The sequence below is a fragment of the Hemiscyllium ocellatum genome, chromosome 1 (assembly GCF_020745735.1).
Source record: "Hemiscyllium ocellatum isolate sHemOce1 chromosome 1, sHemOce1.pat.X.cur, whole genome shotgun sequence".
NCBI lineage: Eukaryota > Metazoa > Chordata > Chondrichthyes > Orectolobiformes > Hemiscylliidae > Hemiscyllium > Hemiscyllium ocellatum.
Window position 1 is genome coordinate 79,458,097 of NC_083401.1, and position 1,153,433 is coordinate 80,611,529.

A 1,153,433-nucleotide genomic window follows, 5' to 3' on the forward strand; every position below is an offset into this window, starting at 1 on the left:
CCCAACACCAGGGATATATTTCCCTCCCCACCTCTTTCCACTTTTCACAAGACTGTTCCCTCTGTGACTACCTGGTCAGGTCCACACACCCCCAAAAAACACCCTTCTGTCCTGGCACCCTCCCCTGCCACTCAGGAATTGCAACACATGCGCCCACACCTCCTCCCTCACCTCCATCTAAGGCCCCAAGGGAGCCTTTCACATCCATCAAAGTTTTACCTGCACATCCACCAATGTCATTTATTGTATCCGTTGCTCCTGATGTGGTCTCCTCTACATTGGGGAGACTGGACGCCTCCTCGCAGAGCGCTTCAGGGAACAACTCTGTGACACCTGCACCAATCAACCACACCGCCCAGTGGCCCACCATTTCAACTCCTCCTCCCACTCTGCCGAAGACTCGCAGGTCCTGGGCCTCCACCACAGCTGCTCCCTCACCACCCAATGCCTGGAGGAAGAATGCCTCATCTTCTGCCTCGGAACACTTCAACCCCAGAGCATCAATATGGACTTCACCAGTTTCCTCATTTCCCCTTCCCCCACCTTACCTCAGTTCCAACCTTACAACTCAGCACAGTCCTCATGACCTGTCCTACCTGCCAATCTCCCTTCCCACCTATCCACTCCACCCTCCTCTCTGACCTATCACCTCCATCCCCACCCCCATTCACCTATTGTACTCTTTGCTACCTTCTCCCCAGCCCGCCACCCCCCCCCCCGCCCTTAATTTATCTCTCCACCCTGGAGACTTCCTGCCTCTATTCCTGATGAAGGACTTTTGCCCAAAATGTTGATTTTCCTGCTCCTTGGATGCTGCTTGACCCACTGTGCTTTTCCAGCACCACTCTGATCTAAACTCTGGTTTCCAGCATCTGCAGTCCTCACTTTTGCCTAGTGGATTTGTTTTTATTCGAATGCAGGAAGTTGAGGGGTGATACTGATACAAGTTTATAAGATTGTGAATGGTATGGATAAAGTGGAAGGTATGAGTGGATAGAGTGAAGGGGTCATTTACTAGGGGACACAGGTTCAAGGTTCAGCGGGTTAAAGATGTTTGAAAGAGATGTGCAAGGTAGGGTTTTCACAAAGGGTAATGGGTGCCTGGAATGTGCTGCCAAAGGGGATGGTGGAAGCAGACACAATAGCAGCATGTTGTGGTTCTGTTCGCCGAGCTGGAAGTTTTTGCTGCAAACGTTTCGTTCCCTGGCTAGGGAACATCATCAGTGCTATTGGAGCCTCCTGTGAAGCGCTGCTTTGATGTTTCTTCCGGTATTTATAGTGGTTTGTTTAAAATCTGATTGAAGATTTGTAGCTTGGGTATCCGTTGTTGTGGTTCTGCTCGCCGAGCTGGAAGTTTTTGCTGCAAACATTTCGTTCCCTGGCTAGGGAACATCATCAGTGCGGTGGGAGCCTCGTGTGAAGCGCTGCTTTGATGTTTCTTCCGGTATTTATATTAGTTTGTTCTTGCCGCTTCCGGGTGTCAGTTTCAGCTGCAGTGATTTGTATCTGGGGTCCAGGTCGATGTGTCTGTTGATGGATGTTCTTGCCGTTTCCGGGTGTCAGTTTCAGCTGTAGTGGTTTGTATATGGGGTCCAGGTCTATGTGTCTGTTAATGGAGTTTGTGGATGAATGCCATGCCTCTAGGAATTCCCTGGCTGTTCTCTGTCTGGCTTGTCCTATGATGGTAGTTTCCCAGTCAAATTCATGTTCCTGGTTGTCCGAGTGTATGGCTACTAGGGATAGCTGGTCGTGTCGTTTTGTAGCAAGCTGATGTTCATGGATGCGGATTGTTAGCTGTCTTCCTGTTTGTCCTATATAGTGTTTTGTGCAGTCCTTGCATGGTATTTTGTAAACTACGTTAGTTTGGCTCGTGCTGGCTATTGGGTCCTTTGTTCTAGTGAGTTGTTGTCTGAGTGTGGAAGTTGGCTTGTGTGCTGTTATGAGTCCTAAGGGTCGCAGTAGTCTGGCTGTCAGTTCTGAGACGCTCCTGACGTATGGTAGTGTGGCTAGTCCTTTTGGTTGTGGCATGTCCTCATTCCGTGGTCTATCTCTTAGGCATCTGGTGATAAAGTTGCGTGGGTATCCGTTTTTGGCGAATACCTTGTATAGGTGTTCCTCTTCCTCTTTTCGCAGTTCTGGTGTACTGCAGTGTGTTTTTTAGATTAGATTAGATTAGACTTACAGTGTGGAAACAGGCCCTTCGGCCCAACAAGTCCACACCGACCCGCCGAAGCGAAACCCACCCATACCTCTACATTACCCCTTACCTAACACTACGGGCAATTTAGCATGGCCAATTCACCTGACCCGCACATCTTTGGACTGTGGGAGGAAACCGGAGCACCCGGAGGAAACCCACGCAGACACGGGGAGAACGTGCAAACTCCACACAGTCAGTCGCCTGAGTCGGGAATTGAACCCGGGTCTTCAGGCGCTGTGAGGCAGCAGTGCTAACCACTGTGCCACCGTGCCGCCCACACGGCAGGGGCTGTTGTGGCTCTTTTGAATAGTGTCCTGATGCAGCTTCGTTTGTGTGTGTTGGGGTGGTTGCTTTCATAGTTTAGGACTTGGTCTGTGTGTGTTGGTTTCCTGTGTACCCTTGTGGTGAATTCTCCGTTGGGTGTTCTCTCTACTAACACGTCTAGGAATGGGAGTTGTCTATCCTTTTCCTCTTCTCTCGTGAATCGTATTCCTGTGAGTGTGGCGTTGATGATTTGGTGTGTTTTTTCTATTTCTGTGTTTTTGATGATTACAAAGGTGTCATCGACGTATCTGATCCAGAGTTTGGGTTGGATTTGTGGTAGGGCTGTATGTTCTAACCTTTGCATAACTGCCTCTGCTATGAGTCCCGAGATTGGTGATCCCATGGGTGTTCCGTTGATTTGTTCGTATATCTGATTGTTGAATGTAAAGTGTGTGGTGAGGCACAGGTCTAGTAGTTTAAGTATGCCGTCCTTGTTGATAGGTTCGGCTTCCTGTGTTCTGTTATGTATGGCCAGTAGGTTGGCTATTGTTTCTCTGGCTAGGGTTTTGTCAATTGATGTGAACAGTGCCGTCACGTCGAATGATACCATGGTTTCTTCTTTGTCTATGTGTGTATTCCTGATGATGTCCAAGAATTCCTGTGTTGATTGTATGGAGTGTTTGGATCCGCTGACTAGGTGTTTCAATTTTTGTTGTAGTTCTTTGGCCAGTTTGTATGCTGGTGTCCCTGGTAGTGATACTATGGGTCTGAGTGGGATGTCTGGTTTGTGTACTTTGGGTAGTCTGTAGAATCTGGGGGTGTTGTTGCTTTCAGGTTTCATTCTTTGCTGGTCCGCTTTGGTTATCTGTCCATTTTTTTGTAGATTCCTTAGTGTGTTGATTATTCTATTGGTGAGTTGTGGTGTGGGGTCGGAATCCTTCATTTGGTAGGTGTTGGTGTCTGCGAGTAGTTGTTGTGCTTTATTGATGTAGTCTGATTTATCTAGGATGACCGTCATTCTGCCTTTATCTGCCAGTAGTATGATTATGTTCTTGTCATTTTTCAGTGCTTTCAGTGCTTCCCTCTCCTTGGTGTTGAGGTTATGTGTATGTCGTTTTCTTATCATCATAGGTACGACCGTTTGTCTCACTGTTTGTTGTGTCTCTTCTGTCAGTCCATTGTTCCTGAGTGTGCATTCTAGTGCTGCTAGGAAGTCTGCTGTGTTGGCATCCCTGTAGTTGTATTTGAGTCCCTTGGCCAGTATAGTTCTTTCTGTGTCTGTGAGCTGTCTGTGGGAGAGGTTTTTAACCCAGGTGTGTGTTGTAGTGTCCTCCTGTTTGTGGGTTAGTTTGTCCATTTTTTCTTTTAGTGCCGTTTTTTTGCGAAGTGTTGTCCTGTTCTGTCCTATAGTGATAGCCTGTTCTAGGGTCCGGGTCCATTCCTGATTAGTGGTTTTTAAAATTAACGACTTTTGGCGCGCAATTTCTTGCTTGTATCTGTGCAGTCGGTTGTGAGCGTCTGTGATCATTACCTGGACTATCCTGAATCCGTTCTTCTTGGCTGTTTCCCTGGCTTGTGGATTATTTACTGGAGGTCTGTACTTGACACATTGTGGCAGGATTTGATTTTTTCTGCATTCGTGGAGGAACCGGAGTTGTTCATGTGTTGCGCTTAGGCGGTTAGTGCAGGATTCCCATCTCCTGGCTTGTCTCAGCGTTTCTCGCCCGTAAGTGTTTAAAGTCTGGTTGAAGATTTGTAGCTCGGGTGTCCGTTGTTGTGGTTCTGTTCGCCGAGCTGGAAGTTTTTGCTGCAAACGTTTCGTTCCCTGGCTAGGGAACATCATCAGTGCTATTGGAGCCTCCTGTGAAGTGCTGCTTTGATGTTTCTTCTGGTATTTATAGTGGTTTGTTCTTGCCGCTTCCGGGTATCAGTTTCAGCTGTAGCCAACTTCCACACTCAGGCAACAACTCACTAGAACAAAGGACCCAATAGCCAGCACGAGCCAAACTAACGTAGTTTACAAAATACCATGCAAGGACTGCACAAAACACTATATAGGACAAACAGGAAGACAGCTAACAATCCGCATCCATGAACATCAGCTAGCCACAAAACGACACGACCAGCTGTCCCTAGTAGCCATACACTCAGACAACCAGGAACATGAATTTGACTGGGAAAACACTACCATCATAGGACAAGCCAGACAGAGAACAGCCAGGGAATTCCTAGAGGCATGGCATTCATCCACAAACTCCATTAACAGACACATCGACCTGGACCCCATATACAAACTACTACAGCTGAAACTGACACCCGGAAGCGGCAAGAACAAACCACTATAAATACCGGAAGAAACATCAAAGCAGCGCTTCACAGGAGGCTCCAATAGCACTGATGATGTTCCCTAGCCAGGGAACGAAACGTTTGCAGCAAAAACTTCCAGCTCGGCGAACAGAACCACAACAACGGACACCCGAGCTACAAATCTTCAACCAGACTTTAAACAATAGCAGCATTCCCGAAGCACCTGCTCAAATACATGAATAAGGGGGAATGGAAGGAAACAGACCCTGTAAATGAAGAAAGTTTAAGGATGGAAGAGCAAAACATGTCAGCGCAGGCTTGGAAGGCTGTAGGGCTTGCTCCTGTGCTGTCTTGTTCTTTGTTCTTTGGATATGAAATTGGCTAAGTGACAGGGAACAGAATGCATTGTTTAATGGATGTATTTCAGATTGGAGGAACATTTATTGTAGCGTTTCCAATGGTGTTGGGGCCCCTTGCTCTTTGTCATATACATTAATAATTTAGACCATACTGGAGTATTGTGTCCACGTCTCAGTGCCATATTTTAATAAACATATTGGCCGTGGGAAGGGTGCAGAAAAGATCCTCAAGAATGATTGTAGTGTAAGGATCTTCAGCTATGTAGGCTTATGAGAGAAGTTGGAAGTGTTTTGATTGGAAAAGAAGAGGCTGAGAAGAGATTTGATGGAGATATTCAAATTCATGAGGGTGCTAGACAGAATATGTGAAGAAATATTATTTTCATCAGGGAAAGGACTGAAAAGCAAAGGACACAGTTTTAAGGTAATCGGAAAAATGCACTATGGCGACATTAGGGAAAATCAGTTCTACATAATGATTAGGGTCTGAAATATACTGAGGCTGTGGAGGAACCACATTGTTATCTGAAAAGGAAACATTTGCAGGGCTACAGAGAGAAGGAAGTGACACAAAGGAAACAGCTCCTGTCAATAACTGCCACAGGCAGAATGGATCAATAAGCCTCCTCTGTCCGGTGACAAATCTGTGATTTTGTATGGATGTTCTCATTTCCTTTCAACGTCATTAACAGTAACTGAGTGTTTTTCACATTATCAATCCAGATCATCTCAGTCATAGTCAACAATGACCTTTCTCTGTTTCTCCCCATTATCTTTTCATATCAAAATGAATTCTTATCAATGTGAACAAGCTTCTGGACATATTCCCAGCCCCTGATATGATACCACCTCTCTCACTTTCAGAATCATTTACAATACTCCAAACTTCTCACTGTTGGTCATCCCACCCACACCCATCAGAAACTCCCAACTGTTGAACTCATCCTGTCCATAGTAATTCCTGCTCGCCCATCATCCCTGAACTTATCCTGATCGTGGTGCCCAGTCCTCAATGTAGGATGCTTCAAGTTTCCATCATATCATTAAATCATAGAGTCATAGAGATGTACAGCATGGAAACAGACCCTTCGGTCCACGCGTCCATGCTGACCAGATATCCCAACCCAATCTACTCCCACCTACCAGCACCCAGCCCATATCCCTCCAAGCCCTTTCTAATTATATACCCATCCAAATGCCTCTTAAATTTTGCAATTGTACCAGCCTCCACCATTTCCTCTGCCAACTTATTCTATAAAAATACTGCCCTCTGTGTGAAAAAGTTTCCCCTTAGGTCTCTTTTATATCTTTCCCCTCTCTCCCTAAACCTATGCCCTCTAGTTCTGGACTCCCCGACCCCAGGGAAAAGACTTTGCCTATTTGTCCTATCCATGCCCCTCATAATTTTGTAAACCTCTATAAGGTCACCCCTCAGCCTCCAAGGCTCCAGGGAAAATAGCCCCAGCCTGTTCAGCCTCTCCCTATAGCTCAAATCCTCCAACTCTGGCAACATCCTTGTAAATCTTTTCTGAACCCTTTCAAGTTTCACAACATCTTTCCGAGAAGAAGGAGACCAGAAATGCACACAATATTCCAACAATGGCCTAACCAATGTCCTGTACACCCACAACATGACCTCCCAACTCCTATACTCAATACTCTCACCAATAAAAGAAAGCATACCAAATGCCTTCTTCACTATCCCATCTACCTGCGACTCCACTTTCAAGGAGCTATGAGCCTGCACTCCAAGGTCTCTTTGTTCAGCAACACTCCCTAGGACCTTACCATTAAGTGTATAAGTCCTGCTAAGTTTTGCTTTCCCAAAGTGCAGCACCTCGTATTTATCTGAATTAAACTCCATCTGCCACTTCTTCAGCCCATTGGTCCATCTGATCGAGATCCTGTTGTAATCTGAGGGAACCCTCTTTGCTGTCCACTACACCTCCAATTTTGGTGTTATCAGCAAACTTACTAACTGTACCTCTTATGCTCACATCCAAATCATTTATGTAAATGACAAAAAGTAGAGGACCCAGCACCGATCCTTGTGGCACTCCACTGGTCACAGGCCTCCAGTCTGAGAAACAACCCTCCACCACCACCTTCTGTCTTCTACCTTTGAGTCAGTTCTGTATCCAAATGGCTAGTTCTCCCTGTATTCTGTGAGATCTAACCTTGCTCACCAGTTTCCCATGGGGAACCTTGTTGAACACCTTCCTTCAATGGTCTTACCTGAATTCTATGTCTGTAATCGCTTTCACTCTCACGGACCCCTTCTGCACTCCTCAGGAATGAATGATAAATTATCTGGCCTTATCTTGTGTTTCTAGTGCATTGGTGATCTAATGAGCTGTTCAAGTCACAAAAAATTATTTTAAACCTGAAAGAGAAGTCAGACCAAGATCTTATGTTTAGAAGAACAAGTGCAATTTGGTTGACACATATAAGATCCTGAAAGGACTTGCCAGGTTGAATATGGAGAAGAGAGGATAATCTAGAACTAGAGGTCACTGTTTAAAAGTCAGGGATCACTCATTAAGACAGAGATAAGGGGAATTGTTTTCCCTTATGAGCTTTTCAAACGGTCGAGTACAGTAATCCCCCCATACCCATGGGAGATGCGTTGCAAGACCTACCACGGAAGCCCAAAACTGCGGATAAATTCGAGCCCCATTCACTTAAATGAATTCCGGCAGCCCCCTGTCCCTGCTTCTGGAAGATTCCTTGTAATATATTCAGGCCGCAGTAAAGGGGTTTGCCCTGTAAGCTCCTATTTGATATGTCGTAATGTATATAAGGTTGTGTAGTCATATTATTTGAACTGGCCCATGTCAGAGTGTCATCAGGAAGCACGTTCTCAAATAAACGGTAAGGTCAAGTTGGAAATACATCATCAAATTTGCTGACGGTGTCTTGCCAGTGTACCAATTATTTTAAAAACTGCTGTTTGCATTAGGAGTCTACTGTTATCCAATGACAAAATTTGTAATAGTCCCACATTAGACTTTGTCCATCTTGTAATGACATCCTCACTTGCAACTGCTTCATATTATTTGTTTAATACATTCATAAATTTCCTAATCACCAAGGCATTAAAGGAACACACACTACTTTCACCTATTCTTATTCAGTCTTAATGATCAACTTTTATTGCTCAGATTATTTGTTCTATAGCTGTGTAGTTCACTATTACCAATAAACACATCGTAAAAAATAAATACAGGAAAGCAGCTAAAGCTGATGACTCATTCCATCACCACTACAGTTTTAATATTACTAAATATTACTATGAAAAAGTACCAAGGATTGCACATGTTGTGGAAACAATGTGCAACATTTTTTAAAAGGTATGAAATGTGTTTTCCCATAGTTGTTCCAGCCTCTGACACTTTGATAAGAAAACCATGGATGAGTAGTGAATTCTCTGGCTTCTGACTTGCTTTTTAATTACAACAGAAGTTTAGAATTGTTTGTAAGTGACTCTTCTAACATTTTAACTCTGTTGTGAAAAGCTTCAAGGAGGAGAAAGTGAGGACTGCAGATACAGGGGATCAGAGCTTAAAAATGCGTTGCTGGAAAAGCGCAGCAGGTCAGGCAGCATCAAAGGAACAGGAGAATTGACGTTTCAGGCATAAGCCTTTCTTCAGGAATGAGGAGGGTATACCAAGCCGACTAAGATAAAAGGTAGGGAGGAGGGACTTGGGGGAGGAGCATTGGGAATGCGATAGGTGGAAGGAGGTTAAGGTGAGGGTGATAGGCCGGAGAGGGGGTGGGGGCGGAGAGGTCGGGAAGAAGATTGCAGGTCAAGAAGGCGGTGCTGAGTCTGAGGGCTGGGACTGAGAAAAAGTGGGGGGAGGGGAAATGAAGCTGGAGAAATCTGCATTTATCCCTTGTGGTTGGAGGGTTCCTAGGCGGAAGGTGAGGCGCTCTTCCTCCAGCGGTCGTGTTGCCATGGTCTGGCAATGGAGGATCTGCATGTCCTTGGCAGAGTGGGAGGGGGAGTTAAAGTGCTCAGTCACAGGGCGGTTCGGTTGGTTGGTGCGGGTGTCCCAGAGGTGTTCTCTGAAACGTTCCACAAGTAGGGGGCCTGTCTCCCCAATGTATAGGAGGCCACATCAGAAGCAGCGGATGCAGTAACTGATGTGTGTGGAGGTGCAGGTGAATTTCTGATGGATATTGAAGGATCCCTTGAGGCCTTGGAGGGGAAGTGAGGGGGGAGGTGTGGGCGCAAGTTTTGCATTTTTTGTGGTTACGGGGGAAGGTGCCGGGAGTGGAGGTTGGGTTGGTGGGGGGGTGTGGATCTGACAAGGGAGTCGCAGAGGGAGTGGTCTTTCTGGAAAGCTGATAGGGGTGGGGAGGGAAATATATCCTTGGTGGTGGGGTCCGTTTGGAAGTGGCGGAAATGATGAAGGATGATACAATGCATATGGAGGTAGGTGGGGTGGTAGGTGAGGACTAGTGGGGTTCTGTCCTGGTGGCGATTGGAGGGGCGGGGTTCAAGGGCGGAGGAGCGGGAAGTGGAGGAGATGCGGTGGAGAGCTTCGTCGATCACGTCTGGGGGGAAATTGCGGTCTTTGAAGAAGGAGGCCATCTGGGTTGTAAGTATTGGGATTGGTCCTCCTGGGAGCAGATGCGGCGAAGGCAAACGAATTGGGGATATGGGATGGCGTTTTCACAGGGGTCAGGGTGGGAAGAGGTGTAATCTAGGTAGCTGTGGAAGTCAGTCGGTTTATAGTATACGTCTGTGTTGAGTCGGTCGTCCGAGATAGAGATAGAGAGATCTAGGAATGGGAGGGAGGAGTCTGAGACGGTCCAGGTAAATTTGAGGTCGGGGTGGAAGGTGTTAGTAAAGTGGATGAACTGTTCAACCTCCTTGTGGGAGCATGAGGTAGCGCCTGTACAGTCATCAATGTAGCGGAGGAAAAGGTGGGGGGTGGTGCCAGTGTAGCTGTGGAAGATGGACTGTTCCACATGTCCAATGAAGAGGCAGGCATAGCTTAGGGCCCATGTGGGTGCCCATGGCTAATCCTTTGGTTTGGAGGAAGTGGGAGGATTGGAAGGAGAAGTTGTTAAGAGTGAGGACCAGTTCAGTCAGTCGAAGGAGAGTGTCAGTGGAAGGGTACTGGTTAGTTCAGCGGGAAAGGAAGAAGCGGAGGGCTTTGAGGCGAAAAGCTTCAGCACACCTAGGGTTAAGTATTTAATGAAGTGTCAAGGTCAATCCTGCATCCCAATAACCCATAGCGGGAGACATTAGTATCTAGCCATCCTTCCTTTTCTGTGCTTTATCTGGAGGGGGAATGGCAAAGTAGTACAGATTATTATACTGAACTGTCTTTTTTCAAGTATGTTTAAAACAATTGTATTTTTTACCTGCCATCACTGTTAGTTACGTAAGCAAGCATACATGACATAACACATTACAAATATTAGAACATAATTTCAGGCTGGCAATTCAGTCCATACTGATATTAGAGCAATCACAACATTTCAGATATACTTCACTGGTTGTAAAATACTTTGGAATGTTCTGTAATTGTGAAAAACACTGGGATAAATATAACTTGTTCTTTCTTTCTCAAGGATACATTATGATCAGAGGAGCGGACCCAGAAATTATAGCAAAAGTTGGAAAAAGCATGTGGATACTGGCCTTTATCACAAGAGAATTAGAATAGAAATGGGAGGAAAATATGTTATACAGCTTTAATAGGCTCTGTCTAGAGCATTGCATTAACTTCAAGAGGATTTATTCGACCAGAAGTGATGACAGTGCAGATTGACCAGAATAATACAGGCCACAAAGATTAAATTATGAGGATAAATTGCTCAGGCTCGGCTTGCATTTCTTGTATTGAACATTGAGGAATATTCTACATGAGCTTTTTAAGATGATTCAAGAATTAGATAGGTCAGGTAGAATTATTTTCTGTGGTGAGACAGCCAGAGTTAGGGGTCATAACCTTAAAATGAGAGCTAGGCCACTCAGAGGCACTATCAAGAGGCATTTTTTTTTTACACAAATGTAGTGGGAATCTCACTCCCCAAAGAGATTTGAGACAAACTCAATCCAAAATTCCCAAAGTAAGAATTGATAGGTTTTAGTTGGGCTGTGTTAAAAGATACAGAAGTTAGTGTTGTAATTATCTTGCAACAGTGTTTAATTTCAAATGTTTTGGGAACTGAATTCTGAACGGCAAGATAAAACCTGGGTTTGAAAATTTGTTGCAGATCCTGGAGATAATTATGATTTATGTTTACTTAAAAGAATTAGAGTTAGAGACGTCAAAACAATGACAAAATAGTGTCCTCTTTCTGAGACCGGATGTCTACAGTTGTTTGTGTAAGATTGTGTAAATTATTCATGTTGGTCCCAGATCAAAGAAAAGTTTGAAAGTATATGCTGAACATCAGGAGGCCTTAAAGTATCAGTATGCTTGTTTACATAAAATATTAGATCTAAGGAAAGGTTTAAAATTGAAATTTATTAATTGAAATCGCTATCTGGGACAATGTAGGTTCGCAATGTTGCCCTGAGGATAGATTGTGAGGAAAGTCTTGTGTTGATTTGTGTGTAATATTGGTCATTTGGGCAGCCGGTAGTGCATAACAGACCAAAAAAAAAGTGCTAAAAAAAATCAGGACATCTTTCAAAATGTGAGAAGGCAGTTGCATATCTATCAGCAGCCAGAGCAGAGAGGATAGATCATTCAGAACCAGGGATATTTCTGAGTTATAGTCAATTGGGAGAAAAAAAATTGCAGGTTGTGGTTCATGCTCAGAAGGACATATCCAACATGAGGAATGGCAAAGCTATCGGAAAATCCTGGCATTGGAATCCTCACAGAGAGAAAGCTCCAGAAGGTGCGGTGGAAGGCTGTGAAACTGAGTTGAGTTGAACTGAATTCCTAAGAGTTATGGCACACTTTGGTTTGATCCCAGAGGCAGAGAAGAATATGGAATATGTCAGGAATCTCTTGGCTAGAATTAAAAACAGAATGAAAAGTGGTCTGTTAATATTTTCAGCTTTATAAAAATAGGATTTGGAAATATAGAGCCAAATCTTTCCAGCTCCTGAGCAATGCAGGCACTGGGGAGCTAGTTCAAAATGTAGGGTGAGATCAGCATAAATTAGATTATTGACATCAAGAAAAGATTGTCCAACCACGTTTGAAAGGTAAGATCAGAATGTTGCTAGTGAGTAGCATATGGTCTGTTTGTATCTATTTGCCTGCATAAGCGTTTCATTATTACCTAATTTTGCCTCATTTCTAAGCAGTTTCCAATTCTCCCATGTGTTGGAGGGAGACTAAATGGAGACAGTTGCTGATGTCAAAGTCAGAGCAGGTACCTGGTGACTCCAGTTAGCCACTTGCTCCTTCAGGCCTCCATCTTGGATAACAGTTACCACAACAAACTCAAGACACACTCCCAATGCAGTGACCGCCCACACTGCCTATCCATAGAGGGTGGCATCAGGCTTAAATGCATCATTGTGGCATATTTATGACCTACTTACAATATAGTTCTGCAATTTAATGCAATTTGGAGTGTGCTGACATCTTTCACTGCAATGCTTTCACCTTGATATATTACTCGCAAGGGCAGGTACCAAGCTCATGAATGGACCAGGCTGCATCTGAGGGCTCTTTGCCTGCTCTCTTAAGGTGCATTGACTTTGCACCTAACTGAATTCTCAAAGAATCTCTTAATTGTCCTATCTTTTTGCACTTTGCTCCCTCAGCCAGAGCTTAAAGGCTCAGAGTTTGATCTGTGAGCCAAGCAATGTCATGGTGATCAGCAGGATCAGTCAAGAGGGTGGATATGTTGGTGTGTCAATCCATGATCAGAGATCCATATCATTCCAGTCCAGGGAGAGAGCCACTGTCATTCATGAACATCCAGTGCAATCAGTTTGGGGTGCTGCTAAGATATCAGTCGGATGTCTGGTCAGACGTTAGTCAAAGCTATCTATCCAAGTTGGTTAGGGGGGGTCAGTTACAGTGAGTATTAGATCAATGAAAGTCATGGGGGATTATCAGAGTCCACAACTGTAGTAAGGTGATTTGGGAAGACAACTTTGGAGATTGGAGGCAGCATGCTCTAATCCAGAGTGGGCAATAATTGTGAAGGAAGAAACTCAGCATGTAATGGAGAATATGGTAATGTGGTTGAAGGCATGGGTCACTGAGCGGGGGAGGTTTTAATGGTTGTCCCTTAATTGGAGACAGTGCAGTATAATGGATGGTTTGGATAGACTGTGGGTCCAGAGCTCAAGAGATAATGTTGGGAGGTAAAGTCATACTTCTGAGAGGTGTGCGGGAAGATGTGGAAGTTCAGCACTCGTGGGGTTGACAGGGAGTGCAATTAAGGAAGCAAAATGGAGGTACCAGGCTGAGCTTGTGACTCACTGAACCTGCATTGTTTTCCATCCTTACGTGAATCATAAAAGTTCACCTGTAAGTGGAAAATGACTTTGACCATTCCTGGATTGGATGGAATAAATATCTTTCTTCTTTCTGAACACACGGGCTGTACTTGTGAGAGATGTGAAGCCCTTCAAGGGGCGACTGAATTGTTCAGGCACTTTCATAGTACAGGTTGGGCCGCACGGTGGCACAGTGGTTAGCACTGCTGCCTCACAGCGCCAGGGACCTGGGTTCAATTCCTGCCTCAGGCGACTGACTGTGTGGAGTTTGCACGTTCTCCCCGTGTCTGCGTGGGTTTCCTCCGGGTGCTCCGGTTTCCTCCCACAGTCCAAAGATGTGCGGGTCAGGTGAATTGGCCAAGCTAAATTGTCCGTAGTGTTAGGTGGGGGGTAAGTGTAGGGGTATGGGTGGGTTGCGCTTCGGCGGGTCGGTGTGGACTTGTTGGGCCGAAGGGCCTGTTTCCACACTGTAAGTAATCTAATCTAAACATCATTGTGCATGTGTCCAACTGTGTGGGAACAAATGCTAGTCACAAACCACGCTGACCATGTCGTCGGTCATTGCAGATTGATCACAGTCCTCCCTGAGAAATCACAATAATCACCAGTGACTGTAAAAGCAATTCCTGCAGGCCACAATTCACAAAACAAATCCAAAATCTCATAAACTGCTAAAGGGAACAACTCTGATTTCCTTTCATCTTGAATTGAAAGTATTTGCCAACTTGCCCATATATGCAATGCTGCCTTTCTGGGCTGATGTTGGTGAGGGTGTGGGGGTCCAGGATTAATACTATTCATCTAGCAATTACAATCTCTTACTCTAATTGTACAATGTGGTTTGTGTTTGTATGAAGTCCCTATGTCAAAGGTCAAGTAATGGCATTCCATGACTATCCACACCAAAGTCCTCCATGTCCTATTGTATTGAAGATGACTCCAATCCATCATTTGTGTGAATGATGTATATTCATTATGAAGGACCTGTTCTGTTTCTTCCATTTGCCACACAAGTTCATTGCAATGTGATGAATGGATCCAGCTCCAGCAGGGGCTAACGTTGCTGTTGCTGAAGTGCAACGAAACAATAGGGAAATGGAATAGCAACCCAACCACCGGAAAGCACCATGACCAACAACAACCTCAGATAAATGGCAAACAGCCTCCACAGAAAAAAGATGGCAGCTGTAGGTCGCCTCAAGTTGTGCAGGAGAACCATAGTCTATCATTCTCACTGCCACTTGCTCTGAGTGTACAAGGTGCAGACAGACTGACACTGGCCCAGGATATGATACAGAACTGTGACCTGGTTGGGTGGCCATCCAATCCTAGGGGCCATCAAGGTGACAGCTGTGACAACCTTTACCACAATTAGCTTGTTCCAGCAATCCACTGGGGATCTCTGTGGGATGTGATGACCCATGACCCAAATCTATTAAGACTGTTACTGATGCAATTTGTGCTGGATCACACTGCTTCGCCTCATTTTCCCATGATGAAATCATTGCTGCAGCCAGAACAGTGGAGTTTGGCAATATAGTTGGCTTCCTCCATGCATAGGCTGCTGTTCAGTGAACACATATCACATTTAGAGCACCATACTGTCATGTGGCTGACTTCACAAACAGAAAATGATTCAATGTGTGAGTCCATCTGCGGTCTTCGGTATTATGAAGACTGTATCTTTTAATTTTGGACAGTGGACTGAAAAAGGAGCATATTGCTTTAAACTGATACTGCCTTAAGCATTTTTAAAGGAATGGCTACAGTTTTAAAAGGGGGGTAGGGGAGGGTCCTTGCATTGTACCCCCTGTGTTTTACGAAATCTTAGTACGTTGTGTTCTGCACAGCTGAGCAGGTAATGAGAGGTTATGATGGACTTTGAGAGAGTGGAAGTTGTCTTTCAAGGAAGCGGTGCAAATTCATCTTCTACTTGATGGAGCAATGCAGGATTGGGTACAACAAGCCAAACAAGGCTGAACTGACACCCAGTTCCGGTTAATGACACCAGGGACCATTCATTGGTTATAAATATGTTGCTACTTGAAAGTCCCTACCTGTTCCTAGAAGCAATTGTAGCTTTTGAAAAAAATTTCTTAGTTTGAATAAAATTGAACACTTTCAACCGTTTTAACGGCTTTCCAGTATCTGATGGTCCCACATTGAACAAAGAGATGTTAGGCTAAACTCTGTGGTGGGAAAAGAGTAGCACTTCATTAGATAGCGCACTAAAATGGGTTAGAACTCACAGACAGAACTCCCTACCCTGATGAAACCTGACAAAATTGACACAGCTGATTTCTGGTCAAATACAGCCCACAGCATTTAAATTGAACTAAATTACAATAATTGTTTTGTTTAATTCTTTTATAATAAAGCATTTTGTTTACAATTGGAAAAAAAACATTGTACCATTGGTCTTTCATCTCATACCTGTGAATGTGATTTTTTTTTAGAAATGAATAATTGCCTTTCAAGCCATAACACTTATCAGAGAAATCCAGTTCTGAGATGAAGTTTGAAGAAATTGGCCAAGACAGACAGATTGGAAAACACTCATTTCATGATGTAAATAATAGTGGGAAGTAATCTTGGGAAACACTCCTCCTTGTTACTAACCAAAAAGGTTACATTTTCATTTATTCCATTGCTGGTCTGAGATATTATTATTTCTATGCTTATGGATTCCTTGGTCTTCAGTGTATTCTTTTCAATAGATAAACACTGCTCAAACCTGACTTCCTGACTCATGGATTCTTCAGTTATCAGAACTGCACCTCCCTTTCTCCCATTTGCAACATGACTATCAGATGCAACCCTTGCTATTGCCAATGTAAGCTGAATTTCTTTTGTGTCTATTATGAAATATGGCTGCTGATTCTGACTCCAGCCTATGATTTCTATCCATTTCCTTTTCTCATCTCTTTGATCCACTTGTGTCATTCGCTATTATATCTTCTTCTTGTCTCCTAGTCACATTTCTCTAACTCTAACCCTAATGCTAAACCTAACACTAACCCTAAGCCTATGCTAACCGTATTGCTCCTTCTTTAAGAACCTGACTATAACTTACTTCTTTGACCTACTCCTTTAGTCACCAATTGTAAAATCTCCTTGTTTGGCTTGGTGCCAAATTTTGTCCTGTTGTGTAATGTTATTCTATTCACAGGCACTGTACAAATACAAGTTGTTGTTGTAGTTGTTGTCATTTACTCTGAGAACAATATAGTGCCTGCTCTCCAGAAATAGTCTATGTTAAGATATGTTGGACATCCTGAAAGTATGGTAAGGCACTTTATGAACGCAAATTATTTTTAAATTTCAATTTTAAAAAGTATTAAAGGATTTAGTTGATATCATTTTCTTTGATTTCATTGCAGATGAAAAGGAAGATAATTTTGAAATGTTATCTAAGATAATTTCAATTCAGACCATGTCAAATAGCTCTCCAAAAGTTTAATTCTTTTTGCAGGAAAAGTGACACTATTGAATTAGGCCAGCAGAGGGACATGCTCCATAACATTTTGCTGGTAGTCATGGTGTTGAACTGGGGTGTACAAAGTTAAAAATCACACAACACCAGGTTATTGTCCAACAGGTTTATTTGAATGCTCTAGCTTTCGGAGCGCTGCTCCTTCATCAGGTGGTTGTGGAATATAAGATCGTAGGACACAGAAGTTATAGCAAAAGTTTACAGTGTGATGTAACTGAAATTGTACATTGAAAAATACCTTGATTGTTAAGCCACTCATCTGTTAGAATGACCATGTTAGTTTCACTTCTTTCATATGTAAATCTTTTTTTTAAAGTTACATTCTCAGGTTAACTTTAACAATTGGTGGCAACCCAGATAATATTTTGAAGGTTTTGCCCTCTGTGTGCTGTTGTCTGTGTGTGTGTGTGTGTGTGTGTGTGTGTGTGTGTGTAGTGCAATGGTGGTCACCTGTAGTGTGGCATGAACCCAAGGTGCCAGTTGAGGCCCTCACCTATGGGTACCAAACTTAGCTATCACCCAAGCTTAGCTAGGGTGGCAAGGTGGCTCAGTAGTTAGCACCACTGCCTTATAGTGCTAGGGACCCAGGTTCGATTCCAGCCTCGGGTGACAGTCTGTGTGGACTTTCTCCCCATGTCTACGTGGGTTTTCTCCCACAGTCTAAAGATGTGCAAGTCAAGTGAATTGGCATTAGTCAGCAGGACTTTTTTTTATTTCAAAAATATACTTTATTCGTTAAATATTCATAAAATAATTTGATGGACTGTACATTAGGTAATGCCATGCATATGTCCACGTTTACATACACAGCTCAGAATTATCATTATTACATACAGGTCTGTGCATTTCTCGCTCATATGCCCATATATTGAGCTGAGGCGTCAGCAGAGCCCAAATGACTGCATGGGCCCCCTGATCTTCTTTAGACAGGCAGATGTTAAACGGTGGTCTTTCCCCACCGCGCCTTGGCGGCAGCTGCCCCAAGCTTCAGCGCATCCCTCAACACGTAGACCTGGACCTTGGAATGTGCCAGTCTGCAACACTCAGTCGGGGTCAACTCCTTCAGCTGGAAGATCAACAGGCAGGAAATAGGTCTGGGTGGGTTACTCTTCAAAGGGCCTGTTTCCACGCTGTAGGGAATCTAATCTAGTCTATCAGACTCTGCTCGGCCACTTTTCACTGCTGCTTGTCCCGAAGTCCGCCTTGGAGGATGGTCACCTGAAGGTCCGAGGTTGAATGTCCTGGACCGCTGAAGTGCTCTCCTGCTGGGAGGGAACACTCCTTTTGTTGATCACTGTGCAGTACCTATTCATCCGTTACAGTAGCCTCTGCTCAGTTTCACCAATGTACCATGCCTCTGGGCATCCTTGCCTCCAGTGCATTGGATATACAGCATTGGCTGAGTCGCATGTATATAAAGTTGTCCATACTACCCTGTCACAGTAGGCATTGCAAGACATGTCAGAGTGGACATGGATGCCACAATTAAGCATGGGGACAACTCCCACCATGCACGTGGCAGGTACTCATGCAACTCAACCAATGTTGTCTATCTTATACGCTGCAGGCAAGGATGCCCGGAGGCATGATATGTTGATGAAACTGAGCAGAGGCTACGGCAACGGATGACTGGGCACCGCACAACAATCAACAGACAGGAATGTTCCCTCCCAGTTGGGGAACACTTCAGCGGTCCAAGACATTCAACCTCGGATCTTCGGGTGACCATCCTCCAAGGCAGATTTCAGGACAGGCAGCAGCGAAAAGTGGCCGAGCAGAGGCCGATAGCTAAGTTCGGTACCCATAGGGAGGGCCTCAACCGGGACTTTGGGTTCATGTCACACTACAGGTGACCACCATTGCATTATACACACACACAGACACTCCTTCACGCACACACACAAACACTCCTATACACATTCACACACAGACACTCACACTCACACACATACTCCCACAATCACACATGCACCCTCTCACAGACTTAGACCCCTTTACAATCACACACACATACATACACTGTCTCTCATAGACACTCACAGCCCCCACCCCAGACACACACACACACACACACACACACACATACACATATACATTTGTGGGGTGAATTTGTTCTTGCAGAGTTAGATTGTACTTTGCTCAAAACCTGCACAAATCCATGTAAGACTCTGTGAACTAATTTTTTAGATTAGAATAAGTCTAAACATTGTGGCACAGACAACAGCACACAGAGAGTGAACATCTTCAACATTATCTGGGCTGCCAACAATTGTTGAAGTTAACCTGAGAATGAAACTTTTTTAAAAATGTTTTGTGATTTGCATATGAAGGAAGTGAAACTAACATGGATGAAAGACTTAACAAACAATCAAGGTATTTTCCAATGTATAATTTCAGTTACATCACACTGTAAACCTTTGCTATAAATTCTGTCTTACAATTGTGTCCTCCACAACCACCTGATGAAGGAACGGTGCTCTGAAAGCTAGTGCTTCCAATTAAACCTGTTTTTTTTGTGTGTGATTTTTAACATCTTACTGGTAGTGGGACAGGAACTTCAATTTGTTGCATATGTCTCGTCACCAGCAGCGAGGAGATTCAAGCTACAGCCGAGGGCAGTGGTTTTCAGGCAGCAGCGTCGTGGCTGCATTGATGTTCCTGATCTCCTGTGAAACATCAGCATCTTAATATTCCAGACAGTAGCTGCTGACGTTACGCACCCCCCATCCACAGTACACGTGCAAACCTCCAGAGTCAGGCTTCTTCCAGGAGGCTGATACTGCACATGTGGAGGAGAAGGGTTGTCCCTTGGAATACCTGGTGTGAGCATGTACAATGATCCCATATCTTATTGAGAAGAAACTGGGCCTGGGAAGTGAACAGGCGCCCACTGAAATTATTCCTGAAGTGGCCTGCCTGCCTGGACACAGTTCCACATTAGCATGGATTTTTTTTTCCCTTTAGTTATGCCCCTGATTTAAATCTTAGAATCTAAGAAGAAATGGATGTTTCTTGTCCAAACAGGCAATTCTTGTGCTAATTCATTGAGTCATAGAGACATACTGCACAGAAACAGACCCTTCAGTCTAACTCATCCATGCTGACCAGATATAAACATATGGGTGAAAATGGAATAGTGTAGGATAGGTAGGCTTCAGAGTGGTTCCACAGGTCGGGTCAACATCAAGGGCTGAAGGGCCTTAACTGCGCTGTAATATTCGATGTTCTATATCCCAAGGTAATCTAGTCCCATTTGCCAGCATTTGGGCAATATACCTCAAACCCTTCCTGTGCTAATTCATCGAGCCATAGAGACATACTGCACAGAAACAGATCCTTCGGTCTAACTCATCCATGCTGACCAGATATCAACATATGGATGAAAATGGAATAGTGTAGGAAAGGTAGGCGTCAGAGTGGTTCCATAGGTCGGCGCAACATCAAGGGCTGAAGGGCCTTAACTGCACTGTAATATTCTATGTTCTATATCCCAATGTAATCTAGTCCCATTTGCCAGCATTTGAGGAAAATACCTCAAACCCTACCCATCCAGATGCCTTTTAAATGTTGTAATTGTACCAACCACCACCACTTCCTCTGGCAGCTCATTCCATACCCATACCATACTATGAGTGAAAAAGTTGCCCCTTAGGTGCCATTTACATTTTTCCCCTCTCACCCTAAGTCTGTGCCCTCTCGTTCTGAACTCCCCTAACCCAGGGAAAAGATCTTGTCTATTTACCCTACCCATGCCCCTCATGATCTTATTAACCTCCATAAGTGCAGCTCACAGCCTCCAACACTCCAAGAAAAACAGCTCCAGCCTATTCAACCTAAAGCTTCTACCCTGGCAACATCCTTGTAAATCTTTTCTGAACCCTTTCAGGTTTCACAACGTGCTTCCTAAAGGAGGGAGACCAGAATTGCACACAATATTTCAAAAGTGTCCTAACCAATGTCCTGTAGAGCCACAAAATGACTAGACTCAGTGATGTTAGGCAGCATCTCTATTCCTGAGATGCTGCCTAACCTGCTGTGCTTTGACCAGCAACACATTTGCAGCTGTGATCTCCAGCATCTGCAGATCTCATTTTATACGACTAGACTCAGTGATCTGACCAATAAAGGCAAGCATACCAAACGTCTTCTTCACTATCCTGTCTATCCGAGACTCCATTTTGAAGCGACTATGAACCTGCAGTTCCCTGATTGGACCAGGTTAACAATCCCAATCAAGAAGCCTTGGCTGACAGATATAAACAGGAGCGTCAGGAATCAGTGTCGTATATCATGCATGTATAAATAATGGCTGACTTGGTGACAGGACACCAGCCTTAATAGGAAAGGCTGGAGATATTTCCACAGATTGGGATGAATTTAGAATGTGGAGAGACAGACAGCTATGTCAGGGCAGAAGGTAGTTACAGAATCAGGAGCGCTTTAGGAATTACAGGATGTTACACAGAGGTCAGTCAATGAAATATCTGAATTCAAAGGAACAAAATGAAAGAACTGTTCAGAGTCAGTGTAATGAGGTGGAGAGGTGTCTTTGTACATGTTTTGACTGACTGCTGCATATAAATGCCTGACAATCTCTGACCATTCTATTGCTTTACTCTTACCATTTGTGACAATGCACCTCTGCAAACTAGTATTTTCAACAATGGCATGCATGAGAAACAACAGCAGCAAGTGCTTGTCCGTGGAGCAAGATTTGTTGAGGGGGCCCCCTCATCAATTCCTATGTTACAGGGTAAAGAGAAACCATTGATATAAATGAAAAAGGAGGTGGTGGTAAGAATGAACTGGGATTGAATTGTTGGAAACTTTGTTGGGGCCAAATGTGCTTGAAAAGAGAAAAGTTAAGGCAGCTGTTAAAAGCAGGGAGAGAGAGGGTAAAGAAAAAGTTGGGACTTAAAGATTTGCAGATGGAGGAAGACTTATAGCTGAGGAAGTGCTCAGCAGTGGTTTATTGGTGGCACTTTGATGTTTGAGGAAAAGTAGGTCCATGCCAGAGAAGAATTTTGAAGACCATGAAGAGATTAGTCAATGATAACCATTTCAAGTCCCGTTTCCAGCGTACAGGAAGTGACGAATGGCGAGGTAAATATGGTGGAGATGCAGGTGAGGATCTTGAAGAACAGCAGTGTGATGTTGAGATTCAGGGACAGGTCTTGGATGTAGGTAAGGCTTAAAGAAAATGGGGTTGGAAGTTTGATGGAGCAGAGACCTTGATATAAGTGAAGATCTTGATAGTTGAAGGAGGTGACTTGCTGGGTTGGGATTTCATATATCAGTAAGAGATCATGAGCTTTGGGTTGAACTGTAGATCTATGGACAATGAATTTTTATCCAGTAACTCAGGAAAGTAGGGACCACTAATAAAAAGATGGTTTTGCCAACATCACCAACACAGTGAAAACAAATCATGAAAACAGGAACTGGGAAATTTCAACAATGTGATGCTTTGATTTATTCCTTCATTTATTTTCATTTTCCATTTATTGACAAAGTTGAACATTTGGGGATGGATGTTTAGTCTTGGGAGGGATAAAGGAAGTCAGGAGTGTTTCCAGGTCCCAAACTTGACCCCAACAGGGAAAAGGCCACCACCGCTATTTCATTAGATGTTCTCCATAATTATCCTGGTATTGGTTTATAAGCCAGCTCAAGACCATGAAGGTGAGAACGGAGGCAGTCCTATCCAAGTAGGAGCCCGATTTTTCAGTATGCACTAGCCATTATTATAGCTGCCATCTCACTCTTTTGACCACATCTTCCAGACCTGTGACCATGACCAGCTAGAAGATCAAGAGGAGCAGATACATGGGAACAATACCCTCTGCAAGTTCCCATCCAAGCCACCCACTATCCTGAAATTTTGAGAAGATGTGTAGCTCAGGTTGAGGTTCTGGATGTAGGTTTGCTTGCTGAACTGGAAGGTTCAATTCCAGATGTTTCGTCACCCTGCATCGTAATATCTTCAGTGGGACTCTGGGTGAAGCACTGTTGATAACTCCTGCTTTCTATTTATACGTTTGGGTTGCTTTGGGTTAGCGATGTCATTTCCTATGGTGATGTCATTTCCTATTCTTTTTATCAGAGGGTGGTAGATGGGGTCTAATTCGATGTGTTTGTTGATAGAGTTCCGGTTGGAATGCCGTGCTTCTAGGAATTCTTGTGTCTGTCTTTTAGCCACAAACCCTCTCTCACTAGTATCCTTACATACAGTGGAGGAAGGACACCACTTCGATTGGACAACACATCCATTCTAGGACAGGCCAAACAGAGACACGCACGAGAATTCCTAGAAGCAACCGGAACTCCATCAACAAACACATCAAGTTAGACCCCATCTACCACCCCCGGAGAAAAAGAACAGGAAATGACGTCACCCCAGGAAATGACATCACAACCAGAAATGGCATCAGAAATAAACCCAAACATATAAATAGAAAGCAGGAATTATCAACAGTGCTTTGCCCAGAGGCCCACTGAAGATGCTACTTATTAGGGTGACGAAATGTCTGGAAATGAACCTTCCAGCTCAGTGAGCAAACCTACATTGCTATTTCTTCACTGGCCCTGGGTCCAAATCTTGGAACTTCCTTCCTAACAGCATCCAAACCTCATGGACTGCAGCTCATCACCATCTTCTCCAGGGTACCTAACTTCAAGCATATATGCCCTACAGAGCTAGCAATCCCCACATCCCATGACCAAATGTATAAAACTTACCCAGTCTCAGATGTCTCAGGAGAGTCAGAGACCTTGAATCCATGGAAAGCAGCCCCTTTAATGTGGACTTGGAGCTCCTCCTGAAGGTTGTTCCTCCTGAGAACAGAAGAAGGTCCCCATCCTAGCGCATATCAGAAGGAAGCTGCCTGCCAAGATTAAACAGGATGGAGTTGACCGACACAGTCAGCAGAAGGAGTGTGGTTACAAAATATGGTGCATATTCACATTCAATGGTGTCCTTTGCACTGCCACAGGGAGTGGGACCCTGTACTATCAGGGCAAGTCTTTAGGTGATCAATCTTCCAACATAGAAGTCTAAGGGGCATGTTACTCCTGAGATTACGTGGGGCACAAGTAGTCCACAGAAACCCTCAGAGGGATCATACTGCACAGGAACTGCCAGCACTGAAATGTTCAACCTCCAACAAAAAGGATCAGCTGGCATTGGCTATTGCGGACAACAGAATCTTTCCTCGTTCTGTTTTGGTTTAACAAGAGAAAAAGGCTCACATTGGCCAGGCTCTACGCATGGTCACTGTGATTGGGGAGGATCAATAGACGTTTCCAGGATCAGTGAGGAAGTCAGGCAAGGTGAGAGATAGATTTTTAATCAGTAATTGTATCAAAGGTTCTAGGGGGAAAAGGCAGGAAAGTGGGGTTGAGGATTATCACATTAACCATACTGTCATTGAAGATAAGCAAACCATTCAGTCCATCAAGCTCATAGGTATTAAGGTGTTATGACATAATATAGTTCGTAGAAATGCTGAAGAGAGAATGTGTGTGTTCACTGCAGTGCTGTAAATGTGATAAGAGAGATGTTTCACATGTCAGAGATCCCTGAGGCAGTGATGGATCATGGGAAGAGAATGGCAGAGGCTACTCAGCACAGGCTCTGATCATTTGAGTCCCTTCAACCTTTCTGAAGTGCCATATGCAAAAGAACTTGCACTGACATGCACAGGATCCATTCGCCAATCTCACCTTGACCAGTTGGGCTGTGGGGTGGCACAGTGGCTCATGGTTAGCACTGCTGCCTCACAGCACCAGGGATGCGGGTTAATTCCAGCCTTGGGTGACTGTGTGGAGTTTGCACATTCTCCCTGTGTGGGTTTCCTCTGGGTGCTCTGGTTTCCTCCCACAATCAAACGTTGTGCAAGTTAGGTGCATTGGCCATACTAAATTGCACATAGTGTTCAGGGATGTGTAGGTTAGGTGCATTAGTCAAGGGTAAATATTGGCTAATAGTGGAGGGGAATGAGTCTGGGTAGGTTGCTCTTCGGAGAGTTGGTGTGAACTTGTTGGTTGAACTCCACACTGTAGAGATTATATGATATTGCAATGATTATGTTGTGCAGTAGCTGGCATTAACCTCCAGCTAACCAGAATACCAACCAAAGACTGAGAAAGGCCCCACTTCTAATATTGTCTTGGTGACAAAGTCTGTCCCTCTCGAGGGGCCCCTGGATGCATCTCCATGACAAAACAACAAAGATAACTTAGTTACAAAGACAGACAAGTAAACTAGCTGCCAAAACCTCATCCTAAGCCATCAGAAGCAGATATGGAAGTGACTGAAAGTAGATAGCGGAATATTAAGAGAGTCACTGGGTGACTGGTTCACGTACGTGATTTCCTTTGTGAGCACCATGGCAAGTTTTGAGAGGTGGATCAGATGTATAAGCCTCGAATTTTAAGGGCAGAACAAAAAAAAAGATATGAAGTGACGAAGGAGAGCCAGGGGTTGTCAATGGTACTAGTAAAACCCCTTGGAAGTTGTGCTTCCTTCATTAATCACACAAATTTAAAAGTACCAAGCTGCATTTTTCAAGACAATGTTAGCACAGGCAGTTCAATGTTCTACATCTTCCTCCTGCTCCTCCTCCCCCTCTGAGCAGTCTCTTTTCAGCACCATCTCTCCAATCCATTCATGGAGCTCAGGAGGTTTAGGCAAACAACTGCGGCACTTTGGTCCAGTGGAGGATGACACTTGTTTTGACACTTGCCAGGAAACAGCATGTATGAGAAAAGCTGTTGGGTTGCAGACCTGTTAAACATTGAGGAAGTGAAAACGCATTCCGTTCATGAATCAACTTGACCACCAGTCAGAGCTTTGATGGGTGAGCTGATAATGCCCTGCATCTGTTGGAATCCAGTGATGCAAATATCAACCCTTTTGTGTCTTATTCTTAGAATTCTTAAAAGTGGGACATCAGTAACCTGTGAGATGCAGGGTTGCTCTACTGTTTGAGAAACCCAGGCAAAGTCCACAGATGGTCCTTGGAAAAAATCATAAAAGCAGAAATTCAAGACCATTCTGCTGTCGGGCATGGAAACCAACTAACTCAGTGAACTGTGAGATCATTGGCAAGAAATGGCATAAGCTCTGTGACTCTTGATTTTCAGAGTTGCAGTCTCTACAGCACTTATTCTTAACCTTCTGAAAGTAGCTCCATCTTCAGTGGCTGTGACTCCTGTAGTTTTCCTATTGCTCCTTTCCCCACCTCACCGTGCACAGGACTCTGCCCTGCCCTGCTCAGTGGTCCCAAAATCTGGCAGTCGATTCCAAATTGCCACTTGCTGCTTTCCTTGCCTTGAGCGTGCACAATAATTCTGTTTGAATGATTGTTGCCCATCTCTTGTGGCTCACAATATCAGCAAGGAGATGAACCCTGTGCTGCCCGAATGATGACTGACCGCTCTCCCTGCAACCGACACTGATACCATGGCACCCAGTGCGCCAATGGTCAATTGCCCAACATCTCATTTACTGTTACATAGGTACACCCAATTCCCTGGGTCAGCTGACTGCCTGCTGTGTTTTTGCCCGCCCAAAACGTGGTATGCCTCAAGCAACATCCGCAGCCCATCAAAACCAGACCATGTCCTTTCACAAATATAGTCTTTATCAGTGTTCATTGATGTTACTAAATTGGTTCAGCAATCTTAGCACTGTCTACCACCTAGCAGTTCAGGTGGATCTCACGAGCAGTGAAAACAGCTAGGGGAAGTGAAGCTGTTTTTTTTTTCAATCAACCCTAGGTAGGACCTTTCAATGGCACCCCTGATCTCACTCATTTACACTTATGTAGTTTCCTCTTTATATTCATTCTAAAGATGCAGCTATATCTGGCTCAGGAAGCTTTTCATGGAATGCCCTGCAGTAGTGGTGTTAAGCTGCCTTCTTGGACTGCTGCTGTCGCTGATGGTGAAGTGAACCCACGGTGCTGTTGGGAAGGGAGTTCCAAGATATTGAGCCAGTATTAGTGAAGGAATGGCTGCAGTTCTATATCAGGAAGGTATGTGGCTTGGAGACAATCTTGTAGGTAGGTGGTGATCCCATGCATCTGCTGTCTTTGCCCTTTGAGATGCTTGGAGGTCATGGGTTTGGAAAGTGCTATTAGATGTGCTTAAGTGAGTTACTGCACACACTTTGTAGATAGTACATGCTACAGTGAATATACATCAGTGGCGAAAGCAATGAATGTTGAATATGTCGGATGGTGTGCTTTTCAAGCAGACTGCTTTGTCTTGGATGGTGTCATGCTTCTTCAGTGTTGTTGGAGCTGCACCTATCCAGGCAAGTGGGGAGTATTCCATCACTCCCTGACTTGTGCTTTGTAGATTGTGAACAGGCTATGGGGAATCAAGAGGTGAATTATTCACTGCAGAATCTTTAGCCTCTGACCTGCTTTTAGATTTAGATTACTTACAGTGTGGAAACAGGCCCTCCGGCCCAACAAGTCCACTCCAACCCACCGAAATGCAACCCACCCAGACCCGTTCCCCTATATTTACCCCTTCGCCTAACACTACGGGCAATTTAGCATGGCCAATTCACCTAACCTGCACATTTTTAGACTGGTAGGAGGAAACTGGAGCACCCGGAGGAAACCCATGTTTTTGTAGCCATTGTTTTAATTTGGCTAGTCCATAGAGTCATTCAGCATGGAAACAGGCCCTCTGGTGCAAACAGTCCATACCAATTATTTTCCTAAACTAAACTAGTCCCACCTGCCTGCACTTGGCTCATATCCCTCTAAACCTTTTTTAGTCATGAATTTATCCAAATGGCTTTTAAATGTTGTGACTATATCTGCATTCTCCACCTTTTCATTTCACACACGAACCACTCTGTATAAAAAAATTGTCCATCATATCTTTTCCAAATCTTTTTCGTCTCACTTTAAAAATATGTCCCATAGATTTGAACTCCCCCAAACAAGGGAAAAGACCCTTATCATTCACCTTATTATTCACCTTATTTAAATCCCTTATGATTTTATAAACTTTAATAAGATCACCCCTCAACCTCCTATGCTTCAGTGATAAAAGTTTCCAGTCTATTTTCACGTCTCAAACTCTCTACTCCCAGCAACATCCTGGTAAACTTTATGAACGCCCTCGAATTTAATAATATCCTCCTGGTAACAGGGCAATGAGAACTGTAGAAGTGGCCTCAACAATGTCCTGTCCAACTTCAACATGATGTCTCAATTCTACTCAAAGGACTGCGAAGTGAAGGCAAGCATGCTAAATGCTTTCTGTCACAAGTAACAAAGCAGTGGCTCAGTGGTTAGCACTGCTGCCTCACAGCACCAGGGTCCCAGGTTCAATTCCAGGCTCAGGTGACTGTTTGTGTTGAGTTTGCATATTCTTCCTGTGTCTGCGTGGGTTTTCTCTGGGTGCTCTGATTTCCACCCACAGTCTAAGGATGTGCAGGTCAGGTGAATCAGTCATGCTAAATTGCCCATAGTGTTAGGTGCATTATGGGTCTGGGTGGGTTACACTTCAGAGGGTTGGTTGGGGGTGAAGGGCCTGTTTCCACATTGTAGGGAATCTAATCTAGATAGCCAAAATCACTGAGGTTTTCCTGTGTATTGTGAGAAGAACGATAACACACTCATATTTTCAGCATACGCTCGAAGTTCGCAATTGAGCAACTTTGATATTATATCTGACCTCGTTAAAAATCATGCAACACCAGGTTACAGTCCAACAGGGTTAATTGGAAGCACACTAGCCTTCGGAGCGATGCTCCTTCATCAGGTGGTTGTGTGTATCACCTGATGTGTGATCTTTAATTATGTACCAGTCCAACACCGGTATCTCCATATCTGACCTCCTTCACCATCTCCCCTTTGGGTTGCACAACCTGGTGTTATGACAAGATAATATTATGATAGCTACGTGGTGATCACCCACAAGAGTGAGGTGGCCAGGGCAACTCGCGGAACATGAACAACTTTGTCAGTCACAGTAAATTCCAATGAGCACTCAATTTATCATTTACTGCATTTCTAATGTAGTCAAAATGATTTGTTTGTGAGGTTTTCACTTGCTCCCTAGTTTGCAAAAGGTTTTGCTTCCTCCTCTTATCTATGGAAGAAGAAAATGATTAAAAGAAATTCCATTTAATGTCAACTCCAATTCATATCATAAACAAAAAAATCTCTTAAATCAACTAACTGTTTTAAAGATGCATTCTTAATGTAATATTCATACCAAACAAGTGCCAGGCAAAGACCACCCCAACAAGACAGACACTAACCATCATTCTTTAACATTCAATGGTATTATCATCACTGAATTCACCCACTGTCAACATTCTAGTCCAATTCAGTGTCTGGTCAATGGTAACCCCTAGAATGTTATTTGTGTTAAAGCATACAAAACTTTGGTGATAGAGTGGTAAAGGAGATTGTGTATCTTCAAAATAGCTTGTTACATTTAAGATATTTTCTTACTAACATGGCGCAGATTTTAATAATTTTCTCCTTCCAAATAAAGAGAAGAAGCAAAACCTTTTGCAAACTGAGGAGTGAATAAAACCCTCACAAAAAATCATTATGACAACATTGGAAATGCAGTAAATGTTAAATTGAGCCCTCACTGGAATTTACTGTAACTGACATGGTTGTTCATGTTCCACTGGGAGTTGCCCTGTCTACCTCACTCCTGTAGGTGATCACCATGCAGCTATCAGAATATTATCTTTTCACAATGCTAGGCTGTATAACCCTAAGGGGAGATGGTGGAGGTCAGATATGACATCAAAGTTGCCCAATTGTGAACTTCGAGCTTATTCTGAAAATATGAGTGTGTTAACATTCTTCTCACAATATACAGGAAAACCTCAGTGACGTTGCCTGTTTACTTTTGGTAGATTTTGTATGAGATCAAAATGCATCTTTGCAAGATAACATGCTTAGTGCGTCAACAATTTAGTAGGAACCTTTCTGAAACATTAATTGCTTGAATAATCCATCTAGCAATTCAGAAATAATTGTTTAAATTTGAAACATCATGAGGCAACTTCACAAATGATCTATTAATTGAAGCTACTAACATTTTCCAAAATTGAGAATATTTCACTATTACGCAAAGACTTTTAAGGAGAGAAGGAAGTGGAGCAGCAATAGATTATCATTCAATATGATTATGGTTAATTTTCCATCTCAATCTTCCCATCTGGTCTTCCATGACTTCTTGAGAGACCAAGCATCTGCCTACCTCACTCATGAATGTTGTTAATGAGGACCATCTATAGTAAGCTATCGTAGAGAACAGTAAAAGTTCACAGTTCACAGTGTGAAGGGATTTATCCTATTAGTCCTAAGTTATCAACCATTTCTCCTGAAGCTGTGCTCCTGTGTTTTAGATTCTTCAATAATGGCTTCTCACAAGCTAAAGTAATCCATGTCCAAATGCAGCAAGATCTGGATAATATCCAATCTTGGGCTGAAATGTGGTTTCACTTATAGCATTTCCAAAGTAATTATGATTTTTTTTGTGAGGTTTTCATTTACTCCTTAGTTTGCAAAAGTCCCTCTTATTTGTGGAAGTAAAACTAAAAGAAAATCCATGCTAATTTCAACCCTGATTCATATCATAAATAAGGAAATCTTTTAAAATAACAAAATATTTAATGTAACATTTGTGCCACACAAATACCAGGCAATGATCATCTCCAATAAGAGACAATCTATCCATTGTTCCTTAGCATTCTCTAAACCATCTGTAAATCACCCATTATCAACACTTGGAGATTATCATTGAACAGAAACTAACTGACTAGCCTTACACATACAGTGACTATGAGAGCACATCAGAGGCCAGGGAGCCTGGACCAAGTAATATTAGAGTTCAACAGAATGGTAGCTGGTAATATAAAACAATAAGAACTTTTATGGATATTCAAAATAGTAAAGTTTTAACAAAGTGAGCATTTGTCCTGTACAAAATTAATCTACAGAATTACTATTAGAAACGAAGAGATAGCAGATGAATTGAAAAGGCATTTTCTATCAGCACACGCATTATAGCTACAATAACTACAGATATAACTACAAATTAGGAAGTGGAAGGAAAAGAGGAATTCAAGAAAATTGCAAGTACCAACTAGCTGCAAATTGTTCAGGGTGTGCGTTGACAAGTCTACAGGTCCTGATGAACTTCATTCTCTGGTCTTGAAAGAAGTAATTAGTGAGATTCTTGATGGTTTGGTTTTAATTTTCCAAAATTCTCTAGAATATGGGAAGTTTCCATTGGATTGGTAAAAAACAAAATCATTTCTTTATTCAAAAAGTGGAGACAGAAAGCTGGAAAATACAGGCCAGTTAATATTTGTGGGTCATGAAACAATTAACGTGCTAGATAAAGGGGAACCAATCAATCTACTGTATACACACGTTTCCAGAAAGCATTTGATAAGATTGCACATTAAAGGTTATTGCAATCATTTTTTAAAAATCATAATGTAAGGGGTAATAAATTGGCATTGGCATGGATTGAAGATTGGGTAGCTAACAGAAAACTATAAGCATGCATAAAGGGGTCATTTTTAGTGGGAAGATGCAACAAATGGTTGACCATGACAATCAGTGTTGGGGAGAAAGTGAGGTCTGCCGATGCTGGAGATCAGAGCTGAAAATGTGTTGCTGGGAAAGCAAGTCAGGCAGCATCCAAGGAACAGGAGATTTGACGTTTCGGGCATAAGCCCTTCTTCAGGATCAGTGTTGGGACCTCAATGTTTTACAATTTATATAAATGACTTAGATGAAGTGACATAAGAAAAAGGAGCAGGAGTAGGTCATCTGGCCTGTCAACCCTGCTCTGCCATTCAATAAGGTCATGGCTGAACTATTCATGGACTCAGGTCCACCTACCCGACGGCTCACCCCCATAATCTTTAGTTCCTTTAATGTTCACAAATCTTTCTATCTTTGCCTTAAAATCAATTGCTTCACTGGGTAAGGAATCCCTCAGATTCACAACCGTTTGGGTGAAGAAGTTCCTCAACTCAGTCCTAATTTTGAGGCCATACTTCTATCTTATCTATTCCATTAATAATTTTATATGTTTCTATGGTTGCTAAATTTGGCAGAAAGAATAAGAAACTTATCTAAATTGTAAGAGTTTGCAGGGCTCTGAGATGCAGAGGGATCTCAGTTAGTCCTTACATATTTCCATGATTTGGTGTGTATGAAGCAATAGTTCCCTTCTTTCATGGCTATGTAAGGCAAATATCTGACAATCAAATATCATATCTCCAATCTGTGAGTATAAGTCTACATTTGGTTGTGGTACAGATTAAAAGAAAAGAGAGGTTATGTTTGATTTATACAAAACTTTATTTAGCCCTTACCTGCAGTACTGTGTGCATTCTGGTCACTGCACTGTAACAAGGATGTGATTGTACTGGACAGTACAAAAGAGATTCACCGAGGTATTATCTGAGATGGAGCATTTCAGCGATGAAGTCAGGCTGGATAAGCTTGTTTTCTTTGGAGTAGAGAAGGCTGTGAGTGTTCCTGATTGAGGTTATAGATTTATGAGGAGCATGGACAGGGTTATTAGATAATAGTTTTCCACTTAGTTAAAGGGCCCATAGCAAGTGGGTGTAATTTTGAGGTGAATGGTAAGCTGTTTAAAGGGGAATTGAGGAAAATGTGCTTCATGCAGAGGGTGAACTGCCTGTTGAGGTGGGAAACCTGACAATGTTGAAAAAATACTTGAATGAGCACTTGAAATTCCATAACATTCAAGGCCATGGAGCTAGTGCTAGAAAGGGAGATGATCCTCTTTATCAAAGAGAGGATGTTCTGGCTATTGAGGGGGTGCAGCAAAGATTTACCAGACCGATTCCAGGATGGCCCGACTAACTGAAGAAGGGCTCATGCCCGAAAAGTCGATTCTCCTGCTCCTTGGATGCTGCCTGACCTGCTGTGCTTTTCCAGCAACATATTTTCAGCTCTGATCTCCAGCATCTGCAGTCCTCACTTTCTCCTAACATATGAAGGGAGACAGGATTAGTTAAGACTGTATTCACTGGAGTTTGGAAGATCAAGGAGGATCTTATGAAAATCCATAAAGTTCTAACAGGGATCAGTCAGGGCAAAGGCAGGAAGGATAGTCCTGACAGCTTGGGAGCCCAGAACTAGGCATCAAAGTCTCAGGAAACAGGGTAGGCCATTTAGGACTGAGATGAGAAGTGGCACAGTGACATTTTGGGCGGCACGGTGGCACAGTGGTTAGCATTGCCGCCTCACAGCACCAGAGACCCGGGTTCAATTCCCCCCTCAAGCGACTGACTGTGTGGAGTTTGCAAGTTCTCCTGTGTCTGTGTGAGTTTTCTCCGGGTGCTCCAGTTTCCTCCCACAGTCCAAAGATGTGCGGGTCAGGTGAATTGGCCATGCTAAATTGCCCGTAGTGTTAGGTAAGGGGTAAATGTAGGGATATGGGTGGGTTGCGCTTCAGCGGGTCGGTGTGAACTTGTTGGGCCGAAGGGCCTGTTTCCACACTGTAAGTAATCTAATCTAATCTAATCTAAATGTCTTCTCACACAGAGATGTGAGCTTATGGAATTACCTGCTACAGAAAGCAGTTGAGGCCAAAACTTTGAAAATTTTCAAATCCAAGTCAGACATAATTCTGAGAACTAAAGGGACCTAAGGGTATGGAGAGTAAGAAGGAATGAGATTGTGAGACCATGATCACAGTGAATGATAGGGCAGTCTCAAATAGCTGAACGGCCTACACACACTCCTATTTTCTATTTTTAAATCAAATCAAATAGAGGTCCTTGGATATCGCATTTTTCTCATTGACTGTAAGTCAGCCTGCTTGTTTAGTTGTGAATTTCCATCATTTCTACATGCACAAGGATATCTTCCATATGGCATAAAATGCCATCCTCCAACCCTTATAGAATGTCAAACATAGTACATTGGAAGATCTCTGGAATGAGACAATCCCAAAAGGGCATCTGTTGATGGAATAGTGTATGTGTTAAGCGGTTTGGATTTCCCTCTAATGGAACCACTGTTGGCATCATGCTCAGTGAAGATTTTGCTTTCAGGGAGATTGGTTATTCTCTCTAAATGGAGTGAATATCTCAGGCTTCTTCCTTTTTATGTTGCATTGATGAATGCATATTCTAATGAGGTATTGGTATAGTGACCCAACCAGGACACCTTTCTGTTGGCCTTGTCACTTGCGAGATGACACCCATGGAGTCATTCTCCTGTAATTATTTTTTTAAACTTGCTGTATTAAAGAATGAAGATTCTTCCTCAGTCTGTAAGAACATAGTGTTATAGAATCTCTTCCTAATGTGAAGCTATATTCTATGCTCAGTGCAAGGTTTGTGAAGGTTTGTAGCTCAGGTTGAGGTTTAGGGTGAAGGTTTGCTCACTGAGCTGTAGGTTTGATATCCAGACGTTTCATTACCTGGCTAGGTAACATCATCAGTGGTGACCTCCAAGTGAAGCGAAGCTGTTGTCTCCTGCTTTCTATTTATATCTTTCTCCTGGACGGGGTTCCTGGAGTTTGTGGTGATGTCATTTCCTGTTCGTTTTCTGAGGGGTTGATAGATGGCATCTAGATCTATGTGGTTGTTTATGGCATTGTGGTTGGAGTGCCAAGCCTCTAGGAATTCTCTGGCATGTCTTTGCTTAGCCTGTCCCAGGATAGGTGTGTTGTCCGAGCTGAAATGATAGCTTTTTTCATCCGTGTGTAGGGCTAAGAGGGAGAGAGGGTCGTGTCTTTTTGTGGCTAGCTGGTGTTCTTGTATCCTGGTGGCTAACTTTCTTCCTGTATGTCCTACGTAGTGTTTGTGGCAGTCCTTTGCTCAGTTTACCTAATCCTGTGAAATGTTTAGGATAGTCGTTCTCAAAACGACCCTCTCTTTGAGTTCTCAGCAGAGGTTCAGTGTGACTCATACATTTTTGTTCAATAATAAACTGTACTAATTACAGATGATGGGTGCCTTTATTTCTATTGTGTAAATCTTCAAAGTCATCCTTAATACTTGTTTAGCTTTGGGCGTTGTTCCACCTGCTCATGATATCAAAAAATTGCAATTTCAGTTTTTCAAGCAAGGCTTTTTTTTAACACGTTATACATTAACACTTGCTGCAGTGTTAATGAATTCTGAAATAAGCTGGATGACCATTAACCTGTAAGATTTGTATCATTTCTGATTCAGATGAATCACCCATTACCCCTTGGAATGTTGATACTTCTAAAGGTGCTGTATTATCATGTAAAGGTACATGTTCCAATGAAGTAATTTCTTGGTGGTCTGAGTTTTCTTCCAATCATGCTTGCTGTAAACTGTTAATCTGTTCTTGCAAGTATATTATTAATTCTGAGGTTCAAAAGATGTTTTTTGCGTCTTGCACATTCTCCAGAAATGTCCCAGATTCCTATAAATGCATAGGTGTAATAAAACTGATTTTTCTTTTCTGTTTGTGGGATTTTCTAACACTCCATGTGGAGCAATGAGTTCTAGCCTCAAAAGATTTGAGGACATTTTCTGTTGGTCTAATATCTGTTGCTTTGTACCTTAAAAAGTTGACAAAATCTAATGATCTTCTTGAGCTAGGTTAGTTTTCTGTTCACACCATTCTCTTGTGTTGGTTTTGGATTTCAGCATAAAACAATATCTGGAGAGTTCTTTCCAGTATGAGATCGTTTTTAATTGTAACATATCCGAAGGAAATATATCAGAAATTCCACAATTCTGTCTTGATTTAGTTCTGGTTTTAAATCTCAATAATCACCAAATTTTGATGTTGTGTAAAGATTAATTAAATTTGTCAATAAATTCTCCAGGAAGTTTCTATTCTTCTATTAAGCTGTGCTCTCTCAATTATCTGACTGGTGATTAATGTACAGTCATTATCAAATACTTTTATAGTATTATCAGTTTATATATATATATTATATATATGTCACTTCTCTTAGATTCGATCATCTGTGGGTGGCACGGTGGCACAGTGGCACAGTGGATAGCACTGCTGCCTCACAGCGTCAGAGACCCGGGTTCAATTCCCACTTCAGGCAACTGTCTGTGTAGAGTGTTTGCACATTCTCCCCGTGTTTCCTCCGGGTGCTCCGGTTTCCTCCCACAATCCAAAAAATGTGCATGTTAGGTGAATTGGTCATGCTCAATTGCCTGTAGTGTTAGGTGAAGGGGTAAATATAGGGAAATGGGTCTGGATGGGTTGCTCTTCAGAGGGTCAGTGTGGACTTGTTGGGCCGAAGGGCCTGTTTGCATACTGTAAAGTAATCTAATCTAATTTCAAAACATCATTGCTGTTGGATTCACAGAATAAGGAAATATGTTACCTTGTTCTTCTCTGTCCTTCTGGTGGACAAGTATATGCTAGCATGGAGGCCTACGGGATATGTGGGCTCAGTAGAATAACATAGGGTTGCATAATAGGTATGGAAATTCATACAAGGTCATAGGTTGGCATCAATGGAGCAAGGGGAGAGAGGGATGAAAGCAGAAGGAATTTTGACAACAATGTTGGTGCACTGAGGCTAACCATGTTAGGAATTGATAGCTGCTTAGGTTCTTCTTGGGTCACCTGGTCCCACTGAACTGAAAATTGAAAGACATTTTTAAGACCAAGCTTTCTCTCAATTCTTCAATTCCGATCAGGAACAAAATCTGAGCGCCTACCTTAGCATTGAATTGGAGCTGAAATAGAACACGGTTAGTTCCTTTCTGGAATAAAATGCTGATGGGTGGAACCCATCTCGTGAAGTCAGTTAAATTTTACAGACGTTAACTGCCTTATACAACAGAAGTCATGGAGGATGTATATTGTTTCCTGGCTTTGTTCCGTGGACTCTTACGTGGTTAAAGTCACATGTTGGGAAAATTTGATATAGATTTGGGAGAAGGAAACACTTTCCAGGATCTTCAAGAGGTAAGGGAGTTTGATACTAAATAATATTTTGCATGAGCTGGGAAATTCAGGGAATACCTCTTTGTCTAGTGCTCTAGGCAGCCTGTTCAAAAATGTTAACACACATACCTCTGAAGCAAGTGGAACGTGAACCTGCGCTTTCTGGTCTAGGGGCAAAGAGTCTAACACTGCACCACAAAAAGCTGGCATGACTCTGCTGCTGCTGAGAGATATTAAAAATAGGAAATTGAACTAAAAGAAAACAGACACGATTTCAATCAGTAAGAGTAATTTTGATAAAAAGAGTAACACCTGTTTTTGTAAATGGAATAGAAGTTGGCCTTTCTTGTGGAAAAAAAGAGAGATTTGGAAATGCAGGCTCACAGAATATTAAAGACAGCAGCTCAGCTCTGTGAGTTTGTAAAACAAAAATATTTGGAATGATAGATTTTTTATTGTCATAGATATAGTACATTAAAAATCAAAAGGAAGTGATGGGTAGAATCTTCCTGGACACTGGATGATGTGGTGTATGGTAAGAAATTTTGCAAAATCTGGTGACTTGTCCAGTGATAATGTTGAGACCAAAAAGTCTAATTTCCAATCAAGTCAGATAAGATTCGCAATAGTGTGAGGTGAGAGGTCTACTGACATGGATGACTTAATTACACCTCATTAGCATAGACACCCATTCTCCCACCCACCAAATAGAAATTGGAGACCGAGAATTCTTGGTATTGAAGTCAGGGCAGGTACTTTGTGACTCCTCTGGACCTCCATCTTGGACACCAGGGATGATCATGCTCTAAGGGCAGTGACCACACCCATCCGCACCCTTGGACCTTGGCATCTGACATACTAACTTCACCAAATCATCATGGCATATCCTCTGATTCATCTACAGTTCACTTCTGCCCTTAAATGCTGCATTTGGCAGTACACCAACACCTCTCATTAGAATGCTGCAGCATGTATACTGTGCCATTTGGACAGGAACCCAGCTTGTGGAATGGACCAGGCTGTACATCAGTGCTGTTTTCTCAGTCTGTTAGTGTCCCCTCACTTTGTACTTACCCTCACAGCATCCCTGCCTTGCATTGCCTTCAGCTCCTCAGCCAAACCCTAGGAGTACACTGGCTCGCCTTATTGTTTAGTGCAGGCATAAAGCCAAGTAGTAGTGATCAGTCAGGAAGTGGGCATTTTGCTGGCACTGCCCCTTGTCAGATTACATCTGCTCTATGTGCCAGCAGCTTGTTCACCAAACACACTGAATGTGCTGCAAGCAAATGACAATGTCTGAAAGTCAATGAGAGTAATCCTCAGTCAAATCTAGGGAGACATTCTTCAGGCAGGGGCTCCCAGTGCAGAAAATCTAGACGAAACGTCAAAATCAGTCCAGGGGCTTTGGCCTGGTCAGTTGGATATTCTGGTGGCCAAGGTCAGGGGACAGTGACTCTAAGTCAGAGGAGTCCCATGGAATACTGGTAGAACTAGCCACTTGGATTCAGAACTGGCTCGAAGGTAGAAGACAGAGGGTGATGGTGAATGGTTGCTTTTCAGACTGTGACCAGTGGCGTGCCATAAGGATCGGTGCTGGGTCCACAGCTTTTCATCATTTATATAAATTATTTGGATGTGAACATAGGAGGTATAGTTGATGAGTGTGTAGATGACTTGAAAATTCAAGATGTAGTGGACAGGTTACCTTATAGTACAATAGGGCCTTGATTAGATGAGCAAATGCGGGAGGAGTGGCAGATGGAGTTTAATTTAGATAAATGTGAGGTGCTGCATTTTGGAAAGGCAAATCTTAGCAGGACTTATATACTTAATGGTAAGGTCCTAGGGAATTGTTGCTGAACAAAGAGACTTTGGCGTGCAGGTTCATAGCTCCTTGAAAGTGGAGTTGCAGGTGGATAGAAAAGTGAAGAAGGCGTTTGGTATGCTTTCCTTTATTGGTCAGGGTATTAAGTATAGGAGTTTGGAGGTCATGTTGCAGCTGTACAGACATTGGTTTGTCCACTTTTGGAATATTTTGTTCAATTCTGATCTCCCTAATATAGGAACGATGTTGTGAAACTTGAAAGGGTTCAGAAAAGATTTACAAGGGTGTTGCCAGGATTGAAGGTTTGAGCTATAGGGAGATGCTGAATAGGCTGGGGCTATTATCTCTGGAGTGTTGGAGGCTGAGGGGTGACCTTATAGAGGTTTATGAAATACTGAGGGATAGATAAGATGAATAGCCAAGTCTTTTCCCTGGGGTGGGGAGTCCAAAACTAGAAGGTATAGGTTTAAGATGAGAAGGGAAAGATTTAAAAGGGACCTAAGGGGCATTATTTCATGCAGAGGGTGGTGCATGTATGGAATGAGCTGCCAGACGAAGTGGTGGAGGCTAGAACAATTATAGCATGTACAAGACATCTGGATGGTGTACGAATAGCAAGGGTTTAGGAGGATATGGGCCAAATGCCAGCAAATGGAACTAGATTAATTTACATCTCTATGAATCTATAACTGTATGAGTCAGTTGTGTGGATCCAGTGAAACCAGTCTCCGGAGTCATGAGAACATAATCCAGAAGCTGTTCAGATGTCAGTCAGGCATTGGTCACTCAGGATTGTCACTAAGTCAGTCAAAGGGGTGGGTCACAATCAATCCTCGGGATTCACCTACTAAAGAGAAGAGAGGATCGTTATCAGGGGTCACTGCTGAGGGAGGGGAGCTGGCGAAATTAAGTGAGTAGATTGGAGTCAGAATGCTGGGATGCAACGGGGATTATAATAGTGAATGGAGGCAACTCAATTTCTATATTATTATATATATATATCGGAGACAATCAGGGATTGACGGGAAAGGGATAATGTAGGAGTTGGAGATGTCATCGACAGGAAGCAGCATCCAGCAGTGACACACCAAACGTGCTGGCTGTGGCCTGTACAATATGCGACCAAGGTCTTGGATTGAGGAGTGGCCAAGGCCTATACGAGTGCTGACAAGTTGAGGGTTATGTGATGGGGTGGTTAAGGGTGGGAGGGGAGATGTTACGGTGGGAGGGGAGATGTTACAGTGGAGGAAGCAAAATTTGGGGAATGGCTTTCACTTCTTCAAATGAATCTGGGTCCTTTGTTCAGGCACTGAATACTTTCGAATGAAGTATTGCTGAAATTAAGAGTCTAAAGATAACCATTGTCAGTTGTCGGAAAAACCCATCTGATTCACTAATGTCCTTAGGGAAGGAAACTGCCATCGTTACCACGTCTGGCCTACATGCGACTTCAGACCCACTGCAATGTGGTTGACTCTTAACCTCTGGGCACTTTGGGAAGGGCAATAAATGCTGACCAACGACACCTTCATCCCATGAAAGAATAAAAATATTTCCCCTTCTGCTCAGCACCACAGGGAAGTTAAACACACTAGGTTCTGCTTAACATGCTTGCAACATCTAACTGGTCCTTGTGAGAGGTACACACCTGTATCAAGGATGTTGCTCAATTCCAGGATATCTGGTGAGTGATGAGTTATTCTGCATTCGGTGCATGGTGTGATGGAATGGAAATCAGGTGTGATGCATGTCACTGAGATGGGAACAGCAATTAATGCTGCGATTTTGGTAAGGTTCAGTGAGAATTCTCTCAGCAAGATTCCCTCCAACAAACACGACTTGCACTTGGCTGAAAAACTCTTAAGATTCAGCCCAATACCCAACATTTTGTCATTGTCCCTGAATTCCCAACTTTATTGGCATCAAAAAGTGGCTTCAGGAGAAGGACAGCAAACAACTTCTCAGGGACATCTAGGGACAGAAAATAAATACAGTAGCTGTGCCCTGTGGATAAATAGAGGAAAGATCAACTCTGACAATGCTTGACCTTTGCAACCAATCAACTACTTTGAAGTGAAGCCACTGTTAGATATAGAATCCCTACAGTGTGGAAACAGGCCCTTCGACCCAACAAGTCCACACCAACACTCCAAAGAGTAACCCATCCAGACCCATTCCCCTACTGCTCTACGTTTACCCCAGACTAATACACCTAACGTTCACAACTCTGAACACTATGGGCAATGACTAATTCACCCAACCTGCACGTCTTTGGATTGTGAGAGGAAACCGGAGCACCCAGAGGAAACTCCACACAGTCGCCCAAGGCAGGAATCGAACCTCTGTCCCAAGCATTGTGAGGCAACAGTGCTAGCCATTGTGCCGCTGTATTCAAATGTAGGAAATTGTGGCATAGCAAGATCCCACAGACACGCTTGCATTAATGACTTTCACCCTTATTTTTCTCTTATTAGATGAGGAATTAATATTGTCACCAATATAGCTGTCTGTTTGAAAGATGCCGTCAAGTATTTCTGTATGCTTGAGAAGGCACAGGGATCTTGTTTGAACGTGTCATATATAAGACAGGGATTCCACCTCATCAAACTTTCAGTGACATACTAAAATGTCAGCCTCATACATTTCCTCAGGTCCCTAGCCTAAGGTGTGAACCAGTGGCTTACAGACTCAGAGACAAATTGCTGACCATTGAATCAAAGCAGAAAGCTATTTAAAGTTTTTATTTAAATCATTAAAAATGTTTTCTGGAATGTGTGTGTCATAAACTGGGTAAATTCCAAGCACAGAGAGCTTTCTTTCCCATCAGTATCTTGTTTGCTTCTAACAATTACTATAACAAACAGATTGAATCCTTATTGTGGAAAATAGTCCCTTTACAAATAATTTAGAATCCTTGACAAAAACGTCCAAGTCCATTCTGTGAAGAGTGGAAGTTGCTACACAAATTAAAGATAAACAGAAGTTATGTCACAGCATAAATACCTTTGGATATACTTGGGACAATGGAATGTAAAACTTTTGATTGCAAATTGAAACCATGTTTTCACAAGATTTCCAGTATGACAATCAAAATGAAAAAGAGAAAATAATAGGGAACACATTTACATCATTTGGGGCCTTGATGGCAGGAAGGAAGGAAATTGAATAAATCATGTCTCACTCCTTGTGTTATATCCAAAAACAAAATTATCACATTGCTACAAGGATCAGAATGTAACAATTCGTGAATTTCATTCTCAGAAATCTCTCAGCAAGGAAATTGAAGTGGATTTATCCAGAATGCTGATCCGATGAATAATGGAAGAATAGAGGGCTGTGATAATCAATAACCATTTTTAAATATAACTTCTATGACAGGTAAATCGATTACAGCATTAAAGGAGGCCATTCTGCTCAAGATGTCTATGCTACATCTGTGGATTAATAATTCAGCCAATCACAGCAACTCTGGTTTTCTCCATAGATTTGTGATATGTTTTCCTGTTCAGGTAATTATCCAATTCTCTGTTGAAGGCCTCACTCAAGTCTGCCTCCACTACACATCTGGGCAGTACATTCCAGATTCTAACTACTCACTGCATAATAAGAATTATTCCCATGTTGCCTTAAGTTCTTTTCTCATTCACCTTAAATCTGTGTCCTCTTATTCTAAATTCTTCCATCAATGGAAACTGTTTCACTCCATCTACTCTGTTCGGACTCCTCGTGATTTTGAACATCTCCGTTGAATCGCTTCTCAACCTTCTCCCCTGTAAGAGAAACAGCCACAAATTCTCCAATCTATCCAAATAGTTGAAATAGTTTTTATAAATCTTTTCACTCTACACTCTCAATACCTTTCACATCCTTCCTAAAGTGTAGTGTATAGAATTGGACATAATGCTCCAGCCAATGTTTTATATGTGCTCACTTGTTTTTGTAATCTATGACTTTAGTTATAAAAACTGGGATGCAGATATATTTAATAACCAATTATTCAATCTTCCTTATCACCACTATGATCCCAGCTGATTTTATCACTGGGCAAGTCAGATTCCAGTCTGAAATCTAGCTTGATGATGTTTTGTCTTTTTCCCTGTCCTCATGTAGATCAAGGAATGCAGTGATCCTGATACTCACCCAAGGAGATTGCAGAAAAATTCTTCCCGCAGTCCAAAAAGCAACTATCCACCACTATTCTCCTTTTTGTCCTGTCACTCAGCTAACCTCATAACTGGGGTTAAGATTAGAGTGGTGCTGGAAAAACATAACAGGTCAGGCAGCATCTGAGGAGCAGGAAAATCGACGATTTGGGCAAAAGCCCTTCATCAGGAATTGCCTTTTGCCTAACCTCATAATTGGGCTGCATTGTACCTTCATGCTTTAACTTTGTGGACAAGGTGTTATAAGCACTTTATCAGACATCTTTTGGAAATCTATCTATACAATATAAACTACATTACTCTTATCAATCTCCCTGTTACCATAGTGCAGAAAAAGTCAGTTGAAGTTGTTCCACGTGTTGCCCTTAACAAATCCTTTCTGGCTTTCCTTATGTAATTCACATTTGGCCAGGCTACAAACGCTTTGTTCCAGATTATCAGTTCTAAAAACTTTGTTACAACAAAGGTGAAACTAACTGGCCTGTAGTTGTGACTCTTAACCTTATAACTTTTGCACTCTGTGAGCTCACCACTACTTTTGTCTTCCCCACAGTTTTTGAGCAATTTGTGTCTTTAAATATTAAGCAGACTAGCCCTACCTTTTTTTTGAGCCTCAATTCTGTTACTGCTCCATATCCACACATAGCTGTAGGGAGCACATCACATTCATACACCCCTCATTTTGCATACATGCTTCTAAACCTGTCTTTGTACTCTTCACAGTCTTTCTTTGTCAGTTCATATCGAAATAGTTACATTTTTATTCTCTCATACTATTAATGGCATAAGAAGCTTTTCCAAGCATCAATATCATTTGTCCTGAAAAGGCTGGATGACATACATTAAAAGCTGAAAACAACACAGACTCAAGTATTAATATATTATCACTCTACATATGACATATAAATAGTAACAGGAGTAGGCCAACTGACCTTTGAGGCAGAGGTGGGGACTGCAGATGCTGGAGATTAGAGTCAAAATTAGAGTGGTGCTGGAAAAGCACAGCAGGTCAGGCAGCATCCGAGGAGCAGAAAAATCGACATTTCAGCAAAGGCCCTTCATCAGGAATCCTTGGCCTTTGAGCCTGGTCTGCCATTCAATAGGATCATGGCTGATCTGACATTCCTCAAGTCCTGCCTTTCTCAATAACCCTTGATTCCCTGACTGATCAAGAATCTATCTATCTCAGCCTTAAATATATACACCAGGACTCCGCCCCATAGCTCTTTGAGGCAAAGAATTCCAAAGATTTAAACCTTCTATGAGAAGCAATTCCTTCTCATCTCAGTTGGAAAATGGCCCTCCCTCATTCTGATACAATTTCCTCTGGTTCTGACTCTCCCATGAAGGGAAACATCCTCTCGTTATTTATCTTGTTAAGCCCTTTCAGAATCCTGTATGTTTCAAATTCCCTCTAAACTTTGGTGTTTTCTAAAAATGTTGCTATTACTTCTTTAATATTGGGTCCAATATTTTTCCAATAATAGACATTAGGTTAATTGATCTTTTGCCTGCCTTTTGCCTCCTGCCCTTTTTGAATAGGGGTGTCACATGAACAGTTTTCCAATCCTCTGGTACTTCTGCAGATACCAAGGATTTTTGGAAAATTACACCTAATGCATCCACAATCTCATTAACTACTCTTTTAGGATCCGAGAATGTAAGCCTTTAGCCCCATTATGCTTCCTGAAAGACATCTTTCTCATCATGGCACTTGCATCTGGGAAAGACAGTATCACAGTATGATACAGATCTCCAATTCTGTACGTGGGCAGAATCAATAAGTAAACTAATCTTGATTTCCCGAAATCTTTGAGCTGGTAGATATCAATGGTCTGCCAATGACAGCACTATCATTATGCACTGATCTCAGTGAGGTCACAGTTCATGAAATTAAACCACTCCCACTGTGGCAGAAATAGACCACATGTGACGCATTTAAACCAAGCAATGATATGCAAGGATATGACTTTAAAATGAGCTGTAAGCCACTACCGGGATGATTATGTCTGACTCACTGAGCAGACTACCCAAACTACGCAAAGACCAAGGTAGTCTACCCATTGATGCTCTCGCTGACAAAGCTGAAAATATTTTCAGGATGATCTATTTCAACTAGGAAAGAGCCAGCTTCCCTCAGACTCAATCTGGTCCTAATCATTTATCAGCTTGAAGTACAGCGAGCCTGTCTAATACCTCTCCATAACAGTTTTTAAAACTTCTAGTGTCTCAACCATCTTCCCTTCCATAATGATTTTAGTACATTCTTCTTCCTTTGTTGGATAAATGTCAGAATGCAATTAGGAATTCAGCCCTGCACGCTACCTCCATGCATCAATATACCTTTAGTCCCGAATTGTCTCCCTGTCTTCCCTCACTATTTAGATATCTATAAAAGCCATTTTGGATGCAAATACACAAGCTGTATATTCCCCAATGAAAAGGTATAGCTTTACACTCGTGGACTTATAAACTCAATTTATCGATTAGATTAGATTACTTACAGTGTGGAAACAGGCCCTTCGGCCCAACAAGTCCACACCGACCCACCACCCACCCATACCCCTTACCTAACACTACAGGCATGGCCAATTCACCTGACCCGCACATCTTTGGACTGTGGGAGGAAACTGGAGCACCCGGAGGAAACCCACGCAGACACGGGGAGAATGTGCAAACTCCACACAGTCAGTCGCCTGAGGCGGGAATTGAACCCAGGTCCCTGGCGCTGTGAGGCAGCAGTGCTAACCACTGTGCCACCGTGCCGCCTGTACTTATTGAGTACTCATTAATTTAGTATACCTTAATGTGAGCAGGAAATGGCTGGTCTGCTAGTTAGTAACACATCACAAGACCCATTAAGGCTTAAAAGAAATCTAAATTAGAATGTATAGCAAAATTGATATTTTTCTCTGCTAAATATTCAATTTGCATTTTTATGTTCATAGAATCCACACAGTAAAATATCAGGCAAGGTGCTTCCCAAATAGAAACTATTCACTTCCAGATAAGTTGTCTGCAATGTTCTATATTAATATAGTTTTGTAAAGTTGTCATATTCAATTAAAAAGTATCTTTGGCCATTATATGTTTACTTAATTCAATGTTGATTAACAGTTAAATGTGCTGCCTTTAATTCAGGATCTAATAAAAAGATGTTGTCAAATCACCTATTACAACGTATGAATCCCAACCTGACTTGTTACTATTATTGACATCTGTTTCTTAGAGCATTATAATGAAGGCAAGGTTAATCAAAGGTCATTTTGAAAGGTTGAAAACAGCCCTATGGAATGAATGTTACAGTGGTCTGAGCAACATGGACTATGGTGAGATTTGTGGCAGAATATTGCAGAAAATCAGCAAAGCCTATCTGGACATGGTGAAAAATCACACAACACCACGATTTCGGAGCGCTGGTCCTTCATCAGGTGATTGTCAGGTGAAAGGTTTCCTCTACGACAGTACTATGGTCAGTTTGCTCAAGCTCCCTACAGCCCATCTATTAGACAATCTCAAGGACTCTGGTTCTTTCAGCACTACCTCCTGGATCCCTCCAACTGCCTCGCTCGTAGTGACAACCTCCTGTCCCTGAGCACTGACTGAATTCAACGTAGTTAATTTCAGGGGTGTTATTGCCTTCTTAAGTGCAGTGTCCATCTAACTGACCCCTCCTTGATGTGTCAGACCTTTCAGAGTTCAGATTCCAGCTCTGAGCCAGAATTTCTCAATCAACCAGCCCTTTCTACTGATGTGGTCACTATGATCCACTGGCTCCCACATTGTGCAGTCATAAAACAATGCCTGGCCCTGTATCTCTCTTTTAATTATTTAATTGGCAAATGTTGGATTGCACTTCCTATGCCCAAGGGTGTATACAGCTATTGTCCATGGAGCAGACTCTGAAGTACTTTTTTTTATGCTGAGCAACATGGAGGCTTGGTAGAGGGAGCCATTCAACAGGGGTAAGAAAAGAGAAATGTAGTTGTAATTGAGGATAGTATAGTTGAGATATAGTATAGGGGTATAGACCAGGATCGAGAGGCCCAAACGCTGTGTTGCCTTCCTGGTGCCCAGGTTCAGGATCTCTCATCTGGGTTGCAAAGGAACTTGCAGTGGGAGAGGAAAGATCCAGTTGCCATGGCCCAACTAAGTACCAACACTATCGGTAGCAAGGGGACATGGTTCTGCTGAGGAACTATGAGCAGCTAAGGCGAAATAAAAGAGTAGAACCAAAAAGATAATTATCTCTTTAATCTTGTTGACCCTGTGCCAATTAGCTTGAGGAATAGGTAGTAATTCAGAGATTATTACATGTGGCTCAAGGTTGGTGTAGGAGAAATGGCATCAAATTTGTCAGGGAATTAAGATAGAGTTTTCAAGACTAATACGTGAAATCAACAAATTACCTTCTGAGGAAAAGCTAGACAAGTAAGGCCTGTATGCTGTAGAGTTTAAGAGTCAGAGGTGACTTAATTGAAACAGCCAGAATTGTTACTCCTTTTCAGTTGCAAAGAAGAGTCGTTTTGGACTCAAAAGCTTAACTTTGGGCGAACCTTATGTCAGTACTTTCATGGGATATTGTTTTCTGCAATGCCTTGCAAGACAGAAATAGGCCCTTTGGCCCAACTCGTCCATGCTGACCACGTTTCATTTTCCTGTGTTTGGCCCATATTCCTCTAAATATTTCCAATCCATGTACCCATTCAGATGTCTTTTACATGTTATAATTGTACCAGCCTCCACCACTTCCTCTGGCAGCTCGTCTCATACACATGTACCCTCTGCACGAAAAAGGTGCCCCTTAGATCCCTCATAAATCTTTCCCCTCTCACTTTAAACTCTTGCCCTCTAGTTTTGGCCGCCTCTACCATGGGGAAAAGACCTTGGCTATTTACCTCATCCAAGCCCCTCATCATTTTATATGCCTCTATAAGGTCACCCCTCAACTTCCAACGTTCCAGGGAAAAAAGTCCCAGCCTATCCAGCCTCTCCTTATTGCTTACCCTTCCAGTCTTGATAATATCCTTGTATATCTTTTTTGAATCCTTTCCACTTTAATAACATCCTTCCTGCAGCAGGGCAACCAAAATTGTATGCAGTGCTCCAAATGTGGCCTTATCAATGTTCTGTACAGCTGTAACATGACGTCCCAACTGCTATAACTCAATGCACCAACCAATGAAGGCAAGTGTGCCAAATGCCTTCTTCACCACCCTGTCTACTTGTGCCACCAGTTTCCAGGAACTATGTACCCTCACTGCTCGGTCTCTCTGTTTGACAACACACCCCAAAGCTCGACCATTAACTGTGTAAGTCCTGCTCTGGTTTGCCTTACCAAAATGCAACTTCTCCCGTTTATCTGCATTAAACTTCATTTGCCATTCCTCAGTTGAGGAGAAAGTGAGGACTGCAGATGCTGGAGATCAGAGCTGAAAAATGTGTTGCTGGAAAAGCGCAGCAGGTCAGGCAGCATCAAAGGAGCAGGAGAATCGACGTTTTGGGCATAAGCCCTTCTTCAGGAAAGAAGAACATCTCTGGGACACCCACACCAATCAACCCCACCACCGTGTCCAAACACTGAAGAAGGGCTTATGCCCGAAACGTTGATTCTCCTGCTCCTTTGATGCTGCCTGACCTGCTGCGCTTTTCCAGCAACACATTTTTCAGCTCATTCCTCAGTTGATCAAGACATCTTGCTACATCTTACAAAATTGTATTATTAACTAGCTAGGCAACTCAATGTTACCTGTCACGTCTGATTCAATCCCAGTTCTATCATTCTGTGTGCTCAGAATAACTTTTCACTGCCAGAAGGGACTGGCTTTGCTGGTGCTGACACCACCTTTAAAGGCCATTGAGCAACCTGACAAGCACTGCTGGTCCGAAGCTGTCCTGCACATTTCTAGGTATTTACTCCAGACATGGCAGAGAAAGGAAAATTGGTACCTTGCATTATAGGAGAAAGTGAGATCTGTAGGTGCTTGAGATTCCTGATGAAGGACTTATGCCCGAAACATCGATTCTCCTGCTCCTCGGATGCCGCCTGACCTGCTATGCATTTCCAGTATCACATACCCGACCTTGCATTGTAGACATTGTTGGAGGGCCTCCCAGATAGGGTGATGCAGATACAGGATGTCCTGTTTAAAAGAGATATGTGAGGCAAGTTTTTCACACAGCGGTGGTGAGTGCCTAGAAGATACTGGAATGAATGCATGAATAAGAAAGGGATAGAGGGATACAGATCCTGTAAGTGAAGACAGTTTTTAGTATGGAAGGGCAAAAATGTGTCTGTACAGGTTGGGAGGGCTGACGGGCTTGTTCCTGTGCTGTTTTGTTATTTGTTTTTTGTAACTCCCCTTCTGCACCAAAAATAACAGCAGTGCCACCCATTTTCATCTCCTTTAATATTGATCCAGGTGGAAAACAACTCACTACAGGATAGATTAAAGGCAGGTTGTGTGCTGCCCAACATTTGGCTTCTCCCCAAGGTGTGGTGAGGATCCTGACTCTGATCATCCCGTGCGGCTGACTGACTTTGTCCAAGCCCTGGGAAGGTGTTGGAGTCTGCCCTTGACTTACTGAACCAGGTCCCCTGATGGAACGCCATTGGCATGACTGAGGACTGCTAATAATCATAACAAACTCCCTGGTTTTGTGTCTGCTCTAATGAACATGACAGCATCCATATAGGCTAAAAAATAATAAGTGCCAAGAGAGCAAGCAAACAGGCTGGAGAAACAGCCCAGTCCATGAGCTGGGTGTGTGTCCCTGATGCCAAGTATCCTTGCTGCAGCAGTCAAATGATAGTTGCTGCTTCTAAAGTGCAGAAGTACTGAAGTGCAGAATTGAACTGTAAGTGGATCGGAGCTATGCCATGAGGGCTCTTAGGGGTTGGCACATGTCTGGTATCTGTGATTGTGGCGTGTGCATGTGCCAAGTGCCCATGGAGTGCATCCTAAGATGGTTTAACATGGAGGTCCTTTGAAGCAAGTGGCGAGATATTGTCTCTGACTTCCATCTGGAGAATTCTCAGTGTTTAATTTGTTCACAGCAGGTAATGAGGTGAGATGTGTAGTTAATTAGGTCATTTACAAGTAATAATCCCCTTTATTAGACAACTCCTTAGGGCCTAGTGAGAATCTCAACTCGTTGCTCAGAACTTGGGCAAAAGATGTAGCAGTCGAGAGTGTGGTGCTGGAAAAGCACAGCAGGTCAGGCAGCATCTGAGGAGCAGGAGAATTGACGTTTCGGGCATAAGCCCTTCAACAGGAATGAGGCTTGTGTGCTGGGGGGCTAGAAATAAACGGGAGGGGGGAGGATTTGCGGGCAGGTAGCTGAGAGTGTGATAGGTAGATAAAGGTGAAGGAGAAGCTGATAGGTCAGAGAGGAGGGTGGAGTGGATAAATGGGAAAGGTGATGGATGGGTCAGGAGGGCGGTGCCGAGTTGGAGGCCTGGGACTGGGATAATGTGGGAGAAGGGAAAATGAGGAAACTGTTGAAATCCACATTGATCCCGTGTAGTTGCAGGGTCCCAAGGCGGTGTATGAGGCATTCTTCTTCCAGGCGTAGGTTGGTAAGGATTTGGCGATGGATGAGGCGCAGGACCTGCACGTCCTTGATGGAGTGGGAGGGGGTGTTGAAGTGTTTAGACACGGTGGTGGGGGTTGATTGGTGTGGGTGTCCCAGAGATGTTCTCTGAAATGATCTGCAAGTTGGCATCCTGTCTCTCCGAGGGAGAGGAGACTGCATCAGGTGCACCATGTATATTAGATGACACTGGTGGAGGTACAGGTGAATTTCTGTCAGATGTGGAAGAATCCTTTGGGTGCTGCTTGACCAGCTGTGCTTTTCCAGCACCGCACTCTTGACTCTGATCTCCAGCATCTGCAGTCCTCACTTTCTCTTACAAGATGTAGCAAGTTGCTCTGGATTTTAAGATAGGCCTCAATGAACTTCTCACATGACTCTGCTACATTTCCCATCATAGCCCATCTCAGTCAGGCTGCTATAAGAATCCGCCCTCTGTTTTTCTTGACACACATGCTTCGAGGCATGCTGAGTTTCTTGAGCACTTTCTATTTTTTTTATAGATTATCAGTCTGTACGTCCTTCTAATATGGCAAGTGATAAGAGAGGTACAGTTCCTGGTCAGCCATCCTGCAGAAGGTAATGATTACTTCATTGTCATTGGGCATCACTGGCCAATGTTTGTTGCTTATCCCTAACCACCCCCGACAACGTGGTGATGTGGTACTTAGCTGAATGATTACCCTCCATCTGGTAGGCAGAAGTGGGTACTGCAGATGCTGGAGGTTAGAGTCAAGATTAGAGTGGTGCTGGAAAAGCACAGCAGGTCAGGCAGCATCCGAGGAATGGGAAAATCAATCTGGAAAATCTATCATACCTCCATCTGGTATTAATGGATTACAGCTGCATTTGTATTTAAGACGACTTTATAGAAATTTTGATTTCAGTACATGTACATGGGTCTTTGCTTAACAGGTTTGAATTTTAATATACTGTGTACATGACATAGTATGTGTTGTCAGCAAAATGGATTGGGGTGCCATAGCCTACATTCAGGTCAAGAATTAAGATCATGACATAAAAGCAGAAGGATGCCATTCAACCCATCGAGTCTGCTCTGTCATTTAGTGAGACATGGTTAGTCTGTTAAGCCTCAACTCCACTTTACTGTTTTTCCTCATTAGCCTTGATTCCCTTACTGAATAAAAATCTGTCCATCTTATCCATGAATACACTTAATGACAGTCCACTGTGGTAAAGAACTCGACAGATTCACTATCCTCTGAGAGAAGAAATTCCTCCTCATCTCTGTCTTAAATGTACGACCCCTTGGTCTGACATTATGCTCTGTGTTTCTGGACTCTATTACAAGGGAAAAACAATCTTTCTGAATCTACCCTATCCAGTCTCTCAAGAATCCTATCTGCTTCAATAGATTGCTTCTTTCTTTATTCCAGTGAGTACAGGCCCAACATAGATACCCTCTCCTCATAATGTAGTCCCTCCATACCTGGTGTCAGGCTAATAAATGCAAATATAGCTTTCTTTAGATAATACTGTTCACGGCAATCCAGCTGTAGTCTGACCAGTGCCTTGTGTAGTTTAGATAAAGCTCCCACATTTAAACTCCATTTCCTTTAACATGAAGGTTAACATCCATTTCCCTTCCCTATTACCCACTGAATTTAGATGTTAATTTTTTGTGATTCATGGATGAGGGCGCACAAATCCCTGGGTTCCATTGCTTTCTGCAGTATTTCTCCATTTAAATAATGTTCAGTCCCTCTATTCCTCCTGCCAAAGTTCCCATATTATATTCCATCTGCCAAGTTTTTGTCCATTCACTCAATTTATATCTCTCTGCAGACTCTGTGTCATCCTCACCACTTGCTTTCCCACCTACATTTGTGTCATCTGGAAACTTGGTTATAGTATTCACTTTCCTCACCCAAGTAATTTATATATTACTAATAATTATGACCCCAGTACTGATCCCTCTGAGACACCACTAGTTGCAGGCTGCTATCCTGAAAATGCCCTCCTTATTCCCAACTCTCTGTCTTCGATTAGTTAGTTAATCCTCTATCCATGTGAATATATTACCGCCAAAACCATTGGCTCATAGAACATTACAGCGCAGTACCAGCTCTTCAGCCCTCGATGTTGCACTGACCTGTGAAACCAATCTAAACTCCATTTGACCTACACTATTCCATTATTATCCATATGTCTCTACAATGACCATTTAAATGCCCTTAAAGTTGCAGAAAGGGCATTCCACGCCTTTACTACCGAGTAAAGAACCTACCCCTGACATCTGTCCTATATCTATCACCCCTCAATTTAAAGCTATATTCCCTCGTGCTAGCCATCACCACCCAAGGAAAAAGGCTCTCACTGTCCAACCTATCTTATCCTCTGATCATCTTGTATGTCTGTTTTCAGTCACCTGTCAACTTTTTTCTCTCTAATGAAAACAGCCTCAAGTCCCTGAGCCTTTCCACATAAGGCCTTCCCTCCATACCAGGCAACATCCTGGTAAAATCTCCTCTGAATCCTCTCCAAGGCCTCCACATCCTTCTATAATGCGGTGACCAGAACTGTATGCAAGTATGGCTGCACCAAAGTTTTGTGCAACAACAACATGACCTCATGGCTCTGAAACTAAATCTCTCTACCAATAAAACCTAACACAGTGTACGCCTTCTTACCAAGCCTATAAACCTGGGTGGCAACTTTCAGGCATCCATGCACATGGACACCAAGATTTCTCTGCTCATCCACATTACCAAGCATCTTACCATTAGCCCAGTACTCTGTATTCTTGTTAGTCCGTCCAAAGTGAATATCACCTCACACTTTTCTGCATTAAACTCCATTTGCCACCTCTCAGCCCAGCTCTGCAGCTTATCTATGTCCCTCTGTAACCTGCACCATCATTCCGCCCTATCTACAACTCCACCAACCTTAGTGTCATCTGCAAATTTACGAACGCATCCTTCTACACCCTCATCCAGGTCATTTATATAAATGACAAACAGCACTGGCCCCAAAACAGATCCTTGTGGTACCCCACTAGTAACTGATCTCCAGGATGAACATTTCCCATCAACCACCACCCTCTGTCTTCTTACAGCTAGCCAAAGTCTGATCCAAACCGCTAAATCAGCCTCAATCCCATGTCACTGTATTTTCTACTATAGCCCACTGTGGGGAACCTTATCAAATGCTTTACTGAAATCCTATTGTATCAAGTAGCTGACCGTGTTACAACTTATCAAAGACCTTCCAAAAATCCAAGTATATTAGATAAATGAGAAGCTGTGGATGTAATCTGCTTGTAACCTACCTAATGAATTCTAGTGCATTTGTCAGGCATGATTACTCCTTCATGCTGATTCTGCCTGATCATAGTGTGTAATTCTAAATGCTCTGCTATTGCATCCGGTAGAACAGACTGTAACATTTTCCCAATGACATGCTTTAAACTAACTCACCTAGAGTTACCTGCTTTTTGTCTCCTCCCTCTTCAACTAAAAGTGTTACATTTGTGGTTTTCCAATCCTCTGAGACTTGTCTAGATGCTAAAAGATTACTAGCAGTGCATCCTCTAATATCAAAGGATGCAACCCATCATGTCCAGATTACTAAACAACCTTTAGATGTATTAGTCTCCCTAGTATGTTTTCTCTAGTGATTATTATTGTATTTATTTCCTCTCCTTTTGCCCATTGATTATTGAGTAATTTTGGAATACTACTACGGAGTCTTCTACTACGGAGACTGATGCAAAGTGTTTGTTCCCATTCTCTGATATTTATGGGTTCCCCATTATAACTTGCCCAGCTGCATTCTCTAAAGTGCCTATGCTCATTTTGGCCTCTTTTCTTTTATATATTTAAAGAAGGTCATGTTGTGTGTCTTGATATTATTTGCAAATTTACCTTTAAAGTTCATTTTCTTCCTATCATTTCTCTGGTTGCCTTGAGTTCATTTTTTTTAATTCCCAATCCTCTGGCTTACCACTAGTATACTGACCACAGTGCCTGTTCTTTTCTTTCAATTTGATGCTATACTTAATTTCCCGAGTTTATCCCCTTCCAAAGAATCATTCCTCCTCACTGGGTTATATCTTTGCTGTGAAACGTGAACTATTTTCTCAGATGTTTGCCATTGTTCCTCAAATGTCTTTGCTGCTAAGTTCCTTCCCCAGTCCACTCTAGCCTGCACTCATTCCATTGTAACCACCTTTAAGCTTTGCACAATTGTTTCCAGTCCCCAGTTCCTCCTTCTCAAACTGAATGCTAAAAACTGTGATGTTATGGTCACTGTTTTTGAGGGGATCTTTCACTCTGACCTCATTTATTAAACCTGCCTCTTTCCACATCAAATAGCCTGATCCCCTTCGTTGTATCCACAACTTATTGTGCAAGGAGACTGGCCTGAATAAACACCATGAATTTCTCCTTATTACTTCATCTGCCAATCTGACTATCCCAGTCTATATTAAGATTAAAGTCACCCATGTGACTTAATATACAGAGCGACTGCTGTACCTGCAGGTCCGAGAAAACCCTTCCTGAAACGCCGACTCTCCTGCTCTTCGGATGCTGCCTGACCTGCTGTGCTTTTCCAGCACCACACTCTCGACTCTAACCTCCTTCATCTGCAGTCTTCACTTTGCCTAGTCTCTGCAGGTCTGGTTACCGTGGTTTACCATGGTCCGAATATATTACATGGAACATTCCAGAACCAGGGACCGGGGTTGCCAGGGAAGTAAATGTCTCATTTAAAAGAATGAGTTTGCTACTATTCACGGTTTTGGGCTTCTGCGATAGGTCTTGGAATGTATCCCCCATGGGTAAAGAGGGAGGGTGGGGAGGGGGAACTACTGTACTACCTTTGTTGTATGTTTTCATTATCTCCAGAATTAATCTCTGTCCCATTGTATAGCTACTGTTAGGCGGCTGATAGACTATTCCTACCAGTGTCTGCTTTGCTTTTTAGTTTTTCTACCTCCATCTATATGAATACCACGTCTCCCAATTCAAGACTGTTTCTTTCCAACAGTACTTATCCCATTCTGTGCCAACAAAGCTCCGCTGCTACCCTTGCCTTCCTGCCGGTGTTTTCGAAAAGGCACATACCCTAAATATTGAGTTCTCAGCTTTGATCTCCTTGGAACCAAGTCTTAATCTGTAACGTGATATAGAAATTAATTTTATAAGAGATGTATGGAAAACTACATTTTTTTTGTTCAGTTGAGGTATTCATTGGAGGAGTAATAAATATTCAGCAATTTTTGATATCAATTTAAACTGCATAATTAAATCACAAAATATCATAGATACTTAGAATCCTCAGCACTTTTCCTTGACCTGGCTACTGTGGGGAAGAAACTGACTTTCAGAGGAAAGGTTAATTGGTTATTGTCCATTTTGTTTTATCCTATTTACAGCTACTTCACCTTCAATCTGCTTAATATGCAGTAATAAGCAAACTGGTATTGTTTGAAGTAGAATCAATTCATGCTTTTATTTTTTCATTGCATATAAAAACATTTTATGAAGTTTTCTCAGCATGACGTACAGTACTATATCATAGACCGTAAGAGACTAGGAAAACATTGAAATATTCTTGTTTTGCAACCTCAAGACAACTTGGTGCTCTAAAGACATATTTAAAACAAAATAAATTGTTCAGGAGTCTCCGTAGATAACATTTTTTCTGTATAATCTCTTTATTACTATTTAATTCAATAAACCAAAAAAAAAGTCCAATTCCTTTGGGCCAGGGCTGCTGAAATCTACAGTTTGCGTGTCAAAAAGGAGGGCCTGTTTTTGTTTTGGAAAGATTTTCCCCTTTCATCGAGCTGTCACTCAGCTCGTACACTTTAAAATGCAGCAGACAGTAAATTATTGGAGAAAGTTAAGGCACAGCCCTGGGGCCAAAGACCTGCAACCACTCCACATCGAGTGTCGATTTCCTCATAGTTCTCCTCAGCCAAGCTCTAGGCGATGTAATATTTTAGAAGACAAATTTACAGGAATAAGTATTTTCAGTCTTTCACCAGGAGTTTCCCATACAGTAACACCACCCATTAGGAATTATGTTATAAGAATCAATAATTTACAATAAACATTACAGTATGTACAGTTCAATAAATACATGGTTGTAAACAGAGACAAACAAGACTGGATTACAAGTAAGGTCATCTGGTGAGGAAAAAAAACAGTATGGCAACAAAATTAAATAATGCAGTAAAGTAACCTCATTCAATAGGTGTCTTTAACAGCCCGACTTATTCAAGTTTTACAGTTTGTTCCATCCACATACACTTACCAAGATATCCATGTGGGGAGACGGGGAGCAGGAGAAGACAAAAAGCTTTATATTGGTACAGTAACTTGCAAGCTAAAGTGTAGTAATGTGGAGACTCTGCACATTGCTGTACAGTAACCTACACAACTCTGCACAATATGGAAATGTTAACTGGAATCTTAAAGCCATTTAATGCAATATAATGTTTCGTTTTACAAGCAATGAGCAGCTCAAGAGGACATTTTGGCAAGAAAATGTGAGTGTTCTGAAATTCAGTGCATTTTATCCCCGACTCTTGAGACAGCCTATCAAGGTTGATTGTCTGCTTTCAAGATGTTTCCAGTAACTATAGCTGGGCAGCATTTCAATAATGTGTTACTTTGAGTGCAATGCATTTTAATACAATTGCTAAAGTAAAAGAAGAGTGTGAAACATGTAGCATCTGGTTGTGTGGCATTTGAGTTTTACCCCCAGACAATAACTGTCTGAAAAGGTATCAAAGTGATAAAATGGCAAGGTCTAAGATAGTAAGGAACTACTTGTACTCAGCATTACAGAACTGTACAGAGAACTTGCAAGTTACTTTTAATCTCTAATAACAAATGAAATCTCAAATCATTTTTAAATATAATACGTCCATAAATCTGTATTAATAAAAGTAAAATCTAAAAAAGTTCTCTGTATTACATATGATACAAAAAGAGGTCAGTACAACTTATAGTTGTACAGTTTTACAGTCAGGTTTCAAGGAAGACTTGAAATTATAAAACATCTTACGATTTCCATAAATGATGGATTTTCCTACCGGTGACAGATCCTCACTGATTCCAGACTCATACAATACTGTGTATTTCAAACTACATTTGCTGAAACCAGTGTCTTTCGCTTGATCTCATGAATGGATTTCTATACTTTATTCTCACCTGTAAATGAAAAACCTCAAACTTCTACAGCTTTGAAAAAACAAAACCCACATTTGGTTTAATATTTTTGTCCCACCAAAGTAATCCATTCCTGTTTCAGATTCATGAATCTGATAGTGCTAACGATCAACCAGTTTTGAAATGGATTCCTCATGCTTAAATAATGCTGTGGAGCTGAAATTCTGACATGTTATTCCTGAGTACAGAGTCATCTAGATGATTCTAGGCTTTGTCATACACAAAGTACTAGTAGATGAGGATGAAACTTGGCCTTGGCTGTAGCTACAGATGTGATTGGAAGGTGCTTCCAAGATATCTTTCCCATCATCGTTGTTATGTACCTGCAACCTTCTCGTCGTCTTCCTCCTCTGTCTCCTGCTCCCTCGAGGTATCTGTTGGACCCTCTTCTTCATCTACTTGCTCATCCAATGGAATTTCTGTTGATTCAGAGTCCTGGGTACAAAGTGTCTTGGAGTCACTACAGCTATTGTCATCCTCACCCTGGCTACCTCCACTGTCTTTTTCAGTATCTGATTCCCCATCTTCCTCTAGTGTTAACTCAAATTGAAACTTGTCCACTTGTCCTGGCCGTCCCTCCCCATCAGCATCGGGGGCAGGCGAAGGGCTCTGTGGGATTGTGCTCTGATACCATTCTCTATTGTCTTCCAGTGTATCCAACATGTCCTGTGCATCAGGATGGACCAGATCGGCCCATGTCTCCCATAAAGGATGGACAATGTAGTCAATGAAACCCACCTGTAAGAAATGAAAAGGTCAGTTAGATTGGCAGCTACAGCTGTGAATGATGGCAGTGCATGCAATTCGGCCCATTGAGTCTGCTCTGCTATTCAATCATTGCTGATAATTTTCTCAACTCTCATTGCCTCCATTAAAAACTATTAATGATCAGAACTAGATAGCAGAAGTAGATTCAAGACTAATTTTCAAATGGAAATTCAACAAATGTTTGAATGGAAAAGAAAGTGCACACCATTGGGTATCAGATATGGATTGGGTCTTGTAAATCGTTCTGCCAAACAGTTGTCACAAATACAGTGGGTCAAAGGAACAGAAGAACAAAAGAATGACAAACACTTTGGATAAGCAGTTTACATATAAGTTAAATTATTCAACTATGTACAAAACAGCGTCAAGGTTAGAAATGTAGATCCTTTTAAAGGTCAAGCAGAACAGCTCCAGCATTGACTAAGAGCAAATGGACCTTGTAAGTAAAAGCTGGGTTCTCTTTAAGGGGTCTTGTTGGCAGTGATAGTGTCTCCACCTCTCAGCCAGATGACCTGCTCCAGAGCCCTGTAATAACATCCCTGAACAGGGTGATTAGAAAATATTAAGAGCTGGTTTTTCACAGCTCCAGCTCCATTTTAATTTAATTTGCGCCTCTTTCTCTTCCCTCCCTTTTTGTAATCATCCAACTGTCCTTGGAGGACACTGTGTGTAATTCCTTAATGTGATGTGGTGGTGATTTTATGATAGAAAATCTTGGGTTCTTGCAGAGGGGCGTGGGTAGGCCAGAAGACCCCTTAACAGGCCTGTTGCTAGGCCTGACTAAATTAGACACCATTGGTATTGGCAGAGGATTGTGGAGGGGGTCAAAATTCACAAAAGCCGGTCTTCCTTCCACCATTATGTCCACGCATGACTATTCTTGGAGAAGGAACATACAGTGTTGCCCCTATTTTGAATTAGTCTCCTTTTTGTTCTCCTCCACTTGATCTTGGTTTCTTTTTCAGTTTTCATTTTCAACACACTGCCTCTGCTTTGCAACATTTATAATCTGCTAACAGGCCATTTGTTCATTTAACGGTGAGTTTATTTATAATTAACAAATGAGTTGGGTTCTTCCCTGGGGAGAATTGGCTTCTAGACAGGGAAACGGGTTCAGAAGGGAAAGGTGGAAAATAGTGTTTGTGCTAAACTATACACAAACAACAGAACTCTTGCAAATCTCTGAAAGATCTTTGGTGCCTAATTCAACACATGGATAGTGGTCTGCAAACCAATAGCTCTGCTATTTGTAGTTCAGCTTTTGGGATTAAATTGGACACTGCCCGCTGTACTTACCTGTGTTTTTTCAACAGAGGCATTGTGCTCATCACACATGGGACTTATTTCCATTCCCCTTTCCCTTTCTCGGTCTCCTTGGCGAAAGAACTCTTCCATTATTCTGTCTGTCCACTGGCGGTATAGCTGCAAAGGTTTTGTTGGATTGCTCAAGTCTGCACAGTGTACCATGTTTTGCAGAACCTAGATTGTTAAATACAAAATAGTTTTCAATTCGCTTTCAAAATAGAATTACAGGTCAGTGGCACATAGGCAAATCTTGTACAATGTTCACAAACATTCAATTACAACAAACATAATATATAAATAATTAAAAACATTTCAAATATTTTCTCCAAGTATAATCACTTTACATGAAGTATATAATAAAGAAGATGATGATTTTCATCTTTTTTAACTTCCTTTTTGAATATAATGGACTATTGATACCTGGATTCTGTCTGAGTAGTTATCCAAGAGGAGTACTCCAGAGCTAGTAACCTTTTTTGTTTCTACCATGGTTTTCAAGTCAGCCAGTAAGTTCATATGTTTGGACATGTCTGTAGCAAGAACCTGAAACACAAGGTTTGAGCGCCTTTAGCAAATAATTTGAGGTTACAGAAATAAGATTTGTCAGCAGGGCATTGCAAGTCATACAAAGCTCAGAAAAATAGCCACACTAAAATAGAACAATGATAAATAGCTCTCCAGGTGTGAGCAGTTTTTTCTCAACTTGTGACGTTTGAATCAGGTACAAAGACTCAAGAGTTTAAACACAGTGAAAGAAACTGGGTCCAATTATCCACCTGGTCAAAGATAACCTACTTTCAGTCTTATGGTCCATTCATAATTTTATCAGTGAACACTTTGAGTTTGATAGTTAAATGATTTTGGGATTGCTTACTCCCTGATCTCTTGGAATAGTTTCATCTTTTCGCTGGGTCTTAGATATTGCTTCCCATTATCATGGCAAGAGGAAGAACATAACATTTTGAGCTATTTTCCTCTACCTTTTGGTTAGAAATTGCAGCATCAATCCCTGTTAGGAAAGTCACTGCAGACTGTCAGCAACATCACAACACTACATTACAATAATGTTCGAGAAGGGAAGTCAGGGGTAAGTTTTTTTTTAATGTACATTTTAAATGTAGTAAAACATAATGAACCATTTGCGAATATTAGGAAAAAGAGTTGAGGTTTCAGTTCGACAGCAAGATTTAAAGCTTCAACTTACAATGTCTATGACCATTTTCCTAAGCAACTGTCTTTGCTTCTTAGTCAAATTCTGGAAAATATCACAGTTCTCTTCTTGCAGTAGTTTAAAGCCAACAGCCAAATGATGGTTCTCCAGCACTGATGAATCATTGTACATCAAGGCAAGTTCTGAGTCTGAAAAGCACGTGAATGAATGGAGGTAAGGGAAGAAACAGAAAGAGAGAGATTGAATGTTAATGAAATAACTCAATTTTCTTCACATTCCTCAACATCAAACTGATTATATAACATATGCCATCAATTTGAATAATCCCATATGCTTACAAAACTTTGTTGGCATTTTTGAATGCATAGTATGTCCTGATATATGATCAGTATCCACACAACTACAGCATTAATTGGATGTATTTGAAACAGCCAGACGTTTGTTATGAGATGGATAGCTTGAATCAGGTAATTTCCATCCAATTAACTGCACCCCCACCACTCCAATCCTATTTGAAGATCCTATTTGATCTCTATGATCAGAAAATAATCAGAGGTGATTCTAATAAGTTAGGAGTAGCTTTACGTCTCCCAGGAGTCTGCAGTGGTATGAAACAAAACTGCATTTTTAATTCCATGTATACAAGAAAAATATGGTAATAATACCACAAGATTCTTTTTAAGTAAAGAAAAATCCCACTAGCTGTTCTGGATTTTGTGTATGTAAATAAATCCATGCACCATCTGCCTACTTAGCACCCCAGCATTCGAGTGTACTTGTTATCCTTGTGATCTCTTAGCTGTTGCCAATATGCTAATCTGTTCTGTTTTAATATTAGTACATAAATACGTCACCAGCAAACTTGTTTTCTTGTCACCTCCGGTCAACCACAGAATCAGCATACACTCAGATTTAAACAATGTTAATACATCAACACACTCAACTAAGCTAATAACATTAAACTCACAGCATTCTTCAGAACTCACTTAAAGCCCTCTTTTTCTGCAACATGTTTACAGGACTGTGTTCATGTGGCATAAGACTAAAATTGGGCCCTTGAAGACAGAAGCAGGGGAATATATAACGGGGAACAAAGAAATGGCAGAAGAATTGAATTGGTACTTCAGATCTGTGTTCACTGGGGAAGACACAAGCAATCTCCCTGAGGTAACAGTGGCTGAAGGACCTGAACTTAAGGGAATTTATATTTGCCAGGAATTGGTGTTGGAGAGACTGTTAGGTCTGAAGGTTGATAAGTCCCCGTTGGTCGACATCCCAGGGTACTGAAGGAGGTGGCTTGAGAAATCGTGGATGCGTTGGTAATTATTTTCCAGAGTTCAATAGATTCGGGATCAGTTCCTGCGAATTGGAGGGTGGCTAATGTTGTACCATTTTTTAAGAAAGGTGGGAGAGAGAAAGCAGGAAATTATAGACCAGTTAGTCTGACTTCAGTGTGGGAAAGATGCTGGAGTCTATTATAAAGGATGAAATTACGACACATCTGGATAGTAGTAACAGGATAGGTCAGAGTCAGCATGGATTTATGAAGGGGAAATCATGCTTGACTAATCTTCTGGAATTTTTTGAGGATGTAACTCTGAAGATGGACGAAGGAGATCCAGTAGATGTAGTGTACCTGGACTTTCAGAAAGCTTTTGATAAAGTCCCACATAGGTTAGTGAGCAAAATTAGGGCGCACGGTATCGGGGGCAAAGTACTAACTTGGATTGAAAGTTGGTTGGCTGATAGGAAACAAAGAGTAGTGATAAATGGCTCCATTTCAGAATGGCAGGCAGTGACCAGTGGGGTACCGCAGGGATCAGTACTGGGACCGCAGCTTTTTACAATATATGTTAATGATATAGAAGAAGGCATTAGCAATAACATTAGCAAATTTGCCAATGATACTAAGCTGGGTGGCAGGGTGAAATGTGAGGAGGATGTTAGGAGATTACAGGGTGACTTGGACAAGTTAGGTCAGTGGGCAGATGCATGGCAGATGCAGTTTAATGTGGATAAATGTATGGTTATCCACTTTGGTGGCAAGAACAGCAAGGCGGATTACTACCTAAGTGGAATCAATTTAGGTAAAGGGGCAGTACAGAGAGATCTGGGTGTTCTTGTACACCAGTCAATGAAGGTAAGCATGCAGGTACAGCAGGTAGTGAAGAAGGCTAATAGCATGCTGGCCTTCATAACAAGAGGGATTGAGTATAGAAGCAAAGAGGGTCTTCTGCAGCTGTACAGGGCCCTGGTGAGACCACACCTGGAGTACTGTGTGCAGTTCCAGTTTCCAAATTTGAGGAAAGACATTCTGGCTATTGAGGGAGTGCAGCGTAGGTTCACGAGGTCAATTCCTGGAATGGCGGGATTACCTTACACTGAAAGACTGGAGCGACTGGACTTGTATACCCTTGAGTTTAGAAGACTGAGAGGGGATCTGGTTGAGACATATAAGATTATTAAAGGATTGGACACTCTGGAGGCAGGATGTTTCTGCTGATGAGTGAGTGCCAAACCAGAGGACACAGCTTAAAAGTATGGGGTAGACCATTTAGGACAGAGATGAGGAGAAACTTCTTCACCCAGAGAGTGGTGGCTGTGTGGAATGCTCTGCCCCAGAGAGCAGTGGAGGCCCAGTCTCTGGATTCATTTAAGAAAGAGTTGGATAGAGCTCTCAAAGATAGTGGAATCCAGGGTTATGGAGATAAGGGGGGAACAGGATACTGAATGAGGATGATCAGCCATGATCATATTGAATGGGTGGTGCAGGCTCGAAGGGCAGAATGGCCTACTCCTGCATCTATTGTCTATTTGTCTACAGTATGAAATCTCTTAATTATTTGCCTCTAGAAAGTTAAAATGTTTAAAGCTTTGTTTGCATAACCAAAGGAAAAGTGTGCTTTTTTAATAATTTAAAAATTGAGTGGAATGGTGCCACATTTGGCGGAATCACAGTAACAGATAAAATAGCAGGAGTAGGCCATTTGGCTCTTTGAGCCTGTTCCACCATTCAATGTGATCATGGCTGATCATTAACTCAGTATCCTGTTCCTGCTTTCTCCCTCATACCCTCTGATCTCTTTAGCCCTTAGAACTATATCTAACTCCTTATTGAAAACACTTGATATTTTGGCCTCAACAGCTTTCTGTGACAGACAATTCCTCAACCTCTCTGGCTGAAGAAATTTCTCATTATCTCACCACATAGTTGCTTATCCTTTCTCCTTAGACTGTGACCCCTGGTTCCTGGTTTCTCAGTCTTACTGCCTTTGATGGTTTCATGAAATCAGTATTACAAATGGACCCTGAGTCCACAATGATTCCTGGCAGACTGCCTGCGCAATCTTACTGATGGAGGACAATGGGTATAACAGCATGCAGATTGACCAATACAGTGATGTTCTACAGGCATTCCCACCCGTCAAGATCTTTGGAATTTGTGTGACATTTAAAACTTATTTGGCATTACAGTTGTCAGGTCATCATTGTGAGCACAGCAATTTAAAAACAAAAGGTCTCATTGGGGTGTCACCCTGCCACCTCCAAGGACCTACCTCTGTCAGACACCAGTGGTTAGCTCACTCTGGCCCAAGAGGCAGAACTCTTGCCACTAATTCACTACCAGTCACTGCTAGGTGGGGAACCACTCTCACTGTGCATCTCAGCTCTGGTAACAGACCCATCTAAAGCCTGTGAGTGACTGTGACGACTGTTTTTGTGTTCAGCAGTAAATTGAAATTAGTGAGAGTTTTTATTTCACCTCTGTGAAATGTACGTCACTTTGCTATGTGTTCCTGTGGTTCAGGCGTGTACAATGTTCTGGAGTACAATGAGTCATTTCTAGAAGAAGCAGCATACAAGTAGACAGCTGCCAAATTGATAACACGACTCCTCATTCATGGTGACATTTTTAGATTGTTACTTTCTTTCATGCCAATAATTTGGGTCTCCTATTTGTGATACTTTCTCCTTCTTGTTTGTTATCCAATACTTCCAGGCCAATGTTTAAGCAAGCAAGTCTCCCTTAGAGAATGCACCCCCATTTCCATGTGGCACCTTTCTCTTCATCTCCCTGGAATTTTTTTCCACTGGATTCCTGTAACATCCAGATCCTTGATTTTCTCATTACCATAGAAAAATACTTTTGATGAAGGAAAGTATTCAAAACAAACCTTTTAATTCTTAAAATCCACATCAAATACAGACAAGAGACAATTAAATGATAATAGTATACTCACTTGTGTTAATAAGAAACTGGTTTGAGACCCCAGGGTGGTCTACATCATGAATAGCGCTTGCAAATATTGCAGTAAGAATTTCCAGGTCTGTAAAGACTGCCTACAAAAATAAAAGACACAAATTTAATGCATTTTTTGGATGTTTAAAAAACAATAAAAACTCTGTTTCAACTTAGAGTGATCTCATGTAACCTTTCAGTTGTATTGTTTAACTCCTCCCCCAGACCAGCGACAGGAAGTTCACCTGAACCAATTACTTCCTTTATGTCCATGGTTTTCGGTATATAATTCATTACTGCTGGCTTGCACACTACAGAGAAAGAGTGGAATCCCTAAGTCTCTCCTGCCAGTACAGAGCCTCTGCATCACCAACACCCCTGCTGGCCACCTCCTGGTGACAGACAACAACTACAGACCTAAGCTGACAATAAGGTAACTTGGACCCCAGAGATGCAATGCACAGGCTGACTGGTGTGTGGACACAGCCTGATGTCTCCCAGCTCTGAGTCAAATAGTTGAGGTGGATACATTAACAACATTTAACAGGCATTTGGGCAAATACATGGATAGGAAAGGTTTAGAAGTACATGGGCCAAGTGCAGGGCAGGTAGCACCGAAGGTCATTTTGGTTGGCAATGGACCAGTTGGGGCCAGAGGGCCTGTCTTCATGCTGTAGGACCTTATGACACAAAATAATACCCAATGTCCTGTGGGTCCAACCCAGGAGATTCAAAGGCACTGAGGTAGAGTCCTATCACTCTGATCTCCTTTTTCAAGCAACTGCCAGCAATTCCTGCAATTGAGTGGGCTCAGACATTAAGAGCTCCTGCATTTCTTCATGGTTCAGTTCATAAAGTAGGGAGCGAGATGCAAAGGCTGGCCAAGTCTGAGTCTCCAAATCCCAAAAAGAGTAACATTTGACTTGAAACCAGTTTCTTCCCCCATTATGCTTTTAGACTTGCTGGGTTTCTCCAGCACACGCCAGTTTTATCTTCAAATCCTGCCGAGGTACGTAGCTAAAACAAAACCAGCTTATTCATCCAAGGAGGTCTAGCTGATAATCTCATCACAGCTCCTCAAATTCTGAAGTTACTTTCCCATTATTTCCCACGGACAAAAGCAATTCAAGAAATTACCAATCAATGTGTCTGTTTATCTATCTGTATAATACTATATTTAGGTGACTCAAGGTTACTATCCTGCATACAGACCAACTCAGTCTCTAATTTAAATTTGTACGTTATGTTCTTCTTCTTAGCTATTCATTATACAATGAAGTCATGGAAAGGAAATCAGACACATTTATAACAGGGAAGTACCCTGATATTAAAATAAAGAAATATGGATGCTGGAAATCTGAAGCAATAACAGAAACTGTCGGTCTAGCAGTGTCTTTGGATAGAAAGAAGTTAATGCACAGCAAGTCCAATGACCCTTTCTCAGACCCAATCTGTTTGCAGAAGTATCCCAAGATAAAACTGTTTTGAAATAAATCACGTATATTTCATAAAGAGAGTCCATCTTCTACATAAGAATAAATTAACAAAGTAAAATAAATCCCCTGGTTGCCGAGGATCGAGGAATCATTTAATTATTATCCATCAAATTGAATTCAACTCTAGTTTAGCACTGAAATCATTACCTATTTTTATTTCCGATAATAATGAGGTACCAGCTGGACTTAACAATATTAGTTACAGTTCTTTGCAAAGTCTTCTGCTTACAGTTGTTTGTTTATCTGGAATACCAAAAAGCATTCCTACAATTGGTAGCCTGCTTACCTCTAACGCAGGTGTTGACAGGAGAACATGAGTAGATTGAGCAACATCTGCTGCATGGATGTTATTATGAAAAGCCACATCAACATGATAATGGTCTTCCAGGGTCATCAAATAAGTAATTAAAGTATCTGGTGGAATCTTGAAAGTTTTTAATAATTCACGCTCCTAAAAGTAAAGAAAATGAATTCAGATTAGGCCATTTAAAATGAACAAAATCTATAATAGAAAATTAGTTAGTTTTCTTTCCTTGTTTTGGTTTTCTTACCCTCCCTCATCCCTCACCTTTAAGCCTTTTTGGTTATCCATGCCAATAAGATTGTTAAAGGCATATTCCTGTAGCTCCTGTCCACATAACTTGATGACAAGCTGGTAAGAAAAGCAATGGGCCCCAGTAGGCCACTGACTGCTCTCTCCAAGCACAATACCCACATCTCTGAGTATGTAACTAGTGAGATCTGTTCAATGTTTCTTGAATGAAGCTGGTTCGAAAACCAACCTGTAGTGCTGCACGGCCACCAAGATGAGTTTCTTTTCATGAGGAAAAGCAATCATTGCTGCATGATTCTAAATCTGAATTTCACACATAATAAAGTCGTCCTGGAGAATGGCCAGCTCTGTCAGATTGTCACTCCACTTTCACTTTTATTACAATTCTAGATGTGAAAGAGGGAACCCCTCTCTTGACTTGATTTAACTATAATCACCAGTAAATTTTGGGATCAAATATGAAACTTCACAGTCGTGTTTAAGGTTGCATTATTATAAAAGTGTAACAAAACATTAATAAAAAGGAGACTGCCTAGGTCCTCAATTCATCAAAATACAGCTTGGATGGTCTCCCAGTGGGGTTAAAGAATAAAAACTGACATTAAAAAAATTCCATTTCCTTTGTATTCAAAGTTTTTAACACATATCTGTCTGTACAGCATAAGCAAACCGAAAACCAATAGTCCAAGCTAAAAGACAAAACTGTGTACGAATGCTTTCAGTGGTGGTTGTCCTCAATTCACTATTAAGGTGCAGGCTGCTATTCAGTTAGTTTCAGCTACCTTGTGAGACAGAAACCCATTTTTCAGATCTTTTATAGCATTCAAAGTCTCACTGTCTGGGCTCATGCTCTGGCAGTGAACTTCTCAATGTTCTGGTGAAGACAGTGATTAGTTGACAATATAATACATGCTCTAATGTCAGGGTGTCTTTGACCAGATCTGATCATTCTCAACTGTGCTTGAACAGTGCAGAGTGCAGTTGATTGATGACCATAATTTTAAACACCATAATCCAGTTTGTTGTTTGGATTAAGAATTCTCGAATAGATTCATACATTTTGATTCACCAAATGTAGCAACCTCAAATGGTCTGCATGAATACATTCAAACTCACCTGAAAAATTGTGTACATGACAACTGTTAAGGGTCTATTTCCAGAATATTCAGCAACTTTAAAGACATTAAGGCTCCATTTGTTAATTTCTTCTAATTCCTATTAGGTGAACAGATATTAAACATGAAGGATGTCAATAAGAACAAACATTTTATGAAAATAATTGTCTTTAAATTTTACACTGAAGTACAGTATGTTTTCTCATTGATCAAAAATACTGTCCTTAGCAATTATGTTAATTAAAAGTACCTTCATTCTTAGCATCTTAAATATATTATGAGGAGAAGGGCATCTTAAAAAAATTATCATCTTTTGGAATCACACAACGTATTTATCTGGTCTGAATAATTGGAAAATATATTGTAAACCAACTGATCAAGTTCTGTGGCTAATTGAGAAAAGATTTTGTGCTGCAAAGTCAAATATTTCCTTTCATTTATCAGAGGATTATACTCCTGAAAGTAAACATGAAATCCAGAGTCTGAAGCAAGCACACCTTTGCCAAGAGGTCTTCCTGGTCAGTTTTGACTCCGAATCTGGTAATGCTTGAATTTGTTAAGCTTGAGCTGTGCATGAGTTTTTTCACTCCGCTGATTTGTGACATTGGCCTCTTTTTCTTTTCTTCTTTCTGTGCTTGTGATGGCATCTCAACCTCATGCTGCTTGTCTAAAAAACAAAACAGTAACCTGTTAGAATATTGTGGTTGAATGGTCCCATCGAGAACACAGAGCCAAAATGTCAGTGAATGATCAGCAGTCTCACAAGAGAAGACATTAAAACAGCCATTCCTCAGTCTTCAGCCAATAGTCCATCAGCAGACTGTCAGGAGAACACTCAGAAAACGCCCAGGTGTAGGATACAGGAAACAATCAATTGTCATTATTTTTACGTTCAGGGCTTACCTGACAATAACCTGTTCTCTTTCAAGCCCTTGAAGCAAAACTTTTGTATCATTTTTTTTTGACAAGTTGCAAAGGGCTCTGCACCACAATCAAAATGGCAGCAGAGCCTGGAATTTGGAATTCCTGTCCTGGGACATGCCAGAAGGCCATAACGATGCTGGAGCAAAATTGGGCCACTCAGCCCATCCCATCAGCTCCATCATTCGATCATGGATGATATGTTTCCCAACACCAATCTCTTGCCTTCTCCCCGTAACCAGTGATCTCCTTTCTAATCAAGAACTTATCTATCTCTGGGCTTGCAATGATTTGGCCTCCACAGCATTCTGCAGCACACACCACACCTTCACCACCCTCTTATTGAAGACATTCCTCCTCATCTCACTTCTAAAAGCTTGTCCCTTTGCTTTGAAGTTGTGCTCTCAGTCCTAGTCTCTCCTTATGGAGGAAACATATTGTACACGCCCACTCTCAATACTCTGTAAGTTTCAATGTGATCACCCCTCATCCTTCTAAACTTCATTAAGTACAGACCCAGGCCTAGAGTCTTCAACCAGTCCTCAAATGACAACCCCTTCATTCCCAGGACCATGCTTGTGAATCTTCTCTAGACCCCTCCAAGGTTAGCACATCTTTCCTTAGAATGCAAAACTGCTCACAATATTCCAAATGTGGTCTGACCAGAGCCATATATACAACCTCAGCAATACACCCTTGCCAACTGAACCTGTATGTTAACCTTAGAAGAATCCTGAACTAGAACTCCTAAGCCTCTTTGTGCTTCAGATTACTAAAGCCTTTCCCCATTTAGTAGATAGTATATATCTCTATGCTTCCTACCAAAGTGCATAACCTCACGTTTTCCCACATTATATTCCACCTGTCATTTCTTTGCCCACTCTCCTAGTTCATCCAAGTCCTTTTGCAGCCTCCCCACTTCCTCAACACGACCTGTCCCTCCACCTAACTTTGTGTCATCTTCAATCTTAGCAAAGAAGTCATCAGTCCCTTTGTCCAGATCGCTAATGGATAACATGAACATTTACAGTCCTGCAGAACTCCACTAGACTCTGGGTGCTATCCTGAAAAAGACCCTCGATACACATTCTCTGCTTTCTAATCAGGCAATCCTTCCTCCATACCACTATGTTGTCCTGAACACCATGGGTTCTTATTCAGCAGCCTTCTGTGTGATACCTTGTCAAAAGCCTTTTGGAAATTCCAAAAGATCAAATCCACTGGCTTTCCTTTGTCTAATTTGCTTGTTACCTTGTCAAAGAACTCGAACAGATTTGTGAGGTGTGACCACCCCTTGACGAAGCCATGTTGACTCAGCCTGCCTGACTCATTCCATTTTTGTTCAGACAGTGCAACAGTGTGTAAAGTATTTTGCACATTCACAGTTCACTGGGGCTACAGCACATTTAAACATATAGTGGCCTTCAAACAGAAGCAATTTTGGTCACTCAGGTTTCTGAAGCATGATGTGTGGCACAAGGCATTTGATGGAAATATCTAAACCTACCAAAGTTCTTTGCAGAGGTCAAATACCCCTTTGGATGCAGTCAGTTACCCCTGAGTCTGAAGCTTCAATAGATATTTGTTGACATAAGCCTGAGAGCTATTGTTCTTCAATTACATTTGTGTTTCCTGACAGCTTCCGACAAGCTCATAACTTCTGGATCAGTGGTGCTGGCAGTTCAGGCAGCATCCAAGGAGCAGCAAAATCGACGTTTCGGGCAAAAGCCCTTAATCAGGAATAAAGGCAGTGAGCCTGAAGCGTGGAGAGATAAGCTAGAGGAGGGTGGGGTGGGGAGAAAGTAGCATAGAGTACAATAGGTGAGTGGGGGAGGAGATGAAGGTGATAGGTCAGGGAGGAGAGGGTGGAGTGGATAGTTGGAAAAGGAGATAGGCAGGTAGGACAAGTCCGGACATGTCAAGGGGACAGTGCTGAGCTGGAAGTTTGGAACTAAGGTGAGGTGGGGGAAGGGGAAATGAGGAAACTGTTGAAGTCCACATTGATGTCCTGGGGTTGAAGTGTTCTGAGGCGGAAGATGAGGCGTTCTTCCTCCAGGCGTCTGGTGGTGAGGGAGCGGTGGTGAAAGAGGCACAGGACCTCCATGTCCTCCGCAGAGTGGGTGTCCCAGAAATGTTCCCTAAAGCGCTCTGCTAGGAGCTGCCCAGTCTCCCCAATGTAGAGGAGACCACATCGGGAGCAACGGATACAATAAATTATATTAGTGGATGTGCAGGTAAAACTTTGATGGATGTGGAAGGTTCCTTTAGGGCCTTGGATAGAGGTGAGGGAGGTGGTGTGGGCGCAGGTTTTACAGTTCCTGCAGTGGCAGGGGAAGGTGCCAGGATGGGAGGATGGGTTGTAGGGGTGCGTGGACCTGACCAGGTAGTCATGGAGGGAACAGCCTTTGTGGAAAGCGGAAAGGGGTGGGGAGGGAAATATATCCCTGGTGGTGTGGTCTTTTTGGAGGTGGCAGAAATGTCGGCGGATGATTTGGTTTATGCGAAGGTTGGTAGGGTGGAAGGTGAGCACCAGGGGCGTTCTGTCCTTGTTACGGTTGGAGGGGTGGGGTCTGAGGGCGGAGGTGCGGGATGTGAACGAGATGTGTTGGAGGGCATCTTTAACCATGTGGGAAGGGAAATTGCGGTCTCTAAAGAAGGAGGCCATTTGGTGTGTTCTGTGGTGGAACTGGTCCTCCTGGGAGCAGATACGGCAGAGGCGGAGGAATTGGGAATACGGGATGGCATTTTTGCAAGAGGTAGGATGGGAAGAGGTGTAATCCAGGTAGCTGTGGGAGTCGGTGGGTTTGTAAAAAATGTCAGTGTCAAGTCGGTCATCATTAATGGAGATGGAGAGGTCCAGGAAGGGGAGGGAGGTGTCAGAGATGGTCCAGGTAAATTTAAGGTCAGGGTGGAATGTGTTGGTGAAGTTGATGAATTGCTCAACCTCCTCGCGGGAGCACGAGGTGGCACCAATGCAGTCATCAATGTAGCGGAGGAAGAGGTGGGGAGTGGTGCCAGTGTAATTACAGAAGGTCGACTGTTCTACGTAGCCAATAAAGAGACAGGCATAGCTGGGGCCCATACGTGTGCCCATGGCTACCCCTTTGGTCTGGAGGAAGTGGGAGGATTCGAAGGAGAAATTGTTAAGCGTGAGGACCAGTTCAGCCAAACGAATGAGAGTGTCGGTGGAAGGGTAAATTCTGAGTTTGATTGAAAGCACAATAAAATTGTAAAGGGAATAGCAGTCTTTAATGTGGGATTCTAAACACAAATTTTTTTTTTACAAGTGACTATGACTTCCAAGAAAATGCTCGTTTTTTTAAAAAATACAGGATTGAGTACTGAAAGGAAATGTTTGTGTTTATCAGTGAGAAGATTTTTGAAATTGGTGAATTTTGAACTCAGCATGACTCCTGACATCTGTCCACTGACATTGAGATTATAGAGGACCATCATAAATTAGTAATAAGCTGGAATCGAAGGTATGAGGGCTGGATGGGAGGTGAGCATGAGATGGAATGACTTGGCATGGCTGGCTGAGGTGGTGACAAAGATAAGGACCTGAGGGCTGTTTTTGGTTTTACTACTCCTTTTACAACTGGGACAGAGGTAGAACCTGTTTGCATGTGTCAGACCTTGGCTACCTCTGCCACTGTTAGTGATATTTCTCTTTTTTTGTTAAAATTACTCTGAGTAGTAAGAATTGGCTGTAACAATGTATAACGTTTCTTTAAATCAGGGCATTAGCCCTTGTAAACAAGTTCATATCAGGGACATGACATTCAAATGAATTAAGTATTCAACTCTTTTTAGCTTTTTATCAAAACAGGATATTTCAAATAGCTTTTTTTTCTAGTGAGTCAAAAATATCCTGCGGTACTAGCTTTGTACAGATTGTCAGGAGGAGAATTTCAAAGAATTTCCAAAATTAAATAGTGAATGTTTTCACCATATTCATCCAGGCATGGTGTTTTTGTTGTAATTGTAAGCTGTGATTGACAGGAGTACCCTTCACCAGGAGCCTATTTTCCACAATCCCAACAATCACGGTCTGGAGCCTTCTGATTATCCGTTCCCTCCATTCTTCATTTATAATCCTGGAAGTGATACCTTCTTTCCACTCCTGTGTATTATTCCCACACCTTCCTGTTGGATAATCCTCCCACTTGCCAGCCAGATTGTTTTACAGTGTTGCAGTGGGGCATCATGTTAGGAATGATGGCTTTTTGTTTTCTCAGTTAATTGTGGATGATTACTGCTTTTCCACATCCTCCCCATTTTACTGGTAATGCTGCAACATTTACCTCCAATGCATCCATTCATTTAGATTTAAAATACATTATTGAATACCTTCTTCAAAGCTTATATTTCTTAAATGTTCCTTTACTTCATTCCAAGAAATATGATGCAAAAGAAATTACATTGTAATAAGATGATGATTCAATCAGTGGAACATTGTGATATAGCGGTAATCTCACTGGACTAGTAATCCAGATCCCCAATAATATTCTGGGGACATGGGCTCAAATGGCAGATGGTAACATTTAAATTCAATAACTGGATGTAGGTTTGCGCGCTGAGCTGGAAGGTTCATTTCCAACTCAGTGAGCAAACCTACATCCAGAACCTCAACCTGAGCTACAAATCTTCTCAAAACTCACAAATTCAATAACAATCTAGAATAACAAGCTAGCCTAATGGTGTAAGCCCTGATGATTGCTGTAAAATCTCATCTTGTCCACTAATGTTATTTAAGGAAGGAAGTCTGTCCACCTGATCTGATCTGGATGCAACTCCAGACCCACAGTAATATGGCTGATGCTTAACTGCTCTCTGGGCAATTAGAGACAGAGAGTAAGTGCTGGCCTAGCCAGTGATATACACATTCCATTAAAGAATAATAAAGGGTCACGCACAAAGTATTTTAAAAAACTAAATGATACAGTGGCGCTTTGTTGTAATTTGCATATAACAGGTTACATATGACCTCTGGGATAGCACAAAGCTTGTCAAAAAAAATGGGAAAATTGCAAGAGAGGGAACCAACCAAAACATTTTTGAAAATGTTGGGAGTCTCAGGCTGTGGTATAGACATCCATGTCACTGGAGCAAAACTGGAGCCGAATAACGAATTGCTTATCAAATCTGTCATATGCTTAAAGTCTGATCCTATTAAAATGATGAAGAGTAGGTCCTACTGTCAGGTGTCTACAGTGAAAGAGGATTCCTGTCTCCATTTTCTTAAGGAGACTTGGAATTTCATGGAATTTCCTGCAGGCTTTGTGAATCATATGTCCTGCCTGTTTTCAGCAACTCCCTCAATATTTTAAATTAATCACAAGAAACATTTTGCTGTTTTTAATAACTAAAATACAACATTGACAAATACCCATATCAGATGTGTTTGTTATTCTTCCAAGTTTCAAAACCATATTTAATTACATGCCACTCAAAATTTAGCATTTAGCACTATTAGAAGCCCTTTACTGAAATAAAAAAAGAAAAATATTTTCATTATTCTTTGGAAAAATGTGAGTGAATTGTTGGTAGATTGCATTCTCTTTGCTAGCAGGGTGAGTTGTGAGGAGGATGCAGGGATGTTTCAATGTGATTTGAATAAGCTGAGTGAGTGGGCAAACTGCTGGGCAGATGCAGTATAATGTGGACAAAGGTGAGGTTATCTACTTGGGGAGCAAAAACAGGAAGGCAGGATATTGTCTGAATGGCCATGAATTGAGACAGAATAATGTGCAGTGAGAGTGTCTGGGTGTCCTCAAACACCGGTCACTGAAAATAAACACGCAATGGCAACAGTGGGTAAAAAGTCAAATGGCATGATGACCTAAATAGCAAGAGGACTCAAATACAGAAGCAGGAATGTCGGATTGCAATTGCATAAGGCATGGGTGAGACGACACCTGGAATAGTGTGTGCAGTTTTTGTTTCTCTATCTGGAGAAGGATGCTCTTAATATGGATGGAGTGCAGCGAACATTTACCGGACTGATTCCTGGGATGGAGGAACTGACGTATGAAGAAAGGATGAATCAGTTAGGACTATATTCGCTGAGGTTCAGAAGAATGAGGGAGGGATATCAGAGAAACCTATAATATTCTCACATGACTACACAGAATAGATGCAGGAAGAATGTGCCTGACAACAGGGGAGTCCAGAACCAGGGTTTACAGTCTAACAATACAGGGTAAACCATTCAGCACATTGGAGACGAGAAATTAATTCACCCAAAGAGTGATGAGCCTGTGGAATTCACCACCACAGAAAGACCATAATGTTATGTGATTTCAAGAAGGAATTGGATATAGTACTTGAGGCTAAAGAGATCAAAGAATATTGGGGGGGAGGGGAAACGTGGGAACAGAGTTGGATGATCAGCTGACTTACTCCAGCTTCTCTTGCTGTTTTTATATTTACCACACTTGCCTGTTGGAGGGACTGCAATTCTCTATATTTCAAATACTCAGACTCCAACATTCAATAAACAAGCAAGTCATATTAAAGCTTGGGCCTAGTAAGTTAATACTTTCCAACATGAGGGTTATTTGTCATGAATGCAAAATAAAAAGAAAGTTACAACTTGCTGAAATGTTAGATTAGTGCAGCCATTAAAATGAAACATGATCTTAATTTTGAGTTTCAGTGTGCTATGCATTCATGGATTTGGGCCAATTACTTTATACACAGCAAGCTCCTATTTTTGTTCGGGCTATAAGAGGCCAAATAGAGCACAAAGGTCGCTTGCTTCCCATTAGGTCACAAATTATTTTCCAGAGTTCGATAGATTCGGGATCAGTTCCTGTGGATTGCAGGGCGGCTAATGACGTACCACTTTTTCAGAAAGGTGGGAGAGAGAAAGCAGGAAATTATAGACCAGTTTGTACGACCTCAGTGGTGGGAAAAATGCTAGATTATAAAGGATGAAATTGCGACACATCTGGATAGTAGTAACAGGATAGGTCAGAGTCAGCATGGATTTATGAAGGGGAAATCATGCTTGACTAATCTTCTGGAATTTTTTGAGGATGTAACTCTGAAGATGGACGAAGGAGATCCAGTAGATGTAGTGTACCTGGACTTTCAAAAAGCTTTTGATAAAGTCCCACACAGGAGGTTAGTGAGCAAAATTAGGGTGCATGGTATTGGGGGCAAAGTACTAACTTGGTTTGAAAGTTGGTTGGCTGACAGGAAACAAAGAGTAGTGATAAACGGCTCCATTTCAGAATGGTAGGCAATGACCACTGGGGTACCGCAGGGATCAGTGCTGGGACCGCAATTTTTTTACAATATATATTAATGATATAGAAAATGATATTAGTAATAACATTAGCAAATTTGCTGATGATACTAAGCTGGGTGGCAGGGTGAAATGTGAGGAGGATGTTAGGAGATTACAGAGTGACCTGGACAGGTTAGGTGAGTGGTCAGATGCATGGCAGATGCAGTTTAATGTGGATAAATGTATGGTTATCCACTTTGGTGGCAAGAACAGGAAGGCAGATTACTACCTAAATGGAATCAATTTAGGTAAAGGGGCAGTATAGAGAGATCTGGGTATTCTTGTACACCAGTCAATGAAGGTAAGCATGCAGGTACAGCAGTTAGTGAAGAAAGCTAATAGCATGCTGGCCTTCATAACAAGAGAGATTGAGTAGAGAAGCAAAGAGGTTCTTCTGCAGCTGTATAGGGCCCTGGTGAGACCACACCTGGAGTATTATGTACAGTTCTGGCTTCCAAATTTGAGGAAAGACATTCTGGCTATTGAGGGAGTGCAACGTAGTTCATGAGGTCAATTCCTGGAATGGCAGGACTACCTTACGCTGAAAGACTGGAGCGACTGGGCTTGTATACCCTTGAAATTTAGAAGACTGAGAGGGGATCTGATTGAGATATATAAGATTATTAAAGAATTGGATACTCTAGAGGCAGGAAACAGGTTTCCGCTGATGGGTGAGTGCCAAACCAGAGGACACAGCTTAAAATATGGGGTAGACCATTTAGGACAGAGATGAGGAGAAACTTGTTCACCCAGAGAGTGGTGGCTGTGTGGAATGCTCTGTCCCAGAGGGCAGTGGAGGCCCAGTCTCTGGATTCATTTAAGAAAGGGTTGGATAGATCTCTCAAGGATAGTGGAATCAAGGGTTATGGAGATAAGGCAGGAACAGGATACTGATTAAGGATGATCAGCCATGATCATATTGGATGGTGGTGCAGGCTCGAAGGGCAGAATGGCCTACTTCTGCACCTATTGTCTATCGTCTATTATTTATTGTCAAACTGCTGGATGAATGTATACCAATCAACTACTGCAGGTGGAGTGCTCAATGGTGCTCTGACACATTGTGGCAAACAGAATTCCCCATATGGTGGCTGAGCAAGAAATGGGTGTGCTGCATGCAGGGTGGAAAGAGACGGTGATAACAAAAATAATCTCTCTTTGTATTAAAGACTTACACTATTGCTTGGCTGCAGTTGAGCTAACTATACAGTTTGCCTTGGGCAGTGATAAATCACGTTGTAGTTCCCTATTAATAACAAGGACCATATTTTCTGGCAGCATGACTTTGCTATTTACACAAAATCTGTCCAATCCACCTTGTTATTTCAATTTATAACTTAAAATAAAACTCTCAAAGATCATCGCTGGCCAGTTTTAAAATCAATTGTCACGATCAAAGATTTGTTCCTAGCCCTTCTATGATATTGTCAAATTATTCTAATCATTCTCAGAGAAATGATGATCAAAATAGCCAAACTAAAGTCAAAATCTTATCTCACTTTATTAAATAGCTCACTTGTCACCATCATGCAACTTCCTTCACAATGTGGCCAGCAACAAAACAGAAAATATCTAAAAGCAGAGTGTGATTTTTTTAAAGTACCATTTCTACATCAGGTTCTAGATAGAACATTCCAAGCTCAGGAATACTTCCATCTTGTAGAACAATGGCAGCAGATATATAGGAATATCACCTCCAAGCCACTCACCATCCTGAATTGGACATATATTACCATCCCCTAACAGTCACTTGGTTAAGATTTTGGAATTTCATCCTGTAGTCTACCCACAGCACTTGGAGTGCAGCAGTTCAGGCTGATAGCTCACCACCATCTTCTTAAGAGTAATTAGGGATGGGTAATAAATGCTGACCAGCCAGCACCACCCATGTCCCACGAGTGAATGCGAAAACCATACTATCCAATTCAAGCAACCAACTTCAGTCACCTGCGTTTTTATTACTTATCCTAAACACATTAAGACAAATGTTGCTAAATGTTATTTTTCACTAGCAAGATTTTATAATTAAGTCATTGATGCAATATCCCATTTCATCAATGTATGATCAACCAAAATACAGCCCTGTAAATATTTATCTTTAGTTCTTACTGATAAATGGGTCTAATTTTTTTCCATTGAAGCTTATTCCCAAAACAGATATGCAAATGCTGAATTATTATGTGTAATAAATATCTTCAGGAAATAACTGGGAATGGGGCCACCTGTTTCAATGCTTCTCCATTAAGACTGAGTTGACTGCCCAAACCTTTCCGGCAATACCATGAGCTTTCTCATTCACTGAAAGAAAGGGACGGTGAATGGAGATGTCATTCTAACTTCTGGTGACGGGCTAAAACAGGTTTGTCCTTCAATGACTGCACAGATCTGCAATTTAATGCTCACCTCACACGAAAGGAAATATAGGGCGATCCCCGTATCCACCGTTCTGAGAGGCCCGGCCAGGATGGTGAGTGCCTTGGAGGGGAATTTGCAGCTGGTAATATTCCTAAACATCTGTTGCCATTGTTCTACAAGATGGAAGTATTCCTGAGCTTGGAATGTGCTATCTAGTAGAAACGGTATTTAAAAAATCACAGTTGAGATGAGTTAAAAATCACACAATACCAAGTTATAGTCCAAAAGGTATAATTGGAAGCACTAGCTTTCGGAGCGACGCTGCTTCATCAGGTGATAGACTATCACCTGATGAAGGAGTGTCGCGCCGAAAGCTAGTGCTTCCAATTAAACCTGTTGGACAATAACCTGATGTTGTGTGATTTTTAACTTTGTACACCCCAGTCCAAAACCGGCATATCCAAATCAAGTCTAGATTAGAATGATGCTGGAAAAGCACAGCCGGTCAGGCAGCATCTGAGGAGTAGGAAAATTGACGTTTTGGGCAAAAGCCCTTTATCAGGACTTCATCAGGATTTGAAAAATCACACTCACCTTTTAGATATTTTCTATTTTGTGTGCTGGCCACATTGTGAAGGAAGTTGCATGATAAGTGAGCTTTTTAATAAAGTGAGATAAGATTTTGACTTTAGTTTGGCTATTTTGGTCATCAATTCTCTCAGAATGATTACAAAAATTTGACAATATCATACAATGGCTATGAACAAATAGAACATAGAACATTACAGCGCAGTACAGGCCCTTTGGCCCTTGATGTTGCGCCGCCCTGTCATACTAATCTGAAGCCCATCCCACCTACACCATTCCATGCACATCCATATGCTTGTCCAATGACGACTTAAATGCACTTAAACTTGGCGAATCTACTACCGTTGCAGGCAAAGCATTCCATACCCTTACTACTCTGAGTAAAGAAACTACCTCTGACATCTGTCTTATACCTATCTCCTCTCACTTTAAAGTTGCGCCCCCTCATGTTTGCTGTCCCCATACTTGGAAAAAGGCTCTCCCTGCCCTCCCTAGCTAATCCTCTGATTATCTTGTATGTCTCTATTAAGTCACCTCTCAACCTTCTTCTCTCTAACGAGACCAGTCTCAAGGCCCTCAGCCTTTCCTCGTAAGACATTCCTTCCATACCAGGCAACATCCTAGTAAATCTCCTCTGCACCCTTTCCAAAGCTTCTTATAATGCGGTGACCAGAACTGTACACAATACTCCAAGTGTGGCCGTACCAGAGCTTTGTACAGCTGCAGCATAACCTCCTGGTTCCGGAACTCAATCCCTTGATTAATGAAGGCCAAAACACAGTATGCCTTCTTAACAACCCTGTCAATCTGGGTGGCAATTTTCGGGGATCTGTGTACATGGACACCGAGATCTCTCTGCTCATCTGCACTCCCAAGAATCTTACCATTAGCCCAGTATTTTGCATTCCGATTACTCCGTCCAAAGTGTATCACCTCACACTTGTCCACATTAAACTCCATTTGCCATCTCTCAGCCCAGTTCTGCATCCTATCTATGTCTCTCTGCAACCTACTACATCCTTCGTCACTATCCACAACTCCACCAAGCTTAGTGTCATCCGGAAATTTACTATCCCACCCTTCTAAACCTTCATCCAGGTCATTTATAAAAATGACGAACAGCAGTGGACCCAACACCGACCCTTGCGATACACCGCTAGTAACGGGACACCAAGATGAACATGTTCCATCAACTACAACCCTCTGTTTTCTTTCAGCAAGCCAATTACTGATCCAAATTGCTATGTCTCCTATAATCCCATTCCTCCGCATTTTGTATAATAGCCTATTGTGGGGAACCTTATTGAACACCTTGCTGAAATCCATATACACCACATCAACCGGTTTACTCTCATCTATCTGTTTGGTCACTTTGTCAAAAAAGTCAATAAGATTCGTTAGGCATGACCTACCCTTCACAAAACCGTGCTGACTGTCTCTGATCAGATTATTCTTTTCTAGGTGTTATAAATCCCATCTCTCATAACCTTTTCCAACACTTTACCAACAACTGAAGTGAGACTCACTGGTCTGTAAATACCAAGGTTGTCTCTACTAGCCTTTTTGAACAAGGGAACCACATGTGCTATCCTCCAGTCCTCAGGCACTATTCCTGTAGACAATGATGATTTGAAGATCAATGCCAAAGGCTCGGCATCTCTTCCCTTGCTTCCCAGAGGATCCTAGGATAGATCCCATTCGGCCCAGGGGTCTTATCTATTTTCACACTCTGCAGTATTTCTAATACCTCTTTCTTGTGAACCTCAACCTCTTCTAGTCTAGATGCAAGTATCTCTGTATCTTCCTCACCAACATTTTCATTTTCTATAGTGAACACTGTCGAAAAATATTTATTTAGTGCTTCCCCTATCTCCTCTGATTCCACACACAACTTCCCACTATTATCCTTGATTGGCCCTAATTTAACTCTCGTCATTCTTTTATTCCTGACATACGTATGGAAAGCCTTAGGGTTAACCCTCATCCTATTCGCCCACAACTTCTCATGTCCCCTCCTGGCTCTTCTGAGCTCTCTTTTTAGGTCTTTTCTGACTTCCTTGTAACCCTTAAGCGCTCTGAGTTTTCACATTTTGTCCTAACATAAGCCTTCTTCTTCTTCTTGACCAGGGATTCCATTTCCTTAGTAAACCATGGCTCACACGTTCTATATCTTCCTCCCTGCCTGACAGGTACATACTTATCTAGGACACACAGGAGCTTTTCCTTGAATAAGCTCCACATTTTTAATTTGCTCATCCCCTGCAGTTTCCTTCCCTATTGTACGCTTCCTAAATCTTTCCTAATTGCATCGTAATTTCCCTTCCCCCAGCTGTAACTCTTGCTCGGTGGAGTACACCTATCCCTTTCCATCACTAAAGTAAACCTGACAGAATTGTGATCGCTGTCTCCAAAGTGCTCACCTACTTCCAAATCTAACACCTGGCCAGGCTCGTTACCCAGTATTAAATCTAAAGTGGCTTCGCCCCTTGTTGGCCTGTCTACATACTGTGTCAGGAAGCCCTCCTACACATACTGGACAAAAACTGACCCATCTATAGTACTTGTACTGTAGTGATCCCAGTCAATATTTGGATAGTTGAAGTCCCCCATGACAACTACCCTGCCTCTCTCACTCCATTGAGAATCATCTTTGCTATCCTTTCCTCTACATCTCTGGGACTATTCGGAGGCCGATAGACAACTCCCAGCATGGTGACCTCTCCTTTCCTGGTTCGAACCTCAGCCCATACTACCTCAGTTAACGAGTCCCCAAACATCCTTTCTACAACTGTAATATTGTCCCTGATCAACAAAGCCACACCTCCCCCCCCTTTTACCATCTTCTCTGTTCTTACTGAAACATCTGAATCCCAGAACCTGCAACAGCCATTCCTGTCCCTGCTCTATCCATGTCTCCGTAATGGCCACAACATCGAAGTCCCAGGTACCAACCCACGCTGCCAGTTCACCCATTTCCTCGCGTTGAAGTGCACACACTTCAAACCAGGTTCTCACTTGCCAGTGTCAGATACTTGATTTGGGAACTCCCTATTCACATCCTCTTCTGTACCTGTCCTACCATTTTGGTTCCCATCCTCCTGCTGTATTAGTTTAAATCCACCTCAATAGCTTTAGTGAATTTCCCACCCAGGATATTGGTACCCCTCTGATTTAGAAGAAGAGCATCCTGCTTGTAGAGGTCCCATCTACCCCAGAAAGAGCCCCGATTCTCCAAAAACCCGAAACCCTCCCTCCTGCACCAGCCCTGTAGCCACATGTTCAACTCCTTTCTCTCCCTATTCCTCACCTCACTAGCACGTGACACGGGCAGCAAACCAGCGAAAACACCTCTGTTTGTCCTAGCTCTAAGGTTCCATCCTAGCTGCCTGAATTTCTGTCTCAAGTCCACATCTCTCTTCCAAGCTATGTCTTTGGTGCCAATGTGGAGCACGACTTGGGGCTGCTCTCCCTGCCCCCGAAGGATCCCAAAAACACGATCAGAGACATCGTGGACTCTGGCACGCGGGAATCAACACACCAACCACGAGTCTCTCTCGTCCCCACAGAACCTCCTATCTGTCCCCCTAACTATTGAGTCCCCAATGACTACTGCTCTGCTCCTCTTCCCCCTTCCCTTCTGAGCAGCAGGTGCCCCACTGCTTTCCCCTGGTTAGTCATCCCCCTGAACAGTATCCAAAACGGTATACTTATTGTTGAGGGGAATGGCCACAGGGGATCCCTGCATTGCCTGCCGGTTCTCTTTCTGTCCCATAACTGTCCCCCTGATCGTGACAATTGATTCTAAAACTGGCTGGCAATGATCTTTGGGAATTTTATTGTAGGGAACCTTCTAGAAACAGGGACCAAGGGCTACCAGGGAGGAAAATTTCCCATTTAAATGAATGGGTTTGCACCTATCTGCGGTTAAAACAACTCTGCCCAGATTATTTTTCTTCAATGTGTGAGCAGTTTTCAAAGAATCCTGACAGTGTGGAAGCAGGCCACTCCGTCCATCAAGTCCACACCGCCTCTCCAAACAGCATCTCACCCAGACCACCCCTCTACCCTATCCTTGTAACTCTGCACTTCTGGTAGATAATCCACCCAGCCTGCACAACCCTGGACACTGTGGGCAATTTCCCATGGCCAACCGACCAAACATGCACAGTGGGAGGAAACCCACACAGAAATGTGGGAATTGTGCAAACTCCACACAGGCCCTCACCTGAGGCTGGAATTGAACCCAGGTCCCTAGTGAGGCAGCAGTGTTAACCACTGAGCCACCATGCCACCCCCTGTTTTCCATTTACATCTTCATTTTTAAACTTTGCTTACAATATTGGAGGCCTCATCCTACCCCAGGAACAAAGCATCTTTTTAGAATCTTTCTTTGTCCCCTAACTCCCAATCCAGACCACACACCCAGATCGAAAATCTAAAAGGCAGTGGTGCAGAATCAAGAGGAGTATTGGGGTCACTAAATTCACTCTTAAGGACCATTCTGAAGCATTATGACATTATTGAAACATATAACGATGTGTTTTGAAAGAATTCTTCTTTGAAAGGTTAGGCATAGTTAATAATGAGGTCTCTCAGCAAATTCACCATAGCTCTCACACCTCACTTAAAAAACATTCAGTACAGATTATGCTTTGAGCAATACTCACCCAAAAATGTACTGGATATGAACTCAGAGACCTGGTTTCCAGAACGGCTCATCTCAGAGAGGTGAGTAAGCTCCCGATTGAGCATCCTCTTGAACTGTAAAAACAAAAGAAAAGAAAATTAATAAATCAAAATTTTGTGTCATAATATGGTACTGGACTTAAAATTAAATTAGATTTTAATCAATGTGTTTGCTATAAACCAATCAGATGCACCCTAGGCCCAATTATGTTTGATCCATACATATTTTTAGCTATTCTATTTTCTTTATATTCTTTGGAAAGAATGCTTGTGCAATCTGAGCATGTAGGAAAGCCAATGAAAATTCTAGACAGGACCTAATTCTGGGATTCATGATCTTAGCAATTTGGGACTTACAAATTGTGCCTCTGCCCATACCATCCCTGGAATTTTGGGAGTTTAAGCAGGCATTTATAATGGGCCACGTGGGGAAAAAAATGGAAGTCTGCTTCTGTGTTTCGTTCCCAGATGGCCTCTTTATGAATGTCTGGCTGAATTTCAAGAATGACTAGCAGGCAATGTTGGCATAGCTTGCAAAGGAAAGCACTTTGTTTGGCTGACCACTTTATTAACTTGCAATAAGTTTCTCCTTTGTGGTTTTAACAACTGGTTTATTTACACAGAATTAAGAGGTTTGAAGTGGATAAAAGCTTCTGACATTGATACTAATAAACACCTGAGACTAATAGATGTGAAAAATGTTGTAAGCTAATGAGTTCTTTCAAAGCTTCTGCTTATGGCATCAGTTTCAGGATCATTCAAAAATGTGCCAGACTTGACAATGGCTCATTGGTTCTGTACATTATCAATAGTGAAAGTTTGAATATGGAGAATTAATAAGGGCCAGTGGAATAATGGGAGATATTTGGAAGAAACCAATCAATGAACTCATCCTGTAATCAGTAGCAATCTTTTTCACTATCAACTATCCAGACAATTTTTGTGTCATATGCAAATTTCCCAAACATGCTTCCCACATTTATATCAAAATCATTCATATTTACAAGAAATAGGAAGATACCCAAAATGTGCCCTTTTATCATTTGGGAATAAAGAGTAAAATAGGATAATATTGAGAGGGTTGGAGGAAGATACCTTGGAGTGCATATCCACAGTTTCCTGAAGGTGGCAGCCAACTGGATAAAATGGTAAAGGTGGCATATGGTATGGTTTACTTCAGTGGGCAAGGTATTTAATAGAAAAACAGAGATATAATGCTGGAACTTTTCACAATACTGGTTAGGCCACAGTTGGGGTTTTGTGCGCACTTGTGGTCACATTACAGGAAGGACATCATTGTCCTAAATAATGTATAGAGGGAGATTTACAAGAATGTTGTCAGGACTTGAACACTGCAGTTATGGAGAAGTTTGGATAGGGTGGAGCTGCTTTCTTTTGAGAGGAGGCGGCTGAGGAGGTGATTTAATCGAGGTGTACTACGCAATGCAGAGGTTGGACAGAGTGAACAGAGAAGACCTGCTCCCCCTAGCAGAGATGTCATTTACCTAGTGCCACAGATTTATGATGAATGATAGAAGGATAAGAGGGCAGTTATGGAAAAATCTTTAAGGCTATGGACTAAATAATGGAAAGTGGGATTAGAAAGGGTAGCTCATTTATTCAGCTAGCACAGACACAGTGGGATGAATGGTCTCTTTGTATAGTTCTACAGTTTCTTCGAACACTCTGGAGGAAGAAATTCCTCCTTAATTCTGTCTGAAATGGGAAACCTCTTATTCTGTAACTGTGAAACTTCCCACTCCCTATTTCCATATTTCCCCTATGAGAGGAAGAGTACTCGTCAGCATGAAGGTTCGAAAGAAGAGTCACTGGACTCAAAGCTAAACTCTGCTTTCCTCCCACAGAGTTTTGTCAACAATTTCTATTTTCGCTGTCAGTATCTACCTGGTCAAGTGCTCTTGCATATTCTATGTTGCAATAAGAGAATTTTATATTTAATAAGAAAGGCAAATGTTGTGCTCCTGGAATGAATGTCGAAAAACCATTCTATTGTCTAATCGTTTTCTGAGTTTTCATCAACTTCATTTAAATCCTTTTACAGTTGTATTTGGCTTATCTCTGCTTCTTTTATCCCCCCTTGTGAGTAGTTGGGACGTGACCTCTGCAGCTTTTTAATAGTCCAATCAGGAGTACATTTTAAATGTGAGGATGAAAATTTTTGGCCTTGTAGAAGCAGGTTTAGAAAAACTGGGGGAAACACTGACATAAGTGCCTTTGTAGATTGCCCCAAGACCAGGCTAGGAAGAGGATAGGCAGCATACTCCATGAAGGTAGGCTACTAATTAGTCACTGGAACCCCAATACATTTTCAAGTCGAGTGGTGCCAGTCAAATTTATTCCATCTCATTTTAATATGTTGCAACAACAATTTTGGCACAAGTTACTTATATATCATTAACAGAAACATACTTGGGTCAGCTGTACACCTGTAAGTTTTGTTCTTATCAGAAGTGACAGAATTGTTCTGCAGGGCCTTAAAGGGGAAATCCAACATTACTAAAAGCTAATTTGCAAGTTGAGTCTGCATAGTTCAAAGGAAGACAGTATCACTTTTAAATTCTCATCATTATTTGACAGTTAAGATTAGATTAGATTACTTACAGTGTGGAAACAGGCCGTTCGGCACACCGACCCGCCGAAGCGCAACCCACCCATATCCCTACATTTACCTCTTACCTAACACTACGGGCAATTCACCTGACCCGCACATCTTTGGACTGTGGGAGGAAACCGGAGCACCCGGAGGAAACCCACGCAGACACGGGGAGAACGTGCAAACTCCACACAGTCAATCGCCTGAGTCGGGAACTGAACCCAAGTCTCAGGCGCTGTGAGACAGCAGTGCTAACCACTGTGCCACCGTGCCACCCACAGTACCGATTCAAAATGAAGGCTAGAGCTGAGACATCCCTGTACCTGAAACAAAGGAGCATTTAGAAATCACTTAAGAATTCTAATGTTTCCTTTGATTGAAGGTCATCAAATACTTGACAAACAAGCAGTGAGGTCAAAATATACAAACACATTAACATTTATGGAGAGTGCGCAATTCAGCTGGAATCTGTAATTCTTCACAAGCTGAGTTTTTGTATTATTCAGAACATTAACAGAGGAACAGAATTTCCCCACAATGTGCAGACAGTGAACTTTAGAACAGAGGCTACAGTCATGAATTATTGATTGGAACCATCAGCGGCCAGGAAGCACGTTGACTGTTTGGAAAGGGGATTATTGGAATTAAATAGTTGGCTTTCCACATTAAAAAATTAAGCATTGTTCTCTTATTTTAATCTTGGTAGTGATTTGCATCTTTCGAAAAGAATACTTAGATATTTATCTAATTCTAGTAGGTAGCAGGATAATAATCATACAGGATTCCTGATCAACCTGCCCAAATGTAACCTAAGGCCGCTGCTGCCAACAGTAAACTCCCAACTGAGATGGGGCTGGATCTTCCCCTTCATTTTGCGGGAGGTGAGTCACAGCGTTTCCTGGCCTTACAATCTCAAACTTGTTGCACCCTCATAATTCCACAGATTGTTTTGGCTCTGTGACACATGGTGTGTGCAAATTCAGGTATGCAGCTTCCCCAAGCTGGGTGAGGTTGTGATATAGGTGGACAGTACCAAGGCCAGCCAAATAGGAGGTATGACTGAACTTTATTGGAAATGTCGCAGTTCCCTACATGCCAGAGGCTCCCAACTCATCTATTCCCATACTTCCTCCACATCCCAAAACCCCAAAATCTTCAATGCCCCCTCAAATACCCATGATGCTTCACATCCCTTCCATTATGTCACTTCTTCGCCAACCTATATCCTTCCATGACTCCCATGTTTTACTTCAATGTCTTCCAAGCATCCTCCATACCCACTTTTCCAGTATTCACCATGTCCACAGCCAATAAGAATTTGACAAGTCTGACAAGTATTTGAAATGTACTGAAAATGGAAAATCAGTAGAGAATTTTAAAAACTCACTGCAAAAGAAAACCTCTTCCCTAGATACAGCCTCACAAAAGTGATGACCATTTACAGCATCAATTTCAAAAGCTTTACTCCATTTTGCATATTGATTCATGGACTGAATTTTTTTTTAAAAAACACCTCAATGAAACAATAATTTATTGCAAGGTAATAAAAATGAATGAATTGAATTGAATTTATTGTTGTGTGAAAAGCTTTATTGCGAGCAATACTGGCAGATCACATAGTTAAATAGCATAGATAAGTAAATACTAGGTAAACAGCGGCAAAAACAAAAATGCAGGTACAGGCGAATGCTAAGAGTTTGAGAGTCAATCAAACAAAGCTTGCAGTTCCCCATAGCTCTTCCAATAGACCTGTGTTGAGCGAATTAAACAGTCCTGGGATTCAGCCAAGCATTCATAATGAAAAATAATGAGATGGAAACAATTATAACTGTTTTATGGATACAGTTGTCAGAGGGCCTCGTTATAAATATTGGTCTGAGCACCAAGAATGGTTTGATTGATAATTTCATTGCTCCATAATAGCTTCCTCTTCCTGTGATGTGTATTTTCTATGTCTGCATATTCATTTACATAAGATTAAGAGACTTGGAGTAGATTAAAGCTTTTGACTTTGATACAACAAATAGCTCTGGTTGTTCAAAAATTTTAATAAGTTGTAAAATGAGCAGTTCATTCAAAGCAAACTTTCAAAGCCCAGTTTTATTGCGTCAGTTTCACAACCACAATTCAAAATCCGATAAGAATGTCAGGTGGTGGAAGTCATTGGGAAAATTCAAACTGTGGCTCCGCACACCTTGACGTTGGTCATTGACTCAAGTTTGTTCAAACACTTAATCAAAAATCAAATCTAAAAAATGGACTCTATTACAGTAGTCACATTCAACACAGGTGAGTACAGATACAAAATGCCAACAGTGCTTAATGATGGTTCCAAGTTTACAACCTGTATCTGAACATGACAATATAGCTATGCTTGAGGATAAGTTGCACAAAGACCTTATGCAAGGCTAGTCACCTGTTTGGTGAGATATATTGTAGGATTTGAGCACATGGCTCACTGAAGCCCTGCATTTGTAACCCAAGACATACAAAAGTGATGTGTCTTTATGCTCAATTTTATCTGAGAAATTCTCCATAACATAAAAGGAACAAAAGGTTGAGTTGCAAATTGGTTGCAACTAATTTTAAATGAGTTGTCCAAATATAGCATGAATGATTCCTTCACTTTTGTAAAGGTCATGCAAGATCTACATAGTGGGAACAATAAAATGTTCATGTGCTCTTTTGACATTGCTGGCTCACTTAATAATGTATCATTTGAAGCTACTGACATTCGTATTATATCACTAGATCGTGGCAATCTATATGTGCCATAGTATTTGAATCTACTTTGAATGATCTCATGAATTTAGTAATTTGTGTAGTTTTCAAATATATGGTATTTCTAAGGGATTTCCTTGTATATTTCCAATATTTAGATGACATGCTTACAATATTTGCAGCTGCATCCAAGAATTACTTTACTTAGCTTAATAACTTTCTCCTTGCACACAAATTTACCATTAAAATGAGCAATTAAACAGGCCCCTTTTTGTTTTCTCACATACTGGTAAGAAAACCGACAATTAGCTCTCTATTTCAGTCTACTGAATGTCTACCTTCTATACTCATTGAAATTCCTACTGTTCCTTGAGTGACGAGATCAATCTTAATCTCAGTCTCATGAAAATGGCCCTAGCCTCTGCTAACCATCCAAACTGGATGGAGAGAGAGAGAGTGTATCAAAGCTATCTTGCACAATAATGGCTGCCTTGATCAAATAATCATTTGTTAAGTTATGAAAACTCATGAACGGACCTGTGTTCACGACTTCTGTATCCAATCAGTACCCAGTTTACCCAGAAAAGGGGATGGTGTCTCAAAATATTGAGCAACATGCTGCTACATTCAGCAAACCCGCTAGTTGTTTTCTCCATTCCATCATTGAGCCAAAATAATGTCTTGCCTGCCACATAGATGAGTAATGAGTTTCAGCACAGATGTGATACCAGATATGTAGGCTGCAAGTCCCAAAAACTGATGGACCATATGAAAAACACATCCCATTGAACATTCACATGGGCAGCATGCTAATCATGTACAAACTGCCAATGCTTGCAAGTGATAGAACAGTACGTTCTGCATTAGGAGTGATTCTGATATCAAAAATAATTTATTAAATAATTCAGACACTGCTAAGAATGACATCAGAATCTAATTTAAGATTATTAGTCTGGCTTTCAGTGTGAGACATTTATGCCCAATTATACCACAGCAGCCTGTCTTATATAGGAAAAAGAAACTTGTACATACATTGCACCTTTTTCATTGAAAATAAAAAGGTCTTGGAAATTGCCAATGTCTGCTGTATTCCCTTGGTAATATTCTCTTGACCAATTTGAGTCCATTTGCCTTTGCTGAGAACTAAGATCGACAATTAATTCTCCCTGCTGCATTTTCACACTAACAATAGCCTCATCAATCAGCATCCTGTTCTCATGCTGGATTAACTGATGTCTTTTTTACAAGTCTGTTTCTTGCCCTAATTCCAATGAGTGTAAGGTTAAAACATTCTTCATTTAGCTATGTGTAAATTTGAAATCTTCTTCCTTCAGTTGGCTCAGGTACTCAAGGGTTAATCAGTTTACATTAACCAGGAATGATAACAGATGAGACAGTAGGCAAGATAATGTGGTCAGTGAGTGTTAAAGGAAATTGGCTCAACAGATCCACATCTAATTTAAAAATAAGCAGGAAGTTTTCATTTTAAATGACTACCACTCCGATGAGTTGAATCATTTCAAGGAACAATGTGAAAATTTGGAAGTTGCATTTGAATTATGCAGAGCTTTGTCATTGCTTTTATCTTGGAACTAGCTTGTCACAGAATGGCCATTTGTCTATCCTTTCAGGTAGAATCATAGGGCAGGCACACAGATGCAGCAGGCAATCAGGAAGCCTAATGGCATATTGGCCCTTATTTCAAGGGGATTGAAGTAAAAGAGTAGGAGAGTCTTATTACAACTGCACAAAGTGCTGGTCAGGGCACATCTGGAATATTGCGACCAGTTTTGGTCCCACAATTTAAAGAAATATATTTCAATGAAGGTGGGTCAGAGAAGTTTCAGTCAGATGATCCCTAATATGAAGGGATTGTCTTATAAGATTAAACAGGTTGGGATGCAATTCATATTGAACCTTTGAAGAATGAGAGGTGATCTTATTGAAACATATCAGATTCTTAAAGGCCTCGACAGGGCAAATGCTAAGAGGATATTCTCCCTCATGGGACAGTCTAGGACCTAAGGGCATATGCTCAGAATAAAGGGGCACCTATTTAACACTGAATTGACTGAAAACATGATGAGGAATTTCTTCTCTCAAAGAGTTGAGAGTCTTTGGAATTTCTTGCTACAGAGAGCTGTACGGGCAGAACCCTCCTGAAAATTGAAAGCTGAGATAGATTCTTGATCAGTACAGAATCCAGGGTTACAAGGAAAGGGCAGGAAAGTGGATGTGAGCAATGTTGAAACAGCTATGTCCTATTGAATGGTGAAGCAGGCTGAGGGGCTGAATAGGAGAAAGTGAGGTCTGCAGATGCTGGAGATCAGAGCTGAAAATGTGTAGCTGGAAAAGCGCAGCAGGTCAGGCAGCATCCAAGGAACAGGACATTCGACGTTTCGGGAATAAGCCCTTCTTCAGGAAAGAAGGACTTATGCCCGAAACGTCGAATGTCTTGTTCCTTGGATGCTGCCTGACCTGCTGCGCTTTTCCAGCAACACATTTTCAGCTCTGAGGGGCTGAATAGCTTACTCTTGTTCCCATTTTTTATTATTTATTATTTGGAGCCTGATAATCTAAAGAAGTGAGTAAAATAAAAGAACTATATTTGACGATAAATGGAGAAGCAGAAAACAAATGGTAACAAATGTGTAATACAACTGCATAATGCAAATGCAACTTCCAAATTTTCACATTGTTCCTTGAAATGATTCAACTCATCGGAGTGGTAGTCATTTAAAATGAAAACTTCCTGCTTATTTTTAAATTAGATGTGGATCTGTTGAGCCAATTTCATTAAAAAAACTTAGCCAAAGAACCAGTTACTTCACAGAATATTAAGTGAAGAAACAGTATGTTTTTTGATAATATTGTTTGGAGATATTATCAGACTTCAAATTGATTGCTTTATTTAGAAAGCAAATCAAAGCAATTGGCCAGATCGATTTTTTTGTTGCCTTACTGATATCATATTCAACTGGATTGTATTTCGACAAAAAACAAGCAATTGATCTATAGCTAGCAGATGAGGCTTGACAACAATTTAAGCACATTGCCATCACATGATAAGATGGCTTGAGCAAGCAAACTTCAATGTCAAAATGGTGGTAGTGGGTGGTGTGTGGGAAAAAGCAACTTGGATCTATCTCAATATATTAATACAATAGTTTTAAAACTTAAACCCATTATTTTCACTCAATATTATGTCACGTTATGATTAATTCGCAACAATAGAAGATCAAAATCTTATTTTAATATATCGAAGTAATAGTTATTATATGCAAAAGAAAGATCAGTCGAACAGAATGTTCAAGATCTAGTTTGAAATATATTCATAAACAAGGAAAGTCAGATTATAGCAGGGTCAATTACATGATCTAAGTGTGAACCATTAAGAAAGGACAGAATTATTTTTTGATTATGTGATAATTTACCTAATTATTAATTCACCAGTCAGTTGAATCATGATTGGTGCTGTTGTTCTTAGGAATTTTACGCTTAACAATGTTTGAAAAAAGTATTTCTGTTAATTACAAGGCTTTAATATATTTACCCATAACTTTTTGGGGTTATATCCTCATTAATACACATCCTGAGAAATTTCAGTACTCATACATTGCTGGGAGGAAATTTTACAGATTAAACTGAACACCAATATATGCATTTTCTGCTAATAAATTTCACAATATTGGATTATTCAATTCTCATTGGAAGTAGCAATATATCAAACATGTTCTTGATGTACTAATTGCCATGGTCACTGTTTAGCAAAGCATAAGACTGACTAAATTACAGGAATTAATAGAACTCACAATACATAATAAAATGATCGAAAAAAAGCTAATTTAGAAAAGAAAAAAAATTGCAGGATTGTTTCAAAATCAAAATACTCCATTGTCTCTCAGAGAGCCCTTGATAGAAAAGTGTTCCTGCAGTTTCAGAATTACCACCACATCCAACTGAATTAACAAAGGCAAGTGTAAAGCTATATGCAATCTATACAGGAAAGAGGGCAGCTTATATTTACAGTAAAACACATTTGTTCACAGAGGTAACAGTAAAATTAGGCAGTTCAAATTGTAATCTCATTATTAGAATAAATTACTTTAACTTCTATGTCAGGATGAAAGCAGATTTGGTTTACATACCTTTATATAGCCCCATGAAACAGAAAGCAAATAATTAGCTTCAGGCATCTTGCAAGTGTTCTCACAAAAAAGAGCACTAAGAAATGTATTAAAATCTGAAGTTCCCAAAAGATTTGGATCGACGCAGTCCCAGAAATCAGTAAATCAGATATTTATGCAGCAAGTAAATCTGGAACATATGGTTCTTTAATCCCAGTGCTTTGTCACTTGTTTGGTATAACGTGGTCATTTGTGGAAATCCAGTTTGGTAATAATACAGTTGATAAAATCAATGGAAAATCCTAACTATAGGAAGTGATTTGGACAGATATCTATGGACAAGAATCTCCTTGAAATACTAGTTAGTGAATAATGTATGTGAGGATGCTTCTCTGCTGGAGGGACTGGTTCTGCTAACAGATACCAAATAAGGGCTTGAACACACAGCTACCATGCATGCTATTCGGTGAACCCACCTACTTTGCAGACATGACAACCAATGAATTCTTACTCAGAGGAACAGAGACAAGAGTGTGCTCCTAGAAAAGCTAGGTACCAACTGCTGATTGGCCAAACGGCAAGCATATCCTCAGGGATTAGGGGTTTTCTACAATACTCAATTAAATGCGATAAAATGATCATTTTCTCTTTGCTTAAACTCTATGCAAAAGCTTAACTAAGCTTCATATTTTACTGGCATGTAATGACAAGAGTCTCATTGTTCATTACACATTTTATTCCTGTATCACAATCTGCTTATTATGAAATGCTGCCAAACATTTCTTATTTCTCCCTGCATTGTTCAAGCATGCCTTAGTAAAACGACGAAGGAGCTCCTCTGACGACATCTGCAGAGATGCCTGCAGGCTGTGCCTTCCTAGGGAGGATAAAAGGGAAAAAAAATGTGATTGATTAAACAAAGGCAGCAGCTGAATTCTTGACTCTTGCCTTGATGCTTACATAATTTCGCTCATTAAGCGGGCTTTGCCTTAATGTAATGCGTCGACCTTTAGATTGTGGAAGGCACTTGAAATCTACCATTTACATCAATCCTTCAAGAATGAAAAGGTTGAAATTTTTCCTAAAACTTTACTGCTTTCCAGTTGTAATGTACCAAAGGAAATTTGTTTTGCTACTTCTAACAAAAAATATCTGATTAAAAACAGTAAGAACAGGACACAGCCTTCGAAAATTGATTGCAGATTGGAAACAATAGGCAGATATAGGTTTGCTGTGTGTGAAACTGGCTGATGGTTAGAGGAGATATTTCTTTTTTCTACTTTTTTTTCACTCACAGGAATTTGGTTCTTGCTTCAGTGCAGCAGAAGGAGTTGGTCAATGAATAACTGACAGATTACTTACAATAAATAGTTTATGAAGCATAAATATGGCAGACAGCTCAGATGAGTCAAATGTACAGTCTGTGGCAAGTGGGAAGTTACAAATGCACGATGTATCCCAGGCAAACACACCTGTGGGATATATCACTGGCTTCAGCTCTGGGTTTGAGAACTCGTGCAGTGGTCAGTGTCATTGTAGGGCATCTGTGAACCATGTGGATAGCACAACAGGGAGGTGATCACACTCTGAGTTAAGGGCACACTGGGAGATAGGGAATGGGTGACTGGCTGGCAGCCTAAGATAACCAGGCAGAGAGTGCAGGAGGCCCCTGAAAGGATTTGATTCAATAATCATCTTTTGAAATTGGTGAGTGTGATGGTTCCTCAGAAGCGTGCAGTCAACACCATGTCCATGGAGCCAGGGTTGGATCAGCTGCATGGGCGGCGGGGGGGGAGGTCAAGTGAAAACCAAACTCTGATAGGGGATTTATTGTTTAAGAAAACAAACAGGGCTGTCTGTGCTCATACGTGTGGCTGCTCGTTGGATGCTGCCTGAACTGCTGTGCTCTTCCAGCACCACTGATCCAGAATGTGCTCATACATGTGTCTCAGTCTCCAGGAAATTTGCCTGGAAGGGGATAATGTTCAGAAAGCAGATGGTAGGGAGTTTGAATGAGAATTAAGTAATCTCAGGATTATTCCCGCCTGGTAGCAAGTGGCAAAGGAGAGTTGAGCAATTAAATGCAGATTCAATGACAGCTGGAGAACTGGTGGAAGAGGGAGGGCATCATATTTCGTACATATTGGGACTGATATTGGTAGTGTTAAGCATGGTGCACATCAGGAATTTGGTGATGTATTTAATGTGGGTAGCACAGTAATAATGGGTGACTTCATTCTACATATAGACTGGGTTAGGCAAAAGTGAGGACTGCACATGCTGGAGATTAGAGTCGAGAGTGTGGTGCTGGAAAAGCACAGCAGGTCAGGTAGCAGCCGAGGAGAAGGAGACCTGCTGCTCGGATGCTGCCTGACCTGCCGTGCTTTTCCAGCACCACATATAGACTGGGTTAACCTTATTAACATTAACGCTGCGGAGTGTGGATGAGTTACATTTCTGGTGTAGTACATGGAGGCACTAACTAAGGATTGGCCTGTTTTAGATTTGGCAATGCGTAATGAGAATGGGCTAATTAATAATTTTGCTATTAAAAAGCCTTTGGGAAATATTGAACGTAATATACATTATGTTTGAATGTGACACAACTCAATCTGAAACTAGTGTATTAAATCTGTAAAAGGGAAGCTAAAGTTATGAGGAGTGAATTGGCTTCTGCGTTGTGCAAAAACACACTAAAGGATTTGACAGCTGACAATGTCAAGGATTTAATGAAGTACACCATGGCTTACAACAGATATGCAACTCTCTAAGGCATTAAAACCCAATGGGGAAAGTGAATCAGTGTGGAAAGGCCATTGCTGATAAGGATGCCAAGAAAAAGTGGTAAACCTGGGATAGGAGCATTTGACAACACAGAAAAGAATGACAAAGAAGCTGATAAAGGAAGGGGAAAAGGATATGCAAGCAAGAAAAAACCTTAAAGGTGGACTGTAAAAGTTTCTAATTATGCCAAAAAGAAAAGATTAGCTAGGACAAATGAGTGACCACTATCAGAGACGAGAGAACAGATAATTGATAGAAACACTGAACAATTACTTTGTATCTGTCTTTACGGAAGAAGATACAGAAAATCTCGAGTAAAGACGAGGTGACCAAGAGATTGTGAAACTAAAGAAATTAAATTAATGTTCGTGAAGAGGTATTACTTGAAAAGATTATTCCAAGTGAAGCTTGCTAAATCTCCTAGACCAGATAAACTACATGCCCAAATGTTGAGGAGGTGGCTAGAGTGATAGTGGATGCACTTCAGAATTCTCTAGATTCTGGAAAGGTTCATGGAGACTGGAAAGTAGCAAACGTAACCCACTATTTAAGAAGGGAGAGAGGGGTTAAATGGAAAACTGTTTGCTGTCATTAACAAGCAGAATGTTATGATATATTGTAAAGGATGTGATGAACATTTTAAAAAATGGAAAAATTGGGATTTATGAAAGGGAAAGAATGTTTCACAAATATCTTGGAAGGTTTTCATGAGGATTTTATTTGTAGCATAGATAAAAGTGAACCAATGAATTCAGAAGACTGTTAATAAGGCCTTCCCACAAAGGGAGTCAATAAACAAAGTGAGAACTCATGGTCTTGGTGATAATATATTTAGTATTGCTCACAACCGATATGAATAAATATAACAATAAATAAATAAATAACTGCGGAAGGCTCTGTATCAAAGTGGTAGTGTCCTTACCTCTGAGCCAGAGGCCAAGACTCAAGTCCCACCTGTTCCAGATGATTGTAATAACATCTCTGAGCAAGTTGGTTATGGGTGAAATATTTGCATCAACAAGTACTTAATTCACTCAAAAAGCTTTCTGGGGACATTGCAGTTTTGAAGGCTACTTTATTAAGAAGTGTGGAAGTAAGGACAACTGGTGCAGACTCTGTGGCACTGTGATAGTTTTCCTACCTCTAAACTAGGAGGCCCAGGTTAGTGATCCATTTGCTTCAGAGATGTGTAATGACATCTCTGAACAGATTGCTTAGAAAATACCTGCAAACAAGGACCAGTTGTAATATTGCTGAAAATGTGTTGCTGGTTAAAGCACAGCAGGTCAGGCAGCATCCAAGGAACAGGAAATTCGACGTTTCGGGCCAGAGCCCTTCATCAGGAATGTAATATTGCCATATTTGGGGCAGAACATAAGTAGATCGCAAGTCGTGAGGAAGATACAAAGAGGCTTCAAGCAGACCTGGAAGGGGTAAGTGAATGGTCAGGAGCACAGCAGAGAAAATATGATGTGAATAAGTGGGAAATTGTATGCCTTCACTAAGAAAATAGATACAGAAGAACAGAATATTTCTTAAATGGTGAAAGGTTGGAAAGTGTTGTCTAAAAGGACCAGGTCGTCCTTCTTCATGAGCCACTGAAAGCTCACATGCAGGTACATCAACTATTAGGAAATGTAAGTGGTGGAATGTAAGTAGAGAAATAAAGAACCTAAGCTGGAATTATTGGTGAGATTGGAATGAGTATTATCTATTGGACTAAGAATGCCACCGATGTTCACAAAATTAATCCCTGATTGGTTGAGATAGTTATCTATTGGACTAAGTTTTGATCTTCTTAGATAAAGAAGACTTTATTTTCCCTAAAGGGAATGCCACAGATGTTCATAAAATTAATCCCTGATTGGTTGGGATAATTTTATGAGAAAGATTGAGGAATCTGGGCCTGTATACTATTGTCTTTTGAAGACTGAATGGTGACCTCATTGAAACTTTTAAAATCTTATAGGGCGCTATTGTGTGGATTTGGAAGGATTAAAACATGATTGAGTGTAGTAAGCACCATCCTCTATCATGATGTCACAGATCAGGCAGAATTACATTGGAGATAGTGGGAGACAGATTACAACTAGTGTGCTCTCTGCATTCATTTAGGTCATATTCATGTAAACTGATTCAGTTATGCAATAAACATCTCGCTTCTCATTAAACACTACACTTCTGACTTGTCCACTAGGTTGCTAGCTTCATCTGTGCTATGTCACTTAGGATTTAAAGGAACTCAGGAAGTTGTGGTGTGATCAGCAGAGGTATACCACTGGACCTTTGCCACAACTGAGTGAGTAGCGGTGACCAGCACTATTTCTAAAACAGTGGCAAGTAACAGAAGTTAAACTCCCGGCCTTCAGGGAAACCATCAGGGGGGAAAAACCGCGCTGGTTACCTAGAAGACTGAAAAAAGGAACAGATACTGCTGATTGCTCATGATAGAAAACCCCAGAAGCCTCATGGCAGCACTTAACAAAGACAGCGACAGCATTTCAGATCCAGACAAAAGATGTGCTGCAGCAACGAGGTACTGCAGCTGCACTGTGGGACAATGGCCTTAGGACAATGGTCCTAAGTCTGAATTGAGCTGGAAAGCTGACCAGACATTAAGGAATGTGCGAGCTAAAGCCTAAAATCTCTGAACTCTTAACGGACACAGTAATGTAGGATGAAAAGTCAGTAATTTAGAAAATAAGTTGCAACTCTCATTTGGCATTGCCATCATGGTAAGCAGGTAAGACCTAGTACTGTGCTCCACTATTCCTGATTGATCTGATAATCCTCAACTGCACTTTCATGCCTTTTCTCATAATTCTTGAATCCCTTACTGCTGAAAACTGTCTATCTCTACCTTGACCAAAGTTAATAATCCAGTCTCAACAGCTCTCTGTGGTAAAGAATTTCACAGATTTACAACCATCAGAGAGAAGAAATTCACCCTCACCTCTGTCTTAAATATGTAACCTCTTATTCTGAGATTATTGTCTCTGGTCTTAAATTCTCCCACAAGGTAAAACAACCTGTCCACATCTCCCCTGTCAAATTCCTGAAGAATCTTGTATGTTCCAATAGGTTCACCTTTCATTCTTCTATGTCCCAATGAGTACAGCCCCAATCCATTCAGTCTGTCCTCCCTAGACAGTCCCTCCCATACTTGGTATCAGCCCAATGAACCTTACCATGTGTCAATGCTGGAAAAAACAAAACTAAGAGGGCCATGAGAAATAACTCAGATATTTCTGAAGTGGGGAGCCGTGGAAATCGCTAACTAACATACGTTAAGCTGATAAGCATTGGGCAATTTTAAAAAGTGCCCGATTCTGGTATGATTCAGCTATCTTTTCAGAAAATCTCTGATACAGCTGCAAAGAATAGTAGAAGTCTCCATTCCAGCCAGAAAGCATAGACAAGTATTCACAACTTGTGAATACTTCAACTGAAAAATTCAACTGCACACAACTGGACGTAAAGCAGATAATCTTATTACTTGAAAAAGAGTAAATGAAACTCAAACAAATTCAAGGAGGTATTGAAAAACTTTGACAATTACTTCAGCCACAGGACTAATAAAATTGTTGAAATGTCAATATTTAGCGAAGAGTAACACACTGATAAATCTTTAAATAATTCAATTAAAGATCTCTACAGACTACTGGAGAAATGCAACTATGGCAACTTAAAATCAGAATTCATAAGAGACTGGGTAGTTGTAGTCAATAATGATGACACTTTGCCAGATTTATTACAGTTAGAAATGACTTAATTCTAGGGAAAGGCTTTCAAGATGGGAAGTAGAGGAAGCAAAGTAGATCGATCCTCAAAGTAGAAGGTAAACTTGGAACAGGAGATCTACAAAGTCTATAAAGTTAAGATACAAAACCAGAAGTATCTTACCAGATAAGCTAGTAGGACAGACATTAGACACTAAAAGTCCTTGGCAACACTGTGAAGAAAATAAACCTCACATGTGCAAATAGTATTCAGCTTTAAAAACCAAGCTTTTTTATTTTAAATACTTTGATCACTCACTGAAAATGTGCTGAAGCAGGATACAGTCACAGAAAAGCACAAGACTAAAAAAATCCAAAGTAAAAGATTAATGAGGTAGAACAGTCTTCAGGAGAAGATAAACTCAAAGGAGAAATCAGTGACCTAAAACAAAAAAATTGGCATGGTGACATTTATCTCATGAATATCAAGCTCCAAATGTTCAAGAAATTGATGCAATAAACCCAGCTACTTCAGTGCAGATCTGTAAATGAAACAACAACAAAATTCCACTGACACAAATTGAAGATATGTGCATACAGTTCCACAGATGGTGCCATTAAGAGGAGACAAGCATAAACTACTAATGAAAAATTGCTTGCAATAGCAAGGATTGCATGACTACAGCTATACAGAATGGATTTAGAGTTGTTTCTGAAAGAAATCCAAGAGTTTAATCATCCACTTGATGAGAGAACCACAGACCTCAGCGAGTCAGAAAGACAGTCCAAGTCAACTCTTTCTAGCCCACAAACTACCAATCTTCCAATCATTTAAACTGACATTTTCCTAGTTACCATCCATTCTGAAGGTTGGGTCATTTGACCCAAAACATTAACTCTGATTTCTCTCCACAGATGTTGCTAGACCTGCTGAGCTTTTCCAACAATTTCTTTTTTTTTTACCCAATCTTCCTGGTTTACAGATCATCTGCATTTGTAAAGTCACAGATTTGGGATGACATAGGCTTGTAGTAAAGGTAAATACATAAATACATACAACAATAATGGTATGGGAAAAAAAACAATTTCTTTATGGACCTGAAAGAGTTAATATTTGCTTGAATACAGTAAGCAGCATCCAGTATAACAATATCATAAGACTTAGTCAGAACAAAGTAGGAGACAGACCTGAGACTAGTTCACTCCTAACATTCTCTATAGTCATGTAGATCACTAGTAGTGTAATCTGTACAAAGCTGCACTAATGCAGCAAACATCATATTGTTCACTAACCAAGATAATTCTAATTAGACCAGGAAAGTAGATATTCACATCTATGTTACGCACTTTGGGCTTGAGAAACCCATACACAGGACAGGAGTGACAGGCAGAATGTCAATAGTATGTTTTCCAAGCTGGTGAGTCAAGAATCAGGAGTCATGATCTCAGAATAATTAGATTCCCTATAGTGTGGAATTCCCTTCAGCCTAACCAGTCCACACTGACCCTCCGAAGAGCAAACCACCCTGACCCATTTTCCTCTGACTAATGCACCTAGTGCTATGGACAATTTAGCATGGCCAATTCACCTGACCTGCACATCTTTGGACTGTGGGAGGAAACCGGAGCAACAGAAGAAACCCACGCAGACACGGGGAAAATGTGCAAACTCCACACAGACAGGAATCGAACCTCGGACCCTGGTGCTGTGAAGCAGCAGTGCTAACCACTGCGCCACCGTGCCGCCGTTTAAGATTGAGATGCGGAAGCATTGAAGGATGAAGAATCATTGGAGATTTCTACTAGAGAGAGCTGTGGAAGCACAATCATTGAGCATATCCAAGTTAGAAATTAATGCATTGCTGAATTTTCATGGCATCAAAGAAAGTGGGGATTGTGCAGGAAAGTGAGACTGAGGTCAATAATCGGCCAGGATGTAATTGGCTGTTACAGAAGGTTTGATGGGCTGAATGGTCTACTACTGATCCAATGTTCCCATGTAAGTTTTTTGCTATTATAGTAAGCATGACAAAATAAAGCTAAAGATAACAATAATGTGACACGGCTTGCAAACTTGCTCACTGCTGGAAGCTGAGAGATTACAAAAAATTGCAATGGGTAAATCACAGATTTCCTATTGCCTGTTGTTTATTCAGCTGTCTAGGTTTCACAAATAATTGTTAATAGTCTTTAAATTTGTGCATACTTGGGCTGTTGTTATATATGATGATACTGTATTGGAATTGACTACTACATGTCGGGGAAACAAAATGCTCCGGTCAATTGCTTGTAACTCATGCACATCACTGACAAGGGTATCCTTTTGGTTATATCAAGAGAAAGAGTGCAATCCTGTTGAAAGCTACAGGACAGGTTTATTTGGCTATGGTTCCAAACTGTAGCCTCACCCACAATAGATGCAGCATAGCCTGGTACAGTGGTCAACCTGCCTCAATTATGGACTGTACTTTCCAGTGTTTGAAACAGTAACTTCAGTGAGAATGCTCATCTAGTAGACAGTTTTAAGTATAATGCTCATGTCAACCGAGAACACTGTTGTCACAATTTCCTGTCATGAACTCCCATCTCTGCATTAGATTTCTGCTTCCCAAAGCTCTCCACTAATGGAGTTTTCATTATTGTCTGTCTAGGTCTATTGTGGACTCATAGATAGAGATTCATTGCTAAAATTAGGCTATAACTCCAATATTTCTATATCAAGCAACTCTCCAGATGATAAAAGGCAGATTAAATGGATGCTTCTAATCAGTGGCAACATAACAGGTGCTATTGATCTTTCCAAAGAGCAGCAATTTAAACATACAAGTACATACTGACTCAGAGTTTCAAAAGTCAATTTAAGTCTGGAGCTCAACTTTTCAACCAGGGCAGATCACAGTGTAATGGGATACCCTTCATTTGCTTGGATGAATGCAGCTTCAACAATACTCACAACTTGGATACCATCCAAGAATACATAGCCCACTTAATGTGCACTGTTCTGAATGACCAAGCGCTAAAGGATAGAATCGGAAGCAAATCTCTATACATATTTACACACTAAAACTTTCAGTTTTCAATTTGTACTTAAGTATTGAACCACTGGATCAACACAAGCCAATGCCCACGACCTGAATACAAGTAAGCACTCAATAACTACAATAATATCCACTTCCTTAAATATTCACTGCATTCAACATCATCATATCAACACTGCAGCGTGAACTGTTTTAATGCTAACAATTTTCTTTATTCATTCATGTGATGTGGGCATTGCTGGTTGGCCAGCATTTTTGCCCATCCCTAGTTGCCCTTGAGAAGGTGTGGTGAGCTGCCTTCCTGAACTGCTGAAGTCAATTATGTGTTATGTAGACCTGTAATGCCTTTATGGAGAATTTTAACCCAAGTCAGGATGATGACTGGCTTGGAGAGAAACTGGCAGGTGATGATGTTGCCATGTATCTGCTGCCCTTATCCTTCTCGATGTAAGTGATCCTGGGTTTGGAAGATACTATCTAAGGGTCTTTGGTGATGTACAGATTGGATGCTTGTTGTTGTGGTGCCAAACAAGCAGTCTGCTTTGTCCTGAATGATGTCAAGATTCTTCGGTGCTGTCGTAGCTGCACTCATCCAGGCAGGTGGGGAGTGTTCTATTGTACTCCTGACTTGTGCTTTATTGATGGTGAACAGCCTCTGGGGAGTCAGGAGGTGAGCTACTCGCTGCAGTATTCCTAACTTGGTCTTGTAGCTCCTACATCTATCTGGCGAGTTTAGTGAGTTTTTGGTTAATGATAACTCCCAGGATGTTGATAGTGGGGGAGTCAATGATGGTAACACCATTGAATGTCAATTCCTATGTTGTCCTCCACCTACTGTCATTTGAAGACAGGCATATCAGAGTTCTTCCATCTTCTTTTGCTGAGTGATATTGGGAAAATGATTTCCCTAAACCTGGAATTTTTCATCATTTGAAAACTCGGATGCTGAATTACCCACTAAACATCTGTGATCAATAGGAGGAATTTTGCACTGTTCCAAGATTTCTCCCAGGATTCAACTTAATTCATATTGGAGACAACTACAATAGAAGACTACAATTGGAGCTCTGCCTTACATTTTCTTTAGCCATTCAGTCCAACAGTACAAGGTATCTCCTCCCAAGTGATCAATATTTGGTATTCTCTGGATGCTAATTAAGAGGGAACTTGATAAATATGTTCTCCTCTCTCACAAAACAATTTGATGACAATTCTCAATCTTCTTATGTTTAAAATATAAAAGTTTAGAGATAGAGGTGGTGTTCCCAGTAAATAATTAAATGCAAATCTTATCCACCTCACATCAAATCTTTTTTTAAACTATGTCGTGATAACAGGCGTTCAAACTGTATGACAAAAAAGGGAATCATTGCTGAAACCCACATCCCCCATGACTAGGTTACTTTAATTCTTGAACAAAACAAGGAGGCTGTTCATTCCCAAATTCCTGTGAGCCTCATACCTCAACATATTGACACCATGTTTCAGTATTATTAAGTAGAAAAATGCATAGAGAAAGGAGGAAACCGGCCAAGATTTGAGCTAAACACTTCTATCAGCTGACTGAGTAACCATGGCATCATATAATTTATTCCAGTTTTCCAGCTTCCGTTACCACTAAATGTAAATAGACATCAACTGTTTCACACAAAGGGTATTGCAACAGTTAAATCAAAAGACAAGAAATATAGAAAATCTTCCTGCAGTAAGACTGTTCGGCATCTAAAAATGTGGTTAAATAAAATAGGCTTTTAAAAAAGCTAATCTGATGCACACTTTGAGAAATAAATTGGGAATGGATGCGTTGTCAATTCTTTATTTAAAGCTAAGTATTAATCTATGATGCCACACTTGGAAGATGTTAAGAAGCTGGGGGTTAAATGAAGTCAAAAAAAGCAAGTTGGGAATGGAAATTTGAGGGAGAATGGAGAAGTCGGGAAGGGAGAACATAAAGTGGAAAGAAGAGAAAATAGGAGAAAGGCAAGTGAATGGAGAAAGTTGAACAGGCGGACCTTTGTGAGGAGTGATTTGGTTCAGTCTGTATGTCGCTTCTATTTTTTTCTGTTGAACCAAGCATGATAATAACTAATTCTCCTATAGCTTTATGTAGGAAAATTTCAGCTGCTATGCAGACAGACAGCTTGGTGGAATGTTGGTGATGGACTCCATTGCCATCTACTTTCAAAAATGCTAAATCATTTAGGGGCAAATCTACTAAGATTCACCTGATTAATACATAATTAATATTGTAAGAGAAAGCTTTTACAGCAGATACTAGCAATGCCTATCTATGCAAACGTATAGCGCATTATTTTAATTCCTTCACCTTTGGTAGCTATTCCTTCAGCTACATACACACTTATATCTGGAATTCTTTCCCTAAACTTCTCCAGTTCTCTACATCTCTTTCCTCCATCAAAACCTACATCGCTGATGAAGCTTTTGGTCATCAGTTCTAACGTACATGACTCAGCGATATATTTTGCTTTTGATACCCTCCATGAAAATTTATAGCAGTGTAATATAAGTGCATTCTATTTCATTTTGTTGATATAAAACCTATTTTTGCAGGATTATTGTTGCATGACTCAGCTGCCAATCTAATACCCTCACAGTGTAGTGCCTGTCAGTTCACATCTGATTGACAGTTGCAAGTGGTTATAAACTCTTTGAAGTCAGATTGTGAATATAAATGAATGTTTTACAAGGGATTGGGGAAAGGTAAGTGAATTGAATGTGTTTTTATCAATGACAGCATTTTTTTAAAAGCATCAGTTCAACACTTAAAACTTTATTTAATCTCAGTATTGGTCCTGAAGTCTTCCAATGGTGGATACTGTGAGAGTTGACACTGAGTGTGTAAGGGTGGTGAGGAGTCATAAACTGACACTAAATTTGTAGAGGGTCATAAAGTACCAAAGTGCTTTCTCAGAACAATATGTTGACATGGGTTGGCAGTAAGTTAACAGAGGATGTATAAAGTGGGTGAGGGCACAGGAAATTAGGTGTTGTGGGGCAGGGGCGGGCATGTAGTGGATTGGTCGGCATGGATGGACATGCAGAGTATGGCTGGGTGAGGGACTGAGAATGGCGGTGAGGCCTGGTACATCTGTTTCTATATTTTTATATTGTTTTCACAAACTGCAGCCTTTTTAACCTGGAGTCCCTTAGCTTGGAAGTGTACTGGAAAGAGTGTGCAGCAGTCGGAATCAGAGTAAAGTGAACAGGGAGAGCAGACCTGAGGGGGATCAGGGACAGAAATAAGGATAATATTTTACTTGTCTATAATCTACTCTGACTCAAAGAGGAGCTGGTTGGCGTGACAAAGAATGCAGCGAGCCTGGCGGTGAACACTGGTAAATGGAGCTTCTCAATAAAAGCCAGAGGCCTAAATCAAACTCAGTTGGAGCAGTAGCTCCACCCCAACAGGAACCTCACCGAACTTCCAAAAGGCTGATGGAAGTGACATCATCACAAAGCAGTGAACTTAGTGGTGGGTGTTGGATAAATTGTTTAAAACCATTTTAAAACTGCATTAAGTAAAGGTTATTCCAGCTTACTTTCAAAAGAAAACTTAATTAATTTTCTACTGGCCTAAGTTAAAGGTATGTGGTTCTTTTATTCTTTTTTAACTAAAGATATGACTGGGGGATTCAATCCTGTGAGTTGCACGTTCTGCAGTAATCTTAGCTGTTGCTGGCAGTCTGAATGACCACATCTGCAGGAAGTGCCACTGATTTGACAAATACCAGCATGTGGTTTGGGGGATTGAGTGTCAGTTAGAGACACGGCAAATAAATCCACAAGGCTGAGAGTTAAATGATTACATGTCTTTGGACATCATTGCCCTGCAGCTTAAAGAAGTGTAGACAGAGGGAGAATAGGTGACCATCAGTCAGAAGAAGGCTGGCAGGCAGATAGTCAAGAAAGCCCCAGAATGCATGTTACTCAAGAATAGATTTTCTTTGCTGGAATTCACCTAAAGTAATAGTTCCTCTGGGGAGTGCAGCCACGCAAGGGGGAACAATCAGATGGAAAGAGTTCCTGAAAGAATTACAGAGACTCAATAGTAAGGAGTACAGACAGCTGTTTCTACAGCCACAGATGTGACTCCAGGGTGGTCTGTTGCCTCCCTGAGGCTAGGGTCAGACCTATCATTGAATGACTGTAGGGCTTTCTGAAGAGGGAAAGCAGTCAGTCAGAAGTTGTGGGTCACATTGATACCAATGACATAGAAAGGGTGATGAGATCCTGCAAAAACAATTGAGAGAGCTAGGTGTCTGATTGAAAAGCAGGATATTAAAGGCTGTATTGTCTGGATTTCCACTGATGCCAAGTGTTAGTGAGTATAGAAATAGATGGATAGATTAGATGAGTTTATGGCTGAAGAGTTGGTTCATGAGGAAGGGCTTTAGATTCCTGGATCAATGGGTTCATTTTTGGGGAAGGTGAAATGTGTACAGGCCTGACGTGTTTCAACAGAACAAGACCCACATTCTTGCAAGAGGCTGTGTTAGTGGGTGTTTAAACTAATTTGGCACGGGAATGGGAGATGCAGAAGAGATACAACAATGGATGATACACAGAAAAAAGCCAAAATGGTCTGGCAGGCAGACCATATATCGCCAAGTTAAGGCAGGAGGGACTCAGCAAGTTCGATGAGATGCACTTTAATGCAAGAAGTCTTGCAAGTTGAGGGTGCTGATTAACACACAAGGTTATGACTCCATTACTCTAATGGAGACAAGGCTGAGTGAGACTAGTAGCTCGATATTCTGGAGTGGAGAATCTTCAGACAACACAGGAGTTGGTGTTGCAGTATGGATCAAGGAATCAACTGCTGCAGTATGGAGGCATTGTATCTTAGAAGATTTCTCAATTTTGAGGCTATATGGATAGAGATTAAAAATAAAATGGGGGCAATGACATTGCTGGGTGCAAACTGCAGACCCTCAAACAGTCAGGGAGAGATAGACAGCCACAGATACAGGCGAATTTCAAAAGTGTGAAAATAACAGGATAATAATATTAGGGGATTTCAACTGTATTAATTGTAAGAATTGTAAGTACTGATTTGTAAGTATTGTAAATATTAACTGTAAGTATTGTACATGTTAATTTGTAAGTATTGTAAGTATTAACTGTAACTATTGTAAGTATTAATTTGAAAGTATCAATTGGGATAGACAAAGTGTAAAAAGCTTAGAAGACGGATGGAATTCACAAAATATGTCCAGGAAAGTTTTTTAATATATTCACCGACCTTGACCACTTATGTGAGGTCACGGAGTCTTTTGCAGTAGCAAGGCTTTAATCTCTGTATGGCCCCCACAGCTCTCTGTACTCATTGCTTTCTGAGCATAGATCTGGTGGGTCTTCACATATTGGACATCTCCTTTTCTTTCTTTCCAACTCCTCCACTGGGCCACTATCACAGTGCTCAAAAACTTCAGAGCCCATTTTTTTACCATTTCTCAGTTGTTCTCAGATCAGAATCATTCCTTACATGACTTCCTGCAATAGCTCCAGATGCAATGCCTCTCGTCTTTAAGTCTTACAGGCTAATTTTAAATGGTGCTTGGCAATCCCAATACTGGTCTCCCGCTGATTAGATTAGATTAGATTACTTACAGTGTGGAAACAGGCCCTTCGGCCCAACAAGTCCACACCGACCCGCCGAAGCGCAACCAACCCATACCCCTACATTTACCCCTTACCTAACACTACGGGCAATTTAGCGTGGCCAATTCACCTGACCTGCACACCTTTGGACTGTGGGAGGAAACCGGAGCACCCGGAGGAAACCCATGCAGACACGGGGAGAACGTGCAAACTCCACACAGTCAGTCGCCTGAGCCAGAAAGCACAATCAGCACTGACTGGATGTTGGCTTAATTGAAATGAAGAGGCAACATGAAATTAGCAAAAATTAAAAAGTTTTTGATTGCAAAGCAGTGTTCTGTTTGTTAAACAGCCGCACCAATGGCTTTTGATTTCAGATACCACCTTCACCTTTTGACGAGCATGCTACTTTGACAAAGCATCCAGTCTTCTGAAACAGTTTTGCCCATTTAAGATGAATCTGTGACATTTATTGGAGGCCTGATGATACCAAAATGTTTCATCAATGTAGCAATCTGTGGGCTTAATTCGAAGAATTTAGTCAAGTTATTGCAAGGAAGTGGAGTGAAAATTGCAAGCACTTGTTCATTCTCTTCCATTTAATAGATTGGAAGTGTGGGACCTGTAGGGTTAAAAATGGAATTTCCTGAATGGTTGAACAGATGAACTAGGGGTTGCCTAGTAACTGAACATGTTTTGATTTGGGCTGTAACGTAGTAGGCAACTCTCCAGTTACTGAAAATATACAGACACTTTGTAGTTGACATTCCTGATTGGTCTGGAATGGCATGACATTTTAAAGTCCTGTTTAGAATGTCTACTACGTGACTTCTCAAGAGTATAAGCTCCTGCCAAATGGCCATCACTGGATGTTTTCCAAGCCTGGTAAAGGTTGAGCCCAAATTGTCAGGGTGACGTAAGGGTTTATAAACTCTTTGGTAAATGCTTTCACACATTAGTCCACATTAGAAGGTGATCAATAAGAATCAAACCTCCAATGCTTCTAATCAGCATAAATCAATTCAATGAATGTGTTATTGTGAGCTTTACCCTGCTATCAGAACTAAGGCCTAATAAAGCGCTGCTTTCAAAGCATCAATGATGTATGGGATGAAATTCTTGGCAGACACATGGCAGAACTACAATTCAACTCTGATCACAAGGCATTACACACATAGCACTGACATTACAAACATACCACTGCCTGCTCTTCAGTGTACAGCTACTAGGCACAGGAACAACATATCCATCTCAACTGTATAAAGTGACTTTCAGAAATCAGATGTACCCGTATTTTTACTTTATAAGATGTGAGTTTTCTGTTAAGTATAAATTTCTGACCTGGCAGGATAGATTGAATACAGGGATGATGTTTCCTCAGTTGGGGGATCCAAAAGAAGGGGTCACAGTCTCAGGAAAAATGGTAGGCCATTTTGGACTGAGATGAGGAGAAAATTCTTCACTCAGCATGTGGTGAGTTTCCTACTCACTGATGGCTGTGGAGATGAGGTCACTAAATATACTTAAGAATCAAATAGATTTCTAGAATTAAAAATTTCAAGTGTTTTGGGGGGGGCAGTAGTATAGTATTGAGACAGAGAATTTTTCATGATCCTGTTGAATGATGGAATAGGCTCAATGGGCTGAATGACCTACCCCTACTTTCTATTTTCCTGCACTTTACTTGCAGCGCTGTGGGAACTTTCCAATGATTAATTGAGTCTGGTTACTGTTTTTTGTTGCAGTGGGCTGCATTTAATCTCACCAAATACCTATACTAATAGATTTTGTAGGGCCAGATACAATACATGATCATCCCCTGCGCAAGTAGACTATATTTAGGAAAATCTATTAATAGGTGAACATACTGCAAAATAAAAAGTCATTCTTATGGTTTCCATTAATTATTTTTGATCAAAGAAATATGAATTCAGCCTGCAATTAAGCCATTATGCAGATATTTTAAAGATAGCACAGTCGCCACTGAATAAATGCATTAAAATAACTATGCAAATCAGCTATTTCAATCCTATTTATGTGCACTTTATGTGCATTCAGAAAGCTAAGACTTGTTTCACGTGTACAAAATTTTATGAGGGAACTGGATAAACTGAATGGAAAGGACTTGTTTCTCTTTGTGTAGCATTCCTTTTCAAAGGACATAGATGTAAAGCGGTTGGAGGGTGGATTGGAGGGAAGACCAGTAAACAGCTGAGATGGAACTCACAGCTCGAAAGGGTAGTAGAAGCAGAAACTCTCAAGTTGGTTAAAGGTACCTGGATATGCATGTGAAGTCCGATAACCTCCAGGACAATGGACTAAATGCTGGAAACATTTCAGCCAGCACAGGCATGATGAGAAATGTGGCCTCCTTCTGTTTTTCTACATATCCTGAATATCTGAAACAGAAGAATACACGGAGACTTGGGGAGAGGGCGACGGAGTGGCAGTGAACTTGCTCCTTAAGAGAGTTAGCAGGAACACAGTGGGTAGAATGGCCTGTACTGTAATACTCCTCAGCATTTTCAACTTTTTTTCACGGGACATGTGCATTATAAACTAGGTCGACATTTATCACCCATCCCAAACTGCCCTGCAAAGGTGGTAGTGAGCTGCCATTTTTGACAACTACAGTCTAGGTAGTATTGTAAATCACACCCACAGAGCTGCCAGGAGGGAATTCCAGCTTGTATGCAGTTCTGGTATTTTCACTGTCCCATTGTACATTGCTGGGGCAGGTATAGCAATTAGATGCAGAGTCAAGTTTCCTTCACATTGTACTTCCATTGTATCTTGCATCTTGCTGAATATCACACTATCTGTGGTGCTTTCATTGTTGGGAGATGTCCTGTACCTTACTGTTTGTCTTGTATAACATGTGCTGGTGTCTGTCATTGAAAAGTACAATTTTCACTACTAAAGCTTCAGAAAAGGTTAAGCAAAACATGTTGATTGTGTTTACTGGAATAGATTTGCAACTGAATTCATCTGTCTCAAGATCCTTTTAAGAGCTGTCCAAAACAACAAATTTCTTCAATGTGCCTGAGTTGGCAGGTCAAATCTAATATATCTGTCAAATCTATTATTTCGTGTATTAAAAAAAAAACACATTTCCAAAATTTCACTAACCATGTAAACAACTCAGGCTCCTCTCAATATGATCTGAACTCCTGTAGTTCATAATAGCCTTTTGAATTTTCTCAACCTTGCATGTCTAGCTATTAGAACTGCTTAAAAATAAAATGTAAGAATTATTTCTCAATAAATTTGATGTAATAGTCTCAAATTCATTGGTTAGATGATCAGCAGTGTATAGTGCATGAAAACAATCACCTCAGCACAAAAACCAGAGCAAAGAAAAATTCTAAATTCATCATAGAAAAACTGGCAGCATAATGATTTACAGTGATGTTATGTTTGGAGGAATTCAGAAACACTAACGTCAACTAAAAGGTTGACATGATGATTGTAAATTATTTGAGCTTTTGTTCATAATGTCATTTGAATTCCTCCTTTACTGCTATGCATTTATCCCACATGTCTGTCACTCTCAGAAGCCCCTTACTCCCTTGCTGAAATATAATTTAGATATTGCTGGCTTAGTGCTACAGATACAAATTGGCAGAAAAATGTTTTCACTTAAATACACATTCAAGCTAATGCAACAATCTTCATGAGAACACCTGCCTCTGCAATAACACTGTTTTCATGCTAAGAGGTACTGAATATTTTCAGTTGAGTGTGCTGCCTTAAATTGGGCAAGGAAGAAATAGGTCAATTCTAGGTTACCTTCTTTAAAAGAAGCTATTGCAATTAGGATACAAGTAGTCAGAAAGGTGCAGCAGACACAGCTCTTGCAGTTCAAAGTCAGATGATGTAAGAACTGCTTATGGCAGGAAACCTTTGAGCGGACAAGTACAGCGATTGGGGTCAGAATCAGGAAAAGAATCACTAGCATAACTTCAAAATGTTTCTGACACTTCATTTCCACGAAGCAAGTAATAATCTTGAATGGTTGTCCAAAAATGATATAACTGATGTGGTTACAGGATACAAAAAAGGAGTAGAGATGTAAATGCTCTAAATTATTACAGTCAGAATTAGCTATCTGCTAGTCTCAACTATAAGGGAGAAGTCTGACACTCAGAAGTGAGTGCAGGGATTGTCACTGTGCAGGAATATGGAGGAGGCCGTTTCTAACGTGACTCAGGTGGAGATAGGGTGAACCATCCTTTGTGGTTAATTCCATGAGGACACAGTGAACTGTAAGGAGACAATACCATGTTATATTATTGGAAGACTATTAGTCTAGATGTTTTGTGGACCTGGATTCAAATTCCACCACGAGAGATGGTGGAATATAAATTCAATAAAAATATGGAATTGAGAATCTAATGATTCTGAATCCATTGCTGATTGTTTAAAAAACCTCATCTGGTCCACTGATGTCCCTTTTGGGAAGGAAACAATCATCCTTACCTGGTGTTACCTACATGTGACTCCAGGCCACAGCAATGTAGTTGACTCATAGCTGGACTCTGGGCAATTAGGAATGGATAATAAGCCAGGTATGCTCACATCCTGTGAATCTATTATTTTAATTAGAAATCTCAGCTGCAATGCAACAATTGTTGGCTGAAGCCTCAGTTTCTAATGGGATGTGAGCAGGAAATAGCCAACCAGCTGCGAGAGCTCAATTAGAGACCAATGAGATCTCTGTTTGTTGCCATCCAAACTCAGTTTGTGCCATGGACTCCTGTCTTGATAACTATGGATACTGGGCTTCCAAGGAGATTGTAGTGTTTCTGTGCTCCAGCAGATTAATCGGGGATGGATTTTACATTTGGGATTGACAACTGCACCATTTAAAAGCTGGCTGGAAAGAGACTGATGGAAAAAATATCTGCAATAACATGCTGTGAGTGGCATTAACAAGCATACAGTGAAACTTCTGCCCTAGCAAAAGGGTACCCCGAAGTTGATAACCCCTACCATGTGCAAAAAATAAAAAGAGACTGCCATTCCAAATCTATCCAGCTGTCCAAACCAGCCTTATTATGGTGTGGTCAGCGTATTATGAGGGTGAACAGAGGTTTTAACAAGCCTAGTTGTTCCTTAAATATTCATTTCCAAATGCGAGTGAGCGTACAGTTGTGGTGCCTGTCCCCTCCCTCTGTATTAAGGGGCATAGCTCAGGGGTTGGTGTAAAGATAGTGGTCTGGTCACCTGATCTATATTACATGCTCTGACAACAAAAACACACCAGCGCGTGTTTTTAAAATGCAGCTATGGGATTCCTCTAGCGTTGACCTGGGGGAGTATCAGTGGCTCTGATGAGGCACAAATGTGCTTCGCCACTCTTAGCCTGGCAGCATTTGTCTTATCACACTGCCACTCCACTAGTGTCCTTGATGTCTGTCACTGATCCTGCCCAGTCAGCTGCCACCCATATCGAGCTGGTGCAATTTGAAACTGAGCGTTATAGGGCCTGACCTGACTCAGGTTGTATGGGTTAGTCATCTGCAGACTCAGCCCAGCCAGAGTCAGCAGCTATTTTGCTAGGTTAGCACTGCACAGAAGGATTCAACAAGGTAGTAGCATCTAATAGACAGGTACTGAGGGACTGCACAAAGGTGAATCATTGAGTACCGAGTGCATTGTTGGAAGTGTCCCTGAGTAATGTTGACATGGAATGAATGCTTTGTGCTATATTGTATCGTATAACTTTGCCCTAGATTACACTCCAAAGATCCATAACAAATGGTCAGAAAGATGGCATTAGTGACCTGGGGATTATCTTATAGGGGACCTGGAATCCATTGAGAACTTAAGGGCACAAAAGGAACTTATGAAACAATGATATGCCAGTTGCCTCCTTCTCTTTATTCTGCTTCTCATCTACCTGACGTGGTCATTAAGCCTTGGTGGCATCCTAATGTCACCCAGTGCTGAAATTCCAGTGCTATGGAGGAAAGTGTAGTGGTCAGTACATTTATATAATCATGACTACGTAATACAGACAATGGGCTAATGCCCCACCAACAGGCAGGAAAACAAGAGGGTCAACCTGTAAAACAAGGGGCGTGTTGGCATTGGCATGCTTAATGCTGGCACCTATCTTATTATGCCCCTGGCTCCACTGCAACACTATAAGTGGCAAGGGATGCATTCTATTGGCTCATCCCACTGTCACCCAGAATTAATGGATCCCCAGCCATGAGAATTTACCCTTACCACTCTTTTCCCCCTCCTGCCCAACATTACCCTTTAACACAATGCGCCAGCCTAGTCCTAGTCAGATTTGGACTTAGCTGGATTGTAGGCAATCCACATTTGCTCTTCCTCCGAGGTCTAGTGAAATACTAATAGTACCCAGCTCTCCTTGTGGCACATTCAGTACTGAAGTACTGCTGGCCTCCAATGGGTTAATAAATCCATGAGAAGGTACTTCTTTTGGAGAGGAGCAGAAGTGAGGCTTTAGGACTCTCACCTGCCAGTTAGAGAGATACCCAGCATGTCTGTTTTCAGGAAGGCTGGCCAAACCCCACACCAATCAGGCAGTGATGAGGCCACCTCAATGCCCTTCTGTGGAGTCAAGACCACAGGACCTGAATTCCCTCCAAACGAGAGTTGCTGTTCAACCAGAGACCGGCAGCTCATGCTGAATGGTGCCAATGAGGAGGTTGCAGACTTCCAAGATCATGGAGGATGTAGGCCCACAGGAATGTCATGTTGGAGAAAGCAAGAAGGATTTTCTGTGACAGTGGTCACTGTGAGAGGGCTGCAGAAGGTCAGTCCTGACGATCTGCAGTGAATTCTCTTTGTGATATTCAGTCCCTTGATCAGGAGTTGAATGGCTTTGATTGAAAAACGTCATCCCCAGAGGTGATATGTCGACTAAGATATCTTACTGCAATTGCACTGAGCCTTTGTACTGTATAAAAGTGAATTTGCACCTGGACTATTGTGTACAGTTTTGATCTCCTCACATAAGAAGGCTATGATTTCCATAGGAGTGCATTGGAAGCTCACCAGTCGATCCCTGTGATAATATGATTGTTTGATGAGGGGAAATTGAGGAGACCAGGCCTGCACTCCCAAAGTTTAGAAGAATGAGAAGTGATCTCATCAAAACATACAGAATTCTTTCAGGGCTCAATAGGTGGATGGAACAAATGTTTTCCCCTCACTTTTTTCGAGCTTTACAAAGAAACTAGGGACTTAAATTCAGAATAAGGGATAGGAAATTTAAAACTGAGAAGATGATGAATTTCTTCACGGAGAGGTTGGTGAATCTTTGAAATTCTCAGCCCCAGAAGACTGTGAAAGTCACTGATTATATTCAAGACAGAATTTGATACAAGTCTATGTATTAAAGGTATGAACCATTGTGTTGAACTAAAAGATCAGCCATGATTAAGGTGCATGAGGCCAAATGGCCGACTCATGCTTCTATTCCGTGCCTAAGTTGCTAAGTTGTGGCTTCTATATAATTTACACAAGGATTGACAGAAACTCACAGCCCTGAGATTCATCTGTCAACACAATCCATGGAAAATGTTCAAATCAGTGTGTCCACTGCCCTCTAGAGTTGCAAATAGTTTCCATTCAATGTTAAAACAATTCTATTTGCTTCAAATTATTGCTTTTATTATACATCTATTGATTTTTTTAAGCTTTGAAAATGACAGAATCAAGTAAATCCTGATTATCCTATATATGGAAAGATCTTTCTTCAGAAAATGTGAGAAATGTTTACATTAACATACAGCCAGCACATAAATAAAATCAAGGCATCAATTATCTTAATGAAAAAAATCATTGATGATTTAACTTCTGAGTCTTTGTCTCTGAATATATGTTTTTCTCCTTAGCCTTTTAATAAGTTGACAACCAGTTTTCTTTGGCATTTTTTAAGACGATTTCCTTGCTATGCTGTGGTTTCATCCAACAAATTGAAAGCTATGCATGTTTACTTTAGAACAATCTTACTCATTCTTGACATCCAGAAATCAGCTGCATTGATTTTGAAGACATGAACATATACTCAATTATTTGGGATGATGTGGGTGTATCTCTGGTTGTTTTAATATATATTCCTTGCAGATCAAGAAGGGGAGAACAATTTGGCATTTTGATTTTATTGTTTTGTAACTTCATACTGACCAGGCACGAACTCTTTTTAAAAATGCAGTGCAGGCAGTTCGCTTGCAGGCTGCTGTCAAAGCAGATCTGTCACTCACTGTTGGGAGGTACATAATAATGGTATTAAGGTGTCTTTCTTGTGTATTTTCTCTTCACAAAGGAAGAAACACCTAACTCCTGGCTCATCCACAGCTGAGATTCGCCTTGCTGTGCATGATGAATAAATAGTTCTTAAAATTTTCCAAGTTATTATGAGAAAACCATAATTGACTAAGGTAGTTACAAAAAACTATAACTTTGCATTATCTAACATCATCATCATTAGTTTTCTTCAATGATCATTTTGGAACTGCAACAGTATTGTCAAAACAGAAAAGTCCTTTGTTTAAATCTAACTCCATACAATTTTCCACACAGCGCTTTATTTACCTGGATTATGCTTAGTAAACAGTACATTAACAATTAATTCCATTCTTAATTTTTTTTAAAAAAATCAGACTGATTACAGAATATATTTGCAAATACTGTTGGTTGTATGGAACAATAAGGATGTTTGTTGGTATGCTCAGATCTCCAGGTTTGATCTCCCTTCACATTATTACAGCAAGACATGCAAAATGCAGCTCAGAGTCAATCCTGTTTACTTGGAATTGTGGTCACATTCAGGTCAGATCATCTGAGATGTCAAGATTCCAGTTGGGTTTTTTAAAATAATCCATCAGTTTCACAGTTGATTATACTGATCTGTATTCTGTATAAATTCACACATTTTTGAAAACTGAATGCAAATTCTCAAGCAGGTATGGAAGAATTGAACTTTCTTCTCTGAGTGATTAGCTCATGCCTCTGGATTACCCTCCAGTAAGATAACTACTATATTAGATTAGATTAGATTACTTACAGTGTGGAAACAGGCCCTTCGGCCCAACAAGTCCACACCGACCCGCCGAAGCGCAACCCACCCATACCCCTACATTTACCCCTTACCTAACACTACGGGCAATTTAGCTTGGCCAATTCACCTGACCCGCACATCTTTGTGACTGTGGGAGGAAACCGGAGCACCCGGAGGAAACCCACGCAGACACGGGGAGAACGTGCAAACTCCACACAGTCAGTCGCCTGAGTCGGGAATTGAACCCGGGTCTACAGGCGCTGTGAGGCAGCAGTGCTAACCACTGTGCCACCGTGCCAAATTACTGTACATGAATGAGTGAAGTTGCCTGTCCTCTCAACTGGAACAGTGGCTAAGATATAACCTATTCATATTCCTATGTTCTATGCCCTCAACTCATACAGATGGGTGTCAGCTCTCCTGCTCCCAGTTCCCATGTTTCAAGGCTGTGATTAGAAGGCTGCAATTACAACAGTTGTGGAGTAAGTTCTGATCTCTCTCTCTCTCCCTAATAAGTCACACAATGGCATAGCTGAGGGTGAGCCTGGAAATTTTAACGATTACTAGTACAAATATTCATCCAACTAATCTGCGTGTAACATGCTTGAATAAGAATCTTTATTAATCACGCAACAGATGTCCCTAACTCACTCTGAGCACGCGGTATTCAGTAAGAAAAACTTCTTCAATACCTTTTCCACAAGGTTCAACCTAAGCCCACCCTCCTCAGAAGGACTAATAAAGATCCAAAATCAACTAGGAAAAAAGGAAATGATCCCAAGACTCTTACATATATACATTAGATAGAGGTAAGACTATACGACATTGGAGAAGAAATTAGGCCATTCGACCCAAAGAGTTTGCTCTGCCATTCAATCATTTTCCCACTTTCTCCCCATAACCTTTGATCCTCTTGGCAATCAAGAACTCATCTATCTCTGTTTTAAACATATTCAATGACCTGGTTTCCACAAAGCTTTCTGTGGCAATGAATTCCACAGATTTACCACTCTCTGGCCGGTGAGTGCAGGGTGCAGGGTGCCTTTGTTTCAAATTGAAGGCTTTGGAGAGGCATTTAGACTGTGGTGTGGTAAAAATCTGACAATGCTGCCAAGCCTGGTGAGTCACATCATTTGAAAGAAACAGGGAAAGCCTCTGCCCAGCAGCTGGTGCAGTTGATGAAAATGATTTCTGGTGACTCACAGAATGACAAAGGAGACTGACACAAGCAGGCAGTTCATATTGCACAGTTAAAATGATGTCTTTTTCCTGATCCATGTCAGACACACTGCTCAGTTGAACCTCCTTTTACCACCCACAGCTTCATTACAAGTGGAAGCATAGCTCAAACCAAGTGCAGAATGTATCATGTTCATTTTAGGAAAATTAGGATATTTCATTTGCCATATCAATGAAATTTTGTCAACTTCTGCAATATTTTTAAACATTGGCATTGTGCTTCTGAGCAAAAACTAAGAATATCTGATTCCAACAAATGACTAAAAATGCAGGCATTTTCAGCAGAAGGGGCAATTTTCTTCTACCAACTTTACACATGCGAATACTTACTGTGTACAAAAACAATAAAGTCCTGACAGCTGCCATCAATAATCACATTTTTCAGAGCTGCATGCAAAAATTAGCATTTATGTCCATTGGACATTCAAAAGATAAGGAGATTCAGTATCTGGTAATAAAGACTCTCGCAGTTTCAATCCATTGAGTTACCATCCTCCTCACACAACTGCTTGTCTGTATTTCTCACCCCCATACACCAATTCGTTACATACACCCATTCTTATATACATATACTCATTCTATTTGCAGTGCTGGTACAACAGTGGAATCATTTGCAGTGAAAACAGAAAGGTCATTCATGGCTCAGTAGAAGATAGGGAGAGGGTTAACGCTTTCTTTTGGATATTTAACTGGCTCATTATAGTGTACAGCTGCAAAAGTTGTAATAAGGACCATTATCTCAAAAACTAGTCATGTAATAGGCTGAGAAAGAAATATTCTAACCTGGATGTTCAGCTACGAATTGGGTTGCAGGGATCGGGTAAGTTATCGGCTTTGAGTGCCCAGCTCAGGGAAAAGTGACCACACAGAGGGATGTTTATTACCAGGAGGCAGGTACAGGCTTCAGGTAGGCCAGCTGACCTGGAAAATAGGTCAGAGGTAGCCACATGGCTCCTAGGTACATGCCTTGTTGGTGTGTGCCATTGTCCCAGTTGTCATGAAACCATAAGGCCATCTAGCCCTCACCCATCACATATTTCTCAATTCACGCCATCTTTTGTTCATCCTGACAGATTATGACCTCATACATCACACCCCCACCTCACCCCCCCCCCCCCCCCGTCATTCACAATGTTCCTTTATGCTATGCCATGTCCACCACTCACCTCCCAAGACACCTCATGCCCCTTTGCCAATCTCTGTACCTCCATCCACTAGGCCTTTCTACTCACCCCAATGGCCCCTTGTGCCAAAGTCTTGGACTTCAATGCCAAGTGAATCACTTAAAATTGTACTGTACCACAGTGGGTGTACTTTTTTTTATATATATAATTTATATACATACATATATAAATTTTAAGCACACTGTTATTGAATCACTAGTTTCCACTAACAATTGTTTTACTACATGGCAATCAACATGTAAACCACTGCAAAATATCAATATCAGACAATACAAGCATTTGAGGTCTCTTAACATTGCATAAAGAAACACTGTTCAATTGATAACAGACCAGAGCTATTAATTAATAAATGTTGTCTCTGTTTCAACAGGGTAATGGAGCTCTAGTCTCTTAGTCAAACTTTATTTTGTGCTCTTGGTTTGTTAGGTTGCCTCTATGCTCATAAAACATAATTAGAGCCAACTTGTGCCCAGGAAACCTGATTTTCTTTGGCCAATCACACATTTTGGATTAATTTCCATCCATAACATTTGGATTTGATGACTAATTTCTACTGTAATATATTTTTCCATCAGATTTCCATAAACTATTGAAGATTACAATTTAATAGACACATCAAGGTGATACTGATGGTTTCAAAACGCATAGCTATATAATGTACACAACTGTACTCAGGTTCTTATTCAAATATTTTTTGTTATATTTATAATTTGCAATTATATGATTATTGCGAACAATCTTTGGTTTTTGAGCAGGAACTTTGTAAGGAATGATTGTGGTGCTCATCAAAAATAATCTACCTCCAATCCAGTTTGACGATTATTGTCCAAGTTCACTGGAACACATTCAAATATGCACTAAATTTCCAGTGAAAAAGTAGCTTTTTAACAAATATTATTTCAGTTTGTCTCACCAATTGCTCTCCCTCTCTCTAGGGAATCCAAAACAAAATGAACAAAGGTTAAGGAGCTTGCATTGAACCAAAATTGTGAATGGTCTCTGCAGTTTCTGTTTTATTCATTTGCAGGAAATGGGGCCTCTGGCTAGGCCAGCATTAATTGCCCATCCTTAATTGCCCAGCCTTAATTGCCCAGAAGACATTTAAGAGTCAACTACATTGTTGTGGATTTGGAGTCACATGTCAGCCAGACGTGATTGGGATGACCATTTCTTTCCCTAAAGGACATTAGTGAACCAGATGGGGTTTTCCAAACAATCAGCAATGGATCCACGATCATAATTTGATTCGTAATTCCAGATTTTTATGGAATTCCAATTCCACCATCTGCCATGGTGGGATTTGAACCCAGGTCCCCATAACAGTACCTGAGTCTTTGAAGTAATAGTCTCGCGATAACACCACCCAACCATGTCATACTTGAAACACAAAATATTCATTTCATCTGCTCAATGTTACAGAATTGATTCAAGACATATTTTAGTTCATCACAGAAAGCAATTAAAGTACTTCCTCTGATGTCCATTTGTTAACATTCAAATAAGCTTCAATTTTTTTTGGTTGTCTTGTTATATCTCCTGAACCTCTCCATGATAGTTTAATTTCTTCCCATTTGCAAAAGGCTCTTCAAAACCTCAATTCCCTCGTGTTTTCAATAGTTTTCGCTAACTCTTTTCTACTCCTTTGCATCTCTGTTAATCATTTTGGGCACTTAGTACCTTAAAAGTACAACACGAGTGCAAGTTATTGAATGATCATCAGATGCTATCAAAAATTGTGATACAATCTAAGAATATAACAGTTTGTACTGGTAGCAAGTAATAAAAAAACACATTAAAATGAGAGTTGATTTCATCGCACCACTCTGAAAAATGAAACAAACCAATTTCCCCTCACAATACCATGCAGCTGTTAATAAAATTGGAACCAGATGCATTTAGGATTTATTCCTCAATTCTGCTAAAAGTGCAAATTCATGTTATATGCAGTTCTAAGGGCACACACATGAAATCCTAACATTCAAGGTTTGTGCGAAGATTTGTAGCTCGGGTGCTCGTTGTTGTGGTTCTGTTCGCCGAGCTGGAAGTTTTTGTTGCAAAGGTTTCGTCCCCTGGCTAGGCGACATCATCAGTGCTTTGGAGCCTCCTGCGAAGTGCTTCTTTGATGTTTCTTCCGGTATTTATAGTGGTCTGTCCTTGCCGCTTCCGGGTGTCAGTTTCAGCTGTCCGCTGTAGTGGTTGGTATATTGGGTCCAAGTCGATGTGTTTGTTGATGGAGTTTGTGGATGAATGCCATGCCTCTAGGAATTCCCTGGCTGTTCTCTGTCTGGCTTGCCCTATGATAGTGGTGTTTTCCCAGTCGAATTCATGTTGCTTGTTGTCTGAGTGTGTGGCTACTAGGGATAGCTGGTCGTGTTGTTTCGTGGCTAGTTGATGTTCATGTATGCGGCTTGTTAGCTGTCTTCCTGTTTGTCCTATATAGTGTTTTGTGCAGTCCTTGCATGGTATTTTGTAAACTGGACCCAATATACCAACCACTACAGCGGACAGCTGAAACTGACACCCGGAAGCGGCAAGGACAGACCACTATAAATACCGGAAGAAACATCAAAGAAGCGCTTCACAGGAGGCTCCAAAGCACTGATGATGTCGCCTAGCCAAACGAAACGTTTGCAACAAAAACTTCCAGCTCGGCGAACAGAACCACAACAAATCCTAACATGTTACATGGATCTATTCTTCATCACTATTCACAATGTGACTTCCTCTATCAAACACAGACTGGGTGACTTGCTATCCACAAGCATTATTCTGTGCTTCCTGTCATTTCTGACATCAATTCTTCACCTGGCTTCCACTCTGACCTTCCTCTCTGTGACCTGCTGCAACTTTTCAACAAGGTTCAACACAAGCCTAAAGAACAGCACCTCATCTTTCAACATGACACTCCATTTTGTTTCTGGTTGTTTTTTTTTCTTGATTTGCTTGTTTGCTTTTCGGATGATTGATAACAACCACATCCTTTGCCTTTTTAATTCATGCATGACCACAGAATCTTTTATCATTTAAACTTTCCTGCTCGTTCTCCTACACAGATCTTCACGTCAAAAGTGCAGGAAGAGAAGTAGGCCATTTAGCCCACTGGGTCTGCCATGCCATTCAATGTTAAAAATCACATAACACCAGATAATAGTCCAACAGGTTTATTTGGAAGCACTGCTTTTGGAGTGCTGCTCTTTCATCAGCTACCTGATGAAGGAACTGTGCTCTGAAAGCTAGTACTTACAAATAAACCTGTTGGACTGTAACCTGGTGTGATTTTAACTTTGTCTACCCCAATCCAACATTGGCACCTTCACATCATGGATATGATTCAATTACATCCTCGCTGATCTAATAGGCCTCAACTCTACTTTCCTGCATTTTCCCCATAACCCTGGACTCATTTACTGATTAAAACTGGTTATCTCAGCCTTGAATATATGTAATGGTCCATCCTCAGCAGCTCTTACTGGTAAAGCACTTCACAGATTTCCCACCCTCCTCCTCATCGCTGTCATAAATGTGTGATCCCTTATTCTGAGATCACACCCCCTTGTCCTAGCCTCTCCAACAAGGGGAAACAATCTTTCCAAATCCACCTGTTTTTCCCCTCATTCTCTGCCAAATCTCACTAGCTGAAACTCATATTTTGAATTGCTTTTAGCATTGACGAAGGCTCAACATTGGCCTGAATCTTTAATGCTGTTTCTCTCTTGGTAGATGCAGTCTAAATTGGAGAGAAGTTCCAGCATTTTGTGTTATTATTCCATGTTTCATTATCGAGACAAGGACAGCCCACGTTAATGTCTAGAATCACACAGTACAGTCTGAGCTCTTCACCCCATTGAGTCTGTACTACCAGAAAAGTATACTACTATCTGCACTAGTCCCACTTTTCCCACACTGGGCCCAAAGCCTTGAATGTTATGATACTTCAAGTGTTCATCCAAGTACTTTTTAAAGGTGAGGCTTCCCACCTGAACTACCCTCCTAGGCAGTACACCCAAGATGCCCACCATTCTCTGGATGAAATTTTGATCCTTAAGTCTCCTCCAAACCTCTTGCCTTTCACTTTAAAAGAATGCCTTCCTTTCCTTGATCCTTTGAATAAGCTGCTTTCTATCTTTGCTGTCTGTGCCCCATATAATCACAGACACATCTGTTAGATTCCTACATCAACATTCTCTGCTCCAAAGAAAACAACCCAAGCTTATCCAGCATCTCATCATCGGTGAAATTCTCCATCAAGTTGAATCTCTTTTGTACCTTTTCCAGCACAAACATATTCTTCATGATAGTATGATGACCTGAACTGTGGCCTAATCAAGTTCTGTACTGCTCCAACATGACCTCCTTGTTCTAACAAACTATGCCCTGACTGATAAAGGCAAGCATTCTGTATGCCTTGTTAACTAACCTATAGTGCTTCCAAATGAGCCTGTTGGACTATAACCTGGTGTTATGTGATTTTTAACTTTGTATACCCCAGTCCATCACTGGTATCTCCAAATCAATATGTCTAATAACCTTCAGGGATCCATCCCATGATTCTTTTGAACTTCATAATGTCCTATCTATTGATGAATGTGGCTTAATTTACTTGAAAAGAAACCTGGAATAAAATAACTGATTGATTTACACCAAAACTATTCCAACATTTTACAAACTGGATGCAGTGCTGTAATATCTAAAATCCTCAAAGATACGGAACAATTCTAAAGTTGAAAGCTCGATGGTGCAGTAATGCATGGAAGATCTGGTAACCGCCAACACACACATCCATAGTAGAGAAACAGGAGCCTGGAAGAACACAGCAAGCCAGGCAGCTTCAGGAGATGGAGCAGTCAACGTGTTGGGTCAAGACTGTTCATTGGGATTGGGGAGGGTAAAAGCAGCTCAGAAATAAATGGGCATGTGGGGTTAGGGGAAAGACAGGTGGGATAGCGATAGGTGGAAGCAGGTAGGGGAATTATTGTGATGGGTCAGTGAGAAGGGTGAAGCAGATAAGTGTGAAGGAAGATGAATAGGTAAGATCAGGTCAAGGAGGCAGAGAGGAGAGAAAGGGCTAGAAATGGGATGATATTGGAGGTGGGATAGTGAAGCTAGTGAGGCAGGAGGTGGGATGGAAGGGAGGAAGCAGGGCTAGAAAGGCAGCTGGGAATGGGTGGGAAGGTTATTTGAAATTGAGAACTCAATGTGGAGTCCTCCAGGCTGTTGGCTGCCCAGGTGAAAGATGAGGTGTTGTTCCTCCAATGTGCGGTCTGACTAACTGTGGCAATGGAGGATGCCGAGCATAGACATGTTGGAGAGGGAATGGGAGGGGGAATTGAAATGGGTAGTGACCGGGAGGTCAGGCTGGCTGTTCCGGGTCCCATCAAGACGCTTGGTGAAATGGTCACCTAGTCTACGTTGGCTCTCACTGATGTAGAGAATTGAGAGCATCGGCTACAGTAAACTAGATTGGAAGAGAGGCAGGTGAACCCCTACCTCAGCTGGAAGGACTCTTTGGGGCCCTACATGGAAGTGAGGGAGGAAGTGTATGGGTAGTTGTTGCATCCTTTTTGGTTATATGGGATGGTTGTGGGGGGGGGGGTGTGGCAGGAATGTGGCGCAAACCAAAGAATGGCGAAGGGAATGATCCTCACAGAAAGCAGACAAAGAGATGGGGAGGGGAAGATGTTCTGGATAGCAGGGTCTAATTGGAGTTGGCAGAAGTGTTTGGGGATGATGTGTTAGATGTGGAGGCTGGTGGTGTGGAACCCTGTCTTCATTATTTTTGGGTGGGGTGGGGTTTAGAGCAGTGGAGCTGTAATATCCATTGTTATTTGCTACCTACTTTGTGCATGCTTACATTGAATTAAAACATAAGATTTTTCATATCTTACTTTAGGTTATGTTTGGAGAAAGAAAGGACTGCAGATGCTGGAGATCAGAGTTGTGGGTGTGGCGCTGGAAAAACACAGCAGGCCAGGCAGTATCCAAGGGGCAGGAGAATTAACATGTCAGATACAAGCCCATCATCAGGAATGAGGTACGTTTGGGTCAGTGAGAAATTTGAATAACATAGAACCACTTGCTGGTAAATCCTTGCCTGCAATGCATGTGGTTCCTTGTTTTTGAATTACCACGAACAATGTCGTGACGATATTTGATATGGCAGGTGCTGAGCGGAAATGATCTGCCCATGTCATCTTTTATACTATTTTAATGATATGCAGAAACATATGCATACTATGCTCCTTTCTGTAGTTTTCACTTCTCAAAAAATTGCCTTGCCATCTGTCAGTGCACACACAAAGACGTAGGCATAGGATTTCCTCCACAATTGCACTTAAACACAACCACAACTGGGTTCAAACTCATTTTGTGGCTTGATTGCAGAATTTTGACTATATGCGAATTAGACACAGCAATAATCTGCATCCTTACATCACTTTCAACATCATAAAATTTCCCAAGGTTCAAGTATAATCCACTAAAATTTCAAACAAATTGCTGCTCACAGATCAAGCCTCAGCTCTGACTCTCAAAAATGATCTCCCTCACTTTATGCTTATTTACATGCCTCTCAATGTTGCAACCAGATTTTTATACACAACAGGAAGCCAAAATAGTTTTGATCTATTAATTGCAATCTCTAAATGTTTTTCAGGACATGTTTCTTATCTTGGCCTGCTCAATATATTCTGTTTCTTTCAATACATTTTTATGGCACGGTGGCACAATGGTTAGCACTGTTGCCTCACAGCACCAGAGACCTGGGTTCAATTCCCGCCTCAGTTGACTTTCTGTGGAGTTTGCACATTCTCCCCGTGTCGCGTGGGTTTCCTCCAGATGCTCCAGTTTCCTCCCACAATCCAAAAATTTGCAGGTTAGGTGAATTGGCCATGCTAAATTGCCCATAGTATTAGGTGCAGGGGTAAATGTAAGGGAATGGGTCTGGGTGGGTTGCAGTTCGGTGTGGACTTATTGAGCCAAAGGGCCTGTTTTCACGCTGTAAGTAATCTAATCTAAAACAAATAAAATGCTTCCCAATTTCAGATTCTTGCCTGATGGATAAAACTTGTATTTTAACAATTAAGTTGGACATATATTTAGCTCCATTGTTGCCTCAAGCCATGATTAGCTATGCAGAATTTTGCTCAAGTAATGAGTATTTTAATACATTGAGATGATATTTTGCTGAAATGACATTGGCAAAATGAAGGCTGTTTTGGAAGAGAACTCAGGTCTAACTTCTAGGTTGTGCTCATGGAGAAAACTCCAGGTACATTTCATCACCATTGATGCACACACTGCTCACATTTCAGGACACAGAGTGCTAACCCTTGTTTGAAAATGCATTATATTGAGAAACAACATGAGGTACCTTCACACAGGATTTTGCTGGCCCAGAGATGACAGGCCAAGAGGAGCTGGAATCGGGAAAGTCATGCAGAAATGTGTTACAACACGGCCCTTACCCATTCCCAACTCCAGGAACATTTGGCAGGGATATGCTGGCAGGGGTATCAGCCTTTTGTTTATTGGAGGTGGGCAGCCAATTTAATCCATTAAGGCCTCAAATAGGAACAATATGAGCAGTTCACCAGCTTCATTGTGGTAGTCCTCCAGCATTTGTCCAGGGATAGAGGCTCCATTGCACTTTGAGGCTTTCCCTTTGAACAAACGGGACTCCCCTACATGTTCAATCTGAATGTTTGCTTCTAACTTAGTTCTCTAAGGGTGCTACAACCTCTCTACTGGCTGCCTGTCTCTGCCAGTGAGGCCTCCATTTGTCCAAGAATCCCGAAGCCCCAGTAAATTTTTGCTCTCTATTCAACATCCAGTATAATTCATTCCTTCTCTGCTTAACTTCACATAATGGATTAAGAATTGAAAAATTAATCAGTTATGAAGCCACAAAAACTTCTTTTAAAAAAAAACCATTAGACTATTCAGAGATTGTAAATTAACAATTTCCAGTGTGGCAAGGCGCCTCACAGCGCTGGGGATCCAGGTTTGATCCCAGCCTTGAGTCCTTACAAGTTCTCCTCCAGTCTGCGTGGGTTTCCTACGGGTGCTTCATTTTCCTCCCACAGTCTAGAGATGCGCATGTAAATGGATTGGCCATGCTAAATTGTCTGTAGTGACTAGGGATGTGCAGGCTAGGTGGGTTAGCCAAGGGAAATGTGGGACTACAGGGATAGTGTGGGAGCCTGATCTGGGTCAGATGCCCTTTGGAGGGTTGGTGCAGATGATGTGTGCCCAATGGCCTTTTTCCACACTGCAGTGATTCTATAACATATTATATTCAGGCAGCACCTACAATAAAACAGGAGGCACATCATTTTGTTCACTACTGGGATGATTTATGTTTATGCATCTGCTGTAATGAATCCTTTAATAACTCTTAATTTCTATAGTTAGTGCTCAGTCTTGCTGAATTTGAACATAATGAGATTTAGTTTAGAATGTGTTATGAAACAATTGCAAACTGAATGGTTTTCAGAATGAATCTTTGACTGTGCTGATATTCTGTTGCGTACAGTATGCATTACCTGCTAGAACAATCACACTGTTTTGCTAAAATAGCATTGTTGCCAGAGACTCCTTGTTCAACATAGAATGATTGATAGCTTTATGTCAGTCCGAATAGAAAAGCCTGTGCCATGAGCATCTCTACTGCTCTTCTGAGGCAATTCCTCTCCATGTGGAATTATTGCAAATTTCTCACTCACCAACAGACACGGTTTCCCAGGCAATTCTGCCCACAGTAATCCATACTTTCAAGCACTGTCCTGCTTGTCATTGCACCTCACACAGAGGAGGTTTGACAGCATTGTTTGCAAAATCATTTAAAGCAATAATTTTAAAGCTATCTGCAATCATTGGTGTTATTTCACAACAATCCGTTAAAGACCAAGTTGTGGAGATCTTCGAGTGATTACACTTGGAACTTAATTTCACAGTGAGGAGGGGATTGCATGTCAACTTAGCACAACACTAGAATAACAACATATACCTAAAGTCAAGAAATTATGTACAGGCCACTCCCTGGTTCCTGATTCAGAACTGAGACTGAAACTGGGATTGCAACTGGAAGCAAAGAATTGTTCAGGACTACATTGTGTATTCAATCTACCAAGGAGATATTTTTAATATAATTTTTTTAATATATCATCATTCTATACATGTGTGTTTCATGTCTTATGTCCACGTCTCCTTGTCAGTTTCACTGCTGATATCATTCCAGACCTCTCACTTTATAATTGATACAAAGTGACATTAAAAATGTGAAGAAAGATGTTCATCCTGGCAATCTGAGAGATGAATTCTGAACGATAGTTGTCTATTACCTTTTACCTCAGGCCTGGAAATTGGATCATGCCAGAAACAGTGGACAATCAATTCCATCCATTCAACTGGTATCCCAATACAGTGATTAGACTAATTAAATCTGCAGAGAACCTCAGTAAGGTGACCAGCCAGCCTCTTCATGCCTCACTGGTTCTTGTGAGCAGTGGGAGCCCCAGGGGGTTGCTGTAGGAGTAAATTCAATGGCTTGGACACTAGTCAGATTTCTCAGTTGTGCAGCAACCTCAAAGTAGAGCAAGGAGGGCTGATGCTGCTCCCTAACCTGCTCCACACTTCAGTTGAAAAAATCACTTTGAACTTAGCTTTTATAAAGGTTTCTCAAAGCTGAATGCTGATTTAACTGCTGTGCTGACTGCAGCATACATTTAGCCACTAGATTACATTTTTGCTAAGAAGTCCAAAACATCAGTTGAAGATTTCCATCAACATTGGATCAGTTCCAGATGAATCCCCTGATAACGAATAGGTGTGTGAGATGCTGAGGAAAGCTGTGGGCCGGCATTGTTTTCCATTTTTCCCAGTCCTGCAGAGACTGCCACTGTAGGTGGGGGGAGGGGGGGGGGGCACTCCCACTGTCTCTTGTTATCTCAGCAAAGCTTACCCCTCCTGGTGGGACTTTCCATTGGACATCATTGTGGGGGCTCCTAGTGAGTTGACCCAATTCTACAAACCATCTGCTTTCTTTCATTATGTTGGGCTCCCAGAAAAGGTCTCTAATTAGTTTGTGACTAACATCCTGCTGTGGCCACTCCCTCGTTCCTGATTCAGAATTGAGGCTGAAATTGGGATTGCAGCCAGACCAGAGAATTGTTTCTGGACTGGCTTGTCGATTCAATCATTCAATCTACCAAGGGGATTATTTTGTAGTGATCATTCATCTGTTTTTATTTTCTGCATAGCTTTAAAAACTTATTCCATACTTTAAACTTCATTCCATATTCAAATTTGAAACCTCCCCATGACCACCACCATGTTTTAAACATTTGAGGAATTTTTAATCTTTTTTCTTTCATCATAAGATCAAAGTGGGGACATTGGCAATGATTGGAGAATGATCCGCACCAATGACAACTTCTCAGATCCTAAAGCAGGCCACGTCCAGGTTTTGACTCAAAAATGATAAGTAAAATTCAAACCACATAACAGCCAGACAATAACTATCTTTGACATAGAGAATACGACCATCTCACTATGATATTCAATAGTGTCACCATCACTGAATCTTCCACAATCAACATCCTTGGGGTTACCATTGACCAGAAATTCAACTGGATTCATCACGTAAACACAATGGCCACAAGAGCAGGTTAGAAGCTAAAAATACTACAGTGAGTACTTCACCTCCTGACTCCAGTCGGGAGTGTGATAGAATGCTCCCCACCTGCCTGGATGGTTGCAGCTCCAACATTACTCAGGAGGTTTGACACCATCCAGCTCAAAGCTGTCCACTTGATTGGCAGCACATTTATCAACATATCCCTCCTTTCACCATGGTGCACTGTAGCAGCAGTATACACCATCTACAAGATGCACTGTATAAATTCACCACAAATCCTTCAGCAGCATCTTCCAAAACGGTGACCTCTATTGCCAAAATAGGCAACGGTAGCACATGCACAGGAATGTCACCAATGGCAGGCTCCCTTCCACATCACACAATATTCTTAATGGATCTGAATCACCACTTCTTCACTGTCACTGCGTCAAAATCCTGAAATTCCTTAACAATACTGTGGATACGCCTGCCTGCGCAGCAGCTCAACTTTACCTTCGTAAGGGTAATTTGGAATGCGCAAGCAATGAGCTAGCAATTCCAACAACCTCTCCCCTGAACAATATGAAGAAGGCAGTTTGTCTACTTATGAAATAAATTACATACGTATTGACAGGAATTAATTTAATAAATTTGGTTACAGTGTACTAAGATTACAAAGACTGAGATTTTAATTTGGGCATCTTGGCACAAACAGCACCGAGACAATCTATAAATGGTTTGTGGCCCACTTTGTTCATGCGAATGCTCTTGTTTGTCTCTACAAAGTGGCATATAGTGGGCAGCACTCTTTATGAGGACATCCAACGAATCACAAGAAACCCTAACTGCTTTTCTACATTACTGGGTGTAGATGGGAGGGAGAGGGGGCTGGAAGGGGTCAAGTGCAGAAGATTTGGGAGGATGAGGAAAGAGTGTGAGAGAGAGAGAGAGAGAGAGAAAGTTAGTCAGTTAAGTGAGGTAGTTCTGTGAGAGTCTAAGGATGGTGGGCCTTAAGTGGTTGACCTAGGCTCTTCCACCATCCCTCCCACTCCATCAAGGACATGCAACTTCTGGGCCTCCTCAACCGCCAAGTTCTAGCCACCTGACAACTGGAGGAAGAGCACCTCATCCTCCGTCTTACTTCCCTCAAACCAATTGGAATCAATGTTGATGCCAACAGTTTCCTTATCTCCCCTCCCCTCACCTTATCTCAGATCCAGCCCTCCAACTTGTCACAGCCCTCCTGACCTGTCCATCCTCCTTTCTACCTATCCGTTCCACCCTCCACTCTGACCTATCACTTTCACCCTCACCTTCATCTACCTATCACACCCAGCTACCTTCCCCCCAGTCCCATCCCCTTCCATTTATCTCTCAGCCCCCTTGGGTACCCCCGCCCCCCCCCCACATTCCAGATGAAGAGCTTCTGCTTGAAACGTTGACTTTCCTGCTCCTCGGATGCTGCCTGGCCGGCTGTGATTTTCCAGCACCACACTTTTTGATTTAAGTGGTTGTGAGTCATTTTAGTAAATGTTATCTGTTTGTTTAGTGGTTTTCATTCATTTAGACTTGTAATTAATTAAAAATAATTAAAACGGAGCAACAGTAATGTTTTTTGGACTTTTCAATATGTACACAACTCCCCAGTGTGAATCTGAAGTGTACTACGATGGGTATTTTCGATATCTGTCTTTTTTTTTGTTCTGCTTTTTCTGATGGGAGCATAAGAGGTACAGTTGGTAGGTTTGCAGATGACACCAAAATTGGAGGTGTAGTGGACAGCAAAGGCGGTTACCTCAGATTACAACAGGATCTTGACCAAATGGGCCAATGGGCTGAGAAGTGGCAGATGGAGTTTAATTTAGATAAATGTGAGGTGTTGCATTTTGGGAAAGCAAATCTTAGCAGGACTTATGCACTTAATGGTAAGGTGCTAGGGAGTGTTGCTGAACAAAGAGACCTTGGAGTGCAGGTTCATAGCTCCTTGAAAGTGGAGTTGCAGGTGGATAGGATAATGAAGAAGGCGTTTGGTATGCTTTCCTTTACTAATCAGAGTACTGACTACAGGAGATGGGGGATCATGTTGCAGCTGTACAGGACATTGATTAGCCCACTATTGGAATATTGCATGCAATTCTGGTCTCCTTCCTATCGGAAAGATGTTGGGAAACTTGAAAGAGTTCGGAAAAGATTTCCAAGGATGTTGCCAGGGTTGGAGGATTTGAGCTGTAGGGAGAGGCTGAACAGACTGGGGCCGTTTCCCCTGAAGCGTCAGAAGGTGAGGGTTATAAAATCATGAGAGGCATGGATAGGATAAATAAACAAAGTCTCTTCCCTGGGGTGGGGGAGTCCAAAACTAGAGGCCTTAGAATTAGAGTGAGAGGGGAAACGTATAAAAGAGACCTAAGGGGCAACTTTTTCACTCAGAGGGTGGTACGTGTATGGAATAAGCTGCCAGAGGAAGGGGTGGAGGCTGGTACAATTGCAACATTTAAGAGGCATTGGATGGGTATATGAATTGGAAGGGTTTGGAGGGATATGGGCCAGTTGCTGGCTGGTGGAACTAGATTGGGTTGGGATATCTGGTCAGCATGGATGAGTTGGACCGAAGGGTCTGTGACTCTACTTCATGTTTCTTGTTTTATGTGCTTGGCTTCTTCATTATTTGTTTTGATTAAAAATACAAAATAGTTTTTATGGGTCCTTAATTTATAAATAAATCCCTGACCAATTATGATGAAACAAACTACTGTTAACCACTGTTGAACCATCTTAATTTTTTTGGTGTGACCTGTGCAAAAAAAAATCATATACTTTTCAAAGAGGTCATTGCTGAAGATGTGAAATATTCCTTGAAGGTAAGATTATGTAATTCTTCAAAATTTGAATTAAACAAACAACTAATGATTATTTGAAATGCTACAGTAAACTGACCTCAGGTCATTTCCAATTTTCTGCTTGTTACTGCATGCTTACCCATACCATTACTCTGGGTCAATTTCATTTCAATCGCTTCCAAGCATCTGGTTTCTTAGTCCCCATCACACTGTTCAAACAATACAACCTCCCAGATCAGTGTTTCTGATAAATATTACTTTTTTGCCAGTGAATTCCTCCCATTGCTCGCTCCAAAGTGCACACTGATATACAGAATCATAGAATCCCTAAGGTGTGGAAATAGGCCATTTGGCCTAACAAGTCCACACCAACCCTCAGAGTAATCCACCCAGACCCATTTCCCTACCCTATTACTCTACGTTTACTCCTGACTAATGCACCTAACCTACACATCCCTGAACACCATGGACAATTTAGCATGGCCAATTCGCCTAACCTGCACATCTTTGGACTGTGGGAGGAAACCAGAGCACCTGAAAAAAAACCCACGCAGACACAGGGAGAATGTGCAAACTCCACATAGACAGTCGCCCGAAGCTGGAATCAAACCCACGTCCCTGGTTCTGTGAGGCAGCAGTGCTAACCACTGAGCCACTGTGCCACCCATCCAAGGGGCAGGAGAATCGATACTTCGGGCATAAGCCCCTCAACAGGAATGGACTCTCCTGCTCCTTGGATGCTGCCTGACCTGCTGAGTTTTTCCAGTGCCACACTTTTCAACTCTGATCTCCGGCATCTGCAGTCCTCACTTTCTGTACGTGTTGGACGCTAAGGACCATAGATGTGGGATGTTTGCAATCACTACCAATGAAAAGTGACTGGAGATATTAGTGCTGGTTGTCTGAGATAGAAATCCAGAAGTGCAATCAGCAAGATGGGGTCACCAGGAAACTGCTCTGACTGCCACGTCCGGAATTTTTGGTGTCTAGTTTTTATCCAGCAGGTGATAGAATGGGAGATGAATACTAATGAGGTCAGATTAGATAAAGACACAGTCAAAAGCAGAATCTTTATGGAATAACTTCATTCAGTTTGCATGTGTGACCGAGAGTTTGGTCATCTGTCACTTTAATTCACAACTTTGTTCACCCTCTTCACCCTTCTGTCATTGACCTTCTAAAGTGCTCCAATGTAAACTCAAGAATAACACCTAATCTTTCAACTAGGAACTTTGCAGCCTACTTGATTGAATACTGAGTTCGACAATTTTACATCATAATCTCTACCTCTATTTTGTTGCATTTTTCTTTGTTATTTTCTATCACTCCTCTTGTATTTCTTTTAATTTGCTTTTGGATGGCAGCTTTTCAGGATTCTGTTATGTACACCTTCTTGAAACCGACCTTATGTTATTTTACGTGGCCTGTTACCACCCTCTTTGGCCTTGCATTATTTAAGCTTCTCATTTTTAATCTCTCATTTTCTCGTCCAACATAGGCCTTCCCTTTTGATCTCCCCATCTTCCTCCCTTTTACCTGTTCAAACTATTGCGTTTCCAACTTTTACCAGTTTTCATGAAACATCACAAACCTGAATGAGTCATTAATTCTCCTTTTACCTCCACAGATCTGAGTATTTGCAGCATTTTCTGTTTGCATTCCAAATTTCCAGCATTCTCAGCATTTTACTTTTGTATATTTTAATTTGTTATTTTTTAAAAAATACATATCCTTCTGGTGTTCTAAAATGTACAAGTGCTGCAAATTCCAACCTCCAAATTCACTTAGCTTTCTTTATACTCCTAATGACATTCATTCTTAATGCTAACTTTTGATTAATAATTCCATCCAAATTCTCACAATGAAACAAACTAGAATAATCGTGGGATTTTAACTGATTGCAGAATGAAGAATGCCTTCTGTAAAAAAAAATGTTGCTTTTTGTACTGCTCAGGTGGCAATGTGGTCTTTTATTACATGTTCGTGTCACTCCTGGATTGAATCAATAAACTCTGCAAACAAGAACTCTCACACATACCTATTGCTGCCAATCTCAGCTATCATATTCACTAAATTTTACCGTTGAATGTTATTCTTTGGAAGAGACTCTGTTCATTTGAATATTGGTGGCATCACTGTCGCCACAGAATAGAAAGCTCCATATTTAAGCCTCATTCCAGTATCTGTAACTGAGGCTGACATTCTGCTGCATAACTGAAGATGCCATCTTTTGGAGGCCTTTAACTGATTCCCAAATATCTCCTAGAATAAACCTAGTAGATTACGAGGCAAAAAGGTACACTAATGGTCCTGAAGCTTTAATCAACATCTAACCCTCTAATGGCACATTATTTGGTAAGTTATCTCTCTGTCATTTGATGAACCTTGCTGTGAATTAATTGGCTGCTTTTTTCCCTAAATTACACCAGTAATTACATATCTAACTTGTCAGTTAAGGATATCTTAAGTAAGTGAAAGGCACAATGTCAATGCCATTATCACTTTTTTTTTATAAACAGTAGAGAAAGACACTAATGGAACTTTCATACAACCAAAAAGATCAACAATTTCAGCAAAATGTCAATTATCGCATTGGATACATGGCATGCTGCACTGGATTAACATTAAATCTACAAAAAAAACAACTTACATTTACATAATGCTTTAATGTATTAAATGTCCCAAATGCTTCAGAGAAACCTCATCAACAATATTTGACACCAAGACATATACAGCAGACTATCAAAAGCATGGTCAAACAAGTAGGTTTTAAGGAACATTTGAATGGGAGTTGGCAGAAGGAAAAAAAACCCTTCTTTTTCACATTTTGTCATAGGTTTTATTTTACATTGCAAGGTCAGATTTGATATTTAATGCTTTTACTCACACTGTGATGCCAAGCTTTAACTCCATGCAGCACTTGGGGAGGAAAGAAGAGATTGTCCTTGGGACCTCCTGCTTATGCTTTGCACAAAATGAAACCTCTTGTGTAATTGAACATAGAACAATACTGCGCAGAACAGGCCCTTCGGCCCTCAATGTTGCACTGACCTGTGAACTAATCTAAGCCCACCCCCCTACGCTATTATCGTCCATGTGCTTGTCCAAGGACTTTTTAAATGCCCCTAATGTAGCTGAGTTGACTACATTGGCAGACAGGGCATTCCACGCCCTTACCACTCTCTGAGTAAAGAACCTGCCTCTGACATCTGTCTGAAATCTATCACCCCTCAATTTGCAGCTATGTATCCTCTTACAAGCCAAGGTCATCGTCCTACAAAGAAGACTCTCACTGTCCACCCTATCTAATCCCTGATCTTAATGAAAGCTCTAAACCCTGGAACATACAACATGCATTCCTGACCCTGCTCTATCCATGTTTCCAAAATGACCACGACATCGAAGTCCCAGGTACCTATCCATGCTGCAAGCTCACCTACCTTGTTCCGGATACTCCTGGTGTTGAAGTAGACACACTTCAAACCAGCTTGCTGTCTGCCAGCGCACTCCTGTGACGGTGAAATCCTGTCCATGTCCTCCCTACTCTCATCCACCCGCGTATTGGAACAATACCACAGGTTCCCATCCCCCTACTGAGCTAGTAATGCTCCAACATGAAAAAGAAATTACATGCACTGTGATTGTTCCATTTTGGTCAACAATTTCTTCAAGGCATTTCATAAGCCAGGAAGAACAAAGTTAATGAAGAGATATGGATGGCATACTTTATTGCTAATATGATACTTAATGAAAATGTATTTATGTGGAGTTAAGTGGAGTTGCTTCATGTACCATTCTATCAATTATTTTCAGCACTTTATTTATGGTTTAACCTTTTCTTGAAATATAAGGGAGGGTAAAATGGCAATTTAATGATACGTAAAGCATATGAGTCTGATGGGATTATCTGTGATTACAGAAAGAACAGCCTATCACACAGCTTGGATAGTAGAAGCAAGACATTTGTTCTTTGATACTTCACAAATCGGGAAGGCTTTGAACTAATTCAGCAAATGTTCAGCATAACTTCAGATATAAACTCAAAATTAATCTTATTTACTTTTGTCTTTCCACCAAATATCTTGCTGCCAAAAAAATTGACATCACTATGTTCAAAGAAACTTAAAACTTAAGTATATTGTGGTAAAGAGGGCAGTTTAATCTGAGGGTCACCTGACCCGAATCATTAACTCTGATTTCTCTCCACAGATGCTGCCGGACCTGCTGAGCTTTTCCAGCAATTTTTGTTTTTGATTTACAGCATCTTCAGTTCTTTCAGGTGTTTTTTTTTTCCAGTCTAACCTATATTTGAAGAACAGGTGAAAGCTGAAGTCACTTATAGTGAAAGCACAGGATCACCATTAAAGTATAACAATGCTTATTTGTCACTTACGATTTGAGTTGAAAACATTACTTAAAAATTCAGCCACCATGCTAGATTTGACAAAAGTAACACATAGCATGATCACTGAATATGTTTAAGACTGAATTGTACTGATTCTTGACTGATAGGGGAGTAAATGGTATTGGCGACAGATGGGAAAGAACATTTGAGGGCACAATCCAATCAGATGTGATCTGATGTGATCAATAGCTGAGAGGCCTACGCTTATTCCTGATCTAGAGACAGAGAGACATAACAGCACGGAAACAGGCTCTTCAGTCTAACATGTCCATGCCAATCAGGCTTCCCAAACTAAACTAGTCCCATTTGCATGTATTTGGCCCATATCCCTCTCAACCTTTCCTATTCATGTAACTTCAATTGCACCTCTTATGGCAGTTCATTCCATACTCACACCACCCTTTGCATGAAAAAGTTGCATCTCGGGTCCTTTTAAATCTATCCCTTTTCATCTTAAATCTATACTCTCTGGTTTTGAACTCTCCTATCATAAGGAAAAAATCTTTGCTAGTTACCTTATCTATGCCTCATGATTTTATAAAACTCTATAAGGTTGCCCCTCAAGCTCTTGCGCTCTAGGGAAAAAAAACGTTCCAGCCTCTCCTAATAACTCAAATTACATTCTTGGATCTAAAATAATACAATCATAGCAGACTACCATTTGCTTTAATTCATGGGCCTTGCATGCTAACACTCTTTGCATCTGAAGCAAAAGACTGTGGGTTGAAGTTGAATTCCAGGGACCTGACTATAAAAAAAACCAAGGCTAACACTCCAGGGACTAAGTACTAAGGGAATACTGCACCATCAAATGCTCTGGCGTTTGGGTGAGATATTGGACAGAGATATCTGTTCTTTCAGAGAATATAAATGATTCCACAGCACTATTTTGAGGAAGGTACAGAGCAAAACATTGCAGTTGTTGGAAGTCAGAAATAAACACAAAACAGAATGCTGGAAATGCTCAGGAAGTTCAGCAGTATTTCTACAGAGAAACAAATTAAACACTTCAGTTTGTGTTAAGCTAATTCTGATGAAGGATCAATCACCTGAAATATGAACCTGATTTCAATCCATAGAAGATACCTGACCTGCTGAGTATTTCTTATGTTTTTGGCTTTATTCGGTGATCCCTGGTGTCTTGCCGATATTTATCTCTCAATCAACATTCCTTAAAAAAAGGGTTATCTCGTCTTTATCACATTGCTGTGTTTGCAATTTTTCTTCAATGCTTTGTTTCTTACAACAGTATCTACACTCATTAACTCGTGCACAGCATTTTGAGCAACAAAGCGATCTTGAAAGGCACTAGTTAAATGCAATATCTCAATTATCTTTTATAATGTAGAATAAATGAAATAAATAACTTGAAGGTTGGAAGTTATGCAGATCCTCAAAGTAAACCCTGAGTTCTGACAGATCACAGAGATGAATTGATTAATCACGAAGGACTGATATTGAAATGTATCTAATTATTGTCATGCATTAGACTGTAAGAAATGATTTTTACTACTTTATTCAACAATTCAGTTCCATCAAATATAAACGTAACTTGAGAAAAACAAGAATAATGGAAATGTACATAATCTCCAAATACCTTTTTCTGTTTAATTTGACAAAATCACATTTTGGCCTTTTATTGTGATGTTGATGTCCCTCAACACTGCTAAGTTACTCGAGAGGTGGCCAAATCCACCTAGACAATATGCCATTGTTTTCGACAGAAAATGAGATAACTTTATGTTACAAGCTATAAGTAATCTAAGCAGATACAATCTCCAAAAAAAAAATCAGGCTGGACAACTCTTGTATGCTGAAATGAGCTTTATATGTAACACTTACTCAGAAATAACTGTGCTATGATCTTTATTGCAGTGTAAGACAATCAACTATATTTGCATTAATTCTTGGTACGTCACAGAATACAATCCATTTATGATTCAATTTATGAGACTAGCTTGCCGAAATTGTATATTTGTCTCAGGAAAGCAGACACAAAAATGATCAACAGCAATTCAAACCATTCATTTGCAACAGGCTGGTGATACGATTGTTGAAATTACTAACCAAAAACACATTCTTTTTATTTGAATGACAGAGGGTAAACAAGGCCTGCATTCATATAAAAAAAACTGTACCTGTTTTGTGTCTGTATTCTTACCTGGAAACATGCAGTATTTTGCTGCAGATACACTAATATGTTTCAGGTTGATTCCAATGCAATAGACAGAACACAGAAACATTTGATCTTAGACGGTTGGTATGGGGAGTGGGCCACCAAATTGAGCCCTGACTTACTACGTGGATCGATTCTTGATGAGGGGGGTTCTTTTAATGTTTGCAGAGTATGACCGTGTAGTATTGCACAAGATATACTGTATGCAGACATCTTTGCTCCCTAGATCGGGCACATTTTGGTCACTGCCATTGCACAAACTTTTATCGGTTAGCCAGTGTGCATGCACAAAACTTTATTTATGAAGCTCAATGTTAAATCACAACAGACCTTATTTTCTCGCTGTCTCGGAGGTTATCAAAACAGATAAACTATTTGATAACCCATGGCAACACAATCCTACCTTGTTGGAGGCCATCTCACTGACAGAATTCCTGGTCTGTAGGGTCTCCAGCTGGTCCAGGCACCAGTCAAGCTCCTCCAGGGTCTCTGTTGCAAGTTTTTGGTAGGCCTCTTCTGCGAATAGACAGATGAATGGGAGTTCAGCTTTTGAACTTTTTACAGGGCTAGCAGTGATATTGTAAGGGTCCACCATGCCACACAAAGCCATGTTCGAATGACCAGAGCTCACACATGAGTTGTCCTTCATAATGTTTTCTCAACAAAAAAAAACCTCTGAAAAATATCTTTCCTGTCGTCAAACCAAAGCAGCCACAATAGTTTGGTGATCTTCTTCTCGAGGAGAGGGTACACACAGTTGGAGAGCCGTCAGTCAGAAATGCAACATGATGAATGAAGAATTCTCTCTTTGTCCACCTTTTAGTCTACTAGTATTATTAAAACCATAAATGAGCACACTTATACAGTCTGCAGAATATTTTCCAGAAAATAGTAAAAGCCTTTATCCTGAGCCAGGTAGTTGAGTCAGTTTCCCATTGCCCATGAAAATCTCTCCATGACGATCTCAAATTTTTTTTCTAACCACACCAGTATTACACAGCTGGATGGATAAAGCCATATAGACGAGCCAGTAAGTCCTTCTTAAAGTCACTCATAGAATATACATTTCAGCTCGAATAAAAGACGAAGGAAGAAGGTTTCCTGGTTTTGCTCAGTTTATGACATCTAAACTGTCACATCATTTCATGAAAATCTAATCATTTTCATCTCCCTAGCACTTCAGTCAGTTAGTGAACTCTTATGTGGCATCACACATTTAACAAAGTCTGCCTCTTTCTTTGAACCACAACCAAAAGCGCTAGTACACTGTACAAGCAAGAGCCAGGCTGAACCGAAATCCTGGCATAGATCTCCACAGAGGATCAGGACCTGGAAATGCTCCAATGAGAGGTGTCGGGAGGGGGGGGCGGGGTGGGGAGAAAAGAGATCAGCTTTCTATGAAAATAATTTAGGCTTCGGTCAGATGATCATTTTCTGAACATTGAATCAGTAGACTTCTATTTGATCTGGCTTTCTTACATTATGTCGAATTGGGAGAAATAATCTGCCTGGGCAGAAGGTATATGCAATAAAATCTTCACATTGCCAAACTAAAAATTACTTAGAAGTGGCTCTGGAGCAGTAGTTCCCATACCAGGAAATACAATTTTTAATAAAAAAAAGTTTTAATTTAAACTTCAATTTATATTTAACTTGGCAGGGCTGCAGCTACAGTGCATCTTGCGTTACTCTAAAACACAGTGTTTTGCAACAACACAAGATTAACAATATAACTGTATTATCAGACTGTATTATGAACATTTGGAACTAAGAATGGGCTATGCATCCTGTAACCTCCTAGTGTCACTCACTCTTACTGACAAGGCAGGCGTGGTATAATTGCTGGACTGTTAATCCAGAGACCCAGGTGAGGCCTCGGAGATCTGGGTTCGAATCCTGAAATGGCAGATGATGGAATTTAATTCAATAAACATCTGGAATTAAGAGTCTAATGATGAGCACGAATGCATTGGCAATTGTCGGAAAACCCTATCTGGTTCACTAATGTTCTTTACAGAAGGAAACGTACATCCTTACCAGGTCTGGCCTACGTGTGACTCCAGGCCCACAGCAATGTGGTTGACTCATAACTGCTGTTTAGGCAATTAGGGATGGGCAATAAATACTGACCCAGCCAGAGATGCCCACATCCATGAACGAATTTTTAAAAAGTTGAATATAAGCAGGTTTGCTGAGTCCTAGCCTAAAGGCTAAGAATCCAAGAACTAAAATCAGAAATTACTAGAAATCTCAGCAGGTCTGACAGAACTGAGGAAGTGTGACTGGACCTGAAATATTCACTCTGCTTTCTCTCCACATATGCTGCCTGATTTGCTTAGCTTTTCTCATCACAGTAATTTCTGATTTTGTTTCGGATTTCCAGGACCCACAGTTCTTTGGTGTTTTTTGGAACTTTTGAATTGTAGCATCTGCTTGCTCCAAACAAGGTTATCGAGTGAAAGGTGTCAAGAATTTGATTTGTCAGGAGTTTTCATATTCTGGTTCTCACATAAGGTCAAAACAGATAAATCTGACATACTTGTGGAAAGCAGCCCCCATTGATTGCTGCCAGGACTACTGGAGAAAGAAGAACGTCAAATTCACAGAAAACATTTCAGAAGTAATTTCCAGGAGAAACTCGACAAAGCTCCCAAATCCCTCACCACAGATCCCAAGGTAGTCATTCGCTTAATGGTCCATGGCACATGACCTTGCTCTATCATCAGAGACATGGGTGTTTACCATAACCTTTTTAATGAAAAGACCTCCTCATAACCTTACATATTATTGGCAACAGCACTCGAGGTCTGTGGAGCATCAGTTTCTGACAATGTTCAAGGCAGAGATTGATAGATTTCTAGATATTAAGGTCACAGAGGGGATATGTGGATTGTGATGGAAAATGGGGCTAAGGCAGAAGGTGAGCCATGACCCAGTTGAATGGTAGAGCAGGTCCGAGATGCCAATTAGCCTGGTTTGGTTTGCATTTCCCATTTTCTTTTTAACATTGGGCTGACAAGTGGCAAATAACATTCACTCAAACAAATGCTGGGCAATGATCATCTCCACCATGAGACAATCTAACCACCAGCCCTTGACACTTAATGTTACCATGACTGAATCCTCAATGATCAACATCCTGGGGGTTACCATGGACCAGAAACACAACTCGACTCACCATATATAAACACTGGCTCCAAGAGAAGGTCAGAGGCTAGGAATACTGCAGCAAATAATTTACCTCCCAACTCCCTAAGGCCTGTCACCATCTACAAGGCACAAGTCAGGACGTGAGATGGAATACTCCCCACTTGCCTGGATGGGTGCAGCTGCTACAACATTTTGGAAGTTTGACACCATTCAGCACAGAGCAGGCTGCTTAATTGGCACCACAACCACAAGCATCCACTTCCTCCAACAACAACAATCAGCATCATGCTACTATATACAAAATGCAGTGCAGAAATTCACCAAAAACCCTTAGACAGCACCTTCCAAACCCATGACCACTTCAATCTAGAAGGACAAGAGTAGCAGATACATGAGAACACCCCTACTTGCAAGTTCCCCTCCAAACCACTCACCACTTCAACTTAGAAAGATATTGCCATTGCTTCAGTGTTACTGGATTTAATCCTTGGAATTCCTTCCCGAAGAGTGTTCCATCCATAACATAGGTAACTGAAATGGTTCAAGAAAGTAGCTCACCACCATCTTCTGAAGGACAACTAGCGAGGGGTAATACTTGCCAGCGATACCCAAGTCCCATGAGCACATTTAAAAAATGCATTCCCCACCTCTTAGGTAGCTGTAGCTCAATGACTAACTGAGCTTTGTTACTGCATTCTGACAGAAAGGTGATAAACCCCATCTTGTGTGGTAACACAAAACTGATACCACTTAATTGATAGTCAAGAGTGTGGCACTGGAAAAGCACAGCAGATCTGGCAGCATCCAAGGAGCAGGAGAATCGACATTTAGGGGGCATAAGCCCTTCATCAGGAATGAAATGCATCATTCCTGTTAAATTAAATTAAATCTGAAGAAGGCTCACTAGACCTGTAGTGCTAACTCTGCTTTCTGTCCACAGATGCCAGCAGACATGCTGAGTTTTTCCAGCAATTTCTGTTTTTGTTCTTGCATGTATGTTAGTAGCCAGTTCTAATAGCCTGAATGGTTTGTGAAAGGTCAAAGATTATTGAACTCAGGACAACAACTGGTCAAACACCAGACAAACTCAGAAAGGTACAATGCAATTGTACGTGCTAAAGGCGGCAAATATGACACAGATCTTGTTCATAGAATCCCCCTACACTGTGGAAACAGGTCCAACAAGTCCACACTAACCCTCCAAACAGTATCCCACCCAAACCTATTCCTCTACCATATTATGCTACATTTGTCCCTGACGAATGCATCTACCATACACATCCCTGAACACTATGGGCAATTTAGCATGGCCAATTCACCTAACCTGCACATCTTTGGATTCTGGGAGGAAACCCACACAGACACATGGAGAATGTGCGAACTCCACACAGACAGTCACCCGAGGCTGGAATTGAACGCTAGTCCCTGGTGGTCTGAGGCAGAAGTGCCAACCACTGAGCCACCAGGCCACCCTCACGACTGTGCTGTATGTGACCACTGAATGCTTCATTACCTGAGGAGATTGAATGGTACTGAACACTATATTATCATCAATGAGCATCTCCAGTTGACCTTATGATGGAGGGAAGGTCACCGATGAAACAGCTGAAGTTGGTTGGGCCTATGACACTATCCTGAGGAATTCCTGCGAAGATGTCCTGAGGCTGAGATATCTGACTCAAATAGCCATCATTTTCCTTTGTACCAACTATGACTCCAACCAATGGAGAATATTTCCCTAATTCTCACAGACTTCAGTTTTGCTAGGGCTGCCTAATGCCATATTCAATCAAACGTGGCCTTACAGCAAGGGCAGTCAGTCTTACCTCACCTCTGTCATTCAATACTTGTGCCCATGACTGGGCCAAAGCCGTAATGAGGTCTTGGTGACTCTGAAGGAATCCAAATTGACCACTGGTCAGTAAGTTCAGCTGGATAAGAGCTACTTGGCAATACTGTTGATGATAATGCTCATCACTTTGCTGATAATTGAGAACAGACAATGGGTGGTAATTGGTGAATTTTAATTTAGCTTTTTTTTTTGCAGACAGCACATACTTGTGCAATTTCCTACATTGACAGATCAATGCTAATGCCATCATGGAATAACTTGGCTAAGAACATGGCTAGTTCTGGAGTATCTTCAGCACTACAGTTATAATACTGTCAAGATATGAAGTCTTTGCAGCATCGAAGATGCAAAACTCACTTGGAGTGAGTTGAACTGAATGATATTTTTAATTCTAAGGATCCCAGCTGAAGGTCAAGGCGGATCATCCACTCAGCTACTTATGACCGAAGATAGTTGCAAATCATTAAAACTTGTGCTCCAAACCGACATCCTAGTCTCTGCCTGTATTCTGAAGGAGATCTTTGTGCCGCCTCACTCTTCTGTTAATTTTTAATTAATTACTACCATTCACAACTGGATATGGCAGGACTGCTGATTTTTGATCTGGGGACAGTGGAGTAAGGCACTATTACATTGACCATATCCATCACAATATCAAAACTGTATGTCCAAAGGGAAATTAAGTACATTATTGAATTTGACATTGTTACTTAAGACTTCTTTTTAGAACCACACAATCTTCATGCTGGTTCACCACTAAATTCCTGTCATTATTCAGTGCTTTCATGCGTAACAGTGGCTCAAAGTGGGAGTTTATTTTGGTAACAGGTACCTTTTAAATGCGTCATAAAATAATTAGGTAAAACGCAATAAAATTGCCCAGTAATTTGACTTTCATTGCTTTAAATGGCAAGTTACTATTAGAAACATCTCAGCATTAAAGACTTCTTTGTAAACACAAATGTAAACTTTTTACAATATTTGAATTGAAGTTAGTGGATATGTACTGTTATTCAGATATTTTAAATAAAACAATTTTGTTTTAGGGAGGAGGGGGTTGAGAATTGACTATTTTGAATTTAAAGTGAAATCAAAATAAATCCGCTGGTCTGTTTGTCCACTGCCTAAGAGGACTGCAAGCGAGTGACGTGGCTTCAGACTAAATGAAATGCAGTAACCACGATACAGTAAAAACAAACACCTACTTTCCAGCTTCACTAACAAGAGATACCTTACATGAGCAAACACTGAGCGACAGTAATCAGCATGGGCTGCAGTTCAATAAACTGCTAAACAAATGTTAAAATAAGAGAGAGAAATTTTTATGCATATTTCTTGATGGGTGTATGCCAATTCCAAATGTGTAATGTAAATGAAATAAAAATACACCTTGCAAGAATATATACGTACATATCTCCCAGGGTGTGGTTCACTTTGAGTTTGATGTTCATGCGTCTTGACATCATGGAGTCATAAAGCTTCAGACTGCAGTTATTCACCCCCATTGCCTGCAACAGATCTGGAGATAACTCAGCACAGCAACTCTTCTCGTCTACATCCCCCCACTCTTAGATCATTTGTATCTCTTCTTACCCCTACCATTGTTGTAAATTGTATATTCAGATCAATTTTTCTCTCTTGTCCCCTTCCCCTCACCAATATGATAGTTCATTCAAAAAAGTCTCTGCTTCGTGAGGTTCACTAATGACACGGAACAATTTCACCACAAGAGAATTTTTCTTCCCTCACCACATCCTAGTCTTCAAAAGCACTTCAACCTTGTACCCAGAGATTCTCTGAGCTGTCCCTTACGAATGAACTCCTGCACTGTGCATATCAGGCCAGCTGTCGGTTAAAACAGTGGTTCTCCCTATTATCAGTTTATGTGCCATTACAAATATCCTCAAAGGTTCGTATTCATTTAACTGTTTCTACCCCTGTGATAATAAATCTAGTGCTTTAAAAGGTTTTTTAAAAATGGATGGCTTGCCCTCTTTCTCACTTCTGTTCTCTCTCTCCTTTTATTTCAAATTCATATCTTTCCTCTTCACTTGTTCCTCAATATATTGTTTCTTGATCTCCCATTATTTTATTTTTCTCAGGCATTTCATTATTTTTAGGCGTGGCTCACTAAGTCAGACATTCATAGACTTTAGGCCTTTCGGTAAACTTCAGCTTTCAAACCAGTCTGACACTTCAACTAAAGGAAGAACATGCATTTACATAGCACCTTTCATAATCTCAGGATATCTCAATATGATTTACAGCCAAAAGCCAATAAAGTAATTTCCAGATGTTGTAATGTGGGAAACACATCAACAAGCACCTAAAAATTGCAATGTGATACTGACCAGAAAATCTGATTTCATGTGTTGCTTTACATACAACATTGCTCAGAATGCCAGGCAGATGTCTTTTGCTCTTCTGGAAATAGTGAAGGCCCTACTGATAGCGATTTGAGAGGAAAGATAGGGTAGACGTTGAGAGGCAGTAACTCCTGACTGGAAGATGCAGAACTAGAGGGCACAGTCTCTGGGAATGGGGGGTCAGTCATTTTCAGCTGAAATTAGGAAAAAAACTCTCTTCTTCCCACATCTTTAAGAACCATTTAAGATAATCAGTCAGATGCACAACATGATTAATTTGTGCATGCTAAATTTTACATACATTCACAGAGGCCCTGTTATTTGTAAGCAAAATAAGTATGTCCACATTTTGCAACTTTTTCAATGAGGAAAGGGCCATGTCGATAGCCTATCCCTGTTGCATTCCCAATGTCCATTTTTCGCAATGTTTAAGTTCGATACTTAAATCAAGCAATTATTTAGTTGCGAGTATTTGGAAATTACTTTATATACTGGAAATTCAGTATATTCAAAAGTGAAATTGATAGATGTTTGGGCTTTAAGGTAATGAAAGGGTTTGGGTGTAGAGCAAGAAAGTGGAAAAGAAGTTAAACCTCAGGTATGATCTTATTAAATAATAGGACAAGCTTGAGGTGCTGAATGGTCTCATTCCTACTCCTGCTCTAATTTCCTTTGCTCATTTGATGAGTCAGTGTAGGCATGATAGAACAAATGGCCTTCTTGTGCAATGTGACTCTTGCGTGATTCTTATGTTCTCATGAGAGACTGCACTAAGACTTTGACTGATGCATTAATTGATCTCTGCAGCAAATGAAATGTGAGGTCTGCAAACCGCTCTGGCACACACACCTCTTTTCCCTCTCAAGTCTATTTTCTGCTGAGGCTTCCTTCGACAATCTATTGATCATTTTTCACATCAATCTGATTTAAGTGTAGTAGTTGCAGAGTACAGACTTGTAAAAATCTGCCTGTCACATCACACAAATGACAGACACAATTATCGTGACAAATTTTAAAAACTGTTACCAAAAGTTATATTGTGATGAAGTGTTATGGAATTTGTCTTAAATAAATGGTTTAATTAATATCCTCTTTATTTCACATTTTATTTTGCTGTGAATAATAAAAGTGAGCTTCAAGATGCTTACTTCCATGCAATCTTTAGACTAAGCCAGTGTAGATAGCGCACCGAACCATGTTGAATATTACTTTCCCTTCCTATATCTTCAAAGTTAACCTGTGAACATTTATACATAATATTTTTTCTTGAAATAATGAGTTCATAAGGAATAAGAAGAGGCCATAATTTACCCAGTGAACCTGCTTTTACCATTAGGCCACCATAAATAGATTTCAACTATGAGGCAATTTCTACTCATTTCTGCTGCTGTACCAGGAAATCAGGCAGGGGAAATGTTGATTTCGGCAAATTGCTCACTGTGGTGAAGGGTTGAAATACCAGGGGAGAGAAGAAAAAAAAATGAGGAAGTTAGGAGCAAGCAAAGAAATGGAACGCTTTCACCCATAGGCTGAGAGATGTTTATCAAAGAAGTAAGACTTTTTTTAAAGCTCTTTAGCATCATCTGACTCTGTTCCTGCCTCAGTCTATCTGTGACTGACATGCTCAGATTTGACTTTATTACCTCTGGACTCCATTATTTCAATACACACCTGGCTGGACATCACTGTTCTATCCTCCAAAAACTCAAACTCTGCAGTGTACAATTAACTGGCATCCTAACTTGCAACACACGTTCACTCATCAATCACTACTGTGCTCACTGACCACTACTTGCACCCAGTCAAGCAACACTTGTTTTCCTATTTCTCCATGTCATTGGCCCCTTCTCATTACCAAAATCTCCCTGAGCCCTATACCATTCTGAAATAGCTGCATGTCTCCACATTTAGGCTAGGTATCCCTGACTTCACAAACAGCAGCCATGTCTTCAGATACCAAGGCCTTAAGCTCAGGAAACTTCTCCCTAAGTCTCTCCAGCTCTATTTTCTTCTTTGAGACACTCCAAAAACCTACTTTTCAACCAAGGATTTGGTCACCTGTCCTTAATAACTTCACCAGGATCAGTGTGGATCGTGAAATAATGCTGCTGCAAAATGCCTTGAGATTTTTTTTATTGTGGTAAAGGTGGCTGTAAAAATGCAATCTATTTTACAGAAAAACAAATGAATGGAGAGATACAGTGGGGGTCAATTGTTTATGATTTAGTCACTAAAATAGGGAGACTATTGAGAAATTTAAGCTGTAATGGTGTTCCTGAAATCCTTAATCACTGTGTATTAGCTCAGTTGGCTAGATGGCTGGTCTCTGATACAGAGTGGCACCAACATTCAGGGTTCATTTCCTACAATGGCTGAAGTCACATGAAAGTTCTACCTTCCCAACTTTGTCCCTTGCCTGAGGTGTGGTGACCCCCATAGCTTAAACTCAGCAGTGGTCATCTCTCTCTCTGCGGTCCTCTGTGACTACGGGGATGTCAGTAACTTAACAGGATATCATCATGCAGTTTCAAACACTGCTAAACAGCTTTCTGGCATAACCATGCAACTCTCAAATGCAGAAGATACATATCCTTCCATTAGATGCACAGGGTAAGACAATATTTGAAACTGCTTTTGAAAAAAACAACCATGTTTAATGCTTGCAAATATGCAGCTAAGTACTTTTGACAAGTGCTACGCTTATTGGTTAATGACTGCACATCATTTTGATTCAGTAACAAATATATTGAATTGCTGCATTCTTTCACATTAATCTGCACATGGAGACAACCATTTGATGTACTGCTTTCCAAAGGGAAGGATTAGAACTAAAAAACAAGTCACAGGCGTACACAATAGCTTCAGTGATGGAGGGAACATGCTGCTAGAGCAGGAGGTTCCAGTAAAATACCCAGTGAAGGTTTCAAAGCTGGTTCTGCATTAGTTTCTAAGTATCTGATAACACACTTGTTTTGTTTGAATACACAATGGTTCCAAACATCTGCTTACTCACAAGAGACAACTGAAACTGCAGTATGATGATAATAATTGTTTACTGTCTGGTATAACGTGTTAAGATTGAAAGCAAACACATTTCTCCTGCAACAATCTCTTCAGAAGCCCTGATTAGCTTGTGTTTATTTTGAACTGCAATGTTAAAGCATACATAGAGTAATAGTTAAGATGTCCTGTTTATCCTATTTAAATGAGTAAGAGCTACTGATGTGAGGAATAAAGCACAGTATGTATTTGTCTACTTTGTTTATTGTACATTCTACTTATATTATACCAAATAGGATTACTGTTTACAATTATCCTCATGACTAGCAGTTGCAACGGGTGCTATGATACTCCCTAAGATGCTCCAGGCCTTGTGACTGACTACATTTTCATTGATCTTTCTAAACTTACATTAAATCAGGTCAGTTCTGGGAAAGAAAGCTGGACCTCAGTTCCCACAAAAAAACAAGTCAGCACTTCGAAAGGTTATATTTAGGCTATGGGGAAAGAAACTGGGTAGTATTTTCTGTTCCTTATACTGTACTCCTCTACCAATACAAATGATCTAATTCTGCTTATTTTCCTGTTGTGGTATCAACAAAATTCTAAAAGCAATTTTTGTACAAAATATACTCATTTAATCTATCTTCTTGCACGGTTTTGGACCTTCTTTCATTTCTTCTTCCCTGAAGAACTACAGTCATCCTAGTGTACAGTTCCATTGACAATGAGTCGTTCAAATATACTTTTGCAGCAAACTATTTTTCATGTATATAGCTTCAGATTTAAGGGTCAGTAGACTTTTCAATGTTTGCTAGGGTTGAGTTGCCCTTGAGAATGTGGTGGTGAGCTGCCATTTTGAACCATCACTGCAGTCCATGTGATGTAAACACCCAGGGTGTTGTTAGCAAGGGAGATTGAACATTTTAAGGAGCAACAATGCAATTCAGATTGAGGGAGGTGAGTGGCTTGGAGGAGATCTTGCAGGCGGTGGTTCTCTTGTTTCTTGGCTTGTTAGCTCATAGAGGTCACTGATTTGGTGCTGTTTTAGGAGCCTGGATGAGTTATTCCAGTGTCCCTTGTAAATGGTACAAGGATCTTCCTTCACCAGGGACTTTCACTTGTCTGCTGGAAGCTCAAGGTGACTGGTTTACACTAATAAGAGTTGCTGACTTATCAAGTGAAAGTCACAGCTCACAGTAACTGATGAGGGGGGATGTCTGGCTGTCTCCAGGCTTGAGATTTTGTTTTAACTACAGAGCTCCATGTTCTCCAGAGATCCAATGGCTTCTGACCTGAACATTCACATACCCATGCTTTTAGATACTTGGGAGCCAATTATATTGTTGTTGACAGGCAAGAGGCTTTGTCATTGATAAAGAGCACTAGTCTACAGATCAGTCTGCCAATTGCTGCCAGTCAAATCTCTGTTTGTACAGAGCCACCTGTAACTAGGTTATCCTCACTTTTAAAATCTTAGTCGCATGAGCAGCACTTCCAATGAGTGTCAGGTAGTTTGCTTTTAAAAAGTGCAAGAATCCTTCAATAACTCTTGACTTTTAAACCAGCCCATTTCCCGCTTCAGACTGCAAACAAAATACAGAGAAAAACAAACAAAAATACAGTTTTTACATCTTCACCACATATCTTACACAATATAAGTTGTTCATATTTGGTGACAAGTCTGTATCTGCAGAGGGTTAAAACTCAACATTGGGATGGTGAAGATTTACCAGGTGACCTTTAATTAGTTACTTAAGGCCTCAACTGGCCCACTGGGAGCAAGTCTCTTGAGGCCTCTCCCACATTGGGTAAAATTCCAGCCAGAGTGTAGGTAATGCCTTGTGTCCATGGCATTCTGCCCAATTTTACATCTTCCAGACATGCCAATCTGCTTCTGGGTAGTTGTAAAATTCAGCCCTATGATGCAGTGACAGACTTGATGAAACTTACTTTTGAGCCTGTCATTCCAGGAAGGAAGAGAAAGAAAAAGGTGTTTTCCTGAAAGTCTACAAACATTGACAAAGCAGCATCAGCTTCTGAAATAGCCACACAATGAAACTCTTCTTGTGACAACCGGTCTTAAAGGACTGACAATCACAGACACCCACCCAAATAGTCAACTCTTCTGTGGGTGGGTATTATCTCTAAGCATCATTGATAGCTTGCCCACTTTCTCCTTTAAGTATCACCAAACATAAATTAGAGTGCTTCAAATGCATTATTTCTGTATTATGTCAGCTGTGTATGTTTTCAGCTTTGCATTAAATATTAAGACTGATTATCAGAAAGCAAATACAAAAGAATATGATGAAATTTTGTGACATAAGTTCAATATTTTTTGTCAATATTGATTACATATTTAGGGGAATTTGCTTGGGTAAGTTAGTGTCTAACAGTGTGAGGGAGTTTAACATGCATAATTGAAATAAGCCAATTGTTCAAGCACCCCCACAGCAATTACGCTCCACTGATTCAGCTTCCTCACGCTGATTCTTACAGTATCAAGAGCACTTATTAAAACAGTCTATTCCAAAGATCAAAACTAGCAGAACTGTGGAGACATGTAAGTTCATAATTCAACTACTTATTTAAATGCAATCTGATACTGAAGCTTTCATTTCGAAAAGAATTTTAAAAACAGGTCAGAAATATTTTGTTAAAACATAAGATCATTCAGAAGGTCTTATTTTACTTCGCAAGCTCATAGGCATTAAGCTCATCCATGAAAGGAAAATAAAAGTTCTTGGAAAATTTTCCTTCCTGAGAGAGCAATTATAAATGTCTATTTGGCTCAAACCCACCTTTTCCCCAGTGCTAGTTCAATTTCACGTGTTTACGTTTTTTTGCATATTTTGACTATCAAAGTGAAACATGACTACAAGTCAAAAAGAATTTGATAAAGTTTTTGTTGTTCCTTTGGCGGGCTTATTGTATTGAAGGTCAGAAAGGCTATCTGTTAAAACAGTTGAGCATTAGTCATTTCTCAGTTATTCTCAATCTATCCTCTGTCTGTCAGCCTTGGCACATGAGCTGCACTTTCACCTCTTAAGCTTCACAGTCTAAACTTGAGCAGTTCATCCAAGCTGTCATTAGACACTGTATTGAGAGAGTGCTGCAGCATCAAAGCTCTTTGGAAATGTCCATTCAGTTAGACGCATAAGATTGCATAACAGTTTTCGAAGCATTTTCTTAGCGTGCTCTTCAGCATCTTTCAGTACATGAAAGGTGTTATGTTCTTTCTTCTTGGTAATTACATTGCATACAAAGGAAAAGGTACAATTTGACCATGACTCAGTCAACAACGGAAGCAGGTTAGTGCCTGAGGTATGAGTGCGACTACATAATGTTATTTCATGGCAGACAATATCCTTTTATGGGCATAATCACAGTTTCACTTGTTGCCATCAATGGTGCTGTACCAGGTTCACACTGTTTTACAGCATCTCAATGAACACATTTTTTGAGGGAATTTCAAACCTATACCTATTAAAGTGAATGAGGTTGCTTTGCTCTGATAATGGCTGTACCATGGGGCAAAGACTATGACTTTTAATTCTCCTGTTAACAAAAAACTGGAGGACTAAAATGAGAAAGAACTGTCTAAAAAATTTGAACGAGTGGCTACAGTTTAGAGAGTGACTAATTTGATACCGATGATAGGCATTGCAAGTGAGCGTTTGAACAGACAGTAATTGCAGTTCATATTGAAGATGATCGGGAGCTAAGAGTGCGCAGTTCTTGTTGGCAATAAATGGGTCACAAGGTCACATAATTATCCAGCCTGTCTATATACTTTTGAAGTTTCATACCAGCTTTTTCAGAATTCATAACTCTTTCAAATTTGCAAGCAGGGAGCAGGGATTACAGCACCGGCTCCTGGAAACTCCACTGTACACCTTCCTCTAGTCTGAAAGATAGCAACCAGTGCTCTTTATTTTCTGTCACTGGGCTTGCTTTGCATCCATGCTGCTACTGTGCCTTTAATTAACGAACTCTAACTGTGCTGACAAGCACTGAGTGCCACTTTATCCAATGCCCTTGAAAAGTCCACACACTCCACATTGACTGCATTACCCGCACCAACCCACACACTGCTCCATAATTTTCTAGGGAAGAGAATTCCACAGACTGATAATCCTATATGAGAAAATATCTCTCTTTTTCCTCATCTAAAACATGAGAACTCTAACTCTTAAACTCTGCTTCCCAATTCTTGAATCCGCTGCAAGTGAAATCATCCTCTTAGAATCCACCCTGTCAAGTCCCCTCAGGATCTAATGTGTTTCAATAAGATCACCTCTCAATCTTTTCAATTCTAGTTCCGCTAAAGCCACTGAGCTAACACCATAAAGAGGAAACTGGAAGTTTGAAAAAAACTTTTCAGTCACAAAAGCAGATACTCTTGGGAAATCAAAACGTCACTTAATTTATTGCAAACTTTAAATGAATCATACCCATTATTTTAAATTTCCATTGTTCACTCATCGTCTGATTTTGGGTTTGGCACCTGCATTTCTCAGCATCTGTGAAAATTGCAGCCTCTGGAATATAGTAACTGCAGCAGGCCATTCAATGAGATCATGGCCTATCATTTCAAAAATTCTCAAAAACTGCGTGAGGGAACTGGAGCTGGAGTTGGATAAACTTCAGATCATTCGGGAGGCAGAGGGGGTTATTGAGAGGACTTATAGGGACGTAGTAACACCTCAGGTAAAAGAAGAAGGTAGATGGGTTACCGTCAGAGAACGGAAAGGGAATAGGCAAGCAGTGCAGGGATCCCATGTGGCCATTCCAATCAACAACAAGTATACCATTTTGGATACTGTTGGGGGTAACGACTTACCAGAGATAAGCCAAGGGGCACAGGTCTCTGGCACAGAGTCTGTCCCTGTTGCTCAAAAGGGAAGGGGAGAGAGGAGCAGAGCATTAGGCATTGGGAACTCCATAGTTAGGGGGACACTCTCTGTGGGATGAGAGAGACTCACGATTGGTGTGTTGGCTCCCAGGTGCCAGGGTTCGTGACATCTCTGACCGTGTTTTCAGGATACTTGAGGGGGAGGGGGAGCAGCCCCAAGTCATGGTCCACATAGGCTCCAACGACATAGGTAGGAAGAGAGATGGGGATTTAAAGCAGAAATTCAGGGAGCTAGGGTGGAAGCTTAGAGCTGGAACAAACAGAGTTGTTATCTCTGGTTTGTTGCACGTGCCATATGCGAGCAAGGTGAGGAATAGGAAGCGAGAGGAGTTGAACATGTGGCTACAGGGATGGTGCAGGAGGGACGGTTTTGGATTCCTGGATAATTGGGGCTCTTTCGGGGTAGGTGGGACCTCTACAAACAGAATGGTCTTCAACTGAACAAGAGGGGTACCAATATCCTGGGGAAAATTCGCTAAGGCTATTGGGCTGGGTTTAAACTAATCCAGCAGGAGGATGGGAACCAAAATTGTTGTTCGAGTATATGGTAGGATGAGAGTACACAGAACATAGAACAATACAGGGCAGTACAGGCCCTTTGGCCCTCGATGTTGCACTGACCTGTCATACCAATCTGAAGTCCATCTAACCCACACTATTCCATTTACGTCCATATGCTTGTCCAATGATGACTTAAATGTATTTAAAGTTGGCGAATCTACTACCGTTGCAGGCAAAGCATTCCATACCCTTACTACTCTCTGAGTAAAGAAACTACCTCTGACATCTGTCCTATATCTATCAGCCCTCAATTTAAAGCTGTGCCCCCTCGTGCTCGCTATCACCATTCTTGGAAAAAGACTCTCCCTGTCCACTCTATCTAACCCTCTGATTATCTTATATGTCTCTATTAATTCACCTCTCAACCTTCTTCTCTCTAATGAAAACAGCCTCAAGTTCCTCAGCCTTTCCTCGTAAGACCTTCCCTCCATACCAGGCAACATCCTAGTAAATCTCCTCTGCACCCTTTCTTTCCAAAGCTTCCACATCCTTCTTATAATGCAGTGACCAGAACTGTACACAATACTCCAAGTGCGGCCGCACCAGAGTTTTGTACAGCTGCAGCATAACCTCATGGTTCCGGAACTCGATCCCTCTATTAATAAAAGCTAAAACACTGTATACCTTCTTAACAACACTGTCAACCTGGGTGGCAACTTTCAAGGATCTGTGTACCTGGTCACCGAGATCTCTTTGCTCATCTACACCACCAAGAATCTTACCATTAGCCCAGTACTTTGCATTCCGGTTGCTCCAACCCAAGTGAATCACCTCACACTTGTCTGCATTAAACTCCATTTGCCACCTCTCAGCCCAGCTCTGCAGCTTATCTATGTCTCTCTGTAATCTACAACATCCTTCGTCACTATCCACAACTCCACCGACCTTAGTGTCATCTGCAAATTTACTAACCCACCCTTCTACGCCCTCATCCAGGTCATTTGTAAAATGACTAACAGTAGTGGACCAAACACCGACCCTTGCGGTACACCACTGGTAATTGGACTCCGGGATGAACATTTCCCATCAACCACCACCCTCTGTCTTCTTTCAGCAAGCCAATTACTGATCCAAACTGCTATATCTCCCACAATCCCATTCCTCCACATTTTGTACAATAGCCTACTGTGGGGAACCTTATCGAATGCCTTGTTGAAATCCATACACACCACATCAATCAGTTTACTCTCATCTAACTGTTTGGTCGCCTTCTCAAAGAACTCAATAAGGTTTGTGAGGCACAAACTACCCTTCACAAAACCGTGCTGACTATCCCTAATTAAATTATTCTTTTCTAAATGATTTTAAATCCTATCTCTTATAACCTTTTCCAACACTTTACCAACAACTGAAGTAAGGCTCACTTGACTATAATTACCAGGATTGTCTCTACTCCCCTTCTTGAACAGGGGAACCACATTTGCTATCCTCCAGTCTTCTGGCACTATTCCTGTAGACAATGACGATTTAAAGATCAATGCCAAAGGCTCAGCAATCTCCTCCCTGGCTTCCCAGAGGATCCTAGGATAAATCCCATCCAGCCCAGGGGACTCATCTATTTTCACAGTGAAGTAATGAAGTCAGAACTAAGATTTCAAGGTCACAAGCAGGCACTGGCAAGCAAGAAGTTGATATGAAGTGTGTGTACTTCAACCCCAGGAGCATCCAGAATAAGATAGGTGAACTTGCAGCATGGGTTGGTACCTAGGTTTTCGATGTTGTGGCCATTTCAGAGGCATGGGTAGAATAAGGACAGGAATGGTTGTTGCAGGTTCCGGGATTTAGATGTTTCAGTAAGAACAGAGAGAATGTTAAAAGAGGGGGTGATGTGGCACTGCTAGTCAAGCTGAAAATGTGTTGCTGGTCAAAGCACAGCAGGCCAGGCAGCATCTCAGGAATAGGGAATTCGACGTTTCGAGCATAAGCCATGCTCGAAACGTCGAATTCCCTATTCCTGAGATGCTGCCTGGCCTGCTGTGCTTTGACCAGCAACACATTTTCAGCTGTGATCTCCAGCATCTGCAGACCTAATTTTTTACTCACTGCTAGTCAAGGACAGTATTGTGGTTGCAGAAAGAACTCCTCTACTGAGGTAGTCTGGGCTGAGATTAGAAACAGGAAAGGAGTTGTGACACTATTGGGAGTTTTCTATAGGCCTCCAAATAGTATCAGAGATCCAGAGGAGAGGACAACAACGGTGATCCTCGATAGGAGCGAGAGTGACAGAGTAGTTCTTATGGGGGACTTTAATTTTCCAAATTTGGACTGGGAAAACTATAGCTTAATTACTTCAGATGGGTCAGTTTTTGTCCAGTGTGTGCTGGAGGGTTTCCTGACACAGTATGTGGACAGACCAATAAGGGGCAAGGCCACATTTGATTTGTACTGGGTAATGAACCCGGCAAGGTGTTAGATTTGGAGGTAGGTGAGCACTTTGGTGACAGTGACCACAATTTGGTTATGTTTACTTTAATGATGGAAAGCGATAGGTGTATACCGTAGGGCAAGAGTTATACATGGGGGAAAGGCAATTACAATATGATCAGGCAAGATTTAGGGTGCATAGGATGGGGAAGGAAACTGCAGGAGATAGGCATAATTGAAATATGAAGCTTATTCAAGGACCACCTACTGCTGGCTCAGTTAGGGTGCTTGAGAGTTACAAGTTAGCCAGGAAAGACCTAAAGAGATAGCTAAGAAGAGTCAGGAGGGGACATGAGAAGCCATTGGCAAATAGGATCAAGGAAAACCCTAAGGCTTTCTACACGTATATCAGGAATAAAAGAATGACTAAAGTAAGATTAGGGCTAAGCAAGCATAGTAGTGGGAAGTTGTGTGTGGAATCAGAGGATATGGGGAAGGACTAAATGAATACTTTCCATCAGTATTCACACTAGAAAAGGACAATGTAGTTGAGGTGAATACTCAGATACAGACTACTAGACTAGATGGGATTGAGGTGCATAAGGAGGAGGTGTGAGCAATTCTGGTGAGTGTAAAAATAGATAAGCCCCTTGGGCTGGATGGGCTTTATCCTAGAATTCTCTGGGAAGCTAGGGAGGAGATTGCTGAGCCTTTGGCATTGATCTTTATGTCGTCATTGTTGACAGGAATAGTGCCTGAAGACTGGAGGACAGCAAATGTTGTTCCCTTGTTCAAGAAGGGGAGTAGAGACAACCCTGGAAATTATCGACCTGTGAGCCTTATTGTAAGCAAAGTGTTGGAAAAGGTTATAAGTGATAGGATTTATAATCATCTAGAGAGGAATAAGTTGGTTAAGGATACTCAACACGGTTTTATGAAGAATAGGTCGTTCCTCACAAACCTTATTGAGTTCTTTGTGAAGGTGACCAAACAGATGGATAAGGTGATGTGGTGTATATGGATTTCAGTAAGGTGTTTGATAAAGTTCCACATGGCAGGCTATTGCAGAAAATACAGAGGCATGGGATTGAGTGTGATTTAGCGGTTTGGCTCAGAAATTGGCTAGCTGAAAGAAGACCGGGGTGGTGGTTAATGGGAAATATTCATCCTGGAGTTCAGCTATTGGTGGGGTACCTTAAGGATTTGTTTTGGGTCTATGGCTGCTTGTCATTTATATAAATGACCTGAATGAGGGCAGAGAAGGATGGGTTAATAAATTTGCGGATAACACTAATGTTGGTAGAGTTATGGATAGTAACAAAGAATGGTGTAGTTACAGAGAGACATAGATAAGCTGCAGAGCTGGGCTGAGAGGTGGTAAATGGAGTTTAATGTGGAACAGTGTGAGGTGACTCACCTTAGAAGGAGTAACAGGAATGCAGAGTACTGGGCTAATAGTAATATTCTTGGTAGTGCAGATGAGCAGAGAGATCTCAGTGTTCAGGTACATAGACTTTTGAATGTTGCCACCCACGTTGATAGGGTTGTTAAGCAGGCATATGGTGTGTTAGTTTTTATTGGTAGAGGGATTGAGTTTCAGAACCATGAGATCATGCTGCAGATGGACAAAACCCTTGTGCGGCTACATTAGGAGTACTGCGTACAGTTCTGGTCACCATATTCTAGGAAGGATGTGGAAGCTCTAGAAAGGGTTCAGAGGAGGCTTACTGGGATGTTGCCTGGTATGGAGGAAAGTTCTTAAAAGGAAAGGCTGAGGGACTTGAGGGTGTTTTTGTTACTGAGAAGGAGGTTGAGAGGTGACTTCATTGAGACATGTAAGATAATCAGAGAGTTAGATGGGTTGACAGTGAGAGCTTTTTTCCTTGGATAGTGATGGCTAGCACAAGGGGACATAGCTTTAAATTGAGGTGTGATAGATATAGGTCAGATGTCAGAGGTAGTTTCTTTACTCAGAGAGTAGTAGGGATGTGGAATGCACTGCCTGCAACAGTAGTAGACTTGCCAACTTTAAGGGTATTTACATGGTCATTGGATAGTGAAATGGTCGAGAATGGATTAGTGTAGGTTTGATGGACTTCAGATTGGTTCCACAGGTTGGTGCAACTTTGAGGGCTGAAGGCCTGTACTGCGATGTAATGTCCTATGTTCCTCACTCTGATTTATTCCTCCTCATCTCAACCTTAAATGGTCTACCCCTTATTCTGAGATTACGTCCCTCTGTTTTAGACTCATTAGCCATCGGAAGCATCTTATCTGTATCCACCTTGCCATGACTTCGTAAGAATTTTATTTCAATAAGATCAGTTCTAATTCTTTGAAATGCTGGAGTACACAGGGCCAGCCTTATTATAGCATCATTCCTACACCTGGACCAACTTACCCATCATTTCAGTCCTTCAGCACGTAACATCGGAGCTCAGGGACACCTTTGACTGCATGCTTTTGTCATGTCACTTTGCAAACAGGGATACACGTGTATCTCATGCACTGTACATGATGCATATTATGGCTCTTGAGTTCCTTCCTTAGCACTCACTCACTTTGCACTGCCTTGGAGGCTGCTAGTCTCTCTATACTTCATATTGCTTTTTTGGTGTACACACCTGGTCTGGTGGTATGACCGCCTATGTCGGTTTGCAGGGAAAATAACTGCCTTCCCTTCCACCACGACCTCTCGATCCCTGTCCATGAATCAGGAAGTGAGCTCCTTCCATTCATCCATGATCTGTGATCATTGTCAAATACCACTGGCAAGTGTGAGGGGCAGATCTTGGCTTGCAGTGTCTGAAGTGCCATGCAGTTGGGTTTTATGTATGGTGTCAGCTGTGCGAATGGTGGAAGTTTCTGGTGAGTACTTCTGCCTTTCTGTCTAACCTTTCAACTCCCAAGAAATTGGGCTGCACGATGGCACAGTGGTTAGCACTGCTGCCTCACAGCGCTAGAGACCCGGGTTCAACGGCTGTGTGGAGTTGCACGTTTTCCCCGTGTCTGCGTGGGTTTCCTCCGGGTGCTCCGGTTTCCTCCCACAGTCCAAAGATGTGCGGGTCAGGTGAATTGGCCAGGCTAAATTGCCCGTAGTGTTAGGTAAGGGGTAAATGTAGGGGTATGGGTGGGTTGCGCTTCGGCAGGTCGGTATGGACTTGTTGGGCCGAAGGACCTGTTTCCACACTAAGTAATCTAATCTAATCTAAAAAGTGCAAGAGTCCCACTGGTAAAGAGCGGAAGATTGTTTAAAGATGTTCCTCCAAGCCATGGCACACTGAACCTCACCCAAAACACTTCAAGTGAAAATGGGAAAATTCTACTCAAGTTAATCATTTAGTTTCTCCACAGTTTTCTTGTTCTTTATGATAGGCCCAAATTTATCTTAGTTAATATTATCCTTTAAAGATACCGAAAGAAAATTTTTTTTGCTGCTTACATTCATATTCTCTTTTCCTCATCGTTATCAGTGTCTTGACCATCCTTTGCTGAGTTCTAAAATTGTACCCAATCTTCCGGCTTAGCATTTTTTCTGCCATCCTCATAAGTCACTTCCTTTGGTCGTAAATAATCCTTAACTGCTTTTGTTATCCACAGTTGATCCAATGAGTGTCTGTTGCAGACCACGTAGTATTTCTTTAAATGTTAGCCAATATGTGTCAACCACCAAACCTTTTCAATCCCCAATCGCTGACTTGCCTGTCTATATATTCGTAGTTATCCTTGTTCAGATTGAACACTCTCATTTCCAAATGAACTGCACCTTTTCCAAAGTCTTCTTGACAGCAAAGTTGTTAATTATCCCTCCAAGATGCTGCTGAATGTGAGGAATACTTTCTGCATTTTCTGCTGTTATTCCAGATTCCCAACATCTGCAGTATTTTAGTATTAGAAAATAATTCCAAGCCCTGTTTCTATTTCATATTTACTTGATTTCCAAACCACTCACAACTCCCTTTATTTAGTCAAGAAGGAGACTTGAATCAGACATTTCCATGCTTTGGCTGCAGAGCCAATGGTGTACACCACTTTGAGAACAATTCTCAGTTAGTAGCACTTCTGATTCAAGTTTGACGAGACTTATGTTCAAGACTCACTACAGGGTCTGAGGGTAAAAATACTACACAAATACACTTGTGAAGTACTGGGAGTGCTGCACTATCAGAGGGATGTTATGTATGTTAGCAAACAAACATTGCTTTCTTTATGAATTGCATTGACAACAATAACTTTAGTGATTTTGAAATGTTAGAAGTTTCCACTTATTTCTCCCCAGAAGAGAATTTTAAATTTTCAAGAACTGCAATACAAATAGTAAAAGTGAGTATAAATACATACTGAAGATACTGCTCCTCTTCCATGAGCATGAGATATTACCAGAATATTGCCAGTGAGATATGCCAATTCCATTTTCTCATAATAATTACTCATGCTATTGAAAAATACAAAGTGAACTGAAGTCATTTGCTGTGTTCTGCCTTCACATTCTATATATTACCCCATCGGAATTGTAATTTGCAATGTGGGACATCAATGAGTTCAGCAATGCTACCAAGCCAGTGTGCAAGGATGGGGTGTGTGGTTTTTGATGAATACTTGCCCCTTGCAGGAATCACTCATACAGGAGAATCAATGTGCACTTGCTCAAGGCTTTCTGTGACATGTACCTACTGGCATGTTTAGAACCTGAGAGTAAATAGCCAGGAATTTATTATTTTGTTCTTCGAACTCTCCCTATTGGTTTTGTATTAAGACAAGATGAAATTAAGTTCATCTATCATCACCACACCCTTCAATTTCCCAAAAGCATTCAACAATCAAGAAAAACAATTTGACATTTAGACACCTAGAAAATAGTTTTACAAATTATTTGACTCAGGAAGGAGAAGGAATGCTAACAATGTTTGAATTGCGAACACAGTCGGTTAGCTTCAACTCTGGACAACCACCATCAATTCCTGATCAAACCTTTAATCTGAAAGATTGCTCCATTCATGGCTTTGAGGTATGTTCACCATCACCTACTCTAAGGCAATTAGTAATGGCTGATAAATGCTGGTTAGCTCAGTTGACTGGATGGCTGACTTACAATACAGAGCGACACCAACAACATAGATTCAATTCCCATGCTGCTAATAGTTAACATGAAGATCCCTCTTTCTCAACTTCTCCTCTCGTCTGAGGCGTGGTGACCCAGTTGTCTCTCTCTGATCAGAGACCTTGTGGTCCAGTAGGACTGTGATGATGGTACCTTGCATCAGTAATGCCCACATCTCATGAATTAATAAAGGAAAGAGTAAATCACTTTGACTAACCTCAATCTTGCTATTCTTGGGATTGGATCAACTTTCCAATGCTCTCACAATTCAGCATTTATCAACACTTAAATTGCTGATCGCACTGACAGAAGTTATAAGAGTGGCTCATGTGGAAGAGAGAACTTCTTGCAGTACACAATGTCTTCTGAAATGGATTCTAAGAAGCACTTACTGGTGTAATTTTAAAGCACCTTTGCAGTGCACCCATGATCTCTAAATATTGACAAAGGATGTCTTTGATGCAGAAAGATTTTACTCACTATGGAAGGCTAAATGGTTCAAGACCATTATTCTGTCGCAGTTGAAAAACAGGATGTGATCAGGAGTGATTTGGCTGAACAGTAAGGTTTGGCCAGAAAATTCTACTGGATTTACAGATACATTAAAATTATTGGATTCACAATTAGATTTCATCTTTTATCTTAAAAGTTATCCTTAAAAAATCTCAAAATGATGAGAAGAAAATGAAAGGCCATGGAGGAATGTCAGGTCAAAGCGACTGCACTAAACATACGGATGAAATGAATGAAATGCAAGTTTGTTCCACTGGCTAGAAAGAGCAATTTGCTCGCCATCCACAATGGAGGCAAATGATACAAGTAAAAAGACTACTTTAATTTTTCCCACCTTAAACACAACTGGGGTAAAACATTTCCTGGAACTTTGAAAGAATATGCAACAATGCTTCATAACTGTTAAATAAAATTCATGAAGGAGGAGTGGACAGGGGCGACCTTGTCAAGGTCATCATCACTCTGAACAGCTTCCCTTTTAACTTCTCTCACTTTCTTCAGGTCAGAGGAATGGTCATGGGGACCTGCATTGGCCCCGGTTATGCATGTCTCTTTGTGGGGCATGTGAAACATTCCTTGTTCCAGTCCAATTCTGATAATCCCCACAACTCTTTCTCTGGTAAAGAGACCCTTTTGGAAAGCTGATGAGGGAGGGAAGACGAGGGAATTGTGTCTCTGGTGGTGGAAATCCACTGGAGATGGCAGAAATGGAGGCTAATGATCCTCTGGATATAGATGTTGTGGGATGGTAGGTAAGGACAAAGGGGGACTCTATCGCTGTTACAGGAGGGAAGAGACGGGGTGAGAGCTAGAATGTGGGAGATGGGTCAAACCTGACAACCATGGTGCTGGGGAATTCTCAGTTGAGGAAGAAGGTGGACATTTTAGAAGTCCCCTTGTCGAAACTGGTATCATCAGAACAGGTGCGACAGAGAGTGGGGAACTGGGAGAACGGAATAAAGTTGCACCTACAAATTCAAAAAGATTGTGTATGCTGGAAATCTTAAAACAGAATCAGAAATTGCCAGAAAAGTTCAGCAGGTCTGGCAGCATCTGTGGACTGAAATCAGAGTTAATGTTTCGGGTCCAGTGATCTTTCTTCAGAACTGATGGGAGCAAGGAAAAAAGTTGTTTTTATTCAGAAGAGAGGGTGCAGGTAGGCAGTAAGGAGTAAATAATAGGTGGAGATGGAGCCCAAAGAGAGAGAAGACAGGCAAAGTAGTGTATAATAGTCAGCCCAGGAGGATAAATAACTGCTCGTGCTAATTATTAGTGACGAACAATGGGTTGTATGCAATAGCAGACCATGTGATAACTGCATAACTGCTCTCAGCTTTATGAGGAAAGAGGTACTCAAGGTTCTTGACAACAACACATCTTACAGCACTCAGGATAAAAATGACTAGATTTACTGTTTATTTTTATTACAGACATGTAGCTGAAGATTAGTTCCTACCGAAAGCATCAATTAAATTAAATTTTACAAGTGTTCTTTATGTGTTCAGAAGCCCCATATGTGACATTTAAAACAACCATCCAAAAGACTATCTCACAAGCTGCCTTTCCTTCTCGCTATTCACTCTGGGAACAGCTCATTGCAATGTTCACAGTCTGACTGCAGATTGAAGAAGTATGCCCTGAAATCTAAGCAAAATCAAATGGTTTATGTCATAGTCTGCTACCCTCTCTTGTGGAAACAGATAAGAAAAATAGTGACCAGATTTTCCACCTACATCTAGTATTTTTCAGGGACTGTTGCAACCCTTGAAGAAAGCAGGAACATCATGTCCAACACCAGAGATAGCAGACTTTCTATCAAAGAGCAGGTTTAAGAAGATGAACTATATTTTCTTGTATCTCCAGAGTGCTGATTGGCAAAAATTCTTTGGTGACTGTTTCAATCCTAATAAAGAGTGGAAAATATACCTTGCATTTGGGAGCAAAGTAGTTGGACCTAAATACTGTTCAAGATTCAATACAGCCGCATTTGTACTGCAGCCACCAGTTTCAGATAAGCAATTAAATTATGGGTTTCAGCAGGCACTACTAGATTAACACTCAGTTGGTCCTCCACTTTCTTGCCAAGGAGAGAGCTCCACACATGACTGATTAATTACATCTGCAAGGCTGAAATCCCACACTTTAAACATTGAAATTGATGGCAGAGAGGTGGCTGGAGAATCTAATTTTCTAAACTATACTTGTCGAGATAAAGAAAGTGATGTGAGGCTACCTCCTTCAGGGAACGTCACACTGTGTCTCTCTGGAGCCACGCTGAGCACTAATTCCCAATTCACATTGTAAATTAAAGGGGAAACTATTTTTCTGCAAGGCCAAACTAGCTGTATAATCACACTCTAAGTGTGCCGAACATTACAATCATTAGACAATAATGGAAATAAATCCTCCCAGCAAACGTTTTTTTTTCAATTTGCAGACAGCTCTGTTGCTATTCCTACTATGAAGTAGTTTATGAACAGCTCCTTCAATTGTATCAGGGAATGCATCCAGGGCATAATGTCACTTACTGTCATGTAATTTATATTATTGTATTGTGTGCTTGCAATAAAAAGCAAAATTTGTTAAGCTTTCTAATTGGTTTACTAGGCAAAACTACATTTCCTTGAATCAACATTTATCAGAAGAAAGATTCCAATATAGCAATAAAGATTCTCTCTTTCTAAGACTTTTTTGTAACAAGCATCTGAAAAAGAAACTGTGTGGCTTTTCATCACTCACCATTAAAACAATGAGATGAGAAAGGCACCCAGTTACATATCCAGTGAATATTAATAAGACCCAGAGCTCATTATTGTTCAAGTTTTTTAATTTTTAAAGTTTTTTGTTTTAAATTTAATTTTTTTATATTTGTTAAAGTTTTTCAGACTTGAATATTGGCCAAAAGAAATTTCAATTCCAAACTATTCTATTCAGTTTCAATGTAATCTTCTGTGTCTTCAACGTAATTGCACTGAAATGGATAAATAGCAGAAATTGCACTGTAATTCTTTGCTGAAAACAATGCAAAATTCAAGCTTCATCCTCATCCATTCAAAATATTATTAATTAAAACTCTATTAAAATGTATAAATAGTTGAAAGACAAAATTTGGAAGTCTTAAAAACAGTGATGAGGTTTGTAATTAACTTCAGCAAGATACGGGCAGGCTGGTGAAATTAATGAGCATATGACAGATGAAATTTACCACAGAGAAGTGAAGTGTACAGTATTTTGCTAAGAAGAAGTAGGCAAAATAAAGGATATCATTCTAACGGAGATGCAGGAGTTGAGGGATTTGGTGGTGCTTGCATGTATAACTTGCTAAACTTGGTACAACAGGTCAACAAAGCAGTGAATAAGTCATATGAGATTCTGGCTTTTATAAATGAAGCCATAGAGTTCAAAAGCAAGAAGTTTGGTGAACCTGTATACAACATTGCTTCAACCTCAAACAGAATGATGTGTTTAACTCTGGGCTGCACTCCTTAGGAGCATGTAAAGGACTTTGGCAAGGGGGCAGAAATGATTCATGGAAATGAATCCAGGATTGTGACAGTAATTATGAGGATAGATCGGAGAAGAAAAGGTTGAAAGGATATTTGATAGAGAGATTTAAAACCATGACAGTCTGGCAGCGGATATGGATATATTTTTTTGATTGACAGAAACATTGAGAGCCTGAGGACACCAACTTAAAGTGACTGGTCAAAGAAATAGAGCTGACGGAAGTAGAAGATTCAATTGAGACTTTAAAAAGGCATTGAATGTTTACCTGAAAAGATTCACACATCTTGCAGAAAAAGCAGGGAAATAGCACAAACTAAAATATTCTTGCTGAGAGCTGGCACGGCCATGACAAATGTCCTCTTTCTGTACGGTAAGCATGATTGCATGATGCAAATTCACAACTCCTCACTTAACTTCCTTGAACTGCTGAATTCTTAAGAAAAGGCAAGGCAGAAAAGAAATTTTGAAATGTAATAAAACTGAAAATTCAATAGTTTACATGATAGGTTTGGAGACCAAGTAGTTGTAGCATTGCTGGTAAAATAGCCATGTAAAGTACATATCAGATCAAGGGAGAACTCCATATGCCAAACCTTTATCTCTGATCTTTATGCTTAGTGTCTTACAGTAACAGAACCAGAAACTAAAGCTGAAGCATGAAGACCAGTGACATAATGCTATGTGGTTGCTCAGCTTTCTAGCCACATAGCTAACATAGTTTAGGATTCAGTTACAATCGGAATGTAGGCTTCATCAAGCAAGTTTCCTTAATGAGAAACTTTACAATGATCAGTTAGGCATTGGACTCGCTAGGTTTAAAAGAATGTCATCTGCGTGGAAAAACATTGGCAAACAAAATCACTGTCATATCTGATCTGCAAATTAAAATGATACCACATTGCATCATATGGTCCTTGGCAATGTGGCAAAGTTTGCATTCTACGCATTTTCCCTCCACCACTTCTAAATGACAACGCTTGTGATTTTCTTGATGTGGAGCTTGCTTCAGACATGTTGCATTTGCCTCGGAGCCAGCAGATCTTGGGGTTAAGCTCCTTTTTGGTAATTGAGCACATAATCCAGGCTAAAATTTCAGTGCTGAGGGAGTACTGAACTGTCAAGAGGTATGGTCTTGATGAGATATTAAATGAAGGTCTGGTCTATCTGCCAAGATACTATTTGGAGAACAGCAGGGGAGTTCCTGATGAGTCCTGGCCAACATTCATCCCTGAACCAACACTACTCAAAAAGATTGAGTTCAATTTGAAGAAAGAAAGTATGTCCTTTGCAACATTATTATGGAAAACATTTTGCCAACCTACTCAATCTATTGCTGCATGAGAATTGGCTGCTTCTAAGCTTATACAGCAACAGTTGCACAACTCCTGAAGTAATTTAGCAGATACAAGGGGACTGCCCTGACAGTGTGATAGGATTCTATATAAACATAGATGTGCTGTCAATGTGTGAGGGAGGGGAGAATCAGTTTCCTTTTTTTAAAACACCCTTCAGATAGCTGCAACAAAGATTTTCAATTCTTTTTAGCACACTCTTTAAAAATAGTAGTAGTCCAAATTTAAGTGAAAGAAAGAGAAATTTTAGTACTTACTAACTGCCGTCTCAAAGTCCTAGTAAGTCATTCATTGCATCAAACTGCTAACAAAAAGTTCAGAAAAGGAGTGAAACCAGACAGACCACATAGCAGTGTCCTAGACACCAGTAAGGACATGGTAAACTCAGCCCTGTCAACGAGGCAACTCTGCAAGGTCCTCCTTACTAACATGTCGTGCCAAAATTGGGGCAGTTGTCTCACAGATGAGTCAAGCAACAATCTAAATAAGTTCATACTCATAGATGCATACCTTGGAGACAATGTTCTAGATACTGCATTGCTATTCCTCGGTATGTCCTGCCTCACTGCGAGCCAGTAGATCACATTCAGTAGAGAAAGCACATTGGCATTCCGTTGGGAGGGAGTTGCCCTGGGAGTCCTCAATATTAACACTGGACCCCATGAAACCTCAGGGCAAAAAAACTTCCAGGTATTTACAGGAATCCACTTACTGAATAAAGATCTATGTATTTCAGCCTTGAGGGCACTTAGGGACCCAATCTCCTATGGAAAGGCTAAACAGGGTGGTCACAATGACATTAAACTTGTTAAATGGGAGGGCTCAGGAAAGTTTACTCAAGTTTCCAGAACTTGTTATAGGACAGAGAGCATAGAAAGGGTCAAGAATCTAACTTCAGGCACAGCATACAGGGAGGCAACTATGAGAAGCAAAGTGGTTGATGCAGGACCAAGAGTGTTGTACTTAAATACACTCACTATATGAAACAAGGCAAATGAGCTTGTAGTGCAGTCTGAAACTGACAGATATATGATGCTGTGGGTATGACAGAGATGTGCTTGCAAGGGGATCGGGGCAAAATATCCAAGGACACACGACCTATCGAGAGGAGAGGCAGATGGGCAGATTGGGTGTGGTTGCCTTGTTAGTGAGAAATAAAACAAAATCAATAGCAAGAAGTGACATAGAGTTAGAAAGTGTAGAATCTGTGTGGGTAGATTTAAGTAAAGGAAAAAAGACCATGATGGGAGCCGATGATGGGCTCCAAGCAGTGGTCAGGACATGGGGCAGAAAATAAATCAGGAGATGGGAAAGGCATGTAAGAAAAGCAGTTTGAGGGGGAGAAGCTGGAAACAAGAGTCCCGGTTTTACAATTCAGTAAAGGTAACGGCAGAGACATGAGGTAGAACTGTCACAATTGATTGGGAGGGAAGTCTAGCAGGGAAGGTGGTGGAGCAGCAATGGTAGGAGTTTCTGAGGACAATTTGGTAGGCACAGCACAACCTACTCAATCCATACATAAGGAAATCTCTCACTGCTCAGGATCAATCAAATGAACCTGCTCTTGACTACGTCAAATGCCAGGATAGCAGCAAGGTGTCGGCAACAGCGATGGCAGAGTGGTGACTCCTGGCTGCAGTAGGCCCAGAGTGTGGACTCTTCCAGCAGCAGTGGATCATCAACAGTGACCGTGTCAGGGGCTCCTGGCTGCTGTAGGCCCGGACTGGGGACCTGGCAGAAGTCCCGGAGCCAGATATGGAACCATAGCCAATGAATATGAACTCTATTTAAATATACTTTTTTTTTATTTTTTGTACCTCAAAATGGTGGTGGAGAGGTGACAGAATACTTTTCACTGTATCTCCCTAGAGATATGTGACAATAGATCATTCATTCATTCAAATCAGGGGATTGAAACTGTTCACTGTGTTCCAGATGTGATATAGCTATTGCCTTGTAAGGTTTTAGTAAGACTTCTCTATTTTATACTTCCCTTGGAAGTAAAGGCCAGTGCTTTTTGATTCATGAATGAGCTCTTCCAAATCCAGCTGTGCTGTGGACCTGCAACCTTTCTCCATTTGGATAATATTTAGCTCCTCTGCTCTTCCTGGCAAAGTTCGCAGACTCACATTTTCCTACATTAGATTCCCTCTGCTAAGTATTTGCCTACTCACTGAATCTTTGTCCCCATGTAGACTCTATGTGTCATCCTCACCATTTGCCTTCCCACCTACTTTTGTGTCATCCTACTGATGTTAATCGTAAATAATAATAGCCCCAGCACTGATCCCTGGGGGCACTCCACCTCTTCCAGGTTGGCATCCAATAATGTCCTTTTGTCCCGACTCTCCAACTTGTATTAGTTACCAATCTTCCCCAGACTATCAGTTCTTACTTTATTAACTAGCTTTATGTACATTACCTTATCAAGACCTTCTGAAAATTCAAATATAAAACAAGCACTGTTTCCACTTTATCGATCCTCCTGTTAGCTCCCAAAATTTGAATAAACTGGCCAGGCATTATGTGCCCTTCATGAAGCCACACTGACTTTGCTCAATTATATTGTGTATTTTTGAATGATATGTTATTACATTCTTTATAATAGATTCTAACATTTTCTCTGACAGGTATTGGGGAATCACAAGAGAGGAAAACACACTTCACCTCATCCTTCCCAGTCTGCAGGTTGCAGATGCATTTGTGCATGTCAGTATCAGTAAAAGTGACCACTGCACATCCTTGTGGAGGAAATTGTGCCTTCATGTTGAGAATACCTTCCATTGTGTTTTTTTAAAAATTCATTCACAGGATAAAGGCATCGCCAGCTAGGCCAGCATTCATTACCCATCCATAATTGCCCAGAGAGCAGTTAAGAGTCAACCACATTGATGTGGGTCTGGAGTCAAATGTAAGACAGCTAAGGGCAACAGTTTCCTTCCCTAAAGAACCAGATGGGTTTTTTTTCCCAATAATGGATTCATTGTACAGTTGGTTCTGACTCAAATTTCAATTTCTCAACCTGAACGCAAAATTCTATCATGTTATAGACTCTGTTTCCTAAAGGATCTTTTCCTCTGAGATCTCATATTAGATCTGCCACTAGTAATTCAAGATTGAATATCCAGGAGGTACTCTGGATTATTAGCAGCTGCAGAACTGTACTCAAACACAATTTGAACCTCATGGACTAACATATCTCTCCCTTTGTCATTCGTGTCACGCCAGGAGACTAACCCTAAGGAAGGGTCACTGGACCCAAAACGTTAACTCTGATTTCTCTTCACAACTGCTGCCAGACTTGCTGAGCTTTTCCAGCAACTTCTGTTTTTATTTCTGATATGCTGCATCCGTAGTTCTTTCAGTACATATATGAAAATGTGTTGCTGGAAAAGCGCAGCAGGTCAGGCAGCATCCAAGGAGCAGGAGAATCTACGTTTCGGGCATGAGCCCTTCTTCAGGAAGGGCTCATGCCTGAAACATCGATTCTCCTGCTCCTTGGATGCTGCCTGACCTGCTGCACTTTTCCAGCAACATATTTTCAGCTCTGATCTCCAGCATCTGCAGTCCTCACTTTCTCCTAGGACTACATATATGCCAAACAGCATAATCAGTTGTTGATAGACAATGCTCTGTAACCAATGGTTCAAAACTATGCTCTGTAGACCTGTCACATTTAGATGTTGGATGGCGTGGCTCCACAAATACCCACAACGGAGTTACCCAGCTCAATCTATTCCATGTGTTATCAAGTAAAGGATGAAGATACTGGATATTACAAAGGCCTCGCAACACTTCAGCAATACAACTGCAGACTCACACTCCAGAATAAGCCACACCGGGGTGAATCTGTTCCAGTACAGCTACAATACTGGCAACAACTGAAAATGTGGAATATTGCCTGAGTATGTCCCATCCACAAAAAAAAGGACAAATCCAACTTGGCCAATTACTACCCCATCAGTCTTTCTTTCAAGTATCAATAAAATACGTTTCTCTTTTACTTGCCTAATGACACTCAGTTGAGGTCAATCAGGGCCGCTTAACTCCTGTCCTAAAGGCAGCCTTGGTTCAAACAAAGACAATGCAGCTGAACTCCAGAGGGTTATTTGACCAATTGTGAGATCAAGGAGCCTGAGCAAAACTGGAATCAATGGGAATCTAGAGAGACTCTCCACCGGTTGAAATTATAACTGACACAAAGGAAGATGATTGTAGTCAAATAAAAAGAAAAATACTGCAGATACTTTATGGTTGAAATAAAAGAATAGCAACTGCTGGAAAAATGTCGCATATGTGGCAGAAACAAGGTGAATGTTTCGTGTCTGATATGACTCTTCTTCAGAACTGAAAACTGTTGGAAAAACTAACATTTTCCAGTACCTTTCAATTCTGAAACAGCCATAGGGAACTCAAAACGTTAACTCTCTGTTATGCTTTGCACAGATGCTGCCAGACCAATTGAGTTTCTCCAGCACTTTTCATTGTTATTTCAGATGATTGTGGTCATTAGAGATCAGTCATCTCAGCTCCAGGATAATCAATAATCTTCCATCCATCATAAAGTCAGAATTGAGTATGTCAATTAACGCCAGTATTGTTAATATCAATTGTTTTCCAATATAATAGAGACTTTGTAATATTTGCAAATTCACTAGTCATCAGCACCATGCATATTTTATTTCCAATTTAATTTTGTACCATAATAAAAATATTATTTATTTTATTTCTTGTTTCAACCATATAGATTATCTTTATTTCTGCTAAGTTGTTGCTATCCAGAACTGAATCACCAAATTTGCAGAAATAAAGTTTTCAAGGTTTGATTAAGTTTTATTAATTAATTTCTTAATAATTAAAAAGAAAACCGTTTGTTAGATTCTGAATATTGCAAATAATTAATTGAAGAAAATAAACACAATGGTCTGTAAAACTGGAGTGAGAAGAACCACTTCACGGTTATACCCTCTAGCTTGCTGGTTTTTTTCACATCTGTCCTTTCTCTCATTCCATCATTGAGGTTGCTGAAGCAGTCTCTTAGTCTCATATCTTGAATGTGACAAAATAGAAGGGGAAGTCCAAATGTTTAATGACACAAATTACTACACATGGAAAAAAGTGACATAAAATTAAAGGGTAATTTTTTTTTACAGAAAAAAGTCATTTTCTTTACAAATATTTCATACATTTTGATGATATTTTCAACTGTATGATTTTTATTGTTAAATTATTTCTCATTTTCTGCATTGCATGATTCTCTCATACTTCCCATTATTAATGAAATGCTCGATAAAAAATATCTTTCTCTGTGGCAAGTTCAATGTTTGATCAATCCTCTGATATATCACCGCAGGTTCACACTTGCAGTAACATGCACGTTCAGGGAGTTATATGCATGTTTCTTCCATTTGTTTAACAAACACATAACCTTTAACAAACATCTTTTTAAAGTAGATTGTTTAGATTATTGTAGTATATTGTAGCTATATTATTGTTGTTCATACTAAATTTATTTTTTGTAGTGCATTATGTATGAATTTGAACTCAAAGTTCTGATTTCGGTATATCTTAAAGGAGCAGAAGATGAAAGGGTGTTAAATTGCTACATTACAGAATTAAAGTTTTGATGTAAAAACATAGAAATATTGCTAGAATTGCTTTTGAGACGTATTCTTCTTTTGTATAATCTATTCTCTGTTATGTCTTTACAGAGTATTATATGACTGTACTATAGACAGTGACATAAAACAAATCTTTCTTGTTTTTACTCCACCTTCAGCCACAGTCACAGATAGGTCATTCACAATTTTCCCTTGTCAAGGTTTATCTTGTTCAATTTTGCAACACAATTGGCTACATGTCTGGAACTAGCACACTGGTGAATTAAATGTGTTTCCGTCGAAAGCCTTTGCACTTCATTGAGCCAGGTTTCAGTTCCTCTATGAAAATTGTCTCTCAGACTTAACAGGATACAAACAGGGAAATCAGAATTCAGCTGGAGCCTCCTCCAGCTCTCCCCACCATCCCCCCCAGGCTTGTCGTTGCCAAAAGAGCTGCAATCGCTTGGTGTGGTTTCAAGAGCTTGGTTGCCATTCTCACTAATGATGACTCTACTGACGTCAATGGCATTCTTATCATGCTTAGTGCGACATCAGAAACCAGCCCTCAGAGGCCACTCTTGCTGCAAGCGAACTGGTTTTTTGTAAACACTGGAACAGATTATTGCAGTGAAAGGAATGTATTTCAGAGAAAAATGAAAGAAATCGACAGAACATTTAATGTTTAATTTGATGCAAACTTAATGTTTTATTTTTAACAAAAGGTTGACATCAGCCGATAAAAAATTATTTCAAATGCAAATACACTAAAAAGCATTTCTTTAGGTTTGCATAATGCAGATCATTAACTGCTTATAGCTTCAATATATTTAAATTGCATTTTTGAAAACTGCCTGCTTTGAACCCCGACAAAAAAATAATTGTTTACATTGGAGACAAAGATTCTGCAGGTCCCAGCATTTGTCTTATGCAAATGATTGTAGACTTAGTTGGGTCCTTCTTTTTCTCACAATCTTTATAAAATGCTGCTGCTGTTTGAAGCAAGCTTCTGCCTACTGCAGCTCACAATTCTTATCAATCCAGAGCGTCTGGTATGGATTAAATTGATCCTGCTAGAGCACTCTGGACATTGACCTTTTCCTCCGCTACATCGATGACTGTATTGGCGCTGCCTCGTGCTCCCACGAGGAGGTTGAACAGTTCATCAACTTTACTAACACCTTCCATCCCGACCTGAAATTCACCTGGACCATCTCAGACTCCTCCCTCCCCTTCCTAGACCTCTCCATTTCTATCTCGGGCGACCGACTCAACACAGACATCTATTATAAACCGACTGACTCCCACAGCTACCTGGACTACACCTCCTCCCACCCTGCCCCCTGTAAAAATGCCATCCCATATTCCCAATTCCTTCGTCTCCGCCGCATCTGCTCCCAGGAGGACCAATTCCAACACCGCACAGCCCAGATGGCCTCCTTCTTCAAGGACCGCAGATTCCCCCCAGACGTGATCGACGATGCCCTCCACCGCATCTCCTCCACTTCCCGCTCCTCCGCCCTTGAGCCCCGCTCCTCCAACCGCCACCAAGACAGAACCCCACTGGTTCTCACCTACCACCCCACCAACCTCCGCATACAACGTATCATCCGCCGCCATTTCCGCCACCTCCAAACGGACCCCACCACCAAGGATATATTTCCCTCCCCTCCCCTATCAGCGTTCCACAAGGACCACTCCCTTCGTGACTCCCTCGTCAGATCCACACCTCCCACCAACCCAACCTCCACCCCCGGCACCTTCCCCTGCAACCGCAGGAAATGTAAAACTTGCGCCCACACCTCCACACTCACTTCCCTCCAAGGCCCCAAGGGATCCTTCCATATCCGCCACAAGTTCACCTGTACCTCCACACACATCATCTATTGCATCCGCTGCACCCGATGTGGCCTCCTCTATATTGGTGAAACAGGCCGCTTACTTGCGGAACGCTTCAGAGAACACCTCTGGGCCGCCCGAACCAACCAACCCAATCACCCCGTGGCTCAACACTTTAACTCTCCCTCCCACTCCACCGAGGACATGCAGGTCCTTGGACTCCTCCACCGGCAGAACACAACAACACGACGGCTGGAGGAGGAGCGCCTCATCTTCCGCCTGGGAACCCTCCAACCACAAGGTATGAATTCAGATTTCTCCAGTTTCCTCATTTCCCCTCCCCCCACCTTGTCTCAGTCGGTTCCCTCAACTCAGCACCGCCCTCCTAACCTGCAATCCTCTTCCTGACCTCTCCGCCCCCACCCCACTCCGGCCTATCACCCTCACCTTGACCTCCTTCCACCTATCCCACCTCCATCGCCCCTCCCCCTAGTCCCTCCTCCCTACCCTTTATCTTAGCCTGCTTGGCTCTCTCTCTCTCTTATTCCTGATGAAGGGCTTATGCTCGAAACGTCGAATTCTCTATTCCTGAGATGCTGCCTGGCCTGCTGTGCTTTGACCAGCAACACATTTGCAGCTGTGATCTCCAGCATCTGCAGACCTCATTTTTTTACTCTGGACATTGAGCAGACCCATATAATCCTGTGACAGCCCATATATTCCTCTTCTGCTGGTGGGAAAACTGACTCCCATTCAGTCACTGGTAGGAATGGATGAATGTGGGAACCCACCCACGGGGTGATTAGGCTCCTTATTGACCCACTTCAAATCTCACTGGGATTTCATGGTGGTTCATGGATTCTCCAAAAAAAACCCACATTGCCTGTGCCTTGACTAGAGGCGCACAGTCATAGAGATGTACAGCACGGAAACATACCCTTCAGTCCAACTCATCAATGCCCACCAGATATCCTAAAAGAATCCAGTTCCATCTGCTAACATTTGGCCCATATCCCTCTAAACTGTCCTATTCATATATGCATGCAGATGACTTTTAAATGTTGTAATTGTACCAGCATCCACCATAGAGTCATAGAGCTGCACAGCATGGAAACAGACCCTTTGGTCCAACCCGTCCATGCCGATCAGACATCCCAACCCAATCTAGTCCCACCTGCCAGCACCTGGCCCATATTGCTCCAAATCCTTCCTATTCATATACTCATCCAAATGCCTCTTAAATGTTACAATTGTACCAGCCTCCACCACTTTTTCTGACAGCATACACACACCAAAATTTGTATGAAAAGTTGCCCCTTAGGTCCCCTTTGAGACTTTCCCTTCTCACCTTAAACCTATGCCCTCTAGTTCTGGACTCCCCCACCCCAAGAAAAGACTTTGCCTATGTACCCTATCCATGCCCCTCATGATTTTATAAACCTCCAATGCTCCAGGGAAAACAGCCCCAGCCTATTCAGCCTCTCCCGATAGCTCCAAGTCTGCAACCCTGGCAACATCTTTGTAAGTCTTTTCTGAACCCTTTCAAGTTTCACAACGTCCTTCCGATAGGAGGGAGAACAGGACTGTATTCAGTCTTCCAACAGTAGTCTAACCAATGTCCTGTACAGCCACAATGTGACCTTCAAACTCCTATACTTAATGCTCTGACCAAGAAAGGAAAGCGTACCAAACACCTTCTTCACAATCCTACCTACCTGCAACTCTAGTTTCAAGGAACTATGAAGCCGCAATTCAAGATCTCTTTGTTCGGCAACACTCCCCAGGACCTTACCATTAAGTGTTTAAGTCCTGCTCTGAGTTGCTTTTCCAAAATGCAGCACCTCACATTTATCGAAATTAAATTTCATCTGTCACTGCTAGATTTCATCATCAGTGTCTGCTCACATCAAGGGGAGGCTCCCTAGGTACAGGAAATGTCCCACATCGTCCAGGGGTTTACTGTGTATTTTTAGTTGAGGTTACTGCTGTACATATTCTGCAAATAGAGTACAGTCTACTAATATTTTATGATACCTTAATTTGTATTAATGACTTTCAGTACACGCAGGTGTGCCACATGGCAAGTCCAACTGGCAATATGAAATTGGTCATCAGTGTAATTTTTCATACACACAAGACGTTTTGGCAAATATTGTTCAGTCACTGAATCACATCCAACACCAGACACTGTTGAGTTTTGCGAGTGTGGACTGTTTGGGTGGTCAATATTACTTTACTTGCTGTAAACAGCAACAACCAACTTGCCTGATATAACTCTTAAGTTCATCAGGCAGGAGTTGCCCTGGAAGTACTCAACATTGACTCCATTAGGTCAAACATACGAAAGAAAAACTCCTAATTACCAATGTCAATCCACCCATTCCTATATACATAGTTGACGAGTCCTTCTCCATTTTGAAGAATCTTGGAAAAAAACATCTAGGGTGGCAAAGGCACACCCTACTTTGGGTGGGGATTTTAATGTGCATCACCAAGTCTAACTCATTACAAACACTACTGGCTGTGTCCTAATGAACATAGCCACTAGACTGGGTTTAGAGCAGGTTGAGAGGGAAGAAAGCTGAAATAAACTAAATCACTACTGCCAACCTAACTGTTACAGATGCATCTATCTGTGACAACCACTGTAGGAGCAACCAGCACACCAAACTTGAGGAGGTAAAATCGCATCTTCACATTGAAGAGATCCTCCATCGTTTTGTATTGCATCATCACTGCATTAGAAGAGACAGATTTCAAACAGACATAGCAACACAAAGCCAGGCGCAAAAGAGGCACTATGGGACATCTTCGGCAGCAGAACTGCATTCAATCACATACATAAACTCATGCCCATGACAACTGCCATCAAACCAAAAACAGATGTGCCAGGGCAGCTTTAGATATACATATTGGTGAGGGCTCAAGCTGGTGAAGCTGAATACAAGCACACTTTCATTACAAACAGCATACAACAGAGAGAGCCAAGCAATCCGACAACAAGCAGATCAGCTCTGTCGATCTGCCATATCCAGCCCTGACTGAGGTGGACAAGTAAACAACTAGAAGAGCTGTCTCTAGAAATATAGAAAAATCCTTAAAATGATGGGGGGGGGTTAGAGTGTTGCAGCAAATCAGTGCTAAAGGTAAGGCAGCTTGACAATGGACTGCCGATGGCCTCACAGAGGCTCCCTCTTTCAAAGCCACTGTGTTTCATTAAGGAACTTTCCCACGCTCAACAAATGCCACCCCCAATCCTTGAATCCAACTGCCTTCATCCTCTTTCTAGCAACACTCCACGATGTCCCACTCACCTCTTTCTAAGAAGCTCGCAATAAAATATGTTGACTCACTATGTTACTGAGTGTAGCCTCAACTCCAGATGTCAAGTGTGTGGTGCTGGAAAAGCACAGCTGGTCAGGCAGCATCAGGATGAAGGGCTTATGCCAAAACATCAATTCTCCTGCTCCTTGGATGCTGCCTGACCTGCTGTGCTTTTCCAGCACCACACTCTCCACTCTGATCTCCAGCATCTGTAGTCCTCACTTTCTCTCCGCTCCAGCAATGGAAAACCTGACACTGGCTTGATAATGACTGGCACTTACTTGAGTTTGCCTCCCACTTGGATCAACATAGGTTTCCTACAGGTTCTCCAATCATTGGATGGGACGCATGTTGGGAACATTAACTCCAGCCCTCTGTTATCTGTAATCACTCAAGTCACTAAAGTCACAGGTTGGTCAGCATGGTCAAATGCAGAAAGAAGACAGAGGAGCAGAGTAGAATAAGGAAGATGGGGGGACAGGAAAATTGAGTAACTGAAGGAGAGACTGGCATAATAGTTAGAGAGCTGATGCGAATAAAGTGGAAGAAAGTACAGAAGGGATGTGGTGGAATTGAAGAAGGTAAGGGGTGAAGTCAGAATAGACAGGATAATAATCAAAAGAAGAAAGTGAAGAAGTAACAATGAGAGAAATTAGAAAACAATTGGGTGAGGGCAGGTGAAGATAAAGGTTGAGAGAGAAATCAGGAAAACAATGAGGAATGGACATGATAGGGAGAAAGTAAAGAGGATAAATGATGGGCAACATAATAGGGGCAGAGGGAGAACTCAGCTCTTGCAAGTTGAGAGAGAAGAGCAGACTAACCAGGACTAACACTTTTGGAAGAGAGAGCAAAGCAAATGGGGTGGATAATGAAAAGGGAATGACTCTTTATTGGGGGAAGCGGGTGAGCAAGAAACAGATAAGTTAAGATGAGGCAAGGAATACAAGCTTAATTTTGGACAGGAAAAGTAAAGAGTCAACAATACCAACATGAATTATTTTTGAAAGGGAGAAGAGTTCATGATTGTATTTAAGAAGGAGAAAGAGGAATAGTAGAATGAACTGGGAGGAGGGAAATGACAAAATAAGTTTTAAGAAGTTTGCAACACAAATGGAGAGAATTCAACCCATTGTTCATGGGGTGGAACCATTTCATATCAATCTTATTGCCTAACATTCTCAATAATTTCCTTGAGATATTAGTCTTTGAATGTCTTTTGTATTGTGCACTAACTTTTATTAGTGTGTGTAAGTAATACACCTCATCCCTTTCTCAGCTCCTCTATAGCTCATTGTCTCTCACCATGCAGAAGGTTTTTCTGATTTTTCTTGGATCCAACATAAACCATCTCCCATTTCCCAACACTGAACTCCATTTGTTATAGTCTTACCCACTCACGATATCCCTTTTTAACGTATCACTTCCAGCTATAATGTAGCTCTATATTATTTCCTTAACATATTGCCATTTAAAACCTCAGATATATGAATCTCTAATGCTTCACCTGTCATTAAAATACATGGTGAAGAACTAAGGCACAAGTACAGATCCTTAGGGAACAATTTTGTTTTAGTTAAGCACATTTACTTTCTTGCCACTCTCCACTTCTTTCTCTCTTATTAATAATAAACTATTTAACACATGGTGTGAAGAAAGTCTGAATGAATATTGTCAGCAGACACCTTTACCATAAGTGATGAGCATGCCTTTTCCCTTTTCTTTTCCTTGAAATCCCGAGTTGTCATCGGTCCTAATAACTTATACAGGTTCATAAAATCATGAGAGGCATAGGTAAGGTGAATGAGGTCTTTTACCTAGGGTGGGGGAATTCAAAATTCAGGTCTATATTTTTAAGGTGAGAGGAGAAACATTTAAAACAGACAGGAAGGGCAAGTGTTTTACAGAGAGAGTGGTTTGTATGTGGAATGAACTGCCATAGAATGTGGTGGATGCTGGTACAATATTTAAAAGATGCTTGGATAAGAACATAAATAGGAAAGGTTTGGAGAGATATGGGCCAATATTCCTCAGGTGGGTAGGACTAATTTAGTTTGGGAGCATGTACTGGTTGGAGCGAAGGGTCTGATTCCATGCTGTATAACCTTATGTGCTCCATCACCACCATCATTTTACAGTGAAACAGCCAACCCACCCCTGGTTGCATACACATTACCAGGATCAGTGATGGAGTTTCCTGACATGCCAATCCAGGAACTTGGATTCAGAAAGATTCAGGAATTTTCCAGGTCGTAATTCCTCCTTTTTGGAGGCTGTTACGCAGACTGAAGACGACGCTACTTTCTTTCCTATTCCTTAATATTTTCCGCATGGACTCTTTCTTAATATAACCCTCTGAAGTATCTACAGTTTTACTGTGAGAAAATCCAAAGTAACATTTTCCATGCCACCCTCATATTTCTCTCCTGATAATCTTATACACAGCAATATTAAGTTTGTGGTTCAGTCAACTCAGCCACAATTCTGTTACAGCTGTCGGCTTATCCCTCGTCATAATCATTAATACTCCAAACTCCCCAATTTTTTGGACAGAATGTTGTGTATTTTGATACATACCATACAATTTTGACTTCATGTTTTGGCAATCATACTGCTATTTCAGACTTGTCCTCTTCCTGTTTTTTTACATTCGGATATTTTGTTTTTCTCTTTTTTATAACGCTTGACCATTTTACTTTCCATTCTGTATCATCATCTTGTCCTTCTCTTCCTCTCCCAACTGATATTATAGTTTGCTGTCAGTGAAATGATTCTCCTGGAAGGACCTTAAAGCGTACACAGGTTGGTGTGGATTTGATGGGTCGAATGGTTGCTTCTGTGCATATGATATCAATTTCATTCCTATTCAGGTGAAACCAGTTCACTCTGTATAAGCCACAAGTCATACAGTCATAGAGTCATATAACATAGAAACAGACCCTTCAGTCCAACCAGTTCGTGCCAATCATAATCCCAAACTAGAGTAGTCCCAGCTGCTTCCACTTGGCCCATATCCTTCTAAATATTTCACATTCATGTACTTATCCAAATGTTTTTTAAACATTGTAACTGTACCCACACCCACCATTTCCTCTGGAAGTTCATTCCACACTGTATTAAAGTTGCCTCTCATGTCTTTTTTAAATCTTTCTCCTCTCACCTTAAAAATATGCTCCCTAGTCTTGAAATCCCCTATCTATACCTATATAGGTTCATAAAATCATGGGAGGCATAGATAAGCTGAATGATGTCTTTTACCTTGGGTGGGGGAGTTCAAAACTCAGGTCTGTATTTTTAAGGTGAGAGGAGAAACATTTAAAACAGACAGGAAGGACATGTATTTCAACCTGTCAAGATTTCAAAAACCTCTATTATGTCACCCTTCGAGTGCCAATACTCCAGTGAAAAATGAAAAATATCTCAGCCTATTGAGCCTCTCCTCATTAATAAAATTTTCCATTCCTGGCATGAGTGTTTCACCTTATCCTAACTCTAGCCATAGATTTATTCCCCTTCATTATTAAGATGCTAAGTCGCAAGTGGCAATGGTAGGAATATAGAGACTATTACCCAAGGCGGTCTGACTCTTCATTCTGTCTGGCACTTAAATTGTTGGAGCTATGCGCAGACAAGACCCCGGACCCTGACAGACTCTATCGTAGAGATTTTAAAGAAGTAGCTAGTGAGATGGTTGATGCGTTCACAAAAGGTTCCTTTATATTGAAAAATAGCGAATGTTAGCTTAACATCTGTTAAAATGTGATGAGGATGTTAGAAATTATTATTAAAGAGTGAACATAGTATTCACATCAGATGAACTCACACAAATAGTTGTAAATAAGTACAATCTAATAACCATTACAGGGACGTGGCTCTAGAATGACATAGATTGAATATTGAGGGCATGGGACATTCAGGAAGGACAGGAAGCAAGGGACTGGTGGAGGAATTGCTCTGTTAATTAGGGACTGCACAATAGAGAAGGATGATTTAAGTTCAGGAAACCACAATTTTGGTTTGAGTAGAGTTTGTGTAGAGATAAGAAATTATAAAGGCAGGAAGTCAATGATGGGAATGGTGTCGAGGTACCCGAACAGTAATCTGATGATAGGATATGATCAATATTAATATAGGTGGAAGGAAGAAACAAGTAAAACGTATCAAAGAATAAGGAAATAGTCATGGGGGATTTTAAGTTATGAAGTGCTAGCCCGAGATAAAGAGTAGATAGAATGCTTCTAAGACAGTTTCTTAGAACACAGCATTCTGAAGTTAATCAGAGAGCAGACTATAATACATCCTGACATTATGCAAAAAGCTAGGATTAATTATTTATCACATAGAGCAGGCACCCCTAGATAGCAGGGATCATCACATTTTAAATTCAGTATGATAGAGAAAGGAGTGAGTGCAAATCAGAAAATTGGATTGTACATTAATAAACATACCAAAGACAAACAAGAAAATTAGGATGTTGCCAGATTTGGAGAATCTGAGCAATAGAGAGAGGCTGAATAGGCTGGGACTGTTTTCGCTGGAGTGTTGGAGGCTGAGGGGTGACCTTACAGAGGTTTATAAAATCATGAAGGGCATGGATAGGATAAATAGACAAATATTTCCCCGGCGTGGGAGAGTCCAGAACTAGAGGGCATAGGTTTAGGGTGAGAGGGGAAAGATATAAAATAGACCCAAATGGCAAAGTTTTCACACAGAGGATGGTGCGTGTATGGAATGAGCTGCCAGAGGAAGTGGTGGTACAATTGCAACATTTAAAAGGCATTTGGATGGGTATATGAATAGGAAGGGTTTGGAGGGATATGGGCCAGGTGCTGGCAGGCGGGACTAGATTGGAATGGGATATCTGGTCGGCATGGACGGGTTGGACCGAAGAGTCTGTTTCCATGCTGTAAATCTCTATGACTCTATGATTCTATGATTAGTAAAGGAAGGAAAAAAAAGTACGAGAAAACGCTTACTAGTGCAAAACACCTGATAAGACTTGCTCACGATGTCTAAATATGAAAGAGTGCATGAAGCAAACATCATGCAAAAATTGAGTCTGGTGAATTAATAATGCAAAATAAGGAAAAGGCAGAAGAAATGAACAAATAGTTTGCACTGATTGTCACATTATAGGGATATAGGGTATATTCTAGACTTTGATGTAAAGCAGAGAATGGGAGGGAAAAAGGAATGCAAGAAAATGACAATCACTAAGGAAGTAGTACTGAGCAAACCACTGGATATTCAGAAGCATTCGATAAGGTGCTACATCAAAGTTTAGTGCAGAAAATAAAAGGAGATAATATGCTATCATGGACAGAAGATTGATTATCAAACAGGAAAGAAAGAATAGGAGAAAATGGGTCATTTTCTATTTGGCAACATATAATGGATGGTGTGCCACTTGGATCAGTGCTGGGGCTTCAGTTTATTCCAGATTACATAAATAACTGGATGAAGGTACAGAAGGTATGGTTTGGAAATCTGCTGTTAAGAGGCCTTCAGATCAGGAGACCATATATAAGGAATCCAAGTATGGCTTCGCAGAGCCATTAAGACAGCCAAGGACCAATACCGATCCAAACTAGAGACACAGACACTCGGCAACTATGGCAAGGACTGAATAACATCACAGGTTCTAAAAAGAGACAGTGCAAGATAGCACACAATGACACATCCCTCCCAGATCATCTCAATGCCTTCTATCCCTGCTTTGAGCAGAACTTCGGTGGAGAGGTAACACCTATTCCGACAAGTCCTGATGAACCTATCCCAACAGTTACTGCATCAGAGGTTAGATCAGTTTTCCTTCGAGTGAATCCAAGGAAAGTGATGGGACCAGACAGAGTACAAGGCCGTGCACTCAGAGCATGCGCAGATCAACTGGCAGGGGTCTTCTCGGACATCTTCAACCTCTCCCTGCAGCAGGCCACTGTCCCTGCCTGTTTCATGAGGGCCAACATCATCCCTGTGCCTAATAAGACTCATGCAGTATGTCTCATGCAGTGTTTTGAAAGGCTGGTCATGGCATTAATCAGTCTCTCCAATACTCTTGACCCACTCTAATTTGCCAATCGGATCAACAGATCCATGTCAGATGTCATATCACTTGCTCTTCACTCCTTTCTAGAACATCTGATACCAAGAACAGCTACGTAAGAATTCTACTCACTGACTACAGTTCAGCCTTCAACACTATTATCCCCATGAGACTGATTACTGAACTTAGCGATCTCAGACTAAGCCCCATTCTCTGCAACTGAATCCTCAGTTTCCTGACCCACAAGCCACAATCAGTGAAGATTGGGGACAATATTTGATCCTCACTAACACTCAATGCTGGAGCCCACCAATGGTGCATACTCAGCCCCCTACTGTACTCACTATATACCCAGGACTGCGTCACCAAATACCAGACAAATGCCATTTACAAGTTCGCAGATAACACCAAATCTCAGAAGGCAATGAAACAGACTATAGACGGGAGGTGAAAGACCTGGAAAATGGTGCACTGAGAACAACCTAGCTCTCAATGCCAGCAAAACCAAGTAACTCATTACTGACTTTCGATGGGATGTTACTCATGCCCCCCTACACATTAACAGCACAGATGGGGAATGAGTGGAAAGTGTCAAGTACCTGGGACTGATCATCCACAACAAGATCTCTTAGACTCTTCGTGTGGACGCACTGGATACAAAGGCCCAACAATGTCTCTTCTTCCTCAGGCAGTTGAGGAAATTTGGCATGACAGTGAATACCCTTGCCAATTTTTGTAGGTGCACCATCGAGTGCATTCTGTCTGGATGTAGCATTACCTGGTATGACAACTGTACCATTCAAGATTGGAGACAGTTACAGAGGGTGGTGAACTTGGCCCGGACAATCATAAAGGCTAACCTCCCATGTATAAAATCCTTCTACCAGGCTTGCTGTCAAGGAAAGGCCACCAGCATTCTCAAAGATCCATCCCATCCTGGCAATGTTTTGCTACAACCTCTACCATCGGGCAGAAGGTACAGAATCCTGAACACACGCGCCAGCTGGTTTCACAACAGTTTCTACCCTACTGTTGTTAGAATACTGAATGGACTCATAAACTCCTAACATTCGCCAGTACCTGTGTTTTTGTTTTTTGCCGCTGTTTATCTATTATTTACTATCTCTGCTCCTTAACTCTGTGATCTGTCTGTTTTGCTTGCAAGACAAAGGTTTTCACTGTGCCTTGGTACATGTGACAATAGATTCAATTCAATTCAAGATATGCAAGAAATTTAATTCCAAAAAGAATATGAGGAAATTGAAAAGGATATACTGTAGGTAAGCTGTTAGAGTGGGCAAAGATGTGACAAATGGAATATAATGTAGGAAAATTTGAAAATGTCCATTTGGGTAGGAACAATTAAAAAAAACACATTTCCTAAGTGATGAGAGATTGTAGAACTCTGAGATGCAGAGAGGTCTAAGTGCCAAAGATTTGAACGCCAGTACAGCTAATAATTGGAAAACTAATAGAAAGTTATCATTAATTGTCAGGGAAATTAAATACAAATGTAGAGAGGTTAGGCTTCAGTTGTAGAGGCCATTGGTGAGACCACATTTGGAGCAGTACATACAGTACGGCTTCCATTCTCAAGGAAGGACATAAATGTGTTGGAAGCAGTTCAGAGAAGGCTTGCCAGACAAATACCTAGAATGGATATGTTCTCTTATGAGGAAAGGTTGCACGGCCTAAGCTTGTATCCATTAGAATTCAGAGAAATAAGTTGATTTTACTGGAACACACAAGATTCTGAAAGGGTCTTGAGAGAATTGATATTGAAAGGATATTTCTTCTTGTGGGAGAATTTAGAACTATGGGTCACTGTTTCAAAATAAGAGCTGCCAATGTATGTCAGAAATAATAAGTTTCTTTCTCTCAGAGGATCTTGAGTCTTTAAAACTCTTGTCCTGAAAAGGTTGTGGAATATTTTTAAGGTGGCAAAGTGGTGGAAGATTAATGGGGTCAGGTATAAATGTGGAATAATTAGATCAACCAGGATTTTATTCAATGGTGGATCAAGTTTGAGGAACCAGGTGGCTTACTCCTGCTGCTTATACATGTGTTCTAACTCAAAATTCTTGAAACTTCCTTCATGGGTTCTCAACTTTATTCCTTTCCAAACTCCAACAAGGACCACAAAGTCTAGATGTTCCTCTTAATTCTCGAGGAAACATTTTACAATTGCTCCATATATTCCTTACCCTGACAATCATTATCCACCTTCGATCACAGCAAAGAGTTATTCTTTATTGCTTTCTGCCTCAAAGGTAGCTAGCAATCCAAACTACCATAAGCCATATCTCTTCATTCACTGACCTCAGTTCATTGTGGCATCTTGTCAAAAGACTTTTGAAATATGGATAAATTGCATCTTTACATGTCTTCACTCTCTGTTACCTCTTCAAAAAAACAACAAAAAAAGTCACTCAAACAGGACTTTCCATTTCAAATCCATGCTGACCATTCAATGTTGCATTTTTCATTTCTAGATGTTCTTTTATTATTTCCTTCATTTTAGATTCCAATATTTTCCTTACCAACAAATTATTAAGTATCAGTAGTAATGTTCCTGCTATCTCTTCCTTAGATTATTTTAAAATGCCATGATGTAATCCATCCAGAAGCTGGTCTTGCCCTCTATGATTTTGATAGGTTTAGTTCACATATTCCTATTTTTATTTAAATAGATTTATCAAATTTATCCAATGTCAGGTCCATCTGTTCTATATCTCAGGTAAATACTGAAGTGAAACGGTTACTTAATATTCTATCATTGCCCTTGGTAATATAATATCTCGTATTTAACACAGATCTATTTCTTTTCCAGTCTTCCTTTGTTAATATTGTACAAGTAAAATAAGTGACTTTTTCTTAATTTTTGAAAAACAGTCATGTTGTCAAATTTTTCATCGTATACTAATCAGGACTGATACAAGAATGCCAAATTTCGAAGGATGTAATAATGTGTACTGAATGGGGCAAGGGTGCTGCCTGGCTGGCAAGCTAACTTTGATTGGTTGAGACTCTGCCATGGAGAATACTCAGGGAACTACTCTCCCTAATATGTCCTTTTTTCAAAAAGGCACAATGCCTGGAAATGTTCCCTCTGACAGAAATGGGTAGATCACTATATATGTAGCTTCTAACAAGTAGCTTATCACAGCAAACAATGATCTGACTGGAGTAGCTATCAACATGCAGGACATCTTTGCACCACCCTATTTTATCATCAGGCTTCTATTAATGAGCAAAAGGCTTGGGCCCTTTGTACAAGATTGCTAATAAGGCCAATGTTGTTGTGTGTGGAACTGGAAGGATTAAAATTTGTCACAAGTTTGACCAAGTTTTGAGGTTAGCCATTCATGCTGCTACTAATACAATTGCAACACAAATGAAAATTTCCACTAAACACCATAGAGACAAAGAAACCAGCTGCAGGAAAAGCAGATCCTCCCTCTCAATGTCATACTCCTGCTTCCTCCAGATACCCTTGATGCATTTAGAATCTAAACAATTATCAATTTTTTTCTTCAATACAGTCAATGAATCAAACTCCACAGCCCTCTGTGATAGTGCCTGTGATTCTACAGGTTGATCACTCTCTAAGTGGAGAAATGTTTCTTCACGGGTGGCACGGTGGCACAGTGGTTAGCACTGCTGCCTCACAGCGCCAGAGACCCGGGTTCAATTCCCGCCTCTGGCAACTGTGGAATTTGCACGTTCTCCCCCTGTCTGCGTGGGTTTCCTCCAGGTGTTCCGGTTTCCTCCCACATTCCAAAGATGTGCGATTCAGGTGAATTGGCCATGCTAAATTGGCCCGTAGTGTTAGGTAAGGGGTATATGTAGGGGTATGGGTGGGTTGCGCTTCGGTGGGTCGGTGTGGACTTGTTGGGCCGAAGGGCCTGTTTCCACACTGTAAGTAATCTAATCTAATCTCAGTTCTAAATGGTTTACTTTGTATCTTGAGATTGTTACCCCTGATTTTAGATTCCCAAAATCAGGGACAACTTTCACCCTGCATCTAATCTGTCCATCCTAGGTAGAATTTTATAAGTTTCAATCAGATCCCCTCTCATTCTTTCAAACTCCACTGAATACAGACCCAGGCCTCCTATGATTGTCTGCCATTCCTAGTATCATTCAAGTGAACCTCCACTGCACTCCCATTATGGTAAGGATATTCTCTTTGTATTAGTAGAAAGTGAGGATTGCAGATGCTGGAGATCAGAGTCGAGAGCGTGGTGCTGGAAAAGCACAGCAGGTCTGGCAGCATCGGAGGAGCAGGAGAATCGACGTTTCGGGCATCAGTCCTTCATCAGATCAAAAATGTACACAATACGCCAGGTGTGATCTGACAAAGGCCCTGTACGACTGCAATAAGACATCTCAGTTCTGAACTTAAATCATGTTACAATGGTGGCCAATATACCACTTACTTCCTAATCACTTCCTAAAAAGTACCTGTTGACTTTCATTGATTAGTTTAGCCAGATGCCTTTGTTTAAATAGCAATATATTGGAAAATGTGGGTATACAATGTTTTTCCTTTCACACCAAAATGTATAACTTCACAGCTATATATAGCATACAGCACCTGCAATGTATTTACCTACAATCTTACCTCGTCTGGATCACTCTGAAGCCTCCTTGTATCCTCTTCACAGCTTACAACCCTGCGTAGCTTTGTGTCATCAGTAAACGTGGAAATATTGCATTCAGTTGCCTCATCCAAGTCATTTGCGTGTTTCTGGAATAACTGGGGCCCAAGCACTAACCTCTGTGGTAAACCATTAGTTACAGCCTGCCACGCAGAAAAAGACCCATTTATTCCCACTCTTTTGTTTCTGGCCTGTCAACCGTTTCTCAATCCGTACCAATATATTATCCCATATCCAGCGTGTGTTAATTCTGCACAATCGTCTCTCAAGTGGGACCTTCTTAAAAGCCTTCTTGAAGTCTAAATACACCACATTCATTGGTTCTCCTTTATTTATTCTACAAGTTACTTCCTCAAAAAAACACCAGTATATTAGGAAATAATTATTTCCCTTTCATAAGTCCATACTGATTATGTAATCCTGTTAATGTTTTCTACGTGTTCTGATATCAATTCTTGTAACAGACTACTACTACTAATACCCATTATAATGTTGAGCTAACTGGTCTGTAATTCCCCATATTATCTTTTCCCTCCTTCTGTGAACTGCTGTTTAAAAAAGAAGAATGAGTGTGCAGTAGGAACTGGAAGCAGAAGCAAGCAGACACAATTGACTTGTTATTGATACTTGGCTGAAGATGTTCAGTATCAAGAATCACCCTCCCTCCTTTTAGAAGGACATTAGCAGAACACTGCACCCAAATGCGCAATCATTGGAATGGTCTTCAGTCAATGACTGGTCAGTTGGAAGAGTTCATTCTTTCTGTCACAATAACAGACGGGTTGCAGCAATGAAACCATGATGCATATTGCAACATCAAGCACATCTTCAGCAGATGCCCCTAGTATCAAGGATGTAATATCAGCAATACATTATTTTCTGGAGTACCAGACCATAAAGTGTTGCCACTTGCAATTTATTCTAACAATTAAGGCTTCTCTGTTTTTCTTGGTGCAAGTCATGGACAGAAACTCTGTCAGTACCCAATTCTAACATTGTGCTGCGAATACAGTCAGTCAATGCTATTCCAACTCCAAGTGTTTGCATGTTTGCACTCCCACCAGTTCACCTCAGAGGCCTGCACAATTGACAGCTAGAACCCTATACTTGCACACACTAATTTTGGGAAGATTCGCAAATGTTTGAGTACATGGGGCATGTAAAAGAGCTCTCCTGAGGTGATGCATGTAGAAAAGAATTTGTAGATTTTGGCATTTCTATTGTGGCAATGACTCATAGTTAAGACTACCTATAGAGTGGGAAGATGCTGACATCATGGTGAGGCCTTCTGTATCAGATTCAGCTTCTTTGTTGAGGCATGAAAAACATTGTTCATTAAACCAGCATTGATAAGAACGATTGTACAATTATGTGATTATTTTCCCATTTAAAATAGCTCCCATAGTTGGTAGACACTTCTGACCTCTATCAAAGGGCAACAAGAGACAAGTTTACCATTAAGGCAAGTTAATAGAAAGGGTTCTCTTTCGACTTAATGAGCACATACCAGTGTGCTTAAAAATGAGAGAATATGAAGAAGGAATTCTCTGAAGGAAAAGAAAAGTAAAAAAAAACTTCTAAATGCTTTTATGTTGGCAATATATTTCTTCTGAATTGCTTCTTGGTTGTGCCAGTGTAAGCACTGTTCATTATCAGCATTAAATTTAGCAATCTATAATCTGCCTGATTGCATTTTCAATGGTACTCTGTTCTAGTCATGACCATCATTTTGGCTCAGTGGCACGGTGGCTCAGTGGTTAGCACTGCTGCCTCACAGCACCAGGATCCCAGGTTCGAATCCAGCCTCGGGCGACTGTCTATATGGAGTTTGCACATTTGCCCCTGCGAATGTCTGCGTGGGTTTCCTCCGGGTGCTCCGGTTTCTTTCCACGGTCCAAAGATGTGCAAGTCAGGAGAATTGGCCATGCTAAGTTGTCCATTGTGTTAGGCGCATTAGTCAGAGGAGAAAATGGGTCTGGGTGGGTTACTCTTCGGAGGGTCGGTGTGGACTGGTTGGGCTGAATGGCCTGTTTCCACACTGTAGGGAATCTAATCTTTCCCGCACCCTTTTAACGTTGTGCTCCTTCTGGATCTACAACAAGAGTGCATGGCATTGCCATCCATCACTTGTCTTACCTCTCCATCTTCTCCCATACTCTATTCCCCTCCTCCCGCATAGATTCAATGCAGGTCCACAGTTGGTAATTTCTTTAGGACAGGAGGAACTGCATTGGTCACATCTCGGTGATGTAAGATGTCCAATTTGTTTAGAACCCAACAAATCTGTGATGGGTGCTGTCTTATGGATTAAACAGGCTAAATGCGCCTTTGTCATTGTGTTGTCACGGCTTTAGGTAATCCCATATAATTAAAATGCAATACTTAACCACTTATCAAGGGCAGACTTAAGATATCTAATAATGAAAGGGGAACAGATAACGAATCACCTTAGGAAGATTAGGAAACTAACACCATTTAGTAGGTCTACTCCCACATCATCACTTTGTTCTATTCATAGAAAAAGACATTTTAGGAATTGGAAAATGCAATAATGCCTTTCAAGCCCACACATTTCAATCGGGTTTTTCCATCTACCTACTTTCTAATATATCTCAATCTTCTCTCTTTTCCAGAAACACTTTGTGAAAATATTTAGTTCAAAGCCCAACCCAGATAACTTACAGTAAAAATGTTTTTTTTCGTAAAACATTTCTGACAGGGATTCATTCTTATTCCTAAATTTTAATCAGTGCCATCTGGTATTCGAATCATTACCTCAGCAAGCGTGCTTTCTCTAATTTTTAAATAGAAATCAGTTTCTGGAAGTCTGGGGGTGTCTGGTTGACTGCAGTGGAAGGAGCAGGCGGCAGGACGTATTGGGTCTGGGGGTGTCAGGTTGGTGTGTGGCTGTCAGGGAGGTGGGGTTTGTGCTGAGTTGCTGCGATTCTGCTTTTAATAGCTGTCCAGAAGTCAAACCAGGTTTTAATTTCTAACTTTACATGGGAAATTATTCGTTGAAGTGACGCTGAACCCTCCAAATTCTCCAACTTTAATGGATTCTTGCAGATACAGAGGAATCGCATGTCAGAAAGTTCAATTCCCTCGTCAATTCCCATGGAGTCAGCTACACGATGTTTAATCTTAACACGTAATTTCAGTCTGCACTGTACAAATGTCTATCTGGCCATCTGAATATTCTGCCCACAGAATGCAGATAAAGAGACCAGTGTTAATATCTTCCAACATAATCAGCAGGGTAGAGAACCACAAGGTTACAAGAGTTATGACCCAAGTAACGATCACAGTGAGAGGGAGGACTTTAATTCTGACTTTCCCTCAGTTTACTGTAAGCATAGTTGATAGATAGCTCACATCAAACAGATTAACTGGCAACTATGTTGCAAGTTGTTCATTTTGATAAATAATCTCATTGACAGAAAATAGCAGACTGTGTGAATGACAAATATTATAACCTGATTTTTATCAATCTGGCCTTATTTGTACATCAATATAAAGATTAGTATTTTTCCCAAATTTAAGATCTCACTAGTTACAAACGTTACATTCTTTCTTTCCCACATCACAATCTAACTCGATGGAAACGTGGTAACATCATTACATGCTAGTGAGATAAGTTATTCAAGCCACTAAGTTAAACTATTTTCTGTTCATAACGTTGCCAATACAATGTCAGCTGATTATTGATTTGGAAATGAATCCATTTCTATAAACTGATTGGCTCAGTTCTATAGTATTGTAGTATACAAAGACACTGGGTCACATCCCCAAGAACAGTCATTCTGCTTCTGCCTGTTTTGAGTACAAGAAGAAAATGAAAGTGCACTGTTTTCAACATGCCAACATTTGAAGCTTTCTGTTTAAGTCTGATTTCTTAGAAATCAAACCAAACTTACAAAGAAGCTGCAGTGAAATTTCCAAGCAGAAAACAGGAAGCAGCTCTTTCCCAAACTGATATTTAATGCCAAAGTCTTCGGTACCTTCAACATTTTCCAATGGGTCTTGGATAGCCAACCAAAACACAATTCAAACCCACTGATTAACATGGACAATTGAACTTGCTGGGAAACATGAGACTCAAAGTTTGTGAGAAGATTTTGTAGCTCGGGTGCTCGTTGTTGTGGTTCTGTTCGCCGCGCTGGGAATTTGTGTTGCAGACGTTTCGTCCCCTGTCTAGGTGACATCCTCGGTACTTGGGAGCCTCCTGTGAAACACTTCTGTGATCTTTCCTCCGCCATTTGTAGTGGTTTGAATCTGCCGCTTCCGGTTGTCAGTTCCACCTGTCCGTTGCAGTGGCCGGTATATTGGGTCCAGGTCAATGTGCTTATTGATTGAATCTGTGAATGAGTGCCATGCCTCTAGGAATTCCCTGGCTGTTCTCTGTTTGGCTTGTCCTAAAATAGTAGTGTTGTCTCAGTCGAACTCATGTTGCTTGTCATCTGCATGTATGGCTAATAAGAATAGCTGGTCGTGTCGTTTCGTGGCTAGTTGGTGTTCATGGATGCAGACTGTTAGCTGTCTTCCTGTTTGTCCTATGTAGAGTTTTGTGCAGTCCTTGCATGGCTAGCCACACTCCCATACATCAAGAGCATTTCCGAACTGACAGCCAGACTACTGCGACCACTAGGACTCATAACAGCATGCAAATCAACAGCCACTCTCAGACAACAACTCACCAGAATGAAGGACCCGATACCCAGCATGAGCAAAACCAATGTAGTGTATAAAATCCCATGCAAGGACTGCACAAAATACTACATAGGACAAACAGGAAGATAGCTAACGATCCGCATCCATGAACACCAACTAGCCACGAAGCGACACAACCAGCTATCCTTAGTAGCCACACACGCAGATGACAAGCAACATGAGTTCGACTGGGACAACACTACTATTATAGGGCAAGCCAAATAGAGAACAGCCAAGGAATTCCTAGAGGCATGGCACTCATCCACAGATTCAATCAATAAGCACATCGACCTGGACCCAATATATCGACCAGTGCAATGGACAGCTGGAACTGACAACCGGAAGTGACAGATTCAAACCACTATAAATGCCAGAGGAAACATTACAGAAGCGCTTCACAGGAGGCTCCCAAGCACTGAGGATGTCACCTAGACAGGGGATGGAACGTCTGCAACACAAATTCCCAGCTCGGCGAACAGAACCACAACAAATATGAGACTATCAAGAATCTCAAAGGTATGTATCCCACTTTGCATGTTTTTGTTTAGACTATTTACTGAGCCGCACTTAATATGAACAGTGGTGGCTCTGATGATAGGCTGGAAAGCAGAGGGAACCACCTTATAATGTTCTCTGCTCCAAAGAGAATAAGCTCAATTTCTCTAATCTTTCCTTCTACCTAAAATTCCTCATTTCTGGTATCATTCTAGTAAAACTCCTCTGCACTCTCTCCAGAGTTTGAACATCCTTCCTTGAATAAAATGCCCAGACTGAACACAATGCTCCAAATGTGATCTGACCAATGATTTGTAGAGGTGTAGCATCACTTCCTTGCTTTTATATTCGCGCCTCAATCTACAAACACTCACTTAAATAACAAACAAAAGAACTGTGGATTCAGAAACAGAAACAGAAATTGCTGGAAAGTCTCAGCAGGTCTGGCAGCATCTGTGGAGAGGAAACATTCTGGGTGGAGTAACTCTTCTTCAGAACATCTGAGGAAATTATATGATTGCTTGGACTCTTAATGCATGTGTTTCAAGCAGCCTGTACCACTGAAAATGGCTCGATAATGAGGGACATAGTTGGAGGTAATGGTAGTTGTCTTTTCCCTAGGGTGGGGAATTTCAAGACTAGAGGACACATTGTTAAGGTGAGAGAGGAGAGAGATTTGAAAAAGGCAGGAGAGGCAAACATCTGACACAGAGACTGGTGCCTGTGTGAAATGAACTTACACAGAAGTGTTGGATGTGGGTACAATTAAGTTTAAAAGACACTTGGATAAGTACATGAACAGGAAAGTTTTGGATGGACCAGGAGCAGACAAGTTGGATTAGTTTAATTTGAAATTTAAAAGAAATTTGGACAGATACATGAATAGGAAAGATTTGGAGGGATATGGGCCAGGAGCAGGTAGGTGGAACCAATTTAGTTTGGGATTATGTTCGGCATGGACTGGCTGGACCAAAGGGTCTCTTTCTGTGCTGTATGACTCTACAAGGGCCACTTGACCTGAAATGTTAACTCTGATATTTCTCCACAGATGCTGCCAGACCTGCTGACTTGTCTAGCAGTTTCTGTTCCTGATTCTATAAGCTCTCTTTCCAACTATTTCATCTTCACAGAATTATGGTATGCAAATCCTGAGGTTCCTCTGCTCCTGTACACCCTACAATATATTGTCTCTCCACATTTCCTCTGCCATTACCTCACATATCTGTGCATTGAATTTCACCTGCCCCTTTGGCCAACTTGTCAATGTCCCTCCGAAGTCGCTCAGCAACATCCTCACATTTCACTATTTTCCCTGGCTTAGTGTCATCTGCAAATTGAAGACTTTTCCGTCAACACTCATCTCCAAATTATTATATAAATCTTAAAAACTAAGAATCCTAACATCAGTCCCTGGGGAACACCACTTGCAACCTATCTCCAATCTGAGCACTGCCCATCTATACCTACCTCTGATTCCTATCTTTCAGTTAACTGCTAATCCATGCTGCCAAGGACCTATCAACTTGACAAATTGCTATCTAACCTGCCATGTGGTACTCTTACCAAATGTTTTCTGAAAGTCCAAATTAACAATGTCCACAGCACTATCCTTGTCCACTGCACATGGCTGATCTAGCTACATTTCTGTCTATCACAATCGTACACTGTGAGATAGTGAGAGATTGGACAATAATAATGTTATTAAGTATTACAAATCAATGACTAAGCACTTGCTTGTTGCAGATAGACATTACCTGACAGTTATATGGTGTAAATACTACCTGCCACTGGTAAGTCCCAACTGAAACTTGTCCAAATTTTACTGCATGTAGACTTGATTATCAGAGGGGCTGTGAATTCAATGTTTTTTTTCCACTTGCAGAATGTGATGTTATGTCCATCGCTAGCTACCTTTGAAGTGAGCTATGTTCCTGAATCACTGCAGGTTCACCACAATGCTGTTAGGGAGGGAGTTGCACAATTTTAACGCAGAAAAAGTGAAGAAACTATGATATATTTCTAACTCAGGATGGTGAGTGGCTGGGAGGGGAACTTGTGGATAATGGTGTTCCCATACATCTGCTGCCCTTGTCCTTCTCGATGGAGAAGTCATGGATTTGAAAAGTGCTGTTATGGAGATAAGAATTAGGAGCAGAAGTAGACTATTCAGACCTTGAAAGATATTCAGCCATTCAATAAGATCATGGCTAATCTGTTGGTGTTCTGAACATAAAATCCTCACCTACAACTGGGCTGAATGATTTATAATCATAGAATCATAAAGATATAAAGCATGGAAAGACACCTTTCAGTCCAACTCGTCCGTACTGACCAGATATCCTAAATCAACATAGTCCCACTTGCCAGCATTTGGCCGACATCCCTCTTAACCATTCCTATTCTTGTACCCATCCAGATGCCTTTTACATGCTTTAATTGTACCAGCCTCCACCACTCCCTCTGGGAGCTCATTTCATACACATACTACCCTCTGTGTGAAAAAGTTGCCCCTTCGGCCTCTTTTAAATCTTTCCCCCTCATCTTAAAACTATGCCCTCTAGTTCTGGACTCTCCTACCCCGAGAAAAAGACCTTGTCTTTTAACCCTATCTATGTCCCTTATTATTTCATTAACCTCTACGAAGTCACTCCTCACCTCCGATGCTTCAGGAAAAACAGCCCTCGAGCATTCAGACTCTCTCTATAGCTCAAACCCTCCAACCCTGGCAACATGTGTGTAAATCTTTTCTGAACCCTTTCATTTCACGACATCCTTCCTATAGCAGGGAGACCAGAATTGAACACAGTATTCCACAAGTTGCCTAATCAATGTCCTGTACAGTTGCAACATTACCTCCCAACTCCTATACTCAATGCACTGACCAATAAAGGCAAGCATTTAAAACAGCCTCTTCACTATTCTGTCTCCCTGTGACTCCACTTTCAAGGAGCTATGCACCTGCACCCCAAGATCTCTTTGTTTGGCAACACTCCCCAGGAGCTGAAAATGTGTTGCTGGAAAAGCGCAGCAGGTCACGCAGCATCCAAGGAACAGGAAATTCGACGTTTCGGGCATAAGCCCTTCATCAGGAATCCTGATGAAGGGCTTATGCCCGAAACGTCAAATTTCCTGTTCCTTGGATGCTGCCTGACCTGTTGCGCTTTTCCAGCAACACATTTTCAGCTCTGATCTCCAGCATCTGCAGACCTCACTTTCTCCTTGAACACTCCCCAGGACCCGACCATTAAGTGTGTAATTCCTGTCTTGATTTGTCTTTCCAAAATGCAGCACCAAACATTTATCTAAATTAAACGTATATGCCACTCCTCAGCCCAGTGGCCAATCTGATTGTGATCCTGTTGCACTCGAGATAACCTTCTTCACCTTCCACTACACCACCAATTTTGGTGTCATCTGCAAACTTGCTAAACATTCCTGCTATATCCACATACATTTCTGCATTATAACAATTCTGTTATTTATGATTATTGACTGTGGTTTCTTTCATAAACTGTGCATTTCTCTCCCTAACCCTTTCCACCTCTGCACCTCTTTCTAACAGTGTCATTCATATCATCAGGTGTGCCATATTTATGGCATGCTCCCAACTATCTGAAATTCATTTAAACACAGGGTGATAGTGATCAAAATAGATAAATCACACTTTTCATATTATCCTTGACTCTATTTGAAGGGAAGTGACAAATAGGCCAGAAGGGCTTATGCCCGGAACGTCAATTCTCCTGCTCCTCGGATGCTGCCTGACTGACTGTGCTTTTCCAGCACCACACACTTGAGTCTGGTCTTCAGCATCTGCAGTCCTCATTTTCTTCTAGTTATTGTTTATGAATGAGCAGGACAGGACTATGTTCCTGTCTTCAGTAGCTGAATTCATTGCTTCTTCCCAGCTTGTGTTATCAGTCAGTTAGTCATTAGCCATATTATCACCAGCCCACTGCCTCCATACACCTATCATTGGTTTCTGCAGGGGGAAGTGCAAGAGATATTTGCAAAGAAACAACACTATTTCTTCATCTTTGCCATCAGTATTGTGATTGCTTTATTAGATTAAAGGGAACAACCACAGAGAGAATACAGAACAGAGTCACCATAGTTCAGCTGTGTCTATGTTCACTTCAAGCTTCTGTCACTGAGTTAAGCTATGTCTTTGAACACAGAATATCATTTGTACTCCTTAGTTAGGTATAGATAAAACTAAATGTTCTTTATCATTACCAAATAAGTGCAGCATGGTGGCTGCGGTTAGCACTGCTGCCTCACAGCACCTGGGTCCCAGGTTCGATTCCACCCTTGGGCAACTGTTTGTGTGGAGTTTGCACATTCTCCCCGTTTCCTCCGGATCATGTAGTTTCCTCCCGCAATCCAAAGATGTGCAGATTGGATGAATTGGCCATGCTAAATTGCCCATACCATTCAGGGATATGTAGGTCAGATGCATTAGTCAGGGGTAAATTTCGAATGATAGGATAGGGGAATGCATCTCGGTAGGATACTCTTTCGACCAAATGGCCTGTTTCCAGACTGTACAGATTCTGTGAGTGAAAGACATATATGCATAAACTTTGGAATCATAGGATCTTTTATCATAGAATAACACCAAGCAGTCCACCATGAGTTAACTAACTTATTTTTAACATCTAGAAGTACTCTCATGCGCAACAGAAGCATTCTTTTTCCCCATCGCCAAGTCACCCATGAATCCTTTCTCACCTGTTAGCTGCCATTCATGTTTTCCAATCTCTAACTGACTAATTTACATGCAAAGCCTTTGGGGGCAATGGAGATCATCAAAAGTGAGGGAGGTGGTTGATATGTTAATTGCATAATAAGTGTCTAATTCTATTCAACTGATAGGTATTGACAGGAGGTCCACTTAGGCTCCTTAAAGAGGCCTATTGTGGTGCGGTGGTAGTGTCCCTATATCAGGGTCTGGAATCAAGCCCCACCTGGAGACATGCAATAACATCTCTGTAAGAGGCGGAGAGGAAAATGTCCATGTTTATATTAGATTAGATTCCCGACAGTATGGGAACAGGTCCTTCGGCCCAACAAGTCCACACCGACCCTCCGAAGAGTCACCCACCCAGACCCATTTACCTCTGACTAATGCACCTAACACTATGGGCAATTTAGCATGGCCAATTCACCTAACTTGCACATCTTTGGACTGTGGGAGGAAACAGGAGCACCCGGAGGACCCTGCCACCTAGTGGCTTCTATGATTTGTATCATGCTTCAACCAGATCTGTTGCTCTGACTTATTTTCAGTCTGAAAGAAAAATGGAAAATACTAGAAATAAGAAGCACAACCGTCATCATCCAGAAAGAGAAAACACATTACATTATGCTTTCAGACCTACAGCAATGTGACTGACCCTCAAAAGGCCCCTGAAATGGCTTCAGAAGCCACTCAGCTGAATCAAACTGCTATAAAATTGAACACAGGCTGTCCCTGTGTTACACATGTACAGGTAAAGTTTGTGTATCAAATCTGCAAAATTACAGCCCTGTATGGGATTGTGTTTGGAGGTACAAGTATTTGTAAGTTGGACATTCGTAAATCGGTGACCCCCTGACCAGGAAAAATGCTACAGAAACCATTCTGCATGGATGCAGGCATTGGAGCTGACTATGGCTTGACCAGCCCTGTCAACCCTGCAAGCCACTCCTTATTAATGTTTAACTGTCCTACAGATGAGTCATTCAATTGACCATCATTTAAGCTCCAGAATCGTACTTTGCAGATCATTCCCAAAGAGGTGGCAGCACAGAGGTATCCAATCAGGAGGGAGTAGGCCTGGAGACCCCAACTTTGAGGTTTAATGGCATTAGGGAAAATATGCACAAGGCATCCTCCTGCTGATTACCATCTATCGGTGCCCCTCCATTTTGAAAACTACTTGGAAAAAGTACAGGGGGTAGCAAGGCACAGAATGTATATAAGGGGGGGACATCAGTGTCAAAACGTGTGGCACTGCAAAGGCACAGGAGGTCAGGCAGCATCCGAGGAGCAGGAAAGTTACCACTTCGAACATATGCCCTTCATCAGGAATGTTTGGTGGGGTGGAGATAAATGGGAAGGGATTGGGACTGCAGGGGAAGGGAGATAGGGATGAGATAGGTAGATGGAGGTGGGGGGGGGGGGGTGACGGTGATAGGTTGGAGTGGAGGATGGAGTGGATAGGTGGGAAGGAAGACTGACAGGTAGGACAGTTCAAGAGGGCAGTGCCGAGTTGGAGGGTTGAATCTGGGATAAAACGGGGGGTGGGGTGGGGTGCGATCAGGAAATTGGTGAAATTGGCATTTATCCCGTGTGGTTGGAGGGTTCCAAGGTGGAAGATGAGGTGTTCTTCCTCCAGGTGTTGGGTGGCTAGGATTTGGCAGTGGAGGATGTCAAAGACGTGCATGGCCTTGGCAGAGTGGGAGGGGGAGTTGAAGTGATCGGTGCTGAGGAAGGAGATGTGGCTGTAGTAGCGGGTCTGCCTTCAGGATGTGGCTGAAGAGCTTCGGGCAGTGGAGACAACCTTGGGGGTGCAGTGAGAGAGAGAGACTCACTGAGATCCTTGTGAAGGGAGGAGGAGAACTTCTTTAAGGTTCATGTCCTTGACATCGGTGTCCATCTCCAAATTGGCTTGAAATAGAAATACAGTAGCAGCTGAAAATATGTTGCTGGAAAAGCGCAGCAGGTCAGGCAGCATCCAAGGAGCAGGAAATTCGACATTGGATGTTGCCTGACCTGCTGCGCTTTTCCAGCAACACATTTTCAGCTCTGATCTCCAGCATCTGCAGACCTCACTTTCTCCTCGAAATACAGTAGCAGTAAAGTTACGAACTACATGCACTGTAAATACATTGCAGAAATTCATCAGGCCTTTGTAGATAGCACCTTCCAAACCATGACAAGTTGACAACATTCCGGGACAAAGAATTCGATATGACTGGAACCCCATCCATCATCTTCAACACCTACTCCCTTCACCACTAAAATACAGTGGCAGGAGTGTTGTGGCATCTACAACAGTTAGTGCAGCAATTCACCAAGGGCCCATTGACAACACCTTTCAAATCAATGACTTCTGCCAGCTAGAAGGACCAAGGGCAGCAGATACATACAAACTTCACCTCCAAGCCACACACCTTCCTGACTTGGAATAATATCATTGTTCCTTCAGTGTGTCAACATCCTGGGTCTACATTCCTTACAGCACTTTGCGTTTTACCCTACAACATGTAGTGTTTCAAGAAGACAGCTCACCAGCAGCTAATCAATGCCAGTTTGGGATAAATTTAGCCAGTGTACAAATGTGTGTTCTTTCCAATATACATTAACTCCAGTAACTAATTATAAAATACTCAATTGGCGGAATTTACTTCAGAGCTTCAGGATACACAGGAACCCTGTTCTTTACAGGTGATTTAGATTCAGAAAGGAATATAATAACTTAAAGACTGTCTAAGATTTTTGATCAATTAATACAATCTCTTTAACAAAATTAGAAGTGGTACTCAGTTGATGTGTTGTTCTTTCTTGATGTAGGAGCTGGTGGGTCCCATTGAGAGTCACAGTGACCACACCCGCAGCTCAATGAACTTTGTTTCTCTGAATAAAAGGAATTGGAGTCTGAGCTTCAGGGAGAGGGAGAGTTACCTTGATGATGTATTCCAGGTTGCCAGAATATGGAGCTTAAATATTTCAAATATGGCCAGTGATCAGGGATAGGAGGGTGGGCAACAAGTGAGGCAGGTGGAGGATTCTAAAAGCAGCTTTTGACCTGTTCAACTGATATGAGGTATGTGTCCCCTGTGTGGATGAGGGAAGAGCCTGCAGGGAGGCTGGTCAAAATGATCATTGCGCCATGGTCTAGACAGCCATTCAAGCAGGGAGGGGGGAGAGCACAAAGAAAACTGGCTGTTGTGGTGTGGGTGTATAATGAGTGGGACAAATAGCTTCCTTTGTGAACGGGATCAGAGTTTTGCATGAACTATACCACAATGAAGGTCATCAAGTCAGCGTGCAAGGAGACTGAGGTGGAGGGGGTAATACACCTGTTGTGGTCGATGTTGGGAAGAGTAGGCAAGAGGTCCTGTTTGGAGAATATCAGGGAAACAAGACCTTAAAGGCTGTAATGTCTGGATTATTTCCTGAGCCATGTGCAAATTGACAAAGAGATTAGAAGATTAGGGAAGTAAACACATGGATAAAGGAGTGATATTGAGACAGGAGAGAACTGTACCCCTGCAGTGGGCTCCACCTGAACTTATCAGGGACCAGGATTCAAGTGGGAAGAATCGTCACAGATGTTAAACTATTTAGAGAGAGAGGGGGGGAAAGAGAGAGAAAGAGAGTGTGTGCGTGTCTGTGTGTGCAGAAAGGGTCAGAAATCTTACCTCAGGCACAGCAGCTGAGGGGACAAATATGAGAAGAGGGATGGTCAATGCAGGACTGATGGGATTGTATTTAAATGCATGCAATTTATGGCATAAGGTAAACAATCTTGTGGGCATCACAAAGACATGGCTGTAAGGGGATCATGGCTGGGAACTGAATACCCAAGGAGATATGTCTTATCAAAAGGGGAGGAAGATAGGCAGAGGGAGCAGGGTAGCCTTGTTAAAAAGAAATGAAATTAAATTGATAGCGAAAAGTGATACCGAATCGGAGTAGAATCTATGTGGATAGATTTAAGAAACTGCAAAGGAACAAAAGACTCAGATGGGAGTTGTGTACAGGCCTTCTAGCAGTGGTCAGGATGTGGGAAAGAAAACAAATCAGGAGATAGAAAGGACATGTAAGAAAAACAATGCAATAATCATGGAGGACTTCAACAGAGTGGTTGGCAGCAGATCGTAAGAAAAGGAACTAATGGAATGTCCACGCGATAGTTATTTGAAGTAACTTGATGTAGAGCCCACAAGGGATTTGGTGATGTGTAATGAGGCAGACTTGATTAGGTGAAGGAACCTGAAAGCGACAATGACCATAACATGATAGAATTCACCCTGCAGTGTTAGAGGGAGAAGATTGAATCAGCTGTATCAGTATTACGATTAGGGAGAATAAAAGTAATAACAAAGCTATGTGGGAGGTGCTGACCTTGCTTTATGCATCTCCTGTGCAGTGTAACCTGTATGTCTTGCTCTGTCTAAGCGCCCTATGATCTGTATGTCCTTGTTTACTATGATCAGCCTATACTGCTCGCAAAACAAAGCTTTTCACTGTACTAAGCTACATGTGACTGCAATAAATCAAATCAAATTATATCAAGCTGTGTAAGGGTCTGGTGAGACCACATTTGGAATATTGAGAGCAGTTTTGTGCCCTGTATCTGAGAATGGATGTGATGGTGTTGGAGGGGGTTCAGAGGAGGTTTTTCAAGAATGATCCCAGGGAAGAAGGGTTTGTCATGTGAGGACAGGTTAAAGGACTCAGGGTGTGTACTCAATGGAATTTTGAAGGATTTGGTGGAATCTCATTGAAACTTGCAAAATACCAAGAGACCCAGATATAATAGACATACAGAGCATGTTTCCACCATAAGGAGAGATTAGGACCCAAGGGCACAGCCTTAGTAAAGGGATGACCCTTTAGAACTGAGATGGAGGAATTTCTTCAGCCAAGGTTGATGAATCTATGGAAATCATTGCTGCAGAACGCTATGGAAGCCAAGTCATTATATGTCTTTGAGACAGAGGTAGCTAGGTTCTTGATTAGTAAGAGGGTCAAAGTTGACACGGAAAAGGCAGTCAAATAGGGTTGAGAAATATATCAGCCATGATTAAATGATAGAGCTGACTCGATGGACCAAAATGCCTAATTCTGCTGTTATATCTTATGATACTATTTCTCCTCTTTGTTTCTGTCTGTCTCCTTTATCATCTACTGCTCTACTCCATGCTCTACTATTCTCTTTCTCTTCCTATTAAACAACTGACCCTCATTTTCTCCCGTACCATTTTCTTCTGCCCTCCTTTCTCCCTGTTGCATTTCTTCTGTCTTTTCATTCCTCCCTCCTGGGTTTCAGGAAACACAGAGGGGAAACAATATTTTTCTTTCTCCTCCTTTCATTCCTCTCCCCTCCCTGATCTCCATTTATAGCTTTACGCTATTCAATCTTCCTTGTAATCCTCTCCTTTCCTCCTTCTTCTCCATTCTCTCTTCTTACACTTGCCATTTCCTCCTCTTGTTTTCCCTAATCTTTTTTGTTATGTCACAACTCCTTCAACTACCTTTCCCACACTTCTCCTTTCTTCCCACATATTTTTCCTTCCAATCTCTCTCTACATCTCTCCATTCCTACTTACCACAATCAATTTATTGCTTCACTGTTTCCCAACTATTCACTCTTATGCTGAATTCCTATCTTTTTTGCCATTCCCCCTCTATTATTCCATTGATTCCTCTTGCCCTCTCCCTTTTCTGTGTGAATTAAATTACTAACCTAAATTTTAATCCTGCTTGATTCTGAATTCTATATTTGGTTGTGACTTTAAATACCAAAGATACATGATCTATATTTATCTAGTCCACATCTGGCATGGTTTGACATATTCACTAAAGTACACTTCAATATAATTAGGGTTGAAGGACTTGTATAAATGAATAAATAAATGATAGAAAGTCACGATGGACAAAAAATAACAATTTGGCACAGCAAATTTTGCACAGATGCCAGTTGGCAATTCCACAGGTTCTTTGCAATAGAAAAATAATGGAACTCGGAAGAAACAGCATACATATGATCAAGGTTTTGAAGACTCTAAATGCAAAATTGCAGCAAAAGATTGAGAGAACGCATCTAAAATTCTACCCACATCCAAACCATGTCCTCTCAACGTTCCGGTATTCAGTGATCGCCACTTGTCAAATAATTTCTGGGATATTAATTTGGCAGCAATGATCCCAACACTCCTCTTACCCATACAATTGACATTTTTCTTTGTTTTTTCTGTGTAACGAACTGGACTATCTAAAGCAAGGCTTTTTCTTCAATGCCAATGTTTAGAATATTGATGAAGCAATGAGCGTTAGATTAACTTCCACACCATATCAAAGATCCATTGCTATTATGATGATTCAGGGAAGAGATGAAACTAGATTGCTGTCTTTCATAACATGCTCCCACAACCTTTCTGGAAACCAGACAGATTCTCCACCCAACCCTCTATAATGTTGGCATTCTATTGTCAGAAATCAGAAGCAAGAGGAGAAACAAATAGAAACAAAAGAAAATATTAGTCATAGAGGGATACAGCACTGAAACAGACCCTTCAGCCAACTTGTCAAAGCCAACCATGTTTCCTAAACTGAACGAGTCTCCATATTGCCTGTGTTTGGCCCATACCCCTGTAAACCTTTCCTGTCTATGTAACTGTCCAAATGTCTTTTTAATGTTGTAATTTTACCTGCCTCAACCACTTCCTTTGGTATCTCTGGTAGCTTTGTTAGTTACATCCTTTTGAGGATGTAACTATGAAGATGGACGAGGGAGATCCAGTAGATGTAGTGTACCTGGACTTTCAGAAAGCTTTCGATAAAGTCCCACACAGGAGGTTAATGAGCAAAATTAGGGCGCATGGTATCGGAGGCAAAGTACTAACTTGGATTGAAAGTTGGTTGGCTGACAGGAAACAAAGAGTAGTGATAAACAGCTCCATTTCGGAATGGCAGGCAGTGACCAGTGGGGTACTGCAGGGATCAGTACTGGGACCGCAGCTTTTTTACAATATATATTAATGATATAGAAGATGGTATTAGCAATAACATTAGCAAATTTGCTGATGATACAAAGCTGGGTGGCAGGGTGAAATATGATGAGCATATTAGGAGATTACAGAGTGACCTGGACAAGTTAGGTGAGTGGTCAGATGCATGGCAGATGCAGTTTAATGTGGATAAATGTATGGTTATCCACTTTAGTGGCAAGAACAGGAAGGCAGATTACTACCTAAATGGAATCAATTTAGGTAAAGGGGCAGTATAGAGAATTCTGGGTGTTCTTGTACACCAGTCAATGAAGGCAAGCATGCAGGTACAGCAGGTAGTGAAGAAGACTAATAGCATGCTGGCTTTCATAACAAGAGGGATTGAGTATAGATGCAAAGAGGTTCTTCTGCAGCTGTACAGGACCCTGGTGAGACCACACCTGGAGTACTATGTGCAGTTCTCGTCTCCAAATTTGAGGAAAGACATCCTGGCTATTGAGGGAGTGCAGCGTAGGTTCACGAGGTCAATTCCTGGAATGGCGGGATTACCTAACACTGAAAGACTGGAGCGACTGGGCTTGTATACCCTTGAGTTTAGAAGACTGAGAGGGGATCTGATTGAGACATATAAGATTATTAAAGGATTGGACACTCTGGAGGCAGGAAACATGTTTCAGCTGATGGGTGAGTGCCGAACCAGAGGACACAGCTTAAAAATATGGGGTAGACCATTTAGGACAGAGATGAGGAGAAACCTCTTCACCCAGAGAGTGGTGGCTGTGTGGAATGCTCTGCCCCAGAGGTCAGTGGAGGCCCAGTCTCTGGATTCATTTAAGAAAGAGTTGGATAGAGCTCTCAAGGATAGTGGAATCAAGGTTATGGAGATATGGCAGGAACAGGATACTGATTAAGGATGATCAGCCATGATCATATTGAATGGTGGTACAGGCTCGAAGGGCAGAATGGCCTATTCCTGCACCTATTGTCTATTGCCTATAGCTCATTTCATACATGCATCACCCTCTGTGAGTAAAAGTTGCCCTTCACATCCCTTTTAAATTTTCCCCTCTCAACTTAGCCCTATGCCCTATAATTTTGGACTCCTCTACTCTGGGAAAAATGCCTTGGCTATTCACCTTACGTATGCCCCTCACAATTTTATAAACCTCTAGAAGGTTACCCCTTAACGTCTTATGCTCCAGTGAAAACAATCCACAGCCTATCCAGCTTTTCCTTATAACTCAAACCTTCCAAACTCTGTCAGAAGTTTGTGAATCTTTTTGTACCCCTTCCAGTTAAATAACATGCTTCCTACATTAGGGCAACCAGAATTGTACACAGGACTCCAAATGTGGCCTTATCAATGTCTTGTACCACTATTATATGATGCCCCAACTCCTGTACTCAGTGCTATGATCGGTGAAGGCAAGCATGCCAAACACCACCTTCACCATTCTGTCTACCTGTGACACCACTTTCAAGGAACTGTGTACCTGCACCCCTATGTCTCTCTGCTCAACAACGCTCCCCAGGGCCCAACTATTAACTGTGTAAGTCCTGCCTTATCTTTCTAAAATGCAACACTTCACAGTTATGTGAATTCAACTCCATTTGCCATTCCTCGGCTCACTGGCCAAGTTGTTCAATTTCTTACTGCACTCTTTTATAACTTCAGTGTGTACTATAATAACAATTTTGGTGTCAGCCACACACTTACTAACTATGCCTCCTATATACTCATCCAAATTGTTTTTATAAATGAGGAACAACAGTGGACCAGCACCAATATTTGAGGCACACTGCTGGTCATAGAACTCTAATCTGAACAATAACCCTCTCCCGCTATCCTCTGTCTCCTACAGTCAAGGCAACTTTGAATCTAATTGGCTAGCTCGCCATGCACCCCATGTGACCTAACCTCACCAATCAGTCTACCATGCGCTACCATACAGAAGGCCTTGCTAAAGTCCACGTAGACAACATTTACCACACTGCCCTCAGCTATCTTCTGGCCACTTCTTCCAAAAAAGTCAAATTTGTGAGACACAATATTCCATGCACAAACCCATGCTAACCATCCTTAATCATTCCAAATACATCCAGATACTGTCTCTCAGAATCCCCTCCAACAACTTACCCATCACTGATATTAGGCTCTAAAGTTTGTAATCCCTGACTTTTCCTTGCAGCCTTTCTTAAATAATGAGTTATTTATTATTTGGAGATGCTGGTGTTTATTGTCATACCTAGAAAGATACAGTGAAAAGTGTTTTGTTGCCACAATCCAGTTCCACTTAGAGTTACAAAAATAATTAAACATTACATAAATAGAGTTTATCTTCTGTATAAGGGATCTTCAAACCACAGCTCGAGGGCTTCTGCAAGGAGTCCCAGACCTCAAGAAGTCGCCTCTCTAGGCAGTGTCTCCGCCACTCCAGGCAGTGTCTCTGCCACTGCCGACACACCACAGACACCGCTCCAGCGTCTCCATGACATCAGAAGATGAAGAAAAGAGTGAAGAAAAAGACGAGAAATGAGAGCAAAAGGATGCAGCCGGCCTAGAGTGGGCAGGCTCAAGAGCTTGAACGTGACCTACCTGTTGGTGCTGCCACCTAATGGCAAAACATTACCCTTGTGGCTGCCAATGATAACAAGTATGGGCCATAAATTTCTTCCCTAGCTTCCAACAATATCCTGGGTTACACTTGATCACGTCCGAGATCTACCTTTATGCGTTTTAAGCCCTTCAGCACCTCTTCGTCTATAATATGGGATCTTTTTAAGATGTCACTACTTATTTCCTAAGTTCCCCAGCTTTCCTATCTTTCTCCACAGTAAATACTGATGTGAAATATTTATTTATGATCCCACCCATCTCCCATGGCTCCACACCTAGATGTCCTTGATGATTTTTAAGTGGCCTTAATTATTCTTTTGACTTTAGTACACTTGTAGAATCTCCATGAATTCTCCTTTACCTTATCTGCCAAAGGTTCCTCTTGTTCTCTTTTTGTCCTCCTGATTTCCACCTCAAGTGTACTCTTATACCCACTATATTCCTCAAGGGTTTCATTTGATCCCAGCTGCCTTCAGTTGGCATATGCTTCCTTCTTTTTCTTGACCACAGCTTCAATATCTCTCATCGAGTTCCCTACTCCTGCTGGTCTTGCCTTTCACTCTAACAGGAACATACTGATCCTGAATTCTCCTTAACTCGCTTTTCAATGCCACCCTCTTGCCAGTTCCCAATGACTATTCCTAAAAAATATGAACCAACATTGTTTTCTGCATTTTATCTTGTTATGAATTCACTAGCTGGTCCAAACTGTGACAATACTCTGGGATGTAATCAACATTTCAAAAGAACAAATAACAAGCTCTGTAACTAGTAGGATCACTAGTCAGACCACAGAGATCAACATTACATTTGAGATTTGAGAGGTCCATTCAGAAATTTAATAACAGCAGGGAAAAACTGTTCTCAAATCTGTGAGAAATCTATACATGTGTTTAAGCTTTTGTATCTCCTGCCCAATGGCAAAAAGTGGAAGAGAGTATAATAGACAATAGACAATAGGTGCAGGAGTAGGCCATTCAGCCCTTCGAGCCTGCACCGCCATTCAATAACCAGGGCAGGAGGGGTGCAAGGGGCAGCAAGAAGTGTAGATGGAGTCAACGGATGGGAGGTTGGCTTGCAAGATGGACTGGGCTGTGTTCACAACTTTCTGTAGTTTCTTATGGGTCTGGGCAGAGCAGCTGCTGTACCAAGCCGTGATGCATCTGGCTATGATGCTTTCTATGGTGCATCTATGAAAATTGATAAGAGTCTTTATGGACACACCGAATTTCCTTTGCCTCCTGAGGAAGTCGAAGCGTTGGTGCGCTGTCCTGATCATTGCATCATTGTGGATGAACTAGGACAGATTGTTGGTGATCATTACTCCGAGGACCTTGACGCTCTCGACTATCTCCACCTCAGCTCTAATGATGTAGACCAGGTCATGCCCTGCACCTTGCTTCCTGAAGTCAATGACCAGCTCTTTCATTGAGTGAGACACTGTTACCTTTACAGCATGCTACCAAGCACTCTATCTATTTCCTGTAATCTGTCACATCACTATTTGAGATCTTGCCTATAATGGTGGTGTCCGTCAGTGAACTTATAGATGAGAGTTAATTTGGATGAAATTTGGCCACACAGTCATGAGTGTACAGGGGGGCATAAAATCTGTGGAATTCTTTACGGCAGGGGCTGTCAAGGCTGGGTCTTTAAATGTATTCAAGGCTGGGATAGATTTTTCAACAGTGAAGGAATCAAGGGTTTTGGGGAAAAGGCTGGTAAGTGGAGTTGAGGGTTATCAGGTCAGCCATGATCTCAGTTAAAGACTGAACAGACTTCATGGGCCTATTTCTGTTTCTGCACCTTATGTGATCTTATAATTTCAGACAAAGGTTTCCAACACAATGGCAAATTAAAGGGAGGCGGACTTCAAATTAAAATATCTTCCCCTTAAAGTTACGACTTTACACTACAATAATTGGAGAAGGCAATGAGCAAGACACCAAGCTCATAATTCCAAGCCCTGTCTTTCACATAGCCGAGACTTACACACACTACCCTCACCTGCAGCCTATTGTCACCTATCCATCTGCCCTTGACCTTTCAGAGCTCTTGCAAAACAGTGTGTTGGCATCAGACAGTCCACCTGCCCTTGGGCACTTGAATGGCGAATACAGGCCTAATCCTGCTGGTCTCTCGACCTGGTAAAAACAATGACTGCAGATGCTGGAAACCAGATTCCGGAAGAGTGTGCTGGAAAAGCACAGCAGTTCAGGCAGTATCCGAGGAGCAGAAAAACCGACGTTTCAGACAAAAGCCCTCCATCAGGAATATAGGCAGAGTGCCTGAAGGGTGGAGAGATAAATGAGAGGAGGGTGGGGGTGGGGAGAAAGTAGCATAGAGTACAATAGGTATATGGGGGTGGGGATGAAGGTGATAGGTCAGAGAGGAGGATGGGGGAAGGTAGCAAAGAGTACAATGGGTGGATGGGGGTGGGATGAAGGTGATAGGTCAGGGAGGAGGGTGGAGTGGATAGGTGGAAAAGAAGATAGGCAGGTAGGACAAGTCATGGGGACAGTGCTGAGCTGGAAGTTTGGAACTGGGGTGAGGTAGGGGAAGGGGAAATGAGGAAACTGGTGAAGTCCACATTGATGCCCTGGGGTTGAAGTGTTCCAAGGTGGAAGATGAGGCGTTCTTCCTCCAGGCATCGGATGACGAGGGAGCGGCGGTGAAGGAGGCCCAGGACCTCCATGTCCTTGGAAGAATGGGAGGGAGGGTTGAAATGTTGGGCCACAGGGCGGTGTGGTTGATAGGTGCAGGTGTCCCGGAGATGTTCCCTAAAGCAATCTGCTAGGAGACGTCCAGTCTCCCCAATGTAGAGGAGACCACATCGGGAGCAACTGATACAATAAATGATATTGGTGGATGTACAGGTAAAACTTTGATGGATGTGGAAGGCTCCTTCAGGGCCTTGGATGGAGGTGAGGGAGCAGGTGTGGGCGCAGGTTTTGCAATTCCTGCGGTGGCAGGGGAAGGTGCCAGGATGGGAGGGTGGGTTGTAGGGGGGGCATGGACCTGACTAGGTAGTCACGGAGGGAGCTGTCTTTGCGGGAGGCGGAAAGGGGTAGGGAGGGAAATATATCCCTGGTGGTGGGGTCCATTTGGAGGTGGCGGAAATGTTGGCAGATGATTTGGTTTATGCGAAGGTTGGTAGGGTGGAAGGTGAGCACCACGCTAGTTACAGTTCCTAGTTATGGTTGGAGGGTTGGGATCTGAGTGCGGAGGTGCGGGACATGGACGAGATGTGTTGGAGGACGTCTTTAACCATGTTGGAAGGGAAACTGTGGTCTCTAAAGAAGCAGGCCATCTGGTGTGTTCTGTGGTGGAACTGGTCCTCCTGGGAGCAGATATGGTGGAGGCGGAGGAACTGGGAATATGGGATGGCATTTTTACAGGAGGTAGGGTGGGAAGAGGAGTAATTCAGGTAGCTGTGTGAGTCTATGGGCTTGTAAAAAATGTCTGTGTCAAGTCGGTCGTCATTAATGGAGATGGAGAGGTCCAGGAAGGGGAGGGAGGTGTCAGAGATGGTCCAGGTAAATTTAAGGTCAGGGTGGAATGTGTTGGTGAAGTAGATAATTACACCGGTATCACTCCCCACCTCTTCCTCCGCTACATTGATGACTGCATTGGCGCCACCTCATGCTCCCACGAGGAGGTTGAGCAATTCATCAACTTCACCAACACATAAGGCAGAGGCAAAATGGAAAATAGGGGAGAAGGTTTCCCCTGTTTTCCATTTTGCCTTTGTTCCCCCCACCCCTCCCCCTCACATCTCCCACATATTTTGTCACATAGCACTGGCTTCAGCTTTGGTCATTCACAGCTACTATCTCCCTATAATCTGTCTATGCACTGTTATTATCACCTCTTTATTGCTGCCTTTGCTTCTGGAGCCATGACTCACCTTCTCTCAGTCTCGCATAAATACCTCCCTATTTCTTCCTTTTTTTTAGCTTTGACAAAGGGTCAGTTAGACTCGAAACATCAGCTCTTTTCTCTCCTTACAGATGCTGCCAGACCTGCTGAGATTTTCCAGCATTTTCTCTCTTGGTTTCACTCTTGGACCTAATTGTCCGTCGAGGCTCTACAGCTTCGGAGACTGCTTGTTGTCTCAATGAAGGCCACCATTCCAGTCTGGCGTTGCTGCGATGGCAGAGTTTTCAGTCAATCAGATTGGCCAGCAGCTCTTGAAGGTGGGCTGCCCACCTCAGTCTTACAGAAAAGTCCAGTTCCCAGCATTAAGTTGCTCTGCAGCAGCCGTAACAAACATAGAGTTGCTTCCACCCTCACTGTCCCCTTGGCATTTTACCTAGAGACGTGGATAGGCTGCGTAAAGTCCACCCCATAGTTTAAAATGGAAGATTCTAACAAAATTTTGGAAGCTCTTTTTTATTGGATAGTTTCAGTTGAATTGAAATAAAAATTCAAACTCACAAATTGTGCAAAATGTTTCATTATAATTTTAACAGGATTCTCATCATAAACAGCATTGGTATACATATCTAATTGTACTACTTAAACGTGTATCCAGAAATAGGTTACAGAAGTTGTAAATTAACACAATCCCACTAACAGACTGAACTACATCCTCAATACAAAGCACAGGAAATGGACCTACTGGAGTTAGATTTATCACCTGCAGTTCCATGCTTGCATGCTTTCTTATATTTTCTTAAAATTATGTTCTTTTTACAAGAAATGACTTCAGTAACTTATTAAAAATTGTTTTCCTTGCAAGAAATACCCTGTGCCTGTCCCACCTCGGAAATACACAATGGGAACCGATTCCTAGTACTCCTGTGGCAGTTTCATCCTTAAACACATCTGAACTGTTTATCAACATTTCTCTTCAATAGAATAACTTAAGTTTAAAGAGACATCAACTGACAAGGCCCTTTAGAAATCAAGTTAACTGAACTGTCTTTCAATGCCTGAAACCATTTATTTACAGAAAATGGAAAGTCACCACCCATGTTCCATTTCAGGTTGGGTATGAAATATTTGGTTTGCCCAGCAACAAAAATGATGTACCTTAGCAAAGATTTCATAAAATTCTAAAGGCCCATGTGGGCAGATGAGTTCAGTAGAAGTGATTTTGGACTTTCTTAGCATCGAGGTAAAACAGATGAATTGAGTCAAATGGACTCTGCTATATTGTGGACCATGTTTGTTTCAAACTGCAATGGTATTTAAAAATAACAAATTCCGCTGTGTTACAGATTGCAAATCACATTTTGCTTCGCTAATGTCTATTCATTTATTTTTATTTTGCTACTCAACCACCAGATTTTCCCATGACACGTTCTATTCGCCAACAAAATTGATGCTCGTGATCTGTTCTCAAGGTTTTGACTAAGAGTTAACAATCAGGCATAAATATTTGTACAAAAAACATGTTTCCCTACTTTAAGTGGCCCGTTTTCCTCAGAATGCAAGAAGATATCCTGTACTGTGGACTCTGACAATGCCAGTTAATCAACTGCCATAAGTTACCTGTCTTTAATTTCCTGGCCAAGTGAGGAATAAGAAAATGTCAGGCATGGCCCTCCATCCACCAGGCTATTACTGCAGACAAATATATCACAACCATGCTCCATAAAACATGTCATTTGCTATAATTCAAGTTGGCGAAGCTTTTATAGTGAAGAAATGAATCACTCACCTGTAAAACTTGGCTTATTCATCGGTGGCTGGTTACACATTGGTGAGCGTCTGAAATCATTAACATAAATGCATCAAGTTAGACTTCCACCAACACCCTACCTGCTCTCACAAGAGAGTCCAGACAAATGTTTGAAAAATATTGCCTTTTGTATACCAATATAAAATAAAACTGTGCCTAAATAATCATATGCCACCAGTTGATGTATCTCAATAAAACTAAACCTAACCTTTGAAAAAAACTTCAATTCAAAAAGTAGTCAATTATTTAATGTCTCTTAATTTATCATAAATAGTTAAATAATAACTGCTACATATTTGAATGAATAAAGTTACTAGAAATAGGAATAATGTTCGATAATTATCGTTGCTTTTCATTATTAGACATTAGTGGAACAAGAGTACAATCAGATATAAATATTTGTACAAAAAACATATTTCTCTACTTTAAGTAACCCGTTTTCCTCAGAATGCAAGAAGATATCCTGTATTGTGGACTCTGACAATGTCAGTTAATCAACTGCCATAAGTTACCTGTCTTTAATTTCCTGGCCAAGTGAGGAATAAGAAAATGTCAGGCATGGCCCTCCATCCACCACAATAGTTGAGTGCAAGATATTTTATTCAAGTACTTGCATTTTTTAAACTGATTTTTTGCTGTGATAAAGTTCTTATGTGGACTGGTCAGATCACTGCATTTCATGTATTCAAGATGTTTCTAATGGCTAAATGACATACACTTACTTCAGAATAATATAATTGTTTGAATAAATCTACCCATTGCATTCAGAAACTCAAATTGTTGATCCAGTTATTTGTAACAGTAGAGGTCGCTGTGGTATGTGAAATGGTCTGACTGGTAGTATTTATACAGTACCAATTAATACACTGAAAAAATGTTCCTAAATAGCATTTCCAATACAGTTTTATGTCATTCTTTAACATCTTAAAGTTGTCACAAAAATGGATGAATAGATAATCATGTATAACTATATAGATGTTACTATATGAGATACTAGATTAGATTACCTGTGATGTGGAAACAGGCCCTGCAGCCCAACAAGTCCACACCGACCCTCCGAAGGGAAACCCATCCAGATCCATTCACCAACCCTGTATTTACCCCTGACTAATGCACCTAACACTAGGGCAATTTAGCATAGCCAATTCACCTAACCTCAAAAATGAAATACTCCCTAAATCACTATATTGCTCCTCCAATAAGGAATTAGAACATCATTTAACTCAGTCCTGGATAATCAGACAGATCAAGGGGTAATGCTGATTTCATGTAATAGCGTAAACCAGGTAGGTGTTAATAGTCAATTTGCATCTTGCCAATTTTTATTTCCAAAAGCTTTAATAAAACTAACAATCACAAGATGTGTGAAATGAGTTGTTGTGCAGAATTTTCCCAGCCCCTGAGTGACATGGACATTGTCGAAAGAGTTGGGGCAATAGCAAGGAGGCTTTCAAAATCAAGAGCAAAGGCTCTTATTTTCCAATCAAGAGTTGAAGGACAAGACAAAATTCTCACTGAGTGGCAAGAAGCCTATTTGGATATATTAGTGTGGAATAACATCTCATTATCACTGAATCTTGCATCACTGATGTATAAGTTTTCCTTTGGCCTGCCCATCGGATAGAAACGAGATGGTGCTAAGTCCTAACTTGGAAGTTGGAGCAGTTAATTGGTGACTCCAGCTCAGCACTTGCTCTGATAGACAGCAGTCGCCAATATCTCAGGGCATGCCTCTTGAGCAAGAATGTCATACATCCTCCATCTACATAACATGGCATCAGATATCTACGAGCCTCACCACACATGCATGGCACATTTCCAATCCACAAGCAACACAGTTTTTCCTTCAAAGATGCACTTTTGGAGTGCATCTGCATGTTTCATTGAAGGGTTGCTTACGGGACACTTCTTGTGCACGAACAGGACAAACCTCATGGATTCAACCAGGCTGCACCTCCAAGATCCTCACTTGCACTCTTAGTGTGCACATTTGAGAATTTTGGGGAAGGTTTCCTCTTGTGAGCTTTACAGTACTAACACACACAATTTTACGGCACTCATTTTATTAACTATGCACCACCCCTCCACAGTGCTGTTCTCATAATATCTCCCGCATACCAGCAGCAGACAGGCTCACTGGGATCTTCTGGGATTCCAACCAGTGACACTACTGGAGACACCTCATGGTCTAAAACTTGCATTACTGCAGACCAGGTGCAGACTCAATGGGCCTCTCCTGTACAGTATGATTCTGTGATTCTTTGCATGAAGAACCTTCCCTCAAATCATTCTAACCTACTTTATCCCTCCAAACTACCAACCCTGCAAGATCACTTGGGATACCTCATTGTGGGCGGCACGGTGGCACAGTGGTTAGCACTGCTGCCTCACAACACCTGAGACCCGGGTTCAATTCCCGACTCAGGTGACTGACTGTGTGGAGTTTGCACGTTCTCCCTGTGTCTGCGTGGGTTTCCTCCGGGTGCTCCGGTTTCCTCCCACAGTCCAAAGATGTGCGGGTCAGGTGAATTGGCCATGCTAAATTGCCCGTAGTGTTAGGTAAGGGGTAAATGTAGGGGTATGGGTGGGTTTCGGGTCGGTGTGGACTTGTTGGGCCGAAGGGCCTGTTTCCACACTGTAAGTCTAATCTAATCTAATCATTTCTCCCCCACCTGTGCCAACCACTTTCAGCTCACTCACTCCCTGCCCTTATCTCGTTACAGAAGGAAACAACCCTCAATAGAGAAGAGGCGGCAGGATGGTAGTGGATGCCTGACACTCACCTGCTTACCCCCTACTTCCTAAAGTAGACGAGGACAGTGGCCACTCATGGTGATGATGAAACCCCCATAACCTGGCAACCAATTCAGATTCATTGATAAGTGTTATGCCTGTAATCTTCATGTGTCCAAGCTTCTACCCCCATTTGCGCAACTCATTCCATCTCTCGCCCCCTACAGGCGCCAGTGGGATACACACAGCCTTCATCATGAGGAGAACTGCTCCTTCAGCCAACATCACTTCCTCCACCTCTGAGGAGGAACCGACAATTCCTTCAGAAGATGCAACAGCAAGGCCATCTCCTTCACCCTGTACCAACTCAGACACTGATTGCACTGAGGGTGATATAGCTCAAATACAATAAGAAGCGCATTCTGATGGGCACATGACTGGCACATCCTGGCAGCTGGTGGTGGAAGAAACATTGCACTCAGATCACTGCGAGAGATTAGGCAGCTGTTCAGTCACAGGCAGGAGAGAACCCCACTGTCTTAGATGCTAATATGATGGTCAAAAATGCACAGGAAACTGGATCAAAGTTTGGATGAGTCTATCTGTTCTGTGCTTACTCCAACATGAGTGTCCAGCTCTCTCTGTAGGCAAGCTGCCGGTTACCATGGAGAGCCAGGCCCAGCAGAATTCTCATAAGCCGATGGAGGCGCACACCTTCACATTAGCCACTCATAATTAAAGCCAACAGCAAAGCAACAGGATGGTGAGACAAAGAAACAGAAAATGCTGGAGAAACTCTGCAGCTCTGGCAGCATCTGTGGAGAGAAAGCAGAGTTAACATTTCCCTTCTTCAGAACAGGTGTTGAGACATCTTGATCCTAGTTTTTCCTCACAAGATGGTGCAGTGCCAGGTGGTGCCCAGCCAGAGAAGGAACGACTCACGCTGGCCATTCCAAGGTCTCCGAGAAATACCCGACCCCTCCACCAAGACAAAGGAGGTTCAAGCGAAGGAGGGTGCTTTAGTCCTGAATATTTTCAGAATGGGTGCACTCTCTAGCCACAAATACCCCTCGGATCATCTGCTCAAAACTCCAAGTCCAACAGGTTCTGCTGTGAGACAAGGCCTTCTACCCCATCTGCATGTCCCTGCGTTGCATCGCAATGTACTAGGAGGGGAAAAAAAGGTGATGTCCCTTCTGATCAAGATCCTCATTTTCCGATATGATACAGCTGTCACAGGTCCCCATTGTCCATCAGCTTGCTCCTGTGTGCTGCAGTTGTCTAGAGCACAATGTGGAAGGATTATGTGGTGCGCTGTGTTTGTACTTTACTGCAATCTATTCCCAGACCTAAGTAAGCATCAGATTCTCAAATTGAAGGGACATCGATGGGCCTCAATGTCCCCAGAGGAACGCAGTGTTACACTGTACAGACACTGAGTCTGATGATACCATTCTGACCCCTACCTTTATACAGTGTGTACTGCTCTGCAGCTCAAATGCTTCAGATGAGATTGTTCTCTTACAATGCCCTGGGACAGCCTCATTAGTTGTGCCTTCATTCATCTTGTGGACATTCTAACAAAGGCTGTGGGTCTCTTGTACTTTCTTCACAGCATGAGGGCACCTTTCACTGGAAATTCCTCAATAAGAAGACATACTCCATATCTGCCAGATTTTGCTGTGGGTTCCTGGGCTTCGAGATGCCTGTGTGAGCATCAATTCCTGTGGACTCTTGTAGAGCAGTGGAGACAGACACAACAACAGATTCTGTGCCTTGATTTATTGGGGATGGGTTCCAATGAGCTAATATGGGGAATATCAGAAATAAAGCAGCTCCTCAATAACATGATCAGTCAGCATTTCAAGCTTACAAATTACAGTTAACTATTGTCTTGCATACATTAGCACATGGAAGCTGCTAACAAGGAGGGCAATGGGATACCTGTGTGGACTTTTATGTCATCGGTCTGATTCAGATGAATGCTGCACATGCAACAGTTTCAAAGGGAGAATGGCAATTTCTGCTCCCACCCCACCTTACTGCCGAAATGTAGCATTGCATGTAAGAGAATGCTGTGACAATGCTGGAATCCAAAGTGTAAGGTAAGCAGCTCCAGGACCTTGTGCAGCCGGTGAGACTTTGCAGCGTGTTTGTGAAGCTTAGCAAAGCTCTACCCCACATTAAAGCCAGGGCAGTGGTGACCATGTGATGACCCGCATTCCTGCAGTACCTCTTTCCCTCCCATGCTTTGTCTCCCTGCATTATATATTGAGTTGCTTCCTTTCACAATTATTCTGTTCGCTTTCCAGCTGGCTGCCTCAATTGACTTTCCCAGCTTTTCTACCACAGCAGCGGCCTCTGATAACTTCCCTTGACAATAAGTGAATAGGCCCCAAGGACTGACTGTGGCCCACCTCATGAGTGAGTTGGAATTGCAGCGCTGACTGATGAGTGACCAGGTCCCTGCCACATCTCTGTGCAGTTCCCATTACTTACCACCGTGAGAGTTCTGAACGTGCAAAGAGGCAATGCAAAGCAGAGATGGCATGGCAATTCCAAGTAGGTTCAAGGTGAACCAGGGCGAAGAAAGCAAGCTGAGAGCATCGAGAATCCTGTTCAGATGCACAAGATGAGTCCTGTCCCTGAACGCAAAGTGGTCTGGCAGCAGCACTGCAATACATGTGTCCAAAGTGCAGAACTGAAATGCTGTAATATCAAGCCAGATCTCAGTTTCCAAGACTGACATTCCATAAAGTCAAACATAAAGACCTGTATTTAAAAAACACTTTTAATGACCACCAAATATTTCAAAATACATTCCAGCCAACTGAGCACTTGTTTTGAAGTGTTCTAATGTAGGATTCATAACAGTCAATGTCATCACAACAAATTCTCACAAGTAGCAACATGATAATGACCAGTTCATTTACTTTTCTGATCCTGATTGAAGGATTAATGTTTACCAGGGCATCAAGGATATCACTCCTGCTTTGCTTCAAAATAGCACCATAGAATATTTTAGCTGCACTTGAAAAGGCAAATGGAGTCTCTGTATAACTGCCCAAAGATAGACTCCCAATAGAACTCCTTCAGTACTGTATTCTTGCCTTTTGTATTCAAGCCTTGAAGTGGGACTTGCACTCACAATGTTGTGATGCTAAGATCAGAGTGCTACCCACTGAGCCATGACTAAGGTTTAAAAGTGGAGTGAAGCAAAAGAATGGGAGCTCTTAGAAGGAAACAGGAAGGCTACAAAAGAAAATTGCTGCCTGCAATAGAGTGAAACAGTGCAGTGTTTCTTTCAAGGTCAACTTGGAGATAATTCTCCAAAGCAAACCATCTAATGATTGCAGTGCTTTAATCCACCAAAGAACTTAACTGGCAATATTAGCAGTATGATCTATCTCAAACTTTTCATGGGATGAGCCCATTCTGATAGTCACAGTCCAGGTATGACAGCAACTACTGAAGTCTTCTCCAGATCTGCAGCATTTTCAATCTGTTCCCCTCTACACTGTCACAGCTGACTTGCAACTCATACCCCAAGGATTAATAACACTTGGATCAGAGTTGCAAAAAAAAACTAGCTACATACTATACACGGTGACAAGGCAATTTTGACTTTCCATGACAATTTAGATTTGTATTATATCTCGGGGCATTACATATTTGTAATCTTAAATTAGTTAGCTATACTTGATTAATCAAATAATCTGCTTCTACATTGGAATGTTCTTTGATATCAGATCTGAAAGCCAAAGTTATTAAATACCACTGTAACTTACTTGCTGGTGGATGCTCGTTCTTGCAAGTTGGTTAGAGTAGCAAAATTGTTCCTTACAGTGCGCAGGCTTGCTAGCACCTGCAGAGATATAACGGTGAATGTATGTACCAAGAAAAGACATCACATATAATACATTAAAACTTAGATTAACTTCACTTTACAGTCTTTAGGGGTTTCTTCAAATGGTCACAAATCAGTCCTACTCACTAAATTCAGCATTTACAGAAGTCAATAAACTCAGAAACACACTTTCTAACCTTCAAGTGGTGTAAGAGTATGATATGCTAAAAGAATACACGAGCAATGTGTTTAGTCAAACCTGTTTGGCCTAAACCAAAAGTAATTTTGCTCTAAATTGAGCATCCATCAATCTCTAGAAGGATAAACTGCTGATCTACTAACTAATGCATAAAAGTTGGCAAGAGGAATGTCTTTGTCTGGATTAGCTGTTTGAAACTTACATGCTATTCTCTAACCCTTTATGTATAGATTGGGTAAGGCAGTGGGATCTGATAGCTGTGCAAGAAGGGAAAATTGCCTTCTCTGTCAGTGGTAAGAGGAAATTCTGTATGACATAGCTCGAAATGGCATAAAAACATGGGAAAACAAGCGAGACCTTTGTGTAAAATAGATGCACTGATTTTCTTACTAACCACTGGTTTCCCTTCAATTTGTGCTCTATCACCAAATTAACTGTACATGTCCCACAGAATATTTTCAGAGAGATCCAAGATGTTGTGGTCTGAGTAGTCTGCTGTGCTGGGCTCTGTGCCATACCCCTGGCAAGGTGGACCTTTACCCTGCGCCCCCTCATTAACCACCCCGGGAGAAAAATCGATAATATAACGTTACTGAACATTTGCAGCTGCTAAAATTGTGGTTTGACAGCTCTAAGATCAGGATGAAGGTGAATAAAGGAAAAGGGGAAAGGAGTACAGTGAGCAGGGCACTCCCCTATAGCATCAGGGTGCCCGTCGATATCCTCAAACTCCCTTTGGATTTAATGGGGCAGCAGCTAAGTTTGGCAAATACCGAGAAACAATTGAAGCAGCGATGGAGCCAATATCTGCCATGCTGCCAGGAGATTCAAACCGGTTTTATAGCTTTTGTACTGCCTTGGTGCAAAACCAGATTTATTTATCATTTCGGTCAGTTGGTTATTTTCTGGGGTCCTTTTTTTTGGATTGAGGGTAGCTATACCTGTGGTTAGGATGTATGGAGAAGAGGTGTGGAGGGGGGAGGGTGGGCTTCCATTGTTAACTTTCAGAATGTAAATAACTTGTTCTCTTTCTCTGTGCATTGTCTGGGACTAGGACATGGCCTCAGCTGGAAAGAGCCAGGATGGTAGCAAGGATTGGGAGGATTGCCCCCTATGGGCAAGTGGTGAGATTTCAAATGAATTGGGGTTTATTTCGGTGTTTGTTTAAGTTAATGCAGCGGTTAGTTTCTTTTAGTTGTAGTAGGTTTTATAGGAATGGTTTTTAGACTTTATAGAGTTAATGTCTTTGTCACTCGCTGTACCTCAGATAAGCTTCCTCCTCTTGGGAAACCAACAGGCTGCCCTGGACGACTATGGCTAGTGATTTGTTCAGGTGGTGCACTTGGAGTGTAAAAGGAAGCCATTTCCTCATTAAAAGGCTGTCAAGCCTTAGGGAGGAAAGGGTTGACATCCGCCTGCTGCAGAAGACACATTTAACTGATGAGGAACATCTGAAGCTGCAACAGGGGCGAGGTTATGACAGGGTATTCTTCTCCTCCATAGCTCCAAGAGTAGAGAAGTGGCTATACTGGTAAGAAGGAACCTCCTTCTCCAGATAACTGAGCAAATTAAGGACAAACATGGACAGTTGATCACTCTTCATGCTCTAATACATGGAGAAGATTATGGCGTCCTGAATGTTTATTGTCTCCGGCGCACCCTCTAATTGATGCAATTGCTAAATTAATGAATTTTGGGGTGCACCGCACAATCAGAGGAGGGGATTTTAACTGCCCAGTGGATCCCAGGGTAGACAGGATGCCAAGGGGCCTGGCAGGTATGCCTGTGTAATCTAGACATTTGGTGGATGTGTCTGAGGAGTTGGGATTAGTGGATGTGTGGAGGTATCTCCACCCTAATGGAAGGGGCTTTACTTTTTATTGCAACCCACACAAGTGCCACACACGAATTGACATGTTCCTTATGCCATCAGTTTGTTTGGACAGAACCTTGGCTTGCAAAATTGGGAATGTAACTATCTCGGACATTGCTGGTGTATTTAGATGTTAAAACCTAGGGTGGTGGAATAGATGTATGGCACTGGTGCATCAACCCATTCCTGTTAAGGGATAGCAAATTTGTTGAGTACATTACAAAAGAGTTCAGGGCCTTCTGGGAAATCAACTCAGGTACAGCCGATAATCCGGCAATACTTTGAGAGGCCTGACCATTTCGTATTCAACGATTAGAAGGAGGCAGAGGGAGGAGCAGCAATGGATGCTGGAGACCCAGCTGAAGGTAGCTGAGGAAGCAAATTATAACAGGCCTTCATTGGTCAAGCTGCAGCGAGTCACGGCTCTTCGGGCTGCTCTTAACTCATTGCACACACAGGTGGCAAAGAAAGGTCTCCTTTGCTAAAAAAAGATTGTTTGAATTTTGAAATAAGCTAGGCAGATATTTGGCATATGTGGCTAGAAAGGAAAATGCTTCCTAATCCATTATGTCTGTTAGAGAGAAGGCTGGCACAGTTACCTGTGAGTTACTGGAGAAGGAGGTTCTTGGAGCTATGGAGGAGAAGAATACCCTGTCATAACCTCACCCCTGTTGCAGCTTCAGGTGTTTCTCATCAGTTAAATGTGTCTCCTGCAGCAGGCTGATGTCAACCCTTTCCTTACTAAGGCTTGACAGCACCTTCTTTCTTTTAATGGGGAAATGGCTCCCTTTTACACTCCAGGTGCACCACCTGAACAAATCACTAGCCATAGTCGTCCAGGGCAGCCTGTTGGTTTCCCAAGAGGAGGAAGCTTATTTGAGGTACAGCAAGCGACAAAGATATTAACTCTATGAAGTCTAAAAACTATTCTGTGTTGGATTTCGGGAATACTTTGCACAGTTATAGTGGTTGGAGGGTGGTGAAGATAGTGCAGTGAGAATGCAGTCTTTTTTTGAGAACCTGGACCTCCCCAGTATAAACACGGAACAGGTGGCACAGTGGTTGGCGGCACGGTGGCACAGTGGTTGGCGGCACGGTGGCACAGTGGTTGGCGGCACGGTGGCACAGTGGTTGGCGGCACGGTGGCACAGTGGTTGGCGGCACGGTGGCACAGTGGTTGGCGGCACGGTGGCACAGTGGTCGGCGGCACGGTGGCACAGTGGTTAGCACTGCTGCCTCACAGCGCCTGTAGACCTGGGTTCAATTCCCGACTCAGGCGACTGACTGTGTGGAGTTTGCACGTTCTCCCCGTGTCTGCGTGGGTTTCCTCCGGGTGCTCCGGTTTCCTCCCACAGTCCAAAGATGTGCGGGTCAGGTGAATTGGCCAAGCTAAATTGCCCGTAGTGATAGGTAAGGGGTAAATGTAGGGGTGGGTTGCGTTTCGGCGGGTCGGTGTGGACTTGTTGGGCCGAAGGGCCTGTTTCCACACTGTAAGTCTAAGGTCTCCCTGTTAAATGCGCCTATGATGATACAAGAGGTGCAGAGAACAATAAAGCATCTCCAGGGTGGCAAAGCACCGGGGCCAGATGGATTCCCGAGTGAATTTTATAAGGAATTCATAAATGTGTTGATGGAGCCACTTCTGGGGATGTATAGCTATTCATATACACAGGATTGTCTTCTGCCCTCTCTTAGGGAGGCGAATATCTCCCTCATTTTAAAAGGAGAGGAAAGACCCCAAAGAACGTGTTTCCTACAGACCAATTTTGTTGTTCAATGTAGACTTTAAAATTCTGTCAAAGGTGCTGGCCCTGAGGTTGGAAGATGTGTTGCCCTATATTATCAAAGAAGATCAGGTTTTTTTTATCAAGGATCACAACTCCTCCAACAATATCAGGAGGGGACTGAACATAATGCAGGTCCACCAGCAAAAATTGATCCGGGGTTTTGGTGGTCTCCTTAGACACGGAAAAGGCATTTGACTGGATCGAATGGCCCTACCTGTTTGGGGTCCTAGAGCACTTTGGACTGGGGTGGCCTTTGCCAGATGGGTGGCAGTGTTATATAATGATCCTAAGGCAGCTGTCCTCACAAACAGCACCAAGTCGGATAACTTTAATATTGGGAGAGGTAGCCGACAGGGTGTCCTCTCTCACCGCTGTTATTTACCTTGGTATTTGAGCTGCTAGCCAAGGCTATCAGGAGAGACCCTGAAATAGTGGCGCCAAGGGTGGAAATGGGGGAGCGTAAGATCACCCTATAGGCTGATGATGTCCTTTTGTTCTTGGCCAATCTGGAGGAGTCTATTCCTCAAATGTTTCAAAAAATTTATTTATTTGGCAGTTTTTCGGGATTCAGGATCAACTTCACAAAATCGGAAGCCATGCCAGTGGGGAGATTAGTGGAGGAGCCTGATCCGAAGGATGGAATGCAGTTCCTGCTTAGATGGTTGTCAAAAGGTTTTTTATATTTGAGAATTTTTATTACCCCTGCCTTCCACCAGGTGTATAAAGCTAACTATGCACAATTACTGGAGTGGATAAGGATTACCGTTATCATGGTTAGGCCTAGCAGCCCTGAATAAAAATGCATGTTCTTCCTCGCCTGTTGTACCCCATGAGAATGCTCCCATTGTTGCTACCCAGATGAGTGTTCCGGGGGCTCAATGGTTGGCTCGGGTCCTTTATTTGGTGTCACAGTGCCCCCTAATTAAATTTACTAAATTGCAGCTCCCGCAGGGTGAGGTTGGGGGAGGGTAGGTGTTCCGGACTTGAAGAGATATCAAATAAGCGCCCTGTTATCATATGTGGGTGACTGGGTACGGTGGGGGGGAGGGGATTGGAGTCGATTTGCCTTGACGTTGAAGCCTCGCAGGCACAATGTCCCCTAGTTAATCTATGATCCATCGATAAGGTGAAACCCGTGAAAGAGCAGTGTAAGAGCCCAATCATTTTAAATATGGTGAAAGCGTGGAGGATAATGAGGCAAGACAAGGGCAATTGGCTTAAGGCCTCGCCATTTACCCCGTTGGCGGGAGCCCAAGGATTTATACCTGGGGCAATGGACTCCCTCTTTAAGCTATGGGAGAACAAGGGAATCTCTTGTTTGGGAGATCTATTCAAGGGGAGGTCTTGATGTCATTTAGCCAACTGAGTCAGAAATATGGATTGTCTAATAGGGACCTTTTTCCGGTACTTTCAGATAAGGGATTATATACGTAGGAAGACCATGCTCCGGGCTCAGTTTTACAAATCAGATGTGGAGAAAAGAGTGCTCCGGTGCACGGGCGCTCTTTCAGTGAGTACTTTATATCATTTACAAAAAGGGTGTATCTTAGGAGATGTGGATAAACTCTGTAGGGCTTGGAATCAGGGACTAGGAGAGGATATTTCATTAGAAACAAGGGAAGATGTATGGGAAAATGTAAAGAAAATCTCAATGTGTGACGAAGTGCAGGCTATGCAATTGAAGATTTTACACAGGGCACATAAGGCACCAGAGAGGCTAGCTAAGTTCAAGAGAGGAGCGTCTCCAGGATATCCCAAATATAAAATTAGTATAGGCCCTCTTAGATACTGCTGTTGGTCATGTTGCAAGATCCAGAGACACTGGAGTGCCACAGTCAGAGAGCTGAAGGGAATCCTGGGAATTGAAGTAAAGTGGACCCGGTATTTCTTTTTCTGGGCTCCCAAATTTTCCCTCTCGGGGTGAACATGAGAAGAGAGACAGTGTAACATTCTTACCCATGGTGCAAGGAAGAACATTTTAATGAATTGGATGTTGGAAAAAACCCTCAGTTCTTATGGGATGGCGCAAGCTGGTGATGGAGTATCTCCCCCAAGACTACCCCACAAATATGGTGCATCACAAAACGGAGTGTTTTATAAGATGTGGCGGCCCTTTCTAAATTATATTGACACAGACTTTTCAGCAATATTAATTAGGGCCGTGATATAGCCGTGGGGATCAGTCTGGGTGCCCGTGGAGCCATGGCAAGGGGAAGCTGGGGAAAACAAAATACAGGTACAACGACTGGTTCTCCCAGAGGGTGGGAGCTTTAGTGGAGGCACGGTGAGTGAAATAGAATAAAGTAATGTGATATAATTTAATTTAAGCTAATTTGAATTCAGCTTAATTTCGTTTTTATTTAAATTGATTGTAGTCTAACTTAAGTAGATACGTTTGTTTTGTTTAGATTAGATTCGATTCCCTACAGTGTGGAAATAGGCTCTTCAGCCCAACAAGTCCACACCGCCCCTCCAAAGAGTAACCCACCCAGACCCATTTCCATCTTACTAATGCACCTAACACTATGGGCAATTTAGCATGGCCAATTCACCTGACCTGCACATCTTTGGATTATGGGAGAAAACCAAGCACCCTGAGCACACAGACACGGGGAGAATGTGCAAACTCCACACAGTCGTCCGAGGCTGGAATTGAACCTGAGACCCTGCTGCTGTGAGGCAGCAGTAGAATAGTAGGTAGTTTATCATTAATAGTATTGTGACATGACATTGTTGTACTATATCTATCTTTTTGTGTTTTGCTATTGTTTTTATATATAGTTGTTTTGTAAAAGATTTGAAAATGTTTTTAATAAAAATTTATTTTTAAAAAATTGTTATTTTTCACATTAACTCAATGTGAGCCTGTTATCAGTCATCAGAAAGTGTATAACTCCAGCTAATTTTGGTTTCAAGACAGTTAATGTTTGACAAAAGCATACAGTAAACCCACACAATAGGTAACCTAACAAAATACAAACTTGTAAAAACAGGTTATTTTATCTGCCCAAACAGCTGAAGTAAAGCTTCCTATGACAAACTGGAGTCTCAACTGAGAAATATTACATGCTGCCCTTTAATAAGGAATTGTTAGAAAAATGTTCTCTGCAATGCACACCACTCACTGAAAGTGTTTTATCATTAGCTCCCAAAGAAACATGATGTAACATACCTGTGCAAAGGGAGTCACTATTAGGTCATCTCCATGGCTGCAAAATATGAATAGATAAATCGTTATTATTTATCTTTTATCAAAATAGATTGCAGCTGTTAAATAACACTTGCGATAAGCATAACATATAGGATAATTATTAATTTAAATACTTTTAGTGCTCCATGAAATATGAATTCATACAATGCATCTGGTAATTGAACCACAGTGCCAGAAACTCTAAAAGGCCGTGCTTCAATGGCAATCTGATCTCGGCTGATGAGCAGATATGCTCGTATCTTATTTTCATCAGAGTGAATCATAAGAGATATGTTATGTAGAAGCTGAAGTAGGCCACTCAGTCTATCAAATTTGCTGTGCCATTCAATGAGATTATGGCTGATCTGACAATCCTCTTCACCACTTTCCTGCCTTTCCCCACAATCCTTGATTCCTTTCCTGATCTTTACACGCAGAGGGTGAAATAAGCTCCCAGAGGAGATGGTGGAGAATAGTACAATTACAACATCTAAAAAGCATCTGGATGGGTACATGAAGAGGAAGAATTTAGAGGGATATAGGCCAAATGGGAATAGATCAGTTTAGGATAGTTGGTTGGCGCAGACTAGTTGGACCACATCTATCCCGTCAAGCTCCCTAAAGTTTTATATGTTTCACTAAGGTTGTCTCTCGTTCTTCAAAAATCTAATGAGTACAATCAGAAAATCCCATTGTTCTCAACTGAGTGAACCTTTTCTGGAGTACATCCAAATGCCAATATATATTTCCTAAGATAATGGGGCCTAAACTGTACATAGTGTTCTCGGTGTGGACTAATTAGTGTCTTGTATAGTTTTGGCAAGATTTCCCTCTTTGTATATTGCATTCCCTTTAAAATAAACATTCCATTTGCCTTCCCTATTACCTGCCAAACTTGAATCTAACCTTTGCGATTTATACATGATGACCTCCACACACCCCCCCAAGATCTACTGTGCTGCAGTTTTCTACAGTCTTTTTCTATTTAAATAATATTCAGTTCCTCCAATCTCCTGGTAGAGTGCACATTTTCCCACTTACAATATGGAGTGGCAAAGTATGTACCATCTACAAGATAAACTAAGAAATTCACCAAGGATCTTTCGCAGTATCTTTTAAACTCATGACCAGCAGACCAACTCATGATCGGAAGGCCAGCAGACATATGGGAAAACCACCACCTATGAGTTCCCTTCCAAGACACTTATCTCCTTGCTTGGAAATATATCATCATTCCTTCATTGTCGCTGGATCAAAATCCTGGAATTCCCTACCTAAGGGCATTGTGGTCGATGACAGCACATGGACTGCAGCAGTTCAAGAAGACAGTTCAGCACAACCTTCACAAGGAGAATGAGGGTGGGCTGTCAATGCTGGCTCCCATCTCATGAATGAATAAAACTTATCTGTATATATTCCATTTGCCAAGTTTTGCCCACTCAGTTAACCATCCAGATTCCTTTATAGACTCTGTGTGCATTCCTCACTAATTGCCTTTCCACCAATTTTTGAGTAATCCGCTATAGTATAATAGCTTCCTTCATTCAAGTCATTCATACATATCGCAAATAACTGTGACTCCATTAGCTCCATCACCGATCTCTGTGGCATTCCAATACTTACAGGATGCCATCCTGAAAAGGCGCCCATGACTCCACCTCTCTATCTTCTATTAGTTAGCCAATCCTGGATCCATACTCAATAAACTACCCCAATATAATGGGCTGTAACATTATTAAGTAGGTTTATGTGCAATACCTTGTCCAATGCCAATTGCTGATCGAAAAATATTACGACAACTTTTTCTACTCTGCTTGCTACCTCCTCAAATAATTCTAGTGAATTTGTAAGATATGATTTTCCTTCATGGCACAGTGGTTAACACTGATGGATCAGTGGTTAGCACTGCTGTCCAACAGCTCCAGGGACCCAAGTTTAATTCCATCCTCGGATGATTGTGTGAAGTTTATACATTCACCCTATGTCTGTGTGGGTGTCCTCTGAGTGCTCTGCCTTCCTCCCACACTCCAAAGACATGTAGGTTAATTGGAGTGGCTATGGTAAATTGCCCATAATGTCCGGGAATGTGCAGGCTAGGCAGATTAGTCATGGAAAGGGCAGGATTACAGGATTTGGGTGGGATGCTCTTCAGAGGGTCAATGATGACTTGATGAATCGAATGGCCTGTTTCACCCTGTAGGGATTCTACGAAGATATGCTGATTATATTGTGTATTTCTAAATGCCCTGCTATCATATTCTTTAAGGAGAAAGTGAGGTCTGCAGATGCTGGAGATCAGAGCTGAAAATGTGTTGCTGGAAAAGCGCAGGTCAGGCAGCATCCAAGGAACAGGAAATTCGACGTTCCGGGCATAAGCCCTTCTTCAGGAATTAGGAAAGTGTGTCCAGCATGCTAAGATTCTTTAGAGTATTCTTTAGAATAGACAATAAAATTTCCCAAATGACCAACTGGTCCATAGTTACCCTTTTTGTTTGTCTCCTTCCCCACTTAAAATAAAGATGCTACATTGGCAATTTTCTAATCTGCTGGGGCTTTTCCAAAATCTAAGAATTCCTTAAAAATTCTGACCAATGTATGTACGTCTGTGGCCATGTTCTTTAATATCACAAAAGGCAACATATCGGTTTTTAGCCCCATTAGTTTCCCAAGTACTTTTTCATTCATAATATTATGTTGCCTACCATGAAAACTGATTGAAAGTATTTGGCACTTTTTGATTCCTCATCATTATTTCCCAGCCTCATTCTCTATGTTCACTCGGGCCTCTCTCTTCCTTTTTACACATTTATCGAACCTCGTAATGTCTATTTTTAAGTGAATTATTCATTTGCCCACAAACATATTTTCTCCTTTTTTTTAAACATCTTTTGTTAATTTTTAAAACTTTTCCAGACTTTAATTCTATCACTAATTTTTGCCACATTGGTTTTTTTTCTTTTCAACTTGATACAATTCTTAACTTTCTTGGTTAACCATGGTTGGCTTATTACCTTTCACTGATCTACAGTTATAAACATTAATATCCTGATCTTTTTAATATATATTCAGATCATGATATGCAAACCACATTAAAAAGATTTGTGCTGCAGAAAATTAACATTCTTTAACTTGTCAAAATAGGTAATGTGACAACTTGTACCGGGCCATTCTATGAAATGGTGGCTTGGCTTCTATTGGAGTAAAACTATATCATAAAATAAATCATAGCATTATTTCAGTTTCTCTTTTTGTGTTTTCCTTCCGTTTCAATCCTTACTTAATAGAAACAGTTAAGAGTTAAACCAAACTGCTTAAAGCTTCAAAATTACAGGAAGAAAAGTAAGCATAAACTTATAAGAGATTTAAATGTCAGTATTATATATTTAGTTACTGTTTTTATCATAATGTTATATTGTTTTGAAGCTATTATTTTGTACATTGTCTGTTTTCATGGTAGAACTAGTGGCCAGAAAGAGTCCAGTAATCTCCATATCTTTAATACGAAACATTCACAAATGTACATGACACCCTGTTCTAGGTCATAACATCACTCCACTGTTAAATGTTATTTCCTTTAGAAGTTCTCATCCAAGATATTGTGTGAAGGTTACTGAGAATTAATTCATGCATATGAAGCTACAGCTGCCACTTGTCAAGGAACGCAATGGCATTTTTATATCTATAAAATCCTGATTTTAGAATCACTGAATAACATGACTGAAAAAGGATGAATCATCAAACCATGCTGAAAAGTTGCCATCAATGACATTTCTATTTTTTTTTTCAATCGTTTGCAACTTATACTGGGACAAATTGTACAAATAGATATATTCAAAAGTATTTTAATTGCATGCATTTTAATTGTTTGAACATGCTTCTTAAATTATATTACATACACTAATGCTGAAATGGTTAGAGATAGGAGGAGGGACAAGGCATGAATGGAGAATAAACATTGGCATGTATCAAAAACCTCTGTTTCTGTCCTCTCAGTTCTATACAATGTTATTCTCTGGGTTTAATAGTCAGTGCAGAAATGACAGTGTTCACCAATGATCTTTGAAGAAAGCTGCCTCCAACCATCCAGTGATCTCTGGCACTGTGAATTTTATGTTCCCAGCAATAATCTGATATTAAATGAAAAAGGTCCCAAACATATTGACAATGGTGATGTCACAAAGCAGGGTAAGTCATCAGTCATATTGAAGCATTCTCACACAAAGTAAACCAGGATTTAAATGTACTGAACTTTTCACTTGAATTAAATTTCCGATAAAGAGCAAAATAAATGATTGGGAAATACACAGGGAATGAAGCTGGAAACTGAAATATCACAACCACGCTTCCTAAATTTTAGAAATGTAATTGTTTTATCATAATGAAAACAAATTTCACAGAAAAGACTTTTTTTTCAGCAACACTGCCTCTGTTCAGTAATAATTATGAAGTTCATACAGTGCGAAAGACCCAGCTATACCACATTAAACAAAGTGTGACCTGTTCATGGGCTCTTACAGTGAATATAAAGGGCCCATTTTTGTCAGCTCAGTGCCTTCTAATTGACTGTAGACCGCTGGGTCTTTAATAGTGCACTATGTGGAACAACTGTGCATCATTGAAAACAATTTCTGCACTGCATTGTTCACACTCAGACTCAAAAAACTGCTGTCAGTTTCAGTGTTGTAGTGAAGGAAAACACCGTTCTTAATAACACAAGTTGCAATACAGGGTTAATGGATTTCTTTCAGATGGTCTTCAAGTGATATGGCATTCATGACATCTGGATATTGTCAAGGGACAGTCTTGACCTTCGATATAAAGACATAGCACTTCACTTCTGTTCTCAAAATACCAGGGGTGCTCAAGCAGGACCATTTTGACATTTTGCTAACAGAGTGAGGCAGTAACCTTCTGCACAGAGTAGAAGTAAGCACTGTTATAAAGTCCTCATAATCACAGTGTACCACGCAGGGTTCATCTGTGCATACAGATATATAACTTTCATCAACAAATGCATCTTGCATTAGCATCAAGTCCCAGCTGAATTACTGTTCTTTATATTTTAACACATGCACTATCTCTAACTAAGATGCCAGAGCCACCATTTCATTCTCTCTGATACCTCTTCTGAGCGTGGCTGAAGCTAACAGCTGAAATAAGGAGCTGTGTTATCTTAAAAGTCTCCAGCAACAAACATCAAACTGACACACTGCACATGGCATCTTGCCTGGTTAGAGATACCACTGATGCATTTTCTTGCCTCGTCTAGAAATTGATAAATGGCAGCATCGTGGGTATGTGTGTGATGACTCCAGTGAAGAGGAATGTGATCTGAGCAAAATTTATTCTAAACATAGCCAGGGCCAAAAGATACACTGACTTTGAGTAATGTGTTATTATTGTTTTATCCAACTTGAGAAGGAAAAATTATCAAAACATGTTACCCAGGAAATCACTCTTCCAGCCATCGACGTGAGAAATATATTTTCAAGAATATAATTTACATAATGCTCTTTCAAATGTAAAATGAAGAGAACAAGTCAGTTGTTGCTATTATCTTCTTCAAAGTCATGATTGTAATTACATATATTGTGAAAATCCAATTTTATTTCATGACTAAAGGGACATTATTTTTATTGAAAATATGCAATACAAAAATTACATTTTCTATAATATACATCATTCTTATGATTCAAGGTGCCTTTAACACCTTGAGTAAAAATGCAGGTCTGTAGAAACAACATTGTTAAAGTTTATAATTCAAACAATATTACATCTGGGGCAAAGTGAACATGTTTCTCAGCAGCTCACTCTCAGAAATGGGTACAATGTAGGTTGGATTCAATATTAAATATCAAAAAATTACAATAATGGAGCTCACTTACTCCGATCTCTTGTGTTCAAGATTTAAAAAAAAAACTTTTGTCCAAAGTTAGTTGTGGGCAAATTCTTGGGATGCATAACAAAGAATAACCAACTCTGATCTGCTGTCCTGACTGGTAGTGAGACTGAATTTGAAACATGGATTCTGATAATAAATCTTTGCAGATTGACCAAAAAGAACTGAAAACCAAACCGGTTCATTAATATACTCAAGAGAAAGGAACCTACCACTCCGACCCAGTGTAGTCAACACCTACTGGAGTCCTACAGTATTTGATGCACTAATGACCTCAAAGTTCCTCAGAAATGACAGTAGGTGTTCTTAAGAGTTTCAATATCCTAGCCCGTCCAAGCATTCCTTATAAGACATCCTACCATTCAAGTATTCGTCTCGTAAACCTTCTCTGAAAGCTTCCAATGCATTCGCATCTTTCTTTAAACAAACAGACCAATACTACACCACTCTTCAGATATGATCTCACAAATATCCTATAAAATTGAAATGTAATTTCTCTAATTTGTATTCAATGTCCCTCATTAAAAAAAATCTATGAGCTTTCCTAATTATTTGTTGTGCCTGCATACTAACATTTTGTGACACATGCGGTAGGATACAGAAGCGGCTGTGCAATGTCTCAACATTTAGATAATATAATACTTTTATCCTGCTTGCTAAAATTGAAAATTTCACATTTTTTCATATTATATTCCATTTGCCAGATTTTTACTCAATTAATCAATCAAACTCCCTTTAAAGCATCCCTATGTCCTCCTCACAATTTACTTTCCTCCATCCTATCATCAATGAATTTAACTCCCATTATCTTCTGTCCCTTCATCTAAATCATGAATATAGATTCTCTTCTGATTTAGTGGAAGAGTGAACAATTCATCATTTTAGAATCTCTTGAGTACGTATTTGTAGCCACTTGTTCATTCTTTGATTTCATTGTTCACATTTTAGCTTTCCATGTTAAAATAATGACAAAACATAAGACATTACATAGCATTTCAAGCACAAAGAGACAGTTTTTATTAGGTATGGTCCAATCAGCTTAAAGATAGAAGTGTAAAAAAGCATGAAGCCATTCCTTCTCTAATATCACTAAGTGTACAGGGCTTCTTATTTCACACTGCATCTTTTTTTTTTATCATCGCAAAGAATGTTACAGTTTTATAAAACTGTGGAACAAATCCATATTAATTAATATAATTTTTTTTAATGCTGATATTGAAATGCTAATGTCAACCAAAATATGGACCTCATGCAGGAAAGAGTCAACAATAATCTCATAGGGAAAAGTGAGGTCTGTGGATGCTGGAGATCAGAGACCAGAGGGTTTTTGCCCGAAATGTCGATTCTCCTGCTCCTCAGATGCTGCCTGACCTGCTGTGCTTTTCCAGGACCACACTCTTGACAATAATCTCACATGCAACTCTCCGCTGGAGTGATCCAATTGCAAACTAAATTGTAAACTAATTTTACAACTAATCACTTGTAGGCTAATTTATATGACACACATTTATCAATATCATCACCGAGCATTGTACTACACATTCAAATCTATAGCAACTATTGACAGAATAAATCACACATTCCCCTTTTCATAGAACTGTTATAAAATTGCTATATATAGGATCCTTATAGTGTGGAAACAAGCCCTTTGGACCAACAAGTCCACACCGACCCTATGAAGAGTAACCCACCTAGACCCATTCACCTACCCTGTACTTACCCGAGTAATGTATCTAACCTACACACCCCGAACATCGTAGGCAATTTAGTGTGGCCAATTCATCTGACCTGCACATCTTTAAATTGTGGGAGGAAACTGGAGCAACCAGAGGAAACCCACATAGACATGGGGATTAGATTAGATTAGACTTACAGTGTGGAAACAGGCCCTTCGGCCCAACAAGCCCACACCGACCCGCCGAAGCGCAACCCACCCATACCCCTACATTTACCCCTTACCTAACACTACGGGCAATTTAGCTTGACCAATTCACCTGACCCGCACATCTTTGTGACTGTGGGAGGAAACCGGAGCACCCGGAGGAAACCCACGCAGACACGGGGAGAATGTGCAAACTCCACACAGTTTCCCAAAGTTGGAATTGAATCTGGGTCCTTGGCATTGTCAAGCAGCAGTTTGAAATGGCAGGCGTTTGTTGGTATAATTGAGGACACTGTACAGAGGTTCATCCCCAAGAAAAGAAAGATTATCCGAAGAGGGATTAGACAACCATGGCTGACAAAGGAAGTCAGGAAATGTATTAAAGAAAAAGAGAGATCCTATAAAGTGGCCAAGAACAGTGGGAAATCAGAACAAAAACAAACAGAGGATAACAAAGAGTGTAATAAGAAATGAGAAGATCAAATATTAAGGTAGGCTAGCCAGTAATATTAGAAATGATAGTAAAAGTTTCTTTCAGTACATAAGAAACAAACAACAGGCAAAAGTAGACATTGGGCCACTTCAAACTGATGCAGGAAGCCTAGTGATGGGAGATAAGGAAATAGCAGGAGAACTTAACAAGTACTTTGCGTCAGTTTTCACAGTGGAAGACATGAGTAATATCCCAAAAATTAAAGGGAGTCACGGGGCTGAGTTGAGTACGGTTGCCGTTACGAAAGAGATAGTGCTAGAAAAGCTAAAAAGTCTTAAAATTGATAAATCTCCTGGCCCCGATGGGATACACCCTAGAGTTCTGAGAGAGGTGGCTGAGGAAATAGCAGAGGCATTGGTTGAGATCTTTCAAGAGTCACTAGAGTCAGGAAAGGTCCCGGATGATTGGAAGATGGCTGTTGTAACCCCCTTGTTCAAGAAAGGATCAAGACAAAAGATGGAAAATTATAGGCCAATCAGCTTAACCTCGGTTGTTGGTAAAATTCTAGAATCAATCATTAAGGATGAGGTTTCTAAATTCTTGGAAGAGCAGAATCTGATTAGAACAAGTCAACATGGTTTTAGTAAGGGGAGGTCATGCCTGACAAACCTGCTGGAATTTTTTGAAGAGGAAGAGGTAACAAGTAGGTTAGACCAGGGAAACCCAGTGGATGTGGTCTATCTAGACTTTCAAAAGGCCTTTGATAACGTGCCACACGGGAGGCTGCTGAGCAAGGTGAGGGCCCATGGTGTTCGAGGTGAGCTGCTGGGATGGATTGAGGATTGACTGTTTAACAGAAGGCAGAGAGTTGGGATAAAAGGTTCTTTTTCAGAATGGCAGCCGGTGACGAGCAGCGTCCCGCAGGGTTCAGTGTTGGGGCCACAGCTATTCGCATTATATATTAATGATTTGGATGAGGGGACTGGGGGCATTCTAGCGAAGTTTGCCGATGATACGAAGTTAGGTGGACAGCAGGTAGTACTAAGGAAGTGGGGAGACTACAGAAGGATCTAGACAGGTTGGGAGAGTGGTCCAGGAAATGGCTGATGGAATTTAACGTGAGCACGTGCGAGGTCTTGCACTTTGGCAAAAAGAATAAAAGCATAGACTACTTTCTAAATGGTGAGAAAATTAGTAAAGCCAAAGTACAAAGGGATCTGGGAATGCTAGTCGAGGATTCTCTAAAGGTAAACATGCAGGTTGAGTCCGTGATTAAGAAAGCGAATGCAATGTTGTCTCTTATCTCAAGAGGGTTGGAATATAAAAACAGAGATGTGCTATTGAGACTCTATAAAGCTCTGGTTAGGCCCCATTTGGAGTACTGTGTCCAGTTTTGGTCCCCACACCTCAGGAAGGACATGCTGGCACTGGAACGTGTCCAGCGGAGATTCACATGGATGATCCCTGGAATGGCAGGTCTAACATATGAGGAACGGCTGAGGATCCTGGGATTGTATTCATTGGAGTTTAGAAGATTGAGGGGAGACTTAATAGAGACATACAAGATAATACATGGCTTGGAAAGGGTGGACGCTAGGAAATTGTTTCCGTTAGGCGAGGAGTCTAGGACCCATGGACACAGCCTTAGAATTAGAGGGGGTCAATTCAGAACAGAAATGCGGAAGACATTTCTTCAGCCAGAGAGTGGTGGGCCTGTGGAATTCATTGTCACAGAGTGCAGTGGAGGCCGGGACACTAAATGTCTTCAAGGCTGAGATTGATAGATTCTTGTTGTCTCGAGGAATTAAGGGCTACGGGGAGAACGCTGGTAAGTGGAGTTGAAATGCCCATCAGCCATGATTGAATGGTGGAGTGGACTCGATGGGCCGAATGGCCTTACTTCCACTCCTATGTTTTATGGTCTTATGAGCCATCGTGCCATCCCTTCATATAGGCAATATACATACACACGTGTCTGTATAAGGATAATAAATTAATGCAATATAATGAAAATAATTTTATGCAAAGATAAAATGAAAACAGGCCACTCCAGTTATCCAACTTTTGCAAGATTGTCTTTTCTTGTTATAATCCTTGATTATGCATCATTTCCTGAAGTAAAGACACGAGACTGATGTCACAGAGCATGTTCAGGTCTTTACATAATAATTAGTCACAACAATCATATAATTGAGTGGTTTTACAGAGTTGTCTACTCTCAACAGTAACTTTAAAAATGATTGGATCTGTATTTCCACATTTTCATTGATGGCAGAAACAGGGAACAGCATGAAATATACAAGCACAATCACTAATTAACTTGGTCATTTAAACTCTGTGCAGGGGACAAATGGACCCAGTTTTGACTAATTGGTGTCAATCCACAGTGTGCTATCTACTACCTGATGATGGAAATGTAAATGTTTTTGAAAGGTAAAATGCACATGTACAACTGTTAAGCCGACAAGTTATTGAAAGTAGACGTGCAGGAGGCTGGAACAGCATAGCAAGCCAGGCAGCAACAGGAGGTGGAGAAGTTATTGCTTCAGGTGTAACCCTTCTTCGGTTATTGAAAGGCCCTGACTTTCCAAATTCAAACCAAAAACCTACTTGCTTTTGCTGTCAGATTAAATTAAAACCTATGCTTGGATTTCCCTATGCAGTCTCAACAGATAGGTTGGCAAACCCAAACTGCTGCCATTATGGATAATAAAACAGGGACTGCTGGAAAACCTTAGCAGGTCTGGCAGCATCTGTGGAGAGCAAGCAGAGTTAACGTTTCAGGTCCAGTGACTCTGCCTCAGAATGCTGCTTCTTTCTCTCCACAGATACTGTCAGAACAGCTGAGTTTGTCCGGCAATTTCTGTTTAGATTTTTAATTTCCCAGTATCTGTGGTTCTTTGCTTTTTTTCACTGTCATTGTAGTGTTATTACTGTTTGACTGCTTTCCAGAACTTAGCATTATCATGGGCGGGTACTGTAAGCTCACAATTTGACTAGCAGCTCAAAGAGGTTAATAAAGGATTAGATGTCTTTAATGTAACATAATGAATATAAATGTTTGGTTTTATAATGGATGAAATGCTTAGGGGATTTAACTACTTGGAATGGGCTTTCTTTTTTTATATATTGAACAATTGAATAGCTATTTAGAATTTGATTTTGTTTCATTTCAACATGCTTCATAAGTTCCTTGTATTGTGTGAGTTGAGATGAAAGGTGTAATGGCAAAGGGTGGTATGGAGGGCATATGAGTTGGATGAGCAGCATGGGTTGATGAGATTTGCCATAAACATGGCATAGATGTATTTTAAGGGATGAGGTGTGAGGGATTAAGGGCTTACAATTTAATAACACAACAGAGACAAACTCTTAGATGACCAAGATTTTTTAAGCAGCCTGACTCGGTAGCCCATGTGAAGAATGGAATTTTGTCATTCATTCAGTAAAGGTGAGAGGTTCGTGCCAATCAGGCAAATTCACACTTGTGCAGTCAGCATTAACATGTGAGCTGTACTCAAAGGAAACAGCAGTTTTATTTGATTGTGTTTTCATGAAATAATTGTTAAAGGACCTCCATCCTTCTGAAAGTTCATGTGGTAAATGTGCTTCATTTTAAAAAAAATATGATTAAAGTGACATCATTAATCAAAACACGGTAGAAAAAAATTGAAGAAAATTTGATTTTTGTTTTGAAATAACTCATTGCTTAACCAGGAGCTGGAAGCCCTGGTTTTGATGTCACTGACACCTGCTCATAGTTTCTCCCTCAGATCATCATTTGTCAGTTTTGGTTGCATAATCTCAGCCCCAAGGACCAAGCATCTCAGACTCATCATCTGCAGGAATTCCTCAGGCTAAAGTCCCGTAATGTTCAAGATTATCCAATCATCTTCAACTACTTCATCAATGACTTTATGTTCATTGTAAGGTCAATTCATTCATTAGTGTACAATGTTCAGTACTATTCACAACTCCTCATAGTGAAGCAGCTCTTTTGCATATGCAATAAGCCCTGGACAGCATCTAGCCTTGGGCTGTAAATGGCCAATAACATTGAGTCAGTCAAAGACCATTTCCAACAAGAAAACTGAACTATCGCCATAAGGTGTTCACTTATATTACCACATTCTGCACTCTCAACATCCTGAAAATAACACTCGACAAAACAAAACTAAAGAACTGCAGGTGCTAGAAATCTGAAACAAAAACAGGAATTGCTGGAAAATCGCAGCAAGTCTGGCAGCATCAGTGGGGAGATGTCAATGTTAGCATTTTGAGTTCTGTTCTGAAGGGTCACTGGACCCGAAGCATTATCTCTGATTTCTCTCCCCAGATGGGACCAAACCTGCTCAGACTCTCTAGCAATTTTAGTTTTTGTTTGAGGATTACTATTCTCCAGAAACTGAACTGGAACGGCTACAAAATACAATGCCTACAGTAGAAGTTCACAAGTTGCGACTTCTCCTGCAATCATACTATCTCCAAGACATAAGTCAGGAGTGTGCTGAAATACTCTCTACTTCCCTAGATGAGTGCGTCCTTTAATAATATTCAAGAGTCTTGACACCGTCCATGATAGAGTCTGCTTGACTGGGACCCCCATCTGTCAGCCTCAACACTTACTTCATTCACCACCGAAGCACACATACTACCATGTGCATGATCTAAAAGATGCATTATAAGAACTAACCAAAGTTCTTTTAGCAGTACCCTTAAAACCCATGACCTCTACCATCTCAAAGGAGAAGAGCAGCGAATAAATAGGAACGTCACCGCCTGCAGCTTTCCCTCCAAACCCCATCATGATTTATAACTATATTGCTGGTTTATCACTGGGTCAAAATCCAGGGGTTCCTTTCCTAATAGCCCTATGGATGTTCCTACACCCCAAGCAGCCGGAAGCTTATCCCCTTCTCCAGCAGCAACCTGGAATAGGCAATAAGACTTTGCCAGCCAGTAAAGCCCACATCCCATTGTGGGATATAGGTAAATTAATGTTACCTCTGCAATTATAATTGCTTATACAAAATAAATGAACTCACACCAGTAATTGTTTCAGCCAAGAGCTGAGTCAACAAAAATGGGAACTATGTGGAGGAAATGCATAATTGTTTTTTTGTATTAGCTAAAAATGTATGCAAGAAAGAAACGGGACTGCAAAACAATGGTAAAAAATACAGGCGAGTAGATAAGATGCTGTGAGAGAGGCAGTTAAGCTCAATATGCCTGTACAAACAATAGATATAAACATCTGTTTCCCACTTTTACAGAAACACAGGAATAAACTCCAATTAAAAGGGCTTAGTGATAAGATGCTGTGAGGGGCAGCACAGATGGAGGGAGTAAATAATGGTAAGGCAAGGATGTGCCCACAGCAGGATGAGGTCAAACAGCCTTGTGAGGCCAGGAATAAGCATTTTGTCACAGACAAGGCCAGATAAGACAAGAGATAAGCAGGAGTAATGGGTACCGGTCTTAGGGAAGTGGAGGATGTGAACGGGGGGGGGGGGGGGGGGGAGATATGAAATTAAAAAAATTTATAGGAACCAAATTATATTCAATGAATATTCAAAATTTATTCGCTGTGTGAGTCCCTTGCCTTGTAAGGAGAGACAGACAGTGGACTTCACACCCACTTGCAAGTGTGAAATAAATGACACTACTGATTCAGATCTTGTCTTGGACTGAAATTATTGAAGCTTTGTTTCTCACACCATGAAAGAAGTTAGAAGTTTTAACTGCTTCATCTAGCAGCACCTGAAATGAACTAGAGGCTCTACTTCAGTTAATTCCATATTTGCCTTATGTGGCAGAACTCTGAAAATATTTGCAGTCACTTGCTTACTTTACCTCTAGTAGTTATTGAGGAGAAGATGAAAATTAAAAGGAAGTTATAAAGGAAGAATATAAATGCGTACAGGGAAATTAGAACCAGAGTAGATGGTTCCAGTTGCAGAACCAGTACTGAGGTAGGCATGATAAATTAATTTTGTGACTCTACGTCTATGCAATTGTACAGGACTGGAAACCTATGAACTCAGGAGAATTTGGCCAACAACGTAAGCTTTTCTGATACAATTATTAAGAAAATATATTTAGCAGTAGCTTAAAAAATATTTTGACCTCTAAAACAAAGTCAAAATGTATTTGTGGTGTTCCTAATATAAAGGAAAAAAAACTTAAAATTCAAAATTGAATCAATAATAATAATTTAAATAAAATACTGCAGACATTGAATTTCTGAAATAAAAACAGAAAATTAATGTTTCAAATCCAATTTGACACTTCTTTGTAACTGAGGTTAGTGGTGATAATGACTCAGAAATAGCAACCTTTGCTGAGATATTTATAAACATGGCTTGTCAAAGCGATAAAGAACTTTAGAGGTATAAACTCATTAAAACGATATGACTAATTCCATGCAGTTTATGATTCAGTCTTTATGGAACATCTGAAACACCAATAATTTGGAAATGAGGAAGGGAAAAAGCAGGGTGATTTCACCTGTCCGTATAATGTTTCCTCACTTCTCTGCAAAGTACTCAGGTGCTGCAAATGTGTTGCTGGTCAAAGCACAGCAGGCCAGGCAGCATCTCAGGAGAATTCTCTATTCCTGAGATGCTGCCTGGCCTGCTGTGCTTTGACCAGCAACACATTTGCAGCTGTGATCTCCAGCATCTGCAGACCTCATTTTTTACTCAAAGTACTCAGGTGAACCATTTGGTTAAAGATAACAGTGATTGTTTTTAAGGAAGTTAGGTAAAGGTTTAGTCCGTATTAGTGTTTATGGTAAGGGAGAACAACTACATTCACTTACTTTCCTACAGCCAATGTAAGCACTGGTTCTGATCTCCGTGAAACCAACCTGGGTCTCTGATGTCGATTACTCCTATCAACAGGAACAAAGGCATGAAAACAAAATCTCAAGGAGACATATGTGATGCTCATCTCACTGGGCCCCAAAGGGAGAAATGAATGATAAGTAACAGATCTTAGTTTTTGAGGTTTAAATATTTAAAGAAGACTGCTGCCACTATTTGTGTCTTTTTCAAAAATATTTTTAAGTCCCAACAAATTAAATACAAAATTCCCATATGACCTATAATGCCAACTGTGGCAGCACATTGGCTCAGTGGTTAGCACTGCTGCCTCACAGCAACAGGAACTTAGGTTTGATTCCACCCTTAGGTGACCCTCTGTTAGAATTTGCATGTTCTCCCTGTGTCTGCATGGGATTCCTCCCACAGTGCAAACATGTGCAGTTTAGGTGGATTCGTCAAGGTAAATTGCCAATAGTTTCCAGGCAGGTGCAGGCAAAGTGGATTAGCTATGGTAAATGGGGGGTTACAGGGATAGGGTTGGGTTCTGGGTGGGATGCTCTTCAGAGGTTCAGTGTGAACCAGATGGGTTGAATGCCTGCTTCCATACTGTAGGAATTCCATTTGTCCTCTTAGATTTGTTGCAACTCACCTTAAATTTTGCTTTACCTTGTTTTGTTCATGTGTTGTTCAATGTGCATTATTGCCCCAAATGGGTTGCTTTTCATTGTGATATACAGCTAATTTGTGATGCAGAATGATGCCAACAATGTAGGTTCCATTGCTGCACTGGTTGAGGATACCTTAAAGGACTCTTCTTCTCAACCTCTCCCTTCACCAGAGGTGTGGTGACCTTTAGGTTAAACCACCACCAGTCGTCTCTCTGTCTCTAATGAGAGAGCACTGCTATGATCTGGCAAGACTATGGAACATAGAACATAAAACAGTATAGCACAGAACAGGCCCTTCAGCCCACGATGTTGTGCCGACCATTGATCCTCATGTATGCACCCTCAAATTTCTGTGACCATATGCATGTCCAGGAATCTCTTAAATGTCCCCAATGACCCTGCCTCCATAACTGCTGCTGGCAACGCATTCCATGCTCTCACAACTCTCTGTATAAAGAACCTGCCTCTGACATCCCCTCTATACTTTCCTCCAACCAGCTTAAAACTATGACCCCTCGTGCTAGTCATTTCTGCCCTGGGAAATAGTCTCTGGCTATTGACTCTATCTATGCCTCTCATTATCTTGTATACCTCAATTAGGTCCTATAATAGGGCGACCAGAATGGGACGCAGTATTCCAAGTACGGTCTAACCAAAGTTTTATAGAGCTGCAACAAGATCTCACGACACTTAAACTCAATCCCCCTGTTAATGAAAGCCAAAACACCATATGCTTTCTTAACAACCCTGTTCGCTTGGGTGGCCATTTTAAGGGATCTATGTACTTCCACCCCAAGATCCCTCTGTTCCTCCACACTGCCAAGAATCCTATCCTTAATTCTGTACTCAGCTTTCAAATTCGACCTTCCAAAATGCATCACCTCGCATTTATCCAGGTTGAACTCCATCTGTCACCTCTCAGCCCATCTCTGCATCCTGTCAATGTCCCACTGCAGCCTACAACAGCCCTCTATACTGTCAACGACACCTCCAACCTTTGTGTCATCTGCAAACTTGCTGACCCATCCTTCAATCCCCTCTATGGCAACTTTACCTTTATTCCATTTAAAAATTAACTTTTTTTTAACCTGCTTTCATATAATCTATAAACTGTAATCATTTTTTTTTGGAAATCTCTTGAATAGTAGACTAATCAAGTAATATTGGCAAAATAGGTAATAGGTAGCTACTATAGGTAATAGTAATAGGTAGCTACATTACTCTGTTCGTCAGATTGCATTACAGAAATATCATTGCTCATGCATTCGGTATTGGTTCACTTTCAATAATAATTTCTTGCTGATCACTTATGTGTCGATATGTACACTTGTGTATCACCATTAAGTTGTTGTTATCAGTTATTTTCTCTTCAATAAATTTTTGTTAATACTGTGAATGCAAACAAACCTGACAATTTGAGGATCTGACTTAATGCAAACCTACGTAACTGAACTGCATGGTAGGGATGACTTAACAAAGATTGCAAACCTATCATGCCATTTGATCAGTTCCTTCATGCTCTACTGCTTGGCTTGTGTAATTGGTCTTTGGCAGTGCTAAAGAAAATGTCAAAATATTTGCAATTTAAATAAAGATATTCAGAAAAAGAAATCAACAATAATTACATATTCAAGACCTTTTGATGATTTGATTTGGAAAGGAACATTTAAAGTGCCTTATTTGTAAAATGCTTCAGAATTAACCTTGCAAACAATGAATACAAGCTTGCAAAACACTACTGTACTAGTGCAAATAAAAATCAAAATGAGCAGTGAGCTTTGTTAGAAAGGAAGCATGGTTAGGAAAGAGAGATCACATCCAGGATGAGGCACAGCCCAAGTGAGTATAAAGTTCTGAGAATTTGCAGGCAGTATGGGAATTTGGTGTAGAGGTGCTTTTCTTCTGGACTCCTAGCTCATTGGATTTTTTAAACTGGATAACTGAAGCCAAGGATCGGGGACCCAGCACAAAAAAAAGTGACATCACAAGTAAACAGGTAAATATAGGTAAATTGCTGGAAAAGCTCAGCAAGTCTGGCAGGTCTGTCCAGTTTCCATTTCTAAGGGTCACTCCAGCCAAAAAGTTAACTCTGATTTCTCTCCACAGATGCTACCAGACTTGCTGAATATTTCCAGCAATTTGTTTTTGTTTCTGATTTTTAGAAATCTCAGTTCTTTCAGCTTTTAAATACAGGTAAGCTCATTAGTTGGTGATAGCTATTGACTTGACTATTACCGGCTACTTTCTGATTTAATGTGCATAGGGGAAATAATTACAGGCTACAAACTAAAAGAATAGTAGGATCTTTTTAAAAAATCAAGTTAAGAATGAAGTAATTGAAATAGAGATGCCAGACCAAGCCATGTATTGTACCTGCATGATGTAGGATTTGGTGGACCCTATGCAGTGACCACATCTGGAGAAAGTGGTGGTTGCTTGAAGAACTCTGGCTTAGAGTTGATGAGCTGGAATCTGAGCTTTGAATACCGTGACACATCAGGGAGCTAGAGAGTTACCTGGACACTGTTTCAAGGTGCAGTCACATCCCTTAGATCAACTATCTCAAATTCAGGCAGTGATTAGAGACAGGAGGCTGTGACTATGAGTGAGGCAAGTATCAGGATCCAGGGGGTAGCACTGAAGGAGCCTCAGTCCTTGAGCTTGTGTAATAGGTTTGAAATTCTTGCTCCCTGTGTAGATGAGAGTGGGGGCTGTAGGGAGGATGGACAAACTGATGGTAGCACTGTGGTACAAGGAACTATTTAAGGGCAGGGAGAGAAGAGAAAGGTAGCTGTAGTTGGGGATAGTATTATCGGGGAATAGACACTATTCTCTGTAGCTGGGGTCGACAGTCCCAAAGGTTGTGTTGCTTGTCTGGTGCCTGGGTTTAGGATCTCTCATCTGGGCCACAGAGGAACTTGGAGTGGAAGGGGAAAGATCCAGTTGTTATGGTCCACTGAAGTAGCACATAAAGAAAGAGGGAAGACGATCTGCTGAAGGACTATGAGCAGCTAGTGGCTAAATTTAAAAGCAGAACCTAAAAGGTGATAACCTCTGGATTACTACCTGAGATACAAGCTAATTGGCACAGGGTCAACAGGATTAAAGAGATCAAGGCACGGCTCAAAGATTGGTGTGGGAGAAACAGGTTCGAATTGTTAAGACATTGACATCAGTACTGGAGAAGGAGGGAGCTATTCAATGGAATGGGCTCTACCTGAATCATGGTGAATCACATAACTGAGGCTGTGGATAGGGCTTAAACTACACAGTGATTGGGGATGTTCAACTGCATGAAAGATTATGGAAAAAGTTAAATGGGTGGGTATGGCTCAGCACAGGTTATTAACATTTTCAGAACAAGTAATAGAACAGAATACATGGAAATGGTCAGGAATCTAACTTCAAGCACAACTGATATGGGCTTTCTGATGAAGGGCTTTTGCCTGAAACGTCGATTTTCCTGCTCCTCAGATACTGCCTGACTTGCTGTGCTTTTCCAGCACCACTTTAATCTTGACAATTGATAAGGAGACAACTATGAGAAGGTGGGGCAGTTAACACAAGACTGAAGGTGTTTTACTTAAATGAACTCAGTACATGAAACAAGGTAAATGAGCTTGTAGTGCAGATTGAAATTGGCAGTAGGATGTAATGAGTATCTGTTGTGGCTGTAATGGGATCAGGGCTGGAAAATACCCAAGGATACACATCCTATCAAAAGGACAGGCGGGGGAATGCGGTTGCCTTGCTAATAGGCAATGAAACTGAACTGATGGCAAGAGGTGACATAGAATCAGAAGGTGTAGAATCTGTGTGGGTTGAATTGAGGAATTTTAAAGAAAAAGACCCTAATGGGAGCTATGTACAAGCCTCCCAGCGGTAGTCAGGATGTGGGGAAGAAATTCAAAATTGGGAGACAGAAAAGGCATGTAGGAAAGGCACTATTCCAATAACCGTGAGTGGTTTCAGTATGCAGGTGGACCAGGAAAATGATGATGGCATCAGATCCCAGGAAAAGGAATTTGTGGAATATCAACAAGATGGTGTTGTTGGAACAGCCTGTTGTAGAGGCAACAGGTAATTATGGATTTCATGATGTATAATGAGGCAGACTTGATTAGGGAGATTCAGGTGAAGAAAATCATGGGGTTAGTGACTGTAATACAATATAATTCACCCTGCAGTTTGAGAGGGAGAAGACTGGATCAGACGTCACAACATAACAATTGAGTAAAGGTAACTACAAAGCCATGAAGGAAATGCTGTCCAGAGTTGTTTGGAAGAAGGGGAGCAGAGCAGGGAAGACAATGGAGCAGCAATGGCAAGTGTTGATGGATATCTCTATCTAATTTCTCTTCAAAACTGAAATTTTCCAGCCCAGGCAACATCCTGGTAAATCTCCACTGCACCCTCTCTGGTGCTAACACATCCCTTCTATAATGTGTATTTTATTCAATTCCAGCATAACCTCCCAGCTCTTAAACTTTATGCTTTGACTAATAAAGGCAACTATACCATGTACCTTCTTAACAGCATTATCCACCTGTCCTGATGCATTAAGGGACAGGTGTACATGCACACCGAAGTCCCTCTGATCCTCAGTGCTTCCCAGGCTCCTACAATTCATCCGTTTCCTCATTTGTCCTGTTCAAGTGCATTAACTCACATTTATCTGGATTGAATTCCATTTGTCACTAATCAGCCCATTTGAGCATCTACATTCCCTTGTTGTTGAAGGCTATCCTCCTTCCTATTTACTGTACCACCAATTTTTGCAACGTCTGCAGACTTACTGATAAACCTTCCAACATTTAAGTCTAAATAATTTATGGAAACCACAAACAGCAAGGGCCCCAGCACTTATTCCTGTGGGAGTCCAGACTTCCAATCTGAAAAACCACCTCAGTCATCACCTTCTTCTTTCTGCCATACAGTCAAATGTGGATCCAATTAGCCAGAATTCCTTGGAGACCATAGGGCCTAACCTCCCATGTAGGACCTTATCAAAAGCCTTGCTTAAGTCCAAGTGGGAGAAAGAGAGGACTGCAGATGCTGGAGATGAGAGTCAAAAAGTGTGGTGCTGGAAAAGCACAGCCGGTCAGGCAGCATCTGAGGAGCAGGGGAGTTGACGCTTTGGGCATAAGCTCTTCTTCGGGAATCAGCCTGATTAGTCCAAGTAGATTACATCAAAAGTGTTGCCCTCATCGGGTCACCTTGTAACTTGTCTGTTACTCTTCCAAACCCCAGAGAATAGAAGCCGAGCCAGTCCAATCTTTTCTAATAAGACAACCCACCCAGTCCAGGTATTAGCATTCTCTAAACTGCCTCCAAAACATGTGCATTCTTCCCTAAATAAGATGACCAACATTGTGCACCATACTCTAGGCACAATCTTACTAAGGCCCCGTATCACTGAAGAATATTCTTGCTTTTGTATTTAATTCCCCTAACAATAGATGATAATATTGTAACAGCTTTCCTAATAACTGGCTCTCCCAAGGTGTTAACTTCTTGTGATGCACTCATGATGATACTTAGATCCCTCTGCATCTCAGAGCTCTGCAATCTCCCATCATTCAGATGATATGCCACTTTTTCATTCTTCAAGCCTAAATGGACTTTCTCATTTTCCCACATTGCATTCCATCTGCCATATTTTGCCCACTCACTTAATCTATTAATGCCTTTTTGTAACCAGATTGGACTGAATCTCTTTTGTTTTTTGGCTAAGTCCAAGTTGGAACATTTTGGGTAGTTTTTTTGTTGTGATGCTGAGTCACCATGTGGATGTACTACTAGAGAAGGTGCAAAAGTTGACCTATTCTTGGGAAATAAGGCAGGGCAGATGACTGAGGTGTCAGTGGAGGTGCACTTTGGGGCAAGCAACCATAATTTGGTTTGTTTTAAAATACTGATGAAAAAGGATAGACCAGATCTAACAGTTGAATTTCTAAATTGGAGGATGGCTAATTTTGACAGTATTAGACAAGAACTTTCAAAAGCTGACTGGGGGCAGAAATTCGCAGGTAAGGGGACGGCTGGAAAATGGGAAGCTTCAGAAATGAGATAAGGGGAGTCCAGAGAAAGTATATTCCTGTTAGAGTGAAAGGGAAGGCTGGTAGCTATAGAGAATGCTGGATGGACTAAAGAAATTGAGGGGTTGGTTTAGAAAAAGAAGGAAGCATAGGTCAGGTATAGACAAGATAGATTGAGTGGATCCTTAGAATAGTATAAAGGCAGTAGGAGTATGCTCAAGAGGGAAATCATGAGAGTAAAAAGGGGACATGAGATAGCTTTGGCAAAAAGAGTTGAAAAGAATCCAAAGGGTTTTTACAAATACATTAAGGACAAAGGATAACTAGTGAGCAAATAGGGCCCCTCACAGATCAGCAAGGCGGCCTTTGTGTGGAGCCGCAGGAGATGGGTGAGACACTAAACAAGTTGCATCAGTGTTTACTGTAGAAGAGGACATGGAAGATATGAAATGGAGGGAAATAGATGGTGACATCTTGAAAAATGTCCATATTGCAGCGGAGGAAGTGCTGGATGTCTTGAAACGCATAAAGGTGGATAAATCCCCAGGACCTGATCAGGTATACCCTAGAACTCTATGGGAAGCTAGGGAAGTGATTGCTGGGCCCCTTGCTGAGATATCTTAATCACTGATAGTCACAGGTGAGGTGCCAGAAGACTGAAGGTTAGTTAATGTGGTACCAATATTTGAGAAAGGTGGTAAGGACAAGCCAAGGAACCATAGACTGGTGAGCCTGATGTCAGTGGTGGGCACGTTGTTGGAAGGAATCCTGAGGGACATGATGTACACCTATTTGAAAAGGCAAGGACTGATTCGGGATAGTCAACATGACTTTGTGCATGGGAAACCATGTCTCATGAACTTGATGGAGATTTTTGAAAAAATAACAAAGAGAATTGATAAGAGCAGAGAAGTTTTCAACATTTATATAAATGATTTGATGAACATAGGAGGTATAGTTAGTAAGTTTGCAGATGACACCAAAATTGGAAGTGTAGTGGGCAGCGAAGAAGGTTACCTCAGAATACAATTGGTTCTTGATGAAATGGGCCAGTGGACTAAGGAGTGGCATATGGAGTTTAATTTAGATAAGTGCAAAGTGCTGCATTTTGGGAAAGCAAATCTTAGTAGGACTTATACACTTAATGGTAATGTCCTAGGGGGTATTGCTGAATAATGAGACCTTGGAATTCAGGTTCATAGCTCCCTGAAAGAAGAGTCACAGGTAGATAGGATAGTGAGGAAGGCACTTGGTATGCTTTCCTTTATTGGTCAGAGCACTGAGTACAGGAGTTGGGAGGTCATATTGCAGCTGTACAAGATGTTAATTAGGCCACCGTTGGAATATTGCGTGCAATTCTGGTCTCCTTCCCAATAGAAGGATGTTGTGAAACTTGAAAGGGTTCAGAAAATATTTACAAGGCTGTTACCAGGGTTGGAGGATTTGAACTATATTGAGAGGCTGAACAGGCTGGGGCTGTTTTTCCTGGAGTGTCGAAGGCTGAGGGGTGACCTCATAGAGGTTTATAAAATCATGAGGGGCATGCATAGGATAAATCGACAAAGTCTTTTCCTTGGGGTCGGGGAGTCCAGAACTAGAGGGCACAGGTTTAGGGTGAGAGGGGAAAGATATAAAGGGACCTAAGTAGCAACATTTTCACACAGAGGGTGGTACGTGTATAAAATGAGCTGCCAGAGGAAGTGGTGGAGGCTGGTACAATTGCAACACTTAAAAGGCATCTGGATGGGTACATGAATAGGAAGGGTTTGGAGGGAAATGGACTAAGTGCTGGGAAATGGTCACTAAATTAGTTTGGGATATCTGGTCAGCATGGACGAGTTGGACCAAAAGGTCTGTTTCCGTGCTGTACATCTCTAGGATTCTCAGAATTGTTGCCCTGTCTTCTCAAATTTGCTCCATGAATCGCCTTCCCTACCCTCATGGCATCTGTCACATCCGCTTCTGGTCCTGCCTCAATACATGGCATTGGACTGCTTGGATATCCACCAAAACCCCAGCATCCCTTACATCTGCACCATTTTTAAGAGCTGGTTACCTGGATGAGCACTGGCATTCTGGAGCTGCCCTGCCCATTGACAAACAGAAGCTAAACACTTTGGAGAAGGGGGAGGATGACACCAGGGAGTAGGAGATGTTGCTACATCTTTCATGTACCCTTCGATCCCTTTAGCCCAAAGAACTAGACCTCACTCAACTCCTCGTTTCTGTGGTGAGAATTCCATATGCTCACTACTCTCTGGGTGAAGGAATTTCTCTCTTCTCCATCCTAAATTGCCTACCCTGTAAGCTGAGACTGTGACCCCTGGTTCAGGGCTCATACAGCACATCCTTCCTATGTTTACCATGACTAGTCCCATGAGAATGTTAACAGTTTCTATGAGACTCCCCCCTCATTCTTCTAAACACCAGTCACTGCATTTCTTCCCAATCTAGTCTCCCTTCATAGATCAGTCCTGGATTCCCAGGAATCAGTCCAGTAAAACATCATTGCATTACCTCCATTGCCAGAACTCCGTTCCACAGATAACAAGACCAAAACTGCACAAAATATTTCAGATATAGTCTCAGCAAGGCCCTGTAGAATTGCAGCAAGATATCCCTGTTCCTGTACTCAAACCCACATGCTCTGAAGGCCAACACACCACTTCCCTTCATTAACCACCTGCTGCACCTGCATGCTTACGTTCAGTGCTGATGGATAAGAACACCCAGGTCTCAATACACCTCCCCATTTCTCAATCTACTGCCAGTGACATGATAATCTGTCTTCCTGTTTTTGCTACTAAATGGATAACCTCACACCTATTCTAAATTGTTCCACATCTGCCATGCACTTGCCCACTCACTTAACCTGTCCAAATCACACTTAAGCATCTCTGCATCAATCTCACAGCTCGCCCTCCCACTAGTTTTGTGTTGTCTGCAAACTTGGAGATATTACTCATTTAAATCATATGTATACATTGTGAATCATTACTGAATTTTGATTAGGATCGAAGTACAGCATTGTGCACAGTTCAGATCCCACACTTTTGAAAAGATGCAATAAATCTTGAGGGGATGAAGAGAAGGTTAACAATACACAGGATTTTAGCTCGGAGATTAAATTCGAGAAGTTGGGGTTACTGTCTTTAGCACAAAGGAAATTGGAGAGAAATTTGAAATTGTGTTCAATGAAAAATGCACAAACTGGGATTGTTCAGTTTCTACTTGTCCAGTACTTTAAAGATTAATGAATTAACATAGGAACATTAAAGAGTTAATAAATTGAAAGCTATGATTCAGCGACATAGTGGCTCAATGGTTAGCACTGCTGCCTCACAGCGCCAGGGACTCGGATTTGATTCCACTTTTGGGTGACTGTCTGTGTGGAGTTTGTACATTCTCCCTGTGTCTGCGTGGGTTTCCTCCCACAATCCAAACATGTGCAAGTTAGGTGAAACCAAAAGAGAGAATGCTGGAAAATCTCAGCAGGTCCGGCAGCATCTGTAAGGAGAGAAAAGAGATGATGTTTCGAGTCTAACTGTCCCCTTGTCAAAGCTGAGCTCGGAAGTATATATTCCTTTGTATGCTACCAACCTGAATATGCCAACAACAACAGAACAAATACTTTGTCTGCTTGATATCTCCATCGGGAATAGTGTCTAAAGATGTAGAAAATGGAAGTCACTGATAATTTTAATCAGAGAGATTGCAGGGACATCAGCGTTCTTGTAATATTTAAGAGCGTATCAATAATACTCTACGAAGACTTGAAATCAAGGTATTCATTGATTTATTTACTAATTTTATTCCAAACAATTTAACATCTGCTGAAATTCCAGGTAAAGGAATTTCATATGAACAGATAGATGCTAATATTCAAATAATGCTTGGATATTACAGGGCACGAACCATTGTTGGATGTTCCGGGGTTTAGATGTTTCAAAAGGAATTGGGATGTGGAGGTGGGGGATGGGGGGGATGGGGGGGGGGGGGGGGGGCAGGGGAGGTGGTAAACAAGGTGGGGAGTGGCATTGCTAATCAGGTATAGTATCACAGCTGCAGAAAAGGGAGGTCATTAAAGAGGGTTTGTCTACAGAGTCAGTATGAGTGTAAGTCAGAAACAGGAAAGGAGCAGTCACTTTGTTGGGAGTTTACTATAGACACCCCAAGAGCAACAGAGACACGGAGGAGCAGACTGGGACACAGATTTTGGAAAGGTGCAGAAATAACAGGGTTGTTGTCATGGGTGTCTTTAACCTCCCTAATGTTGATTGGAACCTCTTTCGTGCAAATAGTTTGGATGGAGCTGATTTCATCAAGTGTGTTCATGAACGATTCCTGATGTCCCCATGATTTGTCCTACCTGCCTATCTTCCTTTCCACCTATCCACTTCACCCTCCTCTCTGACCTATCACCTTCATCCCCATCCCCATTCACCTATTGTACTCTATGCTACTTTCTCCCCACACCCACCCTCCTCTCAGTTATCTCTCCACTCTGCAGGCACCCTGCCTGTATTCCTGATGAAGGGCTTTTGCCCGAAACGTTGATTTTCCTGCTCCTCAGATGCTGCCTGAACTGCTGTGCTTTTCCAGCACCACTCAAATCTAGAATCAATAGGTAGATAAGCCATCTAAACAGGAGGTCATATTGGATTTGGTGCTTGGTGACAAACCAGGTCAGATGTCAGATCTCTCAGTGGTTGAGCATTTCAGTGACAGTGATCCCAACTTCCTGACTTTTACTATTGTCATGGAGAGACAGACAGGAGCAGAAGGTATGGGAAGGTATGGGAAGGTATTCAATTGGGGGAGGGAAATTACTATACTATTAGGCAGGAACTACCAAGCATAAATTGGAAACAGATATTCTCAGGGAAATGAATATTAGAAATGTATAGGTTTATTAGGGAGCAGTTGCTGATGGTGCTGGATAGGGTTGTCCCACTGAGGCAAGGAAGGGATGGTAGCATGAGGGAACCTTGGATGACAAGAGATGTGGAACATCTAGTCAAGAGGAAGGAGGAAGGCTTACTTAAGATTGAGGAAGCAAGGATCAGACAGGGATCTTGAGGGAAACAAGGTAGCCAGGAAGAATGGACTTAGGAGAGCAAGAAGGGGGCATTCGTGGGTAAGATTAAAGAAAGCCCAAGGCATTCTACACTTATGTGAGGAACGAGAGGTTGGCCAGAGCAGTAGGGCCGATTAGGGATAGTGGATGGAATTTGTGCCTGGAGTCAGAGATGTTTAATGGATATATTCCTTCAGAATTCACTAATGATAGAGATCTTGTCATTTGTGAGGACAGTGTCAAACAAGCTGATATGCTCGAGCAGGTTGATGTTAAGAAGGAGGACATGCTGGAAATTTGCAAAAACGCGAGGATAGATAAGTCCACTCGACCAGACCGGATATACCCAAGGTTACTACAGGAAGTGAGGGAAGAGATTGCTACATCTTTGGCGAAGATCTTTGTGTCCTCACTGTCCACTGGAGTAGTGCCAGATGATTGGAGGGTGCCAAATGTTATTTCCTTGTTCAAGAAAAGGAATAGGGATAACCCTGGGAATTACAGATCAGTTAGTCTTACGTTGGTGGTGGGTAAATTATTGGAGAGGAGGCTAAGAGACAGGATTTATGATAATTTGGAAAAGCATAATTTGATTAGAGATAGTCAGCATGGCTTTGTGAGGGGCAGGCAATGCCTCACAAATCTTACTGAATTCTTTGAGGATGTGACAAAACACAATGATGAAGGTTGAGCAGTGGACGTGGTGTACATGGATTTTAGCAAGGCATTTGATAAGGCTCCTCATTGTAGGCTCATTCAGAAAGTAAGGAGGCACGGAATGCAGGGAAATTTGGCTGTCTGATTATAAAATTGGCTTGCCCATAGAAGATAGAGGGTGGTAGTAGATGGAAAGTATTCAGCCTGGAGCTCGATGACTAGTGGTGTTTTGCAGGGATTTGTTCTGGGACCTCTGCTCTTTGTGATTTGTATAAATGACTTCGATGAGGAAGTGGAAGGGTGGGTTAGTAAGTTTGCCGATGACATGAAGGTTGCTGGAGTGTGGATAGTGTGGAGGGCTGTTGTAGATTGCAATGGGACATTGACAGGATGTAGAGCTGGGCTGAGAAGTGGCAGATGGAGTTCAACCTGGAAAAGTGTGAAGTCATTCATTTTGGAAGGCTGCATTTGAATACAGAACAGGTTGAAAAGCAGGATTCTTGGCAGTGTGGAAGAACAGAGAGAGCTTGGGATCTATGTCCATAGATCCCTCAAAGTTGCCACTTAAGTTGATAGGATTTTTAAGAAGGTGTATGGTGTGTTGGCTGTCATTAGCAGGGGGATTGAGATGAAGAGCTGTGAGGTTATACTGCAACTCTATAAACCCTGGTTAGACCAGACTTGGAATATTGTGTTCGGTTCTGGTCACTTCACAATAGGAAGGATGTGGAAGTTTTTGAGAGAATGCAGAGGAGATTTACCAGGATGCTGCCTAGATGGAGGGCATGTTTAATGAAGAAAGATTGAGGGAACTAGGGCTTTCCTCATTGGACTGAAGAAGCACAAGAGGTGACTTGATAGAGGTGTACAAGAAGATGAGAGGCAGAGATAGAGTGTTTAGCCAGAGATCGAGTGGATAGCCAGAACCTTACTGCGAATCCTCTTGCAGGATGCCCACCTTGAAGAGTTTCTCCTCCTCTCTCCACAAGAATCTCAGTGAATCTCTCTCTCACCGCAGTCCCCACGTCATCTCCTCTGCCCTGAAGCTCTTCAACCATGTCCTGAAACAGACTCGCTACTACAGTCACATCTGCTTCCTCAGTGCTTGCCTCCACAGCCAATTAATACTCTGCTACCTTCCCCCACTCACCTCTGTGACTAATCACCTTCATCCCCACCCCCATCCACCTACTGTACTCGTTGCTACCTTCTCCCCAGCCCCACCCCCTCCCATTTATCTCTCCAGTCTGGAAGCACCCTGCCTTCAGTCCTGATGAAGGGCTTTTGCCTGAAACGTCAATTTTCCTACTCCTCAGAAGCTGCCTGATCTGCTGTGCTTTTCCAGCATCACTCTAATCTAGACATGGGTGATAGTAAAATGTAGGGTATATGGTTAGTTTGATCTTAGAGGGCTAAAGGGCCTGTACTGTGATGTACTGTTCTATGTTAATGCATTTCCAAGCCACTTAATGAGGAAAAATGAAGGAGGAATTACTTGAGCCCTGACTCTGCTGCACAATGGGCATGAAGTGCTCAATTTGATTCTGGGGGGTAAAAACAGAAGCTTTTTTTTATCTTGAGTTATGATATCCATAACTATTGATATGCACACAGGACTGATTTTACATAAATATGATGATCTTATTTGAAATTAGTCATGTTTTGGTAGTCATGTTGGAATTTTACAGGCTACAGTGACAAGCATCATTCCGTGTGCCTAATTAAAGTGACCGAGATCGAGTCTTGTTGAGGTATTGGGATCCCACCTGCCAACTGGAAAGAAAGCAGAAAGATCCATGCAGCTTTTTATCGGGAAGATCTGTCAAACAGCAAACTACAAGGCCACAGGTGGGACTTCCCTCCAAAATCAAGGCCCAAGGGCTAAAATCCTGTTGATTGAGACTTGCTGGCCAGTCAGTGGCTGACTGCTTTTGTCTTCAGCAATGCTACAGGGAGCTCATCGCTGCACAATTTCTGAGGGACACAAAGCCACAGGTATGTAATGTGGCAGCAAATTTGTGGGATGGGGCTTGCAAGGAAGAGAGAACAGGGTGATCAGCAGCTAGGGCAGGAAAGGGGCTCCTGCTTTTGGGGTCCATTTCTTCATTCAAACAGTGAGATTCTTTCATGAAGGGACACACCTCTGAAGGTGATAAGCTGACTGCACAGTTTCAGCTGCCATGGCAGGCAGGGCAGTTGGATGAGGCTCTTAAATGATCATTATTTGACCATTTAAAGGGCATCTGGTGGTGATGAGTTTCAAGATTGACCCCAGCCCTTACCACCCAGAAATGATTCAGGTAGAGGTGGGAAGGTGACCAGCTTCAGGTCTCTGACCATTCTGCCTAAATAACTGTCTTTCCTACTCCCAAACTTTCTGCACCAGTCAGTCAGTGCAGAAAATTCCACCCACAGAGCCTGAAGCATATAGTTCAAGGCTGGCTCAAACTGGTGACGGAAAGATTTACCTGCTAGCAGTAAGGGTCCTGTATGAAATTAATCTAACATCTGGTGAGCATTACGCCACGGCATGAAGCTGTTTCTAATTTTACATCCACAACTGGGTAGCATAATTAAAGGTAAGTTCACCCTACGGAAGTGGATTTCTTTCTGCCAGGTTCTCCACAGGCCATTGAAGAGCTAAGATGAATGCTACTGTGAGCCTAATAAACAAAATGTTTGTTGGTAACTTTAATCAATGTGAGAAAGCATTAATTATTTTTCCAACAATTTAGTGCAAAAGATTTCGATTTTATTAAATCTGTGTGGTGTTGTTCTGATTTTCCTCAAGCACTCAGGGCTTTGCTGTAATTATGTTTACAAATGGCCTATGATTTAGAAAAAGGGGTTTGGGGGGGGGGGTCTTGATCCTTTTACACAGGCATCTACACTTACAGAGCAGGAAATCTAAACATTCATGTTCTGCAAGGAACAGATGTAATTATACTTCTGCTTTCAAATGGCCTCATTAATGAATTAGTATTTTGCTCTGGCATTTGCAACAGTTACATTCCAAAACCATTGATAGGTGTCAACTCAAACTCATTTGTTATTCCAAAGTGAATTTCATCCATGTTATCAAATCAACAGCTTTGTTTGGGGAAAAATCAGCGAAACATGTAAATGGGAAAGGTTTAACAAAATTGGATCTCTAGGTTTAAAATAAACACTCAAAAGGCATCTTAAGTTTTTATTGTTAAAAAAACCCTCAGCAAGACGTTATATTAATGCTGACTGAATAAAAAACCAACTCCCTATTTGAATTCTTGCAACAGAGCTTTTGTATGAAAAAGGTCAACAGTGTTATTCAACCAGATTTTAAGCACTTCATAAAATAATACCTTATTGATCAAACAAAATAGTAATACATTCACTTAAAGCTGCAAATGTAACAAAACGTTTTTCTCAGAAAAATCATTTCAAAGTAGAGGACAAATGATATATAAATCTTTGATGTTTGACATTTGCGTTTTCAAGATTTGAATTTTGGAATGGGCACTAAAATGAAATTATTAATCATCAGTAAAATTGGTTTCTACTTGTGTCCTTTTGGTATTGAATACAGCACAAATAAAATGTCACCCAACTGAGAACTTTCAACATTTTGCAGCCTTAATTATTGGAGCAGAAGCTCTGGTAAGAAATAATCACATCACATGCAAAATAAGAGATCCATCACAAACGTCATTAAATCTTGGAGGCACACATGAGCAGACCAGAGGAATAAATCAGGCAGAGTTCCATTTGTAAATCACTTACAAAGGAGTCAAACCTGTAGGCCAGCAACGCAGAGTTTCAGCTGGAGGACGATGGGACTCCCTGATGCATTCCAACATTTCAAATAATAGAAAACAAGTTACATGTGTTTACACAGTGTAGCACTGGTACAAGGTGTACATTAAAATCCCAATGTTACACTATTTCGTGCCAGTGAACTACTGTTTTACTCTTGTCCAAAAAATTCTAAAACATGTTAGTAAACTGTGTTCAAACTGTATGACATATCAAAACTATTCTTTGTGATGCATAAACTCAGTGAATCTACCTACGTCACCCATGAACAAACCATATTAATGCTTGAAGACAAATGTTGAGATGACTAAGAAATGTAGTCTGCAGACAGATAATTTTTTGAGCTTGCTGATTTTTAATAAAACATGCGAATTATTTCCTTATTGGATTTGAACCTTGAGACATGAAAGGCACATTTCAAAAAGCTTACCGAAAATTTGTCAACATAATTATTACATTAAGTGCATTCCAAATAATAAATTGTATGGAGATAGTCACTGTTAAAGGAGTCATTTTAACAAGGGGTTCTGATGAAATTAAAAGCACCGGAATAAGTCACGAGGAAGCATCAACATAAAAAGTCAGAGTTACAATCACAAGCACTGTTGGAAAGCAAGTAGGGCAATTTGAAAATAATACTCAAAGATGTACAGTCTATAATTGTGAAATTATAAACTGAACTGCAGAGATTAAGTACTGAATGAATATTATTGGCATTTGTAAGTGTATTCCACATTGAGAGGTTTCCACACAAATTAGGAAGGTAAATATCTGTTTCCTGCAGCAGCTTGCAATGTAATAATGTATCTATTTATAAGGGTAAAATATGATGTTTATATACTGGGCTAGTTTTAAGTGTGAATTGGCTAAATTTTTCTGAAACAAGACAAAATGCTCTTAATTCAAGGTCAACAACTTGAATTGACAATCATCTTTGGCAAACCCTGTGTACATATTCTCTGAACAAGAAGCATTAAGTATTTTTACACCCATTATCAATTATAACTATTCTTACATCCTCATTTCTATTTTACATATTTAATTAGAATGTTCCTAATTCACAAAAGGGAAAAAAAAGAAGTGCCTTAAGTGCCAGTATTCTATATTTGATGAGCTGCAATTCTAAATTTGAATTGATTGGTTTTATTTCCTGTATAAAAGTGCCACTAAATGTGCAATGACCAGCATGGAATATGAACCTAAAGTATAAGCAGGTGTGTCAACAGATGACAAGTGTGGCATCACAGATAATGTGATACAGGTTCAGTGTTTCATCAGGGTTTATGATCCTACTATTAACTTCACAGAACAAATGCGACAATAGTTATCTTAAAAACTATTACAAAGAAATGCGGTGAAAGCTGGCAGTAGGTTTTCAGGATTAATCATTGGCCAAGATATTCTGATGGCCCGACAGCTGTTTGCGCACACCGAGTATTGTACGGGAATTCCAACATAGCAGTCTATGAGGGAATTGCTTGGGAAATTGAAATTCCGATGAGGAATTCTGCAGCATCTGGAACCTTCTTAGGGTTTTCAGGGCGTTCAAAAGGTCCCAACTAACTTAACAGTTACCTCCAGGAAAAGTCAAAGGGTTGTAGGTCTATTCTAAAACAAAGGCGATTATTCAATTGTGTTAGGGGATTCTGAACTCAGAGATACAGACAGACTTTTCTGTGGCCAGCAGAGAAAAAGCAGAATGGTGTGTTTTTTCCCTAGTGCCAGGATCAAGGATGTCTCAGAGAGGGTGCAGAATGTTCTCACGGGGAGAGAGGCCAGCAGGAGGTCATTGCCCACATTGGAACCAATGACATTGGAAGGGAAAAGATTGAGATTCTGAAGGGAGATTACAGAGAGTTAGGCAGAAATTTAAAAAGGAGGTCCTTAAGAGTAGTAATAACTGGATTATTCCCAGTGCTACGAGCTGTGAGGGCAGGAATAGGAGGATAGAGCAGATGAATGCATGGCTCAGGAGCTGGTGTATGGGAGAAGGATTCACATTTTTGGATCATTGGAATCTCTTTTGGGGTAGAAGTGACCTGTACAAGAAGGACGGATTGCACCTAAATTGGAAGGGGACTAATATACTGGCAGGGTAATTTGCTAGAACTGCTTGGGAGGATTTAAACTAGTAAGGTGGGGGGTGGGACTTAGAGAGATAGTGAGGAAAGAGATCGATCTGAGACTGGTACAGTTGAAAAAAGAAGTGAGTCAAACAGTCAGGGCAGGCAGGGACAAGGTAGGACTAATAAATTAAACTGCATTTATTTCAATGCAAAGGGCCTAACAGGAAGGGCAGATGAACTCAAGGCATGGTTAGGAACATGGGACTGAGATATCATAGCAATTACGGAAACATGGCTCAGGGATGGGCAGGACTGGCAGCTGAATGTTCCAGGATACAAATGGTACAGGAAGGATAGAAAGGGAGGCAAAAGACAAGGGCATTTTTGATAAGGGATTGCATTACAGCTGTGCTAAGGGAAGATATTCCCGGAAATACATCCAGGGAAGTTATTTGGGTGGAACTGAGAAATAAGAAAGGGATGATCACCTTTTGGGAATGTATTATAGACCCCCCAATAGTCAGAGGGAAATTGAGAAACAAATCTCTCAGGAGATCCCAACTATCTGTAAGAATAATAGGGTAGTTATGGTAGGGATTTTAACTTTCCAAACATCGACTGGGACTGCCATAGTGTTAAAGGTTTAGATGGAGAGGAATTTCTTAAGTGTGTACAAGATAATTTTCTGATTCAGTATGTAGATGTACCTACTAGAGAAGGTGCAAAACCTGACCTACTCTTGGGAAATGAGGCAGTGCAGGTGACTGAGGTGTCAGTGGGGGAGCACTTTGGGGCCAGTGACCATAATTCTATTCGTTTTAAAATAGTGATGGAAAAGAATCGACCGGATTTTAAAAGTTGAAGTTCTAAATTGGAGAAAGGCCAATTTTGACAGTATTAGGGAAGAACTTTCAAAAGCTGATTGGAGGCAGATGTTCACAGGAAAAAGGGACAGCTGGAAAATGGGAAGCCTTCAGAAATGAGATAACAAGAATCCAGAGAAAGTATATTCCTATCAGGGTGAAAGGGAAGGCTGGTAGGTACAGGGAATGCTGGATGACAAAAGAAATTGAGGGTTTGATTAAGAAAAAGAAGGAAGCATATGTCAGGTACAGACAGAATAGATCAAGTGAATCCTTAGAAGAGTATAACGAAAGTAGAAGTATACTTAAGAGGGAAATCAGGAGGGCAAAACGAGGACATGAGTTAGCTTTGGCAAATAGAATTAAGGAGAATCCAAAGGGGTTTTACAAATATATTAAAGACAAAAGGGTAACTAGGGACAGAATAGGGCCCCTCAAAGATCAGCAAGGCGGCCTTTGTGTGGAGCCACAGAAAATGGGGGAGATATTAAATGAATATTTTGCATCAGTATTTACTGTGGAAAAGGATATGGAAGATATAGACTGTAGGGAAATAGATGGTGACATCTTGAAAAATGTCCAGATTACAGAGGAGGAAGTGCTGGATGTCTTGAAACGGATAAAGGTGGATCAGTCCCTAGGACCTGATCAGGTGTACCGGAGAACCCCGTGGGAAGCTAGAGAAGTGATTGCTGGGCCTCCTGCTGAGATATTTGTATCATCCATAGTCATAGGTGAGGTGCCGGAAGACTGGAGGTTGGCATACGTGGTGCCACTGTTTAAGAAGGGTGGTAAAGACAAGCCAGGGAACTAAAGACCGGTGAGCCTGACCTCAGTGGTGGGCAGGTTGTTGGAGGGAATCCTGAGGGACAGGATGTACACGTATTTGGAAAGGCAAGGGCTGATTCGGGATAGTCAACATGGCTTTGTGTGTGGGAAATCATGTCTCACAAACATGATTGTGTTTTTTGAAGAAGTAACAAACAGGATTGATGAGGGCAGAGCGGTAGATGTGAACTATATGAACTTCAGTTAGATGTTCGACAAGGTTCCCCATGGCAGACTGATTAGAAAGGTTAGATCTCACGGAATACAGGGAGAACTAGCCATTTGGAAACAGAAGTGACTCAAAGGTAAAAGACAGAGGGTGGTGGTGGAGGGTTGTTTTTCAGACTGGAGGCCTGTGACCAGTGGAGTGCCACGAGGATCAGTGCTGGGTCCGCTACTTTTTATCATTTACATAAATGATTTGGATGTGAGCATAAGAGGTACAGTTAGTAAGTTTGCAGATGACACCAAAATTGGAGGTGTAGTGGACAGCGAAGAGGGTTACCTCAGATTACAACAGGATCTGAACCAGATGGGCCAATGGGCTGAGAAGTGGCAAATGGAGTTTAATTCAGATAAATGTGAGGTGCTGCATTTTGGGAAAGCAAATCTAAGCAGGATTTATACACTTAATGGTAAGGTCTGAGGGAGTGTTGCTGAACAAAGAGACCTTGGAGTGCAGATTCATAGCTCCTTGAAAGTGGAGTCGCAGGTAGATAGGACAATGAAGAAGGCTTTGGTATGCTTTCCTTTATTGGTCAGAGTATTGAGTACAGGAGTTAGAAGGTCATGTTGCGGCAGTACAGGACATTGGTTAGGCACTGTTGGAATATTGCGTGTAGTTCTGGTCTCCTTCCTATCGGAAAGATGTTGTGAAACTTGAAAGGGTTCAAAATAGATTTACAAGGATGTTGCCAGTGTTGGAGGATCTGAGCTACAGGGAGAAGCTGAACAGGCTGGGTCTGTTTTCCCTGGAGCATCGGAGGCTGATTGGTGACCTTATAGAGGTTTACAAAATTATGAGGGGCTTGGATAGGATAAATAGACAAAGTCTTTTCCCTGGGGTGGAGGAGTCCAGAACTAGAGGGCATAGGTTTAGGATGAAAGGGGAAAGATATAAAAGAGACCTAAGGGGCAACATTTTCACGCAGAGGGTGGTACATGTATGGAATGAGCTGCCAGAGGATGTGGTGCTGACTGGTACAATTGCAACATTTAAGAGGCATTTGGATGGGTATATGAATAGGAAGGGTTTGGAGGGATATGGGCTGGGCGCTGGCAGGTGGGACTAGATTGGGTTGGGATATCTGGTCGGCATGGACGGGTTGGACCGAAGGGTCTACATAGAACATAGAACAATACAGCACAGAACAGGCCCTTCGGCCCACGATGTTGTGCCGAACATCTATCCTAGATTAAGCACCCATCCATGTACCTATCCAATTGCCGCTTAAAGGTCGCCAATGATTCTGACTCTACCACTCCCATGGGCAGCGCATTCCAAGCCCCCACCACTCTCTGGGTAAAGAACCCACCCCTGACATCTCCCCTATACCTTCCACCCTTCACCTTAAATTTATGTCCCCTTGTAACACTCTGTTGTACCCGGTCTGTTTCTATGCTGTACATCTCTTTGACTCTGTGACTCTATTGAACTGAAACCCCAATTCTCACTGATGCCTTTCACCCCAACTATACGATCCCCAGACCCTTGGCATCTGCCACATAGACCAGACCACTTTCAACCCAACAAGTCCCTAACCCGAATGTTCGCCCTGATGTGACAGACCCACTCCAATCTAACACCTACTGAGAACATGTTCAGAGGAAGGATCACTGGACCTGAAGTGGTAACTCTGATTTCTCTCCACCGATGCTGCAGATCTGCTGAGCTTTTCCAGCAACTTCTATTTCTGTTTCAGATTTCGGGCAGCTGCGGTTCTTTCAGTTTTCTATCATTTTCACAAGTGGGACGCTGCTTCATTGAGCAGTTTGATGGATAGCTCCAAGTGCTTATAGGATTTCCCAAGAGAGTAATTGAAATAATTCCAATGTATTGAAAAGTTTTTTTGTTAAAATCAATGAGATTTTTAAAAACTGTGATGTCACCAGTAGCCACATAATTTTATTGCATATTAATATTTCTCCTGAGCTTTGGTTATAGTGGATACTTACAGAGTTGTTATGGAGAGAACAGAGCAAATGGTGGGCAATGTCAGGGTTCTGGGTTGGCATGAGCTGACATATAAGTTGGCATAAGAGTTAGAGGGGGCTGTGAGGATAATTGGGAAGCCTTTGTTGACACATGGTAATGATGGGCCATGGGGTTGCCAGATGGCGAGCTAGAGAGTATGAGGAGTTATGGGATAAGGTAGAGAGGCATTGTTTAGCATGGATAGGGGAAAGTGTGTGTGTGTAGAATGTGTGATGAGGGGTCAGGGCTGCTTTTGATTTTATTAGATTTTTAATATTTAGTTGTCTACATTTGCAGGAAGACAGCCCAGCTAACTTCGGCCTCGACTAAATCTCTCTGTAACACTTCTGTTGCAAACTGATAATCACATGAAGCTTGTCTGACTGAAGGGACAATAGATCAATCCTGTTTAAAATCTTTATTTAACATCTTACACATACCTTTGATCAGGTTCAAAAAAATTTATTTTCCTTTTATAGTGAACTATAATCATCTGCAAGCCCATGGCTAAAGAAGGACTGTAATTATTTTTTTGACTTTCCACTAAGAAGGACTGTAATTTATAACTTTCAACTTATTTGTTTATTTTTCTATTTTGCACCCAGGATTTCGTACCTCAGTAACTTTCTACCGAAGATGGCACTGGGACTAGCGACTTTGTAAACTTTTCACTGTACTCCTATATCTCTGACAATAAAACCTCATTCTAATTCTAACATCACATGCTTTCAGATCAATCATCCAAAGTGTCTGAATGCCATATACTTGTAGTTGTGAATTTGTTTGTTTTTATGTCTTCAAAAATGTGTTTATTTATTCATCGGATGCGAATGTCATTGACTAGGCCAGCATTTATTGGCCAGCACTAACTAATTTCACGGTTAAGAGTCAAGTATGTTGTTGTGGGTGTGGAGCCAGAGTAGGTCAGGATGGCAGATTTCCATCCCTAAAGGACATCAGTGAACCTGATAGCTATTTTTCCTGACAATCGACAATGGATTCCTGGTCATCATTAGACTCTTAATTCCAGATTTTTATTGAATTCAAACTTCAACATCTGCCATGGCAAGGTTTGGACCCCAGGTCCCCTAAACTAAAAGCCAAAAGAACAGCAAATGCTGGAAATCAGAAACAACAACAGAAATTGCTGGAGAAACTCAGCAAGTCTGGCATCATCTGTGGAAAAAAGACATTCGAAAAAGGACTATTTTTTTCAAAACTGATTTTTTCCCAGCAATTTTACAGGATCTAATTAAATACCTTTAAGCTGGAATGCAATTCAGGATTAATTTACTCAGGAAAACAAATAAATTTGACTTTACTTTCACTTGTGGCTAATGACTATAAAACACATCACCACCCAAAGGCTATAGGACTGCAACGTCTGATAAAACAATTTTTCAGATAGCTGCTTCTGAGTGTACCTTTACAAGCTGGTCATGTGGTCAGTAACCAGAAAAAGAGAAAAAAAAAGTGCTTGAATTAATAATGCCACAGGATATCCTGATGCAAAAATAACGGATTGGTTACTGCCCCTTGCATCTTCGAATAATCTCGTAGATGACCTCAAATAAACCATTGCTCCGAAATTATACATTCCCATTCTTGCATGAGACCCAAACTCTTGGGAATATATGTCATTATGTGAGTACCTTATAAATACTTTTTAGGCAAAATTTCTTGTTTTCAAGGACTAATGTCACTCTCCAGGTGAAATATATTTTTCAGTTTAATAACTTAATTCAGCCAGAAAGTCAGTTGAAATCAATCCAAAATTAAGATCTGAGTTAAATATGTAGGGATCTAAACTACTCTGAGCATTTTAATCAACGTCATTCATTGATATAACATGAGGCAAACTAAATTCTTTCTAAATGACATAAATCAGCTACGCTTTGACAAGACCAAAGGGTTCGATTGAGCTTGGTAGGTCTTTGGCACACAGACTTTGTTATTCAATTCAAAGTTTTTCCTTAGTTTTACTCTTCATTTCACGAATATTCACTTGAAAATGACCATAATATCCAGAACTGATTTATGCTAAATTTAAATAATATTTTTAAAAATAAATAAAATATTTTACAGGACATGAAACAAATACCAATTTATAATTTGTGACTGATTTCATATTTTATTTCCACTACCTGAATAAAAGCCTAGCTATATAAAAAAAAAACTGCGCCGTTTGGATCTTACATTTGTATACTGCACATTATAGCCACTGTTCTCACTAACTTTTCCCAGTACCAAAATTAGGAAGGGAACCAGTCATGATTGTGCACACATGCTGCAATGTGCGCACTGCAGGGGAAAACAAAGAGATAAACTTGATCCACTTCAAAGCACTTTCAGTTCAGTGTCTTGAACATATTTAATAAAATATATTTCACTGACAAGAAGCATGAGTGATGGATTTATTGATAAACACAATCAGTTACAATTGTGCACAATGAATCATTTTGACACAAGCAAGGAATTTGCTGCTTCATTATTTTGCTGTAGCATAAAAGTTACTACTACAGTTGAATTCTAACTGCATTTGTCGGATCTCTTTGCATGCTATTTTGTGGAGCTGTATCTATTTAAATAGTTAAGCATCTCTCTTAAATCTGTAGACAGAGGTACGTCATATCTAAGTTTAAATATTGATCTGTTAGTACAACCAATATTCTTGGCTTGTATTAACAGAGTTAAATATACTTTGGATTCAGAATGTTGACATTTCTTGGAAATATTTATTAAAATAAAAGCATTTATAAAATTCAAATAAATGCATTATTACTGTTATTTATATTACTTACTATAAATCAAAGTTCATTGAGACATGGCAGTGCTACAGCTTGTTAACTCTGGTTTGGGTTTCAACCAACTTCATACAAAAATATATTGCTTCCATGAACTAACTCCTTGTCCTTTTCATTACTATATTTGGATGCACTGTATTATGAAGATTTTTAATTGATCATCAGCTATTGCAATTATTACCTATCATTAATGGTCCATACATAAGTGAAGAGTCAATAATAGCAGTTTGGGTCTGAGGTATATATAGGCCTACTCAGGTAAGGATGGCAAATATTCTTCCCTTATGGTCATCAGTAAGTCCACAAGGCTTTCATGACAATTGGTAATGGTTTTGTGATCATTAGATCCTTTATTCAAAAAGATTTTTAGTGAGTCCAAATTTTGCTATTTGCCATTTGAGGATGTGAACCTACACTTCACAGAACATTAACCACTGGGTTCTGGATTACTAGTCCAATTACATCATCAAACAAACAATTCCCCCTCTCCTGCCCTTTATCTGTCTTTTCGAATGTTTCTTATCCTGTTTTCTAATGGCATTCACGTAATCAGGATTGCTGTCATTTCTTATCAGTTGGATGGTTCAGATATTTCTTCTGTTATTCGCATTTTACTTTCAGGTTGAGACGTGGCATTGCCGTGTGTCTTTCCAGGCCTTCTTTTCAATGACTAAACTATTGTTTATTCTGTTTTGCTGCCTGTGCTGAGTAATAGCTTAATTAATACCATCCTCATGTCTACTTCTATAGTCATCTGTTGCAAGCTGCAATAGAGTCTTTCATGGTCAACTCCTACTTGATTCTTTCCCTTTTAATATGTTTTAATGTCTTTGTGCCTTTTTATACTGACCTCACAATCAAACTTATATTTCTAATCAGGTATTGTTGCTCTCAAGGACCATTTAATTAGACTATAATTGATATGTGACCCAACTTCACAAACCTGCGTTTGCCTTATAACCTTCAGTATACCTGATAAAATCTATCAAGCTCAGATTTGAAGTGAACAGTTTATCAATTGTCATTTGTGAACGAGACTTCAAAACCTCTCTTACCCTTTGCATCCAAAAGTGTTTCATAATTCCACTCCTGACAGGTCAAGATCCAGGTCTGGATCTAAATCTCAAACCAGGATCCAGTTTTTTGGAGTAAGTCCAAAAGCAGATGAATTTTGGATTTACCAATGCCTTTTGAAGGTTGAAAAGCCCAACAGGTCTTCCGACAATCAGCCAACTGATTGGTTACTAGTGGACTTTCGAACTGATGTAGGACACTCTAGTAATAATTACATGAAAATAATGAGAATAATCAGAGGTCAGCAGCTCCAGAATTTGTCAATGTCATGGAGGAGGCCTTGTATGCATGGTACAAGAGAGCCCATGGAACCACAGGATGGAAAATTGCCCAAGGGAAAGAAAAGTGTTATTGGAGAGGGATCTCATGATGAGGATGATCATGGGGAGAGAGGTCAGGGGAGTCACAAACATATGTAACAGGGTCTCTCAGTGGTCACTGCTTCCAATCATTTATTTGTGCACAGATTAGTGCAGATCAAAGGAATTAGCAAAACATCCCCCATCCCTTCAACAGACAACATACCTGACCAGTGGGCAGGCTGCCTCTTTCTTGTCCCATTTGAAGGTGAAATAATTGCAGCCCAGGCAGAAGGAAACTCCTAACCATTTAAGGGCCTCAATTAGTGACAGGGCTGGAAAGTGGTGATTGGGCTTTTTGCCTAGATCTTAATTCGGGTAAAGTGGGTAAAGGTGGCAGGATTCCCAGCTGCTTCCATCCTACCAAATAAAGCTCCCTTTACATCTTCAAGCTGGCATATCTGGGCCCAAAAGACAGAATGGGACATTAGGCAAGCCAGTTGTGTCAATGATTATACTTTAAACTGTCACTTTAATTTCAAGTTAGGATTTAGGGATACAAAGCACAGCAACTTAGTATTTCTACTTGAATTCAAGGGCTAGGTAAGTCACTTTGTCATGTTTTAGGAGGATATAGTCCATTTTAAGCCATTGGGTTGCAGGCTTTTCAAAGGTATAGAGTCATAGAATCATAAAGATGTACAGCATAGAAACAGACTCTTTGGTCCAACTCACCCATGCCGCCAGATATCCCAACCCAATCTAGTCCTACCTGCCAGCGCCCAGCACATATCTCTCCAAACCCTTCCTATTCATAAATCCATCCAAATGCCTCTTAAATGTTGCAATTGTACCAGCCTCCACCACTTCCTCTGGCAGCTCATTCCAGACACGTACCATCCTCTGTGTGAAAAAGTTGCCCCTTAGGTCTCTTTTATATCTTTCCCCTCTCACCCTAAACCTACGCCCTCTAGTTCTGGACTCCCTGACCCAGAGAAAAGACCTTGTCTATTTACCTTATCCGTGCCTATCCCTGAATCTCACTCACAAGCCAGGCATGAGAATCTAAATGAAGTTGGAAGTTTCATCTGGCTTTAACTCAATGAACCCTCACTGTCAAAGTTATCCAGGAATTGGAAGCTATCTGTGGGAAAAGGAAGAAAGCCATTGGTAGCTGGAATGGGAAAGGTTCCTAGAGCTTGAAGTATTCCCACAACATGGATATGTTTAAGTATAATCACAAAAAGGGATTTTCAGTTATTTTACAAGTCAATTGGCTAATGTTTTCTGGAGTTTATTTCATAAATTGCTGATGTAATTCTTTTCTTTGGCAAGATTGACTTGAACTTGTTCGTCAGAACAAAGGATATAATATTTGACAACTTCCCATGTGATCCTTCCAGTCAGTCACTGGGAATTTAGAAACCTTTTCAAAAATCATCAATCCCTAAGGGATTCATAACACTCATTATAAAACCCACAAACCAATAGCTATTAGCTTTTTGATAAATTTCTATACCTGTTAATCACATTTCTATGATTTTTATATCTGAAGCTCTCAAATTTTGAAAGAGTTCAGAAAAGATTTACAAGGATGTTGCTGGGAGTGGAGGATTTGAGCTATAGGGAGAGGGTAAAGAGGCTGGGGCTGTTTTACCTGGATCTTTGAGGTTTATAAAATCATGAGGGGATGGACAGGGTGAATTGCTAAGGTCTTTTTCCCACGTTAGGGGAGTCCAAAACTGGAGGTTTAAGGTGAGAGGGGAAAGATTTAAAAGGAACCTAAGGGACAACTTTTTCATGCATAGGATGGTGCGTGTATAGAACGAGCTGCCAGAGGAAATGATGGAGGCAGGTTCATTTTCAACATGTAAAAGGCATCTGGATGAGTGCATGAACAGGAAGGGTTCATCTGATATGGGCCAAATGCTGGCAAATGCAACTAAATTTACTTAGGATATCTCATTGGCATGGGCGAGTTGAAACAAACGGTCCGTTTCCGTGTTTTTCAACTCTATGACTCTAAATCTCATAGAGCCTTCATGGTTCCTTAGATTTTCACCATCCAGATTATACCTTGTCCTACCCTTTATCGGACCGAGGTGCATAATCTCCACCTTGACCTCCATTTTCCATGGGTTTGCACATTCACGAAATCTGTTACTATCTTTGTACTGTTATGCCACCAACTCACTATGTTTAAAGCCAGTGGTAATTTAAAATAAAAGATTTAACATACCTGCTAAAATAGTGAAACATTGAATTACAGGTAAAGCATTATGGTACAATAAGAATACCGCTCTGAGCATGGAGTTTGCAGTTTGCAACCTGAAAAGTGCTGGTGTGGTACATGGAATTTCAAAATCAGTGAAATACAAATATGTTTTGGTTATACCAACACACAATTTTAATTTTGTTCAACAAATCAAGATACTCATTTTACTTACATATCACTTGCAATGGAGGAGTTCCTCGACATGGACTTTGGAGAGAGGTCATAGTCACTATCAGATCGGTACAGGAAAGATTCCCGCCGCTGACTGTGCACAAAGTTAGCCTGTAGAATGAGCCCTGAGCCAGGACTTGTCATTGGATCTAAGGGACTCCGTCCTGAGGATGTGCCATTGTCCACGTCAAAACTGAAAGGAAAAAAGAAGTACGGATAAGGAACAAATAGGAACAGAAATAGACCATTCAGTCCATCAAGCCTGCCTCCCCATTTCACATAATCACGATTAACTGGACACTTCAATGCCTTTTTACCAAACTATCCCTGTAATTATTATTGTACCAGTTAAGTACTAATTGTTCAAGGCATCTGGGTGCACAGTACAGGCAACATTATATCTCCTTAACCAATAACTTGAAAGGAGAGTGAAATCAATAGTGCAAAGACTGATAAGAAAACATAAATTAAGTTGGAGGAACAGAGAAGAGAGAAGACAGACTGGATTAAAAGTAAGGAAACAGATAAAAAAGGAAAAAGATAAGAAAAATGCCTGTATTTTAATTTTCTTTAATATCTCCAATAACAACTAACCTCTGAAGCCATGGGGCTTGACACTTGTCACAGTTATTGTTCATGCAAGAAGAGGTTGACAGAGAGCAATTAGCACTTATCACATTATTAAAAGAATGCTAACACAGAAATACAGATACCAATTTTTGTGGCATATTTGATTTGTGTCTACTAAAGGAATATTATAAGTCCACTTGTTCAAGGCATATTAATAATGGGTCAGATAGCAAGGTATGGATTTTACGTAACTCTGCCAGTGGGTTCGATGGCAAATTCCAATTAGTGACATTCCAGCTGATTCCTGTCAAACTCCAAGCTGTCTGAAATTTTACAGGTGGTGAGGAAAGTGTTGTATGGTTGCCATGCCCTTGTAACTATTGAAAACATTAGGGGCCTTAACCAACCCCCTGAGATACTTTGATCACAGCAGAGGAGAGGCCCAGGAGTGAAGGCCAGTAGCTCTGGTTTTGGGTTAACATTGGGCAAAGTCGAGATGTTCTATGGGGCGAGCTCATCCTCCAATGTCAGCCCCTCATTTGACAGTTTGCCTGAGATTCTGAACCGAGCTCCCAGCAGGCCAGTATCCCCACGCACTGCTCTGTCACTCTCATGCTCCAAACCAGATTTACTTTTCAGTCCGACTCACTCAGAATTGGCTGTAGTTCAGGCAGTGGTCCTGGTGGCACTGTTGGGAATACAGAGCTGTCAGCTAAGCTAATTGTTGGGTGTGGAGGACCATCTTCAAATATTTTTAAATGGGAGAACGAGGCCAGCAGTGCCTCTTCAAATCCAGACAGAAAGAACAGCTTTTTCGGTGACATCAGAGTGCCTTTATCCTTGTCGTCATTCTCATCCAAAATCTTTGCCTAGTGTAAGTTATGATTATTAATGTATTTTGAAGTTTTGCTTCAGAACTTAGAGTGCTAGAAGACAAATTTTCAAAACATTTGTTTGAGAGATTAAAAAGTGTCGTGGAGATTCATGGTACAGCAAATGTACATGGTTAGAAGGTGAATATCTAAGCTTGCAGAGACTTATAATGATTTTTTAGTTCGCACTGTGTTCTTAACATCATTCAACATTGGATGCAACTAAGGACGGAGAACTGACCTGGCAAACTAACCGCAGAAACTTCTGATATAGTTGGCATGCTGCTGATCATTTCTCAAAAAAGCACAAAACTGACAAAAGATTTCTATTTGACTAACAGTCTGCTTTCATACCACAAAAAAACTTCAAGATTAAAATGTTGCAAAGAGTAAAGTCATGGCAAGTGCAATTCTCTTCAAATGCTATGTGATCCAGGCACAGTGAAACCAATAAGCTGACATTTGTTTCATGTCAAAAGTGCTCAAAGTACGCACATTATGCTGCATTGTGAGTTTGGCGTATTTTGACTTGGTTTGCAAATTCACTTATTGGAATCTGCATAAGCCTTCTTAACAAATAACAGCTGTAAACCATCATCGAGCATTCTACCAATAGCAATTGTGCAGGAGATCTAAAAGTGTGACCATGTTGGCTGCCTTATAATTACAACCATCTCTGTGCTGGTGCAATATTTCCACTTGTCAATTTGGCTGAATTTGGAATTAAGTAAATGGGAAACTGACATCTCAAAATCCAAGAAAAGCCAAATTAATGGACTTCCAACACGCTGCACCATTATGACATTGATTCTGTCTATTCTTGTTCGTCTTTTTGACATTTTCTATATTCTCTCAACTCCATTTTCCATAACCATCTGGTCCTTGAGTTTTGTCAAAGCTTGTCTAGATATTGAGTAAGGTTGCTTGAAATTACTTATCCATTATATTTTCTATCTTACTTCTTTTGGAAAGGATAGTCTTGAGATGCGAGAAAGTGAGGACTGCAGATGCTGGAGATCAGAGCTGATAATGTGTTGCTGGAAAAGCGCAGGTCAGGCAGCATCCAAGGAGCAGGAGAATCGACGTTTCGGGCATGAGCCCTTCTTGAGCTATAGTCTTGAGATGAGCTAGATCACCAAAGTACTGTCTGGCGAGGGAATTGTCTGCAACCCATGCCACTGTATTTAGATTTACCAATACATCATTAAGCTCCTGAAAGATTCCTTATTGTAGATACGTATTTTTTGATATTCAACAAAATATCAACCTAACCTGTGTCAAAAAGAGCTTTCGATGGTACTTTCTGGTTTTATTTCATTAATTAAAACTGACCTGAACTACAGGATCACAAATTTACAACAGATCTATCGTTTATATTGATGATACTGCAGAACCCGCCAGTTATTGTAGTCACAAGGATTTTAAAAGCTCACAAATGAAATTATTATAAAAAAAACTCCCTGAAATATAGGGCCTAAGTCCAAATTGAGAGCCATTAAGGAAAAATATGCAACTGCAAATGAACGAATGGATTGAGATTCAAACTGAAGAAAGAATTTTGCTATGTATTGCATGGTCAAAATTAAAATGTAAACATATAAAGAAGTAAAATAAATTTGAGAACAAAAAAGAAGTTTGAATGGTAAGAAAATGAGAAAAAATGTTGCAGATGAATAAACATTAATAAATCTTTAATTATGTCCATCGGCTGACCACTTTTGAATCAAAACTATTGTTTTCTCTGTTCTTGCATCACTAGCACCCAAAAGGAATATTCTTACCAGATAACTATTTGGCAAATCAAGTATCAACTCTGGACCATGAGAGATAAACTCCAGGTGCTGCTCAAAATAAGTTAAATATTCAATATTTTATCACTGAGTTAAATCCAATCTAAATCAGGAGCCATGTCAACATGATGAATTGTGTTCTTCTCTCTGTACAAACGCAACATCTGTTTATGGTTAAACTCCTGTTTGTTATTCTTCTACTTATGAACGTACATTTTTCAGGTTAAACCCGCTAAAATCTTGTTTCTCATTTGGAAGTCAGCAAACCAAAAAGGGAATTCCACGAGCAGTGGAGTGCCCCTATCACAATTGCGAAGTCGTGAGGAAGTTTAAATAGCACTTTCAGTGCTGAGTTCATTAGATGAGAGAGTAGACAAAGCATAGATAAAAAAACAAAACAAGTTTTTCATTGAAACAATCATTATGTGAAAGTATGAAAGAAAATTAAGATTTGAGAAAAAGAAGCAAGTTCGATGCCTTACAAATTAAACAGCAATTTGAAACACACACAAAAAATTTGTGAGCAAATTGCAGTCTAATAACATTCGTTCAGCAAAATCTTCAAATCTTCTGTAACCTACAACTGACACTGCAAAATCAAAGGATTATTTAAACGAGATGCTGTTGAAGTTACACAATAGATAACTGGCAATTACCCAGTACTTCAACAGGCAAGCATCTATCTTTTGGACACTGTTTAAACAAAAAGAAATCCAGTTCAGGCATTTTGTCTGCAATTGGAGTTAGTTTGCTACAACGACCTGCCAAACTTAATATCGTGCTAAGATACTGCTATAGAGTTTGATGTTCTAAATACAACTTTAAACTTTTAACAATCCACATCAATGGCTCAGATGACATGGTAGCAAAATTTGCATACAACACAAAGGTTCAGAGGAAAGTACGTTGTACAGAAGGCATTAGCCATTTGCCGATGGATACCGATAGTTGCATGAGTGGATAAAAATCTGGAAAAGTGGGAAGATGCAGGAGAAATGAAAGTGCAGTATATTACTTAAAAGAAGAATGACTGTAGAATTCTGAGATGCAGAGGTATTAAAGTGTTCTGGTATATGAGTCACTAAAAGTTAGTACACAGATAGCACATAAAGAAGGTGGTCGATTAAATGCTATCCTTTATTATGAGAAGAATGCTTATACTTCATTTATAGAGAACATTGATGACACTGCATCTTGAATACTTGGTGCAGTTTTGGTCTTCTTATTTAAAGAAAGATGTCAGTCCATCAGATGTGGTTGAAAGAAGCTTTACTAGACTGATACTTGATTTGATTTGATTGTCTAATGAGAATAGTGTGGACAGGCTGGACTCGTTTCCACCGGAGTTTAGAAGGGTAACTTGACTGAAAATCCTGAAAAATTATGGGTCACTCTTTTAGGAGAGAGATTAGGGGGATGTTTTTCCCTTGGATAGTTGTGCCAATTCGGAACTCTTATGCCTCTGAAAATGATGAAAGAATGGACATTGAATTTTTAAAACTGAGTCAAATAAGGTAGATTTTTATTCAGTAAAGGTGTAAAAGGTTATTGGGAGTCAATAGGAATGCGGAATTCAAAACACAAATAGATTATCCATGATTACATTGAATGGCTGAGCAGGCTCCAAGACAGAATGGCCAACTCCTGCTGTTCGCGCATATGGTCGTATGCTTGTAAATAGGGAGATCAAAAGACTTGTGGTTATCTAATAGTTGCATAATTCCAAATGGTTGATAATCAAAATAAATGTGAGAACTAAAATTGAAAAAGGACAGTTGAATATTACTTGAAAATTACCTCATTATTACTTCAGTAATGTGTTTTACTCGACTACCCTCTAAATTGTCTAGCAAATTGGATCAAACCATTATGAAGTCTAAACAAAGCAATAAAACTGGACAGATCACCTGGCATCGACTTAGACACTTGGAAAAGATATCTGTTGCATAAATGTTGCCCCTTCCATACTTCACGTTAGCTCTGATGAAGAGTCATCTAGATTTGAAATGTGAGCTTGCTCTCTCTCCATGAGTGTTGCCTGACTCACTGTGATCTCCAGCATTTTTTGTTTTCAGGATACAGTCAAGAAAGAGCTGCTATTGGGACTCGTCAACATTGACTCCAGACCTCATGACATCTGATGATGAGAGATCAACATAAGCATGGAAAGCTTGTGTTGGTTACCAGCTAATGTCCCTCACCCATCCTTTGGCTGATGAATCAATGCTCCTCCATGTACAATGTAGTCTATGATTTGTGAATGTAATCTGGATGAGGTATTTCAATGTCCATTACCAACAGCGGCTTGGTACTGCTGCTGACCAAGCTGGCTAAGTACTAAAGAATATAGCTGCTAGACTATGTCTGAAGCTGGTTGTGAGGGAGCTAACAAGTGGCAAACATCTCTATGTCTAGATTAGAGTGGTGCTGGAAAAGCACAGCAGGTCAGGCAGCATCCGAGGAACTGGAAAATCAACATTTCAGGCAAAAGCACTTCATCAGAAATGAGGCTGGGAGCCTCCAGGGTGAAGACCTAAGCGTGAGAGGGTTGGGGCTGGGGAGAAGGTAGCCAAGAGTACAATAGGTGGATGGGGGTGGGGATGAAGGTGATAGGTTGGAGAGGGTGGAGCAGATAGGTGGGAAAGAAGATTGGCAGGTAGGACAGGTTATGAGGATGGTGCTGAGTTGGCAGGTTGGAACTGGGGTCAGGTGGGGGGAGGGGAAATGAGGAAACTGGTGAAGTCCACATTGATGCCTTGGAGTTGAAGGGTCCCGAGGCGCAAGATGAGGCGTTCTTCCTCCAGGCGTCAGGTGTTGAGGGAGTGGTGGTGAAGGATGCCCAGGACCTATATGTCCTCAGTAGAGTGGGAGGGGGAGTTAAAATTCTGGGCCACAGGGCAGTGGGGTAGATTGGTGCGGGTGTCCCACTGATGTTCCCTAAAGCGCTCTGCAAGCAGGCGTCCAGTCTCCCCAATGTAAACCGCATCGGGAGCAGCGGATACAGTAAATAACATTGGTGGATGTACAAGTGAAACTTTGATGGATATGGAAGGCTCCTTTGTGGCCTTGGATAGAGGTGAGGAGGGAGGTGTGGTCGCAGGTTTTGGAATTCTTGCGGTGGCAGGGGAGGGTGCCAGGACGGGAGGGTGGATTGTTGGGGGGCATGGACCTGACCAGGTAGTCACTGAGGGAACGTTCTTTGTGGAAACTGGAAAGGGGTGGAGGGGGAAATATACCCCTGGTGGTGGGGTCAGTTTGGAGGTGGCGGAAATGTTGGTGGATGATGTGATTTATGTGGAGGTTGATAGGGTGGAATTGCATATGGAGAGGTGGGGTTTGAGGTCAGAGGTGCAGGACGTGATGAGAGGGAGGGCATCTTCAACCACGTGGGAAGGGAAATTATGATCTTTAAAGAAGGAGGCCATCTGGTGTGTTCTGTGGTGGAACTGGTCCTCCTGGGAGCAGATACAGTGGAGGTGGTGGAATTGGGAATATTGGATAGCATTTTTCGCATGAGGAAGGGTGGGAAAAGGTGTAATCCAGGTAGATGTGGGAGTTAGAATGTTTTTTAAAAAATGTCAGTGTTAATACGGTTGTCATTGATGGAGATGGAGAGGTCCAGGAAGGGGAGGGAGGTGTCAGAGGTGGTCCAGGTGAATTTAAAGTCAGGGTGGAATGTGTTGGTGAAGTTGATGAAATGCTCAACCTCCTCGTGGGAGCATGAGGTGGCGCCAATGCAGTCATCAATGTAGCGGGGGAAGAGGTGGGGAGTAACTATGGAAGATGGACTATTCTACGTAGCCGACAATGAGACAGGCATAGCTGGGGCCCATGCGGGTGCCCATGGCTACCCCTTTTGTCTGGAGTAAGTGGGAGGATTCAAAGGAGAAATTGTGAAGGGTGAAAACCAGTTCAGCCAAACAAATGTGAGTGCCAGTGGAAGGGTACTGTTGGGGTCGTCGGGAGAGGAAGAAACGGAGGGTTTGGAGTCTCTAGTCATGGTGGATGGAGGTGTAGAGGGAAGTGCCACCGCAGGAATTGCGAAACCTGGGCCCACACCTCCCTGAATCCTGAAAACAAAAAAATGCTGGAAATCACAGTGGGTTAGGCAACACCCATGGAGAGAGAGCAAGCTTATTTGTGCCCCAAAATTATAATCAGGTCCTGTTCCCATCAGACAGCTTTGCTTTTTATAATAAACCCTGTATCTCAATTGTAGGTGCACATTCCAGCTGCACTTTGGATGTCAGCACATTGACAACTGATACACACAGTTTTCTGGTTGGCAGCAGGAGGATTAGTGTTATGCAATAACTACTCTTGCACAGTCTGGGTAATTCATTTAATAGTTTAATGGGGCTTATAAGACATTGGAGCATAAGTATGCCTTTCAGCCCATTGCATCTGTTCCACCGTTCAATGAGATCATGGCTGAACTGAAAATCAATTCCTTTTTCACACCTTTCCCCCATTATCCTCAATTCCATTACTGATTAGTAAAAACCATTCAGTCAACCACTGAAGCTCAGTAGCAGCAGTATATGCCCATCTGCAAGATGGACTTTATCAAATTCAACCGCGAAGGACAAGGGCATCAGATACTTAAGAACATCACCACCTGTAAGTTCCCTTCCAAGTCACTCACAATCCTGACTTGGAAATATATTGCTGTTCCTTCATTCTCACAGGGTCGAAATCCTGGAATGCCCTCTCCTATGTGAGCACATGGACTATAATGATTCAAGAAGGCAACTAGGGATAGGCAATCAATACTGGCCACCCAGTGACTTCTCTGTTCCATAAATGAATAAAAAAAGTCTATCTCAGCCATGAATATAACTAATGACCTAGCCTCAACAGGTAAGAAACTCCACAGATTTACTATCTTCTGCGAGAAAAGAATCCTCCTCATCTCTGTCTTAAATGGGGGATTCTTTATTCTGAATTTATGCATCTGGTCCTAGACTCTTCCACTAAGAAATCAATCTCATCACATTTACCCTGGCAATCCTTTCATAACCTCAAATGTCTTGATCAGACCTCACTCTCATTCTTCTATACTCCAATGAGTGCAAGTACAATTTCCTCAATCGCTCCTCATAGCTCGAAATCAACTTTGTGAACCTTCTCTAGGTGGTGCCCAATGCCTGTATAACTTCGCTTAAATAAAGAGATCAAAACTGTCCAGCTATGGTCTCACTAGTGCCTTGTATATTTTAAGCAAAATACACTGTCCGTTTGTTTTCTCTTCTAATTATCCAACATGGGTACCAACATGTTGTGATTTATACATAAAGACCCCACATCACTCGGTGGTGCAGTTTTCTGTCGTCTTTTTCCACATGATATTCAGCTCCCCAGTTCTTCCTGCATAACTGCACAACCACACATTTTCCCACATTACATTTTATTTGCCAAGTTTATACTCACACTTGCCGATATGCCTCTGCAGACTCTTCATGTCATCTTCACCACCTGCCTTCCCACACATTCCCATCGCTAACCTTGGCTACAGTACATTCACTTTCCTCATTCTAATCACTACCATGTATTGCAAGAAATTGTAGCTCCAGCACTGATCCCTGTGGCACACCACTAATTTCAGACTGCCATCTGAAAATGCCCCCTTTATCCCACTCCTTGCCATCTATTGGTTAGCTAATCCTCAATCCATGTTCATATATGACCCCCAACAGCAAATGTGTTTATCTTTCAAAGTAGCCTCATGTGCTTCCACTCAAAGTAGTTTTATTTGGATGCTACTCTTTCTCATTTGTACAAATGGATGGGAAACAGATCCTTAATATGTGCCCACATTTGTGGATGAAATTAAACTAAGAGTAAGACAAAAATTAAATGCTCAGAATTTATAGGATCAGCTGGAGCAACATAGAAACTGTGTTAAAAAATTACTAATGAAACTAAAGGGAAGCTCAGATTACGGACAGAATTATACTGCCCATGAGTAATTTGCCAGAAAAATGATTTTTTTTTTGTCAGTATTTACTCAGGAGAAACACAGCTTTGTTGAGGAGAATACGGAAATACAGACAATTAGACTAGATGGGATTAAGGTTCATAGGAAGGAGTGTTAGCAATTCTGGAAAGTGAAAATAGATACGTCCCCTGGGCCGGATGGGATATATTCTAGAGATTCTCTGGAAAGCTAGGGAGGAGACTGCAGAGCCGTTGGCCTTGATATTTGTGTCGTCATTGTCTCTAGGAATAATGCCAGAAGACTGGAGGATAGCAAATGCTGTCCCCTTGTTCAAGAAGGGGAGTAGAGTCAACCCTGGTAATTATAAAACAGTGAGCCTTACTTCAGTTGTGGGTAAAGTGTTGGAAAGGATTATAAGGGATAGGATTTATAATCATCTAGAAAGGAATAATTTGATTAGGGATAGTCAACACAGTTTTGTGAAGGGTAGGTCGTGCCTCATAAACTGATTTCTTTGAGAAGGTGACCAAACAGTTGGACGAGAATAAAGCAGTTGATGTGGTTAATATGGGTTTCAGTAAAGCATTTAATAAGGTTCCCCACAGTAGGCTTTTGCAGAAAATACAGAGGCATGGGATTAAGGGTGATTTTGCAGGTTAGATCAGAAATTGGCTAGCTAAAAGATAGAGGGTGATGGTTGATTGGAAATGTTCATCCTGGATATCAGTTACTAGTGGTATACTGCATGGATTTTTTTGGGCCACTGCTGTTTGTCATTTTTATAAATGACTTGGATGAGGGCATAGAAGGATGGGTTAGTAAATTTGCGGATGACACAAAGGTTGATGGAGTTGTGGATAGCGCAGAAAGATGTTGCAGGTTACAGAGGCACATAGCTAAGCTACAGAGCTGTGTTGAGAGGTGGAAAATGGAGTTTAACATGGAAAAGTGTGAGGTGATTCACTTTGGAAGGAGTAACAGGAATACAAAGTACTGGGCTAATGGTAAGATGCATGGTAGTGTGGATGAGCAGAGATCTCAGTGTCCATGTGCATAGATCCCTGAAAGTTGCCACTCAGATTGATAGGGATTGTTATGAAGGCTTATGATGCATTAGCTTTTATTGGTAGAAGGACTGAGTTTTGGAACCATGAGGTTATGTTGCAGCTGTGCAAAACTCTGGTGGAGCTACACTTGACGTATTGTGTACAGTTCTGGTCATTGCATTACAGGAAGGACATGGAAGCTTTGGGAAGGGTCCAGAGGAAATTTATCAGGATTTTGCCTAGTATGGAGGGAAGGTCATATGAGGAAAAGCTGAGGGACTTGAGGCTGTTTTCGTTAGACAGAAGGTTAAGAGGTGACTTAATAGAGGCATACAAATGATCAGAGGTTTAAATATAGTGGACAGTGAGAGCTTTTTCCTTGGATGGTGATGGCTAGCATGAGGGGACATTGCTTTAAATTGAAGGGTGATAGATATAGGACAGATGTCAGGGGTAGGCTCTTTACTCAGAGAGTAGTAAGGGCATGGAATGCCCTGCCTGCAACAGCAGTAGACTCACCAACTTCAAGAGCATTTAAATGGTCATTGGTAAACATATGGATGATAATGGAACAGTGTAGATTGGATGGGCTTCAGATTGGTTTCACAGGTTGGCGCAACATCGAGGGCCGAAAGACCTGTACTGCGTTGTAATGTTCTATGTTCTATGGGGAGGCTGCTGGTGCAAATGTAATGGCCACCTTTCCTGGTCACTATTTATCTACAAGCCGAAGGTTTTGTGGCTACAGTTTTAAAGTGACACCTGAATCCACAATCTCTAACTCAGAGATGAGACTGCTACCAGTTCAGCCACTGCTGACATTTAATTATTGGAGTCAATAGAGGAGGCAACGACTGTTAACTGTCAAATAATTTAAACTGAAGTAAAAATAAGTCACAATTAAACCAAAGTGTTCTAGTCAGACCACATGTTGACTTCTATGGTCAGTTCTACCCTGCAGCACAAGAGAACTTTCAAATGCCGGAGGGACTGCAGCAAAAGGCAGCAGCCGGCTCTTGCTGCTCCACTGTTAGAACCCTAAATAAATTGTAGACAATAGTGAGACCTGGGCTTTCCAGCACACAAAGGAAACATGTAAAAGGAAATTTTATAGAGATGTATAAGGTAGCTAACAATATCAAGATCATGAATCAAGAGCCATACTCAAAATTTTAAGAATAGGACAAGAATACGCAGGTAAGTTAAATTGAGGAGTGACATCAACATATTTTATCTTAAAAGAACATGTAATAAATAACAGGAATAGACTCCCAAAGAGACAAGTAGAAAAACAAAGTGTGGGATCATTAAAGAGATAATTAAATCTGCAACATAAGTAACATAAGGGATTCTTTTGCATGAGTCAGGATGACGCAATTGGTCTTCCCGATCCATAATTATCTTGAGAAAATAATTTCCTGAACAAATTTGAAAGTGATCTTGAATGTCCCACTCACTACCAGGCAGTTTTGTACAACTCAAAAGCTGAAGACTGACTGTAATCATCCTAAATTTAGATGTTTCATCCTGCTGAGAAATGTTCGTTTATGTGGTACTGAGGCCAGCATACACCCTCCAGGGATTGCTGCGTTGTACTTATCAAGCAACAAGTACTTACACATTGATATGCATCTCTGGAACTATCAACACACTTATTCAACAAATGTCACTCACAGATGCTTCTGTATTTGTGGTTTAGCTGAGAAATCGAAAACCTAAAGGTCTTCTATACCTCTGGGGGATGTTTATCCTCATGAAACAGCAGATAAAGACAACCGATACTGAAATATTTTATTTCAAACAAAGTCACATCCTGTAAATAGCTGGATCGTATTTTCTCAGATGGTGAGTTGGTTGTGAAACTTGAGAAAGTAGGAACAGGATTAGGCAATTCATGCTTTTGTGCCTACTCCAGCAGTCAATAACACCCTGGTTTATTTGACTGCGGCTTTAGCTCCATCTTTCCTTATGCATTTCATAATGTTTGACTCCCTTATCTATCAAAATCTGTCTCACTCAGCCTTCCAAAAATGTAAAGGCCGGGGCACCACAGAGTCACAGAGATGTACAGCATGGAAACAGACCCTTCGGTCCAAAATGTTGCAATTGTAGCAGCCTCCACCACTTCTTCTGGCAGCTCATTCCATACCCGTACTCTGTGTGAAAAAGTTGCCCTTTCGGTCTCTTTTATATCTTTCCCCTCTCACCCTAAACCTATGCCCTCTAGTTCTGGACTCCCCCACCACAGGAAAAGACTTTGCCTAATCACTTCATTCATTCATGCACTGATCATTCATTTGAAGCTCATAGCATACAGCAGAAAACAATGGCTAGAATGATTATCAATGCAGAAAAAGTGAATATAACAAAAGATTAGAAAAGCAAAAGATCAACAAGAATGATTACATGTTTCCCCATTGATACTTAATAGGTACTAATATTCAATCAGGATCTATTATGTGTGTAAGAATTAAAAATTTAATTAAAATTAAAATCAAAACAAATCAAGAAAAAGAATTCAAAACATTGTGAACATTTAAAATTATCTAACATAAAGTCGAAGCATTCTATCAGTCTGTCGAGGATCCCACTCAATAGCTAGAGAACCCATTGGTTGGACACTGTCAGACTTCCCCTACATTTGAGATCTGCAATGGTGTAAGCCCCACTACCAAGAGTTACCAACCAATCGCAGGCTAGCAACTTTGCGCCTTCCTCAGGCCGCTGGGGCAAAGTTTTGAAACAATGTAAGACACTGGACCAACGATTCTGCTTTTTATTCATTCAGAGGATGAGAGTATCATTGGTTAGGCCAGTAACTATTATCCATCTTTAATATCTGACAGGACAGTTAAGAATCAACTACATGGCCGTGGGTGTGGATTCACATGGAGGCCAAACCAGGAAAGGATAGCAGGTGGGCGGCACGGTGGCACAGTGGTTAGCACTGCTGCCTCACAGCGCCTGTAGACCCGGGTTCAATTCCCGACTCAGGCGACTGACTGTGTGGAGTTTGCACGTTCTCCCCGTGTTTCCTCCGGGTGCTCCGGTTTCCTCCCACAGTCACAAAGATGTGCGGGTCAGGTGAATTGGCCAAGCTAAATTGCCCATAGTGTTAGGTAAGGGGTAAATGTAGGGGTATGGGTGGGTTGCGCTTCGGCGGGTCGGTGTGGACTTGTTGGGCCGAAGGGCCTGTTTCCACACTGTAAGTCTAATCTTCCTTCCTCAAACGACTTTACTGAATCAGATGGGTTTTCCGAGAACTGACAATTGTTGTGTGGTCATAATTAGACTCTTCATTCCAGATTTTTATGGAATTCCAATTCCACTGTCTACCATGGTGTCCCAAGAACATTATCTGGGACTTTGGATTAATTGTCTAGTGACAATACCACTAGGCCATAGTCTCTCTGAGGTAGGTGAAGACAAGATAGGGGTTGAGTAAGAGGATTGGGCAGGGTACCAGAGACAAGGGCAGGGGCTTGGCTTTAGTGGTCTTCTTCTTGGATGCCTCATTTGGTCATAGAGAAACTAAGTATGAGGGACTCAGCCCCAGGAACTTAAGCATATGCACATATAATGAGGAGCAGGAGTAGGCCACACAATCCTTCAAATCTGCTCCACATTTCAATAGGATCAAGGCTGATCAGATTCTAAATGTAAATCCAGATTGCTACTTTGTTTAACAAGAATCTATCTACTCTGGCACAAAAACATCCAAAGATATTGCTTTCACTACCTTTTTATGGAACAGAGTTTCGAAGATCTGATGAATGTCTAAGAATTAATCTTTTGCCCTATCTTTATTCTAAAGGCAACCACAATTATCTGAACAACACGGGCAGGGAGTATTTTGTTCAGATAATCTAATGTTCTGATAACTGAGGTTGTACTGTAAATGGGTGACCATGACTTTTAAACATTGACCCCTACTTGTAGGTTCTTCCAAAAGAAGCAGCATCCTTTTGACATCTATGCTGTCAAGATTCTTCAGGTTCTGATATGTTTCAATATAGCCACTTCTTACTCTTATCAAATCCAGTGAATACAAGCCTAGTCTGTCAAAACTTGCCACATATGACAAAGCCTTCGATTCCAGGTATTAGTCTACTAAACCTTCTTTGAACTGCTTCAACTACATTTGCAGTCTGACCAATATTGTGCAGAATTCTCTTGATGTGCTCACACCAATACACTTACAACTGTAACATAACCTCCCTACCTTTGTATTCAATTTTTTAGATTAGATTACTTTAGATTAGATTACTTACAGTGTGGAAACAGGCCCTTCGGCCCAACAAGTCCACACCGACCCGCCGAAGCGACAACCCACCCATACCCCTACATATACCCCTTACCTAACACTACAGGCAATTTAGCATGGCCAATTCACCTGACCCGCACATCTTTGGACTGTGGGAGGAAACCGGAACACCCGGAGGAAACCCACGCAGACACGGGGAGAACGTGCAAACTCCACACAGTCAGTCGCCTGAGGCGGGAATTGAACCCAGGTCCCTGGCGCTGTGAGGCAGCAGTGCTAACCACTGTGCCACCGTGCCACCCTAATTCTTTTCATGATAATTGAGAATATTTGATTATCTATCCCAATTAACTGTTGTACCTGCATAGTAGTCTTTTGCGATTTATGCACTGGATACAGATACCTCTGTATCTCAGAGTCTGCAATCTCTCACCATTTAGGTAACACGTTCTTTTTTTTAATACTTCTTGCCAAAATGAACAATTTCACATTTTCCCACATTTCCTCCCTTTGCTGATTTTTGCTCACAAACCTAATCTAAATAATTTTGTAACCTCCTTATGCACTCTTCACAACTTATTTTCTTGTGCTGAAGAAAGTTTCGAGTTTGAAACAAATCTTTAATTTGTTTACATATTTAGCAAACATATCTTCATCGAATTCATTATGCAACTCATTGTTAATCCCAATAGTGTTGGAAAGCTACATTTCATTTCATCATTGGAATATAAAATGGAGTATAAAGGTAGGGAAGTGTTGCTGCAACTGTACAATGCTTCAGTGAGATTGTACCTGGAATAAATGTTTCAGTCTCCTTACTTGCTGTTGCATTGGAGGCAATTCATAGGAGGTTTAGATTACTTACAGAGTGGAAACAGGCCCTTCGGCCCAACGAGTCCACACCGACCCGCCGAAGTGCAACCCACCCAGACCCATTCCCCTACATTTACCCCTTCACCTAACACTACGGGCAATTTAGAATGGCCAATTCACCTAACCTGCACATTTTTGGACTGTGGGAGGAAACTGGAGCACCTGGAGGAAACCCATGCAGACACGGGGAGAATGTGCAAACTCCAAACAGACAGTCGCCTGAGGCGGGAATTGAACCCAGGTCTCTGGCGCTGTGAGACAGCAGTGCTAACCACTGTGCGACTGTGCCATTCTCTCAACTGATTCAAGAGACAAGGAGTTTGTCTTATGAAAAGACATTAAGCAGTTTCAGCATATACTCTCTGGCATTTAGAAGAATGAGAGAAAATCTAACTGAGATATATAAGATAGTAAAGGGGATTGCTAAAGTAGACATGAAGAGATTGCCCCAAGTGAGGAAGCAATCAAGAATGAGAGGTTGTAATTTTAGGATAAGAGCTAATTGATTTAAACCAAAGACAAAGAGAAATTACTTCTCTCAAATAGTCGTGAATCTGCAGAATTCACTATTTAGGGAGGAGATAGACAGATTTTTAATTTGTAATGCATTGAAGGGTTATGGAGAGTAGTCATATGTGCATATTCCATCGAATTACTGTAAATTTAAGGGTAATTAGTGCCAATGATACATAATATTTCCTTGTAAAGTAGAATAGAAACTTTGGTGAAATTTGTTGCCCATCCCAATGGTGAGTTTCGTGTAATTAATTACCATAGTCAATGTCGGCTAGATTTTTATGCCAGGTTCTTTTCCTCAAATTCAAATTTCATCAACTATCATGGTGGGATACAATGTCAGGTCCTCAGAACTCTTGCCTAGGGCTCTGGATTACTAGCCCAGTGATGCCACTGTATTGCTACCTATCTTGAATTATAAATAGTGCGATGGTCATCACAGGTATTCACCTAATGGTGGGAGGGAGGCTCATCATGTGAAGCTAAAATATTTAAATCCATGAGTTGCTTGTGGGCTCCCAAGGATTTCCCCATTCAAAGGCAGTTAGTGCCTGATCGAGGGCCAGGCATTCAGAAGGGCAGGAAGTATGGATAGCCAACGCGTGCCCTTTCTTCCCTCCCTCCTACCATCACTTAGGCCTGCGACCAGTGGAGTGCCACAAGGATCGATGCTAGCTCCACTACTTTTCGTCATTTATATAAATGATTTGGATGTGAGCATTATAGGTATAGTTAGTAAGTTTGCAGATGACACCAAAATTGGAGGTGTAGTGCACAGTGAAGAAGGTTACCTCAGATTACAATGGGCTGAAGAAGTGGCAGATGGAGTTTAATTTAGGTAAATGTGAAGTGCTGCATTTTAGAAAGGCAAATCAGGGCAGGACTTATACACTTAATGGTAAGGTCCTGGGAAGTGTTGCTGAACAAAGAGACTTGGATTTCAGGTTCATAGCTCCTTGAAAGTGGAGTCACAGGTAGATAGAATAGTGAAGGCGGCGTTTGGTATGCTTTCCTTTATTGGTCAGAGTATTGAGTACAGGAGTGGGAAGGTCATGTTGCAGCTGTACAGTACATTGGTTAGGCCACAGTTGGAATATTGTGTGCAATTCTAGTCTCCTCCTTATTGGAAACATGTTGTGAAACTTGAAAGGGTTCAGAAAAGATTTACAAGGATGTTGCCAGGGTTGGAGGATGTGAGCTACAGCGAGAGGTTGAATAGACTAAGGCTGTTTGCCCTGGAGCGTGGAGGCTGAGGGGTGACCTTATAGAGGCTTATAAAATTATGATGGGCCTGGATAGGATAAATAGGCAAAGTCTTCTCACTGGAGTCAGGGAGTCCAGAACTTGAGGGCATAGGTTTAGAGTGAGAGGGAAAAGATATAAAAGGGACCTAAGGGGCAACTTTTTAATACAGAGGGTGATATATGTATGAAAAATGAGCTGCCAGAGGAAGTGGAGGAGGCAAGTATAATTGTAACATTTAAAAGGCATCTGGATGGGTATATGAATGGGAAGGGTTTGGAGGGATATGAGCCAGGTGCAGGCAGGTGGGACTAGATTGGGTTGGGATATCTGGTCGACATGGACGAGTTGGACTGAAGGGTCTGTTTCCGTGCTGTACCTCTCTATGACTCTCAATATGCCGGGGTCCCTTGGCAATTCTGGGTGTCTGCTGTCTTTAGTACCGGCAGCAGTCACTAACCATCCGAGTGGCACTGCTGAGCAAGTAGGATTTGCTGACATCTGGTTGGCAGCAGGTATCTGTCTGTGGGACTGCAGCAGCTGGGGTCCTATTCCAGTGATATTGCACTACTATCCATTGAAGAGCTTGACTGGCACTTAAATCAGTTGGTGTTTTCAGAAGAGACACCACAGTGCTCTCAGCGGCTCTCCAGCGTTCACTAAATACTATCTATCGTTTCATCCTATTGAATGCTATCATTGCTTTTCAGTTTCCTGACATGGGTTAAATTTACAATGTATATTATTGTTTATTATGACACATAGCTGAAAAAGTCCAAGTATGATAAAAATGTATCAGGAGGATGAACTGCTTTAAATAGCCTTCTCACAGACATTTGTTATGGCATTCAGTAAGCTCTTAAATGCACTTAGAAAAGAGTCCTTGTTTTTCACATCAAGCATATAGCTCTATGGTTCAAGTGATATTTATGCTTCAAAGAAAATTCAATCCATCAACATGATGCCCACTATGTTATCTGAACCTTTATATCAAATAAGAAATTCAAGTCAACACATCAATTTTTCTTGCCAGCTTTCCAACCATCTACAAAATGCTGCTTCGTAAAAGTTCACAGACAACTTTCTCTAACCACCTGACACTGAAATACGTACTGTCCTGTGGGAGTCTTGAAAACCTTGGCTCAAACTGTAAGCATGGCTCATTCCATGCTCAGGGGTCAATATAGGTCCTTTATGAAGCCAATTGGTTCTACTTTTGGAAACAAGCAATGCTAATGATAAAAATATTTGAAACACATTAACTAAGAATAAAGACCACAGGCTCACGTCACACTTAGTCTTAACAATCAGATTATTGCAAACTCTGCCCATAATTGGAAATACTATAAATAATTTTATTACCAAAAAATCTTCTCATTTTAATGCATTTTTCTGGAAAAATTCAACGTATTTACATTTCATTTGTGCCTTCCTTACATTTTCTAAATGGATGAGAATAATGTCTAGAATAAGTAATTTGTATGGTGTCACATCAAAATTACCTTTTTTAGTGTACAATACAGCATCCATTCTTTTGGATCAGAATGTTGATATCGTTTTGAAGATGTTTCCTAAATATTCGTTTATAATATATTAAATCTATTTGCTGAATATACTGATTTATGTTCAGATATCTGTATATAAAATGAGCTGGACATGTCTTGAATTTTTGACAAGACAACTTTGACATTTCAAAGCAACAGACACTGGCTACAGCAGCTAAAATATTGCACTTGTGAAGAACACAAGCTGTTTGATCGAGGCACTGAGTCTATAAAGCTTTTAAAGATGAATTTGCATGACCAACTTGTAGGTGTAAAATATACTTGAGTTGAACTGAGAGATACTTAGAGGGAAATGAAATGGGGGCAACAGCCCTCTCTCTATCTTTGAATTCTCTCCTATTAAAGTTTGAAAGTTGAAAATCTATCAGAGGACTTCATTACTGCAAGCTAAAATTTCTTAAAGTGAGAACTGTGCATCAACTCCACAGATTTCTATTTTCCGCTGAAGATAAGCAATTAGAATAATTAAAAGAAAACTCACAGACCAGAGCTACTGTGGCAAATAACCCTGGGACCAACTTTCCGGACAATACACAAATACTTTTACAAAGCCAACTGTTAAGATTTAATACTTTCCTAACATCTTTTTACACACGTGGAGAAATTGTGCCTGTTTTGTTTTGCATTACTGGATAGTTGGATATGATTTTCAGTTTTAAAAGAATTTGGTTATCGTATCTGCATTTTTGTGTGAGTTTTAGAAATAAACCTCTAATTGTTAATCTCATCAACCTGATTAACTTGTTTATTACAACAAGTTATAGACAGTGAAGTTTTTACCTATTAAATTGGCAAAATCATCTCTCTTTTGAATTCAAACTCTGATGTCACTAGCTCAGGAATGAAGAGAAAAGAGAAATCAGTTCTTGTCTCTGAGTTGTAACAGATATTTGGGTGGTTTTAGATGTCATTTAGCCATAGGCAAAGAGGATAAATAGAAGTAGGAACTAAATTTAAAATGGCAGTAAAGTATTCGTGAGCTAAAACAATCGCATACTAACGAAAATATCCACTTTCGAGTCTTGTGCATTTTCAGGAAACAGCAAAATCATTTGAACCAGTTTGAATGGATTATCAACTGATGAACTGAAAAGTATAGCAAAGCCATTGAACATTAAATTTCAAAAACTAGTGGTCAGTGAATTGGAGGAGGTAGAGAGAAGTCTAGAACCCGAAACAGAAAAAAAACACTTTTCAAAAAATGCAGTTGAAACAGAACAGGCTAAAAGACACAACTTCAAGAGAAACAGGTAAACAAAGAGGCAGGGGAGAAAAGAAGAGAGAGAAAGAGCATTCTAAATATAAAATGGGTGTGAGAGAAAAGGAAAGAAGGACAAGAGAGGAATGGAGGGAAGAAAGCTAATTCCGATGCAAACAATTTAAACTAAGAGAAAAGAGACAGTCTCTAGACTCTGGGAAGATACTACCTCAATGTGATGTCTACCTCAACTCAGGGTCAAGTCTGATGTTAATGAAGTTTATCCAAGCAATTCCAAGTCGTGAGGAGAGGGGCATAGAGGCTTTTTCATTTCCTCTGAGAAAGTGAAAACGCCAGTGAAATTGGCTAGATGTTGCTAATGCAAAGTGGGTTAACTGGAAAAGACCACAAGGCTATGACAGGTTTATGAAGGGACCGCCACAAAGTAAGAGTTAGCCAAAAAGGCTACCCTCAGTGCTTATCAGTCAGAGCTAGAAGCTTAAAGACAACAATGTGAAAACGTCCAAAAGCAGCATGAGCAGTTTGAGAGGGTCAAGTAACTTACAGGACCATTGGATGCAGATCCTTAATGTAGATATCAACTACAAAGCCTCATAGAGATAACTCTCCTTGAAGACTTGCATGGACTCCCTATCTCTGTAAAGATCAAACAAAGAACCAAAAGGTTTCCAAAGCTAAACAAACAGCAGTGGTGGCTGATAATTACAAGTTTCTCCACAAGCCCTTATCCAACCAAACCAAGAGGGATAGAGGATGAAAGGAAAGTATAACACGGACAGAAATGACAGCTGGAAACATAAGGAATTGGCTTCTCAGGCCAAAGCTAAGATGCAGAGATGAGGAGTTATGCTCAGAAGCTTGTTTACTGCTATTGTCATAAGATAGGACAGTTTTGTGCTGATAGCTACATATTCTGGGAAATGACTGTAGGAATGGTTAGGTTCCATAGAGTTAGTGCAGAAAAGGTAGCCCTGTTGTGCAAAACAGCGTTAAACATATTGCTGGGGATGGAGGGAAAGCAAACAAGATCCTTGAGAGCTTCTGGGATGTTCTGTCCAAAGAAAAGTGACTCACTAATCCTGAAATGAGATTGGTAAATCCATAGTCACACTTAGATATACAGATGCCACCGATAACCCTATTGCAGGTGAAATTCTTGCCTTTTCCACAGAGTGCATTGAATGTGAAGGTTTTAGTGAACAGGAAATCTATATCCACATCTTGTTGTATCAGATACATCAGGAATTTCACCTAATGACTGGACTGGGATTTGTTTGTGGTTCACATGTGGATGGGGTAAAGCTACACCTTGGAAATGACTTGGTAGGATGCAGGCAGTGTCTTTCCAGTAGTCAAAAGAAGACCAATTGATGTCAAAGAGACAGAGCAGTTACAGATGAAGGTTCCTGACATTTCGCTTGCTGCCTGTACAGTAACTCTGTCGATGGGCAACCAGCCTTGTCATCAGAGGCATAATTAACGCCATGGACAGATAACTCTGCTGTTGAGCTAACCAAAATCCTTTTTTGGAGATTTGGCCGATCTGAAAGAAATGATAAGTAGGTTCTCTCATTCAAGGTCCCCAAGTAGAGCTGAAGTTACAAAAGAAACAAATTGTCCAACTGACATTAATGCAGAGGGAATCTGGAGCCCTATTTGTTTTAAAAGGGTGCTGATGAGGATGCAGACACAACCTCCCAGATGGACTGACAAAGGATAGATGATACTGGCCAAATGTCATAGGGAGGTATTGAGGATAGATTACAAATTCTCCTTGGTTGAGCATGTGGATGTCCAGAAGACCAAAGCCCTCAGAAGCTGACATTTATACTTATCAAGCCTCCACAAGAACATGCTGCAATTCTATAAAATGTGCCCCAAGTGTAAGATAGTGGGGGAGCCCCGACCTATGATACAAGTGATTCTTATAAAGCTTTTGAAGGGCTGTTTAGCAGAGATTTGGTAGATGTTATGGGATTGCTGTTGAAAACCAGTAAATCCTCACTACGATGGATAGAGACACACACTCCCCAGAGGTCATTCCCTTGAAATTCCCTTCTACCAAGGTAGTGGTGGAGAGTTAATTCAGTTTGTCATTTATTTTATCAGCAGAGATCCAGATGGGCCAGGCACCAACTTAATGCATAAAACTTTCCAGAGTAATGAGTTTACCAGCCAATGTCACAAGGCATTATTGGACCTTCGAGACAATGATCAGGACATAATGTCATGAGTACCCCATGACTTGGCCAAGCAACAAATTTCCCTTGTCACTCACATTCACCCAATGATTCCACTAGCATTAGTCCCTTTGAGTTGGTTTGTTAATATGACACAGGAGAGCCACTGAAACTATTCAAGGAAAGGCTCTTAGAGCAAAGAGCAAATCTACTGCAATAAATTAAATCTTCGGATTCCAGAAGTGGGTCACCATAGCTTGAAACGTGGTCCATGTGCATTGCAAAATGTTACAGTCAGTCATGGAAGGGTGGGTGGCCAACTAAGTTCCCATGACATGACCATTTTAGCTGGGAGACTATTCTTACATGATAAATTACTTAAAGCTTGGTTCAGTAGCCTAAGAAGGACAGCATGCAAGGTTAGTGAGGTGAATTCCAGAATCACAAGTCACAGAATTATTATGGTACAGAAGGCGGCCATTCAGCCCATCATGCCTGCACCAGTTCTACAACTTCATTTGGCTCTGTCATCTAGTGTCAATCTCATGGTATTTCCTCATAACCCTGCACATTTCTGTTTCGAAAAACATCCAATGATCCTTTGAATACCTCAGTTGATCCTGCCTCCACCTCATTTCCAGGCTGGTATTTTAACAACTCGCTGTGTGAGTTCATTTGTTCATAAATCTATGGTCTCTTAGCCTTGCTTCTTTTCCAAGTGGAATAGGCTTCATTCTCTTGACTCTGTCCAACCCACTCATGACTTTGAACACCTCAATCAGATCTTCTCTCAGCCTTCTTCTCCCCAGTGAGAACAGTCCCAATTATTCTCATAGCTGAAGCTTCTCATACCTGGAAACTTTCTAGTATGTCGTTTCTGAATTATTTGACTGATACCCTAGACTAGAGAGAAAACAGCAGGCTGTGCCACACTGACATGCTGAAACAGTACCACTATTGGGAGGAAGATAAATAAGTGCAGGATTGCCAGGTAATGGAGACAGTGGAGGAGAAAAGTGCATATCTAAATACATTTTAAATGTTATGAAGGTTTCTACCACCACCATTCTTACTGGTGGTGAGTTCCAGATTTCTAACACCCTCTGGGTGAAAGAGTATCCTCATATCTCCACTAAACCTTCTTCCCTTTTCCTGAAATCTATGGTTCCAGCCATCGATATGCGATGTGATATGTTAGATTTAGGAGTTTTAAAAAATAAACAAATGCTGCTGTCAATCCTCATCTATTCTGCCCTCACAATCTGCTGTAAATACAGTAAATTTTACCTTCAACAGAGTATTTGTACCTGGAGAGATACAGTAATAGAAGTCACTGTCTACTTAAGTATTCAATAGATGTTTATAACAGCCCCATGTATCTTGCTATAGATTGTAATCATAATGCCTGCTGTGTCTGGTCTCATACAGAGCAATTCAGTTCCAAAATTTAGCCTATTTTCCTCGACGTGTTATGTTGTAAGTGGGTCTCGTATGATAGAGACTGAAACTAATATCAGCGGGTCACATGCTATGATACAATGATGATGTTATGAACATGTCTCTTAAAAGGTATATTCAGTACAAACTGTGAGACACAATATAACAGAGGGAGGCTTGCACAACTCTCAACTTGAACCCCCTACTGTTCAGTTAGTTCACACCAAACTGTGAATGGGATTAGACACAATGTCATACTTCACATAGATATAGAAAAGTCATCTCTCATAAAACAGCATGCTACCATCTAGATCCTAAGAAATGGGCCAAGGCGAAAGCAGAAATTCAATACATGTTATAAAACAAACTGACTGAACTCGGTCAAACAGTTGGAGCGATCAATTCAAGCCAAATGCCCAAGCTTGATGGTGACAGTTAATGCAGTAACCGGGTGAAGTCCTATCCAATTCCTCACTTGGAGGACCACTGACAAATTAGAAAGTGCCTTACGTATAACAAACTTGATAAGCTAAAGGGCTACCGGCAGGCTCTTTTGACACACTGGATTATAAGAAAGATTGGTCTCCATCCTGACAGCCTTTTTCCAATGATGAGTTACCCCACTGAGATTAAAAATGTTCAGGCCACTTTCCAGAGGCTGATGAAGCACATAGTAGTCAAGGTCCTTAATAATGTAAACCATGTGAACTCCTGCTGGCAGGCCTGGCTGGGTAGGTATGGGAGCTGCTGCTTCAAGTTCTATCTGGGTTGCTTTGGCTGCAACAGCTGCAGACCTCAATGTATGGGATAGGTTCACCGGACCTGCTGTTGGCCTGGCTGTCAAAGCTAACTTTTGGAGAAGCTGCAGAAAAGTTGCCTCCATCTTTAAATGCCCACGGCCTCACTCAGCTGCCATATTGTCATGGCATCCTGCAGCAAGGCCCCTGGTTTGCTACCCAACCTCAAGAGCGCACCTAAATTCTTTACCTGAATAGTGAGACTGCCTTTTGATCATTAATACCCACACTGGGCAGTCTGTCATTAACACCCGCACACCCTCTGCCATTAATCCCCACATAGCTCAAGGTTACTATTATATATGCAGCTCAGGGCCACTATTACCCACACAGCTCAGGGCCATTATTACCCACACGGCTCAGGGCCATTAATACCCACACGGCTCAGGGCCATTATTACAAACACTGTTCAGGGCTGCCACAGTAGGGTCTAGAAATTGCGAGGAAAAGTTAAATCCTATGTGTAGTGGCTCAACCCTTGCCAAGGTCTGGCTCAGAGATGGAAAGTTATACATGAGTAACACCATTAATAATCTGATCTTGCATCGTCCCATAAAAATAAACATAATACAAGTAGTAAAACTTAATTAGGTCCATTTCATCTCCCAGAAGGCTTCCCTGTGCTCAGAGACACTGAACAGGTTTTCTAACTATTGAATAGTTAAATAGGGGCAATGCAAATCTGTCTCTGCTTAGATTAGAGCCTCTGGTTCTCCTTTTGTGAATGATTTTTCAGTATTATTAGCATCCCATGGGAACATGTCCTGAGCTTCCCAGTCACAAACATACTTGCCTTTGTTTGCTTAATGGGTTACTAATGCTTCACACCACAACAGCTGTGAATTGTGAATTCCTTACTTGCAAGAGGTCTACTGGCTTATGCAACCACACCTTCAATTCCACAACAAGGCTATTGAAACAAATATTGTAAAGTGGATCAATCACATCTGCAATGTGATTTTTCAATGTAATTGAAATAGTACATTACGTTGAACACAATATTTGAAGTTTGACTGGGTTCAATCCACAAGCGATTATGCTGAACAATCCAAAGTAAACCTATCATGTCTTTATAGGAATATAGGAGCATTCCTGATGAAGGGCTTTTTCCCGAACCATCAATTTTCCTGCTCCTCGGACGCTGCCTGACCTGCTGTGCTTTTCCAGCACCACTCTAATCTAGACTCTCATCTCCAGTATCTGCAGTCCTCACTTTCACCACATAGGAACATTCAACTCATTCCACCTTTCTACAAGATTATGGACGATCTGGGGTTTAACTCTATGTACCTGCTTTGGGCCCATATCCCTTAATGCCTTTGCTTAACAAAAGTTTATTTATTTCTGGTTTAAAATTAACTCCTGATTCAGCATCCAATGGTGTTTGTGGAGGAGACTTCCAACCATTTACCACACTGTGTGAATAGAGGTGCTTCCTGCGTGTCCCTTAATTTTTTAGAATATGCACTCTCGTGCTAGGACCTCAAACCAATGGAAATAGTTTATTTTTATCTACCTTGCTTTTTCTTATTAATATCTTGAATTTGTCAATCAAAGCACCCCATAACCTTCTAAATGCTAGAGAAAATAGGCCTAATTTGTGTAATCTCTCCCTATAACTTAACCCCTGAAGCCTAGGTATCATTCTTGTAAGTGTATGTTGTGCTCCCTCCAAGGCCAATACATCCTTCCCATGGTTGGTTGTGTGTCCAGATCTACTCATAGTACTGTAAATGGGGTCTTAATCAGGATTTTTTTTTATAACTGCACCTTAACTTCTATATCCATAGAATCCAGTCCTCCAGATATTAAGCCACCTGTCGGTGTCTTTTGTAAGGTTGATGCACAAAACCCCCCCAGTCTCTTTCGCCATCCAGTGCATTGAACTTCATACCATCCAGAAAGTACCCTGGTCCATCTTTATTCAGTCCAAAATGAATAATCCTTACATTTGCTTACAGTGAATTCCATCTGTCACAGTTTTGCTCATTCACTTCATACATCAATATCCCTTTCTAATTTTATGTCAATATCTACCACTGTCTACCATGCCACTTAACTTGGTGTCATTGGCAAATTGGCTACATGACTTTTTGCCCACATTGTTTTTTTCCTTCTTACGATAATGTTATTCAAAATTTGATGGGCGGCTCGGTGGCACAGTGGTTAGCACTGCTATCTCACAGCGCCTGAGACCCGCGTTCAATTCCTGACTCAGGCGACTGACTGTGTGGAATTTGCATGTTCTCCCTGTGTCTGCGTGGGTTTCCTCCGGGTGATCCGGTTTCCTCCCGCAGTCCAAAGATGTGCGGGTCAGGTGAATTGGCCATGCTGAATTGCCTGTGGTGTTAGGTAAGGGGTAAATGTAGGGGTATGGGTGGGTTGCGCTTCGGCGGGTCGGTGTGGACTTGTTGGGCCGAAGGGTCTGTTTCCACACTGTAAGCAATCTAATCTAATTTCCACCACCAGGAAAAAATACATGTGGTCAGTAAACCAGTAACACGCAAAGTTCGGAACGAGCAATTTTTACATGAGAAAGATGAAGGGGAGGGTAGGAGTCAAATCAAAAAAGAGTTGGAGGGGGAAGTCAAGCATTCCACTATGCCCACCTCTCTCTAAAGACATTGAAAATATTGGTGGACACAATATTCCCACAATGTCCTCTCCAGGGACACCTGGGCTCGAACACAGCTGTGGAATTGGGGCAGACAGTTGGCTGTAATGACCCCAACCATGCCTGGACCTGTTAAGGACCAGCTTGGCTAGGCCCAAGAACAGACCAGGTGATCCTCCAACCTGCTCGGTCCACTCCGCACTGGGTGCCCAAAGCGCAGGAGCGTGGGCTAAAATGCAACCAAAATTACAGAAGAAGATTTTTTTTGGATAATTAAAAAGGGAGTACAAAAGCCTACACCTAATATATATGCATGGACTCCATAGCACCACAAAACAAACCCGTTGGTCTGGGAGTCTGTGAACCACCGCAGTTACAAGGGACAATTGCTTGCAGCATCCTCCACCTCAGATTCCTGAACTATTCAAGTTGTTCATAAATAATGTAAATAATTGAGGTCCCAACTCAGCTCCCTGTAGGACACCGCTAGTCACATCCTGCTATGCATTATCCCTACTTTCTGCCGCTCAGTTAATTTCCCCGCCAGGTCAGTAATTTGCCTTTAATTCCATGGGCTTCTATCTTGGTTAACAATATCTTATGTGGGACTTGATCAAAGCCTCTGGAAGTGTATATAAACAACATTGAGACACAGTCCTCTGTCCACTACCTTAGTCACTTCTTCAAAAGGTTTAATGAGATTTGTCAGGCATGACTTCCTTGTCATGTTGGCTCTCCCTAATTAACTGAAATCTGAGATGTTCAGTCACCCTCATCCTTGATTATAACTCCAATAATTTTCAACACCAAATATTAGGCTAAATGGTCTGTAGTTTAATGGTTTTCCCTTGCACACTTATTACAAAGCAAAATCAGATCCCCAATTTTCGTTTACAGAGGGATGATTCCTTTATCTAGGGAACTCTGGGAAATTATAGTTAGGGCATCTGCAATGTGTTCCTTTACTTCTGTTAACACTCTCAGATGGAACAATCATATCCCAAGATTGGTCACTCTTCCATTGTGTTAACTTTGTCATTACTGATGTGTACTTACATTAATTTTATTCAGTGCCTTTTTCCAATCCATTATTAAATTTGCTTGGAACTTCTGGAAGGCTATCCTTTTTTGCTGCCAATATCGGAGTACAAGAATTATTCAATTCCCCATAGTCATTGACAATATCCCCAAATACAGTCTTTAATGGGCCAGCGTTGCCCCTCACCGCCCACTATTTAACTATATAATTCCTTCTTATTGATTTTGAAGTACTTTTCAAGTTGCCTTTCTTAATCTCTTTTAGTAGCACTTATAGGCTGATTTGTGGACCTTTGGTCTTTGTTACTTTTCCATTCAGTATAATCTATGCTGCTTTTTGCATTTCTTGAAGTCCTTTCTTAGTTTTATTCTGTCCCTTATCTCTATACTTGTTCATGGTTGTTTCTTCTGTGAAGTGAAGCTTTTTCCTCTCAGGGGTATGAACTGGTTTTGCCTTGTGTCAAATGTTTTCTTAATACAGAAACATATTTTATTCATTAAAAAAAACTTAATGAAGCATTTCTGCACAGTCTTTGCACAAGAATAACAAACAAATATTGGAATTTGACATTCCTTGCAATTGCAAACACAAGGCATGTCTTACGTAGACAAGAGTTTATTTACATAGATTCGAGGCACTGAGAGGGTCAGATAACTGAATAGACCTTCATTGTACTTTGACAGAAAGACCTTAAATGGTGGTCTTTTCTCCACTGTGCCTTGGCAGCAGCTGCGCCAACCTTTAATGCATCTCTCAGCACGTAATGCTAGATCTTGGAATATGCCAGTCTGCAACACTCTCTTGAGGTCAACTCTTAGCATGGGAAGACCAACAAGTTTCAGATAGACCAAAAGAGCATCTTTCATTGAGTTGAAGTCCTCCAGGTGCAGTCAATGTTTGTCTCAGTGTGCACCCCAGGGAAGAGCTCCGGGAGCACAGAGTTCAAACCTCGACAAGAACCACTGCATCTCTCTTTAGACCTTCTTTGCAAAGGAGATGTGTAACTATCTCTTCTCCCCTGCAGCTGCTTCAAGGGCATGTGTGGTGATAGAGATAATCTGGGCATACATCCTCCAGTGTTCTTTACTATCTTTACTAGATTTCCCCAGTTTACTGTGGACACACACTGTCTCATTCCATTAAAGCTGGTCTTACCTGAATCTAAAACTCTCATAGCCCATACACACCTTTTGCTTTCAAATGCTTCATTAAATGGAATCATTTTATGATCACTATTTGACAATAGTGATCATAAATTAGGTCAGTAATTAAATCTGACTCATTACTCATGATTAAATCCAATGTTGCTTGTCCTATTGCTGCAAGAAACTATCCTGGACACACACCAGAAATTCACTACCTTTCTGACAGGTGCTTGTCTGCCTCTTCCAATCTATGTTCAAGTTAAAATCCCTTATTAGTGTTACACTGGCTTTGCTAGATACTTGCCTAATTTCTGCATTTTTACAAGCTAACACTTCAGAGCTACTACCTGGTGTCCATACAAAGCACTTATTACAGTTTTAGATCCTTTACTGGACCTCAGTTCCAGCCAAACAGACTCCACTGAATGCTTTCCCTCATTTTATCCTCCTTCATCACTGAACAATAAGACGATTTCATTGTCATGGCCATTTTCCCTATCCTTTATATAAACATTGTGAACTGGTATATTTAGTTCCAGTCTCAACCACCCTGCAGACATTTCTCAGACACCATGTCAGAATCTCCAATTTGAACTTACGCCTGCAGTTCATTTGATTTATTCTTTGTTCTGTGCATTTGCATATAGAACTCTTACTCAGCCATATACTCTAACTCGTCCCTCAGCACTGAGGCTTTGTTCACCTGTTTATTACTTCTCTTTTTCGGTTTAATCAAGAACACTTCTAATGGTTTTGCCATTACCTGTCATAGCCTGCAATAGGTCTGTTTCTTTATACTAGATTCCCTAAGGTGTGGAAACAGGCCCTTCAGCCCAACTAGTCCATACCGACCCTCCGAAGAGTAACCCACCTAGACCTATTCCCCCTAACTAATGCACCTAACTCTCCAGGCAATTTAGTATGACCAACTCACCTAACCTGCACATCTGGAGGAAACCCAAGCAGACACGGGGAGAATGTGCAAACTCCACACAGACATTTAGCCTCTGTCCTGTTGCTTGATTTTTAAATTATATTGATTTACCTGAACTCTCCCTTCTCTTACTAGTTTTGAGTCCTTGTGACCACTGTTTTAATTTATTCTGCTTATCTTAAGAGTCACAATATTATATAAAGCAAAGTTCTGGAACTCCTTCTGTAAAAAACACTTTTTGTTTTATTCCATAAGACTTTAGGACGTAGGAGCAGAAATTAGGCCATCCAGCCCACTGAGTCTGCTCTGCTATTTTGTCATGGCTGATAAGTTTCATGGGGCATGAATGTTGCTGGCTGGGTCAGCAAATATTGCTCATCTCTAGCTGACCTTGGTAAGGTGGTTGTGAGCTGCTCCCTTAAATCTTTGCAGTCCATTTAGTGTAGTAGACCACAATGCCATTAGAAAGGAGTTCCAGAATTTTGATCCAGTGGCTTGGAAGGGATCTTAAAAGTGGTGATATTCCCCCATATCTACTGCCCTTGTCCTTCTAGATAGCAGTGGTCATGAATTAGGAAAGAACTGTTACAAGATCTTTGGTGAATTACTGCAGTGCATCTTGCAGATTTACTGAGTGTCGGTGGTGAGGGATTGGGTATTTGTGGATATGGTGCCTATCAAGTGGGCAGTTTTGCCCTGAATGGTGTCAAGTTTCTTGAGAGTTGTTGGAGGTGCACTCATCCAGCCAAATGGGGAGTATTCCATCTCACTCCTGAATGGTGCTTTGTAGATGGTCGACAGGCTTTGGAAGTCAGGAGGAATGTTACTCACTGGAAGAAACCTAGTCACCGAACCACCTTTGTAGCCATAATATTCGTATGGCTTGATTAGTTCAGCTTCCGGTTCATGATAATGCCAAGGATACTGATAATGGGGGATTCAGTGAGGTGAATGCTATGGAACATCAAGGGCTACACTAAGACTCTTGTTGGAGATGGTCTTTGCCTAGCACTGTGTGGCATGAATGTTCCTCGCCAATTTGTCAGCCCTAACCTGGATAATGATCAGGTTTTGCTTGATTTGAATATGAACTGCTTCAGTATTTGAGGAATCAGGAATGATGCTGTACCTTGTGCAGTCACCAGTGAACATCTCCACTTCTGACCTTATGACAGAGGGGAGGTTATTGACGAAGCAGCTAAAGACAGTCAGGCTGAAGACACTGGCCTGAGAAATTCCTGCAGACATGTCCTGGAGTAGACATGACTGAATCAAGAATTATTACAAGGCTGAAGCCGACCATTCAGCCCATCATGCTCCATTATCTGGTTTGGCTCTTTTATTTAAAGTGTCCTCTCTTTTCCCCATATCTCCGCACACCATCACTATCCAAATAAAAAAAACATTCAATGCCCTCTTGAATGCTTTAATTGAACCTGCCTTCACGACATTTCCAGGCAGTGCATTCCATACCCTAACAACTCTCTCTTCATAAACATTTATTCTCACAGCACTCTTCTGTTGTCGGTAGCTCATTTTAAACCTATGTCCTCTTGCTTTTGTTCATTTTACAAGGGGAAACAGCTTCCCCCAGCCTACTCTGTCTAGCCTGTTCATGATTTTGAAAACCTCAAACAGATCTCCTCTCAGCCTTCTTCTCTCCAGGCTGAACAGTCTCAACCTCTTCAATCTATCCTCAAATGTGAAGGTTATCTTACCTGGAAACATTTCAGTAAATCAATTTTGATCCCCTTCTATGCTAGTCCCCAATTCATAAAGCCAAAAACATTATATGTTTATTAAGTGCTCTCTCCATCTGTGCTGCTAACTTCAATAATCTGTGCACATAAACACTCAGGTCCCTCCATCATGAGGGCCTGTAAATCACCGAATCAAATATTCAGATAAGCACTGCTAGATGGGGAAGCTCTGTACAAGGAATGTTAATTGATTTAATTCATTTATTATGTCCACTCACTCCAAAAACAAAACACGCCAAGGGGTTTAAACTCCCCTTGTTTATAAGTCACAAAATTCAGTCAGGGAAGCATCAGAATTACAGATTTTATTAGGATCTCTGTTTACATTTTTGCAAATCAGCCAACCTATCACAGGATCATAAAAGTTCACAGTAAAGAGAAGGACAATTTGTTCTAATATGTCCGTGCCCATTCTTTACTGCATCAATCCAAAACAACCTCATTGCCTCATTTTCTCCCTATAGCTTTGTATTTTGCAATATGTCAAATATTTATTCAACTTTCCTTTAAAGAACGTAAGTCTTCACTTTAGCCACTCCCTGCAACTTCAACAAAATTCTGCATAAAGAAATTATCTTCACCTCTCTGCTCATTCTGTTAGTGTGATTAAATTAATTCCCACTGTGAGTGAACCTGGAACCCGAAAATAGCATGTACCTATTGATGTAATAAAACTCTTGATTATCTTAAAAACTTAAATTTTGTCCACTGTTGGGCTCCAATGTTCTACTGGGCACAGTCCCAGTATTTCAATTCTCTCTCATAACTATAGTTTCCCAACACTTTTAAATCCCATCCTGAATCAAGTACTTTGGAAAAGGAGTGCCCACAAAATATTTCTGCAATGCCATGTGTTTGCTGCTGTAATTCATAAACCATAAATTGAGCCTGATTCTTCCAATGTCCTTAACTGCTTTTCTGTGAATTCTCTGATGGTTGTTTCTCCACACTTTTCAGTGTTTTCCCAGAAACGTACGGAATCAACGCTGGATGTAGTGCAGAGTCCCTGCACCTCTGGTGAAAACGTCAGGAGCGCCGAAGTCAAGGCATCTAGGCCCATATGGAGAGAGTGTGCCATGTCTGATAACTGCCTGCTGCTCAAATGATATGGGGACTCCAAATCCCACATTTGATCTTTGTCCCAGAATTTATCATCTCACATTTATCCATCTGAATGACACCTACCATCAATCTACACATTTCACTAAGCCCTACGTATTGGTTATTCTCATTTTTGGCAGCTTCCTTTCCCCTGTCTCATCAGTGAACTATGACATTGTTGTGACTAAAGTATCTATCTATTTAAACAAAGTTGTACTCAGCACTGACCCCTGGGAGCACTCCTGCCAACTTACCTCAACAGGTAGACAGGGTAATGAAGGGGGCATTTGGCATGCTTGCCTTTATTGGTCAGTGCATTGAATATAGGAGTCAGGATGTCATGTTGCAGCTGTATAGGACAATGGTGAGGCCACTTTGGAATACTGTGTTAAATTCTGGTATTCCTGCTACAGGAAAGATGTTGTTAAACTTGAAAGGGTGCAGAAAAGATTTACAAGGATGTTGCCAGGATTGGAGGGAGTGAGCTATAGGGAAAGACTGAATCAGCTGGGCCTGTCTTCCCTGGAGCATCTGAGGTTGATGGGTGACCTGAAAGAGGTTGATAAAGTCATGAAGGGCATGGATAGGCTGAATAGCCAAGGTCTTTTCCCAAGATAGGGGAGTCCAAAACTAGACAGTACAGGTTTAAGATGAGAGGGGAAGGATTCAAAAAGGATCTGAGGGACAATGTTTTCATGGAATGAACAGCCAAAGAACGTGATGGAGGCTGGTACAATTTCAACATTTAAAAAGTATCTGGGTGGGTTTATCAATTAGAAAGGTTTAGAAGGATATGGGCCAACTGCAGGCAAATGGGACTAGATTACTTTAAGATAGCTTGATGCATGGTCGAGTTGGACCAGTTCTTTGTTTCCTATCTCTCTAGGAATTTTTAAAAATTTGTGACATAATTGTTAAACTTTTCACAAAAAACTTTTAACGATCCATATCATCCTAAATAAATTAATTTGCAATAGCTATGTATTTGTTAATTTCTTTATAAAAAAAACTGGTCTGAATCTTAATGACCTGAGCAAACCTGCAATTTACCTCATTCATTCTTTACACTTTTGCCACTGCATGTGACAATTTGACATGAGGATAGGTTTCATCCTCTGAACTCCTAACTTCAACTTTGCCAAAATAGATTGCTTTAAATTGATGAAAATGTTAAGTATTCATTCCTATTAAGATCCAAGTTGGCATCCAATAGACCATATTACAATATGTCCTCTAGTCCTGTCTGATTTATCCATGTCTTTAATATAACTTATTTTAAGTTTAGGTTTTGAATTCTGAGTTAGTAAAATATGGGTTTTCTATATGTCCAAAATTAATAATTAACTGACAGGTATTTCTGGAAGCATGGTTTTATGTCTTAAAAGAACCTATGAGGGTTACACTGGTACCCTAATGTGTTTGTATTTAACTTAGGATATTACAACTTAGCAGGGTGAACCATTGTGCTTTAAGGTATAGTAGAAATTCCTAGACTTAGAGAGCTTATTTTTTTAAAGCATAAGGGAAACTCCCATAGCTCAAAGCCAGAGATATTTGTTTTCAGTTTTACTTTGCTTTGGGCAGCTTAGTTTGTTTCAGCACAGACATATGATCTCTCCAGATATAGCTATCAGAGTTTTCAGTGTAGGAGTTAAAATCACAGTTACCTTATCAAGGTATTATAGCAAGGGACTCAGATGTTCGCATCATTCAATGGTTATCATTAGCTGCTCTACAAAGGATTTTTCTTTAAAAATTGTAAAGGGACAGTCTTACAATTCATGAGATTATACCTTAACTATATGGAAATCTCTGAATTTGTGTTATAAGTAGATCATTGGTTTATTCTACTTCATCTTTTTTCTTCTGCTTTATCGTTAAAACAAAATCTGCAACATTGCACGCTTCTGTTCTAGTGGGAGACCACTTGTTAAAGCCAAAACAAAATATGATATAGCAAGTCAGAATTCAGTCTGCAATTTGACTTTTCCAGTAACATCAGCCGGGATTATAACAATAGAAACCATATGGATAAGAAAGTGGCAATGATTAATTATAAAAAAGCTTTTGAGAATAAAAAAATAGTAAAATCAGCCATTTCAAATCAAACATATTTCACTTAATAATATATACAAACAACGTTAATTTTAAAAAAGCAGATATGTAGCCGAGTGCATATGGCCCTTGACCAGCTAACAAAAAGTCATCAACTCAAATCTAATTTAGGCCAATTTCAAAATTGTATTCAATCATTTCTAGGGCGCACCAGAAAAACAGTGAATAAATGATGCTGGTTATTTGTATGGCATCTAATGAAACTTGAAAAGACAAATCAATCCAAATAAATTAAGATTGGTTTAGTTTATACCACTTAAAATTACAGCTTTTTTGGCTGAAACATGACTGCTATTTTGTCCCATGACATTTGTTACAAATAAATAGGCTGATTCCACAACTGGATAAAACTACAAGAAAACATTAGCAACCAAGAAACAAGTTATTTAATGGGTTTTATTTGATTTGCAACGAGTACCGAAATTTGATATACCATTCAGCAACCCTGTTAGGGAGAACAGCTGTTGATTTTATGGAAATAATAAATCGCCACAGACTGATTTAATTTAATGACTAACGTTATTATTATTCAACCATTACAATTTTGATTCAACAAAATATTTTTAGATTAATTGTTTAGTTCTTCATCAGCCACGTGATGGACTAAATTTGTATATTTTGCAGAATCTATACTACTCCAAACTTCACATTCCCAAGTCACACTCAACAAACCACAAATCCAAACTGAAAAAGGCAGCACAACACTGAAATAAAGATCCTCATTTATCTTCTTTTGACTTTTTTTAAAATCTCAAATAAATTTGTGGAGATGGTTGAGTTATAGATTTATTGAGCCACACAGCAAGGAAACAGATCCTTCGGTCCAATCAGTCCATACTGAACATAAACTAAACTAGTCCCGCCTGCCTGCTCCTGGCCCATATTCCTTCAAACCTTTCCTATTCATGTATCTATCCAAATGTCTTTTAAATTTTTAATTGTGCCCGTATCAGCCACTTTCTCATAATATTCATTCCACATGCGAACCTCCCTCTGTATTTTTTAAATCTCTCCTCTCAGCTTAAAAATGTGCCTCCTCGTCTTGAAATCCACCATCCTAGGCAAAAGACAACTACAATTAACTATCTATACCTCTCATTATTTTATAAACTTCTTGTCGGATCACCTCCCAACCTCTTACTCTCCAGTGAAAAATGTCCCAGCCTAGCCAGCCTTTCTTTATTACTCAAACCTTCTAAACCTGGCAACATCCTGGAAAATCTCTTCTGAACCCTCTCCAGCTTGATAATATCCTTCTTATAACTGGGCAACCAGAAATAGACACCGTATTCCAGAAGAATTTTCACCAATGTCCCGTACGACCTCAATATGAATTGCCAACTCCTATATTGAAAGGACTGAGCAATGAAGGCAAACGTGTTAAATGCCATTTTAACCACCCTGTCTACACATGACACAGACTTCAAAAGAACTATGTACCTGCACCACTAGGTCCTTCTGTTCTACAACACTACCTGAGCATTAATTGTATAAGCCCTACCAAAATGTTTGTTGTATCAAAATGCAATACCTCACATTTATCCAGATTGAACTCCATCTGCCATTTTTCAGCCCATTGACCCATTTGATCAAGATCCCTTTGTAATCTTAGAAAACCTTCCCTGTCTACAATGTCACAATTGTTGTTGTCTGCAAACCTACTAATCATGCCTTCTATATTCTCATCCAAATCATTCGTACAGAAGACAAACAAAACAGGACGCAGAACTGATCACTGTGGAACACCGCTGGTCACAGGCCTCCAGTCCGAAAAGCAACCCTCCACCATTATTCTGTCTCTTGCTGTTAAGCCAATTATGTATCCAGTTGCCAAGCTCACTCTGAATTTTATGTGGCCTAACCTAACTAATTAACAAGATGAAACAGGGAGTTGTCAATCAAGAAACACTTCCAGGCATAACAATTACTGGGCTCTAAATAATTTCACAATCTACTTCCCACACATGCATGCAGGAAGTTTTTGTGAGTAGTGATTTTCATGGGACAGCCCGAAATAATACTAAATCATTACAATCACGCTGCATACTGGATACACTAGCATAATGAATACATTTCTGTGCATGGAATCCAGAGAACAGAGAATCCAGATTTGGCAAATTGGATCAGTGCACCAATGAAGGTGTCCCAACATCGACCCCTGTTGAAAGCAATTATTCAGCTTGGATTTTGTCCTAACTAATCAAATATATGTCAAAGGGAAGCTCTTAAAGCTTGAGATCCAATGAGGCTTTTAAAAAGCAGCTAAGGTCAATTAAGAAATTAATAAAGAGAGTTAGATTAGATACATAAAACAAACTGTACAAATTTCTGTACACATAAAAGTGTTAATATAATTAAACATGTGTATCTAAGAAATGGAGACAGAAGCTATCATGGCAAATAAGGAAAGAGCTGAGACATTACAACAGTATTTCGCATGTGTGCTCATAATAGAGGGCATTAAAAAAAGTCCAGAAATAGTGAGTCTTATGAGATTGAGGAATTTAGAGAAATAAGCATTGTGTAGCTCCTGTGGTGCAATCGGTCAGCGCATGGTACTTATATGTCAGTATGGAGGTGTGCGCAAAGCCGAGGTTATGAGTTCGAGCCTCATCTGGAGCAGTTTTATGGGCAGCACAGTGGCACAGTGGTTAGCACTGCTGCCTCACAGTGCCAGAGACCCAGGTTCAATTCCCACCTCAGGCAATTGTCTTTGTGGAGTTTGCACATTCTCCCCGTGTCTGCGTGGGTTTCCTCCCACAATCCAAAAATGTGCAGGTTAGGTGAATTGGCCATGCTAAATTGCCCTTAGTGTTAGGTGAAGGGGTAAATGTAGGGGAATGGGTCTGTGTGGGTTGTGCTTCAGAGGGTCGGTGTGGATTTGTTGGGTCAAAGGGCCTGTTTCCACACTGTAAGTAAACTAATCTAATCTAAGCATTCATTAATAACAATTATTAGAAAAGTGAGGAAAAAGAATCAATACCTTAGGGAGGATGGCTCACATGCTAGGGTTTAAAAACAGCTAGCTGTAAAAATAAGGGATAGATTAGTATTGATCTTCTAGAATTTCCCCTCATGATAGAATGAATTCTGTCAGTTAAAAGGTGAAACACATAACTCCACTATTTGAAAAGGAGTGAGATGGCCAACTGGGGTCTTTAGGCCAATTCGTCTGGTATCAGTGGTTGGGAAAATAACAATTATTACATTACTACCATTTTTTATATGGTTAAAAAGAAAAGGCAGAGAAAAATCATAATATGATTGGGCAGCATCATTGCAAATTTATGAAAGAGATCTTTGAGTTTGTAACTAGCATAACAAATGGAAGAACCAGTGAAGATATTATATTTGGAATTTCAAAGAGCATTCAGTACATAAGGAGTAATATAGAGGTTCTTACACAAAATTAAGACAATGCGATTTGGGAAAATATTGTAGATTGAATTGAGGTTTGCTGAATGGATAATATAAGAGTATGCAAATAAACATGCCATTTAAGTCAGACATGTCCTAACTTGTGAGATACCACAGCATTCAGTGTGTGGGCCTCAATTAGCATAGAATCTCTAAGTATGGAAATGGGTCATTTGGCCCATTAAGTCTATTTCAACCCTGCAAAAAACAACCCACACAACCCTGCATTTCCCATGGCCGATCTATCTAATGTGCACATTTTTGGACTGTGGGAGGAAACCAGAGCACATGTCAAAAATCCATACAGACACAGGAAGAATGTGCAAGCTCCACACAGACAGTCACCCAAGGCTGGAATCGAACCTGGATCCCTGGACTGAGGCAGCAGCAGCACCAACCACTGAGCCACCTTGCTTCCCTTTAAAGCTTAGATCAATGCCTTAGATAATGGGACTCAATACAACTTATCAATGCTTGCGGATGATACAAAATTAGGCAGTCAAGTAAAATCAGGGGAGAAATCAAAGAGGATGTAAAGGAATATAGACAGGCTAAGTGAGTAAGCAAGGATATGGCAGATGCAATATTATGAGAAGAAATATGAAGTTATTCACTTTATTAGGCAAAATAGAATTGCAGCTTTTTTTAATGATGATATTCTGGAAATATAGATATTCAGAGGAATCTGAGAGATCTTGTCCAAGATCATGGAAAATTTACATCCAGATACACCAGCAGGAAACAAAATAAGTCATAAGCCACTATTATAAATGGGTTAGGGTACAAGATTGAAAACGGCTCACTACAGGTGTATATATATCAGGTACTGATGAAAGCTCAACTGGAGTACATTGTGCAGCTCAGGTTTACTTATTAAGGGAAAGATATATTTGCCATTGAGGAAGTACAACAAAGATCTATCAAACAGATATCTGGGATGAGCTATGTAGAAATTGAAAAAATGAAGCCTTTTTACTCAGTGCTTTAAGTACTCAGCTCAATGTCACATTATGAGGGGGCATGGCATAAGTACTTTACTTTTCACTCTATCTCAATACATGTGACAATAATCAAACCAAAGCCACTCAGCAGAAATTAAGTGTTTCTCCTGGTCAATGGGTCGAGAACTAAAGATCACAGGACGGAGATGATTGGCTTTTAACAAATTTCCAATGTATGATGAAAATGATCGCCCTTGACATCTAGGCCAGTTTTGACCAAATGTGACATCAAGGAGCCCAAGTAAAAGTGAAGTTAATGGGAGGCAATGGGGAGACTCTGCAATGATTGGAGTCATACCTGGTGCTTCGGAAGGTAGTTGTGGTTCATAGAACCAAAGAATCCCCACAAAAGCACTGCCTATCGACTTGCTCCGAACAGCATCCCATCCAGACCTAACCCCCTCCCCTTTGCCGCATTTCCCCTGGCTAATCCACCTAGCCTGCACATCCCAGGACACTATAGACAATTGAGCATGGCTAATCCACCTAACATGCACATTTTTGGACAGTGAGAGGAAACCCGAGCACCCTGCAAAACTGCACACACATGGGCAAAACATGCAAATTCCACACAGCCAGTCACCCTAAGCTGCAATCAATCCCAGATTCCTGGCACTGTGAGGCAGCTAACCACTGTGTCACCCTCTTGAAAAAAAGCTTATTGTTATCTCAGCTCCTTCAGGACATCTCTTCAGGAGTTTCTCAGGGGAGTTCCAAAGCCCAGGCGTCTTCAGCTGCTTCATTAATGACTTTTCCTCCATGCTGAGGTTGAAACGGGATGAACGCCAAAGACTGCAATGATTCGCTACTCCAAAGATACTGAAGTAGTCCATGATCAAATGCATCATGACCTGGACTATGTCCAAGACTGGAGTGAAAAGTGGCAATTAATATTCACACCACACAAATGCCAGGCGATGACCATCTCCAATATGAGGTAATCTAACCATTACCTTGGAGTTACTATTAACCAGAGATTGAACTGAACAGACCATATAAATACAGTAGAATACTGCAGGAAGTAGATCATCTTCTGGCTCTCCTAGGCCCATTCACCATCAATAAGCCATACGTCAGAAATGTGATGTAATACTCCCCACTTCCCTGAATGGGTGCAGCTCCAACAACACTCTCGAAATTTAACACCATAGAGGGCAAAGCAGCCTTTCCTGATCAGCATCACATCACAAACATTCACTCCCTCCATCACAGATGCTGAGTAGGAGCAGGGTGTACTATCCACAAGATGCACTGCAGAAATTCAACAAAAATTGGATCTTCCAAAGCCATGAGCACTGATGTTTAGAAGGACAAGGGCAGCAGGTACATGAAACAACTTACTTGCAATTTGCCCTCCAAGCCACTTTCCAACCTGAGGTGAAAATATATCGCTGTTCCTTCACTGCAGCTGGGTCAAATTCCTGGAATTCCCTCCCTGATGGCATTGCGGGTCAACAAACAGCAACACTCCAAGAAGGCAACTCACCACCACCTTCTCAGGGGGAACGAGGGGTGGGCAATAAATATTGGCCCAGCAACACATCAGCGAATTAAAAAAAAATCTTAGTTTGTGCCAGATCTGACACCAACCAGGGAAAACTTCTCCGCATTTTGTTAGTGTTGCTTCATGTCACACTCTGTCATTTGCTGCCTTTCCTCTCATCAAACTGGACCGAAGGTGTATTCATGTCTGGTACTGAGTGGCTGAGTGAAACCCAAACTAAATGTTGGTGATTATTGGTGAATAAGCATGGTCAGTGACACATCCCATCACTCCATCTCATGATTGCGAGTACAGTGATGGGGTAGTCATTGGTCAGAGTTGATCTGCCCTGGATTTTGTGGACAAGACAAACCTGGGCGATTTTCAACATCATCCGGAATATGCTAGTCTTGTGGCGATTTTGGAATCGCTTGGCCAGAGTGCAGCTGGTTTTGAAGGAAAGACCTTGAATCCGACGACAAAATGCTATCAGGGTTCAAAGGCATTGGTGTAACCAGTGCTTTTAGCGATTTATTTTATCATGTGGAAAGAACTGAATTATTGTTGTCTTAATACTGCAGGAATTCAGGAGGTCGAGATGGACCACTTACTCAGAAAGGCAGTTCTGATTGAGAATGTTAAAAATCACACAACACCAGGTTATAGTCCAACAGGTTTAATTGGAAGCACAATTAAACCTGTTGGACTATAACCTGGTGTTGTATGATTTTTAAGTTTGTACACCCCAGTCCAACACCAGCATCTCCAAATCTTGATTGAGAACGGCTGCGAAATGATCCAGTCTCGTGTCTTGCATCATATTTCATCAGTATTATCTCTGAAAATACTTCTTCCTCTAGATTGTGTTGGGTTATCTGGTCGGCATGGACGGGTTGGACCGAAGGGTCTGTTTCCATGCTGTACATCTCTATGACTCTATGGTATTGGGAGCTGTTAAAAAATTATTTTATTTTCAAATTAGACTCTGCAGGCTTGAAGTACATGCTAGTTATTTCAACTGGTAATACAACTGTGGTGGTGCCATGGTGTACACCATTCAGCACGTGAAAATAGAAATACAGCAAGACACCACAATCACGACCGTATTTCCAGAATGCTCTGCCCGGATGAAACATCCTCTTGGTCAAAAACAACAAACTCCAACTTTATTTCAAAAAGACCAGCCGCAAATGTCAAGGAGCAACCTCATCAACTGGAGAATGAGTGACGACTGAAATATTGGCAGGTAAACAAAGTGGATGACTAAAGCTCCAAACATAATACATGAACCAGACTGAAAATTATTTTCCCTGCAACATGTTTCCCTTCGATTATCTTTACTTGCTTTCCATAGGACACCAAGAAAATTTCCAACTTTGCAATATTCTAACATTCTCATTGACAACCTTAAATCAGCAAGGAAAGCCAATCGGGATGGAGCTTCAGCCCAAAGCAAGACTGGGCACTGGGTGCACGGGGAACATGCAATGCACAACCAAGTCTAAAATAAACATTTGACACGAATGACCTTCCCAGTGGCTCGGTGAACTGAGATTTGCTCGGTCCTGGAAAGATGCTGTGTGCATGGGGGTTACAGCAACGAGAGGTTTATAAACTTCTCCAGAAAATACATGCGGGTGAAAGCAGTGGCAAGGATTCAGTGGATATTTCGGCACACTCTCCGAAACACACACACACAGGAACCGCTTTTCACAGCAGCCGAAAGACGGACAAGCAGCTTGAAGGTGAATAAGCCCGGCGCTAGAGGAAAACAGAGAGTTTACCCGGGGCACTCAGGGGTCCTTAAGGAGCTGGTGGATCTCGACCGCGGTTTCATGACGATGTGGCTCATGGTGTGATCCTGCTCAGGAGCGCCGGACTCGACCACAACTCTTCCTCTAGATCTGATTTCCTCGTCCCGAATACGTTGTGGGGCAGACTGCAGTCACCTCCCTCTCTCCCTCCCCCTCTCCTTTCCTCTGAGCTCTTTCTTCACCGAATTACTCAAGCATCAACTGTTCGGAAGTGACAGCTCCTGCCACAGGCACCGCCAGTGAGACTGCTCTCTCTCTCTCTGTGTCTGTGAGCCCAGACCGCCCGCCCTGGGACCGCGGCTCCTCGGGTCCACACACACACAGGGAGACAGTGAGACACACACACAGGGACACAGTGAGACACACACATACAGAGGGATACAGTGAGATACACAGAGAGACACACACAGGGACACAGTGAGACATAGAGGGATACACATACACAGTGACACTGAGATACACACAGGGATACAGACACACAAGGACACAGTGAGACACGCACAGGCACACAATGAGACACACAGACACATGGACACAGACACAGAGATACACAGGAACACTGTGACACACATAGACACATGCACACACAGTGAGACGCACACACAGTGAGACACATACACAGTGAGACACATACACAGGAACAGAGACACACAGGAACACAGTGAGAAACAGACAGTGAGGCACACACAGGAACACAGTCTGACATACACACACAGGAACACAGTGAGACACACAGACACAGTGAAACACACACAGACATAGCGAGACCCACAGACATAAGGACACCCACACATGACACACACATAGTGACACAGACAGTGAGACACAGTGAAACACAGACAAACATTGAGACAGTGAGACAGACACAGTGAAACACAGACACACTGCCACAGTGAAACACACACACACGTCCATACAGAGCAAGAGAATCGACATTTCGGGTAAGCCCTTCATCAGGAATTAGGCTCATTCTTGATGAAGAGTTTATGCCGAAACGTCTGACTGACCCGCGGTGTTTTTCCAGCACACCACTCTATACTCTGATCTCCAGCATCTGCAGTCCTCACTTTCTCCACAAACACACACAAATACTGAGACATACACATAGAGAGACACAGACATACTCAGACACATACACACTGACACAAGCACACCGAGACACAGACAGACACCAAATAGAGACTGACATATACACACAGACTGAGACAGAGACACAAAAACATACCTTTAGAGGCATGCATACACACTGAGACAGAGACACTTACACACCTATACACACATAGACAGAGACAGAAACACACTTATAGACACACACAGACAGAAGCCAGGAAGGAGGCAGAAGCGGCAGGAGAATCGCACATGTCCCCGGCCCCCGCCTTTCCCACCAGTGGACGGGGAGAGGGTGTTGAGGGGAGGGGAGAACCCGAGCAAAGCTGCTCCTTCGGAGGGGGTTCGTTGCCCAGGGAAAGAGCTGGAGCTGCACTCGGGCAAAGTGCAGTGCTGCCCCCACCCTCAGCTTCCAGCCCACCTCTCATCCCCTACTCCACCGCCAAGTAAGCAGGGGGTGGAAGAGCTCCGGACAGCAGCAGCTGCCCTCCCGTACACCCAGCCTGGTCCAGACAGCAGAAGGAACAGCTTCAACTGCAAGGAGCGGCCAGGGGTTCAGTGAGAGAGAGAGAGCCCGAATGGGTGGGGGGTAACCCCTCACCCTCGCCGTCCCACTGGCTACTTTTTTTTAGATTAGACTTACAGTGTGGAAACAGGCCCTTCGGCCCAACACATGTGCAACACTACGGGCAATTTAGCATAGCCAATTCACCTGGCCCGCACATCTTTGGACTGTGGGAGGAAACCGGAGCACCCGGAGGAAACCCACGCCATTACTTCTTGCCATTCCCCATATTGGGAGTCCAGCCTTGGAGTTCTCTTGCTCTGCAGATCAGTCACCAAGCACTTGAGTTTCCTAAACTGCTTTAAAGCTTATCCCAAACTCGCTGCATGTCTCAGTCTGACAGCCCACCTTCTCCTCTTTTCCCGGGACATGGTTCCAGCCCGCAGCCACTCGGTAGCCATCCCTCCGGTCAGGACCATGTGCATCGTTCGACTTCCCCTCAGCTCGGGGCACAGGTTCCTATCGCCCGGATATTGCCGGCTGGAGCAGGCGCTGCACGTTCCCTGCCCGGTCACTCACGGTGATATCAATCACTCCGATGTATCTCAGTTCGGTGAAGAACCCGCGGCAAACTGAGGTCGCTAGACTTAGTTTAGCGCACTCTGACGAATAGGACAACTCCCATGTTGCATTGAATGTAAGAATCTACATCATCATTTAAAAACTCGACTTTTTTTTCCAAAAAGAAGAACTGATATCACAACTGTATGTTTTGTTAATTTAACCTTCAAAATATACTTCATTTTTACATTGAATATACTGCAGATAAATAGATCATTCAGCACAACGTGTCAGTTGTTCAAACTCCACAAAGTGTCCACTCATTCCATTTGCCTGGTCTCAGTCTTTTAGCGTTTTTTTTTCATGTTACTGTGTGAAATGGAGAGAAAACTTTGTGGAAAATACAGAAGAGAGAAAACTGCCAGATGCAGCAAAAGAAATAGAGAAGTATTTGCATTCATGCAGCACTCCCAACCTACACTGTTTTTTCCATGTTAAAAATCACACAACACCAGGTTATAGTTCAACAGGTTTACTTGGAAGCACTAGCTCCTGAAACGCTGCTCCTTCATCAGGCAGTGCTCTGAAAGCTAGTGCTTCCAAATAAACCTGTTGGACTATAACCTGATGTTGTGTGATTTTTAATTTTGTCCACACCAGTCCAATACCGGCACCTCCACACCTTGTTTTTTTTTATTCCAGAAAGAACAAAGTGAAAATTAAGGAACAAGAGAAAAGTGAGTAGAATTAAAGCATGAACATTTTCAGAAATCTGAGATTTCTCATCCACCGGCATCCAGACTCATCCATAATGCAGGAAATCGCCGTATTTCAGGTGCCAGTAAGAACTATCAGTAACCAAAATATATCATGCAATCAATCAGCCAGCCTGATTGGCATACACACCCACTCCCTCTGCGACCATTGCTCAGCAGCAGCAGTGTACAAGATTCACTGCAGAAATTCACCTAAGGTTCTTAGACATCAACTTCCAAATCCACGACCAATTCCATCTAGAAGAACAAGAAGCAGCGAACACTGCTAACTTCAACATCCCCTCCAAGCCTCTCACCATTCTGATCTGGAAATACATTGCCATTCCTTCACTGTCATTAGGCCAAAACCCTGGAATTCCTTTCCTAATGGCATTGTGGGTCAACCCACAGCAGGTGAACTGCAGCTGTTCAAGAAAGCAGCTCACCACCACCTTCTCACCAAGGGGCAGGCAATAAATGTTGGTCAGCCAGCGACACCATCGTCTCACAAAGGAATGAAATGAAAACAAAATCTACGTGTATTTGGAGAGGCAACGTCTGAATACGGATAGTCACCATGGTTTTGTGGGAGGGAAATCACATCTCACAACCATGATAAAAGTTATTTGAGGAAGTAACCAAAAAGATTGATGAGAATAGAACTGTAGACATTATTTATTTAGATTTTAGTAAAATCTTTGATAAAGTTCCACATAGTGGACTAATTACTAAAATTAGATCTCGTCACACAGGATTCAGGGTGAACTTGCCAATTGGTTACAAAATTAGTTTTAGGTAGGAGACACAGACTGATGGTGGAGGGTTGTTTTTTTGCCTCTGGAGGCCTGTGACCAGCAGTGTTCCACAGGGATTAGTACTGGATCCACTGTCACTTGTTATTTATATAAATGATATGGATGAGACTATAGAAGGCACGGTGAGTAATTTTGCAGATGCCACCAAAACTGGTCATATAATGGGCAGCAGACAGGGTTAAATAAGATTACAAAGAGATCTTGATCAATTGTGTCAATCAGCTCAGAAGTGGCAGATGGAGTCTAATTTGGATAAATGGAAGAGATTGCATTTTGGTAAAACAAAAAAAGGGCAGGACTTATACAAGTAAAGTAAGGTCGAGGATATTATTGGGTCCAGGTACATGAATTTTCAAAATTTGTGTCACAGACAGACAGGATGGTTAAGAAGGCATTTAGAATGCTTGCCTTCATTGCTCAAACCTTTGAGTCCTGGAGTTGGGAATCATGTTGAGATTATACAGAGCATTGGTGAGGACTCTTCTGGACTACTGTGTAGCCATGTAATAGGAAGGCTATTATTAAACTGGAAAGGGCTCAGAAAAGATTTACCGGGATGTTGCCGGGAATGGAGGGTTTGAGTTATAAAAATAAGCCTGATAGACTGGGGCTTTTTTCACTGAAGCGTCAGAGGTTGAGGGGTGACCTTATGGAGGTTCACAAATTATGAGCAGTTATTCGTAGAAAGTCCTTTTCCTAAGGTGAGGGTGTTCAAAGTAAGGAGTCATATATTTAAGGTGAGAGGAGGAAGATTTAAAAAGGAAATGAGGGGCAACTTTTTTTACACCAAGTGGTTAGTGTGTGGAATGAACTGCAAGAGGAAGTGGTGGGTGTGGGTACACTTACAATTTTAAAAGACATTGGATAAGTAAATGAATTAGAAAGGTTTGGAGGGATATGGGTCAAACGCAGGCAGGTGGGACTAGTTAGTTTGGGGGAACATAGTCGTCTTGGACTAGTTAGACTGAAGGGTCTGTTTTCGTTCTGTATGACTCTATGATGTCACTTCTTCTTGATCTTTCACGTTATGTCTAAATTAATTTGTTCACAAGGCTAGGCACACAACAGATTTCAGTGAGATTTAGAAGATACTTGATTGTAAATTACAAATTGGCAAAATGAGGAAAACACTGGTTGCAATACTAAACTACATTCTGATGCATTTATTTTTCAAGCAGCAAAAATGAAACAGATTATCTGGTTCAGATTATCACATTAATGTTTGTGAGAGTTTGCTGCATGCAATATGGTTGATGTTTCCGACACACAACGGTGATTGCACTCCAAAATGAAAGCACTTCATTATCTATAAAGTACCTTGGGATGTTTCAAAGTTGTGACAGGTGTTATCTTTTTTCTCCCCCAATCAGATCAAGGTTGGATTGTATCTCAACTCTATTTATCTCTGATCTGTTTTCTTTGATATCTAACAATATATCAGTTGCAGCCAACTTCCAATTCTGTGCCAATTCTGATTTTAAATTTGTGATTTCTTGTTCCAGACTCTCCCATTGTAAAAACCGATTGGAGCTAATTTAGTCTATATCCCAAATCTGACACAATTCCAAGGCAAACAGCCATAAAACAACAGAACAGGGGCTGAGCACCAAACTAAGTCTGATCTCCACATTCAAGGAAGCTGAAAGCACCAATCAGTACCCTGACAAATTTAATTTAGTTCAAATGCCAACAGATAAGTCAAGAAATGTGCTTGCCAATTGGATATATAATTGGCTTTTCGGCAGGAGCCAGAGAGTGGTTGTGGACGGTTGATTTTTGGACTGGAGGCCTGTGATCAGCAGTGTTCTACAGGGATTGGTTCTGAATTGTTTATCATTTCTACAAGTTATTTCGATGGGAAAATAGAAGACATTCTTTGTAAGTTTGGAGACTACACCAAAATTGGTGCAGAGAAGACACTGAAGAAGATTTCCTAAGATTACAAAGGGATCTCGATCAAATGAGTCAATGGGCTGAAAAATGGCAGATGGAGTTCAATCTGGATAAATTCAAAGTATTGCATTTTGGTACAACAAATAGGAGCAGGATTTATACAATTAATGGTAGTGGATGTAGGTTTATTCGCTGAGCTGGAAGGTTTGTTTTCAGATGTTTCATCACCAATGACATCATCAACCCTAGGAAACTCAAACATATAAATAGAAATGGGGCTACACCACCAGTCCTTCATTCACTGAAGATGTTATCAACTATGGTGACGAAATGTCTGAAAACAAACCTTCCAGTTCAGTGAGCAAACCTACATCCAGAACCTCAACCTGAGCTACAAATCTTCTCAAAACCCGCTAATTAATGGTAAGGTCCAGGGTAGTGTTGTATAAAGAGTGATCTCAGGATGCAGGTAAATAATTCTTTGAGGTTTGTGCCACATGTAAACAAAGTGGTTAAAAAGGCTCGCTTGATTCCTCGACTGATCAAAGATCTATCCATCTCAGCTTTATAAAGTCATACTGTCATACAGCATAGAAATAGCCTCTTTGACCCAACTCATCCATGCCAAGTCAGTGTCCTAAACTAAACTACTCCCAATTGCCTGCAGTTGACATTTATCCATCTAAACCTTTCCAATCCATGTACCTCTTCCAAAGTCACACCACAAAAATACCAGGCAATGACCATCTCCAATAAGAGTAATCTAACCATCACTCTTTGACAATGGCATCACTAAATCCCCCACTACCACCATCCTGGGAGTGCTACCATTGACTAGAAACTGAAATTGACAAGCCATATAAGTACAGTGGAATACCACAGCAAATAAATCACCTTCTGACTCCCCAAGGGTGGTCCACCATCAACAAGGCATAAGTCAGGAATGTGATGGAAAACTCCCCACTTGCCTGGCTGGGTGTAGCTCCAACAACACTCTAGAAGTTTGGCACCAAGTAGGGCAAAGCAGCCTGCTTGTTTAGCATCACATCACAAACATTCACGCCCTCCACCACAGATAGAGGCAACAAAAATGCTGCCTCACACCGCCAGGGATCTGGGCTCGATTCCCACTTTGGGTGACTGTCTATGTAGAGTTTGCACATTCTCCCTGTGTCTGGCTGGGTATCCTCCAGGTGTTCCGGTTTCTTCCCACAGTCCAAAGATGTGCAGGCTAGGTGAATTGGCCATGCTAAATTGCCCAGTGTTCCAAGGATGTGTAAAGTTAAAAATGACTCAATACCACATTATAGTCCAACAAGTTCATTTGGAAGCACTAACCTTCGATGCGCTGCTCTTTCATCAGGTGGTTGTGGAGGATAAGACCAAAGAACCATAACACCATAAGATCAGAACACACACACCTGATGAAGATGCAGTGCTTCGAAAGCTAGAAATTACAAATAAATCTGTTGGACTATAACCTGGTGTTGTGTGATTTTTAACTTTGTCCACCCAGTCCAATACCAGCATCTCCAAGCTGGCAGGTGGGACTAGATTGGATTGGGATATCTGGTTGGCGTGGACAGGTTGGACCGAATGTCTGTTTCCATGTTGTATATCTCTATGACTCTAAGTCAAGGATGTGTAGGCTAGGTGCATTAGTCAGGGGAAATGTAGAGTAATAGGAGTAAGTGGATGGGTTTCAAGGGCAGCAGATATATGAAACAACATCACTTGTAATTTTCTATCCAAACCAGGTAAAACCCTGACATGGTCCCTTCACCATCAAAATCCTGAAATTCCTTCCCTAAAGGCAATGTGGATATACCATAGGAGCATGTGGGCTAAGGATTCTATGACTCTATGATCGCCATGGCCGCAAAGTTTATGCCTGTTGTAGGTGCAACATTTTAACTGTCCAATTTCTCATCACTAGATGAATCAACTTGATGTATCTCAATCCACTAAAGATCCCACAGAATAAAAATGACTCAAGTAGCAAATGACTTAAACAAAGTTCGCTCATTAGTATGTGGGGCCATCCACACACCTTGTTTCATAAATGGGCCAAACTCCTATATTTCACTGAATATAAGAATTTACAATCATTTAAAAACTGAGGTGCTGAGCTTTCTGTTTCTAAAAAGTCAAGAGCTGAACTTACAACTGTATGTTTTGTTAATTTAACCTTCAAAATATACTGTGCAAAATGGGGAGAGAAACAGGCTTATGGAACACACAGAAGAGAGAATACTGTCAGATGCAGCGAAATGTAGAAGTATTTGCATTCATGCAGCATTGCCAGCCTACACTTTGTCTTCTCCAGAAAGAACAAAGTGAAAACTAAGTAGCAAGAGAAAAGTGAGCATTAAAGCACAAACATTTTCAGAAATCTGAGATTTCCCTTTCACCGGAATCCAGACTCACTTATAATGAGGAAAATCGTTGTACTTTAGGTGCCTCCAAGATCGATCAGAAACTGCAATACATTATGCATTTAGAGAGGAAAAGACTGATTACGGATAGTCAGCATAGTTTTGTGGGAGGGAAATCACGTCTCACAAATTTGCTTTGAGATTTTTGAGGAAGTAACCAAAAAGACTGATGACAATAGAGCTGTAGATGTTGTTTCCATGGACGTTACTAAAGTCTTTGATAGGTTCTGCATGGTGGACTAATTAGTAAAGTTAGATTACATTGGATTCACAGTGAGCTTGCCGACTGGATACAAAATTAGCTTTATGGTAGGAGACAGAGTGTGATGGCGGAGGGTTGAGTTTTGGACAGGGATTGGTGCTGGGTCCACTTTTGTTTGTCATTTATGCAAATAATTTGGATGAAAACATAACAGGTATGGTTAGTAAGTTTGTGGATGACACCAAAGTTGGTGGTATTGTGAACAGTGAAGAAGGTTATCTAAGATTACAAAGAGATCTTGATCAATTGGGTCAATGGGCAAAGTAATGGCAGATGGAGTTTAATTTGGATAAACACAAAGTTATGCATTTTGGTCAAACAAACCAGAGCAGGGCATATATAATTAAGAGTAGGGCACTAGATAGTGTTGCAGAACAGACAGACCTAGGGGTTCAGGTACATAATTCTTTGAATTTTGCATCATGGGTAGAAGTCAGTTAGCACACTTGCATTCATTGCTCAGGCTTTCGAGTATAGGATGTCATGTTGATGTTGTACAGGATATTGGTGAAGCCTCTTCTGGAGTATTGTTCATAGTCCTGGTCATCCTAGTATAGGAAGGACATTATTAAACTGGACAAATTTCAGAAAAGATTTACCAGGATGTTGCTTAAAATGCTGGAACATTTTTCACTGGAGCGACCGAGATTGCGAGGTGACTTTATAGAAGTTTATTACATTATGAGGGGCATCGTGAAGGTGAATAGCAAAGTTCCTCTCCCTAATGTCAGGGAGTTCAAAACTAGGGAGTATATTTTTAAGGAGAGAGGAGAAAGATGGGAATAGGTCATGAAGGGCAACATTTTTATATAGAGTGTGGTTAGTGTGTGGAATGAACTGCCAGATGAAGTGGCGGGTGCAGCACAGTTATAATGTTTAAAAGACTTTTGGATAAGCAAATGAGTTGGAAAGGTTTGGAGGGAAATGGCTGAAATGCAGGCAGGGACTAATTTAGGTTGGGAACATTGTTTATGTGGACTAGTTGGACCGATGGATCTGTTTCCAAGCTGTATGAGTCTGTGATGTCACTTCTTTGTGCTCTTTCACATTACTTAAACCCAGCATCCAAATTAATTTCTGTCCACAAGGTAAGGCACACAACTAATTTCAATAGATGGAATATAACTTCAAATTGGCAAAATGAAGAAAACACTGTTTGCAATACTAAGCTACATTCTGATGCAGTTATCATGCTCCACTTGCTGTGCTTTCTCCAGCCCCATACTTTATTGACTCTGACTTTCCAGTATCTGCAGTCCTTCAGCCAGTAAGAAAGAAACAGATTATCTGGTCAGATTATCGCATTACTGTTTGTGCGAGCTTGCTGTGTGCAAACTGACTGCTGTTTCTGACACAAAACTGTGATCACACTTCAAAATGAAAGCACTTTCTTATCGATAATGTATCTTGGGAAGTTTCAAAGTTGTGATAGGTGCTATCTTTTTTTTCCCCAATCACAACCAGGTTCAATTATATCTCAACACTGTTTGTCTCTGGTCTGCTTTCTTTGATATCTAACAAGTTATATCAATTACTTTCCCTGAATGGTCTAATTCTGATTTTAAATTTGTTCCGGATTCCCCCATGATGAAATAAAGGGAGCTAATTTAGTCAGTACCCCAAATCTGACACAATTCCAAGGCAAACAGCCATGACACAGCAGCGGCTGAGCACCAAACTAAGTTTGACCTCCACATTCAAGGAAGCTGAAAGTACTAATCAGTACCCTAACAAATTTCAGTCAGTGCAAAAGCAGACAGATAATTCAAGAAATGAGTGATATGGTGCATCGCAGGTAAGAAGCTGTTTAGGCAAAGCTTCCAGTCATTTCATGGAGCTGCTGGAGTTGGACTAAGGTGGACAAAGTCAGAAGTCACACAACATCAGATTATAGTCTTATAGGTTTATTTGACATCACAAGCTTTTGGAAGGCTGCTCCGCCATCAGGTGAAGTTCTCCAGTCATTTGGAGAAACCATGAAAAACCTCTATCCCTCTGGTTCCACAAAACTTATGCTGTCTACTCTTGGACTCTCCTACTTTGAGGAAAAGACCTGACTATTGACCTTATCTATGCGCCTCCTGCTCTTATAAACCTCTACACTTCCTCAGCCTCCTATGGTCCAGGGAGAGACTCTGCTCCAACAGCTCTCTGCTGCAAGGAGTTCCTAGATTCACAACCATGAGAGAAAATTAATTTATCCTCATCTCAGTTTTAAATTGGCACCCCTTTCAATTGGCATTCGAGTGAGTGAATAAAGGGAGATCGAGTGAGTGAATAAAGGGAGATCGAGTGGGTGAATAAATGGAGATCGAGTGGGTGAATAAAGGGAGATCGAGTGGGTGAATAAAGGGAGATCGAGTGAGTGAATAAAGGGAGATCGAGTGGGTGAACAAAGGGAGATCAAGTGGGTGAACAAAGGGAGATCGAGTGGGTGAACAAAGGGAGATCGAGTGGGTGAATAAAGGGAGATCGAGTGGGTGAATAAACAAAATCACTTGGGTGAACAAAGGGAAATGGAATGAGTGAATAAAAGGAAATCAACTGGGTGAATAAAGAGAACCTGAGTGGGTGAATGAAGGGGAAATTAAATGGAAAGTAAAGGTAAATTAATCAGCTGAATCAAGGGAAATCCAGTGGGTGTACAATGGGAAGTCAATGGGAAGTGTAAAGATATATCCAACTGGCAAATAAAAGGATATCACGCTTGTGAGTAATGTGCACTTAATCAAATGAATAAAGGGATATTGAGCAATGAACAAAGGGAATTCAATCGGATGAATAAAGGCATATTGAGTGAATGAATAAAGGGGAACTGTGTATGAAAATAAAGAGAAATTGAGTGGTTGAATCAAAGGAATTCAAGCATGTGACAGGGAAAGTGAGTCGTTTGAATAAAGGAAAATCAATTGGTGAATAAAGGAAAATCAATTGGGAAGATAACAGGAAGTCAAGCCAGTTAATAAAAGGAAACATAGTGGGTGAAAATAGGGAAATGGAGACGGATAAGAAAGAAAAATTGATTGGATGAATAACGCAAAATTGATTGGGAAAATACAGATATATCCAGCAGGTGGATAAAGCGAAATCAGGGAGTTGAATAATGTGAAACTGACATAGTGAATAAAAAGATATTGAATAAATGAAAGGAATTGAATCACATGAATAACATGAAACTTATCAAGTTAAAAATCACACAACACCAAGTTATAGTCCAACAGGTTTAATTGGAAGCACACTAGCTTTCGGAGCGACGCTCCTTCATCAGGTGGTAGTGGAGGGCTCAATCCTAACACAGAATTTATAGCAAAAATTTACAGTGTGATGTAACTGAAATTATACACTGCAAAATTGATTGTCTGTTCAGTTTTTAATCTGTTTGAACACCATGATAGTTTCACTTCTTTCATGAGTAAATCACAAAAACGTTTTTAAAAAGTTGCATTCTCAGGTTAGCTGTTCACAATGGTGATAGCTAGACAATATATTCAAATCATGAAATTTACCGGGTGAATAAAGGGAACCAAACTGTTGATTAGACTAAAATTGAACAGCACATAGAAGTCAACTGAATGGGAGAATAACAGGAAATTGAGCAAAGAATAAAATAAAATTGAGCAATGAATTTTGTGATAATGAACCAGAGAATAACAGGAAATCAAGCTGATGAATATAATTAAATGGTGTGGGTGAATGTACTGATATTGGGAGAATAAAGAAGCATCGTTTTGCTCAATAACATGAAATCATTCAAATAAATAAAGGGAAATTGATCAGGTACACAATGAGAAATTGAATACATGATTGGAGGGAATTTGATCAGATAAATAAAGTGGGTGAATAAAGTGAAACCAAGCAGGAGAATAAAGAAACAATTGAACAGTCGATAAAGAGAAACCCAGCTGTGAGAAAAGGTAAATCAATCAGTGGATAACGGAATAGAGAGCAGAGAATAAATCAAAATAGGCAAATTGAGGAGAGAATAAAGGGAAATAGAGTGGGTAAATAATGGAAAATCAGTGAGTAAAGGGAAATCGAGTGCATAAATGAAGGAAAATCGCTAAGTTAGTAAAAGGGCAATCAAGCGGGTAAATAAGGGGAAATCTAATGGGTGAAGGAAAGGAAATTGTGCAGGTAAATAACATGAAATTGAGTGATAAATAAAGGGAAATTAATTGAGTGAACGAAGGTACTCAAATCAAATGGATAAAGGGAAATTGAGTTGAAGAATCAAGGAAAATTGAGCGGGTGAGCAAAAGGAAAATAAACGTAAATAAAGGGAAATCAAGTGGGAGAATAAAGGAATATCGAGCCACCTTTATGATTAAAGGTAAATCATTTGAGAGGAAAATGGGATATCGAGCAAAGAATGAAATGACATTGTTCGAGTGAAATCGAGTGCAGAAGGAGGGGAAATTTAGCATGTGAATAAAAGGAAACGAATTGAATGGATAAAGGGCAATAGATTGGTGAACAAAGAGAAATTGAGCAGGTCAATCAGGGAAATTGAGCAGATGGATAAAGGGAGATTGAGTAGGTGAATAAAGGGAAATTGTGCGGGATAATAAAGGGAGATTGAGCAGATGGATAAAGGGAAATTGAGGAGGTGGATAAAGGAAAATTGAGCAGGTGGGTAAAGGGAAATTGAACGGGAGAATAAAGGGAGATTGAGGAGGTGAATAAAGGGAGATTGAGGAGGTGGATAAAGGGAGATTGAGCAGGTGGGTAAAGGGAGATTGAGCAGGTGGGTAAAGGGAGATTGAGCAGGTGGGTAAAGGGAGATTGAGCAGGTGGGTAAAGGGAGATTGAGCAGGTGGATAAAGGGAGATTGAGCAGGTGGATAAAGGGAGATTGAGGAGGTGGACAAAGGGAGATTGAGGAGGTGGATAAAGGGAGATTGAGCAGGTGGATAAAGGGATCTAAATCTGAAGAATAAATATATATCAAACAAGTAGATAAAGGGAAACAGAGTGGGTGAATAGATGGAAATTGAGCCAATGCATGAAGAGAAATTGATCAGGTGAATAAAGGTAAGTAAGTGAAGACAGGAAAACCAAATGGATGAACAGAGGGAAATCGAAAGGATGGATAAAAGGATAGCAAGTGGTCCATAGAAAGAAACTGAGTGGGAGAATAAAGGTAAATCAAAAGTGAACAAAACAGAATTTGATTGGGTGACTAAACGGAAACTGGACAATGAACAACGTGAAATCAATCGTGTAAATAAAAGGAATCAGGGGAATCAAGTGGATGAGGAAAGGGAAATTCATTGGGTAAATAAATGGCAGCACAGCAGGTGAATAAAGGAAACCAATTCAGGAGAATAACAGTACATTGAAAGGTTGAATAAACGGATATCACATGGTAATACATGGAGTTTGAGTATGTGACTAAAGCAAACTCTATCGGGTGAATAAAAGTATATCAGGATGGATGAAGTAAGGAACATTGAGTGTGTGATTAAACGGAATCCAGCAGGAGACGGAAGAGACATCAAGACGATGAAGGAAGGACAGTCAATCAGTGATTAAAGATAAATCAATTGGAATGTTAATAGGATATTAAACAGAGAATAAAATGACATTCTTCAGGTGAATAAAGTAAAATGGAACAGTAAATATAGGGAAATTGAGCAGGTGAATAATAGATAATATAATGGGTGAATAGAGGGAATTTGATCAGGTGAATAAAGGAGAATCAAATGGGACAATAATAGAAAATTGAATGGTAAATAGATGGAATTTAAGTGGGTGAAGAAAGGGAACTCAATTAAGTAAATAGAGGGAATCCGAGCAGATGGGTCAAGGGAAATTCAGTGGGTGAAGAGAGGGAATTTGATCAGGTGAATAATAAAGGTCCATAAAGTGAAATCAATCAGGTGAATAAAAACAATTGAGCAGTGAATAAAGGAAAATCAAGTGGTAAATAACAGTAAATTAATTGGGAGGACAACAGGATATTGAGCAGGGAATGAAATACAGTTGTTCAGGAGAGTAAAGGTAAATAGAGTCATTGAATCACGGAAAATTGAACGGTGATTAAAGGTAAATTAATTGGGAGGATAACATGAAATCCAGCAGGTGAACAAAGAGACATCGAGAGATAAGTCAAGGTAAACTGATTGGCGGATAACAGGATATTGAGCAGAGAACAAAATAACATTGGGAAATTGAGGAGAAATAACAGGAAACAGACAAGGTGAAAATAGGGAAATCATTTGGGTAAATAAAGGGAAATCAAATGGGTGAATAGAAGAAAGTAGATTGAGTGAGTAAAAGAAAGTTGACTGGGAGAATAAAGGGAAATGCAACAGGTCAAAAGAGGCTGGATAACAGGAAATCGATCGGGTGAATAAAGATTTCTGGGGAAGAAAATGTAAAATTCTCTCTGGCAGTTTGCATTCTAATTACTCTTTGAGAATAAGTGACTTTTCATCGCTAAGCTCCAATTTAAAATTCACAAGTATGTCACATGCTGGTTTCTTCCTAGAAATTAGTAGTATCGATTCTTGATATTATCATTTCTTCTATGAATAGGGAATTTAAGTGAGGATTAAGAGATGTGAGGAACAATAGAGGGGATATATACCGGCTTAAAGAAGTTTTAGTTATCTTATGCACAGTCTCCAAGCGCACATGATTCATTTTAATCCAGTTTCTCTGTCAGAACGTGAGAATTTCATATTTCCAAACACACTTATGGTGCTCATCAGCTGATAACAAATATGTCAATATTTGTCCCTGTATTCCATCTAATCATCACTGTAGTCTAACAAATTTCTGGGAGATGTGGTACTTAATACGTCTTAAGATATTGTACAAATTCAATCTTTTCTTGTTTTAATTCCTTTAGTCAGTGACAACAATATGCAACCAAACAACTTTAATAACAGCTGATCCACAGCAGAGGTCACTGTTTAGAAATGAAAAATAGAGGAACGAATTACAGATAAAGAACAGCAAACCAAATATTCAGGTTTGTTGCTCAATACTGCTGATAAAATGATAAATTCTCAAATTTGTGGAGTTCCATTTTTAAAAAAATGTAGGAAGAGGAAAGTAATTCTGATAGAATTTTGACATCCTGCCTTGACTTTAAAATACAGATTGATTCTTATTTCCCCAAAAGACAGAATAAAGTTAAACTTATTAACAGTTTAATATCCGTCACTCACTCATGAATAAGTGTATGTGTAACGCTAGAGATACCAATCACTTTTTACAGAAGGAAAATCCAATAGTACAACCAATGTATAATTTCATATTTCAGGATTCAGGACCACTTTATACCCAAAAATGCAATTTAAGCAAAAACTTTATGAAATTGTTTAGCTACTTTTGAGAAGTGTGTTCAATACAGCATGGACTGACATTTTGTAAAGTAATCAAACAACATGTCATTTCTTTTTGCAATGTCCAGACAACCTCAATCACTTTGATATTGACAATTCTTTTTGATCACAGTTCACTGGAGACTGTTGCGACTTTCAAAGAAGCCAAACAGGCACAAAGCAGAGAAACAGCCTCTTCTCTGTTGGTAGAGCAGAAATGAGAGACAAGCTTTCTTTTTTTTTAATGTGATGTTACACCATAAGACTATAAGCTGTTGGAGCAGAGGCAGACCATTCAGCTCATCAGGCCTGCTTCACCTATCATGGCTGATCTGATAATCGTCAATTCCATTTTCCTACCTTTTCTCTGTAACCCTTGAATCTCTTACTGATTAAAGAATCTGTAGATTTCAGTCTTGGATACACTGAATTGCTCAACATCCACATTCTTCTATGGGAAAGAATTCCACAGGTTCACTCTCCTCTGAGAGAAGAAATTCCCTCCTCATCTTTACCTTAAATGTGTGACCCCTTATTTTGAGATTATGACCTTTTGGTCTTCAACCCTCCCACAAGGAAAAACAACCTTTCAGTATCTACCCTGTCAAGTTCCCTAAGAACCTTGTATGTCTCAAAAAGGCCTTCTTTCGTTCTTCTAAACTTCAATGAGTAGCAGCCAATCTACTCAGCCTCTCCTCAGAAAACAGCCCCTCCATACCAGGCATTAGCCGAGTGGAATGTCTCTTATGCCTGGATATCTTTCCTTAGATAAATGGATCAAAACTGTTCAAAGTATTTCAGCTGTGGTCTAATTAATGTGTTCTATAGTTTGAGCAAAACTTTCTTACTATTATACTCAGTTCACTTTGAAATATAGGCCAATATTTCAAATGCTTTCCCTAGTCTCTGCTGAACATAGAGAACATTTCGAGATGAATGAACATTCCCACATCCTTCTGTTCCAGACCTTTCTGAAGAGATTCTCCAGTTAATATAATATTCAACTCAGCTATTCTTCCTGCAAAATTGTATAATCTCACATTTCCTCACATTGTATTCCACCTACCAAGTTGTTGCCCAATCACTTATCTATATCCATATGCAGATTCTTTGTGTCATCATCACCATTTGCTTACCCACCTATTCTTGTCTCATCTGCAAACCTGGCTATAGCATATTCACTTTATTCATCCAAGTCATTAATATTTATTGCAAATTATTGTGGCCACAGCACTGATCCCTGTGTCACACCACTAATTGCAGTTTGCCATCCTGAAAATGCCTCCCCGCTTTTCCCAACTTTCTGTCCACTGCCAATCCTCCGTCCAAACTAACACATTATCTCCAACACCATGGGCTCTTAATGTGTGTTGCTTTAAAAAATGCCTTCTGAAAATCCAGACATATTACATCCATTGTTTCCCGTTTATCTACTCTGCATACTACCTCATAAATAAATTCTAGCACATCTCTCAGGCCTGATATGTCCTTCATAAAGCTATGCTTGATTGTATTATATATTTCTAAAAGCTTTGCTGTCATACACTTTTTAATAGCCTCGATCATGGTCCAACTAATGGACACAACAGCCAATAGTTACCTTGTTTTAATGCCTCCTTTCCTTTTTATTTGAAGTTGGTACACTAGCAGTTTTCCAAACCCCTGGGACTTTTACAGAATCTAAGAATTCCTGGAAGATTATTAGCAGGGCATCCACTATCTCTGGAGCTACTCTAACTAATATCCTAAAATGTATCCCATAGGTCCAAGTGATTCACTCTGTTAATTTCCCTAGTACCTTTTCTTTTATGATAGCATTTATTTCCTATCCCTCTTTTGCCCCTTGGTATTTAGTAATTTTGGAATGCTTTTAGTGCCTTCTACTGTGATGACTGATATTCAATTCCTTTGTTATTTTCAGGTTCCCCATTATTATTTTCCCAGCCTCATTTTCTAAGGGGCTTATGTTCACTTTTGCTATAAATCTATACATAGGCTAGTGGAATGGGTCTTTATTTTTTATTTAACAGCATGAAATCCCAAATCACACAGTTTGTATTGTGACCTGTCTTTTAGCATATTTTTATCTAGTTCAGAATGAAGTATTTTATGAACTGAAGCAACACTACCAGCCCAACTGTAAAGTGGAGTGACTAAAGGAGCTAAATGCTTAAGAGCTACAAGGGATATTCATTGTTACAACTGTTGAATGTTGTTCTTGTGTTGGATGATACAGGACAGTGGGGCAACATGGAGGCACCAGACTGTTGACAAGAGCAACTGACAGCATTGGACCTGTCTGAAAATTTGTAGGGGGCAGAAGTGCTGTCAAGTCATCCCAAGCCTTGGGTTATTGAGGTGGCTAAGGGGCCAATTTAAGGGCCTCATGTGAATGGCACTAGTGTTTTAACCAGGGTGTGCAGGAGACCCTCACCATGGGGGAAATCTGACAGTCCCAGCTGCACTAGCTGCTGGTGGGTAAAGGCAAGGGAATTATTGGAAGGTGCCATACACTCAAACAGGTCATCCGCTCACTTTAACCTTCACCTCAGCCTCAACCCTGCCTTTTGATTGGCTGGAAGCTCTCAAAGCAGGACCTATTCCTAGTATAGAAGTGATATTCCTGCTTGAAGGCAATTAAAGTTGATTCCATTGTTACATTGCTGCAGGGACCGTGATGGGGAATCATGGTTAGATGGTTTTAGGTGTGGGGTGGTGGTGGAAGAGGTGAGAAGGGCAGTGAGTGAGGTGTTGGGAGGGTGGGCACGAACCATGTATTCCCTATGATGCTCAGCTTCCTGTGTAAGAGATAATGCTGACAGACACTTCAATCATGGCCAATCTGACACAAAGATAGAGATTGCTGGAAAAGCTTAGCAGGTCTGGTAGCATCTGTGGAGAGAAATCAGAGTTAATATTTCGGGTCAAGGGACCCTTCCTCAGAACAGGACAGATGCTGCCTGACCTTCAATTTCTGTTCTTGTCTCTGATTTATAGCATCTGCAATTCTTTTGGTTTTTATGGCCAGTCTGACAACTGAACTAGATCCATCAACTTTCCAGCTGAAAACTCTAGATGGTGGTGAGGATAATTCCTCTTCCTGATCCTTGAACATTGGTTTTAATTGTAGAATGCCCCTGGTGTCAATTCCTGATGAAGGGCTTATGCCCAAAACGTCAATTCTCCTGCTCCTCTGATGCTGCCTGGCCTGCTGTGTTTTTCCAGCAACACACTCTCGACCCCCTAGTGTCAGACTGGCTGAGGAGTTCCAGCTCCTGTTCAGTATCCACACTATACTTATGACACAAATCTTCAGAACTACATAAAATATCTGGCTCATATGCAAACACTATCTACAAACAGATATAGAGTGTGTTTAGGGATATAGGTTGAGGGTACGATCAGATGTACAGCTATGAAGGTGACAGATTTAACTAATGTTATGTTTATCCTGGAGAACTGAAGTGCACTTTAAAACACTTCACTTGGAATAGCATCCGAATTATTCACATCCTTCTTTTGTAATCTCTAACGAGAAGTGAATCAGATAGAATTGGGAATTCTTTTCAATCTCCTTAAAAGAGTGCTTGAGAAGAACTTGAGGATATGTTCTCTAATGTTTTCTAATATTGTCAAAAATATTTCAGCGATTAATGAAGGATTGTCCAGTGGACAAAAAGCAAAAATAGAGTATATACACTTTATCGAACTGCTTGGTATAAGAGAACCTTGATTTAAATCCCCAAACATGAAACTAATTCTTCAAACCCATTTTGTTACACTTCCCCTTGGGCTAACAGTGAAATGATATTGGTGAGAGTGACTACCCTGACATTGAGTCTGCATTTAACGAAGTCTTAGATCAAGGAGTTCCAGGAAATCTTGGGATAATGGGAAACAGGTTGAAATCCATTAATTGCAGTCATGGACAATGGTTGTGGTTGTTGGAGGTCAGTTATCTCAGCTTCTGGATATTTCTGCAGGAGCTCCTTACATTAGTGGCTTTGGACCAACTATTTTTGGCTGCTTCACATTTAACATTCCCCCTATCATAAGGGCAGAAATGGGGATGTTCATTGATGAGTGACAATGTTCAGTGCCATTCACAACTTCTTAGATCCTGAAACAAATACAGATCTGGACAACATTCATGCTTGGGTTGACAAGAGTCAAGTGGTATTCATTCCACATAAATGCCACGAAGTGACCATCTCCAACAAGAGAGAATCTAACCAACATCCTTGATATTCAATGGCATCACCATTACTGAATTGCCTACTATTTACATCCTGGGGGTTACCATTGACCAGGAACTCTATTGGACTCACCACATAAACATAGTGGCTACAAGGAACCAGAAATACTGGGGTGAGTAACTCACCTCCTGACTCCCTAAAGCCTGTCCATCATTTACAAGGCACAAGTCAGGAATGTGATGGAATACTCACAACTTGCCTGGATGGAGGCAGCTGCAACAACACTCAAGAAGCTTCACACCACCCAGGATAAAGCAGCTTGCTTGATTGGCGCTACATCCACAAGCATCTACTCCCTTCACTGAGGAAGTCAAGTGTAGTAGCTAGATGTGGGCCAAGTTAGTGCAGGTGGACTACAGCAATTCAAGAAGGCATCTCATCATTACCTTCTCAAGGGCAAATAGGGACGGGCAATCTATGCTGGCATCCAGCAACGCCCATGTTTTGTGAGTGAAAAAAAATCCCAGTATGAGGCATTTTTATATAAGGCAGCAAGTGGAAATTTGGTCACAGGATTGGTGGTGATTTGGAGGGGTGCGGATTGGGGGAGTGGCGGAATGAGAGTTGAGAATCAAAATGTTTCTCAGTTTGCAGTGTTTGTGTTTCTGACTCTGACTTTATTAATTCCACTAAAGGTCAGAAATAGTCTAAGGCAGAATTTTTCCAATTGTGGCTTTTTCTGTCTTTCCATCAGAAGAGTCACAGAGTCAGAGGGATGTACAGCACGGAAACGCACCATTCAGTCCAACTTGTCCATGTCGACCAGATATCCCAACCCAATCTAGTCCCATCTGTCTGCGCCTGGCTCATATCCCTCCAAACCCTTCCTATTTATATACCTATCCAAATGCCTCTTAAATGTTACAATTGTACTTGTCTCCACCACTTCCTCTGGCAGCTCATTCCATACCCATACCACCCTCTGCATTAAGATTTGCTCCTTGGTCCCTTTTATATGTTTCCCTTCTCACCCTAAACCTATGCCCTCGAGGACTCCCCCACCCCAAGGAAAAGACTTTGTCTATTTACCCTATCCATGCCCATCATGGTTTTATAAATCTCTATAAGGTCACCCCTCCGCCTCTGAAGCTCCAGGGAAAACAGCTCTAGTCTATTCAACCTCTCCCTACAGCTCAAATCTTCCAACCCTGGCAACATTCTTGTAAATCTTGAACCCTTTCAAGTTTTACAACATCTTTCCAATAGGAAGGAGACCAGAACTGCACACAATATTCCAACAATGGCATAACCAATGTCCTGTACAGCCGCAACATGACCTCCCAACTCCTGTACTCAATAATCTGACCAATAAAGGAAAGCATACCAAATGCCTTCTTCACTATCCAATCTATCTGTGACTCCACTTTCAAGGCGCTATGAACCTGCACTCCAAGGTTCTTTGTTCAGCAACACTCCCTAGGACCTTACCATTAAGTGTATAAATCCTAAGATTTGCTTTCCCAAAATGCGGCACCTCACATTTATCTAAATTTAACTCCATCTGCCACTTCTCAGCCATTAGCTCATCTGATCAAGATCCCGTTGTAATCGGAGGTAACCTTCTTCGCTGTCCACTACACCTCAAATTTTGGTGTCACTTGCAAAGTTACTAGCTACATGTCTTATGCTTACATCTAAATCATTTATATAAATGATGAAAAACAGTGGACACAGCACCGATCCTTGTGGCACTCCACTGGTCACAGGCCTCCAGTCTGAGAAACAACCCTCAACCACCACCCTCTGTCTTCTACCTTTGAGCCAGTTCTGTATCCAATTGGCTAGTTCTCCCTGTATTCCATGAGATCTTATTTTGCTAACCAGTCTCCCATGGGGAACCTTGTTGAACGCCTTACTGAAGTCCAGATAGATCACGTCTACTGCTCTGCTCTCATCAATCCTTTGTTACTTCTTCAAAAAAACTCAATCAAGTTTGTGAGACATGAGTTCCCACACACAAAGCCATGTTGACTATCCTAAACATCCTTGCCTTTTCAAATACATTACATCCTGTCCCTCAGGATTCCCTGCAACAACTTGACCATCACCGATGTCAGGCTCACCAGTCTATAGTTCCCTGGCTTGTCCTTACCACCCTTCTTAAACAGTGGCACCACATTAGTCAACCTCCAGTCTTCTGGCACCTCACCTGTGACTATCGAAGATACAAATATCTCAGCAAGAGGCCCAGCAATCACTTCCCTAGCATCCCACAGAGTTCTAGGGTACATCTGATCAGGTCCTGAGGATTTATCCACTTTTATGTGTTCAAGACATTCAGCACTTCCTCCTCTGTAACATGGACATTTTTCAAGATGTTACTATCTATTTCCCTACATTCCATATCTTCCATATCCTTTTCCACAGTAAATACAGATGCAAAATACTTATAGAGTCATAGAGATGTACAGCATGGAAACAGACCCTTTGGTTCAACTCGTCCATGCCGACCAGATATCCCAACCTTCCTCTGGCAGCTCATTCTATATGGACCACCCTCTGTATAAAAACGTTACTTGTTTAGTATCTCCCCCAATCTTTTGTGGCTCCACACAAAGGCCGCCTTGCTGATCTTTGAGGGGTCATATTCTCTCCCTAGTTACCCATTTGTCCTTAATGTATTTGTAAAAACCCTTTGGATTCTCCTTAACTCTATTTGCCAAAGCTATCTCATGTCTGCTTTTTGCCCTCCTGATTTCTCTCTTAAGTATACTCCTACTGCCTTTATACTCTTCTAAGGATTCACTCGATCTATCCTGTCTATTCCTGACATATGCTTCCTTCTTTTCTTAACTAAACCCTCAAATTCTTTCATCATCCAGCATTCCCTATACCTACCAGACTTTCCTTTCACCCTAACTCTCATCGATGAGGATCACAGAGTCATCATACCGGCTGCCCTCTTGCCATTAATTATTCAGTGAATTAAGCAGGTTAGTCAGCTAAGAGAGAGGCTTTTGTCCCATCTGGAAAGGAAGTCATGCCTCTGAATGCTGCCAGTCATTCAAATGGCCGGCATCTCTGTACATCCAGTGGTGCCATGTTCAAACACCAGACACCACATAAAACATTGGTTAAACTGCACCTCGTGTATTTTGTGCAGTTCTGGAATACGCATTAGAGCAGGACGGAGATTACACGAGAGAGAGTGCACAGGAAATTTACCAGGGTGTTGCCTGGGCTTGAGAGGTTTAATTATGAAGAGAGATTGGACAGATGAGGTTGCTTGCCTAAGAGCAGAGGAGATTAAGGGTATGACTGAGATGTATAAATTTATAATGGGCATTTTTACGACAGGCAGGAAGAAACTCTTCCCCTTGATGGAGGGTTCAATGACCAGAAGCTTAAGTTTACAGTAACAGGCAGGAGGTTTAGAGAAGATGTGCGGAGAAGCTTTTTCACTCAGAGTATAGTGGGAATCTGGAACTCGCTGTTTGTAAAGAAGGAACCCTCACAGCATTTAGGAAGTAATTCAATATGCAGGTGTGACACCAAGGTGTACAAGGCCAACTGCTGGGAAATGGAATGACAGTAGTTCGGAGGTTTGTTTTTGACTGATATGGACACAATCAACGGAAGTGCCATTTTTCTTTTATTTATTCATGGGTGGGAGGTGGGCAATGCTGGCTGGGCTGGGCCAGATTCATTGCACCTCTCTCGTTACCCTTGAGAAGGTGGTGGTGAGCTGCCTTCTTAAACTGCTGCAGTCCATCTTCTGTAAGGTGGCCCTCAATGTCCTTTGGGAGGAAATTCAGGATTTTGACCCAGTGACAATGAAAGAGCAGTGAAACATTTCTATGTCAAGATGGTGAGTTGCTTGGAAGGGTACTTGTAAATGGTGGTGTTCCAGTGTTATCTGCTGCTCTCATCCTTTGAGATAGAAATGGTCGTGGCCTGGAAAGTGCTGTCTAAGCCTCTTTGGTGTATTTCTCAACTGTAGAGCTCTATGACTCTGACTGCTATGACTACAAGCAAGCATATCGAGTCTGTTCTGCTGTTCAGTCATGGCTGATATGTTTTTGAACTCATTCTTCTGCCTCCTTCTATTGATCTAATTTTCTTTCTCTGTCTTAAATAAACTCAACAACTTGGCTTCCACAGCCTTCTGTGGCAATGAATTCCACAGATTCACCACCTTCTGGCTAAAGGTATTCTTCCTCATCTCAGTTGTAAACATTCAAGGTTTCACTCTGATGCTTTGTCATTGTGTCCTAGACTCTCCTACTGGTGAAAGCATATTCTTCATACCCATTCTATGCAGGCCTCTCAGTATTCTGTAAGTTCTAATGAGTTCCCCCCTCATCTTTCTGGACACTAGTGAGTACAGATCCGGAATACTCATTCAACAAGACCTTCATCTCCAGGAACATTCTTGGGACCCATTCCAAGGCCAGCACATTTGTCCTTAGGTACACAGTCCAAAACGGCTTGCAACATTACAAATATTGTCTGACTGGATCCTGTTACATCTTCCACATCCGCCACAAATTCCCCCAAGGGATCCTTCCATATCCGCCACAAATTCCCCCAAGGGATCCTTCCATATCCGCCACAAATTCACCTGTACCTCCACACACATCATCTATTGCATCCGCTGCACCCGATGTGGCCTCCTCGAAATTGGGGAGACAGGCCGCCTACTTGCGGAACGCTTCAGAGAACACCTCTGGGACGCCCGAACCAACCAACCCAACCACCCCGTGGCTCAACACTTTAACTCTCCCTCCCACTCCACCGAAGACATGCAGGTCCTTGGACTCCTCCATCGCCAGAACATAACACGACGGTTGGAGGAAGAGCGCCTCATCTTCCGCCTGGGAACCCTCCAGCCACAAGGGATGAACTCGGATTTCTCCAGTTTCCTCATTTCCCTTCCCCCCACCTTGTCTCAGTCGATTCCCTTGGACTCAGCACCGCCCTCCTAACCTGCAATCCTCTTCCTGACCTCTCCGCCCCCACCCCCACTCCGGCCTATCACCCTCACCTTGACCTCCTTCCACCTATCACATCTCCATCGCCCCTCCCCCAAGTCCCTCCCCCCTACCTTTTATCTGAGCCTGCCTGGCACCCTCTCCTCATTCCTGATGAAGGGCTCTGGCCCAAAACGTCGAATTTCCTGTTCCTTGGATGCCGCCTAACCTGCTGTGCTTTAACCAGCAACACATTTTCAGGCTGTTACATCTCAGCTCTTGTATTCCAGCCCTCTTGAAATGAATGCTAGCATTACCTTTGCCTTCCTAACTGCCAATTAAACCTGCATGTTAACCTGAAGAGAATCTTGAACCAGATCATCTTGGTCCCTTTGTGCTTTAGATTTCCGAACAATTCTCCCATTTAGAAAATAGTCTGCACCTCTATTTTTCCGACCAAAGTGTACCCACACTGTACTCCATCTGTCACTTTTTTGCCCACTCTACTAGCCTGTCCAAGTCCTTCTGTTGCCTCCTTGCTTTAGGACCCCTTTATCTCCATTCCCTGCTTTCTGCCAGTCAGCCAATTCTCTAACCACAGCAGTACCTTGCCCCGAACATCATGAGCTCTTCCCTTCCTTCACAGCTTGGTGTGCAGTGGGTTGACTTTGTGGATTGGTGTTTAGATCAGAGTGGTGTTGGAAAAGCACAGCAGGTCAGGCAGCATCCGAGGAGCAGGAAAATCGACGTTTCGGGCAAAAGCCCTTCATCAGGAATAGAGCTCTATTTCTGATGAAGGGCTTTTGCTGAAACGTTGATTTTCCTGCTTCTCGGATGCTGCCTGACCTGCTGTGCTTTTCCAACACCACTCTGATCTAAACTCTGGTTTCCAGATTCTGCAGTCCTCACTTTTGCCCTTTGTGGGTTGGTGCTTCAATTGAGCACAGGGAATTCCCAAAGAATGTTTAGAATCACCAGCTGCCATGAAATAATAAATATGAAAAGCTGCTGAGGTACCTGGTTGCACGGACCTCCATCTGCCGAGGGTAAAGTAGCAGCAGGAGCCAGGAAAGGCATGTAATTGGTCATTTATCACCCATATACAAGCCTCAAGAGGCTGAAAGAAAGGCAGGCCACCAAAGACTTCCTGCAAAAGGACAGACTACTTGAGACATACGGATAGGCAGCAGGCTCTCAATACTGCAATTTCGGAATGCTGCTGACTTCATAACCCACTTGCAAGCAATCTATGAAAGAGCGGTGGCACGGTGGCACGGCGGCATGGCATGGTGGCACAGTGGTTAGCACTGCTGCCTCACAGCACCAGAGACCTGGGTTCAATTCCCGACTCAGGTGACTGACTGTGTGGAGTTTGCACGTTCTCCCCGTGTCTGTGTGGGTTTCCTCCGGGTACTCCGGTTTCCTCCCACAGTCCAAAGATGTGCAGGTCAGGTGAATTGGCCATGCTAAATTGCCCATAGTGCTAGATAAGGGGTAAATGTAGGGGAATGGGTGGGTTGCGCTTCGGCGGGTCGGTGTGGACTGGTTGGGCCGAATGGCCTGTTTCCACACTGTAAGTAATCTAATCTAATCTAATCAAATCATAAAATAAAGTATTTCAACTGGATGGCACAAGTGAAATCTTAAATACTTTCAACAAAGGAAGGCATATGATGCCCGATGCCAAAACCGTGGTATATTGGCACTTTCAACATGAATCAATGTCAAGAGAATTCTGCTGTTGTGCTGCAATCAGTTGGCGTTTTTAGTTTTATTGAATAAACAAAAGCTTTTCTTTCCAATAACTCCAAAGGTGAATGGTATTAAATGATGCTCTGCATGATCCAGTATGAAGTTTGTTCAAATGCAAGCAAAACATTTGACTTATGCAGAAAAAAATACAAAACAAATGTGGGAACTAAATAACTTGCAGTTCCCATGCACATCTGTGTGCCCTTACGTACAGGAAATATAGCTTGGAGCCGGTTTTCTCTGAAATACTGTTTTGGATCTGTTTGATATGGAAAATCAGAACTTCACAAAAAGAAACACAGGGAAGATACTTCTGTTTACCATGTGCTCTGTCACTGTAACTATATTCAGGAAGATATTCTTTAATGATCTGGTTGCTACGTTGCTATGTGCATGTAATTTTTTTTATCACAGTCACTGCACTTCAACAATGAATTGAAAGTGCTGCTCTTTCATAGAATCCCTACAGTGTGGAAGCAGACCATTCGGCCCATTGAGTCTTCACTGACCCACTGAACAGTATCCCACCCAGGTAAAAACAATGACTGCAGATGCTGGAAACCAGATTCTGGATTAGTGGTGCTGGAAGAGCACAGCAGTTCAGGCAGCATCCAAGGAGCAACAAAATCGACAAAAGCCCTTCATCAGGAATAAAGGCAGTAAGCCTGAAGCGTGGAGAGATAAGCTAGAGGAGGGTGGGGGTGGGAAGAAAGGAGCATAGAGTACAATAGGTAAGTGGGGGAGGGGATGAAGGTGATAGGTCAGAGAGGAGGGTGAAGTGGATAGGTGGAAAAGAAGATAGGCAGGTAGGACAAGTCATGGGGACAGTGCTGAGCTGGAAGTTTGGAACTAGGGTGAGGTGGGGGAAGGGGAAATGAGGAAACGTTGAAGTCCACATTGATGCCCTGGGGTTGAAGTGTTCCAAGGCAGAAGATGAGGTGTTCTTTTTCCAGGCGTCTGGTGGTGAGGGAGCGGTGGTGAAGGAGGTCCAGGACCTCCACGTCCTCAGCAGAATGGGAGGGGAGTTGAAATGTTGGGTCACAGGGCGGTGTGGTTGATTGGTGCGGGTGTCCCGGAGATGTTCCCTAAAGCGCTCCGATAGGAGGCAACCAGTCTCCCTAATGTACAGGAGACCGCATCAGGAGCAACAGATACAATAAATGATATTAGTGGATGTGCAGGTAAAACTTTGATGGATGTGGAAGGCTCCTTTAGAGCCTTAGATGGAAGTGAGGGAGGAGGTGTGGGCGCAGGTTTTACAATTCCTGTGGTGGCAGGAGAAGGTGAAAGGATGGGAGGGTGGGTTGTAGGTGGGACGTGGACCTGACCAGGTAGTCACGGAGGGAACGGTCTTTGCGGAAGGCGGAAAGGGGTGGGGAGAGAAATATATCCCTGGTGGTGGGGTCTTTTTGGAGGTGGCGGAAATGTCGGCGGATGATTTGGTTTATGTGAAGGTTGGTAGGGTGGAAGGTGAGCACCAGGGGCGTTCTGTCCTTGTTATAGTTGGAGGGATGGGGTCTGAGGGTGGAGGTGTGGGATGTGGACGAGATGCGTTGGAGGGCAACTTTAACCACGTGGGAAGGGAAATTGCGGTCTCTAAAGAAGGAGGCCATCTGGTGTGTTCTGCGGTTGAACTGGTCCTCCTGGGAGCAGATACGGCGGAGGCAGAGGAATTGGGAATACGGGATGGCATTTTTGCAAGAGGTAGGGTGGGAAGAGCTTTTGCCCGAAACATCGATTTTACTGCTCCTCGGATGCTGCCTGAACTGCTGTGCTCTTCCAGCACCACTAATCCAGTATCCCGCCCACACCCATCCCCCCACCCTATCCCTGAAACTCCACATTTCCCATGACTAATCTGCCTAGCCTGCACATTCCTGAACCCTATGGGCAGTTTAGCGTGGTCAATTCATCTAGCCTTTGGAAAATATGAGGAAACCGGAGCACTGGAGGAAACCCACGCAGACAAGGGGAGAATGTGCAAACTCCACACAGACAGTCGCCCGAGGCTGCAATCGAACCCGGGTCCCTGACGCTGTGAGGCAGCAGTGCTAACTACTGAGCGACTGTGCTGTCCTTTGAGGCAATGTGCCACCCCATGACCACCGTGCCACCGCATGAACCAACTGCCACGCTGTGAGCCACTGCACCATCCCGTGAGCCACCATGTCACCCCGCGAGCTATCGTGTCACCCTGTGAGCCACCATGAGGCTGCGGTTTGATTTGTGCTAAGAACAAGTGCCTGGTATTTTGCAGTTAAATATTTTTATCAAACTATATGTTTTCTTTGTTTTATAGTTTTTTTTTAAAAAGGAACAGACAATTCCTGGGATCCAATCCAAGAACCAGTTAGAATAAGCAGCTTCTCTCCTAAGTGCTTAAAGGCAGGGTCACTAAGTGAGTCGCAGGTCGGAGCCTGGAGCAGGAGTAGACTGAGTGTGGGATGGAGACTGAGTGTGGGATGGAGCCCGGAGCGGGAGCAGACTGAGTGTGGGATGGAGCCCGGAACGGGAACAGTGTGAGTGTGGGATGGAGCCCAGAGCGGGAGCAGACTGAGTGTGGGATGGAGCCCGGAACGGGAGCAGACTGAGTGTGGGATGGAGCCCGGAGCGGGAACAGTGTGAGTGCGGGATGGAGCCCAGAGCGGGAGCAGACTGAGTGTGGGATGGAGCCTGGAACGGGAGCAGACTGAGTGTGGGATGGAGCCCGGAGCGGGAACAGTGTGAGTGTGGGATGGAGCCCAGAGTGGGAGCAGACTGAGTGTGGGATGGAGCCCAGAGCGGGAGTAGACTGAGTGTGGGATGGAGCCCGGAGCAGGAACAGTGTGAGTGTGGGATGGAGACCGGAGCGGGAACAGTGTGAGTGTGGACTGATCTGCGAGCCAAATGGCAGGCCAGGGTGATGAGTCCTGGAAGCGAGTCCGGGACAGAGGCCTGTGGGTGGAAGCAGCGAGGCGTTATTTCTGAAGACTGGCAGGCAGAGTCTCGGTGAGAAAGGGCTACAGCTTGAGTACTTCTTCATTATCATTCTGGAATATTTAAATTCTGTATTTCCATGCAAGTCATCTTTTTTACTATTTCAATTCTGAAACAACAGTTAAAGTATCTGTAACTAGGTACGCTGTACCTAAGATGGCACTGAGTGGTGACATTACAAACTTTTCACTGCACTCATTTGAGTGCATGTGGCAATAAAGGCTATTCTAAATTCTAATGGACCCAAACACAAACCCTATTCTCAAGTCTCTTTGATCCCTAGTTAAGGCCAAACCAGACAGTTTGAGGCTGGTGTGACTTTCAGCTCAGTTTCCATTCCTATATTCTCTCTAACATAGAAGTGCTTATTTCTATCTATGAAATAGCTATCCACCTCCTCCCTTAGCTTAATGCAGCTCCAATCATCATCCACATCTTAGTAACAGTCAAGTTTAGAGGTTTCCACGTTCTACTAGTTTGGCACTCCATCATTTTTTCCTAAACAGCACTTCTAAAAATTGTTTGCCTGTATCCTAAAATCTGACTCAATTCCAATTGTTTAAGCAGCACTCTTTAGCTTTTGAATAAACTTCAGTGCAGTCAATTATCTGAGGTTGTATAAGACTGAGATTTCTGCCCACAGGAGACAATTTCCAAATGACTGCTGCCTCTGCCAGAAGAGCCTGTTTGTGCAGCAAAATGCCTGCTTTCTGTCAGTGTTTATAGCAGAAGTGGCTACAGTAAATGATATGGGTTTTTGATCAAGTTGCTTCACAAAGATTATTTCAGAAATTTGATCCATTTAGGAGATTACAAAACTCCAACACCTTTTGCTGACAGAACAAACACTAATTGAGTCAATTAAACTCACAAGAGCCAAAAAACAACAAGAATCGTTATCACTTCCAAAGAAAATGAGTCATCCATGTGCCATCAATTCTTTCAAAAGACAACAAACTGTCCTTGAAAACAGATATCATGCTTGATGGCACATGGTGGCAAAATACAGAAACAGATCTCATGATTCAAGTCACATCATCACAAATTTATATTTGTATCCTAAAGGTTTGGTTTGCATATGACATGTGCCATCGTGATGAATCACATGCTTAACCAACTCATATTGGAAATACTGCCTTTGAAGACAGAATATACACGGAAAAGGCTAAAAGATATTCTTTGGTGCACATCCTTTGCTCCAGGAACTAGACAGATCGAAGCCATCTTAGTTTTAAAATATCAAATTCACTGTCTGAAATTGAGACTCTGTTTCAGAACTCAAAGCACTGCACAAAGTGTTTACTGAGACACTTAAAAATGTAGTGATCATTTAAGGAAGTAAGAGAATTATTTCAACAAATTTAACTCTGTCAGATTAACAGAAGAATTTAGACATTATTGTGAATTTACTCCATTGTCTGCATCAAAGGAGAATTCAACAAATCTTGCTGCATGGAACTTCATTTGTGCTTTGCAGCAACGTATTTATTTAGTGATGAATTGTGATACCGTCCATTATGATATTTCCATCAGTGTCTTTCTAAATAAGCTTGACTTCAGAGTTTCCATTCAAACATATTGTTATTGCGATCCTGCTGTTCATGCCATTGCAACTGTAGTTGGTTGTGAAATCACAGTGGGTTCCATCTGTCAACCATCACCTTTACTGTCATTGAACATCCTGTTCTACAATTAGTAAATCCCTGACAGGCAGCAGCATTTGTCAACAGGAATGTGTTCTTTTAAAGTGGCATTGTCATTCAGGTTAAAAATAACAACATTGCTAAATGACTATAATTGTGAGGGTATGGTATCTGTCAGTGATACTTTCTATAACCCTTTTCAAATTGAGTGGTCTTCCCTTACAACTATTATAATGATGCTCACTCTGACCGCCATTGTTCCTCCCGCTATATCCAACTCAACCTTGCACCAAGTGGAAATTATTCCCAATTTTCTGGAGTTTTCTGTCATATTTTTAACAAATACAATAGATTGCTCTGAGTTATGACTCAACATGTGCAGCAGCCTCTTAATGTCTTCACAAATAACCTTCCTGGTTATTTGACTGGGGCACCACCACAGTCAAGCCATGATCTTGTTTTCATTCAACCTTCACACACATTCTCCTGCAGGAATTACTGGACCAGATCTTGCTATTACAATCTTGGCAAAGCTAAATCTACTTGCCATTATTTATGCACAAATGGTAGAGTTTGGGACAAGTGTGGGGTTGAAGGTGACAGATGTAAAGTTGCTCCATGTATTGCAATGTTCCACAATTAGTTTCATCAAAACAGCAATGGGCTAACCAACTATTGAATGATGATGCATTGCTGTATTTGTGCTGTCGTTAGAAATAAAACTTGCCACAGAACGTTGTAATTTCAAGGCTATATACACTCTAAAATGCACAATGTGTGAACTACAGTCAACCTAACTCTCTAACACTGCAAAGTACTTATTACTAGTATGATACTTCATTCTTCAGGTTACAAATGCTGGAAATTAAAATGCTCGCTGGAGATTTAAATGCTGGATTTAAAATTTGTCAAATATTAAGTATAATTTTATTTAAACCTTTTAATTTTATTGTCTTTTCATTCTACTTTCTGCCTTGTCTATTTCTCTTCCTCTCCATTCATTGGATGTTCTGTTTATTTCATACCCTGTTTGAAATTCATTATCAGTCCATTCATAATCTTCCAAACGGATCGATTAAGGAGATAAACATTTGGTTTTCCGGTTCACTCCTCTACTAGATCTGAGTTCTGTGAGGGCACTACTATCAGCTCTCACTTTCAACAAACATGTAAAAATCTAAATGTATATTGATACAACTAACAAGGTGTTCTACTTTAGTAAAATTTGGTCTAATGAAGTTGGAATACAGGCCAATTTTTCCTGTACCCTAGTTTGCTTCCCTTCTTGTTAATGGAAGTACATAATTATGTAAAACAAAGGCAGGGAAATGTTATCACAGCTTCCCATACACCCCCATCAACACAACCACCCCCTCTGCAGTAACATAAAGCTCACAATGAGCTTCTACCAAAGTTATGTAGGTTGTGCCAAGAAAGTTTGAGCCAAATCAGCTCAACAGTAATTTGACAAACCAATAGGTGATGATTCTAAATTCTTGGGTCTGAGGGGGAAATTCCATACTGAAGTAAACTTGCAACTCAGCGGAATATCAATATGTACTTCATGGGAAAGATGGAGAATTTCATGCAGAGTACCTTGGGTCAGTCCAAGGTCCATTCATTCTCAGCTCTACTCATGATGGAATATCCAGTTCTGGGTTTAAACCCATCTTTAGTGTCACAATTTAGGATCTTCTCAATTTTATTTTCTTTTTGCTTTGACAGGATTGCTGGCATGCCCAGCATTCATTGCCCACACTAACTTCCCTTGTACTGAGTGGCTTGCTCAGCCATTTCAGAGGGGCAATTAAAAGTTAACCAGATTATTTGGGTCTGGAGTCATGTAGGCTTGACCAAGTGAGGATGACAGATTTCTTTCCCTAAAGGACATAAGATGGGTTATTATTGTAATTGATGATAGTTTTACGGTCACTGTCACTGAAAATAGCTTTATATTTCAGGTTTGTTATTTGAAATGAAAATCTACCAGCTACCATGGTGGCATTAAACTCATGTCCCAGAGCATTACCCTGAGCAACTGCATCACCAGAACATAGAACATAGAACAATACAGCACAGAACAGGCCCTTCGGCCCACGATGTTGTGCCGAACATCTATCCTAGATTAAGCACCCATCCATGTACCTATCCAATTGCCGCTTAAAGGTCGTCAATGATTCTGACTCTACCACTCCCACGGGCAGCGCATTCCATGCCCCCACCACTCTCTGGGTAAAGAACCCACCCCTGACATCTCCCCTATACCTTCCACCCTTCACCTTAAATTTATGTCCCCTTGTAATACTTTGTTGTACCCGGGGAAAAAGTTTCTGACTGTCTATTCTATCTATTCCTCTGATCATCTTATAAACCTCTATCAAGTCACCCCTCATCCTTCGCCGTTCCAACGAAAAAAGGCCGAGAACTCTCAACCTGTCCTCGTACGACCTATTCTCCATTCCAGGCAACATCCTGGTATATCTTCTCTGCACCCTCTCCAAAGCTTCCACATCTTTCCTAAAGTGAGGCGACCAGAACTGCACACAGTACTCCAAATGTGGCCTAACCAAAGTCCTGTACAGCTGCAACATCACTTCATGACTCTTGAATTCAATCCCTCTGCCAGTTCATTACTGTTGCAACAACAAAAGAAATTTTTTTTTCATTGAAACAGGTGAGATCTTATGTCATTCAGGGTAATTTTTACTTGCTTGTTTTACATGTACATTTCAGGTTGTTAAAATCTGATTCAGCTCCTCTAATTGGTATGAATAAACAACTGAAACTGTAGGATAAATAACAATCTGAAATTTACAACACTCATTCTTTAATGCCATCCTTAAGTGAGCAAAGATTCTCATGCTATGTTCAAATGGTCATGCACACCGGGCTGCAATGGGAAACCACTCTCAATCATCAATCACGATTCTCGTCCAATTTGAAAATAAAATTAAGGTTAACGATAGCACAATCCTGCCTTGAGCAATAAACTAGAAACTCCATGTTAATTCTATTAAAAGCATATTCCCAGCAACCACATAGCTGAATCCTTCATGTGCATGCCTGTCACACAAACACTGCATCTGGAGCACTGAAGACAAACATGTATCAAAATCATATAAGTATTTCATAAAGATTTTAGCTCCTTTTACATATTCATTGTGTGTATGTGAGAGAAGGACGTGCACTATGGTTTTCAATTTTCATTATTTGAACCACAATATCTGGACTGAACAACAACATCCTGCATAGCACAGCAACCAGGCATAATAATTATAGACAGCCAGAAGGAACAAATGGTAGGGAAAATATCCAAATTTAACTTTCTTGCATTTTATACAGTTTAGCTGTTAATCAAAGTTGTTGAAATAAAGATTGAAGGAAAATAATGTTTGCATTAAAACAACAATGAGATGTGAGGAGAGAACCTGATACTGAGCTGGAAGTTATTCAGTGAATCAGCAATGGACCAGGTCATATTTCAATCAAATGCCCCAACTTATCAGATCTTCCAGTGAGTAAAAATCTTAGAATCAGACAGTACAGATGTCGTCCTTTGGCCCATTGAGACTGTACAACCAAAAACACACTATCTCCAGTAGTCTTACTTTCCCATTCTAGGTCCATAGCATTGCATATTATGACACTTCAAATATTGATCCAAGTACTTTTTAAAGTTTGTGAGGTTTCCTGCTTCATCTACCCTTCCCGGCAGCAGATTCCACATTCCCACCACCCTCTGGGTGAAAATGTTTCTCCTCAAATCACCTCAAAACGTCTTGTGTTTCACTTTAAAATGATGCCCCCTTGTTATTGATCCTTTGGTGAAAGAGAACAGCTGCTTTCTACTCACCCTGTATGTGCCTCTCACAATGTTTACACTTCTATCAAGTTCTCTACTCTCTGCCCTCCACCCTTCTCTGCTCCAAGGAACACAACTTGAACTTGTCCAGCCTCTCTTCACAGCTAATTATTCAAATACAGAGGTACATCAGTAACACCTTCGGCAATACTGGAGATGAGAGACTCATTCATTTAAGTAATTGAAACAAAAAAGACTAAGAATAGGAAAAAAGGAAGAGCAAACTAAAAAATAAAAATACGTGCATCATATTGTAAAACCAGCAAAGGAGTTTTAGAACTTACTTCATTGGCATATTTGTGTAATTAGAGAGACTTACATTATTAACTTATACTCTATACAAGCTAAGACATGAGGAGTCTTAATTTGAATATAATTGGATAATATTGTTAAGCAACTCTTTAAGTTGGCATCTTTGCAAACAGAGAGTCTGAGTAGCAGATTTGTCAGGTTGTAATAGTGGGTGACTGAATAGTTCAAGGGACAGACATGCCAGCTTGCAGCTGAGACATTGAGCCCTAATGCTCTGTTGCCTCCCAGGTGCAAGAGTTTGGAACATCATGAAACGGCTGGATAAACTTCCAGAAGAGGAGTGTGAACAATTTGACAAAGTAGAGAGGGATACTATGTTTCCATTATTTGGCGTTTCATTAACAAGAAGTCACAATTTCAGGGCTATCAGCAAGAAAGCTAGAGTGAGATGAGGAGAAACATCTTTAATTAAGAGTCTAATGATGAACACTAAACCACTTTTGATTGTCCATAAACCCAACTGGTTCACTAATGTCTGTCAGGGAAGGCTATCTGCCATCCTCACCTGGTCTAGTCTACATGTGACTCCAGACCTACATGATTCTCAACTGCCCTCAAGGCAATTCGGGATGGGCAAAGAATGCTAGCCTAGCCAGCTACACCCTCATCCTGAGAATGAATTAAGAAAAAAACTTAAGGGGTAGTTAGGATTTGGAATGTGCTGTGAGAGAGTGGTGGAGGCAGATTCCAAACATGGTTTTGAAAGAGAGCTGGATATATATTTGAAGGTAATGAATTTAGAGCGTGACAGATGTAGTGTTGGAGATTGGGACTAGCTGGACAGCTTTTTCAGGAGCCAGTACGAACAATGATAGGCAGTGCAGGGTAACTCAGTGGTTAGCACTGTTGCCTCACAGCAGCAGGAACCCAGGTTGATAGGGGCACTGCCTGTGTGGAGTGTGCATATTTTCCCTGTTCTGCATGGGTCTCATTGGGGTGCTCTGGTTTCCTCCCACAGTCCAGAGATGTGTGGGTTAGGTGGATTAGTCATGCTAATTTGCCCACAAGGTCCAGGGATGTGTTGGCAAGATGGGTTCGCCATGGGAAATGTGGGGCTATAGGGATAGATTAGGGTGGGGGTCAGTCAGGGTGGGATGATTTTCACAGGGTCAGTGTAGACTCAATGGGCTGAATGGCTTGCTTCCACACTGTGAGTCTTTTGTGATGTGTCAAACGTCATCCTTCTGCAATGTTAGATTCTTTCTTTACAATTTGCTTTCCATTTAAACACTGTGATCTAATTTTAAGCAAAACAGCATTACTGGGGTGAACTAGGTTACAGGTGAATATACTTGTACATTTGATCTCCAGGGAGTCCAGCATCTGTAGTAGTTGTAGATGTAGCCAAGGCTGTAATACTGGTTGACTAAAAGAATATTAGGTACATGCTGAGGTTAGGTTGTAGTGAAGAAGCCAGAAACGCTCTCCTCATTGATCAAGAGATGGAAGTATTTGGTGAGACATTGTTCAATTCAGGTGCACATACTTCAGCTAATTGTTGTAAAAACATCTGCAAAAAGGCTACAAAATAGGGGGCATCACTGACGATTTTGCACAGAACACTTACTCAGGGGATATTTGGCAGGAGATGGAGTTAGGCATGGGTATTAACGTTTGCGTGGTACATTACCAGTTGACAGCTAATTGCCACAAGTTAAGGAATTGCCACAAGAATCCAGTATCAGGCTCTGTTAGTGGTTAAAGTGGCAAAGGTTGAGGGCCGCAATATGAATACATCATTAACAGTCAGTATTAGTCATACTGGGAAAGTCTGTCTGAGAAATTTGTTTCCACCGAAGGAAAAAGGGAACAGAAAACACTGTGAAGTGTAGCTCTAACATCTCTGTTCGACTGGGAGGTTGCAAATTAAAAACTCTACCATCCGATTTAAAGTCTTAAAGCTGGTTTGGATATATTTCAAAGACAAGTTGGCTGAGCTAAAATCTTCACAGATGTTGTGAGTCAAGAGACGAGATTCAAAGAGGAGAAGACCTGTAAAGTCCTGGGACCCAAGGGAAGAGAGACCAACATCATCAGAAAGTGTTTCCTGCCCTGCCTCAAATAGTGGAGTAATAAGAATGAATGCATATAGTCCAATAGTTTAAATAGTAAATTAGCAATTGGCTTTTTATTGGAATGTTATTTCTTGACTACAATTATCTTACTCTAAAGTTTGCTAGGAAGAGTAGGGTAGGAGGAAGAGAAATTATAGTTTGATATTTAAGTTAGCAGAAAATTGAAGGATGAAAGTTATATTTTACTTTACGCAACCCTAAACATACTGTTGATAAAATGTTGTAACAGTTTGACTTCTCAAGATCAGTAAGATGCATGGTATATTTAATCAATTTCACCTTGTGATAAATTCATGAATTACAGAGGCATGTTCAGTTATCTTTTTAATAGTAAAAAGTAAGACTTTAGAAACTGGAATCAGGATGGGGGATGGTGGATACAAGGATTTGAATTGATTAAGGATGGCCAACACTGTTTATAACTTATTGAAGATGTGGAGATGCAGACACAGGGAGAAAACCCTCAATACTTTTTTATAAGTATATTAAGAGCAAGAGGATCACTGGAGAAAGAGTGTGACTCACTGCAAACCTGTGCATGGAGCCAGTGAATATGAGTGAGATCTTCAATGAATATTTCTCAATTGTGTTCACAGAGGAGACAGACATTGTAGCAGGGGATTTAAATTGGAATGGTGAGGTTCTAGAACACACTAAGATTAATAAAAGGAGGTATTAGAAGTTTTAGCTGACATAAAGGTGCATGTAAATACCGTGACTTCAAGAGCAGGTCAGAGGCTGGGAATTCAGTGAAGCGTAACTTACTCCAGGACTCCCAGAGCCTGGCCACCATCATTAGGCACAAGTCAAAGTGCAATTCATGTATACAGAAAGAAATCTCATTTGTAGTGCCCATTCAAGGTTATTAAATCTTCTCAAGTAGTTAAACTTGTTTAAAAACAAAATGAACTTGAATTCAGAAAGCATGTAATATCTCAATAGCATCTTTAAACTGTCAATCAAAATGCAAAGTCAATTGCCAATCAGATCTCCTGTTGCTTTCCCAGCAGAGATAAATCTTGTCAGAGCTTTTGAAACTTAGGCATTCAGAATCAAGTCAATTGCAATAACAGTCTTTAAAAGAATGTCAACACATGAACTGTATTAAAATTGAGGAATCAGAGAATAAAGGTTTATTCTTGGCTACACTAGATGGCCTGTCCACCAAAACAGTAAAGTAACATTTATTTTCAATCTGAAAACATCAGCTGGCTTTTTCATGTGTCAAGAACTGTGGACATAAACATGGTACTTAAACAGATCTTATTCATCCTCTTTCATCGCATATATATCTGTGCCAAACATTCACAATTCCTGGGCTGTTGGTAAAGGCCCCAGGTCTGTTAGAACTCAGCACTATTTCAAACGGGCCATTATTTCATTGTTTCTACCAGTATGAATTGTGAGTGGTTTCCTTTCTATTTCCGACTGGAAATGAAGCAAGACATTTGCACTGGATCTTGCCAGTCATTTATCAAGGTCACTGGAATCAGGCCCAACTTTGCAAAGCTCTGGCTCTTTGACTCTATTTAGGATAAATACCAGAAGTAGCATCTATTTGTGTCTACTAAAATGTCAGAATCATACCAGGATTCAGTGATGAATCTCTAACCAATTCACAACTCATTCACAACTTATTGTCTCCCGACTCTAGTGATTCTGCTCAGCACTTTCATAGATGTGGGAGAATTTATCTGAGTATACAGAAATCTGTGGGCTAGGTGGAAAAATCCTGAATAAAGTAACTGCCAAAATCGTACTGAATACAGTGCAGAATTTTTTCTTAGTTTGGGAAGATGTTATTTAGGGAACATACTCGTTCTGTTGTTTCCCTGAAGTAATGAAACATGCTCTGAGAATTTAAACAGAAAGTTTAACCAAAGAATATTTTGTTTATAAAGAGTATGGTGATGACTCCAAATTTTCACATGAATGTACAAAAACAAGTCAATTTGTGTGAAATGTTCTTGTTGGTATTCCCTTCTGTGAAACAACACAATTAAGGCAGAAATGCAGAACAAAATGCTGAGTTCTGACTATACTGACAGGGGATTGAAGCATATTCTGAAACACATCAAAATATTTTTGGGACAGTGAGTCTGAATTCAAAAGGAATACTGCTGTGTCTGGCCTTATATATACGTTCACAAATAGCTAACTGCAGATAATCATGGGAAGGATTTTTCAGAGGGTAGGGTTACCTCACAAATACTTCTCCCCAACCTCAGCTCCCCCACCCCCAACCCTAGAGACTTTTGCCAAATTGGCTGAAGATGACGCAATCTCCACCCCCACCCCCACCTCAGGAACACATTCTGCCTGAGAGACCTCCTGGTCGTCTGATTGACAGGCAGATTGAAAGTCCCAGCAGTGCCACTGAATGCGGTGGTCACCACTGAGACTGCAGCAAGTACTCAAATTGGCGGTGTCAGAAGCAGTTCTGGACCCTGTGTGTATGAGCAGGTATTGCAGCAGGGACTGCAGGGGAGATGAGAGATAGGAGAGGTGTGGGGTAAGGCCAGATCATGAGAAGGGGTATACTCAGTGTGGAAAGGTTCAAGACATGAAGCAACTGGCAGAACTTTGGGAAAGGCCCAACTGGGGAAAGGGGTCCATGTTGGTGGCATCAATACTTTAGTTCAGTCACAGTGGGAGTACTGTGTGCAGTTCTGGTTGTCTCACTGTAGGAAAGAAATGTTTGCAGGATGTTGCCTGGAATGGTGTATCTTTTGCTATGAAGAGAGGCTGGATGGAACAGAGAAGGCTGAGTGGGTTCTGCTGGAGGTGCATGAAAACGGGTAGAAGGCAGCTGGTTCCCCTGAGTGATAGGGTCAATACTGAGGAATGTAATTGTTAAGTGACAGGCAGGAGGTTTAGAGAGAATTTAGATTAGACTAGATTAGATTCCCAGTGTGGAAACAGGCCCCTCGGCCAACCAGTCCACACCGATCCTCCAAAGAATTACCCACCCAGACCCACTTCCCTCTGACTAATGCACCTAACACTATGGGCAATTTAGCATGGCCAATTTACCTGACCTGCATATCTTTGGATTTAAGGGAAAAGAAAATGCACCCAGAGGATGGTAGGGGTGTAGAATGTACTGTCTGGAAGGTTATTTGAGGTGGGAAATCTCATAACATTTAAAAATTACTTGTACAAGCACTTGGAATTTCATAATGTTCAAGGCTATGAGCCAAATGCTGAAATTTGGGATTAGATTAATTAGATCAGCACAGACTCGATGGACCGAAGAGCCTCTTCTGTGCTATATGAAATGGTAATCCGAACCAATGTCTCAAAACTAACAGCACAGGAAAGTATGTAAATCCATTGTGCATTTAAATTTACAATTTTATGCAGGTTTTCTTAAAGTGATTAACTAAAGTGGAGCATAAATATTTGTCATTATAGTTATAGTCTATCCAAATCTGCTCTAATATTACATTTCTGGGCAAACTGCATTAATCAAGATCAACAATATTCAAGCCATATGCAGGATCTTATAAGGTACTGAGTGACTTAGGATGGAGTGAGATTTGTGGCAGAATCATGCAAAAAGTCTCGTGAAGTCAATCACAACATCAGGAGCACGAAGGTGATCATGAGCTGGGTTCCTTTAAACAGCTGCAGAGTAGGAAGGTTCTTAAGTGCCTTCTTAATGGCCAACTCACTTCACTAACATTCAGCTTCCTATTTACCAAATGCACTGAACAAGCTAGACATTGAGAATTCTCCCTGTGGAAATCAGAGCGGTAGTAATTGGCTCAGCACACTGTTTCCTCCATGTTGAACACTGGGCACCAATATCTCAGAGCACACTCAATGGGCATCAAGCATACATAACCGATGTCAAATGCCATTGTCTGTGGACAATGTGCCAGGCTCTATGGCACATCTCCAATCCACTTACAGTACACTTCTGCACTTCAATGTTGCACTGGCAACTATCACTGTAAGGCAAAAGTGAGGACTACAGATGCTGGAGATCATAGCGCCTCGGATGCTGCCTGACCTGCTGTGCATTTCCAGCACCACTCTAATCTCAACTATCACTGTACTACTGTCGCTTCTCGGCCTTTTGGCTAAGATCAAGTGTCTGTTCTTATCAGGACAGGTGTCGAGTTGCGAGTCATCAGAGCTAGTGGAGAGATCATCGCTGGATCGTGATCGTGATTGGACGTTGGAGGATCGTTTCGTTGTGCTGACCTGGTATTGGTGGATCTTCATGCTGGCTTCGGCCTAACGCCAATTCAGGAACCAGCCAATCTCGGAGCCATAGCCTCAGCAGCCGTTCGCAGCCCTGGCCAGGGCATTCGCAACACAGTCAGGGTGATTGGTCGATCGGACGGTATTTGTGAAGAAAGTCTTGTTGGAGTGCTGTGGATTTGTAGCAGTGGATGTGTACTGCCTGCAGGATTTCCCTGGGGCAGGCTACTTCGACGTGACCTTCAGGAGTGTGAAGCACTGTGAGCAGCTCCTGAAGGTCTTCAAGGAGAAAGAAGGGGAACCTCTGTTCTCCAAATTGTCGGCGGTCCCGTTGTGTGTGCTTCCTGTGCAGAGAGGTCGGGTTGTTACAATCCAAATGTACAACCCTTACGTCCCAGCGGCAGATGTTCTCACCTTCTTGAAGAGGTATGTCCAGGTTGAAGGAGAAAGCACCGATGTGGTTGATCCTTTTGGATCTGGACCAGTAAAAGACAGGTCAAGGTAACCCTGAGGGTCGATGGCAGTGGGAACATCCTCCACCCACCCTCCAGCTTTGCCATCGGAGAAAGCAGAGGTTACTTGACGTACGCAGGGCAGCCGAAGGTGTGCCGAACCTGCGGGAGGTCAGGCCACATGGCGGCCGACTGTAAGGTGACCATATGTCGAAACTGCAAGCAGGAAGGCCACCCGGCCAAGGATTGTAAGGAGGCCAAGAACTGTAACCTGTGCGGAGAGGTGGGCCACATGTACAAGGCTGCCCAAGATGAGGAGCCGCCACCTACGCACAGATGGCCGGAGGTGGCAACACGAATACGAACCGTGGACCGACAAAGACGAGCAAGGCACCAGAAAATAGCACAGAAACGGTGCCTGGAGGCACCCAGAAGGAAGAGCAGGCGGTAGTGGAGCAGACGGCTGACAGCAGTCAGATATTGCGAGGTGCCATTTTTCACAATGTTCTTCAAAATATAGTTTTTATAATAAACCTATTTTCAAAAAGACCCACACTGAGTCACAGTGTTACAGTAATTCTGTGTGGAGTCAGACTTTGCAATGCTAACAAAAAGAACAAGGATTGGTTAACAAAATACAAAGCTTGCCTGAATTACTGCAACCTGATTGACAATGTTCCTGTGTGGAAGTAAGCTATATTTGTAAATGCTCATAAAAAAGGAAATTGGTAGCTCAAATGGGATTGGGTCAAACTGGAAGCAGTGGTTATGAATAATGACTCGAGGCAGTGATCTGGTATGGTGATGGGATTCTGGGACTGATTACAAAGTTTGTAGGTATGACTAAAGTTGGTTCCTTCAGTTTTTCCACTACCAAGTCAAAAGAAGTTGACTTAGACAGGCACAACTTGATTTAGACAAGCAGTCAGACATCAGAGATGCAACTGAAAAATCTAGAGGGCTAGTGGAAATGTCTAATTAGGTCATGAAGGTGACCCCATCGTCTGGGCATATTGTAATGATCAGAAAGATGCTGGAGCAACGCAGCCTGGAGTTGTGCACTGGGACCATGTGAAATCGCTGATGCAGCTGACTTTCTGGAAGTTGCTGGGAAATCCAAAATTCCAATGAGAAATTCCCCTAAATCTGGAACTCTACGAAAAAGGCAGGCAGTGTGTTGTGGAAGGAACAAGGATAGATTTATGGAAGGATCTCAAAGGAACAGCAAAGGAATTAGAAGACAGCATCAACTACAGTATAAATCAGGCATTCAACCTGTACTCTTAAAATTCCCTGTTTTCACTGAGTGGGTGAAGTAGAACTGGGGACAAACATTTCAGTTCTCCAAAAATTTGGCTAAAAACTGATGACGTTTGTCAATGGTTAAGGCAAAGCCTGTAAGCTTTAAATAGAAAATTCTTTGCCACATTTCTCCATTCTACTAGCTCACCTTAGCCACCCTTCCTCTAATAGTTGCCTCCTGCCCTAGCCTTTGCATCACTCTCTAGTTTCTCTCCTGAGCTCATCTTCTCCTGGGAATCATCTTCTGTTCCCTTGATTCAATACCTCCCAAACTGCTGACCACACAACTTCCCCTTCCAGTCCACATGTCAGCTGACATTGACAATAGTTTCCTCTCTACAAATGTCTCCCTTACCTGGTGTCATCACCCTTCTTTCTTCTGTTGACAAAGTCCTCTCTCCTGCAATCCACTGTTTCATTGCCAACCTTGCTCTCTTCCCCAATATCCTTTAACATGCTGTCACCTTCCAAATCTGCTTCTTGCTTTCATGGAACTCCTGGTTTGAATTCCTCCAATTAGTTTTGCACCCTACCACCGAGCTAAAATAGCTCATACCAGAGTCATAAAAGGCAAAGTGCATCAAAAGGAAACGTTCACACCTCATTTTTTTACCGTGTCTGTGGTTTTTGAAGTAACTGGTGACACCATCCTCTCATTTTCATTCTGAGTGAGTCCAATCATAATCACAGTATCACTGAGAAAGACTTCTTTCCTTATTCCTGCACCATTACCCTGGTATCCCCAATTATCTATCCTCAGCCACTCTTAATTCTCATCTATATGTTTCTGTTTGTCAACATCATTCAAACACACAGCATCAGCTTTCACAAAGAACATGACAACACCCACCTCTACCATATCACCAACTCTCTTGACTCCTTCGTTATTGCTAAATGATGAGAACTGCTTAACCAATATCCAGTACTGGACAAGCAGAAATTTCCACCAATTAAATATTGAGAAGATGGAAAATACTATTCTCAGTCTCTTCTCTAAACTGCAATCCCTAGTTACTAACTCCATTCTTCTCCCAAGTAACTGTCTGAGTTAAAAACAGACAATCAGACTGCTTGCAAAGCTGGTGCCATATTAAAGCCTAGGATAAGATCTTCACTTCATTTTCATAGCAGTAATAAAACAGTCTTTTTCCACTTTCTTAATGTTGCCTGATTCTGTTCCTTTCTCAGTTCATCCGCAGCTGAAATCTTGCTAATTTGTTACTTCTTGACTTGACTATTCCTGGCTGGTCTTCCACATTCTGTCCTCTGTAAAACTCGTGGTTTACTTGAAGCCCTTCGACAGGATCTGCCAGCTCAAAATCCCCAACTTCACGGGAGGTCCAAGTCCATTACTGAATGACATAGCTGTAGTACCAACAGTGACCACCGTTCTTGGTGGCATTATAAGTATCACATTGTTGTCAACTTCTGATTAAGTGGCAGTTCTATCAGGCATAAATGTCCCAGTGGAGTAAGAAATTCCATAGTAATTAATGTCCGAATATGAAAATATTGCAAACTGATGAACCAGCCATGAGTTGGGCTTGATCTGACCTTTACCCTGGGGTGTAGAGAGCTTGCCCTCAGCATATACAGGAACAGGAGGAGTCCATTGAGCCCATCAAGACTGCATGTCATCTAATATGGCTGACAGATCTCTTCACTGCTTTTTACCTATGTTATATGAGCAAAGGAACATAATCCAACCTCAAGTGTACATTTGTGAGTTTTCCATCAAAGCAGTGAGGTGGGAACTACTCTGAGCTAATAATATGTAAGGGTCAGTAAAGAGTGATCAATGGAATTGTCTAAATTGCAGAACTGGAAAGCAGTATTTTGAAAATTTTCTTTGTTTTGAGATCCATTGTTCAGTTGCATGAGCCAATAAAATAACACAGTGAGATGTTCCCAATTAGGTGGCTTTCAAAATGAGTCAGAAATAGAGTGAATAACATTCTCAGTCCCACTAAGTATCAGTAACAGCTAGTTTGTTCACGTCATGATATTGTAATATGACGCAGGCACACTCCCCCATTTCATCTTTTTTTAAAACGAGCTGCTCACTACCTCTGAGCAATTATAATACTGACATAAGTCAGAAATTTCTACCAGTATTAACCCACATGCAGTACTTAATGCCAGATTTTTTTTTAAGTCCACATGATAGCTTGATGTTCCTAAGGATGGATGTTGGGATATTTTGTTCTTCCTGACATAAATTAATGACCTAGACCTTGATGTACAGAGCAATTTAAAACTCTGCAGATCATAATCTGCATTGTGAACAGTGAGAAAGTCAGTGTAGGACTTCAAAAGGACACAGAGAAGTTGGTGAAATGAATGAACAAGTACCAGATGAAACCATATGCAGAAACGAGTGATTTGATTCATTTTAGTATAAAGATTGTGGAAAGACATCAGAAAATAAAGGATACAGTCGTAAAGTGGGTTAAGAAATGAAGGGACCTGAGTATACATGTGTCTAAGTCATTTCAGGTGGCTGGACAGGTTGAGAGAGTGACTGGAAAAAGTGAGGACTGCAGATGCTGGAGATCAGAGCTGAAAATGTGTTGCTGAAAAAGCGCAGCAGGTCAGGCAGCATCCAAAGAGCAGGAGAATCGACGTTTCGGTCATGAGCCCTTCTTCATGCATGAAGAAGGGCTCATGCCCGAAATGTCGATTCTCCTGCTCTTTGGATGCTGCCTGACCTGCTGCGCTTTTCCAGCAACACATTTTCAGCTGAGAGAGTGACTAATAAAGCATACTGCATCCCAGGCATTAACAGGGACATTATGTACAAGAACAAAGAAGTCACATTAACTTTGCACAGAATGCCTCAACTGGAGTATTCTCTCCAGTTCTGGATGCCGCATTTTGAGAAAGATGTGAAGGGACTAGGGAGAGAGTGCATTAAAAAAACCTGAAAACAATGTAATTAACGAGTATCTTCAGTTGAGTGGATAGATTGAAGAGATTGGGATTGATGTTTGTTTGGAGACAAGAAGGTTGACAGGAGACTTGATAGAGATATTAAAAATCACATCCATGATGAAGGGCTTATGCTCGATAAATTGACTCTCCTGCTTCTCGGATGCTGCCTGACCTGCTGTGTTTTTCCAGCATCACACTTTTCGACTCTGATCTCCAGTATCTGCAGTCCTCAATTTCTCTCTATTTCAAGTCACGAAGACTGTAGTCAGAGCAGATGGGTAAAAATCTATTTTAATTTGTGGAAGAATCAAGAATCAAAGGGAACAGGCTCCAGATAATTGGGAAATCCAGCAATGGAACTTAAGGAAAACTGGATTGCTTGAGAATGTTATGGAGCAATTTCAACAGAGACTGGATTAATATTTTAAAAGGAAATATGTGAAGAGTTACAGGGAGGAGGGGGAAATGGCACAATGCCCTTTTGAGAGACAGCACAGACACTACGGATCAAATGGCCTGCTGCTGTCATGTAATCATTCCAAGATTCACTGATTCTCAAAATAGCCTTAGAATGGATATTTTGGCCTTGCAGGCACTACAACGTAAGTTCAGCTGTGAAGAGAATTTAGACTAATTAGGCCTGTTTTCTCTCGAATTCAGAAGTTTAAGGGGTAATCTGTTTGAAGTCTTCAAAATATTAACAGGAAAAAAACAAAGAAAAAATTAAACTATTTCCACAGTTGGAGATTCTAGAACTGGGAGACATAGTCTGAGAATTAGGGTCAGAACATCCAGGAGAGATGTGACAGAGTATTTCCACAGACAAAGGGTCATGGAAGTTTTTCATTCTCTTCCACCAATGGAGTTGATGTTAGATCAGATGTTAAATTTAAATCTGAGTGGAAGTGGAGAAGATGTTTCCATAAGTAAGAGAGACCAGGACTTGAGCCGCAGCCTCAGATGAAAAGACTACCCTCTAGAGATGGGGAGAAATATCTTCAGCCAGAGGGTAGTTAATCTGTGGAACTAATTGCCGCAGAAGGCTGTGGAGGCCAAGTCTTTGAGAGAAGTTAAGACAGAGAAAAATAGGTTCTTGATTGGTAAGGGGATCAAGGGTTTCAGGGAGAAGGCAGGAGAATGGAGTTGATAAACATGTTGGCCATAATCGAATGAGAGAGCAGACTTGATGGGCCGAAGGGCCTCATACTGCTCCTAAATCTTATGGTCTTATCGTCTTCACAGAGAAACAGCAATTATCCTGTAAAGTCATTTAAGAATTCTGTAAACTTGACTGAGACCTCTAGTTCTTTTAAATTCCAGTAAATTCCAATTCATTCATCAAAATTCAACCCTCTCATCCTAGAAATCAATTTGGTGAACACTTTGAAGAAAGGGTGATAATTACACAAACTTATTGCACTGCTGTCCCTAATCCAGCAAACAGAATGTAACCTTTGTACAAGACATTTAGAAATTATGGATACTGTATATTGAAACCTTGTCCAATAGCCAATGGAAAAAAGAAGAAAATTAGACTCAGCACTGTTCACCTACCTCACCCTGAATTGCTCAGGTGAAAATGCCAGTAGAAATATAGAGGAGTAATAACGTGGTTAGACCTAGTTATTAAGATCATTAAGCAATACAGACAACTAATCTGAATACAACTGATTCGTCAATATATTGACTGTAAATTTCTTACCTCAATCTAAACCTCTTGCAGTTCTACCCTAGATAATCTAATGTACAAAAGAAATTTCCTGATGCACTACGAATTACGTAGAAGGACACCTTAATCTAAAATCTTGCTTCCCATATAAGCTGTAGTGATGTCAAAACAGAGACAGATATAATGCAATTTGCAATGAGGCAACATGTATCAATTCCATTTACTAATCAGTTTATGATTCAGCCTGGATAAAACTGAAACTTGACGACTGCTTCAGAGAGAAACAGGCTGTCAAAACTTTTCATCTTGCACTCATCAGGACATTCAAAAGGACATCAATTTTATACTGTATGAGATGAGCATGCTGATTGGTTGACAAGTACACTCTGATTGGTAGAGGTCTTGCCATGAAGAATGTACCAGATCTAAAATGACAGTAATTACATAACACATAGAATCCTTAACATGCAAATAAGTCTACAGGTTGAACCTTACAACTTTTCAGTTAGGTCAAATCGCATTGAATTTGGTGGAGTGTTTTTTGCCACAAGGCCATGCAAGTTTTGTCACTGCATCTTACCAAAGTCGTCACATTAATCACATTGCTTCATCCCTCAAGGCAAGTATCACATCCAATTTCTGGTCCATACTGTCACATGCCATTCCTGCAGCAATTGACTTCTCACTAGAGATCCTGGAATTCACTGCCATTTCTGTTACCAGCAACATATTTAAAAGCCCATTGTGTACCCTGACAGCAGTGTCGGTCCAGAGCTGCCTTGCACTTGCCTCAAACATGGCAAACAGAGGGTGCTCCAGTCCACATTTTGTGGAGAACCTTTTCGATGGGCTGGTATATGACCGAAACCTCCCAGAGGGAGAGTTGAAATGGCCGGTAACCGGGAGGTGGGGTAAATTGGAGTGTGCAGACCATAGATGTCCCCTGCAGTCAGACCCCACTGCCAGTAAGATAGAGTCATAGAGTCATAGATATGTGCAGCACGGAAACAGACCCTTCGGTCCAACCCATCCATGCCGACCAGATATCCCAACCCAATCTAGTCCCACCTGCCAGCACCTGGCCCATATCCCTCCAAACCCTTCCTATTCATTTACCCATCCAAATGCCTCTTAAATGTTGCAATTGTACCAGCCTCCACCACTTCCTCTGGCAGCTCATTCCATACACATACCACCCTCTGTGTGAAAAAGTTGCCCATTTGGTCTCTTTTATATCTTACATTTCCTTCCCCACCACTATCTGCTTTCTGTAGGGACCATTCCCTCTGCAACTCCCTCATTAGTTCCACACTCTCCACCAGTCTCTCCTTCACACCAGACACTTACCCTCACACCTCCCCTCTTTCCTCTGTCTAAGGCCCCATTCCAACTCTGGCAGAGATTCACCTGAATTTCCTCGACATCCATTGCTCCCATGTGGTCTCCTCTACATCAGACCGGTCCGCCACTCCAATCAACTCCACCTCCTGGTTGCCAGCCACTTCAACACTCCTCCCACTCCCCCAATGATACGTCCATCCTGGACCTTTTCCACTGTCTAAATAAGGCCACACGCCTACCGGGAAGAAGAACACCTCAGCTTCTTACTTGGCAGCTTACAACTCTGCAACATCAATGTAGAATTCACCAGTTTCCAAATCACCCCACAGCTCCCCCCACCTCATCCCAGGGCGAGCCCTCCCCCCTTCGCACTGTCCCCTTGACCTGACCTCACCCATCCATCTTCCTTCCCAGCTATCCATTCCACTCTTCCCAATGACCAATCACAGCCATCTTACTTGCAGCCATCTATCACCATTCCACTCACATTTCCCCTAGCCCTACCCCCCCACCCCCATTTATTTCTCAGGCCCTTCCTCCCTCCCCAATCCTGATGAAGCATCCTGTGTGAAACATTGATTTTCCTGCTCCTCTGATGCTGCTTGACCTGCTGTGCTTTATCCAGCTCCACATTTTATTGACTCTGACTTTGCAGCATCTGCAGTCGTCACCATCTCCCAGCACTGTGGGAAGAAGATTAATGTCCTTTTCCACTCAGCCAGATTGTGTTCCTCCATTTCTCCCCAACACTTGACACTGACTCTCTCTCAGCTCCTGTATGCACTTCCTGACAAAGCTCCTGCATTTCCACTCTCACTATTGCCTGCAACATCTTCCCAACGCGCGAGCACACATGCCAATCTGTGGCACTGTTAACTCACCGTGCCTTCTACGCTGCCTCCTTACCTGATCAGGGCACTTTTCTGCCTACAACTTGTAACAGATATACCACCCAGCTGGCTAAAAATGCGAAAGAATAACGTGTCATTTAATTGTTTAATTATTAATTTTAAAGGGAATATCTGGAAACAGAAACAAATTTTATGCTTGCATTTCCTCAGATTCTAATTATAAAGAAGTTTGAAAATTAACAGACCATTCATTGGCAGTGAGGAATTAAAATCTGAATTTTGGCTGTTGTAAGGAGCAACCATTTAATACATGCCCTTACTAACAACAAAATGGCTTCTTAATGCAAGTAACATAACAAAATGGCTTCTAAGCTGCAAATTGACAATTCTGTTTAAAATGGGTTTTAACTCTGCTAAAAGCTGCATTCCTGAACTATCTGAACCAAAGATTAACAGACAATGCTTCCTTCACAGTATGGAATTAACTAAGCTAAATGGGACATTACTAACCATCCGAGCTAACCTTGGAGACACAGGTGCTGAGAGATAAAATATGCAAAACGAAGTTACTTCTCAGTCCTCTAAACCAACCTTCATCTGTTTGAACCATCACGCCTCTCGTCTAGTTTCTCTCTCTCCCTTCAAAGTCAGTTTGATCCCCAGAACCGCCTGCTCCACCGATCTGCTTTTGATTCATATTGCAATAAAGTTCATCAATATGACAATCATTGGCTTATCCTTATAATGCTGTTTTATTGTATTTTATTGGATTCGCTCTGTAATTACGGCTGTACTATTCCTTAAGAACCATATAAAAATTGTCTTTGATTTAAGCCATTTGTGCAGTTTCTCCAAGGAACACAGAAGTGTTTATCTTCTGTGTTGCTGGACAATGTGAGCCTGGCCGTGATAATAAAGTGTGAGATCTTGCAGAACCAGACTGAATTGCTGGTGTTTATTTGATCGGTCACGGAACCAAGGGACCCTTCCCGTGGGTCAGTATCTTCATCAGAATCTTAAAGTACATTTCCTAAGTTCAAGTAACTTTGTTCTTACTACTTCCGGCTAATCATAAATATTGGTTGTAATTGATTTGGGCCTGACCAGTAAAAGTGAGTCATAATGTGTTTTCCATGTCAATGTGGCCTGGTGAGCCATGAATATTGTTTATACACAGTGGAATCATATATAAAAATGAATGTCTGAAAAACTTCCTGGTTCTTATACATGAGCTTGAAATACAATGAAACACATCACTTTGGAAAGAGCCATCCAGTTCTATAAGTATTTAAAAAGGAAAAGAGTGAGGGTGGAATCTTTCAGGGTCTGAGCGTCATAGACAATCATAGAATCATACAGGACAGAAGAGGCACTTTGGCCCATTTAGTCAGCACTCACAAAGAAAAGCCCCCTCAATCTCCATAAATACCACTTTCCAGATCTTGGCCCATAGCCTTGGATGTTAAGATATGTCAAATGTTCTTCCATGCAGCGGACTCGAAATGATGTCTCTGTTTTCTCTCCACAGATACTGCCAGACTTGAGCTTCTCCAGCAATTTCTGTTCTTGTTCCAGATTTCCAGCGTCTGAAGTGCTTTGTATTTTTGCTTTCTATCCATCCTGTCTCACTTTATACACCCCAGTCACGTCCCCTCTCAGCCTTCTCTGCCCCCAAATGAAACATCTGAGCTTATCCACCTGTCTTCACAGCTAAATTACTCCATAGCAGGAAACATCCTGGCCAATCTGCTTTGCACCCTTTATAGTGCAATCACCATCCTTCCTACAGTGTGGAAACATAATATTCCAGCTGTGACCTAACCAAAGTCCTGTACAGCACCAAAACATCTCTCTGCTCTTAAAATCTATCAGTATAATCTCAACTGATAAAGCTGAATGTCCTGTATACCTTCTTAATCATGCTATTAGCTTGTTCTTCTGTCTTCAGGGATTTGTGGATGAAAACTCCAAGATGCTCTGTTCCTCTGAGCTTCCTAGTGTCTTGCCATTCACTGAGTACTCCCTTGTCTTGTAATTTTTCTTTCAAAATGCATCACCTCACAATAATCAGGGTTAAATTTCATCTCCCACTGATTTTCCTATCTGATCAATCCATTTATATCCTCACTGTTAACCACCCGGCAAAACTTTGTATCAACCGCAAACTTACTTATCACCTCCCTCACATTTTCTTCAATATCATTTACACATAAAATGAACAATACAGGACGTAGCAATGATTGCCGTGGTATGCCACTGGACACCAGCCTCCAGTCACACAGACTCCCTTCTACCATCACCCTTATCTTCTAAGACACTGTTACTAAGCCAATTTTAGATCCAAGTTACCCTAGATTCCATGTGTTTTTATCTTTTTTGTCAATTTCCCACATTGGACCTTGTCAAAAACTACATCAACTACCCTATCCTGATTTAAACACCTGGTTACCTCACTGAAAAAGTCAAATTTGTTAGGTATGACCTCCATATGGCAAAACCAGCTGACTATTCCTGGCCAAACCTTAGTGAGATGTGTGGCAGAACTGCATGAGAAATCCGACGAGGTGTATCTCAACATCAAAGTCATCTCATTCTATCTTCCATTCTTTCCACAAGCGGTTATTTTGAGAATTCTCACCAGGAGCCGGGAGTTGCCAATTTACGATGATTAATGAATGTTAGGGTTCATGTTGACAGTCCAAAATATTCTGGCTGCAATTTTACAAAACCTGCCAAACAAACCAGCTATCAGGAAATCTCAATATGAAAATCAGAGTGAGGGTTTACCTGGCGGCCTCCTCTCAAAGGCCTTTGCTTTGCTCATGGACAAACTGCAGAGCAAGGATTACCAGCTGCACACTACCTTCACCATGGCTATTGGCACTCAACTCTCAGAGGTCTTGCCATCACTATCCTGGCATCTCTCTAATGGATTCACATTGCAAACCCAGGGCACGCAAAACCAGGAGTGTACAGCGACATTGGGTATAGTTACTGCACAGGGATAGACACCCAGGCCACGGTGTGGATCAGGCTGCCTGTCAGGGCTACCAGTCAGCCATTTGACCATTTGAACTTGTCTGCTATTCAATAAGGTTATGACTGATGGGTGGCCAACTACATACGTCTGTCTTGGGCTCATATCCCTTGACACCTTTGTTTGCATCCACCTATTGCCATCCCACCTGCCTTGCCCTCAGTCCCAGCCCCACATCCAATTTATCTCTCAGCCCCCTTCCTCCTACACATTCCTGATGAAGTGCCTATACCTGAAACATTGATTCTCCTGCTCCTCGAATGCTACCTGATCCACTGTGCCTTTCCAGTGCCAGTCTTTCCAACTCTGACTCTCCACTTTCTCTTAATAAGAATTTGTCAATTTCCAATTTAAATTTAACAATTGAGTTAGCATCGACTGACTTCTATAGAAGAGAATTCCAAATATCCACTACTCTTTACAAGTAAAAGTGTTTTTCCTAACATCTCTCCTGAATGACCTGACCCTAATTCTTCTACTGTGCCCTCAGTTCTAGAGTCTTCAACTGGTCAAAATAGTTCATTTTATCTACCTATCTTTATCTGTTAGTATCCTGGAGGCCTCAATTACATCTCCCCTTAACCTTGTAAATGTTACAGAAGGCCTAATTTTTCTAACCTCTCCTCATACCTTAATCCCTGAAGTCCAAATATCATCCTTGTGAACCTGTGTGAACTCCCTCCAGGACCAAAACATCCTTCCTAAGGTGTGGTGCCCAAATCTGCTCACAGTACTCTACATGTCACCTAACTAGGGTTTCATTTAACTGCAGCAGAACATCTATGCTCTAATACTCTGGCATTTTAGATATGTGGGTCAGCACTCCATTAGCCTTCTTGACTGTAAAGAACTAGCACCTCAACCTCCAAATCTCTTTGCACATTGAATATACTTCACTTTGTGCCTTCTAAAATAAATAATGAACTATCTTGTTCTAGTTTAAAATAGATAACCTTACATTTGCTTACATTAAAATCCATCTGCTACTGCTTTGCCCATTCAAGATTCTACAGTAACTTTATGCTTTTTAAACACTGTCTACAATCCTGTCCAATTTTGTGGCATCAGCAAATTTAGACATTTAACTTTTTGTGCTGTTACCCAAGTCATTAATGAATATTGTGAATAATTAAGCCCCCAATATTGATCCCTGTGGGACACCATCAGTCATATCTTGCAAGTTTGAATATTTACTCATTATTCCAACTCTCTGTTGCCTGTCAATCAAACAATTTCCTACCCATGTCAGTCATTTGCCCTAAATTCCATCGGCTTCCACCTTAGCAAATAGTCTTGTGTGAGGAACTTTATCAAAAGCTTCTGGAAGTCTGGGACAATCATGTGAGATGATGAGTGAGGTCCTTCTCGATGTTGGGATCACAGAGTCATACCTCCAACATAATCCTAGATGTCAAGATCAGAATCACCCTACTGTGCACAAGATGACAACTAATCGGAATCATCACTCATGATCGTTATTAATGAGGTAATATCTCATTATATTTTCTATTCTCACCTCACTACTATAGAAGGTCCCATTTTCCCACCAATACATAGAAACTAGATGCCAAGAACGTCTGACATGAGAGTTTGAGCAGGCAACTGCTTGGGATGAAAAACAATAATGAGAAAAGCAACAGTGAGAAAATAAGTCTGAAGCTTGTACAGAGGTTAAAGAGAACAAATTAAATAGTGAAGGCAGGGAAGAGCATGGCAGAGAATGAGGTAAGACTGATAAACTACATTTATTTAAATGCAAGAGGCCAAACAGGTAAGGCAGATGAATTTACAGCATAGTTGGCAACATGGGACTGGGATATCATAGTTATTACAGAATGTGGCTCAGGTACGGGCAGGACTGGCACCTTAATGTTCCAAGGTATAGAAGCTATAGGAAGGATAGAACAGGGACCAACAGAGGAGGAGGCATGGTGCTTTAGGTTAAGGAAAACATCATGGTTATACATAGGCAGGATAAACCAGGGAGAGTGCCCAGTGAAGTTATATTTGATTCATTTACTGTCATTTGTATCTCGTAACAAAATACCATGAAAAGTGTTGTATAGTGTCGCCACTCTCCAGCCCCAACAAGAAAACAAAACATAGAACATAGGAACAAAACATAGGTACAAAAATAAAGAAAAAATGTTCACCTTTACAATGCTTCTTGTTAATTGCTCTGCCATGGCCTATGGGGTTTGGTGGCCAGGCAGGAGACCCCTTCACCACACCGCAACTGGAACAAATGTCCTCATTCTTCACAGCCATAATGCCTCCACCAATACCCTTGACCCTATGAGTCTCGCTGGACCCCACCAATGCAGACACCATTGATACCAAGTGATCATAATTCTATTAGTTTTGAAATAGTCATGGAAAAGGATAGACCTGATCTAAAAGTTAAAGTTGTAAATTGGAGGAAAGCCAATTTTGACAGTATAAGGTAAGAACTCGAAAAGTTGATTTGAGGAGGCTACTATCAGCTAAAGAGACAATTGGAAAGTGCGAGGCCTTCAAAAATAAGATAACAAGAGTTCAGAGACAGTGTGTTGCTATTAGTGTGAAGGAGAATCAACGTTTCAGGCATAAGAGAGACGAAGGGCTTATGCCTGAAACATCGATTCTCCTGCTGCTCATGCTGCCTGACCTGCTGTGCTTTCCCAGCAGCACACTCTCGACTCTGATCTCCAGCATTTGCAGTCCTCATTTCCTCCTATTAGTATGAAGAGCAAGGCTAGTAGGTGTAGGGAATACAGGATGACTAGAAATATTGAGGGTCTGGTGAAGGAAAAGGAGACATTTGTCAGGTATAGATGTCTGGGATCAAGTGAATCCCGAGAGGAGTATAAGGGCAATATGAGTGTACTTAAGGGGAAAAATAGGAGGGCAAAAGGGGGATAGGAGATAACTTTGGCAAATAGGGTTAAGGAGAATCCAAAGAGATTCTACAAATACATTAAGGGAAAAAGTGTAATTGGGAGAAAACAGTGCGAGATCAATGTGATCATCGACATGTGGAACGAGATACTAAATAAATATTTCATGTCAGTATTTACAGTGGAGAAGGACATGAAAGCAAGAGAACTTGGGGAAGTGAATAGTAATGTCTTGAAAAGAGTTCACGTTAGAGAAGAGGAGGTGCTGAACGTCTTAAAATGCATAAATGTAGATAAATCTCCTCCTGATCAGGTGTATCCCAGAATTTGGGGGAAACCGAGGAAGTGAATGTTGGGCCCTTGCTAAGATATTTCTATCATTGACGACCAGAAGTGAGATCCCAGAAGACCGAAGGTTGCCTAATGTGATGCCATTATTTAAGAAAGATGGTAAGGCAAAGCTAAGGCACTATAGACTGGTGAGCCTGATAAATTGTTGGAGGGAATCCAGAGGGACAGGATTCACATGCATTTGGAAAGGCAAGGACTGATTTGGGATAGTCAATATGGATTTGTGTGTAGGAAATCATGTCTCACCAACTTGATTGAGTTTTTTGAAGGGGTAACAAAGAAGCTTGATGAAGGCAGAGTTGTAGACATTATCCACTTAGACTTCAGAAAGGTTCTGCATGTTAGACTAGTTAGCAAGGTTAGATCACATGGAATCCAGGGGGAGTGAGCCAATTGGATACAAAATTGGCTGGGAACAGAGTGGTGGAGCATTGTTATTGGACTGGAGGCCTGCTGGGCCCCCAGTGTTTTTTTGTCATTAATATAAGTGATTTCAATGTGAACATTGGAGGATTGTTAGTAAGTTTGCAGATGACACCAAAATTGGTGGTGTAGTGGACAGCAAACGAAGTTATCTCAAAACATAACGGGAACTTGATCAAATGGGCCGAAGGGCTGAGGAATGGCAGACGAAGTTTAATTTGGATAAATGTGAGGTGCTGAATTTTGGTAAGGCAAACCAGGGCAGGACTGATACAATTAATGGGAGGGCCCTGGGGAGTATTGCCAAATGAATAGATCTTGGAGTGCTGATGTACAGTTCCTTGAAATTGGAGTTGCAATGTCATGTTGCAGCTGCACAGGACATTAGTGAGACCACTTTTAGAATACTGCATTTAATTCTGGTCTCCCTGCTATAGGAAAGACATTGTTAAACTTGAAAGGGTTCAGAAAAGATTTGTAAGGATGTTGCCAGGATAGGAGAGTTTGGACTATAGGGAGAGGCTGAATATGCTGGGGCTATTTTCCTGAGAGCCTCAGAGGCTGAGGGGTAGTTTTAGGGGTGCTTATAAAATGAGGAGCATGGATCAAGTAAATAACCAAGGTCTTTTTTCCCAGGGTAGGGGAGTCCAAAACTAGAAGGTATAGATTTAAGATGAGAGGCTAAACATTTAAAAGGCACCTGAGGGAAACCTCAGAGGATCGTGTGTATTTGGAGGAAGTTGCTAAAGGAAGTGGTGGAGGCTGGTACAATTACAATGTTTCAAAGGCATTTGGATTGGTCCATCATTAGGAAGGGTCTAGAGGGAGATGGGCCAAGTGCTGGTAAATGTGACTAGGTCAGATTGGAATACCTGGTCAATGTGGACAATTTGAACTGAAGGATCTGTTTCTGTGCCGTGTTCCTCTATGATTCCATGATAAGTTTACATAAAGGATTGAGCCTTTTAACAAATGATTCTCTCTCTTTTTCAGTGCATTTGTTCGAAGCGAACAGAAAGGAAGGAATAAGATATCACAAACTCCCTCTAGCTGCAGCACCTTTGAAGATTAGACCTCTGAAAGTTTAGATGATACACTAGCTCAGCATTCAGTGCAGCATAAAGATATTCACCTCAGTGGATCTGCTACTGAGAGTAGACTTAGGTTCAGAACCTGATGAGAACATCATGGACATGGGTCCATTGATGAGGTAGGAAGCATTTGCAAGCTTTTGGAAATGATTTTGACATTATTGTAGAGATTCATCAGGATACCTTTGGCAACTGGCACAACTGGGGTATTGAGGAATTTGAATTTGGACCCAAACAAGGTTTGGAACTTGCACGTTTAATAAATCTTCACTCTCTCACTCATTGCATTAGCAACCATGAACCTATTGTACCCAGTATTTGTAAATCCAAACTCTGATAAAGTACGTGTCTTGGATCCAGAGTCACATGAAAAACATCTCGATACTGTCACATGAAGGGTAAAACTCCTACTCTGCCAGTAGCCAAACGGAGCTCTCAACACCCTACATCATTCTTGAATATTCTCAAGTTTGTTACAGCGACATAAACCCTGGGAAGTGTAGATAGTGAGCTGAAGGAAATGCAGAGATAAGAACAAACAAGACATCAGTTATCGCTCAATACATCTGCACATGTCAAACTGACGATAGTAAAGATGACTCTACACTAACCGAGAAGGAGGTGGAGGCATTAACATTTAGGACAGAAAGTGGCCTCGACTGCCAGTGGCACGTTCTCCTATCTGAGAGAGAACAGTCAGCTCAGGAAAAGCCTTCCTGCATAACTGAGACAGTACTACTCAATGAATAGCAGGGAGGAGGATAGGTTGGCTTGGGTCCTGTTTGATGGTACTTTTGTTTCCTTTCCCACTTCTGAATAAAATCCTGCGATGGAGGAATGTTTAAAAGCAATGCCTATGTCTCAGATAGAGTGACAGGAATAAAAGAAATTGCAGCTTTCAGGGATACATAGATGACATTGACCGTCAGCAACTGATTGATAAAGATTAAAGGAGGAGAAAATGGGAAATTGTGTATTGTCTCAACTTGAATAATGTTCACCAACCTAATAGATATCTCCTTACTTCTGTGCAAGAGGCGTTATAGGTAGGTAATTCTATCAGCATTCTTAAAGCTGCACAAGTTGGTAGGAGGCTGCATAATTCCACTGAACACAATTCTCCATCTTTCACTTGCCCGTCTGACTGGATGGATCTGTCAATCCCATTCCAGGAAACAAAATAAAAACACTAAAGGTCTGGTGCTGTTTGTCCTATTGCTTCCGTTGAGTGAGTTTTCCCGCCATCTGCATGAGAACAATAAACCTACTCCTGCACTTAGAACACAGATTCTATAAGAGTTGCAAACTTCATGAATTCAGACCATACCAACTTTCTTTCACAGACACTATAAAAAATCTGACTGTCATTAAACAGCTAAATTTTACACTTGCTCAAAGCCTTGGGCAGCAGATTATTTAATTCTGTTGACGATGATTAAATAAACAAATTTTCGTGTTCCTAGATAGCACATATGCTATGTATCATTTAAAAAGGCATTAATGCATAGAATATACAGATAATTCTTTTCTTTAAAGTTTTACGCTATATCAACAATACATACGTCAGAAAGGTTTTGTAAATGAAAACAACATAGAGCACAGTTGAGTAATTACTCCCTTCAGTATGACAATAAACAAAATATTCAATGGTAATAACAATTTTACACTTTTCAAGTTCTGAAATTCTACTTTGCAAGCATTAGGTAAATTACATAATTGCAATGACATCAAGCTACCTGTAAGACTTCAAAATACGGGGTCGTTTCTTGCCTCTTGGAGAAAAATGAGGGACTGTGGCCCCTGCAGAGTCACTGTAGAAGGCCATAAGCTGCTAACTTAAACCTAGCACCGAGGTTTGATTAAAATGGGAAGCAGGCCAAGAACACCGTAAATGCTTCTCACTACTGATGCAGATCATCTGACAGTCAGTGCACACTTCCTTTCGTTACGATGTATTCAAACCAGGTTGTCAAATCATTCAAGCAGAATTCAGATGGAATTTCTGCAGACCGGCACATGCACAACATAAAAGATCTGGGTTAAATGCTCTGTACCAGTTACCTTATTACCACAGAAAAGCCTCTCCCTTTTCATAATCTATTCTTGATTATGAAATACTTCTAATATGCCATTACGTTCTACACAAACGGAAACAATAGCATCAGGAAACGTGAACTTGTATTTGTTTTTGAAGCTGACTACTTTCATAAGACAAGGAAAGCTGAGAGCTTCTTAAGAATTTGATCCAATTTCTAGTTGTATCACAGAGACTGATTGACGTCAGTTAACATCACCAACAGCTTGTCTCAAAGGATCTAATCTTCTGTCAGTCCACTTGCTCAGATTACATAGTATCCAGGGTGGAGCTTCATTTGAATTTTTTTTTATTTTTTGAAAATCTGCAAAACAAATTAGGTTTATAAATAAAAGAAACTTTAAAAAAAAGTTTGAATGAATACTCAGCCATATTGTCCTTACTGTACTTTTTATCATAATGACCACATACTGAGGTCAATTATATCACGATAACACTGCGAAGGGCTTCCCAAGAACTTAAAGGTAGGTTGAACAATGAATTTTATTTATGGCATGGTTATCAGAAACCACTTGCTTGAGGGAAATATTAATACTTGTTTGTGCATTCTAGCTACAAATGATGCAAACATACGCAGCTACATTTGCTTACATTTCACATAAAGTGAATTTAATACATTTACTCACAGACTGTGATCATTATAGAAGAAAAACATGCTCCCTATTTGATTGTCTTGCATCAGGAAAAATACAAAAGAGTCTAAAAAGAAAATGCCAGGCCTTCCAATGTGGATCACTGCACATGTACAGTTATACTCTCCCTTATGTGATAATAAGTTATTCTGACTATACGAGGTGTGGGTTCAAATTCTTTACTGAAATAGATAATTTTGGCAACAGGAACGCTTGCATGTTTCTAGATCAGTTGTTATTGCTTCTTACTGGGAACTATACACTGTGTGAAACATCTGTTCCAGATCCATTTCTTCGTTAACATTTTTAATGGCTTGACATGCTTGTGAGGAATGGCTATTGTTAATTTGGAAGGAGAACCATTTTGTCTGTATTCCCCAGAAACTCAAAACAAGAAACCAAACTTAGAAAGGAGGCAACAGTTTATACTGCATGCAGAAGACCGTGCTGATTGGTTGGTCTATGGTTGTCATGGAGGTGGAGCAGAAACTGTTAACAGTCATAGTTAATTGACTAAATTCAAACTAGGCAAGTTCATACTGCTTAGTTAGTGTTGCAGCAAAGCTTGGCTGTCAACGTTACTCTTTCTTGAGTGAAAAATATGCAAATTTACTCATATTCCCTAGCCATGCAAAAAATAGGGCGCTGTGTCTGAACACTTACAGTGTCTAGCACATGCAAGGAATCATGCTGTCGAGCTGTGTGATAATTCTAAATTGCTCTCTGGTGTAATTCCTAGCACAGTCAAGATTATTTAACAATTTCAGCTTGATATGAGAATACATATCTAATGTTGGTCATTACATTCCCAGTTGTGCAGGAACTGGTTGGTTGAGCATATTCCCCATACTACAGGCCATCAAAAGGACATGTTCGTTAATATCAATTGCCCATCTTTGGAACATACAGCCTACATTCTCCGTATCACTTTCCACTTAATTTGCACAGGTCAAAACAAGTAACAAGAATATTGAAATCGATAGAATAACAAAGAATTTAACACTTGCCATTGTTTTGAAACAGCAACTTTCACACAGGCCTTCTATTAATTGTTAATTTATTGTGAGTTGAAAGCTTATTAAAGCTGTATCAAACTTTATATGAAGCTCATTTTCAGTTTGTGTGTGATTTAGTTTGACCTGTATAGTTCAGAAAAAAGTTCTGAACTTTTCTCTTGAACAATTTTATTTTCTATGTTGGTAAAGGGATAATTCAGAAGGCATCACTGTGTTGAATTAATGTTTACGTTTATCACGGTGTCCAGCCAAAGAACCAATGTTTTTTTATACATTATCTGATAATAATCACATGGCAAAAATTTCCCTTTCGGAAAACAATAAATCTTTTCAAAACAACCCTTGAAAACATGAAAGAAACTTCAATCAGTATTATTATATAACCAGTTTAGACTTAACTAATATTTTGTGGGTTACATTGTGTGTTGAAAAACAGGGCAAAAAAGAACAATTTTCAGGGTGCTGCAGCCTATGGTCTGGAAGATATTAAAATTAAATTGCAGCATTTTTCCGGTGTTCTTAGCATCCAAATTAATTACATATCACTTGTTGTCGAAGCTGTGCGATATGAAAAGGCACAGCAGGTCAGGCAGCATCCAAGGAGCAGGAGGAACGATGTTTTGGGCATAAGCCCTTCATCCGGAATAAGCTCATTCGGATGCTGCCTGACCGGCTATGCTTTTCCAGCACCACGCTCTCGACTCTAATGTCCAACATCTGCAGCCCTCACTTTCTTCATGTTGTAGAAGCTAATGAGTGATGCAATAGGGATGTGGTGCATCGTGGCAATATTGCTGGACTAGTATTACATCAGCCCAGGCTGATGCTTTGAGGACATGGGCTGAAATACCTTCAAATCTGCAAGCCAAGTGTAAATCCAGCTCCTGAAGCAAAACTGCCTCTGAGCGTTACAATAAATATTACCGACCCATACTTTTGGTGCAGTAATTCTTTCCTTCAAAAACGTGTTTGTATTATAAGTATTACTTTCTCTGTTCAGTAGCATTGAATTGGAAATTATGAGATAATCCAGAAGTTTTTGTACATAACACATTCATAACACATGTCTTTTTTTTCAATTGTGTGCAATTTTTGAACATTTTACAAAGTCCAGAAACAGGTCAGGCAGCTACTTAAACATGAGAATTTAGGTCTGCTGACTGTATTCTAACAATTGCCAAATTTAGAGATCCTTTTGCTTGTACTATGGCATGTAATTGGTCTTCCTTTTCTAATATATTTATGCCATATTTTCATGCTGTACCTTAAGATAATATTGCTATATGCGTAGATACAAATACTTAAACATACACGCACAGTCAACCTCTACACAATTTATGCTTTGTTTTCTATTTTTCAGTTCCATTACATCATACACTATTGTTCTAAACAAGATGATAGAGACATTTGCCTTGCAACAATATCACTGTAATATGTCAGGCAATGCAAGAGTGTTAAGAATCTATAGCTTGCCAGTTTTGTCACAAGTTGAAAAGTGTTTTCAGTTGGGAGAGTTGGACTGCTGTATCTGTATTTCTTCACTAATAGTTGAAATCTTGTCATTGGTTAGATTCCCAATTATTTTAGGCAAATAATTTGAGTGTTCCCACAGACTACAACATGAGCTGGCTTTTTAGAACAAGCCTTTCTCATTGTGAGGTCTGAGTCAAATAGGCAGTGGGTCGGTTTCTGAGGGCTTGTCCTTGCTTCACCTCACTCCAGAACCAATTTACTGATGTTCAGTACAGAAGTCTGTTACCGCAGGCAAGTCCACATTGTCCAAGTATTCCAACATATTATTTCTGAATAATAACTAACATGTCACACCACTGCACTAAAAGTGAATCACTTCTTACAGCGAAGATTCAGCACTGAAAGCAGGACAGGATCTCTCTATGTGTGTCAGATATCCTTGATCATGTGTAAAACACACAACATAAGACTAACATAAGCATAATTTGAAACAGCAAGTTAGTTTACAACTACTTTATTTGCAAGCTTGCTGTAGTAAAAGTAACAAAGTGAAATTAATTCTCTTTTCTTGGTTCATACAAGGATGAAGGAAAGCTTCCACATAAAAAGGTGGATCAGGAATCCCTTGTTCATCTCCAAGTTAATCAATGACATGGCAAGAGGAAGTTAATAACCACAGGGAACACAGTTGATTTATAAGCTTCTTTTCTCTTCTGATATGAAGCAGATCACAATTTATCAAAGCTAACCCAATGAGAAATACTTCTTGCAGTAACAAACATGCCAGTCAATTGTGCTTTCAATGTACCAAGGCAAACCTTCAGAAACTGACCCACAGCCTGTTGAGCCTAGTAACAGTGCCCTACGATTTGACTCAGACCTAACGACAGAAAGTTTTTTTTTGATAGCCAGCCCATATTGTAGGGAACAATCAAATAATTTACCTAAAATAATTGGGATTCTAACCAATGACAAAGTTTCAACATTTCATGCAGAAAATCAGATACAGCAGTCCAACTCTCCCAGCTGAAAACATTTTCAACTTGTGACAAAACTGGCTGACTATAGATTCTTAATCAGCTGAATGAGTACAGATTTCTAATCATTCAGCACACACTTCCCATTCATAAATTGTTGCCCTGCGGCTTTTAAAATTCCTGATGAAGGGCTTATGCCCAAAGCGTCGATTCTCCTACTCTTTGGATGCAGCCTGACCTGCTGTGCTTTTCCAGCACCCCACTCTCGACCATGATTTTTACTGGCGAGAATGCTTTGTGTTACATCATGGCGTGGAACCAGGTTTTTGCCCTGAGCTTCCTCATCAAGGTACACTTGAAGCTCAGACACGAAAGTGTGGTGCTGGTAAAGCACAGCAGGTCAGGCAACATCCAAAGCTTTTGCCTGAAACATCAATTCACCTGCTCCTCGGATGCTGCCTGACCTGCTGTGCTTTTCCAGCACCAAACTCTCGACTCTAATCTCCAGCATCTGCAGTCCTCACTTTCACCTGAAGCTCAGAAACACTCATTTGGATGAACTAATTCTGACTGCCCAATGCTGCTGAACTGCAACCAATATGAAACTAGGTTCTTAGAAAAGACAGAGATTAAGTAAGAACTTCTGAAGCACGTAAGGAAAGCAAAGACGGTGTCTAGGGTATTCCTAAACACACAGCCTATGAATAAATCATAGTAATAATTTTAAACAAGAGGTGAGTGCTAGGTAAGAACAATGACTGCAGATACTGGAAACCAGATTCTGGATTAGTGGTGCTGGAAGAGCACAGCAGTTCAAGCAGCATCTGAGGAGCAGGAAAATCGACGTTTCGGGCAAAATCCTTTCATCAGGAATAAAGGCAGAGAGCCTGAAGGGTGGAGCGATACGCCAAGGGAGGGGGGAGGGGGGAGAAAGTAGCACAGAGTACAATAGGTGAGTGGGGGAGGGGATGAAGGTGATAGGTCAGGGAGGAGGGTGGAGTGGATAGGTGGAAAAAAAGGTAGGACAAGTCATGGGGACAGTGCTGAGCTGGAAGTTTGGAACGAGAGTGAGGTGGGGGAAGGGGAAAATGAGAAAACTGTTGAAGTCCACATTGATGCCCTGGGGTTGAAATGTTCCGAGGCGGAAGATGAGGTGTTCTTCGTCCAGGTGTCTGGTGGTGAGGGAGCGGCGGTGAAGAAGGCCCAGGACCTCCATGTCCTCGGCAGAGTGGGAGGGGGAGTTGACATGTTGGGCCACAGGGCGGTGTGGTTGATTGGTGCGGGGGCCTGGAGGAAGAATGCCTCATCTTCCGCCTCGGAACACTTCAACCCCAGGGCATCAATGTGGACTTCAACAGTTTCCTCATTTTCCCCTTCCCCCACCTCACTCTAATTCCAAACTTCCAGCTCAGCACTGTCCCCATGACTTGTCCTACCTGCCTACCTTCTTTTCCACCTATCCACTCCACCCTTCTCCCTGACCTATCACCTTCATCCCCTCCCCCACTCACCCATTGTACTCTTTGCTACTTTCTCCCCACCCCCAACCCTCCTCTAGCTTATCTCTCCAAGCCTCAGGCTCTCTGCCTTTATTCCTGATGAAGGGCTTTTGCCCGAAACGTCGATTTTACTGCTTCTCGGATGCTGCCTGAACTGCTCTTCCAGCATCACTAATCCAGAAAGAGGTGAATGCATCAACTAAAGCAGTGAAATGATAAATTTCAGATCAATTAGGGGTTGTACATTGGTATCCCACTGTATAACTTCAGTGCTAATTGCAAAGAAAGGTTAACAGATTGCACCATTTCCTTGGGGCTGTTTTAATGTTGTAAAGGAAATGTTGCAAATCTGAGGATTGTGGCTTTCAGACTGTTGAAAGAGAAGTTTTCTGGCCTACCTTCTAATTGTGCAGTATGAAATATTTCCTGTCTAAATAACCTTTCATTGATGGAAATAATTTTTACTGTATCCTTCAAACAGAAAAAGAAAATTCTTTCAGGAAACAAGATGACAGTGTCAATATCATGAACTAATTAAATAATACTTGGTTAATTACATGATATGTTGGGTGGGATTCTCCCAGCTCTCTGGACATGGGTCAGGGAGTGTGAAGCGTTGTTTAATGGTAATCGAAAATGCTAAGAGAAAAACATTACTTGGCTGGCATCTAACTACACCAATTAAGAGGCCAATTAACAGCCACTTCCTGTCCTGTCAGACTGTACTAACCCCTGGAACAGGACCAAGCTGCATGGTGAGGCTAATAGCTAAACCAAGGCAGCCTGGTGGTCCATTCATTCCCACTTTGGGTGGGAGGGTTCTCCAGTGTTTGTAAACTTTCTTCAATGGCTGCTCCAGGCCCATGGAAGGGTCTCCTATTGACAATGGTTGTTGTAGGATTTGCCCCTTAAACTCAGCAGCCTGAACGGCTCTGGCAAGGTGAATGAAACAACTTTCCCAAGCCTCAGCATAGAGGACAGTCTCGATGACATTGTTGAATTGTTATCCCTCTGACTGGAGCCACTCTCTCCAGAATGGGATTTTGATGGGAGTTTCATAATTGGGTACCGCCAGTAATATCCTACTTAGAATCCTGCCACCCAGCCTTGTGGACTTGGAATGCACTGGTAGTTCCAGCGGCAGGATAGCTTGCGATTTGGATAAAATTCCATGTCAGTATCAGGGGCATGAACATGTGCTTAACTAAGGTTGACAACATTCTCTCTAATGCCATTATTCATGAAAAGAACTGTCTGAGGACCTATTGACTCTTAAGAGTTCAAATAATCCACATAAGTGAAAGCAGGTCAAAGGCTATCCTCTGCCATGAAGTGTCTGCAGAGATATTGTGACCAGCAGAGTGGCATATTTTGTGAATAACAATGCAAATAAAATAATTGTACAGAGCTATATTCCAATATAATTTAGCTAAAAAGATAAGTGAAAATACAATTACCCTGTTTCTCAACTCAGCGAATTTAGTGTAACAAGAGAAATTTTTGCATTAAGTTGAAAAGGATTTTTTAAATTATATCTTTGAGTGGACCTCTAGATAGCTCAGAAGAAACATTCAGCAAAGTTCTGCTCCTCGAACAAAACTTCATTACGTGGGACTCTAAGTAGCAGACTTTAGCTGAGTAGCATGTGCAAATCTAATACTAAACTATAACTGAATACATTGCTTTATGTCTGGATAGTTTATCAGACACAATAAATCTCAATACATCCACATTTTCCATGTAGATACATAAGTAGAGACATAAAGTAGCACAGAAACCCCATTCTATAAAATTACAGAATTGAAAGATAATGGATAGTTAACATCAAAAATTAAAAGCTAACAGTGGAAACACCAATCAGACACCAGGAAAGCTTTCAGTTGATGGCAAATGTAGAAGTTTGCAGACTACATTTCTTCTCTTACACTTTTAAAATATTTTGAGACACTTTCTATTGTAAGCCATGAAAAAAATGCAATTTGAATGTTGCTCTGGGGCAAGTAGGCAAATTCATTTGGGACACTTTCCCTGTTCCCTGCAGTGGAAGGGTAGCAGGTCTTGGATCCACTACATACCTATGCCCCAAGCCCAATTGGTTCCTAAGGAGCAGGCTGACTTTCATAGTTTGGAGCAAATCATTTGGAGCAAATCATCCAACATAGATGACTGAGAAAAAAAATACTCAGGTGATCTGTTACAGTATAATATTGTTGATGATAGTGAAGACTGCAAAAATTATTTTGCATTTCAGTTTTTAAATTTGTCATACAGATTGAGGTAACCAATCACTTTGTGATGTCTATCACCAGGCAATGGAGGCACTCAAGATTCACTAAGTGCAGAAAACGATCAGAAGTTGTACATGACATTTTCCAGATCAAACCAGTTGAAGGTTATAACAAATATTTTTTGATGCAAAAAAAGTGAACTTGACAATTTTTTGGCTTCTTCACTGACCTGTAACAAATAGTTGATTAGAGGATATACAAAACCCCTTAACCACATATACCAGAGAAATGTTGATGCAGCATACACAACAGCCCAGCAATAGACACATCCCATTCCCTTCCTTTTCCAAATGAAAGAGGCTAAAACCTCAGCTGGGAATTAAAGAATGGATCAAAATGTTCCATGTTAGCACCACCCAGTGCACTGCTTTGCCTTTTTTTTTGTTTGTTCTTGGAACATGAATAGCATTTAGCACTCACCACTGATAAGATGGAATTGACCTTCTTGATAGTAATTGCTTTTGTGGTAGAGTGGTTTGCTACATCATTTAAGAGGGTCAGGGTAAATAAGAAATTACAACCAGACCATAATCAGACTGGAGTATCAATGAGTCAGATCAGCTTGAAGTAGGAGACTTCCTTCTCTGAAAGGCATTAACAACTTAGTTTATTTTAAACAATCCAGCAAGTCTTGTGGTCACTTCTTTCTCCATTACATTATTGTATCACTATGACAATATTCTGTAAGTTGTCATTTCTGAATACACAATTGAAATGACACTCCTCAAATGGTCATATCCAGTTGATATATGACTTGAGGTTTGCTGCTGGCAAGTCAGTTGTTCAGCTTGCCAACGCAACCAATTTGATACTGGTATAAATCTCCATTTTGAATATTTCATATAGTCAATATTGTCAGCAATACTTCACTGGTACCAACATCTCCAGTGAGACAGAAGGTTGGGTTTTCAAGCCCCAATTTAAAGACTTGAGCATATATTCTAGTGACTTCCTGTTTCCTTTTGGGTGCTGTCTTTTGGGTGTTCAACTCAGTCTCAAACAGTCATCAAATGTACTCCACTCAGGAAAAATATGATTGAGTTTTCCATTACTGTGCACTGCAAGCCTAATTTCAACAGCAAATACTGATTTAGGGTTGTTATAGCTCCATATGCTATAAGGTGAGCCTAATCAGCAATCTTCTAAAAAGGGCCCTCGCCACTTACTCATCCCATAAAACTGATGCAGCAATGGAGTGTATCAAAGTTGCCTTGTGGGACAGTATCAGTCCTGATCAGATCTTCATTGTCAATATCATTTAAACTCACAGACAGGACAGAAAACATAATCTTCAGATCTGAAAAGTGTCTGATATATCTCAAATGTCCCTGAAATAAATAAAATCTCAAAAAAAAATGAGCAACATGTTGAGCAAGGTATTTCCAAGGTGCTGCCACCAGTCCAAAAGCACCATTCCGCCCACTTAAGAATTGCATAGCGTCATGTATAAATTTCAACCTATTTGTTCATGGCATTCGGTCATTCTTAGATATCTCAACATTTATTGCCCATCCCCAATTGTCCTTGAGGAGTTGGAGGTGAGTCATCTCCTTGAACTGCTGCCAACTTTGTGGTGTAGGTGCAAAACAAATTAACGAAAGTCCTCCTCGGAACCCAGAGACCTCAGAGAGGAGGAGGAGGAGGAAGAAGAAGATCATCACAAGTACCTTTAAAATTTTGGAAGGAAATGTGCAGACGATGGCATCCCTATGCATTTGCTGACTTCGTTCTTCTGGGTGACCAAATTTGCACTTTGAAAGATTCTGTTGAAGGAGCTGTGGTGAATTGCTGAATTGCACCTTTTACATGGCACACACTGTGCCCATGATGCATTGGTGTTAAAGGAAATGACTGTACAACTTGTAGGTCAGCCACCATTTGGGCGGCTGCTTTTCTCTTAGACACTATCAAGTCCATTGATTGTTGTTGAAGCTGCACTCATCCAGGCAGGTGTAGAGACAATAATGTCAGTCACACGATAAATCACGAAATTAGAGATGTGTATAACACGCAAGAAAATAATGATGGACCCTTTCAATCTACACATAGACTAGATAAACCTAATTAAGTCTAATATCATGGAAGATGAATTCCTGGAATGTACATGACTTGTTTTTCCAGGGTAGTACACTGAGGAACCAACCAGTGAACAGATTATTTAGGTCCCATACCGTGCAATGAAATAAGGCTAACTAACAATCCAGTTGAAAAGAACAAGGCCCTGCATATTAATATAAGTAAATTGATGTACATTTCAAACAGATTTCCTGGTTAAGTTCTCAGGTCAAAGACCCTGAACAACCAGACTTAACCTGCCAGGACAGAAAAATGTAACTGGTGCAGTCTCCGTACGAGTCTGGACCAGATTTCACTTGCTGACCGAACAGCATTCTTCTCTTGTGTAGTCTAATTGTTGATTTTCCCCTTAAATTGATTTTCTTGTGAAATGTCCTGATAAATGCAAGTTGAACACTCTGATAAAACCTGTTTTAGCAATACACAAGTTCTGGCGAGACTGGATCAGACAGTATTCAGTAGAGTTTAGAAGAATGAGGGGGAGATTTTATAGAAACTTGTACAGTTTGAACAGCATTGGACAGAGTAAACACAGGAAGGGTGTTCCCCATGACCCAGGAGATCAGGACCAGGGATCATGATCCGAGAATAAGAGATAAGCCATTTAAGACTGAGATAAGGAGAAATTTCTTCACCCAGAAAGTAATGAGCCTGTGGTATTCTCTACCACAGAAAGCATTGGAGGCCAAAACAATGCTTTCAAGAAGGAGATAGATATAGTTCTGAAAGCAAAAGGGATCTTAGGGGATCGGGTGAAACTAGACAAAGGTACTGAGTTGGAAGATCATACATGATTATTTTGAATGGTGGAGAAGGCTTGAGGGGATGAATGGCCTACTTCCATTCCTATTGCCAATGTTTCTGCACTACCAAGTCACTAATTTGAGTCTGATAAGAAATATATTGAAACCAAATTAAGGAGACCTTTACAATAGGAAAGGCTTCTGGTCGTGGAACCATAATACTGGGACTTATACGGGGCTCTAGAGAAACTTATAAGATGAATTCACAAAGACCCTCATAATTCTTTTAAATCTGTCGAAAGACAACCCAGCACTCAGAAAACTGTCAAACTAAACTTTCTTTTCTGAATCAGTGCCATTCGTCTATTGTCCAACCCTGCTATTCCCCCGTCACTTGACTATTTCTCAAGATGCAGCACCGGGACATGCACCATCGCATAATTCCTAGGAATGCCATCTCCACAGCTCTGCCTTATGAATAAGTAATTTCCTACCACCCACATGCTCAATGAATGGGACCTTGGCGATCTCCATGTGTCTCAACTCCACAATGTGCATTGAATTCAGCACTGGGGTCACATCCCCCACCCTCTCGATTTCATAAGCTTTGTGCACATGCTTCTCCTCCAAACCCAATCGGGCAAAGGAATAAGACAATGGAGAAAATCCTTATTTTTTTGTTTAATTTGGTTAAAAGCAGCATGTTATCTTTTGCAGTCTTACCTGCTAATGCTGGAAGCTATGTCAGCGACCTTATTTTTAAAAGTCATGGTTTTGTGCACATTGCTAGCGAAGCCAACATCTATTGCCAATCAATAATTGCCCTCAGGAAGGAGTGGTGAGCTGCTTTTTTGCATTGTTGCAGTTTTTGGGGTGTCATTTCGGCACAGTGTCTCAGTGGTTAGCATTGCTGCCTCACAGCACCAGGGACCTGGGTTTGATTCCAACCTCAACTGACTGTCTGTGTGGAGTTTGCACATTCCCCCATGTCTGCATGGGTTTCCTCTGGGGCTCCGGTTTCCTCCCACAGTCCAAAGATATGCAGATTAGGTGAATTGGCCATGATAAATTGCCCACTGTGTTCAGGGATGTGTAGGTTAGGTGCATTCTTCAGGGGTAAATATAGGATAATAGGATAGGGGAATGGGTCCAGGTGGGCTACTCTTCAGAGGGTTGGTGTGGACTTGTTGGGCTGAAGGGCCTGTTTCTACACTGCAGGGATTCTATGAATACACCTAAAATACTGTTACGAAGGCAGTTCCAGGATCTTGATCCTGAAACACTGAAAGAACAGAGATATCATTTGAAGTCAGGATGGAACACAGCTTTAAAGGAAATATGCCAGGGTTGATGGACCCATGAACTGTTTCCCTTGTTCTTCCAGGTAGGAACATACACCTGGATACACCAGGTTGAGAAAGCAGCACATGCCTTGTGTCGTCTCAAAGCTTTGCATGCATGATGTAGGCTAGGGTGCAGAGGAGTCAGGCAGAACTCCTTAGGATGAAGCAGGATTGGGAATAGCCTCAGTATCTGTTCAGGTTGTAAAGTATGGTTGTACCTGGGGCTATAAAGAAGAGGTTGAAGTGTGGCTCCTTGCAGAGAAGTGCTGTGACCTGCTTCATATTCACTTGGTAAAAGACAGCAACTTACAAGGGAGTTCAAAGAAAACCCGATGTAACAGACTCCTCAGAGCCGGCTATCACTGACAGCAGCTCATGCCCGAACCGTTGATTCTCCTGCTCCTTGGATGCTGCCTGACCTGCTGCACTTTTCCAGCAACACATTTTCAGCTCTGATCTCCAGCATCTGCAGTTCTCACTTTCTTGCCGGCAGCAGATATGGGCAGCAATTGATCACACAATGAGTTGGGAATTTACTAAGGCTTTCTGCCTAACAGACTAATTTTCACTTTGGGGGCATTTTATTTGCGAACAATAACACCAGCAATGCCTATGAATATTCACAAGTCAAAACTCAGCCAAATGTCCCAATGCTACAAATGATTTCCTCTAAATGGTACCTGCAATTATTGCAATACCAACCTAGCAACACTTTCTTCTGTCCTAATATGGTCAGGACATGCTCAACCCCCATTTCTTCTGCCATAGAGCCTGAATGGAAGTTGACAGCTCTGGCTTCACCTCATCCAAATGCAATGATATAAAGTTAGCATGAGCAGGCGGTGTTGATGTGCAAACAGGAAATCACCCAACTCTCAATCCCGGCTTCAACAATGAAAATCTGGCCCTAAATATCTAATAAATGTAAACTAAAGTGTCCAGAATGTTCCTTTTTTCCATTCTTCCATGTAAGGTTGCAACCAAGAGGGTACCCTTCGTTGTCCAGTACTTCCTGGAAGTGAAACACTATGCCATGTTCTTCACAGCCTGCAACACATTATCAATGAGGATGAGCATGTTGCCAAGACCTTTCCTATGCTTCCACTTCTCACCTTTAGCAACCACCAAACTATAAACAAATCATTGTTTTCAGCAAACTGCCCAGCCTTCAGAGCAACATCAATCACAACACCATACAATCCTGTCATGGCAATCACTACAAGACAGGTCAGAGTGTTGACACAGATACCACCATTACACGTGGGTACATCACCCACCATGTACGCAGTAGGTACTCATGTGACTCGACCAACGTTGTCTATCTCATGTGCTGCAGGCAAGGATGCCCTGAGACATGGTACATTGGCGAGACCAAGTAGACGCTATGGCAACAGATGGAGGATTGGACACTGCACAACAATCGCCAGGCAGGAATGTTCCCTCCCACTCAGGGAAAACTTCAGCGGTCTGGGACAGTCGGCCTCGGACCTTGGGGTGACCATTCCTCCAAGACGGACTTTGGGTCAGGCAGCAATGCAAAGTGACCGAACAGAGGCTAATAGCCAAGTTTGGTACTCATGAAGATGACCTTAACCAGGACCTTGGGCTCATGTCACACTACAGGTGACCCCACTGCACTATACACTCTCTCACACACACACTCGGGCAGACCCTCTCTCATACACAAACTCTCTCTTATACACACACAAATACACACCCCATGCTCACCCCTATGCACGCATCCTCTCACAGGCTTATATCCTATCACACTTGCACACAAACACACAATTTCTCACACATACTCACACTCACACACACACTCACACTCACATGAACACACTCACTCTGTCTCCCTCTCCTGCACATGCACACACATATAAGTCTATGGGGTGAATTTATATTTGTAGAATTATATTTGCAGATACATTCTATTTTGCTCAACAAATTCATATCCTGTAGGCAGTCAATGCAGGCAGTCAATCCATATAATATTTTGTAAATTCCATGTTGGAAATAAAACCAGTCTGACTCAAGATTGGGATACCAACAGACTCTAACCTCACACCTTTAATGCACTGTCTGAACTGAGATGTCACTTTTTGTTATAAAACCTGAAGTTATCTTGAAAATGTAACTTAAAAGAAGTTCTGCAATTTAAATATTAAAGAACTGAAACTAGCAAACCCATCTAAATGATGAAAGACTTAACAATCTAGATTTGTTCAATATATCACTTCAGTTGCATGGCACTGTAATCTTTTGCTATAAATTAAGTGTTTTATGATCCTGCCCCACAACCACCTAATGAAGGAGTAGCACTATGAAAGCAGTGCTTCCAAATAAACCTGTTGGTCTATAGCCTGGTGTTGTGTGATTTTTAACATTTGATAGCAAGTTAGTGAACAACAATGTTCACTTTGCTTAAAATGAAAAACACAGAAATCTGTTTTTTCATTGCAACTCATAGTATTGCTTAGGTGAAAGTTAACTGGAAATGCAATTCATGACTTATGAGTGGGCTAATGAAAGTTTTTTGGACAATTCTTAGTTTATTTCCATACCCCAAACAGCTACATTGTGCAAATTACGTAACATATTCTCTCCGCATATTGTTCAATTAAGTGTGAGCATTAAGCAACTGAACTGCAGTTATAAAGTTTAAACCGCCTTGTCTACTTATAACTGAGGGAACAAGACTGTCAGTAATATTTAACTGCTGTCAAATAACACCTTCTCAAGTGAGGGGGTTACTTTACTGATGTAGGGATACAACTTCTTGCCTGGGCCACTAAACAAATACAATCCAAACACCTAAAATGCAGTTTCGAGATGACAATACTAAGATTGCAGCAATTGTGTCAACAATTGCATCTGTCATTGCTTCAGTAATACTGTTAGACAAAGTGGAAGAGTTTGACCATGGTCTCTGAGATGCACCTTTCATGTTTCTTCAAGGAGTCATCTGGGTTTGCAACCTTTTATCTCCCAGGGATTTAATGGCACTTGAATTTGGCTTGCCTAACCAATTCAAAACTGATCCACCATTCTTTCTGAGTGCAGCTAGATTTGGAAAATTGGTCCATTTATTCCAGTCTTACCAAAACAAAAATTGAACATTTTCCTTTTCAAATGGCAAACTACACAATTTATGCATTTCTCTACCAGTACTCTTGCAGAATATTGTGTCTTTTTAAAATGGTTTTGGAAGGGTTGGGATTAAGCGGACTACATGAGGTGAAATTTCCATTACAGCAAATCTCCAAGTCCTCCCTACACCTCACTGTCTTGCCACGCCACAACTCTTCCCTCATACCCGCAGTACTGCCCTGTCCTCTCCCGGACTGAATTCTAAACACTGTTTGAAAGTAGCTCTAACAGTTTCAAAAGTACGCGCTATCTCATATGAACATTATGTGTTGCCAACTTAATTCCTGGATTATATGCCTCTTTTTTTAAATTGGAAACAATAGACAGATCTGATGATCCTGTTTTGACTCTTAGCTGGTAACATATTCTGGTCAGTGGTAGCAGTGGTTGGGATTTTTTGTACTGGAACTCAGTTCGTTTCTGTGGGAAGTTTAGGTAATGATAACTACCTCAGTGACTCAACTTTTAATGCACTGCATCATATTTGTCAAAAAATATCTGGATGTCAGTTTTGAAATAAGTAAGCTGGTTCGATAACAGTGAATCTGAAACTCAGTTGTTTTCCAAAGAATGCGGAGTTTGGTCAGCAAGGATGTAAACAGCAGTGTGGGGTGGGTGGATAAGTGGCAGAAACAAAATAAGATAAAAACTAAAGACATAAATAGAGGGTCAATGGCCAAGGTAGTTTGAAAGAATTATTATATAAGTTGATTATATTTTTCTTCTGATGATGAATTTCAGATGGGTTTTGATGTCAGACTACATTTATAGATTGACTTCCTAGACAGCGAATTATGAATTTGCTCTTATTTAAAGCAAGTAAAGACTTGGGCAACAGGAAAGTACATACAGTTTTTGCTTTGCTGGGGAAAAATACAGACAGATTTTATATTACCATTTCATTGTTGAGATGAAAGATCTAATTATTATTCTGACAATTCAGTAATTACAGCCAGGCTAATGAATGTCATGATGCTAATTCTCAACTCCATGTTTATCTCTAAAACTGCTGTCTTGAGCAAATCTTATGATTTTTATGTCTGTACAGCTTCCCATTGTGCTATCAATTAAGGGCAATTAATTGGATTGTATGGTTTTATCAGGCATTTAAAAACTTATGTTTGCCCATAAGGAAATAAGACTTATGTTTGCCAATAAGTCAGTATTTCAGACAAAAAAGGCTTCTTAGAAGAAAGGGTTTAATGATGTAGTAACAGAGCCAACTGTCGAGGTCATAACACAAAGGTTATACAGACATCTGAAATGTAATTTCAAGATAACAGTCCTCAGATTCTGGTGGTAATATGGGCATCATTGCATCTGTGTTCAAGTTCTGTCTGTAATTGCTGTAACAATATGGTTAGATAGGATTGCAGAGCATAGCCTTGGTATCTGAGGTGGCATTTTTCTCACTTTCAATTAAACTTGTCAAAACCTCCATGGCCAAGCTGTTCCCTACCCCCATTTCTACTCACATCTTCCATAAGAAGCTATGTTCTTTACCCGCCCCCATAGGCCTTTAAACCTGTGGTAACAACTTAGTGCCAACTCATGTCCCTTCCCATGACCATTTGCCTGTCCACACTCAATGCCAATTCACTCAGTATTCACTATGGGCAGGCCTTAAGACTCACGATGAGCTTAACTTAAGTAAACATTTAACTAACAACTAACAGAAGAGTTAAGATGGGGTGGGGGGGTGGGGGGTGTATTTTCACTAGTGGAGTGCAATAGGGATCAGTGTTGGGGCCACATTTATTACAGTGTTAATGACTTGGATGAGGGAATCAAATGTACTACTGTCACATTTGTGGATGACACAAAAAATAGATGGGAAGTCAAAGAGTCCACAGAGAAATATCGACAAGTTAAAAATGTGGAAGAAACTTGAAAATGGAATATAATATGGGAAAATGTGAGGTTGTGCACTAAGGCAGGGAGAATAGAGAAGCTGATTATTATTTAAATGGACAAAGACTGAAGAATGTTTGAGCACCGAAGGGTATTCGGGTCTTAGTGCATAAAACACACCAGCTAGCATACAGGTGCAGTCGGTAATAGGAAAGACAAATGGAATATAAAACTTGGGAAATCTTGCTGAAGCTATACGAGGCATAAATTCAACTATGGACTCATCTTTAAATTGCAGACATTTTAAAATTAAAATCCAGGAATTGTCAATGCCTTGAGAGCTTGACAATTCCAACCAGTTTAACAATTTTCATGTATTTACCCATCTTTCACGCACACTGATGTCACCTTTTAGTAACTCCAAAAGGTCCTCGACTTTACCCTTACATGCTGGTAATCTTTTGCTATAAATTCTGTGTCTTATGGTCTTGCTTCACAACCACCTGATGAAGGAGCAACGCTCTGAAAGCTATTGCATCCAAATAAACTTGTTGGACTATTACCTGGTGTGTGATTTTTAACTTTGTCCAATTCAGTCTAACACCTGCTCCTCCACATCATTGCTGTGCAGTTGCTTCGCTTATGTTGATGAACAGTCATGTCACAGTTGGCAGCTCATTGTTTCGGGAAACAATTCCTTGTGGCCGTAGTGACAGGGGTCCCAGTTGGGGAATTGGTGAGAACCTTATTTCACCTTTCCAGGGGAGGTAAGCAGGGACTTGTCCAGGTGGAAATCTCACCAAGCTGTATTCGCTCTGGGAATGAGCAGAGGCTATTTTCTGTTTGAACAACAACAGATTTATTGTCACTGAATGATCACTCACCCAATTCTGATCTCGTGGAAGTGGTGTCAATTAGATCCAGTCTAGCTTGTTGGGTATTCTATCATGGGGAAAGTGGTGTTCCTTCTGCTCCATGTTCTCACCTTCCCTCCCTCCGAAGATTTGTATTCAACATAATTGGTCACTGCATCTGTTTTACATGCAATTTTTTATGATTATGGATGTTTTCAATCTGCACCATTCAAGTGCCTGATTAACGCAATTGTCCATTGAAAGACATCATATGGCTCATGGTTTGAGCCTGTGACCTCAGACCATCACTTACTTCATTCACTCTGGATATTCTGATAGCCATTTGCGCTGCATATTTGTGATTCAAGTGAGAATGGAAGCCAGCACAGGTAACATTTCACAGCTCAGATTGTTAATCTATGTGACCAACCACCACCCTCATGCTCCTTTCCTCCTTGCACTCCCTGTTGACCCCATCAGTTCAGAGCTTCCACATGTTCCCACCCTCAACTTTATCACTGAAGTTTTCTTCTCTTACTGTTACTTCATGAGCCCGGGGCTTACAACTCAACCCCGAAAATCATTCTAATGCATTGTCCTCCTGTCAAAGCCATAGTGGTGGGGACTGTGAATGGCCACGCACTCGCCACTCCCCCTACACTGCCCATAATAACCCAAATCCTTCAATGCACTATTGTATCCCATCCACCCTTGTGTTTTGAGTTATCCTCATTGCAGTATGTCTCTTCTGCATATCAGCATACTGCCTCAGTCCCTACCACAAATAATCTGACTTGGCATTGTGAACAAAACTCTCATGACCGACTGTGGCCTGCCCCCGACTAATTTGGATGGACCAGACCCCAACAGATCTGCGATTGATGCTTGCACCATACTAGCAGGATTGACCATGTGACCCACTCCAGGGACCGTATTGATACGGATCCCTTGGTCTTGACTGCCCCAAGCAGCTGACTGTATCCAAACTCCTGGAGTGAAATTGGACTCAAGGTTTGACTGAGAGTGGCAGGATCTCAGACTGATGGCAGAGTCACTTGATTGAGAACAACTCCAGCTGTAAATGGGACATTGTTGTAGCACAATGCCATGCAGTGGCAGGACCACATAGACTTGACTGTGAAAAGCTGGCTTTCTTTACTTCTATGCTAAAAAGCAAAGTGAGAAAGTTGCACTGAGTGCGTAAATTCGGAATGAAGTGAGGCATCAGTGCTGTGAGCATCTGAGTGAGCACAAAGTGAGTGAGTGCTGAGAGGGCAAGTGAACAGTCTTGGTGTGCACCCTGCTGGATGCATAAGATGGGTGCCTGTCCCAGCATGCAAAGCTGACTAGCAGTATTTAGATTAGACTTACAGTGTGGAAACAGGCCCTTCGGCCCAACAAGTCCACACCGACCCGCCGAAGCGCAACCCACCCATACCCCTACATTTACCCCTTACCTAACACTACGGGCAATTTAGCTTGGCCAATTCACCTGACATGCACATCTTTGGACTGTGGGAGGAAACCGGAGCACCCGGAGGAAACCCACGCAGACATGGGGAGAACGTGCAAACTCCACACAGTCAGTCGCCTGAGTCGGGAATTGAACCCGGGTCTACAGGCGCTGTGAGGCAGCAGTGCTAACCACTGTGCCACCGTGCCGCCCACGGTTTATTGTTACAATAAAGTGTGTCAGTGTATTTCAAAGTGTAATATTGAAGTGGATAACCACATTCTAAATGAGTCAGAGACCTGCCAGACTGTGTGTCCCATGCCAACCTCTGTTGTTGAGGTGTGCAGGTGGTTGCTACTTGTGGAATGTGCCCTGAGGTGTTGGGTCAGAAGGCACAATGAGGAGCAAGCAGCAAGCTAGAGTCACCTGGTACATGCTCTTGCTTTCATGTCGGTAATTGCTACCATTAGCTTCTCTCTGCCACGTGGGATATTATAAACTGCATTAAAATGGGGTGACAATAGTAGATAATCAAATATGAACACTGTAAATAAGCCTTTCACTGCATCCTAGTGAGATACTCATTTCACTGTTCAAACGTTGGATACAAAATCAGCATTCCTTTCTCTTGATGTTAAGACTTTTCCGATTTTGTCATTTTTTTGACTAAACCCTGATTGCCCACATTGCTTAGGTGCAGTAAAAATTCTGCCTTGTGTCTATTGGTTCAGGACACTCCAGTCAGCATAAATATGCTTTCTGCATCTAACCTGTTGATCTTGTTAATAATTTGGCAAGAGTCAATGAGATTACCTCACATTGTTAAAAATTCTAAAGAGTACGAGCCTAGTTTCCACAGTTTCTTCTGATGGAAGAGTTCCACCATCTCAGGAATTAGTTCCACAAATGTTGCACTCCCTCTACAGCAAGTATACCTTTCCTTTGGTAAAGGGACCAAATTACACTAGGGTTCTATACATGGAAGCAAGGACATGGACTCAGAGACATACAGCATGGAAACAGACTCTTTGGTTCAATTCCTCCATTCACCCAGATATTCTAAATTAATCTAGAGTCAAAAGGTGTGGCGCTGGAAAAGCACAGCAAGTCAGGTAGCACCTGAGGGGCAGGAGAGTTGACATTTCGGGCAAAAGTCCTTTATCAGGAATGTGTCTCACTTTCCAGCATTTGGTCCCTATCCCTCTAAACCCTTCCTATTCATATCCCCACCCAGATGCCTTTTAAATGTTGTAATTGTACCAGCCTCCACCACTTCCTCTGGCAGATCATTCCATACACACAACACCCTCTGCATGGAAAAGTTACTCATAGGTCCCTTTTAAATTTTTCCCCTTTCACCCTAAACCTATACGCTCTAGTTTTGAACTCCCCTACCCTGGGGAAAAGACCTTGACTATTCACTCTATCCATTCCCTTTATGATTTTATAAATCTCTATAAGGTCACCCCTCAGCCCCGATACTTCAGAGAAAATTCAGCCTCTCCCTATAGGTTAAGCTCTCCAATCCTGGGAACATCCTTGCAAATCTTTTCTGCACACATTCAAGTTTAACAACCTCTTTCCTACAGCAGGAAAGGATCTTTATTCCTGTGGTCAAATACTCTTCCAACAAAGACTCATGTAGCATTTGCCTTTCTAACTCCTTGCTGCACCTACATCTCAGCTTTCACTTACTTATGAACAAGGACATTCCGGTTCCTTTGGCTATCAACACCATCCAATTATTCACTATTGAAGAAATGCTTTGAACCTCTATTCCCTCTACCAAAATGGATAAACTCACACTCACCACATTATTAATCTTGAGCTATTTTCTTGACCACTCACTGGACCTGCCCTAATCCCCTTGAGCTTCCTTGCATTCTTCTCATAACTTACCTGTCCACCATTTACTTCCATCAAGAAGCTTGGAAAATATTACACTTGGCTCCCACATCCAAATCATTAACCTAGTAGTGATTCTTGCAATGGCACAATGATTGTAGCCTGCCAACTTTAGAATGATCTAGCCATTTAAACACCTTTTTACTCCATTAACCAAGTCTTAAACTATGCCAGCATTAACTCCTACTCCATATGCTCGGATTTCATTTCCTACCCTCTTATATGGGATCATGTCCAAAGTCTTCAGGAAAGTACAAAGACAAAAGTGCATCTTGACAGTTCTAAAGAACGGTCATTGGAGTTGAAACAGTAACTCTTCTTTGTCTCCACAGATGATACCAGACGTGCTGAGTTCCTCCCGCAACTTCTGCTTTTGTTTCAGATTTCCAGCATCTGTAGCTCTTTGCTTTATATTATTAACTCTGCTCAATTAGATTATTAATTTCACGTTGTCCATTTATCACATCCTATTCAATAAAGTCTATATTTTCGCCTACTATTGAAGTCACACTGGCTGTTCTATAGTTCCTATTTTCTCTATCCCTTCCATTTAGAAAGAACTTTCACCTTCCAAGCTGTGAGCACTATTACAGAATTTATAATTTTTTAAAAAATGCCCACCAACACATCCACTATCTCTATAGCCCCGTCTTTAAAGACAGGGATGCAAATCAGGGGACTCTAGGAATTTGTTATTCTATGTCCCATTAATTTCTGCAGTATTACACTTTTACTAACACTAATTTCTTTCACTTCTTCCTCACTAGTTCCTTGGATCTCTATTATTTTCAGGAGATTTGCTGAATCTTGGTTTGGGAGGACAAACACAACGTAATTATTTGGCTCATTTGCCATTTCCATATTATATTGGATTATCTTGGGTTCAGTTCATTATTTAGATTAGATTAGATTCACTACAGTGTAGAAACAGGGCCTTCGCTCCAACCAGTCCATACCGACCCTCCGAAGAGTAACCCACCCAGACCCATTTCCCTCTGACTAACGCACCTAACATTATGGGCAATTCAACTGACCTGCACATCTTTGGATTGTGGGAGGAAACCAGAGGACCCGCAGACACGGAAAGAATGTGCAAACTCCACACAGACAGTCACTTGAGGCTGGAATCGAACCTGGGACCCTGATGCTGTGAGACAGCAGTGCCAACCACTGAGCCACCCGTTTGCAAAACTATTTTTCATTATATTCCCATAGAAGCTTTTCTAGTCAGTTGTTAAGTTTCTTGCTGGCCATATTCAGATTTTATCTTTATCAATTTAGTTAAAACCAATAGATAATTCTATTGTACTATGGTCACGCTTCCTAACAGTTCTTTTACAACAAGATTATTCACTAAGGTAAAAACTGAAAGAACTTAGGGTGCTGGAAATCAGAGTCCAAAACAGAAATGTGGAAAGGCTTAGCAGATCTGGCAGCATCTGTGGAAAGAGTTCACATTTCAGGTACAGTGATTCTTCAGTGATTATACACAATATTATTCACTAGCATTTTCTCATTGTATAATACTAGATAAATAAATAAAGTCCATTTAATTATTAGTATCTCAACATGTTGCTTTAGAAGACGATTTCATACACATTCTAGTAATTTCACAGCATTGATGCTCATTAGTTTTACCCAGTCTGCATGCAGATTGAATGCACTCATGATCATTGCATTGCCCTTGTTAACTGTACACCTGATGATTTATTCCCACACTAGAAGGCATTTCAATGACCACAATGAAAGATACTGCAAGACAACTTCAGATTCTTACAAAGTAAAATCTTGCAGTAAACTGTAGTGAAGGACCCATTTATACTGAACAAGCCAGTAACCTTCAGTGAGTTTCCCAAATAATTATCACGTTAATGAGGTAGTTGCCAAAAGGCTCTTACGTGATGAAACTCAATTTTCCAGCCAAACAGGAAATACCATTGGATTAAAGTATTTTACAATATATGTCACTAACAGTCCTTAAATTCCAACACTCAATCTCCAAATCAGAACTTCTGATTTTCCTGATACAAAACCACTCAGGGTCAGCCATTAAAGCTTTATTTTAAATTGAACTTAATTATACTGAACTTGAAAATTAGAAAGTATTTCCTTTCATGATGAAATAGCAACCTATTTCTAACCAAAGGTCAACATGGAGACAAGCAGGTTCTTAATTTTGTGATATTTTACGGCTGTCAATATCTTAATGGAAACATAAATAATTAACAAATACCAGTTAAGTACTCTGACATGCTATGGGTATGGTTATGTTGCTAAAAATAAAATGTGTTAAAATTCAAATCTTAAATTTCATATCTTGTGTCTTTCTGCATGTTCATTGACGACACCCAGCATACCTCTCCACTTGGATGTCGTCCAAAGTCCATGCGGGATCGGTCCCTCCTCCAAACATCTGTGTTGCCAGTCTGATTTTTGACATTCAATCTTGGGTGAACACTACTTTCTTGAGCTAAGATTGAGATATTGAGAAGATTGAAGCTCACAGCAATTCAATATTTTGGTCCATGACTTCACCTCGTTACAATCTGTGGATCAAGCTGGTCTTTGTACCTCAGAGATTTATTTTACCCTAAGCCAAGTTTCATATTCATGTACAGGGTGAGCCTCATATCCGCGGAATCATTTTTCACGAATTCAGGTACCTGCGGTTTACCACGGTCAGAATATATTATAGGGAACATTCTGGAACCAGGGACAGGAGACTGCTGGGAAGGTCCGGTTCCCATTTAATTGAATGGGTTCACTCCTATATGCGGTTCCGGGCTTCCGTGGTAGGTCCAAGAATGTATTCCCCGTGGGTATGGGGGGACTACTGTATTCTCCACCACAAACATACAACTGCCCGATTCCACCGAATGCCAAAGGTTTTATGAATATTGTAATCAATTCCATGATCAACGAAACATGATGTGTTGCCAAGTCACTTGCTGTCCACAAACCTAAGCTCTGTTGCCTGTATCCTATCCTATACTGTATTTGGTTCTACTCAGCCCCCTCTTCGGTGCTTCCTGATCCTCCGATATCTCCATCACAACATTCTTACTGCCCTTCCACACAGTAGATTTGGTCAGTGAGAGTCATAGATAATTATAGCAGAGAGAAAGCCCTTGGCTTTCGAGGCTGTGCCAACCTATCTACATGAATCCAATTTCCCAGCACTTGGCCCATAGCTTTGAATGTTATGGTATTTCATGTGCTCATCCAGATATTTTTTAAAGGTTGTGAGGTTTCATCTATTACTCTCCTAGGCACTGCATTCCAGATTCCCACCACCCTCTGAGTGGAAAATGCTTTCCTCAAAACTCCTCTAAGCTTCCTGTCCTTCACATTAAAATTATGCCCAGATTGGCCGGAAACCATTTAATCAGGAGGGAAGGTGGCAGGTGGGGACTCCGCCACACTCCTGCCTCCACCCTCATTAAGTCCTGTGAACCCATGCTTCACAGTCAATCGAGCCAACATGTGGCCAATTAATGCCTGCTTAGCACTCTCATCCCACAGGCACTGTACTAGTGAAGACAACCTGTGATGTTACAGCAGGCTTCTCATCTTGTCACTGCACACTTGCTAATAACCACTGCTCTACACACCAACTGAAGCTTGGTTTGGGAGTAGACAGGATGCTCATCTGGAGGAATATTCAGAATTAAATATTCTAACCAACATTGCCTGTTTCAGAATCTGCATCTCCATAAGATACTGACCATCTTGTTTATTCTGATGTTGCAGAACTCTGTTCCTCCAGCTCCTGGTCTCTTACACATACTTCAGTCTTCATCCCACTGCTAGTACCCACTGTCCAGGTCACACACAGCTGTGTCCAGCTGTGGAGTTCTTTCTGTGAACTTCCCATTGTCTCTTTTTCCCCCTTCAAGATTCTCCTCAAAATCTCCTTCTTTGAACAAATTTTAAGTCACATCTCTTTTTTTATTCCTTGGTTTGGTATCATTGCTCATCTTATTATATTTCTCTGCAACACTCTGGCATGCTCTTTATTTTTATTAAGATTGATATACATAGAAATGTGGTTATTAGTTTCCCACAGATATATCAATTTAGCACAGCTATCCTTCTGTTTAGTCAATTTAATCACCAGAGTTATTTTAACCAGAAAGTCTATTGGAATTTGAAATAAATCAGAAGTCTGGGCTGCTATGAAGTAAACAAATCAGTATAACAAATACATTACTTAACTTGAGCTACACAAGCTGATTTCAGACAAATCAGTCTTCAGAATTTGAGCTAGAAATGGGAAGCATATATTGTTCAGCATTCCCCCTGTTAAGTGATTTCTAGTGACCTGTGATGGAATTATGCATTGAGATCTCTATTGTATTACTGCAGATGTTGAAGGAGCTTAGTGCACTATATGGCTAAAGAGAACTAATGGAGTCTTAAGTACTTGTTTATTCACATTGTATTTAGTACAAGATACAAACCGTTGTTTTTCTCTTCAGACATCATCAACATGTGCTCTAGTATATCACCAGTGACTTTGCTTCCCATTTACGCAGTAATATGTCTCCCCTTTATTCCACAGCAGTCATTCCCAACCTTTTCAACTTTAATGAGACAAATAATTCCACAGCACACCCATGTTTGTCATACTACATGCATAATATCAGAATTCTATACATTTGTGGTTCTAGACATGGGTTCAATGCTTCCTGAAAACTTTGTTACACACTTCACATCGGTCATTGCACACAAGTTAACAAACACTGTTCTACACATCAACTGTAGCTTGGTTTGGGCTTAGGTATGATGCTAATCTGGATGGATATTTAGAATTAAACATTCTAGCCAACATTTCCTGGTTTAAACTCTGCAAGGTCACCTTGCAAGGTGGCGCAAAATGAAGGTATTGGTTTGGCCACTCATTGCAAGCAGCACCTGATAGTCAAATCTGCTGCAGCTCCAAGTATGTCTCAGTAAGGATTTTCAACTGAAGTAGTGAACACGTTCACCGTGCTCACTTGTGTTTCTGATCCCCTTAGGGAACACTGCTGGATCAGGTTCTTGAATGATGGCAAATTGCTGAGCAATAACCCAAAAAGGTCTGTGGCAGCTATGTGTATAACGAACAGCAAGAGTCAATAGTTTGACATTGATTATAAAATTAAGGGTATTATTGCCAGCATAAGAAAAGAATTGTGGTACTGCAGGGAAAAGTACACAGCTCTGGATAAAGGGAGGAAGAACATACCCAGGTCACCCTCATTCTGATGGCAACTTTAGTCTTGGCTGTATTAAGTTGGGCACAGACCCTCGGTACACAAACACCAAGTGTCACTACTCACTGAGGTTCTACCCCTCCTGTCCCTGCTGTTGTGAAGGATAGAACTGGCCTCGTTTCCAAATAGCTGGACCATTCTGCATCAGTTGTCCTTTGTGAAGAAATTTGCAAAGAAAATTTTGACCACAAGTCCATCAGCATCGAGTGTCCTTGCGAAATCTGTTGGAAAAAGAGAGGATGGATCCTGCTGGGTTGTTCCCTGGGCAGACTGTCAAAATTATTTGGCTGAAGACCTGATCATCAGAACTTTCCAACAAGCACCAAGACATCGCTTGGCTGGTGGCAAGAAGGGGCACTGACTTGAGATCCTTCATGTACTCCCAGTCGGTGTATTCCACCACACACTGCTCTGAAAGCAGCTGTGTTGGGGTTGAGACTGTCACACATCTCCCTCTGGGGATCAGGGGCCACGTGTAAACAAGATGATCATGTATACAATGTGAAAATCCTTCCGGAGATATACTTGGACCTGTAAAATAAGTCTGGAATGCGATGCAGTGGTTCTTGCCAAGGTTTGTCCCAAGCTCTGTGCTATAATGGCTGTTCCCTGGGGCGCAACCCAAGACAAACACCAATTGTGACTAGAGGATCCTCAACCAAATTTGAGACATTCTTTGGTCTGCCCAAAACTTGTTGGTCTCCCAGAACAAGGAGCTGATCTCGACCAAGTGTTGCAGATTGACTGATTACAAGGTGCAGGCCTATGTACTGAGGGAAAAAGTGAGGTCTGCAGATGCTGGAGATCAGAGCTGAAAATGTGTTGCTGGAAAAGCGCAGCAGGTCAGGCAGCATCCAAGGAACAGGAAATTCGACGTTTCGGGCATAAGCCCTTCATATGTACTGAGGGACACAATAAAGCAAAGGGCAGCTGCTGCCAAAGCAAAGAGACGAAGATTGACTGAGGTCTTTCTGCCGAAGTTAAATGGGGGTCCATTCAGTTATCGGACCCCCAGGTGGCTCAAGTGCATGCAAATATAGTTTTATATAAGTAAGCAATGCCTTTGTTTTGACTCTAGCCAAACAAACTCCTATATTTGTTAGTTTCCTTGATATACTACTGTGCAGAACCAAACTGCAATTGTGACAATGTATATATACACGATTATATTTTATGAACAAAGGATATTTCTGAAATAAAAATAAGAAAATGCAGGGGGTTGGCAGAAGATGAATAGCTCTTATACAGAACCAGTAGATAAAGGAAGCTGACTGATCTCCCTCTGCGCTGAAACCATTCTATGATTGTCCTTTAAGTTGCCATCTGGATTCTTTCATCCAATTTTATTATCCTGTTCCAGTCCATCAATCAACACTACCAAACAGTTCTGCCATTTATTTATTGCTGCTTATTTTGCCTTGCTGTGCACAAAGTGGCTGTTGCATTTACAAACAGCACGTACAATTCAAATATACTTCCAAGATTGTGAACGCCTGAAGATATTGAAAAACCTACATAAATGCAACATTTTTTCAGCTTGTTTGCATAATGCACCAAAGACTAAATCTGACCCCAAGGAATGAAGTGCACATTGAGCAAAGCATTGAAGAGCTTTAAGAACTATCTGAATGTGACATTGTTTCAACATAAAATTGAGCATTCTATCTTTATTTTATTGACTTTCCCAGTCCTATGGCTACCGTTGTGGTTTGCGTTGTTAGAGATTGATGTTGCCACTTCCTGAAACATAAACACCCTCTGATGTGACCTGAAACCTGAAGGCATCATTCAGAAATCTTAATGTTTCAGCATTAAAAGTTTTAATGGCTCAGCTGGATAGATACAATAGTAAATAAAATAATGAGAGAAAGTAAAAAGTAGCCTAGATAGTCAATGTTCAATTCAAAAGCAACTCCTCTGGCTATGTCATGTGCTTGCGAGAAAGGAGTCAGAAAGCCATGCGAATATTGAAGCTGACAGTTCAGTGGAAAAGTGAAATGTAGAATGTCAAGAATATCCCAACATAGCACTCCACAGAATGACTGCCTGAGAGCTGATATATGCCGCAAAGTGATAGGGAAAGATACCAAAAATTGGTTTTAATGCAAAAAAATTGCATTAATGTTACAAGATCCATAAGCTATCACAAAATATGATGTCTCCATGACTTTGTTAATAATACTTTGATCTAAGGTGAGGTTACAGTAAAGGAGATAGTAGAGAGATTCATATGAATAAAAGAAATGGGAGTGAAGGGATATTAAGTAGATTGCAGTCCTCCTAAAGCATAAAAGATCTGTGTCTGAATGGCTGAATCAGAGGTTGCTAAAGGAAACAAGGGTGGAAAATACCAGAAATTGTGACCCTCCTTAGATGTGTGAGTAATGTTAGAGTCCTGTTCAAAAAAGAGAAGCAAGATACACTGGGTAATTAAAGGGCTGTCAGCCTATTACTGATGGTGGGGAGACAGCTATAGATATTATTGTGGGACATATTTAATTAGCATCGGGAAGTTAGGTTTAGAAATGAAATGCAGCACAGGAAGCAATGCTTTGCTAACTTATTGATTTTTTAAATGGAGTAACAGACAGGGTTAATGAACATGATGCAGGAAATTGTGATTAAGTACCATGTGAAAGCAGAAGAGCTAGCAATCAAAGAATATGAATCTAAGGTAATTGACAAAACAAAATTGAGTAACTTGAGGAAAATATTTTACTTTTAAAAACCTAAGAGTTTTTATGGTCTGTCTGACAGGGTGCTAGAAGCAGATTCAATAATTCCTTTCAAAAGAAGTTGAATCAATATTTGAACAGGAAGGACCTCCAGGGCTAACAGCAAAGAACAGGAAAGCAAAATTAAATGGATAACTCTATCAAAGCACTGGCATGGATATGATGAAACAAGTGGCCTATGATTGTGTACTAGTCCATGATTCTATCAAGAGGTGCGGCTAATGTAGTGCCATTGTTTAAGAAAGGTTACAAGGAGAAACCTGGAAATTATAGACCTCTGAGTCTGACATCAGTGGTGGATAAGTTGCTGGAGGTAATTCTGCAAGGTCAGACATACATGCATTTGGACAGGCAAGAATTAGAGATAATCAGCATGGTTTTGTGTGAGGGAAATCATGTTTCACAAACTTGATCGACTTATTTTAATGAAGTAACTAAGAAGATTGATGAGGGAAGAGTGGTAGATGTTGTTTATATGGACTGGAGTAAAGCGTTTGTCATGATTTTGCACAGTAGGCTAATCAGTAAAGTTAGATCACACGGAAGTCAGGGTTTGCTTGCCAATTGCATACAAAATTAGCTTTATGGTAAGAGACAGGGAGTGGAGGTGGAAGGCTGTTTTTCAGACTGGAGGCCTGTGACCAGCGGTGTTTCTTAGGAATCAGTACTGGCTCCACTTTTGTTTGTCATTTATATAAATGATTTTGATGACAATATAAGTGGCATGGTTAGTACTTTTGCAGATGACACCAAACCAGGTGGCATAGTAGACAGTGAAGAAGGTTATCTAAGATTACAGAAAGATTGAACAATTAGGTCAATAGGCTGAGGAGTGACAGATGGAGTTTAATTTGGATAAATGTGAGGTATTCCATTTGGGTAACACAAACAAAGGCAGGGTTTATACAGATAATGGTATGGCCCTGGATAGTGTTGTAGAACAGAGAGCCATAGGGTTTCAGGTGCATGATTCTCTGAAATTTGCATCACAGTTGGACAAGGTGATTAAGAAGGCATTTAGAATGTTAGTCTTCATTGCTCAGGCCCTTCAGTATAGGAGTTGGAATGTCATATTAAGGTTGTACATGAAGTTGGTGAGACCTCTTCAAGAATACAGTGTCCAGTTCCGATCACCCTGTTATGGGAAGGATATTATTAAGCTGGAGAGGGTTCAGAAAAGATTTACCAGAATGTTGCCAGGAATGGAGAGTTTGAGATATAAAAATTGACTGTTTTCCAATAGAATGTATGAGGATGAGGGGTGACCTTATAAAATCACAAGGGGCATAGTTAAGATGAATTCCCTCGAGTGGGGAGTTCAAACCTAGGAGGCATATCTTTAAGATGAGAAGAGAAAGATTTAAAAGAACACGTGGGGCAATGTTTTTTACCCAGAGAATGGCTCATGTGTGGAATGAACTGCAGAGAAAGTTGTGGATGCAGTACAGTTACAATGTTTAAAGGACATTTGGATGAATAGGGAAATGGACTATGCACAGGCTGGTGAAACTAGTTTAGTTTGGGAACGTGGTTGGCATGGACTGTTTGGACCAAAAAGTCTGTTTCTGTGCTGTATGACTCTATGACTGGTATTTGCAGGAAGTTAAAATAAGCGTAGTAAAATATTTTAAAGTATAAATGCTTCTGTACACTAATAAATAACTTGAATTGTTTTAAAACAATTCCACACAAGGAAGGTCATATCATCAACCAGCAGCTGTCAAGCAGACAGCAATAATATTTAATATGGGTCCAGGTATTTTGTAAAGAAGCAAGACACCATCTACTGGCTGTTATAGACAACACATCCAAATGCATAGAACCGTATGGAAGTCACAACATAAAGGAACTAGTCAGTTAGCTCAATAACTGTGTGGAGGGGTTTGCCCTTCACAGAAATAAATAGACCCAATTACATTTAACCCATCGCATTCCCTGCATCTTCAAAGCCCTTTTCTTTATCCACCATCCTGAATTGGGAGATGAACTATTATATAGCAAGTAGAAATGTACTTGCTTTGGAAAGATTAAGAGAAAAGCAGAATATTTAATACAGCATGAGGCGAGCAAGCAGGTAGGAAGACAAATGCTTAGCTATTGAGAACAGGTTGGAATGTACGGGTAAGGGTGATTTCTGGCAATTTATGTAGTGAGTTTGGTGAAATGGAATACTTTGAATAGTTTTGCTCTGCTTAACAAAAAGCAGGGTAATATTTCACTTAGAAGGGATTGGCTTGATTCCCAATATTGTCTGGGCTGATGTATGAGGAGAGATTCAATACAATGGACCTGTTTTATCTGCAGCTTGAAAGAATTAGAAGCAATCTTATTCAAACATAAAATTCCTCCTGAGTTTAACAAGCTAGATGCGGTGAAACTGCTTGCACTATCTGAAGAATCTTGAACTCAGGGTTATAGTGTTGTGACCAATGAGGAGGGTTGGGTCAGCTCCTCCCTTCTAACTCTGTCAGATGGCTGCAACGAACATTTCTAATATTTTTGCAATTAGCTATATATTATACTCCATTCAAAGCGCAATTCATAATTTCAAAATTGAAGAAGGCAATTAAAGATTTACCTCAGAGAAACAAAGAGAAATTTTGTTGCTTACTAATGCTAGAAAAATAATAAAATAGGACATGAAGTCCACACACAAACACAGATATAAAGTTTAAAAAGTGGAGAGTGTCCAGTGTAACAGAAAGATCAAAACTACGCTGTTTAAAAAGTCTTGAGCACCTTAAAGTGTCCAGTTTAACCTGAGACCATAGTCATTCAACTCATGTCTTATATCCTTTGCAGTTGTGATGGCTGTAGATGTCATGGAATTCTCAGTGACTGGATTATTTGTTTGATTTGCCTTTCTCTCAGCGTTGCCCTCTGAGACAATAAGAGAAAATCAGGGGGAGAATGAGCCTTCTAGCTCTGCTTTTACAAATCTGCCATTTTTTTACTTTGCTCTACTCAAAAGCTGTTGCATGAAACTTAATTTATTTAGGTATCGCCATGTCCAGCTTCAGTATAATCTGCAGGTGACACTCATTCCAAGACGGATAACTTTTTGAAAGGTGCAAATGAAGCTTGAGGCATGGATCTGAGGCAAGGTGAAATGTGAGGAGGATGTTAGGAGATTACAGAGTGACATGGACAGGTTAGGTGAGTGGTCAGACACATGGCAGATGCAGTTTAATGTGGATAAATGTATGGTTATCCACTTTGGTGGCAAGAACAGGAAGGCAGATTACTACCTAAATGGAATCAAGTTAGGTAAAGGGGCAGCACAAAGAGATCTGGGTGTTCTTGTACACCAGTCAATGAAGATAAGCATGCAGGTACAGCAGGTAGTGAAGAAGGCTAAAAGAATGCTGGCCTTCATAACAAGAGGGATTGAGTATAGAAGCAAAGAGGTTCTTCTGCAGCTGTACAGGGCCCTGGTGAGACCACACCTGAGTACTGTGTGCAGTTTTGGTCTCCAAATTTGAGGAAAGACATTCTGGCTATTGAGGGAGTGCACGTTAGGTTCATGAGGTCAATTCCTGGAATGGCTGAACTACCTTATGCTGAAAGACTGGAGCAACTGGGCTTGTATACCCTTGAGTTTAGAAGACTGAGAGGGGATCTGATTGTGACATATAAGATTATTAAAGAATTGGACACTCTGGAGGCAGGAAACATGTTTCTGCTGATGGGTGAGTGCCGAACCAGAGGACACAGCTTAAAAATATGGGGTAGACCATTTAGGACAAAGATGAGGAGAAACTTCTTCACCCAGAGAGTGGTGGCTGTGTGGAATGCTCTGCCCCAGAGAGCAGTGGAGGCCCAGTCTCTGGATTCATTTAAAAAAAGAGTTGGATAGAGCTCTCAAGGATAGTGGAATCAAGGGTTATGGAGATAAGGCAGGAACAGGATACTGATTAAGGATAATCAGCCAAGATCATATTGAATGGTGGTACAGGCTCGAAGGGCAGAATGGCCTACTCCTGCACCTATTGTCTATTGACTGGTTTCAGTCATTTTGATGACATTTTAAGAATGGGTTTATGAGATGGATCATTCTTTGATTAAGGTGATCACCTCAGGCATTTTAAGTCAGCCTTTTCCCCTTCGATTCAAAACTATTTTAATCCATGAAAGGACCCAGGTATTAAAATCAAATTATGAAAGTTAAAACTTATAGTTGTTTTTGGCCAGTATCATTGCAATAGCTTCAGGAAAAAAGGATCACCTGTATAAGACTGAGATGAGGAGAAATATCTTTGCGCAGAGATTGCTGAAATCCTCCAATGCAGAGAACACTCCTAACTTAGTTGTTAAGCTTATTCAAGACAAGATTGGTAAATTTTTGGACACAAAAGGAATAATTGGATACAAGGACAGACAAGTAGGTGGAGCTGATGTAAAAGTTCAGCCATGACCTTACCGAATTACAGACTAACCTACGGGTTAGTCCGACTCCAACTTCTCATGTTTGAATCCAATTTAATTTTGAATGTTGGCATAAATTGTGCTTCAACCACAAACCTTTAACTGAGGTGTAACTGACAGAATTGAAGTATATTAGATTTGGAATAGTCTTGACAAGGTCAATGTGGATGGGATGGTTCCTCCTGTAGGACAGTCCAGAACTGAGGGACATTGTTTTAAAATTAGAGGACACCCCTTCAAGACACAGACAAGAACTTTTTCTCTCAGAGGTTAGTGTGACATTGGAACTCTCTGCCTTATAAGGCAGAGGTAGTGGGATCATGAAATATTTTTAAGACGGTGTAGATAGGTTCTTGCAGCATATGTGGAGAGAAAGCAGAGTTAACGTTTTGGTTCAGAGACCCTTCTTCAGAACTTCGGCTGCCAGACCCAAGTTTTGTAGCAATTTCTGTTTTTGTTTCTAATTACCACAATTCTTTGTTTTTATTTTGTAGATAAGTTCTTGTTAAGCAAAGGAGTCAAAGGTTACCGAGGTAGATAGAAATTTGGAATTTGAAACAGAAAAACAATAGCTATGATCTTATTGAAAGGAGAAGCTGGTTCTGGAGACTAAATGTGTCTATTTCATTTTAATCCTTCAAACAAATTCCACAGCCTCACAACTCCTTGTAAATATTATGTTCCTCTATCGTAAATATCGTATGTCTGATCCTATCTCTGTTACCTTTTGTTTGTGAGCCTTCAACAACTGGAAAGTTTTGGTGTCATCTTTCAGAATTTTAAAAATCTTCTGTTATATCATGCCTGTTGTTCAAGATTTCACAGTCGGGGCCAACTCCATAGACCTTTACAAACTGGCAGTGAGATAAAATGAGGGAATGCATCCCCATTTCTGACACATCGATTTTTGCTGTCAAGGGAAGGGTCAAGGAGTGAATTTAAAAAGTCATAAACTCAACTTAGCAGGGCAAGTTAAAATTAGTGCTAAGTTCAGACAGGCTGGATTTTCTTAGCTCTTAGGGTCTTAGTCGGAAGGGATGTGGTCACTCACTTACACAGCAGAAATAAACACTTGAGAAGATCTTTTCAGCATCATCATCTGAAGTTTACTTTAAATCATCGGCGCTTTAAACAAGTGAACTATCAATTAAAATAAAAATAAACTCCTTCCAGTGAATGTTTTTTTGAACAAAAGGTCATCTGTTTTGTGTTAGAAGACAATAATTATACTTGCTTTTGCAGGTTCAGTGGAGTCTTTGTAAACATTTCCCATGTTAGTACAGCCGAGGTCATTGTAAATGTTCAGTTGAAATCTTGAAAACCTATAAAAGTTCTTATCTCTGTGGGCTTTGGGAGAAACAAAGTTTACAATTTGATTGGCACTTTATGCTGGCTATCATATGGTTACAGCACTTTTTTTTGTAACATTTGAACAACTAAGATCTTTGAAGGGGTTTCATGAGTGAAATAAATTTCCATTTTCAGTTATGTATGAGTGAGAGCTTTATTAGATTTTTAGAAATTTCCTTTCTTCCCAAGTGGATACTGGGTGAGTGATTCTTGAAATGATATGGTGGGGCATTAGTTGGCATGGGGCAGGCAATATGATGTGAGGGTGTGGGCTGGCTGGGAGGCCTGAGTGGGTTTGGAGGCACATGGTAAGTGGATGGAAAGGGAGACGTTGTGAGGGTGAGGTCTAGAGAGCTTAACGGTTCCTGAAATAACTGAGAGTACATCCCAGAAACTGAGATGGACCTTCTAACCAGCCTACCAACAACCCCACTTCATGCCCTGTGGCTGTCCAATAATATTGCCTGTGCTCACTGGGCTCAACTCTATCTCATTCCTGCCTCCCAACAAGGAAAAATAAACATATCCAATCCTTTACTCAGAAGCAATCTGACAATTTGGGAAACTTCTTGATTTCAGCTCCTCCAATTTTGAAATCCCTATAAATTTTACCTTTGAAACTAGTCCTTGACGTATACATCACATTATTTAGAAAAGAAAGGAAATAGATGTTGCTGAAGCCTAAGAAATAGACATTTTATGATTTGGCTAGCTTGGATCCGAGAGTGTTTAGCAGATGCACATGGCTAAACTTGCTTGTACTAAATAAGGTGTATTTCGAGTTTCAGACTACCGAACAATTAATCACAACTTGAAGTGCTAAGGTGATGAGACAGGTCTTTCCCGTTATGCATTTTCAACCATAGAAGCATGATGTGTGAATAACATCACTGTGTACAGGACGTAATAGCCACTTGCAGGCTTTGTAAATTATTTATATAAAAATATTGTTGAGTTTTGATCGCCAATCTGATAATTTGTCTATTTTGATAGATAATATCAAATTCCAGCATCACAGACTCACAGCAAACTTCTGCATTTCAGAAAATAAACAGGAACATAAACAACACAGATCATCTGCCCTTTATTTTAGGATGGAATTTCCCATTTAAGGAATGCAGGCAAATGAGTTTCTGTTGTCATTTCCCCCTTCTCGTGCGGCACATTTTCTCATTTAATTGACCGTTTCTCACATCATTATTTATGCAAATGAGATGTTGAGTGCGTTATTCGCTGTATTGTGTAGCCAGTGAGACAGAACTGCTTGCCTGTGCTGGGACCTTCAAGCTTCAGATGCTGCAAGCCAGGAATTGCCTCTTGCACTGGGACATTCACCTCCAAACCAGGACCTGATGGAACTAAAGAAAAATCAGCTCATTCTCCACTTCCTGAAGAAAGATCGAGGCGCTGGAGGACAGGGTGATTCAGAGAGAGTCATGCCTCTTCCTGCTGACCACAGAAAGCAGACATGCCACCAAACCCAGCCATGTTGGGCAGACAAAGTTAAACATTAAACAACACCAGGTTATAGTCCAATAGGTTTATTTGGAAGCACTAGCTTTCTGAGCACTGCTCCTTCATCAGGTCGTTGTGGAGTATAAGATTGTAAGACACAGAAGTTATAGCAAAAGTTTACAGTGTGATGTAACTGAAACTATATCTTGAACAAGACCTGGATTGTTTGTAAAGTTTCTCATCTTTTAGAATGACCATACTGGTTTCAGTTCTTTCACATGTAAATCATGAAACATTTTCAAAAGTTATATTCTCAAGTGAACAAGACAGAGGGTGATGATGGAGGGTTGTTTTTCAGACTGGAGGCCTGTGACCAGTGGAGTGCCACAAGGATCGGTGCTGGGCCCTCTACTTTTTGTCATTTACATAAATGATTTGGATGTGAGCATAAGAGGTACAGTTAGTAAGTTTGCAGATGACAGCAAAATTGAAGGTGTAGTGGACAGCGAAGAGGGTTACCTCAGATTACAACAGGATCTGGACTAGATGGGCTAATGGACTGAGAAGTGGCAGGTGGAGTTTAATTCAGATAAATGCCAGGTGCTGCATTTTGGGAAAGCAAATCTTAGCAGGACTTATATGCTTAATGGTAAGGTCCTAGGGAGTGTTGCTGAACAAAGAGACTTTGGAGTGCAGGTTCATAGCTCCTTGAAAGTGGAGTCACAGGGAGATAGGGTCATGAAGGAGGCATTTGGTATGCTTTCATTTATTGGTCAGAGTATTGAGTACAGGAGTTGGGAAGTCATGTTGTGGCTGTACAGGACATTGGTTAGGTCACTGTTGGAATATTGCGTGCAATTCTGGTCTCCTTCCTATCAAAGATATTGTGAAACTTGAAAGGGTTCAGAAAAGACTTACAAGGATGTTGCTAGGTTTGGAGGATCTGAGCTACAGGGAGAGGCTGAACAGGCTGGGGCTGTTTTCCCTGGAGCATCGGAGGCTGAGGGGTGACCTTATAGAGATTTGCAAAATTATGAGGGGCATGGATAGAATAAATAGACAAAGTCTTTTTCCTGGGGATCCAGAACTAGAGGGCATAGGTTTAGAGTGAGAGGGGAAAGATATAAAAGAGACCTAAGGGGCAACTTTTTCACACTGAGGGTGGTACATGTTTGGAATGAGCTGCCAGAGGAAGTGGTGGAGGCTGGTAGAATTGCAACATTTAAGAGGCATTTGGATGGGTATATGAATAGGAAGAGTTTGGAGGGATATGGGCCAGGTGCTGGCAGGTGGGATTAGATTGGGTTGGGATATCTGGTCGGCGTGGACGGGTTGGACTGAAGGGTCTGTTTCCATGCTGTACATCTCTACGACTCTAATTGCTGTCATGTTAGCCCAGATAATGCATTGAAGGTGTGAGCTTCCCTGTGTGAGGCTGTCTGTGTCACAATGCTCAGACTGATTCTAATCTAAAAAAATGGAGTTACAGAGTCTTACATGGATTCATGCAGTTTTTGAGCAAAGTAAAATGTAATTCTGCAAGTACAAATTCACCCAACAAACTTTTTCTGCGTGTGCATGTGGGTGTGTGTAAGTGTGTGTGTAAGTGTGTGTGTGTGTGTGTATGGGGGGGTTATGGTGTCTGTGAGAGAGTGTGTGTATGTGTGAGAGTGTGAGTGTAAAGGGGTATAAGTTGGTGAGAGGGTGCATGTGCGAGTGTGGAAGCATATATGTGAGAACATGAGAGAGGATCTGCGTGAGTGTGTGTCTGTAGGAGTGTGTGTGTGTGTGTGTCAGAGAGAGAGTGTGTGTGTGTGTGTGTGTGTGTGTGTGTGTGTGTGTGCGTGCGCGCTCATAGTGCAATGGTGTCACCAATTGAATGTTCTGGTCCAGTGAAGTGTTCTCCGACTGAGAGGGAACACTCCTGGCTGGTGATTGTTGTGCGAGGACATTTGACCTCGGCCCTTTGGATGACTGTCCTTCAAGGCGGACTTCAGGACAGAGGCTGATGGCCAAGTTCGGTACCCATGGGGATGACCTCAACCGGGACCTTGGGTTCATTAGATTAGACTAGACTAGACTAGACTTAGTGTGGAAACAGGCCCTTCGGCCCAACAAGTCCACACCAACCTGCCGAAGCGAAACCCACCCATACCCCTACATTTACCCCTTACCTAACACTACGGGCAATTTAACATGGCCAATTCACCTGACCCGCACATCTTTGGACTGTGGGAGGAAACCGGAGCACCCGGAGAAAACCCACGCAGACACGGGGAGAACGTGCAAACTCCACACAGTCAGTCGCCTGAGTCGGGAATTGAACCCGGGTCTCAGGCGCTGTGAGGCAGCAGTGCTAACCACTGTGCCACCATGCCGCCCACAAACATGCCCCTTTACACTCACACTCACACACACACACACTCTCACAGACATCTATAATCCCCCTCCTGCACACATGTCACACTACTGGTGACCCCATTGCACTATACAGACACACAGACAGACGCACACACACATACACTCCGACACACACATACAAAAACTCCTACAGACCGACGCGCACTCACAGACACTCCGACACATACACATGCCTGCACACACACAAGCAGACCCTCTCTCATACTCTCACACATGCACCCTCTCACAGACTTATGCCCCTTTACACTCACACTCACACACATACACACTCTCACAGACATCTATAATCCCCCTCCTGCACACACATCCACATGCACACGTGCAGAAAAAGTTTGTTGGGTGAATCTGTACATGCAGAATTACATTTTATTTTGCTCAAAAACTGCATGAATCCATGTAAGATTCTGTAAATCCATTTATTAGATTAGAATCAGTCTGACCATTGTGACACAGACAGTCTCACACAGGAAAGCTCACACCTTCAATACATTATCTGGGCCAACATGACACCAATTGTTAAAGTTCACTTGAGAATGTAACTTTTTAAAAAAGTTTTGCAATTTACATATGAAAGAACTGAAACCAGCATGGTCATTCTAAAAGATGAGAGACTTTACAAACAATCCAGGTCTTGTTCAATATATAGTTTCAGTTACATCACACTGTAAACTTTTGCTATAAATTCTGTGTCTTACAATCTCATACTCCACAACCATGCACCCTCTCACAGACTTATACCCCTTTACACTCACAACCTGATGAAGGAGCAGCGCTCAGAAAGCTAGTGCTTCCAAATAAACCTATTGGACTATAACCTGGTGTTTGATGTTTAACTTTGTACACCCCAATCCAACATCAGCAACTCTAAATCATGTGAGTTAGGAGCATATCAGTATAACAATTGATGGCCAGCAGTGCAGAATGACTGTGAATGGCCTCCTGTGGTCTGCAATGTTAAATTATATCAACCTCTCTCTCTGCTACCTCATAACTACAGGGCCATCACTCACTTGGACTCTACTGCCTAAACATTTCACCAAGGCTGGAGAACTGCAACCCTCAGCATCACACACACCATGTCCACTCAATGCCCACACTCAGCTCATCCCCAACAAAGATGAACCCTCCCTTTCCTCTGTGCTTCCAACTCACTAACTGAGGACACCCCCCTCCCCCAATCTCCTCTGCTCCTGCATCATTAACTGGTCTTCCACCATACTTAATCCCTTTCTTCGTTTTGCTGGGGAAAGAGGTGACCCAGAAGGGGGTCAAGAGAAGTGGGTGCTGTACCCCTCTCTCATTACCACCAATAATAACTCACTGCTTTCTGCACAAGCTTTTATCCACCTTTACACTAATTCTCTAATGTAGGTCCTTGTGGTGCCCTAGGAACCAAGATGAGGAAGAGGTTACAGCCTGAACCCCCCCACCCCCCCACACCTAGAAATAGCTGCACCTTTCAGGAGCAAGCCTATTAACTCTCAGAGAATGCATCAGAAAGGGATTCACCTGCACTCTTCACCAGCACAAAGACTTTCTCCATGGTGCATTCTCTCACTCGGTTAGACTTGGGGGCACAATCTAGTGAGCACTGACATACACCTGCAGCCCGGCGAATAGGAATCGCTCCAGGTCTCTGGCAGAGACTAGACACTTGCTCAGCTCGGGGTGGAAGAGGCATTTGAAAGGCTGGAATGAAAGGTGGAGGAATCCTTCAATATTCTCTCTCTGGTGGCTCACAAGTACCTGTCTGTCTCCATGGAAATGGCAGTGACCACCATCGAAACACAGGCCCAGCAGAACGCCCAGTGCTTCCTGCTGACCATGTGCTCAGACCTGTTCTCCATCATTGTAACCAAAGCTGCTCAACATCAATGGGCAGTTGAGATGAACATGAGGTGCCCCCTCCTCACACAGAGACAGGTGTGTGAAGCACTCACAGGGAGGTGCAGCAACACACAGGCTTCCCAGACACTTCTTCTTAGGACATGTCACAGGTGCCTTGCCCCTCTGTCCAAGTTGTCTGAACTGACCAGGCCAAGCATAGAATGGTTCCCTCCAGACCAGATGCAAGGATCAGACCCGCACCTTGGTAAAGTGGGAGGAACAGAAAAACCAAAACATCCCCAGGACACATTGGTAATACATGTGCTGCATCACTGGAAATAATGTGTCACCTTTTAAATATATTTTCACTTACAGAACCATAGGGTCATACACCACAGAAAAAGACTCATTGGTCTAACCAGTCCATGCTGAATATAATCCTGATATAAATTAGTCTCACCTGCCTGCTCCTGGCCCATATCCCTCCAAACCTTTCCTATTCATGTACTCATTCAAATGTCTTTTAAACATTGTATTTGTACCCGCATCCGCAACTTCCTTGGGAAGTTCATTCCATACTATTTTCCTATCATGTCTTTTCTAAATCTCTCTCCTCTTAAAAATGTGCCCCCCAGTCTTGAAAACCCCAATCCTACAGAAAAGACAGCTACCATTAATTCTATTGATACCTCTCATTATTTTTCAAACTTCTATCAGGCTTCCTCTCAACCTTCTGCTCTCCAGTGTAAAACGTCCCAGCCTATCCAGGCTTTCTTTATAACTCAAACCTTCCATACCCGCCAACATCCTGGTAAATCTCCTCTGAACCCTGTTCAGCTTCCTGTAACTGGGTGACCAGAACTGGACACAATATTCCAGAAGAGGCCTCACCTGTGTCCTGTACAACCTCAACATGACTTCCCAACTCCTATACTCAAAGGACTGAGCAATAAACGCCTTTTTTAACCATCCTGTCTAAGTGACGCGAACTTCAAAGAATTATGTACTTACACCTCTAGTACCCTCTGTTCTACAACACTACCCAGGGCCCAACCATTAATTGTATAAGCTCAACCCTCGTTTGTTGTTTGTTGTACCTTGCATTTATCCTGATTGAACTCCATCTGCTGTTTTTCACCCCATTGATTCATTTGATCAAGATTCCTTTGTAATCTGAGAAAACCTTTTTCACTGTCCACTACACCACCAATTTTGGTATCATCTGCAAACTTACGAACCACTCCTTCTATATTCTTATCTCAATCATTTATACAAACTAAAGAGGATCCAGAACCAATCTCTGTGGAACACTGCAGGTCACAGGCCTCCAGTATGAAAAGTAACCCTCCGCTTTTGTTTTTTTTGTTTCTTTTTTTTTTAGACACAAGGTGCACAAATCTTTATTCAGTTTCCACCACCAGGAAGAAAGGAAACACCTGAGTGGCCAGTGACAAGCAGTGCCCTTCACATCAAAGGGCAATGCTGTGTGATCAAACAGTGAAGGGGAGGGAAGGGATTAAATTAAAATAGAGTTGGAGGGGGAAATAATGCACTCCACTCCCTGCAGTGCCCACTTCCCCCTGAACAACTTCAGGGTGTTGGTGGACACTGCGTGCTCCTTCTCCAGAGACACCCGGGCTCTAACGTGACCGCGGAAGAGGGGCAGGCCTCCACTTTTGATATCTGTCTCCTGCCATTGAGCCAATTATGTATCCAATTGGAAACTCACCCTTAATCCCATGTGACCTAACTTTACTGATTAGTCTACCATGCAGAACATTGTCAAAAGCCTTACTAAAATCCAAAAAAAACACGTCTACTGCACTGCCATCAGAAATCTTTTTGGTAACTTTCTCAAAAAACTCAATCAAGAATGTGAGGCATGATTTTCCTTGTACAAAACCATGCTGACTATCATAGAATCGCTAGAGTGTGGAAACAGGCTATTTGGCCCAACAAGTCCACAATGTTCCTCCAAAGAGTACCCCACCCAGACACATTCCCCTATTACTCTACATATACCCCTGATTAATGTCCTGAACCCACACATCCCTGAACACTATGGGCAATTTAGCATGGTCAATTCACCTGACCTGCACACCTTTGGATTGTGGGAGGAAACCGAAACACCTGGAGGAAATCCACACAGACACAGGGAGAATGTGCAAACTCCACACAGACAGCCTGGGTCCCTGGTGCCATGAGGAAGCACAGCAAACCACTGAGCCACCATGTTGCCCCATGAACTATCCCTAATCAATTTTTGCCTCTCTAAATGTCTATAAATCCTATCTTGCATAATCACTGCCAACAATTTGCCCACAACCAAAGTCAGACTCCCAGACTTCTCCTTACAACTTTTCTTAAACAAAGGTACAACATTAGCCACTCTCCAGACATCAGGTACCCAACCCATAGTTATAGATGATGCAAATATTTCTACAAGGAGTCTAACAATTTCCTCCCTTCAGACAGTGTTCTGGGATTCATTAGATCTGCTGTAGTATTATTGCCAATGTATGACCTGGCTAAGTCACATTCTTGAGAGAGATGAAAAGCTTCTTCAAATGTCCCGAGGATATAAGACATTACAATTTCCAGTCATTCTCATCTCTCGCAAACAATCACTGCAGATAACCTCATATCTCAGGGATCCTTGATTCCTAACTTTGAGGATCCAAGGAAAGTCACTGGATGACACTGAGCTGAAGGGAATGTTCAGGGAGTAATCCCAGCCTGGCCTGCCTATACCCTTTAGCCCTCAAGTACAAATCAGTGATGATTCCACATACTAAGAGCCTTTTAAAGGAGTGCAGTTACCGTCACAGCCGGGAGGTGTACAATGCATAGCACATAATGTCCATTTTTCATTACAGGGCAGTGGTCTGGAAAAAAAAAGCTGCACAAACACTTGTCTCTTACAGGTTCAATGATGTCAGAGAGAATGTCCATGCAATCAGTGTAACCGATTCCATGAAAGCACATTATCTAAGTTGACATTTCATAGGAATACTTTATTTCAGATGAGATGTTAAACAAAGGTCCGTTTGTTTATTTGTGTGAATGTGAAAGATGTGATGGCTCACTTTCAGCAGACTCTAGGTACCCTGAAGCATTGAAAAGATACAGATGGAGGAAGAATCAAAAGAGATTTGATGGTGGCTCTGTCAAAGAAATGAGGAAATAACTGACTTATTGATCCTATTCTTACAGAATCATTCAGAGCTAAATAATTTTAACACAATATGATGTAAGCCCACTGCTGCTTTGTAACTAACAGCGATATAACTAACAGATCAAACATAGCTAATTTAATGTTGCTTCAACTGAAAATATCGTTTTTACATGAAGGTGAATGAGGAAACATTTAACCTGTGAGAGAAAAAAATGAAGATCAGCAAAGCAACAAGTTTGACATGTGCTCTACATTAGGAGAAAGTGAGGATTGCAGATGCTGGAGATCAAAGTTGAGAGTGCGGTGCTGGAAAAGCACAGCAGGTCAGGCAGCATCCGAGGAGCAGGAGAGTCGCTGTTTCAGGCATAAGACCTTCATCATTCCTGATTTTCCTGCTCCTCAGGTGCTGCTTGACCTGCCATGCCCTTTACATTCAGCAGGGTGCTGTCTGACAGATGAGCAAACTAATTCTGTGTTCCAAGAACAGACGCATTGAACATGAACTGTGAACTCTGTTGCGCCCACCACAGTTACTGCCAGACTTAATAGTTAAAAGAAAAAAAAAATTAGAATAGTGTAGCTCTTGAATAATCATCTCAGTCATCAAACAGGGGAGTACTTGGAACATGAATTTAAACTGTGTAGAGACAGACATGGGCTACATATTAGGCCGTCTTCTTTTCTCAAGAGAGCACTGAACCTTTGAATCACAGAATCCCGACAGTGTGGAAATAGGCCTTTCGGCCTAACAAGTCCATACTGACCCTCCGAACAGTCACCCACCCAGACCTATTATCTTAGATTTACTGCTGACTAAGCACCTAACCTACACATCCCTGAACACTGTGGGCAATTTAGCATGGCCAATTCACCAAACTTGCACATCTTTGGATTGCGGGAGGAAACCAGTGCATCCGGATTAAATCCACGCAGACAAGGGGAGAACGTGCAAACTCCACACAGTCACCTGAGGCGGGAATCAAACCCAGATTCCTGGCACTGTGAGGCAGCAGTGCTAACCAGTGAGCCACCATATAGCCCCAATGCATTGCCAGGTATCGTGGTGTTGGATGACGCCCTATTTGCCTTGAAGAGTATTTGGGGCTGTTTCATGGCGAAAGGACAGATGGGACCATTAAGAAACAAAGTTTGTAGGTAACACATGATCTGTGCAATCGCACACCCAAGGAGGTTAGGGAGGAATTTTCCAGACTATTTATTTTTCCCCCGATTGGACCCTGAACTTTAGTCTTACCCAGGATATAACATGGCTGTGAGACGGATACGGTATGTGTCTGGTCAAATTAGACCACCAAGAATGAGCATGGGGTAGACTCGATGAAGCAATTGGTCTTTTCTCTGTCATTTCGATTTGATTGTTTCAGGTTGACCTCCTGACTCTTACTCAATGATTGAATTAAGTTTAACAATTGCAAGTTTTTAAGAATTTCTTCTGAATTTAGTGAATGTAGAAAAGCATTAATTAAAGCTTTACTAATTTTATGCTCCATTTCATTAATTCCATGCTGATGGCAGTTACCTTCATTTTTGGACACAATTCGCACCCCGAAAATATCATAGAAATTAGAGGCATGACGTTCCTTTTAGTTATGCCATTTAGTTGATATTATCTGCTGTGGTAATTTCCCTCATCCTGATGAGAGGACCTGGTTACCTCAGAGTACAATGAATTCTTGATCAGTTGGGCCAATGGGCTGAGGAGTGGCAGGTAGAGTTTAATTTAGATCAACATGAGGAGCTGCATTTTGGAAAGGCAAATCAGTGCAGGACTTATGCACTTAATGGTAAGGTCCTAGGGAGTGTTGCTGAATAAAAAGACCTTGGTGCAGGTTCATGGTTCCTTGAAAATGGTGTTGCAGGTAGATAGGATCGTGAAGAAGGTGTTTGGTATGCTTTCCTTTATTAGTCATAGCATTGACTATAAGGGTTGAGAGATCATTTTGCAGCTGTAAAGGTTCGGCCACCTTTGTAATATTGTGTGCAATTCGTGTCTCCCCCTTGTTGGAAGGATGCTGTGAAACGTGAAAGTGTTCAAAAAAGATTTACAAGGATGTTGCCAGGGTTGGAGGATTTGAGCTATCGGGAGAAGCTGAACAGGCTGGGACTGTTTTTACGGGAGCATCTGAGACTGAGGGGTGACATTATAGAGGTTTATAAAATCATGAGGACCATGGATAGGGTAAATAGACCAAGTCTTTTTCCTGGGGTGGAGGAATCCAGAACTAGACGGCATAGGTTTAGGGTAAGAGGGAAAAATTTAAAAGGGGCCTAAGAGGCAGATTTTTCACGCCGAGGGTGGAACGTGTATGAAATGAGCTTCAGAAGGAAGTGGAGGAGGCTGGTACAATTGCAATATTTAAAAGGCATCTGGATGGTATATGAGTAACAAGGCTTTACAGGGATGTGGGCCAAGTGCTGACAAATGGAATTAAATTTGGTTAGGATATCTGGTCAGCATGGGTGAGTTGGAGTAAAAGGTCTGTTTCTGTGCTGTACATCTATGACTATATGACCTCAGCAATTTTGCAAATGACCCCAATGCTTGTCCTCAGCAGGGCATTGATTCTGGCCATGAGAAATAGGTTCAGTAAAGGCGTCTGTGGAAGATTCACCTGATCAAAGATATGATCCAGAAAATACTGGGCTCGAAGTATATGCAGAAAATGTTGGCAGAATTTGTAAACAGAAGATATAGGTTATCACTTTATCTGTAAGAAGCTGAATCAGGAATCAGTGTCGGAGATTGAGGTTTCACTTCCTCCACTAACGTGGAAATCAGACAGGCTCTTCCAGTGAAGTGACACTTTTAAACCATGCTTCACAGTTTAGATTTCATGGAAGATTTAAGTATTGAAGGATTGTGGAAAATGAATTTATTCTAGTTTTGTGGAAATAGGAGTAAAAGGCATCTTCAACATTACATGGTTGATAAGACATATTTGTTTTGTTGCTGACCACTGCTGGGACTGCTTGCACATGATTCCCTTGGAAAGTTTCATCTTTTACCTGGTCTTCATCTGTGGGACAAAATGGCTGCCCAGCAGATGTCCCTTATTTCTGAAATAAAACCCTGTTGTTGAGATCAGGATGAAACCGATTTACTCCTTTCAAAGCGTGATTAAAGAACTTTGCAATATTGTGCTTCCTGGGTAAACTGCATTTCCCAAGACTCCAGAGACAACCATATGTGATCAGTGACCTGACCACATGCGACATCACATCAGCACAACAGGCTTTGGAATATCTAATGCTTTACCCTTTTGACTTCAATAATAGCCCACTGGCCGAACAGTTTTCTTTTTCCAGAAAGCCAATCTCTATACAGAAGTCTATTTTGTTTACTTTCTTCCTGAAGTGCATGTGTAATTCTATCTATGCTTTGGTGAAATGTAGCATCATGAACATTTCTACCTCTTCACCACTGACTGAACGTGAACCAATATTTAGAGTCATGAAGTCATAGGGATATATAGCATGTAAACAGATCCTTTGGTCCATCTCATCCATGCCAACCAGATATCCTAAACTAATCTAGTCCCATCTACCAACACTTGACCCATATCCCTCTAAACCCTTCCTGTTCATTTTCCCATTCAGATGCCTTTTAAATGTTGTAATTGTACTAGACTCTATCATTTCAAAATGGCAGCTCATTCCATACACACAACACCCTCTGCATGCAAAGGTTGCCCCTCAGCTCCCTTTTATATCTTTCCCCTCATACCTAAAACCCTCTAGTTTTGGATTTCCCTATCCTGGGGAAAAAACTTTGGCTGTTCACCCTATCCATGCCCTTCATGATTTATAAGGTCACCGCTCCAATGTTCCAGGGAAATCAGCCCCAGTGTATTCAGCCTCTCCATATAGCTTAAACCCTCCAATCCTGGCAAAATTCTTATAGATCTTTTCTGAACCATTTCAAGTTTCACAACATCCTTCCTATAGTCGGGAGACCAGAATTGCATGCAGTATTCCAAAAGTGGCCTAGCCACAGCATAACCTCCCAACTCCTACACTTTATGCACTCACCAATAAAGGTAAGCATAAGTCTTCTTCAATGTAAAAACTGAAAGAACTGCTGTGAATCAGAAACAAAAACAGAAGTTGCTGGAAAAGCTCAACAGGTCTGGCAGCATCTGTGAAGAGAAATCAGACTTAATGTTTTGGGTCTGGTGACCCTTCTGAGGAATCGATGTTAACTCTGATTTCTCTTCACACATCCTGCCAGACCTGCAATTTCTGTTTTAATGCCTTTTTAAAAACCCTGTTGTCGAATAAGTTTTATTTTGATAAGAAACCAATAATTGTGTTTATTAAGATACCTAGCTTAGAGATCCTGTTATTTAAGGCACAATATAGTTGCGGTATTTTATTCAGGTATTTTTGAGCAATTGAAAAAAACTTACCATTTTACAGTGTGACCCATGGAGTAGTGGAGTTTTAATGACAGTGTAGCCCTCCAGACTGGGTAGTAACAACAGTTAAACAAGACACTGCTGTTTGAAATTCACGTACACTAGACAATGGTATCTTACTGAGAAGCTCACTGTGGCACACCTGAGTTGCTGCTTTAATATCACAGAGTTAGCAGAAAAAAGGTTGAATCCACTCCAGTGTTGGTGCCTTTTAACAGCATGCTACATCTTAGATATTGCTAAACAAAATCTCTTGTACTGAAAATTAAGCAGTGTGAACTAGCATTCTTCTGGGTGTGAATTATTTTTCAAGATTTTAAGAGTTAAAATCTTAAAGAGATATTTTTAAAAATGACTTTGTATTTCATTGCTTTCCCTTCTCATCTTTCCTTTCAACTTTGTCCCTGAATCAACATTGAATTAAATGTTCTCAGTAACATTTGCTGATTTAGTTTCTGCACTGCTCACTAACATTGTTTCAAATTGATTCTTAATGAGAATCCTGTCAGGGTGCTGTGCATTTTGATTATTGATATACCTGTGCAAAGCCCAATGGAAAGCATATGAGAAAATACAGCTGTCATAAATGATACTGGTCACAAAATCTAGTACAATATTGCGTTATGTGACTGAGGATCAAAAATTACCTGATCATTGCTCCTGCTCAATACCTTAGGACATTTTTACAGTGTTAAAGGTGTTATATCAATTCAATTTTCTTTAGACACTGAAATGACCAAGATTGAAGGGACACGGTGCTTCTTTTTCTAGTCCACTCTTCCACTGGTCACGAGACCTTTTAATTTTAACTGTGTTGCTGATATTGCTCACTTTACAGACCTCGGAAAGTGTCAGCTTCAGTATTAGTAACAAGCCTGCCAGGTTCATTTCAACAGAAAGGAATTGCTGGTTTATAATCAAAATGAACTTAAACAAACAGTTTGGACTATCCCTTTAAAATAACTTGCCTACTTGTTACACAAACACACTCAAACAAAAACCTGAGGAGAAATGAACGTAATGAAAACTCCACAAAGTGCTAACCTTATCACATTTGGTCAAGTAATGATTAAAATCATAAGAAAAAAATAAGTCATGAATTGTCACTAGAAAAAGAAGCACTGTGTCCCTCCATTCTGCATCCAAAGTTATTCTCCACACACAAGCTACTGACACTGGGGTATGACTGGGTTTGAGAAGGTGTGGCTGACTGAATTCGTTTTTCTGGATATGATGGTGTACATTCCAAGAAGGCTCTTCAGAAACCCTTCACGAATGGTCAAGATAATTTCTGGTGGATTTTCAGCTTTCACACTTCGCAGAGAGGTCTTGCAAAGAAAGCAAAAAGGAGCAATGAGTTGTTGCTTCTCTAGCAGGTCCCTCTGATTCATTTCAAAAATGCAGTAGGCAGATTCCACCCACAATCTGGGCTATATGATCGCTCTCTGAAAGTCCTACAGACTGTATGACTCCATCTGAGCTGCTTTCTTCTTGTAGGTATAACATTATCACTGTTGTACCAAGTGCCTTTTCCTTAGCAAAGCGTCTTTTGTTTCAATGTCAAAGCTATAAGTCCATACAGTCTTGAAAAAATATTTGGATCATATTTGATCATACTCATTTGCCTCAGCTTGTGAGGAGAGATGGCTTATTTAGGCTGCTGGAGAAAACTGGCTGTCTTCCAAAGCTGTTCAACAGGATTTCTTTCCATGACAAGCAATGATGAGGTCAGCCATGAGGGGCAACATTAAAACTCTGAGATTTGCAATAAGGTCAAAAAGAATTCTGTTTGGTACCTACATTCTTCAGCATATTTCTCTCTTTACTGCTGTATTCAGCCTCTGGGCAATCTGCAGAGGCTGAGTACTTAAATACCAGAACTGTTAGAAAACTATTCAACCTTGCTCACATGAGAGCAGGGACAAAGATCAGCTGAGTCCTCAGAGTTGCAGTACATTGACAAGAATGGACAAGCATTTGCTCCTGAAGAACAAAGGCAAATGTACTGATTCGCTCACACCTTTAAAAAGAGTTGGGTTTGACAATGGAAGAGGAATGTCACAGTCCAGGATGTCCATCCAGCACTGGCAATGCAACTGATGCTGTACGATGTTAATAGCTCTACTTATCTAGGCTACACAATCACCAGCACTGTCACTTGATGCTGAAATGAACACATCCACAGCTGTAATGCTCCAGCTGCACAAGAGTGTGCTAACAGCAACTTGACTGAGAATATCAAACTGCAAATCTACCAAGCCTGCCTTCCTCAGCACAGTCCTCTACAGTGGTGAAACTTGGATAACATATGCTAGCCTTCAAAATAAAGGGCTATTAATTTCTACCTAAGGTTGATTCAGCTCTCAGCATCTCTTGCCAGCGCTGGAGTGTACTAATTCCATCAGTACACACTCAGGGGATCTGTACTGGCTTGGCCATATTATCAGATGAATGAAGGCTGTATCGCCAAAGAGGTGAACTGGTCACTGTGGTATGATCAACTGAGCGGGTGAGATATAAAGATAGTACTCAAGAACTGACGGAAAAAAGACAGTCACTGAAGGTTGCTATTTTCGTCAGCGCATTGTTTTTAGAGTATTATAGGAAGTGAGCAGAAATGCAAAGCTCAACTGGCAGAGAGGAGGGCCTAAAGAAAACAAGAGCCAACAAACCCTGGAACTTCCTGGCCCAGTATCTTCCACAGCAGCGAACGTGACAGAGACTGCCATGCCAGATTGGGACCTCCATAACACATCAGGCAATGCACATAGGTTACATTATTAGTTTTTCCATTGACTAGCATCTAATAAAAGGGCCCTTCACTAACTCGAGAAAGCCTGGCTAACATGGCTCCTTTTAAACCAGAGGTTCACGTCATCTAGGACAAAGGTAGCCACAAGGATAGTTTTCAATGTAACCTTGTTGCAAGCAACTGAGAGGGGTGGGTAAATAAAGACAGAGGGCCAGTTCATCCTTCTTTATCTGGAAACTTAAAGGTTTGCGGGGGATCCCACCAGGAGCCAGAATTAATTGGGGAACCTCGTTCAGGGTGTGGTTAGAACAAATTGGGTACTCAACCAGGACATGGATGCAACACCACTCACTGTAGAACTCCCAGCCACTGCCTGATCTGTGACCACAATTGGCCTGGATATATTTCTGGCTAATAAGAACCCCATAATGTTGATGACAGCAATTTAGTGATAGCAATCATATTGCATGTTAAGAAGAGATGCTTATTTTCTTTTTTGCTGCAGATGGCTGTGGCCTGAAATTGATGTGATTGTCTTAATAAACATCTGAAAGTTGCCCAAGTCTTGGTGCACGTTGCACAGACTGTTTCAACATCTGAGGATCTGCAAATGGTACTGGTACCATCTGTGAACCCTGACCTTACATATCAGGGAAGATTATTGATGATGTAACTGAAGGGTGTTAGGTGTAGTATACTACCTGGAGGATCTCTTACAGTAATCTCTAGTTTCTGAGATTGTTTGTATTTGTCTATCATAACTTTAAGTTCAAATGGCTTCAGCCAACAGAGAGAATTTCCTTCAATTCCCATTCACTTGGATCTTGCTCAGGCTCCTTGATGCCACATTCAGTCAAGTGATGCTTTGAGAAGCACTCACTCTTACCCTACCTTTAGAATTCACTATTTAGGCCATATTTGGATGTCTGGAATCAAATGGCCCCAGCAGAAACCATCAGTAGACCACTCCAGCAAGTTGCCAGACGCAGAACTGTTCAGATTCACCCACAGAAAGTAAGCAAGCCATTCAAGGAAAGGGCCTTTATCATGATTGCAATGCAAAGTATGTTGTGTTGAGAGCTACTTATCATGTAATATTTCTGCACTATTACAGTATTACAGGCTTATTTTAAAATTCACCTTCCTGCTGCATAACCTTGCCCATTGAGAGGTTAAGTAAATGATCCATGAGGGTTGGAGGTGAAACATTATCCAAAGCACCTGGTATGAATTCCTAACAAGTCTAGTACCATGCTGAGTCAGCAAATTTATAAAATAACATCTTCTATTCCAACAGAATTAACCCATGGTCATAACGACTTGGCTATCATCACATGTTACACCAATGGCATACTATTTCTTTGCAGCATTCAATACAGAATTATTTATGATCATTTATATTTATATGATACAATTGCACATCAGTTCAAGTCGGAAAATTAGTTGGAAAGTAAAATCTTGGTGAAACACAATTTGAAAAAAACCCCCACCTAAACAGACTCCATGGATCCCACCTGTACATATTGTAGAAGTGTAACGTTATATCATTGTGGTTCAGATATTATTGGTAAATAATTCAATTTGTTTTCATTGTTGTTATGTAAAGATAGAAATACCAAGTGATTAGTTCAAGGCTAATTGCTAAATGTGCTGTGTAATATATTCTGATGTATCTTTTCTGTCACAAATATTTTAGATATAATAAAGTTGTATAATAAATTAAACAATTTAAAATATAAATTATGAACAAACATGTGAATGTTTGCATAGAAAAGTGAACACAAGAAATAATTGTGAGCATGTATTCGCTTAGGTAAACTTTCTGACTCCAATTTCTCTGATTGGTAAACCTGTATGCGTACCTCAGTATCACAATCACATTTAACAATCTTACAATAATTGGCTGTTGGTAACAAAATAAGCGATAACAACAAAAACAGAAATTGCTGCGTAAACTTCACATGTCTAGCAGCATCTGTGAGGGAAATCACAGTTAACGTTTCAGGCTCTGCGACATTTCCTCAAAATAGATGGTAGCTCGGAAAAGTTGGTAGTTATGCAGAAGGTAGGGTGGGGAGAGCGGGTAAGGGGTAAATGATAAGTGGAGATACAGTCCAAAGACAAAAGCAGTTGGCCAGACAAAGGAGTGAATAAAGGTCAGCCTTGGGGAATGAATAACTGCTAATGGAGCTGACAATGGGTTGTCTGTGGTAGCAGGATGACAAGGCCTGGTGTATGGGAGTTGGGATAAGGACATGGGAGAAAGTGCTTAAGCCCCAAAGTTGTTGAACACAATATTGAGTCCAGAGGTTAGAGATTCCAATGGAAAATAAGGTGCTGGTTCTTCCAGCTTGCACTGAGCTTTGCTTAAGCACTGCAACAAGCCTGAGACAGAGATGTTGGCCACGGAACAGGGTGGTAAGTTGAAGTGGCAGGCAGTGGAAGCTCAGGGTCATTGTTGCGGACGGAATGTAAGTGATCTGTGAAGTGGTCACCCAGTCCACGCTTCCTTTTCCCAATGTAGAGGAAACAATAGGATTCCAAACAATAACAACTAACTTTAATAAAACCTTTGATGGAGAAAACTATTTTGATACTCTTCATTGGGGAGAAAAAAAACTTCTAAAAAGGATCTTATGTTCAGCAAATGTCACTGTATGTATTTCTAGAATGAGTAAGTGAATAGTAAAAGGAACACGATTCAGTTTTCTCCTGTCCATCTGTGCAATCTAAACCAATTGTAGTGCATCTAGAATCACTCTGCAATGAGCATACCTATGTGATTTGTATGATTCAGAAACTCACATTATAAATTTATAACAAGGTTTAACCATTTTGATTTAGTTATTAAATTAGCTTACAGCTTAATAATGGAGTTATAGATATTGACATTACTCCCCACTTCTTCGAGTATGATCTGTCCAAGATTATCTCAAGCTGGCAGTGATTAAAACATAAGCCTGAAACAGACTGTCCCAAGAGGCCCTCTGCTTTGAAGGAAGAAATGGAAGTCAGCCTCCAGTGGTGGTAACAGACAGAAACTTCTGATTGCTAAACCCACTACCAGGCCAATCTTCTTGATGCAACAACAGAAAAAGATGTATACAGTTTACACAGCAGTCAACATAGCTCCAACAGGTGGCATCCAGACTTCATTCAGATTTATGATTTAAGTAGGAATTTTCAGCATTTTGACTGCACAAAAGGAATGGAGAGCTTGTTCCATTCTCCGGACCTTATTTCAATAGGCAGGTCTCGTTGCACAAAATATGGCTGCTGTCAATCCTTCCTATCCAAGCCCTTACCAATCTCCAGGAAATTATAACCATCGAAAAGAGAACTGAGACCAGGTATAAATGGCTTTCTTTTGCATCTGTTCAGTTATCACTGGGACTCAACAAAAAACACGAGTCCTCGATCTCTGATTCTGTCGATGGCAAGATGTCAATTTAGTTCAGGAGACTGACCAGATGTACAAAATTAACTGTTTTGTTGGAGGAAAGAATTATACGATTAATTCAGCAATATCACACTAAGACGATACCCAGAGAATCATGAGGAGCACAACTGTAAAAGTTAGGCTGTTCTTAAACAAAATGGAGGAGAAGCTGCAGATGCTGGAGATCAGAGTCAAAAAGTGTGGCACTGGAAAAGTACAGCAGGTCAGGCAGCATCCGAGAAGCAGGAGAGTCGACATTTTGGTCATCGGGAATGTTCTTGTTTCAGGACATGGGCTTAAATCCCAAAATGGCAGCTAGTGAAACTTGCTTTCAATTAATCAAAGGTTGACCATGAAGCCATTGTAGATTACAACAAAAACCTATTAAATCCTGATGACACTTAAGGAAGTCTGCCACCTTCACCTGGTCCATGCAATTCCTGACACAGAACAAGGTGATTGACTAACCACTGCAAACTCGAAGAATAAAGGAATGAAACTGGTCATTCTGGCATTGACTTAAGCAGGAGAAATGACAATAGCAAACCCAGAGCTGTTGCCTGTGCAACCTCCTCCTTCCTAACCATCTGAGGGCTCATGTCAAATTTGGGAGAGCTGGCTCACAGATTAATTATGCAACAGCCTGGCACAATAGTACTCATGGAATCATACCTCATGCATAAAATCCCAGAATTATAGAAACATAACAGTGTAGCAAAGATGTGCGGGTCTGGTGAATTGGCCATGCTAAATTGCCCATAGTGTTAGGTAAGGGGTAAATGTAGGGGTATGGGTGGGTTGCGTTTCGGTGGGTCGGTGTGGACTTGTTGGGCCGAAGGGCCTGTTTCCACACTGTAAGTGTAATCTAAGTCTAATCTAATCTAAATTAAATTAAAGACATAACAGAGCTAATGACAGATATCAAGTAGAAAATAAAACCAAGAACCAAGTGCCCATCGTCCATAAGTCCATAAGATAAAGCAGTAGAATTAGACCTTCTGGACCATGGAGTCTGCTCCTTTGTTCGGTCATGGCTGATATGCTTCTTAACCCCATTCTCCTGCCTTCTCCTTGTAAACTTTGATCCCTTATCAATCAGGAACCTAATCTATCTCTGTCTTAAGTACACTCAACAACTTGGCTTCCACAACCTTCTGTGCCAATGAGTTCCACAGATTCACCACCCTCTGGCTGAAGAAGTTTCTCCTCATCTCAGTTGTGAAGGCTTGTCCAAAACACTCTGGTCAACTCTTCTTTTATGTCTTTGTGGATACCTTTATTCAATTGTAATATTGTTACATCTGGTTCCACTTTCTCCCTTTCAAACTGCAGGGTGAAGTCGATCATATTATGGTCACTGCTCCCGGGCATTCCAACACCTTAAGCTCCCTAATCAAGTCTGCCTCATTACATGCCACCAAATGTAGCGGCTAATGCCATTTAAGGTGGCATGGTGGCTCAGTGGCTAGCACTGCAGCCTCACAGTGCTGGGTTCGACTCCAGACTCTGGCGACTGTCTGTGTGAAGTTCACACATTCCCCCTGTGTCTGTGTGGGTTTCCTCTGACTGCTGTGGTTTCCTCCCACAGTCCAAAGATGTGCAGGTTAGGGTGAATTGGCCATGCTAAATTAGCCATTGTGTTCAGGGATAAGTATGTTCGATGCATTAGTCATGGGAAATGTAGAGTTATAGGGTAGGGGAATGGGTCTGGGTGGCATACTGTTTGGAGGGTTGTTGTGGGCTTGTTGGGCCAAAATGGCCTGTTTCCACACTGTAGGGATTCTATGAAACAAATCCAGAATTACCTGTTCTTTTGTGCGCTCCACCACAAGTTGCTCCAAAAGAAATCTCTGAGTATTTCACAAATTCCTTTTCGGGAGATCTGTGACCAACCTGATTTTCTCAGTCCACCTGCCTATTGAAGTTCTCCATGATTATTTTAATAGTTCCTTTCTTATATTTCTTTTCTATCTCCTCATTTGTTTTTCCCCCACATCCCAACCATTGCTTGGAGGCCTATGGACAACTCTCATCATGGTCTTTTTTTCCTTTGTGGGTCCTCAACTCCACCCCCACAGATTCTATGCCTTGCGACTCTATAACTATTTCTTACTAACAAGGCAGCCCTGCCTTCCCTGTCCATCTCCCTGTCCTTGTTATAGATTGTGTATCCTTAGAGATTTAAGTTCCAGCCCTGATCCTCTTGATGCCACATCTGTGACGTCTACAACATTGTGTCCGCCAAATTCAGTCTGTGCTATGAAGTCATTTGCCTTGTTGTGTATATGGCATACATTTACAGAAGGGGTGTTTGCCCACCTTAACTCTCAGCATCCCGATGGCTGTCTCTGACCTTTCTCCTGGGCTGCTTAACCCAAATGGCAGCCTGCAATGCCAACCTCTCTATCCTTTCTATAGTGAAAATCTCATCATTATTGGTGCTGTCTTCCAAAGTGTCTGTCCAAAGCCAGGTACTTTACTGACTCCTGCTTTTCCACCTCGCTGAATGTACTGCCAGAGGGCCCTAAAATCCAGCCTTTGGATATGGAGATTAAAATGGATGCTCTTGCCATTACAGTAGTGAACATTATGCACCTCTTTAACCTATAACAACCAGCTCACCCAAGCTTATTCTGAGCCAGAATTCACAGCAAGTCAGACAATCTCATCATTCCTCCATTTTATCCTAAGTTAAAAAAGCAGCCTCAAAGCAGAACAATCTTATACATTTTGCATTTCTAACAACCATTTAAAATGTTGATCAAAGTATTGTTTATTGGATTTTCCTGTCAGTATGACAATATGGAATGATTGCAGTTGCTTGGTACGTACTTTGTTTTCATTTATTCAAATACTTATACAACCTCAATTACCACTTACCTTTCTCAACCATTTCAGAAGTTTTGACTGAATGTTTTGGTTGAGAAATTGTAATCTTTCACTTTCAAATGGTGCCTTTTAACAGTTTAGAAAAGGACAACTGCACTGATGCAGAAACAGCTCTGCACCCTTTAAAAATACTTCACATAAATTTGAAACATTATTTTCTCAAGTTAACTAGCAGAATAAATGCACAATGGCACAGCTGTGATCGAGGATTGCTCCATGTATTACTTTTATATCATGGACCAATTATAGATTGAATCATTGAACTCGTAACAATGAAACAATGGGAATAAACTTTGAAGATGATTATGGTTATTGAAAGTCAGTTGTCCTAGCTACTGAATGTCTGTTCAGCAGTACCTTAGCAGTCCTTGGCCCAACCAACTTCAACTTCATCCAGTGAACTTCTGTCCATTGTAAGGTCAAAAGTGTAGACGTTCCCTGGTGATTGCACAATGTGCAGAATCGTTCATCAGCTCCTCAGATACTGAAGCAGTCATGTCCAAACACAGCAAGACCTGGAAACCATTCATGCACTGTGAAGCAGTAAGATTAGTGCTGCACATGTGCCAGGTAAGGGCCATCTAACCGTCAGCCTTGATACTCAATGCATTACCATCACTGAATCTGTTACTATCAATATCCTGAAGGATCCCATAGACCAAAAAAAGGATGGAACAGGCATATAAATACTTGGTCTACAAGAGCAAGTCAGTGGTTGAAAGTTCTGCATGAGGTAACTCATCTCCTGACTCTTCAACGTATATCTACAATCTATAAGCAAAGCATTTGATGGAATACTGTGCACTTTCTTGGAGGAATGCAGCTCTATCAACACTCAAGAAACTTGTCATCATCCAGGAAAAATCAGCTGACTTGATTGTCACCCCAAATGACACCTTCTGCATTCATTTCCTCAGCTGTTGATATACAGCGTCAGGAGTATGCACCATCTACAAGGTGCACTGTAACTACTCAACCAAGCTCCTTAAACAGCATCTACAGGTGGGAGCATCACTACCTGCCAGTTCCCCTCCATGTGACGCACCAATCTGACATGGATCTTTATCACCATCCTTCATATCTCTGGCATCAAAACTCTGAAACTCTGTACCTAACAATATTGTGGGTGTATCCACACCACAAGGAGTACTGCAGTTCAAGAAGGCAGCTCACCAATGCCTTCTCAAGGGCAGTTAAGAAGACAATTGAATGCTGGCCCAACCAGTGCTGCCATATCCCATAAATGAATTAAATATAGAATAGTGTGTGAAGTTACCATTGGTGAAGTTGCCATGAGTTTGCTACCATTTATTTGATTCAGTGGTGGGAATGCTATTGAATTATAAGAGAGTATTGTTAAGACTACGATTGAAAATTTTGTCATCACAGACATTTTGTGCTGTGAATATTATTTGCCATTTATCAGCATAGGTTTGGGTATTGTTCAAGCTTTGCTGTATATGGGCAGGAACTGCTTCATAATCTGAGGAGTTAAGAATGGAGCTGAACACTAAGTAATCATCAATACAAACCCCATACCTGACATGATGTTGGAGGAAAGTTCATTGACGCAGCAGCAGAAAATGGTTTATCCGAGAACATTGAAAATTTTCTGCAATAAGGCCCTTGAGCTGAGATGATTGAACTTTAACAACTATAATTTTCGTAATTTGTACTAGGCGAGACTCGAGCCAGTTGAGTGTCTCCTCCCCATTTCAATCATCTTCAAATTTGCTGTAGCTCCTTGATGGTGCACACATTTGAATGTTATTAAATATCAGGGACAGTCACTCTCACCCCTGCAAATTCAGATCATTGGTCCAAGTGGGCCAAGGTGGTAAAGGAGGTCTGACACCAGTTGGTCCTGGCAGAACCCATCATGCGTACTAATGGGCAATTTATTGGCAAGAAAATGCTTGTTCTTAACAGTGTTGATGACATCTTCTGTACTGTTGGTGATGAGTGAAAGTCAGATTGGTTACATTATCTTGCTTTGTGTGGACAAAAGAAACACTGAAGCCATTTGCCACTTTATTGGGTGAGTTCCAGAGTTATAATGGGGACAATTTGACCACATGCACTACCAGTTCTGAAGGACAAATCGTGAGTACTACACACTAAATATTGTTCAACTCAATTGTCTTCCTGTATCCAATGCACTCAGCTGTTCCTTGCCACCAATTGGAGGAAATTGAATCAGCTGAAGACTTCTAGTATTAAAAAAGGCTTGAATTATTTGCAGATGTGAAACTTCAGTTCTTCAGTGCCAGCAAGGTTAACTGTGATTACATAGGAACATTGGAGCAGGTGTAGGCCACTCAGCCGGTCAAGCCTTATCTGTGACCCAGATTCTGTATATTCATTAAACTACTGACACAATATGCTCTTGAGCATGATTTCTAATACTGTATGGTGTATAACACCTACTGTATTAACTGCTTTGAGAATCAGAAAAACTTTGCTGTAGTCCAGTCCTCGTGTTTGATTTGTAAAAATGTTGACTACATTTTCAGTGAAATTATCATTCGTTTCTTTGAGAATTATTGACATGCAATGTCATCACTGTTTCTCACACCAAGAATGCTGTCAGTCCTGCTGTTTTCTCGTGACTTTCTGTTTTTATTTCAAACTTCCAACATCATTGTGTCCTGTTTTCAGTTATTTTCCAAAACAATATCTGTTTTGTTGTAGGTTTGTTCATTTAGAAGCTTGAGATAGACAATTCCATCAACGTCTTGTAAACTGAAAATGATCAATTGACAGATGCTAGGATGAAAACGGTACCACACTCCAGTAGCGGATACAGGTCAGGACGGTCAGTGCCTCTCAGTGAGAAGCCCCTTCTGTGAACACAAAACCTTACCTTACCTATTCCATGAAATCAACAGAATAATAGTGTCTTTATTTATGATCATTTTCAGCAACTGGTAATGAAACATTCACTTTCAAAATTACATCATGATCTAAATGCAAAACATGTCTGTGTTGATAACAACGCTCCAACTGAAACCATAGCTCAATTCAACATAAAAGATGACCTAATCAAAAAGTATTTTATTAACTGAAGATTAACTGATCAACAAGGCCAACACTAATGCAAATATCACAATTGTACCTTGGCATAATTCATGTCGCTGAAGTTCATGTTAAATAGATAAGAACTTGCTTGTACTTACCTAAAGAAAAAAAAAGAAAAGCACTATTAAAATCATTGCTCTATTAAATACTTCATCAGCTGCAAAAACAACATCACAGAAAACAGGAGGAGACATTTTAAAATACTTCTTGCATGCAATACACTAAGTGTAATCTTCCCATTTTCAGTTGAAGTGAGTGAGGTTCATGGTGCTGAAGTGACTTTTCTTTCTCAATATCCACTGCTCACCTCAGGATTTGTACATCCGGCCTGTGGAGTATCTTTTTTGGGTAATTACGAAGAGGGAGGAGGTGGGAGTGCCAAGACCTCCAGCAATTCTCTGGTGCCACAGTGAAAGCCCAGGGACATACTTCACTCTGTGGTGTTTGAAAATTACCAAATAGGATGTTTTCTTTTATTTGTTCGTGGGATGTGGTGGTGGATGCAGAGTCATTAGGGACATTTAAGCGACTGCTGGACATGCATATGGATAGCAGTGAGTTGAGGGGTGCGTAGGTTAAGTTATTATATTTTACATTGGGATTAAACGTCAGCACAACGTCATGTGCCAAAGGGCCTGTTCTGTGCTGTGCTTTTCTATGTTCAATGTGGGTGTCACTGGCCAGGCCAGCATTTATTGTCCATTCCTAATTGCCTGGGGGGTGGGGGGGGCGGGGATCAACCACAATTTCCCTGGGTCTGGAGTCATGTGTAGGCCAAACCAGGTCAGGACAACAGATTCAAAAACTGAAATTGCTGGAAAAGCTCAGCAGGTCTGGCAGCATCTGTGCAGAGAAATCAGAGTTAATGTTTCAGGTCCAGTGACCCTTCCTCAAAATGAGTTCTGAGGAAGGGTCACTGGACCCGAGGCAGTAACTCTGATTTCTCTTTACAGATGCTGCCAGTCCTGGTGAGCTTTTCCAGCAATTTCTGTTTTTGTTTCTGATTTATACAGCATCCACAGGTCTTTCAGCTTTTAAGGCCAGCAGATGTCCTCCTTAAAAGATGTTAGTAAACCAGAAAATTGACAGAGGTCACTATTAGACTAATTTCTTAATTCCAGGTTTTTCCTTTGAATAGAATTCAAATTTGAGCATATGCTATGGTGGAATTTGAACCCAAGAACCTTAGACCATGAGCTTGGGTTACTGGTCCAGAGGCATTACCATTGTACCACCACCTCCCACAGCCTAGAAGAAAGGAATAATGACTTCACAAAGAGACACGTGGAGATCTTGGTGAAAGGGATGATGGAGAGGAAGGTGGTCCTTTCTCCTGTGGATGGCCACAGTGTCAGACCAAGACAGCCAGGCTCAAATTACAGCCCAGTCTGTGTTGTGTCCCAGAGTAAGCCAGATGCTCAGCAGCACAGGAGGAATGGCAATTAACTTCCACATGCAACACTACCTGGCAGGAGCACGCAAGTCGTAGGTGTCCCTAAAATCCAAAGTGAAGTGTTGAAGAATTTGATTAATATCCAAGAGTAAGGATGAGAATTTGATGAGAATGGTGGATCGTGTGCCTGAGGAATTGAGGAGGATGGTGGCCATGAACATGCAGGGACATTATTGTGAAGAAGCAGTTGTATGATGTATCCACTTTGATTGACATTTCCACGTAAAATGGCTGTGCAATTTCCTGGACAGGAAAGTACACCTTAGAACATAGAACATAGAACATAGAAAAATACAGTGCAGTACAGGCCCTTCGGCCCTCGATGTTGCGCCGACCGAAGCATACCTAACCTACACTAGCCCAATAACCTCCATATGCTTATCCAATGCCCGCTTAAATGACCATAAAGAGGGAGAGTCCACCACTGCTACTGGCAGGGCATTCCATGAACTCACAACCCGCTGAGTAAAGAATCTACCCCTAACGTCTGTCCTATACCTACCACCCCTTAATTTAAAGCTGTGTCCCCTAGTAACAGCTGACTCCATTAGCAGAAAAAGGTTCTCACTGTCAACCCTATCTAAACCCCTAATCATCTTGTACACCTCTATCAAATCTCCCCTAAACCTTCTTTTCTCCAATGAGAACAGCCCCAAGTGCCTCAGCCTTTCCTCATACGATCTTCCTACCATGCCAGGCAACATCCTGGTAAACCTCCTCTGCACTCGTTCCAATGCCTCCACATCCTTGCTATAGTATGGTGACCAAAACTGCACACAATACTCCAGATGAGGCCACACCAGAGTCTTACACAACTGCAACATGACCTCAGGACTCCAGAACTCAATTCCTCTACCAATAAAGCCCAGTACACCATATGCCTTCTTCACAGCACTATTTACCTGGGTGGCAACTTTCAGAGATCTGTGTACATGGACACCAAGATCCCTCTGCTCATCCACACTACCAAGTAGCCTACCATTAGCCCAGTAATCCATCTTCTTGTTACTACTACCAAAGTGAATGACTTCACACTTAGCTACATTGAACTCCATTTGCCACCTTTCTGCCCAGCTCTGCAACTTATCTATATCCCGCTGTAACCTGCCACATCCTTCTTCGCTGTCCACAACTCCACCGACTTTCGTGTCATCCGCAAACTTGCTCACCCAGCCTTCAAGCCCCTCCTCTAGGTCATTTATAAAAATGACAAACAGCAATGGTCCCAAAACAGATCCTTGTGGAACATCGCTAGTAACTGCACTCCAAGATGAACCTATACCATCAACTAATACCCTCTGTCTCCTTCCAGCCAGCCAATTCCTAATCCAAACCTCTAATGCACCCTCAATGCCATACCTCCATAGTTTTTGCATTAGCCTACCATGGGGTACCTTATCGAACGCCTTGCTAAAATCCATATACACCACATCTACTGCTTTACCCTCGTCCACGTCCTTGGTCACCTTCTCAAAGAACTCAATAAGGTTTGTGAGGCATGACCTGCCCTTCACAAAACCATGCTGACTATCCTTGATCACATTATTCCTATCCAGATGTTCATAAATCCTATCCCTTACAATTCTCTCTAAGACTTTGCCCACAACAGAAGTGAGACTCACTGGCCTATAGTTACTAGGGCTATTCCTACTCCCCTTCTTGAACAAGGGGACCACATTCGCTATCCTCCAGTCTTCTGGCACTATTCCCGTAGACAACGATGACATAAAAATCAAGGCCAATGGCTCCGCTATCTCCTCCCTAGCTTCCCAGAGGATCCTAGGATAAATGCCATCAGGCCCAGGGGACTTATCTATTTTCATCCTTTCCAGTATTCCTCAGACCTCTTCCCTACATACCTCAAGGCCATCCATTCTAATCACTTGTGACTCAATATTCACATCAGCAACAGTGTCCTGTTCCTGAGTGAATACTGACGAAAAGTATTGATTTAGTGTCTCTCCAATCTCCTCCGCCTCCACGCACAACTTCCCACACTATCCTTGACTGGACCGATACCTACCCTAGTCATCCTTTTATTCCTGACATACCTATAGAAAGCCTTTGGGTTTTCCCTAATCCTACCAACTAAGGACTTTTCATGTCCCCTTCTTGCTGCTCTTAGCTGTCTCTTTAGATCCTTCCTTATAACTCTCAATCGCCCCAACTGAACCTTCACGCCTCATCTTTACATAGGCCGCCCTCTTCCCTTTCACAAGGGATTCCAATTCCTTATTAAACCACAGCTCCCTCACAAGACCCTTTACTCCCTGTCTGACTGGTACATACTTATCAAGGACACCCATTAGCTGTTCCTTGAACAATCTCCACATATCATTTGTGTTCTTCCCTTGAAGCCTATTTTTCCAATCCACGCATCCTAAGTCATGCCTCACCGCATCATAATTTCCCTGCCTCCAGCTATAATTCTTGCCCTGCAGTGCACACTTATCCCTCTCCATCACTAGAGTAAAAGTCACTGAGTTGTGGTCACTGTCCTCGAAGTGCTCACCTATGTCCAAGTCTAACACCTGGCCTGGTTCATTACCTAGAACCAAATCCAGTTTAGCCTCACCTCTTGTTGGCCTGTCTACATATTGTGTCAGGAAACCCTCCTGCACACATTGGACAAACACCGACCCATCTAACGAACTTGAGCTATAGCTTTCCCAGTCAATATCTGGGAAGTTAAAGTCCCCCATAACAACCATCCTGCTACTTTCACTCTTCTCCTGAATCATCCTCGCAATACGTTCCTCTACTTCTCTCGGACTATTAGGAGGCCTGTAGAAAACTCCTAACAGGGTGACCTCACCTTTCCTATTCTAACCTCAGCCCAACTACCTCAGATGGCATGTCTTCCTCCATCGTCTTTTCCACCGCTGTAATACTATCCTTGACAAGCAATGCCACACCTCCCCCTCTTTTACCCCCATCTCTGACCCTGCTAAAACATTTAAACCCTGGAACCTTATAGTTTCTTGGTCAATGAGAGAAGAATTGGAAGAGGTGTATCAATAAGGTATGCTTCAATGACATTCAAACACACAAATTAAGATGTTGCCACTTAATGTTGAGATTCTGAAGTTGCCATTTTAGGCTCAAGAGCAATTTTTAGTTTCTGGCTCACTGTTTGATTACAGCTTCACACATCCCTGTCATAGTCAGAGTTTAATTATCGAAGTGATTACAGCCTGACTGAGTTTATTGACGAAGTGACAAAGATGATTGATGAGGGTAAGGCAGTGGATGTTGTCTACATAGACTTTATTAAAATATTTGACAAGACTCTTATAGCAGGCTGGTCCAGATGATTAAGTCACATGGGATCCATGATGAATTAGATATAAAATTGGCTTGGCCATAGAAGGCAGAGGGTACAGATGGAAGAGTGTTTTTATGACCAAAGATGTGTGACCAAAGGTGTTCTGCAATGATCCATGCTGAGACCTCTGCTCTTTGTAATATATATATTTAAGTGACTTGGATGAAAATGTTGGTGGTCAGATTAGCAAGTTTGCAAGTGACATCAAAATCTATGGCACAGTACACAGTGAAGAAAGTTTTCTAAGATTAAAAAAAGTCTTGATCAAATGATTCAATGGTCTGAAAAACCTAGATAATGATAATCTTGCATTTTGGAATAACAAACAAGGGGAGGGCTTGTACAATTAACGGGAGGGCCTTGGGTCGTGTTGTAGAACAGAGGGACCAAGGGGTACAGGTACATAATTATTTAAAGTTTGCCTCACATACAGACAGGGTGTTTAAAAAAGACATTTGGTACGCTTGCTTTCATTACTCAGTCCTTTGGGTATAGGAGTTGAGAGGTCATGTTGAAGTTGTACAGAACATTTGTGAGGCCTCTTCTGGCATCCTGTGTCCAGTTCTGGTTGCTCAGTTTATAGGGAGGATATCATCAGTCAGGAGAGGGTCCTGAAGAGATTTACTGGGATGTTGCTGGGTATGGAAGGTTTGAGTTATAAAGAAAGGCTGGATTGGCCAGGACTTTTTTCACGAGAATGTAGGAGGTTGGGAGGTGACTTAATAAAAGTTTATAAAATAAAAAGAGGTAGAGATAGAGTTGACAGGAATCGTCTTTTCCCTAAGAAGGGGAATTTCAAGACATGAGGCAATTTCTTTACACAGAGGGTGGTTTGTGTGTGAAACAAACTTCTTGAGGAAGTGGTGGATGCAGACACAATAATGTTTAATAGACATTTGGATAGATACATGAGTAGGAAAGATTTGGAGGGATATGGGCCAGGAGCAGGCAAGTGGCACTAGTTTAGTTTGGGATTATGTTCGGTATGGACTGGTTGAACTGAAGGGTCTGTTTCCGTGCTATATGACTCTATGACAATGACACAAAAGTTGTAGGAGTTAGAGTTATGGATTGTGAGGAAGGTTATACAAAATTACAGCAGGATAGAACTCAGTTGGAAATTTGGGCGGAGAAATGGCAGATGGGGTTTGATCTGGACAAACATGAACTGATGCATTTAGGTAGGTCAAATGCAAGAGGAAAGTATATAGTAAATTGCAGGACCCTAAGGATCATGGATGTACAGAGGGACCTTGGGATGGAAGAGCATAGTTCCCTGAAAGTCGAAACACTAGGGGTTAAAGTGGCAAAGAATGTGTGTGACGTTCTTGCCTTCATCAGTCAGGGCATTGAGTATAAAAGTTAACGAGTCATGGTTAAACTGTATAAGACTCTGGTCAGGCCACATTTGGAGGATTGTGCACAGCTCTGGTCACCATACTATAGGACGAAATGTGGAGTATTTGGAGATGGTGCAGAAGAGATTTACCCGGATGTTACCTGGATTGGAGTGTATTTGCTATAAGGCGAGGTTGGACAATCTTGGATTGTTTACACGACAGCATCGGAGGCTGATGGGCGATCTGATAGAAGTATATAAAATTCAGAGATGCAAGGATAGCGCGGATAGTCAAAGTCTCATTTACAGGATGGAAACATCAATTACTAGGGGACATAGGGTTAAGGTGAGAAGAGGAAAGTTCAAAGGAGATATGCAATGCAAGTGTTTTACACATTAGGTGCCTGGAATTTGTGGCAGGTGAGGTGGTAGAAGCAGATGTATTGAAACAGACACATGAACAGGCAGCGAATAGAGGGATATGGACAATGTGCAGGCAGATTGGATTAGTTTAAAATAGTATCATGTTCGACACAGACATAAAGGGTTGAAGGGCCTGTTCCTGTGCTGTACTGTTATATATTCTATGTTCTATCTAATGTTTTGTCTCTACTCAGTCATATAACTGGATATCTGCTGTGATGCTTCACAAATGGGATAGGAGATGGTTCCCATTCATAATCCTTTAAAACAATTGGTCCTGCTGATGTTTTGTAGTTGTATGGATTCAAATTAATGGTCTTGGAAACAGGAGGATTAGGGATATAACATGTAGCTTTTTTTGAATGTAATTTAAAGTCACTGGACTGTGGATAAAATCTTTCTAGAAATTCATGGTAAATTCATAAAGTAATGTTTCATAAAACATGGTTTCACAACTGTATAAAGCAGAACTAAAACTCAATTCCTCATATTGTTCTTGCATCTTTATGCCACACTATATTTCAAATGAAAAGATGCTGAAATCAGTCTGCACCCACTGATAATCCTCAGGCACTATAATTTGTTTTTAGATTAGATTACTTACAGTGTGGAAACAGGCCCTTCGGCCCAACAAGTCCACACTGACCCACCGAAGCGCAACCCACCCAGACCCATTCCCCTACATTTACCCTTTCACCTAACACTACGGGCAATTTAGCACACAGAGAGTCGCCTGAGGCGGGAACTGAACCCGGGTCTCTGGTGCTGTAAGGCAGCACTGCTAAGCACTGTGCCAACATGCCACCCACCACTGCTTGTAACCAACTGCCTGAGATTAGATTAGAAATACTCATTGAGTCATAGATGTACAGCACAAAACACACCCTTCAGTCTAACTCATCCATACCGACTACATATCCCAACCTAATCTAGTCCCCACCTGCTGGAACCTGGCCCAATTCCCTCCAAACCCTTCCTATTCATATACCCATCCAGATGCCTTTTAAATGTTGCAATTGTACCAGCCTCCACCACTTCCTCTGGCAGCTCATTCCATACACATACCACTCTCTGCATGAAAATGTTGCCCCTTAGATTTCTTTTATATCTTTCCCCTCTCACCCTAAACTTATAGTTCTGGACTCCCCCAGCCCAGGGAAAAGACCTTGTCTATTTATCCTATCCATGCCCCTCAGCCTCTGACGCTCCAAGGAAAACAGCCCCAGCCTATTCAACCTCACCCTCTAGCTCAAATCCTCTAATCCTGGCAACATCCTTGTAAATCTTTTCTGAACCCTTTCAAGTTTCACAACATCTTTCCGATAGGAAGGAGACCAGAATTTGATGCCATATTCCAACAGTGGCCTAACCAATGTCCTGTACAGCTGCAACATGACCTCCCAACTCCTGTACAATAATCTGACCAATAAAGGAAAGCATACCAAACACCTTCTTCACTATCCTATCTACGTGCGACTCCATTTTCAAGGAGCTATGAACCTGCATTCCAAGGTCTCTTTATTCAGCAACACCTCCTAGGACCTTACCGTTAAGTGGATATGTCCTGCTAAGATTTACTATCCAAAAATGCTGCACCTCACATTTATCTAAATTAAACTCCATCTGCTACTTCGCTTCCCACTTGCCCATCATCTCTGGTCCTATCTTAGTTGCTTTAAATGAGCAGTATACTTGTCATAGAGAGTTCTCTACAATTCATATAAGAGAGTACCACCGTCAACATAACAACAGTAAATTAACATGTACAGAGCACAATGGCTTACAGGTACATCAGCAGAGTTTGAGACTAGACCATTGCATAGAACATTTCTCAATTAATGATTATTAATTGTAACCATACCAACAATATGCATACCTTTTCAGTTTGTAGTAAATATAATAACAGAAATTCCACAGACATTGAATAAATTATTCAATAGGGCAAGGTTGCCAAAAAAAACTCTCATTAAATATGGAAAATGTGGCTTTTTTGTCTTCGTTTGGGGAATGTGAGCTCACTGGTTCGTTAGCATTTATTGCCTGTCCCTAGTTGCCCTTGAGAAGGTGATGGTGAGCTGCTTTCTTGAACTGCTGCAGTCCACTTGCTGTGGATTAACCTACAATGCCCTTAGTGAGAGAATTCCAGGATTTTGACAGTGAAGGTGTGATTCCTGATGAAGGGCTTTTGCCCGAAACGTCGATTTTACTGCTGCTTGGATGCTGCCTGAACTGCTGTGCTTTTCTAGCACCACTCTAATTTAGACATTTGACAGTGAAGGAATGACAATATATTTCCATGTCAGGATGGTGAGTGGTTTAGAGGTGAACTTATGGGTAGCGATGTTCCCAAACACTGCTGCCCTTGTCCTTCTAGATGGAAGTGTTAGTGGGTTTGGAAGGCACTGTCTGAGGATCTTTGGTAAATTTCCGCAGTGCATCTTGTGGATATTACATACTGGTGGTACTGAGCGTCAGCAGTGGAGGGAGTGGATGCTTGTGGATGCAGCGCCTGGATGCTTTGTCCTGGTTGGTGTTGCTGCTATTGAGTGCCATTGGTGGAAGGAGTCGACGTTCGTGGATAGTCACACTCACAGAATCATACCTTAAAGACAATGTCAGGTTGCCCCACAGCTCTCCCAATTTTGGACCTAGCCCCCAGATGTTAATGAGGAGGATTTTGCAGAGTTGACAGGGCTGTTTCTGCCATCGTCTTTTCCGATGATCTTCAGCCTAGGTCAATTCCAGGTAATCTGTGAAGTTTCTTTTCTTTGAGATTTTGTAGCGATTAATACAATAAATGGCTTTCCAGGCCAGTTCAGAGGACAATTGAGAGTCAGCCACATTGCTATGACCCCGGAGTCACATAGAGGCCAGACGAAGTAAAGATGGCAGATTTCCTTCCCTGAAGGACATTAGTGAACATGACAAATAACAATGGTTTCATGGTCACCAGTAGATTCTTAACCCCAGCTGTTTTAAAATTGAATTCAAATTCCACCATCTGCCTTGGCAGGATTCGAACCCTTGTCCCCAAAATATTTGCTGAGTTTCTGGATTAATAGCCAAGTGATAATACCCTCAGGCCATCACCTCCCATTTGATGGATGTTAATGAATTTGAACACTACCCACGCTCTTGTTTTAGATCCTGTGCAAAACCTCTTATTTCTGATAAAAGACAATGTACATCTGAAAGTCCTGTTAGGTATTCATTAATAACAGTATCACAGCTGTTCATTCTATAACCAAAACATGTTGCATAGCAGTTACTCTTCTTATTAAAGCTACAACTGTTGCTGTGTACTGTACTTATCTCAAATGCTCAGTGACTCACTAAATAAATATTCAATCACAGTATCCAATAGTACACCATAGTCTACCTTTTGTATCATCTCTATGTGCAGCTTGTGACTGGAGGTCAGCTGTTCTAAGCAGCTTAAAATAACACCTCTGCCTGGAGTAAGAGCTCCTTATTTAAGTTAATTGGATGGAAGTTCTATAAAGAATAAAGAAGTGGCACAATTTTGCATCCCTTTATTATTCTGGGATATTAACATGCCAATCAACAAATGCAGACATTGGGGACAGTGTAGGAGGGAGCATAAAATGACAAAAGGATAGTAACAGACTGGGTCAATGGGCAAATTGTGGCAGATGAATTTCAATGAGAGCAAGTGTGAAGTTATTTATTTTGGACTGAAAAAGGATATAGATCAGGGTACTTTTCAGGTCATTTAATGTTAAATATAGTAGATGTCCAAAGAAATGTGGAGTGTCCGGTGCACCGATCTTTAAAATGTCACGAAAAGGTGCAGAGAAGGCTAATAAAATGCTGAAACAAAAACAGAAGTTGCTAGAAAAGCTCGGCACATCTCTGTAAAGGTCACTGGACCTGAAACATTAACTCTGATTTCTCTTCACAGATGCTGCCAGGCTTTCTGAACTTTTCCAACAACTTCTGATTTTGTTTCTGATTTACAGCTTTCGCAGTTCTTTCGGTTTTTAATAGAATGCTGATTTTCAAATCTAGAGGACTGGAGTGTATGGACACAGAATTTATGGCACTGTTATACAAAACCCTTTTGTGCATCTTTTATGGAACTGTTGGCTGTCAAGGTGAACGGATGCTGGGCAGCAGTGAATTGCCAATTTAGAGGGATCGTTGTTTATTAACATACAGCTTTCTGTCTTATCAAACTCACCTGACAACCTAGACCCTGAGAATTCTCAAGGTGGAAAACACAGTGGCTTCAGCAGTTAGTGCTAATCTATGGGCACCAGCCACAAACAAGCTTGGCCCACACACATCTGATAATTGCCAACTTTTCAGCATCTTCTGAGCATCCCTCCCATCCACTTGCAGGAAGCTTGGCAAATACAAAGCTGCATTTGAAGGTACACCAGCAACTATGATTGAAGGATGTTAATGAGGTGAGTCTGAGATCTCACTAGGCCTCGAAGCAAAAAACCCTTCAAAAATGTGATGAAAATGAAACTGGCAACAAAAGATAAGGTTTAGACCATCTGTGCTAAAGCTTTACTAAAGCAATTCAAAAAACCTACTGTAATATCCTGTAGCCTTCCCCAGAACAGTAAACTTTCATCTGTTTCTTCCCTTAAAAGATACAAATATCTCTGTCCTAAATATTTCCATGTGTGCCTGCTCTCTCTGTAATGGAACACCTACAAATTTGTCTCGTACAATTCTTGTCCTTCCCTGTTTGTCCATCTGCCTTTTCAAACATACAAACACCACTGAACTTTTCAATAGTTACACTCACTTTCACTCATATTCGAGGAATTTTGTCTTTGCATCTTGGTTTCTTTATCCTTCCATGCCTTATTTCAAGTTGGTAAAAACATAGCAAGTTCTGACAGGGATTCAGCAATTTAATGAGCACAGATTTTCCTGTCAGTTTGAAATCAAGGTCACACAAATCTCCAAGAAACCGTGATGTAATCAAGGAAATATGTGGAATTTCTCACTAGAAACCAAACACTTAGCATTTAAAAAAACACGTTGTATCTTTCTTTAGCTTAGTCTGAATTGCACAAGTTTTGCTTTAAAGGAATTCCACCATGAGACTGAGTGCAATTCCTCGTTATGTCCCACCAAACTCACCTCATTAAATACCTACCCCGCCCATGTCACAGTCTTCATATCGGCTTGTGGGCCCATGTTATCATGTGCTGTTCCCAGAACAACTCATCACCCACTGGGTATCTGCACTTAAACTAACATCGCTTTCAGTGATAGAAACTTTAACAAGAACTCTGTGCTTGGGTAAGCACTGGCATTCAAAAGCTGCCCTGCTCATTAAGAAGTAAAATTGGATGATGTCGAAGATGGGGAAGATGGTACATGATTCCCTGAAGGAATCTGGAGGTCTTAATTGAGGGGGTGGTGCAGAGGACTGGCAGAGGAGACCACACCACCAGACCCTACCAGCTGGTTCTGAGGTCACTACTTAAGTCAGTGCCATCTTCATGGTTTGGAGGAACAGCCGGGGCAAGGGTCACAATCTGCTTCTTCACACTAAATTTACGTTTGTTACTGCACCTTCCACCAAGATCCACATTCTGCCATTCTCAATGTTTATACACAACATCTCTCACTGGCTGTCAAATCCCTCCCCAACAATGTCATTAACCCTGCCTCACCCCGATCCCTGACCTCCTCTGACTCATGGCAGTTCGTGCCAAGTAGGATCCACTTGCATTTGAGAAGAAGAACCTCAGCATGTCTGGCCAGTCCAGCCACAAGTGCCCAGAGTCACCTGGGTAAACTTATAGTGCCAATAGGCTTGGCTGCCACGCAGGTGCCCCCTACCCCAGTTGCAGAACCTGGAGGACATTGAGATATAGAAGAAGCGAAATGGGGGTGAATGAGAGATGTGGAGCATAAAACCTTTAAATTCTCAAAGTGAAGGTTCTGCAGGTTTGCTGTGTTGAAGTCTGCATGATAATGAATGAAAGCTACAGTATATTTAGAGGAGGTGATGCCCTAATGGTAATATCACTGGACTGTTAACTCAGAGACCGGATAATATTCTGGGGACCTGGGTTTGAATCCTGCCATGGCAGAAAGTCGGATTTGAATTCAATACAAATACAGAATTAAGGGTCTAATGATGACCATGAATCTGTTGTTGATTGCTGGGGAAACCCATCTGGTTCACTAATGTCTATTAGGGAAGGAAACTGCTGTCCTTACCTGGTCTGGCTTACATGTGACAACAATGTGGTTGAATTTTAACTGCCACTCTGCACAGTTTGGGATGGGCAATAAATACTGGCCTAGCCAGCAACGCCCTCATCATGTGAATTAATTTATATAAATAAAAAGGTAAGTTGTGAGTCAAGGCACTGCAAGAAGCACCACAATGTGCCAACATTTTGTTTTTCTGCTCAGGCACAATCATGGAAATAAAAAACTAGCTCTGCTTGTGTTATTGAAAAGCACTATCTCTGACTGTCAAGTATAAGATTGGAAAACTAAGACAGGAGCAAAGTTGTTTATAATTAGGAAAAACAAGCAGATTGAATTGCATGTTTCTTCGATATCTTGATGCTCTGAATGAGGAATATAAATCACAAGAAGGAATTGGTGGGGTTGAGGGCAGTTCAGGTTTGACTACATTCAGGTGCTGGATCAAGGTTTGGGGCTGTATCCAGGTGGACCAGAATAGATTGATGAATTGCCTTTAAAATTTCATGCCCACTATTATATCAATCCTGAGGTATTAGAATTTTTCAAGCAACCAAAATGCTCGAAGATACATAATAAAGCTCATGGCAAACCGTGAAATAGGACTAATTACTCAAATTATGTTGTGAAGTGGACAAAAACATTAGTCAATTTTTGCTTTTAGTTAATAAATTCTCAGCAATACGTTTTCATTAAGCTCTTTAATTCCAAATAATGAGGACTGAAAGCTGCTGGAAAGCAAAATAAATTCCATCTAAGTAGCTGCTCTGTGATAACAGTAATTACAAATAACATTTTTGTTGTGTCACAGTAAATTTAATGCATGTGGTTCAGTGAGGAATGTCGACAGCAGGCCAGGATCAACTGTGCTGTACCAAAAGTGAAATGTTAACCAACTGAAAACAGATCAGTAAAAGCAGTAGGCAACAGAGAAAGCTAAACATTGCCATGATGGAAAGAGCAAATATAATTTCAGCAATCCTGACTCATTCTTTTATAAATGCTGTGGACCTATTCAATCATAAAAAGGAAGTAGAAAGCTCTATTAATATCCTCACCCTCAAAGATGGGGGATTATTGCTTGTAACTTCAAAATATAAAAGTTTAAGTAATTATAACACCTATAAGTAGATATGCTGAATGAATTATCCCTCTTGATTTCCTCTAGAGGTCCCTGTCATCACAAAAGTCAGCCTTCAGACATTTGATTCACAACAATTTATACTGAGAGAAATGGGCGAGCACAATGGACGCAGCAAAGGTTTAAGCCTTAGCAACAGCTCAGGGACAGTTTGGAAGGCTTTCGCTCCAGAGCTAACCACATTGCTAACTAAGTTGTTCAGTACAGCTATGGCACTGGCAAATATCCCACAATGTGGAAAGTTAGCCAAGTGTGTCCTCTTCACAACAAGCAGGAAGAGTTGCACTTAGCCCATCAGCAAAGTGAAGTGATGAAAGGTATTGTTGGCAGTGATTTCGAGTTGTACTTCCCCACCCAAACCTGCTGACCAATGCTCATGTTGCATGCAAGATCCATTACAGACTTGGTCCAAACATAAACAGTAGAGCTGAATTCCAGAGGTGAGTGTTTCTGTCCTTGACATCAAACTACCACTTGACCAAATATGCGTCAAGATTTCCTGGTAAAATGAGGTCAATTGTAATCAGAGGGACATGTGCCATTAGCTGGGGTTATGCCTGGTACAAAGAAAGATGACTGCAGCTGTGAAGAAAGGTCACTGGACTCAAACATTGACTCTGCTTTCTCTCTACATATACTGCCATATCTGCTGAGTTTTTCCAGTTTTTCTGTTTTTTTGTTTGAGATGACTGTGGTTGTTGGAGGCCAATCATCTCAGCACTGGGACATCGCAACAGAATTCCTCATGGTTTTGTTGTAGGCTCAACTATCAACGACTTCACCAGTGAGCTTCCCTCTGTCGGAATGTCAGATGTTGTGATGTTCACTGATGATTGCACGATATTCAGCATTATTCATACTATTAGTTTCCTCAACAGCACTTTCCAAACCTGTAACCTTTATCATGGAGAAGGCAGCAAGTACATTAGAACAAGCTTCGGCAGGTCGATGTGGACTTGTTGGGCCGAAGGGCCTGTTTCCACACTGTAAGTAATCTAACCTAATCTAAATATCGCCTGCAACATTTCTTGCAGCTCAGAGAACATTCTTACTTGGAAATTCATCATCCTTCCTTCAATACTCATTAATCAAAATCCTGCTCCTCCCCGCGCACCCCACCCCCCCACCCCCAGCAGAACTGTGTGAGAGTACCTTCACTACATTGACTGCAGTTGTATAGGACGGCAGATCATTAACACCTATTCAAGGGTAATTAGGGCTGTACATTAAAAGCAGAGTGGAAGTTCTTGTCTCTTAATAAGATGTTCTATCTATTTCATGCTGCCGAAGCTTTGAAAGCTCATCCTCGGAAGAAGCCAAGTATCAGCAAATCAGATCTTGAATTTCTGAATTATTCAGCTCATGTGTAGACTCAAACGCTGTTGTCAGGTTCAGACAACTAATGATGATAATGGTAATGACTGTTATCACAAAATCGAAACTAGTCTCTCTCAGTTGCATTTCTGACAATGTGGTTGAAATTAGACACTCATTGATGGGGAACTGGCAGCTTTTTGTTTTGGTTACGCAGACAATACTCAAAGGAAATATATAGACCTATCATCAGCATCTATCTCACCCTGGGTCGCCTACAAAACCTCGAAAATGAAAAATATCCAGTTGTTTGTTAAAGAGGCAATGTTCCTAGTCCAGTCATGTCACAATATAAATAATTTATTAAGATTACTTATTCATTCAGATCTTAAGTTTAAAAAGTCATATTTTCAATAAGTTGAAATTGGGGAACATGAACAAATAGTCGTATAAATAGTCATCACAAAGGACTTCACTTTCTATGGAGAAAAGCACTCTTCAGAAATGTGTAAATTAGTTTTGACATAGATAGAGTGCCATAAATACAATCACCAGATATCAAGACACATTATCTGCTGCAAATATAACAGATTCAGAACCAAAGAAAGGTCAAATTGCTCTGACACAGATAGGCTGAGAATTAATATCTTACAGTGATAAGATATTAGGATGGGGATATCTAATGGCTGTCACCTAACAATAAAAATCTCTTCAAAAATGATGTAAAACATGTCTACGAACTGTCTTGTTTTTTTCAATTCATTTTTGAACACAAACATCAATGAAAAGTCCCTTCACTGACTGTCCTCTGAAGGAGTGGTAACTGCCTTCGACCTCAAGCACTGCAGAATGGTTTGGTTCAACTGAGTAACATGCAAGACTAAATCAGAGGCTAGCTAATAGTCAATCACATTTATGGAAAATTGGAATCATAAACAGGCTATATTTGAATTCAAATGTTCACATTGCCATGGTGGGATTACATGAATTCTCCTTCCACATTTATGGATTACTTGTTCAAGGAATTGAGACACAGCATTACTGTATTCTTAATATTTACATTTATATTACTTAATATTGTTAGAAAAAAAATCACTCAACAGATTACAATTACTGATTATGGACTAGATGAGAAAAATAGTTTTCTTTCTTACTAAAATCTTTCCACCTTATGCGTTAAAAAGATTGTGTTTACTCATCTGGATTAGTTAAGTATTTTTTAAAATACACCTATTTTCTAATACTCAGAAATCAGATTAACTCCACTTGTCCTCCAACTTCTGCATCTGAAGTAGAAACTACTGTTGGGGAATGACATATGATCATAAACTGCTCTCTTACATGTCATATCAACTTGGGTGAATCCAGAAATTGTGCGTGATCTATAGGATATCATAAAACAATTCTACCTGTCTTATTTTGGTGCAGCAGGGATCATGGGATAATAATAATGTCATCCAGCCAATATTATCCTTCCCTAAGATTGAGACCAATTGTACCATCCTTATGCTGTTTGGGTTTAGACTAGCAAATCAATACATAGTAAGATCAGAACTTCTTTATCCCTTTGATTTATACTTGCCCACTAAGTTATTTGTTTATTGCAGTACTCCACTGATAAATTTTGTTTTTTCCTAGATACTTCAACTTTCAGCAACCCAGCCACAACCACAGGCAAGTCTTAGCAGAAATGTGGAAACATTTGACAATCTAAACTACTAATTTCTCCCCCAAGATTGGCAAATTTACTCATCACAGGTTAAGGAGGGAATGGGTAGAACTGTATCTGCCAAACTACCCTCCCCCTTCACTCCAGTGTTATCAGACAACAGAATTCAATCCTATTTAGGAAGCAGCATTTTGAATACAATTTGAGTAGGCAAATTATAAATATTAGCAGAACATGGGACCTGAACACTCAATCCTGTCAGTTCAAAATGCTGTCCTCTATAGGTCCAGATAAACGGTATACACACCATTCAGCTAGATTTCAGTTCACATAGTTACCTGCTTTTTTGAGTGTAGAAATATCACAACTGCGTAACATTTCTGTTGACAAATTGCACTTTGACCAGTTTCATCTTGAACATAACGTACAACAACCAGAAACATGACAGATTTCCAACGGATAATTCAAAGCGAATACAGTGCAATCTGGCAATTAATTCTGCAGTTTAACAGATGGCAAATATTTCATTTTGGTAAATATTTTGTTTTGTCAAATGTGAAATCCATCACTTTATTATCCATTCTTCAATGATCCAATCTGATGACATCCATGTTATTGTAAATAGATGTTTGCTATTAATCACCGCGTTAGGGAGCATATGTTGTCTGGAGAAAAACAATGTAACCTTAGTCTCAAATTCAGGCTAATATAAAAAACTGTCTGAATACTCAAATGCTGTAAAATTAAAGTAAAAAGATTCCAATTATCTTTTATTTGGCATATGACAAGTTACTTATTATACAGAGCGGGAAACAGCTGTAGCACTAAATAAAGCAGAAATCTGCACATGTACATTCTCTACTAAACTTTGTGTGCATCTATCACACTAATATTAACTGAACACATGATCAAATAAAACTTGGAAATGTTACCATAAGCGTTGGTGCTTGATGTCAATAGGCTTATTAATGGCGTATGGTGATCCATGAAGATAGGCACTCCTGTACCGAGCCAATTTCTCCAGAGATGGGAAACATTCACAGCTTGTTGGCAGACTCATTTTTCATTCTCACAATGCAGCTACATAACCATTGGTTTCATGTTCCTTCATAACAAAACTGTCCTTTTAAAACCTGTGCTCAGCTTTTTTTCTCTGTATTACTCAACTATCATTTATTGAACTGAGGACATTTTCGCAATGCTGATATCTCACTGTTAGGAGCACACTCCCCTTCCAGCTGATTCAGTTTGTAAGTGCGATGCCGTGCTGCTGTTTGTATTTGCTATCTTGCTTTCTCTCAGGAAATGCATTAATAGCTCACTAACAGCGTAGGTCGAGTTTAAGCCTTCCTGACTGAAGGCAGTGATTAGTCAAATGACCACATTTTGAAACACCGTCAATGCAAACTGCAAAATCCATAAATTTTTTTCTGGAATACTATGGTTTCATTTAACAGAAGCAGCAAAATTGAGAAGTAGCAATTATTTTCAGTGAATGATCTTAAGCTATACATTTTACCATAAAGGATGGAGTCCAGTACCACTATTATTATCAATATCAATACCAGTGTGCCTACACATTTCTGTTCTGAAGAAGAAGCATATCAGTTTCAAGTTATTGACTCTGTTTCTCTCTCCACAGATGCTACCAGACCTGCTGAGTTTCTCTAGCGTCCTCTGCAATGGTTTCAAATTTCCAGCATCCGCAGTATTTTCTATTTACTTTTGTCAATTATTCTGATAGTTTCCTGGTCAAGATCCAGCTTCCACAAATTAACGTATGCAATATTCCTTTATAAGTCAGATTACACAACACCAATCACTGCTGACCTATATTGAAACCTCATGCTTCAGCGCCTCCAAGTTAAAATTCTTGTTTCCTGTTTAAATGATACAGCGATACACCGTTGCTCACTGAACTTTGTTATTCCAATCAAATACAGCTGCTTCCAATCCCCATTTGGTCCACCCCTGGTACTGCTACCATCAGCCACACCCTATATTTCTTCCTAAACCCAATCACCTCCCATCTTTCTTTAAGACCATCTTTAAATTATCTCTGAATAGATTTTGGTCACCTTTATGACATTTCCATCATTGACTTCCATCCACTTTTTCCTTATGTTCACGTGAAGCACTTTGAGTCACCTACTAAGTTCTAAGCAATACCCACCTACCTGCAGTTATGAACACGCCACTAACTGCAGACGGGTGATTGAGCCTAACAAATTCCATTTGCAATTAATGTTGCCTTAATCACCTATCGGTCTTGTGTTTCCATGAGTGAAATGCAACGTAAAAGATTAAGTAATTTTGAAAGTTAGATAGGCTAGGACGTATTTCTCTGGAGCATAGGAGGTTGAGGAGTGACGGTACAGAGATCTACAAGATCATGAGGTGCATTGATAAGGCAGATCAAATTACCAGTGTGCAATGCAAGTACCACCCAGAAGCAGAAAATCCAGGAGAAACAGGTAGTATCTCTATGGACAGAAATTCATTATTCTGACATCTCACAAGCCAAACACCACCCTCCAAGAGGTAGATTAAGCAATCAGTTTATTTCACAAGCACATTGTTAGATAAGTTCTGAAAACTTTGCCAGCTACAAGTGTATTGCTTTCCTCTGCAATTGGTGGTCTACATAATGCTGAAGAATTTTCAGCTCACTAACTTCTCCAGATGTACCATTGAAAGCATACTGTCCAGGTGCATAACAGCCTAAAGAGGGGATATGAAAGAAAGCTAGCTGGAAATATTTTTTAAAAAGTAAGAGCTTCTATAAATATTTAAAGAGGACTCAACATGTGAGTGTTGGCCATTGTTAAACAGTATGAAGGAAGGATATAAATGCACTGGAAGTTCAGAGAAGGCTTGTTACTCGAATTGCTGGAATGGGGGTGGGTTGATACATGTGGAGACTTTCGACAGATTCAGTTTGTATCTGCTGGAATTTCAAAGAGTAAGAAACTACTTGATTGAAACAAGGGCACATGCGGAGAGGTTGTTTTCCTTCTGGAAGAATCTAGAACTGGGAGTTACTGTGAAAAAAATCATTTAAAACAGAGATAAAGTGTAATGTTTTCTCTTGATGGGTTGTGAGTCTTTAGAATTCTACTCCCACAATGATGGTGGAAGTGCAGTCATTGAGTCATAGAGATTTACAGCACAGAAACAGACCCTTCAGTCCAACTTGCCCATACCGACCAGATATCCTAAATTAATCTAGACCCACTTGCCAGCACTTGGCCCACATCCCCCGATAGCCTTCCTATTCATGTACCCATCTTTTTAATTGTAATTGTACCAGCCTCCACCACTTCCTCAGGCAGGTCATTCCATGCACGCGCCACCCTCTAAAAATGTTGCCCCTTAGGTACCTTTTAAATCTTTCCCTGAATTAACCTAAATGTATGCCCTCTAGTTGTGGACTCCCCCAACCCCAGGGAAAAGACTTTGTCAATTTAGCCTACCATGCTCCTAATGATTTTATAAACCTCTATAAAGGTCACCCCTCAGCCTCCAACGCTCCAGGCAAAACAGTCCCAGCCTGTTCAGCCTCTCCTATAGCTCAAACCCTCCAACCCTGGCAACATCCTTGTAGATCTTTTCTGAACCCTTTCAAGTTTCACAACATCTTTCCCATAATAGGGAGGCCAGAATTGCACACAATATTCCAAAGGTGGCCTAACCAATGTGCTGTACAGCTACAACATGACCTCCCAACTCCGATACTCAATGCTCTGACCAATAAAGGAAAGCAAACTAAATGGCTTCTTCACTATCCTACCTACCTGTCACTCCACTTTCAAGGAGCTATGAACCTGCACTCCAAGGTCTCTTTATTCAGCAACATTCCCCAAGACCTAACCATTAAGTATATAAGTCCTGCCACTCCATCTGCCACTCCTCGGCCCACTGGCCCATCTAATCAAGATCTCATTATACTCTGAGGTAAGCTTCTTCGCTGTCCACTACACCTCCAATTTTAATGTCACCTGCAAGCTTACTAACTATACCTCCTATGTTCACATCCACATTAATATAAATGACGAAAAGCAGTGAACCCAACACCAATCCTTGTGACGCGCCACTGGTCACAGGCCTCAGTCAGAAAAGCAACCTTTCATCACCACCCTCCGTCTTCTACCTTTGAACCAGGTCTGTATCCAAATGGCTAGTTCCCCCTGTATACCATGAGATCTAACCCTGCTAACCAGTCTCCCAAGAGGAATTTTGTCGAATGCTTTACTGAAGTCCACATAGATCGGGTCCACCATTCTGCCGTCATCAATCCTCTTCAAAAAACTTAATCAAGTTTGTGACACATGATTTCCCACGCACAAAGCCATGTTGACTATCCCTGATCAGTCCTTGCCTTTCCAAATATATGTGCTTCCTGTCCCTCAGGATTCCCTCCAACAACTTGCCTACCAGTGATGTCAGGCTCACTGGTTTATAGTTTTCTGGCTTGACCTTACCACCTTTCTGAAACAATGGCACCACGTTAGCCAACCTCCAGTCTTCTGGCACCTAACCTGTAACTAATGATGATCCAAATAACTCAGCAAGGAGCCCAGCGATCACTTCCCCAGCTTCCCTCAGAATTCTAGGGTACACCTGATCAGATCATAGGGATCTATCATCTGTTATGCATTTTAAGACATTCATCACCTCTTTTGTACTATGGACACGTTTCAAAATGTCGTCATCTATTGCCCCACACGCTGTATCTTCCATATTCTTCTCCACAGTATACACTGTTGCAAAATTCTCATTTAGTATCTCTCTATCTTCTGCAGTTCCACACATGGGCTGCCTTGCTGATCTTTGAGGGGTCCTATTCTCTCCCTAGCGACCCTTTTGTCCTTAATGCACAATACAACTTTAATTATCCAAACATCAATTATCCAAATTTCGGATTAGCCGAACAAGGTATCAAGGTCTCATTAAAAGGGCATTAGGTAACTCAGTGTTCAGTTATCAGTTAAACAGCATTATGACGTGCATTGCCAGATAAACAAGAAATGTTCGGATAACCAGCACTCATTAATTGCTGTTTGTTTACAATCAGATCAATTATCCGAATAATCAATTAGATTAGATTACCTACAGTGTGGAAACAGGGCCTTCAGCCCAACACGTCCACACCGACCCTTCGATGAGCAACCCACCCAGATCCATTCTTCTACATTTAGCCCTGACTAATCCATCTAACATTACAGGAAATTTAGTATAGCCAATTCACCTAACCTGCACACCTTTGGACTGTGGGAGGAAACTGCAGGAGGAAACCCACGCAGACACTGGGAGAACGTTCAAACTCCACAAGACAGTTGCCCGAGGTGGGAATTGAACCCGGGTCCCTGGTGCTGTGAGGCAGCAGTGATTACCACTGAGGCACGTGCCACCCCATTATCCAAACAAAATACTTCCCCCACCCGACTCATTCGGATATTCGACTTTCTACTGTATTATAAAATCCCTTTGGATGCTCCTTAACTCTATTGCCAAAGCTATCTCATGTTCCCTTTTTGCTCTCTTGAATTTCCCTCCTAAGTATACTCCTACTGCCTTTATACTCTTCCAAGGATTCACTCAATCTCTCTGTCTATACCTGACATATGCTTCCTTCTTATTTTGAACCCAAACCTCAACTTCTCTAGTCACCAGTATTTCCTACACATATCAGCCTTGCCTTTCACTCCAACAGGAATATACTGTCTCTGGACTCACATTATCTAATTTTTGAAGGTTTACCATTTTCCAGCCATCCCTTTATCGGTAAGCATCCGCTCCCAATCAATTTTTGAAAGTTCTTGCCTAGTACGATCAAAATTAGCCTTTCTCCAATTTAAAACTTTAACTTTTAGTTCTGGTCTATGCTTTTCCTTCACTGTTGTAAAACTAATAGAATTATGGTCACTGTGCTCAAAGTGCTCCCCCACTGACACCTCAGTCAATTGACCTGCATTATTTCCCAAGAGTAGGTCAGGTTTTGCACCTTCTCTAGTAGGTACATCCACATTCGGAATCAGAAAATTTTCTTGCACACTTAACAAATTCCTCTCCATCTAATCCCTTAATGCTATGGCAGTCCCAGTCTATGTTTGAAAAGTGAAAATCCCCATTATTCTTACAGATTAGATTCCCTACAGTTTGGAAACAGGCCATTCAGCTCAATGAGTCCACACTAACCCTCTGAACAGTAACCTACCCAGACTCATTCTCCTACCCTATATTTACAACTGACAAATGCACCCAACGCTGTGGGCAATTTTGCATGGCCAATTCACCTGGCCTGCACATCTTCGGATTGTGGGAGGAAACTGGAGCACCCAGAGGAAACCGGAGCACCCAGATACAGGGAGAATGTGCAAACTCCACAGAGACAGTTGTCCATGGCTGGATTCGAACCCGGGTCCTTGACGCTGTGAGGTCGCTCCTTCATCAGGTGGTTGTGGAGGCACAATTGTAAGACACAGAATTTATAGCAAAAGTTTACAGTGTAAAATACCTGAAATTATACATTGGAAAATACCTTGATTGTTTGTTGAGTCTTTCATCTGTTCGAATACCATGACAGTTTCACTTCTTTCATATGTAAGTCACAAAACGTTTTTTTTTAAAGTTACAGTCTCAGGTTAACTAACAATTAGTGTTAGCCAGATAATATGTTGAAGGTGTTAGCCCCCTGTGTTCTCAACTTGTAACATTAAGCTTACTTTTCACTCTCTATTTATTCTGCTTGTGTGCCTGTTGAGTGTTTTTCCAGCATTTTCTACTTTTAGTGAAAGGAGAAATTGAACAGTGGTGTCACTTCTCAAAAGCATTTCAATTTGCACTCTTCCAAAAGGAAGGCAACTCTGTCACTTGTGCTCAGGAAATACATGTGCTCTTTTGTGAAAAAGATGATCTGTCCAAAATCACCAGAACAAAATGAAGTTACTGCTGGCAGTAATAAGCTGCTAATCATGAGATGAACCAATCTTTTTATTTTGGTCATAGATTAACTCACTATCTTTTTATTTTGGTCACTCAAACATTTCCTATCATACCAATATTTACCTTCAAAATTTCATTAGCAATGCCTATATTTCTATTCTCATGAGACTCTGCAAGTACAAGTCCATGGCAACTCAACTGTTGACGATGAGAAATGTTTTAAGCCCTTAGTTGTGCATATATTTTAAAACCAATATTCAAGGGAGCTTGGCGTCTGTTTCCAGAGGTGTCGAAGTATTAGTGCCAGATTGAACAACTTTTACTTATGCTTATGACTGCAATCAATTATAATAAATGATAATTCCAACATATTTAAGTAGAATTGATAAATATGTGGAACGTTTCCCAAATATGCATTTGAAATATTGTTATCAACATGTGTACAGTTTGTGTGTTCCTTGCTTATTTGGAAAACATCACCCTTTACCCCCCCATCCGAAAATGATTTACAGAATCACGAAGGGCATGGATGAGGGCATTTTTTTGTAAGGTGGGAGGGAGTTGCCCAAAATTAGAGGGCATAGGTTTAAGGCAAGATGGGAAAGATTTAAAAAGGATGTGAAGGGTAACTTTTTCACGCAGAGGGTGATGTGCATATGGAATGAACTACCAAAGGGAATAGTGAAGGTAGGTACAACATTTAAAAGGCATCTGAGTGAATACATGAATAGGAAGAATTTAGAGGGACATGAGCTAAATGCTTGGTCAGATCGGGATGGTTGGTCAGCGAGGATGAGTTGGACCACAGGGTGTGTTTCCATGCTGTGTGGCTGTGTGACTCTATGACTCTCTATGTGATACTCATGCTTACTCCTCATGTCATAATCAAAACATTTCTTTTTGTCTTTGCTTATTTGGAAAATATCACCCTTTTTTGGGGGGTGGGCGTGGCACTGTGGCTCAGTGGTTAGCATTGTTGCCTCATGGTCCCACATTTAATTCCAGCCTGGGTGACTGTCTGTGGAGTTTGCACATTCTCCCGTGTCTGGGTGGCTTTCCTCCCGGTGCTCCAGTTTCCTCCCACAGTCCAAAGATGTGCAGATCAGGTGAAATGGCCATGCTAAATTGCCCCATAGTGTTAGGTCAATTAGTCAGACAGAAATGGTTCTGGCTGGGTTACTCTTCGGAGGGTCGGTGTGGACTGGTTGGGCCGAAGAGCCTGTTTCCACACTGTAGGGAATCTAATCTAATCATTATTTTCCCCCCATCCAAGACTGAGGGTTGATCTGAAACAGATTTACAGAATCACAAGGGACATGGATAGGGTCTTTTTTTTGTAAAGTGGGGGGAGTTGCCCAAAATTAGAGGGCATAGGTTTAAGGCAAGATGGAAAAGATTTAAAAAGGATGTGAAGGGTAACTTTTTCACGCAGAGGGTGATGTGCATATGGAATGAGCTACCAAAGGGAATAGTGAAGTTAGGTACAACATTTAAAAGGCATCTGAGTGAATACATGAATAGGAAGAGTTTAGAGGGACATGAGCTAAATGCTTGGTCAGATCGGGATGTTTAATCAGCGAGGATGAGTTGGACCACAGGGTGTGTTTCCATGCTGTGTGGCTGTGTGACTCTATGACTCTCTATGTGATACTCATGCTTACTCCTCATGTCATAGTCGAAACATTGTTGTCCTATATCTTATTACAGTTTACATTATATTATAGAAAATGTACACCATTGGAATGTACAACAAGCTCTGTAAAAAGAAAGACACCAAAGGTAAAAACCATTGTACCTGCGGTTAACTAATCAGTAAAATCATGAAACAGCAGCAAATATGGGATGATTATTTTATTTGCAAACAGCTTCCAATAAACAAAGCCAAGATAAATATAAGTTACCCATAGAACACTAACAGCAAAATGTAATTGTACTGAAGAAATCTACTGAAGAATGCAGATGATTTAATGTGGTTACCATAATGCACAAATTCATTCTGAAATGACATCAAAGAAAACATGAATGAATGAATGCACTTATCTGAAATCACATTTTTCATTATTTCAGTTGTGCTTGTTGTGTACCTGGTCTTTAAGACAGTTCACCTCTAAACACTCCATTCCTGTGCTTATGTGATGCTGTGACTCTGTGTGGCAGTTAGTCTGCTTGATTAGTGACCCAGCAGCAAGAGAAGCATTGGTGGGGCTCAGTGGAGGTTTGAACATTAAATGGAACAAAAAATGTAACGTCAAGTTTTTTTAAGGTGCACCTTTCTCATTATTCAGTAAGAGGACTATTGTGAAGAAAAAGTAGATGGAGGTCCCAATAACTCTACTTTCTTTGTGTGTGTTCCAGGACAGTAACTTGTCAGGATTCAGATTAACATCAATAACCCATATCTTGGTAGTCCTGCTTTTATTGTGCAACTGGTTATTCTGTATGGATTTGGTAAATAATAAATCATTTCATTCTGTTTTTCTATATCAAGCAGTTTTGTATCAATGAGAAGTTCTTAGTTTAATGACAAGTGCATGTACTTAGTCACTCGTTTCTGACAATTACTTTCTTGTAAATTACACTTAAACTACATAGTTAATGAATGTCAAATGAACGAGTTGGGGTAGGTTAATCTAGGTTTCCGAATGGCTTGTTTGTGATGGAGAATAATATCAACCATGTGAATGCAATTCCTGTACCAGCTGAAAGGCCTCACTTTCTCAAACTTGGTCTTTGTTCAAGGGCTTGTGACCTTCAGGTTAAACTCATCACCAGTTGTCATTCTCTAATGATCCTTTGGGACTATGGCGACTTTCACTTTCAGAGTTACAGGCACCATTCATTCCAAATAAACTAGTGCATGACATATTTATACTTGCCATTTATCAGCACAAGGTGCTGGAAATCAATGTAAATTTCATCCAACAACAGTTTTTGACACAGAGATTAAAGGTCATCCAGTTGATTTAACATCGTTGTTCACAAAAAAATCAATATGTGTGAATATTTAACTTCTTATATTTAAAATGATAGTGAGTTAGAACATTTGTACTGGGAACCAAAGGTTTTATGCTTGTAAGAAGCAATTGGAATAAAGCTACTAAAACTAGTGAACATGTCACAAAATAGCATTCCTAGACTGCTCCAAGCAAAAATAACTACAAATGGAATTAATTATAAGTACTAAATGATTAAATGTTACAACTTTACGCATGGCTTAAACATGTAATGGCAGTGCCAAGTTCTGTCAAATAAGAGACCTCACCTACTGAAAATTTATGAATCCTCAGAACAGATTCAGTATTAATGAACTTGCCAAATTCGATGCCAAAACTCTATATACCTTCACTACAATGACAACTTGTAATGCTACTTTATTTATGTGCTTTGTGAAATTCTAATTTGCTGAGGGTTCAGCATATCTCTGCACATCAATGCTAAATGAAGTCCAGCTCAATGTGAATAAATTTTCTCTGGGTTCTGAAAGCTTTACCTAAAAAGATAATCGTTCTCTCAGACACTGGTAATGAGATTGACAACCCATGAACATTACAATATCCCAATTCACATCGAATAATGAAGCTCACCCTTACTAATAGAGTAGAGAAGGATGACCTGCATCAAATCAGGTTTAGAAAAAGTAATAGAATGAATCAAAAGTCAGATTAAGAAAGAGATGGAAAAGACACAGAAAAATAAAAACAAAGTAAATTAGAAAAAAAAACTTTTAATCACAAAAAATTTACTATATGCTGGAATGAATCTCAACATGTTATGTTTTTTTTCCAAATCTCTGTCAGAGAGGTTACTTAGTATTGTATTAACAATTCATGCATTGGAATAGGGAACATATTTGAGCTTTTAGCTTATTTTCCGAGCACTCATTTTGCACTTATTTGAATGCTCAATGCATCTTTCTCTTGCCTTACTTAGTCCTTTCGTGCAGACAGAAAGCCTGGCTGGGGATGTTGGTATACAGCACTGTACTATGTGAATGCCATATCTGCACCAGGTGCCAGCAGCTTACACTGCAAATACATTGCATGTGCTTTAACCGAATGGCCATGTCCACAAGTCACAGGAGAGCAGTCCTTGGACCAGTCAAGATGAACTATGGTCAATCAGTGGATTGAAGCATCCTCAGTCAAGAAAAGTGGTATGCTGTCCCAAGTCAGAGAGCAGGAAGTGTAAAGGGCAAGAGGACGAGTATTTTTGGAGATGGGATAGGTGAGTCATTGAAAGAAGATCCTACATACAATGTTGAGAATGGTAGAACATGAGACATGGTGGGAGTTCGATCGGATGAGACAGTTAGATCGTTGTGGAGGTGCCGGTGTTGGACTGGGAGGGACAAGTCAAAAATTACACAAGGTTATCGTCCAACTAGTTTATTTGAAAACACAAGCTTTCTGAGCCCCGCTCCTTCTTCAGGAATTAGTGATGTGCACGATAGCAGAGAAAATATGCAGATTCTTAGCCTTCTGGAGTGCAGGAGGATGTTAGCCTTCCTGCATCATTGGTGTATATTCCTTTTAATTGTGGAGACTACACTGGCATAGAACATTACAGCACAGTACAGGTCTTTCGGCCCTCGGTATTGCGCCGCCTTATCATACTAATCTGAAGCCCATCCCACCTACACTATTCCATGTACGTCCATATGCCTCTCCAATGATAACTTAAATGCATTTAAACTTGGCGAATCTACTACCGTTGGGCAAAGCATTCCATACCCTTACTACTCTCTGAGTAAAGAAACTACCTCTGACATCTGTCTTATATCTATCAGCCCTCAATTTAAAGTTGCGTCCCCTCGTGTTTGCCGTTCCCATACTTGGAAAAAGGCTCTCCCTGTCCACCCTATCTAACCCTCTGATTATCTTGTATGTCTCTATTAAGTCACCTCTCGACCTCCTTCTCTCTAACAAGACCAGCCTCAAGGCCCTCAGCCTTTCCTCGTAAGACATTCCTTCCATACCAGGCAACATCCCAGTAAATCTCCTCTGCACCCTTTCCAAAGCTTCCATAGCCTTCTTATAATGCGGTGACCAGAATTGTACACAATACTCCAAGTGTGGCCGTACCAGAACTTTGTACAGCTGCAGCATAACCTCCTGGTTCTGGAACTCAATTCCTCTATTAATAAAGGCCAAAACACAGTATGCCTTCTTAACAACCCTGTCAATCTGGATGGCAACTTTCAGGGATCTGTGTACATGGACACCGAGATCTCTCTGCTCATCTGCACTCCCAAGAATCTTACCATTAGCCAGTACTTTGCATTCCCATTACTCCGTCCAAAGTGTATCACCTCACACTTGTCCACATTCAACTCCATTTGCCATCTCTCAGCCCAGCTCTGCATCCTATCTATATATCTCTGCAACCTACTACATCCTTCGTCACTATCCACAACTCCACCGACCTGAGTGTCTTCCGCAAATTTACTAACCCACCCTTGTAAGCCCTCATACAGGTCATTTATAAAAATGACGAACAACAGTGGACCTAACACCGACCCTTGCAGTATGCCGCTAGTAACGGGACACAGAGATGAACATGTTCCATCAACTACAACCCTCTGTTTTCTTTCAGCAAGCCAATTACTGATCCAAACTGCTATGTCTCCCACAATCGCATTCCTCCGCATTTTTATAATAGCCTATTGTGGGGAACCTTATCTAACACCTTGCTGAAATCCATATACACCACATCAACCAGTTTACTCTCATCTACCTGTTTGGTCACTTTGTCAAAAAAGTCAATAAGATTCGTTAGGCACAACCTACCCTTCACAAAACCGTGCTGACTGTCCCTGATCAGATTATTCTTTTCTAGATGGTTATAAATCCTATCTTTTATAACCTTTTCCAACACTTTACCAACAACTGAAGTGAGCCTCACTGGTCTGTAATTACCAGAGTTGTCTCTACTAGCCTTTTTGAGCAAGGGAACCACATTTGCTATCCTCCAGTCCTCAGGCACTATTCCTGTAGACAATGATGATTTGAAGATCAATGCCAAAGGCTCGGCAATCTCTTCCCTTGCTTCCCAGAGGATCCTAGGATAGATCCTATCCGGCCCAGGGGACTTGTCTATTTTCACACTCTGCAGTATTTCTAATACCTCTTCCTTGTGAACCTCAATCTCTTCTAGTCTAGATGCAAGTATCTCTGTATCTTCCTCGCCATCGTTTTCATTTTCTATAGTGAACACTGTCGAAAAATATTTATTTAGTGCTTCCCCTATCTCCTCTGACTCCACACACAACTTCCCACTATTACCCTTGATTGGCCCTAATTTAACTCCGCCGACAACTTCTCATGTCTCCTCCTGGCTCTTCTGAGCTCTCTTTTTAGGTCTTTCCTGACTTCCTTGTAACCCTCAAGCACCCTAACTGAGTTTTCACATTTTGTCCTAACATAAGTTTTCTTTTTCTTCTTGACAAGGGATTCCACTTCCTTAGTAAACCACAGCTCACGCGTTCTATATCTTCCTCCCTGCCTGACAGGTATATACGTATCTAGGACACAGGAGCTTTTCCTTGAATAAGCTCCACATTTTTAATGTGCTCATCCTCTGCAGTTTCCTTTCCCATTCTACACTTTCTAAATCTTTTCTAATTGCATCGTAATTTCCCTTCCCCCAGCTGTAACTCTTGCTAGTGGATTACACCTATCCCTTTCCATCACTAAAGTAAACCTGACAGAATTGTGATCGCTGTCTCCAAAGTGCTCACCTACTTCCAAATCTAACACCTGGCCAGGCTCGTTACCCAGTACTAAACCTAAAGTGGCTTCGCCCCTTCTAGACCTGTCTACATACTGTGTCAGGAAGCCCTCCTGCACACACTGGACAAAAACTGACCCATCTATAGTACTCGTACTGTAGTGATCCCAGTCAATACCTGGATAGTTGAAGTCCCCATGATAACTACCCTGCCTCTCTCACTCCTATCGAGAATCATCTTTGCTATCCTTTTCTCTACATCTCTGGGACTATTCGGAGGCCGATAAAAAATTCCCAGCATGGTGACCTCTCCTTTCCTGTTTCTAACCTCAGCCCATACTACCTCAGTTAACGAGTCCCCAAACATCCTTTCTACAACTGTAATATTGTCCCTGATCAACAATACCACACCTCCCCCCCTTTTACCATCTTCTCTGTTCTTACTGAAACATTTGAATCCCGGAACCTGCAACGGCCATTCCTGTCCCTGCTCTATCCATGTCTCCAGATGGTACCAACCCACACTGCCAGTTCACCCACTTTATTTTGGATGCTCCTCGCACACTTCAATCCAGGTTTTTGGTGGCTACCTCAGAACAGGCTGGTAGCTTTTCACTTGGCGCACAGCTCAGGTATAGGTTTAAACAAGGTTAAACGCAATTATTGTATAAGCTGCAAACACCCCAATCATGCCTCCCACATTAAAAATCGCAATTGTTAATTTAACAACATAGAGCAAGGGGCCAAACACTGAGCCCCAGGGAAAACCACTGGAAACTACTTTCCAATTGCAAAAGTATCCATTGACCACTCCTTTTTGTTTCCTGTTGTTGAGCCAGTTTAGGACCCAACTTGCCACACTCCTACGGGCTTTTACGTTCTGATGGCAGTTTGCCATGTGAGACCTTGTCAAAAGCCTGACTAAAATCCACTGTGGTACCCTCTTCTACCCATCTTGTTACTTCTACTAAAAAACTTGAATTAAATTAGGAAGGTGTAGCCTTCCCAAACAAAATCAAGCTGATTATTCCTGATTAATTTAATCCATGTTTTTCTCATTCACAGTATACCCTGCCTCTCAGAATTGATTCTAACAATTTTTCCGCCATGAACTCTAGACTGAGTGGCCGATAACTATTTGGCCTATCCCTTACACCCTTACAATGTTTCAGATTTCCTATCCCTTGGTCCTCAGCTATATCTTTTGAGAATTAGAAAATTACCCTGTAACAGCTTGGGGTATAATCCATCTGGATCTGGTGAATTATCCACCTTCAATGATTTCAATGCCTCTCACCTATCGGATCTCATATCTCATTAATTGGAAAATGTAAGATTTAATATATTGATATTTTACCTTGCCTGCATAGATGCTCTTGTTGTGGTTTTTTACATGAAGCTGCAGATTTTTATGGACAAAACTGGAAAATTTTGAATTATTTTACCTATCGAACCTCAGAGTCCTCATTGACTTAATTTTGTTTTCAGGAGCAGTGAACATTTAAAATACCAGAGTAAGGTACATGTGTTCAAATAACATTTCATTGACACTATTTACATGAGTTACCAGTCATATCAGATTGCAGATTTGTTATGAAATACTTTATCTGGGTTATTACACAACACCATATGTACATTTTATAATCCTCCGAATATGTGTTTTCTCACAGAAAACAATGCATGCATATGGATCCCTACAATACTTGATATTGCTACAAGAAAAGTCTACAAGCTGACAAATAAAAATATATGATATTATATAAAAACAGAAAAACTCCAGAGCCATGTTGCATTAAAATAATGAAAACTAACCATTCCAGCTATGAAGTGAATCTATTATTGTAGAAATAGATAGTGCTGGAGAAACTCAGCATGACTGTCAGCCTCTGTGAATGGAGAAATAGAGTAAACATTTGGAATCCATTGTGACTCCAAAGAAGAGTCACTCAACTTGAAACATTAAGTCTAGCTCTCCATGGAGGCTGCCAGATCTGCTGAGTTTATTCAACACTTTCCATTTTTATTTCAGAACTCCATCACAGACAATTCTTTATTTGTATTTGAAGCAAATCCCCTGTTACATGATGGTAATAGTTAAGTTGGACAAGGTCTAGCAAGTCATGTATTTAATGGAAGTGTTCATGATTTCAAGGTTCTCTGCGCTTAGTGATCTGTAAAACTGCACAAAGATATATTGCAGCTGGAGTAAGACCATAAGACATAGGAGTGAAAGTAAGGCCATTTGGCCCATCAAGTCCCCTCCGCCATTCAATCATGGCTGATGGACATTTCAACTCCACTTACCCGCATTCTCCCCGTAGCCCTTAATTCCTCGTGACATCAAGAACCTATCAATCTCTGCCTTGAAGACATTTAGCATCCCGGCCTCCACTGCACTCTGTGGCAATGAATTCCACAGGCCCACCACTCTCTGGCTGAAGAAATGTCTCTGCGTTTCTGTTCTGAATTGACCCCCTCTAATTCTAAGGCTGTGTCCACAGGTCCTAGCCTCCTCGCCTAACGAAAACAATTTCCTAGCGTCCACCCTTTCCAAGCCATGTATTATCTTGTAAGTTTCTATTAAGTCTCCCCTTAATCTTCTAAACTCCAATGAATACAGTCCCAGGATCCTCAGCCGTTCCTTGTATGTTAGACCAACCATTCCAGGGATTGTCCGTGTGAATCTCCGCTGGACATGTTCCAGTGCCAGTATGTCCTTCCTGAGGTGTGGGGACCAAAACTGGACACAGTACTCCAAATGGGGCCTAACCAGAGCTTTATAAAGAGTAACAACATCTCATTTTCAGATCAACCAGTTTACAACCTGCTAAAATTAATATTGAGCTCAACACCTTCAGATTGTGAACTTACTCCCATTTCTTCCTTTTAGCTTTACTAGTAACATTCTCTGTCACCATGTCCTCTCTGCCCTCCTCCCACCCAAGGTGGGATTGTTTGTTCTTTCCAGTCTGGCAGTTAGGAACACCATTGTTCTGCCAGTCTCACATTTCAATCACTTAATCTGCACTCTCAACACCCTTTTCCCCCCAGCACTCCACTCCTATCCTGCCCCACTACAGCATAATTGTGGCTGCCCTCTCCATACTTTGTGTCAGCTCTGATGAAGCATCATCTAGACTTGAAACGTTAGCATGCTCTCACTCCACAATGCTGCCTGACCCACTGTGATCTCCAGCACTTTTTCTTTTGTTTTCAGATATATTGGGGCTAATTTTCTTGACATTTACCTCCTTCAAAATGCCAATTTCCAAAGGACAAAGGAGGAATATACATTTCTCTGGATCTCTGCCCCATTCATTCGACACATGGATTTCCAGGATTTCCATGCAAAGCCCAAAATAAGGACTTGCCCGCAAGGTGGAAGGGAATGGTCCCAGGTGGCCACCTTTCTCATTTACATGCAACCACGGGTGCCATTCCATGTCAAAGCGGGTTGGTTAGATTCTCTTTTTGGGATGGTCATTGCTTGGCACCTAGCAGCCTAAATCTAAACGTTGTCTAGGACATATGGATATTGGTCATTCCTTCAGACAAAGTGACGCCATTGGTCTCTTGTCAACTGCAATTAATTGCCTTATTTTGTCATTGCTGCATATAATTGCTTCATGTATGTCATTCCTGCATTTGTTTATCCAAAATACTAGGCAGGTGTTTGCTAGTTGGAATCTAGGTCCCCTATGCTACCCTTACAATTCATATTATTATTCTAGTGATATCTATTCCCAACTTTTATTACCTTATACGATGAAGATTAGCTCTCAAGTACTTCCTCTCCAGGCTGTAATGTGGCAGAATTGGACAGTGTCAGTTTGGATTTACAAAAGTGAAATTTTGCTTGACAAATCTGCTGGAATATTTTGAAGACGTAACTAATAGAGCAGCTGAGGGGAGCCAGTGAATGTGGTTTATTTTTATTTTCTGGAGGTTTGTTATAAAAGTTCCACATAAGAGATTAATGTGAAAAATATAAGCGCATGATATTGGTCAGGTGTACTGAGATGGACTGAAAACTGGCTGGCAGACAGGAAACAAAGAATAGGAGTAAAGGGTCTCTTTCCAAATGGCAGGCAGTGACCGATGGGGTACTGCAGGACTCAGTGACAGGACCGCAGCTATTCACAATATTAACATTAATGATATAGATGTGGGAACTAAATATAATATCTACAAATTTGCAGATGACATAACGCTAGGTGGGAGAGAGTGTGGTGACGAGGATGCAGAGATGCTTCACTGTGATTTGACTAAGCTGAGTGAGTGCCTGTAGAATGTGGATAAGTGTGAAGTTACCCACTTCGGTAACAAAAGCAGCAATGCTGATTATAAGCTGTATGGCTACAAATTGAGAGATAGGAATGTGCAACAAGACCTGGCTGTCCTTCTACACCAGTCACTGAAGATAAACATGCAAGTGCAGCAGGTCAGCAAGAAAACGAATGATCTGTTAACCTTCATAATGAGAGGATTCGAACACAGGAGCAGGGATATGTTGCTGTAATTATATAGGGTCTTGCTGAGACCACAGCTGGAGTAATGTGTGCAGTTTACGTCTCCTTTTCAGAGGAAAGATATCCTTACGATAGAGGGTGAGCAGTGAAATTTTATCAGACTGATTCGTGGGATGGAAGGATTGACGGGTGAGGAGAGGTTGAAACGGTTAGGATTACATTTGCTGGAGTTCAGGAGGGGAAACCTCGTCAAAACCTATAGAATTCTAACAGGACTAGACAAGGTAGATGCAGGAGAGATGTTCCCCATGGCTGAATGCATCCAAAACCAGGGTTCATCATTTAAGGACATGGGGTGAACCATTTAAGACTGAGATGAGGAAAAATACTTCATCTAAAGAGGAATGCATTTTACAGTGGCAGATGGCCACTTAAAAATCATCAGATAGCTCCATTAAAGTGAGATTTTGAGGACATTGAGATATGATACCTGAAGTATGTACATCTGGTAACAAATTTGAAAACTGTGCATTCATTTAGTCAGAATATACCGCTGGAGGCAGAAAATTATCCTTTGGATCCCATCCTGAGACACCTCTGGAGAAGATACATTGTCCTTTGGGATGGTAAGAAGCTTTTAGGATTGTTAGAAGTAGGTGTAAATGCATGTTAATAACGTGTTAAACACATTGTTATCAAGGTAATCGGAACTGTTGATAGACTTATCAAAATCCTATCAAAATCAATGTCAGAAGAACAAATACAAGAAATGTCAGGAAAAGCTATCAAAAATATCAAGAGCATTAAAGGGACCTGTCAAGATGACTTCTCATGAAAGCTATCATCTTGTAAATTCATTGAGAAGTCACGTAATTTAAATACATAGAAAGAAATTTCTCTATTCTAAAAAGCAATTGCTTGTTATTTAACTCTAATAACACAAACCTAAAGAATTTCTTTATTAGATAAATATTAAATGACTGATTTAATAAACATTAATATCACCAGTGGATTACTGGACATTACTCAGAACATACAGTGAGAACAGACCCTTTGGCCCTCGATGTTGCGCCAACCTGTGAACTAATTTAAACCCATCCCCCTACACTGTCCCATCATTATCCATGTGCTTATCCAAGGATTGTCTAAATGCTCCTAATGTGGTTGAGTTAACTACATTGGCAGGCACGGTATTCCACATCCTTAACACTCTTTGAATAAAGAACCTGCCTCTGACATCTGTTTTAAATCTATTACCCCTCAATTTGTAACTATACCACCTCGTACAAGCCAACATCATCATCCTAGGAAAAAGACTCTCACTGTCCACCCTATTTATTTCTCTGACCATCTTGTGTGTCTCTATTAAATCCCCTCTTAGCCTTCTTCTCTCCAATGAGAACAGACCCAAGTCCCTCAACCTTTCCTCATAAGACCTTCCCCCCAGACCAGGCAATATCCTGGTAAATCTCTTCAGCACCTTTTCCAATGTTTCCACATCCTTCCTGTAATGGGTGACCAGAACTGTACACAATATTCCACGTGAGGCTGCACCAGTGTTTTGTACAGTTGCAGCACGAGATTACGGTTCCGGAACTCAATCCCTCTACCAACAAAACCTAACGCACCAAATGCCTTCTTAACAGCACTATCAACCTGAGTGGTAACTTTCAGGGATCTATGTATATGGACACCAAGATCCCTCTGCACATCCACACTGCCAAGAATCTTTCCATTAACCTTGTATTCTGCTTTCCTGTTATTCTTCCCAAAGTGCATCGCCTCACATTTATCTGCATTAAACTCCACTTGCCACCTCTCAGCCCAATTCTGCAGTTTATCCAAGTCCCTCTGCAACCTGCAACATTCTTCCACATTGTCCACTACTCCACTGACTTTACTGCCATCTGCAAACTTACTAATCCATCCAACTATGCCTGCATCTAAGTCATTTATAAAAATGACAAACAGCAGTGGTCGCAAAAAAGATCTTCGTGGCTCACGAGTAGTAACCTGACTCCAGGTTGAATGTTTTATATCAACCATTGCTCGCTGACTTCTTACAGGAAGCCAGTTTCTAATCCAAACTGTTAAATCACCCTAACCCCATGCTGCCACATTTTCTTCAAAAGTCTACCATGTGGAACCTTAAAGGCTTTACTGAAGTCCATGTATACCACATCAACTGCCCTATCCTCATCCACACGCTTGGTCACATAGAATATAGAACATAGAACATTACAGCGCAGTACAGGCCCTTCAGCCCTCGACATTGCACTGACCTGTCATACAATCTGAAGCCCATCTAACCTACACTATTCCAAGTATGTCCATATGTTTGTCCAATGACGACTTAAATGTACTTAAAGTTTCAGGGATCTATGTACATGGACATAGTTGGCAAACCTTCTAAAAAAATTCAATTAGGTTTGTGAGACATGATCTGCCCTTGACAAAACTATGTTGACCATTTCCAATCAAATTGATGTTTGCTAGATGGTGATAAATCCTGTCTCTTATAATCCTTTCCAAATATTTTCCTATATCATTTCCTTTGACTGAGGAAACATCACAGAAGCGCTTCGCTGGAGGCTCCCAAACACTGAGGATGTCACCTAGACAGGGGATGAAACGTCTGCAACACAAATTCCCAGCTCGGTGAACAGAACCACAACTTTTCCTATAACAGATGAAGGTCTATAATTACCTAGGTCAACTCCACTGCCTTTCTTGAACAAAGAACCAACATTTAGAGTCATAGTCTTAGAGATGTACAGCACAGAAACAGACCCTTTGGTCCAACCCGTCCATGCCGACCAGATATCCCAACCCAATCTAGTCCCACCTGCCAGCACCCGGCTCATATCCCTCCAAACACTTCCCATTCATATTCTCATCCAAATGCCTCTTAAATGTTGCAAACGTACCAGCCTCCACCACATCCTCTGGCAGTTCATTCCATACACGGACCACCCTCTGTGTGAAAAAGTCGCCCCTTAGATCTCTTTTATATCTTTCCCCTCTCACCCTAAACCTATGCCCTCTGGTTCTGGACTCCACGACCCCAGGGAAAAGACTTTGTCTATTTATCCTATCCATGCCCCTCATAATTTTGCAAACCTCTATAAGGTCTCCCCTCAGCCTCCAACACTCCAGGGAAAACACCCCAGCCTGTTCAGCTTCTCCCTGTAGCTCAGATCCTCCAACCCTGGCAACATCCTTGTAAATCTTTTCTGAACCCTTTCAATTTTCACAACATCTTTCCAATAGGACACCAGAATTGCACGCAACATTCCAACAGTGGCCTAACCAATGTCCCATACAGCCGCAACATGACCTCCCAACTCCTGTACTCAATACTCTGACCAATAAAGGAAAGCATACCAAATGCCTTCTTCACTATCCTATCTACCTGGGACTCCACTTTCAAGGAGCTATGAACCTGTACTCCAAGGTCTCTTTGTTCAGCAACACTCCCTAGGACCTTACCATTAAGTGTATAAGTCCTGTTAAGGTTTACTTTCCCAAAATGCAGCACGTCGCATTTATCTGAATAAATTCCATCTGCCACTTCTCAGCTCATTGGCCCATCTGGTCCAGATCCTGTTGTAATCTGAGGTAACCCTCTTTGCTGTCCACGACACCTCCAATTTTGGTGTCATCTGCAAACTTACTAACTGTACCTCTTATGCTCGCATCCAAATCATTTACGTAAATGACAAACGTAGAGGACCCAGCATCGATCCTTGTGGCACTCCACTGGTCACAGGCCTCCAGTCTGAAAAACAACCCTCCAGCACCACCCTCTGTCTTCTACCTTTGAGCCAGTTTTGTATCCAAATGGCTAGTTCTCCCTGTATCCCACGAGATCTAACCTTGCTAATCAGTCTTCCATGGGGAACCTTGCCGAATGCCTTACTGAAGTCCATATAGATCACATCTACTGCTCTGCCCTCATCAATCTTCTTTGTTACTTCTTCAAAAAACTCAATTTTTGCAATCCTCCAGTCCTCTGGTACTAAACCTGTAGACAATGATGATTCAAAGATCAAGGCCAAAGGCTCTGCCATCTGCTCCCTAGCTTCCCAGGGAATCCTCAGATAAATCCCATCTGGCCCAAGGGACTTATCTACTTTCACACCTTTGAGAATTGATAACACCTCCTCTTTACTAATCTCATTCTTTTCAAGTCTAATGGCCTGAATCTCAGTCTTCTCGTCTACAATATTTTCCTTTTCCTGAGTGAAAACAGATGAGAAATATTCATTTAGCACCTCTCCGATCTCCACAGGGTCCACACACAACTTCCCACTTCTGTCTTCTCACACCTGCTGAAGACTGTTCAGGTCCCCTCCTTGTTCTTCTTAACTCTCTCTTTAAATCCTTCCTAGCTAATCTGTAACTCTCCATTGCCCCATCTGAACCATCTCATTTCAACGTTACATAAGCCTCCATCTTCCGCTTAACAAGAAATACAATTTCTTTCGTAAATCACAGTTTCCTTCCTTTATCACTTCCTCCCTACCTGACAGGACATACCTATCTAAGACACTCAATATCTGTTCCTTAAACCAGCTCTACATTTCGATTTTCCCCATCCCCTGAGTTTTGCTACCCCATTCTATGTCTCCTAAGTGTTGCCTAATCACATTATAATTACCCTTCCCCCATCTATAACTCTTGCCCTATGGTATGTATCTTTCCCTTTCCATCGTTAAACTCAATGTAACTGAATTATGATCACTCTCTCCAAAGAGCTCACCTACCACTAAATCAAACACCTGGCCTGGTTCATTACCAAGCACCAGATCCAGTGAGGCTGCCCTCTTGTTGGCCCTTCAACATACTGTGTCAGAAAACCCTCCTGCACACGTTGGACAAAAACTGATCCATCTAACGTACTAGAGTTATAGTATTTCTAGTCAATGTTGGGGAAGTTAAAGTCCCCCATAATGGCCATTTCTTTCCATTCACTCATACCCAGAATAGTTTTGCCAATCCTTCCTCCACATCCCTGGAGCTTTGCGAAGGCTTTCTAAAAACTCCCACCAGTGTGATCCTTTTCTAACCTCAGCCCATACCACCTCAGTAGATGAGTCCTCGTCAAAAGTTCTTTCAGCCACCGTTATACTGTCCTTGACTAACAAAGCCATACCTCACCCTCTTTTACCACTTTCCTTGACCTTAACGAGATCTAAACCCTGGGGCCAGTGACATCCATTCCTGAACCTGCTCCATCCATGTCTCTGAAATAGCCACAACACTGAAGTCCCAAGTGCTGCATGCTGCTGAAGACTGCTCATGTCTCCTCCTTGCTCTTCTTAACTCAATCGTTAAATCCTTCCTAGCTAACCTGTAACTCTCCATCGTCTCATCTGAACCATCTCATCTCAACGTCACATAATCTATGCTGCAAGCTCACCTACCTTATTCTGGATACTCCTGGCGTCAAAGTAGACACACTTAAATCAGCTTGCTGTCTGCCAGCTCACTCCTGTGACCATGAAATCCTGTCCATGTCCTGCCTACTGCCATCCTCCTGTGTACTGGAACTACACCACAGCTTCTCATTCCCCTGCTGAGCTAGTTTAAACCACCTGAATAGCACCAGCAGATATCTCACCCAGGATATTATTACCCCTCTGGTTCAAGTGAGGTCCGTCCTGGTTGTAGAGGGCTCACATTCCCCAGAATCAGCCCCAATTATCCATGTAACTGAAACCCTCCCTCCTGCGCCATCCCTGAAGCCACATGTTCAGCTGATACCTCCTTGTTCCTCACCTCACTATCATGTGGCACAGACAACAAACCAGAGATAACAACTCTGTTTGTTCTAGCTTAACAAGCACAAGTGACTTGCGGCTCTTTCAAGGAGGGGTATGCATTTCAATGTTTGTTGTAATAAAGTATTGTGCCCTTTCATTAACTAGTTGTTTTTGCATGGCTGTATTCAGTTGAAGAAATGTAAATATAGCAAATACATTTTAATCAACGGAAAAGCACTTTTCAATACAATGTCATCTGCAATACACACTTAAAACTTCATGCTTAAAGCACACCGAGTGAAAACAGCACCCAGCAGTAAAATAACTGTAGGTCATGGTAACATTAGTCTACCTGACTATAGTCTATCTGTAAAAAAAATTGAAAAAGCGAACTAAAACTGAGCAGTGTCTTACTAAAGTTGCAAGTGGACAAATCTGAACTGTAATCCTGAGATACAGCAGTCAATGTCAGATACTCAATCTGAGTTAAGTAATGCTACAGAAGGGTGACGTATTTATATTTGACAAAGAAAATTCTAAGCTCGGAGGCTAAGAGGCAGCTTTAAGTAAATTATCATTGCTATAATTGTTTCAAAAGTATCATGAAAAGAGACAAGCAAAATAGTTTTGAAGAAAGATCACTCATTATGAAAATTGACAAAGCAAAAGGCAATGTTTATCAATGAAAACGCATCTAAACTTTGAAGAGAGAAGAAGAGTTTATTGGGACATTGCTTTGAAGGGAAAACCTTTTCTTGTTCTACTGAAATAATTGCTTTCAGATGCAGGAACAGCACAATATTCCTTCCAACATTACATAAGGGGAAAAAGTTTGGAGAAGAAGCAAGAAAAATATAACTTATCCATAGTTTTACAAAAAGGCATCAATATCACAAAGTAATTGGGAAAAACCGTGCAAGACGACAGGTTTCCTCTACTTTAAACAAAAACTTAAAATACAGGATTTTACCAGTTAAAAGCATTTTAATTATGAATGTTTGGTGCTCAACCTGCAGATTTTCAACCCAGGCAAGTTGTCAGTCATTTCTAAAGTTAGAGACTTGAGGGGCTGGTGGATTGGTTATGATAAGCCGATCTTGTTTATTTGATATGACTTTGCAAGTAATTTAATAAACAGAAAAAGTTTGGTTGGAGACGTTGTGTAAGGTCATTCAAACTTGAAAGATTATCATGAGTAAATTCCACTATCAGGTTACGAAAAATTATCCTTGGGCAGTGTCTTCAGAAAAGGAGAAAGCGAGGATTCTCACAGCATGTCAGGCAGCATCCGTGGAGCAAGAGAATCAACGGTTCAAACAAAAGCCCTTCCACAAGAATTTGGGGTTTGAGAAGGGGGCTGAGAGATAAGTAAGAGGGGGTTGGGGCTGGGGAGAAGGTAGCTTGGAAGGCGATAGGTAGAAGCAGGTGGGGATGATGGTGATCGGTCAGAGCAGAGGATGGAGCGGATAGGTGGGAAGGAAGATGGAGAGGTGGGACAGCCTCACCCCACTCCCATTTATCTCTCACCCGCTCCGCATCTGCCCCCCACCACATATTCCTGATGAAGGATTTATGCCTGAAATGTCGATTTTCCTGCTCCTCAGATGCTGCCTGAACTGTTGTGCTTTTCCAGCGCCACACTTTTTGACTAGTATCTTCAGAATAGTCTGCCAATTCTCCATGTACTCAGAAGTTGAGTCTGATTATCTCACAATAGATAAGCATGTAGATGTAATGTAGCCAGCTACTAAATAATATTTAGTAAACCATTACTGTCCACATTTCTGTCAAAGGCAACGCATGAATAATCTTTCCAAATTGGTCAACTCATATTAATAAGGAGGATTTGTGACAGTGGATCTGTTCATAATATGGTGACAGTGCTAGCACACACCATTATAGGATTGGAGCAGCAAGGGGATGCCATCCTGTTATAAAATACAGCAACAGTGAGATCCGTTATCACTTGTAGGAAATGGCATTTGCTTCTTTGTAAGATGAATTATATTCAAAGCTGAGATCGACAGATTTTTAATCAGCAGGGGAATCAAAGGTTACAGTGAAAAGGCAGGAAAGTGGAATTGAGGATTATCAGATCAGCCATGATCTCATTGACAGGTGGAGCAGACTCAAAAGGCTGAGTGACCTACTTCTCCTCCTGTGACTTATGGTGTTATGGTGTAATAGGTACAGAGCCAGCTTGAATCCACTCGTGGCTAATAGATTACAGCATGACAGTAACTGTACATTCCATTACCCATTTCAGAGTGCACAATGGGTACACTTACTATGAAATCAAAGAGTACACTTGAACAATAAATTAGTGCAATAACAATGTTGGTGATTAAATTAATTCGGCAAGTTTCATTCCTTTCAGCTTTGTCTGCTTTCTCTGGCCTATGAAGGATTGAAATCTGTTTGATCTCTACAGCTAATTAAAAAGACTAATATAGCCTGCTTACATTTCTTCAACGAAAAAAAATTGTACATTTTGGATATCATTATTCAGCGTTTACTGCAATGGGTGCAAAACAGCCACAAGTTAATCTGAGGTCAGGCTTGTATAACCAAAAAGCAGTTAAACTGCTATAATAATATTATAACCAGCGTTACTGCATTTGGTTTCACAGTTATTAGATAAGAAACTAATGCAGGACAAATAGTACAAATGCTTTGTAGCTGACTGTTGCTCACTCCCAACCAGCTCTATCTCTCTCACCACCATCATCTGTCAGTTCCCTCCCAAACCACTTACCACCCTGAACTGGAAATACATCAGCATTCCTTTGATGTCACTGCGTCAAAATCCTGGAACTCTGTCCCTAATGACACTGTAGGGCTACCTCCACCAAATGGATTGGGTGGTTCAAGAAGGTGGCTCATCACCACCTTTCCAGAGCAACTAGAAATGTTGACGATCTAGAGATCCTCACATCCAGTGAATTAATACATTTCTAAAAATGTCTTCCACCAATGACATTCAAAAGTAAAGGAAAACACAGTTAAATATAATAAATTTTAGCAAAGGGACTAGATTTCAATGAATCTTTAAGATTAAAAAGCATTTCATTCACACTTATTGCCTGAATGTGTATTGAAGACCACCTTCCTGAAGAAGGGCTCATGCCCGAAACGTCGATTCTCCTCCTCTTTGGATGCTGCCTGACCTGCTGCGCTTTTCCAGCAGCACATTTTCAGCTTTGAAGACCACACAGCATATCAATCAGCAGGAAATGCAATTGGTTCACAGTGATCAACTAGATTACCTGGAAAATCGCCAGATGATCAGCATGCCTTGCAATAACTGACTGTAATGCCCTCCTTCCAGTACCGCTCGGTTAGGTCAATGCTCCTGAATTTGTGATACCAGTTTGAATGGATGAACATGCTGGTTATCATTTCTTATGAGGAGAGGTGATCTATCGGAGATCTTTACTATTATGTTGGAGAAGGCACAGACAGGATCGGATTGCTAGGCGAAAGTGAGATTAGAGTAGAGTGTGGTGTTGGAAGAACACAGCAGGTCAGGCAGCATCCAAAGAATCGATGTTTTGGGCAAAAGCCCTTCATCAGGAATGAGAATCAGGATCAGATGGCTGCCAATTTCCTACCCCACTAACAAGGGTAATATTTTTGCCAGATTTGCAGTGTTCTACCACAACTGAGGTTCGTACAGTTGCAACATTTAAAAGACATCTGGATGGGTATATGAATAGGAAGGATGTGGGCCGAGTGCTGGCAGGTGGGACTAGATTAGGTTGCACTATCTGTTCGGCATGGACGAGTTGGACCGAAGGGTCTGTTTCCATGCTGTGCATCTCTATGACTCTATAACTAACTAGGATGTTGGAGAGAAGTGGAAGTGCTCGATGTCATAGACATATTAATAATTGCTACTGAGTGACAAACTGCGTTCAGAAATTCAATCCATGGTTGCCCTGTTTGTGATGTAAAATCAATGGACAGTCTTTCATTTTGACACAATGATTTCCAACATGCATTTCCTAGGCATCTGCCTGAAACTGGTTTTTGGCCCTTAGTTATCTGCAAATCAAGATCTTTCGTTATTTCTCCCACCCTCCCTGACCTGGAAGCTGCACCAAGGAGCTCATGGTTTTCCCTGTGACTTGACAAATCTGCCCTGGGTTTAAACCAACAAGGAATTTGAAACTGAACTAAAACAAAATAAATGACTGTGGATGCTGGAAATCTAAAACAAAAGCAGAAATTGGTGGAGAAACTCAAGGTTTGGCTGCATCTGCAGAGAAAAAGTGGAGTTAGTATTTCAAGTCAAAAAGTAATAACCAAAGAACAAGAATAAAGGATGGTACAGCAAAGTGACAGGCCCTTTGGCCCACCAAGACATATGATGCCTTTCTGAGCACATAACATTTTGCCTCTATGCAGTTTACATTGCTCAATTCCCTGCCTAAACACATATCCGACAAGATGCCTCTTAAATGCTGCCTTTGTATCTCCCTCCACCACATCCTCTGGCAATGCATTCAAGGCACTTACCACTCTCTGCATAAAAAATGCCCCTCTCACATCTCCTTTAAACTTACTCCCTTTTACCTGAAACCTATGCCCCTAATAATTGACATTTCTACCTTGGGAAAAAGACTCTGACTGTCCATTCTATCCATGCCTCTCATAATTTTGTACACTTCTATTAGGTTGCCTCTGATCCTTCAATGTTCAAGTGAAAACAAACCAAGTTTGTTCAATCTTTCCTCACAGCTAAAAACCTCAAAACCAGATAACATCCCGGTAAACCATTCCTGTACCCTCTCCAAAGCCTCCACAGCCTTTTTGCCGTGTGGCAACCAGAACTGTACACAATATTCCAAATGTGGCCTAACTAAAGCTTGAGAGGTCATGTTGCAGCCATACAGGACATTGGTCAGGCCACCTTTGGAATACTGCATGCAATTCTGCTCTCATTCTTATCAGAAAGATGTTGTGAAACTTGAAAGGGTTCAGAAAACATTTACAAGGATGTTGCCAGGGTTAGAGGATTTGAGCTACAGAGAGAGATTGAATAGGATCGGGGTGTTTTCCCTGGAGCATCACAGGCTGAGGGGAGTGACCTTATGGAGGTTTATAAAATCATGAGGGGCATGGTTAGGATAAACAGACAAAGTCTTTTCCTTGGGGTGGTGGAGTCCAGAACTAGAGGGCATAGGTTTAGGGTGAGTGGGGAAAGATATAAAAGAGACCTAAGGGACAACTTTTTCACACAAAGGGTAGTACATGTATAGAATGAGCTGTCAGAGGAAGTGGTGGAGGCTGGTACAATTGCAACATTTAAAAGGCATCTGGATGGGTATATGAATAGGACGGGTTTGGAGGGATATGGGCCGGGTGCTGGCAGGTGGGACTAGCTTGGGTTGGGATATCTGGTCGGTATGGACAAGTTGGACCGAAGGATCTGTTTCCATGCTGTACATCTCTATGACTCAATTACTCTAAGGTTCCATACAGCTTGTCAATTTTATATTCTATGCCCCGACTGATGAAGGCAAACATGTCATATGTCTTCTTGACCAGCTTATTTACTTGAGTTAGAACATCGAACACAGAACAATACAGCACATTACAGGCCCTTTGGCCCACGATGTTGTGCCAAGCATTTGTCTTAGTCTAAGATTAACCTAACTTATACACCCCTCAATTTACTGCCATCCATGTGCTTGTCCATCGGTCGCTTAAATGTCCCTAATGTCTCTGACTCTAGTACCACTGCTGGCAGTGCATTCCATTCACCCACCACTCTCTGTGTAAAGAGCCTACCTCTGATATCACCCTTAAACCTTCCTCCAATCATCTTAAAATGATGATCACGCGTGACAACCATTTCTGCCCAAGGGAAAAGTCTCTGGCTATCTACTCTAAGTTTGCCCCTCATTACCTTTTACACCTGTATCAAGTCACCTTTCTTCCTTCTTCTCTCCAGTATGAAAAATGCCCTAGCTCACTCAACCTCTCTTCAAAAGACGAGCCTTCCAAACTAGGCACCATTCTGGTAAATTTCCTCTGCATCCTCGCTAAAGTATCTACATCCTTCCTATAATAAGACGACCAGAACTGGACATAATATTCCAAGTGTGGTTTAACCAGCATTTTATAGAGCTGCAGCAAAACTCACAGCTCTTAAACTGAATCCCCCTGCTAATGAAAGCCAAAACACCATTGCCTTAATGGTCCTATCTATTTGGGTGGCAACTTTGAGGGATCTATGCACATGGACCTCAAGATCCCACTGTTCTTCCACACTGCCAAGAATCCTGGCTTTAACCTGTATTCAGCATTCAAATTCGACCTTCCAAAATGAATCACTTTACATTTATCTAGGTTGAACTCCATCAGCCACTTCTCAGCCCATCTCTGCATCCTGTCAATGTCTTGTTGTAGCCTGCAACAGCCCTCGACACTATCTACTACACCACCGATCTTTGTGTCAGCGGCAAACTTACTAACCCACCCTTCTGCTTCTTCATCCAAGTCATTTACAAAAACTATAAGAGCAGAGGCCCACCACTGGTCACTGCCCTCTAGGTGGAATACTTTCCATTCACTACGACTTGCTGCCTTCTTCTGGCCAGCCAAGTCTGTATCCAGACAGCCAAATTTCCCTGTATCCCATACCTCCTAACTTCCTGAATGAACCTACCATGCGGAACCTTATTAAATGCCTTGTTGAAATCTATATATACCACATCCCCTGCTCAATCTTTGTCAACTTGTCTCGTCACATCCTCAAAGAACTCAAAAAGGATTGTGACGAGACAAGTTGACAAAGTTGACCTGCCCCTCACAAAGCCATGCTGACTATCTTTCATCAAAATATGTTTTTCCAAATTGCCATAAATCCCATCTCTTAGAATACTTTCCAGTACCTGGCTTACCACAGACATAAGTCTGGCTGGTCTGTAATTCCCAGGGATTTCCCTATTCCCTTTCTTGAACAGGGGGAGAACACTTTCCTTCTTCCAATTAGCCGGTACTACTCCCATGGAGAATGAAGATGCAAAGGTCATCACCAGAGGCGCAACAATCTCATTTCTAGTTTCCCGTAATAAACTTGGATATATCTGGTCTGGCCCTGGGGACTTTTCAATCTTAATGCTTCCCAGAATTCCCAGCACATCCACTTCCTTAATATCAATCTGTTCAAGCCCATTAACCTGGTCCACGGTGTTCTCACTATCAACAAGGTCCCTCTGTCCAGTGAATACTGAAGCAAAAAACTCATTTAGGGCCTTCACAACCTCTTCAGACTCCAGGCACAAGTTCCCTCCTGTATCCCTGATCAGCCCTACTCTCTCTCTGATCATTCTCTTACTCCTCATGTACATATAGAATACCTTTGGGTTTTCCTTAATCCTTCCCACAAAGGCTTTTTTGTGCCCTCTCCTAGCTTTCTTCAGTCCATTTTTAAGTTCTTTCTGAGCTACTCTATAATCCTTTAAAGCTGTGCCAGATCCTTGCTTCCTCAACCATAAGTAAGCTTCCTTCTTCCTGTTGATGAGAGGCTCCTCTTCTTTTGTCATCCAATGCTCCTTCACCTTACCATTCCTTGCCTGATTCAGTGGGACAAAGTTATCCAATACTCACAACAAGTGCTCCTCGAACAGCCTCCACATTTCTCCTGTGCATTTCCATACAACAAATGTTCCCAATTTATATTCCACAGCTCCTGTCTAATAGCAGTATAATTTCCCCTCCCCCAATTAAATACCTTCCCATACTGTCTGTTCCTATCCCTGTCCATGGCTACAGTAAAGGTGAGGCAGTTGTGGTCACTGTCACCCACCAAGAGGTCTGACAATTGGCCTAGCTCATTGCCCAGCATCAAATCCAATATGGCAACCCCCCTAGTCAGCCTATCTACATATTGAGTCAGGAATCCTTCCTCAACACATCTGACAAAAGTGTTGCCACTTTCATACCAGTATAGATCCCTCTGTATGTGATTCTACTAAGGGTTCTGCTATTTATTGTATATTTCCCTTCTGCATTAGATCTTCCAAAATGCATCATCTCTCATTTGTATGGATTAAGCTCCATCTGCCATTTCTCTGCCTCTGTCAATAGCCTACCTACGTCTTGCTGTATCCTCTGCAGTTTTCCCAGTCTTTGTGTCATCTGCAAACTTACTAATCAGTCCACCTACAACCTCCTCCAACAATTTATATATATTACAAACACTAGAGGTCCCTAGAATCACAGGACTGATTCCTATGGAATACTCTGGTCACAGATCTCCAGTCAAATGAACATCTTTCTGCTGCTCCCTTCTCTGTCTTCTATGACTAAGGCAGTTCTGTATCCATCATACCAGTTCATCACTGATCCCATGTGATTTCATCTTTTGGATCAACCTGTCAAGAGGCACTTTGTCAAAGGCCTTGCTAAAGTCCACAGCCTCTACTGCCCTGCCCTCATCACTCATTTTTGTCACTTTCTCAAAAAACTCAATCAAGTTTGAGAGACACAACATTCCCTGCAAAGAATCATGTTGCCTCTTACGATATCCATATTTTGCCAACAGAGATTAAATCCCACCCCTAAGAATCTTCTCTAATAATTTTCCTATCATGGACGCAAGGCCCACCAGCCTGTAATTTCTCAGAGCATTCCTGTTGCCCTTCTTCAAAAAAAAACAATGTTGACTATTCTCCAATCGTCTGGGACCTCTCCTGTGACTAAATAGGATGCAAAGATTTTGTACAAGGCCCCAGCCATTTCCTCACTTGCCTCCCTCAGCATGGTTGAATAGATCAGTCTTAGGGATTCGTCTATCATAATGCTTTTTAAAAACACCCAACACCTCCACCTTTTTTAAAATTGAAATACCCCTCTCGAGATTCGTCATCCATCATTTCCTTCTCCTTTGCGAATACTGATCTGAAGTATTTGTTAAAGACTTAACCCACTTCTTCCAGCTCCACACATAAATTCCCTCCTTTATGCATACATGCGCATTCAAATTTCCTTAAATCTGTTTGCCAAAGGCATTTCATGGACCCTTTTAGCTTTCCTAATTCCTTGTTTATGTTATTTCCTGCTATCTTCAAGGGCTGTGTCTTCAGTTTCCTAAACCTTACGTAACCTCCTTTTTCTTTTCAACAAAGTTCTCAATTTATTTTGTCATTCAAGCTTCTCAAATCTTGCCATTCTTATTCTCTTCATTTTGACAGGAACATGTTGGTCCTGAACTCTAATCAACTGGTCTTTAAAAGACTCCTATATGACGACATGGAGTTACCCTCAAATAGCCGCCCCAATCTAGATTCTTCAGTTCCTGCCTAATATTTTACTTAGCCTTCACCTAGTTTAGTACTTTACCTGAGGACTACTCTTATGTTTATCATAATCTTTTAAAACTTATAGCATTGTAGTCATAATTCCCAAAATGCTCCCCCACTGAAACTTTGATCACCTGGCCAAGCTCATTTTCAATACCAGGTCTAGTGTGGCCCCCTCCACAGTTAGATTGCTTTTATATTGCTTCAAAAACCATCCTGGACAGACTTAACAACTTCTCTCTCATCCAAGTACTAAGGGAGTCCCAGTCAATATAGGCAAAGTTAAAATCATTCACCAGAACAACCCTGTTTTTCCATACATTTTTATAACCTAACCATATCTCCCATTGTTGGGAATTCTGTAGGACAACACCATCAATGCGATTGTGCCCTTCTTATTCCTGAGTTCTACTCAAGTGCTGCATGAACCCTCCAAAGTATCCCCCCTCAGTACAACTGTGATATTCTTCCTAAGCAGAACACAATTTCTTCACCTCTTTTACATCCCTCTCTATTGCATCTGAAACATCTAAATCCCGGAATATTAAACTACTAGTCTTCCTATCTCGATCAAATCTCGGTCATAACGAAAACATCATAATTACATGTATTAATCCAAGCTCTAAGTTCATCTGCTTTACTTGTCATTCCTTGCATTAAAACAAATACATTTCAGACTGCTGGTCCTGTCATGTTCAGTAATTCTCTCTGTCTATTTGTCATCTTAGTCTTTCTTGCCTGAGTTTCTAACTTCTCCTCAGTCATTTCACTTGCTGACCTAATGCTGTGCCCCTCACCCCCGACCATGGTAGTTAAAACCCTTCCAGGTGGCACGAACAAACCTCCCCTGCCAGGATATTGGTGCCTATCTGGTTTAGATACAAGCTGTCATTCTTGTACAAGTTCCACCTGCCCCAGAAAACATCCTAAATGATCCACATACCTCAAGCCCTCCCTCCGACACCAGCTCTTTAGCCACATATTTAACTGTACTGTTTTCCTATTACTAGCTATACTGGCACACAGCATAGGAATTAATCCCGAGATTACAACACTAAAGGTCCTGTATCTCAACTTCCTAGCTAACTCGCAGCACTCCCTTTGCAGAAGCTTGCTACTCTTCCTGCTGATGTTGTTGGTACCAATGTGATGACAACATCAGGCTGCTCACTCTTCTCCGTCAAAATATCCTATGCCACTCAGAGAAATCCCTGACCCTGGCACCAGGAAGGCCACATGCCATCGTGGCATCACGTTCATGGCCACAGAAACCCCTACCTGTGGCCCTGACTGTTGAGTCAGTACTCTGCTCTCTCTCCACAGATGCTGCCATGAGTTTCTCCAGAAATTGTGATAAGCTGAGCCATTTCACAAACATAACTTCTTGGATCAACAGAGATATAAAGTAACACAAAATGAGCATTAGAATTGTACAAAGATTTTTCAGTATTTTTAATGACAACTGTTAAGATGCTTACAAAACGCTCCTCATTTTAGAAGATCACTTTGATGTTTCAGTGGGCTCCAGCATTCACAGGCTTGAGTTCATGAGCACTAAGACAGGATGGTTAAAAAGGCATTTAGCATGCTTGCCTTCATTGCTCAGTCCTTTCAGTATAGGAATTAGAAAGTCATGTTGAGTCTGCACAGGACAATTATGAGGCCTGTTATAGGAAGGTTATCATCAAGCCAGAAGAGATTGACCCAGATTTTGCCAGGTATGGAAGGTTTGAGTCATAAAGGGAGGGTGGATCGGCTGTGGCTTTTTTCACTGGAGCTTAGGAGGTTGAGAGGTGACCTTATAAACTTTAATAAGAATATAAGGGGCATAGATAGGGTTGATGGTAGTTGTGTTTTCCCTAAAATGGGGAATCTCAAGACTTGGGGGCATATTTTGAAGGTTAATAGAAAAGAGATTTTAAAAAGACATGAGGAACAATTTTTTTACACAGAAGGTGGTTCACGTGTGGAATGAACTTTCTGAGGAAGTAGTGGATACGGGCATAGTAACAATGCTTAAAAGGCACTTAGAGACACTCAGAGAATAGGAAAGGTTTGGAGGAATGTGGGCCAGGAACAGGCAGGTGGGACTAGTTTAGTTGGGATTATATTCAGCATGGACTGATTGCACCAAAGGGTCTGTTTCGTTGCCGTATGATTCTATGACAACCGGGTGAAACAATCAAACATTTTGTTGACTAATGCCGATGCAAAGGTACAGAATTGATTTTACAAAGTGAACTGGGCTGGAAGGTTTAGTTAACTGGTCATTGCTTGCGCACCCATTAAATCCTTCAGAAAGGCACTCTTCAACAAACACAAACCATCTACCATTGATGCACTGCACATATTTGAAGCAATTGTAGCAACACTTTCAGATTCTTGACTTTATAACGACTATTGTGGCAGGAAACCATCAAAATTCTGTATGAGATGTACCCTGTCTCAGTCACCAAGACAGTGTCCAGCATTTCGTAACACCTGCAAGCTCTTTGTACAAGAGGATATTTGGATAAAATGTTGAAGAAACCCAAAATGCAAACAATGCTCCATGGCAGAACATGGCAAACAAACGTGTAGATATCTCTCCGACAGCTTACTGCCCTCAGTCAGACAGTACATGTGATAGGCCTGATACACTAATGGACACTGGTGGAAAAGATTACACATTCACCTCCATTCAAGTGACAAGTAATACACTATTGGTCACAATCGACATTGGTATAAGTGAAAATATCATTCCTTCATGCATCATACAAAAGACTTGATACAAGAAAACTGGTACAATGTGGTGCAATCCATACATGGCAACCAACTGCTTACAACAGGTCTGACACCGCTTGCATTATCCATCTTCGATGTCTACATAGACCAGTTGGATGGATACCTGAGATGTCTTACATCATTGCTACAGTTGAAACATTTATCATTAGTCCACCAGCATTCTTGGATCTACACATTATTATGCTTCATAAGCTAATAAACCCATTAGTTTAATTACTACAGGGTTTAACTACTACTATTATCTGCATTTTGGGGATTACCACCCATCAGAAATCAAACTGGACTGTAGTTACAGGACAGGTCAGAAAATAGGATCCTGCAGTGACTAACTCACCTCCTGACTCCTCAAAGCCTATCCACTATCCACAAGGCACATGTCAAGAGTATGATGGAATACTCCCCTTTTGCCTGGATGACGGAAACTCCTAAAACACTCAGGAAGCTTCATATCATCCAGGCAAAAGCAGCCCACTTGATTGTCACCACATCCGCAAACATCCACTGTGTCCACGCCGATGCTCAGTAAGAGCAATGTGTACCAACTACAATACATACTGCTAAAAGTTACCAAGGGTATTTGCACACCAGCTTCTCAAGCTGGCCCAGCAGTGACATCCACAACCAGTGAATAAATAAGAAAAAAGTCGCAACATCAAAGACTGCAGACTACGACACTGATCTCATTCATTTCAGCCACAGACAAACCACATGAGATGACGACTAACTACAAACAGCTCCAACATATTCAGCGTGTCTGGTGTTCCTCAACAAATTGTGCATCTGACAACAGTCCACAGTACACTAGTGCCCTCTTCTTGTGCAGGAAATAGGGTGTTCAACATATTACCTCTTGCCCTTGCTACCCTCAGTTTAATAGTGTCGTGGAATACACTAATCATACAGTAAAACTCATGGAAGTCAAATATAAAGTAAATTGTCCATATTTTCAGGTGGCCATGTTAAATCTACATGCTACCCTTCACGGCATCCATTTACCTCACTGACAGATCACATATTTAGAAGACAGAGCCAATCAATTCTTCCCTCTTATACTCGCATAAAAAAAACACATTTGTGTGATGCATTATTGGAAAGAAAGGTGGAAATGATACAAAAGCACAATCAATGACCATGCAGACAGCAATCTCAATTTGACTCAGAACAAACTACAAGAATTAGAGACTTCCATAGAATCACATGGGTTCTTGGAAACATACTGCATGATTGTGTCCAGGCTTGGGCAATTCCTGTGAAGAAATAGGCACATATCCAAACTGCGTATAAGCAATCACTTGTCACACAGGATAACGACCTCAATAACTCACTTACCACAAATGATGTACATCCGTCTGTGACGTCAGTCAGCACACCACAGAATAAAAGCTGTGCAGCTAGGTTGTGGCAACTGCGTAAGGATTAGATCAAGTTGTACACAGACTGGTCATGTTATACATTTGCCAAACGTTTACCTAAACATGTGGCAACAATGTATCCATATGCAGCCTTGTACAAGTTATCAGAAAAGGGCTCCCATTCTTTAAAGGAAAAAGGAGGAAGCTGTGTTATTGCTTCAGGATGTTTCAGTCACACACATGACATCATGGCCTTTGATGTTCAGATATAAAGGTACTCATCTCAATCTCAATGATACACTTAGTGTTATGGAGTCAGTGCGGTGTCACTGTAATTCAGTACTTTTAGGATAATGCTCCTTTTTTTTGCACAATAAGCTAACTTATAATATTTCAGCTCCCTCCCCTGGCAACTGGTTGAGGCTAAACACAACTATATGTAATCTTAATATTATATTTGACCCTGAGGTAAACCTCTGACTATATATCTGTGCTCTCACTCCAACCACTATTTCCACCACTGTTACCATTAGCTGACTGTTCCTCCTTCAACTTATCTACCATTGAGACCATTACCCATGTCTTTATTTTCTCCAGACTTGGCTAATACAATTCATTTCTGGGTAGCTTCCCAGATTCCACCCTGTGTAAATTTGAGGCCATCTAAAGATTTATTGCATTTATTGTATTATCTCTTGTTCACCTATCACTGCTTTGCCATATGACCAACTTCGGTTCGTGGGCCATCAATGCCTTGATTTTATAATTCTCTTCCTTGATTTGGAATGCTTCCTAGGCCTTACCTCTCCTCATTTCCTCAAGCTTTACCATTCATGACACATCTGCAATCCTCCAGTTCTGGCCTCTTAAATATCCTGATTTTAAACTCTCCACCACTGGCAGCCATGTCATCAAGTTTTAAGGCCCTAAGTGTTGGAGTTTCTTCCATAAACCCTTCTGTACCTCTCGACCTTTTCGTTCTTCTTTCAAGATGTTCTTTACAACCTACCTCTTTAACCATGTTCTTGGCCAAATGTTGAATATCTGCTTATGTGAATTTGTGACTGATTTCGCTTCATAATTTATTGGTGGGACGTGGGAGTCACTGGTAAGACCAGCAATAATTATCCCTAATTGTCCTTGCTAAGGTGTTGGTGAGCTGCAGTCCATTTGGTGTAGGTACACCCACATGTTGTTAGGGAGGGATGTTAATGTGGTAAATTAAATGGCTAATGTGCAAAATGATGGACAGGTTCAAGATGAGATGTGTTTCCATAAGACTAATGCCAGAGCACCGTAAATCGATCAGTATTTGTGATCATTGTGTTGATTTACAATTCATGCGGTACCCCTACCCTATAAAAAGCTGCTAGCCAAGTTTTAAATTAATAAAGACTTGCATAGTTCAGATATTTTTAATTTCCAACAAAATCCTATCCTACTTTTAAGGCCAATAATTTAACCTTATTAATCATTAACTAGACCGAATAGTTTTCAGTGTCGGGATACAAAAACTGGAATATGCTTACATCTGACAGAAAATTAAAAGCAGTCTTTTCTAAGCCAGCGAAGGTTTTCCAGAATCAATGCTGTCCTCTGCAGGCCACTTCTAAATTGACAGGGAGTAAGGCTATCAGATACACTTCCTGGGGGTGAAACTTCACTGCCTCTCAGTGTCTTTTCAGGATCCAGGATGAGTGCCACCAATTCAAATACAGCAGCACAGTGTTCAGTAGTGGAAGAATACGGCAGCACAGTGTTCAGTAGTGGAAGAATACAGCAGCACAGTGTTCAGTAGTGGAAGAATACAGCAGTACAGTGTTCAGTAGTGGAAGAATACAGCAGTACAGTGTTCAGTAGTGGAAGAATACAGGAAGATTAAAGATGATACAACATATACTATAGAATGTAAAAGCGCAGTACAGCCCCCTCAGCCCAAAATGTTGTGCCATGTGTGAAATTAATCTGATGCCCATCTAACCTATACCATTATTATCTATATTTACGTCCAAGTCCATTTAAATGCCCTTAACATCAGCGAGTCTACTACTGTTGCAGGCAGGCCATTCCATGCCCCTACTACTTTCTGAGTAAAGAAACTACCCCTAATATCTGTCCTAAATCTATCATTCCTCAATTTAAAGTTATGTCCCTTCGTGTTAGCCTTCACCATCCGAAGAAAAAGGCTCTCACTGTCCACCATATCTAATGCTCTGATTATCTTATACGTCTCGATTAAGTCACCTCTCAAACTTCTTCTCTCCAACAAAAACAGCCTCACTTCCCTCAGATTTTCCTCATAAGACCTTCCTTCCATAACAGGCAACAGCCTAGCAAATCTCTCAGAACCCTTTCCAAAGCTTCCACATCCTTCCTATAACACGGTGAGCAGAACTGCACACAATACTCCAGGTGCGGCCTTACCAATGGCTTGTACAGCTGAAGCAGGACCTCGTGGCTCTGAAACTCAATCCCCCGAACAATAACCACCAACACATCATATGCCTTCTTAACAACCCTATCAATCTGGGTGACAACTTCCAGGGTTTATGCACTTGGATACCGAGATCTCTCTGTTCATCTACATTGCCAAGAATTTTACCATTAGCCCATTCTCTGCATTCCTTTTATTTCTTCCGAAGTGAACTACCTCACACTTTTCCACATTAAACTCCATTTGCCACTTCTCAGCCCAACTCTGCATCTTACCTATGTCCCTCTGTAACCCACAACATCCTTCAGCACTATCCACAACGCCATCTACTTTAGTGGCATCTGCAAATTTACTAACTCATTATTCTATGCCCACCTCCAGGTCATTTATAAAAATGACAAACAGCAGTGGCCCCAAAACAGCACACCATTGGTAACTGAGTTCCACGATGTACATTTCCCATCAACCACCACCCGCTGTCTTCTTTCAGCTAGCCAATTTCTGATCAAAACTGCTAAATCACCTTCAATCCCGAATCTCCTTATTTTGTGCAATAGCCTACCGTGGGGAACCTTATCAATTGCCTTACTGAAGTCCATATACACCACATCAACCATCTTACCTGTTTTGTCACCTTCTCGAAGAACTCAATAAAGTTAGTGAGGCATGGCCTACCATTCACAAAGCCATATTGACTATCCCTAATCAGATGATTATAAAACCTCACTCTTATAACCTTTCTCAACACCTTACCCACAACCGAAGTAAGGCTCACTGGTCTATAATTACTAGAGTTGTCCTGAATCCCCTTCTTAAACAAAAGAACAACATTTGCTATCCTCCAGTCTTCTGGCACCAATCCTGCTGACAATGAAGATATAAAGATCAAATCCAAAGGCTCTGCAATCTCCTCCCTGACTTCCCAGACAATCTGAGGATAAATCCCATCTGGCCCTGGGGTCTTATCTATTTTCAGATCTTCCAAAATTGGTGAAACCTCCTCTCTGTCAACCGGAATCCCATCTAATCTTGTATCTGTATCGCCGTATTCTCACTAACATTTCCCTTTTCCAATGTGAGTACTGATGAAAAGTACTCATTAATTGCTTCCCCTTTGTCCTCAGATTCCGCACACAACTTTTCACTACTATCTTTGATTGGCCCTAATCTTACTCTGGTCATTCTTTTATTCCTTATATACCTATAAAAGGCCTTAGGGTTTCCCTTGCGAATCCTAACGTTGGGAAAGACACTCAATAGGTGGCTAAAATATGTATCATCACCATGTAACTATGATAATAGGTACTTTATGTCAAAGCTGAAAATGTGTTGCTGGAAAAGCGCAGCAGGTCAGGCAGCATCCAAGGAACAGGAGATTCGACATTTCGGGCATAACATCGAATCTCCTGTTCCTTGGATGCTGCCTGACCTGCTGTGCATTTCCAGCAACACATTTTCAGCTCTGATCTCCAGCATCTGCAGTCCTCACTTTCTCCTTGAAGTTCCTTACTCGATGTCAAAGATGTGGCATGTTAAATTGATTTTGATGTGTACTTTCATCCAAACACAAACTGCGACAGGGATAATCACTGAGCAGCATTTGCATAATGTATTTAAAAGGATCCTCACTTCAGAAGTGCCTACTTGGTCATTGCTGGATGTTTGTGGGACATACATTTAGCTGTTTTGTATTTCTTTATCTGATACTTGTGCATTGATTGCTTAGTTGGAATTGCTGGGATGCTACTGGACTTGGTATTGAAACTAGTGAGAAAGTCGACAAAGAACTACACATGCTGCAAAACGAGGTTACAAAAAACATGACAGTAAACTGCAATACAGAATATCACATGAGCTTAAAAAGGGACAATGTGTGTTGCAGCTTTCCTTTAAGAGAGAGACCATCAGTAATTATCCACGTCACTTGTTCAAGGACAAATGGAGCCTAACACAGAAATGAACTGTACTGTCTGTTGCTCTAAATTATTAATCAGACTCCTATGAACTGCCTCTGGAATCTTCAGAAACACCAATCCATTTGTTGTGCAGTCTGGCAGATCATCGATGCACTGTTTGTGAAGTAATAACACATTATCTCCCCCATAGAGGTTTAGAAGTAGGAGGAAAGATCATTGGTATTGGTTCACATTACTGGATTCTCACAGGTACAGGACATCATAAACGTTACATGAATAATCTTCCATGATCTCTATCAGGAATCAGCTGTTTCTCAATAGGAACAGCTTCAACTGACTCCAATTTCAATTTGTTTATGACCACAGGCAGCAAATACAAGCAGGTGTTGGGAAAAAACTGTTCTCCTTGAAACAGAGCAGTTTTAGAGATGATCTAATGGATAGTTACAACTTCAGAAGTTTTGATAGATGAGATCGAGAAAATGTATTTTAGCTGGCTAGCGAGTCAACAACCAGAGGCCAGAGATTCAAAATAGGAGACAGTGAGGAAGCAGGCTATTTGGCCCAAGATTCTGGATTATTGGTGCTGGAAGAGCACAGCAGTTCAAAGCATCCAAGGAGCAGCGAAATCGACGTTTCGGGCAAAAGCCCTTTGGCCCAAGAGTCCACACTGCCTCTCTGAAGAACATCCCACCCCGACACAACAGCTTATCCTATATCCCTGCATTTCCCATGGCTAATCCACCAGTCTGCACGTCCCTGGATCAATCCACCTGACCTGCACATCTTTGGACTGTGGGAGGAAACTGGAGCACCCAGAGGAAACCCATGCAGACACACTGGGAGAGCGTGTAAACTCCACACAGACAGTGGCCCGAGGGTGGAATCAAACTAACCACTGAGCCACCGTGCTGCTCCTATAATGACGGTTAGAGAGATAGCTGAGGACAAGGCACTGGTAGGTGTCGATTTCCAGACAAAACGTGGCAAGGTATGACCTCGAGCTGAACTTTTATTTCAAGGCTAGAGATGCAGAGTCAGGAAAATTCCCAAATCATAAACCCGATTGAAGGGAAGATGTCATTAATGACTGAGAAATGTTCAGAGGCAGAAATGGGTTGTTGGGTTCTGAGGTGGGCTGTTTAAAAGACCTGCTTCAATACTCTAGTACCTCAGATGGGTCATGAAAGATGTTTAAGTACTGTTTACTACTGATGTCCTATTGACTGTTAAATATTTTGTCCATGATGCCCAAAACAGGTTGGCATTGCAGTGGTACAAATCAGCTTCTGTTGGCTTAGCTTTCCTTTTTATAAAGAAAAACTCACATCTGTGCTTGTATTTATCCAATTGCTTGCTAGTATTTGATGTTTGCGACTGGCAAATGACAAAATATAAGCCTATAGTTGTCAAAGGGAACAGGTTAGTGCTGAGTTTGAAGGTGTTTAGGTAGAATGTAGCTTGAGAACAAAGAACAAAGAGAACAAAAAAAAGTTACAGCCCAGGAACAGGCCCTTCGGCCCTCCAAGCCTGAGCGGATCCAAATCTACTGTCTAAACCTGTCGCACAATTCCTAAGCATCTGTCCAGACGCATCTTAAATGAGTCTACTGTGGTATTCTAAATGTGGCCAAACCAATGTCTTGTACAATTTTAACATGACCTGCCAGCTTTTATACTCATACCCCGTCCAATGAAGGCAAGCATACTATATGCTTTCTTGACCACTCTATCCATCTGTGCAGCAACCATCAGGGTACATTGGACCTGCACTCCCAGATCTCTCTGCCCATCAACTTTTCCCAAGGCTCTTCCGTTCATTGTGTAATTCACTCTAGAAAGACTTGCCTAAATGCATCACCTAACATTTGTCTAGATTGAAATCCATCTGCCACTTTTCCGCCCAACTCTCCAGTCTATCTATATCCTCCTGTATTCTTTGACAGTCCCTTCTGCTTTCTGCTACTCCACCAATCTTCGTGTCATCTGCAAACTTGCTGATCATACCAACAGTGCCCTCTTCCAGATCATTTATGTATACCACAAACAACAGTAGCCCCAACACTGACCCCTGTAGAACACCATTGGTCACCTTTCTTCCTTTCGAGAAACTCCCTTCAACTATTACTCTCTGCCTCCTGTTGGTCAACCAGTTCTTTATCCACCTAGCTAAAACAACCTGCACACCATGTAACTTCACTTTCTCCATTAGCTTACCATGGGGAACCTTATCAAAAGCCTTACTAAAGTCCATGTATATGATATCAATAGCCCTTCCTTCATCTTTTAACTTGGTCACTTCCTTAAAGAACTCTTAGGTTAGTAAGGCACGATCTCCCCCGCACAAAACCATGTTGCCTATCACTGATAAGCCCATTCTTTTCTAAATATAAATAGATCCTATCTCTCAGTACTTTCTCCAGCAACTTTCCCACACTGATGTCAGGCTCGCTGGTCTGTAGTTACCCCTAATATCCCTACTACCCTTCTTGTACATGAGCAATCTTCCAGTCCTCCGACACATCACCTGTGTTTAAGGATGCCACAAAGATAGATATCTGTCAGGGCCCCAGCTATTTCCACTCTTGCCTCCCTCAGCAACGTGGGATAGATCCCATCTGGTCCTGGGGATTTGTCCACCTTAATAACCTCTAGCCTAGACAACATATCTTCCCTACTTATATCAATGTGATCCAGACTAATCAAACTTCTAACTCTAATCTCAACATTCATCATGTTCCTCTTCTCAGTAAACACTGATGCAAAGTAATCATTCAGAATCTCACCCATTCTCTCAGGTTCGACACACAGTCTTCCTTCGTTATCCCTTAGTAGATCAATCCTTTCTCTAGTTGCCTGCTTGCTTCTTATATAAGAATAAAATGCTTTGGGATTCTCTTCAATTCTGCTCGCTAAAGCTATTTCATGACCCCTTTTTAGCCCATTTGATTCCTCGTTTAAGATTTGTCCTACTCTTCCGATATTCCTCCAGGGCCCATTCTGTTCTTAGCTGCTTAGATTTTATGTATGCTTCCCTTTTCATCTTGGCTAGTCATACAACTTCTCCTGTCATCCATGGTTCATGAATCTTGCCCTTCCTATCCTGCCTATCCGGGACATGCCTATCCTGCACTATCTTACAAAGCCTTCCACATCTCAAATGTGGGCTTCCATTCAAATAACTTGGAAGAAGTAAATGTGTGGCTTTGTGGTTAAACAATGACAAGAGTGAGGGAATGGAGTTGTATGTGTGAGGGAGCGTCAGCATGTGACACATGTGCCATGGGCACATGGCATTGTGGCACTGATTTTCTGGCGATGGGCAACACTGGTGTGTCTTGCCAACAAGTGGGTTTTCAGTGATGGCACATGCAAGGAATTGTGGTGTTTCAGTGGATATCTGGGAGTGGACAGTCATTCTAGAAATGGCATATGGTAAGACAAAGTCAAAATTCAGATGTAAGGGGCACCAAAGGTGGCCAGTTAACAAGATAAATCTGATAAGATATGGCAATAAAAAACACTAGACCTCGTAGCAAGAAACCCTCAAAAGTAGACCCAGCACAACTTGGACTGAGCTAAAAAAAATGTAAGATTCAGCCCTTAGCAAAAAAAAAATCAATTCCAGAAGTCCTTAAATCATTCACATACCTCAATGTGAAAATTGTACTGAATAATATGTTGAAGAGCCTTTTATGATTCCTTCTTTAGTTTTATCTATATAATAAAATAGTTTCAGTGCCAGATGTGACAATACAATGTGGTGTGTTAACTCTATTTCACTTTCTAATATTCTTCAGTGTTTTCATCAACCTCAAAATAATTCTGGTGAAGCCAGTGATGTTTCTTACAGAACAGACTGTATTCAGAAACCTTTCTTAGTTTTGGAGAGTGAAAAATTCCACTACTACTACTATCTAAACCAACAGAAGTGTGAACCATTGTTGTTCCCAAACTAATCTATTTTTTATTATATTCGTACAAATGCTACATTGGAGGCTGCATGCTAAAACGTATACATCAACTTACATTCACAAAGCCTATTCTATCTTGATTCGACTTGAATGCCATACCACAATTAAACAGTAATTTAAGATTGTTTCTGAAATTGGCTTGATACTGAAAAGACGACAGTGTAGATACACAAGAAATGCAGTCATGCAGAAGCAATTTACACTGATATCAGAGAAAGCCAGCAGAGAACATTGCCAGAGGTTTAATTCAAACTCTGGCACAAACATTCAGACTGCAAACCTATCAGGAATACAGGAACAGCAGAAAACCTATCAGCTCCTTGAGTCTGTTCTACCATCTATTAGATCCGTTGATCTGTTATTTAATTCCATTTACGTGTCTTTGTTCTTTATCACTAGATATCTTTACACAATAAAAATCTATCAATCTCAATCTTGTTAATTTTATTTGAAGCAGCATCCATAGTCTTTTGAGGAAACGAGTTTCATACGTTCTCACCTTTATGTGAAATAAAAATCCCAGTTTCCTCTCCAAAATGGCCTTACTCTGATTATGTCCCTGATCCTGGTTTCTTTCAGAGAATTTTAAGTTTATTCTGGCCCAGCATTTTTTACCCGTTCCTAGTTGCTCTTCAAAAGATGGTGGTGAGGTGCTTTCTTGAACCGCTGCAGTCCACTTGCTGCGAGTTGACCCACAATGCCATTAGGGAGGCAATACAGGAGTTTATCCAGTGTCAATAAAGCTACAGGGATATATTTCCAAGTGAGGATGGTGAGTGGCTTGGAGGGGAACGTGCAGGTAGTGGTGTTCCTACATTTCTGCTGCTCTTGTCCTTCCAAATGGAAGTAGTTGTGGGTTTGAAAGGTGCTGTCCAATGAATTTCTGCAGTGCACCTTGTAGATATTTCACATCACTGCTACAGAGTGCCAGCGGTGGAGAGAATGGATGCTTATGGATGTGGCGCCAACCAAACAGGCTGCTTTGTCCTTGATGGTGTCAAGCTACTTGAGTGTTTTTGGAGCTGCACTTGGCCAGGCAAGTGGGAAGTGTTCCATCACAATCCTGACTTGTGCCTTGAAGATGGTGGCTCGGCTTTGGGGAGTCAGGGGCTGAAGTACTTGCCACAGTATTCCCACCGTCAGAGCTGCTCTGGTTGCCACTGTATTTACGTGGTGAGTCCAGTTGAGCTTCTGGTCAATGGTGACACTAAGTGTATTGGTAATGAGGGATTCAGTTAAAGTAACACAATTGAATGTTAAGGGGTATGGTTAGATCATCTCAAATTGGAGATAGTCATTGCCTGGCATTTATGTGACATGAATGCCTCTCGTCAGCCCAGACCTTGTTGCATTTGAACATGGACTGCTTCAGTGTCTGATGAGTCATGAATGATGCTGAACATTGTGCAATCATTGACGAACATCCCCACCTAGGAAGGGAACATCACCAGCTACAAGTTCCCCTCCAAGCCTCTCACCATCCTAACATGAGAATATATCACCATTTTGTCTCTGCTACTGGGTGAAAATCCTGGAATTCCCTTCCTAAGAAGGTCATTGATAAACAGCTGAAGATGGTTGGGCCTAGGACACTAAGCTGAGGAAGTCCTGCAGAAATCTCCTGGAGCTGAGATGACAGACCTTAACAACAAAACTGTTTTCCTATGTGACTGGTATGACTCCAAGCAGTGGAGAGTTTACCTCTTGATACCCATTGATTCCAGGAGAAAATGAGGACTGCAGGTGCTGAAGATCGAGTCAAAAAGTATGGTGCTGGAAAAGCACAGTGGATCAGGCAGCATCTGAAGAGGAGAGTCATCACTTCGGGCATGAGCCCTCCAGTTTTGCTAGGGCTCCTTGATGTCATTCTTGGTCAAATGTGGCCGTGACCATAATTCGATTAGATTTAAAATAGTGATGGAAAAGGATAGACCAGATCTAAAAGGTAAAGTTCTAAATTGGTGAAAGGCCAATTTTGACGGTATTAGGCAAGACCTTTCGAAAGCTGATTAGGGGCAGATGTTCGCAGGTAAAGGAACAGCTGGAAAATGGGAAGCCTTCAGAAATGAGATAACGAGAATCCAGAGAAAGTATATTCCTGTCGGGGTGAAAGGAAAGGCTGATAGGTATAGGGAATGCTGGATGGCGAAAGAAATTGAGGGTTTGATTAAGAAAAAGAAGGAAGCATATGTCAGGTATAGACAGGATAGAGTGAATCCTTAGAAGAGTATAAAGGCAGTAGGAGTATACTTAAGAGGGTAATCAGGAGGGCAAAAAGGGGACATGAGATAGTTTTGGCAAATAAAATTAAGATGAATCCAAAGGATTTTTACAAATGAATTAAGGACAAAAGGGTAACTAGGGAGAGAATAGGGCCCCTCAAAGATCAGCAAGGTGGACTTTGTGTGGAGCCGCAGAAAATGGTGGAGATACTAAATGAATATTTTGCATCAGTATTTACTGTGGAAAAGGATATGGAAGATATAGACTGTAGGGAAATAGATGGTGACATCTTGCAAAATGTCCTTATTGCAGAGGAGGAAGTGCTGGATGTCTTGAAATGCATAAAAGTGGATAAATCCCCAGGACGTGATCAGGTGTACCCTAGAACTCTGTGGGAAGCTAGAGAAGTGATTGCTGGGCCTCTTGTGGAGATATTTGTATCATCGATAGTCACAGGTGAAGTGCCGGAAGACTGGTCGTTGGCTAACATGGGGCACTGTTTAAGAAGCGTGGTAAGGACAAGCCAGGGAAGTAAAGACCAGTGAGCCTGACCTCAGTGGTGGGCAAGTGGTTGTAGGGAATCCTGAGGGAAAGGATGTACATGTATTTGGAATAGCCAGGACTGATTTGGGATAGTCAACGTGGATTTGTGTGTGGGAAATCATGTCTCACAAACTTGATTGAGTTTTTTGAAGAAGTATCAAAAAAGATTGATGAGGGAAGAGTGGTAAACGTGATGGTTCCTCATGGGAGACTGGTTAGCATGGTTAGATCACATGGAATACAGGAAGAACTAGCCATTTGGATACAGAACTGGCTTGAAGGTAGAAGACTGAGGGTTGTGGTGAAGTGTTGCTTTTCAGACTGGAGGCCTGTGACCAGTGGAGTGCCACAAGGATCGGTGAAGGGTCCTCTACTTTTTGCCATTTATATAAATTATTTGGACATGAGCATAAGAGGTACAGTTAGTAAGTTTGCAGGTGACACCAAAATTGGAGATGTAGTGAACAGCGAAGAGAGATACCTCAGATTAGAACAGGATCTGGACCAGATGGGCCAATGGGATGAAAAGTGGCAGACGGAGTTTAATTCAGATAAATGTGAGGTGCTGCATTTTGGGAAAACAAATCTTAGCAGGACTTATACACTTAATGGTAAGGTCCTAGGGAGTGTTGCTGAACAAAGAGACCTTGGAGTGCAGGTTCATAGGTCCTTGAAAGTAGAGTTGCAGGTAGATAGTATAGTGAAAAAGGCGTTTGGTATGCTTTCCTTTATTGGTCAGAGCATTGAGTACAGGAGTTGAGAGGTCATGTTGCGGCTCTACAGGACATTGGTTAGGCCACTGTTGGATTACTGCGTGCAATTCTGGTCTCCTTCCTATTGGAAAGATGTTGTGAAACTTGAAAGGGTTTAGAAATGTTTTACAAGGATGTTGCCAGTGTTGGAGGATTTGAGTTATAGGGAGAGGCTGAATAGGCTGGGGCTGTTTTCCCTGGAGTGTCGGAGGCTGAAGGGTGACCTTATGGAGGTTTATAAAATTATGAAGGGCATGGATTAGGTAAATAGATAAAGTCTTTTCCCTAGGGTCGAGGAGTCCAGAACTAGAGGGCATAGACTTAGGGAGAGAGGGGAATGACACAAAAGAGACCTACAGTGCATCTTTTTCACACAGAGGGTGGTACTTGTATGGAATGAGCTGCCAGAGGAAGTGGTGGAGTCTGGTACAATTGCAGCATTTAAGAGGCATTTTGATGGGTATACGAATAGGAAGGTTTGGAGTGATATGGGGTGGGTGCTGGCAGGTGGGACTAGATTGGGTTGGGATATCTGGTCGGCATGGACGGGTTGGACTGAAGGGTCTGCTTCCATGGTGTACATCTCTATGACTCTTATGACTCTATGGCTGACACTCTCACTTCACCTCTGGAATTCAGCTCTTTCATCCATGTTTGATCCAAGGCTGTAATGAGGTCAGGAGCTGAGTTGCCCTGGCAGAAGCCAAACGGGGCATCACTGAGCTGGTAATTGCTGAGCAGGTGCCACCTTTCATCACTTTATGGATGCCCTACTTTTTATGTACAGAACATGCCTGGACATTTTCCACATTGTTGGGTAGAGGTGTTGTAACTGTACTGGAACAACCTCCCTCCGGGAGCGGCAAATTTTGGAGCCAAGATGAACCATCCAGTCAGCATTTCTGGCTGAAGATTGCTGCAATTGCTTCAGCCTTCACTTTTTTACTGATGTTCCAGGGTCCTCCATCACTGAGCCTCCTTTTCCAGTGAGGTATTTAATTGACCACCACTTCAGATCTTAGACCTTACCGATTGGTTGTGGGTTGACTTAGCTCTGTCTATCATTTGATGATATGGTGTTTGGCACACAAGTAGTCCTGTTTGCTAGCTTCACCAGGTTGACCCCTCATTTTCAAGTATGTCTGGTGCTGCTCCTGGCATGCCCCTCCTCCAATTTCCATTAAACCAGGGTTGATCCCCTGGCGTGATGGTAATGGTTGAGTGGGTGGTGTGTTGGTCCATGAGTTTGCAAATTGTGCTTGGGTACACTTCTGCTGCTGTTGATGGCCCACAGTCCCTCACTGATGCCCAGTCTTGAATTGTTAGATCTGTTCAATGGATGTCCCATTAGTATGTTGATAGTGCCACACAACAAGTTGGACGGTGTTCTCAAAGTGATGGTGGGATTTTGTCTCCACAAGGACTGTGCGGTGGTCACTCTTATTGATACTGTCATGGACAGATGCATCTGCAGCTGGCAGATTGGTTACGAAGAAGTCATGTACGTGTTTCCCTCTTGCTTTCCCACTAACTTATATGTATTGATACTAATCAAACCATCAGCATTTCAACAAAGCTACTCCTCCATTCCCACTCCCCTCTGGGGTACAGTTAGGATTCTGGTAGGTGAGAGCATGAGTCCCAAAGGCTGAGATGAATGCCTAGTGCCAGGAGTAAGGACATCTCTGAGTGGGACAGGAGCTTTGGATCCATGGGGAAGGATCCAGTTTTTGATATCAATATAGAGTCATTGATTCATAGAAATATACAGCACAGAAACAGATCCTTCGGTCCAACTTGTCCATGCTGACCAGATATCCTAAATTAATCTAGTTCCATTTGCCAGCACTTGGCTCATATCCCTTTAAACCCTTCCTATCCATATACCCATCCAGATGCCTTTTAAATGTTGCAATTGGACCAGCCTCCACCACTTTCTCTGGCAGTTGATACCATACATGTACCACCCTCTGTGTAGAAAAGTTGCCCCTTAGGTCCTTTTAATTCTTTCCCTTCTCACCCTAAACCTCTGCCTTCTAGTTCTGGATTCCGTCAACACCAGGGAAAAGACTTTGTCTATTTACCCGATCCATGCCCCTCATAATTTTATTAACCTCTACTGGGTCACCTGTCAGTCTTTGATGATGCAGGGAAAACAGCCCCAGCCTATTCAACCTCTCCCTATAGGTCAAATCCTCCAAACCTGGCAACATCCTTGTAAAACTTTTCTGAACCCTTTCAAATTTCACAACATCCTTCCGATAGGAAGGATACCAGAATTGCACGCAATTTTCCAACAGTGGCCTAACCAATGTCCTGTACAGCTGCAACATGACCTCCCAACTCCTGTACTCAATGTTCTGACTAATAAAGGAAATCATACCAAACACTTTCTTCACTATCCTATCTACCTGCGAATTTCAAGGAAGGCTAGGAATGAAGGAAGAAAGAGGATCTCCTGAGAGGATATGAGCAGATTAGTACATAAGCCACAAACAAATTGGCATAAAGTAACGGAGATTAGAGAGTTGAATGTTTGGCTTCAAGACAGGGTGTGGGAGAAATGAGTTTCAGGTCATGAGGCACTGGGACCAGTACTGGACAAAGAAGTAGCTTTACTGTTAGAATAGTTGTCACCTGAACTACAGTGAAACCATTCTGGTAAATTGTAAAACTTGAGGTGTAGGCCTTTCAGTGGACAGAAGGGGTGTGGGAGGAGATAATGTGAGGGGAGATTTGTAAGGTTAATGGAAAAGGACAAGACAACAGTGTGCGGCAATGAATGATCAGGATAATGAGAACCAGACTGTGACAGGAAGGCACAGAGCATATAAAACATAACAGTGCGACAACAAATAAAGAACAAAGAAAAGTCGTAAAATGACAGAATTAATGTTTCTTTATCTGAATGCATCCACAACAATTCACGTATTAATTAACAGCACAAATCAAAATAAATTGAGCATATGAAAGCTATTATAGAGACATGGTTGAAAAATGATCATGAATGGGATTGAAATATCCAAGAATTTGCCATTTGAGAAGGACTGGAAGAAATGGAAAAGAAATAAGATAAATCTATTGGTGAATAATGAGACCAATACAGTAATGACAAATAATCTTGGTTTGAAGGTAAGGATGGTGAATCAGCTTGGATGGAGATAAGAAATAGCAAAGGGATATATTTTCAGGTGTGAGTGCCTTTTGACCCTGCTGATAGTAGTCATTCTGAAGGGACACAGTATATATTAATAAATATTGAAATTTATGAGAAACAAAATCACGAGAAATTTAAGCTTCATATAGATTGCATGAAAAAAATTTGCAAAGGTACCCTCAGGAGGAATTCAGACAGTTTATGTCAGGAAGTTTTGAAAAATTCTGTACATTCTGGAATCAACCAGGGAAATGTACAGACACTTTAGGCCTGATAATGTATCATGAGACAGAATAGATTGATGTTCCATAGTAAAAGAATTCTCCAGGCAAGAGTGATCAGAAGTTGATAACATTTCACCTTCTCTTTATGGGTGATCGATTTGCATCTGAAATTTGTTCCGTTAAATTTAAATAAAGACAAAGATTTGGAGACAGTTAGCAAAAGTGGAGTTGGAAAATAAACTTTAAAATAAAATGGTAGAACAATTGTGGGATACTTTGAGATATTTCCTTACCCTGAACAAAAATATACCTCTATTGAGAAAGAAAGTTGTGATATTAGGGATACTTTGACATGGATAACGAAGGAGGCTAGCAATGGTATCAAATTAAATGAAAAGATTGTGGTTGTATTAACAAAATATGGACTGCTGTGGTTCAAGAAAAAAGGACATTATCATGTCCTTAATAATAATGAATGCTGGCTCAGCCAGCTACACCTATATCAAATTAACATTTTTTTTAAATGAGTATGATGCACTCCATCAAATAGCCAACAGAATCTTGCAAACCAATTGCACCTATCTTATAGAAGGTCAAAGCCACCAAATACTTGAAAACACCACGCCTATAGCTTCCCTGCATGTCACACACTATCGTTACTTGGAAATTACCACTGTTTCTTCATTGTCACTGGATTAAAATCGTGGAAGCCCCTTCATAACAGCCCTGTGGGTCTACCTACATCACATGGACTGCAGCAGTTCATGAAGGCAGCTCACCAGCATCTTTTCCAAGGTAATCCGAGATACAGCTTACCAACAATAACGACAAGCCTCTAAGAAATTTTTTAAAAATGCTTCAACATCAAAGCACGATGAAAAACAAATGTCTTTCAAATGTGGTTCGGTTGTTAACGTTTCCATCTCTTCCTGTACAGTGTCTCCTTGCTGCAGTTTATTTCTGCATACTCCAACGTGATCTTGAATCTTAGAAGCCCTACAGTATGGAAGGCCATTTGCCCATTAAGTCTATACTGACCCTCTGATGAGCATCCCACCCAGACATTGCTGCTTCCCCCCCCACCCAATACCTTTAATCCTGTATTTCCCATGGCTAACCCACCTAGCCTGCACATCCCTGGACATTAAGCGCAATTTAGCATGGCCAATCCATCTAACCTGTGCATCTTTGGACCGTGGATCACCTGGAGGATACTCACACGGGTAATGCTCTGGTTTATTGCAAGCTTTGGGAACCATACAGCAGATAATGAGAGGTCTTGATCAAACATGCAGTTTTCCCAAATTCCAATCTATGATACAGTAAGCACAGTAAGTATAATAACGCACTAAATTCAAATCAGAATAGTTGACAATTCAAATCCTCCTCTTGACAGATCCATCAACTGAAATTTTTGAAAAATTGCTGGAAAACCTCAACAGATCTGACAGCATCTGTGGAGAGAAATCAGAGTTAACATTTCAGGTCAAGTGTCCCTTCCTCAGAAGGGTTCTGAAGAAGAGTCACCTGACCCAAAACATTAACTCTGATTTCTCTCCACAGGTGCTGCCAGACCTGTTGAGCTTTTTCAGCAACTTCTATTTTTGTCTGTTGATTTACAGCATCCAGTTTTTTTGGTTCTTAATTGACATTTTCTCATTGTTGAAACATGGCAAAAAACTGGAGCATGTGATGCAGATGAAAATAGCAAGACTAATCATGCCCTGCAGTAGGTATTTCCTAATAAGCAATGACAGTGCCCATAATGAAAAGTGTAAGAAAGCCGCTCTTGCTTTCATATTGATATCATCAGGGCCAAAACCAGACAAAAGTAAATAAAACAAGCAAAATTATCTTCAGACCACAGGGCTACTTTGGAAAAATGAAAAGTAATGTATAAATGTAAACAAGAATCTAATAAAGTGCAGCCTTCTGGAATGTCAGGTTCACATCCCAAAAGAACTGTGACAATGTTTACACTGTGTTCATTTCATCTGAGCTTCCACGATATCGATTTCATGACTGAGTGACCCAAGTTCAAGCTAATTATTTCACTGAACACCTGAACCCTTTCGTATGATTTCCAGAATTACACAGTGTGTGACAGTGCTCAGTTTGAAGGTAGGGGTTTCAGTGGATAGACAGGAATATATGATAGCATTATGCAAATTGGGATGATTATCATGCTATGTTGTCAGGATATAAATGTTTTCAGCAGATCCTATTTCAAGTTCAATAATGCCAATCTACTCAGAATGTTACATAATCAGGTTCTGCAGGAACAAGAATGTAAATCACTTGAAACTCTCATACACAACAGAAAATACATTTATAATGATTATCAAATGTATTAAAGGGGAGATCAGAAAACAATTCATTCCATACTGATTGGTTTGAACTTGGAATTTTGTGCCACCAAATTGTTGAAGCAAAATCAACTAGTTCTTTGACAAGAAACTAGATAGGTAGTTTGAAAAGAGAACCATGGCGAGCAACAAGGAGTGTGGATTACACTATGTGACATGCTGGAAACATTTGATGAATTGAATAGACTATTTCCGTACTCAATATTCAATGCTATTACAGCCTAAATGTTCGGACGGGTACTATTGTAATGTCAATGCAAACCCATTGAAAGTTAATGGGTCAGGAAAGACTTAAAATAACATTGGCCAAAAATTTGTAATATAGCTTCTTCTCAAAAATAAATTAGAAGTTCAACACACTAAAATCACCATGGAATTAGTTTTAAGTCTACTAAAACTTAGGGCGGCACGGTGGCACAGTGGTTAGCACTGCTGCCTCACAGCGCCAGGGACCTGGGTTCAATTCCCGCCTCAGGTGACTGACTGTGTGGAGTTTGCACGTTCTCCCCGTGTCTGCGTGGGTTTCCTCCGGGTGCTCCGGTTTCCTCCCATAGTCCAAAGATGTGCGGGTCAGGTGAATTGGCCATGCTAAATTGCCCATAGTGTTAGGTAAGGGGTATATGTAGGGGTATGGGTGGGTTGCGCTTCGGCGGGTCGGTGTGGACTTGTTGGGCCGAAGGGCCTGTTTCCACACTGTAAGTAATCTAATCTAATCTAATCTAATCTAATGAAAGACATTGTGGTTATTTTCAGCTCCAGTAATTTTACGGACGGCATATCACACAGGGGCCACATATTTGAATTCCTGATGAGAACTTCAGGGTACTGCAGTAGGAATATTCAAGGCAAAAACATTTTCAGTTACTCATTAGCTCCTATCTGAGTGACTGTCATACATTATGGAGTAGAGATTTCTATGTACTTTGTCCACTTTATGAGCATAAAGTAGCCATACCTTCAGCAAATTTAGCAGTGTTAAGGGGTCTACCTAACCAGCTTGTGCACTCACGTTTCAGCCCTATTTTTAAATGCCTGAGACAGTTACCTATCTTGGGCATCAAGTCTTTGCCATATAGTAATGAAAGACTTCCTCAGGACCTCTTTGAAACAATGAATGATTGACCTGTCTCTATAGGATTCTTCAGCAGTCACCAAGTAAAAGTACATTTTCTTTTTCAGTAAAAAATGTTAAATCATCCCTGAGAAGGCAGGAAAGCTGTGCTCCCTAGCTTAATTGCTATCATTGGCAAGATCCAGGTCCCTCCTTGAGACTTAATATCATTTGGTCTAGGGCCCAATTTGGGGCAGCATCAGCCTTTGGGACTACAATGTCTGCTTCAAGTCTGAGACTCGAGCTTAAAAAGGCACAGATGGTTTTTTGCCTCAATGGGAAGATGATAAAAAGAACAAGAGCGTGCAGCCTAAAAACAGGTTGCCAATATGCCCTTAGTTGATCTCGCATTACTGACATTGATCAATTTGGTCACTATGTTCTCCCTGCTGCGAGTGAGTGATTGAAGGTACAAGATTGTTACTTTTACAATCATGGCATCCCAACAGTTTTAGAAGTACTGCGTTTATTTGCTGAAAATTTCAATGTGAAGACGACATGTATTAAAAATCTTTTATCTTCCTGTTATTGTGAAGACATACCGAGGCATATCCTTATCCTGAAGTAAAGATAAACAAATTGAAAAATATATTTCCATAGACTATGAGCTGAATTCTTCTGTTGATTCACAATCCATATGTTGTGTTGCAGAAAGACCAAATATATCACAACGTATTTGGGGATCTTACCTGGAGTTCTGGTTACTGCTCATCATCTATATCCCTGTGGATCATATTTGCAGAAAATATGGAAGAGTTTATTTTCTTTTTCATCACAATAGGAGTTAGAAGAAAATCAGTGTACTTACCTAAAAGAAAGAAAAATATAATTAAATTGTATAGAAAAGATGGCTATGGGTAAATATATGAAAAACAAAAGTAAAATACAATCTTTAAAATGAAACATTATCAATGAACTACATTTATGTACATCAATGAATTATCAGAGCCAAGATATTTTTACAATTTCTAAAACAAAACATTTTTCAACTTATTAGTATTCCAATAAAGTAGGCCAAACTTTATTGAGCAACTTTAATTGCACTTCGAGCGATGATGGCCTTCTTGAACTGCTGTAATCCACGTGGTGTAGGTACAACAACTGTACTTAGTTTGGTACAACTGAGTATTTTCCAAGGACATTTCAGATAGAAGTTAAGAGGCAAACTTATTGCAGTAAATCCAGTATCATAAGTAGGCTAGACCAAATAAGGATGGTTATGTTTTCTTTCCTGTACAACAGGAGTGAATAAAAGAGGTTTTCGCAACAATCCGGCACTTTCCTGCTTGTTCACTTTCATTATGATTGGAAGACCACAGATGTTGGTGTTGACTTTGGACATTCAACACCTTGAGTCTGTTCCACCAGTCAATAAGATCATGGCTGATCTGGTAAGCTCAACTCCACTTTCTGTCTTTTCCCCTGAACTACTGATTCCCTTACTGATTAAAAACCTGTCTACGTCAGCCTTGAATATAATAAATTCCCAGACACAACACACTCTGTGGTAAGGAATTCCTTAGATTCACCAAGCTTTGATTACAGAAGTCTTTTTTTTAATCTCTTTTATATATGTGCGATCCTCTATTCTGAGAAAGTGGGGCTCTGGTCCTCACATGTCCCAAACGAGGAAACAATTTTCCTGCATCCACCCTGTCAAGATCCCGGAGAATCCTTTATGTTTTAATACCATCACTTCTTGTTTTTCTACATTCCAGTGAGTGCAGGTCTAATTAATTATTAATAAGAATAGATTTTCATTCCAAAATTATTATGTGATGTATCTGGAACATTAGTCTGGGCCCCTTAATTTGGTACAACTGAGTATTTTCCAGATAGAAGTTAAGAGGAAACTTATTGCAGTAAATCCAGTATCATGCTGCTTTTCATCATTTATGTAAATTATTTGGATGTGGACATAGGAGGTATAGTTAGTAAATTTGCAATTGATAGCAAAATTGAAGGTGTAGTGGACAGCAAAGAATGTTACCTCGGATTACAATGGGATCTTGATCAGATGGGCCAATGGGCTGAGGAATGGTAGACGGGGTTTAATTTAGATAAATGCAAGGTCTTACATTTTGGGAAAACAAACTTTAGCAGGACTTATAGGAAGGTTCTAGGGAGTGTTGCTGAACAAAGAGACTTTGGAGTGCAGGTTCATAGCTCCTTGAAAGTAGAGTCACAGGTGAATAGGTTAGTGAAGGTGGTGTCTGGAATGTTTGCCTTTATTGGTCAGAGTATTGAATATAGGAGTTGAGAGATCATGCTGGGGTTGTACAGGACGTTGGTTAGACCACTTTTGGAATATTGCATGCAATTCTGGTCTCCTTCCTATTGGAATGTTGTTATGAAACTTGAAAGGGTTCAGGAAAAGAGTTACCCAGATGTTGGCAGGATTGGAGGATTTGAGCTATAGGGAGAGGCCGAACAGGTTGGGGCTGTTTTCCCTGGAGCTTCAACGGGTGAAGGGTGACATTATAGAGGTTTACAAAATTATGAGGGGCATGCATAGGACAAATAGATAAGATCTTTTCCATGGGATGGGGCAGTCCAGAGCTATAGAGCATGGGTTTAGGGTGAGAGGGGAAAGATATAAAAGAGACCTAAGGGGCAATGTTTTCACGCAGAGTGTGGTGCGTGTACGGAATGAGCTGCCAGAGGAAGTGGTGAGGCTGGTACAATTGCAACATTTAAAAGGCATCTGGATGGGTATATGAATAGGGTGGGTTTGGAGGTATATGAGCCGGATGCTAGCAAGTGGGACTAGATTAGGTTGCAATACCTGATCGGCATGGACGAGTTGGACCGAAAGATCTGTTTCCGTGCTGTACATCTCTATGACTCTGTGACTCTATAAGTAGGCTTGGCCAAATAAGGATTATAATGTTTTCTTTCCTGTACAACAGGAGTGAACAAAAGAGGTTTTCGCAACAATCCAATACTTTCCTGCTTGTTCACTTTCATTATGATTGGAAGACCACAGATGTTGGTGTTGACTTTGGACATTCAACACCTTGAGTCTGTTCCACCAGTCAATAAGATCATGGCTGATCTGCTAATCCTCAACTCCACTTTCTGTCTTTTCCCCTGAACTACTGATTCCCTTACTGACTAAAAACCTGCCTATGTCAGCCTTGAATATAATAAATTCCCAGACACAACACACTCTGTGGTAAGGAATTCCTTAGATTCACCAAGCTTTGATTAAAGAAATCTTTTTTTAAATCTCTTTTATATATGCGCGATCCTCTATTCTGAGAAAGTGGGGCTCTGGTCCTCACATGTCCCAAACGAGGAAACAATTTTTCTGCATCCACCCTGTCAAGATCCCGGAGAATCCTTTATGTTTTAATACCATTACTTCTCGTTTTTCTACATTCCAGTGAGTGCAGGTCTAATTAATTATCAATAGGAATAGATTTTAATTCCAAAATTATTATGTGATGTATCTGGAATATTAGTCTGGGCCTCTGGATTATTAATTCAGTAAAATTTATCACCATCCTTCCATTCCCTGAAAACTGAACCAAATAAATTCAAGGGCTAAAAATCTACAACATGCATTCTGAAAGGAAGAAAAGATGAGGGATAGGAGTATGAACCACATTATTGCCCATTTTCAAGTTCAAATGCTCAAAACATATTTAGTTTGATGAGAATTGTATATAATACAAGAGTTAAGGTTTCCTGTTCAAATTAATCCTTCAATATATAAGTAAACATCAAGAGGGAATGACTTCATTTTTTGTAATTTCTATTGCCTTTTTGCTGTGTTACTCTCTGCCAGAGAGAGTAATTCTCATTCATTCCATCGTGCATTTAATGCCTCTTTGTTTGAACACTCAAAAGTAATTCCATTGCCCTGCTTATTACCCCATAATAATCTTCCACCCTCAATATTAATCTAAACGGGTCAATAGTTTGTATTCTGTTTCCAATTTCCATTCTTCAACAAACCTCTGGATATCAACATTTCTAAACTCTCTCCTGACTTTTTTTGTGATGGTATTGAATTGATGACACATTTCCAAAGCTCACCTGTCACAAAATAGAAATAATTTTCTTTAATCAATGTATCAAATCTATTGCTCCTTTTAAACCAAAATCAGTGTTGTCTTAGCATTCTGCCCTCCAAGGTAATATGAATAATTCCAGGAAAAAAAAATTATGAATTTATATAATGCCTCACATCCTTAGCTTACCCAAAGTGTGATTTACAATTTTGAATATGTTGTTAGGATGTAGCCAAATGTGGCAGCAAATTAGCACACAGCAAGGCCCCAAAAGCTCCAAGGAATGAAGTAATTTGATTTTCAGCAAAATCTGCTTAAGGGCGAAACAGTGAGCTTTTTGTTATTCACTCGTTCATTTTCTTCATCAATGCTTGAGCATTGGTGCTGGTATTCACATCTTGTGGAGGAGGCCCAAGGGCTCATAACATTCTGTAGCCTGTTCTGACAACTCGGTTTTCAATCGCTCCCTTTCAGGCGATATGTTAGCCACGATTCCTTCAAGCTCATATGGACCACATTACATCCAGTGTAGCAGGATACATCTGTATCACCAATGACATTGTTTTGGGAGGAAGAGCAAAGCAATGACATGACCCCAATCTGCACTTATTGATGCAAACAGCATGCAATGAAGGATTGGTTTTCAACAGTCTGAAATGTCACGTCAATATGTCACAGATTATCTTTCCAGTTCTATTTATTCCACTATTGGCATACGTGCTGATCCAAGTTAAAGAAAGGACATAAAAACTATGCTAACTCCAAAAGACACGGATGATCTTCAAAAAAATCGAGGTCACTTTAATTTTTTTTATTGCCATATATTTCCATTTCACTCAAAAGTCTTCATCAGTAGAAGAATTATTGTGAAAGGATGTGCCTTTGGTGTAGCCAGCACCCTTCCAAAGTTACTATGGAAACACTGAACTTACATTTTACTACTTCAGAAACGAGATAACAAGAGTCCAGAGACAGTATATTCGTGTTAGCGTGAAAGGAAAGACTGATAGGTGTTGGGAATGCTGGATGACTAGAGAAATTGAGATTTTGGTTAAGCAAAAGAAGGAAGCATATGTAAGGTATAGACAGAAGAGATCAAATGAATCCTTAGAAGAGTATAAAGGCAGCAGGAGTATACTTAAGGGAAATCAGGAGGGCAAAAAGGGGATGTGAGATAGTTTTGGCAAATAGGGTTAAGGAGAATCCAAAGGGATTTTATAAATACATTAAGGACAAAAGGGTAACTAAGGAGAGAACAGGGCCCCTCAAAGATCAGCAGGTCAGCCCATGTGCGGATGCTGCAGGAGATGGGAAAGATACTAAACGAGTATGTTGCGTCAGTGGAGAAGGAAATAGAAGATATAGAATGTGGGGAACTAGATAGTGACATCTTGTAAAAATGTCCATATTACAGAGGAGGTGGTACTGTATGTTTTGAAAAGCATAAAAATGGATGAATCCCCAGGACCTGTACCCTAGAACTGTGTGGGAAGCTAGAGAAGTGACTGCTGGGCCCCTTGCTGAGATATTTGTATCATCGATAGTCACAGGCGAGGTGCCAGAAGACTGGAGGCTGGCTAATGTGGTGTCACAATTTAAGATAGGTGATAAGCCAGGGAACTGTAGACCGGTGAGCCTGACGTCAGTGGTGAGCAAGTTGTTGGAGGGAATCCTGAGGGACAGGATTTACACATATTTGGAAAGGCAAGGACTGATCAGGGATAGTCAACATGGCTTAGCGGTTGGAAAATCATGACTCACAAACTCGACTGAGTTTTTTGAAGAAGTAACAAAAAAGATTGATGAGGGAAGAGTGGTAAACATGACGGTTCCTCATGGGAGATTGGTTAGCAAGGTCAGATCACATGGAATATGGGGAGAACTAGCCAACTGGATATCGTACTGGCTTGAAGGTAGAAGACAGAGGGTTGTGGTGGAGGGTTGCTTTTCAGGTTGAATGACCAGTGGAGTGCCACAAGGAACAGTGCTGGGTCCACTGCGTTTTGTCATTTATATAAAATATTTGGATATGAGCATAGGAGGTATAGTTACTAAGTTGCAGATGACACCAAAATTGGAGGTTTAGTGGACAGCAAAGAAGGTTACCTTAGATTACAACAGGTTCTTGATCAGATGGGTCAATGGGCTGAGGAGTGGCAGATGGAGTTTAATTTAGATAAATATGAGGTGATGCATTTTGGAAATGCAAATCAGAACAGGACTTATACACTTAAAGTGCAGGTTCATAGACCCTTGAAAGTGGAGTTGCAGGTGGTTAGGATAGTGAAGGCAGCATTTGGTATGCTTTTCTTTATTGGTCAAAGTACTGAGAACAAGAGTCGGGAGGTCATGTTGTGGCTGTGCAGGTCATTGGTCTGGCCATTTTTGAAATATTGCGTGCGATTTGTGATGGAGACTGGCAACAAATGATTGGAAAGAATTTTGCAAAACCCATTGACTACTGCTCACCATTGACTACCCCCAATATTTCAGCTTCTCCTGATAAAGATCCAGATTACAACTGAGAGATTTGGTACTTGCCAGGCAACCTGATGATAATATTGTGTGTGCTTAGGAGGTTACCCAACCAGGTGAAAATGCAAGATATGTCTCTGGATCTGCAAGTTGACTTCATTGACATCAAACCAGAAGGTTTTCTGCAACCTGACCTAGCACATTTCACACAACTCAAGTGTTAGCAGTTACAAGAAGAAACCGCAAATGAGTCTCCACTAACCAAACCTGTGGAAAATATTGCTAAAAGATGACCTGATTACATTCGGCATGTCTACAGAACTGTGGGACCTTAGCGGCCTTCTCAGAATGACTAAACCATCTCTCAAGGGTTCATTTTTTACAGCCGGGCAGATCACCTTACCAGAATCATTGTGATCTAATATTCTTCAGCAACTTAATCACTCACACATCAGTCTACACTGATCAAGGCAGCTCAAAAGGAAGTCAGTATATTGGCAAGGTATCAGCACTGATATCAATTCCATGGCAACAGCTGTGAGCTGTGTCTAGAGCATAGGACAAAGAACCATCGATACTTCATGAAGTTACTGTACATCCTTTGGCCCAGAATTGCAGCCAACTTTTTTCATGTCCATGGAAATGACCAATCACTCTTGCTGACTACTTTACCAAGTACTCCAGCATTCATCATTGCACTCATTAGGGGCAAATGTTGTGCACACTCCAAGCACACTTTTAAATTATTTGGCATTAGCAAAATGCTCATTATGGACAATGAACCACAAAACTTTGGTTTGTCCACAGCTGGAGTATGGTGTACAGTTCTGGTCACCACACTGTGTGAAGGATGTGATTGTACCAGAGAGGGTGCAGTGGAAATCCTGGATGTTGCCTGGGATAGAGCAGTTTAGCTATAAACAGAGGTTGGATAAGTTTGGATTCTTTTCTTTGGAACAGAGAAGGTTGAGAAGGGTTCTGAAAGAAGTGTATAAGATTACAGAGAACATAGGTAGGGTGGATAGAAAGCAGCTGTTTCCTTAGCTGAAGTGTCAATAACAAGGGGTATAATTTAAAGGTGAGAGGCATGAAGTTTAAAGGGGTTTGAGGCAAAACATTTTCACCCAAAGCAAGGTAATGAGAGTCGGGAATGCACTGCCAGGGAAGATGGAAGAGATGGGAAGCCTCACAGTGTTTTTTATAAGTACTTGGATGAACATTTCAAAATGACATAACAATCAAGATTATGGGCAAAGTGTGGAAAATGTGACTAGTGTAGTTTTGTTGGTGCAGACTCAATGGGCTGTTCAGTATGATTCTCTGAATTTATTAATATGCTATTCCAAGACATCTGAGAGAAATGGAGTATTGATCATATTTCACAGTTTCCATATTATCTCAGGTCCAAAAGTCTAGCTGATCATATGATACACACAGTTAAAATGTAATTCTCAAATGTAAACAGACCAAACAAAGCCTAAGCATTGTAATTTCATACCAGAGAGCAACACCTCTAAGTGCAATCATTCCATCACTGATGGAGCTCATGTTCGGCAGACCAGTGAGTACCAATTTACTAACTCTGACGCAAAGTATTCTTTTTGAAACAAGCGAGCCACTTATAAAATTACAAGAGTATATGATTAACGTGCGCTATAACAACGCAGCTATAGAATTGCCAAAATTATAAGTGAGACAACAGGCTCCCACAGAAGGTACATGGCAACCAGCCGACATGACATGAACTTGCTCAGAACTGAGAGTCTGTGCAATCACACACACGTTGGCACAATGGTGAGGCGGAACTAAGGACAAGTCAGATCTGCTCTGGTTTCCCAACCACCTCCCAGTCTTGTTGTGTATGTACAGTATCCCAAATACAAAATGGAATGACAAACAATATGATGGTTGAACTGAGCAATCAATGAACATCCAGACAAGCCACCATCACAAAACCTGGCCATATTGGCAATTAAACTGTACATTATGGGTTATAGGCTCACTTAATTTCAGATAGTCAAACCTACTTTTGAGAAAAAGGAAGCTATTGCATGTGTACCATACCTTTAAGAATGTCAACCTTTCAGTAATCCATGTGTTATCTATCTATCCTTATATTATATTCATATTGTAGATACAATGTCTACATGTCTATGATTCTGTCTGGCACTTAGTCTTCTGGGGAATGAAAGCTGAACAAACACAGAAATCACTTTGTTTGACGTAAGCGCGTCATAACTTGCAATTTGTGTCACTGAGATAAATAATCCAATAAAAGAATTAATGTTAACAAGATTGATGAGTAACTGATCATACGAGAGTTATCATTAATATGAAGCTGACATTCATGACCTGAATCTTCTGCACTTGGTTGCACACAATGAACTTGAATCTCAAAATCCTGTGAATCCAGCAAATGTACATGCTCATTTTACCAGCCACACTCTGGTCAGTGAGAGGACAATAAAGTGTCCTTTCTTTCTAGACAATGTCCATCATCTCCCTGATACCACAATGGATGGCAAACTGTGATGTATTCATAAATATCATCTACGTTCATCTGGAAAGATGAGCTAGCATTAAAATTTCAGGCAAGCATGAGCATGATTGTCCTTGTCTCACTGGAGCACTGCAGGTTGGTTTGTAGGAGGTGGCACAGATCAGTCACCCACCCACCCCCCTCGGTGAAATACAGTCACCTCTGACACTGCTTCTGGCTGACATGGACGTCAGAGAAGTGCTCCTTTTAGCAGGTGCAATCTTCTATTGCAATTCCTCTCCTCATCTCTCTGCGTACAACTTCCCCTCTCAGCTACCTACTCTCTATTTCTAAGTCAAGCTGTAACCAACAAAGCATTGAAACTATGGTGCCCATTACTGAAGCAGGATTTCCTCCAGTGGACATCTCAAATCCAACTATGTGTCAAAATTCAGCAGCTGTCCCCCTTGAATCATTAAAAACTTTTCTCAACTCACCCCTAAAATTGAAAACAGTACTTAGATGAACTTGCATCAGTAAAAAATATCAACAGTGTTACAGGTTCTTTTAAATAATCCCAACATTATATTCTTTGTCCATTTATCTTCATGGAATATTGGCAGCAGCCTGTGCACCCTTTCCTAATGCCCTCTACAGGAGTCTCAAAGAAATGATAATGAAAGAGTCAGGCATTTCTTTTTCTTTTTGACAGTATTTTCACACCTTCACCATTGTCTCTCAAATGGCATAGAGTTTCCAAATAAGCTAATCTCTGTGTGTACATGCTGAAGTGACCCTCAAACGCATTGACATTATCCTATGCCCCTCATGATATCCCCCAAAAAAGGTGTCAAAGAGTTTGGTGGGCTCCAATGCTGAACATTTGACCGATCCTTCATGTAGCTCAAAGTGAGTAAAAGGCGGAGTTAATAGGATTTGCACAGTCAAAATTGTAGGTCATGTCAAGGCAATATGGAAACATTCACAGCACATGTAAGGAAGTGTCCTTACAAATTTGAGTTAAGTAGCATTTCATGATGAGGAAAACTTTGGGTGAGACATAGGACAGAGTGAGTATCTGGAAATCTGAAATCAACTGGTAGTTATTTTGCAAGTTTAATTATAGTGTAAAAGTCATAATGAGACCTAGAACTAGCAGCCGTTAAGGAAGTTGATATAACCAACTTAAACAGGTGGCTGCTTGATTCTGGCTGTTGCCTAACAAACTTCTGAAGTCGACAAAAATAGCTGGGGAAACTCAGCAGGTCTGGCAGCAAGAACGTGGTAAAAAGCAATATTAAGTTTCAAGTCCAGTGATCCCTCTTCAGAACACTAGACCAAAATGTTAACTCTGCTTTCTCTCCACAGATGCTGCCAGACCTGCTGAATTTCTCCAGCAATTTCTGTTTCTGTCTCAGATTTCCAGCATCTGCAGTTCATTTATTTATTCTATTCAAAGTGAATGGTCAGAGTAAGCCACATGGTTAGAGTAATGGAGACTTTGACTGAATGAGACTCTGAGAGTTTGGATCAGATTAGGTATTTGGTTTAGAGGGGAAAAGTGGTGCTTTAGTTAGAGTTTACTCCAAGAAATGAAGTCTCAGAGTGAGCAGGAGAGGAAATAGGCACAGATTGAGAAGCCTACTGTCACAATTGAAGGGAAAACAGTTGAATGGTGACTAGGTTTGGTCAGTAATTCTAATCTTTAAAGGTAAGTTGGCTATTCAGTTTATATTGAAGTTTCTAGGCAGGAGAATTTGACAATTGAATGTGACTGGCGATGTGGTATAGGAGGGATGATATCAGATTTCTGAGGAATTGGGACCAGTTCTGGGGCAGGTGGAATCTGTACAAGCCAAACAGCTTATACGCGAAATGGACTGAGGCTGACATCCGAGAGGGGAGATCTGTCAGTGGTGTTGGGGTAGGGTTAAAGCAGTTTTTCAGGGGAATGGGAACCCACGAGGGGTAACCCAAACTGGAAAGAAGCAAAGTTAGGAACAAGAAGCCAAAAAGTATTTGGGAGACTAGAGGAACATGAAATAAAACTGATTAATGAGTATGCTTTGAAAGCATAATGATGTCAAATAGATAAAGTTGAAAGCACCCTATCAATATGCACAATGAGGTCGATGATCTAAAGACACAAGTAGACATATAGGGCTATGGAGTAATTACAGAAAGATGACTGCATGGTGATCAGGTGCAAAACTTCAAAAGAAAGGTCAATCAACCATAGCTGTCCAAGAAAGTTCAGGAATGTTTAAAAGTAAAGGAAAGTTGCCAGAAACAGCATTAAATCTTAGGATTTGGAGGTTTTAAAAGACAGCAAAGGTGAACCAAGTGGTTTGGAGAATGAGGAGTTGAAAGAAATTAGTATTAACGTAGAATATTTGAGCAGGAGTAGCACATTCAGTATGATTATTGGTTAATTAACCAACTCAGTGTCCTGTTCCTGCTTTCTCCCCATATCCTTTAACCTCTTTACGATAAATCTTCAGATAAATCTTGTTTTCTCTCCCTCAACACCCACAGCATCATCCCTCAGATAAGCAGAGTAAAACTGCACACAATATTCAAAATGTTGTTTCTCATCAAAGCCCTGTACATGAATCTTCTTGGTATGAAGGCCAACATACCACGTGCCTTCTTCACTGCCTGCTGTACCTTCACGCTTCCTTTCTGTGACTGGTGCACAAGGACCAAAGTTTCACTGTTATCAACATCTTTCCCAGTCTATCACCATTCAGATCACAATCTACCAGCTTGTTTTAATTACCAGAGTGGATAATCTTACACTTATCCACATATTGCTGCGTCTACCATATTTTTGCTCACTTAGTTAACTTGCCCAAGTTAACTGAAGCTGGTCTGTATCCTCCTCATAGCACATCCTGCTCCCTGCCCCTGCGTTGTGTTATCTGCAAACTTGGAGATATCTAAATCATTCATACATATTGTAAATAGATGGGGTCCAACCACGAGCCATCCTCCAATCCCATGCGCTTTAATTTTGCATCCTTATCTCTGAAATTCCAAGTAAATCAAATCCATTGATTCCCCCTTATCTACTTTACTAGTTTGACCCTCAAAGATTTCCAACAGATTTGTCAACATGACTTCTCCTTTGTAATTCCATGCTTATTCTGTCTGATCCTCTCACTATTTTCCATGTGTTCTGCTATTACATGTTTTATAATGGACGCTGGCATTTTTCCCATGACTGGTGTGAAGCTAACTGGTCTATAATTCGCAGTTTTCTCTCTGTCTCCCTTCTTCAATCGTGGGTTTACATTTGGCAAACACACAATCCATAGGAACTGCTCCACAGTCTATAGAATTTTAGAATTTGACCACTATCGCATCTGCTATTTCTAGGCCCACTTTTTTAAGTATTCTGGGATGAAGGTCATCAGATTTATTGGCTTTTATTGCCCTACTAATACTAAATTCTTTTCATTCCTCCTTCTCGTTGCTGCCCCATTTTTTTTGGAATGTTATTTATGCCTTCTTTTGTAAAGACATAACTAAGGTATGCATTAATTAGTCTGCCATCTCATTGTTCCCCAATGTAAATTCCCCTCCTGCTATTGTACTGGATAAATTAATGGGGTGGTATTTTGCAAAATCTAGAGCACATCCTAGAGTGTTGAAGGAGGTAACTATGTTGATACTTGATGCATTGTGATGATCCTCCAAAATTCTATAGATTCTGTGATGATTCCTGCAGATTGGAATGTAACAAATGTCACCCCACTGTTCATGAATGGAGTGAGAGAGAGAGAGCGAAGAGATCTACACTTGTTAGTCTTAGACAACAGTGGGGAAAATGCCAGAATTGATTATAAAGAACTTTAAAATGGACACCTGAATTGTATTATGATTGTTGACAGGCAGATCAGTGTGGATTTGCAAGTGAGAAATTGTGCTTGGCAAATTTGTTGGAGCTTTTAGAAGATGTTTCTCACAAACTTGTTAAATTAATGGACATACCAAGAGGACCCATAAGAGAATGGTTAAAAAAATTAAAGCATATAGACTAGAAGGTAATGTACTGGTGTGAATTGTTAATTAGCCAACGAATACAAATAAATGAACTATTCTCATTTTTTTTAACAGTAACTAGTGGGGTATTATAAGGATCAGTAATCAGGTCCCGGCTATTCACAACAGATTTCAATGATTTGGCGCTGAGGACCAAATGTAATATTTCAAAATTTGTAGATGATACAGAACTAGGTAGAAATGTATGTTCTGAGAAAGATGTAAAATGTTTCCAGGAGGATTTGAACAGCATTGGTGAATAGGCAAGGATATGTCAGATGGAATATTATGTGGAAAAATGTGAAGTTACTCACTTTGGCAGGAGAAGTGAAATGTGCAAAGGATTTCTCAGATCATAAGAGGTTGGAAAGTAGATATACAAAAGAACCTGGATGTCTTTGTCAATAAAAGATAGCATGCATGTACAACAAGCTATTAAGAAGACCAGTGAAATGTTAGCCTTTATTGTTCGAGGATTTGAGTACAGGAGTAGTGAAGTTTTGCTTCAATTCTATAGGAGCTTTGTTAGATTGCACCTAGAGTACTTTGCACAATTCTGCTGTTTTTGTTTCTCAGGAAAGATATTACTGCCATAGAGGCAATGCAGTGAAAACTCAACAGACCTGTTCAGGGTTCTCAGGTCCTTTCCTATGAAGAAAGACAGTGTAAACCAAGCTGTATTCTCTAGAATTCTGAAGAATGAGAGGTGAACTCATTGAAACCTACAAAATACTTAAGATAGACAAGGTAAGCCACGGACTCCTGGTTGGAGGGTCTCGAACCGGTCTGCACAATTTAAAATGGGTTACCAATTAGAGGATTGGGAATCTTTGGAATTTTTTTTACCCAAGAGGGCAGTTGAAGCTCAGTCTTTAAATGTGCTTAAGATAGAGATTGATAGCTTTCTGATTGTCAATGGCATAAATGATTATAGGGGTACCGGGTAAAAGGCACTGAAGTGTTCAATTGGCCATGATTATATTGAATGGTGGGGCAGGCTCAATGGTCTACTTCTGTTCCTATTTTCCACTATTACAATGAGGGTGTGCCATGTCAGCATTGTTGAAAGCATTATTCCCGACACTTTCCAAGTTTCTGGCTTCTACACTTCCATAACCTAACAGCACCTATGGAGCTAAATTTCCAGCTTGGAATGTGCAACATATTTGCTGCTGTAAACAAAGAAATTAAGAAAATAATCCACAGAAGCCAAAAACATTTAATTACAAACAATAACTTGAGACAGGGAGAAAGTCCAAGCTTGTAATCCAATTTCAAAGTTCAGATAACTGCTAAAATTTATGAACATTTGTTTTGAGTTTTGAACCAGTAACAGCTATGTTATGGTTTAACGACTCAAATTTCTCCATCAGTTTGTATATAGCACACAACCCTAAACACATTTGTCCAATGTAATTCGGAAAAAGTGAGGGCTGCAGATGATGGAGAGTCAGAGTCGGAAAGTGCAGTGCTGGAAAAGCACAGCAGGTCAGGCTGCATCCGAGAAGCAGGACAGTCAACGTTTCAGGCGTAAGCCCTTCATCAGGAATATAGAGGGGGAAAGGGGCTGAGAGATAAATAGAGGGGATGGGGGTGGGGGTTGGGGGAGGGTAGCTGGGAAGGCAATAAGTGGATGCAGGTGAGGGTTAATTGTGATAGGTCAATGCGGACAGTGGAATGGATAGGTGGGAAGGGAGATGGACAAGTAGGACAGGTCAAGAGGGCAGTGCTGAGTTGAAGGGTTAGATCTTGGATGAGATGGAGGGAGGGGAGATTTGGAAGCTAGTGAAGTCGATGTTAATGCCATGTGGTTGGAGGATTCTAAGCCAGAAGACAAGGTGTTATTCCTCCAGTAGTCATTGGCTTGGATTTGGTGGTGGAGGAAGCCCAGGGACTTGCACATCCTTGCAGGAGTGGGAAGGGGAGTTGAACTGGTTAGCCACAGGCTAGTGGATTTGTTTTGAGCATGTATTTCAGAAATATTTCCTGAAACACTCTGTGAGCTGGCATCCTGTCTATTGGGCGAAAGTCAGGACTGCAGATGCTGGAGATCGGAGTGAAGATTAGAGTGGTGCTGGAAAAGCACAGCAGGGCAGGCAGCATCTAAGTGGCAGGAAAAATCGCCATTTCAGGTAAAAGTCCTTCTGGATGAAGAGCTTTTGCCCAAAACATCGATTTTCCTGCTCCTCAGATGCTGCCTGACCTCCTGTGCTTTTTCAGCATGACTCTAATCCTGTCTAATTGTCCAGGCTAACTCCTAAGCAGTGATAATTCCACTGTTACAATCTTGGACCACACAGCTAAATTTATGTTGTGTGTTCCAGTTTGGGATCAGCAACTTTTATTTTTAAAGTAGATAAAATGTGAGATCTGGAGGTTCAATGGCTTAACTGAGGAAAGTGTGCCGAAAATCACACCCCACTGTTCTACAAACTGTCAGAAAATGTGTACAGTATCAAAGAGACCACCACAATATCCAATTTGTAAGTCTGACTGCTATTGAGGACAAAACCAACTCATACCAGGTTTCACTGTTAACAGAAAATGACTATTTATTATAAACACGCAACTTTAACAAATGATTAAAAAAAAGAAAATATTACTAATCTACTGCTATGAGACTTAAGCTCTATCTCTTTAAAACTGCAAACAAACATACTCATTCATGAATAAAACAGACAGTAGGTCATAAATATTATGGGTGGAAAAACATAGACAAGGAACAAAAATCTAATTCACAAGGGGTGAGTTAAATAGTCTCTCACATCAGAAGCAGTGGTATAATATTAATATTACTAGACTTGCAATTAGAAATTACCTGACGCAAAATTACATTTATTTTGCTTGTGGTTTTGAGGACAGACATTGGTGGACTTACTGGAAGAAGCTGGTTATTATGTTAAGATGACGAGATTGGAAACGGTATCATAATGGCAATGCTTCAGTGTGAGGCATACAGAGATGAGGACTAATGCTGCAGAGACACCAAGATTATTTCCTATAATACTGATCGATTAAATTTAAATTCTATAAACCTGGCATAAAAAGGTAATCTCACTAATAGAAAATTATCAAAAATATTGCCTCACAAATGCCCACTTTTGGGAAAGGAAGCCTGCTGACCATACCCAGTCTGACCTACATGAGCCTCAAGATCTACAACAATTTGACTGACTCTAAACAGAGGTGTTAAATGATCTAGCAAGCTACAACTGTATTAGAATGAAAGAAAGTTTTATTAAGAATAAACCAGACAAACTACCTGGCAGTACACTAGGCACTGGAAACATCAAAGGCACATCCAACCAATTCAATTCTGCAAAGTCCTCACAACAAACATCTGGGAAACTGAGCTAAAGCTGGAAGAACTATCCCTTTGACTAGTCAGCCTTGCACAGTCATTCTCACCAAATCTCACCTTAGATCCAATATCCCAGACTCTTCCAACATGATGCCTGGGTATATCCTGTTCCAGTGGAGGGACAGATTCACCAGAAGTGGTGGCACAGAGGGAAGTTTTGAACATTGGCTCCAGACATCATGAAATTTGATTGTATCGGATTAGACATGGGCAAATAAAATCCTGCCAATAACTGCAGCATTCTAGATAGCTCATGGTTAATTATTTCTCCATGATAAACTGCACCTAGGAAAAGTTCTTGGCATGGTAGCTCAGTGGTTAGCACTGCTCACAATGCGAGGGACCAGGGTTCAATTCCACCATTGAGTGACTGTATGTGTGGAGTTTGCACATTCTCCCAGTGTCTGCATGGGTTTTCTCCGGGTGCTCTGGTTCCTTCCCACAATCCAAAGATATGCAGGCTAGGTGGTTTGGCCATGAGAAATTGCTATAGTGTCCAGGGATTTGCTGGCTAGGTGGATTAGCCATTGGAAATGCCAGGTTACAGTATGGAGGGTGGGGAGCTAGGTGGGATGGTCTTCAGAGGGTCAGTGTGGACACAATGGGACAAATGGCCTGCTTCTAAGCTGTAGGGATCCTGAGATTCTGTGGTTCGATGGTAGCAAGGACATAGAATGTAGTCTAAAGCACTGCAAGTTTCATTGCCACCTGGGATGAGACAGTATCGCTACTGAGTTGACTAAGGTGTGAGGGATATGTCAGCCAGACTGGGCAAGTGCTGATAAGGACAGCCAGAAGAGAGAAAAACACACAGCTTTATTTCAACTTCACCAATAAAACTGTTGCAGGATTTCTATCCACAATGGACAGTCCTTGTGGAAATGAAGTTTCATCTTCTTTTTGAGAACAGCTTCAGAACTAAGGCAGCAGCTCTAAACTAGACAACCATGTGGAACTGTAGACCATCGTCAACAGCAGAATTATATTCAACTTTGTGACCCAGCATATTCAACAACAATTTACCATGGCCATCAAGTCAGGGCATCAGCTGCATTGCAATGAGTCCAGATAAACATACTCGGTACAGCACAAAAGGTGCAGTGCTAACCTGATCGAGTTACAATACAGGACTACAGATATTCTAAACAAATGGAGTAGCATGTGATACATGGAGCAGAATGATCCCACAATCAATGGATCAATTTAAAACCCTGCAGTCCTGCTATAATCAGTCATGAATGATAGTGGACAATTAACTAACTATCCAGAAAAAGTGAAGGTTCTACAAACATTCTTGTCATCAAGTAAAAAAGACAAGCTATCTTTAGTCAGAAGTGGGAAGTGGGTAATTCACCGTGCCACATTTCAGTTATCCATCTTCAACCACTTCAAATGACTCAATGTGATATCAAAATGGTTAATGGCACTGGCTACAGGGTCTGACAAAATTTGAGTTGTGGGCAGAAAAACCTGTGAACCAGAAATGGCTATACCTCTTATCCAAACCATTCCAGTCCAGTGACATCACAGACATTCAAAACCTTCAGGTTCGAGACTCCCTAACCAGATTAAACTTCTTACCTATTTCTACCCTCTCTACCCCCTTGAGTAGTTTGTAAATTTCAAAGAGATCACCTTACACCCTTAAATAATCTAGAGAATACAAAACCAGTTTGTTCAATCTTTTTTCATAGGATAGTCCCACTATACAGTAAACAAGTTTAAAGAACCTTTGTTGTATTCCTTTTATCTTACTCAAGATAAGGAGACCAAATAGACATAAAGTTTTCCAACCCAGCTCCTACACAATCGAAGCAAGTATTTACAACTTCTGTATTCAACTCCTCTTGGGGTAAAAACTCACATTCCAATAGCCTTCCTAATAACTTGCTGCACCTGTATGTTAGTCTTCAGTGACTTATTGACAACAACATCATGGTCCCCTTGCACATTTACATTTTCCAACATTTTGTCATTTAAGAAATGGAAGGTTCGTGGCTATCAGAGTGAGGCAGACTGGGCGGTGGTCTTGGTGATCGGTTTGTGAGGCGTTTTGAAATCGAATCAGGACAAGAGCGGAAATTGGGAGGTAAGAGTCTGGATAAGATTGTGTACAGAGCATGGGGGTGGCACTGGGTCAAATCTGGTCTGGTTTGGCGAATGGTTGGTTATCTATTGAAGGAGTAGGCAAGGGGTCAATGAAGGAATATAGCATCAGTGTCAGTGGGAGGTCAGTTTGATGGTTAGCCAGGGGTTGATGCAGATATTAACACTTCTAATGCTTCCTGGCTAACTATTCAGGTCTGTAACTCAGACCTTCCCTCTAAATCAGAACTGGGGACTTGCTCAGAAAGTTCCAGACGCTGGGGAATCACCCATTGAAAGTTTCAACTTCCTTGGAGAACTCTGGTGCAGTCAGCGCATAAGGAGTTCTGCAAGGTCCTTACATAGTACACCCAGCCTCTGGCTGTCCAGAGGTCAGAAGATACAAGCTTATGCTTTGGTAACTACGATCAACTTTGCTTATTTGAGCAGGAAATGGTTTTCCTCTCCCACAATACTCCAGGACAGCTCTGTAGTTTCCAACACTCAAGAGGGTGGGAGCAGCACCTATGCTTATTCTGCATAGGGAGCTAACCTGCCCATACAATAGGAATAAGTCAGGAAACAACTGGTGCAGGTATTTTGGGTAACATTATCATCATCTATGAATGTATGATTCAAAACTAATAGGTGAAACCTTGCCTTACAGTACAAACAATGAGACGGTCAATTGAAACTAATAATGTAACTCAAATCACACAACACCAGGTTATAGTCCAACAGATTTATTTGGAAGTATTAGCTTTCACAGCAATGCTCCTTCACCAGATAACTAGTTGGCTCTGAAAGCTAGTATTCCCAAATAAATCGGTTGGACCATAAGCTGGTGCTATGTGATTTTTAACTTTGTCCACCCCAGTCCAATACCAGCACCTCCACATCATCACAAAAATATGACAATGAATATTTTGTCATATTTTACTCAGAAAAGAACACATTAAAGCAGAATGTATCCTGCTAAGTTATTTAACTCATCTGGCAGAGGTCTTCTCAGACATCTTCAACCTCTCCCTGCAGCAGGCCACTGTCCCTGCCTGTTTCAAGAGGGACAACATCATCCCTGTGCCGAAGAAGGCTCATGCGGCATGTCTCAATGACAATTGCCCAGTGGCTCTAACTTTGGTGGTCACGAAGTGCTTTGAAAGGCTGGTCATGACATTCATCAACTCCAACCTCCCCACTACTCTTGACCTACTCCCATTTGCCTATCGGACCAACTGATCCACATTAGATACCATGTCACTTGCCCTTCACTCCTCCCTAGAACATCTTGACACCATGAACAGCGACGTAAGAATCCTATCATTGACTACAGCTCACCCTTCAACACTATTATCCCTTCAAGACTGATTACTAAACTTAGTGATCTTGAACTAAGCCCCACTCTCTGCAACTGGATCCTCAATTTCCTGACCCACAGGCCACAATCAGTGAAGACTGGGGACAATATTTCATCCTCACTAACACTCAACACTGGAGCCCCCAGGTTGCATACTCAGACCCTTACAGTACTCACTGTATACCCATGACTGCGTTGCCAAATACCAGTTTGCTGATGACACCACCATAGTCGGTTGAACCTCAGATGGTGACGAAACAGACTACAGACGTGAGGTGGAAGACCTGGAAAATGATGCATTGAGAACAACCTAGCTCTCAATGCCAGTAAAACCAAGGACCTCATTATTGACTTTCGACGAGTTGTTACTCATGCCCCCCTACACATTAACAGCACAGAGGGGGAATGAGTGAAAAGTGTCAAGGCCTGGGAGTGGTCATCCACAACAAGATTTCTTGGACTCTTCATGTAGATGCACTGGATACAAAGGCCCAACAATGTCTCTTCTTCCTCAGGCAGCTGAGGAAATACACTTGCCAATGTTTATAGGTGCGCCATTGAGAGCATTCTGTCTGGATGTATCACTACCTGGTATAGCAACTGTACCATTCAAGATTGGAGATGGTCACAGAGAGTGGTGAACTTGGCCCAGACGATCACAAAGGACAACCTCCCATCTATAGAATCCATCTACCAGGTCAACTGTCAAGGAAAGGCCGCCAGCATTCTCAAAGATCCATCCCATCCTGGCAATGTTTTTCTACAACCACAACCATTGAGGAGAAGATACAGAAACCTGAACACACCCCAGTCGGTTTCGCAACAGTTTCTACCCTACTGTTGTTAGAATACTGAATGGACTCACAAACATTTCACATTCGTCTGTACCTGTGTTTTCGTTTTTGCTGCTGTTCACGTATTATTTACAATCTATGCTACTTAACTCTGTGACCTGTCTGTATTGCCCGCAAGACAAATCTTTTCACTGTGCCTCGGTACACATGACAATAAATTCAATTCAATCTCAGAGAGGAAATATGGACACATTACACTGCATGAGAAAATCTGGTTGACTTTCTTACAACAGCGTGTATTCATTATTGTAGGTTCTTGCATTAAGTGCACAAAGGAAAAATCAGCACTGCAGTACTTTGAAAATATGAAACCTGATACAACTTGACTATTTAACAAGCAGGTCAGATTAGCATCATAGAGATGTACAATGCAGAATCAGACCCTTCGGTCCAACTCGTCCATGCTGACCAGATATCCGAAATTAATCTAATCCCATTTACCAGCATTTGGCCTATATCCCTCTAAATCTTTCCTATTCGTATACCCATCTAGATGCCTTTTAAGTGCTGTGATTGTACCAGCCTCCACCACTTCCTCTGGCAACTCATTCCAAATACACATCACCCTCTGCATGAAAAAGTTGTCCCTTACGTCCCTTTTAAACCTTTCTCCTCTCACCTTAAACCTGCCAGTTAGTTTTAGAATCTCCCATCCCGGGGAATAGACCTTGATTATTCACCCTATTCATGCCCCTCATTATTTTATAAAGGTCACCCCTCAGCCTCTGACGCTCTAGAGAAAACAGCCCCAGCCTATTCAGCCTCTCCCCATAACTCAAACCCTCCAACCGTGCTATTCATAAGGATTTCTGCCCCAAAGTGCCAACTGTTTGTTTTGTTATTCTGTTCTGCCAAGTTTAATCTATGTTGAAGCAAAGACCTCCGGCATTTAGTCACAAATACAGTCAGACAAACATATACAGGAAGCCATTCACTGAATAAGTGGATTAGCAGAACTCGTGGTGATAATGAACTTCACATACTGAACTAAAGGGAATAACTAAACTATTTATTGGTACAGCTCAGAGTATTTCTCCTAACATTTTTTGAAACAATCCAATTGAAATGAAGTTTAAAGACAACAGAGTTAAAATAATTAGATTCTGAAAATGGGAGCAGGGATCACAATGGGGACGAAAGGGCACATCTAATTTCCAATGCAGGTGACAGGTAAATTTCATACTGTCTACTAATTTGAATGTCAGTCATATTGATGCAAATGTGTTGCTGGTCAAAGCACAGCAGGCCAGGCAGCATCTCAGGAATAGAGAATTCGACGTTTCGAGCATAAGCCCTTCGTCATATTGAGCTCAGTACAGAACTCACTGCTCACTGCTTGTGAGACTAACACACTCAAATTAAAAACAACACTTTTTAACACCAGTCTTAATTTCTGAAACAGGAGCTGCAGTCTCACTGCAGCAATTGGTTGAATTGGCTGAAGGAGAGCTTCTAATCTGCAATAACAGCGAACACAGCGATGAAGGGCACTTCAAGGCCAGTGACCATACTCAAAGTTTCACTGATGCAACAGTGGACACTTTGGTATGGCTTAGAGGAAAGAGGTCCATTATGTACGTTGGTCAGGAGGGCCTCCAGAAAATGTTACAAAGTCACTGGGACCAGGTAGCAGCTGCTCTCATGCACATAGTGTAGCCCAAGGACCTGGAATTAAGATGAAGTTCAATGACTCTGCATGAGTGACCAAGATCAGTGATATCATCCACAGATGTCACAGCCCCACAAAGAAACTACGATTCCTTTTCTCTCTCTCTCTCTCTCTCTCAATTCACCACAACCCCATTACTCATCTCTTCACACCTTCATCAACTCTGACTCATACTTCAAATTCATCGTTTTACAACACTCACATGTTTAACACCACTGCAAATCTCACATCTCACCATTTGACTATTGCAGGCATATTATTGAAACAAATTCCACCACACTCACAGACGCAATTTGCTCTCTCTTACAGGACAAAACAGCGCACAAGTGCAGGTAACACAAGCTCATCATCAAAGCACTGCAACAGCTGCATGTCCTCACCTTGATGGGGAAGACCATGCATGCCCCCAGAACGGAGGACATGGCTAGTGCTCAGGCTGAAGCAATTGAACACACTGGTATACTCATGCCCGTCCCTCACTCTCACATGCCATTTCCCACAAAAGTTTAATTATGCTTCCCATAAAGACTGAAAACTCTTAAAATAAATTCAAACTTTCAGTTCATTGAAGACAAGAATGATATAAAAGGAGGCACTGGCCTAACAGCATTGCTGCTGGACAACTAATCCAGGTTGTACTTTGCCAGAGTGTGGAATTTGAATTCATTTTTGAAAAATCTGGAATAGGGATCATTGAATCCCTACAGCGTAGAAGCATGCCATTTGGCTCATCAAATCCCACACCAACCCACCAAAGAGCACCCCACCCATACCCACCCCTCTACCCTATCCCTGTAACCCTGCACTTACCATGGCTAATTCATGTCACCTGCGCAACCCTGGACTGTGGGAGGAAGCCAGAGCACCCAGAGGAAACCCACACAAACACAGAGAGAACTGTTGGGATTCTTTGAATCCAAATATACAGTAGGGACAAAGGCTATTTGGGTTAACGTATCCATACCAGCATTTTGTTACATTCGATTATTCACCATATTTCATCATGTAAATCTATTCTCACTGCCCTTTATTCCCTTCTCTCTCTGTCCTGTTTAGCTCCTACTTATATTTCTGTAACATTCACTTGAACCATTTCTGTAGTTGACTTCCTTTGCCAGTACGAGGGTGTGCTCTTTACTTTGACATTAGTCACCCAAAAATTGGCTGTTTGTCTATGAACAGTTTCCCCATTCAAGGTATCATAGAGCGCAAGGACACAGAGAGGAGTGGATTACAGGAAAGGAGATGAATCGAGTCAGTCCAGTGAAGACTTCACTATGTCAGATTAAAGGTCAAAAGGTTCCTCCGTTTAGGAATTGAATAGTAAAAATGGAAATGAGGGGTATAGATGAAAGGGGGAAGCATTTAGAACAGCCAACACTTATACTTTATTAAGGTCAGTGAAACAGCATGCTTAAGAAATTTTAATGTTGCACAGACAGAAACAACATTTTGGTAAAATGAAGAAATACAGTACATAACCTTTGGAATATTTATCCATTCACTCACCTCCAAAATTCAATCCCTGCAAGATAACACTTGCAAACTAAGTCTTCAATCATTCAAACAACACAGAAACCCTTGTTGCAAATTGATCGTCACTGTCCATGCTTATCTCCAAAACTCTATTCATAACCTCATATGTATCACTCCTTTCTGAAGCAATTAGTTATTGCAGCTTTTGTTTTTGTGAGGGAATTAATCACATATACACTAAGTGAGCAAGGCCTCTCTTTTAAGATACCAGAAAGGGGATGCTGTGGCATAATCAGAATAGGAACATAGAAACATAGAAAACAGAAGGAGTAGGCCATTCAGCCCTTTGACCTGCACCACCACTTGATATGATCATGCAGTTTCAATATCCCACTCACACTTCCTCTCCATACACCTTCAGCCGCAAGAGCCATGTGCAGCACCCTCTTAAATATATCTAACAAACTGACCCCAACAACTTTCTGTGGGAAACAATTCCACAGGTTCACAATTCTCAGAATGAAACAATTCTTCCTTATCTAAGTCCTGAAAAGCTCATCCCTTATTCTTAGGCTGTGACCCCTAAATTTGGACTTCCACCAACATAGGAAACATTCTTCCCACATCTAGCCTGTTCAGTCCCATCCAGATTTTATACATTTCTATGAGGTTCCGCTTTCATTCTTCTAAATTCCAGTGAATACAAGCCCAGTCAATCCAGTCTTTCCTCATGTGTCAGTCCTGCCATCGCGGGAATCAGTCTGGTGAACCTTTGCTAAACTGCCAGCAAGAATGTTCTTCCTCAGACTAGGACGACCAAAACTGACCAAGGCCCTGTAAAACTGCAGCAAGGCATCCTTACTCAAATCCTCTGGCAATGAAGGCCAGGATGCCATTAGCTTTCCTCACTGCCTGCTGCACCTGCACGCCAACCTTCAGCGTCTTTTCCACCATAACATCCAGGTCTCGTTGCACCTTACCTTTTCCTAAACTGTCACCATTCAGATAATAATTTTCCTTCCTGTTTTACCACCAAAGTGAATAACCTAACATTTGTCCACATTATATTGCATTTCTGAAGTATTTGCCCACTCAGTCAGTGCGTCCAAGTCACCCTGCAGCCTCTCTGCATTCTCCTCACAGCAGACACCCCACCCAGCTTATCGTCACCTGCAAATTTGGAGGTATTGCATTCAATTTCTTCATCCAAATTGTTAATATACATTGTGAACAGCTGGGGTCCCAGCACTGAACCCTGTGGTACCCCACTTGTCACTGCCCACCACTCAAAAGGGACCCATTATTCCAATTCTCTGTCCCCTGTCTGTCAACTAGCTCTCCATTCATGTCAATACATTACCTCCAATACCATGAGCTTTAAATTTGGCTAATCACTTCTTGAGTGGAACCTTGTCAAAAGCCTTTTGAAAGTCCAGATACACAACATCCACTGATGCAACCTTGTCTACAAAACTGGTCACATCCTCAAAGAATTCCAGAAGATTCATCAAGCATGATTTCCCTTTAGTGAATCCTGACTGACTTGGGCCAATTCTATCACCACTTTCCAAATGGTCAGTTATTACATCCTTAATGATTGACTTCAATATTTTCCCCACCACTGATGTCAGACCATAATTCCCCATTTTCTCTTCCCCTCCTCCTTTAAAAGGTAGTGTGACATTAGCTACTCTCCAATTCATTGGAACTGCTTCAGAGTATACAAAATGCTGTAAAATGATCACCAATGTGTCCACTATTTCTAGGGCCACTTCCTTAAATAGTCTGGGATGCAGACCACCAGGCCCTAGGGACTTACCGGGTTTTAATCCCAAAAATTTCCCCAATACCATTTTGTGACCAATAAGGATTTCCTTCAGTTCCTCATTCGAGCTTGACCCACTGTCCCTTAACATTTCCGGAAGGTTACTTGTGTCCTCCTCAGTAAAGGCAGATCTAAAGGCTTTGTTCAACTGGTCTGTCATCACTTTGTTGTCCATTATAAATTCGCCTGACTTTAACTATAAGGGATGTAATGTCATAGGATTACTGATCCAGAGCCCCAGGCTAATGTTCTGGGGAATCACACCATGGCAGATGGTGAAATCTGAATTCATTCTTACCCGGTCTGGCCTACATGTGACTCCAGACCCACAGCAATGTGGATGACTTTTAACTGCCCTCTGGGCAATTAGGAATTAGCAGTAAATGCTGACCTAAACAGTACACTCACGTCCAAAGAAAAAAATGGCAAATACAATTATTTTCATTTGAGAAAAAAGATTTTTGATTTTCTTCAACTATTATTTGTTGTGTTGTTTTTAATTAGATGCACCTTGTGAAAATCCCAAAATTCGATATATTGTTGACTACAGATTGCTTAAAATACTGCATTAGAAATCAATCAAATGTCAATGATTAACCAATCTCCTGGAAAAATATTTTCATAAATATGAAAATGTGCATGTAAAGTTGGATTGAAAGCTGATATCTGTAAGTTTAAATTCAAAGCATTTACTTCTTCAACAGTTCCAGTAACTTTCTTCTGCTTTGCACCTACTCCTCAATTGAGGAGTGAAGACTTTATTTTAACTGGACTGTGACTGTTGGACACATGGTTCCACACCAGAGAGATTTACACTGGGTACAACAGGAGTTCATCACACACGAACAAAGAACTGTTTTCAATTGGCAGAGCAATCTTGTGTTTTCAGATTGTATCAGCATTTCTCTGCGCATTATATCATGAGAAATTATATTCAAATTGGTCATAATTTTTGACCCAGCATCACAAGCTGTTAAATAATTATCCCAAATGACATGTTAATGTCGTTAAAACTGCACAATCATGTTTCTGAACTTTTCAACGGGGATAGAGTTTCTATCTCAGCTCTCTCAAGTGTCTGCACTTGTACAAACAGGACTTTATTAGAAAATATGAATAACCAAAAAAAGCAACTTTTCTCTGAGGTTTTGCCCATCAAATACCAACTGTCTGGCAAACTCTCCACAGAAGCCTATAAAGATGTCACCCTGACCACTTTGTCACAGAAAATTTGGAAATAATTAACATTCAAATGTTCCATTTTAAGTTTCAGTGAGTTTACAAAAGTTTAAAATCTACTTTGTGGCTCAGAGAATGACTGCATTTTCAAGTCAGATAAGTTTGTCTCTCTAACCAGCTGTCTGACATGCTCAACTGTTAACACATTCACCTCTGCGACAGGGGATTGTAGGTACAAATTACAGTTCACGTTTGATAGTGCACTATGTACGTTGAACTAACCTTAGTCACCCCCTTGTATGATCTTTCGGGCCCAAAGAAAAGCCATACTGGCCTCGAAAGCATAACTCTTTTTCTCTCTCTGCAGATGTTGCCATATCTGCTGAGTTTCTCCAGCATTCTCTGTATTTCAGATTTCCAACACCATGGTGTTTTGCTTTAGTGGATCACAGCTACATTGCCAATCCCAAATCTACCATGAAAACTTTGCAGCAGAAAAGTTACAGTGTGTCACACATTCAAACATTCCTTGTTACATGTTTTAAAGGCTTCCATGCAGTCAGATCGAATGGGGATGATCCTTCAAGACCCACGAAGAATTGTTTGACCTCTTTTGACCTAGGTGGCCTGTCCTGTGATTGCAGTCATGACAGACCCTTCTCCTTTTATTAACTTGTAACAGTCTCTTTTAATTGGGTCCCTAGCAACGATCCCAGCAATGTGACATCCTGCTCTTTACTGTCAGCCAGATTCTATTTCATTTCCATTTGGACTGTAGTCAGCATGGCAAGATAATAAATAAGGCTGGTTCACCACAGCATTGTCCTAGACACTTCAGACCCACTTCTGGAGCTTATGATTTTCATTTGGCCAGTTACGTAGACTGGATTTGGGCATTTGTGAAAAAGGATGATTTAAGCAGCTCAATTAAATTCTGAAAGCATAGGAGACTAGATTAGAGATTAGATTACTTACAGTGTGGAAACAGGCCCTTCGGCCCAACAAGTCCATACCAACCCACTGAAACGCAACCCACCCCTACCCCTACATTTACTCCTTACCTAACACTACAGGCAATTTAGCATGGCCAGTTCACCTGACCCGTACATCTTTGGACTGTGGGAGGAAACGGGAGCACCTTGAGGAAACCCACGCAGACACGGGGCGAACGTGCAAACTCCACACAGTCAGTCACCTGAGGCGGGAAATGAACCCGGGTCTCTGGCGCTGTGAGGCAGCAGTGCTAACCACTGTGCCACCGTGCCGCCGACAGTTCAAGTATCATGTGAATTTGATGAAAAGATTCATCCTTGCCTCCAGTGTGCTCGCACAGCCTTCGGCCGAGGAAAAGGGTGCTCGAGAACATCAGGTACAACACCATGATCATGGTTTACAGGCTGTGGTAGTTCCCACCCTCCTATATGGCTCTGAGATGTGGACTATCTACAGCAGATGCCTCAAGGTGCTGGAGCAGTCCCATCGATGCTTCCTATAAAAGATCGTGCAAATCTGCTGGGAAGACAGATGCACCAACAGCATGAACTCAACCAGGCTGACATACCCAACATCAAGGCACTGACCGCCCTTTATTGGTTTTGATGAGCTGGTCACGTCGCCCACATAACCAACACAATACTGCCGAAGCCAGTGCTTTACTTCGAAATGGCAGGTGAAACCCAGATGGACAGAGGACGTGCTTCAGTGATACACTCAAAGCCTCACTAGTGAAGTACAGCATTCCCACGGACACCTCAGAATCACTGGCCCAAAACCATCCATAGTGGAGGAGGAGCATTCAGGAAGATGCCAAGCACTTGGAGACTTGCTATCAAGAAAAAACAGAGCCAGGTGAAAACAGCAAAAGGAGCACAGAACGCGCAGTATCCACATCGGTATGTACAGCTACCTACAGACTCAACTAGAGAGTCATCCTCATCTGCAAGGGCAGCTGGTGATGATGATGATGATGATGTGTTAGAATGGGTGGACAGTGAGTGAGGAGGTTACAAAGGCACTCGATCTAGCCAGATATTGGTCTGAGGCATTTTGATGGCTGTACAGACACAGTGAGTAAACAGTGCTATTGAAGTGCAGACAGGCAATTCATTTGTCTGGGTAGTGGGAGGTATTGCAGCAGATGTACAGAGCTAAGCCAGCAGAAATCATTTCACTGGGAGGGTCAGGTCTCTCTGGCAGGCAGATTGGAAGGAGAGGCAGGGACAGGCAAGTAAATGTGAAGAAAAAGTTTTACTAGCAAACAATAAGGAAGGAATATTATTCAGTCACAAAAAAAACCTAGCAAACTTTTTATCTTAAGCAAGATGAGCAATATGGCTGAAGTAGCTTGGTTTAGAACATAGAACAATACTGCACAGAACAGGCCCTTCAGCCCTTGATGTTGTGCCGACCTGTGAACTATTCTCAGCTCCTCCCCCTTCACTATCCCAAAATCATCCATGTGCTTATCTAAGGATTGTTTAAATCTCCCTATTGTGGCTGAGACACCACAGAGACTCCTACTGTTAGCAACAACAGCATTGGGCACCTATATAATGACCTGCTGGAAGATGACAGTGGAAATGGTTTTGCAGCAGGCATCAGAGTGTGACTTTGGACTGGTTCCCACTAGAAAATAGAATGGCAGGGCCCTAAAATCAAGGACTAGATTTGTGAGACACAGCAAATTTTCATTTTAAAATGTTATTTTTAATCATCTGCATTGCACTTGCAATGAGCAAGATATTTGTACCCATTAACCTGTGCATTGTATAAACCAATAAACAAATGTTAGTTATCCCAAATACCTGATAACTTGGCTGGGAAATTATCACAGTCTAACTGACTAGGAAAACATGGCATGCTCTGGCATGGATGAGTTGGACCGAAGGGTCTGTTTCTGTGCTGTACATCTCTACAACAACTTGAAACACTAGTGAATATTTATCTTAGGTTCATCTGAACATTCTCATTAATATTTGCTCTCAGCAACCACGATACCTCACTGAAAAATGCTGTAACACTGACTAAATCAACAAGATTGTCAGAATGTTTTCCAAAGTCAATGCAGCCATTATTAACAGACCTCAGCTCAGACTTTCCAGCCAAACAAAAAATTACACATTTAAAATACTCACAATTCATCTTCAGGAAAATGGTGTAAAGCTAAGAATTCAATAACATTTTTTGTTATGCATTGCAGAACTTAACAAAGACTCAAAAGTAATCTTGGGCTGTGCTCAATGCTCATGGCTGTGGACTCTTCAGTCACTGGGTACATGAATAGGAAGGGTTTATTAGAGAGATAGGGTCTAGAAACTGGCAAGTTGAACTAGATTAATTTAAGATATTTGAGTTGGACCAAAGGGTCTGTTTTTGTACTGTACAACTCTATGACTCTACAGCTGATTTTGATAAGGAACTGAGGTATGGAAGCTAAATTTGCTGATCAAACAAAGCTTGGGAGGAAAATGAGTTGTGAAAAGGACATGATGAGTCCTCTAAAGGATATGGTTAAGTGAATGGGAAAATGTCTGGCAAGTGGAGTACAATGAGAGAAAGTGTGAAATTAGTAAAAGTGTGAAATTGTTCATTTTGACAGAAAGAACATATAGGAAGCATATTACCCAAATGGCGAGAGATGGAAGAACTCAGAGATGCAGAAATAGCTGGGTGTCCTCGTACATGAATCACAAAAGGTCAGAATGCAGGGACAGCAAGTAATCAGGAAAACTGATAGAACATTATGGTTTATTGTGAGAGAAACTGAATGCTATGATATGGAAGTCATGTTTCAAGTACATAGTGCATTGATGAGACCGCTGCTGGAGTAATAGGTCATTATTATGATCATCGACAGTCCTTCGCAGATGAGGATGATTCTCAGGGTGAGTCCGTAGGTGGCTATACAGTCTGAAATGGTGGCAGAAGGTGGTTATGGGAAAGGGTGGGTATCTCTTAGTGTAGCAGCACGCTCCTTTTGCTGTTTTTGCCTGGCTTCCGCATTTTCTCAACGACAAGTATCCAGGTGCTCGACACCTTCCCGGATGCTACTCTTCCATTTTGGATGGTCGTAGGCCAGTGATTTCCCAGGCATCTGAGGGAATGCCACACTTCACCAGTGAGGCCTTGAGGGTATCACTGAGGCATTTCCTCTGTCCGCCCGGGGCTCGCTTGCCGTTTCGAAGCTGGGAGTAGAGCACCTGCTCGAAGAATCTTGTGTTGGTCATGTGCATGACGTGCCCAGCATGGCTGATCAAGGGCGGTCAGTGCCTCAGTGCTGGGGATGTTGGCCTGGTTAAGAACACTGGTGTTGGTGTGTCTTTCTTCCCAGACGATTCACAGAATCTTATTCTGGCAGCAATGGTTGGAATGCTCCAGATATTGGACTGCTCCAGCACCTTGAAGTGTCTGCTGTAGACACTCCACATCTCAGAGTCATACAGGAGGGCAGGAATCACCACAGCTCTGTAAACATGAGCTTGATGTCAGATCTCATGGTGTTGGCCTCGAACACCCTTTTCCTCAGGTGACTGAAGGCTGCACTAGCACACTGGAGGAGATGTTAGATCTCTTCATCGACTGCTGCTTTGGTCGACAGGACACTCCTGAGGTACCTGAAGAGCCCGATATTCTCTATGGCCTCCCCATGGACCTCGATGATGGGGAGTTCACTCCACAATGTCAGGTCATATTAGTGGAGGAAGGATGTTAATGTGTGGAAGAAATTTGAAAAAGGCTTACTTGTCTAATTGCAGATTGCATTAGGAGAAAAGCTAGGCAAGCTAGGCCTGATCCTCTGGAGTTTCGAAGAGTCCAACCTGAATTTTATATAAGATTCTGAGGGGACTTGACTGGATGGAAATTGAAAACATATTTCCTCCTGTAGAAGATCCTAAGGAGTCATAGTCTAAAAATAAGGGGTCACCAATTTAAAACAGAGATGAGAATTTTTTTTCTCTTAGAAGGTTGAAGGTCTTTGAAAATCCCTTCAAAAGGCACTAGCTTAATAATCTTTAAATATTTTTAAGGCAAAGATTTATAGATTCTTAATTATCAAGAAGACGAGAAGTTATTGGAGATAAACCAGGAATGTCAAGTTGAGGTTAAAATCAGATCAGCCACGATCTTACTGAATGCCAGAGCAAGCTGAAAGGGCCTACTCTTCCTCCTTGTTCATATGCAACTGGAGAGCTGAAGGCAATTCGTCTGTGGCAAATTCATGTCCCTACAGCCCAGATTAGTGCCACCCTGGCATGTACCCAGTTGGAATTCTTCCATTCCCATTCTCAGAGGGAAATTACTCACTTCAGTGAGATGCTGTCCAATTAGACGCTGGCAGCTTTCCTGTATCAGGCACAATGGCCGCTGCCAGAATTGCTGTAGACATCAACTGCATCATCATCATCATCATCATCATCATCATCATTGCAGGAGTCTGAGGAAAGGCAAGTATGACCGGTTTTCTGGGGCTAGCTGAAGTCTGAGCAAAGAGGAGCAAGGTGGATTCGTACTTAGGAGAGACAAGGATCTTCATCAGTTGCCATCCCATGCCTCCAGTGGGTGTCTCTACTGGAGTGCGAATTCTCCAAGTAGAAGGGTGCCCAGCCCTGAAATCTTAAGGCCTCAATTGGTTTCTGAATAGAAGGTAAATTTCAAATCTTCACTCATCAGAATTAATCAGTGGTGGAGTCAGGAGCCCCCACCTTTCTCCCTCATGAAATGGACCCCAAGCTTGCAGGTACCTCTGAGTGGAGAACAAAATTCCATCCTCCGTTTCCCCTGAATTAATCTGGACATAGCTTTGTGGTGATAGGTTCTGTTAAGTTTTGAAATGGCATTACTTGCAATACTTCTCTTGTGAGAAAATAAGTACCTGCTTATAGGGAGGAATAATTTACAAATAATTGTAAATTTGTAAGTGGTTTACAATAGTTAACTATTTGACAGCATCACAGCAAAAATTATATTCATTACATTCATATTTGTATGTACCAAAGTATTGCTTGCTTAATCCACATAAGGTATGTACAACATGAAGCATTAACGTTGAAGGCATTTATTAAAAATGGAGCCCTCAAGGCTGCCTTCACAGGCCTGCCAAGATCTCTGTTTGATGATACCCATAAGCTGCGTGGTTTTGATAGCAGCGGTTGGCAGATCAGTTTTATCAGTATCACAAAAACAAATCCAAGCTGCTTTGCCAACTGTGCTTATCAAACACTGTCCACTCTGATGTAAAAACTTCAGTCATTACAGAGTGACGGGATGCCTGTATGAACGTATAGAAAACCTGCTCTGTTACCATTTACCATGTTCAAAGCTGAACATCGGAGAAATAAGGTGAAAATAAAGGCTACAACCGCGGGTTCAGATTAATGTTTGCTTTTGTCAATATGAATTATTAATTGAAAGGAAACAGAACTTAAGATTGCTTATTTCAAATTTACAAAGAGGTTGGTGCCCTGTAAAATGCACTAGCAAGCCTCTTTCTTCTAACAAACTGCTATGCTGCCTAAACAATGAAATGAAAATGGACAGGCCGCCCAATATTGACATCGGCATCCAAAACGATGGCAAACACAGAACTGCTCTACCAAGCAGTATATGTAGCCTTATGCCAAGGAGGGAGCGCAGTCTCACAGACGACTTAAGCAACACCCTCACATAATCGCAGAAATATAACATTACAGGTAATACCACCGATAATACATTACCATCCCTGGATATGTATTGCCTTGCGGCAACAGGGACCCAACAGAGTGGCAGCACAGTGACATATAGTCAGCACTTAGTTACCCTGGGAATCCTTAACATTTACTCTGGATTGGATTAAGTATCCGAGCATTAGGTTGGTCATGGGCAATGAAACATCCTGCTGATCACTACCTACGTGCCCCCTTCTAACCTAATCCCCCACCCCGATCCCGATCTTGACTGATGAATCAGTGCTCCTCCATGTTGGGCATTACTTGGAAGAAGTACTGAGGGTGGCAAGTGCACAGAATGAATCCTGGCAGGAGATTTCAATATCCACTACCAAGAGTGGCTTGGCAAGATACAGCTGACTGAGTCTTGGAGGACACAGTTGCTAGGCAGGTGGTGAGGGAGCCAAGAGAGATTAATCTATTTGACTCATTCTCACCAACCTATTTGTGGCTGACATATCCATTTATGTCAATAGCAGTAGGAGTGACCACGAGACAGTTGATGTGGAGATGTAGGCACCCGCCTCCCCATCTTGTTGCAAGGCACTATCACTGTACTCAACTGGACCGACTTCAAACAAATTTTGCAACTCATAACTGGTGCTATGGGCAGCAAAATTGCATTCAACCACAATCTATGGCCTCATAGTCTGGTGTATTTCCCATTCTACCAGTCCCATCAAGACAAGAGATCAACCCTGATTCAATAGAAAAATGTAGTGAGCATGCCAGGAATTTCAGTACACATACCCAAAAATGAAGTGTCAACCTAGTGAAGCTATAAAATAGAACTAATTGCTTGCAAAAGACAGCCTTAGTGATCCCACACCAGTGGATTAGAGGCAGTATTGGCATAGCCAGCTATGGATACTGGCAGATAATTAAACAACTAACTGGAAGTGGAGGTTTCACAAATATCCCCTTCCTCAATAATGGGAAAGCCCAACACTTTGGCACAAAAGACAAGGTTGAAGCATTTGTTCTCATCTTCGGCCAGCAGTGCTGAGTGAACGATCCATCTCGGAGTCCAACAGAGGTGCCCAGCATCATAGTCTTCAGCTAATTAGATTCACTCCATGTGACATTGAGAAATTGTTGAAGATGCTAAATGCGGCAAAGGCAATCTAGCAAATCTTACAAAAGATTAGCCATGCCCTTAGTTAGGCTGCAAGAGCAACTTGTGGCTCAGTGGTTAGCACTGCTTACAGCGCCAGGGGGCTGGGTTCAATTCCACCCTCCGGCAACTGTCTGTGTGGAGTTTGCATATTTTCTCCTAGTGTGCGTGGGTTTCCTCCACCAGCTCTGGTTTCTGCCCACAGTCCAAACAAGTGCAGGTTAGGTGGATTGGCCATGCTAAATTACCCATAGTGTCCAGGGATGTGCAGGCTAGGTGGGTTAGCCATGGGAAATACAGGGTGACCGGGATAGGGTAGGGGGTCTGGGTCTAGGTGTGATGCTGTTCAGAGCATCAGTGTGGACTTGATAGACTCAATGGCCTGCTTCCACGCTGTAGGGACTTGAACCTATAGACTGGAACTGTTCCAGAAAATATCAAAAATTGATAGATGAATAATTGTAAACTGAATTTGCAGTGGTTTTATTTGGTTGTTATAATCCTCATAGGGGCTGAAAGTTCTTTTTGAAATTGAATTTCCAGTGACTAATTTAAGGAAATCACACAACAAAATTTCAAATTCTTTTGAATATTTGCGATAATACAGAAACTAAGAACAACATTAACTACACACTATTTCAAGAAGGAACATTTGACTTTCTGGTGTATAAACATAAGATTCCCCAGTCAATTAAAAAAAAATACAGAAAATCTTCCACAATTATACTTTAATCTATCCTTTACGTTTACATCCTATTCACCCAGAGCCCACCCAAAATGTTTCTCAGTTCTGAAGACCTTGCTTGGTTTCTTTACCTTTCTAAGCTAGGTAATACCATTGCCCCAATGAGACTGAGAGATGATTTAGTGATTCTTTCCTTTAAAGGAAATGCAAGCAAAGCATGTTTAAATCCTCATGAACCCATGCTCTTCAATCTGAGTGCAACTCCTTACCCACATTCTTGTGTGGTTAACCATGGAAACTTGGTGTTTCAATCACATTGCCTTCCCTCTGTCTCTCTCATATCCTGCAGACTGACTGTCTGGAAGGTTCTGTGATATATTAAGGAGGAATGATAATTAGCTATCCTTTAAATTACCAACTTCATTCGATCTTGAAACTAAATAAGTAACAAAACAGGGCGATCCTAACATCTTCATCAAATTCTGGGGATTCAGGAATGAATTTTCAATAAAAGGTTTGAATTTATTAACCCTTCCTCACACCCCTATGCTAACTTTATGCCAACCTATGACCTCCATCCATTCTAGAAACTCTTATATCTTTGATATCAAGTTAATGACAACTTGTGCCTCCACAGCCACCATAGTTTAGACTTCTAGCCTTCATATTAGCATGACCAATATTGAAAATATGCAGACCTCAGAGGTCATTTTAAGATAAAAAGATGAAAAATCTGTGACATCTTTCACGAAACTACAAAAAGACAGTTTTATTCATGAAATCCTATTCGAAGCATTTAAATCTCTTTCAGTCGTTTATCCCAAATACATAAAGCTTCAACCTTAAATCCACTTCAAAGCAAGTTAATTCTTGAATGATCTCTTTGAGCTGAAAGTGAGCACTGCAGATGCTGGAGATCAGAGCTGAAAATGTGTTGCTGGAAAAGCGCAGCAGGTCAGGCAGCATCCAAAGAGCAGGAGAATTGACGTTTCGGGCATGAGTCCTTCTTCAGGAATCCATCAGAGCTGAAAATGTGTTGCTGGAAAAGCGCAGCAGGTCAGGCAGCATCCAAAGAAGGTTCCTGAAGAAGGGCTCATGTCCGAAACATCAATTCTCCTGCTCTTTAGATGCTGCCTGACCTGCTGCGCTTTTCCAGCAACACATTTTCAGCTCTGATCTCTGAGTTGTCAATCAAGGAGCAACTTAGAAACATTACTGAGGTAATGAGAGTTTGTGGAAAGCAGACAAATATTCCTAATCACATCATAGCCATTGGGGAAACGTTATCAAACAACTATGTCAACTGCTACATTCACTTTTTAATCAATCACCATAGTCACACATAGTGTGTTTATTTTACATTTTTAAAGAGGTGTTAAATGACTTCCTATCATAATGCCCCAACTATTTAAGAAAGGTGGTAAAGAAAATCCTGGGATTCATAGCCTGGTGAGCCTGACATCAGTGGTGGGCAAGTTGTTTGACGGAATCCTGAGGGACAGAATTTACATGCATTTGGAAAAGCAAGGACTGATTATGGATAGTCAACATGGCTTCATATGTAGGAAATCATATCCCACATACCTGAGTGAGTGTTTAAGACATAACAAAGGAGATTGATGAGGACAGAGTGGTAGATGTGATCTTTAAGCACTCCAGGAAGGCGTTCAACAAGGTTCCTCATGGTAGACTGGTTAGCAAGGTTAGACCAAGTGAATACAGGGAGAATGAGCCATTTTGATACAGAACTGGCTCAAAAGGTAGAAGATGGAGAATGATGGCGGAGGGTTGTTTTTCAGACTAGAGGCCTGTGACCAGTGATATGCTACAAGGATCGGTGCTGAGTCCAATGCTTTTTGTCATTTGTATAAACAATTTGGATGTGAGCATAGGAGGTATAGTAAGTAAGTTTGCAGATGGCACCAAAATTAGTGGACAGCGAAGAAGGCTCCCTCAGAGTACAACAGGATCTTGATCAGATGAGCCATTGGGCCGAGGAGTGGCAAATGGAGTTTAATTTAGATAAATATGAGGTGCTGCATTTTGGAAAGGCAAATCAGAGCAGGACTTATACACTTAATGGTAAGGTCCCAGGGAGTGTTTCTGAACAAAGAGACCTTGTTTGCAGGTTCATAGTTCCTTGAAAGTGGAGTCTCAGGTAGATCGGATAGTGAAGAAGGCGTTTGGTACGCTTTCATTTACTGGTCAGAGCTTTTGATTAGATTAGATTAGACTTACAGTGTGGAAACAGGCCCTTCGGCCCAACAAGTCCACACCGACCCGCCGAAGCGCAACCCACCCATACCCCTACATTTACCCCTTACCCAACACTACGGGCAATTTAGCTTGGCCAATTCACCTGACCCGCACATCTTTGTGACTGTGGGAGGAAACCGGAGCACCCGGAGGAAACCCACGCAGACACGGGGAGAACGTGCAAACTCCACACAGTCAGTCGCCTGAGTCGGGAACTGAACCCGGGTCTACAGGCGCTGTGAGGCAGCAGTGCTAACCACTGTGCCACCGTGCCGCCCAAGCTTGAGTACAGGAGTTGGGAGGTCATGCTGCAGTTGTATGGGACATTGGTTAGGCCACTTTCAGCATTTTGTGTGCAATTCTGGTCTCTCTCCTACAGTAAATATAGTGTGAAATTTGAAAGGGTTCAGAAAAGATTTGCAAGGATGTTGACAGGTTTGGAGAATTTGAGCTATCGGGAGAGGCTGAGTAGGCGGGGGCAATTTTCCCTGGAGTGTCAGAGGCTGAGGGGTGACCTTATAGAGGTTTATAAAATTGAAGAGCATGGATAGGATAAATTGTCAAGGTCTTTTCTCTGGGTTGGGGTGTCCAAAACTGGAGGACATAGGTTTACGGTGAGTCAGGGATTTAGGGGCAACTTTTTCACACGAAGGTGTATGTGTGGAATGAGCTGCCGGAGGAAGTGGTGGAGGCTGGTACAATTACAACATTTAAAAAGCATCTGGATGGGTATATGAACAGGAAGGGTTTAGATTGATGTGGGCTAAGTGCTGACAAATTACATTAGATTAATTTAAGACATCTGGTTGCCATGAATGAGTTGGAGTGAAGGGTCAGTTTCCATGCTGTATATCTCTATGACTCTGAGGTCAGTACAGACCTCACATATTCTTCAAGATATTTGCAGCTACTGTATGAATTTGAAACACCTATTTTAGAGACTAAGGCTTTTGTTTCTAAGAAAATGAGTCCAAATTCTCCTGCTGAGTTGGGTTTGAATCAGAATCATATCCAACTTAAACTCTTTCCCCTTCCAGAAGAAATGGGATCTGTTAGAAATGGTGAAAGGATGTCTGTATCTGAGTCACTCCCACCATTTTTAAATGTACCTCGAGTCTCCACTACACTGCATAAGTCCTGGCCCAATAGCCTGTTTACCAGCAGGACAGATACTTTGTTTCCTGTTTACAGCCATAAATACCTTACACCTTTTTCACAGTAAAACAACCTGGCACCCTATGTTTCTTCAAATATGAATCAAAGAAAGATCAGACATAAAATGTGCATGAGAAACATGGCTCCTTTGTCAAACAGCTTCTTCGTTTCTTGATTTTGCATACAGACTTTCTGTGTTGATACAATTCTTTGAGGCTACTGCAATTGAACAAAATGAATACTGAACTTTTTGAAACACAAATGCATCACACTATTCCTCTTGCCTGCTTTAATTTTTAATAATGAAACCACCTAGACTAGTCAGCAGAATTCAGAAGTCATGTGACTGTTCATTCCTCATTTCACACCAAATTACATCCACAGTTCCAAATATACTAATATTGTAAAAAAGTTGCATTTGTGCGGCACAGTGGTTAGCACTGCTGCCTCACAGCGCCAGAGACCCGGGTTCAGTTCCCGACTCAGGTGACTGACTGTGTGGAGTTTGCACATTCTCCCCGTGTCTGCGTGGGTTTCTTCCGGGTGCTCCGGTTTCCTCCCGCTGTCCAAAGATGTGCAGGTTAGGTGAAGTGGCCATGCTAAATTGCCCGTAGTGTTAGGGGTAAATGTAGGGGAATGGGTCTGGGTGAGTGCGCTTCGGCGGGTCGGTGTGGACTTGTTGGGCCGAAGGGCCTGTTTCCACACTGTAAGTAATCTAATCTAATCTAATGTAACAGTCACTGTAACTGGACAATGAACTTAGATTTTAAATGGTATAAATTATGAGCAAAAAATACCATGTATTCCATGTTGAATCTTTAAATCATTACATTGTCTACAAGGGCTGAAGCAAGGTAGCAAATCACTAAGGGTTCTTTATAATTATTTCGCAAAGATGTTTATCATTGAGAGACAACCAGTGAGAGGTAGGGTAATATGTAAAGAACAGACTTGTGTTTTCCAAACAAAAAAGAACATAAAAGATTAGAATTTCTCAAAGATTCACAGCTACTATTTCAGAAGAGAGAATCTGAGTAAGGAAAGATCTGGAGTAATCTTCAAATAGGAATGGTTACAATAAATTGCTTCACTGAACTGAACAAAATTTAATATACTGTAATTGTCTTATAGGCCACATGGGAAACTATTTATGAACTGCTGGTAATGAGAGTGAACACACACAAAAGACAAGTCATATCCTATTTTTGAAACAAGTCAGTGTACTTTGCTTATGGTTAATTTCAAGTTGCATAATGTAACTGATAGAAAAATATTTTATGTCGAATTGTATTGGACTCAATCTCCCATCTCCTGCATCAGCAGTTTCTATTCAGTATGGTTACAGTCCTCTATTCTAGTCCTTGTTAGCATGCTCTAAAAGAAGTGAATTAGTTAAAAATCACACAACACCAGGTTATAGTCCAACAGGGTTATGGACCACCCGATGAAGGAGCACCGCTCCAAAAGCTAGTGCTTCCAAATAAACCTATTGAACTATAACCTGGTGTTGTGTAATTTTTAACTTTGTCCATCCCAGTCCAACACCAGCTCCTGCACATCATACAAGAAATTAGTTCATTTTCTATCATACCTTTATACAACATATTAACCAATAGTACCCAGTACTGTTAAATGATAAAACATGTTAAAATTAAAATAACAGCAATTTTCTCATTGTTCTGGTCTTTTCAAGATCATAAGGTGATTATTAATGAGAACACTATTCAGACAATGTGATTCATCCATGACAAGGGTTCTATTCACCATCCTCTTGCAACCATCATGCTTGCTTAAATTAGTTCAGAGTTGCTTTTTCCACGTTGTTTATCCACTAGTTGATGACTTGTTGGTTGAAGAAAAATTACCAGACTTCTTTCACAAAAGAGCCCTTTCATGAGGTGAAATGATGTCCCCAACATCTCTTCTGCAGTTTAATTTTTAATGAAAATTAACCTCAGCACATAATTCCAATATACTTAGTGGGACAACTTTAGAAATACTGTACTAGAACATGCTGAACTTGGAGTATTCATCAGTATTTTTAAGGATTCTCCACGCAATTCTGCTAGCTGTCCCCCACCTATTAGAAATATCCCTTTTCAATGATCCATTGAGTGGTCTGGTGCTGGTAAAACTGTGCATTTGTCAGAATTCTACCTCTACATAAAATGGGCATCTAAAACAAGGGCTTAATGCCTTGCACATGCCAATGAGGGGCCACATGCCAGGTTTGTGACCCATCAGTAAACTTCAGCTGTCATAGGAAAATCTAGTTGTCAGTTTTTTGGGGCATGAATTTATTCCTGCCGTGAACTCCTACCATAAAGTTAAAGACACAGGATTTTTAAATTGAACTCTGCCACACCTCAGCCTCAGCTCAACTGCTGCTGAAATCGTGATCCAGGTACCTGTTACATCTAGATTTAATTATTCCAAAGCTCTTCTGGATAGGTTCCCAACTTCAAGTGCCCCTACTCATTCACATTAACTTATATGCAATTCTGTTGCCTATCTCCAAACTCATACTAACCCCATTCACTCATCATTCCTCTATTAGTTGGACCGATCACATTTTTGTCCAATAAAGGATTTTTTTTAATGTGGGTTTCACTGGTCTGACTGCTTCAATTGCCCAATTATAATTGTCCTTGAGAAAGTGGGGATGAGCTGCCTTCTTTTTGCATAGGTATATCCCCAGTGCTGTTAGGAAGTGAGTTCTGGGAGCAAAGGTACAGCAGTATTTGTCCTAGTCAGGATGATCAATGGCTTGCAAGTCATGGCGTTTTCCAAAATAAATGTATATATGTATTTATAGCTCATGAGAATTGGAAAATGGAAGATTATCATGTGAAATTTTGGAACTCTATGTCAAAAGGTGAAAAAGAAACTAGAAAATTGTTTGTTTAGAAACTGCCAAGTGACTTCAGGAGAAAAACTTTGAGAGATAAGAGAGTGCTTTATGGTCCATAATTGCTAGACAAACAAACTGCAAGGGAGCCTGTTATCGAGCAACAGCCCCAGAAATTGTGTCTTTCAATAAGATAGTTCTGGTGAGTTGTAAAAGACCTCCAAGCTGAAATGAATGGAGTATGTCTCCACTGAAAAGTAGCAGTTGGAAGAAATTTGACAGAAAGTAAAACAATAAATCTCCCTTAGTCGAAGTCAGTAAAAGGAAAACATACTTCAAAGCAAAATGCGCTTTAGAAAAGCTAAACAGCTTAAAAAATGTTTTTCTCTCTGTCTGTGAGCTCATCTCCTCCTTTTCTTCCAAATTATGATCCAACAGGGTGTTCTTATTTCCGAATATTTTCCAAACCCAGCATGATCTGCAGAGTATGGTCATATTATTCGGTCTGTGTATGAATGTGATTGCATTTTAGGATTGAGATGAATATTCCTTAAGTCCGCACAGCATTTTAGTTAATAACTAAAATTGTCACTTATTGAACCAACAAATATGGTCTCAATAACCAAGCATAATTTGTATTTTTTTGAAGCTACCTGGTGAAAGTTTTCTTTCTTTTTGATAGCCATCATAATGAGAAATAAATTAACTATTTTGGTGATTAATTAAGACATTTTTACTTTGTATGGCTCATGGACTACTGGAGCTGGACTTCCAGTGCACTACTCCCATCATGGTAGTAACAGTGTTTTCATGTATATTCTGTCCCTGTCCTTCTATAATTTATTGGTCATAAATTTAAGAGACGGAGGAGCCTTGGTGAATTTCTGCAGGGCATCTTGCAGATGGTACACACTACTGCTACTGACTGTCGGTGGTGGAGGGATTGGATGTTGGTGGATGTTTGGCCAATCAAGCAGGTTACTTTACCCCGAATGGTGCCAAGCTTCTAGAGTGTTGTTGGAAGTGTAGTAATCCAGTAAGCAAATGGGAAGTTTTCCATCACACTATTGACTTTTGTAGGTGAGGGTCATGGTAAAGAGGAAAACCAGCAGCAAGGGCAGTTGTTGACTCCTAGACTCCTCACAACACTGCCCGCTGCCAAGCCCCTCGACCGGCCTCTGACTGGTTTTGAATGAGGGAACCCCCTCATCCCACCAAGGTGTTAATATTCAAATTCATATCCTTGTTTGCACACTCCATCAATTCTTTAACTTCTTACAGCTGTATAATCCTCCAGAATATTGCCATTTATCCAATTCTAACTTCTTGTGCAGTCCAAATTTTATTGCTCCATCATGAACATGAATATCTTCAGCTGACTCAGCCCTAAGCTCTGGAATTCCATACAAGAAACCTTCTGCACCTCTACCCCACTCCATAAGGCATTCTGTATAAGCTATGCACCTTTTGCCACCTATCTGAACATGTCTGCTGTAGGGTTTTGCTTGTTTCTCCTGTATGCACATCATATGTTTTACTATGCTAACATTGTATATAAATGCAGGTTGTTGTTGCTTATGCCAAAGTTGGAGATGCAAGAGCTGAAGGACACTGCAGATGAGAGTCATGACAATTGGCAGCGAGGGCAGTCAGTGACTCCTAGTTTCCCTACTTCCTTTTCCAGTGCTGGGTCCCTTGAGCAGACATGGACTGCCTTTGACTGAGGGAACTCCCCTCCTCACAACTGGGGAGATTTGCTGACTTTGAATTTTTCAATGGCCATCAAGGTATGGGATTCTAATCCTAGGGTCCTAGGTCCTGGGGAAGCTCTACAAGTGGCCATTTAAATTTCTGAGCGGTACTTCAGAATTATTAGGTTTTTCCTGAAGAAGGCAAGGTAGACTTTTCAACAGCTCTCCAGCTGACAGCCCACAACCCCAGTCTTCATTAAATCCTCCACCTGCTCCCAGCTATCTCATTTCACAGATTGTATGAATCAAGAGCAACAATTAATATTAGATTTATTTAGTTTAACACTGCAATTGGGATTTACGTTATGCCACATAATCCAACATTAGCTGGCCATTTTGCTTGACTTAAACCAAATAACTTGCAATGATTCTTTCTCAGCAGAGTGAAAGCTTACTTTATTGGCTTTTGCTTAAAACAGGTATAAGTTTTCAGCATTTTTTGGACTTGACAGACTTTACATTATTCTATTTATATTAAATTGACTGAATTCTTGTCTCTGTACCTTTGGTTTCTTTCCACTTCTATTCGCTAACCAAATCAAAGACCGGCCAGACATTCCAAGCCTAGATTCTGGGATAAGGTCAATCCCATTACAATAGGCATGAGATATTTACTGATTGGCAAGCCAAGCAGTTTTTTTTAAAATATACTTGTGGCTTTTAGATTTAAAGTAAAATAACTGCTGGCAGCATATTAAGTATCTGGCATCAAGACTTTTCATCAAAGTTGTGTGAATAAATGTGTTGAAAAATGCACACAAAAAGTACGTGAAAAATTGTCAAAGATTTTTAGAAGTTGACAAACATTCATGAAAACTATAAAGCAATTTTGTTTTGATCAAGAATGCATGAATAATTATCAAAAAAGAACTGTTTGAAGGAAAATTCCTCCTGCCACTATTAACAAAGCTGTCACCAGTACAAAATATAACTATTTTTCTGGAGTAATACCAAAATATGTGAGAATACAGTGTCTTTCATTCATAACAATCTGCACAGCTAAACAGCTATCAGCACACACATCAAAGCTAATTCACTTTGGTAAATTCACAACAAGAGGCCAGCTCTAATTCAACTGTCCCCCACTCAAAGATAGCATTTTTAAGGAGAAAGGAAGAGAAAATTAAGAAAAATATCAAAAACTCTTCAGATCACAGACTACGTTAATTGTCAAAGAAGTTGACTGTAATAAAGAGTTATGGGAAAATAAAAACATTTGCGCGTTGCATTATAAACTTTTGTGCCTCTTTCCAAGCCTGCAATCTTTCACATACCAGTCTGTCCCTCTGATAACTTGCTGCACTGGAATAAGCTTAAAATTCCTTCCTAACATTGCCAAGACCTCTTGAGTTAACACAATAAGGGAATGCACCTAATTGTCGTTATTATTGGCAAGTGCTGAAATCTTGTAGAACTATCTCAAGGTAACATCAGAAAGGTCATTTTTTTTTCAATGCCTCCATCAATAATTTCTAAATCAATGTTCAGGAAAAGGCTGAGACAACGTAGTCACTGTCAACAAAACAACAGGTTTCATTTTCATTGGACTTCTCACATACAGACAGTAGGTCAGATGAAAGAAAGACCTGTTTAGATTTAGAGAAAACCATAGTGAACACCAATCAAAGGAGAAATAAAAGAAGCATAAGCATATAGGGCCAAGAAAGGATTCTGATGAGGCTTTTGAAAATGGGAGGAGTTGATAAGGGAAGAAAATAAAGAAAGTAATATCAAGAGACACAAGAATTTTGTATACATTCTCTCAATGTAGGTGCTCTTGACAAGGCTACTATTTACCTCATGTTGCCACAGTCATAGAGATATACAGCGTGAAAACAGACCCTTCTGTCAAATTCTGTGCCTTACAATCTTACACTCCACAACAAGCTGACAAAGGAGCAGTGCTCCAAAAGCTAGTGCTTTCAAATAAACCTGCAGGACTATAACCTGGTGCTGTGCGATTTTTAACTTCCTATTCATGTACCAATTCAGATGTAATTTAAATGTTGTAATTGTACCAGCTTCCAGCACTTCATCTGGCAGCTCATTCCATACACAGGGAGGAGCAAGTGAGTACTGCAGATGGTGGAGATCAGAGTCAAAATGTGTGGCACGAGGAAAGTACAGCTGGTCAGGCAGCATATGAGGAGCAGGATGAAGGACATGTAGGACAGCTCAAGAGGGAAGTGATGAGTTAAGGATTGAATCTGGGATCAGGTGGGGGGAAGGGAGATCAGGAAACTGGTGAAATCTACATTGATTTTCTGTGGTTGGAGGGTTCCAAGATGGAAGATGAAGTGTTCTTTCTCCAGGGGTCAGATGGCTAGAATTTGGTGATGTAGGAAGGGCAGGACTCGCATATCCTTGACGGAGTGGGAAGGGGAATTGAAATGTTCGGCCACAGGGCAGTGGGGTTGATCGGTGTGTGCGTCTTGGAGATGTTCTCAGAAACATTCTGCAAGTTGGCATCCTGTTTCCCCAATGTACAGGAGACCACATTGAGAGCAACAGACACAGTAGATGAGGTGCTTGGAGGTGCAGGAAAATCTCAGCCAGATGTGGAAGGAGTCTTTGGGGCCTTGGACGGAGGTGAAGGGAGAGGTGTGGGCACAGGTTTTATACCTCTTGTGGTTGCAGGGGAAGGTGCTGGGAGTGGAGAATGGCTTGGTGGAAGGCATGGTCCTGCTTCAAACCCACTAACTCCCACAGCTACCTCGACCACACTTCAGAGATTTTCCTGCACCTCCAAACGTCTCATCTACTGTGTTCGTTGCTCTCGACGTGGTCTCCTCTGCACTAGGGAGACAGGACGCCATCTTGCGGAATGTCCCAGAGAACATCTCCAAGACACAAGCACCAATCCACCCCATCGCCCCATGGCCAAACACTTCAACTCCCCATCCCACTCCTCCAAGGACATGCAAGTCCTGGGCTTCCTTCACCACCAAATTCTAGCCACCTAACACTGGAGGAAGAACACCTCATCTTCCACCTTGGGACCCTCCAGACACACCGGATCCATGTGGATTTCACCAGTCTTCTGATCTCTCCTCCCCCCACCATATCCCAGATCCAGCCCTCCAAATCAGCACCATCCTCTTGAACTGTCCTACTTGTCCATCTTCCTTTCCACTTATCCGCTCCACCGTCCACTCTGACCGTCATCATCATCTTTCATGTCAAACCATTTATCGCATTCTCAGTGACCTTCTCTTCCACCCCCACACACTCCTGATGAAGGGCTTATGCTCAAAATATTGACTCTCCTGCTTCCCAGACGCTGCATGACCTGCTCTGCTTTTCTAGCACCACACTTATTGACTCATTCCAAACACACATTATCTTCTGTGTAAAAAGGTTGCCCCTTAGGCCCCATGTAAATCTTTTCCCTCTCACCTTAAACCTACACCCTCTAGTTGGATTGCAGTGTAGTTAACAAGTGATGACAAAAATTGGAGCAAGGCAAAACAGAGGACATTGAGTAAATCAATGTCAGAGAAGTAAGACCATAAAACCTTAAAACAAGGAGCAAAAATTATGTGATTCAGCCCAACAAATCTTCTCTGCCATTCAATCATGGCTGATAGATTTTTCAACCCCATTCTCCCACTTTTTCCCCTTAACACTTGCTACTCAAGAACCCATCTATCTCAGTCTTAAATATGCTCAATGTCCTGGCTTCCACCGCCTTCTGTGGCATTGAATTCCATAGATTCACCCCTCCCTGGCTGAAGAAGTTTCTCCTTATCTCCGTTCTGAAAGATCTTCCCTTAACTCTAAGGCTGTGCTCTTGGATCCTATTCTCTCCAACCAATAAAGACATCTTCCCAAAATCTACTCTGTCCAGGCCATTCAGTATTCTGTATGTTGTAATTAGATTCTCTCTCATCCTTCTTAACTCCATCGAATATAAACCGGAGTCCTCACACATTCCTCATAGGTTAACTTTTTCATTCCTGGAACCATTCTCGTGAACTTCCTCTGAATTTGCTCCAGGGCTGGTACATCCTTCCTGAGATATGGGACTCAAAGCTGTACACAATACTCCAAATGTGGTCTGACCAGAGCCTTACAGAGCCTCAGAAGTACATCTCTGCTTTTATGTTCAAGTCCTCTCAAAATAAATGCCTTCATTGCATTTGCCTTCCTCGTTACTGACTCAACCTGATAGTTTACCTTGAGAGAATCCTGGACTAGAACTCCCAAGACTCTTTGCACCTCAGACTTCTGAATTTTCACCCCATTTAGAAAATAGCCCATCTCTCTATTCTTCCAACCAAAGTGCAGGACCTCACACTTTCTCACGCTGTATTCCATCTGCCACTTCATTGCCCACTCTCCTAACCTGTCCAAATCCTTCAGCAGCCTTCCCACTCCTCAATGTTACTTGTTCCTCCACCTATCTTTGTATCATCTGCAACCTTAGCCAGAATGCCCTCAGTTCCTTCATCTACATTGTTAATGTATAAAGTGAACAGTTGTGATCCCAACATTGAGCCTTGAAGAACACTACTTGTCACCGGCTGCCATCTTGAGAAGGACCCTTCATCCTCACTCTCTGCTTTCTGCCAGTCAGCCAAGCTTCGATCCATGCTCGCACCTTACCTTTGACATGATGGGCCCTTATCTTACTCAGTAGCCTCCCATGCAGCACCTTGTCAAAAGCCTTTTTGAATTCTAGTTAGATAACATCCATTGGTCTCCTTGGTCTAACCTGCTCGTTACTTATCAAAGATTTCTAGAAAGTTTGTCAGTCCTGACCTCCCCTTGATGACACCATGCTGACTTTGCCCGATTTTACCATTCACTTCCAAGTATTCAGAAATCACATCTTTCACAATGGATTCCAAGATCTTACCCACGACTGAGGTTAAGTTAATCGGTCTGTAATTTTTCATCTTTGGCTTTATTCCCTTTTTAAGCAGAGATGTCACATTAGCAATTTTTGAGTCTTCTGAAACTCTTCCTGATTCTCGCAATTTCTGGACGATCACCACTAACACCTCCATTACCTCTTCAGCTGTCTCCCTTACAACACTGGGCTGTAGGTTATCTTAACCAGATGATGTATCCACTTTCAGGCCATTCAGTTTTTCTAGCACCTTCGCCTTGGTGATGGCCACCATACTCAGCTCTGCCACCTTCACTCTCTTGAATTTTTGGGATATTACTCATGTCTTCCACTGTGAAGACTGATGTGATGTAATTATTCAGTTCCTCAGCCATTTCCTTGTTCCCTACTACTATCTCTCCAGCGTCATTTTCCAGAGGCCCATTGCCCACTTTTGCCTCTCTTTTACCCTTTGTATATCTAAAGAAACTCTTACTGTCTTCCTTTATATTACTGGTTAGCTTACCCTCATTATTAATCTTTTCCCTCCTTATTTCTTTTCTTGTTGCCCTCTGTTGGTCTTTGTAAGCTTCCCAACCCTCTGGTTTCCCACTGCCCTTCACCACATTATATGCTTCCTCTTTTGCTTTTATGCTATCCCTGACTTCCCTAGTCAGCCATGGTTACCTCATCCTCCCTGTACTATGCTTCTTTTTCCTCGGGATGGATATCTGCTGTGTCTCCTGAATTACTCCCAGAAACTCCTGCCATTGCTGTTCCACTGTCTTTCCTGCTGGGCTCCTCTCCCAGTCAGTTCTACCCAGCTCCCCCCTCATGCCTCTGTAGTTGCCTTTATTCAGCTGTAATACCATTACCTCTGATTCTATCTTCTCCCTCTCAAATTGCAGAGTAAATCCTTTCATATTATGATCACTGCTCCCTAAGGGTTGCTGCAGTTTGAGCTCCCTTATCAGGTCTGCCTCATTACGCAACACTAAATCCAGTATTGCCTGTTCCCCTGTGGGGTCCACCACAAGCTGCTCCAAAACAACATGTTGTAGACATTCCATAAATTCCTTTCCTTGCAATTCACTACCAACCTGATTTTCCCAGTCCACAAGCATCTTGAAATCTATTGGTGAAGGCTGAAGGAGATTACTAAGATTGGATGGGAACATTTGAATAAATGAATAACTATTGTGAAGTCAATTTTCTGGAATATAGCAAACCAATGGAGTTTGGAGAGGATACAAGCAACTAGTTTCCAATCATTTGAAACTTAAGTTGATTTCAAAGACAGCAATAGTTGATGTCATTGGTAACAGAAAGTCAAGAATAAGCTTTAATATTGGAACAAAGTAGAGGCTGAAAGTGACGTAAAGAGCAGAGTAATTGGGAAAGGATTGGGGAAGAAGCAGGATAGAAGAGTGTAAAGGCTGGAATGGAGGACAATCCAAACCAGCTAGAGAGAAAAAAAAGTTGATTGGTTTTAAGGAGAAAGATGTTGAAAGGGGAAGGGCTGAAAGAGGAATTTCAGAGTCTGGGTTACAAGGTGTAAATGGAGGACAAAGCCAGATGAATAGGGAAATGAGGGAAAGGAGTTAGAAAGCTGAAGAAGTTTAATGAGCTAATCAGACAAACAATGGTACAAAGATTTAAATACAAAGAGAGATTTTTAGATTCATGGTATGTTAGTATGGTGGCTAATAAGGATTGGCTAGAATAGGGTACTGAGGGAGTGGGAGTTGGGACTGAATTTTCCCTTTAAAGTCGGACTACAAGTTGGACCACTTCCCACTGTTGTGCCCCCTAACCACTGAAGGTCAGGGAACTCCCCAGGAGTTGGGTTCCAAAAGTAGAAACTGCTACAGTCAGCACAGACCTGAGGCAGAAACAAAGGTATCTCTGTGTCGAGATGGGCTAGATATTGTTGGTTTTTAAACCTATAACCTCACCACTCACCCTATGTTATCTTCACAATCCCTGTACCACTGCAGTGTGTCTTGGAGATAGTACACACTGCTGCTATTGACCGTCAGTGGTGGAGGGGTAGATGCTTGTGGATGCGGTGCCAATTAAGTGGGCTGCTTTGTCCTGGACGATGTCAAGCTTCATGAGTGCTGTAGGAGCTAAATCCATTCAGGTGTATTCCAGCACACTCCTGACTTGTGTCTTGTGCAAGGTGGATGCAATCCATGCATCTGCATACCTCCCAAGTCCTTTCTCTGCTCCATCATATCTTCCCTTGCTTTTTATCTTGCAGCCTTTTATCCCTACCATAGGCCTATACCTAGCAGAGAGTCTCCCAGAAAATAGATGGGATGAATAAATGATCCTTTGGCAGGATGTCATGATTCAGGATCTGTGCAGCGCATTAGGTTTTTACAATTTATCTCAATGAGTGCATTGAGGTGATTGAAGGTACAGAGATTATATTCATAGGTAACAGTAGATAGGGAGGAAAGTATGTTGGGAAGAAGACATTAGGAGGATACAGGCTGGTATGGACAGGTTGAGAGAGTGGATAAGACATCTGGCAGTTGCAGAATACTGTGGATAATGGTGAGGTTCTTCCGAAACAATAAAAAAAGCAGAGTGTTACCTCAATGGAGAAGGACTGCAGAATTCTGGATATCTAGGTGTTCTCATGCATGTGTCACAAAAAGTTGGCATACTGGAACAATAAATAATGAAGACACAATCTAACCACTGCTCCTTAACATACAATGCTGCTACTATCATTCAATCCCCCACTATCAACATCCTTGGGATTATTATTTACTAGAAACTCAGCTGGGCTACCTTATAAATACAACAGCATCAACAGTTAGTCAGAGGCTAGGAACACTGCAGCAAATAACTCACCTTCTGACCCTCCAAAGCCTACGCACTTCTACAAGTCACAAGTCAGGAGTGTGCTGGAACACACTTGAATGTTTGCAGCTACAACACTCATGAAGTTTAACATAATCCAAAACAAAGTAGCCCATTTGATTAGCACTACATCCACAAGCATCCACTCCCTCCATCACTGACACTCCATATCAGCAATGTGTACTGTCTCCAAGGCACACTGCAAAATTTCACCAAAGATCCTTAGACAGAAACTTTTAAACTCATGACTAGTTCCATCTGAAAGATGCAGCAAATGCATGTAAAAATCACCACTTGCGAGTTCCCCTCCAAGCCACTCACCACGTCCTGACTTGGAAATATATCACCATTCCTTCCTTCTGTGTTGCCAGATCAATTACTGGAATACCTCACCTAATGGCATTGTGCCAACCTACAGCTCATGGACTGCAGTGGTTCAAGATTGCAGCTCACCACCACCTTCTAAAGGGCAACGAGGTATGGGTAATAAACTCTGGCCACTCAGCGATGCCCATTTCCACAAATGAATTTAAAAAATCAAGAAGCCAATCAGATACCATAATAAAGACAAAATAGTACAAATGCTGGAAACCTAAAACAAACAGAGAATGCTAGAGAAACTCAACATATCTAGCAACATCTGTTAACAGAGACATAGAGATAATGTTTCAAGTTTGGTGTGACTCTTCTTTAGAAAATTCCAGACTCAAAACATTAACTGAAAGTGGGGTTATTGAAATATTTTTAAGGCAGTCACAGATTCAGATTGGTCAAGGGAATTAAAGGTTATTGGGGTATCTGTGAATAGGGAATTCAAAATGCTAACAGATCAGCCATGATCCTATTGAATGGTGAAGCAGATTTGAGAGGCTGAATGGCCTACTTGTTCTCCGAATTTAGTATGCTCAAATGTTGATAAAGTCTGTCATCACTGTCAAGGAATGTGGAGAATCCAGCAGCAATGTGGCACAGAGTACTTTGCAAAGCATAAGGCATATTCCTTCCAGAACAGAAATATCAGTCAATTCCATCAAGATGTTTACAGATCCAGTGATGATACAGTGTTTGATGGGTATCTCAGTTTTCATTGCAGCACTAGTAGTTTCAACCAGAAGTCTCAGTGCTGCAATGCAAGCTTAGAGTCAAGTCATTGATTGATATAGAAAATTCATTTTTTTTAATTAGACAATATCATACTCATTGTTGCATTTTAAACCTATAGCTCAATATAACCTTTTGTTCCACGATGTTATAGAAAGCCTATATCTGCAGTTAGGGGAATGGTTAAATAAATATGGTCAATAGTAATGAGTTATGTACTGGGTGCACTGAGCAATAATGTTCTTCTTCATAAACCTCACCCTGTTATAAATCTAAACATGCATTGGCCCATCCCAAATAAGACTCAGAAAAATAAATGAACAGTTGCAGAGATCCTCATCAGCATGAGAAAACAAATGAACTGCTGAAAACAAGCTGTTATCTGCTTGATTCATTTTCAATATGTGCTCCATTGACCACCAATAATTGATCCAAAAAAAATTCAAAAACAAAGATATGCAAAATAACAGTGGCAGTGGTAGCGCCCCTGTCTTTGGGTCAGAAAGTCCAGGTTAAGATCCCTTCTGCCTCAGAGAGCTATATCATCACATGCCTGATCAGGCTGATTGAAATAACTATCCCAAGAATATATGTTCTCAACTTTGAGTAGTCAATTCTCATTGATTCAGATCAGCTGTACTGACAACACTGTGCATTGCTTGTAAGAATCCCATTTTACTTCCTTACATTTGCTGGCATAAATGCCATATCAATGAGTCAAAAGGACTGACAGCCACGTTTCCCAATACTAATTTACTTTTCACATTGTAGTTTTCACTAAATTTCAATGCATTCTCATCAACGGTTTCATATTTCACTTGTAGGTTCAGAACTTTTGCACAGGATCTAACATCAAGGATGTTAAGAATGGGTTTGGTTATCAGTATTTCTGGAAAATACTTCAAATAGGCACAGGGCGATATTTGTTCTGATGTCCAATCAGATGCTGAACTACCTACTCCCTGCCTGTAGTTTGTCTCCTCAGAAACAGGACAGTTCTGTTTACTTTCTGAGAATCCTATGGAGCATTGTTTAATGGAAAACAAGATCTCCCTGGATGCTGTTGAAAACTGAAAAGAAAGTTGGACATGACTAAGTTAAATTAATAATGACAGTACCCAATTAAATGCATGCAACGATATTGTTTCAGCCCTAAATTCTGAAATGTCAGTATATCAGCCTGCCTCTTCAGAACAGCATTAAGATCTGCCCATAAGCAAATATGTTTGGAATTAGATAGAATGTTGTCAAGATGACTATAACTTTGAAAAGAAATTATCAAATATGGGAAATAGTTTTCTTTTGTCATGAACAATACCTGAAGCAATGATCACAGTTAAAGTAAAATATTGAAAATGTCAACAACGAAACAGATCAACAGGTCTGGCAGCATCTGTGAAGAGAAATTAAAGTGAAAGCTTCATGTCCGGTCAGTCCTGACAAAGGGTCACCGGGCCCGAAATGTTAACTTTGATTTCTCTGCAAGGATGCTGCCAGACCTGCTGAGCTTTTCCAGCAACTTCCATTTTTGTTCTGACTGCATCCGCATTCCTTCCTGTTGTTAACAGAAACGGGAATGGGCCATCTCGCCACAGGAGGTTGACACCATTCTACTGAATCACAATTGAACTGAAACTTAGCTTCTTTCATTCCCATATCCATTAATAAACTCACCCAGCAAAAATCAACAATGTCAACTTTGGGTAGTGCAGAAAAAAGACATGTTTTGTTGATCGTTTCATCTTATATTCAGTACAGTTTCAAAAAATACCAGTGCAAAGGGAAAACAACATTTAAACTGCATGAGAAGAGAGTCCTGAGTGGTCAAGAAGTGAACTGAAGGGCTGAAATTTCTATTTGGATGAAGTGTTTTATTGAAGGAGATGTGCAGGTAAAACTTTGATGGATGTGGAAGGCTCCTTTAGGGCCTTGGATGGAGGTGAGGGAGGAGGTGTGGGCACAGATTTTACAGTTCCTGCGGTGGCAGGGGAAAGTGCCAGGATGGGAGGGTGGGTCGTAGGGGGGCATGGACCTGACCAGGTAGTCACGGAGGGAATGGTCTTTGCGGAAGGCGGAAAGGGGTGGGGAGGGAAATATATCCCTGGTGGTGGGGTGTTTTTGGAGGTGGCGGAAATGTCGGTGGATAATTTGGTTTATGCGAAGGTTGGTAGGGTGGAAGGTGAGCACCAGGGGCGTTCTGTCCTTGTTATGGTTGGAGGGATGTCGTCTGAGGGCGGAGGTGCGGGAATGTGGACGAGATGCGTTGGAGGGCATCTTTAACCACGTGGGAAGGGAAATTGCGGTCTCTAAAGAAGGAGGCCATCTGGTGTGTTCTATGGTGGAACTGGTCCTCCTGGGAGCAGATACGGCGGAGGCGGAGGAATTGGGAATATGGGATGGCATTTTTGCAAGAGATAGGGTGGGAAGAGGTGTAATCCAGGTAGCTGTGGGAGTCAGTGGGTTTGTAAAAACTGTCAGTGTCAAATCGGTCATCATTAATGGAGATGGAGAGGTCCAGGAAGGGGAGGGAGGTGTCAGAGATGGTCCAGGTAAATTTAAGGTCAGGGTGGAATGTGTTGGTGAAGTTGATGAATTGCTCAACCTCCTCGCGGGAGCACGAGGTGCAACTATACACTGACCAGCCTGATGTCAATGGTGAATGACAATAATCTGGTCAAAATCTGGGTCAGTGAAGGGTCACATTCTCAGGTGTGGGGACACTAATGTCCGACAGAAAAAGGATGAAAACCTGAAGGGAAAGTTTAGGGAACTGGGAGAGAGTATAAAGGCAGGATCTCAGAGGTAGCATTGCCAGATTTTGACTGCTAGCATGTACTAGTAAGCACTGAAGTAGGGAAGAGAATATGTGACTGGTGAAGTTTGGGAGGCAGACCTTCAGATTCCTGTGGCAGACATGGTGAGACCTGTACAAACCAGACAAGTCGCCCCAAGTTAGGACAGGGTTTTTTTTTTAACTGAGTACTGTTGGGAAAAGTTCAAAGAATCTTGGCAGAGGTATGGGAAACTGAATGGGTTCAGAAGGGAGAAGAAGAGACGTTAAAAATAGAAGGCAATTGATACTGAAAACAACAAATGCTGGAGATAACAATAGGTCAGACAGCCTCCACGGGGGCCAGCAAGTTAATGTTTCACATCTAGATGACTCTTCATCAAAGCTTAAGTGTGCAGGGGACAACAATTATGCTTTGTGAGTATAGGATGCTTGTGAAAAAGAGTTGTGTTGCATTCTTTGGAGAGTTTATTACCCCACCCTCACATCCAATTTCTGCCCATCTCAGACCAAGTCGCTACTCAGCACATGTCCTGGAATTCACCAGTATCCCTTGTGCCTGTGTCAGTTTTGAAAGCCAGGTGTCTGCTAGGAGAAGCACTGTCAATCCAAAGCTATACTGCATGGTTCCTGACATTTACCACAGCCATGGCAGTCAGGGCTATACCGGTGCCCAGCTTTGTGGGCAGGAACCTGGAGGTACTGTTGGAAGAGGTGGTACCAATGAAGGACTTCCTCTTCCCTCAGGACAAACAGTGGAGGCCACAACACCATCTGGGATTGCCACCCTGGTCAGTGCCCTTAGCTCACTAGTGGAACTCTGTAGGAATAAAGTCAATGTCCTTCTTCACTCTGCCAGGGAAAGTGCCATCATTTTCTCTCTGATACCTCACAATCATTCTACCTCTGCTACTGCACCCATCTCCCACCCAGGCTCATGCTCAAGCACTCTCACCATTGCCTGCATCAGCCATCTGTGACTCACCCCAATGCCCGACACCCTTGACACACCTGCCCTCTGCACTGACTACTCACTCACTGGGGGCACCTCCCTACCTGCACCAACAGATATAACTGTGCCAATAACTTTCACCTCCCTTAATATCTGTCTCTCTCTCTGATTGGGGAAATAAAAGTCAACAAAAAGAAGCAAAAAGTTAAGGCGGGTGGTATGCTGCCTTTCAACTCCTCAGCCCTTATGCAAAGTGCATCCCAATTCTGAACAGAACTAGACTTGCTTGGTGGATACTCTTGACTTAATGTGCTGGGAATCCCCAAATGAATGCTATCCCTCTTGATTTGACTCAGGACTGCACCAATATGAGCCTTGGTGAAGGAACAAAGTACAAAAAGGCAAGTCAAAGGTATGGATGCTAAGAGCATTCAGCTAGGTTCAGAGTGAGTGAAGAGGTAAGGGCCCAGACACCCTTGGTCAGGTGTGTGATTGAAATGTGTCTGTGTGAGTGCACAACATCCTGGCTGCAGCATTACAATAATAATTTCCTATGGTGTCCGAGGTACAGCACTGGAGTGCAGAAACAGGAGTGATAATCTGTGTTATTGAATATCTGTAAAAGAAAAGTGCTTGAAAGTAATACAAACTTCACTTTGCTGTTTATGTAAAATCTTTGTCAACTGCCGAATACATAGTTTTGCTTGTTTTTTCTCTTTTGTGTAATAGAACAGAGTCCTTTTGTTAAATAACATATGTGGTCTTGGGTGTGCACATTCAATGAGTAAGCACATGGTAATCAACTGCAAAGTATAAACAATATGTTCTGTTAACAATATCTACAAGCTTTTGGAGACTTTCTTGTCCACTATTATCATTGGCTGAAATGACAAAATTCTTGACAAATTCATTAAAATACTTCAAGGATGTTATGATTTAGAGATGCCGGTGTTGGACTGGAGTCTACAAAGTTAAAAAATCACACAACACCAGGTTATAATCCAACAGGTTTAATTGGAAGCACACTAGCTTTCAAAGCAAAGCTCCTTCATCAGGTGATTGTGGAGGGCTTGATCGTAACACAGAATTGATAGCAAAAATTTGCAGTGTGATGTAACTGAAATTATACATTGAAAAATTGATTGTCGGTTCAGTCTTTCATCTGCATGATATTTCATTTCTTTCATGTGTAAATCACAAAACCCTTTTTTAAAAGTTGCATTCTCAGGTTAGCTGTTAACAATGGTGATAGCGAGACAGTATGTTGAAGGTGTTAGCCCCCTGTGTTCTCTGTCTATGGCCTGATGTTTAGATTGATTCTAATCTAAAAAGTGAGATAACAGAGTTGTACATAAATTCATGTAGTTTTTGAGCTCAGCGTTCTACATGAATGTATGCAGTTTTTGAGCAAAGTGCAATGTAACTCTGCAAGTACAAATTCACCCCACAAAATATACGTGTGCATGAGGGTCTTTGTCTATGTGTGTGTGGGTCTGTCTGGGGTGGGTTTTGTGAGTGTGAGAAAGTGTGTGTGTGTGTGTGTGTGCGTGTGTTGAGTGCAGAGTGTCTTAAGTCAGTGAGGGGGTGCATGTGTGAGTGTGGGAGTGTGTGTGGGTGTCTATTTCCGCATCTGTGTTTACCTGTGTCTGTGTGTGTGTATAGGAATATCTGTGTGTGTAGTGGAATGGTTATCACCTGTAATGTGACATGAACCCAAGGTCCCGGTTGAGGCCCTCCCTATGAGTACCGAACTTAGCTATCAGTCTCTGCTCAGCCACTTTCCTCTGCTGCCTGTCCCGAAGTCCACCTTGGAGGATGGTCACCTGAAGGTCCGAGGCTGAATGTCCTGGACCACTGAAGTGTTCCCAGGGAGCCCACACTCACACATGCACCCCCTCACAGACTTAAGGCACTCTGCACTCACCACACACACACACACACACACACACACACACACACACACACACAGACCCACATGCACACGTATATTTTGTGGGGTGAATTTGTACTTGCAGAGTTACATTGTACTTTGCTCAAAAATTGTGTACATTCATGTAGAACTCTGAGCTCAAAACCTGCAGGAATTCATGGAAAACTCTGTTATCTCACTTTCAGATTAGAATCAATCTAAACATCATGGCATAGACAGAGAACACAGGGGGCTAACACCTTCAACATATTGTCTAGCTATCACCATTGTTAACAGCTAACCCGAGAATGCAACTTTTAAAAAAGGGTTTTGTGACTTACACATGAAAGAAGTGAAACTATCACTGTATTCTAACAGATGAAAGGCTTAACAGACAATCAATTTTTCAATGTATAATTTCAGTTACATCATGCTGCAAATTTTTGCGATAAATTCTGTTACGATCGAGCCCTCCACACCCACTTGATGATGGAGTGTCGCTCCGAAAGCTAGTGTGCTTCCAATTAAACCTGTTGGGCTATAACCTGGTGTTGTGTGATTTTTAACTGCAAGGATGTAACAAAGAGTGGATTAAAGGGAACCAGGTTAATAGGGCGGGGGAATCACATGGAGAGTCTTGTCAGCAAGTGTAAAACCAGGAAAAGTATGATAAATTATCTCATGCAGAGCAGCTACCAAAACAGTTACATTTCACTGGAACAATGCCAAGGATGAAATGTTTCAGTTAGAAAGGCACAGAAAGTGGCTTACTCTCTTTCCAGCAGAGAAAGTATGGGATTTGACTGAAGTTTTGCTGCATTTTAAGTAGATACAGACAAAATGTTTTCAGTGGCAAATCAATAGCTACACGTCACAGGTTTAAAAATAATTGCTAACATAAACAGTGACACAATCAGGAAAGTAAGACAGGTCGTAGCTGCAAAAGGCAGAGGAAGAAAATTCAATAATAACTTTCAAAAGGGAATTGGATCAATATTTGAAAGTTAATTTTTGGAGTTCTGGGAGGAAACAACAGGGATAAATGCACAGTTCTTTGAATGAGTCAAAAAGTGTGGTGCTAGAAAAGCACATTCGGTCAGGCAGTATCCGAGGAGCAGGAGAGTCGACGTTTCGAGCAAAAACTCTTCATCAAGAATCTGTGTGTGTGTGTGGGGGTGGGTGGGAGGGAGAAAGAGGGCTGAGACATAATTCAGAGGGGAAGTGGAGCTGGGGGGCAAGGTAGCTGGGAATGCGATAGGTCAATGAAAGTGGGGGGTGATGGTGATAAGTTCACGTGGACCATCTCAGACACCCTCTCTCCCTTTGCTGGACCTCTTCCTCTCCATTTCCAGCAACCGACTCAGCACAGATATCTACTTCAAACCCACCAACTCCCACAGATACCTGGACTACACCTCCTCCCCCATCCCCTGTAAAAAAACTAGCCCTTATTCCAAATTCCTCTGCCTCCACTGCATCTGCTCCCAGGGGATCAATTCCATTCCAGAACATCCCAGATGGCCTCCTTCATCAAGGACCGCAATTTTCCCTCCCACATGGTTAACTCTGCCCTTCAGCGCATCTCCTCCACTTCCTGCACTTCTGCTCTTGAACCCCAGCCCTCAATCCCATCAAGGAGAGAACCCCCGGTCCACACCTTTGACAACACCAACCTTCAACCACCAACATCTGGATACAATGCATCATCCTCCGCTATTTCCACCACCTACAAACAGACCCAGACCAAAGATATATTTCCCTCCCTACCCTTATCTGTGTTCTGCAGAGACAATTCCTTCTGCAACTCCCTCATTAGGTCCATGCACCCAACCAACCTACCCTACACTCTTTGCACCTTCCCTGGCCACTGTAAGAGGTGTAAAACCTGTGGCCATATCTCCCCCATCACCTCTATCCAAGGCCCCAAAGGATCCTTTCACATCCAGCAGAGATTTTCCTGCACCTCCACACACATCATCTACACTGTCCATTGCTTTCTATGTGGTTTCCTCGACATTGGAGAGACAGGACGCCAACTTGCAGAACATTTCAGAGAACATCTCTGGGAAACCTGCACTAAACAACTCACTGCCCTGTGACCGAACACTTCAACTCCCCGTCTCATTCCGCCAAGGACATGCAAGTCCTGGCATCCTCCACCAACAAATTCTAGCCACCTGAAACCCAGAGAAAGAATGCCTCATGCTCCACCTTGGGACCCTCCAGTCACATGGGATCGATGTCGATTTCACCAGCTTCTTCATCTCCTCTCTCCCACCTTATCCCAGATTCAACCCTCCAACTCGTTACAGCCCTCTTGAACTATCCTACCTGTCCATCTTAATTCCCACTCATCCGCTTAACCCTCCTGTCCGACCTATCACCTTCATCGATCTATCACATTCCCACCTACCTTCCCCCAGTCCCACTCCCATCTCATTTAGCTCTCAGCCCTCTTGCGCACCCCCACCCCACCAGCATTCCTGATGAAGGTCTTATTCTCGAAGCACCGATGTTCCTGCTCCTCGGATGATGCCTGACCGGCTGTGCTTTTCCAGCACCACACATTGTGACTCTGAATTCCATCATCTATAGTCCTCACTTTCTCCCAATTTTCTGAATGAGCCACCCAACATGATGTAAGAAAATTGTCCATGACTATGCAAGCATTCTTTGACAGAAATACTATAAAAATCAGCTGCTGTTGGTAAATTTTATTCATCGATACTTCAAACAGTTGAGTACCTTAAGGCTCAAATGAATATTAAATGGAGAATACAGTAGGATAGGAGAAAGTGCTGAGTCAATCGATCTGGTTGTTAGCCACTCATATTAACTGAAGTATGAACAAATTTGGACGTTCAAGAATGCTGACGCATTGCTCAGTCATTTTTCTTCAATGGTAATTGAAAAATCCAAGGTTTGAATGCTTAAATAAATTAAGCCCACAATTAATCAAAAAAACCTCATCTTAAGAAGCAGATAATACATACAATATTTAATGCGTGCAATATTTAAAGCTGAAAATGCTTATGATTTTAAAACTCTTATTATAAATATGAAAGCAAGTAGTTCTGTTTCAAATATTTAGAAATTTGAATATTGCTGAAATCTGGCACTCAGCAGCATAATTTACAAGAATACCAATTTAAGGGGAAAACCAACATTTAAGTTGCATGAGGGGAGAGTCCATATTTCTTGGCAAGTGGACTGAGATTAATAGAGGAGGGGCCTTTGGGAATGCACCAATTACTGATAACTGACAGTTAACTGCCAAGCTTGGTTAAATTGTAAAACAGTCAAGTTGAAACTGATTGGTCAAGGTCTTGCCCTTAGAAATGAAATAGCAAATGGCTGTCACCGATTTTGTTAAAGTGAAAGAAGCATAGAGGATGCATATGCTCTGTCTGCCCTGTGTATTATTTTATATTAAGACCAGTATAAGCAGTGTGCAACACTATGAGCCTGACTGATAATCATAATTTGGTTAGCATATAATTCTTTGTTGAAATATGCAGCAAAACAACAAATCTAGGTAGCCTATATCCCACAGGTTATCATGATCAGATTGACTCGCAATGTACATTGTACTAACTAATGCCTGAGGCCACTACAGTGGTTCTGATAAGGACCTAGTCATCTTCAGATTACTAAGAGGGGCTCGGTATCTCAAATATTTAGATTAAAAAATAAAGCTAGCTGTTTGGTGCCAAGACTATGCAATAGTAACACAAGTGGTATTCACCACTGACACAATGTGGATGTCAGCTTAAAAAATGTGCTATCTTTCAAACAAATAAATATGGCATGTGAACTTTTATGCCAGTGTTTTGCACTGTATGCAGGCTGTACATTCCTAAGCTTGCCTCAAAAAGTATATTCCTTCAACTATTATACATACATTACTTGCCATAGTCAACCAGCCCATGTTTGCAAAAAAATACAATACATTATCCAACCATAGAGGTGATTCTACAATTGGACAACATTTGCTAGATAATCTTGAGTGAGATGAATTATGCTGACAATAAATTTAGGATTGCCAGTAGGATCATATTATGGTGCGCCCACATGTACTGGAAGCTAGATATATTGATATACAGGACATTACTCCTTGCAGAAATGAATAATGCAATGCAAGTTGACACTTCCATCTCAACAAAATAGTTGATAATCTTTCACAGGGAAAGGACATGGCCAATAAGAGTCAACCTATTCAGGTTAAAATTCAAACAATGCCGAACAACTAACTTCCAATCATCATTAACTGGTGCACTTCCGTTTAATGTGTCCACCAGTCAAGAGTCCACTTGCCAACGAATCAACACTGCCTTCCCAACACAGCAAATAAGTTTGGTTTTCCCCTGAAATCTTGTCATGATGAGTGCAAGATTAAAAGCTTTAACAGAATGTCTATTTTCAGGAATACTCAAGTTCCATACTACCACAAGACGATAAAGTAATTGACCAACATTTGCAAACAACTGTTCGAGTGATCTGAAGTGCAGAAATCTGCTGATTTAGCTTTAATTTTGCTAAATTCCAATTAAGATTCCAATCTTGAGTAGATAAGTGGCTACTCACCATTATCTCAGGCGAGTTCAGGTTTTTGCTACAAAGGCTAGACTTACACAACTGAAATCAATTAGCATTTCCATTCATTAAAATAACCAGAGAATGGTGAGATTCAATTTCCAGTTTAGAAAAACAGAAAATATGCTCTTTCAACTTAACAAACTATAAAGCATTTAAAAATCAGGTCTGTTCAGCAAATGAAATGAAGATTTGTTTCAGCAGGCATGACAAAGGTAAAATTCTGATGTTGTGGTCTTGACAGAATGAGTGGAATGATGTTAATACTATCTCATGCAGTGTCACTTTCCATTTTTTTAACTTAAAGAATTAGAAAATCATGTGATACTCTGGGTTAATTTCCTGGTGCATAGCATGATACCAAAGTTGGAGACCATTCTCTTTCAAGAAAGGATCTACAGACAATTTTATCAATGGGTGAGACTGTCAGAAAAGTCAGTTGTGAACCAATGAACTTTAAAAAAGGCAACTCCATTGCACATTTATGCAATGAGTGGCCTAAACAAGCTCAGTGTGAGATTTCTGACTTTCAATGAAAGGTAGTACCAGGCTCTAGCACTTGCGGCTCTCACAGTGCCAGGACTCTAGTAGGTACTGCTGAGACTGCATGCCTTTCCATGAAAAAGGCAGCTTTGATTCTGGACTTGGGAAGCCTGAGCAGGTAGAGAATTGGATAATCTATGCTGGGATAGGAGGGAGGTTGGCGTTCAAATTGTGGAGATACAAAATAGCACTTTTGAGGACTGATCCTGAATCATCCCAAGCATCCCACAAAACAGGTAACCACTTTTATTTCCTTCATTTTTTTTTACCTGAGTTGGCGAACATGTGGTCTGTCCAATCTCTTGCACTTTATCCCATCAGTTGCCTGATCATATGGTTAGTGTAATATTGGAGGTAACTGGCTTGTTAATAGGGTCATGTGCCTGTTAATGGGTTGTGTTTTGAAGGAGCAGGCAAATTGCAATTTTGGCACCCATTCAGAGAACATATTGCAAGACCTAAATCAACACACTGGATTTTACAATTCTCACAAGTCTAGCTCTCAGAAATTCAGACAGTTAAAATGTCAACAGAGTAATTTGAGATTATTTGTTCTAATTCCAAAACATTCTTTGCATTTGGCAGAAATGTTCTGAAGAAAATCTTGCATGAAATTTTGTTAGACCCTAAATGACACGGAATAAGGGGAAGAAAAAACTGGGAAAATCATGTGAAATGTCCAGAGGTATTTCTTGAAGTTGGGAGCAACAAGTTCCATTTTCCAACAGAGTTCCAGGTGTCAAGATAAAGTTCCCGTGAGTGAATAGGAGATACCTATTATGAGGAATTATTGCTCGTTGTCACCCACATTTGCACAGAATCACTGCAGGTTCCTATTCTACAAAGGACTGGCTAGAAATTTGGTATCAAGGATTCCTTACATGAAAGTCACTAGGAAGGGTGGTTAGCAAGGTTAATTCACATGGAATCCAGGGAGAGTTACCAATTTGGATACAACATTGGCTTGAAGGTAGGAGATAGAGGGTAATGGTGGAGTATTATTTTTCAGACTGGAGGCCTGTGATCAGTGGTGTGCTGCAAGGATCGGTGCTAGGTGCAGGGCTTTTTGTCATTTATATAAATGATTTGGATGTGAATGTAGGAGAAATGGTTACTAAGTTTGCAGATGATACCAAAGTTGGTGGTTAGTGGACAGTGAAGAAAGTTATCTCAGAATATAACATGACCTTGATCAGATGGGCCACTGGGCTGAGCAGTGGCAGATGGAGTTTAATTTAGATAAATGTGAGTTGCTGCATTTTGGTAAGCAAATCAGGGCAGGACTTGTACACTTAATGGTAAGGTCCTGGGGAATGTTGCTGAGAAAAAGACACCTTGGAGTGCAGGTTCATAGTTCCATGGTAGTGGAGTCACAGGTAGATAGGATAATGAAGATGATGTTTGGTATGCTTGCCTTTTTTGCTCAGTGCATTGAGTATAAGAGTTGAGAGGTCATTTTGTGGCTATATAGGACATTGGTGAGGCCAGTTTTGAAATACTACATTCAGTTTTGGTCTCCCTGCTACAGCTGAAAATGTGTTGCTGGTCAAAGCACAGCAGGCCAGGCAGCATCTCAGGAACAGGGAATTCGACGTTTCGAGCATAAGCCCTTCATCAGGAATGAGAGAGAGTAGCCAAGCAGGCTAAGAATGAAGGGCTTATGCTTGAAACGTCGAATTCCCTGTTCCTGAGATGCTGCCTGGCCTACTGTGCTTTGACCAGCAACACATTTTCAGCTGTGATCTCCAGCATCTGCAGACCTCATTTTTTACTCAAAGGTCTCCCTGCTACAAGAAAGATGTTGTTAAAGTTGAAAGGGTGCAGAAAAAAATTGACAAGCATGTTGACAGTGTTGAAGGATTTGAGTTATAGGGAGAGGCTGAACAGGCTAGGGTTGTTTTCCCTGGAGCATCAGAGGCTGAAGGGTGACCTTATAGAGGTTTACAAAATCATGAGGGACATGGATAGGTTAAGTAGCCAAGGGCTTTTTTTTTTCTAGGATAGGCAAATCCAAAACTAGAGGAAATAGGTTTAGGGTGAGAGGAGGAAGTACTAAAGGGGATGTGAGGGCAACTTTTTCACACAGAAAGTGATGCATGCATGGATTGAGTTACCAGAGGAAGTGGTAGAGGTTGGTACAATTAGTACATTTAAAAGGCATCTGGATAGGTATATGAATAGGAAGGGTTCAGAGAGATAGACACCAAATGCTGGCAAATAGGACTAGATAAATTTAAGATATCTGGTCAGCGTGGACAAGTTGGACCAAAGGGTCTGTTTCTGTGCTGAATAACTCTGACTCCAGCTCTGGTGCACAACCAGAGGGCTAAAAATCTGGTTTAGCTGAAGGCATCCAAAGTTGAAATGAGATTTAGTAGGTGTCTTCAAAGCTGAGCGGCTTTGACTGACTGCAAAAGTAACTAACTGTTTCCAAGGGCTGCTGTGTCATTAACCAGAAGATACAGACTGAAGATAACTGGGAAAGAAAGCAAGGAGGCAATGAAGAGAATTGCTTCTCATTTTCAGTGAGTACTTTTATGTTCTGGTAAGCTCGAATTGAAAGAATGACAGAAGAGTAAACCTGCTAGGTCTCTTGGGGTACAGTGATAGTATCCAAACCTTTGAGTAAGGAAGGACAAGTCCCAACTGCTCCAGACGTGTGTATTTAGATCACGAAGCAGGGTGATTGGAAAAGAGGTTTTAAAAAAAATGCAAGAATCAACTTGATTCATGCCTGGAAGGTAATTATTTCCCATTATACATCTCCTCCATCGGGAGTGGCAGCAGTCCTCTATAGGACAGTGATCTGGATTTCAATCAGTTTGGTCTCTGCTGGCTGATCTTGTGCAGACTCACAGGTGGGAATATATTGAATGAGAGAGGAACAGGCTGGATGGGTGTGGGGCAGGCTGGATGAAAGGGGAGCAGGCTGGACGACTGGATGGGAGGGGAGGGGAGCAGGCTGGACGACTGGATGGGAGGGGAGGGGAGCAGGCCAGACGTTGCTGGGAGGGGAGGGGAGCAGGCCAGATGTTGCTGGACGGGAGGGGAGGGGAGCAGGCCAGATGTTGCTGGACGGGAGGGGAGGGGAGCAGGCTGGACGACTGGACGGGAGGGGAGGGGAGCAGGCTGGACGACTGGACGGGAGGGGAGGGGAGCAGGCTGGATGACTGGACGGGAGGGGAGGGGAGGAGAGGAGGCTGGACGCTGCTGGACAGGAGGGGAGGGGAGCAGGCTGGACGCTGCTGGACGGAAGGGGAGCAGGCTGGATGGGAGGGGAGCAGGTTGGACGTTGCTGGACGGGAGGGGAGAGGGGGGCAGGCTGGATGGGAGGGGAGGGGAGCAGGCTGGATGGGAGGGGAGGGGAGAGGAGCAGGCTGAACGTTGCTGGGTGGGAGGGGAGGGGAGCAGGCTGGACGGGAGGGGAGATGAGCAAGCTGGACATTGGTGGAGGGGAGGGGATCAGGCTGGACGTTGCTGGATGGGAGGGGAAAGGAACAGGCTGGATGTACTGGATGGGAGGGGAGAGGAGCAGGCTGGATTTTGCTGGAAGAGATTTGGATAGAATTTCCCCAGTGGTGACAAGCTCCAAAATCTCTCTGGCTTTTATCAAACCACAAATCGAGTTGCCTCTTGGAGAACAGTGGTTTTCTTTATGTGCTACACTAGTGTGTCCTCCTGTTACCTTCATCAGCTGTTCACCCTGCAGCATTCTAACTGCTGTCCAAATAAGGGCTGGGAGATTCACATTTTGTCCAGCATTAATTGAACAGAGAGAGTGTTGCACGCTGGGTTCATGGGCATTAGATCACAAAAGCACTTGTCTATGGTCTGGCCTGGAGTAGTCCATGTTTCTACTCTCTTCTGGATTAGTGGTGCTGGAAGAGCACAGCAGTTCAGGCAGCATCCAAAGTGCAGTGAAATCGATGTTTCAGGTAAAAGCCCTTCATCAGGAATCTACTCTGTTTCTACTCTATGTAAATGTGTGATGTTTCACTATTGATGAGGCCTGATTCTGAACTTGTATCCACACATCAGTCCCATGCTCCTCATGTTAGCCACACAGAGAGGATAGGACTGAGTAGACTGGTGGAACTACATGCAGGAGAGGTCCTGGGTTTGATGAATATGATCATTAATAGATGCAATCAGTCGGAAGTCTAGTTGTTTGACCTGACTGCCTCTCTCTCTTTCATGGCCACATCTGAGCTCAAACATTTCTGAAGAGAGATTCTATGAGGTGTCACTATCCAGTGGCCACAGGGAGCACTGGAGTGCATTATCACACAGAAATGGCATCTTCATTTGATTGGCTAACTTTTGTTTTCAAGATTTTATTTGCTGTTACAGTGTACTAATGCTTCACAATAACTGAAGCTCAGTTAGGTTTCTGCCAGGGCTGTTCAGCTGCTGACCTCATTACAGCTTAGATCAAACATAGAGAAACGAGACAAATTCTAGAGGTGAGGTGAGAATGACAGCCTTGGACATCAAGGCTGCCTTGGAATGAGTGTAGTATCCACATATCGAGAAAAATTGAAAACAATGGGAATCAAGGGAAACTGTCTGCTGGTTGGAGTCATTCCTACAAGATACACTTTCTGGGATGAGTGCAGTTCCAACAATAATTAAGAAGTTTGACACCATTCAGAACAAAGTAGCAAACTTGATTAGCAGCCTACTCACAAATATTCAGACCCTCGACTACTGACACTCAGTAGCAAAAGCATAAATTCAGGAAGAATCCTTTCACAGCACCTTTCCAATCCTCAACCACATCCATCTAGATGGATAAGGGTTGCAGATACAGGGAAATATAACCAACTGTAAGTTCCTTTCTAAGCCACCCCACTGTCCTCGCTTGGAAATACATTGTGTAAACAGCAATGTCTTTGGTCAAAATCCTGAAACTCTCTCCTTACCAGGAGAGAGCGAGAGTTGCAGTTCACATGCTGTAGATAGACCCACTCTCTTTACCTGGAGAGTGTGGGTCTACTTATAGAACATGGACTACAGCAGTTCAAGAAGCTAGCTCACTACAACCTTCTCAAGGATAAGCGAGTATGAGCAATAAATGCTGGCTGTCCAATAATGCTCATGTCCCATAAACAAATTTTAAATAAAAGTTAATGATAACTCTTTTCCAAAAGTGAGAATTTGCTCCTCTTAATTCAGAACCTTCTGGTTGGAACAAAAGAACAGGAGCTTTGGGGAAACAGGATAGGTTGAATTCAAAATTCCTTCAAAACACCAGCAGAGCTAAAGGCCTCCTTCTGAGCCAGAGATACTATTCTTCAATTTTTAAAGGAATCAATAAATTTTTATTCCACCCTTCTGCACAGTCAATAGTACATGACATGTGCAGCACATATTGCCATATTTTGCAAGAGATATAAACTGAAGCTACTACTGATGTTTTCTCTCATAAAATATTTTAAAGTGAGAGATTAAATTTGGTAGTCCCGGATCAATGTCATCCTCAGAAGCTTCACAAAGCTGATGTTAACTATGTACTGACAGAATAAATGTATTTTCATCACTTTTATTAATAAAAGAAATTTGTTGCCTCCATATTAAATCACATTTTCCTTATTTAATCATTTTGACATGTAAATCCTTGTTCCCTTTACTAATGCATAAACTTACATTTGACAAATATCTGCATCAGGTATACACCAGCATTATTTCAAGCTAACCTATTATAAAAAATACAAACATAAGAAAAAAATCTTTGAAAATATCACGACCTGATGCAATAGTTTAATGCTTCTGTTAAATTCAACTGTGTTTCTGAGAAACCTGGAATATGTGAGAGAAATATTTTTAATTCGTCCTGGGATTCAACCTGAGCCCAAACAGATCTATTGCTGTTTAATAAGACCACTGTTTTCTATGAAATGTTGATTTGTTGGAGCACACCATGGTTCCCTTTCCTCAGTTGCATGCTTTGTGTTAGAAAAATCCATAAACACTGCTGCACCCTGTGACGTCTGCTCATGTTTGACAAACTGCGTCATCATTCCTCATTAACATGAATGACAAGCCAACTGAGGTTTCTTTCACATACTCTCAGAGGACTCTGGATAATCATTTGTAGCAAGCACTGAACCCTCATTGTAGCTTTGTTTACAGCTTAAAACAGCGACTTCAATGCAGTTATATGAAAAAGTCACCATTTCACAGCTCACTGAAATAAATGTTCTCTCCTGTGTTTTGTTGCAGGCGTACATTCAGTCCAATTAGATATGTGGAAACACAAATGTAAATAAGACAAGGCCCTGCTGTGTTCATCAAAGACAATTATAAGCAATATAACAGAAAACAGATTTTGAGCTCTAGCTTCCCATATTTATAATTGTTTTTAGCTATAGGGATATTAGTAGAATATTAAGTACATATGTTAAATTACTTTTTCAGTGACATTAAGCAGCTTGTGGTAAACTGAAAACTTTCACATTTAGTTGCATAAAAGAAAAAATAGTCACCAATTCTCAGGGCCTCACTATGCCTTATGACAACTTGTATACACATGATTGCAAAGTTCTCTTAATGGTACACGATAGAGATCAAATTCTAAATTGCCTAAGGATCATTTGTGGAATCTAAACACCATCAGTTCCATCAATTTTTCATTGGATATTAATCTGGTGTCTATTCACAGCAAATGGTCACCAGAGTAATATTTCAGATGATAGAACATAAAATATTAGTGGGTCTATCGTAGACAGGAATAAAAATATGGGGAAGTGGAAGAGCTCTAGTGCATTTTATTGGAAGATCCTCAGAATATTCTTTTAGTATGCACAGTAGCTTTGAAAAATAAATTGGGTACATGTCATTGCATTTTTCTGCCGGAATTTTGATGAGGCAGGAACATTTCATGGACATTTAAAAATGACAGTGGGGTCTAAATTTAGAAGTTCCCTCCTCCCCATCCCCAACTCTAAATTTCAACAAGTCTCGCCAGTAAGAAAAAGAAGATTTGGTGAGAATCTCTCAGGAAGGAAACTTCAACAAAGCAGAATGTTTTGATCTTGGAGCTGAGTTCCAAAGAGACAGTGGAGTTAGGAATTAATGTAGTAGTTTCAAATGCTCCTGAAGAGGCCTGTTTAAATGTTACAATCTGATTTTTTTCAATCCTTTGTTCTTTGAAATGTAAAATCATTGATTGCAGCTGTTAGATCATTGTTTAACAAAATAACTTTTGGCGGTAGAGTGGATAGTGAAGAAAGTTACTTCAGAATACAACGGGATCTTGATATAATGAACCAATGGGCCAAGGAATGGCAGATGGAGTTTAATTTAGATAAATATGAGGTACTGCATTTTGGAAAGACAAATCAGGACACAACTTATACTCTTAATGATGAGGTCCTTTGCAATGTTGCTGAAAAAAAAACCTTGGAGTGCAAGTTCCTTGAGAGTGGAGTCTCAGATAGATAGGACAGTGAAAAAGGTATTTGGTATGCTTCCCTTTATTGGTGAGTGCATTGAGTAAAGGAGTTGGGAGGTCACGTTGTGGCTGTACAGGACGCTAGTGAGGCCTCTTTTGGAATGTGCAATTCTGGTTTCTCTGCTACAGGAAGGATATTGTGAAACTTGAAAGGTTCAGAAAGGATATACAAGGATATTGCCTGGGTTAGAGGGTTTGAGCTGTAGGGAGAGGCTGAATAGGCTGGGGCTATTTTCCCTGCAATGTTTGAGATGACCTTTATACAGATTTATGAAATCATGGAAAATTGAAATATCATGACTTTGCTGTTCTAATTGTTATGATAAATTATTATTGACCGCTGTGAATTCTAGAAGTTATCATGAGGTTAAGGGAAACAAATAAAGTTTTTTTTAGTTATGGGGCAGAATCAGCCCTATATCAAAAATAAGGTGGAAAATGAATGGAAGAAAACACAAATAAAAACAATGAAGATTTTTTTGTGTGGTTGTGAAGTGTTGTTTACTCTAAGTTCACTGTGATAATGAGAGTTTACACAAAATGTACACTGCATGGCATGGTTGGATTAATTTGAAACGTTAATGAAGTTATGAACCTATTAAGTAAAAATAATGTGTTTTTATATAGTATCTTTCACTTCCTCAAGTCAGTGTTTTGCAGCCAATTCATTACTTTTGACGTGTTGTTCAGTAGACATTAATAGCTGGGCTTTGCATATGTTTCTATAAACAACAAACAAGTAAGTGAAATAAAACAGAAGTTGCTGGAGAAACTAAAATTCTGAAGGTGGATCACTGGACTCAAACTTTAACTCTACTTTCTCCCTACAGATGCTGGCAGACCTGCTGAGTTTCTCCAAGAAGTTCTGTTTCTGTTTTAGATTTCCAGCAACCGCAGTTCTTGCTTAATTTTAACAAGTGACCACCTTAATTGACTGAGGAACAATAATTTTCCAAGATGCCATGAAAGCTCCCCTGTGCTTGAATAACTTTGAGATCCTCAAGGTCTTCCTGAACATGCAGTTGGGCCTTAATTTAATGTTTCATCTGAAAAGGGAAACCTTCAGTTGTATAGCACTCCCGGAATATTGTGCTGAATTGCTATCACAATTCCTAGAAGTGGAGATTGAAACCAAATGTGCCAAAGTGGAAAACAAAACCTTAGAAAACTGTAATAATTATTTGTGAAGTGGAATTCCATATGACCTCAAAGTCATTGTCTCTTCCTACATTTCACTGATGTCACATATCCACAATGAACATACCCCTCTTCTGAAAAATCACGTGAGCAATTTTGCATTTTGGATATGCAATGAATTGGTGAGAATTGGTTCATGCCATTGAGCTATCCTGGTCTGCCTATCTGAATGGTACCCTGCCATGGTATGGTCTTCTGGTCCTCCAATCACTAGTATATCCAACGTAACCAGAGAATCCCTACAGTGTGGAAACAGGCCATTTGGCCCGAGAAGGCCATACCATCATTTTGAACAGAAACCCACCCAGACCCATTCCCCTACCCTATCACTCTACATTTCTCCTGACTAATGTACTTAACCTACACATCCCTGAACACAACGGTTACTTTAGCATGGTCAACTCCAATATAGATGAGGCCACAAAACTTGCGCCCACACCTCCCCCCTTACTTCCCTCCAGGGCCCCAAGGGATCCTTCCATATCCGCCACAAATTCACCTGCACCTCCACACAAATCATTTACTGCATCTGCTGCACCCGATGTGGCCTCCTTTATACTGGGGAGACAGGCCGCCTACTTGCGCAACATTTCAGAGAATACTTCTGGGACACCCGCACCAACCAACCCAACCACCCCGTGGCTCAACACTTTAACACCCCCTCCCACTCCACCAAGGACATGCAGGTCCTTGGACTCCTCCATCGCCAGACCATAGCAACAAGACGGCTGGAGGAAGAGTGCCTCATCTTCCGCCTAGGAACCCTCCAACCACAAGGGATGAACTCAGATTTCTCCAGTTTCCTCATTTCCCCTCCCCCCACCTTGTCTCAGTCCCAACTCTCGAACTCAGCACCACCTTCCTAACCTGCAATCTCCTTCCTGACCTCTCCGCCCCCACCCCTCACCTTAACCTCCTTCCACCTATCGCATTTTCAACGCCCCTCCCCCAAGTCCCTCCTCCCTACCTTTTATCTTAGCCTGCTGGACACACTTTCCTCATTCCTGAAGAAAGGCTCATGCTCAAAACATCGATTCTCCTGCTCCTTGGATGCTGCCTGATCTGCTGCGCTTTTCCAGCAACATACTTCCAGCAACAAACAAATAGACATTGGAATGTAAGTTCACAATTCCTAGAAAGTCGAGTTGCAGGTAAACATGGTGATGAAGGCGGCATTTGGTACACTTGCCTTCAATGGTTAGCATATTGAGTATTGGAGTTGGGAGGTCACATACAGGACTGTAGTTAGGCCACATTTGGAATATTGTGCTCAATTCTTGTCTCCCTGCTATAGGAAGGATATTGTTAAACTTGAAAGGGTTCAGAAAAGATTTACAAGGATGTTGCCAGGGTGTGAGAGTTAGAGCTACAGGGAGAGGCTGAATAGGCTGGGGTTATTCTTCCTGGAGTGTTGGAGGCTGAGGAGTGACCTTACAGAGATTTATAAAATCATGAGGGGCACGGATAGGATGAACAGTCAATATCTTTTCCCAGAGTAGTGGAGCGCACAAACTAGAGGGCACAGGTTTAAGGTGAGACGTGTAAGATTTAAAAGGGTCCTAACGAGCAACCTTTTTCAAATGGAGGGTGATGCATGTATGGACTGAACTGCCAGAGGAAGTGGTGGAGGCTACCACAATTACAACATTTAAAAGGCCTCTTTTATATATGAGCAGGAAGGCTTTAGAGGGAGCTGGGTCAAATGCTGCCAAGTGAGGCGAGATTAATTTAGGATATCTGGTTGACATGAACAAGTTGGACTGAAGGGTCTGTTTCCAGGCTGTATGTCTCTATGACCGTATGAAAACATTAAGTAATAACAGTGTTTCAAATTACTTTAAAAACTTTTAAAATTTATGTGATGCATTATTATTTGTTGATCTCTCATCCATGGACATTAATAACTGTGTACTGAATGTTACTATGCTGCTTTATTGTTTTATTTTATCTGGCATTAGTTTTCAAAGTGTTGCTGTAGATTGTATGTAATGTGACCAGTGTGCTGAGACAGTTTTGTTTTTTCTGGCTTACTCTTGGTACAGTGTGAATGTAACACATTGTTTCTTTTCTGGTCTGGTTTATTTTGCTTTCTCTTGTATGTTTCCCTGCTGATCCTCAAGAACCAGAGAACATGAAGAGTTGCATGCAAGGAAATATTAGGGAGCCTGGTTCATGGGGCACAATGGTCTGAGTTGTATTGTGCAGTTCAAAAGGAGGATCAGTATGCTCAATTCTAAATAATACAGGCTTTTTTGCTGTTTTTTTTTCTCTCTAGGTCGCACTGAAAAAAGAAGCGAAGTTACAGGCAACATTGAGCAAGGGGTTAAGTCGTGTAGGCTGCTACTCAAGATTACTGGTGAGGCCCTAGGGACCTAACCAGCTAGCTTCCAAAGCAAGGCAATGCAGAGCATCTGGTGGTCGTGGATCTATACCCTCGCACAGATGTGCAGTCCGTTGGGAAGGAGCACAAAAGAAAGGCTTTTATTTCCTCCACATCCTCAAAATATTCCAAAGCATTTCATAGCTAATAAATTAGTTTTTGATATCTCTGCGAGGTATGGGGAAATATCATATCCAAGCTGTGCATCAGTAAGGAAGAACCAGAAAAGTCTATGGGTGGGCAGCCAACAAGAGAATTGCAAAAGACTTCACATAATGTTATATAAACTATTATTCTCACCTGAAAAGACAGGAAATGTGCTGTCCTGTGCTTCTCAACCTATCTATAGCCCCCCCCCCCGCCCCCTTTCCAATATAGAAGCAAAGGAGGCCTCAGCCAGAGCTCTTCTGTTCAGTCAGTTTCTTTTTTATTATGTTTTTGGTTCTCTCCTCTTTCTTCTCGGCGATATCCTGAACTCCTTGTCTCAGCGCGGACTCAGACTCTCAGCCTCAGTGTGGTCCTGGTGAGGGATCCTCTAAGCCTGGCACAGCAGTTTTCCCAGTGTGGCCATCCCTCAGCCTGGCACAGCGGTTTCCCAGTGTGGCCATCCCTCAGCCTGGCATGGTTGTCGTTCAGCAGCCCAGGGCAATCTTTTGGGCCAACATGGCCTCAGCATGGACTCTGGCATCAAGGTAATTCCAGAGCGCTCTCCCAGCTTCAAGAGCTTGAAGATGAAGCCCAGTGCAGTCTAAAGTTAAGGCCTGATGTGGACGAGAGGCCAGGCGCCAGCATGAACAGGGTTGGAAGGACTGTACTTCTGAACTCTTTATTTCTCTATTTTCTAATTTACTCCTACAATCGGTGATGCTGGACTTTTCTTTATTTTTCTAATTCTTTTTTTTCCTAAGTGCTTGTAGTGAAGAATTTGTACCTAGCTATCTTGTACCTAAGATGGTGCTGCAGGTGGAGATCCAAACTTTTCACTGCACTCATTTGAATACATGTGACAATAAAGCTAATTCAATTCAATGACCGTGGACATGGTTGACCACCTCCTCCAAAGCTTCTTTCCTGTTACCAGCTGGGTAAGGCTGTTCTCACCTGGTTCCATTATTAACTATCTAATCATAAGCAGGCAAATACTTACAATATCTTCTCTTCCTGCTCCTGCACTTTTACTGCTGCTGCTGCCCCAAAGATCAATATCTATCTGGTCTGTAATGTGCTTGTAAGTTGTTACAGTCCTCCTTGATATTAACCCCTCTCATTAGATTGCCTGTAAAGTTAGTAATTTTTGATTCAAAAATCTAATTTGTAAATATGTTGTGAACAACAGTGATCACAGCACAGATCCTTATAGGAACCCACTTCCCACCTTCGGTTATTCTTGAATAGTTTTCCTCTATGCCTACACTCTAATTTCTGTCTTCAATCAGCCAGCTATTCCTTTTGCAAATTATCCTGATTCCATGTATTAATAGAATTCATCTACAGGATGTGAATATTGCTAGAAAGGCCAGCATTTATTGCCAATCCCTCCTTGGCTACCCTTGAGAATATAGTGGTGACCTGGCTTTCTCAAACTGCTGCAGCTTGCCTGACCACTGTGTTGTTAGGAAGACTCTCCAAAATTTTGACCAGGAAGGTACTCCGACAAATTTCTAAATGAAGATGGTTTTCAAGCTGTTTGCAGGTAGTGGTGTTGCCATGCATCTGCTGTCCTTGTCCTCCAAGATATGAGGGATCATGGGTTTGGAAGATGTTGTTATTGAAGAAGTCTTGGTGAGTTGCTGCAGTGTATTGTGTAGATGGTACATATTACTGCCAGTATACGTTGGTGGTGGAGGGAGTGAATATTTAAGGTGATAGATGGGTGACAATCAAGCAAGTAGTTCTGACTAGAATAATATCAAGCTTCTTGAGTATTTTTGGAGTTTCACCCATCCAGGAAGCACACTCCTGGCATGTTCACTGCAGCTGATGGACAGACTTTGGGGACTCAGGAAATAAGTTACACATCGGAGAATTTCTAGCCTTGCACTGCTCTTGTAGCCTCAGTATTTAGAGAGGAGGTCTGCTTAAGTTTTTCCTCAATGGAAACCACAGAATGCTGATGACAATGCAATGCCATGGAAATTCAGCTAAATTCTCCCTTTATTAGAGATGTGTGGCATAGATTTTACTTGCCACTTATCCACCCAAGACTTAATGATACTGGGGTCTTGCTACATGCAAACAAGGGCTGCTTTGGCCACATTTACGTTAATAGTCGATTTTATGTGGTTACCAATTGAAGTCCTATTGAAAATCCGGACGTATCAATTACACACCTGCTTTCCTTGCATCTTCAAGGGCACTGAAATGTCATCCTCGATGCTGTACTCCAAGATTAGAGTGAGCTTGATTTTAACAAGTACTGAAAACTAACAAAGAATTTGTTTTGCAATTACTGCCATCAAATTCAATAAAATCTCTTGAACCACATTGCATTGTAAAATGACCACATTATTCATCTACCAAAACTACAAAATGTTTTGTTTTTAATTTATGGTTTTAACTTAAGCAATTCTCATTTGTCAAAACTTACTTCATATTTAAAGAACATCTGCTGAATCATCACAATGTGCATACTATTTATTTTCATCCTGAATAGATTTACAACATTTCTCTTGGGATTCTTCTTTTGTTTCAATTATGTTCCTACTCCCAGCATTGTGCTTGCTAGTTTTGACTGAATTTATTAATTGTATTATAAGGCAAATCATTTTTTTAACCAAAGGAATGTCTCAAGGAAGACTTAAAAGTATCATCTTGGTGGCTTTGCTTATGAATTGGCAGACAGTGTTGCCATGCATAGTCCAAGTTAGATTTGTTAAGGGAGCTCCTGTGTGATGGGATTTTTGCAGCATTTCCTACTTTGCCAAGTTTTCATGCATTAAAATTTCTCCAAAATGACTTGAGCTGATGTAATTTTTCCTTAGGGTGATGTCAGCTCCCATTACATTTAAACCTACATTCCCCACCACCTCCCTGCTGTATAAAATAGCTTTTTCTTGATTTCAGAAGGATCCTGCATTCTCAGTGACTAATAAATTTATATGTTGGGCTTGAGTTAACCTTTAACTCATTTTATATTGAACGCATTCATCATTTTTCTACACAAAGTTTATCGACATGAGTATCAATTCTCTCCCATTCTTGAGAGACTTTTACTCGACATGTGAATGCTGAGAGTTTTTAATAGTATTAGCTGCAAACCATTGTGAATTGTTTAATTCCTTATCATCTACAGTAAAGACTACAGATATAATTTGGGGGATAAAATGGAAGATTGGAGACTGACGTGTTACGTTTTTCTTTAATAACTTGAAGAGCAAAAGTGGAATTAGGTGGTGTTCAATTACTGGTCACACAAGATCTTGTAACGCTTGGAGAAGATGGGTTTGTTACTTTTGTAAAAGAAGCTGACACAAGGTTGGAAAGTTGCCTAGTAACAGCTTTTTGGATTTTTAACTTGCAGTTTGCTATTAATCTGTTGGTCTCCAGAAAGTCTGTGAGCAAACATGGGTCTCTCTTTCTCACCTTCGGCACGTGAAAAAGCACTGAAGCCTCTGTAAAGACAAACTTCTAATTCATGCAAAGTCTTAGATCCAGCTGACTGACTGCCGAATTGAGGATTTTATGTTGCTCTGTAATTGGCAACAATATGTTATCACTGCCAAAAACAAAAGAAATGTGAAGAGATCACATTGTTTCACTATTGTCGTTTGGATACAACTTGGTCCTTTTTGTCTTTGCTTTTGGTTCGCAATATTTCTGCAGAGCTGTCTGTTCTGCTTGTCCTATTTGTAAATGAATGCATGTGTTTAAATTTAAAGGAATCATCATTTAATTTTGCAAAGTGGTAGCTAATCGTCCATTTTGGCACTTGCTAAAGGATAAGTTTGTTTATTTTTTTGTTTAGTGATGAAAACTGGTGCAAGCTTCTTTAGTCCTAGATAACAGTTACAATCAGGCAAGTTAACCAAATGAGTGATTTCAATTGGTCATTCATCCATTTGTGATGGCTTGCGGAATAGTGGAGTTTGATTACCGGAGCCCTCTTGCCATCAGGGTTGTGACACTATAACATTACAAAATTAACTCCAAGCACAACAACGGAACTAATTTGCCTTATTTAAAGTTTATCACATCATAATCTCTGATGTGATCCATTTAAGTTCCACAACAAACAATGATGCACTAAGATGAATGCAAACTGTAGGAAAATAATTTGTCCTTGAATGTTTATTTACTTCACAACATTGATTATAACAACAAATCTGCAATTCTGAGATAAATAAAATTAGAGAGACATGCAGGCATCTGATTATTCCACCTTACAGCAACTGAACAGCAGGTTTAAATAGTACACTGCTTTTCTATTCCACTTCCTGCCAAAGAGGACAAGTTCACATTTTCCCACACTATGTATATATGCGCATCATATGGACTGCAGCAGTTGAAAATGATGGTGGCGAGTGTCTTCTCAAGAGTAAGAAATGCTGATCTGACCAGTGATGCCTACATCCTGTGTAACAATGAACTATTTATATCACATTGTAGGCTCAAACCCCTATTGTGATGTCACTGCATACATTCAGCCTTTGTCCAAACCAATGACACAGATAGTAAAAATAGCTAACCCCAACATCCAAAGACGACCCATTTATCCCTAATGTCTGCTTCCTGATACTAACCAATTCTTCATCCTTGCTAATATTTGACCGCTTACATTTCGTAAACTTTGTTGTGGCATTTTACGAAAGATCTTCTGAAAGGTTCTCCTTTACCTATCTTGAATGTTGTTTCCTCAAAGAATCCTAATGAATTAGGTAATTTCCCTTTCCCAAAGTATGGGACTGAATCTTCCCAGTCACTGAACAATGTGACTCCTGATGAGAAAGTTGGGAAAATCACATGAGATAGCCAGCAAGGAATTTCTCAACACCGAGAGCAATCTAAGATCTATCAGCTTCACTACACCCTCATGAGACTTATCCTCTCCAATCCACTTACAGTAATATTCTGTACTTCAACAGTACACTTTGGAGTGCACTGGCATCATTATAATTTTCCAGGTTTCATGTTATAAACTCGTTAATAATTGATCAGACCAATTTCTCTCTGACAGATGTCAGGCTCACTAGCCTATTGTTTCAATCTTATTGCCTCTCTCCCTCTTGGATAGTCGTGTTACATTTGTTTGAGCACCAGGTAAAACTAGCTATTTCATGTTTCTCTTAAGGAGAAGTTCTTGACACTAACAGGATGCTGCTATCAAGCCAAACTGACATCAGTCACACAAATGAGTAATATAGTAAATGAATTTCAGCACTATTTTCCACATGACCAATTTTCATGTCATTATCAAACTTACTGATCATACCTTCTACATTCATACCTAGATCATTGTATGCAACAAACAGCAAGGGACCCAGCATTGAATCCTGTGATACCTCACTGAACACTGATTTCTAGTTACAAAACACCCTTCCTTGCTAATTTCCCCTCCCATTCCAAACTGGTATTCTTGCAAATTGTCCTCATGAATGCAAGTTGAAAAGCTTTGCAGAATGTGTCTTTTTTTCAGTAAAGCTCAATTTCTGTGCAACCAAATGAATAAAGGTAAAGTCACCATTGTCCTAGCAGACCATTAAGACTCATTAGAGAGAGTTGGCTGCTGGTGGTTTAACCTGACAGTCGACATGTCTCAGGCAAGGGGAGAGGTTTAGAAGGACGGTAACCTCAGCTGGTGCTGGAAAGACCCCACGCTGTTGGTGTCACTCTGTATCACAAACCTGCTGCCCAACTATCTGAGCTAACAGACTCTCATACCAAATGAATATTTATTACTGAAGACTAACTGTCAAGGAAAATGCCAGCAGAAAATCCATGTTCTTCTTCTTTTCATAGGATGATCCTATTCTTCTGATGAGCAGAGTCAGACCAATATACAAGTGAGCAAATGATGTATAGGAGATTAAATAAAATTAAGGTAAATCTGTGCTAGTTCCCAATCTTGATAATGACATAAGACTCCACAAATGCCAATTTGGCAATTGTAGCAAGTAACGGAATCAAACCAGTCAGAAGCACTCAGGTATGATTCCAAGTTTGTATTGTTACTTTGGATTTTACCTTGTGTCCACTTGAAAATGTTCTTGCTTGCAAAAGACAGTAATAATAATTAATAAAATATATAACGTTACTGTTATGACATTTGATCCAGAATTACAGTATGGGAATTTTTTTCTTTACAATATGCAGTGAAAGTTTAAGTATTTTTGAAAAGGACCTGAAAAAAGTTTGCATCGGTTGCATAGATGATCCTTGGACTAGAAGCAGGACCTGAAGGAAGATATACGGCCAGTTACAACGAAGACGAATAAGGAGAATCACAAGCAATATGGGAGCTGGCTTAAAAGGTCTAAAAGCTGGAAGTCTTTGTGAATACCTTGGAGATGCTAAAGAGCTAGGAGTTTTCAGAAGTGGACAAACAGTGCTTCATGTTATGCTTGGCTGGTCTACTGAAAAAGAATTCTGGGCAGCAACAAAATTAGGACTGTTTTAACTCCTTTTCATAGAAGTGTGCCTGTTGATGAGAGTCATACCCATGAAACGATCAGTCGAATAGTGCTCCTGACCTATCCTACCTGAATAAAGAACAGCATGTTGTAGAAGTGAATTGTTACATCGAACCACAAATCTGGAGGATGTAACGCAGGGGCCTTTGGTTGTGTAACATGTATCTTTGGTATTAATTATTTGAAGTGGGATTAATCTTGTTATTTGTCCAGTCCAGTTTATGATAATTGTGTTATGAATCGCACAAATACAGGAAGTGGAATTTAGTTGTCAATTTCTTAATTTGAAAGTGCTTTGTTAAGTTGGCTAGTTTTGGTTTGTAACTCATTAAATAGAGTCATACAGTCATAGAGATGTACAGCACAGAAACAGACCCTTCAGTCCAACTCATCCATGCCAACCAGACATCCTAACCTAATCTAGTCCCATTTGCTAGCACTTGACCCAGATCCCTCTAAACCCTCCCTATTCATACACCCATCCACTTGCCTTTTAATGTTGTAATTATACCGGCCTCCATCACTTCCTCTGGCAGCTCATTCTATGCACGCACCACCTATGCGTGAAAAAGTTGTCCTTTACATCTTTCCTCTCTCAGCCTAACCCTTTGCCCTCTAGTTCTAGACTCCCCCACCTCTGGGAAAACACCTGGTTCATTCACTGTATTCATGCCCCTCATGATTTTATTAACCTCTTTAAGGGAATCCCTCAGCCTCCAAAGTTCCAGGGAAACCAGCCCCAGCTTATTCAGCTCAAATACTCCAACCCTGGCAACATCCTTGTAAATCTTTTCTGAACACTTTCAAGTTTCACAACATCCTTCTAATAGGAGGGAGACCAGAATTGAATGTAATATTCCAAAAGTGGTCTAACCAATATCTACAACTGCAAAATGCCCTCCCAATTCCTATACTCAGTGCTCTGACCAATAAAGGAAAGCATACTAAACTCATTCTTCACTATCCGATCTACCTGCAACTCTACTTTCAAGGAGCTATAAACCTGCACTACATGGTCCCTTTGTTCAGGAACATTCCCCAGGACCTTAATTCTAAAATATTTTATTTTCAAAATTGGTTTATATCAGGGTTGCTTTACTGTTTTTGTAGACCAAGGTGCTTTGCAAGTAAAAGGTTAAATTATGTCTTGTATGTTCGAAGCATTTGATATCTTACGTTGTTTGTAATTGAAGCTCTTAATCTGTTCTTTATTTTCCCAGAAATCAATATTAAAATCCATGGACTTTATTGCTATGTTCAACCTATCTCTTCGGGGTTCTTAATATGTGCTCCTTCCACAATATTTTCCCCCTCTATGCTTTGGGTCACATACATAATTAAGTCATCATACAAGGGTGCTGTGACAGAATGCCATCACGTTTATACTATCATTAGCATTTTAATACTTTCACCACATTATTATCTTAAAGTCCTTCATTAAATACGTGATATTTAATTACATTTCCAGAATATTCTCCAACATTAATTAAGACCTAGTATCTGAGTTGGACCATTAACATCTCATTTCCTCTGATCTCATCTTTCCATCTCAAGAAATATGATTTTCTTCATTCTTCATTTCATTAAACTATCATCCTTAGCTGTTGTCATTTTCAATCACCTTGTCCTAATGCCTGATCTCATTTCCATTTGTTCTATTCCCTATCTCGAATCCTATTATTCTATTTTATTTTATAATTCAGTTCTCGCATTTATTCTTTCCTTTGTCACCCTAATTACCATCATTTGTTCTTCGTCATACAGATTTTATCATTATTGGCCGATCCTTTCGCATTTTTAGTTAGTTAATTTGAATTGAATTCTGACATTTTTCCCCTACGTTCCCCTTTCTTTCTGTACTAATCATTTCATCAAACAAGCATTTTTTTTAGTTTTCATTCCTCCCTTTTCATTTTTTTTGTGATCTACTTTCTACAACAATTCTGATGTTGTTCAGGCCAAAATGCCTGAAGTTTGTCATTTTCTCAACATCTCACTGTGTCTGTGCTCTTATTTCTCCTTTATATTTTGAACTATTCTTTTAGTATTTCTTTGATTTCCCCTTTGTTGGGCACCCCATTTCCAACAAAGCACTGTCAAACATTAAATTTACTTGAAGGTTGCTATATTAACCCAAGAAATTGTTTCATCACAAATATATCAAAATTATCAAAATATTTTCTTTTAGGCAAGCAGAAATTTATCAGTATAAAACAAAGAACTGCAAATTCTGGAGATCTGAAATAAAACCATAAATTGCCAGCAAAATTTCTTCCAGGTATGTCCACCTTGAAGAAGTTTAGTTTCTCTCTCCAACAGGATTTCCATTTTAACCTTTTTTCTTGTTCGCCATCATTACTTTTATTTTCTCATCTCGTTCTTGACTAAGCCTTTGCCAAAATTCACCTCACAGCCACATTCTATTCCTCACTGAATGCCTCCAACTTTGGGTCACTCCTCGGGATTCCAACTAGTGTTTCATCCTTTGCGTTTGGGAATCCACTCGGCAACACAGGCATTTCCGTGAAGTACAACATCACTTAAGAGAGCTGTTCTCACCGCATCCTGAGATCCCATACTCAATGTCATTTGTCGCAATATGCACACTCTCGACCTCCCCCTCAGCATTACCTCACTCTGGCTCAGATCTGCACTGTCACCCATTTCCACCTCATTTTCTGCCTTTTCAACATTCTAATAAGAAATCTTTCCTTTTCCTTTCAGACATTCAGGAACGTAAGCAGGAATGACTCAGAGATAACCACATCCCTCTGGAACATCGCTCTGCTCCCCTTCCCTCTGACTCAATTCTTTCTCCTGACCCTATCACTTGCCAGGTATTTACTATCCTTCTGACCTTCCACTCTAATGCTGAATGTTCTCTACTCAGCAAAGGTCTTAGTTTTATTGCTCTGCGTCCACAAGTCAATGAACTTTGGGCACGACATGACACTGAATTCCTCTTCTGTAACCTCCACTTCCATGCCCATTTCTTTGGACAGGTGGCTTGTCCCTGTGACACAGTCCCCTTCATCCACCATCCACAGTCTCCTTCCACCTGGACCTTTCCCTCTCTCTTTTTACCTACCTATTTTTTGAAAACCTAGATTTGTTCATTGAAAACAATTGATAAGACATTGGTCACCTTAATTTCTCTGCCCCCTCTCCCCTCACTCATTCCAATTTACCCTCCCCTGGACTGGTTGCACAGCGTGCTCTCAGATCCAAACCTGACTTTGTCACCAAGCCTGGTGAGAAGGGTGGTGGTGTTGCTGTCTGACGCACTGACCTCTACATTGTGGAGACTGAGTGCCAGCTCTTGGACATCTCCTCCGATCTCCTCCTGGACCATGACCCCACTGTCCTGCTTCAGGCATTGTGGCTACAACCATCACCAACCTCATCTCATCTGAGGATCTCCCCGTGACAGCCTCCCAGCTCAGAGCCCGAACCTCCTACAGCCCACTTCTACTTTCTCCCCAAATTCCACGTACATATTTTTCGGCAGGCAAAGGCCTAGTGGCATTGTCTCTGGGCTGTTAATCCAGGGACCCAGATAATGTCCTGCAGACCAATGTTTGAATCCCGTCACAGCAGATGATGGAATTTGAATTCAATAAAAATCTGGAATGAAGGGTCTAATGATGACCATGATCCATCGTCAACTGTTGGAAAAACCCATCTAAGTCACTAATATCATTAGCCGGTCTGACCTATATGTGACTCCAGACCCACAGCAATGTGGTTGACTCTTAACTATCCTCTGAGCAATTAGGGATGGGCAATTAATGCTGCCCTAAACAGTGATGCTTTCATACTGTGAGCTAATGCACAAAAAAAAGTACTGCCCCGGGAAACCCATTGTTTCTGCCTGCTCCCGTCCCCTCTACTCCATTTTTCTCCCCTATCCAGTCCCTCCCCACTCTCTTCTACTCTGAGCCCTCATTATCACTTACTCAGCTTCTCTTCCCCCACCCAAAAACTGTGCATACTATGCTATGCTTTACTGAGCTGGTATCTGTAAATGTTTCTTGGAACTAGCTGTTGAAAACATTTCTCCTCTTCTGATTTTGTAAGCCTGGTAATAACAGCGTGTTAGCAGTGCTATCAGGAACAAAAAAAAACTCCAGTGCGTCATAGTGTCTTGTTCTACTGTTGTCAACTGTCTCATCCATGAAGGATTTAAACTGTGTGCCTCAGGAATTAAACCAGCTGAGTTTTATATCAATGAGTAAGTGTTGGTCATAGCCAAAAAATTACATGACAAACAATTTAGTGGCTTCCTTCTAAGTAGTGTCTCGAACTTCAGACCTTCAGCAGTGACATCTGAGCAAGATTATCTGCAGGAATTAGCACTGTCTGTACAAACTATACTGTGAGGCCTGGTTAGTCATAAGCAGGAGTTCCCCAGCTCATTTTGGGGAGGAATGGCCTCCTATGGAGTGGTTTAGTAATTGGCAGAAGTCATGCGATGAAATCTGTTGGACCGCAGTAGACACTGTTCCTGCAGCTCTCACCACCCCTCAATCCCTGTGATCCTGATAACTGTCCCACAGCAATTTGATCTTTTTCTCGATCATCTCAACAGTGTCTCCAACAGCGAAGACTATGGGCCATCCCCGATGTAGAAGAGCATGGGCAAGTGGAGGGGGGGGTCAAGGGTCGCTGTGGGGAGGGGGCCAGATTCAAGTGGCAAGAGAGCTCCATGCCAACATCCTGTACCTCGACACCAGTCCACACTACAACATTTGCTGCTGCTGCTGATAGTGAGATGAGGTCACTCAACACCTAACACCCTTGATCCCTCCCTTCCCCAGGTGAGCACAGGCAGACAGGTGGCAGGATGTCCACCACCAACCTTTTAACATCACCTCCCTGCACTGCCTTCAAACCCACTGATGGCAGGGGTTTGTAAAACCTAACTCAAGTATATTAACACCAAAGCCCCACCACAGCATTGACCCTAAATCCAGTCAGAGTTTCCTCCTGCAAATACTCTAACCTCTGACAGAAATCATACTCTCCAGTAAACAGTGGGTTGTCTGGCTTTCATGCCGTTTAAAATATGGTTTCTTTGGGCTGAATTCCTGCCCTGGGGTTTGTATATAGTTTAGCAGAAATGCTGAGTATTAATAGAGTGAGCAAAGGTTAGGCTTTTATATGTTGTTGGAGAAAGTGAGGACTGCAAATGCTGGAGATCAGAGTTGAAGAGTGTGATGCTAGAAAAGCACAGCAGGTCAGGCAGCATCTGAGGAGCAAGAGAATTGACACTGAGCATAAGATGAAGAGCTTATGCTAGAAACATCGATTCTCCTGCTGCCTGACATGCTGTGCTTTTCCAGCACCACACTCTTCAACTTTTATATGCTGTGCCAAACCAATGGTCAGATCCCTATGAAAGGAACCATTGATTTGCCAGTAAGCAGAAAGGAACAAATAGTAACAATGTGAATCTTCTCAATAATTTTCACAAATGGTGCAGGGTCCCTTAAATTCCAAACGAGTTCCACAGAAAACGAGCAGCTAGCATTGCTAGGACTTACTCATTCACTCCACTTTCCAAAGCTAGTTAGCAAATTTGAAGAGTCTGTCATTTGTGACTTTAGGTCTTTTCACAGATTCAAAGTAAATACAAATATTGCCAGAGATTTCACACGTAACAATACATTCAAGGGCTTTGCAGACATCAATATATTGGAATTTCCATCAGAAATCTTTACAGATGTGAATAAAAAGAGCAACCCAACACCTGAACACAACCTCTATTCAGCTACTTCACTGATATTGAGTATGTTAAAAAGAGCTGAAAATGTGTTGCTGGAAAAGCGTAGCAGGTCAGGCAGCATCTAAGGAGCTGGAGAATCGACTTTTCGGGCATGAGCCTTTCTTCAGGAATGAGGAAAGTGTGCCAAGCAGGCTAAGATAAAAGGTAGGGCAGAGGGACTTGAGGGAGGGGTGTTGGAAATGCAATAGGTGGAAGGAGGTTAAGGTGAGGGTGATAGGCCTCTTCCACCCATAGCCTATAGTCCCTCCTCCCTACCTTTTATCTTAGCCTGCTTGGCGCACACTCCTCATTCCTGAAGAAAGGCTCATGCCCGAAACATCGATTCTCCTGCTCCTTGGATGCTGCCTGACCTGCGCTTTTCCAGCAACACATTTTCAGCTCTGATCTCCAGCATCTGCTGTCCTCACTTTCTCCATGTTAAAAAGGGCCAGCTTCTGCCAAAGATGCAAGATATTTTGGATATCAGAATGAGTTCACTTCACCACATTATTAAAAAGTTCCTGTCTCTTCCTTATCTTGACATAAAGACCAATAGAAATAGGGTGACTGCACATCGGTAGTATCTGTATGTACTTGCATTGCCTTATCACACCCTTTTCTGTTTGCATCAGAGCTACAATATGGTCCCAAGAATTTCGTATTTGCACAGTCAAAAATACGATTCAAAAGAATCCTGGATTTAGTTAAATTCTTCCAATATATGGTGTTGCTGAACATGGTTTCAAATTTTTGAGCTGAATCTTCAGTAGAAGGTAAATATCAATTTTAACTTTAAGATAAAATTTCAGAGTTTCTTTATTCTTTAATTTCATGGACCATTCTGAGAGACTCTTTTGAAGAAGTAAAGGTAAGTTGCTCAGTTCCATTATTCTGTTTAAAAGTTTGGCCGGTATTTACACAAATTGAGGTAATCCCTGTAAGCTTCTTTAAATGGTTAAAGGCAGCACTGAGTGATACAGCCACACAGGATGTAAGCTCTTAATCTGTTTTACGTTTTAGAGATGGAAGCTCCTCAAGTGACATGGTTGACACAGATGATGCAGGATTCATGCAGCTGCCCACAGATATTACACCCAATTATGTTCTGAGCTGGAGACATTTAAAGATCTGTTAGCTGTGTGTTTATGTGGCTGATTGATAGCCCTCTTGCCTTTAGACATCACTACAGGAATTAAAGTCACTATCCAATTTGACAATCCATTGAAGATCTGAATTAATGATATGTGACTGGACAGTCAATCTTTTCACTGCGGCAGCAAATTACTACCCTGTTTGTCTGTTCTGTGACTTCAGAAAATTAGTAAGTCCATGTACTATATTAAAAAAATCAGAAATTGCTGCAAAACTCAGCAGGTCTGGCAGCATCTGTGGACAGAAATCAGAGTTAATATTTCAGGTCCAATGATATTCCTCAGAAAGTTCAGGGCATTCTGAAGGGTCACTGGAACCGAAACGTGAACTCTGATTTCTCTCCATAGATGCTGCCAGAGCTGCTGGGATTTTCCAACAATTTCTGTTTTTGTTTCAGATTTCCAGCATCCAGAGTTCATTTGGTTTGTGCTTTTGGTCTTTGCATTATGCTAGCCAATCATCCTCTCTCAATGAACACCATCTAAAGTAGATCAACTTGGATAGTTCCTCAGTGGGAAACTTGTAAGAAAATGGGGTAAAATAATCACCGTATTTTTCAATTTCAACAACAGGGGACTCACTATAAAATAACTGCACTTGATTATCTTTGTATTGCAGTGCTGAGTTAATCAAATTTCTGTTTTATTTTGTTAAACAATGTGGGCAGTCATTTCCGGTTTTAAGTATATGTCAACTGTATTAAAATCTAGTCAGAGCGAAGCATTGTTTGAGTCACTGAAATGAAACATTCTGTATGGATTTCCGAACAATGTTGAAGACAGGCTTAAGGTAAAAGCTTAGTTCATCATTCTCAGCAAACCATATACTTTTGTTACTCTATTAGTCACTCTCAGATGATAGTTCCTAGCTGGACTGTGTAGGATGCACAGAATGAATATGTGCATACACTGCAGTGAATAGAAAGAGATTGGAAGTCTGTTATATTGATTTGTATAAAGGAAAATCAAACATAGGTTCTGGATTGAATGGATTAGGAGACCATAGTTTGAACCTAAAACAGGAAGGACTGCGAGTAATTGGAAAACGAAAAAAACTGATTATGGTAATTTCCATCTCAGAATATTTTCTAATCAATATGTTCAGTGATACTATTACATATCTCTGGAGCAAACAGCACTTGAACCTGGATCTCCTGGTTCAGTGGTAGGGACACTACTTCACCAGGTTTCCAGTTATTTTAATCAGAGTCTGGATTTTTACCTAGTTATTTTAATCAACCTGTTCAAACATGTTATGACATGTCTCTGGAACAGGTGAGACTTGAACCCGGGCCTCTTGTTTCAGATGTAGGGACACTGCGACCGTGCTTTATGAATCCAAAAGTGACAGCTGCTTATACCCTATTTCTAAATTTTCATCTGCTGCATGTACCTAACATTAATAATATATTCCAATTTGCAGTAATTCCTTAACTAATTAGCCAAATCCCAGTAGTTATGCAAAAATAATTGCAATACTGTTTACTGACAGAGTCCTGTCATCATTTTATTATCTTTACAATAGGGCCATCAATGAGGACCGCTGGGGGAAGTTATTGCATGCAATAGTGAGAGTGGTTAATCAGGAGCATTGGTGGGAGGCATGCGTAGTACTGGAATTAGAGTGAGTGTCAGATAGCAAAGAGAAAATAAAGACCCTTATCCTGCAGAGCTCAGACAGTCATTAACCTTCTTGTTGAACTGCTAGGCTTCCGGAGTGTGGGCACTGACTGTCTCTGCTGGTAGCTTTGGAACCGGATGGAAGGCTCAGGTGCCATGATCTCCTCTGGTGGCCCTGAGAAGAGAGGAGAATCCTCCTCGTAACTATTCCTTCCTGCAGTACATTTCCATCACTGTTAGCAAAACAGGCCATCTTTGAGCAATTTTTTTCCCACATTGCAACTGCGAATGGTAGTCTCAGGCTTGCAGCAATTGTCCTGGTATGCAGCTGGTGTTTATGTTTGGTGGGAGAGGCATAAATCCCAGACAATATTAGCTGTGGTGCTTCTGCTGAGTGCATAAGCAGCTAGAACTTAGCATTGAGTTGAGAGGGATGAACTTGGGTTAAAAACAACCTCAATCAACTTAAATCAGGTTAATTACTCAGGAACGTGGGCAGAGCAGGCTGGAATGGACTGGGAAAGGAGATTAACAGCAAACACTTGAGGAACACTGACAGACATTTAAGAAAATAATTCATGGCTCATAGCAAATAAATATCACCAGGAGAAAGAAGGAATCTTCTAGGAAGGGGTTAAACCAACCATGACTAACCAAGAAAGTTAAGGAGTGTGTCAAATTGAAACAAAAAAACATACAACATGACGAAGATTAGTGGTAAGCCAGAGGATTGGGAAAGTTTTTAAAAACTAACAAAAGATGACCAAAGACAAAATAAAGAGGGGGAAGATAAACTTTGCAAGTAATATCAAGACAGACAGCAAGAGTTTCTTTAAACATATGAAAAGGAAGAGAGAGGCCAAAGTGAACATCGGTCCTTGAGAGAATTACGCTGGAGAAATAATGAAGGCAATAATGACCAATGAAGGCAAACGTGCCAAACACCTCCTTCATCATCCTGTCTACCTGTGACACCACTTTCAAGGAACCCCTAGGTCACCCTGTTCGACAATAGTCCCCAGGGCCCGACCATTAACTGTGTAATCCTTTGTCTTACCAAAATGCAACACCTCACAATTGTGTGAATTAAACTCTATTCACCATTTCTCTGCTCAAGATCCAATTGTACTCTTAGATAACTTTATTAACTGTCCATTATACCACCAATGTCATCTGTAAACTTACTAACCATGTGTCCAATATTCTCCTCCAAATCATTTATATCAATGGCAAGCAACAGTTGGTCCAGCACTGTTCCATGTGGCACACTGCTGGTTACAGGCCTCCACTCCAAAAAACAAACCTCTACAACCACCTTCTGTCTCCTACTGTCAAACCAATCTTGTCTCCAATTGGCCAATTCTCCCTGGATATGATATCATCTAACTTTACTAACCAGTCTACCATATGGAACCTTGTCAAAGGCCTTGCTAAAGTCCATGTGAACAACGTTTACCACTCTGCCTTCATCTATCTTCTTGGTCATGTCCTCAAAAAACACAATCAAGTTTGTAATACGCAATTTCCTATGCACAATGCCATGCTGACTAACCCTAATCAGTCTTTGCCTCTCCAAATGCAAGTATTGTCTCTCAGAATCCCCTTCAACAACTTACCCACCACTGATGTCAGACTTACTGGTTTATAGTTCCCTAGCTTTTCTTTGCAGCCTTTCAGAAATAATGGTCCAGTAATAGTCACCCTCCAATCTTCGGGCAATTCATCTGTGGCTGTAGATGATACAAATATCTCTGCTTGGGGCCTCACAATTTCTTTCCTGGCCTCCCACAGGATCCCAAGATACACTTGATCAAGTCCCAAGATATACTTAACTGTATGCATTTTAAGTCCTCCTGCACCTCCTCATCTGCAATGTGGGCTGTTTTCAAGATATCCCTATTTATTTCATCAAGTTCATTTGCTTCCATGTCTTTTTCCACAGTAAATACTGATGCAAAACATCCATTTAGTATTTCACCCATTTTCTGTGGATCCACACCTCATTGATTTTTAAGGGGCCCTATTCTCTCTCTAGCTGATTTTTTTGCCCTTAATATATTGTAGAATCTCTCTGGATTCTCCTTAACCTTATCTATCAAAGCTATCTCATCTCCTGTTTTTGCCCTCCTGATTTCCTTCTTAAGTGTGCCTCTTCTCTCCCTATTCTCAAGTTATTCACTTCATCTCAGCTGGAAAGATATACAATATGCAACCTTCTTTTTCTTGACCAATGCCTCAATATCTCTCATCATCCAGAGTTCCTTACACCTACCAGCCTCGCTCTTCACCTCCACTCTGCAGGTTCCCGGCAGCAGGAACTGCTTCCAGAAATGGCACATACCCGGACTATGGAATGCTCCAAGCCCACTCCTGTGAAAGTGAAAATTGCTGGTTTCAGGGTCAGGATTTGGGATTCCTGACTTCTTTGGTATTTTCATCGCAATGCTTTCTGACATGGTGAAAATTGGGGCCCACATTGCTGTTGTGGCAAAAGATAACTTGAACTTTCATTATTTTCATTACAATTCATATTTACTTCCAAAGTCCATTTTTGGAAGAATCATTCAGTTGTGCTCAGTGTATGCATTACAGCAGAATTTGACGAATTGAAAAGGACAGTTTCAGATCATGAAAATTATCAGCAAATTCTTTCGAAAAAAGCAAATTCCCAGCTGACTTAGATTTTTATCTTTGCTGTCACTGCTTATAACACTGCACTGAAGACAAACATTTGAGGGAAAAGACAATGCGAGCTGCCTTTAGGTTTTTTTTGAAGAATGATTCCACAGTAAAAGGTACAAATTATCTATTGAAGTCTAAGGATACATGTATATAGTAGTATTTTTTACAGTAACATGAGCCATTGTTGTCCAATCTTTTAATCAAAGATTTCTTTGGAAAATAGAAGAAGACTCCTTCGTCAAAATCACATGTACAGAACCATGGATTGTATTTTCTCCTCTTAATAATGTTGCTTAATGTATCTGTTGTGGCTATAATGTAGGCTATATACAAGTTTTTGTTTCTTTATCAATAAAGGAACAAAATATAACCTATCAATATTGTCCTCTAGTTTACCCAATATTTTAATTAATCTTTTTAGAAAAATAAATTATGAAAAATGTTTGTGAGGTTTATCACAAAATGTAGCAAACACTTTTAAGATATGCTTGACATCCCATAATAGTTAAGGAAGTTTCAATGCCTGTAGTGCTGGAAATGAACCTACGACATTAAAAGGAAACTTATGGTGTGATGCCTAATATCATTTTGAATCGTGCTACTTGATTTTGTGTCATTCTTGTATTATACAAATTGGAAAAGGTTTTTTAGAGTTGCATGCTTTGAGTACCATGAATGCTTGTACACATTTAAATTCATTAGCTGATGTCTAGAAAAGATATAAAGATGGTAATCAGTAACTACAATGCTGCTTTGCAATACTTCAAGCTGTACTCATACAACGAATTGAACCACACTTGCATTTAACAAGGGTTTGCAACACAGTAGAATTGTGAACTGTTAAAGCATTGAAATTTTAAAAAAGGAGATTTCTAGAATCCTTACAGCAACGAGGATCTACATTTTGGAGGGTATTTTAAGTTGCCATTGCTCTACATTGAAATCTAAATGTATAGAACCAGATTCCAGTTGCCATACCCTTTAATATTTCCAGTCTTAAAAAGATTTTGATTTGGAGTAACCACAAATAACAGGAAATAAACTGCACCAACAAGCTGTAAACCTCATCAAATTTCCAGCCTTCCAGTATCCACAGATCAACAGTAAACATACTTTTTGCAATGTAAAGACATATTAGCTTCAGTGTCAGTTTTGTAGGTATCACAAAGTATCACACATTCAAGGGAACTTGCAGGCAGTGGTGATATTCTCATGTATCTGCTGCCTTTGTGTTTCCAGGTGGTAGAGTTCACAGGTTTGGAAGGGGCCATTGAAGGAGGTTTGGTGAGTTCTGCAATGCATTTTGTAAATGGTACATTCTGCTGCCACTGAGGATTGGAGGTGGAAGAAGTGAATATTTGAGGTGGTGGATGGAGCGTAAATCAAACAGAATGTGTAGTCCTGGATGGTGTCAAAACTCTTGAGTGTTGTTGGAGCTGCACAGGTCCTCAGAAATGCAGAGGATTCCATCACCCTCCTGACTTGTACCGTGTAGAAATGCACTGGAAGACAGGCATGTCACAGGATTCCTTGCCTCCGAAGTTTCCCACCCAAAATGCATTCTGTGCCCATTCCACACTCAATTCTTCCCTCAACATGAGGTAGCAGGATATATCCTTGATCCATGGTCAACCTGATGTCAGGAGACTCTAAATCACACAGACTCAATGTTGGGAACTCTTGGGGACACTCTGAAAATATCAATTGTATGCACAATGGATTATGAACAGGAAATCAAGTTTGACAAACTTACTGATGTCTTTTTAGGATGTAACTAATAGAACAGGTGAGAGAGAACCAGCAAATATGGTGCATTTGTATTTTCAGAAAATGTTTTATAAAGTTCCACGTCTAGGTTAATGAGCAATGTAGAAGCATATGTCATTGGTAGTAATATACTGGCATGAATTGAGAATTGGTAAGCAAACAGGAATCAAAATCATAACTGAATCCTTTTCAGAGTGGAAGGTGGTGATAAGTGAGGAACTGGAGAAATCATGGCTTAAGCCTCAGCTATTCACTGTATCAACAATTTCAATGAGAAAATCGACTGTAACAGTTCCACATTGGCTGATAACACAGAACCAGATGGGAGTGTGAATAGTGCAAAGTGTCTCCAAGGCAATTTATACGGTACTGCCATTTGCCTTGTATTTTCCAACCCAACTTGTTAATGTGATTATATCTGGAGTTGTTTAATTCAATAGGAAACAAAGTGGCAGAGTATTACTTAATTAATGATAGATTGGGAAATACTGATGTACAGATGGACCAGCATGTCGCTGAACACATGGCATTAAATGTGAGCATGCATGTGCAGCAAGCAATAGGAAGGCAAATGGTACGTTAATCTTTATCGCAAGGAGATTTGAATACAGGAGAGCAATGATTTGGAGATGCCGGTGTTGGACTGGGATGTACAATGTTAAAAATCACTTAATAGGACCTTAGTGAGGCACAACTGGAGGATTGTATGTATTTTTGGTTTTCTTTCTGAGGAAAATGTATACTTGGCATAAAGGGAGAGAAGTCTGTTCTATGAAGGAGGACTGCATTGGCTGGGCCCATATTCACTGAAATTTAGAAGCATGAGAGGAGATCTCACTGACACATACAAAATACTAGACATACTGGATGCAGGGGTGATGTTTCCGTTGACTACAGGGTCCAGAATGAGGAGTCATGGTCTCAGGATACATGATAGGCTATTTCATACTGAGATGAGAAGAAATGTCTTCTCTCTGTTGGAGGTTCCTCTGGAAGATCATCTGGGAAAACAGATGTCTATTTCAGTACATGAACAATGAATCCACTTAACTCAGCAGGGCATGTTCACACAGTTTCAGGAAGAACATAGGCTTTGTTTGACTGAACAACATTCTCTTCCTTTGATGTAGTTTTTCAACGCAGCTCGTTTATTTACATAAAGTTAAAAAGTTTTAAGTGAATAAAAGCTATTTGAAATTGATACCATGAAAGAATGCAGTTAATTTGCACTTTTCCAAGATGATAAACTGAGCAGCTTTTCTTTCAAACTATCTTTGTAATGCTTTAGCATTTATTTTGAGAAGTGGCAATTATTCATTGGTCCTAACATAGTGGGTATAGAGGATGGTTATGGGTCATGGAAGGTACATGTGGGCAATGGGATGCCTCCAGGAAGGGGCATGGGAGATATGAGGGTCATGGAATAAACATAAAAATATGGGGGTGGGTGGAAGGATCGGCAGGCATAGAAAGTTTGGTACAAGGTGGAGGCATGGGTGGAGGGTGTGGGGGGGGGGTGGAGGAGTTGAATGTGTAGGGCTTGAGGGTCTGAGAGTCAATCATTACAATCGGGCCCATTTCCAGTGGACAGAGTCCGACATTCTAACCTGCTGCCCTTGTATCGTCCTGCATTCATTGCTGCCATGGGTTTGCCTACAGAAATAGAGTGTCCAAATTCACTCTCTACTCTCCTCCATACATGAAAATAGGCTTAATGCTTTCTTAATCATAATGGTGATACATTTCCAGAATTTTTATGCCTCCTGATGCCTGTCTCTTTAAATATCTGGCCCTACATTTCTAAAGGTACTCCACTGGCATTTGAGACATGCAATAGTAGTGAAAAGCACTATAAAATATAAATCTTTGGACCTTAAGACATACAAGTAAAAGTAGTCAATTGGCCCATTGAGTTAGCTTTCTTTCATAATTGATGAATAACCGCATCAATGACCAAGAGAAACCTTCAGGATCATCCTAATAATCATCCTGAAAATAAAAGTGTACACGATCTCAGAAGGAGAAGACCAACCAAACCAATCCCAACTTTTTCACAGAAAGTTAACCTACCCAGCATTGACTGTGTGGATTCCCACAGAATGCTAATTAAGCTTTCTATGTAGTTGCTCTGCTTAAGATGGAAGTGGTAAATATTCAAAGCCAAACTAGTTGCTAACAGATAAAAGTTACTGTGTCAGTTTACAGAGGCCGAGGACATGGAGGTCCTGGGCCTCCTTCACTGCCGCTCTCTCACCACCCGAAGCCTGAAGGAAGAACGCCTCATCTTCCGCCTCGGAACACTTCAACCCCAGGGCATCAATGTGGACTTCACCAATTTCCCATTTCCCCTTCCCCCACCTCATCTTAGTTCCAAACTTCCAGCTCAGCACTATCCCCATGACCTGTCCTACCGGCCCATCTTCTTTTCCACCTATCCACTCCCCCCTCCTCTCTGACCTATCACCTTCATCCCATCCCCATCTACCCATTGTACTCTTTGCTACCTTCCCCCACCCTTCTCCCTGACCTATCACCTTAATCCCCACCACCACTCACTTATTGTACTCTGTGCTACTTTCTCCCCACCCCACCCTCCTCTCATTTATCTCTCCACCCTTCAGGCACTCTGCCTGTATTCCTAATGAAGGGCTTTTGCTCGAAATGTCGATTTTCCTGCTCCTCGATGCTGCCTGAACTGCTGTGCTTTTCCAGCACCATTAATCCAGAATCTGGTTTCCAGCATCTGCAGTCATTGTTTTTACCCAGAGGTGTAATAAGTCAAAAATGTATGAAAAGGTAAACGAAAAGATACATTTTCCAAATATATGTAGCATAAGAACAATCAACAGAAGAATTGGGAAATTGGTATGCTGGGGTCTTCGGGATACATAGAGCCTGGTGTTATTGCTAAATGAGTACACATCAAAGAAGAAAATGTTGGCATTGTCACAGTAAATCAAACAGTTGTAGAGAGATCAAACACAAGAAAACAGAGAAAGAAAAGGTGCTTAAAAGACTGAGAGCACTCAAAGTAGGGAAGTCACCAGGTAGAATGCATTCAACATTCCCTGTACCATCCTATTGTGGGTGGCCAGCTTTTAAACATGCCGTACCTCGAAATGTTTTTACACAACTGCACAAGCATAACGTGATATCAAAAATGAAACCTGCACGGTACATTCCAAGCTGCTGTATAATTGTGCACAAGTTCAGTTTAGTATGAATATGGGATGCATCCTAGGCTGCAGAGTGAATTATGAAGGACTGAAAGTCCGAGGACATTTTCCGATATTGGAGTAGTATCAGCTGAAAAACTGCAAAAATTACATCCCCCTGTCAAAACAAAATGGAGAAGGGCACCCAGCAGTTACCAGTGTGTCAACCCAACATCAGTGGGAGAGGAATATTTCGAGGCAATGTTTCATGCAAAATTAATTGACAGCTAGAAAACACCAGATGGCAAAGAAAACCAGCGTAGAGGTTTTTTTTTTAAAAAGCAAGTCATTTTTGTGAAACTTGATTGAGCTCTTTGATGAAATAATGGCATGAGTGGAGGGTATTTACATATAGTATGGTTGATATCCTACTTTCAGAAGCTGTGGAAATGAATGCCATATAACAAACCTGATAGCAATATTCAAACACATGCAAGGAAAAAGGCAAGGGCCTTAAAAAAAAAGTTGCATTTTACAGCTTCACTGGAGCAGTACAAGTCACATTTGAAACCAAGTCACGTAAAAATAGATTAAGGCAGATGATTAAAAGTGTGGTCAAAGAAGCAGGTTTTTGGAGCATCTCAAGGATTAAGGATACTTAAGACAGATGGAAGATTGAGTGTGTCGGACCCTCACAGCTGAAGGAATGAACGACAATTGTGGAGCAATTTGAATTGGAGATGCTCGGGGGAGGCCGGAATTAAGGAACTGCTGATCCCTTAGAGGATTGGGGGCCTCAAGGAGATTACACAGGCAGGGACGGGCAAGGTCATGGTGAAAGCAAGAATGAAAATTTGAAAATCAAGGCCAGCAACCAATGTAGGTCAGTGAGCACAGGGCTTGGTATGAGTATGGGCATGAGCAGCAGAGTTTTGGATAGCCTCAGGTCTACAGAGACTTTCATGTGCCAGCTCAGCCAATCTATCGGAATATTCAAGGTCAGAGGGATTAAAGACAGGTATGAGATATTTAGCAGCAAGTGAAGGAAAACAGCGGATGAGTTGGAGATGTTACAGCAATGGAAAAAGGTGATTTTAATGAGGGCACCAGCAGTTTATCTCAGCAACAAATGTGAAATGTAGGTTCTTAACAGTCAGTTCAAGCCCAGATAGTGGCAGGTAGGAGATGGAGGCAGGGTCTGAGAGGAGAGGTTGCAGAAGGGACCAAACACACTGGCTTCATTGTTACCCATATTCCATTGGATGAAACTTTTATGAATCCAGTACTGGATGCTAGATAAGTAACCTGATAATATGGAGTCAGACCAGCAGTTGAGGTGAATGCCATAGGTTACAGCTGGGTGTTGTCTGTGTACAGTGGTTTTCAGACAGCAAGAAATGTGCAGTGATGTCCCCGGTGGTTAGTGTTGGGACCACAGGGCTTTTCAGCGATATTCATTAGCTGGAGGTGGATATAGAAGGCATCATCTCAAAATCTGTAGCTGACACAAACTCCAAAATGTAATGAACAGTACGGAGGGTAGGTAAAATATTTCAGGAGGGTGCAGACTGAGACATTATGGGATCCACAGTCACACCCAGGGAAACTCCATCCTAACTGTGACACTGTGCTGTCACCTCTGCTGCATCTGTCCTGACAGCGGGACAGTACATCTCCAGGGATGGTGGTGGTCGTGTCTGGGACATTGTAAGGTATGATCCCATGAGTATGACTATGTAAAGCTGCTGCTTGACCAGTTTGTGAAACATCTCTCCCAATTTTAGCACTAGCTCCCAGATGATAGTGAGGAGGACTTTCCAGAGTCAACAGAGCTGTAATTGCTATGATCAATTCCAGAGTCTAAGTTGATGCGAGGTGGTCAGTCCAATTTCATTTTCTCATTTAGATCTTGCAGTAATTAATATAACTCAGCAGCTTGGTCAGCCAATTTAGAGGATAGTTGTGAGTCACACACAGACCGGACCAGGCGAGGACGGCAGATTTCCTTTCCTGAAGGACATTAGTGAACCAGATGGGTTTTCCCAACAATCAGCAGTGGTTTCATAGTCACCAGAGAATTCTTAACTCCAGACAGTTATTGAATTCAAATCCCACCACCTGCCATGGCAGAATTCAAACCCAGGTCCGCAGTATTTGTGCTGTGTTTCTGAATTAATAGACTAGCAAAATAACCATGAAAACTATGTGCAGTAAAACTGGATAAAATATTAGGGCAGGTCAGAATCCAATTACTTGTTGAAACGGAAAGAAACTACTTGCTGTTGAACGGGTCCTTTTGAATTCTCAGGATATCCTGATGGTTTCTTGGTCATTGAGCACTTTTGATGTGGTTGGTGTTGTTTGTAGCCAATCAAGAAGAGTGTCAAATTACCAGCAGAATAGGCTTTAATAAGCCTGGTTTGTTCTTCTCACGTTTTTCTTACATTCCTGTAAAACTTTATCTGCATTTGACACATTCATGTATAAAAGTACTGTTGGCCATTGGGTTTTGATTTTCCAACATGAAAAGTTTACATTGTGATTAGGCTTTAAGGTTCAACTTGTTGTGCAATGACAGATTTTATATTTGATGACAACCTCAAATTGCATAAACATTCAAAAAGATTCAAACATATTGGAATATCTTATACACAAAAATCAAGTTTTCAATAAACCTTAGTGAAAACTTGTTGGAAAGCTTTGCTGGCTCCAGTGAATGAAAAAATGGAGCAAAGACAACAGGAAAAGCAAAACAACACAACTTCCAGTCTGCTATCAATACAAAAAAATGCTGACTTATGACATCAGCAGCAATTCTGGGCAAATAAGTAAAACAGCTCATTCAATATTTCCATTGCTGCCAGCTGTAAAAAGCAATTGCTAATAGATTATTGATCCAAGGCAATGGAATTAGAAGTAGCCAGGTTTGATAGATGTATTAAACAGATACTGATTCTCACAATGCAGCATTTGAATAATCTACTATGGGTGGTTTTCAGTGACTTTTTTTAGGTTTGTCACCAATAGTCCCAATAAAAAGTAATTAAGTAAATAGGTGATCAAATATCCAATTGAATGTGATTTTACCCAATCAGCATATATAATTAAATATAATATGAGCAAAACAATATACTATTTGGATAAGCATTAGTTTGAATAATGTTCAGAACCATCCTCTATTTGTTTATTTGCCGTATTATTTTGTTTTATTGAAATATGGCGACATTGTATTTGTTGCATACAATATTCTTTCATATAATAATAATCTAGACCTTTGTGTACAGAAGACAAATTCATAGTTTGCAGATGACACAAGGCTTGGAAGCACTGCAAACTGTCATGAATCCAGTGTAGAATTTCAAAAGGAGATTGACAAATTGGTGGGTAGTAGACAGACAGGTGGCAGATGATGGACAAACATAAAGTGATGCGTTATTGTAGAAAAGACATGGAAAGATCCATCGTCTCCACATGCTCCTGCCTGACTGAACTCATTCTTTCCTACCTCGACTCCATTCTGTTGGTCCAGGCACCTCCCACCTACCTCCCGGGCACAACCACACCCTCCACCTCTTCAGAAACTTCCAATTCCCCAGACCCCAGTGCTTTATCTTCACTATGGATGTGGGGGAATCCTTACACACGTCCATACCCAAACAAGGACAGACTGCACACCCTCAGCTTTTTCCTCTAAAACAGTCTCATCCAGTCCCTCCTCCACCAATTCCCTCCTCCACTTCACCAAATTAGTCCTCATCTTCAATAAATTTTCCTTCAATTCTTCCCACTTTCTCTAAATCCAGGGGTGAAGTGTCAGTGGGGGAGCACTTTGAGGCCTGCGACCATAATTCTATTAGATTTAAAATAATGATGGAAAAGGATAGACCAGATGTAAAAGTTGAAGTTTTAAATTGGAGAAAGAGCAATTTTGACGGTATTAGGCAAGAACTTTCAAAAGCTGATTGGGGGCAGATGTTCGCAGCTAAAGGGACAGCTGGAAAATGGGAAGCCTTCAGAAATGAGATAACAAGAATCCAAAGAAAGTATATTCCTGTAGGGTGAAAGGAAAGGCTGGTAGGTATAGGGAATGCTGGATGACTAAAGAAATTAAGGGTTTGGTTAAGAAAAAGAAGGAAGCATATGTCAGGTATACACAGAATAAATCGAGCGAATCCTTAGAAGAGTATAAATGAAATAGGAGTACACTTAAGAGGGAAATCAGGAGGGCAAAAACGGGACATGAGATAGCTTTGGCAAATAGAATTAAGAAGAATCCAAAGAGTTTTTATAAAGACATGAAGGACAAAAGGGTAACTAGGGAGAGAATAGGGCCCCTCAAAGCACAGCAAGGCTGCCTTTGTGTGGAGCTGCAGAAAATGGGGGAGATACTAAATGAATATTTTGCATCAGTATTTACTGTGGAAAAGGATATGGAAGGTATCGACTGTAGGGAAACAGATGGTGACATCTTGCAAAATGTCCAGATTACAGAGGAGGAAGTGCTGGATGTCTTGAAACAGGTAAAGGTGGATAAATCCCCAGAACCTGATCAGGTGTACCATAGAAATCTGCGGGAAGGTAGAGAAGTGATTGCTGGGCCTCTTGCTGAGATATTTGTATCATCGATAGTCACAGGTGAGGTGCCTGAAGACAGGAGGTTGGCTAACATGGTGTCACTTTAAGAAGGGTGGTAAGGACAAGCCAGGGAACTATAGACCAATGAGCCTCACGTTGGTGGTGGGCAAGTTGTTGGAGGGAATCCTGAGGGACAGGATGTACATGTATTTGGAAAGGCAAGGACTGATTTGAGATAGTCAACATGGCTTTGAGCATGGGAAATCATGTCTCACAAACTTGATTGAGTTTTTTGAGGAAGTAACAAAGAGGATTGATGAGGGCAGAGCGGTAGATGTGATCTATATGGACTTCAGTTAGACATTCGACAAGGTTCCCCATGGGAGACTGATTAGCAAGGTTAGATCTCATGGAATACAGGGAGAACTAGCCATTTGGATACAGAACTGACTCAAAGATAGAAGACAGAGGGTGGTGGTGCAGGGTTGTTTTTCAGACTGGAGGCCTGTGACCAGTGGAGTGCCACAAGGATCGGTGCTGGGTCCGCTACTTTTTGTCATTTACATAAATGATTTGGATGCGAGCATAAGAGTACAGTTAGTAAGTTTGCAGATGACACCAAAATTGGAGGTGTCATGGACAGCGAAGAGGGTTACCTCAGATTACAACGGAATTTTGATCAAATGGGCCAATGGGCTGAGAAGTGGCAGATGGAGTTTAATTCAGATAAATAAGAGGTGCTGCGTTTTGGGAAAGCAAATCTTAGCAGGACTAATACACTTAATGGTAAGGTCCTAGGGAGTGTTGCTGAACAAAGAGACCTTGGAGTGCAGGTTCATAGCTCCTTGAAAGTGGAGTCGCAGGTAAATAATTGAAGATGACGTTTGGTATGCTTTCCTTTATTAGTCAGAGTATTGAGTACAGGAGTTGGGAGGTCATGTTGTGTCTGTACAGGACACTGGTTAGGCCACTTTTGGAATATTGCGTGCAATTCTGGTCTCCTTCCTATTAGAAAGATGTTGTAAAACTTGAAAGGGTTCAGAAAAGATTTACAAGGATGTTGCCAGGGTTGGAGTATTAGAGTTATAGGGAGAGGCTGAACAGGCTGGGGCTATTTTCCCTGGAGCGTTGGAGGCTGAGGAGTGACCTTATAGAGGTTTACAAAATTATGAGGGGCATGGATAGGATAAATAGACAAAGTCTTTTCCCTGGGTCGGGAAGTCCAGAACTAGGGGCATAGGTTTAGGGTGAGAGGGGAAAGATATAAAAGAGACCTACAGTGCAACCTTTTCACACAGAGGGTGGTACGTGTATGGAATGAGCTGCCAGAGGATGTGGTGGAGGCTGGTACAATTGCAACATTTAGGAGACATTTGGATGGGTATATGAATAGGAAGGGTTTGGAGGGATATGGGTCGGGTGCTGGCAGGTGTAACTAGATTGGGTTGGGATATCTGGTTGGCATGGACAGATTGGCCCGAAGGGTCTGTTTCCATGCTGTACACCTCTATGACTGGCTATGGGCACTCGGATGGGCCCCAGCTACACGTGGCTCTTTTTTGGCTACATCAAACAGTCCCACTTCAGTACCTACACAGGTACTTATGCCCCAACTCTTCTGCTGTTACATCAATGACTGCATCAGTGCAGCATTCTCCACCCAGACTGAACTGGAGCAATTCATTGACTTTGCCCACAACTTCCACCCCACCCTCAAATTCACTTGGTCTATCTCATACTTCTCCCTCCCCTTTTTTGACCTCTTTGTTTCCATCTCCGGCGATATCTTAGGGGCTGACATTTAATAAAAACCCACAGATTCCCATAGCTACCTCAATACACCTCCTCCCATCCTGTATTACAAAATCTCCATCTTGTTTTGCAAATTCCTCCATGTCCATCACATCTGCTCTGACGAGGAAACATTCCACTCCCAAGCAATGCTGTTTCCCCACCCTCCGTCAACCAGACAGCCCTACACTGGACCTCCTCCATTCCCTGTTCCACTGCTTTAAACCACCCCACTCTAAACATAATAAAGGCAGTGTCCCCTTGTCTTCATTTTCCACCTCTCCACATCCAACAATTCATCCACAAACACTTTCGCCTACTCCAATTAAACCAAGAACTTCTTTCCGTCCCCACCCCTCTGCCTTCCACAAGGACTTTCCCTTTGCCAATCCTTGATTTGCGCCACACTCCCCACCAATCCCACCAACACCCTCCCCAGCACCTTCCCCTTTAAGTGAAAAAGATGCAGCCTCTGCCCATACACCTCTCACTCAGCCCCATCCAGGACCTCAAACAATACTTCCAGGTGAGACAGAGGTTCACCTGCATCTCCTCCAACCAGGTTTGCTGTATCCATTGCTCCCAATGTGATATTCTCTACATCATTGAGACCCAACATAGACTAGGTGTCCATCTTCACCGGACCCTAAACAGCGAGCCTGACCTCCTAGTCACCGCCCATTTCAATTCCCCCTCCCACTCCCTCTCCAACATAACTGTCCTTGGCCTCCTCCATTGCCACCGTGAATCAAGCTACAAATTGGAGGAACAACACCTCATCTTCTCCTGGGCAGCTACGTCCAGCAGGACTCAACATTGAGTTCTCCAATTTCAAATAACCTCCCTTCCATCCCCGAACTCCCATTCCAACTCCGCCTCCTCCCTTCCGTGCCATCTACCAACCCTTCCAAGTACCAACCGGATTCATCCCTCCCATCAAACAACCAGGTTGTACCCACTACTTGTGTCTGCCTATTACTACCTCACCATTACACTACTCTCCCCACCCTACCTCACGTCTCTTTATCTGTGACTCCCTCTATCCCACCCCGAGTCCTAATAAAGGGTTATACCTGATTGACATCTCCACCTCCTGATTCTGCCTGGCTTGCTGTTGTTCTTCCAGCCTCTTGATGTCTACTTTAGTTTCCAGCATCAGCAGTTTTTTTGCCTCTTTGGAGAGAGACAGTGGCTATTCATTCTAGGAGTTCTTTGTTTTAGCACAGAAAGAAATTGCTGTTCATGACTTGCAGGAAAGAGTCTACAAAACAGCCCATGAAACGGAGTTCTTCACATAACCATAAATGAAGACCAAAATAAAGCAAAAAAAAATTTGAAACCCTCTACCAATCAAATAAAAAATCGCACAAAACCAGGTTATGGTCCAACAGGTTTAATTGGAAGCACTAGCTTTTGGAGTGCTGCTCCTTCATCAGATGGTTGTAGGAGAAGGTTGAAGGTGATGATGGAGCAGCGCTCCGAAAGCTAGTGCTTCCAATTAAACCTGTTGGATGATAACCTAGTGTTGTGTGACTTTTAACTTTGTACAGCCCAAAATCGGCATCTCCAAATCATGTCTACCAATCAAGCCCATGCTTTCAAGATGCCACTGAAACTTTATACTCTCTCCTGTATAGAGAATTGAAAGACCACACAAAGCTTTACAAGATGAAATAGTCAATTAGATTGATTAAGATAAACTTAATATCATCTCTGCCAATTGTATTCAACAAAAGGAAATGAGTGCTCACATTGACTTTTACCTCAGAGGGCAATGGGCTCACTACTCAATGTGATATTGTTAGTCTTCTTCAGAGAGGCCAAGAGGGTGTCAGGTGTAAGATGTGAAAATACTGCCTGGCTGATCTTACAGAATATTGTACAGGCACAACATTCAACATTTAATCAATATTGCATCTGGAAATCATTAACACAAAAATTACATGAAAAGGGTGCAAGGAAAATTGGTTCTCATCCGTGCACCAGCCAGTTTCACAACAGTTTCTATCCTACTGTTGTTAGAATACTGAATGGACTCTCAAACTCTTAACATTCGCCTGTACCTGTGTTTTTGTTTTTGCTGTTTTTACGTATTATTTAATATCTATGCTACCTAACTCTGTGATCTGCCTGTATTGCCCCCAAGACAAAGCTTTTCACTGTGCCTTGGTACACGTGACAATAAGTTCAATTCAATTCAATTCAATTCAATTCAATTCAAACTTGTGCAGGTCTTGAAAACAATTGTTTAATTGCTCTGGCAAATTCGGTATCTTTTTTGATACCCAAAGTGCCAAATTATAATTCTTGCACCAATTTATTGGTGGAACAATGATAATGTTCAATGATAATATATTGTTAAAATAGAATATCTCAAACACATTAGGTGACTTCACTGTTAAACATGCACAAATCATTTGCAATATAGTTCAGAGAGGACTAATAACAAAACAATGCTGGGAACACTCAATTCAGGCAGTATTTATAGTGAGAGAAGTAAATTTAAAATATCAGGTTGATGATCCTTCATGAAAACTGGAAAATATTAGAAAGCACTAAAGTAGAATCAGAGCCAAGGAAAAGCAATGAGGGCAAGAAGGCAAGGGAGGTTGGCTCAATGGTTAGCACTGCTGCCTCGCAGAGCCAGCAGTAGCTTCAACTGCAGCCTTGAGCGACTGTTGCTGTGTTTGCACATTCTCTCCTTGTCTGTGTTGGTTTCTGCCAGACGTTCTGGTTCCCTCCCGCAGTCCAAAGATGTGCAGGTTGGTTGGATTGGCCATGCTAAATTGCCTATAGTGTCCAGGGTTGTGTAGTTTAGATGGATTAGCCATGGGAAATGTGGGTTACAGGGTTAGGGTAGGGAGGTGAGATTCTCTTTGGAGAGTCGGTGTGGACTTGATGGGCCAAATGGCCTGTTTCCACACTGTAGGGATTGTATTCTATGGAGAGATGTGTGATAAAGTGAAGTGATTGTGGGACAGGCAGAGAGTCAGCAATGGCATTTAGCAGAGATGGAATTAACACAAATGCATTATATTTAACCAGAATGATTTTAAAATGTTAATTTCAAGGTTTAAAAGGTAAAATTCATTTGAGTTACAAATCACTTGAGATTTACTTGAGTTAATGAAATCAACTTCGCACTGCGAATGAAGCTGCAAGTTCATCATGAGTCACAAGTATGCAGCATTCAGTCAATTTATCTTTGATGCAAAGAATCACTGGTTATTTTTAAATTTGAAGTCAATTTATTAATTGCAACAATCTGTATAAATTATCAAAGCTATTTCCAACCTCGCATTGAAACCTTGCAGTACCTATTACAGCCATGAATGATCGTGCCTTATTTAAGGCTGGATATTTCAGAAAAATAAGTTATCATTGTATCTGCCAGTTACAGCCAAGAAAAATTCGCAAACCTTATCATGAGTACTATGAACCTGAAATAGTGCACACCTCTTAAGATTATTTTTTTTCTCACTTCTTTCTACATCTACAATGCAGAGTTCAGACTTCCTCCAGTGAAAAAGTAAAAGATTTGTTGTAGATTAATTAATAGAATATGCCATTGTGGGTTACCCAACTTCTTGTTGATTCCAAGAACCCAAAGTCATTAGAGCAAGTAATGCCATCTGGTATTATTCAGAACATTTTTTTGCAGACGTCAGAAAACACTGCAATCAATTACTGTAACTAAAGGCTTGCAGAGAATGAAAAACAGCTACCACAATTGAGTAACAAAACAAAAACAGAAATTGCTGGAGATAAGCTACAGGATTTCTGCAGCATTTGTGAAGAGAATGCAGCATTCATGTCTCGGCTCCAGTGACCCTTCTTCAGAACAAATTGTGTAGCTTTCTTCAGTTTTTTAACACAGTAGCCCAAAGAACAAGATATTAAATTATTGACACGGGTTTACAGTTATTACAGCAGCAAAATGGTCAGCTTTTCATGTCATTAAAACTATGAAACTGACAGTAACTTCTGGAAACAGCAGGTGAGCAGCTAAACTCAGAAATCGAGAAGTTGCTGTCAGCCAATTGCCTGCTTTACCATTGAGTTTTGTATTGAGGCCCCTCCAGGAAGCAACCTTTAGATATCACTGAAGTGTTGTATTATCAGCCTTAAACAACCCTCTCCTAACACATCACACCTTGCTGATGAACTGGAACTGGATATTTTTAACATCGTACTAATTCATAAAATGCCGCATCACGTCTCACAGCCTACAATACTGAGACTATATTTGTAAAGTTACGTTTTTCCATTAGGATAAAAAAAATTGAATGCAGTACAATCATTTTTGAAGGGATTGTTTCTGATCATTTAATTTCAAATTGGACATATTCCAATCCTTATTTTTCTTTCTGCAGAATTTCTGAAAATAAAGGTAAATCAATGCATTTAGCTTCCTGGTTTGCTGTCTGTGAGTATTCCATGATATCATTGGCTGTTTACCCTGCTTGATGTCATCATCATTTCAGGATGGCTGAAAAATCTGCTAGATCTGGTGCAACATTCAAGATAACAGCAGGAAAGAAAACATTCAATTTAGAGGTCAAAATATCATTGTGGCCAGCTTTGCAGTGCATACCATTCCTTCATCACTGACTGCAACATCCATTAGATTTCAAATTAGTGCAAATAACTACTTATAAGGTTGATGATGCAGCCTGGAGGGAGGGAATGCTTCATGATAGACTGAGGCTGCTAAAAATACAAGTAAATCATATGCCTGTAGGAAACATTAAAATTATGCGCATGGAAGTGACAGGGTCTTTTCTCTCAAATTTGATGCCACATTTCCAGTCACAAAATTACAAGAAAAGGAAGATTGCTGTAAAATGTTAGTTGAAATGGAATATTCTAAAAGTTATTATGTATTGAATAAAAGCACAGACTTCAACGTTCACAGTATCAGAATGACTTCAAAACAATCTAGCTTCTACTGTCAACCTGACCAGCTACTTTGCGAAAGTAGGGTTATGGCAGTCAAGGCATCTTCAGCATGACTCATGGATCTCAGAAGTTTTGTGAACCGTAGTCTGGATTTGGAAACCTATTGGAAGGTATTTTCTAAAGGTCTTACCCATGCCCCCTAGGTCAACTCATGTCAGGATGTGCCTCATCAATCCCTACTAGCTTCTCAAAACCGCTATTGGGGTGAAGGCTAAAGAGGACAAAATTCTTATGGTACAGCTGGGACCAAGTCCCACAACACCAAGGTGTGCCTTACAGCCAGCCTGTCTTGGCACTCACCAACTCAGCCAATATTCCACTTCTGGAAGAGGTGGTCTAGACTCTTACCATGCACCTATAAATGCTTCCACCATCAAGGCTTCAAAAATCATGACATCAGGGGCCTTTCTCACCAGTCAAAACCTTTCCTTTCAGAGTTACCTGCCGCAGCTGTGAAAACCTGGCCCTACATAAAGTTAAGAGCCAATCCTCAGCATTTACATAACACAGTTGTAAATTATAGAACATTCTCCATACCAAGCCCAACCAGCGATTCTTACCACAACCACTGGAGCCCACCAATAAAACTGCAAGCTTGTCAAAAACGACTAACCAAATATTGATATAGGAAAACCAGGAATGTTCTTCCCAGATTGAACACTGTAGCTAATTACAACCAGCTGTTGGCGTAACCCTCTCTCCAAATTTCAGCTCCTTATCCTTGACATTCAACTTTTCCAAGACCTCCCTGACAGCTGCTGCAGCTGGAAATTGAAACCCGTTTTTGCAAGTTGAGTCTCAAAACTTGGGATTCAAAATGTGCTGAAAACTGGCCCATTCCAGAACAGGGATTAATTACTGGGATGGTTATCAATTTCTTAGCCATTATATTTGTAAAAGGATGTGTAAAATCTACTTAATAATGTAATATAAATGATTCGCTAGCCATTTCTGTGCAATATTTTTTAATAGCACATTATATCATTTAAGAGAAGTTGTGCAAAAATGCAGAACCTTGTAATTTCAAAATTACATTCCTCCAGCAGACATTAAAATGGAGAACCAGGCTGAATGCAGAAGGTTCAAAGGTGAAGGAGAACAAATAAGAGAAACAAATGGTGGACGTGAACTGAGGATGGAGACTAATATCAAAAGGAGTCCCAAAGCCTTCACCAGACATAAAATATAATAGGTAAAAGTGAGGACTGCAGATGCTGGAGATTAGAATCGTGAATGTGGTGCTGGAAAAGTATAGAAGGTCAGGCAGCATCCGAGCAGCAGAAGAATTGATGTTTCCGGCAAAAGCCCTTCATCAGGAGAATATAATGAGTGGGTAAGAGGAGGACTATGGGCAAGGAAGGACTTACACTTAGAGATAGAAAGCATAGCTGAGATAATAAATGAATGTTTTCCTTAAAAGATGTAAGCTAGATTATGGAAAAAAAGAGGTAATTAATATACGAGAAAGGATTTCAAATTGATTGAGAAAGTATTAAATTGTCTAACCTTAGGAATACAAAAGCAGGAGTAGACCATTCAGCCAATCAAACCTGCCCCACCATTCAATAAAATCAAACACTTCAATATCTTTATTCACCACATCCTATAATCTATATTCCACTAATAACCTGAAATCTATCCATCTCTCCCTAACACATAGGCAATAAGTGAGCCTTCACAGCCTTCTTTGTCGTGAATTCCAGAGGTTCATAATCCTCAGAGTAAAATGATTTCTCACTTCAGACCTTATCAACCTTATATTTAAATGGTATCCACTGATTTTAGACTCCTTGATCAAGGGAAACAACTTTCCTGCATCTATCCTGTCTGTCTTTAAACATGTGGTAAGTTTCAATGGGATCACCTCTCATTCTTTGAAACTCTACAGAATACAAGCACAGTTTGTATTCTCTGTTCATGATAAGATCCATCTAGTGAATCTAGTGAATCTCTGATCCATTCTCTCTGTGGTAATAATACCTTTTTGAGATATGGAGATCAAAACTACATACAGTAGTTTAGGTGCGACCTACTCAAGCTCTTATATTGAAGCTAGATGATAATGCACTGGGACTAGTTGAGAAAATCAATATGAAGCAAATTGAGACTAGAAGTTACCAAGTTACTGGTTGTAATTTTCCAATCCTCCTCCTCCTATTCAGGGGTAGTGCTAGAGCACTGATGTATTATAAATATAGGTACAAAACCCTTTATCCGAAATCCTTAGGGCCAGTTGTTTCTTGGAATTTGGAATTTTTCGAATTTCGGAATAAGTGACATTTTTACAATAAAATAAAAAAAACCTATTAGCAGAGTCACGTGTGAATAGTACGAGCCCTGAGACACAATTCACGCCTGTCAGTGCTGGGCAGTGCCACCATATCACATCTGGGGGATGTGGATCGAGTGGGTGTGGGGTTGGGTCACCTGTTCGCACATCAAAATGACACTCCGCACTCCACGAAAAAAAATTAGGATTTCGAAGCTTTTTAGATTTCAGATCAAGGATTGTGGACCTGTATTGCAGCTTTGTAAAAATAAAAGGTACAAAGCAAAGCCAGCAGTTACAGGCCAGTGAGTTTAACTTTGACAGTGAAGCAACTCCTCAAACCAGTAAATCAGGACAAAATTGATTCTCACTTGGATGAACATATCTGGATTAATTAAGGGAAGTCAACAGGGATTGTTTAAGGAAAGCCATTCTTAACTAACTTGCTGGAGTTTTCTTAAGAGGTTACAGAGCAGGTTGATGCTCATATGTTCTACACGGACTTCCGAAAGGCAATTGTTAGTTTGTGAGACAATTTGTTAACTCATGGAATAAAAGTGACAGTGACAAAATAGATCATCAAAAATTGGCTGAGTAACAAGAGCCACACAGTAATGGGTAATAGATTACTTTCAAACTGAGGGAAAGTTTTGTGCTTTCCAGTGGAGTTTCCCGAGGGTCAGTTCTCTTCCTGATATATATAAATAACCTAGCCCTTGTTGTAAGGGGCACAATTTAAAATTTTTTAAATGATACAAAATTTGTAAACATTATAAAGTGTGGAAATAAAACACAGGTACACAATGCTTAATCAAAAATCTGAAAAGTTTTTTTGTGGAGTGTGAAGCGTCATTTTGGCGTGTGAACAGGTGACCCATCTCCACAGCCACTCACACCACATCACTCAGATATGACACGGCCATGTGGCCCAGCAATGGCAGGCATCAGTTGTGACTTAGCGCTCATAGTATTCACACGTGTGTTTGTTGTAAGGTAAGTTTTAAAACACATGTTACTGTGGAAAGGTCATTGATTCCAAAATGCAAAAAAATTCCGACTTCCGAAAAACAACTGGCCCCAAGGATTTCGGATAAAGGATTGTGTACCTGTACAAACAGGTTGGTGAAATGGCGAACAAGTCACAGATTAAGTTGATTACAAATTTGAAGTGACTCACTTTGGTAGGAAGGCAAGGTGGCTCAGTGGTTAACACTAATTGGGTTTTTTGAAGAAGTAACAAAGAAGATTGATGAGGGCAGAGCAGTAGATGTGATCTATATGGACTTCAGTGAGGCATTCGACAAGGTTCCGCATGGAAGACTGATTAGCAATGTTAGATTTCATGGATTATAGGGAGAACTCGCCATTTGGATACAGAATTGGCTCAAAGGTAGAAGACAGAGGGTGATGGTAGAGGGTTGTTTTTCAGACTGGAGGCCTGTGACCAGTGGAGTGCCACAAGGATTGGTGCTGGGTCCTCTACTTTTTGACATTTACATAAATGATTTGGATGCGAGCATAACAGGTACAGTTAGTAAGTTTGCAGATGACACCAAAATTGGAAGTGTAATGGACAGCGAAGACGGTTACCTCAGATTACAACAGGATCTGGACCAGATGGGCCAATGGGCTGAGAAGTAGCAGATGGAGTTTAATTCAGATAAATAGAAGGTGCTGCATTTTGGGAAAGCAAATCTTAGCAGGACTTATACACTTAATGGTAAGGTCTGAGGGAGTGTTGCTGAACAAAGAGATCTTGGAGTGCAGGTTCATAGCTCCTTGAAAGTGGAGTCGCAGGTAATTAGGATAGTGAAGAAGACGTTTGGTATGCTTTCATTTATTGGTCAGGGTATTGAGTACAGGAGTTGGGAGGTCATGTTGCGGCTGTACAGGACACTGGTTGGGTCACTTTTGGAATATTGTGTACAATTCTGGTCTCCTTCCTATCGGAAAGATGTTGTGAAACTTGAAAGGGTTCAGAAAAGATTTATAAGGATGCTGCCAGGGTTGGAGGATCTGAGCTATAGGGAGAGGCTGAACAGGCTGGGGCTGTTTTCCCTGGAGCGTCAGAGGTTGAGGGGTGACTTTATAGAGGTTTACAAAATTATGAGGGGCATGGATATGATAAATAGACCAAGTCTTTTCCCTGGGGTCAGGGAGTCCAGAACTAGAGGGCATAGGTTTAGAGTGAGAGGGGAAAGATATAAAAGAGACCAAAGGGGCAACTTTTTCACACTGAGGGTGGTACATGTTTGGAATGAGTTGCCAGAGGAAATGGTGGAGGCTGGTACAATTGCAACATTTAAAAGGCATCTGAATGGGTATATAAATAGGAAGGCTTTGGAGGGATATGGGCCGGATGCTGGCAGGTAGGACTAGATTAGGTTGGGATATCTGGTCGTCATGGACGGGTTGGACTGAAGGGTTTGTTTCTGTGCTGTACATCTCTATGACTGCTGCCTTACACTGCCAGAGACCTGGGTTCGATTCCTGTGTAGAGGAATGTCTGTGTAGAGCTTGCGTGTTCTCCCTGTGTCTGTGTGGGTTCCTTCAGGTGCTCCGATTTAATCCCAACGTCCAAAGATGTGCAGGTGGATTGGCCATGCTAAATTATCCACTGTGTTCAGGGATGTGTAGGTCAGGTGCATTAGCCATGGGAATTGCAGGGTTACAGGGATAGATCTGGGTGGAATGATCTTTAGAGGGTTGGTGTGGGCTTAGTGGACCAAGTGGCCAGTTTCCACATTGTAAGGATTCTCCTCTACTCTATTAACAGAAAAAATTATAAATGGACAACTTACAGAGGAGCTGCATAAGCTGAGGGAACTGGATGAAGTTGTGCTAAGTCATTGATTACAGGACGACAGTTTGAAAGAATGTCCCGTAAAACATACAGTAGCCTAGGCTCTATTAATAGGGGCATAGAGTATAAGATCAAAGGAATTATGCTGAACTTGTATAAGAGACTAGTTCAGCTTTAGCTGGCATACCATGCCCAGTTCTATGGATCACACTTTAGGAAGAGACTATAGAAGAGGTTCACAAGAATGCTTCAAGTGATGAGGAACTTCAGTTTTCAAGAAAGATTGAAGAACTCAGGACTCTTTCCCTTGGAGAGGAGAAGGTTGAGAGGAAAGTTAATGGATATCACCATAACTGAAAATGTGTTGCTGGAAAAGCGCAGCAGGTCAGGCAGCATCCAAAGAGCAGGAGAATCGACGTTTCGGGCATGAGCCCTTCTTCAGGAATCCTGAAGAAGGGCTCATGCCCGAAACATAGATTCTACTGCTCTTTGGATGCTGCCTGACCTGCTGCGCTTTTCCAGCAACACATTTTCAGCTCCGATCTCCAGCATCTGCAGTCCTCACTTTCTCCTCGGATATCACCAAATGGAAAGCAACGTCCCTGGCCATGCACTCAGATCCTGTGGGGAACAGCTGATGGAGGTATTCACTGATACCTTCAAACTCTCCCTCCTACAAGCCAACCACCCCACCTTCTTCAAGATGACCACCACCATTCCAGTACCTAAGAAAGCACATGCAACGTGCCTTATTGACTACTGCCCAATGGCTATGACCTACATAATCATGAAGTACTTTGAGAGGCTGGCATGGCCCACATTAACTCCAGCCTCCCAGCCTGCCTCAATTCCCTACAATTGGCCAACCGACATACCAGATCCACAGCAGATGCCATATCCCCAGCCCTGCACTCATTCCTGGAACTACTGGATAAACAAGGACACCTACGTGAGACTCCTTCTCATCGACTACAGCTCCACCTTCAACACTATTATCCCCTCCAGACTGATCTCAAAACTCCCGTGACCTTGGTCTCGACTCCGCTATCTGGATTCTCAAACTGTGATCAGTGAAAACAGACAACTGCACCTCCTCCACAAAAACACTCCACACTGCAGCCCTCTACTGCATTCCCTGTATACCCATGGCTATGTTGCCAAATTCCAAGTAAACACCATCTACATGTTTGCTGACAACATCACTGTGCTAGGACAAACATCTAAGAACGATGAGTCAAAATACAGAAAGGAGATAGAGGGATGGTGACATGGTGCAATGAGAACAACCTCGTTCTCAATGATGGCAAAACTGAAGAACTACTCATTGGGTTCAGAAAGAAAGGAGGAGAAAATGCCCCCATCTACATTAGTGAAGTGGAGGTTCAGAGGTTGGAGAGTATCAAGGTCCTTGGAGTGACAATAACTGACAATCTGTCCTGGACTTCCCATGTGGACACGATGATCAAGAAGGCACAATAAAGCCTCTCCTTCCTCAGACGACTCAGGAAATTGAGCAAGTCCATAATGGCCCTCACCCACTTCTACAGATGCACCATTGAAAGCATACAGTCCAGGTGCATAACGGCCTGGAATGCCAACTGCTTTACCCAGGACAGCAAGAAATTACAGAAGTAAATTCTGGGTAATCCAAGATGGAGGATGGGAAAAATTTCTGGCTGCAACAGGCTGATCCTTTTTTGAGGTATTTTAGGTGTTGGAGGTGATTTCCTCGAATTCCAGGAAAACAATTACTGTTTTATACACTGTTGCATTGTTTTGGAACTTTAGAAAAAAAGTCAAAACAACAACAATTTTAAAAGGGAGAAGAACAGATAAAGGCAGCATATGGTCAGTCAGTGCAGAAGGGAGAGAGGAAGAAACCCACATTGCTAACTGACACAGCAATGAACCTGCACAGTTACTGCCTTTGCTGTTTGAATTCATGTATCGCTGGACGTCAGAGTGCGTCTGGGAAAATTAACATACAGTGAAATTCACAACTGATCTTGGATGAACCTGTTTGGGACAAGTCACAACACAGAAACAGAAAAGTAAATAGTTTTAAGTGTGGCCTTGGGGGCCTTACTGTTAGTCTGCATTAGTGATTATATGTTTTTGGAGATATGTCTCTTGATTAAACTTTTAAAAAAGCCATAAGTATTAAGTTAGCCTGTAGTAGTGTTTTGTAGAGGAATAAAACAGTGCTATTTTCTGGGTCTGTAGACTAAAAGAAGCAAACATGGTCTTTAGTAAAGTGATATACGCTTCTTGTCAGATGTGGGAGTTTAGGGAGAGTTTATGTGTTACTGAGGATTATATCAACAATGAATGCCATTGGTTACAAATCCAATCAGATTGAAGGGATTGGTTGGAGAGACAGTTAGAAGCAATGAGGAATTTAAAAGAGCAAGGGGATGTGATGGAGGCAGTTATAGGAAGGGAGAAAAGATGCAGATACAGTCACATAGATGGGTTTACTCCAGGAAAGGTAAGAGAGGGAGGCAGTTAGTGCAAGAGTCTTCTGTGGCTATCCCCATTTCAAACAAGTTTTGGAAAATGTAGGGGGAGGTGGATTTTCAGTGGAATGTAGCACAAACAGCCAAGTATCTGGCATCGAGACAAGCTGTAATGCAATGAGGACTACGTCAGCCTCCAAGAGATCAATTGTGTTAGGGGACTCTCTAGTCCAAGGTGCAGATAGACGTTTCTGTGGCCAGCAGCAAAAAATGAGAACGATATGTTACCTCCCTGGTGCCAGGATCAAGGACGACTCAGAGAGGGTGCAGAATGTTCTCAAGGAGGATAGGGACCATCAAAGGTCATTGTACACATTGGAACCAACGACGTAGGAAGGGAAAAGGATGAGATTCTGAAGGGAGAATGTAGAGAGTTAGGCAGGAATTTAAAAATGAGATCCTCAAGAGTAGTAATATCTCGATTACTACCAGTGCTACGAGCTAGTGAGGGTAGGAGTAGGAGAATAGAGAGGATGAATGCATGGCAGAGGAGCTGGTGTACGGGAGAAGGATTCACATTTTGGGAGATAGTGAGGAAAGAGATCAATCTGACACTGGTACAGTTGAGAAAAGAAGTGAGTCAAACAGTCAGGGCAGGTAAGGACAAGGTAGGACTAATAAAGTAAACTCCATTTATTTCAATCCAAGGGGCCTATCAGGGAAGGCAGATGAACTCAGGGCATGGTTAGGAACATGGTACTGGGATATCATAGCAATTACAGCAGCATAGCTCAGGGATGAACACAACTGGCAGTCAATGTTCCAGGATACAAATGCTATAGGAAGGATAGAAAGGGAGGCAAGAGAGGAGGAGGAGTGGCATTTTTGATAAGGGATAGCATTACAGCTGTACTAAGGGGGATGTTCCCGGAAATATATCCAGGGCAATTATTTGGGTTGAACTGAGAAATAAGAAAGGGATGATCATCTTATTGGGATTGTATTATAGACCCCCTAATAGAGGGAAATTGAGAAATAAATTTGTAAGGAGATCTCAGTTATCTGTAAGAATAATACAATGGTTATGGTCAGGGATTTTAACTTTCCAAACATAGACTAGGACTACTATAGTGTTAAGGGTCTAGATGGAGAGGAATTTGTTAAGTGCGTACGAGAAAAATTTCTGATTCAGTATGTGAATGTACCTACTGGAGAAGATGCAAAACTTGACCTACTCTTGAGAAATAAGGCAGGGCAAGTGACTGAGATGTTAGTGAGGGAACACTTTAGGGGTCAGCGACCATAATTCTATTAGTTCAAAAATAGTGATGGAAAAGGATAGATCAGATCTAACAGTTGAAGTTCTAAATTGGAGGAAGGCTAATTTTGACAGGTATTAGGCAAGAACTTTCAAACACTGCTCATAGGTAAAGGGACGGTTGGAAAATGGGAAGCCTTCAGAAATGAGATAACAAGAGTTCAGAGACAGCATATTTCTGTTAGGGTGAAAGGAAAGGCTGGTAGGTGTGGGGAATGCTGTATGACTAAAGAAGTTGAGGATTTGGTTAAGAAAAAGAAGGAAGCATACGTAAGTATAGACAAGATAGATCGAATGAATCCTTACAGTATAAAGGTAGTAGGAGTATACTTATGAAGTAAATCAGGAGGGCAAAAAGGGGACATGAGATAGCTTTGGTTAAGGAGAATCCGAAGGGTTTTTACAAATACATTAAGGACAAAAGGGTAACTGGGGAGAGAATAGGGACCCTCAAAGATCAGCAAGGCGACCTTTGTGTGGAGCTGCAAGGAGATACTGAACAAGTAGTTTGCATCAAAATAGATGGTGACAACTTGAAAAATGTCCATGTTACAGAGGAGTAATTGCTGGGTGTCTCAAAACACATAAAAGTGGATAAATCCCCAGCACCTGATCAGGTGTACGCCAGAACTCTGTGGGATGCTAGGGAAGTGATTGCTGGGCCTCTTGCTAAGATATTTGTATCATCAATAGTCACAGGTGAGGTGCCAGAAGACTGGAGGTTGGCTAATGTGGTGTCACTGTTTAAGAAGGGTGGTAAGAACAAGCCAGGGAACTACAGACCAGTGAGTCTGATGTCGGTGATGTGCGCATTGTTGGAGAGAATCCTGAGGGACAGGATGTTAATGTATTTGGAAATGCAAGGACTGATTAGGGATAGTCAACATGGCTTTGTGCGTAGGTAATCGTGTCTCACAAACTTGACTGAATTTTTTTGAAGAAGTAACAAAGAGGATTGATTAGGGCAGAGCGATGGATGTGATCCAACTGGACTTCAGTAAGTCATTCAATGAAGTTCCACATGGGAGACTGATTAGCAAGGTTAGATCTCATGGAATACAGGAAGAAATACTATTTGGATACAGACCTGACTCAAAGGTGGAAGACAGAGGGTGGTGATGGAGGGTTGTTTTTCAGACTGGAGGCCTGTGACCAGTGGAGTGCCACAAGGATCTATGCTGGATCCACTACTTTTCTGCAGTTATAAAATTGATTTGGATGAGCCAGTGGGCTGAGAAGTAACAGATGGAGTTTAATTCAGATAAATGCGAGGTGCTGCATTTTGGGAAAGCAAATCTTAACAGAACTTATACACTTAATGGTAAGGTCCGAGGGAGTGTTGCTGAACAAAGAGACCTTGGAGTCCAGGTTCATAGCTCCTTGAAAGTAGAGTTGCAGGTAGATAGGATAGTGAAGGCGGCGTTTGGTATGCTTTCGTTTATTGGTCAGAGTATTAAGTACAGGAGTTGGGAGGTCATGTTGCAGCTGTACAGCACACTAGTTAGGCCACTATTGAAATATTGCGTGCAATTCTAGTCTGCTTCCTATTGGAAGGATGTTGTGAAACTTGAAAAAGTTCAGAAAAGATTGACAAGGATGTTGCCAGGGTTGGAGGATTTGAGGGAGAGGCTGAACAGGCTGGGGCTGTTTTCCCTGGAGTGTCGGAGGCTGAGGGGTGACCTTATAGAGGTTTACAAAATTATGAGGGACATGGATACAATAAATAGACAAAGTATTTTTTTCCTGGGATGGGGGAGTCCAGAACTAGAGGGCATAGTTTAGGGTGAGAGGGGAAAGATATAAAAGAGAACTAAGGGGCAACTTTTTCACACAGAGGGTGGAACGTGTATGGAATGAGCTGTCAGATGAAAGGGTGGAGGCTGGTACAATTGCAACATTTAAAAGGCATCTGGATAGGTATATGAATAGGAAGGCACGCGGGCGGCACGGTGGCACAGTGGTTAGCACTGCTGCCTCACAGCGCCTGTAGACCCGGGTTCAATTCCCGACTCAGGCGACTGACTGTGTGGAGTTTGCACGTTCTCCCCGTGTCTGCGTGGGTTTCCTCCGGGTGCTCCGGTTTCCTCCCACAGTCCAAAGATGTGCGGGTCAGGTGAATTGGCCAAGCTAAATTGCCCGTAGTGTTAGGTAAGGGGTAAATGTAGGGGTATGGGTGGGTTGCGCTTCGGCGGGTCGGTGTGGACTTGTTGGGCCGAAGGGCCTGTTTCCACACTGTAAGTCTAATCTGTAAGTCTAATCTAAAAAAAAGGGTTTGGAGGGATATGGGTTGGGTGCTGTCAGGTGGGACTAGATTGGGTTGGGATATCTGCTCGGCATGGACAAGTTGGACCAAAGTGTCTGTTTCCGTGCTGTACATCTCTATGACTCTAAATTGATGCACTCCATTTACAAGCTCGCTGCCATGAAATACCAACATCAGTAAAAACCCATCGTATCCCAGTACTGATCTCCTACAATCTCTTCCTTCAGGCAGAAGATACAGAAGCCTGAACATACACACCAACAGGTTCAGGAACAGTTTCTTCCCGGCCATTATTCGACTGATGAATGAGCTCACTAGTTCCTAATAATGCTGATATTGCTAACGTTGATCTCTCTTGTACACATATCCTTGCTTCCTATGATCTGCCTGTACTGCTCATAAACAAATTGGTACACGTGACAATAAATCAATCTATCAAAAATCTTGAGAACTCTCGGCAGAAAAGATAGGGAGAAAGTGCTTTCATCCAAGAACAGATCAAGCACTAGAGGACACTTCTAATATAGTTCGCAAATGAAGTGAAAGTATATGAGGAAAAGCTTTCTTCATGCAGCAAGCAGTTTAAGACCAGAATGCATTGTCCGGGATGTTGGTGGAACTACGTTTCATTAAACATTGACAAGAGAATTACAGGTTATCTGAAAATGGAAGTGTGAAGGGTTATGGGGCAAAGTTGAGTATGTAACCAGCTAAATTGCTCATGAGGACAGCAGGTGCAGGAATATTGCCAAATGGCATCCATCTGTGCTGTAACAATTCTGTGATTCTTTGATTCTAGAAACAACATTACTGTTTAGTGGGGAGATAAATTGAATATTTATGCAGGATTTTGTATCAGATTCTATTATATTTTGATTTCAGTCTATCAAACCTGCAAAGTGCTGGTGAAAAATAATGATTTAATACAATCACAAGATTGACAAAAGCCTTATAGATGCCAAACATTTGTTGCAGAATCAACACATTACTGAGAGCAGAACAATGGGGTTAGGGAACAGGCTGCAGAATGGCTCGCAATTCCTACAAAACAGGAGAGAGAATGGAGGTAAATTATAATCTAAATGGCAAGCTACAAAAAGTGTGTTCCACATATTTCAATATCAGGATGCTTCTTGTTCATTATTAAATAAATAATTTGGATTCTGGAGCTGGAAGTACAATTTCAAAATTTACCTTTGAAATCAAATAGGATGTGTCATCAACATAGAGCAATATGAAGAAGTCAGATATTAATAAGGTTGTAAGATGGATCCATAATTGGCAAATAAGCCTCAACATAAATAAGGCAGAAATAGATGTCTTAAATATAAAATAATACTCCTATTTCAACAGGGAATTCAAGAGAAATTCTTTACCTGGAGAGTGATTATAATGTAGAACTCACAACCACAAAGAGTGGTTGAAGTGACTTTTTAAAATGTATTTAAAGGAAAGAGAGATAACACAAGAGGGAAGAAAGGAATAGAAGGACATATTGAATTGGATGGATAAAGAAAGGTTTGTTGGGGCTTGCGTGGGACATTGAGTTGTTGGACTGAAAGACCTGTTTCTGTGAGTAAATAGCATTTTCTCTGCATTGACATATTATTTACTGCAATTTAGGCCTTAAACGCCTGCCATCCTTCCTGAAGCACAAGTCAAAACAGAACACAGCAAAATTTGAGTCACTAAGTGACAGCAACACACCAATATCCTTGTTGCTTGCAGCTTTACTGCCCTCTGATCTGAAGTAAGAGCTTAATCATAACATGGGTATGCAGGGGAGTTACAAATATGGAAAAATGTTCACCACTCCAAGAAGTGTCTCTCTGACTTTACTTAGACCAAGCATTTATATCACATCGCAACAGATTTTTAAAAAACTGTGGGTATTTGGTAAGTGATTGCAAGTCCACGATCTTCAGACACTGTTGACAGTTACAAGTACTGTGTTTAGCTCTCAAAGTTTGTGACAATGTAATGTCACTCAGTTTGTTACCATGTATTCTCTTTCAAATATCCGCTTCTTTCTATGTAATTATTTCCAAAAATACAGCAATAAATACAGTGCAACAAACAGTTGCAGTCTGGAGAATATCTGACACAACTCCATTTAGACAGAAAATGTTCTTCCTGCTGAAAATTTCAAACATGCCAATTCCAAAACAGTAAAGCTTGGATATGGACAATATTGTGGCTGATTATCAAAGAAAACACCAAGCATTTACATGACTTACATCTTGATATGTGTAATAAAAGAGAGTTTTAATCTACACTAGCAGCTTCAATGAAGTAACTATGTTATTTGTAAAGTCAAAACATGTTTGTCGTCTTACAAAGAAACCTTCATATAGGTATGTACTTGCAATTCATAAAATCGACTTTGTGTTTTTGTGATTTTAAACTACGCTTTGTGAATACAGAATTTCCCATTTCATCTTGCTATGTCCGATGTCATGATGCAGTTGCAGTATCTGGCCACTCGAAGTCTCTCTCCCAGCACTGGTGGCATTAGCTACTCCACGCGGAATTTACTCGAATGTAAAATATCTTTTCCTGACAAAATTAGCAGTATGTAAATACTGAGGCATAAATATTGTAATTCCACTCAACCTCAGGAATGTGTTCATGTTCAACATTACAAAGTGGTGGAACTACCCATTTTATAAGAAGCCTTAAATGATTGCCCAAGCTGACACAAACTTGCAAATTTTCACTCAAATTGGATTCCTTTAAAAATACTACATTGTGATTTTAGGCATTAAAGGGTATTTTACCTCATTAGTGGTGGCTTCCCCAAGCTGAGAGTCAGGTCCTTATTGTTGGCCTTCGCCCATTCCTATCAATTTCTGGTTTAAATAAAATCATGCAATATATTGAAGCATTGATTGTTTAGAGATAGTTTAAACTACACTCTAAGTTTTATCAAAGAAGTTACTCCAGACTTTGTTTAATTATATACACATTACTAACGATAGTTACAGATCCAAACTGTGTTTTGTTTGTAGACACCTTTTAATTAACAATTCCAGTCATTACGTACAATACATAAACCTAAGTATATTGCTAGACTGCCTACGAAGACAGACTGGATTGACTGCTCCTGTATTCGTTAGAGTTTAGAAGAATGAAAGGAGATTTGATTGAAAACCCCTTGTTGGGGAATCTAGAAACAGGGGTTACAGTCTCACGCTAAGGAGTAAACCATTTAGGACTGACATGAGGAAATATTTCTTCACTGAGGAAGGGGGGGGGGGGTCAACCTGTGGAATGCGCTATCACAGATCGCTGTGGAAGTCGGGACACTGAGTATATTCAAGAAAGAAATTGATAAGCTTTTATGATATTAGAAATAGCCCTGATCGTATTGAATGACCTACTTCTGTTTCTGGCTTCCATGTTTGCATATTACACATCCTGTTGAGACTGTCAGCATTTGATCACATAACTATGGGAAAAAAAAACCCAATCAACTATCATAATAAAACACATACAGTCATAGAGATGTACAGCACAGAAACAGACCCTTCAGTCCAACATGTCCATGCTGACCAGATATTCCAACCCAATCTAGTCCCACCTACCAGCACCCAGCCCAAATCCCTCCAAACCCTTCCGATTCGTATACCCATCCAGATGCCTCCACCATTTCATCTGGCAGCTCATTCCATACACGTACCACCTTCTGTGTGTGAAAAACTTGCTCTTTAGGTCCCTTTTAAATCTTTCCCCTCTCACCCTAAGCCTATGCCCTCTAGTTCTGGACTCCTCCACCCCAGGGGAAAGACTTTGTCTATTTATCCTATCAATGCCCCTCGTGATTTTATAAACTTCTATAAGGTCACCCCTCAACCTCCGATGGTCCAGGGAAAGCAGCCCTAGCCGAGACCTCAAATCCTGGCAACATCCTTGTAAATCTTTTCTGAATCATATTGAATCAGAATTAAAACCATTGTTAATTATTATCTCTTTTTCAATGACCACGGGACAGAATAAATAAGGGGTCCAAGGTCAAGAGACTACAGTTTGAGTGATATACACATTTTGTCTACGTATATAATCAGTGCCACAGAGGGAAAATGGAGTTCGGTTTTCTACCTTGTGTGTCAGCCTCCAGTAGTTGGTGACGTTTTTTTTTGCCTTTAAGCTAGGAACATGCAAGTTTCCATTATATTAATTTTGTTGTCTAAATTATTAATTAATTTCCTACTTAAACAAATAAATGTGATCAGCCCATGCAAACACAATGAGCCAAGTGGCTTCTTGCTGCACGATAACAACTCAGTGAAATGGCACACATTCTGTTTGTGTGTCATGACTGCAGCATGTGAGAATCTGTGGAAAGCACAGCATCCCTACACAATTGAAACCTGTCACTTCATTGCAGTTACTAGTCTAGCATCACTGACACCATTATGATACTGGCTTCACACATCCGTCATGGCTCACCCTTAAAACATAAAAGGAGCTCCAAGGCTCAACGCTTTATGCATCACCAGCTTACTGAGATTTCACTACAACTTAAGGAACGTGCACATCTGAGTGTTTTTTTTATCAAAAGATCACATGGGACAAGGACACTACAGCCAAGCATGGGAGATGAGCATCTCTGATGATAATGAACCACCTTTCAATCAGACCATTTAATGCCTAACTTCATCTGTAGCACATTCTTCTCCCCAGTAACACATCTAGACATTCACAACTCTGGGAAATGACACCTCTATTTAAATCTATCAATATAAAGTACTTGTGAGGCAGTGCTAATCTCTCCAAAATTTCTCTCCCGCAGGAGAACCTACATAACTTGAATGAAAGTGCACAAACAGGGTTTCAGATGAAGAATGCTTCCTAATGCAATATCATTGTAGCCTTGATCTTGATATTGCTTTCCATTCATGTGGCAATTAGAAAGATCTAACACTTGGTAGCCGTCATTATCCCCTGCTATTTGGGTCCTACAACCCTGGAACCCACACTCTGCATAATGGTTTCATCCCAATGTCCTTCGTCCACACAGGTATGTGAATGCTTCTGCTTGTTAGCAAACCTTTAACCCACCATTGTGAAATTGAATTTTGCCTCCAACACAACTAAGTTCTCTAGAATGCTTTTCCAAAAAAACATTTGGTGGGCTCAGAGGACTTGGAAAAAAATACTCAAGGATACACAACATTTTGGAGAAAGAGAGACAGAATGGCAGAAGTCCTGACACTGAAGGAATACATAAGGGCATTTGTGAGAAACAGTCTGGTTTCAGAAGGTGATGAAGTTGAACCATTATGGGTGGGAAAAAATAGTTGGAGTCACAAAACACGAATGGAAGTAGTTTATAGTCTCCATAACAATAATTGCAACATGGAACAGAGCATTTAACAAGAACATATAGAGCTTATAACAAAGAAAATGTAATAATTATGGATAATCTTAATCTTCATACAGGTTAGAACAATCAAATGAGAAAGAGCATTCTCAAACAACATTTTTATGATAAGTTATTGGAGGAACATTGTGGAACAGGTTATGGAGAAAGTGGTTTTGGATTCATTTTTGTGGCTGTAAAGCAAGACTAATTGGTGGTGATATAGTATAAAATGCTCTGGGACACAATAGTCATCATGCCATTGAGCTCCACATTAATTCTGAAAGTGACATTCTCGAAACAAAACAAAATCAAACAAAGCCAATTACATGTAACTATAAGAGGAGATCTGAGTAAGGTTAAAACAATGTATGGCTAATGAACAATAGAAAACATTTAAAAGAACAATTCAAAATATTCACCAATCCACACTCCATTGAAAAACAAAATTTCAGCAAGAAAAACCCACCCATGTCTCACTTGAGAAGTTAAGAATAGCACCATATGAAAAGAAGAAGTTTATAATATTGCAAAAACCAGGAACAATTTAAGAATCCAGAGCGTTAAGAAATTAGCAAAAGGCTACCATAACTTTATAAAAAGGGGGAAAATGGAATGTTTGAGTAAAACAGCCAGAAAACTAGATACAGGTTGTAAGCCCTTTCATAAGTATATAAATGGTGGAGAGTAGCTAAAGTATATGTTGATCCTTCAGAACTATAGATAGGGGCAATTATTAGAGAAAGTAGGAAATGGCATAAGTATGAACTGAATATTTTGTATCTGCTTTACAGCAGAAGAGTTTAGTCTCATTCCAGTTGTGTTAATACAGATGCAGTTTTTCCTTTTCTGAAAGGTTGGAGCTGTTAAATACAATTGAGTGATCTGCTTGGTCATTTAAGAGGGCAGTTTTGAGTCATCACATCCTGTAGGAAAAGGTTTGGTTTTGCGTTACAGGGCATAATAAAAAAAGGTATGACCGCATAATGTCTATCCCATCTTAAATCAATACTTAGCATTCACGGTCTAATGTATCCACTGTATGTCAATCCCACGATCATAGGAATTGCAATATTTCATATGCACAAAGATATCTTTAGTCTAAGCCACATGACCAAGTGAAACTACAGAAAACAATATTCCATCTTTTGAGATTGTCATTTTTCATGAAATAGCTTGTATGATCAATATTGACAGCAGTTTAATGTCACTTCCAGTTTTAGTTATCTTAATTCAATACTAATAAAGCACTGTGTCTTTTAATAAGTAGCAATTTCCTGGGATCTAAATTCTTCAAGAAAAAAAATCAAGTCAAAGATTCTGTTTCGTTTCCAAGCATATTGAGACTAATGTATCAATGTAACAGACCATCAGATAAATGTTTGCCAGTAACTGTTCAGTCCAAAATATAAATTAAATTTGTGTAACTTGTCCTTGCCAAAACACGAACAACAAGAGGAGCAGAGTGACAAAGTGAACAGTTTAATAGTTTTATTTATTATACTCATCATGAAATTTATAGCGAAATATGTAATTATTACAGAAATGATAAGTTCAATAAATTTAATCAAATGCTCTCCTTTAGATTATTTAATTCATGTAACATTGGCTACCCTCAGGAAGAACCATATGCGCAGCACCTGGAGTATACGCCAGAACAGTATCATGTTCCTCATAGACTGCAGGATGCTTTATGGAGGCTGAACTAGTCACTTCAGCAGAAAGCTTGATTGGCAAAGAATGAAAGTATCAAGGCAGCTTCAAGGAAAGCCATGCACAGACATGCATTGTGATTGGAGACCTGCTCCACATCAATGGAGTGGCAGGCCTTTCTGCTGATGAACCTCTCCAGCCTGTATCTCAGCACCATGATGGTCATATAGATACAGTTAATGACATGCTTGACTTGTGGAAACCCAGTGATCGTGGAAAATCCAAGTATCATCTCAGTTTATGAGACCCCACTGGAAGAAAATTTGATATTGTCTCCAAACATGACAAAGAATGCACCTGAAATCAGAGTGAAAAGCTTTTGGGTGTAGGTGCGATTGTGGGGTACACTGATCAGCCATGATTATATTGGCTGGCACCACAGGCTTGAGATGCTCCTGATTCATACTTTGTTACGTTTACATGATGCAGTTGAGCTCAGTTTGAGAGTAAATGGGGGCATTAGAGGACGTTTGGATTCATGGCTGAGTGGAAGGATGAGATGCAATGGAGTTCCTGACCAGCTGGTCTCAATCTTAATGATAAGGAAATGAATAGCACTCCAAAAATTCAACTCTGTGAAATAAAAACAGTGAAATTTCACTGGTCCCTGAGAACGTGTGGTGGTATTCAGAGAAAGTTGATTACATATTTTAAAGGCCCAGCAACTCCAAGTAAAATCAGCATGTGTTATTAGATTGCACAGGATTTTATAGCATGGATCTGAGCCATGGATGTGACTGCCATGCTCAGGAGTGTAGGCTGCTGTTTTGAATTAATGAAACCCATTCTTCCTCAATATCCTGCAGCTTGGAGGAAACTTGGATGAATGGATGAAACACTTCTGTTGTTTCTTGTGCACAAGCAGTACTTTAAAGGCAGTTGCTTTATGGATTAATCCATCATTATTGTAGTTAAATTACCAGCTGTTTGGCACAAGTCACACACACCTCCTCCAAGCTCTGTTTCTTTTTTTCAGAAGTGGTTCAATTACATTCCAGATTCAGATTTTTTTTTGTATTTTAACTTCTGTCTTCTATCCCGAAGACATCTGTTTTGAAGAGTTATGATTGAGCCCATTAATTCTATGATAAAACAAACAAAGAAAACAAAGATACATGCAACCTGGAAATAGATGTAAATTGGCTAGAATTCACTTTAAACAATGGGGGGAGCGTACATAAGAACACAAGAACTAGGAGCAGGAGCAGGCAAGTCAGCCCGTTGAGTCTTCTTTACCATTCAAGACAATTGTAGCTGCTCACATCTCAATTTCAGCTCCCCAAAGTCCTTCAACCTATCGCTAATTAAAAACCTGCCTATCTCCTCTTCAAATTGACTCAAAGTCCCAGCATCATCACACTCTGGGATAATGAATTCCACAGATTCACAACCCTTTGAGAGAAGTAATTTTATCTCTCTTTTAAATCTACTGCCCCTTATCCAAAAATTATGATCTCTCATTCTAACTTGCCCCACATTAGGAAACATCCTTTCCATGTCTACTTTGCCAACCCATTTGGCATCTTGTATACCTCAATTAGATCTTCTTTCATTCTTCTAAACTCTTGATTGTGTAGGCCAAAACCGATTAATCTCTCTTCATAAGACAAACTTCTCATCTCTGGAACCAACCTAGTGAATCTTCTCTGAACTGTCTCCAATGTAACTACATTCTTTCTCAAGTGAGGAGACCAACAATCCAGATGTGGTCTCATTAATACCTTGTACAGTGTTGTGGTTCTGTTCGCCGAACTGGAAGTTTTTGCTGCAAACGTTTCGTTCCCTGGCTAGGGAACATCATCAGTGCTATTGGAGCCTTCTCAGAAGCGCTGCTTTGATGTTTCTTCCGGTATTTATAGTAGTTTGTTCTTGCCGCAAGCGAAGAATACCGGAAGAAACATCAAAGCAGTGCTTCTCAGGAGGCTCCAATAGCACTGATGATGTTCGCTAGCCAGGGAACGAAACGTTTGCAGCAAAAACTTCCAGCTCAGCGAACAGAACCACAACAACGGACACCCGAGCTACAAATCTTCAACCAGACTTTAAACCTTGTACAGTTGCAGCAATACTTGCCAACTTTTATATTCTATCCCTTTCGCAATAAACATCAAATTCTATTTGCTTTCCTTATTATATGTTGTACCAACATACTAGTTTTCTCAATTCATACATGAGGACACCCAGATCTCTCTGCACTAAAGCATGTGGAAGTTTCTCTCTATTTAGATAATAAGTTGCCTTTCAATTCTTCTGACCAAAGTGAATAACCTCACATCTACCGTTTGCCAAATTTTGGCTTGTTCACCTAACTTATCCATATCCATTTGTAACTTCCTTATTTCTTTATTGAAACTTATTTTCTCATGTATTTTAGAGTCATCTACAAACCGTGGCTAAAGTACACGTTATTCTTGCATCTAAGTCACTAATACAGATTGTAAATAGTTGGAGATGGTGTTGTAATGGTAATGAACTGAAGTTGTAATCCAAAGGTCCAAGCTAATTAATGCTGTGAGATATGTATTCAATTCCAACAATGTCAATTTTTGGAATTTAAATTCAATTAATAAAAATCTGGAACTGAAAGCTATTTTCAGTAATGATGGCCAAGAAGCTATCATTGATTGTTGTAAATACAGTTCAGAAGTCCTTTTGGGAAGGAAATTAGTTGTCAATACCTGGTTTGGCCTACATGTGACTCTAGATCCCTAGTAAGGTAGATAACAAAAATGAGGGAGTGATAATATAAATAGTAAAATAAACAACAAAAAATGAAATCAAAACTAGCTGATATATTTCAAAGTCACTTTTGAAAACTATTAATTGCATAAAATATTAAATCATAGCTTTGATTTCATATGTTATTTCCTAAGTTACTTACCACTGCACAAATAACTAAGGAATCAGGAGTATAAACACAATTATATCTCCAGACGTGGACATCATAGTATTTGTTCTGAGTTTTGTCCAAATCATGGTCTGACTGTGATAATTAGTATATTTTCACTGTGAGAATACTAATTTCGTGAATCTATCTCAGCAGGGAATGCTCTACAGCTTTTGTATTCAATTATTTTTCATTACTAAACTATAATTTTGCACAGCAAACTTAAATATGCATTTATTTCTATCTGAAACCAAACATCTGTTTAATAATAAAGAACTTTATGTATGTTTAAATAAAATCATGACACTGCCTTACTTTTGTTGTGCTTTCACCAGTCTGTGCTGTTAATTTTTTATTGGGACTTCTGCTTATGTTCTTATGGCTTATTGTTCGTTTTTCTTTCTGTTGTGTACTATTTCTGTATTCTGGTGACTTCCTGTAAATTATTTTGCTCAACCAACTTAGTTAAGGTATTTATCCAAGATGCTCAAGCCTGATTATATTTTCTTGCTTTATAGCCTGCCTGTTCGTTTAGTATAGCCATGACAGGATTGTGGTTACATTGCTAGACTTCTAATCCAGAGAGCAAATGCTGGAAATCTGCTGGAATTATTAAGCAGGTCAGGCAGCATCCTTAGAGAACAATAATATTTCAGGTCAAAGTACCTTTGTCAACACCCCAAATGCAGTCTGTCTTGCTGAGTATTTTCTACTGCTATTCAAATATCTAGGCTAATAATCCAGAGAATCAAATGTCACTGTGGCTGTTTCAGAAATGTCCTTTAATTTTATTTTATTCTTATTGGAGAATAAGAAGCCTGGCAACAGTAAAGGTGAACATATAGCTATTTGATTATTGGTCAACCAATTTATTTTAAGGAAGGAAACCTACTCTGGCCTCCATGGGACTCCAATTCCTACATTACTGATAGTTAACTCTTTAATGCCTTCTGAAATGGTGCTTTGTCACTCAGGTTTAATACCATTCAGTACCAATCTTGGAGCAAACATTTTGAGACAGGACATACGACATCTAAACCTGCAGTTATCCTAAAATGCTTTACAATTATTGTTATGCAGAAAAATGGAGCTGTAAAATGAACAGTCTGCAAGATCCCACAAAGAGCAAATGGATGCTCAAATAATAAAATTGCTTCTTTAATCAAAATCAAAAAAACAATATTAGGCAAGTTACCTAGAAATTCTTCAACATTTTTAATAGAGCCATTTTTTTAATGACATGGAAAATGCTTTTAGTTGTTGCTGTATCTGCCAAGATCTTGAAACCATGAAGTTGCTGATTCATGTTTAACAGTTCCAACAACTGGCAGAATGCAAGCTTCTTATCCTGCATCTCAATCTGTCAGAGTGCCTGGACAGAGCACTGACAGAAAAGTCAGGAAGAAAGTACTGTACACCCATAAAGATTCTTCCAGAAGATTTTAAAACAAGACTTTTTGCTGGTTTGCATTCTTTCTTGTATCATGCTTCTTTCTCCATGGACTACGCCAGGTGATCCAACAAGCTCAGGTGAAGGAAGAGAATTTTTTTTTTCTTTAAACTTCATGACTTAAATTTTAAGAGGGGTCTATTGGATTCCCTAGATTTTAAGAAAATCAAACCTTTTGGAAGGTCTAATAAGGGAAGGATATACACAAAGAATGGGAGTCTCTCAGGAGTACTGAGGAAAAAAAGGACCTTGGCATACAAGTCCATAGATCTCTGAAGGTGTCAACACAGTTAGATAGGGTGGTGAAGACAGCACACAGAATGCTTGCATAGAATACAGGAGGAAAGAAGTCTCTTCGCAACTTTATAGAGCATCAGTTAAGCTACATATGGAATATTGTATGCAGTTCTAGTCACCACTCTATGGGAAGGACATGATTGCACTGGAGAGGGTGCAGAGGAAATTTACCCCAGGACATTGCCTAGGATGAAAAGTCTTAGTTATGAGGAAAGACGAGATAGGCTGAGCTTGTTTTTCTTGGAGCAGAGAAGGCTCAGGGGGGATCTCATTGAGGTATTCAAAATTATGAGAGGCACAGATTGGGTAGAATCCCTTTCCTATTGGCTGTTCAGAGGTCATACTCAATGAGGAGTGCACGGTTTATAAAGGATCTGAGGGAAACCTTCTTCACCCACAGGATGGTAGAAATATGGATGCACTGCCTGAGGAGACAGGTACTCGTAACATTTAAGAAGTATCTGGATGAGCACCTAAAATGTCAGGGCACAGTTGGCTACAGGCCAAACGTTGGTAAATGGGATTGGTAGAGTTTGGAGTTTATTAGCCAACATAGATATGTGGGGCGAAGGGCCTGTTTCTATGTTTTATAACTCCATGTTGATAACTGACAAGCAAGTTAGTATTAAGCACCATCTACACATAATTGAATGTGCAGAGTTCAGAGCTCTAATTTTACATTTTTATGTTTTCAAAAATAATATTACATAAGAAATGTTTTTTTTAAATGTACATCATCCAACAGCTCTAAACAGAGTGAGATTGAAGTAGTTTTTCTTTACATCTTTATCATGATTGGAAAAAAAATTAGCAATATAGAAAGGGAATGTTTAGTTATTTCTAAATTAAATTATACATTTTCAGTAGTTTTGAAGGGTATTAATTGTTCTCATACAATTAGTTTGTTAATTTTTGCTACTCCATGGAATTTAATAAACTTTTTCTCAACTTCAATAATCAAAATGACCTTATCATGACCTGTAATCACTCAAGAGCTAGCTGAATGTGACCACACATCCTATACATTACCACAAATCTAAACTCTGTGCCTTTATTTCAACAATATACTTTCTCAATTTAGAGTAATACGTCAGTTATTTTGTTGTCTGCGTTGATGGCATTGTCCTTAATGTTATCAAGGTTATAATTGTCAAATTTAAAAAGTAATATAATCTTTAGGTTAATTATCGTTTTCACTTCCTGATATTGTGAACATGCATTCTGACGTGATTCATTTCCGTCATCTTGTAGGAAATCTGGTTTAACTCCACAGGAAACAGCAGCAGTTATGTGATTATTTTCTCGATTATTCAGAGGTTTTTATTTTCAGAAAAATATTCAGAGATAGCTTTTTAAAATATTGGTTATATTGAAAGTACAATAAAGTAGAATAAAATGCTCTTAGCACCATATAGTAACACAATAAATTTAAACATAGAGCAGTTGTGTGATATTAGCAGTTACAGCACAACTAAGATCTATAACTGAGCCAAAGCTTTAAAAATAGAACATTTATGTTCAATTCCAGCCATTTCCCATCAGTTAACTCATGAAAATATAATCTTATACTCAGCTTCAATTCCACATGTGATAGCAATCCTTCAATATCTCAAACAAATTGCCATTTTGCACAAATGAACTTAAGTAGTTCAGGGTAGGTTATTTCATTGAAGGAACGAGCAACTAATTCCAGCTCATGTATATGACAACCTATTTTACCATCCCTTGTGTTTGGACCAATTGTGATACCAGTACCGTTTGTTTGATTGAATTTTGGAAATGTAATTCAGATTAGTGATCAAATCTGAGATCTTCTTGGCCAGATTGGCTCAGTTCCATCAGCATCTATATGTTTTATGCTGCCTAAAATTATACAGCCAATCCATACAGAGCTTCTGGTAAGATTCTTGACCCTTGTTCAGCAATATCACTGTTAATTGATGTGGCATAGTCAGGCAGAGGAATTCCAGCACCTGTGACGGCTCTATCCCCCTCATTAGCAGCCATAATGTGGAGGTGCCAGTATTGGACTGGAGTGAGCAAGGTCAGAACTCACATGACACCAGGTTGGTGTCAGGTGATGAAAGAGCAGTGCTCTGAAAGCTTGCGATTTCCAATGAACCTCTTGGATTAGAACCTGCTGTCATGTGAATTCTGACCTCCTCATGAGTAAGTTAGGCTTGTTGTTCCATGAAAGGTGATGCCTTGGAATACTGTGCTGAATCACTAGAATGCAGAGTTTGCCACTGAGGGTGGCCTTGATTCTGAGATTCTACCAGCACCTTGTGTAAATTACAAACACAGATTTGAGATATCTAACATTGGATATCAGATATTAGAAGCTCATTGTTAACAGCTTAGTACTTAAAAGTACACACAAGTGCATTGCTGCCTCTACCTAATCATAACATGGACACATATATAATGCATTTTTAGCACATCTGAAACAGGCTTTATCAATCAGAATATTATGCCATTTTTGACAGAGAAAATCATTAACCTAATTCAGCAACGCAACCAGCTTCTTCCCAGGTGGTGCAAGAAAACAAATTAAAAGCAGCTGGATGCCGTAGACGCAGGGATTAGCAGGCCACAGGCCTTTGTGTGAAGGGGCTTTCCTTTCACTGGACTGATTGGGCTTGCAGCCACAGAAGCCTGCTCACCGTCTTTAACTGGATGACAGATGCAGAGACAGCCAAGTAAGAAGCCACCACTGAGGAATGTGTGCTGGTTGGTGGATTGTTGGCATGAGCACAGTCAAGACCTGGAATGGCTCCAGCTTGGGAGTATTCTTAAAGGGCATAAAAATCTCCTTGTAATGTCTAAGGCTTTGTGGTTGATGCAAGCCTTTTTATTTATTGGAACAGAGGAGTAACGGATAATTACTCAATTATATGGAAGATATCAGAATTCAGGCTATAGAATGAGGTACTGTAATATGATTAGTGTTCACGAGAATTTAATTAAGACTGGTGGTTGAGTGGAAAGCTGAACTAGTCTTTAGTTTTATTTACATTTCAGAGAACACCTCTGGGACACCCGCACCAACCAACCCAACCGCCCCGTGGCTGAACACTTTAACTCCCCCTCCCACTCCGCCAAGGACATGCAGGTCCTTGGCCTCCTCCATCGCCAGACAATGGCAACACGATGCCTGGAGGAAGAGCTCCTCATCTTCTGCTTAGGAACCCTCCAACTACAAAGGATGAATGCAGATTTCTCCAGCTTTCTCATTTCCCCTCCCCCCACCTTTTCTCAGTCCCAACCCTCAGACCCAGCACCACCTTCTTGACCTGCAATCTTCTTCCCGACCTCTCCGACCCCACCCCCACCCCGGCTTATCACCCTCACCTTAACCTCCTTCCACCTATCATATTCCCAGCGCCCCTCCCCCAAGTCCCTCTTCTCCACCTTTTATCTTAGCCTGCTTGGCACACCCTCCTCATTCCTAAAGAAGGGTTTATGCCCGAAACGTTGATTAGATTAGATTACTTACAGTGCGGAAACAGGCCCTTCGGCCCAACAAGTCTTGCACATTTTTGTGACTGTGGGAGGAAACCGGAGCACCCGAAGGAAACCCACGCAGACACGGGGAGAACATGCAAACTCCACACAGTCAGTCGCCTGAGGCGGGAATTGAACCCGGGTCTCTGGCGCTGTGAGGCAGCAGTGCTAACCACTGTGCCACTGTGCCGCCCACCTGGCGGATTCTCCTGCAGGATTCTCCTGCTCCTTTGATGCTGCCTGACCTGCTGCGCTTTTCCAGCAACACATTTTTAAGCTCTGATCTCCAGGATCCGCAGTCCTCACTTTCTTTTAGTTTTATTTAGCCATTTCAACCCATCACGTAAATAAAAGTCAAAACTCACACATCTGCTCTGCATTACAATACATAAAGGTCTGTATTCTTTTACAATGTAAATTCCAAAAATGGTTTGGTTAGCCTGTGAGATACCTTTGTATCAGCTTCTGTGGTATTGAACAGTAGATATAAAAGATGGAAAACACACAATTTTGAAATCTGAAATACTGTTATGAAAATGTCTAATTCCATGATTTTATATATAATATATATATATATTTATTCATGAGTATAGGTTTTAGTTTGAAGATTTAATGTTTAAAAGTAAGATATACAAAGAACCTTGGTGAGAAGTTGAAAAACAGGTCAAAGGTTATTGCGATTCAAAGGGTGGCCTGCGTTTTATTTAACAGGTGGAGAGTTGGAAGTGGTTTTATCTCACAGTTTGAATTCTCTCACAATCAGATGTCAGAGTATGGGACAGCTTTGAGAAGCAGAGAAAGAATTTTGCAGAGAAAGTACTTTATTGTACTTTCAATATAATCAATATTTTAAAAAGCTATCCCTGAATATTTTGCTGAAAATAAAAAGAGCAGAAGCAGAAGCTGTTTTGTAAGTTAGCGTCACTAACGAGAGCAGTGAGATCTGCTTGAACTTGGGTGCCTATCATCACAGGAGATAGTGAGGACTGCAGATCCTGAAGAGGTCAGAGTTGATAAAGTGTGGCGATGAGATTCGACGTTTCAGACATACCCTTTCACCAGTCCTGATGAAGGGTTAGGCCCGAAACATCAACTTTCTTGCTCCTTAGATACTGCCTGACTTGTTGTGCTTTTCCAGTGCCACACTTGAGTGACTCTGTCTACAATCAGGTAATGCTTAAGCTATATCTAAGGTCACCTGGCAGGATTCTAGTGGAAGGACTCCTGGAAATTTCATATAGAATCATAGAGATGTACAGCATGGAAACACACAGTTCGGTCCAATTCGTCCACACCAACCAGATATCCCAACCCAATCTGCCAGCACCTAGCTCATCTCCCTCCAAACTCTTCCTATTCATATACCCATCCAGATCTCTTTAAAATGCTGCAATTGGACTAGCTTCCACCACTTCCTCTGGCAGCTCATTCCATGCACATACCACCCTCTGAGTGAAAAAGTTGTCTCTTAGGTCTCTTTTATATCTTTCCCCTCTCACCCTAAACTTATGCCCTCTATTTCTGGACTCCCGCACTCCAGGGAAAAAAACTTTGTCTATTTATCCTATCCATGCTCCTCATAATTTTATAAACCTTTGTAAGGTCACCCCTCAGCCTCTGATGCTCCAGGGAAAACAGCCCCAGCCTGTTCAGCCTCTCCCTATAGCTTAAATCCTCCAACCCAGACAACATTCTTGTAAATCTTTTCTGAACTCTTTCAAATTTCACAACATCTTTCTGATAGGGAGAAGACCAGGATTGCACGCAATATTTCAACAGTGACCTAATCAATGTCCTGTACAGCCGCAACATGACCTCCCAACTCCTGTACTCAATAATCTGACCAATAAAGGAAAGCACACCAAACGCCTTCTTCACTATCCTATCTACCTGTGACTCCACTTTCAAGGAGCTATGAACCTGTACTTCAAGGTCTCTTTGTTCAGCAACACTCCCTACCATTAAGTGTATAAGTCCTGCTAAGATTTTGCAGCAAATAGTTGGAACATTAAGGATAACTAAAGGGAAGTCTTGAGAAAGGTTAAATACCTTAGAATGGTCCTAGGAGAAGGGAAGGAATCCTCAAGGTCCTGGAAAGTATTGAGGAACGCTTGGATTGAAATAAAATTAGAATGGGGAGTGAATTGATGAGAATTTTAACCTTAAGAATAAGTGTTTACTAAATATGGCCTTGAGCAGCTATTACTTGCTTTACTACTTGTATCCTAAAGATTTGGTGTTCAGAATGTCAAGGCTTGTGGTGTAATCCATTCAGTGAAGAACTGATAGTTCAACTTTTTTCAAAGCTTTCTGGTCTCCCCAAGATCCTTTGACAGGATAGAGGTGGATAGGCTGCTTCCCCTAGCGGGAGTCTCGGACCAAGGGGCATAATCTCAAAGTAACCCATTTAAGGCGAAGATGGAGACAGAGAAAACAGTCTCTCTGGAACACAGAACATAGAACAAGCCTTTCAGCCCTTCAAGCCTGCTCAGTTATTCATTACCAATAGCCTTCTTGTGTTTACACTGTTGAATTGTGCTAACCGCCTAAGCGCCACTGTTGAATTATGTTGGAATTTTATACCAATTTCCATTTCATCATCAAACTTACTGATCATGCCTTCTACATTCATACCTAGATCATTAACATACACAACAAACAACCAGGGACCCAGCACTGAATCCTGTGCTACGTATCTGAACATGGACTTGCAGTCACAAAAAACTCCCTTCTTTGTTGATTTCCCCTCCCACTCCAAATTGCCCCTATGAATGCAAGTTGAAAAGCTTTGCAAAATATGTCTTTTTTTTAATAAAGCTCAAGTTCTGAATTAGGGTAAAGTCACTATTGTCCCAGCAGACCATAGGGCTGCTTGCTCATTACAGAGAGATGACTACTGGTGGTTTAATCAGAGGGTCACCTTGCCTCAGGCAAGGGGAGAGGTTGAGAAGAAGTGTCCTTCATGGTATCCTCAGCTGGTATGGAAAATGAACCCACATTATTGGCATCAGTCTACATCACAAACCAGCCATCCAGCCAACTGAGCTCTGAATAGAGGGGAGAGGACGTCTGTAAAAATAACTCAATTTTCCTTTCCCTTGTGTCAGTGACATATCTCTTCTTTGAAGGTAGCTCACCATTCAGCTACTGTTTCTCCTGGCAACTTTGATCTCCAATGTATTCCTCCATGATCCCTTCTTATCTCAAGGTAGCTGGATCTTTCCCAATAATCATTTTTAGTCCAGATTGTTTGTTCTTCTCTTCCATAAACAGATTTACTTAAAGTATAAAAAGTCCTTTGTTTCATCTTTGGGAAAGGAAAATGAAAACTTGGTGCCCAGCACATAACAGGCTTACAAGCTCTACTTATGACATTTTTTCTGCCACAAAGCTCCTCATAATTGCTATGTGGAAGTCAAAAATGCAGTTGTTTAGAACATTGGAGCCAACTCTCTGCATGCTCCAGTAGTAACACACGTCAGGTTACTGGCTGAAAGCAAATCCTCTACCTGTTTCCAAGCATATAATTAAACATAAGCTTGTTTTCATACAGTAGTATGCCATGTTAGAACATAACTGACTGAATGGACATGTACTTCCAAGTGCACACTAATCATTGGTCCTCATATATGTCCTTCAGTATTGCTCATAGAGGAGAAAAACATGAGTGAAATAGTTTGTTATAGCAAAATCATCAAGTGTAAATGGAAACTGGTGTCATTGACAGATACCCATGGTTTGCAAGCAACTAGTGTAGTTTGTGACCCAAATCAAATGTGCATTTGTAGCATGTTTTCTGGACAGCTGCTGGCGGAAACAGGGATATTCAGCTTGCTCCTATGTGGCAAATAGTAGCACAAAGTTATAGAAGCAATAATCTTTCGCCAAACTATCTTGACAACAGACTTGCAATACGTAATGTGCATAACTGAACACATGTTAACCAGGGCTTCATCCAGAATGTTGACCCTATGTAAATATATAACAAATACCATGAAATGGTATCAGTTCATATATCATGTTTTGATTATCTCACATTATTTATCAGGCCTGTATAAATTCTCAACAATCATATGCAATCCACATTTTATACAGCAATAAAACAATATTTGCCAACTCAGATCTTTCATGCCAATTATTATTCAGTCCTTTCCAATAACATTTGGCTTCATTAAGCAATACTGAGACAAATGTCTCTGTGGTGAGCTGATTGCAGCACTGCATAAAGGCACTAGAAAAGTGATTGTTCTTTTCAATTAATTAAAATAAACTCAAGTAAAATACTAACAAAGCAAAATATCAACTACTCAGCTTGCTGTATAACTTGAAGCACGCATATTTAACATATTATGTATATGTTAAATGGAATTTTGTAAGAAGTGTTAGCATTTTATAGAATATAGCAGAGAACATATACACCTTCAGTGATTTGAGCCAGTTATGTGCTATTTTGCCTCAGTTCATGGTATCCTAATATATATTCTTCAAACTGAACATTTCAAAAGTAATGTTTTGAATACAGAAAAAAATCAGAAGAAAGCTCTTTCCATTTTTTGATTTAACTTCTCCAATTATAGTTTTAGTGTTATGCTGCTCAAAGCAGAGCTATAGCTGATAATATAAAGGAACTACATATAGTCAATGCATTTGATTGGAAACAGAGTAAAGCCAGAAACGATGTGCATGAAATTTGCCACTGTGACTACTCCATTGGCAGACTGGATAATTTCACATTAAGGGTATAAAAAGTAATATCAATATTCTTCAACAAATTCATTTGTGTTATCAAAATATCTAACAACAAATGTAGGGAAGCAATGTAGGGAAGAATTATCATGGAACTAAATCTGGATCATCCTTTATCTGCTTTGTAGAACAAATACGAGACATTCGCATCAAATGCACAGAGCATAAACATTCACACCTGCTAAAATGCACCTAAAATCAAGGCCTAAACCTGCCAAATTATTTACATAGAACATTAAAATATTATCTCGCTGGTTAATCACCTGTATTTCTCAATCACACTAATAACAATTATTTAAGATCTTTAATAAGTTAAACAGCAAATATTAATGTTATTAGGCAATAACATTGCTGATCAAATTCCCTCTTAAATAATATACTGAAATCAACTAGAAATAATCTAAAACAAAACAAAACCACATTAACCATACTAGGACATAAGGATGATCCTTCAATCCAATTAAAGTGACTGTTAGACATCCAAGGGAACTCACATAATTGCATTTTGTTGGCCTCTGTAGTGACCTTTGAATAGGATTTCCCTGAAATGTTTATTCCTTGAGATGTGCAGCTAGCAATATTATTATTCCCTGGCTTCTATCCCTATGTCCCACGGCATAGATTAAGTTAGCATTAGAAAATTAACAATTGTAGGATGAGGCAATATTGTCTTGTTGCATCACTGCAAAACATACACAGCTCATATGTACATTTGGTAATATGCAAACTCCATCCAAGATGATGTAGGAGAATTTCCTTCAAAGTTATTCAGGATGAAGATTCAGTCACAGCCCAAGGAATTCAGTGTTAACTCCCACAAAGTCATCTCTGTAAACAACAATGACAACTTTGTAACCTGATCCTGACTTAAGTAGAACGATCCGCTTCTCAGAACGCTAATCATTATCATTAACTGCTACCAGCAAAATCACAGCAATGAAAGGATGTTTCAAGAACGTGGCATGGAAAATATGCAAATTAAAACTGATGGCCCTTTTGGCACATTAAACAGTAAATACATCAAGAATGCATGACGGTCATCTAAATTTGCACTTGTCCACTTATCTGAAACACTGGGCTGAATTTTATCAAATATTCAGCTAAGTGCCATTCTGAGAGAATTTCATGGCAGAGTTTCTCTCTGTGTGCTCCAGTGAGTTATCTCATGCAATTCTTTGCAATTCACCTCATGACACTGCTCTCAAACTATTGTGCACTCCGAAGCAGTAAAATGCCTGCTGGTGCTAAGATCTTCTGACATTGATGCCAAGGGGCCCATATTTAAATCCAGGTGTGCACAATGCCAAAAGCTGCTAGCCTGTTCTGAAGTGACCACCCAGGTCATTGTGGTGATCATAACTCCAGGAATGCTCAGCAAACCTGCAGAAACGTTAATGGCCTTCTGCACTCCACAAAGCCAAGTGCTGGTACCTTCTTTCTGCTTATTCAGTCACTTTAATTCCTTTTGTGCGTCCACTAGCCACCAAGACTCATGCTCTACCATTCTCATTGCAGCATGCAGCAGCTTCCCTCAGTAACTCCTAAGCATCACCCCCATGGCAAAAATTACCCAACTTTCTGCCTTCTGCGTATCTTATTCATACACTGGGATGTTTCACCACCTTCCTTGATTGAGGGAAGACCAGCCCCCAACTGACTATAGCCTCCCTTTGAATGTTCTTTAAACTATCTGACAATATGGAAAATTGCCCAGGGTTGTCATCAACAGTGTTATCAAGCAGCACTTAGAGATGTACAGCACAGAAACAGACCCTTCTGTCCAACCCGTCCATGACGACCAGATATCTCAACCCAATCTAGTTACACCTGCCAACACCCGGCCCATATCCCTCCAAACCTTTCCTATTCACATACCCATCCAGATGCCTTTTAAATGTTGCAATTGTACCAGTCTCCACCACTTCCCCTGGCAGTTCATTATAATCTGCTCACTGATGCTCTATTTAGGTTCAGCCAGGGCCACGCAGGTCCTGATCCTATTACAACCTTAGTTCCAATATAGTCGAAAGAGCTGAATTCCAAAGGTAAGGCAAGGAAGACTGTCCTTGATGTCAAAACCACATTTGACCAAGTGTGGCATCAATGAGCTCCAGCAAAACTGTAGTCAATGGAAATCGGGGGAAATCTCCTGTTTGATGTCACCCAATACAAAGGAAGATGATTGTGGTTGTTGGAGACCAGTCATCTCAGCTCAAAGACACTGCAGAGCAGTTCCTCAGAGTAGTTTCCCAGACCTAACCATCTCCAGTTGCTTCATCAATGACCTTCACTCTATTAGAATTCTGGTCAGAAGTGGGGATATTTGATGATGATTACACAATGTTCAGCATCATTCACAATTCTGAAGCAGTCCACCCCAAATCCTGCAAGTTTGAAACAGGCTGAGCTGAAAAGTAGCAGTATCATTCACACAGTATAAATCCCAGGCAATAACCATCACTAGACAGCATCCAAACATGGGAAAACTGAGTAAGCTGCAAGGAATCAAGCTAAGAGCCCTAAGGTGCACCCTGTTCTAATGCATGAGATGGGTGCCTGATCCTGCATGCAATATAGCCTGGCAACAGCCCTGCAACTAAAGATGACTAAAGCCCCTAAGTGTAAAACTGAACTGCTGAATAGTATTGAGAATCCTAAGTATGCCCCGATGATGGGGTGATGTTCCGATTATGCTTATGTCAACCTGCACTACAGAAGGTAAATGTGGTAACTACCTATGCCTGAGGTTTGGAGAATGCTGGAGAAGATGGGCCAAGAGAAGAGGCCATGAGTTGCAGCTGCCAGATATCCCCTCAGACTTTCATTTTAGGAATTGTCACTATCTAGGTTCTCACCACTGCCAGGGTAAAGAGCAAACTCCAAATGAATGTGGCAAGATTACATCATAATATGTCATACGTGCAAATAGGCTTTTTGCTACTCCCTCGTGAGATTCTTGTCTCACAATTAAAACCTTGGGTGGAGAAGTAGCCTTTTCTTTCTCTACATCTTCTTGGCATGGTGGCTCAGTTCTTAGCACTGTTGCTCCACAATGTCAGGGATTCCAACCTTGGTTAATTATCTGTGTGGAGCTTGAACACTGTCCCTAGGTCGTCCTGGTGCTCCGGCTTCCTCACATACTCCAAAGATGTGTAGGTTAGGTGAATTGGCCATGCTGGAATTATCCGTAGTGTTTCAGAATGTATAGGCTAGGTGGATTAGCTGTGGGAGTTGTAGGGTTGTCAATAGTGTGGTTCTGGGTAGGGATGCTCTTTGGAGGTTTGGTTTTGGAATTGGTAAGTCAAATGGCCTTCTATGATTGAGAATTTAATTTTTCTATTATCATCAAATTTTCCCAACTATCTCAATGTTGTCCATATTGTTTAGGGGCTGAGAAAATTCAGCCCACTCTTTATCCTCTTGTACTAAAAACAATTTCAAGAGTAGAATCGAACAAAATCATAACTGTGATCAAATTTACAATAAAGGAAAGACTTATCAACAAATATATACTTTTCAACAAATTACTTCACTTCTGTACTTTGAGGAAAGTTTCATCTCACTTTCTGAACATTAGATACTCACTGAGATGGTTTAACTGAATTGGACTTGTGTCGTTAACAGCTTCAGTGATTTTTATTCTTTAATTACATAATGTCACGAATAACTTTAACTTCACATGTCATCAAGCATTAACCATAGCCACAAAAATACTTCCTTGATAGCCATCTTTTTGTATCGAACATATTTCTTACTTGTTAGAAACTGAAGGCTTGTGAGCACTCATTTTTATGAAAGGCATAAAGCAATGGTGAGGGGTCCTTGTGATGTAGTTGTCATGTCCCTATCTTGAGACCAGATATAGGTTCAGATCCCACCCCCCCCTGGAGTGGTGTCATAATTTGCCCAAACAAGTTGATTACATCCTCATAACCCTTGATTCCACTATCCTTAAGAGCTCTATCCAACTCTTTCTTGAAAGTATCCAGAGACTTGGCCTCCACAGCTTTCTGGGGCAGAGCATTCCACACACCCACCACTCTCTGGGTGAAGAGGTTTCTACTCAACTCTGTTCTAAATGGCCTACCCCTTATTTTTAAACTGTGTCCTCTGGTTCGGGACTCACCCATCAGTGGAAACATGTTTCCTGCCTCCAGAATGTCCAATCCTTTAATAATCTTATACGTCTCAATCAGATCCCCTCTCATCCTTCTAAACTCAAGGGTATACAAGCCCAGTCACTCCAATCTTTCAACGTAAGATAGTCCTGCCATTCCGGGAATTGACCTCGTGAACCTAAGGTGCACTCCCTCAATAGCCAGAATGTCTTTCCTCAAATTTGGAGACCAGAACTGCACACAGTACTCCAGGTGTGGTCTCACCAGGACCCTGTACAGCTGCAGAAGAACCTCTGAAGTGAAATGAAAATTATTCTCATCATTTCAGCTTTGTACACAGCTACGAGTTTAATACTGTGAAGAAAAATAGTTTACCTAATGTTACAGGAATTTTCCCTGATGTATTTCATACAAGTACCCAAAAGAATGTTCTGCAGCCTTTAAATGGCCCTGAGTGGAGCAAATCCTGATAAGAATCTTGTTCTAATGCACTTGGTCGCTTTAATATTTTACTTTAAATAAAAGATCTTTTAATATTTCTTATTTGCAATATTTCAGATAGGTTTTCATTCATTTATTTTAAAACCTCTGTTCTCTATTCCTGTATCACTGTCAGTGTAGAATCATCTTGCAACAGACTCTTCAAAAAGCATTATGTCAGAGGAAGGTAATTATAGCCTTGGTGTTGTCATTGTTAAAGTGGGGTTAACTATGAATGACTGAAAGTTTTCGTAAGAATCGTCACCTCTCCATTAACCTTCAATATACACAAATTTTACTAGAAGTGTAGATCATATAATTTACCACCCACACAGCAAGCTGAAAAACAGCACTGGAACACATTAAACAAAGAAAAGCTCATTACTTTTCTTCACCCTGCAGTCACACAGAGTAAAGCAGCCTGGGGTTTCTTCATCCCCTTTTTTAACCAAAGAAGATTCAGTAACCAATTATGAAAGTTGCTACTTAGGAAGCCATGGACAGAAAGGCTTTTGTTTATGATGCAGAAGAAAAATCTGCACCAAATGACTGGTGTCGCGAGCTTTGGAACAGATTTCTGATGTGGAGTAATTACTACGTTCAAAACCCAAGAGATATAGATGCACACCAGTTTCAAAGTGGCTCACCTGCTGTCTGAAGGCGGAAGCATGGTTTGTATGAACATAGTTTGGAAATTGCTGCTCTATCAGTGGCCAAAGCAGCTTCCCCTTCCCTGAGATTGCACCCTGGGCCAGCACTGAGTGTGTCGAGCTCTGCCCTTTTCCTGCTCATACCTTGGTCTCATGCTCCAGTCCATGGGTTCCTCTCATGGTTGCTGCACTGAATCTCGAAGAGCATCCCTAACTATTTATTCTGTCACCCCAGCAATACACAATAACTTGGAATCCAAAACCAATGACCCTGACGTCCTCAACCTGTTTGACTGAAGCTTCCTTACCAAGGTTCACAAACTCAGATAATGTTACGGACTGAGGAGTACATAAACTAATAACATTTTTAAAATACTGATTTGCACATTAATATGATACATATGTTGTTCCATAATTTCTTTTCATTCACTCATAGGATATAGGCCTTGGTGTTGGGCCTGCATCTTTTTTGCATTTTCTTTTAGTGTCCTTGCTCTTGAGAAAGTGGTAGCAAACTGTCTTCTTCAATCATTGTGGTCCACGTGCTGTAGGCCCATCCACAATACTGTAGGGGAGGGAGTTCCAAGATTTTGAGCCAGCAACAGTAAAGGTATGTTTCCAAGTCAGGATGGTTATTAATTCAGAGAGGTACTTGCAAGTGTGGTCGTGTTCTTAACTGTGCACAATTGAATTATTCTTTACTAAATATTAAAATGTTGCTTTATAAATTAATAGTCTTTTTTGGTTGCTATCTGGAATTATACTAATTTTCAAGTCTTAAAAAGGGTTGTGTTGGAAAATAGTTTAACAAGCACTGCCCTACATCATGTTTGGTATTCTCCCTCCAGTTTGGATGCTGTAAAAATGGTAAATCTGACCACATGTTCCAAGTGGACAACTGCATTCAAGGCCAAAGTGAAGCAGATACACAGTCTTGTCACCATACCGCCAGATCAATACTAAGAGTGTGGAGTTAGAACTGACAGTTTTCTTGAAACGTTTGGTCTTGAATCATCATTCCCAATCATGGATGTTTGTTGTGAGAAACAGCCATCGAACATTTACAAATATGATCACTCTGCACTTTGGTAAGAATATGAGCAGCTACCTATGATTGAAAGTACAGGCACTCAGAAACTTGAAAAGTGATTGACACGGGAAATCTTTGCTACTCAACTAGCTAAGTGGTTCTCACTTATTTGCAATACAGAATGGACTGAAAAGGATAGGGCTGTCTGTCAATTTCTTGTGCCACTGAATTCACTAAACATCTTACTGCAGAATGAGAGACAAAGCAAGGATGTGTACAGAAAAAACTAGAAGACTGAAATATCGCGAGATCTTGAGATTGAGGAGAACAATGACAGATCAGGAGTGAAGGGCAACAACAGTGGCACCAGGTAGAGCAGTAAATAAATGGTACAAAGGCCAGAATGGTGACCATCTCCCAGTGTCAGCTTGTAAAGGAAAGCTGCTGACTGTATGACAATATTCATTTCCAAATCTAATGATGTTGGGCTAGATGCTGAATTAAACTGAGTTGCACAGTTGTACATGAACTGTTGTTCCTGTTATTTGCTGTGATGTGCAAAACAGCTCCAGGGGATTAGCACTGATCTAAAATTTCAACGTCACTATGATCAACATGGGGCTTTGAAAGCCACAGTGTAGAGCAGGAATCCTGGATGAAGTGCATGCCACAGAAGCACTCACGATTGCAGCTGTTATTAGTGTTTGAAGGAAGCAGCTCAGATTGCCCAAAGAGACAACTGAATTGTGTCACCTTCCACAGAAAATGTATCACTGGAAATATTAAATATTAAAAGTTGGATCACGCGATATATTTGCAAAGCTAAAAACTGTAGCCAAAACAACCACATTTCTTCTTACATAAAAGCAAAATACACGAAATCTGAAATAAAATCAGCAATTATTGGCAAACTTCAAGAAACAGAGTTTACACTTCAACTCAAAAAGACTCTTCTTGATGAAGAATACTGTTCTTTAAAGACATCAGAGTGGACTCAGAACATTTGCACTGTTTCTCTTTCCAAACATGCGACCACACTTGCTGAGATTTCCCTACAAATCATTTTAGATTTTGATTTTTTTAATGTTGCATTTTCAGGAAATGGGAAAAGCTAGTGAGGTTGAATTAGTTTTCTTTATGGGATGTGGGCAGCGGTGGCTGGGCCAATATTTATTGTCCATCCCTAAAGGTCCTGGAAAAGGTAGAAAAGAGCAGTCTTCTTGAACACTTGACCATACAATGAATGCAAGTTGGATGGAGCAAAGATAGACAAAGCAATTGAAGATGGCTGTGTCTAGGACATGACCCCTGAAAAAAAATCATGCAGCTATGCTCTGAAGCTGAGACGAGTGACGTACAACAACCAGAACCATCTTCCTTTGTGCTAGGTATGACTCCAAACAGTGTCTTTCCCTAATTCCCACTGACTCCGATTTTGTTAGGGCTCCTTCATGCCATACTGCCAGAGGACGTTAGAAGGGAGGCTTACACTTAAATTGCTGCAGTCATCTCTGATAACACTACTCCAGGGATGGTTTTACACAAGAAAATTCCAACATACTGACCTAATGAAGGGAAGTTAGTATATAACTAAGGCACTTTAAGCTATGCATAAGTTGCATATGGCCACCTTTAAAAATATATATTGCTGCAAATGAAAAAACAAACAGTTTTTTCTCTTAACGCACGGTTTGTTTACTCATTGGATCCGAAGCATATATTTTCCAGGAATTTCTATGGTTATGTAGCAGAGAAATTGACAGTCTTGCCATCCAAATAATGGGCAGTGCTAGCTGGACCAGCATTTATTGCGCATCACTAAATGCTTAGCGGCAGTTAAGAGTTAACCACATTGCTGAGTCTGGAGTCGCATGTAGACCTGGTCAGGTAAGAATAGTGGTTTCCTTTCCTTAAGGACAGTATTGAAGCAAATGGATTTGTCCCCATCAACCAATTCATCGTTTCCGTAGACTCTTAATTCCAGATTTTCTTCACTGAATTCAAATTCCACCATCTGCCATGCTCAATTTGAACTCGGATTCGCAGAACATTAGCCTGGATCACTGGATTAATAGTCTAGCAGTAATACCACTAGGCCACTGCTTCTCTTTTGTGTTTTTTCGTGTTATCCTGCCAATTTTAATTCATATCTTTTACAATGAAATGACTGGCTGAGAACGGAGTCTACATCTTGAATGAAACTGAATGATTATTCCTAACAATCAGTTTAATCAGGCAACATTCCATGACAGCAATATTCACACACCATTTGTATTAATAGAAGAAATTTTAAAAACCATCTCGTTGCTTCAAAATCACCTCCTGCTGCTGACTGTATAATCTGTTTTTTCAGCTATAACCACTTATTTGGCAAGTTAGTAACACAATACAGTGTTTTTTCTTTATGTGGCAGGAATAAAGGCAGGAGAATGTGTGAAACCAGCTAGTTCAATTTATTGCTGAATTTATGAAACTGGAAGTTTAGAAGGGAGTTTCCAACTTTCTCACGGAATGGCTATGACCATACAGAATCACTCTGGTTTTCTCATGAAATTCCTTTGAAATTATTTGTTTTTTGAGGCAATAATGAAACTGACTTTTTTAACCTTTGAGGGACAGTGCCCTTTTAAACAGATTGCAGTTTGATTGATAGATGTGCCTGATTTTGCTGTCATGGGGCAGGTGACCCATTCTGATTGGTTACTGCATTGACAACCAAGTTAGAAATGGCTACCATGTGGTTACATCAACAGAAAGAGTAAGTTAAAGAAGCAACAACATTATTTTACCAGAGCAGGTTACGTTTCCATGCATCAGTTTTCAACATGTCCACATCAGGACCTAAGATTTTCAAACTATAAGATTAGATTCCCTACAGTGTGGAAACTGGCCCTTCAGCCCAAACCGACCCTCCGAACAGCAACCACCCAGACCCATTTCCCTCTGACTAATGCACCTAATACTATCGGCAATTTACCAAGGACAATTCATCTGACCTGCTTGGACTGTGGGAGGAAACCCACGCAGACACAGAGAGAAGTGCAAACTCCACAGAGACAGTTGCCCGAGGCTGGAATTGAACCTGGGACTCTGGTGCTGTAAGGCAGCAGTGCTAACCACTGAGCCACTGTGCCACCCCATAATAGCTTATAACAGCTCGTATAATTGGTAGCAGGTGACAAACTTAACTGAAAATGTCCAAAATTATTTGTGCATTTCTTAAGCCATAATTATTTTTACACATTCATTAAGGCTGTTGGCAATCCACTACTAGCTCTTGACAAACTGTCAATAAGTTCTTTTATACATTTACATAAATCTTGTTACATCATTAACAGTTTTTTTTACATGCAGTTTTTCTTGAAGCAACATCCAATCACCGCCCATGATTTCTCCAATGACTAAATAACATTCAATTGTATGGAAGATTCACGTTTGTGACTTTAACTCCAGTTCCAGTAATGCTTCACAATGTTCTTTGCAGTGTGAAACTGACATGTGGAAGTCAAAACAAAACAACATTGGAATTGGATTTTGAAAGAGGTGAATTTGAAGGAAGATGAGATTCAGGGTTTTAATGGACCAATTTGTAATGTGAGGCAAAGAACATATAAATATGTGAGAATTCTCGGGTTACCCTTTGACTATTCAGAATTATCCACTGTCAGCTAAATTTGATGAAACACCAATGATGCAGACAAGTAAATATCTGAGTTATCAAATAAATACGCTGGAAGTTAAGGCAGAATCATGGGGATTATGGCACAAAAGAGGAACATTTATAATTGTGACATCAGCTTGCAAGCCATGGATCAGGAGGAAAGCACCCTTGACTGTTGAGTTATAACATTCCACACCAGATTGTGAACACAAAGCCCCAGGCTGATACTCCGATACAGTACTATGTGATTGCTACACTGCTAAAGGTGCCAATTTGGAAAATAGATGTTAAACCAAGGTCCCGACTGCCTGTTGGTTGAACACAAAATATCAGATGGCACTGTTTTGAAATATAGCAGGGACATTGTCCTCAGTGTCCTGACCAATATTGCCATCAATCAAAATCACAAATTCACATTGCAATGGAAACTTGATGTGCACATGTTGGTTGTGATGTCTCTTGCAACAGTGACTACATTGGAGAAGTACTTCATTCTCCATAAAGCACTTTCCAGCGCTCCTGAAAGTTGCTTTACTCATTCAGAAAGAACCCATATTCAAGAATATCTTTTATAAACCCATGTCACAACGCAGTTAGTTGATTATATTTAAAATATAATTACTAGTGTAGTGTAGAGTAGTGAAGCACAGGAGCTTATTTGTGCACAGCTAGGTTCTAAACACAATAATGAGATAACTGACCAGGTAATGTTTCTTGGCCATGTTGTTTCAGGAGCAATTTTTTTTGGGACCTTCTCTGCATCTGTAAACTTCATTTCCGAAAGAAGTCAAATTAAAAATGTTTAAGGCTATTGGAAAGAATGTAAAGATGGGACTATGATAGATAAAGTGCTTAGCCCTGTTAATCATGTCAATTGAGGCATACATTTTGATCAGGATACCAGAAAAGCACAAGACCATTTGGTAGAGAATTAGTCCATTGAGTCTGCTCCACCACTCAATCATGGCTGATATATTTTTCAATCCCATTCTCCTGCCTTAACCCTTGATCCCCTTACTAATCAAGAACATATGTACCTCTGCCTTAAATTCACTCAATGATTTGGCCTTCTGAGCCTTCTGCGGCAATGCTTTCCACAAATTAACCACACTCTAGCTGAAAGAATTCCTCGCCATCTCAGTTCTAAAGGGTCATCCCTTCACTCTGAGGCTGTGCCCCTCCGGTCCTCATCTCTCCTGTGAGTGGGAACACCTTCTACTCTAATCAGGCCTCTCAGTATTCTGTAAGTTTCAATCAGATCCCTCCTCATCCTTCTAAGCATCGACTACAGACCCAGAGCCCTCAACTGCTGATCATATGACAAGCCCTTCATCTCTGGGATCATTCTTATGAACCTCCTCTGGAACCCCTCCAATGCCAACAAATCCTTCCTTAGATGCAGGACCTAAAACTGCTCACAATATTACAAATGCAGTCTGCACATCTTCAAATAGTGCTGCAGGATCGTTTATGTCTAACAAATAGGACAGCCTCAGCCTCAGTTTAACATCTCATCATCTCATCCAACTTCTTCCCATTTCCCCACCATTTCTATTTTCTTTTGACCTCCATTGCACATAAACTAATTGCCATTAATTGAGTTTGACCACTAGAAAACTACACTGTTGCCTCTTGAAATAGAACTTTAACTTTTAATTTTTTTTACATACTAAGAAATAATGGAAGAATAAACACATATTTTGCAGAATCTGAGATAAATCTATAGATATCGCAGTGACAGTCGATTTTGATATATTGGAAGGGAAGCTTGCGAGAAGATCACCAGTTGAGTCAGAACATTAACACAAAAGCAACATGCTGCAGATTCATTTTCTCTCCTCATTTCCCATGCTATACCTGGAAGGGGCAAATTGTGCCCTTTACTAGTGCTTGCCTCAGGTACATACAAGAAACATGGACGTCCGCAATAGGAATTACACGGAATGGGAATTTCCTTCTTGCTTTTCACTGACTCATTCCACTCAATCAATGACAGGTTTCTTCAGCCACCAGTTTTGCAGGACTACGAAATCATTTATTTATTGGGTAAGGTCACAGTATGTAAGGACAGAAAAGGTCTTTTTACGGCTATGGCTCTTCACAGCAATGGAACATGACAATATTCCAGCATCATTGCTGAGAACTTGTGCTCCAGAATTTGCTGAACCCACAGCCAACTTTTTCAGTACAATCACAACATTGGTCTTTACTCAGGAAAGTTGCCCAGTTATGTTCTATACATTAAAAGCAGACAAATCCAAGCTTATTATTGCTCCATTATTAATCATTTATTCTGGTCATCACTAAAGTGATGTAAAGTGTTGTCAAAACTGCTGTCAAGCATCACTGAGTTAGCAATAACCTGGTCAATGATGTCTAGTCTGCTAGGGACATTTGGCTCCGGTCCTTATTACAACCTTGGTTCAAAAATGGACAAAAGAAGTGAGGTGAGAGTGACTGTCCTTGATATCTGACATTTGACGAGTGTGGCAGCAAGAAGCCCAGCAAAACTGTTGGGGAGTCAATGGGAAGAAGCGAATAGATTTCTGTTGGTTGGATTCAAATCTGGCACAAAGGGAGGTGGCTGTGGTTGTTGGAGCACAGTCATCCAAGCTTCTGGATATTAATGCAGGAGTTCCTTAGGATAGTGTCTTTGTTCCCAACCATCTTCACTTTTCATCAATAACCTTCCCTCCATCATAATGTCAGAAGTGGAAATGTTCACTGATGATTGTGCATTTTTCATCAGTAATCAAAACTCCTCAGATACTGAAGCAGTCCATGTTCAAATTCAGAAAGACCTGGATAACCTTAAGACTTGGGTTCACAATTGACAAGTTACAGTTACCCACACAAGTGCGAGACAATAACCATTTCCAACAAGACAGAATCTCACCATCACCCCTTGCCATTTAAAGGCATCACCATCATTCTACGTGTACTGTAAACATCCTGACGATTTATCTAACTAGACCATCTTCACAAGCATCCACTCCCTCCCCCACCAACACACAGTTGCAGTTTGTGTATGATCTACAAGATGTAATTCAGCAATTCACCAAGACCCCTTCACATAGCACCTTCCATCTAGAAGGAGGAGGGCGACAGATACATGGGAACACTGCCGTCTTCAAATTCTCCTCCAAGCCACTCACTATCCTGACTTGGAAATATATTGTTGTACTTTGGTGTCACTGGGTTAAAATCCTAGAACCTCCTCCCTAATGGCGCTGTTGGTGCACCTACGTAAAACATACTGCAGCAGTTCAAGAAATCAGCTCAAAACCCCAATCTTGAGGGTAATTAAGGGTGACTAATAAATACTGGCCCACTTCAATTCTACATCAATAAAATTGATAAAAAAAACTTCTGAACACCTTCACTCATTTTTTCCCATGAGGGTGTGTGTCTCAGGAGAGGCAGTGGAAAAGTGTTAAGTTGATTCCATTCCTATTTTATCAAAAATATTGCTTGAAGTACTCCAACAGGAAATCTGCAAATGGCCTTCATTTCGTAAAATGGCCTTACCACTGAAGTCTGTCAAGTGAGACATGTAAATGCAATTGGGCTCTTTTTCAAATCACCGATGTTAAGCAATTTCCATCTAATTGTCAACCTTCAATAAAATTGGAATCAATGAATGTCTGAAAACTTCTCTTTCATTGGGTTTTGAGTGCTGTCAGTTTTAGCCTTGGTGTGTAATCCAACATTTACAAAAAGTTTATTCATCTTTCACTGCGAAATAAATTATCTCCTTATTCAATCAATCTACATACGTAAATTCTGAGTTCATTAGATAGTAAATAAGATTATGTAAATGTTAAGTGTATTGTAATTTCTGACTAGAGTATTTTCTTTTCTTTATTGAACTTTTTGATCAATTTTAAAATTCAACCAAATCATTGCATATAGCTTTTCCACTTCAAGAGCTCTTTGTAGTCTTTTTGTTGTAGTGAACTGGAGAGAACGGTTGACATCCATGTAAAAACAAATGCAGTTATTACGAGTGTAATATTTCTGCAAGTCGACACATTAAGACAGACAATGGGCAATAAATGCACTTTCCAATTTCTCTCACATCACTAGGGGATGTGTCAAGAGATGTCAAACACAGTTCAGGGCAGTCAATTAAATTTAGACTGTTTTGCTATTTCTCTCAAACATTTTTTTTAATCTCTTTGGTTTTCTGATCAAAGGTAAATCCAGCTCACAGCTCCATAATTTCTGCTACATGCAAGGGAAGGAGTGGGTCCTGAAACCATCCTAGGTGGGATGAGGATCAAACCTCTCACTGCTTACACCAAACTGATCCATATTAGCTCTTCAGTCATCTGGGCCACAAAGCAATTCGAGTTGCTGTGGAACATACATTTTTACATGCAGGTTATCATTAGGAGCTATGAACGGTGATGGTACAGGCACTAATTTTCCTTCCATCATGTACCTGAACAGGAAATTCTCCTGCTATTGCAGTTTGTACACTGGAAGGACTTACAAGTTGATACTTAATCTCTTTGGTAGCAATTTGCAAGTACATTCCTTGATCATCAACTCCTGAAGTGGAACTTTAATTTGGTGCTTCTGGCTCAGTGATAGGGATCATAGCCACAATGTCACAAGACCTTTTCAGCAAACCTTTACAGAATAGGAAATACTAGTATTGTGCAAAACTGCTTTGTATGGCATGGTAGTTACATTACAAATGCAGTCTGCATCTTATATTAGGACCTAATCATATGTTATAGTAAAATATATGAAACTGTTTGGAGCAGGCAGTTTCTTTCCACTTAACAATCATTTAGACTTGATTTATAGTCACCGTTCAGCATGAGTGATACCATGACTTTGCCATGACATTGATGTTAAACCTATGAAGTATCAAATACATTATTAGCATGTCATGAATACAGGCCTTGATGCATACCTTCAAACTCATGCGCAGAGGACAGGAAAGAATTGGAAAAGAAACTTGATAGTAAATAAGCAAATAAGAAAGATTTCGATACAATGACACCACAGTATTCTACAGGAAGTACTTACTAAACTGCATTTTAGGTTTGTTGGTATGTGAAAATTACCATCACAAATGTATGATATAAAAAGTGAGTATATGTCAACTTGCATTTTATTTGACTGATGCAATTTCAGAGTATCTTGAAGATTGCACTTGTCAGGCTGTCATCCTTATAGCAATAGTTTAGCTGTTTCATCACATTTGTACATAGAATGCTTCCTAAAACTTGTTTATGGGAATGCCATGGATGATTTAACACTATGTTGCCATGCACAGAGTTTGAAGCTTGTTGGATACTGAGCTGGTTAAACAAGGGAAGACTGATGCTAACCTGTCAACCACAGAGAGTATTGATCAAATAAAGGAGGCACTAAGCTGGTTCAGACTGGTTTTGGTAGGTGCAAAGTGATTTTGAAAGCTTTGGGACTGGCTGCTGTAATTTTGCTCTCTCAGTTTTACATTCAGTTAAAGCATTGTTGAATGTTCTGGGGGAAAAATCCCAGTCTGTAAGAGATAAGTGATTAATTTTGGAAGTCTACTGAATCTGTTCACATTCACTAATGACTTATTAGACATATAGTTGTGGCTCTGAACAACTCATTATTCAAGGATTGCCTGAAAAGTTGGCATCCATAATTTGAAATTATTTAATTGTATTGGCAAATTAGAATTATTTTAATTTCTTTATAACTTATCCTTCAACTGTTTCTGTCAGTCTGTCTCTGTACAATCAGTTACAATCTAAGAAAATAGGTTTAAATCATAAAAAGTAATCAAATTACCTTGTTATTTAGCCATGTCTGGCCAAAGTTACAGGACTAATAATAAATTATTTTTTTCTTGAAATTATTAACTTGGGGTCCAAGTACTGGTATTTGTAGAGTCTGGTTAGAAATAAATGGGCAACATTTGAGGGTCTTTCAATATTTTAATGTATTTGTGTTGTTAATCCAGCAATATTAAGATTGATTTAGCTTGCTATCATTGGTCATAACACAAGTGACTCATCATCCAAAATTAGAAATATATCGCTGTTCCTTCGGTGTTACTAGATCCAAATCATAGAACCCCCTTCCTAAGGCATTGTTGGTCCTCCTATATCAAATGGACTGTAATGGATCAAGAAGGCAATTTAGCATTACCTCTCAAGGGCAACGAGGCATGGGAAATAAATGCTGGCCAAGCCAGCAACACCCACATCGCATGAATGATTTTTTAAAAATTAGACTGACATGAAGGGAAACAAGTCAAATTCACTGAAACAGTACTCTTTCTGAGTCTTCAAAAAGGCTTGAGAGATAACTCATATGCTTTATTTTGTTAGGTTTGTGCAGAAGCACTACTTAAGACTAAGCCTGGCAATAAAGCAAAATGGAATTGTTGTCCCATGTTTTGAAGCTTACTGCAGTCCTCAGAAAGGAGTCGTGTCTGTGCCTGTCGGTTAATTTTAAAGACCTCTCAAGCTTCCAACTATAGTGGGTAATGTTATCAGATGACTAAACAAACAGTAATTTTGAATAGCTTCAAGCCTAACATGCTGCTGTTTGGGTAACCTGAAAGATTTTACTTTTCTGACCCGGTTAGGGTTTGCTAACAAAAAGATGAAGGTGAAACAGAGAAGGGAAATTTAAACACAGTAGAAATGTGAGGATATGGATGAGAGTATTGATGGTTGAATTGCATACGTCCAACTGTCTGAACATTTACTTCAAATACAGTATTTGGACTCAAGGTTTCCTAATTCCCAGACAAAAATACACCTCAATAACAAATTGAACTTAGTTAATAAAATGTTTTGTTGTTTCAAGCAACCATCTCCTGAATGAGAATTCTTGAGATATATATATAGGACAAAAGCAGTGTAACACTTGAAAAAAAACAGCACAGAGAAGGTTAAAACCTCAAATGTTTAAACAGCTGCCCAAGATACTTCATGGTATTTTGTTTCAATGTCAACATTAAAAGAGATTACCTCAAAATTCACAATATTCCTTAAACCCCATCAGACTGGATTACATATAGACACATTGCGACAACAGATATAAAACAAGCGACACTAGACACCATCATTTCAACATTTTTTATTGATTAATAATGCAACATCTACCTGCCTTCCTTATTAAGATAACTTTTTTTTTAAACTGGAGAAATAACAAAAGCATACGTGAAGTTGAGGATTATTCTTTGTTGACCCTAAAACATATTTTTCTTAATCCTCTCTGAATAAAGGGCATACACAAGTTTTAGACAGTATTAACTGTCTTTCCACTATAATTATATACTATTTGTCTTCCGGCATAATTAAAAACAATGTGTCTCCGACCGGTGCACTTGGCAAATATCCATGTTAAAAAACATCTTGTACCTTTCTGTATCTAATTATAAATAATTCTAGGTAATTGTAATACCAAATAAAAAAAATTAACCTTTATAGATTCTAAATTTTGACTATTCATTCACTATTTTAAATGAGTTTGCTAATGTAACATCAGGGATTGTAGAAAAAAATGTGGAAATGCATTAAAAGAAGAAAGAATGCAGTCGTTAGCACTGCTGCCTTCCAACGCCAGGGCATCAGGTGACTGTCTGTGTGGAGTTTGCACATTATCCCTGTGTCTGTGTGGGTTTCCTCTGGGTGCTCCAGTTTCCTCCCATAATCCAAAAGATGTGCAGGTAAGGCGAATTGGCTGTGCTAAATTGCCCATAGTGTTCAGGAATGTGTAGGTCATATGCATTAGTCAGGAATAAATATAGGATAATAGGGTAGGGAAATAGGAGTGGGTCGGTTATTCTTCGGAGGGTCGGTGTGAATTTGTTAGGCCAAAAGTCCTGTTTCTAAAATATAGGGATTCTATTAAATTCTCAGATTTGATGGGTTTTTTTGCACCAAAGTAATCTTTTGGCATTTCATAAAGTTCAGAAAATCCCAATTCAAACTATTGATTAAAATGGTTACTGAATGGTGCAGTGGTTTGGCACCATGCGCTTTCACCTCTGGTAGCTGACTCTGAATCTATCTTAAACCTTTGCCGTAATGACATAAGTGCTTATTGAACTGATGCAAGGAACATTTGGTAGTAAAAATTGAATGACTAAGAAAACATTAGAAATCTTCCAAACCCATCATTCCTTCCCCTCTCATTTGCCTATTCTAGTTTTATTATTTTTTGAAATAATAGGTTAGCTTATATCAGCTGGTCTGGCACTTTATGCAGCACATATTCGGGTGTTTTTTTTGTGTTGGAGGAGGCAAAAATGAGCACAATTAAATAATAGCCATCCCAATTCGAATGTCACATATTTAAAAACAACTTCATCAAACATTACACCGTTCATAAGACGTAAGTTGCAGCACAATTCCTTTTTTACTTCCCTCATTTTCTATTCTCAAAAGAACCCAGAGAAAATAGTGTCACTTTACAGTAATTGTGGTGTACCCTAATAAATGGCAATAAAACAAATGGACAGATGGTAAAGTTCTTCCATTCAATAACTAATAATTTTCACTTCTGTAAGGAATGAAAGGTCTAACTTCAATGTATGAATGAAAATGACAACAGATTTTATTATTCACTGGCAGAACATATTCAAGTTTAGGGGTTACAGGTGAACTGTTGAAATAATCCATGAATAAAATCATTATGTGCTCAATGAGCTGAGGTCAGAATTTCATGTAACTATGGTCATAACCTGGTCAATTTCGTTTCCAATGAAAAACTAATCTATTCACTTAAAGGGGTGGTACAGTACTTTCCTATGGAGGTAACTATGACCAATCATCGCATGTAAGTTAATGCTTTTCAGATGACTTAAAATCCAAACAGAGCTAGGTTAACTGCATACAAGCAAACTGTTTCTATTCTGATTCCATGCTGAGAAATCATCACCAAACTCATAAAATATGTCTCAATACATGTGATTAACTTTAGCATCCCTGTTTTGCTGCTCTCTTTAGTTTAAATTGTCAGCTATACTGACATTGTTGGAGAAATTGGGTCGACTAACTCGTGAGCTCAAAAAATAAGCAAACCAAGTTAATCTACAATGGAAGCACTGAGACTCAGATAACAATTATCAACACTATGTTCATTCTGTTCTATCCTCAACAAAATCACACGCATGAGAATATTACAACCAAACAGTAGGAATACAAAAGAGAGCAGGAGTTTTAAAGTTAGAATTTATTTTAAATTAGTTCAATTCTGAAAAGCAAAATTGCTGCTTTTCATTGTTCCCAATTTTGCTTTTTCTCCACTTTCGAGTTGTATGTCATTACTGGTAGTTCAGTTTCTACATGACATATTTAGCGTTCATAACATTTTATTTTAAGTGAACTGCATGAAAACTAACAAGTAATTTAACAAGTAGATCATTGATGAAAGGTAATGCACAGGTTTAGACTGGTTTTCAAACCACTCAGGTCAAGTTCTGACAAGTTCCTGTTTCCTCATACCAGAGGGAGAACTAACCTCCCTGCTCTTAAGTGAATGTATATTTTGCATTTCTCGCATTTCAAATACGTCAAAGTCAACTTACTAAGTATATGGTACATAGTCTAAATGTGAAAATATTTAGGCCCACAAATCTTTTCTTCAATAAAGATTAAAACTAACTCTTGCATCATGTTGCTTTGTTACATTTTGAACTTTTAGCTAAGTATATGATATATTGCTATAATTACAGGATATATGAAAGTCTATTTTTAAAAAAATCTAACTAGTAAAGCATGTTCCTCACTCTGTGCACATTTATAAGGAGTAATGGGATTTTTCATGAGTTGAAATTACGTGGCATAAAGCTAATTCCTTGACTTCATAACAACATTCTGAAGAACCTCATCTTTCTCCTGATCTTACCTTTTTATTCAAATCAGTGAGATTTTTCACAGAAGAATTAAGATTATAAACATCTTACATAATAATTATGTTCAAGAGACATTACATTTGTCCTGAAGCTGTGTTTTTATAATGATCATATTCAGTTTCCTATAAAATATACCAAGGTTAAAGACAACATAAAGCATCAGTACATAAATCTCTGAGCACTCTGCTCTATGTAGAAGCACACATCTATTGAATGATAAATTAGTGTGCTGTATCTGATTCACAGCTGTACTAATAACAGTTAAGATGCTACAATTTCACATATCTTTCTGAATGAGAAACACGTGCATTGCAAATATATTTTCATCAAATTTTATCTGTTACTTCTGCAACTGAACTTACCATATCCACGAATGCCTCCTGAAGGGGAAATTATTCACATGCATCATTTCCATGAATCTTCATTTACAGGAATTCATCAAATCCAATAAATTGAAGTTGTGCATGTACTTTAACACAAAATCAGCTTCTGATTGCAATCAAATAGATCCTCCCTGTTAATCTTGACCATAATGTACGGAGGGTCACTTTTGTACATCTGCAGTCATTGGATTGTTCATGTAAAATAGAAACAGTTTAAAACCAGACTGTAGTTTGAAACACTTGTGCTGTCATTGTTCTGCTTATGACAATTTCTGAAGCCAAACACTTGAAAAAATCGGATAAGCACCTGCTTTTAGTGAAGACAGACAACTAAAACAGCACTTACGATCAGGAACAAAGAAAAAAAGCAGAAAGCAGCATTCCAACAGAAAATACATCTTCCAGCATTATGTAAAATTTCTACAGTAAAAGAGGCTGAGGCAACTCTGCAGAACACTTTTAATTGTCATTAAAGGAAGGTGTGTAATTTTACTTTCTTTTTCTTCGTATTCTTTCAGTAAACCTTTCAGCCTTCCTGCACCACATGTTCATCTTAGAACTGACAGAAACCAAATGCTTTCTCATTGAGTTTTCCTCCTGGGATGATGATGATGTTGATATATCACTCACAATATTCCACTGCTACTAATTTAACTTTGCAATAATAGTTAAAAGAGCGTGGATTCAGTCATCTGTAGCAAGGCACTGAGCACTTATTGCTCCAAGCCCCAGGGTGATGGCTTACTACCATAAACAGCATTTTTGGGATTGTCGCCTCATTTTGAAATTTTTTTCTTGTATAGCGTATATTTCTGAAAGAAATTTATTGAAACGATGTGCACCTCTATGCTTCAAAACAAGTAAGTTGTTGGTTAATCCATGCAGCCTGTGTCAATTTGTCATAAAAGTAAATAATAACAACCAGGAGGATGTCAGTAATGATACAAAGGAAGGTGAAGAGGAATGCTCTAAATCCGAATGTCATCTAAGAACCTCTTCCCTACCGTCCGTGTTCCTTTTTCTCCAATCCAGTTCACCAACAGTTGTCATTACTGTTCCCTCATTGTAAATGGGTTCATCTGCTTCAAGTCTGCATTCTCCAAACCTCTTGCATTTCTCTAAAGGTGGAACAAGAGGAAAGGCTCTCATTCAACAGAAAAGAGTCCTGAAAATGTAGTATGTGGGTTCAGTCATCTCTAGAGTGTCTGACATACAGAGCTGAAAGGTTCAGCACATTCTCGGTTCCTCGGTTACTTTACTCTGCTGCAGAACCAGCTTCAATCTTGTGAGAATGCTGCTGCACAGGGGATGTGCTGTCGTCAAGGGGTTCCTTTAGGTAGGTTCCCTGTTCAGCAAACGTATTCAAATGACTTGTTTTCAGTCACCATCACAGGAAATGCACATATTAATGTATTTGCAGTTTGTTGTAAAAGAAATTATTTCAACGTTTGTTAATCTCAATTTAAAACAGACTAATTTTATTAAAAATTGGTGCCCTTCAAAATACCCTCAAGGACCCCCTGACAGCATAGTTAATGCCTTTTTAGGACAAGTGGGAAGTAGTAAACAATGAACTGAACAGTTATAGGATAGAAGCTTCAAAAGACAAATTAAAAAAACAATGTGCATTTAAATTGGGGACTTTTTGTTTTGAGGAAATGTTCGAAATTAAGTAGATCACTGAACAAGTGATCATGATTCACTATTTCATAATTACAAATGAACTCAAATATTATTTCAGTATTGTTTAAAAGGGTGCATGACAATAGAAGTTAAATGATTCAATTAAAAATAAATTATCCTTTAAGCATAACAATGTATTGCATTCTCTGTTAAGCTAAAGTCCTGAGGAACCTTTCAGTAGCACTGCAATGCCACATTGTTATTCACAGTCCTGCTCTGCCAAAAGCTGCGCCTAATATTGTGGCAGAGCGGCCGATGAAGCAGGCTGCTTTGTCTTGGATGGTGGCAAATCTCTTGAGCGTTATTGGAGCTGGACCCATTCAGGCAAGTGGAGAATATTCCATCATGCTGGTGCATCATAAATGCTTGTCAGAATTTGTCCAGTCAGGTGAGTCACTCGTTCACAGAATTTGGACCTCATCCTGCAGCCTGCGCATTTATGTGACTAAATCAGTTAGGTTTCTGATCAATAATAAACACCAGGATTGACAGGGGTAATTTATTGATGATCAAATACTCTCTTGTGGTAATTGCCTGGCAACTGTGTGGCATGAATATTATTTTTTCTTTATTAGTCCAAAGCTGGTAAAGCTGCAACAAAGAGCTATATACACACACAAAGCATCCTGTATCAAAGATAAGCAATTCTACACCCCTCAGAATTTGCATAGGCAAGGGATGTCAGGAGTAAGTGTAAAGAAGGGCAGTGAAATAATATCAAATGGTATAACAGACTCAATAGGCTGAATTGTTCATTCCTCTTTCTATATTTTATGTTTCTATTTAAAAGAGAAGACTAAAGCCTATGCAATCATCTTTAGCCAGAAATGCCAAGTCAGTACTTCAGCCTTACCAACTCCTAAAGTCCTCAGCATCACAAATGCCATTAACAGAACCATAAGGTATTGGACAAACCCATCACGTCTGGCAGCATCAATGGAAAGTGAAACAAGGTCAGCATTTTAAGTTGAAATGACTCTCCTTTCAAACCGAAGAGAGGTGGTAATGTGCTATGCCTTCTGCTGTTGAAACAAAAAGGAGCAACTGCAAGAGAAGATAAGGTCGGGGAAAAGTAAGAGAACAAGTGACATTTGAGATCAAAGATATTATCAAACAAAAGGCAAAGGTAATAGAAATGGTTATCAAGGAGTGACAATGCCTGAGTACAGGGTAGGTGTTAATAGCATGATAAAGGTCAGCCCTGAAGCCAACCTTCAACCAATTTGAATCTTTCTATAGATATCAAGTACCAGTTGGTTCACTGGACAGAAAAAAGAAGACAGGCCCTGACTAAAGACTTGTGCTCCAAACATAGTCGGCCCCTCAAACTATTCCATTACAGATACAGAAAGGGCATCTAGCCGATAGTGTGGAAATGTATAAGTAAGTATGTCCTGCTCACAAATGCAATACTAATCCAATCTGATCAACTATCTCTCCATCAGGTAAGAGAGAATTACTGTAGATGCTGGAATCTGTACTGAAAACAATCAATGCAGGTCAGACAGCATCCATGGAGAGACAGCAAGCTAATATTTTGAGTCTATATGACTTTGTCAGAAGTGGTGAAGTGTGGAGGGGACAGCTTTTATGCTACAGTTGCGGGTGGGATAGTGTGCGGGTCGTGGGCATATGGTGTTAGTAGAGAAAAGATGTTGTTAGTTCAGATTAAGTGATTGAAATGTGAGGTTGGCAGAACAGTAGTCCACTCTACAGCCATCAATATCACCCACCATCACCCTCCACAGCACCTTCCCATGTAACAGCAGAAGGTGCAGCACCTATTCCTTCACCTCCTCCCTACTCATCATCCAAGGGTCGAAACAGTCTTTCCAGGTGAAGCAGCATTTCACCTGTACCTCCTCCAGTCTTGTATTCACTGCACCCAGTGTGGCCTACACTACACTGGAGAAACCAAACTTAGACTGGGTGACCACTTTGTGGAACACCTCCATTTATGTGCAAGCAGGATGCTGACCTTCCCATAGCCGGTCATTTTAACACAGTGTCCTGCTCACATGCCCACATATCTGTCCTTGGCATGCTGCAGTGTTCCAGTGAATCACATTTGCAAACTGAAGAAACGACATCTCATCTTCAGACCCGGCACTTTATAGCCTTCTGGACTTAATATTGAATTAAATTGTGAACCATTTCTTCCCGTTTGTTACATTCTGTTATCATGTCCTCTGTCCCCTCCCCACATTTCAAAACTAGCAGCATTATTCTGTCATTCTCATATTCTGAACAAGTTAATCTGAACTATCCAAATCTTGTCTGTATCAACACCCTACACCCACTATTCCTACACCCCAAATTATAGCATCAATGCTGCCCCCTCCACACTGCACTTCAGCTCTGATCAAGAGTCATCTGGACATAAAACATTAGCTTTCTCTCTCTCCATGGATGCTGCCTGACCCGTTGTAATCTCCAGCATTTGTTGTTTTCAGTCATCACTCCACCAGTCTGTTTTCAGTCAGCAGAAGTGAAGGAAGATGCACAGCTTGGGTTCTAACATGATTACAGCTCCAGATAACAGTTGCAGCTTTTCTACAAATGTAGACAAAGAAAGGTCATCCTGAAAGTGAGATAAAAATGATTGCTCTTGACATCAGAGCAATAAATGACCACATGACATCAAGGATCACTAGTAAAGTTGAATCAAATTGAATACCATTCAAATTGGTATTGAGGGGAAAATTCCACCTGCTGGAGTCATATCTAGCACAAAGGAAGAAGACTGTGATAATCATAGAATCCCTACAATGTAGAATCAGGCTATTTGGCCCACCAAATTCACACTAGCCTTCCGAAGAGCATCCACATAGACCCATCCTATCCCTGTAAATCTGCATTTCCATGGCTAATTCACCTAACCTACACATCCCTGGACACAATGTGCAATTTAGCATAGCCAATCCACCTAACCTATGCATGTTTGAACTGTGGGAGCACTGAGACAAAATCCACACAAACACAGGGAGAATCTGCAAACTCCACACAGACAGTCATCCGAGGGTGGAATCAAACCCAGGTCCCTGGCATGGTAGGGCAGCACTGCTAAGCACTGAGCCACCATGCAACCCCCTAACTGGAGGCGAAGCATTTCTGTTCCAGGATATCACTGCAGGTGTTCCTCACACACCATCTCCAGTTGCTTCAATGACTTTCTATTCAGCGTAAGGTCAGGAAGTGGGAATTTTCACTGACGATTGCTCAATCCCATTTGAAGATTCTCAAATAATGAGACAGTTTGTGTTATAGACAACACAACAACCACCTAATTGGGTACTTCTCGTTAAAGGTATTGCAAAAGCTTCAGTCTTACCATTTGCACAGATGTATCGGACTCTCTCATCATTGATGGTGGAGACATCTGTGGGGCTTCCTCATCTAGTTGGTCATTTAATCGTTCACCATCACTCATAACTGGATACAGCAGGATTGTAGAGCACTGAGCTGATCCATTGGTTGTGGGATTGCTTAACTCTATGTACAGTATGTTGCCTCCATGATTTGGAATATATGCAGTTCAGCGTTGTACCTTAAGCAGGCCTGCACTTCAGTTTTAAGTATGCCTTTTGCTGCTTCTCACATATCCTCCAAGCTTCACACCAAACGAAGGTTAATCCCTTGGATTGATCCTAATGGTAGTTTGAGAGATATGGCAGTTTATGAGGTTGCAGGCTGAGATGAATTACAATTCTCCTATGACAGGTATCATAGAGGTTCAGTTTTCAGCTGCTGGATCCGCTTTCAATCTATCCCATTCAGCACAGTCGTAATGCCATTCAACAGGATTGTGAGTGTCTTTCATGTGAAGACAAGACAAATTACTCCAACCGACACTATGATAAACAATGTTTCTGAAATAGGTAGATGGGTGAGGATGAGGTCAAGAATGTTCTTCTTACTTGTTGTTTTTCCAACCATGTGTGCAGACCCAGTCTGGCAGGACTTTAGAAGGCTTGAGCAGTAATGCTGCTACTGAAACACACTTGATGATGGACATTGAAGCTGTCCTAACGGAGTACATGGGGAAATATGGATTTGCCAGGTCAGTATTAATAATCAGCAGATGATTTCTAAACTTTGAGTCATGCCATGAGACATCATGGTCTGGACTTAAGGTTGATCATCCTCAGGACCACACCATCTCAACTATATAATCACTGCGCTACCACCCCCTTATGCCTGATCTGTTGTTGGAGCAGGACTACACTGGAGTGATGATGAAAAAAAATCATCATTGACATTTGCATTAGCTATAAGGTTTGTGAGTATGACTATAGCCAATTTTCACTTGCTGGTATGTTGGACAAATCTCATTATTTTAGCACAATTTCCCAGCTACTGTGAAGAGGCGCAGCAGGTCAGGGAGCATCCAAGGAGCAGGAGAATCGATGTTTCGGGCATAAGCCCTTCTTCAGGAATGAGGAAGGTGTGCCAAGCAGGCTAAGATAAAAGGTAGGGAGGAAGGACTTGGAGGAGGGACATTGGGAATGCGATAGGTGAAAGGAGGTTAAGATAAAGGTGATAGGCCGGAGAGGGGGTGGGGGCGGAGAGGTCAGGAAGAAGATTGCAGGTCAAGAAGGCGGTGCTGAGTCCGAAGGTTGGGACTGAGATAAGGTGGGGGGAGGGAAATGAGGAAGCTGGAGAAATCTGCATTCATCCCTTGTGGTTGGAGGGTTCCTAGGCGGAAGATGAGGCGCTCTTCCTCCAGGTGTCGTGTTGCCATGGTCTGGCGATGGAGGGGGCCAAGGACCTGCATGAAGGTGCAGGAGCAGTGGGTATGGGAAGTACATTTTTGCGGGGAGTCATGAGGCAGGGATCATGGGGACAGGTTACTTCAGGGTCAAAAGTAAAAGCGGAGGCATAGCTCTTAGCAACCAACCCCCTACCCCAATCCATACCCAGATTGGAGCAGGTCAGGGACTCTCCTCGAGCAGGCAGATGACTCCATTGTATTGGACAGAAAGGCTATCTGTGACCCCCGACTACTGGGGAGAAAACTAACCGTACTAGTGGCATGAAGTGGCCATTATTTGACTTCCATTCATCATAGTGTTAGAAGTCCTGTGGTATTTTCCCAGGTGAGCATTGCTGAAATCCTATGATATTCACTTTGTCTACTAGTATATAGTACTCAGTGAAGTTATTTGAGGCAGTTCACTATGATGAAACCTCCTTTGCATTTGCTTTGTTTGTGGCCTGGTGATTAGTGATGAAAGATGCAACACTGTAGAATATTTACAAATAGGACATTGTTCTTAGACTACATGAAACTTTATTACTTGGTAATAAGCACAACTAAATTTGGTCAAGTTTAATTTTCACAGGGAGCTGGTAGCGATACATCCTCTGAAAGCTAGAATCGAACTTCTCATCTCCACACAGACTGTGCGAGACATCTGTACAATGGGTGGAGTCAATCTAAAGTGAACATTAACCCCTTCAGAACCACTCTCGTTTGCCTTTTCTGATTTCAAAACTAATAGAATTTAACTTTTAAAAACGAGCAGAAAAAAGGAAGAACTTCATTCCATATACCACAAAATTTTCAAATGCTGATCTACAATTTGCATCCACTCAGTTTGCTTCCTGATTATTTAGAAGTAGAATTCCACACCTATCTTGTTAAGAAAGGATTTGAAATCCAAAAAATATGGTTGGAGATTTCTTTTTAACCAAATTTAACTGACAATTTGCTGTCTTCACATTTCTTTCAAACATCAGATATTCTGGAAACTGCATGTTTATAAGCCTTCAGAATTTCAACAGTAAACTGTTATTTTAATTATCAACTTGTTCTTTTCAAAGTTTGATCTCACCAAGTTAAATGGTTCCACACATAACTCAAAATCTTATGGGATCCCATGCAATCAACTACCATACAGGTTTGTAATAAATAATAGCATTTATTTATTTCTATTAGCATAATACCATATTTTGTTTTTGATCAGGAAATGACCTGCATAGAGAAGAGTAGTCACATAGAGCATCAGATCAATAGTCTGCAGTGCTAGCATATCAGTCAAGCGCAGTGATTGGGAACTAACTGAAGAAGATTCCATCCTAAGCCGTAGAAAGTGCAAGAGAAAATGCTGAAATATTTACAAATGTCTTCTGACAAAGGAGTTGAATGGAATATAAGATTTAAGAGCAGAATTAGGCCAATCAGCCTGTTGCCATATTGCTTTGCTTCCGTCTAATGTTCCCCACCATCACATTGTAACGTTCTACATTGTCAATTACTGTAAAGTGAATGAAAGACACGAGAGTGTAGTTTTAAGCAGGCTGAAGATTCACTCAGCCATTGGACAGCTTTCCCATGTGGGCATCCATTTGAGATATTAAAGGAATGATTTTTTGATTGGTTTGTGAATGTCCAAGTCTCATGCTGCAGCCTATTTGCCTAAACAAGATGCAATCCATTAAGATATATGCAGGACTTTGGGCGGCACGGTGGCACAGTGGTTAGCACTGCTGCCTCACAGCGCCAGGGACTTGGGTTCAATTCCCGCCTCAGGCGACTGACTGTGTGGAGTTTGCACGTTCTCCCCGTGTCTGCGTGGGTTTCCTCCGGGTGCTCCGGTTTCCTCCCACAGTCCAAAGATGTTCGGGCCAGGTGAATTGGCAATGCTAAATTGCCCGTAGTGTTAGGTTAGGGGTAAATGTAGGGGTATGGGTGGGTTGCGCTTTGGCGGGTCGGTGTGGACTTGTTTGGCCGAAGGGCCTGTTTCCACATTGTAAGTAATCTAATCTAATCTAAACTAAAAGAGAAAGAAATTGGTATCCAAATAGGCAAGGTGCTTCGATATTCTAATTGTTACAATTAATAAACAGCGTCTGGAAAAATAGCAATAATTTGCTGTATTATAATGTATTTCACTTAATGTTCAGATGTCTAATCTGCCACATTATGAAATGTGCAATGCGTTTAGCACTTCTGTCTTTCCAAAGTGTCAATATCATTCACACAATTGAGAGTAAAATTACAGAATAAACTGAAGGATCTAATATTGCTTTTGTGAAAAGGTCTGTGAACAATCAATTTCTAATCCCAATGTCTGGCAAGTCCAGATATTTTTAGAAGGTCACTCTGCAGTTTGTCTATGCAGAGACCGAATGTTGTCTTTGAGATGGCTGACTGTTGGTTAGCACTGACATTGGTCTGCCTCAGAAAGTGCCAACAGACCATAATTTGGTATTTTACACAAACATAAATTCCCTCTGTGCAACAATAATAATCTACTTATGGTTTAGAAAATTCCATTTGTATAATATGTAAACAAAATGTTAGATTTTCACAAGAATACAGAACTTTAAGGGCAATTACTAATCCAACAAGCAGCAGAGAAACTATAAATGATATTGACAGCTTTTGAAACCCACGCAGTTCTAAAATGTATTTGTCATTTCGTCAAAAGTGCTTTTTACTGCTTAAATAATTTAGGTAGCCACATTGTAACATGAAACAGAAACAGGCATCAAAATCAGCAGAGTTTTGAATAAGATAAACCTCCAGTGTATTGTTCATGTTTGAATAGTCCTTCCATAGTAAGCATAGAATCATTGAGCTGTAGAGTCTCACAGCACAGAAGTAGACCCTTCGGTCCAATTCATCCACGCTGACCAAGTTTCCCAAATTAAACTAGGTCCACTTGCCAGCGTTTGGCCCATACCCCTCTAAACCTTTCCTATTCATGAACCTATCCAAATATCTTTTTAATGTTGTTACTGTATCTGCATCCTCCATATCCTCTGGCAGTTCATTCCACATACGAACCACCTTTTGTTGCCCCTAAGGTCCCTTTTAAATTGTTCTCCTCTCACCTTAAAAATATGACCCCTAGTTTTGACCTCCCCCACCCTGGAGAAAAGACCTTGGTTATTCACCTTATCTATGCTCCTCGTGATTTTATAAACCTCTATAAGGTCACCCCTTAATCTCCTTCACTCCAGTGATAAAAGTCCCAGTGTATCCAACCTCTATTGATAACTCAAACCTTCCACTTCTGGCAACATCCTTGTAAATCTTTTTGGCACACTGGTCTTTGTATGTATTCAAAGCTGGGTTAGACCGATTATTGATTGCTAAGATAGTCAAGCATTTTGAAGGTAGGTAGGAAAGTAGAAATAAGGGCACAATCAGATCACTCATGATCTTATTGAATGGTGGAGCTGACTTGAAGGACTATATAGACTATTCCTACTGTGATTTCTTGTGTTCTCTTCTCAAACAGTTCAAAAGGTCTAATGGTCTTTTACAATTTTCTCACTGTTAGTTTTAGGTAGTAGTCACCATCAGTAATTGCTATTTACCCTGTATAATAAAGTCAAGAGGAAATTAGCATAAAATCAAAAGCTTAGAAACAGTAAACACTAGAAACCTAACTTGGATAGATAGTATCATGACATATCATGATTTCACCTACTAAATGGAAGCATGATTTTTTTTGAAACTGTCAGTCTGTATCAGGATAATATTTCAAATTTGTTGTTGATTTCTACATCATAGGAATGTTTTAGGTGTACGCTATTTTCTCATTCAGCATTTCCAATGATGAACTTGACCTGAAGGGAGTACACATTGGAATAGGGTTCCAGATCTTAGCCTCAACTTCTGACACAATCTCTTTGATTGGAATTATACAGTAAACACACCGAATTTCCCAATAATTTCTTTCTCCATTGCAACTGTTCTTGTTACTGCCCATTGCCACCTTAAATCCAAGAGTGGCTATTTATTCTTTGAAGTAAAGAATCTGAAAAGCCATGAAAGACAAAAAGTATAACCTAAAAATGGTGAAATTAAACATAAAACAATGTGGTGGCTGTAATTATACTGATCATTGTGTATGGACTAAAAAATTAATGATCGGGGAGAATAAATTCCTGATGTATTCTACCAACCGCTGATGAGTCGTATAACATTTTAGAATTAATTGTTTCAAAACAAACAATCAGCAGAATTTAATGAGCATTTTAATGATCACGCTGAAAATGCATCACACCGTTCCTCGTACTTTCATTAATATGCAGAGTGTGGCTAAACTGAAAAAGAAACCTGTTTATCCAACACGTTATGAAACTGAGTGAATATAATGATATAATTGTGAAGTCCAAATGTTAGAACACTAGCTTGAAGTTTGAACTGACTACTGCATGTGATAAAGTGATTTGTGCATGGGTATAACTCCAACAGGTACCCTATTTTCACACTTTAACCGACATTGCTCAATTTGAATGATTATGGTATTTTACATGAGTATAAACAGATCCAAGCTAGTGTAATATGTATGGCACACAACCCCTGCCGCCACCGCCACCACCACCCCCCCTCTCCCCCCCACCCCACCCCCAGCGCTGTGTGACTTTTTTGCAGTTAGATATTCAGGACGACTCCTCAAAGATAATCAAAGCCATGTGACTCACTATCAATCATGACATAAATCCAGTAACAAATCAAAAGCAGAAAATGCTAGATATATTCAGCAGGTATAGCAACAACCACAGACAGAGAAATAGAGTCAACCAGTTTCACAATTTGTTGACAAACAATATCTGACCTTTGATCAGATTGGGCAGCACGGTGGCACAGTGGTGAGCACTGCTGCCTCACAGCGCCAGAGATCCGGGTTCAATTCCCGACTCAGGCGACTGACTGTGTGGAGTTTGCACATTCTCCCCTTGTCTGCGTGGGTTTCCTCCGGGTGCTCCGGTTTTCTCCCACAGTCCAAAGATGTGCGGGTCAGGTGAATTGGCCATGCTAAATTGCCCGTAGTGTTAGGTAAGGGGTAAATGTAGGGGTATGGGTGGGTTGTGCTTCGGCGGGTCGGTGTGCACTTGTTGGGCCAAAGGGCCTGTTTCCACACTGTAAGTAATCTAATCTAATCTAAGTAATCTGATTGAGATAGGCCATTTTTAACTCAGGCATGAAGAGTTATAGCTGAGTCAGAAACTGAAGACTAGCATGAGCTCTGCCAGTGACAGAGAACTGAAGGCATGCAACAACCACTTGAACATCTGCATTCTCATCTGCAGCAGAAGAACAAACTTGACCCCATCCTTACCAAGCTGCCTACTGTAGACATTTCTCATTTCTGTCTTGCAAATGACATGTGGATGACAAATGGCCATGTGCAGAACTTTGGAGCAGCCCAGCAGTTGAGAGAGAATGTTGACCACTACCACTTGGAAGAACAAGGACAGCCACTAGCAAGTTCCCATCCAAGCCACTCAGCATCTTGACTTGGAAATATATCACTGTTCCTTCACTTTTGCTGAGTCAAAATTCTGGACCTCACAAGCACCATTGTATGTGTACCTACTCCAAATGGATTGCAGCCATTTAAGAAGGCAATTCGGGGAGGATCCAAGATGGCGGCGACCCAGCAAGTCTGAGTCTATAGTGCTCCCCCCAAGACTTGGGCAAAGTGGGTCTCCCACTCCCTTCACACTCACCAAATAATTTAAAATAGCTGTTTAATTTAATTAGTTGCTTAGTATTGAATTTAAACAAATTAATCTTCAGTAAAAATGACTAAAGGGAAGGGAGCCCGCAGCTCTCAGCAAGCAGGAACCCCTCCCCCACCCTCTCCACCTGCAGCAGAGGTCACCGCAGCCGCCCTGGGGGACTTACCTACAGTGGCGACCTTGTGGAAATCATCTCCAAGCTGGATGCAAAGATCAATGCTTTTATTGAAGAATCCCGAAGTCAATGGGACTCACTTGCGAGGTCGTCGAAAAAATATTCGTTTGCAGGATCTTCCCGAACGGGAAGAGGTAGGCCAGCTTACAAGGTTCCTTGAACAGTGGCTGCCACAGCTGTTAAATCTGGAGGCTGGGTCAGGCCAGGTAAGGGTGGAATGGGCCTACCGGGTCGCAATACGCGGGCCCGGCTCGAACCAGCGCCCCCGCCCGGTCCTGTTCCGGCTGCAGAGCTTTAAGGAGAGGCAGATACTCCTAGAAGCATCTAGAAATCTTGGAAAAGATCTCCAAGCCATGATCTATAAAAGATCCAAGATCATGTTATTCCAGGACTTTTCCCCAGCTCTGATCCGAAAGAAGGAGGCATTCGATGAGGTGAAGAAGTGTTTAAGGGACTTAAATATTCAGTACTCCTTACGCTATCCAGCGACGCTATGCTTTAACCATGAAGGATCCATGTATAACTTCGGATCACCGGAAAAGGCCAACGAATTTTTGGACTCTCTTAGATAAATTGTAAGAGATAATTGATGTTGGTTTGCCTTCCCCCCACTCCGGTTTATATCCCCTTTTTTTTTACCTTACTGTTTAATATTATTTTGGGGGGTGGGGAGAGGGATTTATTTACTTGTTCTCTACTGAACGATTTTCTCCCCCCCTTGGGTTTTTTTTTATTTATTCTATATCTATATAGGCCAGGGGCTCTAGTTAATGTTGGTGGGGGGAGGAGGTTACCTTATTCTATTTTACCTCTGTCTCTAGGAGCGGGGTTGTTTTCCCTAGTTATTTTGTATTATTATATTTAATTATTACTTGTTGAGGTTGTAATTTTATAGTTATATATGTTTATACATGGTATTAACATTACCAAATATATCCAGGTGTTGGTGTGGGAGGGGGGGGGGGCGTAGGGTGTTCATTGTTAACTCAAGCTCTGTAGTATATTTGAATTTTCCTCATCCTATTGAGGAGCACCTGGGTCAAGGGTGGGGCACTGGTTGGGAGAGGATACGATGGACCTTTGGAAAGGAAGTGATACCCCCTGGGAACAAGGGGGAAAAACTCCATTTAAATACATCTTTTTTTTTAGTTAGAAATAGTTTTTTATTATACTGTTGTGAGTGTATTAGAGAGCCTTTATTTTTGTGAATTTTATATGCTCTATGCTCGGGATGTTTTGGATAGGGTTTCCCCTCCTGAGGGGTCTCAGATTTGCCCGGATGATTATGGTTGATCAGTCGGTTAAGTGGTGCACCTGGAATGTCAAGGGGAGTAATTCGCCAGTCAAAAGGAAGAAAATATTATCAAATCTCAAGAAAGAAAGGATTGATATAGCTCTCCTACAGGAGACACACTTGATTAGATTACTTACAGTGTGGAAACAGGCCCTTCGGCCCAACAAGTCCACACCGACCCGCCGAAGCGCAATCCACCCATACCCCTACATTTACCCCTTACCTAACACTATGGGCAATTTAGCATGGCCATTACACCTGACCCGCACATCTTTGGACTGTGGGAGGAAACCGGAGCACCCGGAGGAAACCCACGCAGACACGGGGAGAATGTGCAAACTCCACACAGTCAGTCGCCTGAGTCGGGAATTGAACCCAGGTCCCTGGCGCTGTGAGGCAGCAGTGCTAACCACTGTGCCACCGTGCCGCCCACAATTCTTGGATAAATAACACTTGAAATTACGATGGATTTGATCAGGCCTTTTTTTTTCTTCTTTTAGCTCGAAGAGCAGAGGAGTTGTTATTCTTATTCGGAAGAATTTCCCTTTCAAAATCCTAAATCAGATAAAAGACGAATCTGGACGATATATTCTGATTAAAGCCCTTATAAATGGAGAGGAATATGGGATTTTAAATTTGTATTGCCCCCCGGCACATCCTTTTAAATTTATAATGGAAGCCTTCTCAAAATTGATGGCTCTCGGTGCCCGTCATACAATTATAGGGGGAGACTTTAATTGTATTATGGATCCGGAAATAGATAGGATTCCCAAGAGTACTGCAGGAGTATCTCCCAGATCTAGACAATTGGTGGATCTGAACAAAGAATTAGGATTAGTAGATGTATGGAGATGTCTTCATCCACAGGGCAGAGATTTTTCTTTTTACTCCAATCCACATAAATGCCATACCAGAATTGATATATATTTGGCCCCTTGATTTTTTAAAATTCCACATCACCCTGTAAAATAGGTAGTATAGCAATTTCCGATCACGCTGCTGTATATATGGAAATCAAGGTGAGGAACAATGGCACATCCCCTCGGCACTGGCGTATGGACCCCTTCCTGATGAAAGATAGTAAATTTGTAAAGTACTTCTCTCAAGAATTTGAAAATTTTTTAGAAATTAATTTAGGTACGGCTAGCAACCCATCAATGATGTGGGAGACCATCAAAGTTTACGCGCGAGGTTTGATCATCTCCTACTCAGCGACCCAGAAAAAATTAAAGGGAGAACAACAGCGTCTGCTCGAAGCTTGCTTAAAAGCGGCTGAAACAGCATACGCTGACAGACCTTCTATTATCAAATTACAAAGGATTACGGCCCTTAGGACAGCTCTAAACACCACGCTTACCCAAACGGCTAAGAGGAAAATATTATTTGCAAAACAGAGGTTATATGAATTTGGCGACAAACCGGGTCGATACTTAGTGTTTCTTGCGAAAAAAAGGTCCCCTCGAACCATCACATCTATCAAGGAAAGTACGGGTATTTTGACCCATGATCATAAAAGGATTAACACAATCTTTAGAAAATTTTATTCTGATTTATATAAATCGCAGGATTGTGAAGACAGGACTAGGAGGATGCAATCATTTTTTAAAAGTTTGACCTTTCCGGACCTAACTCCAGAAGAGGTATCGGTCTTAAATGCTCCCCTAACAGTCCAAGAAATATTTGACGCAATCAGGCGACTTCAGAGCGGGAAGGCACCTGGCCCAGATGGCTTTCAAGCTGAATTCTAAAAATAATTTATAGGAATATTGGCTGGTCCACTTATGGACATGTATAACTATGCATACAGTCAGGGCTGTCTCCCGCCTTCGCTGGAAGAGGCGAATATCTCTCTTATCCATAAAAAAGGACCCAGAAGATTGCACATCATACAGACCAATATCCTTGCTAAATGTAGATTTGAAAATCCTTTCTAAAACGTTAACATTGAGACTAGAAAGGGTATTGCCACATATCATAAAGGAGGATCAGACAGGGTTTATTAAGGGCCGTAGATCATCCAATAATATTAAAAGGGTTTTGAATATGATTCAAGCCTGTCATCAGGGAAAGATACCAGGAGTAGTAGTCTCATTAGACGGGGAAAAGGCATTCGATAGGATTGAATGGTCATATTTGTTTACACATTGGAAAGGTTTGGCATTGGAAAGGTGTTCACCAAATGGGTCTCAACATTGTGTAGTGATCCCAAAGCAGTTGTGGTTACCAATGGATTAGGCTCGGATAGCTTCTGTGTGGATAGGGGCTGCCGTAAGGGATGTCCTCTCTCGCCATTGTTATTTACGCTAATAATTGAACCACTAGCAGAAGCTATACAGGCCGATCCTAATGTAACGGCCCCGAGGATTGGTACAGGTAAACATAAAATTACCCTTTATGCAGATGATGTTCTTCTATTCCTCAGTAATCCTCTGATGTCTGTGCCTCGCTTAATCCAAGTTATTAATACATTAAGTGCATTCTCAGGGTATAAAATTAATTTCTCAAAATCGGAGGCTATGCCAATGGGTGGTCTTGCTATGATACCCCACTTAGTGGACGGATCCCACTTTCCCTTTTGGTGGTCCCTGGAGGGTTTCTTATATTTAGGCATTTTTATTACCCCAGTATTTGGTCAGTTATACAAGGCTAACTTTGTGCATTTACTGGAAAGGATAAGGCAGGACCTCCAGCGATGGGGAGACCTTCCAATTTCCTGGCTGGGTAGAATAGCACTAATTAAAATGAATGTCCTGCCTCGTCTCCTATACCCTATGAGAATGCTTCCGGTGATTCTGCCGAGGCTGGCACTATGTAAATTACATGGCTGGTTAGGTTCCTTTATCTGGAATCATAGACGGCCCCTCATTAAGGTGAAAAAGCTACAGCTTCTACAGGCAAGGGGAGGATTGGACTTCCCAGATTTTAGGAAATATCAGTTAAGTTCCCTATTAAGTTACATAGCTGATTGGGTCTTGTCTGACCCGCAATCAATCTGGCTGGACATTGAAGCTTCACAAGTAAAATGCCCACTTATTAACCTTTTATTTTCAGATAAGAGGAAAATCATTACGGATCACTGTAAAAACCCTATAATACTAAACACAATTAAAGTTTGGAATATAATGCAGCAAAATGAGGGCAACTCACATAAAACATCCCCCTATGCACCGATAGTGGGAGCATGGGGATTTCAACCAGGGTTTACAGATGCCACTTTTAAACTCTGGAGATCCAGGGGTATCTCATGTTTAGGGGACCTATTTAAAGAAGGGATCCTGATGTCTTTTGAACAGCTACATCAGAAATTCAAATTACCTAATGGAGATCTTTTTCGATACGTCTAAATTCGAGATTATATACAGAAGAAGACTATGTTATTAGATAGTCTTTATAAATCAGATAGAGAACATAGAGTGCTATGGCCAATGGGGGTATCTTCCGTTCAGCACTATTTATCATTTACTACATGAAGAAGTCTCGGGAGATATGGACAATCTGCTTAAAACATGGGATCAGGATTTGGGACTAGAAATCTCTATAGAAATGTGGGATGACATTTGGGAAAACGCCAGAAGAATCACTCAGGCTATCTAGTGAAGATACTTCATAGGGCCCATATAGCACCGGATCGATTGGCAAAATTTAAGGCAGGAGCATCCCCAGTGTGTCCCAAATGTAAAATAGAGGTGGGCACTCTTGTACATTGCCTATGGACCTGTCATAAGATCCGTAGATACTGGACTAAAGTAGCAAGTACCCTGACAGAAATTTTAGGAATGGAAATTAAAGTGGACCCTGTATCTCTCCTTTTGGGCTTTTCGAACTTGCCCTCCCTGGATATGCACGGGAAGAGATTATTTTCTATTCTCTATTTCTGTGCAAGGAAAAATATTTTGGTGAACTGGGTGGCTGAGGGCCCCCCTGGACATTCAAATTGGCACAGATTAATTATGGAATGTATTCCCCTTGACTGCCTTACAAATATGGTGCACCGAAAGACTGAATTATTTCATAAAATATGGCAACCCTTCTTGAATTATATAAATACAGATATTTCGGCTATCCTAACAAGGGCTTTTATTTAATTGAGATTGCGAACCTGGCTGGTCCGGGGCCCCTTGCGAGAGGAATCCCCCTCGAATATGGGTCTTGTTACATTTGATGTTAACATATTCCGAGCATGCATCTCACTATCCAATTTCTGTGTTATCCGTTGTTTTTTTTTCTTTCTCTTATTTGAATAATGTAAGAGACTTAATTTTACACTCTGGTTAGTTGTAGGTTAGATTAGTAGTGAGTTGAGTTTTGTTTTTTTTTCTCGTTTTATTTTGTTAAATTTTGGTTATTATTTATTTAAGACTTAATTGTATATCAATGTTTGTACTTGAGAGGTTTTTTTATTTTTGTAAACTTGTAAAAATGTTAAATTTCCAATAAAAATATCTACTAAAAAAAAGGCAATTCAGCACCATCTTCTCAAGGGTAACTAGGACAGGCATAAATGCCAGCCCATCCAGCATCACCCACATCCCGTGAATAAATAAAAAGAAAGAAGTCAGATTTGGGCTGTATAATTCCACACAGTAGAAGATAATGACTCACACATGTATGAAATTTTATTGATACTGTGCTGGAAAATCTGCAGGATCAAATGAAGGAAGGATGATTGGCCTCTGTGCTAATGAAGAGAATCGTGAAATCTGGTGGGAAAGTGGCTAATGTAATGAATCTGGACTTTGATCCAAGAAACCCTGACTCTAAATATGAATCAGGATTTCTGACTCAGGTGATCTTTCACGTAAGGCAATATTTTCTTGTACAAAATTAGCTGCTCTAAATATGGATCCAGAAAATTATATCCCCATATGTTCTGAATTTGTATATTAATTTTCCATCCAACAATTAATATAAAATTGAAAACTTTGGGCTGAATACAATTGGATTGAATCTGGCCAGCAGTCAGCCAAGAGTCATTTTCATTGAGTACCATGGAAGGTTCCACTTTGTGTGACCCAGCTAATTACCTTGCACTACCGGTCCTAACTCACCTCATTAAGTACCTACAGCACTGCCCTATGCTACCTCACTCATTCAATGCTTGCCACTTGCTGTAGGTAGAAGTACTCACCATTGTCACAATATCCCAGGACCCCTTGGCCAGCAGTGTATTTAATAGGCCACTATACGCCCAATCAAGCACTGTCAGTCCACTGGTTTCCTAAAGTTCAAGATACTCGCCCTTAGACATTGCAGAGAGGCATAAATTGGTGGCCTGCTTTGCAGACAGGGACCTGGCCATCCTAGTAGACTGGTTAACGCAGGAGAGACTTGTCCTCTTCCTCTAGGATGAATTTAGGAGACCATGCCACCAGTCCACACTAGTCCAGTAGTCCAACTGGATCAGTTTGGTGTCAATGGTCCTAAGAAATGCCCAGTAGATCAAAAAGAAGGTCAGTGATTTTCTCCCCTTAGCCTAGCTAGTATCACCGTCTTCTGTCTGTGACCTCACCCACACACTATCTCTGTTACTGTACTGACCTCCCACCAAGGTTCATGCTTTCCCACTCCCACAGTCTTATATAACATCTTCCCTCACATGTTCTCATCCAACCAATCCCTGCAATCTAATACCTCTGCCAGACCTCTGAACCTTCTACTCACTCTATTGGGATAGCTTTCCAACTTTCCCCTACCTGTACCAGTGCTAACTGCCATGCCACCACTTTCATCTCACTCAATCCCTCTATTAGTCTCACTCGAGCCCACAGTAGCACAGATAGGAGATGGGGTGACTGAAATTCTACTTCTAACCCTCTGCAAGGAGAAGATGTTGATTGTGATCACTCCAAGTATGACAGACCTTGTGTAAGCCATGGACTTCTAAAAAATGATGTCCTTGGTTTACTGTATCGGGACTTCCTGACTGATACCAGGGAATATTATTAAATTGGAGAGGGTTCATGAAAGATTGACCAGGATGTTGCCGGGAATGGTGGGTTTCAGTGATAATGAGACGCTGGATAGGCTCGGGCTTTTTTCACTGGAGCATAGGAGTTAAAAGATGATCTTACAGAAGTTTATAAAATCATGAAGGGCACAGATAAGGTGATTTTTCCCTAGGGTTGGGGGTGGGGGGGGAGTTCAAAACTAGGGGACATATTTTTAAGGTGACAGGAGAAAGTTATAAAATGGATATGGGGGCAACATTTTCACATAGAGAGTGGTTCATGTGTGGAATCAACTGTCAGAGGAAGTGGTAGATGCAAGTACAGTTTCAACATTGAAAAGACAATTGGATAGTTGGATGAATCGGAAAGATTTGGAGGCAGATGGGACTAGTTTAAACTGGGCATATGGTCAATATGGACCAGTTGGATCGAAGCTCTGTTTCCATGCTGTATGACTCTATAACTACAGAAACTATCCTCACAAACTACTGCAATTATAAAGACGTGCATGCATGGAGATCCTGAGTTTGAGGAGGTAGGTTGGTAAATGCACACTATACACACTAGCTAAAAAAAAACGTAATGATGATGAAGGAGGAATCTCCGGGGCAGTGTGAAATGGTTGAGCTGCAGCTGCAAGCTTTATTATAGTCTCTCTGAATCTGGATTTCGGAGGACATGCATACAAAGGCAGAATGCTGTCTACACAAGATGTCTACATGAATATCTTGAGCTACGACGAGGAGTGAGAAAATCTTCTAATTGGTACATCTGTACAATCAGTTGGAAAAATATTCCTGAATTGTCATCAATGGAATTTGTAGCAATTCTCGAAGCATCTGTCACAAAATTCATGGTGGCACAAGGAATACCCCAAGCGAGAATATCCCTTAAAAAAAATACTCTGCAGATGCTCTCCACTCTACTCTACCTGTCCAGCTACATCACACTTAGGGCTGGTGAGAGCGAAAAGCTTTATTGCCTTATTATAAGGAAAGGCAAAGTACCACAGATATTGGAAATCTGAAATAAAACCTGTAAATCATGAAGAAACTCAGAAAGTCTGGCAATATTTGTAAAACAGAAACAGTGAATGTTTTGAAGCCAATATGACACCTTTTCAGTTCTTATGAAGTGCAATTTGGAACATGATTATGGCCCCCAACTGTGCTCCCCACCTCATCATGAAAAATATTTATACAGTGCCAAGAGCAGTAACCACGTTGGTGAAGGCAAAGAAAATCTGCAGAATCCAGCAGAATTTCAGGAATGGTACAATTTATTTTAGCATTGGAACAGGTCATTTCATCCAACGAGTTTATTTGATATTTCTATTCTTGATGAGCCTGTATCCAATTCATTACTCTAAGAATATCAAAAAGCCTTTGCTTTCTTTGTCCCTCGTGTGCTGATGTAGATGACTCTTAAGTACATCTGTGCTGCATGGCATAACCATTCTCTGTAGCAGTGAATTCCAGTGAAGAAGATTCAGCAAGCCATAAAATAAGCACTGTGCCAAAATAATGTCACTCTCAAAAGACACTGTAATTCAGTAAATGACTGCCCTGTATTTCAACTTCACCAGTTTCTTACTCATTGTGTAGCATTTTATTGAAGAAACCTCAATGCAAGATCAGTTTTTTTTTCTAGTGTACCGATGTCTCAGTCAGTGCAATCTCTTGCTGGAAAAGCGCAGCAGGTCAGGCAGTATCCAAGGAGCGGGAGAATCGACGTTTCTCGAAACAGCGATTCTCCTGCTCCTTGGATGCTGCCTGACCTGCTGCGCTTTTTCAGCAACACATTTTCAGCTCTGATCTCCAGTATCTGCGGTCCTCACTCTCTCCTATTGCAATCTCTTGGTCAGTATCAGTCATCGGTCCAACCTTGGGTATTGTCCCTCACCTCAAAACACTTTGGTCGACTATATTGTATTGGGAGTATGAAGAAAATTATGAAGATTTTTGTGACCAGGAATTAAAAATTTATTGTCAAATGAATGAACATTAATGAATTACGAGTGATAAGAGTTTCACCCTCGTTTGAGACCTTTTGCTGGCATCAATTTTCAACATCACAGGTCATGTGGTGCAGGTCACCAGACTCTATTGCTTTTGGGGGTTTTTTTGACTTTCATAATGCTCTGGTTTCTGATCAATTCTCCCAGAAGCTATTTTTTTCTTCAAAGATATCTTTAACCAACCCCTGTCAGCTGAACTTAACCTCACCTTCATATGTCATGTTCATTTGCATTGTCAGCTTGCTATGAAGCTTCTTTCACTATAACATTCATTATTGTAGTTAATGTGTTGTTTCACTTGCCACAACAGATAAAAATGTCTCTGTATATTTTAAGGTGAATAAATTGTTTTATTTCATTTGGAGCCGAATAATTTTTTTTAATTTTAAAATGTTTAAATTGTATTCCTAATTCCAAATTAAATATTAGGCAATTAATTGCACACCCAAACTATTGCAGTCCAGTTACAATAATGAGATCAACCCAGCACTGAGGAAAATTGCCAAGATATGTCTTGTCCACAAAAAGCAGGACCAATCAATTGTGGCCAATAACTGCCCCATCAGTTTATTCTCAATCATCATCAAAGTGAACTAAGGTGTCATGGAGAGTATTATCAAGCAGCACTTAATCAGCACTAAACTAATCACTGATATTCAACGTGGGTTCCACCAGGTCCCTTCAGATTTTGACGACAGTACAACCTTGGTCCAAAAAATGGATAAAAATGCTTAACTCCAGTGGTGAGGTGAGGGTGACAGCTCAATGCAGCATTAGATCAAGTGTGGAAACAAGGAAACCTAGCAAAACTGGAGTCAGTGAGTATCGGGGCAACTCTTCGCCGGTTGAAGTCATACTGGCACATAGGAAGACGGCTGTGGTTGTTGGAGTTCAGTCATTTCAGCTCCAGGACATCTCTGTTGGAGTTCCTCACGATAGTGTCCTAGGCCTGACCTTCTTCAGTTGCTTCATCAATAACCTTGCCTCCATCATAAGGTCAGAAGTGAAATGTTCGCCAATAGTTGCACAATGTTCAGCACCATTTGTGACTCCTCAGATACTGAGGTGGTCCATGGGCAAATGCAACAAGAGCTGGACAACATCCAGCATTGACTGTTAAAACAACTAACAAGTTGATGCCATTTATTCAGGCAATGATCATCTCCAGCAGGAGAAAATCCAACCATCGCCTTTAATGCCAAATCCTCTGCTATCAACATTCTTGGGGTTACTATTGACCAGGAATTGAACTGGCCCAGCAATATAAATATGTGGAAACTAGAGCAGGTCACAAGCTACAAATTCTGAATAGCTCATCTGCTGACTCTCCAAAGTCTTTTCACGATCTATAAGGTAGTTGGATAAGGTTTTGAAGAGTATCAGCACTAGAGACTGAAACACTTTTTTACACCAATTTTGTGACCTTCTATAAGCATCACTCATTTTTTTGCAATAATGAAGCAAGTTGCTGATCCTTGTTCCCTTTATTGCTTCACCAAATTTAGACATCTAATTAAAATCCATCTGGATAACCTACTTCGCTTCTGATCTTCACTGTAATTAGCATTGGAAGACCTTCATCCCAACAATTCCAGGTGCATTTAAATGAAAGGCCTAAAGGCAAATAAATCAAAGAAGTAAAAGGCTTCTTTCAAACTCACAAAACAATCAGCAGTCTTGTAGATTTGTCGAAGTTTACACAAATTTATGCAAAGAGGTATAACTGATTTGGAGACGCCAATGTTGGACTGGGGAGTACAAAGTTAAAAATCTCACAGCACCAGGTCATAGTTCAACAGGTTTATTTGGAAGCACTAGCTTTCAGAGCACTGCTCTTTCATCAATTGGTCAGTAGAATTAGACATCCCAGTTCAAATCAACATGAGAGTTAACTGAAAGAAAGAAAGAAAGGTGGAACTGTCCAAATTAGTTGGTTATCTCACATGATCAAAAGCTGGCAATACACATAAGCTGACTCTGCTGAGCAAGGCCCATCATTTCTTCCTCAAAGTAACAGTTTGGAGGTCAGCAGGAGACTTTGTTCTGTCATCAAATACCTTCATGGCAGAAGTCACAGTTCTTGCATTGAATGTCATCACTGAGATAGCGGCTCAGCACATAGCGGCGGCTGGGGAGACAACGTAGATCACTAGGACCGAAGTGTCAAGTAAATGCTTTCCTGTGGAGGTGGGGAGTTTTCTGGGGTTGTGAGCCAGGCAGAGAAGGGAACAGGGGAGTTGGAAGAAAGGGTGAGGAAGGAGCACTCATTGGCCAAACCTTCCCCTTGCCTACGATCCTAATTGTGCAAAAATTGGTGCAGATGGAGGGACACCATTGGCACCTGATACTCTGGTGTTGACAGCCTTTGTCCCACTTGGAGTTGAGATCATTACAGCTCTGGATGGACTAGGTTGTTATCTGGACCTTAATTGTATACTTAAGGATGCCAACTGATGGCGGGGTGGAAAGGTGGGGCTTACACCGGTCCTGTTAGAATTTAATTTGGGCGGAAGCAGGCAGGCAGTGGGTTCTGGGACACCACCAACCAACCTAATCCATTGCTTTCCTACCCCCAGGCCTGGTGTTCCCACAAAGAGTTCTATTTATACAATACCCTACTACATTTCACTTCAATAAAATTAATTGTTGATGAAGTATTTTAGAGTTCAATAACTGCTCTGTGGGTTAAGAGCCCACAAACAGCGAAGTTGTAGAGCCAGTTAATTTTTGTTCTTGGTGGTTTTGGTTGGAGACAAATGCTAGCAAGCATTTAAAAAACCACAATCATGACAGTCAGGACATGGAGGTCCTGGGCCTCCTTCACCGCCGCTCCCTCACCACCAGGCACCTGGAGGAAGAACGCCTCATCTTCTGCCTCGGAACACTTCAACCCCAGGGCATCAATGTGGAATTCAACAGTTTCCTCATTTCCCCTTCCCCCACCTCACCCTAGTTCCAAACTTCCAGCTCAGCACTGTCCCCATGACTTGTCCGGATTTGTCCTACCTGCCTAGCTCCTTTTCCACCTATCCACTCCACCCTCTGCTCCCTGATCTATCACCTTCATCCCCTCCCCCTCTCACCCATTGTACTCTATGCTACTTTCTCCCCACCCCCACCCTCCTCTAGCTTATCTCTCCATGCTTCAGGCTCACTGCCTTTATTCCTGATGAGGGGCTTTTGCCCGAAACGTCGATTTCGCTGCTCCTTGGATGCTGCCTGAACTGCTGTGCTCTTCCAGCACCACTGATCCAGAAACAGATTTGAAAGAGTCAAGTGCTTTGCATTTCACTACACTTTTGATGAGTGATTCCGCAATAGTTTCTCAAGCATCACTTTAACTCAATGGAAAGATAGCAGAATGGCTGCAAATAGTCTGATGAATGTCTAGCTTTATAGCAGTTTGATTTGCCAGCTTTGGAGCCTCTGTCTGCCCAAGACAAAGTTACTTGCATCAGAATTGGTAGAGTTGGATACAAGGAGTCACTGCAGTTGAGTGCCTTCTTTGCTCATATAGGACCATCTTAATACCGTCTCTGGATATATTTTTGGAGGAAGTCAGGCAGGGGATATATTCCCAATTTGTCATAGAACAATGCTAAGTCTAAAGAGTGAACATTTTAGCACCTTATCTTTTGACCACTTTGACCTTTCTGTCCTGGCTTGCTGTAGTGTGGCAATGAAGCCGAAGGGATGGCACCTAATCTTTCCAAACTGGCTACAAATTCTGTGTCCTATGATCTTATATTCCACAACCACCTGATGAAGGAGCAGTGCTCTGAAAGCTATTGCTTCCAAATAAACCTGTTGGACTATAACCTGGTGTTGTGTGATTTTTAACTTTACCAACTGGGCACTTGACAGTCTTCTGGACTCAATACTGAACTCAACATGTTTTCAAATGATTTGTTTTGATTTTCCTTGCTAATTTTATTTTTCTTCTTGCTTATTAATTCCTTCATTATTATACTCAACACTGATTGGAAGGCATTTTTGTTTGTGCATACTCACCTTGGATTGTGTTCACCAATGCTTGTACATTTCATCCACCAGTAGTAAACCAACCTATTCAACAGTGGCGGGCTTGGTTAGCACCGGTGCACATGATGATGGTGACACACTCACCCGGTATTCTCTCAGGATGTGACTTTTCAAACCTCTCTCTTACCGCTGTTGGCTCAAAGAAGATATTTTGATTTCGGGAATAAGCAGAACAGTTTCAGAAGTAGGTGCTTTTAAGCATTCAGCTACACTTGTTTCTCAGAACCTTTAAAGAATTAGAATGTTATCTGTGAAAGTTCCCATGCCTCTGGAGCTAGTACACTGTTTTGCTGTGCATCTGAATCCAAGTCCACCCTATATTATGTTTTCACCTTTACCCTGCTTGATTGCCTCTTTGCCATTGTCTGAGTTCCTTTTGTTCTGTTCGGTTTGGTTCTGAGCAGCAGCTGTTCAGCATCCTACCTTCACATGTCCATTCGATATTTATTCTGTTTATTTCCTGGACAAAGTGCCACTTCTTTTGTACTCGCGCCTTGAATCATTTTAAGATTTAATTGCTCCATCTCTCCACTCAGCAATCGCCCTTCTCTTAAGTTGTCTTCCCTAGTCTTTCCCCTCTCACTTGTTCCAAGCTTATTCAAACATTTTCTGGCGAGAATGAAGGGTCATAGACATAAAGCATTAACTCTGGTCTTCTCTCCATCCCAGCTAAATATTTCCATCATTTTCTGTTTTCATTACAATAACAGAAAGTTACATAGGATAGTCATGTAAAGGCCATATCTTGATATTTTTGATTGCAGACTGAAATAGGAAAAGACCTGCTTTAAAACCAATGGAAGGATTTGCTATACTTTTTAAAAGCAACTTATTAAAACTCATTGTAAGCCATGTGTATATTGGCAACACCAATGGAGGAGCCTGTTTAAAGGTGGGCCAACACCAGGTGTGTGTATATTAAGATTCAGTTGGCAACAAGTCACAGCTTGCATTTGTACACTCACTCAACTTGTCAAAATCACACTGAAGCATATCCGCATCTTCCTCACAGCTCACCCTCCCACTCAGCTTTGTATCGTCTGCAAGTTTGGATCCAAGCACTTGAATCCTGTGGTGCCCCACTGCTCACTACTTGCCACTTGGCAAAAACACTCATTTATTCCGACTGTTTCCTGAGTGTCAACCAATTCTTTACCAAAGTCAGTACACTAGCCTAATGCAATACTCTTCAGTTTTCTTCGATAAACTATTAAATGGGACCTCATCGAAAGCCTTCTGACGGTCCTGGTAAACCACACCCATTGGCCTTCCCATATTAACTCTACTCAATACAACCTCAAAAAATTCCAGAAGATTTATTAACCATAATTTTCTTTCATAAATCCATGCTGACTCCTTCTAACCCTGCCACTGTTTTCCAGGGATTCTGCTATTCATTCATTTATCATGGACTCTTACATTTCCCTCACTCCCAATGTCAAGTTAACCACTCTATAATTCCCTGTTTTCTCTCTACCTCCTCTTTTTAAATTGTGAGGTTATAATAGCTGTCCTCCAATCCATAGGAACTGTTCCAGAAATAATAAAATCTTGAAAAGTAATCATCAATGCATCCACTATTTCTAGGGTCACTTCCTTAAGTATTCAGACATAGATCATCAGGCTGTGGAGATTTATCAGCCTTTAATCTAACCAATTTCCCCAATACCATTTAATTACTAATATAGATTTCCTTCAATTCATCCCTCTTGTGGGACCCTATGTTACTCATCATTTTTAAGATACTGTTTGTGTTGTCCTTTGTGAAGACAGAGCCAAACGTATATTTAATTGGCCTGTTATCTCTCTGTACACCATTATAACTTGGAAGCCACATTTGTTCAACCTTACTAATCTATTTCTTTTCACATACTGAAGAAAGCTTTTATGAACAGTTTGCACGCTCCCGGTAAACTTGCTGTAATTCTCTACTTTCTGTCCCTTTATCAATCCCTTTGTCCTCCTTTGCTAAAATCCAAACTGCTCCCAATCCTCAGGTCTATTGGTTTTTTGGGCCATTTTATAACCTTTTCCTTGGATCTAATACTATAATTGTTTCCCTTGTTAGCCAAGATCAAACTACCCTTCCCTTTTATGTTCGTGCCAGACAGGAGACTACTATTGTTGCATTTCATCCATGCAATCTTGAAGTATTTGCCATTGTTTATCCACAATCATTCCTTAAAGTAATGTTCCACAATTTATCACAGCCACCTTGCACCTCATACTACCATAGTTTCATTTATTTAGATTCAGAACTCCAATCTCAGAATCAGTTACATCACTCTCCACCTTAATGAAGAGTTCTATTATATTATGGTCATGACTCTCCAGTGATCCTTGCAGAGTTAGATGGTCTGGCATGGACTGTTCTGTCATTGCTTCCTCAATGTATTGATCCAGAAAGCCATCACATAAATACTTCAGGAATTCACACTCCAGGGTATTGTTACTGATTTGATTTTTTCAATCTATGTACAGATTATGTCACCCATTATTCCAGCTGTACCTTTACTGTTTGCATCTCTAATTTCCTATTTAATGCTTTCCCTAACTTTACCACTACAGTTTTGGGTGTATGTACAATCCCACTAGCACCTTCTACCCCTTGATGTTTCTAAGTATTACCTACACAGATTCCACTTCACTGAGCTAATATCCTTCCCCTCATTGTGTTAATTCCTCATTAATCAGCAATACTACCCAAACTCCTTTTTCTTTTTGGCTGTCCTTTCTAAAAATTGAAAATTGCTGGATATTCAGGTACTATCCCAACTCACCCTCCAGCCAAATCTACATAATCTCAACTACACTGTACGCAATATCTATCTGTGTAACTGATTTATCCTTGTCTTTTTCATTGGTAAATTGTTTAAAGCCTGAATAAAGACAGTTTATTTTTCCATGCTAGTTACTGTAAGCAGTAAAGACTTTGCAAGTAATGTACCAGTCACCTGCACCTCCAGCAAAGATGTGGACAGGAGCTGGAGAAGGGAGATTGAATAACCGAAAATCCTAGCAAGTCCAAGGATCACCTCAGCGAACCGTAGAACTGGGATCACTGAACTATTTTTACCTCCACCCATAACAGCATTGTTTTTTGCCTGACTGTGTCTGTCTGTATGTGTACACAGGCAGGTTTCAGAAGGATGAAGGGTTTGTCCTGCTCCCCGGATGCTGCCTGACCTGCTGTGCTTTTCCACACCACACTCTCAGTTCTGATCTACAGCATCTGCAGTCCTCACTTTCTCCAGGCTTTAGAAGAATGTTAGAATTAAATAAATTCTATTAGAATTATATTGTTCATACTAGTTTACCTGTGATTAGAATCTGTTTATTTGGCAAAAATTATACTTCTTGGTCCGGTACAGAAAGCTAATGTGTTTCCTATTAGCCTGGGTCTATAAACACAGTTGATTGGGGAGTTTTTGAGTAGGTTGATAACATCTTTAAGTTTTACAATAATTCCAGGAAAAGTGAGGCTTGATATCCTGCACAATACTCCAGTGAGGCACAATAGTCGGTACTAAAGTAATAACCTGAAGTTTGGCGATGCATTCTAGAAAGAAGTTTGACGACCTTGACCTGTCACAGAAAGAGAAGACAGCCACAACTTACATATCTCCAGCAAAACAATAACCAACTGTGTGATGGTTTCGGCAAAAAGAACGACCTACAGATCACATGATCAAATCAGTCCCTTGTTAACCTTGCCTTTCCACACCATGGGTTTTGACCTTGTTCACTAAACTTTGTTGACTGCTACAGATTCTTCTTCCTCAATGAAGTCCTGTGTTGTTCAACATCTGAAATCCTTTTGACAGTTTCCTGTGTTCATAATATTCTTGCTGCAATTCTATCTTTTCTGTACTGTAGCCTGTAATGTAATCCTATGCTTTCTGTTGATCTCTTCCTGACTCCTTCTTCAATATGCTCATTATAGACCTTCACTCATGGTCATCAGTTCCTCCTAAAAACGAGCACACCAACTCAAATCTTCAAATTCAAAATTTTCACAGGATGTGGGCATTACTGACCTGTTTAACATTTTTGGTCTAGCCCTAAATGTCTTTAAGAAGCTGGTGATGTGCTGCCTTCTCAAACCTCTGGAATCCATATGGTCTAAGCATGCCACTGCTATTAGGAACAGAGTTCCAGGAGTTTGACGGAGCAACATTGTTCCAAGTCCGTATGACATGGGAATTGGAGGAGAATTTGTGGTGTTCTCAGGTATCTTCCACCCTTGTCCTTTTAAGTGGTACAAGTCAGAGAGTTAGAGGCTGATGTTGAAGTAGGTGGATGAGTTGCCACAGTGCATCTTGTACATTGTACACAGTATTACCATGGTGGAGGAAGTGAATGTTTAAGACGTGGATGTGGTGTCAGTCAAACAGACTGCTTTGTCCTGAAAGGTGTCAAGCTGTTTGAATGTTGTTTGCCTCACATCCAGGCAAATTAACAGTATGTGATCGAATTTCATAGACGAGTAAGAATAATAGGGCAGTAATAGCAGGGATCTAACAGATCAAATATAAGCTGGGATAGTTATAACGTGCAAGCAAGGGAGAGAACAAATTCTTGAACTGCATCCAAATGCAAGGTTTTAGCCAATACATAAAAAATCCAAAAAGATGACTGCACAACGTTCAGCGCTTTTTATGTCTCCTCAAACACAGAAGCACACCGTGTCCAAATGCAACAAGATCTCGACAATATCCAGACTTGGGCTGACAAGTGACAAGTAACACTCACAAATACCAGGCAATGACCATCTCCAATAAGAGACAATCTAACTATTGCCCATTGACATTCAATGGTATTATCACTACTGAATCTCCCTTTATCAACATCCTGTGCCTTATTATTAACCAGAAACTCAACTAGACTCACGATATAAATACAGGTATAATGAGAGCAAGTCAATGGCTATGATTCCTGCATGGAATAAATAAATCTATTGACTCTCTAAAGTCTGCCCACGATCTACAAGGCATAATTTAGAAGTTTGATGAAATACACCCCAATTGCCTGGATGAGAACAGCTCCAACAACACTCAAAGAGCTTAACACCATTCAGGTCAAAGCTGCCCACTTGATTGGTACCACATCCACAAGTATCCACTCCCTCCACCACCAACGCTCAGTAACAGCATTGTGTGCTATTTACAACATTCAATGCAGAAATTCATTTCAGCTGTTTAGACAGCGCCTTCCAAACCAATGCCCACTTCCACATCAAAGGACAAGGGCAATACCTACAAGATTCCCCCCCAAGCTACTCACCATCTTGATTTGCAAATATATCACCTTTTCTTTCGTGTCAAATTCATAGAACTCCTTTCCTAATAGCATTGTGGGTCTACCTGCAGCACATGAACTTCAGCGGTTCAAGGTAGCAGCTCACTACCACCTTCTCAAGAGCAACTAAGGATGAGCAGTGAACTCTTGCCCAGCCAGCGATGCCCACACAGCATGGGTGAATAAAAAAAAACAAAAAAATGGACAAGAGCTTAATGCAGCAGAGTTTGTAAGAGAGTATAAACAGTGCAGGGACACCTTAATAAGGAAATTAGGAAGGCTAAGAGAGTGCATGAAAAAAATTATTGGGTAGAATAAAGGAAAACACAAAATAATTTTTGAATACATAAATAATAAGAGAAAAACTAAAATTAAGGAGGGCCCATTAGGGACCACAGGGGTAATCCAGAGGTGTAGACCCAGAAGACGTGGGCACTGACTTCAATACAGAGGAACCCCGTTATCTGGCATTCGAGTATTCAAATATCCAGCAAGATTGCAAGGTCCCCATGCTTGGCTAAACTATGTTATCCGGCACTTGATTATCCAGAATTCAATCAACTGATTGAGATACTACCTTCATCAGGATTGAGGAGCGTGAAATATTCAAATTCCTGTGGAGAGGAGGTACCAGCAAGTTTAGCGGGATAAATAAATATCCACAGGCTCTGATGAGATGTATCCCAGGCAGTACAGGAAGACAAAGGCAGAGATATTAGGGACCCTTGCAATAATTTTTGAATCCCCTCTGGTGACAGGTGAAGTGTCAGAGGACTGATGGGGTATGATCAAGCTGTTTGTAAATGGCACAAAATGAATGAATGGTTTGAACCCTGGAAAGTACTGAAGATCAGAAGGACCTTGGTGTTCATATCCACAATACCCTGAAAATAGAAGGGCAGATAAATAAAGTGGATGAGAAGGCACACTGGATAGTTGTCTTCATTAGCTGAGATGTAAAATAAAGAACATGGAAGTTATGCTGGGACTGTACAAAATACTGGGTAAACCATAACTTGAATACTGGGCACAACTCTAGTCACCACATTATAGGAAGGACATAATTGCACAAGAGAGATGGAAAGGAGATTTACCAGGATGCTGCCTGGGCTGGAAGGTCTGAGCTACGAGGAAAGGTTTGATACTCTGGGGTTGCTATCCTCAGAACAGCAAAGGTTGAGAAGGGGCCTGATAGCGTTGTATAAAATTATGAGTAGCACAGGTATGATGAATAAAAATGTACATTTTCATTAGTAGAGGGGTCAATACCAAGAGGCATAGATTGAAGATAAGGGGCCAATGGGCTGAGAAGTGGCAGATGGAGTTTAATACAGATAAATGTGAGGTGCTGCATTTTGGGAAAGCAAATCTTAGCAGGACTCATACATTTAATGGTAAGATCCTGGGGAGTGTTGCTGAACAAACAGACCTTGGAGTGCAGATTCATAGCTCCTTGAAAATGGAGTCACAGGTAGATAGGTTAGTGAAGAAGACATTTGGTATGCTTTCCTTTATCAGTCAGAGTATTGAGTACAGGAGTTGGGAGGTCATGTTGTGAAACTTGAAATGGCTCAGAAGAGATTTACAAGGATGTTGCCAGGGTTGGAGGATTTGAGTTATAGGGAGAGGCTGAACAGGCAGGGGCTGCTTTCCCTGGAGTGTTGGAGACTGAGGGGTGACCTTATAGAGGTTTACAAAATTATGAGGGACATAGATAGGGTAAATAGGCAAAGTCTTTTCCCTGGTTTGGGGGAGTCCAGAACTAGAGAGCATAGGTTTAGGGTGAGAAGGGAAAGATATAAAAGGGACCTAAGATGCAACTTTTTCATGCAGAGGGTGGTACAGGTATGCAATAAGCTGCAAGGGGATGTGGTGGAGGCTAAAACAATTGCAACATTTAAGAAGCATTTGGATGGGTATATGAATAGGAAGGGTTTGGAGGGATATGGGCCAGGTGCTGGCAGGTGGGATTAGATTGGGTTGGGATATCTGGTTGGCATGGACAGAGTGAACCAAAGGGTCTGTTTCCATGTTGTACATCTCTATGACTCTGTGTGGTAGAATGCTAAGAGGGAGTTGAGGAGAATTTGTAGAATCTGGATTTCATAGCATGAAAGGAGTGTCAAGTTAGAAACTCATGAAACATTTATGCAATATTTAAATTGTATGGCTAAAGCATCCAGAGCTATGGGCTAAGAGCTGGAATATGGAAATGGTATAGTCAAATCATTGTTGACTGGTGCAAATACAATACATTGAGTGGCTTCCTTCTGCACTGTAAATGTCTGAGTATTTTATTGTACTCCTACTTATGCCATAGAACATAGAACAATACAGCGCAGAACAGGCCCTTCAGCCCTTGATGTCGCACCGACCTGTGAACTATTCTCAGCTTGTCCCCCTACACTGTCCCATCATCATCCATGCGTTTATCCAAGGATTGTTTAAATCTCCCTAATGTGGCTGAGTTGACTACATTGGCAGGCAGGGCATTCCACACCCTTACCACTCTCTGAGTAAAGAACCTGCCTCTGTCATCTGTCTTAAATCTATCACCCCTCAATTTGTAGTTATGCCCCGCGTACAAGCTGACGTCATCATCCGAGGAATAAGACTTTCACTGTCTACACTATCTAATCCTCTGATCATCTTGTATGTCTCTATCAAAACCCCTCTTAGCCTTCTTCTTTCCAATGAGAACAGACCCACAGCCATGTAGATGTGGACAAGATTTGGGGGCCTTAGAAGGTGAGTTAGTCATTGAAGGATTCCTCTCCTCTTCAGTTTCTAGTCTATTTTAACAGCAGGATTTTGATATTCAGGAATTCAGTGATGTTAGTGTCATTGGGTGTTAAAGGCTGATAGTTCGACCTGGTCTTTATATAGATGGCCATTGCCAGGCATGTCTGCGATGATTGTTACTTGCCACTTACCAGCCCAAGCCTGAATGTTATCCTTGTCTGAGAGTATTTCCTGTCTTGTGTGGACACGATAAAGTGGGCCAAGTGTCTACCCATTGGATAAATATGTCAAAGTAGTAGGAGTAGTAGTACAATCGTATAGATGCACAGCAGTGGCTTGACTAGTGACATAGCTAGTTGTGGAGCCCAAGTGTTTAGCACTATCACACAACACGACCACACAGTGATTGTTGTTCGGACTCTCAGTTCTTGTCACACTCAATATGCTAAACTGTTTCCTGGTAAGATGCAGAGAGAATGGAATTAGCTCAAAACTCAAAAGAAAATTCCAATCTCAGATATTCTTTCGACAGCAAACAACAGTTGTGCATATGGTAATCCAAGATTTGGTAAGAGTAACAAGAAGATGGGGTACTGGGCTAATGGTCGGATACTTGGTACTGTGGATGAGCAGAGGGATCTTGGTGTCCATGTACACAGATCTCTGAAAGTTGCCACCCAGGTAAATAGTGCTGTGAAGAAGGCATATGGCGTACTGGCTTTTATTGGTAGAGGAATTGAGTTCCGGAGTCCTGAGGTCATGTTGCAGTTGTATAAGACTCTGGTGCGGCCTCATCTGGAGTATTGTGTGCAGTTTTGGTCGCCATACTATAGGAAGGATGTGGAGGCACTGGAACGGATGCAGAGAGGTTTACCAAGATTGCCTGGTATGGTAGGAAGATCGTATGAGGAAAGGCTGAGGCACTTGGGGCTGTTTTCATTGAAGAAAAGAAGGTTTAGGGGTGACTTGATAGAGGTGTACAAGATGATTAGGAGTTTAGATAGGGTTGACAATGAGAACCTTTTTCCACTTATGGAGTCAGCTATTACGAGGGGGTATAGCTTTAAATTAAGGGGTGGTAGGTATAGGACAGATGTTAGGGTAGATTCTTTACTCAGCGAGTTGTGAGTTCATGGAATGCCCTGCCAGTAACGGTGGTGGACTCTCCCGCTTTATGGGCATTTAAACGGGCATTGGATAGACATATGGAGGATAGTGTAGGTTAGGTGGGCTTGGATCGGTGCAACATCGAGGGCCGAAGGGCCTGTACTGTGCTGTATTTTTCTATGTTCTATGTTCTCTATGTTCTATATATTAGTGCCTTGTATTCACAGGGAGGCAACGGCCTAGTGGTGTTTTTGCTGGATTATTAATCTAAAGACCCAAGAAATGTTCTCGAAAGCTGGGTTTAAATCCCAGAACGTCAGACGGTGGTTAAGTGTCCAATGTCTAGATTAGAGTGGTGCCAGAAAAACATAACAGGTCAGGCCATTTCCGAGGAGCAGGAAAACCGATGTTTCGGGCTTGTCCTGCTCCTCGGATGCTGCCTGACCTGCTGTACTTTTCCAGCAACACTCTAATCTCAACTCTGGTTTCCAGCATCTGCAGTCCTTGTTTTTACCTAGTTAAGTGTCCAATGGCGACTACGAATCAATTTCCAATTGTTGGGAAAAATCCATCTGGTTCACTGATGTCCCTTTCAGGAAGGAAACTGCCATCTGTTCCTGACTCAGGACCCACGGCAATGTTGGTGACTCTTAACTGCCATCCGGGCAATTAGGGATGGGCAATAAATGTTAGCCTCGCCAGCAAAGCCCACATCCCAGGAATGAATTAAACAAAATGACAGCCTCTAATTTCAAGTATAGAAGTCAAGCAGATACTGACTGAGAAGCAATTAAGTAACTCACATCTGCCAAAGTTGTTCTTTCCTTCACAAATCCCATTAAACCTGTAGACAAGAGGTTCTCAATTTTTTAAATCCATGTTGATTCAGTCTTAAAATTCTTAATCTACCTTGATATTTATTATTCCATCTTCCAAAATGCTGGATAATTATTCACCTGCAACAGATTTTAGGCAAACTACCTTAAGTTCCCTTCATTACCACTAGTTACATCAAGATGGTCAGAGTGAAACAAGGGAAACTTCTTTACAGGTTAACCCATAAATAATAAGTGGAAAGGAAAAAAAAATCAGCACGACATGAAGCTTTATTTGATAGTTAAAGGTTAAGGTAGTTCATTGCGAAAATCTGTTATTGATACACCACTGAAATACAATGACATATCAAACTTACATTCATCTTTTAAAAGGGTATTGTTTTTCCAGTAAGTGAATAGCAGAATCATGTTACAGGATGTATATCACCGTGGATGGGCAATAATGTAAATGGTTGGTGCAGCACTGTAACAGAATCACTCAATGTATCTTAAGCAAGATTAATAGCTGAAAAGTCCCAAGGCACGTCAGTGAATGAAGAAAGATTGCAATGAACCCATCCAGTAGGAAATTGAGGGGATTTGGTCATTTGCTCATTTTAGACCCACCTGAATCTGTTGGGGTGCAAACTGGGTGACTGATTCAATGCCAATGGGAGAATTTGATTAAAATTGTCCCTAATATATTACTTCTGAAATGTTATCACTATTGGTTTGCAGAAAATGTAGTTACACAATTGCCCTGAGTAAGGAATTAAAGAAATGTGCTTTTTCTTTTGGAAGAAACATTGGCTAGTACATCAGAAGAATTCCTCTGATCTTCTTCAAATAGTGCCAAGAGACTTTTATATACTCTGACCAGGCAAACAGGACTTTAATGTTACAACTGATCCAAAAGAATAGCCCTGATCAGGCAGCAGTATCCCTACGCTTCAAATTATCAGTCTCAATGGCAAATCATTCATTAAATTCTAGCTCATGCTGTTCCCATTGCTGCAAGATGACATTTTTAAAAATGCAAATTTATTGAAAGCATTTTCAAAACATTACAGTTTGAATTATTATGTAACATTCTAGTGGATTTTACAGTGCTGCAGTGAGATTTTCTTTTGTTAAGCAAATAAAAATTCTTGGAGCAAGTTCCTCCTGATTCTCTCCCAAGCTAAACCAGTGGGAAAAAGGATTCCCTTGGAAAAGGAACAATGCTCCTTTAAAGGTGCATTGCTAATACGTTCTGAAACTTGCATTGGATGAATGTCGGATTATTGACGGGTGACTAATAGTTGCAGGATAATAGAGTGAATGTTAACCTTGCTCACAACTTTGTGCTTAATAAGAACTTAGAAATCCCGTATGAAAACTGAAAAGTGCAGGCACAAGGAAAAAGCTGATCTCAAGTGGATTATTCTTAATATCAGGATTGATCAGCAGGAATAACAAGCTTTTGTTTAAATAATTTATAAGGATCTTGTGATCTAATTCTACTGAAATGGTTCGTCAACAATGAATCTGAACTTTGCAATACGATGCTGGTTTCTTTACCATCAGACGACGTGCAAAATTTGAGAGAAAGCTGTTACTGCTGTTGTTTGCTTCAATTTATGCTCCATTGTCTTAGAGACTCTCCAAATTGTATTAAGGATTGAATTATATGGGCACCATGACCCTTGCTATCACCAGCTAAAAGGTTGGTGAGGTGGCGAGTCCACTCAAGGGAAGAATGGCTGTCCCTCAGAAACTTATTGGTTATGTGTCCGTCAATAGGATGGAGGTCAGATTTCCAATCCTTCGGGATCGTAAGTCCCACCTCAGAGAGTTGCTGGTCAATCAGAAGCCAGCAGTCCTTGCTGTACTGGCAGTATCAGTGGGAGTAATGGCCACTGCCAACTGCACAAAATCAATGATGAATCAGAAGTTTCTGAGGAGGTGGATCATAGACAGCATAGAGGCCAAATTTTGAGAGAATCTGAGGGACCTGCACTCTGTGGGTTGTTTATGACATGGAGGGTCCTTCGATAGACTCAGGGGCTAGATAAAGGCCACCTCACCACTCACAACCAGCCCAGACACAGGCACCAGCTCTGCTTGCTACTTTACATGTACTTCACCAAACATCAGTCATGTGTGGCCCTTAAATGGTGATGAATTGTTCACCTGTGACCCTCAGTCAGCTCACTGACAGGCTGCCTACCCAGCAGTACCACACTGTCAGTGCCGTCATGGTAAGACAGGGTTCAGTGGTTAGGCGCAGGATACTTCCTTCCCAAATGATTGGCAGTGGAACATTAAATCCAGGCCTAGGTGTGGACAGTCTTTTAGAAGTCAAGAATTAGAAATGGAGAACTTGAAGGAAAATTTGCACCTCTTCCTGTCTGGTAACATCCTATATTGCTTGGCAGTTTATTCATTACCTTTGCAAAGTGCAGCAATATTTCTTATGAATGACAAGCAGTACATTGTGTACAGTCGGAGTTACACAATCAGTAAATGAGATCCATGGCCGGTTCTTATATTTTTCTGTTAATGCAGTTTCCAAGATGAATGTTGGCTGGGTCACAAGGAGAGTTTACTGCTCTTTGTAATATTTCATGTGGCCTGCTACATCAGCCAAGTCTTATCTCACCCAAAATATGGCACCTCCACTAACAATAATTTTTCACTGTTCTTAATTGTCAGCCTCCATCTTTGAAGCATGGATTGGAATAGAACAGCTTCTTACTCTGAACTAATAGCACCAGGAGTGAGCCAACTTGGCATTTATGCAGACAAATTTTCATAAACTTTAATTACAACATTCCAATATGCTTACTGTGAACAAGACATCAAAACTATGTGATTATACTGATGAAGAAAGGATGAAGTGGCTGATTTTTTTTTACTTGAAAAGAGAAGGCTGAGTGAAGACCAAATAGATAATTATGAAAGCTTCTGATAGAATAGACACGGAGAATGTGTTTCTACTTGTTGGGAAGAGAAACATCTAGAAGCCAAAAATACAGAATAGCCACCAAGGAATCAAATAGGAACTTGGAACCATTGTTTTAAACTTAGGGGTGACATGAAAGAGAAACAGTTGAGGTGAATGTTGCAGTTGCATTTATGGAAGACCCATACAAGTATTAATAGGAGAAGGGTGTGTTAAGACAGTGGTGTGCTGAGACAGATAGAAGAGGGGGATGTAAGGAAGCTGAAGTGCAGTGCAAGGTTGTGTTAACAATCTCTTCAAGTACTCCATATTCCATGTCATTCTATGAAAGTTCATCCCTGAGTACTCTTTGAAATTCGTGCAATTGGTTTGATTTTCTGATGCTTTATTTTCAGGCAATTCCATTGCAGCTTGTGTACCATGGCGTTTATTTTCACTGGAAATGTTCGCGGTGCAGAATATTTGTGCTCATGAAGGCAATGGCAGTATTACTCCAGTTAAACCTTTTGACACGTTTAGGCTGTTTTATGTTTAACAGTTGTGTGGTGACATGCTCCACCTTATTTCCCTTCCCTGGATATGCTGACATATAACATAATATAACATTGGATGCCTTAAAAAAATCCAATATTAAGAGAACCAAGGCATGAGAATTTCCATGCCCAAATTCCATCAGCAGATCTGTAAAGAATGAGAAGTCCACTCTAAATGGGCAGAGTCCCAGAAAATTCTGAAACCAAGTCATATTCTGGACTACCATCATATGCCTTCACGTCTTACAATCTCTGCAAAACTTATGATAAGTGAGTTTTAATAATCTAATTAATCATATGGAATGTCTATTGTATATGTTATGATGACAATGCTTAATATTTTTGTGGACTTAAGTTAGAAGGATTGTGGATACCAGGATTGCTTGTTTCGCAGATGAATAAAAAGACATTGAAATATTTTCTTGTAAAAAGGGCATTGCTTGTTAGTATTAGATCTTGTGATAACTGTTTATTTACTGGGGACAACTTACCTTGCTTTAGAATTGTCAGGTTCCAATTTCTACTTCATTTGGAGTAGTTGAGGAAAAGCCTGTTGAAAGAAAGAAGCTTCCCAGCTCAGCTGTCCTGTCTCTGGTTTTGGGTGCAGTATGGTACCTGGAGCCCAGACCCATACTTCACTCACTTTGAAATAAAGGCTGTTGTTCTGTTTGCTTCACTATAACCTGCTGAACTTGTACGCTAGCTTCTTTTGAGATTCATGCACAAGGACTACCAAATCTCCCTTGTGCCACAGATTTTTTTACATCTTTATTGCAAAAGTTTTATTTGATAATAAATCAACAACTTGGATCTTTTTCTTCTAACTCTAATATAGAGGAAACAGAGGTGGAATCCTCCCAGTCTCTGCATAATATGTGCTATGGTGAAACACTTGGGAGAATTGCATATGAAAACTCCAGTCAGGTCTTTCTCAACACCAGGAACATCTCCAATTGGCTGTTGAGGGTAAAATCTCTAAATGTGCCGATGTTAATAGGCTAGAGAGAGAATAGTGAATTGTGAGGATGATGCTGAGTGACTTCACAGCAACCCTGACAAGTTGGCCAAGTGGGCAGACACCTAGCAAATGAAATTCAATGCAGAGAAACGTGAGGTAGTGCTTTTTGATGGAAGAGACACAGAGTGACAATACAGGCTCCATGGTGCAACATTGAGGAGAGTACAGGAGCAGTGGGACCTCAGGATTCACATACATGATTCTCTGAACGTGGCCAAGCAAGTTGAAACAGCTGTTAAGAAGGATTATAGGATTCTTGAGTTTATAGATCATTGGTCAGAGCACATTTGGAGTACTGTGTTCAGCTCTGGGCACCTTATATAAGGAAGGATGTTGAAGCCCTGGAGAGAGTTCAAAGGAGATTTACTAAAATGGTACTAGAAATGAGGGATTTTAGATACAAGAAAAGGTTAGAGAAATTGGTCTTATTTTCCTTGCAGCAGAAAGGATTAAGAGGTGACCTTATTGTGCTCAATATTATGAACAATTTTGACAGGGTAAACAGGATATTCTATTTCCAATGGTTAGGATGTCAGTAAGTAAGAATATTAGCAGGAGAGCTGAGAGTGAGATGAGGAGAAACCTCTTTACTCAGAGAGTTGTTAAGATTTGGAATGTGCTGCCTGGGAGAGTGATTGGGGTGGATTCCACCCGAGTTTCAAAAGAAAGCTGGATATAGATTTGAAAGTGAAGAATTTAGAGGGAAATGGAGATCGAGCTGGAGAACGGAACTAGCTGGGTCACTCAATTTAGGATCTGCTATGGATATGATGGGTCAAATAGTCTCCATCTGTACTGTGAAGTTCTATGATGCTATGAATCTATCTGGTACATATTAGCCTCTCCACACTATCATGGCACATCCTGATGCACCTACAGTACATTCCTGCACTTTAGTGCTGTCCTTCGGAGCACACCGGCAACTATCATTGGAATGGTGTTGCAAGGTGTGCACAGGGACAGGCATCACAGTCACATATTGGACCAGGCCGGATCTCAGGTTTATTGACTTGCTTTCTTGGTGCTCACTCACTTGGTCATACATGGATGCTCACACCATCCCTGCCTTGCTGTCCCTTACCTTTTAGTGCTTTGTGCCTTCAGCCAGAACAAACGTGTGCACAGTACTTCTGTCTTGACTTGCCTTTGAATGCAGACACAAAGCCAGGCATCTTGTCATGATTGTCAACAGTCATCAGTCAAGCATGTGAATATGTTGCGCTGCAGCACCGTGCTATGTCACTCTCACCTCTGCACAGACTCCAGCAGTTTACATGACAAGGACACAGCTTGTTCTTCAATTAAATAGTCATGTCTCAAAGTCTTAGCTGAATACAACCGCAACTTGGAAACAACTATTGCTTAAAGTGCCTTTACCAAGGTTTACTATTATACTTGATGTAAAAATTCCTTTCGAACTGTGAACCTTGGAATTTAAAGTGTTCCTAGTGATATCTGAGCCCTTCAGCACTATAAACAATACACCTGCATCAGTTTGGTCAGTCTTCCATAATCTTGGAAAATTCTGAGGTCATTTTAAAACAAGTTACTTTTGAAAAAAAGAACCTATCAAACTTCCTTCATCTTTCAGACAGTTTTTAAATAGTGACAGCAATTTGTACATAGAAACAGCAAAACAGAAAATTGGAGCAGGAGTAGACTGTTTGACCCTTTGAAACTATTTTTGGCATTCAATATGATCATTGCTGTTCATCCAATTCATGGTTCCTGTTCCTGCTTTCTCCCCACACCCTTTGATCCTTTTCGGTGTAAGAAGTATATCTGGTTCCTTCTTCAAAACATCTGATGTTTTGGCGTCAACCCCTTTCTGTGGCTGAGAATTCCACAGGGTCACCACTCTCTGGGTGAAGAAATTCTCCTCATTTCAGTCCGAAACAGTTTACTCTGCTTTCTAAGACTGCGACCTTTGGTTCTGGACTCTACTATCTTTGAGATAGTTGTCCTTAATATTGAAAGCTATACAAAGGCATCCTGCAGAGGTAAAGTGGGCCAGAAAGGTTCCACAGCTGTAAAAATATTTTCTACTTAAGTGGAAATTATTTAGTTATAAGGAATATGGCCACAAAATCATTTCCTGAACATACAGATTCATCCGAGAACACATCATGATCGGTAGTGAATTTGTACAAACTAAGTGTTCTTCAAAGTTATATATCACACTGGGAAATGTATCACAAAGAAATGGAAATTATTTCCTTATAAATATATTACATAGTAGTCCTGTAAAAAGAGCTAATACACACAAAGGGTCACATGGCCACTATCTGTGCTCTGTCATTCTTTAACTTTATGAATTGATCTCAATATTCCTGAGTTAGGTAGGGTAAGTTAGTCAGTGCATAGTTCCTGCTTGCTAAGTAATGATTCCCATTGGAAATGCCTGCTTTTGAATATTTTGTATGACAGAATTATGATGCCTTCTTGTGATCTGTTGATACTTCATGTCCAGATTAAGACACTCATATCTCTATCTTATTCAATGAGCAAGTTAAGATATCACTGAGTTATTTTGGCACAGCATACTTCCAGAAACCAAGATTAAACAGTTGAAAATCTGTGGAAACAGGAGATGAAGAAAATTGAAATGAAACATAAACGGTATTGTTTCTGAACAAAGTTTCTACATTCATGGATACACCATGCAAATTTTACATAAATAAAGCAACCTCCTTGAAATGCAAATGAGATTTAATAAGGTAAATTTAGTCACTACCATTAATTGTACCTTCCCAGTATCTGCATCCAGTAAAGCTCCAGATGGAAATGTTTTGCTATTCTAACTGCAAAGTTGGTGTAAAAATATTACTATTCGCTACATTTTAAAAAGGGAAAATAATTTTATTATGTCCTTTCTTCGCTTTCTCAGTTTCAGCAATGAAATATTGATAATATTATACCTTAACTGAACTGATACAAGTATAATACTTCCTGTAAGGCAGTAACGAGCATTAGACATGTCAAACTGCAGCTTAACCTTTCAAACTACCAACATAACTTTGTCAACTTTCCAACAACAAAGTTTCGTAATATTTCTCTTGAAATCGGAATGTGATTATATATAGAACTAAAAGCGTTACAAGATACCAAGAATTCTTGACATTCCACAGAACAGTTGGCTAAATTGAGTCGCTTATTTCTTCAAGAATGTAATGTTCCTATACAACTTGTAACTCATTAGTATTTAATCCAAATGCCCCATAAGCAGTATACCAGTATAAGCAGAGATTGATAAATTTTTGATCTTGCAAGGACTTAAGGGCTATGGGGAGAGTGCAGGTAAGTGGAGTTGAAATGCCCATCAGCCATGCTTAAATGGCAGAGTGGACTCGATAGACCTTACTTCCATTCCTATGTCTTATGGTCTTATCACATTCCCTGTAAAAGGCAAAAGTCAGCTTGAATTGTTTCCCAGGTTCTCAGGATTCCAAATGTAACAGAACTTGAATGATAATTGTTGAAGGCATGTCCATTCGTGAGTATGATGCCCTGAGGTACCAATTCCTCTTACATCCACCTCGTGTAGCACCTCATTCACTTTGAGTACGTATCTCTAAGCTCCAGCACGAGTCTACACATTCTCCATTCAACTCGCAGTTGGGATAAGGTTAAAGGTCACTGGGAGACTTGTGCTAATTTGTCCAATGACCTGAACCTAACAAATTTGGCACAGTCACCTCTACATACTGTGCCTTAAAGGCCTGTATTTTACAATTTTTGCTTACTGCTCAATAGACCTATAGCAGTCCACAGACATTTGGTATTTTCTTGCATGGCAACTTGTAGTCATCAATGTATAGCACACCGCGCTCTACATGGGGAGCTAGGGCTTTCACGAAAAAGAAAAGAAAGAGCATATCAGATTGAAGAAACTTTATTGAGGTAAGCAACACTAAAAATTGGTTTAGGTCCATTTTGTGGAGATTGCAATGCATGATTAGCTCATGTCAAATTGAAGTAGACAGTGCACAAACCTTATGTTACCTGCATATGTATATGATTGCAGGAAACAGTCCTACACATAACATGCTGCAAACAAATTGCATGCTCCCAAAGGGGCCCAGGTGCATGCTTGGATAGCATGACAGACAAGCAGCATGCACTTGTTGAAGGTGGTCTACCTGTTTAAAAGGGAGGCTCACTCGAGACATAGCAGCCAGTGAATCAATCTCAGAAAGCTTTTCTGGAAGAAACAAAGTTGCAAACTGAACAAGAGACCAAAGAGAGAGCTAACAGTTCCTCTGTATGGTGCATAGCAGGTCAAGAGTTGGAGACTGGTGACAAGGGCCAGTATGTCCTCAAACCAAGCTGTTGAAGGGAATATGAGTTGGTGACTACTGACGTCACATTCAGAGTCTGATCCTGAGGACTTGACATGAGGGCTACAGATCGCTAAATGACCTCACAACAGTGGTCAAGGTTAATGAATGCATCTTCAAATTATATTGTTCAAAACCAATCTCTTCTGATGTTTAATGTGCTGTTGTTCTATCACTCACACATCAGCAATCAGGACCCATTAATAAGATCCGGATACTCCAGGTCACCATATCACACTTAAAAATCTGTCTAGCCTCAGAACCTTTTTTCTTAGCTTCCATATGTCCTGCTGTTCAGGTACATGGGGCTCATCAACCAAGTACATTGCGGCGTGCTCATTGACCGGCCTCGCTCTCTCACTCTTGCAGGCTAAAGTCAGGGTTACACATAGCTGCAGACAGTAGTGGAGAATCAGTGAAGCAAAGGCATGCCTGCCTTTCCTCAGCCCTGTGGAGGAGGTGATACTCCATATTATAGGCTCAGGAGTCACTGAAGTTGTTTAACCCAGCATTATCAATAATATTCAAGATGCGCTGTGATTATGCTTTATGCATCTTCTCAAATCCTATTATACTTTTATCATGATGACAATGGACCGTTTTCTTTCCACCTTCACCCCAACTCTGTCGTTGTTTCAGATTCCTAAAAACTGACATCTGAACAGCCAATACAACCTCAATGTAAAGTGTGCAGGCAACAGCACACTGCTGTGTCATTTTACACACTGACTGTATCACAGAGATATACTGGCTTCTAATGAAGAGTCTCCTGGTGTTCTGATGAACTGACTCAAAACGTTAACTCTGCTTTCTTCCCACAGGTAGTTTATGAGCGATCTTTAATGAGACTATCTTCAGGATCACTTCACAAAAATTAATTGCAATATGCTTTCACATGATGGTGGTTTGGTGGCATGTCACTGCATAATGAATGCAGTAGCCCAAGCTAATGTTCTGGGGACACCAGTTTAAATTCTACCAGAGTAGCTGGTGGGGCCTTAGCTCAATTTAATAAATCGGGAATATGTAGCTAGGCTTAGTAATGATGGCCACAAAGCTGTTATTAACCGTCACAAAAACCCATCTTATTAACTAAGGAAGTGTGCCATCTTTTACTGGTCTGGCCGACACGTGACTCCTAATCTACAGTAATGTGGTGACTCTGAACCACCCTCTGAAATATCACTAGTGAGCCACTCAAGGGCCGATTCACGATGGGCAACAGGTACAGAACCTTGTCAGTGACCACAAAACAACAAACTGACATTGACTGATTAAAATGAAAGCTGGTTAAATTTGTCTGCCGAGAAATGCTTCTACGCTTTGAAATACTTTTCAAACTTGTCTGTTGACATTCTTTGGCCATGATTTTTCGTTCTCCAATGTGGTAGGAGTATTGGTGACACAATAGAGTGGGAATGACAAAATCTAATTCTCAACGTCAAGAAACTGTTTCCCAATTTTCTTCTCAAGCCATAAATGGGTGACTTCAGAATCTCACCCTTATTTCCGTGTATTTCCATCACATTAAAATTCAACTCACTATTTTCATCCAGCTTCCAACAGGAAACTCAACAGCTCAAATTCCTGACAAAAGGGCAGGTAACTGGTGGCTGCTGATTGCTGAATGTCTGTTTCCACCCATTGTGCAACTGCTTTGTCTCCACAACATCCAGGGTAACATGTCGAGAGTGTAGTGCTGGAAAAGCACAGCAGGTCAGGCAGCATCTGAGGAGCAGGAGAATTGACATTTCGGGCATAAGCACTTCATCCTGATGTAGGACTAATGCCCAAAACGTCGATTCTCCTGCCCCTCGGAAGCTGCCTGACCTGCTGTGCTTTCCTAGCACTGCACTCTCGACTCTGATCTCCAGCATCTGCAGTCCTCACTTTCGCCTGGCTGAATTCAGAGTAACTTGGCAAGATGGATCCAAAATTGGCTTTTGGCAGGAGACTGACAGAGGATGGTGGTAGAAAACTGTTTGCGTGACTGGAGGCCAGTGTCCAGCGGCATAACATAGAGATCAGTGCTAGGTCCCTTCTTGTTCATAATATATATATAAACAATACAGATGAGAACATGGGGCTGATGATACATGTGTTTGCAGATGACACAAAGTTTAGTCAAGTGGTTAATAGTATGGAAGAAGGTCTTAGTTTACAGGAAGCTAAAGACTGATTGGTTAAATGGGCAGATCAGTGGCCGATGAACGTAACCTTGAAAGGTGAGAGAATGGTGGGAATCTGAAATTTACTGCTGAGAGAACAGCAGAGGCAGGAAACCTCACCAGTGATAACAATTTCATGGACGAGCATTTAGAATATCATAACGTTGAAGGAGACAAGCCAAGTGCTGGAAACTGGGATTATTGTCAATAGGTTGGCCTAGATTCGATATACCAAGGTGCCTCTTCGATCCGATATGACTATGAGTCTACAACCTTTCCACCCAAGCCACGCTAGAAAGCTAGGAGAAGCTAGCAATTCCAATGAAAACATTTTATAATTACAAGCTGTGCCGACACTGACTCCATTACTTAAAGTTATTTTCATTCGTCTAAATTAATTAATAAATCATTGGAGCTTTAAATTCTAATTTGCATTGGTTTGACATTTTGCAAGGCAGGCAGCTTTTTCGCTGAGTATTTAAATTCGATGGTCTTACGTCTTGAATCACAGAATGAATCATAGAATCCCTACAGTGTGGAAACGGGCCCTTCGGCCCAAGTCCACAATGACTCTCTGCAAAGTAACCCACCTAGACCCATTCCCCTACCTTACTGTGGGCAGCATGGTGGCACAGAAGTTAGCACTGCTGCCTTACAGCGCTAGAGACCCGGGTTCAATTCCCGCTTCAGGCGACTGTGTGGTGTTTGCACATTCTCACCGTGTTTGCGTGGTCTCCTCTGGGTGCTCTGGTTTCCTCCCACAGTCCAATAATGTGCAGGTTAGGTGAATCCATCATGCTAAATTGCCCGTAGTATTAAGTGTAAGGGAATGGGGCTGGGTGGGTTACGCTTCGGCGGATTGATGTGGACTTGTTGGGCCGAAGGGCCTGTTTCCACACTGTAAGTAATCTATTATCCTCTATTAAACCCTATGCAACTAACCTACCCATCCCTGAACACTGTGGGTAATTTAGCATGGTCAATCCTCCTAACCTGCACATTTTTGGATTGTGGAAGGAAGGTGGAGCACCTGGAGGAAATCTATGCAGACATGGGGAGAATGTACTATCTCCACACAGGCAGTAACCTGAAGCAGGAATCAAACCTGGGTCCCTGGCGCTGTGAGGCATAAGTGGTAACCACTGAGCCACCGGGTCACCCTATGCAACCTGTCTGATTTATTTATTTTAACGTGAGTGGTGTAGGACATGAACATCACATGATTTGAGCTGCAATTAGACCTAGTTAGACATCATTTCTATTCTGTTTTATAGCCCAGAACAGGGACCTTAGTAGTTGGTTACATCGCGGTTCGTTGCTGTACAGAGTGTGGCAGCAGCTGGGGACATGGATCTGAGCTTTGACAGTCGGAGATCAGGTCCAATGTGAGAAGAGAGAGCCCAACGATGAGGAAAGCCCCTGTCATCTGCAGCGGCGGCAAGAGCAGGCAGCCCGAGGTCTCCCAGAGAGCGGGCCATAGCACAGGAGATCGAGCCCTCGAAGGGAATGCAAGCTTAGCATAGCTAAGCTCTGAAGAAAACGTTGAACTTTTAATTTTATTTCTTTATTTTTCTGCTTTATACTAAGAGGGATTGTAATGTTTAACTTTTAACTTTGTTTCTTTACTTTTCACTTTGTATGTAAGAATGTGTACCTAGGTACCTTTGTACTTAAGATGGCACTGGGAATGGTGACATTATACATTTTTCACTGTATTCCTATACTTGAGTACACATGACAATAAAATCTAATTCTAATTCTATGGTTTAGACCACCTCATTTAAAAGCTCACCTGAACCTTTCCTCTCCAAATACCCCATCTCCAGACCACCTTTCCACACTAGAGATAGAATTTTCACAGGTTTTTGGTGAAGTGTGGAGCAAGTTTTGTTGAGACCAACACACTCCCACCACTAAAGAAATCTGTCCAATTGCCAGCCAATCAGCCATTATGAGTTGACATTTTAATTTATCTTCAACAAAAAGTGAGGGGAAAGATATAAAAGAGACCTAAGGAGCAACTCTTTCACACAGAGGGTGGTACATGTATGGAATGAGCTGTCAGAGAAAGTGGTGGAGTCTGGTACAATTGCAACATTTAAAAGGCATTTGGATGGGTATATGAATAGGAAGGGTTTGGAGAGATATGGGGCAGGTGATGGCAGGTGGGACTAGATTTGGTTGGGGTATCTGGATGGGTTGGACCGAAGGGCCTGTTTCTGTGCTGTATATCTCTATGACTCTATGACTCTAAAAGCAAGGAGTGGATGTTCCATCTCAGCCTCTTCCTGAGCTCTGTCGTCTCACAGATGTCAGTCTTCAGCAAAAATCAATTGATTCCTCGTGAAATTAAGAAAGAACTGAAAAGCACTGGAAACTGCAAAGAGTTTGAATTTTAACAACATTCCAGCAAAACTGAAGGCTTGAGCGCAGAATGATCTGTGATCTTATTTAAATTTTTCCAGTATAGCTATTTCACTGGCTATGACTACACTGCAATGTGGAAAATTGTTAGGTTAACCTGTCCAGGAAATGGAGAACAGACCAAGACCTGCTCATTACTGTATAATCAGTCTCCTCTAAATCATCAGTGTTGTGACGGAAAGGATCATTGATACTGCTTTCAAGCAGGATTTTTTTTTTGCAATGCCCTGCTCACAGTTGCACAGTTTGTGTTCTGGGAAGGCTACTCAGCTCCTGACCTCATTATGAACTTGGTCCAAACATGAACATCAGAGCTGAGGGGAGTGGCTATCTTTGACATTTGACCAATTGTGCTTTCAAGGAGCCTGAACAAAACTACAGTAAATGGGAGTCAGTAGGAAAACACTGGTTAGAGTCATACCTATGAGAAAAGAATTGGTTTTGATTATTGGAAGCCAATCATTTCAACCCCAGAACATCGTTGCAGAAATACTTAGAGGTATTGCCCGAGGTCCAATCATCTTCAGTTACATCCTTACAATGACCTTTCTTCTGTCATGTCAAATGTGAAGATACTCACTGATGATTGCACACTGCTCAGTATCATGAAAAACACAGCAAATTCTTTGTAGCCCATGTCCATGTATAGGAAAACCTACACAACAATTACGCTTGGGCTGATAAATGGCAAATAATACTTGCACCATACAGTGCCAAGGGAGTAATATCTCCAAGAAGGGAGCATTGACCATCTCCTCTTGACATTGTCATCATTAAATCTCCCCTTCTTCTGCCACCTGTCCAACAACCAAAAAACCTTTTAAATTCTTTGAGGTCATCACTGACCAGAAACTTAGATGGACTGGGCATATAAATACTGTGGCTCTCAGGGTAGGTCATAGTTTTGGTATTCTGCAGCGAGTAACTCACCACATGATCTCTAAAGTCCTCTCCAGTATCTACAAGACATGATTCAGAAGTGTGATGGAATACTCCTTACTTGCAAGCAGGACTGGAGGTAAAACAATGTTCAAGGAATTCAACATAATCATGAATAAAGCAGCACATCTCGTTCGCGTCATCCACCATCTGATGCACAGTGGCAATAAAATTAACCACTTACAAGATTCAGTGCTTTGACAACACTTGCCAAACCCTACCACCTGGGAGATTATGGTGCAACATAGATGTGAGACATGCTCTCCAAGCTAACACCAAGCTGACTGGAAACTATATCACTGTTCTTTCTATGCTGCTGAGTCAAAATCCTGGAACTCCATTTTGAATAATACTGTGGCTGTACCAAGACTTGTAGGAACTGCAAGAGTTCAAGAAAGCATATGCCACAATTTTTTCAACAGCAATGTCAGCTGAACGCCAAATAATGACCAAAACCTTTTAAAAGTTGAATACTGCAAGTTCACCCACTCTCAGAATGCTTTCTATGGCTTGGCACAGAACTGGTAAACACCTTTTTCACATTTGGCTTTCCAACATTGGTGTCCCTTCTCTTTCATAAATTAGCAGGGATTGCAGCACATAACAAGAGGCAGCGCAAAAGCATGAGCACTGGTCTTTGGCTCTTTGTGAACAGAGAACTGGATATCCTGCAAAGAATTGGAGGACCTGGTCAGGAGTGTTCCATAGGTTCATGGTTAGTATCTTACCATTGAGTGACAGAATTAAGGAGTGACAATGTAAGAAATTGCAACATTTTACTGTTAGAAAACTGAAAAGAAATGTTATGTACACTTCTGCTCAGGGGAAATCATGGTACAACTCAAGATGTGCCCCTGCACTATGCATAGTATGGATTAGTTCTACTGAAAGATCGTTGGCCTAAAACATTAGCTTTATTTGTCATTTCACAGATGCTGACTGATCTGTTGACAACTTCAAGCAATTTCTATTTTTATTTGTGTTTGTAAAAGTTGAATGCATTGATTCTGAAATAGCCCCTGAAGTTTTTCCAAGAGAAAACAGATCAAAATTGTTCACATATGTATCATGTAATCTGTGTGTCTTTGACAATCGGGTAATGCTTTATTTGGCAAGAGACACACAGAAATAATTATTGTGCACTGAAGTTAGGACACACATAAATGTTGAAGTAAGTTAGACTGCTTGTGACTCTAGCTGATTGAGGCATGTGTTTTTGACTTGATGTAAATATGGCCTTTTTTTTCCCCAGATTGCTTCTTTTATTTTATTACTGTGTGCCATTTGGCTATGGTGCTTGTGCAGCTCATAGTAAGCTACAAGAATCTTGCAGGTCTTGGTGACTCTACACATCAACCAACAATCAGATATGCCTAGGCATCTGAATTGTTTTTTTGGGAATGCTACTGATCTGCCTAACTTAAGCCCTGATGGATAGGTACAACTCAGTTATTGTCCTTGCTAGTAGTAATACCATGGGCCATATTTACAGTAAACATTAATGATTGCTCAGCATCCATAGTTGCCTTTAAGGGTCTTCAAAGAGGATCAAGGAATCATGGGATCTTCTGGTGTAATGGGCAATGATCTAAATGCCAGCATTCATGGAATGGTAATGTAGGAATGCATGAGTAAAATCTGGAAAATTTTGCTTTGTAGTTAGACGGTAGGCTGTCCTAATTTTGAGCGTTTTCCAGTGGATACTGAAAAAAATTGCTGGTCTTTTCAAACAGTGCACTAGCAAATTACATGATGAAAATCTATATTCAAGACTAGGAACTGTTCTCACAGTTGCTTGGAAGGTGTCTGCTGTGTCTAAGTTCATTCAAGCTGCAGCATGAGCATCAACTGACAGAGCACATCAATTCCTAAAAATGGTTCTGATATCTGAGTTTGAACTGATGTTTATGACTGAGAAATATTTGGGGTTAATTTCCTCAGAAGTTGCTTCAGCACATGTTTCAGAGGTTCCTGTGCTTTCAGCGATTCCTTCCTTTCGATGAAATGATAAATCAAGGCCCTATTGTGCAAGCAGAGCGGTTTCCTGGGGTCACGGCCAAGAGTTACATCAGTAAAATGCAGATTACCAGGTTATCATTGTTTTCATGGGACCATGATGTGCAGATTTCTAAAGTTATAACATTTACATTTGGAGAAATATCATGAGTCTGAGTAAACACTGTATATACATGAAATAAAAATCCAAAACTTCCTCTCTAAACTGTCAATGAGTTAGAAATGTGCTTTTGAATGTGTGACAAAACATTAAAATAAAAAGAGCCCAGCTTTAAAAACCCACCTTATTCTATTATTTAAGGTACTAAGTAGAGAATACTGTATGACCACTATAAAAAAAAGACCAAATTTAGCAATAAGATGCATTTTTCACTAATACTTCAGAGAAATTATTTGCTCTCATTTGTGCTAGCTGATATACAAAGAATTAAAAATGTATGCAATATCTTCCAATTAATTTTAATGACATCAATTTCCCAGTACATGACACATTTTCAAGAGAGTTATAACTACTTGTGACAAGGTGTATAGCTAGGGTCCAGTTTCACTTAATTAATATAAATTACTAACAAATAAAGATGCCATTAATTGAATAGCATGGCAAAGATTTGCCTAGATGTCCATGAGACAACTGCATTAACACAAACATTTGTGCGAGGCAATGAATTGGCAATGGACATGAACACATCTCGTCAAGGTAAACATTGTTAACTATAACATGGTTCTCATGTTCCAGCAAGTAAAGGTCAACTCTCGCAGAATGCCAGGAAAAATAAAAAAACTGTGACCAATGTAACTCTGTTCAATTTAAAAAGTAAAATGTGTTGTTTTCTTTTCCCAGTACTTTGTCTTCTCTGCATGCATCTGGAAATAGTTGAAATAGATAAGACATTCCAAACAAACATCTGTTCAATTCCAACCAGATTCTGATCTTTAGATTAGTTAATTGCTTATTTTTGATTTCATTAATTATTGAAAACATGAGTACTGTAAACACCAATTAACCTTCCAGCAACAAGCACATCATCTATTAGGGCAAAATAATGGTAGACACCAGGGGACACTGAAGAGAATCACCCAAAAGCGCATGTTCCCATATCACTTTAAGCACAAGACCACACTGAAGTCAGCCCATAACATTGGGATTGAGCAATATTATCATTAGGATTTGGTTAAGGAAAATGATGCTCAAACATACAGGCCAGGGCTCATACAGGTAATGGTAGGGCCTTGGGGAGTGTTGTTGAACAAACAGACCTAGCGATCCAGGTGCATAGTTGCTTGAAAGTGGAATCACAGGTAGACAGTGGGGGGGGTGAAGGCGGCATTTGGCACGCTTGCCTTCATTTGTCAGAGCACAGCGGATGTGCGTTTGGGATGTCATGTTGCAGCTATATAGGACTTTGGTGAGGCCACATTTAGAATATTGTGATCAATTCTGGTTGCCATTCTATAAGAAGGGTGTTATTAAACCTGAGTGAGTGCAGAAATGATTTACAAAGATGTTGCCAGGACTGGAGTGTTTGAGTTAAAGGGAGAGGCTGAATAGGCTGAGGGGTGACCCTGTAGTGGTTTATAAAATCAAAGACACATGGATATAGTGAATAGCCAGGGTCTTCTTCCAAGGCTAAGTGAGTCCAAAACTAGAGGGCATAGGATTAAGGTGTGAAAGGAAAGATTTACAAAGGACCTGAGGGTGGTGCCTTAATGAAACGTGCTGGCAGAGATGGATACAATCACAATATTGAAAAGGCATCTGGATGAACATATGAATAGGAAGAGTTTAGACTTGAGAGATATGGGCCAAATGCTGGAAAATGGGACTAGATCAGATTGGGATGTTTGGTCGACTTGTATGAGTTGGATTGAAGGGTCTGTTTCTATGCTATATGACTTACGTGATTTCTTGGAACAATAAGTCGCCTTCATGGTCCAGCAGAACAACTAAAAATTGCAATTCAATAAAGCAGAATACTACCAGTTCGAGGCTGAATGCAAGAGATAAATACTAAAAATAGAGGAAGAGAAAGTCTGAGAAATGCAATAGTTGAATGAAATATAAAAGTGGGAAATTTTAACCACAAATGAACAGGACATCAGATCATACTCAGAGCACGGTGTAGTTTTGGACGCCATGTTTGAATTCATATATATGAGCAGTTCAGAGAAAATTCATTCCATAAGAACCCAAGGCCATTAAACATAGGAACAGAAGTAGGCCCTTTGGCCATTGTATTTTTTCCAACATTCAATAAGATCATGGCTGTTCTGATAATCCTTAACTCCACTTTCTTGCCTTATCACCATAACTTTCCTGATTAAAAATCTATCTCAGCCCTGAATATCCATAATAACTCATCCTCAACAGCCCCCTGTGGTAAAGAATGCTATAGATTCACTACCTGACATAAATGGGTGATCGCTTATTCTATACCTTCTGGTCCTAGAGTCTCCCATAAGGAGTAACAAGCTCTCCAAATCCACCTTATTAAGCCCCGAAAGAATCTTGTATATTGCAATAAGGGCTCCTCTCATTTTTCTAAACTCAAATATGTACAGGCCCAACTAACTCAACCTCTCTTCCTAAGACAAACGCACCACACCCAGTATCAATCTTGTGAACTATCTCTATACTGCCTTGAATGCCTAGACATCTTCCCTTAAAAAAGGAAACTTCAGTATTCCAGCAACAGTCTGATTAGTGGCACTTGAATCATTCCTAGGATGAAGGCTTTACCTTCTGAAAGAAGATTAAACAAGTTGGATCTTTACCCATTGGAATTCAGTAGAATCTGAGAGGGTGAACTTAGTGAAACATGGAAGATACTAAGGGGGCTTGTTAGGGCACATTCTAGGAGGATGTTTTCTCTTGGGGACAAAAACTGGAACTTGAGGACATAGTTTAAGAACAGGGAGAAACTAAAACAGAAACTGCTGGAAAAGCTCAGCAGTACTCAACATATTCCAGAGTCAAGGGCTTGCAGATCTGGTGGGGTGGACAATGACACTGCTGTCATCCACAAACTTTACACTGGGTCTACCTGTTGTAGGAAGATCAATTTTGGCATGAAGGCAAGTAAGGACAAAGGCGTTTTCCTTTCATATGTGATTTAATATTCACACCAGAACTCAAGTGATAGTTGAGGTGAATCCCCATTGTCAGGAAAGTTGTGCATTATACAGAGCTGTCACACAGACCTAAAGTGGATTTTGAAGGAATCACCCAGCACACTTCAAGATTCTCTGCCCCAATGATGAGACATGGCAATGACTGAAATGAAAAGATAAAACAAAAAGTCTTCAGGTGGCACAATAGCTCAGTGGTTAGCACTGCTGCTCACAATACGTGGGACCTGGGTTCAATTCCAGCCTCAGATGACTGCTTGAGTGGAGTTTACATGTCCTCCTCACATCTCTGTGGGTTTCCAGTGGATGCTATTGTAATAGGAAATGATTTTTATTTGAAAAAAGGATAAAGAGACAAAATGGAGAAAGTGAGGACTGCAGATGCTAGAGATCAGAGCTGAAAAATGTGTTGCTGGAAAAGCGCAGCAGGTCAGTCAGCATCCAAGGACCAGGAGAATCGATGTTTTGGGCATAAGCTTGAAGAAGGGCTTATGCCTGAAAGGTCGATCCTCCTGCTCCTTGGATGCTGCCTGACCTGCTGCACTTTCCCAGCAACACATTTTTCAGTAAAGAGACCAAGTCTCTTCCCTGCGGTGGGGGAGTCCAGAACTAGAGGGCATAGGAATGAACTGCTAGATTGGGTTGGGATTGCTGGTCGGCATGGATGAACTAGACTGAAGGGTCTGTTTCCATGCTGTACATCTCCATGACTCAGCTTTCCTCCCACAGTCCAAAGATGTGCAGGTTAGGGTGAATGGCCATGCTAAATTGTCCCATAGTGTCTGGGGATGTGCAGCTTAGGTGGATTAGCCACAGGAAATGAAGGGTTACAGGGATATGGTGAGAAGGTCAGTGCAGACCTCAGACCAAATAACCATGTTTCCTCACCGTAGGGATTCAATGGATATCTTGTCCCATGTAGCCAAAGGTCTGCGAGTCAGAAATCAACCATCGCAATTTAAAATTTGACTCTGTCTATGAAGTTTAATGTCACAAAGGAGAAAAGCAACAGCAAAGGCTCATATTAAAACAACCCATGCTGGAAACAATTGGAAAAGTGGAAACAGAAGAAAACTATGCTATTTCTGGTTATCACATCATGGTCATATGGAAGTTACATAAAGAGGAGTACAGCCATAGCACTGGTTTTGGACCACTCTAGAAAAGAGCTGTGAAGACAAAATGGGCCAAGGTAGCCTCTCCCTGTGCTATGGTTGTACATCCTGTTGGATGTCTTTGATTGGGATGGAAGTAGTCTGGGTTGGAAACAATGTGAAGAACAATGGATAACTTGTGAGTAGACTGTGAATTCCTGTGGTGATAGAAAACCAGGTCAGGGGAAATCTAACTTGAAAAATAATCAAGACACAGCCTGACTTTAAATGGAAATTTTGGTTTTCCTCTTGAAAAAATTCTTATGAGAGAATTAGTATTCTGACATTCTTAGACATTAAAGAAAACATTCCCTTAGACTTTTATGTCAAAATCAATCTGAATGATGTGTTATGTTACAAGAATTAGTTCAAGTAGATCATTTATTTACTCATTTGATAATAATGTTATCTCTCAAAGTATTAGTACAGTTATCTGTCCATCTTGATTTAAATTAGTGCAAAACCCCAAGAATTCTCGCCTGCACAGTTTTTATTTGCGGTTTCCAATTACAGCTGCAAACATTTTTAGATAACATTAAGTTTCACTAATGCTCATGTTCCAATCTGATCGCTGAAAATTAAAAACTTGTTCATGGTTGATTTCAGGCAGGAATTTAGGGACAGCTTTCACTGTTGTACTGAAACTGATGTGCAGAAGAATTACTGACAATTCCAACAATCCTTTTTTTATGCAATTTAACTTGAAATACATTCTGGATTTATTCTTTTGGTGCCATTTAATATTTTATCCCAGTCTGAGGTGAAAAATGCCAAATTTGTTGAGGACCTTGTTGCATTAATGTTAAAAATCGGCTTCTGACTCTTAGTACTGCTGTATGCTCTTGCTTACGTCATAGAGATGGACAGCATGGAAACAGACCCTTCGGTCCAACCCGTCCAGGCTGACCAGATATCCCAACCCAATCTAGTCCCCCCTGCCAGCACCCGGCCCATATCCCTCCAAACCCTTCCTATTCATACACCTATCCAAATACCTCTTAAATGTTGCAATTGTACCAGCCTGCACAACATCCTCTGGCAGCTCATTCCATACACGGACCACCCTCTGTGTGAAAAAGTTGCCCCTTAGGTCTCTTCTATATCTTACCCCTCTCACCCTAAACCTATGCCCTCTAGTTCTGGATTATCCATTCCAGGGAAAAGACTTTGCCTATTTACCCTATCCATGCCCTTCATAATTTTGTAAACCTCTACAAGGAAACTGCTCAGCCTCCGACGCTCCAGCGAAAGCAGCCCCAGCCTGATCATCGTCTCCCTATAACTCAAATCCTCCAACCCTGGCAACATCCTTATAAATCTCTTCTGAACCCTTTCCAATTTCACAACATCTTTCCGATAGGAAGGAAACCAGAATTGCACGCAATATTCCAACAGTGGCCTAACCAATGTCCTGTACAGCTGCAACATGATCTCCCAACTCCTGTACTCAATACTCTGACCAATAAAGGAAAGCATACCAAATGCCTTCTTCACTATCCTATCTATCTGTGACTCCACTTTCAAGGAGCTATGAACCTGCACTCCAAGGTCTCTTTGTTCAGAAACACTCCCTAGGATCTTACCATTAAGTGTATAAGTCCTGCTAAGGTTTGCTTTCCCAAAATGCAGCATCTCACATTTATTTAAATTAAACTCCATCTGCCACTTCTCAGCCCATTGGCCCATTTGGTGAAGATCCTGTTGTAATCTGAGGTAACCCTCTTCGCTATCCACTACACCTCCAATTTTGGTGTCATCTGCAAACTTACTAACTGTACCTCTTATGCTCGCATCCAAATCATTTACTTAAATGACTAAAAGTAGAGGACCCAGCACTGATCCTTGTGGTACTCCAATGGTCACAGGCCTCCAGTCTGAAAAACAACCCTCCACCACCACCCTTTGTCTTCTACCTTTGAGCCAGTTCTGTATCCAAATGGCTAGTTCTCCCTGTATTCCATGAGATCTAACCTTGCTAACCAGACTCCCATGGGGGATCTTGTTGAACGCCTTACTGAAGTCCATATAGATCACATCTACTTCTCTGCACTCATCAATCCTCTTTGTTACTTCCTCAAAAAACTCAATCAATTTTGTGAGACATGATTTCCCATGCACAAGCCATGTTGACTATCACTAATCAGTCCTTGTCTTTCCAAATACATGTACATCCTGTCCCTCAGGATTCCCTCCAACAACTTGACCATCACCGACGTCAGGCTCACTGGTCTATAGTTCCCTGGCTTGTCTTTACCACCTTGCTTAAACAGTGGCACCACATTGCCCAACCTCCAGTGTTCCAGCACCTCACTTGTGACTATCGATGATACAAATATCTCAGCAAGAGGCCCAGCAATCACTTCTCTAGATTCCCACAGAGTTCTTGGGTACACCTGATCAGGTCCAGGAGATTTATCCACCTTTACCCGTTTCAAGACATCCAGCACTTCCTCCTCTGTAATATGGACATTTTGCAAGATGTTACCATCTATTTCCTACAGTCTATATCTTCCATATCCTTTTCCACAGTAAATACTGATGCAAAAGATTAGACAAAATACTTTACCTAAAGTCTCACTGAACACTGCAGCTCTTTTTCCATGATACCTCCTAAGTTGCATGATACTAGTTTGGCACTTTCTCTAGAATGGAGCAAGTTTGGTGCCCTCGGTTTTGTAGGAAGAAACTCTAATGAAAAGTAATTTCTAATTAGTCAGCACAATGATAGAACATGTATGAAGATGTGTTACATTTGCTCTTGAAGTATTAGCTGCAAGAATGCACTGCTTAAATAAAACTCCAAATGGCTTGATTTAATTCAAATGAATTCGTGCATGGTTGCATCATGTCTCAGCTGAATAAATTAATCTGACAGCATTTTACCCCAATCAATCTAATGGGTTTTCATACGAAGAAGAGCTGAGTTTTAATGGGATGATAAACACACATTTAATGGGATGGTAATCACCTGTCAGATTGCATGAATTTAGAATAATAATCAATCCCCCTCTGGTCCAATTTGAAGTCAGACTTGGATCAGTATTTAAGGAAGGTGAATATTCTGAGATACATGCAAAACTGGACTCTCATTCACAAATTCTCTTTCATTATTGCTGCACAGTACTATCAACTTAGATTATGTGCAACAAGTGAACAACCATATCAATGTTGAATCCATCATGCTGTGACAGCCTCATTGAAAGATGGGTGCTGTTCCTTGAGCTTCAAAGCAACACTATAGAAGGCCAAGGATAGAGATTCAGCATAGGGACAAGGATGAGACGCAAAATGATATTAAACTGTATGCTCAAGGCAATGCTTCTACATTGAATGGAGGTGTCCCATAAAATAGCCACCCAATGTGTGGTTGGTGTCCCAAATGCAAAGAACTTCATATTGTGAATAAGGAATACAATATAGCAACATGAAAATAGGACATGTAATTTGCTGCTTCATCTGTCGATTATCATCAAGGCTTTGGCCTCATTTCCCTTTGTTAGCATCAAATGGGTTGCCAGTTTCAATCTATTAAGCTGATGCATTTGGAGAAAGAGGAAGAGCTGCGTAGGGATATCAAGATACTGAGAGATGTTGCACACACTGCTGCTAACTATAGTACCAACTCAATTGCAAACAGACAGAACATCAATTACTTCAGCATTCTGCTGGCTCTACTTCACAAAGGTGATTGTGCCAACATCGAGGGACATCATGGCATTGTGAATACCAAATCAATCATACTGCTGGAAAGCATTTCATACGTTATCTCAGAGGTCATATTTAGTTGTAAATGATTAAAAGACATATAAGGGTGATAAGGCGTCAATGATCCTTTGTTGGCTGTGTTTGCCAAAATGCCAATGGACAACCCAACCTACAAAGTTATGAGAAAGACCACTTGGTCCTTTGAAATTAGGGAATTCAAATATCCATACCATCTAAAGATTACAATTACATTTCCTTCCTGCAGCTCATGCTTCTGCAAAACCTGAGCTTTCTTAGGGTGGCCTGACAACCAATTGCAATCAGATATCAAATGATTAATCCTCTGCTGAATTTTACCCCTTAAACATCAAGGTCAGCAGAAAGGGAGATACTAATCTACACAATCTGTTGATAGGACACTGCCAGTTATTATGCAGCAAAGGATGAGCATTTGTGAGCTTAATAATGAATGTCTGCGACCTGAATCTTCTCTGTATCTTCCTGCAGGCATGTCTCAGAGTTGGCCTACAATGAGACACCACAGACTGTCATGGAGGGCAAACTTCCCTCAAAGCAGTGTAAACAGCATCATTTCACTTTAGTAGTCACTAAACATGGATACTTACTTGTCCAAGCACTGGATTGAAACTCAAGCATGTACTCAAGGTTCCTCGTTCCTTTATGCTGCCCTGCCATTTCATTCGTGGCAAATGAGATCATTCCTAAAGCTGGCTAAAAGCTACATATAAACTTGTGTAAAGACCCTTGTCAGACCTCAGCTGGAGTATAGTGTACAGTTCTGGGCGTCACATGCAAAGGAAGATGAAAATGCATTAGAGAGAATGCAGAAGCTGTTTGCTGGAATGATTCCAAGAATGAGAAACTTCAGCTACAAGGATAGTCTAAAGCAGCTCAGACTGCTCTTTATGAAGAAAAGAAGGCTGAGAGAAGATGTGATTGAGGTTTTCAAAATCATGAGTGGGCTGATCACAGTAGATAGGGTGAAACAGTTTCCACTTGTGAAAGAAACAAGCAGATATAGATTTAAAGTGATATGCAAATAAAGCAAGGGTGATGTGAGAATAAATTCCTCTCACACAGCACATTATTAGTTATGAAATACATGTCCTGGAAAGGGTACAGGATGATATCTTTAGGGAGTAATGGTACAGGGATATGGAGAAAAGGCAGGGGACTGGCATGTGCTCATATAGCCAGATCAGGTAATAAAGCTGGTGCAGGCATGATGGACCGAATAGGCAAAAGTGAGGACTGCAGATGCTGGAAATCACAGTCTAGATTAGAGTGGTGCTGGAAAAGCACAGCCGGTCAGGCAGCATCCGAGGAGCAGGAAAATCAACATTTCGGGCAAAAGCCCTTCATCAGGACTGAAGGCAGGGTGGAGAGATAAATGATGGACTGAATTGCCTCCTTCTGTACCTTAATAATTCTGTGACTTTGTCAGTCTGTGTTTTCCTCTCCTCCACGATGACAATCCTGTAGTTATCCCACCACTTTAAATTTTACAAGCAATCATCTTCCTTAAGTTTTTATCCTCCATATAATTCAGACTTGTGAATAATTAAAATAAAAGGGAAGACCAGAGAATTGATTTAGATTATTTTGAAAGCAGCACCTGTAAAAGTAGAACTGATTTACAGCTGAAGGTGAAGTACCATCCACCAGCACTCCAGCTGGTATACCACTGGACCTCATGGTGCTGCTCTATATTTTAGGGGATAACACAATGAAAATCCTGTGTAAAGCAGTTGAATGACTGTTGAAGGATAATAAATGCATGGTTGCGAGCTCAATGATGTCAGTAAACTCAGCTCCTGAACTTTTTGCTATGAATCCATTTGTTAGGCTTTTTACAACCATCTTTACCAACAAAACATACCTGAAAAAAAAACTCCTCTCAAGGCCACTATGAGAAGAACCATCACAGAAGGTCCATAATATCTTTGATGAAATAAAGAGAGTACAGTAGTATATCCAACATGCTTTGATTTCTTCTCAAAGTTGATGTGAATAACCTGCACAGAAATGGATCTCCTTCTTGTCTCTGAAGGAACTGTACATGTTAGCAACAAAATATAAGACAAATGGAAATGTAGTGGATGTTGAATGCAGTGTCACAGAAACCTGTCCAGTTCATAGGTCCATAATTTTGAAGCAGTTTTCTCCATTATCTCTTGTGGTGCAATGGTTGTGGTAAACCAAGAGGCATGTGTTCAAATCCAACCTGCATCAGAGATGTGTAAGAACATCTCTGAAAAGGCTGACTAGGAAAAATAAAAGTAGTTGCAATTGAGTTTTCAACATTATTACTGGATTGTGATCATGAGAATCAACTAATTGTTTTCTCTAACCAGAGTTCAACTTTGACTTCACACAACACCTTTAATTGAGATGATCTAATTTAGACAGACTTAGGATGCAACTTTTAAAAGAGTCATAGTCATAGAGATGTACAGCATGGAACCAGACCCTTCGGTCCAACCTGTCCATGCCGACCAGATATCCCAACCCAATCTAGTCCCACCTTCCAGCACCCGGCCCACATCCCTCCAAACCCTTCCTATTCATATACCCATCCAAATGCCTCTTAAATATTGCAATTGTACCAGCCTCCACCACATCCTCTGGCAGCTCATTCTACACACGTACCACCCTCTGTGTGAAAAGTTGCCCCATAGGTTTCTTTTATATCTTTCCCCTCTCACCCTAAACCTATGCCCTCTAGTTCTGGACTCCCCGACCCCAGGAAAAAGACTTTGTCTATTTATCATTAACAATTCAAAACCATGGATCATTATACTTCAACAAAAATCACTTTTCATCCTTGCCATGTTTTGGAAACAAAACAGGCCATTAATTTTAACTTCAGTAGAATTATTTTTACCTCAAGCCTTTCTTTGAATTCAAAGTTATTCTGTTTTCAATCTTATATGATTAAATGCTGACGTGCATATAGAATCTTTGTGGTCTCTTTTCCATTTTAATCAGATATGAAAACAGCAAATTTGCCAAAGACTGAGATATACTAGTGTTTTTCAAATGTTAAATGGCTATTGTAAACCTGCAAGACCAACTACGTAAGGGCCAAAATTAATAAAAATAAAATTGTAGCTATGGGGCCATTCAAATCGAAAGGAAAACTATCACCAATCCAATGTAACTAAATCAGCTAAGAAAGCAGACCACAATGGCTCTACCAATCAAATTTCACTGTGAACCAATAAGCACATGCTTCTTATACAGTATAAAGCTGTTCTCCTTTGTACTGGGATTTTTGTGAACACCGAGATAAGTCCAAACCAAAAAGCCTTGACAAAATGTCAATGCTACAATCTTCTCAAATACCTACCCATTACTATGCATCTGTCATGTCCCATTCTTCACCCAGTGTATTACATACCATTCCCAGAACAACTTTCCACTCAGCAGACATCTTCGAAAAGATTGGCATCCCTTATAGAACATAGAACATTAGTGGGCGGCACGGTGGCACAGTGGTTAGCACTGGTGGTTCAATTCCCGAGTCAGGTGAATGACTGTGTGGAGTTTGCACATTCTCCCCGTGTCTGCGTGGGTTTCCTCCAGGTGCTCCGGTTTTCTCCCACAGTCCAAAGATGTGCAGGTCGGGTGAATTGGCCATGCTAAATTGCTCGTAGTGTTAGGTAATGGGTAAATGTAGGGGTATGGGTGGGTTGCGCTTCGGCGAGTCGGTGTGGACTTGTAGGGCCGAAGGGCCTGTTTCCACACTGTAAGTAATCTAAAGTAATCTAATCTAATAGAACATAGAAGAGTACAACACAGAACAGGCCCTTTGGCCCATGATGTTGTGCCAAGGTTTAATCCTAAAGTAAAATATAATAACTTAACCTACGCACCCCTCAACTCACTGCTGTCCATGTGCATGTTCAGCGGTCGCTTAAATGTCCCTAATGACTCTGCTTCCACCACCACCGCTGGCAACGCATTCCATGCATTCACAACTCTCTGCGTAAAGAACCTACCTCTGACATCTCCTTTATTCCTTCCTCCTAATATCTTCAAACTATGACTCCTCGTACCAGTCAATCCTGCTCTGGGAAAAGTCTCTGGCTGTTGACTCTATCTGCTCCACTCATTATCTTGTATACCTCAGTCAGGTGTCCTCTCACAGTGGCTCAGTGGTTAGCACTGCTGCCTCACAGCGCCAGGGACCCGGGTTCAATTCTCGCCTCGGGCAACTGTCTGTATGGAGTTTGCACATTATCCCTGTGTCTGCGTGGGTTCCCTCTGGGTGTTCCAATTTCCTCCCACAGTCCAAAGATGTGCAGGTTAGGTGAATTGGCCATGCTAAATTGCGCATAGTGTTCGGGGAAAGGGTCTGGGTGGGTTGTTCTTCGGAGGGTCTGTGTAGACTTGTTGGGCCGAAGGGCCTGTTTCCACACTGTAGGGAATCTAACCTTCTGCCTTCTCTCCAGAGAAGGGCTTATTCAACCTTTCTTCATTAGGCAAGTCCTCCAGTCCAGGCAGCATTCTGGTAAACCTTCTTTGCACCCTCTCCAAAGCCTTTGTATCTTTCCTATAGTAGAGTGACCAGAACTGGACACAATATTCCAAGTGTGGTCTCACCAGGGACTTGTAGAGCTGTAGCAAAACCTCGCGGCTCTTAAACTCAATCTGCCTATTATTGAAAACCAAAACACCATATGCTTTCTTAACAACCCTATCCATTTGGATGGCAACTTTGAGGTATCTATGTACTTGTACACCCAGATTCCTCTGTTCCTCCACACTGCCAAGAATCCTGTCTTTAATCCTATATTCAGCATTTGAGTTCCACCTTCCAAAATGCATCACTTCGCACTTATCCAGGTTGAACATCATCTGCCATTTCACAGCCCAGCTCTGCATCCTGTCTATGTCACGCTGGAGCCTGCAGTAGTCCTCTATACTATCGACAATACCTCCAACCCTGAAATTGCCAGGGATTTCCCTATTACCCTTCTTGAAAAGAGGAGCAACATTCGCCTCCTTCCAATCCTCTGGTACAACTCCCATGAAGAGTGAGGAGGCAAATATCCTCGCCAGCGGCTTAGCACCTCCTTTCTCACTTCCCGGTGCAGCCTAGGGTAAAGCTGGTCCAGGCCTGGGGACTTATCAATCTTAATGTTTTCCAAAATTTCCAGTACCTCAACTTCATCAATCTTGATCTGGTCAAAACTGTATACCAGCTCCTCTAAGTTTTCATTTACAACAAGTTCCCTTCCCTTGTTTCCAGTCAGTCTTCTGTCTGTGGTCAGCAAAGTTTTGGAAAGAATTCTGAGGGATAGGATTTATGACTATTTGGCAAAGCATAGTGTGATTAAAGGCAGTCAGCATGGCTTTGAGAGGGGCAGGTCATGCCTCATAAATCTTATTGAGGTCATTGAGGAGGTGACAAGACTGAAGCAAAAAACTCATTTAGGGCTTCCCCTATCTGCTCAGACTCCACGCACAAATTCCCTACGCTATGCCTGATCGGCCCTACCTTCTCCCTGATCATTCTCTTATTCCTCACGAATGAGTAAAATGCATTTGGGTTCTCCCTAATTTTTCTTGCCAAGCCTTTTTCGTGCCTCCTCCTGGCTCTCTTCAGTCCATTTCTGAGTTCCTTTCTAGCAAGCCTGTAATCCTCTAAAGCTGTGCTAGATCCTTGCTTCCTCCACCTTCTTCCTTTTAATGAGAAGCTGCTCTGTTTTCATCATCTAAGATTTCTTAATCTTACCCCTTCTTACCTGTCTTAGAGGAACAAATTCATGTATCACTTGCAACAACTGCTCCTTAAATAGTCTCCATGTCTGCTGTGCCCATTCTCTAGAACAATTGCTCCCAATCTGTATTTCCCAACTCCTGTCTGATAGCGACAAAATTCCCTTTTCCTCAATTAAATATCTTCCCTCGGTAACTGCTCTTTTCCCTCTCCAAGGCTATGGTGAATGTGAGGCAGTTGTGATCACTGTCACCAAAGTGTTCTCCCACCATGAGATCTGACACCTATCCTGACTTATTGCAGAGCATCAATTCCAAAATGACCTCTCCCCTTGTCAGTCCACGCCTTCTTTAAAAGGCTGTTGTGTACCTGCACAAGTATTGTCCATCTGAAGCTTAATAAAGGATGTTTCCAGAAAATGTTTGGGAACAGCAAGATGGCAATGCAATTCTCCAACAGGGACCTGGAGGTCCTAGTCAAGGGAGTGATGCAAAGGAAAGGTGCCCTCTCCTCAGAAGACCAGCAGAGCAGGCCATACCACCAGCATGTTCTAATGTCACCACCTAGATCAGTGCCATCTCCATGGTGTGGAGGAATGACCAGCATTGCCAGTACAAGGTCAGTGACCTTCTCCACTGCATTAGGTTTAAGTGTCACACTCCTCTCTATGCTGCCTCACACTCACTCACTCAATCTGTTTCTTCTGCACCCACCTCCCACCAAGGCTCATCTGTACCACACTCATTATTGCACACCCTTGCCTGCCATCAACATATTATTCAAAACGTGTTCTTACCACTGCCTGGTATAACTGCTCTCCCATTAAAGCAACTTGTGACTCATGCATTGCAAGAGCTAACTCTCTCTGCACTTCAGAATTCCAAAGTAATTTTCCATTTCAGGAATACTCTGCTTTGTCATTCTTCTGGTTCTTGCAAAAATAAACGACTTCTCATTTTCTTCCATCATAGTCCAGCTGAAGGATTTTTGGCCACTCAATCTACTTATATCTGTCTGTGACCTCATTATGTCTTCGTCACAACATACTCTTCTACCTATCTTGGTGTTACCTGCAAATTTCATCACCGTGCCTTCACTCCCATCACTGAAGTCATTCATGTAAATTGCAAAAACTTGAAGTCTCAGCTCTGACCCTGCTGGGATTCCACTTATCACAGCCTGCCAATCAGACAAAAACCCATTTATACATACCCTCTGTTTCATGCCAACTGGTCAATCTTTTATCTATGCCATGCTATATTTTATCTATATCTCTGCGAATATGTTAATCCTAAAACCGTGAGATTATACTTTCCTCAAAAACCATTGATGTGGAACCTTATCGAATGTTGTCTGAAAATCTGAGTATAGTACATGTACAGGCTGCCCTTTACAAACAGCACATGTTACTGTTTCAAAGATCTCCAATAAGTTGGTTAAACATGATTTCCCTTACACCGCACCATGCGGAAACTTACCATTACCTGGAGTTTTTCTACGTGTGCAGCTATAATTTCTTTAATCATCAAATCTACCACCTTCCCATCTGGCTTATGGTTTCCTGTTTTCTGCCTCCCTCCTTTCTTGAATAGAAGGGTTACATATGCAAATTTTCCAATCTCTTCTGAGTCAAGAGAATTTTGGAAAGTTAATACTAGCACAACTACAACCTCATCAGCAGTCACTTTCAAGACTCTGGAATTGCATGCGTCCGAATCCAGCAACTTGTCAACTTACAGATCTATCACTTTGCATGATATCATTTCCTTGTGATTTTAATTTCACTAAATTCTCTCCACTTTTCATCTACAGATTTGCAGCTATTATTCAAATGTTTCTTTTCAATAGTGAGGGTCGAAGCAAAACATTTGTTCACTTCATCCACCAGTTTCTTATTTTCTACTATTAACTCCCCATTCTCACACTAGTGGACTGCGAACCACTTTACTGACTATATCCTTTTGTAACTAGAAAACCAGCGATCTGTTTTCAAGCCAGCTTCCTCTCATACTCAAATGGATTTATAGAGAAAATTAGTACAAGAGGCAATTATCAAGAGTAAGTAAACAGTTACAAACTTGTAGATCAACTTTGGTTAGTGAACAGGCACAGGTGGTGTAAGGCCTTGAATGAGAATGATCAGCAATCAAAAGCTGGAAACAAACAAACAATTTTGCTGTGAACTTCTGTCAACTGCTGAAGAAAATAAAGGAATGTTTTAGAGTAAGCTGAATATACACTGCTAACAAGAATTGTCTAAGATAATGCAAAATAACACCAAACTGCCAGACGTTATGATGCGTCTGCATTATAGAACAAAACAAGATCAAAGAAGAAATAGCTAAGAAACCAAAAAGGAAGCCACAAACACACGCACAGAAAGACTGTGGTTACAGGGAACCTTTTGCTCAAGAAATTGGACAGCTATGTTTATCACAAAGACTGCAGCTACACAAGATGATGAGTTGTCTGACAGCAGCAAGAACATTGCATATTGAAAAACACGTTCAGAGAAGATAGAAAATGGGCCAAGAACAGTGAGGTGGTGATAGTTCACAGCTAATAAAGAAGTACAATGTTGAATAATTTATGGACACTAAATGCCACTTAAAATTAGATTGCCAACAAACCTTGTCAGCAAGACAGAGGTGTAAAGTAACACCCATTGGGAGATTTCCAACATTTCAGAAAGCAGAATTCATAAAAGAAAGTCAAATTCAATATGAAGCACCCGAACCTAGCGACAACAATGAAGACGGTTATCTAAGATTACAAAGACATCATAATCAATTGAGCCAGTGGGTTGAGGAGTGGCAGATGGAGTTCAATTTGGATAAAGGTGAGGTGTTGCATTTTGGTAAAACAAACAAGGGCAGAACTTATACAATTAGTTGTTGGGTTCTGGTAGTGTTGTCGAACAGAGAGACCTAAGGGTTCAGACACATAATTCTTTGAAATTTGTGTCACAGGTAGACAGATGGCGAAGAAAGCTGTTAGCATGCTTTCCTTCATTGTTCAGACCATTGAGTATGGGAGTTATGACATCATGTTCGGGGATGCAGGACATTTGTGAAGACACTTTTGGAGTACTGTGTATAGTTCTGGTCACCCTCCTATAAGAAGGATATTATTAAATTGGAGAGGGTTCAGAAATAATTTACCAAAATGTTTCTGGGAATGGAGGGTTTGAGTTATGAAAATGGCTGGATACATTACATTTTCTTTTACCACTGGAGCCTAGGAGGTTGACAGTTACTTTATAGATGATTGTAAAATAAGTGGGGAGGTGATGGTCTACTGGTATTATCACTGAAATGTTAATCCAGAGACCCAGAAAATGCTCAAGGGACCTGTGTTTGAATCCTGCCACAGCAGATGGTGGAATTCAAATTCAATAAATATCTGGAAGTAAGATTAGATTACTTACTTACAGTGTGGAAACAGGCCCTTCGGCCCAACAGGTCCACGCCAACCCTCCGAAGACTAACCCACCCAGACCCATTCCCCTACATTTACTCCTTTACCTAACACTATGGACAATTTAAAATGGCCAATTCATCTAACCTGCACATCTTTGGACTGTGGGAGGAAACCGGAGCACACAGGCACAGGGAGAACGTGCAAACTCCACACAGATAGTTGCCAGAGGCGGGAATTGAACCCGGGTCTTTGGCGCTGTGAGGCAGCAGTGTTAACCACTGTGCTGCCCATGAAGAGTTCAATGATGACCATGATCCATTACAGATTGTTGGAAAAACCCATCCTGTTCACTAATTTCCTTTAAGCAAGGAAGGTGCCATCCTTTCCTAGTCTACATCTGACTCCAGAACCACAGCAATGTGGCTGACTTTTAACTGCCCTTTGGGGCAATTAGGGATGATCAATAAATGCTGGTCTGGCCAGCAACACTCTCGCCTGTGAATGTAAGTGTGAGTGTGCGTGTGTGTATATGTGATTGTGATTCTGTCACTGCAGACACATCTCTCCAAGGCTCATACACAACAACACATATTATTGTATGCAACACATACACTCCATAGCTTTCACCTACCTCATCCTCACAAACCACTAAGTTTTCCTGTCGTCTGTGCTTCCTGTTCACTCAAAGGGAAGACCTCACACTTCTCATGCCCATGAATCATCCATTTCCATTATTATTAATCCGTCCCTCCTCAATGCAGGGAAAATTGGCCAACCCCACAAGCTATTTTCACAGAAGCCCACTGATCCACCTGCAATTCCCAGATTATTTGCACTTATCCTGCAGAATTGACTGCAATCCAATTCCTGAACAGCAAGGACTTGGATTCCAAGATCTGGTCAGATCAAGAGCACTTTACTGACTTTGGTGTAATCTACTGACCTGGGATTGGATGAACCCCTTCATTAAATATGCCTGTATCTCCTAAAAGATAAAAGTCCTCTTGACCCCACTAAGGACAGTGCCCCTTGATTTTCACATATGGCCATCTGATTGTAGCTGCAAATGTGTTGCTGGTCAAAGCACAGCAGGTTAGGCAGCATCTCAGGAATAGAGAATTCGAGATTGTAGCATAAGCATTGTATTTTGCTTCATGAAGTGTAGCCACCTGTAGCAGTTGTAACATTAACACGGCACAGTGACACACAACAATATGAGCACTGCTTTGACCTTCCAATTCCCCTCACCATAACAAGATGTGTTAAAAATTAATACAGAGTATGACAGCCTGTATCTGAGCACTAAAGACCCAGAGTGCTAAGAAAGCAATGTGTAAGATATAGACATTGGCAGTGTCCAAGTCAGCACAAAGTGCACTAAGAAAACAAGTGCCATAAGATGTGTCTTGTATGAATGCATGAGGTGTATGTCTGTGCCTGCCTGCACGCAAAGCAACTTGGAAAAGATATGCAAGATCAAGTTGTGCCAGAGCTCCAATGTGAGGAATTGAAGGGCTGACCTGAACTAAGAGTTGGTCTTGATCATATGGTGGACCCGGTGGTTTGCTGATGTTGACTTGCATGGATGAAGGATCAAGGAGGATAGTATTATGGACCAGACCAGAAATCCACCCCCACCCCTTACACCCGCCATCCAAATATAGTAAAGAGATAGCCTGTATCCTAACTTTTATATTTATTTAAAGGCAAGTTAAGGGGCTGTGTTCCAGATGTAATTCAATTAATCCACCACTACTAGGTTTTAAGCAAAACACATTTTATTCTTAAAATGCCGTTAAAATACAATAAAAAAAGAACCCACAAAACCTTAACTCTCTAGAAATACTTAACAAGATCATGCATTATTTAACCACTAATCATCAACTGTTCCAATATAGGCAGCTTCCTACAAACACATCCGTTGGCAAAAATGCAATTCAGCAAAACAGTTCCGGTTCTCACATGCTGCCGTTCTCCAATCCTGGAGAAAGAAACAATCTGCCACTTTGGAGTTTAAGAGGAAGCCTCTCATCTAACACTACTCTAGCATCTTGCAACTCAAATCTTTTAGCTCAGCAGGTAGCAGAAATCTTCTTACTAACTGAAAGCAAAACTAAAAACCCTCCTGGATCTGTCTGAGCTCTGACCTAGCCCACTCAGGATTCATTTGTGTCAAAGAAACATCTAGCAACAAGCCACAAGTGGTTTATCAACTGCCTGTCTAAAGCAGACATTCCACCAACACTCTTGCCCTTTGCAAGAGAAACAGCACAGAACACATGCCCCTTAAACATACAGTACTGTCACAATAGTGCCCATGGATCACACAGGGACAACGTTTAGCAGTAGCAGTTGGGACAAGCATTCAGAGAGCGTTGCCTGGTAACCACTTTGATTCCCACATCATGAATTTATACCATCTAGTTTCTTGATGGAGGAGAGAAGAATTGAAAGTAACATCTAAATGAGGCAAATTGGAGTTTTTCCACAGGTGATAGTGCGTGGATATAAGATAGTTTGCTCTCCACAGTCAGATTCTGAAGTCTCCATTTAAAGCTTGAGGAAAAGTACAAAAAAATCTTGATTGATGCTGGCAAACTATTTTTTCTCATTTTACTATATTTTCCCACATTTCTCTCATTCGCTCACGCCATACCAGTGAGAGCAATATTTTGCCCATGTTAAGAAGGAGAACTGATCAGCCTCCACTATGAATGAATACTTCAAAAATTACCTTTAAGTGGACTCAAATTTTTCTAACATCAAAAATGTAGTGTGAAAAATATCGCCATAATTACTAGAACTAATCAGATGATGAAGATCTTTTCATTGTAATTTGTTGGAACAGAAAACAGGTTGATCAGGATTTGGTTGGATTCTGAACCAGTTAAAGACCTACATGACCGAACCCTTCCAGAGGAGTCCCATTTACTCATTATGATTTAGTGATATTTAGATCGCCTGCCTCTATTTCCTGCTAAACATCAATTCCAGAGGTTTAAGTGTTGTGACGGTCAGCATGAGCTTTTTCTTCCCATTACACATCCTTTAGCTTTCAGGTTTTTATTTGGATGTCAGGTTTTTAGCTACAGGAATGCTGCTGCCTTGACATTTGATGTCAGGTTGTTCTGCAAGGCAAAGAAAACTGTTTGTGTTTTATTCCAGCAAGTCACATTTTTCAGTATTGTTTTCATTGAACCAGTCCTGATAAAAGTGCTGTGAAGGCCCAATGGCCTGGACACAAGAGCCTACTATAGCTGGCTTTATTTGATTTCACAGTCTGGAATTGAGTTGAATATGTGAAGCTTTTCCACATTTATCATGAACTGCACAAGGTTCCACTGTTTGACTTGTAGTTCATGACTGATTTTCCCCAATGTTCCTCTCTGGACACTGGAGTAATGGGCACCCCTCGCAGTAAAGTTTACAAAAGGATTATCTTTATTCTTTTAGTCAAAATAAAGCTTTTTCTTGATATTCTAATAATTCCTGTAATTTTTTGGTAATGGAACAATTTTCCCAATGATTTGGAGTCCAGGGTTGTGGTCACAGTCTTGAAAGCTACCATTACACATTTTTGGCTTTCTAAATGGTCACTCTTGCCTTGTTCATGAGTGCTCCAAATTGGAAGATTGACCAAAAAGTCGCCAGTCTCATGAGGTTTGGTTTTCGAGACAGGAGAAAGTGGGGGCAAGCTATTTTTAAGGTTCCTTATAGAGTCATAGAGTATACAAACAGATCCTTTGGTCTAATTCATCCATTCCAAACAGATATCCCAAATAAATCCAGTCCCATTTGCCAGCATTTGGCCCATATCCCTCTAAACCCTTCCTATTCATATACCCATCCAGATGCTTCTCAAATGTTGCAATTGAACCTGTCTCAACCGTTTCCTCTGACAGCTCATTCCATACACACACCATTGCCTGCGTGAATAAGTTACCCCTCAAGTCCTTTTTAAATCTTTCCTGCCTCACTTTAAACTTATGCCCTCTATTTTTAGACTCCCCTACCCTAGAAAAATGACCTTGATATTTACCCTATCCATACCCCTTTATAAGGTCACCCCTAAGCCTTTGATGCTCCAGAGAAAGAAGTCCCAGCCTATTCAGCCTTTCCCCATAACTCTAACCCCCCCCCCCCACAGCCCCAGTAACATTCTTGTCAATTGTTTCTGTACCCTCTCACCTTTAACAAAACCTTTCCCTATGCAGGGGTGACCAGAATGGTATGCAGGATTTGACAAGTGGCCTCACCAACGTTCTGTACAGCTGCAACATGATGCCTCGACTCCTTTACTGCTTTGTTCCTTGTCTAAACCCTCCCCCAGTTGGGCTGAGCAAGAGAGGGCTGCTCAACCACTTGACAAACACATCTTTGTCCCATGACCTTGATGCATCTATTGCTCGTACATAAAATCTTAGACAAGGGACTCCCAGCTTCACAGCCCAATTCCCATTACCAATGCTTCATCATCACAGAACCATAGCAGAAGTGTGACTTGTTTAAAATCAGGAGCTTGTGAAACTTTAAATTGGGATTTGGATTTGAAAGAATAGGTAAAATAGACGGGTGGTTTCAGTTTTCTGAAGGAGAAAGAGCAAAGAAAAATGTAAAAAGAGAAATAAAAGCAACAAAGAAATCAGACGGAAGCAGATAAGTTCTGCGTCAGGAGGACCCGAACGTAGCCCTACTACTCCACCGCCATCTTATAATGTAGGAAACACAGCAACCAAAGCCAGCTCTCACCAACAGTAATGCGGTAATCATAGGATCCCTCCAGTGATGAAAGAACCCATTCAGCCCATTGAGTCAGCACCGCCCATCAGAAGAACATCCTACCCAGATCCTGCCCCATCCTCTATCTCCACTACCCCACATCTACCAATGCTAGTGCATCCCTGCATATCCCTGGATACTATGGGTAATTTACCAATCCACCTAACCCATACATCATAATAATCTGTCTTTATAATATTAATTGAAAACTAAACTTTGTTGGAAGACCAAGGAAAACTCTTTGAAATCTTTTGGGGGCAGACAAAGCCTCATCCTAATACAAATAAAAAGAGAACTTCGCAGGTCTGGCAGCATCTGTGGAGAGCCAGCACCATTTTGAGTCCAGTAACTTTTGTCAAAATCCCTTATCCTGATGCTTTGTGTAAAAGATGGCACTTTGTCATCACTGATTTTGCATTCAAGCACTGTAGTGGGAGTGGGATCTTCTGAACTGATCTTCTGAATCTTCATTTTCCTGCCTTTCTTCACATAACCTTTGATTTCTTTTATAAAATTGACTATTTCAGCCTTGAGTGTACTTAATGGCCCAGCCTTGACAGGCTTCTGGAGTAAAGCATTTCATGGATCCACTAACCTTAAAAGAATTCCTCCTCATCACTGTCTTAAACATGCAGCCCATTACTCCAAGATAATCCAATCCACTGGTCCAAGACTTTCCCACAAGAAGAAGCAACTAAGAGCATCTACTTTGTCAAGCCTCTCTAATATTTTTGCATGTTTCAATAAGGTAACCTCTCATTCTCCTGAACTCCAATCAGCCCAACTTACTCAACCTCTCCTTACAAGAAAATTTCTTCATACTTGGGACCAAGTTAGTAAAACCTCTCTGTACTGCATCCAATGCCAGCATATATTTCCTTAGATAAGAAGCCCAAAACTGTTCACGGAATTCCAGCTGTGGAATGACTAGCCTTGTAAAGTTTCAGCAAAATTGCTCTAATTGTATACTCTATTCCCTTTCCCTTCGAAATAAAGGCCAACATTCCATTTGCCTTCCCTAATACCTACTGAACTTGGATGTTAGCTGATTTGCAATTCATGCACTAAGAATCCCAACTCCTCCTGTGCTGCAGCTTTCTCACTTCAATAATATTCAGCTCTTCTATTTTCACTGCCAAAGTGCATACCCTCACATTTCCCCACACAATATTGCGTCTGCCATGTTTATACCCATTTGCTTAACTGGTCCATATCCCTCAGTCATCCTTACCACTTATTTTTGTGTCATCTGCTAAATTGAAATTCGTACATTAATTTCCTTTATCCAAGTCATTCGCATATATTACAAATAATTGTGGCCCCAGCACTAAAACACTCCACTTTCATGTGGAAAATGATTCCCGTCATCCCAAATCTCCATCTGCTATTAGTTAGAATAAAACAATTGTTTTGGCATTTCTTGAAATGGTCTTTTTTGTCAACATCACTAGACAAGATTACCATTTCTTTATATAAATTAGCTTCAGTTCAGACTTGAATAAGTATAGACGATCCAAAATCAGGATGGGATTGTTGCGATTATGTGCCTTTAGCACCCTCTATTGGCTGCCATTGGTATAACTAAGACTAAGAGAGGTTGAAGATCCTTGAGCCTGCACCATCATGTTCAGTGAAATGATGGCTGATGTTTAACCTCAATGTTACTTTTCTATCTGATACCCATAAACATTGATTCCTTTAAGCTCCAAATAATTACTGATCTTGGCATTAAATATACTTAAAATACTTAAAGACTCAGTATTTGCAACCCTCTGGGATGGAGAATTCCAAAGAGACCTCACCATCTAAGTTATGAAATTTCTTCATACCTCAGTTCTAAATGGCCAACATCTCAGTCCCAGGGCATTGCGGTATGAGTCCCTTACATAATGCCCTCCACACACTAGTCTTTTGGGAATCCATCAGCATGATGGCTCCCACCACATGGAAATGGGGATATCTGCTGTTCTTTGCACAATATTTAAATTAATTTGAACTCCTTGCCTAATGAAGTAGCCTCTGCCTGCACACAGGGCTGTTAAATGGCAAGTGACATTTGGGCCCTCAGAAATGCCAGTCATTGACCATTTCAAGAAGAGACTGCCTACCCATCTCACTGACATTCAAACATGTTACCATGACAGAAGAACTCTTTGAAACATAAAATGTTATTAATGGTCTTGACAGGGTAAAGGTGACATTGAAGGTGTGGAGTGATTTAGGGAGTAAATTCCAGATCTTAGGCCTATAACAAATGTGACCTGATTGAATTTGAGTTCTATCTATTAGCATTTGTGGTGGTAGTGGAGGGTAGGTACTAGGAATTGAACTGAACCAGTCACACAGATGATGTGTCTAAAAGTGAAGATCAGGGGCCGACAATTCTGGGTAACTTACCACCTGACTCTCCAAAACGTATCCATCACTCACGTCAGGAATGTGATGGAATACCTGCCACTTGACTGAATGAGTACAGCTTCAATAACACTCAAGAAGCTCAATGTAGCATCAAATAGATTAAATAGACATGCTACATCAAATAAATAAGTTCCTGAAAAGACTGTAAATTCATATCAATATGAAATCACAAAGAATCAGAGAATTGTTATGGGCAGGACACTATTCCGCCCAGAATATCTGCACTGGCTCTCCAACAAGCATTACCGCCTTGTGCCATTTGCCTGCCTTTTCCCCATATCCTTGCACATTTCTTTTACTGACATAATCATCCAATGCCCTCTTCAATGCCTCAATTGACTCTTCCTCCACCACAGTTCGAGGCAGTGTATTCCAGTCCCACACTATTTATCACAGACTAAGTGATTTGCAAAGATGTAAATTAGATGTGTGCACATAACAAGCAGTTTGGCTCTGAAATACATTGTCTGGAAGTGTGGTGATGGCAGAGTCAATTGAGGTACTCAAGATGGCATTGAATTATATTTTAAATTAAACAATGCATAAGGGTATGGGGGTAAGGGAGACAGAACGACATTAGTCATGATGCTTATTTGGAAAGCTGCTGCAGACATTATGGGATAGATGGTCTTCTTCTGAACCATGACCACGTCTGTAAAATCCGCTTTCTTACCTGTCAACAACAGCCTGTAATTCCCTCAACGATCGTAAATCTTTCGACCTCAGTTTTGAATGCATTCCATAGTGGAGCAGCCCCAGCCCTGTGGGCATGGGACATGTGTCAACACAGCAAGTCCTTAAACCAATCGTACTGAGGAACTCTTAAGTATAGATCTCCTCAACTGTGATGTTCTCACGTGATCTGTTTTTTTTTCTCTTTATGCTTGTTCCTGCACAATTATGATTACAATTCAAACTGTCAAAAGCTTGTGTACAAAACACATGCAATCGAGTGACTGGATGTACCCGAGGGTGGCCTATTGGTCAAACAGGGAAGCTCTACATCATGGCCACAAATTCCCTGCCAAACTATACTGGCACCGGCATAAGATTTGGGAGAACAAAGGTGGAATGAGTGTCTTTCAAAATTAAGTTCCACTTGTAAATATTTCATATTACATTGGTTTTATTTTATTCAGGTGTGCATCTTGATTAAGGGTGGCACGGTGGCTCAGTGATTGGCACTGCTGCCTCGCAGCACCAGGGACCAGTGTTCGATTCCAGCCTTGGGCGACTGTCTGCATGGAGTTTGCACATTGGCCCTGTGTCTGCATTGGTTTCCTCCCAGAGTCTAAAGATGTGCAGGTTAGGCAAATTGGCCATGCTAAATTGTCCGTGGTATTCAGTGATGTATAGGTTAGGTGCATTAGTCAGAGGTGATATAGGATAACGGGGTTGGGGAATGGGTCTAGGTGGGTCAGCATGGACTTGTTGGGTCAGTGTGGACTTGTTGAGCCAGCCAAAGCTGAAAATGTGTTGCTGGAAAAGCACAGCAGGTCAGGCAGCATCCAAGGAGCAGGAGAGTCAACGTTTCGGGCATGAGCCCTTCTTCAGCCAGCTAAGGGCCTGTTTCCACACTGTCGGGGTTCTATATCTTCTATACCTGTTTAGAGTAGCTTAGTTGAAAAGTGAGTTGCATTGGCACATTCTATCAGAAGAAACAATGTTGTTTATTTGCATTCCTTTTTTGCTGTATGTTTATAGTGGTGTCCAGTGTTGCACTTGCTGCTAAGGGACATGGTTGCACTGGAAGGCTCAGCTTGCACCTCCTCCCCTGCATTGTAAAGGACATTTCCTGACAGCAACTTCAATGAGGGCATTGAGGTCTTGTCAGTGAACTCACAGCCCTTAAAAGACACTCTCAGCCAACATGCTGAGTAAAATAGAAAAAATGTCCCTTATTTTATTACGTTGATTGGCTGTATCACTGCCCTAACTCCTCCAGTTGGGCCTTTCCAATTTGCTCTTCCATGCCTTACACGACAACTTATGCAATCCTGTATCCCTCTTCCAACTCACCCCAGCCCGGGAACCAACTATAAAACTCAGTTCACTTCTGACTAATGCTTGTCTGTCAGTCACTTTCTCCTGCTCCCCTTCCTTGTCCTCTCGAGTTAATTAGGAAAGTTATTGTCCGAACGCACAAGTGCATGCTGCTTGTAAACCACCATGAACCAGGAACTGTGAGATTCATGTGAACCACTGACTCTACCTTTCAGGCAGGAATTTACTGAAAACTAACCAGCATTCTTGACATGCAAAGGTATTACCAGTACAAAGCCGGCCACACACCAGCATAGTGCTTGACAGGCCATAGCATACTGCTGAATTTATCTGTGCATCACAACCAACCATCTGATTAAGCAATACTGTACACCAAGTTTCCTGGTCTTGTAAGTTTCATTGAATCTAAAGACTGAACCAGGAAATAGAAAGCTGATAAATATAAATTAGATGCAAATCAGTTAAGGAAAGCAAAATAAAGATTGGAACAGAGCAGCAGGAACCCAGACTGTCAACATGATGGAGTTACTCATCTTCAGGGTAAAAATGCTGGAAGTCATCAAAATCCTAAATTTCAAGCCCATATCTGACATTTTCTAAACCTATGAGGATGGGTTTTAAACAGGCTGTGGGTCATACCTGTGAGGATGGGTTTTAAACAGCCTGTGGCCCATACCTGTGAGGATGGGTTTTAAACAGGCTGTGGATCATACCTGTGAGGATGGGTTTTAAACAGGCTGTGGATCATACCTGTGAGGATGGGTTTTAAACAGGCTGTGGATCATACCTGTGAGAATGGGTTTTAAACAGGCTGTGGATCATACCTGTGAGGATGGGTTTTAAACAGGCTGTGGATCATACCTGTGAGAATGGGTTTTGGGCAGGCTGTGGATCATACCTGTGCAGTTTGCAGAAGCAGCCTGCCATTAAATGATCAGCTGCCTTCACTCAAATCAGATTTTGGACATCGTATTGAATAGAAGCTGGAATGTGGAGATTAGACCAGGTAAAAACAGCTCTGCTCTCAGTGAATTTATTTTGGACGGCCAAGGTTCTCCTTTCGTGAGCTGAGCTATTGCTGTAGATATAATCCACAGGATACTTTTCGGGTGGGGATTTCCCTTCAAGTCATCCATTGGCTGTGTTTATACTTTCCATTGTCTTGGGAAAGCAACCAATATAACCAGAGACCCCTCCCACCCGGCTTATACTCTCTTCCAACCTCATCCATCAGGCAGAAGATATAAAAGTTTGAATACACATACAAATTGATTTTGTACAAAGTGAAAAAGTCTTCCCTTCCATTATAACGTTTGAATGGACCTCTCAAATATTAATTCTGGTCTCCCTTACTGAACCTTCTCTGAAGCCTTACCACTGCATTTAACACTTTGTCTGGTATAATCGGCCCGTACAGCACAAAAAGTAAGTTTTCACTGTATCTCAGTGCATCAAGTCATAGAGATGTACAGCATGGAAACAGACCCTTCAGTCCAACATCCTCTGGCAGCTCATTCCATACATGTACCACCCTCTGTGTGAAAAAGTTGCCCTTTAGGTCTCCTTTATATCTTTCCCCTCTCACCCTAAACCCATGCCCTCTAGTTCTGGATTCCCCGAACCCAGGGAAAAGACTTTGTCTATTTATCCTATCCATGCCCCTCATAATTTTGTAAGGTCACCCCCTCAGCCTCCAACGCTCCAGGGAAAACAGACCCAGCCTGTTCAGTCTCTCCCTATAGCTCAAATCCTCCAACCCTGGCAACATCCTTGTAAATCTTTTCTGAACCCTTTCAAGTTTCACAACATCTTTCCGATAGGAAGGAGACCAGAATTGCACACAATATTCCAACAGTGGCCTAACCAATATCCTGTACAACATGTGAGAACAATCAATCAACCAGCAACCTGACTTGAAAATATATCATCTTCAGTTCACGATCAGTGAAAATCTTGTTTCAAAACCCTACAATTCCTTCCGTAACAATGCTGAGGGTGTTCCTCCATCAAATGGACTCTACCAGTTCAAGAAGGCAATGCATTATCACCATTTCAAGGTCACTTAGGGATGGGCAATAAATGTTGTTGATCAATCAATGAAGACCCTATCTCCTGAATGAATAAACAATGCATTGCTGGAATAAAGATTTCATCTATGTTTAAGAATAACAAGGTAACACTGAAAAAGGAAGCCAAATTTCTACGTAAAAATGGGTTGTCCTCCATGTTGGGCAACAACTATATTTTCAACCACATAAACCCATCACAACTTCAACGAGACATTTACAACTACAAAATATCAGAATTGCACATTGATCCAAGTGGTATCACTGGCATACCCATCCAAAGAATCTGTTGAAATAAACACTGGAGCCAATATTTCAAAGGAGATTCTGAGCACATTCTAGCAGATAGTTAAAGAGAAGCTGTTGTCCTCATTTTCCCTTTCTGAGGAAGTTGGCACCCAGTTCCTACAGAAACGGCTAGAGAAAATTCTCATCAAAGAACCGAGAATTGTCAATAACGGGGCATTCACGACCACTAAGTGTGTCCAGAAATCAGCTAACATCAATGTCAAGTCAAAATCTTACACTCAGAAACTCTGATTCTTAAATCATTTATTGGACAGCATTCTCTCGGAAACCGCTGAGAACGTGTATTCGTGTGTGGGCCCAAGTGGTAACAAGAAGGCTGTAGGTGAGAGGCTTTTTTGACATTAATTTTGATAGATCTGACATAATAAACTTGCTCTTTTGTGACTCATGAGAACCTCACTGATTTGCTCCTTATTGCTCACAGCAAAAAATAGTGAACGACATCATAGAGCCTGTGAACTACCCTCTGGGCAATTAGGGTTGGACAATAAATGCCAGCCTAGCTAGTGATGCCCATTTCCCATGAGTGAATGAATAGGGTGTAGCCTTGTACAAAAAGTAGTTAATATTTCTTGTGACCAATCGAGGAAGTTGAACAAAGGAGAGCCAGTTCACCCCTTCTCACCTGGTAGCAACACTATGTTCAGTCTGGAAGCTTCTGTCTGAATTACTGCCGATGAACATTGACAACTGACAGCCTCATTGTTATTATTAAAGCAATATTGAGGCCAATAAAACATCCTCTCTTTGTCTTATGAAACTATGCTAACATGAGTAATTTACCTCAATTTATGCATTTAATAAAATGCTGAGTTTTAAATATTGATTAAATGCTGAGAACAGCAAAGTAAGATGCCACTGAAATGGAAAAGTAACTTTGCTGAGTACTCCTCCATTTCAAATGTGCTTGCGATTCACATTCAAAACCTTGAAATCGTTCAGCTCAAACCTTACAGGAGCTACATTTTCAATAATTCCAACTCAAGCATAAGTACTTTTGTTTTAATCTGGATAACCTCTCGCTGCATGGACTACCATTGGTTTGTTTGTCCATGACTACAGCGTTGGTGTTAGAACATTTACCTGGATGAAATACTAGTGTTTAATCTCCAGTTAATAAAAGTCCACTTTTCAACTGTGCCACTATATCCAAATTGAAAGCAGAAAGCCAGAAGGTAAAGATATAATGGAACCATATTAAAATTAGTTCCTTCAAGGGAAAAGTAATAAACTGTCCTTTTTTTCCTGTAGCATAACAAGGAGGACAGATTAGGGAAGAGAGAATTAAATATATTAGAAAAAAGCGAAAGGCAATGGAAGAGAAGAAATTATAAGCAACAGAAGGCAGTGCAGGAAGAACTAAACGTGATGGACAGAATTCTCCCGTGCCTTCAGTGATGTAGGCAAAAACAAGAAATGTGAGAAAACACTAAGAATTTTAAAAATCTGACTCTCAATTTCAAGAAGAAAATTTTCAATTTTCCTCTCAAAGTCTCTGTGAGATCATCCAAGCATTCGCACCTCATTAATACCCCAACGAACCTCATTTGTGTTCAGCTTGCAATTCCCCCTGCTCTCTAAGAAACTGTACTGTGAAAAATTTCTGACATTTCACCAACTATCCTTAAGCAGCACCATCTAAATCCATGACTACCTCCACCTAGAAACACAAGGGCAGCAAATCCTGACTTGGAAATGCTATCACCATTCCTTCAGTGTCAGTGTGGCAAAATACTTGAATTCCCTCCCTAAGGGCATTATGGGTCAACCTACACCAAATGGACGACAGTGGTTCAAGAAGGCAGCTCACGATGACGTTCTCAAGGGCAACTAGGGACAGGTGATTAACACTGGCCAGACAGCAAAGCCCATGTTCCTCTAATGAATATAAAGTACTTTAAAATCAGAGCTGTTACCTGGCAGATACAGCTTGCTTCTTCAGCCCTTCATTTTAGTGTTCCTTCACCATATGACCTTCCACAATCCATGGACAATGTCCTCCTCCTTTCTTCATCCATTAGTGTCAGGAAACCACAAGCCTCACCACATTATTATAGCTGATCTCAGAACAACTCCAAATCCACTTCAGCCCTTAAGGACAGGGCATTAGATTAGATTAGATTCCCTACAGTATGGAAACAGGCCCTTCAGCTCTACAAGTCCACACCGATCCTCTGAAGAGTAACCCACCCAGATCCATTTCCCTCTGACTAATGCACCTAACACAATGGGCAATTTAGCATGGCCAATACACCTGACCTGCACATCTTTGGACTGTGGGAGGAAACCGTAACACCCGAGGAAATCCATGGGGAGCATGTGCAAACTCCGTACTGACAGTTGCCCGTGGCTGGAATCAAACCTGGGTCTCTGATATGGTGAGGCAACAATACTAACCACTGAGTCACCATGCCGCCCCATTGGCGCCCCTGGCTGCCAGCCTTCCTTTCTGAGACACTTTGGTTTCCTAAGACTGCAGTGTGTGAGCTAGTTCCTGGCCTGCATCATCTGAAGCGGTGGGCCAGCAGCTTGTACACCACAGGGTCACAGCAGCGGCAGACATTTCACCTCTCCTGCTGCAGGGTTACAGTAGAAGGACGCCAAAGAGACTGGTTGCACAATTAATGAGATTAAAAAAAAGAAGGTAGTGTGAGAACAGAATCTGCTAGACAATAACAGCCTACAAATGTGAAAATTTATCCCAAATAATCCTGTGATGGACAGCAAATTATAACCCACTCACAAACAAAAGCTTACCCTCCATGTAAATTTATTTGCCCACCTGGAGTAGGAGATTGTAAAAATCACTGCTAAGATGGAAATTTAAGTGGCTCTTCAGTATTTTAAGTCAGGTGTCCAGACAATATTATAACAATAGAGCTGCCCGATCTTAATACTGATGTTTGTCTTAGTGTCTCAGTATTTAAAGGTATTTAAACAGACAAGGTAGATGCAGAAACATTCTGTTGGTGAGTAAATCCAGAATCCAGGAGGATCCTAAACTATTCAAAAGTGTAACATAGAAATTCCTACACACACAAAAGGCAGTGAAAACCTGAAAGTGCCTGCCAAAAGGCTGGGGATGACAATCAGCTAAAATTTTCAAGAATGACATCAATTTATTTTCCTTTCTTGACTTTTGCATTTTTGTATTTCATTTTAATAGTGTCAAGGAATGTGAACCAAAGGCAGGTAAATAAGTTAATGAATTCAGCCATACTCTAATATAACTTCAGAACAAGCTCAAAGAGTTTATTAGCCTGCTCCCTTTCTTAATCTGAGACCTATGTCAGTCCAAAGGTTAAACTAGAAAGGCATTATTTACTATATAATTTTCATCCTACTGTAATACCCTCTTCCAGAAGATACATTCTGGTACCCTCACATAAATATAATTGAGTTTTTATTACGTGTTTAACTAAACCTCCATATAAAGTAGCTAACCTAACCATCCTGTGCAATGCATAACTTTACTACCTTTCAACTGTATAAAGCATAAAATGATGATGAAATGCAGAACTAACAAAAGGTTACTTTCTATGCAAAATGAACCTTTTATAAAGAAGCAAATAAACAATTTCACTGAATATTTAACATTTAAATGAGAATCAGACATCAGGCTGAAAAATCTGATCTTAAATAACAGAACAAGAAATAACAATTAATAAAACACAATGAGTCTCAATCATCTTAATTTTGTCAAACTCAAGTCAACCTTCTAACAAGGAGGTCTAAAAATACCTAATCAATTTATATCCTCAGAAATATTCAAAAGGAGAAAGTGAGGACTGCAGATCCTGGAGATCAGAGCTGAAAAATGTGTTGCTGAAAAAGCGCAGCAGGTCAGGCAGCATCCAAGGAGCAGGAGAATCGACGTTTCGGGCATAAGCCCTTCTTCAGGAGGAGTAACAAGAAGATGGAAGGAGTAACAAGAAGATGGATTACTGGGCTAATGGTAGGCTACTTGGTAGTGTAGATGAGCAGAGGGATCTTGGTGTCCATGTACACAGATCTCTGAAAGTTGCCACCCAGGTAAATAGTGCTGTGAGGAAGGCATATGGTGTACTGGGCTTTATTGGTAGAGGAATTGAGTTCCGGAGTCCTGAGGTCATGTTGCAACTGTATAAGACTCTGGTGCGGCCTCATCTGGAGTATTGTGTGCAGTTTTGGTCGCCATACTATAGGAAGGATGTGGAGGCATTGGAACGAGTGCAGAGGAGGTTTACCAGGATGTTGCCTGGAATGGTAGGAAAATCTTATGAGGAAAGGCTGAGGCACTTGGGGCTGTTCTCATTGGAGAAGAGAAGGTTTAGGGGAGATTTGATAGAGGTGTATAAGATGATTAGGGGTTTAGATAGGGTTGACAGTGAGAACCTTTTACCGCTAATGGAGTCAGGTGTTACTAGGGGACACAGCTTTAAATTAAGGGGTGGTAGGTATAGGACAGATGTTAGGGGTAGATTCTTTACACAGCGGGTTGTGAGTTCATGGAATGCCCTGCCAGTAGCAGTGGTGAACTCTCCTTCTTTATGGTCATTTAAGCGGGCATTGGATAGGCATTTGGAAGTTATTGGGCTAGTGTAGGTTAGGTAGGATTCGGTCGGCGCAACATCGAGGGCCGAAGGGCCTGTACTGCGCTGTATCTTTCTATATGCCCGAAAAGTTAAATCTCCTGCTCCTTGGATGCTGCCTGACCTGCTGCGCTTTTCCAGCAACACATTTTTCAGAAATATTCAAAAGCCTGTAACTATTTCCACTTCCCTATTTGGAGCAGCAACATTTAATGTTCCTTATATAATTGGCATGCACTTTTGCCTTGCAATTGCATTCATTACGTGCAAATCATGCTGACAGCTTATTGTAAAAATAGAAAGCGAGAAACAAAATTGAATAATAATTCAATAATATTTGGCAAGAATTAATTTCAATAAATCTGCAAATCCAAATACATATTTTGATGACTATAATCTAGAAATTATCGACAGAAAATGCTTTGTTTGACAGCATGCAAATGATCATGCATGCATCGTCCAAAAATCATGTTCATCTTCACATCAGGGTGGGTTGTCAACTCGCAATGGAAAAGTCAAAACCTGATCCTATTTCAAGGGTTGGAGTGTCTATTTTTTTTTGAATTGCAAAACCTGGCTGGACTGGGTGAAAAGGAAGAAAAGGCAGAATTCAAGGCCAGTGAGTAGGGGAGATGGGTAACATTAAATAAGGAGTCTGATACAGCAGCCAAAATCAAATGATATCTGATGCCTCTCTGCAGCAGAAGTTCATTGGTGACTTTTGAGTGTAACATAACGTTTCCTTCAGTTTTCAGTTCTATGCAGCGGACTGAAAACAAACCAATCACTTAATAGTAAAATACAATGGATGCTGGAAATCCAAAATAAAAGTAAACATTTGTCCTGCTCTGGCCAGTTAAAAATCATTTTTGAATTAAATATTCATCTCAAACATGAATATAAATATCTCATATCTATTCATATCTATAAATCTAATCAAGTACTTTTTTAATTAATGTAATTCAAATTCATCTTCCAATTAAAAGCAAATGGAAATGAATTTGTGCGTAATCTTGGATATTACTCTACAATGTATTATTCAGAAAGGATATGGTATTTTGGCTATATGGTAACCATTTCAAAGGCTTCAGAGAAATCAGCAATTTTGAAGGAAACTGAGCCTTTGATGAGAAGAATGACTATGCAAAAATAAAGAATGAATTAACATTCTGAAAGTGCTGTCTCTTATTTCAACTGCCAGCATTAAAATAATGTCTATCAGAAATAGCAGCTTATGTTCAAGATACATTAAAAGACCACTTGAGGTTTATTTCTAATTTTTGAGCACTGATGTTTTCAGTTTTAGCATGGTTTCGCCATATCTTGAGATGTCTAGGACCTACGCTAGGGAATTCTTTCGGCACACCTACTGCTTCACTAATTCACTTCCATCCATAAACAACACTTCTTTGACCAAGCTTTTAGTTATCTGACCTAATACTATGATATGATGCTTTTCGGAAGCACCTTCAAATGATTAATTACTTTAGAGGTGTTAGATAAATGTAAGTAATTATTGTTTTTATAACGAGAAGACCATGTAGAAAAATCTTGGGGCGGTGGTGGCAATCTCAGAGAAACCTATAAAATTCGAACAGTACTAGACAGTGTAAACTCAGGAAGGGTGTTCTCGATAACTGGGTAGTCTGAAATCAGGGGTCACAGTCTCAGTATAAGGTGTGGGCCATTTAGGAGTGCGTTGAGAAGAAATTTCTTTGCCCAGAAAGCAGTGATCCAGTAGAATTCTCTATCACAGTCAGTGGTTGATTCAAAAAATTAAGATAGAAATAAGGAGATGGCTATAGTTCTTAGGCTAAGGAGATCAAATGGTTTGGAGAGAAAACAGGGTACTGAGTTGGATGATCAGCCATGATTATATTGAATGGTGGAGCAGGTTTGAAGGGCTGAATGGCCTACTCTTCCTTCTATTTTCTATGTTTCACTATAGATTAAACCATTGGCTAGGTACAAGATAACGGAATAGTAAGAAACTCAAAATTCGTTTTGTCAGATATTTTTATGCAATTCACTTTCACACAGAAGTCACGCAATAGATGGTTTTATATCCAAATAATTAAGACATGTAGATAACATATTGGGTGGAATTTTCCCAGGATAGCAAACATGAAAAAAATCCGACTCTCACTGTTGAGAAAAAAGACTCAGGGTTTTCCTTTAGGATTTCATCTGAGAATTGAGAATCACCTTAATAAGTGGTGACTTACCTTATTTCCATACAGAGAGGAACCTCGATTATCCAAATAAGATGGGCAGGTATTATTTTGTTCGGATAACTCATTATTCGGTTAATTGATTCAATGCTTTTCCTCTAGGGTTCAGAGTTTTCTGTTAAGTCTGCTCCTCGTTCAGGAAACAAGGCAAGTAGCACACCACACGCGAGCTCCCATCTGCCCCCCAACCCCGTCCAACACCAACCCCCCGGTTGCCCTCCAACCCCTCTACCCCCCTCGGGGCAGCCAGACTGGACACCAACAAGACTGCTGTTGCCTTTGTGAGGCCTGAGTCTCCAAATACTGCGCGCGCGCGTGCACACACAGCCACACACACGCGCACACAGCAACACACCCATGCACACACACACAGCCACACATGCTTGCGCACACACACACACACAACCACACACGACTTTTTACTGCAACATTTTGACAAGTTCCACCTTTGCCCTGTACAGGACAATGTTGGAGAGATTATCTGGGGAAGGTGGGGGTTTACCGTACACCCCTGTGTAGAACTCCAGGGAAAGTGTGGGGGGAGAGAGAGAGTGGGAGGTCAGTCATTTGGAGACGGTGCCTGGGCTCCCATCAGTGCAGACTGTCCTCGGCAGCATGTCAGTGAGCCGAGTTCACTTTTAATCACTGTAAACAAAAGATGTGATCAGTGTTGGTAACACGTTTTTGATGTAACGTTTCTTTCGGGAGACCTTGAGATCTACTTCAGATAATCCAAAATTCGGATAATTCATATTCAGAAATCAAGGTTCCTCTGTATTTACACTAATCTTGCCTCATTTATATGCAATTCACAATTCCCCCATGCACTGCTGAGAAGCTAGGGGGTGTCTTGAAGGGAGATGATGGTCTTGTGTATTATGGCTAGATTGTCCATTCAGACACCCAGGTAATATTCTGAGCATCTGGGTTCGAATCCTACCATGGCAAATGGAAGAAATTGAATTCAATAAAAATGATGACCATTGCTGATTGTCTGAAAAGCCCATCTGGTTCAGTTATGTCTTTAGGGAAGGAAACCGCCATCTTTACCTGGTCTGACCTAGCCTACATGTGACTACAGACCCACAGCAGCGTGGTTGACTCTTAGCTACCCTCTGAGCAATAAGGGATGGGCAACAAATGCCCTTGTCCTGCGAGTGAGTGCCAATTCCCGAATTCCCAAAATGTACAACAGTCACATGACAGATGCAGCTCACTGCTTGCTTCTCTAGACCTGCACTTTAAGGTTCATCCACCAACATCTCATTGCATGCTCCATGGGAACTGGCCACCTTCAACCTCCATCCAGGGAAATCTGCATCAACAGAACACGCTCACCACACCGTCATGGCCCATCCTAGACTAATTCATAATATATGTCAGCACTTCCCTACTGTACTCTGAAGCTCATCGACACCCCACCAGTCTCATGCAACTACATAGCATGCACTCCAGGACGTACACATTTTTTTGACTTTTAGCTCACTTTCTAAGCACTCACTCGCTTTGCCATTCCTTGGATGCTCACAGTATCTCTGCTTTGCTTTGACTTTTCATACATTGGACCATCAATGAGAACTCAGTATCACAGCATCTCTTGCTTGACTTGCCTTTTAATAAAGACAGGAAAGTAGGCAGTTTATCATAGTTCCTGGCACAGAACAGTTAAAGGGTGAACATTTGGTGTACATCAACATGCTACATCAATGTCACATTCACTGATGTGAAAGTGTATCTACAATGATGTGTCATCCATGCTACCTATGTGTCTAGAGCAATCTCATTTTCAATGCCTCCCCACTGCATCCAGGTGTAATCTCAGCCTGCCTCCACAATGAACCCTATTGACCTGGAAGATTTGAGCAGATTTGGCAAAAATGGAAGAGCTGGTCACTGACTTCAGGAGGCAAGACAGAAGGCACATCCTAATCTACATCAATGGTGCTAAGGTGGAGATGGTCATGGGCATCAAGTTCCTCGGGTTGACAATCACCAACAATTTGTCCTGGTGCATCTATGTTGATGCGACGATCAATAAAGCACAACAACACCTCTACATCTTCAGGAGGCTAAGGAAATTTGGTGTGCCTGTAAAGATCTTACCCATTTCCACTGATACACCATAGAAAGCATTCTATCCAGATGCATCACAGCTTGATACAGCAGCACTGTAAGAAACTACAGAAAGTTGTGAACGCAGCCCAGTCCATCACGCAAGCCAACCTTCAATCCACAGACTCCATCTACACTTCTTGCTGCCTCAGGAAGGCAGCCAACATCATCAAAGACCTCTCCCATCCCAGTTATAATCTCTTTCAACTTCTTCCATCAGGCAGGACATAGAGAAGCTTAACCACATGGACTAACAGATTCAAGAACAGCTTCTTCCTTGCTGTTTTAGACTTCTTAATGGACTTCTCAAATTTTAAATTTAAAGTTGACCTCACTCTTTGTGCACTTTCTCTGCAGCCGTAACATTGTATTCCTTGCTCTTTTCGATTACCCTTATGCATTTTGTATAGGATGATCTATTTGTACTGCACATAAAACAAAATGTTTCACTGTACTTAGGTACATGTGACCAGAATAAATCAAATCCAATCAGTTGACCCTAGGATTTAGGGATAGAGGGCCCTGCCACGCTGAGAGTGTCAAGTACAGACTTAACCTCGTCAGCCGCAATTTCTACAAGTTTGGAGATGACAATCAGGAAGAAGGTGGGTGAGGAGACACAGGACTTGAAACACTAACTCTGCTTTCTTGCCGCGGATATTGCCATATCTGCTGAGTTTCTCCTGCACTTTCTGTTTAAGAAGGTGGAGGGACCTGACACCTCTGGACTGTTTGGAGATAAAACTTATTGGCGTCTATATATATGGTTTCTCCTCATCTGGCTGCTTGCACCCTTACTCCTTGAGAGAAAGGGGCACCTGGAGTCAGGTAAAAGCCCCTTGTCTCCCCTTAACGCTGATGCTGAGCACCAAGGGCTAACGCAATAGAGTATAGGACTATGTGCATTTCCAGAGGCCAATAAACATTCTGCTGGAGCTAGTTTTCCATAGCAGGTTTCAACCTCACCATGGAGATAGGCAGGCACACATGCCAGAGCCAGTATAGTACAGGTCACATTAGAATCATAGCATTCCTACAGTGTGGAAAGAAGCCATTTGGCCCTTTGAGACTGAAGCTACCATCCGAACAGCACCCTGCCCAGACTAAGACTCTCACCTGATCCCTGTAACTCCGCATTTACTGTTGGCAATCCATGTAATGTACATATCTTTGGACAGTGGAAGAAAACTGGAGCACCTAGAGGAAACCCACGCAGACATGAGGAGAATGTGCTCAGACATTTGCCTGAGGCTGGAATTGAATGTGGGCCCTTGCATTGTTAGGCTGTGAGACTCAACGTCGGTCGGGTCTTGCAATCTATAATCCAGTATCTCTGACAAACCTTCCCATGATCTTTCCCTGCAAAGGATGTTAGTGGCCAACACAATGGGGTCATTTTCTGCTTGGTCTCTCAGAGTCCTGTCACTGCCAGCAGTCTGGGGCACTGCTGCTGTAGAAAGGTGTCAGTGACATGCTTACCACATTATTAGAATTAGATTTTATTGTCAAGTGTACACAAGTGTAGGAAAAGTGGCAGAGCTTCCACAGGCAGGATATGTTATTGACCTTGGACACACTGGGCTTGGAGAATTGGTTGCCCAGCAGGATGAAGTAAGGGATTGTGCAGTTGTGCAATCACTGTCCATGACGTGTGACCTGCGATGTTGGTGACTGATAGGGCTAGATGAATAAGCAGCGAACTGGAGCTTCCTGATGAAGGGCTTATACCCAAAACGTCAGCACTCCTGCTCCTCGGATGCTGCCTGACCTGCTGTGCTTTTCCAGCGCCACACTTTTCAACTCTGACTCTCCAGCATCAGCGGTCCTCACTTTCTCTCAATGAACACAGCGGGTTCTTTACACATTCTTTACACAGCGGGTTGTTCTTTGCACAGCGGGTTGTTTTCTTTACACAGCAGGTTGTGAGTTCATGGAATGCCCTGTCAGTAGCAGTGGTGAACTCTCCTTCTTTATGGTCATTTAAGCGGGCATTGGATAGGCATTTGGAAGTTTTTGGGCTAGTGTAGGTTAGGTAGGATTCGGTCGGCGCAACATCGAGGGCCGAAGGGCCTGTACTGCGCTGTATCTTTCTATGTTCTATGTTCTATATTCTATGAACTGGAGCTGCCAGGCGACCACTCTGATGTCGGGAACTGTCACTGTCTAATTTCTATCCAATCAGTGGGAAACAGGAAACTGCATTTCAGTGCAGAGAGCTGATGCGATAATGAGGACGATAATAGATGTAGATAGACTGCCTGCCACAGAGTAGATAGAATTCATGTTGTCATTCAATACTCAGTTGGAAATTGGGACTTTTCACTCTCAAAGGCAAGAAGCTTGTCACTGCTGATCTCATGTGATTCTCCCAACTTTACTAGCAATGCTCATATTATTCAGGGGCTGGGAAGGATTGTACCCTGTGTTCTGAGCTTGCAAGCATGATGTGGTTGAGTATGATTGGTACTCTGCCTATTGTGAATGGCTGAAGGGACATGCTGGTTATATGACCCACTCTTGTAGGGACTAAATCAGAAGTCACATGACACCAGGTTATAGTCCAACAGGTTTTTTTTAAAATCACAAACTTTCAAGAGCCTGCTTGCTTCCAATGGGAACGGATTTTAGTGAACTTTCCAATCGCTGTGCCTCTTTATGTTAGAGAGCAAAAACATTTGTCAAAAACAGCAAATGATAAACAAAACTTAAAGAAAAGTGTGATCTGCATTTGGAAGTAAGTTGTTCCATAAAATGGAAAATTAAAAATCTTGATTGCAATCTTAGATATCTGATCGTTCACAGAAATTAATCAAACACAAAGCAAAATACCTACTGAAATATTTCATGCAAATTTAAAGCAGAACAGAAATACCACAAGTAAACTGCTATGAACCTTGCAGACATACAACTTTTATAAAGATAGCTGAATTTTCAGGGATTGACTGAAAGGATTATATAACAAGATTGCAAGTTTTCAAACTTTTATTGTAACAAACTAAAAACAATGTCTATATACAATTCAGCAGGCAACTTTTATTCAAACCTCAAGGCATCAAATTTCCCAATTAGCATTTAATACAACCAAAGTTACACTTTATGTGCTCTCTTGAGTGCACATAAAGTACTTTGAGGAGCCATTGAATTTGTGGAAGAGCATTGGGAGGAAAGGAGGGTGACTGAGGACAGGGAATGGCATGGCTGAGGAGGAGGAGGAGATGGCAGGATTCAGGGTTAGAAGGTCTAATACTTAGCAACCGAGCTATGACAAGTACTCAGCAGCCCCTCTGTCCACCCGCTGATCTGCATTCAGAGACTGTCCATCCTGCACCCTCTCCCAATGAGTTATCCTGAGCAACCAGAGTTCTCTCACAGCCAGACCACCCAGACTGATTAAGTAAAGCAATGTGGATCCTGGAAATCTGAAACAAAGACAGAAATTGCTGGAGAAACTCAGCAGTTTGTGGCAGCATCTGTGGAGAGAAAGTAGAGGCTTACATTTTGAGTCCAGTGATCTTTCTTTAGAACTGGTAATTTCTAAGAAAGGGTAGTATATATATTGAAGCCAGGGATTGGGATGGGGGTAAAGGAGTGAGTGGATTGGCAGAGGTGGAGGCCAGAGAAAGAGATAATGGCAGTTAGGGAGATGAAGGCAAGATGATAGTATGCTCAGGAGAACCAAAATCTGATAATGGGAACAATAAGTAAGTGAAACTCGGTTGACTGTTTGGAAAGCAGCCCATTCATGACAGATTCCAGGGTGTTAGGATAGGCAAAGGATATGGAAGATAGTATTCAGGTTAAAAAATTATTGACCTCGCTATTGAATCCTGAGGGCTGCACGGCCCCCAGGCATAAGTCTTCTCCCCTTCATTATCAGCATTTTGCAGGGAACATTCCCTCCAGGAACCCTGGACCACTCCTCCTCGGTCTCCTGGCACCTTCCCAGATCCCCCACTGCACCTTCCCACATCCCCCACTGCACCTTCACACACCCTCACAGCACCTCCCCACACCCCACGGCACCTTCCCACGTCCCCCACGGCACCTTTCCACACCCCCATGGCACCTTCGCACATCCCCCACGGTACCCCCCCACATCCCCCACGGCACCTTCACACCCCCGCACTGCACCTTCACAACCCCGCACTGCACCTTCACAACCCCGTACTGCACCTTCACACACACCCACTGCACCTTCAAACCCCCCACTGCACCTTCCCACATCCCCCATTGCACCTTCACACACCCCACAGCACCTTCACACACCCCCACAGCACCTTCCAATGCGACCACAGAAAGCGCAACACCTGCCCAATAACTTCCTCCTTCCTCCCAGGCATACCGTCCAGGTGAATCAGCGATTTACCTGCACCTCACTCAATCAAGTTCAATAGTTTAGAACCCGAACACCTTCTTCCACATCCTTTGTCAAACCTCACACCCCATACCCTATCATGACCTGGAATGCTTTTAGCACAGCCAACCTATTTTCACCTACTTAACACAATATTCCATAGATTAGACCTCATTATCAGCATTTCATATTCCTGAGCATACTATCATCTGTTCCTTTATCTCCTTAACTAGACACAAAATGTTAACTCTGCTTTCTCTGCACAGATGCTACCAGATTTACTGAGTTTTGCCAGCAATTTCTATTTCATTCAGATGTGAAGTCTGAAAGACTTCAGAACAGGATATTTGGCCCATTACTTGGTCACTGGATATTGGGACTCCTAGCCCCATTCCGTTTTCACTGGGATATGATAAGTGTACACAGACAGCCAGTTCGCATTACTCCTATCCTTTCTAGTTTCATTGCAGCGTTTGGCAATTCAAACCCCTAACTGCTGAAACTTTCATGTAACTTGACCTGCTCTGTTAGAGAAATGGTTCGCACCTTCTCAGAGGAGTCACAATTCAATTTAACATTAATTTAAAGAGATACTCCCAAGAATAACAATCTTATAAATTTTGTATCCTTAACAAAACTTATGATGACTAAGTACAGATACCTACAAATCAAATGAAATTCAATTCGTATCACTTGCACCTTTCAACAACAGCCTATATAATATGTACAGACCACAATATACTTAAAATGCAGGCCATACAGATACACACTATAAAGGCAAATTATTACATGTAAATTAATTTTTTGCTGGAAGTTTTCGCAAATAAATCATTTTTAAAAACCTTACCAAGCTTCTTTATTTGCTTCATTCAGTAGTACTTACCTAGAGAAAAGGAAAATAAATAGTTATTATAACAAAAATAATAAGCTTTATTTGGCTTTGACAATAACAGGGCATGAAATTAAATCAGCAATATACTCTGTGTATCAGACAAACTGATATCCCAATCAGTATTTTAGATACTGTTATCTGAAATAACAAAAACAGAAACAGAAAATGCTTGAGAAACTCTGCAGACTGGAAGCATCTTGAGACAGAAACAGAGTTTAACGTTTCAAGTTCATGATCTTCAATCAGGACCTAACAGGTTTTAAGCAAGTATACAGGCAGGGAAAGAGATGGGGAGGATGGGAAGATGAGAGCAAAAATGGGAAGGTGTACGATTGAATGCAAGGCATGAGAGATGAAATGATGCTGTAAATTTAAAACAGGATAATAGAATCATTATAATAATAGAACATGGTAACATAAATGGATCGAGATGCAGTAAAAACAGAATAATTCCTTGTAGCTGCTTTGTATATTCAGAAACACAAAAAAAAATTTGGGCAGAAGCTCTGATCTGACAACATCAAACTCAAACTGCCCTCTGGAAGGCTGGAAAGGAGTAAGGCAGAGAACAGAAAGGTCAGAGTGAGAGTGGAGTGGAGATGAAAAATCAAAGGCATCGGGGTAAATAGATACCTGAGTTTGAAAATAACTTTTGATAATCAGCCCAAGCAAATGTTTAATATGATGATGGAAAATTCCTTTCTGCCATTCTGAAGGAGACAATGGCCTGGATATTTGAGGAGGAATGAGAAGATGTGGGTCACTGGATACTGGGACTCCTAGCCCCATTCCTTTTTCACTGGGATATGCCGAATGTGCACGGACAGCCAGCTCACATTACTCCTATCTTTTCTAGTTTTGTTGCAGGATTGGGCAATTTAAACAGTAAAAAATGAGGTCTGCAGATGCTGGAGATCACAGCTGCAGATGTGTTGCTGGTCAAAGCACAGCAGGCCAGGCAGCATCTCAGGAATAGAGACCTGAGATGCTGCCTGGCCTGCTGTGCTTTGACCAGCAACACATTTGCAGCTGGGCAATTTAAACCCCTACCTGCTGAAACTTTCATGGAATTTGATTTGTTCTGTTAGAGAAATGGTTCACTGCTTCTCAGAGCATCATGAATCAGGGAGAGACCTACTCCCGAGTTCAGAATAGGGAAAAAAATAACAGCCATCAACATCTGCATTTAAATCATCATCTCTCTTATCTTCTCATAAAATTGTTGATTAACATCAGATTTCCAGGACTGAAAAATATATCATAAGCAAAAACTTAACCCTTACTTTGCACCTTTCATTTTCTTTCCTGAGTATCTTGTGTCTGAGAATAGAAAAACAATGCTCCTAATTTTCATCTAGTTGAGAAAATTCAACTTCCAAGGCAGGGATGATGCTCAGTGGTATGGAGCAATGGATCAGGTTGGTTAATCAGATAGCGGACCCACAATTTCCTGAATAATTCTCAAACAGAAATATTATCTTACACATTTATGGGCAGCACGGTAGCTCAGTGGTTAGCACTGCTGCCTCACAGCACCAGGGTCCTGGGTTCGATTACCGCCTGTCTGTGTGGACTTTGCACATTCTCCCCGTGTCTGCATGGGTTTCCCTGGATGCTCTGGTTTGCTCCCACAAGCCAAAGATTATGCAGGTCAAGTGAATTGGTCATGCTAAATTGCCCAGAATGTTAGGTGCGTTAGTTAGGGGTAAATATAGGGTAGGGGAATGGGTTTGGGTGAGTTTCTCTTCGGAGGGGCAGTGTGGACTTGTTGGGCTGAAGGGCCTGTTTCCACACTGTAGAGAATCTAATCTAATCTAAAAAATTACACATCCAGTTGAAGAATTGTCTGTGCAGCTTTCACGGATGAGTACAAATCATTCAATAGTTTCACTTTTTAGTTTAGGTGGGAGCACTGGCTGCCAGAAGGACGCATTTAAAAACGTGATACATGATTTTCTGCCCTTCAGTTTTGAATGGTGGCAACTGAGGATAATTATGCACCTAGATTTTTAAATGTCTGCTCCCAGTGCACAGAAAGGTCAGCCAAATCTGCAGGGGTTGAAAATTCCTCCTCAAGTATCTGAATTTTAAAAACAAATAGTCAATTAAAATCTGAGTACAAATGGTTTCAGTTTTATTCAAATGGATTATTTAGATAGACGTTTGCTTGCGATATATCCTCAGAAATACAGTTAAAATTGCTGACAATAAGTAAAGTGATCCTAATGCAGTCAGCAATGGATAAATTATCAATCTAATGATCAGCAAACTTTTAAAGGGTAGCTATAGCATTATGTAAGTGAATGGTCAGAAAAATCAAATCATAACACAATTTGTTAATATTCGAAGTACCTGCAGATAAGATTATGATCTTGAAATTAGTCCAGTGTGTCCATTATTTTTGTAACTTACATTTTGGCCCTCATGATGGTGCTCTTACTAAGTGTTAGTAACCTGTTGACAGTGATTGGAACAATAGGCTGTAATGTCCAAGAATGCACGTATACATACAAGTTTAGTGTTTCTGGCTCACAAAAGCAATAAACTTGACTGTAAATCCACAGGCAAAGCACCCTCAACCTGCACTTGCATTCCAATCTCAACCTGGATCAGCGGTGCTGGAAGAACACAGCAGTTCAGGCAGCATCCAACGAGCAGCGAAATCGACGTTTCGGGCAAAAGCCCTTCATCAGGAATAAAGGCAGTGAGCTGGAAGCATGGAGAGATAAGCTAGAGGAGGGTGGTGTGGGGAGAGAGTAGCATAGAGTACAATGGGTGAGTGGGGGAGGAGATGAAGGTGATAGGTCAGGGAGGAGAGGGTGGAGTGGATAGGTGGAAAAGAAGATAAGCAGGTCGGACAAGTCCGGACAAGTCATGGGGACAGTGCTGAACTGGAAGTTTGAAACTAGGATGAGGTGGGGAAAGGGGAAATGAGGAAGCTGTTGAAGTCCACATTGATGCCCTGGGGTTGAAGTGTTCCGAGGCGGAAGATGAGGCGTTCTTCCTCCAGGTGTCTGGTGGTGAGGGAGCGGCGGTGAAGGAGGTCCAGGACCTCCATGTCCTCGGCAGAGTGGGAGGGGGAGTTGAAATGTTGGGCCACAGGGCGGTGTAGTTGATTGGTGCGGGTGTCTCGGAGATGTTCCCTAAAGCGCTCTGCTAGGAGGCGCCCAGTTTCCCCAATGTAGAGGAGACCGCATCGGGAGCAACAGATACAATAAATGATATTAGTGGATGTGCAGGTAAAACTTTGATAGATGTGGAAGGCTCCTTTAGGGCCTTGGATAGAGGTGAGGGAGGAGGTATGGGCACAGGTTTTACAGTTCCTGCGGTGGCGCCCAGTCTCCCCAATGTAGAGGAAGCCAGTGGAAAAGAATTCAAAAGTTGATAACCCACATTTTCTGAAGCACATCACTAATATTAGTAACACATATTCACCCTTACCTTTGTTAAAGATAGAGTTTGAACTCCTAATTCTGGACATGTGTTTTTTCCCATATTTATTAGGAAGCCTCACAGTAACTTCCTAACATAGTTTCGATGAAGCCAAGAGCAGAAACGGACCACTCGGCCCTGCTCTACCATTCGACAGGATCATGGCTGATCTCTAACCCAATGCCATATTCCCACGTACCAGCATCATGAAATTGATTGAATAACTTGAGCTCCCATTGAAAATATTGGGTAAAGAATATATATTGGGATTGTTTTGATTATGGGCACCAAACACAATATTTCAAACACAGGTTTTGTTTTGCTGCAATTAAAATATGAAAGATTGATGTCTGTGTGTTTGATTAAACAGGTGCATTTTCATTCCTTATACTATTTCCTGTGTTTTACACATCAAAAGATTTCACACAACAAATCATGATAAAAGAATACTAAATGTTACTTCCCTTCTCTTTACCAAATTGATAATTTATTAACACTGTAAATACAACATAAAGCCTCTGATGTCAGTACTTCAAGTTAAACTGAAAGTAAATTAATAACTTGACCGAGGGGTACAGCTAAAAGACTACCTCATAGATAAAATATTTACACTTTGAATCTTATATTTTTTGGCTGACAGTAATGTTTTTCATTCAATAATAGTCACAGCAGCTAATGTCTTTAACATGTACTGGGAGCTTTGAAAATCGGCAGAATTATTATTAATGCACAAGTATATTTGCACAGAATAACTTATTCGGTCTATCCTTGGAAATGCAGAGTGATGATGTGGTTTCGCTGTAAATTTATATGCAGTATCAAATTTGGACGTGAAATACTAGCGATCTGATTCCACGTGCATTTGACGAGTGGAGTAGTGTATGAACACCAGTTGAAAGGAACTTTCAGACTTTAGCCTGTCAGGTGTAAAATCTACACATGCTGTGAAAATGCAACTTGCAGTTATTTCTTGGACTGTGCTTCTCTTATTGAATCTATGAAAGAAGCATAAGTTTAAAAGAAAAAAAACTTACACAAATATACAGCATCTCATGACCATAGAACTTGCTAAAGCTCTTCAACGGAATTAATATTGTAGTACAGAAAACAAAAGCCAGTCTGCACACAGCAATGGATCCACAAATATAATAAATGGTCCACTGTATATTTTAGCTAGTGTTATGAAAGGATAAATGTTTAGGTAACACTATTTTTTTTTTCAAATGATGCTCCAGAGTCCTTTCTGTCTATCTGAGGGCAAACAGAACTCAACAAAACATTTCATCTGTGAGGCCTCGACTGAACTATAGAGCAAATATGTAAGCTGTATTAGGGAGGTGTTTAAAGGAGTAAAAGATCTGAATGAGTTAAAGTAAACCAAAGAACTATGGATGCTGGGGACGTGAAACAAAAACACAAATTACTGGAGAAACTCAGCAGGTCTGCTCGCATGTGTCAGGAGAAAATAAAGTTAACATTTGAACCTGGTAACTAGTTCTGATGAAGTGTCACCTCTTTGCTTTCTCCCCACAGAGGCCATCAGAAACGCTACATTTCAACAGCAATTTCTGTTTTTGCTTCTGAAACGTGCTGAGGAGTGCTTTAATTGTAACCTGTTACAATAATAGCATATGAATCTGGTGAGGAAAAAGCTTAGAATCTCAAAGGATACCATCTGAATCCTTCTCATTGACTCTGAAACAAAAGCTGTTGTATAACTTGTACACCTCATCAGGTTTCTGTATTGCAGCCCTAAATTGCAGTTGGAAATTATCATGGATATGCTCAAAAACATTAAGTGTTGCTTGAGTGCAGATTCGAAAAGTGAGGCACTGGAAAAGCACAGCAGATCAGGCAGCAGATTGTTCTTCAGACAAACTGGTCATTCCTAGTTGTACCTGCCAAAACAGTCTGCCATATCAGGGTTCAAACATCTCTCAGCGGGTTTGTCCGCCCAGCTGGTTTTTGAAATAAAATGAAATATCTTTTGATTTCATTCTTTGTAAATTTAGGCACTTAGCTGAGACTTAGTTCAACCAAATTTCTCACTGCCATCAGAATCATTCTCTAACCTACTCTTTTCATCTTTCTTTACTCTGCACTTAAGGTTCTTGTAGAGCTGGTGTTTGTCCCTTCCTCTAGACTAGGTGATCCAGGTTTAAGTCCTACCTAGAACAAAAGTGTGTGATTTCTAATTGATGAGAAAACAACTTTTCTTGTCTAAGTCTGATTTCCTTAATTCTTTGTAATCCAAGTTTTTTACATGCTAATTTCCAAACTTTTTCTTTCTCTTGTCTTAACATTGTTTATTCCAAATTCTTTTAATTGGTCTTTTGTGCTTTTCTGTTCTGCTGTGCTTTTCCAGCGCCTGTTTTCGAATCTGCAGTCAAGCAACACTGAATATTTTTGAGCATGTCCATGATAATTTCCAGCTGCAATTTAGGGCTGCAAAGTAGAAACCTAATGAGGTGTACAAGTTATACAACAGCTTTTGTTTCAGAGTCAATGAGAAGGATTCAGACGGTATCCTTTGAGATTCTAAGCTTTTCCCTCACCAGATTCACCAGATTTTTTTCTTCTTTCCATTTCTATCTAAAATGAAGAGATCTTCCAAACTCTAAGTGGCTTTCTCTCTCTTCTCCCTCTAACTCTATGTTTTTCATTTCTAATTGGATCTTAGTTAACTCTAGATGAAGCATCTCAATTTCAATTTTCCCTCTGTCTAATTTCACATGTTGGGTAATCACTTTTAGCATCTCATCCTGTAATTATTTTTACCTTCAATTTATCTGTGAACTCTCTCAGTTGAGCTTTAGTCAAACACTTTAAATAATCCATTGCAATGTCTTCTACCCCTGTGGAAATCTTAGTAACAATCAAAGGAATTTTGAAATGTCAAAGTTTTGCAACGAACAATCCTGTTCCACAACACATTAGACTGTAACAGAGCAATTATTTTGTTCAACAGAAAAGATGTCCTTCGCAAAAGAGATCCAAATGATAAACAGACCACTGGTTTAAAGGAACTTTCAGATCTGCCAATCTTCCAAGATCAAAGCAAGGATCACTAGACCCGAAAGGTTAACTCTGCTTTCACTCTGCAGAAATTGCCAGACCTGCTGAGTTTCTCCAGCAATTTCTGACTTTGTTCCAAAGGGAAAATCTTCTGGGAGAACAGTGAAACCTCCAGACCATCTGAGGTTTTGAAGTCACACTCTTAGCAGAGATGGGATAGCTATTAAAGTAATTATACAAAAACATTTATAGATATTCACAATAGGAAAATGCTGTATTAGAGTCCATGCATATGGAAAGGCTAATGCAGAAGAATATCTTAAGCATCACCAGTTTATTTGGCCATATAATTTAGGGCTGCTGGGAGATCAGCTTAGGATCTTGAAGAAATAAAATTTACCATCAGGGTACCCCTCGTGGTCTCACTAACAATATATACAGCCTGGAGGACTCAACATTGAATTCTCCAATTTCAAATAACCTCCCTCCCCATCCCCTGACTCCCTTCCCAGTCCCTCCCCCTCCCTGCCACTGCTTCCTGTGACCAACTGGCTTAATTCCTCCCTTTGACCAATCAGGTCGTACCCTCTACCTGTCTTCACCTATCCCCACTTCACCACCCTGAACTCCCCCATTCCCTTTAACTGCAACTCCCCCCACACCCACACCCACTCCTGAAGAAGGGTTATGCCCGAAACGTCGACTTCTTTAACTCCTGATGTTGCCTGGCTTGCTGTGTTCTTCCAGCCTCCTGCCTATCTACATTGCAGGTAAAACTTTGATGGATGTGGAAGACTCCTTTAGGGCCTTGGATAGAGGTGAGGGAGGAGGTGTGGGCACAGGTTTTACAGTTCCTGCGGTGGTAGGGGAAAGTGCCAGGATGGGAGGGTGGGTTGTAGGGGGGTCGTGGACCTGACCAGGTAGTCACGGAGGGAACAGTCTTTGCAGAAGGCGGAAAGGGGTGGGGAGGGAAATATATCCCTGGTGGTGGGGTCTTTTTGGAGGTGGCGGAAATGTCGGCGGATGATTTGGTTTATGCGAAGGTTGGTAGGGTGGAAGGTGCATTCTGTCCTTGTTACGGTTGGAGGGGTGGGGTCTGAGGGCGGAGGTGCGGGATGTGGACAAGATGCTTTGGAGGGCATTTTTAACCACCTGGGAAGGGAAATTGCGGTCTCTGAAGAAGGAAGCCATCTGGTGTGTTCTGTGGAGGAACTGGGCCTCGTGGGAGCAGATACGGCGGAGGAATTGGAAATACGGGATAGCATTTTTGCATGAGGTAGGGTGGGAAGAGGTGTAATCCATGTAGCTGTGAGAGTCGTTTGGTTTGAAAAAAAATGTCAGTGTCAAGCTGGTCATCATTAATGGAGATGGAGAGGTCCAGGAAGGGGAGGGAGGTGTCAGAGATGGTCCAGGTAAATTAAAGGTCAGGCTAGAATGTGTTGGTGAAGTTGATGAATTGCTCAACCTCCTCGCGGGAGCACGAGGTGGCGCCAATGCAGTCATCAATGTAGCGGAGGAAGAGATGGGGAGTGGTGCCGATGTAATTATGGAAGATCAACTGTTCTACGTAGCCAACAAAGAGACGGGCATAGCTGGAGCCCATATGTGTGCACATGGCTACCCCTTTGGTCTGGAGGAAGTGGGAGGATTCAAAGGAGAAATTGTTAAGGGTGAGGACCAGTTCGGCCAAACGAATGAGAGTGTCGGTGGAAGGGTACTGTTGGGGACGTCTGGAGAGGAAAAAACGGAGGACTTGGGGGCCCTGGTCATGGCGGATGGAGGTGTAGAGGGATTGGATATCCATGGTGAAGGTGAGGCATTGGGGCCGGGGAAATGGTAGTCTTGGAGGAGGTGGAGGTCGTGGGTGGTGTCTTGAAGTATGTAGGGAGTTCCTGGACTAGGGGAGATAGGACAGTGTCGAGGTAGGTAGAGATGACTATGCAGGGTCTACATGGGTGTGTGACTACGTAGGGTCTACATGGGTGTGTGACTATGTAGAGTCTACAAGGATGTGTGACTATGTAGGGTCTACGTGGGTGTGTCACTATGTATGGTCTACATGGGTATGTGACTATGTAGGGTCTATGTGGGTGTGTGACTATGTAGGGTCTATGTGGGTGTGTGACTATGTAGGGTCTACACGGGTGTGTGACTATGTAGGGTCTACACGGGTGTATGACTATGTAGGGTTTATGTGGGTTTGTGACTATGTAGGGTTTACGTGGGTGTGTGACTATGTAGGGTTTACGTGGGTGTGTGACTATGTAGGGTTTACGTGGGTGTGTCACTATGTAGGGTCTACACGGATGTGTGACTATGTAGAGTCTACGTGGGTGTGAGACTATGTGGGGTTTACATGGGTGTGTGACTATGTAGGGTCTACATGGGTGTGTCACTATGTAGGGTCTACATGGGTGTATCACTATGTACGGTCTACATGGGTGTCTGACTATGTAGGTCTACATGGGTGTGTGACTATGTAGGGTCTACATGGGTGTGCGACTATGTAGGGTCTACATGGGTGTGCGACTATGTAGGGTCTACATGGGTGTGCGACTATGTAGGGTCTACATGGGTGTGTGACTATGTACGGTCTACATGGATGTGTGACTATGTAGGGTCTACATGGGTGTGTGACTATGTAGGGTCTACATGGGTGGGTGACTATGTAGGGCTGAAAATGTGTTGCTGGAAAAGCGCAGCAGGTCAGGCAGCATCCAAGGAGAATCAACAATTTGGGCATGAGCCCTTCTTCAGGAATCTTGTAGAGAGAGGAAGAGAACCTCTTCAAGGAAGGCATCCTTGCAAGAGGATTTGCAGTAGGTTAAAATCTTCAAGGAGAAAGTGAGGACTGCAGATGTTGGAGATTAGAGCTGAAAATGTGTTGCTGGAAAAGCGCAGCAGGTCAGGCAGCATCCAAGGAGCAGGAGAATCGACGTTTCGTGCATGAACCCTTCTTCAGGTCACTATGTACGGTCTACGTGGGTGTGTCACTATGGAGTGTCTACGTGGATGTGTGACTATGTAGGGTCTATGTGGATGTGTGGCTATGTAGGGTCTACGTGTGTAACTATGTAGGGTCTACATGTGTGTAACTATGTGGTCTGTGTGTGATGCCTGTGCGTGTGTATGTGCGTGAGTAGTGCAGCGGGGTCACCTGCAGTGTGACATGAATCCAAGGTCCCGGTTGAGGACGTGGCTATCAACCTCTGCTCAGCAATTCTCGTTGTGGCCTATCTTGAAGTCTGCCTTGGAGGATGTCACCAGAAGGTCCGAGGCTGAATGTCCTGGACCACCAAAGTGTTCCTTGACTGGGAGGGAACACTCCTAGCTGGTGATTGTTGTGCGGTGTCCATTCATTTGTGGGCGGCACGGTGGCACAGTGGTTCAATTCCCAACTCAGGCGACTGACTGTGTGGAGTTTGCACGTTCTCCCCGTGTCTGCGTGGGTTTCCTCCGGGTGCTCCGATTTCCTCCCACAGTCCAAAGATGTGCGGGTCAGGTGAATTGGCCATGCTAAATTGCCCGTAGTGTTAGGTAAGAGGTAAATGTAGGGGTATGGGTGGGTTGCGCTTCGGCGGGTCGGTGTGGACTTGTTGGGCCAAAGGACCTGTTTCCACATTGTAAGTAATCTAATCTCTTTTCATAGCGTCTGCTCTGGGTATCACCAATGTACCTTGCCTCTGGGCATCCTTGCCTGCAGCGTATGAGATAGACCACGTTGGATGAATGTCATGGGTACTCACCATGTACATGGTGGGAGTTGTCCCCACGTGTAATTGCGTTACCCGTGTTGATGCTCTGACATGTCTGGCAGCAGCTGCTGTGGCAGGGTTGTACGGTGTTGTTGTCTTGAAGGCTAGGCAGTTTGCTGCAAATCATGATCTGTTTGAGGTTTGGTGGTTGTTTAAAGGCAGGAAGTGGGGGTGTGGGGAAGGTCTTGGTGAGGTGCTCATCCTCATCGATAATGTGTGCAGGCTGCGAAAAATATAGCCGATCAGACAGCATCCAAAGGCATAAGTCCTTCATCAGGGAATGGGGTGGGGGTGGGGTGGGCGGGTGGGGGGGTGGAATGGGAGTAAATATATAAACAGGAGGCTGAGTGGGGCTGGGGAGGGAAGGTGGCTGGGAAAGCAATATGTGGATGCTGGTGGGAGAGTGTTTGTGATAGAGTGGTGGAGAGGGTGGAACAGATAGATGGGAAGGAAATGGACAGATAGAACAGGTCAAGAGGGTGGTGCTGAGTTGGAGGGTTGGATCTAGAATGAGGTGGGGAGAGGGGTGATTTGGAAACTCATGAAGTCGATGCAAGCTTAAATTATTTGTTTTTAAATTATTTAATATCACATAGAACAGGCCCTTCAGCCCACGATGTTATGCTGACCTGTGAAACCAATCTAAAGCCCATCTAATCTACGCTAGTCCATAATCATCCACATGTTTATCCAATATCCATTTAAATGTTCTTAAAGTTGGCAAGTCTACCACGTTGCAGGCAGGGCATTCCATGCCTTAACTACTCTCTGACATCTGTCCTATATCTGTCACCCCTCAATTGAAAACTAGGTCCCCTCGTGCTAGCCATCACCATCCAAGGAAAAAGGCTTTCAGTGGCCACTCAGGACCACAGGCAGCGGTTGGGATGGCTAGCTCAATGTATTTAAGGGGAGGGGGGAAAGGATCAGAGGGATCGGTCGATGAGGCTTAAAGTGAGGTGATCCGACTGAAACAGTACAAACCAAGGGGATTTGGTGCAGGATCTAGACGCCATTATAAAAAGTGGCACACTGTTTAGCACTGCTACCTCATAGCGCCAGAGACCTGGGTTCAATTCCCACCTCAGGCGACTGACTGTGTGGAGTTTGCACATTCTCCCCCTGTCCGTGTGGGCTTCCACCAGGTGCTCTGGTTTCCTCCCACAGTCCAAAAATGTGCAGGTCAGGTGAATTGGCCACGCTAAATTGCCCGTAGTGTGAGGTGAAGGGGTAAATGTAGGGGAATGGGGCTGGGTGGGTTGCGCTTCGGTGGGTCGGTGTGGACTTGTTAGGCTGAAGGGCCTGTTTCCACACTGTAAGTAAGCTAATCTAATCTAACAACTCACTCTATCTGATCATCTTGTACGTCTCTATTAAGTCACGTCTCAATCATCTCCAGACAAAATCAGCCTCAAGTCCCTCAGCCTTTCCTCATGAGACCTTCCTTCCACACCAGGCAACATCCTGGTAAATCACCTCTGTACTCTTTCCAATGTTTCCACATCCCTCCTGCAATGCAGTGACCAGAGCTGGGTGCAATATTCCAAGTGTGGCTGCACCAGAGTTTTGTACAGCTGCAATATGACCTCATGGTTCCGAAACTGAATCCCTCTGCCAATAAAAGCCAACACACCATATGACTTCTTAACAATCCTATCAATCTAGGTGGCAACTTTCAGAGATCTATGTACATAGACACTGAGATTTCTCTGCTCATCCACACTACCATGGATCTTACCATTAGCCCAGTACTCTGCATTCCTGTTACTCCTTCCAAAGTGAATCACCTTACTCTTTTCCGCATTAAACTCCATTTGCCACCTCTCAGCCCAGCTCTACAGCTTATCTATGCCCTTCTCTTACCTGCAACATCTTTCAGCACTATCCACAACTCTGCCAACCTTAGTGTCATCTGCAAATTTACTAACCCATCCTTCTATGCCCTCATTAAGGTCATTTATAAAAATGACAAATAGCAGTAACCCCAAAACAGATCCTTGCAGTACACCACTAGTAACTGAACTCCTGGATGAACATTTCCCATCAACCACCGCCCTCTGTTTTCTTACAGCTGGCCAATTTCTAATCCAAACTGCTAAATCACCCTCAATCCCATGCCTCCAGACGTTCTGCAATAGTCTACTGTGGGGAACCATATCAAATGATTTACTGAACTCCAAATACACCACATCAACTGCTTTACACTCATCCACCTGTTTGGTCACCTTTTCAAAGAACTCAACAACATCTGTAAGGCACCTACCCTTCACAAAACCATGTTGATTAACCCTAATCAAATTATTCCTTTCTAGATGATTATAAATCCTTTCTCTTATAATTATTTCCAAACCTTTAGCCACAACAGAAATAAGGCTCACTGGTCTAGAATTACCAGGGTTGTCTCTACTTCCCTTCTTGAATAAGGGAATATTTGCTATCCTCCAGTATTCTGGCACTAATCTTCTAGACAATGACAACATTAAGATCAAAGCTAAAGGCTCTGCAATCTCCTCCCTAGCTTTCCAGAGAATCCTAGGATAAATCCCATCCGGCCCAGGGGACTTATCTATTTTCACACTTTCCAGAATTGCTGACACCTCTTCCTTATGAACCTCAATCCCATATCTCAGTATTCTCCTCAACAACATTGTCTTTTTCCTGTGTGAATACTGTGGGAGGCGCTTGCAAATGTTGCTGTTTCTGCAAAAATCACAAGGCTGAATCATGAGGGGGGTGTATGTTAATTAAGCTAGATATGCTTGCATAAATAGCTACAAGTAGCTGCATCTTACTTCTGCAGAAATCGCAAGGCGGAATCATGAGGGTGTATACCAAGAAATAACTAACCGAAAAGGGAGGTGGTCGACTGGTAGACACAGATGTATTGACATGACAGTTGCAATTGTCACGCACATAGCGAGTTAGTATGAACAAGACAACCAAATAAGGTATAAAATAAATGCAAGTGGGGGGCGACAGGCTTAGAGTAGTGGGAGATGTAAACAGAGGCAGTGTGAAGCTAGAGCTTGTGATAGGCTACACACAACAGCAAAAGCAACCAACGGGGTAAAAGGGGAGTATCAAGAGACTCAACTGAACTGTATAAATTGTAATGTAACCTTCTGATTGGGGTGCCCGCTAGACACCCACTCTTGCAAGAACACTTTAATAAAACTGCTGCTTCAGAATCTGACTCAGACTGAAGTTACTGAACAGTGAGCTTCGCTTCTCACAAATACATGTGGCGTCTCTTCTACCTCTTCAGCCCCCACACACAACTTCCCACTACTGTCCTTGTCTAGCCCGCATCTTCCTTGAGTCATTCTTTTATTCCTAACATACCTATAGAAAGTCTTAAGGTTTTCCTTGATTCTACCTGCCAAAGACTTCTCATGTCCCCTCCTGGCTCTTCTTAGCTCTCTCTGTAGGTCCTTCTCAGATAACGTGTAACTCTCAAGTACCCTAACTTAGCCTTCACATCTCACCTTTACATAGTTTGGAGGAGTCAGAGTTCTACTGGGGTGTACAAAATTAAAAATCACACAACAGCATGTTATAGTCCAACCAGTTTATAATTTTACGATCGTATACTGCTTATGAAGGAGCAGCGCTCCGAAAGCTCGTGCTTCCTAATGAACCTAATTTAGATAAATGTGAGATGCTGTATTTTGGGAAAGCAAATCGTAGCAGGACTTACACACTTAATGTAAGGTCCTCGGGAGTATTGCTGAACAAAGGTACTTTGGAGTACAGGTTCATAGCTCCTTGAAAGTGGAGTCACAGGTAGATAGGATAATGAAGAAGGTGTTTGGTATGCTTTCCTTTGGTCAGAGTATTGAGTATAGGAGTTGCGAGGTCATGTTGCGGCTGGACAGGACATTGCTGAGGCCACTATTGGAATACTGTGTGCAATTCTGGTCTCCTTCCTATCACAAAGATGTTGTGAAACTTGAAAGGGTTCAGACAAGATTTACAAGGATGTTGCCAGGTTTGGAGGATTTGAGCTACAGGGAGAGGCTGAACAGTCTGGGGCTGTTTTCCCTGGAGCGTCGGAGGCTGAAGGGTGACCTTATAGAGATTTACAAAATTATGAGAGGCATGGATAGGGTAAATAGACCAAGTCTTTTCCCCAGGGTCGGGGAGTCCAGAACTAGAGGGCATAGGTTTAGGGTGAGAGGGGAAAGATATAAAAGAGACCAAAGGGGCAACTTTTTCTCACAGAAGGTTCTATGTGTATGGAATGAGCTGCCAGAGGATGTGGTGGAGGCTGGTACAATTGCAACATTTAAAAGGCATTTGGATGGGTATATGAATAGGAGGGATATGGGCCAGTGCTGGCAGGTGGAACTAGATTGGGTTGAGATATCTGGTCAGCATGGACGGGTTGAACTGAAGGGATTGTTTCTGTGCTGTACATCTCTACAACTCTATAACCTGGTGTTGTGTGATTTTCATCTTCATATAAGCCTTCTTCTTCCTCTTTACCAGAAATTCAACTTCTTTAGTAAACCACGGTTCCATTGCTTGACCACCTTCTCCCTGCCTGACAGGTACACACTTACTCAGGGCACGCAGTAGCTGTTCCTTGAATGAGCTCCACATTTCAATTATGCCCATTCCCTGCAGTTTCCTTCCCCATCCTATGCATCTTAAATCTTGCCTAAACACATCATAATTGCCTTTTCCCCAGCTTTAACTCCTTCTCTGCATGTATACCTATCCCTTTCCATCACTAAAATAAATGTAACCAGATTGTGGTCATGTTCTCTTGTCCAAACCATTTAATGCCAATATGCAAAGTATAAACACAAAAATTATGTCTCATCATTGTGATATATGTAATATACTGTAATATATGTTGAGACGAGCACCCATAATAAGTCTCTTGAATCCCTCAGTACTATGTTAGCCACATCTCATTATTTTATTATAGATACTAACATAAGTATCACTTCATCAGCCTCCCGACAGAAAGCAAAAAGCCCATCACTGTATTTATTACAGATCGTGAGGCAGAACAGATTTATACTGATTGATAAAGAAACAATTCCCAGATCTTAGAAAACTAGTCAAGTGCAATAGGTGAAAACGTTAACATGAGATTGGCCTTTCAACTCTTAATGAAATAAAGACAGGGGAGGGGTAAGTTTACATTTCATTCACAGTAAATGTCACAGTCACAGTTACATGTTAACGAATGGAGCTCCCCCAATGGTTTCAGTACACTCCAACAAAGTGCCAAGTGCTACATAGGTTAGTATTCCTACTTCACAATTCTCTAAAAGATGCTGGAGCCAACTATTGTATCAGAAGGATGCATATTTGCTGAAAATATGTGCAAATTCAGTTAGAAACATCATTTTATTAATTAGCACGCACAATTAAATCACCTTTTTTCCTAAACAGTCTAATGTTTCTTATTATATACACAATTCTCCTATCAGCCAAACCCAGACTTTAATTTGGCAATGGTTCAGTGTGCTTAAAATATGCACTTTCCTTTATCCTTATGCCAGAATGTTCTTTCGAATCTGAAAACATTCTGTGCAGCAATGCAACAATGTTATCTGTTTTCCAAAGACAAATTGCACTATCACATCGCATAGTTTCCATTCAGGAATGAAAGACTCGCCAGACTTTCTTAATCTTTCTCATGATAACACTTTCATTTTAAATTTACATTTCAGAAACTGTTGTGATGTTGTTTTAACCCATGCAGCTTGCTTTTATGTCTCAGGAAGATAACTAAAACAGTCTTGTGCCAAAACCTTAATTGGTGCTGAGTGTAGTAGAAGAGATACAGATTTCGTTAAAGGCTTAACAGGCATAACACATCTGCAGTATGTCAAACCACAAGACAGGAAATATGGGCTTTGGTATATGAACAACCTCCCTAGCGTACGTCAGTTCATACGTCAAAGGACCCCAGACCTTCCTGGGAGACTGTCTGACTTCTAAACGTTCCTGCAGACTCTTCTTTATCTGTCATGATCACATTACAGCATGTAAGTGTAAAGTGTTCAAGACAGGTCACACTTCTTTCTTGGAAAATGCATTGTATCAGTAAAGGACAACCTGGACATAAAGCAGGATCATTTTGCACTTTGCAAATTATAGAGACATAGAGTCACCCAGCACGTAAACAGACCCTTCGGTCCAACTCATCCATGCTGACCAAGTTTCCCAAAGTAGAGTAATTGATTAGCATGTAATCTCCATTAGTGGCTCATAGAACAAATTATTCCATAATGCAGCATAAAACTCTTTGAAAGAGGGCACTATTTCAATTAGAAACAACATTTCTGGAATATGTGGCTAGTTCTGCCGAGGATTCAAATTTAACACAGATTAGGACATATGCAACTGCAGGGCCAGAAGTGTCATGGATTCTTAGTCACATCCTGTAAAAAGACAAATCACACATAATGGGGGGAAAGAAACCTATCTTGAAATATTGAAGGTTTGGTAGGCTAGAAAATTTAGGGTGTAGGTTTGCTCGCTGAGCTGTAGGTTTGATATCCAGACGTTTCATTACCTGGCTAGGTAACATCATCAGTGGTGACCTCCAAGTGAAGCGAAGCTGTTGTCTCCTGCTTTCTATTTATATCTTTCTCCTGGATGGGGTTCCTGGGGTTTGTGGTGATGTCATTTCCTGTTCGTTTTCTGAGGGGTTGATAGATGACATCGAGATCTGTGTGCTTGTTTATGGCGTTGTGGTTGGAGTGCCAGGCCTCTAAGAATTCTCTGATGTCTTTGCTTCGCCTGTCCCAGCATAGATGTGTTGTCCCAGTCAAAATGGTGGTTTTTTTCATCTGTGTGTAGGGCTACGAGGGAAAGAGGCTAGCTGGTGTCGTGCATCCTGGTGGCTAACTTTCTTCCTGTTTGTCCTATGTAGTGTTTGTGGCAGCCCTTGCATGGAATTTTGTAGATGACGTTGGTTTTGTCCATGGGTTGTACTGGGTCTTTTAAGTTTGTTAGTTTTTGTTTGAGTGTTGGTGGGTTTGTGTGCTACTAGGATTCCAAGGAGTCTTAGTAGTCTGGCTGTCATTTCTGAAACTTCTTAGATATATGGTAAGGTGGTTAGGGTTTCTGGCTGTGTTTGGTCTGCTTGTCGTGGTTTGTTCTTGAGGAATCTGCGCACTGTACTTTTTGAGTATCCATTCTTCTTGAATACATTGTATAGGTGGTTCTCCTCTGTTTTCCAAAGTTCATCTGTGCAGCAGTGTGTGGTGGCTCCTTGGAATAATGTTCTGATACAGCTTTGTTTGTGTGTGTTGAGATGGTTGCTGGTGTAGATGCTGCCTAACCTGCTGTGCTTTAACCAGCAACACATTTTCAGCTGTGATCTCCAGCATCTGCAGACCTCATTTTTTACTCGTAGTTAAGTATTTGGTCAGTATTTGTCAGTTTTCTGTATACGTAGGTTTGTAGTTCTCCGTTGTCCTTTCTTTCGACTGTGACGTCCAGAAATGTGAGTTTGTTGTCGGTTTCTTCCTCCTTGGTGAACTTTATGCCTGTGAGGGTGTTATTGATGATGTTAAATGTCTCTTCTATCTTGTTTCGTTTTGTGATGACAAAGGTGTCATCTACGTAGCGAACCCAGATTTTTGGTTTGATGATTGGTAGGGCTGTTTGTTCTCGACTTTGCATTACTGCTTCTGCTATGAATCCTGATAGCGGAGATCCGATGGGTGTGCCGTTGGTTTGTTTGGAGATTATGTTGTTGAAAGTGAAGTGGGTGGTGAGGCACAGGTCTACTAGCTTCATGATGTTTTCATTGGTAATGTGATTGATGGTGGTTGGGGTGTGTGTGATGGTCTGTTCTAAAAGTGTGGTAAACGTTTCCTTTGCCAGGTCAATGTGGATGGAGGTGAACAGTGCTGTTACGTCGAATTAGATCATTGCTTCGTCTTCCTCTATTTTGGTGTTTTTGATGATTTTTAGGAATTCCTGGGTGGAGTGGTTGGAGTGCTGTGACTCTTCTACTAGGTATTTCAGTCTTGCGTGTCGTTCTTTGGCCAGTCTGTAAGTTAGTGTTCTGGGTAGTGAGAGTGTAGGTCTGAGGGGGGCTCCTGGTTTATGGATTTTTGGTAGTCAGTAGAATCATGGGATGTTGGTCCCGTCGGGTTTCATTTTCTGGAATTCCGTCTTGTTTAATTGTCCAGAATTGTGTAATTTTCTTAGGAGATAGGTAATTTTGTTTCCTAGTTGTGGGGTCGGGCATAGCGCCACCTTTTGGTAGGTGTTGATGTCTGCGAGTAGTGCAACGGCTTTCTCTGTGTAGTCCCTTCTGTTCAGGATGACTGTGAGCCGACCTTTGTCTGCAAGTAATATAACGATGTTTTTGTCTTTTTTGAGGTTTTCTCGGACTTTCTTTTCTTGTGTTCAGTTTGTTTCCTTCCCTCTTTCAGCTCAGAGTAGGTGCAATTGTCTGTCTGATCGTTTGTAGTGTTTCTTCCGTGAGATTGTTGTCCTTCAACGTGGTTTCTAATGCCACTCGGAAATCCTTCTTGTCAGCGTCTCGGTAATTGAAATTTAATCCTTTTACTAGTACCACTTTTTCTGTGTCTAGAAAAACACTGACAAGAAGGATTTCCTAGCAGCATTAGAAACCACATTGAAGGACAACAATCTCACAGAAGAAACACAACAAACCATCAGACAGACAATTGCATCTACTCTCAGCCGAAAGAGGGAAGGAAACAAACTGAACACAAGAAAAGAAAGCCCTAGAAAACGTCAAAAAAGACAAAAACATCGTTATATTACCTGCAGACAAAGGTTGGCTCACAGTCATCCTGAACAGAAGGGACGACATAGAGAAAGGAGAAAGTGAGGACTGCAGATGCTGGAGATCAGAGCTGAAAATGTGTTGCTGGAAAAGCGCAGCAGGTCAGGCAGCATCCAAGGAGCAGGAGAATCGACATTTTGGGCATGAGCCCTTCTTCAGGAATGAGGAAAGTGTGTCCACCAGGCTAAGATAAAAGGTAGGGAGGAGGGACTTGGGGAATGGTGTTGAAAATGTGATAGGTGGGAGGAGGTCAAGGTGAGGGTGATAGGCCGGAGTGGGGTGGGGGCAGAGAGGTCAGGAAGGAGATTGCAGGTTAGGGAGGCAGTGCTGAGTTCGAGGGATTTGACTGAGACAAGGTGGGGGGAGGGGAAATAAGGAAACTGAAGAAATCCGAGTTCATCCCTTGTGGTTGGAGGGTTCCTAGGCGGAAGATGAAGCGCTCTTCCTCCATCCAACGCCAGACCATAGCAACACGACGGCTGGAGGAAGAGCACCTCTTCTTCCGCCTAGGAACCCTCCAACCACAAGGGATGAATTCATTTCTCCAGTTTCCTCCTTTCCCCCTCCTCCCACCTTGAACGCAGCACTGCCTCCCTATCCTGCAATCTTCTTCCTGACCTCTCCGTCCCCACCCCCACTCTGGCCTATCACCCTCACCTTGACCTCCTTCCACCTATCGCATTTCCAACCCCCCCTCCCCCAAGTCCCTCCTCCCTACCTTTTATCTTAGCCTGCTGAACACGCTTTCCTCATTCCTGAAGAAGGACTCATGCCCGAAACATCGATTCTTCTGCTCCTTGGATGCTGCCTGACCTGCTGCGTGTTTACAGCACTACATAGAGAAAGCCAGTGCACTACTTGCAGACACCAACACCTACTAACAGGTGGCGCTAGACACAACCCCACAATTAGGAAACAAAATTATATATCTCCTAAAAAAACTACACAATTCCGGACAATTAAACAAGATGGAATTCCAGAAAATGAAACCCGACGGGACCAACATCCCACGATTCTACTGACTACCAAAAATCCATAAACCAGGAGCCCCCTCAGACCTACACTCTCACTACCCGGAACACCAGACTGGCCAAAGAACGACACGCAAGACTGAAATACCTAGTAGAAGAGTCACAGCACTCCATCCACTCCACCCAGGAATTCCTAAAAATCATCAAAAACACCAAAATAGAGGAAGACAAAGCAATGATCTCATTCGACGTAACAGCACTTTTAATCTCCATCAACATCGACCTGGCAAAGGAAACGCTTACCATACTTTTAGAAGAGACCATCACACACAAACCAACCACCATCAATCACATTACCAACGAAAACATCATGAAGCTAGTGGACCTGTGCCTCACCACTCACTTCACTTTCAACAACAGTCTACAAACAAACCAATGGTACACCCATGGGATCTCCGCTATCAGGATTCATAGCAGAAGCAGTAATGCAAAGGCTAGAACAAACAGCCCTACCAATCATCAAACCAAAAATCTGGGTTCGCTACGTAGATGACACCTTTGTCATCACAAAACGAAACAAAATAGAAGAGACATTTAACATCATCAACAACACCCTCACAGGCATAAAGTTCACCAAGGAGGAAGAAACCGACAACAAACTCGCATTTCTGGACGTCACAGTTGAAAGAAAGGACAACGGAGAACAACAAACCTACGTATACAGAAAACTGACAAATACTGACCAAATACTTAACTACACCAGCAACCATCTCAACACACACAAACAAAGCTGTATCAGAACATTATTCCAACAAGCCACCACACACTGCTGCACAGATGAACTTTGGAAAACAGAGGAGAACCAGCGAGACAACGTATTCAAGAAGAACGGATACTCAAAAAATACAGTCCGCAGATTCCTCAAGAACAAACCACGACAAGCAGTTCAAACACAGCCAGAAACTCTCACCACCTTACCATACATCAAAGAAGTTTCAGAAATGACATGGTCCCAAAAGAATTGAGACCCCTCGGAATCCTAGTAGCACACAAACCCACCAACGCACTCAAACAAAAACTAACAAACATAAAAGACCCAGTACAACCCATGGACAAAACCAACGTCATCTACAAAATTCCATGCAAGGACTGCCACAAACACTACGTAGGACAAACAGGAAGAAAGTTAGCCACCAGGATACACGAACACCAGCTAGCCATGACCCTCTCTCCCTCGTAGCCCTACACACGGATGAAAAAAACCACCATTTCAACTGGGACAACACATCTATGCTGGGACAGGTGAAGCAAAGACATGCCAAAGAATTCTTAGAGGCCTGGCACTCCAATCACAACGCCATAAACAACCACATAGATCTAGATGCCATCTATCAACCCCTCAGAAAACAAACAGGAAATGACATCACCACAAACCCCAGGAACCCCATCCAGGAGAAAGATATAAATAGAAAGCAGGAGACAACAGCTTGGCTTCACTTGGAGGTCGCCACTGATGGTGTTACCTAGCCAGGTGATGAAACGTCTGGATATCAAACCTACAGCTCAGCGAGGAAACCTACACCCTAAACCTCAACCTGAGCTACCAACCTTCACAAACCTTGCAGGCTAGAAAATGGTAATTATTTTTCAATTAATGTGTGTTTCAGGCTCATGATTTTTGCATTGGGATTTAATGCTGCAGCTGCCAGAACATAAGAGCACCAGCAGAGATAGTGATAGTAATACACAAAATCTAATTTGTAAAATTGAACAAATGTTACAGATTTGAAACTGAACTAGATAATGCTGTAAAAACATAGCAGTTTAAATGGCATTGGTAGACATGAGCAAACAAACAATTTGTTCAGATTGGACTCTCCTTAAGTACATAAAAGTTGCACCAGCATTTTAATTGAAAAAGAGCAAACAGGCTAAAAGCAAGACCATAGTAGAGTTTATATTAGTGAACTGATTGTTAACTGAGATAAAAGATAAATTCAAATGAAAGCAAATTTAAACAGTGTTGACAAGTATCAACGCAAATATTTCCTGGAACACCCAAATTATGCACTTTAATAGAGAAATGCAAATAATTTGTTTACTCTCGATTGAAGCCAGGGTGTGGTGAAGGCACAGGTAAGATTTGACCATCCACATTCTACTGTCTTAAAAAGAAATAGACTATGAAAGGAAGAAAATACAAATATAATGTCCCAGTAATACCTCTGTATGACTTTAAATTTGTAATAAAAGGTGACAATTTTTCAGTTGGCCTAATCTGCTAAAATACATGTTGTTGTATTAGGCACTAATGGATAAAAGTCAAAAACAAAACTATGACTTTTCCCACTGAAGTCAACATTAAAATAAAAAATGCACTGCTAATAATACTGCTAAACGATCATCAGGCCTCAGGAAAGTTATGATATTGATACTCTTGTTTCTGATTAAGCATCCTTCCAAAATAATATCGATAGACTTTAAATGAGGAACCAAAGACATTGAGTCAATTTATTCAACAGAACCAGCCTTATGCTACATTCATCTCTTATGTCAATCATGTTGTTCATGGTTTCCTGAATGTGCATAGAACATGCACAAAAACTACATATCCAACTGAAATGTAGGCAATGTTGCAGATGACAGTGCAGATTTATCCTTTCACAGAATTTGATAAAATTAAACTTTCCCTTTACAGGGCTCAAGCTGTGACTCCAGCAATAGTGCTCAGTTGAGCAATAGATATTGCAGCTTGTTAAGGTCAATAATTATTGGCTTATTTCAGATTCATTTGCTACAGACAACATTATCATAATTTATTCACACCTTTTAGGATTGTTGATGGCTGAGAAAGAGTCAAGATGAGTAGTGGGCTGCTCAACCTTCTGCTCCTCGCCCGTTATAGGACCAGAGAGCTGTACAGCATAAAAACAGGCTCCTTGTCCCACACAGCCTCTGCTGACCAACAAACACCAAACTACACTAATCCCAATTACCTGCACTGGGTCCATGGCCTCCGAAGTCCTGACATTTTAAATACTCAGCCCAATACTTCTTAAATGTTGCAAGATTATCTGCCTCCAACACCCTCCCTGGCAGCATGTTCCATATTTCTGTCAGCCTCTTGATGAAAAATTCTTTCTTAGATCTCCTCAAAACCACTTGCTCCTCATCTTAAACTTTCGCCTCTGGTGTTACACATTTCAAACGGGGAAGGGATTCTCGTGATCTCTGCTGCCTCACAGCGCCAGAGACCCGGGTTCAATTCCCGCCTCAGGCGACTCACTGTGTGGAGTTTGCACATTCTCCCCATGTCTGCATGGGTTTCCTCCGGGTGCTCCAGTTTCCTCCCACAATCCAAAAATGTGTAGGTTAGGTGAATTGGCCATGCTAAATTGCCCATAGTGTTAGTGTTGGGTGGTATCCGCTTTGGTGGGTCGGTGTGGACTTGTTGAGCCAAAGGGTCTTTTTCCACACTGTAAGTAATCTAATCTAATCTAATCTACTCTGACAATGCCTCTCATAGTTTAGCATATCTCCATCAGATGCCCCCTAAGCGTCCTCTGCTCCAGGGAAAATAAATTCAGCCTATCCAGTCTCTCCTATGACTAAAAATTTTCATCCCAGGCAACATCCTGGTGAATTTTCTCTCCAGTGCAATTATGTTCTTCCGATAGTGTGGAAACCAGAACTGCACACAGCATTCCATCAGTGCCCTAAACAGTGTTTGATACGGTTGTATAAGACTTCCTTGCTCCTAAATTTTATGACCCTCTTCACCACCCTTCTACCTGCACTGACACCTTCAGAGATCTATGTACTTCTCTACCAAAGTCCCATTGTTCCTAAGGATCTGCTACTCATTGTGTATATCCTACTCTTATCAGACCTCACACTTATCAGGATTTAACTCCATCTGCCATTGCTCTGCTCAATTTAGCAGCTGATCAATAACAGACTGCAACCTGACAGTATCCTCCTCATTACCAACAACACCACCAGTTTTCATGCTATCCACAAACTTACTATTCATGTCTCCAAGCTGTTAATGTAAATAACAAATAGCAAGGGTCCTAGCACCGAACCCTGTGGTACATCTCTGGTCACAGGCTTCCAATTACAAAAACAATCCTCCATCATCACTCCTCTTAGAAAGCCCATTTTGGATCCATTTTGTTCACTTGTCTTGGATCCCATGGGCTCTAACCTTCTGGACCAGCCTTCCATTTGGGCCTTTCACAAAGGCCTTACAGAAGTCCATATAAACCACATCAACTGCATAGTGACAGAGAATTATACAGCAGACAGGGAAACAGACCCTTTGGTCCAACTCGGCCATGCCAACCAGGTTTCACAAACTAAACGAGGCCTATTTGCCCATATCCTTCTGAACATTTCCTGACCATGTATCCGTACAAGTGAATTTTAAATGCTATAACTATAACTGCATCGACCACTTCCTCTGGCAGTTCATTCCATATTTCTCTGTATGAACAAGTTGCCCCTCTGGTCCTTTTTACATCTTTCCCCTCTCAGCTTAAAAATATACTTTCTAGTTTTGAACTCCCCAATCCCAAGTAAAAAGAACTTTGCAATTCACCTTATATATGCCCTTCATGATTTTATAAACCTCTTGAAGTTCATCCCTTAACCTCCCATGCTTCAGTGAAAAATGTTCCAGCCTATCTGGCCTCTGCTTTTAACTCAAACCCCCTAGTCCTGGTAACATCCTTGCAAATCTTTTCTGTATACTTTCCAATTTAATAATAAGCAGGGTGACCAGAACTGCATGCAGTACTCCAAAGTGGTCTTACCAATGTCCTGTACAGCTGCAACATGACGTCCCAACTCCCATACTCAATGTTCTGACCAATGAAGGCAGCATACCAAACGCCTTCTTCACCACCGTCTATCTGGAGGCCACATGAAAGGAACTATGTACTTGAACCCCTAGTTCTCTCTGTTCGACCACAATCCCCAGGGCCCTAAAATTAACCTGGTATTAAATTAGTCAGACAGAATGTCCCTCAAATCCATGCTGACTACCCCTGATCAATTCTTGTCTTTTCAAGTATTGATTAATTCTGTCCTTCAGAATATTTTCCAATAATTTTCCTCTCGCTGACGTCAAACTAGCTGTCAAGCTGTAATTATTTGGCATATCGCAGTTGCCCTTCTTGAACAAAGGAACCGTATTAGCTGTCCTCTAGTCACCTGACACTTCACCTGTGACCAGCAATATATTAGACCTTTAAAAAGAGTGGAGGCCCTCAAAAGTATAGAAAATGTAGGAGGTTGCTTAAAAAGGAAATTAGGAGGACAAACTGTAATTTGTCAGGGTCCCAGCAATCTCCTTCCTTTCCTCCCATAGCATTCTGGGATACATCTCATCAGGCCCTGGGGATTTGTGCACCTGTATGGCCGTTAAAGTGTCTTAGTATCTCCTTGATTTTAATTTTAATTTTAACACGCACTAGAATTTTACAATATCAACTGAAATTCCTGGCTACTATGCCTTCCTCCTTTGTGAGTATAGGTGAGAAGTATTTATTTAATACCTCACCCACGTCCATTCGCTCCACACACAAATTGTTCCTTTGGTCTCTAATAGGTCCAACTCTTTCCCTGGTAATCCTTTTATTCTTAATATTCATCAAAAGTCTTGGGGGTTTTCTTGATCCCATCAGCCAGGCCCATTTTTGCCCTCCTAATTTCCTGTTTAAGAAACCTCCTATACTCTCTGTACTTTTGAGGACCTCTCCTCTTTACATGGTCTATCGCTGCTGTGTGCTTTCTTCTTTTTCTTTATGAAACTCCAGGTATCCCAATACATCCAGGGTTCCCTGGACTTGCTGCCCTAGCCCATCACTCTTACAGGAATATATTGGCCCTGAATTCTCACTATACTATTTTTAAAAGACTTCCACTTTACAAATGTAGACTTCCCTGCAATTACCTATTCCCAGTCTGTTTGCCAGATCCTGTCTAATGACATTGAAATTGACCTTTCCCCAATTTAGACATTTAATTTCTGCACTAAACTTAGCCTTTTCCACAATGACATTTGAACTAAGCACAAAACGCTTGCTCACTGAAATTTCAACCGCTTGACTGGCTTCATTCCCTGGGATTATATCGAGTATTGCCTCATGTTGAGTAGAGCTATCTACAAATCGGCATAACAATTTTTCTTGAAGGCTCTTTAAAAATTCCATCTTTTCACAAAATGTCGAGAGAAATTGATTCTGACCACTTTGAGTGGCTGACTGACTGTGTCCATAAGCCCCTGCACTGGTATCTGAGCTCTTGGCTTACTGCTCCCATGAGGACCAGTTCCAACACCGCACAGCCCAGATGGCCTCCTTCTTCAAGGACCGCAGATTCCCCCAGACGTGATCGACGATGCCCTCCACCGCATCTCCTCCACTTCCCACTCCTCTGCCCTTGAGCCCCGCTCCTCCAACCGCCACCAAGACAGAACCCCACTGGTTCTCACCTACCACCCCACCAACCTCCGTATACAACGTATCATCTGCCATCATTTCCGCCACCTCCAAACGGACCCCACCACCAGGGATATATTTCTCTCCCCTCCCCTATCAGCGTTCCGCAAAGACCACTCCCTTCGTGACTCCCTCGTCAGGTCCACACCCCCCACCAACCCAACCTCCACTCCCGGCACCTTCCCCTGCAACCGCAGGAAATGTAAAACTTGCGCCCACACCTCCTCCCTCACTTCCCTCCAAGGCCCCAAGGGATCCTTCCATATCCGCCACAAGTTCACCTGTACCTCCACACACATCATCTATTGCATCCGCTGCACCCGATGTGGCCTCCTCTATATTGGGGAGACGGGCCGCTTACTTGCGGAACGCTTCAGAGAACACCTCTGGGACGCCCGGACCAACCAACCCAACCACCCCGTGGCTCAACACTTTAACTCTCCCTCCCACTCCACCGAGGACATGCAGGTCCTTGGACTCCTCCACTGGCAGAACATAACAACACGACAGCTGGAGGAGGAGCGCCTCATCTTCCGCCTGGGAACCCTCCAACCACAAGGAATGAACTCAGATTTCTCCAGTTTCCTCATTTCCCCTCCCCCCACCTTGTCTCAGTCGGTTCCCTCAACTCAGCACCGCCCTCCTAACCTGCAATCTTCTTCCTGACCTCTCCGCCCCCAACCCATTCCGGCCTATCATCCTCACCTTGACCTCCTTCCACCTATCACATCTCCATCGCCCCTCCCCCAAGTCCCTCCTCCCTACCTTTTATCTTAGCCTGCTTGGCACACTCTCCTCATTCCTGATGAAGGGCTTATGCCCGAAACGTCGAATTTCCTATTCCTTGGATGCTGCCTAACCTGCTGTGCTTTAACCAGCAACACATTTTCAGCTGTGATCTCCAGCATCTGCAGACCTCATTTTTTACTCTTGGCTTACTGTGCCAGGACTCCCTGATCAAAAGGAAGCTCCCTTGATAGCCATGATAAGCTTCTTGGCTTTGTGGTTGCACTAAATGGGGAGGCCATTTACTGTGATAGAGAGGCAAGGTGCAAAAATGCATGGCAGGGATTCTGTGAGTGTTCAGGTAGGTTCAAAGTGAGTGAGTGCTAAGAGATTAAGTAAAGAGCTTAGAGAGGCAGCTGACTCCAGTTCATGGTCTGGGGTGCATGTCCCCAAATGCAAAATAACCTTGCTGCAGCATTCTAACAATAGTAGCTGTTGCACCCCAGTCTTCAGTGTGAAGCGCAGAAATGAATTGGAGATGTGTTATCAGGCATCTTTAAGGCTGATACATGTTGGATGTCAATGTCAGAGAACATGAGCTACATGCAGTTGATAACCCATGGAGCACATTCTCAGATTTTGGATCCAGTGTCCAACATGGAGGGCTTTAGAAGCATGTGGTGAAATGAAGCCATTGGGCACTCATTCTGAATTCCAGGTGGAAAATTCTCAACATCCGGTTTGTTGGCAGCAGGTGACAGGATAGCATCTAGCCAATTAATGAGGTAATATCTGCAGCTAATGAGGCCATTTTCAAGCAGTAATCTCTTTAATAAGAACATTACTCCAGCCAATATCACTGCTCCAGAGCTTGCAACGCCAAGATTTCAACTCAGGACAGCACTGGGGGGGGTATCCCAATCCCCAACTTACAGTATAAGGGGTAAAACCCTTATTGGGCAGAGAATGGAACTTAAAGGGTTTAGCTGTCTGGGGCACTGGAAGGATCCTTGCGAATGGAGTAAGCAAACTAGGATGCAGAGTGAAGAATCACAGTTTTCAGGGTAAAGGGGGCAGAAAGCCTGGGAGCTGCACATTAAAGATGGGGAGTATAATGTGGTGATTAGGCATGCTGGGGACAGGGAAGGTAGATTTATTAAGGAGGCAATGGTTGAAGTGCTCCGGCTTGGCACGGGAGTGGGACTGGGGGTAGAGCGGGAAGATTAAGGGAAATAATGAAAAGGTTGATAGTCAGAGGGCGAATGGAAAAAGGAGAGGGGGAATACCAAAGGAAAGGAGAAAGCTATTCAGAGTAATGGGAGAAATGGTGGAGTGTACAGCATAGAGAGTGTAAGGAGGTAGAGGGACTGGATGGAGCTCAACTAGAGCATGAGGAGTAGCGGGAAAGGGGCACAGCAGAGTAAACCTGGGGAGGGGAGGGAAGGGAAACAAACAGTGGGAGAGGAACAGAGTGAATGGGGGTGTTGGGGAGGGGGAGTGAACCTGTGGGGGAATGGAGGAGAGGAGAGGAGTGAATGTGGGAGTGGGGGGAGGAAAGGGAGTAGAGTGAGCCTGGGTCAGGGGTGAAACCAGGGGAGAGAAAGCGTGAAACTGCAGAGAATGGAGGAGAGGGAGTGCAGTGAACCTGGGAGTGAACAGCAGGAGCTGAATCTAAGGGGGGGGGGGCGTGACGTTACAACTCAAAGTGTCTGGATGTCTTTGAGCAATCACAGGACATTCTGAAGGGGAGGGTGAGCTATTGAATGTTGCAATCCATACTGGGATACCAACATAGGCGGGAAGAGAGAGATAAGTCCTGTATTGAGAATTTAGAGAGTTAGGTGGAAAGTTGAAAAGCAGCCTTCTAGAGTTGTAATATCAGGATTTCTCCCTGTACCACATGCCAGTGAGGCTAGAAGGTAAGACATTTGAATATGTGGCAAAAGAGCTGGTTTAGAAGAGGGCACTTCAGATATGTGGATCACTGGGCAGGTGGGACCTATACACAAAGGATGGGTTATACCTAAATTGGAGGGGCATCAATATCCTGGCAGAGAGGTTTGCTGGTGCCACCTGTGAGGGTTTAAACTAGTGCGGCAAAGAGTGGGAAACACAGCAGTGGGTCAGCATGTGGAGTGTTTAAAGAGAAGGTCGACATTAAAGTAGGTCTAATAGAAAGAGCAGGCTGGGTCAGGTTAATGAACACAATGAGACAGGTGGTCTTAAGTTTATTTATTTTACTGCGAGGAGTACGACAGGTAAGGCAGATGAGCTTACAGCCTGGGACTTCAATATGGTAGCCATTACAGAAACTTTATTGAAAGAAGGGCTACATATCTGTTCCTCTATGTCCCACTGACTATTGGGTGGCCTATAAGATAACTCCTTCATTGTGCATGCATTTTCCTTATTCCTTAGTTCTACCTTTATGGTCTCACTGGATAGAAAAACGTGAAAACATTAAAGTTGTTATAGTGGGTGATTTTAACTTTCCCAAATTGACAGCGACTCCTTAGATGCGGCAAATTTGTTAAGTGCATCCAGGAGGGATTCTTGAAACAATGTGTAGATAATCCAAGTAGGGATGTGGCTGTATTAGGCCTTGTATTGGGGAATGAGCTTAGCGAGATGATGGATGGGCAATTTGGGAACAGTGATCATAATTCCCCACAAGTTTTAAGACAGTTATCAAGACCGGTCCTCAGGTGAAAGTGTTAAATTGGGAGAAGGCTAACTACAAGAGTATGAGGCAGGAACTGGCAAAATTAGATTAGGGAAGGCTGTTTGAGATAAATCCACATCTGAAATGTGTGAATCTTTTAAAGGCCAGATGACCAGAGTTCAGGACTAGTGTGTTCCTGCAAGAATGAAAGATAAAAATGGCAAGATTTGGGTAAGCTGGATGACAAAAGATATTGAAAATTTAGTCAAAAGTAAAAGGAAGCATATAAAAGGTTTAGGAAACTGAAGTCAAAGAAGATCCTTGAGGAATATAAAGGAAGCAGAAAATAAACAAGGAATTAGGAAGGTTGAAAGAGGCCATGAAATATTCTTGGCAATTAGGATGAAGGAGAAACCCAAAGTATTATGTGTATATTAGGAGCAAGAGGGGAATTAGGGAAAGGGTACATCGACTCAGGGACAAAGGAGGAAATTTATGCATGGAACCAGAGAAAGCGGGTGAGGTCCTTAATAAATTGATATTGAGGAAGAAGGAGGACATGAATGATGGTAATGTTGGGGGGGGGGGGTATGTTGATATTCTGAGGCATGTCAATATTAAGGAGGAGGTGGTGTTGGGTGTCTTAAAAAAATTAGAGTAGATAGGTCCCTCGGGCCTGATGTGATCTGTCCCAGGATACTGAAGCTGGCAAGGGAGGAAATTGCTGGGGCGTTGACAGAGATCCTTTTATCCTCTTTAGTCACAGGTAAGGTTCCAGATGACTGGAGAAAAGCTAGAGTTGTTCCTTACTTTAAGGCCAATAGGGATAATCCAGGAAATTATAGGCCAGTGATCCTTACATCAGTAGTAAGGAAATTATGGGAGGAGATTCTTAGGGACATGATTTACTCACATTTGGAAAATAATGGATTTATTTGTGATTGTCAGCATGGCTTTATGTAGAGGAGTATGTGTCTCACAAATCTTATTGCTTTTTTGAGGAAGTGACAATGATGATTGAGGAAGGTAAGGCAGTGGGTGTTGTCAAATGCTTTAGTAAAGTCCATGTAGACAATGTCATGATGGGCGAGTCCAGAAAAGTAAGTCACATGGGAATCTATGGTGAGTTGGTATGTTGGATACACAATTAGCTCAGTCGTAGAAAGCAGAAGGAGTGGATTTTTCTGACTGGAGGGCTGTGACCAGTGGTGTTCTGAAAGAAGCAGTGCTGGGACCTTTGCTGTTTGTAATAAATATAAATAATTTGGGTGAGAATGCAGGTGGTTTGACTAATAACTGCAGTTGTGGATAGTAAGGAAGACTGTCAAAAGATACAGCAGGATATAGATCAGTTGGGAGGTTGGATGGAGAAATAACAGATGGTGTTTAATCCAGAGTGGACAGCGAAGAAGGTTACCTCAGATTACAACAGGATTTTGATCAGATAGCTAAGGGACGGAGAAGTGGCAGATGGAGTTTGATTTAGATAAATGCGAGGTGCTGTATTTTGGGAAAGCAAATCTTAGCAGGACTTATACACTTAATGGTAAGGTCCTAGGCAGTGTTGCTGAACAAAGAGACCTTGGAGTGCAGGTTCATAGCTCCTTGAAAGTGGAGTCGCAGGTAAATAGGATAGTGAAGGCGGTGTTTGGTATGCTTTCCTTTATTGGTCAGAGTACTGAGTATAGGAGTTGGAAGATCATGTTGCAGCTGTACAGTACATTGGTTAGGCCACTTTTGGAATATTGTGTGCAATTCTGGTCACTTTCCTATCGGAAGGATGTTATGAAACTTGAAAGGGTTCAGAAAAGGTTTACAAGGATGTTGCCAGAGTTGGAGGATTTGAGCTATAGGGAGAGGTTGAATAGGCTGGGCTGTTTTTCCTGGAGCGTCAGAGGCTGAGGGGCATGGATAGGATAAATAGATAAAGTTTCTTCCCTGCGGTGGTGGAGTCCAGAACTAGAGGGCATAGGTTTAGGGTGAGAGGGGAAAGATATAAAAGAGACCTCAGGGGCAACTTTTTCACGCAGAGGGTGGTACGTGTATGGAATGAGCTGCCAGGGGAAGTGGTGGAGGCTGGTAGAATTGCAACAGTTAAAAGGCATCTGGATGGGTCTCTGAGTCGGAAGGGTTTGGAGGGATATGGGCTGGGTGCTGGCAGGTGGGATTAGATTGGATTGGGATATCTGGTCGACATGGACAAGTTGGACCGAAGGGTCTGTTTCCGTGCTGAATATCTCTATGACTCTAAGTATGATGTGATGCATCCTTGGTGGCCAAATGCAAGGGGAAAGTACACAGTAAGTGGGATCTTGAGGTCAAGTCCATACCTCTGTGGAAGTGGCAACACAAGTGGATGGATAAGGTGATAAAGAAGGCATATGGAATGCTTCATGGGTCAGGACAGAGTATAGATGTTGGCAATTCGTTGCAGCTATGTAAGACTTTAGCTAAACCATATTCAGAATATTGTATGCAGTCTGGTCACCACACGACAAGAAGCATGTGGAGGGAGGGTACAAATGTTGCCTGGATTGGAGAGTATTAGCTATAAGGAGAGGTTGGTCCGTCTATACTTCCCATTGTCTCGCGACAGCAATCCAAGATCCCTCTCACCCCGGTTATACTCTCCTCCACCTTTTTCCATCAGGCAGAGGATACAAACATTTAACAACACATTCCAACAGATTCAAGAATAGCTTCTTCCCTGCTGTTCTGAGACTTATGAACAGACTTTTCATTAATTAGATCTGAACTTTCTCTGTAGCTGTAACACTATATTCTGCATTCTGTTCCATTACCCTGATGCACTTAAGTAAGGTATGATTTTTCTGGTTAGCATGTAAAACATTTCTGCTCACTGTATCTCGGTGCACGTGACAAAAATAAATCAAATCAAATCAAATCAAATCAACAAACTTGGATTGTTTTCAAGAGAGTGTCACAGGCTGAGGGGCAATGCCTTAGGAAATCAGAGTCTCTTTCCCAGGTGGAATTGCCAATTTCCTAATGGGAATCGAGTTAATGTGAGGGTTTTTTTTACACAGGCAGGGTTTTTTTTCACAGAGGGTAAAAAGTACCTGGAATACGCTGTCAGGGGAAGTGGTAGAACATTCGCAACCATTGTGAGGCATTTAGGCAGACACATGAACACAGAGGGATATGGACCATGTGCAGGCAGATGGGATTGGTTTAGAATGGCAACATGATCAGCACAGGCACGGTGGGCCGAAGGGCCTGTTCTTGTAGCATTCAATGTGTTAATAATGAATGAGTGATCTATTTTTACCATCTTTCTTCCAAATCAGCTTATAAAAGAAGGCTTCGCAGAGAATTCTCATTACCAAAGGGACAGGTCAAAGAATGATTCACACATATTTCTGCACAGCAAGAACCCCCATGTGAAAGAACTGAAACAGAAACTGAAAAGTACAAGTATGTGAGCACTCAGTTAATGCCTTAGCGCCGAAAGGAAGCATTCACTGCAGAATTAAATCAAGTATATTCTATCGACTCTGAACCTGAATGCTGCTGTGCAGAACATTGCCATGTCTTGGAAAGTTAAGGACATGGAGTTGAAACCATTCTGCAGATTCCAAAGAATGGGGATGATGAAAGATGCCAAGCGTCACAGTGAGCAAATTGCGACTTGCAAGCACGCAAAGTAAAGATCTTACATACTGCAGAATGAGGAAAAGGAAAACTAGTCACGAGTCATGGAGTAAGCTCGTCAACATGTAAAGGTGGCTGCAGTGATAGATACCGATAGAGGTATCAATCCCCGGAGCTGCGATTCTTCTAGTGCGTAACTAGTAAGAAGAATGTGGTGTGGGCAAAGCCAGGTGTTAAAGGCTTCTGTATGAAAGATGCCTCAGTGTTATCACTTGGTGAAAAACAATAAAGTATCACGTCATGAGTGTGCCTGAAATACCTGAGCAATTTCCACAGTTACCTCTCTTCAGGCTCAGTTTGTCACCTGGGATGGCCTGTGTTGCCTCTGGGGAGGCATCACTGAAGTGTGACTTTACTTTTTGCTTGGTTTATGACATCTTCAGGGGTAGGTTCAGGAGTTGAGCAGCTGTTGAGTATTGCTCCTCATTTACAGAGAGTGATTTGCTGTCTGAGTGTCTTTTAAATATGACGCCTGGAATTTGGATCCAGGAAATTCCTGGCTGGGGTCATAATTTGATAGTTTATCCATGCCTCCATATGGAATGAACTGAGAAGAATGTAGGAGCAACCCCCAAGCAGAAGTACTTCTTGTCTATAGATCTGCTTCAACACTTAGTTTGAAACAACAGGATATCATCCAGGATGCTACACATTTACATCAATACTATATGGTTAGCAATGTTTCGTTATTAAAGATTAGATCACTTTAGTATTATAAATATAAAGGAAGTTATTCTTTAAGTAACTGGGTCTACAATGAATATAATAATGTGTTATTTGACTATTAAATACTTTTGTAAAGTCAAGTCCTATATCACGTCAGCAGAAAAGAATGCCATAAGGCATGCTTTCATTATAAATAAAGAAAGAAAACTTGTTTGATTTTTTTTCCAAACGCCCAAGGCAATTTACATTGTCAGAAAGCTTTTTGCTTGAATGGACAAGGGATTTCACATTGTGTTGCCATGACATCGCTGATGTCACAAATTCTCCAGGATCCTGTCTAGCACATCTGAAAGAGATGAATGCAAATTACCAGAGTCATGCAAATTGCTTGATTCTGTTACCTTTTTGCGAAGCTACGAAAAAAAGCTTATATCAATACAACTGTTTGGATTTTACCTTGGACTCTTGGACCCGGATGTCAGCACAATCCCACACTTGGTCAGCATCAAGAGCAAAAGCCCAATTGTTTGGGAGGAGGTTTTCTAACTGACAGAGGGTCTGCAGTTTAATGGAGATTAGGAGCTCTTAGACTTCCCCAACATGAAAGTGTCTGCTTTGAACAGGACAGCAAAGCAGAAATAAACATACTCTATGTGGGTATGTGGAGGGAGACCCTTCCATTGGATTAGATTCAGCCACAGCTGTGGTTTTTCATTTTCCTGCTCGTTTTATTGGGGCATGAAAATTATCAAGACCCAGTATCCCACATGAAAATCACCTCAACTGCACCAGCAGCTGATCGAATTCTCAGTCTGCCCAAGGAGGTTTCCGGAATGTCAGAGAGCTGACCCACTCAGGACCTTGTATCTCCATGTGCACCATCAGAGAGAGTAGATAAAAGCACCAGTTTGTGAGAATATTTTGAAACTATGTCCTTTGAAAACAGCCAGTCTTTGTAATCAACTCCAAGTCACTTGAATGCTTTCCCGCTAAAACCAGAAAAAAATCAAAATTTTGTTTCAATAGCTATATCTTTGATATTCTGAACAAAGTTGTTCACTAGAATTTATTTTAAAATGTTGTCTTTTAAATACAGTGTGGTCACAGTGACCCAATGAACTGTTACGGCTGTCTTGAAATATTCACGGTACATTAAGTAACAAGCAAACACCAAACGGTATCATATGCCGCAGGAGTCCTTGCACAAAAATAGGCAATCTCAAATGATTCAAAGGGCATTGGAGCAGCCAGTGTCTTGGCTCTGTTTAAATTAGGTGCAAATATTTAGTGTTAAGTTAAGTTATCTGGACAACTTACCGCTTGGACTTGTAAGCTGTGCATATCCCTCCTCAGAGGAAATCATTTGACTCAAAATTGGACTATTTCAATAAATCTGGTGAGCTGCCACTGCGGAGGCAGTTCCACTGAGAACATATCCACTAGTTCCCTCAGGGCCTTCAGTTAACTGCTGGGAATGTGAGTGGGTTGGGGTGCGTGGAGTACAATGGGGAGGCTGACATATTGTAGTCAGAAGAGGCATTTCTGATTACCTTCTTATTAGCACCTGGAAAGATAGTCTTGTCCTGCTCAGGAATCCCCAATTTCTGAGACCCATCCTAAAACAGGCTTTAACGTATGCTCAGGACCGATAATGGGGGCTTTAGATAGCTATTACAAACCATGGAAATAGAGCCAACTACAATTTTGAAGCAAGTATTTTTGAGAGAGTCTAAATTGTAGGATATCTTTCCTGAAACTAGGTCTCATTAAGCCCATTTTGTACCCAACCGTATTAGTTTAATTGTATATGAAGTTATGATTATGCTTAGGTGTCAGATTAATAATGGTGCAATGAAATTTCAACACCAGTGTTACTGCTGTCGGACATAATCTTGGATGATACTCAGTAGAAACTGTATAGTCAAAGTGCAACTCAATGACATTGCACTCTTAAAGTCTGTACCAGCCTCACACTGAAAGTGATAAAAGAAGTCAGGATAATAAGCAGGAGGAAACGTTATGAAATCGATACATTGAAGGAAACAGCATGCTGTCACTATGATTTTGGTACACAAGCTGACTGGAACAATATATACCAGACAACGTCGCTTTGGTTGTTGGGAAGCGCAAACTCCCCACATCATGAACTACATCTAAAGTAAGTGTGATAAATGTGTTCATACTAAGAGGTACTTATGAAATAAAGACATGATTATAATATGTGTTCTTAACATTTTTCAGCAGTATCACAATTAATCTATGATTTATTGTTGTATGTGTACAATACCTTGCTAAGCCTCTAAGGAACCTTACAAATTAATAGACAAGAGAATCTACAAAGTAATTAGTTACAATTAGTATAAAGAAAAAAATCCCAAGGTGCTTCCCAGAAACACAATGAGACAGAAATGTATTTTGAATCAAAGAAAGAGTTTTCACAAGAAATGACCAAAACTTTAGTCAAAGAAGTATAGTCAAACGTGGAAATAACTGGTATTTATTCCAAACAGAATTCCATTTCAAGACACAGAAGTCATTTCATAAGTTTTATTTCAGGGTTTTCCTTTCAGGGATTTGCTGCAGTGTTTCTTGTATCACAGAATTGTTATAGTGCAGAAGTAGGCCAGTTGTCCCATTGAACTTGGCTCTGGGGATTGTCCATCAATGAGGTGGAAGTGAATGTAGGTGATGAAGGATGGGGTCCCAATCAAGTGACCTGCAGATTGCACGCGTTTCAAATCAAAAAACCGCAGGAACAAACAACTCAACAAACTAGAACGTTCTGAAGGGTCACTGGACTCAAGATATTAATTCTGCTTTATCTCCACAGATGCTGCCAGACCTGCTGAGCTTTTCCAGCAAAAGCTTTTTTTGTCTCTGATTTGCAGCATCTGCTGTTCTTTCACTTTTTGAATAGTAACCTTTGTTCAGTACAGAAACCTGGTTCTGTCCTTCCTACCCATTTGGGTCTGAACAGCAAGTAAATTGGGGAATTTTTAGCAATTATAAACATTCTTTAAATTTTGTGATGACTCCGGGAATATTGGGGCATGATTTCCATCCTCCAGTGAGTTAGTATTTGTATCAATCCAAAACTTTACTTGGAATGTCTGAAATTGCAGACTGCTCCTGTGTCAGTCAAACTCCCTCTTACGAATAACATGATGTGGCATTCAGTCATACAGTGTAAGGATTAGAAAGAAAATAACAGAAAAAATGTGGTGTATTTCCGAGATAAACACAAATAAGCCTGAGAGAAAAGAAAAGCAACAAAATAGACTTGTCTGGTTTAATACTCACAATTTAAAACAATGAAAACAGCACTTAGCATCATGCTACAAACCACCAAACTAACATAAAATGGAGAGCAACTTGTGCTATCAAGAGACAAGAAGTGTACGTGAGAGTATGTGCCTTACTTTGATGCAATATTTCAACGAACTAAATATAAATTGGGATCTTACAGTTGGAACTTTGAATTCTCATGCAGATTGCGAGCAAAAATGACAGCAATGGTCCCTGACCTCGATCTCAAAGTTTTGCAAGGCAGGGGTCAGGAATGGGGCAAATTCTAACTTGGAGAAGAAGGGTACCATTTTCTGTTGGGGGCTGTTCCTAAGAGGGTTAGCACTTTAGCGAGCAGTTATGTGTTGGTAGATCATAATCATTTCTTACAGCTAGAACTCTTGTTAAGTACAGAAAGCTGGTCCATGCTTCCTGTCAAGCTCTTGAGTCTAAAGATCAAGTGAACTAGGACATTTTTCCTACTTCATGGCAGGTAAGATTATGGTAAAATAATCAATCAGCAATGTGTTGGAATAGCTGAGATTGGTGGTCACAAAGGAATGAATGAGCTTTCACAGCAAATCAGTCCAGGTGAGGTGAAATTGGGAAATGTTAAAGTGGAAATTTGGGGGGGGGGGGGGGCTTAGTGATGGCACAAATACGAGGTCAAAACATAGGCTTAATTTCATACTGTTGTCAGACAGAGGGAGAATCAGTAGTTAAGGAATGGAATTTGATGCTTGGAGACTGAAAACAATGGTGCCAGTCTTCACAATACTTAATTGAAGGAAACTATTGTTCATTCAGTACTGAATGTTGAATAATTTGATAATTTGTGACAATGTAAAGAGAAGTGGTGATGAGATAGGGTGGGAATCATCAATATTCATGTAAAATGTAGCACTGTACCTTCAGATGATATTGAAAAAGGACAACATGTATTAATAAGAAATAGGAGGGTGCCAAGCAGAAGAGGTAAATATGCAGAAGGTGGAAGAGAAGACAATGCAAGTGATTTATGGCTACAGCATAATAATAAAGAATTGAACAATGTGACAGCAGTCCTAACAACTGGACAACAATGGAAGGAAAGCGGAGGAGGTTGGTTCAGTCAACAGTGTGAAAGACTGCAGAAACTAAGGAAGCATGAGGAGGAAACATTTTCTACTGTCACAGTCACAAAGGATGTCTTTGGTGAGCCACGTCAGTACTGTGATTAGAGGGATTCAACAGGATGAGATTGTTTGGATGCTGGAATTTCCTTCCCCACTACCCAAAGATACAACAGGGAGTACATCCCTGTGGACCAGAACAGATCCACAACCATTTAAGTGCTCCCAATTTAAACATTCAGCAATATTATTTATTTTGGTAATATGAGCATTTCCCACTTTGTGAAAAATATTACAACTGCACTATTCCTTTTATTATTCCGATGTAACCATAACAGGCATGTTATATTACCTATTGTAATATCACCAAGATATTCTCAGAAATCAATTTTTTTTGTCTCATGGAATTACTTCTCAATTTAAACCTGCTCTGCATTCTATGAACATAAAATCAAACTTCCTAAAATGCAGTATATTTTTATTAAAAAATATTTCATACATTGTCCATAAGTGAGAACTGGGTAATTAGATCAGCAAGAATACCAAAATAACTGCAAACAAAACTATTGACTCACTGTTCAGTTTCTAATTAGGTGTATTCAGTTTAATTCTGCTGAGGTAAATCTTTTCATGGGAGTGAAATCATTAGTTTCTAATTTCTCAATTCTCTTTTCCCAAGCTGATTCTTGATCAACTTGCCCATTTAAATTCTGCAGCAATTTAAAAATTTATCAGAGTAAACCTTTCTCTGTCCAAAAAATAGGTGATATGCTGGAAAAGTGGGCATTAACCTTTCCCTAACCTCCTTGCTTTGAAATTAAACATTTACTTCAAGATTCTTCCAATGCTTGCAACAAAGTTGCCTGAAGAGGGTGCAGTTACATAAACTACATGCAAACTGACAGCTGATTTCTGTGCACACTGATGTATTCTAATAGTGCAAGCAACAGATCTGAGGTAGACAGACTCCATAAAAACCTGGCAGTACAGCTTGCTGAATTGCCACTTCACTGCTTTTACCATTTCAAAGCCAAATTTCCACAAAATCAAATACTGCACAGAAGACTTCAGCAAGGCATTATGTATGAAAAGTTATGTTTATATTTTAATTAAACATATTGTGCTGAGTCTTACATTCTTTTTGTTCAAAGCTAAAAATCACACAATACCAGGTTATAGTCCAGCAGGTATATTTGGAAGCACTAACTTTTGGAGCGCTGTTCCTTCGTCAGGTGGTTGTGGATAATAAGATTGCAGGACACAGAATTTATAGCAAAAGTTTACAGTGTGATGTAACTGAAATGATATATTAAATGATATATTGAAAAAGACCTGGACTGTTTGTTTAGTCTGTCATCTTATAGAATGGACACTGAAACCAACATGTTCATTCTAAAAGATGAGAAACTTAAACAATCCAGGTCTTTTTCAATATATAATTTCAGTTACATCACACTGTCAACCTGCGCTATAAATTCTGTGACCTACAATCTTATACTCCACAACCATGTGAAGGAGCAGGAGAAAGCTAGTGCTTCCAAATAACCTGTTGGACTATAACCTGGTGTTGTGTGATTTTTAACTTTGAACACCCCAGTCCAACACTGGCACTTCCAAATTATTCTTTTTTTAATTCTGCGTTATGTCAAGTTTATTGGAGGGTTTGTCACATAAGGCCTGGTGAGTTTTCTTGCTGTTTCTTCCTAAATATGCTATATTAATTATCTACTCTGTCCAATGGATTCCTCATATAATTTCTGCCCCATCTTAGCACATGCCAATCCCCAAACAAATCCAATAGGTATCAGCCAGAAGACCAGCAACCGCTGCATCAGAGCATCTTTAAAAGGCCACCGTGAACCCAGACTAGCAGTTGCATGCTGAAGCTGCTCTGCTCATTGACAGAACATGGGCAGACAGCAGAAGACAGCACCACAAAACTCCGACAGGCATCGGATTGATTTATTGTTGTCGCATGTACCTAGTACAGTGAAGAGTCTTGTGTTGCATGCAGTCCAGGCAGATCATAACACATAAGGATATACAGATTACAGGGTGTTTCAGCAGAGTGAGGCACACAAGATTATGATTTGGAGATGCCGGTGTTGGACTGGAGTGTGCAAAGTTAAAAATCACACAACACCAGGTTATAGTTCAACAGGTTTAATTGGAAGAGCACAAGCTTTCGGAAGCTAATGTGCTTCCAATTAAAGCTGTTGGACTATAACCTGGTGTTGTGTGATTTTTAACTTTATACAAGGCTATGGCTGTACAGGAGATGCATGAAGCAAGATCAACATTAGATTTGAAGTTAGAGAGAATCATTCAGCAGACTAATTACAGCGGGGAAGATACTGTTCTTGAATCTGTTGGTGCGTGCGTTTAAGCTTCTGTATCTTCTGCCTGACGGGAGAGGTTGGAAGAGACTATTACCAGGATGGGAGGTGTCTTTGATGATGTTGTCAGCCTTTCAGCAGTAACAAGAAGTGTAGATAGAGTCCATGGATGGTAGGTTGGCTTTCTATTGCACCTGTAGGAGTTAGTGAGGGTCCTTACAGACATACTGACTTTCCTAAGCTTCCTATTGAAGAAGAGGCTCTATTGTGCCTTCTTGACAGTTACATCTATGTGCAAGGTCCAAGACAAATTGTTAGTTATCGTCACTCCTCGGAACTTGATGCTCTTGACTTTCTCCACGTCATCTCCATTAATATCAATACGTGAGTGTCCTCCTTTCTTTCTGAAGTCAATGATCGGTTCGTTGATTTTGCTGACACTGAGGGAGATTGTTATCTCTGCACCACAACACCAAGAATCTGATACCCTAGTGGTCAAGAGGGTTCAAAGAAGGAGAGTCCTCTTCCTGGATGACCAGCAGGGGAGGCGAACACACGTGTGAGACACAATGACCCTCACTGCAGCAAATCATGTGACCATCAGTCTGCCTCTGCAGACAGGTTGGCCGTTGCTATGGAGAGCCAGGTCCAGCACCCTCAGGGTATGCTGGAGTGGGACTTACTCCTGTTCTCCATCACCCCATCAACTGGAACTCAAGACCAAAGGCCTGGTGATAGGTGAACAGGGAAACTGGCATGTCCTGCAGGTGCCCCTCCCTCACAAACTGAATAGGGCGATGTCCAACCACAGCAGGAATCACAAGCAGCATCCTCAGGCGTCTACATTTCAGGCACTGCTGAGTAGACCAGGTCCTCCATCTCCACTCAGCCTAACCCTCCCATCCTCGGACCTTTGGGAGTTTAAGCTGAAGAGGGTTTGCTTGCCTCTGGTAGGTCTCAGAGTCATCCATCCAAACCTCGAAGGACAACAGGCTCCAACTACCACAGCCATGGAACTACAGAGTTCACTAAGATATAGTGAGACAGAGAGGAAGAAGAAAACTTACTGAGGGAACTTTTGTGGTATGGGCGACAATGGTTTATAACTGATTATGAACTTTTGTACAAATTTTTGTGCTTTAAACATACATCTGGTCGTTGCTCTCTCTGTTACACTGTCCAGCATCATTTCCTGGCCAGAGACAAGGTTCTCTTGATGGAGTGTGCACTGAGAACCTATTGTGTTATGTTGAAGCACAAGGAACAAAGTGTATACATGGCACTGGGTCACGCTGACACCTCTGGCCCTTCACAACCAACATCCGTATTGTTTCGCAGCCTGAGTCCAAACGTGCAGCTGTCAATGAGTTGTCCAGCAAGACCTGAGTCAGAGAGTTATAATACATGGAGGGGAGCAACCCATTAGGATGGCTAGGGAACCCGGATTCCGCAGGTCCGAGTCCTGTACAGACCACATGTTTGTGTGCAAATGGGTTTTCCATCTAAAAGCCTGAACATCAGTAGGTCCTGAAGTCCCCTTCCTCACAGGTTGAATCACTCAATCTGCCCACTTCGAATAGGGTTGTAACAATTTACTTCCCCATTGTGCACTTTTGATTTCCAGGATGCTGGCTGTGACAGTGAGCGCTCCTTTGCCAGAGGCTTCCAACCTCAGCCTGTCCATGAAAGTCTACCCTCAACTATCCACATCCCCTTCGGAGTATGCCATTCCAGAAACCCAACAGGCTTCGCACCTCCACCCATTGTGGTGGCTATGCCCACTATGATCATTCCATGCCTCACCCTTGAAGCCAGGGTGGTCTTGACCACAGATGACCTCCTTCTTTCCATATTATCCCTTTTCCCAGTCATGTTTTATTGTATGCCTCTCTTGCTTATACTATTGTTCCCCTTCACAACTGTAATTCTCCATTTCCCAGAAATTGAAACCCCACATCTCCCCATCCATCCTGAAAACTAACAGGCCAAGTCTCCTCCTCTTGGCAATTAACCCACTTGCCCACTTGGTACCCCAAAACCCATCCCCTTAGCATCTTTGGACAAACTTAACTGACTGACTGTGCCCCAACTCCTTGCAAGACCTAATCAGACTCCAGAAGGCCTGGGCTCCTGACTAGAAGCGATACATTTCACAACACTCCCATCAGAGTGGTTCCTATGGAAACATAGGACTGACCATGACCCTCTCCCTGGACTTCAGACGAATGGGCCTACACTATCCCTCCACCCCAGCTGGAATCACACAGAGAGGACAGGTGACCATCACCAATCTTCTGACTGATATTGGAGCCAGCTCTCCACTTACTGTCAATATTCCTAATCATTGATTTTCCTGCTGCTCGTAGCAGCAACTTCTGAAAGTCAATGTTGCAAGCGTGGGACCTCCTGTGTGGATGACTCTCTTCTGAACTTGGGAAGTGTGTGTGTGTGTGTGTGTGTTCACTATGGTAACTGCTGACATACATTGCAAGTGGGAGACTGATGTTGCATACTGCCTTATAGCAAGATGTCCACTCCTTTGACTGAAGACTTCTGACCAGCAAGGCAAAGTGCCTGTGTTCAGAGCATGGTGCTGGAAAAACACACAAGTCAGGCAGCATACAAAGAGCAGGAGAATTGATATTTTGGGCATAAGCCCTTCATCAGGAAAATCTCCTGCTCATCGAATGCTGCCTGACCTGCTGTGCTTTTCCAGCACCACACTCTTGACTCTCACCTCCAGCAGCTGCAGTCCTGACGTTCTCCTAAAGTGCCTGTGTTGTCTGGCTCCACTAATTAACACAGCAAGTCAAGGCAGGGACGATGTGGGCATACAGGTAAGCACTAAGTGAGCAGGCACTAAGAGAGCAAGTGAGCACTTAGAAGACACAGCCTGGTCCAATCCTGGATCTGGGTGTCTATATGAGAGTACAAAGTGTCCTTTCAGCAGCCTTTCAACAGTCATTGCCAATACATGCTGCAATGCAAGTCTGTGCTTCCAAAGAGCCAGTATATTACATAAGGGGTATCTTGATGGCCATGAGGTGTTGGCAGATATTGCATGCCAATGCCCATGGATGAGGGGTCTTTGTGGTAGGTGCTAGAGTATCGTACCCTGGGATTATTTGGTCAAATGAAACATGAAGGCCCTTCAGAGCAAGTTGTGAGCTCAGTCTACCAGGTCCATGTTCTTATTTGGCAAGTGTGATGGGATGGGAGGCTGAACATTAATGAGATGAATATTAGTGACCACTGTCAATTGAGAAACTCACCACAATCAATCCTTGTGAAAAGCATAAAAGGACGGAGTTGTTCCTGACTTAAGATTGGCCTTACTATACTTCACATCTGATTCTGCCACTCATCTCGCTGATGCCTACATTGCTCAGATAAGACTGTACCCATTACCAGAATGTTTGGATACCTATACCCTTGATGTTTCTAGGTCATTAGTTATACAGGATGACAAGAACAGTAAGAAAGTGAATTGTCTTTGGGTTCCTGCTCCTTTCATGCTGATGTGTTCAGTGGGTCTCCAAATGTGACCCAGATATCTTCTGCTTTGTTAGACTTCACTCAACAGAATTCTAAATACCAAAACTTCAGCTGAGCACAGCAAACCTTTGCACAAATTACACCACCACCCAAGTGCACCAGGAGAGAAAATTCAGTTTTATTCTCATTCACTGAACTGATTTCATACAAAACAAGTTCAACAGTAATCTCTGTAATTAAAGAAAAAGGGGTCTTCATATTCTCATCAGCAAGCCTCACCCTCAAAGATTTGGAGGTGAAGCCAGAAAATTACCCTATTGAATATGCCTAAAATATATGCATGCTACCATAGTTGATTCAGTGAACTTTTGTTGTGAGCTCTGCAGAGGTTATGAATTGCCTAATTTATAATATCCTGACTCTTACTCTTACTGTTCAAAATCATTAAAATTATTCATAATTATAAACTTGGATCAATAAACTTGGATTCATACATTCCACTTCTGTAACATTTATGTTAGTTTTGCTGTCAGACTGAAACAAATCCAATCATTGAGAAATCAATTGACAAGAATAATATTGTAGGGTTATTATCTGTATTTGCTGACCTTTCTAAACCTAAACAGAAGTCTGAACACACGCACCAGCCAGTTTCGAAACAGTTTCTACCCTACTGTGGTTAAAATACTGAATGAACTCACAAACTCTGAACATTTGCCTGTACCTGTGTTTTTGTTTATGCTGCTGTTTATCTATTATTTACTTATTTATGCGATCTGTCTGTATTGTTTGCAAGACAAAGCTTTTCACTGTGCCTTGGGACACGTGACAATAAATTCAATTCAAATTCAAATTCAAATTCAAAATATTGCCATTTCTCTATCAAACTGTAACTCTAATTAGGCCTTTGATTTGCAAGGAATGGTGACACTGTACTCCTGTATCCTTGCATTTGAGAACATATGACAATAAAATCCAATTCTAGTTCTAAAATGTGATAAAGTCAACTTTTTTGTTTCTGATATTGTCCTATAGCTTCCACACTTCAGTTTTTATTGTCCGAGCAACAATGTACCTACCTACTTTTTATCTCATGATTTCAAACTGCCCCTAAAAATTCAGCACAAATATTTATTCAATGCCTGCACTTACTTTCTGTAATCTGGCTAATATTTATCACACACATCACCACACACATGTTCATCTGATTATTGAATAAAATTCCAAAATTTTGCAAGGATTCCAAACTTGGAGATGTAGCGGAGGGTAAGGATGATACTAATCAGCTGCAGGAGGACTTTCCTGATGAAGGGCTTATGCTCGAAACGTTGAATTCTCTATTCCTGAGATGCTGCCTGGCCTGCTGTGCTTTGACCAGCAACACATTTGCAGCTGTGATCTCCAGCATCTGCAGACCTCATTTTTTATTCAAAGATTTTAACCTACTGCGAATCCTCTTGCAAGGATGCCTTCCTTGAAGAAGCTCTCTTCCTCCCTCTACAAGGATTTCAGTGAGTCCCTCTCTCACTGCACCCCCCAGGTCATCTCCTCTGCACAGATTCCTGATGAAGGGCTTATGCTCGAAACGTCGAATTCTCTATTCCTGAGATGCTGCCTGGCCTGCTGTGCTTTGACCAGCAACACATTTGCAGCTGCAGGAGGACATAGGCAGGCTAGCAAAATTAGATTACTTAGATTAGATTAGATTAGATTACTTACAGTGTGGAAACAGGCCCTTCGGCCCAACAAGTCCACACCGACCCGCCGAAGCGCAACCCACCCATACCCCTACATTTACCCCTTTACCTAACACTACGGGCAATTTAGCATGGCCAATTCACCTGACCCGCACATCTTTGGACTGTGGGAGGAAACCGGAGCACCAGGAGGAAACCCACGCAGACACGGGGAGAACGTGCAAACTCCACACAGTCTGTCACCTGAGTCGGGAAATGAACCCGGGTCTCAGGCGCTGTGAGGCAGCAGTGCTAACCACTGTGCCACCGTGCTGCCCACAATGGCAGACAAGTGCAAAATAGAATTTAATACAACAATGTGTGCGGCAATGCTTTTTGGCAGAGAAGACAAGGAGATGCAGGAAAAACTGCAGTTATACAGGGTGTACAGGAACCTGGGAGTTCACATACACAGATCGTTGAAGGTGGCAGGACGTGATGAAAGAACACTTAGTGAATCATATGACATCGCCAGCTTCATTCCTGTCAGGGTGAAAGGGAAGGCTGGTAGGTATAGGGAATGCTGAATGACTAAAGAAATTAAGGGTTTGCTTAAGAAAAAGAAGGAAGCATATGTCAGGTATAGACAGGATAGATCGAGTGAATCCTTACAAGAGTATAAAGAAAGTAGGAGTATACTTAAGAGGGAAATCAGGATGGCAAAATGGGGACATGAGATAGCTTTGGCAAATAGAATTAAAGAGAATCCAAAAGGTTTTTACAAATACATAAAGGACAAAAGGGTAACTAGGGATAGAATAGGACCCCTCAAAGATCAGCAAGGCGGCCTTTGTGTGGAGCCACAGAAAATGGGGGAGATACTAAATGAATGTTTTGCATCAGTATTTACTGTGGAAAAGGATATGGAAGATATAGACTGTCGGGAAATAGATGGTGACATCTTGCAAAATGTCCAGATTACAGAGAAGGAAGTGCTGGATGTCTTGAAACGGTTAAAGGTGGATAAATCCCCAGGACCTGATCAGGTGTACCCGAGAACACTGTGGGAAGCAAGAGAAGTGATTGCTGGGCCTCTTGCTGAGATATTTGTATCATCGATAGTCACAGGTGAGGTGCCGGAAGACTGGAGGTTGGCAAACATGGTGCCATTGTTTAAGAAGGGTGGTAAAGACAAGCCAGGGAACTATAGACTGGTGAGCCTGACCTTGATGGTGGGTAAGTTGTTAGAAGGAATCCTGAGGGGGGATGTACATGTATTTGGAAAGGCAAGGACTGATTCGGGATAGTCAACATGGCTTTGTGTGTGGGAAATCATGTCTCACAAACTTGATTGAGTTTGTTGAAGAAAAGTAACAAAGAGGATTGAGCAGTAGGTGTGATCTATATGGACTTCAGTAAGGTGTTCAACAAGGTTCCCCATGGGAGACTGATTAGCAAGGTTAGATCTCACGGAATACAGAGAGAACTAACCATTTGGATACAGAAATTGGCTCAAAGGTAGAAGACAGGGTGGTGGTGGAGTGTTGTTTTTCAGACTGGAGGCCTGTGACCAGTGGAGTACCACAAGGATCGTTGCTGGGCCCTCTACTTTTTGACATTTACATAAATGATTTGGATGCGAGCATAAGAGGTACAGTTAGTAAGTTTGCAGATGACACCAAAATTGGAGGTGTCATGGACAGCAAAGAGGGTTACCTCAGATTACAACAGGATCTGTACCAGATGGGCCAATGGGCTGAGAAGTGGCAGATGGAGTTTAATTTAGATAAATGCGAGGTGCTGCATTTTGGGAAAGCAAATCTTAGCAGGACTTATACACTTAATGGTAAGGTCCTCAGGAGTGTTGCTGAACAAAGACACCTTGGAGTGCAAGTTCATAGCTCCTTGAAAGTGGAGTCGCAGGTAGATAGGATAGTGAAGAAGGCGTTTGGTGTGCTTTCCTTTATTGGTCAGAGTATTGATTACAGGATTGTGGCTGTACAAGACATTGGTTAGGCCACTGTTGGAATACTGCATCCAATTCTGGTCTCCTTCCTATCGGAAAGATGTTGTGAAACTTGAAAGGGTTCAGAAAAGATTTACAAGGACGTTGCCAGGGTAAGAGGATCTGAGCTACAGGGAGAGGCTGAACAAGCTGGGACTGTTTTCCCTGGAGCGTCGGAGGCTGAGAGGTGGCCTTATAGAGGTTTACAAAATTATGAGAGGCATGGATAGGATAAATAGACAAAGTCCTTTCCCTGGGGTCGGGGAGTCCAGAACTAGAGAGCATAGGTTTAGGGTGAGGGGGGAAAGATATAAAAGAGACCTAAGGGGCATTTTTTTCACACAGAGGGTGTACGTGTATGGAATGAGCTGCCAGAGGATGTGGTGGAGGCTGGTACAATTGCAACATTTAAGAGGCATTTGGATGGGTATATGAATAGGAAGGGTTTGGAGGGATATGGGCCGGGTGCTGGCAGGTGGGACTAGTTTGGGTTGGGATACCTGGTCGGCATGAACGGGTTGGACTGAAGGGTCTGTTTCCATGCTGTACATCTCTATGACTCTAATAGAGGCATTCTGTAAAGAAACAGGGAAATTACACTGATCTTTTAAAAAATGCTGGTTTGGCCACAACTAGAGTGTGCATTCGATTTGGGAAATCCATGATGGTTTCAACTGAGATAGTGCAGAGGACGTTTACCATAATGGTATTTGTGGATATTAAATACAAGAATAAATTGGAAAAGATGGGGTTGTTTTCTTTGGAGCATAGGAGGTAAAGGTGGTGGGGGAGATGTATAAGCTGTGACAGGTTCATATAAGGTAAACCAAGAAAAGCTTTTTATAGAATATGATGTTATCAGAACTAGGGCATTAAGGTTTTGGGAAAGATATTTAGGAGATATATGAGGAAGAAGCTTTCATTTATGCAGTAGAATCAAAATGACTCGGAATTTATTGCTAATGAGAGTGCTGAAAGTGCAGACAATGAATGATTGCAAAAGCAAATTGTGGGAAATAAATGTACAGGGCCATGGGGATTACCAACAGATTACCAATGTGGACTCAGTAGTGCAGTCTTTGAGTCTCTGGTGGAAATTTTATGGGGTTACAAAGTTCTTTGATCCTCACCAATTTGATTCTGGCAGGCACATGGTAAGAATATGCCAGGAGTTGCCTTAGTTATTTGACATTGAGATTTCCTACCCCTCTGCCAGAAGATAGTCATGACCAATCCTGGGACTACAATCAGTCCTCAGGAAGGAACACCATACATCCAGGAAGTTTGGTCCGGGCATAATGACTGGGCAGGGATTCAAGGCTGCAGCAAAAAAAGAGGAGGGTGAAGAGAGGGAAGGAAGGGTGGTTGAGGATCAGGTTTTAGCAGTTGGGTAGAGGTACACATCCAGGGCATGGGAACTCACCGAGAGTGGGAACCTACATTCTTAACCATCTTTATTTCATGCCAAGAGTCACCTGGCCAATTGCTGAGCCTCAACTAGAAAGATTCTGCCTACTCCGAGAGGATTAGTTGAGTAGTAAACACTGAGTAAGGAATAAGGAACTGTGTCCCAAGTTGACAACTAGCTAGTTCAGGGCACAGTATGCTGATCAACTATCTGTCTCTCAGAAAAACCCAGCCAACCTCATGCAGCTGGATGCATGAGGATATGTCCTATTGAGCATATGCTGCTTTATGAGTTTTGGATAACTATGCCAGGCGCAAACAATGATTTGGGTGTCTTGAGTTGCTGATATCCAGATTAAATGTTCGAACCAAAAAAAAGGACATTAACTTACAAAATGCATCATTTCCTATCGTATCTGGGTCTGAGGTGAAAGCCTTAACTACCTTTCCACGAGATTCTGAAATAAATGAATTTCTGAAAATATCTGTCCTCATATCACTGATAGTTACTTTGCAGTCACCTTAAGTCTGTGTGTGCTCAGTCACAGAAAGTTTCTTTTAACTTAGTCAATCTAAACCTACCTGATTTTCAGTGACTATCAAATTTCCATTTAATCTTCTTTGTTCTAAGTACAATAGACCTATCAATAGATTAATGACAGACAGTGAGCTTATGAGCAAACAAAAAAGTTCTGCTGAGACCACAACCAGATCAATCATGGCCTCATTTATCGGTGGAGAGGCTCAAACAGCCAAATATTCCTGCTCCCAAGTCTCACGTTATCATGTCAAAACACTCACTTTTCTCATTGATCCAAGTGACTGTAATTTCCATTCCATCAAATTATTCTTGTCAAACTTCTCTGTGCCCACTTTAAAGCCTTCACATCCTTTTTAAAGTAAAACTTCCAGAATTAGATACAATATTCAATATCTTTCTGTACAGGTTTAGCACAACTTCCCAACTTTTGCTTTCCATGCTGAAGGAGCATAAGAATAGGATAGACTATTTGGCTCTTTCAGCTGCTTTACATTCAAATTTTAACACAGGTGAGAGTTAATTGGGGAGGTCCAAGGCACAGAATTGGATTAAAGAGAATGTGTTTCCATTAACAGCATTTGATGCATTGTATCCTTGAATTCTTGAAAACGTTGGCTTGGTATTTCTCATTCAGTCCAGAGACAGAGCCATCAGTAGAAGTGGAAATGGAATCAACTCCCTTGCTTTACAACAGAAAAGTAATATCGACCCATTAACAAATCAGGAAATAGAGAAGATGAATAGCCAAGGTCTTTTCCCCAAGATAGGGAGTCCATAACTAGAGGGAGTAGGTTTAACGTGAGAGGGGAAAGATTTAAAAAGGACCCAAGAGGAAACACTTTCACACAGCTAGTGTGCACATACTATGGAGGATGTGGTAGAGGTGGGTAAAATCACCATATTTAAAAGACATTTTGACAAGTACATGGTAGGAAAGGTGCAGTGGGATATAGGCCAAATGTAGGGAAATGGGACCAGTTTAGTTTAGGAAACTTGGTTGGCATGGACGAGTTGGGCTGAAGGGCTTGTTTCCATGCTGTATGATTCTATGACTCTAACTGAGTTGCCAAGGTAGGTGAAGCAGGAAATGATGATGGGTGAAAGTGGGAACTAATTGGTGTAGGTCTACAGGAGCACTGGGGATAATGGCTGAAAATGTGTTGCTGGAAAAGCGCAGCAAGTCAGGCAGCATCCAAGGAACAGGATAATGACATAGACAACACAAAGCTGGGTGGCAACGTGAACTGTGGGCAAGATGCAGAGACATTTCAGTGGGATTTGGACAAGTTGAGTGAGTGGGCAAATGCATAGCAAATGAAGTAAAATGTGGTCAAATGTGAGGCTTTCCAATTGGGTAACAAAGACTAATTATATGAAAGGCGTTGGACTGGAAAAGGGGGAGGTGCAACAAGACCTGGGTGTCCTTGTGCACCAGTAACTGAAAGTAAGCAAAAAACCAAAGAACTGCAGATGCTAGAAATCAGAAACAATATCAGAATTTGCTGGAGAAACTAAGCAGGTCTGGCAGCATCTGGGAGAGAAAGCAGAGATAACATTTCATGTCCTTTGACTTTCTTCAGAATGGATCAAGAATGATCATCTTGAATGGCAGAGTAAGTTCAAAGAGCCGAATCGTCGCCTCCTTCTCCTATTTTGATTGTTTCTATGTATCTCTGATGGGGAGAGGGCATTAGGTTGGATGTGTTAGCAAGGGAAATGGAGCTTGGGAAATGTGAGGGAGTGTGGCACACCAAGGATTTGTGAGGGCTGCGGGCTGGAGAAATATATTATGTTTCCTCATCCATTCATGTGAATGCTCTTTGTGCAGCATTATATAAAGGATCTGAACAACTGTGTCTGTGTTTGATCCATTGGTTACAGGTCTGTTGAGTGATGGTTCTGTTGAGCCTATGTAGACAATATCAGAAACAAAGCAGCTTCTCAGTAAATGGCAGTTTGTTGTTTCCTCGATGTCACAGTAGAGCGAACTTCCAATGGGAAACTTCAAACCAGCGTCTACAGGAAAACAACACACACGGACCAAATATTGAACTACAGAAGCAATCGTCCCAACACCTACAAACGAAGTTGCATCAGAACATTATTTCAATGAGTCAATATACACTGCAGCACAGAGGAACTACGCAGAGGAGAGGAAAATCACCTATACAGTGTATTCACTAAGAAGGGTACCCAATGAACATAGTCCGTCGATCTCTCAGCAACAAATACAAACAAGCAGACAAAACACATCCAGAAACCCTAGCCACTCTTCCCTACATCAAAGACATCTCTGAAATGATTGCCAGACTACTCAGACCCCTTGGCATCATGGTAGCCCACAAACCCACCAACACACTAAAACAGCAGCTAATGAACTTGAAAGACCCTACACAGACAACAAACAAAACTAATGTCATTTATAAAATACCGTGCAAGGGCTGTAACAAACACTACATTGGACAAACAGGCAGAAAACGAGCCACTAGGACACATGAACACCAACTAGCCATAAAAAGACATGACCCTCTCTCACTAGTATCCTCACATATGGATGAGGAAGGACACCACTACGACTGGGACAATACATCCATCCTAGGACAAGCCATACAAAGACACACACGAGAATTCCTAGAGGCATGGCATTCCAACCAGAACTTTATCAACAAACACATGGGAGTTAGACCCTGAGAAAAGGAACAGGAAGTGATTTTACCACAGGAATGAGGCCCACTGAAGATGTTACCTAGTAGGGTGACGAAACATCTGGAAATGAACCTTCCAGTCAACGAGCAAACCTCCATCCAAAACTGTGAAGATAAGCCAGAGTTAATATTTCAGGTCCTGAGATCCTTCCTCAGAATAGAAACAGACTCTTCGGTTCAAATCGTCCATGCTGACCAGACATTCCAATATGACTTAGCTCCATTTGCCAGCACTTGGCCCATATCCTTTCAAGAGTGTGGTGCTGGAAAAGCACAGCAGGTCAGACAGCATCCAAGAAGCAGGAAAATCAACATTTCTAACGAAAGGCTTTTGCCTGAAACGTCTATTTTCCTGCTCCTTGGATGCTGCCTGACCTGCTGTGCTTTTCCAGCACCACACTCTTGACTCTAATCTCCAGCAACTGCAGTACTCACTTTCACCATATCCTACCAGACCCATTCTATTCATGTACCCATTCAGATGCTTTTTAAATGTTGTGATTGTACCAGCCTCTACCACTTCCTCTGGGAGCTCATTCCATACATGCACCACCATCTGCATGAAAACGTTACCCCTCGTGCACCTTTTAAATCTTTCCCCTCTCAGCTTCAACCTATGCCCTCTAGTTTTGGACTCCCCCACTCCAAGAAAAAGACCTTGGCTATGCACTCTATCCATGCTCCTCATGACTGTTTAGACCTCAATAAGGTCAGCCCTCAGCTTCTAACACCCCAGGGAAAAAAGCTTCAGCCTATTCAGCCTCTCCCCATAGCTCAAGCCCTCCACTCCTGGCAAATTCTTTGTTAATCGTTTCTGCACCCACTCAAGTTTAACAACATCCTTCCTAAAGAAGGGTGACCAGAATTGTATGAAGTATTCTAAAAGCAGCCTCACCAATGTCCTGTACAGCTGCAATGTGACATTCCAAGTTATATACTCAATGTTCTAATCATTGAAGACAAGTGTGCCTTACACCACCCTGTTTACCTGCAACTCTTTTGAGGAACTATACACCTGTACCTCTCGGTCTCTTTGTTTAGCCACACTCCCCAGGGCTCTAATTGTAACCATATCGGTCCTGTTCTGGTTTGCCTGACCAAAATGCAGCACCTCACATTTATCTAAATTAAACTCCATCTGCAAATCCTCAGCCCATTGATCCATCTGATCATGGTACTGTTGGGCTCGGAGAGAACCTTCATCACTGTGCTCTAAACCACCAATTTTGGTGTCATCTGCAAACTTACTAGCTATACCTGCTATATTCACACCCAAATCATTTATATAAATGAAGGAAAGCAAAGCAGTGAACGCAGCACTGACCCTTGCAGCACTTCTTGAAGCTATAATCTAATCGTAACCTCCCGATTACACATAATAGCCTCGAGCTTCAAGTGAGCAGCTTGAACATATGGATAATTAACACATGCACTTCAGGTTCCCCTTGCCACTAAACAGAACTTCATTCGAATTAATTAGCTATTTAAAGTAAACATGTTACAAACCTTGTGAGAACAATAAATAAAGGAATTTGAAACAGCATAGCTTTCTTGTGTATTAAACCCCTAAAACCCAGGCTCTAACCTTTGCTGGCTACCAATCCTTCCTATGAACAGAGTCAGCCTGAACTCCAGTGACTCATGAGTGCATAAACAGTATCATCAAAGCTCTCCAGCCCAGAAAAAAACCATCGAGTTTGAGAGTGTCAAAACAGGTATCAAACTATTCTAATCCTATTCCAGAAGTTGATCTCTAACATTTTATGCCTGGCATCATTAGTGCACATCCATATACTTAATTTTTACAAGGTTTTCTGCCTCTAGCACCCTTGGTCAGTGAATTCTAGTTTCCCATCATTCCCTGAGTGAAAAAAATATCTCTCACCCTTCTAAACCTCCTACCTTTTACTGTAAATCAATGCCGTGATCATTGATCCCCCCACTTCAGGAAGAGTTTCTTCCTGCCTCTCAAACTTCAAGTACACTGGACAAACAAATAACAATGAGAAGAGGGACAGTTAATAGAAGAGTGAAGGTGTTATATCTGAATGCACACAGAATACGGAATAAGGTAAATGACCTTGAGGCGCAGATCAAAATTGGCAAGTGTGATGTGGTGGGCATCACAGAGATATGGCTGCAAGGGGGTCAGGGCTGGGAGCTGAATATTCAAGGATACACATCCTATTGATAAGATAAGCAGGTGGGCAGAGGGGTGGGGTTGTCCTATTTGTAAGAAATTAAATGAAATCAAAAGTAAGAAAAGAAGTAGGGTCAGATAGTGTAGAACCTGTGGGTAGAATTGAGGAACCTGAAAAGGTAAAATTAAACAGTTGGAATCATATACAGGCCTCCAAACAGTAGTCAGGAGCTGAGGCGCAAGATTCACCAGGAGATGGAAAAGATGTGTAGGAAAGGCAAAGTTACAGTGATCACGGAGGAGTTCAATATGCAGGTGGACTGGGAAAATCAGGTTGATAGTGGTTTGCAGGAAAAAGAATTTGTGGAATGTCTTTTTGAAGCAGCTTGTGGTGAAGCTCACTAGAAACAGGGAATTCTGGATTTAGTTTGTGCAATGAGGCAGACTTAATAAGGGAGCTTAAGGTGCAGGAACCCTTCGGGAGTAGTATCATTAAATGAAATAATTTACCCTGCAATTTGAGAGGGAGAGAAAATAGAATCAGAGGTAACAGTATTTTAGCTGAATAACAGTAACTGCAGAGGCATGACGGAGGAGCTGGGTATAATCAGGAGTTTCTGGGAGTAATTCAGGAAACACAGCAGAGATTCATCCCCAGGAAAAAGAAGCATAGTACAGGGAGGATGAGGCAACCATGACTGACGAGGGAAGTCAGGGATAGCATAAAAGCAAAAGAGAAAACATATAATGTGGTGAAGGGCAGTGGGAAACCAAAGGATTGGGAAGCTTACAAAGACCAACAGAGGGCAACAAGAAAAGAAATAAGGAGGAAGAAGATTAATTATGAGGGTAAGCCAGCCAGTAATATAAAGGAAGACTGTAAGAGTTTCTTTAGATATATAAAGGGCAAAAGAGAGGCAAAAGTGGACATTATTTTCCAATGGCCCAATGTTGGAGAGATAGTAGTGGGGAACAAACAAATGGCTGAGGAACTGATTACTTCAGGTCAGTCTTCACAGTGTTAGAGTAATTTTCCAAAAATTCAAGAGAGTGAGGGGGGCAGAGCTGAGTATGGTGACCATCACCAAGGAAAAGGTGTTAGAAAAACTGAAAGGTCTGAAGGTGAATAAATCACCTGGACCGAATGGACTACAGCCCAGAGTTCGTAAGGAGATAGCTGAAGAAATTGTCGCAGTATTAGAGGTAATCTTTCAGGAATCACTAGAATCAGGGAGGATCCCAGAGGACTGGAAAAATCACTAACATAACGCCGGTTTAAAAAGAGAGTAAGGCAGAAGACAGAAAATCAGCCTAACCTCGATTGTGGCTAAGATCTGGGAATCCACTGTGAAGGATGAGATTTCTGAATACTTGGAAGTGTATGGTAAAATAGGGCAGAGTCAGCATGGTTTCATCAAGCCTGACAAATCTTCCAGAATTCTTTGAGGAAGTAACCAAGGAGAACCAATGGATGTTATCTACCTGGACTTCAAGAAGGCCTTTGACAAAGTGCCACACAGGAGGCTATTGAGTAAGATAAGGGCACATTGTGTTAGAGGCAAGATGCTAGCATGGATAGAAGCTTGGCTGTCTGGCAGAAAGCAGAGAGTGGGGATAAAAGGGTCCTTCTCAGGATGGCAGCTGGTGACAAGCAGTGTTCCGCAAAGGTCAGTATTGGGACCACAACTTTTCACTTTATACATTAGTGATCTAGATGAAGGAACTGAAGGCATTCCGGTTATGTTTGCAGATGACACAAAGGTAGGTAGAGGGACAGGTAGCATTGAGTAGGCGGGGAAGCTGGAGAAGGATTTGGACAGGTTAGGAGAGTGGGCAAAGAAGTGGCAGATGGAGTACAGCATGGGAAAGTGTAAGGTTGGAAGATTAGAAGCATGGACTATTTTTTAATTGGGGAGGAAATTCAGAAGTCTGAAGTGCAAAGAGACTTGGGACTTCTAGTCCAGGATTCTCTCAAGGTAAACTTGCAGTTTGAGTCAGTAGTTAGGAAGGCAAAGACAATGATGGCGTTTATTTTGAGAGGACTTGAATATAAAAGCAGGGATGTGCTTCTGAGACTCTATAGGCTATGGTCAGGCCACATTTGGAGTATTGTGTGCAGTTTTGGACCCCATATCTCCAGAAAGATGGATTGGCCTTGGTCCATGTTCAGAGGAGGTTCATGAGAATGGTCCCAGGAATGAACAGCTTAACATAGGAGAAACATTTGAGGACTTGGGGTTCATATTTGATGGAGTATAGAAGGATGAAGGGGAATCTAATTTCAAATTACAGAATATTGAATGGCGTGAACAGAGTGGATGTTGGGAAGATGTTTCCATTGGTAGGAGAGACTAGGACCCAAGGGTACAGCCTTAGAGTAAAGGGTAGACTTTTTAGAATGGAGTTAAGGAGAAACTATGGAATTCACTGCCACAGAAGGGTTGAAGGCCAGGTCATTGAGTATATTTAAGACCGAGATAGATAGGTTCTTGAGTATCAAGGGGATCAAAGGCTAAGGGGAGAAAACGGGAGATTGGGGTTGAGAAACCTATGAGCCATGATTGAACGGCAGTGCAGACTCGATGGGCTGAATGACCTCATTTCTGCTCCTCTGTCTTATGCCCCTCATACTTTTATAGTGCATGGTCAATCTTGGATTGGCTAAACTGTGGTCTTGATTAAGAATCAAGTAACTCAAGAAATTTAACTGCATAAGTTTATTCTCCCTGTCAGCACAGACACTCTCCCTTATAAAATTATCAGTTTCTATCTTTCCCTTCTGGGCCTTCTCTCTTATCAGAAACCAACCCGCTCTGAGGAAGAACTCAGTTCTTCAATATATATCATCTGCTCTCAAGCCAGTTTGGAAGAGTCATACTGAACTTCAAATGCTGACTTGCATCTTTCTCCACAGATGCTGCCAGATGTGCTGAGTGTCTCCAGCATTTCTTTGTTTCAGATTTCCTGCATTACGGTATTTTGCTTGAACCTTAAAGTCTGTGCGTGTGTGTATGTGTGTGTATGTGTGTGCATGTGTGCGTGTGCGCGTGCATGTGTGAGTGAGTCAGAGATATCGCTTTTTAAGTTATTTTCTTTTGGGGTTAGTATCTAATAAAATTCATAGAACATAGAACATTACAATGCAGTACAGGCCCTTCGACCCTCGATGTTCCTCCTTCCTTTCCTCAAGAAAACCTTGGCAATTGAAACATTCTATCAAAGAATCACAGAATTATTACAATGCAGAAGTCATTCAGCCCATCATGTTCATACTCGAGTATTTTAACTTAGTGCCAATCTGCTGACATTTCTTCGTAGCCCCACAGTCTTTCTATACAATTAATAATCAATGTCCTCTTGAATGCCTCGGTTGAACTTGCTTTCAAAGCATTTGCAGTCTTATATTCCATACCCTATTTGCTGTGTAAAACACCGTTTTCTCAGATCACACTGGCTTGTTTTGCGAAACATCTTTCAAAGTGTCATCTGGTTCTTCATGCATTCATGAGTGAGAGCAATTTCTGCCTATATACTCTGTCCATACCCTTCATGATTTTGAAAATTTCTATCAGTTCAACCTTCGGCCTTGTCCTCTCCTATGAAAATAGTCTTATCCTAAGAACTTCAGACATACGAACAACAGGAGGCCATTCAGCCCATCAAGCCTGCCCTGGATTCCCTAAAGTCATGGCTGATCTGTCCTCGGCGTCAACTTCTCTTTTGTACCAACTTGTCGTAGCCCTCCACTCCTTGATATTTCAAAAATCTGTCTACCTCCTAAATGCTTTCACACCTCCACAACATTCTAGGGTAAAGAATTTCAGATAAAGAAAACAAAAACTATGGCTGCTGAAGGTCTGAAACAGAAACAGAAGTTGCTGGAAAATCACAGTAGATTAGTCAGCATTTGCGGAGAGAAAGCAGAGTTAATGTTTCGAGTCCACTGATCTGTCTTCGGAGATCTTCAGAAGAAAGCTCATATTGAAACCTCAACTCCATTTCCTTGCCACAGATGCTCCCTGATCTGCCATGTTTCTGCAGCAGTGTCTGTTCCTGTGTGTTAAAGAATTTAGATATTCACTACCCTCTGGGAGAAGTGCCTTTACAACTCAGTTTGAAATGAGTGTCACCTTATTCTGTAACTACGTCCCCTGGTTTGAGACACCCCCACCAGTGGAAACATCTTTTCAATGTCTACCTTTCCAAGCCCACTCAGAATCTTGTATGCTTCAATAACATCACCCTCTTTTATTCTAAGCTCTCGTAAATAAACGTTAAACTTGATTAGTCATTTAATAATCCTCACTACTATCCTGAACAGTTGTAACAATACTTGCCTTTTTTTAAACTCCAACTCCCAACAATAAAATCCATTTGCCGCCTTAATTATCTGCTGCACCTGCATGCTAACATTTTTGTTTCATGCTCGAGAACGCCAAGATCCTGCTGTGCTGCAATTAATTAGAGTTTCTCTCCATTTACACAGTACCCTGCTTTTTAATTCTTGCTGCCACGGTGCATGACCTTTCCCGCATTAAACTCCACCTGCCCATTCAGCTCAAGTCTTGTCCACTGACTCAAACAAACCTTACCCCCTTTTAGATTCCCTAAGTCCTCATTGCAACATTCCCTTGCACGTCTTTTTGCATCATCAGAAAATCTGGAAACATTTCACATTATTCTTTCCTCCAAGGTATTAATAGAAACAATAAATAATTGAGTCCTAGGACTGATTCTTGTGCCACTCAAAGAAAAGGAGGATTATTCCCAACTTTCAGTTGTCACTCAATCCTCAATCCATGTTAACACATTACACTCAAACCCTTAGCTCATATCTTGTGCTATAACATATTATGCGTCAAATTGTCAAATGCTTTTTTGGAAATCCAAATAGACTACATCCAATGGTTCCCCTTTATCAGTTCTGTTTATTATGTCCTCAAAGAACTGTAACAAATTCTTGTAAATCTCTTCTGCACTCTTTCCAATGCATTTACATTCTTACTATAGTGTGGCATCTGGTACTGCATATCGTACACTACTTCAGCTGACATCAAACGAGTGCCTTACACAAATTTAGCATAACCTCCTTGCTGTTGTACTCTATGGCTCTACTAATAAAGGCTAAGTTCCTGTCTGATTTACTAACTGCTCTCTTGAACTGTTCTGGCACCTTCAATGATCTGTGGACATGTTCAACCATGTCCTTCTACTTCTGCATCTCCTTTTGAATTATACTCCTTATTTTATACTATCTGGTCTGTGTTCTATGTATAAAAATGCATCACCTCACGTTTCCCTGTGTTGAACGAAATTTGCCACATATCCAACCACGCTACCAACTTGTAAATGTCCTTTTAAAGTTCTATACTATCCTTCACACAGTTTTCAATGTTCCAAGTTTTTTTTGATTATTGCAAATTTCAAAACTGACCCGTGTCATTAATATTTAAAGCAGGAAAGACAGTGGTCCAAATACTGACCACTGGGAAATTTCACTCCAAACCTTCTTCCAGATGGAAGAGCATCCAATATCCTTCATTCACTTTCCTATTATTCAGTTAATTTGTATCCATGTTGCTATTGTCCCTTTAGTTCATATGCAATGATTTTTTTCACACATCTGTTGTGTGGCACTGTCTCAAAAATAGAAGTCCATGTAGACTGAATCAATTGTTTGACTTCCATCAACTCTCTCTGCTTCCTCTTCAAGAACAGTAAAACGTTTGTTAGACATTACTTTCCTTTAAAATATCCATATTGATTCTTCCAAATTAATCCACATTTTCTCATGTGATGATCAATTCTAGTCTGAATAATTGTTTTGTTTTGCAGGAATATATCTTGACTGTGCTCAAACCCCCACCCTTCAAAAGATTAATGTCAGTCATGATTGAACAATGCAGCAGACTCAGTGGCCTAATTCAATACATAAATGTTCGACTCTTAAAGTTAAGTCTGTTGGCTGGACAGGTGGTTTGCAATGCAGAGTGATGCCAACATTGTGGGTTTAATGTGATGTTTGTCTTTTTAACTTTGCGTCTTATTGTTTTCTGACCTGTGTAGAGCTGTAAAGTGACTTTGTTTTCTTCATTTCTCTATTCTGTAACTAAGGATTGCACAGAGATACCTTTGCACCGAAGGTAGCGCTAAAAATAGCAATTTATAAACTTTTTGCTGTACTCATTGAAGTACATGTCAATAAAGCTAATTCAATTTGATTCCTGGACCTGCTAACGTTGATGGTATGGTTACCCGCATGTTAAACCACCACTTATTGTCTCTCTCCTCAAAGAGAGAGCAGCACTATGGTCCAGTAGGACTGTGGTGTCTTTACAATATAAAGCTTCATGCTGAAAAGATATAAAAAGTATTCACTGCAACTGAGTGAGAGGAGGTCAAAAGCAGAGGAACCAATTCCCAGTCCTTGCTTGGTCATAGCGTATTTACAAGATATCATCAGATGCTGAAAGGTGCCAAGCTACTAATCATTAATATGCAAACATAAACACCTTTTGGAACATCACATCTTTGCTTCCAAGTAAATGGAATGCAAATGAATTGGAAGTCAAATTGTTTTATTCACTTGGGTCAGCATTCATTTGCCTGAAGTTAAATATAACACACGGTATTAATTGAAATTTTAACAAAATATGACAGCAACATGCATTACCAAAGCTGAAGGAAATCAGGCTCAGACCCAACACCACTGAGTTGCTGGACTGATTAATATTACAGGAGAGAGACATTAAATGAAGTCCAAATGCTACCCTAACCTATAGCAAGAGGGAAGATTTAGTATGAAATCAATTCTATTTGTTCTACATTCTTCATATCAGTAGAAAGACAAACACCACCATTAGTGGATCTTTGCATGGGGTCCAGATTAAACGAGGGTGATGCACTGGAGAGAAATGAAAACCCCACAATTGAGCTACTGGCATCAAAAGCATGGAAGATCCAGAGACAACAAAAGCAAAACATTTGAGCTAAGAAAGAAATGGTATAAATCTGTCAGACAAAATTTGGTGATAATAAGAACAAAAACAACTGTACATGTAAATTGTGAGAGTGGATTCAGTTTGGCTTGCTTCGTGTGGAGATGAAACTGTTGAATAAAATTGATTTGTGAAAAGAAATTATGCAATAGTCTGAAAATCTAATTTATTTATCAAACACTAATATTAATGTTAATTGGCAGGTAAAATAATTTAGTGCTTTGCAACAAATGTACTGAATGGTCGGCAGATCTCTTGCAACAAGTTTCACAACAAGTGAGAGGATACACAGCCATAGAAGAAGAATGTTGTTTATTCCATGAAGGAGGCGAAAGCACATCCACCAATTGTCAGTGACTGAAAAACCTTTTTAGGCCAGTTAATAGTGTTCGACATTTCCATTCAGAATCAAATGACACTCAGGAATAGTTACCTTTAAGTAAAAATGCTAACAGGGGATTGACAGGCGGAATGTCATTGAAAGTCAAGAGCAGAGATGATTGTCTCTTGTTCACGGCTGTTGTTCCTAGCAGTTTTGTGGTGTGAATGTTGCTTTGCCTGCATATTGTCCAGGTCTTACTGCATATGGACAAAGGCCATTACTCTTTTTTTTTGGTGCACCGGTCCATGTGCAGCATCGAATTCTGAAACTGGAAGTCAATGTGTCTGGCACACTGATCAGTGAGCATGGAAACTCAGAGCAATTTCAAAGTGTAGCTTTGAGAGAACCTTGACAGAATGCTTCAGTACCACAGGACGGTGCACAATTATCAACAATCATTGCAAGCTCTCCCTGATACGGACAGACCATCACAAAGTGAAGACGTATTGAGCTAGGACGCTAGTCTGACAAACTCAGAATCACAGAAGGGTTACACTGCAGGAGGAAGACATCCCCTGTATCTGTGCTGTCTCTTTAACGGAGCCATTCACCCAATTCACCTGATTTGTTCTTGAATGTATGAAAGGAACCAGGCGTTGCATTCCAGATCCTAAAAGCTTGCTGTGTGAATAAGATTTTTCTGTGGTTGCCATTGTTTCCTTTAAAAATGATTTTTAATCTGTACCCTACTGTTCTCGATCCTTCCACCAATGACAGCAATACCTCGCTATTTGAATAATTCAATTCACTCAAGATCTTAAATGACACCAGCAAATTTCTCTCCAAATTTTTCCTAATAATCAGTCCCACGATCTACATTACGGAAGTGCCCTTTTCCCTAGAATGATTTGCATGAAGTTTCACTGCTCAATCTCTGATGTTCTTCTTTTTATTCTGTACTCTTATGCCCCTATTAGTCAAGTCCGATGCTTAACCTTTCTTAAATTTATTCCAATTTATCTGAACCAAATCCATACTTGGCCCATAGCAGTTGGTTCCTGCAGTGATGCTCTGGACTGAGAGTTTTGACCTCCAACTACCATACCCATAACCATCTTACTTTGTGCTGGACATGATTCCAACCAGTAGATCTATCCCCACTACAGACTGTCCCTAATTTCCAATGACTACAGTTTTACTTCAATTTTCATTGCCAAATTCACAGCCAAATGCTGCTTTGTTACCAAGGGTACTAATGGGGCCTGGATCAAGGCTGTAATGAAGTCTGGACCTAATTGATGGAACTGCTAACAGCATCCTCCATTGTCTTATTGCAGACACAAATGGGATGGGAAATGAGTGGATCTGATTTGTCCAAGCTTCTGTGGACAACACATTTTTTTAATCTATTCATTTTTTTGTGATATGTGGGCGTTACTTGCTGGCCAGAACGTATTGCCCATCCCAAGCTGGTGGTGATCCACCTTCTGGAACCACTGCAGTGCACCTGTGACCCACAATGCCATTAGGAAGGGAATTCCAGAATTTGGACTCAACAACAGAGAAGGAATGGCAATACATTTCCAAATCAGAATAGTGAGTGGCTTGGAGGGAAACTTGAAGCTGGTGGTGTTCCCATCTATCTGCTGCCCTTGTCCTTCTAGGTGGAAGCACTCATGAGTTTGGGTGGTGCTGTCCGAGGATCTGTGTTGTTTCTGCACTGCATCTGTTTGGATATTGTCAGGTAGATGCCAGTCTTGTATCTGTACTTAAACAGTTTGGCTAGGAGCGCTGCTGGTTTTGGGGCCAGGATGTTGTCAGCTTCACATCCACTGCCAACTGTTGATGTTGTTGGATTGAATCAAACTGTTTGATACTGATACCTGCGAAGCTGGGAAACTCAGGAGGAGGCCAAGATGGATCATCCACTCACCTCCTCTGGCTGACAACATACAAGTCAATCCTTCCGTAGTGAAGCCAAGACAGTAACAGTATCTCACTTATGATTATAACTAGGTAGCAGTGATTTGGTCTGTTCTGAGTATTGCTGAAGTAATTAATTATTGGGTTAGATTTTCCTTTTCTGATCACTTGGCCAAAATATCGGAAAATCAGACAGGAATCAGTTCTGCCAAGCAAGAAAATTACCCATTTTCTCTTCATTAATTGGAAAATTACTTGGGCTCTATTTGACTTTTTTTCAGTATACGTTAATAATTTACCACTTTCTTGCTGCATCTAAACAAAATATCTGCACTTATTACCTCCACATGATTTGTCCAGAATCATCCAAATTTATGCAGCACCATGGAAACAACAGCTTCCAGGTTTCATTCAATATAACTTTGCACTACAACAATATTAAAGGAAAGACTGGATTTTCAAAACATTTTTGCAAAAAATCTCAATTGTGGAGGAATGGAAGTCAACAAGGTGCATCGTGTTAAAAGACAGAATGTCTCTCACCAAAATAAGGACAATTGATAGTTCTAATGTATTCCTTAAGAACTTCAAGTAAACCATCAAGGCACATTTCCCTTTGACAATTATGAAAACTGAGAGGATTTTGCTGATGTTATGACTTTCGTGATATAAGGCCTGATTCAAGTAATTACATCATTGAAATGTAGTCTCATGCCAGTTTCCAAATTTGTGTTTTGCACAAAGCTGTGCAGAGAATATAGCACACACCTGACTTATTACAGAGCAAGGCTCTATATCAGCAGAAGGACTTGACAAAATCAGCCCAACAAGTGAACAGGGTAGGAACAAATTACCACAGATGCTGGAATCTGTGCTGAAAACAAAAAAAAAGCTGTAAATTACAGAGGGTCAGGCAGCATCTGTGGGGGAGAGAGAGAGAGAGAGAGAGAGAGAGAGAGAAAAAGGTAATGCTTCGAATCTAGTTAAGTTAATCAGAGCTGACGTGAAACATGGAGGGAGACAAAAAACTGCAGATGCTGAAATCCAAACAGACAGGCAGGAAGCTGGAAAAACACAGCAAGCCATGCAGCATCAGGTGGTGTAGAAATCAATGTTTCAGGTGTAACCCTTCTTCAGGACAGAGAATCAGTTTAGCTCAGTTAGCTGGACCATTGGTTTACCGAGCAGTGTGATGCCAACAGTATGGGTTCAATTCCCATTACCAGTTTGAGGTTACCATGAAGGACTCTCCTTCTTAACCTTTTCCCTCACCGGAAGGTCTGGCCCTCAGGTTAAACCATCACCAGTTGCTTCTCTCTAATAAAATAGCAGCCCCTTTATTCTGTGAAGTATGGAGGGGACAGTAGTTAGGCAATAATAGGGGGTGGAGTGCTGAGGGAGAAAGAAATGCTGATAGTTCAGATGAAGTGATTGGAATGTGAGAATGGCAGAACAATGGTGTGTCTAACTGCCAGGCTGGAAAGGACAGACAGTCCAACTGGGATTGCGGGAGGGGAGAGAGGACATACAGTCACCTAGCACAAAAACACACCCTTCAGTCCAATCAATCCATGCCCAACGTAATCCCAAACTAAACTAGCCCCCCCCTTCCCCCCACCTGCCTGCTCCTGGCCCAGAATCCCTCCAAATCTTTCCTATTCATGTACTTATCCAAACGTCTTTTAAACATTGTAATTGTGCTTACATCCACCGCTTCCTCAGGAAGTTCATTCCACACACAAATCACCCTCTGAGTAAAAGATTTGCCCTTAGTGTCTTTTTTTAATCTCTCTCCCCTCACCTTAAAAAATATGCTCCCTTGTCTTGAAATCCCCCATTCCAGGAAAAGGCCAACAACCATTAACCCTATCAATACCTCTCAGGATTCTATAAACTTGTATAAGGTCACCTCTCAACTTCTACAAGGTAACCTCTCAATCTCCTTCGATCCAGTGAAAGAAGTCCCAGCCTATCCAGCCTTTCTTTATAACTCAAATCTTCCCAACCCTGGCAATTTCTTGGTAAGTGTCTTCTGAACCCTTTCCAGCTTGATAATATCCTTCCTATAACTGGGTGACCAGAAATGGACACAATATTTCAGAAGAGGCCTCACCAACGTCCTGTACAATCTGAACATGACTTTTCAACTCCCATATTCAAAGGACTGAGCCAATAAAGGCAAGTGTGCTAAACGCCTTTTCAATTACTCTGTCTAAATGTGATGCAAGCTTCAAAGATCTGAATCCCGAGGTCCCTCTGATCTACAATACTACTCAAAGCCCTATCATTAATTGTATAAGCCCTACTCTTGTTTGTTGTGGCCAAATGCAATACTTTACATTTATCCAGATTGAACTCCACCTGCCATTTTTCAGCCCATTGACCCATTTGATCAAAATCCCTCCGTAATCTTCGAAAACCTTCTTCAGTGTCTACTGTGCCACAAAGTTTGGTGTCATCCACAACTAACCATGCCTTCTCATCCAAATTATTTATATAAGTGATAAAAAAGGCCCAGAACTGATTGCTGTGGAACATCGCTGGTGATGGGCCTCCAGTTGGCAAAGCAACCCTCCATAACCAATCTCCGTTTGTGAGTTTTGGAAAGATTTGTAGCTCAGGTTGAGGTTCTAGATGTAGGTTTGCTTGCTGAGCTGGAAGGTTTGTTTTCAGACGCTTTGTCACCATACTAGGTAACATCAGTGAGCCTGTGACAGACAATTCCAGAGGCTCACCACTCTCTGGTGAAAATATTTCCCATCTCAGGCCTCAATGGCCTACCCTGTATACTTGGGCTGTGATCCCTGGTCCTGACTCCCCGTTCATTCGGAACATCCTTCTGATTTTTTTCCCTGTACATCCAGGTTTTATTGCACCTCCGCTTTTCCCAATATATTGTCATTAAGATCATAATTTGTCTTTCTGTTTTTGCAACCAAAGTGAACAACCTCATATTTATCCACATTATACTTCATCTATCACGCATATGCCCACTCACACAACTTGCCCAAATCACACAAAAGCATCTTCACATTCTCCTCACAGATCAGCCTCCCACCTAGCTAAGTGTCCTCTGCAAACTTGAAGTTATTACATTTAGTTCCCTCATATAAAACATAAATATAGATTGTGAATAGCTGGTGTCTGAACACGGATTCCTGCAGTTCCCCACTAAGAGAAAGGACCACTTGGAGAAAGGCCCATTTATTCCCTTTATTTCCTGCCTCCCAGCCAGTTCTCTATCCACATCAGTACACTCCCACCTCCCCTCTCCCACCCCCCAACCCACCCCTAATCCCAAATGTTGTCATTTTGCATGTAATCCCTTACGTGGAATCCTAATGAAAGCCCTCTGAAATAGCAAGTAAACTACACCCACTCTTCGCTCTTATCAACTGTACCCATTAAATCCTCAAAAGATTTCAGTCGGTATATCAAGCAGGATTCCTCTTTCAGAAACTGATGCTGACCATGTCGAAGCCTGTCACTGTTTTCCAAATGCTTTGCTATTGATTCCTTTACATGGACTCTAGCATCTGCCTTCCCACCAGTGTTAGGCCAACCAATCTATAATTGTGTTCTGCCTCCTTTATTTAAGCAGTAAGGCTGCATTATCCTCCCTTTTATCCATTTGTTTCCACAAAAGACTATGAAATAAGATGGAGTAGAAGTAGGCTATTCAGCACATCTAATCTGCACCCCCACTCAATGAGACCATGACTGATCTGATAGTCCTCAACTTCACTTTCCTACGTTTTCCATAACTTTTGAATACTTTACTGATTAAAAATCTGTTTATTTCAGCCTTGACCATACTCAATAACCCAGCCTCAACAGTCCTCTGTGGTAAAGAATTCCACAGATTCACAACCCTCTGAGAGAAGACATTCCCCTTCATCTCTGTCTTAAACATGCGACTCTTTAATCTGAAGCTATGTCCTCTGGCCTTAGACTCTCCTACCAAGGGGAGACAACATCTCTACATGCAGACAACCAGACACGTAAACGCTGGAGGCAACACGATACAGCATGTGTTAATGGACTCCTCCAACAATTAATTAATTTTCCCTAGGGTTTCTGGCAAACCTGCCTGCTGCTGCTACTGCTATGTCTGCTGGCATTTGAGTGCCAGCGACTAGGGTGTGTCTTCCTCACCCAGCTGCAGAGATGTGGCAATGGTTTGCTCACTTTATTTTGGTAGTAATTATTTAAACTAAGTGTGGGAATGAAAAATGGTCAGAAAAGATCAGGACAACAGGCTCTACTTTCAATGTTTGCAACAAAGGGGACTGCAACATTTAACAAAGGTGGAAGTTCTGCTTCTTCCCTTGAATTTTCAGAGAACTAAATCTCTGAAGGAAAAAGATAGAAAAATTTTGATTGTTGGACTAATATTTTGGATTTCATTTTGAGATATTGCTTTTAGTTTGCTCGGATAGCACTAATTTTATTTGAGAAAGAAATATTTAAAATATTTAATTTAGCAGAGTTTAATTTAGCTAAATGCAAATTGTTGCATTTTGGTAATGCAAACCAGCGCAGGACTTCCACAGTCAATGGTAGGGCTCTAGGAAATATAATAGAACAAAGATCTAGGAATACAGGTTCATAGCTCCTTGAAAGTGGAGTCACAGATAGGCTGGCGAAGAAAGCTTTCAGCATGCTTGCTTTCTTCTGTCAGAATATGAGTACAGGATTCTGGATCAGTGGTGCTGTGCTCTTCCAGCACCACTAATCCAGAATCTGGTTTCCAGCATCTGCAGTCATTGTTTTTACCTCTATGAGTACAGGAGTTTGGATGTCTTGTTGCAGCTGTACAAGACATTGGTAAGGCCACATTTGGAGAAGTACGTGAAGTTCTGATCACCCAACTATAGAAAGGATGCTATTAAACAAGAAAGAGTGCAGAAAAGATTGAATGGGATGCTACCTGGACTAGAGGGTTTGAGTTATAAGGAGATGCTGGATAGGCTGGAACTTTTTTGCGTGGAGCACAGGAGACTGAGAGGTGACGTTATAGGGGTTTATAAAATTATGAGGGGCATGGACAAGGTAGATAGCCAACAGCTTTTCCCCATAGTAGGGGAATCTAAAACTAGAAAGCATAGGCTTAAGGTGAGGGGGAGAGATCCAAAATGGTCCAGACGGGTAACTTTTTCACACAGAGGGTAATGAGTGTCTGGAACAGACTGCCAGTGGTAGTAATGGATGCGAGAACATTTTCATCATTTAAGAAACATTTAGATAGGTACATGAATGAGATACAATTGGACGGATATAGACCAAGTACAGGCAAATGGCACTAGCTTAAATTGTGAAAACTGGACAGTATGATCAAGTTGGGCTAAAGGGCCTGTTTCTATGCTGTAGACCTCTATGACCCAATGACATCTTAGAAGCATAAAAAGTGGAAGCAACATGCTATGTTCAGTGTAACAGAGATCTGTATATCCTCATAGATCCATTGTCATTGGAACCTTCAAAAAGTTTTAAAAGTATTAAATAATGCTGACAATGACAGCAGAGACTGCTCTACAGAATTAGAGCTTAAAAATACAGCTTAAAAATATGGGGTAGACCATTTAGGACAGAGATGAGGAGAAATTTCTTCACCCAGAGAGTGGTGGCTGTGTGGAATGCTCTGCCCCAGAGGGCAGTGGAGGCCCAGTCTCTGGATTCATGTAAGAAAGAGTTGGATAGAGCTCTCAAGGATTGTGGAATCAAGGGTTATGGAGATAAGGCAGGAACAGGATACTGATTAAGGATGATCAGCCATGATCATATTGAATGGTGGTGCAGGCTCGAAGGGCAGAATGGCCTACTCCTGTACCTATTGTCTATTAGGAACAAAGGATTATGCGGAGAAGCAGGAGTATGGATAACTAATAAGAATTCAAGGGTTGACATCCAATGCCACTTTAATCTCCTCTAAATGGCTCCTCTATTCTTTCATACTAATGGAATGGATAAATAATTGAAGATAAAACCAAAAACAAATCTGTTCTAATTTGAAATATGAAACCAAAGTGAAGGATTAGATAGAAAGCAGATAGTACAAATTAAATATTAAGGACTTGATTAATGGAAATAGAAAATAGGAAACGGAACAATGGATTTAGAGAAGAAGAAAAATAATGTTAGTAAAATTTAAACAAAAATCGGAATCAGAAAATCCATTCAGCTCCTCTCTCTAAAAGCCCATGTCTCCCAAATGACTAAGTTCCAACATTCCTCAGTTTACTTAAGAGCTGCAAGGAGCTACACATGGTAAGCAAAAGAAAAAAAAAACACACAAAGTGTAATAAGGTGATTTTATACATGCTAGTGAATTAGGTTGTGGTCCTTTAAAAACATTGTTATGGCTTCAATCCAGATTACATGGTTAGGATCAAAATCTTCTTTCTTGGCCAGCTGGAAGAACTTCATATGAAGTAATTTTAGAAAGTCTCAACCTAATTGAGCTCAGAGCTACAGTACAAATGGTCCCTGAGTTCTGCACTAAACGTGAGTATAACTTACAAAGGTCATAAGAATGGTTGGTGCAGTAAATAATCAAAAACAAATATTAGGTACTTTAATGTTAGGATTCAAGTATGTACATGTGCTGTATCTGTTTAGCTGCACCTTACTTCAGTAGATACTGCTGACAATCAATAAGAAGTGGAAAAAAAGATATCACTCTCCTGACTGAACACTCAGTAGTGCATAAAATTCTGAATGTTCTCTGGTCATGCATGAAAATGTTCAGAATTACATACCATCTTTGTCCTGCCTAGTCTTTTCTGTTTAATTTATCCAGCCTTGGGCAACTGTCTTTGTGGATTTTGCACATTCTCCCCGTGTCTGCGTGGGTTTCCTCCGGGTGCTCTGGTTTTCTCCCACAGTCCAAAAATGTGCAGGTTAGGTGAAATGGCCAGGGTATATTGCCTATAGTGTTCAGGGATGTGTACGTTTGATGCATTGGTCAGGGGAAATATAGAGTAATAGGGTAGGGGAATGGGTCTGGGTAGGATACTCTTCAGAGGGTCGGTGCGGACTTGTTGGGCTAAATGGGCCGTTTCCACAGGGTAGGGATTCTGTGAATTCTATGATTCTATATAAAGACAAATATGGCAATAAATGGCCTTGCTTGTGATCAGTTAAAGAAAATAATCACTGTTGATGTGTTCAGTCCCCACTATTGATTTTTCTATTCACTTATTACCACCAGCACTACTGCCACAAACAACTTGTACTTACATATTGACAAATGTGCAATTCCATCGTCTTCCCAAAATGCTTGTTATAGACAAGATTGGCACAATTTCCTCTCAGATTTGTGCTGCCATCTTCCACTTCTCAGACATGTTCAGATTCTGGCTGTCAGAAGCCAGTGTTCACCCAGATGCACATCCACCATGAGTGCTGGAAGATATCTATAAGTAGTGAGCTGTTCCTGGGACTTTTAGATTACTTTAGATTACCTACAGTGTGGAAACAGGCCCTTCAGCCCAACAAGTCCACACCGACCCGCCGAAGTGCAACCCACCCATACCCCTACATTTACCCCTTACCTAATACTACGGGCAATTTAGCATGGCCAATTCACCTGACCCGCACATCTTTGGACTGTGGGAGGAAACCAGAGCACCCAGAGGAAACACACGCAGACACGAGGGAACGTGCAAACTCCACACAGTCAGTCGCCTGAGGTGGGAAATGAACCCGGGTCTCTGGCGCTGTGAGGCAGCAGTGCTAACCACTGTGCCACAGTGCCGCCCACTTTGCATAGTAAGGGGACAATAGAATCAGACACCAGGCAGGCCACGGGGGTGCGGTAGACTTTAAAAGACATGTTTGGTAAGATAGGGTGAGCTGGGCCTCAAGTGGAAAATCTCTTTAAAAAATGTGATCCAACTCACACGAGCCAAAAAAACCATAATATTCAGACCTTTGTCTTTCATTAAGATCATCTGTCATTTGTTTTAAATTTCTATGAGGAGAACCCAACACCATCAACCATTCTACATAAAATAATCCCCTGCATCCCGGAAATTGGTCTTGTAAGCCTTCTCAAACTGCCTCCAAAGCAAGAATACCTGTCCTCAGATAAAGTGGCCAAAACTGAATCCAGAAGTCTAGTAGGTATTGTCTCATTAATGCCCTGTCCAATTACAGCAAGACTTTCTTTCTTTTAAGCTCTTATCCTCTTGCAATAAAGGCCATTGCTGTGTCTTCCTGTTGACTTGCTGCTTTTGTGTCACAGAGTTCTCCAGTTCCTTTTGTTTTGGGACTTAAAGAGTCATTACTCTACAAGGGGACACCCTGTTTAAACCAACCAAATGCAACATCTGAAATAAAGAAAAACACCAACACTCAGCACTCACTGCCTTCGAGTCCAATAATTCTAAACCTAACCTGGAATTAGAGATTAGGTAATGCCCAAAACGTCGATTCTCCTGCTCCTCGGATGCTGCCTGGCCTGCTGTGTTTTTCCAGCACATTTTTCAACTCTGGTTTCCAGCATCTGCAGTCCTCACTTTCTCCACACTATTTTTACACAATAATTTAAATGCAGACAAAATAAAAATAAAATAAAAAGAACTTGATTAATTATAACTCAACTGAAATGTTTAACAAAATTATAATTATATTAACTACTATAATTAATTGCTCCAGTATTGTAACATGTCATAAACACACCCTTGGCAAAGGCAAATTCAGTAAAACAGATTGCCTCACATGCAATTCCAGCAGCAGGAAGAGAACCCCAGCTTTTAGCTGCAACAGAGAGAGGAACAAGAGCTTCCACATCTAGCTTCAAGACCCCAGTAATTGCAGAAAACGAGAACTAACAATCCTGATTCTGTGGGAACTTGAACCCATCCTTTCAGGCTGTTGAGCAGATTGTTCAGCTCCTCTGCCTCAACCTTTCTTCCCAAAAAAAAGGACCAAATACACCTAATAAAACCATAGTATAGTCACACATTACATTGAAATAATATGCTGCTTTTCTATTGTTCCTGCCAAAGTGGAATACTTTATTTTCTGACATCATGCTTCATAGAACCAAAAAAAATCACAGCACAAAAAGACCATTCAGCCTATTTTATTTGTACTGGTTGAATAAACTAGCCTAGATTAGAGTGGTGCTGGAAAAGCACAGTAGGTCAGGCAGCATCTGAGGAGCAGTAAATCGATGTTTCAAGCAAAAGCCCTTCATCAGGAATAGAGCTTTTGCCCGAAACGTCGATTTTCCTGCTCCTCAGATGCTGCCTGACCTGCTGTGCTTTTCCAGCACCACTCTAATCTAGACTCTGGTTTCCTTGTTTTTACCTGAATAAACTAGCAACCCATTCTAATCACACTTGCAGTACCTGATGCGTAGCCTCGCAGTTTACAACACTTCAGATCAGTGCCAGATTTCTTTTGAATGAGTTGAGGATTCATCTGAAAGAACACATTGAGCAGCAAATTCCATACACCCACCAGCCTCTGAGTGAAAAGGTTTACCCTCCTGTCTGTCTAATTCTTCTACTATTCACCTTATATCAGTGCCCCAGATAAGGGAAATAGCTCTTCCCTGAACATGCTATTCAAGCCCCTCATCATTTTGTATGCATCAACTAAGTCATCCATCTTGCCTATCATGCCCAGTCCGGAAGGAGGTTCACTGGATGTGAAATGTTAACTCTGCTATCTCTCTACAGATGCTGCAACCTGTTGGGTTTCTCCAGCAATTTCTGTTTTTGTTTCAGATTTGCAGCTGTTGTAGTTCTCTTTGTTTGATTGTCTTACCTATCAAATCTTTCCTGAGGCCTGCATTGTTCATGCCCTGGCAATATTTGCAAAATATTTGCTCACGCACGTAATCAATCCATAATCCCTTTGCACCTTTTTGGCCTGGACTTTCACTACAGAAGTGGATATTTCAAGTTGAAAACCTTCCTTGCTTGCCTCCAGTGACCTCACTCTGGGAGTGAGGCGGGTACACGGGTGTGAGATGATTCATACCCGACATTCTCAGCAACAGAGATTAGAATAATCTTGTTTTGCTGAGACTTCATCCTGGCTACACTGTGACATTTCTGACCCTGTCGCTCGAACCCACTTTGCCAGTTACACCTGCATGCCAAGAAAATCTTTTAAAATTAAAATAACACAAATGATTCTTTTGAATAACTGCCCATCTTGGGCAGCGGACAAACACAGGTTTCCTAGCATCTTATTTTACAATGAAGCTTATGAGATAACATTCTCCAGAGTCAAACCCTCAAGGACACTTCCATTCCCCCATCCTCATGGCTACTTAAGATTTTCCTTACTGACTAATCCAACCCACTCCAATTAAAGTAGATTCACAGATAGACTGGACAGTGAAGAAGGCATTCAATGTACTTGCCTTTATTGGTCATTACTTTCTTGAGTAAAGAGTTGGGGAGTCACATTGCAGCTGTACAGGACGTTGGTGAGGCCACTTTTGGAATGTTGCAGGCAATTCTGTTCTCCCTGCTATCAGAAGGATGTTGTGAAACTTGAAAGATTTACAAGGATGTTGCCAGAGTTGGAGGGTTTGACATAGAGGGAGAGGTTGAATAGGCGGGGGCTGTTTTCCCTGGAGCATCAGAGGCTGGGTTTATAGACATTTATAAAATCATGAGAGGCATGTGTCAGGTAAATAGACAAGGTCATTTCCCTGGGGTAGGTGAGTCCAGAAGTACAGGCCATAGGTTTAAGGGGAGAGAGGAAAGATGGGCGGCATGGTGGCACAGTGGTTAGCACTACTGCCTCATAGCGCCTGAGACCCGGGTTCAGTTCCCGACTCAGGCGACTGACTGTGTGGAGTTTGCACGTTCTCCTCGTGTCTGCGTGGGTTTCCTCTGGGTGCTCCGGTTTCCTCCCACAGTCCAAAGATGTGCGGGTCAGGTGAATTGGCCATGCTAAATTGCCCGTAGTGTTAGGTAAGGGGTAAATGTAGGGGTATGGGTGGGTTGCGCTTCGGTGGGTCGGTGTGGACTTGTTGGGCCGAAGGGCCTGTTTCCACACTGTAAGTCTAATCTAATCTAATATCAAAGGGGCAACTTTTTTTTCAGAAAGCTGTGCGTGTATGGAATAAGCGATCAGAGAAAGTGGTGGAGGCTGGCACAATTGCAAAACGTAAAAGGCATCTGGATGGGTATATGAATAGGAAGGATTCAGAGGGATACGGGCCAGGTGCTGGCAGGTGGGACTAAATTTGGTTAGGATATCTGGTTGGCATGGACGAGTTGGACTGAAGGGACTGCTACTATACACGACCATGTCTCCATGTTAATCAAGTTACTCCACTTTGTCCTTCTATTCACCATGCCAACTCACCTCGAAACCACCATGAGAGGTCTTCAAGACCTTTCAAGAGCCAATGCCAGTTGTACCTCTAGTTGGAAAATTGAAAATATATCCATTCTACTCAAATGATCTGTTGGCCAGCCTTAATCCAAATACATTTGGCCCATATTTTAATGTACTCAGAGTTAACTTTGCTCATCTCATTTGTTGTCCCTAGCTTTCATTAACCTTAACACCTCAAAGTTAAAATTTTCATCGATGGTATTGAATCTTTCCACAGCCTGTCTTCTTCCTATCTCGAACTCTTTTAGTCTGACATTCTGAGTAAAATCTTTTCTGATCCCAGTCTTCACGCCAAATATCATTTACCCTCAAGGCAACGTGCACATTTTGAAAGCTATCTGGTATTTTTCAGAATTATAAACGAAGCAAATCAAGGGAATTAAAAACAAAATAAAATCAAACAATGCTCGTTGCCTCTTGCAAAGAATTTTGCTAAACCATTTTCTCAAATTAACATATTTTCGATTCTGTTTCTAATTATGTTTAAAATAGTCATTATATAAAAAATGTTTTCCCTGCATTATGTTTCCTTTTTGTGTTTTGTTCAGCATAATATTCAGACAGGTTCCACCTCTAACACTCAGACACTGATGCGTGGAATGCTGTTGAATGTTTGGACTGCAACTTTAGTAGATATTTCTAAGGTAACTATTTACATTATAATTTTCAAATTTCTAAGAATTTTCTGATAAGAGCTCACAGGATTGAGGACATATATTAGCACTAATGGAGGACTGAGTAATAGGAAATAGCTGTAATATTTTGGTTAGGTTTTCAGGTTAGAACAGAAGAATGAGGAATAGGAATTGGAAACTCAGTCCCTTTCATCTGCTCCACTGCTCAAGGATTTATCTCATCTCAGCCTCAACCCCACTTTCCGACCCACTCCCCATAACCTTTTAATCATATACTAATTAAGAATCTGTTTATCCTCTCCTTAAATAGACCCAATATGTTGAAATCCATTGTACTCCAGAGTAGTGAATTCAGGTCCATTTGAGAAAATAGTTTCTCCTCATCGATTTTAAGTTTGCTACCCCTTATCTTAATACGATGACCTCCCATTCTGGATTGTCCTGCAACAAGAAATATCCTATCTACTTCTACTTTGTAAATCCCCTTTAGCATTAGATTCTTATTCATTAACCTATGTTCGAGAAAGTATATAAAGTCACAGAGATGTACAGCATGGAAACAGACCCTTCAGTCCAACTCGTCCATGCCAACCAGATATCCCAACCCAATCTAGTCCCACCTGCCAGCACCCAGCCCATATCCCTCCAAACCTTCCTATTCATATACCCATCCAAATGCCTCTTAAATGTTGCAATTGTACCAGCCTCCACCACATTCTCTGGCAGCTCATTCTATACGTGTACCACCCTGTGTGTGAAAAAAGTTGCCCCTTAGATCTCTTTTGTATCTTTCCCCTCTCACCATAAACCTATGCCCTCCAGCTCTGAACTCCCCCATCCCAGGGAAAAGACTTTGTCTATTTATCCTATCCATGCTCATCATGATTTTATAAACCTCTATAAGGTTACCCCTCAGCCTCCGACGCTCCAGGGAAAACAGCCGCAGCCTGTTCAGCCTCTCCCTATAGCTCAAATCCACCAACCCTGACAACATCCTTGTAAATCTTTTCTGAACCCTTTCAAGTTTCACAACATCTTTTTGATAGGAAAGAGACCAGAATTGCATGCAATATTCCAACAGTGGCCTAACCAATGTCCTGTTTAGCCGCAACATGACCTCCCTATTCCTGTACTCAATACTCGACCAATAAAGGAAAGCATACCAAACGCATTCTTCACTAACCTATCTACCTGCGACTCCACTTTCAAGGAGCTATGGACCTGCACTCCAAGATCTCTTTGTTCAGCAACACTCCTGAGGACCAAGATTTGCTTTCCCAAAATGCAGCACCTCGCATTAATCTAAATTAAACTCCATCTGCCACTTCTCAGCCTCTTGGCCCATCTGGTTCAGATCCTGTTGTAATCTGAGGTAACTTTCTTCACTGTCCACTACACTTCCAATTTTGGTGTCATCTGCAAACTTACTAACTATACCTCTTATGCTCATATCCAAATCATTTATGTAAATGATGAAAAACAATGGACATAGCACCGATCCTTGAGGCACTCCACTGGTCACAGACCTCCAGTCTGAAAAACAATACTCCACCACCACCCTCTGTCTTCTACCTCTGAGCCAGTTCTGTATCCAAATGGCGAGTTCTCCCTGTATTCCATGAGATCTAACCTTGCTATTTAGTCTCCCATGGGGAACCTTGTGGAATAAAAAGTGAAGTCTGCAGATGCTGGAGATCAGAGCTGAAAATGTGTTGCTGGTTAAAGCACAGCAGGTCAGGCAGCATCCAAGGAACAGGAAATTCGACATTTCGGGCCAGAGCCCTTCATCAGGAATGAGGAGAGGGTGCCAGGCAGGCTAAGATAAAAGGTAAGGAGGAGGGATTTGGGGGAGGGGCAATGGAGATGTGATAGGTGGAAGGAGGTCAAGGTGAGGGTGATAGGCCGGAGAGGTCAGGAAGAAGATTGCAGGTTAGGAGGGCGGTGCTGAGTTCAAGGGAATCGACTGAGACAAGGTGGAGGGAGGGGAAATGAGGAAACTGGAGAAATCTGAGTTCATCCCTTGTGGTTGGAGGGTTCCCAGGCGGAAGATGAGGCGCTCTTCCTCCAACCATCGTGTTGTTATGTTCTGGCGATGGAGGAGTCCAAGGACCTGCATGTCTTCGGTGCAGTGGGAGAGAGAGTTAAACCTTGTGGAATGCTTCACTGAAGCCCATATAGATTATGTCCACCACTCTGCCCTCATTAATCCTCTTTGCTACTTCTTCAAAAATCTCAATCAAGTTTGTGAGAAATGATTTCCCACGCAAAAAGCCATGATCACTTCCCTAGTCAATCCTTGCTTTTCCAAATACATGTACATCCTGTCCAACAACTTACCCACTACTGATGTCAGGCTCACTGGTCTATAGCTCCCTGGCTTGACCTTACCACTCTTCTTAAACAGTGGCATCACGTTTGCCAACCTCCAGTCTTCTGACATCTCACCTGTGACTATCGATGAGACAAATGTCTCAGTAAGAGGCCCAGCAATCACTTCCCTAGCTTCCCACAGAGTTCGAGGGTACACCTGATAAGGTCCTGGGGATTTATCCACTTTTATGCGTTTCAAGATATGTACAACCTGCTCAGTCTGTCTTCATAAGACAAACCTCTCACCTCTGGAAATAACCTACTGAAACTATTTTGATCTGCCTCCAATGCAGCTACAGCCCTCCTCAGGTAAGGAGACCAAAATGTTCTGAAATCCTTGAGGTGGTGTCTCACTGATTATTGTACAGTTGCAGAAATTCTTCCCTACTTTTATACTTTATTCCTTTAGCAATGAATGACAAAATTGTATTTGCTTTCTATATTACATGCTAGTTTTCTGTGATTTGTGCATGACAACACCCAGATTCCACTGCATCGAAGCACTCATATGTTTGTCTCCACTTAGATAACAAGGTGCCTTTTGATTTTTCTGACCAAAATAGATAATCTCACACTTATCCACACTAAACTCCATCTGCCAAACTTTGGCCCTGTCATCTAATCTATCCATATCCATTTGTAAATTTCTAATTTCTTTATTGCAACTTACTTTCCCATCTTTTACAATAACTTGTGAATACAGTGCTGGTATTGCAATTATCTTTGACCTATATGGAGGACGAGAATAGGGGCCATGATTTGGAGATGCCGGTATTGGACTGGGGTGTACAAAGTTAAAAATCACACAACACCAGGTTATAGTCCAACAGGTTTAATTGGAAGCACACTAGCTTTCTGAGTGTCGCTCTTTCATCAGGTGATAGTGAAGGGCTCAATCCTAACACAGAATTTACAGCAAAAATTTACAGTGTGATGTAACTGAAATTATACATTGAAAAACTGATTGTCTGTTAAGCCTTTCATGTGTTAGAATACCATGATAGTTTCATTTCTTTCATGTGTAAATCACAAAACCTTTTTTTAAAAAGTTGCATTCTCAGGTTAGCTGTTAACAATAGCGATAGCTAGACAATATGTTGAAGGTGTTAGCCCCCCTGTGTTCTCTGTCTATGACATGATGTTTAGATCGATTCTAATCTAAAAAGTGAAATAACGGAGTTTTCCATGAATCCATGCAGTTTTTGAGCAAAGTACAATGTAACTCTGCAAGTACAAATTCACCCCACAAAATATATGTGTGCATGTGGGTCTTTGTCTGTCTGTCTGTGTGTCTGTCTGTGTTGGGGGTTGAGTGTGTGAGAAAGTGTGTGTGCGCGCGTAGTGAGTGCAGAGTGTCTTAAGTTTGTGAGGGGGTGCATGTGTGAGTGTGGGTGTCTGTGTGCATGTCTGTGTCCATGTGTATGTGTGTATAGGAGTGTGTGTGTGTGTGTGTGTGTATAGGAGTGTGTGTGTGTGTGTGTGTGTGTGTGTGTGTGTGTACGTAGGAGTATCTGTGTGTGTGTATAGTGCAATGGTGGTCACCTGTAATGTGACATGAACCGAAGGTCCCTATGGGTACCGAACTTAGCTATCAGCCTCTGCTCGGCCACTTTTCGCTGCTGCCTGTCCTGAAGTCCGCCTTGGAGGATGGTCACCCGAAGGTCCGAGGCTGAATGTCCTGGACCGCTGAAGTGTTCCCCAACTGGGTGGGAACCCTCCTGTCTGTTGATTGCAGTGCCCATTCATCCGTTGTCGTAGCCTTTGCTCAGTTTCCCCAATGTCCCATGCCTCCGGGCATCCTTGCTTGCAATGTATAAGATAGACAGTGTTGGTTGAGTCACATGAATACCTGCCATGTACAAGGTGGGAGGTGTCCCCACCCAGAATAGGGGCCTGTGTCTTCAGCTAAATTTGCAAATACTACAAAGATGGACAGGAAAGCAAAGAACTGGAGAATATGCTCCCTAACCAGCTGGCAACCCACCCACCATCACTGATTCTTGTCCAGCGTTACCCGTTTCAGAGGAGGCACTGGAGACCCACACTCCAATAGGACAACTGACTGGGATTTAAACAGTGACAAAAAAAGGTGTATGCTGACTGGTTTGACTGCATTAACTGCAGATGGGCAGGGGCTCCTCTCCTAGGCTTACTGGAGAGTCTTGCAATGGAGTTATCCCATCCTTTAGGATCGTCTCTTCCTGTGGTCCCTCAAACCTCAACCCCTACGGTGAAACTACCAAACACTTCCCGAATTATGATCCAGCGCTGAATGTCTCTCATCACCTGAGTATAGTGCAGGCTAGGGTTGTCTTATATGGAGGAAGCTTGAGCCAGTACTCAAATGTTTCATGGAATAGCGCATCGCTGGCTAGGCCAGCACTTATTGCCCCTAACGAACTGCCCTGAGGGCTGTCAAGAGTCAATCACATTGCTTGGGGCCTGGAGTCACATGTCGGCCAGACTAGTGAGGAATAACAGATTTCCTCCCCGAAGGACATTAGTGAACCAGATGGGTCTTTCCAACAACCAGGAGTGGTTTTATAGTCAACAGTACATTCTTAATTCCAGATTTATTTTATTGAATTCAAATGCCACCACCTGCTGTGGCGGGGTTTGAACCCAGGTCCCCAGAACATTAGTTGAGTTTTTGGATTAATGATCCAGTGATAATACCATTAGGCTGTTGCCCCTCCTTTAATGAGTTTAGAAAAATGAGAGGTGATTTTATTGAAACATGCAAGATTTTATGAAGATTTGACAGCACAGGTGCTCCAGGATGGAATTCATTGCCGTTGCTAATCATCTTAAGGGAACCTTGAAATGTAGTTGGCCAAAGTACTCTATAATGCTGTTAAGAAGTTCCAAGGTTTTGACCCAGGGGCAATAAATGCTGGTCTACATAATAATGCCTAAACCACACAAGGGTTTTAAATACATTTAAAAACTAAGTAGGTCATTAAGACCAATTAATTGATCTCCAGATATTAAAACACCCAACCAAAAACTTGGTCAAAGAGGTTGGTTTTTAGGTAAAAGAATGGCAATATAGTTCCACGTAAGGATGGTTCACTGCTTGGAGGGAACTTGCAGATAATTGTGTTCCCACATCTGCCTAGCCCTCATCCCTTCCAGGTGTAGAGGTTGGAAATAGTTGTTAAAGATGCATTACCATTGATATTGGTACTCTGTATTGAACTACTGCAGTGTACCTTGTAACTGGTACAGATTGCTGCCACTGTGCATCACTGAAAGCAAGGGATTCTCTGCTTGACATTTGTACAGCACAAACATTATGGCCACTCATCAGCCAGGCTTTAATGTTAGAAGATAATAGCAATTTATTGTCAAGCTTACTTTTACAAGAAAATACAGTGAAAAGTTCTTTTAGGTAGCCATACCATGGTGCAGATAATAATGACATAAGTTATAGATAAGTGGAAATAAAAAGTAAAAATGAAGGCAAAGTTTGGAGGAAGCTGATTAAAATGATGAATACTGGAATAGCCGGGAACTGCCATCAAAGAGGACTTCCACCCTTGGATAAGACCACCAAACCGACACTGGCCCTCTGGAGCAAGGAGACCACCACGCCAGGCCGAAACCATCATGCAGGGACAAGACTGCTGGAATACACAGAACAAGATCTCCACTCTGGCTAAGAGCATCACATTGGGCCGGGAGCCCCACTCCGAGCCGAGAGCCCCACTCCGGGCCGACAGACCCACACTGGGATGAGAGCCCCACTCAAGGCTGACAGCCCCAAGCCAGGCCGAGAGCTCCACACTTGGCCGAAAGCTCCACTCTGGGACGAGAGCCCCAAGCTGGGAAATTCTGCAGAAGCTGGAGACTGCTAGACCAAGCCAAGGCGACCCCTCTGGAATGAGACCACAACACTGGCTCATCACTGGGCCAAGACTGCCACCCCAGATTGGAAACCTCCTTGTTACTGGGCCTGGGCCTGACAAGACACCTTCTTCCAAAGCTATTAGGAGGTAAGATAATAAATGGAAACATTAGAAAAAGCAGAGAAGGAAGAAAAAGTAAAAAGGATGCAGTAGACAAGCTCGGAGATCTTGCTGAATATGATGTTGCTTGTTTCAATGTTAGAAGATGGTACTGAGATTTTGTGAGCTCTAACTACCTTTAGTTCAGTTCTCATTATGTATTTATTTGTCTGGCACTTCATAATACAGAAAATGCAATATTTATAGAAAAGCTATTACAAAGAATAAAGATTTTATCATTTCATGTTCAACAACATCATGCAGCCCATAATGCAAAACACCATGGTAAAACACCGAGCAGCAGCAGAATCAATGCTTTGGGCCTAAGCCCATCAGGATTTCCTTATGCCCGAAACGTCGACTGTCTTGCTCTTTGGATGCTGCCTGACCTGCTGTGCTTTTCCAGCACCACACTCTCAACTCTGATCTCCAGCATCTGCAGTCCTTACTTTCTCCTAAAACATCATGGTAGCAAAGTTCAGATTTATGGCTGAATTGTTGCAATAATTAACTGAATGTTTTTAGAAGGCTGTGCTGAACTCAATACTTGTTGCTGTGATTGAGTGAATGAAATGGAAATCCCTTTCTCATCCTGTTCCAGCATCAATCATCTGATAGGGACAGAGGTCAATAAAAAGCTAGAAAGTGATAAATAGAGGATTACACTTTGCACTTATTGCACTGGGAAGTTAGACCAGGGGGACCTGGCTAAATTAGTGAATTAATTTTGTGGCAGATTATTTTAATTTCAGGCGAAACAGATAAATGTTACAGAAACAGCTTAGATTTGTCAAATTTTACAACATACAGCCCTTTTGAGAAATGGAGAAGGATAAATGATGCTATGAAGGAATCTTCTCATGGAAGAATTCAATGAGGAGAAAGACCACTTCTGACAAAACTATTAAATGTATTAATTCATCTATTATATAGGCACGTACTTACTGCTAAGAATGCTAAACATATTACAGACAGCACTATCAAGTAAACAGGATCTTGGGACTTGCGAATGTACTAAAGTCAATTAACGATAAAGGAATGTACAAACAAAAAGAAAATCTCAAAAGATTGTAGGGAAGGGTTTGATGTTGTGCTCATTTGAACCAGCCCAATGTCAAATTCCATATTTTTACCAGTGATGTAGGTAGGAAGAAGGCTGTGATTCTGTGCGCTGATTTAAGAAAGCTAGGAAAGAAATTAGATCAAGGTGAGTAAAAGTCTCTTGTGCAATATGCTGGTGAGCATAAAAATAAAAGGACTGATCAGTTGAATTCATGATTGGAGAGATGGTGCATGAGGGAGGGCTATCAAAGCATTGAACCTTGAAATTGGTTCTTTGGAAGTTGGCAGCGACACAAATCAGGCAGGTTGGGTCAAATCTTCCATTGGCTAGGGTGGGAGGCTGTTCTCAGCAGTTGACTGGAAAAAAAAACTTTCAATGCCTTTTCTCAGGAAAGTCCACCTTATCTTCCACCAGCTAGGGGCTTCCAGCAATACTGGCAGACTTCCCTCAGGAATTAGATTCCCAAAATCAGAAGTCCTGTCTTTCAGGCTCAGACAGCCAATCAGAGGCTATGGAAGGCACTTAACTTTGCAGAGCACTAGTCAGACTTGAACAACATAAACAGATTTGGGTCCTTATTTAAAGAAAAGTAGACTGGCATTGAAGGCAGTCCAGAGAAGGTTCACGAAACTGATATCCGGTCTGAAGGAACTGCCTTGTGAGGAGAGATGGAGTAGATTGGTCCTTGACTTATTCGAACAGAGAAGGATGAGAGGCAACTCTATTAAAACATACAACATTCTCAGAGGATTTGACAGAGTAGAGACAGAAAGGTTGTTTCCCCTTGGGGAAGAGTGTAGGAAGAAAGGGCACATTCTCAGAATAAAGGGTTGCAGTTGAAACAGAGATGAGGAGAATTTATTTTCTCCCAGAGGGTTGTGAATCGGTGAAATTCATAACAATTGAGCTCGGACATAACTTATATTTAGGTTGAGATAGAAGGATTTTTAAACTCATATCAGGTGAAACAGATAAATGTTAGGGGATTGATTAATTTTATAATGTATGAGATACAGATGTATAAATGGATAGGAATAAATAATACCATAAAGAAATCTTCTTATAGAAGAGTTCAATGAGGAGGAAGACCACTTTTGACAAAATTATTAAATGCATTCATTCAACAGTTATGTAGAAACATACCTGCTGCTAAGAATGCTAGAAATACAGGTCATTCCATTATAATGTGTATTTCATTAAAGCAAGTTTGCTGTAACTTGATTGAAAATTGGGGAAACTGCATCTAAAGCACGAATGTTTACACATCAGGTGTAACATGATTACATTGCCAACATGTTAAGCACGGTTTTTAAAAGTACAATCTTTCTATGATGCGAGGGTTTCACAAGAACACAACCATTGCGTTATAAAACTCTCCGTATTACAAACAGCATTGACAAGGAATCGAGAGTCACGAGGAAAAAGCAGCAGAGTTGAAGATTATCAGATCAGCTATGATCTTATTAAAAGGTGGAGCAGATTTGATGGGCTTAATCGCCTACTTTTGAGTCCACGCCTTACAATCTTACGGTCTTACACATTGTCGTGAACAAATCCAGAGATTGGCTGGGTTTCCTCAGCACTTTCTGCTCTTTATTTTAGAGTTTTAGTTTCAAAAGTATGTTGCTTTTATAGTTTTTATTGAATCTTTTTGTGTCGCACTGATACAGACAACTTGCAAGGAAAAAGGAAAACAGGGAAAAAAACATTTATAATGAATGGAAAGATTGATTAACAAATGGACTCTGATTTAGTACAAGAATTACCATTGAGAATATACTAGTTACTGATAACTAACAGTTTAACTGACCATCTTGTTTAAATTTTAAACCTGAAACCAGGTTTGAGGGGATGGTGAAGGGCAAGAGTTTCGTAAATATGTTTGGGAGAATTTTCTAGTTCAGTATGTTTTTGGCCCAATGAGAATGAAGGCAATGCTTGATCTGCATCCAGGGAATGAGATGGGTGACAAAGATCAAGCTAATCAAGAGGCAGTAATAATAGCTAACTTAACATATGTTATACTATGAAACAGGACAAGAAGCAATGCAAAATAAATGTCATTCATTGCTTGATTGCCAATTTCAGCAGGATAAGAACAGATCTTTGCCAGGTAAACTGGAATGAAAGATTGGCAGACAAAAGTGTAAAAATGCAGACCTGTAGTAGAATGTATTTAAAGCAGAGATATACAGCAGGCTCAGCCAAGTTACATTCTCTCAAGAAAGAAGAGTAGGATACATAAAACGAGAGCAATACAGAGGTTGAAGGAAACAAGTGTGTAAGTTTAAAGTTAGAAAGGGGTGCATTAAATGCTTTATTATGCAAGTGAAAACAAGGTTCAAAGGAAAGTTTAAAAAAAGCAAAAAAAAGTGAGAAGATGTTGGAAATTAATTTTGAAGGAATCTAAAAGTCTAAAGGTTTTTAAAGAGAGTGTTCCAATCTCCACAGATTTAGTTAATTTCTAAGATATTCAAACTTCCAGATAATACCTGAAGTGGAGATTTCATGTTTTAGGGATTTTACTGTAATGAAACACTATCTTTGTCTTAATAATAAACACCACTGACTAAATGCTATTTTTGTAGGTAACTACTATTTAATCCCAAAAACAGAACATTCATTTTTCCCTTGATACAATCAAAAACTAACTTCACAGATATACTTTATTCCATTAGAAATGAAAGTTAGCTGTCTTTTTGCCTTCTTATTACCCATTGAGCTTGGATGCTAGCTTGTTGTAATGGATGCATGAGTAAACCCAAATCCTTCTTTGTTGCAGTTTTCTGCAATCTCTCTCCATTTAAATAATATTTAGCACTTCCATTCTTTCCTGTTAAAGTGCAGAACTTTTCACTTTCTACATTATGTCAAGTTTGCTGTCACCCACTTCACCTGACCATATTCTCCAGTAGATTCTTTGTGTGATCCTCAAACCTGACTATAGTACATTCCCTCGCCTCATCAAATTGCCAATATATTGTAAATAACTGTGGGCCCAGTACTGATTTCTGTGGAACACTACTAGTTACAGGTTGCTTTCCTTAAAATGCCACTTTATCCCAACTCTGTCATCTATTAGTCAGTCAATCCTCTACCAAGCTAATGTACCACCTTCAATATCATGGGCTCTTGTTTTTTTTAATAGCTTGGCTTTTGGTATGTTATCAAATACATTTTGGAAATCCAAATATGTTACATCTATTGTTATCCTTTATCTAGCCTGTTTGTTACATCCTGAAATAATTCTAATAGATTTTCTAATACGGCAGTACAGTGGCTCACAGGATGGCTCAGTGGTTAGCACTGCTGCCTCACAGAACCAGGAACCCAGGTTTGACTCCAGCCTCAGGTGACTGGGTGGAGTTTGCACATTCTCCCCGTGTTTGCATGGGTTTTCTCCGGGTGCTCCAGTTTCCATCTATAATCCAAAGATGTGCAGTTTAGCTCAATTGGCCATACTAAATTACACATAGTGTTCAGAGATGTGTAGATTAGGTGCATTACTCAGGGAAACTGTAGAGTAATAGGATAAGGGAATGGCTCTGGAACCCTCTTCAACAGATCGTTGTGGACTTGTTGGGCAAAATGGCCTGTTTCCACGCTATAGGGATTCTATGAACTTCTATGAACTTAAATTTGTCAGGCATGAATTCTCCTTCATCAAGTGATGGTGACTTTACTGGTTTTGTACTTATATTTTTAAATGTGCTGCTGTTACATCCTTCATAATAGATGCTAACATTTCCCTAAAGGTCAGATATTAACCTGAATGGCCAATAGTTACCTGTTTTTATCTCCCCTTTCTTTGAACAAGTGCTTGGGATAATTGAAAATGATAGGCAAGGTTGAGAAATTAGGAAATAAAGTCCACAAGATTCTAAGCCTTATAAGTAGGGACCTAGGGCTAAATTTTAGTTTGTAAGACGTAACACATTTAAGTGGCTGACGGCATACACTTTGATATACCTTTAGAAGAAATCTAACTTTTCTCTGCATTCCCATCTCTGCCCCATATTCCTCGGATCATTTGTGGGTCAGGAATCCCGAGTGTGCAAAGTGGACACCAACCAATATTTACAACGGGGTCCCATTTTAACAGGAGGTTAAAAAATGATATCCTCCCACTTACCATATTCAACTTGTGAGGTTGGTTTTGGAAGCCCATTCTAAAGATATTAGGCTTGAGAGTTCACAAAGAAAAGTGCAAGTCTCCTGAGGAGAAGCAACATTCTGAAAGAAAAGTATAAATGCTCTCACACTTTAAAATGCTACTGTTACTGATTGTTTTGTAATTTTGACATGATTTAATGCAGTGATTCATCATAAAGATCAATCCTGTCAAGGTCAAGTTGACTCTTACATTATACTGTCATTGTACAATTGTTCACATGCATTACAGTACTTTTGCAATGGACAAATGGCATACTGCAGTGTAAAATTACAAGATATCCTGTCAGTCATTTGTACTGTGATTTAAACAGAGTAATAGGTCTGGCTAAATAAAAACATGTTTTTGACACCTGGAAAATGTCTAACAAATTGTTCCCATCTATTGACAGGTACTCTGCTTTGGAACTGAAGTAAGCAGCTGAGAGAATACAACCCCTTGTTTAGCTCGGGTCAATATGAATGCTTGGTCATTTTCCATCTGCCAATGAAAATTGATTTCAGCCCAGTTGGAGTTCCGTCCATCTGAAAATGAATGTTTCTTCATAGGTTGTAGTAACATAAGCCCATAAGCTCATAAGATTACAAGTATTCCAAAAACAAAACCAGACAGCCTGTCTTTTTCTCAATATCAATGGTAATGTGTTTGATGAAAACTTCTATTAGATAGTAAGATGTCTATTATTATGAGGGTGTGGTTGGCTGGGCCAGCTTTTATTGTCCATCGCTAGGTGCTTGAGAAAGTGATGGCGAGCTTTTTTTTCCAAACAAGAAACTTGAAATATTTTTCATTTACATTGTATGGAATCTGAGGACTGTACATAGTGCTTGCAAGGTGAGAGGCTGTGGAGGGTACATGGGTGGACACGGAGTGGGTACAGGATGACAGGAAATGGAGGGATTAGATTAGATTAGATTCCCTACAGTGTGGGAACAGGTCCTTCAGCCCAACAAGTCCACATCGACCCAACAAAGAGCAACCCAGCCAGACCCATTCCCCTATATTCACCCCTGACTAATGCATCTAACACTACGGGCATGACCAATTCATCGAACCTGCACATCTTTGGACTGTGGGAGGAAACCAGAGCACCCGGAGGAAACCCACGCAGACACAGGTAGAATGTGCAAACTCCACACCAACAGTTGCCCGAGGCAGGAAGTGAACCCAGGTCCCTGGCGCTGTGAGGCAGCAGTGCTAACCACTGAGCCACCGTGCCGCTCCAAGTGGGGGTGAAGGGCAAGATGTCGGAGACTATGACTAGCCTTCTCACGAGCCTGTCTTCACAAACTCATCCCTCCTGTAATGACTCATAGTTCATAAACTACACTGTGAATTAAACATTGTGGATAAAGATCAGTTTGAGCAAAGTCAGGAGTACACAAAAATGTTCCATACAGCTAAGTCCAACTCACAGCAAGAAGTTATAAAACACCGGATTAGTCTTCACTCATTTATTCCATCCAGTTCAGGGAACCCCAATTTAGTAAGGATGTGACAGCATTACAGAAGGTTTAAGGAAGCTTCATAAGAATGTCTACAGGGATGATGATTTGGAGATGCCGGTGTTGGACTGGGGTGTATAAAATTAAAAGTTGCACAACACCAGGTTATAGTCCAACAGGTTTAATTGGAAGCACACTAGCTTTCGGAGCGACGCTCCTTCATCAGGTGATAGACTATCACCTGATGAAGGAGCGTCGCTCCGAAAGCTAGTGTGCTTCCAATTAAACCTGTTGGACTATAACCTGGTGTTGTGCGATTTTTAACTTTGCACAGGGATGATGGATTTCATTTCTGTGGAGAGATTGGAGCTGTTCTTAAAGAAGAGTAAATTTAATATCGGTGTTCAAAGCCATGAGAGTTGTGGACAGGTAGAGAGAAACTGCTCTCAATCACAACTAGGTTTGAGAACTAAGTGGCATGGACAAATCATAAATTTAAAAATAACCAAAGGCAACATGAGAAAAAAAACGTGCAAAACAAATGATTACTATCTGGAATACATGCCAGAAAGCATGGAAAGAGGACATTCAATCAAGGCTTTCAAAAGAGAACAGGATAGTAGTCTGAAGAAAAGTAAATCCCAGCACAAAGGAGAAAAGAGTGAATCCAGCTGATTTGCTCAGCTAGACAACCATCATGGACATGACAGGCCAAATGGCCTCCTATGCTATAACCAATCTATAATTCTAAGTATCGGAATGACCTCAATTGCACTTGATAAGTTAAACAGGTCATTTTAACCCAGCATAATTCATTGATAACTTGACATATGTTAATAAAAAGAAACATTTAGAACATTGTGTGAAACTTCACCCACCCTATCTTCAAAAGAGCATTAATGTATTGGACAGGCAATAGAACAAAAAGGCAAGAAGAATGCGTGCAGGATTTCCGGCACTAACTCTCCAGGAAGTATGCAGTCACTGAGATTGGATAAGTACAAGATCAGGCTTGGTTATGAGATCCCAGCGGTAGGGCTCATCACCAATATTCAGAAGGTAAAATTGTTTAACATGCGGAGTTCAATACAAAATCCATGCAAGTATAATGCAAAAAGCAACATTTTCTCTGTCCATTTATCACAGTTTAATCCATGAAGCAATATTACTCCCTCACTACCCAGAGGTAAATGTGATGAAGAATTGAATACCAGTACGATCCCCATCTTCAGGCAAAAGGAACAATGAAAAGATCATGGAGAAAGTAAACGACTAAGACTTGGTTTAAATTAAAAAACAATAACAAAGCTTCCCAATGGTTCATGAGTTCAGAGCAACATAAAATTTGCTTCATATAATCTTGCTTATAGACAGTAAAAGCTCTGAAAAGAAAACATGAGCCTCGTTTATAATGACTGTACAGTCATAGCAACTTCTGAAGTTACTAAACTGCTTCTTAAAAAGTTTTTCCACAGACATCTTTAAATGAGTATTTCACATACTTATCAAAGAGAGAGAACGCAGAAAAATGGTAAACATTTGTTTGTCAGACTAGAGGAAGCTACAGCCCCAAGGATTCATGTCAGGATCATCACTGTTTTTAATGTTTATTAATTACAGACTTTTAAATCTACAGTGATCAGTATCAAATGATAAATTACAAATTGTTAGAAATTAACAACATGCCAAAACATAGGATAAAATTAATTTGAAATAAGTAAATGAAAAAGTTAACGTTTTACATTTTGTTATTGGAAAATGTTTAAAATTTTGTTCCCCTTGAAGTAAAACAAGTGGAACGATTACTCGAAGGTAATTGTAGTTACAATGTAAAACTGGGTAAACAAAACAATAGGTGTCCGTACTCAAAGCTAGGTTGGGTTTTTAATTTAACCGTGCTAACTTAAAATGCTTGCTAGAATGCAAATGTTAATGCCCCAAATCTCTTGATCAACAGCGATGCTGGACGATCACTACTGACTATAAAGATAGTTAATGCCTACCTTTCTCTATGCTTGTAGACCAGCAACAGTGACAGCAGCAGCAGTAATCCCTCAGTGCAAGCATTACAAGAGCAATAGTGAAGAGGAGTAGGAGTAGGAGAAAGAGCACGCCTCCTTTTTATGACACCAGTAACCATATTCAGATACATTTTCCCAAGGTAGTCGGGGTTTTCTGAGGGCTAATACAATTATTGAGGGTGTGTGAGGTTTTGGGGGTGAGGTGTCAGGGGCGAAATGGTGTGTTATCGCAATTGTATGTTTTTGTTGTATAACAATAGTGGATCAAATTCTTCATGGTTTTTAATAGTCTTAAAATGTAACTGAACTCAACATTCTTACCATGCTGTGAGTCAATTGATAAAAGCAAAAAAATTGCATAAATCAGCAAATCTCAGAAATGAAGTATACATGAGTAAACAGCAGACTTTTGGAGATAAAAACTGGAAGAACTGTAGATGCTGTAAATCAAAACAAAAACAGAAATTGCCGAATAAGCTCAGCGGGTCTGGCAAGCATCTGCGGAGAGAGAGATCAGAGTTAATGTTTCAGGTCTAGTGACCCTTCCTCAGAACTCACACTTGAGGAGATCTTGGCTTTTGAAATGGTCAGACACTTGGCAGATGAACTTCAGTGTAGAGAAATAAGAAGTGTTTCATTATATTTGGAAGAGTCAATCGAGATAATATAAACGAAATGGTGCAATTTTAAAGAAGCTGGACTAATGTAGTTCCAGAATATTATAGTCACAAATCTTTGAAAGTAGCAGGGATAATTACAAGCATCGAACTTAGATAATTTTTTGACTGATGTTCAAAATTTATTACGTGTAATATGCTAAATATTATTTTACCAGGATGAAAATGTGAAATTTAAATAATTTAGGGATAGGTACATAGGAAGACTGTAGACAGATGACTGTAGGAAGTACAGTCTTTATAGAAAGAGGCCAGGGCCAGGTGATTTTAATCACCCCACAAAGCCGAGATGGTTGGCAAAAAGTTAAATGGGTAGAATGTGCAAATTCCAAACCCGACCCACTGTAAATGTGCCCACCTTGATTTCAACCACAGAGTTTTTTTTGGGGGGGGGACACCTGAGTAGTCCACTCTGGGGTTAGGGGAGGATCGGAGGGAAGAGTCTATGATCAGATTAACGAGGCTCTATTTGTCACAGTTTGCAGCTTTTTGATAACTTTAATGTTGATATTTCAGAGTTTAGGAAACCTGGCAGTTAAAGCAAGCAGCTATCCTCTGGTCCTCTGAGCAAATCTTCTGCAATGATTAGCTAACTTTCCCTTACCCATTGTCAAGTACAAATGCAAGGAATGGTGACAACAGGATGAATTTAAATTTTGATTGCTTTCCCCACTTACACCTGTGTAAGTGATGTCTTGTTTGATGTAATGTTTTCCTCTTTTTATCCCATCTCATATAAGCCAAGGTGTGTTCCCCCAAACCCTGTTTTGTTTTGAGTTTCAATCTCAGAAATAAATTCTCAGCAAAATCTTTGAAGATGGAACAACAGTAGGGCTTATTTAATAAAATATTCAAATGTGCAAATTGTTTCATGACTTCATTACCAAACAAAAGCATGCAGGGTAGAAAGAAAGAGAAAGAAAATGTACAACATATGAATTTCTTAGAATAAAATCAATGATGTTTTATTAGTGCATGTGCTTTGAGTCCCATAAGTCAATGTCCAATTGGGAGTCTCAGTTGGTTGAGTTTATCATAATTCTTTTCCTGAGAGCTGGCACGCTGATGGATGGCAGTTAAAAGGTGTAGCAATATTTCTTGTACTCAGTAAATCAGTCTGGTTTGGCAGGTGGAGGCTGAGATTCTTTCATGAAATTAGACTTTTGAAAGACAGAGAGGGACAAAGAGAGTGTCTTTCATCTACTGAAGCCTAGAGCTCTTCTTCTTGTGGTATTAAGAAAGCAACAACACATGCCACAGTTGTATACTTCAACAAACCTAGACATCAGTCATGTGGCAATGACAGGTAGTTCAGAGTCACATGTCACACAATACCAGGTTATAGTCCAACAGGTTTATTTGAAATCACAAACTTTCAGAGTGCAGCCCCTTCATGAAGTGCTTCACCTGATAAAGGAGCAGTGCTCCAAAAGTTTGTGGTTTCAAATAAATGTGTTGGGCCATAACCTGGTGTCATGTGAATTCTGACATCATCTATCCCAGTCCAACACTGACACCTCCATCTCCACATTTCAGATACCAAGGGCCCATCTCACTTGGTTAATCAGAAGGTCTTTAAATTAGTACTGTAGGTTGAGCTCCCCCATCAGAGTTTTCATTATGGGTGAAGAGGTAAGTGGAGAAGTACGAGTGCCCATTTTGGCATGATGGGTGTTAATGTCTGCCACTGTCCAAAGTAGGATTGAAGCAGGCAGTTTGTTTGCAAGTCCATGATTTAGCTGGAAGATCTATACAATATAGTAGGATCAGAGCTTCGGGATATGTAGCCACATGATTGAGGAGACTTGACAGGGGAGATGCAGAAAGGTTTCTTCCCATTATGGGAGAATCCAGGACCATAGGGCATAATCTCAGACTAAGAAGTCACTTTAAGTAATCTAATCTAATATTTAAATCAGGGATGAGGAGAAATTTCTTGAAATCAGTTCATTAAGTATATTCAAGGCTGAGTTAGCCTGATCCTTAATCAGCAATGGAATCAAGGATTAAGGGGACAAGGCAAGAGCCCTCTGCCACCTAGAAACCTGCCCCACAAAGTGTACTGGTTATCCTATCACTCTTAAATAGTGACCTAACAAATAGAAAATTAAACTAAAAAAGTTAACATCAGGGATAAGAATAAATATGAGGAAAGTAAAGTACAAAATATCAACAGTGGGAAATATTTGTAGCTGTGATTTAGAGGAAATGTTAAATTTATGTCTCAAAAGAAACAAACAAGGCAACAGTGAAACACGTTGAGTAGAATTTAATGAAATGTATGAGTGGAATGGTGATGGGGTAGAGTTTCATAAGCCTGATATCAAGAGTGCCTCAAGAAACCATGAGTTCATTGGGAAGGGAATATGACAGAAAGGCTCCATGCAAGAAACATAAGGCAAAACAAATTTGTCTTTAGTATATCTTTAAATGGGTTTTAATAATGCTGTCAAAACCAAAAGATGGAGCACAAACTGTCTATTACCTCATAGAGTCTTAGAGATGTACAGCACAGAAACAAATCTTTCGGTCCAACTCGTCCATGCCAACCAGATATCCCAACCCAATCTAGTCCCACCTGCCAGCACCTGGCCCGTATCCCTCTAGACCCTTACTAATCACTTACCTATCCAAATGCCTTTTAAATGCTGCAATTGTACCAGCCTCCGCCACATCCTCTGACAGCTCATTCCATACATGCACCATCCTCGGTGTGAAAAAGTTGCCCCTTAGTTCCTGTTTAAATCTTTCCCCTCTCACCCTAAATCTATGCCCTCTAGCTCTGGACTCCCCCACCACAGAGAAAAGACCTTGTCTATTTACCTTATCCATGCCCCTCATGATTTTATAAACCTCCATAAGGTCACCCCTCAGCCTCTGACACTCCAGAGAAAACAGCCCCAGCCTATTCAGCCTCTCCCTAAAGGTCAAATCCTCCAACCCTCGCAACATCCTTGTAAATCTTTTCCGAAGCCTTTCAAGTTTCACAACATCCTTCCAATTGAAAGGCCTTAACTGCACGCAATATTCCAAAAGTGGCCTAACCAATGTTCTGTGCAGATGCAAAATGACCTCCCAACACCTATACTCAATACTTTGACCAAGTGTCTCAATACCTAACACAATATCTGATTAAGAAAAAGACAGCAATTTTTCAGAGAAGGTCTCAATCCTTGACTGGTAGGTCAACCACAGTCCAGCTGCAAGCTCTGTCTTCTAATATCAAGGAAAGAGAAGGTGAGAGACATACTGTGGGAGAGAGGCTACTCCCAGAAGCTGAGGGACAGAGATTGGCAGGAGAGGGTCTAAGCAAAGCAACTAATGCTTTATAGCTGGGCACTGAAACCAAGGCAGGAGCGTGATGAATGGGGTTACCCTTGACATTGAGAATTATACACTCAGTGTCACCTGAGGCATGGATGATGGAAGAAAGGCACAAAGGAAATAGGATCCAGGGGCAGCAGGACCACAAGGCCAATAGGTGAGCAACATCCACCGGAATAACGCAGGGAGTGATCCAGGAGTGAGGCTGAAGGTGGGACATTCTATATTCGAGAGTATTCAGAACAGAATCGGTATTGGATATTATATGACTGTATCAGGGAAGTCACTCACTCCCTTTTGAAAACAGCTTGAGAGTTTGAGTGATTCCGAATGGAAAACCAGGCTAAGGAGTCTGTTGATTTCCCACTTGTGTGATCCTGTGACTCACTGGAAGGTATTGAGTGAAATTTCAGCAGACTAATCTTTGTCAATAAGAAAAGGCTCCATTTAATTAACACACAACCAGCATCCAACCATAGAAAGTGCTTGCAATAGGTGTGCACCTCTGCTCAGAAAGTGCTCATAAGTAATTTATTCTCTGGAATTCAAGACTTAGACATGATCCAGTGAATAAATCCTCAGCATCAGTGAGTCCCCTCTCAAACTGTGGTTTGGAACACCATTGAGAAACTCTAGCATTAAGCATTAGCACCTAACTAGGCTCCACTCAGCAAACAATTAGCCTTCCCCAACTGGGATTTCAATGCCAGGACCATTCCAGGGATACAATCCCACGAGGGGCTTCAGGATTGGCCAAGTTCTCAAAGTCTCTAAGTTTGTTCGGCGGGATATGGGGTTGTGGGAGAGTCCTTGAATATAAATGAAATGCAGAGCCGACACTACCCTCTAAGGAGGCAGCTGTAGAAGAAGCTGCAGAAACTGGACATCATGATTCCGGGCCTGTGCCGACAGGCAAGGCACTGACACAGTGCACTTGGGAGATATGTGAGACCCTCCATCAGATACAATTCCTCAATCCATGAGATGCCTGAAAGATTATATATTTACCCATCACTGAAAATCATTTCTCTCCCACATTCACAACACTTCCACCAATCGTCACACTGCATCTCCATCCCATTGTGTCATCACGTGACAAAATTATCACTTTCCAACAACTTAGAGACACAAGGCCTATAGATAGTACCTGACAGAATACATACAACTCCCTTCAAAATTTAAAGCTCTATTTATTATGGAACTTGTATAGTTTCTTCTATGTGTATTAAATTACAAATTGTCATGCAAAAGTTGATCTTCTGAGTGGTACTATTTTAGCTGGACTTCAAACAATGGTATGGGAGCATAACCCTGACATTGTGTATTTCAAATAGTAGAGTAAATTCCAGTTCATGCAGACAGTGCGGAATGAATGGTTGCCTGATCAGATGATATCTGATGATAGGGAAAACAATGTACTCTCTGTGCTCAAAATTGCAATCACTGGAATCTCCTGACCTGACATGCCAGAGAGAAAATAAGGGACTATGAAGAAGCATAGCTCAGGACATATTTAACAAATGATGCACTTATTCATCTGACAGTATCTGCACACTCATGTCTACAAAGAGCATGTCAATGGCTGATGGTCCTGTCAATTGTGACATTGAAAACCTCATTTTTATATATTTGTTACTTCTCGCCTCAATATTCCTTTGGACTGCCATATTCATAAAATTGAGGTCCTCCAAAATTCTGCTCAACATATCTTAATGCATTCTGTACTCCATTCCTTTCTCACCCTTGTACTCACTGACCTACATTAGACCTTCAGTTAAACAACATCTTGATTTGAAAGTTCCCATCCATGTTTTCAGAACCCTCCATTGTCATTCCCTTTCCCCTCTCTGTAATTTCTTTCAGATCCACAACTCAGAGATAGTTATACTCCTTTAATTGAATATTCTCCCAAAAGATCTCTGCCTCTTAAAACTCACTTTCCTTCTTTCCTCCTTAACCACTTTTTACAATGTCTACTTACATAACTATGTCACAATTTGTTTAAACAATTCCAACAAATCACCTTGACATGTTTCGTGACATATAAATTGCTGTTCTTTCGTTGTTAGTCCAATAGATTAACATAGCTGACTACATGAGTAGGAGAATGCTTGATTAATAACAGTTTACAATGATGATTCACCAAGAAAAGCATGTTAGGGTGATTGTGATGCAACAGCCTGACTGGCCACACTGGCCAAGGTGCACTAACAGTCTCTAGAGATCCTGACGCATTTGACCATCATGAGTGTCGGGAATTACTGCCTCACAGCTGTGCCATCAGCTGCATTCGCACCTACAGTTTCCATTCAGCACAGAGTTGGCCATCCAATAACAGTAGCATTTACCGGCTGCTGGAAACCTGAATGCACAGATAGCAATCAGTTGACATCTTGTTGGGCACAAACGCAACTTAGCTTTCAATTGAAGTCAAAGCAAATACTGCAGATTAGTTAAGTTGACTTGAGTATACAGAAGCATGAGGATTATTCTATTAGGTAATTAAGAAAAACATACTAACTATGGGATGGATTTCATTCTGAGATCTCAATCACGCTTTCAGGATGAAGCAAATTTTGGAAACTCAAAAATGCTGCCCACATCTCATACAGTCACAGCAATGTACAGCATAGAAACAGACCCTTCGATCCAACCAGTTCATGACGACCTGATATCCCAACCCAATCCAGTCCCAACTGCCAGCACCTGGCCTATATCCCTCCAAACCCTTCCTTTTCATATAACCATCCAAATGCCTCTGAAATGTTGCAATTGTACCAGCCTTCACCACTTCCTCTGGCAGCTCATTCCATACATGTACCACCCTCTGTGTGAAAACCTTGCCTCTTAGGTCCCTTTTATATGTTCCCCCTCTCACCCTAAACCTATGCCTTCTAGCTCTGTACACTCCGACCCCAGGGAAAAGACTTTGCCTATTTACCCTATCCATGTCCCTCATAATTTTGTAAATTTCTATAAGGTCACCCCTCAGCCTCTGACGCTCCAGGGAAAACAGTCCCAGTCTCTTCAGCTTCTCCCTATAGCTCAAATCCTCCAACCCTGGCAACATCTTTGTAAATCTTTTCTAAGGCCTTTCAAGTTTCACAACATCTTTCCGATAGGAAGGGGACCAGAATTGCAAGCAATATTCCAACTGTGGTGTAACCAATGTCCGAAACAGCCATCAGCATGATCTCCCAACTCCTGTACTCAATATTCTGACCAATAAAAGAAAGCATACCAAATGCCTTCTTCACTAACATATCTACCTGTGACTCCACTTTGAAGGAACGACGAACCTGCACTCCAAGGCCTTTTTGTTCAGCAACACTCCCTAGGACCTTACCATCACATGTATAAGTCCTGCTAAGATTTGCTTTCCCAAAATGCAGCACCTCGCATTTATCTAAATTAAACTCCATCTGCCACTTCTCAGCCCCTTGGCCCATCTGGTTCAGATCCTGTTGTAATCTGAGGTAACCTTCTTCACTGTTCACTACACCTCCAATTTTGGTGTCGTCTGCAAACTTACTAACTGCACCTCTTAACTCACATCCAAATCATTTATGTAAATAACAAAATGTAGAGATCCCAGCAGCCTGCGACACTCCACTGGTCACAGGCCTCCAGTCTGAAAAACAACCTTCCACCACCGCCCTCTGTCTTCTACCTTTGAGCCAGTTCTGTAGCCAAATGGCTAGTTCTCCCTGTATTCCATGAGATCTAACCTTGCTAATCAGTCTCCCATCGGGAACCTTGTTGAACGCCTTACTGAAGTCCATATAGATCACATCTACCGCTCTCCCCTCATCAATCCTCTTTGTTACTTCTTCAAAAAACTCAATCAAGTTTGTGAGACATGGTTTCCCACACACAAAACCACGTTGATTATCCCTAGTCAGTCCTTGCCTTTCCAAATACATGTACATCCAGTCCCTCAGGATTCCCTCCAACAACTTGCCCACCACCGAGGTCAGACTCACGAGTCTACAGTTCCCTGGCTTGTCCTTACCACCCTTCTTAAACAGTGGCACCACGTTTGCCAACCTCCAGTCTTACGGCACCTCACCTGTGACTATCAATGATACAAATATCTCAGCAAGAGGTCCAGCAATCACTTCTCTAGCTTCCCACAGAGTTCTCAGGTACACCTGATCAGGTCCTGGGAATTTATCCACCTTTAACCATTTCAAGACATCCAGCACTTCCTCCTCTGTATATGGATATTTTGCAAGATGTCATCATCTATTTCCCTACAGACTATATCTTCCATATCCTTTTCCACAGTAAATATTGATGCAAAATATCCCTTTCGGATCTCCCCCATTTTCTGCGGCTCCACACAAAGGCTGCCCTGCTGATCTTTGAGGGGCCCTATTCTCTCCCTAGTTACCCTTTTGTATTTGCAAATACCCGTTGGATTCTCCTTAACCCTATTTGCCAAAGCTATCTCATGTCGCCTTTATACCGTCCTGATTTCCCTCTGAAGTATGCTCCTACTTTCTTTCCTAAGGATTCACTCGATCTATCCTGTCTATACCTTACATATGCTTCCTTCTTTTTCTTAACCAAACCCTCAATTTGTTTTGTCATCCAGCATTCCCCATAACTACCAGCCTTTCTTTCACTGACAGCGATATACTTTCTCTGGATTCTCGTTATCTCATTTCTGAAGGCTTCTCATTTTCCAGCCGTCCCTTTCACCTCAGCTCCAGGACATCCCTGCAAGAGCTCCTCAAGTTAGTGTCCTAGACCCAAGCACCTTCAGGTGTTTCATCAATGATATTCTCTTCATCATGAACTCAAGGCAGGAATATTCACTGATAGCAGTTTGTTCAACATGATGAATAACTCCTCAGATACTCGAACAGAACGTATTCTTGTGCAGCAAGACCTTGATGACATCCAAGTTTGGGCTGATAAGAGGCCAGTAATATTCACACAACATGTGACAGGCAAAGGCTATCTTAACCAAGAAATACACTAACTATCACCCTTTGATGATCAATAGCATTATTATCACTGAATTTGCTATGATCAATATTCTGAAGGTTAACATTGACCAGAAACTGACATCTGGAGGACACTGAGTTTGGACATCTACTTGGCAGTTCTGTTTGGAGATTGTTGCAAAAGACTCATCCTTATCTTTTGCACTGATGTCCTGGGCTCCCCCATCATTGAGGATGGGGCTATTTGTGTACCTTTCTCCTCCAGCACCATTGACAAAATCATTTGACAGATTGCAGAGCGGAGATTTGATCCACTGATTGAGAATTTTTTAGTTCACTTGTAGAACATGGGTGTCACTGGGTGGGCTAGCATTTACGATCCATCTCTAGTCACCCTCGAGAGAGTGGGGTGTTGACCTGTAATCCATGTGCTGTAGGTAGACCCACAATGCACTTAAGCAAATAATTCCAGGAATTGACCCAGCAACAGTAAAGGAACAGCAAGATATTTTGATGTTCGGATAATGAGTGGCTTGAAATGGAAATTGCAGTTTGTAGTCTTCCCATATACTGGCTGCCCTTTTCTTCTCAGCTGGTGGTGCTTGTTGGTTTGGAAAATGGTCTCTAAGGATCTTTGGTGAATTTCTGTATCGTATCTAGCAGATAGCATTCACTGCTGCTACTGAGAACTGATAGTGGAGGGAATGAATGTTTGTGGATGTGGTGCCAATCAAGTGGGTTGCTTTGAGGCTGGTGACAAGCTTTTTGAGTGTTGTTGGAGCTGCATTAATCCAGCGCCTTGGCGACAGGCTTTGGAGAGATCTGATGAAGGACTTTTGCCCAAAACGTCTATTTCTTGCTGCTCAGATGATGCCTGACCTCCTGTGCTTTTCCAGCACCACACTCTTGACTCTAATCTCTTGCATCTGCAGTCCTCACTTTTGCCTTGGAGAGTCAGAAGGTGAGTTATTCACTGCAGTATTCCTTGTTTCTGACTTGTCAAAGAGTGATGGCTAGATTGCCTCTTATTGGAGATGGTCATTGCCTGTCATTTGTGATTCTTACCACTTGTCAGCCCAAGCTGATTTTGCCCAGGTCTTGTTGCAATTGAACATGGAGTGCTTCAATATCTGAGGAATTATGAATGATGCTTGATATCGTGTAATAATTAGCAAACATCCCCTCTTCTGACCTTATGGCAGGGGGAAGGTCATTGGTGAAGCTTTTGAAGATAGGGTCCTGATAACAGGTTTGTCCAGATGATTCTTAGTCAGATCAGAACACTCTCCTCTCTCGCGTTTTAACTTTGCCTCATGGTCTGGGTGCTTCTAGCTGGTAATTCAGCACCAAAGTTTCATGGGCTTTTAGGAATGTACTATAAACACCAACCTTGCCAGTGATACCCACATCATGTCAAGGGATGTTATTTAAAAAAAGCTTTCCGACCTGGACAGATCACAAATGACTTAACCAACAGTGGGTTAAATTCAGACTTCACAAAATTGAGAAGCAACTGCATCTGAAAAGTGTAGTTTTCAGATAATTCAGCTAAGTTCTTAAAATGAGTGATGTCTTTAGAAAGACACTATTCACAGAACTTAACCTGCTCATTTAAAAAGCGCACCACAAATTATCTTTCAAATTGCACAAAGAGCTTGCCTGCAGTTTTTACATTAGCATCAGGTAAAAGCCACTGTCACACACATCATATAAAATCTGCTGTCATATTGTACATTTAAACAATGAAGAATTGTTGCAAAGTACAATTAATTTGCAGAGAACACATCATTCTTAAACCAAGACCTCTATTAGTGTCAAAAAAACACCTTACGAACGAGCAATTTTCTTTCACAGGCTTGTGCCACTGAACAAAGTAGTTACAGGTGTGAAAATATTGGCAAAAGAAAAGCATGCATTTCTTTCATAATATCTGCAGCAAAATTTCTGTTATCATACTTGCACAGGAAATAGATGGTACCAGTTAATCAGAAATGCCTGCTACCAATGAGTTGTGTGTTTTCAGCTAATCAGAAAGTTGCTGGATGATCTCTTGGTAATGCAACTACTGAGGTCTTTCAAAAGGCACAGGAGTGAGAGATTCTGGTGAGTGCACCTGAGAAGTATGCTGCAGAAGAGTGGGGTGTTGAGGCAAATGTGAGGGCAGGCTGCACATAATAACTGCCCGCGTTTTTGACAATGTTTAATTGTCAGTGCAACTGACAGGGAACCAGTGCTCATGTCAGCATCTGATGCTTGAGAGACATCTCCAGTAAATAAAAACTGTCCATCCTACAGTTACTAGAGCAATCCAGAGTCGTCAGATAACAGAAATTTTATGGAATATACTTAAAATTTCCCCCAAAATCTAATGACATTTTGAAAAAAAAAGACAGTTTAAAAATTCAGGTATTGCACCCCCAAAGAAAAGATACTCTAGCAGGAAAAAGTCCAAAATTAGATAGTTTCAGCTCTGGACTCTTCTTTATAATGGCTTGGAATTTTAATAGAGCAGCTCCTACTCCCCCACTGTCACTTCAGAAGACAGACCAGCAGAAAAACCATTCAACCATGTTTGGTACTTTTATCACATCAGGAGTTGGGACAAAATACCTGGCTAAAGGTTTAATTAAAAAATTGGATACATTCCCAACTTTAAATAAAAATGATCTCCAAAGTATTAAGGAGGTGGCAGACAGCTTGAGAAAATGGTTAAAGACTTAGACACATAAAAAATTAGAACCAGGAGTAGACCATTGAGCCGGGTCTGCCATTCAGGCTGATTCTATCGGAACACTCTCTCACCATATCCTGACATCTTTAACTTCCAGAATTCTATTTGGAGGAAAAGAATTTCACAGATTCACTCTCTTTTCTGTGAAGAAATCTCTCCTCAACTTGGTATGAAATGGCCTATCATATGTCACAGCTACAGTATGACTTCCTTGTTTCTGCACACAAATCCTCTCAAAAAAGAAGGCCAACATATCATTCATCTTCCTAACTGCTTGCTGCACGTGTGTTTTGCTTTCAATGACACACGCACAAGGACTCTAAGATCCTTTCGTAAATCAAAACTTCCCAATCAATTACTATTTAGATAATACTCTGCCATTCTCTTTTTCCTACCAGAGTGGACAATTGCACATTTACCATGTTATATTGTATCTACCTTGGATTTGGCCACTCACTCAACTTGTTTAATTCATCTTGAAGCCTCCATATTTTCCTCACCAGTGAGAATCCCACCTATTTTTGAGTCATCAGCAAACTTGGAAATATTACTGTCGATTCCCTCATCCAAATTGTTGGCATACAGAGTGACTAGATAGGGCCCAAGCATGATCCTGACTGCTCTATATTAGTCAATGCTTTCTACTCCAAAAATGACACTATTATTACAGATGTGTTCCCTGTCTGCTCACCAATTCTTAATCCATGCCACCAAGCCCATGTTCTCTGATATTGCACACTAATCTCTTAAGTAGGACTTTATTGAAAGCTTCCTAAAACTCCAAATTCCTCACATTCACCAATTCTTCCTCATCCAGTCTCCTAGTTACATTCGCAAAAAACTCTAGTACACTCATCAAAAACTTTCCTTTTATACATCCGTGTTGATTTTGTGTAATATTGGGTATTTTCTAAATGTTGTGATCATATCCTTTATAATAGCCTTCAGTATTTTCCATTCTCCTGATGTTAAGCTAACCATTTTTGCCCCTCCCTCCATTTTTACACAGTCACTTTAAGTTGCTACCCTCCAAACCGCCAGGACTGTTCCAGAATCTACACAATTTTGGAAAATGACAAAATCACATCTGCTCTTTCCATAGCCACCTCCTTTAGTAGCCAGGGATGTAAAGTATCAGGCCCTGGGGATCTGTCCGCTTTCAGTCCCCTAAATTATTCCAGCACTGTTTTCTTACTCATACAAATTTCCTTCAATTTCTCCTTCCTAATATATCCTTGCTTCCAGAGAATGTTTGTGTATTTTCCTGTGAAGTCAGAACAAAAGTATTTGTTTAAAAGATCTGTCATTTTCCTGTCCTGCATTAACCATTCTCCCATTTCAGGCTGTAAAGGACCTCCATGTTTCTTCACTTCTTAAAAACTATTGACTCACACACACGCGCGCACGCACACGCACACACACACACACACACACACACACAATAACACTTCCTCTTCAGGTGATTATCAAATTCCCTTCAACAGTTACAAATGTATCTGCTTCCAAGTACCCTCAATTATGCATTCCAGATCCAGCTCACTCAACAAATCAGTTATCCTTTGCATTGGTTCTTTTGTTGGTCATGAACTGGTGGTGTCTGGTTCTCAACCCTTCTACCAAAGATAAAGCAACTTCATATGACTTCTCTTTGGATCTAATATTATTCTTAATTTACTTTGTTCATCATGGTTAGGTCACTTTTCCTGTTATATTTTTTCACCCAAAAGGAATCTATAACTGCGGCAACACATACACTCATTCCTTAAACACTGACAATTACCTCCCTAATGTCATGCCTTTTAATGAAGTTACTCAGTCTATCACAGCCACCTCATCCTTCATTCCTTCACAGATTCCTTGGTTAAGGTTTAGTAACTAGATTTGAAATTTGACTAATTCACTTGCAACTCAATGAAGATTTATCTTTCACCACCTACTTTGTCGAGACTCCTTACAATTTCGAACACTTTGATCAAATGTCCTCTGAACCTCATTTCTCTCAGAAGAACAATCCAACTTCAACAATCTTGCTAGGGATGCTTTCATGATAGATTAGTCCTTTCCAAAGTGAAGAGCTGTATTGAGTTCCTGGTGCATCATTCATGATACACTTAGATGGGTTGGAGGTTTGGTACAGTGAGTTGGGAGATCTAGTGTGGAGAAGTCAACTTGGTCTTGTGGGGATTTCCTGGAGTGGAAGGTATTACCAGGGGGAAGCTGGGAGAACACTTGCAAATGATAGGAAAGGAGAAGGAAAGGAAGGGGAAATACAGGGAGGAGCTGGAAAGGTCTTCTCCTTAGATGGCATTGCAGACTGTTAATGATCTCTGCTGGCCAAGTCAGATCCTCAAATAAAATCTGGTTTGGTAGGTTTTATTTCTAATGTAGCGTAGTAGTCCTTCATTGAAACATAAGCATAAAAAGCTGTAGATCTGTTTAACAATAAAACAGAAGTTCATAAAACAACAGAGATAAACATAAACCAAACCAATATCAAAATACATTGCAAAGTAAACACATGGCAAAATATAATCCCATATAACCTTAACAGCACCACTTTACACTTAATCAAAATCCAGAGGAATGTTCCTTTCTTATCAAAGCTATAGGCTATAACTCAACTGCTTCTTTTCAGTTCTGACCCTGAGCTTTCAGAAGCCTTTTCTTGAATTCTCTCACAACTGAGATCTTAGACTTTTTTTAGCTTTGAATAACCAATGAAGACTTCTAACTAAACTTTCACCGTCTGAAAAAAAACATAATCCCTTACCTGACCTAAAAAGTGACATTTTTCCCTAGGAGAGCAAAACTGACTCCAGGCCAGGTTTCTTTGTATTGACCAAAAACTTTCACATCTCCAGATTTTTCTAAGTTAAAATTTATTATTCAAAACCAAAAGCTGGTTAATGTCTTTCAAATGTTTATTCTCTATCCTCTCATAAACTCCCACAATATAAACAGACTTCCATTAACACTGCAGGAAGCACATACTGGTTTCAAATCATGGTCTGGAAATTCTGACCTAGTTAAATTTTTAAACAGCTTCATAAAAATAAACTAACAGCCATATACCACGAGCAGAAAATCCAAACTCTTAGAAATATGGTGCTAATATATATAAATTACACATCTTTCACCACACAGTCAATGTTCTGAAACTAGATTTTGTCTAAGATCTCTGGGCACATAGTGCACAGGCCATTCAATTAAGCCTTGCACAGGTATTTGAACAAACTCACAGCACTCTAAGGTAATTACTTGGATTGAGCAATATTGTGCACCACATGGCTCCTTCTGGAGCCCTTCCTGGGAACTGTATAATAGGTGTAAATAGACAATGTCTTTTCCCAGGGGTGGGGGAGTCCAGAACTAGAGGATTAAAGTTTAGGGTTAGAGGGGAAAGATATAAAAGGGACCGAAGGGGCAACTTTTACACACATTAGGTGGTGCATGTATGGAATGAGCAGTCAGAGGAAGTGGTGGAGGTTGGTACAATTACAGCATTTAAAAGGCATCTGGATGGGAATATGAATAGGAAGGGTTGAGAGGGATATAAGCAAAGTGCTGGCAAATGGGACTAGATTAGTTTAGGATATCTGGTTGGCATGGACGAGTTGGACCGAAGGGTCTGTTTCCATGTTGTACATCTCTACGACTCTATGACTCTAAATGAGAAAGGGTTTTCCTGACTGTCCACAGACATTTGTCTCTGGTTTGTGATTTCTAATGTAGTGTTGCACAAAGAAATTGAGCTTCTGCCTATTAGATTTGAATGTGATAGAAACTTTGACAGCAATAAAAACCAAAAGTGCTGGAGAAAGGTCAGAAGGTCTGGCAGCATTTGTGGAATGGATGCAGTCATACTGGACTCAAAGTATTGGTCTCCTTTGCTTCAACAGTCACCTGAGACTTGAAGGCTGGCAAGCAGTCCGACAAATTTATTCCCAGGCAGTCTTATCTGGATTCCCGTTTCCCAGCACAAGGTCTTACCAGAAGACTAGCGTATACCACTGGTACAAGCAGACTATGTTGTTTATCGCCAAATTTGGGTGTACATCAAACCTAGTATTTCTAGTTGCCTTTAAGTGCAATGTGTTTTTCTAGCACCTGAATTGGATAGGAGAAAGCGAGGACTGCAGATGCTGAAGACCAGAGTTGAAAAATGTGGTGCTGGAAAAGCGTAGCAGGCCAGGCAGCATCCGAGGATAGGTCAGGAATTATGCAACTGAGTATTTGCTTAATATATTTGTTGCAACATCCATTCTACACTGGAGTCTCAATAGTCAGACACGTAAAGGAAATGTGTATACTACTCTATACAGATAGCAGGCCTTCATCTACCAATTCAACTGTTTTCAATTTTGCATTTACCTATAGAATGCCAAGTGGCACTGAAAGTCCAGAAAACCAAAACCATGTACGAGTTTTTTTTATTATTTCACAGGACATGAGCATCACTGACAAGCCTAGCATTTGTTTCCAATCCTAACTGCTATTGGGTAGGCGGAGGTGAGCTACCTTCTTGAACCACTGTATTGCATCTGGGGGAAGTATGCCCACACAGATAAAATAAACTAAAGCACAACAAAACATGAGAATGAAGAACAATGCTAACAGCAGTTAGAAAAAGTAAGCATTTCTCACTTTGTGTTGAACTTAGCATAATTTGCTTTGTAATTTTGGGTAAAGTGGTGATACTGTCCATTAAACAGAGACACTCAACACTATGAAGTGGGAAGGGCATGAGGTTGATCATTGCTCTACATAGTTTGTAATCTGAACACGGCCAAATTGGGATGCCGGAGATAAAAACATATTTTCACAGGGTTGCAAAAATGATATGGAGCACCATTTGACTGCTGAAGAGAGCACTGGTGGAGGTGTGGAAGATAGGTGCCTAACTGCCTACAGCTGATCAGAAAGGCGAATTAAAATACCTGCAATCATTGCAATTAGAAATCATCTAGCACCATTAATATTGACAAAAACCACTCTAATCTTAACCAAAAGGCAGAGCTAATGTATTTTATTTTAAAACAAATTGCTGAAACCGTGTTGACAAATACAGGTCACACCATTTAGCACTGGTAAAGAAATGCTTAACTTCACTCATTCGGGTGCTGAGATCAGTCATGTGGAAAATAGTTTCCAAGCAACAGCCTTAAAAGGGAATTTTTTTTTAACTTTATGCAATTAAAAAAAACATATTCATTTGTGCACTTCAGCTACAAGAAATAAAGTCGCTTTATGATTACCTCTGCTCGAAAACAAATACTAAGAATGTCATTCTTACAATAGTGCATCACACACTGCAAAATCACAATTTTAGCTTTACACTGAATGCCGTGTGAACCATGGGAAAGTTTTAGTGTTCCTCTTTAACCCTTTTTTTCTAGGTTTGTTTAAATAAACACTAAACTATTTCAGGTGAGCATTTCACTGAACTTCTGAAATATATAACTTCACAATATTTCCATTTAAGGGAAAAGTTTTCAGCAGTTTAATTTAGAACATCACGGCATCATTTACAAATTCTCAATTTTGATTGTTTTTTCAAAATGGAGATAATGCAGAGGAACTGGCAATAAATTTAATATTGCAGATTTGTATCTGTCTCAGTGATGTGGTAAAGTAACCAAATAACATTTGAAAGCAAACATGAGGAAGATGCATTTTGATGCTGTTAGTGGTAGAATTGTTGAGCTCAATAAATAAGAGCAGCGTAAAGTTTTAGAGAGCTTGAATTTTAAGTTTTGGTAATACTACATTATGCCTTTTCAATACACCATCCTGAACAGTAAAAGTACCCATGATACTTGACACTAGAATGAAATCTATTATGTGACAAAACAAGGTCTCAAACTACTCACAGATGACCAAGACCTTTTGACTCACCATCGGTCCTTCTTTCATCAAACTGCTAGTCGCTGGAAGTCCCACTACCGAGACTACAAGCTAGTCAGGCTGGCAACTGTGAACTTCAGGCAGCACCATTGGAGGTACTGTGATAGTTAGCTGCAATACATTCATCAGAAACCTGGGTCCTCAAAAGGACCTAGCCACTGGAAAATTAGTGCAGTTTTGGGGTTAGGTCAGGGTTTACCAGCAAGCATAGGGCAGGCAGTGACTCCCAGCAAGGCTCTTCTGATGTCCTGATGTAACTAACAAGCAAACCCAGCATATTTGTGTTTCAGGCTTCCTTCACTCTGTGAAGCAAAGGCAGGATGTGGCCCTTAAGTAGGCCCCAGCCTTAATCAGGAATGGACTAATGGAGGCCCCACGAGGCACCTCTGTGTCTGATTAAATGTCCCCCTCACCTCCAAACCAACCGGAGGAAGGGATTAAATTCTGCCAGCAGTCTCATCATTCCTGATTCCATCAAAATGCTTCCTAAATGTGTGGTACCTTGAATTGGTCACAATACTCAGTGTTTTGCAAAGATTTTTTTACGTCTCTTATTACAAAACTAAGGATCCACATAAAATGGGGATCAGTGCTGTGCAGTTAAAACTAGCTCAGGCAGGAACAGCACTTTGTACAAACTCAGTCACTTCCTGAGCCTTGTGCTTTCCAACGCCGACTAAACGTTCAAGAAACGATTTGTTGTTTTGAATATATTTATACACAGCTGAAGACTTCTGCAGCACTCCTGTGCTGTAACCTGTAGAATAAAATTACTTCACTTGTTGTACCACTATTTATTAATTTCGCATTCGCAGTCTCTGAAATTTACATGCTTTCACATGTAAAGCTGTCTGCCACTTGCTGGCCCAGTCAGAATCCAGTCTATCCAGGCACTTTGGTGTATAATCAGTTTTATTTTCCAGCGGTTTCTAGTTCCTCCCAATTACCTTTGAGTCAGCATTTCATTTGTGATACAGCTCACATTAAAAAACAGAAACACGACTGTTCCCTGTCCAGATTTTACTTCACCGAAATGTGTCCAGCATTTTCTTTCAATTTTAAATTCCCTACAGGTGAATTTTTGTTTTTGCTTGCTGTATAACATTAATAAGTCTCTCATCCTATTTTCTATTTACTTCTGTGCACTATAAACATTAATAACCCCAGCACTGATCCATTCCATTCCTTCCATGCAGATTCAGCTAAACAGGCAACTATCCTTTGTTTCATTGAAATTTATGGTTCATTTCTAAAGTTATGATGTAACTTTCAATTTTGTGCACTAATTCCGTGTCATCTCTCATAGTAATGAATGTATGATTGACTGCTTAATATTGTATACACTTTTGGACATATCAATTAATTTTGTCTACACCACGGTTACCAAACTGACCAGGCCATAGTAGCTGGGTCTATTCCTCTGCCACCACTTACATATCAGAGGTGGAATGGAAGATTGTGGAAACTCTATAATTTCTATCCATACTTCCTTCAGTATATTAGCCAAATTTATTGACTTCTGTACTGTAAGCACTGCCAACATTTTAACTACCTTCTCTATATGTTTTTATCCTATGTAATATCAATACTACCTCCTCCTTTACTGCTACTCCAACAGCCTCTTGTCTAACACAGAAAAGTGCAATGTATTACGTTTGTTTAATAAAAGCAGAAAATGCTGTAAACATTCAGCCATCCTGGCAGCACACCAGGAGAAAGAAACAGAGATAATATTTGGGGTATCTGATAGCCTAAAGTATACACCCAGCATTCTTACTGCTTCTTTAATTCTAACCAAATAGATTCTGGCTTTGAAACCTTAAGTGTTTCTCGTGCTGTAACAGTTGTTGACCAATGTTGCCATCTCTTTCATCTTTTATTTACTGTCTGTCTCCTGTGAGCATGTTGCAGCCAGGAATATTATCTTGTTCTGAAGACTTTTTTCCATAACTAGTTTCAGAGCTAAGCAGTTCCAGTCCTAGTACAGATAAGACACTGGTAACTACCTGATAATGTGAAAAGCACCCAGCTACATCCTCTCCATAAAACACAGGGCAATCCAATTTGGCCAATTACTATCCTATTCATTTACTCTCAACCATTAGCAAAGGAAAGGAAAGTGTCACTGATTGTGTTATCAAATGGCACTTCCATATCAATCAGCTGCTCGCTGATGCTCACTTTAAGTGTCAGTTGGTCTCTCAGCTCCTGAACATTAACAGCCTGGATCTAAACATGGAAAAAAGACTTCAATTCACCTCTAAAATTCAAAATGTAATGGCTGTTGGGTGAACAAGTATTTCAACTCTAGCGTTTTGATGCAAGTGTTCCACTTAGCAAGAGCCCAAGTCGAACAACTTCCAGCTACTTTCTCCAATACAAGGTCAGAACTGCAAACATTCATTCATGATTGGACAGTGTTTCATTCTGCTTGAACCTTCACAGAAATTAAAGCAGCCTATGTCTGCATCCAGGAAGCCTCAGCAATATTAAAGATTGCCCTTCTAAGCAACAGACCATCAATGACCATTTCCAATAATTAAAAGTTGCATTTATCTTTTGCCTGTCATCCCTGTCAACCAGCCATCCCAATTAGATTTGCTTACTTACAGTGTGGCCCTTCAGCCCAACAAGTCCACACCGATCCGCCAAAGCGCAACCCACCCAGACCCATTCCCTTACATTTATCCCTTCACCTAACACTACGGACAATTTAGCATGGCCAATTCACGTAACCTGGACATTTTCGGATTGTGGGAGGAAACCAGAGCACCCGGAGGAAACCCACGCAGACACGGGGAGAATGTGCAAACTCCACACAGAGTCGCCTGAGGCAGGAATTGAATCCGGGTCTCTGGCACTGTGAGGCAGCAGTGCTAACCACTGTGCCACCGTGCTGCCCACTGTCTGCTGATAATCTTGTGCTTTTGAAGTGTAGTAACTGTTCTATTGCAGCTCACACAGCAACCAATCTGTGTTCAACAAGCACCCAAAACCAGCAATGTGGTAATGATCAGATAACTAGTGTTTATGAAATTGGGTTAGAGAGAACTCTCCTGCACTCCTTTGAAATAATGTCTCGGATACTTTTTTCTCCATCCAAGTGGGTACACATAGCCTCCACTTCACATTTCCTCTGAACTGTAGCCCCCTTCCCCTCCCACCCAGTATTAAACTCAGTATCAGTCTTGATTTTTGTATTTGTGCCTGAAGTAAGATTTAAAACCCCAACCTCATGACTCAGAGGCGTGCCATATCAGACACAATACTGAGTCTAACAATTTCCTTTTGGAAGTCAAGGACGACACCATGTCTGAATACCCAACCAATCAACATCTTGGCAATTACCATTGACCAGAAAGCAAACTGATGCATTCTAATATTGAGTGCTTACACCACCCAAATTGCATGCATAAAATGCCTCAACATTAACTTCTCAAAAGCAATTAGGATTGGGCAGTAAATGCTCGCCTTATCAACATCACTCATTTCCCAAGAACAAAACATCAATGACGTGCCAATTTCTCCCCTTCTTTGAGCCAAGTCAAGCTGGGATAGTTTGCTTTTGGAAGAGTCACATAGAATTTCTTCTGTGACATTGTTTATAAAACCGGCTGCAATACTCAACCCAATGAAAATTTGGAGGTGCAGAAGCATTTAATCATGTGGGAGGGAGTGCTGGGGCTGCCATCATGATCACATCTTTGCCCCAAAGAAGTCTAATGCCATTAATGTCCAGAAATTGATTTCTGTCCTCAAGATTCTTGATCCTGGGACGGCCTACTGCTGTCGACCCGAATGTCCAATGGCGGCTAATACAATGGATCTTTTTGACAGATGGAGAGACAGGGTTCCACACAAATTTCCATCCAGATGACAAAATTCTTGTTGTCTGCATTAAATACTACTCAAATCATCATTTGAGTAAGAGGCTAGGAAATAGAAAGCTGAATGGAGGAATCAAGCATTGGGTTCTGAGAAAATGGGCACAAGCAGAGGACATGGCAACACATTTCAGGATTTTGGGGATAATTGTGCATGGGAAATGGATGATGAAGGGCTTATGCCCGAAACGTCGAATTTCCTGTTCCTTGGATGCTGCCTGACCTGCTGCACTTTTACAGCAACACATTTTCAGCATGGGAAATGGGTCAATAGTCTGCAAGAACAGTGAGGTAAAGGGTTGTTTTCTTTTGATGAGAGGAGTTATGACAGCATAGAACATCGAACATGATAGCACAGTACAAGCCCTTTGGGCCTCGATGTTGCATTGCCTGTGAAACCAATCTGAATGCTATCTAATCTAAACTATTCCATTATCATCCATATGTTTAGCTAATGACCACTTAAATACCCTTCATGATGGTGAATCCACTATTTTTGCAAGCAGGACATTCTACACTCTTACTACTCTCAGTAAAGAACCTACCTCTGATATCTGTCCTATTTCTATCACCCCTCATTTTATGATTATGTTTTCTCATGCTAACCATTACCACCTGAGGAAAACGTTCTCATTGTCCACCCTATCTAATCCTCTGATCATCTTGCATGTAAAGTAAAGTAGATTTTACTTGTATTAAGTGACCAGGCAACATCCCGATAAATCTCCTCTGCACCTTTTCCAATGCTTTCATGCCCTTCCTATAATGCATCAACCAGAACTGTAGACAATACTCCAACTGCGGCAGGACAGATCCTGAGTCGAGAGAATTGGGGTTAACAGCCAGAATAATTACCAATTTAGAGGAAAAAAGGTTGAGAGAGCAAAAAGACAAACATGGAGTTGAAGAATATCAGATGAACCATGATCTCACTGCTTCGCAAAGCAAACTCGATAGCCTGAATGGGCTATTTCTGCTCCTATGTCTTATTGTCTTATGGTCTTGACAGACTGGGTGTTTGTCCTCTTGAACAAAGGCAACTCAGGAGTCACCCAATAAAAGCTTTTAAAATTATGAAATGCTTATTGAGTGGATGCAAAGAGAATGTTCTTTGTATTGGGGAACATTATAACTGGAGGTCATCAATAGAATCGTCAACAAAACATCCAATTTTAATTAAAGGAGTGATATGAATGTGAAAATTGCATGATATGGTTTAAGCATAAAGTACAGGAGGATTTAAGAGAAAACTCAGGCATTTGAGCAAGATGGTTAAAATGGAAACTTGGGAAAAAGGGGATAATATCTTGGGCACAGACCAGCTGGGTCATATTGCCTGCTGTTTATCTGCTGGAGTAGTTTCCAATCCCTGGTGGAAACAAGTAATTCTGAATGCATTTTTTGGCCTCTCACTCAATAAAAAATAAAAACACACTAATTCCGTTTGTGTACAAGCAGTTGTATCTGAAAGTTTACAAATGGAGTCCTGGAACTTGCATAAAACTCCAAATTCCCCAGCCACAGCTGTATTACTGAATGGATGTCCACAGATAGCTATCATGGTTTCCTTGAAAATGTTTTGATCTTGGACACAAGAACATAAGAATATGCATGTTCGGAATGAAATGCCAGGAGAAGTGGTGGAAGTTGGTATAGTTACAACACTTAAGAGGCACCTGGATGAGTATATGAATAGGAAGGGTTTCGAGGGATATAGGCTAAATGCTGGCAAATGGAATGAGATTAATTTAGGAGATGCAATCGGCATGGACTAGTTGGACTGAAGGGTCTGTTTCCGTGCTGTACATCTCTATGACGCTATGAGAACTAGAAGCAGGTCATTCTGCCACAACATGAAAGTTGTGTTCCTCGCGCTGTGGAAAACCACTGCAGAAAATCACACTTTCACTGTAGAAGATCACCAATAGAAAATCGCTTCAAACATTCAGTAGAAATATTGCATTATCCAAACAACATCCACAATTTGTCAATCTTGCTGTAGCCAATTCATGTTGACGAAATGCGCGTGAGAACAGAACAACCTGTAACTCAGCCACTCGAGCCAGGTCTGCCATTAAATATGATCATGGCTGATCGTATCATAGTCTCAAGTCCTCTTTCTTGCCCACTCTCCATAACCTTCATACCATTACTAATTAAAAATGTCTATCTCCTCAAATTTACTCAATGTCCTGACATCCTGTGCACTCTCGGGCAATAAATTCCACAGATTCATGACCCTTTTGAGAGAAATAATATCTCCTCGTTTCTCTCTTAAATTTGCAACTCCTTATCTTAAATATACAAGCTCTCATTTTAGACTGCCCCATGTGAGGAAATATCCTTTCTACATCTAATTTGTCAATTATGTTTAGCATTTTGAATACCTCAAATCAATCTCCTCTTATTCTTCTAAACTTCATAAAACATATGCCTGTCCAGCTCAATCTCTCTTCATAAGACAAACCCATAATCTCTGGAATCAATTCAATGAAGCATGTCTGAACTGCCTCCAATACAACTGTATCCCTCCTCAAATCATGAAACTATCACTGCATGCAATTTTCCAGGTGTAGTCTAACTAATGTCTTGTATAGTTGCAACAACACTTCCCTCCTTTATTTTCTACTCCTTCAGCAATAAATGTCAAAGTTCCACTTGTATTCCTGCTGTACCTGATGTACTTGCACACTAGTTTTCTGAAAATAGTTTTGTGACAATCTCAGGGACCAGTAATGTTTTGAGGAAAGTAGACAAAATTTGAAATCTCAGGTACTCAAGAATAAAACCACAAAATACAATAGTTTGAACAAAAATAAATTTTACTCTTCAAACTAAGCAAAATAAGATGTTCATTTGGAGAGCTGGTCCAGATGCAATGGGCAGAATGGCCTCTTTATGTACCATAACATGGGTGTGATTCTGTGAGGAATATTAGCTACAAAAATAGAGGTTATCCTTCAGTTATACAAGGCATTGGAGAAGCTAGTTCTAGACTACAGTACTCAATATTGGTCCCCGTATTTAAGGAAGGACACAAATAGAATTAGAAGCAGTTCAAAGGAGGTTCAAAGAACAACTTGTATGAGTGGGTTGCCTTAGGTGGAGGAGTTGGACAGGCTGGGCTTGTACTTGAGTCGAAAAGTGTGGCGATGGAAAAGCACAGCAGGTCAAGCAGCATCCGAGGAGCAGTACATTTCGGGCATAAGCTTTTCATCAGGCATGTTGGAGTTCAGACAAGCAACAGCCAAATTGCAATGTATGAATCTTGAGGGAATTTTATAGTGTAAATATGGAAAGGTTGCTTCCTTTTGAGGTAGAATCAAGAATCGGGGTTCACTGATATAAAAATAAAGGATCACCACTTTATACAGACAAAAGGAGATGTTATTTCAGTCACAGAGGATCACGAATCTTTGGAGCTCTTTTCCTAAAATGGTAGTGGTAAGCAAGGTCTTTCAATATTTTTAAGGCAGAGATGGTTAGGTGAGGGAGATTACAATAAACCAGGAAGTGAAAGGTTATTACCGTAGTCAGGAATATGGAATAATTAGATCAGCCATGATTTTATGTAATGCCTGAACAGGCCTGAAGGTCTGAGTGGTTTACTCCCGCTCCTAATTTGTGCGTTCAGCAAACAATTTAATCCACATGCACACGAGTGAACAAAGAGACCTTGGAGTGCAGGTTCATAGCTCCTTGAAAGTAGAGTCATGGTAGATAGGATAGTGAAGGAGGCATTTAGTATGCTTTCCTTTATTAGTCAGAGTATTGAGTACAGGAGTTGGGAGGACATGTTGCGGCTGTGCAGGACATTGGTTTGGCCACTGTTGGAATATTGCGTGCGATTCTGGTCTCCTTCCTATTGGAAAGATGTTGTGAAACTTGAAATGGTTCAGAAAAGATTTACAAGGATGTTGCCAGAGTTGAAGGTTTTGAGGTATAGGGAGAGGATGAATAGGCTGGGGCTGTTTTCCCTGGAGCGTCAGAGGCTGAGGGGTGACCTCAGAGGTTTATAAAATCATGAGAGACATGGATAGGATATATAGACAAGGTCTTTTCCCTGGCGTGGGGGAGTCCAGAACTAGAGGGCATAGGTTTAGGGTGAGAGGGGAAAGATATAAAGCGACCTAAGGGGCAACTTTTTTACGCAGAAAGTGGTGTGTGCATGGAATGAGCTGCCAGAGGAAGTGTGGAGGCTGGTACAATTGCAAATATTTAAAAGGTATCTGATGCAAATATAAATAGGAAGGGTTTAAAGGGACATGGACGAAGTGCTGGCAAATGGGACTTGATTAGGTTGGGATATCGGGTCGGCATGGAGTTGGACCAAAGGGTCTGTTTCCATGCTTTACACCTCTACGACTGTATGAAATAAATTAAACTCTAACATCCAGAATTAGCATGAGGCATAAAAGAAATAACTAGCAAACACTGGTTGAACAAACTACTAATTGTACATTAAGTAGCAGATAGATGATGGTAAATCCTATAAATCTTTTCAGGAATCCTCTCAGAGGAACGTGAAAATTTATTTTAAAAATTCCCTCAAGACATTTCAGCCTCTGTCCTTCAAGATTAATTTAATGAAAGCTGTATTCCAGCTGCACTCCTTGGATGGCAAGACTGGCGTATGGAGGTAGATTGAATCGGTTAGGACTGTACTCATTAGAGTTTAGAAGAATGAGGGAGGATTTTTTGGAAGCTATAAAATTCTAACTGGACTAGACAGGGTAAATGTGGGTAAATGTTCCTGATCATCATGGAGTCCAAAACTAGGGGTCACAGTCTCAGGATATAAAGCAGGCCATTTAGGACTAAACTGAGGAAAAATTCCTTCACCCAGACAGTGGTGAGCCTGCGGAATTCTCTGACACAGAAAGCAGTTGAGGGCATTGAATAGTTTCAAAAAGGAGTTAGATGTAGTTCTTAGGGCTCAAAGCATGAAAGGATATGAGGAAAAATGGGAACAGAGTTTTGAGTTGGATGATCAGCCATGATTAAATTGAATGGTGGACCAGGCTCAACGGACTGAATGGCTTACTCCTGCTCCTAGTTCCTTTCCATTTTTTGTGGGTATACTCTCACCCAATGGTACATATTTCAGATCTCCTCCCAGAGACAGACCAATGGGTTTTCTTTTCCAGTTGATCTGATCTAGCTACCGCTGAGACTGTGAGACACCATTTTCCAAAGTCTAAAGCACGTACAATCCCAACTTCTCAGCCGTACTGTGGCCAATGACTGCTCCACTGTCAGCTCTTCAATCTCTTCTCCTAAGACTGCATCCCACTGAGCTCCACAAGGCTGCAATCCAGCATCTCTTCACTGGGAACATTCCAGTTTCTCTGAGCAGAACCCAGAATTCATGGAGTTAGCCAACAGCAGTACACAACTATATAGAATCACCACTTTTCATTCTCATTCTCTCTCTCTGACAATGACCTTTGCGCTCTTGCTCACAAACTCTTTTGACCTATCAAAACATTCCCAGAGGGTCCTGGCTTAATTACTGGTCAGTATCAAATATAATTAATTTTAGAAGTCCCTTTTTCTCTTATATTAAATATCTCCAACTAACATCCTCTTTCCAGCTGCCAACTTCAGAACACACACAGACACATAGAAACAAAGGAAATCAATTTTATCAGAGGAAAAAGTAGTTGAAAATTTCCCACAAGATAAAATTAATATTTTCAGGCTGCTATATCCTCAAAACTTCCCTCTGGGGTCAAAAACAAATGGATAACACAGAGGACATCTACTTCTAAAATTGACATGACATTATTAATTTCATAGAAGCAAATTACCGCAGATGTTGGAATCTCTGCTGAAAACAGAAAATGCTGGAGATCACAGCAGGTCAGGCAGCATCAGTGGAGAGAGAGCAAGCTAAAGTTTGAGTTTAGGTACCTCATCGTCAAAGCTGATGTGAAGTTGGAGGGGGCAGTATTTAAACAACTAGAATTCCTGGCGGAAGGAAGAATAAAGAGAAAAAGTGAGTACTGCAGATGCTAGAGATCAGAGGCAAAAGCGTGGTGCTGGAAAAGCACAGCCAATTCTGCTGCTCCCCACCACTCTCAGGAGGGAAGATTAAACTACTTCAGGATGGGCATTCCTCGAAGAGGCGTGGCAGCTAATAGAAACTAAAAACTTTGTAATTCACATCAAGTAAGCTTCACACAGCGCAGTATACAATTTGAAACATTAACTTTATCGTCTACTCTCCATTTTAGCTGCTCTCCTCCTCACAGTTTCTAGCATTTTATGCTTTCTTTTAAAAAAAAGCGCTGGATTTTCTAGATTTTCATGCGGTGTTATTTCTAAATTTTATAAATCACAGTAACATTATATCTGTTTTGAAAAAGCTTTGAGTTGAATCTTCAAAGTACAGTATTTGCAATTTTACTTCAAAAGCTGGATAATGTCATTGAGCACTGCATCGAAAACTGATTCAAACTTGTCCAAAATCAAATGTGCCTTTCCAAGGAGTAATTTTTAAACCAACAAATGAATGACTAATTTGATATTATGGTAGATCAGGAGTAAGATTTCTTCATTGCAGTTGGTGTAGGAAAATCAAAAAGGTCATTACACCTGGTTTAATAATTTAACTGCTGCTTGTGCAGAAAGTAAATCTTCCTGCTTTTTAATGTCAAGCATGAACTCAAACATGACAATGAATAATTAGATGGCAGATATCTCACAGTAAAGAAGAATACACAGTTGAAAAAATGGTTATTTTGCCCATTAGGCCTTTAATTTTTAGAATCAACAAAATTATATGTATTTCACCTTCTTAGGGACAATCCTTCAGCTTTGTTCTTCTCTCATCACGGCTAATCAAGCAAATCTCCAGCACATGCATTCAGCTTTGTCTCCTATTGCTGTCAGGAAACAATTGAGATCCACCAGGATCCATAAGAGCTCCTGAAAAGCACGCATGCATGAAGTCCCATCTTGGAGTTGTTGAACAAATACTTTGGATCTGTTTTCGCTATGGAAAATAATACTGGACTACAGGATAGTTATGAAGTTAAAATTGAATCCATTGATTCAATAGGCAGCAATGAAATAATTGGCATGGTGGCTCAGTGGTTAGTAATGCTGCCTCACATCACCAGTGACCTGGTTTCAATTCCAACCTTGTGTGTGTGCAATTTACACATTTTCCCTGTATCTGCATAGGTTTCCTACCATTGTCCGAGGACGTTCAGGCTAGATGGATTAGCCATGGGATTTGGAGGAACAGGGTAGGAGTCTGGATAGGATGCTATTCGGAAGGTCAGTGTGGACTTGATGGGTCAAATTGCCTGCTTCCACACTGTAGGGATTCTATGAAATGGATGTAAACTTTGAAGTGCTTCGGACTAGAATAACTAAAGCTGACCAGCTTTAATACTAAGCACCGCAGCATAACATTTCCACAGTACAATATTTTTAAATGCCGTCACACTGCTCTCTAATGTTCCTAGTTTTCTGAAGTAGTGAATGAAATAAAGTTATGCCCATGCACAACAAATTGCACCTGTAATGTCCTACAAAACTACTATTTTGCTCAACCATTCACAACAAAGCTTTCATGAATTAATGCTGAGTGTACATTGGCCATGCAGTTTAACTGTATCAGACATTGCGCAGGTTCTCATGTACAAGGTCAAAGTCATCTTGTGTGAATGTACACACACATATAAACAAGCATAGAGTGAGGATATGGATAAGCAATTACTTCAAACCAACTACATGTACAAAACACATGAATGTTATGGGAAGATGACGGCCTACTGGTATTATCACCAGACTATTAATCCAGAGACCTAGGTAACGTTCTGGGGACACAGGTTCCACAGATAGCGGAACATCAATAAATAATCCAGAATAACAACTCTGATGATGATAAGACCATTGTTGATTAACAATAAAACCCCATCTGGTTCACTAAGACCCTTTAGGGAAGAAAACTGCCATCTTTACCTGGTTTGATTTACATGTGACTCCAGACCCACAGCAATGTGTGTGACTCTTAATTACTCTCTGGGCAATCAGGGATGAGTAATAAATGTTGGCCTACCTGGCAAGACCTTCATCCTGTGAATGAATAAAAATTAGTCAAACATCATTTACCCCTCATAAAACCATGCTGACTCTGCTGGATTATATTTTGATTTTTAATGTCCTATTATTACTTCCTTAATAATAGATTTCAAAAATTTCCCAATGATGCATGATGAACTAACCTGAACAAATTTTAAAAACTGATTTGTGTAAATATTAGTGTGCTATGATTGAACAGACCTACTGAAGATTGGAAGATGCAGACTAGAGGACATTATAAGAAAGGAACATGCTAATGTGATATTAAGGCCAATTATCCTCATCACAATTGGCTGCAAAATTGTTGATATCATGGTCAGTCAATCTAAATAGCTGACCCCAGTTTTGGTAAATTTATTGCTGTTGTATAAAGGTGGAAGGGTCAAAAAAAAGCTAATATTGAAAAGTGCCTAAAGCATCACCACACCATGTGGACTGACTGGGAGGACAGCCGAAAATCTCAATCCGAGTCCTCCTCATGGTCACTCCGACAATGGCTATCATACCAGAGTAATTTGTATTTAGCTGGTAATATAAAATATTTTACATCTTGTTTAAGACAAATGCCTCTTCATGTTAGACTGGCATGTGGATTTCCTCCAACATATCAGACAAAGGGGGCTCCATCGATCTGCACCCTGGCAGAGGATGGTGGCAGCAAACTGGACCCATGGTCAGTCACATAACCTGATTGTCAGAGATAAGGATATCTCATACTCTGAGAAACAAAGTGCATTTTGATTGTCAAGCAGTTCAGTCAAAATATCTCCACTCGCGGTAGGAGTTATGAGAGACTGCCCAGTTTCTAGATAATAATGCACAAATTGTATCTGATAGCTTCTGCTCGATGGCATGTTACTGACTTCTCTGGTACTTTTGCTGTTAGCCCTTAACTGGAAGAGAACAAATGAATTTGGCTGCTGCATGCCTTAACTGAATAAATTGCCACCTGTGTAATGGTTTCCTGCCCGTTGGTTTGGAGTCTGCTCTTCACAAGGTGTTTGAAATGCTATTCATTTGCCAAGCTTTCATATCAAGCTTGGCTACCTACTCTTTGGTCTCGTCTTACATGTCATGTCAACAATACATTTCTGCTTAAAGTCTTTATCTTTTGCACCTGCACTTTGCTCAGTAATGTCTGCCAGACTGATTTTGGCATCTGGGGTATGTTTTGTTTTCCTCTGTAGTCACAAGCACACATAAATAATGAAGCTTGGTGCAGAATGACCTTCTTGACCAGATCAGATGCAAATGAAAGATAAACATTTCCTTCAAAGCTTTGAGCACAAAAGACTATCGGCTCTGCTGGCATAGGTGATGTGATTCTCAAAGGGCCACTGAACTACTGAGTGCCCCTCTATCTCATTCAACAGAACTCTTACTTATTCAACTCAACTGAAACGCAATAAAGATCCTGCTTATCCACAGAAGAAAAAATTAACTGACTCATACTTGAGAATATTTCTTATCATTTATCGTTTTAAATCTTGTGAGAAATCCAGGCGAATGAAGAACTGTAATGACTCGATACTGTCTGATTGGTGGTAACACTTTTGATTGATAAGAAATAGTCTAGCTCACTAGGTCACAACCCTGTTGCTGAGTCTGAGGGTATGGGTTCAAGCTACTACTTCAGGACTTGTAGCATTCAGCACAATTGCTAATCAGTCTGTTTATCCTTCAACACTTCGTCATTATACCGAAAGAGCAAAGAAAGTGTGTGAAGAAACCAAAAGGAAAACTCTCCAATTACTCCAGAAGATCCTAGCATAAGTAAAGTCATATATCATTTCTCAACTTCAATAACTCACCGTGTAGGCAAACTGGCTCAGCAACAGTGATCTAAAGCATAAGACATGAACATAGAGTTAGCTTCTACGGAGACAAAAAAGGAATGGTTTTGATTCTCAGGAAGAATTGGGTATTTTAATAAAATATCATACTGCATTTCTTGAATTTTCCACAATCAAGGATAATACTTTTACTGCATCGACAGAAAACCTATTATCTTGGGATTCACACAGATTCCCAATTCACCCATGTAACTGGCTTGCTTCAATCTTGGCCTTTTCAGAAGGTGGAATTACTGATGTGACACACCAAATAAAGGCCCTGAATAAGGGGACTCCTGTTGGAAGGAAAACTGCTAGAAAATGATCAGCTAAACCCAATATGTGCTTGAATTATAGAATTGAATAAAATTCTTCGCTGCTCAGCACAAACTCAGAAAATTACTCTTTCAAGTCAAATAACCACAAGTTTGTGTCTGAATGCAGCAGGTACCCCAGAAACTCCGACAAAATGATCAATGACTGCATGCACTTGTAACCAACGGTGTTGTCTAATAATGAGACGCGGTTGATTTTAACATATTTGTGTCACTTCTAATGTTTAGAATGAAGTAGTTTGTGCAAGCCAATGATCATGAAGCACTTGGAGTCAGTCTAAAGCTTTTGTATCTAATTCTAAGATACAATGGTTCCTGGAATACTTTGGCATGTGAGATACATTTCAATCTAGTATCAATCCCTCCTCCTTGCAATACCTGGCAATCTCTCAGGTCTGATGTTTATCCATCTCATTTTTCTTTGGCCTGCTGAACGGTCACAGTGGATTCAATACAGGCAAAACATTGTGAAGGTTTTCGTTGCTCATCTGCCTCCCTGACATTGCTTCTTCCAAGAGGTAATGAATATGATTCAAACAAATTAAGAATCCATCACAGAAGTATTGACCGATATTAATGGGGAAGGACTGGATTAAGGCGAGGATGAGCTGGTGGGGTTGGTTAACAAACAGGCCCAGATATGTTTCCTGATGAAGGGCTCTGGCTCAAAATGTCAATTTACCTTCTCCTTGAATGCTGCCTTACCTGCTGTGCTTTTCCAGCAACACACTCTCCACTCTGATCTCCAGCATCTGTAGACCTCACTGTCTTGAGATATGTGGCTACCCTGGAGTCACAGCAAGCAAGCCTTCCATTCAATGGTTTGGAACTGTTTCACTGCCTCAATCATCCAGATAGTGAGGCCCCCTGGTTGCCAGCCTGTAATACTAGGCCACAGTTTGGGATGGGGGGAGGCTTAGGGATTGAGCATGATGGCAGAGAGAGGTGGGGGTCAAGACAGCCAACAAAGTATAAGAATTGAGAGCTGGTCAGAAATGTCAAAAATGAGAGGATTATATTGCTGTACATGAGGAGAGAGGGGGTAGCATACGGTTTCTCTGAAGCTGCAGGAGGCAAACTAGATGATCTCAGGGAGGGAGATACTCCTATTCCTTGTGGTCAACAGGTCAGGATGGAGAGAGACTTGTCAGTTGTAAGGCTGAGACCTGGGAAACCCAAACATGTGACATTATATTGGAACAACAAGACAAACCTTAGGCACACAGCCGTTTTCAAATATTTTAATGACCAAGTTGTCTTGAGGATGTCTCTGAAACCTGCCTTCATTCAAACTAGAAATGGGAAAATTGGAATTAGCTTTGGATCAGGACTTGCATATGATGCAGTCCAGATACGTGGGTCTTCATCACAGATCTTAATGTTTAGAAACCTTTTCCAATATCAGTAATGCCAAATTAATTGGCATTTAAATTAATACAACAAATTGGTTCATTACCCCAGTGCCTCTAAACTGAGCAATGGCGGAAAAGCCATGATCTCATTGAATGCTAGAGCAGACTTGATGGGCTGAATGATCTACTTCTGCTCCTACATCTTATTGTTACCGTGGACACACAAGATCTTTGGGTCAGAGAGGTGAGCTGGTAGACAGGGTCTTGGTCATATCCTCATCTGAATGACAGCACCACAGACAGTGCAGTGTTCCAGGAAACGTAAACTCAATGACAGCTTGGTAGAATGAATATTGATGCTGCAGATTTTTTGCAGAGAAGTGTCAAGTGACACATTGGGCAGAATAGGGCCTGAATGATGTGAGCTGTGGCAAAAACAAATATGGGGGATAAAATGAGACATCACTTCTCAATGCCAGGAGAAACTCGTACATTTTCAAACAAAGTCCCAGGCATCAAAATGAGATTCTCACTAGACAGCAACAGGATGTCTGTGCATTGGGATTATTGCTCATGATCATCCTCATTTGTATGCAGCATTCAATTCTACCATCCACCCTGGGGAAACTAGACTTCAGTAATTCTCGACACAAGAGTCAAAGTGTGTACTGGTAACCTCTGCGCACTGCTTGCTCCTCCAAACCATCATCTTGGACACCCAGCAAGAATGTCTCAGGGCACCCTCCAGGACCCCAGCCACTCACACCATAAATCATGGAATTTCTCAGACCTGAAGAAATCACTGAAAATGGGCTCTCTCGGGGTAAGCTGGAGCCTCTTAGTCTTTTGTGCATTTGCTTTTGACGAGTGCAAATAAAATCCCACGTTTAGAATTATCTGAATGTTCATCTGTCAGTGATGGTACCTCACTGGACAATGGAATGGGCTTTAGGGACAGAGTAGCAGTGACTTCAAGAGAGCGGTAGGATCAGGTGTCGCTGGGCACTGGTAAGCTGTGTGGCCTGGGCTTAGACAGTGACTGGGCAAGAAAGGGGAGCCGAATGTTCCAGGAATTGTTAGCTTAGCCAGCTGTGCACCAGAACCATCATGCAGTTGGGGGGATTACATGTGAAAGGCATCTTCAGGATACCATCGTGTGGCCCTGTTTAACGGTAATGCAGGTGCCAGGGATACTGTTCTATACTGGATATTGATGACTGCCAAGTCCTTCTAGCTATGGCAAGTGGGATGATCAGGCTGGCATTAAAGAAGAAGAAGGGAGATGTAAGGGCAGGATAGGCGGAAATGAGGTGAGTTGGTAAGATACGGTGAAGTGTCTCACTCGGCCTCTCAGAAAGAAATCCTCCATGAAACCTGGGAAAATTGGCACTTCGTCAAGATACCATAATCTTCCACCCATCATGTTCGGTAAAACATGAAGAGACAATATAAAATAAATAGTACAATTCTAAATGTACTAGGGTTATACACCTCTTGAGATAACAAATGAACCTGAAAATGAAATCAATTGATTGAGAGACTTGCCCTTAAAACCAAACTTTAAACAAAAGCCAAACTTTAAAGGGAAGTTAGGTTAAAATTAAAATAACATTTTGCGGACAGATGATGTACACAGGCTGCAGTGATGCCCACCAGACCCAGAAGGCCTAAAGTACCCAGCGAACACAATAGGCTCTCCTGCCAGACACACATAACTGCAGGCATAACCCCAGAAGAGACATAGGTAGCCAGGTCTGAAACTGGTCCCACATAGGTAACCACATAGAGCAGTTCCTCTTGATTGGGAACTTGACCCCTGACCTCCAACGTGGCAGGCAGGGATATGGGTGCAAATCATTGAAGGTTGAGAAGATATATATAAGGCATAGAGGATCGCAGGCTTTATCAACAGGTCTGCAGGACAAAAAGAAGGAAGCTATGATGAACTTTTATTAAACATAAATTCAGCCTCAACTGGAATGATGGATTCCAATTCTGGGAACAATGCTTTAGAAAGCACTTGAAAGCTTTAAACAGGGCGCAGAAAAGATTCTCAAAAATGGTTCTAAGGATGACAAATTTCAGTTATTAGAAATGCTGAGGTTGTTCATATAATACAATCCCTACAGCGTGGAAACAGGCCATTTTGGTCCAACAAGTCCATACCAACTCTCTGAACAGTATCCCACCCAGACCCATTCCCCTACTCTATTACTCTACATTTCCCCAGACTAATGCACCCAGCCTACAGTTCCCTGAACACTATGGGCAGTTTAGCCCGGCCAATTCACCCAACCTGCACATTTTTGAACTGTGGGAGGAAACTGGAGTTCCCAGAAGAAACTAAAGCCGACACAGGGAGAAATGTGTAAACTCCTCACAGACAGTCGCCCAAAGCTGGAAGTGTACGGGTCCCTGGCCGCTGTAAGGCAGCAGTGCTAACTACTGAACCACCATGCTGCCCATTCTTCTCAGAGAGAAGTTTGAGAGAAATTTTGATAGAAGTCTTCAAAATCATGAGCTGTCTGGATGAGCAGACAAAGAAAAACTGTTACCATTGAATGAAGGGAAGAGAACTAGAGGGCAGTGAATATGAAGCAAAAATAAAGAAGCAATGAAGAAAAGATGTTTTACCTGGTGAATATTTACAATTTGGAATGGATCATCGAGGAGTATAGTGAAGGTTGATTCAGACTTTCAAAGGGAATTGATTGAGAAACTGTAAAGAAACAATTTGCAGGAAAACAGAACAAGGGTGCTTATGTGGAACTAGTTAAGTCGCTTTTTTAGAGAGCTGGCACAGACACATGGGCTTAATTATCTGTTCTGTAACATTGTATAACGACTATGTTGCTTCACCAGGCTGGGAATTAATTCTCAAATATGCCTGGTGCTGCTCTTGCTACACTCTTCCTCAATCCTCCTTGAATCTTGGCTGATCATGATGGCAATGTGAAGGAAAAGCTGAGGCACGAAAGCAAATAGAATCTTAGAGTCATACAGCATGGAAACAGACCCTTTGGTCCAACTCATGTGTGCTGATTAGACATCCTAATCTGACCTAGTCCCTTTTGCCAGTATTTGATCCATATCTCTCTAAACCCGTCCTATTCATGTACCCATCCAGATGTCTTTTAAATGTTGTAATTGTACCCGTCTCCACCGTTATCTCTGGTAGCTCATTCCATACACACACCACCCTTTGTGTGAAAACATTGTTCCTCAGATTCTTTTTAAATTTTTCCCCTCTCATCTTAAACCTATGCCCTCTTGCTTTGGACTCCCGAAATGGGGGAAAAAGACTTGATCTACTCATCCTATCCATGCCCCTCATGATTTTATAAACTTCCGTAAGGTAACCCCTCAGCCTCCAACGCCCCAGGGGAAAAAAACAATTCTGCTGTTGTTGCTTTGCAGCACCTTGTAACTACAGTGTTCGTTAAGTGTTGACTGCTAGATCATTTCTGGATCAATTTTATTTCTCCCAATGCCAATATCGCATAACATGATGGAAAATATCCTTGCTGTAAAGACAGAAATTTATCCACACAAAAAAGTGATTACTCCTCCCAATTCTGGCATGGACAGATGAATCTGTGGCAGTGGATTGGTATGGTCAAGGCCAGGCAACTTGTTCCTTTGGTTTTCTCACCAGTTGCTACAAGCCTAGTCTGGCAGCTAAGTCCTTCAAGACTCAACACCTTGGTCCATGGTGTTGCTGCTGAACCACTGTTGGTGAAGTACATTGAAACTTCTCATCTAGAATGCATTGTGTACCCTTTCCATCCTCAGTGCATCTTCCAAGTAGGCTCAACACAAAGTACTGATTCATCAAGTCAGAGAGGGCAGGACATTTAGATTAGATTCCCTACACTATGTAAATAGGTCCTTCGGCCCAACAGGTCCCCACCGACCCTCTGAAGTGTACCCACCCAGACCCATTCCCCTACATTAGTCAGGGGCAAATATATCTAATACTATGGGCAATTTAGCTTGGCCAATTTACCTGAACTGCACGTCTTTGGATTGAGAGAGGAAACCAAAGCACTCGGAGGAAACCCACGCAGACACGCGGAGAATGTGTAAACTCCACCCAGACAGTCACTCAGGATGGGAATTGAACTCGGGTACCAGGCGCAATGAGGCAGCAGGGCTAACCACTGAGCCACTGTGCCACACATAAACCCATAAAGATAGTAATCGGCAGGAGATTATTGTTAATCAATATATGAGACTTCAGACTAATGCTACCAATTATCTGACAGTAAATTTTGTAGTTGTATCCACTATTTATACAATAACAAAATGTGAATTAACACTAGCAATATAGTTTGACAGTAAGGCTCTTGGCAACAGCAAGTATATTTATCTTCCACAATAAATAGCTTCCTGTTTATATAAATAACAACTACATCTATAATTCACCTTACCAACATGATACCAATTGGATTTTTATGTCTAACTCTGACATATGTGAGGTCCCATACTAGAGGGCCAATATTCTTTGAGATCATATATCACAGCCAGAAAGTTGAACTGATAAAGAAGTGGTAGTTGTGATGAAAACTTATTAACTGCATGAAAATACAGGCTATTTGGCAGTGGATCACTGGCAGTGAACCAACTTTGGGGTTCAACTGATGACAAATTGTTTAAGCTTTACTTTCACTTGAATAGCTGCCAGTGTGTTCCCTGCACTGCTGTCCTACTTATAAAGCAATATAAAAACCATCAGTTTGTCTGCTCACAATTAATTTGCACTCATAAAAGACTGCTGTGAGCTGATATACACTATTTTATCAACACAACAGCAGTTTGCGTCTAGAAACCATCTTAAATTGCATCAGAGACATACAGAGGTTGAGTGGTTGTGTGGTTGTTTGATGAAGAAAGTAAACAGGTGATCAAAAGATTTTTTTTTTAAAAGACTTCAATTTCAAGATGAAACTTAAAGCAAAACAGATGAAGCTCAGTTTTATGGAGGAAATTTCAGACCATTTCCAAGGATAACTATCAACTGTGGGCACAATTGGTAAGGACCATAAAACAAAGAATCGGAACATGAGAGTTCCAAAGCCGAAAATATCAAGTACTGATGAAATAAACACAAAAATCAGACTTCTAAGTTTTAACGATTAGAGAACAGGAGTCAATGTTGGTCTCTAAGGATAGGAGTGATACGTCACGGAACCTGCTGCAAAATAAAGTCCGAGCAACATTTTTGGAGAAGCTGAAATTAATGTAGTGTGGGAACTGGGAGGAATGCCAGTAAATTGTTACAGTAACAGAGTCTGGAAGCAAAAAAAAGGATCTCTGGCTTTGTTCCATAATCTTGCAAATTAGGTCTTTTCAAATCCAGTTGACTTTGAAAGTTCCTCTGGAAACTGAGTCCACCATCTTTTCTTTCAGATCTTAACCTTTTGTGTAATATAATTCTCAACTCTCTTCTCCTCTTTTCACTAATTATTTTGAAATCATGATCCATCGTTACCACCTCATTACCACAGGAAATAGTTTCACTTGATCAATCCAAGTCTTCAAATTTTTGAATGGCTCTATTAGACCTCTCTAAATTGTTCTCTGATCCAAGGAGGACAATCCCACCTTTTCCAACCTTCTGCACACCTGAAGTCCCTAATCCCCGGTGTCATCCTGGTAAATCAGTACACATTACAAGCCTTGACACACTTCCTAAAGTATGGCATCAAGAATTGTACACAATATATCAGCTAAGGCCTAAATAATGAAAAGAATAACATGATCTCTGTGCTCTTCTGTTCAATTTCCCTACTTAAAGAGACATGGATCCCATACACTTCCTTAAAATGATAAACTTTTCTGGTCACCGATGTCTGGAATGAAGGATTTGTGTAGGTTTATAATCTTTTTTGTCAGTGCAGACCCGATAGACCGAAGAGCCTCTTTTGTACTGTCTGAGTGTATGACCTTTTATTCATGAGTATCCACCTCAAATCCCTTCTAACACAGCTGACCCCACTGCCAAGCACTCGCTGGAAGACAGGTCAATGAATTAGAAAACAAATGTGACATCAGGCACATCTTAAGATACTGAGATCAAAGAGGTTGGTTTTAAGGATCATCTTTATAACAAAGGGTGGTACAGACAAGGAGAGAATTCCAGAGCTTAGACTGAGGCATGCTGAGAACAGTGGAGCTGTTCCAATCAGGGATGTGCAAGAGGCCAGATTTAGAGAAAGAGAGATCATGCTGAGTTGTAAGACTGTAAGAGATCAGAAGGTAAGAGGAGTGAGAGGGCAAAGTCGTGGCAGCAGTTGAACAATAGTATGAACATTTTAAAGGGAATTGTTACCAAACAGCTAACCCAATATTGGTGAGCATGCACAGGGTGGTGTGAATGCCATCTTGTTTCGGATTAGGATAGGACAGTGAGGTTTTGGAAATGAGAAATACTACAAAGGTTAAAGTAGGCAACAGGACAGAGAAATGGTCAGAAGCACATCTTGAAGTCAAATAGAACAAAGCAGTTGCAAGTTATCTGATTCACCCTCACCTTTCTCAACCTTATATTGTGTACAGGCACATGTTCCACTGACAAATGATATCATTGTCAAATTTGACCATTAAAAGAATTCAGCACTAAAATTCTATTCCTTTATTTACTAACATGCTGAAATACAGAAGGCAGATTTCGCAGCATCTCAAAGTTCCAGTATTTCAAGTCTCCACTGCATGCAGAGGAGGGTAGTACATAACAGGAATAGGTTAATGAATGCAAAGAAAACCTTAAATGAAAGGTCAGAGTTAAGAGAAAGTACAGCAGAAATTTTACAGAAAATGGAGTTTCCTATCCTGCAATGAAGAATCAGCAGAAACATATTCCACAGGTATCAGCTGACCCATCCAATTAATGCCCATCCGATCAATCAGGAAGGAAGTCCCACCTCAGAGAGCTGTCAGCTAATCACTAATGGTAATTGCAAGGGCTATAACCAGCCTCTACTTTTAAGGGATGGATTTAATGGAGAGCCAGCCATAATGAATTCAGTATTCCTCTGGACAGTAGCAATCCTTCCCCAAAATCAAGGACCCCATGGAAGGAGGTCTCAGCCACTGAGAGTCGCTGGCCAATCAGAGATCAGCAGTTACTGCTGAGACCAGCGAACAAGGACAACAATGGCTGCTGCAACACACATGTGAGGCTTCAAATCTAGGATTTACTAGGAGAAAGTGAGGACTGCAGATGCTGGAGTACCAGAGTTGAAAAATGTGGTACTGGAAAAACACAGCAGGCCAGGCAGCATCTGAGGAGCAGGAGATTCGACGTTTCGGGCAAAAGCCCTTCGTCAGGAATGAAACTGGTGTGCCAAGCGGGCTGAGTTAAAAGGTGGGGGGAGGGAATTTGGGGGAGGGGTGCTGGGAATACGATAGGTGGAAGGAGGTGAGGGTGAGGGTGATAGGCCAAAGAGGGGGTGGGGGCGGAGAGGTCAGAAAGATGATTGCAGATCAAGAGGGTGGTGCTGAGTCCGAGGGTTGGGACTGAGAGAAGGTGGGGGGAGGGGAAATAAGGAAGCTGGAGAAATCTACATTCATCCCGTGTGGTTGGAGGGTTTCTAGGCGAAAGATGAGGCACTTTTCTTCCAGGCATCGTGTAGCCAGAGTCTAGCGATGGAGAAGGCCAAGGACCTGCATGTCATTGGCGGAGTGGGAGGGGAAGTGTTCAGCCACGGGACGGTTAGGTTGGTTGATGCAGGTGTCCCAAAGGTGTTCCCTGAAACGTTCCGCAAGTAGGCGGCCTGTCTCCCCAATGTAGAGGAGACCACATCGGGTGCAGCGGATGCAGTAAATGATGTGTGTGGAGGTGCAGGTGAATTTGCGACGGATATAGAAGGATCCGCTGGGGCCTTGGAGGGAGAAGGCCTCCGGAAGAAATGCTCAATATCTAGCCGCGTGTCGAACTCATTGATCCGGGTGCGTAGGGGAATGAAGGTGAGGCCTCTGCTGAGGACTGATTGTTCATCCTCAGAGAGGGGGAGGTCTGGAGGGATGGTGAAAATATGGCAGGGCTGGGAGCTAGGACCTGGTGTGGGGCTGGAGCTGGGAGTGGGGGTTGAGTTAGTCATGGGAGCGGAGTTAGTCATGGGGGCAGAGATCTATGGGGGGGGGGGGCGGAGATTGACGTGGGAGCAGCGTGGCCCTTGAGTAGGTGAGTGACGTCACTGGGGACGGAAGTGGCTGCGGCGACGGCCACTCCGGGGGCGGAAGTGGCGCACCAGGCAGAAAAGGCACTGGTCCCGGTGGCCGTGGATCCTGCGGCAGCTGCGTATCTGTCGGCGATGGTCTTCCTGGCAATCGTGGAGGTGGTTGTCTGGGCGGCGATCGCGAAGGGTGTATGGTCGGTGGTGGCTGTTGTCCATGCGGCAGTGGGGCGAAAGTGATGTCACCGCCGCGGCGATGGTGACTGCAGCAGCCGCGTGGGCAATGGCGCCCGATCAGTTCCGGAGGTCGCGAGAAGGTTCTGGAACGGTCGAGGAATTCGGAGTGTGGGGGTGAGTACATGAAAGTTTTTTGTATTTACTTTCTTTGATGTTCGATATGGCTAGGAAAAAATGTTTGTTAGTGTATGAATCCTTCTGCAGATGAAGAACAGCAAAGGTCAAACCTAGGATCACAATTGAATCTCAGGCCTCATGTGAATGAGCTTGCACTAAGTGCCTTTGAACAAAAGACCTCTTCTAGAACCCCAATGCAACTGTATGTAAGTTTGCTTATCAGCCTCAATGCTTAGCCAGCCACTGGCTTGCCATTGTGTAAAATGGAATGAGAAGAGGAGACTGTTTAGTGGGGAGTGGGAGGTGGGGAACAGAGCGTGTGATGGCAGAACGGGAAATGCCCAATTACAAACGTCAGCAATTGATGGGCAGGTGGGAATGTCATTGGAATGCTAATGGGGAATTTCACAGATTCAGGCACTCACAAACCCGCCAGTCGCAGATAGTGAAATGTTGTCCTTACAGATCACACTCAACATCCTGAAGTCACAAAATATATTTTAAGCTGATGGAAAGCATAATTTCTCTATTGTTTACCTCCTTCTAGTTACTTACCTGTTTTGTTTCAGTTGGTTGGCTCATTCATGAGTGTCATTTTCTTCTCGAAAGGCTAACTACATGGATCTCCACTTCTGTCTGTCTTGTGCTATCCTTACTCATTCTGCATAAGTGAGCTGAATCAAGTCCATTATATCCATCATATGTTTAGTCTTCTATTTTCATATTTTCCATTGATGTTCCACTCTAAGAACCGTCTTTGTGTTCACTGTGGTCCAATGATGCAACTGAAATACTATATCTTTCTCCCTCGATGTTAGCATTAATTTCCTTTTTCTTCAAGGAATTTCCAGCAATTCTTTATTAGTCTTTCTGTCTATGTCGCATTTGTGGAGCATCCTCCTTTATCTACACTTCTGGAGTACATTCAGCTTCTCAATAATGGTGTATGAACTTTTCCAACAAGAGTTGTCCATCTACTTCAATTTTCACTTCACTGCTTCTCACTCTTCTTTTTGGTCATCTAATCTATGTTCCTCATTCATTCATTTCTCTTTATCTACAAGTTTCTGTAAGGTCTCCTCTCATTCCGTAATCAGCACAGTGTGTCTGTATATCCCATATTGCTGATGTCCAAACCAGCAAAACTACAAGATCTTCTTTCTTTCTGGAGATAACTTCAGTGTAAAGGTTGAACATTTCTAGGAACACAACATATCCATGATGAATCCATTTTGTCCTTGGTAAATTGTCTGACAAGTTGCTATCAAGTCTCATCATTGCTCAATTATTTCAATATAGAGTCTGAATTATCCTATCACAATTTCTGCCAATTTCTAGTACAAGGATTACTTTATTTTCTGATGGCAGTCTCAAGTACCATCACAGTCAATTTTGCACTTCCAGTTATCTTTCAATGATTAATCTTAAATTAAAAGACTGAATCTTACGCTTTTTTAGCTAAATGTGAGTGGCATTGAGTTTTTTGGAGGGATCCTTACTTTATCTTACCAAACTCACCTCATGCGTACCTACTCTACCTCCATGTAATCACAAGTCATTTTCTGAATAATTTGCTACTCAATGGTTATCTGTCAAAAGATCAGCATTCCTGGCATCCCTGTCATTTTCAAAGACCACTGTGCACCTCATCACCTGTTCACCACTTGCAACCGCATGAACAATGGTGCCACCCATTTTCACTTCACTCAATCCATACTTTGCTGTAATTCCAGGGGAAGACACACTACAATGTGGTTGAAAAAAGCCCATTTGGTGCAAGAGTGCCCAAGATTAGAATGATCACTTCCTCACACAGTCCCTCACAGGAAAAGACAAGTACCACTCCTATGGGGATGCCTATTCATTGATCTCCCAGCAACCAAGTAAGAAACACTCTTCATTTCATTGAAACTCCCATAGCACCCTAGCTGACAGTGTCATTCATTGCACACTATTTCAAATTACCGGCCACAGTGCCTTCTCTGTCTTGAGTCTCACTGATACCATCAGTATGTTAACCAAAAGCGGGTGCCATAGTGTCTCAGTGGTTAGCACTGCTGCCTCACAGCACCTGGGATCTGGATTTGATTCCAACCTCAGGTCACCGTCTGTGTGGAGCTTGTATATTATCCCCATGTCTGACTGGATTTTCTCTGGGTGCTCCAATTTCCTCCCACAGTCTACAGATGTGCAGGTTAGGTGGATTGGCTGTGCTAAATTGTCCGTAGTGTCCAGGTACATGCAGGCTAGTTGAATTAGTCACAGTAAATGTGGGGTTACAGAAATGGGATGGGACTGGGTGGGATACTCTTTGGAGGGTCAGTGTAGATTTGATGGGCTGAATGGCCTCTCTCTGCATTCTAGAGATTCAATTCTTCTAAAAACCACGGTGAAACAGCCAAATCCTCCAGAAACCACCTTATTGACTGCTAAGGATGAGAGTATTGGGAAGACTACCTTCTATTACCCCTGCCACCTCAGGAATTGACACCTCAGGGAGAATGCTGGCCTGAGAATGAGTGGGAGCTCAATCTGGTGAGCACTTCACAATGACAGGTCTGCAGCTGGTCGTTGGAGCAACAGCCCAGACCACTGAAATTTGGAGATCTGCCAGAGACTAGGCACTTGCTCAGTCCCAGGCAGGAGGAGCCTATGGTTTTGGCAATTCAAGATTTCATCAATGTGCGCAGGGAGGAACAGGAGCACCAGACAGGGATGTGAGAGGCAATGGTCCTCATCGCCCAGAAACTGCAGCGGTGCAACAAGGCAAGTAATTTTCTGTCTGCCTCCATGCACGGGTTGGCAGCAGTTATGGAGAGCCAGGTCTCCATGCGCTGCTGGAGAGGAGACAGGATTGTGCTCTCATTTCTATATTGTGAGTTTTCAATGTCTAGATTATTTGACATACTTGGTGAGCTTGGAAGTTAAATATTAATGAGGGGAGTTTTGATGTTAATAATGCATTTAAGAAGCAATAACTCATTTAATTGGCATCTTGCTGTAGCCGAGCAAAAAACTGACCTTGCCACTCAACAAAAGCATAAAAGGTGGAGCAAGATACCTCCATGGTCCCAAAGTTGAGTTAGGTCTTGGTGGACATCTCTGCCACAACTATTACCACAGTCCACATCATTTAGACCCTATAAGATCCCACTCAAAATGTTCTTCCATGTTCCTCTCTTTTGTCTGAATCCTGACAATCATCTACCCCACAGCTTTCACAGACTAGTAATTTCACTCTACGATCCATATGAACATCATTTTCCTCACGTGACATAAGGCTTATTGTCCTGTGCTCTGAACTCTCTTGGGTTTTTGCTTTCTTTGGAAAGTCGATGAACTCCTGATTGCATAAGATCCTCAGGCAAGAACCATGTGCTGTAATATTTTCTTGCAGATATCTGCAAGTACCCTAGTAATAACATAGGGCTACGGGGGGTATGCTGGTAAGTGGAGTTGAAATGCTCATCAGCCATGATTGAATGTCGGAGTGGACTCGATGGGCCGAATGGCCTTACTTCCACTCCTATGTCTTATGGATCATTCAAACATTCTGTTGGTAACATTTTGATTCCAGGCACTTTTGCTGCTTTCATCTTTTAGCTTACAGCAGTGGCTTTTGCTTCTATTAGTTCCAGTCCTTTACTTCTCTCTGATGGACTAATTCACTTCAGTTTGCATTATCATGTACTTCATTCATCTTTTCTTTGACACCTTTTTTCAAAAAGAAGTTCTTCTTCCTTGCTTCTTATATAGCCACTAAGTGGAGGTATTATTTTATTTTTACCTATCAGTGTTTTCATGTTCTTTTGCAAAGCTGTCATATTGTGCCATTTCTCCAGTTGTTTCACTGAGATAGTGAGAAATGCAGATGCTGGAAAGTCAAAGTCAATTAAATGTGGAGCAGGCAAAAGGTCAAGCAGCATCAGAGGACCAGGCATGTAGACATTTCGATCAGGACGTCCTGCTCTTCTAATGCTGCTTGACCTGCTGCGCTTTTTCCAGCTCCACATTTTATCGACTCCAGTTCTTTTATTTCCTTGTACAGTAATTGCCTTCATACCACCTTTCCTTGGCAAATCTACATATTTTTCTTCTCTCCTTTTCTATTTTTTCATATCATTCTTTAATGCTATTATTCTATCCAACATACCGAGTGTTTCATCAGTCATCTGTATGGAGTCTGCACATCCTCCCCCCCACCCCCGTATCTGTGTGGGTTTCCTCTGGGTGCTCTGGTTTCCTCCCACAGTCCAAAGATGTGCCGGTAGGTAAGGTGCATTAGTCAGGGGGAAATGTAGAGTGATAGGGGAATAGGTCTGGGAGAGTTATTCTTCAGAGGGTCGGTGTGGACTTCCTGGGTCAAAGGGCCTGCTTCCACACTTTAGGAATACCAATTTTAATTCATACCCTCTTGATTCTTCTTTCTGTCTTTCTTTCAGAGTTTGCACATTTTTAAAATTTTCCCAATGCCTTTCCTCCTGTGCTAACCTTTCACTGATCATTAGAAAATCTGTTTGATTTTGGTGAACATCTCAGATGCCTCCATGAGTTTCGGCAAATTGGATGTTGTTTGAAGGTATAGTCAAAATTACCGAGTTGTTTTCCCTTACAAGGCAGTCAACTCTGAAGTTCTTCAGTGATTTAAGTTCATGAGTTCCTATCAAATTTCCACACCCCTCTCTCCCAAATTCTGCATTCAAATCACTCATGATCATCAGGCGGTTTAAACTCTTCACATGAGAGTCCCTCCATAGTTTGTTTAATTTCTAATATTGGTAAATATCCTTAGAAGATTTTTGTTACAGTCTTTACTGTCACTGGATAGACATTATTCTGATGTTGATTGCCACTTCAGAAGGTTACTTGCTTTCCTTTGTCTACCTTCTAAGATTCCACTTAAATCAATTCAACCAACCCATATAAGCTGATGGTCAGTCATAAATTTTTTTCTCTTTTATGCAGGTATCCATTTTAAAACTCTTTGAGAGCTTCCACATATTTTAAGTTTCAATTTTCATGAATTCTTACTTGGGTTTGAGAGCAGTATCAACTGTTGATAGCATTTCTCTGAGTTTGGGTTCCTCAGCTATTTCCCCAAGTATTCCTATTCTCCCAGGTATTCCTAATCCATAGCAAGTTCTCTTCTTCCCTGTTCCCAATTACAATAGAAATTTCTGTCAGAGGTCACTTTATGCCAACATCACTACTACAATCTATAATAGATTCTAGGATTAACTATACTTGATGACTCCCTGATTATTTGCCTGGTTGAGTCTGTTTCAGCAGGTTCATCCAGAAGTCACCAAAAATAGCTGTGATTCTAGCAAGATCCTCAAAGTACCTTACATCACTCATTCAAACTATCACAAGTACCAGCTCAAAGTACCAGAAGCACTGGCAAATATTCACAATATGTTTAAGGAGCAAACAATGTCTTGAACAATTAATTGAGAAAGAGTCATTGATGGTTATAGATAAGTGGTAGCTTGTATCCATTTCCCAGCTGCAGAATTTAGGAATTCAAAAGTTCATAGAATTGGCTTTGTGTCAAAGCAGATGACTGCATGATCATAACTGGAATTTTTTTCCAATTTAACTTTAGAAGAGTGGAAGAGTTGTATAGGGAGCCTTTTTGACATTGCCCTCAGCTATACAGCAAGGGAAATAAAAGAGGTACAATTCAACTGAGCTCCCAGGGTGTGGGACAAGGTCATCCTGACACTTCTCCAATATAAACATTTCAGGCTTCTTCAGCCTCACATCTTCGAGTTTAGCTACACCTCCGCCAGTAATACAAATGGTAGAGCTACAAAGATTACTCCAGTTGAATTATATCGACACTGTCTACAAAATGAGAAAATCTTAAAGATAATTATGTTCCATTGGCAAATGGAATGAGCCCTAATGCTATGAAGTGTGTCTGAAATGTATTGGGGGTGATTTTCTAGAGCAGTATATTTGAGGAATCAATTAGAGAATAGGTTATTTTAGTTCTGGTCTTTTGTAATAAAAAGGTACTAATTAACAGCCTTGTCCTAAAAGATTCTTTAGAGATGAATGACCATAATATGATAGAATCTTATATTCTGATGGAAAATGAGGTCAATCTAAGACCAGGATATTAATTTTAAACAGAGAAAATTCTCAAGACATGAGCAGAAAATTGGTTTGGAAAACTCTGTTAAATGGTGTGACAGTACATAATGCATAGTCTTTAAAGAATTATTTTATATTGTTTACAGTAATTGTGTGTCCCTTTAAAGCACAAATATTACAGTCCCCACCCCTCAAAAAAAGCCAGTCAACTATGGATAACAAAGGAATTTAAGGCCTTTATAAAAAGCCTGTAAAGTTGCCATAAATAATAATAAACCTAAGGATAGGGAGGAATGTAGAATACAGCATAAGAGAACCGAGTAGCTAATAAAGAAAGGGAGAATCAAACATAAACATTAACTATTGAAAAACATAAATATAGACCATAAAAAATTTGATATGAATGTCAAAAGAAAATGTTTGGCTAAGAAAATTTGCGAGTCTATTGCTGACAGTCAGGAGTAGAGAAATACAGATAAGCTAAATGACTAACCTGTGGCTGTCTTCACTGTGCAAGATAGAAGAAATTTGCTAGACATTGCTCACAAAAGACATGAAAATTAGTAGTGTGATATATAGCAAGCAGGTAAGCCTGAGACTACAGGACAATATAGATAGGCTGGTCAGATGGGCTGAACAGTAGCACATGGAATTTAATCTTGAAATGTGTGAGGTGATGCATTTGGGAGGTCTAAAAGGTAAGGGAGTACATATTTACTGAAATGAGGAGATATTTCTTCAGCCAGAATGTGGTGGGCCTGTGGAATTCATTGCCGCGGAGTGCAGTGGAGGCCAGGACGTTGGGTGTCTTCAAGGCAGAGATTGATAAATTCTTGATCCCGCAAGCAATTAAGGGCTACAGGGAGACTGCAGGTAAGTGGAGTTGAAATGCCCATCGGCCATGATTAAATGGTGGAGTGGACCCGATGGACCAAATGGCCTTACTTCAACTCCTGTGTCTTATGGTCTTATATTGAATTGTGGAACCCTAGGATGTACAGAAGATCAGCAGAACCTTGGTGTGCATGCCTATAAAACTTTGAAGTAACAGTACAATTACATCAGGTAGTTAAGATATATAGAATACTTGGGTTTATTAGTAAAAGCATTTAATACAAAAGTAAAGAAGTTATGATGGAGCTATATATGTTAGTTAGACCACAACTGGAGCATTGTGTACGGATTTGGTTGCTACATTAGATGAAAGATCTCATTGCACTAGACAGATCATGGAGGAGATTCATCAAGATGTTGTCTGGGCTGGAGTGATTCAGTTATGAATAGAAACTAGAAGGGTTTGGGTTGGTTTTCTGACAATAGAGGAAGATGTACTAAGTTACCAGGGCACAGATAGGATAAAGTCAGAAGTCGCATGACACCAAGTTATCATCCAACAGTTTTATTTGAAATCACAAGCTTTCATGGTATTCCTCCTTCATGAGGAGGAGCATGAGGTGAAGTAACATCACCAGATGAAGGAGCAGCACTCTGAAAGCTTGCGATTTCAAATAAACCTGTTGGACTATAGCATGTGACTTTTTTCCATAGAATCCTTGCAGCATGGAAGCACGCCCTTCAGCTCATCAAGTCCATACCAACCCTCTGGGGTGCATCCCAACCAAACCCACCTCCCTACCCTATCCCTGTAACTCCGCATTTCCCACAGCTAATCCTCCTAGCCTGCATATCTTTGGACTATGGGGGGTGGTGGGGGAAACAGAACACTCCGATATGGGGAGAATATGCAAACTTCACACAGATAGTCGTCCAAGGCTGGAATTTAAACCAGGTCTCTGGTCCTGTGAAGCAACAGTGCTAAACACTGGAGCCACCATCGTCCTACGACTTGGTCCACCCCAGTTCAACACTGGCACTTCCACATTATAGACATGGAGAAATACTTCCATACTGGAAGGATCAATAACCAGAGTCATAGTTTTAAGGTAAAGAGCAGAAGGTTTAGAATGGATTTCAGGAACCACCCAGAAGAGAACTGTATTCTAAGAGAAATTGAATGCAGAAGTATCAAAGTCTTGTTTGAATTTTATTGAATCTTGGTTAGACAGCACCTGGAGTAAACTATGAAATTTTGATTTCTTATCCTAGGAATGATCTTATTGCCATGGCGGATGTGCAACAAGATTCATCATATTTGTTCCTAGGATGGCAGGATTGTCCAATGAAGAAAGATTGAGGAAATCTGGTTTGCATTCTCTCACAGTTTGTAGAACGAGAGGTGATCTCGTTAAAACCTACACGGTACTAAAGAATACACAGGACTGAGACAAGTATGATGAAGGAGACAGCACAATTTAAAAATAAGGGGATAAACACTTAGAATCAAGATAAGGAGTTCTTTCTTTACTCAAAGGGTGGTGAATCTTATGGAATATTCTGCCCAAAGAGCTCAATGTTGAAAGTGAGTTCAATGTCTCGGAAGTTCAATGTTTGAATATATTTACGAGATTGATAAATTTCTAAATACCAATGAAGATAATGAGGGAAAAAGACATTGAAATGGCTGATCAGGCATGATTGTGTTGATAACAGATTTGGCTCGATGGTCTACACTCCTACACTCTTATGCTGTATATTCCTATACCATTAGCCAAGTAGCTTTGCATTGTTTTTCTCTCTTTCTATCTGTGACACATACAGTGCTGACTTTTTCAGTGATCCATGTCATTACTCTCGAATTTTCGATGAGATGCCGTACAATAATAACACTTACATTTTATTGCCACTGTTATTATTTTCTCCAATCTCATGACTTTGAATTTATTCACATTAAATGATATGTGAAATTTATTCACCAATTCACCCAATCTATTTCAATGCTTTTAAGTTCAGCCAGCATTTGCCCGACAGTTTGCATTTCCGATAATTTGGTGCTGCCTATAAACCTGTGGAATTTTGGTTTCTGTAACCAATTCCAATCATTTCAATACATTCCGAATGGCAATAGCCACAGCACCAGAGAGGTTACCTGCCACACAACAGATCCAATTTTATGTACAATCTGCTGCAGCTCATTTTCAATCTATTTCAGAGACAATTCAATTGTGCTATGACTTCTAGCCTTGTGGATTAACACTTTATGTGGCATTTATAAAATGATTTGCTAAAATCTAAATAGGCTAATATCCACAATATAGTTATTTTCAATCAACCTGCTTGAACATGTTGTGACACACTTCTGCGACAGGAAAGACTTGAACTGGGATTTTCTGGCTGAGAGGTAAGGATATTACCACTGCATCATATGACCATTAATAACATCTACAATATATTTTCGAATCAACCTTATCAGAGATGTTATTACACACTACTAGGGCTAGTGCGACCTGAACCTAGGCCTCCTGGTCCAGAGGGAAGGACCCTAACACTGTGCCACAAGTACTGATAGCCAATCTAATCAGATAGGTTATGTCACACCTCTGGATAATGTGGACCTTCTGGCTCAAAGTAGGGACAGTACCACTTTACCACAAAAGGCTCTGACAACATCCACAGTATTTTTTTTCCGATGATCCTCTGGAGCAGGTGTACCTGAACCCAGGCCTCTTGGCTCAGAGGTAGGGACATTACCACTGTGGCACAAGAGCCCTCTAATATCTACAAGATATCACACTGTCACCAAGGGTATTCATCAGAAAATAGCATCAAGAAATCAGTCAAGCACAATTCTCCCCAACCCCAGAAAGCCATGCTCAGTCCCCACTGTTCTTCTGTACTGAAGTAGGCTAGGATTGCAAAGACACAAAGTATATTTTAACCAAAGAAACAACTGTGCAGAAACACAAACTGAAAAATAACTACAGCTCAAATAAGAAAATTAATTCACAGTAAACTTGCAATGACTGCAGCACAAAATAGAATAGCAGTTGAAATAGCACCCTTCGGTGACAACTGTTTCAGAACACATTGATGAGGTAAATGTGGTTTGGCACAAGTAGTGAGTCAAGCTCTGAACTGAATGTATCTTCCCTCATTTTCTGGCTACAAATGTTTCTGAAAACTCCTCTGTTTATTACAACTGTTTACTGAGGAATGGCTTATAATATAAACGTTCCCTGTGGGAGCAAAGACTGAGCCAGAGTCATAAACATTGAGGGTGATGGTGACCTTGACCATCATAGGCAATGCAGACCATGGCGTTGGAGGTTGTCTGCTGGTCTCTTTACAGCTAAGAGGATTTAATTTGGTTTCAATCTTTCATCACTGGAAAAACCTGCTGAAAGCCCCTTAAAACCACATATTGATCCACTTCAGCCTTCCAATGTGAGGGTCTCAAAAGAGGATTCCTCGAATCATGGCTGACACAGTGACTCTGGTTAGCACTGCTTGTTAACAGCACCAGGGACTCGGGTTCAATTCCAGCCTTGGGCAATTGTCTATGTGGAGTTTGCACATTCTCCCTGTATCTGCATGAGTTTCCTCTAGTGATCCAGTTTCCTCCCGCAATCCAATGCCGTGCAGGTTCAGTGAATTGGCCATGCTAAATTGCTCATAGTGTTCAAGAATGTGTAGGTTAGGTGCATTAGTCAGGGGCAAATGTAGAGTAATAGGGTAGGGGAATGGGTCTGGGTGGGTTACTCTTCAGAAGGTCGGTGTGGACTTATTGGGCCAAAGGGCCCGTTTCCACACTATAGGGATTCTATGGTCATGTTTATTTCTTAACCAACATCACTAAGACAGGTTACCTGACCACTGTCATGGTGCTTTTTTGTGGGATGTTGCTGTGCATAAACATGTTGTTATCTTTCCTACAACAGTGATTATTCTTCATTGTTGCAAAGGGATATCCTAAAGCTATGGAAACTGTTAAATTAGATATTAGATTACTTAAAGTGTGGAAACAGGCCCTTCGGCCCAACAAGTCGACACCAACCCGCCGAAGCGCAAACCACCCAGACCCATTCCCCTACATTTACCCCTTCGCCTAACACTACAGGCAATTTTAGCATGGCCAATTCACCTAATCTGCGCATTTTTGGACTATGGGAGAAAACCGGAGCACTCAGAGGAAACCCACGCAAACAGGGGGAGAATGTGCAAACTCCACAGTCAGTCCCCTGAGGCAGGAAATGAACCCGGGTCTCTAGCGCTTTGAGGCAGCAGTGCTAACCACTGTGCCACCATGCCGCCCACAAGATTGTCTTTCTTAGACTCTTCTGATTATTCCTCCCTTCTACCTACCAGCATCAATTACACAAAGATCCACCCTAATATATCACAATGTTACAGAGTCACTGAGATGTACAGCATGGAAACAAACATTTAGGTCCAACTCCACTTGCTGACCAGATATCCTAAATTAATCTAGTCCCATTTGCTGGCACTTAGCCCATATCCCTCTAAATCTTTCCTATCCATATACGCATCCAGATGTCTTTTCAATGTTGTTGTTGTACCAGCCTCCACCACCTCATTCCATACACACACCAACCTTTGTGTGAAAATGTTGTCCCTTAGGTCCCTTTTAAATCTTTCCCCTCTCACCCTAAACGTATGCCCTCTAGTCTGGACTCCCCAAACCAGGGAAAAGGCCTTGTCTATTTACTTTATCCACAGTTTATTCCATAACAGTGTTAATGGAAAAAACATTATAGGAATTATACATGACCTTTTAATTAGGCCACATATTTCCAAGGCCGTTTGGGAAGTAAGCAATTAAGCAGTGCGAGGGGGCACTTGAAACCAGCAGGTTAGCAAACAGCTGGAATGGAAATATTTAGGTCATAGGGAAGCCAATAGACTAACAAGCTCCAAGATTAAGGGGAAAACAGATGAGTCAAGTACCACAAATTCAATATGCATGTGGCTTTCTCTGGTCCAGTCCTGAGCTCTTACTATCTGAAGGTATGCTGCTCAAGATTTTCCATTCCTCATGAACTTGAGTTCTGTTGAGAAACCCACTGGAGAGGAACATGCATCCTCCTATTTTGTGAAACAACATGGTTGTTCACCAGGACAACATACAGTAATATAGCTCAGATTGTCTATGCATTACAAATACTTGATTCTGACCACAATATTGTTGCTCCTGCCTAATAATTGCCTTCAAATGCATTCTGTGATTCTTCCACATCAAAAAAATGACTTTTTCTAAATGCAAATTGTGACCTTTCAGAATAGTAAAGAAATTCATGCCCGACTTAGAGTTTGAAGCTGAATACAATTTTTTACAAATCGTTTCATCCTGAAATTCTGAGGAGGAAAATATGCAAAGAGGCTACCGGCAAAACAATAAATTTCTTTATAGCAAGCAGCTTTAAAATCAGATATAATTTGTCAGAATTGTGAAGTGAAGTCAACCTGTATTCTTCCCAGTTTTCGAAGATTGCTTTCAGTGATAAATCATTTTACAGGGCACACTGGCAGGAGTTCTGTGAACATACACATACACCCTTATAATTTATGTACCTTTCCCTTTTCACAATCATTCTGGGTGTTATTTTTTACACTGGGAAAACTAAAAATGACACATCGTTGGCAATTTAACTGCTCATCAAAGGGTGATGCCAGATTATCTGTCGTATTTGCTACTGCGTTTTATCCTTTGCAGAAACAATAAAGGCATGTGTACAAATTTGATTTTGTGCATTTCATGATCTCTTAAATCGAGCAAGCTGCTTGGACAGGTTACAAATTAAAGTCTCATAATCAAACATTATTTGGAAACTATATCCAAATATATTTCAACCAAAGGCATGTTACTGTGGAGCAAAACATATAATGGATAATGATTTGGAGATGCCGGTGGTGGGCTGGGGTATACAAAGTTATGTGTGATTTTTAACAATATAATGGATGACAACGTCATTTCACAAAATAAAATCGAAATGTTCAGTGTGCAAATAGATTATTAGTACTGATTAAATTCATTAATTCTCACCAGGTATGAGCCACTGTAAAACGACGCTTCTTCTGATGTTTATTCAACATCATTCTTCGCAGAAGTCGGGGTGAATTTCTGGGTGAAATGTTAGGAGATAACCTGGGTGAAATGGATGGTGACTTCCGTGCAGCTTTACCTTTTTCATGTCCCAGCAAGTTTCCACTGAGGATCTTGACAAGAGCCTCATTGAGTAAAGGAGTCGGGCGAAATTCTTTCCTTGGATCAGGCGAGGTGATAATGTCCTGGCTTGTTGCTTGTGCTGCCATTATTTTGCAAAAATCATCCACAGAGATCCTCTGAATCACTCAACAAGTCAAATGACAAATGATGCTTTAAGCCTTCGTTATGAGAGTCAAAAGGTATTGTTAACAAATATGTCAGCAGATTTTCACCACAAGAGGTTTTCTGAAAAGTCTGTTCAGATGCTTTACCTCAGAAGCAATTAGGATTTTGGGATTCTGTAAAAATACAAACTTAACTATATACCCAAATCAATTCTGAAAGAACCTATTGCTGTAAGGCAAGCCGCTGAATAAAAGGAGGGTTAAGGATGAACACACCCCATCCACTGTCAGCACAAGCCAACAACCAATCAAATACGCTACAATCGGAAAGTCAGGTCTTGCTGTTACTTCTAGCTCTGTGAGTACAAAGTGTTCAGTACGAGGATCCCATCAATTACATAAAATAAAATACTGCAGTATTCATAACCAGTATCTCTTCTGGGTTTTTTTTTGACTCTTCCATGCAATTTACATTTTCAGGAAATGAGTCCCATGACAACCAGAAAGTAAACGTTTTCCTGCCGCTGTAAAACTGGGCTCTTGTCCAATATATCTCGATTCAACAGATAGCAGCCTGAGAAGCTCCTATCATATTGTGTACTCTGTTCATGTAAACATGAAAAAGCTTTTTATATTGTTGTCAGAAAAGGGTCAAAATTAGCATGCCTATATATCACATGCAATAATATTCTGCGTGACAAATATATTTTAGTTAAATTAACCCTTTACTCATCACAATTTTGCAATTTTCAATACTGTCTTGTCTTTTCAGGTTTCTGCATTTCTGCTTCTGTGCAGAATGTTATTTTGCGGTAAATTCGATATAACCCTGAAATTGGTCAAAATTGAGAGACAATTTCATGTGTTACATGCATAATTGCAATTGGTGCTGACTTATATGCAGCATTGATGGAGTAAGATCTGCTTTTCACTCAGGTGAATATGCACTAACAGGCTTTCTTAAAGATAACTTTAGTTGCCAGGATTAAGAGTTGGTGCATGCTTGATTAACTAATGTCAGTAGGGGAAAGTAAGAGCTGTTGGAGAGATTCTGGAGATCAGAGCTGAGAATGTGGTGCTGTAAAATCTTAGCAGGCCAGGTAGCATCTGAGAAGAGGAGCAGAAGCTCTTCATGAGGAATGAGGTTCCTGCTCCTCGGATGCTGCCTGGCCTGCTGTGCTTTTCCAGCACACATTCTCGGCAGCTATTCTTGACAAGGCTTTCTCTGAGTTGCATTGGTATCAGGAAAGCTAGTAGTTAGGCCATTTGTTTCTCATCTCTGTACAGTGGAGTATGATTCGATTAGATTCCCTACAGTGTGGTAACAGTCCCTTTGGCCCAACCAGTCCACACCGACCCTCCGAAGAGTAACCCACCCATGCCCATTTCCCTCTGACTAATGCACCTAACACAATGGGCAATTTGGCATGGCCAATTCACCTGACCTGCACATCTTTGGACTGTGAGAGGAAACCGGAGCACCCAGAGGAAACCCAAGCAGACAAGGGAGAACGTGCAAACTCCACACAGACAGTTGCCTGAGGCTGGAATCAAACCTGGGATGCTGGTGCTGTGAGACAGCAGTGCTAACCACTGAGTCACCATGCGATTACTTGTAAATGAAAATGAAATCAAAATGGATTCTGCGACTTCTTCCATAACTAATCAATAATACCATAATTAAATGCTTCGAGAGTGATATAAACCACTTTTAAATCATTTGTGAATGTCATATAACACCGAGGAATCATACAAGAGTAGGGAAATTTGACAATAGAACAAACATAAAGGCTTTGCATGAAAGATTCGGAATAAATTTAATAAGTTAAATGTGCAAATGGTGATAACTGGGTAAGATTTGGTGGTGATTACTGAGATATTGTTGCAGGGAGACGAGGTTTAGGAACTCAGTGGCCGAGGATATTGACTGTTTTAGAAAAAAATAGTCAGGAAAGAAAAGGACATGGTGTAGCTTTGTTAGTTCGAGAAGAGATCAGTGTTGGAGTGTGAAATGATCTAGCACTGGAGATCAAAGCTAAGAATCAGTCTGGGTAAAAATAAGAAACACCAAGGGAAAGAAATCCAGGTAGGAGTAGGTTAGGAGAAATCCAAAGCTCTCCAAGCGGTGAGCCACAGTACAAACCAGAAAATCCTGGGGACTTGTGGGAAGAAAACAATAATGACATAACACAGAACAGTACAGCCACAGGAATAGACACTTTGCCTCACAATGTTGTGATGAACATGACTCCCAACTAAACATACCCTTATGGCTGCCCTTGGTCCATATCCCATCATTCTTTGTATGTTCTTATATTTTAAGGTGATTGGAGGAAGGTTTGGGGAGATGTCAGAGTAGGTTCTTTACACAGAGAGTGATGGGTGCATGGAATGCACTGCTAGCAATGGTGGTAGAGTCAGATACATTGGGATATTTAAGCAACTCTTGGATTGGCACATGGTAATTAGTATAATGAAGGATATGTAGATTAGTCTGATCTTAGAGTAGGATGAAAAAACGGCACAACATCAAGGGCCGAAGTGCCTGTATTGTTCTATGTTCTACGTTCTATGACATACTCAATTGCTCCCAACTAAAATATATTCCAGAATGCAAGGAAGATTATAAGAAAAGGAAGAAACATCCATAGCTAAGCAAGGAAGTTAAAAAAAAGACAAAATCTATGGCATACCACATTGAAAGGCAACTGGTAGGCTGGAAGATTGGGTAAATTTTAAAGCTCAAAGAAAGTTTGCTAAAAATGTCATAAAAAGAGCAAAGGTAAAATATGAACAAAAACTTGCACAAAGTACAAAAAAAACAAATATTTCTGTATATAAGATGGTAGTGAGTAGTGAAAATGAATGTAGGATGAGAATGGGGTGTTAATAATGGGGAACACAGAAATAGTAGGGTCACTAAATCAATACTTTGCTTCAGTTTTCATGGTGCAGGATGCTAGTACCATCCCAATAGGTAAGGGTAATGCAGGGGTTATAGAACGAAACTAAGAACAATCATAGAACATAGAAAAGTACAGCACAGAACAGGCCCTTTGGCCCACAGTGTTGTGCCAAGGTTTAATCCTAATGTAAAATATAACTTACCTCCGCACCCCTCAACTGACTGCTCTCTATGTGCATGTCCAGCAGTCGCTTAAATGTCCCTAATGACTCTGGTTCCATCATCCCTAGAAAAACCATATTGAACAAGCTATTGGGTTTGAAGGCAAATATGTTCCCAGGGTCTTAATAAAAAGTGGCAGCAGATATAGCGAATCCATTGATTATAATATTCAAAATTTCTCTGGATGAGGGAAAGGTTCCTGTGACTTGGAAAAGGAGGGATGCAGGAAAAAGGAAACTACAGACCAAATGGTTTATCACGTGCCATTGAGGAATTGATAGAATCCATTATTAAGAAAGTAGTAATAGGATATTTGGAAAGTCAAAATATAATCCAGCAGAGTCAGCATGGTTTTATGAGGGGTAAATGATGATTGACTAACTTTTAATCATTCACAGGATGAGGATGTTGCTGGATAGGCCAGTATTTATTATCCATCCCTGATTTCTCAGAGAGTAGTTAAGAGTCAGCCACAGTGCTATGGGTCTGGAGTCATGTGGAGGCTAGATCAGGTGAGGATGACAGTTTCCTTCTCAAAGGATATGAATAAAGCAGATGCATTTTTCTGACAATTACCAATGGATTCACGGCCATCGTTAGACTATTAATTCAGGATTTTGGTTCTGATTAAATTTAAATTCCACCATCTGCCATGAAGAGATGAAGATTTAACAAACAATATGGATAATGGAAATCCTGTAGTCTAGTATATCTGGACTTCCAGAAGGAAATTGATAAGTCAATGCACTAAAATATAATGCACTAGGCAGCATCACATGGAGCTAGAAGTGATTTATTTATTTGGATAGAGAATTGGTCAACCATCAGAAATTAGAGAGTTGAGATAAATGGTTGGCAAGATGAAACTAATGCCAAAGGGTTCTATCCTTAGTATCAACTATTTACAATCCATATTAATAACTTAGATGTGGGGAATAGAAAGTACTGCAACCAAATTTACAGTTGACTCTGAAATGGGTAGGGAAGTAAGTTACATTGAAGAATTAAGAAATTCACAAATGGATATGGATAGGTTAGGTAAATTTGCCAAAATTTGGCAGGTGAAGTTTGGCATAGATAAGTGGAAGGTTATCTATTTTGGTCAGAGGAATAGAAAGGCAACTTATTATCTAAAATAGAGTCACAGAGTCATTGAGATGTACAGCGTGGAAACAGACGCTTCGGTCCAACCCGTCCATGCCGACCAGATATCCCAACCCAATCTAGTCCCACCTGCCAGTACCCAGCCAATATCCCTCCAAACCCTTCCTATTCATATACCCATCCAAATGCCTCTTAAATGTTGCTATTGTACCAGCCTCCACCATATCCTCTGGCAGCTCATTCCATACTCATACCAACCTCTGTGAGAAAACGTTGCCCCTTAGGTCCCTTTTATATCTTTCCCCTCTCACCCAAAACCTATGCCCTCTAGTTCTGGACTCCCTGACCTCAGGGAGAAGATTTTGTCTATTTATCCTATCCATGCCCCTCATAATTTTGTAAACCTCTATAAGGTCACCCCTCAGCCTCCGACGCTCCAGGGAAAACAGCCCCAGCCTGTTCAGCATCTCCCTGTAACTCCGATCCTCCAACCCTGGCAACATCCTTGTAAATCTTTTCTGAACCCTTTCAAGTTTCACAACATCTTTCCAATAGGAAGGAGACCAGAATTGCATGCAGTATTCCAACAGTGGCCTAACCAATGTCTTGTACAGCCACAACTCCTGAACTCAATACTCTGATCAATAAAGGAAAGCATACCAAACGCCTTCTTCACTATCCTATCTACCTGCAACTCCACTTTCAAGGAGCTATGAACCTGCACTCCAAGGTCTCTTAAGAGAGAAACTTCAGAGTATTTCAGTGCAGTGAGATTTTGGTGTTTTCGTGCATTAATTGCAATAAAAGCTAGCATGCAGTTGGTGAGGAAGGCAAATGGAATTTTGGCAAGATTGGAGGAGCGATGTAGTTGTACTGGAGATAGTTCACAGGCCATTCTCCAGATTGAAGACAATTACATGTAAAGGATGTTTCCTCATGTGGGGCAGTCTAGAACAATAGTTGTAGTTTTAGGATAAGGGATAGCAGACATCAAACAGAGGAAAAATTATTCCCCTCAAAGGGTTGTGAATCAGCAGGATTCACTACCCCAAAGTGTGGTGAATCATGGGACATGGAGTCAATTTGAGGAGATAATCAGAATTTTAGTTAGTAATGAGTTGAAGGATTTTGGAAAGCAGGCAGGAAAGTGGAGTTGAGGTTGAGTTGAGATCAGTCATGATTGTATGAAATAGTGAATCAGCCTTACGGGGCTGAATTGCTTGTTCCTGCTTTTACTTCTTGTGTTCCTCCGTTCTAATGGTAGCCATTTTTTGTTCAGCAATTTGAGAATTCCCACAGTCTGCCCAAGATAGCATTCAGGGCCCAGCTTTGATGGTATATGTACAAGATAGCTCCTCTAATAATTGAACACTACTATATTGCACCAAAGTATCAGCTCATTACGTGCTGCAATTACCAATAATGCCTTGAAAGGGCTCCCAACTATGCTCTACTGAGCTCATCAGATGGTTGGGGCTTTGCAGTGATCAAAATTTGAATAATTTGGCAGGTAATTAATTGATCTAAGTTGAAAGGTATAGTGCAGCTGAAGGACTGAATTGTAACAATAGCACGCTACTTTCCAATGTCAACATTAAAATTAAGAACAAAAGTAATCATCCAGTCTCTTAAACCAACTCCGCTATTCAATAAGATTGTGGCTGATTTGACTATTCCACATTCCCACCCATCCTGAAAACCTTTCATCCTCTTGATTATCAAGAATCTATAGAGCTCTCCTTAAATGTATTCACATGCTCTGCTTCCACAGCCTTTTAAAGGTGATTTCCAAAGACCTTCTATAAGAAAAGCTTTCTTTTTGTGGAATCATAATGCAGAAAGAGGCCATTCAGTCTGCACCAACCCTCTGAAGGTCATCCCAGCCAGATCCAGCACTCCCTATTACCCTGCATTTAGCATGGCCAATCCACTTGTCCTGCACAGCTTTGGACTGTGGGAGGAAACCAGAGCACCAGGCAGAAACAGGGTGAACATGCAACTCAACATAGACAGTTGCCCGAGGCTGGAGGAATCGAATCCAGGTCCTTAGCACTGTGAGGCAGCAGTGCTAGCCACTGAGCCCTTGTGCCACCTTCTGTCTGAAATCAGCTACCCTCAGGATCTTTTCTTTCGATCAGTTACCTCTAATATGAGGACTGGGTACAGAATTTTGTTGGAATCAGCAGCATCGTGTACTGATGTGCTTTCAGAGTGCAGCAATCATAAAATTGGCATTCTAAAACAGATGATGTCCCTGCTGTCTGTGATAAATTTTGTTATTTTTCCCCTAAGTTCATTGTTTTCTATTTTTCCCTGAACAAATGCTTTTCCAGATCCAAAGCTTCCTGCCAACAATTTACATCCAGACTTCCACCAATGCTGGTTTTTGACTGGAAAATGCATAACTTCGTTCACCAAATTATGACTTCCTACTGTGGGGAAGTGGCATTGCCTCTGTTAATGTTTATCCACAACTACAGGGCAAAACCTTGGGAGAATAGACTTTTGAATAAAGCTTTGGCCTAGAAATGATTCCATGCCTGAAATTAATTTGCATGTTACAGTTTAAACTGAGCAACTCTGACGTATTGCAGAGGACTTAAATTGAAGCTCCTTTGGTAACTTATAATGACATATATGAAACTAAAACAATTGATACATCAATTACTCCAGAACAAACACTGCAGCCACATTATTGGTTTTTGTGCCCACTGGGAGTTGAATAGATCTCTCAGTTCCCTATAATGCTATCCCACTAACTTTGTTATCAAAATAGGAAAACATGTTTTCCCTCAGTTAGTTGGTTCAATGGGGTTGGAACTTAGTTGCACAAGTGACATGGCCATTTTATTAGGCAGTATGTCTAACTTTCTTCACAAGGTTGGTTTGCAGAGATAAATTCAGCAGCAGGTTAGTACCATGTGAAGCATTTAGCCAGCCCATGTCTCGTTTGAAGTTTCAATAAAAAGTACTTTTAATCAACCTATTCAGACATGTTATGACACACCTCTGATGTCACAGAATCACTGTATTAATAGGCTGCTGAAGGAGACCATTTGACACATCATATCTACACCAACTCTTCAAACCACATGAACCAAAACCTTCTGATCCAGAGGTAGGGACACTACAGTTCCTCTACTTGCTTGCAAAACATCCGAATACCGTAAATACAAATGAGCGTGAAACATGCTTTTTATAAAGCCTGATCCTCAGAATAACGTTAGCAAAGCATGAGAATCTTGAGGCACCCAGCTCAGGTGATATATTGGGAACTGGTCATTGTTCATCAAGACATGCAGTCACAGTGTTTCATGGGAATCCTGTGCCAGTGTCCCTTGAGGCTGCAATGGCACTCAGTTGGCTTCCAGGATATCATGGTCAACATTTGCAGCATTTCACAGGCAGCCACATATCAGTGCATAAAGGAGGTGACCAATGTCCTAATTAGTCATGCCAAATATTTCATCCACTTCACTTTCAGCGAAGATAACCACGCAGTAACACTGACTGCGCTCGGTGCCAGTAGTGATTTCCTCTATTACATCTGGTCATTGACCACACTCCTGCGGTCACAAAATCTCCCTGAGATCAGCAAGTTGCATTTATAAATCATAAAGGGTTTCACTCCTGGTTAGTCAACTGGTGCATGAAGATTGGATCCACAGTGACAGGGAATATTTGCTGCATACCTGACTAGTGACATCATGAATTAAAGCAGAAAAAACTGAATGCTGGAAATCTGAAACAAAAACAGAAATTGCCAGGAAACTCAGCAGGTCTGGCAGCAACTGTGGAGAGAAAGCAGAGTAAACCTTTTGAGTCCGGTGACCCTTCTTTAGAACTCAAAACTTTCAACATATATTCTCCACATCCTAGACTGGAAGGGGCAGAGGAGCATAGTCACATATAGTTGCTAGTACATGGTCATAGCAAGAATTTTATGCACCTTTCTTCTCATCCACTGTGCCTAGGTGTTATGCCAACATGAACAGCTGTGTGGGAGACATTCTGCTGAGTGGTTTGTCATAGAATCATACAGCATGGAAACAGTCCAACCAGTCCATACCAACCATGTTCCTAAACATAACCAGTCCCACCTGCCTCCATTTGACCCCTATCCCTCCAACCTTTCCTTTTCATGGACTTAAACAAATATCTTTGAAACATTGTAACTGTACCTGCATCTGTCACTTCCTCTATCACTTCATTCCACACATGAACCACTCTGTATAAAAAGGTTATACCTCTTGTCTTTTTAAATCTTTCTCCTCTGTCCTTAAATATATTCCCCTTAGTTTTGAACTCCTCCACCTTAGGGAAAAGACCTCTGCTATTCATGTTATCATAATTTTATACATCTCCATAGGGTGACACCTCAACTTCCTTTCCTTCAGTGAAAAACCTCCCAGCCTAGTTTTAAAATTCAAACCCTCCATTCCCAGCAGTATCCTGGGAAATCTCAGCTTTTTGATGGTCTCCCACACTGTGAAGGTATGGCTCCCTCGGCCTTCCCTACTAAAGCCATTGGAGTCAGTGGTGGACAGGATGAGGAGATATCGCTACAATGAGGGTGTCCTGACAGCAAGGTCCATGCTGCTCTTTCATCTGGATATATAATGACACCTTCCTGAAGAGGTGGTGGTCCCGGGACCTTATCCTCCTCTCACTATCCCCTCCATGAGATGGAGTGATACAATGCAGAAAAGAGTGCATTTATATCAAATGCCCAACTTGATTCTCCATACCATCTTTTCCATGGGTGAAGCAATACAGTCTAAAGGGCAAGACATAATCCCTGGCATTATCATCACGTTTTTCCCTAACCTTTTTTTGCAAAAGTGACACAAGAGCTAAATTTTTGGACAGATGACCGAATTCTTTGTAAGTCCAAATTCAACCCATTTTGGTATTGGGGATTATTGTAGACACAAAGTGATTTTGTGACAGAATTCAGTGAATGGGAAAAAAATTGATTCATTCTAGAGTCTGTGTACAGCAGCCTCATATTGTAAGTCTATCTGTTTGAGGAGTTTCTTTTCAAGGCTTTAACATTGTTTGTTCCTTTATAAATTGCTCTACCTCTTCAGCGTTGATGCACTCTGCAGTATACTCTCAATTAGTTTTTATAAAATCAAATACTTCATTTCAAAATTCATTAAGTAACATTGAAAAAGGGACAGTATATTTGCAAATATCTAAAATTACACTATAGGCTTCATTCCAGAGAAATGCTGATAGGATGTGAAGCTCTCTTCTGAAAAAAAGAGAAAATTTTGTGTCATAAACAGTATCATCTTGCTTTACATTGGATGTGACATTTGTTTATGAATCTATCAGTGTAATTATATCTAATTACAGTGAAACACTAGAATGCTATTTGTAGGACATTGGTTCACATTTCATTTTTGGCTCACACTCAGAGTTAATTATCTGCAGTGAAAAAACTTTATATAATATTTTGTATGTGGTCAGGCTCCTAGAGTCAATAGGGGAAACAAATGACATGGGTCTGAGTCATATCTTTCTATCAATATGGACAAGCATTAACATGATCACGGAATGCACTGCAGGCAAGAAGATTGTGTTCTAGTCTTTCACATTAAATGTAGTCGTTAAAAACAGTGGTAAGAATGTGGGGACACAGAGATGACACAATGCCCAGATGCAATGTAGACTGATTGCAAATATGGAAATTTAGTTCATGTACGAATTTCCAGTAAATTTTTCAGTTCAAATTTGGAGTCAGACTGACAGAACATTCAAACTACAAGTTGAGTATCTCGTTAAACACCATTACCTGGTTAAAAATCATACAACACCAGGTTACAGTCCAACAGGTTTATTTGAAAGCACTAGTTTTTGGAGTGCTGTTCCTTCATCAGGTGGTTGTGGGGATAGTATTGCTCTATTTTCTACTTATTTTGCAGCTTTCAGTAGCCAGTGAGTCGTTTTCCTTTGAGTCCAATTTAGGAGAGTGCAACTTTCTATTACTTTAAATATGTAAATGTACTAACAAATTAAATTAATAAGAGGTGCAAAACCAAAGCATTTCATCTTGCAACCTCAGGACTGGAATTGAAGAAAACAAACTTGGAAAGTGAACACGAATTGATATAACATGAGAAGAGGGTGCTGATAGCTTGGATAATAGTTGGCATGGAGTTGCAGCAAAAACTGTTAACTGTCAATGTTAGTTAACTAGAAAAAATTCAGACCAGGCAGAGACAAACTGAATTATCAGGGTGTTGCCATGGGGAATGCAGCAGGGAGTGGTAGTCTCCATGACATTTCCTCAGTTAAAAAGATTTCAATGTATAAATGATTTCCTTTTACCATAAAGAACAGGGTATTGTGTGTTAATATTTGTTGCCTCCAACATGCACAAATGGATCATGCAGTGTGTATAAAGTAAATTTGTTTTTCCTTTTCAAGTTTGGTTTTTTGCGTTTCAGTTGTGATTAATGCAGGATGAAAAGGTTTGACTTCATGTCCCTTTTTCATAACATGTAAGTTCTGTACTGCAGGTCTAAATAAATAATCATCTAAATAAATAAATTTGATGATACAGACATGGCAGGTGTGGCGTGATTGCAGCACTTAGGGATCTGTGGAATGCATTGCAAATCCGGACATCCGGACTTGTTATAAGGGTCTGCAGTTTGCGGAGTTGCTGAGCTGGAGTCCGACTCATAGCCATTTACAGAGCACCCAAGAGTGGTGGACAGTTAACTGGATAGTTTGTTCCCAGAAACACAGTCACATGTCAGGCAGCACTTTAAAACTGGCTATTGATCAGATTGCAATGGTGTCACTGTGAATCAGGCAGGTATGGTGAAGCAACAGTGGAACCTCAGCTCTTGACATTATCTAACAGGAACAAGATGCTTGCTACCTTTGTGGATGAATGAGAAGGAATGCATGAGCAAACTGACCATTGTGTTGGATACTGTTCAAGAGCAAAAAGCAAAAATGAATCTGGTAGTGACAGGCAGCACCACAGTTATAATGTCAGAATTATACAGCATAGATACAGGCCCTTCAGTCCAACTTGTCCACGCTGACCAGATATCCTAAACTGATCTAGTCCCATTCGCTAGCATTCGGCCCACATCCTTCTAAACCCTTCCTATTCATTTACCCATCCAGATGCTTTTTAAATGTTGTCACTGCACCAGCCTCAACCAGTTTCTTTGACAGCTTGTTCCATACACACACCACCTTCTGTGTGAAATGTTGCCCCTCAGGAAGCTTTTAAATCTTTCCCCCTCACCTCAAACCTATGCTGTCTAGTTTTGGATTCCCCTCGCCTAGAAAAAGACTTTGGCTATTCACTCTATCCATGCCCCTCATGATTTTATAAACCTCAATAAAGTCACCACTCAATCTGACACTCCAGGAATAAAAGCCCCAACCTCTTCAGCCTCTTCCGAAAGCTCAAACCCTCCAATACCAGCAACATCTCTGTAAATCTTTTCTGAACCCTTTTCACAACATCTTTCCTACAGCAGGGAGACCAGGAGTGAATGCATTTTTATAAAAGTGTACTAATCAATGTCCTGTACAGCCACAACACAACATGACCTCCCAACTCCTTTACTAAATGCACTGACCAATAAAGACAAGCATGCTAATCACCTTCTTCACCACCCTGTCTACCTGCAACTCCGCTTTCAAGGAACTGTATTCCTGCACCCCAAAGTCTTTTTGTTCGACAACACCTCCCAGGGCCCTCCCATTAACTGGATAAGTCCTGCTCCCGTTTGCGTTACCAAGATGCAACACCTCACATTTATCTAAATTAAACTCCGTCTGCCACTGACTGCCTCATTTGATCGTGGGTCCATTCTACTCTGAGATAACCTTCTTCACTGTCCACTACCACTGTCATCTGCAAACTTATGAGCCATACCTCCTATATTTACATCCAAATCAATAATATAAATGATTGTCACAGGCTTCCAGCCTGAAAAACAACCCTCTACCATGACCCTCTGTTTCCTGATTTCAAGCTAAATTTTGTATCCAATTGGCTAATTCCCTCACATTTTGTTACCACCTTTCTTAAATAATAACATCACATTAACCACTCTCCAGTCCCCCAGCACCTCACCTGTGGCTCTTGATAATACAAATATCTTAGCAAGAGGCCCAGCAATCACTTTTGTAGCTTCCCACAAAGTTCTGGGATATACTTGATCAGGTGCCAGGGATTTATCTACCTTTATGTGTTTTAGGATGTCCAGCACCACCTCCTCTGTAATACAGATACTTTCCAGGACATCACTACTTATTTTCCCAAGTTCCAGAGCTTCTTGGTCTTCTCTACAGTAAATACTGATGCAAATTATTTGTTTAGGATCCTTCCACCTCCTATGGGGCACACATAATTGGCCATGTTGATCTTTAAGTGACCCTAGTCTGTCCCTGGTTACTCTTTTGCTCTTAATGTACTCATAGAATCTCCTTGTAATCTCCTTACCCCAATTTGCCAAAGCTATCTCATGTCCCCTTTTTGCACCTCTAACTTTGCTCTTAAGTATACTCCTACTGTCCTCATATTCCTCGAGAGATTCACATGATCCCAGCAGGCTATACCTGACATATGCTGCCTTCTTTTTCTTGATCAAGGGTGATTCAGAGGATTGAAGCAGAGGATATACTGTTCTCTGCAGCCATAACCAGAAGTTCTGAAGAAGGGTCATACTGAATTCAGAACATTAACTGTTTCTCTCCCCACTGATGCTGCCAGACCTGCAGACTTTCTCAAGCACGTTAAGTGTTTGTTTCACATTTTCAGTACCCACAGTATTTTTTTGCTTTTATTTGATGACAGTGTGGGGCTGATCAAAGGGTCTTCCTGATCAGTAACCTTTCTAAAAGTGGTTGCTGGAGCCAAGGTGTGAATACTGAAGAGCCCCTCACATGTGACATAGACTTACCTAACTGATGCTGTACTTGCCATGAAACAATCACACATATCGACTTCTGTGTTTTCTGCCTGCCAGCCTGTCACAAACATGCAGCAGTGAAGTGAGCCAGCCTGCCTGATCGACATGGAACTCCAGCTTCTCATTAATGACAGCAGACAAAGGAGGGTTGGAAATGGTCTCCAGCAATCACAAAACTGGCAGGATTAACATTGGAAGGCCTGTAACAAACTTCTGCAGTGTGGAAATGTAAGAAAGACCTCCAAGAAGCTACTCACAGGTCCTTGGCCACACGGTCTGAAACACGCCAAGCAGCTGAGAGTCTCAGGAAACATGCCATTCCTTCATTTTGGAAGGGCATGTACTTACAACACCCACACAGTCTTTAGGAATCGTTGTAGCATACCGCTTCTGGTGATAGATGAAAGGCTGACGTGTTGTCTCCAACCATCTGCTCTTCTCCATGCAGAATTGACGTTCTTCAACCTTTCCTTCTTGTCCCTTCAGAAGAGCGTGCACAACATCCAGTTTCCTCGTGAGGTTCCTCAGCACTTATTCAGATTTCCAGTCACTGCTTTTTTTTATTGGTGCAGTAGTTAAGAAGGCAGAAAGGATATTTCCCTTTGTTCACTGAGGCTTAATATAAGAACTAGGAGGCAATGCTGATGCAGTACAAAACACTAATCAGACACCAGCTCAAATACCATGTTCCATTCTGATGAGCGCATTTCAGCAAGGTTTTGGATGTGCGAGAGAAAAGTTTTCAGGATGTGGGCTTCACTGGGTTGGTCAGCATTTATTGCCTATCCCTAATTTCTCTCTGGGCTGTTAAGAGTCAACCAAACTGCTGTGGGTCTGGAGTCACATGTAGACCAGACCAGCTGAGGATTGCAGATTTCCTTCCCTAAAGGACATTAGTGAACCAGATTGACTTTTATAGCAATTGACAATGATTTCATGGTCACCATTAGCATAGTTTTATTTATCGGAGAATATTACTGAATCTGACCATCTGATAGAGTTTCTTCAGAATTTTCAGGTTTGTTTTCCGAGATGGCTAGATTCTTCTTCAACTGCCTTTGATTGCATTTGAAACAAATTTTAGAACCAACTTCTCAACCCCTCGAGGGAACCCACCTGGGACCTACGGGCTCCCCTTTTATAGAGATCACATTGGGTTCCGTGACTCTTGGTTTTTGTGCCATTAATGCACATCAAATAGCAGGGCCCTTTAAATGATTAGATTCCTTACTGTGTGGAAACAGGCCATTTGGCCCAACCACTCCACACTGACCTCCAAAGAGTAACCCATCCAGACCTATACCACTACATTTAACCCTGACTAATGGACCTAACACTACAGGAAATTTAGCATGGCCAATTCACCTGATCTGCACATCTTTGAACCATGGGAGGAAACCCATGCAGATATGGGAAGAATGTGCAAGCTCCACACAGACAATCGCCCGAAGCAGGAATCTGGTGCATTAGATTAGATTACTTACAATGTGGAAACAGGCACTTCAGCCCAACAAGTCCACACCGACCCTCCAAAGAACAACCCACCCAGACCCATTCCCCTACATTTACTCCTTCACCTAACACTATGGGCAATTTAGCATGGCTAATTCACCTAACCTGCACATTTTTGGACTGTAGGAGGAAACCGGAGCACCCGAAGGAAACCCACGCAGACACGGGGAGAATGTGCAAACTCCACACAGACAGTTAACATAGGCAGGAATTGAACCTGGGTCTCTGTCACTGTGAGGCAGCAATGCTAACCACTGGACCACCGTGCCACCCAGGGTAAGGGAATGGGTCTGGGTGGGTTACTCTTCAGACAGTCAGTGTGGACTTGTTGGGCCGAAGGGCCTGTTTCCATAATGTAGGGAATCTAATCTAAAAAAAAAGTTCAAAGAATTGCTGGGGTGAAGGTATGTGGCCTGTGTCCATTGCACACCCATTGGGACTTTCGTTGTACTGATGAATGGGATTCTCAGCCTCTGCCTGGAACCCCAGTGGGTAAATCTTCCAACAAGTTGTGATGCATGGCATTTTCTGAGGTTAGTAAATTCATTTGGTATGGAAGAATCTTTTCAGTAGTCTTTCCATTTCATAATAGCTACCTGCTACATGGGAAGTAGGGAGATGTTGTGTTACTGCAGTATTTGAAGAGACTATAGCTGCTAGAAAGGGAAAGAAGCACAGGCAATTCTGAGAAACATCAAAATGGCCAAATTGAAGAGCCACACAAGCAGTTTTCTGTGATAATAATCCTCAAATTCTTGGCTGCTTTTGTGAATGTGACACTGCAATTCGTGGTAAAATAGATCTGGAAACTAATAACTTCAGAAAATTGACCAAAGCTAATTGAAATCTGCGAAGGCTGAAAGAAATTGCTGGAACGATAACTCATAGGAATACAGGAACAGAATGAGAGCATAATTAATCTGATTTTAGCTCCATCCAAGTGACTTGGCTCCATATTTATCCTGGACTGTGGTCCAGCAAAAATCTCATCAATCTTAAATTTAAATTATTAACTGAGTTAGCATCTGTTGTTTTATATTTTGGAGAAAGTTCAACAATTCTGTCACACTTTGCATGAAGATGTATTTCCTGATTTCCTTCTAAGTAATCTGGTTCTAATTTTTAAGGCTATGTCCCCTTGTCCGAGACCACCAGTGAAAAACATTCTCTCTAACCTTTTAAGCACTTTCAAAATCCTAAATCCCTAAGGTCATGGCTTAAATGTTTTTATTCCAGGGTCCACAAGCCTAGTTTGTATAATCTCTCCTCACAATCGAACCATTGCAGCACTTGTAAAATTTCTGATGAATTCATTCTTTTCAATGCCTATGTATTTCTTCCAAGGTGCACCGCCCAGGAACTATACATATAATTCAGATGTAGTGCAACCAGATCTTTGTACAGCTGTAAAAAAAACTCTCTCCCCTTCCATATTCTCATCCTCTCCTTATAAAGGTAACAATCCTTTCATCTTTTTGACTAAATTTGTAGCTGATGCTGACATTTTAGTGACCTCCATATATAGATTCATTAATTTTTTTGGATCTTCATTGTTCCTAGATTTTCACCACTTAAAAATTATTGTGAGCTGTCATTGATAGCAGTCCAAAACAGAGAAACCTACTGGATAACTTTGTTTTAACCATCCTTTATTGGTCAGTGCATTGCGTACATCAGTTGGGAGGTCATCTTGCGGCTGTGCAGGACATTGATTAGGTAACTTTTAGAGTATACTGCATTTGATTCTGGTCTCCCTGCTATAGGAAGTATGTTCTGAAACTTAAAAGGGTTCAGAAAAGATTTACAGAGTTGTTGCCAGGATTGGATAGTTTGAGCTATTGGGAGAGACTGAATAGGCTGGGGTTAGATTAGATTAGATTACCTACAGTGTGGAAACAGATTGTTTTCCCTGGAGTATCAGAGGCTGAGGGGTGATCTTGTAGAGGTTTATAAAATCATGAGGGGCATGGATAGGGTGAATAATCAGTTCTTTTCCCCAGGGTAGGGGAGTCCAAAACAGAAGCCATAGGTCTAAGGTGAGAGGGAAAGATTTAAAGGTACCTAAGGGGCAACACTTTCACACAGAGGGTGATGCGTATATGGAAAGAGCTGCCAGAATAAGTTGTTGAGGCTGCTATGATTACAACATTTAAAAGGCACCTGGATGGGTCTTTGAATAGGAAGGGTTTAGCAGGATATGGAAGAAACACTGGCAAATGGGACAAGATTAATCAGCATGGATGAGTTGGACGAAAGTTCTTTATCTGTGCTGTATATCTCTGACTCAATCTGCCACCATTTCTCCCACTCCTATAATCAATAGCATGCTCCCATCCACACTACTACATCAACAAACATTGTCATATGCAAGTCCAAATATATGGTTCTCTATTACACTGCCAAAATCTTGAGTACTAACAACAATTTGAGAAGCCAACAGACTGCACTAGTCAGTTCCTTTCAATTCTTGTAAATACCCATTCGCGAAGCATTTCAGGGAACATCTCTGGGACTCACACATCAACCAATCCCACTGCCCTGTGGCTGACCACTTCAATGCCACCCCGCCGTGCTACCTCGTGCTCCCTCGTTCATCAACTTCACAAACACCTTCCATCCCGACCTCAAGTTCGCCTGGACCATCCCAGACACCTCCCTCCCCTTCCTGGACTTGAATGTTATGACATTTCAAGTGTTCATCCAAGTACTTTTCCAAGTACTTTAAGAGTATGAGGTTTCCTGCCTCAACTATCCTCCCAGGCAGTGTATTCCAGGCCCCCACCACCCTGTAGGTGAATATATTTTTCCTCTAATCCCTTCTAAAATTCCTGTCTTTCACTTTTAAGTTATACCATTTGTTATTTACCCTGTCCATGCCCTTTGTAATCTTATATAACTACCTCCTCAAACTTCTCTGCTCCAAACAAAACAATGTGAGCTTATTTAGTCTCTCTATGCTGAAATGCTCCATCCCAGGCAACATCCTGGTGTATCTGCTTTGCACACTTCTCCAATGCAATCAAGTCCGTCCTACAATGCAGCAGCTAGAACTGCAGACAGTACTCCAACTGTGGCCTGACCAAAGTTCTATATAACACCAACATGACCTCCCTGCTCTTGTAATCCATGCTACAATTGATAAAGGCAAGCATTCCATGTGCCTTCTTAACCACCCTATTAACATGCCCAGTAAATGTCAAGGATCTATGGACCAGCACCCAAAGATCCCTCCGTTCCTCTGAGATTCCTAACGTCCTGCCATTCTTTAACTCCTCCCTTGTATTGTTCCTTCTTCCAAAGTGCATCACCTCACTTTTATCAGGGTTAAATCTCATCTGCCATTGAGCTGGCCAGCTGACAAGTCCATTCATAGCTTCCTGTAAGCTAGTCTTTCTCCTCGCTGTTATCCACACTGCCAATCAGTGTCACCCGTGACTTATCGTCCGTCCCACATTCTCATCTCCATCATTCACGAATATCACAAACAATAAGCAGCCGAGCACTGATCTCTGTGGTTTGCCACTGCATACCAGGCTCCAGTCACACAAACGGTCTCCTACCACCACTTATTCAGTCTCCCTTCATCGCTGAAATGCTCTTTGCTAACTGAACCAATTTCAATTCCCCTTGCCAAGTTACCTTGAATCTCACCAGCTTTTGTTGAAAAGTGTGGTCTGGAAAAACACAGCAGGCCAGGCAGCATCCGAGGAGCAGGAGAATCTATGTTTCGGGCATAAGTCCTTCTTCTGGATTCCTGAAGAAGAACTTATGCCCGAAACGTCGATTTTCCTGCTCCTCGGATGCTGCCTAGCCTGCTGTGTTTTTCCAGCACCACACTTTTCAACTCTGGTCTCCAGCATCTGCATTCCTCACTTTCTCCTAGTTGATCTCACCAGCTTTTACCTTCTCTATCTGTTTTCCACGTGAGACCTCGCCAAAGGCCTTGCTGAAATCCATATACACAACATCAACTGACCTTCCCTCATCCAAACGATTGGTTATCTCCTTGAAACATTGCACCAGGCATGACCTCCCTCTGACACAACCATGCTGACTATCCCTGAGCAAACCTCTAAATGGAGATTAATTCCCTCTTTCAATATTTTCTCCAATAATTTCTTTGCCAGTGATGCTGGACTCGCTGGTCTGTGGTTCTGGATGGAAGTGGGTTTGGAAGGTTCAGCCTCAGGATCTTTGGTGAATATCTGCAGTCCATCTTGGAGGAAGTGGATGCTTGTGGTTATGGTGTCAATCAAGCAAGCTACTTTGTCCTAGATGGTATCAATCTTCCTAAGTATTGTTGAAGCTGCACCCAGCCCGGCAAGTGGGGAGAATTCCATCACACTCCTGACTTGTTCCTTGTAGATGGTGGACAGGCTTTGGGGAGTTAGGAGCGAGTTACTTGCTTCAGTATTCCGAGCTGCTGACTTGCTCTCGTAGCCACTGTGTTACTGTGGCCTGCCCATTTGAGTTTCTGGTCAAAAGCAATCCCCAGCATGTTGACAGTGGGGGATTAAGTGATGGACCCTAATGGACCCTACTCTTTCCTTGGTTTTTCTCTTTTCCTTGATATACCTTTCAAATATCTTGGGATTCTCTCTAATCTTAAGCATTTTATATGTCCCTCTTTGCTCTCCTAATTGCCTTTTTGAGATCCCCCAGCACTTCCAATAATCCTCTTAGGCCGCTGTTGTCTTGCTCCCTTTGTACCTGTTATATATCCCTCTTTCCCTTTTCATCCAGTCTGTAGTATTCCTCAATATCCAGGGCTGGCTGGGCTTATCTCTCCTACATTTCACCCTAAAGATGTATTGGGCTGTACTCCCCCGTAGCTTTCTGAATGCCTCCCACTGCTCAGCTGCAGATACCCCCTTAAGCAATGTTCCCAGTCTATTTTGGCCAGATGCTGCCTTATTTTAATAAAATATGTTTTACCCCCCTCCAAAACCATTTTAACCTAATGTTTCTCATCAAGATTGGAAATGTGTTTATTTTCTCAAGGGCTGCATTTTCTGAAGGGATGCAAAAATTGGCTGAGTGATAGGAAACAAACATTAGAGGTCAACGGATATTTTTCAGGCCAGAGAAGGGTTAGTAGTCAAGTGACTAACAAGAATTGTCAGGTCCTTGGACTCCTCCACCGGCAGAACACAACAACACGACGGCTGGAGGAGGAGCGCCTCATCTTCCGCCTGGTATGAATTCAGATTTCTCCAGTTTCCTCATTTCCCCTCCCCCCACCTTGTCTCAGTCGGTTCCCTCAACTCAGCACCGCCCTCCTAACCTGCAATCCTCTTCCTGACCTCTCCGCCCCCACCCCACTCCGGCCTATCACCCTCACCTTGACCTCCTTCCACCTATCCCACCTCCATCGCCCCTCCCCCTAGTCCCTCCTCCCTACCTTTTATCTTAGCCTGCTTGGCTCTCTCTCTTATTCCTGATGAAGGGCTTATGCTCGAAACGTCGAATTCTCTATTCCTGAGATGCTGCCTGGCCTGCTGTGCTTTGACCAGCAACACATTTGCAGCTGTGATCTCCAGCATCTGCAGACCTCATTTTTTACCAGGAATGAGATACTTCAGTTATAAGGTTGAACAGAAGAAGGTGGTACTGTCGTCCTTGGGGGAAATAAAAAAGAAGGCTGAGAGGAGATTTAATTGAGATTTTCAAAATGATGAGCATCCTGGATAGAATAGATGGGGAGAAGCTGTTTCCACTTGTTTGATAAAAACGAGCAAGGTGCTATAGATTTAAATTGATGGACAAATGAATCAAGGGTGATGTGAGAAAAACTCTTTCACAAATTAGTGATTAGTTAGGATACGGAAAACACTGTCTGAAAGTGCAGTGAAGGCAGGTTTAGTTGAAGCATTCAAGAGGGCATTGGATGAATATTTGGATAGAAATGGTTTATATGGAAGAAAAGATAGGAGATTTGCAATAGGTAATGGTGTAAACATGGCAGGTTGAATATCCTACTTCTGCACTGTAACAACTCTAATTCTGGGATTTTGATATTCAAGGATATCCTTTGATTTTCAAGGGTTCCCTTGCATTTTCATTAATTCATTTGTTAGGTGATGTCGTCATATTATCTTCTGCATTGATGGGATGTTTACCAGATTCATTCATTTCACAGGTTCGTTCAGCGAGAAGTCGATAGCAGGAGGAGGTGCTGTCAGTAGCAGTTTGTGAGAAGCTGCCTCGAGGTGCTTAGACAAAATCTCCTTAATTTGAGGTTGTGGAGGTGTCAGAGAGAAAGACACTATATAAGGAACCCACATTAAACAGTAATAGTGCATGGCATTAGCAGCTTTGTTAAAGTCACAAGGACAGACATTCAGTCCAGAAAATAGCACTGAATGAATGCACAGAAGTTTGCCAAAAAGGAAACTAGTTACAGCTGTGTGACCTGTACAAGGAGCTTTAGTGTAGAAATAAGATAATCTTTCACTGAGGTTTGGGTCCTTAACATTGTTGTTGGGTTGAGAGAGTAGAATCTTTCTCACTAATATTTAGAAGACGTTTAATGTAATATTTCTAATTTTTCTCTTTTGTGTACTAATTATTGTATTGTATTCTTTATATTACAGTGTCACTTCACATTCTTTCTACCAAAGTAAATCATACTTGCCTGCACTGAAGTTTATCAGCCAGCTGTATGCCCCATACATTCGCCTTTATTGCAATTATCACACCACTTACTTGGCTGTCACATTTATTCTCAGTGTCTTTCTAGAGTAGAATCAGAGAATTTTACAGCACTTCAGGAGTTAAATGAAGAGGGCACTCAGTGAACTGTGTATCTCCCCCATACTACATTGTCACAACATCATTACAGTTACGTGGCTCCGCCTTGAGGAGTTTCCTTATTTGGTTGCTATTATATAATTATTAAGCTGAACATGAAAAAAAATCTTCAAAGGGGTTTCCATCTCAACGTGCGTGCTTCAGGCCATTCCACATCCAACAACCAGCTCTAAAAACACTGTTGAAATTTTGACAGCTGTGAAAGCTGCACCACATCTGCCAAAACAATGTACAAAATTCTGAAACATCAACAATATTCTGTATCATACGAGACACAATGTTATTTTGTTGGTCAGGGGCTACTCAAGCATTAAAACAACAGCTTGTGAATTTGAGACTCAGCCACTACCTTGAGCTGGCTGGAACCAGTTCGAACCTGGTCAGCTCAGAGGAATGACATAGTTGGTGGAAGAGTAATGAGGTAACGCTAATGGTGATCCTAGGGGTGAGCCTAGGATGGAAAGGCACAAGCTCATCAAATGAACCAGAACCAATGAGAAGTAAGGCACAACAATTTAGGGAGATAAGGGAAAAGGATGAGAATGAAGTGTTTCAGGCATAAAAGCACTGAACAGTCCAGAAATCAACCTTCTCCTGCATTGGGAGTGTAGAGACTACACCAAAGAACTAAGGAATTGCCTGGCCAGTGTGAACTCCTATTCTTGGTATTAGTCTTTATTTTCTGTGACTATTCAAGTAGTGTCAGAGAAACGCGGTGGGTGCACATGTATATTTTATTCTTGTTTGAATTGCATGCCTGCTCTTAAACTTCCTTTAACCAAACAGTGTGAATTGTATGTCTGCCTTAACTAAATTAATAAAGTTAGTTGTTCGATGATACAGACTTGTCTTCTTTCCTCTTTGAGCCAAGTCTTATGGGCGGCATGGTGGCACAGTGGTTAGCACTGCTGCCTCACAGCGCCAGAGATCCGGGTTCAATTCCCGCCTCAGGCGACTGACTGTGTGGAGTTTGCACGTTCTCCCCGTGTCTGCGTGGGTTTCCTCCGGGTGCTCCGGTTTCCTCCCACATTCCAAAGATGTGCGGGTCAGGTGAATTGGCCATGCTAAATTGTCCGTAGTGTTAGGCAGGGGGTAAATGTAGGGGTATGGGTGGGTTACGCTTCGGCGGGTCGGTGTGGACTTGTTGGGCCGAAGGGCCTGTTTCCACACTGTAAGTAATCTAATCTAGTCTACAACTCTTTCCGAGGGCTGTAACCGGGCAACATTTTTTGTTGTGTATTTGGAAATTGTACATCAGTTTTTGAGTTACATTGTTTCTAAACAAATAGATTTTAAAAATGGGGCAAAAACATTCCCACCATGCGCTCATGGTGCCAGTCTTCAAATAGTTGTTTATTACATCTCATTCACTGGAATTTGCCCATGCCCTTTTAAACGTTTCTTTTTCAAATTCTTGTCCACCTCCCAATCAAAAGATTCTGCCATTGATTTCCATACAAGATTCCAAGTTCCAAAAGCCCCTTGCATAAACCAAATGGCCTTAAAATATTTGGGTGCCAAATTTAAATCTTTGCAGTATCTGCTTGCTATTTGGCTGGCTGCCCAATGGGAATAGCTCATGTCTGATTTGCCTGAGCAAAACCCTTCGGTTTCAACCCTCCAGTCAAATCTACCCTTCAGGTTTATATTCTAATTTAAAAAATTATCTCGATTGCTCCACATGACTAAAGACATGCTTCCCCGCAATTATCTCAGTGAATCTTTTCTATTCTTGATTTATTTCCTGTATCTGCCCAAAGCTGGAAACAGTATGTGAGCTGAACACATAATTTATCTTGGTTTGAATTCTTTCTGGTTTTGTGCATTATATGGTGATTTACAAATCCGAGAACCTTATGTTCTGGTCCTATACTAATGAAATCCAAGCCATATTATCGAGTGGAATTCCTATCATCCATTTTGATGCAATGATCAACCCTGCATCCAGTTTGCAGGTAAAAACTAATTTATTTTATATATTAATGCACACTTGTAAATAAAATTTGGCCTAAATCTCTGCTTATCGAGGTTTGAGTCCTATACAATAACCAAATAATAAAAAAGCTCTCTTTTTGTTTTATCCATAGAAAAAATGGATTATCTGCCTTGAAACACACTAGGTCTTGCCAAATGGTTTTGTCTTCCTTCAAACTGATATTACAAACAGAGAAAGCACAACTGAGAAAAATAATGGAAGCATCACTGCAACTAAATCAGTTTTCTCATGAACCTATATTTTTATTAGGGTTAAAATCTTTTCTATATGACAGCAAATTTAATTGTAGACTATAAGACATAGGAGTGGAAGTAAGGCCATTCGGCCCATCGAGCCCACTCCACCATTCAATCATGGCTGATGGGCATTTCAACTCCACTTACCAGCATTCTCCCCATAGCCCTTAATTCCTTGTGACATCAAGAATTTATCAATCTCTGCCTTGAAGACATTTAGCATCCCGGCCTCCACTGCACTCTGCGGCAATGAATTCCACGGGCCCACCACTCTCTGGCTGAAGAAATGTCTCCATATTTCTGTCCTGAATTTACCCCCTCCAATTCTAAGGCTGTGTCCATGGGTCCTAGACTCCTCGCCTAACGGAAACAATTTCCTAGTGTCCACCCTTTCCAAGCCATGTATTACCTTGTAAGTTTCTATTAAATCTCCCCTTAATCTTCTAAACTCCAATGAATACAATCCCAGGATCCTCAGCCGTTCATCATATGTTAGACCTACCATTCCAGGGATCATTCGTGTGAATATCCGCTGGACACGCTCCAGTGCCAGTATGTCCTTCCTGAGGTGTGGGGACCAAAACTGGACACAGTACTCCAAATGGGGCCTAACCAGAGCTTTTTAAAGTCCCAGTAGCACAACGGTGCTTTTATAATGACAAATTATGTGTAGCTAAACCATAGAGACCAGTAAGTACTGAGAATTGCCTCTTGGTTAAGATGGGTAGAAATCAGCACTTCCGGATTTAATTGCAAGGGAAGCCACGTGCATGGTAACCATGGGAGTGGGGGCTATCATTCAAATTCTGGCTGTGAAATAAGAACCCAGAGGGCACTGGAAAAGGTGCAAACTGCACATTTTCCATCATAGTGCTCAGGTGGGTGAGATTCATGGTCCCCAGCTTCTCAAATTATAGCATTGCCTTGTTATTACAGAACGCAATGCCCAGAAAGGAATGTTTTCATCCTGCTTCATGGACGGGGGCCATGAGGTAGAGCCAACCTGAAGCAAAATAGTGGCCCAGGAGAGTATGCCTCACTCTCAGTAATTCAGAGAGAAGGTTAATGATCTTCTACACTGCACAACTGTGAATTTCACCATCTTCTCTTTGCAACTTTACACTCATGGAGCTCCCACCCACTCTGCTGCTGCACACAGTCTTCATCAAGGCTCATAGACTTGAACTCTTACTACTGCATGCACCATGTTCACTTAATGGCTCTCACAGACCTCATCCTCTCAAACTACTAACTGTTAGACTCAGGAGCACAATCCCAGGTTTCTGGTATTTCAGAAGGCATCTGCTCAGCCCCAGGCAGAATAATACCATGTTCCTGGCCATAATGGCTTTGTCAAAAAGCACAAACAAGCCAAGGAACAGCAGGCAGGTTTGTCAGAGATACAACATAACTGGATCTAAAGATGGATGAGTGTGCCAAGATTGTCACCATCGTATGGTCTCTGGCAGTCATGTATCTGTCAGTCTCCAGAGACAGGTTTGGTGACCACCTTAGAGACCCAGCTCCATGACACTCAGCAGCTGCCAGATATGTTAACCAGTTTGCAATCTCAGAAAACATAGGTCATTCGGCTCATCAAGTCTGTTCTTTCATTCAACAATGTCATGGCTGATCTAGTAATCCTCAACTCCACCTTCCTGCCTTTTCCTCAGAACCATGGACTCCTTACCTGATTAAAATTCTGCCTATCTCAGCCTTTAATAAATGTAATGACCCAACCCGAAAGCCTTGTGAGGTAAAGAATTCCATAGATCCAGTATCCTCTGAGAAAAGAAATTCCTCCTCGTCTCAAGAGGGTGGAATGTAAAAGTAGCAAAGTGCCACTGAGACCTTTATAAAGTTGTGGTTAGGCCCCTTTAGAATACTGTGTCCAGTTTTGGCCCCCACAACTCAGGAAGGACATACTGGAACTGGAGCGAGATTCACACAGATGATCCCTGGAATGGTAGGCCTAACATATGATGAACGGCTGAGGATCCAGGGATTGTATTCATTAGAGTTTGGAAGGTTGAGGGAGAACTAGTAGAAATTTATAAGATAATGCATGGCTTAGAAAGGGTGGATGCTGGGAATTTGTTTTCTTCATACAGAGATACTAGGATCCGTGGGCACAGCATTAGAATTAGAGAGGGTCAATTAAAAACAGAAATGAGGAGACATTTCTTCATCCAGAGAGTGGTGGACCTGTGGAAGTCAATGCCATAGAGTGCAGTGGAGGCTGGGACATTAAATGTCTTCAAGGCAGGGATTGATCTCGCAAAGAACTAAGGGATACGGGGAGAGGGTGGGTAAATGGCATTGAAATGCCAATCAACCATGCTTGAATGGGGAGTAGACTTGATGGGCCGAAAGGCCTTACATCCACTCCTATATCTTATGGTTTTATCTCTGTCTTAAATGGGTAACTCCTAACTCTGTGATTATGTCTCTGTTTTAGACTGTGACACAGGGGAAACACCCTCTCAGCAACTGATAGCAGTCTGTGATCAGGAAGCTAAGGATCCAGTTGTAGAGGGCAGAGCAGAGACCTTAGTCTTGGAGTTTTGAGATGAGTCTGGAGAGGATTCTGGTGCTGAAGGAGGAGCTGTAGTCAATGAGCAGGAGTCAGATGGAGGTGTCCTTGTTATCCAGATGTTCTAAGGGTGATTGTAGGACAAAGGAAATAGCATCCACTGTGAACCTATTACATCGGTAGGCAATTTGTAGGGGATCAAGGCAGGCTGGGAGGCTGGAGTTGAAGTGGGCCATGACCAGCCTCTCGAAACACTTCATGATGATGGATGTCAGAGCAACTTTGTGGTGGTTAAGAAACGTTGCACGTGCTTTAAGTACTGAGATAATGGTGGTCATCTTAAAACGGGTGGGGACTTTGGCTTGTAGAGGGAGAGGTTGAAAGTGTCAGTGAATACCTCCACTAGCTGGTGCACACAGTATCTAAATGCTTGGCTGGGAGTTCCTTCCAGGCCCATCACTTTTCTTTGGTTGATTCCCAGGAAGACTGATCCGATGTCTGCAGCGGTGATAGAGGGCAGAGGAACATCTTAGGTTGTCAGAACAGGTGACACCATGCTGCTGACATTTTGCTCTAATTGAGCATAGAAAGCATTGAGTTCATCAGCGAGGAAGTGTTTTTGTCTATTATCTTGGTCTGTTTCATTTTGTATCTTGTTATCTTGTATAGGCCTTGTCACATGCAGTGTGGTTGGTTTGGACCTTAAACTTGACCCGGGACTGCCTCTTGGCATCTCTGACTGCTTTGTGGAGGTCATCTTTGGATTTTCTGTATACGTCTGGGTCATCCAATGTCCTCTCACTCCAACTTCTGCTTTAAGTTGGGAGAAGGAACAAAGCGTTATGATCTCATTTTCCAGAGTGCGGATGGGGAATGGACCTGTAGGTATCTTTGGTTGTGTAGCAGCGGTCCAGGATACTTGGTCCTCCAGTTGGGCAGGAGACATGTTGGTGGTACCGAGGCAGCATCCCGTTGAGGTTAGCCTGGCTGAAGATAAACTATTGTATCTGTCGTTTCCAATTTAGTCTCCTCTACACTGGGGAGACTGGACACCTTCTCGCAGAGTGCTTTAGAGAACATCTCCAGGACATCTCGCACCAGCGAACCGCACCACCCAATGGCCAAACATTTCAACATCCCCTCCCACTCTGCCGAGGACATGCAGATCCTGGGCCTCCTCCATCATCACCCGATGCCTGGAAGAAGAACGCTGTATCTTCCACCTCGGAACCCTTCAACCCCATGGCATCAATGTGGAGTTCACAAGTTTCCTCATTTCCCCTCCCCCCACCTTACCCCAGTTCCAACCTGCCAGCTCAGTACCACCTGTTAATCTTCCTTCTCACCTTATCTATTCCAACCTCCTCTCTGAACTATCACCTTTACCCTCATCTCCACCTACCTATTACACTCAGCTACCTTCTCTCCACCCCACCCCCTCCCACTTATCTCTCCACTCCCGAGGCTTCCAGCCTCATTCCTGATGAAGGGCTCCAGTCCGAAACGTTGATTTTCCGTTCCTCAGATACTGCCTGACCCGCTATGCTTTTCCAGCAACACACCCTCAACTCTGATCTCCAGCATCTGCAGACCTCACTGTTTCCACAGCTCAGAATTAGCCCAAATAAACATACAATTTAGTGCACTATTCCTTATGAAACACTCAGGAATAGAATAAGAACGGTGCAAATGGGAGAAAGGGACAGCTGCTTAAGCTTTCATCTGAAAGACAGCACCCTCAGCAAAACCGAATGGCCTTACTTCCACTCCTATGTCTTATGGTCTTTAAACAGCTTTCCCTCAGCACTGCACCTGAGTCTCAATTTTGAGCCTTGGTTTTTTTTTTAATGACCAAGCTCTGGAGTGGAATGTGAGCTTGTAATGTGTGACTCAGAGGTCATAAATGAAGGTGAGTAATCCCAGAGAAAACAAACGTGTCAAGCCAGCATTCATCTCCTCCGCAGCATGTACAAAAGTCTCTCTTGCTCTGGACTAATGTTTGCAATACATGACCATTTATTAGGAAATGTTTACCATAATTACTACCAACATCAGTGTTACAACATAAACAAAATGGACTTTGGAACCTGGACTTCAAAGCAACATCCAGTCTTCTATTTAAGTTATTTTAATCTATTTTAATTGGATATTTTTTACTTGTTTAATTTACAAGTTCAGGGAACATTAATTCTTTCTTTCTTCAATCTTCCCTTCAGTTGTCTTCAAGTAAAAATATTCAGAGATGCAAACATTATGTTCATCCCTTTTCCAACCAATACTGTTAAAATAGCCAACCACGAAAATAAAATTTATGACATAGCAGGTACTTGAAATAAAACAGTCTATGCATGATGATTCTGTGCCCAATTTCCATGCTGATAGAAACTCAAAAACCTCTCTGTGTTATCTCTATTACGTCCAATTAATACTAATGTATACAGTAAGACCTTGATTATCCCAACATCAATTATCCGAATTTTGGATTATCTAAAGAAGATGACAAGGTCCCGATTTTTGGGAAAGCTGTGATATCCAAACAGTCGGTTATCTGAACAAAATATTCTCTGCCCATGTTGTTTGGATAATTGAGGTAGGCCTGGATATGGATTAGGAGAGTGAGTGGTTCTTTAGCCCTTGAGGTTGATGTGACATTTAATTTCCGTTTGATCAGCTATTTCTTCTGATTTGGTCAGATTTGGAGGCAGGTAAATGAGGTTGTTGGGTCAGGGTCCAGTGGGTCTAAGAAGTGGGGAGTATTTGTGTTAAGTTGGACAAGCAGTTTAATAGTTATCCGCGAGTTGGATTAGATTTCCAATTGTCTCTCTTCTTCTGGTTAGCTCCTTATTTAACTGCTGCAGAATCCCCCAGATTCTTTAATTTAAATCGATACACAGAGTCATAGAGTCACAGAGTCACAGAGATGTACAACACGGAAACAGACCCTTTGGTCCAACTCATCCACGCTGATCAGAAATTCTAATCTAGTCCCATTTGCCAGCCCTTGTCCCATATCCCTCTTTTACTCCTCACTTTGTCCCTATCCCTCTAAATCCCTCTAAAAGGGGGGGACGGCACGGTGGCACAATGGCACAGTGGTTAGCACTGCTGCCTCACAGTGCTAGAGACCCGGGTTCAATTCCCTCCTCAGGCGACTGACTGTGTGGAGTTTGCACGTTCTCCCCGTGTCTGCGTGGGTTTCCTCCAGGTGCTCCGGTTTCCTCCCGCAGTCCAAAGATGTGCGGGTCAGGTGAATTGGCCATGCTAAATTGCCCGTAGTGTTAGGTAGAGGTAAATGTAGGGGTATGGGTAGGTTGCGCTTCAGCGGGTCGGTGTGGACTTGTTGGGCCGAAGGGCCTGTTTCCACACTGTAAGTAATCTGATCTAATCCAAATCCTTCCTATTTGTGTACCGCTCCAGCTGCCTTTAAGTGCTGTAATTATACTAGTCTCCACCGCTTCCCCTGGCAGCCCATTCCATACAAGCACCACCTTCTGCGTGAAAAAGTTGCCCCTTAGGTCCCTTTCAAATCATTCCCCTCTCATCTTAAACCTATGCCCTCTAGTTCGGACTTGCCCAACCCAGGGAAAAGACTTTATCTATTTAGTATATCAATGCCTCTCATAGAGCCATAGTTTATAGAGATGTACAGCATGGAAACACCGACCAGATATCCCATCCCAATCTAGTTCCACCTGCCACCACCTGGCCCATATCCCTCCAAACCCTTCCTATTCATATACCCATCCAAATGCCTCTTAAATGTTGCAATTGTTCCAGCCTCTACCACATCCTCTGCCAGCTCATTCCATACACGTACTACCCTTTGCGTGAAAAAGTTGCCCCTTAGGTCTCTTTTATATCTTTCTCACCCTAAACCTATGCCCTCTAGTTCTGGACTCCCTGATCCCAGGGAAAAGACTTTGTCTATTTATCCTATCCATGCCCCTCATAATTTTGTAAACCCCTAAAAGGTCAACCCTCAGCCTCCGACGCTCCAGGGAAATGATTTTGTAAACCTCTATGAAATCACCCCTCAGCCTCTGGTGCTCCAGGGAAAACAACCGCAGCCTGTTCAGCCTCTCTCTCTCTCTAGCTCAAATCCTCCAACCCTGGCAACATCCTTGCAAATATTTTCTGAGCCCATTCAAGTTTCACAACATCATTTCTAGTAGGAGGGAGACCAGAATTGCACACAATATTGCAAAAGTGGCCCAACCACATTTGGAGGTTCCAGTTTTAGAGAAATACCATAACAAAATCTCACAATTCCCCTGGAGTCTGCTAAGTCAGTGGTTCCACATGGTCCCAACATGCAATCCCCTCTGTGCTGCAGAATTGGCTGTTCAGCCATCAGAAAATCTGAGCCAAAGAATGGAGTGAATGAATGAATTATTCTTATGATTTGCATCTCGATGTACTGCACCATTTACGGCAAATTGAAAAGTTCAAGTTGAGGCCAATATCTTCTGGGAAGGAATGCAATCAAAGACTAAGGAGCGGCAAAGAATAAAGCACAGATCAAGAACGCATCAGGTATTAAATCAGTATTTCGCAAAAGATTACCATCTGAGCTAGACAGACGTCCAGAAATTTTAACAATTCTTGAGTGCCACCAAGAACATAGAAGTGAGAGATCTATTTTGAGACGTCTTGAATGGAAGGAGATAGGAGAAACTTCTTTAGCCAGAGAGTGGTCAGTCTATGGAATTTATTGCCGCAGAAGGCTGTGGAGGCCAGGTCAGTGAGCATACTTAAGACTGAGACAGATAGGTTTTTGAGCATCAAGGGGACCAAGGGTTACGGGGAGAAAGCATGGGAATGGGGTTGAGAAACTTATCAGCCATGATTGAATGGCGGAGCAGACTCGATGGGCTGAATGGTCTAATTTCTGCTCCTACATCTTGTGGTCTTACATTTCTGCCCACCTATTCAGGCCTCACGATGACCCTACCTCAAAAGATGAAGATGATACGTTTGAACCATAAAAGCTGATACACACACACACACTGCTAATACTGCTCCTGGGGAGATATCCCTCAAACACCCATTAGGATTTTGAAACAGCACCTCAGGAGAGGGTGTGGTCATCTAGCTAAAGTCTTTGGAGTGGTGCAAAAGGTCCACCACCCAAACAGACATTCTCCAAATGACAATTTGTCTCTCTTGGATCACTGATCAGACATAAAACCTGTGGGCTCATATACACTAGGATGCCTGGTTTGTATGAGAGGCACGTGTGACCCAGGATCCCACAGACATAACATTAAAGATCTAAGTGGAATGGAGAGAGAGAGAGAGAGAGAGACACAGATAATCAAAGATTTAACCCTATTGCCATCAACATTTCTCTTTGAAGCAAAGTATAGACAGAAACCTATTGGCAACTACTTCTACTCAGCTTTCACTGACTTCCAGTCCCAATATGCATCGATTTTCACTGCTAGATAGATTGGAATTTGTATGTTCTGTTGCTGTGTGTTCTGTAACTTGTGGCTCTGTTTTGTTCACAACATGTTACACAGTTTAAAATGAAATTGCCACATTAATCATCCAGTGCAGACAATCTTGACTCCACCATTAATCACCTGCCAAGTGGTATCAGAAATTAACTTCATCTATAACATGTGCTGTTATCTTAAACTAAATGTTATCACAATGTTATTGTTTAAATATCTACAAAGATAGTGTACAAGACAGTGCAAAAAATGGTATTTAGATTGCAATTAGTCCAAGTAAGAGAGTGAAATACTTGAAAGTAGGCTGGATAATGAAGGCAGTCTTTGGAATGCTTTCCTTTGTTGATCAGAGTATTGAGTACAGGAGTTGGGAGGTCATGTTGCGGCTGTACAGGACATTGGTTAGGCCACTTTGGAATATTTTGTGCAATTCTGGTCTCCTATTACAAAGATGTTGTGAAACTTGAAAGGTCTCAGAAAAGATTTACAAGGATGTTGCCAGGGTTGGAGGATTTGAGCTACAGGGAGAGGCTGAACAGGCTGGGGCTGTTTTCCCCAGAGTGTCAGAGGCTGAGGGGTGACCTAATAGAGGCTTACAAAATCATGAGGGGCATAGATAATGTAAATAGATAAAGTCTTTTCCCTGGGGTTGGGGAGTCCAGAACTAGAGGGCATAGGTTTAGGGTGAGAGGAGAAAGATATAAAAGGGACCTAAGAGGCAACTTTTTCATGCAAAAGTGGTGCGTGTATGGGATGAGCTGCCAGAGGAAGTGATGGAGGCTGGTACAATTACAACATTTAAGAGGCATTTGGATGGGTATATGAATAGGAAGGGTTTAGAGCAGTGTTTCTCAACTGGGGCAGAAGTGCCCCCTCAGGGGCGTTTGCCTTTCTTCGGTAGGCATTGAAGTCAAAGGGGGTGGCAAGGGGGCACTGAACGACTTTGTAGAGAGCTTACCAATCACTTGGAAGACTGCCGTGTCCTTGAAGGACATTGCTGTGTGCAATGAATAGTCGCATAACACGAGTCTTATTTTCTCTGCACCCATGGAGGCGTGCACTCTGATTGGTTGCTGCGCTATTATTGATAGTCTTCTCTGTGAATGGCAAACCACTTGAACTCATTCGCAGTTGACACTGATTCTACTGCCGAGATCAACATCACCTCACTCATGTCACTTCTAGGAAGACGAAACGCAGCTTTTCAACTGTTCTACCGGGTGGCAGAATGAATGCACATTACAGCTAATTAGCCAATCAAATTTTGCCACTTGTCTGATCATCTTAAAATTATCGTGCAAAGGTCATACCCATGATTCCATCAGGGTATTCGAGTGACAGTGTAAAATGGCCACATCGAGTAAGAAAAAGTACAGGCAGTACAGCATGGACTATTTGCGATATGGCTTTATTCAATCTCCATCTAATAGGCAGTTACCACTGTGCTTATTCTGTGAACAAAGTTTTTCCAACAAGGCCATGAAGCCTTCCCGTCTTATTAAACGTTTGGAAAAGAAACACAGTGACAAAAAGTACAAAGATTTGGCATATTTTCAAACACTAAAAAATAAATTCAATCAGCAACCAATTATTTCCATTGCTTTTTCAAAGATGGGAGCCACAAATGTGGATGGCCTTGTGGCATCATACAACGTAGTGAATTTCATTGCAAAATGTGGTAAACCTCATTCTGTGGGTAAATCGTTGGTGCTTCCAGCTATTGCCGAAGTATTATCAACCATGCTACATCAGGAACCATCAATGACTATCAAGCGTATTCCTCTTAGCAATGATTCAGTGAGAAGGCGCATCAATGAAATGGCCTCAAATGTTGAGGATAAATTATGTTCCCTTTTGATATCAAAAGAAATTGCCTTACAAATTGATGAAAGTACAATATGCGGAAATCAAGCTTTACTTTTGGGGTACATACGTTTCATCGACAAAAATGAAATATGGAAAGAACTACTTTTTGCTCTGGATCTACCAAGAGGTACCAAAGGTAAGACTTTCTTCGACTGCGTCAAGTCTGTTCCCCTCAAAAACATTGCTGCTTGTGCTATGGATGACGTATGTGCTATGACTGGCCAAAATCGAGGATCTGTCGTATTATTAAAAAAAGAAGTGCCACATGTTTTCACAGTACACTGCATTATCCATTGGCAGCATCTGGCTGCAAAGAAACCTAGTGAAGCCCTCAACTATTCTCTACAAGTGGTGATAGATGTGGTAAATTATATAAAAAGAGACATGCTCTGAATGAACGACTTCTCCACCAACTATGTAAAGATAATGAAGATGAATTTCTGCAATTGCTGCTACACCCAGAAATGAGATGGCTCTCGAAAGGAAAATACCTCAATCGTTTCCATGAACTGTTCAATTCTATCATTGAATTCCTACACAGAAATAATGAAAACCTTTGTATGAAAGCCGAAACCGTAAAACATGACTGTGCATATCTCGCAGATATATTCGATAAGTGCAATTCGCTGATCATGCAGATACAAGGAGATATTGTGAGTTTCATAAAAGCAAGGAATGCTGTGACATTTTTAATTGTGAAATTAAATCTCTTTCATCGGAATATCAGTCATCGTGAGTTTTACCCAGTTCCCGAGTTTAAACAATATCGCGGAGGATGTTACTGATGATCAATTACTTACCTACTCAGCTCACATTCATGCACTGCAGGATGATAGGAAAATACAATTTGCTGATCTTATTAAAATGGAAGTCCCAACATGGCTGACTGACCCCTTTATCTTATGGGCAGAAGAAATGGACATTCACCTTCAGGAAGAAATGATAGAGCTCCAAAATGACACTGCAATGAAAATTTGGATTTCGCAAATGGGTGAGCCCCTTTTTTTGGATTCAAGATGCCACCCGATGTCGATTCCCACTATTAAGCGAAGAGGCAAAGCGGTTTGCACTACCATTTCCTACCTTTTATTTGGTTGGGAAAGGGTTCAGTGCCATTGCCAAAATACAAAATAAGACCCGCAATCACATGGATGCTGTTCAATGTGGTGACCTCAGATTGCTTTTGAACCAGATGTTTATGATTTAGCAAAGCAACATGAACCACAAGGATCGCATTGACTATTTTATTTTCACGAACTAAATTTTATACAGAGTGAGCCAAAAGTAGGTGTACAGTCAGAACAGTAATAAATGGTAACATTTATTTTTTGTTGTATATAAAACATATTTCATAAAAGTTTTCCATTTTCAGCACTGCAGTGTATTGCAGTTATATGTGCAAAAACAGACTTGGGTGATTTGGGGGCGTTGCATGATTTCAAAGATAAGACAGGGGTGTTGAATACAGAAAGGTTGAGGAACACTGGTTTAGAAGGATACAGGCCAAGTGCTGGCAAATGGGACTAGATTAATTTAGGATATCTGGTCAGCATGAATGAGTTGAACTGAAGCGTCTGTTTCTGTGTGTACATCTCTATGACTCTAAATAAGTTTCTGTGCCATGAGAAAAAGATCACGACTTTTATATAATCCTGACAATGTTCAATGTAACAGTCTACCTTGAGTTACTGCCACCCAGTGGGAACTTGCAGTATAACATGTGCAGAAACCAAAAGATTGATTATACATAAAAATAAAATTAATAAATGAACTAAAAATAATGGAACAATATTCATATTTTTGACTGATTTTTTAATGTCAGAAATTACCAAAATTTGGTCATTATTAACTTCACCTTACTTTTAGGAAGTATATAAATTGAGATGTAAAAATTGAACTTTCAAAATGTACAGCTATGTGTTGAAATCCTCTGGGCAATCAGTTAAATTAGGCAAAGCAAACAATACTTGCAGGATCCTGAACTAATAACAATCAGACAATCTCCATTCACTTTTCTATCTTTAGATTTTAATACATTGAAAAGAAGAGTTCATCTATCTATGAGTTCCCAACAGCCTGTGGGTCCACATCAATGGCATGAGTATTCAGACTGTCACCCATCAGTATTATCAATACGTGCAGTTGTTCAAAGCTGCACATATGTGGATTGCTAGTGAAAATAAGGTTGTATTCAGCTGTGATGCCTGCTATGGGCAATGACCTGTTAAGGCTCATACATGGAAAATAATTGCTAAAATAATTCACTAAAAAAAGACATGTCCAGTACAATTTATTGCAGGAAGTTAAAAAGAGCCTCAGCTCTGACACAGTACATGCCGCGCTTACAATTGTGTCAGTTACACTGAACAGTCCGATGCAGTTACAGTTAGATCCTAAATAAAATTCATATTCATTTATTATTATTAAATTTACATTTAAAAATACTTAAACTACAGATTATTTTCTACTCATTCAGTAATTCACTTCTTGGAGGGTTTATAAGATGTGATGGCATTGAACTCAAGAGAATGCACATACGTATCCACACAATTTCAAACCTAAGTACATTCTGAAAATCAAAACATTCACACATCAAAATAAAAAAAAATCCAAAAGGACAAATAAAATGTTGACCCATCATTAATTGTCTCCTCTGAAGATAAAGTAGGTTTGTCCCTAACCCAGTAAGTTTTCTCTGAGAGAACTGATGCCCTTCAGAACAAGGTCATAGTGAAATAATCGATGAAATGGCATTAGTTTAGTTTGAAAAGTAACTTTCCTGAGGACACTTCAAGATGGCGCCAGCCTCTCGGTGCCCATTCTGCCATGGTAACACTCCCCTTTGCTGCTGGAGCTGCATCTTTCCAAAGTGCAGGCCCTGTGATTAGGACAGAACAGAGAAGGTTGATATGTGTAATAAGATTATGAGGGACATGGACAGGGTGAATAGAAAGCAGCTGCTCCCTTTATACCCCCTGTAACAAGGGGGTATAATTTTTAAGTGAAAAGTAGGAGGCTTAGAAAGGATTTGAAGATTTTCTTTTCCACCCAGTGCGTGCTGAGAGCCTGGGAGGGTAGTTGAGACAGGAAATCTCACAACCTTTAAAAAATACCTGAATAAGCATTTTAAATGTCATAAAATTTAATACTGTGGGTCTAGTGCTGCAAAGTGGATCCACTGCAGATAGCGTATACCTTTGGCAGTGCAGGCTTGATCCAGGGAGGGAAAGTCAGAGACTGCTATCCATCAAGTTACCCTGCGGGCACATTACCAGCTTGTACAGATTTGACACTCATAAATGATCCTGTCCAGCAGTTATTTTTAAAGAGCACATGATACCACCCTAAGAATGCAGAATAGGAGATTGACAGGTTTAACAGTAGAGTACATATGCTCATAGTGATACCATATATTGCAGCTAGAATGAAGATTCAGTTTAATTCCAAGCTTTCAAAGGTTTTGAGCTCTCTCACTGTCAAACTGCAAGTCCTATTCTCCGGAGGATAGCTAAATACTGCCCTCCTGAGGACACTAGGGTAAACAATTCTGTTTCACATCAACTTGAAAAAATCTTTATCAATAGACTATTTCCAAGGTAGGTTGAAAAGTCTGCTAAAAGAAAGAGACTTGAGCTTTCTTGTGCCTGTAGGTCATCAGTGGAAGTAATCACACTGCTTTACAGAGATACAGGAACTGACATTGATTGTATCTCTCGGAGCACTCCATGTGGAATGAATAACCTGAATCCTCTCTTTCTTCCTTCTTTCCTGGGATGGTCACTGGCAAGATCAGTATTTGCTGCCTGCCTCTAATTGCCTAATTGCTAGTAAATTCAAGTGTGAAGCAGAGTGATGTCAGGGTCTGGAGTCACTTGTAGCCCACACCCCACTGTGAGGTGGCAGTGCTAACCACTGAGCACTGCGCCACCCTGTCTGACAGGCTATAAACCAGCCTGCAGATACACAGCTTTTTGCAGAACAGCTCTAAAGCAAAAGGAGGAAGAATAACTTTATTTCAGGCACAATGTCACTGGTATGTCTTTGAGGAATTAGATATCACTTCACGGAATTTCTTACTGTTGGATTTAACAGAATGGTTCATCTATGAAAACAGCAATAATAAAGAATTTTATGTACACAGAAGACTTCATTAACATTGCTGCCATCTAGCTCTATCTTGCTACCTATCTCCTGACGAATGTCAAAAACTATACTACTTTAAACTATTTCATAAGTTAAATATTCCCATATTTTAAACACGTTTCAGGCATCTTGCAAACAGAACATGTGCCAAGGATTAGAATCTCATCAAACGTAAAACTTCAAACTTGCCAAAAACATTTTTGGCAATAGAATTATCGGTCGTGTCCAACTGTCAGAAACAATTTCATCATGGTTTTAGTCTGATTACCCTCTTTTATGGAGCTGAATGGGACTGGAAAATGTTTTCAGCTTTTCTGCTCAGACACAAAACCAGGCAGTCCATCAGGGTGTCAGCTGTCATCAGTAAATGGGCATCTATGTTGCAGTATGGCACAGAGCTCTGTCAATCTCACACCTTCATGTGGCAGCAGCAAATACACTGGATGGACATCAACCAAACCGTCACATTTCAAAGTTTAAGGGGAATAGTTCCTAATCAAGGGAAGGGTTCTGTTAACAGTGCAGGAGGTCCTAATACAAGGCAAGGTCACAGTCCAATCTCAGTCCATACACAGTCTGGTAACTGCTTGGGACAATAAAGGACACAGATCCATAGCACTCCAGTCCAGGAAGTGGCCACAGGCAGCCTGAGGATCCAGTGCACTCTGTCGGGAGGTTCGTGGTAAGTCATTCAGGAAGCTGCACAAAGCTCAATCAGGGGTTTAGTCACTCATCGGTTGGGGCTGTCTGAAGTCAGCCAGGGGCTGGGCCACGTAAATTGTGGAAATCAGTTCAATGAAAATCCAGAATGGTTATCAAGGGATACTCGTGAAGTTGGGGGACTTATTTTCGGGATTGGAGGCAGGAAACTGGGATTCAGAGGGGAGCAAAAACTGTGAAGGGGGAAATTTGAGCCATACAAAAGAGAGGTGGTGATGGTTCATTGGAGAACATAAGGTACAGGAGGGACAGGGGGTTATTGGCAGTCAGAACCAGCATGGCCTCGACAGGGATCTGTGCAGTATGGTGTCAGCATGACTAACCAGTAGGAATGGGGCTCAGGGGGTAATGCTGGGAACAGAACATGCAATTCCAGGTGGTGTGTAGGAACACAGGAACAAAAGGACATAAGACATAGGAGCAGATGTAGGCCATTCTGCCCCTCAGGCCTACCCTGCTTTCAACAAAATCATTGCTGATCTGCTCCAAGCCTCAACTCCTCCAATCATAGCTGTCAACTCTGATATTTCAAAAATATCCACCTACATCCTCTTACCATACTTTCAGTGATCTAGCCTCCACAACTCTCTGGGACAGGGAATTGTAGACATTCACTACCCTCTGATAGAATGAATTCCTCATTCGTCACCATGCCCTTGTGTGCAATGATGTCTTTCCTGGGTGATGTGGAGCTAGGATGAGAAGTTTTCAGTACTATTAAATACTGACTACTCACATTATTAAGGACTTGGTCTGTTATTAATTTTCTCCTTGTGGGTCTATTGTAAGGTTGACCATCTCAGCAGAGGTGATTGTCATTCCTACTGTGGTCTATCAAAGGCATGAAGAAACAGAGGAGGAATGTATCAACAAGCTTAGGACCAACAATGTCCTGCAGATACTGAACAACTTCCACGTAAAGATGTGGGAGCAGAAGACCCCATCAGAACATGCAGGAGGTACAGGAGGGCCTTTTGTCCTTGATGTCATTGTCAGAGTACTTTTGATAAGAGCATCCCTCATAACAGGATAGTGGGCAAAATTAAAGCACACAGGTTAGGGGATAATATGTAAAATTGATTGAAAGGCAGGAAACAGATTGTGGGAATAAATGGGTCTTATTCCAAATGACAAGTAGTAACTCGTGGGATACCACACAAATCAGTGGATTCCAGCTATTCACAATAAGTAACCTGGATGAGGGATATAGACAGAGACATATATAAACAGATACAGATATAAATGCATACACACAGAGAGAGGGAGCAGGAAAGAGACAGAGAGAGATTATATATAGAGAGAGAAAGAGCCAGAGCACGAGAGATGGGTGTGGTGTTGTGATCACTATCATTAAGATCCTCTGGCCACAGAGGAAGGTTTAAATGAGTGTGGCAGAGGGGGTGGGAACCAGAACATAGGCTAGCATGTGAAGTGTTTGAAGAGAACAGAGGAGCCAAATCAATCTTGTAGAAGAATAGCAAGACCAAGTTAATGAATATGGTGAGACTGGCTGTCTGAAGTGTATTTACTTTAATGCAAGGAATAGAACACATGATGTTCTATTGATGAGCTGAGAGCCTGGATTAGTACATGGAACTATGATGTCGTAACAAACTTGGCTGAGAGAAGGACAGGATTGGCAGGTCCACATTCCAGCTTTCAGATTTTTCAGGCATGATGGAGAGAGGTGGAAAAGAACAAAGAAAACTTTCAGCCCAGGAACAGGCCCTTCTGCCATCCAAGCCTGAGCCGATTCAAATCTAATGTCTAAACCTGTTGCCCAATTCCTAAGCATCTGTATTCCTCTGCACCCCACCTATTCATGCATCTGTCCAGACGCAGATTAAACAAATCTACCGTGCCTGCCTCTACCACCTCTGCTGGCAATGCGTTCCAAACACCCACCACTCTCTGTGTGAAGTACTTGCCGCATGTTTTCCCCTTAAACTTTCCACCTCGCATCTTGAAAATGTGACCTCTCGTTATTGAATCCTTCACCCTAGGAAAAAGCTTGTCTCTATCCACCCTGTCTATACTCTTCATGATTTTGTAAACCTCAATCAGGTCCCCCTTCAATCTCCTTTTTTCTAATGAAAACAAACCTACTCATCCTCTCTTCATAGCTAGCACCTTCCATACCAGGCAACATCCTCATAAATCTCTCTGCACTCCCTCTAAAGCATCCACATCCTTTTGGTAATGTGGCGACCAGAACTGTACACAGCATTCTAAATGTGGCCGAACCAATGTCTTGTACATTTTTAACAAGACTTGCCAGTTCTTATACTCAATACTCCGTCCAATGAAGGCAAGCATACTATATGGCTTCTTGACCACTCTATTCATCTGTGCAGCAACCTTCAAGGTACAATGGACCTGCACTCCCAGATCTCTCTGCCCATCAACTTTTCCCAAGGCTCTGCTGTTCATTGTATAATTCACTCTAGAATTAGTCTTGCCTAAATGCATCACCTAACATTTGTCTGGATTGAAATCCATCTGCCACCTTTCCACGCAACTCTCCAGTCTATCTATATCCTCCTGTATTCTTTGACAGTCCCTTATGCTTTCTGCTACTCCACCAATCTTCGTGTCATCTGCAAACTTGCTGATCCTACTAATAGTGCCCCCTTCCAGATCATTTATGTATATCACAGACAACAGTGGCCCCAGCACTGATCCCTGTGGGACACCATTGGTCACCTTTCTCCATTTCGAGAAACTCCCTTCAACTATTACTCTCTGTATCCTGTTGCTCAACAGTTCTTTATCCACTTAGCTAGAACACCCTGCACACCATGGGACTTCACTTTCTCCATTAGTCTACCATGGGGAAGGGGTGGGGAAGTTGCATTATTGGTTAAGGGTAATGTCAAAGCTGCATGAAGAGAGGTCACTTTGGAGGACTCATCCATGTGGGTGGAACTCAGAAATAAGGAAGATGCAATCACTCTGATGGGATTATACTATAGGCTTCCCAATAGCCAGCAGGAGATAGAGGAACAGATATGTAAGCAGGGTATGGAAATATGCAAAAACAACAGGGTTGTTGCTGTGGGTGATTTTAATTTTCCCAACAAATGGAGTTCAGGATTAGGTGATTAGCCATGATCTCATTGAATGGCAGAGTCTACGACTGCTCTGAGATCTTATGGTCTTCAACAACTGGGTGTCTGCCCATTTCCAGCCTGTCTCTATATTCTGCAAATCTATTACTATGTTCCAAGCTTTTTGCTGCAGGTTTATTTGAAGAGTGGGTAGTGTCCCTGCCTCTGAGCCAAAAGCTTTGTGTTTGAGATCACCCCAGGACCTGATGCTCAGTGAAAGTGCCTTCATAAAAAGGCAAAGCAGTTTGATTATTAACCTGTGAGTCCTTCAGATGGTAAGAGCTGGACAATCTCCTGGTCAGCTATGTTAGATGTAGAAACTTGTCACTAATGTTATGGACTTTGTCAAACGTCTAGCAACTTGGTTCAAGGCTAATTAGCTATGGAAATAGATATATGCACTTGTTGGGTCTATTTTCTGTATTACTGGTTTCTTACATTTCTTACATTTTGGACACCAAGCTTTTGGGGCTTTGGCAGATTTTAAAGCTGTGTACAGAACCCGCAAGTTCAAGTCCTTAATGTATGTCAAAACAGTGGTCGTAATGCTAACTCATGAGGTGCTGCACTACATATCATTCTTTGGAAAGATCTCGGAATGATTTTGCAATTACTGTGGGAGATCTGTGCCCTTTGAGAATGGATGGCTGATATTTATAATAGTTGGAATGCAGTGTCAGGCTGATTGGAGACAGAAGAAATCAGTAAGAATTTATCCAAACTGAGTTTGCATCATCAGTGGTAATTAATATCAACTAATATTAATAACACTTGTGGCAAACCCCTTTTGTACTGTTATTTGAAAATATTGGTTTTGTCAACTGAGTTTTAAAAACAGTTGGAAGAAACATTGAATCAAAGGATGGTATCATTTAAATGAATGCACAGCTTTAAAAAGCTGCCACCATTCAAGGTTCACTGTTGATGCTTAATTGTCCAGCAGTTAGGGTCAGTTTGTATGTAGAACACAATGCTGCAGTCAGATTACTATCAGATTTTGTAATCTATGTACAGAACAAACATACTTTGATGTGCAGAACTGGAACATCCAAAGCTCAGAAAGAGATATATTTTAAAATGTGTCTAATAAATGAACCATTTAGGATGCAGTTGTACTAAAGTTCTGTCTTTAGATTAATAGTTACCATTTGAGTTGTAGGCAGGCAGACAACTACAATATTCCCAGTCCCTGCCTGGGTGAAAATACAGTGGGATAGTTTACTGGGCAGTTACACTCCAGGAGCAAGAGGAAGACAGAGCACCAGAAGTGCAGTGCCCACATGACAGCGCATTTTCCAAGGTCATGAGAAAATTACACAACTTGTACAATTCAGAAGGCAATACATCAGCAGACTGAGGACTTGCCTTCCGAGCGGTAGAATTTGTGGGATGCAAGGTGTTTTCGTAGGTGCCAATTGGAGTTGTTGCAGTGTAATTTGTAGATGTACACTCTGCAGCCACTGCATATCAGTGGTGGAAGGAGTGAACGTTGAAGGTGGTGGATAGGGTTTCTAATCAAGTAGGCTGCTTTATCTTGTCAAGCTTCTTGAGTGTTGTTGGAGCTGCACCCATCCAGGAAATTGGGGAGTACTCCATCACACTCCTGAGTTGTATCTTGTAAATGGTGGAATTAGCTGGTGAGTTGCACGACCTAGCATTCCAAGCCTCTCATATTTTATATATGGGTGCTTCAGCTCAGACTTTGGTCAATGTTAGACATTCTCTAGTTGAACAAAGTCCCTTTATAAACAATGCTGGTATGAAATGCTGAACTTTACTAGGAACAGCAACATTAAGGGGAGCAAATCAAATGTAAATACCCAGATAATTAATTTTTAAGTATCAAGTGACATTTTCTGTTGATAGTACCTTGACACATCAACCCTTGTTACCAGGCTGGCAGTGTTTCATCTGAAGGTCCTGGGGTTTAAGTCCCACTCCACAGACTTGACAACAAACCTCAAGACTGATGATCCTATACAGTACTAATGGAGTGTAGCTTGATCAGAACAAGTAGGCAAAAGTGAAGAAAGATAGATCAAAGAACGAGGCTGAGGAAACAATAATGGGGATCCAGGAAACAGCAGAGTTGAATAAATTCTTCATATCACTTATTTCAGTGGACACTACCAGCATTCCAAAAACACAATGGGGAAAAATAAACTTATGCATGAACTAAATTTGGAAGGGGTTCCATTATTACCCTGCATTCGTGAAGTTTGTAGCTACTTCCTTTAAGATAATGTGACCCCACAGGTCCAGTGGACTTATTGGTCTTTAACTTCATCAGTTTCCCTAGCACCTCTTTTCAAGCATTTGTCATATTAATATTTAGACATAGCCAGTGGTCAAGTCCCACCAAGAGCTGCAGCTTAATTAGACGCTCTTGTGAGGGGCAAAATGCTAATATAAAATGCATTCAAGACAGAGGATTGTTGCTTGATCTGAAATCACAGATGGAGGCAGGTTCATGGTGTGTGGGTGACAGGAACATTGGAGAATACAGGAGCAGGAGTAGATCATTCAGATCTTTGAGCCTATTCAACCCACTATTCAATAAGGTCAGATATTAATAGTGTAATTGATATAAAAATAATCTCTTATTAACAGGGAGATCTTTATTCTTAAACTTTGTCACCCAATTATAGTCGCTCCCACAAGAGGAAACATTCTCCCAGTATCCACTTCACCAAGTTCCTTCAGAATTTTCATGTTTCAATAAGTTCAATTCTCATTCTTCTAAGCTCCAATGGCTATCCACACAACCTGTTCAAACTGTCTTCATAACACAAGCCCTTTGTCTTGGGAATGAGCCAAGTGAACCTTATGAGATCAAAACTGTACACAATACTCCAGATGTGAACGCACCAAGGTCCTGTCAGCTGTGGCAAAATGCCTTTAGTTATATATTCCATTTCTATTGCAATAAAAGGCAAATACTCCATGTGACTTCTAAATGATCTGTTGTATATGCATTTTAACCTTTCTTGATACCTGCAACTCAGAGTTGTTCAATCTCTCTGTATTTAGATAATTTGTTGCTTTTCTATTTCTCTTGCTAAAGTGGAAAAGTTCATATTTTCAATTATACTTTATCTGCTAAAATTTTGCCTATTCACTTAACAGGTTTGTTCACTACTTGCAAATGCTTTCCCTCCTCTTGATGACTTCCTTTCTGACCAATCTTGGTATCCTTGGCAAACCGAGCTAACATACATTGTGACTCTTCCTGCAATTTGTTGGTACAGATTGAAGATTGTAAATGATTGAAGGCTCAACATTGATCTTTGTGGCACTGACTAATTACAGGTTACAAACTCAGCAAAGAACAATTTATTGCTACATTCTGTTTCCTGTCAGCAATCTTTTATCCATGTTAATAAATTGCCCATGTGTCTTATTTGGTGTAGGAACGTTACATATGGCCCCAATTGACACCTTTTGGAAATCCAGTATATCACAACCCTGGGTTCCCTTTTATCCAAATTGCTTGTTAATTTACGCAAAACACTTTAATAAATTAGTTCAATATGATTTCCATTTCACAAAACTACATTATTTTCTGAAACTCTTTGTATAAATTCAATAAGAGATACTCACAATTATTTTATGTATCTACTACCTCAGCAGCCACTTCTTTTGAAACCTTAAGTAGTAAGCCATCTAGGCCCGAGGACTTGTCAGTTTTTGGGTCAGCACTTTTCCCTCATGATGGTGATTATTTTAAGTCTCTCTCTTCTGTTTGCCGCTTGGAAGTATCTTTGGGAAATGTTCTTAGTCACGGGAGAGAGGAAGGAGAGGTCAGCAGCAAGGACAGGGGGCAGCTCTGAGCAGGTGTCAATTGATGGTTGGGTGTTAGGTTAGTGACTTAATTGGGAGGAGACAGGAAGATGGTGAGATCCCATTTCACTATTCTCCAACCTGATTAAAAGAACTCCCTGCTCTCAAATTCACCCCATAAAGTCATAGGGTCATAGAGGTCTGCAGCAAAACAACAGGTCCTTTGGCCCACTGCATCTGTGCCAATCAAAAACAACTAGCACTTTTCCAGGACTTGGCCCATAACCATGTAGGGCTTGGTATTGCAAGTACACATCTAAATACTTCTTAAATGTTAGAAGGGTTTCAGCCACTCCACCCATAAAGGCAGTGAGTTCCATTCTCTGGACTAAAAATGTTTTTCTGCCAAACCACAAGAGTCCGTCTGATATGTCACTTGGTAAAGTCAGAAATATCAGCTATTAATTATGTTCAGGAGTGAGAAATGTACATACCAAGACAGACGTGTGGTCACAGCTCTCTTCCAACTGTTCGCAGTGCAAATCATGAAAAAGTGACGCAGCTTATTATCTCTATACCACGTTTTCCTTCTTTAAAATGTCCCTATCCCTTTAATCTAGCTTTCAGTTATATTTAACTGCTTTATATCCTGATGTTACACAGGATAAAGTGAATGATCCTTCTTACAGTGCAGCGAAGCATTGATGTGTCACTTGCAAATAGTTACTTGGCTAATATGTGTGTCAAATGTTTTGGACAGCTGGCAATGTGATTGTGCATTCAAAATCACTGTAGGTATGTGAATAGGAAGGATATAGAGGGATATGTGTGGCAAATGGGACTAGATTAAATTAGGATATCTGATCGGCATGGATGAGTTGGACTGAAGGGTCTGTTTCCATGCTGTACATCTCTAGTACTCTATGACAGCTGAATCTTTTTTCCTTCCATGTTGTATATTCAAATTAGTAGTTTCCAAATAATTAATGTATTATACATTTCCAACAAACATATTGTCCCAAATCTTTTATCTGCATTGAAACTACTATATCTGACATTGATCAGACAGAAACTGTCCACCTTCCTTATGTATATTTTAAAACAAATCCTCCATTCCACAATCATGAATAAATGTCTCAGTGCCAGGGATCCAGAGGACATCAGCAAAGAAGGTCAAGCATATGACCCCTTTTCATAACAGCAGCTGCAATTTCAGGTAAGAGTTTAAAATGTTTTTCAGTTTGTTAGTAGGTGGATGAGTGAATGGGTAACTGGGTAGGTGGGTGAGTGAATGAGTAAGCGGATGACTAGTTAAGGTAAATAATTGGGTGAGGGAAGACATCGGGTGGTCAAGGGTTGGGGGATTAGTCAACTGCCAAAGTCCGAAGATCTGGAATTTTCACCCTAAATCTTTATGTCTCACTATCTCTTCATCCTCTAAGTTTTTTTTAGTATCTCTTTGTTACCTTTTGGTCTAATGTCTTCTTGCACAGCTTGTTGCAAAATCTGGTTTGATAACTTCCTGTGAAGTACATGCAAAATGTTATTACATTAGAGGTGCTATTTATTTTAAGTTATTGTTGCTGTTGTTGAATAGAACTGATCAAGTGTATCCAATGTGAAGAATTCAAACTTGAAAATCACAACATAAATGTCCAACTTTGGATTAACATGTATAGCCTATCGTATAAATTTATTTTCCCAGCTGAAAGTTTTGGTGACCATTGTTTAGGGTAAAATGCAATAATGTTGCAATGCTCCTCCTGGCTTGCAGTAGTCATGTGATATTCAGCATGGACTCACTGACTGGAGTGTCCATGTTGAAGCCAGTTTAAAGTCATACTACAGAGCAGACTTTTGCCTTGAAAGCTCAGAATAACAATCCTGAAATAGCAATGCCCTCTATCTTTTATCCCTAATCATCATAGAATTAGAACCATAGAATCCCTAGCATGTGGAAGCAGGCCATTCGGCCCATCATGTCCAAACTGACCCTCCGAAGTACATCCTATCCAGGCCCATCTCTGTACTGTATCCCTGCAACCCTGCATTGCTCATGGCCAATTCACCTAACCTACACATCTTTGGACTGTGGGAGGAGACTGGATTACCCAGAGGAAACCCACGTAGACATGAGGAGAATGTGCAAATTCCATACAAACAGTCACCCGAGGGTGGAATCAAACCCGGGTCCCTGGCGCTAACCACTGAGCTTCAGGCTGCCCTTAATATTAATAAAATCATGAACATACCTGTAACTTTCTAACATATAATGCCAATAAAAAAGTTTCCACCATTTTACAATCATAAAGTTAGCCTTGATAAATAAGTCAGATGAAGATTTGAAAAGAAGACACGATGGGTAAGACATATGGCAATAAATGCTGGCTGGTCAGCAACATCCACATCCTATGAGTGAATATAAAACATGGTCACGTGTGAAAACCATTCATAATAATATTGCAAATGTGTTCAAGAGGCTAATGAGTCTATTTCTAGAAAGAGACTTGAGAGTTAAGGTAACAAAATGAGTAAGTGGAATAGAAACCAAGTAGACAGGGAGAGGCTTGAATACTATCTCCCATCCAACACTGTTTCAAAATGTACTGTTGCTCTAATATCCACACAGTTAAATATGGATGGCCAAAGGTGCTGTCTGTGATTCTCTCTCTCTCATGTACCTCTACACCTCTAACCACTTTCATTGTGAAAGTTCCCACAGATCACAACCAAGCTGATATCTCTAGACTGATTAAAAAATGTAACTTTATCAGAGGGTCCAAAATGCAGGATGATTGCCCATTTGAAATTTTAACTTGTCAGGCAATTACTCTGTGGATAAAGACTAAGTTATGTACTGAATAGTTATCTAGGAAATGTTAGGGGAATTAAAATCAGCTCTGACTCTTGGCTATAAAACTGAATCCTCTGCTCACCCACACAGATTTCTTTAATTTCAAAATTGATACTCAATTGACACCTGACACTTTATACCTTCATTTATCTTGCACATATATTTTCACAGAAGTGTCCAAGTGGCTTTGAGACTCAAATTGGGAATGCTGCACCTCCTGTTGTATCAATGTATTGGGGGTGGGGAGGTCTGTGTAGACTGCTGGGTTACTTTGGTTGTGATCGTTCCTGCCTCAGAGTTTCAGCCAAAAATTTCAGGATTTTAGTTCACTGGGGAAGATACAAGCAATCTCCCTGAGGTAACAGTGGCTGAAGGACCTGAACTTAAGGGAATCTATATTTGCCAGGAATTGGTGTTGGAGAGACTGTTAGGTCTGAAGGTTGATAAGTCTCCGGGGCCTGATGGTCTACATCCCAGGGTACTGAAGGAGGTGGCTCGGGAAATCGTGGATGCGTTGGTGATTATTTTTCAGAGTTCGATAGATTCGGGGTCGGTTCCTGAGGATTGGAGAGTGGCTAATGTTATACCACTTTTTAAGAAAGGTGGGAGAGAGAAAGCAGGAAATTATAGACCAGTTAGTCTGACCTCAGTGGTGGGAAAGATGCTGGAGACTTTTATAAAGGATGAAATTACGGCACATCTGGATAGTAGTAACAGGATAGGACAGAGTCAGCATGGATTTATGAAGGGGAAATCATGCTTGACTAATCTTCTGGAATTTTTTGAGGATGTAACTCTGAAGATGGATGGGGGAGATCCAATAGATGTAGTGTACCTGGACTTTCAGAAAGCTTTTGATAAAGTCCCACACAGGAGGTTCGTGAGTAAAATTAGGGTGCATGATATTGGGGGCAAAGTACTAGATTGGATTGAAAATTGGTTGGCTGATAGGAAACAAAGGGTAGTGATAAACGGCTCCATTTTGGAATGGCAGGCAGTGACCAATGGGGTACCACAGGGATCCGTGCTGGGACCGCAGCTTTTTACAATATATGTTAATGATATAGAAGATGGAATTAGTAATAACAATAGCAAATTTGCTGATGATACAAAACTGGATGGCAGGGTGAAATATGATGAGGATGTTAGGAGATTACAGGGTGACCTGGACAAGTTAGGTGAGTGGGCAGATGCATGGCAGATGTAGTTTAATGTGGATAAATGTATGGTTATCCACTTTGGTGGCAAGAACAGGAAGGCAGATTACTACCTCAATGGAATCAATTTAGGTAAAGGGGCAGTACAGAGAGATCTGGGTGTTCTTGTACACCAGTCAATGAAGGCAAGCATGCAGGTACAGCAGGTAGTGAAGAAGGCTAATAGCATGCTGGCCTTCATAACAAGAGGAATTGAATATAGAAGCAAAGAGGTGCTTCTGCGGCTGTACAGGGCCCTGGTGAGACCACACCTGGAGTACTGTGTGCAGTTCTGGTCTCCAAATTTGAGGAAAGACATTCTGACTATTGAGGGAGTGCAGCGTAGGTTCACAAGGTCAATTCCTTGAATGGCGGGAGTACCTTACACTGAAAGACTGAAGCGACTGGGCTTGTATACCCTTGAGTTTAGAAGATTGAGAGGGGATCTGATTGAGACATATAAGATTATTAAAGGATTGGACACTCTGGAGGCAGGAAACGTGTTTCCGCTGATGGGTGAGTGCCGAACCAGAGGATACAGCTTAAAAATACAGGGTAGACCATTTAGAACAGAGATGAGGAGAAACTTCTCCACCCAGAGAGTGGTGGCTGTGTGGAATGCTCTGCCCCAGAGGGAAGTGGAGCCCAGTCTTTGGATTCATTTAAGAAAGAGTTGGATAGAACTCTCAAAGATAGTGGAATCAAGGGTTATAAGGCAGGAAGAGGATACTAATTAGGAATGATCAGCCATGATCATATTGAAGGGTGGTGCAGGCTCGAAGGGCAGAATGGCCTACTCCTGCACCTATTGTCTATTGCCTATTGAAAGTGCCCCATTGCTTCGTCTGTTCAGGGTTGGAAATAGGAATTCTGACCTGGATAGAATGTTTTTAGGCCATTTCCATTATTAGGATTAGGAAATTAAACGTGATATTTTCTAAAGTCAAGGAACTTCACTTCAAAGTAGTCAAAGTAGTCAATGATCATTAAGAGAAAAGCCAAATAAATGTATTAATATTTTCACATAGAATAATTATTGCTGACTAAATTCATGATGTGGAGGTGCCGGTGTTGGAATGTGGTGGACAAAATCAGAAGTCACATGACACCAGGTTATAGTCTAACAGGTTTATGTAAAGTCACAAACTTTTGGAACGCTCCAAAAGCTTGAGATTTTAAATAAACCTGTTGAATTATAACCTAGTGTCAGAGGACTTCTAACTTTGCCTAAACCTGGACACACAAGTTGGCACAGGGAAGAACAATAACATTGAATGATTAATCATGTTCTCCATTAACGAAGGAATTGAAGCAGAAGAAAAAAATAAAACCTTGGCACCTTCAAATTACAATCATATACTGGGAGAACATTTGATCCAACATCACTATTGAATGGTTTGTAAACAAGGTGACTTGGATACTCAGTACGGTCATTGTAATGTGGCCACAGAGGTATGATTAGAAAGGTGCACGCTGATGTGCAACATGTGACTTTATAATGCTGTCTGCTGTGTGGATACCAACTACACATCCTGGCATCCAATTTGCTGCATCACATATAACCTTTGTAGATTCAGATCATTCACAAAAACTAATGCCTGCAAAACATGGTATCTACGTTTGGTCTATGTTGCATGCCATAAGATGCAACAAAGACTAAATGGCAGAAAATATCGCAGAGAGGAAATTTGAAACGTAATAAACAAAAAAGAACTTCAAATATGCAACAGGTTAGGTAGTCACTTTGGAGAGTTAATTATTAATATATCAGCTGTATGACTTTTCAGATATGACAAGATTTAAGCAAGCCCAGAGACAGGGAAGGAAGGGAGAAGGGGAAATAGGAACATCAGTGATAGGGGGGCTTGATTATGATTAAAGAGCATGTTCCATTTGTTTTCTTGACAGCTTTGAGACATTACGTCCATAGATGATTTTATTAATAGTGGTGTATCACCATCAAGTCAGAAGCAACTAACAAATGATCAAATTGTTGATTATGTCTGCTACTTCATGATCTTTGTAACCATAAGGAACAACACTGATAAGACAGCTAGCATCTGTGCTGACAATCAATGCAAAAGTGCAACATCAGAAAACAATTTCACATTGGCGGCAAAGATGATCAAAGTTTTTGGGCCAGATTTTCATGGAGTTGAGAAGACAAATGGGACCCAGATGTTGAAGTCTGACCTCAATTTCCAACACATGTAATTCTTGTCAGTGCAGCAAAGACAGGCTGTTCATCTCACAAGCAGGAAATAAAACCTCAGCAAAGCCACTTGAACTCAGCACTGTTCAAACTTACCTCAATTTAACTATTGTAAGGCATTGACCCACAGTGACAAGTTAACCATTGATACAGAAGTCATGAATACTCTTCAAGGATAGATGAGGTCTGTAGAACTGTCATGATTGGAAGTTTTTAAATTGCCCTGATTGTAAAACAATACATTTTAAAAAATGTTGCTGCTGAGAATGAATGAATGATTTTATGGTCACGTATTTAGAGTAAGATGCCAATAAAAGACAGTGAAAAACTTTCATTTTTCACCACAATTTGGTGCCATTTTGAATACTTTAAGAAAAAAGAAAGGGAGAGTCCATCACCCCTGAGCCAACTTATCACCATCACCAACACCTGCACCACCATCCTCCTTGACTGCTTCAGTCTACACGAGACACAACGATATTGACGTTGTTGATTGGCAGGCTCCATCTTTCTCCGCTGTGCTGACACTCCTGGGCCACTGTCTCACTGCTGCCTGCGCTCGATATTGGAGTCACAACTCTCGCAACTGGGCCCCCTTGACAATTATGCTGTGATGCCCGCCTGCCACTGCCAGTGATGGCCCCAACCAATGTCCAAGTCGCCGATCCTGAGGCACCATCTTCTGCCGCTGGCCCTACCTCATTGATGTTGTCCCTGCCAGCATCAGCAACTGCTGATTCTGATACCTTTCCCGGGTGAGCAAGGAACTGGTAAGGGCTTACTAGAGGTCTGCATGCTGGACCCACACTCCTCTGTCCTGTGCCCGCTTGAGGTCCGCATATTGGGCCCACACTCTCCCACACTGTGCCCGCTTGAGGTCCGCATATTGGGCCCACACTCTCCCACACTGTGCCCGCTTGAGGTCCGCATATTGGGCCCACACTCTCCCACACTGTGCCCGCTTGAGGTCTGCATGCTGGACCCACACTCCTCTGTCCTGTGCCCGCTTGAGGTCTGCATGCTGGGCCCACACTCTCCCACACGGTGCCTGCTTGAGATCTCTGTGCAGGGCTTACTCGATGGGCTGGTTTGACAAATAATCATTAGAAACAAATATCTTTGTGCAATTTTAATGGAGATATTTGTTGACATTTCCCAAGAGCCATCATTATGTCATTGCAAAGTCTTTGTTGAATTTCAAAAGGTACAAGTATTTTAACAGGGGTATCTGTGTTCACAGTTGATTGACAGTTTGAAGAGGTGATTAAGAGTTATTAGAAGATAAAAGCATCTTTGATATGGGGTCTGAATCAGCATGTTTTTGTTTTTAAGAAATTAATTACTTGAGATTTGAAATCTTTGACTGGATTTTTTAACAGAGGCTTTTCACTATTAATAGAGTAGGATGAAAGATTTATTTGATTGTTAGATGTTTATCTTCTTCAAATGCAGCCAAGAGAGATAGTCCAGAAGGTTGTTTCTGTCATTCAGCCAATTCTGTATCAATGTTGTTATTCTCCCTTTTATTCCAAGGGTTAGAACTTGGTACGCAGATCTGCTGTGTGATGCTGTATCAAATATAGTCCACATCAACAACATTACCCTCATCAATTATCTCTGCAACTCTCCAAAAAAGCTCCAGCTAATTAGTTAGACATGATTTTGTCTTATGAATTTTATTTTACACTCATGGTATGTGAGCATTGCTGGGTAGGCCTAAGTGGTCTGGGCTGTTTTGGTTATGAAGTCTCTTGCTTCAGAGTTTCAACCAGTAAACGACAGGAAGGTGTACAACACTTTTAATGCTCTGGGTTGGAAATAAGAATTCTAACCGAGATCAGGTACCATAGATTAATCTTTGTTGTCTGTTCTGAACTGAACTTCACACTGGCTCTCCTTAATTAACCTGTATTTTTCTATCAAGCTAGAAATGTTGGCCTGAAGTATTGTTTCTAGAAGGATCTGCACCACCAAAGTTGAACTGACTGGTCTGGAGTTGTTGGGCTAATCTTTACATTTTTTTTGAACAAAGGTCTGATGTTTGCAATTATTTTGTCTTTTGCCACCACCCAAGTTTAAGGGAGACTGAAAATTATGGCCAGTGCCTTCACAATTTCCAATCTCATTTCCTTCATAGCTTCTCATTCCCTACATTGGAACTTCCATAAAGACAGATGCAAAGCATTCACTTCACATCTCAGCTCAGCTCAGGGGGTGGCAGTGATAATGTCACTGGGCATAAGATCAAAATCTCACCATGGATGCTCATGGAATTTGAATTCAATTCATTAATCTGGAATTTGTCTCGTTGTAACCATAAAATAATTGAGGGCAAGAAAGATTAGTAGTTTAGAGGATGAGGTGTCTGGAAACCATTGAATTGACTTGATGCATGCAGTAGTGAGAGTTGCAGTCCCTCAGTCTCAAAGAGAAAGGCCTGCAGCATAGAGTGGGTCATGGACCTTTGAGTATGAGGTAGAACAGAAAGGATGGTGGCACTTCTCTCTGTGTAGAGATCCTGTCAGTCTCGAGTGTTTCCAGCACTTTGTATTTGTATTTCAGATTCCAGCATCCATAATATTTTTCTTTTATCTCAGTAAATCTTGGCTTATTGGACTCTTATGTATTGGGTGAAAAAGGAATCCTGTCCACATTGTTGGAACTCTATTCTCGTATTCAAATTATGCATCGCTTCTGTCTAATAAATGTAAGGTCATTAAAATCCCCATGAAAAATTATTCCATGGATTTTATTCAATTCCTCCCTCTGTCATCTGGACAGCCTTCCACCACACCACCTCCATTCCCCATTCCATTGCTCTAAACCCTCCCCCACACAAACACAGGGTCCCCCTTGTCCTCATCTACCACTCCACCACTCTCCACATCCTATATATCATCCTAAAATATTTTTTGCCAACTCCAACAAGATCCCACCACCAAGAGCATCTTCCCCTCCCCATCCTCTCTGCCTTCCGAAAGGACTGTTCCCTTTGTCAATCCTTGATTCACGCCACTCTCCCCACCAACACCTCCTGAACCTCCAGGTACCCTCCCCTGCAAATGGAAAAGAAGCAAAACCTGCCAGCACACCATCCCACCTCACCTCCATCCAGGGCCCCAAACAGTCATCCTAAATGAACAAAGGTTCACCTGCCTCTCCTCTAACCTAGTTTACTGTATACGGTGCTCCTGATGTGATCTTCTCTACATTGTTGTGGTTCTGTTCGCCGAGCTGGGAGTTTTTGTTGCAAACGTTTTGTCCCCTTTCCAGGTGACATCTTCAGTGCTTGGGAGCCTCCTGTGAAGCGCTTCTGTGCTGATTCCTCCGGCAATTATAGTGGTTTGAATCTGCCACTTCCGTTTGTCAGTTGCTATCCGCTGCAGTGGCCGGTATATAGGGTCTAGGTTGATGTGCCTATTGATAGAATTTGTGGATGAGTGCCATGCCTCTAGGAATTCCCTGGCTGTTCTCCGTTTGGCTTGCCCTATAATAGTGGTGTTGTCCCAATCGAATTCATGTTGTTTGTCATCTGAGTGTATGGCTACTAAGGATAGCTGGTCGTGTCGTTTCGTGGCTAGTTGGTGTTCATGGATGTGGGTTGTTAGCTGTCTTCCTGTTTGTTCTATGTAGTGTTTTGTGCAGTCCTTGTAGGGGATTTTGTACACTATGTTGGTTTTGCTCATGCTGGGTATCAGGTCCTTTGCCCTGGTAAGTTGTTGTCTGAAAGTGGCTGTTGGTTTGTCTGCTGTTAGGAGTCCTAGTGGTCGCAGCAGTCTGGCTGTCAGTTCAGAAATGCTCCTGATGTATGGTAGTGTGGCCAGTCCTTTGGGTTGTGGCATGTTCTCATTTCATTGTCTTTCCCTTAGGCATCTGTTGATGAAATTGCGTGGGTATCCGTTTTTGGTGAATATCTTGTATAGGTGTTCTTCTTCCTCTTTTTGTAGTTCTGGTGTGCTGCAGTGTGTTGTGGCCCTTTTGAATAATATCCTGATGCAACTTCGTTTGTGTGTGTTGAGGTGGTTGCTTTCATAGTTCAGGACTTGGTCTGTGTGTGTGGCTTTTCTGTATACCTTTGTGGTGAATTCTCCGTTTGGTGTTCTCTGTACCATCATGTCTAGGAATGGGAGCTGGTTGTCCTTTTCTTCCTCTCTCGTGATAGAAAGGGACGAAACGTTCGCAATAAAAACTCCCAGCTCGGCGAACAGAACCACAACAACGAGCACCCGAGCGACAAATCTTCTCTACATTGATGTCAACTCAGGGCACATTTTGTTGTGCACCTCATCCAGGCTCACAGAGGCCGAGCTGACCTCCCAGGCACCACCCACTTTAATTCCCTGTCCCATTCCCTTTTAAACGTGATCATCCTCAGCCTCCTCCAATGCTATAGTGAATCAGCCCACAAATTGGAGGAACAACACCTCATCTTCTGCCAGCATACAGCCTGGAGGACTTAAAATTAAGTTCTCCAATTTGAAATAACCTCCCTTCCCAGGCCCTCCTTCTCTCTTCCATTCCTTTGGCTGACCCTTCTTTCCAGCTACCAACCAGGCCATACCTCTACATGTCTTCACCTATCACTACCTCACCACCTTGCCCTGCTCCCCACCCAAACCACCCCCCTTTCCCTTTTTGTGTGCAGCTCCCCTTACACCCACCCCCAGTCCTGAAGGAGGGTTACACCCGAAATGTTGACTTCTCCACTTCCTGATGCTGCCTGGCTTGCTGTGTTCTTCCAGCCTCCTGCTTGTCTATCATTGCCCCTTCTTCAACATCCACAGTTCATTAGTTTATTCTTCAAAGAATCTTCTCTCTTTTAATAAAGTCATTGCTTGTTCTTCTAAACATGAATGAGTTCAGATTCAATTTATTCAATCTCTCCTGATAAGACCATCACACTATACCCAAGACCAACATGGTTAACCTTCTCTGGACAGACTCCTTTGCCTGAATATCTTGCCTGAGAAAGGGGAACAAGAACTTTTCGCAGTGGACAAAGCTGTGGTCTGAATAGTGTCTTGCATAGTTAGAGCAAAATTGAAGCCCAAGTCTGTGCAAAAGATCTCATGGTTCCCATGTTTCCAGTTCTCGTTTACCGCCCCTATGAAAACTGATTGTTTGGTCATTTATTTCAATGTTTGTGGGGCAATGGTATGTACAAACTGACTGCTGTTCATGTCCACAAAACAGTTACTGCACTTCAAATCTAATTGCAGTGAACTGTAGGTTTTCTGAGACTTGATATTGTGTATGAAATACAAAACCAAATAACATATTTATTTTAAAAAATGAAATCAATGCCTGGCTTATGTTGGCTGACAAAGGATCCGATTTAAAATATATGATGTTGTTTATTTTAGGCATTCTTTATTTATTTGGGTCAGTGCCATTTCACGCACGAAAAGAAATGTCCAGTAGTTGCCAGAAGATGATTAATGTTTTTCTCTGCTCTGCAAACGTAAATACAGCCATTTTCTCTACTCCCTTACAGTCACTCTAACCCTGCCACTGTGGTCTCCAGTTCTCATTATTGCATTCAGCATTTCAGTCTATGGCCACTCGTCCACCTCATCTTCTTAAACCACTCACCCTTCCCATTCTCTGCTCCCTCACCTGGACCACTCCGGCTCCTACATCATGACAAATAATTACTCCATTCACTTTGACCGCACTCAATTCTTCCTTTTGTCTCATTTCAAAAGAAAATACCTCATAATTGAACATAAAAATCAAGATGGACCACAGTAGTGCTGCCTTCCACTCCTCACCCCTGTGAGAAGATCCTTGAGATGGCTGCAGGGTACTGAGACCAATCATGAGAGGACACTGAAATCTCCACATCAAGACAATCCAGTAAACATCACCGCCACTGTTAACTTATACTGAAAATATCGGGGGTCTCCCAGAGTTGCAAAACTAATGATCTCTCCACTGGTCTGTTACGCAGGCACCAGTGACAAATACACAGCCACCGACTGAAAGGGGTCAACCTCTTTACTCATTGGCTCCTCTTCCATTTCCAAAGAAAAAGCCATAGATCGTACAGAGGATGTCCTGGCAAGACTGTCTCTGCTCAAACACATTCATCTTAGAGGGTTATCTGTTGAGATTAGATTTGGGGGCATGATCTGGCAAGCATTTTACTGACATGTGGAGGGGGCTCGCTATACATAGAGCATGCAATGTGAAATTACTTTAAATAGACTTTAAAATGGACTGGGGAAGCAAGCAATGAGCCACATTGACCCAGTAATCATTCTGCAAATCAGGAATTGGTGCACTCTCATTTCTCACAGTGCATGGAAAAATCACAAACTTCACACAAATGAGGTGGGATTAACTAATAAATATCCAATGCTGAGACGATTCATCAAAAGGCAGAAAAGAAAATGAAGTGACATGTAGAAGTTGCCAATCAGGACATGTGAAAATTAGCAATCAATTCAGCAAATATTTACTGTACTTATAAAAACAACAGCAAATAAACAACATGACAGCGCATAAATTCACTCCCACAATATATTAAAATTATTTAAGGAGCAATCTTGGTTTCATATTGAACAGAGAACTTGTTACTGTAAATAAACCTCCTCATATATTAGATAAAGAAATGCAAAATTCATGAATGGATTTCAATATAGATGTACAGTTAGTTTTCTACTGTGTATGTAAACTGTACTCAGTGGCAGTGCTGCCTCTTTCAGAACAACCTGGGGCATGAGTTGATGAAGCTCTGAGTTCCCAATGTCAGCTGAGAGAAGGGGAGAAACAAAGAAACAAGTACCCAAATCAGACCAGTTTTATTTTATACAAGTGACCTCAGCATTACATCTCCCATGCTACAATGAGGGTAACAACTCCAAAAATAGGATCACCATAGAGTCATAAAGATGTACTGCACCAAAACAAATCCTTCGGTCCAACTCATCCACGCCGACCAGATAACCAAAATTAATCTAGTCCTATTTTCCAGCACTTGGCCCTTATTCCTCTATTCCTATTCATATTCATATACCTATCGAGATGTCTTTTAAAATGTTGTAATTGTACCAGCCTCCACCACTTCCTCTGGCAGTTCATTTCATTCACACACCACTTTCTGTGTGAAAAGGTTGCCCCTTATGTCTCTTTTTATCTTTCCCCTCTCACTTTAAACCTTTGCCCTCTACTTTTGGAAGCCTCCGCCCCTGGAAAAAGACCTTGGCTGTTCACCCTATCCATGCCCCTCATGATTTTATAAACCTCGATAAGGTAACCCCTTAGTTTCTGATGCTCTAGGGAAAACAGCCCCAGCCTGTTCACCCTCTCCCTATAGCTCAAACCCTCCAACTCCAGCATCATCCTTATATATCTTATGCACCCTTTCCAGTTTAACAACTCTTTGCTATATGAGGGAGACCAGAATCGAATGCAGTATTCCAAATGTGACCTAACTGATATCCTGTGCAGCCACAACATGACCTCCCAATTCCAACCCACAGACTAACAAAAGCAAATGTACCAAAAGCCTTCTTCATTACGCTGTCTATCTGTGGTCGCATCTTCATGGAACCATGAACCTGTGCACCAAGGTCTCTTTGTTCAGCAACAATCCCCAGGGCTTTACAATTAAGTATAAGTCCTGGCCTGATTTGTCTTTCCAAAATGCAGCACCTCACACTCACAGATTAAACTCCATCTGCCATTTCTTGGCCCAATGGCCCATCTCATCAAAATCCTGTTTTAATCTGAGGTAACCTTCTTCACTATCCACCGCACCTCCAACTTTGGCGTCATCTGCAAACTATTTGGAAGTCATAGAGTGTCTTAGAGATGTACAGTACAGAAACAGACCCTTCGGTCCAGCTTGTCCATGCTGACCAGATATCACAACCCAATCTAGTCCCACCTGCCAGTACCCAGCCCATATCCCTCCAAACCCTTCCTATTCATATTCCCATCCAGATGCCTTTTGAATGTTGCAATTGTACCAGCTTCCACCACTTCCTCTGGCAGCTCATTCCATACACGTACCACCCTCTCCATGAGAAAGTTGCCTCTTAAGTCTCTTTTATATCTTTCCCCTCTCACCCTAACCTATGCCCTCTAGTTCTGGACTCCCCGACCCCAGGGAAAAGACTTTGTCTATTTATCCTTTCCAAGCCCCTCATGATTTTATAAGCCTCTATAAGGTCACCCCTCAGCCTCCGACGCTACAGGGAAAACAGCCCCAGCCTATTCAACCTCTCCCTATAGCTCAAATCCTCCAAACCCTGGCAACATCCTTGTGAATCTTTTCTGAACCCTGTCAAGTTTCACAACATCTTTCTGACAGGAAGGAGACCAGAATTGCACTCAATATTCCAACGGTAGCCTAACCAATGTCCTGTACAGCCGCAACATGACCTCCCAACTCCTGTACTCAATATTCTGACTGATAAAGGAAAGCATACCAAATACTTTCTTCACTATCCTATCTACCTGTGACTCCACTTTCAAGGAGCTATGAACCTGTACTCCAAGGTCTCTTTGTTCAGCAACATTGACCTTACCATTAAGTGTATAAGTCCTGCTAAGATTTGCTTTCCCAAAATGCAGCACCTCATGTTTATCTAAATTAAAGTCCACAATATGACTTAACAATCCAGATATTATAAAGGTTGGCAATTAAATTGCTCTTATTTTTGTTTTGCCTAAGGTCAGAGTTCCCCATTTCCTGCTAGCAATTCCAATCACAATTCCTGCAGAAATAGGGATCAAACCTGAAATCTAATAGTTCCCTCTCATGCTGACATTTCTAACAACAGTCAGAGTCATAGAGATGTACAGCACGGAAACAGACTCTTCGGTCCAACTTGTCCATGCTGACCAGACTAGTCCCACCTGCCAGCACCTGGCCCACATCCCTCCAAACCCTTCCTAGTCATATACCCATCCAGATGCCTTTTAAATGCTGTAATTATACCAGCCTCCACCATTTCCTCTGGCAGCTAATGCCATATTCAATGATCAACAGCCAAATACTTTGAAAGCTCCAGTGAAAGGGGAAGGGTGGCGCGAAGGTTTGATGGTGGGAGGGGTGAAGAGGGTGGTGTGGGCTGGTGTCTGTAGGATTGGAGAGCAGGTCCTGAGGGTATCAAAATAGAATGAATAAACAGCGAAGCCTCATACCTCTCATGAACATTTTGTTAAAAAAAAAGACAGAGTGGGAACCCTGAAGCTCCTGCTAACAATACATAGCCACATTAAAGTTTGCAAAATTCATTGGAACTTTCAGGCCCACTACAGCTTTCCAAAATTTACTCAGATGAGATGAAGCAACATCATGACAAGTTAAATGACTGGCTTTTGCACTTTGTGAGCTTCCCAATTTCAGTAATTAAAAATCAAATTTATAATGCCAAGACACTGGTTCCCTTTTCAGAATATTGTATCTCAATTCTACATGATAAAATAGTGAGAGATGGAATGGAAATATAATCTAGTCACCCCGCCGCCACTTCAGTAATCCAGCCACTTCATTCACAGCATGCGGCCTGTGACACATTAGGACGCTTGTGATGTGGGAACTATTACATCCATTTGACTTCCAGGGGACAGGAAGCAGATTCACTGGTTTTGTTTAGGCATTAATTCTTTAAATAAATAAGCTGAAAACAATTATTTGAAAATGTTTTAATTTTCTGTTTTTAATATTGAAATGTAATTTTTATGTCACTCTTTAATTAAGTGTAACGTTTTTTAATTTCTTTTCAATTTCACTACAAGCATCAGTTAGTACTGAATAACGATCCACTGTAGATGACAATTTTAATTACATTCTATTTATTGACTAGGAGGGTCACAGATCAGTCATATTACAACTGCTTCAATATTTTTCCAGCCTAGCATGTCGAACAACTGTACCAAATGCAACAAAAACTGTTGACTGGTGCTGTGCTAATTCATTTCATTTGTGTGTATCCTTTTCATATGAAAACTGAATTTCATACTCTTTGGCCTCAATTTCTATGAAGTCTTAGGCCAGGATGATGCCACTTCAGAATCTAGAAGTTGTGCAGCTGCACCTGGAACCCATCATTTTTGCTCAGTCAGAAAGGGTGGAGATACTTCAGAGACAGGAAATATTTCAGGCATCAACAGCCAAGGATGCAGCAGTAGGTTCAAAAGTGCAGCTGCCTTCAAACAGAAGAAACAGTGGTCATCCAAGTTTCTGAAACATAATCTTATGGGTTTTAATTAGGTCAAGGCATGGGCTAAAGCTATTAGAGTTCTTTGGAAAGGTAAACTATTTGAAAATGTAATAAACCTTTGAAGGTGAATAAAGGTTTAGAACTATTAAGATGTTATGGTATTTAAATACCCAGAACTTTATGTTACAAAAAAAAACCCACCTACAGTTTAAAAAGAAATGATGCCTGCAATTTCAGTATGTGTATATTGACATATGCACGTGGGTTATCATTATAGGTCTGGTGTTGTTTGACTGCTCCCACATCACATCGTTATCTTAGTGGGACTACAGGGTTGTAAATTCACAGTTTGATTGACAGCCCCAAGAAGATATAAAAGGTACCAACTGTCTTTCATAAGGTGCTGTGAATATAAATAGTTGTTATACAAGTGCTTGAAGGAAATGTTGTTTTTATCAAATTTAAATACTTGATGTGGCTTAAAAGTATTGAATTGGCCTTTAATGAGAGAGGTTCTTTTGTAAATAAAATAATCTGCAATAGATAATTGAGAATCTTGTTTTATCTGACCTGAACATGGCTCCTGAGGAATGTCCATTTTTGAATACTGCGTAAGTTGGATTGGATAGTGTAAAAGCAAAGGGTGATGGGTGGGTATTATGTGTTGGAATGAATTGGCACTAAGCTGCCATGGGCTAGGAAAGGCTATGGGATTATAAGGGGTTCACAAGATACATGAGTTAGCATTAAGTTAGATTGGAGGGTTACAGGAGTGTTATGGGGTACAGGTTGGCATGAAGGGCATAAGAATGGTTGGAGGGACACATTTCAGCTTGGGGATAAGGGGCACAAATTGACATGGATGGTATAACAGGCATCAATGTGAGTAAAGGCATTTTTTAAAAATTTATTTATGAGATGAGGGCATGGCTCATTTAGATCTAGATTAGATCTAGCTTCCTTACAGTGTGGAAACAGGCCCTTTGGCCCAACAAGTCCACACACCAACCTGCCGAAGCGCAACCCACACAGACACATTCCACTACATTTACCCCTTCACCTAACACTACGGGCAATTTAGCATGGCCAATTCACCGAACCAGTGCATTTTTGGACTGTGGGAGGAAACCGGAGCACCCGGAGGAAACCCACGCAGAACGGGGAGAATGTGCAAACTCCACACAGACAGTCGCCTGAGTCGGGAACTGAACCTGCGTCTCTGGCGCTGTGAGGCAGCAGTGCTAACCACTGTGCAACCATGCCTCCCATTTACTGAAGATCCCAACATTTATTGCACATTCCCAGTTACCCAAAGGGCAGTTAAGAGTCAACTGCATTGCTGTGGGTCTGGAGGTAAGGATGGCAGTTTCCTTTCCTAAAGAGCATTAATGAACCAGATAGGTTTTTCTGACTCATGGCCAATATTAGACTTCTGATTCCAGATTTTGACTGAATTCAAATTCCACCCATCTGCTATGGTGGGATTTGAACCCAGGTCCACAGAACATTACTGAAAATGTGTTGCTGGTTAAAGCGCAGCAGGTCAGGCAGCATTCCTTGGATGCTGCCTGACCTGCTGCGCTTTAACCAGCAACACATTTTCAGCTCTGATCTCCAGCATCTGCAGACCTCACTTTTTACTCCACAGAACATTACCTGGGTCTTTGGATTAACAATACACATATCCCTCCCATTTATTGGAGCTGGAAGGTTAAGAGCTTGAGGGTTTTCTTTCTTTTTTAAAAAAAAGCAACTGGGAGAAAGTTGCCAAACACTGAGACCTGCTTTTTAAACAGCTGCCCTGCACCTTGGCTCCCTCTGAACTTTTTCTAGGAGCAACAGACCCAATTCCATCCACACCCACTGCACCAGACTAAGCATTCATTCATTCAGGACGTGTTCTGCCAAGGTAGAATTATGAAGGGAAGCTTCCAATTCTGTGCCCCCAAATTATGTGAAAAGTCAACAATTAACTTTCCATTTCTCTCCTCCCTTTCTTGTATGGACCGACTTATCCTCGGATATTGTTTAAGTGTCCATTCCTCAGACAGTGCATGTTGTCAGACATTGTGGCCTTAGCACAGACATCGGAACGAAGATCAATAATATTCTTACCTGTGTGCCATACAACTCCTTTAAACCCAAAGTACAATTGGCTTAACTAATGGTTCCAACCTCTGGCCAAGAGACACTAATGCTAACTTTAGCATTGTCAACATTATTTAGGCTGCAGGTTATCCAATTTGGTAGCAAAAACAGGAAGGCAGATTTTTATTTAAATGGTGATATATTGTGAAAGGGGAGATGCAGCAAGACCTGGGTGTCCTTGCACACCTGTTGCTGTGGAGAGAACGTCATTGAATGTATTCAAGAAAGAAAAAGGTTTTTTTATACTTCAAAGGCATCAAGGAGTATGGGGAGGAAAAGGGAATATGACATTGAGATGGATGATCAGCCATGATCATAGTGAATAGCAGAGCAGGTTGAATGGCGTACACCTTCATCAATTTCATATGTTTCTATGACAGGAACGTCACTAATGTGATGCCCCTGTTGAAAGAGAGTGAGTTAGCCTAATATCTGTCATGGGACAAAGCTCGAGTTCAGTATAAAGGAGAACCTAATAGGGTGTTTAGAGAAGTGTAGCACAATCAAACAAAGTCAACATAGTTTTTTGGAAAGGGAAATACTTGACACATTTTCTAGAGTTCTTGGCATATAACAAACAAAGTTGATAAAGGAACTGTTAGATGGAGTGAACCTGGATTTCCAGAAGCCATTCTACAAGGTGCCACATAAAAGGTTATTGCAGAAGACAGAAGCTCATGGTACTGGGGGTAGTGTAATATCCTTGAATTGAAGACTGCTTAACACACAGAAGGCTGAGAGCCAGGAATGAACTGCCAGAGGAAATGGTAGATGCAGGTATAGTTACAACATTTAAAAAACATTTGGATAGGTATAGGAAAGGTTTAGAGGGATATGCAAGTGAAGGCAAATGGAGTGGGTTTAGTTTGGGAAATCTGGTTAAAATGGACGAGTTGGACCTAAGAGCCTGTTTCCATATTGTATAACTCTATGACTATCTAAGACTCTATGATTAATAGGTCCTTTTCAGGTTGAAAAGATATAGTTAGTGGAGTGCCAAGAGGATCAGTCTTAGGCTTCAATTATTTACTGTTTATCTTAATAACTACTTGGAAGATGCCTCAGAAGGACAACAAAAGAAAATATAAAATAGGGGATACAATTCTAAAGCGGGTGCAGGAGTGGAGGGAACTTGGGGTATGGATTCAAAGATCATTAAAGGTGACAGGACATTAGCAGGATCAGTAAATAAAACATACCATGTTCTCAGCTTTATTAATACAGACATAAAATACATGAACAAGCAATTGATAATAGATTTCAGACAGCGAAGGTGTTATACCTTGTTAAGGTATAGAATGCATTGCCTGGAAATCTGGTGGAGACATTCAAGAGGCATTTTGTTTTTGGAGAGTAATGATGTGCAGGGATATGGAGAAAAGGCAGGATATTGGCTCAAGATAATAGAGCTGTCTTGAATTATAGAACGGTACAAGCATGATAAGCATCTTTCTGCACCATAATAATACTGTGTTCTGTGACCTGGAAGATGGAGCAGAGTGTATTGTATCTGTTTGTGTTTAAATTTGCAGACAGTACAAAATTGGTGGGAGAGCATGTTGCAATGAGGACAGAGAGAATCTGCAATAGTTCGATTGAATAAGTGACCAAAAACTCGGCTGTTGGAGTTTAATGTAGTAGGATAGGTAGGAAAAGCAAAACGCAGCCTACTACTTAATTAGAGAAAGATATTGCAAAAAGTGCAGTGCAGAGGGATCTGGGTGTTCTTGTATGTTAAATACAAAAGATTAGCATGCAAATCAGCAAATATTTAAGAAGCCAGATAGAATTGAAGCGGTCATTGCTAGAGAATTGGTGTTTCTAAGTTGGGAAGTCTTTTTACGACTGTACAAAGTGTTGGTGAGACTGCATATGGAGTTCTGTGTACAGTTTTAGTCCCCATATTTGAGAAAGGATAGACTGGCCTTGGAGACAGTTCTGAAGAGATTCATTTGCCTTATTCCTGAGATGAATGGATTGCCTGATCAAGAATGGCTAAATAGGTTGGGACTTTATTCATTACAGTTTTAAAGAATGAGAAACACACAAGATTCTGAGGGGGCTTGACAGGAAAGATACTGAGAAGATTTATTTTTCCACGATTGGGGAAATCTAAAACTAGAGAATATAGTTCCAGGAAAGCCCACCATTGACTTGTCAGTTCCTTGAGTGGCATATGTGGTTCTGGGAGATAACGAGGATTGCAGATCCTGTAAAGTCATTATTGATAAAATGTGGAGATGGAAAAAGCACAGTAGGTCAAGCAGTATCAGAGGAGCATGAGAGTCAGAATTTCAGTCAGGACCCTTCAGTCAAGACCCTTCAGTCAGGATATATGTGGTTCTGGGCTTCCTGAAAAGAAGCAACACAGCTATCCCACTGACACTCCAGTCGAGACCCCTGCCACCTCCTCTCAATGCGTTTAATAGTGGAATTTCCTGTGAATAAAGATATAAAACCTGTGCTTCATACAAGACTTCATTCCAGTAAAGTAATATCAATTTAACAGAATATAGTAATGTTGTCAGGTAGAAAATTATAGAGTGCTGGAAGCTTGCTTCTCCATCCTCAGGAGAAAAGTCAGTGGTTTGTCACAAGGTTCTGTGAATGAGCTACACAAGCTCTGAATGGGACCTTATTTCCTCACAGCACAGCAAGATACATTTTCTGAAACAACCCACTCTAAGAGTCCCAGCAACACCAGAGTAGCGTTGTTGGCTTTGCCAGACTGTTGACAGGCTGTCTAGGAAGTTTTGAGATTAGAGTGGTGCTGGAAAAGCACAGCAGGTCAGGCAACATCCGAGGAGCAGGAAAATCGACATTTCGGGCAGGAGCCCTTCATCAGGAAGGGTCCTTCAACCTAATGAAGGACTCCTGCCCGAAACACCGATTTTCCTGCTCCTCAGATGTTGCCTGACCTGCTGTGCTTTTCCAGCACCACTCGAATCTCAATTCTGATAGCCAGCATCTGCTGTCCTCACTTTTGCCTATCTAGGAAGTTTGATGGAACCTGGATTCAGTTAAGTAAATGGGCTTTGAGCTGTGTTTTTTTTTCCCCACAGATGACTGGGTCAAAAGGGTAGGGGGGCTTGTCTTAACAAACTTTACAGGTGGTAAGGGAGGGGGTGCTATCTTCTTAGGGGAGTGACATGATAGACAAAAGGCAGTATCCAATGATATCCCACCTCTTATCCTTCTCATGATTGTAAAGACTTTAATCTTAAAAAGTGATTTTAATCAAAACGCATTTCCTCTGTCCTGAAGCTCTCCAACCATTTCATGAAACAAACTTGCTATCACAACCACATTTGCTTCCTCAGTGCCTGCCTCTGTAACCAACTCATCCTACACGGACTCGGACCACCACTAAACCAGCAGAGTTCGGACCCGAACAGGACAAACAGTACAGACTACAGATTCAAACACACAGCAACATTTCTCTTTCAGGATCCTCCGCTCCACGCTTGCAGCAATGCACCAGCACCTAACCTCTCTACAGTCAGCCCTACCGCAGCTGAGGGCCACACTCTGTCAGAATTGCAAAGAACCCACTCTGTACTACATCCTCATGAGAATTCATACTCTCAACAAACAGGATTTCAATTCCATCTCAAACATCAAAAACTGTAAGTACAACAAACTTTTATCCACTCACCTCCATAACCAGCGCTCCTCAAACATTCCAGAAGATTCCCCTGGCCTTGGAAACACCATTAGCCATGCGGCTGATGCAGCTCCCACTCCCATGCTGATTGATGATGTCACTTCCGCCCCCATCATGGCCACTCCCACAGCCACTTCTGCCCCTCACAATTCCTCATGCATCACATGTGACATCACATCCGCCCTTCACATCATCGCTGATGCCACACGCTCAATGACTTCTGCCACCCCTACTGCCATGGTCACCACCACTTCCACCCCCACCAGCGCCATTCACCGGCATTCTGCTGACATGAGCCCCCCCACAGACCCCACTGTCACTATCCCCACCCCCCAGAACCCCGAGGGGAACACTACCCCTTGGTCAAGACTCCACCCCCATTCCCCCCACCATCGCACCCACTCCAGTTACTGGCTCCGACCCCACTCCCAGCTCCACACCCACACCAGATCCCAGCTCCCAGCCCTGCTGAGTTTTCACCATCACTCCACACCTCCCCCTCACTGAGGACGAACGATCAGTCCTCAGCAAAGGACTCACCTTCATCCCCGTCCGTCCACGCGTCAATGAATTTAATGCACGCCGTGATGTCGAACAATTCTTCCATCGCCTCCGCCTCTGAGCTTACTTTCACAGTCAGGATTCCCGCCCACCTTCCGAGGACCCCTTCACCCACCTCCAACACACTGCATCCACCTGGACACCCCACGCTGGCCTATTACCTGCCCTCGACATCTTCATTTCCAACAGCCGCCGGGACATTAACCGCCTCAACCTGTCTATCCCCCCTCCCTCACTCCAACTTCTCACCCTCACAATGTGCAGCCCTCCAATCCCTCTGCTTAACTCCCAACCTCACCATTAAGCCAACGGATAAAGGGGGCGCAGTGGTAGTCTGACACACAGACCTCTACACCGCTGAAGCCAAACGCCAACTCAAGGACACCCCTTCCTACTGCCCCTTCGACCATGATCCCACCCCACATCACCAAACCATCATCTCCCAGACCATACAGAACCTCATCACCTCAGGAGAACTCCCACCCACAGCTTCTAACCTCATAGTCCGGGAACCCCGCACTGCCCGGTTCTACCTCCTTCCCAAGATCCACAAGCCTGAACACCCTGGCCGACCCATCGTCTCAACATGCTCCTGCCCCACTGAACTCATCTCTACCTACCTCGACACTGTCCTATCCCCTCTAGTCCAGGAACTCTCCACATACTTTCGAGACACCACCCACACCCTCCACCTCCTCCAAGACTTCCGTTTCCCAGGCCCCCAATGCCTCATCTTCACCATGGATATCAATCCCTCTACACCTCCTTCCTCCATGACCAGGGCCTCCAAGTCCTCCGTTTTTTCCTGTCCAGACATCCCCAACAGTACCCTTCCACCGACACTCTCATTCGTTTGGCCGAACTGGTCCTCACCCTTAACAATTTCTCCCACTTCCTCCAGACCAAAGGGGTAGCCATGGGCACACGTATGGGCCACAGCTATGCCTGTCTCTTTGTTGGCTATGTAGAACAGTTGATCTTCCATAATTACACCGGCACCACTCCCCACCTCTTCCTCCGCTACATTGATGACTGCATTGGCGCCACCTCTTGCTCCCGCGAGGAGGTTGAGCAATTCATCAACTTCACCAACACATTCCACCCTGACCTTAAATTTACCTGGACCATCTCTGACACCTCCCTCCCCTTCCTGGACCTCTCCATCTCCATTAATGACAACCGACTTGACACTGACATGTTTTACAAACCCACTGACTCCCACAGCTACCTGGATTGCACCTCTTCCCACCCTATCCCTTGCAAAAATGCCATCCCGTATTCCCAATTCCTCCGCCTCCGCCGTATCTGCTCCCAGGAGGACCAGTTCCACCATAGAACACACCGGATGGCCTCCTTCTTTAGAGACCGCAATTTCCCTTCCCACATGGTTAAAGATGCCCTCCAACACATCTCGTCCACATCCCGCACCTCTGTCCTCAGACCCCACTCCTCCAACCGTAACAAGGACAGAACGGCCCTGGTGCTCACCTTCCACCCTACTAACCTTCGCATAAACCAAATCATCCACCGACATTTCCGCCACCTCCACAAAGACCCCACCACCAGGGAAATATTTCCCTCCCCACCCCTTTCCGCCTTCCGCAAAGACCATTCCCTCCATGACTACCTGGTCAGGTCCACACCCCCCCCACCCCACGACCCACCCTCCCATCCTGGCACTTTCCCCTGCCACCGCAGGAACTGTAAAACCTGTGCCCACACCTCCTCCCTCACCTCCATCCAAGGCCATAAAGGAGCCTTCCACATTCAAAGTTTTACCTGCACATCCACTAATATCATTTATTGTATCCATTGCTCCAGATGCGGTCTCCTCTACATTGGGGAGATTGGGCACCTCCTAGCAGAGTGCTTTAGGGAACATCTCCGAGACACCCGCACCAATCAACCACACCGCCCCATGGCTCAACATTTCAACTCCCCCTCCCACTCTGCCGAGGACATGGAGGTCCTGGGCCTCCTTCACTGCCGCTCCCTCACCACCAGACGCCTGTAGGAAGAACGCCTAATCTTTCACCTCGGAACACTTCAACCCCAGGGCATCAATGTGGACTTCAACAGTTTCCTCATTTCCCCTTTCCCCACCTCACCTGAGTTCCAAACTTCCAGCTCAGCACTGTCCCCATGACTTGTCCGACCTGCCTAGCTTCTTTTCCACCTATCCACTCCATCATCTCCTCCCTGACCTATCAGCATCATCCCCTCCCCCACTCACCCATTGTACTCTATGCTACTTTCTCCCCACCCCCATCCCCACCCTCCTCTAGCTTATCTCTCCACGCTTCAGGCTCACTGCCTTTATTTCTGATGAAGGGGTTTTGCCCGAAACGTTGATTTCGCTGCACCTTGGATGCTGCCTGAACTGCTGTGCTCTTCCAGCACCACTGATCCAGAATCTGGTTTCCAGCATCTGCAGACATTGTTTTTAAGTAAAAAATGAGGTCTGCAGATGCTGGAGATCACAGCTGCAAATGTGTTGCTGGTCAAAGCACAGCAGGCCAGGCAGCATCTCAGGAATAGAGAATTCGACATTTCGAGCATAAGCCCTTCATCAGGAATGAGAGAGAGAGCCAAGCAGGCTAAGATAAAAGGTAGGGAGGAGGGACTAGGGGGAGGGGCGATGGAGGTGGGATAGGTGGAAGGAGGTCAAGGTGAGGGTGATAGGCCGGAGTGGGGTGGGGGCGGAGAGGTCAGGAAGAGGATTGCAGGTTAGGAGGGCGGTGCTGAGTTGAGGGAACCGACTGAGACAAGGTGGGGGGAGGGGAAATGAGGAAACTGGAGAAATCTGAATTCATACCTTGTGGTTGGAGGGTTCCCAGGCGGAAGATGAGGCGCTCCTCCTCCAGCCGTCGTGTTGTTGTGTTCTGCCGGTGGAGGAGTCCAAGGACCTGCATGTCCTCGGTGGAGTGGGAGGGAGAGTTAAAGTGTTGAGCCACGGGGTGATTGGGTTGGTTGGTTCGGGCGGCCCGGAGGTGTTCTCTGAAGCGTTCCGCAAGTAAGCGGCCCATCTCCCCAATATAGAGGAGGCCACATCGGGTGCAGCGGATGCAATAGATGATGTGTGTGGAGGTACAGGTGAACTTGTGGCGGATATGGAAGGATCCCTTGGGGCCTTGGAGGGAAGTGAGTGTGGAGGTGTGGGCACAAGTTTTACATTTCCTGCGGTTGCAGGGGAAGGTGCCGGGGGTGGAGGTTGGGTTGGTGGGGGGTGTGGATCTGACGAGGGAGTCACGAAGGGAGTGGTCCTTGCGGAACGCTGATAGGGGAGGGGAGGGAAATCAGATCGACACCCCCCACCAACCCCCGTGACTCCCTCGTCAGATCCACACCCCCCACCAACCCAACCTCCACCCCCGGCACCTTCCCCTGCGACCGCAGGAAATGTAATATATTTCCCTCCCCTCCCCTATCAGCGTTCCGCAAAGACAACTCCCTTCGTGACTCCCTCGTCAGATCCACACCCCCCACCAACCCAACCTCCACCCCCGGCACCTTCCCCTGCAACCGCAGGAAATGTAAAACTTGCGCCCACACCTCCACACTCACTTCCCTCCAAGGTCCCAAGGGATCCTTCCATATCCGCCACAAGTTCACCTGTACCTCCACACACATCATCTATTGCATCCGCTGCACCCGATGTGGCCTCCTCTATATTGGTGAGACAGGCCGCTTACTTGCGGAACGCTTCAGAGAACACCTCCGGGCCGCCCGAACCAACCAACCCAATCACCCCGTGGCTCAACACTTTAACTCTCCCTCCCACTCCACCGAGGACATGCAGGTCCTTGGACTCCTCCACCGGCAGAACACAACAACACGACGGCTGGAGGAGGAGCGCCTCATCTTCCGCCTGGGAACCCTCCAACCACAAGGTATGAATTCAGATTTCTCCAGTTTCCTCATTTCCCCTCCCCCCACCTTGTCTCAGTCGGTTCCCTCAACTCAGCACCGCCCTCCTAACCTGCAATCCTCTTCCTGACCTCTCCGCCCCCACCCCACTCCGGCCTATCACCCTCACCTTGACCTCCTTCCACCTATCCCACCTCCATCGCCCCTCCCCCTAGTCCCTCCTCCCTACCTTTTATCTTAGCCTGCTTGGCTCTCTCTCTCATTCCTGATGAAGGGCTTATGCTCGAAACGTCGAATTCTCTATTCCTGAGATGCTGCCTGGCCTGCTGTGCTTTGACCAGCAACACATTTGCAGACATTGTTTTTATCCCACTACTATTAGCCTTTCTTATTTATTTACATACGATGGGTGAGCTTTCAAGTTTGGACCCACCCTCTGTCTATTATGAGGTTTGACCATTTGAGTACCACCTCTCCCTTTACTACATGCCCCCGCCCCATGCCCCACATACACCTGACAAGTAAATGCAGTATCCAGCCCATGGATATTGACAGCAAAAAAGTATTAATTTCCAACAGCTGAAGTATCAGAAATGTTAGTAAGTAGCAACACTTGAGACTTATTTAAGATTGCTGCAGTAATGTTCATATTGACTCTCTGAAACTTACTTGTCCACTTGTTGATCCATTGGTCCAATATAAGCATCAATTAAGTCCTACTGAGCAATAGACAGAAACCTATTATAAAATTAATGCTACATCATGCTATCTTACTTTCAAGGGAAACTGGTCCCTTTAGACCTCAATTAAAATCAAATATCCACTGGAAAACTTGCTTAATGGCTAAAGCATATTAATACTTATTTTGTTTCCAGTCACATAAATCTTTGCAAGCACAAAAACATGTACAACAATCCAACCAATTGCATTCTTTATGAGGTCACAAAAGATTCATTAGATCTCCCAGATGAGAACAAACGTGGCAATTTATAACAAGTGTGCCTATGCAGAGTGTAAAAATCATTAACAGAACATTAGAATGACCTTTCAAAGACCCTCCCAGGATGCCTGTTGTTCATCACTCCTACAATCAGAAAAATACAAAATCCATTTCCAAAGCACCAACAGTAGCACTAAAAATGTATCATCAAAATATTCAGGTTTCTGTTATCATTCAATTATACAGCAGCGCATTAGAAAAAGCAACTAAATGTTCAGAGGATCACTAATGAGAACATTTATTTTATCTAATACGCGTGTCAATTTCAAGTGTCTTAAGTTTGTTTTGCAATAGTTTAGCAAGCAAGATGATGAGGTCTGAAATACAAAATATTCCTCCAAAAATTCTCACTTTAAATAGAAAATATTCCATGAATGAACACAATTTGTGTGCAGCAGAGCCATGATTTCCAATTAATTAGCAGGTATGTGAGAGCCTTTCCATTTAAAACATATTCCAAATATTGATCTTATTTTGGTGTGTGTAGGAATACACACCTTTGACATTATCCTTCATAGAAACATTTTGCAAACCATTCCTCGCACCATTTGGGTTCACGAATGCATTGACCACGAGTGGAGTATGATTCTGTTTTGTCGGCAGCTAGACAGGACAGGATATCTGCCCCACAGCAGGAAGTGTAACAAATTAGGGGAGGCGATGACTCCTTGAGAAGGTTTATCACTAGAGAATTAGTCCAGTGACCCAGGTAATATTCTGGGTGCCTGGGTTTGATTCTCACCATGGCAGATGGAGGAGTTATGTTCAACAAAAATCTGGAATTAAAAGTCTAATATTGACCATGAACCCATTGCTAATTGCTAGGAAAACCGATGTCCTTTCAGGATGGAAATTTGCCATCCTTACCTGGCCTGACCTCCATGTACCTACAGACCCACAGCAATGTGGTTGACTCTCAAATACCCTCTGGACAATGAATGCAGGCATAACCAGTGATGCCCACATCGTCTGAACGAATTAAAAAAAGACCCCAAGGAACCTTGCAGTTAGGAACTTTATTCCATTTGGGCTTTTGGAGATTGCATTGATGGGAGCACCACCGTGATTTAATATGTATGACCATTCCCCTGTCATCTGTAGTAAATTCTTCCCATGTCTTTTTGGCCACAAATTCAATTTTTCCTGCATTTGTGTTTCATTACGAAGGTCTATCATGCAAATAAAATCATGGTCATGAATATTTATAGGGTTAATATAGTAACATTATGTAGCAATATAGTCATCTGTTTTTCAGTATCAGTCTCCATAAGTACATTAAATGCATTACTAAAACCAATATGAAACAAGATCAAATCATTGTATTAACCATCCTGTGTGAATGAACATTGAAAAAAAGATGAGCTTTTCCTTTGAAGTATAGACATTCTTGTACTGTAGGAGTCAGTTTTAAAATGATCATCTGGCTCTAGTAATGTTAAGATAACCTATTTTTGTGATATTGATTGAGGAGTAAATATTGGCCAGGTCATAGGAAACAAATCTTCCTCAAACTAGTGTCACAGGGTCTTCGATATCCACCTGAGAGAAGACATTGGCTTGATGTGTCTTGTAAAAGATGACACTGCCAGCGGTGTAGCACTCCCTTAGTAGTGCACTGTACTGTCAGACTGAGTTTTATCTTCAAGTTCTGGGGAGGAACTTGAAGCCAGAGCCTTGAGACAAAAAATCATTTTCCATACTTAGGAATCCTTTTGGTAATCTTCTCAGTAATTGAGCAAAGGATGTTTTTCAGGTTAGCACAGGACTCCTGATTTTTTTTTAAATAGTCCCCAAGTTTGCTTAATTTAATATTTAATTAAAAGAAAATGGGAACTGCCTCAGTGTCAGTTATGATTGTAGGTCAATGTCCTGAAATAGGAATTGAAGCAAGAGCTTTTAAGCTTGGATGCTAAAGTCAAACAAGTTGACATCACAAGAAAGAACGCAAACCTTCAACGTAATAAAAGAAAAGGAGATGGAAATATTAGCAATTCCAAAAACAATGGACTCTTGAAGTCATGAACATCAGGTTCAAAGCATTAGTTGTAACCTACTCCTTACACAGATAAAGTCATAGAATTGTATAGCATAGAAACAGACCCTTCAGTCCAACTTGTCCGTACTGACCAGATATCCTAAAATAATCTAGTCCCATTTAGCTCATTTCCCTCTAAACTCACCCTATTCATTTACCCATCCAGATGCAATTGTATAAGCCTCCACCACTTCCTCTGGTAGCTCATTCCATCCACACACCAGCCTCTGCATGAAAAGGTTGTCCTTGGGTCCTTTTTATGTCTTTACCCTCTCACCTTAAACCTGTGCCCTCTAGTTTTGTACTCCCCTGCGCTGGAAAAAATACCTTATCAATTTAGCTTTTCCATGCCCCACATAATTTTATAAACTTTTGAAAGTTCATCCCTCAACCTCTGATGTTCCAGCCTATTCAGCCTCTCCCTGTAGCTCAAAGCGTCCAACCCTGGCAACATCCTTGTCAATCTTTTCCATATCCTTTCAAGTTTTCAAGGTTTGTGCGAAGATTTGCAGCTCGGGTGCTCGTTGTTGTGGTTCTGTTCGCCGAGCTGGAAGTTTTTGTTGCAAACGTTTCGTCCCCTGGCTAGGAGACATCATCAGTGCTCTGGAGCCTCCTGCGAAGCGCTTCTTTGATGTTTCTTCCGGTATTTATAGTGGTTTGTCCTTGCCGCTTCCGGGTGTCAGTTTCAGCTGTCCGCTGCAGTGGTTGGTATATTGGATCCAGGTCGATGTGTTTGTTGATGGAGTTTGTGGATGAATGCCATGCCTCTAAGAATTCCCTGGCTGTTCTCTGTTTGGCTTGCCCTATGATAGTAGTGTTTTCCCAGTCGAATTCATGTTGCTTGTTGTCTGAGTGTGTGGCTACTAGGGATAGCTGGTCGTGTCGTTTCGTGGCTAGTTGATGTTCATGTATGCGGATTGTTAGCTGTCTTCCTGTTTGTCCTATATAGTGTTTTGTGCAGTCCTTGCATGGTATTTTGTAAACTACATTAGTTTTGCTCATGTTGGGTATCGGCTCCTTTGTTCTAGTAAGTTGTTGTCTGAGCGTGGCTGTTGGTTTGTGTGCCATTATGAGTCCTAAGGGTCACAGTAGTCTGACCGTCAGTTCTGAAACGCTCCTGATGAATGGTAGTGTGGCTAGTCCTTTTGGTTGTGGCATGTCCTCGTTCCGTGGTCTATCTCTTAGGCATCTGTTGATAAAGTTGCGCGGGTATCCGTTTTTGGTGAATACCTTGTATAGGTGTTCCTCTTCCTCTTTTCGCAGTTCTGGTGTACTGCAGTGTGTTGTGGCTCTTTTGAATAGTGTCCTGATGCAGCTTCGTTTGTGTGTGTTGGGGTGGTTACTTTCATAGTTTAGGACTTGGTCTGTGTGTGTTGTTTTCCTGTGTACCCTTGTGGTGAATTCTCCGTTCGGTGTTCTCTGTACTATCACGTCTAGGAATGGGAGTTGGCTATCCTTTTCTTCTTCTCTCGTGAATCGGATTCCTGTGAGTGTGGCGTTGATGATCCGGTGTGTTTTTTCTATTTCCGTGTTTTTGATGATAACAAACGTGTCATCGACATATCTGACCCAGAGTTTGGGTTGAATTTGTGGTAGGGCTGTTTGTTCTAACCTTTGCATAACTGCCTCTGCTATGAGTCCCGAGATTGGTGATCCCATGGGTGTTCCGTTGATTTGTTCGTATATCTGGTTGTTGAATGTAAAGTGTGTAGTGAGGCACAAGTCCAGTAGTTTAAGTATGCCGTCTTTGTTGATAGGTTCCACCTCCTGTTTTCTGTTCTGTATGTCCAGTAGGTTGGCTATTGTTTCTCTGGCTAGGATTTTGTCAATCGAAGTGAACAGTGCCGTCACGTCGAATGAGATCATGGTTTCTTCTTTGTCTATGTGTGTATTCCTGATGGCGTCCAAGAATTCCTGTGTTGATTGTATCGAGTGTTTGGATCCGCTGACCAGGTGCTTCAGTTTCTGTTGTAGTTCTTTGGCCAGTTTGTATGCTGATGTCCCTGGTAGTGATACTATGGGTCTGAGTGGGATGTCTGGTTTGTGTACTTTGGGTAGTCCATAGAATCTGGGGTTGTTGTTGCTTTCCGGTTTCATTCTTTGTAGGTCAGCTTTGGTTATCTGTCCATTTTTTTGTAGATTCCTTAGTGTGTTATTTATTCTATTGGTGAGTTGTGGTGTGGGGTCAGAATCCTTCATTTGGTAGGTGTTGGTGTCTTCTAGTAGGTGTTGTGCTTTTTTGATGTAATCAAAAACACGGAAATAGAAAAAACACACCGGATCATCAACGCCACACTCACAGGAATCCGATTCACGAGAGAAGAAGAAAAGGATAGCCAACTCCCATTCCTAGACATGATAGTACAGAGAACACCGAACGGAGAATTCACACAAGGGTACACAGGAAAACAACACACACAGACCAAGTCCTAAACTATGAAAGTAACCACCCCAACACACACAAACGAAGCTGCATCAGGACACTATTCAAAAGAGCCACAACACACTGCAGTACACCAGAACTGCGAAAAGAGGAAGAGGAACACCTATACAAGGTATTCACCAAAAACGGATACCCGCGCAACTTTATCAACAGATGCCTAAAAGATAGACCACGGAACGAGGACATGCCACAACCAAAAGGACTAGCCACACTACCATTCATCAGGAGCGTTTCAGAACTGACGGTCAGACTACTGTGACCCTTAGGACTCATAACGGCACACAAACCAACAGCCACGCTCAGACAACAAATTACTAGAACAAAGGAGCCGATACCCAACATGAGCAAAACTAATGTAGTTTACAAAATACCATGCAAGGACTACACAAAACACTATATAGGACAAACAGGAAGACAGCTAACAATCCGCATACATGAACATCAACTAGCCACGAAACGACACGACCAGCTATCCCTAGTAGCCACACACTCAGACAACAAGCAACATGAATTCGACTGGGAAAACACTACTATCATAGGGCAAGCCAGACAGAGAACAGCCAGGGAATTCCTAGAGGCATGGCATTCATCCACAAACTCCATCAACAAACACATCGACCTGGACCCAATATATCAACCACTACAGCGGACAGCTGAAACTGACACCCGGAAGCGGCAAGGACAGACCACTATAAATACCGGAAGAAACATCAAAGAAGCGCTTCGCAGGAGGTTCCAGAGCACTGATGATGTCTCCTAGCCAGGGTATGAAACGTTTGCAACAAAAACTTCCAGCTCGGCGAACAGAACCTTTCAAGTTTAACAACATCTTTACTTTGGAAGGGAGACCAGAATTGAATGCAGTATTTCAAAAGTGGCATATTTTTAATCAACCTGTCCAGGCATCTTGGGGAAAGGTGGGACTTGAATACTGTGGGTTGCTTGGGTGCAGTGACTGTCTGGGATAAACATGCAACCAATTTGCATATACTAAGATCCCAAACAGTTATGAACAATTTATATTTTTATTGATCTTTTTACAACCTCAGATAATCCTAAACTCCCTTACTTTGGAAGTTCAGTCACTGTTGTAATGAAGGCAATATAATGAAGTAAATGATTAATTAATTTAGGGTAGTCTCAGACTGAACGACAAAAGGCTTACCTTAAGGGGATCACAGGAAAAACACTTGGGAAAAGAAACTCCCCCTTGCACTCTGTCAAGATCCTCCACTGGGGCCTCTGCATCAGAACACTGTCACGTAACTATCAGTCAGCAAGACATGAAGCATCTGTCCTGGCTCCAGATGTTAAGTACTCATCAAGTTTTGATCCTATTTCTTGACCAGTTTCCAAAGCAAGTGTGGTGCCAAGGAGTAATTTCAAGTAAGAGATTCTTTTCATTAACAATGAACTTGCTGCTGCTCCTAGGAATGTTGTAGCTGGGCGAGTGGTGGTTCTTGGCTGTCATGGAGCAGGAACTAAAATGATAAAGACTGGTGTGATGGAAGGGGAGTGAGGCGAGAGCATGACAGTCAAACTATCAGAAACGTATTTATCATGTCAGATTGCAGAAAGAGTATAAGCTGGGAATGAGGAAGGGACATGAGGTAGGAACATGTGTCATTTCAGTGTTCTCAGCAACATCAGAGGCCACATACCACATCATAGCCTGAATCATGATGTGGAAGAGTATCTCTGTATGGCAATCTCAGGAAATGCTGGCATCTTTGTGCCTAACCAGCTTTACTTTGTTCTCTCATTAGAAGGGACATTTAGCCAAAAGAGAGTAAATTGCCCGTGATTGCCTAAGTCTTAATGGATGATGGACCTGCCAATGCTGGTGATGTCTAGAAGATGCATATGAATGATAGGTATGTGAGGGTGAGGTGGAGTATCTGTATGTTAGATATGAAGTCTGAGTGAAAACAGTGCTGCTGGATGAATAATAGGGCTATGGTGCATGGAACAGCATGAGAAGCTGGACGAGGTGGGAAGAGATGTCTTCTAAGGACTTATTATTTTGGTATTATCATTCAACTTCTCATTCACCGTTACCAGGGCCTCACTTCCAAGAGGCCTGGAATTGACCAGTATGATCTTCCTGACCCCCTGCTGCCAAAGGCATCTCTCCTCCTGTCCATTGGACCAATAAAGAATCCAGTGCTGCATCCATCATTCTGAGAGCATCTGTTTATCACTGTGATGATTTACACTGCAGCAGTATTTTTGTGCAGCTTCCCTTTAAACACAGACATAATTTAAAGAGAAAAAGCGGCTGTAATAGGTAATGATTAAATAATACTGACAAGTTTCCCAGTTTGCAGTGCTGAAGCTAATTGGGCCATGCTATAATCATGCAAATAAGTTATGTACACAAAGATTACAGCGTTGTCATCTCAATCTGCTTGGGCATGAACAGCTCATGAGTTGTGACCCCGTGACCAAAGAACTATTTTGAGCTCACCATTGTTTTCATTCATTATTCTGTTTGAAATTGAATTCCTGGTAAAATTTTCAAGTTTAATGTTAAGTTTAATATAATTTTTCTGTTTAACTATTTCAGTTCAGAACCAAAACCATATCAGTGCAGCTATTCTGCTGTTCTGAGCAGAATGCAAGGTGCAGTGACCATGGGAATTCTGAAATCTTAAATCAATATTTATCTATTCACCCACTTTTGCTGTACTTACTGAATTCAATTAAAAAACTTAACAATTAATTCATTATAATCACCATTGTTATTTAACTGACTCAAGATGCAATTAACTCGACCCTTTCTCTTACAAATTGGAAATATTCCCAGATATTTTATAAAACATTCTCAATTAGTTACACTGCTACATCACAAGATTACAGCTAGAGGACTCTTGTGGAATAAGGAGATCTGGGTTTAAGTGCTGCCTGCTCCAGGACTGTGTCTAATGTCCGATAATATATCTGTACAGGTTGTTCTACTTGTTTTACTGTCTGTTTGATCCTAACTGCATACAGGTGGAAAGAGCAATACAAACTCAGACGTTCCAAACACCAAATGGAAATGTTTGGGATCTTGTGACACATTGGTAGTGTCCCTGGCTCTGAGACAGGAGGCCTGAGTTCACGTTCTACTTGCTCTGAAATGTATCATAATGGGTCTGATCAAACTGAGTAACAATTTCTGTTCTAGTGAGGTGAAATAAAATGGAGATCTGTTATATCTTCATCCCATCAAAATTGCCCTTAAGGTTCAGGGCTTCCATAACCTGCTAACCTAGATACATATCTGATTAGCTACAGGTATCCATGGAAAAAACTGACTGGGCTAGCACCTTGCAAGATGCTACCAATCGGTCCTACACCTAATATCATCTATGCCAGCTAGCAGGAGCCTGGACAAGATGAATTTTCAGGGTATTCTACCTGTCAAAGCAAAGAGCAACACTCGGAACAATATGTATGCCATTTATTATAGTTGTAATGCAAATAAAAGTCAATATTCCTTTCAAAAATAAACAAAAGGTTCTTCACCTCTCTTTGTCAATGTTTAAAAAGGAACACAGGGGACCCTAATAAATTTAAAAGAACATATGATGTGGATGTGCTGGTGCTGCACTGGAATGGACAAAGTCAGAAGTCACATGACACCAAGTTATAATCCAACTGGCTTATTTAAAATTCCAAGATTTGGGAATGCTGTTCTTTCATCGGGCTCAGAGCTGGGGACTCTACCACTGTGCCACATGGGCCCAGGCATTTAGAGTTTAACCTTTGGAACTTGAGTTTTTATTGGTCTTCCCACCTGTATGTAATTAGGATCAAACAGACTGTGAAACAAATAGATATTTTTAATCAACCTGTGCACAGGTGTTATCAGAAATGTGTTACCCTGTTTGCAGAAGCACTTTTCAGGCACAGGCTGACCTCAACAGTCATTGACATATCCTCCGTAACGATACCCAACATCCCAGATAACAAACATCTTCACCTCAAAGGGTAAAAAGGAATTCAAACTCAAAACTTGTCCTTTACACCTACTCAATTTATTTAGATTAGGAAACCTAATTCAAGACCCTTTGGAACACCAGGGAAACTCTATCATTCACTTCTGCTATCGAATTAGGATCACTAGAAGGGGTGTTGACCATTCGGCCCATTGAGACTGTTCTGCCATTCAGTGCAACCACGGCTGGTCATCCACTTCAATGTCTTTTCCCCACACTATCTGTAAGCCCCTTTAAATCTTTTCTGTCTATAAATCTGTCAATTTCAACTTTAAACTTTAAACTATTGACGTAAGGCCAACATATCTGTGCCTCCCTGTTTATTTTTCCCACCTTTCCTTCTTAAGTAATTTCAATTCATGTTTTCTCTAACTTTTCCTGCTGCGTCCTGAACCTCTGTGGTCTGTGCATAGAAACCTGGCTGAAGAAACCTGAAGTGAATGCGTTGGCACACTGATCAGCATGTGCAGATCCTTGGAACAGTCGCATGACCATGGAGCTTAAAAGGAACATTGCCTCCAATTTTAGAAGGTACTGACCAAAGCAACCACTATCTCCATAGCTACGTCTGTCAACCCTATGGAAAGTTAATTATTAGGTTCTGGGGACTTGTCTACCTTCAGTCCAAGTAATTTTGTGAACACAACCTTTTTTAATTATACTAATTTCCCTCAATTCCTCATTCTCCCTAATCCCTTAGGCCCTTAATTTTGAGAGAATGCTTATATCTTCCTCAGTACAGACTGACACAAAGCCATCACAAAGCTCTTCTGTCATTTCTCTCTTCCTTATTATATATTCTTCTGACTCTGCACATTTATCTTTGGCAAATATTTCCATTTTCCAATCTTAGTGAAGCTATTGCAGTGCATTTTGTTTTTTTGCTATCTTATATGCATGTTCTATTCTCCCTTTTTTTAAATCAGTTTCATCGTCTTTCTATTCTAGATTCGAAAATCCTTCCAATCCTAAGATTTGGAATGTCACATTTCAAAAGTTAATCATGGACAAGAGTTTTTCCACATTGGTATACCTTTATTTCATGACACACACAGTTTTTTAAAAATAATAATGTCAGGTTAACTGACCCACATTTGCTAGGTAGCTTTCTGTGAAGATCCAAAATTGCTTTTCGTTCTTGAAATTTTTCTATTTTTAACTGACTCCTTCAAAATAACAATTCGTGATTCACAAAGATTTGTTCATTTCTTTCATCAAGTTAGTTCAACTAAGTTTGAAAATGAGTGACAAACTAGAAGATATGGTTTCATTCACCTATTTCCATTGAAGTCAAATCATCATCAATATTACACCCAGTGTTAGGCCACATTGTGTACTGTGCACAGAAGAAAAAGCCTGAATCGCTAAATGTGTGTTTTCTTTCTAATTGTACATTTGAAACAAAAATGAATATGGTTTGGTTGTGCTTAATGATAATACAAAATTTAAAGGAAGGGCCAATTACTGCATTTCTCCACAGAGTCTTTCTTATTCCCAATTTTTTAACAGAATAACTATCAGTGGATTTATTTCTTTTTCTTTCATACGATTGGGGAAGCAGAGTAACTGACAACCCCAGTCTTTGTTGTCCATGCCTAATTGACCTTGAATAAAACATTTCAGAAGGCAGACATTGCTGGATATCTGGAGTCACATATCGGCAGACCATAGAGTCATACAGTTGTATAGCATAGAAATAGACCCATTGGTCCAACTTGTCTATGCTGACCAGACTTCCTAAATTAATTTAGTTTCATTTACCAGCACTTGGCCCATATTCCCTAACTGTCTCCTATTCATATAACTATCCAGGTGCCTTTTAAATGTTGTAATAGTACTAGCCTCCTCCATTTTGTCTGACAGTTCATTCATTACACGTACCACCCTCTGCGTGAAGAAGTTTGCCCCTTAGGTCCCTTTATATCTTTCCCCTTTTAACTTAAACCTGTGCTGTCTAGTTTTGACCTCCCCTACCCTGGAAAATAGACCTTGTCTATTCACCCTATCCAAGCACTTCATTGTTTTATAAACCTCTAAAAGGTCACCCTTCAGCTTCCGATGCTTCAAGGATAACAGTCCCAGTCTACTCAGCCTCTCCCCATAGCTCAAGCCCTCCAAACCTGGCAACATCCTTGTAAATCTTTTATACAATCTTTCAAGTTTCACAACATCTAAGAAACACAAATTTCCTTCTCTAAAGAGAGAACCCCATTTTTTAAAATACAAAGCAATAAAGGAAAGTTGTCATGGTCACCTCAGTTCCAGATGTATTAATTGAATTCGTATTTCACCAGCTGCCTTGATGGGATATCATCCCCGGTCTGTCCCCAGGGTATTAGCCTGGGATTTCTCTTCCATGATCAATTGTAATTTAAGTTGAGAATTTACTTGAGGATTTATTGAATGTAGCTTTTATATACTTTTAGTTTCAGAAGAGTTTTTAATTTAGTAATGGCTGCTTGTATTCAAATATTGCAAGACTGCACTGTGCCATCAGGAATAAAAAGCAGCAGTTATATATCTACATGATAGAAAATCAGTAAAATTAACTTGGCTTTGGAGATTTGCTATTAACTGGTGGAACTTGAAATAAAATAAATTTCCATTACCCACAGCCATTCATTTATTATATAATGTTACATCAATAAAATGATACAGATTAAATTCTACACGGGATTCTTCCAAGAACCTGAATTCACAATGTAGTTACAAAGGACGAGGAATATTACTTACAAAGGCCATAAAGGTATAATGATTTCATTAAATTAAACATGACTAACTGGCTGCTGAAGTTTCGGAATAGAAGAAAAATTGAATATTTTAATTTCAAGTCTTAATTCATTTCTCTCAATTTTATTATTCATACTTATAGCATGTAAATAATGGTTTTGGCAGCCATTTGCAAAGCTTTAACTTTATAACATATGACTAAAATGCTTAGATTAAATCATGTTCAGCAAAGGAAATCAAACTAATATGACTGATTGCAGCAAACATTTAAACAAGTTTCTAGGAACAATAATTGATCATTAATGACATGTCCAGATCTTAGGATGGAATTAGTAATGAATATTTAGACTTTTACCACTGTTGTGCAGCAGACCACAGATGGAATCCTGATATATACACATGTACAGTACTCACCCAGGAATTCCAAATTTTCAATGGGTAGATGCACTGTCTGGAACCCTGCATGGATGCCTCTGACACTGACCTTGCCATTCTACACTTGAGTTAGATAACTTGAAAAGCATGGAAATTTATCCCTCAGACATGCTGATTTGCGAAGCACACATGTGGGTCCAAAACTGAAAGTGATTAACCAAAGAAGCTGTAACAGGAAGGCCTCAAACTGTATTTAAGAATACAGTAGTCCCTCTGTACCCATAGGGATATATTCCAGGACCTACGGCGGAAGCCCAAAACCGCTGATAGTCGCAAACCCATTCATTTAAATGGGAAGTGTATCTTCCCAGCAGCCTCCTGGTCCCTGGTTCTGGAATGTTCCCTTTTATATATTCGGATCGTGCTAAGCTGCAGGTAACTGAAACTGCAGTAACCAGACCCGCGGATACAGGGGTCACCCTGTAAACTTGTTGGACAGCTAATGCACTGCTAACCCACCCCCAACCTCCATAAACAAACCCATTACACACACATCCCCCTTCATACAATTTTCCACCCTCTTTTCCATTCTCCACTTGCCCTCCCCGCTTCTCAACCTCTCACCCACACACCAATCAGGCCTCATCTCTCATTCCACTTCCTTTCCTATACACCTTCCAAGCCCCAACAACCTCACACCATTGCCCCAGTTGAAAGCGGACTTTGTTCACTGCTAATCCTATCTGTGATCAAAAGAACTGTGAATGTGCTCGGAGACCTAAGTACTATCTGATTTATTTTTCTTTTAAGTATCCATGTTTTCTTAAATTAAATGAAAAGTTACATAAAGACCAATTACATGGCTTTGAAATGGTAAAAATAATTTTTAAAAAGGGACTAGTCTAAAAACCTCACCTTAATACTATAAAGCTCCTAAATTTCATGGGTGTTCCCTTCACTGGTGACACCAAGGGCCTTTCTCCACCTTTCCACTAGCCTTCTCAGCTGCCTCCCTCAACCTGGACAGCAAGTCTTACACAAGAAACGCAAGGTCAGCCCCAAACACTCCAGTCTCACTGCTGGCCAGATGCTGGGGAAATAACAATGGAGAACCAAAAAATAAAAACTTTGTATCTGTCTTTACAGTAGAAGTCACTAATAGCATTAAAAAAATAAATAAGATGCAAAAGGAGGAGGACAGGAAATAAGTCCAGTGACTAACACTAGAGAAAAAAATGCTAGAGAAGCTAATGGTGCTAAAGCCAGATAAATCCCCTGAGTCTGACAGGAAGGATATCAAAAGAAGTAGCTGAAGACACAGTGGATGTATTTGATAGTAACCTTCCAAGAATCCTTGGAAGTGTCCTAGAGGATTGGAAAACAGCCAATGTAACACCTTCATTTAAAAATGGAAGGAGACAAAAACATCAGGTAACTATAGGCCAGTTAACTTAACACCTGTTTTTACAAACATGGTAGAGTCTATTATATCCTATATAAAGGATATAATAGCAGAGCATTTGGAATAATATAATCAAGCAGAATCAGCATGGTTTCATGATGGGGGAATCACCCCTAACAATTTTATTGGAATGCTTTCAGGAGGTATCAAGCAGGATAGATAAAAGGGGAAGCAACAAATGCACTTAGATTTTCAGAGATGTTTGTTAAGCTACCACACATTAGGCTACTTAACAAGATAAAAGCCCATGGTATTGGGGTATTAGCATGGTATTAGCATAGATAGGTGATTATCTAACCAATAGAAGACAGAAAGTTGGGACAAGGAGGTCATTTTCAGGATGGCAACCTGTCACTAAGAGTGCCACAGAAACTGGTGTTGGGACCTCAATTATTTGCAATGTAAGTTAAAGATTTGGTTGAAGAAAGTGAATGTACAATAGCCATGTTTGTGGATGACAAAAACAGATGGGAAGGCATGTGCTGAGGATGACACAAAGAGCCTTCAGAGGGATATAGATAGATTAAGTGAGTGGGCAAAACCTTCACAGATGGAACATAATGTGGGAAATACAAGGTTGTTTACTTTGGTAGGAGGAATAGAGGAGCTGAGAGTACAGAAGTTGAGAAAGACTGCAGAGAGCTACAGCTGAGGGATTTGGCAGGCCTCATGCAAATTTCACAAATAGGTAGCACGCAAGTTGGGGAAGACAAATGGAATGTTGTTCTTAATTTCAAAGGGAATGGGGTACAGTCAGTTCTTCCATAATGCGATGGTTGCATTCTTATGCAACACCATTTTACAGAAAAAAATCACATGCAGAAATAGTGTTTCTAAATTCGTTACAGCGAATTTGCATTGCCGAAATTTGTGTTATAGCAGAATGACCTATATAAAAGTAGGGAGGTCCTACTAAAACTACGTATGCAGTAGTCAAATCCCAGATGGAATATTGCGAACATTTTGAGGGCCCTTATCTAAGGAAAAATAAACTGGCATTGGAGGCAATACAGAGAAGATACACTAGCTTAATTCCAGTATGGAAGGACGTTATGGTAACATGCCAGATTCTTAGGGGACTTCAAGAGTAGATGTGGAGAGGCTGTTTCCCTGTAGATATAGTTTCAGAATGAGGGGGTCACCCATTTAAGACAGAGATGAGGAGGAATTTCTTCTGTCAGAGGGCAATGAATCACTGGGATTCTTTACCAGATGGTGTAGAGTTTATATCATAAGTATATTCAAGAGATTTTTAACCAGTATGGGAAACAGAGTTATTGGGAAAAAATAGGAAAGTGGAGTTGAGGATAATCCCATCAGTCATGACCTCATTGATTGGTCGAGCAATATGGAAAGGTTGAACAGCCTGTGCTCCAATTACCTTACAGTCTTATTATCTAAGGGTGGACAGAGAAAACCACACATATGATGAATCAAGAATAAGACAACATTTTTTGTTAGCATCTGAGAGACAGATTATCATTTTGGGACAATCATAAAGATTCAATTCAATTCCCAAACAGTGGAGAAGAAAAACAGCAAAGATTTTTTATCCTAAATATTTAAAGAGCCATGATTGCAGCACCTTATCAACTGGAGAATGATATTGGATGCATTTCCATCATTCAAGTAAGTATTGGTGTAAAATCCTACAAACAAGAATGTCCACTGTAAGCTGAGGGATCAATGGTGAGTAGAAGGACAGAGAGAAAATGAGTTGCAGTTTTTAATATTATCTTTAAGATCTGTCTCAACTTGGTTAAACACTTCCAACCTGAACAGTAGTAGCTCAGACATATAGGGAATCTATGGAATTCCCTGCCCAGTGCAGCAGTTGAATGATGTTAAGGCAAAGATAGATAGATTTTTGAACAGTAAAGGAATTAAGAGTTGTGGTGAATGGGAAGGTAAATGAAGCTGAGTCCATGCAAAGATCAGCCATAACCTTATTGAATGGTGGAGCAGGCTCAATGGGGCAGATAGAACATAGAACATTACAGCATTGTACAGGCACTTCAGCCCTCAGTGGTGCACTGACCTGTAATACCAATCTGAAGCCCATCAAACCTACACTGTTCCATGTACGTCCATATGCTTGTCCAATGATAACTTAAATGTACTTAAAGTTAGCGAATCTACTACCGTTGCAGGCAAAGCATTCCATACCCTTACTACTCTCTGAGTTAAGAAACTACCTCTTAGATCTATCCTATATCTATCACCCCTCAATTTAAAGCTATGCCCCCTCCTGCTTGCCATCACCATACTTGGAAAAAGGCTCTCCCTGTCCACCCTATCTAACCCTCTGATTATCTTACATGTCTCTATTAAGTCACCTCTCAACCTTCTTCTCTTGAACAAGAGCAGCCTCAAAGCCCTCAGCCTTTCCTCATAAGACCTTCCCTCCATACCAGGCAACATCCTAGGAAATCTTCTCTGCACCCTTTCCAAAGCTTCCACATCCTTCTTATAATGCGGTGACCAGAACTGTACACAATACTCCAAGTACGGGCGGACCAGAGTTTTGTACAGCTGTAGCATAACCTCATAGTTCCAGAACTAGATCCCTCTATTAATAAAAGCTAAAACACTGTATGCCTTCTTAACAACCCTGTCAACCTGGATGGCCTCCTCCTGCTCCTATTTCTTATGTTATTTTCTCAATTAAACAACAGTATTCCCACATAGTTGTGCTTGACAGTAAACTTCAATCAGGTTTTACCATAGTAGGGTGCTTGAGCACACAGAAGTCAAGTTCCATTTCTGATGTCCATCAGACAGGCAATGAATAGAGAGTGACATTCCCTGTCTCTACTGATGGTGTCTCCAAGGTCTGATCAACCTTTGTGAACAGGACTCATTATCAGTGCAGGAAGCCAAGTGATCAATGCCAATTATACTTTTATGGGCAGCAATTACTGTGAATGCTCAGCAGATCCTCCATATTGGAAGAGAGGGAGAAAAAGAGTTAATGTTTCACGTCAGTTAAAGTTTTGATGAAAGGTCATTGACATGAACCATTATCTTGAACTGTTTCTCTCTTCAAAGGTGCTGCCTGACCACTTGGTATTTCTAGCATTATCTGTTTCTTTTATTTCAAATTTCTGGCATCCGTTGTGTTTTGTTTTTGTATTACTGTTTATAAACAACTTGTCTTTTGGGAGAGTGAAGAATCTAAAGTTCATAGAGAGGACTTAGCAGTCAGTAGCCTCTTAAACTAAATCTATTTATTGGACCTTATCACAAAGGGCTCTGGTTAGGGTGATATTTATTACCCATTTCTGATTGCTTTTGAGAATGCAAAACATACAATTAAATACAGCACAGGAACAGGCCCTTTGGCTTATCAAGCTTTCACCTTCTTTATTTAGAGAAGGTGGTGGTAAGCCATCTTCTTGAACTGTTGCAGTCTGTAGGTTTAAGCTCAAACGTCAATTGGCACTTGATCCTACTAAGGATTTTCATTGCTGGTGGAGGGGAATCAGTTGCCCTTGAAGATACCCGCACCCACAATTAGTACATGCAGCACTCAAACTCAGTCTCTGTGTTTAAAATGATAATGGCTGGGACTACAATGTGTCACAAGCTTTTTAACCACATGCCCATTCCTTTCCCATCAGGTGAATAGGGTTAAAACTGGCCCTTGAGAATCAAAAAATAAATGTCAGTTTATGTTTTCCAAACAGAGACTCTTTTCAGTCTGTTTCCTTTGGAATCAAACCTTATTCAATTTCATGACAAATGAAGAAACTTTTCTTGGTCTGACAAAAAAAAATCAGGAAAAGTTCCAATTGCCATTATTACTATAAACAACGAGGAGTTAAATGCATTGATATCTTCACTGATGCCCTACCACAGATGGTGATTTTTATAATTGAAGATTGCAAAAAGATCAATCATGTAATTTTACAGAATTCAAATATAGAAACTTCACCGCAACTTTATTCAAATGCACTGAATTCAGGCGTACCATATAACTTTTCTTTAGAGATTTTGCCATAAAAAGGTGCAATTTAAACCTGATTTAAATGGTGCTAAAACAAACTCAATACCTTTGTCATTCTTAAGTCATCATGTCATAAATTACGCTGAGAGTGGAAAATTTAAAATGTAATTACTTTTACTCCACATGGAGCTATTAGAGCATATAGTGATAGCTGCAGGTCATGTAACCAATTTAAATTTATAGACTATTGAAGTCTTAGGTCAGCCATAGGACTTAAATTGAACTGTATTGAATGATAGACTTTTAAAAACTGCATTGATTTCTGGAAGTATAGCTTGTTAAAAATCCTGGCTGCATTTGTCCGAAACTTTGCATATAAACATTTAATTAAAAAGTGCTGTTCAACATATTTAAGTAAAAAGTTATGAATATAATTTCCAAAGGATAGAAATGAAACATCTCTCTATTTCTTACCAATGATGCAAGACAGAAAGAAATAGATTTACCCCCAAAGCTATCACAAGATCACTTTTCTTCATTGGCATATGAATATTGTCGGCATGTTCAGGACGTATTGATGTTTTGCACATTGCAACTGATCTGAATCTGGCTCTGGAGCTCCATATCTACCAAACTGGCAAAGTCAGCAAGTTTCCTGCCTAAGTAACATTAATAAACCAATCAGACTTTTTAGTACAACCCAAATCTTTGTTGTCCCTCGTGTCTGCCTCCATGCAATTTCCAAGTGGTTAATTGCTGGAGCTGTTTGGTAAGGTTTTGCTGACATTATGTATTGGTGTTAATGTCGTGGTCAAGGCTAATTTACTGTTTGTCTCATACTATTTTAATTATCATGATGAGTTCTCACTTGTAATTACTCCTCAGTTTGAATTTCAAGTCCAGTCATAACATTTGGACATGGTACTGAGTGAAATCTAGAGCCCAATTTTAAGATCTACTAAAATACCATTAGTGCAGTGACTTGTACTTTTTATGGTTTGCATAGCAAATTTGTAGGTATTGGATAATGTTGTCATTATTCATGAAGGGATTCCCAGTTCTGTCCTATATCCCCAGTAATTTGAACACGAGCTGGTAGGAGGAATGTTGTAGTCATTTTCTCTTCAGTGTTTTAACTGTGATCTTCCTTTTTTCTTTGCCAGTGGCAGCTCACAGCTCTGAAGTTATACCATTTATTTCAGCTTCGGTCATTCACCTCAGTGCCTCTTCTGACACTATGCTTTGTGTGTACATGACGGCTGTACTTTCAAAACATGGAGGACTTTGAAATGAGGCTAAGGATGGCTACCTACAGGATGTGTACCTTATGATAGAGACCACAGGACTACAGCACACTAGGAGAGACATTGGTCCATGATTTAATTTCCATTTAAACACTGGGAGAGTGGTAAGCAATCCAATCAGTCTAGGCTACAAATATAAAATGTGGGATCTTTTGGGACAGTAGTACTGTCATTACCTCTGGGTCAGTTCAAGTCCCTTCAGCCCCAGTGGTGTAGCATAACATGTTCAAACAGATTGATAATTAAAAAGAAAAGTGTGCTTTGTATTAAGCATACAATTTGATTGCTTGACCAGTTAGAAACATTGAAAGGATTTTGTTTGCTTCTGAAAGATTTAGATCTTATGAGTGGACAGAAATCCTTCTTGAATCACCAATATTCAAAAATACTCAAAATTCAATAACCTGCTCACTGACACTCACTTTGAGTTCTGCTATAGTCACTCAGCCCTAGACCTCATTACAGTCTTGGTTCAAACATGGACATAAGAACTGAATTCCAAGAGGTGAGGGAAGAGAGACCGCCCATGACCAAGTGTGGCATCAGTCTTAGCAATAGTGGAGTCAGTGGGTATTGGGGGCAAACTCTCCACTGGTTGGAGTCATATCGACCACACAGGAAGGTGGTCATGGTTGTTGGTGGTCAGTCATCACAGCTCCAGGACATCTCTGCAGGAATTCCTCAGGGTGGTGTCCGAGGCTCAAGCGTCTTCAGCTACTTCATCGTAAGGTCAGAAGCAGAGATATTTGCTGATGATTATATAATGTTCAACACCATTTGTAGTTCCTCAGATACTGAAACAGTTCATGTTCAAATACAACAGGATCTGGAATATATCCAGGCTTGAGTTGGCAAGTAACATTTGCGTAATGCTCATTTCCAAAGAGAGAAACTAGCCTTCACTCCTTGGCATTCATTGGTATCACCATCACTGAATCCCCACTATCTACATTCTGATCATTATCATTGACCAGAAACTGGACTCACCCTAGTGATGCCCATATCCCATGAGCGAATACCAAAACGTAACTAGAACATGCATGTTGTTCATGTATCTTTAAAAATTAGAAATTTAAATGCTGACAAGCTCTTCACAGGCTCTTAAATTGTCTGAATTTGACTTACTTGAAAGAATAGTAGAATTCGTAGACATAAAAACATAGTGAGCAAGTGTAGGACATTTTGTCCTTCAAACCTGCTTCACCATTCAACATGATTGTGATTGATTGTCTACCCCAATGCCACATTCCCATTTCCTCCCTATAACTCTCAATCTTTAAAAACTTTTTAAAAACCCTCTATCCCAACATAGTGGTGATCTTTGCCTGTGCTGGGATTGGCATCCATTACCAGTATTTCCGAAATCCCCCATCTTTGTTTCTCTTAACAGTCAATCCCAAACATTTAGAAGTGACTGGAATTGATAAAGGAAACCTTTCAATTAAAAAATACACAAGGTTGTCACATTGCATTTGCTTGATAGCCCTAATGATATAAACAAGCATCAATTTAAATCCAATGAATGCCTGAATATTTAAACATAGTTACAAACATGCAATGTTACCATCCTTCGTTCTAAATTATTTTTAAAGCATCTTTATCATGGATAGTAATGGCATAGAAATGTCAATTAGTCTAAAATTAGAGGTTGATCAAATTACTTTAGCAGGAAATGGTCACATGAAAAGTGAGAAATTGTATTTCAGTGGTTAGCTTAATATTTAGGTTAGCGCATGAGATTTCAGAAATTATTAGAAGTTCATAGTAACTATTAAATAATAAATGAATTTGATGGGTGAGGAGATAAAAACAGTCAATTCATCAAACAGACATCCTGCTGGATGGATCTGTAAATTAAAACATCTGCTCTCTTCAACACCCACAGATTTACTGGGGATCAGTGTCACACTGGTGCTGTGAAGACCCGTCCTTGGGCACAGGAGTAACAATAGACCATTTAAACCCTCAAGCTTAGTTGGTGATTTCAAAAAGATCATTGTTTATCAATATCCAACTTTATTGGCCCAAATTTAAACCATATTTCTTACTGGCAAAAAAAATCACATCAATCTCAGCCTTGAAAACCTGAAATCTTTGGGGGAACAATGGCTCCATATTTCAATGATAAACTTTTTCAAACAAAGTTAAAAATCACACAACACCAGGTTATAGTCCAACAGGTTTATTTGAAAGCACAAGCTTTCAGCGCGTTGCTCTTTCATCAGGTGATTGTGGAGAATAAGATCATGATCACAGAATGTATAGCCAAGGGAGTCCAGTGTCATGGAGATGTGATACAGTAAACTATTTTAGATTAAAACTTTCATCTTTTATAATGGGATATGCTGGATACTGTTCTTTGATATGTAAATCCCAGAAATTCTTTTAAATTATATTCTCAAGGTATTCAGCTTTTCTAACAATAGATGTGAAGTCTGTCTGTGTCCCAATGTTGAGTCAGACTGACAAACCGTCTGCATAGTTTTACATGGATTTATGCAGTTTTTGAGCAAAATAAAATGCAATTCTGCAAAAACATATTCATCCCATAAACTTATATGGGGTGCACGTTAGAAATGACAGAGAGCACGTGACAGAGTGTGTGTGTGTATGTGTGTGTGTGTGTGTGTGTGTGTGCGTGCGTGAGAGAGAGAGACAGAGATGGGGTTCATACAAAGTAAGGCAATGCCCCTCAACGTCTGTTCTGCCAATGGAGAGAATAGCTTCTCTATCTACACTATTGAATCTCAACCTTTACTAATCTGATGTAAATGAATCTACACTTAGATCATTCTTAGCCATCTAAATTCAGCTAAATACAAGGCCTGTTAATTCAAACTGTTCTCATAATCTAAGCCCTGACCACTTCCCTCATGGTCAGCTGTCCCAAAATTTATGGATGCCGTCTACTCTAGGTTGTGGGTTTTTAACCATGAGTTTTCACATGACTGGTCAGGCTGATTCTTCACCCACAGATTTTTAGGCACATGAGGCAAGATGTCCAATATAATCCAGATTGCAGGATTGACTTCCTTTTCTTTTATTGATGCTGCTTTCCCTCATCATTAAGGTGTTGGACTTGAAACACATTGTGAATTGATGGAAAGCTGCCACCATGTTGGGAATTGTAATCCATTTTTCCATATTTTCTGTGTCACTTGAATTCTCATGCCATAGCAGTTACTTTCCTTCCTCAGTTATAAATAATTCTTAAACAAGAACAAAAGACAAGTTAAAGACATGGTTACGAAAACTACCATACCACTGACACTTGGTTCCTCAACTTGTATTGAAAAAGCAGGACAAGTTGTTCTGAGGAAAAGTGAAAACTGACCTTACTATGAAAATGGACAACAGGAGCCAATAGTTATCCTGACATTCTGAGAAGACGTTCTATGCTGGCAGAAAAAAAGGATTCAGACATGTGATTGGCACAGTATATATTGCCAACCTCAAAAGTAGGGAACACCAACAAGTGTTCAGAGTCACAGAACAGTCCTCATCAGGGACTGTCATTTTCCCATGGAAGGTGGACCAGAGGAGATTGAGCAAAGACCAAGGAGTTTCCAAACATTTCAGCCAGATATCTGGATGCTGCCTTCACATCACAACAATAATGAGATTGACACGCACTATGCCAACTGTCTATATATTATCTGGCATCAGCCAGCCATCCTCTTTGCCTAGTTAACTGATATCCAAACTGCTGCTGCTTAGCAAATTTAATAAATTAAATGGAAATCCTTTATTTCGGATCGCTTAGATTAGGTAAAATGTGACCACAGACACCTAAAAATCTAACAACCGTGTTGAGCAACAAATAGTTGCCCCCACCAAGTCATTAATATCAATACAGCCAAGCTTCAGGGACAGCTTCAGGGTTATTTTAAAAGCATATCCTTTGACCAAATGAAAGTTAGAAAAGACCTGGCAGGGGAGACCCTGTGTGGTCATCTGGACAGTGTCTAGTCCATCACAGGGGATTTTACAGGAGTTTTGCCTGAATGCTTGCGTAGCTGGCCTCAAGAATGACACTACCATTTGTCCAACGACCTAATATAATTCGGGAGAATGTATGTTGTACACCTCCTAAAGACAAATGCATTTGTTTAGAACGTCCGTGCCCAAAACAAAATGTAGTATTCCAAATGCTGTTTGATGAAGGTTTAATATACAAATTATCATCCTTTTGTATTCCAATGATATAGATGATATGGAGGAGTCCAGTGTAGGACTGAGGTAAACAAAGTTAAAAATCACACAACACCAGTTTATAGTTCAACAGGTTTATTTAGAAACACTAGCTTTCGAAGCGGTGCTCCTCCATCAGGTCGCTGTGGAATGGGATCATAAGGCACAGAATTTATCGCAAAACATGACAGTTTCATGCTGAAATTTCATGCAAACCTAGGTTGCAGCAAACTAGGTTGCAGGTTTCTGTTCATTAATGTGTAAATCCCAGGACTTCTTTTAAGTCACATTCTCAAGGTAACTTAAAGTTTTAGAAAAAAAAGTGACATCTCAGCTCAGATAATGCATTAAAGGGGTGAGGTTAGAGTCTGTCTGTATTCCAACCTTGAGTCAGACTGGTTCTATTTCCAAAGTAGAAATTAATAAAATATTACATGGGTTAACTGCCTGAATATTGTGCACTTTTTGAGCAAAATAGAATTCATCTACAAATATAATTCTGCAAATGCAAATTTACCCCATAGACTTGTATGTGTGTGTGTATGAATGAGAGAGAGAGGGCGTGTGGGTGGTGTATCTGAGTGTGTGTATGAGAGAGGACTTGTGTATGATAGAGTGTATAGTGTAGTGGGGTCACCTGCAGTGTGACGTAAACACAAGGTCCCAGTTGAGGCCATCTAAACTTGGCTACTGCTCAGCCACTCTGTGTTTATGTGTATCCTGAAGTCCACCTTATAGGATGGTCACCTGAAGATCTGAGGTTGTAAGTCCCTGACCACTGAAGTGTTCCCTGACTGGGAGGGACCACTCAGACTGGTGATTGTTGCACAGTGTCCATTCATCCATTGTTATAGCATCAACTTGGTCTCACCAATGTACCATGCCTCGGAGCTTCCTTGCATTCAGCGTATAAGATAGACAATGTAGGCCGAGTCACATGAGTACCTGCTGTGTACATGGTGGGTGGTGTACCAACATGTGATGGTGGCATCTGTGTTGACATTCTGACACGTCTTGCAGTGGTTTCCATGATATGATTGTGCAGTGCTGTGGTCCATGTTGTCCCGAAGTCTGGGCAGTTTGCTGTGAACAATTGTCTGTTTAAAGTTCAATGGTTGCTTTAAAGGTGAAAAGTGGAGGCATGGGGAAGTCTTGGGGAGGTGCTTGTCCTCATTGATAACATGTTGCAGGCTGCAAAGAACACGGCATAGTTTCTCCACTCCCAGAAAGTACTAGACAATGAAGGGTACCCTGTTGGTTGCGTTCCGTGTCTGTCTCCTGAGGAGGGCATTACAGCTTCCCACCATGGCACGGCCAACATTGTCTATCTCATACGCTGCAGTAAAGGATGCCCAGAGGCATGGTACATTGACGAAACCAAGCAGACGCTATGGCAACAGATGAATGGACACTGTGAGCAAAGTAGAATGTACCTGCAAATATAATTCTGCAAATATAATATCTGTCTTAATGAACCATTCACTGACATGTGTTATGAAGTTGAAGGCGTGTACTGAACCTTTAATACAGAATGAATGCTGTTTTGCACTGAGAGCTTATAAACACCTGTCATATGACTAACTAGCAGTCTCAGCCTGTATTGGAAAATTGAACATATGTAACATTTGGCTGTGAAATAGATACCTGAGTTTTAGTTGCTATTTTGACAACAATTCAAATTTAAACAGTTTAAACTGTTCCCCAGGATACTAAAACCCAATCGAGTTTGAATTTGTTGTTTTTGCTAACATCGAACCAATGAGATGATCTGATGTTGGAGGTATGAAAAAGGCAGGCATTTTGAAAATCAGACAGAGGAACTGCCATCGAGAGCCAAGAAATTAGGAATACTCTCTATCAAAGGTACCTTTTCATATGAAACATCTTCACAGTAAAAAGAAAAATGATGACCCAGGGAGCTCTTCAGTCTGAAGACGATGGACACCGGAGATGACAGCCACTGTATGGTTTTAAAAGTAAGTTGATGTAATTTTAATAAGTGTTTTATTGGAACAGTATATTGTTATAAAGTTGAATGCATGTAATAAACTGTTATAAGAAAGGGGGGCTGTGACTTGTGAATAGTTGTTGTTTAATGTTCACTTTTAGAGTTAAAGACTAAGTTGATTTTTTTTAAATAGTGGAATTTGGGAGTTCTCTGTCACTCATACTTTAACAGATTATGAGATGACATGAGCTGTTCTGGGTGTTTGGTTTAATTAACAGAAGGGTTCACCATCATGTCGTAACACTTGACGTCTGCAACATTCCGTGGCAATGAGCTCCACAGATTAACCACCCTCTGGCTGAAGATATTCCACTTCATCTCGGTACTAAAGGCTAATCCCTTTGCTCTGAGGCTACACCCTGGGGTCTCTCCTACAAGCGGATACATCTTCTGCACATCCATTCTATCCAGACTTCTCAATATCTGGTAAATTTCAATGAGATATTCATCCTTCTAAACTTATACTCTCTTGAGGTCAAACCCAGAGCCCTCAACTGCTCCTACTGCATCCCACACACCATCGCCTCCGCTCCCCCACCCCACAATTTTGAGAAAATCCATTCGCTTTTTACATTTAATAATACCAAAAATTGCAGGGATTCACAATCTTATTTGCTTTCCATCATCGACCACTCTCTGGTCAATCAATTGGATAAATATAATCCAAAACAGTTTTCATGATTGTTACTTTTCTGTCAAAATACATTATAATGTTCAATTACAGTGCTCGAATATTTAACAATTATGTTTGATTCACTGCTTTCTTTTTCAAACACCATTATATGGAAATCTTGACCATGAACGTGACCTGAAAATCGGAGGAATAAATGATAGATAATAATAACTTATTGGCCAATCAAGCACATAGCTTCCTTAGTTCATGGTTGCAAGATTTAACACCTCATTTGCATTTAAAATGCAAGAAAACGATTGACCTATAAAGATTTAGAAATATTTTGTAGATATGAATACTTTTTATCTCAGCAGCTTTGAAGATATTTCTTTCTGGCAAGAATCAGATTTAAATTACTCTCTTAACTGATGTTTTAACATCCATACAAATCAACCTGACAGGTTAGTTTTTAGTTAAAATACGACTTTTTAAATTCTGATGAAATTGGAGGAGTTAAAGTCAAAGTGACGTCCTCTAATGTATGTGTTTCTAGAGGCACTTGAGATATTTTGGTGAGACATGCAAGATAAAAGGCAGAAGCTACAGATGTAGGGGAAGCTGCAAGCACATAGACACTTACGACAAATATATAAGTGAAGAAGCTGAATTTTCTTAAAAACCTAAAATGAAACACTCCAGGAAAAAGGACCTCAATGGGCCAGGCTTAAGAACATTCAGTCTTCTGATTAGGTTGGAAGCAGTATCTTGGTGTGGAAGACCTTACTTCTTGAATACATTATCTCTGATATGACTGTGTGGCTGGATTATGTAGCATCATTTATCCCAACACACAATCAGACCCACACCGCAGCAGAAATCCTTGCAGCAAACTGTCCTGGACTGAGAAACAGCAATTTCATATTCTGAGATTCCACCCAATTCCCTTGGCATACATTGTTTTGTAATCATAAGCAAATATGAACATTTAGAATTATTCATTATGTGATCAGTCACCATTCTTCTAGGATGCATAACACTCAAAAGCAAAAATAAAATCTTGATAATTATGAAACTAAACCAGGTTCTGCAATTTTGGGGCAAATTGCATTTCTTATTTTTATTTTGCTAGTGCAAAGATATTCCATAATCCTTAAGTTTCCAGTTTGCTATCGACCTGATGACATGATTCTTATCAATTACATAGTTATGAATTTTAAGTCAGATGATAAAACTTTTATTTATATTTGTTTGAAATCTGTCATCATTTACTGGAAATTAAATGAAGTTAAATCCTAAAAAATAAAAGCGAATACATCTTGAGCATTTCAAAATCAAATTTACTTAATTAATTTTCCTAATCATGGTTAAATTAATCATGACCTAAATTATTAGTTATTAGATGTATTATTTTATTGCACAAGGCACAATATTTCTTGCATCCAAATTTCAAAACTGTTTCTAATTTTCTGCTCTGTGTTCCTTTAGGTGACTGAGTCAATATAGAGTCAGATTTGATAGTGGCATATTAACCTGATTTAATAAAAAGATTGATTGTCCTTGTACTGTGCAATTTCTACACCCATTCTGAGAGTAAGTAGTAAACATCTCCTATATTTATTTAAACTAAATTCAGACCATAATTGATCACAATACTCCGAATGTAATGGTTTGATAGATTTTCCTTAAAGCTTTTAGACTAAATGGAACACATCTGAGCCCAGAATCCAATCAGTCACCAAACTCAATTCAATATTTGTTGTTGAAGTAAAAGCAATAGAATTGTGGAGTGCTCAAATTAATTGCCTAAAGATTAATCGACTTAGTCAGCATGATGAACATAAATCTTCAGAGATAGTTCCCTAAATAACATATTAAGACTATTACAGCCACTGAGTGTCAAATCAATCCAAAAAGATATTTGTTATGAGAAAACTTGTACTGAATATAAAAGAAATTATGTGAGCAAAAACAAAGAGTATGTTGCAACAAGAACTATAATTCTCATTCCTTCACTCACTTCATCAAAACCCTCAAACTCCGGTCTTAACAGGAACGTTGGTGAACCTGTAACTTCTCCCCCCACAGCCCCCACTCCCTAAATGAAATGCAGCAGGTCGATTCAAGAAGGTAGATCACCACCACACTCTCAAAGGCAATTAGCTGGCAAAGGGAGTGCTGAATTCACCTAAATGATGCTGAGTCTTAGAAGATTAAATTATAAGCAAATATTCCATAAGCCCAGTTCACATTTCCTAGAGTGTCAAAGATGGAGGTGGATTTGTTCATGCTGTTTAAAAGAATACAAGCATTCCATTTGCGAGATGTTGGGGAAATATTTTCACTGAAGGTATCAAGAACAAGGGGACACAAGAGTGGAACACAAGACCATTAGCAACATAAGCTATGGCGAGAAAACTGGTAGAAGCAAGTGAGATGTTAGGACAGGCCGATTTTGATGTTAGGACGATCTCATCACAACTTGTTCCTTTTTCTCAAGTGGCATGTTGAGATTTCCATTAGGGAGCAGTGAGCTGCCAAAGGACAATCATTATTGCATTTTGTTAACAATCCGAATTGTCATAGAGTGCAACATTTCCAAATGTGCTAAACAAACTAGCCATCGGAAAAACTTGACTTGTCAACTCCATGGGCACCAGGTACAAGTATTCCCCATGTGTGGCCTCTATGAGTCCTCATGGCACATCTCTGATTCACTTACAATACACTTACTGTTTTTCAAGGCTGCACCTCAGTCTGCACTGGCAATGATCATTGCAGTGCTGCAAAAAGGTCACTGTGCATTCAGGGACATGCACACAGTTCACAGGCTGGAGCAGGCTGCATCTCGAGGCTCTTTCCTCATTGTCATAGCACTCACTGACTGAGCCCACCTTATTGTTCACAGCATCTCTGCTTTACATTGTCTTGTATTTTTGCACATTACCCGCTCAGCCAGACCAGACTAATATTACTGCTGTCTTGCTGTGCCATGTAGCACAGACACAAAGCCAAGAAGCTCATCACAGTTCTCAGATGGCCTCCCAACACAATAAGTCAAAGACAGCAGATCAGGACCTGTTGAAGATGGTCAGGGTCAGGATCGGGATCGGGATCCTCTCTTCATAAGGAGTGAGGAGCTGAAATAATGGCAGCACATCTCCCAAAATGACTCTTCCTGCCCTATTGGGGGACATTTTCCTGTCAGAATGAAAGAGAGGCAGATAGATAAATGAGCCATGGAGGGTGAGTGGTAAACTTGTAGAGATTTATAAATCATGGAGAATAGATGAGGTGAAAAGCCAAGGTATTTTTCCAAGGATAGAGGGATCCAGAACTAGAGGGCATAGGTTTAAGTTGAGAGGAGAAAGATTTAAAAAGGGACCTGAGCTGCAAAGTTTTTGCATAGATGGTTGTGCATGTATGGAATGAGCTGCCACAGGAAGTGGTAAAAGTGGGTACAATTACAACATTTAAAAGCCATTTTGATAGGTATATGAATAGGAAAGGTTTAAAGGGATAAGGGCCACATGTAGGCAAATGGGACTAGATTAGCTTGGGAAACTTAGTCAGCATATTTCCTGGAGGTCTTGCCAGATAGGGTGGAGTTCTCTCTTTCTCCAGGACCAGAAGTGGAGGCTGCAACAGCAGACCTCGCAAGCCTGAACAAAGTTGTCATCTGGGTTTGAGCATCATCTGGTGTCTCACCAATGACCATCGCCGTAGGAAAATATAAATGACCTTGTCGGCTCCAGCAATATTTGTGCCACCATTTCTGTCTGATACCTCTCGCTCATTCTCTACAAGGTTAGCCTTCAGCCTCCGATGGTCCTGGGAAAAAAGTCTCAGCCTATCCAACCTTTCCTTATATCTCAAAACTTTCAATCCTGGCAACATCCTTGTAAACTTTTCCTGTACCCTTTCCAATTTAACAACGTCCTTCCTATAGCAGGGCAACCAGAATTGTATGCAGAATTCTAAAAGGGGCCTCACTAGTGGAATAAGAACATAATTGATTTTATATATCTAGTTCTGCAAATCTTTTGACAAAAGTAGCATGGTAAAATTTTCACAATTGGAAGAGAACTTTTGAAGTAGATAACTCACTTAGTTAGAGCATGCACAAGGTAGTTAGTTAATGGAGCAACATCCGCATGCTGAAGTGGTTACTAACATATTTTGAGTCAATTTTTGTTCTCAATGTTCTTTGATAATTCAGAGAACTAGACTGACACACAAAAGTCTGCATGTTTGCAAATGATACTAAACTGGTATAGGTCACAAACAGTACAGAATAAGTTTGCCAGTGCCAAAGGATCTGAAAGATTGGAAGAGCAAGTCAAAAGAACAGGAAAAATGCAAAGTCATGAAGCTGTGGAAAATAAGCAAACAGTTGTAATATCCAATATACACAGAGCTTACACCCTGCAGCCTCAGTGTGGGAATCAAAAACCTCTCAACATTACTAGTACTGTATCCAGAATTGGTAAACAAAAGAAGACTGGTGTTTACAATATAACCCTGGGAATAGTGGGGGCTTGATTTCCATCACGCTGCACCAGTGAATCATGATACATCCACTTGGAGTACATTTTGTACAACAGGTCTAATATTTAATCTGCCATTTTTTTCCAGATTTGGTTCACTTTCATCAAATTAGCTGTTTTCCAGAAACAAAATCTGGGTTAGACTAGTTTCAGCGTGAACATCATTAAGTTCTCCCTCTTTCCTTAGTGTTCTCTCCTTCCAGCTTGCTTGCTTTTGTTGTTTCATTAGCCAAAATTATCTTCAGCACTGTCACTCATTGAACTGCATGTGGTGTACCATTTAAAGAAAGAATCATAGACACTCCTAAAAGTTCTGTTTCATCCCAATCTATTTAGGACATTGAAAATAATCCACTTTCATTGCTCTGTTCCTTCGGCAGAGCTATCTACTGATTCCTGTCAGAAAAGGTATCAGAATCCAAAATCACAGAACCTGAAACATTTACATTTATTTTCAGAGCAGAAGGTACAAAAACACTTTGAATATTATCTTATGCATGTAACATGATTTATCCGTTTGCTAGAAATCCTCATTAATAGCCTGTGGCAGGAGAGACAAGTGAACAAGATCAGCAGAGTGAGCAAAGGACAGATTCTCCACCTTAAATATGAGGTCACACAAGACAGCAACATCCACTCAAGCAGCTTGTTAATAACCTATAACATCTCTAAGTGCTTTCAGAAAGCATTACCAAACTGGCACAGAGTTACACACAGAGATAACATAATGGCACACTGGCTCAATGGTTAGCATTGCAGCCTCATAGGGCCGTGGACCTGGGCTCATCCACCCTCAGGCAACTATCTGTGTAGAGTTTGCATGTTCTCCCGGTGTCTGTGTGGCTTTCCTTCGGTGCTCCAGTTTCCTCCCGCAGTCCAAAAATATTCTAGCTAGGTGGACTAGCCATGGGAAATTGCCAATAGTATCCAGGCATGTGCGGGCTAGGTGGAGAGGACATAGGGAGAGTGAAAAGGGTTAGGTGAATGGGGAAAATATTGGAAAATGAGGTATAATGTTGGAAAACATGAACTTGTCCACTTTGACAGAAGAATGAAAAGCAGCATGTCATTAAATTGAGGTGAGACTGCAGAATCAGGATGCAATGAGGAATCTGTGTGTTCTGATGTATGACTCACAAAATGTTCGCAATACAACAAGCAATGATGAAGGCAAATCAAAGGTTGTTACTTAATGCAAGGGGAACAGAACATAAAAATCGGGCTGTTTTGCTATAGTTCTCCAGAATGTTGGCAAAATCATATTGGCAGTATTGTGTTCTTCATAGGATAGTCTTGCCATTCCAGGGATTGGTCTGGTGGACATTCTTTGCTCTCCCACTATGGCACCTCTCTGTGGTGAGGAGACCAAACCTGCACACAGATTTCCAGAAGCGATCTAAATAAGCTCTTATATAATTGAAGAAAAAATCAGTACTCCCATACTTAACATCCATTTGCAGTAAAGGAGACCATTCCATTAGCCTTCCTAATAACATACTGCAGCTGCATGTTAGACTTCAGTGACTTATTGACAAGAACACCCAAGTCCCTATGTACATCTACACTTTCCAACCTACTACCATTCAGGAAATTCTCCACATCTGTTCCTCCGAGCAAAGTGGAGAACCTCGCATTTTCCATGTTATAGTCCATCTTTCCATTAACTAAACCTCTTGAAACTTTTTTTTTTACATCGTCTTCACCACACACATTCCTGCTTACCACCAAAGGATTTCAAAGATCGTCTCCTTCCACAGAGCCTGAAAGCATAACAAGAGTTGATCTTCTTGATTCTGTGCCAAGTACCTGTTGTCTTCTTTGCATTATTTAGAGAATATGACCTTGATGGAAAAATTAGGAAAGTCAAACAGTTTGGAACCTAGGACAGCACACTCAAGCTTTGCTTCCCCTATTTGCAGGATTCACATGCCATGATGCCAGATAATCCCCAAATTTAGCTCCTAAGGTTGCTGCAATAACTCAGCACAGGCTACTGAGGAAACAGATAGGCAAACACCACCATAGAGTATAGTGGAAATGAAGGGCAGACACACTTCCAGCAATAAACCTGCCACAGAGGAATTTCCAAGATAAAGGAAATATATGTCTTAGAATTACTGATAATATGTTGCTGTGACCAGCACAGTAAATTACAGCTTGTAATATTCTGGCAGGCACATTATGTTATGTGTAAGGAATCTGAAGAGAATGACAACTGAACATTTCTGTTCACTCAATGCAGGGAGAGGGGGCTGTGAGCAGGTGAGGGGGGCTTGAGCGGGGGGAGAGGAATAAAGGAAGTGGAGGCATGTTCCGCAATAATTTCTAATTTATCATTTATGATATAAAGGCAAAAAGTTTATGATTTTTTGGAACTCTCATCCAATTTAAACTGTTGGAAGTAGACTCCTTGAACATTTTTGATATAAAGGCAAAACGTTTAATGCTTTTAAAAAATTTGTTCGTGGATTACAAGCTTCATTGGTATAGTCAGTACTTATTGATTCTACTAATTCCCTCGAGGAAATGGTGGTGGTGAGCTGCCTTCTTGAACTGTTGTAGTCCATGTGGTGTAGGTACTCCCATAGTACTGATAGGGAGACAGTACCAGAATATTGAGGCAGCAGTTCCAGGATTGCAGCAATAATAGAGAAATGGTAATCTAGTTCCAGGTCAGGAAACACATAGGATTCTTAAGGGGTTTGACAATAAATATTGAGAGGATGTTTCCCCTCATGGGAGAGTTGAGGATCAAAGGGCACAGTTTTTGAATAATGCCAATTTAAGACTGAGATGAGGCAAAATTTCTTTTTTCAGAGGGTTGAGAGTTTTTGGAAATCCTTGCCACAGAAAGTGTGTGGGAAGCATCTTTTTGTATATTGAACGCTGGGATAGATAGATTCTTTATCAGTCAGAGAATCAAGTGTTATGGTGAAAGGGCAGAAAAGTGAAGATGAGGCATCAGATCAGCCATTATCCTATTGATTAGCAGATCAGAGTAGGGAGACCAAATGGCCTACTCCTGTTCCTATTTCTAATGGTCTTACAGTCAAGATGGTGCATGGCTTGGAGTTAAACTCACGATGTTCCCATGAACCTTTTCCCTTCAGCCTGCTAGGAGCTAAAGATCATTGGTGCTGGCCAGAAGAGACTTTGTAAGTTGTCCATGTGACTGACCTTCAGTGGTGGAGGGAGTGAACATTAATGATGTTCATCACATGCTGCTTTCACTGTGTGGAACGTAATTAGTCTTGTGCTGTAATTTTATTACAAAATCATAATACAGATTATGATATGATCAAATCGAAAGGAAAAAATTACACCGTACTGAATTATTAAAGAGCAAACAGGCTTAACACTCTCAAGGTACTTAGGTGAACTAATCCAAATGGTTGTGTTCCCACTTGTTAGAGGCAATTAATGGCCAATCAAGGGTCTCATCCACTGGTACAAACCCAACTGCAAAGATGTATGTGTAGACACATCATCTTGTTATCTTCTGGGGTTGGGGCGAGGCAAATGATAGCAAGGCAACAGTGATGTGGGAGGGGCTCCTCAGTCATATGCACTCAATACCTGAGCAAGGAACTTGGCACAAGGAAGCAGGATGCTGCTGAGAGTAATCTCTATGCCTTTGCTGCTGATCCCCACCATGCCCCCCACCTTCACCCCACCCCATGAAACCCCTCCCGACATGTTGTCACTTTTTGAGCTGCAGTCACCAGTGTCTATAGTTCTGGAAGCAACTGAGTGACGAGCCGCCAATACACTGGATCTGCTGGATTTCCAGCCCTGGGATTAACTGAAAGGCCAGCCACCGGCCTCGCCACCATCTGATAGGCTCATGGCTATGTGAACCCTCCCAAGAAGAGTCATGGCAGGTGTATCAGCAGCTCTCCAGCCAGCAGCTTATTCTCTCAATAACACTCTGTCCTAAAGCAGCAGCTACATACAAACATCATCGTGATAATGTAAACTTCCCAATTTTAGTAGCAGCAATAATTCTTTCTGCAATAAACTGTTCCTTGAGAGGAAAGGAGCAAGGAGAAACTGGTGTAAAGGAATTAAAAGCAACATGTGAATTAACCAACCCTGGGAAAATACAACATAAACAGAAAGGAGATAACAACTGTTTGATAATCTGCTGCCTCATGATAAATGGACAATTAAGTTTGCTTGCAGAAGTAATGTCCAGACGTAAAGGGGTTAATTGCAGGAAAAGCTGTGTTTTAAACAGACAACTAACCCGAATGCAACAAGGAACGGGGAACTACTGATAAGAAGGTAAGCTATAGCCTTGAGATCTTCAGAACTGTAATCAATGTTGGGGATGATAGAATCTATTGAATCATCAATAATATCACACCACAAATTTGAAAAAGGGAAAATGGTATGAAAATCCAACACCAGAACAATTCAGGAACAAAACATCAAAGAATAGCACTGCACAATGTTCGAACTCTGGACACTTCCAGAGCCAGGCCCTGCGGGTGGAATCATGGCCAAGTTCCATCATTAATTGAGTAATTGCCAAGCTGGGTTATGAGGCTTAATTTGCTGACTTGAGGGCTCTTATTTTGGTTGCTACATGTAATAAAGTTTAAATCGTTGGTTCAGAACTTGATTGTCTGTGAGATTTCTTAATAAGCAGCTGAATTAACGGTAACTTGTGGTGAGTTTACCCTTAACATAATGGTCTCCAAACACTCACCCAACATAATAGCATGTTGTCATTCATCATTTCTAGAATCCTGGAATTCTTTACAAACAACATTGTGAGAGATCTTTCACTACCCTCGACTGGTATGTTACAAAGGAGGCCACAAAATTTTAATAGCAAAAATATTTCCCTTATTTAAAAATTGGTCTGGATTTTCCACTAGTCAGCCAGTTGTTATTTCAGAATATTTGAGGGTTACACATCAGGACCCCATGGAATCCCCATTGTAATAGTCTCTGAAGGATTTGCCTGGGAAATACAAAATTCCATGACATCTGGAACCCTTTGAAAAGTCTCCATTTGAATTGAAGACTTTCATTGGGTCCAAATAAATTAATTAACTAATGACACAGGAAAAGTTAGATTAAATATGTAATTTAATATCTAAGAAACTATTCAACTGACCCTGTATTTCTCTCACACACATCCAACCACATCTACCCCCAAATCCCTATAAACGAGATAGAGTCTGACTTTCCATAACCCAACTCTGAGGAATCAACATTCTTGTTAAGTTTTGGCATTGCCTTCCCCCGCCCTGCACCTAGCACTTGCACTGCCCTACTTTGGACCCACTGCCACCCCTTCCCCCACTCTGTGCCCACCTCCTGCAGTTCCTTGCCTCGAACTCACTATCACTCCTCCTCCTGTTTGAGGATTCCATCTTCTACCACAAGACCTAACATATGTCACTCAACCGATCCACTTAAACACTGCAACATTTACCTTGACCCCTTGCCAGCTGGCACCCCAACCACTTGGCATCCTGTCGCCTGGCACAACTACCCACTTGGCACACTTCCATCCAATCACCCTTACCTCATACTTATCATTTGACAGCAGCTGTGAAAGTGGCTGTCTGTGATTCTGGACCTTTAAATGTCAGGAGAGAGCAGCTGACTGCTATGACAAGGGAGTGTGGTTTGCCTTCCCTGCCAGTTCTGAACTAAGAATGAATTCTCAGAAGGGAAGTCCAGACTGCATTTCTGAAGGACCCCTGATCAGAATCTCCTGTTGGAAATGCAGAGCTCTCTCATTGTGTAAATTGCCTTATTGATAATTACAGAAGTACCTATCACAGGCAGTATCACAGGTACTTACAATTAACTTATGAACATAACAATCATCAATCTTTCTTATTCTGGATTACCCTTCCACAAGAAAGTGATTGATCTTTATCCACTGCTATTTTGCTTCACAAACGGTAGAGGAGGAATTAGACAGAAGCATTGATAGGACTTTATTTGGGATTATTAAATGGATCAGGTTATACTATCTATATTCTCGTAAACGTATGTAGAAATTCTGATAGAAAATATGGAATAATGAAACATCATCTGATCTGTTTTTTTTAGAAGGGGCTGCCTTTCACAACAATCCACATCTCAGGGCTAACAAAAGAAAATCTAATTGGCCATATTATTTAACTATGACCTCACATCAATTGATTCAAACCGATTATGAATGATAATTTTGTCTGTTACAGGAAGTGACACTGTATTCACTGCTACAGACAACTGATTTCATAGACTTTGATGTGCAAGCATATATCAAATGTGCATTAATGCTGAGTGGAAATGGCCACTCATCCACCATTTTGTGATGTTCAACATGGCAACTCAAACACTACCTCCGGAACCTACCAGAAACAGTGCATTGTTACAAATAGCAGTGGGCAAACAGGAAGTCAAACACAGGCTGTCATATTGCAAGCAGGATTTGTTTGAAATACTGTCTGCAAAGGGAAGCAATTTTAGGGTATTAGCTAAGCATAATTCTGAAGACATATCCATTACAATTTGCAAATATTACCTAAGTTAATATATTGTTTATGTCATGTCTGAACAGAATCAGGATTGGATTTCTTGCAGTGGGAAACAAAAGTGCTAGATTTGTATTTCTCCAATTCTGTCTCACTCCTACCCACATGACTCCAGTCCCCACTCCCAGTCCAGGGAAGATTGAAAGATTATTGCCAGTGCCCCTATAATTTCCACTGTCACTTCTTTCAATGCCTTTGCATGTATTTCATTCTGCCCTGGCCTTACCAACTTTAAGTACAGACAGTCAATCCAACATCTCCTCATTAATTTTCAAACTCTTGTAGTCACAGAACTTTCTTGTCTGCCACCATGGCCTAGGTAAATACAAAATATTAATTTAACACCTCAGTCATGCTCCCTGCCTCCATGTGTAAATCCTCTTTTTTGTCCCAATTCAGTCATCCTCTCCATTATTACACCCTTTTAATGCTTAAGTCCATATGAAAGACTCTGGGACTTCTCTTATGTTAGATTCCACTTTTTAAAAATCATAATCCGTCTTTCCTACTGTTTACTTTGTCATATCTTTTGAGAGCTTCTGTTCGGAGCTGAATTACATTTCTACCTGTCAAAACACACCTTTTCTTCTTTATATTCATCTCCATCTCCTTGTTTATCCATAAAGCTGCTGTTTTGTTTGACCAACTTTCCCGTTGAGGAAACACCTCAGATGATTGAGGTTCGTTGTTGTCTCTTCCACCAACCTTTGGTTCAACATATCCAGCCCAGGGTTGTTCTTGACCAGTTGAAGTCAGCCCTCCCTAAGTTAATCATTCTTATTCTGATTTGTCTTTTGTCCATTTCCAGCATCATCCCAAACCTTATAATACTGATCCCTATCACCTCACTGATAGGACCCTTTGGAGCACTGATATACAGAGGGGTTATGGGGTGCAAGTCCATAGCTCCCTGAAAGGAGCAGAACAAGAAATTTGGTGGTAAAGATTCGGGACAGTGAGAATAAAAGTTGGCAAGTCATGCTGCAGTTGTATAACGCTTTAGTTTGGCCACATTTGGAGTATGTTGTATATGGTCGTCGCATTATAAGAAGGATGGGGAGGCTGTGGAAAGGGTGCAAAAGAATGTTGCTTGAATTGGAGTGTATAGCTATAAAACGAGGTTGGACAAACTTAGATTGCTTTTGCTAAAGCCTCAGAGGCTGAGCGGTGACATGATAGAAGCATATAAAGTTATGAGAGGCCTGGATAGAGTGGATAGTCGGTGTCTTTTTTCCAGAATGGAAATGGCAAATACTAGGGGGCATAGGATTAAGGTTAGTTGGTGGGGGGGGGACATTAAAAAGAGATGTGCAAGGCAAACTTCGTGACATCATTGAGACTAGCACCAGAGAGGCAACATGTTATCCTGGAATCACATCTACAGTCATAGAAATACTGGTTTGTCCCCTAATTACTGAATCCCTGTCACTCCTGCTTGTTCACTCATTCTCCTGCACAACTGAGCCACCATTATGCTATGTGCTTGCATTTCTTACGCTCCTCTGAGGAACAATCAGGTTCAGCAGTATCTGGAACAGAAAAGCAATTAATATGGGGAATCTCAGGGGATGCACTACTTGCCTAACCTTTTTCAACTGCCTGGTGACCAGCCATTCTGTATTTGTCTGTGAGTTCATACTCTGTGATGTGATCACCTCTCCAAGTGTGCTGTCCATAGGACTCTTATGCCATGTAGATACACCACCATGGCTCCAGCTGCCACTCAGATTCTGAAAGCCACAGTCAGGCTGGTGAGACTGGTGAAAGGATGCTTGTCTGGGCTGTGTGAAGTCTGCATAACTCCCCACATGCCACAGGATGCACATTCTGCTTGGCTAGGCTGTCCTCCCACAACTTAATCTTATTTTTGTGCTATTTACTATAAATACATTATTCTTGTACTGGGTCATTTTAAAAACTTTACATTTTTAAAAATTTCCTGACTGTCAGACAGTTCTGAAAAATCACGTACTCATAAAGGAACACCCCCCATCCCCTCACTGAACTCTCAAATCAACAAGTTTAACATCCTGTAATAAACCAACTTCTAGCACTTCTTTCCCGATACACCAAACTCACACTTAGAATCAGATTCACCAGGATACTCTGTTCTCACTTTGACAAACTCTATTCATGCAGCTTAAAATATCCGCTCTGATAGAAAGAGATTCTGAAGAACTACCAGCTGTCTTAGCTTACCGCCACAGTGATTTTAATTTCATTAAACCTATTTTTCCTAATCATCTTGTTCAGTGATGATATTACACACCTTGGGAACAGGTGGGACATAAACATGGGTCACTTGATCCAGGGAGGCTAGTCTCTACCTCTGCACCACCAGAGCCCCTACCCTGCCACAGTGATTAACACCACTGAACAAAGAGGTTTCAGCTGATTGCCATATAACTGTAGTACCATGCAGGCAATTTGACTTTCTTGAAGCTTAGTGAGTTCTAGATTCTAGGTCAGAGCCTGATTCTTGATCTAAAATTCAAATTGAGAAGCAGGTAAATGTTAAAACTTCACTTTGATTCAAATTCTCCAAGTTCTCGCTTGGTTTTGTCTTTTCCTGGCATCATATATAAAAACTCCCTATAATGTCAAAGATGCTATATAAATCAAACACTGACGTATTGCAGTAGTCAACTGCATTGCCTGCTCCATCTGTTCATTTCAATTTTTCTAAAAATATATCCCTCAAGCTCCTCAGACCCTATATTTCCTGAACTGTATAAATCTATTGCTTTACTTTTTTAACCCATATGCCAGTTCCATTTCATCCTTGATTGTAAACTTAAAGTTAAGATATCTTATATTATACAGTCAATATTGGAGATTACAACAAAGCTACAATACAATTTCCTTAATTCTTACAACTGTACTTCGAACTTTGATAAATTACACAAAGCACTCCCTTGGTACAGGCAGGAACATCTGGCATAATATTCCTTCAGTCTACAGAGTGCTCATTATTTATATCTATCAGTGCAATTATATTCCAGCGGTTAAATTATAAAAATGTTTCATTGGTCATGTAGAAATTAACAGTATGTCAATCCAGTAAAAACAGTGAAACAAGCAAATGACAAATACTGGTCTGGCTCACCTTATATACTTCAAAATGGAGCTCCAGTTCAAGCAATATGTTCATTTTCAAGTATGACTGTTTGTTTCCACTCTGGGATATGACAAGCATTCATAAAAAGCTGGAGAGGGTTCAGAAGAGATTTACCAGGATATTGCTAGGTATGAAAGATTTGAGTTATAAATAATGGCTGGGACTTCTTTCACTGCAGTGTAGGAGGTTGAGAGCTGACCTTATAGAGGTTTATAAAATCATGAGGAGTATAGATAGAATTAATGATAGGTGTCTAACATGGGGGAGTTCAAGACTAGGGGTATATTTTTAAGATGAGAGGAGAGTTATTTAAGACAGATATGTGGGGCTATTTTTTTACGCGGAGGGTGGTTTGCGTGTATAATGAACTTCTGAGGAAGTGGTGAATGTGGGCACAGATACAATGTTTAAAAGACACTTAGATAGGTACATGAATAGGAAAGGTTTGGAGGGATATAAGCCAGAAATAGGCAGGTAGGACTAGTTTAGTTTGGGATTATGTTCAGCATGAAGTTGTTGGACCTAAGAACCTGCTTCTGTGCTGTATGATTCTATGACCATAAGATATGGGAGCAAGGCCCCTTGAGTCTGCTCAGCCATTCGCTCATGGCTGATATGTTTCCCAATCCCATTGTCCTGTTTTTCCCCCATAACACTTCAAGAGCCAATCTATCTCTATCTTAAAGACACTCAATGACTTGGTCTCCAATGCCCATCAGCCATGATTGAATGGCAGAGTGGACTCGATGGGCCAAATGGCCTTACTTCCACTCCTATGTCTTATGGTCTCCACTGCCTTTCTACGGTTGTGAATTCCACAATTTGCTGGCTGGAGAAATTCCTCCTGATCCCAGTTCTAAAAGGTCGTTATTTTACTCTAAGACTGTGCCCTCAGGTCCTAGTTGCTCCTACTAGCAAAATATCTTCTCCACATCCACTCTACCAGGCCTCCCGGTGTTCTCTAAGTCTCAAAAAGATACCCCCTTATCCTTCTAATTCATATGCAGTTCTAAATACTCCACAATCGCATTTTTAACAATGGGATCAAAATGTTACCAATGACCATGTTCAGGCTAAAATTTCTGGTTCTTCTGCCTTCCTCCATTTTGAACAGGGATATTAAATTAGCCATTTTCCAATTCTCTGGATCCTCCCTAACTCCAGTGATTCCTGAAAAATTACCACCAATGCCCTACAATGCCTGGGGTGGACAATATTCCATCAGCTCCGGGTAATTCATTCACTGTCAGACCGTTCGGTTTCCCCAGCTTCCACCCTACCAACCTTCGCATAAACCAAATCATCGGCCGACATTTCCGCCACCTCCAAAAAAACGGGATATATTTCCTTCCCCACTCTTTCCACCTTCCGCAAAGGCCATTCCCTCTGTGACTACCTGGTCAGGTCCACGCCCCCCTACAACCCACCCTTCCATCTGGCACCTTCCCCTGCCACCGCAGGAATTGCAAAACCTGCACCCACACCTCCTCCCTCACCTCCATCCAAGTCCCTAAAGGAGCCTTCCACATCCATCAAAGTTTTACCTGCACATCCACTAATATCATTTATTGTATCCGTTGCTCCCGATGCGGTCTCCTCTACATTGGGGAGACTGGGCGCCTCCTAGCAGAGCACTTTAGGGAACATCTCCAGGAGACCCGCACCAATCAACCACACCACCCTGTGGCCCAACATTTCAACTCCCCCTCCCACTCTGCCAAGGACATGAAGGTCCTGGGCCTCCTTCACCGCCACTCCCTCACCACCAGACGCCTGGAGGAAGAACACCTCATCTTCTGACTCGGAACACTTCAACCCCAGGGCATCAATGTGAACTTCAACAGTTTCCTCATTTCCCCTTCCCCCACCTCACCCTAGTTCCAAACTTCCAGCTCAGCACTGTCCCCATGACTTGTCCTACCTGCCTATCTTCTTTTCTACCTATCCACTCCACCCTCTTCCCTGACCTATCACCTTCACCCCCTCCCCCGCCCACCTATTATACACTATGCTACTTTCTCCCTAACCCCACCCTCCTCCAGCTTATCTCTCCACCCTTCAGGCTCTCTGCCTTTATTCCTGATGAAGGGCTTTTGCCTGAAATGACGATTTTACTGCTCCTCGGATGCTGCCTGAACTGCTGTGCTCTTCCAGCACCACTGATCCAGAATCTGGTTTCCAGCATCTGCAGTCATTGTTCTTACCAATAGTAAGATTAGGGCCAATCAAGGATAGTAAAGGGAAGTTGTGTGTGGAGTCAGAGGAGACAGGGGAAGCACTAAATGCATATTTTTCAACAGTACTCACTCTACAAAACGACAATGTGGTCGAGGAGAATACTGAGATACAGGCTACCAGACTAGGTGGGATTGAGGTTCACAACGAAGAGGTATTAGAAATCCTGCAGAATGTGAAAATAGATAAGTCCCCTCGGCCAGATGGGATTTATCCTCGGATCCTTTGGGAAGCCAGGGAGGAGATTGCCGAGCCTTTGACATTGATCTTTAAATTGTCATTGTCTACAGGAATAGTGCCAGAAGACTGGAGGATAGCAATTATGGCTCCCTTGTTCAAGAAGAGGAGTAGAGACAATCCTGGTTACTGGTTATAAGAGATAGGATTTATAATCATCTAGAAAAGAATAATTTAATTAGGGATGGTCAACATGGTTTTGTGAAGGGTAGGTCGTGCCTCACAAACCTTACTGAGTTCTTTGAGAAGGTGACCAAATAGGTAGATGAGAGTAAACCGGTTGATGTGGTGTAGATAGATTTCAGCAAAGCATTCAATAAGGTTCCCCACAGTAGGCTATTGTATAAAATGCGGAGGAATGGGATTGTGGGAGATATAGCAGTTTGGACAGAGGGTAGTAGTTGATGGGAAATGTTCATCCTGGAGTCCAGTTACCAGTGGTGTACCGCAAGGGTCAGTGTTGGGTCCACTGCTGTTCGTCATTTTTATAAATCACCTGGATGAGGGCGTAGAAGGGTGAGTTAGTAAATTCACAGACAACACTAAGGTCGGTGGAGTTGTGGATAGTGATGAAGGATGTTGTAGGTTACAGAGAGACATAGATAAGCTGCAGAGTTGGGCTGAGAGGCAGCAAATGGAGTTTAATGCAGACAAGTGTGAGGTGATTCACTATGGTCGGAGTAACCAGAATGCAAAGTACTGGGCTAATGGTAAAATTCTTGGTAGCGTAGATGAGTAGAGAGATCTTGGCGTCCAGGTACACAGATCCATGAAAGTTGCCACCCAGGTTGACAGGGTTGTTAAGAAGGCATATATAGTGTTTTAGCTTTTATTAATAGAGGGATCGAGTTCCGGAACCATGAGGTTATGCTACAGCTGTACAAGACTCTGGTGCGGCCGCACTTGGAGAATTGTGTACAGTTCTGGTCACCGCATTATAAGAAGGATGTTGAAGCTTTGGAAAGGGTGCAGAGGAGATTTACTAGGATGTTGCCTGATATGATGGGGAGGTCTTACGAGGAAAGGGTGAGGGACTTGAGACTGTTTTCATTAGAGAGAAGAAGGTTGAGAGGTGACTTAATAGAGACATATAAGATAATCAGAGGGTTGAATAGGGTGGACAGGGAGAGCCTTTTTCCAAGAATGGTGACGGCGAGCACGAAGGGGGAACATCTTTAAATTGAGGGGTGATGGATATAAGACAGATGTCAGAGGTAGTTTCTTTACTCTGAGATTAGTAAAGGTATGGAATGCTTTGCCTGCAATGGTAGTAGATTCGCCAACTTTAAGTGCATTTAAGTCGCCATTGGACAAACATATGGACGTACATGGAACAGTATAGGTTAGATGGGCTTCAGATTGGTATGACAGGTCGGTGCAACATCGAGGGCTGAAGGGCCCGTACTGCTCTGTAATGTTCTATGGTGTGTGTGTGTGTGTGTGTGTGTGTGTGTGTGTGTTGGTGGGGGAGCTGGTGGGGCAGGGTGGTGGGGTGGTGATGGTAATAGAAGGTGAACAGATTTGATGTACAGTGTGCATGGTGAGGGTGAGGGTGGACATTGCTTGGCATTGAGTGAAGTATATTAGGGGATAAGTGGATGAGAGTAGAGGTAAACTTTCCATCCTCTTACCAGACCATAGAGTTGCTATCTCATTTGAGAGAGATCTCTGGTAAGGGTTTAACCTGAGGGTCACCATCCCTCAGGCATGGAGAAGGAGAATCCTTCATGGCAACCTCAGTGGATGTGGGAACTGAACCCATGCTGTTGGCATCACCTTGCACCACAAACCACCATCCAGCCAGGTCGAGGAACTAAGATTGCCATGCAGGGTGCACAAATAAGTTCCTTTGAAATCAACTTTCAAAGTTTCACAGACTGAGGACTGTGGTTCAAAATGTCACTGTGAGACCATGAACCATAAATCCTGAGAAGCTGCCTGATTGCACAAAGATCTGAGTGTCCAGGAGATACCAATTCCCATATGGATCTGGCCAGGTTGACAGTGCAGGGTATGCGTTTACAAGAGAGTGCACCCTTAATCTGCACAAATGAAAACTGAGGATGCGAGGATTATGATGTGGAATCCAGGAATCAAGTGCTGGCTGTCATTTTTTTCATCTCTATGGAATCATAAATACTCCATGAAAATCTAGCCCATTATGTTTATTCTAGCTATTATTTCACAGCAATAGTTCAAAGGCAAATATCCTTCCATATTTTGCCTGTAGCTTTTACCCATTAAATGTTTGAAACTAGCTGTGGGCTCCCAATTGAATTCAATTACAAACCTGTCTTGAACTTCAAGCAGTCGGTCAAAATGTTTTTTCAGCCATTCATAGACATGCTCCCTTTTCACAAGACTTCAGTCGTTCATTGGATCTATCCTTTGTACTTTATTCTGAATGACTCCAAGGCATTTAATAACCTCCACAGCCACCCTCATGTTAAAGTTAAGAGATGCCAGCCTCCCTGATTAAGTGATCAGATTTGCATCATTTACATGTTCGATTATTTAATTTGCTTTTGATAAAGGAGACTATGAAGCTTGTGTGTTTTTAAAAAAAACAGTCTGACAAATAAAAGTGAGAGACCCAAAATACCTCCAAGGAATAACACAGGTATCTATAACAACAGGACAAGACGCTTGGCACTCTAAATTATAGCCCCCAGCCATAATAAACACTTCAAATAATTCTAGTGTGGCCTTGAGGAAGACCTTGCACTCAAACCTCCTGGCTTTCTGCAACCTTGAGTATTAATTCCTCTTGCTACCAGAAATGAAAATAAATCAGTGCTGAATTTTAGAGCAATAAGCTCATTTTCTAGACATAATTCACTTCGACACATATTTTAATGAACTCGAATAAATCATTTGAATATTAGCATTTTAATTGCATATCAGAAGAAGGCCAAACTAACTTCATTAAACAAATATAATGCTACACTCAATAACACTATTTGCTCATTAGAACTAAATGTAACTGACATGGCTTTTCAATTAATCATGTTACTGGAGCAGCAATCCAACAACTTTTGCCACAATTTTTTTATCAATGCCAATGTCTTCATACCCATTAAGATTCACAGTTTACAGAATAATTTCCAAACAGTTCATGCATGCACATTGTTGCAAATACCTATGTCAAATATGCTTTCTTCATCGTATTTATGACTGTTTTGATCAATGCCAAGAGGAAAAATGAAGAATAACATGACTGAAATGTATAATCAAGGCGTCATCTGCAAAGTTCAATAGAGAAATCACAGCCTCAGAATAATTTTTATGATATATGAACTGGGAATTGAGTTGCAATCTCACACTCGGTACGTGAAGGGAATAGATGCTTGTGATGATAGATTCAGAAGGTGGTGTAGTGGCTCAGAGGTTTGCACTGCTGCCTCACAGTGCTAGGCACCCGGGTTCAATTCCACCCTCAAGTGTAGGTGGGATGCGCTTCAGGTTAGTATGACAGGGCGGCGCAACATCGAGGGCCAAAGGGCCTGTACTGTGCTGTAATGTTCTATGTTCTATGTTCTATGTTACTGTCTGTGTGGAGTTTGCACATTCTCCCCATGTCTATGTGGGTGTCCTCTGGATGCTCTGGTTTCATCCCATAGTCCAAAGATGTACAGATTAGGTGGAGTGGCCATGCTAAATTGCCCATGGTGTCCAGGCTAGATGGGTTAGGCATGGGAAATGCAGGTCCAGTGGGATGGTCTTCTGAGAGTTGGTGTGGACTTGATGGGCTGAATGGCCTGACTCCACACAGTAGAGATTCTATGAAGAAAAATGTGTGGGGAGGCTCAAGTAGGACATAAATACCAGCATGGACAAGTTATGATGGGTAGCTTGTTTCCAAGCCACACACCTTTATATGTTTGCTAGTTTGATTATATGATATTTAAGTGCATGTTATCTGATTGCACAGCACATATTTACAAATTGTGACATGTTATTATATGGATCACCTGTAGTGGAGTGTGAAGGCTGAAGGTTGACCGTATAGAGGTTTATAAAATCATGAGGGACATAGATAAGGTAAATAGCAAAGGTTTTTGTTTTCCCAAGGGTAGGGGAGTCTTAAACTAGACAACATACATTTAAGGTGAGAGGGAAAAAATTTAGAAAGGAACCTGAGGAGCAACTTTTTCACACAGCGAGTGGTCAGTGTGTGGAGAATGAGCTGGGAGAGAAAGTGGTGGAGGCTGGTACAATTACAACATTTAAAAGGTATCTGGATGGGTATATGAATAGAAAGGGTTTAGAGGGATATGGACCAAATGCTGGCAAATAGGATGAGTTTATTTTGGGAAACCTGGTTGGAATGGACAAGTTGTCAGAAGGATCTGTGCTGTATGACTCTATGTTTGAATTCAGATAGGATTTCTCTAAATCCTGCACCTCATTAATTTTTCCTGCTTAAAAAATTAGTATTTCAGCACAGGATAGAATCAGCAGAATTCTTCAGCACTTTACAGAGTGAAAATTATTTTTGGTATCAGCAAATGAAGAGCCATTTTGCAAATGGATGTGGTAGTAAATGTCTTACACGAGATATCTTGAAGCTGAAAGATCTTTAATGTCAAGAGATCACAGAGTTGCTATTGGAGACGTTTCATTTACAAAAGATGTTTAAGAATGTTGAATCCTGACAGGAACGCAAACTCAGGTCAGTGCCAACCTCCAAAGGACACCCAGCTGAAGTGAAAGTGACTCATATGCAGTTGGTTTCCCTGAAACCAGTGTTTCCTTGTCACAAACCAGAGTCACTGCACAAATTACGAGATATTTTGAATATCACAGGTAATAAATGCTCTCTTTCAGCATAAATCAAGCTGAACAATAATAAAACAACTTAAAAGTTTCATTGGTCCTACCTTGGGAAATAATTGATTTCGGCCTAGTATAATTACTCCCACAGCTACCTGTACTGCACCTCCTCCCACCCTACCTCCTGTAAAAACTCCATCCTTTATTCCCAATTCCTGCCGAATCTGTTCCCAGGATGACCAATTCCACCTCAGAAAGTCCAAAGTGGTCTCATTCTTCCATGATCACAACTTCCCTTCCCATGTGGTTATCGATGCCCTCCAGCGTATCTCCTCCACATCATGCACCACCGCCCTTGAACCCCACCCCTCCCAATGAGACAAGAGCAGAACCCATTGGTCCTCGCTTTCCACCTCATCAACCTCCGCATACATTGCATCATCTTCCGCCACTTCCGTCACCTCCAAACGGACCCTACCACCAAAGATATGTTTTCCTCCTTCAGGAAAGACCATTCCCTCCATGACTTCCTCATTAGGTCCATGCACCCCACAGCCCACACCCCACTCCTGGTACTTTTCCCAGTGACTGCAGGAAGTGCAAAACCTGCGCCCACACCCCTCCCCTCACCTGCATCCTAGGCTCCAATGAATCCTTCCACATCTGTCAGAAATTTATCTGTACCTCTACCAATGTGTTCTACTGCATCCATTGCACCCAGTGTGGTCTCCCCTACATCGGGGAGATAGGACGCCTTATTGCAGATCATTTCACAAAATATCTCTGGAACACCCACACCCACCAACCCTACTGCCCCATGGCTGAACATTTCGACTTCCCCTCCCACTCCACCAAGGATATAGGGGTCCTGGCCTCCTCCACCACCAAACAATTACCACCCGATGCCTGGAGGAAGAACACCTCATATTCTGCCTTGGGACCCTGCAACCACACAGGATAAATGCGGATTTCAACAGCTTCCTAATTTCCCCTCCCACAACATTATCCCAGTCCCAAGCCTCCAACTCAGCACTGCCCCCTCTGATCTATCACCTTCTCCTAACGCTTTCTCAGCTACCTTCACCCCCCTCAACCCCACACCCCCTCCCATTTATCGCTCAGCCCTGACCCACAAGCCTCATTCTTGATGAAGGGATTATACCCAAAACATTGGTTCCCCTGCTCCTCAGATGCTGCCTGACCTGCTGTGCTTTCCCAGCAGCACACTCTCGACTCTACAGTCGAGCATCTACAGTCCTCATTTCTCCAAGTTTAATTACTGCCTCATACTGTGGGTGGCTCAATTAACTGAATGGAAAGCAGTCCCACCCTCTTAATTGTTCAAGTTACATTGGACCACCTGCAATGCAATTTTTTTCAGTGAATTATCATGACAATTTTGTAATAAAGAATGCCTGTCTCCAACCTATAACCAGAGAAATATACAGTTATGTCTGTATTTGAAGAAGACAGCAAAATGGCAAAAGACAATGAATCATTATCGTCAGCTGTCCCTTAATGCGAGTGATATCTATTCCCTGTTGCAGTCATCATGTGACTGAATAGGCTTATTTTTGGCCTATACATATTTGGCATATAAGGCAGTATGTCACACAAGGTAGTGGGTGACACAGTGCAAGATTCCTTCAAGAAGTACATGAGAGTTTGATCATCTTCCCATTGAATCCAGGGAAGGCAGTGATCATGAAGTTTCTCCAGCACATGTCACTGATACAGACACCAGATACGATATGGGAGTATGGTGATTGGCAACTGCTTTGTACACTGGAACATTTAAAAAATAAAATAGAATCCTGTTTGGGTGTGTTATGATACATCTGTGTGATTATCACATCCTGAGGGGAGACTTGAAACCAGACCATCAGGTTCTGCTCTAAAGAGGAGCTCCCACCCACTTTATGACACGGCTATATGTTTGAATAAACACACATCGTTTGCTGTACAGACAGCCTGGAGTTAGATTAATGTCTCAGTGTGACGTACAACAAGATGACCCCAAATCCTAGACAGATGCTGACTGACATGCAGCCTGTCTGTGTGACTGTACAAAACAGCATGTCCATATCATAGTCCTGAGAGCATTTAGGTTTTAGCTACAGCATCAAGGTGCTAACAGACACGGAATGACAGGCAAGATAAGGTAGAGTTTCTATCACTATCCAGGTGCTAAGTAAGTGAGTCCTAAGACAGGAAGATAACAGCCCTGAGAAACAGCCTGGTCCAATTCATGAGTTGGGAGTGTGGGGCTGGAAAGGCACAGCAGGTCAGGCAGCATCCGAGGAACAGGAGAATCGACATTTCGGGCATAAGCTCTTCATCAGGAATCCTGACAAATGGCTGGTGCCCAAAATGCCGATTCTTCAGCTCCTCGGATGCTGCTTGACCTGCTGTGCTTTTCCAACACCACACTCCCAACTCAGCATCTGCAGTCCTCACTTTCCCCTGGTCCAATTCATGAGACAAGTGCCTAGACCTGCCCGCAAAGTATCTTTACAGTGGTCTTTCAATGCTAGCTGCTGGTGCACCCTCCCACGTAGCTCTGTGCTTCCTAAGCAACCTGCAAGTTCACTGGAGAGGTGCCTTGAGGATGCTGAGGGGTTGGCAATTATCAGATGTCCATGGACAAGCCATGTCTGTGGCTGGTGCCTGTTGATCGTGCCCTGAGATGCTGAGCAAACATGGAGGCTCCTCACAGCCTGTGGCGAGCTGCTCTAATTTCCATGGTGAGAATTCTCAGCATCTAGTTTACTCATTTGAGGGAGTGGGCGCGGGGGGGTGGGGGTGCTGGGAAGTATCATCGGAAGATGAGATATGCACTTAATGAGCCATTAACAAGCAATAATCCTTTTTAATAGGCAACTTGCCTCAAAGTTGTTCCTAACATTGAGATAGGTGTCTTGAGACTTCTCACACGATTTTATCATAACCCATGTCATTCAGGCCCCGATAATGTTCACTGCTCTTCACTGAAGTGCAGTTTCTGTGGAATTACAAAGTCATACAGTCCAGAGGAGGCCCTTCTGCCCATTGAGTCTTTACTTCCAAAAAGCACTATGACCTATATTAGTCCAACCCCTCTGCACTAGGCTTATTGCCTCGAATGTTCTGACACTTAGGTGCTTATCCAAGTACTCTTTAAAGATTGTGAGGTTACCCACTTGAGCTGCCTTCTCAGGCAGTGCATTCAAAACCCAACCACTCTCTGGGTGAAAAGGTCCTTCCACAAACCCCATCTAAACCTCCTGTCTTTCACTTTAAAAATGTGCTCCCTTGTTATCAATCCTTTGATTAAGGGGAACAACTGTTTTCTACTCACTCTGTCCGAGTCCCTCATAATCTTAGACACCCCAACCTTTTCTGCTCCAAAGAAAATAACACAAGCTGAGCCAGCCACTCTATATCGCTGAATTGCTCCTTCCCAGACAACATCCTGATGAATCTTCTCTGCACTCTCTCCATTTAATCACGTCCAGAACTGCACACAGAACTCCAACGTGTGTATGCTTTGATATAATCAGAAAATGCCATCACATGGACAAGGCCAGGTGCCTGCTCTCTGGAGTGCTGGACTGTGTTAATTATTTTTATCTCAGCTTGTTCGACATTTTCCACTAATCCTTTCAATCAATTTTATTAAACCCACCACCAAATTATCCAGTTAACAAATTAAAATGGGCAACAACCACTAGTGCAGCAATACCAAAACGGAAGGAAGGATTGGGAAAGCAGGAGGGGTTAAACCAATGAGGAATTGGACGGGGAGATAATGCTATCCTGCCTCAGCAGTACCTTCAATCAATGTTGTTAATTGTATTTAATGTATGCAGATGTTGGGCATTAACTGGGTACTTACTTGGCTTCTTTATATAGAAACAAACAAACACAACAAACAAACAAACAAATGTTGTTAGTTTAGGAGATTCATTTTTGTCTTATATCTCTGTAATTAAAAAACTGATAGAGGTGTGAGAAGATTGGCTCCAGTCCTGTCCTTCACCACTTGATTTTCTAGAGTTTGATGAATATCACTTCCTTTGATTGTTTCTGGATGTTAATGTTGGCCTCCATATTGTCACTTCGTTGCTGCTGAAATGAACTGTTTGTGGCATATTTCTGCAATGTGAGAGTCTGTAATTTGAAAATGTTTTATTAATTCGTGGGTGATTCACACTCAAGAATATTAAGAAGCATTAGTTGCTTAGTATGTTATTTAATTTGATCTATGAACACAAATTCAAGGGACATTACCTCAAACCTAAAAATGTCAAAGAAGTTTCAATTCCTTATCAAGATGCATGGGTACAGAATACACTTGTTTAAAAGTTGAGTTTTGAAGAAATTTTTAGGCAAAAGATAGGGATTGACTTCTGCGTGTAATACCATTGAGGTGAGTTCTTCCATATGACAAGGTCAAAATCACAGTCAATTGCTATATGCCAGGTTGAACAATAAAAATACTAATTATTTAAAGTTTTAAGATTCAGTAAAGATGCTAAATCTCAACAATTCTAGTATTGTTTAACCCAGTGGAGATGTGTGATCACATTGATGCCACTTTGGAGCATCCTAGCCTGCTCCATATGCCTCTTTCCCTCTCGCTCTTTCTCTGTCTGACTCTCACTCACTATCTCCTTTTTGCTGTCCCTTGACTGAATCCTCATTCACACTAAGGGTTCAGCAGAGAAACTGAGTGTGAGACTAAGGCAGGAAAGTGGCAAAGAGCAAGTGAGCTGGACAGTGTGGTCTGGATAAGGCAAGCTGGAGCAGAGAGGAGGAGTTCTGCTCACCAGATATCCACTGAAAGAGGCATTCCTGACATCCTTGTCATTTTTAAAAAGCCTGTGTACACTCAGGTGAACATTGGATTGGCATTCCAAAGCTGAGCAGCTCGTGGAAGGACATTCTATCCAAAATATAGATCATAGAACATTACAGCTCAGTACAGGGCCTTCGGCCCTTGATGTTGTGCCAACCCGTGAAACCAATCTGAAGCCCATCTAACCTACACTAATCTATTTTTGTCCATACGTCTATCCAATGACCATTTAAATGCCCTTAAAGTTGGCGAATCTACTACTGTTGCAGGCAGTGCATTCCACACCCCTACTACTCTCTGAGTAAAGAAACTACCTCTGACATCTCTCAGAAATCTATCAGTCCACATTTTAAAGCTATGTCCCCTTGTGCTAGCCATCACAATACGAGGAAAAAGGCTCTCACTATCCACCCTATCAAACCCTCTAATTATCTTGTATGTCTCAATTAAGTCATCTCTCAACCTTCTTCTCTCCAATGAAAACAGCCTCCAGTGCCTCAGCATTTCCTTGTAAGACCTTCCCTTGATACCAGTCAACATCCTCGTAAATCTCCCCGTACCCTTTCCAAAGCTTCCATATCCTTCCTATCATACAGTGATCAGAACTGTACACAATACTCTAGGTGCGGCCACACCAGAGGTTTGTATAGCTGCAGCATGACCTCATGGTTCCGAAACTGAATCCCTCTACTAATAAAGCTAACAAACCGTATGCCTTCTTAACAACCCTATCAACCTGCGTGGCAATATTTGGGGATCTATGTACATAGGCACTAACATCTCTCTGCTTTTCTACTCTACCAAGAATCTTACCATTAGCCCAGTACTCTGCATTCCTGTTCCTCCTTCCAAAATGAATCACCTCACATTTTTCTGCATTAAACTCTATTTGCCACCTCTTGGCCCAGCTCTGCAACCTATCTATGTCTCTCTGTAATCTGCAGCATCCTTGAGCACTGTCCACAACTTTACCAATCTAGCGTCATCTGCAAATTTATTCACCCATCTTTCTATGCCCTTATCCAAGTCATTTATAAAAATGACAAACAACAGTGGTCCCAAAACAGATCCTTGCGGTACACCACTAGTAACAGAACTCCAGGATGAACATTTCCCATCAATCACCACCCTCTGTCTTCTTTCAGCTAGCCAATTTCTGATCCAAACTGCTAAATCACCCTCAATCCCATGCCTCCATATTTTATGCAATAGCCTACCGTGTGGAACCTTATCAAATGGTTTACTGAAATCCATATACACCACAACAACTGTTTTACCCTCATCCACCTGTTTGGTCACCTTCTCAAAGAACTCAATAAGGCTTGTAAGGCATGACCTACCCTTCACAAAACTGTGCCGACCATCTCTAATCAAATTATTGCTATTGAAACAATTGTAAATCCTATCTTTTGTAATCTTTTCCAAAACTTTACCCACAACCGAAGTGAGGCTCACTGGTCTATAATTACCAGTGTTGTCTCTACTCCCCTTGTTGAACTAGGAAACAACACTTGCTATCCTGCAGTTTCTGGCACAATTCCTGTAGATACTGACGACATAAAGATCAAAGCCAAAGGTTCTGCAATCTCATCCTATGCATCTGAAATCCTGTCTCATCTCATCATAATTGCCTTTACCCCAGCTATAGTTCTTACCCTGTGGTATATACCTATCCTTTTCCATCGCTAAAGTAAACCTCAGAGAATCATGGGATAGATCCCATCTGGCCTAGGGGACTTACCTATTTTCACACTTTCCAGAATTTCTAACACCTCCCTCTTGTGAACATCAATCCCATCTAGTTTCGTAGCCTGTATCTTACTACTCTCCTCGACAACATTTTCTTTTTCTAGTGTGAATACTGACAAAAATTATTCATTTCGCACTTCCCCTATCTCCTCTGACTCCATGCACAACTTCCCACTACTATCCTTGATTGGCCCTAATCTTATTCTAGTCATTCTTTTATTCCTGAAATACCTATAGAAAGTTCTAGGGTTTTCCTTGATCCTATCCACCAGCGATTTCTCATGTCCCCTCCTGACTCTTCTTAGCTCTCTCTTTAGGTCTTTCCTGGCTACCTTATAACTCTCAAGTGCCCTAACTGAGCCTTCACATCTCATCCCAACATAAGCCTTCTTCTTCCTCTTGACAAGAGATTCAACTTCCTTAGTAAACGGTGGCTCCCACACTTGACACCTTCCTCCCTGCCTGACTGGTACTTAATTATCAAGGACCTGCAGTCGCTGGTCCTTGAATAAGCTCCACATTTCAATTGTGCCAATCCCCTGCAATTTCCTTTCCCATCCTATGCATCTGAAATCTTGTCTCATCTCATCATAATTGCCTTTACCCCAGCTATAGTTCTTACCCTGTGGTATATACCTATCCTTTTCCATCGCTAAAGTAAACCTCATTGAATTATGGTCAGTATCACCAAAGTGCTCATGTACTTCCAAGTCTAACACCTGGCCAGGTTCGTTACCCAATACCAAATCTAATGTGGCTTTGCCCCTTGTTGGCCTGTCTGTGTAAGGAAACTCTCCTGCACACTTTGGACAAACACTGACCCATCTAAAGTACTTGAACTATAGTATTCCCTGTCAATATTTGGAAAGTTAAAGTCCCCCATAACAACTACCCTACCACTCTCGCTCCTATCGAGAATCACCTTTGCTATCCTTTCCTCTACATCTCTGGAAGTATTCGGAGGCCTATAGAAAACTCCCAGCAGGGTGACCTCTCCTTTCCTGTCGAAGGGGCCAAAGGCACCATGATTCTCTGACAGAGACCTAGAGGTCCTGGTAGACGGGATATTCCAGTGGAGAGCCATCCGTTTCTCGGTGGACTGGCAGAGGAGACCATGCCACCAGATTGTGGCAACCTAGTCAGAGGTTACCACCTGGGTTAGTACTGTCTCCACAGTGCAGAGCAAAGGACAATAGTGTAGATAGAAGTTCAATAACTTCCTCTGCTCTTCCAGGATAAGTGTCATACTCTTTACTCTGCAATCTTACACTCACTATCTCTGCAACTGTACCCGCCTCCCAACATACACAACAATTCTCACTGCCACGTACGCCATCTCTCTCTCATTGTCCCTCCTAGCCCCTCTTACCATAAAGCTCTGCATGTCTCCTGCACTGCCAACTCACCCACCAAGGCCAAATCTGTACGTCTTGACACCTACACTGCACCAAAAGCCATGCTAGCCACTTTCAGCCCACTCAAACTCTCCCTTTCTCTCATTCTGAAGGCAGCCTATGACAGGGTAGGAACAGCCAGAGTGGTTGGAGGGATGCCTGATATCAGACTCCTCGCTCAATTGAGAATCTTGTCTTTTGCAGGAGTGTGGCATGGTGGTCAGTGATTAGCACTGCCACCTTGCAGCACCAGGGACCCAGGTTTGACTCAACCCTCAGGTGACTGTCTGTGTGGAGTTTGCACTTTCTCCCCATAGGTTTCCTCCAGGTGCTCCGGTTTCCTCCCACAGTACAAAGATGTGCAGTTTAGATGGACTGGCAGTGCTAAATTGCCCATAGTGTTCAGGCAAGTTGGATAAGCCATGGGAAATATTGGGATACAGGGTAGGGTAGGGGGTTCTAGGTGGGACTCGGAGGGTTGGTGTGACTGAATGGGTTTCTCTTCTACAAACACTGGGAGTGCTCCTGCGTGGATGTTGAGACTTTCATGTTCTGCCACCCAAGTCAATACCATTCTTCATTCCATTGCAACTCTCACAGTAACTGCACTGTCAGTGTCATTCATTACAGACTACTAACTACTGACTGTCAATCCTTCTCTCGCTTCAAGCTGCCAGAACCCGGTGGGATGCCCCTGACGATCAATAGCCTGGTCCACCCTTGACCTCAGAGGATGAGAGTTCCTTGTCATCTGAGGAAGCATCAATGAGGCTGCCTCCTGCAGCCCCACCAGCCAGACACTGACACCTTGGTGGGAGCATAATGTTTGGAGCACAAGCTGGTGAGTGCCTTACTGCAATAGTTCTGTGGCTGGTTGAGGAAGAGACAACCCAGGCCACTGGCACTTGGAGACCTGTCAGAGACCAGGTTCCTGCTCAGTCCCAGGCAGGTGACTGTGAGCTCACTTTCAGCAGTGATTACTAGCCTCCACCTGCACATGCCATTGAGCCCCAGTTGATCCAGATCCTCCTTCTGGATGCCCTTCCCATGCACTCTATAGACTTGGAACCTCCCCAGAACATCACCCAATCCACCTGCATGGGCTTACACCAGCCAAAGGTACATAGAAGGTGACTGTGCTAGTTTATACACTGCTCCTTCCTTTGAATTCAACATTCTCCTGACTATGGGCAACCCCCCCCAATCCTCCTACATTCCCAATGTTATTCTGGAGATTTACCATATTCCCCCCCATCCCCTTCCCCTTACTAATACAGTTGGCTCCCTCATTCTGAATTTCAGCTTGCTTTCCTCCAGCCAGCAGCCTCACCAAGAACATTCACATTCAAAACTGCCAGCCTGTCCCTTGCTCAATCAGGGGCAGAGCTGTCCCAGTGAGGTGCTCACCAGAAATCCAACCAAATGGATGTGACAGGTACCATGTCGATCTGAGAGGCTGGCAGTTTTGAATGTGGATGTTCTTGGTGAGGGGTGCTTGCGGCTGGCACACAGATCACGTCCTAAGGTACTGTTTTGTGATGACCAACATGAAGATTCTTCACAGCCAGCTGCAAGCTGAAATCACCAGGAACTCATTCTGACTTCTAGGTTGAGAATTCGGGCATCTAGTTTGCTCACCGGGCAGTTCAGGGGTGGGGTGGGGTTGGTGGGTGAGGTGATAGAAGGAAAGGAAACTGCACATTAATGAGATGAAATGTGCAGTTAATAAGATCATTAACAGGCCATAACCTCTTTAATAAGTAACTCATCTCTGCCTGAGCAGAACCTTGCCTGAATACCTGGGACGTAGTTAAAAGAGGTAGTGAGTTCATCCTGATGTCACGATAGGGCTCACTGGACTCACATGATTTTGCCACATTCCTCTCCATAGCCCACTCTGTTAGGCCCTTACAAAATTCTGCTCCATGTCTCAATTTCAAGTTAGGGTCCTAACTGGGTTAATCAATTACCCACTTACTTGCTTCCCTTTTAAGGCAGCTACATTTTACTGCTACCTACAACCACGGAGGATTTATGTATTGATGAGCCAATATCTCCAAGTACTGCAAGCCTGTTCCACGCACTTTTATCATGAACTGTGGTGTTCAATGTTGATTCAATCTCTCTCAGCGGATTGTAAAATTAAATCTGCAGTCTGTTTCTCATAGATTATTTGACATCACTCAAACCTATCCAAATGCAAAGCAAAATTATGCTAAGATTAGATTGTGTGCATAAAATGACATCCATCAACATAATACATCGCAAGAGGCTCTGTGTTCTGCTTCCTTAGCTCAAACTTTTGATAAATCTGGTTGAAATGCTTTTGACATAATTGAATTATTTATTTTTCAGATTTAACCACATTCCAGAATGTTCAAACTTCTGGAATATTTAACTTGTTTTAATCAACAAATAAAATATCCTATTTCATCTAATATTTACATCTGTCTTTCATTTTCTCAACACGTTTGACTTGATTTGATTGAGTCCTACTTGATTTTGCCTGTGAGGATTCCTAAGAGTATTGTTTGTTTTTCTACTTCAATGATTAAAAGGATTTTTAAATGAATCATTAAAAATTGTGCAGAACAGTTGTTTGGACTGGGATATCTGTGCAGATTTTTTAAAAGAGCTACACCAGTGCCCTGCTCATTCCCAAAGTCCAACACCACTGCCACCACCAACATCCCTCCATCGCAGCCCCACCACGCCTTACCCTGTAACCACAGAAGGTATAACATCTTGTTTACTTCCTCCTTCCTTAGTATCCAAGGGCCCAACACACACTTTTCCAGGTGAAACAGTGCTTTACCTTCACCTGCTGCTCACAAGGTGGTCTCCACTACAATGGGAAAACTAAGTGTAGACTGGGTGACTACTTCGCAGAATGCTTATGTTCTGCCTCCAAAAAAACTCCTGAGCTTCCAGTTGCCTGTCACTTTATCACACCACCTTGTTCCCTGTCCAACATCTCTGGCTTAGGCTTGCTGCAGTGTTCCAGCGAAGCACAGCACAAACTGGAAGAACAGCACTTCATTTTCTGCTGGGAAACTCTACAACCTTCTGGACTCAATATCAAATTCAACAATTTTAGAGCTTGAGGCACCTTCTCCCAACCCCCCACACACCAGGCCTTGTTATCACAGATTCCTGATGAAGAGCTTTTGCCCGTAACATTGATTTTCCTGCTCCTCGGATGCTGCCTGCTTTTCCAGCACCACTCTGATCTAAACTCTGGTTTCCAACATCTGCATTCCTCACTTTTGCCTTGTTATCACATGGCCTGCTTTAACAAACAACTCATTTTTAGCCACTAAATTGTCCCCATTCATTCTCCTACACTGACCGTTATCCACTCCTTTGTTTGTCCAACTGTTCTTCTCTTTCTTTGGTCTCTATCCTCATCTATCATTTACTCCTTCGCCCCCTTCTCTCACCTATCCTCTGCATATAAACTAATATTTTCCTAGCTACTATCAGTCCTGAGGAAGGGTCACTGGACCCGAAACAGTAACTCTGATTTCTCTCCACAGATGCTGCCAGACCTGTTGAGATTTTCCAGCAATTTCTGCTTTTGTCCCTCACACCTGACACTCACATCTCTGTCCCCCTTCACTGAATGGCTTCTTCGGTCAGTTGAGAATCAATGATGTGCCACTACAGGCATGTTCAAAGTAGAAGGCAAGTGTCTCAATGCATTGTACTTGTAACCCCAAAAGGAGACATTGCACTTCCAGGCTGACATGCAATTTTTCACCATTATCATAGAAGATGCATTCTTATAATTAATGGTTACAGAATTTTCTCCTTATAGACAAAACGAACAATGAAGTTAAGAACATGTTTTCTTGTGAACAGCAAAACATGAGCAAAGGAAAATAGCTCATATCATTTCCTCTTTTAGCCCAGATTTTCACATTATTAATAAAAGCCATGTCTTTGTAACAAATATAAAGGTTAGACTGGTTTGTTCATATTGGTTTCAAACGTCAAGCACTAAATCCACTGACCTTCAGAAAGTCTAGCCAGAACCAATTTACACTATCTATAATATTACAAAATAATTGATGTCAACATCCACACAAAAACTAACCTCTTTTTGAAAGCCATGATTTTAAAATGGCCATTAAGCATAATGAACACATATACACATTCCGTAACTTTCATATAAAATGCCATATTTATTTTCATTGTTTAGAAATACAAAACACTTTGGAGGTAAACAGTGAAAGCGGACTGTTTCCGCACACATGATAATGTATACATACATCTCAAGGGTTCTCACACTGAAATTTCAGGGAGTAAACAACTTTGAGAAGTTAGGTAAAAACAATGACTGCGGATGCTAGAAACCAGATTCTGGATCAGTGGTGCTGGAAGAGCACTGCAGTTCAGGCAGCATCCAACGAGCAGATGCTGCCTGAACTGCTGTGCTCTTCCAGCACCACTGATCCAGAACTTTGAGAAGTTAATGTGTGACCTACCAATTTTGTACTTATACTGTCTGATAACTATTAATGGTGATGTTAGGTCGAGAATAATCAATTGCTAGCTGCTCACTATTCATCTCACCAAACTGGGTAACAGAAACAGAGTACTTAAATGGTACCAATAGCAAATTTCAATGCAGCCAAAAATTGAAAATGGTTCACAAGTCCTGAATGTGACTTCTTACAGTTTCACTGGTATACTGATGATATTGAACACATTTTAGATCCAACTTGCACAGTCTCACTCTGTCCGCAGTTTCTCTTTAACAAAACTTTCATATTATTACCAAAAGTTAACTAGGTTTGCCATTTATGCTATATTGACATGCCACAGAGATAGAATCCAGATTAAGTAAATTTATCAATGGTGAATAAGCATTTCTGTGCTTACAGTGCAATGTATTCGGTACAACTGAATGTGTTCGCTAAAAAAAAACAAATTGCTTGAAATTGAATCTTTACCTTCACAAGTTGTTCTCCTCCCACCTAATTTAGAATTGTAAGATGTGTTTGATTCTGCCAGATGTCAAATAGGAGAGGATGAGAAAATATTAGAACGTTCAGACAGTTTTCTGTGACAATATTTGTATAATATAGTGATTAGTGTCATGATAATGGATCATAACCATGAATTATATATTGCTATATATAACTTTCAAATATATTTTGTGGAGAAAAGAGGACATGCAAGCCAAAAGATGATTAAGAATAGAAATTCAGGTATTAGCTGCAACATTCTAGTATGTACTGTACTGAATCTCAAGAGGAATCATTGAATTTCACACCTGAAGAGTCTCAAGGGAATTTCAGAAAGCAAAACTTCAATGGATGCCATTCTAACAAAAACAACTCTGATCTCCTGTGCCTATGGAGATAAAGACAGGCTGATGAACACCTCTCAGTAGTAAACCATCTTCTGATGGTTCTTAGCAAAAGACACGTTTATATTTTACCCTCCCAGGAATTATACAAGAAAAGTGGTTAAGATCAACTGAAATTCATGGACCCTTCATGAAAGAGTTCTGATGTGATAGTATGCTCACTTGGGGTTCAAGATCCACGGTGGAAAGTGTGCTATGAATAGCTGAGGATATCCATTAGATGTCCTTGGATAGGAAGTTAAAAAATATGAAGTCTCTCTCTCTCTGATATCTGTATATAATTCAGGTTAACAAAGCAATTGCAGAAGGAAACTGCACAAATTCCTTTCAGCTAACTATAGAACCAAGAATGTCAAAACAACTACTCAGCTGCCGGAATTGGCATTTCCGGAATCACCCATGTTACCAGCTGAACATTTTATGATCTATTTATTCGGGACAAGTCAGACCGTGTTTTTTTCATCTTTTACACTCACCTTCCCCTTCTAAGTCAGGTTTCCAAAGATAACACAGACACTGAAATTTGCAAAATTGTCTAGAAATATACGAAAGAAGGTGCAGAAGAAGCCAAGATATCATTCAAGACAACACCACCATTCATAAAGATCATGGCGATTATGATGGCTTCAACTCTCTTTCCCTGCCTGCACCTATTACCCTCTGACCCTTGACAGTCTTAAAACTCAAAACCTACCTTACGCATATTCAATAATTTAATCTCCGTGTAGATAATTACAAAGGTCTGTGACCCACTAAAAGAAGTAGTTCCACCTCATCATCTTCAACAGGCAACTTTATTCTGAAACAATGTCCTCTGGTTCAAAATTCTCCTTCAGTATCTACCTACCATTAAACTCCTTCAGAATCTTACATGTTTAAAAAAAAACTCTCATTTTTCTAATCTTCAATGAGCATAGACCTAACCTGTGCAAAACATGCCCATTAGACACACTTCCATCCTAGGAATCAGTCTGATGAAACTTCCCTGTAATATTACAATACAAGAATACTGCACCTTAAATAAGGAGACTGAAACTGTATGCAGTATCCCTGTGGTCTTACCAATTCCCTATATAGTTTATAGCAAAATTATCCTACTTGCATCATCCAGTCCCTGCACCCTCTTCCCATCCCTCCAATAAAGGTCAATAATAAGCCCTCGTAGAATTGGCACACAAGTGGTTACAATTTTCCAAATTGAAAGTGACCTTTTATCCTGATTTTATTTTCCATCTTTTGTCCATACCAACAAATTACTTTTGAACACAATGAACTATTACCTCATGGAGTAATTATCTTTGGGGTAGTTCATCAAATGCTCTTTAGAAATCTAATACTTTACATCTACTGTTTCCTCTTTATTCACACAATGCATGATATTCTCAAAGAATGATAATAATTTTGACAAACTTAATTTCTCTTTCATAAAATTATGATGATGCTACTTAGTTGTATTGTGTAAAATTAATAAATTAAAAATGAATTGGAGGATTCGTCTAATGACAGATGTTAGGCTAATTAACTTTTTGTCTCTTTCCTTCCTTGAAGAGGTGTTTCATTTAGAATCCTTTGGGAATCTTTCAGAATCCAGGGAATTCTGTACTTCCCTGGGGTGTAGGCTACCACATCCAGGAGAATTGTCAGCCTCTAGTCCAATTAATTTTCATATTTTGTTTTCTAGTGATAGCTTTTTTTGTTTAAAAGTTTTCTTCTGTTTCTGCCATTTGCTTTCACTATTTTTAGGGTGCTTTTAGCATTGTTTCCCTACACAGACAAATACTAAATATCAGTTCAAAGTTTCTGCTACTTTCTTGTTTCTACATTGTTAAAATCCCAGTCTCATGCTCTAATGTATCAATGTTAACATTAGCTACTCACTTTTTGATATACTTATAAAAGCTCTTCCTACCTTTTTTATATTTCTTGCTGGTTATTGTCATACTATACTTCAACGTCATCACTTGTTAGAAACTTCAAGGAACTTCTTTGCTACTATTTTCTTTCCCAATGGTAAGGGTCATGGGTTTGTAAGGTGATACCTAAGGAGTCATGCTGAATTTCTGCAGTGCATCTTGTAGGTGTACACCCAGCTGCTGCAGAATGTCCTTGGTAGAGGGAGTGAAGGTTTGTGAATATGGTGCCAATCACACAGACCATTTTGCCCAGGATGATATCAAGCTTCTCAAGTGTTGTTGGAGCTGCATTTATCCAGGTAGTGGGAAATGTTCTACCACACTCCTCAAATGTGCTCTGTAGATGGTGGACAAGCTTTGGGGAGCCAGGAGACATGTTACTCTCTGTGGAATTCCTATCCTCTGCCTGGTCTTGTCGCAAAAAGGAGAAAGTGAGGACTGCAGATGCTGGAGTTCAGAGTCTAGACGGTGGTGATGGAAAAGCACAGCAGGTCAGGCAGCATCCAAGGAGCAGGAGAATCGATGTCTTGGGCATAAGCCCTTCATGAGGAACCTGCTCCTCGGATGCTGCCTGACCTGCTGTGCTTTTCCAGCACCACACTCTTGACTCTGGTCTTGTAGCTACAGTATTTATATGGCTAGTCCAGTTCAATTGCAGCTTTGCTGAGTTTGGTCAGAGGTTCAGCAAGTCTTCAATTCCAATACCAAAATATTGTCAGAGCCCATAGCCTTTGCAGTATCCAGTACTGAATAATTCCTGAAGAAGGGCTTAGGCCCGAAACGTCGATAATTCCTGAAGAAGGGGTTATGCCCGAAACGTTGATTCTCCCGCTCCTCAGATGCTGCCTGGCCTGCTGTGTTTTTCCAGCACCACATTTTTCAACTCTGGTCTCCAGCATCTGCAGTCTTCACTTTCTCCCAGTATCCAGTGCCTCCAGGCATTTCTTGTTATCACATGGAGTCTATCAAATTGGCTAAAGACTGGCCTCGGTGATGCTGGGGACCTCTGGAGAAGGTGGATCTTCCAGTTGGCACTTCTGATTGAACACTATCGCAAACACTTTGGTCTTTTCATTTGAACTGATGTGCTGAGCTCTCCCATCAATGAAGATGGGAATATTTATGGAATTGTTCCCTTCAGTGAGTATTTTAAATATCTATCATCATTCATGACTGAACAGGGCAGGACTGCAGAGCTTAGATCTGATCCATTGGTTGTAGAATAGTTTAGCTCTGTCTGTCACTTAATGTTTATGCTGTTTGTCACCTACATTGTTCTGTTTGGTAGCTTCACGTAATTGTCAACTCATGGCATCTTAATCTATTTTTCTAGTCAACATGTTCCTGTCCCTTCTCTTGCCAGCTGTCAGAGAAGACAGAAGGAAGGGCGGAGGGGTGGGAGGGGATGAGGGAGGAAGAAGGAAGCAAAAGCTTCCTTAAAAACAAAAGCACAGTGTTTCTAAGATATTATACCATCACACTCTGTAAAAATGAAGCATCAGCTGGGCAAGCACAGTATTTCCACCAGACAGCAGGATTGCCAAGGATTCAGAGCTTAATAAATGGCACATATGAGGCTAACAAGACTCCTCATTAACAAGCTTACATCCTTTATGAATGGATAGAGTTTAAATTTCACAAATCCTCAGTTGGTGTCAAACTGCACAAAAATAACAAGTAAATCTGCACTATTCAGAAAGTAACTATGATGCCTTCCTCCTACAGAAGTTGTGCTGTCTTCATTTCTGATGGTAGATATGAAAGAATGGCAGCTGAGAGACCAGTGTTATCCTCTGTAGCCAAGGCTGATTACTCCTGACAGCAGCAGAATGGAATAACAATGAGTCACTCTGCTTCTCTACTGTCGAGGACAGCATTGGGACTCTCAGACAAATATTCCGCTGCTTGGATTGTTCAGGTGTGGTGTTGCAAAACTCTCCAAGATAATCACGTTCTTCCAACTAACTTTGCCACACCTCTGGTAAGCAGCAATAAACCTTGGCTGATGTCATCTTTTACTTTGTACAAGGAAAGCCAAGACAAATTGAAAGCATCAGCAAGACCAACCCATCTGAGTTCAGGCATCTCAGCACATACATGGGATTGAGTCTTAAACCTGATTGTTCAGTATAGCACACTGCCCCGCTATACTGTTCATTAAACCTGATTGTTCAGTATAGCACACTGCCCCGCTATACTGTTCATTAAACCTGATTGTTCAGTATAGCACACTGCCCCGCTATACTGTTCATTAAATCTGATTGTTCAGTATAGCACACTGCCCCGCTATACTGTTCATTAAACCTGATTGTTCAGTATAGCACACTGCCCCGCTATACTGTTCATTAAACCTGATTGTTCAGTATAGCACACTGCCCCGCTATACTGTTCATTAAATCTGATTGTTCAGTATAGCACACTGCCCCGCTATACTGTTCATAAAAGCCGATTGTCTTGCTTTCAAAAAGTAGTGTTGTACATGAGCATTCAAAAAGGTAATGTTGGAGAAAATAAATTTACGTAGTTTTAAGTTTTATAACCTGACCTACTGGAAATAATCATTCAAGCTGCCCAAAAGTAATATTAAACTCTTTATGTAAATACAAGGGCACCTGTTATTATTTTCTTACACCGTTTCGGTCGTGGTGCACACTGCAACTCCTTCGTTTACAGTTACAAACTCTGGATCACTTGGAAAAGAAAGGTGGATCCCTAATTCCTCTCGATTCAGGTGAAGTATTCAAAAAACTTGTACCTTTGACTGAACATACAGTTTCTCTCTCGCCCTTTCCCTTCTCCAATCAACATACTCCTATCCCTTGCATTTCGTCCATGAGCAGTAAAGCCCAAGGAACCTACATTGGGCGATACTAGAATACACAAACTTCGTTGTGAGCAACCGACACCCAGTATCTTATATCACATGTATCTTTTACATATCACAGTAAATTACATTTTGAAGACATCATGATAAGTCAAGCACTTGGGTGGAACTATAAATCGATTCCAGTAGCAACCCGTGCACAACAGCGTTTGGATACTGGGACACAAGAAGAGAGTCGACTGAACACAAAAAGCAGGGCAACAACTCCACATCTCTCTATCTACACCAGTTCAACTATCTACCCAAACCAATCCCTTAATCCATTTAGATAGGGAGGAGCCCCTCCGCCAACCCCTCCCTATGTCAGGGGTCCCGGTTACACAGCTCTCGGATGACCTATTAACAAAAATAAACAATGACATAGTATTTTTGATTTCACAGACCGGCCCCTTCCACACAGACCCACTGTCCACTTGCTGGCAGCGAGTCAATGTGCACACACTGCCCTCTCCTCCACCCTGAAAAATAAAACTGCCTCCGATCCAGAGGAAGCTTACCGTCTGAGTCCCTGAAAGGAGGATGGCCAGGACATCCGAGACTTCTTGAGACCAGGTCTGTCTCCGGTGTCCACGGCGTAGCTCTGCATGGCTCTGTGCAGGAGGTACTTGTCTGTGTCCGAGAAGCCGCGCTGCTTCACCTTCACGTTGGCTCGGGGCTGCCTCCACAAGTGTTTGGGAGCTTTACTGGCGGCAGGCAGCACGCTGCTACCACTGCTGCCGGCTTCCATCACTGCCCTCACACTCTCAGCAGCGAGCAACCTGGGCTTTCAGCTGCTCTGGGAGAGTTGGGAGCTGGTGCTGAAAGTTGGACAGCTCCCTGGCCACTTGCGCTGCTGTCAGCTGCTGATCCTCTCACTTGCCCGTCGGCAAATCATCAACCTGATGGATCATCATCTCTTTGCCCGGGCGCTGGAAAATGTTCCAGCCGCTTTTCTGCACCCGCCCTATGTTCCTTTCCCTTGACGGAAATAAAGGAAGTTCAGCCAATCGAGGGCAGGGAGGGGACTTTCATCAACTTTAACAGGGGGGGCAGAGAGGCAGCTAGGGGTGGGGGGGGGAGGGGGTGACAGGCGACTCGCTGTTCCCGCTGCTGCCGCGGTGCAGTTTGGAAAGGCTGCAGCACGCCTGGAGACAAGCAGAGCCGGACCTCCGCCTCTGACTCTGACTGACCCTGGGGCTGAGCCCTGCCTCCTGCCACCCGCCAGCCTGCCTGCCTCCTCCTCCAGGCACAACCATTGCCCCGTGTCACCACATAGGGGTGGAGGTGGGGGGTGGGGGGGAGTAGATGGTGTTGCCAGGAATTCCACCCTCCCACATGCTCGGTTATGAAAATAAACCGATTGCACATCAACCGCTCATACACTCCCCTCCTTTGATTTTCAGAACGATACTTGACGAGACGGAGTCACTTCTTTCGCACAAATGCAGACCGAGAAAATGGTAGAGTTCACCAAAGTTCAGAGATGAGACAGTTAAAGATGGGTCATAAATGCTAGCTTTGCCAGTTGCGCCTACATTCCATGAATGAACATATGAAAGATAACCACATTGTGTAACATAGCTTTGAAACACACGGATTGGCATGTTCATTATGAGTATATCATGGAAATATATATTGCAAACTCTGGGTGGCAATTTATGTTTACAATTGTAGTAGTGTGGAAGATTTACAAATACTACCTTACAGAATACATAATATATAGAAAGATAAATAATTTGTGATTGCGCTTCGCCACCTTGTTTTGATATCAATCAAAATAAAAACATAACTCCAATATTGGAAACACCCACTCCTACAAGCATTTACCCTGTACCTCTACTGTCCTTGATAACAGCATACAAATCATAATGTTTACTTTTTTTCTCTCGTTCTTACAACAATGGTTTAGAGCTACGTAATAACTTTGAACGTTCAAAGACAAATAAATCACAGGAGTTACAGGTCATGTGTCAAACTCAACTTCTTCAATTGCATCATTAGGTTTCACACTATGAGCAATTATTTTTGTTAATGATAAATCACACCCTCGAAGTCATGAAAATGTGTACTACTTGTTCCAAATCAGCACAACTACAAAAACTTGGTCACACTGGAGACAGGAAACTAGCTCATAACCCAAACCATGCTTACATTACTAGTCTACATTCCCCATACATTACCAACCTATTGACAAAACTAAAAATTTGATAAAAATAAACTGATTTCAACTGAACAAATTGTGTGGTGTTTATCTCCTATAACATTACATGACTTTGATAACCTTCACCACTCCTTAAAGTCTTACAAAAAAGCAGCAATGGCATTACACTGTTGTTAGATGAATGCTAAATATACCCTTCCAGCTACTGCTCATCCATTTGTCACTGTTAAATATCAATATTGAAGTAATTACTTATCAACATATTGTCAAAGATGACTTCAAGGATGTATACTACTTGTGACTTTTATTTGTGTTCCAAAATGCAAGCCCCTTTGTACCTTTTATTTCACATTCCCTTCCCTTTGTTTAGGTTTCTCCATCCAAACAACAATTCCTCATTCAAACAAGCAAGCAAACAATCCATTTCAAACACTCTGACAGTGCTGCTGTTGAGTCAGCAACTCGGCTGACAAGATATAGTGACTCACCCAGCAATTTTCTATCCACCCCTTGCTTCATAGCCTATCATGGCACAGGATGTTGAAGATTCAAAATACTTCACTACCATCTCAAATGAGAAATATTCTTTCTTATGACGTAATATTCTTGACCTTTCTTGGATTTATAATAATGGTCTACAATCATCAAGTTTCCAAAATGTGCCCTGTGTAATCATTATAAAATCTGTACTTACATCATTCAGTTATTAGCAAATTATCACTACTGTTTGCTTACATATGTTCAAAGACATTTACCAATTATTGTTTGGACTCTGAGAAAATGTGTTTTCCAGATTTATGACAGACAAACATACTTTAAATAACTACAGACTTGGACCTAAATTAAAGCAAAGAATTCCAGATATTCTAGAACTCAGTTCATGCAGTACATAATACATACTGAATCCGAAAATATTTACACCTGGCAAAAAGCTATCACCAAAACCTTTTTGAAAACCTGATACAAAAACCTATTTATGTTCTTTCTTCTCAAACTTAATAAGGATATCTCAAACTTTCAACCTTTCATTTTGGAATTCAGATGCAAATTTGAACTTCGAACATTCAAATGTTTCAAATGCAAACTTTAAAGAAAACAGGAAGGTGTAGTTGCTTTCAAAAAATAATGGGAAATATTTCATTGTACTACATGCTAGTAAAATTGATTGCTGAACTGAGCGCTTTCTCCCTGAAAACCTGGAAATCCCATAAACCACACAAACATTACATTACTGGACAAATGGATGTTGCTGTTGCCCGGTGGAATGGAGGTATTAGCCACAATTTTCAAATGTAGACAATCCATTAAATGGAAGATGAAATGCAGTAATTTCTAAATAAGTTAGAATGCAATGAGAAGGCCGGTACATACTTCGGAATCATACCTTTTGTGCAGTTAAATTTCATGAACTCAATGTAACATTAATCACCTGTGGAAAAGCATTTCACATTCCAGTAACTCTCCAGAAAAAAAAATCCTTTCAATGCCATGTTTACGGTCTATCCCAAGACCAATGAAAATAAAGAATGCTTATTGCTAATCATTTTTTCATTTCAGATCTTCTGTCAAATCCTCTTTGGCCATCTTCAATCATGAGAATGAATGAAACCTAGTTTTTTTTGGCTTCTCTTTGTAGCTCAGACCCTTAATACTGAAGAATAAATCCATGTATATATTTTAGGATGTCAGCTATCATACCAGCCTATTAATGAGTAGTCTGATTAACAATAAATTGGATAGTATAATGCCAGTCACTGATTTCCATCTGAGCTGAGTGAGCACAACTGCCTCAGGAATTTGTGTTAAAATGGCCAGTGGGCAATAAAAGTCTAAAGTTTGGAATTTTAATCCTATTTAATTTGGCTTCTATTGGACAATGTGAATTAAAAGAGTCAGCAACATTTTGAACACAAGCTCTTCAAGCATAAGAGCATATGGCCGAAGTGTCAACTCTCTTGCTCCTCGGATGCTGCCTGACTGATTGTGCTTTTCAAGCACCACACTTTTTGATTCTGATCTCCAACACATGCAGTCATCACTTTCTCCTGATGGGAATTAAAAGTCTACATACTGAATATTTGAGGATCTTTGAGGTTAATTTCTTATCATGCCTATTATTCAGTTCTGTATTAATATCAATCTAAACAACAAAGTTAAGAGGCTTTGAACTAAGATTTCCTCCTCTATGTATCTAAACCATACAGCAATGGAGTTTGATGGGGTAAACATGTTCATAGAGTGTACTTCAATTGCAATAAGGCTTTTGATAATGTTTCTAGGGAAAGGCTGAAACTGAAAGTAAAGAAAATCAAAATCAGTGGAAGTATTTTAAAATAGATAAGTAATAAGTTGAATGACAGAACCTAATGAGTAGTAATATAGGATCAACACATTGCTAGTGGAGTCTTTGATTACAACCACTTTCTTAAAATATCTCTATACGTAAACTAAAGTGAAGAGTTACAAGCAACATTTGCAAATGAAATGTAAGTAATAAAGATGTTGTACTCCAAACTTGAACAGGATAATCTGCAAGAAGATTTGAATATATTTGGGAATTGGGAAGATAGGTGCGTAATTCAAATGCTATGTTGAGCAGTCTAAAATGCTTCACACATGAAATCAAAGCAGAAACTGTTGCTTGAATGGAAAGAAGTAATATTTATCTTGATGAAGGGTCCTGACCCAAAACATTGAATTTCCTGCTCCTCCAATGCTGCCTGACCTGCTGTGCATTTCGAGCTCCACATTTTAACAACACCAAATTTGAAGCTCAAGGGCAGCAGATGCTTCCTACCACCTTCTCGAGGGTGATTAGGGATGGGCAATAAATGCTGCTCAGTGATGCCCATACTCGGTGAATGAATTTTAAAAATAATGAGCTTGGTGTCAGATATGCTGTCTGTCATCAATCAGCCTGTTCCTCAGATGATCAAAGGCTGTGCTGGCAAACTGGGGGAGATGTTGAACTCTGCTAACAACATCACCCTCCTTGAGAGGCGGCTCACAAGGTATGGGAAATGTTCCACATTGTCCAATGGCTCACTGTCAATCTTGATAGTCAGGGGACAGTGTTATGAAGTCAGAAAAGGCCTTTGTTTTATGATTGTTTAACCTTTCCCTCAGATGCCTGTGTGAATTGGCAATAGTTTTGGAACTTAGTCTCTCAGTGTGTACGCAGCGAGTGAGTGTACATTCTGTGACTCAGCAACAGAGACAGGGATTGGCTTGGCTATAAACTGGAGGTCACACAGGTTGAAAACTTTCATGTTTGTCCTGTAGATTAAGCTCTACACAGCAAGGGGATTCATGGATATAGGTGGAGTGGTGCATCGAGGAAGATGTGGAAGACCATTGGTACAAGGACCAGACTTGCTTGGTTCAAGTTGGCACGGATATTGGGTCTGCACTAATCTATTGGTAAGGACACCAATAAATAAACATAACTTCAAACTCATAGTCTAGAAGGTCGTAGTATTGCCAGTCATAGAGTCATACAGCAAGGTGACAGACCTTTCAGTCCAACCAGTCCATGCTGACCATAATCTCAAACTAAACTGCCTGGGCTTGGCCGATATTTCCCAAAATATTTAATAGTTATGCATTTATCCAAATGTCTTTAAAATGTAACTTTAATTGCATTCACTACTTCCTCTGGAAGTTCATTCCACAAATGAACCATTATATAAAAAATGTTGCGCCTCACATTCTTTTTAAGTCTTTCTCCTCTCCCCTTAAAAATATGACCCTTGGCTTGAAATGCCCCACCCTAAGGAAAAGATATCTGCTATTCACCTTATCTATACCCTGCATTATTTTATAAACCTCTACAAGGTCACCCCTCAACTTCCCAAGCTCCAGTGAAAAAGTCCCAGCTTATCCAGCCTGTCCAAATAACTGAAATCTTCCATTCCTAGCAACATTCTGGTAAATCTTTTCTGAACCCTCTCCAGCTTAATAACATCCTTCGTATAACAGAACGAGGCCCTACTGTATGGATTGGAGACATGGACAATATACAGCAGACACCTCAAATTCTTGAGGAGTCCTGAAAATCTACTTATAGGACATATATTCCAATGTCAGTGTCCTTTTGCAAGCCAGCATACCCAGTATCAAGAAAATTGTTATCAAAATGCAGATCACATTGTCACATGCCTGATGCAAGACTTCCAACACAAAACTGCATTTTATCATGAATTTTATCATGACAAGTGGTTGCCAGGAGGACAGAAGAAACACTTCAAGGATGTCATCAAAGCCCCCTTATAGAAATGCAGTCTCCCCACTGACACGTGGCTATCTCTAACCAGAGAAGCAGCCATGTAGGACCATCTTGAGCATCTCCCAAAGGCCCAGATGGTGGCCAAATGCATACAGCTGAAGGAACATGGAAAGAACTGTACTTCCCACCCATTTGCTCTTGCAAACATCTCCTGCCCCATCTTTGACTGGGTCCTTGGATCCCATATTTAATCACCTCAGGACACCTCAGGAATGGAAGAAAGTATCCTTGATCCAGGGGGACTGCCTAATAAGAAGGAAAAATATAATCCATAGAAAATAAATTTACAAATAACTTGAAAATACTGCAATAATATTCTGCTGCAGTGAAAAAGAGTAAACGTGCTGAATGGAAAAGTCAATATCAATGTGAAATAGTAAAGTAATCCTGCAACTTTACAAGTCAAAGCTTCAACTCCACTTAAAATACTCCACAGCAAAAAAAGGAAATTGCAGCTAATGAAAGGATAGAGAAAAGAGCACTGAGAATGATTGAAAAGTTGAAGAGATTGTATTGAGAGGAGTGATTATATAAATAAAGGATGTTCTGACTGGAAAAGCCAAGGTTGAGAGGATACACAATTGTTGTTTCTAAGATTCTGAAGGAACTAGATGCTGTACATAATGAAAATCTAAATCACTTTGTCCGTATGCTTTCCATTCCCCTGAAGGCCACTTGCTCATTTTCATATCCTGACCTTATCTGCTCCCCATCCTTTAAGCCCTGTGGCACCTATAGACGCCTCCGTTGAATCTCCACCTAACTCCTGAAACATCCTTATCCCTCCTGACTATATACTCCAGTTAGCAGTCTCCTCTTTTTCTCTCTCTGTGTTGACAACAAAAATAACTACTTACCTCAGATCCAAAAAGAAAAACTCAATTAATACTTGCCACCTTTAAACAATTATGAAGCTGTCTTAATCTTGCCTTAATTTGAAAATGTTTTAAGACACTCTGCATTCAATGGTACAAATAGAAACCTGCCTAGAAACATGACTGATTTACTCTCTACCATTGGCTCCAGCCAAGTTAAGTCCTCGAACCATCGTATTTCCCACTCTTAAACTCAACCTAAAATAACATTTAAATGAGATAAAATAATTAAGAAATAAACGGAGGAAGAACTGGGAAGATAAGGTAAGTTCAAATGGATGAATTAAACGTTAAAGACAAAGCAAGGTTATATTAAGAGGGAGAGGAACTAGGAAAAGTGAAAGTAGAAAAAAAACGCATTTTTAATTTGGCGTTTTAACAATCCCTGATAATTTGCAAGCTCAAGGAATGTGACTTCACCTTTAGTTGTTCATTTTCCACACAGGAAGTTGGAGTCTTTAACAATTTTAATGGAAGGAGAGAGACTTATTTCCAAAGGTTTTATTTTGCACACATCAAGACAAAACCAAAAATGCCACATTTCAACAGCCATGATAATTTATACTGCAGCAGGAAAGGATGCTGATCAGTTAACGAGTTCTGAGTAACCTAGGTATTGTTATGGACAAAGCAGAAGTGAACAATTGACCAATTGACCAATCATTAGAACGTATATCGTTTTTCTCAGACCTGAAAAGTCCTCAGGTCCTTAAATGAACCTGGAATGATAAAATATCTCCAAAAATTGAACAACAAATTAAAGAAATGATTTCACATTCCAAGTATGTAGTTGCTACACAGGAAGAATTTTCCATTTACAGAAAATCACTGTCAGTTCAGAAAGATGCTCTGCCTACTATACATTTGAGCAATGGCAGGTGTTAATTTCAGTGCCAATGTAATGTCAGGTATGTCTGCTGAATATCCCAATGAGTTGTTAATCAAATCAAATAGCATGTTCCTTTGGTTATCCATAGTGAGCAGATTACAATGCAAACTCAACTCAAATTAAGGGATTAGATTAAATTCGGTAATACTTGCTAAATAATTCAGAGTGTGCCAATTGCTACACTAGCAAAAGTATAAAGTAATTAGTGAAGCTCATAATGTAACTAATTTATGCTTGCCAGATGTGACAGAATTGACAGGCAGGAGGCTGAAAGAACACAGCAAGCCAGGCAGCATCAGGAGCTGGAGAAGTCAATATTTTGGATGTAACTCTTCTTCAAGCTAGATGTAACATACATTTATAGTCAGGGACCTTTTTTTTGCCAACAAAAGGAACATGTTCAATCCTTGTACCTTTTTCAAATTACTTGGGAGTTTGAGGAAGCTAACGTTTCCCCATTGTTTTCTCCATGGTAACACCTCAGCCTTTCAGAGTTGATTTGCAAACCAATCAGCTCTCCTTTCTTATGCAATTTAAATCGTCGTGATCCTTTGAAATAGGGTATTCTTGCACTTATCCACATGACTGCAAACTTTGGCAACATAATTCTCTTTTCAGCCATATACAGCTACTGTACTTTCAAATGACTCATTAACAATTATCATGTCATTGAAAGGGTATTATGCTATGGGTTTCTTGATTTATGGGAGTGTGAACAGAAACTGTAGGAGGCAAAAAAAGTGCAAATACCCCCTGCATACTGATTCTGTACAGACCTCTGTGTCCGGATTATAGCAATGTTATTCTGAGCTCAAGAAAAAACGCACTTGATGCTTAAAAGAGATGGGAATTTTGTTGACTTTGCAAGATCTAAAGTTTTTTTTTGATTAGATTAGATTAGATTACTTACAGTATGGAAACAGGCCCTTCGGCCCAACAAGTCCACACCGACCCGCCGAAGCGCAACCCACCCATACCCCTACATTTACCCCTTACCTAGCACTACGGGCAATTTAGCATGGCCAATTCACCTGACCTGCACATCTTTGGACTGTGGGAGGAAACCGGAGCACCCGGAGGAAACCCACGCAGACACGGGGAGAACGTGCAAACTCCACACAGTCAGTCGCCTGAGTCGGGAATTGAACCCAGGTCACTGGCGCTGTGAGGCAGCAGTGCTAACCACTGTGCCACCGTGCCACCCCTAATGTTCCTGCAATATTAGAGTTAAGGGGAGATTTAAAGAGTCCATTCCTTAAAGGGTCTCTGCATAATTTTCGATTGCCATAATAATTTTGGCTTCCAGAGCAGCTGCTGAAATAGCATTGCAAAGTTTGGATGTTTGAATAAAAATATATAGGTTGAATCGGTACATCTGGAGGGTGGTATTCTCCAACAAAGGCACACAATGGACAATGCAAACTGCATGCACGGACAGGATGAAGCATATGGCTTGGAATGCAGAATTACACACAGTCAGTGAATCTAGATTCAAGTCCAAAAGAAATCTGCAGATCCCAGTTGGTCTGCAGTCATTTGACAACTTGCCTTGGCATTATCTTAATTAGCTGTCTGAAGTGTGCATAGCATGTATGCTTCCTTCCCACTCGCACAAGCTTGTAATACTTTTGTACAGTTACTATACATAACAATATTTCAGGATTTTTTACCAACAGAATTCTCCTTTGAGAATTCTCCTTGGAAATGTTTGATCTGTCATATCCTTAAAAAAAATCACTGACACCATTATGCTTCAATATGGCTACAATGAGGTTTGCATACATTATCACAGCACTATGGGCTTCAGCCTGATCCCTACATATGACTGTTTTCCTGACAATTCCAATTTTTCAACACAGCCTCTATGCTTTAAGGAGAAAACTTTACATAGCATAAGGAAATGATAGAAAATTCAAACTGAATGATTTTGTAGGAACATCCGTACATTACCATTGCACCCACAAGGCATGAAGAGAGATCATAAATTGCTCTTCAAAAAAAACATATGCTCTTGCATTTAATTATTAAAATGGACATTTTCTAGTGCAAAACTGCCTGCAATCTCACACAGAATGGACAGGTCACAGAATCACAGCAATGTTATGGCTCAGGAGGAACCTATTCAGCCAACCGTGTCTGCACAGGTTCCCTGAAATCAAACGTGATGACTCAGAGTGATTTATCCATATTTCCTCCCTGACCCTGAGTATTATTTTTATTTAAATAATCACCCAATACCCTCTTGAATGCCTCAATCAAACCAGCCTTCACCAGGCTTCCAAGCAACAGATTTAGACGCTAACTACTTGCTGGGTGGAAAATCTTTTGCAAATTATGTCATATCTGTAACTTCTCATTATCAATATTTTTATGGAAGGGAACAGTTTCTCCCTATTAAATGACAAATGGAATATAACGGAGGAAAGTGTGAGGTTATGCACTTTAGTGCAAAGAATAGAGGCACAGACTATTTTCTAAATAGGGAAAGACTTTGGAAATCTGGAGAATAGTCAGTTCCTTGAAAATGTGATGGTTGCGTTCTTGTGCAATTCTGCATTATAGAAAAATTGCACTTTAGAAACAGCGCTTAAAGTGTTGGCGACATTATCATGTTGTACCAACACGTTTTAAAAGTTTGTGCTTTAGAAACAGCCTCCCCAATTTGTCAATTGCATTACAGTGAATTCACATGTTATAGCAGAACAGCCTCTACAACGGGACTTGGAAGTCCAAATTCAAGGTTCTCTTAAAGTGAACAGGCAGGTTCAGTTGGCCATTTGGAAGGCAAATGCAATGTTAACATTCACTTTGAGAGGACTAGAATACAAAAGCAGCAATGCACTGCTGGGGCTGTATAAGCATCTGGTCAGACTCTGTTTGGAATATTGTGAGCAGTTTTAGGCCCTGTATTGAAGGAAAGATGTGCTGGCCTTGGAGGGTGTCAAGAGGATGTTCTCAAAAACAATCCTGGAGATGAAGGGCTCGTCATATGAGGAGTGGTTGAGAACTCTGTATCTGATGGAGTTTAGAAGGATGAAGGGGGATCTCACTGAAATGTAAAGAATACTGAGAGGCCTGGAAAGTGTGGACATGGAAAAAATGTTTACACTAATAGGAGAGCTTAGGATCAGAGGGCACAGCTTTAGATTGAAGGGAGGACCCATTAGAACTGAGATGAGAAGAATTTCTTCAGCCGGAAACTGGTGAATCTGTGGAACTATCAGCGCAGAAGGCTGTGGAGGTCAAGTCAATGAATGTGTTTAAGGCAGAGATAGTTAGGCCCTTGATTGGTAGTGGGACTAGGGGTTACAGGGAGAAGACAGGAGAATGGGTTGTGAAACACATTTGTGATGATTAAATAGCAGAACAGACTCAATGGGTTGAATGGCCTAATTCTACTGCTATGTTGTCTGGTCTTACCTACTCGCCTGGAACCCTCATGATTTTGAGAATTTCTATCACATATTCTCTTAGCTATCTCCTCACCAGAGAAAACTATTCTGAATTCTTCAACCTATCTTCATGACTGACGTTTTTCCTCCCTGGAACTAGTTTTATGAACTCTTCAATGCAGTCACATCATTCCTGATGGGTGGTCCCCAGACCGTACAAGATAATCCAGCAGAACTTTTATTTTAATAGGTATTGTTATTAAAAAGAAAAGGAAATTTTTTAACATGTTTTTACAAAATTGCAAAGTAATACAAACAAATATAAACACTAATATACAATTAAATATATATATATATAGAAATAAATAATAACCAAAACAAAAAAAGGGGAAAAAAACCCAACTAACTACTAATCTATTCTACAAACAACCAAAACATAAGATAGGATATCACACGTTACTAGTGAAAAATAAAAAAATAAATAATTGAGTACATACTCAAAGCAAATTAACATCAAGTCATAATGAAACCCATATTTATACGGGATTCCTCTTCCCTACGATCCCCAGGCCAGCCAGAACCACTCCCACAGCCAGACAGAAGCCCTTGACAATATGGCCAAAATATCTGTGTCAATATAGTTCAGAAATGGCTGCCATATTTTATAGAATAATTCAGTTTTTTGGTGCACCATATTTATGTGGAAGTCAAGGGGGATATGTTCCATGATTAACCTGTGCCAATTCAAAAGTCCTGGAGGGCCCCCAGCTACCCAATTCACTCAGATATTTTTTCCTTGCACAAAAAGAGAGAATGGAAAATAGTTTTCTCCCGTGCACATCCAGGGAGGGAAAATGTGAAAAGCCCAGGAGAAGAGACACTGGATCCAATCTAATCTCTGTTCCCAAGATTTCTGTCAGAGCATTTGCTACTCTGTCCCAGTATCTACGGATCTTGTGACATGCCCATAAACAGTGTGTGAGAGTGCCCACTTCTATTTTACATTTAGGACACACTGGGATTGTTCCTACCCTAAATTTTGCAAGTCCGGTGCTATATGAGCCCTATGGAGTATCTTTAATTGAATAGTTTGGGCTCTGTTATAAATAGAGATCTTTCTTGCGTTTTCCCAGATGTCTTCCCACATTTCTAGAGGGATTTCTAACTCAAATTCCTGTTTCCATGTTTTAAACAGTCATTTCATGTCTTTCGATACCTCGTATATAATGAGTGATAAAGTGTACTGACCGAGGATGGACCCATTGGCCATAGCACTGTTCTCTCCCTATCTGATTTGTAAGGACTGTCTAATAATGTGGTCTTTTTCTGTATATAATCTCGTATTTGGAAAAACAGAAAAAGGTCTCCATTAGGCAGTCCAAACTTCTGGTGCAACTGCTCAAAAGATGTCATAACCTCTCCATCAAACATGTACCCAAGCAAGAGATACCTCTGGACCTCCAGGGTTTAAAATGTTGTGTTTGTCAGCCGAGGTTGAAAATCCAATGCTCCCACTATAGGAGTATAAGGAGAGGTTTTTTGTTAGTTACCCTCACCTTGCCGCATTATCCTCTAGGCTTTAATTGTATTTAATACAATAGGGTTTTTCGCAATAATCCATAATAGCTCTCACCTTATCTAAAAATAAAAGATTGACGAGGGGCCACGAGACCCAATCAGCTAAATAGCATAATAAACAACTCAACTAATACCTCCTAAAGTCCGGAAAATCCAGTCCTCCCCTTGCTTGTGGAAGCTGCAGCTTCTCTAATTTGATAAGGGGCTGTCTACGATTCCAAACAAAGGAACCAAGCCAGCCGTGTAGTTTACGCAATGCAAGTCTCGGCAACATCAGAGGGAGCATTCTCAAAGCATTCCCAACATTCTCAAACTCTTCAAAGGTTGTGAGAAGATTTGTAGCTCGGGTGCTCGTTGTTGTGGTTCTGTTCGACGAGCTGGGGGGGAAATAAAGATTCAAAATCCCATACTCCTCTCCATATATTAGGGCTTTGATCAGTATATATCGTCCAGATTCATCTTTTATCTGGCTTATGATTTTGAAAGGAAGATTCTTACAAATGAGAATGACTACTCCCCTACGTTTTGAACTAAAAGAGGAGAAGAAGGCCTGGTCAAATCCACCCTGGTGTAATTTTAAGTGCTCTTTGTCAAGTAGATGTGTCTCCTGTAAGAGAGCTAGATCAACCCTTTTAATTTGAGGTTTGATAATATCTTCTTCCTTTTGATTGGTGAATTACTCCTCTTGACATTCCAAGTACATCACCTAAGCGAATGAGCGTCAAGGCAAGCCAGAGACCCCCCAGGAGGAAGAACCCACCCAAAACACCCTGAATAAAGACCATGGAAAATTTACAAAAGCAAAAATTCTTTAAGACATTTACACCAACACAATTAAAAACTATTCCTAAGTAAAAAAAATACAAACCACATTTGAAAGGAGATTTTATCCCTTGCTCCCAGGAGGTGTAACAACCTGTCAATAACCCCACCATATCCTCTCCTAACTAATGGCCCGCCCTTGACCCAGGCATTATAAAATGGAGTAGACAAATTAGAGTGTTTATAAAGCCAAAGTTGAAAATGAGTGATCCACCCCACCCCCCACACCAACACCTAGGTGTGTTTAGCATACATATAACAAAATATAAATATATAAAACTACAAAGTTACAATCCCAGCAATTATTAGAAAACTGAGTAAGATGACTGAAGAAGAGAGCCCCACTCTAAACAAAAGGATGAACAGAACAATATAACCCCCTCCCATACAAATCAAATAAGCCGCATGGCCTGTAATAAAAAAAACTCATTGTGAATAACAAATGAGCTCCCCTCCCGACCCCACGGAGAAGGTAATGAGCAAAAAAAGGATGGAGAAGGAAAAAAGGGTAAACCAGGGGGTGGGGGGTGGAAATAAAATCATTATTCATACGGTTTAATCTCACAGTCTATTTAAGAGAGTTAAAGAATTCTTTAGCCTTCTCCGGTGATCCAAAGTTGTATATGGATCCATCATGGCTGAAGCACAGCGTTGCCGGATAACGTAAGGAGTATTGGATATTTAGGTCTCTTAGGCGCTTCTTCGTCGCATTGAATGCTCTCCTCTTGCAAACCACAGCTGGAGAAAAATCCTGAAATAACATTACCCTGGAACCCTTGTGTATCATGGGCTGGGGATCCTTCTCCAGGACTCTGGAGGCTTCCAGGAGCATCTGCTTCTCATTATAGCATTGGAGCTGGAACAGAACCGGGCGGGGGCGCTGGTCCAACCTGGGCCTGCGTATAGCGACCCGGTGGGCCCACTCCATCCATACCTGGCCTGGTCCGGACTCCAACTTTAATATTTGAGGGAGCCATTACTCCAAAAAAAAACTGAGCTGGCCTTCGTTTGAGAAGGCCCAGCAACCAAATGTTTTTCCAACGGCCCCAATTATCGAGGTCAATGTGCTCCTCCAAGGTCCGGATTCACTGCTCGAGAGCCCGGACACAGCCTACGGCTAACTCAGCAGCAGCTTCCGAGGTCGTGGCCTTTCGCTGCGCCCCTCCGACGCACTGTTCGAGTTTTTCAATTTCTCGGTCATGCTTCTGCAGCATGACCGAAAACAACTCCCACCTGGTCCTGGATTCTTCATTGAAGGTGTCAATCTTCTCCTGCAGTTTGTTGATCCCGGAGATCAGGCTCACCTCTGCGGGTAAACCACCCCCCCCCTGCCCCGAGACGGCCGCGGACATCTCCTCTACTGCTGGAGTGGGTGGGGGAGGGGTCCCTGCCTGTTGTGAACTGCAGGAATTGCTGCCCTTAGTCATTTTAAGAACAACACCAAGCTGTTCAAGTTTGATGTAAAATTACTAACTATGCTGGGCAAAAAGCTTTTTAAAATAATTTAAAAAGTATGGTGAAGGCGGGTGCCCCGTTTTGCCAGAGTCTGAGGCAGAGCACTACAGACTCAGACTTGCTGGGTCGCCGCCATCTTGAATTGCCCAGCAGAACTTTAACCACTATCTCATGCAAGTTCAGCAAACCCTCCTTAGTCCTATATTTTATGCCTATTTTAAGAAAGTCAAGCATATGCATTATTTACTGCAAGTTCTACCAGTCTTACCATTTTTAGGGACTTGAGCTCACAAAACAATGGCCAACCTGCTGCTGTACCATAAAGGTACTGCCTTTTATTTTACATTCCATATTCTTTCTACCAAAAAGTATCACATCACACTTCTCCACATTGAACTTGCTCTGCCACTTATCTGCTTAAAGTACTAGCTTCTGTCAACTTTGTGAAGCATTTGGCTACTTCCAAAATTTACTGGCAATTACTGGAATGAAAGCCACCTCAAATTTGCTACTGCTTTCCCAATTTGCATGAACATTGAGGAAAAAGCCACATGAAGGAACAACAGATAGTGTTAACTGCAGACAGTTCTGAATGTCGTAAACATTGAATCGTATTAAGGTTGAAGTGGTGCTAACATCCCATAGTTACCACAGAGAACACACAATGGTTTTGACAAGAGAAATTGAATCCATTGCACATAACTGAATTGTCCAACCAGGAATCCTGATACCTAAGCTGAAAGTTTTGGTTTTTGAAAAACTTTAAAATAAGTCTGAATTCATTCCGAAGATGGTTTTTAACATTGGGACAGATACTAAGCAGATCCAGGCACAATGAAAGAGCTACGAGGAGAAAGTGAGGACTGCAGATGCTGGAGATCAGAGCTGAAAATGTGTTGCTGGAAAAGTGCAGCAGGTCAGGCAGCATCCAAAGAGCAGGAGAATTGACGTTTCGGGCATGAGCTCTGAAGAAGGGTTTATGCCCGAAACGTCGATTCTCCTGCTCTTTGGATGCTGCCTGACCTGCTGCGCTTTTCCAGCAACACATTTTCAACAATGAAAGAGCGAATCTGGATTACTCTTGAAACCTGATTTCCATTAAAAAATCCTGCATTTCACCTGAACCGTGAACTAATTCCTAGTCTAAAAGCATCATATGGCTAAACCTTCAAACCTAGCTACATCCAAAATTCTATAAAAAGGGAATTCTGTCAGAGCAGTTGAATCTAAGAGTCTCCACTTAACATACTAGACTCTAAGTAATGAAAATTAATTTCCTTATCATATGCCCATATCATAATCGTAACTTCTTTCCCATTCCATGTATGCATGTTTGTGTGTGTTACAAAAATGTATTTCCTGGGTTTGAATGTTTGAAGGAACTATAGTTTTGTTTTGAACCCTAAAGGTTATATAAAAATTGGACTTCACAAACAGAGTGCTTGGGGGGAGTACACCATGATCCATGTCGAAAGGGAAAAGAAATAACGTAAGAAGAACGTAATTAAAAATCACTTTTATTATAGACAGAAAGGGAGGATCATAGGTGATTCAATTCATCTCTCCCTCTTGGCTGTGAGGTAATTAATTACTGAGCAAGTAGTAAGTGGCCTCACCTCCAGCTGCTAATGTAGAAAATAGCAAAAGCTGACTAACAACATCAGAATGCTGATCAGGCAAATAGTGCTGAAACTCAAAATGTCCCTAAATGGTGAAACAAGTCATTGTACAGATTTTGTTATTTGGGCTGGAGTCATACATAGCATTTCTTCAATATTTGGAGGACTATAAATCAGTAATCTCCAGATTACATCCAGTGTCATGCTGTACTGAGTATAGGAGTAGGAAGATAGGTCAGATGAACATGTGGCTACGAAATTAGTATAGGAGGGAGAAGTTTAGATTTTTGGATCATTGGGACAGTTTCTGGGGTAGATAGGACCTGCACAAGATGGAAAGATTGCTCCTGAACCAGAATGATTCATTGCTGGGAGATCTGCTTATGCTGTTGGGGTGATTTTAAACTAATAAAGAGGGAGATGGTGCACAGAGCAGATGTAAAATTGGGAGCAAATTTCACATATTGAAGAAACACTCGGGCAAATCCAGCAAGCGGAGAAGACAGGAACATGATAAGGAACATTGGAGGTCTAGAAAACTGAACTGTATCTATTTTAAGGCAATGAACCTGACTGGTAAGGCAAATGAACTTACAGCATGGATTAGCACATGGCAATAATATTGCTGCAAACACTGAGACATGATTGAATAAAGGACAGGACTGGCAGCTCAACATTCCAGGCAGAGAAGAGAATAGAATCCCTACAGTGTGGAAACAATCCCTTTGGCCCAACAAGTCCACACCGACGCTCTGAAGAGTAACCCACCCAGACCCATTCCTCTACCCTTTATTTACCCCTGACTAATGCACCTAACCTACACATCCCCGAACACCATGGACAATTTAGCATGACCAATTTACCTAACCTGCATATCTTTGGACTGAGAGGAAATTGGAGCACCGGGAGAATATGCAAACTCCACACAGACAGTCACCTGAGCCTAGAATTGAACCCGGGCCCCTGGCACTGTGAGGCCGCAGTGTTAACCACTGAGACACTGTGCTGCCCCAAGAAGTTTCAGGCATGATGGTGCGAGGGAATATGTAAGAGAAATGAGAGCAGTACATTATTGCTAAAGGAAACAATCAAAAAGCAATGACAGAGCATCTCATTGAAGGATCTTCAACTGGAGACATCTGTTTGAGCTTAAAAATAAAAAATGGACAATTACTTTAATGTGATCATACTACAGGTCTCCCGACAGTCAGAGGGAGTCTGGGGAGCTGATATGTAGGTAAATCACAGAAAGGTGTGAGAGAAACCAGGTTATAGTTGTAGGTTCTTTAAATTTGCTAATGTTAATGGTGATCATTATAGTGAAAAGAATTAAATGGGGTAGAATTTTTAAAGTGCACGCAGGAGAGATCTTTATGGCCGTGTGTAGAAGTCTGACTAGAGATGGGGTAATGTCAGACTTCATCCGAGGGAATGAAGCTGTTCAAGTGGTTGAAATTTCAATGGATGAGGATTATGGGTATAGTGACCATAACACACTAAATTTCAAAGTCATTTTGGAAAAGGATAATGTTATGACATGAGGTAAACCCACCTGATAAATTTAAAACCAGCAACACAGAAAAGATTTATCCTGTGCAGTAATCTGTAAGAACTCGAGTGGCCAAGAACTATTTAAAGTAAAAATTAACAACTTTATTTCTTAAAGTAAAACAGAGAATAATTAACTAACAACTCTTTACCATTCCTTACTCTATCCTATCTGTTACCTTCCCTTCTATAATACTAGTCCAATAAAACTCTCAATTAAGATTTACAAAACAAAACTTCTTATCTCAAAACCAGACAGTTTTCGGTCCTTGTCTTCAGATCTTCCCGTGTCTTCTTATCTTCTGGTTAGGAATTACTGCTTCACAGGTTACTGATCAAAAAGGTACTTTTTAAGAGAGCTATTTTTCAGGCAGTCTATTTACATGGCAGTTCTCCTTTCAACTGTTCAATTTTCCCTGGTCTTATACTCCAGAGCATCAGATTGTGTCATTGGCTTTTAAGATTGTCAATGTACTGAATTCAATCTTGATTGGAGTTTGATATGTTTTGGGTATTATTTAAACTTATTGGCCGAATTTGAATTTATTTTTATCTCCAAGCAACAAACTAATCGAGTTGATAACGACTCAATGTTACATTGTTCACTTTTTGAGTACTCTTAGTGCTGTGTCCAGTAGTTCTGCCACTTTTAGCTTTCTTAAGGTACACCCACATCTTCATAACAATAAGAAAAGTGCAGAAGTTAGGTGCCTAAATTGGAGTAAGACCAATTTCAATATCATTCGACAGGTTCTGGCAAACATTGACTGGGAGCAGCTACTTGATGGTCAGTCCACATTTATAAAATGGGAGACTTTGTAAAAGTAATATAGTGAGAATTCAAGGCCAGTATGTTCCTCTAAAAGTGAAGGGCAAGGGCAGAAAATCCAGGGAATCCTGGATGTCACTGGATATCGAGAGTTTGCTAAAGAAAAAGAATGAAACATATGTCAGGTACAGTGCATTAAAAACGGTGTATGGAGTATGGAGAGTGTAGGAGGTTGCTTAATAAAGAAATTAGGAAGGCAAAGAGGCGCTATGAAATTTCTTTACAGATAGGATCAAAGAATCCCCCAAGACTTTTCATGAGTACATTCAGAGTAAAAGGATTACCAGGGAGAGAGTGGGATGTACGAGAGACTCAAAGGGACAATCTGTGTTTTGGAGCTACTGGACATGGGTGAGGTTTTAAATGAATACTTCTCATTTGGATTGGGATTTCAGTTGGGATGGTGAGTTTCTTGAACATGTTAAAAGTATTAACAAGGAGGTATGAGATGTTTTAATACTTCATTGGCCACAGGTAGAGTGCCAGATAACTGGAGGATGGTTAATGTGGCTCCTTTGTTGAAGAAGGGCAATTGGGATAGGCCAAGTAATTATAGACCAGTGAGTCTGATGTCAGTGGTAGGGAAATTATTGGAAAAAATTCTGAAATACAGGATTAATTAATACGCGGAAAGGCAGGGATTAATCAGAGATAGTCAGCTTGAATTTGTTTGAGGGAGATGCTGTCTGACTAATTTCATTGAAAAGGTGGACTAAATATATTGATGAGGATAATGCAGTTGATGTGGTTTACATGGACTTCAGTAAGGCCTTTGACAAGTTCCCACATGGAAGACTGATCCTAAAGGTAAGAGCCCATGGGATCGAAATAAAGGTTGGCAAATTGGATCCAACATTGGCTTACAGATTGGAGGAAAAGGATGAGGGTGAAGGGTTGTTTCTGTAATTGGAAGCCTCTGACCACAGGGATCAGTGCAGGGTTCCTTACTGTTTGTTATGTACATGAATGACTGGGATGTGAATGTAAAAGGTTTAATTGCAAGTTTACAGATAATTGGTGGCAGTGTTGAGAATGAGGATGAAGGTCTCATGCTACAGTCTGGTATTGACCAACTGATAAATTGGGCAGAGTAATTACAGGGGAGGTCTCATAACAGTAGGACATACTCAATGAATGCTAGAACCCTAAGGAACACTGAGGAACAAAGGGACTTTTGGGTAGAAGTCTGTAGATCCCTGAAGGTGTCAGCACATGTGGACAGGGTGAAGAAGGCAAATGGCAATCTTGCCTTCATTAGCTGGGCATAGAATATAGGAGGAAGGGACTCTTGTAAGGGACTCTTATAAAACATTGGTTAGGCCACAGCTGGAGTACTACGTGCAGTTCTGGTTTACACATGATCGGAAGGAAGTGATTGCACTGGAGAAGGTGCAGAGGAGAGTCACCAAGATGTTGTCTGGGATGATTTGGAGTTTGGGACCATGTGTAGTGTGTCAAAGTTTGCAAATAATCCTAAGACGAGTGACGGAACAAAGTGGGCAGAAGACTGTGAAACTTTGCAGAGGAACATTGATACTTTAAGGGAGTGGGCAAAGATCTGGCAGATGGAATGCAATGTTAGTAAATGTGAAGACATCCATTTTGGTAGGAGGAATGGTAAAAAGGACTATTACTTGAATGGTAATAAGTTGCAGTATACTGCTATGCAGAGGGACCTAGGTGTCCTTGTGCATGAATCACAGAAGATTGATCTTTAGGTACAACAAGTACTTAAAGGCAAATAGAATTTTGTCTTTCATTGCTAAAGAGATTAAGTTTAAAAGCAGGGAGGTCATGTTGCAGCTGTATAGGGTGCTGGTGAGGCCACTACTAGTGTACTATGTGCAATTTTGGTTTCCTTACTTGAGAAAGCATGTACTGGCACTAGAGGGGGTGCAGAAGAGGTTCATTAGGTTGATTCAGAGTTGAGGGGGCTGGCTTATGAGGAGAGGCTGTGTAGACTGGGATTACATTTGTTGGAATTTAGAAGAACGAGGGAGGACTCTTATAGAAGGATATAAATTTATGAAGGGAATAGATAAGATAGAAGTTGAGAGAATGTTTCCACTGGTAGGTGAAACTAGGACAAAAGGGCATTACCTCAAGATTAGGGGGAGCATATTTAGGACTAAATTGAGAAGTAACTTTTTCACCCAGAGGGTTGTGAATCTATGGAACTCCCTGCCCAGTGAAGTAGTTGACGCTATTTCAGCAAATGTTTTTAAAGTTAGATAATTTTTTTTGAACAATTGAAGGGATTAAGGGTTATGGTGAGAGGGTGGGTAGGGGAAACTGAGGCCATGAAAAGATCAGCCATGATCTTATTGAATGGTGGAGCACGCTCAAAGAGCTAGATGGCCTATTCCTGCTCCTAGCTCTTATATGAAAATCTCAGCTTTGAGGAGAAACTGGATAGGCCGGGTTTGTTTTCCCTGACACAGAGGAGGCTAAGGGGGAGATCTGATTGGGGTATACAAAATTATGAGAATAGATCATGACAATCTTTTCCCCATGGCAAATGTGTTTAAGACCACAGTGCATACGTTTAAAGTGAAGACCAAATGGTTTGGAGGGCATCTGAGAATATACTTTCATCCAAATGGTGATAGACATATGTAATGTGCTGCCTGAGAGGGTGGTGGAGGCAGGTACTCTCGTAACATTTAAGAAGCTTTCAGATGAGTACCTAAAATGTCAGGGCATAGTCGGCTATGGAGCCAGTACAGGGTAATGAGATTAGTGGAGTTTGGTGTTTGTTGATCAGCATAGACACGTGGTGGGCCAAAGGGTCTGTTTCTATGCTGTATGACACTTTTATTGTAAATTTTAAAAAAGAAACTCGAAAATCTGTGGAACAGCTTATGTTGGGATCAGCCACTGAGAACACTTTTTGCCAATTGCAACAATTTTCCATAAATCAGTAGCATTACTAATTGAAGAATGTGAGTAAGGTATTAGATTCAATTTGCAATTGAATCAAAACTCCTGAGGTATAGCCCAGAAATCTATTTATAGAATGAATGTATTCAGAGTATGTCTTACATATCAAGTCTGTTAATGTACATAATTCAGTTCTTTTCCACATTCCAATTTCTCAGATATTCCAAAGCTCAATAACCATATCTAACATCTTCCCTAATGCTTGATTCCTGATGGCCCTTTTCAAAATGTGTATCCATTTATTTAATTGTATATATATCTGCATGGTTTATGTACTTATTAAATTATTGAGATATGGATAGGTTAATACCCTATGTAAATATTAGTTGATAATCTGTAAAAATGTGAAGATTTGCTTTAATCTACTTTACAAATACCTGCCAATGATTATCGTTTCAGCATTCATTCCGATGGGATTGACATCAAAATCTTGAATCCTGCAGGTATTCATTGTGCCACATCAATGAAAGCTTTTATGCTTTCAAATGGTAATGCTTTCAATAATACCACAAAGTTGCAGAATAACAATAATCATTACACTATGAATACCACATGCACAAATAGTTGAACAACAATTGTTAAATTGTTAATCAGATACCTGATAAAATTGGATGAATTTAAAAGCAGTTAAGGCGATGAGTGGAACACCAAGCAATTAAACGTCTTCATGATTTTTCAAAACTTCGTCTCAGAAGCTAATGAGTCACAAAACCAATATATCAAATCATTCATATTTGCATCTCTTATTGTATTTGACTGATGTCTTTCTGTTTTCATTTAAGTTGACTTCAATTTGACTGAGTGTGGCCCAACAGCACAACACTATTAAAACTGAAGCCAGGAGTAATTAAGAGCAAGCTCTGCCTTGACAGGGATGTTTCTGGACACAATGGAAGATGGTTGAAGGTCAATCATTGCAGTCCAAAAACATCACTTTGGGAGTTCCTCATGGTAGTGTTTTATGCTCAATCATTTGCTGAGTCAGCAATGACCTCTTCAGACCATAAGGCTAGTAGTGAAGATTTTGGTTAATGATTATACAGTGATCAATGCCATTCGGAACTTCTTGAATACTGTAGCAGTCCATGTAGAACATGTAGAAACATTCAAGCTTGAGCAGAAATGTGATAAATAACATTGCCCTAGACAGGTCTTCAGCAAGACATAAACTAACCAGCTCCATTGATATCCAGTGGTATTACTATTAATGAGTCCCCCACCACCATCAACTTAAGGTTAGCATTCACCAGCAACTTAACTGAATTAGTCACAAAGTACTATGGCTCCAACCACAGGTTGGCAGCTGGGAATCTTGAACTAAGTAATTCACATTCTAACTGCCCCAAGGCCTGTCCACTGTCTCCAAGACTTAATTCAAGTGCATGATGGAATACTCCCCACTTGAACATGCCATGCTTGAACAGTATCTTCCAAACCTGTAAGGCCCAACACCTCATAAGGGCAACATATGTATGGAAACATTACCATCTGTATGTTTCCCTTCATTCATGTACCTTACTGATTTGGGACTATATCACTGTTCCTTCGCAGACTCTTGGTGAAAATTGTCGAACCCTCTTGCTTTAGGTGTACCTCAGAGTCACAGTCACAGAGTCATACAGCATAATTTGGTCTGAATTGTCCATGCCAACAGAGTTTCTCAAACTAAACCAGTCCCACTTGCGTGTGTTTGTCCCATACCCTGCATATACCTATCCAAATGTCTTTAAATGTTGCAAGTGTACCTGAATCACCTCTTTCTTTGGTAGTTTATTATACAAATGAAACGTCTTCTGCGTGAAAACCCCGCTACTCAGATCCTTTTTAAATCTTTTTCCTCTAAATTTAAAAATATGCCCCCTTGTTTTGAACTTCTCCATCTGAGGGAGAAGAGCTTTGCTTTTCACCTTATCTATGCCCTTCTTAAGGTCATCCCTCAATGTCCTATGCTTCAATGAAAGTCGTCCTAGCCTATCCAGCCTCTCCTTATAACTCAAACCCTCCAGTTCTGACAATGTCCTGGTAAATCTTTTCTGAACCTTCTCGAATTTAATAACATCTTTCCAAAAGAAGGGTGATGATGTTATAGACAAAGCCAGACCCCCTCAGAATATTTCAAAAAAGTAGCCCAGACCCTAACTTTGCCAGTTGTTTTAAGCAGATGTAAAGTGGGTATTCCAGGGGTGATGCAGCTGTCCTAGCCATTTAGTTTCAAATAGAACAGAATTTATTTTCAAGAATACTGAATGAAACACAAGCAAAAGAGAACAGAATATAGAAAAATTTAACCTATCTGAAAACCTAACAGATTATTCTAAATTTCTGCAGCAATCCCTTGGCCAGAAAGGTAAAGCTAAATGCATGGTCTTATAGGAGAGAGAGATGGCAGAGTGTTTCAGCATGGACCACCTTCTTCCATGTAGCTATTTCTTTGACCAGCTTTGACTCAGAAACTGACTGCTTGCTAAAACCAAACCAAACCAAACCCGCAAAAACCTGAGCTGGGAGAACTAGCCGCTCCCCTTTCATCATGTGAGTGTTTGTTAAAAAACTTAAAAGCTTCTTCAAGTCAATTAATCCAGACATTTTGGAAACTGTGCGTTTATAACCCTCTGAAAAAATAAATGAGGACAACATAACCTTGCTAAAGGAGCAGCATCACAATAATGAGAACTGTGCACAATACTCCAAAAGTGCGTCCTGTACAACCTCAAAAGACGCCCCAACTTCTATACACAATGGTTTGAACAATGAAGGCAAGCGTGCTAACCACTCTGTCTATGTGACCAAACTTTCAAATAACTATATAATTGAATCCCTAAATCTTGGTCTGACATCACTACCCAGAGAATTACCATTAACTGTATAAGTACACTTTACCAAAATGCAAAACCTAACATTTATCCACATTAAACTCCACCTGCCACTCCTCAACCCACTAGCCCAATTGATCAAAATCCCTTTGTAATCTTAAATCACCTTTCTCACTGTCCATTATGCCACCAATTTTAGTGTCATCCACAAATTTGCTAACCAGGCTTCCTAGATTCTCATCCAAATCATTGAGGCACTACATGGATTGTAGCAGTTAATGAAGACTGCAAGCTATCTTCACAAGGCCAATCAGGTAAAGGTAGAAAATGCTGAAATTGGAAATTTCACCCTGACCAAAGTACCTGGAATTTAAGCAGTTCTAGCCAAGTTTGTGTCGCAGAGAATAAGAAACATGGAAGAAATCCTATTCTTACTGTGGTCCCATGGAACTAGACTATTGAGAGAATACCGTGATTGCAAAGTAGAAAAAGTCCAGTGTGTTAAAATCCATAGAGTTTGCTCATTGTTTCTGCTTGTTCTACACTTTCACACATTTTTTTTGTGACAGGAGATAACATGACAACGCAAAAGATTTAGATTTTTTCAGGGATTTAATTGGTAAATTTTGTCTTGAAATTGAATTTTTCATGTTTGTTAGCAGAAAGAAAATGCTCGAAATAATTGTGTGTGTCCTGAAAATCTCTGATGAGGCTTAAGCTCATGAATCTTGGCTTAAGTGTCAAAATGCATTAGTGAAAACATCTGCTGCTGAACTCGACAGAATTTCAGGAGGAGTTTCGCTCATTCCACTTTCAGTGGGGGCCCCTGCAGGAACTTGGATTGTATCTCTGGGACTCACCCATAGAAGAAACCAATATGCTTGACAAAGGAACAGCAAATCTGGGCAAGGTATTATGTGCCTCCCAGAAAAGTTCACACACACCAATCCCTGAGCTGCTCATTTTTTTGTTAATAGAGGACCCACCCTAAAGTTTTTAAACATCTGACTTTATGCCACAATCACCATCTGGTAATCTGTATCACCTTAAGCTCTCCACAAGAGGCATACCTGGTCTGAAAAGACATTCCTCAGCTGGTCATCCTGAAAGTCTAAGAATGAGGTATCTTCTGAAGTAGGAGGCACCCCTGTGAGTCTTGCCAAAATGTCTTTGTTGGCTTTAGATAGAAGCTCCAAACAGCAACAAACAAACCTGGGCAATTCACTTAATCAGTGGGAATTGATATATAAGGTTCCAATCCTTCTGATGAGCTCCAGCCAACATTTCCAGCAGGGGTAAGGCAACACAGCTATTTTATATAGACAGATTTTAATTGCCCTACATTCCACATTAAATTGAAAACTGGTTATTTTACAGTTGACAAACATATTGGACACTTTCACACGTGCAGTGAAGATGAGAGGAAAGCACAATAAAGAAATCTAATTATGTATGATTAGATCTAGTTGTAGTTTATAAACCTAGCTAGCACCATATTGTTTCCACATGAAGAAAAGCTATGAAACTATTCAGCATTCTGGGCCCACATACTTCGTAATTAAATGTCACTGGTTCTTGTTTGGATTACTCATTGAAATGTTACAAGATCAGCAGATATCCTCAAAGTATTTTGAAGAACTAGCCCATGTAAGTGGATATTGCTGAGTTCAGCTTGTTGATTACTTGGAATAATTAATAGCTTATTATTGGATGGTGAGTGCAGCAGTCTGGAGGTGAAACTTTGAGCAGGAGCTCCAATTGAAAGAGCAAGCAACAGCAATGACTGGCTCTGCACTGAGCACATATCACTGGGTTGCACTGACACAGGTAAAGTTTTCTGAAGACTCACTTGACGCTTTGACGGAGACATCAAAAAGTTCTTCCCTTGTGTCCGACAAAAGAAAATAACCTCAAGAAACTGAAAGGTCCTGAATGCAAGTGGACATGAAGGTCAGCAGTAGAGGTGTGATAGTGAGGATGAATTCACTGTTACAAAAGATTCAAAGCTTTGGGAAGGTGACTGGCAAGCAATATCCAAGTGACAGGTCTCCAGATCAATAGGCAGCAGCATGAGTGCAGCAGGCTGAGTGTTCATAGGTCTTTCTCTTCCATTGCCAGAGTCAATGCTCAATTGCATCAGTGAGACATCAGCCGCCTTCACATATGGGAGCAACTGAGAAGTGGGCTTCATTGAGGAGGACAACAAGTCATGTCAGTGGAATAGGTCAAGGAGGGCAGGCCACTCGTGCATCATTCTCCCCTCATCCTACAGGTAATGTGAATGCACAACTGTCACAAGATGGCTCCCATGGTGATGGCAGTAGAGTGTCATGATCAGACATAAATGCTGGAGCTTGATGTTGTGTTGGTGCCATCATTTGACTCAACATTTCTTGTTGTTTCCAGAGTTTGCAGGATCAGTGAATGATCTTTTCATTTATTTCGCTTTAGTGGGTGGTCATGCATTGGCCCATACCTCTGTGGTTAAAAAATCCAGTAAAAGTTACTCTTACCAATAGTGGGGAGTCTGTTTCCCTTGAAAATAAGCTGCAGACTCTAATTCACAGAACCCCCAGTCATCCTCACCATACCAGCCTGCAGATTCATGTCTACCTGATGATCAGGAAGGTACACCATGTATGGCCAAGCTTAGCTTGACTGACAATATGCTGGGTCCCTCTGAACACTCAGAGTTATGAGCTGAGAGAAAGTATTTGCTCCTCCTCACCCACAGCCAAGATGATTGCCTTTTTCGAGATGCTGATGTTATGTACAATCTCATGTGGGTGGCATGTAGCTCAGTGATTAACATTGCTGCCTCACAGTATCAGGAACCAGGGTTTGATTCTGACCTTGGGAAACCGTCTGTGTGGAGTTTGCACATTCTCTTCATATCTGTATTGGTTTCCGCGTACTCCAATTTCCTCCCATTGTCCAGTGATGTGCAAGTTAGGTGGGATAGCCATGGTAAAATGTGGGGTTATGGAGATAGAGTGGGGTCCTGGGTCTTCAAATGATTGGTGTAGAACTGATAGGCTGAATTGCCTCTCCCCATGCTGTAGGGGGTGCATGTAACAAAAGCAAAACAAATTATTTTTTCAAGTATAAATTTCTCATGACACCACTCCATGTTCTGAAAGACATCCTCTGATCTCCCATCTTTGAGCAGATTACTGGCAAAATTCTTGCAGGAATAGTACAAATGGCTATACTGATTCTGTTTATCTGAAGGTTTCTGACAAGGTACCAACAGAAAACTGGGATGGTCCTTGTGATGTTGTTACCTCACATGTCAGATGTCATTTATGATGTCATAATACATTCTTTTGCCTCTCAGCTTTGTGAATGCTTCTTAGTATTAATGATTTCATTATTATAACATACAATGCCTTCCATGATATACAAGGGCTGTCTCTTTCTATAAAAACAGTCTCCTCCCAAAGACTGATGAAGAAAACAAAACTTTGTATCAACGGAAAATCCATCGTGGAAGCGTTACTCAAATGTGTTGCTTGTTGCAGATTTTATCCAGCCAAAATGAAGATTTGCATAATTAATTATTTAAATAAAGAATTACCAACTGCTCTGAATCTTGCTTCCATTGAGGAGCAAAACACATGTTTAAAAACTATATGTGGGCAAACATGATGGTGCCATCAATTTGTTTATTTTGTTTGCCTGTAAGACTGGTAATGCAAACGATTGCCATTTATTGCACCTTGCACTTACATTATCTCATATTCTTGACATGATATCAAGGAGCCTAGTGTTGCTGTCTTGCTCCATGTGGATTTTTAATCGATGCCAAAGGCAGGATGATGTCATATGGCATCGCTCTTTTGCTATAGTCGCAACCTAGCAACATTACATATCAGGAGGTTTGATGTGTTCATGGATCCAAAAGTGCCTTGAGTTCTGAGGGAAGGGCGTTTGGGGGAGGGTTGAATGCTTTAAGATTTACTTGTAGGTAACTGACTGCATTAGTTAAATTATGAATTATGAATTCTGAAAACTTGAACAGCTTAAAGAAAAATGTTGCTCAGTTGGCAAATGATATTTTACTGTGTCAAGGTGATACAGACATTTTGCAACATGTTTTTAATTTGAATAATGAACACACATTCATCCATTGTTCTTGGTTAGATTTAGGTGTTCCTTTCATGAGCTCTTAAGCATGAGAGGTTGGTGCACAGAGAGAAGCAAACAGCAACGATGAATTCAAATGAAAAGGAGGGGAATATGACATGGAACTATTAAATGAGGCAGCTATCTATAATTTTAAAGAAATCTCCTGTACATAAGTGACAATGCTTTTTAAATTGAAAATGAGTCGTTGTCCACAGTTCCCCAGGCCTCCATTTATTGATCCTCATGTTATCAGTAAGGCTTTCATCCTTTTTTAAATGTAGGGTGTGTAATATGCGCAATACCATCAGGATTCTTGTGATCCAAGTTCAACTAATTTGCAGATTGCCTTCAGGTGAACCATGTGAAGGCTCTGATGGCCCTTACCTTTAAAAGCATCACATGCAAGATGGAAGCATTTCTCATAAGGTCAGTGTTTATTGTCAATCTTTAGCTACCTTTGAGAAAGTGGCAATGAGTTATAAACATTAAATTCTCTGGTCCATATGGTGTAGGTAGTGTGTTCCAGGATTTATTTTCTTACAGTCTGGTGACATTGAGCCAACTCAGGATGATGCGTGCCTTGGAGGCGGTGGTTTTTCCCTGAGCCTTGCTGCTCTTGTCCTTGTAAATGGAACAGATCAAGGAGGTGGGAGGTGCATCTTTTTGAACTTCTGTCATGCATTTATAGATCCTACATACTGCAACCACAGTACACTACTTAGGACGGAATGTATACGTAAACTTATGATGTGCTGTCATTGAATGTATTGCATTATACTGGGTACTGTCAATTTTTAAGAGTATTGCTGAACTGCACCTGTTCAAGAAAATGGACCATTCTATCAAATTGCTGACACATGTCTGAGATGGTTGAGAAGCTTTGCTGAATCAGGAAATGAACTAGTCACAACAGAATTCTTTTCACTTGCCATCATAGCCACAGCATTTATAAAATGGATCAAACTGCATTTCTAATTAATAGCAAACCACCCCAGGATATCAATAGTGTCTGGCATTCACAATGATCAGAATACCATTGGATAGGTTATTTCTTCTTAGAGATGAGCAATGCCTGGCACTTGGGTGTCCAAATATTACTTAGCACTTCTCAGCCCAAGCTGGTATGCTGTCCATACCTGAATGCAGCCAGGCATGAACTAATTTATAATCAAAGAGACTGTGAATGTTTGCATAACATTGTGTAAACATTTGTGAAAAACCTAGCCTCTGACTTTGATTTGAAGGAATGTCACTGATAAACTAGTTGAAACAATTGAGGATAGGATATTGCCCTGACAAAATCAAACAATAAATCAGATCATTGGCTTTCAATCACACTTTCCATCCTCCTTTAAAAAGGTGTCACTCTAAACACTGAACAAATTTCCCATTGGTTTCCACATTGGCTTCAGTTCTAGTCTGGTTCCTTGGTGTCACACGCAGTTGATTGTTGCCTTGGTCAAGGGCAATAACTCTCATTTCAGCTCGAGCATTCAGCTCTTTGTCCTCATATTAGGATCAGGCATTGAATGAAGTTGAATTACTAAGAAAGACAGAAGGCTGTGGGCAATGGGATGAGATTGCTGTATGGACCTCATTGTGGTGGCAGTAATGTGGAAGCCTTTGGTCCATTGTTCTGTGCTGTTTCTTAATACAACAATCAAAAACTAAATTGCACTCCGCACAGCCTTGTATCCTTTGCTGTTTAAATTATTTATAAAATTATCTCTTGAAAGAAACAACAATCAATCAATCACCTCACTTTCACAAATGATTCTTTGACCCTCTATTCAAAAACATTTCTCCAAATCTTTCTTTCCCTTCTTCATGGTTATTTTAGATTGGTGTCTTTGACACTAATTCCACAACAAGCTGACTTGGAAAGCTCACAAGGAGAATCAAGTGTTGGTGTAGAAGGCAACTTTGAGCTCACAGAAGCTATTTATTTTTTTGAATTAGAATGTTGCCTTCCTTGAGCCCATTCAACTAAAATTACCATAGTAGAAACCCCCCAAAAAAGTACTGTGTTGAGCATTGCATTGATCATTAACAAAAGGCACAAGTAAAGAGTGGAACTCTTAAGAACATAAACAATATGGTAGGCTGGACGGCCCCTTGAGGCAGATCCACTCTTCAGTAAGACAATGGCAGATCTTTTACCTTTGCGACAGCTGCCCACACTATTCCTCTATTCACTGATCCTTTATTAATCTCTACCTTGAATATTCCCAACAACTGGAATAATCACAGCACAAAAGTATGCAATGTTTTGATGAACAAATTTCTCATCACCTTTATTCTAAATGGCTAGCCCCTTAATCTAAGACGGTGGCCTTTAGTTCCAGATTCCTCAGTACAGGAAACACCTTTCCAGCATATTCAAGCTCTTAAGAATATCATTCTGTAAATTATTTCAGTCACTGGATGTAGCTGACAATGACTAGGCCAACATTTATTGCCCGTCCATAATTCTCCTGAAGAAAGTGGTGGCAAGATGCCTCTTAAACCACATCAGTTCAGGAATAAGAGATAGAAATTTCATCCAAGTGAAGAAACACCAATATTGTTCTACATAAGGATGGTGCGTGATGAGGATGGGAACTTGTAGTTGGTAGCACTCCGATAGAACATAGAACAGCACAGTTACAAGCCCTTTGGCCCACCATGTCTGCAATGACCATGATGCCATTTGAAACAAATCCCTTCTGCCTGCCCATCGTCCATATCACTCTATTTTCTGACTCGTCATGTGTCTGTCTAAATGCCTCTTAAACATTGCTACCATATCCGCTCCCTGGCAGCACATTCCATACAATTACCACCCTCTGTGTAACAAAATTGCCTTACACAAGTCTTTTAAACTTTCACCCTCTCACCTTAAACCTATGTTCTTTAATATTTGACACTTCTATTCTTGGATAAAGATGCTAACTATCCACCCTATTCATGGCTCTTGTAATTTAATATACTTCTGTCAGGTTGCCTCTTGGCCTCCAACATTCTAGCAAAAGCAATCCAGGTTTGTCCAGCATCTCCTTACAGCTGATACACTCCAATTCAGGTGACATCTGAGTAAACCTCTTCAGTGCCTTCTTCAAAGCCTCCACATCCTTTCGACAGTGTGGTGACCAAAGCTGCACAAAATACTCCAAAGATGACCTAACTAAAGTCTTATTCAACTGCAATGTAACTTGTCAGCATTTATACTCAATGTCCTGACCCATAAAGGCAAGGATGCTGTGTGCCTTCTTCACCATCTTATCCGTGTGTTGTCACTTTCAGGGAGCTATGGACTTGTGTTAGAGTTTGCAGGATTGGAAGGTGTTTTCAGAGAACCTTGGTGAGTTACTGTAGTGCATCTGGCAGATGGTGTGCAATTCTGCTAATGTGCATCAGTGCCGAAAGGAGCGAATGTTAAAGATGTTGGATGGGGTGTCAATAAAGTGGGTTGCTTTTTCCTGATAGTATCAATTTTTTTTAAAGAGTTGTTGGAACTGTGCTCATTGCTGTTGGAGTTGCATCCTTAATGAAAATGGAGTCGCAGGCATATAGGATAGTGAAGGCAGCGTTTAGTATGCTTTCCTTTATTGGACAGAGCATTGAGTATAGGGATTGGGAGGTCAGGTTGCGGCTGTGCTGGGCATTGATTAGTTCTGCTCTCACTCCTATCAAAAAGATGTTGTGAAACTTGAAAGGGTTCAGAAAAGACTGACAAGGATGTTACGAGGGTTAGAAAATTTGAACATAGGGAGCGGCTGCATAGGCTGGGCCTGTTTTCCCTGGAGTGTCAGAGGTTGAGGGGTAAGCTTATAGAGGCTTACAAAATCATAAGGGACATGGATAGGATAAATAGACAAGGTCCTTTCCCTGGGGTAGGGGGTCCAGAACTAGAGGGCATAGATTTAGCATGAGAGGGGAAAAATTTAAAGGGACCTAAGGGGCAACCTTTTCACACATGTATGGCATGAGCTGCCAGAGGAAGTGGTGGAGACTGGTACAACTGCAACATTTAAAAGACATTGGAATAGGTCTTTGAATAAGAAGGGTTTAGAGGCCAAGTGCAGGCAAATGAGTTTAGGATACCTGGTTGGGATGGATGAGTTGGACCGAAGAGTCTGTTTCCGTGCTGTACATCTCTGTGACTCTATGACCCAATCTTGAAAGCCCTCTACAGTTCTAGAATTCCCTAGTTTCATTCCCCTTTGAGAGAAGGCATTGCTCCACATCTCTGTCTTTGATGAGTGATTTCTTATTCTGAGATGATGCTCTGTGGTCTATATTCTCCCACAAGGGGAAGAACCCCTCCATACCTACCCAGGCATGTCCCCCAAATTTTGCACATTTCAATAGGTTACCTCTCATTCTGCTGAACTCCAATGAATATGGAATAAGGCAGTCCCTCCGTCCGTCCCCATGATCAGCCCAATGAACTCTGAGCTGTCTCCAATGCCGGTATATCTTCCCTGAGATAAGGGAACCAAACCTGTTCACACCATTCCAGCTGTGGGCTATCTGTGCCTTACATAGATTAGTAAGACATCCCAATTTGTATACTCCATTCCCTTTCAAATAAAGCTCAAAATTCCATTGGCCTCCCCATTACCTGCTGGACCTGTATGATAGCTTTTTATGGTTTATGAACAAGAGCTCTCAAATCTGTGTTGAGGCGTTCAGCAGTCTTGCTTAGTTTAATTAATTTTAATCTCATTTACTCATCTTGCTAAAGTTCATGACCTCACCCTCTCTACATTATATGCCATCTTCCAAGTTTTGCCCGCCCATGTAACCTGCCTACATCTCTGTGCAGACTCGCTGGTGTTACACTCACAATTTTTCTTTCCACTTGCTTTTATGTCATCTGAAAACTAGCCTGTTGTTTGTTCATTTCCTCTTCTAGGACATTACTGTATGTTGTAAATAATTGTGACCCCACTACTGATCCCTGTGGTCCTCCATTAGTTCAAGATTGCAACTTCTGTCTCCTGCTTGTTAGCCAATCCTCTGCCTATACTAATAAACTCTTTCCAAAACCACAGTCTCTCATCTCATTAGGTTATTAAAGTATGACACCTTAACAAATGCTTTCTGAAAATTCATGCATATTCCATCTACTGCTTCCAATTTAAATAGTCTGCTTGTTAAATCTTCAAATAATTCTAACAAATATGTCAGGCATAATTTCCATAAGATACAAAAGCAGATATATATGATATATCTGGTCCATCAAATCTGCTCTGCCATTTGGTCTTGGCTGATGTGTTTCTCAACTCTATTCTCCTGCTTTCTCCCTATAATCCTTGGTCCTCTTAGGAATCATGAAACTGTCTATCTCTGTCTGAAATATACTCTATGACTTGGCCTGCACAGCACTCTGAGGTAATCTGGTTGAAGAAATCCCTTCTCATCCCCCTTCTAAATGTTGTCCCTTTACTCTGAAGCTGTGCCCTCAAGTCCTAGTCTCTCCTAATAGTGTAAACATCTTTTCCACATTCGCTCTATCCAGGCCTCTCAGTGTTCTGTAAGTTTCAATCAGATCCCCGCTCATCTTTCTAAACTCCATAATGTAGACCCAGAGTCTTCAACCACTCCTCATATGACAAGCCCTTCATCCCTGGGATCATTCTTGTCAACCTCCTCTGGATCCCTCCAACGTCAGCACATCCTTCCTTTGATACACTACCCAAAAATGCTCACATTATTCCAAATGCATTCTGGCCCCTTGGCATTCTGTTGATTGACACATCATAGTACATATGTCTAAATGTTTTGCTATCATATCCTTTATAATAGACTTTTTTTTCAGTAATTGACGTTAAGCTAACTGGTCTATAATTGCCTGTTTTCCTGTCTCCTTCCCTTTTTATATAAAGGTGTTACATTAGTAGTTTCCCAGTCCTCTTGGGAGTCTAAGGATTCTTGCAAGATTTCTACCACAGCATTCACTATCTCCGAAGATATGTCTTTAAATATCCTTGGCTGCAGCCAATTAGGTCCAGCCTAGCACTTTTTCACCCTGTTCGTTTTTCAAGCATTTTTTTCTCTAGCGCTAGTGATTGTAACTACTTCGTTTCCTCCTTTTGCCCCTTGATTATTGAGTAATTTTGGAATGGGATTAGTATCTTTTAGCGTGAAGACTGGTACAAAGTATTTATTCAATTCCTATGCGATTTCTTGATCCCGTTATTATTTCCCCAGCCTCATTCTCTAAAGAGCTGTGCTAACTCTGGCCTATCACTCACTTTGTTTATACTTAAAGACATCCAGATTGTCTGATGCTAACCTCAGTGGACAAGGGATACAGACGATTACAGACCTGAGATTTTGGGGACTGCTGTCCAAAATGGAGTCCCAGAAGAGCAATTGGTGAACTGGATCTGTTAGATACCCACTCTGATCCTTATGTCAGGGCATTGTCATTATCTAGATTCTCTCTGGCATTTGCGACAAAAAGAAATGGCATATAAATCACTTATCTCACCATCCAAAACTTGCTTGCAGAAACACATTTTATCTTGACATCATAAATCTCTTTATTCCAATGTTGCCCTATTTTTCTTCCTGACACATCATTGCCTACATTATTCAAGGGCTGGGAAAATTCAACCTTGTGAATTCTCTATTTTGGGCATTCTTTTGACTTTTTTCTGTTAAACTAACTTACTGTCTTCTGATGAGAAATCTGTTTGTTCTCCATCTTTTTTACACAGATGTCCACACTCTACATGTGATTTTCAGAGAGGAATAGAGAAAAGGCAGAGTCCTTGAAAAGCATGGGAGTTTTATAAAGCCACAATCACTATCATCAATCTAGATTATATAGGCAAAGGAGCATCTATATCCATTTAACTCTGGAACCATGCCAACAAAAACTTTGGCTACAAAGGAAGTCATCAATGAATCAAGTCACATACTACTTCTGACCTGCAACCCACTTTAAGCATAAACATAGCACCACCTTCATGAATATTTGCACTATGGCAGCATTCCAAGCTGAGAATGCTTGAGAAGCTAGTAACATTGTGCAATTGACAGCGCACAAAAGGAGGGGACATGCAGTGTTATTACAATAGGGACACAGCACAGAGGGAGTTCTGCCATTTGGGTTTCAAGGGAATAAGGGGACACTGGGTGGCCTCTAATTTTGAGCATTATTTGAGGTCAGGCAAGTGAATTAAGGGCATGATTGACACACGGAATTTCAATGTTGCTGCCATCACAGAGAGGTGATTGAGGAAGGGGCAGGACTGGCAACTCAAAATTCCAGGATATAAGGTCTTCAGGCAGAACAGGAGAGGGTGTAAAAGAGGAGGCAGTGTCACGTTATTCATTCAGAAGTCAGTTGCTACCGTTAAGAAAGAACAGTATTTTGCAAGCAACCAGAAATAGGTTTGTGGGTAGAAGTTGAGAATAAACACAGGATAGTCACACTCTTAGGAGTGTATTACAACCCAAACAATCAGCAGGAAATAGAGAAGCAGATATGTAAAAAAGGTAGATTGTGAACGACACCAGTGACATACCGGAACGTCAGGGGGCAGAGGTGAGTATAGTAGCCATCATTAAGAAGGTGCTGGCTAAGCTGAAAGCTCTGAAGGAGAATAAACCACCCAGACCCCAGATGGACTAAACCCCAGAGTTCTGAATAAGATAACTGAAGGGATTGTGGAGGCATTGGTGATGATCTTTTAGGAATCACTGGAATCAGGCTGGGTCCCAGATGACTAATATAGCACCCAGTTTATGAAAGGAGGGAGGCAGAAGACAGGAAACAATAGGCTGGTTAGCCTGACCTCAATCACTAGTAAGGTTTGAGTCTATTGTTGAGGATGAGATTGCAGTATATTTGGAAGTGTATGGGAAAGTTGGGTTCACTCAGTACGGTGTCAGCAATTGGAAGTCATGCCTGACATAGAGTCAGAGAGATGTACAGCACCAAAACAGACCCTTCAGTCCAAATCGTCCATGCTGACCAGATATCCCAACACAATTTAGTCCCATTTGCTACCACCCAACCCATATCCCTCCAAATCCTTCCTATACGTATACCCATCCAGATAACTTTTAAATGTTGCAATTGTACCAGACTCCACTACTGCCTCTGGCAGCTCATTCCATACATGCACCACCCTCTGCATGAAAACTTTGCCCCTTAGGTCTCTTTCATATCTTGGGTCTCAAACTTGATTGAGTTTTTTGAAGAAGTAACAAAGATTGATGAGGGCAGAATGGTTGTCGTGATCTATATGGATTTTAGTAAGGCGTTCAACAAGGTTCCCTACGGGAGACTGGTTAGCAAGATTAGATCTCATGGAATACAGGGGGAACTAGCCATTTGGATACAGAACTGGCTCGAAGGTAGAAGACAGAGGGGTGTGGGTGGAAGGTTGTTTTTCAGACTGGAGGCCTGTGAATAGTGCTAGTTCTACTACTTTTCATCATGTATATAAATGATTTGGATGTGAATATAACAGGTATAGTTAGTAAGTTTGCAGAAGACACCAAAATTGTAGGTGTAGTGGACAGCAAAAAAGGTTACCTCAGATCAAAATGGGATCTTGATCAGATGGGCCAATGGGCCGAAGAGTGGTTGGAGTTTAATTCAGATAAATGTGAGGTGCTGCATTTTGGGAAAGCAAATTTAGCAGAACTTATACATTTAATGGCAAGGTCCTAGGGAGAATTGTGGAACAAAGAGACCTTGGAGTGCAGGATCATAGCTCCTTGAAAATAGAGTCGCAGGTACATAGAATAGTGAATGCGGCATTTGGTATGCTTTCCTTTATTGGTCAGGGTATTGAGTACAGGTTGGGAGGTCATGTTGTAGCTGTAAAGGACATTGGTTAGGCCACTTTTGGAATATTGTGGCAATTCTGGTCTCCTTCCTATCGGAAGTATGTTGTAAAACTTGAAAGATTTACAAGAATGTTGCCAGGGTTGGAGGATTTGAGCTACAGGGAGAGGTTGAAAAGGCTAGGGCTGTTTTCTCTGGAGCGTTGAAGGCTGAGGGGTAACCTTATAGAAATTTATAAAATCATGATGGGCATGGATAGAGTAAATAGACAAAGTCTTTTCTCTGGGATCAGGGAGTCTAGACCTAGAGGGCATAGATGTAGAGTGAGACGGGAAAGATATGAAAGAAACCTAAGGGGCAACTTTTTTACGCAGAGAGTGGTACATGTATAGAATGAGCTGCCAGAGGATGTGGTGGAGGCTGGTACAATTGCAACATTTAAAAGGCATTTGGATGGGTATATGAATAGGAAGGGTTTGGAGGGATATGGGCCGGGTGCTGGCAGGTGGGACTAGATTGGGTTGGGATATCTGGTCAATGTGGACGAGTTAGACCAAAGAGTCTGTTTCCGTGCCTTACATCTCTATGATTCTATGACTCATTTAGTAAACAAATGCATTTTTACAACATTCCTTTAGATTTATGGTCACCATCACTGATACAGGCTTCTCACTATAGCTATTTTATTTAGTTTACTGCTGAAGTGAGATTTGAACTCATGTCTTTCAATCATTAAAATAAAACAAAAAACTATGGATGTTGGAAGTCTGAAACAAATGGAAACAGAAATTGCTGGGAAGAGGAAACAGATCAAATGTTTCGGACCTAGTGAAACTTCTTCAGAGTTTCTCCAGCATTCTCTGTTCTTAATTGTGTTTGAATCATTAATTCAGGTCTCTTTTACTAGAAAACAAGATAATTGCCAAACTTCTGTACCTGCACCTGCATGTGGTGAAGTAGGGCAGCTTCAATGTAAATTCATCTGAAATGCACTGCAAATTGTGCACTAATTTAATTTACACATAAGATCAAAAATATTTAAAATTCACACCGTAACAATTTTAATTTTAATTGCCTAAGGTGTGTTGCAAACAAAACAGAGGATGTATGAATGCAATTCGCAGCTCAATTGTAGCATTCACTCTCACTTATTTGTCAGCCCACTCCTAGAATATAAATCATACCCCACAATTCTTCATCATGTGTCATCCTGATTGCAAAGCAAAGGGCAATCTGTTATTTTCAACAGGGAAATGATCGATGTAAGACTCTGCTCGACTGAATGTTGGAAGCTGTAACCTGATGCTAATCATTGAATGATTCACTAAAATTAGTCACCACACCTTCTGTTCCAAACATATTTTCAAGGTTTTTTTTGGATTTCCATTGAAATTAATGCCACTACAAAAGTCATTTCAGTAACATGCAATGCAGTAATGTTTTGACAAACCCTTGATATAATATGAAAATAAATTAAACTTCTAACCTTTAGCACAGTGAAACAATCGTTATTCCTAACAAGCTTTTACGCTTTAAGTCATCTAAATATGAATCATTTGTCGTGTTTATATTATTTTAAGCTTCCTCTAACTACTGCTACCATTAATCATTGTTTTATTGTGTCTTTTAGTGCACGTAATGAAGTCACACTATCAAATCATTTTAGCAGGAGTTCAGTCTATTCATCTCAAAGTGACAATGGGATGATATTCAAAGCACATGGTTGCAGTTCGCCAGTGAGGTTAAAACTCTCCATTTTCAGCTCACTAACAATTTGATGCTGTGCTATTGCAGATCACTAACATACCGGCCTTGAAGGTTGTAATTCAAATGGTTACATCAGGATTGTGCCTGATCCAGGTTAGCAGGGACCATGGGAGGGTACATCATTTTCATGGGTCAAATGCACATCAGCACACAGCTTCCTGCAAAATAAGATTGCTCAGTCCTTCTCCATTCCCCACACTGCCCCCAGTGCTGGCACTCATCCCAGGGGCTTTCATTTTCAAATTTTCAAAATGTTGTGGTCAAATGTCTTGTCTCCATCACTGATTTTTCTGAGAAACCAGTATGCTCCTAGTCACTCATAGGACTGTCACTCCAAAAACATCAGATTGTCTGCTAAGGAACATTGAACAGTTTATTAACTTCTATTTATATAGAATATACTCAGGATGTCCCTAGACACTAGAGTCAACAAAGTGCTTTTGATATGGAGTCATTCGTAATGTAACAAAGTAAGGCAGCCAAAGTGCAAATGGTGCATTCCATGAACAACAATTGGATAGATGATCTGCTTCATCATGATGTTAAGGTTTTCACTGGAACCTGATGAAGGTCTCCTGCCCAAAACATTGATTTTCCTGCTCCTCAGATGCTGCCTGACCTGATGTGCTTTTCCGGTACCACTCTAATCTTGACTCTGATCTCCAGCATCTGCAATCCTCACGTTTGCCTTCATAATGATATTAACTGCGGGATAAATATTGGTTAGGATACTAGGAGAATTACACACTCTTCTTCAAGAAGTGCCAAGAATCATTTGTCTTGTATATATCAAAGAGTCCCTACAATGCAGAAGCAGGCCTTTTGGCCCATCAAATCCACACCCACCCTCTGAAGAGCATCCCACGCAGACTAATCCCCTTTATCCTATCCCTATAATCTTACATTTCCCATGGCTAATCCATGTCACCTGCACATTCCTAGACACTATAGATAATTTATCATGACCAAACCGCTGTGGGAGGAAACGGGAGCACCTGGAGGAAACCCACACAGACGCAGGGAGAATGTGGAAACTCCACACAGACAGTCACCTGAGGGTGGTATAGAGCCCAGGTCCCTGTCACTGTGAGGCAGCAATGCTAACTACTGAGCCACCATACCAGCCCCTATAGGTGAGCACTTCGGGGACAGTGACCACAACTCAGTGACTTTTACTCTAATGATGGAGAGGGATAAGTGTGCACTGCAGGGCAAGAGTTATAGCTGGGGGCAGGGAAATTATGATGCGGTGAGGCATGACTTAGGATGTGTGGATTGGAAAAATAGGCTTCAAGGGAAGAACACAAATGATATGTGGAGATTGTTCAAGGAACAGCTAATGGGTGTCCTTGATAAGTATGTACCAGTCAGGCAGGGAGTAAAGGGTCTTGTGAGGGAGCCATGGTTTAATAAGGAATTGGAATCCCTTGTGAAAGGGAAGAGGGTGGCCTATGTAAAGATGAGGCGTGAAGGTTCAGTTGGGGTGATTGAGAGTTATAAGGTAGCCAGGAAGGATCTAAAGAGAGAGCTAAGAGCAGCGAGAAGGGGACATGTAAAGTCCTTAGTTGGTAGGATTAGGGAAAACCCAAAGGCTTTCTATAGGTATGTCAGGAATAAAAGGATGACTAGGGTAGGTATCGGTCCAGTCAAGGATAGTAGTGGGAAGTTGTGCGTGGAGGCGGAGGAGATTGGAGAGACACTAAATCAATACTTTTCGTCAGTATTCACTCAGGAACAGGACACTGTTGCTGATGTGAATATTGAGTCATTCGTGATTAGAATGGATGGCCTTGAGGTATGTAGGGAAGAGGTCTGTGGAATACTGGAAAGGATGAAAATAGATAAATCCCCTGGGCCTGATGGCATTTATCCTAGGATCCTCTGGGAAGCTAGGAAGGAGATAGCGGAGCCATTGGCCTTGATTTTTATGTCGTCGTTGTCTATGGGAATAGTGCCAGAAGACTGGAGGATAGCGAATGTGGTCCCCTTGTTCAAGAAGGGGAGTAGGGATAGCCCTAGTAACTATAGGCCAGTGAGTCTCACTTCTGTTGTGGGCAAAGTCTTAGAGAAAATTGTAAGGGATAGGATTTATGAACATCTGGATAGGAATAATATGATCAAGGATAGTCAGCATGGTTTTGTGAAGGGCAGGTCTTGCCTCACAAACCTTACTGAGTTCTTTGAGAAGGTGACCAAGGAAGTGGACGAGGGTAAAGCAGTAGATGTGGTGTATATGGATTTTAGCAAGGCGTTCGATAAGGTACCCCATGGCAGGCTAATGCAAAAACTAAGGAGGTATGGCATTGAGGGTGCATTAGAGGTTTGGATTAGGAATTAGCTGGCTGGAAGGAGACAGAGGGTAGTAGTTGATGGTATAGGTTCATCGTGGAGTGCAGTTACTAGTGGTGTTCCACAAGGATCTATTTTGGGACCATTGCTGTTTGTCATTTTTATAAATGACCTAGAGGAGGGGCAAGAAGGCTGGGTGAGCAAGTTTGCGGATGACACGAAAGTCGGTGGAGTTGTGGACAGCAAAGAAGGATGTGGCAGGTTACAGCGGGATATAGATAAGTTGCAGAGCTGGGCAGAAAGGTGGCAAATGGAGTTCAATGTAGCTAAGTGTGAAGTCATTCACTTTGGTAGTAGTAACAAGAAGATGGATTACTGGGCTAATGGTAGGCTACTTGGTAGTGTGGATGAGCAGAGGGATCTTGGTGTCCATGTACACAGATCTCTGAAAGTTGCCACCCAGGTAAATAGTGCTGTGAAGAAGGCATATGGTATACTGGGCTTTATTGGTAGAGGAATTGAGTTCTGGAGTCCTGAGGTCATGTTGCAATTGTATAAGACTCTGGTGCGGCCTCATCTGGAGTATTGTGTGCAGTTTTGGTCGCCATACTATAGGAAGGATGTGGAGGCATTGGAACGAGTGCAGAGGAGGTTTACCAGGATGTTGCCTTGCATGGTAGGAAGATCGTATGAAGAAAGGCTGAGGCACCTGGGGCTGTTCTCATTGGAGAAAAGAAGGTTTAGGGGAGATTTGATAGAGGTGTACAAGATGATTAGGGGTTTACATAGGGTTGACAGTGAGAACCTTTTTCCGCTAATGGAGTCAGCTGTTACTAGGGGACACAGCTTTAAATTAAGGGGTGGTAGGTATAGGACAGACGTTAGGGGTAGATTCTTTACTCAGCGGGTTGTGAGTTCATGGAATGCCATGCCAGGAGCAGTGGTGGACTCTCCCTCTTTATGGTCATTTAAGCGGGCATTGGATAAGCATATGGAGGTTATTGGGCTAGTGTAGGTTAGGTAGGCTTCGGTCGGCGCAACATCGAGGGCCGAAGGGCCTGTACTGCACTGTATTTTTCTATGTTCTATGTTCTATGTTCTAAGCCTTGATTTTATATCTCATCCAAAAGACAGTGCTTCTAACAGAGCACTGCTACTTCAATATTGCTTTAAGTGTCAGTTTTGGTTATATGGTCAATATTTTCATGTAGGATTTGAATTTGTAGCCTTCTAACTTAGCAGTAACAGTACCAACATGGACTCAAGGAGGTCCAGAATTAGCATACAACTTTCCTTCTCATTATTCGTTGGAGGTTTTTGTTGGAGCCATAGCAGGAAACCAATGTATGTCCTGAAAAAAATTGGGCTAGATTTTAGTGGGACTATTTCTGAAAAGCATCATATCCATTTCAAAGAACAGAGAGAATGATCTAATTTGGTCAACAAATATGGACAAAGATAAAGGACTCAGGTAAAAGTGCGTGAGCAAGCTAACGAGTCAGAGCTCAGTAATGAAATTCAATGCTGGTTTGTGCTGCAGCATGCAGTTAGCATACATCTACATCTCTGGCCCAAGCTGATTGAATTAGCAATTAGAACTCAAAGGGAACGAAAAGCACTTTATTGGTTCTTCTGTTGAAAAAATGACATTATCCTCGACATTATTGTTGGAAATGTTAATGGATAAATACTTAATTTTGTTTTAATCTAGCACTTTAGCATACATGGTAATCCATTGTTTTAGATAGTTCAATATCACTGCTAAAATAGAGAGTAGAAAAACATTACAGCATTATGTTAAAAAAATCCCTTGTTCATGTCGCAGACAGTAATTTCTATACGACAACATTAAAGACATTAATCCTGCAGCATATTTCTCTACTGCATAATGTTATCCTAACCAGAATTATTCTCTCAGCCAGATTTATAATATTTACATTATTAAATTCAAATGCTATCCTGATCAAATATTAATTTAAAATGAAAACAGATTGACTGTTTCAAAGCAGTTCAACAGCAGAGTCACTTTCCTGGCCAATCAACATACCGAGCAATCACAATGTCTACGCATGACAGTACTAAGTTTCAAAATTCATGATAAATTGATGTACTTCTGTACTGCCGAAATAATAGACATCTGTCTCTCAGCAATATTCTTTCAGAAGTATTTGCCCCAGTGTCAGTTTGAAGGTCAGTTATAGCCATAATCAGAATATCCAAATGACAGGTCACTTTAAATATTGGTATTCATTTTCCACTTCAGAGTTTTTTTTTCATTTTTATGTTTAGGAAGTCAAAGCATTCTTATTCTTTATTGACGTTTCCATATATTTTGCCATCTCTGATCAACAATCATAGATGGATTCAATTGCACAGATTGAAATAAAGCTATGGAGTAGAATTTTCACAGCTCACTGTCCCCCCATCCTGTCAATGGCAGGAGTGTGGAGATGGACTGATATGGAATTTGGAGCCAAAGTCATCATCTTGACCCAGGCTATTTTCCAAGAGGTGGGATCAGGTGTTAGCAGAACTACTTGCCTGTAGGTGATGGGAGCCAATTAATGGTAAAGACAAGTCTTTAAGGCTCACTGTCAGAGGGTGACTGGAATTATCATTGAGAATCCCCAAAGCATTAGGGACTAGTCCAGGCTCCTGGAGGTGGCTTCCTGGTGGAAGTCATGGGAACAATATTCCAGCCAGGTTTCCAGGCCCTCCATAATAATAGCCTGGCTGCCTATTCCATTTTTTTTCTGTTAATGATAGAAGTTTAATGACTGTTGCTTCAAGATGAAAGCACTCACATTCTTCATGTACTCACGGAATGGTTACCACAGAGGAAGCCATCCTGCCCTTGTTTCAAAGCTAGCTTTTGAAAGGAACATTTCACCATTTTCATTCTTCCATTTCTTCCTGTAGTCCAGCCCATTCTTCCTTTTTAGATAATAATGGAATTCCCTTTTCAGAGCATCAGTTAAAACTGACTTTATTGTACTGACAAGTAGTGTATCCCAAATGCTAACTGCTTGCTGCATAAGAATGTTTTTACATATGTTGTCTTTTTTTTCATTAATTAACCTAAATCTGTGCCCTCTTGTTTGCAATCCTATCATCAATGGAAGCAACTTTTCCCTATCTACTCTGTCTGATTTTGAACATCACTCAAATTCCCTCAAACATCTTTTCTTCAAGGTAGACAATCCTCGATTCTGAAACCTATCCACACAATGGAAGTTAGTCATCCCTGGAACTGCTGTCATGAATCTTTTCTCCATTCCTCTTCATGTCTTCATATGCTTCACAAAGTGTCCAGAACTGGATTCAGTACTCTAGGTGAGTTTAAACTGATGTTCTTGACAATTTTAGCATAATCTGCTTCCTATTGAACTATATGCTCCTCATAATAAAGCTTTGGATGGCGTATGCTTTATTAATCACTCTCTCAACTTGACCTTTCAACATCAATGATTTATGCACAGATGCATCTCGGCTCGTCTGGATCCGCTCCCTTTAAAATTGTAGCCTTCGTTTTATTTGTCTCCAAGTTTTTTCTACATTTCTCTGCATTAAATTTCACCTGCTGCCAGTACACTCACTTCATTAAGCTGTCTCTGTCCTTTCTAAGTTCTACACTATCCTCCTTTTATTTATCATTTGGACATTCTGAAATTGTGTCTGTTACACCAAAGCCTGGGTCCTTGAAATGAATCGAGAAGAATGTCAGTTCAATCACCAACTCCTGGCAACTATAATGATCCTGTGCATGGTAAATCCATTAACAGATCTATCTGTTTACTTGCTCTCAGCCAATTTCACATCCATGATGCTGGTCTACCTTTTATTCTATAAGCTCTAAATTTTCTCTGTTGTCTCTTGAAAGTCAATATCTACATCAATAACTTTACCCTCATTGGCTCTCTGTTAATAAATCAAAAACTCCAGAAAGTTAGCAAAATCATATTTATTCTCACTAATACATGATGGTTTCCTATAGTTAACTGTTGGAACATACTGCTGTCAGACTTTCTCCTGAACACAGTCTAGGAACTCTTCCTCCTTTCTTACTACCATACCATCTACATTCAGATAATTAAAATCCCTCTTTATAAGTCTATCGGGGGGAGTTATGGTTGTGTCATTAGACAAGTAATGTTCAGTTCAGTTCATCTTGTAGAGCTGACTCCAGACCCACAGCAATGTGAGAAAGTTTAGATTAGATTAGATTACTTACAGTGTGGAAACAGGCCCTTCGGCCCAACAAGTCCACACCGACCCGCCGAAGTGCAACCCACCCATACCCCTACATTTACCCCTTACCTAACACTACGGGCAATTTAGCATGGCCAATTCACCTGACCCGCACATCTTTGGTGATTGAGGGAGGAAACCGGAGCACCCGAAGGAAATCCCATGCAGATACGGGGAGAACATGCAAACTCCACACAGTCAGTCGCCTGAGTCGGGAATTGAACCCGGGTCTCAGGCGCTGTGAGGCAGCAGTGCTAACCACTGTGCCACCGTACCGCCCACAAGTGCCACCATGCCGCCCACGGTGGTTACCTCTTAGCTGACCTCTAGGAAATTAGGGATTGGCAATAAATATTGGCCTAGCCAATAAATATAGAAATAATCCAAACTAATGGAAGTTTCCTCAAAATTATGGAATTTTGGAAAGTTAAAACCAATGCATCAATTATTTCACTGGCAACTTTTTTAAAGGATGAAATCCATCAGAACCAGAAAACATGCCAACCCACAGCTCTAACTATCTGCTCAGGAATTTTCTTGAGTTCTTCCCTCCCCTTCACTTTCTGATTTATAGCTATTCCTGGGATACTATTTTCATCCACTGCTGTGCAGACTAATGGAAATTACTTGTTCGACTCATCCATCATCTCATTACTTTTAATTTTAATTCCTTACCCTCAGGTTCTGTACAACCTACTCACACTTGTTTAACTCATTTCTTTTTTAAGTATCCATAGAAACTCTTACTGTCTGTTTTCATATTTTGAGCTTGCTTTCTTTCCTAGTATAACTTTGCCCTTCTTATCAATCTTATAGTCTTTTAATAAACCTAATTTAGATAGTATTATTCTCTCCCTTAATTCAAAAGCACCCAATAACTCACCATTTCCTATTCCAGCCCTATCTTTCACTCTCACTATTTTTGAGAACTTTGGTATTGCTGTTATTACCTCCTGGTTCCCAAACTCCTGACAAATTAGTTTAACCTATCTCTAATTGCACTAAAAAAAACAGCCTGTAAAGAAATCAGTCTCAACTCTCTGTCCAGTACTGGTCTCATCCCCCCTGAAACTTGGCCAAAGTCCAATGAAACTAATGTGCTCCCTCCTGCACTGTCTTCCCATGTAATCATTAGCCTTGTCATTTCAATTTCCATCATCTCCTCTGGTACCAAGAGTAATTTTTGTATACTACTTTTAAGGGTCCTTTTTAAATTATTCATTCATGGGATGAGGGCATCACTGAGCATTTACTGCCCATTCCTAATTGTCCAGAGGGCAGGTAAGGATCATAGCCATCATTAGATTTTGACTTCGAGATTTTTATTGAATTCAAGTCTCCAGAATATTGCCAGAGTATCCGGATTAACAGTATAGTAAGACTAACACTAGGCTGTCAACTCCCCTTTCTCGCTACTTTCTGACCTAGCTCACTTCTGATTGCAGGACCCATTCCTCTTTCTGTCAATGTTATTGATAACAACAGAACTATGTTTGAAGAGTCAATGCAGGCAGGAAGGGCTGAGTGGTCTCCTTCTGCACTTAACAATTCTTGATTCTGACTGATTACCACTCATACACATTGACAGGTTACTGCTGTCTCTTCCGGACTCGATGATCTTCTGAGCAGTTGCCAGCTCAGAAAACCTGCCTGCCATTTTTAATGTGCTAGCAAATTCACCCTCTGACCATTCAGTAATCATTGAGATGACAGAAATTCAGTGCTGGGTGAGTGTTTCCCATGTAGTGGTGGCTTTGGACCCAGACTTAACCCTGACTACGGATTGTAGACCGTGTTCTAGGATGTGCTCACCAAGGACCTCTGTTGCTGATTCCACAAATTCACAAGGTGGAGATTTGTAATTGCCGCTGCAATGACAGATACTCTTACCACTATAAAGACCCATGTTCACCCTTGTTAGAGTTTTCCTACAGTAATGCAAGTCATGGGCTCAATGCCCGCAGAAAATCAGAACATTTTTAACTTGCTGGGTTATATCCATGAAATTACGTTTCTACCATTGTGATTGGAAATGGTAATTTTATCCTGGAAATAACAAGAGGAGACTGCACCAAAATGAGTTTTTTTGCTCAGCAACATCTGTCTGGTGGGATTTCATGTGTCTACCTGAAAGATAAAGCAAACTCAGTGATTTATATTGGGACTAATACTGGGAGCTTGCCAAAGGAACAACTGCATCATCAGTCCTTAATGAACAATCAGCAACACTTGAAAGCCTTTGTGTCAATCTTTCTGAATGTTGCTTCACTCAATCCAAGGGTCACATAACGGGAATGAAGTTGACGGGAAAATCACAAGAGAAGGGAAACAAAAATGGAACGTCAGAACATGGAGTTGGTGTCCCTTTGGATGGAAGCACCCTGAGGAGTACAGAGGGAGCATGAGAAAGTGAATCTGCACGACTTCCCCAAAATTGAGGGCTACAATCATCTAGCCATCAGGGATGCCTCCCTATCTCATTTAATAGCATGCAGGGACACACAAAACCACATGGTTTTAACACATAGCATGTTGTAATTCAATTTCTCTTCAAAAGTGTGTCTTTCACCAAGACCAAATGAATTTATATTTTAATAGAAGAGCCAATTTAACCAGGCTCTCCTGACATTAAAAAAGGGTGAATTTATTAGCTATTAGTTGTGAGGAAAGCTAATAAGTCAACACACATACACAGATTACAAATGAGAACTGAGTCAAGAAACAGATAGAGGTTAAAAGATATCGATCTGACTGAGTCATTTATGATGAGTGTATAGTGGATTGTAGCCATTACAGTGGATGCTACCAGAAGTATTTATGTTGGTAGTTAAATAGTCAATTTACAGATTCTTGGCTTTCAAGAGTAAGTGAAATTCTTTTGTCCTCATTGTTGTCAGCAGTGGCAGTACACAGCACGACAGAGATGATTCCCCTTTCCTTATCCATGGTGAAGAGATGCTATATTGTTGTTCTCTAAGCTGCACACTCTACACACAAGGAACGTCAAGCAATACCAGGATTGGAGTTCACTTCAAACTCAGTCCCTATGTATTCTTGAAAGGAGATGTGGGATCAGAATGCTCTCCAATTGGAAAATTTACTGAATATGAAAACCTCACAGACATAAGTACTGTGAAATAAAGGCCAACCCTCAGCACAAACACAGAGTCAGGCTTTGCAGTAAGGTGTTAAATTTACAGTTAAATAAAAGGCAGTGGTCAGCTAGAACAATTCAATATTATCAGACTGCTATCATGGGGTAATGGTACAGGGAAATGTCATTGCCTAAAGTATTCAAGAGGTTGATTACTAATATATTAGAACAGAAATCAGAGCACTTTTATTATGACGTGATAGTATGAAGGAAGGGAAGGGAAATTTCAGACCCTTGTCCATCTTGGGGCAGGTACTACCTTATATTTTGTTTCAACACGGCAATACAGATGTATAAAAGCAATGTGAACTTATCAAGTTGCTTTAAATTGGAAAAGATCTGCATTGGTGTACCTGCAGCACATGAACTGCAATATTTCAAGTTGGCTGTTTCCCATGGACTATTAGGGATGGGTAATAAATGCTGAGCTTAGCCAGAAAGACTACAACCTATGGACTAAAAAAGGGAAATACACCAGCAGCATGTAACAAGGTCACAGTTGTAAAATTACCTTCTGTCCAAGCACATAGGGAATGCCATAAAAGTGCACTGATGTGATGCACATTATGTGCCCTTATATGTCTTGCATGGGAGTACTGTAAGCAGCAAAGATCCCATTGTTTGTAATCCATCTGAGAAGTTATTTGCTTACACATATACCAAAGTAATCCTGTTAACATTGCTTATAATGGGTTGTATTAGCTGATGCATTAATGAAGTGTTCAGATGCCTTTACATTTCCTGCTCCATTAACTGGCCTTGAGATAATGGATATTGACTATCCTGTTTTTTTTTTCATTCATTCACAAGATTAATGTGTAGACCAGATCAGGCAAAGGCAGCAGTTTGCTTCCTTAAAAGACATTAGTGAACCAGATTAGATTTTCCCAACAATGTTTCTAGTCATCATTAAACTCATAATTCCAGATACTTATTGAATTCAATTTCCACCATATGCCATGACAGGATTCAAACCAAAGAACTCAAAACATTGCCAGCATCTCTGGATCAATAGTCTAGCAAAATACATCATCTCCCTTCATATATTTAAGTCTGAGTTAGAGAAATTTGTGATCGACAGGGACTCAGAGGTTATTAGGAATGATGGGAAAGTGGGATGAATGCCAGAGTTAGATCAATCATTATCTTACTGAATGGCAAAGCAGACACATGAGACCAAATAACCTACTCTTTTTGGATCATATTAAGAGTACAATGCTAAACAGAATAGAAAATGTAAAGAGACACAACTTATTATTCCACTGCTGCAAAGAACCAGAAGCAAAATTTCTGCTGTTCAATTTATTATCATATTTAAGGGCAGAGCTCTTTTGGATGGTCGAGAAAGCCAGCTGGAAGATGGTACTCAGAGTAAATGTGTTATGTGCCACAGCTGCCAAAGGTTTCAGTTCTGTTACTGTTTGCTGCCAGCCATATGGTCATCACATGAATGTCTGTTCCCCTTTTACTACCACCATTTAATTGCCTATTACTGAAATTTCACCCTGCACTATTTCCTCAGGCACAATAAGTCAACACTCAGGGACATGCATAATTGTAATTTGTTGACAGTTGTTCTTGAATATAAGATACTGCTTTGTTCTGGATCATTGTCAATGGTCCAGAATGAACAATCCTGGAGAGTTAACATGACAGAATTAGAACTCCAAAATTCCATTTAAAAACAATTTGTTTTGTAAGATATTTTCAGGGCTATTAATGCAAATCTTTCACTCTTGCTTGTTCTGTCTCCTAGTTTCCTAAATGTGGGGGGCTAAGATTTGAATGGACATAGCTCAGAACCTGTGTAACAATGGAAATCATAGTAGTGATTTAAAAAGAAAATCAAACTAATACATGCACTAAGTTCACTGACATCTTATTCATTGGAAAGCAGCAGCATCTAAAAAGCTTTTTCACGCAGCAAGTGATCCAGATTAAGAATGCACTGCCTGGAAGTATGGTGAAGGCATTCAAAAGGGCATTGTTTCTGTTTAATTAATTGTCCAATCTGCAGAGTTATAGAGAAAAGGCAAGAATTTGGCATGAAGCCAAAAAGCACAGAGAGCTGGCATAGACATGTTGGGCCGAATCGCCTCCTGCTACACCGTAACAATTCTGTGATTTACTCTGAAATATTTGCAGAATCTCTGTCAGATGATCTTCAGGCAATTACTTTGCCACTGCCTTTAATATTCATTGAGAAGGCTCAGCTCAGCAGAGTTAGATCAGGTTAGAGCCCCCAAAGCCAGAGTAGACCCTGCTCTGATCCAAACAAATTAGATTAGATTACTTACAGTGTGGAAACAGGCCCTTCGGCCCAACAAGTCCACACCGACCCACCGAAGCGCAACCCACCCATATCCCTACATTTACCCCTTACCTAACACTATGGGCAATTTAGCATGGCCAATACACCTGACCCGCACACCTTTGGACTGTAGGAGGAAACCAGAGCACCTGGAGGAAACCCACGCAGACACGGGGAGAACGTGCAAACTCCACACAGACAGTCACCTGAGTCGGGAATTGAACCCTGGTCTCTGGTGCTGTGAGGCAGCAGTGCTAACCACTGTGCCACCGTGCTGCCCATGTTAAACTCCCACAGTAGTACACAAGCATTTTTTCTTCACCACCAACAATTTTTTAAAAACTCCTGCATTTAGCCCTTTTCATCCTCACCTCAAACAATGAGTTCACAGACTTATTTGTCCATTTGTCTTGTTCTGGCACATATTGACATTTAGGAGAAAGTGAGGACTGCAGATGCTGGAGACCAGAGTTGAAAAGTATGGTGCTGGAAAAACACAGCTGGCCAGACAGCATCCAAAGAGCAGGAGAATTGACGTTTCGGGCATAAGCCCTTCTTCAGGAATGAGGAAGAAGGGCTTAGCCAAAATGTCGATTCTCCTGCTCCTCGGATGTTGCCTGGACTGCTGTGTTTTTCTAGCACCACACTTTTCAAAACATATTGACATTTGTCCATGAGAACTAAGCCAAATTCAGCCATTTTGAATATAGTAAAGACTTAGGCAGAGAAATTTTGAGAGTGTGTGGCTAAGTGAAATTGAAGCTGAGGATTGGCAGATTGGCTTGATCTTATTGTTGTCTTCATATTTCTCTAGCAATTCCACTACCACCTTCATCCTCTATCTGCCTTCCCATCCCTGTGCCTTCTCCATTTTACCTTGGATACAAGGTTAACTCTTGCTGTCTTGACCCTGGTCTCATTGAATCATCAATGAAGAGCTTATGCTTGAAACATTGAGCAAAAGCTGGTACAGTGAATTGAGTTGAGATACAGTGCATCTGCGATCTCACTAAACAGTAGAGGAGGTTCAAGGAGCTGAATGCCTCACTAAATTTCTGCATTTACACTGCACTTCATAATCTAGCTTATTCATCATCAAATGTTATATTTCAAGATTTCACAAAGGGTTTTGGTACAAACCTGATTTAATTCTTCGGTTGCTCTAATAAGTCATCAAAGACTGAAGCTTGCCCTGGTTGTAATTGTTCTCCTTTATATTTGACATTGAGCCTGCACCTCACTCTTGCTGTTGTAGCAGCTGATAACTATCTCAAGGAGATTTTTTTGGCATTTGGAAATCATCAATTTTTATATCAATGTGAGGTGGTCTGTCTTCATCAGAAAACTTTTGACAACAGTGAATTAGCCATTAATTTGGCATAAAATATTTAACTGCCTGATCTCAAGAATGTAATCTATGCTTACCATTTCCCTTACTGAAATATGTTCCCACAAACATTTGTTGACATATGTTCCCACAAACATTAAACAGGAGCTGGGACGTCTACTGTGGTAGCATTTTTGAACTCCTTTAAACTTGGCTTGAAATATTAAAGAAAGGTACAGCGTGAGATGGAGAAGCACTAACACGAGTCAACACATGCTGGGGAAAGGCACTTGGTTCAGATATCTAAATATAAACACCAAAAATTGAATACGGCACAACCACATCAAAAATTATTGCTGTCATCTAATATATTACCAAACTTGCCAAAGGAGTTTTAAAAGCAAGTGCCAAAGGCTGAATTGGATTGATGACGTTGTTGTAACCACCCACATCATGATACACAGCTAACGTACTCAATAATAAAAAAAGGTTGCATGAAAACTTTAAGACCATTCATCACACTTCACTAACCAAGGCTTCAACTGGTCTTAAAATTATACTGATCTGGCTGGAAAGGCATTGAGATGATATAGTTAACATTTGCTGCTTTTGTAAACTATTAAACATTCTGACACCTTTTTAATGAATGGCAAGATGAATTAACCAATAAAGACATAATTGAGAAAAATGAAATAGTCTAAAGAATTTCTGCGGCTTTATTTTTAAACTGGTGCTTCTGCTTCACTGAAATCTCTAAATGGTGAGCTTTTTGTCATTCTCTCGTGCCTTCTTAATCACTGCAATCCATGTGCTGTGTGTGGACTCACAATACCATTATAGAGGAAGTTTCAGGATTTCACTCAGTGACAGTGAAGGAATGGTGATACATTTCCAAGTCAGGCTGGTGAGTGGCTTAATGGGAACTTGTAGATCGTGGAGTTCTGATGTATCCATGCCCTTATCCTTCTCCATGGCCATAAGTTTGGAAGATGCTGTCTATGGGGATCTTTGATGAATTTCTGCAGTGCATTTAATGCTGTTTCATTGTGGAGGTAGAAGTGGCTTTAAACATCTCTCAACAAATTTGTTATTGGTAGACTTTAAAATACTAAAATTTGTCACAACACCAATCTCAATTTTTATCAAACAGTTTTTATATATTGCAATTTGAGAATGTGTAAAAGATTGTTGACAAAAATATATTCCTGTGGTGATTAATGCAGCAACAAGTCAGAGAATTAGAAACCGAATCTACTGGCATCACAATTGTCAAATTATGTGGTAGGACCTATAGTTCAAGAATATAGCCTTGGAAATTCCAGGCTCAAATCTTTGTGGTGGATTAGTGGATCTCCACAGACAAGATGAGTATATTTAATAGGGAGGAAAGTGAAAAACAATTGAGAAATTTCATGATGTTAGTTGCATTACTTTGACCAAGATATCTTCTATTGCAGTCCCAATACTATTTACAGTAGAATAGGTTTAATTTTCCATTTCACTACATGCCTAAGGCTTATTGTTGTCATTCACTGAGGTCAAAGAAAGTCTATGCTGCTTTATTATGGAAAGCTAACAAGGTAATCATTGGATTTGTGAAAAAAGTATCTACTGCATTAACAAATATATATTATTTATGCACACGATAGAAATTACAAGTAGTTACAAAATGGTCTAGCCAAACAATTCCATGCTGGTATTAATCCTCCACACAAGCAATGGCTCTAAATCCAGGAGCCCACAGTATTTAGACAATTCTGTTTCCATTCACTTTCAATCACTGGTCAAGCCTCTTGCTAAATGTTAAGATGATCTATTAATAACCCCAGTAATAAGTTCCACAGTGTTAGTGCTCTCTGAATAGAAACAATTTGTCTTCTATTTTGTGTTAGAAGTCTCTATCATTTAAATTTAATATTTATGTGTCCTCATTCAAGACCCTACAATCATTAGCTATTACATTCTGTTCCATTCCACAACTCTTGGAAAAACAGTGCAGGGAAAGGTTAAGGATTTTATCAGTGAATGGCAGGGTTAAGATTTTATATATAAATTCAGCATGACCTCTCATTTTTCATATTTTCTCTTTTTCATCCTAAAAACCAGCATTCACTAACATTTATTTGATAGTTACCTCATCTGAGTTTGTATACTGAACTCTAAGTCCTTCTGTTCCTCCACATTATCCAGAGTTCACATGTTACAGCTCTCCCAATGGCATTAGGTTGGCAGATTCCTTCACATGAAGCATAACTTTGCTTATTTCCATTTCAAATCCCTTCCAGTCTCTCTTTATTACCCTTTTACATGGTTGAATTTAAACTGGGTTTCTTTGTTGTTACCAATTCCTAATTGTTCTTCTGAGCCTGGTGTTTTGTCCAATTGCTATTCACACATTTAAATCAAAGAACATATTTACTTAGAAACCCTTAACACACTGATTAACTTTATTCCAGATAACAATATTATCCAATAGTAGCCAAAAGAGAAAATGCTGGAAAATCTCAGCAGGTCTGGCAGCAACTGTAAGGAGAGAAAAGAGCTGACATTTCGAGTCTAACTGACCCTTTGTCAAAGCTTTGACAAAGAGTCAGTTCGACTCAAAATGTCAGCTCTTTTCTCTCCTTACAGATGCTGCCAGACCTGCTGAGATTTTCTAGGATTTTCTCTTTTGGTTTCAGATTCCAGCATCCACAGTAATTTGCTTTTATCCAATAGTAGAGTTGTTGTTTACCAAGCCTCTATGAACTGTCCGCTGACTGCTCTCTAATTCTCTCATCTACAGTTGGAATGCACAATGCACACCAAGATTTGTACCACTTCCCTTCTTGTTCTTTTAATCTAATTTAACATAAGTCCAGAGAATAGAATGCTTCATTAATACCATCATAATTTTATCCCTCCACTTCACTGCTGAAAATGTTAAAACCAGTGATTTCCTTGACCTGTCTAAATCTAACAACATCTCCACTATAACCAAAACGACTCAATTTTACTAAAAATAGCAGCACCTGAATAGCAATTTTGCTACAATAACAAATTATTGTTCGGTCAAATTATATTTGTTGAGAAGCTGAATTCTAAGCATCAGAGCAACATTAAAAGTAAGAGACAACTGTGAACGGTGAACCATGATAACTTTCTGCCTAATATAAAGCATGTTACTATTAGCTTTGCAAAAATGTCATTGATCATTTGATTGATCATTAAACTAACACCAAAGGTAATACACCCTCCTTCCAATTTGATTAACTCAACACAAGCTGGCAATTATGGGAATGAACTTGGACATTTTTGTATATATGAATCAAAACTTGAATGGATAACCCATTTACCATTTGGCTATCCCAAAAACGAATACAACACAAATACATCTGAATATTAAGTCAAAAACATTAGGATTTCTTTTTTGCTGCCATCCTTCCTGATGATTATTAACAACATAAAATCTAATCTAATAAAGCCTCACTTCAATCCACATAAACTGCATCTTGAATACTGTATCAAGAAATTAGATTGACAGCATTTAATTATTTAGAAGCTTAAACACAATATTGTGACACATATCTACTTGTATAATGTATCACAAAAATAAATGTATTTACACTCCAATTAAATTGTGATACACACAGCATTCATATCAAAACATCAACTGTTATTTAGAAACTCCTGAGGATCTTAGTATAATTTAACGTTGCTATGGTGTTTAGAATACAGCTTCTCAACAAATATAATTTGACCTAAATAATAAATTGTCCTTGTAGAGGAAAGGGCAGCAAAATTAGTCTGAGTCACAGTCAACAGAATTTGCAATCAGCTGGACAGTTTGAAGAGGAAATAAAATTTGATACCTCAATTTGATAAATTAACATATTAATTTTGTGTACTTCTGTCATCATCCATTATTAAGGATGAGATTGAGGAATACTTGGAAGTGCATGGCAAAATAGTGCTGAGTCAGTATGGCTTCATCAATGGGAGGACCTGCCTGACACATCTGTTAGAATTCTTTGAGGCAGTAATAGAAGACAGAGAGTGGTGGGAGGAGGGTTGTTTTTCAAACTGGAGGCCTGTGGCCAGTGGAGTGCCACAAGGATTAGTGCTGGGTCCTCTACTTTTTGTCATTTACATAAATGATTTGGATGCGAGCATAAGAGGTACAGTTAATAAGTTTGCAGATGACACCAAAATTGGAGGTGTAGTGGACAGCTAAGAAGGTTACCTCAGATTACAACAGGATCTTGACCAGATGGGCTAATGGGTCGAGAACTGGCAGATGGAGCTTAATTCAGATAAATGCGAGGTGCTGCAATTTGGGAAAGCAAATCTTAGCAGGACTTATACACTTAATGGTAAAGTCCTCGGGAGTGTTGCTGAACAAAGAGACCTTGGAGTGCAGGTTCATAGCTCCTTGAAAGTGGAGTTGCAGGTAGTTAGGATAGTGAAGAAGGCATTTGGTATCCCTTCCTTTATTGGTCAGAGTATTGAGTACAGGAGTTGGGACGTCATGTTGCGGCTGTACAGGACATTGGTTAGGCCACTGTTGGAATGTTGTGTGCAATTCTGGTCTCTTTCCTATTGGAAACTTTAAAAGGTTCAGAAAAGATTTCCAAGGATGTTGCCAGGATTGGAGGATTTGAGCTATAAGGAGAGGCTGAACAGGCTGGGGCTGTTTTCCCTGGAGCGTCAGAGGCTGAGGGGTGACCTTATAGAGGTTTACAAAATTATGAGGGGCATGGATAGGATAAAAAAGCCAAAATCTTTTTCCTGGGGTGGGCGAGTCCAGAACTAGAGGGCCTAGGTTTAGGGTGAGAGGGGAAAGATATAAAAAGGGACCTAAGGGGCAACCTTTTCACACACAGGGTGGTATGTGTACGAAATGAGCTGCCAGAGGAAGTGATGAAGTGCTGGTACAATTTAAGAGGCATTTGGATGGGTATATGAATAGGAAGGGTTTGGAGGGATATGAGCCAGGTGCTGGCAGATGGGGCTAGATTGGGTTGGGATATCTGGTCGGCAAGGACGAGTTGGACTGAAGGGTCTGTTTCCACACTGTACATCTCTATGACTCTATGACTGTATGAGCATTGGGACAAAGGAGAGCCAATGGATGGGATTTATTTGGATTTCCAGAAGGCTTTTGACGAAATAATACTACACAGGCGGCTGTCAAACAAGAGCCCATTATGTTAGGATAAGGTATTGGCATGGATAGAGGATTGGCTAAATTGTATAAAACAGAGCAGGGATAAAGGAGTCTTTTTCAGGATGATACTTGGTAATGAGTGAAGTTCTGCGGGGGTCAGTGTTGGAACCACAACTATTTATGTTATACATGAATGATCTGGACATTGTTGCTAAGGTTGCAGATGGCACAAAGCTAGATGGAGAGGCAAGCAGTGTTGAGGACGGAGGAGGCTGTAGAAAGTCTTGGACAGACTTGGAGAGTGGGCAAAGAAGTGGCAGATGGAAGACAATGTGGGAAAGTGTGAGTTTATGCACTTTAGTAGGAAGGATAGAGGTGTAGATTATTTTCTAAATGGGAAAGCGTTCGGAAATCTGAAGTGCAAAGGTACTTAGGAGTCTTAGGTCAGGATTCTCTTAAGGTTAACACGTGGGTTCGGTTGACTGTTAGGAAAGCAAACGCAATGTTCGCATACATTTCAAGAGTGCTAATATACAAGAGCAGAGATGTACTGCTGAGATTGTAGAAGGCTCTGACTCAGACTGTATTTGGAATATTGTGAGCAGTTTTGGGTCCTACTGAAGGATGTGTTGTTATTGGTGGGAATCCAGAGGAGGTTTCCAAGAATGATCCTGGGGATGAAGAGCTTGTCAATGAGGAATGGTTGAAGACTCAGTGGAGATTTGAAGGATGAGAAGAAATCTGATTGAAACTTACAGATTAGTGAGACGTCTGGATAAATGGATGTGGAGAAGATGTTTCCATGAGTAGGAGAGACCAGGACCTGAGGGCACAGCATCAGAGTGAAGGCATGACCCTTTAGATTTGAAATGGGGAGGAATTTCATCAGCCACTCGATGGTGATTCTGCATATCTTATTCCCACAAAAGGCTATGGAGCCAAAGTTAAAGAACACATTTAAGACAGAGATAGATAGATTCTTGATTAGTAAGGGAATGAAGGGTTATGGGGAGAAGGCAAGAGAATCAGTTTTTGAAACACATCAGCCATGATCGAATGGCAGAGTAGACTCAACAGGCTGAATGGCCTAATTCTGTTCCTATATCTTATGGTTTTATGGTAAGTGGGACAAGTCCATGATTCTTAGTGAATAGCCTTGTGAAACAATAGCAAAATATCATACTTTAGAAGAAAAGTTGTATTGAGCCTAAAATTCCAAACTGTTATGGATTTAGGCTTGCTTGCTCAGCTGGAAGCTTCATTTTAAGACGTTTCATCACCATACCAGGTAACATCTTCAGTGAGCCTCCGTATGAAGCATTGGAGGTGTAGCGCTCTTTCTATCTTTATGTTTGAGTTTCCTAGAGTTAGCAATGTCATTTCCTGTGGTGACATCATTTCCTGTGGTGACATCAAGTCAATGTGTTTGTTGATAGAGTTTTGGTTGGAATGCCATGCTTCTAGGAATTCTCGTGCACATCTCTGTTTGGCTTGTCCTAGGATGGATGTGTTGTCTCAGTCAAAGTGGTGTCCTTCTTCATCCATATGTAAGGACACTAGTGAGAGTGGGTCATGGTGGCCAGTTGATGTTCATGTATCCTGGTGGCTAGTTTTCTGCCTGTCTGTCCAATGTAGTGTTTGTTACAGTTCTTGCAAGGTATTTTGTAAATGACTTTAGTTTTGCTTGGCGTCTGTATTGGGTCTTTCAAGTTCATTAGCTGCTGTTTTACTATGCTGGTGTGTTTGGGGGCTACCATGATGTCAAGGAAAGAACAGGACATTACATAACCACAGGAAATGACATCTCCAATCCTAGGAAACACAAACATATAAATAGAAAGTGGGCTACACAACCAGTGCTTCATTTGGAGGTTCACTGAAGATGTTACCTAGTATGGTGATGCAACACTTGAAAATGAACCTTCCAGCTCAGCGAGCAAACCTACATCCACAACCTCAACCTGAGCTACTAATCTTCTCAAAACTCACTAATTCCAAAATGTCCACAACCATTAAAGTAAGGTTTCGGGATATGGTGAAGGTTCTTTTGGTAATAAAAGTACAATATGAAATGAAACGGAACCAATTGTGAAAATTCTGCAACATGTTTCCAGTTCCATTCACTTTTGCTGTTGGCAATTTCTGGGTGTGACAAGAACCTGTCCTGTAATTGGAAGCTAATTAAGTTTGTTAATTAACAGTAATTTTTCAATAGCGATGCAATTTTGAAAGGGTTGCATGAGCTCCAAGCCAGGAGTGAACTTTGGCTATGCAGAGGAGGCAACTGGTTGGAGGAGCAGGAAAATGATGCAATCTGACCATAAAGGATCAAATCTGAACGGATCCACAGTCAGAGGCTTACCATTGCAATGAGCATCTCCTGGAGATCGCTGTTGCAGATAGCGCTGGCTCCCTCAGCTTTCACTCTTAATCAGTTCACTCTACCCATTTTTGAGGCATGGGTCTCTGCAAAAACATTAATACTATAGCCATTATTTAGGTTGTTGATGCATCAATTGGCTCTCCCCCTCCTTAATCCAATGCCATCACTAACTGGATGAAAGAGACCCTGAGAGCCTGCTCATTGGTCACCTTCAAAAAGGTTGACCCAGAAAGCTTGATGTTCTGGCCAAAGAGTCACAGACTCATCTTCTACATCAAGATGATTCAGCCCTTTTGTCTATACAACTGCACACAGCCAGACATATAAGAAATTGCATCAAAGGTGTTTGATTTTTTAATTTTAAATAATTTTCAGTTTTAGTCTAAACGTCAAGGCTTCCAAGAAAAGAAGCAATGAGATTATCTAAACTGGCGTCTCTCAAAGGATAGTCTCCCAGCGGATTAAGCTATTCAATTTGAATAAATATTTGCTTGCAGACTAAAGTTCTTAAAATTATGCTAATATATTTAAGTTTGTCCTGAGGCACTGTACAGCAGGAGGAGAAAAAAACCTTAAAAATGTGGTGCAGAGTTATGTTGTGAGAGTTAGTAGACAGCATTCTTGCAGGCTGATCAAAAAGCAGGTAAGGACTACAGAGGAGATACTGCTCTGGTTCGGACTAGTCAGGAATGTAGTGGAAGCAAAACCAAATGGAGTAGGTTTTGGAGTTTGAACCTCTGCCCTGCATCAAACAGAATAACAAAGTTTCACGCTGTCTCATTCAGCCTGAGTAAATGACCAGCAGAAAACTGGAAGCAGTTAAAGATAAATACAGGCTACAGCAACTGTGGGAGGAAACCAGAGCAAACCCACGCAGAATGTGCAAATTCCACACAGACAATTGCCCAAGGCAGCATTTGAACCGGGATCTCTGGCGCTGTGAGGCAGCAATGCTAACCACTGTGCCACCATGTCACCCAGCCATTGCACTGAGAATAAAGCAGTAACTGGCCTGTGAAGCCTAAACGATGTGAAGGTTGCCAGGTACATGTCTGATATTTGTGGTCAGGTATCTGAAATGATGAATTGTGATTGTGCCAGTTAATTGGGTAGTCCTGATTGAATTCCAACAACTTGCACTTTTATTGAGTGTAAATGCAAGCAGATAACCTTTGCAGTAGCTGCAGCCGGGAAGTCTGGCCCACCTTTTGGGGTGGGAGAACTTAATTGCTGAAGTTCATTTCCACAGCAAAAATTTGATTATCTTTTAATTGATTTCACTTTCTCATGATTTTTCTCATTTTATCCTGGAACAGAAAATCCCAACCTTTGACTCTTACACAATGGAGTTGACCTGTCCACCATTTTGCTTGTCACCTCCGGGACTGGAAGATTCTGTCTAACTGAAATCATCTTACTGTTTAATTCAGGAAACATGGTTGCTTTAAGTTCTTTGGTAGATAGAAACATACGCTCAGATAGCAAACAAAACACAACCATTTATTTTCACAATTGACTCGCTGCAATATCTTCAAAACACAGTTTCAGTAATCAATACAATGACTATCTGCCACTTAAAAAGCTAACCAATGCTCGATAATGTGTGCTTAGCCTATTTGTTCAGTGATATATTAAAATAACTTAGCAAATGATTCCTTTAGAGTAGCATAATCTTATTGTTCATTATTCAAACTGTTGTAATGAATTAGATTTCCAAAAAGACTTCCAGAAACTTTAACATGAAAGGCAGTAATGCCATTCTTTGGGATAGGAGAAAGAGCAGAGAGAGTTGAGGCTGTTATGTGACCTAAATATTTGATGTGTCCAACCAGCTTAAACATTGAGGTTTCTGGGAATATTTCTAAAATACAAACAGTCGGGTGCTGAGGGTACTTGCCTGGGTCTGGCCTACGTGACCGAAGGGACAGCTCCTTGATGCTAAAGATATTTTGCAACAATTCTCTTTCCTCAGGTGTCCAGGACAAATGGTTCTTCCCGGCCCCAGTGAAACTTGCTTCAAAGAACAGGATCATAAAATCCCTACAGTGAGGGAAGAGGCCTTTAGGCCCATCAAATCTGCACTGACCCTCTGAAGAGCATCCCACCCACACCCAAACCCTGCCCCTTCTCCCTATCCCTGTAACCCCTTGTTTTCCATGGCTAATCCACGTAACCTATGCATCTCTGAACACAGCAGATAATTTCACCATGACCATTCTATCTAACTTGCACATCTTTGGACTATAGGAGGAAACTGCTGCACCTAGAATGTGCAAACTCCACACAGGCAGTCACCAAAGACTGGAATCAAGCCCAGGTGCCTGGTGCTGTGAGGCAGCAGTGCTCACCACTGAGTCACTCTGCCATCATGAATGGATGGCGACAAATTGATGACTCCTGTCCTGGGAGTCCCACCTCTGACCATACCCCCTTTCACATTGATGGTCACATTTCAGATAGATTGAAAACTATCAAGAGGACTGGAACATATTCTAATTTGAATCTCTTTCACTTCAATCCCAGTGGAGTTACAATGAAATGAACTAGAAGAGTCAAATGTTCACTTCAAATGTTGCAATTCTGAGAGAAACACTGAAAGGAGATACCCAGGATGCAGTTTTTAAAAATTCTTTCACAGGATTTGGGGGTGATTGGCTAAGGTAGCGTGTATTGCCCATAGAGTGGTGAAAGGTCAATCACTATGCTGTGGACATGGTGTTACATAAAAGTCCAGACCAGGTGAGGACAGAAGTTTCCTTCTCTAATGGGTAGTAGTGAACTGGATAGTTTTTTTTAACCAGATAATCAACAATGGTTTGCATGATAATCATTAATTCCAGATTTTTGTTGAATTTAAATTCTACCATGCACGACTCAAACCGGGGTCCTTACAATATTAAGAGAAAGTGAGGACTGCAGATGCTGGAGATCAGAGCTGAAAATGTGTTGCTGGAAAAGCGCAGCAGGTCAGGCAGCATCCAAGGAGCAGGAGAATCAACGTTTTGAGCATGCCCGAATCGTCGATTCGCCTGCTCCTTGGATGCTGCCTGACCTGCTGCACTTTTCCAGCAACACATTTTCAGCTCCTTGCAATATTAACTGGATCTCCAGATTATATTCCCTACAGTATGGAAACAGGCCTGTTGGCCGAACAAGTCCACACCAACCCTCTAAAGAGTAATCCACCCAGACCCATTCCTCAATATTTACCCCTGACTAATGCACTATGGGCAATTTAGCATGGCCAATTCCCTGACCGACACATCTTTGCATTGTGGGAGGAAATCCACAAATTCCACACACACAGTCTGGAATTCCACCTGACGCTGGAATTGATCCCAGATCTCTGGTGCTGTGAGGTAGCAGTGCTAACCACTGAGCCACCGTGTCTTGTGGTAATAGTCAACCAGTAGGCAATCACATTGAGTGTTGTTATTCTTGCTGTTATTAATTTACATTTACTAGTATTCAGCAGCTTAACACATACATATCAAAATATAAAAATACTCGGTCTTTCTACTCTGCTCCATCTTTTAAGAAGATCTGATTTTATCCTCAACTCTCCATTCTTTCATCCTTTTGACAATTAAGAATTTAACTACCTCTACCATAAAAATAGTTAAAGATTCTGCATCCACTGCTTTTTGATGAAATAATTCAAATGGATCATATTTACTTGCAATTCAATATGAATAGGGCAAATGAATTAAGGAGGAAGTGAAAAATTTTAAGTTGTTCAAATGGAATACAGGCAGATTAAATTTAATTTAGGCAGTTTTAAAACATTTCACATTGAAAGAGTGCATTCCATTAATTGTGTTAAATTGGCTAAGTGTAAGATTGAAAGATGCCTCTGGTTTTAGTGGATTGTGTCCACAGTATATTTAATATTAATGGAATCAATAAACAGATATAAAATTCTGAACTGTACAACAAAAATAAAGTTCCAATCAGAGGAAGGCATTATTGAAGAGTCCAGTGTTTAAGTCAGATAAAATCTTGAATACCCACTCCAGTTCTAGTCACTCAGACACAAAGAGGTTAGAATTTGTCTCAAAGCAAAATGGGTCTGGGAAATATTGCAGACCTTTATACATACTACACACTTTTGTTATAGCTTTTAGCCAAGATGTCCTTCATCCATAAAGCATGGAGTCCATTTGGAAAAGAGGCACTAGTCTGATCCCTGAAGCATAATGTTAATAATTCAATTCACATTATTCAATCTTTACTGGCTTCATTGCATAGGGAACATCTCCATGAGGTCAGTAGCACAGGGACGACAGAAAGCCATTCTTAATTATAAAATCTTGAACAATATTCTTGGACTAATACTACTTAAGATTTTACTGCAGTTAATCAAGGCAGCATTAAATATTTCTGATTGCATTTGGTTTGACACATTAACTATTAAGTGGAAAATGTTTTGAGTGAAGTTTTTGTTGAAACTTGATCAGTTTTAAAGTTTTAAAGGACAAATTACCCACAATATTGTGAAAAGGTGGCATAGAATTAAAGCTGTATATTTCAGGATAACTGAATGTCATTGCTACATATCCAACTTTTGGGTGGTTAACTTGAATGGCTGGTTTGTGGAGTAGAGTGACACGAACAGAGAGATTTCAATGCCTGCACTGGATGAAGTTACAAAGGAAAACTCTCCTTCTCAATCTCATCTAGGGTGTGGTGACACTTAGGTCAAACCACGATCAATTGTCTGTCTCTAATGAGAGAACAGGACTATGACCACTTTACCTGTATTGATTACATTCATTGAAAACACCTTTTCATTGAACAGAAATGTGGTAGATCTCTCTCCGTTTCAAACATGCTCTATAGTGCCGGAAGATAAGGTTGGATGGTTGCTGTATTATCAGTCTCAGGGATGTAGTGTTCACTAATTAGGTCATCAGACCATAAGACACAGCAGCAGAAGTAGGCCATTCAGCCCATTAAATCTGCTGTGCCATTCAGTGAGATCATGGCTGGTCCGATCATTCTCAGCTTCACTTTCCTGCATTTTCCCATAACCCTTGATTCCATTACTGATTCCCTCCCTAAAGATTTGTCAATCTCAGCCTTGAACATACTTAACAACACAATATCTACATTCCTCTGTGGTAAAGGTGGCCACAAATTCACTCCCTTGCAAGGAAGAAATTCCTCCTCATTTCCATCTCAAATATGTGACCCCTTATTCTGAGATTATGCCCTCTGGTCCTAGATACTCACACAAAAGGAAACAACCTTTCCACATCTGTCAAGTCCTGCAAAAGAAACTCATGTATTTCGAGGACATCTCTCATTCCTCTATATTCCAAGAGTACAGAGCCAAAGTATTAACCTCAGCCCATAAAACAGTCCCTCCATACCCTATATAAAGCCCAGTGAACCTTCTCTGGATTGTCTCCAATGCCAATATATCCATCCTGGCTCAATCTGTTCATTGTCTAGATTAGAGTGGTGCTGGAAAAGCATTGGAGGAGCATGAAAATCGATGTTTCGGGCAAAAGCCCTTCATCAGGAATAGAGGCAAGGAGCCTGCAGAGTGGGGAGATAAATGAGAAGGGGATGGGAGTGGGGAGAAAGTAGCTGAGCGTAAAATAGGTGAATGGGGGTGGGGATAGAGGTGATAGGTTAGAGAGGAGGGTGGGTGAAGGTAGCAAAGTGTACAATGGGTGAATAGGGGTGGAGTTGAAGGTGATAGGTCAGAAAGGAGGGTAGAGTGGATAGGTGGATAGGCAGGTAGGACAGGTCATCTCCCAGGTCATCTCCTCTACCCTGAAGCTTTTAGCTCACCACCGCCCCCATGACCTGTCCTACCTGCCTATCTTCCTTACCACCTATCCACTCCACCCTCCTCTCTGACCTATCACCTCCAACCCCACCCCCATTCACCTATTGTACTCTATGCTACTTTCTCCCTACCCCTACTCCCCTCTCATTTATCTCTCCATCCTTCAGGCATTCTGCCTGTATTCCTGATGAAGGGCTTTTTGCCCGAAACATCGATGTTCCTGCTCCTTGGATGCTGTCTGACCTGCTGTGCTTTTCCAGCACCACTCTAATCCAGACTCGAGTTTCCTGCATCTGCAGTCCTCGTTTTTACTAAACTATTCATTGTATCCAGCTCTGTTCTTGTTTTCTCCCTACACACCCAAACTCTGGCAACTCAAAGCCAGAAAGTAGGTGCTATCAAACTTACGAAACCTATTAAATATAGATGTGCTACCTAATGTTTACCTGGCATTGAAGAACTCAAGATTAATTTCTTGGTTATTATGTAAGCCTTCAAGATAACTCTTACCTTATCATGTACACCAACTTAAACTTGCTCTATTAATAAACCCTACCTGGAATTTTCAAGAATATTTGGTGTTGTGCGATCTTCAACAATTACAATAATTAATTTAGGAATAGACTAATTCTACCTATTGAATGCTACCATCTTCATATAAACTCCACCCCTTCATAATCACTTTCAGTTCTGACCAAAATGCAAACTCTTAAATTGCTGTGAAATTACTGATTGTTTAAATTACAAACATGTCAGTGGAATTCCATTAAATAGATTGACATTTCAATCTATTTTCCCATATGGTATTACATCACATAATTAACGTCTCAGTTGCATTATTTATGCACAAATGATTTGGAAATTCAGCCATATAATAATCTCAATTTTATTACAGCCATCAACATGATCAGCGTAAAGCACACAAATCTTTTCATTTAAAATGAATATTATTGTTTGTTGCTATGTTCAGGTCTGTTTTTCTTCTATGGCTGAACAAAAATTGGGTTCAAAGAACTTAAGTGCCCTTTCAAGTCACGCTTCTGCATATATGGTGCATTAGGTGAATTAGCTTGTTGGCAAACAAATGTGAGAGTATCCCTCAGACACATACATGGACATTCAATAAGTACCCCCAAAGTAGAGTTCAATATTTAAACAATTATTTTTAAAATAACTCATGAGAATTTATTTTACTACTGGCAGGCTTTGTACTGCTTGATCAAATAGAATATTTTACGGCAGTGATTTACATGGATATCTGAAACCAAATGAGATGGATCTTAGCCACAGATGAAACATAATACTCTAATGTCCATAGTCAATCATAAATAGTGCCAGTGTGCTTCATATACTCATTACAACATCCCATCACCAACAGTTGACTCAGTTCCAATTTTCCTTTTTCGAGGGACCACTTTAGAACAACTCTTATCCTAAAGAGAACTTAATTTTGTTTCTATATTGGTTGTATACATATCTGAATTAGGAACATTTCTAGGAAGAAGGCATGACACAGTTTAAGGATTGTGAATCATCATCAAATTGAATATTATAGGTCAACAACTTTCTACTTACCTCAAGTTATCTGCAGAGGTGATAGCAATTAAAGGAAGGGTCTTTAAGGGAAGCGTTGTTGGCCTTGGTATGTGCTCAGTTTCTGACTTTTTTTCCCAATCATATTGTTCTGCTAATCTGAAGGATAAAGGTGGGAGCTGCAGAGCATGAAATGAAAGTCTTCGTACAACGTACGGTTCCATTTCCGATTGCACCTCTGAATCCAGGCTATCAGACTCCGAGATGTTGTCTATATTCTATATGAAGAAAAAAAAAGTTGTGAATACCTGATTTGCCTTGGGTACCTCATTCAATTAATTATAAATTACATATTCTTTAAATAGGACTATAGGTGCTCCTCCTTTGACATGGGCAAGTATGCCATCTACCTCAACCACCTCCTTTCAATGTCTAGTTCAGTGGAATGGTATTAGCCTGCTGTTTAATCTGTGTGCATTATCCCTCAATAATGCCTCCTTAACCTACAACATGGCTAATGGAAAGCACTTTTATTTTGGAGATGTATTGGTAAACGTTTTAGTCCCTTTGCATAACAAAAAGTTCATGTCTACTTTGAAGCCCCCATTGTTAGATCAGGTATCCCTAAGATGACTAACACAAGCCTTAGGAGAAGCAAATTTTAATTCAATACAAAAAAGTAAATTTTTAAAAATATACTTACATGATCTACAGTTAGGAAAAGTGGGAATGTTCTTCTCAATCCCAGTTTCAAAGAAAAATGTGTTACTGGCCTACATCTTCCTCCCTGATCACTGCTATTACCTCAAAATAATCACCGCTGCATCTCCTCACCACAACTGTTGATGTATGTTTCCAACTGCTATGATCGCAACTGCTACCACGTGCCCAAGCGCAGGTTCCTTCTTAGCGTGATCATGACCTACCTCATATTTCTTTGTCCCCTTTTCATTCGCCTACTTTGATCAATTATAAGCAATGCTTTAACATAGTCTCCAATCCTGCTGCATCAGCAAACTGTCTATCATAGTTCTGTTTATTGGCTCTATAATAATGACTCCTATAGCCCAATAGCCATGCTTTTCTGACCTCGGTAATTCAAAACTTATTCCAGATAAGCATCATCTTTAGTCCCTGCTATCATACAGATATACCTTCACCACCAATTTCAGTCCTTCCATAGAAAATTTCTCACTTCTTGAAAGGTATTTTACACGAACTATCAAGATTCTGACCTCTTCATTCATTGCTTCTTTTACATCCCAAACCTCACTACAAATATTCTTCATTTGTGAGGCATCTGCAACAGAACAGCAATTTCATAAAATTACTCTTTTTCCTAGTTTGGAACTTTTAGCCATGTAGACAGTACAGGTTCAATGAAAATTTAATCAGTGGCAGGCAATCCATAAATAAATAAAAGCCCCTGTTTGAACGGATCTAAAATGATTTTATTTGTTTGGTGTTTTATATAACATTTTTAAAACTCTGGTAAATTCTACGTTTATAATAAAGCAATTGATACACCGGGTGGATATTCCACTCCTTGGGGTAGCCTCAGCAATGATGAGGAAGTCGGAAAAATTCAGAGGAATTAAAAGTCAGAATCTGGGCTTTGGGAAAATGTCTTGTGATTTTCACCTTGAGCATTAAGTTGAGATTTTGGAATCTTGCTGTGGAGCAGCAACCACCTTGTTTGCATCTCATTAAAGCCCCAGCTCATCTTACTTACACATCACTTCCAATTCTCCTTTCCGAGAGCTAGTGTCAGTTGTCAACAGGTAGGTCAGGGAATCCACTGGCTGCAACTTGTCTCATGCTTGTCCTAACCATCATCTGCTGCTTCTTCGTAACAACATCCCTGCACCCTCCATGTTCACTATCCTTCTTGATTTTTTACCTATGCAAGTCAGCATCAGCCCCTACTTCCACAAACCCAGCTTCTTCCTTACGCTGATCATGACACACCACACACTGCCTTTCAAGCTTCATCACAGTCACTCAACCCATAACAGTAACTCGGTTTCTTTCTCCACAGAAACCTGCTGAGTTTCTCTAACAATTTCGGATTTTGTTTCAGCATCCACAGTTCTTTGTTTTGTTATTCATCTTAAAACTAAGCTGGTTCGTGACCCAACTCAGACACTAATACAGCCTATAACACTTGATTTTGGAGCACAGGGACACTCATGATTTGTCTGCTTCTGACCAGTTACTTTGCATGTAACAGTGCACAATCATCTGATGGATTTACACAGGGGACATCTTATGGGCCTTATTGTTCACTCATTTTTAGTTATTTGGATGCTGGCAGCCTTCATCTAGGTCAGCTTGCTTCATTTTTCTTTCTTAGCATACACTTACTGACTTCTGCACGGACCTATAGGTTGCCAATCTCTGTATGGGATGCAATGCTTTGTAGTATATAACGTCTTGTGTTTAGTTACAGGTTGTCCCCTAATGTGGCTTACATTGCTTTTTAGCATGGATGGAGAGGCAGGCAGCTTGGCACAGGGAAATATACTGAACAAGCAATGGGGTAGACAGGTTACTGCGAAGTACTATGCTATGTCAACGGTACTCCTGTAGCATGTGCTAGCAGCTTACACAGCAAACACACTTCGTGTGTTTCAAGCAATTGGCCATGTGTGAAAATCAAAGGGGAGTAATCCTTAGTTGGATCAAGGGGAAACCACAGTCAGTCATCTTATTGCATTAAAGGGACTTGGTCAGGTAGTTCATTCTACAAGAGTCTGGCAATATATGTCCTTGTATTTCAGGGACTGGGCCATGGTTTGTTCTGCAGATCAAGTGCAGATCAGTTACAGATTGCTCAGCCTGGGTGATGTGGAAACATTGCTCCAGACTAAGCCATTCTCAACCAACGCTGTCCTCTCAGGTCAGGCTGGGAGGTGATATTAGTCAATATTGGTTATGGGACAATCATGATGAACTGGGAAAGTGGATAACTCAGTTTGGGATGGCCTTCATTGTACTGGGTTGCTAAAAGATTAACGGCAATAGCAATTAAAAATAAAAAGATGGGACCTTTATGTGAATAGGTGGGGACGGGGAGCTCTGGAAGTGACGTATTCAAACAGGTCACTAAAACTCTGGCCTTTTCACAGGGAGACTGGGAATTTCCAAAATCATGGTTTGTGTGTGTAAAGTCAAAATAAAATTGTGTGCAAAGGGACTCAATCAAAATAGGGGAAGACTGAAAGGTCATAAGGGTCATCAGTGAGAGACAAAAGGGAATACATAAGATGGCAGGAAATCCGAGCATTATATGTAGCTTGAAGGTCACTCACAATGAAACAAAGTTGAAACCTTGGAATGAAAGTCAATTGCAGAACAACTACCCAAAATCACTGCAACCTTGTATAAAGTGGGCAGAGTAATAGTTTTTTTTTACTCCTGGGCTAGAATAAAAGTTTAGACCTTGAGGTTGTGATGGGGATCTTTACAGTCATCATGCCTCTGCTGATTCAGTTATCCCACCCATCTGGCCTCAATTTGCACTTTGTTGGCAGGGTGGTCATTGTCCAAGAATGTGCATCATAAATTATGGCTCAAGCACTCTTGACCGCATGATTATGAGAATTAATTGATTCCTTGTCATGTCACCTAAGCAAACATAATCAAAGGCACTCAAGAATGGTACCCGAGGTTTCTATTTCACAAACATATTCCATACCTACGACTGGAAAGCAAAACATTGTAACTACCACAGTCAAACACTGAAATATAAGTATGCAAAGGCATTGTTTGTGATGGAGAAGTGTGACTTTCCATCAGGCATGTTAACATGGTGGATTCCTGGCAAAATCCGATTCCAACAATGTGGTATTAAAATTTTGGTGGTGTGATGTACATTTGGATAAGTTGGATATCTCAAATCCTTCTTATGGAAGCATGCCAATGACCGCTTTGGGTAGTGTTCATGTCAGCTTTTGTGAGGGCACAATATAACGTTTTATTGTGATGCCCCCTGAGGGCAGAAAGGTTCCTTCAATGTAAAGATGTTCTCTTTCTGACATCCCCTCCCACAGATTATCTGCTCTTGCATCTGACTTGGAGATCTCTGTGGCTGGTGTGCTTGAGGCGTTGATTCAACTCCAAAGACAGCGTAGAAAAGACAGCAATAACAATGTAGTCAGCGAGACCGGTAGGAGCAACAACCTCAAGCAACTACCCCACAGCCTCCACATGGAGGAGCAGCAAATGACGATCCACCAAGGAGGCTGACAAGAGCCTCTGAACCAATCAGACCCCGCAATCATTGTACTCTCTTTCAATGAGTTGGAGGAAGTGCCTGATGAATGATATTTAGGGTCATCATCAATGAACATGTGCCCCCTGCACTCAGGAGGACTTAGTTAATTGCTCTACATGCTGTTAATAATCTATTCAAGGGTCATAAGCCTGACAGGCATTTAACATCACTAAGAGGAGTGTACAGATAAGGAGCCCATTGTAGGATATCAGAGGCAGAGCTTGACTCAATGGTTTTGACTTCAGTAAAGAGAATGGGGTTAATGCTTGGTGAGCATCTGGTATGTCATTAAGCTTTTTCCATTCTTCAATTTTAACATAAGAAGCATATTGGTGGTCAAGTTAATATAATAAAATATATGAAAAGACAACACAAACAAGTGGGTGATATAATTAAATAATTAAAACTCATTCAGGATGGTATTTCAGGTGGTGATCAGTCAAAGCTACAACATGTGAGAAATCCTGGATACCATTGTGATCAATGTTTGTTTGATGTTCAAAAAGCTTTGCCTAATCATTTATGAGCTAAAGGTTGAACTACAAACACTACGCCGTATTAGGCAGGGGGAAAGTTATTTCGATTCTTTCGACCACGGTACTAAGGATAGAGTAATCTGATTTGGTTAGAGGTCAGGGACAGGAAGGTATGACTGTGGGTGAGACAGTTAAGGGGACCCAGAGGACAGGACTGGAGGAGTCTCTGCAATTGTCCAATAGGTTTGAGGTTTTCTCAGACAGCTAGTCTGAGAGCAGGGGCATAGAAGAATAGGTAAAATGACTATGACGCTATGGTATAGGAAGATATTCAGGTTAGGGGAGCAACAAGGAATGTAAATGTAGATGATAATGCAGGGAATTGACACAGTTGTCTGCAGCAAAAGGCGAGAGTCCATGTGTCTGTGTTGCCTGCGCAGTACCAGAGTTCAGGACATCTGCTCAAGGCTGGACATGACCTTGCAATGGAAGGGGGAGGATAAGTGGGAGTAGGCCATGTCAGTGTCAATGGCATAGGTAGAACGAGGAAAGTATAAGAGTCTGAGGAGCTATGCTCTACAGTAGAAAGCAGGACCTCAAAAGGTTACAATCCCCATATCATTGACTGTGCCACATGCAAGAGCGTTCCAGTTTACAGGCTCCTGACATTTCATACCATGCCATCAGGATGGTCATCCCTTGAACCATGCTGGGGCCTGCGTTCTTTCAAACCACACTGCTTGGGAAGTAGACATTTACAATTAGGGTAGAATAAAATATCCTTTTATTGTCATGTGTGCGCCATTGTAGGAGTACAGTGAAAAGCTTTTACAATGTCTGCCTTCTTATGGCGACAACTTAGGTACAAGTACCTAGGTACAATTCTTGGATATAGTAGATGAATAAAAATAATTGCATTACTTAGAGTTGAAAAGTAAGTTAAAAATAGGGCATTTTTAAAGGTTTGATATTACAGTAAGGTGAGAAATTTCAAATAGACATTATAGTGTGACAGGGTCTCCGCAGGTAGTCTGACTGCCCACGCCAGACCCCGGACCAACAGCCATCCCTACTCCGCTCCAAGCTCCAGCCCACTCCATACTGGCACTCAGCTGCTCCAAACTAAGTGCCAGTACAGCCTCTCTCACACTGGTCTCTGTCGGGACTCGCTGCCCGCCTGCTGCTCTGGGGTTGCTTCCCCATGTGTTGTACCAGGCTGACTGCCCACACTGTACCATGGCTCACTGCCCACATGCTGTGCCAGGACTCGCTGGTTGCAGTGTTCCGGGTTCATAACCCACACACCACTCCAGGGCTCGCAGCTCCAGGGACTTGCTGTTAGCGCCTGCTGCTGCTCAAGAATTCATCTCCAGTGCTAATGGAAGAGGAGACGTAACAAGGAGAAAAAGAGAAGGAAAAGGAAAGAAAAAGAACAGGCAGAGCAAAGGAGCTCCAGAAGGAGTGTACTACTCTGCCTCTGTCTGCAGGCAGGGGATTAAATATTGAAAACTGTGATGTCTCAAGGAGTAGAGACAAAGTAAGAGAGTAAAACATTAATCTGGGAAATGAGGATTGAAGAAAAGCAGAAAGAGGGCAGAGAAAATCAAACCAGAAAAACATCAACAATTAAGATTAGATGTTACAAAGGTAACAGACAACACGAAAGGATCTGTACCTAAACATGTCACATTCATTACAAAGTAACTAATTGTAAATGCCAAATGAAGTAAATGAATCACGTAATAATATTTTCAGAGTTAAAAATCACTCAACACCAGGTTATAGTCCAACAGGTTTATTTGGAAGTACAAGCTTTCAGAATGCTGCTCTAATGCTTCCAAATAAACCTGTTGGAATATAACCTGAAGTTGTGTGATTTTTAACTTTATCCACCCCACTCCAACACTGGTACCTCCACAACATTTCTCTGAGACATTGTTTCAAAATAATAAGGATTGGGTCTTGAATATTGAGGGATTTTTTAACATTCAAGAAGAATAGTAAAGTATGTAGAGCTGGAGGGGTAGCACTGTTGATCAAGGACGGCATTTTGTGCAATAGTTCGACATGAACTCTGTTCAGAAGATCAGGACATGGTGTCAGTTTGGGTGGAGATGAAGGATAAAAGGAGAAGGAAGTCATTAGTGGAAGTGGTCTACAGACCCACTAACAGTGGTTCTTAGACAATAATGAATACAAGATGTTTGTGTTTTTTTTATAATAGCAAATTACAGTAACTGTGAGAGATTGCAACATTAATTTATTACATCAGTAATCACGATAACACCCTTCTCCATTTGGAAGGAATATTAGGTCTGAATCTACTTTAAAAAAAAGCAGTAATTAAAGATGTATTATGCAAAATCAATTCATGATTTACACTTTTGATATATTTATTAATAAATTATAAGTCAGTATTGTGTGATTCTTTAAAACATTTTGTCAGTTTTGAGCAGGAGCACAATTTATAAGTACAGTGATGTAAACTTTTGGGTACCTATTATTACTTGCTTGCAGAAGGATGTTATTTTCACAAAGATTGGTCAGTAAGTTATATTTCGATATATTCTTGGTTATCCTCTGGAGCTTTGAACAGAGACAACTTGTTATTTTCATGTCAACAGCATCAACTAATCAAATGTGCAAGAGTTCCTGAAGCATTGAACATGTTTTTTTTGTAACTGACAGCGGCAATCTGGGGAGATTTGTCCTTGAAATAATGATAAAAACATCTGTTCAATTACTGTTCAATTACTGTAGGATCGGTCCGGAATTAAGAATTTCGGAATCAACCTGCTCGCAGTATATAAAAGAAAAACAGAAGTACAGCACAGAAACAAGCCCTTTGACCCTACCAATCATCAAGCCCTAACTAAACTAAGAAAAACAAACCCTCTGCCCTTATTCAGTCTGTATCCCTTGATTTTCTCCCTATTCATGGAAACATCCAGAAGCCTCTTAAATGTCACCAACGTGCCTGATTCCACATCTCTTCTGGCAGTGACTTCCAGGCTCCTACCACTCTGAAAAACTTCCCATGCACATTTCCCTTTAACTTTCCCCTCTCACCATGAACCTGTGCATTCATGTAATTAACCCTGGAAAAAAGCCTCAGACTATCCACCCTATCAATAATTTTGCAGACCTCTATCAGGTCTCCTCTCAGCCGCTGTCCTTTCAGTGAAAACAATCCTGATCTCTTTAACTTTTCCTCATAGCCAATGCCCTCAAGAACAGGCAGCATCCTGGTGAAGCTTCTCTGCACTTTCTCCAAAGCTTCCACATCCTTCTGGTAGTGTGGCGACCAAAACTGCACAAAATACTCCAAATGCAGCTGAACAAAGGTTTTATTGAGCTGCAATATGGTTTGCCAATTCTTGTACTCCATGCCCCGGCCAAAGAAGGCAAGCATGCCATATGCCACCTTAATCACCATGGCCACCTGTGCTACCACTTTTAGGAAACTGCGGACCTGCATGCCCAGATCCGCCTGTACATTAATATTCCTAAGGATTCTGCCATTTACAGTATAATTCACACCTAAATTTTATCCTCAAAATGCAGCACCTCGTATTCATCTGGATTAAATTCCATATGCCAATTCTGTGTCTAAGTCATCAATTTATCGATATCCTGTTGTATCCTTTCACAATCGTTGGCACTATCAGCAACTCCACCAACCTTCATGTCATCAGCAAACTCACTAATCAGATCATCCACGTTTTCTTCCATACCATTTATATACTACAAACCACCGAGGACCTAAGACTGATCCCTGTGGTACACCACTGGTCACCGGTTGCCATTCTGAAAAACACCCTCCATCTTCTATGATCAAGCCAGTTTTGTATCCATCTAGCCAGACAACCCTGAATCCCATGTAATTTTAGATTTTGTATCAATATGCCATGTGGGACTTTATCAAATGCCTTACTAAAATCCAGATAAACTACATCCACAACCCTTCCATCATCAATTATCTTTGGAATTTTTGAAGGAGTGACAATCAGGTTGGTGAGACATGACCTTCCCATACAAAACCATGCTGCCTGTCACTAACTAGTCCATTTTCTTCCAATTGATGTATCTTGTCGCTCAGTATCTCCTCCAAGAGCTTCCCCACCACAAATGTCAAGTTCACTGGCCTATAATTTCTTGGATTATCCCTGTTTCCTTTCTTAAACAAGAGAATAACATTGGCTAATCTCCAGTCCTCAGGAACCTTTCCTGTGGACAAAGAGAATGTGAAGATATCTGCCAATGCCCCAGCTATTTCTGTCCTCGTCTCTTGCAGTAACATGAGATAGATCCCATCTGGCCCTGGGGACATGTCTACCTTAATGCAATTTCGGATACTCAAAACATCTTCCTTCAATATATTGACATTCTCTGGAGGATTCAACATCAGTCATGTCCTTTTCTTTGGTGAAGACTAATACAAAGTACTCATTAAGGATCTCTCCCACTTCCTGTGGATCCATGCATGGTCTTGAGTGTATCTGTCCCTTATTATCGTCTTTCTTCTAATACAGACGTAAAAAGCATACTGAGCGACAAGATACATCAATTGGAAGAAAATGGACTAGTTAGTGACAGGCAGCATGGTTTTGTATGGGAAGGTCATGTCTCACCAACCTGATTGTCACTCCTTCAAAAATTTCATAATTAACCCACTCACTTAAGGTTTTATTACAAGCTTTTTCTATTTTTTATTCATAGGTGACTGATTTGAAATGGCTTCAAACATCTTCATTCAAAATGACACTATGGGCAGTATCTTACCAGAAATCGACAACTCTAATTTTTGGCAAGCTTTCTGGCAGGTTTCTCACCGGGTGCTGAGTGACTTTTCTAAAGCTATAACTCCCTAATTTGCTTCATTAAATGTACATCACTGCCCCACATTGCTGCACCCATGCCTTCCTCCCACTTCACCACTACTGGACTATTGAGAGATCACTGGTGCTGATGCCAAATTTGAAGCCCAGCCATGCGCACCTGGTTAAGCATTGGCAGAACAGAGATACCCTTCACTATGAACACGACAGAAGACAATCACAAACCAGTGTTTCTTAGGGCACATGCGGCAGAGTTACCAGTTAATTGCATATAAAAATGCAGATTTTTACATCTATTGCTGTTGAGCCACAAAGCTGCACAACTTACTCATCTTTAGTCTCAACCCTGTGAGCTTCAGTGCTACTTATTTCCCTATGCAGAGAGCATCTTCTCATTGTTCAATGTGAGTCCATCACATACATGAAAGTCTTCAAACAGTTCAAAACATTCATTTGTATTCGGCAACAGCCGAAGCAACCAATAAGCAAACTGACATTAGCTGCATTTGGAACAGGAACAGACTGCTTAGCTTTCACACACCAAAATATTTACTCGATGAATGATCATTGCATCCAGTTGTCATTTATTGGAACTGGTGTCAATTAAATCTGTCTAATTTGTCACATTTGATACTGCATCACTCCATGATACAGAAGGTGATGTTCCTTCTGTATTATCTGTTCCACACAACTGGCTACAAGTGCTCTCTGAATTATTTCTTGATTACTCAATTTTGTCCACAATAAAGTTGTAAAGATAATGAAATGTTAAAATGTGAATGAGTACTAGCAGTTGGCAGCCTGCTTTGTGCTAAAGCCCAAGGATTAATTTTACCCCAAGTGCATGCAGAGTTTTTCAGCATGCAGTCAACTCCGTCTGCAGGTGTGCAGTTTGCAGAATTCCCCAGCATGCACTGAGCACATCAAAGGAAGTTGAAAGATAGACCATGTGTCATTTCATCAATTCGAGAGTTTTGCTGCTTTTCACAAAGTTAATGAAAGATATCAAACTTTCATTACTTCAAGCAAGTGTTAAATTAATTAATTAGTCATTCTTTCCTGATATGAATTCATCTCAGAAAAACAATGGGAACACTTAGGTGCAGAATCAGGTGAGAGTGTAGGCGCTTCATCAATTGTTAGAAAAGAAAACAGAAAAATCAAAAAAAGATTTCATTTAATCAATGGATGATGGTGGATTTCAACAAATACGGGTGCCATGGGCAACATTTTAAAAATTCATTTATGGGATCCAGGCGTCACTGGCTGATCTGCATTTATTTCCCATCCCCAGTTGACCTTGACAAAGTAGTGATGAGCTTCTGCCTTGAACCATAGTCCATGTGCTGTAGGTTGGCCTCAAGGCATTTCAGCTGAAAATTTTCTCTACCTGCCATATCAGGACCACTGCTAGGCCTTTTTACCCATCAGCATATCTTTATGTGCTTGCTTACTTACCATACAGCATGAGCTGCTTTTCATGATGAAGGATGCTGTCATAATCCTCTCCACAAGTAGAAAGCTATAGGGTCTACTTGGTCAAATGTGAGAAATGATAACCACTTCCAGGTCTAACTAGAAGGTCTCCTGTATTTCACAAGATGTAATTTACTGCATATCAGCCGGTTATAGTTTATATTGATTTACAGGGGGTTCCCAATTTCTAAGTGTCCATCTTACAAACATGCATACTTATGAACATGCATACTTACGAATGTGATCCCATACGGGATTTTAACTTTTAAAGATCTGACATATGAACATTTCCGTAATGCATTGTGCTTCAAAGTGTGAACAAATAACTTATGAATAGAGTCCAGAGTGGAAGCCATTCATATCCCCTGGACTGCCTATAATAGACACTGTTAAAACGACTTTGAGGAGGACCCAATATTAGGTCTGACTGCTTTACATTCCTGTACTGTTCCACCTACAAGTCCATAAGACATCATTAAAGTTAAGAATGCTCATGGATAGACTTCTGGGTATCAACCTTTTCAGACTCATTTGCAAAAATATTTTCTTTTCATTATTCGGATTGCATTTGTGCATGTAATTACTTTTAACATTCTCATCTGCACTACACCTCCCTCAAATCTCTGACTTTATAAATTCAGATGACCTGAAGACTTCATCATTCTCCTGGAAGATGCTCTATTTGCCTGTAGAAGACTGGTGATCTGCTGGGGCAAGGTCATTGCCTTTGAATCTTTTCCTGACAATCTCTGGACGACAGGTCCTTTTAACTTGAAGGGCCTTTAACCTGACCTTTAATTTCAGGGAGTTCCCTTCAGAGAAAGTGTTTTCTACTGAAGCAGGCAATTTCTTCTATGTGTATCCTAAATCTCTGAAATGTGTAATTTCTGTCTGCCAGTATCTTGAACTTTTGGACATTGGTTGTCCTGTCTCAGTATTGGCTTCTATGGAATTGTTCACTCTGCATGGTCAATCTGCATCAGACATTTTTTATTCCCAATCCACCAGCGGATTCATGCCGAAGCCTGCGAAATGTTTGACATGAACTTGCTGAGTACTTTGGAATTGCTCTTTTGCCCTCAGCATTGTTGGTAAAACCTTCTCAATTCTGCTGTTTGAGTTTGTTTCAACTAGGCACGATCAATGGTATAATGATTAAAGATTCTTCCTGAGAAGAAAAAGAAATTCAATATTCTTCTGGAAATTGCTTCCGTTTAGATGCTTCAACAACATCAGATTTGAATCTGTCATAGCTATTCATTCATCTTGCCAACTGTGTTGCATGCTGAGCTGCATCAGTTATAAATTCATCAATGGACTAAATTGGCTATCTCATTGCTTGCTTCTCTTCATAACCCTAGCTGGCTCTTAGAGTCTGTTTGCTCTTCAATATTGACAGCAGTGGAAAACATTTGTTCCAATCCAGTAGATTCATAGATTGCCAATTCATTTACTGTATTAAACTTTTTTTATGCCTACGTAACTAATCTCAATAGTCATGATTTGGAGAAGCCGGTGTTGGACTGGGGTGTACAAAGTTAAAAATCACACAACACCAGGTTATAGTCCAACAGATTTAATTGGAAGCACACTAGCTTTCGGAGCGACGCTCCTTCATCAGGTGAAAGTCTCAATAGGTTTACCATTTGTTTAAGATCTAGGAGTTTAAGCAGCCTAATGAAATACTTACCTCCTGTTCTTTGACCAGCTGTTCCTTGATGGGTTTTTGGTTGCCTTTAAATGCTGATCCAACCAGAGATGCGTAATTCCAATGAATGACTCAAGATGTGTGAATTTAAAAGAAGTTTTTTTGAGAAAAATGTTCTTCTCCTTCAAGAAAACATCTTCACTCAAAATGACACTCTGGACAGTATCTTACCAGAAATCGACAACTCTAATTTTTGGCAAGCTTCCTGGCAGGTTTCTCACCAAGTGCCTAGTGAGTTTTCTAATGCTATAACTCCCTAATTTGCTTCATTAAATGTACATCACCGCCCCATATTGCTGCACGCACGCCTTCCTCCCACTTCACCACTACTGGAATATTGAGAGATCACTGGTGCTGATGTCAAATTTGAAGCCCAGCCATGCGCACCTGGTTAAGCATTGGCAGAACAGAGATGCCCTTCACTATGAACACGACAGAAGACAATCACAAACCAGTGTTTCTTAGGGCACATGCGGCACAGTTACCAGTTAATTGCATATAAAAGTGCAGATTCTTACATCTATTGCTGTTGAGCAATAAAGTTGCACAACTTACTCATCTTTAGTCTCAACCCTGTGAGCTTCAGTGCTACTTATTTCCCTATGCAGAGAGCATCTTCTCATTGTTCAATGTGAGTCCATCACATACATGAAAGTCTTCAAACAGTTCAAAACATTCATTTGTATTCGGCAACAGCCGAAGTAACCAATAAGCAAACTGACATTAGCTGCATTTGGAACAGGAACAGACTGCTTAGCTTTCACACACCAAAATATTTACTCGATGAATGATCATTGCATCCAATTGTTATTTATTGGAACTGGTGTCAATTAAGTCTGTCTAATTTGTCACATTTGGTACTGCATCACTCCATGATACAGAAGGTGATGGTCCTTCTGTTTTTCAATGTCCTCCTCTTCTTTCTCAGAGGACAGCTACTGTTCATCTGATCCTTCATACTCCATCACCTTGCCCTGCTCTAGTTGTGCAGTGCATAGAATGTTGGATCATGTTTGTTGGAATATTTTTGTGCTGTCACCAGGATAGCCAACTGGATAGGATGGTCACCCGCTCCTTGTCACAGGGCCAACTGCAGGAGTCAGCACAGTTCTGTAACAATGTCCAGGATGTCCTCAGCATGTGGTGACACTTTCTTGCTTATCAGAGGAAATGGCATCGCCAACAACAGTCTGGACTTCCTATAATTCCACACCCTGAAAGGACTTTCAACTGCAATCTCTTCATGTGGAGGTTGTCCAGCAGCCATGGGAAGTTGATCCTGGTCTTGGGCTTGCAAGAGCACCTGCTCCTCCCCCATTTCTCTGCAATGGCCTTGGAGGGGATCCAGAGGAGGTTTACAAGATTGGTCCCAGGGATCAAGTGTTTGTCATATGAAAAATGATTGAGGACTTTGTTCTGTACTCAATGGAATTTAGAAGGATAAGGTGGGGATCTGATTGAAAATTATAGAATACTGAGAGGCCTGGATAGAGTAGATGTGGAGAAGATGTTTTCACTCGTAGGAGAAACTAGGACCTGAGAGCACAGCCCCAAGAATTGAGGGATGACCCTTTAGAACTCAGATGAGGAGGAATTTCTTCAGTGTTGTTAATCTGTGAAAAGCAGCAATTTTGATTTAATTTTCGATTTAAACTTTATTGTCACGTGTATTCAAGTATAGAAGTATGGAATACAGTGAAAAGTTTACAATGTTGTCAGACATGGCACCATCTTAGGTACAAACAAAACTTCGGAACAAGTAGCCACAAAGAGAAACAAAGTTAAAAGTAAACCATTACCATTGTTCGTAATAATAAGTAGAAAAATAAAGAAATAAAGTTAAAAGTTAATATTCCAGTCCTTCTTAGTATTAAGTAGAAAAATAAAGGAAAAAAAGGTGAGTGTTCAACAATCTTTCTTAAGTTCACTCCCTGCCGGGGCTCAGTCTCCTTCATTTAGCTGTTCTCTGGGAAACCTTGTGCTTTCTGCTGTCAATGCCACGGATGCTGGGGAACCTCTCTCACTCCCTCGGGCTTGCATTGCTGCAGTGGACTGTGGAGGCCAAGTCATTGTGTGAATTTAGGACTGAGAGAGATACATTCTTTATTTGTATGGACATCACAGGTTACAGAGACAAGGCAGGAGAATGGGATCAAGAACCATATCAACCATGATGTTAAGAAGCTAAAAATCACACAACATCTGGTTATTGACCAACAGGTTTATTTGAAGTACTAGCTTTCGGAGCGCTGCTCCTTCGTCAGGTAGCTACTTTGTCCAGCTGAAAATGTGTTGCTGGTCAAAGCACAGCAGGCCAGGCAGCATCTCAGGAATAGAGAATTCGACGTTTCGAGCATAAGCCCTTCATCAGGAATGAGAGAGAGTAGCCAACCAGGCTAAGATAATGACCTGGGGGGTGCAGTGAGAGAGAGACTCACTGAAATCCTTGTAGAGGGAGGAAGAGAGCTTCTTCAAGGAAGGCATCCTTGTAAGAGGATTCGCAGTAGGTTAAAATCTTCGAGTAAAAAATGAGGTCTGCAGATGCTGGAGATCACAGCTGAAAATGTGTTGCTGGTCAAAGCACAGCTACTTTGTCCACCTCAGTCTAACACCGACATTTCCACATCATGGAGCAGACTCGATGGGCCAATTGGCCTAATTCTACTCTTATATCTTAGTATCTTATACCTTTGCCTTACTGTACCCCTGCTTGCCAGAAAACACACTTTGGACTAATTGAGAACTACTTCCTTTAGACTTTGAGACGTGTCTATTTATGATTGATGTAAATGCTATATGCTTGCCATGTAGGCTACATTAAATTGATGCAGAACTTTGTCACAGAGTAACATGTCCACCGTTGACCGATGACTGCAGATTACCATAACAAGCTAATTTGCTTTGTGTCTGTGCTAAGCCTAACAAGACAGAAACTCTAGGGCTTTTAGCTTTTACTGAGGTGACAAATTGCAAAATGAAAAAGTGAGGCAGAGGTGCAGTGAGCATTGAAGTTGGCACAATGTGTTGAGTGCTGAAGGAATCGGCAAGCACCCTGCTCCAATTAGTGAGATTTTCCCTGGGCAAGAAGTGTCCTTGCAGCAGCATTGCAATGAAAGGTACCAGAGTGTTCCAAATTGAAGTGGAGAACTGTAAGTGGATCAGAAATGTGCTATGACGATATGATGAGGGTGGTGTGTGCCAGATGCCAATGCCTTGCATATGGGATATGTGCAGTCTCTGATTTGGAGAGTTTCCTGAGATGAAAGTAACTAGTGTCCAAGAGGGAGGTCTGGAAGAGCTAGTGGTGAGCTGGACTCGCCAGGTATCTGCTGTGACTTTCATGTTGGGATTTGTCAGCCTGTGGCTTTTATCTAGCGGGTGGGAGAATGGGTAACCACATATAAGTGAGACAAGATTAACCAAAAATGAGGCATTATGCATACTACTGCATACAAATAGGACTCTCACCACCAACAAGTGCGAATCTCATCTTGCTATTCAAGACTTGGTTAGAAAATTGGAATTTTTGCTCTTTGCAGACCATCTCATGTCATTCCCCAACTTACTTACTAATGTCCCAATTGTTTGGAGGCTGGGAAGGTTGTGCCCTTTGTTTAATGGAACTTACGTGTTTGTTAAATGACTTCATTAGTGTTTCTCCCTCATTTTTCTGAATGGTTGCTGCTTCTGCACTCTTAAATGACACTTTTAATTTATCAAGGGAACTATAGACAAGCAAGCCTGACATCAGTGATGGGCAGGTTGTTGGAGGGAATCTTGAGGGACAGGATTTACATGTATTTGGAAGGACAAGGATATACCCACAGGTGAGGTGCCAGAAGACTGGAGTATTACTAACATGGTGCAATTATTTAAGAAATGAAAGAAAAAGCCAGGGAACTATAGACCAGTGAGCCTGACATCAGTGGTGGGCAAGTTGTTGGAGGGAATCCCAAGAGAAAGGATTTACACGTATTTGGAAAGGCAAGGACTGATTAGGGATAGTCAACATGTGTTTGTGCATAGGAAATAGTGTCTCACTAACTTGATTAATTTTATTGAAGAAGTAACAAAGAGGATTGGTGAGGGCAGAGCAGTGGACATGAGCTATATAGACTTCAGTAAGGTGTTCGACAAAGGTTCCTCATGGGAGATTGGCTAGCAAGGTTAGATCTCATGGAATACAGGGACAACTAGCCATTTGGATACAGAACTAGCTTGAAAGTAGTAGACAGAGGGTGGTGGTGGAGGTTGCTTTTCAGATTGCAGACCTGTGACCAGTAATGTGCTACAAAGATTGGTGTTAGGTCAACTGCTTTTCATCATTTACGTAAATGATTTGGATGTGAACATGGGAAGTATAGTTAGGAAGTTTGCAAATGACACCACAATTAGAGGTATAGTGGACAACAATGAGTGTCACCTCAGAGTACAATGGGATCTTGATCAGATGGGCCAATGGGCCAATGAGTGGCAGATGGAGTTTAATTTAAATAAATGTCAGGTGCTGCATTTTGGAAAGGCAAATCAGAGCAGGACGTATACACTTAATGGTAAGTCCGTGGAGAGTGTTGCTGAACAAAGAAACCTTGGAGTGCAGGTTCATAGTTCCTTGAAAGTGGAGTTGCATGTAAACAGGATAGTGAAGAAGGTATCTCAAATGCTTTCCTTTATTGGTTAGTGCTTTGAGTACAGGAGTTGGGAGGTCCTGTTGCGGTTGGACAGGACATTGGTTAGGCCACTGTTAGAATATTACGTGCAATTCTGGTCTCCTTCCTATTGGAAAGATGTTCTGATACTTGAAAGGTTCAGAAAAGATCTACAAGGATGTTGCCTGGGTTGGAGGGTTTGAGCTATAGGGAAAGGCTGAATGGACTGGGGCTGTTTTCCCTGGAACATCAGAGGTTGAAGGGTGAGCTTATAGAGGTTTATAAAATCATAAGGGGCATAAATAGAGTAATTAAACAAGGTGGGTGAGTCCAAAACTAGAGGGCATAGGTTTAGGGTGAGAGGGGAAAGATTGAAAAGGGACCTAACTGGCAACCTTTCATGCAGAGGGTGGTGTGTATGGAATGAGCTGTCAGAGGAAGTGGTGGAGGCTAGTATAATTACAACATTTAAAAAGGCATCTGGATGGGTCTATGAATAGGAAGGATTTAGAGTAATACGGGACTAAATTAATTTAGGATATCTGGTCAGCATGGTAGAGTTGGACTGAAGGGTATATTCCTGTGCTGTACAACTCTATGACTCTAAGGAGGTTGTCAGCTTTCTCTTCAAAATTCATCATAAATCTCAAAGTTAAGCTTCTTCCAATCTTTCTCAATGTACATTTGCACTAATAATACAAAGCTGTGAGCCATTGTACCTTATGATGCTCCTTATGGCATTCTACTTGAGAATAAATATGAATCCAGTGTTGACTTGCTTTCACATTTTTTAATGAACAGTGAGGAAGAAGTTCAGCAAAAATTGTTTGGTATGGATGTGACACAAATGTTAAGGCAATTCCATCCAAGATGGGAAAAAAGGGGACAGAAGAAAACCAAGAATCTGGGCTTTTTTTGCAGAATATGTTTGTAATTTGCATTGAATTGAAACTGCATCGAAATTGAATTGAAACAGAAATTGCAGTGTATTAACTGGATGGAAAGTCAATACTCCATTCATTCATAAAGCAATACCATGCATTGTGACTGTAATCACAGTAAACTAAAAATATTAGAAGGAGTTGGCACCACTCAGGACGTACATCATTAGTGCATAATTCTGATATTGCACCTAAGCATAGCAATCAAATATCTTAGAGGAATTCTAAAGGAGGGTTTTTAAAGTGTGAACAAGTTAAATTAGATTTTTCTTCCCACCTTTCATATTTGACAGTGAGACCGGTCATAAAATTTGCCTGATTTCATTCAATTAAATCTAAAGTATAAACATGGAAGGAGTTCTAGAGTGACCAGATGTTCTATCCTGCAAGAGTATCATCTATGCATTGACAATGTAAACATACTCCTGACTTTTAAAAGTTGGTCTATTCATTGCTCTGCCATCAAATTTCAGTTGGGAATATAGAATGGTACAACAGAGGTCCAACAATGTCTAATTCCACACTTATCATTCTGCTCATCTACGGATGAACTGATAGTAAGATATAGGGCAAAATTGACTTGTATTTATGTACAACTATTCATGATTTTCAGACTATCCAAAAGCTTCTCACAGTCACTAAAGTACCTTATGAAGTGTAATATCAGGCAGTTGGTGCACAACAGGGTCTCACACAGATAATGACTAGACAACCTGTTCTTAGGTGTACTTTAAGGCAAATATATGGTGCAGAAAAATTGAGGGGATGTTCCACTTAACAGGACACACAAAGTCTCAGTTTCATCACTTACTGGGAAATCAGCAGCACCATCATTTGAGTGAGGTTTACAAAATCATGTGCAGCTGGATAAAGTAGCTGGGAAGATGGTGTTCCTGCTCATAAAAGGCACAAACATTAGACAGCATATGTTTAATGTGATGTGTAAAAGAAGCAATGGCGAGAGAATCACAAAATAAATTTGTCATGAAGCAAACAAAGGAAGGAAGAACCTTTTTTATAAATGGACTCCAGATATCCCAGCATGCTTCATTGCAACTTTTGAGGTGTATTCCTCGCTGCAATGGGAGAAACACGGGTCATTTGCTGAACAGAAGCAGTAAGGTGGCAGTGATCCGAGATAAAAATTAGCTTGGACGCAAATATTGAACAAGATCTTCCTTGCTTATCTTGAACTCACATCATGGGACCTTCAAATCCACCAAAGAAATAGGGAGAGCCTCCATTTAACAAACCATTCTAAAAAGAGACAATTCCAATATTGTGGAACCTTACCAAGCACTGAATGAGATGAGTTTTAGTGTCAAATTTGGGAGAATCACATGAGAGATTAAGCGAGGCCTTCCTTGATTTCAGGAGCAACAAGTTGCATTTCTAACCAAGTTCCAGATGTTGAGATGAGATTCTCACTCATGACTGTTCAGAAGCCTATCAACAGGGATTGTTGCTTGTTATTACCCACATTATTCCTTTATCTGGGCTCATTCTCCTATCACCTGCTGGATACAAACTGGATGCTGAGAATTCCCAGCATAACAGTCGATGATGGTACCTGGTAAATGTAAGTCACCAGCTGCTCCTTGGACAGACAGCACCAACATCTCAGGGCAATATGCAGCACTGACATACAGCCCCATGTTCCACAGACATTAGCCTCTCTGCACCATCATGGCATATCCTCACTCCATTTCCAGCACACTTCTGTAGTTAAGTGCTGCACTTCGGGGCACACCAGCAACTAGTATTGCAATGCTGTTTGATGAACATTTTGTCACATCAATTGGGGCACAAGGATGCTCACATGCTCTCTCAGCAGTCTGAACGCTCTCAATCCCTTCTTGCCATCACTGGTGTTCAATGGAGCCCTCAACAGTTAGGGTATTTCATCCCAAGGAGGGCTCATCATTCTCAAAGTATGGGCATTAGTTGCACATATTCTGGTTGACTTTCCCTAAAGGAATCAGATTCCCTACAGTGTGGAAACAGGCCATTTGGCCTATCAAGTCCACACTGACTCTTCAAAAGATCAGGGTCTGGATTAGAGTGGTGTTGGAAAAGTACAGCAGGTCAAGCAGCATCCGAGGAAAATCGACATTTCAGGCAAAAGCCCTTCATCAGGAATAGAGGCAGGGAGCCTGCAGGGTGGAGAGATAAATGAGAGGGGGTTGGGGGAGGGGACAAACTAGCATAGAGTACAATAGGTGAATGGGGGTGGGGATGGAGATGATAGGTCAGAGAGGAGGGTGGGGGAAGGTAGCAAAGAATACAATGGGTGATTGGAGGTGGGGATGGAGGCAATAGGTCAGAGAGGAGGGTGGAGTGGATTGGTGGAAAGGAAGATAGGACAGGTCATGGGGACAGTGCTGAGCTAATAGGTTGGAACTGGGGTCAGGTGGGGGGAGGGGAAATGGGGACACTGGTGAAGTCCACATTGATGCTCTGGGGTTGAAGTGTTCTGAGGCGGAAGATGAGGTGTTCTTCCTCCAGGCATCGGGTGGTGAGGGAGTGAAGATGGAGGAGGCCCAGGACCTGTATGTCCTCAGCAGAGCAGAAGAGGGAATTGAAATGTTGGGCCACAGAGCGGTGGAGTTGATTGGTGTGGGTGTCCCGGAAATGTTCCCTAAAACGCTCTGCGAGGAGGCGTTCGGTGTCCGCAATGTAGAGGAGACCGCATCGGGAGCAACGGATACAATAAATGATGTTGGTGGATGTGCAGGTAAAACTTTGATGGATGTGGAAGGCTCAGCACCATCTCCATGACTTGTTCTACCTGCCTATCTTCCTTTCCACCTATCCACCCCACCCTCCTCTCTGACCTATCACCTCCATCCCCATCCCCATTCACCTATTGTATTCTTTGCTACCTTCCCCCACCCTCCTCTCTGACCTATCATCTCCATCCCCATCCCCATCCCCATTCACCCACTGTACTCTATACTAGTTTCTCCCTACCCCCATCCCCCTCTCATTTATTTCTCCACCCTGCAGGCTCCCTGCCTCTATTCCTGATGAAGGGCTTTTGCCCAAAATGTCGATTTTCCTGCTCCGTGGATGCTACCTGACCTGCTGTGCTTTTCCAGCACCATTCTAGTCTAGACTCGGGTTTCCAGCATCTGCAGTCCTCGTTTTTACCTCTTCAAAAGATCATCCCAGCCAGAACCACTCCCCTACACTATGCCTGTAACCCTGCTTTTCTCATGGCCAGTTCATCTAACATGCACATCTTTGGACTGGGGAGGAAACCAGACCACTTGGAGGAAGCCCACACAGACACAGGGAGAATGAGCAAACTCCACCCAGATAGTTGCCAGAGGCTAGAATTGAACCCAGGTCCCTAGCACTGCAAAGCAGCAGTGCTAACCACTGAGCCACTGTGCCCCACAAAATGCAGTATGAGTTCTTCTTGTCTCTGCAGCTACTAGTGAGACCACTGTTGCCCCTATTAAATACTGCCTTCCCAGCACATTGACAGAGTGCACTGGCTGGTGAATGGAAAGTTTAGCATGACATGGGAACTGGTGGTTAGCCACCAAGAGGTGGGTTCAGCTGAAGATAAGTCGTAGGCATAGAGACAGAAATTCAATATTCAGAATCGACATCATCCTTGAATAATGGGTCATCCAAGGATGACAATGATATTTATCATTTGTCCCTGGTCAATTGAAAGATTTCTTTTGTACAAAAACACCACCAAATCATCCCTGTCACTCTTAAATGATTAATAATTTACAAGATTGCCCACCAGGGCCTGTGCAAGAATGACAAAAATAGGAGGGGGTAAGAATTGAATTAAATGGTCTTGGACGGGTAAATAATACACTCAACCTCCCCATGGTGCTCACTCCTATTTGGAAGGCTACACAGTGCAGTTACTTTGAAGATCTAGTTATTCAGCGAGAAAATGCATGAAGTGGTGTTGATACATGTGCAATGAGCACTCAGCTCTTATTGCAATCTAGTCAGGGATAATAGGCAGTGCAGAGCTGGGATGACCTTGCTGGTAATGACTATATTGATTGTATTTTCCAAGTTTGTCTGCTGCAAATTGAGGAGCTCTATAACTGGCTCCCTGCTGACTCATTGTGGCAATTATCTTTGGTGATCAGCAAGATAAGTGTGTCAGGTTCTGCAAATATAATATGATACATACTAATCTCTTAGTCTTACTTTATTTTATACCATCTTAATTGTAATATAATCATTGACTATGCAGTGTTCCTTAAAGCTCAGTTTCCCTTACGAAATAAAATCTGGTCTATCCAAACCAAACAGATCACTTGGTAAGTACCTAAGCCACTAATGTAGACATCTACAGCCCTGATGACTGATGCATCATTGTTGCAATGTATACATTATAATGACTTATAATGACTTCACAATGCATTATAATGACTTCACAAGTTTTTTCAATTCTCCCTTACAAACCTACAAATTCAACATTTAGTAGGACAGGGGCCCCAGAGTTCATTGAAACGTGTTTTCTTCCAAGTCACAGACAACTTGACATAAACATTTGTCACCATTTTGTGAATTCTGAAATATTCTACCTAACGTCACTATGGGAACACTTTCAGGACATAGACTGCAATGGCTCCATACAACGACCCACCAAAACCTCAGGGCAACTAGGGCTAGGTAATAAATATTGGCAATCGTCATATCTCAAGCAAGTACATTTTTAAAATGTACCATAAGAATTATTAATCAACTCAGACATATGGAATGTCTAGGAGACAAAATGGAGCAGATTTTAAAATGTGTTGCTCAGACAAAATTGGTACAGGGTCAATTTGTCTGGACCTGTGATCCACTGTGAATATGCTTTGGCTGTTATTCAGTATGGCACAGTATTATATGTTGAACTAAATCTTCCCATAGTTTTGCAAAATGTAATTTTTACTGCATTTCATGGAGGGATTCACTCTTTAAGGCCTATTGAGCTTTCTCATGCTCCTGTACACAACTTGCTCATTAACTGCCTACCTGCAGCACGCCTCTCATCCAATGCTGACCCAATTCTCCATTTGCTTCAATCAGAATACTCATTATCCTAGAATTCCTGACACAGACACCATTTTAAAAAGGCTCCTGTGCACCCAGTCAAGCATTGTCAATCTGCAGATGGCCGGCATGCTTTGTGATATTTGTCCTAGTCGTGACAGATAAGAGGAAATTGCTGTCCAGCTTTGTGGACAAGAATCTAAGGGTCCTTTTGGACAGGGTGATGCAGAGGAAGAATATCTTTTCCCACTGGAGCGGTAGAGGAAGTAATGTCACCAAACCATGCTAGCTTGTCAAAGTTTGCCACCCAAGTCAGTGCAGTCTCTGCCTATTGCATGCAATTCACTCTTACACACCCAATTCTCCCACATTATCTTTCTGCAATTGTGTTCACCTTTGGTAATCTGGTGGTGGATGTTTAAGGTAGTAAATTGACAGCTGAACACACGGTTGTTGTGTAAGGGCATACAACAGTGAAAGAGAGCACATTATTAAAGGCACATTCAATGGGTATTATCCAGAAAAAAATTGTTCAGGAAAGGGGGAGTGTCTCATCTTTTAAAGAAATTCATAACAGTGGAATTAATTCAGTAAAGTCATTAAAGAAAGTGGAACATTAAGGTGGTAAGCAGTAAAATTCATCCAGAGAAGCTGCCAAAGAAAGGATTTCAACCCCACTGTGAAGTCTCTTTCAAGGATGCCAATCTTGAAGTTCTCCTCCTGCTTCTACAAGGATCTCAGTGAGTCTCTCTCTCACTGCACCCCCAGGTCATCTCCTCTGTCCTGAAGCTCTTCAGCCATGTCCTGAAGCAAACTCGCGACCACAGCCACTTTCTCAGCACCTATGGAACCAACTGATCCCGCATGGACTCTGGACTACATTCAGAGCAACTTTCCTGATGAAGGGCTTATGCCCGAAAGGTCAACTCTCCTGCTCCTCAGAAGCTGCCTGACCTGCTGTGCTTTTCCAGCACCACACTCTCACCTCTGATCTCCAGCATCTACGGTTCTTACTTTCTCCAAAAAGGTAACCCTCCAACTTAGCTGTGAAAAATCAGGAATCCTCTATTTTGAGCGGATAAGGTAAACATGGCCCTTCATCTCAGAGGACCATTCTCTCATTAAGAAAGACAACCTCTGGTGGTTCAGCCCGAGGGTCATCACACCTCAGGTGAGGGGTGAGGTTGAGAAATGGGACTTTAATGGTAAACTCAGCTGGTAGAGGAATTGAATTCGCACTGTTGGTGTCACTCTGCACTACAAGTTATCGGAGCTCATTTGAGTGGGTAAACCCTTCAGAACTGCAGAGAACTCCATGGAAGCCACCACAGAGAAGGAATGACCAACATCTATGTATTCAGGATGCTGTAAAGATGAATTCTTCCCTCCATGAGGAAAATCCAAAAGATTAAAGATTCTCCAGTTTAACGGGATTTTCAAACCTTGAATTGTCAGGAAAGGAATCAAAGTCAACAGTCCTCAACCCAGAGACTGACCAATCTTCCAAATCTGATTAGAACAAGCTCTGGGAAAATAGTGAAACCACAAGTTTACCTGCATTTGTGAAGTCAGAGACTTTGCAAGAGATGGGGTGATGGGAAATGCTTTTAGATGCTATGGCAATATCAACTGTCTGACATATATTTTTAAAAATCATTTATTCTCTAAATTTAGATTTTTAAAAAACTAGTAACTGGAGGGTTTTCTGAATGTATGAAGTTAATGGTTAACTTGTAAGTATTTTTGTAACCATGGTGACTTCTTTTAAAACAGTTTCTGAGGCCTGACTTTAGCACAAATGGGTTTTATGCACCAATAAGGGACTTCTGTTTACTTTAGTTTCGATTCTGGGAAGCAAATAAACTAATAGGCCCTTAGGGTTTATTAGAGACATCTGAAATATTTTTTAAGTTTCAGTGAAACACTCAAAGAAGGAGGTGTTTCTTTTCAGTTTTTACTTTGCATTATGAGCATGACCTATGATGTCCTTGGAATAGGATGGTTGTTTAATGAGTGTGTCTGAGGAGAGAAGGATATATAGTGAATTAGATTACCTTTTAGCAAATAATTAGTACTAGGCCCACACCCCAAAGCATTAGAAAAATGCCCTAACAGATTACTTAAAGTTGAGTATGTTTAAGCAGATTAGCATAGCTCCAAGAAAAAAACTCTCCTTAGTTTCAATGTTAAAAACCAAGGACACAGTGACTTAAACCTATTGGGGTATGAGTGGTGTGTTAGTTACTTTATCAGGAATATGTTCTGGGTACTGAACAAAAGCCGTTCATTTCTTTTCAGTTTGTAAAAAATTTTTTTGGATTAATGGAATTATACTTTTACTGCGTGTCAAAAATCTTTGAATTGAGGTTCAGTAGATGGTTCAATTTATTCCATTTTGTCTTCATTTCTTTTGTTAGTGAACTTCTGTTTGTCTTGAAGAGCAAAATCCACAGCATTGTGTGCTTATGTTTCAGCAAAAGACTACTTCATTAAAACCATAACAAATCAAACTATAATCTATTAAGCCAGGTTCCTATCTAGAATCTGACTTAGAGTCATAGAGTCTTAGAAGCAGACCCTTCGGTCCAACCTGTCCATGCTGACCAGATATCCCAACCCAATTTAGTCCTACCTACCAGCACCCGGCCCATATCCCTCCAAACCTTTCCTATTCACATACCCATCCAGATGCCTCTTAAATGTTGCAATTGTACCAGCCTCCACCACTTCCTCTGGCAGCTCATTCCATACACGTAGCACCCTCTGCGTGAAAAAGTTGCCCCGTAGATCCCTTTTTTCTCTTTCCCCTCTCACCCTAAACCTATGCCCTCCAGTTCTCGTCTCCCCTATCCCAGGGAAAAGACTTGGTCTATTTATCTTATTCATGCCCCCCATGATTTTGTAAGCCTCTACAAGGTCACCCCTCAGCCTCCGACGCTCCGGAAAAACAGCCCCAGCCTGTTCAGCCTCTCCCTATAGCTCAAGTCCTCCAACTCTGGCAACATCCTTGTAAATCTTTTCTGAACCTTTTCAGGTTTCGTAATATCTTTCCCATAGGAAGGAGACTAGATTTGCACACAATATTCCAACAGTGGCCTAACCATTGTGCTGTACAGCCACAACATGACCTCCCAACTCCTGTGCTCAATATTCTGACTAACAAAAGAAAGCACATCAAATGCCTTCTTCACTATCCTATCTACCTGCGACTCTATTTTCAAGGAGTTATGAACCTGCACTCCAAGGTCTCTTTGTTCAGCAACACTCCCTAGGACCTTACTATTAAGTGTGTAAGTTCTGATGAGATTTGCTTTCCCAAAATGCAGCACCTCGCATTTATCTGAATTAAGCTCCATCTGCCACTTCTCAGCCCATTGGCCCATTTGGTCCAGATCCTGTTGTAAACTGAGGTAACCTTCTTCGCTATCCACTACACCTTCAATTTTGGTGTCATCTGCAAACTTACTCACTGCACCACTTATGTTTCCATCCAAATCATTTATGTAAATAACAAAATGTAGAGGACACAGCCCTGATCCTTGTGGCCACCACCCTCTGTCTTCTACCTTTGAGCCAGTTCTGTATCCAAATGGCTAGTTCCCCCGTATTCCCTGAAATCTAACCTTGCAAACCAGTCTCCCACGGAGAATCTTGTCGAAAGCCTTACGGAAGTCCATATAGATCACATCTACTGCTCTGCCCTCATCAATCCTCTTTGTTACTTTCTCAAAAAACTCAATCAAGTTTGTGAGGCGATTTCCCACACACAAAGCCAGGTTGACTATCCCTAATCAGTCCTTGCCTTTCCAAATACATGTACATCCTGTCCCTCAGGATTCCCTCCAACAACTTGCCCACAACTGACGTCAGGCTCACTGGTCTATAGTTCCCTGACTTGTCCAATGATAACAACAGTTAGGATGAATAATAATGCATACATGTTTTCTCGTAATAATGGAATAAAATATGGATGTGTGATATTGCAAAGGAGTGCAAGAATCTTACAGGGTTAATACAGAGGTGTGTTTTAAGAACTACCCACTTTAAGAATGTCATGTGGACTTGTGGCAGGATGGCTTATTATCTTGGAGTAAGACCTTACATCTGACCCTCCTCAATCTCTGTAACAATGTCTATCACATCAATGTAACCCGTAACTAGTTGCTAACATTCAATACATTTGCTGTTCAATAAACTAGGGTCATGTTGAAATAAGTGTAGGCCAAGTGCTGGCAAGTGGGACTAGATTGGGTTGGGATATCTGGTCGGCATGGACGGGTTGGACCGAAGGGTCTGTTTCCATGCTGTACATTCCTATTACTCTCAGTGGCTTTCTGCTGCCACACGAGAGTAAGCATCCCTGCTACACTTAAAAGGGATGGTGACAGCAATCTACCTCATGGTGAGGTACAGACTGTGTCATTTCTCATTCCAAGTACACGTACAACAACAGTGACCTTGTTGCCATTTGGGGTATTCAAACAAGCGGAGAGTATTCCATCACACTTCTGATTTCTGTTTTGCAAGTGGTATAAAGTTGTGAAGAATAAGGAGACATTTGTTACCAAATTCCCAATCTGCTCCCGCAGCCACAGTACTTGCGTGACCAGTTCAGTTAAGTTTCAGTTAATTGTGAGGCAGTCCTCCACCCCCACACTGATTATCAAAAGGGGATTCTCTCTCGATGCAGATGGTCATCACTTGGTTTCTGTGTGTACGGAATGTTACTCGTCACTTCTCACTCCAAGCCTGAATGTTGCTCTTTTTGTGTTGAATGCAACATTATCTTAGGCATAATGAACGTAACTGAAAATTATGCAATTTTCAGCAAACATCCATAATAATGACCTGGGAGGATAATTAACAAAGTAACTGTGGGTAATTGGACCGAGGAATTGATCTTGAGCAACACCTGGAGAGGACAATCTGCCTCTGTACCAAGTATGACTTCAGCCTGTAGAGATTTTCTCACAGCTGACAGACGGGTGAGAAGTCTGCAATATAGCCATAATTTGCTGTGGGAAGCCTACTTTGAAACAGAGTATGACTTCTAACCTAACTTTCCCGAGGGGCGGCATGATGGCTCAGTGGTTAGCACTGTTGTCTCACAGTGCCAGGTTCGATCCCAGCCTCGGGCGACTGTTTGTGTGGAGTTTGCATGTTCTCCCTGTGTCTGCGTGGGTTTCCTCCAGGTACTCTGGTTTCCTCCCACCTTCCAAAGATGTGCAGGTCAGGTGAAATGGCCGTGCTAAAACGTCCATAGTTGCTATGTACATGAGTCAGAGTGGGGTAGGTTACTCTTCAGAGGGTCAGTGTAGACTTGTTGACTTCCCCACACTGGAGGGAAATCTGACAAAAGTGAAGTCAATAGCAATTATGGGCCTGGAGTCATAGCCAAAGGAACTGTAGTTGTTGGTGGCCATTCATCTCAACCTGAGGAGATTGCTGTAGAATTTCATCATGGTAGTGTCCTCGACCCAACCATCTTCAGCTTTACTGATGACTGTCTCACCTTCTGTAGGTTTGCTAAACATCATGTACAAACCTGAAGGGGAATAGACAAATTACATTGAGGAAGGAGTATGGATGTTCACTGACGGCTGTACAACATACTGAAACAGCGCATTTCCAAATGCAGCAAGACGTGGACAATATTCAGGCTTAGATTGATAAGTAGCAAGTAAAACTAGCACCACACAGGTGCTAGGCAATGCCCACCTCCAACAAAACAGAATCTAATCCTTGCCGCTTCACCAGCAATGAATACTCCACTATCCTAGAGCATAGGGTGTTGACTAGAAACTTAATTGGATCAATCATATAAATACTGTGGCTAGATGAACAGGTCAGAGCCTGGGAATGTTGAGTAGGGTTTGCAATGAGTAAGGTTTTTGCACCTCAGTGAGATCTCCAAAGTCTGTCCACCATCTACAAGGAACAAGTCAGAAGTGTGAAGGACTACTCCCCACTTGCCTGGATGAATCCACTTCTAACAAGTAAGCAGCAGTGGTGCATTGTCTACAAGGTGCCCTGTACAAACTTACCAAGGCTCCTTTGACAATGATTTCTGAATCTTGACCTCTACCACAAGAGCTGTGTATGTATAGCAACAACTCCACCTGCAAGTTCCTCTCCAGGTTTTACATATAACCTTGATATGAAACTATATCACTATTCCTTCACTGTCTTGGGTTAAATATCTGAAAATCCAAACTAACAAGACATGGGTAGTCATTCCTAACTATATTGTTATGGACAGATCCAGCTGCAACTGCTGGATTGGTGAGGACCAGGTCTCGTAGGCTTTTTCCATCACCAGTTCTGTCACTTCTGTCAGATATGTCCTTCACAATGTCTCCACTTAACTGAAAATCCATTCATCACTGGTATATTTCTAGTAAAACTCTTCTGTAATCTCTGTTGCTTTGATATTTTTTCTGAAGCATATTGGGCATTAGTCCCCGAAAGTAAACCTGTTTCAAAGGTTTACCACAACATCTTTGCACCTGACTGGCGAGAGCAATGGCAAGAAATATGTGGTAAGATCCTAAAAATGAGAATTTCAATGGCAAAAGATGTCAGGTTTGAACGGAAAGCTGAGAATCTCACTTGTAAGGGGCTAAAGGCCCCTTGGGCTACCCAGCCAAAACTCCAAGAACCTCAGGTCCAACTGTGACATTTTACTACACGAGTTGCCTGCTCTGCCCCTCAAACCTTCAGGTTCCTTCCTACCTTGCCCTCCCTGTCAAACCCATCAGCTTGGATCTTTCCCAGATTCCCACCCAGCTCCTTTAGTTAACTGCTCATCTCACCACTTTACCCCCAAGCCCCAGGAAGGTGCATAATTTAGTTATGCCAAACATAGTTCTGCAGCAATGGGATTAACATAGCCAAGGTGATGGTGATTATCAATAATTCTTCCACATCCTCCTGAGATACCCCTTTCCTTCAAGTGCTTTGTTGCCATCTACACTTTATACATTGAGTTGCACCCCATTCCTCCTCCTCTCGTCTTCCCCCAATCACCTCCATCACTTCAGAATTATTATTATTGATTAGTCCATTTACTAAAATGACTACCCAAGCCTCTAGCCTGATATTGGATGATGCCCTTGAATTACTGTCTAGCTGCCCCTGACTGAAGGCACCCCCCCTTGAATTGGCTGAGGACTACTCCCCTCAGACTTTGAATCATGGTTTATTTGGTTAAATTTGGTGTGTTTTCCATGTACATTGCTGGCACTTGGCACAGCGTCATATAGCAATCAGTCTGCCCGCTTATTGATTACTGCTGACAACCGTGATAAACTACCTCCTTTTCCATCCATGTTAAAAACAAAGTGAGACTAAAGTGGGTGTCCTGCTTCGATGCAGGTTCACCTTGCCTGGCTGAGAGTGGCAGGCAGGATGGAGGTGGAAGGTCTGGCCATCTCTGGAATGCACTGAGAGGAGACTTCTGGAAGTGGGGGTTGGTCGGGATGTTGGGAGGGGTGTTGTGTGGTGGTGGGGGGAGCATCTATGTGGTTCCCCTTTGAGTTGGATGCCTGCCGTCATCTCTCTGAATCCCTACGATGAAGTTAAATCAGAAGCAATGTCAAAGTCCCTGATTTCTTTATTGCCTCATTGCTTGATAGCTCGGGGCAGGTCTATGCATACATCCAGCAAGCACCACGTGTCTTGGCACTGTACTTCCATGGCAACTACAGACTGCCCAAGGAAGCAGTCAGACATGTACCAGCACCTGATATGCCATTGATGGACTCTTTCAACCTTCAACTGAATTTCCTGCTGTTCCTCTATCTGCCTGGGTATTTGAATAAAGTTACTAACGACCGATATCAAAGGATCCTCTCCTGCTTGTGCTGAGCAGATGCCTGGTCTCTGGCAGCCCTCTGAGTGCCAGAGACCTGGGGATGTAAGATGAATTAATCTTCCTGATAGGTGATCAAGCTTGTGCTTCTGTAAGATTTTGAGATTGGAAAGGTAAGTTATACCTATTCATTTATGTAATTTATATTGGTAATGTTTCTTTCAAAAGTGAAAAGTGTACCTTAAGGAATTAAAGAAAACTACTCTGTTATAATTTATTTCTTCCAATTGAACATAGAACATAGAACTGTATAGCACAGGAACGCACCTTTTCACACAATGTTGTGTCGAACGTGATGCAAAAATTAAACTAATCCCTTCTGCTTGCTCTTGGTCCCTATCCCTCCATTCCTTGCAATATTTGGTGGTGGCTCAGTGGTTAGCACTGCTGTCTCACAATACCAGAAACCAGGGTTCGATTCCAGCCTTGGCTGACTAAATGTGGAGTTTGCACATTCTACCTGTGCCTGTTCCAGTTTCCTCACACAATTCAAAGATGTGCAGGTCAGGTGAATTGGCCTTGCTAAATTGCCTATAGTCTTCACAGTTGCATTGGTTAGGTGCATTAGGCAGGGGTAAAAATAGGGTGGGGAGTGGGTCTGGGTGGGTTACTCTTTGGGGGGTGGTGTGGACTAATCCAGAATCTGGTTTTCAGCATCTGCAGTCATTGTTTTTACCCTGTAATTACAACTTGTACAAGAGCAAAAAATAAACTTTGCTGAGCACTTTTAATTAAATGTACATCTCAAAATGTCTTATGGGATAGATCTGACTCAATCAAACTGTGAATCTACACAATGCTTACTGTGAAACTTATTAAGTAAAAACAAGGAAATGTGGATTCTGAAAATCCAAAACAAAAATAGAAATTGTTGGAGAAACTCAGTAGATCTGGCAACATCTGTGGAGGGAAAGCAGAGTTTTAGGTCGAGTGACCTTCCCTATATGGGGGAGATGAATGCTGACCGGATAGCCGATTGGCAAAACAAAAATGACCACAAGCCTCCAGGTGCCTACCACTTCAACACACCACCACATCCTCATTTCAGGCTTGCTGCAGTGCTCCAAAGACAAATGCAATTTGGAAGAACAGCACCTGATTTTCCAGTTGGGGATCCTGCAGCCTTCAGGATTCAATATCGAGTTCAATAAGTTTTGGGCCTGAGCACCTTCTCCCATGTCTTTATACAAACTCTCTCTCAGCCACGTACACGGCAGGTATTCATGTGACTCAGCCAACATGGTCTATCTCCTACGCTGCAGGCAAGGATGCCTTGACACATGGTACACCGGCAAGACTGAGCAGACGCTATGACAATGGATGCATGGACACTGCACAGCATTTGCTAGACAAGGACATTGCCATCCAGTCAGGGAACACTTCAGTGGTTAGAGGCATTTGGCCTCAGGTCTTTGGGTGACCATCCTCGGACTTCAGGATATGCAACAACACAGAATGGCTGAACAAAGGCTAATGGCCAAGTGTGGAACCCATAAGGATGGCTTCAACCAGACCTTGGGTTCATGTCACAATACAGGTGACCCCACTACACTATACACACACACACACACACACACGCACTTACGTACTCTCACATTCACACAGACCCTCTCTCTTTAACACGCACACACACCCTACACTCACTCACATCCTCTCACAGGCTTATACTCCATCACACACACATGCACACACACAAACACACACTCTCTCACGCACACTCACAGGCATACACACATACAAGTCATTTACATTTGCAGAATCATTCTATTTTACTCAAAAAACACAATCTGCAGGCAGTCAATCCATGTAATACTGTATAAATGTCTACTTTGGAAATAGAACCAATCTGACTCAAGATTGGGATATAGACAGACTCTAACCTCACAGCTTTCATGCATTGACTGAGCTGAGATGTTACTTTTTTTCATAAAACCTTAAGTTTTCTCAAGACTGCAACTTAAAGGTTCTGGAATTTACATATTAATGAACTGAACCTACAACCTATTCTAAAAGATGCAAGACTTAACAGTAATCTAGGTTTGTTCAATATATCGTTTCATTTCATGACATTGTCATGCAATCCTCTGTCTTATAATTCTCTGTCTATAAATTCTCTGTCTTATGATCTGGCTCCACAGCTACCTGATGAAGAAGCAGCCCTCGGAAAGCTAGTACTTCCAAGTAAACCTGTTGGACTATAACCTGCTGTTGTGATTTTTCATTTTGTTTATCCCCGTCCAACACTGGCACCTTCACATCATGACAACAGGCCTTGTCATCATATGGGCTGCTACCACAAACAACCGATTATCAGCTAATAATGGTCCTCATTGACAGCTATTTATTTCCCAGGCTGACCTTTACCCACTGCTTTGACTGCTCAATTGTTTCTCTCTCTCTCTCTCTCTCTCTCTCTCTCTCTCTCCATCTTCACCTATCATTTAAACATCTTCCCTCCTCACCCTTCTCTAGCATACTGTATATGCCAACCGTTTCAGAGCTACAATTAGTTCTGAAGAAGTGAACCGTCTTTCCACAGATGCTGCCAGGCCTACTCAGCTTCTCCCATAATTTCTGTTTTTGGACAAAAAACAAGGTTGTTGCCTGTACCCACATAGAGGATACAGAACATGATCCAGTATTTTCTTTCATACTGTTCCAAATGAAAGAAGTACACCTTTGTGGATTGATGGATATTGTAAGGAAATCAATAGCTCCGGAGCAAGACTGCAATTATTTATTTGTACATTGCAGAGCAATTTAATGTAATAGCACCAAATTTTATACAGCTCAGCTCATGTTTCAAGTATACAATAACATTTTTGGGTTTTTTGGTATTATTCTCCTATTTGTTACATCTTTCTACATCTGGCTTACTTGTAACTACCTGGGGATGAATTTCCACAGTACACTAGAAATAATGTATGTAATGTGTGTGCATGGAGTTATAATTTTAGGTTGCAGAGCAACTTGAGCAGGCATTAGCTTTTTGCAGTTTGTAAATAAGCTAAATGAATGGATCTTGAGTAAACAGCACATTGTTTTTTTAAAAAAGAAATGCAACCAGCTTTTTCCCTGTTTATGTCTGTCTCTGTGTGTCTATTGGGGGAGCTGAAAAAAGGCTTAGAACTTTTACTGTGTTTACTTATTTAGTTTAATTGTTTACCGTCGCTATATTTTAATTACCTGTAATAATTAATGATTCTCGATGTGTGCTTTGTATCAACCTCTGTGTGAATATCAGGAAGACTGGAGATTGCACATATTTCTTTGAAATGCTGGGAACAGTGGGGCTTGATTTGCAGTTTGCTACTTCAGTGTTTTGTGACAAGGGGCACAGTCATGATTGTTAGGTATGTGTCTCTGCATGTGAGATCAAACCAAGAGTGTGGTTTGATCTCACATGCAAATATCTTCCTGCAGGGGTTATTTTGAGAGTTGAACTTACAGATTTTATCTGACAGCCACATTTTGCTAAGCCAATTAAAATGAAATTAAAAGTTGAAGATGCCTCAGGTCAGCTCAGTGGTCACACTCCAGAATTGTGTGGCCACTGAAGACTGGCTATAACCGTAGGAGATGGCAGAAGGTCACAACCGAAACGTCGACTTGTCCACCTCTTGATGCTACCTGATGCTTCCAGCCTCCTGCCTGCCTACTTTGAATTCCAGCATCTGCAGTTTTATTGTCTATAACTGCAGGAGGCAGCAGCACTAATCAGATGTTAAGTAGCAACGACCTTGCAGCTTCCTTAATTGAGCTGCATTTAGATGGTGATTTTAATTGTTTAGCCACATTCCCATTGATACTTTTTAGTCTGTGTCAGTGGGTAAGGAAACTTCTGATATCAGAACGCACAGGCCCAACTACACCACCATCTTCCTTACACCAGCCAACCTCTTTCCACTATATTAACCCAGCTCTATTTCCCCATTTGGATGTGGGAAGTATCCTTTACCATGTATCCTGTGAAATTCCCCAATACTTGTCCAGGACCTGGCATACTTGGATTCTGCCTAAGCTACGATAACTCATGCAGTAATGCACTAAAGGTATATAAAATAAGGTTGTTTTTATGAAAAAATTTGAGATGCACTTCCCAAGGTTTGTGCAGACATGAGGGGGTGAATGGCCTCTGTCTGCACTGTAGCGATCCTATGATTCTAACATCTCCTGCTAAGAATACATTTTGAGGAGCTAGGTCATCAAGGCCATGTTTTTTCCCACCTGTTAAGAGAGGAAAGTTGTGGGGATATGGAATTGAAATATTCCATACATGTTATTGGCAGGTGTGACTGCTTGAGCAGTTTGGTTTTTGTAGAGTAAGGTTTTAAGGGGCTCAGATTATGTAAACCATATTAATTCAATGTGGAACAGATTAGCAGAATAATAAGACCAAATTAATTTTGAAAACAGTAATTTATTATGAAGAAAAGCTATTCTGTGTGCAGGGGAGGAAGTATCTGAAATAGTTTGCCAGAGGACAGATACAAAATCAACAAAGGACTTCAAAACATGGCTGAACATTGCATTGAAAGAGCAAGGGTTCTGAAGAGCCAAAAGCTGTCATTTTCTTATTGTTTATGAGATTATTATGCCTTACCCAAATGTGCTCTAAAAAAATTGCATGTATTTAACTGATTTGCTATTCCCATACAATCCTAAGTATTATTCAGTTATTTCAACTGTACCTGTTTCTATCTGGAGTCTTGTTTTTCTCTTCATGTTTTAAAGATGGTGGTCTGCAAATCCCTAGGAGCTGTCACTGTTTTGTAGAATCCTTTGTTTAATGTTGCCCACCTGTCTCTATTCCAACCCTCCGCTGTCCCTCTGTCCACACTCTCTCTATATTTGGCACATCACTAAAGCAAAACCATGTGAGGTTAATTAAGAAGGAACAGTACAGAAATTGACTGCTATAGTAAAACATAAATTACACAATAAAATATGTTGATGCCCTGATAAGAACTGGTAATGTCCACAATCCTTATATTTAGGACTACAAGGTATTTTTTATAAATCCCCTTTAAGAACGTAATATTGTTGTAAAATTGAGGACGCCATCCCTGTGCTCAGTTGCTTTCCATTGCACATTCTTGCAGTTTATTGCTAGAAATATTTCAAGAATACCTTTAGGCAGAAAATTTGCCAGAATATTCTAATCCCACAGAAAACTATAAATATATAAATATATATGTATATATACTCTGCCACTAAGACAGGACAATTATTTTAGAAGGTATACAAAACAATTCTGAATAAAAATTCCTACACTGCAACCTTGCACCACAACCTTTTCTGTATTATGATTGAAGAATTCCAGGCTTTCTCTTGCCTTGTTAACTGCAAAAGGGGGATTCTCAGTGTAGCTTTCATACGGGGAAAGTATTACAGACAAATCTTTGTGTTAACTCGTGCAAAATACTTCACTTCAGTATATTTCATAGATTTGCTTGCATCGAACAAAACCATAAAATGCCAGTTTACCTGTTTGAGATTTTGTACGCTGATCATTCATCCAAAAAGCTGCTTCATGATTTCATTCATAAATTTCTTTTCTGCCTTTCAGTAACAAATTCATTACAGTACTGCATGTGTTTTAATCTGAAGCAGGACGGCCAATTGACCTGCACCATACAGATAAAGCAGACAATCTACACTTGCTGCAACACTGCTTTCCCTGCCCCCACACCTAGTGATCAGATTTCCATGACAGTGTGATTCATGCTGCAAGGATAACCAGACATTCTACTGCTCAGGATCACTTTGAGATGTACTCGTTTGTTTCTTTTCTTTCATCCACTCCACGCAACAGCCAAGGGAAAGGACAGTCCCTTAGTGAGCTAAGGTCATTGAGTCCTAGCTCATTCACTTCTACTCGTCAGATGGACTTATGAATAAATTATACTTAATTTGGCCTCTGCGGAGAGAGTACATTACACTCCATTTCTGTGTTAGCTGGAAAGAAAACCAATAAGGCCAACAGCAGATAGGTACCTCTCTAATTCAATTACTTATCTTCCATATGCCTCTTATTATTTGTTAATTCTGATGCATATTATCTTTAAAAACACAGAGACTAGCCATATTAGCTGCAATATTGAGGGTCAAGTAACAGAGCATAGAACAATGCAGTGCAGAACAGGCCTTTCAGTCCTTGATGTTGTGCCAACCTGTGAACTTTTCTCAGCTTGTCCTCCTGCACTATCCCAACATCATCCATGTGCTCATCTAAGGATTGCCTAAATCTCCTTAATGTGGCTGAGTTGACTACATTAGCAGGCAGGGCATTCTACGCCCTTACCACTCTGAGTAAAGAACCTGCCTCTGACATCTGTCTTAAATCTATCACTCCTCAATTTGTATTTATGCCCCCTCATACACACGGACATCATCATCCTAAGAAAAAACTTTCACTGCCTACCCTATCTAATCCTCTGATCATCTTGTATGTCTCTATCAAATCCCCTCTTAGCCTTCTTCTTCCCAATGAGAACAGACCCAAGTCTCTCAGCCTTTCCACATAAGACCTCCCCTCCAGACCAAGCAACATCCTGGTAAATCTCCTCTTCAAGTTTTCCAATGCTTCCACATCCTTCCCAAAATATGGTGACCAGAACTGTACACAATATTCCAAGTGTGGCCACACTAG

General features: G+C 41.2%; 1 protein-coding gene across 3 annotated transcripts; it reads right to left on the reverse strand.

Moving 5' to 3' along the window:
* Positions 1-56,100: 56,100 nt before the first annotated feature.
* pde4d (phosphodiesterase 4D, cAMP-specific) lies at positions 56,101-670,023 on the reverse strand. Of its 3 annotated transcripts, none has more exons than XM_060823615.1 (15): positions 317,987-318,100; positions 273,236-273,427; positions 229,373-229,409; positions 222,283-222,359; positions 215,741-215,790; positions 140,788-140,900; positions 84,248-84,341; positions 68,920-69,089; positions 68,424-68,522; positions 67,041-67,205; positions 65,260-65,359; positions 61,052-61,206; positions 60,268-60,390; positions 59,839-60,021; positions 56,101-58,512 (listed from the first exon to the last, which is right to left on the reverse strand). In XM_060823615.1, exons 1-15 carry the CDS (start codon positions 318,061-318,063, stop codon positions 58,090-58,092), a joined length of 2,058 nt encoding a protein of 685 aa, XP_060679598.1. In that variant the 5' UTR covers positions 318,064-318,100; the 3' UTR covers positions 56,101-58,089. The 3 variants fall into 3 exon arrangements, with proteins under 3 accessions (XP_060679598.1, XP_060679610.1, XP_060679619.1); XM_060823627.1 differs by lacking the exon at positions 317,987-318,100 and adding an exon at positions 315,937-316,096; XM_060823636.1 differs by lacking the exon at positions 317,987-318,100 and adding an exon at positions 668,753-670,023 and having other exon boundaries at positions 56,102-58,512.
* Between the last annotated feature and the right edge of the window lie 483,410 nt (positions 670,024-1,153,433).

Excerpts from the sequence above, each read along its gene's own strand:
- pde4d (XM_060823615.1), bottom strand. The coding sequence starts at position 318,063 with ATGCACATGGTCCTGACCGGAGGGATGGCTACCGAGTGGCTGCGGGCT. Across the intron at positions 222,360-229,372 it reads TAGTGACTCCCTTTGCACAG|GTGCTAGCAAGCCTGCGCAC; the intron begins GTATGTTACATC and ends ATATCTCTGCAG. Across the intron at positions 84,342-140,787 it reads GTGAGATGGCCTCCAACAAG|TTCAAGAGGATGCTCAATCG; the intron begins GTAGGATTGTGT and ends TTGTTTTTACAG.